The 1,153,433-nt window shown below is 38.7% G+C and overlaps 6 protein-coding genes and 1 long non-coding RNA gene across 46 annotated transcripts in view; 4 read left to right on the plus strand and 3 right to left on the minus strand.

Moving 5' to 3' along the window:
- Positions 1-85,846: 85,846 nt before the first annotated feature.
- On the minus strand, positions 85,847-90,473 carry LOC103278906 (uncharacterized). The gene is made up of 2 exons (XR_001730314.2): positions 88,398-90,473; positions 85,847-86,081 (listed from the first exon to the last, which is right to left on the minus strand). It is a non-coding gene; the product is annotated as an uncharacterized LOC103278906 (long non-coding RNA).
- Positions 90,474-92,430: 1,957 nt separating this feature from the next.
- Positions 92,431-99,988, minus strand: LOC134299501 (isotocin receptor-like). Of its 2 annotated transcripts, XM_062982467.1 has the most exons (3): positions 99,373-99,988; positions 97,184-98,579; positions 92,431-96,209 (listed from the first exon to the last, which is right to left on the minus strand). In XM_062982467.1, the coding sequence occupies exons 2-3, from the start codon at positions 98,091-98,093 to the stop codon at positions 96,010-96,012; spliced, it is 1,110 nt and encodes a 369-aa protein (XP_062838537.1). In that variant the 5' UTR covers positions 98,094-98,579; positions 99,373-99,988; the 3' UTR covers positions 92,431-96,009. The 2 variants fall into 2 exon arrangements, with proteins under 2 accessions (XP_062838537.1, XP_062838538.1); XM_062982468.1 differs by lacking the exon at positions 99,373-99,988 and having other exon boundaries at positions 97,184-99,320.
- Positions 99,989-109,106: 9,118 nt separating this feature from the next.
- Positions 109,107-146,622, plus strand: pnpla8 (patatin like phospholipase domain containing 8). Of its 2 annotated transcripts, none has more exons than XM_003221199.4 (10): positions 109,107-109,261; positions 112,143-113,316; positions 115,309-115,458; positions 117,027-117,178; positions 120,254-120,348; positions 122,999-123,170; positions 124,602-124,659; positions 128,491-128,685; positions 140,986-141,181; positions 145,140-146,622. In XM_003221199.4, exons 2-10 carry the CDS (start codon positions 112,225-112,227, stop codon positions 145,412-145,414), a joined length of 2,385 nt encoding a protein of 794 aa, XP_003221247.1. In that variant the 5' UTR covers positions 109,107-109,261; positions 112,143-112,224; the 3' UTR covers positions 145,415-146,622. The 2 variants fall into 2 exon arrangements, with proteins under 2 accessions (XP_003221247.1, XP_016849343.1); XM_016993854.2 differs by having other exon boundaries at positions 109,124-109,280.
- Positions 146,623-159,292: 12,670 nt separating this feature from the next.
- Positions 159,293-341,990, plus strand: nrcam (neuronal cell adhesion molecule). 32 transcript variants are annotated; one of them, XM_062982474.1, is made up of 33 exons: positions 159,308-159,681; positions 222,748-222,829; positions 261,802-262,000; positions 263,268-263,285; positions 265,188-265,293; positions 268,322-268,527; positions 269,586-269,708; positions 272,651-272,821; positions 273,581-273,637; positions 275,546-275,657; positions 281,761-281,945; positions 284,360-284,491; positions 286,740-286,883; positions 289,771-289,882; positions 290,312-290,478; positions 290,576-290,723; positions 291,256-291,380; positions 293,134-293,163; positions 295,116-295,217; positions 296,098-296,295; positions 296,412-296,482; positions 298,042-298,267; positions 299,017-299,132; positions 299,847-300,051; positions 300,435-300,557; positions 301,384-301,569; positions 307,870-307,935; positions 310,985-311,107; positions 313,480-313,632; positions 317,581-317,712; positions 318,766-318,844; positions 338,694-338,751; positions 339,289-339,428. In XM_062982474.1, the coding sequence occupies exons 3-32, from the start codon at positions 261,910-261,912 to the stop codon at positions 338,725-338,727; spliced, it is 3,741 nt and encodes a 1,246-aa protein (XP_062838544.1). In that variant the 5' UTR covers positions 159,308-159,681; positions 222,748-222,829; positions 261,802-261,909; the 3' UTR covers positions 338,728-338,751; positions 339,289-339,428. The 32 variants fall into 32 exon arrangements, with proteins under 32 accessions (XP_016849334.1, XP_016849335.1, XP_062838542.1 ...); XM_062982469.1 differs by lacking the exons at positions 159,308-159,681; positions 338,694-338,751; positions 339,289-339,428 and adding exons at positions 217,213-217,334; positions 245,064-245,209; positions 321,188-325,157; XM_016993834.2 differs by lacking the exons at positions 338,694-338,751; positions 339,289-339,428 and adding an exon at positions 321,188-325,157 and having other exon boundaries at positions 159,296-159,681.
- A 45,562-nt stretch (positions 341,991-387,552) lies between these two features.
- On the plus strand, positions 387,553-587,121 carry cntn1 (contactin 1). The gene is made up of 26 exons (XM_062982480.1): positions 387,553-387,694; positions 460,375-460,427; positions 524,233-524,359; positions 525,316-525,348; positions 527,721-527,756; positions 537,009-537,135; positions 538,822-539,000; positions 540,807-540,902; positions 543,113-543,319; positions 544,193-544,289; positions 544,754-544,935; positions 545,922-546,046; positions 548,026-548,143; positions 549,365-549,515; positions 554,025-554,152; positions 555,705-555,880; positions 562,215-562,335; positions 563,819-563,977; positions 567,086-567,235; positions 571,636-571,706; positions 574,377-574,611; positions 575,999-576,102; positions 578,037-578,223; positions 578,728-578,840; positions 580,220-580,376; positions 584,552-587,121. The coding sequence occupies exons 3-26, from the start codon at positions 524,299-524,301 to the stop codon at positions 584,629-584,631; spliced, it is 3,093 nt and encodes a 1,030-aa protein (XP_062838550.1). The 5' UTR covers positions 387,553-387,694; positions 460,375-460,427; positions 524,233-524,298; the 3' UTR covers positions 584,632-587,121.
- A 26,475-nt stretch (positions 587,122-613,596) lies between these two features.
- Positions 613,597-900,486, plus strand: pdzrn4 (PDZ domain containing ring finger 4). 6 transcript variants are annotated; one of them, XM_016993832.2, is made up of 10 exons: positions 613,597-613,779; positions 625,480-625,566; positions 627,831-627,935; positions 860,395-860,648; positions 863,430-863,532; positions 884,514-884,612; positions 885,983-886,045; positions 889,420-889,521; positions 893,138-893,254; positions 898,312-900,486. In XM_016993832.2, exons 1-10 carry the CDS (start codon positions 613,759-613,761, stop codon positions 899,836-899,838), a joined length of 2,478 nt encoding a protein of 825 aa, XP_016849321.2. In that variant the 5' UTR covers positions 613,597-613,758; the 3' UTR covers positions 899,839-900,486. The 6 variants fall into 6 exon arrangements, with proteins under 6 accessions (XP_016849321.2, XP_062838551.1, XP_003221244.3 ...); XM_062982481.1 differs by lacking the exon at positions 613,597-613,779 and adding an exon at positions 622,677-623,285; XM_003221196.4 differs by lacking the exon at positions 613,597-613,779 and adding an exon at positions 623,292-623,436.
- Positions 900,487-1,152,719: 252,233 nt separating this feature from the next.
- gxylt1 (glucoside xylosyltransferase 1) overlaps positions 1,152,720-1,153,433 on the minus strand; it is a 33,276-nt gene continuing 32,562 nt past the window's right edge. For both annotated transcript variants that reach the window (XM_008111115.3, XM_016993829.2), the window contains one exon: positions 1,152,720-1,153,433. This exon is cut by the window's right edge and continues 4,071 nt beyond it. The gene's annotated coding sequence lies outside the window, so the exon portion shown is untranslated.

Below are 1,153,433 nucleotides of genomic sequence, written 5' to 3' on the forward strand. Positions count from 1 at the left end.
ACTTGTGGGCTTGTGTAACAAGTAGCAGTGTCTTTACTTCAGTTCAAAAGATCAAACAGGGCAATAATATATACTGTACAGCAGTCTCTCTGAATACACAGAGACAACAGAGGGAATAAACTGTCCCTTTAAACAGTCTTTAATTATGCCTCATTTGCATTATAAATAATCAGGCTTCACAGAGTTGGCAGCCATTTCCTTCCTGACTATTTTCACTTAGCGCTCTCTTTACTCTCTGAGATGAAAGTGGCAGTTAAAACTGTTTGTTTCTGCAGCAAGCAAGAGACAGCAACCAATTGGAATTCTGGCTCCTGGCTGGCTTAGCCAATCAGCTGTCAATACATGTCTTTCCAGTGAACCCATGATATCATGGTGCCTTTTTTACAAATTCTCTCCTTCCTTCCTGCCTGCCTGCCTGCCTGCCTGCAATTAGTAGATCTTTTCTGTCTAATTCATATTAACTGGACCAAAAGTAAAGGTAAAAGGTAAAGGTTTCCCCTGATGTTAAGTCCAGTTGTGACCGACTCTGCGGGTTGGTGCTCATCTCCATTTCTAAGCTGAAGAGCCAGCGTTGTCCATAGACACCTCCAAGGTCATGTGGCCAGCATGACTGCAGCGAGTACCATTACCTTCCCGCTAGATCTACTCACATTTGCATGTTTTCGAACTGCTAGGTTGACAGGAGAAAAGTAAAGGGAGAGTTTATTTAATTTGCATAAAAATGAGAGCCAGCTCTCAGTACTTCAAATAAGCTTCTGGGAGTTAAAAATGCTTAGATGAATTAAAATTGCATCACATGTGAATCATATGTGCTTGATGATCAATGGTGTTTTTATTTCTGAATTACAAAGGGGTTTACCTCCTAATATTTAGTGGATGTTGCCCTAAATTTCCGCCACTGCAAGGTGTGTGCATTTTAGCCCATTCTACTAGAAGTGTGCAGATGGACCATATTAGTTTGCCATATGGAAAAGGCATGCAAAGAACCCATCAATAGCATACTGAAGCAAACACAATACAGGTAGCAACACAGATTGTTTATGTCAATGAGGATGTGTGTCGCTGGATGCAATTTTAATGTTCACTTCATAATTTAAATGCTAGATGGTGTAATAAAAAAAACTCACTGTAAGAGATATTCTAAACCAAACATCTCTAATCTGGTACTTTCTGAATCTGGTGGATTAAGATGGTACTTCTGAATGTGGTGGAATGTGGGGAAACTGCCCTGAGTCCCCTTGGGGAGATAGGGCTGGTTATAAATAAATTATTATTATTATTATTATTATTATTATTATTATTATTATTATTATTATTATTTTCCTTAAATCATTAAGTGGGTATTTTGGGATTTTAATTCCTGCTTCAGAATTATGGGAGCTGTTGTTCAACACATTTGGAGAACAACAGGCTGAAAAAAGCTACCTTAAACTATGGTTTCTCCATAGATACTGCATACGAAGGAAGTATCCATCATTTTGCATGTGTAAATTATTCCAGGAGCAATTATTCCAGTGTTCTTTCATACTTGATAGAGAAATCTAGTGTTTCGTCTTTATACATTGATGAATCCATGATTTCCACATTGGGGACTTATTATTGTGTAAAGTGAGTAGGTTCTAAGAATCCCACAACTTCCAAAGACAGTGACAATACTTCCCTGAGGAAAACTATGGTCATTCTCCACCTGCATACACAAATACAAATGCCAACACTCTTCCCAAGGCTGTCCTTCTACAACAAATATACCAAAACCTCCAGGCATTTTGGACTTCAACTCCCTGAAATCTCAGCCAGTTTACTGGCTGTTAGGAATTGTGGGAATTGAAGCTCAAACAAGTTTGCCCATGCCTGTTCTATCATGCTCTTTCCTACTTCCATTTCCACTAGTGTGTGTGTGGGAGGGGGTGTGTTCTTCCAAGTTACTATTCAGAATAGCTCTTATAAGTGACCAAGAAGTTGGCATCCATATGACTGCTAACAAAGAATATATTTTTCTGAATACTATTTATTTTTAAATTTTATTCATTTTGTAGATAGATAGAAAAACAGATAACAACGACGACAAAAAAAACAAAAACAACAACAACAACTTTATATATTACTAGCTGTGCCCGGCCACGCGTTGCTGTGGCAAAGTAGTGGTGGTATTGGTTAAAAATTGTTGTGGGATTTTTATTTGACGTTATTTGTATTTTTAAAATAATTTTATTGTAACTTATCTTTTTATTTATTATATTTTATTATTTTCTTGTATTATTTTTAGTTATTTTCTGTTATTGTAGTATTTTATTGTATTAATTTTTAGTGTTTTTAATTATTGTTTAGTGTTTTTTATTATTTCTATTGTATTATTTGTATTTATTTTATTTTTATTCTTGTATTATTATTTGTGTTTTTATTATTTTCTTTTATTATTTGTATGTATTATATTTTATTGTTTGATTATATTATTTTTATTTTTAAGTGTATTATTTTTTATTTGTTTTTTGTATTTATTTTAGTATTTTTGTTTCTCTTTGTATTGGGTTGCTCTGAGTTCTGTGGTCTGCCTGGTCATGTTCCAAATGTATTCTCTCCTGATGTTTTGCCTGCGTGTATGGCAGGCATCCTCAGAGGTTGTGAAAGGTGTTGTAATGAAAGGAAGTGGGGTTTATGTTTCTGTGGAATGACCAGGGTGGAAGAAAGAACTGTTGTCTGCTTTAGGCAAGTGTGAATGTTGGAATTGGCACTGAATAGCCTTGTAGCTTCAAAGCCTGGATGCTTCCTGCCTACCTGGAATGAAGAAAATGTGGCTCCCAGTACAGTAGAGTCTCACTAATCCAAGCTAAACGGGCCGGCAGAAGCTTGGATAAGCGAATACCTTGGATTATAAGGACTGATCAAGGAAAAGCCTATTAAACATCAAATTAGGTTATGATTTTACAAATTAAGCACCAAAACTTCATGTTATACAACAAATTTGACAGAAAAAGTAGTTCAATACGCAGTAATGTTATGTTGTAATTACTGTATTTATGAATTTAGCACCAAAATATCACGATATATTGGAAACATTGACTACAAAAATGGCTTGGATTATCCAGAGGCTTGGATAAGCGAGGCTTGGATTAGTGAGACTCTACTGTATTTAAAAAAAATCTGTGAAATCAGGACAATTAACTAAAGAACAGCACTGAGCAATCAGGGAATTCCAGACATGATGTACTGAGGGCCAGCTAACATCTCCCAACAAAGGATTCCTCTCCGAAGCAGGAAGTAGGCAGGCCTTGAAGGTGCAAGGGCATTCAATGACAATCAAGGTGGGGAAGGGGAACATTCACAGTCGCCTGAGACAGGTAAGAGTTGTCCCATCCTGGATATCATTGGTGAGATAAAAATAAACATCCCACTTGTCTGTTTTCAAACAGATCTCATAATCTCTGAGGATGCCTGGCATAGACATGGATGGCAGTTTGGCAGCAGATAGGGTCGTGAGGAAATGGCATGTTTAATCGGCTTTTCCTGAATCCCTTCTTATTATCCAACATATTCAGGTATCCAATGTTCTGCCAGGGTGTTTATGTTGGCTAAGTGAGACTCTGCTGTATATATTATATTATCTGCTTAGAACTGGATTATATAAGGCCCCTTCTACACAGCTGTATAAAATGCACACTGAAGTGGATTATATGGCAGTGTGAACTCAAGATAATCCAGTTCAAAGCAGATAATATAAGATTATAAATGGGTTATATAGCTGTGTGGAAGGGCTTTGAGTCTACACTGCCATATAATCCAGTGCAAATTAGATAATCTGTATTTTATAGGCAGTGTGGAAGAGAGAATGAGGCCTGAGTAGGTTGCTAGGAGACCAAGTGGGCGGAGCTTAGTCTTCTAACTGGCAGCAATTGGCTGAAGACAATTATTCCTCTTCCTCTAATTAGGACTTTATTTTTCTTTTCTTTTTGTTGTCAGAACGTAGGGGCAAGGATGGTGGATTGTGCTGCCAAATTTCTAGGTTCTGGGGCTTGTACTTTTGTTGTTTAGTGGCGGGGAGGACACCATTTGTCTTTTATATATATAGATAATATATTGTATACACATGTAATATTAATAATATTATGATGTAATACAATGTAATAATAATTATAATTCACTATTATAATTGTATATTTATATTACATGCAATATTACTAATAATATTGCAATATAGTCGTATAATATAATATATTGTATGTATATATACTTGTAAACCGCCCTGAGAAGGGCGGGATATAAATGTCGCAAATAAATAAATAAATAAATAAACTTTATTTTTATATCCCGCCTCCATCTCCCCAAAGGAACTCGGGATGGCTTACATGGGGACAAGCCAGATCCAACAAAAATTAAAAACAACCATAGATTAAAACATCTATATATATAATAAAAGTGAAATCGGAGTATGTATCAGCGTTTTGATTGGCCTGGCGGAATATGTGCTCGCGTTTTGATTGGCCTCGCAGAATATGGATCAGCTTTCTAATTGGCCAGCCGGAATATGGGCCAGCTCTGATTGGCCGCCACTTTCACAGGCCACTGGGATCGCTGAGGGAAAAACTACTACCAACTGGCTTCGTTCGGCCTACTTCTCTCCTCAGAACGATGCTAGCTTTGGGAGAGTTAACAGCCTCGGCTTACACTTTGGTAATCCAAAACACCACTGCCACCACCAGAAAGGCCGGACCTGGACCAAACTTGACACACATCACCCCATGAACCCACTGACAACGGATGGCCCCCTTTGGCCCCTCTGCTGACATGTTGAAGGCCTTCCAGGCTGGCCCCTCGCTGCTAGGCCGAAAAGGAAGACGCCATCTTGCCTCAGCTTTCAACTTCTTTGTAAGGCCCTACTTGCCTCAAAAGACAGCAGAGAACATTGTTATTATCTTTTTAACGATATGCTTATGAACACTTCTAGCCCCCAAAGCCCCAATCCAAGCCTCCTTTGATCATTTTGCTAACACGTTTCAGGCCTTGCAGCCTGGCTCCATTGTGCTAGGCCGCAAAAGAGGCAGCCATCTTCCCTGTTCCCCATGGTTCCAAACAGAACAGCTTTTGCCTGTGTCTTTTGGATACAGCACTCTCCTTCAACAAGGTAAGGCGGCAGTACGCAAATACTATTCACAGCAGACTAAAGAGAAAATAATGACTATCTTTTTATTCTTTCCTTTTAAGGATTGTTTACTCCCCCCCCCCCCCCGCCCCAGTTTTTACTGAGGCAAAAAACTACCAGAGCAGGCTTTGGCCTACTCACTCTAACAGGCCTGACACATACAGTCCCCATGGCCTACTATACATCCGGGCCCTGTTTGGAGTGGGATGGACCATGGATGATGGACTTGCATATGGGAGTTGTAGTTCACCTGCCCCACTGAACCCTGCTATTTCTTATTTATACTACTATTGCTTGACATTACTTTTATGTTTTATTTATATGGTGGATGTTAGCACGTGGCTTAATGACCTTGCAAGCCACTTTGGGTCCATTGCAGAAAGGCGGGGGAGAAATATCAGAATTAAATAAATACATAAATAAATAAATGTCTCAATGGTATGTATGGTTGGAATGACCTTCTGTCGGGAGGGCTTGAATGGTCTCTTCCTTTGTGGCAGAAGGGGCTGGACTGGATGACCTTCAAAGACCCCTTTCAAATCTAGGACTCTATCTATCTCCCAATCGTATGTATGACTGGATGGCCATCTGTCAGGAGGGCTTGGATGGTGTCTTCCTTTACAGCAGAAGGGGCTGGACTGGATGACCTTCAGAGACCCCTTTCAAATCTAGGACTCTCTCTATCTCCCAATCGTATATTTATGACTGGATGGCCATCTGTCGGGAAGGCTTGGATGGTGTCTTCCTCCATGGCAGAAAGGGGTTCGACTAGATGGCCTTTGGGGCCCCCTTCTAACTCTAGGATTGTATGGAAGCCTTTAAACCAGGCATGGGCCAACTTGGGCAGGTGTTTTGGACTCCAACTCCCACAATTCCAGAGAGCCTACCCCATGATGCGCTTTATGTCCTGGTGCCGTTTGCAGGATGATGGGCCATGGGTGATGGGATATGTAGTACTTTCAATCGCTACAATTCCCACAGACCACTGCGATGCCCACCAGTGATGGAACTGGACCAAATTTGGCACACAGATGGGACATGCAGTACCTTCACTCGCTTCTTGAGACCACAGCAACTGCTACATATGACAGAACTGAACCAAATCTGGTATATATATCCCAAATGACACACTTTATATGTTGCAGCAGTTTGGGGGAGGATGGACCAAGGACGATGGGATTTGCAGTACCTTCATCCAATTCACCTCCCACAGGCCACTGTGATTCCCATGAATGACGAAACTGTACCATACTTGACACACAGGTGCAATGTGGCCCCCTTTACGCCCTGGTCCAGTTTGGCGCAGGGTGGGCCATGGATGATGGGATTTGCAGTACCCTCACCCAATTCACCTCCCATGGACCACTGTGATACCCATGAAAGATGAAACAGTACCATACTTGACACACAGGTGCAATGTGACACAATTTATGTCCTGGTGTGGTTTGCAGGAGAATGCACCAAGGATGATGGGATTTCCAGTACCTTCATCCAATTCACCTCCCACAGACCACTGTGATGCCCATGAATGATGAAACTGTACCAAACTTGACACACAAGTGCAATGTGGCCAGCTTTAAGTCCTCCTGCCGTTTGAGGAAACAACTGACCAGGGAAGATGGGATTTACAGTACCTTCACTCACTTCCTCAGACCACTGCAACCCACACCAATGACTGATCAAGATCAAACTTGACACATTGCGTCCCCATGACCTACTTTACATCCTGGCGCTATTTGGAGGGGGATGGACCATGGACTTACATATGGGAGTTGTAGTTCACCCATACCAATTGAAGACAACTGACACTGGATCGAGATTAAACTTGGAACAAAGGCAAACAATTCCATTCTCAAATAACCCGGGCACCGCCGGGCCCCCAAGCTAGTATCTCAATAAAATCAACAACATTACAACAAGACAATAACATAAAAACAGAATCATCAACTGTTTTTAGATAGATAGAAAAAAAGTTACATGGGATGTGTGTTATATGCAAAATGAATCACAGTGTAATTATTAGTTCTGTTGGATTAACCTTTTCCAGATAAACACATGGGTTAGTGGAATATGGTCTTTTGCTTCTTAGTCTGATTCATATAAGAAACACATGGGAACCATGTTACCTCACAGGTACTATTATTTGTCATGGTCTTGCCAACATATCCCCCTACCCTCAACTATCAATTGTAGTATTAAATCAATCAGCAAAGCTGCTCTTTGTTTTGTCTCAAATTTGTCTTCAGAACACATTAGCCTTCACAGTCTACCATCCTTTCCCTGACAGCTGAGTCTTCTGACGATTCTCTGCATTTGTTTCATATGGATGTATTACTCATGTTACCAGGTAAACAAGATCCAGAAGTAGTAAACAGTCAGACTTCAACCATTCTACTAATACTATAGGTTACAGATGGGTGAAGTGTATCCCTGATTATTATTTTTCTGAACTTCACTTTTTCCAGATTCTTTCTGGAAAAAGTGGCCTTCCAGACATTTTCACTTTCAAACTTATTTTTCAGCATTTTTCCAAGCTGTGTAGGGCACAGAGAGTACCACGGGTAGGTACCATTGCTGTATGCTAGAAGGGAAGGCATCCAAACTCTACTGCACATGCCCTTGAATCTCTGAACTGGATGGTCCTCAAAAGCAATAGTGGGGGCAGGGGGGGGGGGGACTTCATTCAGTTTCACAATGTTGTTGGACTTCACAGATGGGACAAAGTCCTCAGTTCACAGAAATATATATGCTGGAAGTCTTCCTCTTAAAATACAATTGCTTTTTTAAAACAAGGATTAAACTGCAGTGCACTGAATTCTGCCCTTTTTTCTCCTTTTAGTTTAGCTAAGATGTTTGATATTTTGAGCTGCGAAAGAAAAAAGAAACTTGTGAAGGCATATTTTCTTGTCTAAAATGAGCAATAAGGCTTCAGTATAGTTGATAATGAGCAGGAGCTCATCTCTGAAATATTTGTCGCAAACAGTGTTTGACAGTGAGAAGCTGAATAGCACATCCACAAACTAAAAGCACATGAAATGTGATCTAGATTCTCACCTGAGCAACGACCTTGCTGCTTGCAAAATCAATCACTGTAGTATTCAGCATGAAAAAGAAAGGGGAGGATGGGGAAGTACCAGTTCTTTCCTTGTTAGAATGTTGTTTAGGTTGCTGCTCAAGTAAGATTATAAGCAGGCAAAAATGGAAGCGGGTTCTGGATCAATGAACTTTCCTCTCCAATTGCTCTCCTCTTCAAACAAGGACATTTTGCTGCCTGACATGGACTAAAAATCGGTACCCCATCTATATCAAGACCACATATAGTATGAAAATCAACTCGGTTATTTTGGCACCTGGGGTGGGGAATTGTCATATTTCTCCTTGACATTTGTATAAAAATGCAACAATAGTGCCTGCAAACTAGGGGTGCACTTCTGATGTGAGCAAACCTCCAGATGAATGAGGCTGATTCAGATAACCTTTTTTCATGCAAGTGACAGGCACTCTGTGTTAAAATACTGTTTATCTTCTTGATTGTGTATCAGTTTTCACATAGGGTTATTCTTCTGAATTTAACAAAGGCTTGTAATCATGTTTTAAAAATGAGCATTTACAATAAAATCAAAAAGAAAACCCACAGAGAAAAGTGATTCAGTTTAAGTTTTTTTTTTTTGTTAAGTGTGTTTGATGTGCTGTTTTTAAAAGTCTTCACCACAAGGAAACTGCATGTTATGAAAGCATATATAACCACCCCGAGTCTCCGCAGGGAGATAGGGCGGGATACAAATAAAAATTTGTTGGATTATCATTATTATTATTATTATTATTATTATCATCGAAACAGATATGTTATTTCTTATGTTTAGTAAATAATATAAATTTTAACTATAGGTTGAATCCAAATCAGTGCTTGGAAAAGTTATTTTTTAGACTATACTTCTAAAAAGTATAATCTAATCACTGACCATGATACCTGGATAATTTAAAGACGTGTGGTCTAAAAAGTAACTTTACCATGCAGTGATTAATATTTAGTTATACTTCCACTAACTCTGTTAGAATCAATAGGATTAGACAGTTGTGACTAACTGAAGTGCCATTGATTGCAAAAAGTCTGCTCTAATCTGTCTCCATCCTTATATGCAGTAAATCAATCTGTAGAATTGCTTTGTAAGAAAATTTGTGCTTTCTGAAAAATATTTATGTACAATTGCTCTACCCACCACAAATTCAGAGCTTTTCCTCTCTTGTGTCAGGTATGCTTCCTATCCTCACGAGAGTTATAGTTTGATAAGGTACCAGCACTTTTTGACATAGAACACATATTTTGCTAAAGACTTTGCAAAACTACAACTTTAGCAATTGCATAGCATTGAGCTATGGCAGTTAAAGTGGTATCAGACTGCATTGATTCTGCAGTGTAGATGCATCCAAGTGACAGATCAGGCCAATTTGCATGCCCTTTTCTGCCTTCTTACATCCAATTCCCTCTGAAGCCTTCCTGCCCCCTATGAGCAACCAAGTCAGTGGTTCTCAACCTGTGAGTCCCCAGGTGTTTTGGCCTACCACTCCCAGAAATCCCAGCCAGTTTACCAGCTGTTAGGATTTCTAGGAGTTGAAGGCCAAAACATCTGGGGACCCACAGGCAGAGAACCATTGAACTAAATGATCAGGGCAACATGTGAACCCTCCCTCTCCCTGCCTAATCTTCTTATTAGTTTCCTGCTCAACTGATTTATTGAACCGTTGATCAGGGCATCATGTATGCCCTCCCTCTTCCCTCCCCACATCCAATCCACTCCCCAGCCTCCTAAAAAAGTGAGTGAGTGACTGAGGCAGAACACAAGTCCTCCCTCCATCTGATCTTCTTCCTCCTCCTACGTGAGTGACTGACCCAAATGAATGAAGGATCAGGGTAGCATATGAACCCTCCCTCCTTCCTCTCCTGTTCCCAGCCTCCCACCTGAGGGAATGAGTGAGTGCCTGAGTGAGTGATTGGCTTAGCATGCATGCCCTGCCTCTTCTCTCTTGTCCATCTGATCCCCTTCCTAGTATCGCACTCCAGTGAATGACTGATCACGGTTGCATGTGTATGTCCCTCCTCCCTCCCTCATTCAGTCTTCTTCCCAGGCTCCTGCCCAAGTGAATGACTGACCAGGACAATGGATACACCCTCCCCAATCCTCTTCCCAGCCTTCCATATGGATGAGTCACTGAGTGATTCAATAGGGTAGCACATGCATCCTCCCTCCTTCCTATCAGATTTCCTTCCTAATCTGAGAGACTGGGTGATTGATAGGGTCTGCACCACATGTCCTCCCTTCTCCTTCCTTCCTTGTCAGCTTTCCACCCGAGTGAGGGACTGAGTGACAAATCAGGACAGCACTCTTCCTCCTCTCTGCCCCCTTCCCAGCCAAAGTTAGTGACTGATCAGGCCAGCATGCAGGCCTTCTTCTGCCCTCGCCGCCATCCAATTATTTTCCCCAACTTCCCAACCACCCACTCCCAAATAGATGATTGAGTAAAGAAAGCACATGAGCCTTCCTGAGCAATGCATGTGACCTCTCTCCTCCCTGATCCCCTTCCAAGCCTTCCACAAAAGTAAATGACTCACCAATTGTGATAATGTATGCCCTTCCCTCTTTCCCATACAAGCCCCTTTCTCTTCCCTGCATCCCAAATAATTCTCTTTGCAGCCTTTGCTTATCAGAATAATTATTTTATATAGTTTAATAAATTGTAGTATGAATATGTCAAATGTACTGTATCTGTAACGCAGAAATGTAGTCAAACAATGTATTACATCATGTTGAATAGAAGAAGCTCTGGGATTCTTACAAGTGATAGTAGTTAAAGCATTTTCTCTGTATGTATGTTGTATATGACATTTCTCTTTTATTTGATTTTTTGGGTGCATTCTGCTCCCTTTTGAATATAACAGAAACCCTGAAAATTGTACAGATTGCTATATTTAGAAACATTGTTTTGTGTAACTTGTGTCTGATAAGTATACACAGAACTTTTATACTTAATGTGGTGCCAATTTCATTTTTCTAATATAGTTTCTGAGGGAAAAACAGACAGAATTCTCCAGATTAACATTTCAGCAACTAATGTCCACAACATTTTGAAAGTGTCCTTCCACAAACAATGAACATTTGATGGGAATAGCAAAAGACAGTGAAAATCTCACAATGAGAATAGAATTTCGAAGAAATTCCAGACAAGTACTTAAAACATGATGTTTGCCAGTTTTTCCCTGTCATTTGTGAGCAATAAATCATTTTCAGAGTTTACATTTTCACAGGAGCTGCCACTAGAACTACAATTAGTTACTGTCATTGAAAGCTGCTTGACATGTGTTCCACAGGGCAAAGTCACATCCCTCATCTATTCAGCTCACTCTTTTCATAAGCTAGTAGGTGGACAAACTAACTGCTGCTTTCTTTTTTGCTGTCATCATTTCATCTGGCTTATTTACTGCATGCCCAACAGTAGGATTTTTCTTGATCTCGATTTAACATTTCCACAGGAATACCTCAGTGATCCTGTAGCTGCAAACTTCAATGTGGGAATGATGGCCAAACCCATTCAAAGCTATCACTCAAAGCAAACGGCAATTTTCTTGAGAAAACTGTCTTTGAAATCAGAAGACCTGAAGTACTGGATATCTTGTTGACAAAAACAGGTCAAAAAAGGAAGAACATTGAAATGACATCTGCTATGTAATCTGTATTTATTTATCATTCTGGTGATGGAGAACCTGGAGACCTTTCAGATAACACAGCTACAGAACTTTAAGTGCCACAGACACATCCTTGAGAACCCCATGTTGTTTGTTGTAGGCTGGCACAGAATTTGTTTTAGGTTTATTTTTATTTATTAAAATAAACATACAATGTAAATGTCTGTTTCATACAGTGATAATATTGGGACTTCTATTATATTTTCATACTGCTGAGAGTTGGTTAACATTTCTAACATATTATCTAAATTTAAGGACTCTCTAGCATCTGTTTGAGTAAGACAGATAAGAGGTCTGAATTTCTGGACTCTGATCTTGGTTTCCTGTACTATTGTTTCCAGCCCTGTTTGTATTCCATAATTCCTGCCATTGACTTCTGGACTGTGACAAGTGAATTCCTGGCCTTTAATTTATGGACTTTTAATTGACTTGTATTCCTGATTTCCTGGCTTGACTTCTGAACTCTGACTTCTGATTGTATTCATGGATTTTTGGTCTTTGATTTCTGAACCCTGAGAATTGAACTCCTGGCATCTGATTGCTGGACTGTGACATTGGCTATTGTTTGTTGTTTCTGACCTGGCTCGGTAGTCCTCAGCTTATATTCACTAATTGGACTTTTTACTTTGGTGATTGATTTGTGTTTTGCAATTCTCTAATCCCAGCCAGACCCTGAAAGACTTAAGACTTTAGTTTTCTTTATAAACGAAATATGGTCTTTGGTTTACCTTACCTCAACCCTGATATCGAGACCACTCATGTTACTTGACCTTACTTATTGGTAGAAGAAAGAGACACAGAATATGCTCCTAAAACATTCCTTTACAAATGTGGTTTGTCATTTAATTATTCACAAGTCTTCCTCCTAAGTCACAAAATTGACAAAGCTTCCAACATTGATGACTTATTTATTCCTCCAGATTTTTTCAATAATACTAACACCATAATGCAGCATAAGTCCCACAAATGGAGGCCTTTCAATAGGATTCACTAGACCAAAATTAGCAATTTGCCGAATTTGCATGTTTAATAGGCTGTTACAATGAGGTCTCTAATTTTCTACATGACCCACCATTTCTATTGGATTGCAGCTGTTCACTCAGTGGAGGACCAAGATAAAAATTTAGGTGGAAGCTACAAGGCTGTGAAGTTCATAGAAAGAGCCACTAAATTAGTTCTGGGAAAATAATGACTACAATGGGGACTAGGGACACAGTACTTCCATGAAAGTGGGAAAACTGCAAATGAAAAACCTTATTTTTTACCTGAGAGAACAGGGTAAGAAATTTCCACTATCTGAATAAGACTATAGAATCACTCCAAGAGACCTAGAAATTCCCAAAAAGAACATATTAATTTAATCTGTGAATAATCAAATCTACAAAAGTTAAACCCACAAATGTGGAGAGTTGAGTGTACTGTTTTCCCAAAGCTCCTTGGGTATTGCATTTACAACATGCATAGAAATGGCCACAGTCTAACAAAGATGGAATATGGGAAGCAACTGTTGCCCTCCAAATGTTGTGAGATTTCAACTCCCATCATCCTCTGTCCATGGAACCATGATAGTTAAAGTAGAATTGTAATGCTCTAACTGTACAGTGTGCTGTAGAAACATTGAACTGACAGTCATCATGGTATGTCCACAGGGATGGAGAAGGGATCTCAGGAATAAAATGTGTTGAGTCGCCCTGTTAGCCCATTCTTCTTCCAAGAAACTCAGAATGGTGCCCATGTAACTATATAATATTTATCCTCATAACCACTGTGGGAGTGTAGTCAAGCAGAGAAAAAGAATGAGAATGAAGAGGTTGCAAATAAAATTGCCATATCAAACATTGATAGTTTACTTGAATTAATGATGATAACAGGATTTAGCTAAACTGACATCTGAATGCCTTTGGCTTTCTAAAACCTACGCACTCTCATCAGCAAATGCCAGCCCAGCACCTTGCTCATTTTGTCCCTCTGCAATTTTAGATGTATTTGTGCTCTCGGCCAGAATAATGACTATGTGACCCACAGGACTGGCTGCTTGAATGACTGCTCTTTGAAGGAAATAACAGGTTTGGAACCTATTTGTTCCCTCTTTATGGCACAGGAACAAATATCAATAGTGCCCATTTGATACTGTCACTCAGATCAAAAGCAGCTTGGGAGCACATGTGAAAGAGAGAGGGGAGAGAAAGAAAAGGGGGAAAGACAGGTCAATACTTCTTCATCACTTAACAAGGATGGGTAGAAAAGAACTTGGACCTGAGCCTGACAAGTATAGGTCAATGACAGAAATCTGTCATGCTGTCTTCAATCACATGACTGTGTACCATCAGGTGTTGAGCTCAAGGTCCCATCAACCAATGGTCAGGGAGTGTGGGAACTGTCCTTGGAAAAACTAAAGATTTCCACTCCTGTTCTAACAGAACCAGTAGTGGTTTATTATTTATGCATTATTTATTTATTTATTTTATACCGCTTTTGTCCTATGGATGGGATTCAAATCAGCATATATCTATATCTTGGTTTTTGTCAAATGACTTCAGAACATCATGCATGGTTCTCCTTCTCCTCACAAATCCTATCAGGTAGGTTATGGCAAAGTGAATATCATGGCTCAATGGAGACTTGGATCTCAATTTCTTAAGTTCGTTATCAAACACTGTTAGGACTGTATCACATTGGCATATGGATTTGCCATGCACTGTGGTGAATCCGTGGGGTCCTGGCGGGGGCATGGAGAACCCATCACCCCACATCCTGTATTGCCTAACAACTGCCTTCATCCCACAGGAAGACGCATCCAGCACCCAGCTTTTCCCCATTGTTTGAAAGGCAACACAGGAAGCCTCCTGTGTTGCTACCATGGTGGCGTACATCACTTGGTCTCCCCTTTTGCCATGGAACCCAGACGGAAGTAGATGTGCATGTTGTAATAGCCTCTGTGGCAAAAGGAGAAAGCATGCGGCAAACAATGGGCAAATTCCTCCATCCAATGAGATCATTAAACATTACACTGCAGTGGTTTTACTAATATTTGTTCTCACCAGATCTCAGGTTTCATATAACCAGAATTCTTCTGTGTTTAATTAATAGATTCCCCTACCAAACTGATATCTAAAATCAATTCCCATCAGCTGAAGTTATCAAACCAAAGAGGCTTAGTCTGCAAGTTCCAGTATTATTTCTGTTATTGCACTGTACTGCAAAATGACAGTGATTCGTACATTTGTCTACCACAGTGCTCCTGCTTTTTCAAACTAAGGATCCTGGGATCTTTGGAGGAAATTCAGCTGGTTAAACTTTCTCTAACATTCCATTTCTGCAGCACAAAAGGCTAACTGGTTAAAGTTTTGCCTGACCCAAAGTTCCTGAAAGCTCCAAAGCCTTGTTAGATAAAAAGGCAGCAGCAATCTTGGTTGTGTCTGGCAGTTATGTGCCACAGAATCAAAGTGATATTTATCTTTTAACAACTACAAAAAATCTGCGATGCCTTCGGAAAGTCTTATCAAAATATCAAGTCTAAAGGCTTGGCTGTGCCTTTAAGACTTTAAGTGGTGACTTAGATCAGGACAAGCTTTTAGGCTGAAATAACAAGCAGGGAGACACACTAAGGAGTACTGCAATGTCAATAAAAAACAGGTAGGAATGTGTTGTGTTCAAAATCAATTATTTAAAAACAAACCAGTTTTAATAATGTAAGAATTATTTTAATTGTTTTAAATGCTTATTCCCTCAGCACATGTTAAGAATTCCAGTGACTTTGCAGAGATCTGAAAGAGCTAAATCTATATTTTCCCCAATAGCTTCAGAACTATTGGGGAAAATATAGTTGGAGCAATTTAGATGGATAAAGCCTGTGTGTTTTTCCTTATCTATCTGTAGGTAACAGAGAGAAAGAAAATTGTGCGTGTAAGCATATGTCTAGTGTGTGTGAGAGAGATTTCAACTGTATCAAGCAGGTATGCAGAAACATGTTTGAGTGACCAGAAGTTATGTTATACCACTCCCGGTTTAGGGGAATTGGGGGTGGAAGTGGGAGAACAAGGTCTAAATTGATCATATTGCAATAGTTTGGGCTAATTTAAGACACTGGGGACATTTTCCTCATCTTTTAAAACAGAAAAGGAAACTTAAGAATGTTCTGGAGAACTTGGAACCTGTGACAAAGAGACTGAGTCCTCAGACCACATTTTCCCCACACTGGCTGTAAATGAAAGTTTATTTATGTATTTACTGCATTTCTATACTGCTCTCTCTCACCCCGAGGGGGACTCAGAGTGGTGTACAACATGGCAAAATTCAATGTCGCCAATATACATATAAAAACAATACATCACATGACCTAAAATCATAACATATAAATATGAGTTAAACCATTAAAACACTATACATAAAACAACAGATAAAACATTGAGATTTAACATTGCATCATACCTATTCTCATCATTTAGCTGCTTATGTCCACATCATGCTAGATATTATACTGTAATACTGTCACTCGCCAAATACCTGCATGCACAGTCAAGTTTTAAGTTTTTTCCTGAACACAAGGAGGGAGGGGGCCAATATAACCTCACTGGAGAGGGAGCTCCACAGCTGAGCGGCCACCACCGAGAAGGCCCTGTCTATCATCCCCACCAATTGCAACTAAAAAGGCAATGGGACCAAGAGCAGGGTCTCCCTGGCCAATCTTAACATTCGAACTGGTTCATAAAGGGAGATATGTTTGGACAGGTACCCTGGACTGGAACCATTTAGGGATTTATAGGCTAAAACCAGCACTGAATTGTGCTTGGTAGCAGACTGACAACCAATGGAGCTGACACAACAGGGCGGTTGTATGCTCCCTGTACGCCACTCCAGTAAAGAACCTGTCTTCCACCCATTGGACTACTTGAAGCTTTCCAACAGTCTTCAAAGGAAACCCCACGTAGAGTGCATTGCAGTAGTGTCTTGGAGATGTAACGAGCGTGGACTACTATGATAAAGTCTGGCTTCTCTTGAACCTTCAGGAGGGAGGGAATGTGGAGTGTCTTTGAAAGGATGGAGGTTATCATAACTTATTGCAGTTATGGTCAATAGAGACAATACTAGATTAATAGGAAGCAGTTTTGTGCAAGGTCAACATATTTATTCATCTAGTCCATAGTTGTGCTCAACTCAGATACCATCTCGAGAACCACACATCCTCCGCTATTGACTAGATGGATAAATATGTTGACCTTGCACAAAACTGCTTCCTATTAATCTAGTATTATTTCTATTGACCACAGCTGTACAACTCAAATCAGTCCAAAACAGATTAATCAAAGGATAATGGGAATTCCAATTAGATAGATCTCCTTCTGATAGTTTTATTCTGAAATGCAAGAATGAGAAACCACCAAAAGAATTTCTCAGCAATGAGGTAGCACAATAGTTTTTGGGTTTTTGTATATCTTCAGGCTGTGTGGCCATGTTCCAGAAGTATTCTCTCCTGACATTTCGCCCACATCTCTCTCCTCTGCAGGAGTCTACCGGATACCATACAGCTGTGGACAAGTATACATAGGGACCACCAAACACAGTGCCCAAACAAGAGTCAAAGAACATGAAAGGCACTGCAGACTAATTCAACCAGAGAAATCAGCCATAGCAGAGCACTTGATGAACCAGCCTGGACACAGTATATTATTTGAGAACACAGAAATGCTGGACCACTCCAACAACTATCATGTCAGACTACACAGAGAAGCCATTGAAATCCACAAGCATGTGGACAACTTCAACAGAAAGGAGGAAACCATGAAATTGAACAAAATCTGGCTACCAGTATTAAAAAACTTTAAAATCAAAACAGTAGATGGGAACCAACACTCAGAGGGCAGAGGAGCCCCAAGGATGGCTAATGACTGAACAAAGGATGCCCCCAGGCAAGAGACAAACCTTTCCAATGCTAATTAGGGTGATTAACTGAAACATTAATGTTGTCTTCCCACTGACAAACATTAATGTTGGCTTCCCACTGACAAAGGACTCTTGCCACACCCTGGACTCTCCACAGATATATATATTTTTTTCCTTTCCTTTCCTAGTTTATCCATGCCTCACAACCTCTGAGGATGCCTGCCATAGATGTGGGTGAAACGTCAGGAGATAATACTTCTGGAACATGGCCACACAGCCCGAAAGATATACAACAACCCTGTGATCCCGGCCATGAAAGCTTTTGACAACACAATAGTTTTTTCTCAACAGAGTTTTTGCATTTCGGTGAACTATTTTTTAGTGCAAATTCCATCAACTGTGTAACTGAACTGTAGTAGAAGTGGATATGTTACATGAACTTTTAAAGATTAGAAGCATCAAATGGATTGTTCACTTAAGCCTTCTGGGCTGGCTATGTGCATATTCTTTATTTCACAGGGAGAAAATTCAGCCAATTTGTGCACAGGCATTTTGTGAAAATTGTGGAAAATTCAATTGAAAAAAATTGTGAAAAATCTAGCAAGGCATAACAAATGCTCAAAAGACTGTCGCTATGTGACAAGGCAGTCTGGCCTGTCAAGAACAAGTAATAGAGCAAGATTTCTTTGTTGGCGTGTACAAAGATGGGATGCAGCTTATATTCAATTCCACCGATACTAAAAGTTGCTCATTTCACTTTTCCCACTTTTTCTCAGATTTCTCTTTCTCTTCCAGGGACCAGAAGACATCTGTACTTACTTGCAGTTTGCTTAGTGAAAACTAGATATCTCTTTTTGGTTCGGTTAATTAGAACTAGACCTGTCTTACCTACTATTTCAATGTATTTCTTCTTGATGAACATTAGCTTTCTCATTTTAAACAAAATATCTGTGTGACATGTTCCAGGAAAAGAAAGCCTGCCAATCAGTCTGATAATCAATAAATCCACACACATGCATACTGTAAAAAACCATATTAGGCTAACATTCAATCCAGTATCGTTTACTCTGACTGGTAGTGGCTCTCCAGGTCTTTCCCATCATCAGTTTTTAATTAGTGCTTTGATTACAATGTGCTCTATAAATTTCATGTATGTTTGTATGTATCTACAACCAGAGATGCTAAAGGCTGATCCTGATATCTTTCACACATAAGCACGTGCTGTCCCACTGATATCTCCCAAAAGCTGTCACAGCTCTACCAAGTCATTTAAAGTCTTGAAACAATGCCTCTGCTGTTTCTCCTGCCAGGTTCTACTGTTGGCTCCATCACTTCACTCACCTTTCATGTCTGCTGCATGGCAAACATTTTTTTTTTTTTCATGTCAGGAGCAACTTGAGAAACTGCAAGTCACTTCTGGCAGGTGGACTCCAATGTCAGTGGGAAGGTTAATCTATTTTCTATAAGATGATTATATTAGAAATCTTTTTCCCATGTATTTTGAACAGCAGGAATTTGGTTTATCCATGCTTGTATGACTGGGCATTCCTACTCTATTTTGCCTGGTCATCTAGTCACTTAACAAACTTCAAACTTTCAAGATCCCTGAATTGAATTACATTGCCAGCCATCTCAAATATGAGAAGACCTCATATTCAATGCACCCCCATAGGAGAACCTTTGGAAATTATAAAACAGGTGGGAAAGAATTTAATGATGTCAACTGAAATAGTTATTGAGACACACTGTGAGATAAAACACAGCTTTGTCTAAGCATTCACATATTTGTGATACTTACAGATCATTTTGGAGGGATATAGTTCAGATGAAACAAAGTACACACATTAAAATGCAATCAGTTAAAAGGTGCACAATTGATAAAATACACTCAAACATGCTTCAGTCAATAATAACAATAATAATAATAATACTTTATTTGTATACCACTCTATCTCCCCGAAGAGGGAAGGGTATCAATTAAGTCAAACATACATGAATAAACACTCTATAAAGCTGTGTAACAAAATACGGTAGCATAGACTTTCATGCAAGCAACCCAGTAAGAAAAGAATGGGAAGAAAATGTAAGTCAGACTAGGAAAAATAAAAAAAATCACATCATAGCATATTGAGAAGAAGGTCCAGTTAGACCATAGAGTGGAACTTTTGCACTCTTCTGGTGGTACAGGCAGTCCCCAAGTTACACGCTTTGTTTTTAAGTTGAAATTGTATGTACATTGGAACAGGTATGTTTTTTAAGTGTAACTCCAGGCATAGCTTTGGATAACAAAGGGAAGGATTAAAAAACCCCGTGGAGTTTGTTTTACTGTCTGTGCCCTTGTTTAGAAGATTTCACCTCAGTATCTGTCCTGTGATAAATTTGGCTTGTTATGGAAACAAGAACTGGTGAGAAAGCTTCCGTAGATACACCTTTTTTCTAAGATAATTCCAGGAATGAATTTCCCTTCCTAGGAGCAGATTTTTCTCACTTGCTGTTGTATCACTTCTGTTCTTAACTATGAATTGTTTGTAAGTTGGATATTTGTAACTTGGGGACTGCCTGTAATCACAAAACTTTATGTCAGTTATAATTAAATAAAAATCCATTTGAGAATCATGGGATTTTTAAGGCCTAGTACAGATTGCACCATATTGAAATTGACTACTGTCTGAAAGCAAAATGTACATTCAGATGCTGCAAAATTGCAGTAAAATAGGTTGGATATGTCAGCACTGGCCTGAGATATTTCGTTGTAAAGCATTAGTAATGCCAAGAGAGATGTCCTCTCCCACATTTTACATGGGCATTCTGTCCCTTGAAAAATTTCCTCCTCATGCAGAGATGCTCTTAATATTCTCTGAGCGTTCCACATTAAGAGAGAAATGAAAGTGGAGGCAAAAAAGGGAAATAATATCCGCCCATCAATTTCTTCCTATTGATTTTAGTAACACTTCTTGCATCTCTGGTATGGATTTTCTCAGTATGTAATATACTCTCAATATATTCATGACCTCATGCACTTCAAGGCTGCTTCTTAAAGATCAGCAAATGTGTGCGGTCTATTAAGACACACTTTCCAAATGACACCTTCAACAGACTGAGCTGTTCTTTACTGCTACTAAATTAACAAGAACATTGCCTTTGCAGGAAAAGGAAGTCTCGGTTTTTCTTCTCATTGGCAGACCAATCAAGACATTGTATGGCAAACGTAGGTAAAAGGCAGCCAGCTTCTTTAAAGTTAATATTATTTAAGTTGAGGAAAATCACCCATGAGAATTGCCGGTTTGAATGGAAGGAGGATTTTTAAATTGTTTCCCACTAACTTCCTACAATTCACAGAACCACCCGGACGTTATGTGAGCTATAGGCATGATCATGGAAAGAGTTGCAGAAGTAGAAATAAGGGCAGGGACTTTGAAACTGTTGAAACCATTGCTTACCCCTGCTAAGGAAAAAGGATATCTTGTCCTCACCTCTTTCCTCATACAAAAAGCCAGAAGTACTAAGTCACTGGAGAAGAAGAAAGGTTAACCACATCTCTCCTGTCACCATAAAACTCTCTGGGTAAGCTTTTTCACTAATGGGAATAATTTAAAAAACGCATTAAGGGGTTTTTACAGCCATGCTTGTTAGGCACTGCAGTTCAAAATGTCTTTTTACTAAGTTATGTTGATGTCGGCAACAAAGTATCTGATTTGGGCTACTGGGGTGCCTCATCTATGCCCTTCCACATCTGTAATGCCCACAGAATTGGTGGAGGAAGCTGAACCTCCTCCAGACAACTGCTAAGAAACTCCTTCAAACTTGTGCAGGCAGTCCCCGTGTTACAAACATCCCAACTTACAAATAACTCATAGTTAATAACAGAGATGAGACAACAGGAAATGAGAGAAATCTATCCCTAGGGAGGGAAATTTGCTGAAAGAGTTGTCATGGGAAAAGGGTGTACCTGCTGGGACAGAGGGGAATCAACACATTGGGATGGAACACCCGTATTATTTGTAGAGTGACATCATAAATAAGGAATAATGGAGGAAAAGCCCATGCCTCTTAATCAAATGATAGAAGTCTGTGTTTTGGGATCATATATGACACAACACTGCTCTTGCTCTTCTCTTTCCAGCAAGGACAGTGAGTGAAATTTTCATCTCACAATGGCCTGCCATCACAAGATTTGTATGGGTTTGGGGGAGTTCCTGTGAGATTTGAAAACGTCTGGGATCCTATTTACCACAGAAAACCCTTTAACAGTATCTATGTGTAAGGAGGGGATAGGTATATGCAGCTCTTCCCAAACAATATGTACAGTGGCTGAAGACTAAAAATGTGTGGACCTCTGCTTTACACTAAAAGTGAGTGTGAACCTTTAGGAAGTCTGAAAGATATAATCCAGGAGCAAGTGGCTTGTAGAAAGAAGCAGAAGACATATAAGTCCATTTCTGTGGGGGACTGGAAGGTGGGAATATAAACACAGCCAGCAAGAACTAAAAATTGCTCTTTGAGTCAAGAAGGGAGAGGAATGGAACATGGTACGTTAGAGAAGGCTGACCTGCTGGCAACCCAAGCAGGAGCATTCCATTATTATTATTATTATTATTATTATTATTATTAGTAGTAGTAGTAGTAGTAGTAGTAGTAATAGCACTTTATTTATATTCCACCTATCTCCCTGAGGGGACTCAGAGTGGATTACAGCATATAAAGAGACATAGACAAACTTTCAATGCCTTGTTACAATGAACTACAATGAAACACAAATACACAGACAAAGGCAAAGGCCTCTCCTTTTTCATTCGAGCTCTGGAGGTGGTGTTAATCTCTGGCTCTGAGGGAGGTGCTCATCTCCATTTCCAAGCTGAGGAGCCTGCATTGTCAGTAGACACCTCCTGGTCATGTGGCCGGCATGACTGCATGAAGCATCTTTTTGCCTTCCTGCCAAGGAAGTATATATTGATCTACTCACACTTGCATGTTTTCAAACTGCTAGATTGGCAAGAGCTAGGGGTAACAGCAGGAGCACTCCCCATCCCATGGATTTGAAATGTCAACCTTCAGGTCAGTAGTTCAGCAGCAACCGGATTTAACCCATTGTGCCACCATGGCCCATAGTCAACACTTTTGATAGACCTTCTTTCATAAGAAAGAAATTTCACCAAAGTGCCAGTGAAAGCTGAAAACCTTCAAATCAGCAGAATGACAAATTTAAAGAGCTATCCAAGGTGCTAAAACCCATTTTCAGAATAGAGTCCAGAGTGGACCAGCTGCCTCTCTGACGTAGGAGCCACTTATGCCAGAAGTCACTGCAACATGCCCCAATGCTACTTTGCTCTGATGGAGAAAGGTGGCAGTGCCAGTAATTTCTGACATACAGTTGGGTAGAAGAGTTTGACTTTTCTTCAGACAAAATATAAAAGGGTAGCTGAAAAAAAACCCTTTGAAGGCCTTTCAAACTCCAACACTTCACACTTCTTACCACAGAAACACAGGCAGCCAGCGTTATTTGTCAAGTCATCAATCAGAATGGCATGAACAAGCTTTGCATTCTCCCCATACTTAAAAGTTCCAAGGTGCTTGTTCATTATGTTTTGCCACCAGTGAGAAGAAAAGTCATCTTATTCTAATGGATGTACAGTATGCAAACAGGTTCATTACTGGGAAAAACTGTTCGTACAAGACATTATTCCAAAATGTAATTGGAACAGCATGTTTGGCAGATTATTAAGACCACTTATTATCCTTTGAAAAACAAAAAGCTGGGAAGGAGAAATGTTTATACATGTCTGGTTTTTATTTTTTTATTTTTTTCCAAGGAGCTTGTTGCTGCTTTTATCTGTATCAGACAAGACACGTTCACAGGTGTTCTGATGCAGGTTGAATTTTAAGCAGCCTCACTTTATGGAAGGCTAGGCTGCCAGAAGACTATATCATTGTGTCAAGAAATGGATAGAGAAGCGCATTTCCCTGGGTACTTGCAAAGCTCGATTGGAAAATAATGACATGATTAAGATTTTTTTAATGATCTGGAACACCAGTTCTTCCTTTTAAATATTTTTTTACAGTTCAGATACGTTACATCTCACTCACTTGCCAATATATTTATACAATGCTACTATGTTTTTTTTCCAACAAATAGCAATGGAAGCATACCTGATTAAAAGTGATCTTTTTTTAAAGTTGACATCAAAACATTATACTGATGCTATATTTTATTTCTAAAAGGAAACCTACCGGTAACTATAAAGCTACCACTGCAATCTTATGCAAACGTTTCTGAACATAATACTTCCAGAAAATAATGCAGAGAATTTCAACTTGAAGCCATATTTTCCAAACAATATTACCTGTCAAGGTGTAATCACAAAAAAAAAATTGTCTCATTAGTTTTTAAGCAGAAAATGATTTTTTTTTGCTGTTTTTGCTAGTGATGAAAAAGTGCTGGTGTTCTCATAGAGCTGAAAAATTGGTGAACGATGACAATTTTAATGTCTCAGCCTGCTGAGACATCTGTAAGAATGTGAGGAAGGCAGAGGGAAGCACTATTGTAGTAAAAAAAAGCATACCCCCTTAATCTAATGGGAAGATATACCAGCCGTGGCTCAAGACATGATGATAAACATCCGATAAGTGATTGCAAGGGTGGGGTTGGGGAGACGATAAAAAGGAAAGACACAGAGAAGGAAGGGAAGGGGGGAGACCAGAAAGAATGTGGGGAGATGCCTTTGAATTTTTCTGTGAAAAGATTGCAATAAAAGGACTATTGTGACTAACCAGCTCACCTGCTTTTCTGTGAGACTATTATCCTGTGTTTACATTACCCACACAGAAGAGAAAAAGCTTTAGACATGAATGCCAAAACTTATGCCATTCTTCCTTCTGTGGAAGAGGTAAAAACTCCCACAACATTAGAGTTCTAACTAAGATTGAGAAAACTGGTGAGTATTCTTTAGATGCCTAGCTAATGCTTTTGCACAATTGAGATTGCTGATTATATATAATCTATGTATGATTAGATAGGCATCTTCATTTCAGATGTGAAATGATTATATCAGGTGAAGCCAGCAACATGTTAAGGGCTAGGAAAAGTTGTTTCTTTCCCCGCTTTTTTCTTGTACAGAACCCATCAGCACAATCATAATCCCAGTGCTTGTAAATGAAGGCACTGGGATTGCTGCCCTCATATCCTTACTGAGACTACTGTCCTAATATCCTGTTTGTTGGCTTCCATCTTTGTATCAGTTGGCCACTGTGGGAAATAGAAGCTTCATCTAGACCAGTCCTTTCCAGTTTTGTCTGGGACATGGCCTTTTGTTCTCTTTGGTTCAGTATCTATCATCGCCTAGTTCTACACAATCACTATTGAGATAATCAGAAACATTGTTGCAGCCAAGGGATAATTTATTTTGAACTAGACCAGTGATTCTCAGCTTGTGAGCCCCCAGGTGTTTTGGCCTACAAGTCCCAGAAATCCCAGTCAGTTTACCAGCTGTTAAGATTTCTGGGAGTTGAAGGCCAAAACATCTGGGGACCCACAAGCTGAGAACCACTCAACTAGAAGTTCTCTAGTTCCAGTCAGATGTCTTTCAGATATCCCTAGGAAAGCTGCTCTGTGGCCTATATGTATTGTGGCGTGGTTATGTAAAATAAAAATAAATATGTAAATTGAAGCTTTATCACCGTCTTTAAATCAAAATAAACTTTGCTGTGTAATAAGGCTGTCACATAGGTTTGAATAAAGCAATAACTGGTTCTTTATTCAGGTTCAAGAGTTCAAACACATATATAGGGCAACAATATGTAACAGTCCTTTTAAACATGTCTCATCTCTTCTTTAAATAGTCAAACTTTGGAGAGCACGACAACCATTACATTTCTGACCAAAAATTCCTGTCAGCTTCTTTCCTCCACTCTCCAGAAGAAGAAAATATGAATTATAATGTCAGTTAGAAAAAACGGTTGGTCTGCCTCTGCAAAGCCAGAGGCAGCAACCAATCAGAATGCTGGCTGGTTCAGCCAAGCAGCTGTCGCCATAGCAACCCCTTTCCAGTGAACTCCTCGCAATGTGGAGTCTCTATTCTATATTCACACACACACACACACATATATATGCATATATATAGCAAATTTTCTGGCCCCATTGTAGTTTTATTTCAGTAATAGGAGCCTCCGGTGGCCTAGGGGATAAAAGCCTCGTGACTTGAAGGTTGGGCTGCTGACCTGAAAGCTGCCAGGTTCGAGCGTGGATGAGCTCCCTCTATCAGCTCCAGCTCCATGTGGGGACATGAGAGAAGCCTCCCACAAGGATGGTAAAACATCGAAACATCTGAGCGTCCCCTGGGCAATATCATTGCAGACGGCCAATTCTCTCACTCTAGAAGCAACTCCAGTTGCTCCTGACACGAAATTTTTTTTTCAATAATGCCTACTTCTTTTTATAGGTTTATCTTGTACCAAGACAGTCCCCAGGGTGCTGCACATTGAAAACCTTCCAATGTCACTTGGTGTGACAAGCACCCTCTGCACACTACACGCCCAACGATGTCACTGAACACCCTTTGTGCTTAGATCCTTGTAAACTTGCCTCACTTTTGATACTCCTGAACAGTTTCTTCCAGCATCTTTTGTAGCCTCTTAAATCAAAAGATTATTACATAAGTTAAAGTGTGTGAGAGTGCTTCCTAAATTCTATCAGCATGTTAAGTGCGGCACCAGGGGAGCTAACACACTGGATAAAATGTATACCAACACTAAACAGGGCTACAGGGTAATAATATTACCACACTTGGAGCAGTCAAATAATTTGTCATTGTTCTTGGCATTGGCATATACTTCTTTCAGGAAACAGGCCCTGCCTAAAACAAAGACTGAAATTCTGGCCTGCAGATGCCTCCCAACAACTTCAGGATTGCTTTGAGAGGACAAACTGGAACATTTTCTATCACCCAGACTTGGAAAAGCAGTCCTTGATTTTCCTAGCTTTTCAATGCTAATTAAGGTGATTAACTACAACATTCACACTGACCTCTCTCACCCTAGACTTTCCATAGATATATATTAACATCTTTGCTTAGTTTTCTACATACCTCACAACCTCTGAGGATGCCTGCCATAGATGTGGGCGAAACGTTAGGAGAGAATACTTCTGGAACATGGCCATACAGCCCGAAAAACATACAACAACCCAGTCCTTAAGTTACAAACATCCAGCTTACAAATGTTTGTAACTCAAGGACTGCCTATAATTGATAATTGAATAACTTTATTGTCATTGTAAATTATACAACAAAATTAAATGTTTTATCCAGCACACATCTCAAAAACAACACACCCATCCCTCCAAACTCTAACCACCACCATCACACAGCCCGCAATGCCACATCAATGAGAAACCATGGAGTTCAATATAGTTACAGCTTATAAATAAGGAGCCCCTGGTGGTGTTGTGGGTTAAAGCCTTGTGACTTGAAGGTTGGGTTGCTGACCTGAAGGCTGCCGGGTTCGAATCCAACCTGAGGAGAGCACGGATGAGCTCCCTCTATCAGCTCCAGCTCCATGTGGGGACATGGGAGAAGCCTCCCACAAGGATAGTAAAAACATCAAAACATCTGGGCGTCCCCTGGGCAACATCCTTGCAGACGGCCAATTCTCTCACACTAGAAGTGACTTGCAGTTTCTCAAGTCACTCCTGACACGAAGAGAAAAAAAGCTTACAAATTACTCACAATTAAGAACAGGGGTGAGACACCAGGAAGTGAGAGGAATCTACTGCTAGGAAGGAAAGTTCACTCCTGAAAGAGTTATGGGGAAAAGGTGGCTCCACTGAAGCTTTCTCACCAATCCTTGTTTCTACAACAAGCTAAATGTTAAAAATTCAGTTATTACAGGGACAAAAAGTGTGGTGAAATCTTCTGAAGAGACAGCAGAACGAACAACACAGGGGTTCCCTATGCTATCCAAAGCTTATATGTGGTTGGAGTTGCACTTTAAAAATGTACTTGTTCCGACTTGCATAAGAATTTAACTTAAGAATAGACCTATAGAATCTCTCTTGTTCGTAACTTAGGAACTGCCTGTTTAGGGCTGCACTAGACCAATGAACAGACACTTAAAGGGCAATTTTAGTGAGTTGAACCTTTTAAGAATTGTGGGTTTTTCCGCCCTAAAATTAGGCAATGGAAAACAGGTGGTGAACAAAGAGAGAAAATGGACCATTTGAACCCCTAAGGAAAGCTAGGATCTGACTCAACTATACGCCCACCTCAGTATGTACTTTTCTAAGTGGTTCAGGCTTTGAAGCTGAATTAAAACTTAACTGGCACATTCAAACTGAAGTCTACACCTATGTTTTAGCATACATATTCAAGTATATCCCTAAAATGTGGATATATTTGCAATAAATACTCTAATCAAGAAGTGATTGCCTGCAGCTCCCTGTTGTGTGAACAAATTCACACTTCCTTATAGGTAAAGTGCAAAACAACCTAAAAATAGGAATTTCTACTCTTTCATACTAAAAATTAAATCTGCTTTCATAGGGCAAGACTGGGTTCATGGTCGTCTTCATGCATAATGCTGTAACTGGCAGAAGAAATTTGGGAGTGAGATAACATGGCACCCTTTCTATGGCATTACATATGACCAGAAAAGTAGCCTAGAGATCCATATTTGATTGTCAGGCATAGAGCAATAGCAAATTTCTAAAAAGATAAAGGATGACATTAACTGTTACTGTGCTTTTGACCCCTCTGCAGCAGGTCTCATGCATTAATGAACGTTACACTATTTCTAATGTAGTGTAGAATATTGTGAGTCCTGCATTCTAACTTTACATAGAAGACAACACATGGTAAAGAGTATTGCAACCAATTGATTTACACTTGTTTCTGGGTTAAACAGGGAAAGCACTTAAAAGGAGAAGAACTTTGGGGCTCCATATGTTGTTGTTGAAAAGTGTTCATTAATGTCTAGTGATAAATGTCCAGAATTATTGTGGCTGAAAGTTTTCATACTTCCCAAAATGCTGGAATCCTGATTGCCTACTGCACATGCCAATTAAGATGATGTTTTTTAAAAATCATCTTCCTCTATTAGCAAAGAGAAGGATTTGGGAAGCTGGAAAAAGTTCCCTTTGCCTTTCCTGCATGCAAAGGTAGATTTCTGCAACTTTTTCTAAACTTTGGTTCCTCTTTTTGAGGTACTGCCAGGCAATAAATCCCATTATCCATGCTGGCTGGAGATAGTAAGAACTACAATTCAACAACATCAAGGTACCAAAGAAAGGTTACATGAAATCAAAAAAAGAGACAGTCTGATAGCATTCATGGCAACTCACCTACTACCACATCTGCTTTACTTAAGTGTTTGAAGTTTGCTTGAGGAAAGAGTTTTCCCAGTTGGGGATCATTTGCTTCTGTTTTAAAGATGTGTGGGAAAACTAACAAGTCCAAGACATCTGATTCATCACCAATGTGATATAGTCTTCATGATACAGCATGACTGGATATTGGCTCCAATCCCCTTGACCATTGTGGCAGCACGGGAAAAGTCATCTATAACTGTCTGTTTTACTTATTGAGAGTATTCTAGCTCATGTGCCCCTTCTAATTGGTTTAATACAGAGGATCAATGTTTAATTCTCCAGATGTTGGTCACCCGGGCTTTACTGACTAGCACTGTTGGAAACTGTAGTACAAAATATCCAGAGGATAACACTTTGCCCCGGTCTAATGTTATACCGACAGAAGGGCCTAAAGTAGATAGATAAGATAGGACCAATTAAATGTGAGGTTTCATCCAAAGCTCTACTTTTACCCCTTTTCAACCATTTTGCTGCCTCAACTTCCTCTTGTCCTATATTGTCTTTTGGCCTTGTCAACAAAGGAACATTTAAAATATTGAGCTTATAATTATCCAAAATATATAACTCTGGAATTATGCTATTGTGTCTTACAATTGTATGTATTGAGATGTGTATCTGTGTAATTTTATAATGATTTAGCTAGGACTGCTGGTAGACAATCAGTGCCTGGTGAACATATGCAAAACCAGATAGGCCAGGACAGAGAAACCAACTCACCAGGTTGAAGACAAACCACAGAGGTTTAATACAATTCAGCCAAAAAAGATGCAAGTACAAGCAATCTGATTCAAAAAGTGCAAGCATAAACATACAGAGAAATGCAAGACATTTTAAACAGTTCTGACAGCCATTCAAACCTCCCTCTCCCTCCCCTGAATTGCTGTGTAAAGGGCCAGCTAGGATCTACACGGAGACTGGCTGGGGATTCCTCTGACATCACTGCCTGCAGACGGGAATTCCCTGGGTGGGAGAAACAGCAGCTGGGGATTGGTTTGTGCAGGGAGCTAATCAGCTGTGGAGTCACTCCCTGGGAGGGTACAGTCCATAAAGAAACAATGGCATAGATATGCTGATGAGATTTGAATTAGCTTAAACATCCAGTTCCGTGCGAAACAAAGATATGAAATTTAGAAGACAAAGGTGCAAGACTCAAGAGACAAAGGTTCTGATCTTAGGAAATCAAGGACTTGATTGTCAATATAGAAAGTTAATGTATGCACATAATCTAAGCTTCCTCTTCCATGAGGAGCAGCAGACTCTCAATCTCAGGTTAAGTGCACAAACATCTTGAGCTTATCTGGCTGGCAAGGAAGATCACCCATCTTTACATACACACAATGAATCTGATGATTATCTGGCTTGGGAAATAGCTAGAGGGATTTGCTCAACTTTTCAATATCCAAGCGATTATCTAAACAGGGTCAAAGAGAGGTGACTGTCTCGAGGTTACATTTTGACACTTTTAAAGAAACAGTTTATACACCTCATATAAGAAATAGATACAGTACACAGTTTGAAAGATACAAGTTACACAGAAACCATCACATTGATACAATTAATTAAAGGGTTAGACACAAGATGGGGTTTAACCCCCACCCCTTCGTGGGATACAGCTGCTGCTATGTCTGTTCCCAGTCTTCTAAATCTTTGGAACTTTGCAACTCTGACCCTCAGGAAAAGATTTTTAATAAAAAGGAAAAAAATTAAAATTATATATTTATTTATGGTATCTTAGTGAGTTATAAATCTTTTGGGAGAGAGGTGTCACCATGGCTCAACAACAATTTAGCATAGCCTGTACAGTGTAGTGGACAGAACTGCAGCTCTGTAGATCAGGATTTGAATTCCAATTCAGGCTATGTAAACCCACTAGATGATGTTGAGCTCCTTCTCTTAGCCTCTGAGGAAGTTAAAAGGCAAACCCCCTCGGAATAAATCTTGCCAAGAAACCCTATGATAAGTTTGCCTTCGGGTGGTTATGAGTAAGAAATAACAACAAAATTTAGTATTACTTCATTTTGTAAATGTTTGAAGAATAATATTCAGCATTTTTCCACCACTGCTTGATATATTATATTATGATAATTTTCTCCCCAAATGCAGCTTTTTGGTTCATTATAGTCATAGTCCTTTCACTATGAATTTAATCCAATCTAAAATCATCAGAAATAGTTGCAATAGGCCAAACATTAACTACAATAGACTGCGTCAGACCTAGCTGGCAGTAAGCCTAAGTGAAGATGAAGCATTGCATTAAAGAGAACATTGGATCTGTGTCACATGAATCAAAGAGGAGTTAATAAAATGTCCAGTTCAGGAAATAGAGAACAAAGATGAAAGGCTATTCACTTTTTAAAAGACACCCCAGAAGTCACTGAAGTTAATAGGAATGGCAACACTGGGTGAAGAATAGGCTTTATATAAAATATACTAAACAAATATCATTAATACGATCAAAGTGAAAATGGTAGCGGGCTCCTATATCTTTAAAAATTGTATAGAACAGGGAATTCCTGCAGGTGTTGCTTGTTGCTTGGTTGCATGACAAGCAATACCTGCTGAAATTGCCTCTTCCACACAATCATTAAAATATAGGTCAAATTTCAGACAATGTGAGCTATGGGTTGCTGTGAGTTTTCCAGGCTATATGGCCATGTTCCAGAAGCATTCTCTCCTGACGTTTCACCCACATCTATGACAGATGTAGCTATTTTAGCCTGGGAAATTGCATGTTGATATTATCATAATGCTGCTAACAAGGTATTTTTGTAAAACAAGAAGGACTCTACTGAGTTGTACCTAAGGTTTTCAAACCCATGTGCAGACATGGGTGCTGTGGGTGAGGGTCACCTTGGATAGAGATCTATTAAAATTGGCTCAACACACACACTGGAGCTAGCCACATATGAAGGTCAGAAGCTATACAGTGTTCCCTCACTACTTAGTGGTTCACTTTTTGCACCCTTGCTGTTTTGCAGGTTTTCAATAAATATTAATGTACACATTTATTGCAGTATTTTTGCTGTTTTGCGGGTTTTATTAAAAGAATTTCAAGTGAAACATGGCAAAAAATTAAAGGGTTTTGGAAGGGAAGGGAGAAATAAAGGGGGAGGGAAGGGTTGGAAAATTTAAAAGTGTTATTTAGCTTCCATTCTTCTTCTCTGCTGGTGTACTGTATATTGTAACTGCTAAAATAAAGTATAAATATTAAAATAAATATAGTGTCCCTACTTCGCGGATTTTCACTTATTGTGGGTGGTCCTGGAACGTAACCCCCGTGATAAGTGAGGGAACACTGTACAACCTTCACATGGACCTTCACAAGGAATGATCCACCCTCAGTACAATATGAGTTTATCTGGTTGACTATTGGAGCTGGATAAGAGTTTTTTGTCTCGTCGGGACCTTTAACCACCTACCCTGTGTGGTTTTTAGTGCATTAGGGACTTTACTTCAGGGCGGTGTCTTTAATTAGGCTTCACAGTTAGGTTTTGGGGGAGAATACCAAAGGTCAGTGTAAACCTTGGCATCATTTGAGTGTAGGGTGAGACTCTGGAATGGCCTCTTTGGGTGTTGGAGCCTGAAGAGATTGCCCATGGGGGTTCCCTCTTCCCCCTTTTTTAGCTCTATGGCATTCAGGAGAGAGTTCCCTATGTCTGCCTTCCAAAATATAACCGTGAGTAATCCATAAGACTGAATTGCTCGAAGTCAGGTGTTTTCAACTAAGGGGCTACTAAGAAGGCTTGTAATAGGTAGACATCTGACCCAGCTAAACTTCCAACCAGAGTGTTTCCCCTCTCTATCATGTTTTCCAGACATTAATCTTAAATAGTTAATAGATCAAATAAAATGGCATCTTATGTCATCCAACTTCAGGTGTCTAGACTCAATATTTCAGGGTTGGTCATCAAAATTTATGTCTACATTTGATTCTCTTATATTCAGTCTGACAGCCCTAATCCCAATAATACTACTTGGCCTGAAAAATTACAAGTTGCTGTACACATTCTCTGGGTTTTAGTCTGAACTCTAAAGAAGCTATTTGAGCTGCAGAACCCCATCCTCAAAATAGCTTTAGCAGCTTGTTATTTGAGTTAAAACTCAGAGCAGAATGACCACTCCCAAGAGCTGGCACTGCACTGGTCCCTGATAGGATACAAACTTGATTTCGTCATTATTATATCTTTAGTTGTCCAGCAAAACATTATACATATACCTATTTCCATATGTGATTATAGTGATTTTAGAGTGGGAGGATAGAATATTGTGGCTTTTGTTAGTAAGTGGTTGGAACACAGGGGTTTAAGAAATTTGACTTGCCTCAGATTTTAAAAAAGTATGCTGCCTATAAAGAAAAAATGTGAAAATAGCAAGTGGGTTGATTTGGATGGGAACCATGTGCCCCGCCATTTGTTATTGGACCATATTTCACAGATGTCCTAGCCAGTGTAACCAATAGTGAAGTATGTTGGGAACTGCAGCCCAAGTGTAATGGACCTTGCCTACCTTACAAGGTTGGTGAGTGTCCAACCTTGCAGGGCTGGTGTGTGGCCATTTTGCAGGCCTTGGTTGCAGAAGCTCATCATAACAAGGGGGAAGAGTGATCAGGCAACGATTACAGTGAGCACAGTCTGATTGGCTGATGCAAATGAGGAGGCTGTTTAGCAACAGGAGATTGGTGGAGCCAAAGTGACAGTTAGAGCCAGGCAACCAAAGAATTCTTTTTTCAGTTGGGACTTGGAATTTGAAATATGAAGATAGAGATATAGTTTTGGGAACTGTGTTTTGAAAAGGAAGCCTCTTTGAGGAATATAGGTAGTTAAACGCCTTCAGGAAAGGAAGGCCTGAGAGTTATATTGTGATTCTATAGTCTAGAGCAGGGGTCCCCAAACTTTTTAAACAGGGGGCCAGTTCATGGTCCCTCAGACCATTGGAGGTCCAGACTATAGTTTTTAAAAAAACAAAAACAAAACTGTGAACAAATTCCTATGCACACTGCACACGTCTTATTTTGAAGTTAAAAAAACCAAACGGGAACAAATACAGCCTCAATGTTCATTATTATTATCATCATCATCATCATCATCATCATCATCATCATCATCATCATGAAAATAATAAAGAGGGTTGGGCCATGTAGTCCAACCCCCTTCTGCCTTTGTCCACTAAAAGCACAAGCAAAGCACCCCTGGCAGATGGCCACCCAGCCTCAAGGTTAGTAATAATAACAATAAAAATAATATCATGGGTTGGAAGAGACCCCTTGGGCCATTTAGTCCAGCCCTCTTCTGCCTTTGTCCACCACAAGCAAAGCACCCCTGGCAGATGGCCACTCCATCTCTCAAAACACCATGAAAAAACAACATAGAAATACAATAAGGATTGCTGGCTAATGTGTTGCATCTAAAGCAATGACTGAGTAAAACTCAATTTCTTAAACACCTTGTTCCTTGATTCATTATCAAATTCAACAGGGTCACAGCCATTCAAATTGCGTTGTTTTAGGCAGATCAGTTCTTTTTTAAAAAAAAATATCTCTAATCTGCACAGCTATTACATATAATAGGATTTTCTGCAAGAAAGGATAGCATTATGAAGGCAAGTACATCTTGTAAATCATATCACAAGGAAGGAGATGAGTTGCTTTCTCTTGTTTATTTATTAATTTGCCATTGATGAGAGAAAGGACTTGTGTTTAATTATTATCCTGATTTGCTTTCTGATATGCTCCAATATTTGTAAAGCAGGCAAATCCTGGCTAATATCTGCTTTTAATTGCTTAGTATTTGCTGTGAGTCTGTGACAGGGAACAGGGGAGTGCATATTACATACATACATCTTCATTTCAGATTTCTCATACTGATCAATCTGTACATTTCTGTTCAGAGAATATATTAAAATCAGTTGTCCTGTCTGTTAAAAAATCATCCCCACTAAGGAATAGATTGTCAGTGGGATTGCTTGCTATTCCATTCCCACAGAAGTATTAAAAACAGTGGTCTCAGAAGAGGAAAAAGGGAGAAAGATTTACAACCTTGGGAAATGAATCAAATGTGGGTTATTACAATGTCAAATGGAAGCAGCACTACAGATGGATGAAGGTGGGTTTTGATGTTTCTGAAGTAGCATCTCAAGTGATGTTCACTGAAGTGAAATAGAAGCAGCCGAAGAGGAACAATAAAACAGCCCATCCTCATATTCTTAGCCACAGTTATTAGTGATTCTGCTGCATTTTTTGTTCTGTTAGGGACACAGCATTTGCCAGTGGAAAACAGATGAACAAATGAAAGAAGAGAAAAATCCTGTCAGTTGTAACACTGAAAAAATGAGTTCTCCAAAACTCTCAATTCACTGCCAAAGCCTCACATCCCAAACTCAATAGAAAGTGACACTCAATTTGGCAGCTTCTGGTGTGAGAATCCCCAGAGGAAAAAACTACTGAGGCAACATCAGATGTACAATTCAAGTTCTGTCAAGGTGGAATTCACTTTGTTGACAAGTTGTGAGCAGTGTAGGCTTGGGACAGAGGATACAATCACCACTTGCCAATTTGTTGTTATTATCCAGCAAAGACATACTACTCGATACCATTTGCTGAATTAGGCTAATGTACCTGAAAGCATTATTCCAAATTGTTAGAGACAGAAGGATATCAAGCAAAAGGTGTTACTGCCTGCTTATGAACTCCTGAGTTTTGATGTGATGCTGAAAATGGAAAGGTGTGTGACCAATTTTATCATGTTATCATAGTTTGGAAATACAGCATGAAAGAGAACCTCTGAGGCATGCTACTGTTCTCACACAACAAGTTGAATATTTTTCAAGTCCATATTTACAATTGCTTGGAAGAAGAGAAAGAATACCAAGTAGTTATCAACATTGCAGAATTTTACAATATCACACAAGAACATTAGTCCATGGACCTCATCATACTGATGTATATCATATGTAATGCTTATTTGTTCAAATTATGGGATCACTTTTTAGACTATCAAAGTGCCATAAAAATAAAAGCAGTAAACCCCAGTATACTCTACTGGTCAGAATCCTAGATCAAAACAGGGAAGATATAGGTTTAAAATCCCAATAATCTACAAAGGTAATTTAGGCCAGTCACTTTCTTTCATCCCAATTACACCACAGGGCTTTTGTGTAGTTTTTTAAAAAAAAGTGAAGAGGAAAATTGATGACAATAAGATGAAAATAAACTATTACAAAAATGAAAAGTCAACATACAGATTAGCATCAAGATGGAACTTCACACGCACTCACTTGCTCTCTCATACACAGATTTCTCTTAAAAGTTATTTTATATTTCACTTTCCCTCCAATGATCCTGATGATTCTCTTCCTGATTTTTCTTCACAGTGACCTGTGAAATAGGTTAGGCAAGGAAAGAATTGCCCAATGTCCCAGGATTGCCCAATAAATGTATTGGTCTGATTAGAACTTGTGTCTCCTCAGTTCTATTCCAGTATTCTAACTGCTTCACCATAGTGGCTCTTAGCTGTAGTTTATTGTTTGTATGTTTAAAATATTCTCTTCCTCCATCAGTTTAACATGACTAATTTATTTAAGAAGTAGGCTCCATATAATTACACTGCAACAGAGGTGACAATAATGAGGTGCAAACTGCCCTGGATGACACACCAGAGGGCATGACACCAAAATGACATGAATGTTTTGTGCAATGTTTCAGCAGAAATTGGTCATGTTTTATTTTTTTAAATCACAGTAGTCAGATATAATCACAAAAGATTTTTCCTAAGGTTATGTGTACTGTGTTGTCGAAGGCTTTCATGGCTGGGATCACAGGGTTGTTGTATGTCTTTCGGGCTGTGTGGCCATGTTCCAGAAGTATTCTCTCCTGACATTTCGCCCACATCTATGGCAGGCATCCTCAGAGGAATGGATAAACTGGGCAAGGAAGGAAAAATATATATATCTGTGGAGAGTCCAGGGTGTGACAAGAGTCCTTTGTCAGTTGGAAGCCAGCGTTAATGTTTCAGTTAGTCACCCTAATTAGCATTGGAAAGGTTTGTCTCTTGCCAGGGGGGCCTTTTTTGTTAAGAGTCATTAGCCATCCTTGGGGCTCCTCTGCCCTCAGAGTGTTGCTTCCCATCTACTGTTTTGAGTTTTGAGTTTTTTAATACTGGTAGCCAAATTTTGTTCATTTTCATGTTTTCTTCCTTTCTGTTGAAGTTGTCCACATGCTTGTGAATTTCAATGGCTTCTCTGTGGAGTCTGACATGACAGTTGTTGGAGTGGTTGAGCCTTTCTGTGTTCTCAAATAATATAATGTGTCCAGGTTGGTTCATCAAGTGCTTTGCTATGGCTGATTTCTCTGGTTGAATTAGTCTGCAGTGCCTTTCATGTCAAAGAACAGATATATATATATATATATATATATATATATATATATATATATTCCTTTCTTGCCCAGTTTATCCATGCCTCACAGCCTCTGAGGATGCCTGCCATAGATGTGGACGAAACGTCAGGAGAGAATACTTCTGGAACATGGCCACACAGCCCGAAAGACATACAACAACCCTGTTATGTGTACTGCCGTAAGATAGCTATAAGGCTTAAATTATATGCTGGTTTATGTTTTGAACCTTCTAGCACGCTTGTGCTCCAGTCATTATTACCCAGTTACAATGATGCTCCAAATAATGTGATTGCATTGGCATATGCTATAAACACAGGCTGTTGTTTTTGGGTTTTATAATCACTGATTTTGTTTTTTACATCCAATAATATGCCAGAATTATGACTAAGGGTTTCTTTAGAACCAAAAAAGCTACTAAGGATTCAGTGTACTCTGGAACAAGAAGAGGTCAATGGGGATGACACTATGGGTTACCGCACTGGGTGACAACAACCTTAGTGACACCATTGAACTACAAACAAGATCTCCAGTCTTATGCTGTGTGCCTGGACATTCTTGTTTGGAAATAAGTACCATTGAAAATAGCAAGACTTCACTTTCAAACAAACAATCTTTTGAATCAGGGAGCAAGTAAGTTGTTACTGTTATAAGCAGAAATGCATTTAGGAATTCATTTGCTACCACAGCATTGCTCACATTTATAGGGTACTAACTTTGCTTGCAATAAAGGGAAATATCTCCCTATTGGATGAGTTGTAATCCTTGGTCAGTAATGAAAGACTATTGAAATGAAAGCTGTAATACTGCGGTCAGTTAATAGAAGACAAGCTCTAGAGGGCAAGCATCATAAACAGAGGAATCTCTGAGAGAAAGCTAAGATGCAAAGAGAACATTTGGGCAAAATTGCATACAGATAGTGCTACACCCCCAAGCCTCTCCTGTATTCACAATTACATCCTTGTACAGTAATTAGCTTTCTGCATTTGGTTAATTGTGACATTAACAGAATGAAGCAGTGGGTTTCTACTGGAGTAAAGTAACTGTTAACCTATGAGTCATTCCTGAGTGGGTTTCACCACAAGATGGTAATGTCAAAAGAAAGCAAAGTGAATTCATGCCATTTATTCACCCCAAAGAGAACTTCTTAACACATGTTTTTAAGATTTGCAAATTTGGCCTTTCTGTTTCCTGCCCTGTTACAGAGAACCAAATGTTATCCCATCTCAATGATATGCAAGAAGTCTTCTGGCTTTATCTTCTTATTACCACAATGCTTTTCCATTGAGCCGCAAAAAATCTGATGTGATGTTTCATATGTGCCTAGTTTCACACATTCATATTTTACATTAAAGCAATGGCTTTTTTTCAGTTGTATTTTGTATGATGGCAAAAGGTATAGATCCATGAAATGCAGTAGGAAGCCCCTAGGCGTGACCATCATTTGGAAGAAGGACAAACTTACAAATCTGACAGCATGTTCTTATCCCATGAATACTAAAAGAATTAATAAAACAAATGATCAAGGCGCAAGATTGTTTGCAGATAAGTACCACTTCAATCAATATGGTGAACTTGCTGTTCAGTGTCTTCAAAAAAAAAATCTAAATTCATGATCCTTAATGGCTCAAAAACTAATTACGACAAACCCATTCCTTTTAGAATCTACCACATTTCTTATTTGACTCTTTGCATAGTACAAGGTCATTTTATTCCAAATAAGGGTGCAAAGCTGCCAGTTTCATCTGGAAATTACACTGCAGACATTACAACTACATTCTCAAAGAGATCTATGACATGGTCCATAGACATGATTCAGGTCTAAGAGACAGAATACCAATCAGTGTCCCAGATAAGACCCTCAAGCAGAAAGCCTATCTATCTCAGCAACAACAAACATGGCTCAGTGGATATTAACAACTTTGCCTTGCTTTACTTTCAGAGGTTTATAACACCATCTTATCTGACAAGACAACAGCTAATATCTTGTTCTATGCAGGAAGAAAATAAAGTTCTGCCAGTCTCAGGTTGCTATATTCCAGTCACTCAAAGCTGGATATCAAATGTGTGTATTATGCAAATTATTGCAATTATGCATAATATTAACATTTTATTATGCAAATTTAATAGATTTATAATTACATTTTTTCTACTACTGTGTTTCAGCCTTTCTAGCAACTACTCTTTGGAGAGAACTAGAGTAATGTTTAAGGTGCTGGATGTAGAACAGGAAAACCTACATTAAATTCCTGCTTGTGCATGGAATCATGGCCCAACAGCACCTCTCCAAAATTTGCCATGTCAGGTTGCTGTAGGCATTGATAACAAGGAAGAAACCATGCAAAGTGGTCCTGTGCATTCCTGGTGTGGTGGTGTTTGTAATAGTAACAACAGCAACATTTTGTAGTAATCAGACATTTCTAATGCTTATCTCATTAGACCTCTATATATTTTCCACCAATTGACTCTTGGACTGATGGTAAAGAGGCACAGATCTCTGAAAATATAATAGGAAACCCCTGGGAGTGACTTCCATTTGAAAAAAAAGGCCAAACTAACAAATCACACCTCTTTCTCTTGCCCTTTGCTTCAACTTGTACCTAATACCTAATTTTTGTACTGTATACCGGCATTGAATTTGCCAGATTGTGAGCCGCCCTGAGTCCCTTCGGGTGAGAAGGGCGGCATATAAATGAGGAAATAAATAAATAAATAATTCTCTTGCTTTTTAAATCCCCCAACTGCACCTCTCATACTCTTTTTGCTCCTTTCTTCTCTTGCCTCACCTCATGACTTCACAATTCCCCACCCTTTCTTTGCAGCTGCATCTCTTGTCCTTGTCCCACATAATAATAATAATAATAATAATAATAATAATAATAATAATAATAATAATAATAATAATAGAACCTGCTTTGATTGAAGTCAAAAATCAGAAACTCCTCAGAGCACAGCATACAAAGAGTCAGTGCAAGAAAACCGCACTACAAACTAGAGCTGACAGCTGGCACAAAACACTGCATGGAAAGTTCCTTGAAAAAATTGAAGGAAAAGCTGATAAGGAGAAGACCTGGCTCTGGCTCACAAATGGGACCCTGAAGAAGGAGACAGAAGGCCTGATCTTTGCAGCCCAGGAGCAAGCCATCAGAACAAATGCAGTTAAGGCCAAGGCTGAAAAATCAGCTGATGACCCAAAATGCAGACTGTGCAAGGAAACTGATGAAACCATTCATCATATTCTCAGCTGTTGTAAGAAAATTGCACAGACAGACTACAAACAGAGGCACAACTATATAGCTCAAGTGATCCATTGGAACTTATGCCTCAAGTACCACCTCCCAGCAGCAAAGAACTGGTGGGATCACAAACCTGCAAAAGTACTAGAAAATGAGCACGCAAAAATACTGTGGGACTTCCGAATCCAGACTGACAAAGTTCTGGAACACAACACACCAGACATCACAGTTGTGGAAAAGAAAAAGGTTTGGATCATTAATGTCACCATCCCAGGTGACAGTCGCATTGATGAAAAACTACAGGAAAAACTCAGCCGCTATCAGGACCTCAAGATTGAATTGCAAAGACTCCGGCAGAAACCAGTGCAGATGGTCGGTCCCAGTGGTGATGGGCACACTGGGTGCTGTGCCAAAAGATCTCAGCCGGCATTAGGAAACAATAGGCATTGACAAAATTACGATCTGTTAACTGCAAAAGGCCACCCTACTGGGATCTGCACGCATCATCCGAAAATACATCACACAGTCCTAAATGCTTGGGAAGTGTTCGACTTGTGATTTTGTGATATGAAATCCAGCATGTCTATCTTGTTTGCTGTGTCATACAATATAATAATAATAATAATAATAATAATAATAATAATAATAATAATAATAATAATAATAATAATAGCTGCTGACACCAAGCACATAGGTAACTGTGAGAATGCTCCTGCTGCTGCAACACAGAGAATCGAAGCAGAGGGAAATAAAGCCAGGAGGTAGTAGAGGCAGTGATGGGTTAAAGAAAAGGTGCCAGGAATGGGGATCACTCTTCTTCCTACAGCAGGCAGTGGGAAACCCTAATTAAGTCCAGGTTTTCCCTGCAATCTAATAGAAAATGAATAATATTGCTTCATCAATCAAGTTGTGAAAAACAATAGACTCCAAGTACTAAATACTAATCATTGTATTGTAATTTTTACCCTGCTTTGCACCTCCCCTTCCACACAGCTGAATAAAATCCCACATTATCTGCTTTGAACTGGAATATATGGCAGTGTGAACTCAGATTCAAAGCAGATATTGTGGGATTTTCTGCCTTGATATTCTGGGTTATATGACTGTGTGGAAGGGCCCTTAGAGTAATAGAATAACAGAATAACAGAGTTGGAAGAGACCACATGGGCCATCTGGTCCAACCCCCTGCCATGCAGGAAAAGCATAACCAAAGTAGCCCTGACAGATGGCCATCCAGCCTCTGTTTAGGTAAAGGTAAAGGTTAAGGTTTCCCCTGACGTTAAGTCCAGTCATGTCCGACTCTGGGGTTGGTGCTCATCTCCATTTCTAAGCCGAAGAGCCAGCGTTGTCCGTAGACACCTCCAAGGTCATGTGGATGGCATGACTGCATGGAGCGCTGTTACCTTCCCGCCAGAGTGGTATCTATTGATCTACTCACATTTGCATGTTTTCGAACTGCTAGGTTGGCAGAAGCTGGAGCTATCAGCTCACTCCGCTCTCCGGATTTGAACCTAGGACCTTTCGGTCTGCAAGTTCAGCAGCTCACCGCTTTAACACACTGCGCCACCGTAGCCTCTGTTTAAAAGCCTACAAAAGGAGGAGCTTCCAACACACTCCGAGGCAAAGAGTTCCATTGCTAAATAGTCTTCAGCAATGGAACTCTGCCTCGGAGTGTGTTGGAAGCTCCTTCTTTTGTAGGCTTATAGACTCTGTTGCTTGCTCTATAAGTTATACAAGGAGATCTGAAAAACAAAGACATTTGTGAGACTTTTTTTTAAAAAAAGGGTTTTTTTTCTGAGAGTCATAATATTAACATAGGGAACTGGAACTTGGTATTGGAAGACACAGGGTTATGTTCACTATGATAACTCTGCTATTACTCTATTGAACGTCATGTCAGGCATAAACACGAGACTTCACTTATTGGCTGAACATACTAAAAGACAAGAGTAGGTTTGTTTCTCATGAAAGAATTGAGAGAAAAGCGACTCCATGCATGGCTTCATAACCGTGCTCTTACAAGGCATAGAAACTTGCTTTAAAAATAAAAAGGACAGCTTTGAATCTGGACAAGCTGGTGGTCCCAATGGATATTGAATGGCATATCTATAAAGTAGGTGAAAAAGAGACAACTGTGTTGTACAGCAGCCATATGTTGTGCAGTTATGCATCAAAATAACGTAGAGGATAACTGTGTCCAAGTAGCCACTCTGGATGCAGTTCTGCTATTGGGCATAAGGGGGTTCTGTATACTACCTTATGAAATTTTCAAAAAGTCCAGCTCCTGACCTAGCATGTAATTTTTAATAATACCTTAATAGGATTGCAGCCTGTGTGTGCTGCTACCTGCTAGCAGTACTTCTTTGTTGCTTCCATACATCAATTTCTATGCAAAGAATTCATGGGCATAAATTTTAAATCAAGTACAGCATCATTTACAAAACAGTGGGAGAACATTTCGTCTCCCAGGAGGAGACTTCAGAAACTTTTCTGTTCAGAAGCATTCTTCAGCAAAGTCACTTCAAACTGAGACTCCAGCATCAAGTTGCTGAAATATTGAGAAGTTTTTGGTCTGATTTAAAAGAGTGATTTTTTCCCTACAAAGCAAAGCATTATCCGACAAAGTTATGATAATTGGATTATCAATAATCAGTTCTTTCAGACAGGATCCAGTGGTGTATACCCGCTGACAGAATGAAACTTCACTGGTAGAAACTGGAGGAAGTGATTTCCCTTCTCTCTATGAGCTGGTGAACATTCATATACTTGCTTTGAAGGAATGAGAAAACCTCCAGAGGTTTGGATGGTGCTGAAGTCAAGGAGGAGCATCGAAATGGGGAAGGAGAACATTGTGTTATGGCCAAGATGAGGGAATGACAACAAGGGAACAATATGTGACATCGTCGTCATCGTCTCACTAGTTCAGTTGTTTTCGACTCTTCGTGACCTCATTTACCAGTCCATGCCAGAGCTCCCTCTCGGTCGTTGCTGCCCCCAGTTCCTTCAAGGTCAAGCCAGTCACTTCAAGGATACCGTCCATCCATCTCGCCCTTGGTCGGCCTCTCTTCCTTTTTCCTTCCATTTTCCCCAGCATCATGATCTTCTCCAAGCTTTCCTGTCTTCTCATGATGTGGCCAAAATACTTCAGCTTTGCCTCCAATATCCTTCCCTCCAGTGAACAGCCGGGCATTATTTCCTGGAGGATAGACTGGTTGGATCTTTTTGCGGTTCAAGGCACTCTCAGGATTTTCCTCCAGCACCAAAGTTCAAAAGCATCTATCTTCCTTCGCTCAGCCTTCCTTATGGTCCAGCTCTTGCAGCCATAGGTTACTATGGGGAATACCATTGCTTTCACTATGCGGACCTTCGTTGCCAGTGTGATGTCTCTGCTTTTCAGTATTTTATCGAGGTTGGCCATTGCTCTCCTCCCAAGAAGTAGACATCTTCTGATTTCCTGGCTGCATTCTGCATCTGCAGTGATCTTCGCACCTAGAAATATAAAGTCTGTCACTGCCTCCACATTTTCTCCCTCTATTTGCCAGTTGTCAATTGGTCTGGTTGCCATGATCTTGGTTTTCTTGATGTTTAACTGCAACCCGGCTTTTACACTTTCTTCTTTCACCTTGGTGATAAGGCTCCTCAGCTCTTCCTCACTTTCAGCCATCAGAGTGGTATCATCTGTGACATACAACCCCGTTTTTGCACCCCCTCCAATTTTAGGAACAAATATCACTCTCAAAGTACCCTACATATCAAATATAGTAGAGGTAATGCTTAAAGCATAAATCCCAGCCTACCCAACTCATCTTAATCCTAAATGCTAATTGAAATTCCTATTGTGAAAAGTACAGAACTAGCCAATTATTATCATTATTACTATTATTTATGTGCCTTTCCTCTCGGCTTGAGGCAAACATCTCAAAATGTTGCTCATTCCATGGGGATACAGAGCCACAGTTGTCCTCCTCTGTATTAGGAGCATGCATGGGAGAAGACCACATGCACAATAGAGGACCTTCTTATAGCAACACCAGAGGCACTCCAAGTGGACAGCTACTGGTCAAAGGACATTTAGTATTAATGCTAAGTTTCTAACTTTGTGTTTTTAAAGACATTACAACTGTACCCTTGGTTCGCTTCTGGCATGATAAATAAATAAATATGGGAGAAGGATTAAATTGTGGTCTTTGATAAATGTAATTGTGCTTCTCTTGCATAAAGTTTTATATAAAATTGTCAGCACTGGTTTTACCATTTATTTTCATTTCTCTCAACAAACATCCCAACTGTGGACAGTATTTTGTGCATTTAATGAAATGAGCTGTACTGTCCACCAGTCCAGCATGAGGTTGCAGTGCATGAATACTCGTGCCAAATAACACTTGTCTTTAAGGCAACAAACTAACGGCCTTGGACACTTCTTTGATTTCTGAACTCTCTAATGATTAACAAAACCAATTAAGCTTTTTTGAAGCTCACATTCTAAACTGTGTATAAAGTGGTCCTGCAGCAGATTTTTCCACAGTCACTCATGTGATGTGTCATTTAAAAAAAATGGCATAAATCTAATTAAGATATCCCACTGTGAAATTGCAGGACACATCCTATGGTAAGTTGCCACAATGAACGCATTATAAATGTCAGTGTGAGTGCAACTATGTGGGAGGGGAAAATACAGGATGTTGTGTAGCTGAATGAATAGCCAAGCAGCAAAACTACAGCAGGTGTGGGCTTGTTTCAGCATCAGGAACACACAGAGCTTTTATCAACGGCAGAAACACAAAGGTTGGGTAGCAAATTGTTCTTTTCTGTTTTGGTATTACTCACAGAACAGACGTGTATAATGGGCTTTATTACAATGTTTAGCAATGAGCCATGTTTAAATGGACTCTAAGATTTATTTCTGCATTACTTTCAAACATCTTAATGTAAGGTAAGCTCGCAAACTCACAGCAGCCCTTATAAAAGCACCAGCTGGGTTGAATAATTTTCCTTCGCCATGACCATGTGTTTCCTTGCACCTAATTGATGGATGTTTCTGCATTCAGAAATTAGTGACTTGCTTTTATACCTAAACTATCCACAGCATGGAAGAAGAATAGCACCTTACAACTATGAATATATTAAGATACAGAAAAAATGCAGACATCTTCAGTGTAGAGGAGCAGGACAAATGGAGAACAATCCAAAAAAACCTGTAAATATTAGTCAGGCTCATGAATAGAGATGGAAAGAGTAGAGTATTTTAAAAATGTTTTTTTAAAAGCATATCATTCATCATTTGCTGTGAAACTGATGGGGCCCAGAAATGGACATGATACCTATGTTTTAAAATTTGAAAGCATGTCATAAGGAAGAGGGAGCAGGCTTGTTTGCTGCTGCCCTAGAGACCAGGACTCAAAGCAATGGGTTCAAATTACAGAGAAGGAGGTTCCACATAAACATTAGGAAGAATGTCCTGACCGTAAAAGCTGTTCAACAGTGGAACTGTCTGCCTCAGAGTGTGGTGGAGACTCCTTCTCTGGAGGCTTCAAAACAGAGGCCATCTATCAGGGTTGCTTTAATTGTGCTTTTCCTGCATGGAAGGCAGTTGACTAGATGGCCTATGTGGTCTCTTACAACTTCATTATTCTATGATTCTGTGATCTTTGTATAAGACTATTTAAATGCCTTCTTTTAAAAATGTGCAAAATTCTTTAAATCTGAATTTTCTTTACACCAGACTCAAGCTGGTGTATTTCAGAATTTCAGTAAAGGACAACCGGACAGATATGCAAAAACACTTGGCCTCCCAAGTTTACCCACCTTTTCACTTGTACAGCCATTTGATCATCAACAATTGTGTGTAGACCTTCAAGTCACCTGTTGAGTTGGGATGCCCACATGAATGTCATAGGATTCTTCTTACACAAGGAACACTCAGAGGTGGTTTTGGCATTTCCTTCCTCTGAAACATAATCTACAGAACTTGCTATTCATTGGCAGTCACCCATCTGGGTACCTACTACTCTGCTTAGCTTCCAAGATCAGATAAGATCAGCTGCCTTTAGGTTAGCAAGTAGTAATACTAAACTACAGATTATTTCTGCAAATCGAAAGTCTGTAATGGATTAGGTCATGAGGGATGTTGGTAACAACAACGAGACCAACCCCAACTTTTACAGACCAAATACATTATGCAACGTAGTCTATAAAATTTTCACAAAGATTTAGCTAACAGACTTACAGATATCCCAATGATAATAGGCAAAGATCAATATGATTTCATTAAAATAGGGGATTCGCCAACCCTACAAGGAATGTACTAAAGATAATAAACCAAATGACGATAGAAAAAGAGAAATTATTGATAATAAAATTGAATGTTTATAAGGCTTTTGATATGGTAAATCATCAGTACTTGTCACAAGTATGTGGAGAGTCCAATTTAGGAAGGAAGTTTTGCAAAATAATTAAGGAATTATACAAACACAATCAGATAGAATTACTTATCAATACATTTGGGTCAAGAACAATAGCTATCAATAGCGGGACTAAACAAGGATGACCCATTGCTCTCATTCTCTTTGCACTGACATCAAAGGATCAAAGAATCAAAGGATATAGAATTGGCCAGGAACAAATTAAGTTTAATTTATATGTGGATGACGCAATGATTCTAGTCAGAGCACTAGAGAACTCTGTAAAGGAAGTAACCAATATTATAAAGAAATTTGAAAAATTATCAAGGTTGACCATAAATATTCAAAAATCAGGAATATTTCATAAAAACCTTACCTGGAAAGAATTAAAAGGAATACAATCCAGAAATGGGACAGCTCAATTAAAACATGGATAGTAGGGACAAACAAAAGTAGAATTGGAAACTCAGTAGTCTATTCCTCGAAAGAAAATAGAGGATGAGGAGTCCCTAGTTTGCAGAGTAAGAGATGGGCTAGAATCGAGAAAATGATAAATGTTGGGACCACTTCTTATGTCTGAAGAGTAGGGTAGGTAATATGGTTTTAAAAGAAATTAAAGGGGTCCAATGATCTCCTCCATGGAATGTTGGAAAAATGCCAAAATAAATTCCCAATAGATAAAATAGATAAACTCCCAATAGGAATATTAGATAATAAAATGAACAGATATTCGGCAAAGTGATAAAAAAATCATAACAAAGTGGAATGAAGTTGATTGTAATAGGCTGTTATGGAATTGTATGAAACAAAGGATTATAGAGTGGTGGAGAAAGGAAAGTCCAGAAACAGATTTTGATCAAATCAGAGAAAGGATTGATGGGTTTCCTTCACTGAACACTGGATTAATTCTGTTTTAAACATTAAACATATTAGGACCAGAGAAACACAACAGAAACTATTGACCAAATGGTACTGAACCCATTTAAATTAGCCCATATAACTAAATGGGCCACGATGGCACAATGGGTTAAACCCTTGTACTGCTGAACTGCTGACATGAAGGTTGGCAGTTCAAATCTGCGAGACAGGGTGAGCTCTCACTGTCAGCCTACCTCCTGCCAACCTAGCAGTTCGAAAACATGCAAATGTGGGTAGATAAATAAGTAATATTTCGGCGGGAAAAGGCAAAGAGACACTCCAAGCAATCTTATTGGCCACACAACCAGGACGTGTTTATAACAATGTAGGCTCCTCAGCTTGAAAATGGAGGAAAGCACCCCCCAGAGAGCCAGAGATGAGCACCGCCTCCAGAGCAGGAAATGAAAGGAGAAGCCTTTGCCTTTGTCTCCATATTTGTATGTCACTGTTTTTTCCATTTGTAACAAGGCATTGAATGTTTGTGCCTCTGTTTGTGTATGTGTTGTAATCCACTCTGGGGGAGAAGGGCAAAATATAAATGAAGCGTTGTTATTATTAAATCATCATCAAAACTATGTTGGCACAAATACGGTAAAATTGGCTCTTTTATGCATATGTGGTGGGATTGGGACAAGATATAAAATTCTTACAATAAAATAAAGAGGTGGGAGAACTATTAGGGCAAAAAGTAGAATTGAATAAAAGAATTTTTATTCAGAAAATTGAAGGCAAGAGCAGCACAAATAAATGGACAGATGTAATGCATATGATAGAAGCAACTCAAGCAACAGTAGGCTTGGGCTGGAAACAACAGGAAAATGGGAATTAAAAATGGTTTGAATATTTAGCAAACTCTATGTTCCAGGATTAGATTTTTGAAATACACAACAGGTGGCTGCAAAAAGAATTAAGATTCGAAATGGGGAACACTAATAGCTAGAGGAAAAGGAAAATATAAAGAATTAAATCATACTCTCTTCACAATTGATAATTTCAAATAATACTCAAATTGAAGTAACAACTGTTCCCAGTGGGTGGGGGGAAAGAAAAACTGTTGGATAAGTGTGGAATTGGGATTGGTAAGATTAATGTAAATAAGATAACATTATATTGAGAGAAAATGTAAGTGGAATTTCATTATCAGGTTTTTTATTCCCCTACACGTGTCCACAATTAATTTTAAAAATACAAAAAAGAGGGATGTTGGTAGAAGTGCATGGTCTCTTTCCCAAAAATATTATAGGATTTAGGAGTCTATTATAGGATGTAGGGTGACTTGTTATCTTTCAGATATTGGTGGATACAATTCCCATTAACCCCAACTGGCAAAGTCAGTGGTGAATGAGCATAGCAGATATTGTACAATAAAACTAGACAGTGCCACACATTGTTCAGACTTGATTCAAAGAGAGAAAAGATCTCTGGGGTGTAGGCCAAGATTATAGCATGATTTTTAAACACACACTTACATGGCTCCTCTCATATCTTCTTGGCTACTCAATTCAATTTCATTGTAACCTCTCATTCTAACGTTTCTGCTGTAACGATTTGCCCTCACCCATCAACTTAGAGTTGATGACCATGGTCACCCTACCATGTTAATATAGTCCCAGTCACAACTTCTCCAGTCCTTTCATGATCGTAATAGGGATGCCATTGCGTTTGCAATTTTCCAACCTGCTTACATCACTATCAGTCCTGCTGCCATACTCCTTCTTACTTGATTTATTTTTATTTGCCCACATGGAGGTTTTCGATTAATGGGAGAAGGGTTGTTTTGAGTTTTATTAGATCTCCCAATCTAAACAGAGCCTTTCATAATATGGGCAATTAAACACCATTTGAAGACTTGATTTCTGCTCTTGGCCTTCTAAGTAATCACTCTTGAGTTTGAAGCACAACATAAAAACCTTCCTTCAGTTTGGTCAGTGCAATGCCTTCGACTTCTGTCAAAGCAAGGTGAAAGTAGACTGTCCAAGGAAATGAGAAATAGTGATATAAAAACAGATCTAAAATATTATAAGTATAGGTTACACACCAAGTTTATGAGCTAGAGCGTGTTTGCTTGAAGTGATTCCTATTTAAATTGCTGGTGCGTCTGATCAGATTATGAATATATTTTTCCTTTATTGAAATCAATATGACATTTTTCATATTGACTTCTGGAATTTTTCATCCTTTAGGTTGAGTGGTTAAAACTAATTACAGCATCGATGGGATAGAACTCCCTCCCCAACAATCTTGCTGGATATGAATTCAGTTCAGGTTACTTTTACTAATGATCAGGGGAAATGGAAGTCATAGTATAACAACACTGAAAGATTGCAAGTTTCCCACGTCCAGCTCAAAGAAAGAAATACCATACTTTTTCTCTGCTGTGAATCAAAATAAAATCATGATCCATATTAGTTTTCATGTATATTTAACAAGGGATCACCCGGTGGCGCAGCAGGTTAACCCACTGAGCTGCTGAACTTGCTGACTGAAAGATCGTTGGTTCAAATCCAGGGAGCAGGGTGAGATGAGCACCAACCCCCAGAGTTGGACACGACTAGACCGAATGTCAAGGGGAAACCTTTACTTTACTTTTATATTTAATAAGATGATAGTAACTATTCTAACTGAACATGAAGTTCAAAGGTATGAAAGTATATTACTGTTTATTCAGGCCCAGAAATGAACCTTTACTCATTGTCTCTCTGTTGAGATGATTTAGCCCTTTATAGCAATAAAAAGCAATTACAGTCTTGCAGATGTTATTGAACTGAAACTCCAATAACTCCACCTTAGATACCTGGGGCGTTTCCAGACAGCGCCAAAACCCACGCCAAAAACCTGCTTTAATACAAATTCTTGTCCCAATTCCCCACCAGAAAACAGGCTTTCCGGGGTGGGGGTGGGGGGCTACATCACATGACTCAGTCCCCAAGTCCAATCCCCACAGGGCCTACACCTGGTAAGACCCGGATCTTACCTTACGATTCAGATCTTACAAGATGTTTAATTAATTCAGAACAAGCAAGGCATTTGATCAAGCCATATAAAAACCCAGTAAAAACCCAAACAGATCCTGAGATATGGGCCTCTTTGGATGGGCCCTTAGTAATACTTCTGATACTTCTGTGCAGCCCTGAAAAAGCTTATTGAGTCCCCACACTTAAGTTACTTGCTTAAGTTAGTTGTTTAGTACCCTAGGGGAGATAAGGCTGGGTACAAATATATTATTATTATTATTATTATTATTATTATTATTATTATTATTTAGATAGTTTGCTTGGACTGAGCTCATTTCTCTTCTGAAACATAAAGCAATCTTAGGAGGCTTCTACCAATATGAAGATTATAGAAGATGGGATTACACTTTTTCTTATGCATTCTTCTTGTCATGGGCCTTATTTCTTTCTACAAGATCGTTTTCTTATTACAGTGAAATCATCTTCTAATTCTACTGTATTTTTCCAAATTATGGTATTTAGAACACAGTAATTGCAAATAGCTTCAAGCTCCCCACACAAATGTAGCACTTTCTAATAATTCAAAATATTTCTTAAATACGTAAATTAATCTCGTAAATTAATCTAACAGATTAGTTGGAAATACATTACAGGTCTAATATGTAATTATGCTTCAATCCACATTCTCTCACACTTGCATTTTGGCAGAAATAAATATAAATGTAGGGCTAGACTGAAGTCATTCATAACAATGACATCAAGATAAACATATTTTTGTTTTTTAAAATCTTTTGGCTAACCTAACACTATTCTTCCTTTAAGTGATTTTGAATAGGTCTGATGTTAATGCAGCAGAGATAGTTCTAGTAATTCATTCTTAAGCATAAATCACAATGGATAAAAGTCTCCGTGTATCATTGTTCGCTTTGTCTATTATTCTATGAAGGATGTTTATTAGTCTGCACTGTACTAATGCCAGGACTTTTTAATAAAAAGCATTTCATCTTTCAAACCTTAGTCTATTGTCTCCACCCAGTGACAAATGTGTGAATTGCACTGTTTTGGTAATTTTCCCCTCACTTTATTTTTACAGATAAAACTACAACTTCCATATCACTGAGCCATGACAGTTAAAGTAGTATCAAACTAAGGCAGGAATGAAGGGGTAGGAGGAAATGGCCATATAAGGAGGTACGAGCAGGCCAGGAACACAGCCGATGGGTTATCACATGGTTTCCCTGAAATCATGTGTTTTGAGAGAAACGAAAGTAATGAAATGTAATACTGCACCACAAATATGCACCAATGGTTTGATATGTGGGCGGTCGTAAACTGAACCCACTGAATTGTATAAATAGACACTCGACCCTGTCTGCGGGGTTCTCCCTTTTCAGCATCTAGTTGTGCGTGGGATGAACCTCTGCAGCTGCAGGAACTTAGTAAACTGCTTTCTTTGGAAAAAACCTCCAGTTGTCTGTCTCCTACTTCCACTGCGTCCGCTCAGACACACGACAAGCTGAGAAGAGGGGAAGTCTGGCTTCCGCTACATTTTCTGGTGACCCCGACGTGATTCCACAATAAGACGGGCCAGGAGATCGGAGACGGATCCCGTTGGCGGGACGGTCCCAACTCGGCGGTGGGGGCCAGAGGCAACTACCGTGAGACGAGAAGGGGCCCCTGAATATTGTAAGACCGGCTGCGGTACTTGCCTCTGATGCCAACGCCGGCCGACGGTGGGAGCCGCAATGACAGCGAGGTTCCAAAGAAACCAGCTAGGAGGAAAAGGATCCAGGGAAAAAGCCCAGGGGCGAAGGTTGGTCCGACGTCTACAGCAATCTGGCAAGTATAGTGGTTAAAATGAGACACTAAGGGAACAGCGCCGGGAGGGACACAAAGGTTCCCAGGGAGATATAAAGGGGTTCTGTCTTGTGATTCCTGACACACACCGTTGAGTGTCCAGGTGCCCAGTCCAAGGCAGTCCCCTCTATTAGGCAGGATGGGAGGCAGTGGGTTCAAATCCACCACCCCATTACAGTGTATGTTAGACAATTTCGGCTCAGTTGCAAGTAGAGCCGTAGAAGGAATTCCCCAGAGAACAAGACTTGTGAGGGTGCCCCAAGACCAAGTCGTGCAGGGCTCATGAGGAGTCGCAACTCCCGGGGAAAGGAAAAAAAAACTGTTTGATTTCTTTGTCATGTGTGGGGAATAATGAGTTTCAAGTTCTGCATGTTTCGTGGTAATATTGAAGTGAAAATGAAAAATGTGTCTATAGATTTACACAAAAAAATGTTGAGCACAAATATCTAGAAATGTTTTATTACGGTTGAAAAAATCTGATTCGAAGAGGGTCTGTGTTAGTTTGCTTTTGCTGACAAGCTGCAGAGAGGCGAGAAAAAGGGAGGGAGGCTGTTAAAGTGGCTCAGAAAGTTTTCCTTGTTATTTCTGAGGAACAAAGGCTGTTTTCTTAAAAAGTTTTCCTTTGCACCTGGGCCTCATGCCAAAAAGATAGTGGGAAAATCTTGGCAGACAGTCCAAGGTAAAAACTCCCTGTCATTCTGGTTAAACTCAGGCGAAATGCCCAGAGAAAGATAATGGAATTCCAGTGGACAGCCAAGGTCAATGAAAGCCGCTGTGAACTAGTGAAGTTTTAAAAATGTAATGTGAATTTAATAAAAAAAAAGAAAAAGAAAGAAAGAAAATGATGATGTAAATGTGTGTATATATATATATATATATATATATATATATATATATATATATATATAATATTTTGGGGTTCTGTCTTTCACCTGGATCTTAAATCCTTGCTTTGGACTTATTTTGGGACAACTGGGTGAGAATGTTTCATGAGCTGAGAGAGAGTGTGTGATTTTATCTAAACAACTAACCACTAATCAGAATTCCTGTGGACCTTGTGTGAATGAGATGTATGTGTTGAATTCAAAATGCATAAAGAGTTATAAACAATGTTAGTAGATTTGTTCAGAAGCAATTCGGAAGCTGTAGATATTTTTTTTTTGGAAAAAAAAATGGTCTTAGGCTTGAAAAAAAAATCCTTGTTTTGAAAGAACAATGCTTCAGTGTTTTTAGAGAACATGGTGATACAACAGATAAGAGCTGGACATCTGCCCAGAAATTGAATCTCAAGGAAAAAAAATAAAAATGAGCCTGAACAAGTGTACTTTTGAAAACTCAAGCCTCTGTGGGCTACTCCCCCTTTTTCCTGTTCTACAGACTTTAAACCCCTTACAGGTTATAGGGAAATGTTGGAGGTTCTTTTTTTTTTTGCAGCACTTTGGAATACAGGTGATCTTGGTGAGTCAAGAAGAAGGAGAAGGAATGTGAATGAATGTTTTGGAAAGGAGAGGACAAGGAGAGGAGTTATTGGTTGTGGAGACTTTGTATGGAAAACTGTCACAAGTTGGCAGTGCAAAAAAATAAATAAATATATATTTATTTTTGGAAAAAAAAATTGATCCCATATTCCTGACACAGAAGGATTAAGAACTGACATTGATTTTTAAATTTTTGATTGACATTTTATTCAAAAAGGGAGCTAGTGCCCAAGTGATAAAAAGTTATCCTTTTGAGAACCAAAGACATGATATAATTGGCTGCATCTCATGTTGCTTCATAATAATTTTGTGAGATTTGGATTCTGAACTTTGTGATTTTGGCCCAACTCTTTCTAAAGGTTACGGAAAGGAAGGACTAGGACTTTTGTAAACGGGACATTAGATCATGCAAATAGGGGCATTTTTTCCATCGCCCCCAGCCTGGATTTTGCCAGATTTGAGAAGCGGCAGGAGGCTTTTCAACGTGTGTTACTAACAAATTTTGAGTTGTTCAACGAGTCGGTGTAAAAGGGGAATTGAGTAAGTTTAACACTGCAGCAGGACTGGAGTGGAAGATTGCATTGCAGCAAGTGGATACACGATTGTTAAATCGTTTGCGGAAAGGAAAAGAAAAAGATGCGGAGAAGAAAGATTTTGTTGGATTTCAAGACAGATGAGTGTGTTGTCAAAGGCACAACCTCTGAGGAGGCCTGCCTTGGATGTGAGCGAAACGACTAGAGAGAGTGCTTCAAGAGCCATACAGCCTGGAAGGATGAGTATTTCCCTCCCCTTCTTTTCCCTCTCATTGTTTTTTGCTACAGGTCCTGAACTCCTGTATGGGATAAACCCAGAAGTCTATGAGACATGTTTATTGAGAGGCCTGGGAGGGCCTATAGGTGTTGCTGAGTGTTAAGGCTGTGATGGAGTGTGGCATCAGGCTGGAGGCTGTAAGGGCTGACCAACTCAACAACATACAATTTTCTATTTTGACCCAACTCTCCTGGATAGGACCTTTTGTAATGGGACATTGCAAATAATTCGGATTTTTGACGGATTTGAGAGACAATGAGGGACTTTTTCATATGCCATCTAACAACCTTGCTTTTTAAGCCAAAAGGAGGATATAGCACGGAGACAATGTGACAAAGAATAAAATAAGTTAACCATTGCAGCAGGACCAGAGTAAAAAGGATTACTGCAGATCGCGAAAGAAGGCCCATGGAGGAATCATTTCTCAAGAGGCCATGGAGGGGTCGTTTGGGAGCTGAATAGTGGCCTACCTGCCCCACCCGTGGAGAGACAAGGGATTTCAACAAGATTGGCTGAGACAAAAGTGATGCCGAACAGGATGATCGACAGATGGGTAATCCGTTCCCCCTCCCCCATTCTCTCTCACTGTCTTCCTGCTTTTTTTTTTCAGCTTTTTTGGACTCCTGTTCCTAAATTGGAGATCCATAAGGCATTGTTACTGAGAGGCCTGTTTTCCAAAATGGAGATCCATAAGGCATTATTACTGGAAGGCCTGTTTTGGAATCCAAAACCCGTAGGAGTTTAAGTCTACCCCACGCCACACATACTGGGTATGACAGCTAAAGCCCTGTGAGAGATGGAGATTTTCTTTACAGACTTTTCTTTACACAGAGACAATTCTTAGAGACTAGAGACTTGATTGGACAAAGAGACTTTCTTCAAATTAACTGAACATTATTCCTTTGATCAAGGAAGAGGAAACACACCCCCAGTTTGACTTTATGCCAAAGACTGAAAAGACCTGAAAGTTGGACATGTATGTGAATGGCCACCTCTGGCCATAGCAACAAATCCATCATCGGAAGAAGCCAAATGACTGGGCTAGATCAGAATTCTACTGTGGACTATGTCCTTTCTAAAACCTGATTAATATTTTTAATCCTCATGTGTTGTTTACCTCTGGTGATGAAACTATGTACAAATGCTATTCTGCGCTCATTTTCCACTGAAAAGATAGCTTGGCTGCAAGCTAGAAGGGATTGGAGGGACCCATAAGTCTGCTCATTTAGTTTGCTTCAGCTTTTGTATACACGCTTCGCAAAAAAAAAAAAAATGGGGGAATAAGGCAGGAATGAAGGGGTAGGAGGAAATGGCCATATAAGGAGGTACGAGCAGGCCAGGAACACAGCCGATGGGTTATCACATGGTTTCCCTGAAATCATGTGTTTTGAGAGAAACGAAAGTAATGAAATGTAATACTGCACCACAAATATGCACCAATGGTTTGATATGTGGGCGGTCGTAAACTGAACCCACTGAATTGTATAAATAGACACTCGACCCTGTCTGCGGGGTTCTCCCTTTTCAGCATCTAGTTGTGCGTGGGATGAACCTCTGCAGCTGCAGGAACTTAGTAAACTGCTTTCTTTGGAAAAAACCTCCAGTTGTCTGTCTCCTACTTCCACTGCGTCCGCTCAGACACACGACAAGCTGAGAAGAGGGGAAGTCTGGCTTCCGCTACAAAACTAAATTAATTCTATGGTGTAGATCAGGCATGGGCAAACTTAGACACCACTCAGAAGGTTAGAATGCCTCATCTGTTCACATACATCTTGTTATCATCTGTAATCAATATAACCAACTATTTATGGGGTGTGAAGATGTCATTCCAACAAAGGGAGGGAAGTAATGCCCTTCAGAGAGTAACCATACTAGTTATACAGGGCAGACAGAGAATGGGAAAAGTTGTACTATTCTGGAGTTAACAACAGGGTATTGGACACTCCAAAACTGTCTCCCATCCCAAATAATATGGATAGACATAATGTCAACCCCTTTTAGCTGTAATTGCTGCTGCTTAATGCCAGGTTGGTTCTGGATGAGCGTGTCAACCTGGCATATGTTACTGAGACCTGGCTGTATGAGATTTGGGGGAGGGGTTAATCTCTCTCCAACTCCCAGAATTTTGGCCTCCAACTACCAGAATTCCTGAACATTTCACAAGCTGGCTAGGGCTTCTGGGAGTTGGAGGCCAAAACAAGCTGGAGAGACACAGGTTGTGTAGGCTTGGTCTACAGGATGTGTGTTTACCTCAAAGTGAGTATCTGGGACAACCACCCCGCTGCACAACAGCCTCCTAGGTGGTGTTGGTGTTGGAGTCTCTGTGGCAAGTGGTACTGAAGGGACTTCAACATCCATGCTGAGGTAACCCTGTCGGGAGTGGCTCAGAACTTCATGTCTGCCATGGCAACCATGGGCCTGTCCCAACTGGTATCTCACCTCACGCAATCTGGTGGACAAATTCTAGACCAGGGCTTTCCAAACCATGTGTCGGGACACACTGGTGTGTTGCCTATAGTCTCTAGGTGTGTAATGTAAAAAATGTACCCCTCGCCTCATCCCCACAAAAAACTGTTACAACTTTTACAATTTGCATAATTTGCTGGTTGAGTTGCAGTAAATGCCACTAAAATGGATACATTCCTGATTAAGAAATAAATCTGTTGATAATGATGTTTGTGATGAATGAGTATGAAACTCTTATAAGGGGTTGGTTCAACTGTTTTGCCAATAAATCTGAATGATCATGTCTAAAAGGTGTGTCAGTGGCATGTGGAACTCCTCAGAGTTCAGTTTTGTCCTCCATGCTATTTAATATCTACATGAAACCACTGGGAGAAGTCATCCAGAATTTTAGGATCAGGTGTCACCAGTATGTTGATAATAGTTAGTTCTAGTACCCTTTCCACTGAATTCCAAGGAATTTTTTCCTGCACTAAACCAATGTCTGGCAGCTGTAACAGACTGAATGAGGACAAACAAACTGAAGTTTCATCCAGACAAGACAGAGGTGCTCCTAGTCTTCTGAAAGACAGAGCTGGAAATAGGGAACCAACCTGTGTTATATGGGGTTACACTTCTGTTGAAAATGTAGGTTCATACCTTGGGGTTCTTTCTGGACTCATCTCTGAACATGGAGGACCGGGTTTCAGCAGTGACCAGGAGTGCTTTTGCACAATTCAAAGATAGTTCAACAATTGCACTCATTCTTGGAGAAATCTGATCTCGTTATGGTGGTACATACCTTAGTTACATTCAATTTGTATTACTGTAATCAGTTCTACATGGGGCTGCTTTTGAAAAGTGCACAGAAATTTCAGATGTCCCAAAGAGCAGCAATAAGGTTATTAACTAGCTACGGGAAGCACACAATTCCTCTGTTGCAAAAGCTCAATTGGCTGCCAATCTGTTTCTGACAACAATCAAAGTTCTGGTTTTGATCTGAGAAGCCCTATCCATCTTAAGTCCATGTTATTTGAAGACTATATCTCACTTTATGAACATATCAAAACACTATGGACCATGGATTCTGGCAATTTGGTGGTGCCTGGCAGGGAGGAGGGGGAACTGTCACCCCATGCCCCCCCCCCTCCATTGTCCTCTATGCAACATGGGAAGCTTCCCATGTTGCTGTGACTGCAGCGTATGCTGGTTCCACTTCAGTTTTGCCAAAGAGCCCCGCCAGAAATAAATGTAAGTTGTGGGATGGGAGCTGGTGAGCTCCGTGACAAAACTGAAGAGAAACGGGCATAGAGCACTGAATTTCAGCCCATTTGATAGTTATATGTTTATCTGGAGATGGAGGTTTCTGTGTCACTACCCTCTAAAGATCATTTGATGGGAACAAAGGAGAAAGCTTTTTGGGAGCTGCTCCCAGACTCTGGAACCCCCTCCATAGAGACACCAGGATGGTTCATCCTTGCTTATCTTTTGTAAACAGGTAAAAACATTCTTCTACTAGTGGGATATTTATGAACTGATGAGCAACAGGGATTTTTGGATGGGTGTAGAGTTTTAATACATTTAAATATTTCAGTGTTTAATTGGTGAATGACCGATAAATTTAGTAATACTAAATCTCAACATCTGAACTTTTTCTCTACTTCTTTAGTGGAAACATGGGCATATGCTCAATTACTCGTAAAAGCTGAGAGATCTCATGGGACAGACATTTTTTTCTCAAAAGAATACATTGGACTTGCTGGCAAAACAAAGTAATAAATAAGGCTGCAATTTGGCAATGCTACCATATTTTCAGAAGTATCTGAAATTAACTTCTGAATTAATTTGCTGGATATTAAAGATGAAAACATTTAAAGAAACAAGTAAGTGGATGTAGGGATGCATAGTTGAGATCACGTTGTCAAAGTCTTTCATGGCCAGAATCACTGGATTGCTATGAACATGGTCATACAGCCCAGAAAACTCACAGCAACTTTAGAAAAAACGGCAACATTTACGGTTTGACTCTTCAGCCAGAAAGATGAATTTGAGATGGACTAGAAAGGCCAGATACTTTCAGAGAAAGAAGAACAGTTTGGGATTTGGGGGAAGGCAGGAAAAGAAGCAACCTACTGCGATCAAAGGATTTAAAATTAGTGAGGAAAGTATGTCTGAAATTTCTGACAGGGCTACTGGTGTTTATGTCAGAGAGGAAATTACCATTTTAGAGGTTAGAGAAATAAAAAGGGAGAATGGAGAAGGAGGCATTCTGCTGAGGAAATGAAACAACACATGAAGTGCACAGAATGTTCAAGACTGGATTGACATGGATTATGGGATAATCTATTTAATTCAAGTCTTTTTAATACAATGACTGAGATTGGAAGAAAACTGTACATGAGATTTTAATATGTATAAGAGATAAATGTAAAGGGCCAGACTCTACTGATTTGTTATTTTGACAACTGATGTGGAATATTAGATTTACCATAGGAAATACTTATACCAGAATGTTTGTATTATACCTAATGTTAAAAAGTGGTTAATACGTGATAAGTTACATATATGATAAACTAGATATAAGCTAGAATGATAAAATGCAAATAAATTAAGGGTTCTTTGGTAAAGATACGGTTGGTAGTTATGCTGGAATTGTACATAATGAGAAGAGGTATTGGGTAGGTTAGAAAAAATGTGGCTGCCTTATATGGGGTTTATAAATTAGGATAGATTGCCTGTAAAAATGAGTGTAGAAAGTTAGAATGAAGTTTGATTCGATATGTAAGTTTAACAATGGGATTTGATAAAATTGCTAAACTTTTTTTTGCTTTTTTGTAGAAAATAGCAATGTATTTTAAGAAGTTTCCATATTTATTAGTAGATAGGTTTTATAGAGAGGAGGACATAAGCTAATAGGTGGAGGTATACATTGATTAAACGTTTAAAGAGAAGTCTCATCTTTTCTCTATATTTTTTATTCTTTCAGGGCTTTTCCTTCTGTCTCTTCCTTCTTTTGTTTTTCTTCCATTTAGTATATACGTTTTAATGTGTTTCAAAATCTTCCATGAATATGTATGTTTGTATAGAAAAGGTACATAAAAAAGAGTGTCCTTTCCGAGATGGATAGCAGTAGAAGAAGCTCATTATTTCTATGGAAAATCTGCATCCATTGTGTGCATACCCTCCCCCCCCCCCCCCCAAAAAAAAAGGATATTGAATGCGCCCATTTTTTCCCCTGAAGCAATGTATTTACATAGACAGGGAAACAATTCATTGCAGCATGTGGAGGAAAGATTTGTTAGAAAGAGACATAATCACATGAACACAACTTTGAAGTTGATTAAGTGCAGACACATTTTGGCCACTAACTCATATACATTAAATTGAGAGTCTGTGGAGACTGAAATCTATTGAATAAAACTATTGATGAAATTCTTGAAATTTCTTTCTTACTCAAGACATTTAAAGAGCTTCAAAGAAGATGAGCAACCTAAGACAAAGCTCTTTTTGGGGACAGAGAACAAAAGACTAACTTCAAAGTGTACATATGAATGTATATCAGTGTTTACCAGGTGTCAGCTTTCTTCTTAGTGTTTGAATGATCCATATTTGCAGCATAAAGTTTAGTAAATAAAATGTAAGGAAAGGGGAAGATTTAAGACATGGGAACAAAGTTATGCAAAACAAAAATTTTAAAAAGCCCAGAGTGCATCTATTTTTTACTCTGGCTTTGGACATTTAGAAAGAAATACTGAGCACCATGGTGTTACCTTTACATAATGGGATTACATGCTCCCATGAAGCAAGGGGTTTATGCTAATGATAGCAGTGCTATTGGTAGGGCAATTTAGCTATACTAAAGAGGCAGACTAAATCTACCAAACAGCTATTAAGAAGCAACAATACTGAGGGTTTGGATGTATGTTGACACTGGTAGTGGATCTCTCAGGACCCTTCCGGACAGGAAAAAATTCAAGAGAAATTAGGATTTTAAATCCATTTCCTCTTGGGATGGAGGCCACAGAGCTGGCCTAAACCCTGGGATTTTGCAGGGGTGGTGTCCGGATACTCCTGCTGATCCAAGATCAGCATGGGTGGGCATTGGCACTACCAGGTCCCACTCCCTTCTCCCATTTTCTCCTGCAGTTCTTGGGAGAAGACTCCGACAAGGCCTGAAACCTCCCTCTAAACCCCCCCCCATCTCCTGGTGCATCATTTCTACGCACCAGGACGACTCCCGGCGCAACATAATGGCATAATGACAATGGGGACTGACCCCCAAGTAGTCCCAGGACTACCAAGGGTGACTCCCCACAGACCCAATACCCCATTAGCCTTGGGCCTTTCAGGAAAGCTGAGATCTAATGGGCTATTAAATTAGTTTGGGACAAAGCAGGGTTTATCTGCTTTGTCCTCAATTAATTCGCTTTTACCTGAGGCATCGTTTGGACATTTCAGGTAAAAGCCTGACAAGTCCCGCATTTTCGGGCCTGTCTGAAGGGGCCCGAAGAGAGGCAAAGGCTTCAGGCCTGCATGGAAGACTTCCTCCGGTAAGTTGAGAGGGAAATGTGGGCAGAAGGAAGTCCAGACAGAAGAGAGTGAAGGAAAATACATGTATTGCATACCTGCAGATTTACACAGCCATGGAGAGGTGCATACTTCTCAGGAGGAACCAGGTTTAAAGGGTTGCTTTCAAACATGTGTTTTCCAGCCTTTAACCTAATTCCTCCTGATTGCTCTCACATTTTGGCTAAATGTTGTTTAGCTACCCCCCCCCCCCCCGTTTAAGTCGTATCTTGGCTTTCAAAAGGATTTTGGGATTAAAAGAGTCTCAGTTGACCTCCTGGATGCTGTATGCCCAACTGCTCTGCTTGGCCCCTCAGAAGCTTTTGGTATGAGAGACCATAGTAGCGTCCCAAGTTGTCCTGCGGGGATTGGGCTTCAGGAGAGGATGGTAAAGTGGACCGAATCCTTCCTGGAGGGTAGATTCCAGAAGATAATACAGAAGGGTGTCCTGCAACTATGTTTATTGCCCACATGCTACTAAGCATCTACATGACACCTCTGTAACACATTGTAACCCAAGTTACAATTAATGTGTAGAAGGGCCCCCAGAGACAACAGAAGTGGCAGTTTGACTACCTCTTGTTAATATTATGCCAAAGGAGCCACTGGTGAAATTTTCTTAATGTCTTTTACCTGAAAAAGCTTATGAGGCAATCCAAAAATATCAGACCATCAGGGTGGGAGGCACTCAGTAAGCTACTGGAAAACAGTAGAAGACAAATACAAGTGGTATTGTTGTCTGATGATGCAACTGGGCTCAAACCAAAAAGAATGCCCAGCTACTGTTATGTTGAGATGTGAATGGAAAGTCTGAAGCTGAACAATAATGCTACTAGAAATAGAAGAACAAGAGGTAAGTTGAGAACAAATGTAGTTGGGGGATATAATGCAAAGTCTGGCTAAAAATGTTAGTAAGACTTAATGAACAGCCTATGAATATAATTTATCAGTGGTTCCCCATACACTCCACTTTTTTTTAGAATTTGCAACAACACATTACTTTGGGAAAGCTTTCCCTTCTCCATGTGGGATCCTAACATCCCCATCAACACACATACACCACACAACTTTGCAAGATCAATTCTACATAAAGCTTTGTATATATGGATCTCTGGATGTATCATGTGGAATCGGAACTGTCTGGCCCTGGAAGGGCTGTCACAAGAAAGAGGGGTGTGAAACAAGAATTCAATCCTGACTATACTTTACCTGATCTCTCTTTTCCATATTCATATAACTCTGTGGGGTTTCTTTTTAGTTTCAAAACATGAAGCATCAGAAAGCTATTAAATACTTTGGTGTAAGTCTCTTTGTACATTTACCACATGCAGTTTGTGCACACCTATGACTTCATCGCACACAATAAAAACAATGTTTCTACACATTTAAGAAACAGCAACTCATGGTGCTCTTCACACGACACAAGCTTCAACTGTGGGATGAGGCATTTTGCTGTTTCTAAAGAGTTGATTTTTCCAACAATCTTAACTCAGTTGGCAATTGACATATTTTTAAATTCCCTGCCTAGAGATGGGCAAAATAGCCAATTTCCCCATGTGATGTTAATCTCTGTTGCCCAATTTTGTTGCCCGCTTGTAAATAAAATGATGACACTGTGTGTGGGAGAAGCCAAAATTACTATTTTCCCAGATCACCAATGCAGAGGCTTGGGGGAAGATCAATTGGCAATGCAAAGTCTCTGGGAAAGATGAGGGTTAATTTAAAACCACTTCCTTTGATCTGGGGTGATTTGTAAAAAAACAAACAAAAAACCAGATAAATAATTGAAATCTTGGAGAGACAACGGTAGTCAATCTCAGTGCAAATGAGGGAAAGTGCTGCTTTAAGAAAGATGCTTAACTTTGTTTCAGTGGAAAGGTCTTGAATGCAAACGTCCCCATGGAAAGTGCCTTAAATCTGCTTCAGTGGAAGGGTCTTGAAGGCAGTGTTGCCTTAAAGGATGCCTGTTTTAAAAAGTGTGGTGGTATCATTGAAATGAGAGGATTCATCACATACCCATGTGATGGGAATAAGTCAGATGGTAGTTAGAATCTGGAGGGGGCAATCGTATTGTGATGGGGGTGAGTAAATTCTTCATCTTCTTTAAAGACAGATTCCCCATGAAACTCCACCCTTTCCCTTACTTTCCCTCATTTTCTCCAGCTCCCTGTGATAAAGTCCTTAGAGTCATTATTTCTGTCATTTTTGGTGATCTTTAAATTTTGGTGATCTTTAAATTAACGGCGCTCCATGCAGTCATGCCGGCCACATGACCTTGGAGGTGTCTACGGACAACGCCGGCTCTTCGACTTAGAAATGGAGATGAGCACCAACCCCCAGAGTCAGACATGACTGGACTTAACGTCAGGGGAAAACCTTTACATTTACCTTTAAATGATTCATGGCAGCTTTTCTGGAATCCCTCGATGGGTGGCAGCTCTGCAGTGAAATTGAGAATACAACGAAACAGTTCATAAAAGGTAAAATGTGTCATTGCTGATATTCTGTTTGAGACTGAATGAAACAGTTTCTTGGGCTTCAGGTCTCAACTCTGGCACAGAAACAATACATCATTTTTTTAAAAACAAACAAAACATGCTCTTTTCAATTTGCTCTAAATATAAATGTGTGAAACATTTATGTGAAGTTTGCTTTTGTGCATACAATGTGAGCAAAGTGGAAGTACAGTTGATTGTTTGCAAAGATGGAAAGAATCCAAGTGACCACTACTGCTTTTACTAGTTCAGTTACTGCATTTTGCAATACTGCACATTTTTCTAAAAAAAAAAAACCCTCCCCCAAAGAAAATACATTCAGGAAATTGAGTAAATTTTCTTAGATCTATCCTCCCTCTAGCCTTTTCTATCACAGTGGCTGGTGATAAAGAGAACATTTTTGAAGTTTTCCTATTAATTGTCCAAGAATTACTCAAGTAGGAATTTGTATCACTAAATAAAACACTTGTGGAAACGAGGATTAAGTGGGAAAACTGGGTATTGAATTAGGAAGGCAGTGGGAGGATTAATTTTCTCCCAGCTAAACATCTAGGTATCTACATACAATTTCCTACTGAGAAATAAATTAGTTAGCATGAAAAACTAGCTTGTATCCACATGTTATAGCAACATGGAACTATTACCGAAATCTGGTTCTTCCTAAAAAAATATAATCATCTCCATTTGGATTATATATGGTGTCCATTAGCTGGTTCATATTTAATTTTCTTTCTAATTTATACATCATCTAAAGGTATGCACAGCTCCACTCTCAAAGGCCCATATTCTTACAAAATTAAATCTGCCTTCCGAACATTCACCAGCAGCATAACCAGCTTAAATTGGAAAAAATTCGGCACAACAGTAATTCATACAATAGCTCAAGTCAAAAGCAGTATTGTAATTTCATTTTTAAATAGCAATAAATGCTTACATTAAAGTCTGGAAACTAGATGTGTCACAACAAAAACATTAAAATGTAAGACCAATTTAAAGATCTGGCAACATAATTGGCTCATAGTTCTTTACTCATGTGATGAAGAGCAAACCCTGGAACATTCATATATTTTCATTCCATTTCTCTCCTCCCAAGCAATTTAGTACTTACTAGCTGTGCCCGGCCACGCGTTGCTGTGGCGAAGTATGGCGGTATGGGAAATAAAATATTGAGGAACTGGTGGTAGTTAAGGTAAAGTCCATTATAAATGAGTTATATAGCTGTGTGGAAGGGCCTTGAGTCTACACTGCCATATAATCCAGTTAAAATCAGATAATCTGTATTTTATAGGCAGTGTGGAAGAAGCCTAACTGTGCCTGTCCCCTGGGCTGAGTGGGTTGCTAGGAGACCAAGTGGGCGGAGCTTAGCCTTCTAACAGGCAGCAATTGGATAAAAACAATTATTCCTCTCCCTCTAATTAGGACTTTATTTTTCTTTTCTTTTTGTTGTATGCACGTAGAGGCATGGATGAGGGGTTGTGCTGCCAAGTTTAACGTTTCTGTGATGTGTAGTTTTGTTGTTTTGTCCTCGGCTGAAATTTCATTACCCTTTTATATATATAGCCTAGCTGTGCCCGGCCACTCGTTGCTGTGGTGAAGTATGGTGGTATGGGAAATAAAGTATTGAGGAATTGGTGGTAGTTAAGGTAAAGGGTAAAGATTTTCCCCTGACATTAAGTCCAGTCTTGTCTAATTCTGGGGGTTGGTGCTCATCTCCATTTCTAAGCCGAAGAGCCGGCGTTGTTCATAGACTCCTCCAAGGTCATGTGGGATGACTACATGGAGCGGCGTTACCTTCCCGCCGGAGCAGTACCTATTGATGCACTCACATTTGCATGTTTTCTAACTTCTGGGTTGGCAGAAGCTGGGGCTAACAGTGGGGGCTCTCTCCGCTCCTCCACTTCAAACCTGTGGCCTTTCGGTCCAGAAGTTCAGCAGCTCAGCGCTTTAACATGCTGCGCCATCAGGGGATATTATTTCCTAAAGGTTGTGAATATACAATATTTCTGATTGGTTTTTTTTGTTTGTTGGAGGCAAGTATGAATGCTGCAATTAGGAAAAATGATTAGGATGTAATGGCCTTGCAGCTTTAAAGCCTGGCTGTTTCCTCCCTGAGTGATTTTTTTGTTGGGAGGTGTTAGCTGGCCCTGATTGTTTCCTGTCTGGAATTCCCTTGTTTTCAGAGTGGTGTTGTTTGCGATATTTTATGTGCTTCTACTGTCTGTGGCCCTGAGAAAACAGAGGATTTTCCAGACTTTGATGATGGGAATACTTTGTTGGGAGGTGTTAGCTGGCCCTGATTGTTTCCTGTCTGGAATTCCCCTGTTTTCAGAGTGGTGTTCTTTGCGATATTTTATGTGCTTCTACTGTCTGTGGCCCTGAGAAAACAGAGGATTTTCCAGACTTTGATGATGGGAATACTTTGTTGGGAGGTGTTAGCTGGCCCTGATTGTTTCCTGTTTGGGATTCCCCTGTTTATTTACTGTCCTGGTTTTAGAGATTATATTGTTCTGCATTATTCTATCCCAGTAATTATTTCATATTAAAGAAGAATCTCACTTATCCAACATTCGCTTATACAATGTTCTGGATTATCCAACGCAGTCTGCCTTTTCATAATCAATGTTTTTGTAGTCAGTGTTTTAAATTCATTGTGATATTTTAGTGGTAAATTTGTAAATACAGTACAGTAGAGTCTCACTTATCCAACATAAACGGGCCGGCAGAACGTTGGATAAGCGAATATGTTGGATAATGAGGAATTAAGGATAACCCTATTAAACATCAAATTAAGTTATGATTTTACAAATTAAGCACCAAAACATCATGTTAGACAACAAATTTGTCAGAAAAAGTAGTTCAGTACACAGTAATGCTATATAGTAATTACTGTATTTATGAATTTAGCACCAAAATATCACGATATATTGAAAGCATTGACTACAAAAATGCGTTGGATAATTCAGAACGTTGGATAAGTGAGTGTTGGATAAGTGAGACTCTACTGTAATTACAACATAGCATTACTGCGCATGGAACTACTTTTTCTGTCAAATTTGTTGTATAATATGATGTTTTGGTGCTTAATTTGTATAACGATTACCTAATTTGATGTTTAATTGGCTTTTCCTGAATCCCTTCTTATTATCCAATATATTCACTTATCCTGCCGGCCTGTTTACGTTGGATAAGTGAGACTCTACTGTATATTTCTAATCTTATATTATCTGCTCAGAACTGGATTATATGAGGCTCCTTCTTCACAGCTGTATAAAATGCACACTGAAGTGGATTATATGGCAGTGTGGAGTCAAGATAATCCAGTTCAGAGCAGATAATATAAGATTATAAATGGGTAATATAGCTGTGTGGAAGGGCCTTGAGTCTACACTGCCATATAATCCAGTGCAAATTAGATAATCTGTGGAAGAAGCCTAAGTGAGGCCTAAATCTGCCTGTCCCCTAACTGAAACCTGGCTGTCCCTTGGTTGCTAGGCAACCAAGTGGGCAGAGATTAGCCCTCTAAACTGGCAGCAATTGGATAAAAAAAATTATTGCTCTCCCTCTAATTAGGACTTTATTTTTCTTTTCTTTTTGTTGTATCAACCTTGAGGCGTGGATGATGGGTTGTGTTGTCAAATTTTGAGGTTGGGGGGCCTGTACTTTTGTTGTTTTGTGAATTGCCGTGATGCCATCACTCTTTTATATATATAGATTTCCAAAGCACCAATTGAACATAGGTGATTACCTAAAATTAATGGATTGACTTTTCCTATTTTTAAGTTTAGCTTCATTTATTTTAGATGTACAATTACAAACCTTAATCCTTAAATAATAGAACCAAGAAAAACAGCAGGTCTACGAAGAAGAGGTTTACATGCACCACAGTAATAAACCATGAGTATACTCTTTTGTATAACTTTCGTAATACAGTGTAAAGTAATGAACCCATTGCACCAGATCAGTTTTCAAAGGCATCAGCTGATGCAGAAAATTATGAATTACAGTTGTAATTCTATTTCATGCACATCTGGTTAGGAAGCATCCAGGCTTAGCATCTACACTGCTCATGGGTCAAGATTCAAGGATAAAGAAATAGGATTATCATGGATGCTATGACTATATATGGCTATTAATTATGACAACTATATGTTACCTCTAGGACCACAGGTCTGAGGCTGTTATAGTATTGGACGTAAGTCCTGTTTACATACTTATCATGAGGAATTGATTGGCCTTGTGAACAGAAAGCTGGACCAAATAGAGAGTAATTATTATAATCACATATACATCACATATGCAGAACTTGCTCTGAAGCATGTCAGTAGCACATGCTCAACTGGAAGATTCAGACTTCTCAGGTATCCTGGGGTGCCAATGCAGCCTCCTAGCCTTCCACATTTCCCAGTTCTGTTCTAAATCTTGGTTAGTATTCTCTTAATAAGTTACGACAGTTTAAATCAGACTCGCAATGGAAACCCATTAGGTGACATTGTGCAAGTCACATTTTCCAACTCAAAGGAAAGCGAAGGCAAACCTCTTCTGAACGAATCTTGCCAAGAAACTCCCATGAAAAAAAGTGTGATAATTGGATAATTGTCTGCTGCTCCCTTCCTTTTCCACCAATCAGAAAATAGCTAAGTTATGCAGGCTGCTGGTGAAAAAAGTGAGCACTGTGAGGGAAGAAGAAGAAATGGAAAGAAGATTAGTAAAGGGTAAAGGTTTCCCCTTGACATTAAGTCTAGTTGTGTCCGACTCTGGGGGTGGTGCTCATCTCCATTTCTAAGTCAAAGAGCCAATGTTGTCCACAGACGCCTCCAAGGTCATGTGGCCAGCATGACTGCATGGTGCGCCGTTACCTTCCCGCCGAAACAGTACCTATTGTAAGGTAAAGGTAAAGGTTTTCCCCTGACGTTAAGTCCAGTCGTGACCGACTCTGGGGGTTGGTGCTCATCTCCATTTCTAAGCCGAAGAGCCAGCGTTATCCGTAGACACCAAGTCATGTGGCTGGCATGACTGCATGGAGTGCCGTTACCTTCCCGATGGAGCAGTACCTATTGATCTACTCACGTTTGCATGTTTTCGAACTGTTAGGTTGGCAGGAGCTGGGGCTAACAGCAGGCACTCATTCTGCTCCCGGGATTTGAACCTGGCACCTTTTGGTCCACAAGTTCAGCAGGTCAGCGCTTTAACACACTGTGCCACCAGGGGCCCGTAGGTACCTATTGATCTACTCACTATTGCAGGTTTTTGAACTGCTAGGTTGGCACCAACCTTTCAGTCAGCAAGTTTGGCAGCTCATTGTTTTTTATTGCTGCACCAGCGAGGGGTCTTTCAGAAAAAAGATTATCACAGCAATATCTTGTAGGATTATGAAATATAAGACCACTGTCTCCATTTATTTAAATTTCAGGAATATAATGCTCCACTTTTATTTATTTTCTTCCAATTCCTGGTTTGCTAATCTTTAAATTTGCAGGCCTTTCTATCAGATATTTGGATGACTCTTCCTAAGCAAAGTATTTTTTACTAACATTTTGTGATACGAAACATGCAATTGTAGAATAGTTTAGAACATACCTTTACAGGTCGTATGTTCCAACTTACCAGCCACTAGGCAATTTCCTCCTTCTTTGCAATGAATTGAGTAGCTTTCCCGTACTGTTTAATAATCTCTTGAGAAAGTACAGGTACATTTCTATTCCAAACTATTGCATTATTGAAGCAAGGTAGCTATGAGTATCTTCATGTTGAAAACCAAAAGCATACTAAAAATGCCCGCCTCAAAATATTGCTTACTGTCCTTTATTTGTTGAGACCTTCATAGAAATCATTCTTATTGTGATTGCCTTCCTTCACCACTAGATGCTGACAGTGGACTGTGAAGTAATCATAAGGTTGCTGAATTCTTGTTTTACCCACTTCTATGTTTTATTTATCTATTCAGTAGCTTTAATTGCAATTTTCCGCTCATTCGTTCTGCAAGACTTCTTAATCTGTTCAATTAATTGCCCACATATGGCCAATTTTGTGGTAAAAATTTGCAAAAGAGCACAGTTCTAGGAACACAGATGTCAGATATCGGTCAACCTGACCCAGACAGGGGAAATGTGAAGCCTTCCAGATCTAAGGATGTAATTCTTCACTAATTCTCTTCTTGAAAGTAGCAATGAATAATTTCAGCAAATTTCTTCCCACTGAAATATGTATTTGAACACCACAAAGATTTTGAAGGGTATTAAAAATTTGGGACTGCATGGGGAAAAAAATTCAACGTAATAAATATTCCACCCCAGAAAAATGTTATCTTTCTATGCAAATTAACCAGGTGCGAAATTTCCAATTGCAGCTTTTTTTCTGCAGAAACAGCAACATTATCTATTGAAATATTTTGATACAAAAATGTATGCACAAAATCCACATGATACTTCTCTGTAGAATGAACAGGAACATTCTCATCAGTCCAGGATTAATAGAATCATAGAATCACAGAACTGGAAGAGACCTCATGGGCCATCCAGTCCAACCCACTGCCAAGAAGCATTCAAAGCACCCCCGACAGATGGCCATCCAGCCTCTGCTTAAAAGCCTCCAAAGGAGCATCCACCACACTCCAAGGCAGAGAGTTCCACTGCTGAACAGCTCTCACAGCTAGGAAGTTTTTCCCAATGTTCAGGTGGAATCTCCTTTCCTGTAATTTGAGGCCGTTGTTCCGTGTCCTAGTCTCCAGGGCAGGAGAAAACAAGCTTGCTCCCTCCTCCCTATGACTTCCCCTTACATATTTATACATGGCCATCATGTCTCAGCCTTCTCTCCTGCAGGCTAAACATGTCTAGTTCTTTTAAGTTGCTCCTCATAGAGCTTGTTCTCCAGACCCTTGATCATTTTAGTTGCCCTCCTCTGGACACATTCCAGCTTGTCAATATCTCCCTTCATTCATCTCATTGGGGTTTCTCAACACTAAATATAAACACATTCTTGACCAAATTCTGAAGATTTTCAAATATTCTTCCTATCTTTATCCATATATTGCTGGATTGCAACTCACCTCTTCCTTTCTCTCTAGCTAAGACTGATTTTCATTGCTTTTCTTCAGTTATTATTCACACAGGGGAAAAGATCTAATTGGAAGGTTTAAATTATTAGTTTTGATTAATCCCCTTAATTGAAGTTTAGCTCCAAGCAGTTTCATAATTTTTCTTGATTATAAAACCTTAAACTCAAAAAAGTTATTACAAAACTGAAGTTGTTGTAATAATATGTAGTAAAATTACTTAAAGTTGGTGTTTATAAAAAGTACAGAGAACAGTACAGTACTGTTTTTTGGTTTGGAATAGATAACTAGCATCTAGAGTCTAGTAACAGCTGTAGAACTCACTGGAATAGAGAATGATGTGGTCCTTTCACATTACACAGTCACAGTGCTATGATTCTGCTTAAACGCCATGGTCCAGTCCTATGAATCCTGGGATTTGGAGTTTAGGGAGGGGTATTTCAAATTATCAGTTAGTGAGTTCTTGTGCCTCATCAAACAACAAAACCTAGGATTCTGTAAGATGTTGCCATGGTGCCTAAAGTGGAATAAAGTGGAATAAAGTGCTATAATCATGTGGTGTAAACTGGCCCCTGGAGGCAAAAGCAATATTGTCATCTAAATTAAAGGCATAAGGTACCAAGATGTTAAGTCTCTGGAACCAGAAGTTTTATTTTGCCTTGATCATGGGAGTTCTAGAAATATAGCCATGTTGTGGAAGTCAGGGCTAAAAAGATTTTTTTGGTCAAGATGTAATAGAATTTTAATAAGATGACATCCCAATAATATCTGACTCCTGAGAGACTGGCAAAAATGCACAAAAATATGAATAATACATGTTGGAAGTGTGGTAAAGAAGTTGGAACCTTTTTCCACATGTGGTGCAATAGTAAGCAATATTCAAAGTCACTATTCTTAGGGCTACAAAAGGAACAATAAAATCAATAAATGCAAAAATATTAGAACACATGATAATTGGGAAAAAAGGTTGCATGTCCAAAATTGATAGGAACACCAACAATGGAAGATTAAGTTTTCAAATTGGCAGAAATGGACAAACTTGCAACGACAATCAGAGAAAAAAGCAAAAACAACTTCAAAATGAACTGGGAACCATTCCTAAATTTTATTTAAAGACAGAATGAGAACGGAAAAAAAAAGAAAGAGAAAAGGGCACACAATAATGGACCGATGAATAGGTGTAAAGCAGAATTACATTTCACTTTAAATATATCTAGATACAAATAAAGGGTAGTAGTTAGAGTTGCTATCCAGAAAGATATACATCATATATGTTTAAAGTATATATGTTTTCTACACAAGGAAAGGGAAGTTAACAGAGAAAATGGTGTGGGGGGGGGGGGGTATTGTATTGCATTTTATCTTGACCAACAAATGCAATTTCCACAATACAATTGTGAAAATGCAAAACATTATCAGAAAGAAATGTAGTGAAGTGGCATCCCTCCTGCTACCATCCACACATTGAAGGAAGAATCTTTAAAAAAGAACCTGCTGTACTTAATAGATTTTTTTAACTTTACAGATGTTCTCTCTAAAGTTTGGATGGAAAATGGATGGACCATGGGGAATGAACACTGCTTCTGGTTGACTTTCAAATCTCATCAGGCATAAGATCCTTTCACACTATGCAATTGCCACACTATGATTACACTTAATGGGAATATCCTATGGAGTCCCTGTGGTGTATAGCTTGTTGGGACACTAGAAAAAATTCCAAATCTTTCTTCCTGAACTGTAAATTCTATAATTCCACAGGATGTTCCCATGAAAGTTGAACCATAATTCAATTTGTATGGTATAAAAGACTGTTCAAGGACACATATGTTGATATCTGCTAATGTCCTCAAGCAATATATACAACACACTCCTCCCCTCCTCCACAGGGCAGTGCAGTTGTAACCTAGGTCAAATCATCCTCATTTTCCAATATGCCCCTCCTTCTTGAGTGGAGCTCGAAAACAGCCAGAGAAGGAGCTGGAATGCACAGTAGCTAGAAAACTATCATTCACTATCAACAGGGGTGGTAACAATGGTACAGGTATTTCAAACATTTCAGTCCCAAATCAGAAAAACCAGCGAGGAAAGAGACCTAAATCTTTCTTTAAAAAGCTTCAATTTGGAAGAGAAAGGTTCTGGTAAAAGGCACCCTGCGCCAAGCATTTTATGATCCAAGAACACTTTATGACAATCATTTCCAAGGTCCAGACAGGATTGTAATTTCCCTGTTGCCTTATTCAAAACTAGAAAGCATAATAGGTCTATTGTGTTTGAGAGGAGAATGTAATAGTTGAGTCACGGAGGCAAAGAGCCAATCTTCTCTGTAGCACAATTATCACTCTAGCATGTGGGTTCAGCTAATGGAGAGAGAAGAAACACTTTAGGTAATTATATTTGTCACAAAAAGGGCAAGCTGATGAAGCAGAAAGCAGACCTCAATCAAGATAAAAAGAGGCTTGTCATGAAGTGGAAAGGCTAATAGTCAGATCTAAAGCATTCACACTGGACAATTTTTAGCCCTATAGGGGATGCACTTTTCCAAGAAGCAAGGCTAATGCGATTACTTTTAAAGTCTGTAAATAAGAATTTCCCAAGCAGTACAATTTCTTCTCTTTTTTATAACTGTTATATAGTGCATATTTGTGTGCTTCTCTCAAATGTCTAAATGTAAATCAAACTTGATGCTAACTTCTTTTAAAAGCACCAAACTTGCTATTATTTTATCCTAAATACATTCCATCTTGAAGCAGGAATTGCTCTCTTATAAAATCTCTACTGCTGCTATTTTTTCAGCTAATCTTCTTATTTGGTTCCCTTTCCTCACAGCTGTCATCATGATCAATGGGATTTAATTTCTGGAGTGACTTGCTTAACTTTGAAGTCAGTGTTATCCCTTTGCACAATCCTTTGTCTGCTAACGCTTAGGCAACGCACTCTTTCGTATGCTCAGACTTTTAGACAGCTTAAAGCAAACCTTAATATTTTGAACAAACCAGCCAGGTTAGTTAATATTGGGTTATTTCTGCTCTGGAGATCAAACGTTCAACTTTAACTGGGAAATTCAAAGAGTTCTGGATGGGGTAACTGTGTTGCAGAAAGTGGAGCTAATAGTTTCATTTGATATTATTGAATTGATGCTGTGTTTTAACTACCGTGTTTCCCCGAAAATAAGACAGTGTCTTTTATTAATTTTTGCTCCCAAAGATACTCTAGGTCTTATTTTCTGGGGATGTCTTATTTTTCCTTGAAGAAGAATTCACATTTATTGTTGAACCAAAAAAAAAAGAACATTTATTATATACTGTACAATAGTTGTCATCATAAACCAGCATAACCAGACAAACTGTGAATCCTATCAAAAAATTCTTGTTACTACCAATATTTCCATGTATAGCACTTTATGGTACGTACATTTCCCGATCCTGCATGTTCTGGTGTTCTGTTCGGCGGGCATGCTTCCAAACAAAAACTTTGCTAGGTCTTACTTTTGGGGGAGGCCTTATATTTAGCAATTCAGCAAAACCTCTACTAGGTCTTATTTTCTGGGGATGTCTTATTTTAGGGGAAACAGGGTATCAAATCTAAGGGATTTTGTAGCTTGTAGGCATTCTGGTTTTGTAAGAATATCATCCAGATCTGAAGTCTTCCAGTTGTGATAGCTGGATAAAGGTAAAAGAAGAAACTGCCAGAAATAAAATAGATTGTAAGACTGGTCAATTGCTATTTTGCCATATCGAAAAGCAAATTTAGGAAACAGATTTGCTGCTTTACTTCTATGGGACTTGTACTGTATCAACATATTTTTTAAAAAGCAATCACACTGAAAAACCAGGTCATCTTGAAAAACAAGAAGAGGCGACACTGCTGCTCCCACCAACACATACACATACTGCTTTTTTGAAGTCTTTGATGTGCTAAGGAAATCTTTTGTACAGCATTCAAATATGACAGAAATACAACACAATTTAAGAAAAAGGATTGCCAGTTAACTACAATTTACTATGGGGGAAAATAGCATGATACTTGTGTGTGAATGTGCCCTCAAGCAGGCAAGGGCAAACTTCAGATGTTTTGGACCAACTCCCAGAAATCCCAGCCAGCTTATCGGCTGTTAAGATTTGTGTGAGTTGAAGTTGAAAACACCTGGAGGGATGACGTTTGCCCATGACTGCTTCAAGTCACCTGTCAACTTATGGCAACTTTTATGAATGTTGGATTTTATTTTATGATCAACATGCCTTCCTTTGAATAAATTTCTTTCTCTGTGTATAGGGGTCTTCAATTTGCCTGTCAACTTAGGGTGACCCCATACATTTTAGAGGGTTTTCTCAAGCAAAGAATATTCAGAGGTGGTTTTGCCAGTTCCTTCCTCTGAACTATAGCCTAATTAGGACCTTATCGCATTAGCGAGGTGAAGCGTCCCACTTTTCTTGGCTTTGCCAGCAAACTGAGGGGCAGTGAGGTGAATCTGCCACCCAGTGCCGTGCTACCTCGCGATAATGCTTCCTCCATCACACAGGGAAAGTATTGCCAAAGTCACATTGGAGCCAGCACAACAGGGGAAGTCTCCCATGTTGCAAGGGAATCGTCATATGACACTTTCACTCTGGTTGTGGGAGGGACCTCTGCCGGAAGTCCAGTGATGTTGTGTGATGGGCAGCAGGTGAACATCCAAGTTGCTAAAAAAGCCCCATGTGATGAGATTATAAGAAAACTAGTATTTATCAGCAGTCTCCCATTCGAGTACTAATCAGAGCTTATTTCTGCTTAGCTTCCAAGAACAGACAAGATCTGGTGACTTTAGGTTATTTAGATCCCCGATGTACTGCTAGTTTGCTTGCTCAGTCTCTTTTTCAAGTGTACTATTTAGAAGCTATTAGTTTCTCTTTTCCTCTGGGCAGAGTGGAGACAGAGTGCTAAACCAACCATCTCCTACAGCAAAAGGCTACTTTTGAGGCTTCAAGTCTTCAGCGCTACTTGCTCACCCAACAGTCAGTGGGGGCAGCAGCTAATGTTTGTTGATCCACTGCTTGTTCCCCTTGATGAGTGTATAAAGAACAACCTTGATGACTAGAAGTTGACAGTACTAGTCACTGATTACAAGTAAATGGTGACAACAGTAAGCAGTGACTTCCCTTTATATTCTGTGGTGTCTCTTCATCAGAAAAGAATGACAAGATACATGCCTAACAAGGTTGGCCCAATAACTGGGTTAGCCAAATGGTTGGCCTAATAACTGGGTTAGCCAAATTTTCTGCTAGTTCCAAGAATAGGGACAGGTAGCAGTCTATACTGCAAGAGAATTGGAGATCAGCAGGGATTTTTTTACATGTTGGCAACTCTCCAGTAATTTGTTTTTATGTGACTTCTAGTCCATTCGGGCATATGGGGATCCTGTCAACGTGTGAAACTTTGTCATTGTTTTCTTCTGAGGCTAAGAAAGTCCAACTTTCCCAAAGCACCCAGTAGCTTTCCATAGTTGAACCTAAATTTGAACCCTGGAGTTCCAGGGTCCTAATCCAACATTCAAACCACCATTTGGCCCTATCTTGGGAAAGGGGGAAGAAGAAAAGAGAAAACATAAAATAGGCGCTTGGTAATTACACTCTTATGAATAAATACACACCATCTTTAAATAGAAAAACATGCACTGAAGTAGATAATCTCAAATTCAGGGACCACATCAAACCCTGAAGTCTCAATCTGTCCATCTGGAACTCTGTAGATGGCTACCTTCCCTACCATTTGGTGGTTTTTCATCTTTTTGTATTAGTTTTTACCCATTCTGAAAAGTTCTGATGCCTTGCTTAATGGTTAATTATTGCCAGTAAGCCCTTTAAGCTACAACATGGTGGTCCTTTAAGTCCTATTTATCATGTGGGCAGTGAGAATATCTCTGAAATTACATTTTTTCCCCTCAGTCTGGAAGAGTTGTTCCCTTGGTATACAGCATGTAGAGCTTTCTTCTACTGATTAATGAAGGAAGCAGAGATGATTCATTAGTTTTTCATGTTCCCTACTGACTCTCTAGGACTTTATGTGAGGTCCCGTATGGGAGGCAAATGCAATCTTTTATCCCCAAATCACACTTTTTCTCTTTATTAGTTTGTTTTCCTTCTGTAAACATAGCAAATGAGGTGTTTGTTTTAGATGTATCCAGCTGACTTTTCACTCTTTGTATTGTGAAATGTCTAATCCCATGAAGACAAGTGAATGGCTGCATTTAAAGACGCTACATCACATCTCCTCCCACGTAATTCATCTAGCAGGGCTTTGTGCAGCATTATACCCAACACTGATGAAACTGTATAGACAGCAGGCCCTTGAGAAGGTTAATGTGGTTTGTTGCATGACCTGGCTCTGTGACAACCTGTCATCAAAACAAATTACTTCCAACATCCCCTCCCCCATCATTTCATATATAAAGGCGTTTGAGCGGATTTGTAGCCAGGCAACAACCATTTGGGATAAATTGCCCATTTGCTCATTGCTCATGAATTAGCTGAGGCTAATTTCCATTTGCAAACATGATCCATATATTCTTGACAAATCCAAGTAGTGAGAAAAGAGTTTTAGGAAATCTGCCAACATGAAGGTTGCCTATTTCTTGGAACTGAGAGCAAGCCACAACGACAACTATCTCCATTTGAGCATGTTGGCTAAGTATTTTCATTTAAAGTATACCTTTTAACCAAAGGATTAAGAGCATCAGTGTCCATTTCTGATCCCAATGTTTATCCACAAATAGCCTCATTCTTACACTAACAATGGTGTATATCCATCCTTTCTAGAATCCTTCAACTTCCACATTCACCCATATGTTATTTTTTTATCTTCAGCACCTCATCTTTGAAATAAAAAAAAGTCACTCTATGTGATGCAATGCTAAGACATACAAATGGACTGGCAAGACCATCATAACATTTGTGTGGAGTAGGATGATGTACTAGGACAGAGTGACAATATAGCAAACTCTGAAGAATGTTATTTTTGTACTACAACTCCCCAAACTCCCCAAATGCCCATAATTTTTTTCTTCTATTCAATATAAAACAAAGAGAAATTGTTGTCACTCTGAATTAACTATGATGTTGTCATGTAGACAAATTTGAATGACCATTATTATATTTCCTAATTGGCTAAAATCCTACTGTATAAGGAATTCATCAAGTGGACTTCTATGCCCATTTTGAAGTCCTGATGCTGTACAAAATGGCTTGGATCCAGGTAATTTAACAAACTATATAACTCTACAGAAATCTATAAGATTAATAAAATCATATTTTCAAGTCCTATTTATTGGCCCACTACGGAAATCAGCCAGATTGTCCAGCACTAAAAAGAGAAAACCACCTTAGTGATGGGCCTACGCTATTGAAATCCTTCCCATGAGAGATCTAACTGGATACATCTGTAGCTGTTTTAAAGAAGGGTTTTAAAATATTTGCTTTCTCTAGTCTACGGTTTTAATAAGCAATAAAGTAGTTGTAATTAATACAAACCTAATAATAAAGCCACTTTTTAATGAATAATAAATATGTAGTATTAAATTCTAATACAAGTACTATTATTTTAGGACATGCAAATTATTTTGAAAGGAGGCAATGAATTAATAGATGTACATACATACAGACTAAGAGAGATACACAAGTGGACTTGAATGTACTGTTACACGAAATAACCTGTTCATAAAAGGTAGTTTCTGGGTTACACCTTGAGACCAAAGAGTGTCTTGCTGTGTTTCCAAAGACAATTATGTGTTGGCTGTGGTATGACCTAATATTGAAGATAAATCTGATGCAAGATTCATGCTTGTACACAGTTGATGCTACCTTGTCTGAGCAAATACTTCCTGTTGTCAAGCAAATTTGATAATGTAGACTGGCTACATAAATGTTGAACAAAATAGACCAGCAAGCACTGCTGATAACTATAAGAAATTAGTTTTTTATTCTTATATTTTTTATATTCTTATATTTTTATATATTATTATATTCTTATTTTATTCTTTTTTTTCAGATTTAGGCCACATTTAACTCTATAATGGCAGAAGTATCCCCATTGAGAGAACTTCAGTTTTAATTTGCTCTTTTATACACTAATATGCAGTGGAATATGAAAGATAATTTCCAAAAATATTTTCCTCCTGAAAAGCAAATGTGAAAGTGCTGGCTCATGACTCAGATTAGAAACATGCTAAGTAATATATAGCCAAGAAACCTACAGTCCGATTAAACAGGATCCACTTTCCAGCTCTTCATTTAGAGATACAACAGAGAGCCATATTTGAAAAAACAAATTTGTTTATTTTGTACAAAAGCAAACAAAGATGTTTGGAACCTAAGTGCTTTGTTGAATAAGACTACGAATCAACAGTACACAATGTCCCTGGAATCTTGTATGCAAAAACCACGAGAGATAGCCATTGCCATAATGTATGCCCACAACTGCTCTACAACGATATACTTTGCCTCAAAAGGCAGGGATGGGTTCCATTTTAAACTATGGTGATTTATAGCCACAGATATATCTATATCCATCCAGATCCATATCCATCACCATAAATTAATCCCATCCAATTGTTCCTATCAACAAACAGAAGTTCTCTTATCATTAGAAGACTTTCCATCCAGCAGAGGATTACATTTAAAGATGGTTCCTGCCATTGGTCCTTCTCTTGTACCTCTCAACCTTTCCATGCTGTTGTCAAAAGTTTCTCACAAGAGTTGATTTGCAAGGTGCACTTAGAGCTTCAAAAGGGAAGGAAGAATAAGGAAGCCAGAGGGTGAAACTTTTTGAAAAATTGATCAACTATCAAATAATAAGAAACACAAAATAATTCCTCATTATTTATACCTCCTAATCCATGTATGTGATTGATATCAGGAATGCTAGAGTTGCATTCTGAACATATTATCTGCCTTTCTCTTTAACTGATAATTTTGAATTGGGACATCCATATCACCAGAACTCCTATTAATATACACTGAAACCCAAAATGGTTATAACCTTTTCAAAAATACATCTGCCTGAAATTTGAAGGCAGAAATGACTTTCAAGATAGGATCGATCCTTTCAAGTTATATATAAGTACTTTCAAGGTTTTTTTAAAAAAGTACTTGATATATATATAATGTTTGCTTTCCGCCTCTAAAACAAAATATTTTTGAAAAGCACATACACACAGCTTACCAATTTATGCTGCTTTTGTCTGAGCACGCTCTCCTTAATATTGAGAGCACCTTCCTAGACCTTTACTGATCAAAGGAGGTTCAGTTAAAGAGTGTTAAAATATTGCAGCAAAAGATATCACAGTGGAGTAAGCAAACAGTCAAAAGTGCTTGGCACAAGTGGGCACAATAGCAGAATAAGAGGTATAGTAGGCTATTGAGTCAGACAAACCCTCCAAGGGAGCAAATTCCCCTTACTTGAAGCTCCATGGTAGAAATGAATAATTGCAGAGCCTTTTAGAGCAAAGTATCTCCTCTTTCTCACTCATTTTTGTGTGTATGTATGTTACCAGTGACTCTAATAAGTAAAGTATGGATTCAGGAGGTTCAAAATTAGTGCAGAAATCTTTCTCCATGTCCTATCTAAATAGGAGGTGCAATTTATAGTGACAAAGGACCAGGACTGCTCTGTAGAAGTACCAATACTGTGAAACATCTTGCTTTGTAAGGGTATCTACCTCTTGCTATTGTCAAGACATTTTACTCAGGTCACTTTTGTCTTATGGTAAGACATTGCTTTTAGCAATTGACCCATTAGGCTTCCATTAAGAAGAAAAGAGATATAGGGACATTCAGTGCTACTAACTGCATTACTCCATCAACTGTCACCTACCAGCAGTTTTCCATGTGGTTTCAGTGATGGAGAGAGTAGTAGCATTACAGGGGCACTACCTGTAATATTGGAACTCCTCTTCCCTTAAACCAGAATTTCTCAAACTGTGCTCCTGCAGGTGTTTTGGACTTTGGCCCCCACAATTTATAACAGCTGGTAAGCTGGCTGGGATTTCTGGAAGCTGAAGTCCAAAACACCTGGAGGAGCACAAATTGAAAAACACTACTTTGAACTACTCACTTGTGGCTTTTAATCACATTATTTTAATAGGTATAGTAATTGCAAGGCAACCAAAATCATGCCTTGGATTTAAAAAGCAGAGAAGTAGATACTATAGATCAAATTCAGATTGAATTATGACTGGGTCAGGGTTGGAGGAAAATCAACAAACTGGGCTCCAAGCTGAATTGAAGAACTGATGTGCAATACAAACAACAGTATGTTTAATTGCTTATTTTATCTTAAATAAATCACATTGATTTTGACTGTCAAATAAGCATGCTGAAGACTATAGCCTTGTACTAATTTCCTGGCTTTGATTCATTTATAATTTAGCATTTATATGTCAGAATTGCATTACCTTAAAATAACCATAACATACCAGCAATTGGTAGGTTGTTTCCTCCCTTCATGTATGCTAAAAGCACATATTCCTTACACATGCTGCATTTTCCCACTTCTGCATAACCTCCAAACCATTAGATAGGGGCACAGCTTTAGGCAAGGAAAACCCCCTTTGAGTCTGAAGCTTATCCTTATCAGCTCATAGCACATTCTCTATATAAATGTGTCACTTGGTTACAATAGGTGCCTTCAGGACCTGATTTGTCAAACTGCCTTGATGCGCAAAATTAGGCACTACCCCAAAAAAAGCATGTCAGAGTATGTCGTTACTATTCTAGTACATCTCACATGTCTTAAATTATTTCATGTTCATCCTTTGTCTTAACAAACATGGATTTTGAAAAGCATATGGTTTTAAAATGCTATAAAACAAGAACATATAAATAAGATATGAATTGAGGCTTAGATTGTCCATGCACTACAGTTTTAGCCATTGTATATCACATTATCGGGTATGCCTCCATCTTTGGAATAAAGGGATTTGTAGTCTGGGGCAGTACTTAGGACTTTACCGGATGGTCTTCGGGCTCTGTTTCCATACACTTAGGAAACAGAGCCCACAGGAGTCCAGCGTAATGGCACTTCCAGTGGGATTCTATGGCACTCCATTTCCTAAGTGCATGGAATGGTCATCAGGAGTTGGGAGTTACCCCGCTCCAAACTGGAGAAAGCAGGGGAAAGCAAGGAGAAAACAGGGAAGGGCACAAAAAGGACGTGGGATGGCTGACTGGGAAAGATAGTAGAGAACGGGGTATGACGGTTCCCCTCACTTTCCCCCCCCCCCCCACCCATCTGATGAAGTCCTTAGGGTGGTCTTAATACTCCATCTGACAATAGCACCTAAGTTCCTCACCAAATTACAATCTCAGCATTCTGCAGGATATTGTCATATCAGTAAAAGTTTTAAACTACAAACAAGAAGCATGAAAGACAAAAATAACATATTTTCTGATATCTTTTCCTTCTTCTGTTACCAGGTAGCATAGTTCACTACCCCATCCAAACATTCAAGTGGACTAAAGGTAAACAAAACAAACTGACTTATCAAATTGATCCTACTGCTGCAGGTACACTATAATCACAGTAATGGTTCAAAATGACAGTCTTTCCTTTCTACTATAATAGTTTTCACCAAAAGATGCACTTTTCGGCTACCTTCATTGCATCCATTTGAGTGCTCCATACTTTGTGATGCATTGTTTGTGCTCTCATGTAATTTGACATAATAAATGACCCTCTTCAGTGGAAGACAACTTTTGAAATGGTGGCCTATATGTGTAAGTAGACATTGATTTCAGTTTGCAGTCAAAGAAGCCAATATTGTGTCAGCGTTGGACTAGGGTTTTGGGAAATGAGGATTCAAATCCCCACTCAGGTGTGGAAAGCCATTAGGCGATCTTGGGTGAGTCACCCAGACAGAGGAGGACAAAGGGACACCTCCTCTGGATAAATTCACCATGAATACTTTAGGATAGGTTCAAGTTGACTTGAAGGCACAAAAGAAATCACTAAAATATCTTTTCACAAGACTGCTAATGGTCAAGTTGTGTGCTTTGCAATGTGTGTAACCGCAATGAAGAATAGTACTCTCTGATTTCTATGATCAACTATTAAGTCTCTAGATATGAAGATTCCAAAGTGCTCTGCAATAAGGAAAACATACCATACCAAATAGATTAACCATCCGTTACTATTAATTTTTCTTCTATGATAATTCACTCACCTTTCATTCATCTGGATATTGAAGTGAATATCAATATAATTGAAGACATAAAATAATTATGATAATTCAGACTTCAAACATGTCACCAAGACAAAAAGAAACAGCACAATAAAAAAATAAAGACATTGTGAAGGACTGAAGGTTTTTTTTTTTTACAAAAAAAAGAAATGATATAACTGTAGTGTTTGAACCTTAATAGAATTGGATTAGTAGAAAAATATGCGGTAATGTGTAAATGAAAAAGTAAAACATTATATATGTAGACTTATAACCACTGTAAAGATAGCCAGAAGTCATTGCAGAGGGGTATTTTGCTTCTATTGTTTCTAGCTGTTCTGTTTTTATCCTTCTCTCTTCTTTTTTACACATCTCTATATTTGCAGGAGTTTTATTCTAGTTTATTAGGACATTTTTAATGAAAATATTTTGAAAATATACTTCATAAGGAGGCTCTTCAAGAGAATGTACACACAATCTATCCTTGTTGCTGTTTCAAGTAGAAAAAAGTGTCTCTGCAGCTTTGACAACATAGATCGGGTATGTATGTGTGTGTGTGTTTTGAAGTTGCTTGTCAACCTATGGTGACCTCATGATCTGAATCGGTAAACTAAGCAGAGCCACCTCTAGTTAGTATACAGATCAGATTTTCTGAATTTAAAAGGAAAGCTCAATCACTGTGATATTACTGGTTTACTATCCCTTATCCCAAATGTTTAGGACCAGAGATGGTTTGGATTTCAGATTTGTATGGTTTTGGAATATCAGTATTTACATATCATCTACATGATGGGATATCTTGTAGATGGGATGCCTGTCAAAACACAAAATGTATTTATTTTTCATATGAATCTTATACATGCAGTTTGAAGTTAATTTTATACAGCCATTTTAATAATTTTGCTGATGAAACATTCAACCATCAGATAGCACAGGTGTCACTAGTTCAGCCACCTCTGTGAACTATTTTGGAATATTTTGGCATTATGGTTAACTAGAGAGTATACTGAGGAAATGTTTCCCATTTTTTTCTTGTCTTGCCTGTAAAATCTAGCGTACTTCACACAGCTGTTTGACAGTCAGTAAAGACAGAGCAAGCTGTTGTTTGGACATATCTGGCATCAGCAGACCTCTTCATTTTGAACTGTTTTGTTCCTTCCACATGTTAAACTGGTTGTCGAAATGATTTACAGCAGTCTACAGCCAAGTGTAAGAGCTTCTGCAATCTGATATGCTCAATAAATCTCAAGCACATACTTCTATCCACCCACATAAACCCTGGGGACAGATCACTTGTTTGCTGGATGATTGTCAACACAGTATGCGTTTCCTTAACTGTAGCTTGGTACCGATACTAGTGCCAAATTTGTCAGACACACATGCAATAAACAACAACAGTTACACGAGCCAATGAAATATAATCTTACATTTTTGGCTGATGTTGTTGTTGATCATTTATAACATGTGTTTTCTGCAGCACTGGTTCTACTCAAAATTAATCAAAACAATTTTAGAGTACTACCTAACTTTGCTCCAGCTTTGTTATACAGAGCATATACTGAACTGAAATTTCAACACATTTTGGTTTAACTCGACTTTCCCAAACCATCACATTTCTTAGTTTAAATGGGAAAAAAATTGTGAACCCCAATCTGAACCTGAATGAACATGGTAAACTGTCCTGTACAGTGATCTCACAGAATTAAGCTGGGGGCTTTACCATCTCCAGCTAACGTTACCTGGGTCCTCTATATAGCAGAAAGCGATTCCTGGGTGTTAGGAAAGTAGAGTTGCAGTGACCTAATGGGATTCCATCTTCCTCACTGCATACCACATCCCATGCCGGACTAAATTTGAATGTTGTTAGTTTGTTCGGTGGGGTGGTGGTTGGCTGGAACAGAGACTCTGGAGGACCGATTCAGATGGTCCATGGCAAGACACTTACCTATCTGGATCCCTGGTGGCTTTTGGGGAGTTTCTTGTTGCCATAGGAGGTGATACTGTTGAAACTTCTGCAATTGTCTCTGAGCATCCCTTCCCACTAAGTGGAGCTCAGCAAATCTCTTGGTTTACTCTGGATATACTCCAGTGCCATGGTAGCAGAAACAAAATTGTAGTTTTCTGCCTTCATCAAGTCTTCCAGTGGAGCTATCCTAAATGGCTAGATGCCCTCTGAGCTCTGCCCAACAACAACAAAACAGAATACAGACAGTCAAAATCCCACTGTAAATAATTTGAAAGTCATTTCACAGACAAAATGGCTCAGATCTGCTCTAACTTGGTCCAGTGAATAATTCAAAGTGCAGGTTATGGTCTATAAAGCCCTATACAGCTCAGGTCCAGACTGTTTGGCAGATCACATATCTCTTTATGGACCTAGCTAGGCCCCAAGATCCTCAGGAGAGGCCTATGTCTCAGACCTACTACTTTTGCAAATTTAGTTGATGGGAACAAGCGAACTTTCTCAGTGGATGCCCCTCAACTCCTTGCCCAAGGAAGCCAGAAAGGCCCCCTCCTTATTCAGCAAGTTTTTAAGACCATGTCAGGAGGTGTGGTGTGGTATTGTGTGTATTCTAAATTGGTTTAAATGCTTTTAATTAATCATTTTAAATAGTACAATGTTTAATTTTATTTTAACATTTATAATCTATAGGTTTTAAATTAAATACTGTATTGGTTTTACTACTGTATGCTGCTTTGAGTCTCTTTTAGAGAAAAAAAGTGGTATATAATATTGTTATTAGGGGCCCCTGGTGGCACAGTGTGTTAAAGCACTGAGCTGCTGAACTTGCGGACCAAAAGGTCCCAGATTCAAATCCCGGGAGCAGAATGAGCGCCCGCTGTTAGCCCCAGCTCCTGCCAACCTAGCAGTTTGAAAACATGCAAATGTGAGTAGATCAATAGGTACGACTCCGGCGGGAAGGTAACGGCGCTCCATGCAGTCATGCCAGCCACATGACCTTGGAGGTGTCTATGGACAACGCCGGCTCTTTGGCTTAAAAATGGAGATGAGCACCAACCCCCAGAGTCAGTCACGACTGGACTTACGTCAGGGGAAACCTTTACCTTTACCTAGTAATATTGTTATTAATAATAGTAATGTATAAAACCCTAACATTTACTAACAATAAATCAGCATTTGCAAGCTTGCAATAGCTGAATCAATTTCTGAAATCCACTGTAAACACGGCATGTTGTTACTAACAGTTTTCCGTTAATGTCTAGGTAGAATTCAGAAACCTTTTACTATTGCCAAATTTTTAGAACCCCTACATTGAGCTAAGGGGACCCCCTTGGAGTCATGATCCACAGTTTAAGCAGTGATCTAGATGTATTTCATTCTGGTTGATTAGTTTGTTGGTCAGGGGCAGCTTTGATAACCTCAGTGGCTTGCTGTGATGGAAATGGCACTTTCCAAAACAAGTCATCTTAAAATGGTGCTTGACACAAAGGTAAAGATGCCTACTACTCCATTCTGAATACAAAAGTACTTCAACTGAATAAAAGGCACAGGACCAGGTCTGTCCTTCAAGAAAGGGAAGTAGATGAAGTTCACAAGGAACAACTAGGACAGGCACGGGCAAACTTTGGCCCTCTATGTGTTTTGGACTTCACCTCCCAGAATATTTTTGATTCCATCCTTAACTGCCATTGAGTATGGGATCTGAGAAGAAGAATGAAAACTCCCTTCATAAAGGTTTCCTGGGCATTAGGTCAGTGTAAAGCAAAAAGAGAGAAAAGACAGCGACTGTAGATAGCATGGGTGCAAACTGTTGTGACTTTTAATATTTCTCAGTGTATCCATGTTTTCTTCTCTCACTCTTTACTAATTTGCTATTGAATTCCTGGAGGATTCTTTGTCTCAGGCATATGTTCAATGAGTCATTCAAATTAAATTACTTTTCTGGCTTCCCCTCAACCTGCACTCTCCACAGTGTAACACACCCCTTGCTCTGCCTATAGAGCCTTCCCTAGGCTGTCATTGTTTAAAGGTTACACAATTTTGTGGCACTCAAGTGTGTTGTTCTGGATACTATTCATCAAGGTCAATTGTACTAACGCATTCTATTCCAAAACCCTGGTGAACAAATTCTCTTCGCATGTTTTCTTTTTGCTCGCTCATTCTTTTTAAACCACTATATTAAATCAACTCATTTATTAAATACAAGTTAAATAGAACATTCTAAAAACCTATCACAAAATGTCAAAAGTGCAAGTACTAGAAGCATGAATTCTGAATTATTCTGGCTGATATGGGTATACCTCCTGCTTTGATATTATTATTATTATTTACTGATCTTTAAAAAATATTTTTGCTTTAATAATATTGTCACAATCCTGCAGAGAATCTCTCAGTATAAACAACCACTCACTATTCTCATCGTCAGTCAGTCAGGCAGTCAGTCCAGGGTCAAAGCCAAAATAGATTCAAACAACAAACTATGTAAAGATAATCCAGAAGTCATAGTCAATAGTCCAGTCCAAAGGTCCTTACCAACACATCCAAACTATACGTAGTCCAAAGTCAAGGTCTAACACATGATAAGACACATCCTACAGAACTCCAAGCTGTAGCAGATTCCAAACATTGCACCCAGCAAAGGCCAAATCCAAACTGCCACTCTTTATGCTCCATAGCACAAGTGCTCTCACCTGTTGGCCCTTCTGTGCCAACTGGGCGGATCTACACAGCTGAATAGCATGGGTTCTCAGCTGTAATCTTTCTGGGATACTTAACTCTGCCTCATTGCTCTCCTGATCCCGAGTTAACTCAGATGCTGGGCCTAGCAGCCTTTCATCTTCGCCTGTATTGCAAACCCTGACAGATATGTTGTATTACATTATTGTTAATATTATAACAATTATTAGGCATCACAGAAGAACAGCAATATTTAGTTTTTACTGAGGTCGTTCCCAAAAATGTTCTAATATATTACCAAGTTAATAAATAAATAAACAAGCCAAAGCTTGTTGTTTTCTTTTTAACATTTTATTTTTTAAAAATCTTCGTTTCATAAGAACACTGGTGTCTAGGGTTGTAATCTTATATTTGCATACTGTTAGAACTAATATGATATGATAGTCCAATAGCCACAACTTTTGCTGTTAGTTCAGCAAATTAGTGTTGCTATCATATATGTCTTCTCCTTTCTACTCTGTTAAAAAAAATCCTTGTTGTAAAAGAAGACTGTTAATCAGAAAATGTTGAGCACAATGCAGTAGCAATATATTGCTACGCACAATTGTGCATCAAGTACGGCTATCAAACACCTATCCTGTAATGTCCACCCCACAGTAAATATGTAACGAGTCAGCCTCTTTCAAATTTCTAGTTTTTTGACATTATAGATATAATATAGGACTACAGGGATTAGATTCAAAGACAGCTGGGTTGATCTGGAATATAAGTATGTGAAGAGATTTTGTAGTACAGTAGAGTCTCATTTACCCAACATAAACGGGCTGGCAGAACATTGTATAAGTGAATATGTTGGATAATAAGGAGGGATTAAGGAAAAGCCTATTAAACATCAAATTAGGTTATGATTTTACAAATTAAGCACCAAAGCATCATGTTATACAACAAATTTGACAGAAAAAGTAGTTCGATATGTAATAATGCTATGGAGTAATTATTGTATTTACGAATTTAGCACCAAAATATCACAATGTATTGAAAACGTTGGCTACAAAAACATTGACTACTAAAAAGCTGACTGCATTGGATAATCCAGAATGTTGGATAAACCAACGTTGGATAAGTGAGACTCTACTGTACCTTTGAGTTTAACTGAGAAAATGAAGTTGGTGGCATAAGGGCACTTCATGCATCTGAGAAAATACACTTAGTCTATAAAATCTTATGCTACCAACTTCTTTCTCTTATATAGTCTTAAAAATGATACAAGATCCCTTTATATACTGTTACATCACTACTTTCAATGTGCTCTTTCCTGCTCTTTTTGAGATTAAAATAAGTTAGTCTAGATCTGAGATCCACTGTGTTGTCATGGACTAGGACTTAAAAGCTGGACAAGGAATCCTGGTAACAATTCACATCTCTTGTCAAAAATAGAAATCCACCTGGGTGACGTTGGACAAGTCACAGTATTTCAGTAAAAGAGAAAGACAATGACAATGTGCTCTGAAAAGAATTGTCAAGAAAATCCCATGGTAGGTAAGCTGCAGGGCCACTATAAATTGGAAACAATTTGACACATACATTAAAATAAACAATGGAAAATTAGAGAAATTATAGCGACTATAATATAACCAATTATAGAAAAATCTAATAGGGAAAAAGAACAAGACTCATACCACATTTGAGTGCAACGCCACTTCATCTCATCCCCTATCTCCAAGGGGACACCTGTTCCCAGGACAACCCTACTGAATACTTAATCAGGTCACTTTACTAAGTGAGAAACAGCAAATTCTTGATAGTTGCAAACCAAGCTATATTGAAAGGGCCCATCTGAGATGTTTTTTGGACCTAGTAACTGGTCTGAGGGAAGGTTACCAAAAGTGGATATCATAAATTTATATTTACAGATTTTTATCAGTAGATATAATCTCTACGCAATATCGGGGCTTAAGTGATGAAGATGTTGATAGGACATTCTGGCTGAAATGGGAGTAGCCATAAAATGGGTTAGCCTCAAAATCTCAGTGTGTACATTGAAGACGTATACAGAGCTAGTTACCAATTCCATTTTCCATCTGAAAACATCTGGATTACTAACTCCTACTGACAATATGTTCCAGCTGACAAGCTTTTGGGAGGGGGGGTACATATAACAAACTGGCAGTGTTTTTTTTCCAAGAGGAACTTACACAGCAGGGTCTTTGGATCCAGGGTCGATGCATTTCACTTCTTTGACTGACTTGGCAAACTATCTCATGCAGAAAAGAACGTAGGGGAGAACCGAAGAATGCTTTGCAAACTTTTATCCACAGCTGGAGTCAATAGATTTTTTTTCTCCCTTTGCACAAATAAATAACAAGGATTGGAAGGTTCACAAGACACATGGAATGATAGTTTTTGTCATCTGGCTGAAAGAAAATTCTCTAGGTTTGAGCCGTACTTGACTATTTTTAAAAAAATAAATAAGTTACTAGGGCTTCATACAAGTACGCAACACATGGTTATGAGAGGCTGCTCCCACTTGGGGTGTTCTTTCATTAATAAATCATGGCTCTTCCACATCTAGCAGATTCAGTTTATTTTTCATGTTTTAGTAGATATTGCTCTTTGTTTGTATCTTCACCCAACTCCATTCACTTCAGAAAAGGTAACATAGCTACCATAATATGTAGATGAGTCAAATTTACCTGTGATAAAATGGGCAAGAAGAGGGGAGCTCAAAGCAGTCCTTTAACAAAAGATTTCATCTGGTTGCCTATGTGCCTTCAAGTTGCCAGTCAATTTACAGCAACCCAAATTAATTTCACATGGTTTTCTTGGTGAAATAATATATTGAGTTTTTTTCCAGTTCCTCTAAAACAGAACCTACAGCACCTGTTATTTGTTGATGGTCTCCCATCAAAATATTAAGCAAAGCTGACTCCACTTAACGTCCAGGATCAAAAGAAATCTTGTAACTTTAGGGGCAGATATTTAGCCTTTACAACTTATACATTTGACCATAATTGTGAACTGCTGCCTTTTTTATAGACACTGGGTTTTTTAGATTACAAGTGTAAAATTAGATGTGTTAATTAGCAAACAACTGCATGGTTACAATGCTGATAATTGACAAAATGTCTTAATTTTTAAAAAATGGGCTGTACAGAATCATAGCACTATGACATATTCTTTAAGCTGTATTTTGTTAGTTTTTTAATACTGAAAAAGCATTTTAATAATAATGGAAATACTGTTTTCTAAACAGTATCAGCAGGGTTATGAAGAATACACTCCCTCAACACACACACACATGCTATGATTACTCTCTAAGGTAAAGGTTTCCCCTGATGTTAAGTCCAGTCGTGATCGACTTTGGGGATTGGTGCTCATCTCCATTTCTAAGCCGAAGAGCTGGCGTTGTCTGTAGACACCTCCAAGGTCATGTGGCCGGCATGACTGCATGGAGTGCCGTTACCTTCCCGCCGGAGCGGTACCTATTGATCTACTCACATTTACATGTTTTCAAACTGCTAGGTTGGCTTAAGCTGGAGTTAACAGCGGCCACTCACGCCGCTCTCGGGGTTTGAACCTGGGACCTTTCGGTCTGCAACTTTAGCAGCTCAGTGATTTAACGCGTTTGCCACCAGGGCTCCTCTATCTGCTGATATCTAAAAGATTCACTAGCCTCCTATGACTTTTAACTCTTTTAGAAAAACAAAGGATCAATACATACATTGAATGATTTCACTGAAATGGGACAGAACATCCATCTTTCAGGAAAAATAAAAACATTTCTAGTCATCTATACGTTTAAAAAAGTCATCTATACGTTTAAAAATCCTTCTTTGTCTGTGGAAAAGGCAGTCAAAAGGAGCTAATATTTTTAAGCAACACATATCACTACTTTTCTTGTACTAGTGTTTAATATGTTAACAATAACATGTCAAAACTCACAGCATAAAGAATAACTGTGCTATACATTGTTCTAGAACACAATAGAATATTTTAAAATCATATACAATTGTATATATTTACGTAGTAAGAGTTCAATTTCTTAAAGGAGAACATAATATAAACACTGTACCATAACAAGAATGCATGTGAGCTTCCCCTAAAAATTTGCAACAGAAACATTCCATAGGGTATTTCCTCCATGTAGGCAAAAAGGTATCAGATGGTAATTCTGGGAGGGGCCACAGCATGGTGGTGGGACACATTATTTGCTTACAGATCTCAAGTAAAATCTTGGCATTCTCATAATAGAGTTAGGATAACCCCTGCCTGAAATATAGAACACCCATGGATGGTCAGTGTAGACAATACTAAACGAGATAATAAACTAGATCGATTATATTTGGCATAGGATTAGCTCAGCACATTTGTATATTTCAGTCCAGGAAGTGCAGTCCTTGTTTTCACAGCCTGCATAGCTTCAATTCCTTGACCTTTTGCTGTCAAAAAAGAAAACTCTCCTAGCCAAATAAAAATCTATTTTTCAAAACTAGAGTCCTTTCAGACAAGCAGAATTAAAGTGATATAACTTAACGGCCACGGCTATATCTATGGAATCCTGAGGTTTAGAGAGTTTATGAGATACAGCTGTTTGGCTGAGAAGTCTAAATGCCCCTGCCTACACTTCAGATTCCTCAAATCCACGAGATAGAACTATGACAGTCAAAGTGGAATCATACTATTGTAACTATTTAGTGTAAAAAGGCCTCTGGCCACTCTATACACCACCACCACCACCCCGCCCCTGCCCCATGCACACCTTGGCATTATTAGCAGTCTGTCTCGCCATTGGAGGTTTCCAGTGCAGAAAATTGGACCCTGGACCTTTGGCAGTTGCGTATTCCTGTTGTAGTGAAAACAAAGGTCAAAGCAATGGATGCCTACTAAGGGGAGGGGAAGCAAAAGTAAACTAAATCTTTGGTGTCGTCAACAGTCTTAGGTTTACAAAACCCAATCCAGTACTAACCAAATACAGAAGAGATGGCATGATCATGTGCCCTGGGCAGGTCTATAGCCAGGATTTTGATTCGGGGGGGGGGGGGGGGCGTGCTGAATCTGAGTGAGAGAGGATCTACCCTAGCAAACCTTTTGTATGGTTATCCCAATACCCCCATGCATATGGGATACATTGAGCATGGTGATCGGATCATGATATGAATAAACCTAACAGTTTAAATAATAAATTTAAGGCCTTCTCATGGACCATCCTGAGAATTTTGGGGGGGGGGGAGCTGAAGCTGCTGAAGCCGCCCCCCCCCCCCCCCCCCGCCTACATGCCTGGCCCTGGGGAATGTGGTTGTAAGGAGACAACTGGGAAACAAGTCACGGTGGTGGTTGGCAGCCAAATGATAGACTACAGGCCATCACAATTTTTACAAAACATAAGTTTGCAGAGCCAGATGTCAAGAGCAAGAAACTGAGTGCCTGCTCCAAAAAAGGATGGTGCCAGCAGCTGATGATAACACATAAGTGCTACTAATTACAGAATTTCTTTAATACCAAAGAGTTTCTGATTCTATAGTAACTATCTACCCAACTCATCTCATAAAGAATTACAAAACCTTTATGTTACTCCTGAGCAACCATAACTTTCTGGTCACTGATTTCTTCATCTTACATTATGGCTGCCTCTGATTCAGTTGTTGCTCATGTGATTCAGTTCATGTCTGATTTTGCCTAGCACAAATGAGAGATCACAGTTCACAAGCCAAACCCAGGTTTCAAGAGCCCTCCATCCTAGGTGCTCCCCCCCCCCCCCCGAAAAAAAAGTGTCAGGACAAGATTTGCAACTGGGGAAAACTGCCTCCTCCTTCCTCCCTATGCAGTTAGATGGCACTATAACAACTAAGTCTCAGCTCCAAGACTCGGCTGGTTCTTGAAGCACAACTGTGCCTGGCTTTACTCTCCTCCATGCTCAGCCAGAGAGCAACATCTCTTGATATCATTCAACTAGCAAGAGGTCAGTGAAGTGGGGATCTGGCCAATACCCCTAAAACTGAATCTTCAGTCTAGCATGTTCCTCATTTTTCTTCATTCTGTTTCCTCAGCTTTCAGTTATCTCATTTTGCTTACATTGCATCCCAAGTGCAAATTATTCCATTATCCTGGGAGGAACAAGTCAGCAATTTTACATAGGACCTATCTCATGAAATGCATGCATGGAAGCAGGCCAAGGTTTATTTCATCAGTTATGCAAGAGTAATTGTCAATTTAACTTATTGTCAATTGTAACCAGAAACTACAAAACTATATACTTAGTAAGGTCAGTGTGACCTATGCCAATTAAGTCATAGAATCGTATCACTGGAAAGGGTCCCGGAAATCCAGCTAGGTAGATATATACTTCCAAGTAGGAATGTTCAAAGACTCATAAGGCAGATGTTGAAGAATGGTTCTACATGATGGTCATGCAGACTAGGAATTAACTCTATTGATTGTCCCTAAGAAAATATAACAAAAATAATAATCTCTATTTCAGTTCATGGAGGTATAGTTTCCCAGCATTCACTTGGATCACATAGATAAATGGATATGTTAGCTAGAATTTCTTTAAGAAAAAGCACATATTTTAGATTTCCCCCAAAAAGGACTGAAAATTGCATTCATATTTCCAACTACAGTAGAGTCTCACTTATCCAAGCCTCGCTTATCCAAGCCTCTGGATTATCCAATCAATTTTTGTAGTCAATGTTTTCAATATATCATGATATTTTGGTGCTAAATTCGTAAATACAGTAATTACAACATAACATTACTGTGTATTTAACTACTTTTTCTGTCAAATTTGTTGTATAACATGATGTTTTGGTGCTTAATTTGTAAAATCATAACCTAATTTGATGTTTAATAGGCTTTTCCTTAATCCCTCCTTATTATCCAAGATATTCGCTTATCCAAGCTTCTGCCGTCCCGTTTAGCTTGGATAAGTGAGACTCTACTGTACCTGTACATTATGAGCTTCTGGTGCCTGTTATCTCTTTTACAAAATGGAGAAAGGCATAATATCTATCGGCGTAACTGTAAACATTACTGGGCTAATATATGGAAAATGTTTTGCACATATCGGCAAACCATAGATATGGATCTACTGGATTGTTGCATAATGTGCTGCTGCTATAAAGCAGCAAAGGTTTTGATTAACCAGCTACCATAAGTTATAAAAGCCTTCTTTCCCAACAAATTACTATGTCTACCATATCTGCCATATTAGCTTCTGGAAATAACCAATTGCAACTTCTGATGTACTATTTTGGACCTGGCTTTAACTGTCTTACAAGCTCTCTATTACCACCACCGTTCTACATTTAGCTCCAGTTGGTGGACTCTGAACATTTTGGAATTTTAGAAACATTGATTTGCCAATGAAATTAATGAAAATATACATTATACTTCTACCAGAGTAAAACATTTCACTGAATGGCAAATACAAGAAATAAACATAAGCTATAAAGCCAATAGCTTATAGTAGTTACACAGATGTGATATTGTCTTCAGCTTCTTTATCTCCCAGGTTAATGCTGCCTGTAATTGTAGACTCTTCACGAGCTGCAGTGTGGTTTAGTTTGTTTTTTGAACAATGCGGTATTTGACCAAAAAAGTACATATAAATCCATGGATTAACACAGCTATTGAGATTCGCTAACAGCATAAGAATAGCTATTACTGGACCTGAAACAAAGAAAAATTACAAGTCATTCACAGAGAACAGAGAAATTATAATCATTAATGCTTCCCTTGATCTTAAACCAGTGATTTCATTGAACGTTTACTTGCATTTTGAAGCCTTTCCCAAATGTCTTTAGAACTGTTCATATCAATATCGCTGTTTTACATGCATCATAGCCTATTTTCATAGTTAGCTGGAAATTGTTCAGATTAGTATGATATGTTATGGAGTCTTTTCATCTGTTTCATAAAACAATTCTTTTCTGAGTATACCAGAAAGAAAGAGTAAAAAAAGTTACTTTTAGAGATCAGTCTTGATATCTGTAGTTCTAAGTAGTTGACAATTGCTACAATCACAAAAAGTAGCTTTATTTTATTTTCTGAGATAATTCTTTAATTCTTGAAAATTATAAAATTGGTGGTTTGTAACATATTCCCCTTTTATTTACGCTGCTGTTACTTTAGCTATTATGAGATACAGCACAACCCAGCTCTTAAGCCGTGTGATCATTCTTCAACACTATTCAGTGGGACAATATTACTGCAACTACTAAGGCAATTTTAAATGTTGGAATTACCACACCAAAGGACTGGCTGCCCCTCATTATGTTACCAGCAAAATGTACTGTAGTTGTATCTCCATTACTGGGACATGAATAACATGTAATTAGTTTGCAACTAATCTGTACCTAATTGTTTCCAGGTTTGGAAGAAAATGCTTAAATTCTTCAAAAGTTAAATTTATTTCATATGAAGTTCAGATAAAGAACAGAAGCTCCTTTAATGAATATATGCTATTTTTTTAACTTGGAATGTCAATGATTTCTTTAATTTATATATGCTAATCTCATGTATTTTTTCTGTTAGCAAATTCTATTCAAATCAAGAATCTTTTCTTAAGAAAAAATGTTCTTGTAAACTGTAAAATAAAATGTAGCTGATGATTTTTAACTTATTTGGAGAAAGTGTTCTCTTACCTTCAGTCCTAGCATCACTGGGGTGCCATGCAGTCCACAACTGTGCAATGAAGAAAGGTGACCAGCAGAAGACATAAGCCACAACTATCACCACTGTCATCTTTATAGTCTTGATCATAACCTTTGACATTTTGTTTGCATTGCTTGGCTGGGAAGGCATCATTTGCTTCTGATTTGTCATTTCAAATTCATGTTGGTTTTTCATATTTATTTGGACTGCTCTACAGATCATAACATGGCATATGATGAGAAGAGCTGCAGGAAGGAAGAGAATAACTATAGAAATCCAAGTCACATAACCCTTTGCACCCCAGGGTTCAATGAAGTTAGCTTTGCAATCAAATATGCCTGGTGATACTTCCGTCTTCTGAAAAATAAATACTTGAGGAACACTAAAGACCAGAGAGATAAACCAACTGGTGCAGATAGAAACATTCCATAGGGCACCCTTCTTTTGGAAAGATGTCATAGGATAGCACACGGCTTGGCATCTGTCCATTGCCATAACAACTATCATATAAGTAGAGGCAAACATGCTCAGCAGCTGGAGATAACAGATAGTTCGGCAGAGGATGTCTGGACCCTTGAAATCATCTGTAACTTTCCAAAAGAGCTGAGGAAGAACTTGAAAAAATGCAACCATCAGGTCTGCAAGGCTCAAGTGAAGCAGGAACACATATATTCTTGACAGTTTTGTTCGTCTCCTCCACAAAACCAATATGAGGATAAAGTTGCCCACAGCTGCAGCTATAAATATGACTCCAAGCACAGCAATTTCTACTTGAGCTAACTGTTCGTCTCTTGGTTGTCTTTCAGGCAGAGCAGACACATTTGTTGAGTTGGAAAAGCTGTGAAGTAAAAGTTGTCCATGTTGATTGATGTTATCTTGTGAAGATGAGAAATTCTCCATAGTGCACAAGAACTATTGGTTTTGACAGTTTAAACCAACTTTGCAGCTTCAGAGGATAAGCCAATGCATTCACTGCCAGTTATACAGTTCTGGTGCACGTCAGAACATATGGATTTATGAATCAGTGAACTGACTTCTCAATGTAATTCCTTCTCTTGTCCTTTGATGAGAGAAAGGACGGTAAAGTTTTGCACTCTGAGCAAATAGCTTTTTGTAACTTGAGAAGCAGTAGTTTCCTTAGCCAAGAGGAAAGGCAGATTTTTAAAAAAAAAAATGGCTTGAAGGAAAGTCACACACCCCATTTCCATCTAAATCCAGAAATGATAGCAGCCAAATCCATGCTTATATATTTACTCATAATACTTTTGCCAGGTATCTGCGTGACAATCGTGTTCCTTAATTCACATCAATTCCTCTTAACAGATGTATGCAGAAAAGCTCCATCCTTGGGGAATGGATTTTCCATCACAAAAGTTTCTTGAACTCCTATTTGATGAGAGAGGGGGTTTAAAATTGAGTTATTCAACAAGGGGACTATTCAGCCTCATAAATTTGCCTCCCTTCAAACTGAGTGCCTTTTATTCTGAAAGAAGAACATATCTCTATAAATAACCCTTCTCCTCACTCACTCCCACTCCATTCACCCAGCTTTGTTTCCCCCTCAGAGTAAAGGTTATAACAGAACCTTCCCATAACAGAAAAGAAATATCTCTTTAATATATCGTAGAACACATTGTTCACATGGAAACAGGAAGAATACAGTGAGAAATACAAAAATGAAATTGCTGAAACATTTATAAAAAGCCAGTCTTTTCATTCTCTTGTTGTGGACTTCAGTACTTTGCAGAAGAGCAACTATCTACTGTCAAGAGGACACGGTTGTTTCCCACATTCTAAGATGTATCTAGAAAATATTTAAATTTGCACAAAAACAAACAAACAAAGCAATACACTATTTTATGCAGTCATGATTCCTACTTCTGCATAGAATCTTTGCTTCATAGTATGCAAGGATTAGAAGCAAAGAAATGTTTTGTCATGTCTCATATATATAATATGCATATTCTGTTATTTGCAAGGGGGAAATGTGTACCAGCCTTAAATGTCTCTCCTCTTAGATTTCTCTGTCATAAACATCACATGGAATGAAAATTGTCCAGAATGCACACTGTCCCTTAATCCCCTTTCTCACTAGGTTAAGGTACTTAATACATGAAAATCTTGCAATAAATACCTCAAGTCATTTTTCAATATTCATTAAGAGCCTTTTGATACTTACTTAGCTTGTAGGCATTGCTAAGTCCAGTTAATTACTGCTTATAATGGAAAATGAATCCTTCAAAGTAACCATTCGCTCAGCTCTTTTAAAGATGCATAGCATTGACTGAGTAGCTGGAAACTGCCTCCCCTCCGCCCCAGCTTTGATTCTAGAAAGAAAGGGGATGTGTATTTCGCTCATCACAAAAACTCTGTGTCAGTTTGACTTCTACTTGGGTCAGCATGTTTCCAAATCTACCTCTTCAGTTCTATTCGTGTGATTTTTACAAGCAATATGCTTTCTAAAGAGCCGTATTCTCCTAGAAAGGGAGGAGAATGCAGAATATATTTCAATAATAAAATGCAAATGCATTAGATTCATTCTTTTAACATGTTTCAACCCTCTCTTTTCCAGTAATGTAAGTTTTTATAATGGGTGGACTCACAAAGAAAAGTTCCTGAAGTTAGAAAAGCAGAAGATGTGGCAGACATGCTATATTGTGAATTTCTTATATTTACAGGTAGTATTTACACCTAAAATATATTTCCCATCAACTTTTCTCCCAATGTTCCTTGGGAAAAAAAAAATTAGCTTCTATGTGTTGTCGAAGGCTGTCATGGCCGGGATTCACAGGGTTGTTGTGTGTTTTCCGGGCAGTATGGCCATATTCCAGAAGTATTCTCTCCTGACGTTTCGCCCACAACCTCACAACCTCTGAGGATGCCTGACATAGATGTGGGCGAAATGTCAGGAGAGAATACTTCTGGAATATGGCCACACAGCCCGAAAGACATACAACAACTCCAATATTAGCTTCTGTTTTAGATATCTACATTATTACAAACATACAAAAACAAATTCTGCAGGCTCTTCAATTAGGTTATCATTCCTTTTGATCTCTTTTCAGGGAGTACATGCTGTTGTTATACGTAGCCAAAAGTGCACCATTCCTACATGAGGAGAAGTCTTTTAAGAGGAAACTCCACAAAACCTCCAAGACTTTATTAGGGCATGTATTTATACCGTTTCCCCAAAAATAAGACATCTCCTGAAAATAAGACCTAGTAGAGGTTTTGCTCAATTGCTAAATATAAGGCCTCCCCTGAAAGTAAAACCTAGCAAAGTTTTTGTTTGGGAGCATGCCCGCCAAACAGAACACCAGAGTATGCAGGATTGGTAAATGTACGTACCATAGACTGTTGTACATGGAAGTAATGGTAATAACAAGAAATTCTTGATAGGATTCAGTTTGTCTGGTTTATTTATTTATAGTATTTATATTCCACCCTTCTCACCCCGAAGGGGACTCAGGGCAGATCACATTACACATATAAGGCAAACATTCAATGCCTTAACATAGAACAAAGACAAGACAAACACGGGGCTCCGAGCTGGCCTCGAACTCATGACCTCTTGGTCAAAGTGATTTGTTGCAGCTGGTTGCTCAACAGCCTGCGCCACAGCCCGGCTGTGGTTATGCTGGTTTGTGATGATAACTACTGAACAAATGTTCATTTTTTGTTCAACAATAAATATTCATTTTTTGTTCAACAATAAATGTGAATTCTTCTTCATGGAAAAATAAGACATCCGCTGAAAATAAGACTTTGCACATCTTTGGGAACAAAAATTAATATAAGACACTTATTTTCAAGGAAACACTGAAATGGTATATGGCATAGTGGATGTGGTATTCCAACCAGGATTGGAATCCCTGCTCAGTCATGGAAGCCCACTGGATGATATTGGAAAATCTTATCTTCTCAGTTTAAGAAAGGCCATAGTGAACTGATTCTAAACACATTTTTCAAAGAAAACCTTAGGATGGGGCACCATAAGTCAGTCACATTGAAGGAACATAGCAAAGTTCAGTGCTGCAAATTGGGATATACACTATCAATCCTAAATGAGTCTTAGCGACAGGATCAATAGCTATCAAGACCCAGGCTGCAGAGCACCAATAACCATGCGCAGAGACCAGAATCTATCTAATATCTTTATTAAAGGAATATATAAAGTCAATAAAAACAAGTGTAGAATATAGTTCAGGAGTAGACCTTTCAGGAAAGGTCAAATATAGTCCAGGAAAATAATGTCCAATATGTGATATTAAAGTCCAAAGTTATAATCCACTTCACCGAAACACACACTATTTGGCAAGCAATAGTGTGGGGAACTGTCCATAGTCTTTGAGGCTTAAGGTAAATCCGAAGGAAACTGGGGAACAAGGCTTGAATCCGAGAAGCAAGGTCCGTGGTTTAAAACGCAAGACAAGGCTAGACTTGAGACTTGGCAAGATCAAACTTAAAGCAAGGCAAACATGAATCAAGAACTGAGTCCATAGAAGTCCATGGTACAAGGCTGGGCTGGAAACTCGATCCGGGATCTGGGAACTGGAGTACGTAGTCTACACACGATCTCACTCCTCAAGCCGACGAATTGACTCCGCAAGGACCCCCTTGCGGGCAAACACCTATATAGGATCTTGTTTTCCCGCCAAGGAACACTTTCTCTGGGGAACAAGAAACGAAACCTATACTGTGTCCAGATGCATTGACTCCTTAAAGTTTCCCAAGGGAAACAGACTTAATCAGCTAATTGTCTGGCAGCTATCCTGGCGCTCCTGCGAGTCGACTCCCGAGCGCTTCTATCTTGATTATAATAATCCCGGCGAGAAAATGGGGGAGATTTCTGCTCAAGGCTTGTTTGGCTGACTTCTTGTGGGCAAACATCTTGCAGGTGCAAGGGCTCCAAATCTGGCAGAAACGGTGGGAAACCCAAGTTTTCCTCTTCATCTGCCACAATAGTACTAGGAACGGGACTACATGGCCCATGAGTCATCACAATAGCCTCACTCCTCAGAAGGCATGTAGGTGACCCTGGAGGACATTATGGATGAAAGGGCTTCTGCCAATTGCCAGAGTAAGATGAGACATGTGCTGGTGTTGATTGGTGAGCCCCTCTTCAGAGGCTTAGGGCCCTTCTACACTGTTCCTTTATCTAAGGATCTGATCCCAAATTATCTGTTTATCCCAGGTTATCTGGCAGTGGGGACTTATATATTCCAGTTTAAAGCAGATAATCTGGGATCAGATCCTGGGATAAAGTGCGGTGTGGAAGGACCCTGTGAAGCAGTGAGATGTGATGCTGATAAGATGTCACAAGATGTGTGTTGTCTCCAAAAAGATGCAACAGAGTGGTTAACAAGCATGGTTATCAACTATGACTTGTTTCATCTCTTCCATGATGGAACAAATCATAGGCCCCTTCTACACTGCATATAATCTAGATTATTAAAGTAGATAATCCACATGTGGACTCATAATATCCACAAAGCAGATACTCCACATTATCTGCTTTGAACTGGATTATATGAGTCTACATTGCCATATAATCCAGTTCAAACCAGATAATCTGGATTTTATATGACATTGTAGAAGGGGCCATACTGCCAGATGTAGGCTTCAACATAATAAAAAGATTATGGGTAGGAAGGTAGAGGAGCCTGGAGTTCTCCTCTGCCAGACTTCAGTGAGCCAAGGGAGCAAAGATGGTTGTTAAACATTACAGGGTACTTGAGTGGAAATAAGTATGTTTTTCTGAAATTTGTTATACAGAGGAAAGAAGAACTCAAACATAATCAGATATACATTCTGGACTTCAATAACGATGACTGCACTAAAGTTAGGAAAACAGTGGGAGAATTTATTTGGTCAGAAATGCTTAAAGGAAATGCTGCATATTGGTTTCCTAAGTGTGACACAGTGAATTTGCAATTGCAAACAATTCCCTTGAGGGGAAAAAGCAGGAGATATCTAAACATCTTTTTTGATATACAAAGAAATTTCAGATGAGTTGAAATTTGAAAAACACATCAGAAATGGAACACGAGGGAAGTTACTAAACAGGGATACAAACAATAACCAGTAGCCCTCCATAGTTAAAACAGCACTGTTGCATGATTGCCGAAAACAGTAATAGTTATTGTTTCAATACCAGTATGTTTGATTTGCTTCAACAACATGAATGCTGCAAAACAACAGGCTGGTGTAAAAAGCTCTTCACAATTACGCTGGGGGAAATCTTGTTATCCCACTGCTGCTGCCATTAAATGTAAAGCGACTCTTCACACTTTTAGACTGTGGGAACCTTTTTCTTAAATATCCCACCTTTGTCACCATTAAATATGGTATCTCAAATCCCACTACGGCAGGGGGTGATCCTTATTTCAGGCTCCCAACCACTGCCAGCAATAAACACATGAGTGTGTGCGTGCGCGTGTATTAGGTGATGTGACACTGAGGGAAGAGTGAAGAACGAATCCTCGCCGACTCTATGTAGTACAGTTCACCACTCAAAGAAATGTTTATTTATAGCTTCTTTGGCACAATAAGCATATCTTGTTACAAAGGTGCATTCTTCAGTTCCACTTGCATATAATAGATAATATCTTTCACTCTTTAGCATCAATAAATTGACTTAAACTTTGTCTCTACAGTTTCTTTTCTTTTCCCTCAGCATTACCCAGCTGAGAACCGGGACCTAAACTAGTCCCTTTATGCTTCAATAAAGCATTTGTAGCTACACACTTAAACACATATCATCTTCCCTCTAGAACACAGGCTGGAAACTGAACTAAACACACATAAGTCTTCCTGCTAGCTTCCCAGCTAGACACTCAACATAACTGAACTACAGACATCTTCCTTCTAGCTAGAACCTGAACATAACTGAACTAACACTTAAAATGTTCCCTCCTTTTTCCTTTCAGCTAGCTCCGCCCCTCTCACTAGCTTCTCCAAATACAGTAGAGTCTCACTTATCCAAGACTCGCTTATCCAAGTTTCTGTATTATCCAAGCCATTTTTGCAGTCAATGTTTTCAATATATCATGATATTTTGGTGCTAAATTCGTAAATACAGTAATTACAACATAACATTACTGCGTATTGAACTACTTTTTCTGACAAATTTGTTGTATAACATGATGTTTTGGTGCTTAATTTGTAAAATCATAACCTAATTTGATGTTTAATAGGCTTTTCCTTAATCTCTCCTTATTATCCAAGATATTCGCTTATCCAAGGTTCTCCCGGCCCGTTTAGCTTGGATAAGTGAGACTCTACTGTACTGTAGTTACATTTCTACAGCAGCTACGTTACCATGGCAACACGCAGCCAATCAGAAGTAGCTAACTCCTGCCCACCTTCACCACTTAAACCAACATTAAATAACATAGACAAAAATCCCCATTAAAATAAGTTTTTCCGTTACAGCTGGTGTGATAAAGTCCTAAGGTTTCAAAGTTTCAGTGGATATCATATTACAACATTTTTCACATCCTTTACACCAGTGGTTCTCAACCAGTGGGTCCCTAGGGTTTTTGGCCTACAATTCCCATAAATACCAGCCAGTTTTCCAGTTGTTAGGATTTCTGGGAGTTCAAGGCCAAAACATCTGGGGACCCACAGATTGAGAACCACTGATTTACATCAGGTGTTCATGCTTCAAATTAGGTCATAAACACTAAATATTGTAGCCTTTTTTGTATGAGAGACCTGTTACATTTCTGAACTCTTTCAAAATGGTGTAGTTTCAGCATTAAAATCTGATACATGGAATTGTCTCAAGAATGTGCACAAGAGTTTTCACTGTAATAAATATTTTCAATTGTTATTATGTGTGTTCTTTGTTCTCAGTATAAAAGAGTGTTGAGACCAAACCAGAACCAAACCTCTTCCTTGTTTTCCAACATGATCCATTACACGGTGTCTTTCTGGAGGACATCTGCTTTGGCTTCTGGCCCTGCAACAAATATGCTAACCTAAGCAACTTTCATCTAGACTTTGAAGACCTGGGAGAAATCCAGAAAGCTTTTTGCTTTGTTGGGCTAGAGATTGGATATCCCCAAATGGGAGGAAAGAATTCTATTTATCTGTTTCAGGACAAAACAAATAAAGTTTGTTGAAGATTTACTTGCAAGAAAATTATATTGCAATACATGCAATTGTTAAGCTTGAGCTGTAGTAAAATTAAGCTACTGGCCAGATGAAAGTCTTGAATCTTCTCATTCAATTGCAGTATATAATTCTAGTCACACCACCTGTTATATTTTTGTACTGTCATCTGGCCAGCTCTTCAAGCTTTTATCTAAAAGAAACTAAATCTCTAGCTCTAAGCAGCAGAGCTCAAGAAGCAGGGAGGTGCAACATTGCAAGGGTGAAAAGTAAAGAGGTATGGTGGGCAAAATAGGAGGTAAGGAAAAGTGATGGAAAAAATATTGCAAAGCTACTAAATGACAACTAGGAAGAAAGTGAGTATGAGCGGTGTAAGCAACAGAAGTAAAGAAGCAACATAAATGTGCTCTGTAAGGGTGTGAATGAGAGGGAGTAGAAAGCAAGGGAGAGTAAGAGGTATCAGTGGCCTGGACAAAGAAGGGAGAGGCATATTACAAGAATGAAATTGTAGTGAAGGGGCAGTAGGCCCTTCCACACAGCCCAGAATATCAAGGCAGATAATCCACAATATCTGCTTTGAAATGAGTTATCAGAGTCCACACTACCATATAATCCAGTTCAAACCAGACAATGTGGGATTTTATACAGCTGTGTGGAAGGGGCCTGTGATATAAGGAAGTAAAACAGGGTGAAGAAGCTATGCAAACAGCAGAGTACAAGGACCAGAGAAGGTTGCATCAGTGAGACCCAATGCCTGATCCTCTCTCCTCCCATCTGATGTGGTTACACCCCATCTGCTCCATATACAATGAGGCTCAGTGCCCAATTCCCTCTTCTGTCCATCTTACCAGTTTACACCTCATCCACCCCAATGAGATTCAGTACCTGGTCCATCCTCCAGCCACTTGATCTGCTTACATTCCATCTATTCCAGTGAAGCTGAGTGCCAATCTATCCCCCATGTATATGATTAACTGATACTCCCTCCATCTGATCTAACCTCTACCCATATGATCTGCGTACACTCTACAGGCCCAATGTGGTAGAGTGTTGACCAACTGAATATAATAGAAAGGTTTGGGGAGAATTCGCCATGATTTACAGGAGTTGTAGGTACTGGGATGTATAGTTCACCTGCAATCTAAGAGCTCTCTGAACTTCACCAACGATGGACCTGGAACTAACTTGGCACACAGAAACCCCATGATTAACAAAAAATACTAGAGGTCTCTGGAGGCATTTATAGGAGTTGAAGTTCACCTTCCTTGCTTAGTTTCTCTATGCCTCACAACCTCTGAGGATGCCTGCCATAGATGTGGGCAAAACGTCAGGAGAGAATACTTCTGGAACATGGCCATACAGCCCGGAAAACATACAACAATCTTGCGATCCCGGCCATGAAAGCCTTCGACAACACAATCTTGTTATCCTTCAAACAAAGTCTGCTTGCATCAATGTCTGTTGAAAGCATCTAATAGAAACAAAGTAGCTACATGCCCAGTGATCATCCTTTACCAAATAAACTCTGCTACCCCATTAGGCTGTGATCCCAACAGGTCATAATCTATACCCCGATAGGTTGTGATCCTAACAGATCTCATCCAGTCAATTCCCATTATTGACCTTCCTTTCTGGGAGTTGTAGTTCACCAGAGAAACTCTGACCACTGATGATGGACCTGGACCAAAATGGGCACACAGAGCCCACAAGACTAAGTCAACCCACTGGAGGGGTTTGAGGGGACTGACTCACCATAGTGGGAGTTGTAGTTTACCCTACTGCCAGAGAGCACACTGGACCCCACCGATGATGCATCTAGAGCAAACTTGCCCAACATAACAAATTTTAAATACTGATGGAGTTTTTCAGGCTTAACCTGGCATGATGTGAGTTGTAGTTCACCCACAACCTTATGCATTTTGTACAATTAAAAATTGACTTTTTTAAATAATCCAGGCAATGCCGGGTACCCAAGCTAGTGTTTAAAAATAAAATAGGAATGTACAATTCAAACTGAAAACATTAAAGATTCCCATAGTTCTCCAACTCTGTGCTTTAAAGTGGCAAGCAGTGTATTTGAACAGCTGGCATAAAATAGTAATTTAGTAATAGTAACTCTGATTAAATCACTGCCATAAACTACTTCTTCAATATAAACGTCTTTCCTTAACTTTCACATGACCAGAAAAGTTCCCATTAGTTGTCAAAGGATGCATATCTTTTTGGGATATCCAATATTAACTCTAGACTTCCATTGTATATGCTTATATGCACACACAAGTTAATAAACTGTGGGGTTGCTGTTGAGTTTTCCGGACTGTATGACCATGTTCCAAAGAGGAATCCTTTGTTGGGAGGTGTTAGCTGGCCCTGATTGATTCATATCGGAATTCCTCTGTTTTTCTGAGTTGTGTTCTTTATTTATTGTTCTAATTTTAGAGTTTTATTATATACTGGTAGCTGGATTCTGTTCATTTTCATGGTTTCTTCCTTTCTGTTGAAATTGTTGTGTAGTCTGACATGGTTGTTAAGAGTGGTCCAGCATTTCTGCGTTCTCATATAATATGCTGTGTCATCAAGTGCTCTGCTATGGCTGACTTCTCTGGGTGAGTTAGTCTGCAGTTCCTTGATTCGTGTTTGGTGGTCCCTATGTAAACTTGTCCACAGCTGCATTGTATTCGGTAGACTCCTGCAGAAGTGAGAGGATCTCTCTTGTCCTTTGTTGAACGTAGCATTTGTTGGATTTTTGTAGTGCGTCTGTTAGATAGTTTGTAGGTTGTATTTCTTCTTCAGCTTCCCTCTGCGGTCAGTGCTTCCCTTGATGTATGGCAAGAACACTTTTCCTCTGAGTGGATCTTAGTCTTTACTCTCGTGGCTTGTTCTGATGTCTGTGGTGGAGTATCCATTGGCCTGGAGAGACCAGTTTAGGTGGTTCAGTTCCCCCTTGGAAGAGGTGGGCTTCACAGATTCTTTTTGCACAGTTGGACAGAGCTTTAATTTTTTTTTTACTTTGAAGCTGGCAAGGCTATTCAATGCTAATCAAGGTGGTCAATTGCAACATTTACACCTGCCTCAAACAGACTTACAGTTCTTACTCCCACCCTGGACATTCCACAGATATATAAACCTTGCTAGACTAGTTTCCAACGAACCTCTCAGCCTCTGATGATGCCTGCCATAGATGTGGGTGAAACATCAGGAGAGAATGCTTCTGAGACATGGCCATACAGCCTGGAAAACTCACAGCAACCCAGTGATTTCCGGCCATGAAAGCCTTCAACAACATAATAAATGGTTATTAAACAACTTTCTATTAACAGAAAATAGGTTCAACTACAGCCTCTGAGCATGCCCACCATAGATGCAGGCAAAACGTCAGGAGAGAATGCTTCTGAAATAAGGCCCTACAGCCCAGAAAACTCACAGCAACCTAGTGATTTCCGGCCATGAAAGCCTTCGACAACATAATAAAACGACTATTAACATGAAATTGGTTCAACTACTGCTTTTTTCTGTTCAAAGCAAACTGGCCAACTACTGCCTGATCCCAACAGAAAACAGCACATAAAACTACCTCCTTCTTATAAAACTCGATTCGCAATGGGGAAGTGCCAAAGTGGGCGTATATATACAGCCGCCCCAAGTCTCGCGATGGTGACGGCTCTCGCGCGAGCGCTCAAATCTCCCTGAACCCGCAGTGATCCTCAGCTAGAGTTTTTTACTCCCAGTCTCAGACTCCCAGAAGCCTCAGCCTCCGTAGCGAAGGGCCAAGAATTCTGGGAAACGAAGTACGGGCAAAGGTTGAGAGCAACTGAAGCAACGCCCCTGTAATCTCGCGGCCTCGGTAGCCATCGCGAGAGGAGAAGTTTACTTTGCTGCTATCTTTGTGATCAGGCTGGCAGGAGAGAATGAAGAGCGGAAGCGGCGCCTGAGGGACTCTCCGCAGCTGGAATGTAAGGGCCGGTTTGGCAGGTACCATTCGCTGAGGGGGGGGGGGGGGGGGGTGGGTCAGTCCATTCCTCTAATTTGTGGCCTTAAGGGATTGAAGCCTTTTCCCTCCTTTCATAGAGTTCATGTCAGGATAATTATTTGGCTCTCATTAGGTAATATTTACTCGCTTTCCTACGCCTGGCATCCTCCAGTATTAACTGGCAAGGACTTCTGTAGGAAACCAGCCAAACAATAATCAATTTCTAGGCAAAAAATGGGTTAAAATTGTGTTACATAGCTGGAATGTTTGTAGTAAACCACATCTTTGGACTTACTTTCATGTTCAGTGTGGTTCAGTTTATGACACAGCCTCATTTTTCGTTGTGTATGGGAGTTATAGTATGTATTGCTTTGGATGTTATTATCAATATTAGTACTACCCCTTTTTTCTCAGGGTTCACATTTCAAAATAATATAAATACAAAAGTACACAAGGTAAATATCAAAATGGAATGACACTTGTACTATTGCCAGCATGGTGTCTTGAATTAGTTTAAATGGCTGATTTTAAAGTAGATATAACTGATTTTAATGTTTGTGTATATTTATAATAACAGTAGAGTCTCACTTATCCAACATTCGCTTATCCAACATTCTGGATTATCCAACGCAGTTTGCCTCCCGCCCTGATCCACAGCTGTTTCTCTGGGCAGGAAGCAACTGAACTTTTTATGGATTTAGTTTCCAACAATGTTGCTACTGAAAGTTCATTTTATGCAGTTCTATCTTTATTTGCAGTCAATTTGTTAGTAGCCAATGGTTTTTTAGTCAATGTTTTCAATATATTACAATGTTTTGGTGCTAAATTCATAAATACAGTAATTACTACATACTGTTACCATGTTCTGGACTACCTTTTGTTGATTTGTTGTAAAACATGATGTTTTTGGTGGTTAATTTGTAAAACCATAACGTAATTTGATGTTTAATAGGCTTTTCCTTAATCCCTCTTTATTATCCAACATTTTCGCTTATCCAATGTTCCGCTGGCCCGTTTATGTTGGTTAAGTGAGACTCTACTGTATTTATGTCCTGGCATGGAATGCTTGCCGTATATATGTTGCGCTCGGGGTGAGAAGGACAGAATATAAATGTTTTAAATAAATAAATACTGTTACAGCTATTCAAATACAGTAGAGTCTCACTTATCCAACACTCACTTATCCAACGTTCTGGATTATCCCAACGCATTTTTGTAGTCAATGTTTTCAATATATCGTGATATTTTGGTGCTAAATTCATAAATACAGTAATTACTACATAGCATTACTGCGCATTGAACTACTTTTTTCTGCCAAATTTGTTGTCTAACATGATGTTTTGGTGCTTCATTTGTAAAATCATGACCTAATTTGATGTTTAATAGGCTTTTCCTTAATCCCTCCTTATTATCCAACATATTCGCTTATCCAACATTCTGCCGGCCCGTTTATGTTGGATAAGTGAGACTCTACTGTACAATAAATAAAAACTATTGACAGTATATAAACAGCATATTACTGTATATTAATTTGTGGGATTGCTGTGAGTTTTCTGGGCTGTATGGCCATGTTCCAGAAGCATTCTCTTCTGACGTTTCACCCACATCTATGGCATGCATCCTCAGAGGTTGTGAAGTCTGTTGGAAACTAGACAAGCGAGGTTTATATATCTGTGGAATGTCCAGAGTGGGGGAAAGACCTGTCTGTTTGAGGCAAGTGTGAATGTTGCAATTGATCACCTTGATTACCATTGAATAGTCTTGCCAAGCTTCAAGGCCTGGCTGCTACCTGCCTGGGGGAATCCTTTGTTGAGAGGTGATTAGGTGGCTCTGATTGTTTCTTGTTTGGACCCTAACAACTACAATGTCAGACTACACAGAGAAGCCATTGAAATCCACAAGCATATGGACAGTTTCCACAGAAAGGAGGAAACCATGAAAATAAACGAAATCTGGCTACCAATATTTTTAAAACCCTCTAAAATCAAAACAGTAAATAAAGAACAACACTCTGAAAACAAGGGAATTCCAGACTCACAGCAACCTCGTGATTCTGGCCATGAAAGCCTCGACAACAGAGTATTAATTTGTGTTGTCAATAAAGAAATTTTGAAAAAAACGAATTTATATAATCATAGATTATCTGCTTTGATAATCTGAATTATATGACAGTGTAGATGGGCCTCAATTCACTGATTCAGGTTTCCATGCAACTGTCTGAGGCTTGAAAATGTTGCCCCACCCTACATTTTTCCCAAAAATGAAACCTTGATGTGGTCATTTTGTTACTAAAATTATGATTGTTGACATCACACCTTTTCTGTCTTAATATCGACTCAGAGCAGCTTACAAGGTTAAATGTCTGTAAAACCAAAAACATCTAAAACATATCTTATATAAAGAACTGCATTTACTGTGCCATTGTACAGACCTATATTAAAATGAGAAAAAGATTCTTTTTTAGTATAAATAACAATATAAGCTGTTTGAGTCCACTGATTCAGTTTTCTACAGATTCAAGTATTCAAGACTTGAAAATGTCGCCCCTCCCAATTTTGTTTTCCAAAAAGCAAACTTTGATATTGCTATTTTCTATAAGGACTGTATATAATGGGGCTTGAACATTCATGGATTTCCAGGAACCAAATCCAGCAGTTTTACTAAATACATACAAGCTTATCAATAGTAATAATGCTTTCCTCCCGCCATCATCAGGGTCTTACATGGCTAAGGATGACATTATTTTAAATATAATGAGTTGCTTTGTAAAATAACAGTTGTTCCCAGAAAACACTTGTTTGCATGTGTCAATAATATTTTGTTCAATAAGCCTAATGTTCTCCTTCCCCCCTTTCCTTTTCCAGGTAACATAATGAATGATGTTTCTTCTTAAAATAAAGTTTCAGGAGGGGAGTGACTCATGGACAACTTCAGGATTTATTAGTAATGTCCCTTCGGTTACCTTTGGGAAAATGTATTTATATAGTAATTCCTAAAAAAAGCCTGTGGGGTAAACAAACAACCAGGCATCTGTACTATTTGTACAGACCAAAGTTTTTTTGGAGACTAAGTCATGCTCTTCCGCTTAGAGTTTTACACACAAGCAAAACATGTTGCAAAGGGACCCGAGGCAAAACCTGGTGGAGTGACACCCATCTTAATTGTTATGCTTTTGTATATAACGCAGTTTTGAAACTTAGCACTTCTAAGGAATTGACAAAAACAAACAGTCGCATGTCACGTTTCAAGAACACTTTAGAATCTGTCTCAAAAGCTGTGTCTGGAACTCACAGTGAGCTGGTTTCACGGATCGCTCGCCTGAAGCCGTATTCTAGTATCTTGAGCAAAGCGGTTGAAAATGATGGCAAAGGGAATCGCTTTCTTACGAACGCAGAAAATGATGGCCAAGCTACTGATAACAGAAGTCAAAAAGGCTACAATGACAGTTTAGACGACAAGAATTCTGTGTCCACAAGTGGAAGTTTGGATTCTAACGGTGCTACTCAACGCTCTGTAAAGGATCTCGCAGACGTAAAAAATAGTCTTTTTCATGTTAGCTATTTTACTACAAGCTTTGGAGAAACTTACAACTTTCTAGCCAATCACATCAACTGGTACTTTAGTACTGGAGGCATGGCTCAAGGAAAACAAGGAGATGCCTCTCCCCCGAAACCACAGGATCAGGAGGGAAGGACACCTATTTCATCAGAGGATGACATACTAAGTAACGAGAATAGGATGGATGCAGTGTCTGCTTTAATACCTGCAGCACAATCTCCGGATGCTGAGAAGGCCAGTGTTGCCACTCCAATTTCCAGCAAAAAGAGCATTACAAGTTTTCTTTCATATCCTACCAATAGCGTACAGGCCTTTGTGGATAGTTACATTGGAGGTCTGGTGCCCAAGTTACGATCTGACCCCAAAGCTGCCTTGCAAGAAAAGAGCAAAACACAGGATCAGGAGGAGATGATGAAAGATGATGAGGAGGCCAAGCAGGCAGAAGAAAAGGAAAAGAGGTTATCTCTACAAAGGGAAAAGGTAAGTCAATCTTTCTCTTTCTCTATTTTAAAAATCATGAAGTAATTTTTGTTAAGAGACACAATACATATGAGCCAGGGGTATCTAACAGAAACAGATTGCAATATTGCGCCCCCCTAATGTTGGGGGAGGAAGTTATCCATTTATTTTAGTGCTTGGCATATAGACTGTTCGGGTGGGAAACTTACAGTCAAACTCACCTAAAAATGATGCAGTATGGTAGAAATGTTTGATTTATTGTGGAAAATGTGCAGTGTAACATAGGAAAAAATATAACAACTTGCTTGAAATAGTTTTCTATTTAAATATAGTAGTCGGTGGGCCTTTCCACATGCATTCACAAAACGTGATGCCTGTGCATATCTGTCACATCAGTTGTGACACAGCAGCAACCTGTGGACAGAAGCTGATCCATTATTGTGTGATGCAGAAATGTAGGTGTTGCACCTGTCACCACAGATGACTGATTTCTCACAAACCTGAATGAGGATACAAGGATTTTGTAATAATTTCTGGAACAATATACATAATGCATGTATGTATTATACAATAACACATGAATTAACCACTATAAAATTCTATACAATACTCCACCACTAAATAGGACTCCTGTCAGGAAGTGAAAAGTATTCTCCTCACCTTTGTATATCTTTTGCCTTCATTTTTATTTGCACCCCGAAGGTGTAAATCAGACCATAGAAGTAACAAGTATTTTGTTTGCTTACTTCCTCCATATTTATTTCTATACCTTAGAGACGAAGTTAAGGTGGCTCTACATTCACCTTTTCTCTCGGCTTATTGGGAGTGGCATATGGTGAATCAGCCCCAGGACAGTTTTGACCACCAGACTCCCCTGGTGCTGTGGAGGCAGAAGGGAATCTTGACTTTCCAGCAGTACTGAACCTAGTTTGGCTCCATCAGACAGCCATCCTTATTGACCCCCTTCTGTTGCGGTGGCCAGTGGGCACGACATGGTTATGTCCATGTCTTGTTGTCTGAAGAGATATCAGCTAGGGTGCCAGGAGGGATCCCCGCCCCCCTTTTCCCTCCTTCCTTCTCCAATTATCTTGTCGCTCTGGGTGGAGTCCCTCTAGGCCACTAGCATGTTCCATCTGCTGGGTTCTATGACAAAAGTGTCCTGAACCCAGGGAATACTGGATGAATGTGGAAACAGTTGTGGCTGGTCCCATCAACTGTCCCAACTGCTTACATGGGCCCGATGTTACGGCTTGCTCCAGATTCCCGGAGAGAAAATGGAGCAGCCCATGACTTTTGTTAATGCACTTCAAGACCACAATAATCCGAATCAGCTATGTCAGTCAGGCCACCACTGCAAAGTTGGTTTGCCTCCCCCCTTTTGGGATAACAGATCACTATAGATGTGCCCTTGGTCTTCTTAAGTCATGATATGTGATTAAAACCCTTGTGTAGGAAAATAAAATTATGAAAATAACTACGGTATTTGATTTTAAAACTCATGTTTATTTCTTTGTTTAATTCTGGTCATGAAAGTTTGTCTTCTAGGTCCTTCAATTGGAATTCTGAGCATTTTGTACAGAAATAAGCAAATATAAATTAATATCACTTGGAAAATTGCACAATAAGGCATTAATTGTGGCAAAAACTTTGACAAACTCATTTTCATTTTATGAGATCAGTGAAAGGATAATCTAACCGTATAAGCATTTCTGCTTTTGGGTTGTTGTGTGTTTTCTGGGCTGTATGGCCATGTTCCAGAAGTATTCTCTCCTGACATTTCACCCACATCTATGGCAGGCATCATCAAAGGTTGTGAGTTATATACACAGCAATCCTGTGGGTAATGAAAGCCTTCGACAACACATTTCTGCTTTTTTTATAAAGGAAAACAGCCAATTGTTTTGTTTAAATGGGTGAGATAATGTGTTAGACAAAGTGATCGCTGGCCATGAATTCATTTCTTTAAGTAAAATAATGATAGATGTTTTAAATAAAATGTATCTGTTTTTCTAGATAATTGCAAAGGTGAGTATAGATAACAGAACCCGGGCTTTAGCCCAAGCTTTGCGAAGATCATCTAATAGAAGAGTCTGTATCAACAGGGTGGAAGAACTGACATACCATCTCTTGGAATTTCCAGACAGTAGAGGAGTTGCTATTAAGGTAAACACTAATGACTGTGAATTACAGGTACAAACAAATGAATGGAATTACAATTACGCAACAAGTTGCTGTCATTCTGACAATAATGCTTCATAGAAGTACCTTTTATGACATAGAATCATATGTTGTATTGAATCATGTTGAAACCTGATGCCGAACATCAAGGTTCAATGGTTTTTATATCTACTCAAGCAAGGTCTAGTTTCACATACCCCTCTGCAAATGGTTTATTCCTTCCTCATCAATGTGCTAGGTCAGGAAAAGACATGAGAGAGAGAGAAGGGTTATCTGGTTACCTCACATGCTGACCTCAACATTGTACACTGCCAGTATTTGTCCCTCCATCACTACTTGGAAATTGTAGAGATATTTCTGTTGCAATGCCAGCAGAGTTGTGTACTATTCTAAGGACACAGGGCTCTATTATATGCAAACTTAAAAGACTTTCAAAGATTTTTTGATTTTATTGCATCATCTACAATACCCTTAATAATTCTGCGTTCACTGCAACTTTTCCCCAAAGTCACCATACATAGGTAAAACAGGAAATAGCTAAATGTATATTTATTTATAAAATCTTCATTACAGATATTTACAAAATATTCTCTACATGCTATATACAGGCAGCCCCCAAGTTACAAACAGATAGATTCTGTAGGTTTGTTCATAAGGTGAATTTCTAAGTTGGAACAGGTCCTTTTTTAAAGTGTAACTCCAGCCTCTATCTATCTATCTATCTATCTATCTATCTATCTATCTATCTATCTATCTATCTATCTATATCTATCTATCATCTATTTAAGCAAGCTTTGGATAGCATAGGGAAGGGTAATAAACACCTCAGTGATGTTTGTTTTGCTATCTGTGCCCTTGTTCAGAAGATTTCACTTCACTTTCTGTCCCTGTGATAATTGGTGTGGAAACAAGGATAAAGTGGTGGAGACACCTTTTCCCCAGGATAATTCTTTCAGGAGTGAATTTCCTTTCTGAGGGGTACATTTCTCTCCCTGTTGTCTCACCCCCCTTCTTAATTATGAACCCCTGTTTGTAACTAAGATATTTTAAAGTTGGATGTTTATTATTTGGGGGCTGTCTGTATCTAAAAGTATAAAATGTATCCTATAATATATAATTTAACCTAAGTTTTATTATTTCCTATGTATGGACACTTTTGGGACAAAATATTTTACAGCATATTTACAAAATATCTCCTACATGTTGTATATCTGAAGGATAAAAATATAAAATAATATGTAATAGAACATGTGAGCTTGTTATTTTTTCTTAGATATGGAGACTTTTGGAACAGTCTGTATTGATATTTTCAAAAAATAAGCGAGTCTAACAGCTGGATTACTGAAGGCTGATTTGGATGTCATTTCCTGAAAAAAGTATATAGTATTGCAGATTAAATATATAAGATGTTTGAGGAGTTTTTAATTAATACGCTCCCATTTTATCTTTTTATGTCAAACCATCCATTACATCTACTTTCATTTCTTTTCAGAGTAGAAATGTCAATGAAATTGGCATTTTGGCTTCATTTACAATGTGTATTGCATTTCTAGGAAAAAATCATTCCATGCTTATTGCGGCTGAGACAGTCAACTGATGAAGCTCTTCAGGCTGCTGTTAGAGAGGCCTTAGCTGTAATTGGATATTCAGACCCTGTAAAAGGATGGGGCATTCGCGTTCTCACCATTGATGGTGGGGGGACAAGGTATTACTGTACTTATTTTAAATTGCTTTTATCTTGATCTTCAGCTATATAGGCTTCCAGAGTGATTTACATAAGGTAAGGCTGGAGTGTATTCAGCCTATGATTTAAGATTGCATAAAATTGTGTCAATACTTCTGTTTGAAAAAAATTCTCCCACTTTTGGAATCAAACAGATTCTGAGGCAACTGGCAGTGGTAGTTCTATGTTCCTAAAACCAGTGCTTTGTAGGGGAAGTTTAGGGGAGTGTTTTTTAATATCATGTCCAAACTGCCATCTAAACTAGGACTGTGCCTGCATGCTCTACTTTGGTTAAGTTACTATTGTTTATATAGCTGTTATATTTGAACTTGCTAACTCATTATTTTATTATGTACAGGCATAATTAGGAGTTTAAGATATAGTTGGTGTATTATTAAGAAAGTCATGCCCTATCCCTTGCTTAAAGATCTGAGGGCAGCCTACAATAAAACCATGAATATGTTAGTAACTAACTCTACCCATATAGTACAGTGGTTTTCAACCTGTGGGTCCCCAGGTGTTTTGGCCTACAACTCCCAGAAATTCCAGCTTGTTTACCAGCTGTTAGGATTTCTGGGAGTTGAAAGCCAAAACATCTTTGTACCCACAGGTTGAGAACCACTAGTATTGTCTTAATATTTTTTTCAGTTCATTTCATTGTTGCAAATTTTATGTTTTCCTCTTGGCTCATATATAGTAAGCCAACACACATTCAGCAGGGTCACTTTCAGCATGAAAACTAATAACTGTGCAGATAAATTACTTACCATTTTTAAAAAATTACACTTTGAACATTATTTCAGTTTCATTAAGAAAAAATGAAAGAACTTAAAAACTTCATGCCGGCCACATGACCTTGAAGGTGTCTAAGAACAACGCCAGCTCTTTGGCTTAGAAATGGAGATGAGTACCAATCCCCAGAGTCAGACATGACTAGACTTAATGTCAAGGGGAAATCTTTACCTATACAACAATTTACTGGAGATCTCCCTTCTATCATATGTACACAAGCTTTACTTCCAGTTAAACATGTAAAGTGAGTCCTTGGTATCCACTAGAGTTTGAATATGGATATGAAAATCCATGGATGTTTAAGTCCCATTATATACAATGAGTAGCCAAATGATATCCCTTACATAAAATGGCAACATATTTTCTTTGTGGATTTTAAAAAAATATTTTCAAGCTATGGATGGTTGATTCCATGGATGCAGAATCCATGTATGTTTCATCCACAGATTCAACCATAAGATTAAACTGTCAACCTTTAGGCACTATGTTACACTAACATTCAGATACTTAGTCCATGTCATGTGACAAGTGTTTCATGGCACAGCACACAATTAGTGATTACCATAATACTGCACTTGAGCCTTGTTTCTGAGTATGTATTTTGTGCTATGACATCCACTCATGACAACCAGTCACTCAACACTGCAATTACACACCTATTAACATCACAATCAGCCAAGCATGTTGCTGTAAAGTTGCCAGGAGGTTGAATAAAGTTCAGGCTTTATCTTGATAAATAATTGAATTGCAAATCTTGTTTGTACTACTCCTTACAATCAGATGTCTGGGATGGATGTACTTCTGGGAGCTGTGCATTCTGACCATTTGTATCTTGTATTTCCTGTAATTACCTGTTTTCACGTGGATCACCTATGTGCTGACTATCATTCAGCTTGGAACTGGTTTGACAGAAAACAGTTTCACTGCACAGGCAATTAGATTGTCATGCCAGGAACTGGTTTGTGGTCAGGACATTGGTCACATTGCTCATGAAACCTGCCCTCAAATCAGTCTGTAGGTACCTCCCTCCCCCATGTCCTACAGAGATGTGCATCTGTGATACAGAGGCATTTGGGATGTAAAAAAGGGAAAGTGACAGTTGAGAGTGGAAGTGATGAGTTACTCCTCCCTGGAGATCAATTAGCCCCTTGCTTGGCAGCAGTGCCTTTAAGGCACCTTTAGGTATTTCATTCTGGATTTTGTAATGTACTTTAACAGGGATAGGTGTCTACAGTGTGCTCCACATTTTGCAGAGCTGATTACATGCTGGATCTGGAATACATTGGGATTTTCTGCAGCACATTTTATGGCTTGTTTTGGACATTCCTGTGCCTTTTTAAAATACACTGTATTCCCTTTATTGTATGGTGCAGTGTGCATTGGTGGTGTGCATTTTGTGGCCTCCATGATTTCCAGTCATCTTGAAACTGCATTAAATGGTCAGAGTAGATGGGGCCTTGCAGTACTTTGTAATCGCAGTTGAGCGGATGGAAGTGTTTATTCAGAAGCCAAAGTGTAGAAAGAAGGCCGTTTACCTCCCTCTCTTAGAAAGTGGATACACACACACACACATTTTATCTATGCAAATATGGTATGCTTATTATCTGCCTAGTCAGCCCTTCTTTTAGCACGTAAAATTACAATCAAGTCGACTTCAACTTATAGTCGAAGTCAATTAATGAGAGAAATCCAAGCTACCCTGTCATTGACAGCCCTGCCCAGATCTTAGACAACTAAAATTGTTTGGGCTGCATTGTTTGGCTTTCAATATTCACATTTTCAGTGGCATCACAGGGAACAATGCTGAAAACTTTGGACAATGTAATGGATACATTCGCACAAGTGACTTCTGTGAAAAAACAAATGTACATCTGAAGAAGCACAATTAAGATCCATTTGTGTAGAATTTTCTTTTGCTAATAACATGTAGGATTTAGGGCATCATATTTTCCTTATACTAGCATCCCTCAAACTGTAATATCTGTTATATGCCTTCAGGTTTACTCTTGATGTATGTCAGCTCTTTCTTGAACAGAAAATACTCAGAGGAGGTTTGACATTTTGCCTTCTAAGGCTGAAAAAGTATAGCTTGCCTAAGGTTACCCAGTGGATTTCCATGACTAAATAGAGATTTGAACTCCTCCTTCTGCAATCTTGGCTTTAACATTCTAATCACTACAGTAATATACTGGTTTATAAATAATTTTAATATCTTGGCCTTTATGTAAAAATATTTTACTTAAAGTTATTTTTAATGTATTTCAGAGGTTTAGTGGCACTTCAGACTCTCCGTAAACTAGAAGAGCTTACCGGAAAGCCTGTTCATCATCTTTTTGATTATATTTGTGGAGTGAGTACAGGTAAATATTTCTGAAAATAAACATTCCTTATATTATGTTCACAATGAAGAAAACCTTTAGCTGTGCATATGAGTAAAATACCTATGTGCCAAGTCGTGTTTTTCTGTTTTGCATGGTTGCCTTTAAAATGGGTTCTTTTTACTGGAAACTTTATGTCCTATACCATAGAATTGCATGAAAAGAGTGAAATTAAATTGAGATTTTACATTCTGCTTTGAAACTGCTGTTGCCTCTTCTGCAACTGCTGTTGCCTCTTCTGTACACTTGGGTGTCTGCCAAAGGGCACTCATGCCTATTTTACTTCTCTTCCTGGTATTTCTGGAATAATGCATGCACAGGAATGGAGAATGGTTTTTAAAACAGCTTTATGTTTTCAAAAACAGTTCATAGGATCGAATCATAAAGTCAAGGGCTGTCTGATTTAATCCCCTGCTCTGCAGGAATGCCTATATAAAACATGTCCACGAACCATCTAACCTATTTTTAAAGAGCTCCAAAGAAAGAGTTAATTAAGAGAAAAATATGACCCATTATATGTTTTTCCAGATGGAGATATTGCATTTGAAAATTTGATTTTGATGTTCTTGATATTTATGCTCATAGGCATAATAGGATAATTAGTTTCATATATAAAGACAATCCATACTTTGGGTTAGTGGATAACTTGTTAAAATGAATTGAGAGAAGGATTGCCACATTAACTTTTTTTGTCACTTATATGTTTGCCAGATGCAGCAATTAAATGCATGGTTATTCTTTCAGCCATTTCACCAGTGTGGGACAGCTTGGCTTGTGTTATCTACCTCAATACTAAGAATTTGTAAAGCAATACATGCTACAGGAAATTTTGTGCCTCCTTTGTATACTTTAATAGTTTGCTACAGTGAATGGGAAGGGCAAAAAGAAGGGGTGTTATTGTATGATTAAGAAATGTGGTCTAATCTTGAACCATATCTTATCAGTGATACAGACGACATTAAGAAGACAAGGAACTACGTGTAAGTGGGCAAGATGATGGAAATAAGGGAAGAAAGTGACAGTTGAAGACTGAACAGATAAACAAGAAAATAAGTCAGCACGCAGTGTATATAGTTCTAGTGAGAAAATGTCCACCTTGGGTTGCTTTGCTAGCTATCTCACAATGTTTATGTACTTTTTTCACAAAAAAATTTCGAATCAAAATGTCTGCCAATGACCAGTTTTTCTGCAGTGGGCCCTGCTTCTTTTGATGGGAAACCCTTTCTATTTGAAGGTTTGGAAGGGCTTTCAACGCAGGACTGGAACAAAAGGGAAAGATGTAAATAGGCCCTCGATGAAATGAAATACACAAATCACTCTCTCCCTAGTTTTAGTGTGATGTTGGCCATTTTGGGACAAAAAAATAAATCCCCAATTTGGGGGAAGAGCCCAAAATACAAAGTGTGGCCTTCCTGCCGGTGAAGGTGCAGTCCCTAACCTTTAATAGTTGCTTTCTCTTAAGTTACAAAGGTAGGAACTTGAGCAGAGAAAATAGCTGTGAGAGAATGAAGGATTAAATAGTAGAAGGAAAAAGTAGTTCAGGTGTTGACAGGGACCTTGAAGATGTACTCAATTGGACAGACATTGGTGGGATAAGAATGTTTGGTGCTTCCTTTGGAGGTAGCAGTGTATGGAAAAAAGACTCATCTGGTGGGCATTTTGAAGGCAAATGCATCTGCTTAAGTGGGACTCTACAGCAAGATTTTTTTTACCAGTCATGCTTGTGTCATACAAGACCTTACAAGTACTATTCCAGATCATGATTTCTCGATTTGACTAAAAGTTGCCGTTTTCTTAGATATTTATCCTTTCATGCCTTTGTTGAGTGGCAATGTGCCATAATGGTTTGAGTATTGTAGTATGACTCTGGGGACCAGGGTTAGAATCCCTTCTCAACTATGGAAACTCACCAGGTGACCATGAAAAAGTAACACTCTCTCAGTCCTCAGAGAAAGGCAAAGACAAATTCCCCATGAACAAATGTCACCAAGAAAATTCTTGTTGATTCACCGTAGGATCACCATAGATTGAAAGCAATATGAAGTCACATAACAATATGCTTTGGCTACATAGAAAATCAAAACTGTGCAGCTGACTGGACCTTAGTACAATATTTAGTGACTGAGAAGATATTAGCAGAGCATGAACTAATAGTTGTACAGCATACCATCTAGTGTGTCTGGGTAATGCTGCTTTTAAAAACACTAGGTGGTGCTATAAAGGAATTCTAAACTATAAATCAGTTGCATTAGCATTTACTCTTAAGAATCATAGTCCTTTTGTCCAAAAAAAAGGTCCAAATCCATTTCTTTATTTGTTTTTGAAAGGTACAATATATTTTCCATTATTGTCACTGAAAAAATACAAGATTTATGCTGATGAGTTCTTTAAACACTGAACTGTTTTTCTTAAAATCTTATGAGACATCAGCATGACAAAATTGGCTTCTAGAATCTGGCACCACCCAGATGAAGTAGAATACAATTCACATGATTTCTCTGCTGTCTTTGCATGATGAGAGTTGTAGTCCAAATATCTATAGGGTGCATGTTGGAGGAGAATACTACAAAGTATTAATTAGCTGGTGTTCTATAAAATGGAGTGTTTCACATTTATAAAAATTTATTTTCAGGTGCTATACTGGCATTTATGTTGGGATTATTCCATATCCCTCTCGATGAGTGTGAAGAACTTTATCGCAAATTGGGAACAGATGTTTTTAAACAAAATGTCATTGTTGGAACAGTTAAAATGGGCTGGAGCCATGCATTTTACGACAGTGAAATGTGGGAGAAGCTTCTTAAGTAAGTATCTAAATCATTGCCAGTTTGCATTCACCAGTGTGCAGAAAAGTAAAAAATACAGGTCAGACAGGGTTTTTTCCTCTATGTTATGCTACTTCTGTGGATGTCACAGTATTTATGTCAGCACCATTCCGCAAAATGATAGTATACAAAATAACAAGATACTCATTTTTCAATTGCTGCAGTTGTTAACATACATTGTGGCACCTATTTTTATAAATTGGTTTAGATTTAGCCTCCTTATTCTGGAATTTCGAAATTGTTCACACGGACGCTTAGATAGTAACACTTTTGCTTTCTGATGTTTTAGCGCACACAAACTTCATGCATATTTTTTAATAAAATTACCTTAAGGATGTGTATTTAGGCTTTGGTCTCATTTCAGAATAATTATATACATATATGCAAATACAAGTATTCTAAAATGTTTTAATAATCCAGTCTACTTCTGCTCCTATGCATTTTAGATAAGGGATACTCAACATGTACGTACATACACAATAGCATGTCCTTTGAATATTTGTTTCTGTTTGCGCAACCTAATGTCATTCTTTTGTGAGCCACCCCAAGTCCCTTCGGGGAGATGGTGGCGGGATATAAATAAAGTTTTATTATTATTCATTATATTATTATTTTCTCTTCTGAGGAATAAAATGGCATCTGTTTACTCACTTTATGCCCATGTATTCAATTGAGCTAAATGTTGTACTTCATCATTGCCACTTTTTGTCCATTTTGAATTTCCTGCTAAGCAGTTTTGCCCTCCTCTCCATTCTGTGATATGAACTTACATTTCCAAGGGCTAATTTTGCTTTGTAAAAAGTAAATCCCATTGTTCTTTTCTTGCCAAAAAACAAAGAATCATAAGAATGGCGTGAGGAGAGGTAGTAATTTATTGAAGTGCTTTCCGGATAGTTACAACTGATAATTCAAGGTAAAATTACAAAGGAAAAAATAAATAAAAAATTTGGAATGATTTTGAGGCAATGAAAAAATGTTTAGGTCTGCCACATCAAAAGAATAGCTATATAGGTACCCAGCATTTGATAGAAAAGGAATGAGAAAGATTTCCAAACATGAAAACCTTTACTTATCTTGGAAATGAAATAATTCTATCAAGATATTGAAAAGTTGTCCAGGATGTTACTTTACGTAATTTTATGACAGATCAGTCATTATTTGTACAAATTGTACAAGATTCATAGATGGTTCATTCCTTAATGACCGAGATGTGGATAAATGAACCCAGGCTACTGAACTGTGTGGTGAGCCACCAGTCACACAAATGTTTGCATATAATAACCTTCATCTAGCTATAAAAATGAGTGCAGGTGTCTGATTTTCACTGAATCAGGGCAGCGTTGTGACCTTATGAGGGAAGGCCTAGTATATTCAATAATCATAATGTCAACCATTTGTTCAACTTATTAGGGAAAGAATGGGATCGTCTGTTATGATTGAAACAGCAAGAAATCCCAGATGTCCCAAAGTAAGTGAATTATTGCTGGAGTTTTTCTATAATATTATTTTTACTAATCATGAGTTTGATCAGGATTTATATGTGTATGTCTGGTTTGTCTGGAATGCAATTTTAGCTCAAAATACTATAGAGGTCAGGGGCTTCCTTGGAATTACATGGTTTGTAACGGGTCATGGGAGTCACCCATGAGTAGATACCTCTCATGCTTCTTAAGAGGAGGTCCTCGTGACCTCCACGCATCAGATCAACCAATGAAGCAGGTCCCCACCTTTTGCATCAATGTCAGTTTGACAATGCAGTGTGGAGGAGGGAAGAAGTAGCTTTAGCTAGCATAATAGCTTGTAATCAAATATTTCTCAATCTAATATTTACTTCAGATCACCCATATTGACCACCAAACCCACTCAAATATCCAGTCCTCGCTTTTTGGTAACAGTGGACTTGGCTGTTACTGTATCTGAGAGTTTACTGAATTTTAGTCAGCTGCTAACATGTGACATTTAGAGATGCATCCATTAATTTTATTTGGTTATTTTAGAATGTTGAAGTGGCCATGTAGGGATTGATTCTCCAGTGTTGTAAAAACATAAAATCCATTAAATGTACTTCAGTCATAAAACCACCTTCTGTTCTACACTAAAACACCTAAAATGTTACAGCTGCTGTAATGAAACAATATCAGCAGAAAGTGAATCTATAAACATAGAAACAAGTAGCAAAGTATACATTAAAATGGCAGTAGTTAAATATGTAGGGTTAAATCCAGTTTGAATCCCAACTAAACATTGCCTGACTCTAGTAATATTACAATTCCAGGAGGTCTATTATGTTCAGGATTTAAAATTAGATTTAATCCAACTAAAAATACTTTGGAACAGAAAAAGTGTTCAAGTCCTATTTAAAAGTCAATAGTAGGAGTAATACATATTTATTTAAGAAGGGGGTTCCCATAAATGTAAAGTTCCTGCTGAAAAGTCCATGTTTATAGAAAAGTTTGAAAGCAACCAGTTCCAGGTATCAAAGTCACCTGTAATAAGTCACTACTTACAAGTAGCTTTGTTAACTGTAGCTTGTTTCACTTTGGGGTAACAATTGTGTGATTGAACTACATTTTTTAAAACAATGCCATAAACAAGAATGAGGCTGCTATATTGGTAGAACATTAAATTTTCTCACATTATTTTCAGATTTTACTTTTAAAGGACCTTTGAGAGGATTCTGAAATGATTTTTTATATTCCTTTCTCTTGCTAATTTTGGGATTTATAAGCAGTGTGACAAGTAACAGAATGAGTTGCCCTTTTGGCATTGTTATATATAACAGCAATGGATTACATATCAGATACTAAAGCAAGTAATTGGACCTGTTTGTAGACAACTTGGACCAAATTGTATAGGGCTTTATAAGTAATTACAAGCTAGTGGAGCTCATACAATTTGCCATCTAGAGTACATGTATCAATCACTACAAGCAGGTGTGAAGTTGAATATTTTATGCTACCTATAAAGGCACACCCATGTAGTGCACATAACATGCCTGGTCTAGTCTGAAGATAACTAATGCATTTATAACTGTGAGAAGATTTGCTCTTTGTACAGAACGTTTGAACTGGTGAATGAGCCTATGCAGTTCATAGCTTCTCCTTGTCTCTCATTAAACCTATGTTAAGAATGTAAATGCAGATCTCCCAAGTTGCAAACCAGGTCATACGGGTGAAATATTAATTCTTCCACAATGGATTGAACTCCCATCCAGATAATCAGATTTCCCCATGCGTTCTACCCCCTTTTTGCCCAGATTAAGTTTCATCTTGCTTAATCTGTCCCAAAGCTTTTCCAGTTGCCTCTTTTGGTTTCTATATGTGTCCTGACACAGGCTGATGCAAGACAGGCAAAACTGCATGTCATCTCTATAAAGATGTCACATTAACCCGATCCTCAGATTTTATCCTCTTGTTTTCGGGTACATTTTAAATCCCCTAAAAATTGAGAGGCAATTGTAGCACCCCAAAGCCTGCATAAAGTGTCCAGGCAGCACCCAACAGCAGTTCAGCACCTGGAAAGGGAAATTTTGCTACAGATCCAGGAAGTGCTAGAGATCTGGGAGAGCAACCTTAGCTGTTTTTTCTCCAGGTGCAAAAGTCCTACGGGTGCTGCCTCGCTACTTCCTGCCAAGCATTCTCCCTGCTGTATGCAGTTGCAGCTTATATAAAAGGTATAGTGGAGTGCTGTGTGTGTGAACCTTTTTGAACCTAATAAATTAAACATGCTTTCGTTTGAACACAGTTTTAAGGCAAGTTATCCCTAGCTAATTAATGTAGCTTTAGAAAAATGTATCCATGAGTTATCTTTTGTCTGTGCAATTATCATTTCTAACAGCTGTAGGGGCAGAGGATCTTGTCCTACTTTGTTAAGTACTGACAAGCAGTGGCTTATGTTAGCAACATTCACTGCTGATATATTCAAGTCATAGGAATGATGAGTGTTACGCCAATTCAATTCTTCACATGAGAATTCTATGATTTTTAAAACTATTGAACAAAACTATTTCATTTCTAATTGTGCAGATAGAGGAGAAAGTACACTAATAGATAAATGCAGGCTTTTTGAATGTTACTTCAAACAAAGGAAAGCCTGAAAGAGGATCCAAATAGATATATATGCCCTTTCACTTGTTAAGAGTGTCAAGGTATTATTTGTTGAGCTGTAAGTGTCATTATATCAAAGCACATTTCTAGGGGTAATATTCTTGGAAGGGTAGCATGTTAACTCTCATCTGTATCTCTGAAATGCTTGATTGTTTTGAGAAGGGATTTCTAACCTCCTGTCACTCCCATGTGCTGAGCTGTCATGAGATTTTGCTAAGAAAGCTGCACAGAGAAGTGATAGTTTCAAAAAAGCTCTTCTTGGGGGAGTGGAACAATAGTTAGTGAATTTAAATCTGGGAATGATTCATTCTGCTCTTTCAGTTATGCGACAGTTTGATTATATCACTGTTCTCTACACTGAGAAAAGGAAAAATAATTAGGATATATTTACTTTAACTCATAAACATAGTCTTTAGTGTTTACTGTATGAAGATGCTGAAGACGTAAGTACTCCTAACATGTATTACCAACATGGAATTTAATTATCTTGCAAATACAACATCTCTTTCTTAAAAGGGGAGAAATAGAAAATATTCCCTCTGAACACTTCAGAGACGATTGTCAGTTTTAAGGTTTTGATAGCTGTGATCTTACGCTTTAATTTTCAGATTCCCAACTATGGAATAAAAATAATGTGTGATTACACATTTAAAATATCTGTTTCATAGTGTTTACATACAAGACATGATCTCTGACAAATGCATAGCTGAGTGAAATGGTAATCCCTACTTCCCATAGTACCACTCCTGAAAACATCTTATCTGACACTAAAAAATTATCAAAAATATTGCCCTTTGATACATACCCCTGGAGGATGGAACATGTAAAGTACTTGAAGTACCTAAATCACTAGCTTATTCTGTCATTTAAAATTCAGCAAAGTAATTTTATTTCTTTAAACAATTCTGAGTGATCATCATTTTTGAAAAACCTAGTAAAATATATTTAAACATTGTAAAATCATTTCAGATTTACTCTTGTCTACTATGGATGTAAATCAGTTCATTTGGGCTGATTTTTCAAAATTCTGTATATATGGGCATATTTTGGTTTCTATACTTGACATTTCTTTCAATTGAAATAAATATGCGTAGTCTGCAGGAGTGAATACCATGCATCACATATTTTCTGTTAAAGTTGTAAAAAATGCTGTTACCAAATAGCGATAAATGTGTATTTTCTTGTGTCATTAGGTGGCTGCAATAAGTACCATTGTTAGCCGAGGAACGCCACTGAAAGCCTTTGTTTTTAGAAATTACAATCATCTTCCTGGAGTCAAGTCTCACTATCTTGGGGGCTGCCAGTACAAGCTGTGGCAAGCTATCAGAGCATCGTCTGCTGCCCCCGGGTATTTCCAGGAGTATGTACTGGGTAATGACCTTCATCAGGTTTGTGCTAATGTTTTTGTTTAAACACTCAGAACTAAGTAGCATGAACACAAGGGAACTGAGATCGTAGGAATACAGTTAGATATGAAATGGGAAATCAAATTCAACAAGAATATAGATTATTCTGCATCTTGCATTTTATGTAGGAAGCAATTTAAATTATTGCCAAATATAGGCAGATTTGCAATAAACTCTAGCTCTGGTCAGGTGTCACTCACCACAGTTTACCCAAAACAGAATGGGAGAATGCCTGGCTGACTCTACTCACTTTCTTCTCATGAAAAATAAAATGACATCTGAAAAGGATATGTTTCTTTTCACTTGGGGGCTTTCCTTGCGAATTTCCTTGTGACAGAAGCAATTAAGAAGTGTTCGGGTTGTAGATACTTTCTGCTTTTGTGTCCAGGAAAATTTGATGAGTAATTCCTGGGCAGGACTGATATGGATGGAGAAAGAGAGAATATTATGTACTTTACTGATCAAGAGTGAAATCATGTTAACCATGTGTCCTTTCCAAGCATTTACACAGTAGACCATTTTTCATTATTTACTCCGCCTTATGGACCAATTGTTAAATAAAGCTGTATTATTTGTGGCATATTTAACCTGATCGTAAAGGTGGAACGGTTGTGTGATCTCTCACACATTCTGCAAGTTTCAAGACATGTTGACAAACCTTAATGGCAGGGAATCTGCTGTGAGGATTATATGATATTCTAATCGTTGCTTTCCACTTTGATACATGGCATTAAAAATTCATTGTCTTTGGTGCTTCCTCCTGCCTAATGAACCAGTTTATTAAGTATACCAGTTCTTTGATGTGCGACAGTATGGAGGCTCTGAGGGCTGTTTCAAATGTCACTAATTTACTATAAGTAAAGCACATCCATAAAGAAAGGATATGAGAGATTTCTGTGCCCTGTTTTCTTCTACACAGAAGTAAAAGAAATATTAGATTTTGATTTCTTTATTATGTGTATATGGATTGATTTTTATACTTAGACTAAGGAAGAGGCGAGGCTAAGGAAATGGGGAAACAAAAAAAATGTATGAACTCATATTGATTATAAAATTATCAAGGAATCAAATGTCAAGGTCAGTATGTGTGGTCCTAATGTCAGACTAATTTTCTTTTTGTGTATAGGCTATATATTTAACTGTAGAAAGACTAGTGAGGTCCCTTATTCAGTGAAGGGGGAAGGGAAGCTTTTGTCCTTCTGGTGCTGAAATATGCCCTTTGCAACTGAATGGTCCAAATAGCTCTGACAGACTCACAGCACTGATGTGTAATTCAAAACCCCATGGATGCCCTTGAATTTCAATTGTGTAAAATAATATCCTATTGAAAGAGAGGCATCATGAGCCATACCCATACTATGTAGTATAGTTTTGTGTGTGTCAGGAGCAACTTGAAAAACTACAAGTCACATCTGGTGTGATCGAATTGGCCATCTGCAAGGATGTTGCTCCCTTGTGGGAGGCTTCTCTCATGTCGAGCTGGAGCTGACAGAGGGAGCTCACCCGCTCTCAGTCAGCAGTCTTGCCGGCACAAGGGTTTAACCTTGTCGTATAGTGAAAAAACATTATAACCATAGACATGAATCTAGTTGGAGTGGGCCTGTTGAATCCATAGGACTTATATTGATTTGCCATTCAGTGCTGTAGATGGGAATAATTATGTGTACTGTAGTTGGGAATAACACTTAGATGACTAGAAGAGATTCCTATTGAAAACATACGACTGTCCAGTATATAAGAAATAATGTCTATTCTGTTAGCTTTGTCTGCTCAGCCTTTTAAGAGCTGCACCATAAAATATAATAAAAAATAGCAATGAAATAAAGACATGAGAATTCAGGCACACCTCAGTGAATGAAGTGCATGTGTATCTGGACATTACTTCTTTAACGGAAAATTTGGTACTGAATGAAGGAACAACATGCACAGAATAGAGATAGTGATTTTGGTATCAGAAACCCAGCAATATTAAGGGCCCACTTTACCATCTTCAAATCTGTATAATGGATGTTTATGAAAAATGGCTAACTCGTTGATTTGCGCTGATTTTATTTGTTTGGAAATTATTTCTTCTGTTAAAACACTATATTGTATCGATGGACTTCATTCATATGGTTTATCAAAGTTCTGTCTTAGTTTACTAAAATAGCAAAGACAAGGAGGACCAGGGTGACAAGTTTAAGAGTTCCCATATTCCTATTCTACATGGAATTTGATATGAAAAGCATCTAAGACACTACTTACTGTGATCTTTCAGTAGAACCTGGAATCACTAAACTATCACTGCTGCTTAAGAGTTACTAGATGCTATAGACTGAAATGCCACCCACTAGGATGTGTGCATAATGATCAAGACTTCTACAATGCCTTGTGGCATATAACGCAAGTAGATAAAAAGGAAAACACCATATCCTTGCAAAATGATCTTAAGCCAGTGTTGCAAGCATGTGCTAAGAGAATAGGGGGGGGGGGGGAACCTTGCACCATGCTGACTTGAAATGTAATTTTATTAATTTATTTATATATATTCTGCCTTTCACCTAGGGCAGGACCCAAGGCAGTTTTAAATAGTATATTAAATAGGATGCAATTGTATAAAGCAGGGGGAAAATAGAGAACTAAACTGTCATATTAAAGACCACACAGTTGAAAAGCATTCAAATCTTAAGACATTTTGAAGAATGTATAGTTCCCTCCCACCATTACAGAATAACTAGTTAATGGCTAAGAGCTCATCTAAATTTTAAAATACCTTCACCTGCTTCCAGATGGAGAGCAAAAAGGGGGCCAGCCTAGTCTCCTGTGGAAAGAACATCAAAAATGGTAACCAAGAAGAATCAAAACATCACTTGGGAGACTGAGAAAAATATTTTCTGTGGAGATCTCAAAAAATTGAGCAGGTTCATATGGGGAGTTATGGCCTTCCAGATAGCCTGGACCCAAATTGTATAAGCCTTTATAGAGTACCAAAACTTTAAATTTGTACCTGTAAATAAACCTTAAGTGTAAAAAATAAGCATTCCTCAAAATGCTTGTTGTTCTAACTCCAGAATATGCAGGAGGAAAACTTTACAGACACAGTTGTATGGCTACCTTAGATACTTTTTTATACTAAAGCAGTGGGTGTGAGGCTGCTAGAAATGAAATGAAATTTGTCGACCTGGTCCTCTTCCATCCTTTTTTTTTTTCATTCTGAACATTTCCACAATGGTACAAGACAGTGAATTTTTGTCCTTAAAATTGCTTTGCTGTTACAATTGCTGCAGCAGATATCAGTATTCTTCTTCGTCCTGTTTTGAAAATCTGTGGTTACTTAAGACTGTTCAACCAGTGTTCATACTGATAGTTGTTACTCACATGCCTTCCACACAGCTGAATAAAATCCCACATTTTCTGCTTTGCACTGAAATATATGGCAGTGTGGATTCAGATAACCCAGTTCAAAGCAGATATTGTTGGATTTTCTACCTTGACATTCTGGATTATATGGCTGTGTAGAAGGGACCTTACAGTCAAGATTATCAGCATGTGAAAAGCCTTACTCTTGTCAATTTACCATGAAGTACAGCTAATGTGCTGTTACCTAGGTTTTCCTTATCTCTGTGATATTTGCAAGCCTGGCCATGGAAGAACTGAAGATTTTTCTGCCCAGATAATTTCTTTTCTTTTTTCTTTTCTTTTTTGATGAGGGAAGGAAATGTTAAGAGCAGTTCATTATGCTTTCATTAGAATTTCTTTAAAACAAATACAGTAGTCCTTTTGCTGAACTAGAGGAACCATATTAATAACATTTAGACTGCCATCTTAAATATTTAATTTCTGAAAGGCAGAAATTACATTGTGAAGTGTTAACCTGGAAATTTTCAATTGAAAACGAAGGTCTAACTCTCACCAAAAATTAAAATCATCACACTTGCAGATAGTATGTAGACAATCTGCCATTATGCTGCTGATTGTCCCCTGGTAACTATCCTAATGTTTAAAAAGAAATGCATCTCTGTAAATATGGAGCAATGGGATTCAGATGAATCCAGAAGCTTCCTCCTTTTCATATCAGCTATATATTTATTGAGAGTGACTTTAAAAAAAAGTTCTCTAATATGCTTTCTATGTAAAAAGAAAGTTGGCTGCTGGTGAGAGGAAGAGTATCCCCTCTTGCCTTTTGTATTGGATCTTAAAATAGGGTAAGAAGGATATGACCCTTGTTGGGTGATTATTTCATAAAATACTCTCTTTAAAATGACGTGGAATTTTATTTCCAGTATATATTTTCTGAGTGAAGTGGTCAAGAGCAAGCTTAAGAAGTTCCAACTGTCCCACTATTTTTTCTAGCCGTTCAAAGATAGAAACAACAGTGTGGGCTGTAAAAAGACATTGGGTCATCACAATGTCGGGGTTATTGTTTGCCCTGTATGTTATGTTATCTCTGTAATGAGGGAATTCTCTTTTAAGCAACTGTTTCATTTGACTCCAAGGACATTCCTTCATGATATACAGCCAAGTTGTTGTCAAAAGCTACTGATAGAGGACCATTAACTTTATCATGAATAATTAAGGGAGTAGTGTTATCGTGGGTAGTAATTTCAAACAGGTTGTTTAAGTCAGGTATATTTACAGTTCCTTCTCCAAATTTTCAGTTGTTCAGAAGCCTTATGGTGTGTTGTTCACTCGGGGCTAGTCCTATTGCGTTTTCTGTTCCCCATTTCAAGGAGAGAGAGAGTAGGAAAAACAAAAATACCAGAGCCCATTAAATCTCATCCTATTGTGCTGACATTTCCAATATATATACACACAATGCTGCTCCCAAACTGCATAGTCATTATTCCACAGGTGTGGGTATGACGCTGACTAAGGTAGCTGTAGCAAGATGAAAATGACCACAGGTGCAAATTATGCAGAGGAAAGGAGGAAAATAAAACCCAATACTTGTGGCAACAAGAAGAATAACAGCTCCAAGGTACATTTTCCTCCAATTACTTTGAGTCTGAGCGTCTTGACGTCAAGTGGTGTCTGAACAGATGGTTCGGATACTCCTGTGGCTCAGGCATTTGTCCAGAACATCTCAGATCAGCATTGTGCCTAGAACCACGCATTTGAGAAAAGGGCAGTATGGAGATGGTAGCATCTTTTCACCATCAACAACACATCCTACTCCATGTGAGCACAAAGAGCACAAGAAAGGTCTTATAATGGACAATTACATGTGTGGTGTGCATCTCTAGCATCCAAATCTAGAGTATACAGATTCCATATTATGACAATAAAAATCCTTTCTTCTTGTCCCTATAGGAAGTTGTTTTTGAGCATTGTATTTCTTTCTCTGCTTGAGTGATAGGGCCAGTTTCACATACATGTAGGCTCATTGTTATAGCTTAACAAAGCACAAGATGCATTTCTGTCATAATGTGGACTTGTGTGCCTGAAACTGGGATGGAGATAGGCAAAGACCCCCATCTATTATTTGTGGCATGGAGTTTGGGGTGCAGTATTTCAACTGGTAGTAGCAGATTTTAAGTTAGTTATGAATCCTAGAACTTGACAAGAGTGCTTTCTCCTAGGAATGTGTCCCATGCCATACTGTCATTGTATTCAATTCCAGCATTAGAAATCAGCAGGGAATAAAACTACACTGAGGGAAGCTGTGGAATTTCGATGACATAGTCAGCTGCCAGTCCAGACACAGTATCAGTACCTTCAAGACCAGCACTTGCCTTTCCCCTTTGGGCTTGTACTGGGCCCAGACTTATTGGCACTCTCTGCCCATCTCTTGTGACTACTCCTGCCATCAAATGTGTGAGAGAAGGCAATTTAGATCTCTAGACAACTTACAAGTGTCAGGACTGTGATTTTGTAGTTGTCATGAATAGGGACTATAAATGGATCTGTCATGTAGATGAGAAAACTAAGTATGGGGTTTGGGTTTCCAATTTCAAAGGGACATCACACTCCCTTGTAATGCTTGGCTGCTAGCACCATGTAATTGAACCTTTTCTCTTCTCCTCCTTTCCCCAATGTAGCCTTTAATCGTTTTTGAAACTAGTTCCTGTTGTTTTTGTAGCCTTCCATAATGGAGAGGGACTGAAAGAGAGCAGGAGAATGTGGGTCATAACCATTATTGTGGAATCATCATTTCCCCCTTTTTAGGACTTAATTCTACTCGAAGCATTTCAATATAATATGGTCTAATAGAGCTGGAGTGATGATAATATTCTTTCAAATTAGTTTTGGACATCAATGGCATTCCAGATAATGCTCCTATCAGACCCAACCAGTTTAATTATTGCTCAGGAATGATGGGAGCTGAAGCCAAATGACCTCTGGAATCCTCACACCTGCATTCAAAGATGCAAAAGCAGCAATTGCCTGCCTCACTTATATTGTCACACTTCTAAACTATATAGCATTTCCTGAAATTAAGCATATACTATTAATGTTCACTCTTATTTTGGTTCTATTAGTTGAAAATCCTGGATCCACTCAAGTTGCTGTAAAATACTTATAAGCTGAAAAATATACAAAACAGTTGACACTAAAGCTTTATCACAGTTTTATTGGAATGTCTCTGCTAATATGTATCAATGAAAAGAAGTCAGTAAGTAAAAACATTTTTAGCAACTATTTTTAAAACCATTTCTGCATGTAACAGAATTGTAACATTAATATTTTAGTGTTTAATTTAATTTAGAAAAAACCCTGCCTGCAAGGGCAGCCTGCAAGGGAAAACGTCCGTTTCAAATCTTTGTTGCCTCCAGTATTTTGTGCTAGCCCAGAGTCTTCTTTTTGCAAATACAATGAAGGTAAACAACAGAGCAAGTCTGTGGAAATGAACTAGAAATGCAAAGCATGTCTGCACAGGCATTGAGGTGAAGTGGTTGCTATGGAGGCAGCAAGCTCCAAGTATCGGAATTGGCTTTGCTAAATCACATCTTTCAGTACCATGGTATTCAGTTCACATAACTTCTCTGTGCTGAAGTGAAAACCGCTTTTAGGACAAAGGGTGGGGAAGCACCAGGCGCAATAAGACAACTGTTGAAATTCTACCCCATTCAGTGTACGCTATCAAAAATTCTAAATATAAAGTACTGCTGAAAAATTTAAAAACAACAGTCTTCAAAAGCCAACCCAGTAGCCTCTTCCTAACAAGAATGAGTGCATTTTTGACATGATTGTTGTGGACCATAGTGTACTAGCATCCTGTTTCACAAGGCCAAACAACTGTAAGGCATTCTGAAAAATTCTATTACTTGTCCAAAACTAGATTCTGAATTACTGAATTTCAGGAAGAATAGGAGTTAGCAACTTGCCTGCATTATTTGAATTATCTCCTCCCATCGTTCACCATGAACAATGTGGAAATCAGCAGTGCTTTACAAAAAGGGAAAGGAAAATAAGATAAATATTAAAGGGACAGAGTTGAGCAGAAGTGATTATCGGTATCTTTAATGTGTTAATTTCAGTGGAGCTAATCTCTAAGGAAGCCTTCTGAATTTTCTGACCTTACTGCTTTTGAGGGCAGCATATAAAGTAGGATTTCTTTTATAAAAGGGGGGGGGGGGGGGAGAGAGAGATCACTTTCCTTGAGTCTGCAAGGAATAATCAAGACTAAGTTACAAGTTGCAGTCTTTTGCCCTGTGACTTGTTCCCTACACACTTTTAAAAGGGGGATCTTTTGAAACAAGTGGTGTAGATAAATTCCTTTGACAGTTGCCTGTCTGACATTTATAAGTTCTAATCTAAAACTAAGCAAACACTTTAATACAAGAAAGTACCCGGAGATCAAGGTTGTGTGGTGGCATTGTAATAGCTGTCAAATAATGTATTCCTCTTCTTTGCGCCCCCTTCTTTCTTTTTAAGGTTGAGTTGTTAGATTTGAATTTTATTTTCAGTCAATGCTGGTATAGAAGAGATTAAATCTTTGAAATGTTCCCACTGGGCCGGTGGCAACAGCAGGGCATGGGATCAGTGTAAGAATGCAAGACTACAAAGAGAAGTAGAGGTGGCTCATGTTATATTTGGGAAGTTGTGAAGAGAGAATCACAGAAGTTGGAATAAGAATAAATAGAGAGCAGAGAAGACAAAATAGAGGGCAAGGAAAGGCAACATGAGAAGTGACAGGAGAATAAATGGGATGAAGTGCTTGTCAGCTTTGGCCAGTTGCCACACAGTTCGGTAAAACCCAAAGCTTGTGCATACACTTCATATGGATGTTTGTTTACTGGATATTCATTTTGAAGTAGATTGTTTTCTTACACATGATGCAGGTATCTAAGGATAAGATATTTCATGCCTAGGATGTCCTAAAGTGGCTCTACTTGTGAATATCTACATTTGGCGTTAGTCTTTCAGCAACCCCAAAGTTTTGACAAATGTTCCCTTGACATTTAGATTAAATGATTACTCAAGCATATGCCCCACACTTGGGAATGCAAATAGATACTGTAAATAGAATACCAGCAACCGTACAATGTGTTACATGTCCAAAGATGAATTGTCTGCATTAGAGCATGTGATTATTTACTAATTTGAAGTCTTTTGCCATTTGTTAAAGGAAAATACCTCCTTAAAGCTATTACCTTTTAGTGGGTTGCTGTGAATTTTCCGGGCTGTATGGCCATGTTCTAGCCTGGAAAACTCACAGCAACCTAGTGATTCCGGCCATGAAAGCCTTCAACAACACATTGTTGCCTTTTAGTTTGTTATGTTAGAGTCCAACGTAAGACCAGCGTTCATTCTCTTTATACAAGAATGGTGGTCAGGCTAAGAAGTTTATGGTGGGTCCTTAAAATACATTAGATGTGAGTTATTTCAATACTGAATATTCTTCTTTCTCAGCAAAGTAAAATTATGTTAGACTGATCTCTTTTGACAATCATGTGGCTTCCATATGTTCTGTTGTTAGACTGCAGTTTCCAGCATTTAACACTTTTAGCTATGCTGCTTAGGGCTACTGGGATTTGTGATCTAGCAACATATGGAAGGATACATTATTCCTCCCCTCAGTTTGAAATGAATAAATGGGATGACTATATTGAACTGTTTGGCTAGGTAGAGTATACTCTTGCATCAAGAATGGGGAATGTTATTTGCCCATTCCATCTGTCCAAACTTGCACAGCCAAGAGTTAAGTATTGTGGGAACTGCATGGTTTTCTCACCTGAAACTATTACAGTGATATAAGTTGCATGTCCCTCTTCTGTCCTTTGAGTTTAGGTTTTTAAAATCACATTAAATCTGAATGTGTCTGGCTACAATTATGTGCTTTTATATTTTGTATAATCAGCTTTAAAATTAGGTTATGAAACTCTAGCCAGTGGACTTATTCATAGAGCAAAACGGGGGTTTTTATGTGAAGTTGAGAAAAATCTGATTTTAGCCGAAATTATAAAATATGCACTAAGAGTCTTCTATTCGTCTCACTTCTGCTGAAGTCACAGTGTATTGCTTGGTCCAGGAAGAGTTCAAAAAGCTTTTGTAGATTGTACAGAAAGCTTAGTGAAAGGACTTTCTCTTCAAGCCACTGATCTGTATCCCTATTTTATCTACTGCAGCTGTGGTTTCTTTTTTCTTTTTACAAATAAAGAATTCACTGTAGTTGAAATAATATACTAAGCATAAATGTGATTTGGATATACTTGGGATGAGATGAATTTAAACTGAGAAAAGGGTGTTTTAGTCATTATACATTGTACCATTGAAACAAAAGTTGGGTTTGAGTATTAAAAGTATCAAGGAAGATGTGGTCCAAAATACCACTAAAACATCCTTGCAGCTGGCTGTATTTGTCAACCTCCTCTCACCCCAATGTCAATAGATTTCTAGTGCAGTTGTCAATTTAGTTTCTTCTAACTTCCTGATTGCATATGTTTCAGGAGATCAGTTTAGAAAGGATTAGATAGATTTGAAAACTACAGTAAGATCCCCATAACCTTGGAACCCATATATACAGGTTACCTTACCTGTGTACAGGGGGAAAGGTCCCTCTAAGATTTTTAGGCCTTCCAAACAATTCCATGCTATTATTTTCCCTGAAAGTTACCAAAGAGTTACTCTGAAGGGACCTAGTTTGCTAGATTCTCCAGGGCAACTCTTTGATATGCTGGGACTACAAATTACGAAATATAAAAGCATTGGGACATATCTGTGGTTTCCAGGTCTATGGCTGGGAACATAGCCCCTGCAGATATGGTGGTCTTACTGTACTGTCATATTTCATAGGTAAGCAGATAACATCATTTTCTTTCAGCCCAAATTCCAGCAATCATGCTCCTTTCTCATCTCGGTGGTATTATTTGTGGGAGCCATTTTTCATATAAAAGTGTTCTTCTAACCACTAAAGCAGCAGTTGCATTTGTTTTATATAAGGTCAGACTTTCCCTGGGCAGTTTATACTGTTTTTGATCTTCAACAGTGGTTCTACATCTGACCAGTTCTCTAGGAGGGAATTCACAGAATTCATACACACATACGCACACACGCAACGTTCAGGACATGTATGAACCTATCCAATGTACAGTGGAAAAAAATGTTAGGTAATACATGTTGAATACAAGCAGCGTACCAGTGCATACCCCCAAATGAACCAAATAACTTTCTGTATGGCATACTGTTTCATTTGAGCACTGTACTCTGAAGTATTCTCCCATTTTCAAACAAGCTTGACAAAGAAACCTTTGAACAATCTATGGGTTCTCTCTTGCTTATTAGGGGACAAACAAACCAACATGTCAACTGATGCCAGGTTCAAGTCAAATGATAAAGCATGGAACTTTGCTACCCTTTCTGCTTGCTCCCTTCCCCCCAGTATTCAGTTATGCTTTCCTGAATGGCAACCATCTTTATTTTTTAAAATCTTCATACTATTGTCATATTGTTTTCCTGGGGCTTGTACCCAAGAACAGTTTAGGTTCAAAATAAGTAATTTAGGGGTCTTATTTACATAATTGATTGACTGATCAACAGACTGACTAAATGGCTATTTACAGTTTAATATGAACCATGTATTTAGATTAGAAATTTGCTTTTAGTAGAAGAGAAATCCTAGAGTTAATAATTTTTTTATCATGTCAGAAGCGAATTGAGTCAAGTTGCTTCTGGTGTGAGAGAATCGGCTGTCTTCAAAGACGTTGCCCAAGGGACGCCTGGATGTGATACCATCCTGTGGGGGGCTTCTTTCATGTCTCCAAATGGGAAGCTAGAGCTGACAGATGGGAGCTCACCCTGTTTCACAGATTGGAACCGCCATCCTTTAGGTCAGCAAAAGGGTTTAACCCATTACCCCACCACGGCTCCTAATAAATGAGGTTTAGTATCTTTGTTACTAGACCAACAGTGGGAAACTGCAACCATGGGCTGTGTGCGGGTCTCATGGAGTTTTTGTGAGTATTGGGCCCCCCTCAAAACCACCATTTTACTTGGTGCAGGAGGTTATAATTGTGTCTTAGAGTAGTGTTTTACCATTTTATTCACCCTACACACCTCCCAAATATGAGCCTTACTAGAATAGAGGAGGTGCACTTGGAAGTGACTTCTAGTTTCTATTCTTGGGTGATGTGACCAGCCATGGGGCTGAAACTTGGCCCTGCTGCAGATGTCTATCCCAATATTAGACCAGTATGCAGTATGTAAAAATGACATTCTCTTTTACTGTCATTCAGATAGTTGGCTTATACTTTAAAGGAGCAGAAGGGATATTTTTGACATTGTCTGCTATTATCATTATCTTTTTGCTGGCAAGAGGTATTGAGAAAATGTGGTGATTTAACAAAACTGCTTATAGAACCATTACTGTCATTGCAGGCCCAAGTAACTGCAGTGACCAGTGTGGCCTTTTACAGCTGTGCCTTAACAGGGGTAGCTTAAACACAGTAATCTAGAGACCAGCGACCCCCGTCTCTCAACTACTGTGTTCACTGTGGGGCTGCTCTTCTGCGTGGTCTAGTTAGTGCAGAATGCAGTGGAAAAAATGATGCCTCTAACTGTTGGCATATAATAGTATTGTTGAAAGAATGATTGGCTGTCACTTTTCTGTTGAGCCAGGCTTAAGGTTTGAAAGTGAATTTACATGGGTCTAAACAACTTGAACTTAATAGTTTCTATATGTTGTTGTCATTATTTAATGAATGTACAATGTTGTGCTTGGAAATAACAACAACAACAACAAAATCTTTATTCATATACTGCCCTATCTCCTCGAGAGACTAATGCATTTTTGTCAGTGAATAAAATTGCATCTTATAATACTGTAATAATGTACTCATGATGCTGATTTGTTTTAATTCACAGGATGGAGGACTGCTTTTAAATAATCCAACAGCTTTGGCAGTGCATGAGTGTAAATGTCTTTGGCCAAATGTGCCACTACAATGCGTTGTATCCTTGGGAACAGGACGATATGAGAGCGAGGGGAAAACCCACGTCACTTACACAAGTTTGAAGGCTAAATTGACTAATGTCATAAGCAGTGCTACTGATACCGAAGGTTGGTCCTTAGTAATTAATGTTTTCTACTACAGGCAAACAGCTCTTTGTGGCTATTGGACTAGAAGTTTTATGATTTGAAGCAACACAACAGATGCTATGTTGAGATATGAATAAATGGAATTCACCAGTAATATCAGCACGAAAGGCATTCTGTTTCCATCAAGGACATGTTCCATAACCTTTTTCAAATTGGAATTCTTTTGTTAATCCCTGTCTCTGGTCATCCACATGAGGATTTTGGGTTTACAGAGAAAGAGAATTAAAATGTATTATTTAAAATCAGTCTCTGTTTATGTTACATTTAAAATGTGGCCTTTTTGTCTGATTAATATGTTCGATATTTGGTGAACAAGGATTGTCCTGGCAGTTGATGATAAAGCTTGCTAGATATGCATTTAAATTAACTGCTTGCGACTGTATCTTGATTATTCTGTTGGTAATCTTGCTTTGATTGATGAATGCCTCACATCTGAAAAGTGTGGCCATAATGCTGATGAGGTGTTAAGGATATAAAGCTTTATCCTCGAGAAAGGTACTAGCTTTGAAATTCCAGAGAAGTTCTTAAATGAGTATTATAGTAATCAAGCAACAGCTATTATAGGTTTGGGCGCTGATAATGGTAATGAATATGCAGAATGGAAGAAAATTTTACTTTGATGTGTTTTTCCATCAATTTTTCACCAGTGTAGAAATTAGTAGATAATCAGGAATTGTATTACTACTTCAAGTTTAGTAAATTATTTTTGAAGGATTTGTTTGATTAACTGTATTCAATAGTTCACATATAATTAATTAACATTGTCACACTTTATAGATAGATGTAGCTAGGATATGAATGTGCATGAGTAATTTTATTTTGAAGAGAGGCTTCTTTGCTTTAAGAAGACGGAAAGACATTTTCCCTCTTGCTTCACTTGGATGCTCCCTCCCTAGAAGACCTTTTATATAATATGGTTAAGATTTCAGATTGATCCCCAAACAAGATGGGTCATTGTAAGTAATTTTATTTTGAAGAGAGGCTTCTTCACTTTAAGGTAGACATTTCTCTCCTCACATCATTGGGACACTCTCTCCCAAGAAGGCCTTTTGTATGAATATATCCTTTTTTATTATAATCTTTATTAGAGTTTTCATTACATTAATAAAATAAAGTAAAAAGTATAGATAGCTTTATAGATATGAAGAAGATAAGAAAAAGAAATAGAAATAATAGAGTAGTGAGAAAAAAATCCTAGATTGTATTGTATATATGTACAGGATAGTATTTACAAAATTATTATTGTATTTTGAAATAAATGAATAACTCTAGTTCTCGCTATAATACTATTTAAATAAATAATTGCCTGTCAGGATTTAGTAATTGCTAAATAGAAAAGAAAAGTAAGGTAAAACTAAAAGAATTATAGAAGATGTGATAAAAAGAAAAGTGCTTTGTTTTTGACTTCCTGGTATCTTCATGCGGTCTTGTACAAATATATCCTGAAGAGCTTAGATTGATCCCCAAACTAGATGGGTCATCGTACAGGTACAGTGCTTGATGTTTCAATGCCTTGCTGGCCCAGTATTGTATAATCAGTTATTCATAGTTACCAGGATTGCAGAAGGGGTTTTAAAGACAATTAATATTTTTCTGTTCTACTACAGAAGTAAGGATTTCCCCCCTTTGAACTATTACTAATTCCCTAGTTGATGCCAATAAGGGATATCCTCCAAATGTAAATACTATCAGCTTTTTTCCATGCTCACAGCAGGAAAAGAAAAAGTGCCCTCCATAACTGCAGCTGAATTACTTACCAGTAATCTTACCTGAGTTTATATTTGTCTTTTTAAATCCTACAGATGCATTTTCATGTCTCACTTCAGTATGTTTAGAGTCCCTTATTTCAGTTTTGGGAATGAAGACAAGTACAACATTTCATAGGAAAAAATCAGGGCGAATGAGTTCAAACCACATACGACAGGCAGACCCATATGGTTTTTTAATATGGTCTGTCTCAGTCATAAATAAAATGGTTTAGAGGGTTAACATAAAGGGCAAGAAGCACATGAAACAGGAATGCTCATTCTGAGTTGCCTCCCTAATGTTTCTCCAATTTCATTTTATTTTGGATGGGTTCTGATTACAGAAGTGTACTTGTCTGGAAGAAAAGTCCTTGGTAAGAGGGACCCAAGAGAAGAAAGCAGTGGATGTGTTCACTGACTTGTTCCTTTTTCTCATTAAATTTCACCCACCATCTCCAGATTTATACTTGAAAGAAGGTGTAATAGGTTTAAACTGTGGATGAGCCAATCTGAAAAGTTTCAAATAGAAAAAAGAAATGATGAATGGGTAGAGGTGAAAGAAAGAAAGCACTATGAGTAGACAGACAAATAAAATGTGGGCGATAATAAGTAGTGTAATTCTGTCAGGCCTGTTTTTCCCTGTTAGCAGCAATACATTAATTCTTCATTTAAAGAAAAGCAGAAGAGTGGTAGCAACTTAAAAAAAATAAAAAGCTGAAAAGTGAGACAGGAAAAACACATGCAACTTTGTAGGTATTGGTCTTTTTTATGGGAAAAACATATTTTTGCATATACTTTACCTTCTTCTTTGCCCACCTCTTCAGTTAGCTGTAATTTTTAGGATGTGCCATTGTGATTTTAATTTTCATTCAAAGTCATACCTAGGTTTTCTTTCAGGTTTTCCTTACTCCATGCTTATCTGCTTTGTGTGTGCAAAAGAGCAGCAGACCAAAGCATAATACTCAGTTTTTAAGACTACTAACAGTTGTATAATACAGTTGACCCTCTGTATCCATGGATTCTGCATCCATTAATTCAACCAACTGTGCCTTGAAAAAATATATTTTTAAATTCCAAAGCACATATCTTGATTTTGCCATGTTATATAAGGGACACCGTTTTATTAAATCATTGTATATAATGGGATTTGAGCATCCACAAATTTTGGTATCTGGGAAGGGATAGGTCTGGCACCAAAATCTCAGCAGATACCAAAGGCCCAGTGTAGTAGGTTGGCAGAGAGCAATCTAGAGTGTAGACTATTATTCTTTAGCCATAAAAACCATATAATACAAGATAAAGAGGAAAGTGGGACATAATACTACCCATACAACATCAGATCACCAGCAGAAGATTCTCCAGGCAGAAAAACTTCAACCAATTACTAGCAGTTTTAATTTCTCCCAAGAACAGGTCTTTAGTGAATACAATGGATCGCAAATGCCTGTTCGATAGCAAGCTGCCCCCAAATACTCTGCTGTACAACAGGATTATTTTACAATGTATTGTTGCTGGGAAAATCCATTTTTCTAAATGTGCTGAAGGCAGCAGATCCAGTCTAATATTTCCAGTTTAGCAGAGTCAACCTGGTTTGAACTTGGGTGGAAGAGCACCTTGGAGCTGTAGGGTATATTTCAGAGGAAGGATATGGTGTATTCCTTTCCTCTGAAAACTATGAAATTCAAGTGTTCGCCATAAATCAGCGGCTGACTTGAAGGCACATATATGGTCAGAGAGATGCAGAATGTCACTTCTATAAATCATGGCTTTATTACATCACTGCACTTTAGTTTTCTCTGTATTTAAAGCTCCTATATTGAAATCATTCACCTTTCTAGTTATACAGATCATGTTACAGCTCTCTTTAAATCCATATATTGGATTCTTATTTTCTTCATTGCTTTATCTTTGCATAAATGAGTTTTTGGTCTGGCTCTCCCACCAATATCTATCATCATTATATGTATCTACTCACAACTTTTTTAATACAATTATATAATTAGATGTGCTGAATTTGCTTTTTATTGAACAACACTGCCAGTTCTCTCTGGAATTTCCTACATGTTGCCAACCTCTTTCTTCAAAAGTACCAAATTTAGAATGTCTTCAGTTTACATAACAGCATGTTTTCCCAAAATAAAGTTGTGTTCTTGTTGTTTTTCTTTCAAAACTAGAGATCCATACTATGCTGGATGCCCTTCTACCCCCAGACACCTACTTCCGATTTAATCCTCTGATGAATGAAGATATAGCTTTGGATGAAAATCGTAAAGAAAAGCTTAACCAGCTGCAGACAGATGGCATCCGTTATTTAGAAAGAAATGAAGAAAAACTGAAAAAAGCTGCCAAAATATTAACACAAGAAAAAAACACTCTGCAGAGATTGAATGACTGGATGAGATTAAAAGCTGACATGTATGAAGGCCTTCCATTTTTTTCCAAATTGTGAACAATGTATAGCATGAAAGACGATAGGTGTAAATCTTGTTTCAGAAATCTGTGTTAAAAGGGATCAGCATTTATTAGTTATTGTGTAATTATAAATATAATGAACAAGATGAGCTGGAAGACACTGCAGTCAGCAGTTGCTCACAACAAACTGCATTGGTTGGATCCAAAGATCCTGCTGTCCAAATGAAAAGAGAGGGTGCCAGGTTTTTCTTCTTTGCGTCCTCCTTCCTCTCCCTCCTCCCTAAGTCTACAGCTCTGAGGCTTCTGAAGCCTCTTTGAAGCCAAGTTTCAGAAGGACACAGATGGGTCTGTGGATAATACACACTTTTGTGCAGTCAAAAGCTCATTCCGCTCATGCAGAGGAATTTCTGGATTCATAATTTCCTTTACCATTTCTTAAAGTTTGTGTTCATTGGGTTAGTGAAATACCAAGCTTTCAAAACCTGGCATTAGTACTAATAACTGTAAAATGCTGCTGTATTTTTTTAACCTTACATTTGTTAAATTTGTCTAAATTATGAAAAAGAAATTTTGGTTTCAGACTTGCATGCCAAAATCATGTGGACAAGAACTGTATGTGTGTACATTATTCAATGGCTTTGAAATGGAGGAAGAGAACCAATCTAATTGGATAGATTTCTTTGCTGAAAGATATGGCACAGTAAATAAAACTGATTTTAGCTCCATTTAAATTAATGAAATGAAACAGTTTTGAATCTCTTGATAGCAGTTCAAATAGATTGCAAAATGGGTTGCAGTGTATTATATGCCAGCAGTATGTTCCAAGTTTGGGATATTGCCATTAAACACCATTCCTTCTGTTTAATGACATTGTGAATTGCCTTATGACGTGGTTATTGCATGTTAAATTATTAGATTTTGAAATGGTAAAATACCCTGAATAATACATGTTTGAGTCTGCATATTTCACCTAATTTGCTTCACCCAAGTCTGTATTTGGTTGATTACAGTAAGGTCTAATTTAATTAATATGTATTTAATTCCTGAAAAAAATATTTTAAAGAACTTTTTTCTAGATTCTATTTCTAAGTAAATTTTGCTTTTAAAAGTGACCCTAATCCTTTAAGGAAGGATAAACATTTGTAAAATTATACATTATGCACTTGTAATATGGTTCCATTTGTGATATATATTAAGCCTAGCTTAATTAACACACAAAATAAACAAGTTTACTCATGTGCCGTATATTCTGTCTATGAATTTCTCCAACGCTTGATTTTTTTTGTAACTTGATGCGATATATAGTGCTTTATTATGTGTTGTGCTTTTGACTGTCAGTAGAACCAGTATTTAAAACAGAATGGAAATGAACTGTAGTTCATTTTGATGTATTAAAATGTCACTGGGATAATTCATAGGACTTTAAACTATGGTATTTTTTTCATATACCCCATGAAATCAGCGTATATGTGTCCATGAAAAGACCATTGCAGTTATGAAACTTTTTCACTCATACATTAGCAATTAGTAGGGAAGGTATTCAGTTAATAATAATAGGAAAAGCCTCATTGAAAGTTTAGAAATACCACTGCTGTCAGCCAAGGTTAGAAATGTAGTCTCAGTGGCTGCGTACAATTTCTAGATTCAGAACTTAAAAGAGTTACAGATAGCTTTAACATAGCCCATTCATGATGGAAGCCTTTCCCCCTTCCCCTTTTATGTGCATGCGCATTGTGTGTGTGTGTGTATACATATGCCATTCTTGATCTTTTTTTTCACCAATCATCCAAAGCATTACTCTTTACCCAGACCATTGCAACTTTTTGGAATTCCATAGCTCAGAGATGGAGAGTGAAAATTGTAAAGATCAGCCTCACAGGAAGAAGTTGATATGAAAGAATAATATCTGTGGTTTTCTTCGACTTCAAGGAATATTTTAGCTGTATGTCTGCCATAAAGACTTATACGAATTACTATTATAATGTAGTTTGTTCTCCCATTACACCCAGTCATGGGTATAAAGAAATCAAACCAGCCGTGAAACTCGTTTGAAAAATCTTTAATGTAAAATGTCACGTTAATGAAGTTACCTTAAAGTGCATTATGTTAAGATCATAACTCTGTTTGCTCCATACACCAGTTTGCCATTACTTTTTTGAATTTTTCTTAAGAATTAACTGAAGCACCCAATGGCAATAGAAAACATTGCCTTTCTGCTAACAAACCTCACGTTCAGCTGTTCCCACCACAAATGGCCAACTGTTTGATAACAGAAATTTCCTGTAAAATCTTGATTAAAGAATTTTCTGATGAATTCAGATTGTGGCATACATCCAGCGTTGCAGGAAAGGATTTGTATTGCACAGCCCTCTAAAGCAGATTTGGGTAGATGCAACGAGGAGGGGAATAAGTTCTCTTGGAAGTTTCTATTCTGTTCAAAGAACAGAATTGGATACAATCCATAATATATTGCCTACTTGGTTTTTCAAACATGTTTTACGACACTTCTTAATTCTATATACCCATCAGTGAGATAGCCACATTTGCTGTGCTGGATCAGTTGAAATTGCATGAATGTTACAAGAAAATAAAGTTGTAGATAGGAGTAAAAATTGAGTTCTGAGATTTTTTTATTTTTATATATTATGTAATTGGAAGATATTAAATAATTTGGAGATGTTTTTATGTAGTAAATTGTCCTATATTTGAATGTAATGAAACTGGCTGCCCTTCAGTTTCCGGGCCCAATTCATGGTGCTCCTCTTGACCTTTAAAGCCCTACATGGCCTTGGTCCAGGCTACCTGAGAAAGCGTGTCCCCCGTTACATCCCTGGGAGATCTCTTAGATCCAGCAAGGAGATTCTGTTGTTGACAATAGCCTCTTCCAACCATCACCTCAAGCTTTCAAGGGAAGGTTCCATTTCTGGGGCTACGCCCCTAATGTGGAATCAGATCCGCCCATACCTTGGTAGGCTTCAGAAAAAGTCTTAAAACATTCTTTTTCAAGAAAGCTTTTGACTGATTGGATCTATTGTAATTGGATGTTGGCACCCGAATGGTTTCTAGGAACCCTTGATTTTAGGATTTTATAGTTTTATTTTATTATACAAGTTTTAACGTTATGCAGCACTGTAGAATATTTGGTTTTATAATGTATGGTTTTTAATTTTTGTATTGTTTTATTTTATTAATGCTGTTAGCTACCTAGGGCCCTTAAGTGGGGAAAGGCAGGATAGAAATTGCTTAAATAAATAAACAAAATTAGGAAAATGAGGATTTTAGACATTGAAATGTACAATACTGATACCAATTGTATTCCTTTTTATGTCATGGTTCCAAGGATATTTTTATTCTTATTTCAAATGAATTGGCTGCTCATCCAGTCTGTTTTTGTTCAATGTCTGATTGAATGCTGCACTTGGGCTTAAGCAATTAACCTTTCCAGTTACCCCATTAGACGTATGTAAGGTAGCTTGTTTGATCTCTAAAGTCATGCAATAAAGATATGGTGGCTGACTGTAGTAAAGTTAACTAGGTCATCTCTGCCTGAACGTTTTCCTTAATTATTTCATTAGCTGTGGGAGAAGGTCTGATGAACCAATCTTCTAACGTGTGTTCTCTGAATGCCCCAGACACTTGCAGTAGACACGTACCATCCCTCCTTGTCCTGAAATATGGGCATGTGAATAATAACATGACTCCTTCAACAATCACAGTAAATTTCATATTCAGTGGCAAATTAATCAAGTGATCGTTACAGTATTGATTTATTACCTCATGATCACTGACAATAAGGATTACATAGGTTTTTTTTTATTTCCTGCAGATTGGCTTTTAGCTATTTTTAATTTCATACTAAATTATTCCATAAGTATGCTTTGCATTGATTGGGCATACTTTCAGTATTACTGATAGCATGCCCACAGCTGAAAATTTTGAAATTTGTCAGATTCAAACTCATTATATGTTCTTCTTCTTTATACCCATTGTCTTAAACTTTCTCCATTGCCAGTTAATTCATGGGGTTGCCATAAGTCAACAGGAGATTTTGAAGGCACATACTCAAGCATCCACAGTTTTTTACCCCCAACCCCAAAGTCTACAAGCTGGAGCTAGTTGCAAGGTACTAGCTTGACTAGATCCATAGTCAATAGGATGGATTTAATTATCTTGTGAACCATGTGTGGCTGCAGGTTCCCCCACCGGCAGAATCTGCTCTATCGATGCTAAGTCTTTACTTTGATGCAGACAGAAAGGCTGGGTTTATGTTGCTGAAAATGGGTTGCTGCTATTGGCATTTTAATTTTCCCACTAAATTTGGGGGAATTAAAATGGCAATAGAGTAAATTCAGGTGCTCCAATCTGTGCCAGGTCTGGATTTCTCTCCTAAAATGCCTACAGGTATATTCCTCCAATATATGTTGCCTAGTGGCATCAGTATTGAACATCTAGTCGCACTGGCTCAGCACTGCCCTTGTGCAGTTCTGTAGGGAAACTACTTAAGAACATCTTCACACGTCGAGTCAATTCAATAGATTTAATATGTCCGAACCTATATGAGTTACTGTAGATTATACCATCTTTGTCATGCACCCACAGAAACCTGTTTTCCTCCTTGGTAGTTATCCATTAGACTAGGAGGTATCAAGGCAGTGAAGGTGCTAAAAATATTCCACGTCAAGGTTGATAGGCAATGGTTGATCAATAGAAGTTAAACAGTTAAAACGTTGATTTTGTCACCAAAATGGCTTTGCTGAAGACATAGAGAACAAAGAAGAAAAGACAACAAACAAGTAGGCAAAGATCACTGTTAGAGCAAATCCCCAACCTTTTAAGATACTTTTGCCAGTTAGATCAGGAGAAGTTGGGATTTGAACCTTGCTATTGTTTTAAACATGCAAATGTGACTAGATCAATAGATACCGCTCCGGTGGGAAGGTAATGGCACTCCATGCAGTGATGCCGGCCACATGACCTTGGAGGTGTCTACGGACAACACCGGCTCTTCGGCTTAGAAATGGAGATTAGCACCAACCCCCAGAGTCAGACATGACTGGACTTAATGTCAGGGGAAACCTTTGCCTTATTGTTTTATTGAAGTCTTTATCAACTGCTCTGAGCATATCAACTCTGTTCCCAGTAAGATCAGGGCACTCCATGCAAACAGCTTGCGGGGGCAGAACAATCTCATTGGAATCAATGAAGCTCTTTCCTTATTTCTGAAAAAGCAGAAATGTTTGAGGATCAGTACATCCGTAGCGATACCAAGGTGCTTGTTTATAAAGCCATTGTCCTCCCAACCCTGCTATACGCCTGCAAAACGTGGATTGTCTACAGACGTCACACTCAACTACTAGAGCGATTCCATCAGCGTTGCCTTTGAAAAATCCTGCAAAGCTCTTGGGAAGACAGGTGGACAAATGTCAGCATGCTGGAAGAAGCAAAGACCACCAGCATTGAAGCGATGCTCCTACATCATCAACTCTGCTGGACTGGCAACGCTGTCTGAATGCCCGATCACTGTCTCCCAAAGCAGTTACTATACTTCCAACTCAAGAACGGAAAACAGAATGTTGGTGGACAGGAAAAGAAATTTAAAGATGGGCTTAAAACCAACCTTAAAAACTGTGGCATAGACACTGAGAACTGGGAAGCCCTGGCCCTTGAGCGCTATAATGAGGTCAGCTGTGACCAGCAGTGCTGTAGAATTCGAAGAGGCACGAATGGAGGGCTTAAGGGAGAAACGTGCCAAGAGGAAGGCGCGTCAAGCCAACCCTAACCAGGACAACCTTCCATCTGGAAACCAATGTCTTCACTGCGGGAGAACATGCAGATCAAGAATAGGGCTCCATAGCCAACTACGGACCCACCGCCAAGACACTACGCTTGGAGGGATCGCCTAAGTAAGTAAGTATTATTTCAATCTTTCAATAGTCTGAGTCTGTGTATTTTATCTGTCAGCATTATAATTTGTTGCTATGTGCCTTCAAGTAATTTCTTATTTGTGGCAACTTAAGGCAAACATGGGTTTTTAGAAGGTGTATTCAGAATGAGTTTGCCATTGCCCCCTTTTCAGGCTGTGAGAGTGTGGCTTGTCAGTGGTTTTCTGGCCAAGCAGGGATTCAAACCTTGGTCTTTGGGAGCTCAAATCTCTACACCAAGCTGGCTTTCTACAGAAATAATAAATATTTCAAATAATGAAAATTGGCCAAAGTTATCTACTCCTTCTGTGGTGCAATTCTCTCTTGCAGCTCCAAAATCACTAATCCATTAACATTTATGCAGTCTTAAAATACAAGATGGCATAGACTAGTGTTATAACCAAAAGCTTCCAACAAAAGCTAGTGCCAACCCAGGGATGTTCTTTCTGTATAGTTTATATTTCCTCATACTTAGAGAAGATGTAGGGGATCAGAACAGTATATGCACTGTGTTTAAACTGGGCAGAAATGGATGCAGCTATGGATACACATTTGCTACGTCTGTATATGTCACAGTGTTATTGTTTTTTTGTTGTTGTTTTTTTTAAAAAAAATCAAAAATATTTCAAATTGAAAATTAGAATTATGCATATTTTTTCAAAATTAGCAACCTGTATCAAATTATGAAGAACATCCTGAGCAGCTTGGATAAAAGGCAAAAGACAAAAGTAGGTGTAATCTTTCTAAGTTCAGCTCTTAAGACTCAGTGATGATCTCAACAATTAAATGTTGGTTATAATTACTGCTCATGAGGAGCTCTTATGCAAACACCAGCTAACCCATGCAGTTTTCGGAAGATTTAGGTTTCCCTGTTTGGCATTTTAAAAGCCAAGCTTCATCCTATGCAGGAAAAAAAGACTGTGCAGGGTAACACTGCAATTAGAAAATCATTGGCGGCAGTCTTATGTTCTAATGATGCAAACCTAATTGTTTAGTGCTAAAAGGGGGGAAAGGTTAAATACCATAATTTAACTTAAATTAAATGGTAGTTTCATGCAGCTTTCTATTTTACGAGGTTTAACCTCCGGTCTATATGCCAGCTGTTCTCGTTGGCTGGGGTTAACACTACATTTTCAGCATATTCTAACATTGACAAACTCACTCAGCTTGACGTAGTATTTATATTTTCAGTAGTGTCTGCCTGTATTTCAGATTAAAGTATATCTCTGCTTCTATTTCACAGTCTATTTTACTGGCATGCGATACTGTTTCATGGGTAATCATCATCTGCCCGGCTGCAATAGTGCTAAAATTTCTGATGCTTGTAAGCTTATCCTGGTTTGTCTGTCTGAAAGACATCTGGTGAAAACATTGAGCTACAATTATAGTGCACAGATGAAAGCTTGATGTTATTCCACTCTGAACCCAGAGGTGTCATTTGTTCCAGATATTCAACAATGTTTCTGTAAGAAACAGCTATGTAGGGTTTTTTTCTATATAGCTTAACTTTTGCTTTTCTCAGACTTTGGCATTTCTCAGGCAAACACGGCGTTTTCCAAATTCTTTGATCTGTAACCCAGTTGCTCCTGTCTCATACACAACAACAGAACTCCAGCTTCTGTAGAGGGGATACTGTGTTCATGAGTGAATGTAAACATGAATGCCCACTAAGTTCAGCCCCCTTTACAGCAGATCAGGGGGCCAATCATCTGCACCATGGACCCTCCAGAGCTACACAAACACCTCCAAATACTCCTAGCAAGGATGAAGTGTGAGATTGACTTCAAAAGAGCATTATACAAATGAATAAATGCGTGTGTGTGTATTTCAAAGGGATTTAATTTACAGACAGACATTATTAATGACACATTGATAAAATGTTAAAAAATAGTGATATTGCATACAAAATAAAAAAGTGGCATGGAAAAAACAACATAGCTAAAGAAAGGCCATTCCTGTATATCATTGTACCCAAAATCTCTCCTGCGCCTTTTAAAAAAAAGTTACTTTATGCAATGCCCTAAGATAGATAGTCAGACAGAATCAAAAGCATAATTTGACCTAATTGCTATTACTGTAGGAGATCTGACTGCTATCCATTTTGAGTTGGTGAGGAAATTAAAAGACTTCAAGATATACCGTGTTCCCCCGAAAATAAGACAGCGTCTTATATTAATTTTTTCTCCCAAAGATGCACTAGGTCTTATTTTCAGGGGATGTCTTATTTTTCCATGAAGAAGAATTCACATTTATTGTTCAACAAAAAATGAACATTTATTATATACTGTACAGTAGTTGTCATCACAAACCAGCATAACCAGACAAACTGAATCCTATCAAGAATTTCTTGTTACTACCATTATTTCCATGTACAACAATCTATGGTACCAATCCTGCATGCTCTAGTGTTCTGTTCAGCAGGCATGCTTCCAAACAAAAGCTTTACTAGGTCTTACTTTCAGGGGAGGCCTTATATTTAGCTATTCGGCAGAACCTCTACTAGGTCTTATTTTCTGGGGATGTCTTATTTTCAGGGAAACTGTATGTTTCTAAAACGTGCTGTGCAATGTGTTCCTACATGAAATCAAAATTTTAAAGTTGGTTAAATCCTAACGTTAGAGCACAGGTAGAAATCATGCAGTGTCCTGATACTGTTGATCTACTGTCCCTAGCATTCTTGACCGTGTGCTATATTAGCTAAGTCTACTGTGACTTACAAAACAACAAATTTAGGATGGCCACATGATTCCCACACCTGCACTGAAACAACAACAACAACAACAAAAACTAAAGGAAAAAGTTCTATGACTGAATTTACTATTTGAGTATAACTGCCCAAAATATTCTTCAATATTCTTTTTTTTTAAGATCAACTCATTTCTGTTAGTTTTATACTGAACTTCACTCTAAAACTAGTTTGCCTATTTAATCCATGAATTAAATAGGCAAATCCTTTCCACGTTATTTTGTAATCTAATATTTGTGTAAATAACTGAGAATAATAATCTGTTTCTGTGATCTTGGCCCCAAATAGATTTTAACTGCTTTACAGAGTCAAATTACTTTGGCATGTTATCATTGCAGCCCAATGCACAAAAATTCCAAGCTGTGGCAAATACGTGGAACCATGTCTCACTGAATTCAAAGGGATTTACTTTGAGTAACTAGGCATAGAATAGCTGCTTAAAATTCTTTTGTTTCCTGCTGTAACCTAATAACTTGCCTTTACTGAAATACAAGAAGGGAAGAGTGTAACTCCAAGCAACCTGGATTTTGCAGGTGTAGGTGTGGGAAATTCCTACAGTTAGCAGTTAGTAATGCAGACTCCTAGGCAAGTAAATCCAGTTCAGAATACATGCATACTAATTCAACTAGTAAGTAAGTAGTAAGTAAAAGTTTATTTGTATACCGCCCTCTCTCCCAAAAGGGACTCAGGGCGGTTTCCAATATAAAATCAGCATAAAACATTGTACAATAAAACACTGAAAACACTATAAAACGCTATAAGAATTAGAAACGAAAACAAAACATAACAATTGACTAAAACAATCACATAAGCAGAAGGAATATAATCACTCAAATAACATGAATCCGCAAGGAAAGAGGGAAAAAAAAAGACCACTGGGATGGAGGAGAGGATGGCCTGGAGGGACCACTAGAACTAAAATGCAATGTGATATTCTAAGATGCTTTGGGGCAGAGGAATAAAGTGCAGTGTTTCAAGTCAAAGAGGTGGCCTGTGCGACTACTATAGCTATGGGCTCGGTTATCCAAAGGCGCAGCGGAAGAGCCAGGTTTTAAGCAGCTTTTTGAAGGAAGCCAGGGTGGGTGCTTGCCGGATCTCCTCCGGAAGGGAATTCCAGATCCGGGGAGCAACAATAGAAAAGGCCTGCTCCCTCGTCCCCGCCAACCGAGCCTGGGATGGTGGCGGGAGCGAAAGAAGTGCCCTACCAGATGAACGAAGAGGACGAGTGGGTTCATAGCGGGAGATGCGGTCACAAAGGTAGGCGGGTCCCAAACCGTTTAGGGTTTTATAGGTAAGAACCTGCACCTTGAATTGGGACCGGAAAATAATCGGTAGCCAGTGGAGCTCCTTGAACAGGGGAGTAGATCTCTCCCTGTAGTTTGCTCCAGTTAACAACCTGGCAGCCGCACGTTGGACTAACTGAAGTTTCCGGGCCGTCTTCAGGGGCAACCCCACGTAGAGTGCATTGCAATAATCCAGTCTAGAGGTGACTAAGGCGTGGACCACCATGGCCAAGTCAGACTTCACGAGGTATGGTCGCAGCTGGCGCACAAGCTTTAATTGTGCAAAGGCCCTCCCAGCCACCGCCGACACCTGAGCCTCAACTACTACACATGGAAAAAGGCATAACCTGAAGGGTGCATACATCCCTTCCTCTATCTTCATACCATGGATGGGATACATATTTATAGATGTTATAGACACTCAATTTGGGTGTCACCCCACTCTGACAATGTTACCCATTGGTTTGCACCACTCCCTAGTGATGCCACCAAAGAATCATTCCTTATATGCAGAGCTTCTTGCTAGCAAGGTGGACCTTGAAGGTCTTAGGACTAGTTGTAATATGGAAATAATGCCAGTGTCATGGTGATGCCACAGACATTTTCACTTGCTATGTGCACATAAATTGGCACATGATGGAAACCAGAACAGCACTGAAAACATGAAAGAGAATACAATGGAAGAGAAATTTCATCCAATGTCCACATACTAGCTTAAAAGGCATTAGTGGTCTATTAGCCTATATTAAGTGGCTCCCTGTTTTTTTTTTAAGAATGTGAAAACAAACAACAAAACAACAATCACACTCCAAATGTATATATAGTGTACTTCACTTCTCAGATAAAAAATTCCAATTTTTATCTATTGGATTCTTACAATCTAAACCAGGAGTCAGTTCCCACATATTAATTCCAGCTTTTCATTCTAATTCAAAGCTCCTTATTGTGTATGTATGGCCTTAGCTCTGTCGAGGAAGAGTAGAAACAGATGTATAGATCTCCAGCTAGAACCAGATACAGGCTGAGTGTCCCTTACCTGGAATTTCCATAATCTGAAGTATTCCAAAAGTGTGGGTTGAAATAACCCACTTTCCATAATCTGAAGTATTCCAAAAGTACTATCTCAGCTATCCACGTGGCTGGCTGAGATAGTACTATTTTGCACTTGGCAAAAGCACACCAAGCAGAGCCCATGACTTTGGCGAAATCCTAGAAGAACTTCGCCAAGCACATGTTGGAGTCAACCAGAAAGCTATTTGCCACAGGACCCACCCTTCACCACCATGCTTGGCTTAGATCATCAACCTTATCAGAAGAGGGGCGCACCATGGCTGAGGACCTTCTCATGCATGATGGGTGTCTTTTTAACCCGGAAACAGATGCTAAACTGAAACATAAGCAAGAGATGCGTCAGACTGCATATAAGTATGATTTCCCGGCACATTCATCTTACCAACAAAGATCATGGTGGCAACTTGCCACCCCTTACTATCGTAAAAATTTTGGCACTGTGCCAGCAAGACCATGAAACGCTACAAATGCAAGCTGCCTGTTGCACGTAAATAATCCTTCATGCCCAAGAATCCCTACCAGGGCTCCCAGGGTAAGGTGAAGCAGCAGTGGGACCCAAGTGGCATTTCTGACAGCATCCTGGTCTACAAAGCCAGAGCCTTGGCTCTTCTCTACCTGGGCGTTTTTGCCTGTTTGTTATGACCTAGTTCATGTTACAGCCACTTACAACGCAGCCCCCATTGTTGGGCAACCTAGTTTCCATGTTGAACAACCTGGAAATAAGTAATATGTCCAGAAATATTTTTTCTTCTCTGCATTAAAGTTTATCTTACACTTATTCCATATACAAATTGAGTGTCCTTTATCTGGAATTCTGAAACCCAAAATACTTCAAAATTGGTAGTGACAGATGGTTCAACATACCCAAACCTAGTTTCATGCACAAACATTATTAAAAATAGTGTATCAAATTACTTTCAGAGCATTTGTACAGGGTGGGCCAAAAGTCACAACGAGGTTTCAATATTTGATAACTCCTTTATGTTTTTTTTAACTTACAATATCAATATAGCATCATACTATATGTGGTATATATATAGAGAGAAAAATCACATTACATGTGGAAAAAAATCAAATCTTGTAAAAAATGGTTTAGACATGGGTCCAATCTTCTAGGTATCTCATTTGCAAATACAAGTGTTCCAAAATCTGGGGGGAGGCGGGGGGAGAGAGAAAATCCAAAATACTTCTAGCCTCAAGCATTGCAGATCAGAGATACTCAACTGTATTAATTCCATCCTTTCATGCCATCTTAAATCTCCTTAAAGTTGGCCTCGGCCATGTTGAGGCAGGACAGTTTTATATCCAGTGCAAATACAGAGGAAATTTTAATCTGCTTCTAGAGCCCAATAATACGCTTTGAGGGAATAAACCCTAGTGAAAAAAAAGGCAGCATGGGGGGGGGGGGTCATCACGCCACCCGTTACATAAGCAGCACTCAATGGGGAAAAGGTGGAGGATGCTCACTCTCAGGGCCCTTCCACACAGCCATATAACCCAAAATATCAAGGCAGAAAATCCCACAATATATGCTCTAAACTGGGCTATTTGAGGGCCCTTCCGCCCAGTTGAATAAAATAACACATGTTCTGCTTTGAACTAGAATATATGGCAGTATTGGCTCAAATAACCCAGTTCAAAGCAGATATTGTGGGACGATCTGCCTTGATATTCTGAGTTGTGTGGGAGAGCCCTGAGTCCACACTGCCATATATTCCAGTTCAAAGAAGAAAATGTGGGATTTTATTCAGCTGTGTGGGAGGGGCCTCACACACACACACAAACATAAATACGTGGCCTTAAATAAGGTTGTGTGTGCCTCTGAGGGCCCTTCCACACAGCCATATAACCCAGAATGTCAAGGCAGAAAATCCCACAATATCTGCTTTGAACTGGGTCATCTGAGGCCCTTCCACACAGCTGAATAAAATCCCACATTTCTTCTTTGAACTGGAATATATGGCAGTGTGGGCTGAAATAACCCAGTTCAAAGCAGATATTGTGGGACTTTCTGCCTTGATATTCTGGGTTATATGGCTGTATGGAAGGGCCCTTAGAGGCAGATAACTCAGTTCAAAGCAGATATTGTGGGGTTTTCTGCCTTGATATTCTGGGATACAGGGCTGTGTGGAAGAGGCCTCATACACACACACAAACACAAAAATAAACGGCCCTAAATAAGGTGGTGCATGCCTCTGAGGGCCCTTCCACACAGCCATATAACCCAGAATATCAAGGCAGAAAATCCCACAGTATCTGCTTTGAACTGGAATATATGGCAGTGTGGGCTCAAATAACCCTGCTCAAAGCAGATATTACGGGACTTTCTGCCTTGATATTCTGGGTTGTGTGGGAGGGCCCTGAGTCCACATTGCCATATATTCCGATTTAAAACAGATATTGTAGGATTTTCTTCCTTGATATTCTGGGTCATATGGCTGTATGGAAGGGCCCTCAGTCAAATAACCCAGTTCAAAGCAGACACTGTGGGGTTTTCTGCCTTGATATTCTGGGATATAGGGCTGTGTGGAAGGGGCCTGAATAAAATCGCACAGTATCTGCTTTGAACTGGGTTATCTGAATCCACACTGCCATAGATTCCAGTTCAAAGTAGAAAATGTGGGATTTTTATTCAGCTGTGGAAAGGCCCAGAGTGTGTTTATGTGAGCATGTCGATGTGAGGTGAGAGGGAGAGGGCGCGCGCCCTGTCAGCGCACAGCAGCAGCAGCAGGCGAATAACGGACTCAAAGGCGCGCGCGGCGTATCTGCGAAGGGAGGCGGGGAAGAGAGAGAGAGAGAGGGGGGGGGGGAACCTCGCGCGCTCGCTCGCTCCCGCCTACCCTCCCCTCGCGCCACTCCCCAACCCCATCCCCCCCGCCTGTCTCTTTCTCGGACACGCGCTCGAGGCGGCGCAGCCTCGGGAACGCGCTTGTGCCTCTCCTTCTCGCCTCAGCTAGCGCTTGCTTCTTGGCTTCCCCTCACATGCAGACACACACGCGCGCGCGCGCACGCACACACACAACATACAGAAGCCGGCTGGCGTTGGCGCGAGAGCGAGCGGCTTCCATCCTCGAAGAAGGAAGCCCAGGGGACACGGGGCGCGCTTCCTTCTCTCCTGGCTCTACGGCATCCTCCCTGCAGCGCCTTCCTTGTGAGTCCCGCTCTCCCTCTCCCTCCTCCTCCTCAGTTCTTCCGTTGGGGCGTTTTGGTGTGGCACCTTGCGAGGTCCCGGCTTCCTATGAGGTACTCAAGATGCATGGCTTGCCTCCGTTCTGTCACCTAGGTGAGGTGTTAGGCCTCTTTAACTGTATACAGTATACTGCATTTTCATATGTTGCTCTTCCCTGCCTCTATCTAGCTATCTAGCTATTATTATTATTATTATTATTATTATTATTATTATTATTATTATTCCTAGGGGAGGTGGGAATTCTTTCTCTCCCCCCCCCCCCACCCCCAGTGTGGCCTTGAAGATGCACTGGTTGCCTCTGATTCTCATGGACTTGAATTGAGTCTATTGCTTGGCTTCCTAATAGCTAGCTATTCAATGTGCATTGGTTGCCTCTGTTCTTTTAGCTAGGTGATCAGCTGTGTGTTTTAAACTACAGCCTGGATTTGAATAGGTTGCTGTTCTCCATCTTGATTGTTGTTATTGTTATGGCTATTATTATTATTACTGATATTCCTAGGGGAAATGGGATTTCCTTCTCTCTCCCCCACCCAGCAGCCAGGCCTTATTAAACATGTGTTGTTGGAAGACTTTCGTGGCCGGAATCACTGGGTTGCTGTGAGTTTTCCAGGCTGTATGGCCACGTTCTAGAAGCATTCCTTCCTGACGTTTCGCCGACATCGATGACAGGCATCCTCAGAGGTTGTGAGGTCTGTTGGAAACTAGACAATCCAACAAAGGATTCCCCCAGATAGTAAACAGCCAGACCTTGAAGCTGAAAGGCTATTCAGTGCTAATCATTTGCAAGATTCACATTTGCCTCCAACAGACAAGAGTTCTTTCTCCCACCCTGGACATTCCTCAGATATATAAATCCCACTTGCCTATTTCCAACAAACCTCACAACCTCTGAGGATGCCTGCCATTGATATGGGTGAAATGTCAGGAGAGAATGCTTCTGGAACGTGGCCATACAGTCCGGAAAATTCACAGCAACCCAGCTTTTATTATTATTATTATTATTATTATTATTATTATTATTATTATTATTGATATTCCTAGAGGATATGGGATTTCCTTCTCTCTCCCACCCCTCTTCGTCTGTGGCACCCAGCAGCCAGGCCTTATCAACATGCATTTGGTTGCCTATGTCTCTTTAAATGGGTGATGTGCTATGCGTTTTAATTCATTCTATATGCTGCACTTTAATGCATGTTATTATTCCCCCCTTCATCTATTATTATTGGTATTGGTCCCATGGGAGGTAGGAATTCTTTCTCCTCACCCCTCCCTATGTGGTACCCAGCAGCCAGGCCCTGTTAACATGTATTAGCTTCCTATGCTGTGTTTGAATATATTGTAGTTCCCTACCATTATTCCTAGGGGAGGTAGGAATCTCCACCCCTTTGCATCTTCCTGTGTGGCATCCACCAGCCAGGTTTGTAACTGATTGTATATGTTGTTGTTCCCTGCATCCATCTATTATTATTATTATTATTATTATTATTATTATTATTATTATTATTATTATGAGAAGTAGGGATTCCTTCTCCCCACCATCCTCCTCTGTTCTCGCCTGTGTGGTATCCACCAGCTGGGCTCACTTTGTCTGGGAATGTGGCCTGGATGCCAGCGTCTCCTCTTCCTCTTACCGTCTTCCCTCTCTGTCCCTGGAGAACTGGCGGGGGGATTATGGATGTCATTGGGGTCCACCATGAGGTCACCTGGGGAAACTGGAGCAGAGAAGTTGCTCTCTATGTGCGTGTGTGTCTGTGTGTGGAGACACGCAGTAGGATGGAGAGAGACCCATTTTAAGGATCCTTGGCAAAGGCTGGCATGGCAGGTCCCTTCTTCCGGTGCCCTCCTCCCTCCTTTCCTCGTCTATTTATTCCTTTCTTGGTTCAAAGACATGAAGCCAGAGATGCTTTCCTTGTGCCTCCGGATTCACACGCCCTGCACGATTTGTTTCTTTGAGAAAGGCTCAGGGAGGGGATCATCTCAGGGGGACAAGGCTTTGCTTTTTGTGAGCATTGGTGGCATGGCAGAGGAGGGATTTTCCTTCACCCCACCTTTCATTTTTGCTTTCTGTGAGCCTTGGTGGGATGGCAGAGAAAGGATTTTCCTTTCTCCTTTTCTTCTTTTTTTCCGTGTGAGCCTTGGTGGCATGGCAGAGTAGGGATTTCCCTCTTTCTGTCTTTCTTTCATTACTGTGTGGGTGTGCCTCCCTCATATACACCCTTTGGTGCCTGTTTATCTAGCCTCATTCGCACACCCTGTTTGTGTAATCCAGACTGGAATTGTCTCTTTCTCTGTATGTCTATCTGTCTGTCGGTGTGTGGTAAAGATGCAGTCTGGGGGTGAGGATGGTATCCTGGTGGCTGGCTCCAATGGCTGCTTCTGCCCCAGGGGAGACCATTGTGTGCTACAAGTGTGAGTCAGGTCAATTGCAGCCATTCCTCCCGGGATGAGGTTTGATGCCATTTGATTCCTCCAAAGACAAGGTTTGGGCCATGAGAATGAGCAGTCTTTGCACATCTCTGCCAGCCACCACTCCTTTGGGATGATGGAGACAGGATTACATTGCTATTGATTTAAAAGGATGGGCTGATGGAAGGCTAGGCAAGAATGAGTTGCATCCAGTATTGCACCTTCCTTCAATGATTGCTCCCGGGGGGGAGAACAAAATTTGGAGGCATTCAAGGGGTCCCTGATAATGAGCAATTTTTGCATTTCTCAGTCGTCCACCACACCACTATTATGGTGATGGCATGATTGCATTGCTATTGATTTGCAATGATGGGAGGCTTCACAAATGTGACGTGGGTCCAGTATTGTGCCTTCCTTCAGGGATTCCTCCCAGGGATGAGGGCATGGTTTGGCATCATTTGAGGGTTTCTTGGGAATGAGCAATCTTTACATCTCTCTCCCCTCCACTACACTCAGATGGAGGATGCAGGATTGATTGCATTGCAATTGATTTGCAAGGATGGCCTGTTGTGATCTCCTGGCATGCATACATTACAGTTTCCTGGCTGCTTCTCCTCCCCTCCCTTTTAGCCAGAGGTTGATAGCAGTCGCCATTTCAGACGCCCTGAAGGGGGCAACAACAGGCTGCCTGGCTTTGCAGAGCTCTTTTTGGCCCTCCCTGGGCACCCGCTTGAATTGGCCCAGGCTTTTTTCCCCCGGCTGCAAATTGCAGGCATGGAGAAGGGAGCTGTCTCTGCTGAAGCAAGCAAACTCAGCAGAGGATTAGGGCTTTAAGAGGCCCACGTAGGCTGGTGTGTTGTTTTGCTCTCTTTCCATCTGTGCCAGGCAGATGTGCTGAGTTTTTGTTGTTGTTTGTAGGCACTCAGAAAAGGGGTTAAAAGGAGAAGACCTCATAGTCACACCTCATAGTCAAGTTGATGGGGGATCACTCTCTATTTGGGTCAACACAAAGCCTTTGGCGTAGGGTGAATAGCAGTGAGCCGAACCAGACTGACAGGATGAATTAAATGCATATGACAATTTAAGTGTTGCTTTTATTTTTTGGTGGCATTAATAGGATATAAACCTATTGAGCCTCCCTTGTTTAGAATGCCTAATCTGCATGAATTGAGCATAACTTTCTGTTTGTGTAGGATCTTAATTCATATTTTCAGAAATACATTTTCATCTATACATCAAAATTTATTTACATTTATGCTATATATAAATTGAACATCTCTTATCTGGAATTCCAAAATTTGAAATATTCCAAAATTGTCTACATGGGTGGCTGAGAAAGTGATAATTTCTGATGGTTCAATGTACACATTTTGTTTCAGGCACAAACGTATTAAAATATTGAATATTGTAGAAGGTGCATATGAAACATAAATGAGTTTTGTATTTACATTTAGGTCCCAACTTCAAACATTTCATTTTGTATGTATATGCAAATACAGGTATTCCAAAATCTGAAAAAATCCCAAACATCTCTGGGCCGAAGCATTTCAAATAAGAGATAGTTGTCCTATATTTCACAGACGCTCTCCTTTACCTTCCGCTACCTCCCTTGAAATGTATATCCATTTATGTGTCTGTGTGCATGTAAATCCGTGCACAAATCTTGGCCCCATGTAAGCCGCCCTGAGCCCCCTAGAGGAAATGGAGGCGGGGTATAAAAATAAAGTATTATTATTATTACTAGCTGTGCCCTGCCACACGATGCTGTGGCAAATTGTGGTGGTGTTAGAAATAAAGTACTGAAGAATTGGCGGTAGTTAGTATATGTTAGTTTCTAATGTATGTGAATATACTGGCTGTTAGTTGTTTTGTATGTTGGAGGCAAGTCAGAAGGCCACAGTTTTGCAGAATGTTTTGGATGTAATGGACTTTCAGGTTCAAACCCTAGCTGCTTCCTCCCTGGGGGAATGTTTTGTTGGGAAGGTGTTAGTTGGCCTTGATTTTTTCATGTTTGGAATTCCCCTGTTGTTAGAGTGTTGTTCAGAGTGAACCCAGTTCAAAGGAGGAAATGGGTGATGGCATTCAGTTGTGTGGATAAATCACACTAAATCACACAGGTAAATCACACTATCTGCTTTGAGCTGGGTTATCTGAGTCCAGACTGCCGTATAATCCAGTTCAATTGGCATTTTATTGAACTGTTGAAGGGAGTTTAGGCATTTCCTCCCAATATATTATTTCCTTGGTTTGAGAGCACCCCCATTACCCTTTGCTGTGAGGACCCTCCATTCTTAGTGTTTTGTTATTATTATTATTATTATTATTATTATTATTATTATTATTATTATTATTTTCTGGTCACCCCAAGGACCCCCCCCATTCCCCTCTCCATTGACTCCATCTTATTGTTATTATTATTATTATTATTATTATTATTTTCTGTTCACCCCAAAGATCCCCCATTCCCCTGTGCATTGCCCCATATTATTATTGTTATTATTATTATTATTATTGTTATTATTATTATTTTCTGTTCACCCCAAAGATCCCCCATTCCCCTGTGCATTGCCCCCATATTATTATTATTATTATTATTATTATTATTATTATTATTATTATTATTGTCTCCTCACCCCAAAGTCCCCCCCATTTCCCCTTCCCTGTCCATTGGTTCCCATTTCCACTCTGTTCAAGGACACCCTTATTATTTTCTCACCCCCAAAGAGACCTTCCAATTTTCCCTCATCGCCTCCGAATTGTTTGGAGGCGGCGTGGAGGCAGAATTGTTTGGAGGCCTAGTCGAGGCCTAGTCGCGTCCTCGGAGCCAGAACTGTTTGGAGGCCTAGTCGAGGCCTACTCGCTGCTTTCACCGTCCTCTCTGTGTCCTCGGGCGATGTGGATGGAGGATGGTGGCGAAGATGGCAGCAGCGTGGAAAGAGGCGAGTGAACGCGGGAGCATGTCGGAGGGGGTGGGGGAGTGTGTGGCTTGCGTGCTGCGTCCTGCTTCGTGCATGCGCAGATGGGCTTTTCTTGTTTTTTGGGTTTTTCGGGCCATGGTTCCGTCCTTGATGTCTGGTTATGTTGTCAGAACCTAGGGGCAAGGATTGTGGGTTCTGTTGTCAAGTTTCATGGTTCTGGGTCGTGTAGTTTCGTCGCCTACTTCTAGGTAAAAAGTCCAGAGCATTTATATATATATATATAGATTAAAATAATGAATTGGAACATTGATATTTAATATTTGAAGGGAGGGAAAACAAACCAAATGGAGACAAATGTGCTGGTACCTAGTGTGTTCTGATATATTGTAAACACAGCTTAACTATAGGAAGTGGAATCTCTTAGATTTTTAAAATAATAAAATAACAAGGGGCTGAGATGAATGATAGATAGTATGTGGATGTACACCCTTTTACACTCATGCAGAAAATGGTCATGAATGCAAGCAGGGTGTCCTCTGCAACTGTTTATTAGCTTCATTTTGATCTGATAATAGATCTCTGGTCTTTGAAAGTTTTGCTTGATGGTATCACAAACGTTGACGTTGTAATTCCTGTGGTAAACCAAACATACAATTGTATTTTGTTGATTATGAGAGGAAATAAATGTTTGCTGCTTTACTCTAGAGATAGCATTTATGTATTTGTTTAGGGTGTCTACAATAAAATGCTAGCTATATTGTAAATTATGACTGGGATCTTAAATGTGTGGTTAACCTGGGACACTGAAATTGACTGCACAAGGCTGTTCAAAGACAGACAAAAGTTTGGAATCTCACCAGGTACAAAGTATATACGAAGCCTTTATTGATTATGTAATTTACAGGTAGAATAAAATTGGCTTGTTATTCTTTTTTTCCCCTTTTTTTAAAATTGTGTCTTCTTCTCTCCCATTTCTAGCTTAAGCTCAGTACTTCATATCCTGTAGAATTGTTTATAGCTCTATAGCTGGGTAGGAATTGTGTGGCCCTCCTGATGACCTTGTCCTAGCCTTCATAATAATTGACTGTTTGAGTTTGGGCTCCTGGGTATTGCAGTACAACAGCATCTGGATTGCCACACAGTTCCTACTCTGCTTTCTAAGGATGTCTGTGCTATTGCTGAAATCGGAGGAAATGATGCTGCGAATTCAGGTAGATGAATTCAGCGTATAGATGCTTGCCTGGGAATAAGCTCTATTCAGTTCAATGGAACTTGTTTTTAGAATATACAGTACATTTAAGATTGCATTATGATAGAACTATCTATACCTTTAACCCTTTGTAATCACTTATATAATGGAATTAAGTACATAGCTGCTTGATATTTAAAGGTAACAAAAGTAAAAGTATTCAATCATTATTGTGTAATTAGACAACAAATATAAATAATTTATTAATATTTAAATGCTGGCAATATGATATAGGTACAGGCAGTTCATTGTCTGATAGGAAATAGTGATGGGGACCGTCTCCCACCATTTTGGTATGAGTTTCCTTGCCTAAGAAAAGCCTATGAAATACATGGGGTCATCATAGGTCTGCAAACAATTTGAAGGCAGCATGGTGTAATGATTTGAATGTGGGATTATGACTGGGAACCACAGAAACCTATTAAGTCACCTTGGGCAAAGCACACTCTCTCACCTCAGAGGAGTGCAATGACAAGCCTTCTCAGAATAAATTTTGCCAAGAAAATCCAGTGATGTGGTTGGAGTTGACTTGAAGGCATACAACAGCAACAATCAAGACATATTACAGAGCAGTTCATTCAGTTTTGTTAGCATAATACCAATTAAAAATGCTAGTTAGAACTGACCATGGTTTCTGACTTGTGATGTAACACTAATTTCCATAACAGGGATTCTGTTTTCATAACTAGGCATTTGAAACATATAGGTCCACTTGCTAGTGGATCTTCAATATCTAGGACAAAAAATCCTATTTCCTGACATATGCTGGTTATTCCTCTGGTCTCAGTGGGTCTACACGCCTGGTCAGAAGATGATCAGCAGTCAACCTGTTAAAGATGAGGTCATCTTACAGTTAGGCAAAATGGAGGGAGTATGAGTGATATGATTTTTTTAAAAAAACAAAACGTGTATCAGTCTCTTGGGCAAGTTAAAAGATTAAGCATTTTGTGATGTTGACAAATGTAGTTTCAGCTACAGTGTGGCCACAAATTCCTGAGAGAGATGTTTTTGTACTTTTTGTGGATCGTGAAGCCACTGATTATAGCAAACCCTGTTACTTTCAATGGGATGAATAACAGAAGTAGTGAGAAGGTGTATAGACTCTTAGTAAATAAGCGAAACAGTGGATTAGTGAACTACATGTATTGGTTTGATGGGTGTGGGAGTCATGCTGTATTTATGCCTAGGTTCCCCAAGACACGTTTTATACATATGGGAGATTGAGGGATATGATGGCTACATAGAATGAAGAGCTTTTCACAACTAGAGTCAGGGGGTTTATCTATGCTATAGTATTAATGCAGTTTGACACCACTTTAACTGCCATGCCTCAATGCTATGGAACCATGGAATTTGTAGTTTTACCAGGTCTTTAGCCTTCTCTGAGTGTTGGTGCCTCACAAAACTACAGCTCCCATGCTTCCATAGCATTGAGCCATGCCAGTTAAAGTTGCCTCAGGGCTCTTCCAAACATTACTAAATCCCAGGAGGAACTGGGATATTATATCCCAGTTCCTCCTGGGATTTAGTCCTCGCCCCAAACCCCGGGCTTTCCAGAGGTTGACCTAGGAGAGCATGGGGCCAGCTCTAAACTTAGCCAAGGGGCCTGACTGCATGCTCAGGCGCCTCAGTCGAGAAGTCCTGGGATATCAACCTTTCTGGAAGGGCTCTCAAGCTATATTATTTCTACAGTAGATGCACTCTTTGTGGGCAAAATGTGAAAAAATATGGAACTTGGCTCTGAACCAGGAACTCTTATGAATAGAGGCGCTATTTATAAATGGGGAAAATATATTTCCAATGTAGATGATGCTTAAGCCTATAGACGTGTGTTCATACATTTCATTCTGAAGTGTTATATTCAAATTTTAAATAGAAGTACTCAATTTACTTTTCTAACCATAATTGTAACAGTCTAAACAGAACTGTTAATATATATTTAAGATGCAAGACTAAAATCAAAACTCAGTAATAGTTACTTTTGACCTATAAAATCCCCTGAAGTATTTTGAAGCTTCCGAAATGACTTGCTTTAAAAAAAAGAAGAGTTCATATAGCTATTAAACACATTCAATTACATATTCAACAGAAAAGAACCATAGTAAATAAATCAATTTTGAATGCCCAGTGGTGTGCCATTACTTTAATTACTCAAAATCATAGTGTTAGTATATTACAGTACCCATATTACTTAATTTTCAAATACACAATCTGAAAGAAAAGTGTTGAATAAAAGCAAAATAAAAAAGAAAAATTGCAAATTTTAGTTTAGAGTTTGCTTTATATTACAAACACAGTAGAAGACCAGAGGAAATCTACACAAAAAATAATGTGTTTCAGCAGTGTAAATAGAGAGAATAATGCAAGAGCCATATGTAATATGCAGTTTATTTGGATTTTTTTCCTTCTTGAGTGGGCAGGTAGTATTTGAAAAATTCAGTTGATGTTATACAATAACAGTAATATTATTAATGAAATATAATATTTAACGATACTATATTTACATTTTTAGAAGATGTGAATAAATACACAATCATTGTGTCAATTAACCTTCCAAACATTCTTTTGCAAGACTAACATGATGTCCCAGAAGCTTCATAATACTGTTGTATGTTGATCAGTAGGCGTAGTTTCAAGCTAGCTGTCTTGCTTTCTTCAGAAGCACTGAAGGCTGGCTGGGCTTTTCAGTTATTTACCTCAATAGAAAACTGAAAGGGAAAAAGTGAACAAAGGAGGTCTGTTTTGCCTGTCCCACTTGCTGGGCTGTTGTCTTTGCCCTTTTCAGTGAAGGAGGGGGTAGAGCTGGGTCAGAGTTGAAGAACATTGAAAAGGAATTCAAGTCTCATGTCTAAATTTGAATGATCGCTTAGTTGGAGAGCTGAGCACATTTATTGAATTGAAATTTTCCTATCTGTAGTAGCTCTAGGTGACAGATGGTGATGAGCAATGCATGGAGAGCAAGATAGATAGAAATGTGTTCAGTCTCAGATGAAGACATGTAATAAAAATCTGGTTATTTGACAAGGATTTAAAAAATATAGTGGGGCACTGAAACGTGAGGGAAGATCTTGTATATATCACACAATTAGATTTTCTTGTCTCATGAAATAGACCTCTGCTTTTCTCATCTATTCTGTCTTTTTATTTGATTGAGCATTATATATGAAAGTAGAGAATCTTCAGTATGGATGATTAGTGAATTAATAATAGAGAAATGTTATTTTACTTTTGGGTAGGTTGATGTTTACCTTCAATGCATTGACATACAGAGAACTTTTAAAGATGGCAATAAGGTACATAAGGTATTTCACATACTTTTTGGTCAATAAACTATGATTGCAATATTGTTTTTTCTCCTGGATTTTTTTCTCCTAGCATTGTAGGTGTTCTAAGCAAACCAATAACCTTTAAGTTTTTTGTGTATCAATTATATTCTCTTTAGAATACTTTGAAGATGAAAAGAGCACATGGTTTGGTCAGTAACATTTCAAAATAACCTTAGAAAAGAATTAGCAATTTAAATTGTCAGTTTAGCAAGTTATGATTAAGTTGGGATGGCTTTTAGCCCTTCTAGAACTTAGAACTGATGCAGGAGGGGCTCCAAATTTAAAGCCTTGGGGTTTTTATATCTCATTATGGGATATTTCAACTGGAAAATCCTGGCATTCCTGCAGGCATGTGTGCTAGGAGGATAAGAACAGACATGTTTAAATATTTATTTATTAAGTTAATTAAAACTGCCTAGTGATAGCATGGGAAGAATCTTTATGATTAGCATGTATAAGCAACTTACTGTGTGGGCACCATCATTAACTCTCTTTTCATATTTCTGTTCCTGGGGTATCTTACCAGACTATGACTTTAAAACCTGCTGTAGGCACAAGATGTTTCAGCCCCAAAATATCAACCTAAGATGTTAGCTTTTTTGGGAAGGTTGTACTTATTTATACTGACTGATTTTTTTGTGAGTTTTCTAATAGTGGAGTTAAAGGATCTACTCAGAAAGAGATTATAAAGTTATATTTGTGGTTTATTAAAGAGTAAGATTAAATTAGGTAAGCAAATTTGTACCACTGCTTTCCCAAAGTGCTCTCACTGTATTTCATCTTAATTTCTATGGCTTCATCCTATGAGATTTTGTGATTTGAAGTTTTAGGAGGGATATTTAGAAATCTCAGCCAGAGTACTCTCATATTCACCAGTGCCAGGATTCCAAATGATGTTATCATGGCAGTTAAAGTGGAATAACTGTGCTTTAGTAGTGAAGTGTGAATGGACCCCAGAATACTGAAAGCCAAAATAGATTAAGAATGTATCTACATAACACAATTTTGGCAATTTATAACATTTTACCTATCACAGTTTCATCCTGTGGAATTCTGGGGTTTATAGTTTTATAAAAACTGGAGCTCTTTCTTTTAAAAATCTGAGTTAGTTGTTAGGTCTTATGTACAAAGGGATATCATATTTAGCTTCAGATTTTGTAGAAATTGTTTTGTTTTATACTAGCTGTGCCCGGCCATGCGTTGCTGTGGTGAAGTATGGTGGTATGGGAAATAAAGTATTGAAGAATTGGTGGTAGTTAAGGTAAAGGGTAAAGGTTTTCCCCTGACATTAAGTTGAGTCGTGTCTGACTTTGGGGGTTGATGCTCATCTCTATTTCTAAGCCGAAGAGCTGGCGTTGTCCGTAGACTCCTCCAAGGTCATGTGGCCGGCATGACTGCATGGAGCGCCATTACCTTCCTGCTGGAGCAGTACCTATTCATCTACTCTCATTTGCATGTTTTTGAACTTTAGGGTTGGCAGAAGCTGGGGCTAACAGTGGGGGCTCTGTCCGCTCCCCCGATTCAAACCTGAATGAATGCTGTAATTAGGGAAAATGATGAGCATGTAATGGCCTTGCAGCTTTAAAACCTGGCTGTTTCCTCCCTGAGTGAATTTTTTGTTGGGAGGTGTTAGCTGGCCCTGATTGGTTTGTATCTGGAATTCCCTTGTTTTCAGAGTGGTGTTGTTTGTGATATTTTATGTGCTTCTACTGTCTGTGGCCCTCAGAAAACAGGATTTGCCAGACTTTGGGGATAAGAAGACTTTGTTGGGAGGTGTTAGCTGGCCCTGATGGTTTCCTGTGTGGAATTCCCCTGTTTTCAGAGTGTTGTTCTTTATTTGGTGTTCTGATTTTAGAGATAGTATTGTTCTGTTTTATTATACCACATTCATTTTTATATATTCTGATTTTAGTGTTTTTGAATACTTGGAGCCAGATTGTATTCATTTTCACGGTTCACAGCAACACAATAATAATAATAATAATAATAATAATAATAATAATAATAATAATAATAATAATAATTATAGTAGTAGTAGTAGTAATAGTAATAATAATGACTTTGGTTATATACACTGCTTCACTCCCTTGTCAGCTTCCTTTCTGGAAGAATTCTTTCTTGGGAGGTGTTATCTGGCCCTGATTGTTTCCTTTGTGGAATTCCCAATTTCCCTGCTTTCAGAGTGTTGCTCTTTATTTACTGTCCTGCTTTTAGAGATTATATTGTTGTGTATTATTCTACCACAGTAATTATTTCATATTACAGTAGAATCTCACTTATCCAACATTCACTTATCCAATGTTCTGGATTATCCAATGCAGTCTGCCTTTTAGTAGTCAGTGTTTTTGTAGTCGGTGTTTTAAATTCATTGTGATATTTTGGTGGTAAATTTGTAAATACAGTAATTACTACATAGCATTACTGCGCATGGAACTACTTTTTCTGTCAAATTTGTTGTATAACATGATGTTTTGGTGCTTAATTTGTATAATGATTACCTAATTTGATGTTTAATCGGCTTTTCCTGAATCCCTTATTATCCAACATATTCATTTATCCAACATTCTGCTGGCCTGTTTATGTTGGATAAGTGAGACTCTACTGTATATTTATAATCTTATATTATCTGCTTAGAACTGGATTATATGAGGTCCCTTCTACCCTGCTGGATAAAATGCACACTGAAGTGGATTATATGGCAGTTTTGAGTCAATACAATCCAGTTCAAAGTAGATAATATAAGATTATAAATGGGTAATATAGCTTGAGTCTACACTGCCATATAATCCAGTTAAAATCTGATAATCTGTATTTTATAGGCAGTGTGGAAGAGGTCTAAGTGAGGCCGAACTCTGCCTGTCCCCTGGGCCAAGTGGGTTGCTAGGAGACCAAGTGGGCAGAGCTTAGCCTTCTAAATGGCAGCAATTGGATAAAAACAATTATTCATCTCCCTCTAATTAGGACTTTATTTTTCTTTCCTTTTTGTTGTATCAACCTAGAGGCGTGGATGATGGGTTGTGTTGTCAAATTTCGAGGTTGGGGGGCCTTTAGTTTTGTTGTTTTGTCGGTTGCCAGGATTCCATCACTCTTTTATATATATAGATACAGACTGGGAAATGACCTTGTGTAGCAAGCAAACAGGGTTTTTCCTTTGGTCTATAAATAAACAGACAGGCTGTGTGTGGGCATAAGGAAGAAAATTAGATGCTAGGACATAGCAGCTTAACTGGAAAAGACCATATATACTCATGTGTTGGTAAATCAAGAGCAGGTTTTGGAGGCAAAATTGTGACATTTGATATGAACTGTTGATAAGTCGAGGGTCATCCTGTGGAGAGGGGAAAGGCAAGGATGTTGCTTCAGGGCATTCAAAAGGCCGGAAGTGGCTTTACAATGGAGAGAATAGAGGGTGTGAGTGTTCTTTAGGTTCTTCCAGGTCAGACTAAGATTTTGCTGTTTGCCACTCTACTCAGAGAAAGGGGTGTTCCTTTCTTGATCAGAATTAATGTACAGTGGTCACATTGACTCATGAATAAGTTGACCCAGACTTTTTTTTATTGATTTCTGGATTAAATTTTTTAGACATATATGGTAATATAACTGTTTAACTGAGGGACCTTCTACACTAAGCTAAAACCCGAGAGGAAGTAGGTTAAAACAACCTGTTTCCTCTTAGGTTTCAGTCCCCACCCCTAATCCAAACCCCGGGCTTTCCTGGGAGGGGTGGCTAGATGGCATCCCAGGTCAACCGAAAGTTGGCCTGGGATGCCATCCAGTCAGAGGCGGCCCTAAGTTTTTTTCGCTATGTAAGCAAACCTAGGGCCGCCCCCCCCCCCCCAAAATTACACCTCTCCAACATACCGGCGGCGGCGCACTCCCCAGCTGCGGAACTACGAAGGCCTCCAGGAAGGCCTCGCTTTCTTGCGAGATTTTGCGAAGTCACACAGAAATCTCACAAGGAGAGCGAGGACTTCCTCGTTTTGCAGCGAGCGACCCGATGGTCGCTTCCGCCGCTGCCTAGAGAGCGCCCCCCAAGGGCTGCGCCCCAAGCGGCGGCTTCAACAGCCTCCATGATGGACCAGCCCTGCATCCAGTCCCCCATTTCTCCCCTCCATACTTATTGGAGGAGCCTGAGAGTAGCACCTCCCCCCCCCCCCCCCGTACAGAACTTCTGATGCGGGTAAATGGCATCAGGAGGTGGGGGAGAGGAGAGAAATCCCAGTAGGTTTTTTGAGGGGAATGCGGGGCTGGAGGGGAGGGGATGGTCCAGGAGCCCTGAATTGGGGTGGGGATTAGAACCCATGCAGAAGCGGGTTATTTTAAATTGTTTCTGCGCAGATTTTAACTATGTCTGAAAGCGCCCTTAGTTACATATTGCACCTTAATCACATTGGAAATGCATGATGGCATTTCCTACACTCTTAACAGAGTGGAGGAAATCACACCAGTTGGGAATGTGTAGAGACTGTTGAAGTTTTATTTCACTGCCCATTTCATCATTGAAAATTCCCATTATGTGCTATTTTCTTTACATTCATATTTTCTGAATAGAAGAAAAAGGTCACTTTAGCTGGAAAATATCAGAGATTAAATAACCTCAATGTTGAATCTCTAAGATGAGAAAAACAGGTAATTTTTTCAGATATGTGGTAGTCAATTCACAGTGCCTGTTTTAAGGATGAGTAGAGATCCTAAGCAAATGTAAATGTGATTAATGTAATGTGTTCCCATGACATGTAGAAACATCACTTCAGCATGTAACCACAATTTATCTCGTCAGGCATTTCTGAATGAACAATACAGATCAGCTGTTAATTAAATCAACACAATTCTGACAAGGTGTTGAATGCTATACATGACCAAGCTCTGTACCATTCATGCAATGCGACAACAAAAAACTTCTTGAATATAGCTGCATTGTAAGAACAATTCTAAATTGTGCCTAAAGCATGGAAAGAAACCCACATGCTGATTCTGTTCCTAAAGTAAACCACAATCAAACAAAACTAAAAACTCAAAAGAGGATGAAGTGGACTGAAATTTGTAACAGTAACCTTTATTTCACAGTTCACTTATTTCTGATAGTCTCATGTCCTATTAGAGTATTAAGTAAAAGTAATGACCTTTCTACATTTCTTCAAAGCAAGTGGTGCGTTTCTAAGTGGATCTTTTTGAATTTTCTGCCTAGATAGTATAAAACTGAAGTTTAATTCATCAAAAGGTTAAAGAATTAAAGTGCTACAATATACATTTTCTTCTCTGCAGCAAAATTTGGTTTACATTTGTACCAGGGGTCCTCAAATTTGTTCAGCTGAGGGGACAGTTCATGGTCTCTCAGACTGCTGAGAAACTAGAGTATAGTTTGAAAAAAACATGAACCAATTCCTACGCACACTGTATATATCTTTTTGTAGTGCAAGAAAACATGAAAGAATAATACAACATTTAAAATGAAGATCAGTTTTAACCAACATATACTTACCAGTAGTTCAATGCGAAGTGTGGGCTTGCTTTTGGCTGATGAGATAGTCAAGTTAATTTGGATTGTTCTTGTTGTGTGCCTTCAAGTTGTTTCAGACTTAGATTGATTCTAATTCTCACGTGTCACTTGGGGGCTGAGTAAATGATCTTGGAGGGCCACATCTGGTCTATGTTTGGGGGGCCCTGATTTATTCCATATACAGGTTGAACTGTTGCCTATCTTTCTTTCTATTAGTGACTTTAGTCTCCTCTTTGCTGTTGTGATTTCACTAAATGAAGACCAAGAATCCTGACAGGCAAGACCCAAAATGCTGGCCCTGTTGGACTTTTCCCTGAGCTGTCCAAATGACACCTCAGGTAAAAGAGGATTAATTTGGTACACAGCAGGAAACCCCTATTTTGTCCTGAATGAATTAGATACCCCATTAAACCCAGGCCTTCCTGAAAGGCCCAGGTCTAATGGGGTATGGGCCCTGTGGGACTGACCCTCAGGAGTACCTTTTGGGTTCCTGGAAACTAAAGATGCGATATGGTGCCTGCCTTCTTCCCAAAAGCCTTAAAATTAAAAAAAAAAACTTACTGAATTGCCACGAGGCTGCTCCGGCTACCCTCCTGGCACTTAAAAATGATGCGCCAATAGGTGGGTGGGTGGGGGGAGGGAATTGCTTCGCATGGTGACCCAGTCAATTTTTTTTTTAAAAAAAATGTTTCGGGGGAGGGGGGGGGTTGGGGTGGCCTCATTCCCTCCCGAGAAGGCCTGGGATTTTCTTCAGATGTGGGTTTTGCATCTGAATTCAACCAATCATAGCTCAAATATCTTCAGAAAAACAACAAGCAAATTGTGATTTTGCCATGCCTTGAGCACTACATTGATATTATTGAAGTCTCATCTGAGGAGAAGGAGGGGGACTCCTTGGTGGGGCCTTGTGCTCTTGAATTGGAGCCTGAATTGGAGCCCACTACTTCTGTAGTGTCTCAGGAAGAAAGTAGTTCTTCCCTGGATGATGGCAATTTCCTTACAGACAGATGTGCTCTTAGCAAGAAGGTTTCACGTGAGACTCTGCCAGAGACTTTCCTGACCCTGAGAGAAATGTGAGAGAGGTGGAAGACACCGGGTTGTTGCCTATAACTCAGTGGCTTCAATTACGACAAGATACAGTAGAGTCTCACTTACCCAACATAAACGGACCGGCAGAATGTTGGATAAGTGAATATGTTGGATAATAAGGAGGGATTAAGGAAAAGCCTATTAAACATCAAATTACATTATGATTTTACAAATTAAGCACCAAAACATCATGTTATACAACAAATTTGACAGAAAAAGTAGTTCAATACGCAGTAATGTTATGTAGTAATTACTGTATTTACGAATTTAGCACCAAAATATCACGATGTATTGGAAACATTGACTACAAAAATGCGTTGGATAATCCAGAACATTGGATAAGTGAGTGTTGGATAAGTGAGACTCTACTGTAGTGACAAGCAGAGGCAATTATGGTTTTCTCAGCATTTGAAAAATAAACAGAGGGATTTTGACCTATTATGTACACCTTTGAATTACTCTTGTATCTTTTACTTTGGAATGTATTTTTGAAATAGCTTTTTTCAATAGAGTACTTATTTCTTTAATAAAGTTTTAATCAGTGGATTCAATACCTTTTGCCTGAGCTATATTTGGACTAACTAGCTCTTCATTTTGGGTGAAAAGGTGTCACGCAGGCGTCTGGGTTGCAACAGATATGTTGACATACCTTGCTGTATCCCTGTCATTTCACAGATCCTTAGTCCCACTCAATCAGTTGTTTGTATTGTTCAACATTTTATATAAGTGGCACAATTTTATGATGCCAATGTATATAATAGGACTTTTGTATCAATGGATTTGTGCACAGGACGTGGAAACAAACCCCAGTGGATACTGGGAATCCATTGTTTTTTATGAATTTATATCTTGTTCTTTTGCCTCAAATCTGGTAGCAGTTTCCTCAGGGTAGTCTAAAATGAGGCTTATGTCCAGTCAATCCAGAAGCTATGCTCTTGGGCCAATGATCTTGACTTGAGCTCATTATTAGAAAGGGTCGAAGGCTGCACATATTGAAGATGGAGGTCCTCATTAAAATTTTAGGTAAAGGGGCATAAGGTAAAATTTAATTTTGTAGTTGAATAAGTGTTGACCAACCCCAATTCTTATAGACCAATTACCCTATGCAGTGTAGATTATAAAATCTTTACAAATCTCCTTGCTAATAGATTAACAGATATAATCCCAAAATTAATAGGGGAAGTATTGTAAATTTCACGTATTTATATTAGCTGCTGTCTGAAGGCAAATCTTGAAATATGTAAAAATATCAATCAATTCTGAGAACATACAAAACAAAATTGCCTCCACCAGCGTTCCCCTGCTATTGTAAGATTTTCAGAACAGTATTCCAGAAGTACAACCATATGTCCTATTTCTCTGGAAGTCTCAGAGAAGGCGACTTCCAATAAATAAAATGAGTAAAATGTTAGTTTTGGACGGAAGTACACAGTGAATGTCATGAGTAATTAAGCTTTAGAAAATGCCTCCAAAGTCTCAAATAGTTCCAGTACTTTGAGTTCTTGACCTTTTTTAATGAATGAAATTTTTGGAAGTGTACAGCTGGCACAGAAGGCTTGTTTTATGTGACTCTGCTTTGTTTGTAGTGATGTGCTTTCTGATTACTTAAAACTTTGTGTGCTGAAAACCCCCCTTCCTTTTAGTCTTTCATATTGTTGCATGTGTTTGACTACTGGTTTTGATGAAAGAGCAAACTGGAAAATCCCAGTTTTCTCTGGATTAATTTGGTTTTACCTATGGCATCATTTGGACACCTCATGTAATACTGAGACAGGTCCCACACTTTGGGCCTGTCTGGAAGTCCGCTTTTTTGTAACTTGGGATCTGTCTGTATGCCGTCATTTCATGTGTTAGATGATATTTCAGCTGTAGTATAAGCATGCCCGGTGTGTTGGACATCAGCCAGCACGCCAATGCCGTAAATCAAGAAATAGTTTTCCAAGATCTACAGAGATACTCTCAGGAACATCTCAGCAAGCGAGAGTCCAAAAGTGGCAGGCTAAAATTCAGAACCTCAAGCCATGGCTGATAATGAATGAGAGACTCCCTCCTGGGCACACAGAAGACTGAGCGACTTGAAAGGCACTGAACAGACTGCACTCTGGCACCACGAGATTTAGAACAAACTTTTAAAAATGGGGGCACAAAATGGAGTCTACGACATGTGACTGTGGAAAAGAGCAAACCACAAACCACCTATTACAATGCAATCTGAGCCTTGCCACATGCACAATGGAGGACCTTCTTATACCAACACCAGAGGTATTCCAAGTGGCCAACTACTGGTCAAAGGACATTTAGTATAATGCCAAGTTTTTAACTTTATTTGTGTTTTTAAATATATTATAACTGTACCTTCGGTTTGCTTCTGACACAATAAATAAATAAGCTGTAGTAGCATAGGCCTATATATAATATCACGTCAATGCATTATGGCTGGAATGTGACATTTTTTCCATCTTATTCTTCCTCTTGTACCCCTTTCACTTCCCAGATATCTGTTCTATAGATCTTTACAGTTCTTTAAAACAGGCTTTAAGGGGAAGAGCTGCAGGATGGCGCCATTTCACTTCTCTTTTACATCCTGACCATAGTTAGTCTTCACACTGTAAAGCCTTGATCAGGCTTTCATTTTCTGCCAATCTTTAAAATGTGGAAGTTTGATGTGCCTGTGCTTCCTAGATTAATGTATGTTAATTTTATTTTTAATTAGTCAACAGAGAATTTGTGGTTTGGCACTGAGCATGACTTTAATGTAGTAGTTCAACTTTTGCAAGAATTGCTTTTCATATATCAGTTTCAAGTGACCTTATTCTAGCAGTTACTGTGAAGAAATTAATATTTTGAAAATGCTTCTAATGGAAACAAAAGTCAAACTAGAAGTAGGTAAATAATATTATATTTATTTAAAATTATTTTTATATTGCCTACCAACTAAAGCAATGTACAATGAAGAAAAATGTAAGTACTATTAAAAGCAATAACATTAAATGATTATATATAGCAGATTCAACAACAAAAGAAGAAAAAGAAGGGTATTAAACCCCCCATATCTATCAGTAAAATGCGTACTCAATTAAAAGCTTAGTCAAATGGGGTCATTTTTATCACTGCATTGTTTAGAGATAATGCAATTTTGCTGATTGTATGACTGCTTTGGTTAAAAGAAAAAAAAGTTATATAGAAATGTAATAAATATATAAATAAACTAGGTCCCGAGACCATACAGGTGTACTTCAGGCTGTTATTTTTGTTGCATTGTATTACATTTCATGTATTATATAACTCTATATGAAGGTTGGTATTGTGTACCTTTAACTCATTTCTGATTTATGGTGACCCTAAAGCAAACATATCATTGGATTTTATGGCAAGATTTGTTCAGAGTGGTGTTGCCTTTTCCTTTCCGTGAGGCTGATAGAGATTTGCCCAGGTCACCAAATGGGTTTCCATGACTGAGTGAGGATTTGAACCTTAAGGCACATCCACACAGTGCCTAAAATGTGTGAGCGCCCACATTTTTACCTGAGGCAGCCAAAGGACACCTCAGATAAAAGTGTATTAATTCAGGACAAAGCAGGAAAACCTTGCTTTGACACCTGGAAAGACCTGGGTCTTTCAGAAGACCTGTATCTTTTGAGGTGTGGATGCTGTGTGGATTGGGCCCTGGGATCATGTCATGTGACTTCTGGTCCCAATCCACACAGCTGTCTTGAGATTTTTTGGCTTCTGGAGCCTGAAAAACCAAAGACAGCTCCCCTTCCCAAAACCCCTTTAAAAAGCCTTAAAAAGAAAAAATAACCGGCCGGCATTTCCTACTGCCAGTCCTCTCCTTGCCTGAAGGTCTAGATCTTTGGAGGTATGAGGCCTCTGGAAAGAGACTCCTGGGATTACCTTCTGTGATCTCATTGTTTGTTTCCACAGCAATCCCTTCTCCCCAGGCTTAGGTAGTCTGGAAAAGAGGGATGGGACTATCAGCCTCCCCCTCCCTGCACTCCATTTCTCCCTCCAATGATCGGAAGAACACGCCAGTGCAAGCCTGGAGCCATTTTCCCTCTCCACCCTTGAACAGCCAACAGAGGGCCTTGGAGGAGGAATCCCCCTCCCCTACCCAAAGTCCTCTGTAGCTCTTCTGAGAGATGGGATGGGACGATAATGACGAGGACAACAATGCTGGTGGTCTTACTGAATTTTTGGAAGAATATTTTCATATAATACACTTTTATTCCGGAAAGTTATATTGCATCCAGTGGAATGTACTCCCATATAGATGTGAATAGGATTACAATTATAGTCCTATCAAATCTGTTCTTTTAAGGTCTATTTCTGTTAGAGTTGCTTTACTTTTGAATATATAAGGGAATATTAGCACCAAATGAAAAATGCATGGGTTTAATGCTATAAATGCTGGTGTTTTGTTCCTTATGTTCTGAGTTATTGTAGTCACTGTAGTTGATGTAAAATTTTGCAGTGATCTGATAAAATGGTCAAAATTTACATTCAACAAGCATTAGATTAAAAAACATTTTTAACAAACCTGAATGAAATCCAGACAGATAAACGATCAGTTCTCTTTACCTTATGTACAGCACTATGTGCTGTTCCATAAAAGCATTATAGCCACATGCTGCAGAAATAACATAATCTCATGTGGGGAATGTGATATCTGTTTAACAGCATAGTTTGTAGCCATTCAGATGCAAGTTGGAAAGAAACAATCCAACAAAATGACTGTAGTCAACCAAGCTTGAAATATATTTAATTAGTTGGAATGAAATTAGATCACTTTAAAAAGTTTCTTCATTTGATCATGTTTATATATTGATGGTTTACAATATGTTTATTATGATATTCGATACAAGATTTTTCATCATATGAGGAAAATGGAAGGTGAAATTGTTTTACTTCTTATCCACAGATTCAACCATCCACAATTTGAAATATTAAAAAAAATTCAAAAAGCAAGCTTTGATTTTGCCATTTTATTTATGGAATACAATTTTTCTATACCATTTTATACATATATAATGAGATTTGAGCATTCACAGATTTTGGTATCCACAGGGGTTCCTGGAAATAAACTTCTGAGTAAACCCATCCCCCCATCTCCCCATTTCCCCCAAAACTTCCCAGAGGGGCCTGCAGTCAAGTCAGACCCCTCTGCACAGTCCCCCGATGCTTGAAAATGATACATCAGGATGTGCATGTGGAAGGGAGGGATTTCTCTTCTACTCTCTCACCTCCTGATGCTTCATTTTCGAGCGTCAAGATGACTCTACGGAGGGATCTGCGTTGCAGGCAGGCCTGTCTAGTAAGTTTATGGGGGACATGGGGGGGGGGGCTGGGGGGTAGCATCTAGCCATACCCCAAGGGAAAGCCCAGGGTTGTGGGAGGGAGTGGGGATTGAACTCCAGGAAGAAGCGGGTTATTTTAACCTGCTTTCTCCTGGGTTTTAGGTAAGTGTAGAAGTGCCCCTAGATTCCTTTAACGATTTATTTATACACTTGGACCTTCAAACTTATTGCTGTTTATAAGCTTATACTATGTATTTTTTAAAAATACATATTATATAAACATAGGTTGAATCATGGAACACATCAAAGAATTGCAGAAGAAAATCAGACTGCTTTATATATTATAGCAAAACATTTGTATAGATATATATCTTAACTTTGTTTTATTATTCAAATAATAAATCAGAATATAATTTGTTGGAAAAAGTTGACTGTTAATCCATCAGCACTTTTGCTCCAGTTTTTTAGAGCAACTTAGGGCCATCAGCCATGAAGACTGATTAGAATTCAGTGGTTCTCAACCTGTGGGTTTCCAGATGTTTTGGCCTTCAACTCCCAGAAATTCTAACAGCTAGTAAACTGGCTGGGATTTCTGGGAGTTGTAGGCTAAAACACTTGGGGACCCACAGGCTGAGAACCACTGGATTAGATAGTGATAGGGTTAATCATTCAGGCCTCTCTCTTAATTCGTCTTCCTCATAATCTTAATAAGGCTTTATCAGTTGAGTTACAAGACACATTTGGTTGTTGGATTGTGGATAATGTTTTTCTTGTCTCTGTTCTTTTTCTCAGTGTAGTAAAATCCTTAAGTTCATATTGCATATACTGAGCTGGTCATTGATAATAAAAGTTTACTTACTTACTATTGCATATACTCTCCCATCCAATTTTCTTCTGTTTCTGTTTCAGTGCAATTAATCAATTGATCATATTTCTCCTTGCCTTTACCATGGTGGCTATTGTATTCCACTGCTCTCCAAACTGCCAACACTCTTTTATTCCTGACAGGCTACTAATCTCCCAGTTAATGACTCCCCTTTTCAGGTAGCAAAGATCAGAGTGTCTAGTTTACTACTAAAGCAAACTGAAAAATCCAGAGAATCCCTGCAGAGAGGGAGAGTTATTGCAGAGAAGGAGAGAGAAAAGTGATTGTGAACAGCCAGTGCCCCCTGGCTCTTGCCATGAAGAATGCTGCTTATTAGGGGGAAAAGGAGAAATTGGATTAATATCATAGGGCAGTGTAGTTCCTTTGAACAATGTGAGTTTGAGGATCAACTGACTCTGAGGGTGCTTCCAGACAGCACAAAAATGTGGGTTTTGAATGAGGGTTAAGAAATCTCGGGACCTGACTGCAAGACCCTGCACAGTCCCGGGATTGGGTTCCCTGCTATCCTCATAAGCTTCCTTTATTTCAGAATAAAATGGAGGGCAGAGGGGGGACATCCAGCAGAAAGGTTTTTAAAAATCACTCCATTATACGCTTAAGCATATATGCAATTATGCACACATGTGAATATCTCAACATAAATACAAGCAGATTTGCATGTTGCCCGTATGAGGTTAAGCATAACTTCTGCTGGATTTCTCCCTTCTCTCAACTGTTTATCCAAGCTCTGTTCAATATTATAAAGTCTAAAATAAAAAGTTTCAGAGAGTTGTAATTGCTCTTTTTTTGTGCTTCCTTTAAATTAGATGTGTGTCTGTTTCACAGCCCAATCAGTTGACCAGCTGTTTCAGGCTTTTAAAAAGCGGACATGTGCTAGAGCAGTCTCAACAGGGGGAAGGGAAGGAAATCACATTTTTTTTTTGCAAGTGCAGGGATATACAGTGATGTGAATATGCACATTTTCTGGCCGGAATAGGGATAAAGGGAGACCTTTTTACCCCGTGTTTTTGTTTGTTGTAGCAAATCAGCACAGATTTGCCGATAGCATCATATAGCCACCTCCCCCCTTTTAACACGGTAAATGCCGCGTTTTAGATGCTGTGTAAATGGGCCTCCCACAATTTAATACTGGCATAATAGGTATAATGCATAAGCACGTGCACACAGAATATGACAACCCTGAAGATGTTTGGATTGACAAATGTAAAACATTATTTCTTTCTTTCTCACGTGTGTGTGTGTGTGTGTGTGTGTATATATATATATATATATATATATATATATATATATATACATACAGTAGAGTCTCACTTATCCAACATAAACGGGCTGGTAGAATGCTGGATAAGCAAATATGTTGGATAATAAGGAGGCATTAAGGAAAAGCCTATTAAACATCAAATTAGGTTATGATTTTACAAATTAAGCACCAAAACATCATGTTAGACAACAAATTTGGCAGAAAAAGTAGTTCTATACGCAGTAATGCTATGTAGTAATTACTGTATTTATGAATTTAGCACCAAAATATCACGATATATTGAAAACATTGACTCCAAAAATGCATTGGATAATCCAGAATGTTGGATAAGCGAGTGTTGGATAAGTGAGACTCTACTGTATATCGATAACCAGCACCAAAAAATGAACAAACATCAGAATAGGAACATTCTGACTTCCACTCATCCCATACTTCATATTATCCAAGGGGTCTTAGCGAGGAGAAGGGAGGGGGAAAAAGAGGGTGGGTGAGAGTGAGAGGGACCTCAGGCGGCAAAGGCAACAGCGGCAGTAGAAGCAGGAGCCTGGCCGCCTCTTCCAAGCTCCTCTTTTTGCCACCGCTGTCACCTTTGCAGCCTGCCTCCCTCCCTCTCTCACTCACTCACCTGCCTTCATTTTCCCTCTCCCTCCTCCTCGCTATGACCTGGCCGGTAAGTGTGAGAGGGAGGGAGGGCAGGTTGCAAAAGCGACAGTGGTGGCAAAAAGAGGAGTCTGCAAGAGGCGGTCAGCCTCCAGCTTCTGCAGTCACTGCTACCTTTGCCACCCTTCCTCCCTCGCTTGCTCGCTCATTACTGGGCCGGGTCCTGGTGGCAAAGGCGGTGAGGGCAGCAGCGGCAGAACCAGAACCTGGTACAGTCAATGAGAGAGTGAGCAAGGGAGGGTGGGTGAGCAAGGTTAGGCTTATCCTTTGCTATTATCTAATAGTTTTGCTTATTTAACATTCTGCCTGCCCGTTTATGTCGGATAACCGAGACTGTACTGTAATATACATTTAGGTATTAAGAAACACTGTCAAATGCAAAGTTAAAACCCAGTATTGAATATGATAGTAAAAACGGTATTAAACATTTATATGCTAAGATGTCAATGGTAAATACTACAATAAGTATTCAAATCTTCTAAAACTGTGAAAGCATCTTGTGCCGACAAGCTGTTGCTGCTGCACAATAGCTAGCAATTTTGGCAGTAATTTTGGAGTGTTGGTCAGACAAAAGATAATCAGCATAAAACCTTACAGATATCCCTGGTTAACGTTCTAAAATTGGATTTATAAAATGTTTTCACATGTATCAATGTGTATACATGTGTTCATTTCATAATAAATGGAAGTTGCAGAATCCTTGCATAGATACCTCTGCATGACTTTCAAATTATAATTACATAACTATCATACAGTGGAAAACGTCAGTTGTGATTCCACTTCAAAATGTAAGAATGGATGGAAGTCCATCCGAGTGAGGAAAAGTTATTTAGTTTAAATAATATAAATGTGTCCAAAGCAGTTTAATATTTCTCCCTTTGCTACTGTGTTTCCCCAAAAATAAGACACTTTCTTATATTAATTTTTCCTCAAGAAGACACACTATGGCTTATTTCCAGGGGATTTTTTATTTTTATTAAGTGTAGTACAACAGTTTACATTTATTCAAATATAGTTAAGTTGTCTTCTTCTTCTTCACTATGTCTTATTTTCGGGGTATGGCTTATATTGCTCAAATATTTAGAAATCCTGCTATGGCTTATTTTATGAGTATGCCTTATTTTCGGGGAAACAGGGTAGTGGTCTTTGCTCTTTCGTGACTAACATCATATGGAAATGTCATCATTTTTCTTACCCTTAGGAACCCTTCATTACACAAACAAAATCCTGCCTGTTTTCTGTTGACAGTAAAATGTTACCACAAAATATTCAATAGAATAAACATTATTGCATTGTGTATCCTGAAGGCAGGAAAATCTTGTCACAAATGTCCCGATATCATATTCTAAAGATAATATAAACTGTTAGTATATTTCAAGAACCAAGTACATTGCATTATAATTATATGCCACAATTGTTTTCCAGAAACAGATGTTAGATTGGTAAATTAATCCTGTTATTGGGTGCATGTAGGCAAATCATAAGCATATGACCCTTGCTGTTGTGATATCTTGGGTTCAATGAACTTAATAACGCAACTCTCAGAATAATTTCCACATAAAGTAATTGCTTTGATACTATTTAGAATGAAGTAAGATACAAATATAAGGTTTTTTGTGTACTGTAGGAGGTCATAATTATTCATACCAGAAAGTATTGTATAAAATATTTTATTATGTGGGATTTATAGAAAATAATTCTTCCTATCAAATTGCTTTAGAAATCTCATAACACATTTCAGCTTTTTAGCCCTCCAGCTGAAGTCCTCTTTGCTACGTAAACTGAAGTCTTGTGTGTTATGTTTCAAGTTCTGTTCTACCAATTGCTTATTGCAACTTCCATTTTCTTTTGGGATTGCGATGGGGAGAGGTAAATAAAATAATGCATGAAACCTATGGAATCTTGGGATTGGTAGTTTATGGCATGGATCTTTCAGATTTTCAGCCAGAACGCTCTACATCTTCACCAACCTAAAAAAAAAATCCCAGGATAGCATTGGATGAAATGATGACAGTTGAATTAAAATGATATCGCTATAATATATAGAATTAGTGATCTCTAAAAAGGAGTTCTCCCAGGTTAAAAAAGTATTTTTTATTCACAATTTTTCTATTTTTATGTAGAGACCCCAAACCTCAGAAAATGTGGCAGGCTCATGGCATACAATTTTTTCGTTATTTAGGTACAGTACAAGTAAATTAAGCATTCTTTTATTAACAGATGTATCGGGCCTGGTTTTTTTTTTCATTTTCACAATTGTCTTACACTAGGTAGAGGAGATTACCACACATTTTTAAATTAACACTATTAAACAAATCCAAAGCTGGCTATTACAGTTCAGAAAGAAAGAGTCTACTAAACTCTGTAGACTGTAAATACTGATAATGCATACAGTGGAATTCACATTTAGTGAAAAGAGATCCCTGACTTTATTTTCAGAATAAATGAAAAAGTCCTTTCAAAGATGTTCCATGAAGGGAACATGACAAACCTCATTGTTCTTGTACTCTCACTTTGAAGTATTGACCCAACTTGAACTGTTGCACGAAATGGTCTGCCACCTTCTCCAATGCATGGTGAATGCCTGGCCTTATTTAAGAAGATTAGTCTTTCTGGCAGTAAATCACAGAAACCTAGCAAGTGAGATTTATTTATTTATTTCTCTTACTATGAGGACAGACGGTGTATTGAACATGTGATCAAAAAGTAACGATGGATGTTTTCTGTGTTAAAATATATGCTTCTAATCTCACATATCTGACTGGTGAGATGTCAAGTGATTTGCATAACAGTTTGAGCAAATGTGCTAGTTCTTGCTATCATATTTGTATGGGAGCAAACCATTTGGAGAGGGGGTATGTGTGTGCGCGTTCTTATGTGTATGACTATAATGAGATGGCTTTTAAATGTGGATTAAATCTAGCCATAGACTCCAAAGGCTGAAATGAGCTGAGAGTTTTTTTTCCCTCTGTGAGAGAATCTAGGACAAGGATGACAAGAGGCTTCTGTTCGGATAATAGTGCCCAGTTAATTATCTACTATAAGAATGTGCACTGTTAGTACATCATATTCTTCTTTTGATTTGATGTTTATTTAGTGATGTGGGACTGGATACATTGAGAAAAAACATTATAAAATTTTAGAACTCTGCTACTTGAAACACACACACACACATACACACATATGAACTTGAGTACCACCTAGCAATAAGTTCTTGATATTTATAGGAGTTATTTAAATATGGTAATATGCTGTAAGAAATGCCTGATAGGACTCGTGATGTGGAACCAGAGATGAAACAATGTACATCTTTACTAGCTGTTTGCAATAGGCATGAATTTCAAAAAGTAATATATAACTTCAGCTATAACAAAATAACAAAAAGAATTATTAGTAACGCCCATTGGTTGGTTAGTCACAATTGAAGTAGAACCATCAAATGGATTCTGGAATGGTAAATCAATATATAGATAATTCCAGGTGATTCAGTGAATCCACCCTAGTCAGATTAACAGTAAGATTAATTCAGAAATTTTCGGCTTTATCCTAACAGCATAAATACTTTTTGGTTATTCTCATGTTTTTCAAAGGCCCTTGGCACTTTCTTAAAATATATTTGGTACATAATTTATGGAAGAAGGAATCTGTGCAATGGCTCTCACTGAGGTTCTAATACAACAATTGAATAGAAATGCATGCTTATTCAATGCCTTATTAAGAGGAAAATGTGAGGTTTCTTGGCACATCTCCCCTCTGTTGAAGATCACAAAACCAAACATAACAGCATGATCAGGAAGTAGGCTGCACTCTGTACCTCTCACTATAAACAGACAATGTGGACAATCAGATTTGTGGCTGTACCAATCAAGACTCTAACACATAGCCCATGAATACATACAGCCTCAGCACACTAGAGCATTGATCTACTTTAAATCCAGTTTCTGCCTTCTGCAGAATTCTGCGGCTTGTAGTTTAGTGTGTCCCAGGAGTGTCTGGCTGAACAGTTTAAAGCCCCCTCCCTAAACTACAAGCCCCGGAATTCTGCAGGAGGCAGAAACTGGATTTAAAGTGGATCCATGATCTAGTGTGAGGAGGTCCCTAGACTCATCATCTATATATATAAAAGAGTGATGGAATCCCGGCGACCAACAAAACAACAAAACTAAACACCCCACAACCTCGAAAATTGACAGCACAACCCCTCATCCACGCCTCTAGGTTGATACAACAAAAAGAAAAGAAAAATAAAGTCCAAATTAGAGGGAGACGAATAATTGTTTTTATCCAATTGCTGCCAGTTAGAAGGCTAAGCTCCGCCCACTTGGTCTCCTAGCAAACTACCCAGCCCAGGGGACAGGCACAGTTAGGCCTCACTTAGGCCTCTTCCACAGATTATCAGATTTTAACTGAATTATATGGCAGACTCAAGGCCCTTCCACACAGCTATATAACCCATTTATAATCTTATCTGCTTTGAACTGGATTATCTTGACTCCACACTGCCATATAATCCACTTCACTGTTCATACTAAACATAAAAACAACCATACAACAGACATTCAATACCACCACTACCTCAACAATTTCTCACCAACACCACCAGACAACGCCACAGCAACGCGTGGCCGGGCACAGCTAGTAATATATAATATATTGTATACATATAGTATTGATAATAATATTATTATGTAATATAATATAATATCAAAAACAATACAATATAATAATATTAATTATATATTATATATTACATGTAATATTAATACTGTAATAATATTACAGTATAATTGTATAACTCAATATAGTAATATATAATGCTAATATGATGCTATGCAATACAATATAATATCAATAACAATACAATATAATAATATTAATTATATATTATATATTACATGTAATATTATTAATAATATTACAGTATAATTGTATAACTCAATATAGTAATATATAATGCTAATATTGTGCTATGCAATACAATATAATGCAATATAATAATATTAATTATATATTATATATTACATGTAATATTAATAATAAAATTACAGTATAATTGTATAGTTCAATATCTATATATATAAAAGGGTAATGAAATTTTGGCCTAGGACAAAACAACAAAACTACACATCCCAGAAACACTAAACTTGGCAGCACAACCCCTCATCCATGCCTCTATGTTCATACAACAAAAAGAAAAGAAAAATGAAGTCCTAATTAGAGGGAGAGGAAGAATTGTTTTTATCCAATTGCTGCCAGTTAGAAGGCTAAGCTCTGCCCACTTGATCTCCTAGCAACCTACTCAGCCCAGGGGACAGGCAGAATTAGGCCTCACCTAGGCCTTTTCCACACTGCCTATAAAATACAGATTATCTGATTTTAACTGGATTATATGGCAGTGTAGACTCAAGGCCCTTCCACACAGCTATATAACCCATTTAGAATGGACTTAATGTAAGGTAAAACCTTTACCCTTTACCTTAACTACCACCAATTCCTCAATACTTTATTTCCCATGCCACCATACTTCACCACAGGAATGCGTGGCTGGGCACAGCTAGTGTGATATATATAGTGTATGTATATTATAAAAAACAACAGAGAGGAACTTGTGGCTGTCCAACTGCAACTCCTATGAACCCTCTCCACCCTATCTGTGCCCCTGTTCAGAAGACTTCACTTCCTGTCTCTGTGACAGTTTTTTTTTTAATTGGCTTCTTGTGAAAACAAGGATTGGTGATAAAGGTTCAGTGGAGACACCTTTTCTGCATGATAACTCTTTCAGGATAGAATTTCCCTTCCTAGGGTAAATATATCTCACCCCTGTTCTTAACTGTGAGTCATTTGTAAGTTAGATGTTTGTAACTAGGGGACTACCTGTATTCCCAGCAATTGCTATTCCTGTCTGTACAAGTACAAGTTAGGTATCCCTTATCCAAAATGTTTGGAACCAGAAGTGGTTTGGGTTTTGGATTTTTTTAGGATTGCAGCAAATATGTCCTTTACATAATAAAATATCTTAGATATAAGACTCATGTCTAAACATGAAATTCACTTATGTTCCTATACACTTAGCCTAAACGTAATTTTATACAATTTTAAAAATAATTGTGTGTATGACACAAAATCTATGTACACTGAACCTTCAGAAAGCAAAGGTGACATTATCTCAGCAATCTGTGTGAATAATTTTGGAATTTTGAGTATTTCAGATTTTGAAATTGTGGAAAAAAGGATGCTCAGTTTATATCTAATCTTGGTTAAATATTTCCTTAGCAGGTTCTCAAAGAAAATTGTTAAAAACAGTGAAACATTTTCATGTCTTATATGTGCAAATTAGGCTTGCAGTAATCTGAAAGACTAAGGGATTATATCTGGGAGTAGCCCCTGTTTCTCTCACTTGGAATACAGCAAAAGTTTCATTTGCCCAGAAAATTTAGGTCTTATTATCCCTTCTGTGCGTCAATTGTAAGAACTGTGGGCTTTTTCTTGGCATCCGAAAAGCTAGCACTTCATCAAACAGGAATGCCACTTGTACTTTTCAGTAAAGGAAAAGTGAAAACAGTTTGTCTTAATTCCCAGCACTGTTCATTATTTCTTTTTAGTATCAGTGAATGCTAAATCTAGCATCGTCCAGAGTCCTGCTGGTTTTATTTAGGGAATATTCTTCCTTGCTCCCCTGAATCTCAAAACTAAATAGCTCACATAAAAATTGTTTTAAAAGACCATATGCTAGTAACATTTCATAGATAATTAAATTTTAAAATCCAAGTCAAATCCTCAACACATCTATTTCTTTTGTAACTCTCTCTTTCCCCCTCATGTGTGTTCATGAGTGCATGTGTGTGTGTGTATATATATATAGCTAAGATATATCTGATGAAGACTAGGGAATTTTTCACATGGGGCATTTTGCCCCGTTTTGCTGCTTTTATGTGTGGCTTGGATGGTGTCTGCCGTGCACCATCACACAACACAGAGCAGGTCCCGTCCACATTCCTCCCATAGTGGAAGGAAACAACACTTTCCTATGGGGAAGAAAATGTTGTTTGGGTAGCTCTGATAGAGCTACCTGCACTTTCCTCCCCTTCTTGTTGTGTGATGGCAGAAAGTGTGGCGGGTCAACACATGCTGCCGCCCTTTCTGCCGTCTGACGGGGGGAGGGAAAGAGTGCCAATGCACCCTGTTCTATCCCCACCGTGTGATGACAGGAGGAGGGAGGGCATGCAGGGCACCACAAGTCTTCCCACACATCTTCCCTTTAGCGGTGGGACAACATGGCCCAAAAGGGCAGTATGAAGAGGTGGTAGGAAAGCCGGTATGGTGTTGTGGTTTGAGTGTTGGACTATGACTCAAGAGACTAGGATTCAAATCTCCATTCAGTCGCTGAAACCCACTGGGAGGTCTTGCATATGTCACACTTTCTTAGCCTGAAAGGAAAGCAAGGGCAGCCCCGCTTGGTTATTTTCTACTACTAAGATAACCCCAAATATTAGAAAAATTGAAATTACTTGAAGATACACAACAACAAGGATGAGAAAATATGTCACTGGTACAGACTTATTGGTCTTATTGAAATTTTAATTTTTCTCACTTTGATGGCTTTTCTATGACTTCTAGACATATATGAATCCTCTGGCTTAATAGAGGATCAGTTCATGTCATTTTCATAAATATTTTTAAAGGCTCAGTAAAAGGCGCAAAAGCCATTGCAGGATAAGACCAATTAATTAATTCATTTTGATAGAGGTTCTCCAAGTGCACATTTGCTAAATATTTGCACTTGGTGCAGAATATTTGGCTCCATCTGATCAATTATGTGCATTTTAAATACATGCGGCATACATTTGTTCACAGCACAACAATTCAGTTCTTTGCAGTTTTATTACCCAGCTTCCCAAAATATGACTCAGGCACTATGCGTGCACTTCAGTGGTATTTAGAAGAACAAAAGCAGTAGTGTTTCTTTCAATGATAAAAAAATTCAACAGGCTATGATAAAATAGTTGGACACGAATGTAAAACATTTTAATGAATCAGTAAAAATGTCATTTACTTTAAAAATAACAATACAGAATATTATTTGTTTTCAGTTATCCTTTTATGCACTTTCAACACATTGAATGCATCACAGTGAGAGGCCAGACAGTCAGTTTATTACCGCCAGAATGTGGCTGAGTATGAGATTTTATTCGTTGTGGAGAAGGGGTTTGTTACCTGTTTGCATGTGCCCCTGTCTGTACATCTTTTTTTTTTTTTTAACTGAGTTTTAAATCCAATAAAGTGTTTTATTAAAATAAGAGCTCTCCTTGGGATTAAATTTCTTTTGATAGGAAAACGAATTTACTTGAATGTACCAAAGGTCAGTGCCACTATTCTCCACAAGTGTCTAATCCAGTTAATGTTAAATCAGTTTTGACTTTTGAGGTGACTCATCTGAAAAAAGCTTGAAAGGCAGACAAGGGAAACACAATCCTTTCCAGTCTTTGATATATCTTTCGTGACGATTTTCATTTGCCCACTGCTCTAATTTTCATATAGTGTCTATGTTCTGGACTTTTTAACATGTAGGCATAGTTCATTTGATCCCCTCTTCATTTGGATGCCTCTTTGAATTTTTCACTTTCACGTTTCATATCTTTTAAAGTCTTCTGATGCCTTTGCATTCAGGTGTTTTATTTTAAAAGCCAATGTTACAGTGTGCAGCACAGTTTGTTCAAAACTGTGTTTTTAGGACAGGTTCATAGGTAAAGGTAAAGGTTTCCCCTGACGTTCAGTCCAGTCATGTCTGACTCTGGGGGTTGGTGCTCATCTCCATTTCTAAGCCGAAGAGTCGGCGTTGTCCGTAGACACCTCCAAGGTCATGTGGCCGGCATGACTGTATGGAGCGCCGTTACCTTCCCGCCGGAGTGGTACCTATTGATTTACTCACATTGGCATGTTTTCGAACTGCTAGGTTGGCAGAAGCTGGAGCAACAGCGGGCGCTCACTCCGCTCCCGGGATTTGAACCTGGGACCTTTCGGTCTGTAAGTTCAGCAGCTCAGTGCTTTAACACACTTCGCCACCGGGGCTCCTAGGAGACAGGTTCATAGAGAGATGCTTATCCATTGTTATGTAATAATTTGATTGTACAATATGCTTCCCTAGATAAAACTGAGTATGGCTTGGTCAAATTGAACCAAATATGGGAATAATAATGAGCACTTATCTCCCTGTATTGCTGTATTTTGATAATACATTTTTCTCTGTGTTGTTGGATGTTGGTTAAATGATAGATACATCTTCCTCATTCTGGGCTATAAAGTTGTAATATGCTTTTGAGGAACTGGCCAAGTGGTGTATTTGTTAATGAAGGCAATACCTAAAATAGGAGCAAGTGTTGTAAAGTATGGATACTGCCATTGCTGTTCTTATTTACCCTTCTTTGAACCAGGGGTCTACTGAAAGTCGTATTAGCAATGTATCAGCTCTAACTATTACTAAAAGTAAGGATGATCAGTGTTAGGTTTTCAGGCATTCAGGATAGGATCCTAGACTAATATGTTTGCCTGTTATATACAGTATAACCAAACCTAGGTAGGAGATGAGAGTGGCACTATAATCTCTCATGATTACATGGGTGGAAAGTTTACTGCCATTCCTTTGTTATGTACAAGTCAATAGCTGTTTAAGAACCTCATCACATGCATGGTGGATCCTATGCGGCTCAGTGGGGTGCACGGGGAACTCATTGCCCCACGCCTCGTATTGCCTGCCTTGTTCCTCACCGCATCCCATGGAGGGAAGTGTCCACCACCCAGTTTCCTCCTGTTGTTGCCTATGCAACACGGGAAACATCCCATGTTGCTGTGGTGGTAGCTTACGGCACTCCCTCTTCACTTGCATCACAGAGCTCTGCCGGAAGTAGATTCATGTTATAGGATGGGAGCCGACAGACTCCATATTGCAAGTGAAGAGGATGCATTGTACGACTGCCAATTTTCCCGTGTGATAAGATCACAGCTCTCAACAGTCTCAACTATCTGTAGTAGTGATGATAAGTTAACTTCACAAGCAGTTGGATTTGAATTCTTCAGAGAAAGTTTTTGATGGTCCTGCTAATACCCTTGGACATGTCTTGAATTACTAAATTGGTTGCTTGTAAATACTGTAACTCCTCTTAGTTAATAGAGCCCAATATGCTCATTCGTTTTCTGAGGTAGTGCAATCAGTGAAATGGCCAAGGAGCAGTGCTGAAAGAAACTAGTAATATGTCTGTCTAGTTTTAATATCTATTCAGTAGTTGTGAGGGCAGTAATGAAAAGCTTTCCAGCAATGTTTTTGAACTGAGGGAGATGTTAGTAACCTACTTTGAGCAAATTCTGAAGCATTTTTGAAATTAAATTGCTTACACTAAGAGCTTGAGTTCAGTGATATTTGCTAAGTGTTATGAGTCTGTGCAGTGTTCATGAGACATTCATAAGCATGCAAACATCTCTGTTGGTACAAAATAAGTAAGATTCATGGATGGATATTGATTGTGAGATCTGAGTGACTAGACTAGGATGTTTAATTAAAGAGGTTATATAATCTGTATTAAAGAGGCTATTCTACAATTTGTGTTGAAAAGAATAGCCTCGTTTTCTGTCTTAGCATATGAAGAGGGAAAGGCGAAGTCTACCTTTCAGATTAACATATTTTTCATGAACTACAATCCACTTCAATTATTATAATGAACTAGATTGAGATGACCAAACTGCTGCTTTGTCCAGAGGAATCTAGATTCATTTATGAGCAGTTTATAATAGTTGAACATTGCAATTTTAAAAGATCAATTCAGTGATTTTAATGTTTGACAAATCCCATATGTAACAACCTGTGTGTTCTCCCCAACATTTCAGGCCTTGTTAAAGTGGTGAAAATGAAACAGGTAACAACAAAGACTAGTTTCTTAACTTATGCAGGTGTGATTATATAATAATCTTCTTGGGTGGCCTTTTGACCCAGTGGGAACCTGCTTATTTAAAAATGATTTTTGTTTCTGCATATTGACCTTCCTTTTTTTCTTTTAAAAATCAGAGAGGCTGCTCACAGGCCTCTCCAGTAAGTTTTTTTGGGGGGAAGGGGGGGGGAGGCTGGAGGCGGACTGGTTGGCATATCGGGTCAAGGATGATATCTAGCCACCCCTCACAGGAAAGCCTGGGGTTTGGGTTGGGGGTGCGGACAGAAAGGAAGTGGGTTATTTTAACGTGTTTCCTCTTGGTTTTAGGTTAGTATAGAAGGGCCCCTAGAGATTACAAGTGATGTGTTCCCTCTAGAAACCTGTAGTTCCACCAGCATAACTCTATATTCAATATCTATGGATCCCATATGTGTAAGGAGATTATAGACTGAGAAATAACATTTTGCAGAATATTTTGCAGGTTATGTATGCGTGTGTGCATATGTGTGCAAAATGGTCATTATTTTTGCACTAAAAATGCTGTTTGAATTCTGAAAGTAATATTTTGAGCAGAAATGTGTTTCTCACACAAAAGCATGGTTTATGAAACAAACTGTTTCCAGATATGCAGTTTTTGTGGAAAATCGCTATTTTGTGGGTTCTGAAATTAATAACAGTATATATTCATTCCATCACTACTGATTGCATCTTACTGTTGATTTTCAGATGACATAGTTTTCATGTAATCTTAATAACATTAAGGATCAAAATAGAGCCCTGAAACAAAGTCCTACAGGATTGTCTTCTGAAATTGTCCTTTCAGGTGACATCTACATGGGCACTATATTCTGAAGTGGGCAAGAATTAACTCTCAGGCATTTACATGACATACTGAACATCTTGCTCCCACAGCTGCTTTTAACATATTTGTGCCTCACATTAGGGAAAGTCAGGGAATGCCATGGAGATCCAAAGAGTTCCTGGCTGTCCAATGTAAGCAAAAGGGTCCATGTGGAGAGGGGACTTGGTGAGGGGAAGAGGATTATCCTCCACATTTCCACACACACATCCTTTGTCCCTAGGCACACAACCAGAAGCTCTGTGGAATTTCGTGGCCATACCAACAATGATGACAACAGAATGGAGTGGGTAGTGTAGCCTCTCCAGGGCTGATGAGGTACTGCAACTTCATACCAACCCCTTATTAATTGGCCAATGTAGATTAACTACTGTATTTACTCAATTCTAATGTTCACCTTTTTTGACTAAATTAACTTCCCAAAATTAGGGTGTAATATGGCAAACATTTTTTTGGGTTTCAGGGTTTTGAAAATTGAGATGCACATTAGATTCAATTTTACATTAGATGCAAGTAAATACAGTACTTAAACACCATTGATACCTGGCTAAGAGCATCTATATAGCTTTCTATCCTCCAAATTCATATTAATGTGTTACTGTTTAATGTATGGCTTCTAACTCCTTCATATATAAGCAGATGAATTAGTAATGGCTTTGAAACATCTAATCAAAAAGAGATCTTAACTATGAAAATGCTTGAACATTCTGTTTCGAGAGACTAGAATTTTCCTTTAATTCATTTTGAATTATTCCAGGTCCTCCCAAAACTAGTAGATTTCCTGAGTGTTCTGACAATTGCAATGAAACTTTGCTGTTGCTTACCTTCTTTGAGATAAAAGTTCCTAAGAAAATCGGCAGCTATAGTTGGGATGGGCAAAACACATACAGAAATTATGCTTTAAATGTATTTTAAACCTTTAAAACATATTTTTAAAATATGGTTTTTAAATTGTTTAAAAACTTTTATATACTGGTGTTTTAGCTTAACTTTTTAAAAATATTGTAAACTTCCTTGAATCCCATCTTGGGAGATAGGCAAACAAACAAAGCTAGGCAGGAATATCTTAATACTTAGGAGAAGGAGGACAGGTACAGTGATACTTTGAGTTTTGTGTTTAATTTGTTCTGTGACCAAGCTCTCAAATCACTCTTAGCTCAAAGTGAATTTTTGCATTGAAATACTATGAATTAATTTATTATTTCTTTGCTATATTTATATACCACCTTTCTCACCCCTGGGGGGTGTTCAAGGCAGTTTACAACATATTAATGGCAGAAATTCAATGCCAACATATATATAATAGAAAAAATAATAATAATAACTATACACTAACATATAGCTTTAAATTAAAAGTATTAAAACCATTAAACATATGCATACGCAACATTTAAACACTAAGGCAAAGTATTAAAACATCCTAATATAAATATTAAAATCACATGATCCAAGAATCATATACCATGGCCATTCCAATTGTCATTGCACATATTTCTTAATTATTCTTTGTACTTCATTACTGGCCAAAAGCTTAGTCCTACAACTAAATTTTTGTTTTCTTTCTAAAGGCCAGAAGGGATGGCCTTTAGCCCCACGACTCCCCCCTCATTTTTTGTTTTTCAGATGATCAATGAGCCAACCAATTCCTGCCGCATAATAAAGAACACTAAGCTTAATTATTTTCCATTTAAGTCTGTGAATAGTGTTGCTTTAAATGAGCATATTCAATTATTGTTCTGTTCTGATAAATGCTTTCACGTTGTAGTAAACTCTTGGTATCTACTGAGGCTTGGTTCCAGGAACCTCCTTGCTCACCCATGGATACCAAAATCTATGGATGCTTAAGCCCTATTATATATGATGGCATGATACAACGGTGCCCCTTATATCAGATGGCCGTATCAAGATTTGTCTTTTGGAATTTAAAAAAATATCATGTCTTGAATGATATGTGGATGAATGAATATGTGGATGCAGCATCTGTGGATGTGAAAGACCAACTGTATTTTTATTCTTTCTCACACTTAATGGAAAACATTCACATTTTGTTAATAGGAAAAAAGTGAAAGGATGATGTCCTGTATCTTGCCCCTAATTCAGTGCCAGCTGTCAGCAGCCCTGACTGTGTTAGAAACATAATCTTGAACCTAATCATTGATAATTTGCTACCCTGAGTCTCACAGGATCTGTATCTCAGTGTGTGAAGATATTTGGTTCTTTCTATGTAGTCAGTTGTGCTAACCTTCTTTAGATCAATGTGAATTATTAGTCTTTCCAAATAGTAACAAATAGTACAGAGAGAAGGATGGCATCATCCTTATTACGATTTTGTCCTTGCCATTCCCTCCCTTTCTCAAAATACGAGATTCCTTCTGTACAGAGAAAGCTCCCTGTGTTCATAGTTCCCAGAGGTGCAATCTGTAGCCGGGAAATATAAAAATTGGAAATATGAAAAATAGAAAGAAGTAAAGGTAATGGACATGATCCTGACTTCATAATGGAAAAGTTTAGAAGTCTAGAAAGTTTGTTCAAGACATATGTCTGTATTGTTCTTGAGGGGAAAATTTGAGGAGAAAATTGTCATCCTATAGGTTAGAAAGACACATCAAATATGATTGATCATGACTGATCATAGTCAAATATATTTTGAGGATAGGAATAAAGAATTAAATAACAGGGCTTGCTGTGTTCAGGGTTATAAACTGTAAACTAGATTGTAAGGCAATGCAAAATAATTGTTTCAAGAGAAGGGAATGAAATACAGGATTCAATGCAATCTATGGCAATGAAAAGGACAGCATGACTAGGAAAGTAATTGAATCAAAAACTGAATCTGCTGTAGTTATGTATGAAATACTGTGTCATTAATTGTATCACTCTGTTTGTACCCTGTTTCCCCGAAAATAAGACCTAGCTGGAAAATAACATCTAGCATGATTCTTTGGGATGATGTAATATAAGCCCTACCCCCAAAATAAGTCCCAGTTAAGATTGTCAGCCAGACAGACGCATTTACCGGTAATATTATCTGTTGTAATTCATGACTGGTTTATTGAATTATAAAATAATATTAATATTTAATTAAATATAAATAAATAATATTATTGACATAATATTATGATGATGTTCCAGAAGAAGGTGACATGACTGTATTGAATAAATGTAGAATTTGTACATGAATACATGAATAAATGTAGATTATTGTACATCAAAAAAATAAGACATCCCTTGAAAATAATCCCTAATATCTCTTTTGGAGCAAAAATTTATATACGACTCGGTCTTACTTTTGGTGAAAGTTGGTAGTAAATCTAGAAAAGGCACCAAAAAGGACCACTAAACTTTTTAGGGGTTCTAAACTTTTTATATAAGTGAAAAAAGCTTAAATATTACTTTAGCTTTTAGACACAGACAAAAGAGTGCTAAGAGATTGTATTGTTAAGAGATCTGTTGGGAAATTATTCATTCTCTCAAATACAAAACCATTCTAGCGGTGTGCATTGAATTTGGTAGACAGGAGAGTTAAGACAAACAAAGGGAGAGTTCTCCCTGTACAAAGCATAGTGAGCCTATAGTATTCATTGCCACAGGATGTTGTCATGGCCACTAGTTTAAAAGCCTTTCTAGAAGGATTAGATAAATTCCTGAAGGATGCTGCTTCAGCATGTCAGCTCAGCTACAGGGTAGTAGAATAGGCTATTGAGAAATAAATAGAATGATGAAGCAGATCAGGTTCAAATACTTTAACCAGACTTGGTTGTAAATTTAGCTGTCCTAGCAGTAAGTTAACCTTTTGAATATCTAATTGTGTATAACATACACTATTTGTCAAGACTTTCATTAGCTTTGGTACAAAATGTGTGTGTGTGTGAGAGAGAGAGAGTGTGTGTGTGTATTGCAGTGCTATGACTATAAAAACAAACTGGTCAGATATTTCTAAAACAATGGAAACAAGTAGAAAAGTGAATTTTGTGTTAGCCAAAATGGCACTACTGAAATGGCACTACTGGAAGGCAATATTTATTTGTTAAATATGTGTAGTTGATTTAGAGAAGGCTTTAATATGATTTCTGTATGGCAAAATTTGTTTTCTTGGTTGAATACTGGGCATAGTAACCTACATGCAGGGCCAGTTCGTAATGGAGGCCCATGAAGTCGCCGCTTCGGGCGCAGCCCTTGCTGGGCGCTCTTGAAGCGGCAGCGGCAGCGACCATTGGGTCACTCGCCACAGAACAAGGAAGTCTTTGCTATTCTTGTGTGATTTCGCTAGATCTCGTGAAATCTCGTGAGAACAGCAAGTACTTCCTTGTTCCGCAGGGAGTGACCCAATGGTCGCCGCCACCGCTGGTGGCGGTAAGTTTGGGGGGGGGGGCGTAATTTCGGGGGGGCATGCGGCCCTAGGTTTGCATACGTACTGAAAAAACCTAGGGCTTCTCCTGCCTACATGGTCAGCACAGGGTGCCTATGATGGCCAGAAGGTCTCCTGGAGCTCTGTATCCACCCAGCAGTTACAACAGGGGCAACACAGGCCAAATGCCAAGTGCATTGAAAAGATGATGGTGCTATCAGCCCATGTGGACAGTGGACCAATTTGAATTGGAGCCAGTTCTGCCATCCACACTCTGAAATGTGGGGCTGTGCCTGTTTTTCACCAAAACACTAGATCATACCTGCATAACTTGTGGCCCTTCAGGTGTTTGGGACTTCAACTCCCAGAAGCCCCAGCCAGCTTGTCCAGTAGTTGGGAATACTGGAAGCTGAAGTCCAAAACACCTGGAGGACCACAAGTTGTGGAGGCTTGCTCTAGATCAGAGATTTCAAACCTATTCATCTGCAGAGCCCTTTTTGAAGCAAAAGTATCTTGTGGAGCCCCAATAAATATTTATATGTTATATTGTATATTATATTAGATATAATGTATATGTTTCAGGCATGGACAAATGTTTTGATGCATTGTGTTTTCAAATTTGACAGACGGGCTGGGCCCGTGGCAGATGGATGGAGAGTGTTTCTGTGAACTAATTGGAAAAAAATGAACAAATTCTTATGCACACTGCACATACTTCGTTTATTGTGCAAAAAAAAAAAAAGGAAAGAAAGAAAGAGCAATATAATATTTAAAATTAAGTACAATTTTAACCAACATAAACTTAATAGTATCTCAGTGGAATACCCCAGGGGCCATTCAGTCCAACCCCCTTTTACCATACAGGAAAAGCATAATCAAAGCACTCCAACAGATGGCCATCCAGCCTTTGTAATAATAATAATAATAATAATAATAATAATAATAATAATAATAATAATAATAATAATAATAGAAATGATACCAATAATAATAATAATAACAACAACAACAACAACAACAAACTGCAGAAAAGGAGATTCCACCTGAACATTAGGAAGAACTTCCTCACTGTGAGAGCTGTTTGGCAGTGAAACTTTCTACCCCGGAATGTGGTGGAGCCTCCTTCTTTGGAGGCTTTTAAGCCGAGCCTGGATGGCCATCTGTCAGAAGTGTTTTGAGTGTGATTTTCCTGCTTCTTGGCAGGGGGTGTGACTGGATGGCCCATGAGGTCTCTTCCAACTCTATGATTCTATTATGTAATGCAACTCAGTATAGGTAAACTGCATTATATTTTACACGGGCCATATAATGCAGTTCTAACTGCATTAAATGGTCAAGGTAAATGGGTTCTTTTTCTCTCTGTGTCTTTCTGTATAACCCCTTTTCTTTTTCTCTGTTTGTCTCCACATAGTTAACTATTGGAGAAAGGATTGGTTTCTCAAGGTAGATGCCTAAAGTAATAACTTGTAAATGACTGGTGAAATTATACTAAAGGCTTCAGATTGCCCACCCATGAGTAAAGGGAAATTTTAATATATAAAGATAATGTGTATGTTTATTAGTGCTCAGTTTGCTCCAGATTAATTAAACACCTGGAAAGATCTGGACATTAAGCTAAGGCCCAGATCTTTGCAGGTGAAGTCCCTGTGAGGATTGACTCGTGGGACTGCTTTTGCAGTCCCAGAGATAAATCTCCACAGTGATCCCAGTTCTTTGGGTTCAGAGAACTTGAAGGAGCGGGATGGCACCCACCCCCCCCCCCCCAATTTCCTCCCAAAGAACCTGCCAGCAGCCCCTTCGGATAGCTCTCCTGATGCACAAAAAAGACTCATCAGGAGGTGGGAGCAAGGAGGGATTTCCTAGAGGGTGACCCAGGAAGGCATCTAGCCACCCCACCAGGGAATGCATGGGGTTTGTGTTCAAGGTGGGGAATCAATCCCGGGAGGAACTGGGATTTAATATCCCAGTTCCTCCCAGGATTTAGTCATGTCTGGAAGGGCTCTTGGTTGTCTAAATTGTTGCAGATTATCTTGCTTTTTTCTCATAGGGATACTTCATGAAAACTGGTCAGATTGCATCGTGGGGGAAAATGTCCATGCCTCAGGTGACTGGCAGGGGGGCATGGGACACCCCCCACCCTCATGCTACCATAAACTGAGGATGGTGACTTCTTTGAAATGGTCTCCCCATTCTAGGAAGGTAGTGAAGGAATTGTCTAGGTTTTTCATATTTGTCCAGATTCTTCACCCCTAGCTTCTTGAACTTGCATAGCTAAATGCTCATTCTTCAATTAAAGTAGTTCTACAGAAAGAAATATCTTTAAAAACAGATTTTTGACCACATGCCAATTGATTTCTTAGTTATCCATTTCTGTTAAGATGATTTACTGAGAACAAATTAGTATGTAGAAAACAGACAACTCAACAGAGCGAAATAACTGGATTTAGCAGTTTTGAAGAGTAAGAGATTATATTAGCTTTGAATTTTGCTTTTGAGCAATAGTTACAATAGTAAGACATCAAAGTACAATATTTTTCTGGGAGAGGAAAGAGACAGAAGACCATTGCTGAATTTCTAATTCCTAAATGTTTTAGCTTGAATCTTCTCCTATAATAATTATATGTGTCCTGATTATAAATCCAGCAACATTTTAGAAACTATGTATGTACTACATAGAACCAAGAATTCCATATTAAAACAATAGCAGAAATGTGTTGTTGTGTTGTGATGGCTATTATGTTGTGGTGGCTAACCGCCCATCATAAATTATATGAACAATTTATGAATGTTATTGTTCATAAGCCAAATCATATGCTTTCTAAGATTTTAAGTGATTTCTGTTTATCTAATATTTTGTAAATTCATTAATCTGAACTCCAACATTCCTTTCTGAATTTGTCAGCCCTATAGTAGTATCCTCTAGCATTGTTAGCCATCCAGTAAAAAATAGATTAATTTCTAAAATACTTTGTAGTATGATAACCACCCCGGTGGCGAAGTGTGTTAAAGCACTGAGCTGCTGAACTTGCAGACCGAAAGGTCCCAGGTTCAAATCCCGGGAGCGGAGTGAGCGCCCGCTGTTAGCTCCAGCTTCTGTCAACCTAGCAGTTTGAAAACATGCCAATATGAGTAGATCAATAGGTACCGCTCCGGCGGGAAGGTAACGGCACTCCATGCAGTCATGCCGGCCACATGACCTTGGAGGTGTCTACGGACAACGCTGGCTCTTCGGCTTAGAAATGGAGATAAGCACCAACCCCCAGAGTCAGACATGACTGGACTTAACGTCAGGGGAAAACCTTTACCTTTACCTATGGTAACCACGCTCTGTGTTATACAAAATGTCCTCATATTTTAGTTATTCATGATAGCTCTTTTGTAGTATCTTTTTAATGTCTATGTTTCAGCATGCCCTCCTGGTCAATGATAGAATCAAGGACCCAAATAAATTGTAGTCTTATCCTTAGGCTTGTAATCAAAACTCTATCATGGACATATGGACAATATTTGGGCTGGGGCACACCCTCCCCTCCAGGTAAGGCCACTTAACCTCTAAGAATAGTGTAGTAGCAAACAAAGAAAATCAAAGTGTGCAAGCATAACTCTCCCCTTCCTTAGTAATAATGGAAACTGTACAAGCAGATTAGCAACAGAGAACCCCCCCCCCCGTTGGTTCTCAGCTTTCATATCATTTCTCTTTTTTCAACTGCAAAGTACAGTAGAGTCTCACTTATCCAACATAAACGGGCCGGCAGAACGTTGGATAAGCGAATATGTTGGATAATAAGGAGGGATTAAGGAAAAGCCTATTAATCATCAAATTAGGTTATGATTTTACAAATTACGCATCAAAACATCATGTTATACAACAAATTTGACATAAAAAGTAATTCAATACACAGTAATGCTATGTAGTAATTACTGTATTTACGAATTTAGCACCAAAATATCACGATGTATTGAAAACATTGACTACAAAAATGCATTGGATAATCCAGAATGTTGAATAAGCGAGTGTTGGATAAGTGAGACTCTACTGTAAATACAAAAAGTATCCTACAAGCCAATGTATGCAAATTAACTTTTTCATGCCATTGGACAGTTGTCAATGTCCAGTATGTGCCTGTTGAAAGAGCCACAGCTCATTCATAATAATAATAATAATAATAATAATAATAATAATAATAATAATAATAATAATAAGGAGCACGCAAAGATACTGTGGGACTTCCGAATCCAGACTGACAAAGTTCTGGAACACAACACACCAGACATCACAGTTGTGGAAAAGAAAAAGGTTTGGATCATTGATGTTGCCATCCCAGGTGACAGTCGCATTGACGAAAAACAACAGGAAAAACTCAGCCGCTATCAGGACCTCAAGATTGAACTTCAAGGACTCTGGCAGAAACCAGTACAGGTGGTCCCACTGGTGATGGGCACATTGGGTGCCGTGCCAAAAGATCTCAGCTGGCATTTGGAAACAATAGACATTGACAAAATTACAATCTGCCAGCTGCAAAAGGCCACCCTGCTGGGATCTGCGTGCATCATCCGAAAATACATCACACAGTCCTAGACACTTGGGAAGTGTTCGACTTGTGATTTTGTGATATGAAATCCAGCATATCTATCTTGTTTGCTGTGTCATAATAAAATAATAATTTTATTTTTATACCCCGCCACCATCTCCCCAGAGGGACTCGGGGCGGCTCACAGATACAAAACCAGCATACAAAGTATCAAATACAAAAAACACACAAATAAAATTAAAAAGCATAAAATCAAATCACAGTCATTATAAAACACATGATAAAACACAGCAATAAAATCATACAATGGACTGAGCAAAGTGCACTGAGTGAAACTTGTAAACATGAAGGTAGTTAAGGTGCTATAAGATCATGGGGAGAACCTCAAACTGGGGTGAACCCTGTGGCTATGTTGAGGAGTTAACCAACAGGTACAACTGGTCAGAAGTAACCGCCAGTATAAGGGTTTAGCGTATAGTGGGTGGTACTTATTCAAAGGCCTGTGTGAAGAGCCAGGTTTTTAGGCTCTTCCTGAACACTTCCAAGGTGGCAGCTTGCCTAATTTCCCTGGGGAGCGCATTCCAGAGCCGGGGGGCCGCCACGGAGAAGGCCCTCTCCCTCGTCCCCACCAACTGCGCTTGTGACGGAGGCGGAAGCGAGAGGAGGGCCTCCCTCGACGAACGAAGGGATCATGCAGGTTCATAGGGGGAGATGTGGTCAGTAAGGTAAGTGGGTCCCAAACCGTTCAGGGCTTTGTAGGTCAGCACCTGCACCTTGAATTGGGTCCGGAAAATAAACGGCAGCCAGTGGAGCTCCTTAAACAGGGGAGTAGACTGCTCCCTGTAATTCGCTCCTGTTAGGAACCTGGCTGCCGCCCGCTGAACTAGTTGGAGTTTCCGGGCCGTTTTCAAAGGCAGCCCCACGTAGAGTGCGTTGTAATAATCCAACCTCGAGGTAACTAAGGCATGGACCACCGTAGCCAGATCAGACTTCACGAGGTATGGTCGCAGCTGGCACACAAGTTTTAGTTGTGCAAAGGCCCTCCCGGCCACCGCCGACACCTGAGCATCAAGCGTCAACGCTGAGTCCAGGAGGACCCCCAAGCTGCGGACCTGCGCCTTCAGGGGGAGTGCGACCCCGTCAAGCACTGGTTGCCACCCAATACCCCAATCAGACATGCGACTCGCCTGGAGGACCTCTGTCTTGTCGGGATTAAGCTTCAGTTTATTTACCCTCATCCAGCCCATCACAGCGGCCAAGCACTGGTCCAGTATCCGAGGGGCTTCCTTGGATTTCGGTGGAAAAGAGTAGTAGAGTTGGGTGTCATCTGCGTAGAGATGGCACCGAACTCCAAAACTCTGGATGACCTCACCCAGCGGTTTCATGTATATGTTGAAAAGCATGGGGGAGAGAATAGAACCTTGTGGGACCCCACAGGTCAATGACCAGGTGTCCGAGCATGTGTCCCCCAGCTTCACCGACTGGGAACGGCCCTCCAGGAAGGACTGGAGCCACTGCAGAGCAGTACCCCCAAGGCCCATCCCAGAGAGCCGTCCCAGAAGGATACCATGGGTATCTTCCTATGAGGCTTTTTATTCTTTGTGATGATATCCAATGAAATTTGATTATAGACATTTTTAGATATATCTTTTTAGGAAGTGGTTGGGAACTTTGAATCCAACAGAGTTTGATCCTCTCCCTCCCTGCTTACTAGTGTACCACACTCTTGCCACAAGCATTTTGCCATCTCTGAGCTCAGAGTTTGGACTGGCATTAGATGGTCCAGGAGAAGGAATCCAAAATCATACCTTCTTCTTTGAAGTTAGAGCTTACTTAAGTGTCACCAAGAATCTTGAAAGGGAAGATCTACTCCCTCCTTTTGTCCCTGGTACATTACCAGGACCAAGTCCATAGGAGTCATGGTAAGGAACTGTGCATGCAGATTTGATTTCGGGTAATGCATAAATACTTTAAATATATTAGAATTTTGTCTGCTCATTTTTAGTATTGCTTCCGTAATATTAATTGTATTTGTACAGCATCTTAAATGTGTACACCATATTTTCTAATTATAGCTAAGTAGAAAATAACCAAATACATCAATAAAATATTTCAGTATCTTGATATGAACCAGTTCAGGGTTTATGGATATGGGTTTGAGTCACTGCAGAGGCGAAATGCAATTGCTTAGTTGCTTTGATAAGACCGACAGAACATTGTTCTTGAGTTTATATGGCTACTGAGATGAATTGATAAAATGAAATATAGGAGGAGATATGTGCAATATGAAATCAATGATGTTCAGATAGTGAAGCTCCCAAGGCAATATTGTAGCAGGAAATAAAGAGGAATACATAGGTTTTGTTCAACATTCAGTGACTGTGCAGTTTTGTGAACATTCCACTGATGGTCACATAGTTTTTATTTTCTTTACAACATCCAGTATATTTTAGATGCATTCATCATATTTCCAAATAAAGTTTTAATTCTTTTTTTCTGTCTTGATTGTATCTTCATTAACAGACCCTTCTCCACTCTCTAAATATAGTGGCATTCTCAAATATTGATCATTATTTTGAATGATTTTTTAAAAAATTCAGGGCACTGGTTACTTAGCTTTCTACTCGGAAGTTGCATATAAGATTTATTTCATGAGTGTGATTTATTTTTAGAATGAACTGAGCTAATGAGTATCCTTAAATGTATAGTCAATGGGGAGTCATCAACCTACATGTGATATTTTTATGAAGCTCTTACTTAAATCGCTGATCCAAATGAAAAATGCATTACTCAGGAATCATAAGCATTTTACATACTCAGGGGGACATTTGGTTCATAAACCAATGAATGGATTATGCTTGTCCATATGTTGTTTTTCTTCCTTGGCAGACATATTTATAATCCTTATTAAACAGCATAAATAATTCAGTGTTGTTTATTTAGTAAGGTTTATGTGTGATATATAGATACCCTGTTTCCCCGAAAATAAGACATCCCCAGAAAATAAGACCTAGTAGAGGTTTTGCCGAATTGCTAAATATAAGGCCTCCCCCGAAAGTAAGACCTAGCAAAGTTTTTGTTTGGAAGCATGCCCACCAAACAGAACATTACAGCCTGCAGGATCAGTAAACATATGTACCATAGATTGTTGTACATGGGAATAATGGTAGTAACAAGAAATTATTGATATGATTCAGAGTTTGTCTGGTTATGCTGGTTTGTGATGACAACTACTGTACAGTATATAATCATTGTTCATTTTTTTGTTCAACAATAAATGTAAATTCTTCATGGAAAAATAAGACATCCCCTGAAAATAAGACCTACCACATCTTTGGGAGCAAAAATTAATATAAGAAACTGTCTTATTTTCGGGGAAACACGGTATTTGCCATTAAAAATCACTAACATCAACAAAAATTAAGGTTGTCATTTTAATTCATTTAAAGGAAAAACAGACAAGTGCAAAGTACACCAGATAAAGGCCTTTAAGAGTTCTGTTTGCAGTCTTTAGCAGTAGTTTTCTGGACAAAATACATTGCCCTGTTCAGATTCTGTCTGTCTTAAGGTACATGTCAACAAAGTCAGTATTAAATATTGTTTCATATTAATTAGAACATAAGATACTATTACACTTTTAAACTAGATTGTGGGGGTTTTCTGTATTGTGGATTTATTTTATAGATTTTCCATAGCTTTTTATAGATTTTCAAAGAGACGTTGTGTAATCCATAGTAGTGGAAATGGAAATGTTATGGTTAGAGAAAGGTGAGCACAATAGTTTCTTACAGAAAGTATTAAAATATCACCAGAAATGAAATATAATAATGTTCCTTCATTTAAGTATAACTTGTAATCAAATTCATTCAAATATGAAATTTGGCATGACCACTAGGATTTTTATTTATATACCCCCCCCCCCCCAGCGATTTCACGTCTTTCAGACTGGTCAGAAAAAAGATGAGTGAGGACATGGTTTTAGGCATGGGTTGGATTGTCTCTATTAGTGAAATTAATGATTTGTTAAGTAAAAAAAAAAAAGAAATCAAACCGAAGGCTTTCCTCCCTTATATTTTCAAGAGAATTAGATGAGGTTTGATATATTGCAATTAAGACAAAACAAAATGGTGTACTTTATTGTTTCTTGTAATTATGTAATAGCACAAGTTATGGAAGAATGTAAGAAAACCCTCCTTTCTCCAAATTGTATGAGTATCTTTTGTGACATCGATAAAGGTGCTTGGTAATTACCAGGAGCTCTCTGGAGTTTTGTGGCCATTGCTGCAGTGATATGCCGTGGATCATGGGAAAATAGGATGGTGAACAACCCCATCTGTTCATACCAACCCTGAAGTTTGGGGCTGCAGAGGTTCATTGAAGCTCCAGAGCATTGGCTGTCTTTCCCTAAAGTGGGGTAAAATTGGGTTAATTGGTAGTTCAAGGCAGCGTTTCTCAACCTAGGGGTCGGGACCTCTGGGGGTGTCACAAGGAGGGTTTCTGAGGGGTCACCAAAGACCACCAGAAAACACATATTTCTGATGGTCTTGGAAACCCAAATCCCTCCAGTATTTTCTGTTGGTTAAGGCGGGTTCTCTGTGGGAAGTTTGGCCCAATTCTATCATTGATGGGGTTTAAGGGGCTCTTTGATTGTAGGTGAACTATAAATCCCAGCAACTACAGCTCCCAAATATCAAGGTCTATTTTCCCCAAACTCCACCAGTGTTCAAGTTTGGGCATATTGAGTATTCATGCCAAGTTTGGTCCAGATCCATCATTGTATGGAATCCAGTTTTCTCTGGATGTAGGTGAACTACAATTCCAAAACTCAAGGTCAATGCCCACCAAACCCTTTCAGCATTTTCTGTTGGTCATGGGAGTTGTGTGTGCCAAGTTTGATTCAATTTCATCGTTGGTAGAGTTCAGAATGCTCTTTGATTGTAGGTTAACTATAAACTATAACTCCAAAATGACAAAATCAATCCCTACCCCCACCCCACCAGTATTCAAATTTGGGTGTATCAGGTATTTGTGCCAGATTTGGTCCAGTGAATGAAAATATATCCTGCATATCAGATATTTACATTATGATTCAAAACAGTAGCAAAATTACATTTATGAAATACAGTAGAGTCTCACTTATCCAAGCTAAACGGGCTGGCAGAAGCTTGGATAAGCGAATATCTTGGATAATAAGGAAGGATTAAGGAAAAGCCTATTAAACATCAAATTAGGTTATGATTTTACAAATTAAGCACCAAAACATCATGCTTTACAACAAATGAATAGAAAAAGCAGTACAATACACGATAATGTTAATGTAATAATTACTGTATTTATGAATTTAGCACCAAAATTTTGCAATTTATTGAAAAGTTGACTACAAAAATGGCTTGGATTATCCAGAGGCTTGGATAAGCGAGGCTTGGATAAGTGAGACTCTACTGTAGCAATGAAAATAATTTTATGGCCACCACAACATGAGGAACTGTATTAAGGAGTCGCAGCATTAGGAAGGTTGAGAACCACTGGTTTAAGGGATTCAAAGGAGGAAACGAATTGGACCAGAAACAATCAATGAAGACTAATGATTTAGCTAGTGGAATAGGTAATTGATTCAACAGTTCACAGACCACCAATCAATGATGTTTCTTCCCACATCCCTATTTCATTTCACGAACAGAGAGGGTTTTCCAGCAGTGCTTCAGCATTTTAACTAGAGAAAGAAAGAGGTGTTTTCCATCTTTTAAAATCATGATTTATCAATTTAACCTGTTCAGAGATTTTTGGATATAAACATTTTAATGAAAAGAAAGAAAGAAAGAAAGAAAGAAAGAAAGAAAGAAAGAAAGAAAGAAGATGATTCGAAAACCTTTGCCAATCTACTGCAAATCATCTATAAATATACTAGTAAATCCCAACCTATACTCTGCTGACCTTGGATTGGAAACTGATGCTGAATGGGGTATATTTGTGACATTTTCTGGAGATAATTTACATATAAACTACAGATTAATCCCAAAGACAACTCCCAGAAGTCCTAGCCAGCTTTTCCAATGGCCAGGAATTCTGGGAGTTGGAGGCCAATACAGCTTGAGGGTTATAGGTTGTGCAGGCCTGAAATATGACATAGTCTAAACCAGATTTAGATTTTATTGTAGCCTGCTCTTTTCCTTGAGCTCCTGGGATTGGAAGATGCCTCATGGGAAAACTTAAGTAGACTGCTATAGATATCCTTTTCCCACAATGTCCTGCTTTTTCCTCTTCTAGATTTTATTTCTTTGATGCTTTCTTTCTCATTCAAATCTTGCAGATTTACAGCTGTGGGATTTGGATTTTAACTCACATCATACAAACTCTTTTTATGAGATACTGGACACTTTTTGTCCCCACTTCCCAGTGACAGTTATGATGTACAGCTTACTTCAGGTAGAAAGTGGATCTAAAAGAACGAAAAAATAAGTTGCTTAGTGTATCCTAAGATTTCAGAACAACCAATCATAAATAGTTGTGATCATGGCTGTGGTTTGCCTTTTAAGTTGTGAACATCCAGAGTTGTGACAGGCTGATTTCAGCAAACTAGGTCTTTTGAGACAAGTATTATCTGTTCCACAAAAGCAATTGCAAGCCTGCTGAGCTGTTTTAGTGCACTACTTACTTGAATTACATTCTTATCTGTGGCATCTTTTTTCCATTTTGATATTTTGTAACCATGAGACATTTCTACTGGCTGATCATTATGCATGAATTATTCAACTTTGCAATTTGTGTATAGATAAGATTTTTAAAAGAATTATCTTGTTTCTAATATGTAGTTCTTGTCTTTTTTCTGCTAATGCAGAAAATGGTTCTAATTCATTTAAATATAAGCATGCATGCACATTAACAAATCCCAGTTAAATCCATAAAAGTAGTATCCAACAACATAATATATTTCCTGATCAAGTAATGTAAGATGGTGTATCCACCACTCAGTCTAAAGATACAGTACATGAATAGCTGGAATTCAGCTTATTCAATTAGGGTAGTCCCTTCATTTTCGCAGGCTTCATATTCATGGTTTTGATTATTTCCAAGCTTGTGAACATGGCAGCTCCATCCTCAGGAAGTTAGAGGGGGGACTGTCTGGGAGGCATGCATGCCATCTGGTTCTGTTTTGCCTGGTACCTCACTTCCTTTTCCTGACTAAAAGAGACACTCAGAGCACTAAGGAGTTAACCCAGCGTGCCACTTCACGTACCCTGCAGATCTGACTCGTCTTCCTTTTTCTGTGTTCCACAAATGTCCATTTATCTTATCTATCTATCTATCTATCTATCTATCTATCTATATATATATATATATAAATATGTTATGTTAGTTTCTGCTTTAAGGTAAACAACAAAACTAAACATCCAAAACACACGAAACTTGGCCACAAAAGACATGGTCATCCGGACTGTGTTTAGACATAGAAAAAAACAAAACAATTTAGAAATTACTAAAAAAAAACAAACCCAAAAACTGAATACTGCTCTCTGCGCACATGCGGAGCAGCCCCCACCCTTGGAATAGCTACGTCACTGACAGGCTCATGCAGCACGTGGAGCCCAACCTAATTTTTAAAACGGTTGAACGCGAGGGAGAAGGACACTGACAGGGGAGGCGGCATTGCTTCTCGCCCCACTTGAAACAGGCCAACTCAACCACATCAGGCAAGTCCTCCAGAGTGTGGATGAGGAGGAGGCAGAGGAGAAAAGGGTGCAGGGAAGCTTTCCGCATTTCCTACTTTTTACACCTTTTTTTAATTTTACTTCAGTCAGGAACTTCTTTGACAAAATGGGTCCCCCTCCCCCTTCTGCGACTCGCCCTCCCTCCAGCCAGACCCGTCCGAAAAGGCCAGAGCATGCACACTGGCAGGAGGAGGGAGGGAGGACAGAAGAGCCAGGAGGGAATGCCCAAACGGCACCATTACTTCATTTTGCCTCAGTTTACTTACCAGGCGTGCTCCCAAGGCCTGCGAGACCATCTGTTTAAGTTCAATCAAGTGCTTCTCAGTCAAAATGGAGCCCCCTCCCCCTTCTGCGGCTCTTCCAGCCTCCCTCCCACCCTCCCTCCGGCCAGACCCGTCTGAAAAGTCCAGAGCGCACATGCTGGCGGGAAGAGGGAGGGAGGATGTAAAAGCCGGTAGAGAATACCAAACGGCGTCATAACTTCAGTTTCGCCTCAAGCGCTTCTCTGACAAAATGGGCCCCCATTTGGACTTCAACTCCCACAATCCCAAACCGGCTACTTGGCATTATGGGAGTTGAAGTCCAAAACACCTGGGGAGTCCAACAAGATGGCTCAAGCCCCTACAGTCTTATAAGCAACAAGGACAATACATACTAATCAGGGAGACTACTTCCAACATTCTGAAAACGGAAATTCCAAACAGGACACACTCAGGGCCAGCTAACGCCTCCCAACACAGAATTCCTCCAGCCAGGAAGCAGCCAGGCTATCACGCTACAAGCCCATTACATGCTAATCAAGGAGACACAATGCAGCATTCATTCTTGCCTCCGACAGACAAGAGTTCTTTCTCCCACACTGGACAAACTGTATTCCACAAGTATACAAACAATACTTGCCAGTCTGGTTCCTAGCAAGGGAAATCCATTGGAAAAAACCCCCCAAAACCACGCTCCCACTATTACAACACTCTAAAACCAGGACAGTGAAAACACAACCACACTCTGAAAACAAGGAAATCAGGGCCAGCTAACACCTCCCAACAAATGAATGCAAATGAACAAAACCCATAAGAAGAAAATGGCCAGGCTTTGCGGCTGTAAGGCTATTCACTGCTATTCCACCTGGCCAACAAATTATTCCCATAAACCACAGCAATGTGTGGCCGGGCAAAGCTAGTTCTTATTAAGATGCAAACCTAACATTTACATTCTTACAGAAGAATTGAGTGGGATATGGGCCATTTCACTCAGAGTGCTATAGTCATACTTTTGATTTGCAGTAACAAAAGCAGTGATCTTTGCAGTGATCTGTAACAAAATAGGGCCTTGAATAAGATTTGAAATTGCTTTTTCCTAAACAGATGAAATTATGATGTGTTTATCTGAGGAGTTTGGGTATAGAATCCAAGGGCAGCAGCTATGTTGAGTGAAGTATGAACTTCCTTCCCTCAACTGAAGAAGTACTGCAATAATTCTCAAAATATCAATTTTAGGTTATATCAGAAATAAAAGTGTATGCTGTTGTAGGTTGCATTTCTGAGGCAACATCTGAATCAAGTTTCCTATGTGATAATTAATAACAAACCTGTAGGTCTAAAAGAACAACAAGCTCAGGTTTTGATATTCTTTATATTATTTGCATGCTTTTTACAGTAAACAGAAATGACATTTTCAAACCAGGAACAGATTTTTTTTAAAGTGTTACATACTGATATTTGAGTGGCCAAGTACTGGGAAAGTTCTTCTACTACCCTTGTTTGAACTGTTAACTTCTTGGGTTTCTTGAGAACCAGAAGTAAAGCAAATTAAGTATGTTGAAATCTGTAACAGAGATACACATTAGCTCCTACCCATAATTCACACTGCTCTGTCTGCCTCCAGTGCCTCCATATTAATCGTGCCATCAGAAAGATGAAAACATCTGCAGTTGTAGACATTCCCCATTCAGTGCAAGAGCCTGCATAGTTCCGCGGATCACATTATAGAGATACAGGGCAAACATTCAATGCCCAGCCCGGGGCTGTGGCGCAGACGGGAGAGCAAGCCAGTGCAATTAACTGCAATGAATGACTGACCAGGAGGTCATAAGTTCAAGGCCCGCTCGGAGCTATGTTATTGTTTGTCTTTGTCCTATGTTAAAAGGCATTGAATGTTTGCCTAATATGTATAATGTGATCCGCCCTGAGTCCCCTTCGGGGTGAGAAGGGTGGAATATAAATGCTGTAAATAAATAAATAAATAAATATATTATTTTAAAGCTATCAGTGTTCATTACTATATGATGTCAACTCTCTAATGTAACTATGTGTTGTGTGATGAAATAATTCTATCCATCCATACATCACTTTATTTACATCCAGCCTCATTCCCAGATTAAAACTCAGTATAGCATAAAAAATAGAACATTGCAATAAAAGCACATATGGTCAAGAGGATACAAAAGTTGAGATTAAAACAGCATGAAACGTTACAATGGAATTAATATAATTTCAAATACCACATTAAAACAAGAATTCCTTTTATCTGCCCTGGATTTGCCATCATTAAGCCTTGCCATCATGCATATTTTATATATTTAATTATTACATTTATAATCATTTTAGCTGAGTACCACACTATATATTTAGTCACATGGTTATCTATACCATGCTTCATATAGTAGGCTGCAGTTCAATACACACTTACCTAAGTCCCATTTAAAACAAGTAGAAGTTGCCTTCTAAATTACTTTTACTTCAATGAATTTGTTTGGTGCACAGAAAATAAGTTTCAAGTGCATGAATATTTCCAGTAATAATTTTGTCTAAACAAAATCCTCCTGAGGTCAAAAATAGATGCAACAGTTGGTTGATTTATCATGACTGAAATTTTTTAATTTGTAAAGGTAGTAGAACTAATATGTGATCAAAGGGTTTTTTTTAAAATAAAAAAAAACCATGGTCATATGTATTTTGTAGATAGCTACTATTTCAGAAATCAAATGACAAATTTGGGGATGTGTTTTGAGATATCTGTTAAGTATAGTGCCTTCTTTCCTTGAATGTTTTGAGTAGCCCACTGAGCAGCTACTGTTTAGAAAGTAATGGGTCACAGTAGGAGGCTGAAAGGGAATGGGTTCCAGAAGCATTTAGTGTTTAATGGGGCTACTGCTGTAGTGAAGCACTGTGCAGAAATAATTCTGATTAGACTTGGTCAATCAAGCTACAAAATCAGACCTGTCCTTCTCCCATTCATGTTTAAAGAACAGAAAAGTGTCATTGTTCAAAGTAAAAACTTAGAACTTTCCCGGAAAATTAAGTTTAAAACATACAATTCAATTCATTTATGTATTAAGTAGATAGCAATATTGTTAGCTGTAGAGAGGGGAAGAAGGAGAAAGTCCAGATTAATTATAAAAACAGAATGGTAAAATAAGATTTATAAAGTAATACTTTGATTTATCCAAACAACGTTGCCAAAGATCTGCCAATTTCACTGGAAGACTTCAGCATGTCCTCTTCTGAAACCAATGAAACTTAGAAGTGCACACTTTTGAAAATGTTGTCATTTTAGGTTTTCTTTAAGAGCAAACAAGGTCTATTAATATTAATTTTTCATCCTGATTAATTTGCAGTACAGATCTAATTTGATTTAATATCAGAAAGTACCATTAATTTTTTTTGCCACAGATGTGTTTTATCTAATAAGTAATTAAAATGAGGTAGTGATCAAATGTATCTAGAATGGCCACAGTTAACAAAGCAAGATCAGAGTATATCTTATGTGGGAGTCATGCGGCTGTGCTTGTTGTTCATTTCTCTGACAATATGCTTTGAAGTAGATTTGTTACATGAGGATTGTCCTTTTGTGAGGATACTGAACTGATCTTCAAGGAAACAAAGTGGGCTTCAAAGAAGCTTGTATTGTTTTGTGTATGCAGAATGGCAAGGGAAACATTTTTTAGTTGACTTTTTGGAACTCACATTGTGTGCTCCCTTGGCAAAGAGATACATTGTATTTATAGATGTCATATTTTTCCACAGAGGGAGGTTTGAAAGACATCATTGTTCTTGACTAATTGTGTCAAGGCAATTGTTTGAAAAGCAAAGTAGGGAAAGTGATAAATGTGGTCCATCAACCTTGTGTATAATGTGGTCATTTCTTCAACCCGTCCTGACTCCCTCTTAGAGAATTTGCCTTCCCAACAATGAAAGACTCCTTTGTCCCCATAAAGAGATTATTTTTGTGGAGTTCCCATCCTTATCTGACTAAAACCAAGCACTGGTCTAATTAGCAAACACTATAGCACAAAGTTTAATCAATATAAAATAACATCTTAAGATGGAAAAATAAATCAACCCGAGGCCATATTCAGGATAGAAGAAGACTTCAAGGGAATCTTGATCTGTATCTCATTCCACTGTTATTCATCCTTTGAATTAGAAGCTACAGGAATACCATTTTGGGGTAACAAATGCTACTACTTAAAATGAAATAGAAACATTTTTGAATGAAAAGTTGAGCTACTAAGCAGATTTTCTTGCTTTTAAATAAATACAGAGAAGCATTTAACCCCTATTGTAGTGTTACAAAGCCTTTGCTGATCACATAGTAAAGCCTGGGAGGTCCAAAGAGGATGTGATTGGCTGCTTGAAGAGTCTGTTTTGTACATCTTCTTGCATGCAGTCTAGCAGCAACAGAGTTCGACAGGGGAGAGGTTTACCAACAGGATTACAAAGAAAGAAAGGAGGAGTTTTCAACCAACATTTTTTCCCTGTCAAGAGATGAAAAGCAGAAATAAAGTGCAGGTTTGTTTAAATTATGCTACTAAATCTAAACAATGCTCAGTTTTGTATTCACAAATTGTTTGCACCAGTTCTAAAGTTCATGTGTTTTGAGAGATGTTAAGGACTGAAATCAGGAGCCTGTTATTACATTAGATCCAGTGTGGTATAGTGGTTTTAATGTTGGATTAGGATACTAGGGTCCTTGGACCCCTGCTTGACGGTGAAAACCTACTGAGCAATTTCAACCAAGTTATACACTCTCAGCCTCAGAGGAAGGCAAGGGCAAAATCCCTCAGAACCAATTGTGCCAAGAAAACCTGTAATAGTTTAGAATTAGAAATGACATGAAGGCAAAATAACAAGAACCATATGGGGGTATTATCTTAATGAAACCCAGAGGCAAATTGAAAACAATAATGAACCACCAAAACCACGAGAAAAGTGTCAGTTGTCATCTCCACAGTAAGAAATTGATCCAGTCTATACTTGTATTATTATTCTTAGCTCATTTGTTTGTTTTTCTAGATAAATTTCATGTAGGTAATCATTGTTCCTTTGACTGCATGTTTGTTAACATTTAACACAACCAGAAATTAAAGTATTTATACTTACTACAAATATTTTTAAATTGTCTTTGCTTATACAGTATTTGTATGAACTGATAAAGTTGTCTTACGCATACATCTTTAAGCAAATCTGAATACAGTTTTATGTTCACAATGCTGTTCCACTGTAATTTTTTGTAATCATATATTGCTGTGTACAACTGCTAACTTTAACCTGTACCATTCTTTGAGAATTGCTCCAATTCTGAAGTCTAGCCATTATATGCCATTTAACATGATGTAGCTGTCCTAGACTATCATGTTTCTTCATACGTATGATCAAAACAATTTGAAAGATTACTTTGAATGAGCTTCATTGCAGGTAATAAGATTTGTTTATGAGTTTTATTTAATGTATGGTAAACAGTTTAAGGCAGAAAATCAAAATAAACCTGTTGTGTAATTTTTGCAAAATAGACATTTTATTAAAATTACATAGAAATAAAAGCATTTAAAATGAGGAAATAAGAAAAGCAAAGTACTGTATCAGGGAACAGTAAAGGTTTATATTTGATTCAAAAGCACAGTATAATATTTTATACTGTCAGATATTTTATCTGCTTCATAAGAACACTGCATTAATTCATATGAAATGTTTAATTCATTCCAGCCAATAACTAAACACTTACAAGTCCCATTGCTTTAGTAAATGGTTCCCTCTCCCATTGAAAACAATAGAAGTTTGTCCTGATCATGGTCTGAATTAAAGAGCTGGTTATGCAACTCTATATTAATTATGAATTGCTGTGTTTAATATAATTGTCTTGAGATTATGAAGCACTTATGCAGCAGTAGCAGTTTTTTGTGTTCATGTATATAGTCTTTCATATTTTTAATAATTTTTACTGGTGGCAGTGTACTTTGTTATGGTTACTGTCATGTATATACAGTAGAGTCTCACTAATCCAAGCCTCGCTTATCTAAGCTTCTGGATAATCCAAGCCATTTTTGTAGTCAATGTTTTCAATATATCATGATATTTTAGTGCTAAATTCGTAAATACAGTAATTACAACATAACATTACTGCGTATTGAACTATTTTTTCTTTCAAATTTGTATTATAACGTGATGTTTTGATGCTTAATTTGTAAAATCATAACCTAATTTGATGGTTAATAGGCTTTTCCTTAATCCCTCCTTATTATCCAAGATATTCGCTTATCCAAGCTTCTGCCAGCCCGTTTAGCTTGGATAAGTGAGACTCTACTGTAGTTAGCCTCTGAGTTAAAATGTGTAAAACTCAACTATTTGTCTTTTCTTGCTGTCTTTGACATAATACTCTTAAATTGTCATTGTAATGAGGCTTCTATTATATATCTTTAATTTTAAGGACTTCTGTTATAACTTAATTGAGTATTAATTTTTGCATATGACATAGGCCCCATCTACACTACGATATCATCCAGTTTTTGAATATCCTTGAACTACTAAGGATATTATCTGATTTTCTATCCTTGGCTAAAATGAAGATTGAATTTACATGAAAAAATCTTTCCTAATCCACTCATCGAGCTATTGGACTAGTTTAGCCAACATAATAAGCCATGGATCTCTGGGGACATGGTTTTGAAGTAGCATGCTGGTGCACACTGTCTGGAGAAGCTAAATAGATTATGGAGCATTGCTCTGTGAAATATTTAGCATGACATCTTAAAATGGGTAGTTTCTTCCCTAATTTCCATCTTTTCTAAGAAACTAGTTTGCCTTAGGCTTTCCTCTGTCAACTGTTGTGAGAAAAGCAAACTAGAGAGGAAAGTGCATCCATATTCAGACAATAAACTAAGTAAACAATAAAGTAAACCACACCAGCTGTGATGCTTGTTACAAGCCCTGCTGACCAACTGACCTGCAGTTCCATGACTTGTTGAGTTCTCTGAACTGGGACATTGTTTTGTGAAAGGACTTCATTTAGTACCTTGCTGCCAGTATATTTATAAAACAAAAGGCTAAAACATAGGTTGTTACCATGCCATCAACAGGAAAAGAGGATTTTGAGTTCTTATATCATACATTTTATTTGGCCAACCTCTTAATAAAAGGGAATTGAAATACTCTAAAGCATTGTGGTCCAGTTCGTGGCCCGCAGACCACATGCGGCCCACCAATTCATTTTTGTTGGCCCTTGCCCTTCTTACTGGAAGAATATTTTAATTTAACATTTGGAAAAAATCATTTACCCTTCTTACTGTTTTAAGTTTTAAAAAAACGTTTTCTTTCTGGAATGTCTCTGGTTCTCACATTCCTATACTAAAGTTTCATTGGCACTCGGGTAACTAAAGGTTGGACCACACTGCTCTAAAGAAACCACTTGTGCAGTTTTAGGCCCCTTCTACATTACCATATAATCCACATTGTCTGGTTTGAACTGGATTATATGAGTCTTCACTGCCATATAATCCAGTGCAAAGCAGATAATTTTGTTTATATGCAAGTGTAGAAGGGGCCTGAGGACCCTTCTTCACTGGTAAAAATCTCTGAAGGAACTGGGTTATTTCAACCCAGTTCCTCATGAGATTTTGTCCCCAACCCCAACCCAAGCCCCAGGCTTTCCCTTGGGGGATGGCATCGAGCCCCCATTTCCCTAAAAAAAACTTACCCAAGGAGCCTGTTAGCAGCACCCCCCCCCCCTTCAGCCCTACCTTCTGACGTGTCATTTTTGTGTGTCAAGAGTACTCTGCAGGCCTCTCAGGTTAGGTTTTTGGGGAAAATCAGGGGTTGTAGGGGAGGGAGTGGGTGCCATCCCACTTCTTTGGGCTCTAAGAGCCCAAAGAATGGGATGGCATTGGGCACTGGCCCCCGGGACTGCAGAAGCAGTCCCAGAAGTCAGTCCCCACAGGGCCCACACCTGAAAAGATCCAGACCTTAGCTTAAGGTCCGGATCTTTCCAGGTGTTTTATTAATTCAGAGCAAACTGGGAAATTCCAGTTTTCTCCAGATTAATTAATTTTATCTGAGTCGTAATTTGGACACCTCAGGTAAAACCAAGACAGGTCCCAGGATACGGGCCTGTCTGGAAGGGCCCTGAGTCTCTTGCTTTGCCTACCTTTCATCCTATACAAAATGAATAGTTGTATGTGATATAAAGAAGAGAGAAGTGATATCAGTGCTCTTCAGACATATGTATGAACACACAAGGGCTGCATGGATAGTGGGGATGATTACATGCATATAATCCCCATTCCCTGAATGCCCTCACACACTTGACAACATCAGAGATTTTTATCTGTTGAATGTGAAGGTCTACAGAGGGATATTTCCCACTATTGCAGAGCTCCTGCAATCATACCTTATAAGGAAAAACTCCTTATAATATATTCTTTGTGCACTCTTTTATAAACTTTGTGCATGTGTGGAGACATTGTGGAGGCAATGCTGTAATCTGCCTCAAGCCATGAGGAGAGGCGGGTAAGAATTAAAATTATTATTATTAATATTATTTTAATATCCTCATTCTCACAATTTATTTAGCTCTCTCCATGTTCTGGCTAATGCTTAAACAAAGCTACAGATAACAAAAATCTGTAAAAGTACATAATGGCATGAGGAATTGGCACATATGCAAGGTTGTGTGCCCATATTGATAGGGTTTTCCATTTCAGGTGAGCAGTGTTTGGTGAATAAGCAGTTAGGACCAGTTAGGTCAGATGTCCAAGTGATCAGGTTGGATTAGAACAGTGTTTCTCAAACTGCTCCTCTAGGTGTTTCACACTTCAGATATCCCAGCCCATTAACCAGCTGTTAGGAGTTGTGGGAGCTAAAGTCCAAAACACTCAAAGGAGCAGAGTTTGAAAAACACTGGATTATAAGATGAGAGCAGTGCATGGAAGGTGCAGATTGCATTAAAAGCAATGGACAAACATTAAAGAAAGCAAGGGCAAGAAAACCACCCTATAGGCAATGGTCTTCAAAAGACTGCAGCTGAAGCTCTTAAAATGTATGTGGCAAAGTCCTGGAAAACAAAGAAACAGTGAAATGCAATGTGGGTTAGACTTTAGTGCTCTGTGGAATATGTTTTGCTCATCTGGTATCCTTGAGATATTTTGAATGAGAGCCCCCATCTTCCAATCTAGTATGGCCATTAGCCAGGGATAATAGGTTGTACTTTTAAAGATCTGGGCTCATCAGCTGCTGGAAGAGGTTCCTGCAAAGTGACCAATCTCAGGAGCAGGTGTACAAAAGCAGAGAATATTTGCCAAATCCTTGAGCAAATGCATAAAACTTACTGAGCAAATAACCTGCAATCATTATCTAACAATTTTCACACATGTGTTGTGGAGCAGCCACAGCTGATTCTTCCTATGAGGTGCCATGATTGCCTAATTTGATGCAGCTGACATCTTATATACTAGTGGTTATGGAAATGTGGCCTTTCAGATTCTGTTGGACTGCAGCTTTTATCAGCCATAGTCAGTATATCCAATGATGTGGGGGAATGGGAGCTACAGTCTAACAATTTACACTCAGACATCTCTTTTCATGGAGGTCCTAAATAGCTCTTTTCTTTTATTTCATGTAAATGCTCGATCTCTGTAGATAATATTTCCCAAGAATTCAATAGAGATTATAATAACTATGCTTTGTTTTTCAGGTTAGATGTGACATTCTGAAAAATAGGTCTGATATTTACATGTAATCATTTTTAAGTGCACTCTTTCTTTGTGGTGATTTGAAGATATAACATAAAGATATTTGACATAGTAGTACCCACTCCTAAGAAAATATGACTCTTGTAGTTTGAAGCTGAGATCAGCTGAACTTACTGTTTTCTTGGGGCCATTTTACAGTATTTAAGCATATAATCATTAAACATGTTTTCATTTTCTTTCAGATACAATGACCTCTCAGAAATCAAGTGATTAAAAAGAGGAGGTGAGACTTGGGCTGTCCTGGCTTACTCTACTTGTACAAAGGTAAACCATGTCCTCCACTAAGTTTTTTCAGCTCCTAGGAAAAAGCCAGTTTGAGAACTATTATTTCATAGATATGTTGTATTGGAAAATAGATGACCCTTTCATTCATATTTATTTTCAAGTGTTTATTTGAGGGAAGCAGGTGCCATTTAGCATAAAATATTTGTGTTAACTGTGAATTCAGGATTGGATACTGTGATTGATGGTGCTGTGTATATCAAGGTCACTAGTGGGCAGTAGGTGAAACATTGCATTTGGTGTCTTGACCAGCAAAATACAAAAGTCACAAAATTGCTCCCATGCTTCAGATTTAGGGAAGGAACAGGGCATCTGCCTATTAGCATGTCATTAGTGAACCACTTTTTAATGAAAACTCAAAACAGACAATTCCTGCTAGGCAGGAACTGCCTTGATTTTCATGACTTGTTTTTATTGTTACTTATCTGTTTTATTGCTTTGTTCTATTGTTGTGGACTGGGCTTGGCCCCATGTAAGCCGCCCCGAGTCCCTTCGGGGAGATGAGGCGGGGTATAAAAATAAAATTATTATTATATTATTATAGTAAGGAAACACTAGATGTTGTCTGGCAAGTAGGCCTGAGCTATCTCTTTGTTATGATCTAATTTTTTTGACAATGAGATTCATTTTCAGAAACCCATGCTTATGAACTTGTCTACACAGATAAAAACTATTGTTCTCACCTCATAGCTATCTTGAACTTGACACGAGACTTGCAACCCCTTGAACAGTGAAAACACTTCTTTTAGGCTTTAATACAAAGAACAAAACTCACTTCTTGCTCTGCAGTTTCAAGGAAAATCTTATTTGTTGCTATGTTTTGCTATGTGTGTACAATCTAGAATGAGCTTTTTTCAACGAGGCTGGGGGACACACGCAGATTGCTGAGTTGTAAATCTGGTCATTTTATGTATATTCACTGCTACTTGATGGGCTATATGCTTTCTAATATTGATGTTTCTTTTATTTTTGCACTGGCAAGTGGGAGATTGGAAGGGAGACTCTTGCCTCTTCTTTTCTGCTTTGGTCCACTGACACTGTTGTCTTCCCAGCCAAAAAAGCTTCCTGACTGAGCCCCACTGGTGAAGTGTCTTACTCACAAGAGGTGCCCAACAATGAGATCAACAATGTGGATGTTGATTGAGTTGCCTCATTCTGATGTACCAGCAAGCAACTCTTCCAACGGGACTCTGCCAAGAAGATGTTTAACTGGTTAGGCATCAAAAGGCCAATCACTTAGGGAGAGAAGGAGAAATATAAAGGGCACTGATTTAAATTTGAGGCGTGGACAGCAATACAATATCAGTGCAGCAGATTACAGATAGGTCTGACATTTAGGGGGTGAATCCAGGACAAATCCAGAATTGAATAATCTGAATTATAGCTGGATTATTTTCATGGTGTAGACAAGGCCTATGTGGCTGCTAGTTCATTTGATCCCCTGCATCTAGCAGGCAGAAAGTGAAGCAGGTTACATGCTTGCAATGAACTACTTTACATGGAGTCTCCAAGCAAGAAAGCAATAGGATTTACTGCGGGTAAGAAAGTGCAAAGCAACCCAGAAACATAAGAATATTCTGAAATAAGTGACATGTGAAAATTTGTGAGTTTAAATAAAATAGGGGTAAATCCCCTTTCCTGTATCATTTCATCAATGAGATTATATTATCATACACACTTTAGAGTTACTAGCCAGATGGAGAACATTCTTTGATATTTCTTTGTTTATATCTTTACGTTTTACCCTTGATTATAGAAACAAAGATAACCTTTACTAGTCTATAGGGTAAAGGTAAAGGTTTCCCCTGACGTTAAGTCCAGTCATGACTGACTCTGGGGGTTGGTTCTCATCTCCATTTCCAAGCCGAAGAGCCGGCGTTGTCTGTAGATACCTCCAAGGTCATGTGGCTGGCATGACTGCATGGAGCACCGTTACTAGTCTATACTTCTTTTTTTCCTTTTCATATATGATTTGTGAGCATTAAAATCTTCCTTTGTTATCTTGAATATATAGTAGTGCTTCATCATTCTTTAAACAGTTTCCTTTGGCTTGTTTAGCAAATGTGGGTGACTATGCATAATTCAACTTGTGCTTCAAAATATGGGCTTTGAGTTTATTTTCCCCACTTTAAAAAGAGGAACCTTTCAACATGATAGATTGCTAATGGTCAAAATATGGTTAAAATTATCGTTGTATTTACTATAGTGATAGCTATAAGTTATTGACAGTTGGAAAGATGATGCAACATGACAATAATTCCTATTCCAATATTTGTCATACTCTGTAATATTGTTTAACTACGCTGGATACACTGTTATCTTCTGTTAACAAAAGGCTGCAGACCATAAACTTCAGAATAGAAATGTGAATAACTGAAATCATTGAGCCTGAAATTACTTCAGTGTTTACATTCCTAGCCACAAAGTCCTGTGCACACGTAGAAACTATAATATGTGTGTGGAACAACTCCTCCTCCTCCTCCTCTTTCTTCTTAATCTTTTGTGTTTAATGCCATTCTGCTATCATACTAACATACAGTTGGTAGCAAAAGAATTAAAAAGCACACAATCATGAAACAGGTATGGAACATTATTAAAAGATTATTATTATTAATTCCTACTTTCCCTCTGTTTTGATAAGAGACTTTCAAAATACATTAGTGTCATTTTTTTTATATATATATATAGAAATATATAACCTACTTCGTAGCACACACCACTCAGGATGGCTTGTATAAGGACAATTGTATATGTTCCTGTTCACAGTGTTGCATCCAAAGTACACAGGTTACTTTTTTCAAATGGGAAATTGTGTAAACTATTTGTGCATTGGAAGGTTGGGTGTGTGATGACTCATGGGCCATGTAGTCCCGTTCCTAGTGCTGTTGTGACAGATGAAGAGGAAAACTTGGGTTTCCCACCATTTCAGCCAGAAAAGGAACTTTCCCAGCCAGAAATGGAGCCCTTGCACCTGCAGGAGGGTTGTCTTCCAGAAATCTGCCAAACAAGCCCTGAGTCAAAATCTCCCCCTTTTTCTCGCCGTAATTATTATCTCCAGCAAAAAGGAGTGCAGCAGGCTAATCGCAGGAGCTTGAGAATTGCAGCAAAGCATTCAGATGATTAAGCCTGCTTCCGTGAGAGATTTTAGGGAGTCATACATCTGGACACAGAGATTGACTTTCGTTTCTGATTCCCCAGAGAAGTGTTCTCTGGTGGGAAAACGAGGCCTATTTAGGTTCCTTGCTCCCGAAGGAATCTTGCGGAGTCAATTCGTCAGCTACCGGAGCAGCGTGTGTGGACAGCTACTCCTGCTCTCAAGCCTTCAATAAAGATATTAGATAGATTCTGGCCTCTGTGTATGGTTATTGGTGCTCTGCAGCCTGGGTCGTGACAGTTTGACTCCGCCAACCTAAGCACCAATTAACCTAGGCCAGAATGTCTACCGGAACCGTGCCGGGTGGCCAGCCACTCAGCTACACCATCGACAAGGAAGAAGTGGACCGCATCCGTGACAAGCTCAATGCGCAGGATGGGGAAATAAGGGGTTTGAAGGAGCGCGGAATCTGTCTCCCGGCCATGGCGTTGCCAACCAAGTTTTCTGGAGAAGCTTCTAAGGTTCATGTTTTCCGTCGCCAATGCCAGGCTTATCTAGAGGCCCGTGCTGCCGAGTTTCCCCAAGAAGACATCAAGGTGGCGTGGATTTACAGTCTCCTAGACGGGCCAGCGGCCAACTGGGCGACGGCACTGTTCGACCAAGTTTCCCCACATCTAAGATCAGCGCAACACTTCTTGGACCACCTTAAGGCGACCTGGGGGATCGAGGACAATTTGGAGGCAGCCGGCCACAAACTCCGGCGCCTCTCCCAAGGGGACAGACCCTTGTCCCAGTACATAGCCGAGTTCCGAGTGCTGGCCCATAACACCGGATGGAACGATGTAGCCCTTAGAGGACAATTTCGGGAGGGTCTCAACATCGAGATGCTGGAGGAAATCTCCAAGGTGGATCCTCCACACTCTCTTGAAGCACTCATTGATCAATGTTTACGAGCTGAAGTCATGCTTGCCAACAGAAAGCAATGGATCCGAGGCCAGAGCGGTAGGGCTGGAGCGAAACCTCCCGCCCCCACCGGCGTCCAGCCGCGTCCTGTGTGGAGACCCCCGCCACCAGCCCCATACCCCAGAGGAAGCGAGGAGGTGCCAATGCAGTTGGGCAACGTGCGTCCCAGACTAGATGCCGCCGAGAAGGCCCGCCGCCAACGCCTAAATCTCTGTTGGTACTGCGGAAACGGGGGCCACTTTGCCAGAGAGTGTCCAGCCAAAGGGAAGCCCGCCGCCCGTCTGGCGGCGGCGTCCTCCACGGAGACAAAGACATCTGAGGCGGCTGGCGCGCAGCCGGCGGGGGAAGCCAGCGACCGGGCGTAGAGAGGCTCGCTAACCCGGTCAAAAACCCCACTCAAGAGCCGCCAACCGGGGTCCTATTCCTCCTAGTGGTCACCTTGTGGTCGGTGAAAAAAGGACCCGTCATGGTCCATGCCATGATAGACTCAGGAGCCACAAACAATTTCATTGATAGAGAGTATGCCGACTCTCTGGGATTACAATATCATGATTTCAAGAACGCCCGTGTGGTGCAAGCCATCGATGGCCGCCCCCTCAAGACAGGTCCAGTAAGCCAGTGGTCGGAACCCACCAGAATGTGGATAAGGGAACACATGGAAGAGATTTCCTTCTTTGTTACCGAGGTACCCCACTTCCCTGTGATTTTGGGAATTCCATGGCTGACACTCCACGACCCAAGCATCTCCTGGTCCAACAGAGAACTGCAGTTTGCTTCAAAATATTGCCAAAACCATTGCCTTGTAGCCAAGGTCTGCCATGCCACAGACGCTGAACCCATCATCACCTTGCCCAAGAAGTACTCAGAATATTGGGATGTATTCAATGAAAAGGAAGCCGAGAGACTACCCCCTCATAGACCTTATGACTGTGCCATTGACTTGGTGGAGGGGGCCCCGATCCCGCGAGGACACCTCTACTCCCTGACTGAACCAGAACAAGAAGCTCTCAGGGAGTTCTTAGAGACAAACCTCCGCAAGGGGTTTATTAGACCCTCTCAATCCCCAGCCGCTTCCCCAGTGATGTTTGTGAAAAAGAAGTCAGGGGACCTACGCTTGGTGGTGGACTATAGAGCATTGAACAATATCACTAAGCGAAACCGGTATCCCCTGCCTTTGATCTCGGACCTCTTAGACCGGCTTCGAGGGGCTAAGGTTTACACCAAACTGGATCTTCGAGGAGCTTATAATCTAGTCCGCATCAGGGAAGGGGACGAGTGGAAGACTGCCTTCCAGACTAAATTCGGTTTATTCGAAACCCTGGTCATGAATTTCGGTTTATGTGGAGCTCCCGCAACGTTTCAACATTTTGTCAACGATATCTTTCAGGATTATCTAGACCGGTTCTTGATCATCTACCTGGACGATTTTTTGGTGTTTTCTAGATCGCAATCAGAACATGAGAACCACATCAGAATGGTGTTACAACGATTGCGGGATCATGGACTTTATGCCAAGCTGGAAAAATGCGCTTTTGATCTACAAGAGGTAGATTTCCTGGGTTATCGTGTCTCGCCACTAGGGCTCACCATGGACCCGGCCAAGGTAGCGGCAGTATTGGAATGGCGGGCGCCAACCAACAAGAAAGAGGTGCAACGCTTCTTGGGGTTCGCGAACTACTACTGCAAGTTCATTCCAGACTTTGCCCGCTGGTCTGACCCAATCACCAGCTGCATCCGTGGGAAACAGCTCTTCCGCTGGACAGATCAAGCAGAGAAAGGGTTCCAGGAACTAAAGAAATTATTCACGTCCCAGCCAATCCTTCAGCACCCAGATCCTGAAACCCCTTTTGTCGTGCAGGCGGACGCCTCCGATGTGGCGATTGGGGCTGTACTCCTACAACCAGTGGGAGATCATCTTCACCCTTGTGCCTTTTATTCCCGTCAATTGACCGCACCAGAGAGAAATTACACTATTTTGGGAAAAGGAACTTTTAGCCATAAAGGCAGCCTTTGAAACTTGGAGACATTGGTTAGAAGGGGCCAAATTTCCCATTGAAGTCCATACTGATCATCGGAATCTAGAGCATCTAAGAACTGCCCGCAAGCTAAATCAGAGGCAACAACGCTGGGCTTTATTCTTTGAACGTTTTAACTTCCAAATCCATTATGTAACCCCAGCCCAGACCAAGCAAGCAGATGCTCTGTCACGGAAACCGGAATATGCTGCAGGGCGCAAAGAGACCTTTGAGTCCCAGCTGCTACAGCCCGAGAACTTTGCCACGCTCACAGTGGGAAACACCAAATCCACTCCCATTGAATCAACTCCCTCTACTCCAGGGCCCCTTTGTGCTCAGGAAATCAGGGCTAGTCAGCAAGCAGATGCCTGGGCACAGGACCAACTTCGCCAAGGACTACATTTCCCCTTTTCGCTTAAGGATGGGCTACTTTGCTATAGAAATCATGTTTACATCCCTCCAGGACCGGGCAGGGAAAAAGCACTTCGTCTGTGTCATGACTGCAAGCCAGCAGGGCATTTCGGACTATTCAAAACCATGCATTTGATCCTAAGAGATTTCTGGTGGCCCAAGATCCGCAAGGATGTGGAAAAATATGTCAACACCTGCCCAGTATGCCAGCGCTCCAAAACAAGAAGGGAAAAGCCCTCAGGGCTTCTACATCCCCTCCCTACCCCATCTCGCCCATGGGAAATAATCTCTGCGGATTTTATCACTGATCTACCACCTTCCTGTGGATTCACCACGATCCTAGTGGTGGTGGACCTTTTTACCAAGTTAGCCCATTTCATTCCCTGTGATGGCCTTCCCACGGCCAAAGAGACTGCAGATTTATTCCTTCAACATGTCTTCAGATTGCATGGATTGCCCAAGAGTTTGGTCACAGACCGTGGGTCCCAATTCACCTCTCGTTTCTGGAAAGCACTACAAAAACTATTGGGCATAGACTCTCGTTTATCTTCGGCTCACCATCCCCAAACGGATGGGCAAACTGAGCGTACCAATGCCACTTTGGAACAATACCTTCGCTGTTATGTGAACTACCAGCAGGACAATTGGGCTTCCCTGTTACCGCTGTCAGAGTTTGCCTACAACAATGGGGTCCAGGCTTCAACTAAAGAAACCCCGTTCTTTGCAAACTACGGCTTCCATCCACGTTTCTTTCCTCCTGTCATTGAAACCTCAGAAGTTCCCGCAGCGGAGGACTGGCTGCAGGAACTCACAGCGGTGCAACAACTTTTACTCCAGCAACTGGACCAAGCCAAGGAGGACTATAAACGTCACACTGACAAACATCGCCAGCCGGGCCCCGAAATCAAGGTAGGAGACCGGGTTCTTCTGTCCACTCGCTTTTTGCCCTCCCATCGCCCTTGCCGGAAGTTAGATGCCCGTTTCATTGGTCCCTATCCAGTGGTGGCGCAACTTAACCCCGTGACTTTCAAACTCCAACTTCCGCGCTCAATGCGCATTCATCCAGTGTTTCATCGCTCCCTGCTCCTTCCGGCGGATGGTGTGCGCCCTGATGCAGACCGGCCGGCCCCCACTCCTGTTTTGGTGGATGGGGAGGAGGAATTCGAGGTTCAGGACATTTTAGATTCTCGCTTTCACCGCCGCCGCCTACAATATCTCATTGACTGGGTGGGTTTTGGCCCTGAGGAACGCTCTTGGGAAGACGCTTCCACAGTCCATGCCCCTGATTTAACCCGCCGCTTCCATCAGACCTATCCCGCCAAGCCGCGGCCTCGCGCCTCGGGGAGAGAGTCCCAGTTTGAGAGGGGGCTTGAGGAGGGGGATAGTGTGATGACTCATGGGCCATGTAGTCCCGTTCCTAGTGCTGTTGTGACAGATGAAGAGGAAAACTTGGGTTTCCCACCATTTCAGCCAGAAAAGGAACTTTCCCAGCCAGAAATGGAGCCCTTGCACCTGCAGGAGGTTTGTCTTCCAGAAATCTGCCAAACAAGCCCTGAGTCAAAATCTCCCCCTTTTTCTCGCCATAATTATTATCTCCAGCAAAAAGGAGTGCAGCAGGCTAATCGCAGGAGCTTGAGAATTGCAGCAAAGCATTCAGATGATTAAGCCTGCTTCCGTGAGAGATTTTAGGGAGTCATACATCTGGACACAGAGATTGACTTTCGTTTCTGATTCCCCAGAGAAGTGTTCTCTGGTGGGAAAACGAGGCCTATTTAGGTTCCTTGCTCCCGAAGGAATCTTGCGGAGTCAATTCGTCAGCTACCGGAGCAGCGTGTGTGGACAGCTACTCCTGCTCTCAAGCCTTTGTTCCTGTTCCAAGCCTTCGTTCCCAGCCTTGTTTTTCTCCCCGGATCTTGCCTTGTTTCCCGGACCTCGTCAAGTAATTACCACGGATCTTGTTCTTGCTCCTCGTTTCCTTGTTGCCTTGAGTCAAGCTTTGTGTTCCAAGAATCAAGTTACCTTCTAGCCTTGCTCAAGTTCATGGACTAAAGGACCTTGTCATCTCCCCTCACTTTGCTTGGCAAAGTGAGTGTTTCGGTTATTGGATTACAACTTTGGACCTTAATATTTCATATTGGACATTGTTTCTTGGGACTAATTTTGACCTTTCCTGAAAGGACTAATTCTGGACTATTTCATACACTTGCTTTTATTAACTTTATATATTCCTTCAATAAAGATATTAGATAGATTCTGGCCTCTGTGTATGGTTATTGGTGCTCTGCAGCCTGGGTCGTGACAGGGTGAGAGAGACTGAATTTCCAATGTAACATTTGTTGTACAGAAATAGTAAGTGATCCTGCTTTTGCATGAGACAACACAAGTCTCTCCATTATCAATAATTTCTTACAAATAAAATAAATGAGCTTTTTATTCTCCAGTATGGATAAAACAGAACTTAAAATGTTACATTTAAAATGTAACAGATGGAATCCTGTAAAGGAGTTGCATCTCCATATGTGCACCTACATATGTGAGAATTACAGTTGGATGGTTTTGTAATGTCTGTATCTAGTACAGGAGTTATGTTGCATACTTTTATAGGGGAGCAGATAAAGTGACTGATGCACATAGATGCAAATTAGAACCCTAATACATCATAGAACACTGGAGAAGAGGGTTGATACACATTGATCACTCATGTTGATGTATCTTTATGTGTCTTTGAAATTCAGCAACACTTCCACTATGTAGTCCGATGTAAAGTTATGTTATGTAGAAGGGCAATATTGGATTCTGGCCAATATGTTCCATTCATAACTATACTTAAATGGGAAGTGACTAACATTATTGCTTTTAAAGCATTCATTGCCCATCAACACTAGGTTTCAGCTCTGATTTCAACAGTTTAATAAAGCTCTCATGCCACTCAGAGCAGTGTGGGGCCCTGTCTCTGTCTTTGATGCCAAGAAGAACATCATTTTTTCACAGCAGTGATTCTATAGCTCCTTCAGGAGGTGTGAGCAACTCTCCATCACACTAAAATGTGGGATGGCTGTTGGTATTCACCCCCTGTGTTGCGGAATACTTCCGGAATAACGGAAGTTAGTCCCCACAGGCCTAATACCTCATTAGACCCGGGTTTTTCAGGAAGTCAACTCTCCCACCTGTAATGGTAATACAGTACTATCTGGGAATTATAATCACAAAAAGCAATTACCTAAAGCTCTGGATATCTAATTGACCAGGAGATGATTATCAGACAATAAAAATCGTTGTTGTACTCCAGACTAATCAATAAAGAAGCACAGATGTAAACAGAAGAGTCCAAACAATTGGTACTGAATGTCTAGTTCTATCATTTTATGATATTCATGAACACTACATTTGAAAGCCATCCATTAAAAACTTTTTATAGGAATGCCTTTAGACAGAAATAATGAAAGGATTCTTCTTATATTCTCACCTCCAGATATCAAGCCTCCCTAGCCATCAAAAGCCTCCAGGAACACTTGCCAACCTTATAATAGACCGTTTTCTTCTAGTCTTGTCTCCTAGTATTTGGGTTTTGTTCCCAGAGGAAATCCTTTAATAGCTTTTCAGAGCTGAGAATTAATTTCTTCAAAGCTTGTAAAAGCAAAGTACTTTGAGATCTTGGTTTCCCATGCCAAACTGCCACTCTAAAATGCTATTTACTTAATGTGACTGCACGAATAATTATAAGCTCTCTGTAGATTGGCTCAGAACAATTCCCAAAAAACCCTAACAAAATGGTAAAACTGGAGTTTCTCTGACGCGGAGGGTCAGTTTGCTTATTTCTAAATGGATCAGAAAGACAAAAAGACTAGAGAACTTCCCAAGAACATGGAAGAAGTTTTTAATGTTTTAAATGCCACAAAATTGCTTAAGTAGCTCATAGTTAAGCACTTACACTAGTGCAGGCATGATGGACATAGTAATGTTTGTATAACAATAATGTTTGTATTGACCATTGAACTTTAAGGAGCCCCGGTGGCGAAGTGCGTTAAAGCACTGAGCTGGAGACCGAAAGGTCCCAGGTTCAAACCCCGGGAGCGGTGTGAGCGGTCGCTGTTAGCTCCAGCTCCTGCCAACCTAGCAGTTTGAAAACATGCCAATGTGAGTAGACCAATAGGTACCGCTCCGGCGGGAAGGTAACGCCACTCCATGCGTACAGCTCAGATCGCCCATTTCGTCCAAGACTTCTGGATGCAAGCGCAGATCGGCCGGCAAACTGCACCTGTGTCCAGAAGCCTTGGGTGAACTGGGCGATCTGAGCTGTGCGCATGCGTACAGTTCAGATCGCCCATTTCGTCCAAGGCTTCTGGACGCAAGCGCAGATCGGCCGGCGAACCGCACCTGCGTCCACAAGCCTTGGGCGAACTGGGCGATCTGAGCTGTGCGCATGCACACAGCTCAGATCGCCCTTTTCGGCTGAAGTTGCTGGACGCAAGCGCAGATCGCCGGCCAATCTGCGCCTGCGTCCAGCATCTTCAGCGCTGTGCAGTTTGGCGCGGAGCTTCGATCGCTCGTGCGGGCGCAAGCGATCGAAGCCTCGCACCAACAGCGGCGGCGCGGCGGCGCTACGGGGGCGTTGTCGATGCCTCGACAGCGCCCCTCTTGGTGTGCGCCCGAAGCGGCCGCTTCAGCGGCCTCTATGTTCAACTGGCCCTGCACAGAATTATGGGTCACTCAGCCAAGAAAAACAGAGCTAGGTTGCACATCATCTTATGTTTATGAAGGGCTTACGACAGCATATTGGACCAGAGATCACAGAGTTCACTAGCCTGTCCAGAGTTCACTAGTCTGAAGTAATGGCTGCAAGGAAAGTGACTTTGAATATGAGCAATATGAGTGTAAACTACCAATGGCACCCATGAAGGCAGAATTGCACAATGTGAAGGGCAGAGGTTGCACATGCTATTCATGAAATGATTTGCCCCTGAATATGAAAAACAAGTCTATGGGCACTTCCAGACAGCGTGAAAATGCAGGACAAATAAGTTGGGCAAAAATTGCGGTACTTTAAGCAGAGCCCGGACACGAAGCTATCAGTCTCGGTAAATGCTCCCTAGCATCCTGTTTGTAGCAGATTTTAGAAATCTGCAAGATGGACTGGGGACATCTGGAGGAAGCGGACTTTTTCTTTTGCAATTGACTCTGCAAGATGCTCTGGACCTCATATGCGCTCATGTAGATATCTAAATGCACACAAAAGGAGATTTCTTATTCTCTCTCCTCACTCTACTGTAAATTCAAGCTCTGTTTAATTTCATAAAGTTCAGAACAAAGGAATTATTTCAGAGAGTTCTCATTGTAATTGCTTGCCATTTGTGTTTCCATTTAGCCATCTGTGTGTAAATGGCTCCATTTATTTACAGCCCAGAACAGCTGTTTCTGAATTTTTAAATGCTCACATGAACTGGAGCAGTCCACACCAGGGTATACGAACAACTCCAGGGATATACAGTGATGCAAATATGCACGTTTTCGGCTGAAATAGGGTGTTTTTCAGCTGTTGAGCCAAATCAATGCAGAAACGCTATTTAGCCACACATCCCTCTTATTCCAGTTTCTTCTACATTTTAGGACATTTATAGAAGGGCCCCATAAAAAGCCAAATAAAATAGGAATTCGCGAGAAGACTGATCTTGTGGCTATATAATGACTAAGACCCCAGCTCTTGTGCAAAATCATTAAAAATAAATAAGGCTACATAGACATGTAAAAACAGCTTTTGTTTTTTAAAAAAGTGTACAGTATGGCTGTCAAACTACTACGTTTTAATGCACATTCAAAACCATGGCATTGCAAAATATTTTGCATTATATAAAAATATTGTGGCTAGAAATAAGGGGCAGGCTTTAGGGAGGTGTGGGTAAGATAGTGGGGAGGCTGTGAGTTTTAAAGGCTATTTTAAGAATATTTATTGTATTTGAATCTGTTTCTACCACAATTACTGTTTAATTGTTTTGTTAACTTTTGTATTGAGCTTTTTAAACTTGACTAAGTGTGGGATTGTTAGCCACCTTGAGTGCCCACGGGGAGAAAGATGTGGTATAAATAAAGTTAATGATAATGATAATAATAATAATATTAATGGAGGCAACACCATCAAGGCCATAAACACCTGGGCCATACCTGTCATAAGATCTACTGCTGGAATTATAAATTGACACAGGCAGAACTGGACAATTTGGACAGAAAAACAAGAAAACTCATGACCATTCATCATTCACTGCACCCTTGCAGTGATGGCCCGGGCTGATAAGCAGTCAGCTGCAACAAATCACTCTGACCAAGAGATCATGAGTTCGAGGCCAGCTCGGAGCTGCATTTGTCTCTGTCTTTGTTCTATGTTAAGGCATTGAATGTTTGCCTTATATGTGTGATGTGATCCGCCCTGAGTCCCCTTTGGGGTGAGAAGGGCGGAATATAAATACTGTAAATAAATAAATGTTGACCGGCTATATCTGCCTAGAAGATCAGGGGGCAGAGGACTCTTACAAGTAAAACAAGCAGTCAAAGAAGAAGAACATGCCCTGGCAGAATATGTAAAGCAAAGCGAAGAACCTGCTTTGATTGAAGTAAAAAATCAGAAACTCCTCAAAGCACAGTAGACAAAAAACCAGTACAAGAAAACCGCACTACAAACTAGAGCTGACAGCTGGCACAACAAAACACTGCATGGAAAGTTCCTTGACAAAATTGAAGGAAAAGCTGATAAGGAAAAGACCTGGCTATGGCTCACGAATGGGACCCTGAAGAAGGAGACAGAAGGCCTGATCCTTGCAGTCCAGGAGCAAGCCATCAGAACAAATGCAATCAAGGCCAAGATCGAAAAATCAGCTGATGACCCAAAATGCAGACTGTGCAAGGAAGCTGATGAAACCATTGATCATATCCTCAGCTGCTGTAAGAAAATCGCACAGACAGACTACAAACAGAGGCACAACTATGTGGCCCAAATGATTCATTGGAACTTATGCCTCAAGTACCACCTCCCAGCAGTAAAGAACTGGTGGGATCACAAACCTGCAAATGTATTGGAAAATGAGCATGCAAAGATACTGTGGGACTTTCGAATCCAGACTGACAAAGTTCTGGAACACAACACACCAGACATCACAGTTGTGGGGAAAAAAAAGGTTTGGATCATTGATGTTGCCATCCCAGGTGACAGCAGCATTGATGAAAAACAACAGGAAAAACTCAGTCGCTATCAGGACCTCAAGATTGAACTTCAAAGACTCTGGCAGAAACCAGTGCAGGTGGTCCCGGTGGTGATCGGCACATTGGGTGCCGTGCCAAAAGATCTCAGCCGGCATTTGGAAACAATAAACATTGACAAAATTACGATCTGCCAACTGCAAAAGGCCACCCTACTGGGATCTGCGCGCATCATCCGAAAATAGATCACACAGTCCTAGACACTTGGGAAGTGTTTGACTTGTGATTTTGTGAAATGAAATCCAGCATATCTATCTTGTTTGCTGTGTCATACAGTAATAATATAAACATTGTTCTACCACTTTCCCTATTGTGAGGACTATAGTTAAATTCAGAATAAACGAGGAAACCTAAGAGGTCTGGGTAAACTAGATCAGTACTGGTGGTGTTTGAACTCTTCATGCCCTGACTCCATTAATGATCTGGAATCTCCCTTGTGTGCTTTATGAGTTAAAGAAAAAATTCCTACTTGGCTGATTTCTGCATAGGTCAGGATGGGGAGCACCATTTTACAAATTCATATTTCTTTAATTTTGCAAATTTTCCCAATGGAACCTACTAAATTAACATTAAGTACTAAGAAGAAGTAATGAGTAGGAATTGCTTATGCAATCTTCAGATTAAAATATCTATATATACAACATGGAATGATACTGTGTTAACTTAAGCCGCACCATGGTGCATGCATATTTCATTTCCTCTCCATTAATATTAATATATTTATATAATGCACTTTGAATCTTGAATGGATTTGTTCATTGGGGAAAATAGTGATGGAGAACCTAATGGTATTGCATTTCTCTTTGCAGCTGCAGTGCTTATGAGGAAAGGAATGTGCCAAGACTTGCAGTGAGATACTGTAATAATTCTTACAGTGGCTTCATCTGGTGATGCTATCTTTGTAAAACAATTTACTTTGCATAGGAAATTTAGAGAAAACATTTCGTTGTTTCCAAAAACCAGAAAGGGGCAGCATTTAGGTATACAGTACATGAGATAACATATATCTATCTCATGCATGCAGTGTTTCTAGCAGGTGCTAGTTTTTTTCTTCACGGCTACACTGCATGACGAATGACATATCATTAGAAACCTTGCAGTTGAAAAGCTTCCATTTTTTTTAAAAAACCCTGTAAATACAATGGGTAATCTAAACTAATGAAAAAAATTGTACATACTGTGACCCGAACAAAAACCTTGCCTTTTACCCTGAAGTTTTCCATGACTTTGTGGGAGGCCTCTGAGGTAGCATTGTATCATTGTGGAGTTTGGGGAAGGAATAAGTGGTGGGTGGGACAGGTTTACCTGGGCAGGGTAGTAACTTGATCATTCCCAGCAGAAGGTGGTTCTTTCCCAATCTGAATTTTAGGTTTGCTAGCATGGTCAACATTTTATTTTATTTAAGAAGATCCATGTGTGCACATAGTAGCATATTGGTATTAGCTTGCCCTACTGAACATGAAATATGTATATTTGCATGCATGGGGGGGGGGGGGGTTGAATGGCCACAGCCATGTGACCAAAAGTAAAATTGTGGAAAATTGAAGATTCTGTGTATGAAAGGAACTAAAGGTTCTAAATACACTAAGCCTTTTGTCCATGCAAAATATTCTTATAAATAACCATTTGGTGTCCTCACTGGAATAACACTGAGTTGTTTTTCTTTGTTCATTTCTAATGCCTTTGCGAGTGACAGGGATAACATTTCTACCTCTGGAGCCTAATATGTACATGATTGTTTACTTGGAAAAAAATTGGTTTTCAATAAATCTCATGCATTTACAAAATGCAGGTTCAGCCCATTTCTTACCATACAGAGAATTGCTGTCGATACACATTGTGCTGCTTACAAGAAATCAGACACAAGGGCAAAGCTCATAAAGAATCAATGTCATATATTCAAGCAAAATCACTGCTTCAAAACCAGAATGGGGTCAGAATATGTGAGTGAGTAGATGTACACACGTGTTCACACTACATGTGAAATGCGTTTCTGTATTGAGATAACCTCTGTAGTTTAGGATCCAGTTTTCAATACAGAGTCAATGTTTCACCTCCCCAATGAGTGACAGTCATTTTACTGCTTGGGCCAGCATTACATAAATTGTATGAGTCTGTTTTTCTCCCATTTGTGTTACAGCTAGCCCTTGACATTCACTGAAGTTGGGGTGCAGGATCCCTATGAAAATGGAAAAAATACAAATTTTTTAACCGGAGAGAACAACTCTCTAGGAATCACTAGATGCTCCAGTACAGGAAATTGACCAAAACGTGTCGTAGAGGACGACCTAGAGATTTCTATATAGAGCATATTAATCAAACCCATGAAAAATGAAATCCATAAATGTTAAAGGTGTTGGGCTGACTACGTCTTCTACTGACCCTAGATCCTAGATTCTTTTACACATAGGCACTGGAAAATCTTAAACAGAATTCTCTTTAGAATATGATATATTTTTTCTAACTCAGAAATTAATTTGTGGTGTGTTGGGATGACTTTCAAATTGGCTTTTATTTACACTGCAGATTCCACTCTATGCAACATTGCATGTTGTTACAGAGGGCCTCGGTGACTCTCAGGAGACGCTTTCTTGGCTGGAGCTGCAGCAAGATGAAAAGTAGATACTTACCACTGCATTTCCATGGCTGGAATGGGCTGTGGCAGAAGGAGATTGTATTTAAAATACAGCCATCCTTAATTAAATTTCATTTTATTTTTGATTAATTTGATTTAGTGTAGAAATGCACTAGTGATTTTTTGCAGCTGTGTCTAAACTGGGCTCTATTTGACCCCAATATTTGATTAGTAAAATGATTTCCATTATCGTAGAGAGGTTAAGCTGGTGAGGGTTTGGTCATCAGCCAGAAAATCTGGATGGGATTGCAAAACAGGTCTGTGCAAGGGGAAAGGATTCCTTGTCCTTGATAATGAATCAAAAATATGATAGCACTGCCTGTTTTAAAATATCAAATGTATAGGTCATTAATGACAGTACTGTCAATGTGTGTTTTTTGAGTTTTCTGTTATCCTTGAGTTAAAGGAATTTATTTAACATTTATTATATTTGTTGATTAATCCTAAAGATGGTAAAAAGCCAGTACAGTGTTTGCTGAGTGGGACAGATGTAGACCCAATACGTACATGGAAGGCTCTATGGGCATATATGAATTGAAGATGTTGATCTCACAAGCCAGTAAGAAACCCAAGTAGGTTATACTGAAGTAGCTTGGATCCAAATACCCTTTGCTCACCTTGTGTGCCCATGGATGAGACCTGCAAATGATCCCAAGAAGGACTCAAGAAGTTGTGCTTCCTCTAATATGGTATCTTTCCCATCATCCCCATTTTAGGCTTTATAAAGTTGATTTAATTTGTAGATTTTCTGTGTTAGGTGGTAATGCAGAGATAATGGCATTGACGTTATGATGAAATATATGTACCCCAACTGTTGAACTGCCAATGTCTGTAATGGAATTGTGCATGCCACAGATTTTTGAAGAGTAAGCAGATTCATATAGTTGCTTGATTCAATAATACCATCAGTCTGGCATCAGTAGCTCTGTTTTTCAAACGCTCAGTGGGTTTTTTGTATTTTACATGGTCTAGTAAAATTGTACAGCTTTGCTGCTCCACTAGAATGTTGATGACTAGCAGCAATTTCTAAAGCCAGCTGAAAGAATGAATAGTGTAATGTCAGTGCTAGAATGGCAAAGGAAGAGAGATTCAAATGTGTCTAGTTTCCAAAACAACAAATATTTTTGTGGTTTTTCTGACTCTTACAATTTTGGAATGGAATCTTTGCTTTGCAACTGTGTAAGAAGTGTGATTAAGGAACTACATTTCATCATAAAATTACAAAATACTGACAGCTATTCATTTATCAGTGCATTCATTAAATTATGAAATGTTACCAAAATCAATCAAACTGCTGCAAATATTTTGAAAGATAATAGCCAAACATTTGTTTTCTAAACATCTAAAGAAAAATAATGTGTCTTTACATGATTGAAGTACATGTTTGATGAGCTAAAGGTTTGTTAGCAGAGGATTTAATGAAAGCTATTTAAAAAACAAAGTAAAAATATTCCAATAGTGCTTCACTTTTGTTATCTATATATCTCCTCAGAAACCAGTACTGCTAAAGCTGATTCCCTACTTTGACATGTGAATAATACATATGGGGACCTGTCAACCTGAGCTCACCCAACTCCCTTCTTTGTTCCTTGAATTTAATTTATGTTCAAGAAACAGAGTCTTACTCCTTCGTGTGGCCATTGCCACCATTAACAATAGATTATACCATTAGAATGTAGTCAATTTTCCGAGAATAATTAAAATTACAGCCACATAAAATAAGGTTCAATAAGACATAGTGAGCCATGTCAGTTTGCAGTTCTCAGCAAGTAAAATGCCCCAATTTTATTTTATTCTCTCTGAATTATACTTTTTTAAAAGCAAAAAGTGCATACTGGAAGACAGGGGAGAGGTGACTTGATATTTTATATGCATAGGGAGAAGAAAATGGAGCAGGTCCTCACACAGCACCCACAGTTCAGAAAACAACCCAGACCAATGGTAGGGCAGGTAAACAGCAAAGTGGATGGAGTCACAACCCTTTAATTCATCCTTAGAAGGAGGAAGGAAAGGTCAGTGGCATCTGAGAGACCTCGTAATGATGAAGACATAGGACCTGACAGGTAGAAAAGTGAAAAGGAGGGAGGAGAACGAGGACATTCCGCAACAAAGCAGAGAAACACAGGGAAAAGATGGCTGGAATGTGAAGGAGGACAGTTAAGGTATGGAGTATTTTGCTTCAAATAGAAAATTGTGAATGAATTATCAATCTTCACTGGCTCTGGCAAAAATTCTGAATATTTTACTCTTCAGTTTTGACTGGATAAAAGCAACAATAGTTAAATATGAAGAATAACCAAAAAGAAAAAACACACTGTGGTATTTAATTTTTTAAATTTTATTTTAGCTCTGTGCATATGTGTGGCCAAAATATTATGCAGATACTAGGACTGTTCATATTCAGATACAGTAGAGCAGGGGTCCCCAAACTAAGGCCCGGGGGCCGGATGCGGCCCTCCAAGGTCATTTACCTGGCCCCCGCCCTCAGTTTTATAATATAATATTTTTATATCAGTTTTAATAATATAATATATTGTATATACATATAATATTGATAATAATCTTATGTTATACAATATAATATTAATAGTAATACCATATAATAATATTAATTGTATGTTATATATTACATATTATATAATAGCATAGCTGTATAGTTCAATACAGTAATATATAATGCTAATATTTTGTTATGCTAATAATATAATATATTGTATGTACATACAGCTGCTCTGAGTCCCCTTCGGGGTGAGAAGGGTGGGATATAAATGTAGTAAATAAATGCAGTAAATAAATAATTAATTTTAGACTTAAGCTCAGCCAAAGTCTGACATGACTTGAAGGCACACAACAACAACAACAACAACAACAACAACAACAACAACAACAACAACAATCCTAATTAACTTGACTATCTCATTGGCCAGTAGCAGGCCCACACTTTCCATTGAAATCCTAATAGGTTTATGTTGGTTAAAATTGTTTTCATTTTTAAATATTGTATTCTATTGTTGTTGTTGTTGCACTACAAATAAGATATGTGCAGTATGCATAGGAATTTGTTTGTATTTTTTTTTCAAATGATAATTCGGCCCCTCCACAATCTGAAGGATTGTGGACCGGCCCTCTGCTTAAAAAGTTTGGGGACCCCTGCAGTAGAGTCTCACTTATCCAAGCTAAACGGGCTGGCAGAAGCTTGGATAAGCGAATATCTTGGATAATAAGGAGGGAATAAGGAAAAGCCTATTAAACATCAAATTAGGTTATGATTTTACAAATTAAGCACCAAAACATCATGTTTTACAACAAATTTGACAGAAAAAGCAGTTCAATATGCAGTAATGTTATGTTGTAATTACTGTATTTACGAATTTAGCACCAAAATATCACAATATATTGAGAACATTGACTACAAAAATGGCTTGGATAATCCAGAAACTTGGATAAGCAAGGCTTGGATAAGTGAGACTCTACTGTACCTTCTTTGGGATAAAAGAGAGTAACTTCATGCTTTACCATACCTTTGGCCATTTTCTAGAAAAAGTTTTAGCACTTTATGATTTCAGTCTGTAGATGAATTTTAAGTTATTCATTCAACCTGGAATCTTCAGTTATTTCTTTTATTATCTAGAAATCTAAAAAAGTTTTTTTATTCCCTTCATGGGTTGTCTCTTCTTCCGAAGTGTTAAGTTGTCATGAAGAGTATTCTCCATGGTTCATTTCTTCCTTATAAGGAAGGATTATATATGCTGAAATATCAGTTCACATGTTGCAGGTTTTAGAAATACAACTAGAAAACCACCTACTTAGATAATTACGTTTTTTTAAAAAAAAGCAAAACATGAGTTGCATGACAGGTATTCCTTGCAGAAAATATGGCCTGTGGACCACATGCAGTGCCCCAAAGGATTTTGGGTAGCCTGAAGAGGCTGCCACTCTCACCAGTTCCCTTGCCACCAGTTGCCACCATTTTATAGGGTCTTTGTCTTTTCTGAGATAGAATACTACCAGGGCCGGCCGGAGATATTTTTTGATGTAAAGCGGGGGCGCTGAAAAGCGCCCCCGCCACCGGCGCCCTGGCCCCGCCCAGCGTGCCCTGGCCCCGCCTCCCACGCTGCGTGGGAGGCGGGGCCAGGGCGAATAGTGAGGGGGCGGGGCCAGAGTTGGCCCCGCCCCCCGTGCCCTGGCCCCGCCTCCCACGCAGCGTGGGAGGCGGGGCCAGGGCACGCTGGGCGGGGGGGGCGGCGTCAGAGCTGGCCCCGCCTCCCACGTTACCCCCGCTCGCCCGTCTGGCCTTGTGTAGCAGGCCAGACGGGCGAGCGGGGGTAACGTGGGAGGCGGGGCCAGCTCTGACGCCGCTCCCCCCCCCCGCCCAGCGTGCCTTGGCCCTGCCTCCCACGCAACGTGGGAGGCGGGGCCAGGGCACGCTGGGCGGGGGGGCGGCGTCAGAGCTGGCCCCGCCTCCCACGTTACCCCCGCTCGCCCGTCTGGCCTTGTGTAGCAGGCCAGACGGGCGAGCGGGGGTAACGTGGGAGGCGGGGCCAGCTCTGACGCCGCTCCCCCCCCCCGCCCAGCGTGCCTTGGCCCTGCCTCCCACGCAACGTGGGAGGCGGGGCCAGGGCACGCTGGGCGGGGGGGCGGCGTCAGAGCTGGCCCCGCCTCCCACGTTACCCCCGCTCGCCCGTCTGGCCTTGTGTAGCAGGCCAGACGGGCGAGCGGGGGTAACGTGGGAGGCGGGGCCAGCTCTGACGCCGCTCCCCCCCCCGCCCAGCGTGCCTTGGCCCTGCCTCCCACGCAACGTGGGAGGCGGGGCCAGGGCACGCTGGGCGGGGGGGGCGGCGTCAGAGCTAGCCCCGCCTCCCACGTTACCCCCGCTCGCCCGTCTGGCCTTGTGTAGCAGGCCAGACGGGCGAGCGGGGGTAACGTGGGAGGCGGGGCCAGCTCTGACGCCGCTCCCCCCCCCCCCGCCCAGCGTGCCTTGGCCCTGCCTCCCACGCAACGTGGGAGGCGGGGCCAGGGCACGCTGGGCGGGGGGGCGGCGTCAGAGCTGGCCCCGCCTCCCACGTTACCCCCGCTCGCCCGTCTGGCCTTGTGTAGCAGGCCAGACGGGCGAGCGGGGGTAACGTGGGAGGCGGGGCCAGCTCTGACGCCGCTCCCCCCCCCCCGCCCAGCGTGCCTTGGCCCTGCCTCCCACGCAACGTGGGAGGCGGGGCCAGGGCACGCTGGGCGGGGGGGGCGGCGTCAGAGCTGGCCCCGCCTCCCACGTTACCCCCGCTCGCCCGTCTGGCCTTTTCTAGCAGGCCAGACGGGCCAGGGCGCACTGGGCGGGAGGCGGGGCACCGTCAGGGCGGTGCCCCGCCTCCCGCCCAGCCTGACGGCGCCCCCCCGGGCCTGCGCCCGAGGCGGCGGCGTCAGCTGCCGCATGAGTGGGGCCGGCCCTGAATACTACTGCCTCCAACCCCCATGGTTCTGGAGCATTAAATCGTGGTAGTTAAAGTTGCCTCCTTATTCACAGCCTCTTTGGACAACTTCGTGAGCTAGCATAGCACTAGCTTGGTCCTTTTGCTGCCCTCTCTGACTGTGTTTCAACCTTGATATTGGGAAGATGGTGAAAGAGTGCTAGAGAAAGAGAGACTTTCAGTATTTGGTTGGAGCAGCGTGTTTGCAGTAAACAATGCAATAAATCTTGTCTTAGGAAAGAATGGGATGCTGACCTAGGAGTCCCTACTGTAGTTGTTTCAACCATGGCAAATGTAAGGGAAGTCCAGAGCAAGAAGAGAGGAAGCAGCCCAATCTGGAGGCACATCTCACCTCACCTCGTCCTCTCTCCTTTCTCCTTTACTATGTCAGCATTCAAAGCAAAAGGCACACCAGCCAGAGCCTCATGCAGATAGAATCCAAGGGTTGGGAGAAACCACAAGGGCCATCCAGTCCAACCACCCACTATGCAGGAAAACACAGTGGAAGCACTCTTGACAGATAGCCATCCAGACTCTGTAAGTGTAATTAATTAGTATTAATTGAAACTTCCCTTGTTTATAATGTGATTTATTTGCAAAATAGCTTAATCAATAATTATATATTTACTTGGAAGGTCCTGTCTGTGGCCCTAAGAAGTTTTGCTTGTTTTAAATTGCGCCCCCTTTTTCTTCTGAGTTGTACAGATCTACATTGGGATAAACTTTTCTTATGCAAATTCCCTTTTTTCCTAGGGTATATATCCAACATCACAAAATATAGATCCACAACTCGTTTTCAGTGACATAGTCATTCTTTGAACATCAGTGACAATGATAGTAATGTACTGTCTTTCCCACATCATAGCAACATCTTTATGTACAAAACTTACAAGAAGCAGAAAATCAGACATCTACCACTAAGCAGCTTACCAGATGCTTCATCTATATTCTGCTCTCTGACCTTTTGCAGCTAAAAAAAGCTGTCATGCTAGAGAAAAGGGGAAAGTGAACATTCAGCCTGGCAACAGAATGAAGTGACAGAACATAATTTGCTTTTGATCAGTTTATCATCTGAGATCTAACTTCTACAAATAATAATTTAAAAAATAGGTAGCCATGCATAATAACAAAATTCAAAGCTGGGAAATATTTTTTATTATTCCCAACAGAAATGTCACAAAAGCAAGTAAGCATCTGAGTTCTCTACAATTCTAAATTAAGCTAGATCAGGGGTCCCCAAACTACGGCCTGGGGGCCACATGTGGCCCATCAAAGCCATTTATCCGGCCCCCGCAACGGTAGCTCCCTCCTTCTCTGCTGAGGAAGGTGCGTGTGGTGAGAAGGAGGAGGAAAAGGCGCATACCTTTCCCTTCTCCCTCACCCTGCGCACACCTTTCCCACTGCCACTGAGGAAGGTGCAAACAGGGTGAGGGAGGAGGGAAAAGTGTGGGCCTTTCCCACCTCCTCTCTCTCCCGGTGCGTGCCTTCCAAAGCTTTGCTTGTTTACAATGGTATTTTAATTATTATTTAATTAATAATTAGTTATTAAGGGGTGCTTTGCTAGTGATTTTGGTGCACAAAGGCAGAAGGGAGTTGGACTAAATGGCCCAAGGGGTCTCTTCCAACCCTTATTATTGATTTATTTATTTATTAACATTGAGGCTGGGTGGCCATCTGTCGGGTGCTTTGCTTGTGCTTTTGGTGCACAAAGGCAGAAGAGGATTGGACTAAATGGTGCAAGGGGTCTCTTCCAACCCTCTTTATTATTTTTAGTATGATTATCATTATTTTATTGTTATGATTATTAACATTGAGACTATATTTGTCCCCGTTTTATTTTTTTACTTCAAAATAAGATGTGTGCAGTGTTCATAGGAATTTGTTCATAGTTTTTTTTTTTTAAAAAAAACTATAGCCCGGCTCTCCAACGGTCTGAGGGACCATAAACTGGTCCCCTGTTTAAAAAGTTTGGGGACCCCTGAGCTAGATAGTACAGAGCATTAAAACACTGGGGGGATGAAACAAAATATCTACACATTTGATCTGACGCTAGGGCAGTTACGGTTGCAAGCAGTAGATGGAGATTGTGGTCCAAGGAGCTGGGTGCCCAGCTCCTAGTATGGTGTGTTGGAATGCACACATAGTTATGTCTGTTCTTTGTCCATAGAGACAGAACTGTCAGCTAAATGAATTGTTTCCTTTTTGGCTTGCATTCCTGAAATGCTGATGGGAAGGGATAACATATTACCCCAGAGCAAGGCAACGTTTGGGAGTGTTAGATGCAGCCCTATTAAATTTTTGGCATATTTCAGGAATATCAAGATCCATTGTCAATTTGTAAATCTGGAATTGTCAACTTACCACAGAGAGCACCATCATTGCACCCAAGTTTCTGTTACTTTGCTGTTTTATAGAAACTCTCTTCAGGGTCTTCACTGATAAGGGAGGCTTGCTATGCAGCATGATCCCTCAATGGGAAACAATCACTGAAGGCGGCAGAGCTAGGACATCACAGGTTGTCCATTTGAGGAAGAAAGTGTCCCCTCCCTCGGTCTGCTGAACTATTCAGCCCTGTAAAATTGTTTATGACGGTTACAGGTTTTCCATCCCTCACTGCTATAATGCCTTGTCCTTAGACCACTCATTTTGGTACCTTCCAAAATCAAATAATAATTTCACTTTTAAAAAAATACTCATATGAATCCCAGTATTACTCACTTTCCTCTTACCTGGGTCGTTATTCTTCTCTCTTTTCCATTGTTTGGCCATCTTCTCTCGACAGTTTCACTGCCACGACATTTCACATAACATCTCTATGACATTGATTGACTAGATTTGTGCAAACTTCCTTGACCTCTTTTCCTTTATCCCTTCTACATATATCTGTTGTAGTGGTTCTCACGCATGAGATCTCCTTGGAAATCCAGTGATTTGAGACTATGTAACCTACATTTTAATTTCATAGATCTGTCTTGGCCCTCTATTCATCAATTTGTCTATGTATAGTATGAAAAAGCTGAAGGTAGCATTTAAGAATCTACCGCTTTCTGTGGATTTGTTTAAAACATTGACAAATAGCTAATTTTTGTAGGTATTCTTAATATAATATTTCTTTTATGTATATACTTTAATATTTATATATGTACTTTAATTGTGTTTGTATTTGGCCTTTACTCTAAGGACTCCAAAGAAGCATGCATAATTCTTTTTGTGGTCCATTTTTCATCACAGCAAAGCAAATTTGGAAAAAGAGAAAATAATAATTTTGTTTATGGCTACATGGCTAGAATGTGGGAAAGAAGAAAGTGGAAAGTGTAGCTCTTTTGAGTATTAGATATTTCATAGGTAGAAAAAATGATAATTGATGTGAAGTTAACTCAAATTCAGGAAAGTATACTGAGCAGCATTTGTATACTGAATTGCAAAGTTGTGTTTGCTGCCTTGCACAATTATGTAAAAATACACTGTTATTCTGAAAGTGCACATAGCCCGTGCTCATTTTTTTTTAATGGTGATTGAGGTGCTATCCAGCCATTTCACACCCGTAGAGCTCCAGGCATGGTGCCCATAGTTATGCAACAATGGGATTCAATGGGACTGCTTTAAACTGGTATTCATTTGTGTTGAAGCAATATAGAAGATTGGCCAATTATTCTTGCTGCAAACAAGATTTCTTCAAGAAGTCCTTTCCCCACCCCCCAAAATAATTTTAAAATGTCTTAAAGAGTCTTATAATTTCACCCAGGAGAAAAAAATTATTTTGAAAGTCTTATCTCTTGCTAATGAGAATGACAAACAGCAAAGATTTACATCCCTAGTAATACTCATATGCTTTAAATCTGGCAGAGGGAGTTTCTGGTGAAAACCAGCAAAATTGAATGATACAAAATTATTTTCTTGTTTTTTGTTGCGGTTTTTCTTTTTTTCTGTGCTGCTTTAAAGAAAGTGGTTTGCATTCTTTTCACATTGTGTGTTTGAAACTTTATATTCAAGTACCTTCTATGCCCAAACTGAAAAAATAATGTGTGAATTGGCACTTAGGTAATTTTCTAAAATTGAGAAAGGTATGCAGTTAGAATTTCAAAAATCCATTTGCTCCAACTCAATTGAATAAGTACCAAGTAGCAATACAATTCTTGTCACATTAATAAGTAAAAATACTTACGTTAACTGACCTCTACTCTGTATTCAAGCTGCCAGAGCGATGCTTACATAAATTGTAAGCCAACTCTTACAGAAAGAAAGTTCTTTAATTTCTATAGAGCTGCCTTTCCTTCATTTGGTACGATTTTCCATTAGGGGCTTTCAACGTTGCTCCTTTGTTCAGCATCCTTCAAATAATATGATAAAGTTATTAGAGGCAGAATGGCAGTATTATAGTGTATACTTTAACAATTGCTTAGTGTAAGAAGTAATGTGTCATTGTGCTGATAAAATTCTTTGGTAAAGAGTGTATAAAATATTAATTGGAAAACTCCAAATCAAGGAGTGCAGCAAAAAAGCTGTTTCATTGTGGCTGGAACAAGGAACAATAACAGAGACAATCTGAAACTGAAAAAAAGACTTCACAATTTGGCATACTCTTTGAAGTTAATGGTTAAACCAAAGGCTCTCAGATTAATGAATAAAGAGGGAATTGTTTTTCTTGTTTACTAAAGATACAGGAACATGTATATTTGCTTAAATAGTAATAATTTTTATTTGATTTTCTGCATGAAAAATAGCTCAATTATACCTGCAAAATGAGCATACTTCTCATGCTGGCATCCAGAACTTCAACACCATTAAAATACCATTGGCTTCAATGAACTTTTGCTCCATGTTTCTGTGTTTCGTTAATTTAAATTTCTTTATCTGCACACTGTCCTTTTAGAAATGGCTTTATATAAATCTGTATGTCTAGTACAGAAATATGTGTTCTTGTCATGTAGCTATTAAAGCTTGTTTCCATTCTTTCTGATTTAAATAAAAGCTAAAAAAAATATTTTTGGGAGAGGTCATCTGGAGTTTTGGAGTATAGTGCCACCTATATGTAGATGATTACTCCTTTCTACCTAAAGCTAAGGAAGCTGTCTTGACCCTAAATGTGTATCTGTCATCAGTAATGGACTGGATGATGGCAAACAAATTGAGACTTAATCCAGACAACACAGATGTACTCCTGGTCAGTTGGAAGATAGATCAGGGAATATGGATCCAGACTGTGCTGGATGGGGTCACACTCCCCTTGAAGACACAGGTTTGCTCTTTGAGGGTCCTCCTGGACTTGGCACTGAACCTGGAGGCCTATGTGTCACAGGTGGCCAGGAGGGCCTTTCCACAATTAAAACTTATGCACCAACTGTGCCCTTTCCTTGAGAAGAGATCCGGTCACAGTAGGACATGTCTTAGTTACATCCAATTTGGATTACTGTAATATGTTCTATGTGGGGCTGCCTCTGAAGAGTGCTCAGAAATTTCAGCTGGTCCAAAGAGCTGCAGCCAGGTTGCTAACTGCGGCTGGCTGCAGGGAGTGGACAACCCTCCTGTTACAGCAGCTCCACTGTCTGGCTGCCTGTTTCCAGCCACAATTCAATGTGCTGGTTAAAATCCATTAAAACATATTCAAATTTAAAAACCACAGCACCCCCTGACTTGAACTTAAAAACCTTCATCTTTAAAAGCCTGTCTGAATAAAAAGGTTTTAGCCTTCTGCCGGAAGGACAACAGTGATAATACTGTTTATATTTAATTTTGTTTTAATGTTTGCATATTTGTATATTTTAAATTGTATGCTAATGTTTTTATGTTTAGCTGCTTTGAGTCTCCTTCAGGAGAGATAAATATGAATATAATAATAATAATCTACATACTGCTATTGTTATTATTATTTTATTCATTTATATCTTGCCTTTCTCCCAATAATGGGACTCAACACTGTCCACATTATTCATGACAGATTTCCTACACAGAAAATATTTCCATCTAAAAAAAGTGAGTGTATGGATGTATATATGGGCAATTTTGTGATTTATAAATGCATGTTTCTGTTTTCACCACATAAGATACTAAAAGACAAACTTCCCCAACCTAGTATCCTCCAGATATTTTGGACTGAACTGCTTGCACTCCTGATCATTAAACATACTGCATCAAGTTTAGAGGAGCTGAAATCAGGAACACAGAGGATATCAAATAGAGGAAACATGTAATAGTCTGGGGATCCAGAATTTTTCATAATGAGGTATCACCTCACACCCTCACTGAGTCTTTTCTGATTATGGCAATTAATCATTAGAACAGCTTCCTTCTTTTCTGACCAGCAGCTAGGCAACAGTGTTGTGTGTGTTTGTGTGTTTTTGAGAATTGTACCCAGCTATTCTATACAGACTTAAACTTTTGATCGGTCTAGCTCAGTGTTGTTCACTCTGACAGACATCATATCGCCAAGACTTTAGACACAAGTAGGGGTATGCAAAATATCATTTGATGTCCTGGATTTCGGCGATTCAGGGGATTTGGCTGCTGAATGCATGAAAACAAGACTGATCACAACAGTTGGATCTTTTTGGCTAATAGGGACTAATGGGGCTGAACAACTCTCTTCCTGAGGCAGAGGCAGTGTCGCAAATCAGGCAAGCTGCGGCTCTTCCTTTGCTCCTCCATCCTTTCCTGAAGGGCCTCCTTCATGTGCCTGCTTGAAACAAATGGGAACTCACTTTCCCAGTAGCACTTTGAGTGGCACAGATATTGATGAAGTCTGTGTTTGTGATGACTCATGGGTCATGTAGTCCCGTTCCTAGTACTATTGTGGCAGATGAAGAGGACAACTTGGGTTTCCCACCGTTTCAGCCAGAATTGGAGCCCTTGCACCTGCAAGATGTTTGCCCACAAGAAGTCAGCCAAACAAGCCTTGAGCAGAAATCTCTCCCGTTTTCTCGCCGGGATAATTATAATCGAGATAGAGGCGCTAGGAAGGCGAATCGCAGAAGCGCCAGAATTGCTGCCAGACAATTAGCTGATTAAGCCTGTTTCCCTTGGGAAAACTTAAGGAGTCATGCATCTGGACACAGTATGGGTTTCACTTCTTGTTCCCCAGGGAAAGTTTTCCTTGGCGGGAAAACAAGATCCTATATAGGTGTTTAACCGCAAGGGAATCCTTGCGGAGTCAATTCGTCAGCTTCGGGAGTGAGATTGTGTGTGGACTACGCTACTCCTGTTCCTTGTTTCCAGGACCTTGTTCTTGTTCCAACCCTTCCTTGTTTCCCCGGACCTTGCCACGGACCTCGCCATGGACCCTGTTCTCGTCTCTTGCTTCTTGTTGCCTTGAATCAAGCCTTGTTTGCCAAGAATCTATTTTGCTCTCCAGCCTTGTTGTCAAGCTCTATTGGACTAAAGAACCCTGTCATTTCCCCACACTTTGCTCGGCAAAGTGTGTGTTTCGGTTATTGGATTATAACTTTGGACTCTAATATCTCATATTGGACATTAATTTCCTGGACTATATTTGACCTTTCCTGAAAGGTCTACTTCTGAACTTTATTCTTCACTTGTTTTTATTGACTTTTTATATTCCTTTAATAAAGATATTAGATAGATTCTGGTCTCTGCGCATGGTTATTGGTGCTCTGCAGCCTGGGTCTTGACAGTGTTCCCTGTAGCATGATAGGAGTTGAAGATTTTCTTTCTGTGTTTTTCGTTTTTGGCTGTGTCCCTTCTACTCCCCTCTTGTGGCGTGTGTTTGGGATTTCAATTCCTTGATCCCTCTCTTGTGTTGGTTTGCTTTTTAAAAAATGTTATGGTAAAAACTTTTAAAGTTTTCCAAAAATTAGTGGATTGGTGAAACATTCTGAAACTTGGCAGGCTTGTAGTTGTAAATGTGATTTACAAGTGAGACAGGTTTCATGCTGATAGGCCTAAAAATGACAGAGAAATGAACCTCTAAAGTTTCCTCATTGGCACCAATGGACTAAATCTTTCCAGCATGAAAACAGAAACCCCTCCTGAATTCAGGAAGTTCCCTAAAATGGAATTGGGGGGGGGGGGGGGGCAGCCAGAAACCAGGCACCAAAAATGGCATGTGGTTTTCATGAATTGCACACCCCTAGACACAAGTATTGCCTACTTTTATTTGTAATGTATGGATGTAATTTTACATGCTACCTGTGCACTAAGGCTTTACCTGTTCAGAACTTCTTGAGTTGATCCACTATAGCCAGGGCTGCATTCATGAAAAGAACGTTCTTTTCAATAAGTAAATAAAAGTTAAGAAATTTTAGCTGAAAATTGCTTTATATACATCTAGAAATTTAAGGCAAAATATCAACTCAAAACCCTTGGATCAACTTATTCCTGGGTCAATGTGAGTACCCTTCCTTTTTCTGAATACAGTGACAAGAGGCAAAAACTTAGCCCATCCTGGGTAATGTAAAAGAAGCACTGATCTCCTCTACTCTCTCTGCCACAGTGCCTTTTTGAATGCCTTGGCTGGCCTTGAAGTGACATGGTGTTTTTTTTCTTTCTCTGTGGGAAGGGAGAAGTAACTTATCCATGGGTCATGCCAAAATCCAAAATGTTGACCAAAAAATCTCCCCTCAACCTAACCTAAATAAGCAATTGACCTTTCAGGAAAGATCAAAATTAGTCCAATAGGTAAAAGTCTTATGTCCAATATTAAAGTCCAAAGTCCAGAAACCGAAACACACACAAACTCGGCTTGAGTATTGAGTGGGGAAAAAGAGCAAAGTGGCATGAAAGAGTTATCTGGAGTAAATGTCCGAAAGCAGGATTTCAGGGCAAAGCATGAACTAGATGTGCAGGAGCTGAAACGCAGTCCAAACTTGGGCAAGGAGGTAGACCGGCGCCCGGTCTACTCAAGAGTAAGTGCACCTTCAGGCCGCTTGGATTCCAAGAGCTAGAGACGATGATGCTTCTCAGTCAGAAGTAAAGTTGACACCGCAACAGGAAAGTTCCCAGCGCAATACTTTTATTGAAGTTCACAAGCTCTCCCAAACCAGGTGCCTGACTCCCTAAAACTTCCCAGGAAAACTGAGCTTGTCATGTCACCACGCCAGGTGTCTGACTCCCAAATTCTTCCCAAGAGAACTGGGCTTAGCCATAGTCACCACGCTCTGCTAATCTGGCGCTTCTCAAACTTTGTCTCTGCGATCTGTCTGTTTTCAAAAAGGCCCTACGATCAAACACTAAACCTTCAGGAGAATCTGGGAGAGCTGGTGCTGTTTCAAGGGCATCCTTAATTGGCTCTGGCTCGGAGATGTCAACAGCAGGCATCTGGAAAGGAGTTGATTCTTGCTGACGTGGGAGAAAACCAAAGTCTTCTTCGTCCTGGACAGTAATGGCCACAGGGTCAGGGGCCAAAGGTGCCCTAGGCATCACACCAAGCTTTGTTCAAGCCCTGGTGGGTAACAGCCTCAGGTGTAGCCATCCAACTAGAGTTTTAACTTCTCATCCTTTTAAAACAGTGGTTCTCAACCTATGGATCCCCAGATGTTTTGTCCTTCAACTCCCAGAAATCCCAACAACTGGTAAACTGGCTGGGATTTCTGGGAGTTGTAGGCCAAAACACCTGAGGAGCCACAGGTTAAGATTCACTGTTCTAAAAGCCCCATAATTGGAAAAGCAGAGCAGCTATGATTAAGAAATCCCTCCCTTTCTCTGTACTTATCTTAAAGGGTGAAGGATTGAAAGGTCACCTACATCTAAGTGGGATCTCATCTTAGGCTGACCTAGATGCTGTGTGAACTGTCTGACATTTAATGTAACCATTCCTATCCATGACAGCCTGTGAACAGATGATTCATTCTTTATATTCAAAGAAAATCTTTCATGCCTTGTGAAGAGTTTGTAAACTTGTCTTTTACATGCACATTCCTCCCAGACATGTAATCAATACACCATGTTATATTCTACTAATTTAAACAAAATCTACTGGGTACAGCAGTAATCTACAGCTTACTTAAGTGAACAGAAAATTATCAAGAGCTGAACAACAGGATTGCACTTGAAAAGAAGTTATTACAAGTTTGGGCCAGGGAAGAACAAGGTGCATTCTGTAAGTTGCAAGAGTTTTTCCTTTTTTGCTGCTTCCATTCCCAATGCTTGCCGCCACCACCCACCACCCCAATGCATTTTCTGCTCCAGAATTGATGGATTTAAACAAAAGAAAATACAGAACTACTCAGTCTACCCCCATTTTTGAGCAGAAGTGAACTTCTGTCTATTTCAGTTTTTCATTGCTTTGAGGAAGGTATTTTTGCATGTTTTTATGGTCTGCGGAGCTAGAATAGGTCCTGGAGTCCAAAAATTGCCCCCGCCCGGTCCTCAGAAGCTTTTCCATGAATTATGTACAATATTTTTCTCCTTCAACTCTCAACATAGTATATTTTACTTTTTTCCTGTTTTCAGGATATGGAAAGGTTTTTCTTCATTTCTACCAGAAAAATTGCATAATTAATATTTTAAATAAATATTTTATAAATAAATAATACTGTCTGCTTATAATGGAGTGGGGGAGATGAGATTGCATGCATGGAATAAAAAGAATCAAATGTTCCCAAATGCTTTACTCTAAACCTTTGAATAAACAAATTGGCACTCTACTGACTAATAGCTCTTTTGTCATAATTTTTTGTTATGACAAATACTAAATCATTTTTAAAACAAAAGCTTTTTATTAGGAAATGTGTATTGCGCAGTAACATCTATAAGAGTCTGCTATATATAATTGTGAAAATCAACACATTAAAATTAAACATACAAACCATCTAACACAAATACAAAAAGCCTACATTTAACTGATGAATAAATGTTATCCTAATTCATGGCCAAAACCCCATCATATATTTCATGCTTAATGTCTTTTCCAATATATATTCAAATAAATTAAGATGATAAAGATTAGAAGATTAATTTCAATATAATTTATGGAAAAGCCTACAGTAAAATTCCAAGACCAATTGGCGTTGACAAAGAAGCTTAATAACCATGATCTTTTGGGACAATTAGAAATCAGGTTTAGTAATTGGTATTTGTAAAAATAAAAATATATAATTTATTTCCCTTTGCTTTCTTTTGAAACTGAAGTTAAAGTATTATCTTTTAAAATATTCCCGTTAGAGAAAAGATGAGAACCTTTAAAGCATCCACATCTCTATATATAAAAGAGTGATGGCATCAGGGCAGCGGACAAAGCAACAAAACTACAGGCCCCCCAACCTCGAAATTTGACAACACAACCCATCACACATGCCTCAGGGTTGATACAACAAAAAGAAAAGAAAAATAAAGTCCTAATTAGAGGGAGAGCAATAATTGTTTTTATCCAATTGCTGCCAGTTTAGAGGGCTAATCTCTGCCCACTTCGTTGCCTAGCAACCAAGGGACAGCCAGGTTTCAGTTAGGGGACAGGCAGATTTAGGCCTCAGACTTCTTCCACAGATTATCTAATTTGCACTGGATTATATGGCAGTGTAGACTCAAGGCCCTTCCACACAGCTATAGAACCCATTTATAATCTTATATTATCTGCTTTGCACTGGATTATCTTGACTCCACACTGCCATATAATCCACTTCAGTGTGCATTTTATACAGCTGTGAAGAAGGAGCCTCATATAATCCAGTTCTAAGCAGATAATATAAGATTATCAATCTACAGTAGACTCTCACTTATCCAACATAAACAGGCCAGCAGGATAAGTAAATATATTGGATAATAAGAAGGGATTCAGGAAAAGCTGATTAAACATCAAATTAGGTAATCATTATACAAATTAAGCACCAAAACATCATATTATACAACAAATTTGACAGAAAAGGTAGTTCCACGCGCAGTAATGCTATGTAGTAATTACAGTAGAGTCTCACTTATCCAACACTCACTTATCCAACGTTCTGGATTATCCAACGCATTTTTGTAGTCAATGTTTTCAATATATCGTGATATTTTGGTGCTAAATTAATAAATACAGTAATTACTACATAGCATTACTGCGTATTGAACTACTTTTTCTGCCAAATTTGTTGTCTAACATGATGTTTTGGTGTTTCATTTGTAAAATCATAACCTAATTTGATATTTAATAGGCTTTTCCTTAACGTCTCCTTATTATCCAACATATTCGCTTATCCAACATTTTGCCAGCCCACTTATGTTGGATAAGTAAGACTTTACTGTACTGTATTTACAAATTTACCAGTAAAATATCACAATGAATTTAAAACACTGACTACAAAAACATTGATTATGAAAAGGCAGACTGCGTTGGATAATCCAGAACATTGTATAAGCGAATGTTGGATAAGTGAGATTCTACTTTGATATGAAATAATTTCTAGGATAGAATAATGCAGAACAATATAATCTCTAAAACCAGGACAGTAATAAAAAAATAAAGAAAGTAAATAAAGCAAGGAAATTGGAAATTCCACAAAGGAAACAATCAGGGCCAGCTAACACCTCACAAGAAAGGATTCTTCCAGAAAGGAAGCTGAGAAGGCAGTGAAGCACTATGTATTACCAAAGTCATTATTATTACTATCATTACTATCATTACTATTATTATTATTATTATTATTATTATTGTGTTGTGGTCAACCGTGAAAATGAATACAATCTGGCTCCAAGTATTCAAAAACACTAAAATCAGAATATATAAAAATTAATGTGGTATAATAAAACAGAACAATACAAACTCTAAAATCAGAACACTAAATAAAGAACAACACTCTGAAAACAAGGCAATTCCAGACAGGAAAGAATCAGGGCCAGCTAACACCTCCCAACAAAGTATTCCCATCATCAAAGTCTGGCCAATCCTCTGTTTTCTCAGGGCCACAGACAGTAGAAGCACATAAAATATCGCAAACGACACCATTCTGAAAACAAGGCAATTCCAGACAGGAAAGAATCAGGGCCAGCTAACACCTCCCAACAAAAAAATCACTCAGGGAGGAAACAGCTAGGCTTTAAATCTGCAAGGCCATTGCATCCTAATCATTTTTCCTAATTGCAGCATTCATACTTGCCTCCAACAGACAAAAAAAACCAATCAGAAATATTGTATATTCACAACCTTTAGGAAATAATATCCCCTGATGGCATAGCATGTTAAAGCGCTGAGCTGCTGAACTTCTGGACCGAAAGGCCGCAGGTTTGAATTGGGGGAGCGGAGAGAGCCCCCACTGTTAGCCCCAGCTTCTGCCAACCCAGAAGTTCAAAAACATGTAAATGTGAGTGCATCAATAGGTACTGCTCCGGCGGGAAGGTAACGCCGCTCCATGCAGTCATCCCACATGACCTTGGAGGAGTCTATGAACAACGCCGGCTCTTCGGCTTAGAAATGGAGATGAGCACCAACCCCCAGAATCAGACATGACTGGACTTAGCGTCAGGGGAAAATGTTTACCCTTTACCTTAACTACCACCAATTCCTCAATACTTTATTTCCCATACCACCATTCTTTGCCACAGCAACGCGTGGCCGGGCACAGCTAGTTAGATATAAAATAGAGAAAAACGGGTATACGTTAAAATTTCAAAACACCATTCTTTCAATATTTCCAAATTATTTTTAAAGTTACTTAAACATTTCTCTCTTTCTCTCAGATATTTCACATAGCTCTCATTCTATATGTGTGCATGTGCTTGGGTGTGTGCGTTTTTCTATTTACGGCAATCCCATGAATTTTAGATAATTTTCATTGACATGGAATAGTCAGAGTGGCTTTGTATTTATTTATTAAACTAAACAGATGTTAATAGTGTCCATACTCTGGAATGATATTCAGGAAACACGTTCATAGCAAACAATAAGACTTTCTTCACCTCACCATACACACCTGTGATGGAAAGAGATAAAGTGTGCATCTCCTATGTTCTCTTTTCAGCATCCTAGGACATTTGCAGGACGCTGGAAGCACGAAGCCCCACCAGAAGTAATCTATGTCCTTTGATGGGCTCCGGCAGGCTCCATGCATTCTAGGATGCTTACAGTTGTTAATGTGACAAGGACATAGTTCTAGTGTGTAGACTAGACACACTCGTGGCTTCTGTCAAAACCTGAAAATCTAGGGACAGATCCAAGTCCAATAGAATGGCAAAGCTATGAGATTTTCTGGAAGTGTAACCCTATTCCTCTCCTATTGTCTGATCTACCTTTCATCTGAGCAAGAGCTACTTCATCTTGTCTGGATTCGGTTTCAGTTTGTTTGCTCTATTCAATTCCTCGTTGACAGCAAATACTGTTTTACCAAGAGAACAGCTTTCTTAGAGTTAGAGGGAAAGGAGAGGTATGATGGATTGTTTTAATTTATGAAATGCCTTGAGTCCTGGTTTGGGAGAAGAAATAGGAATGTACGTGTTCTCCTCCCAGTGACATACCGATTGTAGTCATGACTCCACCCTATTTTATCTGTCATGTTGTGCATCTTTAAAAATGAATCTCAACACTAATGGAAGGTTTAGATGATGCATCCATTATGGTATTAACATCACAGGCATTTCACTTCTGTAGCAGCCCTGTCAAATCCTGTAGCTATTCAGTCAGTCGGATTTAAATACAGGCTTATTCTGTTAATGGGCATAATTTGAAACTTCACAAAAGTATTTGTATATGCATCCATATTTTTTAAAAGCAGTTCCTATTTCATAGAAATGAAATTGCTTCGTTCTGCAGCAGACCCTTTGTATCTACTGGGGTTTGGTTTCAGAAGAACATCCATCAACCCCTGTGTAGATGTTCAAGTCCCATTATAAACTTTGGAATTATAAAATGGCAAAACCAAGGTTTTTGAGATTTGTTTAAAATATTTTCAAGCAATTGATGGTGGAATTGATGGATGCAGAATCTGTGGATATAAAAGCCCATCTATATTATATTCCCTGTTGTCTTGATATTTAAATTCTGCAGCAACATGCCATTTTGTGTTTTCAGAATTACAGAACATAATAAGATTTATGTTTGGTTTGCTTTACTACCTGTCTTGAAAATAATGGATTATGTGAATAGAGATGAGGTTTGTTGTTTCCGCTTCCAATTCTTCGTGAGCTCATGGACCAGCCCACACCAGAGCTCCCTGTCGGCCGTCGAGATAGTCAATATTATATTAGGCATTTGACTGTTACTTAGGTTGCAAAATCCAAGATTCTAATTTTATACAGAATAACTACGTTTTTTCCACCTCAGCCATTGCGATGAAGATACAATAATCTTGCTGATGAATGTCTTCGTTGTAAAGAGTGCTGATAAAATGTCTTCAAACTGTTTGAAATACTTTATTAATTTTTTTCAGTTGTGCATTATAAGCTTTCCATCTCACAGAGGTTACAAAGGCTGAGTTCCAATTTATCTGCGTAGGTGGTTCCTTGAAACTGAACCACCCTTAGTAAACTGCATAAATGTAACAGCTTCCCTTGTTGTCATAGAAATTTTCACAATGCAGTTGAAGACCCTGCTTGGGTGGTGTTCTGACAAATTGTACAGTCAAGCAGGGTAACTCTTTGCAATGTTAATGTTTTCTGTGTTATGTTTCAGATAACCAATCCTTTGGGAATCAATATAATTTAGATATCTTTTTATGTATGGGTAACTTACTTTCTTGCCCCATCTCTTTCTCTACCTCTTTTCATATGTTTCTAATTCCAACATTAAATGCACTTCCATGTAAACATTTATATGCCATAAATGCAAAATATATCAAGTATATTTTGTTATTGCTTTTTTTGTTTCATGGAAAGCTGTTTTATAAATCCTGTTCAGATTATTCAAATGTATGAGAAGGAAGGCATGGATCCAAGTGTTCATTATAAAATCTGAAAGAATCTGACACAAAACAAAACCCTACAATTCAAAGTTTCTCAATCACAGAATGAACCCTTTTGAGGTTCTTCAAACTTTTTAATAATCTCACAGAAGTCAAATATGCACAATCCTGTACAGTTCTTTACATACAACTCTTAACATATAAAAAAAAACTACTTGGGACTCATGTATACTGACCACTTTGGTCAACATGCACAGGACTAATCCGTCTTTAAACCAGATCAAGACCACTTTATTGGAACACAAGAGAGAGAAAAAGGGGGCATCTACTGTCGAAGTAATATACTGTAGCTTAAGACCACTTTAACTGGCATGTCTCAATGCTATGGAATCGTGGGAATTGTAGTTTGGTGAGGTACCAGTATTCTTTAGTACAGAGAGTTAAAGACCTTGTAAAACTACAAATCCACAGCATTAGGTTTCAAGTGATTCCCAAATAGCCCCTAGGCTCAGTCATTGAGAAGATGGCAACCCTACAACATAAGGCCTAATGAAACATTCTCCACTAGTGGAGTTCTTTTTTAAGATTTTTTTTCTGGTTCAAAATGGTTATTATAACTTAATAACTCATTAAACTTTTTGTGTAATAATAACATGTTGCCATTGTGAAATACACTGCTTTGAAATTAGGTCCATCATTTTAAACCATCTTGTATTTCATAGCTTCCCAGCATTTGTACATGAGGGAAAAACTCAAAGCCTGTAGTTATGAGCTACCATTAACAGAATTGCTTGCAATATACAACTTTTTTGTCTAGTAAGGGTATGCAAATGTTACATTTCAAAAGCAGTATGTTAATGAAAACAAATTTATTTTAGTGTTATCAGTTTAATATTTTTTTGTTTGAAAATGTATTTTGGGGGGTTGTTGTATGTATTTCGGGCTGTGTGGCCATGTTCCAGAAGTTTTCTCTCCTGGCGTTTCGCCCACATCTATGGCAGGCATCCTCAGAGGTTGTGAGGTATTTTAGTTTGAAAATAATGTTTCAAGGTTTATTACATTTTGTTATCAACCTAAAGATTGTTTTGAAAAAAAAATGAAACTTTATAATGTAACAAGTACCTCTTACTAATTCTGTAATAAGTAATGACAATTAATAATAATTTAATAACCAACAATAATGAATTACTCTTCAAAAAATAACTTCTTAGGATCTGGAAAAATCCATGGACTTGACAGTAAAATACTATATTCTGTATGCTGATTTCTAGTAAATTCAAATTGTTGGTGTGACCCCTGTTCTTAGGGATCATAAGAATCTGATTAATTTTTCCAGCCTCTAATAGCATTCAGTTCTTTTTCCCCCAGATTTCAATATTTTACACAACCACTGCCAGAAGACTCTTTTGATAGTAAGAGCAGAAGATTGCAATTAAACAATTCTGTGAAAATTTCCTAATATATATTGGAATAAGAATGGAGAAGGCCAGCAGCATTTCTGAAACCAGAATTCACTTGCTTCTTGTTCTATGCCAAATTATTACTGCATTGGATGTACCTCTTGACCGTAAGTATTAGCAGTGCTCTGCATATAGAATAGCATTGAATGAATTTAGATTGTTATAGAGAAATGTCCTAATAACTTACTGTTGACCTATTTAAAAACAATGGCATTGCATTATAAAAACCCCATTATTTTATATATATTGTGAACCTTGCAGGATAGCTTTTGCTGCTGGTGATGGTGTTTTTTAAAAAGTAAAATTGGTGTTCTATGAATCATTTTGTAGCAATTTTTAATACCCTCATCACTGTGCTTTTTGAGCATGTAGAATATATCAAAAATAATTTTTTAAAAATTATATTCATTTATGTCTACCTATTCAGATTCATACACAGCTATATTATTTCATTTCAGTTACTGTTTTTTTACCCTTGTAATAGATATTTAGTGATTTAATGTTGAAGGAATGCATACCAGAGAAGCTACTGCTACAATATGTTTTAATGTTGTATATAAAAAGAAGATAATTACTTGGGCTACAATTCAAAGAAAACAGTACACTTTTTAAAGTGAGCACTAATATGTGTCCTTAAGGAAGAGTTATTAGTTCTGGTTTCATGTGAAATTTCTTTGATTTCTGCATATAATTATTTGTTTAGTCCAAAATCTCACATTCATATGAGTAATGTATTTGTTAAGACATCCATTCTAAACTATAAATGTAAAATAAACTTGCATTTTACTATAATATCAAAATATAACTGAGCAATGTTATTTTAATACTAGAATAGTGATGACAACACTCACTTTCAATTACATTGGTTTAATTATTAAATCTTATAGATAATAGTAGCATATCTATATTGTTTGTAGAATAGGGGCAAGTGCTGTTTATGATTTGAAAAACAATCTTAAGTGCTTTGTTGCTGTTACATTCGGTCCCACGGACAGATTGATTTTTGCCTGGAGCATTCAGTCATTATACTCCATTAGTTCCATATTGCTGCCTCTTCACGATTTTTAAAATCAATAATGCATATTTTTATAGGTCAGAGCAACAAAGAGTTTTTGCTTTTGAAAAGTTGACAGTTTACATGTGTTTGACAGATAGGACAAAGAAAATTTAACAGGCACTTCTTGTGCTAGCAAAGTAACTTTGCTATCTCAGCTTATGTCAGTTAGAATTGTTACAAAAGATCTGTAAATGGGTGATCTGCATATTTCTCAGTACCTTCTTTTTCTGGGACACCAAGACATCTTCATACTAACAAATAATTTTCTTTAATTCATGATTACAATTCACTTGCTGAATCTGATGCGGGGGAAAAAGCAAAACTTCTTGAAGAATGTAAGTTTTCTGCCCACAAACCCAGAGAATTAAAAAAATACACTTTGTGTGTGTGCGTATGTCATAATATGTTTGAAAAAAATGAGTGTGGAGTCCAAGTGGCATGGATTTTTTAATGTTATTGTTTGTTGTTGTTAAAGTTGTGTACAGATGATCTGTCAACAGTAGCCTAGTAAAGATCAAGAATAATTTTCAAATTAAAAGATAATTGACATTTATGTTTGGTATGTAAAATGTGTATATATCCACACAGGCACTCCTGTAGCCTTTAAGAAAAAGGTGTACCTTTCCATTCTAGCACTATCTCGTGATTTAAGCATATCATTTAGAACTGCAATCGATTATGCTTGCTTCTTCTTGCAGTCTGTTCTTGTCAATTTCACCATTACATTAAGCCTGCTATTATGATGCTGGAAGCAAGATTCACTTTTCTGTACACAATAGAGTTTCTTTTCTGTAAATTGACTCAGGCCTGGTGCCATGGTAGCAATTCCTGTTGCTCCAGAGAAATAATCATCTGTACACAGCCGAAGTGTGTGTTTGCTCATCTTTTCCCTTGCTGTTATAATTTAGAGGCATGCACTGCCAGGATTTGGTTCTTCTCCAAATGCACAAACATGTTTACAAGTGGATAAATACCCCTTTCACTTAAAAAAACTACATTTTGTTTTACAAACATTGACCAAAATTATGTATCAGTACTTAGTAATGTACTCAAATCGGTCCAACTGTTTACACAGGCCAATGCTGCTATCCCATTTTCCTTGTGCCCCTCAACATTGTTTTCACTGAAATGGATGTTGTTCACACAGATGCATGGTTAGTAATAACATGGCACACATTCAATGCTAGAAGTAAAAAAATGTGATAGCTGTGTTCTTTGGGTCTGCTCCTTTGGTGCATTTTATCCCAAGAAACTTTGGAGCAGATGAGAGAGATAACTTTTCTTTATGATCACACAAAACATAAAAACCTTATCCCACAATGCGGGCAGAATATCTTTACATAGGCACAATTATGTAGAATTTGTATAAACAGAAGTCTAGTTGTGATTTCAAATCTTCATCTCTTTTGGTGCAGTGTTATCACTTTTCACTGTCATAAATTTGCAAACTAATTTGAGCAAATATAGGTAGCCTTAAGTCATTTGAAAGGAAATTGCTAGATATCATGTACTTTGCCTAATTCAACTCTCATGTTGCTGGATTCCAAATCCAGCAGCCCTAGCTAGTATAGCCAAAAGTGAAGAACTCCGTGAAACATGTTACAACAACATCCGGAATGGCTACTTGGTTATTCTCCAGCCTATATTGCCAATTCTAGAAGGATCCTGATACAGCACTTAGTAATACAGTGTTCATGCTGTAATGAGAACACAGGAAAAGTTCCTTTTTCTGCTTGCAGACAACTTGTTCATACTCAGCCTCTTTACACAAAGTAACAACTCGTATGCAAATGTGGCCAGCATATACAATCCTGATCTGATGTTTGCTCTTTGTCTTAATTATACACTCTTTTATAAGATAAAGCATTAGCAATTGCCTACTAAGAAGTTGCCTATTTTAAAAGCAGTAGTATGTAAGAAGAAAATATTTGATGCTAAAATGTTATGTGCAGTAACATGCAAACAACCTGGTTGTACTAACATGGATCAAGCAACTCTAATAGCAGATTTGGTTTTACAAATTCATCGTGTAGTCTTACAATGCAATGGTAACATTCTTCATTCATTTCAGGGGAACTTAACTCCCTTGCAGGTTTGTAGCATACAAAATGTTTTCAATCAACATGACAATTTCCTTGGTATGCTTTTTCAAAAATTGCCCTTTGCATAATCTTTTTGTGCATTTTAATGATGTAAGTAAACATTTCTTTTTTGTTTTTCATCACATTTTTCAAAAGTGCCACAGCCTCCAACGATAATACAACAATCACCAAAAGATTATATCATTGATCCAAGAGAAAATATTGTAATACAATGTGAAGCAAAAGGAAAACCACCTCCAAGGTAAGAGAAGTGGCTTTATTAACTGAGGTCCTGGTGCCTTTTTACAGCAAAATTATATGAAAGTCTACTTGATAAGAGCATTTTCTAGATCCTGTGGCATGACTCTATGGTATTATTGGGCCACAAGTCCTTCATTCACACAATTGCCAGGATCCAAATGTTTGCAGATAGATTTTATAAAACCACCCCTCCACCGCCTTCCTGCAATGTTCCAAAGGTTTATCCAAAGCTGGGAGTTAGAAGTGATCTAAACCTGGAAAAAACACAGCAGTTCCCAGTGTGTATGACAAAATATAGTCTGTTTGTGTATGGTGCGAAGGTTGGATTCTTGCCTTGGTGGAGGAACTCTGAATAGAGTGGCAAAAGGCAAGAGCTTAGTCCATCATAGGAGAATCAAAAGAAGCATTAACTCCCCCCCCCCCCACACACACACACACACACTCTCCTTCATGATGCTGCTTGTGGCCTTTTTGAATATCTGTGTGGGGAGATGGCTTTTACCTCTCTTTGAAATGACCCTCAAATTACTCACAGGTCATATCAAAATCCATAATTTTGACCCAAAACCTCCCCCTGACATATATGAGATCAACATAAGCATATATAGGTAAATGTAAAGGTTTTCCTCTGACATTAAGTCTAGTTGTGTCCGACTCTGGGGGTTGGTGCTCATCTTCATTTCTAAGCCGAAGAGCTGGCGTTGTCCGTAGATATCTCCTAGGTCATGTGGCCGGTGTATGTATGTATATATATATATATATATATATATATATATATATATATATAAAATTTTATTATACTAAAATTTGCTAGAGATGGAAAGAATATTCTAAATATTTTTTAATTATAAAACATGTTATTTATGTATTGAAAAAAATATGTTAAGAATTCTGGATTGGGATTAATCTTACACAAAATCAGCATGTGGATGTTTTACACAGAAACCAGCATTTTTTGTGTAGGAAATGATTGTTTATACAGTAAAATTATTTTCTGTCAGAAAAGGCTGAATTTGGAGACATATACTGCACAAATTTCACACATGGATGAATTGCATAGAAAAGAGCCATGTTTCTCAAACTCTGTTGCTCCAGGTGTTTTGGACCACAGCTCCCATAAATCCCAGTCAACAACAACTCCTCTTTATTGATTAATCAATTTTGACCATATCAAAACATATGAAACATATAAAACGTACACACTTACCCAAACATACAATAAAACCATGTATAGGTACAAAGATTCCTGGCCTGCAGGCCTACCGACCCACTCCTAGGTGATTGTGCAAATACAGAATAAAAAGATTTAAATTAATTATTTCCTTAAGGTAAGGTTTGAGCATGGGCAAGGGTAAATAAAACTAGTGACTTGTCCATAGTAAGTTTTTAAATTTGGATTTTGTTAATGGCAATAATGTCACAGCTTTCAGCTTCCAACTTCTTGCAAATGACCAGCGCTTTTTGCGTTAAAAGGGTCAGTTTTAAAATAGAGTTTTTATCTGTACCCTGTAGAAGGATGTGCAATTTCTCCTTATTCTCTAAGTGAGTATGGTTCTCCAGCAGAGGCTCTAAATAGAAAGAACGAATCCTGTTGTAATAGGGGCATTTTAAGAAAAAGTGTTCTGAGTCCTCCACTTCTGCATCTACTTTATGGCACCCACAGGTTCTCCTCGTATAGGGGATACATAAATCCCAGTCAGTTTACCAGCTGTTAGGAATTGTGGGAGCTGGAGTCCAAAACATCTGAAGGAGCAGAGTTTGATAAACACTTGAAAAAGAGCATTGTCTGCTTGGCAGTTTTTCTGCTTGGCTAATACAGATGTGCATTTGTATAGAATTGTTGTTCGTTTTGTGTAGCTTCATTCGTGTTGTCTCATTTTCGTATTCGTGTCCCACTAATGAAAATGGGCTGCCTATATAACACGAATTTTCATCTGGCTTACAAAAAAAATTGAAAATTTTTGGACCATTGGCTGCAATGGGAGGGCTTCCGAAGCTCACCCCACCACACACACTTGGTTTTTGGGCTAGAGGGGTGAACATAGCCACACATGGGTGGCATTTTGACCCCTTTTAGCCCACCAACTTTTGAAATGTTTGGGTCTTCCCTAGAGTACTATTATTATTAATATTATTCTTATTATCAAGACCCATCGATCCATATTGGATGGAACTGCCCTCCCAGACTCGGTTTAGGGTGCCAGAATAACTGCTGTTCTTAATATGAATGTAAATATTACCATCAAGACCCACCAATCCACATTGGATGGAATTGGAACGGCTCTCCCAGACTCAGCTTAGGGTATCAGAATAACTATCGTTATTTATATTAATATTATTACTAACACCCATTGGTACACATCAGCTGTAATGGGAAAGCAGGCCTCTGTCAGTACCTGCTTATTGTTGCGGAGCCGAAACGAAAGGAAACAAAAGTAAGCACTATGATGATTGTGCGGCTTTTATTTTCATGTCGCCTCTCGTTTCCTACAAAAATGTCGCCATTTGTTTTGTGTAGACTAACGGTCGAAACAAAACTATAGCCCAAAGGAAATGAAAGAAAATTTTTTGCGCACACCTCTATTGGCTAATATTTTGTATATAAATGTTTTCTATATAAAACAGCCATATATGGATTTTGTTCAGAATTAGTCCTGAATTGTGAGTAGCCATCAAAAAAGGTTTTAAATATTATCAGGAATAAATTACCTAATATTACTCATTGCTTTCTTTGAAAAAAAAGTAGTGAACAAATACATGCCTATATTCTGCCTACTGTGGTCCCCACAAAACTATATACAGTAAAATATCTAATAATAACAAGGCAGAGGATCTCAGATTCTGAGAAGGTGATTTCTGAAATACCCTTAAATATTTAAGATTCCCCCCTGATTTTCCAGTTGGATATTCTGCTAACATTATCATGATTTCTGTTATTGCACTACTAAGTCTGTTATATTGAGACAAATGTTTTTACACTTAAGCAACTTCAACAATAGCAACTTCAACCACATTTGTTTAATTGGTAGTTTCTCATGGACTCGTAATGGAACTCATTTCGACATAGATAAAGATGCACGGGTAAGAATGAAGCCACACTCGGGAACTCTTATAATAAATATTATTAATGAAGAAAATGGAGGAAAGGCAGAATCATATGAAGGAGTTTATCAATGCACGGCAAGAAATGAGCTAGGAGCCGCCATTTCCAATAACATTGTCATACGATCATCCAGTAAGTTGAATATCTGTCATTAATAAAACTTGAAGTTCTTACTGCTTGCTTTTAGCCTTTTCATTCATATAATTTCTTCTTTCTTTCTTTTTAAAAAAGACATCTTTTTAATCATCAAAGCAATCTTGTTAGAAGGTAATGATGTTTGATATTCTAGCATAGTGCTGTACAGCATGAAAAACTGCCCATTTTCTCTGAAGTCTTTAAGTAAGTCAAGCACGTAATACTTTTCCGTTTCCCACCAGTATGCCCCAAACTCGATATTGTATAAAGCATTACAACAAGAAAGGAATATTTTTATCTTTAAGCACATCAAGGATTTAAAGATTTAATATTACAAATGTGATTTTAAAAAAGACAACGGGAATTTGAAAAGAGAGCAATAATCCCCCACACACACACCTTTGGAGAATTTTATCTGTTGCTTCCTTTCAACAGTTGTGGTTCCATCTCAAATATATTCTCGTATGAAACTGAGATGCGATGTCAAAACTGAAATATCAATAGAACAACCTGAATCATTGCACTTGAGAACACTAGGCATGTGTACTTCTCTAAATGTTGTGAACTGACATGTTACTTACTTTCCATGAAGAAGTATAAATAGCAATGAAATCAACAGAACTTAAAGGGACCACTGCTCAATATAATATCCTTCATTTATTTTAGTTCATAACTGATTTTTCTAAATGTATCTTCTTACATTGTTTAATTAGAAGTGTATTATACTAAAAAAGAAATATTTACCTGTTTTGCTTTCTACAATACCCAGAGTTACATTGTCCAAGAATCTCCTATGCACATGTTAAGAATGTCTAACTTTCCTCTTTTAATTGTAAATTAACTTTTGAATGTTACATTCCTTGAAATAGTCTAAATTGCTGCGTAAAAGTTCCTTCTGACTTTTCCCATGAGACTGCCACCAGTCAAGCTGTCTATCCTAAATTTCACAAAGGCTTGTTTTTGTTTGTTACTAAGGTTTTCTTTCCCCTCTAGCTCTTGATACTCCTGGTTTTTCTCACTCCCCAGGCCACATGACAGTGATTTTTTCTCTACAGGATCCCCTTTATGGACTAAAGAAAAACTAGTTCCAAAAGTAGTCACTGAAGGTCAATATGTAGTACTTCCCTGCAGGCCACCAGTGGGATTACCGCCACCTATAATATTTTGGATGGATAACTGTAAGTTTTATCTTTAGAATCTATAATTAGTTGAAATGGTAGAACCATTCAAGAATACCATCTGTGTTTACTTAACCTAGCTGGATTGAGATGCCTCTTTGGGATAAGAGGAACAATTGAATCATGTTATTCCTCATGATGATTCCCATTCCATCACACATGGGAAAGAGTGTGCATAGTTTTGTATACATTTGTGTCATTACAGTACGTTTCTTAGTTATTTAAATTCATCATGATGGGTCCTATCATCTACCCTATTTTAATCTTACATTATGAAAATTCTTACACTGCTTCTATTACATTTTGTTTGGGCCTGCTAGCTACCTCTGCCATCAGTTTTCAGCAAGCATAGTAGTCTCTTACACCAGTGTTGAGTATTTAATGACAGAATTGCAGGTTATGACACTGGGCTACTAGTTTTTGAATGACCACCATTTTAATAGAGTAATAAGCAGCATCCTATTTTTATAGCAGTCCCACTTTTTGATAATAATACTGTATCTGACAAATTGTTGCGGGTTTTCCAAATATGAGCCTGATAGGAATGCTTGGGAATTAATTGAAGTTAATGAACTTTGGAAAGCAACGAGAAGAAGACAGCAACGAAGCATCTTAGGTTACATCTACACTGCCCTGTTATCCCAAAAGGGGGGATAAGTTTTGTGATGATTGCATGATGCATAGAGCTGATTCAAATTAACTCAGTCCAAAGCCGCTTAATGGTGACCTATGTCAACAAAAGTTGTAGGTTGCTCCAAATTCTCCCCAAAAATCTGGAGCACACCATGAATTTCAGTCTGTGTAAAAAGTTGGGCTGGTTCTGAGATGGAACTGCATCCAACTGTTTACACAACCATCCTATATTTTCTGGGCTGTGGTGTCTAGGGACAAGGGATAGCACTCAGTGACCTCTTTCCATTCTTGCTGTAGTTGCAGCCCTTCTGATATGGTTAGATGACAGTCTATGGCTACCAGTCATTTTGCGACCACTGGCCATCACTACGAAGTGAATGCAAGGGGAAAAATAAGAGTGATTGTCCAGCGATGCTGACGATTTATTTATTTATTTACAGCATTTATATTCCGCCCTTCTCACCCCGAAGGGGACTCAGGGCGGATCACATTACACATATAGGCAAATATTCAATGCCTTTTAACATAGAACAAAGACAAACAAACATATGCTCCGAGTGGGGCTCGAACTCATGACCTCCTGGTCAGAGTGATTCATTGCAGTTAATTGCACTGGCTTGCTCTCCTGCCTGCGCCACAGCCATTCCAGGGGTGATCCAGAATTCAACATTCTGGATTGGCTCCAGAGTAAATCAGTATTTATAGAATAGGTTCTTGAACCATTCTGTGTACAATGGGGAATGGAACATAACAGACCTATTTTTAATATGGAAAAATACTTACACACCAACAAGTTCCCACTCAGTGTTTGAAGGGTGGTTTATTAAAGGGAACTAGTTACAGTTTTGGTCATGAGACTCTAGTGAATAGTACGAAGCTGTTATAGGTACAACATCTTAGAAGGAACTTTTAAAATTCTCATTTCTCAAAAGTAGCTAACTCCTGCAACAGCATGTGAGGCATCACTGTAGGCCTCTTCTTAAACCATATAGTGTTCTTCCTCTACCATTTAGAGAACTAGCTTGATGCAGTGCTTTGAGCACTGGATTTTGATCCTGGAAGAAGGGTTCACGTCCCCATTTGGCCATGGAATTCCACTGGAGGAGGTTTTACACAGACACTATAATGTAGTTTGAAGCTATCTCGAGGGTGGGATCTCCATAAAACATATCCCCCCCCCCCCCGATGGGCACTGCAGTACCATTAAGCCAGAAACAGTGTGTTAAAAAACTCACCAGAAAGTCCAGAATAAGCCAGAAATTCTGCAAAATCCAGAAAGTGTGTTGTAGCTGATCAGAATATATCCCATGCAGGGCTTGAAACTGTGGTCAGAAAATGTGAAACACTTGTCAGGGCACCCATAGCACTGAAATACACAGTTAGCCAGAAGGTAAACACTGATTCCCCTAGAGAGGGAACCACATCATTCTCACGAGAACTTTCACTTTCTTCACCTTTGTTCTAATTTCCTGGGCCCTGCCACAATCCAGCAGTGATCCCTAGTGGACATGAATGTGTGCATCAGCACATCTGAGCAGACTGTTTAAGAAAATAAAACCCTCATTTTTTGGCAGCTGATTCGCAGCAAATACTGCGGCTCCTGGTTTGGTTCTGATACCATGACCACAGTTCCAGCCTTGAACCAGTTCCTGCGCTGTTTGTGTAGGTGCTGCACAGCAAACTGGTTTGTTTTAATCCACTTCCAAGCTAGGTTTTAGTATCTGTGTAGAACTGCCCTGGGTCATGAGCCATACACCCTCAGCCCTAGAAAACACTGACCTTGTAATGATTAAACAGTCATTTTCTTGTCTGTTCATGTTGTCAGTGAATAGTAATGTGATTTTTTTAAAAACCTGGGTAAGTTTGCATATTTATTGTGTCATGCTTTTTTAAATATTTTAAAACTTAAAAACTGTATATATAATACATATCCTCGAAAGTAATAAGCTGTAAAATACTCTGCCTTTGATACAGCATGTGGGAAGAAATCTTATTGTGAAGTGGTCAAAACTTGACAAAAAAAAATCCCAGAATTCTTCTTATGATGCTGGAGGGGGAATTTGGGGATCAGTAAAAAGTTAGCTTTTCCAAGCTCTCTTGAATGAGCCCACAGCAAGTTCTATGAACTCCCTGTAGTTTACTCTGACCCAAGAAATGAATGTCTTGATGCACAGCCTAGTTAGAGAGATTTCTGCATGTCTTCTTTGTTTAGCGGAGCAGTTGTCTAGAAACGTAGTGAGAGTTCACATGGTTAAATATTTTTTTGTAAAGTATTGCTATGAACAGTTTATCTTTCTTTATATTCATAGCCTTTCAAAAACTTCCTCAAAATGAGAGAGTTTCCCAGAGTCTAAATGGGGACCTTTATTTTTCTAATGTAATACCAGAAGATACCCGTGAAGATTATATATGCTATGCAAGATTTAACCATACTCAAACTATACAGCAGAAGCAGCCCATTTCTTTAAAAGTTGAGCCAGGTAGGTCTGGATTTTGTGAATTATCTTATATAGCTATTGTGAAGGGTATATGTGGGTCATAAAACAAAATCCGAAGTTCATATTATGGTTGTGTAATGGCAACCTTTATTACATGATTTTATAGTAGACGTTATATTGACCAAAAATTTGTCATGTTTTTCATTTACAACTTCATTTTTTCCTGAAAAAATGATATCTTTAGTGTAACATAGTGGTTCTCAACCTGTGGGTCCCCAGGTGTTCTGGCCTACAACTCCCAGAAATCCCAGCCAGTTTACCAGTTGGGAGTTGAAGGCCAAAACATCTGTGGACCCACAGGTTGAGAACACTGGTGGAACACATGCAACCAAATTAAGCTCATTTGGACAACAGTGAACATAATTTCATTGTATTTGAATAGATTTCTCAAAACTGGTACGTTGTAATAAAATCTGTTTTGCTGAATGTTGAGGGTGCCTGTGTTTCATTGTTGTCAACAAGATTTAAATAAACAGTTTCCAGGATTTCAAGTTTAGTAGCCTTGTCATAAAGTTTCTACATTTTTCGTTTATATACTTTTATGGGATTAATACTAAATATCACCTGACACATCGGAGGCCAGAAACAAATGTTATGGTGGTCCTGGGCTGTATAGCAGTCATTGAAGAGTTTGATGCAACATGATTACAACTTGACTTACCAATTTTAATGTATAGGCATTTCTAAAGCCCATATTTACTTTACTTGGTTGCATTCTTCATGATATTCTATTTATTTCAGTGGATTCATTGAATGAAACTATAGCTGCTAATATGAGTGACACTGATTTTAATGGTGGTGAGTTTTAGAGACCTAGTCTGGCATTATTCCTTTCATTGTAGAGTTTAACTGACTAACTTCACTTCATGGCTGCTTAACCAAACTGCCCTCGCAATTCTAATAAATGTATCTTCAGTACTGGTTGCAATAACCGAATAATACACACTTTAAATTGTTTAGTGATAATAGCAGCATTTTTGCATGAAAAACTTTTTTTCAGAAACGAATCAATTTGGCAGTCTTGTTAATTTTGATGTACTCTATGTTCCTTCTACATCAGCTGATAATTTATTATCACCAAGATTAGTTAATACTGCACACTTTGGCCTAAACTGAAACATAATTAACAGATGCTAATCCCTCTTAGTGTCTTGCTGAAGTTTAAATGTTAACCATTTAATACGTGTGTTAAAAAGAATAAATGCCTTGCATGTTTAAAGATATTCATGTTCCAATCTTAACTTTCTGTTGGTACTATCTTGCTGCTGCAGCTACTATTTCATTTACAATCATTTACAGAATTATCAATTTTTGTAGGTCTATGGGTTGAGTATCATTTATCTAGAATTTCAAAACACTCCAAAATCCAAAATGGTCCTCATGGGTGACTGAGATAGTCATACCTTTGTTTTAGTGGTTCAATGTACATAAACCTTTTTTCCTTCACAAAATTAACAATATTGTGTATAAAGTTGTTATCAGGCTATGTGTATATGGTATATATGAAAAACAAAATGAATTTTGTATTTAGAATTGGGTCTCAAATCCAAGATAGTTCATTATCTACATTCAAGTTTTCTAAAACCCCAAAATATGAAACATGTCTGGTACCAAGCATTTCAGATAAGGGTACTCAACCTGTATCAGCATAACACCATGGCTATCATGATTTTGAATTTTCTGTTTTCATCCACTTTGTACAAACTTTTCAAGGTGCAAAAACATGTGCTTTGAGGAAAAGCCCAGTCAAGATAATGTCAGTCATGTCAGTTAATAAATGGAATTGGGATGGTAGGAATAGTGTGTGTGTGTGTGTGTGTGTGAAAGAGAGCACAGAGGAAGATATTTCAGATCAGAAGAGCAGAACTGGTCAGAATTCAGGCTTGCCGTGACCTTATTTTTTACTAGAACCATCAGAACTATTTGGATGATACAGACGTTAGGAGGACAGGAACATATTTTGAGTATCAAAACTGTACAGAGATCATAGTCTTTCCACACAGAATGTAATCCTGATGATCTTAATTACGTTTTACTCATTTTAGAAGCAGTGGTGGGGAAATCATTTATTTTTTTAAAATAATTTAAAATGACAAATTCTTACTCATATACTAAAAATCACTAAGAGATTTACCAGTAGATCTATATCTACCTTCTGCCCACCCAACATCTCTGTACTGGATTCTCAACATTTATCCAAGCAGCAACTCCACAGCATTGTTTTGGGTTAAGTCATAGTATTGAAAATTTAGCATAGCATTTAAATTTTAAAAGCTTTATACATTTGGAAGGATTATATTTCCCCCACTCCTATATCTACCTGTTCTTTTCACTTCATGTGAGTGAAATTTTGCAAATCTCCAGAGGAACAGAAACTCATTATGTTTCAGCATTTAATAAAGAAATTGAAACTGAAAAAAATTAATGAATGAGAAACACTCATGAATCCCCTCTCCTGAGTTCTCCTGGGACAATTTGATATGCACAACAAACCTGTTGAATGCTAGCCTTAGCTCATATTAAAGCTTTCTAATTTTTATGATTTTTTAATGAAATATTCAAATGTTCTTTTATTTTCTTTATGCATGACTAAAAAATATAAACTTACCATTATGCATTTACATTTTAAAGACATTATGAGTTTAACAGCAGATTTGAAATGATATTTGAACTATACAAACTTTTAAAAGTTTCTTTTTCTTTTAGCCAGATTATATCAAGAAAGAAGGCCTACAATTCTAACACCAGGTGGAAGCACAAGTACCAAAACAGAGCTAAGGGGAAACACCCTCTTGTTGGAGTGCATTGCAGAAGGATTGTAAGTTGTCCTGCAGTCTAATTATACGATGTAAATCTGTCAACTACCAAAATGATATTTCAGCCATATAATTGTTTCTCATAGTGTAGTGTTCGCTATCATTCACTTCAGTAGTCTGTTGATGTGCACACAGAAAAAGAAAGGAAGTGTTTTAGTATACCAGTTCTCTTTCATGTACTTTCATGAATTAGTTTTTTTAAAGCATTTAAGGGCCCATCAATAATAATAACAACAACAACAACAACAACAATTTTATTTATATCCCGTCACCATTTCCCAGAGGGGCTCGGGGCAGCTCACAAAACACTTAAGGTATGATACAAAATACAACAAGTGCAGAACAACACATAGGCAATAAACAGTCAACACAATTTATTTATTTATTTACAGTATTTATATTCCGCCCTTCTCACCCCGAAGGGGACTCAGGGCGGATCACATTATAACACACATAGGGCAAACGTTCAATGCCCATAAACACATCAAACAGAGACTGAGAGACACACACAGAGGCAAGTTAACCTTCTTCTGAGGGGATGTTCGATTCTGGCCACAGGGGGGAGCAGCTGCTTCATCATCCACACTGACGGCACTTCCTCATTCCAGGTCGTAAATTAGTTAATCTTGCCTCCCCACTTTATAAGTGGTGCCTTATCTCCTACTTGATAGATACAACTATCTTGATAGATGCAACTTATCTTTCATAAATTCACAGTACCTCCTGGTAAAAACAATAAAATATAGCAATTGCTATACATAAAACAGCTGTATTTGATCTCACAATTGTAAAGTGCTAAAAAAAGAGTCAACCGCCCTCACATGTGTTATAAGAGAGTCTAAACATGATTGAAGGCTTATCAGAAAAAACAGGTCTTTAATTGTGTGCAGAAGCTTTGGAGGGTAGGGGCTAGCCTGATCTCCCTCGGGAGGGTATTCCAGAGCTGGGGGCCACCACTGAGAAGACCCTCTCCCTCGTCCCCACCAAACACACTTGAGATGGAGGTGGGACCGAGAGAAGGGCCTCCCTGGTAGATCTTAAAGCCCGTGCCGGTTCATAGAAAGAGATGCGAAGATAGATTGGACCCAAAGCGTAAAGCCATTTATAGGTAACTAGCTGTGCCTGGCCACGCGTTGCTGTGGCGTCTGGTGGTGTTGGTGAGAAATTGTTGAGGTAGTGGTGGTATTGAATGTCTGTTGTATGGTTGTCTTCATGTTTAGTATGCATTTGGTTGTTTGTGTACTGCGAAAGTGGTGAGGGTAGAGGGGGTCTATGTCCCTGTGTAGTATTGTATAGTATTTATACGTTGTCCATGTGTTGTGGATGCTTGGATTGTGTCCTGCTGCATAGTAGAAAGGGTTGGGCTGGATGGCCCTTAGGGGTTTCTCCAAACTCTTGGATTCTATTCTTCTATTATTATTATTATCATCATCATCATCATCTTCATCATTATTATGTAGAGGCTGGATGGCCATCAGTCAGGAGTGCTTGGATTGTGTCCTCCTGCATGGTAGAAGGAAGTTGATCTGGATGATCCTTAGGGGTAACTCCAAACCTTAGGATTGTATGATGATATTATTATTATTATTAGTAGTAGTAGTAGTAGTAGTAGTAGTAGTAGTATTGAGAGGCTGGCTGGCCATCTGTTGGGAGTGCTTGGATTGTGTCCTGCATAGCAGAATTGGGTTGGGCTGGATGGCCTTTAGGGGTGTCTCCTAACTATCTGATGCTATGATTCGATGTGTATTATTATTGTGCAGATATTGGATGGCTATCTGTCAGGAGTGATTGGATTGTATCCTCTTGCATGATATAAGGAAGTTGAACTGGATGATCCTTAGGGGTATCTGCTAACCTTAGGATTGTATGATATTATTATTATTATTATTATTATTATTATTATTATTATTATTATTATTATTAAGAGGCTGGCTGGCCATCTGTAGGGAGTGCTTGGATTGTATCGTCCAATGGCAGAGTTGGGTTGGACTGGATGGCCTTTAGGGGTCTCTCCTAACTGTCTGATTCTATGAATCGATTTGTATTATTATTATTGTGCAAATCTTGAGTGTCCATCTGTCAGGAGTGTTTGGTTTGTGTCATCCTGTATGGTAGAAGGAAGTTGAACTGGATGATCCTTAGGGGTGTCTCCTAACCTTATGATTGTATGATCTTCTTCTTCTTCTTCTTCTTCTTCTTCTTCTTCTTCTTCTTCTTCTTCTTCTTCTTCTTCTTCCTCCTCCTCCTCCTCCTCCTCCTCCTCCTCCTATTATTATTATTGAGAGGCTGGGTGGCCATCTGTTGGGCGTGCTTGGATTGTGTCCTCCATGGCAGAATTGGGTTGGACTGGATTACCACAGTAATTATTTCATATTACAGTAGAATCTCACTTATCCAACATTCGCTTATCCAGTGTTCTGGATTATTCAACGCAGTCTGCCTTTTAGTAGTCAATGTTTTTGTAGTCAATGTTTTAAATTCATTGTGATATTTTGGTGCTAAATTTGTAAATACAGTAATTACTACATAGCATTACTGCGCATGGAACTACTTTTTCTGTCCAATTTGTTATATAACATGATGTTTGGTGCTTAATTTGTATAATCATTACCTAATTTGATGTTTAATAGGCTTTTTCTGAATCCCTTCTTATTATCCAACATATTCACTTATCCAACGTTCTGCCGGCCTGTTTATATTGGATAAGTGTGTCTCTACTGTATATTTATAATCTTATATTATCTGCTTAGAACTGGATTATATTAGACCCCTTCTACACAGCTGTATAAAATGCACAGTGAAGTGGATTATATGGCAGTGTGGAGTCAAGATAATCCAGTGCCAAGCAGATATTATAAGATTATAAATGGGTTATATAACTGTGTGGAAGGGCCTTGAGTGTACACTGCCATATAACCACTGCAAATTAGATAATCTGTGGAAGAGGCCTAAGTGAGGCCTAACTGTGCCTGTCCCCTGGGCTGAGTAGGTTACTAGGAGACGAAGTGGGTGGAACTTAGCCTTGTAACTGGCAGCAATTGGATAAAAACAATTATTTCTCTCCTTCTAATTAGGACTTTATTTTTCTTTTCTTTTTGTTGTATCAACCTAGAGCCGTGGATGATGGGTTGTGTTGTCAAATTTCGAGGTTGGGGGGCCTGTAGTTTTGTTGTTTTGTCCGCTGCCCTGATGCCATCACTCTTTTATATATATAGAAGATAATCTGCACTTTGAATTGGGTCCAGAAACTCATTGACCACCAGTGGAGCTGCCTTAATAAGGGCATGGTGTGCTCCCTATAACCAGCTCCAGTTAGTAATCTGGCCGCTGACCTTTGCACTAACTGCAGTTTCTGAGCCGTCTTCAAAGGCAGCCCCACGTACAGTGCATTGCAGTAGCCCATTCTAGATGTAACTAAGGCGTGGACCACCATGGCCAAGTCAGGCTTTTCAAGGTATGGTCGCAGCTGGCACACAAGTTTTAATTGTGCAAAGGCCCTCCCAGCCACTGCCGACACCTGGACATCAAGTGATAGTGCTGAGTCCAGGAGGACCCCCAGACTGTGAACCTGTGTCTTCATGGGGAGTGTGATCCTGTCGAGCACATGTTGCCACCCTATACCCCGATTGACCCCACGACTGACCAGGAGGACCTCCGTCTTGTCTGGATTAAGCTTCAGCTTGTTGGCCCTCATCCAGTCCATCACAGCTGTCAGACACAGATCCAGGATCCGGGCAACTTCCTTGGAGTGTGGTGGAAAAGAGTAGTAGAGTTGAGTGTCATGTGCGTAGAGATGGCACCCAACTCCAAATTCCGGATGACCTCACCCAGCGGTTTCATGTAGATGTTAAAAATCATGGGAGAAAGGCTAGAACCTTTCAGGACCCCACAGGTCATTGGCCAGGGGCCCAAGCAGGTGTCCCCCAGCATCACCAACTGGGTACGGTCCTCTAGGAAGGAGCGGAGCCACTGCAGAGCAGTGCTCCCAAGACCCATTCCAAAGAGCCAACCCAGAGGGATACCATGGTCGATGGTATTGAAAGCCACTGAGAGATCCAAGCGAACTAGCAGGGACACACTCCCCCTGTCTAGCTCTCTGCAGAGATCATCCACCAAGGCGACCAAAGCTGTCTTCATTTTGTGCCCAGGCCTAAAACCAGACTGTGAAGGAGCAAGATAATAAGTGTCTTCCAAGAATCCCTGGAGCTGGGAAGCCACCACATGCTCTAGAACCTTGCCCAGAAAAGGGAAATTTGAAATAGGCCGGTAGTTATTTAATATTGTGGAATCCAGGGGCAATTTCTTAAGAATTGGTCTTACAATTGTTATTTTCAAGCTAGATGGTAACTGTCCCTGTTTCAATGATGCATTAATAATCCTCATAAGCCACTCAATCTCCCGCTGGCAAGTTTGATAAATCAGGCGGGACAAGGGTCTAGAGGACATGTGGTCGCTCTCACAGCTCTAAGGATCTTGTCCACGTCATCAGGCCGAACAAGCTGAAATGAATCCAACAAAATAGAACAGACAGATTTCTCAGGTACATCTATTGGAACTTCAATAAGGCTTGCATCAAGTTCAGAACGTATCCGAGCAACTTTGTCTGTAAAATGATGGGCTAACTTGCCACATTGAGTCACCGAGTGATCAGGAACCTCCCCCTGGGAGCCATTCATATTCGGTGAACATGTTTATTCTTCTCTATCAGTGCAAGAGGCATCAGATAAACTCTTGTGGAGATGGAGGTGGTAAAGTTAAATATTGTAGTGACAGTCAGTCAATGTTCTGGATAAAATAAGTTGATGAGTTATTTTATCTGTTCCTACAACAGTTCTTTTCTTGTGATGATCCACTCCCCTTCTGCATATTTTTTGCCCTGTCTCAAAAAGAGGAGTTATTAAGCAATATGTACAGTATGTGCTGTATTCTAAAACAGAAACATCAAGCTGGATATTTGGCAGGAATTATTATTTATTTTTGAAGGCTAGACTTTTACAAAAGAGATATGCTACTTATAAATCTTTATTTTTCTGTTTATCTTTCAATAATGAATTACAATCAGTCCTCCACATTCACTGGTGTTAAGAACCCAGGACCACTGGAAAAATGAAAAAACAAAACAAAGGAATTGATATTTTGTTTTACTTGAGAGAGCATTTATCTAGCTGTTGCTAGGTCTTCTAGCATGATTCTGTGATCAGCTTCCACAGAAAGCTAGCCATAAAATCACGTTGGAAGACCTGGAGGTTTTTAAAGAGGTGTTCTGTCTAGAAATTTCTAGGTCCTTCAGCATGACTGGAGAAAGTTGACCATAGAGTCACACCGGAGGACCAAGATATTCCAAGACAGAAGATTTTAAATCAAATCCTCAAAAGTAAAAACCACAAATATGGAGGGACAACTGTAGTCCTGTGCTTGAGATTCGTTGCCGTTCCTTATGCCACTGGTTGTTTTTGGTAGCATTTATAACACTCTGGTTATCATCTGTCAGTACAAACCTACAAGTCTGCTTCAGACTCATTGCTTTTAACGTAAGCAAAGCGACAACATAGGAGGGTTGTTTCATATATAATTTGATGTACCCAATGATTGTTGAATTCCTTTTCCTGTGCTGCTCAGTATTTCTGAGTATACACTGCCAAATAATACAGTTCAAAGCAGATAATCTGGATTTTATACAGCTGTGTAGAAGGAGCCTCGGTTTGTTATCTTATAAAATAATGAAATGACATTGAAAACCATCTCGGAGGATATAAAATGGGGTATAAATTATTATTATTATTATTATTATTATTATTATTATTATTATTATTATTATTATTATTATTATTATTACAGTGGGGGAATAATAGCATATATCATGGTCAGAGTGACCTGCTGCAAATCCTGAGTACTACACAAGTATGCTGCTAATAACCTTTTATTAGACCTGTAATGAACATTGCATGTTAGCAATAATATTGCTTAAACAAAACATTTTATTGGTCATTCTTGGGAATTAAGGCCATTACTGAGTGAAATTACAATAATTAAAGTTACAAATTTCCTAAATGCCTTTTTGCATTATTGTTTTAATATCAACTGCTGCTGTTCTCTTTCTGCCAGACCTACACCAACTATCCGTTGGATTAAAGAAGGTGGTGAACTTCCTGTCAACAGAAAGTTCTTTGAAAATTTTAATAAAACCCTCAAAATCACAGATATTTCTGAAGCTGATTCTGGAAAATATAAATGTATGGCAAGTAATCTATTGGGTTCTGCTCATCATGTCATTACAGTCACTATCAAAGGTAAATGCCATATTTTATGTACTTTTCATTTTATAAGGAATATTAATGGAATCACCTGTTTTTACTACTGAAAACATTAAGAGTAGTCATGTTAGGCCCCTTCTACGCTGCCATATAAAATCCAAATTATCTGCAATGTAGACTCATATATTCCAGTTCAAAGCAGATAATGTGGATTATTTGCTTTGATCTGGATTATATGGCAGTGTAGAAGGGGCCATCATTAGTGACAAATAAAAGCAACCATGAGCCCTGTGACATTTAAAGACTATTGTATTTATTACAGTATGAACTTTGGTTGTCTTGCCTGCTTCAGGAGATGATGAATATATCATGCATCCATCTCTTACTTTATTTATGCCCTGGCTCTTTCCAGAGCTGGGACTTGCAGCTGATTAATGTGGCTATAATTCATGAAAGCCTATGCTGCAATAAATCAGTTATTTTTAATGGGAGTCTTTATCATTTTTTTTCTATAAAAGCAGAATTTCTAAACAAGGGTTGTCTTCCTGTTAGATATTTACATTCAACTGAATCACAATTATGTAAAAGATAAATTGTGACATATTACAATGCTTTTATTTTCAGCAGAATTGTAGCTATCTCTCTGGAACCATTTCACAAAAGTATGTTATTTGAGGCCCTATCTACACTGCCATATAAAGCAGTTTAACTGCATTGAACTGCATTATATGAGACTACACGGATCATATAATGCATGTACAAATTGCATTATATGGCAGTGTAGATGGAGCCATTGCAGAGCATCTGAAATAGACAAAATAGCAGGTAAAGCCCAGGTTTGATCACTTCTAATGGAAAACTTCAAATATGCTGCCCAACAGATAATTCAGAGAATAATCAGTAGGAATTGGTGAGAGGTGACATGCCTTCATTTTCCTGACTAACTTTTTTTTAGGTTTGAGGGACCCATTGCCAGTGGGTGGTTGAAAGCAAAATAAAGGAAAACAGAATATCAGGTTGAATCTATTTTATGGTGGAGAAGGAAGGAGCTGATTGCTGATTGCCCACTGTTTGCTAAACCCTTGTACTAGTGGTTTCTTCTGACCAGTTGTACCTGTTGGTTAACTCCTTGACATAGCCTCAGAGTTCACTCCAGTTTAAGGCTCTTCCCATGACCTTGTAGCACCTTAATCTTCCTTCTTGTTTACAAGTTCCACTCAGTGCACTTTGCCCAGCTCATTTTATGTTTTTATTGCTGTGTTTTTCATGTGTTTTATAATGATTGTGATTTTTAATGCCTTTTAAATTTATTTGTGTGTTTTTGTATTTGATATTACTGTATGCTGTATACTGTATGCTGGTTTTATATCTGTAAGCCGCCCTGAGTCCCTCTGGGGAGATGGTGGCGGGGTACAAAAATAAAATAATAATAATAATAATAATAATAATAATAATAATAATAATTATTATTATTATTATTATTATTAGCTGATGCCTTTAGCTTGGATTTCTAAAAGATTTATTCTGCCACTTGCTGTATATTAATGAACTGAAAATGATATCACAAATCAGATAATTATTAATTTGTAAAGATAATGATCTGACAAATAAAGGCAGAAACCTGAAGAGGAAAAGGAACTTTCTAGATTGCTCTGAAAATACTCTAGACTTTGCCGGTCTCCAACTTGCCCAGGTCCTCTGCTCAGGCTACATCACAATTCTCCAACAGGAAAAGACGAGCAGTACTTGGTACCCTTCTACCACCCCTCTTGAAAAAGCTTTAGCAAGATAATTGAGCAGACTGGACAAGTATATTCAGTAACAAAAAGGAAGGGTAGGGAGTGGAACATTTCTACAGGATTTGCCTGGATCCAAGCTACTGACAATCAGTTCACTAATACATTTCTATATGAACCTTTTTACATTTTAAAACCTGTAATCAGACGCTTGCAGACAAAAGATATGATTAATTATTTCAAGTCAGCAGTAAATTCAGTGTAATCCAGACTTCTTGACCTACATTTCTCCTTACAGTTGACAGGTTGGCGTGCTACAGTGGCAGGATCCACAACTGGCAGTATTACATTGTTAGACCTTTTGGTTCACTGTCTTTCTTATACCTGTTCCACATCCTGCCTCAAACCACCTTGTCTCTGACTTTTTTCATTCTTACTTTTTATCTCCAGTTATTTATTCCAAGGTTGCAGAAAGCTTCACACAAATACTCTCTGCCTAGAAGCTGTGTGAGTTTGAAGGATCTCAGCTACAAAATTATTTCTTTCTCACTCAGGAAGTGCACTACAGCCATTCCAACAACTATGTTCCCTAGGTAGAGGCTTTGGAATTTTGCCATAAAGCAAACTCAAATCAATTTGTGTAAAACAGAATACTACCACATGCATGCTAAAATAGATACAAATTTCTCTCTCTCTTTCTTTTTTTAAACTCAGCTGCACCTTACTGGATAAGAGAACCAACAAACCTTGTATTTTCTCCTGGAGAAGATGGTTCCTTGATTTGCCGAGCTAATGGTAAACCCAAACCCAGTATAAGCTGGTTAGCAAATGGAGTTCCGATTGCAAGTAAGGACTATTTTTATTCTTTCCATAATGATATAATGTGTCATCAGATGAAGACTTGGGAATAAAACATTAGCAAAATGTGTAGCAAAATGCATCAAGCCTAGTTTAGCACATTTGAAAGCAAATGAAGTTCAAACATACTGCAAACCTCAAAACCTAAAATGTCGACCCATCAGACATAAAGTTTAGAGTGTAGCATTACAGAACCATCACTGATTGTTCACTGGACGACCTTAGGCAAGTCAAACACACACTCTTAGTCTCAGAAATCCTCATGTTAGGTTCCCATTAGGACCAGCATAAGTCAGAAATGGCATGAAGGCATACGACTGCTGATTGATTCCCCCCTCAGCATATATGAAAGCTGTAAGACAGTGCAGGATAACATCCCAATAATTTTCTAAATGGCCAAAAGATTAGGATTAGTGAGGAGAAGAAAGCGAGCAGGGACTGGGGAAGTGCCTCAGTGGGGAACAACAGCTTTTCCATCCTCATGCACCGAGATATGACTCACTGCTTTTTAAGATTTTGTCCCCCATTCCATTAAGTTGCTAAGCAACAACCTTAGTCACGGATGCTGGAGGCAAAATCTTCAACTTGTGCCAGACAAGGAGAAAAGAAAAACCCTCAAGTGAAACAGTATGTCAGATTAAACAATCACAAAAAGTCGAGATTTCCAAGCCCCTGTGGAGAAGGGCAGAAAAGATTTTTAATATAATGTTTATTTATAGAGATAATGAGTCATGGTTTTGCCTCACCAAGAGTACAGTAATGCTGTATTGGTTGAATGTGTGTGTATTTTTAAATTAGAAATTCCACTTCATTGTGAAATGCAGCAGGACCAATTAACATTAATTGCTGGAATAATAATTTCTTACAGTATAAATCACATAATGATTTATTATTTATGTATTCTAAATATCTATATTTAAATATTGACTATTATATTTACATTCTGTTGCTATAGTAGGGTTAATTATCTTCCTGTGAGAAAGATATTCTTTGATGTAAAATGTACTGGAACAAGCTACCTTTGATTATATACACAGATAAAAGCATTTTTTGTGATTGGTCCCTTTCTACTTCAATGTAAGAAGATATAGACCAAGAGCATCATTTTGAAAATTTAAATTTCAAAGCTTCATAGTCCCTGTAGGCCTGGCAGTATGCTTCTGTTTTCTTGTCTGTATTTTAGTGAAGGGGAGGGGGATGCCCTGGGCTTTGTTTTTTATGCCCTGCTCTGAAGTGAAGAACTGCAGGACACAAAGTATATTGAAGAAAAGATACATTTGTGTAGAAGTGTATATGTACATGTTTGTGCATACAGATTTCTACACATGTGTACATACACAAATCCTCAAATGCACATCTGCATTATATACCCAGAGAAATGATAATACATGTTCAAAAGAAGGGAAAACAATATAATTAGAATGGAATATGAAACTTTTTTTTTTAAAAAAATCTCTTTTTCTTCAACCAAACTGACTCTCCATAGGAAATTACTAGACAAAGAGCATTTTTTGCCAGTACTCATTTCTCTGTACCTCTCCAAAATTGTTCTGGATTATTAAGTGTCACTGTCTATTTGATAATACATTGAAGCAGGTGTTGAAGGATAGTCTGATTAGTGAAAATCCCCCTTATTTCTACTTTGGTTGTCCACTGAATCCATTTTTTTTTAAATAATGTAGATCAGGTTGTCATTAAGCAAAATACCATATTTTTAGACTAAGAACAATTCACATATGTTTTCATGTAAGTGCTTCTGAGATTCATGATCACCTAACTGAACGATTTTTTTTAGATGTACATCCCATCTCGTAGCAGCAAAATTAAACCGTAACTTCCTTTTTGGGATATAAAGGAAACCCTGATTTAAAGTAACCACAACACAAGATGACATCTCAGAAGAGAAGGGACAGGGCAAAGAGCTTGTAGGAATATGACAATTCTTCATTTAATGGGCAGTTTTAAGTTGCTCTATAAGTCCAGACATTATATTTGTTTATATGGTTATTTTAAGATCTATATCATATAATTAACTTTTTCAAAATCAAAAACAAATACCCATTCTTTGCTTTTCCTTTTTATCTGTGAAAATTAGCTTTTGGTGAAAAGGCCTTTTATTAGAATGTTATTTTTCCTAACATGTAAATTTCAGATCTGTCTTCTAATTTCTGTTTATTTCCTGTATGAATAATCCAATAAGAATGTACTTTAAATTTCTTGTGAAAATTTGTAATAGTTGCTCCAGAAGATCCTAGCAGAAAAGTGGACGGTGATACAATTATTTTTACTGATGTGCAAGAAAGATCAAGTGCTGTTTATCAGTGTAATGCATCTAATGAATATGGATACCTACTGGCAAATGCATTTGTGAATGTTTTAGGTAAGACTACAGGTTATCCTTTTTTTTCAAGTAGAAAACTGGCAACCACTATTTATGATTTTTTTTCTGTCATTCATTGTTCACTATGTAATCCTATAAATGTTTCCTTAGAATTTAACCCTGCTCAAGTAATTTTTGGGCAGATTGAAAATTTATTAAAAGATACATAAAATACTATATAACTTAAGTCCAGGCTATCTAGAAGACCATATCTTCATGTTTTAGCTGCCTGGGCTCCAAGATCATCTGGAGAGGCCCATTTTTCAGTTTGCAAGCCCAGTTGATAGAGAGGATCTTCTCAGTGGCTGCCCCTAGACTTTGGAACTCCCTTACTCTACTGATCTTTCATCAGCAGGCTAAACTCTTTTTTTTTTGATAACCTTTCAAAATAATAAACCATTAGCTCTTTCAGACAACAGCTCCATGATCCTAAACAACTGGAAAAACTAATGAATTTAACTAGTGAAGAGTCAACATAATTTGCTTTTAAGTGTGTGGTCTTAATTTAATTGTTAGTGCCAATCATAATTAAATCACCTGGAGCACTACTCTAAAACATAACATTCAAATCACCTGGAAGATTACTGTAGTTGGGACTTATATCTGGATGTGTTTAGTTAATTAATGTATAGACTATCTTTCTCCCACGGCAGATTACAATAATTTTAAAGGATCAGATAAAACATAAGTCCAACATTTTAAAAAGGTATTGAACATTATAATTACAATATTTTCAAATATAATTAAAATGTAATTTAAAACAACATATCACTTACACATACTACAATTTTATCATTAAAATTCACACTTTAGGAGCCTCCCTAAATAAAAACATCTTCATCTTCCAGTGGTAGGAGAGCTGGGGGGGGGGGGGGGACTGGAGGAAACCCCACAGTCTGGAAACAGTCTTGGAGAAGATGCTCTACCAAATTCTTGTCAGTCATGCCTTTGAACGTGGACTGAGAGAAAACCCTCCCCTTCAGTTCTTAGCACTTGCCCTGGCTTATATAAAGAGAACATGATCTTTCAGATTGTCTAGACCCAAGCGTTTAGAGCTTCAAAAATCAAAACCAACACTTTGGATTCTGCCTGAAAATGGACTGGTAGCCTCTGTGTGGATTTAAGCTTGTATGTTTTGGATCAAAGTGAGTATTTATTGGTTGGAGTTCCCCGTTTTTCATAGTTCTTATGCATAGTTCACTGCTCTCTTCACCTCTTCTGTCACTTGTATTTTCGAAGTGGCAGATAGTTTTATATTTAATACAACCCATGTTTGCTAGTGTAAGCTATGCCTGTACTGAAAAGTCATTTATTTCAGGAAAGCTATGAAAGAAGAAAAATCATTATAAAACTGTTCTGGAAATCTTATAAATCAAATCAATGTGATCCTTTTCGCAAAGTACACAGAGTTTTGTGGCTCTGAGTGCTCATTTTTATCAGAACAAACAGTTTCTAAACTGCCTAGATATTGCAAATATGAAATAACATTCAGTGTACATAAAAAGGGCTCACAATTTTGTTTTTCCAGACAGCTTGAGTGCAAATCTGAGCTTGAGTTCAAATGTGAAATGCTTTTTCATTATTGTTTACTGTGATTGTATTACATCTTCCCAGGAAAGATATAGGAAATAGTATATTGGTTTATTGTCTTACTTTCATACCCACCTCCCAATCACCTCTTGTAATCCCCAGAGCTTTTCACTTAGTGTTGGGCAGTAGTGTCAGAGAGCAACATAAAGCATGATGGGCAAAGATAAATGGAAGATTAGAGCAGGAAGAAAGCTTGCAATGTGCTGCCTAACTATTGTGTTTGGTTCCCTATCATATGAATTTTATTGTCGGTGGTCAACTACCATTCTCAATGCGGATCAACCAGTATGGTAGCCTTCTTCTGAGAATCATATTTTTGTTTGATGGTTTCTGCTTATCTTTTTCTTGCCATCCACCAGCTTAGAAGCCAATTATGCTCAGCTCTTTGCATAATAACCTGCATAGAATTTATATTATGTCAGATGATCCTCTTACAACAGCTGACGAACAACTGGCTCTATCAAATACAAAGATTCACGCACACACACATACCCATTTCACTATTAGTACAATATTTGTGGCACCTCCCACAGGTACAATACATTTTTTGGAGGGGGGGTTCTACAACCATAGTTTTGATAGTAGGGGGCTGGATCTTTGTGACTGAAGGTGCTGGTTCTTCTTCAAGTGTTGTAGGAGCCTCTTCTGGACTTGTTGAAAATTATGTTTGACAGTTGTTTTTGGTTGGAATGTTACGTTGGAATTCAGACAATCTTTCCTGTCAGTTCAGCTTTTTTGCTCCCACCTCACTTTTTTTGTCATGCCACCCATCAAATTTTCTTTTGATATATCCTTGCTATGTTTACGTAGTTTATGGATTCAAAAATGTTTCTTCCATCTCTTTTATTTTTATATATTTTCTTTTAATTTTTAAACCCATTTATTCCATTTCATTGGATAGGTGGATAAGAAATAGGGCTTCCAAAAATCCATGCAGACTTTACTTTTTATGTCCAAAACAGGAGTGGGTGGAAGTTAATCAGGGTAGTAATATAACTTAAATTATATGTAAGATTATAAAAGCATCCATTATGACAAGATGTAATCAGCGCGAGAGGGGTTTTTAAGCTTTATTGTGTAAATCTAACATAATACTGTCTCTGAAAGCTACTTTGGGCGCAGTCTGAGAGAAAGGTGGCATACAAATTAAATAAATGAGTAAGTAAACACTATTTTTCACCGATTTTCTTACTTCTGATCATGGTATTGTATATTTGAGGTATTTTAGATTACTTCGCTATACAACCATATACAAGTAGTTAATAACACCTTCATAATACTTCTTTTCCCATTTTAGCTGAACCTCCAAGAATCCTAACTCCCCTAAACACACTTTACCAAGTTATTGCAAATAAACCTGCTCTGCTAGACTGTGCTTTTTTTGGTTCACCTGTGCCTGAAATTGAATGGTAAGTAACTTACACCATAAAAACCTTAAAAGATCTTGCATTTCATACACTGCAATAATTTAATTCATATTTTAATGTTTGAAAGATCTAAAAGACTCTGTTCAAGTAGGGAGCTAAATATGTTTCTATCTCTTTTATATTTGTGTAAATTACCGTTTTTCCCTTTTCTTGGAAGCAAGATTGGTGATGCTTAATTTTTCATTGCATATATTGCATGAAACAAATGTTTGCTTTTTATCTGATTTGTTTCTACAGTTCCTATGTTGAATATTAGGGTGTTAATATATTGTATTTACACTTCATTAAATACTGGTACAGCTTCGTTAGCTTTGGAGTGTAAATGTCTATTTAAAAGCTACTCATTATCCTCAAATGAGGTTTTGAATGAATACATAGACTGGAATAAGCATTTATGTTTTTTTTTACTAGGTTTAAAGGGGTGAAAGGTAGTATTCTGCAGGGAAATCAATATATTTTCCATAAGAATGGAACACTGGAAATTCCGGTAGCCAAGAAAAATAGTGGTGGCACATATACCTGCGTAGCAAGAAATAAACTTGGAAAGGTTCAAAATGATGTTCAATTACAAATCAAGGGTAAGAAAGCAAGCCTGAGTTACAAAATTCTGCTGTGCAAAATTTTCTATTTTACATCCTTTAAACAGCCATCTTAATAGCCATTTTTATGTTTCAGAGCCAACAGTGATTATTAAGGAGCCTGAATATAAAGTTGTACAAAGAACTGGTCAGGTTTCATTTGAATGTATAATTAAACATGATACTACCTTAATACCTACAGTTACATGGTTGAAAGAAAATAATGAATTGCCAAATGATGAAAGGTACGTAGGAATTTCCTTTTTCAGTCTGCAAGATAAGTTGTATTACCAGGCTAATTCATAAAAGTATATATTTCATAGCATGTAGTGTAGTATATTTTTATATAAACTTAATATCTAAACACTGTTATTTCCTTTATTTTAGAATTGTTGTAATATTGATTAATATTTGTAAGTGGCAATCAATAAATATGGAGAGAATGATCAACCTTGTAGCTCTAGTTAATTTAAACCATGGCAAAAGTGTTCCATTCATCAAGATTTCTGAAGTTATTGGATTAAGGCAAAAAACATCCAAGTCCTGAAAGGAATACGATCATTTTATGTTGTCAAAATCCTTTTTTTACGTTGATAGTCAACTTACAGTTTTTTGAAATTTTCCATAATCATAATTTTTAGTTTAGCAACCATATTAGATGTTCTCTAATAAGATATAAGATGTTCCAGTATATATTTAGATATCACTTTTCTATATAATCCTAAACATTTATTAACAGTTAAATGCAGCAAGTAAGTAAATGTATTGTAATTTCAGGTTTATGGTTGGTAAAAACAACTTAACCATTATGAATGTCACAGATAAAGATGGTGGAGCATATACTTGCATAGCTAATACCACTCTGGACAGTGTATCTGCAAGTGCTGTGCTCACAGTTGTTGGTAAGGTTTCTTTTGATATTCATTGGAGCAACACACAGTGTTTTCCGTTTACTGTGAACAATGTTAAGCTACTGTAATGTTCTGGAAAATTTTGTTTTCCCCATAAGTTCAGAAACATATCTTCCATAGTAAGAAACATAGAAACATGTCTTCCATATCTTCCATAGTTGCTGGTGGAACAGTATATTTTGTTCCAAGCCACAGTTTTTAAGTAAATCAGATTCTAATTTGCCAAATAGTCACTGTTGAATGTTTTTATGTTGAATGTTTTTATGTTGAATGTTTTTATGATGAATGTTTTTTATATTGTGGAATGATATTTTAAATTGTAAGTCACTCGGAGCACTCTGGTGGAGAGCGACTAATTAAGAAATAAAGTGAAGTGAAGTGAAGTGAAGTTTTTCATGTACGTATATAAGCCATAACTCCTTGAGGCTCTACATCAAATCCATAGGGCTAAATCCTCATAGACATCCATACAGGTTGGCTTTCTCCAGAAAAGTTATTCCTCATGGTCAAGAATGATGTGAGATGGAATACTAGGGCTAGTAGTGAAATGTCAACATCAGTAGAACTAGGACATGATCAGCTGTACAAAGTTTCATAGGGTGCCCCTTTTTTATTTGATCTTGCTGATAGCATCTGTTGCCTCATCTTATGCCCAAGGGTTCTCCACTCCATCTGAATGACATTTTGGTTGTATTGTAGATTTGAAGTGAGGAGGAAGGACAGGAGGTTTCCCAACATGCATATCCTTATGCTTTGCCTACTCTAGCTTCTTAGGCTTTTAAAATGTTGTCCAGTGTATTTCTTTTATAAATGATAAACATAACTTGAAATATGTTTTCACAGCAGAGGTGGCATGTTTGAAAGGTGAAGGTGTGTCCAGAATTCGGTTTGACATGTTTTAAAAGAGGATGCTAAAACTACATGGGTGTGATTCAACACAGATATACATACGTGACTTCTGAATGTGGAAGGGCTTATCTAAAGTCTTATTGCATAAAGAGAGCCTGATATGCCTTGTTCTTGTGCCCTACCAACCTAGTTGCCTTTGTTTACAGCATAACTCTGTAATTATTTTCTGCAGTACAACTTGTTTCTGCTTGTTAAATTAGAAAAAAGTATATGTCTATATGTACCTCTTATGGATGGCATTCTAATGGTTCTTAATTCCTTTGATGGATTGAGACTGTATATTCTGATAATTAATTGTACTTAATTTAATAGTTGTTTATCTTCTAGTGGGCAAGAACCATTTTTGATTTATTTTAAGGGTTTGGGTTAGACATAAAGAGAACACTTCTACAAGCAATGGGCTAACCAATCCATGTGTAGAGCAATTATGTTCTGGAGAGATGTACATTCAACAAGGGAATAATATATTCTTTTACTATAGTTATAATTTCTTGAACTGGGAAATTCATATATGAGACAAATAAAGAGACTTTAAATTCTTATAAATAAACTCTGTTACTGTTCAGTGAGTTGGCCATTTCATGAAGAAAGCAAAAAGTATCTAACAGTTTGCCACCTCTGTGAAAGTTTGTTCACAACTAACTTGAATAGATATTATTAATTTTATGTGCCATTTTTCCAGCCCTAATCCCCAGTACATGATTTGAAGCTATTTTTCCATGCACAATAACTTGGCTTCATAATATTTCATCTCTAATAATGACCTAACTGTACAGTTCTGTGTTTTCTAGCAACTAACACTGATTATATACTTTATATTAATATCCCTTTTCAGCTCCTCCAACAGCTCCTCCTGTTGTTTACGGTAAACGAATAAAAAGTCTTTGTTTGAATCCTATACCAAATATTCCTAAATCTCCTTATTTCAAGTTAAAGTTTATTTCTTTTTCCTTCATTACATTTTACAAATTTAATTTGAATCAAATAAAATTTTAGTGTATTATCATTATACTCATTTGTAAATGCTTAAACTGTTTCATTATTATGGTTAAAAACAACCTGGTATTCGGGTTGGATACTTTGAATAATAAACAGTTATTTTATTTATTTATTGCCCAAATACCCGGCATCTGATCCAATCTGCTCCAGAAAGCTAAAGCAGGGTTAGCGCTGTTTAGTACTTTAATGGGAAACCACCAATTGATATGAGAGTTCTGTAAGGGATATTTCAGAGGAAAAGACTGGCAAAGCCACCTCTGAGTATTCTTTACCTAAGAAGACCCTTATGGGGTTGCCATAAGTCAGTGGTTCTCAACCTGGGGTCCCCAGATGTTTTTGGCCTTCAACTCCCAGCTGGTAAATTGGCTGTGATTTCCAGGAGTTGTAGGCCAAAAACATCTGGGGGCCCCAGGTTGAGAACCACTGCTATAAATCAATAGGCAGTGTCAAGGCATATACAGATAAATAATATTCCTTAATTAAGCACCATTCAGTTTTCTCCTGAAGCCTTGTGTATGCTTTCAAAGTGTTCAATTTTTTCTTGCAATTTCAAAGGAGAATACAACAATGGGCATATTCACTCTTCTGTCAGGTATATACTGTATCTAAGCATTTAAGACCCTTTGACATTCAAAGCTTAAAACAATTCTGGATGTAGAGTGTTTTGGGTTTTTTTTTTGGGGGGGGGGGGCGTTGGTAATATGTTGCCTTGAATTTTCTCAGGCATTCAAGGTACATAGATATGGTACTAGACTCTGGCACATTGGAATTGCGAAAACATTTTAGATAACCTAAGATGCCCTAGATAATTTTTTCTTTGTGGATTTAAAATGGTAGAATTATGGTTCTGGTTGAACTGTTGATTGAGTAGAGTTAGTATATTCTACCCAAAAGAAACCTTGCCTCTATTATTTTGGTCGCCATGAATTTCAAGAACTCAGAGTTCAAACTGGGGAGAGAATAATGCGGCTTTCTGTTGCTCCCAGAGTTACTATTAGCTATATTGCATATTTAGTGGTAATCATATCAAGAGGTCCACCTCTAATTTTTAAAAAGTGCAGTACACCTTTTCAGAGTGGATAATTGCAGAATACCCTGGTGATATATCTTAGCAATATAAGTTCACAGAAATCTGTATTTCAGATATCCCAGTTTAATTTAAATTGTGGCAGAGAGTGGCCAAGGTTTTGTTTATTCATTTTACCCTTAAAGGTTGCCTTGTATAACTCCTCACCATTCCCTTACAAAAGGTTGGGTTGCACCATCCTTTGTGGTTCAAGATCATGGAATAAGCAACAAAGTCTCGTAAGAGTCGGATTTCAGTGCTCATATATAAGCCTCCTAACTTATTCGTCAGCCATTTTAACTATCAAAGGAGGTAGTTTTGGATGACATGCCTGGAGGATTGCAATTAAAAAACAATCTTTACTATTAGAAAGCTTGCCTTGCCACAATATTTCTAATACTATAATCCTGAAACAGTTTTTTGTGGATATGGATGGTGTTTATTTTCCTTTTTGTTTAAAAAAAGGTTTCATGTACAGTAGTTCTCTGATCATGATCATTAATCATAAACTGAAACTGCTGGTGAACTGCTGCTACTTCTCAACTTTCAAGTTGTTTCTTTAAAAAAAAGAAAGAAAATCTGTCATTGGAGTTCTTAAAACAATTTTTTCCTTCCTTTTCACATTGTTTCCCAGCAAAATCGGTTATTGATTTTCATTGCAGTTGCATGCTTATTATCACTAAACCATTTTCCCATGGTGTATTTAGATTTTCTCTATAAAGTCTTCATCTTTATCTTCATTTGGCCTACAGATCGTCCTGATCCACCATTTGATTTGGAATTAACAGACCATCTAGAAAGGAGTGTTCAGCTCACCTGGATCCCGGGCAATGACAATAATAGTCCTATTACAAGTATGGTTTGCTGTACTTAGTGGAATGTAATTTCATGAAATAGAATATTTTTTTAGAACTGAAACACCTCTTTCATTTAAAGAGTATGTCTCTGATTTAACGAAGTATGCCATTCAATTGTAATTTGCTACCCTGTTTCCCCAAAAATAAGACATCCCCAAAAAAATAAGACCTATTAGAGGTTTTGCTGAATTGCTAAATATAAGGCCTCCCCCAAAAGTAAGACCTAGAAAAGAAAAGTTTTTGTTTGGAAGCATGCCCGCTGAACAGAACACCAGAGCATGCAGGATTGGTAAATGTACGTACCATAGATATTGTTGTACATGGAAATAATTGTAGTAACAAGAAATTCTTGATAAGATGAACAGTTTGTCTGGTTATGCTGGTTTGTGATGACAACTACTGTACAGTATATAATAAATGTTAATTTTTTGTTCAACAATAAATGTGAATTCTTCTTCGTGGAAAAATAAGACATCCCCTGAAAATAAGACCTAGTGCATCTTTGAGAGCAAAAATTAATTTAAGACACTGTCTTATTTTCGGGAAAACACGGTAGTCCTAATTAAAGTAAATACATGGAATCAGGTGAGAATTTTGTAAGTTAGTAGGTCAACTTTAACCGAGACCAGTTCAATTGAGGTTCTTCTTAGCAAGACAGTTTTATGCTCTTCTGTGAAAGATGTAAAACTACATTCCGTTGAGGGCTTAACACAGGAAGCATCCCTTCTAAAATATATTTTTACAGTTACAGTTCAAAGAAGTAATAGAAACTATGCATAAAAACTAGAGCTTTTATTTTGTTCTGTATAACTATCTTAAAATCTATTTAGCTTGTTATATGAAGCAAAGTGATGCATTTCTTTCTCTTTCTGTGTAGAATTCATCATTGAATATGAAGATGCGATGCGTGAACCAGGGATATGGAACTACCAGACAGAAGTCAATGGGATCCTCACAACTACACAGTTAAAGTTGTCACCATATGTTAACTATTCATTTCGTGTAATAGCTATCAATGATATTGGAAGAAGCCAGCCAAGTGAAGCCTCTGAACAGTATTTTACAAAAGCTGCAAGTAAATAAAGACAGTCACTTACTATTATCAACTTAGATTATGAATATTATAGAATTGGCCTACACATTTATTACTCAATCGTTTCTTTTACTTAAAAATGCATGTTTAATTTCTAGAGCCTGATGACAATCCTACTGATGTTCAAGGGATTGGATCAGAACCTGATAATTTGGTGATTATGTGGGAGGTGAGGATTTTTTTTTTACTGTTTATACACTCAAATGACAAGATGTCAAGATGTCTCTGAAAACACTATAATTGGCATTGCTTTTTCTTAAACATGCAGGGAAATGCTCACAATGGCAAGTGGGAATCTCCTTTAGATACATGTTTAGTCTTGTGCAATACATCATACTGGAATTTGATTAAACATGGAGTTATCTAACCAGAGAGATTGACACTGTAGTCCTTCAGACCTAATTTTGCTGCAGAACTCCCACAGAACTAGAACTAGTAGCCATTTCATGATATTGTTGCCTAAACAATGTCCCCAAATCTCATCCTCTTGCTGTATACATTTATAGCATTTCTAACAAACAAAAAAAAGCAGAAATAAAAAATTACCCTACAGATACATGATAAGATATTTGATATCTATCTTTGGATTTGTGTGTGTGGCTACTGATGCAAACATAGAGGGCTGGCAAATACTAAAAACAATTATTCCAAGTCATGGTAACACATGTTTTCTGGCTCTTGAGTGTTTTGAGAAATGTGGAATACTCTTGAATCTGCACCCAGAAACATTCCTACGGACATGAGACACTTTAATACCATAGAATGCTGTGGAATTTGAACTGAAATCAGAAAATACCTTGAGTTAAAATGCTATTATTGTCCAAAGATAATATGCAAATTTGAGGTCAAAGTAAACTTACTTAAAACTGCTCATGAACTGCAAAATTATGAGGTAGTGCCTTGGTTTTCATTTTGACACATAATGCCTTTATTTTTGTGCTATGTCGTTTAGTTGGAGCAGAAATAATATTATTGTCAGAATTTGCAAATAGCTCTTCGCCTGAATACCACACCAGGATAAAGATCCTTCAGATAAATAAATTATGGAAATGGTTGTGAGAGAAAGATTTTAGTCTTCTTGGGATTGTGAGATATATCCAGTTCAATAGATCTTGATTACTTTTATAATCCTAGGTGAAGTATAATCAATAAAATGATAAAAATAAATGCCAAGTAAACAGAATGGGTTTTAATATGAATTTTCTATAACTAGTTTGTTGTATCAACATGAGAAAAATGATGGGAACTTGCCTTTTCATACACATCCCAGCTTATCTTCTCCAGCCAGACTATCAGTCTTTCCTCTTGCATTTTTCCTTGTCACTGATAACTTTTGACTCCCATGTGCTCCATGAAGGCACCTCAGCTTTCCCTCCCCACCCTGATAACCAAATCTTCCTCTGTTTCTCATCCAACCTCATCAGTAGAGTGCCACAGAACAGCCTCCATCACAGTCCTCGCATAAGACCCCAGGTGGAAGCAGAGAAGAGATGAGGGAGAAAATAGATGAGCCATGCTGCACTGTTGTTTTTAAAGAACATTTCTAATATAGTATTTTTGATTTTTTTAAAATGATATGATTATTATTGATCTATGGTTAGTTGAATCTGTGGGTGCAATGCCCATGTATATTATCTTTATCCATTTTATATTAGCCTAGTCCTTTTTATGTTCTATAAATGTGTTGGCTAATCTTTAACCAGTACCTTCATTTAATTTTTATTTTAGCCTTTAAAACAATTTCAGTCGAATGGCCCTGGGCTTCAGTACAAAGTTAGCTGGCGGCAGAAGGACGGAGATGATGAATGGACATCTGTTATAGTTGCAAATGTATCTAGGTATATTGTGTCTGGTACACCAACATTTACTCCATATGAGATAAAAGTACAGGGATTAAATGATCTAGGACCTGCACCTGAACCTACAACAGTCATTGGACATTCTGGGGAAGACTGTAAGTTTCTTGTGATGACTTAAAATTTTGGGGGTAAATGTTCTTTTGGGGGTTATGTATTAAAGCTGTGATCCTGAAGCTTTAGTAGTAGTAGTAGTAGTAGTAGTAGTAGTAGTAATACAGGCAGTCCCTGAGTTGCCAACATCCGACTTATGAACGACTCATAGTTAAGAACGGGTACAGTTTTGCGGCTACACGCATAATGATTGCCAGTAAAAAAGCATTAAGCATTAAAAATTGGAAGGATAAATTGAGGGATTATGCACAGATGGCCAAGATTTCTAGCAATCTGAAACATGAAAGTCATGAAGTTTTTGAAAGAAATTGGAAGCTGGCCTTAGCATATATGACGGGGGAATCTAAGAAATAAAAACAAGGGGAATGTATTGATCCAGAAGCACAGAGGGTTAAAGAAAATTATGCATAAACTCTATGTTGTTCAGTGTCTGGAATCAAGGTGGTGGGTCGCACTGGGGGTGGGTTGAGGGGTAATTGTATTTTGAGTGGTGGGTTGTCTATGTATGTGTATGCATATATGTTTGTAATGCGTATTGTGGGTGTTTTACAAATTTAAAAATAAAAATATTATTTTAAAAAATAAGAGAACTTGATGCCCCTTTTTGACACTTAAAATCTGCTGCTTGAAGCAACCACCTCACTCTGGGTAATGGGAAGACAACTCCTGTGCAGTACTGCATGACTTCACGCAAGAAGCTCTAACATGAGATTTTTAATTTTCTCCCTAACAGTACCTATGGTTGCTCCAGGAAATTTGCAGGTACAAGTTGTGAACAGCACATTAGCAAAAGTTCAGTGGGATCCAGTAGCACAAAAGTACATCCGAGGTCATCTTCAGGGATACAAAGTAAGCTAACTATAGAAGATGTTTAAATTACTGTAATATATTACTGTAATTAATTTGTATTTTGGGTGAGAATCGTCTCTACACAACTTGTTTTCACCAGCTGGAGAAAGACCGAAATAGGCATTCTGTAAGGTTGATATTCTGTCACTTTCCAAATAGTTAAAGTAGCTTTGTTGAGCTGTTGTGTTTCACTATCTAATCTATACGATAATTTTAGCTTTGACTGCTGATATTCCTTTCTCTAAAATGCTTCCTGAAAAATGTGTGATTTGAATGATTTTGAAAATTAATACAGCATGACTTAACATGATGTTATTCTCTCTTTCACTCTTAGCAATCTTTTTTGTTTTCTCAACAGCAATAGCAGAGCTATTTGTTCTGCACCTAATAGCTATGACTTATATTTCTTCTTTCTGATAGAATAGATAAAATGTGGCACACTCCACTTCTCAATAATATTACAAATGAAACTAGCAAGTAATAACAAACCTTACTGTATTTGACATGTGCCACTACATCACTTGCTGTAGACCAATTGAAATAAACATATGCCCCATCGGTTTCAGTGTGTCTGCTTTAAGTTTGATTAAGTCTTAGTTAAACCAACAAAGTTATCTGTGTCAAGCATAACATCTAAGCATGCCTGCTAAGAATGCAATAGCATAAGCCCAGAAAAGCTCTAGTGTAAATGTTTAATTATATTTATTTTTTTAGATTTACTACTGGAAGGTGAAAAGCCTATCTGGAAGAATTAAGAAGCATATAGAAAAAAAGACATTGACTTTTAGTGGAAACAAGACACATGGAATGGTGCCAGGGCTGGAGCCTTATAGTTCTTACAAACTGAATGTCAGAGTACTTAATGGGAAGGGAGAAGGACCACCATCTCCTGATGAAGCATTTAAAACTCCTGAAGGGGGTATGCAGTGAGATGACTCAATTCAAAATTTTTCAATGTTGAATATATAATACCTGAAATTTTCACTAATGTCATGAAAATAGTATATGTAGAGAAAAGCAAAATACCATGTTTCATCGCATAATAATACTCTTTTGCTGGAGTATTGCATGGTAAAATACGATAATACAATCTGTAATTTTAAGCATGGTTAGAAGTAGACCCATGAAATCGATGTATTTGAGTAAACAAAGATACAAGTAGTGTATGGGTTAAAGTAATCTGAACCAGACAAAGTAAAAACAACAAGTAAACACTTAGACCATTCATAATATCTTTTATAATATTTAACTTTTAGTTCTTTTCGATTACTATTTTTAAATGTGTCATGTTATTTTTTGAAGTTCCCAGTGCACCCTCCTTTTTGAAGATCACTAATCCAAATCTGGATTCTCTCACTCTGGAATGGGGCCCACCTTCTCATCCAAATGGTGTTCTGGTAGGGTATACCCTGAAGTTTCAACCAAGTAAGTAAACAGTTTTTAAAAACAATTTGTCAAAGTGCATGCTTATTAAATAGTTAATAATACTATTTGAGATGAATTGGTATAGCACATGAGGAAGAGCTGTTTGTTTTAAAAATCTGTAATGTTAAAAGAAAAGTTAAGTCTTTGGAAAACCTCTCTTTTATTCTTATACTTTTATATTCTTCTTGTGCATGCTCTTGCCTCATTTGTATAGAAGACTGGTCCTTGGAAATGCTAAGAAACAATTTCCTAATTCTTTTTGTACTTCTACTGCCAAAAAGTCATGGCTGTGCTGATGTAATCTACCAGAGTAAACAATTTATCTCTAGAAAAGGTCCTTCTGCAGCAACCAGCAGAGGACTTGACTAAATTGATCTTGATGACTGCATCACTTGTAGGTGCAAAAACCATTTCATTCTATGTGCTACAAACCTTCTTCTTGTTTGATACAAAAATATATCCTTCCTTTTCAATGTTAATATAAATTGCAGCCATCCAGGAGGTTCTGGGATCACACATTCATGTTGTATGCATGTTTTACTTTCCAACTAGAGTAAACCTATTAAACCATTGTTGAATGATGAGTCTACATTAGGTAAATCACATTTGTTGAATTGGAAGGATTCTGGCCATTAAAATTTATGTTTTAGTGGACAGTATCCCAGTATCAAAACCTGGATTCTAATACCTTGTGTCAACATGTTTATCGTAGTGTTAAAAAGTTTATCATGGATCTCAGGTTCAAATGTATATAGTGCATTTTGATGTCATGTTTTCCAAAATAGACATTAAATACTTTTTTGTGTTTATTGTGTTATAATAACAGTTAATAGCACCCATGACTTAGGCCGCTTGGAAGAGATCAGTATTCCGGCTAATGAGACCAGCTTGGCATTAAGCAACTTAAATTACAGTACTCGGTACAAGTTTTACCTCTATGCACAAACATCAGTTGGATCTGGAAATCAAATAACAGAGGAGGCAGTAACAATTATGGATGAAGGTAAGATGGGTATGTATAAAGATGGTCCACAAATCTGAATAATTATTCAAATTTTTATCACAACAAGTGAATTTTCCTATTTTTAATTGAGTTTAAACTGAAATATTTGTGTACCCTGATCTTAATATCTAGAAAAGCTGTACAGACTCATTCAACCAAAAGAAAATTTGCCTTTACGCTAAAAAAATCTTTTTGCCATAACAAACTAATTCCACTAGTGAAGCACACAAAGCAAATGTATACAACTTTCCAGACAGAGATTTGAGAACAGTAGCACGAAACCTACTTGAAAATAATGTATAGCTATTGTGCAACTGACTTATTGAAAGAGTATTCCTCCCTTCCTCCCACCCAGTGAAAACAATTCATCAAACTATATCACAGTTTATTCTGATTTTGGAGACTGACTACCTAGTTTCAGCATTTTTATTTTCTTCTTATGATGATGTGAGGTGTTTCAGTATGTAGGCTGGGTGGAATATCATACTGAACCACTTTGAACTGTGTAATCCAACCTTTTCCAATCTATAGCCTTCAGACATGTTGGAGGAGAATCTCAACATCTGTACTGATGTTCTAACTAACAATAAGAGGTCTTGTCCTGAACATTTGGAAGACCTTATACTGTGGAAGGATGGGATAATCTTAGATGGATACTGTCTCTTATTCACTGCAGTGTGTGCACTCTATCTGTTGCTTTTCAGTGTCCACCACAATATAAAGCTTTGACAATGATTTTTAACAATTGTTCTAATTCAGGTCTCTTCAACCTGTGGCTCTTCAGGAGTTTTGGACTTCAGTTCCCAGAATTCCTGACCCTTAAACAGGAAGGCTAGGGTTTCTGGGAGTGGGGGGGCACAAACATCTGGAGGGCTGCAGGTTGAAGGTTTCCCGGGTTTACAAAAGAGCAGTAAGGAACAATCAAAATTGCAGAAATCCAGATCTGAAAGCCATAAAGTAGCTGTTAACAAGTTTGTGCTCTACTTAAATACTAATTGAAATTAATGATTTCAGTTAACTTTGCCATTTATTTCATAAATTCCACCTATCTTTATGAAGGGCCCACATCCAAAAAAATTACGGTATTTTAAAGTATTTTTTCCAGTCTATATAAAAGGAAAAGTTTTCCGGCCCTCAAATAGAGGGAGCTGGTTGTCCAATAAAGAACAAGCTTTCTGGACTTAAAAAGAAGGAGAGGGCACACCTTAAAATAAAGGACACTTGGCAACCCTGTTATAGATGTAAACAACACATCATCCTACCATAGGTCAGGCTTTGATGTTGTGAGCACCTCATATTAATTCTCCTTAAAAGTAACTTTCTAAACTTTTTACAGTATTTGGCCAAGAGCATAGAAAGCTAGGATCTGGACCTGTCATTTTTTTCATTACTTAAACAGATCTGGTAAGGTACTCCCATGTTCACCTGCTTACTACAAAGTACTCATTTTAAAAATCAATGGCTATCACGACAGAGACAGAACCAATCAACAAACGTTCCCTAGCATAGCAACATATCAAATTATCTTGTAAAGCATTTTAGTGGAGTTTTTAGTACCATTTTTAAGAGAACATTGTATTAAAACATCTTAAAACTGGCAAAAACAAACAAGCAAACAAAAACTAGGAGGTAGTTAAACTCAATCATACATGGCTACCTGGACTGACCAACTAAAAAGTGCCATAATATATGTGCATTTTTCATAGCAAGAGTTTTTATTTTTGTGTGGTGTGATGCTTCTATATGAGTCTAATCAAAAACAGATTGTATTGATTTCAGTGGAAATTATACCCAGAGGATTGCAGAGATGAAATTTACTGTGTAGTAATACATTATAAGAATATAATCAAGTTTAAGAAATATTTCCTGTTATATAAGTAAGATGAATGCATGAATATTAACATAAGCTTTTGCTTTTAAAACTGCTATTTAATACGAGTGGGTGTTTAATTTCCTATTCCCTCTTTCTAAGAATTTCTATCTAACTGCATGCTTTTGTGGTTTAATAGAAAATGTAGATGTGTGCCAGATATATATATATATATATATATATATATATATATATATATATATATATATATATATACACATACACATACATACATACATATATACACACACACACACACACACACACACACACACATACACACACCCCTTTTGTTATTATCTAATTATAGTATGCCTTCCTTTTATGTATTAATGCTGGTATTTTTCCAATTGATATAGGTCCTGGTGAAGGTAAATAAAATAGACAATTGTATTATTTTGTGGGGTGGGCTGAGAGCTTTGCAATTGGTGCCTTCGAAGATCCTTGAACTGATAAAATGAGGGCTTTTTTATCATGCATGTATCATTTTCTGTAACATAGTGCCTCCCATATTGGTCTGAAAAGCAAAAGTATGAATGCTTTATAACATACCCAATAAAATGACCATTAATTATATAGGTTATGACAAAAAAAGACCCAATTATACTATGGGAAGTGATTCTTTTCCTTATGGCCGATGAAAGAGGTTTGCAGATTTTTTCTCTGACACTCTGATGGTGTAGCACTCCCTTTGCTAAGTGTGAAGTATATAAATAAAGTTTTATTATTATTTATTAAGTGTGAAGTAGTAGAAGGAACCTCACCCCATTGCATAGTGCATGTGATGCAGTGCCACCTGCCTGTTGGTAGTGCTAAACTTTCTGGAGTATGGTGCCCTCTAAAGGCAAAACAAAGTGTGAGGTTCAATTAATTGGTACTGTATAGTATATATATTTGAAGAATTGCTTTGATTCTTTTTCTCTCTTGCTATGTTGCAAGGTTTTGGTATTTTGCCCAAAGTATTGTTTGGCTAATGTGCGCTAAAATAGTGTCATTCCTTACAAATAGCAGGTTTGAATGAAAAGGTGCATAATGCCATAATCTGTAATCCAAACCAGCTTCACAAACCATATGCATGTACAGTTTTAATTCTATTTTCATGCATCTAGAAAGTCATATTCAACACACTGTTGAATGACGCACTTATGATGTAGAGTTATTTTTAAGGATTGTTTCTCTTACTCTGTTGTTGGTGTATTCCACTGTTTATCCAGTTACATATGTAGGTATGCAAGTCTACTTACACAAACCTCTGCAATCTATTGTTGACATCCTATGTAGCATACAATTACCATAGAGAATTTCATATACAGCTAGAAAGTAGAACTCTGTGCAAGAACAAATGGGTGTTATTAAAGCTCAGTTTTGTTGACACTTCACCCATCTTCTCAAATGGTTAGTTATCTCAGTTTTAGCCTGAAGGTTCAGCATGCACGTAGCTTACAAACTGGAACAGAAGACAATTGCCAGCATAAACCAGTCACCTTATTATCCAGCCCAAAGGCATTTACACTCCTAGTAAAATGATGACTGCATATGTTAACATATGACATCCAATTGTTTTCCTGCAACTCACACAATTTTATGTATCCATTTTATTACCAATTGACATCTATTTGCAAGTTGTTAGTTGGAAGATGTGAAAAATCAAAGCTGTTGTTCTAAATCATTAAATCATTTTTTCTGGACTTTGTAGCATTAGATATTTGCAAACTTGGGAATTTAGTTAAGATAGTATAAACAGTTTGACTCTTTTGATCTAAACCTATTCTTAATCAACTGTTACTAAAAGTAATGGAAACTGAATTGGTTAATGCTTTCCGGAAAACACCCCTATATATGTTTTCTTTGGAATAAGTCCCATTGAAGTTATTAGTGATTACAGTAAGGTGAATTTGGATAGCGTTGCAATGAACTAGTGCATCTACACTGTAGAATTAATGCAGTATGACACCACTTCAGCTGCCATTACCCAATGCTGTGGTATTATGGGAGTTGCAGTTTTATAAAGTCTTCAGCCTTCTGTGCTAAAGGTAGCTGGTGCCTCACCAAACTATGACTCTGAGATTTCATAGCATTTAATATTTTCTGCCAAGAAAAGGTATGATAGTTGGATTAATGAGATCATTAAGATGACTATAGAAAAGAAAAAATAATTTAACCAAGAAGGAAATATAGTTATTAACCTCCATTCATGTTGAAAGGAAGTATACAGTCATGTCTAGATTTAAATTGAGATAAATCTTTTACAACCATGGTGATCAGAAACTAGTTTATTTATTTATTATTTATTTACAGTATTTATATTCCGCCCTTCTCACCCCGAAGGGGACTCAGGGCGGATCACATTATAACACACATAGGGCAAACATTCAATGCCCATAAACACATGAAACAGAGACTGAGAGACCCACGCAGAGGCAAGTTAACCTTCTTCTGAGGGGATGTTCGATTCTGGCCACAGGGGGGAGCAGCTGCTTCATCATCCACACTGACGGCACTTCCTCATTCCAGGTCGTAAATAAGTTAATCTTGCCTCCCCACTTTATAAGTGGTACCTTATCTCCTACTTGATAGATGCAACTATCTTTCGGGTTGCTAGGTCAGCAACAAGCAGGGGCTATTTTTTATTTTTAATTGACGGGTGCTCACCCCGCCACGGGCTGGCCTCGAACTCATGACCTCATGGTCAGAGTGAATTAAGGCAGCTGCTCAACAGCTGCGCCACAGCCCGGCCCCAATAGTTCATAAATGAAGTATTGGCTGATACTCTAAATGGAAAATGTTCACAAGATATTTCAAATAGAAAATTTTCCTCATCCCCTCCTTTCCCCTTTACATTCTCCGATCGCCCTTGCATTCAAAAATTTCCAAAAGCTACCTTTTGCATTTTAGGATACCCAAGAAGATGAGCCTTTTTGTGAATCATATTTCCTGTTTAGCCATCATTAATTTCATTGGGAGTGTTATTTGTTCCATACCATTTTTATGATATCTCAAAGGAATTCATTTTAAAATGTCCAAAGGACCATAGAAAAGTATTAAACTATATTTTCTTCCCAGTTCTGCAACGACTCTTTCCCTCCCCTACTTTATTGATAGTCAGTCTGTCTTGACTTTAGCAAGACTTTCAACAAATTCCTCTGCTGTAATCTTGTTGGCAAGTTGATAATACGTTGGCTAGACAATGGTACTGTTCGGCAAATTTGTGACTGGTGTATAGACCATATCCAAAAAGCTTATTAATATATTTTTGCCAATTTGGAGGAGAGTGTTAGACATCTTTATTAATTACTCAGAAGAATAAAGTCAGATGTTTTCCAAACTGGGAGAAATGAGTAACTTCACAGAAGACAGAAATAAGCATTGATATGGTTTTGACAAGGTTGAGAACTTAGCCAAAATCAAGAAAATGAATTTCTAAAGAGAAATATGAAGTTTCGTAAATATTTAGGAAAACTCAGATGCACAAGGCTAGAAGAGATTCAAAATGCAGGGAAGGCTAACGTTCAACAATAGAAGTGACTGGGAATACTATTTATATTATGGTCGAAATCTCTCTTTCTTTTACAACCATGGCGATCAGAAACCAGTTCATAAATGAAGTATTGGCTGATACTCTAAATCGAAAATGATCACCAGATATTTCAAATAGAAAATGTTCCTCATTCCCTAATTTTTTAAATAGTACTGTAGAACCGGTTCCTGAGATAATCTCATTGTAGGACTCGATATGAGACTGTACTACCCTTTTCTGAATAGGCTGTAACTCTTCCTAGGACAGATTTTTAATATAAACCGATACTTTATTAGGAACAAGAATTTCTTTTGCAGGCTAAGAAAAGTTTTAATGATATGTTTAGCTAAGTGTATTCAATTGGCACAGCGTAACTTAAACACTTTTCAGAGCTCTAGTTGAATGCATCTGGATTTGTTCCTCTTCACTTTTCCCAATATGGGGAAGTCAGCTCCCAGCTCAAGCACCAGCTGGAAATCTCCAGCCAGTGCCATCAGGCATGTGGATTCTTCTCCAACATCATTTTGGTTCAGCCATTTGATGGTCAAATTTATGGAAACTAAACCATTTTGAGAGTTGTTAATAGCCTGTCTGTCCATTCTGCACCATGTTCAAAAATGTAATGATGAATGTAATGTGCTATGCATTGCACCTATAATACTTTTCTCTATGGGCGTGGTGAGGGATAACATGATTGTCTTTCAGGGTAGTTGTAAAGAATAACAGTGACTTTTAAACTCTTCTTTCCTATTATAATTTTTTCCTATTGTATCAAGTACAATGTCTGTAAAAATGTGCATGGATCTTCATGTATGCATGTATTCATTTCTTAATGTATAAGATGGTACTGTGGTGTTTAAACCTTTTATTGTGCAAAAATTTTTACTCTTTGTTTTCTTCTTTCCTGCATTGTCTGATGAAGGATATTCAGAGAACCTTTTTGAAACCTCCCCTGTCATGCTCACTGTACCTTCAACATTTTATAAGGGTATTACTATTTATTTTATCCATATAAGTGCCATGGAAATAGCTGAGATGCCACATTACACAGAAGGAAACAACATAAAAGACATTTTGGAATGTACAAGATAACATGAAACTAGGAAGTCATTATGTCTGCTTATCTCTATGTCTTTTCCATGAACATGTAGTTTTAAATCTATTTTTAGGATATCATTTTTTAGTAATTGGCTTATTCTCAGTCTCTAACCTTGAGATGTAGAGTTCATAAAAATACCATACATACCTATTCCTGTTTATTACCACAGTTTAATAGAATGTGAAGTTGCCCACTGTGTTTGGACAAACTAGCAAAATTTACCCACTGCTTGTCCACCAATTTTAGAATTGCTAATTTTCCAGTGATTCTAGAGTGGGACAGACCTCATGGAATTACCTCCTCTCAGTTACTTGGCAGGGTCCTCTTCCCAAAAGAAAACATTTTAAGCTCAAACTAGTATTAACAAACTGTAGAAGATGTACTTTTTCAAAAGTCAAAACAGCCTGTCACTCTATTTTTGTTTTGTTTTGTTTTTTGCTCATTTACACCAGTACTACTCAAAGCAGTGGCTCATAGACCAGTGCCCATTCATGGACCATCACCTGCCAGTTCTCAGTGACTTTCCAGGAAACTCCGCGAATAAGAAAATAGCACAGCATTGATATAATACCAGTCCTTGGCATGCATTGGCAGCTTTTGGAATAACTCAAGATGCACTTATCTACACTACCACACTCCATTGCTATGTAGAAAGTAGGGCAGTTAATATTGATCTTCAAGAAACTTTTCAGTGCCACTTAACGTAGGTGGTTTGTTCCTCTCCTTGGTCACCTAAAGCAGAAGTTCAGTTTCAGTACATTTAGCATGGATCTCAAGACTTTCTAACTTGAATCAAACATCTTCTGTGCAAAAAGGTGTGAGATGCTGTGTCTTCAGAATTTTCCAGTTTGTCTTTGGGCTTTGGTTATTTCATTCTTGCAATTATTAATGAAAATGTCAATGTTTTTCCCAGAGTGAGTGAGATTATGAAATATTTTGCATGTTTTCATGCAAAAAATTGCAGTGAGTTTTTTTTTTACACAAAAATCTATTTTGCACAAAATACTTTTGCTGTTAATGGAAAAAAGTGAAGTTTTCATGCTGTCCTACAAAAATGAAAAAAGTCTCATTACTTTTTTTCACTAGGGTGACATCCCTTTTCAACAAAAATAATAAAATAATATTTGCATCCCTAATCAGAAGACAACTGGCATGGTTTAGTAGTTTGAACAATGGACTATCACTCTGGAGACCAGGAGTTCAAATCCCCACTCAGGCATGAAACCCCACTGGTGATCTTGCGCATGTCACACACTCTTAGCCTCAGAGAAAAGCTAAAGCATCTCCTCACTGATAAACCTTACCAAAACAACTCTTCATAATAAGTCAAAACTGATTTGAAGGCACATAAGAACAAAATTGTCAGAAAGAATGATCTTGAAAGTTAATGAACGTGCTACATACCTTCATTCTTAAACAATAAAACGACAGGAAAAGCAAACAAATGGACAAACAAATGGACAAAAGCAAAAGCATGTATAAAAACGCTATACAGTGTTTGTCAAGACAGAATACATAATTAAACTCAAACTTAATTTGACAAACTTTTAGATACTAATACATTGACATTTTAACTCTCCCTTGCCCCAGTGCCAGTATCTTGGCTCATTAACAGAGTCAGTTTCTATTACAATAACCACAGGAGTCATCAAAGCTGCAAAGATTTCACCTCAGACATCTCAACATAGCTTCTTGTTCTGCATCAAAGCCTTTTAACCTCAAGGCTAGCACTCTCTTTAGGAAATAGATAATGAAAGGCAGTTTTACGTATTCGTTTTACATATTTGTTTTTCCTGAACAGCAGGGGGTTGAACTGAATGGCCCTTGTGGTCTCTTCCAACTCTGATTCTGTGATTATGTGTTCATAGCATCTCCACATAGAACACTCCAAATGTAAAACTCCCTTCAGTAATTTCATTTTCTTAGGATCTATTTCTCTTTCATACCATAATTAATGTATTTTATAATTCTGAGGATTTTTCTCCCTAGCCAAACTATCATCTGAAGTAAAAGAGCAGTGCAGTCAAAAATGTGTGTCATTTTCTAGCACTCAGAATTTTAGAGTTCCTCTTTCTGTTCTGATTGTTCTTATTGTGCGAGCAAATATATCCCCTGTACTGGATGGAACTAGAATATATTTGCAAAGTTTATCTGGCTGATAAGATTACTGCTCAGTATATTCAAAGAGTTAGGAAACTACTCATCCATGGAATCCACATTCAAAGTGGTAAACTGGAGATATATATACATACATCTTCTGGATATTACTACTGACTGCAATGTCACTTTTGACATAAGTCAGAAATTTGAATCATTCTGTTTTGGCAATCATCAGGCTTTTCTACTTCCTTGAAGATTGCCAACTCTTGGTGCTCCAATAAAAGGGAAATTTATACTTTATCCACTTCCCTTTGTTAGTAGTTCCAGATTGGGACAATTTGCTGCTAGGTGAATATACTGTACCAAAACATGTCAGTTGTATTCTATGAACTCCATAAACATTTGCAGTAATTTCTTTGGAATTCTATGAAAAGTTCTTTCCCACCCCATTTGCCTTCTTTGTTACTCATTGTGTTATATTAATTACAGTGCATTGTATGCATTCAATTTTATTAGTAGAGATAGCCTATAGCCTAATAGTCTAAAATATAATTGATGGTAGGGGCTTATGTAGGCTCAGCCTTGAAGCTAAGGGGAAGCTCCTCCCCTTGGTTCCATTTGCAAGAGAACTGTGTCTGGTAACCAAGAGGAGGTGCTTTCTCTGAATTACAGATTGCCAACCCGAGAATCTCTGTAAATGGGAATTAACGGTAAGTGCAGACATTTCCTTTCCTCCACATGACAAAAAAACCTCTAACTTAGGCTTCAGGTTAATGACATTGTTAAAAATGAAATGTAATGGATGCTTTTCATATGCTCTGTTTTCTTGTGTATTCAGTGCTCCATGCCTATCCAAGGATCAAAAATGTTACGGCAGCTGCTGCTGAGACCTCTGCCAATCTGACTTGGGAATATGAGGGTCCAGTTCATGAGATTTATATTGAATATGGTGTGAGCAGCAGTAAGAAGAAATTTCATTGAATTCTTCTAAGGACTGTAATATATTTAAAATATTGTAGTAATAGTAAGCAGTCCAGTGTTGACATTATTTAAAAAAAACTGAGGACAACTTTTTAAAAAAATCAATCGCTAGGTCATACAGCTTTTTCTTCATAGTCTAAAACAGGGATGGAAAAATATTCAAAAATGTTTGAAAAAAGGAGTTTGTTTTTTTTTGGTCAATGATAAGAATACGAATCCTGGATTCGTATTCTTTACATTTGGGGACTTATTGTGCACAAATTCTAATCTTCACATGTGAGGACTTATTGTGCACAAAATTTATATATTGTTGTTTTGGACAGGCTATAGTTGGAGATTCAGACTCTGCACAATAATTTTCAGAAATGCTATTATTTTACTTTATTTTTTATTTTTATTGTAGAGAACACTATGCAAAACACTCATATTTGATTTTGGTCAAAATAAGAGTTGAATTGCAATGAGGCTTTGAAAAATATGTGGTTTTCAAAGACTTTCTCAATTGTACATGTAGTATGTTTCTTCCTCAATGAGAAAATTAGTGAAAAATTACACCCCTGCTCTAAAATAGTTATTGCAATTTCCTTATAGTACCTTAAGATGTGATATTGGCCACATCCTGTTACTGTACGCATACTCCTAGTAATGTCTCATTTGAAGGAGTACACATGAAAAGTCTGCAGCTGTGGACATAGCCTTTTAAAAGAGGTTAAATGCCCACTGATATTTCCTGGCTGAGGAAGAAATAGCAAGAAGTGATTGAATCAATCTATCTGAAGAAGCTGATCAGTCTAATTTTTACCCTTGTTTTGAAAGGCACACAAACTTTTTCAGCTGTTAGATTGGCAAATGGAAAAGTTAATGCATGCAAACTATTTCACCTGAAAAGCTACAAAACATAATGTCACTTAAAATATACTTTGGATCAGGACTTCTTGATTTTCCACTCATAACCCGTTTTAGCCCAGATATATAAAATAGGTATAAACCCGAGATTTATGCATAAAAAATCAGCATTTGCAAGGTTTCCCTAAACATGTTGATATTCATTTTTATGAAGTATAGCTGAAGAATCTTCTGCAGAGACCACTGTAAACAATGCACAATAGATTTGTATAAATGTCTATAACAGCCACTAGATCAGTGGTTCCCAAATTGTGGGCCTAAAATAAGGTCCGCGAGACATATGGGGAAAATCAGCTCTAGATTATTAAATATGGTTTTCTGTAGGCAAGCAGATGGAGACTATTGGATGGCATATGCTCTGTATCAGAAACTAGAGCTGATGTAGTCTGTCCAATGCAATTTTCTGAATCAGCACCCCAAATAACCAAACCGAATCTAATGTTGACCAAAACCCCTTTTGGTACTAATGTTAGAGAGTGGTCCCTGGTCAAAAAAAGGTTGAGAACCACTGCACTAGATGATGTCCAGAAAATTTTTACTGTTGTCAAGTTTTTTGAGATCCCCTACATTGAGCTAAAGAGACCCCATTCAGGGTCAGGAGCTACAGTTTAAGAAGCAGTGCTTTAGACTAGTGTACATTGGAAATGTAGGCCTTGACCAAGATTCAGTTGTTGATGTTAAATACAGTTAACCTATTGCATCAAAGTTATTAGATAGATGCTAACTTTTTATCCAATAGGATTTAGTTATTTTTATATTTATTACATGCAATACCCCGCCCTTCTCCCCGAGGGGACTCAGAGCGGCTTACATTATACCAACAGATTTATTTGTGATAACTTTATTCAGATTGAAAATAGGATTCCTTCAGTTTTGATATTTTCTTAATGGTAAAAGAAGTTACTATTTGTGTAACTCACACAAGAGCTGCAATTATAGCACTGTTATCCCCCAGTCAAATCTAACTTTGAAGTAACTATGTGTAGCATTGCATTTCAGTAGTAATATAGGAAAACTATTTAGGCAGAAAAGTGCAGTTGGTTAATCAAGTCACATGGCCTTCATCTGTATGTGAATGTCTTCATTTTGTTTGATTAATAATGAAAAATAAAGGTATAAAGAAAATATTCCTTCAATAGATAATACAATCATCAATCATTAGGGTTACTTGGAAATTACTTTCCAAGAAATAAAATGGTGATCCATCTGTTGAACAGGTGTCACCCCAATCATAAAGAAGTTGGTACTTAACAGCAGATGAAGAACAAGATAGTACTTAGCTTGTGCTATCAAGATATTGCATATTAAGAAACTATAATGAAGTGGGTTTTTTTTCTCCTGAAGGAAGTCTATACTTTCAAATGCAAATGTCAGTGAAAAATGCTAACTTTAATTTAAGAGTGAATTCAAATACGCCAATATGTTGTGTTCCTAAAAATTTTATAGGCAAAGAAGAATGGAAAAAAGAACATGTTAATGGTTCCCGAAACTTCTTTATGTTAAAAGGATTAACACCAGGAACATCATATAAAGTCCGGGTTGGTGCTGAGGGTCTTTCTGGTTTTAAGAGTTCAGAGACTGTGTTTGAGACAGGTCCAGGTGAGGCACACCATGCCAGTTCTGCCTTGCATACAGAATTGTGATGTGTTAGGTGCTGAAGCTTTGATCTGGTGCCGTGTTGGATCACAATATTTTCATTTCTTCTCTGCATCATAAAACAGAGCTAAAATGAATGTCTTCATACCGGTAGTCACACCAACCCATCTTTAGTATGCTCCGTGTGATTATCTTCTGGTCAGTTTTCTTTGTTTCTTTGCCATTTGTTGTAAGAAAATATACATTTCTCATGCCTGCTTTTGTTGGGTTCTCTTGATGGTATGTTTTGTTTCACATTCCTTGTTCAATGTAACAGAATAGTTTTAGAGAGCAGTCTCAGTTCTGACCCAATTCTTAAAGATTTCTTCTAATTTTATGCTAAAATCTATTAAAGGTCACCTATCATTGGGCCAAAAATGCCACAGAAGAAGTAAAATGCCAACAGCACCACAGAAGAATTGCCTTACCATGTTAGGGGGTAGTAGGAACTGGAAGGTGAGAAGGAATCAGTGGAAAATCTTAGTTCCCTTCTTTCATTGGATATCTGTTTCTTTTGCCGGTGAGAGGAGAACATCTGTTCTCTTGATAAAGAGTTGTAGTCAGCACCACTAGTATTGAAAAGTGAATAACATTTCAACTAGCACACACTTTATTCTTATCCTCCCTCACATGTTAGTATTGCTGGTTGTATTGAATGATAACTTGGAAAAGTTATACCCAAGCTACATTTTTTAAAATAAAATTCATCAAATTGTTATGATGTGTATTACAAGTTGTTTGTGGAAAAGAAAGCAAGTAACACAATTTCTGAGTTAGTGGTAATGTTGTTGGTTTTTCTTTTTTAATAATAATAACTTTATAGAAAACATTTAAATTTGCCTATAGTTGACTTAAAATATTACATGTATAGATGTTTCTTAGAAAAAAATAAGTAGATATAAAAACTAATATGATCTCAATACTATATTGTGAATGTTCAAATGCTATATACGCCATACAATATTTTTCAAGTGCATTTTTTGTTCTAGATCTAGTAGCTTGTGCCATCTAGAGTAGAAGTATTGAATCACTTGAGATTTATGTATCGGTTTTCAACGAATTCTTCAGTGAATTAGTGCAGTTAGATTTTGGTCTTTGTTTATTATAATACTGAACAAAATGGCTGTTGTATTCATAATTTTCTATATAGTAGTAAAATGATATCTAGGTGACAGCAAATACCTTTTTTATACAACTTACTACGGAAGCCAATTACCGCCCCCCCACCCCCCGTGTTATGACAGAGATGGCGCTGGAATTTCACACCTGCACATCTGACATTGGGCATCATATTTCTACAAAATACCTAGTCCTACCAGAAAAACAAAAAACCAGGTAGCTTTCCCAGAAGTCATTGTTTCAGATTAACCAGCAGATTAAATATTAGACCCTTCCTGGGAAAAGGTTGCATAGACTATAAGTGATATAGTCAGCAGTGTGGGAGATGCAGCACAAGTTCAACATGGCTTGGTATGTTATTTAATAGCATTACATTTATAGTCCTTGGTGTCTCGTTACGAAACCAAGATAAAGAAGAGTGGAAAAATTGTTTACTTCTTTTCCATGTCTAGTTTTGGCACTGTTCTAAATTGGTATATTAAAGAAACGCAAACGGAAAATATAGTGGGCAGTCAAGTTGTGTGAGGAAACTTTGGTATCTTTCTGAGCTCTTGAATGTGCTTAGGACATTTTTCTGAAATTTTCTGACTTTATTTTTTTGAGAAAGCCAGAAAACCAACCTATACAAAAGCAAAGTGTACAGAGTACTGGATAGATTGCTTTGTGTATCCAACTAACCACTGAATTATTGATTAAGGATATTAGATTGAATCTATACTGTTCCTTCTGTGAGCAGAAAGACTGAAAGACAATTGAAGCTCCTGCTGTCAATAGAGAGGCAATTTCCCCCAATACTCCATGGCCCATCACACCTCCCACTCTGCTATGGAACTTTTTAAATTAACATTTAGGAGCATGGCGAATAGCATAGGATTTTTTTTAAAAAATCGTTATATTCCATCTTCCCAGGCAGAGTTTTTTTTAAGAGAGCATTACTATATTCTTAAATTCAGTTTCACAATACATGTTCTGTGGCATCTAAAAATACTTCTATCCAACATTTGTTCATTGGAAATATAAAGGCAGAGTCATATGATCCACCTGTGCTAGCAGTTTCAGTATTCACAAGAGAGAACATGTTGTCTTCTCAAAACAAATAATTTGTATAATACAATAAAAATTAAGGTAATAAAAAGTTTTGGGAAGCTATACCACTTTGCAGAATATATAGTATTCCAAATTCCAGAAGCTGCATTCGTAAGTGAATAACTTTGCTTGTTATATATTTGATATGTGTTATGCATGGTTTGATTTATTTTGTTGGCATGAGATTTCATAATTCACTTGAATGTTAAATGTCTGTGTGTCTTCCTATAATGTTTGACACTAAACTTTTAATTACTTATAACTGCATGTTTGCAAAAGAGAACCACCCTGTTTTCTCTCACCCATCAAGAATATAAAAGTTACTGTTTATTTAGGAAAATACAGAACATATATGTAATTCATGAATTGTTATTTTAGTCACTATTTATGTTTGTCTTTACGGTTCAGTTTGGGGATTTTATATAAAAAGGAGGCACATGCCTCAATATCATATGTTATCTTTATAAAGCACAGCTCCCTTTTTGAAAAACATAGTAAAGTCTGAGGAAGTCATAAATTGTTTGTTCTGTTTTCTTCATACAAAAGGAAGTCAAATAGGCATTCCAGATGCTTGAATACAAAACCAGTCACACTTGCTCATTTTATATGAGCAAATGTGACTGGCTCATCTAATAATATAATTTTATTGATACTGAACTTCCTTACAAATGTGTTCCTGCTTTTGTCCTTTTAAGCTTTCTTTCTACACATATGTATGGATCTAAGTATCCTCCCCTGAATTTTGTATTACAGAAATTTCAGTCACTACCACCTACATGCTTTGATATCTATTAGATAGTCAAGTACCCAATACAAGGAAAAAGTTGTACTATTTTTATATTTTTAAAATGCTAAATCAGGCAAATGTATAAAATGCAATAATATGAAGAACTTTGTTCAAAATCCTTTTGAAAGTCAAATACTCTTAGACATTACATTTCTTATCATGAAATTATCTGTAATAGTGGCAGAGCCGGCCCTAGGTATTTTTCAAGTGTAGGCGAACAGAATTTTGGCGCTCCCCCCCCCCCCCAAACCAATCACTGAAAAATAAAAGCGTTGGATAAGAGAAAATGTTTGATAATAAGGAGGGATTAAGGAAAAGCCTATTAAACATCAAATTACATTAAAATTTTACAAATTAAGCACCAAAACATCATGTTTACAACAAATCAACAGAAAAAGCAGTTCAATACATAGTAATGTTATGTAGGAATTACTATATTTGAGAATTTAGCACCAAACTGAACAGGGATATAGGGTAGTGTGGACTTAGATAACCCAGATAGCCCCCAGTATTAAAAAAAACTCTAAAATCAGGACAATAAATAAAGAACAACACTCTGAAAACAGAAGAAATCCAGACATTCGTTCTCGCCAGGAAGGCATTCGGCGGCTTCTCTGCTCTGCAAAGCCCCGAACGCCTTCCTGGTGAGAAGGAAGGTGTTCAGGGCTTTGAGGAGCAGAGATGTGCTGCAGTTCAATAACTTGTGGAGGCAGGCTGCAGGAGACAGGAGTTGCCTCAATGGCGCCCCCAACAAGATGGCGCCACAGGCAACTACCTAGTTGGCCTGGTGATTGAACCGCCTCTGAATAGTGGTGAAAATCATTGAATAATGAATTGATGTGAATAAATTGTTTCTAATTCAATGGATAGATATTTTGTATAAGAAGCAATAACTAATAATTCTTATTTTTACTTCCTAGCAAAGGCAAGTCGGCAAGTGGACATTGCTACTCAAGGATGGTTCATTGGTCTTATGTGTGCAGTTGCTCTTCTCATCTTGATTTTGCTGATTGTTTGTTTCATACGGAGGAATAAAGGAGGAAAGTATCCGGGTGAGCAACAATCTTAGAGGTGCAGGCAGATCATCAAGCAGACATTTTGCATTAATAATGGCCCATTTCTGTAAAGAAATGTGAAGGCTAACGTACAAAGATTTCTCTTTTTAAAAGATGTTATCATATCAACTTTTAACACATCTTACCTTTATATTGGTTGAGCTTCCACAACACAACGGGAATTTAACACACATGAGCATTCTTCTCTACAATATGTTCTTCTCTACAATAACCTAGTTATTATGCACTTCGCTTTGACCCCCTTTTATTCCTTTTGGTGGTGAAACTGATATTGTTTTAAAACTTTTTATCTTGTTTTATGTATTTGTAAAACTGTTTAAATCCGTTTTTGATTTTATACTGCTTGTTGCTTGTTATTTGTTTGTTTTATATTTTAACTTGTTACACTTTGTCTTTTTGGGCTTGGCCCCATGTTAGCCACCCCGAGTCCCTTTGGGGAGATGGTGGCAGGATACAAAAACAAAGTATTATTATTATTATTATTATTATTATTATTATTATTATTATTATTATTATTCTGTCAAATCACAATTAATTGCAGTATTTGCAGCACTCAGAGGCAAGGTGGGCAAAGTATCCAATAAATACTGCAGATACTAATTTTGAAATAGAAGATTTGTTGATTATAGCTGAAGGTATGGGACCAGATATTAATATCAGGAATTAGAGTGTCATTTATGATTGACCTGTCAAACCACACCTCTGTGATTTGCCAATCTGCATCCTGGTTGACTGTTACTTCCAACTGGGTCATGGGATGAAGAAACTGGCACCCAGCACCATTTCCACCATTGTTCACTCCTGCTCTTGAACAAACTCGTGAACAAACAGAGCAGCTATTGATTCTGGTGTCTATTATTGTTGGGTTGCTTCAGACAGGCATGCTTAAAATAAACCTTCTGAAATCAATATCTGAAGTTAATCATGCTTACATTAAATATCACTGATTTCATTAGGTCCACTGCATGTCCAGATCTAGATGCAATGGATCTGTTAAATTTTTCTTAAATATTAATTTGTGTATTTTAGTGAAAGAGAAGGAAGATGCTCATGGCGATCCAGAAATTCAGCCCATGAAAGAAGATGATGGAACACTTGGTGAATACAGGTAAACAACTACATTTATACTTATTGATCAGATAAGCATGGAATTGAAATAGTCTGCTGTTGTGCCCCACTTAGAAATATTAACAATAGTCAGGTAATAGTTTCAGAAACAGCATCATCAAACATGATGACACATAAAATTAAAGACATTATATTGCTGTTGTGGGGAAACATTGATATAGGAACTTGTCTCCACTGCCATAGATTCTTAGCTCACAGATATAAACTTTGTTCAGATGTTTTAAAATTCAATTTATGGAAGAGGATAAGGATGCATACTTTAACACCACCCCTTTACTCACAGCATTCTCATGTTGCCTTTGGAGATTGGAAGTTAAACTGTAAACATGTTCAGCTAAACACACACACACACACACACACACACATATATATATATTAATTCGGCTAAGGAAAAAAACCCTAAATTATTCAACTTCTTCCATTTAAATGCACTTTTAGTTCTGTTGCAGATTGTTTCCATTATCAAATCAGCTTTGTGGGTAGAGGAGCTGGGCATTGAATGCAACTTCTCCGTACACTCGAAGAGAAAAATTTTGTAACATAGGGCTTTTTGGCAACATATTTAGAAAAATAATATTTCGTTTAATTTATAAGAATAAGTCTATAAGTAAAGTAGATGAAGCAATGCACAACACAACAGAAGTCACAGAACAACACATTCATTGCTATAGAAATATGAACAGAAGAATGCAGGAGTTTCACAAACATTGTCGCTGGTAGGCTTGTTCACACACAGCTGCTAGATAGCCTTCTGACAGAACAATCCTCTAAAAAAAATTCAAAAAGTAGTTTTCAGTTTTTTGGGACTTACCCTTAGGTAAGTAAACAAGGATTGGAGCCTAGGTGGGGTATATTAGATCTATACATTATGGGCAACCAATGTAAAAATAGATCCAAATTGCAGTATTGACATCTCAATACTTAAACAAATTTGGATTTGGAGTTTATTTCATTCATACCGCAAATATATGTGCTTCTAATTTTTATTCTAATTATAAGGTTGTGCATGTGTTTTGTTCCAGTTATGCTTTAATCTTACTGCTTTACTCCTTTTAAAACAGAAGTAAAGCAGAAATTATGTGTCCTGAGTTAAATCCTGTGTGTGTGTGTGTGTGTGTGTGTGTGTGTAGATTGTAAGGATGCTCAGGTTTTGCCCTTGTAGCATCATAATCAGATCTAAGCAAAATCTTGGCATCTTGCTTGATTGTAGGAAAAAAATATAAAAAATTACTGATATGGATGCATGCCATAGTTCATAAAATAAGAAGTAATATGACCTAATATTAACTGTGATTTGTTATTTTCTGACTGTAAACCAGTTAATCATTCTTTAAAAGCCAACACAAATTAGCTAGCTTCACAAAACTCCCAATATGTAATGTTTAAGATAGTAAATTTATAGAAGTAGACATGTAATGTAATTTAAATTAACTTTGTTTGTCTGAAACCATTGTGTTGACTTGAAACAAGAAAGGGCTATTTTCTTGAAAGATGAGTGCTGCGTGTTTTGTTTTTATGTTGTTTCATATCTTTATATATATTTATTTCGATGTGGTGTGGTTTTAAAGACTTTATTTTTCTCATTTGTAATTACATAAAATGTTAGTATTTTATTTCAGTACAGTAGTTTGTATACTGTACAATTCTGAATGCCTTCGCATAACTCCAGATTTTGGTTAACCTTTCTATTTTATTGATGTTGGAAAACATTAATAATTATGCAAGCTATGTATGAGCTAATACCACTGACCTAGAGCAATCAAGTAGTGACAGAACTATTCAAAAATAGAAATTATTCAAAAGCAACCTTTACCTGTTATACCTTTTTGTTCTTGATAGTTATTCAAAAATTACGGTTGTATGATTTAGCGATTGTCAGTTCATATGGGCTCAAACACAGGATTTTTGTATATGTCTTGAGCCAACTAGCATGTCAGTTTGTGAAATCACCTATTCCATTGTCAGTTGGTTTGTCTAAAGTATATAATTGCATGAACCTGAATATATGATGTATTTTTTAAAAAATCACACATCTAATTCATTTCTGCTAAAATTTTGTTTAGACATGTGTTACATTCATCAGATTTAGGATCTGTTTCTTTTCTCTTTAGAGACAGGGCAGATGCAAGCAAATATGTTATTTATAAAATATGAGGTTGTGCCTTCTGTGCAGCTTAGCATTGCTACAGTCAATCAGTTCTGTGCTTCATATTCTTGCAGGAAATTTTAAACTATGATATAAAGTATGCCTTTGAGAGAAACTTGTTTTCTCCATTTCCCCCCAAAGAATTCGAGCATTTTGAACTTTTTTCCATCACTTCAGGTCCATGTCTCCTTGGACAATAAAGAAAATGGACAAAGGAAGAAAGAGAAAATGTAGAGATGTCTACAGATTTCCTGAAACAGACCCTGTCTTTACCAAAACAGTGTCTGTGTGGTCTGAGAGAACGAACTTTTCCAGAAGGTCAGGAGATCAATCCTCCAGCATCTCATCAAAGACCTCTTATAGGGATGTCAGGCAGTCTGCAGAGCACTTAAAGGTTAAATCCTTTCCCCCTTTGCTCTGTCATAGAAAAAATATGTCAACTGAATGGCAGTCTGAGGGTGCTTCTAGGTATGGCACTCTACAACAACGAATAACAGAATGGGATGAAGGGTCAGGTTCTCAGGTAGGAGAGCATTTCCCATATCACCAAATATCCACCAAACTCCCATCCTCTCAACAACGGTGGTGGAACCACACAATAGACCTCAGACCAGATTCAGAAGACAACCAAGGCTCCCATATAAAGAAGGTAAGACCTTCTGCTGCTCCTGCTAGTACAACTGGTTGCCCAAATTCTGACAAACATTTGCTAATAAGGCCTGTTGCATTGCCTGGAATTATTACAATTTCAAAGGATGTGAACAAAAGTAATGGGGCTTCCACAGAACAAAATGGACCTTCTCCAATAATAAATTCTGAGGCATTAGAAACACTGGTTTCCCCTGAAATAACTAGGCATAAGTCACAAATTCCAGTATCTCAAGCAATCAATATATTAAAAGAACTTGGAGTTCCTGCTGGAAAAAAATTCAAGTTTCAGAAAGATTTGGTAAATGAAATATCTTCTGAAGATGGGGAAATATTGGATTTGCCATTGGAAATAGAGGAGGATGGTGAGTCTGTACGTAAATTTAAAATAGAGAATCAAAATTACTTATTTGGGCATATTCAAAAAGAACTAAGATTAAAAGAAAATAAATGCAGGCAGTCTTCAGATGAGGACAAGATAGCTTGTGCCCTTCCTGTCCATTTAGCAGCAAAAAGGCTGGTCCATAGGATCTGTAATAAACCCAATGTAAAACATGTAGCTCCAGCAATAATGCACAAACTCTACCCTCCTCTAGTTGATGAAACCTTATTATGGAGGGCTTTACCCAAAGTAGATATTGCACTTGTCATGGGAAATGCTAAATCATGCAGCTGTGGCCTTGATGGTTCTACCCCCAATGATCCAATTGATAGAAAAATTGAGGCTGCAATCAAGAGATCGTTTTGTTTAGCTGCAACCCAGCTTAGAATCTCCCTTTATTCTGCCTATGCTTCTAATGCTTTATTAGTCTGGCTGGAAAAGGAGAAAGTAGTGAGAGGAGAGACAATGAGCTCATCTTCAAGCAAGAGGACACGCAGTCTATGTAGAACTGCAGCTAATTTTATCCATGATGCAGCCCAGGATTTTCTCAGTCTCACAGTTAAAAACATAGCAAGTCTCTCACAAGCAAGGCAAGCCATTCGGTTACGTAGTTGGCCATTAAACCTAGGTATGAAAAATAAACTGTTATCCTTTCCTTATTCTGGTGAGACTTTATTTGGGAACTATGTGGAACAGATTTTCAAGGATTTGGTCCATAAGAAATTATCCTATCAGTGGAAAAGAAAGAAACATCATTCAAGCTCCTTACTTTGCTATCCCCATAGATATCGCGTTTCACATAAGTTTTCATGTAGATTTAAAAGAGAGAGAGTTTTAAGGTCCTTGTACCATATGAAAAAGTGTGGCATTCAAAGAAATAACAAATGTACCAAAAGGAGAATTCTGACTTAAATCTTTTCAGAAGCAAAATGGCTACTATGCTCTTTCATACTTTCAATAGTGAAAACTGGATTGTAATGGACACAATAACCTCTTTTTCATGTTTTTTGTTCTGATGAATTTTAAATATAGGATCAATTTTGAAGAGCCTATCTCTCTAGTCTGATTAATTATCGATGCTGGGCACATCTAATTTCTAATGAGCAAGAGAATGTAGGAATCTCAAATGTAGTTTGGATTTAAAGTAATCTGAAATTATGTATACAAGCTAATAATACTATCATAATATTAAAACATTGAAGACGAATATGTTCAGGCCAGATGGAAGGGTATCTTCACACAGTGATAGTTAAACTATGACATTTGCTATCCCAAGATGTACATTGGACTGTTTTGTAGGAAGATTATACAAATCATGGAGGCTACAATTCCTTTAGTTTTCTCTCAGCAATTGAGATTTGGAGACTCTAATATCGGAAATAATATATAGATATTATTTCCGAAGTTAGAGTCTCTCTATCTCAATTGCTGAGAGGAAAACTATAGTTGTGCCAATGATTCCCATATAGGTTTACATGTATATCAGACTGGTTGATAAGAGCAAAAAAAACTAAAAAAAAAACTAGATTGGTCTGATTACAGCCTTCAGTAATTTAGTAATGTAACTACTGTTTTGATTAAAGTAGCTTTCCAAGCCTACTTGTAGATATATACATGTAAGTGGATTTTCCCCTGACTGACTTGATCTCTAACTTACGAACATGGAAGATTCTAGTTCTCACCAGTGTTAAATCAAGATAATTTAATATTTCATGTTTCTAAGGGCCACTTCTTATCTCCCATCAGTAATATAAAAATTATCTTGGGGCCAATCTCTACCCTATACCCTAAATCCTTCCACCTACAATTTGCAGAAAACTGGGCAAAAGAAATGGAACCAGAAATGATATAGCATCAGTTTTGGGCATGCTGGTTTCAACTCACCAGAATGGTTGTCTCATTACTAATCATAAGGGTTAATTTTGGGTCATCTGGGCCTAGCTGTGAAAAAATTACTTTAAGCAATTACAAAATGTATAAAACAATTTTTTAAAGATGTGCCCTAAAAGTCAGGAAATATTTGTGGATTGAGGAAAATATATACTATGTTTTTTAAATGCAGAAATTCGTTAGTCCTGGTTGGGAGTAAATGCCATGGAATGGCCTAGTGGGCCTTCCTTATTTATGTCCTATTAACTTATCTGTGCCTTCTGATCCATCAATCTAGAATTCACTTTCCATTCCACTACAATGCACATTCACTGCTTTCCAGTTTCAGCGCAAAAATTATACATTTTGTCAACTGAATGTATTACTATTTTGAATGGTTTTCCATGTCACCTCAGGGAGAATGTATTGTTGGTGAATGAACTGCTTAGTGGATACATACACACAGAGACACAGTTCTACATTTTGAATGATTTTTGCATCTGTCTGCCCCTGAAGTAAAAAAGATAATTAGCTGGTAATAAACTATAATTGAAAGATGTGATGAAGTTTACTGTGAATGCATAAAACCTTTTTTTTTTAATTTCATTTATTTATACTGTATTTCTTGAATTTGTTTCAGTTCATGTAAACCCCTTATAGTCACTTTCTCATTTTGACATGTGTTTCATCCCCTTCAAGTTTGCTATTTTCTTCATAAAACCATACAATAAGAAAATATTGAACATAGAAAAAGACTTTTATGTTGATGGATTGGTTAGCTAAAGATTCCATAATGTAACCTAAATTTGTATTTAGTTCTGTTTCTTCTTGAAAACAAGTCTCTATATAATTATTTCTTAATTTACTAGTTTAATTATGGTTTTATGTCTGCAAATAGCAAATACCATTGTAGCACTCCCATCCCACAATAAAATCCATATATTCTGAAGCCCTTAGTTACCGTTGCAGTTTTTGCCTATATTGATTACTGAAATTTTGGAATATATTTTCCAGTCAACATGTTGATCATAATTTTAAAAATTGAAGTATGTAAGTATTCCTCTGTAAAGAAAAGTAACATGGTAATTTAGAAAATATTTTAGTCAGATATTTTTGGCTTACTGATATATTTTGGAATATTTTACACATCTGCATAAGCAGACAGAACAAACTTTTATGTTGTTGTGTTGTCTGAAAATAGAAATATTATTGTATCTATAAACCATTAAAATATTTTGAAGTTCCCAATGAGAGAATCCCTCTGTCTTCTTCAGTCTACGTCTTTGCAACAGATTAAAATTATCCAGTAAAACTCCTAACATATTGGGAACTTCCAGACTATATCTGTAGCCACGTTCTTTATATTTTTGATCTAGCTAAATGCACCAATACAGATGCACTTAACCTTTAATACATGATGGGTCAGAAATACACAAACTTGAAGTAGAGTACAGTATTTTGGACAATTCATTTCCTTTAGACAACTCATATTACCAGATGAACAGTAAGATGTTCCAATCCGTAGTTTGGTGATTTATGCTATTATTCCAGACTTTAAAGGATCTGTCTCCATATTGGTTCAGCACATTTAGCCTCTCTAAAATGTGGAATAAAACTCGTATCACTAACATGGAAGCCACCTGTTCTCGAGAGGGTACATGTGTTATGTCCTCCTTGGAATAGATCCTTATACATTCATGGTGAAATCTTGAATTCAGCCATTTGGTGCATTGTTTAGAATATTTTATAGAAAAGTGTTATTTAACCACAGAAGCAATGGATTATCATGCCTGCATGTATTATATCATTTTCTTGTTTCTGTCTGTGTCTTGGTAAAAGGTGATTCACAATTCTCTCACCAACCAATAAACAACATAGAATCGTGTATTAGAGAGATTAGGAAATGTACTTTTTTTTCTTGGACAGGGTACTTATAAGCATTTGGAAATTCTTAGCTGGAATGTAATTTTAAAAGAACTCAAGAACCAATTGACATATTTTGAAATAATAGTGAATAAATTAATCAATGTCAACAGTTATGAGCAAACCTGAGTACAATTAATTCTATCTCTTTGCTTAGTTTGTATACTGAATATTCTACGTCTTGGTGTGAAAGCTGCCTTAGTTGCAAGGTTTTAAACTTTACAGAGTATCCTAATGTTGCCATGACACAGATTGTGAGAAGTCACTATTTTAGCCTAAAATACTCATCAGATACTCAATGGCAAAATAGTTATTTATATACACACACTTTCTTTGACCTACTTTAAACATTTAGCTGCAAATAATATGAGAGCTACCCAACAGCTGTACTCATAATTTCAATGAACATAACTTGGAGAAAGGTCTAAGTAAGTCCTGTTATCAACATTTCCTCTGTTTACAATTAATAAAAGAAAAAGAGCATATTTTTTCCATTACACCTTGTTATTTTATTTGGCAGATTTAGAAATCCAGTTGCTTGTTCCAACTACAGCAGATCATTAAATAATTAGGATTTGTAAAAATGTTTATTTTGCATTCATAGAATCAGAAAGTTAGAAGAGAACACATGAGTCATCAAGTCCAATCCCCTGCAATGCAGGAAAAGCACAAAGCGCCCCTGACAGATGGTAGATGTATGGGTCGTATCAACATTTGATTCAGTCAGTCAAATCAAGTTGGCTTTAGTTAACTCTTCTTTTTGAGCCAATGTCATAAAATGGTTTGAGTGTTGGACCAGGACTTTGGGAGACCAGAGTTTGATTTCCCACTTGGCCTCCTGGTGACATTGAGTAAGTCATAGTCTCTCAGCTGCAGAGGGACAGCAACGACAAACCCCCTCTGAACAAACCTGGCTAAGAAAACCCCATGATACCTTACAGTTCGAGAAGTTAGAAATGGCTTGAAGGTACACAGTAGTATAATTTTGCCATCAAAAGAGTTATTGTTCTTTCTCCATTCAATTTGACTGACAGAAATGGCATTCAGTCTCTTTGAACGGAAGTTTTTGATATTTATCCCAATCCCCAGACAGTTTCATTTAATACAAAATTCATTTTCCAGAGTGGAAAAACCTTGACAACAAGTTTTTTTCTTGCCACTTTCAGTATAATCTGTTCCTGGCTGAGAGGGGGGTTCCCTAGGTAACACAGTTCAGCATTTGTGACAGTCTCTATGGCAACATTACTTTCACATTTTTTTAGTGTGCACAAAGAAGGGGAACCCTTTCTCCGAGTCTGATTTTTTGCATGTGCTGTAACTGTGCACTCACATCGGTGTCCCCCTCTGTGCAGGTACACACATGTGTAAATCTGCAGTTTTGTTTTGTTTTGTTTTTTTAATTATACAGACATTAGAATCTTCATCATTACTAGCATATAGAAAAATCAAAGAAACAGTGCAACCAACTGTGTAAGTATTTTTTCATTATTTAGATTATGAGTATGGCAAAATTTGTAAAATGAACCTAAAAGAAATAAGGATGGAAGAAAAAATGATAAAGCAAACTTATTTCTTTGAACTCAAACATTCCTGTATCCTAAGTAATAAATAAAACAAATAATTGCTGAAGAAGGTGCCACAACACATTTTTGAAAGCATTTTATGTGAAGTATATGCTGGATTACAGTTTCAACTGCTTTTCTAAATAGTTTTTCCATTAAATCCAAATATTTTGAGCTAAAAAAGCAAGATTAACTGTGCAATCTAAAGCAGTAAAAGCTTGCCTTAGATACATATTGTTCCGTATAATGCCCGGCCAGATTTCTCTCTGGTGAGTGGTGATGCGTTTAATTGAAAGGGAAATTAAAATAAATATTTACTTGGTACCCATTTGCTCAGTAAATAAATATTAAAGAAGAGCTCAGAAAATATTTGGAACTGTGAGTGTATTTTTTTAACAGATGCCATTTCTGTTTTTTGGTTTGTGTTTGTTTATAAGTGCATGCTTTTATACCGTATATTATATAGTGCATAATTTTTTTAAAAAAAAAATTGTATTTAGTTGAATTTCTTTTCTTGCCATGGTTTAAAATCTCAAAACAACCAGTGGAATGTTTGCTTTGTATTATTTCATAGGTATTATACATAAAATGTTTTGTGTTTGGGGTTAAATTTTTCTTTTTTCATTGAAAGTTATCAATTAACAAAGTAAGTTCTAAAAATTACACCAGCTTTATAAAATTCATTCATATGAGGTTGATCATCTTAAAGAAAACATGTTTCTGTCTTAAGTCTTCAGAAAGGTAATGATGCCCTATTATATTTCAGTTTTATTCTGCAGTAGACACATATTCCAGAATGAGTAACCAATTAAGAATTGCAAAGCCATATGATCCTGTTATTGTACTTTTGTATACATTATTAGGATGAATTATTTGAAAATTGTTTATGTACCCCCTCAAATTTCATATATTTGTAAATGAGACATTTAGCTTGTTGATTGATAAAACTGAAATGTTCTTTCTGAAAGATTGATTTACAAGATGGTTTCTAGGATGTATATAAATTCTGTGGAAAATGTGTTTATGTGATGTCATACACACACATCTAATACTCACATGTTAGATTTCACATGTTAACCAAATTCTTTCATCTAACATTAATACAGACATAATTAGAAGGGTCTTGACACATATACTGGCGTATATGTATATATTCTCTATACCCATCCACTCATGGAAAGATCCTCTTAGATCCATGACATTCTCCCTCGCATACTTATGAAGAAGTTGGAAACATGGAAGTGCCATTCTTTGACTGGTGCAGAGAGATGACCAGTATATACAGATATTGGCTCCTGTACATGTACTCTGGATGGATGAGATGGTTTATCTGACAACTGTAGATCTTATTTCATTATGCCAGTAGTCTAACTTGTATACAAACGTAGAAATAAGAATACACAAGGGTACACAACATTTTCTAAACAGAACTGGAATATGGAATATTCTTAATTGAAGTAGCCCTGTATCACAGTTTTTCAATGATAATGGAAATGTTAGGTCTGGTGAGAGAAGTTAATATGTTTTTTTTCTCTAAAACAAGACTATATTATATGAATGATTGTTTTTTATTTTAATGCATGCCAATCAGTTTGGTACCTCGTCATATGGCCATTCAGAATACGTTGATCATACATTGATGATACTGATTTAGATCAACAATTTATCTGTGGTTAAGGTGGGGGGGGGTGGTATTTTGTCTGTGTTGTATACTTGTCAAAAGAATTTACTTTTCTTACAAATCACTTACCTCTTGTGCCCTGCATGAACATACTGTTTGAGTAGTTGATAGAAAGTGTATATTTTCAGAGACAGTTATCAAAATATAATGTGTTACTGCTAGTGGAAAACTATCAAAACATTTCATCCAAGATCTTAACTTTCATTTTATAGTTAACTACTTCTTTTTTCTCTGTCATATTGGAAAAAAATAGATATCACAGAATGTGTAATTTATAAGAACCTCTTAAATCACTGAAATGGATCATTGTGTGCATGGATTTATCATTATGGAATAAAACAAAGCTTTGAATCCAGCAAATCACCACAACCAAATTTCTCTTCATTTGCTCATATTTCCAGTTCATATCATTTGTGACATTAACTTAACTATGTAAAACTATTTGGTAAATTTGTCATTCCGTTATTTAGCTCACTGCTTCTTTATTATTGGCATTGGTCTGTGTGGCATTGTCTGTTGGTAAACAGCAGGGTTACAAGGAAAAAAAGAGTAATAATGTTGGACAAACATGGTACGCAGTCCCTAGTTAGTGCACCTATGGTTCCATTCATATCAGCCGTGGTCCGACTGTTTATAAAATTGATCCATATATTTATGCAATTTTTCCCTGATTATTGTCCAAAACACAGTAATTATGCTGTTTCAGTTATGTTTTTATTACATGTTAGATGGAGTCTGATTAATTAAAAAATAGTTAGAATTTTTTTTAAAGATTTAAGGATTATTCCTGGTTTTCAGTTTGTGTGATGGGTCCAGATTTTATAATACAATAAGAATTATGTCTTTTTAAAAACTGTAGGAAAAATTATAAAGCAATTTAATTGAGTATTTCCATTACACTTTTAAAGCAATAATTTGTTCCTTAACATTATAGATTATGTAGATTTTTTACAAAAGATTTATACTACAGGTTGTCATATAGTGCAGTAAAGCTGAAGAATAAATGTGGAAGTAATGAAAACAACAATTGGAGATTCAGATATTTGTGGGCACGTGCAAGGAGTTTTTGCTACTTTAGTATCAGTATGTGTGTGCTTGTATCCTTGCAAATTACACAAGAGAATATTCAATGGATATTGTCATATTTGGGTCAGCAAAAGTTTTAAATATATGCACATATCTGAAATGGAAGTACCTTATATACTCATGTAGATATCTAGAAACTTCAGTCAAAAATCAACCTTAACAATCTGGGTTGATTTATCCATGGGTCAATGTGGATACTGTGTCTTAACCTTTATTTATAAAACAGGAACCATGTCCTTTTCTGAGTAAAGTGGCAAAAGGCAAGAGTTTAGTCTATCCTGGAAGAACCTAAATGAAACACAGAACCCCCCACCCTCTGGCTACTCTCTCTTCTGCGGCACCACTTCTGTCCTTTATTGAATGTCTAGACAATGAAATGGTGATTGCATCCAAGGGCAGCTGACCACTTGAGACAGCATTGGTGTTTTCCCTGTGGAATGACCCCCTACCTATGTATGGGTCATATCAAAATCTGTAATTTTGGTCCCCAAACCTACCCTGAACCTTATACCTGAGATTGACTTATACATGGGCATATACAGTAATCACTTTAAAAATAATTTACAGAAATATTTACTCCAGGTTTTGAAAAACAAATTGTGACATTCAACATGTAAAAAGAATCAGAATGGTCTAGTAGTGCCATATTCCCGCTGCATGTATTTTAATTTTTTCCTTTTAAGAGCTTATGAACTACTAGTATCTAACATAGTGCCTCTTAATGGGTTCAAATGTCAGTTTTAAAACCATGAAAAGTATTATTTGAGAATTCTTTGGTGGGACAGAAGCCTATTAAATGTCTTTTGCATATACAACATGAATCTTACTATGTTTTTAAAGAATTTAAAGTGATTTTAAAATTATCTGTTTTTTGATATCTAAGTAATCTTCAATGAATGCTTAGATCAGATGCTTTTCATGAAATGGAAAGAAAGCTTTCATGTTTTTTCTTCGTGTACTCTGTGAATGCACACTAATGGAGAACGCTGCGCCTGCGCAGGCTCCAACGGATACTCTTCCAAGCTAAAGTTTGAAATTTGGCGGTAACCCCGCCCCTCTTCCCGGAGGGTATAAAGGGCGCCCTCCGCGCCCGCTCTCCAGTTCCTTTTTTTCCGCCGCAAAGCTCACTTCGGACTCTTCGTTCTTATGTCAACCACACGTTTTAAACGGTGCACTCAGTGTGCCGCTAAGATTCCAGATTCCGACGGCCACGCTAAGTGCCTTTTCTGCCTTGGCGAAAGCCACGTCGTCGGTACCTGCCGTTTTTGCCTGGCCTTTACAGCTCAGGCCAGAAGAAATAGAGCTGCGAGACTCCGTGCAGCTCTTTACGAAAAAACTCTTGCTCCTGAGGCTTCCACTTCCACCTCAGCCTCGATGGCGTCCAGGCCTGCTCCGTCGGTATCATCTAAAACCTCGAAAACCTCGAGACCGTGACCGACCAAACCGCCCTGCACGGTGACCACCGCTACGGTATCCACCCGATCGGGCAAGATGGGCCCTTCATCAACTTCGAGTTCGGTGGCTTCGGCCGTTTCCACTCGATCCCGCCTGGCTGTGCCGCCATCTTCTTCCGCCATAAAGATTGCCTTCAAGAGGGCTCAGGAGGAATCCAGACGGGCTCAATCTGACTCGGCAGCTGTGTGCCCGATTCCCCCGACGCCGGGGAAATCGCTGAGGGTCGCGTCGAAACAACCCCCAGCAAAGAAAAGAATGATCCAGAGGTCGTCCTCCTCAGCGTCTTCGAAGAAGGACGTCCCCTCCTCTGGGCCTTCCTCTAGGAGATCCTCTCCTATCCAACCGGCACAACGCCTCCGCTCCTCTTCCTCTCCTCATGGTCAGTCCTCGCATGTGGACGCTCAAGCCTCCCCCGACCGGTCGGTCAGGACGGTTATTAAGGCTCCCCAGCTGGCACCATCTCGTCTTCCGGCTCGACAAGAACTCTTTCCCCCGGCTCAAACACCTGAGAGGGGTAGACAGATGATGCACTTAGCCCGCGCCGCCCAGGCCTCCGCGTCCAAGGGCGTTCCTCCGCAGCCGGCTCTCCCTGCTCCTGGGGTTATGCCTCATCAGGACTCTGTGCTTGTTTCTCCTCCCCGGTCCCCTCAAGGGCCCGAGGAGGATGACCCCGATATCGAACGCCCCGAGTCGATACTCTCCGCCTCTGTGGTTTCTCTCGGTCTCGACCTCTCCCCGCCTCACGACGCCTACGAGGTCGACCCACCTTCCCCGACGGATAATATCCGGGCTTTCTCCGACCAGATGGTCAGAATGGCAGACGCTCTGGGGATGGAAATTAAACAAACTTCAAAGGCTGTTACCGACCCCGTTTTCAAGAGGGTTCAAGCCCAAGCCCCGCCGGCCACCTTGCTGCCTTTTCTTCCATACCTCCTGGACGTCATCCAGGCATCTTGGAAGACTCCATCTTCGATACCTCCAACCTCTAAGAAAATAGAGGCCTGGTACCGAACCGATGACGAAGCCTTGGAATGGCTCAAGCATCACCCTGACCCAAACTCCATGGTGGTAAAGGCCTCCCAATCGTCGGGTCGACAATCCAACTCCCCGGCCGACAGAGAGGGCAAACGCTTCGATGCGGTAGGCCGCAAGCTGTACTCCGGTGCTCTCCTCCTTTGCCGCATGGCAAACTACGGGGCCTGCATGGGCGCTTATCAACAGATCCTCTGGGAGAAAGCCCAACCTTTCTTCGCCAAACTTTCTGACGAAGACCGATCAGTCCTTTCGACCCTCCAACAGGAGGCGGACTCTCTCGCACACCACCAAATTCAAATGGCTAAGCATACCGGTGATACCGCCGGAAAAATGATTGCCCACGCGGTCGCGATCAGACGGCATGCATGGCTTCGGTCCTCAGGACTCTCTTCTTCCTCTCGACAAGTGATCGAAGACCTTCCTTTCGACACCCAGGGCCTTTTCAATTCTGGCACTGATGACAAACTTAAGTCCAATCACGACTTCAAGATTCTCGCAACAAAGTGCGGGACCGATCAACCTCAGGCTCAGCGGACCCGATGGTTCCCGCAACGGTACCGTCGCTACCCTCAGCCTTTTCGTCACCAGCCGTTTCGACGCTCGTCGAGCTCGAGTCACCACAGTCATCAGCAACAACCTCGCCGCCAGCACCAGGTCCCGAAAGGTCGGGGCAAAGGTCCTGCAGCTATGCCACAACCCCAACGTCGGGCCTGACGCCTACTCTCTCGGGGATCTTTCTATCTCCACTACTACTGCCACTACCATGCCGTTCCTAGGCCCCGACCAGATCCTTCCTCTCTGCTCTTTCCTCGACCGCCTAGCTCCTTTCTACCGCGAATGGGAGTCTATCACCTCAGATGCCTGGGTTCTTCGCATTGTCAGAGACGGCTATGCCTTGGAATTCGAAACCTTGCCACCCACGGGTCACATCCGACCCTTCACCGGAAATATGCGCCGAGGTCGACTCCCTTCTGGCAAAGGGCGCAATCCAGCCTTCTCCTTCCGAGCAGGACACTCGAGGTTTCTTCTCGAGATACTTTACGGTTCCCAAGCGGGGCGGAGGCCTTCGGCCTATCCTCGATCTACGGGCTCTAAACCTCTTCATTCTGCCTTCAAAATTTCGAATGGTTTCAGTGGCCTCCATCCTCCCGATGCTCCGACACGGAGACTTCTTCGCCTCTATAGACTTACGCGACGCGTATTTCCACGTCTCGGTGCGAAGATCCCACAGACGCTTCCTTTCCTTCAAGCTCCTGGGACAATCTTACCAGTTCACAGTTCTCCCTTTCGGCCTCGTCACGGCCCCAAGGGTCTTTACAAAGGTGGTCGCCGTGGTGGCAGCGCACCTCAGGAAACAGGGCATTATGGTCTTTCCTTATCTGGACGATTGGATGATTGTCGCGTCCGATCCCTCATCCCTTCAAAACCATGTCTCACAGACTCTTTCTCTCCTGCAACGGCTGGGCCTTCAGTTGAATGTCTCAAAGTCTCAACTCCTCCCAACCACAGAAATCCGTTTCATCGGAGCTCTCTTCAACTCCATCACGGAAACCGCCTCCCTACCGAAGGACAGGTTCCTAGCCCTTCAACAGCACCTTTCCCTCCTCCTCCGCAACCGCAGGATCCGAGCCCACGCGGTCCAAGTTCTCCTGGGTCACATGGCCTCCACGGTCATGGTTACTCCTTTTGCCAGACTACGTCTCAGACCTCTCCAAAGATGGTTCATAGACTCTTTCAAACCCCATCGGCACCCGAGCTCAATGTTTCTCACGGTACCGAACCAGGTTCGCCTCTCCCTTCGCTGGTGGCAGGACCCAGCGAATGTTTGTGTGGGACTTCCCTTCCATCCCTCCCTTCCGTCAGTCACCATCACGACCGACGCCTCCAATTTTGCCTGGGGAGCCCACATGTCGAACCTCACCGTCAGGGACCTGTGGTCCACCCAAGAAAGGTCTCACCACATAAACTTTCTAGAACTGTTATCAATCTTCAAAGCCCTCCGGGCGTTTGCCCGCTTTCTTCCCCACAAGACCGTTCTGATCCAAACGGACAACGTAGTAGCCATGTACTACATCAACAAACAAGGGGGTACGGGCTCGAGAAAACTCATGGCTCTCTCGATGGACATTTGGCTATGGTGCATAGCGAGACACATAACTCTGTCGGCAGTTCACCTTCCGGGGGCTCAAAATACTTTAGCAGACTCTCTAAGCAGAATAACGACCTCCCCCCACAAGTGGCGTCTCGATCCCGAGATCCTGAAATCCGTCTTCAACGATTGGGGCTGGCCAGCTCTGGACCTTTTTGCCTCCCCCTCGAACGCTCAACTTCCTCGATTCGGAGCGAGACTACCTCCAAACTCGACTCCGGGCTGTCTCGGAGACGCGTTTCTCCTCGACTGGACTCTCGAACCCGTCTATCTTTTTCCTCCCTTCCCTCTCATCTCGAGAGTAATAGAGAGACTCTATCTAACACCGACATCGGCCATCCTGATCGCCCCTGCATGGCCACGCCAGCCGTGGTATCCCACGCTGCTCCGGATGTGTGCGGATCCCCCCCGCACCCTCCCAATTCTCCCTCATCTACTATCTTCACAGAAGGGACAGGTTCTCCACCCCGACATCCCGTCCCTGCACCTGACTGCCTGGAGGATACTTCCTTAAACTCTCTCCACCCAGACCTGCAGGCGATCCTTCGCGCTGCTCACAAACCGGCCACATCGAAAGCCTATGCTTACAAGCTGGCAAAATTCCAAACTTTCCTTCGGGACCGACGCGTCGATCCCGCCTCTACTTCGATCCCGCTGGTCATGGACTTTCTACTTTCCCTTGCGGATCGTCAACTTTCTCTGGCCTCGATAAAATCCTATCTCGCTGCTCTCTCCTGGCATTTCCAGTGTCAGGGACAACCCTCTCTCTTTTCTAACAACCTCATTAAGACCTTCCTTCGAGGTTACAACAACTTGCATCCTCCAGTCCAACCTCCGACTCCCGGATGGAGCCTCGAACTCGTCCTTTCTCAACTAGCTTCAGCTCCCTTCGAACCTATGGCCTCTGCAGACCTTCACCTTCTCTCTTGGAAGACTGCCTTCCTCATCGCTATCACCTCTGCCCGCAGGCCTTCGGAACTGGCTGCTCTCCGGGTGGACGAACCCTACCTCCGTTTCCACCACGACAGGGCTGTCCTTCGCCCGGACATCACCTTCCTACCTAAGGTGGTCTCTGCTTTTCACCTGAACCAGGACATAATACTTCCTGCTTTCTTCCCCAATCCTTCTTCTTCTCTAGAACGGAAACTCCCATCTCCTCGATGTCAGGAGAGCCCTCCTTTTCTACAAGGACAGGACTAAGGACATACGTAAGTCACCTAGACTTTTTGTGGCCTACGCTACCCACAAACTGGGCGAACCTCTTTCTTCCCAAAGACTCTCACACTGGATTGCTCAGACCATTGAGCTCGCTTATCAGCTAGCCAAACGCCAGCCCCCCTCTTCGATCCGCCCTAGATCTACAAGGGGCCTTTCCACCTCTACGGCCTTCCTGAGGGGCGTCCCTCTCGACTCCATCTGTCGAGCGGCTATCTGGTCCACTCCATCCACCTTTGTTTCACACTACAGGATGGACTCAAAGAACCTCAAGGACTCGGCTTTTGCCAGGTCCGTCCTCTCCTCCTGCCTTACCTAATGTTGTTGCCTTACTCAAACCCATTTTTCGGGTTTATCCTTCTTACAGGCTGACCGTTGTCATCCATCCCGTTTGTAATCAATGTGCTCAGGGTCTCTTTAACATAGTGCTTGTGTACTATACTTACCCACTGCACTGAAATGTATTTTTTGAATGCTTCTCCCTCTGTTTTCAGAGAATGAGTTTATGCCTACCTCTGTATTTTCTTACAGACTATTGCCCACTTACTATGTTATGATTGTGTTCTGGATCCTAACACAAGGATCGGTTTTATTGCACTATATGCTATTGCATCGCTTACTTGACCATTGCATTTGCCTGTTTTTTTTGCACCTTGTGCTCAATAAATGTGTTTGGACACTAGACTGGTTATCGGGTTTGCTATCCCACCTACCTACACCTTAGCTTGCTAGTCTCCATTAGTGTGCATTCACAGAGTACACGAAGAAAAAGGACAGGTTGCTTACCTGTAACCGTGTTTCTTCGAGTGTACTCTGTGAATTCACACAATCCTGCCCTTCCTTCCCCACAGGCAAACCTCTCCCTTTCTCGCTGCCTTTGCGGCATAGGAACTGGAGAGCGGGCGCGGAGGGCGCCCTTTATACCCTCCGGGAAGAGGGGCGGGGTTACCGCCAAATTTCAAACTTTAGCTTGGAAGAGTATCCGTTGGAGCCTGCGCAGGCGCAGCGTTCTCCATTAGTGTGAATTCACAGAGTACACTCGAAGAAACACGGTTACAGGTAAGCAACCTGTCCGTCTGATCTGTATAGAGTAAACAGTCTGAATCCATTGGAGGCTTAGAAGTAAAACCTAAGATCTCCCCTTTAGGAGAAGATGAGTACAGCTAACATCTCCCTTGAGATAGTTTTTTTTAAAAAAAGACTATTATAACTTTTGCAAGGAGTAATGACTTTTGAATAGGGCGAAAAGAAAAAGATGTAAAAAGATGGACAACTTGGTGATACTTCAGATATTGTTGGAGTGCAACCCCTGTTATCCCAAGGTGACAATAATGTAGTTATATTCCAACAATTACTGAAGGGTTATGGGTTGCCCCATGCCTCATTACAAAATCATTACAAATTCCTAAATCTAATCCTATTTCCATCTCATGTCCACTGAGAGTTACTTCTTGTTGAACAGTCAAATGTAAATGATGTTTGATGTTAAAGAATATGTATCAGAGATAACAAACGTGTGTTAGGGGCTTGACAAAAAAGGAAGGGAAGGGAATTAGATATAACAGGCATCTCTAAAAAGACATTAATAGTGCATAGCCTCCAGTGCCTTCCTGGAGCCTGCTTCCCTGACAGGTTACGTCAGGGGAGCAGGGCTGTCATACAAGACATGTATACCTTCAGTGAAGTAGAAATCACCATGCATCACATACCTGTGGCACCACACAATTACATGTTGTGCCAACCAGGCTTTCATTAGTCATAATCAAAACAGGAGCGAAATATATATTAATTCTGAAGGGTTTGGCCTAGCAGTTGTACATTGTACTATTTTATATACTTTCTGGATGTAGCCACCTCTGCCTTTGTTGAGCATCGAGGTGGGTATATGGCAATGATGGTAAAAAGCCAGTCATTCAAACTAGGCTACGTACGTATGTATGCTGGTCCTATCCAGTCTGTGCCACCACCATAAAAGGTTTATAAAAAGACATAGAGAGCACTGGCAAAACCAAAAAGGTATGGTTGACTTCATTGTTCCAACAATTTCCAAAGGCCATCTTCACCATTTGGAAGTTGTTGAACAGTAACTGTTAGACATTTATTCACCAAAATAATAGGAAAGATATGTCCATGTGCTTGTGTCCTACATCTCTATATTATAGGCATCTAATATCACTTCTCAAGGTAATGACATGATGTAGTCACATTATACCCAGATCATGCGACATGCTGATACTACAAATGGCATGGTATCTAACCATGTGAAAATGAGTTCTTCGATGTATGTGTAAATCCATTTTATGGTGATGTTCTGATTACATTGTTGAAATCCTGAAATATCCACTGGCACCATCTGTATGAAGCAGTACTATACCATGTGTGTCTGCACTGTGGGAATATCTAACAATATATATGTATAGCTAATTGTTGCATATCTTCTCAGAGTATACAGGCTGTTCATGTTTTAGTCAAGGCATGGACGCATTAGGCTGCAAAACCATGCTTTTACATATTTGCCATGACTACCTTCAGATTAGGCAAACTCGTCTTCCATAACCGGTAATAGCTTTTCAAAGCTGCAACCTAAATTAAATTTTATATGTGGTGAATTAAACATTGGCTCTTATTTGACTGAATACTGATCATTATCAGGATATGGGCTCTGCTTTTCTTCTTAGGCTATTTTCATTTGTTTCTTCTGCACCCTTTTAATGGAATATATAGGTCTCTTGAAAGGTAAGGTTAAACATTTAAAACCTGGTGAATGTGTAATGTAACCAATTACTCCAAACCCAACACTTAGTTCCTTGTATTTTTCCTAATAATGGGGAGAATCAATGTTTTTCATTTAATCAATTCATTCCGCATTCATATTCAGGAATCAAGAATTAAGAAGTTTAGCAGACTAATTTCACAGCACACCATAAGCTTTATATTTGAAGGAAAAAAGATCTTTGCCAATGCTTGCTTTTATTTACATTGCTTAAAAATCGGAAGCTGATTCTTTTTTTCACTGAGAAACCATGCACGATAGGGAAAACTTCCAGTGCTGCTGATATCCTGCGTTAAAATCATTACTGCTCCACATACTCATGCCAGTTACATTGTATTAATTTGCCTCCACCATATGATTGAATTTACTAAAGGACTATGATGTCACACATGTGTTTCAAAAATCTGCATGCATTCTTGGTTTGCACTTTTTTTGAAAAAAAATCTTAGGCTGCAATATTTTGATCACCCTGTTAAAATTAACTTCTTTGTTTTTTTCAGTGATGCTGATGACCACAAGCCTCTAAAAAAAGGAAGCAGGACACCTTCAGACAGGACTGTGAAAAAGGAGGACAGCGATGATAGTTTAGTTGACTATGGAGAAGGGGTCAATGGCCAGTTCAATGAGGATGGCTCTTTTATTGGACAATATAGTGGTAAAAAAGAAAAAGAACCTGCAGAAGGAAATGAAAGTTCTGAGGCTCCTTCCCCAGTTAACGCAATGAATTCATTTGTCTAAATAAAGAAACATTGCCCCATTCCTACAACCTTTCCATTATTTTTTTCCCAAGCACCTGTACATCTTCCCCATGTTACGGACATAAAGGAAACTACACAGCAAAGTGTTTATGCCATAACTGCAAGTAGGTGAAACCATTACACTATCTAACAACAGTAAGTATAAATCAGAATGCAAAACTAGAGACCTTTTCTATTCAAAAAAGAGCAACATCATTTACGAATACTGGAAATACAACTGCAATGCATGCAGAGCGCTGCATATGTTCCAGACAAAGCCAGTTATGCCGTTGATGATAATTTTGATACTTTGTTATGCGACCCTCAACTAAATCCCTCAATCTAAAGTCCATTTTCATTGTCAAAGTGTTATAGTAGTATTATATAGAACTTCAATGTCTTTGTGGACATTGTTGTGAAATTGGTGACTTAATGTCTAGATATCATTATGTCTTTTTGCAAGACAGTTAGGAACAGTATGTACAGTATATGATTGATAAATGACTTTTGAGTATGACACTTGCATTTGCTGATGCTTACTGAGGTCCTGATACCTGCTCTTTGCTTCTCTTATTTTATAGCCTTTCTAATCAATTGAGTATTGCAGCAGTACAGTATTCTATTTTTGACATCCAATGTACTTTTTTTAGGGCATACAGATTACTGCATTGTAATGCGTTTTGGAATTTGTACAGTTATGGAAGTGAAATTTTCAAATGAGATTTTTTTTAATCCAGAAAAAAATGCAGGGCAGAATACATTCAGTGCCTTTAAATAATGTGCATTCCGTAATGTACTGTAAATGGCCATAAGCCACCTGGAACCTTTCTGATTTGAATGAACAGAATGAAAGAGTTCATATACAACTCTGTCCATTTTGATGCAGCTTCTGAAGGAAATGTTCCCAGTGGGTTGAGCCCCTACTTAGCTGGTGTAATTGTGTGTGATCAATGAACTGTCATTGCCAAAGTAATGTGATTAAATGCCCAAATATGTTAGATTGAATTAGGAGTTCCTATTTAAGTTATGCTAGGCTCATTGCAATGTCTTGTTTGTTTTATGGAGATAAACTATAGAGAAGCTAGTGCAACTCATATTTCATGGCCTTATGCAGTTAACACAAAAAGCTGATTAATATGTGTTTCGTTAATACAGGGAGGTGTTAGTTTTTCCTAGAATTCCAAGCTCCCAGGACTACCATGACACTACTTTTGCTGTTACGCTTTTCATAAAGCAGTGCATAGATTGCTACTGAAGAGCTAAAACATTTAAGTAATTTGACAAATGCTGAGGTTGGTCACACAAGACAACTGTCACCTGCTATAAATTTACCAACACATGCACATGCATGGACATACACAATCTATATCACGGAAATGGTTTACCTCCAAATATGAAATCTTATATAACAACCTATGGTTGAAGGAATGCTCAGTTTCATTTGCCAATAAATTGGTTTTTCATAACTTGCATCAAGTTTAATTTTAAGTAAGCTTTTTATATGTAGATATTTTGTTGAATTTGTACATACACTTAAAGTGTAGATGCTATATGCTTCTAGGTGTTCCAAATTTTTTAAAAAATGCATTTTGTTGTACTGTGTAAGAAGTACTCTGGCCAATAAAGTGCATGGTGTTTTAAAGCATCCATCAAAATATATATAATTTTTTAAAAAAATTGATAATAAGATATTCAATTTTAAGCTGTCAGGTCATTTGCCAAGCCAGAAAGACCTACTACTGTGTAAGTTCTAATTATTCATTGTGCAAAATCCTTAGAAGCCTATTTAAATGAATGGAGTTTGCACAGCAGCTGTGTTTGCCGAGCTGCACCCAGTATTATTAGTGGGTATGTTTATGCTTTACTTAAAGTCACAACACCTTTTTTTGCATATATTATGTCTGTAAAGCATATACTGTGTTAGCTGCATATATTGTGTATATAAACCACAATTTGCAAAATTAATCTTACAAGCCACCCAACATTTAACACTGGAAAAACTTTAAAAATTTTCATAGATCCCATTTTTTCCCCCAAGAAGGCAAAAGCAAGAAAAAAAACCCCCTGATATACAGCACTGACTGAAAAAGCACAAAAGGGGAAACATTCCCACCAACAGTATTGAAGAACGGTTTAATACTGTTAAATGGAGATGCTAACTTTATCCATGCATGTGAAAGTACACAGAGATTACTTCTGTAATTGTGCAACACATTTTGTATTAAAATAAATGTGGTTTTAAAATTTCATTTCTTCTTCAATCTCTGTGCCATAACATTGAACAGATTTAGGTCATAGTAGTTATGTGGTGAAATGAGAATATATATTACTAAATGAGATGGGGCACTTTGGTTTGAAAGGCCCTACTGGACTTTTCTTTTTTTTCAAATGCAGCCTTATCCTGATTCATGAGCATACATTGTTGAATAAAGCACAGTATATGCTGTCTTTACCATGTCTCCATATACCAATGCATCATGATGTATTTGTCGAACGAGCTTGAAATATCACATGAATGAATCACTCTGCAACATGAATTCCTCTATTTCATAGTACTTATGTGGCCTAAATAATGGGAGAGATTAAGTTCTGCTGTTTTAGCTTTCAGTTGTTAATTGCAGCAATGGTGTAGACTCCACTTTCTATTCCCCTCCCCTCTGCTGTCACCAAAAACCATCCTATAACAGTCTCCAAATCTTAAGTCTCTTTCACCTATTACACCTATTACACTCACTGCTATGCCTGTAACTGAGCACACACTTGCTTTGTGTGAAGTTCTCCATATATACTTACCTGAGAGTAGATATCATTGAAGTATTCAAAGCAATATTCAATAATGTATTCAATTTCCAAGCATATCAGCACATTGCCAGATGTATTTCATTAGGAGATGAATTGTCGTTGACATCAGCTCATAATGACTGTAAGTGAGAGACTTCCAGGTCGTCCTGTTACCAGCAATTTTGAAGGTTGGCAGCAAGCAAGAGGAAGCTGTGCCCTTACATCAGGCCAAGGCTGGTGAGTTTGGGTGACAGATAGGAGGTGGATTCCCAATTAAAGTCTCATTCAGGAGGCCTTCAAAACTGAGGGGGAGTTTTTGGAGGCCTTGTGAATGAGGCCAATTGGGAAGCTATGTCCATCATCTGAGACTGGCCAATTCACCAGCCTCAGCCTGATGGAGGGACGCAAGAGGGTTAGCTCATGCAATTCTAGCACACCATCGAATCTAATAAGCACTTCACTTTTGTTTATGTAATTTTGCCCAAAAAAGTGAGCATTAGATTCGAATAAATGTGCTATAACTATTTTCTTAAATTTGATCTAAGGAGAGTTTTAATTGCACTGTAATTTCAAAACATGCCCTTACGTTAATATAGATTGATGATACTGCAAAATGTCTGTTTACCTACATGTCATTTGTTATGAAATGGCAGCATTAAACATTAGTGTATGTTTCGTGTTATCCTAGAACAGGCTTCTAAAGCTTCTGGAAAATTATGACTATTGATCATTATCAAAACATTAGAATTACTTTTGACTCTTGGCAAAGAGATTTCTGGCATAGAAGCAAATCAATAGCAGAACAGTTCTATTCCCATATTGTGCTTTGTCACTGAACTTCACTTGACTTTGAATTATTGTTACTCTATTTGCTTAGTTTGCATATGATTTCTTAGTTATCTCATACCTTCTTGATTTTTTTTTACTCATAACCATGTTTTATTATTGGAACTAGCTAGGAGAAAAAATGAACTGACCTCAAATTCAGGTGGTTTGTGCAAGGGGGAAGGGAGGAAAATGCAGGGGAAAGAGACTGGAAAGCATATACCCAAACTCATTAAGTATTTATTCATCCTCATCTTTTTATTATTTTAAGTATGTATGTATGCAGATACAAGGCGGGCCAAAAGTCGTAAAGGGTCTGATGTTTTAATAACCTTTTGGAAAAAAAATTGGCATGATTTTACATGTAGTGTGGTGTAATTTTAATGTCCTTTATACTGAATTTCTTCAGTTCTGATACACCATTGATTGTAAAACACACACTATTTTCAGTACTGATAAGACAGATACAGACAGACACTTGTGATTCTAAGATGTACCCCATTTTTAGAGATGGGGGAGTGTGTCTTAGAACTGAAGAAATACAGCATACTGTATATGATGCTATTGTATTGTAAATTAAAAACAAAAAAGGAATTACTGAATATTGAAACCTCTTTGTGACTTTTGTCCCACCCAGTATTTCTCTCCAGCCCAATGTCATAAGTTCTTAGGGCATTATACGAGAAAAAACAATACTAATAGATTGCATAATTTAGAATAAAAATAATTTAAATGCATAAAAGACATATTACATACACAACAAGGTAAAACAGGTTTAAAATATTAAAATATTCAAATGCTGAGCATAGCATTTGGAGTAAATCAGAAAGGTTCAAGGGTTTTTTTTTAAACACTTGCCATGTTTTTATGTGGTGCCTAAATAATACCAGTGTTGATGTATATCAAGACTTTAAAGGGAGGGACATTGCACAATTGGGGCCCGATGGCTGAAAAAGCCCCCTTGTGTGTCTTCACAAATCGTACTGACCTCACTGCTGGGACTCAAAAGATGGCCTTTCCAGCAGATGTTAGTCCTCAGGCAGGTACATATTTGAAGTTTGTTTCCAAAAGATACCAAATCCCCCAAAAAATGAAACATGGGTTATAGATGACAGCAGATTGTTGACAAGGAGTATAATTATGTGGAGATCAAAACTATCAAAATGGATCATATCATTTTGGTACAGGGCTTGGAAAATCGCATTTTATAGTAAAAAAAAAAAAAAGCATATCCTCAGACATTCTTTTCCATTTCTGTAATATTTGTTCAAATGAATTTGACACCTTTTGGAAACAAGCTCCATATATAGGAAGAAGCACTTTCTCATGCATCATTTATCGCTTACTCTGACAAGAATCTTCAATTCAGACCAGGAGCATATTGGAGCAGTGCAATTCCTTTAGAACTGATTGCTATTCCAGTTAGAAAGTGAGCTTTTGCATTTTGCACTTACCGCAGCTTCCAAGTCATCATCAAGGGCAACCTTACACATAGGCTTAATAGTAGTCTAATCAGGAGGTTACCGTTACAAAACTAACATTGCTAGAATATCTGTATCCAGGAAATGCTATTACTGGTGCACCAGTCAAAACGGACACAAAGCATTCTGAGCTACAGTTCACTTGAGCCTCCAGTGACAAAGATGGATCCAGGAGTACTCCCAAGCCATGCACTTGAGTCATCAAGGAGAATGCAGCCCCATACAGGACAGGCTATTTATCCAGCTCTGAATTGAGAACCACCAATCCCTCCCAGGATTCGACTTCAATTTACTGGCCTTTATCCAACCCAATGAGGTTCATTCCATTGCATCCTGCACAGAGTACTCTAGAGAGAATCACTTTGAGAAGAGTCTAGGTGTTACTTCACAATTCTCATTACCTTCTGGCTTCATTGGAATTTTACAATTTCAGTCCAAAAAAGAACCTGTTCCAAATTATGTTGAGAGCCAACACAATGACCTTCAAGATGGGGATCCAAATTTAATACTCTGTTCACCACATTGGTGTGGTAGGAACTGTTTATATTACATGAAATGTTTGATTGTCTGAAAAAATGCCAAAAGCTAAAAATGTGTCCAGGAAAATTGGTAGCTGGATCAAGAATTTAGGTTTGTGGCCAATTAGATTATATTTTATGGTTCACTGCAGTGCCTTTAAACTCAGAATATTTGCTTGTAACTGGGTGATGTGGTGCTTCAAGCAGAATCTGTGAAAACGATACAGCAAGGTTTGTGGCATGCATAGGGGCCAAGCTTATACTTGCTAATTTATAGGTCAGTAGTCTACTGCGCTAAGCAGTCACATTTCATCTGTTTCAAAATGTGTCACAGCTCCTCGCTGCTGGTAATCGGAGGGTAGCAGAAAAACAACAACATAGTGAAATAGCATTTTCCACAGAAGATTGCACTTGAGTCATTATTGACATATTGCAGAAACAGATGGCTGTATCTGGCCCATAGGTATCGAGCATCCCTGCTCATAATGATACGTAAGTCATTTAAAAATGTATAACTAAAACCCTTGAGTAAACACAGTCTGACAATTCAAAGAGAATTTGTAAAACAACCTTTCACAATATATTTGCCAAGTTGAATATCTCTTCTTTCATAACTGGATGGAGATAATACATTTTTTCTGAAATAACACATTGTCAGTCACCATTGCTTTCATTCAATAGTAGCCTGTCTGTCTGTTTAAGGGCATTAGGTCAGTGTAATGATACTGTCTCTTGATATTAGTATCTCTGTTACTTTTAGTGGTAAAGGAAGATTGAGGAAGAATCTACATGATATAATTACTAAAAATAGAAATACTCTTGCCAAGGATGGGGTTTCAGTTTTAAAGCTGATTCGGATGTCATAGGATCTGAATCAAACCCTTGAGTGACCTAAATGGCCATGTCCCTTTTTTCTTCGTGTACTCTGTGAATGCACACTAATGGAGAGGCTGCGCCTGCGCAGGTCCCAACGGAAACTCTTCCCAAGCTGAAGTTTAAATTTTGGCGGTAGCCACGCCCCTCCGTCCCCGGAGGGCATATAAGGCAGCCCTCGGCGTCTGCTCTCCAGTTCCTTTTTTTTCCGCCGCAAGGTTCACTTCGGATTCTCATGTCTACGTCGGTCTCGTCTAAGGCGTCCAGAGCCTCCAGGTCGTCCAAGGCCGCTAAACCACCGTGCACTCTCACCACGGCCACGGTGTCGACACGTTCTGGTCGGGTCGGTCCTTCCTCGACGTCGAGCTCGGTAGCTTCCGTTTCCTCGGCTCGATCCCAGCTCGGGGCTCCTCCATCGGCCTCCGCGATGAAGATCGCCTTTAAAAGGGCTCATGAGGAAGCTCGTCGGACCCAATCCGACTCAGCAATGATCCCTCCCACACCGGGAAAATCCCTGAGGGTTCCATCAAAACAACCGCTCGCTAAGAAGAGGGCAACCCAACGCTCTTCCTCTTCTGCCTCCTCCAAGATGGATGTCCCTTCTTCGGGAACTTCTTCTAGAAGGTCTTCTCCGATCGCTCCCGCTCAGCGACCTCGCCAGCCTTCTCCTCACCAACTCTCGGACGGCGAGTTGCAGGACTCACCCCACCACTCCACTCAGACAGTGGTCAGGGTCCCATCTCCTCGACCTGCTGCTTCTCATCGTTCATCTCGTCAGCAGCTTTTTCCCCCGACCTCGACACCGGAACGGGGTAGACAAACCACTCGCCTGGCTCGAGCGGTCCAGGCTTCGGCCTCCAAACAAACTCGGCTGCAGATAGCTCCTGCTCTTGAGGCGGTGCCGCCACCAGAGACTGTGTTGTCATCTCCCCCCCAGTCCCCTCAAGGGGCTGGGGACGATGAGATAGAGATTGATCGCCCGGATTCTGCTCTCTCGGCCTCGGTGGTATCCTTAGGCCTCGACCTCTCTCCTCCCCATGATGCCTATGAGGTGGATCCTCCTTCGCCTACCGACAACATTCGGGCTTTCTCCGAACAAATGATTAGAATGGCTGATGCCCTGGGTTTAGAAATTAAACAGACTTCCAAAGCAGTAACTGACCCGGTTTTCAAACGGGTCCAAGCCCAGGCCCCTCCAGCCACGCTGTTACCGTTCTTACCCTATCTCCTCGATGTTATCCAATCTTCGTGGAAAACCCCCTCCTCGATCCCTCCTACCTCGAAGAGAATCGAGTCTTGGTATCGTACGGATGACGACACCTTAGAATGGCTTAAACACCACCCCGACCCGAATTCCATGGTCGTGAAGGCCTCTCAGTCCTCCGGTCGTGAATCCACTACCCCTGCAGACAGAGAGGGTAAAAGGTTCGACGCGGTCGGCAGAAAGCTCTACTCCGGAGCCCTTCTACTTTGTCGAATGGCGAACTATGGGGCCTGTATGGGGGCATACCAGCAGATCCTCTGGGAAAAAGCTCAGCCCTTCTTCGCGAAGTTGTCCGACGAAGACCGGTCGGTCATGTCCACCCTCCAACAAGAGGCCGATTCCTTAGCGCATCATCAAATCCAGATGGCTAAGCATACTGGCGACACGGCCGGCAAGATGATCGCCCACGCCATTGCCATTCGCCGCCACGCCTGGCTGAGATCTTCCGGCTTATCTTCTTCCTCGAGGCAGGTCATCGAGGACCTCCCCTTCGACGCCATGGGCCTCTTTAATGCTGGCACCGATGACAAACTTAAAACCAACCATGACTTTAAAGTTCTAGCCACTAAATGCGGCGATCAACCCCAGGCTCACCGCACCAAGTGGTTTCCTCAACGCTTTCGACGCTTCCCGCCTCCTTCTTACCGCCAGCAATCTTTCAGACGTCCCTCGGTATCGAACAACCAAAATCGCCAACAGCCCCGTCGGGCCGCACAACCTCAAAGACAACGCGGCCGGGTCACCCCCACCGCTGGTCAACCTATCCGGCGTTCCTGACGCCATCTCTCCTTCCAAAGACTCTTTCTCCGGTACCGATGTCGTTCTCACTCCTCCGCACCCCTCTCCTCCACCAAATCAACCTCATGGTCTCTTTATAGACCGCCTGGCTCCCTTCTTTCACCGGTGGAAATCTATTACTTCAGATGCCTGGGTTCTAAAAATTGTCCAAGAAGGCTATGCCTTAGAATTCGAAGAACTCCCTCCCACCGGTCAGGTCCTTCTCTCCAACCCCTCTCAAGAAATTCTCGCAGAGGTCGACGCTCTCCTCGCCAAAGGGGCTATTCGGCCTTCTCCATCGGCACAGGACCCTCAAAGCTTCTTCTCCAGGTACTTTACCGTCCCGAAGAGGGGTGGGGGCCTCCGCCCAATTCTAGACTTACGCATGCTCAATGTCTTCATACGCCCAACCAAGTTCAGGATGGTCTCCATCGCCTCCATCCTCCCGATGCTTCACCGCGGAGACTACTTCGTGTCTATAGACCTCCGAGACGCCTATTTCCACGTGGCGATTCGAGAAAACCACAGGCGCTTCCTCTCTTTCAAGATCCTCGACCAAACCTACCAGTTCACCGTTTTACCCTTTGGCCTCGCTACCGCCCCAAGGGTCTTTACCAAAGTCGTCGCTGTCGTGGCTGCCCACCTCCGGCTCCAGGGAATCACAGTTTTTCCCTATCTAGACGACTGGCTTCTGGTCGGATCCGACCCTGTCCTACTCCGTCGACACGTCGACTACACCCTCTCTCTTCTAGATTCTCTCGGTCTCCAGCTAAACCACGAAAAATCTCACCTCAACCCGTCGAACAAGATCCGCTTCATCGGCGCCCTGTTCGACTCAATCGCTCAGACTGTCTCGCTCCCGCTCGACAGGTTTCTAGCTCTCCGTCATCAAATCATCTTCTGCGAGACCCACCGAAGAGTTCGGGCTCGATCCATTCAAATACTGCTGGGCCACATGGCCTCCACAGTCCTCACGACCCCGTTCGCCAGGCTCCGTCTCCGGTCCCTGCAGAGGTGGTTCATAGATGTTTTCAAGCCATTTCGCCACCCCAACTCGAGGTTTCTCTCGATCCCGCCTCATGTTCGTCGGTCGCTTCTCTGGTGGAAGTCCCTCTCCAACGTCTGCAGGGGTCTTCCGTTTCACTCGGTTCCTCCCTCGATCACCATAACCACAGACTCATCCAATTTCGGCTGGGGAGCCCACATGAAGGGCCTCACTGTTCGGGGCCTCTGGTCTCCCTCCGAGAAGGCCAATCACATAAACTTTCTCGAACTCCTTGCTATCTTCAAGGCTCTGAAAGCCTTCTCCCGCCTGATCTCCCAAAGATCTGTCCTCGTACAGTCAGACAACACAGTAGCAGTATTCTACATCAACAAACAGGGCGGCACGGGCTCAAGGAAGCTGATGCTTCTCTCCTCCCAACTGTGGCATTGGTGCATAGCCCACAACATCCAAATCTCGGCGACTCACCTTCCCGGGATCCACAACGACTTGGCAGATGCCCTCAGCAGAATGACGACTTCCTCCCACGAGTGGATGCTCGACCCCGAGACTCTTCTTTCTCTCTTTCTCAAATGGGGTTTCCCCACCCTAGACCTCTTCGCTTCTCCCCAGAACGCTCAGCTGCCTCGGTACGGGGCAAGACTTCTCCCGTCCTCCTCTCCAGGCTGCCTGGGAGACGCCTTCCTTCTGGACTGGTCGGCGGAACCAATCTATCTCTTTCCGCCTTTTCCTCTGATACCGAAGGTCCTCCAGAAGCTCCGATCGGTACCGATGTCGGCGATCCTGATAGCGCCAGCCTGGCCTCGTCAACCGTGGTTCCCGGCTCTTCTTCATCTTTCCAAGGCGACCTTCTTCACTCTGCCTCTCCTACCACACCTCTTATCCAGAGAAAACGGCCAGATTCTGCATCCGGATCTCCCCTCTCTACATCTCACTGCTTGGAGGATTCTCGCCTGACCTCCCTCCCGCAGAACTTACAAGAGGTCCTCCGCGCAGCTCACAAGCCGGCTACAACCAGGGCCTACACTTATAAAGTCTCTCGCTTTCGTTCCTTTCTTCGCTCCCGAGGGATCACTGCTTTCCCAACCTCGGTACCGATTGTGCTGGACTTCCTTATGTCTCTAGCAGAACAAAAGCTTTCTCTTGCCTCTATGAAATCTTACCTGGCCGCTCTATCATGGTGCTTTCAGCAGCATGGTAAACCATCATTGTTTTCCGATCACCTCGTCAAGACCTTCTTAAAAGGATACAACAACATCTGCCCACCGGCCCAACCTCCTACCCCAGGCTGGAACCTCGAGCTTGTCCTTTCCCAGCTCACTGCTTCTCCCTTTGAACCTTTGGCCTCGACCGACCTACGTCTCCTTTCTTGGAAAGTTGCCTTCTTGGTGGCCATAACCTCAGCGCGCAGACCCTCGGAGCTGGCGGCCCTTCGGGTCGATGAACCCTACCTCCGCTTTCATCACGACCGCGCCGTTCTCCGTCCGGACATCACCTTCCTTCCCAAGGTGGTCTCTGCTTTTCACCTTAACCAGGACATTGTCCTTCCCGCTTTCTTCCCAGACCCCTCGTCTCCCCTCGAGCGGAGACTGCACCTCCTTGATGTGCGTAGAGCACTTCTGTTCTACCGGGACCGTACTAAGGACATTCGAAAGACCCCAAAACTTTTTGTGGCCCATGCCCCAGATAAACTGGGCAATCCTATTTCTTCTCAAAGACTCTCACACTGGATTGCTCAGGCCATTGAACTGGCCTATGAACTAGCCAAAAGACCTCCTCCCCCGTCGGTCCGCCCGCGTTCGACGAGAGGTCTCTCCACGTCGACTGCCTTCCTAAGGGGCATTTCCCTGGACTCCATCTGCAAGGCAGCGATCTGGTCTAACCCCCTTACATTTGTGTCTCACTACAGGTTAGACCAAAAGACTTTGAAGGATGCCGCCTTTGCTAGGGCGGTTTTATCCTCATGTTTGTCCTGACCTTCTGCATTTATGACTTCTATGTGGGTGCTTTTTCTCATGCGACCCTCTTGTTGTTTTTTCCTGTTTGGTACATGTTTGCACTACTCTCCTGATGATCCGTGCCTTATTGCTATTGCCTTCCCCCTTAGGGGAATGATGTTTTCCTGTTTTCACATGTGCTCTTAAAGGGTTATATCATGCCTGACCGAACTGCCTTCGGTGTTTGGCGTGTGTTTGATGCAATACCTTAATGGGTCCTTGGACCAGGGTTTTCTTTGATGTTTTCATGTTTAATAAACATATGTTTGGACAGTTTTCTCGTTGTCAGGGTTTGCTTAGCCCGCCTCCGAGACCTAAGCTTGCTAGTCTCCATTAGTGTGCATTCACAGAGTACACGAAGAAAAAGGACAGGTTGCTTACCTGTAACCATGTTTCTTCGAGTGTACTCTGTGAATTCACACAAGCCCGCCCTTCCTTCCCCTCTGGCAAACCCTCTTCCTTTCTCGTTGCCTTTGCGGCGTAGGAACTGGAGAGCAGACGCCGAGGGCTGCCTTATATGCCCTCCGGGGACGGAGGGGCGTGGCTACCGCCAAAATTTAAACTTCAGCTTGGGAAGAGTTTCCGTTGGGACCTGCGCAGGCGCAGCCTCTCCATTAGTGTGAATTCACAGAGTACACTCGAAGAAACATGGTTACAGGTAAGCAACCTGTCCTTCTCATGACACTAACATTTAATGTTTTCCAGATGTTCTATTCTTCCTCCTTCAGATTAAAATACATTATTACCAGCAGCAAGGACTTCATATGCTGATGTTTTCATCCCATCATTGGCTCTCCTCACCACAGGATCTAACCACAAGAAATTACTTGATGCCATCATGATCTTGTTACATAGAGAACCCTTTCATGTACATTTTGATTAATGAGATTTTTAAACATATCCATGTTTCAAATCACTTAATTTATGGTATAACATATTCTTTACAACAGTCCTGTAAGGCAAACTGATTGTCCCTATAACATAGAAGAATAAGACTCAGGTTCAATAGCAGACTGCAATGGGATTTGAGCTGTGAGATGTGTGGTTATTGTTATTGGACAGTGATCATATATCAGTGTCATATTCCCTGATCAGTTTTTAGATACCGAAAATAAAATAAAAAACAAGACCGTATTTAAAATACAGAAAAATATAGTGAATATAAAATAAAACACAATATAATTAAAATATAATGCAGTACAATTCAATCTTTTAAAAACACCACTTTAAGCAGTAGAAAAAATAACCACCTTCCATAGCCTTTTTGTTTAATGTGAATTCTTTAAAAGGTCACCATAGGAAGATGACATGGATTGTACTAGAGAATAAAGAAGACACCAGAGTATGTCTTGGGGTTTCTCCACAACCAAAATGACCATCTCCTCAACCAAAATGACCATCGCCTTTGATGTCACTTCACCTGGAATAGCCATATGAAACAAGGACTTTGAGAAGGCTCTAAATTTCAGATAGTCAAATACAGAAAGCTATCTTTCAGGTAAGTTGGTCTCAAATTCTGTTGTTCAGGTAGGTAAATATAGAAGACCACCTTTCAGTTAAGTTGGCCTTGAGCCATAAATGACTGGCTGGAATCCACTGGTACTTAGTTACATATACTTGACTGAGGTTGCATCTACACGGTAGAATGAATGCTCAAATGAATGCAGTCTGATACTATTTTAACTGCTATGACTCAATGCTATGGAATTGTGGGAGTTGAGGTTTTACAAGGCCTCTACCCAAGAGTGCCTGTAACTCACCAAACTACAGCTCTCAGAATTTCATAGCATTGAGCCAAGGCAATTAAAGTGTCAAACTGCATTCTACAATAAAATGCACCCTAAGTAACCTCTCACCTAAATATACTCATCCGAACTATTTCATATTCTTAATTGATTTTGAGTCATGATTTTGACACTATTAAAAATAATTCCCTACCCCAACTTCTTTATTAGGCATCTGCAGAATGGAGATCCATTTTGCCAGCAATTAAGAGAGCAGGTGAATGACATTTCTGTCAGGTGTGGGTGGGGTGGGATAGAAATACAGTAGAGTCTCACTTATCCAACATAAACGGGCCGGCAGAACGTTGGATAAGCGAATATGTTGGATAATAAGGAGGGTTTAAGGAAAAGCCTATTGAATGTCAAATTACATTATGGTTTTACAAATTAAGCACCAAAACATCCTGTTTGAAATACAAAACCCCTGGAAGCTGGGAACACACTAATATACTGTAGATTAATCATCTCTAGAATCCCATATTGAGCAGAGCAATGGCAACACTGGGAAACAAAAATTTGCTAAATATTTGATATTGGTCAACTGTCTCCAGAATCTCACCTGGAGCTGGGTGGCTCTGTGTTGGGAGGAGGGCTTGGCTTGTGCCTTCCAGCCTGGCAGAACGGGGCTGGGCTGGAGAGCCTCTGAAGGGAGGAGGGGGTCTCTTGTGTTTCTAGGGTGCTATGCCTCTAATGATTCTTGCTTGGGTTAAAAGAGGAGGAGGAGGAGGAAGACAGAAGTGCAAGTTGCTGCAAGGCTGACAGGGGTAAAAGAGGGAGAAGAGGGAGGAGGAGGAGGAGGAGGAAGAAGAGTGCGTGGGGGAGAAAAAGGAAGGAGAGAGAGAGGGGGGATCTGGAGCAAAATGTGTGTGTGTGTGCAGGAGGAAAGGGGGGTCCTCCGCCCACCCACCCAGGAAAGGAGATTACAGAAGGCAGCCAGCTGCTTTGGCTTCTCTCCCTCCCCATTCTTTCCTTCCAATCACGAGCCATTGATTTGGAAACAAGGCCGGTTTGGAGACACGAGGCTCTGCCTGCACCAAGAGAAAGAGGGAGGAAGAGCCATGCGTTTCCTTTTTTCCCCCTCCTCCCTCCCTCCCTCGCATATAAATGGCCCCCCATGGGATGATTCACCCCCCTTCCCTCCCTTCCCTTCGGAGATGCGCTTTCCTCCTTCCAGTTTTTTCGAAAGGGAAAGAGCCACAGCTCTCACCTTGGATTGAGTGAAGGATGCAATGTTTCCAATTGGCCACTAGATGGCGTCGGATAATACGGAGTGTCGGATAAGCGGAAGTCGGATAAGTGAGACTCTACTGTATACTGTAGTAGTTCACGGAATGGAGCAGAATCCAATGTACTGGTTAATATGGTCAAAATGGCAGAATTTATTCATAAAGACTAGTCTCATTGATATGTGAACAAAAGTCATTAACAAAAATAACCTCCAGCAGTTTGTTTTTAAAAGCACCCTGTTTTATTGCACTTTGCGTCATGCTCTCAGTATTTTTTCCCCTCTCTCCTATCCACCCTAGATAATAAATTAATAATATATCAGAGTTTCTCCACTAGTGACAATAGCCTCCAGGAAAATACAGTTAATGTTGTATATAGCTCACAATTTTAGGAACAGGAGAGAGCAGCATTCCCAAACTTAGGGTCTGGGTTCTGAAATAAGTGCAGCATTATAACCTACATGCTGTTTGTCAAACACATGTACACCACTAGTAATTTTGCTAGAGAGTTCGTGCAATAATGGAAGCAATAAGTGGAAACATTTGCAGACCAAAATGTACTAAAAAAGATTTCCAGGAAAATGAGACTGTTTTGTTCTTGCTCACGTGTTATTTTTGTGAAAACACTTCATTCTCATTTTTTTTTAATTTCCAAAGTGCCCAGAGGCTCACTTCTGCTTAGAGGCAACTGTGTGCTCAGAGTATAAATTTCCAATGGAGTAAATGTTAAAATATTGGCATATCACTACACCATTCTAGCACTTGAATCCCACTTTTAATCACCACGGTTCCTCCTATGGCATGGGATTTGTATTTCTTTTAGGTACTTCAAACTATTTCCCCAAATGGCACTAATGCTATTTCAGAGGAGTGCACTATGGAATGTAAATTACAAATTCAAGGTTTCTGTAGGACAGAGCCATGGAGGTGAAAGCGGCACTGGACAGCTACATTATTGTGCAATGTGGATACAACTTGCATAATTGTGATCATATTACAAAATGCTACTTTTCTCTCCCTGTCCATCTTCTCAAATGCCAAGTGAGAAAAATGTAAGGAAATGGGTAAGGAAATATTGTGAGATTTGCAAAACTATCAGAAATACAAGTAGGGTTGAAGCTATTTAAAAGATGCTAGCTCACATTGTGACCTCACTAGGGTTCCATATTTGCTTCATGAAGAATATTAAAAAATTGTTTCCAGATGTGAAGATTTTTTTTGTAAAATACATCGATAGGCACAATGGGTAAGATTTAAAAAACAGACAACATGCTTTTGCTAATCCAGATCAGACACTAGTGCTGGAGCAGGAGGCATCTACACCTTGCCCCTGCTGTCATCCAGATTGGGAGTCATTTACCTATTTGCCTTGGCAATCTAGGCAGCCCTAATCACAATGGAAATATTTTATCTTTGTCTAATAGATATGAGGGGCCAATTTCACATTGGACTTACAGCAGAGGTGAAGGGACATTATATTGCAGACATAATAAGATATAAATAAATTCAGTACATGCCTAGTCAAAAGTAAACCCCAAGGGAGTGTGTTCACAATTTCAGCCTAAATGATGTATTTAATGCATCTGAACCTATACCATAAGTAGTTCAATCTGATACTTAACACATTTTCTCTTAAGCAGGCATCAGCAGTGGGTTGTACCCTCTGAAGTACTAAAAATGCGGTATAATGAAATGCCATATAATTAATTCACCAGTCGAGCAAGCTTAAAGTGGAGGGGAAGATTCATAGCATAGGACCCAGGTCTTCCTAGGCCATGCATGTTTAGACTGACCAGGGAAATTACCAGAAGTTGCCATGATATATTTGTTTGATTCCTCCCTCAATGGTTTCAGTGGGTAGGAACTTGCTATACCCAGTTTTATGCCATTGTAGTTTCTGGCCTAAGGGAATGGTATAAGAAGCAGAACAAGCCGACTTTAGGCTGCCTTTCCCCCTCAACTATATTTGGCCTCAATACTGGCTGATACATTATGTACATGCCAGAAACCATACTGACTTGATACAATCAGTCTTCAGATCTTTGTTCAACAGGAATTGCAATCAGTCTTAGCTGTTATAGGCATTAATAAGCGATGGTGAGAATTGCAGTTCAACAAAGCTTGAACAATCAGAAGTTGTTTACAAGTCACAAGTTGTTTACAGAAATTGTAAGGAAAGTTTGGGTTTGAGGGAAGATTCTAAATGGATGCAAATGAATGGAGAACAGAGTGAGAACTATGAGACGAGTCAATTTCCGAAAGCTCCCCCCTCTCCCCCCACATCTCACAAGCAGTCTGCTAAAAACTGAAAAGTAGTGTTGCTAGATTCCACTTTGTGAAGAAAATGGGACTAGTTGTTTCTATACAAACTGAAGAGCAGGATGTGATTAAGAAGAAGAATTACAATCCTTGCCTTCATTTCTTACTGTTTGTTATAAGGATCCTCCTATTCTCCCGATTGTGTGCTCCCCAGAGTGGAATTCCAACAGCTAACAGTTCATTAGTTTGCTTTGTACATTTTCATTTCAAGGCAATGTTAAATAATTAGTAACTCGTGTGAATAATTTACCAATGATTTTTCGGTGACATTGAATAAATAATAAAATACGTGGCCCAAGTTATTCCTATTGATCACACAAATGAAATATGGCATGCTGGTGGCAATATACTTTCTGAGCAATGGAAATGCAGAGAATATTCATCAATAAATCACAAGGATGGTTAGAGCTTCCTCTAGAGAACAAACATCTACTCTCCAAAATTCAAAAATATCCAGAAAGAATGTTACATACCCACACCAAGGAGCCAATTCTTTAAAAGCAAGGGCACTAGAGATGAGGTAGAAGCCATTTTCTGAATTTCCCTGTGGGCTACACAGTTTCCTCCAGCTCAACAGGAAATGACATTGCAGCACTTTTGGTACTGGGAATTGATCAAAATATGGCCAACTATTGCTGTTGTGGGGTAGTGAGAGAGAAGGGTCCCGAACTCACCATTTTTTGGGGGTAATTCATTGGCTTTTTCTGTTTTTTTTCCAACCAGAACTGAACAGCATGAACTCCACAGTTTGGGTGAAAGAGGAGTCAAATGCAAACCCTTCAGTAGGGCAGCTTTCACTGTCAATCATTGTGAGTGGATCACTGTGTACATAGAGCAGGAGAAGAGTATCTGTGGCTTTTGGATGTTGGGTAGCTCTGAGATGATGGGAGTCATAGATCAGGAAGGAGCCCCCTGTGACGCAATGGATTAAACCCAATTGATCAGCATGTTGAAATACTTGGTTATAAACCCAAAGTCCTTCTCAAATAATTATAAAACCAGCTTTCCATGCCAATGGTCCACTATTTTTGTATATGGAAAATGCTCCACAGCATGTACATTCAAAAATATACTGCATTATCTGAAATAAAGTATAAACTTTTTTTTTTAGAAAATAAAAGGACAAAACAGTACACTCCACTTAACAGTGCCTGAAGATACCCAATGGGGGTGGGATACTACTGAGTAGTATTGTTGTATCTTTACAAAAAAAAAAAAATCCTCACCATGCATGTAAACAGCTCAGAAGGACAGCCACCCACAGGAGAAGCTGATCTTTCTGCCAAGAAACAAGACCTGCCATTTTCAAAACTATACACCTTTCTATAGAACTGCAGATCAACATAGAATTACATAATTGTGCCAGTAGTAATATTGGTGCAATTATTATTTATCTAGTAAAGTTACCCTGAACTTTACTAATAATAGCAATACACTTCTTATAAGTAATTATTTGGAGCCTCAGGGTAGATGATCCACCGGAGCAAAAGTTACTCATGCTGAGGATGGTTATGTTGCCAAGGAAGACTCTTCTGTTGCCATGGCAACCACCTAAACCGAGCCATGGTCGTCAGGTCCAATTCATGAGAACATATTTGCAACCATCTCCTACCAAGCACAATATATTTTGAAAATAAAGAAGCTGGTAGAGCTTAACTGTAATGTCAGATTTTACGGGTAACTAGGATTGACCTTTGTGGGACTCTCTTCATGGAAAACATGCAGATAAAGCACTGTTCAGGCTTTCCCCCATGGTGATCTTTTGGTCTACTTGTTTGTCTGTCATAATCATGCCCCTTCTGGTGATAATCTACATTCATCTGCATGTCCAGTAACTTCCAAAAGGTTTAAGTGCATTCTCCAAAACTACACGGTCAAATCCTACAATTCTACACTTCGTATACCCTCCAGTGATGACCCTTTGATGAGCCTATCTGGGGTCCTTTCATACTATATATCATACCACATATTTTAAATTCTATATTCCACTTTAAGTGCCATGACAATGTCCCAGTAAATCCTTGGGTTTGTAGTTAAGAGAGAGTCATAAACATGCCGCTTATTAGAAGCGTAGTCCCAAAACAAGTAGCAGAAAGGAGTAAGCCAGTCAAAGTCAACAGCCCAGAATGAAGCACTAAGTCTAAACAACAGTCGATGAGGGTAAGCCAATCCCATAGTCTAAAGTTCATTTATTGAAGTCAAGCTGGAGAATTACAGGGTCACATCAGGAAAAAGATAACCAAAATCACAATCCAAGGTCTGAGGTGTCGAACATCCAAAGAGTAGCACTGTTAGGGTTTGGCCAGGAAACAACGTTGACTGCCACAAGAAGCCTTCACATTGAACCTCTTTATCCTAAGAGCTCAGCTGTTGCTTGTTGAGTAGTCATTTCTCTGTGAACCTTGAAGACCTGTAAATTCTGAACATTTTCTTCTGCATTCCAAAACTGAGAGCATGTTTACCTCCATGCTAACTGGTTCCGATGTATTTGCCTCAGCTTGATCAGACTGCTGGGGAGTGATTGTTACTGCTGAAGGCTCATTTTTAGCTGTAGCTGAGTTAGTCTGGAAGGACTGCTGGGACCTGCTAACCTCCATCTCTTCCACTAACCCTTCCAGTCACTCCTTGTCCTCACTATCAGAGCTGTCCAAGGCAGGGAGAGTCATTTCAGATCCTCGGCTAGGGTTCAAGCGAATCCTCAAACCACAAGCTGTAGGATTTCATAGGATGTTTCCATAGCAATTAAAGTGGAATATACAGTCATCCCTTCACATTTGCAGTTTTGACTTTTGCTAATTTGATTGAAAATGTTCTCTGTAGGAATCTCTTAAGTCATTCAGTGTGATTCTATGGTCAAATTCCTTCAGTCACGGTAGACAACCTAGACATTTCTAGAGAAAACATTTCTCTATGAATTTCTATCTCCTCCACTGTGATTCTATGGCCAACTACCAATGGAAATTGAACTCAGAGCCATGCTAGAAGACATAAAAATGTCTCAAGAAGCATTCTCTAGATTTAAAAATAGCAATTTGTTTTATGAGCAGTTTTTCATTTTCATTAGCGTCCTGTGCCCTTATCCCAGTGAATGTGGAGGGTTGACTGTAGCTCTATACTTGCTTAGGGTGAACGGGTCCCTTGATACATATACTTGTCTGTGGATTTAGCTACATTTTGTGGGACTGGTGTGGACAGACAGTCTTGTATACCTTAGGGTTCACTGGAGATGTACGCATTCCTCACGATCTTTTCCTAGCATTGCTTTTCTCCCACACAGTTGCCTAATGTATGTCTCCAGGGCCAGAATATTTCCCTTTTACTTGCCCTGATTTTAATTTACAATGCACCACATCCAATTGGTATATTTTAAAATAAAAAACCCTTACTGATATTGTAGTCATTTCATGTCATCCACTTCTCTTTATTTTCTCATTTTCCTTCTGTCCTTCCTTCTCCTTTGCACTGTCAAAGAAAATCTGTTGAAAGGCCAGATTTTGCCAGAGGGAAGCTTCACAGCAGTACATCACTGCAACTGCCATCTGATATGTGAGGAAGGCATAAACCACTTCAAATTAACAGCATTTGATAGTTCTGTTTGTAGACTCTAAACAGAAAGTGTAAACAGAGATACATGTATGAGTTGTCGTGCCATAGTAATGCTAAACCATTAAGGGTGATTATAAAGACTTTGAAGAAACAGACATTATCAAGCTGTTCTTGTTTCTTTTCTATGGGATGCTTTCCTCCCCACACTTTGATCAGAGATGTGACTTGCTTGTGTGATTTCTTTACAGATCTCTGTCCTTTCGTCCTTCCCTCCCCATCTATATATATTCTTCCCTGTTTCTGTTCTCACCATCACACAGCTGTGAGACTTGAGTATTATGGCCTGTCATATATCAAAGTATGTAGAAATTTCTTCTAGTTAGAAAAAAACATGCAACACCCATAACTGGATTACAATAGGTGTGTAAACCTTATTCCTTTGAAATATTGCCTGAGGCTGGAATCCTCTTAGTTATTTTAGCCAGACTGACTTGGGCTATGCCAATATAAGTACTCTTTTGATTATTGCAAAAGGATATGTCTAGTCCCTCCTTGGACAATGTTTTTCTCCAGCTGCAAAAGCACTTCTGGAGGTTATAAGGACCCACTTCTGTTCTGTCTCTTCTCATAATATGACCAAAATATCACAGCATCATTAATTACTTTGGTTTCCAGGAATAGTTCAGGTCTGATTTCCTCTAGAACCAAGAGAGCAAGAGATATACCTTATTCGATAGCAATGCTTACATGACCCAACTTCCAGAAAAGAAAAGCCTTTGAAGGTAGGCTTTGTCTCCTTTTTGTAGAACTTGTTCTGTTCCAGTTCTATTCCAGTCTTAATCTTTTCTGTCAAGCTGCTTAATAAAGAGAGGAGGTAAATCATGGTACCACAGAACATGCACACAAATGCTGTCCCAATACAAATAACTGGTCCCTATGTTGGCCCTAGAGATGAGGCTAATAAACCAGGGCAATGCTCCCTGCTTCTCCTCCACCAGATTTTCTCATCTGCCTCTTTTGATTCAGAATCAAAAGTGTGGGTGGTTGTTTGAGTGTTGGGCTAGAGCTCTGGGAGAACACCGTTCAAATGTCTCCTTGGCTGAGGAAACCCACTTGGTGACCTTGGGTAACTCACACACTATCAGCCTCAGAAAGTAATGGCAAACTTTCTTGAATAAATCTTGTCAGGAAAAGCCCAGTAGAGGATTACCATAAATCACAAATTGAACTGAAGACACATAACAACAGCCAGCCCCAAACAGTTTCTATTTAACTCTACAAGTACATAGCCTGTGTGTTGAATTTGCGTTGATCTTGAGTGTCCATTGACAGACTATATACTCAAAAAAGATTTTACAAGCAGACTGCAATAGAGTAAGGCTAGACTCACAGGACCTTGGACAGCTCCAAGCATACAACTATGGAACTTCTCATGTACTCTGAAGCAGAGATCTTTTATACAGTAGTCTCACTTATCCAACATAAACGGGCTGGGAGAACGTTGGATAAGCGAATATGTTGGATAACAAGGAGAGATTAAGAAAAAGCCTATTAAACATCAAAATAGTTTAGGATTTTACAAATTTAGCACCAAAACATCATGTTATGCAACAAATTTGACAGAAAAGTAGTTAATTACACAGTCATGCTATGTAGTAATTATTGTATTTACAAATTTAGCACCAAAATATCACAATGCATTGAAAACATTGACTACAAAAATGTGTTGGATAATCCAGAACGTTGGATAATTGAGTGTTGGATAAGTGAGACTCTACTGTATTTTTTGTGTGAAATCGCCTTCACAGTTTCTGCCCCTTTCCGTAGGATTAGAGTGCCATGAAGCATGAAGCTCAGCACAAAACTATTTCTTGGATTACTTCTATCTTTTGTTTTAATGGGGAACCATAATAATTTGAAAAGAAAATTATTTTCTGGATGCATCCCGCAGAATCAGTTGGCTTGCATGCTCAGTAGTCTCTAGGAGTTATGGTCCAAAAGTGAAGCATTGGCTTGGAGAGTCTTATTATAGGAATTCCAGTAATACCAATTTATCTTAAATTCATCTTACAAAAAGAAAGAGTTTACGCCTACTAAGAGGGCTTCAGAAATATATTGGTAGTAACTCAAGCAGGAAGTAATAAAACCAATTCCGCTTCACCCTAGGAAAGGTAATATCACAATACTATAAAGTTCTCTGAGATGAAAGAATATCAGAGTGGAAAATGAATCAATATCAATGATAAAAGATAAAGTGGATCTGCTGTTCCTTTTGAAATCTTTCACCACGGGTTGGTAGAGAATATTGAATAGACAGGTTCAAAATGTTTCAATGAAAGGAAATGGCAGAAGTGTGCTATTGATTGCAATTAATAGCATAGCTTTTTGGTTTCAAAACACGAGCAAATGTAAGCTGAGAGTAATGAACAGATGTTCTGCCATTATTTCAGAGTTCTGAGTGAAAGGCTTTAAAATTATGTTTAGATCATGAACTGTGAAATAATCATATGTATCTTAAAATTATCATATGTTTGAAAAAGAAGAATGTATGTTATGAGTAAAGATTTAAATTTTGTAAAAACTGAAGTCATGGCAAAAAAACCAGTTGTCGTAACTCCACCACCCCTACCAGTCTGGTGAGGTGTTAAAAACAAACATTGGGGGAAAATGGGGAAATGTACAATATTAACCTCAAAACATTCCTTCTGCCCTTTTCCCAGTTCAATATATTTTATTGTTAATTCAGATAACAATTCCAAATTTTTAAACAGAATTTACATCTACATATTTTAGATTCTGGGCTACAAATGAATGTACAGGAAGTAAGAAGCATGAAAGTTTGACATTAGACTGGAAGGAGGAGGTTGGACTGGATGGCCTCTGTGGTCTCTTCCAAATCTATGATTCTATGACATTCAGGTGAAAAAATATAGCATCATTTTTTTTGCCAACTCATGAGAAGCACATTAGGCAACAATGTTTCATATATTTGTCCAAAGAGGTGTGTATTGTTTTGTCTTCATTAGTGGAGAAGACCCTATATGTGTGGATTACGTTGTGTGAAAACTTAATTTAGTATCAAACAGCATGAAAGGGAAACCATATTGACTAGAGACAAAATGTATTTGAGATAAAAAGTACAGCGATAGAATAAAGATTTGTTTCTTAAGGTTCTGGGTGTGCCGCTCTGAGTCCCATTCGAGGTGAGAAGGGCAGGGTATAAATATAGTAAATAAATAATAAATAAATAAACCTAACAAAAATAAACGCTGATGTGGAATAAAACTCCCTCTGTCTCCAGCTTTCTGTTTTGCACCCTCTCTTTCTCTCTCTCATAATCTTTCTATTTTTCCCTAGCACAAAAATGCTTTACTGTAGTTTTAAGCTCAAACTTATGGTCAGAACTATATCATCTCACAGAGAGAAAGGTGAGTCCCAAAGATCATGCCTTTCCAAGGGATGAAGGTTAGTTCCATCCAGTCTGAGCTCCAGCAAGCAGCCTAAATTTCACTGTTTCATGTGGCCTTTGGTCCTGAAACCTTGGTTGGCTTTTGTGACTCCTAATTGTATGAGGTTAAACCCTTGTGCCAGCTGAACTGCTGACCTGAAGGTTGCCAGTTTGAATCTGTGAGATGGGGTGAGCTCTCATCGGTCAGCTCTATCTTGTGGGGACATGAGAGAAGCCTCCCAGCTAACACAACCAGGTATCCCCTGGGCAACATCTCTGTAGACAGCCAATTCTCTTACACCAGAAGTGACTTGCAGTATGTTATCAAGTCACTTCTGACACAATAAAAATTGTGTGAGGTTTTTCAAACTGTTTCTAAAAAACAGTTTTGATTTATTTTTAAAGAAATTCTGGGTCTATTAGGAGCTTGGTAGGCTGAGAAGTGGGTAATGAATATTTAAAAGATGAGCAAGAGAATGAATACATTTATTGCTTAAGAGACTAAGCTTTAGTTGGATGATAGAAGAAAGAGGATGCCAACATAGGGAGTAACTTAGGCTCCGTTTAGGTAATCAGCTTCCTAAGTACAGTGGGCCTACGGCATTTACTACGGTATCCATGGATACCAAAAATTGTGGATGCTCAAGTTCAATTAGATATAATGGCATAGTAAAATGGTGTCTCCTATATAAAATGGTGAATAACTCAAATGAGTACTGGAAAAAGCCTGAAGGTATTGTATGTGGGGAGCCCCGGTGGCGAAGTGTGTTAAAGCGCTGAGCTGCTGAACTTGCAGACCGAAAGGTCCCAAGTTCAAATCCCGGGAGCAGCGTGAGCACCTGCTGTTGCTCCAGCTTCTGCCAACCTAGCAGTTCGAAAACATGTCAATGTGAGTAGATCAATAGGTACCGCTCTGGTGGGAAGGTAACGGCGGTCCATGCAGTCATGCTGGCCACATGACCTTGGAGGTGTCTACGGACAACGCCGGCTCTTCGGCTTAGAAATGGAGATGAGCACCAACCCCCAGAGTCAGACATGACTGGACTGAACGTCAGGGGAAACCTTTACCTTTACCTTACTGTATGTGAAAAAGGTTTACAGCAAGATATGACTACAATCAACATAGTGCTTAACATATGACAAAATCAAAGTTTGCTTTATGGATTTTCCCCAAATATTTTTGATTTTCGGTTAGTTGAATCCATGGATGCATAACCTGTAAATATGGAAGGCTGGTTGTACCTAGAGTTAGTGCCACAGTTTTGCCCCTCTCTATTAATAAATAGACATAATGTGAGCATTTTTCTTACATATGCAGCAACCTTTGACAGCCTTATGGAATGGGAAAGCAGTCATACATTTTATAGTTCATAATTCAACAATTTGTTTTCGCTCACGGTGAGAGTGAGTAGTGTATATGCCTCTTCCATTCTTATCCATCACAATGACAGTGTGTTCTTGGAAAATATCACTATAGTGGTGGATGGTGGCAATATGAATGGTACTTGCAACCATAATTTGTGGAAAAAGCTGTCTAGTTGTTCTTAGAAAAAGGAGTTAGCTATATATAATCTGGATTTTATAGGGTGTCTATCTTGTAACTATTATTTTTGTTTGTTCACTTTCAGCATTGAATTATGATTCTGCCTGATGTTTTCCAGCATAAATCAACTACTAAAGCTAACTCGATAAATCTTGCTCCAAGAATGATTGCTTCAAACACAGCTTGGAAGATGTATTTGTGTTAGGAATAGCAATAACAATAACAGCCTGTTTTCATAAATTTACAACTTTCTATATTCTAACACTGAGCCTTTAAAAACGTGTTTGCCAGTTACTACAATGTCCATTCATTGCTCAGAAATGTTTTCTAGTTCATATACAATGTTAAATGACAGAATTTAAGTTTTATAAATTTCAGATGAGGAACTATTCTTTCTTCTTTTCTTTGAATGACTATTTGCAATGGTCTGTATGCTCAACTGAAACTTAATAATGTTACTTCAAACTTCCAGAATCATGATTTATAGGAGATATTGTAGGCTGTAGTTCAGTGCAGAAGCAATAAATGTTGATAGAGTTATACAGGGTGTCTGTAAAGTCTCTTTACCGTTTAAAAATATCTTGAGGAGCAGCCATTTTTAGTTCATTTCATTTAACAGTACCTCTTTCATTAACAGGGTACCTGAATACACAAATGCAATGTGATTAAAAACTTAGATAACCACTGAGTACATAGAAGAAATCTGATTAACATAGCTCATTGATTGTTTTTGTAATGTTTTAAGATATGTTTATTTATTCCTCGTTGTAAATTTAGTTTTCTATGTTGTTATTATATATGTGTGTATGATGACTTGTATTGTTTTTATAATGTTGTGAGCTGCTTTGGGTTCCATTTAGGGAGAAAAGCAGAATACAAATAAATTTATTATTATTATTATTATTATTATTATTATTATTATTATTATTATTATTTAATGGTAAAGAGACTTTACGGGCACCCTGGCCCTCTGGTGGTTTCCATATGAGTGGAGTGGTGCATCCACTCTGGATTACACTCTGAGTTTATAAGAACTATCCAAGGTGCTGGGCCCATTTGAGAATAGGCTTTAGGACCTTGAAGAGCATCTTTAAATTTCAAGTTAAAAATCAGGAAAGGATTTTCCACTCCACTAACATGGAAACTACCAAGATTCATTTGATAAAGGTATGTGAATAGATTATAGAGCAGGCATGGGCAAACTAAGGCCCGGGGGGGGGGGGCGCGATGCAGCCCCCAAGGTGCTTATCTCAGGCCCTCCTCATTTTCCCTGCCTTCTTGGCAGAAGGACATGGTGGCCTGCCACAATCTTATGCCAAAAAGATGGGGGCAGAAGGCACATAGCAGCTGAGAGCCCTCTGGAGCGCTCTCAGCCACTGTGTGTCTCAACCTCCTCCCGGCATAAGGACAATGCAAGTGCCCCCATCATTATGTTGGAAGCACGGCTGGAAGAAGGCACGTGGCATCTGAGAGCCCTCCGGAGCACTCTCAGCCATCAACTGTCTCACCCTCCTCCCAGCATAATGCCAAGAGTGCAGCATGAGGATCAGGGGGCAGGGAGGATTGATGCAGTAGCCACACATCCTGCCTTCCTCCTGGCATAAAGATAGGACAAGCAGCCCCATCCTTATGCTGGAAGGACAACCTAAATATGACCCAGGGCCTGCCCTGTCCCATCCTGGCCCCTCCCTCTCCTGGCCCCTCCGCCTCCCAGCGTGTGCCTCCCCCCCCCTGGCCGGGCCCACAATGCAGCCCCAAGACAAAAAAAATGTGCCCATGCCTGTTGTAGAGACTGTGTCTTCACTTTATAATGTTTTTAAAGTCATCCTGTGTCAAATGCTTTAAAACAGAAGATAAACCTCAGATTACAATAATATGATTCTATGATACAAATTTTAATACTTTGAACTACTTACACAGGGTAGCAGTTCCTCGTTTTCTTGATGTAATAATGTCAGAGCAAGTCAAAAGACTACTGGTACCATGGCAAAACAGGTGTTGAATATCTTGGAGCTAGAGAACTTATGAGAGGACAGTAACCATCTTAGTTTAGGAGTAGAACAATGGCATTGCCAAAACCAATGATTTATTCTTCTTGCCAAACCTTGACATAGACTTTAGAAGATGGCAAGCTAAGAGAGTATAACACTGTTCCTATGTTGTCAACAACAAAAACATGAACCAGGCTAAACAAAATTTGGAAAGTTATGCCACACTGAAAACAATAATCGAGTAGTGGTGCAAACAGAATGATTCCCTGAAAACCAAACCATTATCCTACCACTGGTCAGTTATGTATGGCTTCAACACATAGGTGTATTTATTTTTTCTTAAAATTAACTTGATAGACATCGAACTCAGAAGTAGGCTTTATATAGTAGTCCCCCTTTTAGAAAAAAGCTAGTTATATTTTAATAAGGAAAGGGGCCAAAAGGATATATTTCAGATATTCTCCACCAGTTTTAAGGGCTTGCTCTTTGATGATTGTACAAGGAAACTGCAAACACAACAAAACCCATTATTTTTCAAGAGTTTTGCTTTGTTTTTTACCTTGTAGCCTAAATGTCAGCAGCACAGGACTGTCATCCTTCCTGTGAAGCAAATGGATTTGTCTGCTGTACAAATAATGCACATCCGCCCATTTAGTTATTGATAATCACTTACTGTGTAGAACCAGTGAGCGAGCCAGAGAGTTTCACAATGAACTAGAAACAGGAGAAAGGAAACTTCAGCTTCCTTAAGTGGTGCCCTAAGGAGGCTTACCTCTGAGAGTTTGTACCAATTATTGTCTAAGATCCACTAGTAGTTCACCTGGGGGCTGAGGGAACCTCGCCCTGGAAATAGCTCCCACAGGGACTAATTTTTCTTCTTCTGTATAAAGCTCACAGTAAGGGAAAGGACTGTCTCTGGTATAATGTTGTTATCCTTGTGAGACTGATGAAACTTCACAAAGATCCAGGAACTTGACATGAAATCATTATATTTCTGATGATGTAACTTTTCCGAGTTACTGTTGGGCTGTATCATATTTCAAATATAAATTGAAAATGTTATGAACTCATGTGTAATTTATGACCAATGCATAATTAAATATCACTGGAATGAGCAGAATGAGACAGTGCTTACTTATACATGAATGCTTCATTTTTCAAAGTACTATCAGAAATCATACAAAAGGATAATGATAGTGTCTATGATGACCATTTGAATCAACCCAGCTAATAATCTTCTTTTAATATATCGTAGCTTCTTTTTTGATAATAGGTCAGCATGGGTATTGATAACATCCTATTCCAGAGTCCTGAGGCATAGAGATCTTTTACGAAAATGTGTACTGAAGACTGATTGATCCTGCACAGAGAAATTTTGCCTAAAGCCAGGCAGAACAATGATTTTTTTGCAGGAAAGAGAATTCTGAATTGATTATATAAATTTAATTTAGCCTATAGGGCAAAAGAATCCATTGTTGGCCTATCGATTCAGGTTGTTTCTCTGTAGCATTTAGTTTCAACAGTAGCATATCATGTTTTTCTATCCTGTTATAAAACTAAAACAACATCACAGAATGGATTTTAGTCACCCTTCCATTGCAGTTTAATATTCTGTTTCCAACACAGATTTTTGGAGCCGTTCTTCATGGTGTTTGGAATAAAGCTGGGTGAGAAATTTGTTTTCAAAAGCGACTTCCTCATGTTTTAAAACTTTTTCATAATTTGGATAGAAAAATATTGATTTTTTAAAAAAAAATCTTGGGAAAACAAATTGACAGCAGCATCGACCTAAGCAGAGAACTTTGAATGTTTGTAAAAGGTAGGTTTTGATACCCTCTCTATTCAGACATGTGTGGTGCTGCACTAGGGTAACCAGTGCCGTCTCTTTTTCCCTTATACATTCATCACAATTAATAGCTACATTGTAGGCATGACACGATTCTCCCTGTCTTGGTAATAGCCTACAAGAGAAAATATGGTAAAATGTCTATATGGAGAAGTGGGACACTGCCTAGAAGGTACTATAGTGGTGCTTAGCAGTGGGTGGGAAATTGAATTGTTCTATGAATAGCCACAACATTTCTTCCAGAATTTCTTCTACAATGCAGCAATCTAGTAACTCCTGTATAGATGGGATAACTTTACCCCATGTAAATAGTGAACAGGATCTCAGCCTGTGTCTATCTTAAGTTGAACAATCGGGGTTCCACTATTTAAATTAAACAAAGACACATATGAGATCTGGGTTAACTCTTAAACTGCATGGTCTTGAGGACATCAGTCTGTCTCTCTCCCTCTAATTTATTTCTCTTTCCTCTGATTCAATGGGATTACATCATAGCTAAAGAGTACAGAAAAAGCAGAACAAGATGAGCATGCTATAATACAAATTCATTAAACTAGGTAAAGGTAAAGTTGAGTTGGGTCCAACTCTGGGGCTGGTGCTCATCTCCATTTCTAAGCCGAAGAGCCGGCATTGTCCATAGACACCTCCAAGGTCATGTGGCCAGCATGATGCATGGAGCATTGTCAGTAGTTCATTAAACTACTAGAAGACAAATTGACACAATTTAAAACACCACAAGAATCATAATACAGCAATAAAATATTAAGCATTCAGCATTTTTTTAAATAAGGCATAACTTCTACAACATTTAAAAGCTAATTTCAGTTCTCTACTCAGACTGCATGCTTAGTGTATTTGATTGATTTTGTCTCACAGTATAATACAGCCTGAATGCCTAATGTATTCAGATGCTTCTAAAATGAAAGAGACACATTGTCAGGAGATGGTGCTGTTGTCCAATGGTGAAGGGTTTTTTTCTCAGCCAAAATATGTTACAATAGTGTTAGCAGAGTAAAAGATAAAAGGATATGTCTACAGGTCTGAAAATGACAGATTTTGCCTCATGGTCTACCATGATAATCAATGTTTATGGCTTGGGCTTTTGCACTTTAAGTTATAGAAGTAATTACTATAGGCCAGATGTGACATAATCTGATATAGATATAAAAATGTTGCATACCTATTCCAGAATATATGCATTCTGTATATTCATGTCTTTTCAAAAGGAGGGAGAAAGAAAATTAATCAGTTCTGTCTGCATAAATAATATATAGAATGCTCGACAACTTTAAACATTAATTAAAAGCAGATTTTGATGTATGTCAGCTGCCATGACTTTCAGACTAGAAGAAGACTGAGGAAGATTAACTCAGCTTCTAAATAGAGTAGAAATAAACATGGTTTTAAACATGAAACCAGTATACTATGAAGTTAGGAATCTTTAGAGATGGTCTGGAGCTATTTTTTAAATTCTAATATCTTCTGATTTTAAAATTTAAAAAATTCTAATTTCCCACTTTTGCTTTTCCATTCCAAGTTCCTGGGTAAAACTAGTAAATGTAGAGAAACGTGACATGCCTAGTGGATTCCAGATGCTTCAATAGTTCTCAGTGGTTCTCTACCTTTGGGTCCCCAGGTGACTCTCAGAAATTCCAGCTAGTTTACCAGCTGTTAGGATCTCTGGGAGTTGAAGGCCAAAACATCCGGGGACCCACAAGTTGAAAACACTTGTGCTAGATATATAACAAAAAATATGTGGATGGTGGAAAATAAATATTATCCAGTCCATGGCAATAACCTATGAGAGTTCTTCGAGAATGGGAGAAGTCCCAGGAGATTGAAGGAGGAAAATGTGGTCCCTGTCTTCAAGAAGGGAAAAAAGGACAACCATCTGGTCAGCCTCACATTGGTACCAGGCAAGATTCTGGAAAAGATCGTTAAGGAAGTGGTCTGCAAACACTTAGAAACAAATGCGGTCATTGCTAATAGTCAACACGGATTTATGAAAAACAAATAATACCAGACTAATCTGATCTCTTTTTTCAATAGAGTTACAAGCTGGGTCGATGCAGGGAATGCCATGGATGTAGCGTATCTAGATTTCAGTAAGGTCTTTGACAAGGTCCCCCATGACCTTCTGGCAAACAAACTAGTTAAATGTTGGCTAGGCAAAACTATGGTTAGGTGGATCTATAATTGGCTAAGCGAACGAACCCAAAGGGTGCTCACCAATGCTTCCTCTTCATCCTCGAAAGAAGTTACGAGTGGAGTACCACAGGGTTCCGTCCTGGGCCTGGTTCTGTTCAACATTTTTATTAATGACTTAGATGAAGGTTTAGAAGGCATGATCATCAAGTTTGCAGACAACACCAAATTGGGAGGCATAGCCAATACTCCAGAAGACAGGAGCAGAATTCAAAATGATCTTAACAAACTAGAGAGATGGGCCAAAACTAACAAAATAGGGACAATAGAGACAAATGCAAGATACTCCACTTAGGCAGAAAAAAAATAAAATGCAAAGATACAGGATGGGGGATGCCTGGCTCGACAGCACTACGTGTTAAAAAGATCTTGGAGTCCTCGTGGACAGCAAGTTAAACATGAGCCAACAATGTGATGCAGCGACTTAAAAAGCCAATGGGATTTTGGCCTGCATAAATAGGAGTATAGTGTCTAGATCCAGAGAAGTCATGCTACCTCTCTATTCCACCTTGGTCAGACCACACCTGGAATACTGTGTCCAATTCTGTGTCTAACTGAAGGGAGATGTTGACAAACTGGAATGTGTCAAGAGGGCGACTAAAATGACCAAGGGCCTGGAGAACAAGCCCTACAAGGAGTAGCTAAAAGAGCGAGGCATGTTTAGCCTGTTGAAAAGAAGGCTGAGAGGAGACATGATAGCCATGTGTAAATATGTGAGGGGAACCCATAGGGAGGAGGGAGCAAGCTTGTTTTCTGCTGCCCTGGAGACTGGGATATGGAACAATGGCTTCAAACTACAGGAAAGGAGATTCCACCTGAACATTAGGAAGAACTTCCTCACTGTGAGAGTTGTTCGCCACTGGAACTCTCTACCACGGAGTGTGATGGAGGCTCCTTTGGAGGCCCTTAAGCAGAGGCTGGATGGCCACCTCTTGGGGGTGCATTGAATGCAATTTCCTGTTTCTTGGTGGGGGTTGGACTGGATGGCCCATGAGGTCTCTTCCAACTCTATGGTTCTATGATTCTATGACTGCCATATATCAATAAAATCGGCCATAGAATTATCATAGTCCTAGCTTTTATCTGGATTATGTGATGTGAATGAACAGAAATATTATTGTTGGCATTGCTATGATTTCGAACTTATAGTGACCCCAAGGCAAACCTACCATGGCGTTTTCTTGGCATGATTTGTTCGGAGGCTGAGAGAGAGTGTTTCTCATGATCACCCAGTGGATTTCCATGGCTGAAATTTGGTCTCCAGAGACCAATCTACTATGCCATGCTGGATCACTTATTAAAGGTACAGTTTTTCAAAAATATTACTGGAGTACTAAAGAACCTTGAGTTTTTCCTCACATCCAGCAAGGAAAAGGCGGAAAATGCCAAAAGTACCTCAATGCATTGAAACTATGGAATCATATAGGTCTTTTAATTTTTTTCTGCAGCGTATCCTAGATTTGAACTTGTGGACCGAAAGGTCCCAGGTTCAAATCCTGGGAGCGAAATGAGTGCCCGCTTTTAGCCCCAGCTCCTGCCAACCTAGCAGTTCGAAAACATGCAAACATGCAAACAGGCCACATGACCTGGAGATGTCTATGGACAATGTCAGCTCTTTGGCTTAGAAATGGAGATGAGCACCAACCCCCAGAGTCGGTCACGACTGGACTTAATGTCAGGGGAAACCCTTATCCTAGATCAAGTCCCACTCATCCTCTGGGTAGGATTAAAAAGCTGCTACCACTGCTTAACCCAATATTCCAGGACAACAAGAACATCTTTTGTTTGTTAAAATACAAACTGAGACCTACAGCTACTTTCAGTTTTCATGAGAACCTTCCCCATCTTTCATAAAGAAAGATTGTTTTTATCTGTTTATATTTTGTAACCAATAGATAACTTTTGGACGAGTTTCAATGTAACCAGGGAGATCAGCAATTCTGCTATTGTGTAATTATCCTTGACACAGTTATGTAGTTGCCCTGGCTGCGCAGTTTGAAAATTATAGGGGAAATGGCCTTGTTTTATATATAACTAAATAGTTAAACTGTACAATAAAATATTATTAAACATGTTGGTTGACCATAAAAGCCAGAAGGCACACACACTAGTCACTAAAAGGTACCCAGAAGGTGAATACCCAGACAGAGGAGAAGAAGGCTCAGATATTCTGTCAAGACATTTTTAAAAGTCAGTTGCTCTAGCTAAGGAATGTATTAAGCATCATGATGGAACATTTCATACACAAAGCCTTCACCAACTTCGATGTCTCAAACACAACAGGGACTTTCTAAGTATTTTTTTAAACTTGAAATAAAAAAGAACATCAAAGCACTACAATATATCATAAATGTGCTTAAATCCTTGACATTAAAATATGACAGATACCATTATATTACATCACTATGAAGAATTCACCATCCACTTCCTCCTGCATACATACCCTGAAATCAGGTAACAGTGCTGCTTTCCAGAGGTTATTGGACTACAATTCCCAGCATTCCTCTCCATAGTCCAACAACATCTGGAGGGCACAATGACCATCATCTAGATGATGAAGACATAAATCCTGGACTTCAGAGAATAGCAGGCACCTTGCTCTTCAGCTCTCTCTTATGAAAAATAATTCTATTTCCATAGTATCAAAAATACTCCAAGTCCCTCAGAAGCTTTGAATGAGTTTTGGTTGGTTGCAGTATTGGCTATGGCATGCCTAAGATGCCATGGCCAACATTCTCACTGCTGCTGTATTCTTTTTGTTTAGCAAAGCCATTCTCCATACAGTGATGTCACATCACTGTATGCTTCTAATCTTTTTCTTCTCTGTTTGAGGACGTCTGGTTTATGTTACTGTAAATGTATTCTGACAAGTCAGCAATTTCTTCTTACACACTGTGGCATCTAGTAGTTGTTGTATAAGCTGTAGGTTTAGTTTCTGGCACTACTGGCACCCACTTTTCACAATCTCAACTTCAGGGACCTAAGGCCATCTTGCAAATGCTTATCAGAAAGCTTCTGGTTCTGAAGCTTTCTTTTTTGTTATGCAGCTGAATACCCTTCAGTTCATTTTTCCAGGTCATTCAACATCTGAATTTTCCTGTCAAAATTTCTTCTCATCTCCTAGTTATTTTACCTTCACATATATTGAAGGATGCATCTCAAACGTGAATCCTTCGCAGCTGACTGTGTAAAATCAAACTGAGAATAAACAGTGTCAAAACACATAGGTATAAACAAGCAAAAAGAGTAGCATTAAAATCATGTATCAGTGTGGAAAATGCCAAAGGAGCTAGCTCCCATATTCTTTTTCTGTGTGGGCTGGATCTCTTAAACAGGGAAATTTTCATGTTCACATTCTGGATGGGAAGACCAAGAGGGCTGAATTTAGTTCATGGTCGAAGATTCCTTGTTTCTCATTTATTAGCAAGGAAGTTCTAATTTGTATTGGAATTTTGCTCATCTTAAAATTGTCATTATCTGGAGGAGGTCTCTTTTGAGAAGGAAGAATAAAAGAGGAGTCCAAATAACAGGCTACAGTTCAAGCCAGATGTGGCTTGCAGTTCTTCTCTCCAGATTATCCCATGAAGATCCTAGAAAGCAGAACCTGGACCATTCCTCATAGGCCCTGGAGAACAGACGTCAGATCCTTTTTAACATTGGAAACTAAAATGGCAGCAACAAAAGAGCAGGAAATGCTTTGGCATGTGTAATGAATCTTGACTATCTTACAGGGTTGGTGAGTGTCCTACCTTGCAGGGCTGGAGTGCGGCCATTTTGCAGGCCTTGCTTGCAAAAGCTTACCGTGTTTCCCCAAAAATAAGACAGTGTCTTATATTAATTTTTGCTCCCAACAATGCTCTAGGTCATATTTTCAGGGGATGTCTTATTTTTCCATGAAGAAGAATTCACATTTATTGTTGAACAAAAAAAATGAACATTTATTATATACTGTACAGTAGTTGTCATCATAAACCAGCATAACCAGATTTCCATGCACAACACTTTATGGTACGTACATTTACCGATCCTGCATGCTCTGGTGTTCTGTTTGGCAGGCATGCTTCCAAACAAAAACTTTGCTAGGTCTTACTTTCGGGGGAGGCCTTATATTTAGCAATTCAGCAAAACCTTTACTAGGTCTTATTTTCTGGGGCTGTCTTATTTTAGGGGAAACAGGGTAGCAGAGCAAGGGGGAGGAGCGATAAGACAGCCATTACTGTCAGTGCAGTCTGATTGACCAATGCAAAGGAGAAGTTGCTTAGCAACTGGAGATGGGCGGAGCCAAAGTGACAGTTTGAGCTAGGCAGTCAACAAATTCTTTTTCAGTTGGGGGTTGGAGTTTGAAAAGAAAGATAGAGATATAGTTTTGGGAACTGTGTTTTGAAAAGGAAACTTCTTTGAGGAATATAATTAAAGGCCTTCAGGAAAGGAAGGGCTGAGAGCTATATTGTAACTCTATAGTCTAGAGTGTTGCTGTTAAAGGAGAAGTGGATTTAAAAGTTTAAATTGTCCTGTTTCTGTTTCCTTGGTGAAAGAGCATATTTCCACAGTATTCAAGTTTTAGAACCATCCTTTATAAGAGAAAAGCCTAACTTGTTATTGCAACCACTACACATCTTTACTGTTATTGAAACTGCTACACTTCTTACTGCTCAAATACAAAATAAACAAGCTTCTTGTTTTCCTCACATAAAGTATCTTGTGTGACTCTCTCTCAATATCCTAATTACAGAGGAGGTTCCTGAATAAATCCCATACTGATTTTGACTAGTTTATGGGGAAGATTCGTATTTTTAGTCTAGATAGAAAGATAGATAGAAGACAGAACTTAGTTGTTCAATTAATGAGCAAAATGTTCAATTGCTTAAAATCAGGCAACCAAGGTGGCAGATTTTTAACAGTTCCTCAAATATATATGAAAATATCAGCTAGGCTAGGTTCAAATCAATACTCTCTTTATTTTCCACTGGAGTGCTTGAGATTCTATGTAGTAGAATTTACACTTCTCTTCACCCTATTATACATGACAAGGCAGATCTGATCTCCAAAGCAATAGGATCCAGTTAAATGTTGAAGAGGAAATCTTCACTGTGACAGTTCACAAGAAGAGTTCAAAAATACAGGTGGTTATGTTGATCTACCTACTAACCCTTCTAGTAGTTTTCATATCTGTCAAGAGTAGATTTTTAATACATTCTTTCACACTCGAGCCACCAACAAATACTTTGGATTACAATGGAAATAACTCATATTGGGGAGAGTCAATTTTTCCCCTCAAGCCACCATATAGATTGCAAGTGAACAAAACAGAAACAGTAGAGAGCAAAAAGAGTGTTACAGATGCTTTTATTGTCCTTGCAAATAAAAAGTCCCAGAATTTTAACCCTAGAAGCCTTGAATCCATCACAACACTCCTCCAAAGACACCACAGAGGAAATTAAACACAGGTAAGTCAGTGGTTCTCAACCTGGGGTTCCCAGATGTTTTTGGTCTATAACTCCCAGAAATCCCAGCCAGTTTACCAGCTGTTAGGATTTCTGGGAGTTGAAGGCCAAAAATATCTGGGGACCCCAGGTTGAGAACCATTGAGGTAAATAGTTTCAGCTTCTGAACAGATAAGCAGAAGGCAAGGATACTATTTATATTAATGTTGCTAACGTAGCATCATTAGTGACTTCCAGTGCCTCGTGTTATGGTCCAGAATTCCTGACCATCTTGGGTTTTTGTAAATTCCATCATAGTCAAATGTGTGATAAACTAGAATAAGACGTTGCCAGTCAAGCACATATAAAATGCTAACCCACTTGCCTTTTTACTATAGCTCATTTTCTAGTCAGTAAACAGATGGCGATAAGAGCAGTAAAATCCCCTTAGTAAAATTAGTCCAATAAACTGTTTTAGTCTAACAGATTTGATACGCGCACCTTGTGTTTTACTGTAAATCATACTCATATTCCAGCAGGGATTACAAAATGTAGACACACTTCCTGTCTCATTTCAGGGAATGCATTTGGCAAATGGATAAGATGTACTTTAGAGTTTATTTGTAACTATATGGGAGATAGTTAAAGGAAAGCTATTATATCAAGTTAATTATCTGCCTAGCAGAGCCTTCATATTAAAGAATATACATCAATACATGGCACTAGGCTTGTGCATTTTGGCTGAACCTCAATCCGTTTCTGCTGGCCAAATTTTGAGAGACCTCTGGATCCGTTTTCGTGTGCCTCCCAAAATAGCCGAATAGCCATTTTTGGTCCACAGGCGAAAAAGATCTGGCCCATTGGTAGTATTAGCAATGGGGGTGGGGCATCCCTTCACTTCCCATCATTTTTAGGGCTACTGGGATGAAAATGACCACACTTGGAGGACACGTTGACCACTGTTAGCCCACTAAGTTTCATAACATTTGGGTCATCTCCGGATTTTTAGAAATTTCTTTTCTTTTTAGAAATAACTTCTCTTTGAAAAAATCCCAAAAAGATATCCCCCCTCTGCTGGCCCCACCCTGTAACATCTCCAGAAGAAGCAGCAGGGCACCATTCCTTCCTGCCAAATGTCAATGATGAACTTCTACATCACACAGCCCAGTGCCCCAATATTTGCCAATGCATTCCTTGCAGTGAGACAGGAAGTGTGTCTACATTTTGTAATCCCTGATGGAATATGCATATGGTTTACACTTTCTTCTTGACTAATAACAAAACAACAGCAAGCAACTTCTTCCAATGCTTTTGCATTTCTGGTTCTCACAAAACATACTGGAAGAGGCCAGCAGCAGCATGCAAGCATTGTCCATTATTAAAAAAAACTCCTATATGATCCACTGGGGACAAAACATTTTCAAAATGAATTGTGGGAAATCTAGCCATGTTTAGGGGGAAAACATGTTTCTGGAGCATATTATTTTAAGTCCTAGCATTTCAGAGGAGGTCACCAGCTTCACTGATTCAAAAAGGCAAGGCAGTGCAGCATCAGCCACAAAGAAGGGCAATAGAGGGGATCAAGGACAAGGGGAGAAGTATGACTTCAGATCACAGGCAGAGTGATTGGCTGGTCATCCCACCCCACAAAGAGCCAATCAGTCACCCAGAGAAAGAAAGGGGAGGAGGGGGAGGAGGAGACCTCCAGGACAGCCGGGGATTTTGGCCAGAGTGGTTGGCTGGCCACCCTGACCTTTCTAAGTCTAACAGCAGATCAAACAAAGGAAAAGGAGCTGGTGGCCTTCTTCATCACAAGGAAGGTGAGTATGCAAAATAATCTTTGCACAGTGAGGGTGGTGGTGGAAATGCTTGAGATGGCAAGAAGGACAATAAGACTTTTGGGTACACTTTGAGAAGTTCTCCTCTGCTCTACTGATGACCTTGGTGACCCTTGGATCCAGGATTTTCCTGCCTGGGATTGCACCATTACCTCTTTGCGCACCATGTGATACTGAATAGGAGAGGAGGAGCTGTGACCGGCTACCGCGTGGCCCACTTCAGCTGAAAAAAAAAACATGGCAGCTGAGCCCTTATGATTATGGCCAGCCAAACAAGCCAGATTGGCCAAAGGGAATCAACCAAACTGAATCGGTGCACAAGCCTACATGGCACCCTACAGATGTTTTCAGATTCATATCCCAGAAATGCCATCAAACATGGCTAATGGTAAGGGCTTTTGGAAGCTGCAATCCAAAATATCAACAGGACACCAGTCTGGCAAAAGCTTATCTTGAATTAGAATGTTGAAAGTTGAAGTTTCTTTGACTAGGGAAGTGAGGTTGGGGGCATCCTTTCTGACTTCCTGGTGGGTAGAAAAAAATCACACCTCTCTATACTGTGTTAAGTTTTTAATGTGTTATCTACTTCATAGTAAAATATTTTGGAAACCTAGTAGACTGAAAATAAATTCATAAATAATTTAAATAAACAAGAATTAAAATGTTAGCCATAATCCAGGTCTAGCTGTAGCACATGAAATGTTGTTTGTACCTTATGTAACTGGAGATGTATATAAATTTCCTAACCTGTGTGTGAGGCTGTTAGTATTTGGACAGAAGCAATCAGCTTTGAAAAGTGATCTCCTGGTAGGTTTTAGGAAAGAGTTCTTCCTGAAACCTATGTGAACATAGGTCTAAGGGCCCTTCCATGCAGTTATATAACCCAGAATATCAAGGTAAATAACCCACAATATCTGCTTTGAACTGGGTTATCTAAGTCTACACTGCCATATAATCCAGTTCAATGTGGATTTTATACAGCTGTGTAGAAGGGGCCTAAGTTGACAATGCTGAGCTAGATGAACCAATGGATAAGGCAGTTTCCTTTAACTATGCAGACCTTCATTGCCAGTGTGATGTCTCTACTCTCCACTATTTTATTGAGATTGGTCATTGCAATCCTCCTAAGAAGTAAATGACTTCTGAGTTCCTGGCTGCAGTCTGCATCTGCAGTAATCTTTGAGCTAGACCATAAGGAAGGCTGAGCGAAGGCAGATAGGCACTTTTGAACTGTGGTGTTGGAAGAAAAATTCTGAGAGTGCCTTGGACCACAAGAAGATCCAACCAGTCCATACTCCAAGAAATAATTCCCTACTGCTCACTGGAGGGAAGGATATTAGAAGCAAAGATGAAGTACTTTGGCCACAAAATGAGAAGACAGGAAAGCTTGGAAAAGATAATGATGCTGGGGAAAATGGAAGGAAAAAGGAAGAGGGGCCGACCAAGGGCAAGATGGATGGAGGGTATCCTTGAGGTGACTGGCTTGATCTTGAAAGAGCTGGGGATGGCGACGGCCGACAGGTAGCTCTGGTGTGGGCTGGTCCATGAGGTCACAAAGTGTCAGAAGCGACTGAATGGATAAACAACAAGGCAGTTTCCTACCATCAAGTTTCCATTTAACCACAATAGTTAACAGTTGTGATAAACTAATCCACTGTGTATTTTACTAGACATTGAGAGACAGTTACATTATGCCAGCTTACTGTGTCTTGATATGTTAGCATTACAAAAGCACCACAGAATATGAAAAGGCTTTTATGTCACTGTACATTGAATCCCAGCTAACTTGCAGAGTGATAGACTCCTTGAGTGCTTGAACCACAATATCACAATGCTTCCTTAATTTAGGAAAGTATTTCATTTACAACTACTGGGCAAATGACATCTGATGGAGAACATATGCAACTCAATGGGAGATGATTTACAAGTTGGGGATCCTAAGTTCAACCCTTGGCTTGTCTAGTTCAAAGGATTCTAAGGGTCATTCCTGACAGTACCTTAAATCTTGGAAATCTCCTGTCACTTGTAACAAAAATGCATTGAATGGATTAAGGGGCTGACTCAGAATACAGCCTTATCAGCAGGGCATTCATTCCTGAACTTACCATAGAGACAGGAAACTGGGAATAATAGTGAACCCTATTGGAACAAATGATTTCCACCATAAGTCATCATAGAGTTGACCGGGAAGACCTAGAAAATTCCTAGAGAAGTATGTTCTTCAGGCATTTGCTGGGTTCTTTAATGCTTTGAGTGAAAGCATACATAGAATTACCTGGACATATAGAATTACTAAAGAGGATATATATTTTAGATGTGGGCAGGTGAAACCAAGAGTACTGGTCCTGTGGGTATGAGGGTTAGACTGTGCTCATATAGTATTTTACTTGGAATGGAAAATGTGCTGAAATCCTTTTAGACAGATGAAGAGGACTTTTTTTGGATGTCTACCCACATGTAAGCTCACATCTGGTTATCTACTGAGGACAATCATAAATTAACAATAACATGTCAATGAATCCATTAAATATTCAAGAGTAACTTACATTGCAACAAAAGAGGGCAAGTGTCCAGATGTCCTCAACTGCCCAGCTTGGAACATGACCTGTGTCAGCACTTCTGGGACTATTCCCATCTGAATCTCATTGTTGGTCCCAACTAGAGTGTGCCTATTGAGTCAATGATTTACCTATGTGTTGATTCTGCACTAAATAATTGATTCAGAGTGTCTTCTCTAGGCAGAACTAACCAATAGGACACTGTCTATACTTTCCAAATAATTAATACTTAATTCTTAATAGCAAGGACATCTGCCAATTGACAGATCAATTTAGTCCAATGCTTCATTGATTATGATTTGGATGTGGTTTCAGTAATTTCAGTCACTATCACCCCATGCCCATTCGAATACTGCATTTGAAAATCATTGCAGGCAAGGACAAAATTAAAGTTATCTCTTTGGCTTGAATAGTAATGAGGCTGGGTCAGTAGTTCAAGTTTCTAGTTTTTTAGGACCTGCATGCACATTTTCTCCCAAGGTGGCACATGATTATTCCTCTGTTTACAAGTCAAGTCTCCCTTTCAAATAAACAGTCATTAGTGAAACAATAGGAGCGTCTAATCTTACTAATCCTCTGAAATATTGCAACAATCGTATTGTATGAATAAAGCTGCTGTGGCCATGTGCTCCATATTTACTGTAGAAGTAGCAGATGACCCCTTTTCAGTCCTACATGAAACTATAGCCATGAATAAGTTTTCTATAGGATATGTAAAAGGGTTACTGCTGTGCGGAGAATCTGGACTCCAGCAAGCCCTGCATTGCTATATTTACATCTGTTTCACAACCCAAACTTACCTCTCAATGGATTATATTTCACTTTTCAGGATCCTTCCTAGCAGACATGTAAGTGCATTTTAAAATATGCATGAATATAACATGTGGTCTCTGTCCGTAATCATCTATAGTATTAGAGCAATCTCATGGCAGAAATAGCTAGAGTGCAGTGTGAGTATGATGTATATTATAAATGGCAGATCATTATTCTGAGCACACAATGCCCTGTGTGTTGCCTGCTTATGTGTCTTTTGTGCTGTCCAGACTGGTCCATCGCTCAGCAAAAATAGAGCTGTTTGGGTATGGTAATAAGAACGGGAGGAAAACATGCTAGTACGCACTGCAGAGAAAGTCAGTGTCACAAATGTGACAGCCAAAAGCAGAAGGGGAAAAAAACACCCTGCCTGATAATTTTCCTGTCAGCCATCTTAACTCCTGGCAATGAAATCTTCTGACTTCCGATATTGAGAAGATTACTGAAAGTGAAATCAAAGAAAGTGTGACACCTTTTAATGTGTATACTGAATAAAGTGTGCCTGGTATGGCAGTATAAAGTCAGTGATAATCTCAGTGTCAACTTCCATCTTGCAGATTTGATGGGATTATTCTGAAGTTTTTATCTAAAAATCCAGAGGTAGAAGCATTCTTTTAAAATGTTACATTACATTCCTCAAAGAAAAGAAGCTGCAAGCCTTCTATTTTCCAAATCATGGATATTTGCTCACTGAAGATTGTGCTGCCGAATAAATAATAAAGCAGCAAACTTGGGTATGTTTATTTATATTTTCATGTTGATCTGTAAACTTAAAATCAAAAAGTTACATCACTGTTAGAGATCATATTGGCATTTCTAAGAAAGATTAAAATGTGCATCAGGGTGTAGAATAAGTGACCCTTAAAGCTTCTCCTTATTAAACATCACATGAGACAAATTGTTAGGTCAAAATTCAATTAAATTTTCTCATTTGCCACAACCAATCATAAGAAGAAATTGTTTTGGTTCAAGCTCTTGTTTAGAAGGAAGTTTAATCAGTCCTTTACCACATTTCCTGATTTCCTGAATTAAAATAATTAAATAAAATAATGTTTCTTATTTATAACTTGCTCTAACTCCCCTAAGGGACTCAGGGCAATTTCCAAACAAGAGTAGCAAATATTCAATGCCATAAAAATAATACAAACATACTATATCAAACAGTGCATGAAACAATATCAATCAAAACTCATAATAACAACCAAAAAATTAAAGAAGTTATTAAATTAAATAAAATGAAATGTTTATTGCATGACCAGAATTTATGGATATAGAAAATATGTATACTTCGTTCCAAATGTTTACAATTCTAATTTGACATCAGATTTATCCCCCTGACCCTATAGATTTGTGTTTCTAAATAACACAGGGCTGATAAAGGAGGGTCAGGAACCTAGTCAATGAGAAAGATTAAGGTCATATTTGGATTATTGCACAGTGTTAAATCCATATCATCCATTCATATGAGTTCAAAAGTGTCTGGAGTCAGCAGTGTCAACACAGTGACAGAATTTGATGGGGCAGAAAGGGTTAGACTGTACAGAAACCCTTCATAGAAGATAAAAGAAAGGTCCCGCAACAACCATCTAAAAACAATTGCTAGTCACAATTAGAGTAGATCAAATTCATTAGTGGGACTTTTTTTAATGACTGATTTAGAGTTAAGCAAGCAGTTGATGCAATGGATCTAGGACTAGATGATGGAGTTGAATGTACACTTAAGATATATAAAGTTCATGTATCCAACATATAGTTGCTCCTGAATCACTAATACAAGTTCTATCCAATGGATAGAAACTTTGGATATTCATATGTAGGAATTATCCAGTCTGGTTCAAAATTAGGCCTTAGCTATGTACTGTATTTCAACCCAAAATTTGAAGTAAAAAACAAAATTGAATTTTAACCTTTGCACACTAAGACCAGTCTAATATCAATGATTGTTAAGGACAGAAACGGGAGAACTTTTTTCTGTGTGGACTGCATTTCCTTGAGTGTAAAATGTTGGCAGTGGTCATACACTGGGAGCAGAAAGGGAATTTTGTCCCTTCACCTGATCAACAAGATGGTTGATCTTGTCAGTGGTATCAACCACTTGGTTGCTTTTCAAATTTATCTATGGGCTGTAAAGTGCCCAAACTTGTTTTTAGGCAATGTCCAGTGCCTAGATACACAGATAAAAATAGATTCTGAAGATCCGACCTATTTTAGGTACTAAGGATTTTAGCCTAGCATTACATTCAGAGGATTTAGTGACAAAAAATGTATATTGTAAAACAGAATCCTTTAATGTAATTTGAATATATAGTCACTGCTGCTTTCATATCCACATTGTCTTTTTAATTTTATTGCTTAAACAAATGATTTCTTAAATGGTGAGAATGATTTTTTGATGAGATTATGAATGAGTCACTATCATGGGCAATGTGTATACTGAGCACTGGGGCAATTTGTGTGGGAGGATGTGACTTCCTTGATAGCTTCTGTGATGTTTTAAGTTCGTATTTGAAAATATTGTTTGATCTATTGATTGCATATTATAAAGTTTTAGAAGCAGGGAGAGAATGGAATTTTGGAGTGAATACTGATTGGTAGCAAGTTTGAGGAGATTTGCATGAGGCTGATGCAATTTGAATTGGGAATTAAATTTTGAGTAGACTGCAGTTAGAAAAGGGCTTGAGAAGTGTTTGCGTTAGACTAGGGTTGAGTGAGAGAAAGGAATTACAGCCTAGTTGTTGACAAATGTCTGAACTTGAGATGAATGTGAGAGAAAGTGTGTGTGATGTTTCAAATGTAATGAATAGCATGATGTATTATGTTTAACTTCAGTAAATAAAGTTTGTTTTTATACACTTTTGGTCTTTGGAAATACTATATGAGAACTTTGACTCAGATAAGGTTTCTGTGATGGCAGCACTGAACAGAGTAGGGTGGTATCCGCTGAAGACAAAAGGTAAAAAAACCCCTTAAGGTATCTTGAGGGCATTTATATAGCCCTTACAGTTGGTGTCACACAAGTGAGACAGGGAAAACCCTCTTGTTGTGGTAGAGGTGGAGAAAGCCTTCACCCTTGTTAATACAGTGAGCCAGTCTTCATATTTGGTGGGTTAAAGGGTAGAAGTCCACATTTGGCCACAGTTGGTGGGACTGTCTGAGAGGAATTTAGCAGTTAGTGACAGCATGGTGGACCATAAGTGGAAAACCCTGCAGGTCCATTACCCTTTCTAGTCAAAAGGTGAGCAACAGGGGTTAATAGCTACATTACTGAAAGGTACACATCAAAAATATAAGAAAGGTGATGGTGTTGAATTCCTCTGATAAATAAAAGTATCAATACAACCTTACAATGCTCATCTGGTTGGATTGTGAGAGAATTTTGAGGAGTTATTAACTGTTATGCAACAACTGATAAACCCTATACCTGAAATAAAGCTTTTTCTACAGGTGAATCTACTAAGTAGAATTAATGAAGTTTGACATCTCATTAAATGCCATGACCCAATGTTATGAAATAATTGTCGTCTGGTGAGGTACAACTCCTATGATTCCATAACATTGAGTCAAGGCAGTTAAAGTGGTGTCAAACTGACTGGATTCTACAAATACATCCTAATTTTTAGTGAAGTAATACTTCACTCAGTTAGTGAAATTCTTGTTAGAAATAGCAACCTTCCAAACCTTCACTATTTATTTGTTAATATATATAAATATTTGCCAACCTGTACCATATGTATATGTTGATTTGCCAGTTTGACTGATCTCTTTGGTGTGGGAGGGGCTATAGACATGTGATTGTACTGAGCATGTTCAGACTCAAGACTCCATTTTGTTATCAGTCTTCTCTAGATCTCAGCGGAGGTGGATGCATGTAGGTTTTTGGGCTTTAATGGATACAGTTTGAATTTGGGTTTCAATGAGTACAATTATACTTTGGACTATAGACACTTGATCAAGAATGATACCCTGTGTTCTCAACACAGAGAAACCACATCCTATCTATAACTCAGCTTTAATAAGAAATGTGCCTATATGGTGAATTCATACAAGATGTTTGTGAGTAAACAAGAAACTATTTTTCAAAGAAAAAGGTAAAGGTAAAGGTTTCCCCTGACGTTAAGTCCAGTCATGTCTGACTCTGGGGGTTGGTGCTCATCTCCATTTCTAAGCCGAAGAGCCAGCATTGTCCGTAGACACCTCCAGGGTCATGTGGCTGGCATGAATGCATGGAGCGCCGTTACTTTCCCGCTGGAGCGGTACCTATTGATCTACTCACATTGGCATGTTTTCGAACTGCTAGGTTGGCAGAAGCTGGAGCTAACAGCGGGCGCTCACTCCGCTCCCGGAATTTGAACCTGGGACCTTTCGGTCTGCAAGTTCAGCAGCTCAGTGCTTTAACACACTTCACCACCAGGGCTCCATTTTTCAAAGAATACTTTGTTTTAGAATACTTTGTTTGTTTGTTTTTTAATCTCTGAGTGCATATTTTAAACTAAAAGGTTTCAAGGGAATAGATACCTTTTGGACAACTACAACTTCAATTTCAACTTCAAAGAAACATCTTTAAAACTCTGCTAACCAAATACATTTTTGTAGTGGCATGTCTTTGTCTTTTGCAGTTCAAAAACATGGTGCTTCAGTTTAACACCCGAGTTGCTTGTGTGCCACTACATGCTTGTGAATATTACTTGTTTGAAGGGTTGACTTCTAACAAGATCATTCCTTTTCTTGACTAGTAGTTTTCAAAGGTGGTGTCCACAAGTTCATGGAGATTCACATTTGCCAAACTGATATGACATCATTTTTCCTTTTCAAAAAGGTTGTGATTGCCATTTCTTTCCAAAAAATACTTAAATTACAGTAGTTATTCCTCCACGCCTTGGCTTCCATTCAAAGATAAACAATGCAGTCTTCTCTATCTATCTACTCTGAAAATAGTCTAGCATTGACTTCAATGATTCTTTCCCCCAGATAAGTTGACAAGACTGCTGCCTTTAGAACATTTAATGTCTTCTTCCGTGTTATTCATGAGCCAGTAAAGCTTGAAGACCACAAACTGGGGACCCAATCACACAAGACGTGAGATGCATCATGGCACGGAATGCGGGTTATATAAAACGCAGAAATTACAATGTGTCTAGTTAGCCTTTAACCTGTGCAGGATTGGCCTGCATTTCTATTGTGAAGAAGAGAGAAGTCAGAACTAATGGAATCAGCTTCGCTTTCTTTTGGCACTGGACTATGGAGCTCTGTGTCCTCCTGCACACAAGATGATGTGCCAAAGGAGGTGCAACCTGGCTGCAAATGTAATATGCAACATCATCTTTCCCTTTTTACTTGTTTCATTTCTGGCACAGACTGCTCCTCTTGCCTCCCTGCTGCAGGGGGCACCCCAGATGGCAATGGCTTGATGTCGCCTCCTGGGTCTGCTTTCCCCATCTGTAAGCCTCTGAAAAGCCTCGCTCTTCCATGGCAGCATCACTGGGTGCCTTGAGCTGCATCCCTCATTGGGGGGAGATGTTTCTTATTCCTGGAGGGGAGCCTCCTGAGAGAAATCCCTGGGCGAGGGGCTTCTCTGGAGCGTCTGCGCATGCGCCACGGGGGCTGAGGCGGAGCCGAACCCACCTGCAGTAATGTGTCACCGCGAAGAAGCAATTGCTGGGCGCGCCTGGCTTCTCCTTGTCACCTACCAAATATTAATACTAATACACCCTCAAGGTATTAATTGGTATTACTCTATTCTCGCCGTCTCCTCTTAACTCGGGGGTCTCCTCAGCAATGAGACGCTCGCGTTACTCCGACTCAGTCACGTCTCCCCCCCCCCCTCCACCCTTGGTTGTCAGGCACCAGAGTGACATCACCCTTGTCCAATCAGCGCTCGGCTTGCTCTCCCCTCTCTCCGCTGTCCTCCTCGAGCCCCCCAATAGGCTGGCAAAGCTCAGAGTCCCCCAGGGAAAGGCGGGCATTTGGTTGTCAAGAGGAGGAGGAGGAGGAGGAGGAGAGGAGCGGGTGAGTGAGTGGGTGGGTGGGAGAGTGGGCGCGCGCTTCCCAGGTGCTGAGGCGGGAAGCCTTCTCGCCACTCGCCGGTCCAGCGCAGCATCCCCTCAGACCAGGTAAGCCTCGCCTTTCCCTCCTTCTCCGAGGCAGGCAGAAAAGGGTGGCTTCCCTTCACTGCGGCGAAAGGCGAGCCCACCTTTCGTGGGTTTGTGGGAGGCTGGTGGTTGACCTCCTGGGGAAGGGCGTGCCTCAGGAAAAGAGGGGTCTTGGGTGGAGGTGTTTTCCTACTTCTGGGGTCCAGAGCCGAGAAGAAGCTGTCATTCAAGGGGCCCAACTTTGAGACTCAAGTCTCCCCAAGAAGCTGCTTTTTCGCCCAAGCGATGACGCGGGAAGGAGAGGAGAAAAAAAAAAGGATGCAGCAAATGTGGGTCAGGGATGACACCGCGTCGCCTCACACAGCGCCTTCCAGACCCCCCTCTCCTTTTCGCGCCTGATTCGCCCCCCAACCCTGAATGCTTCCCATCTATTTATTTTGGAGCTTCCCCAATTCCATCCAAGGCGCATTGCTTCTCCAGCCCCGTCGGGTTGCGTAACGCCTTGGGTGCTCTGGCGGAGGCTGTGCCTTCTCCATGCAATGCAGCTGGCGTGACATGCAGATGCACTCGGTCCTCCCCATCCACGGGCTCTGCACCCAGGGATCCCACCATCCGCCGTACACTCTCAGGGCCCTTCCACACAGCCATATAACCCAGAATATCAAGGCAGAAGACCCCATAATATCTGCTTTGAACTGGGTTATCTGAGTCCACACTGGCATGTATCCCAGTTCAAAGCAGATAATGTGAGATTTTATTCATCTGTGTGGAAGGGGCCTCAGTGAAAAATGTTGTTTTTGGTTGCTTCGGAGATTGCTATTACATAATAGTTAAAGGTAAAGGTTTCCCCTGACGTTAAATCCAGTCGTGGCCGACTCTGGGGGTTGGCGCTCATCTCCATTTCTAAGCCGAAGAGCCGGCATTGTCCGTAGACACCTCCAAGGTCATGTGGCCGGCATGATGGCATGGGACGCTGTTACCTTCCTGCCAGAGTGGTACCTATTGATCTACTCACATTTGCATGTTTTCGAACTGCTAGGTTGGCAGAAGCTGGAGCTAACAGCGGGTGCTCACTCCGCTCCCCGGGTTTGAACCTGGGACCTTTCGGTCTGCAAGTTCAGCAGCTCAGCGCTTTAACACACTGAGCCACCTAATCATAGAATCCTAGGGCCCTTTCACACAGCCCTATATCCCAGAATATCAAGGCAGGAAATCCTACAATATCTGCTTTGAACTGGGTTATCTGAATCCACACTCAGATAATGTGGGATTTTCTGCCTTGATATTCAGACATATAGGGCTGTGTAGAAGGGCCCCATTCAACTCTCTGCCATGAAGGAACACACAATCAAAGCAGTCCTGACAGATTGTCATCCAGCCTCTGTTTAAAAACCTCCAGAGAACCAGGCTCCAAGGCATTGTATTTCACTGCTGAACAGCACTTAACATCAAGAAGTAATGTTTAGGTGGGATCTCTTTTCCTGCCATTTGAATCTATTGCGCTATGTCCTAGTCTCTAAGGCCTTTTCCACACAACTTTATAAAATCTCACGTTATCTGCTTTGAACTGAAAATTACATTCAAAACACACTTGACAGATAGCCATCCAGCCTCTGCTTAAAAGCCTCCTAAGAAGGAGCCTCCACCACACTCCGGAGCCGAGCGTTCCACTGCTGAACAGCTCTCACAGTGAGGAAGTTCTTCCTAATGTTCAGGTTGAATCTCCTTTCCTATAGTTTGAAGCCATTTTTCCACATCCTAGTCTCCAGGGCAGCAGAAAACAAGCTCCCTCCCTCCTCCCTATGACTTCCCCTCACATATTTATACATGACCATCATTATTTCTCCTCTGCAGGCTAAACATGCCCAGCTCTTTAAGTCGCTCCTCACAGGGCTTGTTCTCCAGACCCTTGATCATTTTAATCACCCTCCTCTGGACACATTCCAGATTGTCAACATCTCCCTTCAATTGTGGTGCCCAGAATTGGACACAGTGTGATTCCAGGTGTGGTCTGACCAAGGCAGAATAGCGGGGTAGCATGACTTCCCTGGATCTAGACACTGTACTTCTATTCATGCAGGCCAAAATCCCATTGGCTTTTGGCTGCCTCATTGTATTGTTGGCTCATGTTTAACTTTTAGTCCACGAGGACTCCAAGATCTGGACTCAGATAACCCAATTTAAAGCTGATATTGTGGATTATCTGCCTTGATATTCTGGTTTATGTGGCTGCGTGAAAGGGCTCTAAAGCAGCAGAAAACAAATTCCTTGACGTGACACCCTTTCCAATATTTAAATATGGCTCTCATGTCCCCTCTTAGCCTTCTTTTCTCCAAACTGAACAGACTCAGTTGCCTCAGCCTTTCCTCATAGGGCTTGGCTTCCAAACCTTGGATTGTTTTGGTTTTTGGACACATGCTAGTTTGCCCATATCCTTCTTGAACTGCGGTGCCCAGAACTGGAGACAATATTCCAGGGGAGGTCTGGCCAAAGCAGAAGAGAGTGGGACCATGACTTCCCTCCATCTATTATACTCCATACTATGCCATACCATAAACTCTGTATTGACTTGATATTCATCTTGAAATACAGGAATTAAAAGCACATTAAGATGATTAAATACAGACCTAACTTAATGTAATCCAGTTTTACTGCCTTATATTTTAATTTCTATTTAAAGCATTATTTCTTTCTTTCTTTCTTTCTTTCTTTCTTTCTTTCTTTCTTTTTAAACTGATTATCAAGTCCTGGTTGACTGAGAGTCTTCTGTATTCCAAAAATATGTTCCGAAAAGCAAGCCTTTTGTTGAATAATATATAAGGGACTCCATTTTACCATGCCATTATATAGAATGGGACCTGAGCATCCATGATTTTTGTATCTACAGAAACCCAGGAACCAAATCCTAGCAGATACCGAAAGCCCAATGTACCTTTAGAAAATTACAATAGTGTCTCTCAAGCCAGGTCTCAACTGCACTGGAGCTAAGGAAGATTGTGTGGTTTTGCTGCAAACAAGGGGCGGCAAGAAGAAAGAACAGGATTCTTTGCAGACTTGATTTTGCCCATACACACACAGAGATGACATGTTTAGTGGGATAACAGGCTTTCCCAAGTAGCTGCCAATTTATGCGTTGGCTAAATGTATGGGAGTATTCACTGTGGAGAAGACCCAGCATGATGCTGGCTTTGGAGTAGTGTGTGACATTTCACTTCTGTAGAAAAATTATCCAGCGTGAGGCAGTTACTACGTTCATAGGTTGAACCCTGTGCAAGGGATTATCGATTTGTGTTAGAAATTGAAAGAAGGATTCTTATAGGAACTGTATTATTCGGACTGTGACTGAATATTGTGAAGACAGCTTGAAAGAGCAGTGTATAAGGATATGTCTAAACTGTAGAATTAATGCAGTTTGACACCACTTTAACTGCCAAGACTCAGTGCAGTGGGATCATGGGACTTGTCATTTTACAAGGTCTTCACTTTTCTACCAGAGTGCTGGGATCTCACCAAACTACAATTCCCTGGCTTCTATAGTATTGAGCTATGTCAGTGAAAGTGAGGTCAAATTACATTGTATGCACCTTAGGACCTAGATCCAGTATTGCAACTGCACATGTACCTTCAAGTCACTTGTTAAATTATGGAGACCCAATTCATTTATTCAGCTAGGGGTATTCTGAAAGATGGCATTTAACTTTTTTCAAATTTCAGCAGCTTCCAGGAGGAAATGGAAGGTTAAATAAAAGCAGTCTGGGCTTGCATGGAGCTACTTGGAGAAAGGCTGAGCTATGTAGTTTTGTTTATTAAGCAGGATATTTTATATCATATATATGCCGTTTAGATATATTTGTTGTTGTTTTGTGCCTTCAAGTTGTTTTCAATTTATGGTGACCCTAAAATGAACCTATCATGGGATATTCTATGTGAGATTAGTTCACAAGGGCTTGGCCTTTGTCATCCTCTGACGCTGAGAGAGTGTGACTTGCCTAAAGTCATCCAGGGCTTCCAGGGTTGAATGGGGATTTGAACTCTTGTTTCCAATATCATTTTCTGGCACTCAAACCACTGCACTATGTAAACTCTCATTAATATACATAAAAGCTATTCAGGACTGCAATATATATATATATATATATATATATATATATATATATATATCAAGAGAAAGAGAGAGAGAGAGCAAGAGTGTGTGTATATGAATAATGCAGGCATGAATAGCTTTTGTTGTAGTTCATGCATCAATTGCAATACTGCTGTAGCCATTTTGGGTAACAACTGGTTGCATTGCAGAAAGCATCTAGATCTTAACAATTTGTGTCTAAACTTTATATATTTATAGAGTAATTTGAAAACTGAAATTTGTTTTCTTGATAACCCTATCTGAAATGCATTTTAAAAAAATGTTGTTATATATGTTTCAGTTCATGTTTGTTATAGTCACATCTCACACAAATATTCCCATGATCTCCCACTTACGAGTTCTATTTAACATTTAGTCCTATTTAGGAAATAAAAATAAAGTATGAAGAAATGTGTTTATTGGACTTTGATGGAAGTTATTCCTTTCTTTACTTCTCATTCATGACTACTCAAAAATAAAAATTGAAAATAAAGATAGAATTTTATTTATTACATACGATATGTTTTATAGTTTATGACCATAAAATAATTCAAGTGAAACCTTGGTTAGTAACATGGTATAAACAAAAGTATAGATAATTGTAGTGCATAGTAGGGCTGTACAAGGATCCATTTTTAAAAGCAGGCTCCAGCTCTTTCGACTGTTTTGGCCAGTTGTAATGGCATGGGTATTGCCACCATCTTTGTTTTGGCTGCAACAGTTCATGCAGCTGCCAGCCACGGCTACTTTCACTTTCAGTTCGGGAACACGTGAAGCGAGGAGAGGCAATTGCGCACCTGGGTTTCCTTGTGAGCCCTGCCTGTTGAGTCAATCAAAAGAGAAGAAAGCCATGACGTGTCTTAGCCAAGCCAGATCTATATATACTGGGGTGAGCACCTCCATTTCTCAGTTGCATCCTGGCTTTTGAGAGAGACAGATCATTCTCCCAGTCTGCTGGTGGTGATACATTCTCAGTGCTGCTCACATCTCATCGTTTATTTCACTTCCCATTTACCTACAATGCTTAGTATTAGACTAGACTCCAATAGAAATAGCAATCTATTTCTTTGGCAATTCAATTTATTTTATTTTATTTTATTATTTTTCTTTATACTTTATTTGTAGTGGGACTGGGAGTTGCTGGAGAGTGGGTGTGTACGTTTGGGTAGGGAGAAAGACCATCTCTTGGGTGGGTGAGTGTTTGTTTGTGCTTTGCTTTAAAATATTAGGGTGACTTGCTTTGCTTAACTCACCCAACTGCTTCTCTCCTCTCCTTATATTTTTTCATCCTCTCATCATTTCATTTATTTCATGTATTATTTTAATTTAATTGGGAAGTGTAGTGGTGGGATGTGTGTATGAAGAAGGCAGAAGGTCTCCCTTGACTGGTGTGCTTTAAAAATATTAGGCAAGCTTGATTCCATCTTGAAGCCTAGCCTTGACACACAGCACCCAGGCTTCTAATCTCTTCTCTCTCACCTGTCCTTCACAAATACTCTAAAAAAAATGCCTGCACTTGCTTCTCACCATCAGGCTTGTGTGTGTGTGCCTCTGCTTGTGTATCTGCACCAGTCTAGCCTTCCTCCTCAAAAACATTTCTTCTCCATAAAAAATTATTGTTGTTCCTTTGACTCTAGCCTTTTTCCTTGTGGCTTGTGTGTGCATGCACGTTTCTCTCACACAAGAAGCCTGAGCCTATCCGTCCACCCAAACATAAAAAGCAATACTACATCAATATTTGTAATAATATAATAAAATACATACTTAATATAACATACAAACATATAATAAAATATATTCTGGTATAATAATAATAATAATAATAATAATAATAATAATAATAATATGCCTAGAAGGTATGGTGGCAGAGGACTTTTACAAATAAAACAAAGGAGAAGAAAAACATGCACTGGTAGAATATGTAAAGGAAAGTGAAGAACCTGCTTTGATTGAAGTCAATAATCAGAAACTTCTCAAAGCACAGCAGACAAAGAATCAGTACAAGAAAACTGCACTACAAACCAGAGCTGACAGCTGGCATAACAAAGCATTGCATGGGCAATTCCTTGACAAAATCGGAGGAAAAGTTGATAAGGAGAAGAACTGGTTATGGCTCACTAATGGAACACTGATGAAAGAGACAGAAGGCCTGATTCTTGCAGCCCAGGAGCAAGCAATCAGAACAAATGCAATTAAGGCCAAGATCGAAAAATCAGCTGTTTACCCAAAATGCAGCTTTTGCAAGGAAGCCGATGAAACCATTGATCATATCCTCAGCTGCTGCAAGAAAATTGCACAGTCTACAGACAGAGGCACAACTATGTGGCCTAAATGATTCATTGGAACTTATGCCTCAAGTACCTCCTGCCAATAGTAAAGAACTGGTGGGATCACAAACCTGCAAAGGTAGTGGAAAATGAACATGGAAAAAATACTGTGGGACTTTCAAATCCAGACTGACAAAGTTTTGGAACACGATACACCAGACCTCATGGTTGTAGAAAATAAAAAAAATTTGAATTATTGATGTCGCCATACCAGGTGTTAGTCGAATTGATGAAAAACAACAGGAAAAACTCAGTTGTTATCCGGACCTCAAAAACGAACTGTAAAGGCATGAACCAGTACAGGTGGTCCCAGTGGTAACTGGCACACTGGGTGCCATGCCAAAAGATCTCAGCTGGCATTTGAAAACAAGAAACATTGACAAAATTATTATCTGTAAACTGCAAAAGGGCACGTTACTTGGATCTCTACGCATCATTCGAAAATACATCACACAGTCCTAAACGCTTGGGAAGTGTTCGATTTGTGATTTAGTGATATGAAATCCAGCATATATATCTCGTTTGCTGTGTTATACTGTGTTCTTGTGTTGTTGATGATGATGATGATGATGTGTACTGGCTGCTGGTGCTGGTGCTGCTGCAGGGTCAGGGTCAGGGGTCAGTGGCTTTCAGGGGAACTATAGGGAGATGGAGAGGGAAAACTGCAATTGAATCTCAATAAGATCCTCCCATGACACCACCAAAAGTTCAAAGAACATCTTTTTTGGGAACTGATGCTGTTGCTCAGCCTCATGCCATTGAGGCCTCTGAGATATAACTGTCACTGGCATTTCAAATTCCCAGTAGTACCAGTGGAGGAGGAGGAGGTAGCATTTGTGTCTGGGGTGGATTCAGAGATGCATCGCCCCCCCCCCCCCCCCCAGTTGACTCCGGTTGCATCTGCCCCCCCTCCCACTGCACCTGGAAGGTCTTGTTCCTTCAGTTTGTATACATTTCTACCTTAATCCATTTGATCTGAAGCAGGCAATGTGCCTGCACTTCAGTGCCAAAGTTAGCCTAGGGAAAGACGTCAAACATCTCTCAACCAGTGGGTTGTGGATGCATATTATGAGGCACCATCCCATGCAGCTTGGGGATGGGAATGAGGATGGGGATGGGACTGATATGGGCAGAAGCAAAAAACTGAACTGTAATTGCTTTGAAATCTTGGCTCTTTTGTATCCCATTGCATTGCCTTTAAGCACTCCCATCCTCTGGTTTCAAATGGAGTCAGGACGAACAGATGTATGCCTCCACAATTCATAAATCCCAAAACATTGTCTTTTGTGAACAAGACTTCTTTTGGCTGTCTCTCCTTACCTCAATTCATATCATAGGCAAAGAGACTGAGTCAGTGTTGCTGTTGCTGCATGCCTGATGACTGCCTGGCAAACTTAGAATGTTGGAAAATGGAAATGGATTGGCTTCCACTCGGACAAGATGTTTTGACAGTGACTGGGACTGTTCTGTCCCCCAAGCTATGTCTACTCTTAGGTGTTCTAATCTTGCCAGGGATGGATTCACAGCTAGGTGATGAACACAGTTCACAAGAAATTAAATAAAATTAGAATTCTAACTCCTCCCTGAGTCTAACAGCAAAAATATGTAAGATCAATTGTAAGCTTGACTCAAGCATAGATCCTGCATGCTTACTTTTCTCTTTTTTCTGTGCCTTTCCTCACCTTGTCTCTCTGATACACCAGTGGCAAGGTTGTTAACCCAGACTTTTGGCACCAACTTCTCTACATAGGATGTGTTTACATCTTCTTGCAAATGTTTGACTGCAAGAAAGCAGTGGAAATGGCCAACCATTAGGCCCCACTTGGGGGAGGGGCATGTTCTTAAAGGGAAATCACAACAGTTCCCTGCCATAAAGTTCAGTAAAAAAACTGAACCCTTCTAACAAAGCTTAAAATAGTATATCTCTGTGTGGAGCTGTGACAGGGACACTCCTTTTCTTTCAAGCAAGCTATCATTTAAAAAAAAAACCCTACTGCTTTGAAAACCATTGATATACACCTGCATGCAATGCAGTAACATTGCCTTTAATCCTACCCAACTTCAGGGTTAAGCAGTTCTCCAATCAAGGGGATAGTAGCTGGTTGCCACTGCAGTTTGTTCCTACCTTCTGCATTGCACAGTGCCACTCAGGTTTGGTGCTGCTTTGACAGAAACAGGGAGGGACCTTTTCTTTCAAGCTATGAAAGCCATTGATATATGCCTGCATGCAATGCAGTAACATTGCCTTTAATCCTCCCCAGCTTGATTTCAAGAGGACAGGTTTAAGGTAAAGTTGTTTTCCAAGCAAGGGTTAAGAGTGGTTGCTGTTGGTTTTAGCTTGGCTGCTACTGTTATGGCCTTGGTAATGCTTGTTTGTTTCTATCCTTCTTAGGTGCCTTGGCTATTGGGAGTAGGCTGTAGAGTTTGTCAGGGAAGGGAGTCCCAGGGCAAGTCCAATGAGACTTACTCCTTCTTCAAAATAGACTTTGAGTTTTGGATAATGGATCAGACAAAGTTGGATGGATGCATATTGGATACTGGATTTCTAGAAGGTTGCTGTTGTAGTTTGTTTCACAGGCAAAACATGAGTTACATAGTTTACCAAATTAGGGCTTTTGGGTCAGTCCAATGAGTCCAATGACGCTCTCATCTCCCACAAACTTGCAGTTTATTAACTGTGACTAATGCTGATGTTCATTGATGTAGGTCCTCCTTGCCCGCCCTGCAGCTGCATCAAGTTAATAAAACAGTAACATGTGGTGACAGGGAGTCTGAGAGCAGGAGTTACAGTTAGACAAATATTTGGTGTACCCCCCCTCCCCCGATCCATTTTTCTCTCATTGCTGCCAATGGGCTGGATCTTCCCAGATCAAAAATGGATCTTTCAGCTGGACCCAAAAATGGATTTTTGCTCACTCAAATTCGGGAAGTTCCGGGGGGGGGGGGCACACCACATTTGGGACACTGAAAACAGAATGGGGTTTAACTGAATTGCCACCCCTAGTGCATAGTTCTATCTCCTGTGACAAGTGCACACATTGATCCAATTCTGTCAGGTGTGGGCAATATCTGGCCTCCAGAGATTTCTGGACTACAGTACTATGCTATCAGGGGCTGCTGGGACTTGCAACATCACATCTGGATGGCCGTGGAAAGGGCCCTTCCTTATATTGGATGGAAAGGGTCCTTCCTCATACTGCATACATTCAATAGATTCTGAATATTAAATATTAAAGAAGGATCCAAAGAAAGAGAAGGAAAAGTCGGAGAAGTTGAAACCAGCTGAATCATGGTTTAGCCTGCCAGAAGCTGAAGGAGGAGGAGACTTTGAATTCAATTTGTGTTTGTTCATTGTTCTTCTTGCTTGCCAGACACCTCTGAGGCACAAATAACAAAAAGGGACAAGGAGCTTCCAAGTTGAAAATTGCTGTGTCGAAGCATGAAGCATACCAGCAATCATTCAGTGCTTGTGGCTGCTCAAGCTTGGGCAGTCCCGAAACCATTTTCAGATACATGGTTCTTATCTTTCACCTTTCCATTGTCTGTTTCTATATGAAGCATAGAATTCCTATGAGTGATTTGAATATGAAACTAAGTTGTCATTGTTTCCCTCTCAATTTACACAAAACAACCTGGTGCTTACTTCCACCTCCATCATCCAAGTCAGCATGTCCTGCTAAGGAGTAATGGAATTGTAGCCCAACTCATTTGGAGAGAAGCAGGTTGGGGGAAGGCTGATTTCAAACATAATTATATGATCTTTTATACATGATTTTTACCTACTCTCTCCCAACACCCTGTTCTCTTCTGGTAATAAGACTTGGAGACAGTGGCATTCATAAAAAGTATTATCATTAATATTTGGATAATATTTTTAGATGAACTGGGGGGGAAATATATGAATTAATAGGGTTTTTTTTTGCCGAAATGCCTGTTTGACATAGTTTTCTTCAGATAGACAATTTTACCAGCAAACTTGTCCTTTCACAATGATATTTTACTGTCAGAGTGATGTTCATGGGGTTTACCCAGGTTTTCCAGCTCCAGCACTTTACAATCTGTATCTCATTTACACTCCTCTGATTATATACTCTGAATTTCAAATTTGATATCTGACGTCACTGAATAATAGTCTTTACCTGGGTACCACCTTCTTGGATAGCAAGTTCTTGGATTTTCTAAATACTTGTCTTCATTTTCATAATAAAAGATCTTGGTAGTCTATGCCATAAGGCAGGGGTCCCCAAACTTTTTAAACAGGGGGCCGGTTCACGGACTTTCGGACCATTGGAGGGCCGGACTATAGTTGGCCACCGAGCAATAATAATAATAAATAACAACAACAACAACAATAATAAAAAAGTGTGTTGGAAGAGACCCTTTGGGCCATTGAGTCCAATCCCCTTCTGCCTTTGTGCACTGAAAGCACAAGCAAAGCACCCCTGACAGATGGCCACCCAGCCTCAATGTTAATAATAATAATAATAATAATAATAATAATAATAATAATAATAATAGGGTTGGAAGAGACCCCTTGGGCCATTAAGTCCAACCCCCTTTTGCCTTTGTGCACCAAAAGCACTAGCAACCCACCCCTGACAGATGGCCACCCAGCCTCAATGTTAATAATAATAATAATAATAATAATAATAATAATAATAATAATAATAATAATAAGGGTTGGAAGAGACCCCTTGGGCCATTAAGTCCAACCCCCTTTTGCCTTTGTGCACCAAAAGCACTAGCAAAGCACCCCTGACAGATGGCCACCCAGCCTCAATGTTAATAATAATAATAATAATAATAATAATAATAATAATAATAATGTGATTTTGTGTTATGAAATCCAGCATATCTATCTTGTTTGCTGTGTCATACAATATAATAATAATAATAATAATAATAATAATAATAATAATAATAATAATAGGGGTTGTAAGAGAAGAAGAGACCCTTGGGTCATTTAGTCCAACTCCCTTCTGCCCTTGTGCCGTGGGGGCCGGATAAATAGCTTTGATGGGCCGCATCCGGCCCCCGGGCCTTAGTTTGGGGACCCCTGCCATAAGGGTTCATCCATAAAATGATTGATTTGTAACTAGTTTGGATGGGTTTCAGATTTAGGGTTCCCAGTGCAGAAGGCCAATGTGATCTTCTTGCTGTTTGCTGGAAGCATAGTTGTTTATGAAGCATGTAATTATGGTTATGATACAACCCCTGTACCAGAATCCAACAAAACATGACTTTTCTGGGTCTTACAAGCAATTCTGTGGTATGCTTCTGCCAGAAGTTACTGTAAAATCATCCTAGAGGACTAGCAAATTCCTAGAGAGGATATTTCTATTTCCAGTGGGATCCATTTAATTCAACAGGGTTCAATCTCTATTATCCAAATTTTCCCTGTTTCCACTGTAAAATCAAAAGCATGTTCTCTGTGAATATGAGGGATAGTACTATACTTAGAGAGTAGTGTTTTCAAGTTGAGTCCTTCTGTATATTTTGTAGGCTCCATTAGATTTTCCAAGACCAAAACTTAAGCAACTTCCAATGTTTTAAAGAATAGCTCTGAAGGGTAGGGAACAGTACCACCAGGAAAAGCCAGAAAGACCATTGTCTATCATCAGTAATGGACTGGATGACGGCAAACAAACTGAAACTTAATTCACAGAAGACAGAGGTCTCCTGGTCAGTCAGAAGGCAGACCAGTGAATAGGTCTGTGCTGGATGGGGTCACACTCCTCCTGAAGACACAGGTCCACAGTTTGGGGGTCCTCATAGACTCAGCGCTGAATTTGGAGGGCCAGGTTTTGGGGGTAGCCAGGAGGGCTTTTGTACAATTAAAACTTATGTGCCAACTACGCCTGTTCCTAGAGAAGCCAGATCTGGCTACAGTGGTACATGCCTTAGTTACATCCTGTCTGGATTACTGTAACATGCTCTGTGTGAGGCTGGCTCTGAAAAATGCTCAGAAACTGCTGCCAGGTTGCTATCTGGGGCTGGCTACAGGGAGCAAACAACCCCTGTGTTGCAGCAGCTCCACAGGCTGCCAGTCTGTTTCAGGGCACAATTCAAAGTGCTGGTTATGATCTTTAAAGCCTTAGATGGTTCAGGTCCAGACTATTTGGCTGACCGCATCCCTTTGTACAAACCCGTCTGGGCCCTGAGATCTTCAGGCGAGGCCTTTCTCTCGGTCCCACCTCCATCTCAAGACTGATTGGTGGGAACGAGAGAGGCGGCCTTTTTGGTGGCTGCTCCTCAACTGGAATTCCTTGTTCAGGGAAGCCAGAATGGCCCCCTCCCTTTTGTCCTTCTGGCAGTAGGGTTAAACCATTTTATTCATGAAAGTTTTTAAAGATTAAGGTGTTTAAGATCTAATCAGGGGGTGCTGTGGTTTTTAACTCTTTTGATGGATTTTAACTGTGAATTTTTAGAGCTGGTTGTGTTTAATTCTATTTTAATTTTTACATACAGTAGAGTCTCACTTATCCAACGTAAACGGGCTGGCAGAACGTTGGATAAGCGAATATGTTGGATAATAAGGAGAGATTAAGGAGAAGCCTATTAAACATCAAATTAGGTTATGATTTTACAAATTAAGCACCAAAACATCATGTTTTGCAACAAATTTGACAGAAAAAGTTGTTCAATACGCAGTAATGTTATGTTGTAATTACTGTATTTACAAATGTAGCACCAAAATATCATGATGTATTGAAAACATTGACTACAAAAATGCGTTGGATAATCCAGAACGTTGGATAAGCAAGTGTTGGATAAGACTCTACTGTATTTATATATTTTAAATTGTATACTAATGTTTTTATTTGAAGCTGCTTTGAGTCCCGTTTGGGGAGATAAAGCAGGGTATAAATATAATAATAATAATAATAATAATAATAATAATAATAATAATAATAATAATAAAGCCCTTCAGATGTTGTTGATCTCTATTTCCCTTGCTACCATGGCAAGTAGTGAGAGATAATGGGAATAGTAGTAGTTCAACCCCATCTGGCTGACAGGATCTCTTCTTTGTTGCTGTTGCTTATTCTTTCAGTTGCTTCCGACTCTTCGTGACCTCATGAACAAGCCCATGCCAAGCCTCCTGTCGGCCATGGCCACCCCCAGCTCCTTCAAGGCCAAGCCAGTCACTTCAAGGATAACATCAATCCATCTTGCCCTTGGTTGGCCCCTTGTCCTTTTTCCTTCCATTTTCCCCAGCATCGTTATCTTCTCCAAGCTTTGCTTTAAGCTGTCTAATTTCCCAGGCTTGGTCTAGGAGGTATCTTCTTCTCTAACTCCCAGCTGAGATTACAGACCACACATTATATTTTGTGGTTTCATTTTAAATTTCTCTAGCTATGCTAATGGAATGCTTCCTTTTCACAGGTGTTCACAGCTGCTGCTTAGGAAATCTGTTTTTAATAATTTTAAAAATTATGAATGGACATCTCAAAACCATAAGTTTCTGAATTCATCTCAAGAGGAGTCTTTGATATCAAAGTCATTCTGAACCCAAAATCACTAACTTATACATGTTTACCACAAATTGTGGGCATGATATGTGTGCCTCCAAGTCAGCTGTCAATTTATGGTGACCCCAGGAGTTTCAATGGGTTTTCTAAGGCAAAGATTACTCATAGGCGATTTTGAGAGTGCCTTCCTCTGAAATGTAGCCATTAGTACCTCTTATTCATTGGTAGTCTCCCATGCAATACTAAACAGGGAAAGTATATAATCATGTTTCCTCTTGGCTGCTGATTCTGTCACTCCTCTTTCAGTGATTTTCATTTCTGAATGCTATTATTACAGTTCTCAGTTCTTTATGCATGATGTTCGATACTTTGTTTGTAATACAGTTATATTGTGTCACATTAGTCTTGTTGCCAACTCCTGCAATTTCCTGTTTCTCTTACCTTTTTAAAAATATTGCTTAATCTATCTTTCAATAAAACAATACACACAATTCAATAAAATAGTGCCACCTGTCAAGGCTTACCCCCAACCTGGTAAGCCCACGAAAGGGCCAGAGGGCACTATTAAAATAATCTTCATGAGGTATCTACTTACTATACCTTTTCATGGCAATTTTCCAGGCCCTATAACTATTACTGTAATGGTATTTTGCTCTGCAGCAACAGTCAGGCCCCTTCCACGCAAATGTATAAAATCCATATTGAACAGGATTATATGGCAGTGTGGACTCAGATAATCCAGTTCAAAGCAGATATTGTGGGCTATCTGCCTTGATATTCTGGGTTATATCTCTGTGTGGAAGGGCCCTCAGCAGATGTCTGTGTTTAGCCCCATGTCATAAAAAGCATCATCTACGTTTAGTTTTGCATTTCAAATTTCTGCTTGACACACAGAAAAAAATAGACCTTTTGTTTGGCTACTTAAAGATAGCAGAACTCCCCTCCCCACATAATAACTAAACCAGTAGGATATCAAAATACTGCCAACAGTGTTTGTGAGTGTGCTTCTTTTAATGGCATTATTAGGAGAGACCTGTTCAACATCTAATGAATGCAAATGGCAAGGAGTGAGAAGATTTAAGCTCCTTTAGGGGTAATATTTCTGTACATTAATGGGTGTGGGTATGTGTATAGTTTTGGGGAGATTTTTGCAAGACTTTTAGCTGTCCCTGGCTTCTCACCAAATTGCAAATCCCATGGTTCCATATTATTGAGTCATGGCATTAGAAGTGATGTCAGATTTCATAGAGACTGGATCTAAGGTAAAGGAAAGGTAAAGCTTTTTCCTGATATTAAGTCTAGTTGTGCCCGACTCTGGGGGTTGGTGCGCATCTTCATTTCTAAGCCAAAGAGCTGGCGTTGTCCATAGATACCTCCAAGGTCATGTGGCCAGCATGACTGCATGGAATGCGTTACCTTCCCGCCAGAGCGGTACCTATTGATCTATTCACATTTGCATGTTTTCACAATGCTAGGTTGGCAGAAGGTGGAGCTAACAGTGGGAGCTTACCTTGCTCCCTGGATTCGAACCACCGACCTTTCGGTCAGCAAATTCAGCAGCTCAGTGGTTTAACCCGCTGCACCATCTAGGGCTCCAGAGAATGGATCTACACTGCCCTATATCCCAGAATCTGATCCAAGATTACCTATTTATCCCAGATTATCTGGCAGTGTAGACTCATATAATCCAGTTCAAAGTAGATAATCTGGGATCAGATCATGGGATATAAGGCAGTGTAGATCCAGCCTACTTCTACAGTGCATATCTAGAAACCCTTTACTTCAGATATAAGTATTATCACTTACTGCAGCAGTTTACTTTTCCTGTGCTTGCTAGAAATTGCTAAGGTTTTGTCTCCACCCTTTCAGTTCCGACTATTGAACTAATTTTGAACTTTGAACCCAGTTTGCAAATTGGGAGTGAAGTGAAGGCAGGAGAAGAGAGAAAGTAGGACATTTTAAAAGCAGCCAAAAAAAGTGGGATGACAGAGCATTAATCAGGACAGGCCCTACCAAATTGGGACAGCTGGCGGCTATGCTGGTCCTCCTTTCAAATGATTGGAAGTGCCTCTTTCTTTTATTTATTAAGTTTCAGTTTGTTTGCCCCCATCCAGTTAGTTACTGATGACAGGCACTGGTTTAGAATTGAACAGCTTCTTTGGACTGAGGTGGAAAAGAAGAATTATTATTTGCATACTGATGGTTCCAGATGCTAACATATTGTTGTTTTGATTGAATGGAAACCAGTAACAAGAATTATAATCTTGAACTAATGTTTTAGGGAATAACTCACAATGAACTCAGTTGGATAGGCTGCTAAGTATGCATGCAAACATGATTTTTTTCAAGCATGAACAACTATATTTTGTAGGTTTTCCCTCTCACATCTCCAGCCCAAGCCGACCATACGGTCTGTTAACATTATATACTTGATTTTTTCCTGAACACTTATTATGGAAGCTTTCTTTTTCAAAACTATATTATCGCCATATTCATGGCCCAGATTTGAAAAGAGAGATTTCACTGTTCTTCATTATAAGGATGAGATGGACTAAAAAATGAATTGGACATGACCAAAACATACTTCTTGAAATTAGGGTATATGACACATTACTCAGAATGCTGGACAAGTATAAAGAAAGGTTTGTAGTCAAGACAGCCCTAGGTTTGTGATCCAGCACAGCTGTTCCTCTCCCATTCATACTGTCTTATTATCCAATGTTCTTGGAGTTTTTGCAAGCAGCTGAACCAGTCCTTAAACGTAGTTGATCTGTACAAACCTGCATTTGTGTTGGCACATTATTGAAGAATTCAAAGGAAATGATGGCCTCTATTACTTCACATCTTCTCTCTTGAATCTGGCTGCAGAAGCCTCTCATGTTACCCGTAGCTGATTATACAGAATTGCTGCAATTTGCTATCTAGAATTACATCAGCATTATCAGCATTAAGAATTCACAGTTGAATAATCATTTGCCCTTCTGCACCCTTCAAAATGGGTATTCATTCAATGTAAACTGGGTTTATGAAAGGTATGCATTTCATGAAGTGTCATTATCTATAATGGCTGTTTTATGATTTAAAAGTCAGATTACAGGGATTGGAAGCTGCCTTTGCCGGGCTTTCTGATATTGCCTCAGATCCATATGGTAATAAATCAGGCATGGAGAAATAATATAGAGATGAAAGGGCAGTGCTAGTTCCCCTGCCTACAGATTATTTTCTTAGATTGAAAGGTAGGGGGTTTATGTTATATTCCTTACCCAAATCAGTTTTTAATTTTCATATTCGTAAGATAGGCATGTTTGCATTTACATCCCTCCCTTCATACTCTAATGCCTAAAACTGAACGTGCTTGCTTGGAAAATCAAAAGATCTAAGAGTGCCATATAAAAGACTTAAAACATGGCATAGATTTAGAGTACATTAGTACATGATGTCATGTTTAGCAAAGTATTTTGAATTAGTGATAGATATCACTCAGATAAATGGTGGGTTTGGAGAATGTGTACTTCTTCATATAGACAATTTAATGAGATATTTAAAATGGATATTCATGAATTTGAAACAGCTTAATTAGAATGTGAAATTCAACTTCTAAAATGTATAAAATCTTATTGAAATTGAACTGGAAGAGGATAAAGATTGGTTATAAATATTTATAAATAATTAAATATTTATAATCAGTTATATCAGGAGAAATGGGGAAGAATGTGGATGAAAAGTTTGAAGTTTACATTGAATTAGGATTTGAAAGGAATTTAAAAAATAAAATTATGCATAGGTTGTATCTCATACCATAAAGACTTTCTAAGATCCTCAAGGACACTTCTGTTAAATATCTAAAATGTGAACAGAAGTTAACAAGTGAAAAGCACAGAAAAGTGGACTGAAATATATATGATAAAAAAGGACATCTTGAACCTATCACTACAGAAAAGACCAGAATTTTATCTGTTGGGAACAATGGAGACACAAGTGAAGAAATATGGAAGAATCCTTAAGTATATGATTATGGCTATTAAAATCTTATATGCTCAAAAATGGAAAAACCTGAATATACCAGCAAAAGATGATTTGCTGAGGAAAATGTATGAACTTACCAAAATGGATAATTTGGCAATGCTACTGAAGGAAAAATCATTGGTTAACTTTCAGAAGCACAGGAATGTGCTTGTTATTTTTGTGAAGATGAGGGCATATTGCAACTTTGGTTTGGATAAAGAGATAGAATTGTAACAATAGTAACATATAATGAAAGATCAAATATATTTCAGTAATAATCTCTGATCAGAGGAGAAGTTATTTTATTGTGAAGTGTATAGAGTTTGTATATGTAGGTTCTCTCTTAATGCTGTTTTATATATATTATGTTTTTTATATTTTATGTTTTTATATATTATTTTTTGTGTTTGTAAATAAAACATATTGTAAAAAGAAGAGATACTTAGACAAACACAACCCTCAAATCTCAACCATATCAGCAATTTGAAAAACTTGTTGTCTCCCCTCAAAAGTTGCAAAGATATGCAGAGAACACAGAATTTTTCTTATCTTCTAATGGCCCCCACTCTGAAAGCCTTCCACACACAACTGAAGACATGGTTGTTTCGATAAGCCTTTGACCATATTTAGATGCCTTTAATAAATATGTGAAGACCTATATATATCACCAAGCACTTTACATTACTAGATAGACTATTGTTTTATATCTGCAGCTATTGCTGTATTTTATTGATTTTAACCAAGTGGTTTCATGAAGTGAGATAGTTATGTTGGCTTTTATTGTTTCATGTTATTGTTTCTGCAATTTTTGTATTTTGTATATTATACCTTTGAGTGCTTTGTAAGCTGCCCCGAGGCTCTCTGGGAGATGGTGGCATGGTATAAATAAATAAATAATAATAATAATAATAATCATCATCATCATCATCATCATCATCATCATCATCTTGCTTCTATCTATCATACCTACATTCATTTTGCATGGCATATGATTGTGCTTTAAAAGTGAAAAGCAATATGTGGGATTAGATGTCAGAAGCCAGGTGAGATCCCATCCAAACCATGCTTCAGTAGTTCTTATGACATGATCTCTAAAATTGAAGCATGGCTTTTAATATAAATGCAATATTTAATCCAGTGTTCTTGACTTATACTTTTTGGGGTTTTTTAAATAAGATTCTCTTCTAAATCTGATAGATCAGAAAAACAGAAATGTGTTTTCAGTGGTCTCCACTGCAATTTGGACAAGAAGACTTTTGTGTAATATTGTCTTATACTATAAATGTCTACGAGATTGGTAGACCTTTTTATCCATATAGTCCTCTGACATAGAACACGATCAGTAGCTATTCTATGCTCAATCTAAATTTCTGCCAAAGTACCTTTCTTCTAGTCCAGTGGTTCCCAACTGTGGTAGCTGAAGTCCAAAACACCTGGAGGCTCAAAGGTTGGGAACCACTGTTCTCATCTATAACAGAAGTGGATGAAGTGTGGCCCTCCAGATGTTATTTAACTGCAGCTCCCGGCATTCTTCACGAGTGCTAGGGCCAATGAGAGCTGCAGTTTAGCTGTATTGGAAGGGCTGCATATAAGCAAACCCAATGTATTATCTTCATTGAGAATTTGTCTCAAAATGAGCAAATTCATTTAAGGGAGGGCCTCTTCACACTTTGTCACATAGCAGATAGTACCTTTCCAAAGCCTTTCCGTTACACTTGCCTTTCACACATCCAAAATGTCTCTTGCATTCCTCACCCTGTAATTACCATAAATTTGCTTCACACATGTTTTCTTCTGTCATTCATCAGATTGCTTTTGTATGGCCTTTGGGCAATCCATGTTAAACTAATGGCAAATGCCAGTCACATAGGTTCCCTTGATTCTAAGCAGAATGTTTGTCTGTTTGCTGACACATGTCAGCAGTAGAAATATGGTACAGTAATTTTCCTGAAACATCTTAGCTGTGGGTTCTGAATCGCTGTCTGTATTTTAATACTAGCAGACTTGGGAGAAGCTTGGCTGTTCATCTCACGAACAGATTTATGTGAAGGATTTAAGATAAAACCTACATTTCCATGGTAATATTTTCTTAGAATAATGATTATTCATGAGTTAGTAAGACACCATTTTTTAAAAACAAAACCAAGGTATAATTCATTTTTGTGTGTATGCAATTTTAAATTTTAAATGACACAATTTCATTTTGTTCTGTTTTCTTAGAAATCCATCTCTGTTCTTACCCTATCCAAATTTGGTATTGTTGCAATTTTTGGTACTTCTTATATTTTAATATTTGTATTCTGAGATACGCATTTTTGAAATACTTTTAGTAACATAGAAGGAACTTGGAAAATCACCTCTGACTATTCCTTGCCTAAGAAAACACATGAAATCCATGGTAACTTGAAGGCACATACACATGGAGTATACACGCATTTTAACACTCCCACTACTGACTGCATCTTTCAAGGAAATGCATTTTTGATTGTGTACATTTACTTAGCATGTAATTTCATAAAAGATGAAGAAAAATTGAGATGCAGGGACTCAAGGAGAGAAAGCGCAGTATACCCAAGCACTGTTTTTGTAATAGTAAACCCCTTTGGGTTATGCCTATATGTCCCAGTAGCCTAGTTAGAGCAAAATCTTGGGAGATGTATTAATAATCCATCAAAGTCTGAATCTCAGGGTGCAGGCCTTAGACTGTGTATCCATGTATTTGGCTGGAGGTGTTATCAGAACTGAGATACCAAGGTGATCACATTTCACAAAATGAAATGAACGGACAGCAGAAAAGTAATAGCTTTAGGATATAGAATAAGGTAGACTGGAATAGGAGGATGATTGTAATATATTGCCTTGCATTCTTAAACTGAGAAGATAGGACCAATATTTTAAAATACATTAAAAAACAGTTTGGAAATCATGTATATGCCATTTTATATTAATCACTCTGGGATGAGAGAAGAAAGGGATGCTAATCTATAACAAGAGATTTACTAATAACTTGCATTCTCAGTTAAGTAAGAAATATTCCATCATAGAGGATATATCATTTAATAGCTATTAAATGCTGAAGATAGTTTTAATTCTGGTCTTTTTTCTTTTATGATTACTTTATAGTCTTCAGTTGCAACAGATTTGTTTTAAGCATTTTTTGCTGTTCTGAAAAACTGTTTCCCATAATTTAATGTCCCCCACAAAGCTGTATTTCTTTCCTTCTGTGATGTTTCTGTTTACCCAGTGAAAGTTGGCAGGTGCTTCCTCGCCAATGCCTAAAGAAGTAAGAATTGTAAGTAATGCTACTTGGGAATTGGCAGAGAATTTGGCTAAGGAAATTACTCCCTTCCTTTATGCTACAATATAGTCTTTGAGAGACAAGTTCTTGTTCTGTTCCCTTTTAGGGTAAAACAATCAATTTATTCTTTTTTCCAAAGAGTAAAGGAATAGATATTACGAGTCGTGATGCCTTGGAACTCTATGTGCTCATCCACACCAGCTGAGCTGTAGGAGCTCTTTTACTGGTGAAATTTGCAAAGAAGAGGGCATAGGAAATACTTTCTTCTTGATAAGGACTGGTGGCTGGTGTTTTGCCAAGTTCCACAACCCAGTAAGGAAGCCACTGCCAGGCATCTGACCTTGTTCCTCCTCTTCTCTCACTATCCGCTTCTTGTTCATAGTTATGAACAGTACGTGAGAGTGTGTGAACTAGGACAAGAATGTGGAAATGAAGCACCAGCCTCTTTGCTTTAAGCCCTCTTCTTTGAGGAAAGGTTCATAGCTATGAGCAGTACGTGAGAGCATATGAGCTAGGACAAGACTGTGGAGATGGAGTACTAGCCTCTATTTGACTTGTGCCCTCCCTTTGAGGAAATGTCTTGCTTGGTCCATAGAAAGAGTTGGCTGGGTTAGAAAAAGATTGGAACATGGGAAATCTTTGTAAATCAAGCATATTTCAAGTTGAATTTTCACTGAAGCAATCATTGGGACAACTGGTTCTTCTGGCAGAGGAAGACAGGAACTGTAATCTTAGGCATTGAAAAGAAGACTGCTGTACATTATCAAGCAAAATATTTCCTGCACATCTGAAGAACTAAAATCACTTTAAATATTTCTGGATTCAATAATCATTCCTGTTAATCAGTGACAGGAATCAATAGATCACATGTGAATCTACTATCTAAAATAGAAAATGTTTCATTTTGTTCAGATTCTGAAGGAGGTTTTTATAGGAAACAGGATTCAAAGAGATATGTAATGCTCTATGTCCATGCGGACATTAAACTTGCAATTCCTGAACAACACCCTGTGAATAAATTATGCTGTATGTGCATTTTATATAAGTCTGCACTGTAATTTATTTATTTATATATTTCAGATATTTCCCATTTTCTCCAAAATGAATTAAAACAAGATAGTTACTAAATGGTTAAAAACAAATTACTATATTAACAACCAGTATTTTAAAACAATATAGTGTTATGCAATAATATGACTATAACAACAAAAATGCAACTCTCTTCCCATTCATTGAAGATTTTTCTGCATTGCTACATATTTGCAAATACATATTTAGATCAATAAATTGCTACCTCCTGGTGTAATGGGAGCAGAAAGCTTAGTATCCAGTCACTGATGAGTTCCGCAGTCTGGGAGCAGTCACCAAGATGATATACCTGTGAGGGTGATAGGACCCAGAGAGAGCCTTCCTCCAAGGATCTTTAAGCTCAGGCATGCTCATATGGAGAGAACCATTCCTTCAGATAGTTAACTTAACATTATAGGGATTTATGAGTCATAACTAGCACCCTGAATTGTGCCTGGAAATGAATCAGTAGTCAGTGAAATTGTTACAATAAGGCAGCTATGAAATGCTTATAACTTTGAAGAAGCTACTTGGGATAGCAGAGTGCACAAAACTCCTTCATAATCTTTTATATTCTCAGTCCTCTGCAATAGTATTTTATATTGCAAAAAATAAACCTGCATATTAATTGGTATGCAAAGAAATCTTGTAGCACTGTAGAAACTAACTGAGAGAACAAAGTTCATAGCATAGCATTTCATAGACTAAGGTGCATGGAGTGAAGTGCAGACTGCGTATGTAGAATTGCAAAATTGGTGGGTATGGTAATGAGGTAACAAATTCAGTATTAATGATGGTTGTTGGAGGATAAAGACAGGAGGGAGATATTGCCCAAAGACAAGATGAGTAGATAACCTTTTGAATGGGGAAGGAACTTATTGGACTGTAGAGTGATGCTGGCTGGGATGTGGTAAACTGAGATTGGGGTATTTACTGGCGTTATAATATGTGTAGTGTGCCAGGAAACCATTGACTCTGTTGAATCTACTGTTGATGGACTGGTCTTTTTGGATGTATTCCAATTCTGCTGTTTCACCTTTCAGTCTTTCTTTGTTTTGTTGTTCAAGGTCAGCTGAGGTCTGAATTTTTTTGCAACTGGTTTTTATGTATTCCCATTCCTAATGCCTGATTTATGTCCATTCAGTCTCTGGCAGCTATCGGCCTAGTTGCCAATATGTAAAGTGCGGAAGGACAATCAGACTGATCTCTGTGCCAGAGGTTAAATAGACATATATAAGTCTCCTAAGTGAGATAACAGCCTTGCTAGTGAAGACACTTCAAAGGAAAACTAATGAGGCTGAAATTCATCTCACTCAAACTAGTGCAAAACAGTGTTAAAATTCAGCTAAGGCCAACAACATTTTGAAAAAAAACCCCCAAAACTTGATGAAAGATATTCATTTCATCAAAGGTATTCAAAGAGAATGGAAAGAGAAACAATGGAATTAGAATATATTTATAAACCTCACTCCATCAACAGTGGGTTGAACAGAGGCATTGGTTTCCTGACACACTACACATATTATAACAAAGGACACTATAGGAGGATCTTCAACAAATATGCAGAGACAGGTACAAGACCTTGCCATTAACCCAGATGCTAACTCAACTCACATATCTTCTCAGAAACTGTCATTACAAGATTCATATCACACACATCTTCAGGAGGTGAGTAGCAGGGGGTAGGGCAGCTCATCATTGCCCATAACACACCAACCTCCTGAAGATGAGACTGCTGTGTAAACATTCATATGGCAGCCATGTCCTCAGGATGTAAGTGGTAGGGAGTGCCATCAAAACCTGACCCCCGAAGGTAGGGGTGCTCTCTGAATATTTACATGACATTCCCATCTCCAAAAGGTGAGGGGAGTCATCATTGCCTATTCCATATCCGCCTCTTGAAGAAGAGGCTGTTCAGGAATCAGGTGCAGTGCGAGAAAGAGCAGGGCCCACATGCCAACACTTCTTCACTTATCCTAAACATTACAATTGGCAACACATGTGTCTATTTTACCTGGGCAAAGGAAGAGAGGTTCTGAGTGAAACAAACACATATTGCATCCAAGAGGAGGAGCAGATCTTATGCACTGCAGCCACTTCACTTACCTTACAGATCTCACCTTCTCTTCTTCATGTGTCTGTTCCGCCCAGTACTTCCCTTTCTCTGCCTTGACAAAACAGGCAGAATCATCCATTCTCCCTTTCCCTACATATTGCATATTTCTGTTTCTCCCAGGCAAAAGAAGAGAGTTTCCAGATGAAACAGATACATTAGGCACCATGGAAGACAAACATGGATTCACAATGTAAGTAAAGTGGAGGTGGGGTGCAGGGCCTCCCCTTCTTCCTGTGTGCCATGTGTTTCACCTGGTACTCCCCTTTATTTGTTTGGGTGAATCATACACATATGGTATGCAGGAAGAGGAGCCGAGATCTTTAGTGTAAGTGAAGTGGTAACAGTGCTTGAGCCTGCTTCTCTTCCTCTCTGTCACATGTGTATGTTTCACCCAGTACCTCCTTTTATTTGCCTGGTCAAAATAGACATAGAATACAGGAAGAGAAACTGAAATCTGCAAGGCAGGGATTATTCCACCTCCTATATGCTGCATATGTCTGTTTCAATTGGGCAAGTGAAGGGAGATATTGGTGGCCCTTTCTTTTTCTGCCTGCTTGCCAGCTCATTGCCGGCTTCACCCCAGGCAGTGAGAAAGGTTGTCTTCCCAGACTCCTCCTCTCTACTCTGCCCTCACTGCTGGAGAAAATATAGAATGGCAGACAAGTGGAAAGAGGTAGGAAGGATGAGCAAGAAAAAGACAGTGGGAAAAAAGATGAGTGGTGAGCAAGTGAGTAGAGAAAAAGACAGGGCAAGGGAATCTCTGGGGGACCACAGCAGATAGCCAGCCGCAGCGACCAATAACAGCAGCATCCTTTCTCCCCCTGAAGATATTCATGTTTTTCCCTATATGTACCTGCATGTGTCTTAAGACCGTCTGAAAAGGCTTTTCTCTTGGTTCCACAATCCTCACAGGTGCATCTGGTAGGAACATGAGAGATGACTACTGTAAGATTCTGGAACTTTCTTTTGTAGAGAAATTACACTTATGTCCTACTTGCTAAATCTTGCGAAGATGAAGACCTTTTTTGTTTCAGCATGCCTTTGAAGGCTGATTGCGATGGAGGAAAGACCCTTCATGTGCTGTATTATTTATTATTGTTATTTTTAATGGCTTGTTTTCAGCTTTTAAAATTTTTATTGTTAGTTTAATTGTATTTTAAAATTTTGTGTTATGCAAGCCAACTGAGAAAATTGATAGCAAAAAGTAATACCTGAGAAAAAGATTGGGATAACAAGAACAACAGCAGATTATTGGACATCTTGCTGTAGCCTTTGTGCTATGTTTGTTTTTTTTGTTTTTGTTATGGTCCTTGTCCCCTCCAGACTTGCCAAATCAGCACTTTTCTGTCCCAACAGAAACAATTCCCTCTCCTGAAAACAATTGTTTTGTTTGTTTTGTCTTGTCTTGTTTGTTTGTGCTTTTTTTGGCAGTCTGGTAGCTCTTGGAGGCTCCTAGGCTGTGAGATTGGTCACTCTTGACCAGAGTCGTTCATAATTTTGACACTGACTAAGATGTGCTAGAGCAGTAAAATATAGGTGAGCAAAAATTCCAGCTGTCCTGAAGGAAACTGAAACATAAAAAGTGTGAGAGTTCATTGTCTAGCTAAGCTAAATTTGCAATGAGAACATTTATTGATTTTTTTTGCACTTCTGAACTTTAAGGAATTGATATTCCTTAAAGTACTACATTAAGTGTGACTATAGTAGTTTTTTTTTTTTTAATCTGACCCCAGTTTTACTGCAGTTTTCACTCTGGCCCCTTCTACACTGCCATATGAACTCTAGATTTTCTGCTTTGAACTGTATTATATGGAGGTGTAGACTCATATAATCCAGTTCAAAGCAGATAATGTGGATTATCTGATTTGATAATCTGGACTACATGGCAGAGTAGAAGGGGCATTCATTACTTTGAATTTTGCAGTGAGGGACATCTTTTGAACATTAGGGTTCATTGATTAGGTTCAGTTAAATCCTAGAATATGTGTACTTTCTAATAATAAATTGGCAATTGTTGTATAACAGATGAGTAGAATCTATAATCCACTACTATAACTTGGAGCATGCTTCAGTGAGCACTAATAAAGAGTTGCTAGCTTCCTATTGTAAACAAACCAATGAACCTGTTGGATAAATTACTAAGTAATAACCTGGGGCTTAAAGTCTGGCTATTGATACTTAGAGTTGCATCTGACTGTAGACAGGGATGAGTAAAGGAAGCAAGAAAGAAGAAAATCAATCTTCTGACTTAAGATAGCAGAAATCAAACAAAATTATTGATGCTTTACGTGAGCTAAAATACAGAATAGAAGATAAAATATAGGATAACATTGATAAGTTAGAAAGCAAAGTATAGAGAAAAGAGGGTACATTTGGTGGAAGGGAGATCATGGATGAAAATATAGCAGAATATAAGGGACAACAGAAAGGAAATCTTGGTTGTATGAAGTTTGTTGTGTGCTTTCAAATTATTTATGAGTTCCTAAAGTGAAGTTATCACTGGATATTTTGGGTAAAATTTGTCAGATGGGTTTTTCCTTTGCCTTCTCTAAGGCTGATGGGGCACAACTTGCCTAAGATCACCCATTGGTTTTCCATGGCTGAGCGAGAACTTGAACCTAGGCATCCAGAATCATAGCCCAACACTTCAACCACTGCTTCAACATCATGCTGGCTCCCGCATAAAGATTAGGGTCAAGCAGAAAAAATGTTGGAATGCTGAGTACTGGTGATATAAAGCAAAAACACAGAAAAATAGTCAATCTTCATAAAGAGCGAGAGTCTCAAACATCTCTTTAATTAGAGCCAGAGTAATTTCACAATGTGATAGATTTGGGCAGTTGAGCTATAGCATAGAATAGAAAGTAATTTCCAGAAGCATAAGTATGTTGTAAATATCTGATGGCAAATATTGCAAATTATGATTATTATTTAATTTTTGTTTGCATTTTCTATCAAGATTCACAAATAGACGAAGGAAAGGATAAGTCATAAAAATGACATTTACAGTAGTTCTTTCAGCATTTGTTAATTAAATAAGTGGGTGACTCATAGAAACTACATTTAAATGTATTCTTTTATGAATGAATGGTTTGTTAGCATTATTGTTTTTGCAATGATAAATAAGAAGTGACAGTCCTGTCTGTGTGAATAAAATAATCTTACATAACATAGTTGTATTGTGTATCATCATCTGTAGCTACTTTCTTTATATACCATATATCTAAAATTTCCTACAATACTGAAAAATTTGGTCACGGTATATATGCTACCACATGTTCTGGCCAGCTGCTTTACTATTCCTACTGATAAACTTTGTTTGCCTATAAACCTTGTAAAAGTAATTTATTTGTCATACATAGCCTTGAGTATTTTGACATTTCTAGAGACATTTTTCAGCCTATAGGCAGAAATATGCAAGAGCAATTTATTTTAAGATAGCTTTGGTGGCATGCTTAATTTTTTAATTCTGACTTCCAATTCCTCTTGGATCTTCTTCTGTTAGATTTAAAGTGTTTGTAAGCATGGGAGCTTTGATATATTAAAAAGTGTTACAGTATCTAGCACAGTAGTAGGTGGTACATAATAAGATACAGGGCTTTTTGTGCAGAAGCAAGAGAACAACATTTTTCATTTTACGCCTTTACATGTTTAGGAAAGTAAGTGTGATATTTGCAGCTCATGAATGAATTATGATAACCTTAGTTTCCCATTACTAGAGTCATTGTTTAAGACCAGGCCAATATGTTAATGCAGTCTTAATCAATTTGATCTGAGCTATATACTATTTAAATTTTACTTTTTGTATTCTGTACCCATGGATTCAACCATCCATGGTTTGAAAATAGTCAAAAAAGGAAATTCCAAATATATATCAAGGACATCCTTTTACTACACTATTTGGATTTTGATATCCATGGGTGGAACCAAGCCACAGTAGCAAGGTCCCACTGTACTGTGAGTTTCTGATATTGGATGACACATAAAGATGTAATGTTTCTTTGTTATATTTTTATAGTTTATTTTGACAAGTTTAAGATGGTTTGCCTCACTTATGGTCAATAAAGTCTTTGTTATGTTTGATTACGAATGATACAGAATGAGATGCTGTGATCTCATTCTAAATCTTGCTTAAAGAGCAGTCTAAATAGTCTGCACTAGACAGATGGCATTCTGTGTGGTATACTCAAGGATGTTCTTTTGCTAGGGATGTAATTAAGTTTACAGTGTTAAGAGTAGGGGGGTTATGTTTGTTTTCTCTTTCTGTACTTCAGGCAGTGATATGTTCCTAGAAAATAGCCTTAGGTTACCATTGTAAGCAATAAGTGGGGACTACAAGGAATAAGAAATAGGTCATTAAAATGTCTTTTTTTCTGCATATATCAGCCACTAAAGTAGCAGTAAAGTCAATATGTATCAAGACCTCAGGGCATCACTGGAAAATGTTGTACTGTCAAATGTAGTAGTCTGACATGAGCCTGATTAAATATTTGCATGGTTGAATTTTATGATGGTAATGGTATAATTTGTGGTTCGTATTTTAAATGAAATCTTACAAGACAAATACTTATGCTACTTTAAACCTATAGTCTATAAAAGTTTGTAAAGTACTATAATTTAGAGTAAAAATTATTTAAAGAAAGTACTATACTGGAGAAAGACTCAAATACCACCAAGAAAATCACACACACTAAACATGTTTTAAGATCTTACTCAGAAACCACCATGATCATTTATATATTCTTAATTACTGTTTAAAATAATGATAATTTATATGCCAAGGCTGGTTCAACCTATGAGAAAGTGATAAACATTTAGATAAGTAAAGCAAATGGAAACCTTAATATCCTAAAGGAACTACATCCTGGAAGCTAAGCAGGGTTAGGCTTATAAAGGACTTGGATGGCAGATGTCCAAGGAACATCAGGTTCTATGGGCTATATTTTAGAACAAGGCGAAGCAAGCCACCTCTGAGGTTTTTTGTTTTTTTTTTTGCCATAAAGTAACAGGTGACTTTTAGACTTATGGAGCCCCCAATGGCACAATGGATTAAACCTGACATGCTGACAGGACTGCTGACATGAAGGTTGCTGATCTGAAGGTTGCTGGTTCGAATCCGGAGAGAGCTTGGATGAGCTCCCTCTGTCAGCTTCTGCTCTCCATGTGGGGACATGAGAGAAGCCTCCCATAAGGATGGTAAAATATCAAAACGTCCAGGCGTCCCCTGGGCAATGTCCTTGTAGAGTGCTTGTTTGAGTGCTTTTAAGATCTGTGTTGAGCTAGTAGAGAAAACAAGGCTCTTCTCCCTTGGGAAAGCTGATTAGAAGAGAGGGAGAAGGCATTCCAACCTTCACACATTTGATGCAGCTGCTTAGCAATGCTGTTTAACCCAACCCATAGCCTGCAGTAGCACAGATCAGCTGTGACTGCTAGCTCTCCTGCATCCCCAGCTTCTCATTGGTCTTAAAGTGACCTGCCCATGTTGCTTGGTCACATGTATCCCAGTTTTCACCTGTGAAATGTTAGAGGTTATATCAGTTCCCCTGATTACTTTGGCTTGTAATATTTCCCCCCGCAGGCTGAGGAATGAAACAAGTAGGTAGTTCAAAAGCTCATAATTATGTAGAACATAATGATGTGTTCCTATATTCGGTTATAGAACACTGTGTCTTGTGATTCTTGTCATTTCATTGCTATGTAGTTTTCCACAAAATAATGATCGAGATACTGTTGAGTACAATTGTTATTTTTAAGTTGCCAGAACAAATACAATAATGTTTATTAATTTTAAAATTTCATTGTATATTTGGACTTCTGGGCTGAAGCTCCATGAAAAGAAATATTTTGGCAGAGTGATCATCGTACAGGGGTGTTTAACAATGGGATTTATCTCCAGATTAATGAGAGAATGGGAGATTTCCCATAAGTGCTATTTTGATTATATTAAACTTAAAGAGATAGTTTGAAAAAATGTGATAACTTAGATATATGAAATAGGTCGGAAACAAGTCAGATGTATATATGTGAAAAGAGTTGATGTGTACTCTTAGATATATTTGGTTGGTACCCATGCTGGAACAGTTTGGCAATTAATGTTAGCTTCTGATCTTCATTTCATAAAGTAAAAAAGTGGGATGAAAATAGAAAATTAAAGAAATTAAAGAATACAGAATTACCATTTTTAGTCAACATAGTATCAGTTGTAAACAGGGCTGTAGCTGGGGTGGGGGGGTGATTGGTTCAACTCCTCCCCTCAAATTTTTCAGATTAAAAAAAACCCCTGGTTTACTCATGAATTTTAATTCCCATGAGTTTCCATTGAAGTTTATCTGTCTTGAGTGTTCATGATTTGCTAAAAAAAGGTTTCAACCCCCCCTCCCAAATAATATTAGTGTTCTGTAGTAAATAGTGCCTGGATAATAAAGACTACGGACCTCATCGCACACTGACGTCCCCCTGTTTCTATACACTTTAAAGATGGAGTCCCATGGAGCCCATCAAATGATGTAAGAATAATCCTACCAGTTGCCCATGTCTTCAAAGTTTTTTTGGAGTTGGGTAGCAATTGACTCCAAAGCTCCCCATTCCCATAGAAATGGCTAAAGGTTCTTATTTTAAGGTGAAATGGAAACTGCTGGATTTCTCCTTCTTTGATCGTTTTAGATGTGAAAGTGTGACCATTCTTGTGGGCGGTCTTGAAATGTGCCCTGATGCTATTTTTGTCAGCATATATCATCTTGCATGCATCTTTAACAGTATTTTTATATTAGATGTTTTTATTCTGGTATTGTGCGATTTTGATATATTGCTACTTCACTGTGCCTATATTTTTCCTTTTTGTTGACCTGGGATTTCCCAATTTGGACATAGCATGTTACTGTCGTCCCCCCCCCCCCCCCCGCGTTTTAAAAAACATTGGAAATACCACAGGGGGTTCTTTGAAGTAGCAACAGTATTTCATAGGACTTTAAGTTCTATTTTGGATTTCCAAAATTGTGAAGTTTCCCCTTTTATATTTTATTTAAAAAGAAAGCAGTATGGGTGGAGACTACACTTCTTTGTGTGAGAGTTCAGTAAATGGAGGATTTGTTTAGAAACAGAGTCCATCATGTGTGATGGGATGGATAAATTATCTGTTTTTTAAAAAAAATTGAAGGGTACAAAATGCTATGAAAAGACAATTCCCTCTGCTTTGTGCCCCAAATGGGATGAGGCCCTAAGACTGGTGCACTACATAGTACACCAGTCCATTGTGATGTCATAATGTATTTTTAAGTGAATTAGACAGCTATGTCAGGAAACAAGGCAGACATATACCCTGGCAAATTAATGCAGTTTGACATCACTTTAACTGTCAAAGTTCAATGCTATGAAATCATAGGAACTGTAGTATTACAAGATCTTCAACCTTCTCTGCCAAAGAACTCTGGTACACCATCAAACTACCAGCTCCAAGGTTCCATACCATGGAGCCAAAGTTAAAGTGGTGTCAAACTACCGTAATTCTACAGTCTAGATTCACCCATAAGTGAAAGTAAGTAAAAGCAGTTGACTTCAAGCAGTCTGTTTTTGTAGTGCTGGCTTCCCAGAGATGGGTGTCCTTGGAAGTCAAAGCACTGTGGGACAGGCAGTTTATCAAGCCAGGCTTCCAATGTTCATTTTGCTTTGATGACTATCCTCTGCTCCTCCAAGGTTGGCCCTGGAAATAGATTGCTTGGAGCCAGAATTGCGGGAGCCAGAAGCCATTGTTCTCTTGCAACAACTGTGAAGAATTTGCCCTTCTTACTTTGTGGTGTTGCATCATGACCTTTTTATTCCTCCTTCTGCATTGCTAATCTAGGCTACGCTGAGCTAGTTCTGCCTGCATTGTTCCAACAACAGGAACTTGGCCTAAATGTTACATGTTTATTTTAGGCAACATAATATTGCTGCATAAACCAAAAAACACTGCAAGCAATAGACATAACTTAGCATGAAGATGAAGTCTTAAAATGTGCTATAATGAGAGCCAATGTCTGAAAGATATGTTAATATATGTTAGTAAATAGGAAATATGCAATTATCTTTTCATATTAAATGAACATCTATTTTGAAATAAGGACTAGTAGTCAAAGTGTTGTATTTTTAAATGCTAGAGAGAAAAATACTTTGAAAGCATCTGAATATTATAAGCTAAGTGGTGATTTCATTATGATCTCCGCTTTTTCTAATCATTCTGAATTGATCACCAGTAAAGACTTGCAGTGAGCATGTTTACATTTTGATTTAGCAACTATATGAGATGGGATTAATTGGTGTAAAGCTATGGGTTTTTCCCCACTGCCAATGTTCAGCAGTTTGAGTTCATGAACCCCAACACACTTCTAATGCCTTCAGGCCTGGAAGGTTGGAGAAAAGCAGTGGCAACCCAATTAAGGTTTTTTTGCCATGTCAAAAATAAAACCTAGGCAATTGAGCATTCATTTGCATTGTACATATTCCTTTCAATGTTGGCCTGGAGTCTCTCTTCGAATAAATCTGTTTGGCCTCAACATATTGAATTTGAACTCTTTGACTAAGAAATAGTTAAAGACTTAAATAATTACATTTCCACATTTTGTCATTTAACTGTTAAAAATGCATTCCTTTTTGGCTCACATTGTTTTCTGACCTATGTTGCATTGGCAGGGCTGTTTTAATTGACTGGAAGACATGTTGAAAGCCATTATATACAGCACTTTATTCGAAGCCCTAATGAGATGCAGAGAGATTATTGACAATATCTTGGGTTCAAATGCTGATTTCCATGGAGAAAACTGGTGCCCTTCTGTCTAGTAAATGGATTCCAGCAGATTCCATTTACATTTTTGTATGTTCTGATTTTGCTCTTTAAATACGCACAGATGGCAAAAATATTTTTATTGATATTTGACGGCATTTTAAAAGTTTCCACTTAGACTTCACAGGAGGGACTCCAGAACACCTTCAGGGAAATTAAAACTTCTTGGCATGACATCCTATCCTAAAAGAGTTGCTGAGAATTGATTGCTGAGGAAATGAATTGTATATGAATTCTAAATAAACACACCGGATTCGTTATTTTAACTCTTGTAATCTCTCATTTGCTCCCTGAATTTGTAATTGTGTGTAAGCACATTGGAATTTATAATAGACTGAAATGGCTGTACTGCACTCTCTTCAATACAACTTTGTTATTGTAAAGCAGTTACAATAGAATGTTCCTGCATTCTAATTAGCAAAGCATTATTATAGCTCTTATGATGAATGAAAAAAGAGAAAAGTAATTATGTTCATGGTGTCACAATGACTGCAAACTACGAGGGTTGAATGAAAAGTAATGCCTCCACCTTCGTAACTCCTCAACACATGGCAGTACTGGTATGCAGCAGGTACTGGCTTGTTCAGTAGACTCCTCCACAGTTCCATTTGGTGGGAAGCCTTAGCATTGAACAGTTGTGCTGTTAAAGTGTGAAGTATGAAACCCTGCGCAGACGGTCGGTCAATGACTCCACGTTGCTTAAGTCGCATTGACTGACTGTCTGTGCAGGGTTTCATACTTCGCACTTTAACAACACAACCGCTTCTTGCCAAATAGAACTGCAGAGGAGAGCCTACTGAACAAGCCAGTACCTGCTGCATACCAATACTGCTATGTGTTGAGGAGTTACAAAGGTGGAGGCATTACTTTTCATTCAACCCTCGTATGTGTTTGTAATATTCATCTTCACATATTGTAATGGCAAATTCAGGGTTCTTATTAGTTTGGAAGTCGAATGTGACTATTCACAAGCATTTGTCTAAAGAGTTGATGAAATTCTGTATTCTGTTATAGGTCCTACTTGTTATCATATAGAAAGCAAGTGATGTAACAATATATTTTGACATATTTTCCAATACCATGCATTTAGTGTAAATCCAATTATGAGTCCTAACTAAACTTGATACTTTGAATCAATTGCTGGATGATAAATCAAGAAAATCTGATTGCTTTCAGTTTATTCTGGTTGGAATTGGCAACTACTCTATATTTAGCCTGTTGTATAATAATGTTGAAACTCTGTGGTTTCATTGGCATGGATAGCCTCTTCATAAAAACATTTTCATGCATAATTGTTATAGCTAATTCATCATCTAATGGTCATCCTTCTAGTGAGCAACTTCTCTGAATTTAGCTATCCTAGTTCTTGGACAAATAACACAACCAGATCTTGCAAGAGATGATACTTCTTCAAGATCTCAGGTTCACTTCCATCTGTGCCATTGCAGAGTAAGACCTTTATTAATAATGTAATAAGAACAGAAATAATAAAATCAGAGCCCCTAGACTATGAATGACATTATCATATTCTCTGTTGCTGTGCTAAGTGTACACTGAGAAAGGGGTTTCATTGCTTATGATCCACTGTTTTGAGTTCTAATCATTTAGCTTTCTCCCAGTAGTGGAGAAACTGTATTTTCATAACTATAATTGTCATTTTGTAAAGTAAAATCAATCTCTTTCATATTCTCCATCTCCCTATATCTTTTAACACAGAAAACAGAACAGCTGGCACTATACTGACTGTTTTTTCTGCAAAATACCATACACCTACACTGCAACCACACAAAAACTCTTAGTCCTGTTAAAACTCAGTGAGACCTAAACAGTTTCACCATGAGCTGGATTGGCTTTCTGGAAGATTCTAAGACTTCAATTTTGCTCATGCATCTTTCATAAATTTTTCATTCTCTTTTTCTATATTAAATTCATGCAATGGGATTATTTGCCATATTTTCAAAATAGTAAGGGGCAGCTGAAATTCGTGACATGTAGGATTGTCAATCAGGAAGTAGATATTAACAAGTTTGTGTTCTACCTAAACACCAAATGAAAGTATTGCTTTTGTTCAATTAGCCATGTATTTCTCTCCAATATTAACATATTGTCCACATTCATATATTACACGATGCACATGTTTCTTTCTTTATAAAGAGCCCAATCCCAAACACAGTACTTCATCTTGTTCAGTCTATAGAAACAGTACATTCAATTCCTCAAATGTCCCGTGTAACAAGAGACATAAGTCAAGCTTTCTGGCCCTTAAATAAGAGACATGCTTATTTAACATCCTGCCACCTCTAACTGGATGTGAAGGCTTGAGGCGGCAATGAATAAATGGAAACCGTAAGCCTTGCAGCAAAAACAACAGTGTTTTGTAGCACCATAAAAGACCTAATAAATGGATTGCTGTGAGTTTTTCAGGCTGTATGGCCATACATCAAGGGAATCACTGACTGGATACGGAGGCTGATGAAGAATCATAACCTACAAACAAATCTACAGACCCACTAAGAAAATTCAAAAAATGCTACATTCAGCAAAAGGTAAGAGAGATCCTCTAACCACTGCAGGAGTCTACCGTATACTGTGCAGCTGTGGACAAGTCTACGTAGGGGCCACCAAACACAGCACCCAGACATGAATCGAAGAACACGAAAGCCACTGCAGACTAATGCAGAGAAGTCAGCCATAGCAGAGCACCTGATGAACCAACCTGGACACAGAATATTATTTGAGAAAACAGAAATTCTGGACCACTCTGACAACCATTTTATCAGACTACACAGAGAAGCCATTGAAATCCACAAGCACATGGACAACAGAAAGGAGGAAACAATTAAAATGCACAAAATCTGGTTACCAGTATTAAAAAACACCAGAATCAAGACAGTAAATAATGAACATCACTCAGAAGCAGGAGAACTCCGGACAACATGCAACCAAGGGCCAGTTAACACCTTCCAAACAGATGGCGCTTCCAAGCAACAAAGGCCACACTACCTCTATGCAGATACCCTCACTGATTGGCTTTGCAAACTTCATGGCTACTCAAATACTAATTCAAGCTTGCTAACCGCAACATTCACACGTGCTTTAAACAGACAAGTGTTCTTTCTCCCATCCTGGACATTCAACAGATATATATACACTCCACTTGCCTCACTGCCAACAGAACCTCTGAAGATGCCAGCCACAGATGCAGGCAAAACGTTAGGAGAGAATGCTGCTGGAACATGGCCAAACAGCCTGAAAAACTCACAGCAACCCAGTGATTCCAGCTATGAAAGCCTTCGACAATACCTAATAAATGTATCAAGACACAATGGATGAAATGACCCATGTTCAGGTTTGACTTCGTCTTCATATAACTAACACACCAACACAACCAGAATGATTGGAAGAGATATAGCACAACTTTTATTGGTTACAACTTTACCTTCTGATGAAATGATCCAATTTATATCATTTATATAATGTATATATGTATAGATATATTAATATACATTTCTGAAGATAGAAAAAAGCAACTTGCATAACCAGTCTTTTAAAGTCATCTGTCACAGCATTCCATTTGAATGAATAGCTTCTCCAAGAATTTTAGATTATGTTTGTTTATTTTACGTTGTGTTTCAGAAGGGTCACAGTCTCTTGGGAGTAATTTTTATCCACAGTATTCTGAAGATAAAATTGGAGATGCTGAAGAACATAGCCAATGGTTTGTAATTTGCATTCCATGTTTAAAAGTTACGAATAGGCATGCATTAAGACTGAAAACCCTTTCACCCAGCCATATAACCCAGAATATCAAGGCAGAAAATCCCACAATATCTGCATTGAACTGAGTCCACACTGCCATATATTCCAGTTCAAAGCAGAAAATGTGGGATTTTATTCAGCTGTGTGGAAGGGGCCTTAATGACTGACTCAATTTCTGGTTGGAAAGAAGAACTAGCATAATTCCTTTTTGCATTTCTTCTGTATTGTACGTAGACCTTCTTTTCTTTCAAAGTCAAAAGCAACTTAATCTCATCATATTGATACTAGCAAGATACCTGATAACTTACGTCATTGTGACTTGTGTATCCAGAGCAAGCAACAGAGTGATAATATTGATCAAGATCTGAAAGCACTTATAGGTCAAGAGATCATCTTGAATTTAATATACATCTGCTCTGATCATGAATATCCATTTGATTAGCAAACACTGTAAGTGATTTACAGCTGGTATTATTTATTCTTGGTAAAATTGATCAAGAAAGATATCCTGGCAGATTTCCCTATCTGTAAATGGATGGCTTGGTTTAAAGAAAATAAATTTAATATTTGAGCACAGTATAATTTGTGAGAAAGAACTGCAAGGAGGCATGGAAGGATTAGAAAATAAGGTTAATCCAGGAAAAAAAACCTTAATGATTAAAGTCTAGTTTATAGTATAATATTTTTTTTGGTGTTGGTGCTATTTCTAGCAATCGCAACAGATCTCTCTGGTGATCATCTAGTGTATATTTTATTTATTACATCACTTCTACCCCGCCCCTTCTCACCCATCAGGGGATTTTACATTTCTCCTTGTGTTTAAACAAGAACGGCTCCATATATTTAAAATATAAAATGGCAAGTACACAATGAGTGTTGCCTTCTACACAAGGTTCTTTCTAACTTGGAGCAGATGGTCCAGTAATGGAAATGCAGCACAGAAATGGTAAAGAGGTAGTACAAAAATACCTAACTACTCTAAAAGTCTCTAGGGCAGATGATTTACATTCAAGTATATTAGAAGAACAAGCAAAAATAATCTCAGAATCATTGGTAATAATCTTTGAGAATTCATGGAGATCAAAAGTTCCTTCAGACAAGGAGGGCAAATGCTGCCCCCCCCCCAGTCTTCAAAAAGGGAAAAAAGAAGAGCCAAATAATTATTGCCCAACTTGATATCAGTATTCACAAAGATTCTAGAGCTGATCATTAAACATACAGTGGTACCTTGAGTTAAGAGTTTAATTTGTTCTCTGACTGAGCATTTAACTAAAATAACTCTTATCACAAAGCAAATTTGCCCTTTGAAATGCATTGAAATGCTATTAATCTGTTCCGCCCCCATTTTTGTTATGTGTTTTAAAATACAAAAATGTACTTTATAAACAACAAATAATGTATAAATGCACATTTACATGGAACAATTAAAAATCACTTTAAAATGGTAGAAGCACAAAGTTGTGGCAAGGAAGCACAAAGCGAAGAGCAGAAGCATCCTTTTCTTTATATTGTACTCATTTCAGCCTCCCTCCCTCTCTTGTTTTCTTTCCCTCTCCCTCTTCGTGAAGCCAAACATACCAGAAATAAAAACCACACAAAATCAACTAACCCAAAGTTACTTGAAGCAGACAAGAGCTAAGCAGGTAGCGATCTCCCAAAGCGGACAACTACAAAGCAGACAGAAATCTTAGCTCAAAATGTTCTTAAGTTGGGATGCTCTTAAGCCAAGGTTCCACTGTAACCCTTTATAAGTGAATGTCAGATTAATTTTATCTCCTTTGACAGAGTTACAAGCTTGATTGATAAAGGGAATGCTGTAGATGTAAAATGTTTTGATTTCAGTAAGGTGTTCATCAAGGTTCGCCATTATATTCTTGTAAACAAGCAAGTAAAATATGGACTAAACAAAGCTATCATTAGGGGGATTTGTAATTGATCAACTGACTGAACCAAAAGGGTACATACAAATGGCTCCTCTTCATTCTGGAGTTAACTGAATAGTAGAATGCCATAGTGGTGCATCCTATGCTCAGTGTTATTCAACCTTGGATAATAAGCATGACTGCATTTTGCTTGGGTATGGGCGACATGCTGCGCCTGGATGTGTAAACACAAAAACCACTCTGACACGTTGTTCGTGTTGGGTATGAACTGGCCACAACATTTTATTGGTTACAGGAACGAGGGTTGGCAACCACGCATGGGTCCTGGATCATTGATGGTGCTGCTCGATCACAAAAAACAAATCCAAGGTGCGACCGAAACCAGACCCGGTAATCGGTACCAAAGCGCTGCCCAGTGGTCGCGATGATACTCCCTCCTCCTGCCAATGAGGGGGGGGGGAAGTGATCATAGCTGATCCGGGGCCCATGCCAAATGCCACAAAATGAGGGTGGGCTCCCCCACACTCCTTGCCGCCAACCCTACCTTCCGTAGTGGGGGCTCCCAGAGGGCCTCTGGGAAGAAGAAGACCCCTCCTGCAGCTGCCATTGTGGGGGCGGGGGGCGCCCAGCCCAGCAACAGGCCTGGCCTGTTAAGTCAGGCCATGCATTATTTTATCTAATTTTAAGATGACACCAAACTACATGACAGGCTCAGAATTTAAAATTGTCTTAAGAGACTGGAGTGCAGAGCCAAAACTAATATAATGGATTTGATAGGAAGAAATGTAAGGTACTACATTTGGGCAGAAAAATGAAACTCACAGATATAAGATGGATAGCACTCAGCTTGAAAACTGTACATGTGAAAGAATACAGACAGTCCCCGAGTTACAAATATTTGACTTGTAAGTAAGATATTTGTAACTCAGGTACTGTCTGTATATGGCTGGAGTTACACCTTAAAATGTACTTGTTCTGACTTACATACAAATTCATCTTAAGAACAAACCTACAGAACCTATCTTGTCTGTAATTTGCAGTTTGCCTTGTTTAGAAATCTTAATAAACTACAAACAGAACACAAATCAACAGGGTGATGCTGCAGCTAAAAAGCCAATAGTGTCTAATTCAAATAAATCGGTATTTCCTTTGAATTAGACACAATATAATGTCTAATTCAAAGGAAATACCAATCTATTCTTCTTTGATCAGACCTTACCTGGAAAAATGTGCCCCAAGGAAAGACCCTTGACACATTCCACCTGAGATCTCTTTCAGTTTGAAACAGAGCCACTGATGACAACTCTTTGAGCATGATTTTCCAACCAATTCTTTCTCATGGAGGATGATACTATTGTAATGTGCTGGTTATTAGAATGTGACTGGTGACTGTTATCCTTGTTTAGATGACCTTTACTTTCCTGCCAGTAATGAGATAGTCATGTTAGAAGAGCAGGAAAAAGGTGTGCCTGCAGTGATTAGGAGGAGTGCAATCCTCATAGGTAAAGGTTTTCCCCTGACATTAAGTCTAGTCGTGTCTGATTCTGGGGGTTGGTATTCATCTCCATTTCTAAGCCGAAGAGCTGGCATTGTCAGTAGACACTTCCAAGATCATGTGGCCGGCATGACTGCATGGAGCACTGTTACCTTCCCGCTGGAACGGTACCTATTAATCTGCTCATATTTGCATGTTTTCGAACTGCTAGGTTGGCAGAAGCTGGGGCTAATTCACAGAAAAAACAAAAATAGGGATTTCAGGAAGATTCTCCTCATTTGAGTTTCTGGCACATGACAAGATCCCCTTTCAGTTTCTGAAGTCTTCAAAATAGTCTTTCTGTACCTACTATAAATTGTATTATTTTTAATGAGATCACAAGGCAAATATGGAATCAAGCCCAATAGTTTAGTTGCATCTTTGTGCTTTTGGTTAAGAATTTCCATCTACTAGTTACAATTGCATCTGCTGTTTCTATTCAGTGTATAGCTATTATTTACTGTTAGCTATTTTGTGCTGCATTTGCTCTAAGAAAAACCATTGGATACATTTAAAAAAACCTTCTTTGCATTAGTAAATATAGTCAATATAATATGTCTTAGTCATCTCTAGCTGCTTATTTGAAAGCGGAATGTCCTTTTCCATTAATGATTTACCAAATGGATGGAGTTTAGAAATTTATTAAAAGGTGGTCCAAATCCTAGACTTACAGATGCAAGTTCACATAAGAAAAAGGATGCTTGGAGTGAAAGATACTTTAGATCTCTGCTTTGACTCCATCCCCTTTGAGGCTCCAGTGGGCAATTAAGATTATGTTGTTCTGTATGTTTTTGAATATTAAAACTAGGGTGGCTGTTTTAAGGGTCAGTGTTTTCAAAACCTATTTAAAAAGTTTTTATTTTGTTATTTAATGTTTTAACTGCTATTTTCTCTTATATATCAGCTGGTGATGTGGCAAGCAGAGAGCTAATGTAAATGCTACAAACAAACTAACAGTGATTTCCCCATTAGCCCCTGGCAACGAGATTACATTATCAGCAGCAACATATTTTGACAGACGTGTCTACAGCCAAGTTGTCTCATCCTACTGTTCCTAGCTTTGCTTTACAGCTGTTACAGTATGCTTAATTATCACAGACCAACATCAGACAGTCACTGAACCAAGATGAGAATATGGCTTCTTGAGTATATTTTGAACTATCATTTGGGTCAAAATGAAAATACCTCAACACAGTATAATGTAGCTGTTATCCATATGATATTCACTGCAGGAACAGGGACAGCAAGAATTGGGACAGTATGTCTTTTATAAAAATCAGACAGAGGGTAACATGACAGAGGCAGTTTCTTTATTTTGTTTAAAAAGAGAACATTTTTTGTCCTTCAGTTGTGTCACTGAGAATGCTTCCTTCCACCATCCTCTTTTTAAAAAATAATACATAAATGCATGACTGTTATCACTGATCTGTTTTTTTTTCCTCATAGCTTTTGGAAATGAGAAATAAGGTTTATTTTATTTTGGGTATTACATAGTCCAACTGCTGTTTAGGTTTATCTGGAATAAACTGGGAAAAACATTTTATGTTTTCATATTCTTTCCATCTGTATAAATTCACTTATCTGTAGAGTGCCACAATAGCCTGGACTGTGCGATTTCTTAATAAAGCTAATAAATGAGCGTGAGATGCACTGAAAATTGAAGTGCTGAAATCAATTGAAGTGAAGGTACTGTTCAAAACTGTATCAGATTGTATCCTAATAAAATTTTCTTAAATCCTATATTAATTTAACATAAAGCTATGTTTTGTATGTGGATACAGCTGTTATGCTTTTTACAAGTGAAAGTGTGTTCAGTTGACGCAATTATATAATCTCTTTATTGATATTACTGCAATATTACAGCTCCAGAAAGTCTCTGTAAATAATATGAGGGAGCAGGGAAAAGGAGGTATCCAGAAAAAGAGAGGTGGGATTCTTGGTGTGACTCTTGACTCCTGGGTATTCTTGGAGCGACATGGTGTGGTTACTTAGATACATGGACATATCGACAACCATGTGTTACAACTGACGATAGAGCAAATGAGTTAGGTTGTAGAGAATGTAAAGGGTAGAGACATGCAGGGAAACCATTATACTGTACTTCCATTGGTCTAATAACAAATGAGAGAAATGTGTGTAAAGAGAATGTTTGATTGAGCAATATTTTCCAAGAGGAACTTATATAAAATAGTCATTTTGTGACACCATCATTAGTATTGTTAACAATATCTCCAGATTTCAGCCATTGTCACACCTTTCCTCCCTGTAGTGCTGTTCTCCCTTTCACCACACTGCAGAGCACAGGCAGCACTACTCCACGTAGACAGTAGGGCCACTTCCATAACAAAACCAGCCCAGATGTTCACCACCACTCCAAGTACCCCAAGTATGGGACTCCTCTGGAGCTTCAGACTTTCCCTAACTTGTGGTAAAATTGGTTAATCAGCTTTACCCCATGTTAGGGTTCGAAAGTCCATTGATGTCATTGGGATGACCAGGAACAACTTCTGGTTGAATTTGTTGTGTGTATCTAGTGTAGGCAGGCCCAAGGACTCAAATGGAAGCCCATTGTGTAACCTTGAAGAAAACAATGGAAAACCTCTGAATAAATCTGTCCAAGAAACCCCTAACTTGAAGGTGCATTACAATAATATAGTAAGATCAGGAAATGCTATACAATATTTACAATTACACTACAGAGCCTACAATGCAAGTGCATGAGGGTTAAATAATGTTTAATAATAAAATGTCTGTTGAATTAACTCCGATATGTTAATGAAAGTACATGCTGAAACAGTCTGACCTTCTAAACTCTCTGACATTTTAATCTGATAAGCATATTGGATAGCCCTTTTAAAAGGAAGCTTTTTTGGCTTTATAACCATTTATCCTTGGAGAATTTCAAAACAGTAGATTGCCCTGTGGAGAAATTACAGTTCTCACACTGGAAAAATCTTCCAGATTACAATCTAAATGAAAATTTAAATTGTAAAAATATCTATTTCCTGCTGAGCTTTTAATACGTAGACTATGAATTTTTAACTCAATCTGGCCTGCAGTTCTGTATCTGTTAGGAATGCGTGCACTGATATATCTGCCTGTGCCAGTGTAATAAATAACTTCCAAGATCAGTGTCGTGTGTCACTGCTGTGATCTTGTGCTGTCCAGCTGTTACAACATCTGTGTGTGCACAAAGCATGGTGTACCAAACAAGTTCCATTGAGGCTCCTTCCACACAGCTGAATAAAACCCCAAATTATCTGCTTTGAATTGGAATATATGGTAGTGTGAACTCAGATAACTCAGTTCAAAGCAGATATTGTGGGATTTTCTGCCTTGATATTCTGGATTATATGACTGTGTGGAAGGTCCCTGAGTGACTGTATATCTTGTCACTTGTTTCTGAACTGTAATCCCAAATCCATATAGTGAACAATAGTAGCTCTTCATATATTTATCTGACCCTTTTCCCCCCTCTGTGTTTGTCCAAGCCTATGATACAATACATTAACAACACAAGATTCAAGGGACTGTTAACTAGTGTAACTGTATGAAAGCCAGAGGCTGGATTGCTATTTAACAGTGGTATCTAGGATATAGTATAAATAATTAGGTAACTGCAGATGCATATCAGCCCCTGAGGCTACATAACTGGCTGCCCGTAAGAAGCTCTTGTATGTATTTTTGAAGTGACACATGTAATATTACAATGTTAGGGCTCTGCCTTCATGACATGTCTTTAAAGTGAGCTTTCAAAGCAATACTTAAATAGAGAACCATCCCTTAAGCATCCCCCTCTTTATTTGTACACAAACAACAAAAATACAAATAAAGACTATCCTGTCATATAGTTTAAGCTATGTGATCAATAGTAATCAAAAATTAATTTAGCCAAGCATTGAAAAATGTAAGTACTGCATCATCCTTAGCCCTTCTTGGTCCTCATACCTTACATAAACTCTCTCCAGGTCTGTGTTGTCAAAATAATGAAACTATGTTGGGATCTCTGGGGGCCATATTACAATACTTACCTCTTTTTTTCTGAACTGCCCTAATGCTACCACCCAAAGCATGCCTGAGAGTAAATCCTTTTGATCAGTTTTGAATAAGTATCCATATGTATTTCAGAATATGAGTCTTCTAGCATTTTAAAGATTGATTTATCTATTGAAGGCTTAAATGGGACTTTAACTTTGTGTAGATATGCATAGGATTGCACTGTAAAAGCTCTGCCCTCCAATTAGTGTTTAGGGGGATCTTTCCCTCAGTTTTGTTCAAGGAATCATTTCCTCTTGTTAATGCAGCTATAGAAATGGAGAAGGATATCTAGTTTCTCTTACTCATCTAAATATCATGGCAATATTTTATGTAAACCTTTCAAATATTATTTTTTATGATAGAACTGGCCATATTCAACTTTCATTGATTGATAACTCTGTTTTCAGTTGAGAACAATGCTGCCACTATATCCAATTTAATCACATGTTTGTAAATGATGTGCGTCTGGTGCCAATGATTATCTTGCTCTTGTGTTAGTTTGTCCATGCTCTAGTGAACTTTAGCATGTCCTGAATGTATTGTACTATCTTCGGAGGTACTTGAAGGATGATGTTTTTGGCTGTCTAAGTAGATGAACATTTTTCAGTCACTTGTAATTAGAGTATGTTGCATAATTTCTTTTCAAAAGAATTTGAAACGTTTTTGTTTTCATAGTGTCGATGGTTTGTTTCTGTTTTAGGTTATAATTAATAGTTCACATTTGTTGACCGTGATTAGCACTGCTTAAGTTTTGATTGTTGTATGGTCTCCAAATGTGGGCTTTTATATATGGAAATCTGATTTTAAGAGCTGGAAATGTATGAGTGCCACTTGCAATCTCCCAGCTGCCTTTACCTCACTTTCCCCCCCTCTTGGTCTTTCATTCCTCACTTGGCTTGTACTTGCTTTCCCAAGTCTTTTGATGCCACTCAACTACAGCTACATTTCAAGAAAATAAATCTGCTGGTTTCTCACTTTTATGTGTTTGTCACCTTTTGATTCTTTGTATCTAAGACTTCAAAAATAGACCTACTCTTTGCCATTCCACAGTGGGAGATGCATTGTTTGCTAGCTTTGCAAACAGGTCCAACATGAGAGTAGAAGTGAGAATTGTGGCTGAGATTTTCCTTAAGCAGATAAGAGAACCATTTTTCTTTGGAACAAGGATTTGAGGTGAAGGTGGGATGATAACAAAGGTCTACTTCCTGGTGCCAGTTCAATAAATTAAGAACTTTACTTTTACCAATCAGTTTTTTCACATACCGTTTCTAATTATGCAGATAAATGTTCAAGATTATAAGGTGAGCAAACAATCTGACATGTGAAAAAATAAGCCCAGCGTTGTAGGATAGACTCGAATAACTTGTGTGATTCACAAAGCTAAACTGACTAGAAAGTTTGAAGATACATTTTGTGCTCTGCCCTTGACAACTTCCATGCTCACATTTCTATAGTTATAATATGCAGGAGGATATTTTCACTCCACTGACTGACCTGTCATATGGTCCTGCTTCATAACTTCATTATGGCATGAAAATGACCCCTGTTTCTTACAGGCCATGAAAGCAATAGAAGCTCTGTTAGGTTCTACCATGCTATTATGCTCTGAATTTTGCTTTGGAAGCAGACTATGAATCTATAGCTACGAACAAGCCTGGAAAGTTTTCATCCAGTATAGAGATACTTGTCACCAGAAAAATGGCAATAGTAATAACATGTGGAAATGTTGCAGTCTATATTGATGGAAGGGTTACCCCAAGTTGCCATCTCTAGTAGGTTGACTGTCTTAGACTAGGTGGCCTACATTTTCATCAGATCTATATATAAGAGATATAGCTGAGTAAAATGATAATTTTTATTGTGGGAAGTGTATTTCAGCCCATGTTGTTGTATTTTTAAAAACAATCTTTCAAACTTTGGATTTTGTTTTGGGCAGTACTTTTTGATGTGCATGACTGTGCATCTTTTTGACTTGAGTTATGAACTTCAGTGCTAAGGACACAATTAATTACGGAGTTCTTTTTCAACTCTTGTCCTTAAGCCACTTTAGGTATTGGATAGAGATAAATATCTTATTAAAGATTAAACTTGATCTGATAGTATTTAAGCACGATGATCTAGTGAAAATGTCAAGCCTGCATCCAATTACATTTTGCCATTTTATACAAAGCATAGCTGGTTAAGTGGTGGCTTGGCATGAGTAAATTTTGATTGTCTTAAAAGTTCTGATGCTTATAAATAGACAGTGCATAATTATAATACTACAGGGACTTCTGTATGTGAGAAGAAATGTAGTCATTTGCAATGGATAATAATTGCTTTCATTCTCAACAGTGTTCTTCACTGTTTTGAACAAAGGGAGAACACCAACACTAAATGGAGAAATTGTAATTCTTCTTGAATTACAAGAAGAACCCTATTTCTTGGTTCACTGTACATTTCACTGAGTTCTGCTGGGATGATTTCATTTCTATTATTCCTTGTTTTAAAATCTTTGTATATAACACACAGACTCAAGTAATTAAAAATTAAATTTCAAAATCAATTATCTTTCTTTTTCTTTTTTAATTGCTTCATAAAATGCATGCAAGTCCCAAATTCATCGTTAACAAACATGCTAGATCATAGCCTTTCTCATCATACACTACAAGGTTTATAGACATGTGTGCCATCTTTCTTCAAAAACAGTTTAAATTTCTAATAATTATTGGCTTTTTTTTTTTTTTTTTTACTGTGGGCCCTTCCTGACATGACAGAAATCCGGGAAGAAGCGGGTTAAAATCATTCATTTCATCCCAGATTTCTGGCCCCACCCTCACCCCAAACCCCAGGCTTCCTCTCAGGGCATGACTAGATGCCATCCCAGGTCAACCAAAGGATTGCATCCAGCCCCTCCCCATGTCTTTCAAGAAAACTTACCGGTGAGGCCTATATTCCTGATGTGCAAAAATGGCACACCAGGAGACCCCCCTCTCCTGCTCCTGATGCATCATACCTGCGCATTAGGAGTATTGTGCAGAAGGGTCTGCACTGCTGGCAGGCCTCTCCAATAAGTTTTTTTAGGGGGGAGGAATTGGGGGTTGGAGTGGAGGGGAGGGAGGGCTCCAGGAGCCCAGAGAACTACGGCAGCTACGGGGACTGACCCCCAGAACTACGAAAGTCAACCTTCACAGCCCCAGTATCTGGAAAGATACAGATCTTAGCTTAAGGTCCAGATCTCACCAGGTCTCAAATTAATGCAGAGTAAACTGGGAAAACCCAGTTTTCTTTGCATTAATTTGCTTTTAATTGAGACATCGTTTGGACACCTCAGGTAAAAGCGAGACCGGTCCCACATTTTGGACCTGTCTAACAGGGCCCTGAGTCAGGCTATTATCTGATAGGAAAGCAGTTCTTCGTCATGTTTCTTCTCGACAACAATGACACATTTTTCTTACGCACCTCTCCCCAAGGTCCAAAGGCCCAAAGCAGGACATTACATAGTATTAATATAATAGATAATTATAGACATAAAAACATTTAAGGAACCAACAAATAATTATAACCATGTTCTTTATGACATGACAAAGGATTGGAAACCTATGCAGTTTTTGAAGCTAATTTGCAATTTTGGACATGCAAAATTTGCATGTGGTTATTTTGTGAAGAAAACAGCTTTTGTTCATGCTGCAAACAGCACAAAATTTTTGTTTCCTGTATAAATCAACCAGGTGTGCAGTACATTTTGAATAATATGATTTATATTGCAAGAATTTTATAACATTAAGCCAACATATTTGGCATATATTCTTCCAGTTTTCGTTTTCCTTTGATTGATAATACAGTAATATGGACGTAATTATATTCATCACTTTAATAAGTTCAAGATAATTTTATTGAAAGCCAGTCCCAAATAATGTATTGCAGTATTCAAAACCCAGTCGGAATTCCTAGGTTTTGTCCTTTGTTTGCTTAAGTATTATTTTTCTGTGGGGAAATGTTACAGATGGGAAAAGTTTTACAGCATCAATACCCTGTTTCTATTTTGCTGACTGTTATCTCATCCATGTTGCCTTAATATTTTGAAATGTGCAGTTAACATTTGAATGACAAAGAGTTAGTGTTACAAAGTCAAAACTGAAAGCTGTGTTTGCACAGCAACAAATAGGGCTATAGTTCTGTGCTTTGTCCTTGAAATATTTATCATGCATTATTGGCAACCTATTATTTTCTTGTCAGGTATTTCAACATTTTAAGTGCTTTTGGAAATCATCTAGCAAGATTGTCAGAGAAGCAGTAGTCTTTATTATTTTTCAAGTACTTTTGGAACACATTAAACCTTGTTTTAAATTCTCTTCCCCTTCAACAGCTTGTCAAATGACTGCTTCATATGGCAATGACAGGTAACAACAAGATTTTAAGGAATGAAGGGCAATCTCAGCATCTCAGCACACCTTTTAGGGTTTGTGTTCAAAATGGTTAGTGGTAAAAATGGGAGAACATCATGTGTGACTAAAACGTTTCAAAAAGTAGCTTGATGGGGTTATTTAGTCTTAGTGAAGTAATACTTTCACCTTTTAGAAATGTTCAAAGGAGTTCATGTATGCAGTATACCTAATGAAATGTATGTATGTAAATACAGGAATCTGAGGCATTCAACTGGCCATTTAATAAATACATGCTGCAGTGACTTTGATCAGTTATATTGACTTCTTGATTCATAATCTCTTTCTTTAACCCCTAAATTACTTCAGCTATATCATCAGAAAACTTTGCCTGTGTAAAATTAATTTTTCAGACTAAAGCAGACAGATTGGAATTATTAATACAATAGGGGCTAGAGTTGAACAATAAACATATGATGATGGAAGTTGCAGTAAATAAATTAGAATTACAGTCAGTCCTCTGCATTTGCTGGGGTAGGCACAGGATTTCCCGTGAAAGTGAAAAAGCACAAGAAAAGAAAAGAAATTGAATGTTTTTTTCATGGAGAGAACCATTCTAGAAAATTGTAGGTCTTCCAGCATTACTCTGTGGTTCAATTTTGCTGGAAACTGACCATAGAATTGCATCAAAAGACCTAGAGATTCCTAGAAAGAACATTTTAATAAAATCCAAGAATAATTAAATCCCCAAAAGTCAAAATTGCAAATGTGGAGGGACAATTGTAATGATGAATCAAATTGGTTTTGGTTTGAACATTGTAAAGTCTACTCATGAAAGAGTGAAGTAAAATGTTTTCAAGAATTCTGAATGTACTCAGAATTCTTGAAAACATATATTCTCACAATGCCTATATTTATAAAACTTCTTAATTTACAGTGTTAACAACTGTTTGTTACTGGAAGTACACATTCTGGGATGCCCAACTAGTTGTTCGAGAAGGATATTTGGTTATTTTCCCGAAAAAGTGTTAATGAAACACTATGATATATTTGTTTTTGCAAAAATGACCTTATACAATTATGTAAAGTATTCACTGTCTTTTGACCATTAACAGTTTTTCCCAGGCTTCCATACTGATTAATTTGACTTTTACAGGACTACACATAGAGATGGTCTAATGCTCGCTGAATTATAATGTCTAGGTTTTTTTCTTTTAAATTAACTTGACTTGAGCTATTAGGAAGGAAGTTTCTTGCTGGGAACAGTTGGAATTAAATTAATCACATTGATGTTATTGCAATGCTTATTGGAATACTGATGTAAAAGTAGGACACCAACTCAAAATATGCTTCATTATTAATTGCAAAGAGAGTAAGGAAGATGCAATAAAACATGTCTCTTGACTTCCAAGTTTTAAAACAAGCAAGCAAGCATGGGCATGCCAGATAGTTGAAATCAGACTAGATCCAAGTGTTATTGAGAGCAAGAAAGACCTACTTGGGTTTCTTAAAAAAGACCATATTTACTAGTTGTTGATATACTTCCTAATGTATTTTTGGTCATGCCTGAAAAGTGAATCACAGAGAGTGCTCTGGTGAATCAGAATTGTGTAGCAGTTTGAGCATTGGACGAGGGTTAGAATCCCTACTTGACTATGGAAACCTGGTATGCTACCTTGGGCAAATCTTACTCTTTCAACCTCAGGAGAAGGCAAAGAATAAATCTCCCCCCTCCCCCCCCCCACCATTTCATCATTGTGTAGCCATAACTTGGAAATGACTTGAAGGCTTCATCTGCACTGATCATTTTAGGTGTAGAGCCTGATGAGCCTCGTGGTGACCAAACACCATACAGAGCTGATCTATTGTAATGTTGGGCAAAGCCACCTTAACAAGGAATTGTCTCATATTAGTCAAAATCAGGGGAAAGTCCAATTCTGCCACAGGTGACATGGGGACATGGGATGGCAGTCTTCTGGGATGTCAGCTGGGGTAACAAGGTGTGGTGGAAAGAGATGGGATGGAGGAGAGGGTTCCTTCTCCGTTCCCCCCCCCCCCCCTCAGTGGTCTGTTGCCCTAGCTGACATCATGGTCCACAACATCAGGGTGGCTTTCAGTGCCACTGAATAGTATGTATGTGTTGGGGGGGGGGGTTGCTCCTGCCTTTGCAGAGGCTGGGGGAATCCTTGTGAGGATGATATCTGGAGCCAATTCGGTATTGGGTGTTCTGGATTGGCCCTGTATAATGAGCTGGTGTAGAACCTTCCAAAGGCACAGAATAACAAAAATGTTGCAAATGTAGCATTTGAAATGCAAATTACAGTATTATGATGTAATATGGATATAAGTGAAATATTTGATTAATGTAACCTTGGATATTTTGAAGACCTGACATTTCAACTTAGATTATTGTTCCATGAATAGTTGCAGGAAATTCTCTTTCCCCTCCTCTGAAATTTTCATTTATTCTCTATAATTTCTATCACTTCAGAAAATGACACTGTGAAAACATCTAGATCTTTTATAACTTCTGTGTTGGCATTCCCTCGCTTTCCCCTTTTCTTTTGATACTTAAATTGTATTTATACAGCTTCAACCAAAGATATTCAGAAAATGAAGGATGATATTGATGGGGGTTGGAATTATGAGGGCAGGCAATGCTCACATTTTGCTTCCACCATACCCCGTTTCCCCAAAAATAAGACATCCTCTGAAAATAAGACCTAGTAGAGATTTTGCTGAATTGCTAAATATAAGGCCTCCCCCAAAAGTAAGACCTAGCACAGTTTCTGTTTGGAAGCATGCCCACTGAACACAACACCAGAGCATGCAGGATTGGTAAATGTATGTACCATAGATTGTTGTACATGGAAATAATAGTAGTAACAAGAAATTATTGATAGGATTCACAGTTTGTCTGGTTATCCTTGTTTGCGATGACAACTACTGTACAGTATATAATAAATGTTCAGTTTTTTTGTTCAACAATAAATGTGAATTCTCCTTCATGGAAAAATAAGACATCCCCTGAAAATAAGACGTAGCGCATCTTTGGGACCAAAAATTAATATAAGACACTGTCTTATTTTCGGGGAAACAGGGTAGCTATGCATTTGCATAGGTTTTATATTGAATTCATCAGCTGGTAGCCTTCCTACTCTATTTTTGCCTATATTGGTCATCTGACAGTAAGCATACAGTTTGTATCTAGTTTTTTTTTACTGGACATCTAAAAATACAGGGAGAAGAACCCAGTTCACTTTCCGTGTTATGGCATTCCAAACGTGGAAAAAGGAAGACCCATCAGTATAAGGAAATACCCTTTTTAGGTATAATTTGTGACTCTAAACATTTTGGGCTTTTGGACCGACAAAAATGGAAGACAAAAATAAGAGTGTAACAAGATGAAACCTACAGATTGTCCATTGAAAGATTCAATCAGCAATAGTTTGAAATGATTCCAAAAAAACCCTGCTCTATAAAGCAACCCTTGATTTTGCTGTTTGACCTAACTGTCACTTCAGTATCTAGACAGTGTGATTCTATGCATTCCCACTCAAAGTATATCCCATTGGCTTAATTATCTCATTATGGTAATTAGTTCCAGTTGAGTGGGTGGATGATTGCAGAAGAATGATAAATATAAACCAGAACTTGCATGGAGTAGTAGAATCGAGTAGACATAGGAGTTAAAACATAGGAAGCAATGGTGACAAAGAAATCTGCACAAGGTTTTGAAATAGCAGAAAGATTGTGAATTGGTTTTAATTGTTTTTAACATTTGGTGCATATGTGGAATGAAATTTGTGGCTTAAATCTGTCTTAGGGTGTCATCACTGTTTCTCCTTTCTTTTTAATCAGATATTTATCTACATATTTTCCTGATTTATATTTGTTTTTCTTTAGAAAAATCTGCATTTACAATTCTTTATGAGTTTTAATAACTCCATTTATTGAGTCATTCTTTTTTCCAATGAAATGTAAATAATTAAGGCATGACTGACTGTTTTTTTAGTTTACAATTTTTTAAAAGCAGCTAAAGGTTATTTTCATAGTTGTTGTTGGCTGATCACCCTGTTCCATGTCAGAGGAAGCCTTGAATAATCTCTTTGAAGGCAGCATTGAGGCAGAGAATTAGCATTCTCTCCAGCTGTACTCCATTGCACACAGGTTAGTTACTCATTTGCCGTTGCCGTTTCCCCCCATCAGATCAACTGAAAAGATGCCTTCCTCCCCTTTGGAATACAAAATTAGAAATAAAGAAAAGGAAATAGGGCTAAACAACTATCTGAAGGGTAATGTGTGTCAATTAGCCATGAAAACATCTATATTGTACTACGTGCATGTCCTTTTGTATACAAAGGCATTTTATACGCAGAGGGATTGCCCTGGACAAAGATTGGCTTGTTAAGTTAAATAGTTATTCAAGTACTATAAAAGGCCCAGTCATTAGGAGATCAGTTATTATAGCTACAAGGCATAGACATATTTCATAATGTCTATATGTTTCAGAATTTTATGGAGGCAATTTATCTCAGACATACTCTTTTTGATAATAATATATGCCCAAAGTTCTTCATGTTACAGTAAAAAGTTACAGTATACAAAAGGGGCATGGGGGTTGGAAAAGAAAACCCAAGAAAATGCATCTGTCCCTTGCCAGCCTCACATCTAATAAGCAAATATACTCTTGGAAAAAAGACCCTGTTAGCTTTCTCCTAATTGAAAATGGTGGTCCTGGAGTTGCCCAGGAGAGTCATTTCCTTCTACAGAGTACTAGATTTATAACTTCCGCAGGTTTCTTTTTGTGCTTCCCAAATTCCCAGAAGTGTCATTTTCAGTTTATTCTTCTAGTGAGCATTCATCACTTGAGGTTGCCCTCTATTTCAAATATGGCTTTCTTTTTCCTTGAAAAAAAATACAGTGGCAGGGAGAGCTTTGCAGAAGAACAGAACCTCATAAATTTGGACCAAGTATTTAAGGTATTTGTTGGGCATTGCTTCCTAAACATTGGAGACTCCATATTCCAAATTTACCTCTAATTCTGGTCTCCATGACACTATGTTAGTCAGCTGGCACACGTCATAAAATGCAATCTGAGCTGTATAATACTATCCAATTCTATTTTTTGAAATCAGTTTCACTGTTATATCTCTACCCTGTGTAATCTTTGGATATGTATTTTGAAATAATAAATTTAGATCTCTCTCTTGGAGCATTCTAGATTTTGTTCAGGGGAGGCATGGGATTTAAAGTGGCATCAAATTGCTTTAATTTTGTGTGAGAGAGCCTTCATGTCATATGTCGACTTATGACAACCCCATGACTTTCATCAGTTTTCTTAGTCAAGGAATTCATAGAGATGGTTTTTCCACTTCCACTGAAATGTAACCTACATAACTTGGTATTCCTTGGCGGTTTCCCATTTAAGTCCGAACCTGTGTTGACCATGCTTAATTTCTAAAATCAGATTGGAACTGGTGTCTTTAGGTTTTTTTACAGAGTGATAGTATACTCTTAGCATGAAAATATCATAACAAATGTTGCCCTCAAAGAAGGATTTGACACTGTAAAAATGACATCACATCATTTTTCAAATCCTCTAATCTATTTTATATGTATGTGTAGTGTGTGTGTGCTGTTTTCTAGAAGAGGATCCCATTCTCACATTCCTCAACATGACATTAAAATGAATAGGTTTTTTTTTTTAAAAAAAAAAGAACAATGAGATCAATGAACTCTTGGTTATAGTACTGTGATGTCAACCTTTCTGAATAATTTGAGGATTCAAATTATGGTATTTTTCGATTGTTCTTTGAAGTTGCTGTGATAAAGCAACTTTTTGGTTAAATTGGCTTGTAAACAAGAGCCTGCTAGTTGGTGGGCCTCGTTTTTGTAAATATGTGTATACACAGTAAAATAGATAATTAAGGACATCTGCATCAGTATTCCGGCATGCAAAGGACAGCTACATGGTAATATGAAATCATAACATTTATTTTTGGCTGTTAAATGAATTATATGCAGGGGCAAAAGAAAAACTATGTCTTCGTGCACATATGTAGGTATGCATTCGCCAACTTTTTCCCCCCTGTCTGCCAATTTTTTCTGCTCCAGATAGCTGAAGCTACTTTTTTGAAGAGCAGACACAGGTTTGAAACCCCAGTGGGTTAAACCACTTGATAGGAAGCAATCTGGAGTAGATAACTGTAGGCATGAAAAGGAATAACAGTCACCTTTGTGTTAAGTCACTTCACGGTTACAGCTGTGACCTCGTAAACATATATTTGAAAGAAGAAAAAACCTTTTGGAGAATATACCTATGTCATTAATTTAAAAAGTCTGTAGTAAGTTTTATGCTCCTTTTCTACACATTTGTACACACTGTTACACATCATCTGAATAGAGTTTGCTTTATACCACTATGATTCAATGTTGTGATGGTGTTCTAAGAACCATGAATATTGTAAGCTTTGTTTCAGACATACTGTTTTGCCACAAGACTAAAACGTTCAGATTGGATGTCACCAAAGAGCTTTCCCCACGTGTTTTCTTTGTCAAAAGCAAAATAGACCTTGATGTGAGTTTGTTTTTTACTGATCGTTTATAAAACCTAGTTTGGTGGGTGATTGAGTGCTTTTTCCCATCTCATATGCCAGTCTCTCTATCTTCTTCTGGGTTCTTATTGATCAGGACATAGTCATATTCTTTCCATATTGTAATAATGGATTTAACAGCCACCCAGGAAATATTCACATTTTCTGTTATTTTTCTAAAGAACTCAGCTATTATCCATGCTTCTACACAGAGCTTTTTACTGGGCTTGCTGTGAATGATCCTTGGTCTTCATGTTGTTGGTTGTCTCCAGTGCTTATGGCCTCTAAAAATACCTTCCAGAAGCAAATATGTATAATTAGAAAACATGAGTTATTAGAACTTCAGAAAGGAATAATCCATTCAATTTATCCAGTAGTATATTCCACTGCTGAACAGTCAGAAAGTTCCTCTTAATGCTATGTGGAATCTCTTTTCCTTCAATTTAAATATTTTGTCTTGTGTCCTAGAGCAGCAGAAAACAAGCTTGCCCCCTTCTAAGTGTGACATCATGAGAGAGGACATGGCTATCATGTTCCCTCTCAGCCTTCTTTTTTCCAAAGTAAACATACTCAAAGCCATTCCTCAAAGCGCTGGGCTTCCAAACCTTTGATAATTTCAGTTGCCCTTCTCTGGTAACCTTCTAGTTTCTCAATGTCCTTCTTGAGTTGTGATGCCCAGAATTGGACACAGTATTTCAGATGAGATCTGATCAAAGCATCATCATCATTGGCGATCACTCGTGTCCAAGTATAATTGTCTTCCAAGTGTAGTGTCTTGGCGGTAGGTCCATAGGTGACTGTAGAAATCTATTCTTGATCTGCATGTTCTTCCCAAATGAGGACATTGATTTCCAGGTGGAAGGCGGTCCCAGTCAGGATTGGCTTGACGCACCTTCCTCTTGACACTTTGCCCTCCATTCATGCCTCACATTTCACAGCACTGTTGGTCACTGTTGGCTGACCTCCAGTTATAATGCTCAAGGGCCAGAGCTTCCCAGTCTATGCCACAACTGTTAAGGTTGGCTTAAACCCATCTTTAAATCTCTTTTCTTGTTCACCAACATTCCATTTTCCATTCTTGAGTTGGGAGTATAGCAATTGCTTTGGAAGGCAGTGATCAGGCTTTCAGACAGTGAAGCCAGTCCAGCAAAGTGGATGTTGGAGGATCATTGGTTCAGTCCTGGCGGCCTTTGCTTCTTCCAGAACGCTGACATTTGTCCACCTGTCTTCCCAAGTGATTTGCTGGATTTTTAGGAGGCACCACTGATGGAATCATTCAAAAAGTGGAATGTGACATCTATAGATGGTCCACGTTTCACAGGCGTATAACAGGGTTGGAAGGACAATAGCTTTACAAACAAGCATCTTGGTATCTCTATGGATGTCCTCTGCTTTATTCAGAAAAATACTGCACTCACAGAGCTCAAACAGTGTTGTATTTCAGTGTCAATGTTGACTTTTGTGAAGAGGTAGCTGCCAGGGGAGGGGCCCCTGGTGGCACAGTGCATTAAAGCACTGAGCTGCTGAGCTTGCGGACCAAAAGGTCCCAGGTTCAAATCCCGGGAGCGGAGTGAGCACCCGCTGTTAGCCCCAGCTCCTGCCAACCTAGCAGTTCAAAAACATGCAAACGTGAGTAGATCAATAGGTACCACTCCGGCGGGAAGGTAACGGCGCTCCATGCAGTCATGCCGGCCACATGACCTTGGAGGTGTCTACGGACAACGCCGGCTCTTTGGCTTAGAAATGGAGATGAGCACCAACCCTCAGAGTCAGTCACGACTGGACTTAACGTCAGGGGAAAACTTTTACGTTTACTAGCTGCCAGGGTAACGGAAATGGTCAACATTTTCTAACATTATACCATTAAGCTGTATTTCTGGCATTGCAGAGGGATTGGCTGGTGCCTGCTGAAAGAGCACTTTTGTTCAGTGAGAGGCCAAGTTTTTTTATGCTTCTGCAAAGATGTTTAGAGTGGCTTGTAGGTGTTCTTCTGAGTAAGTACAGATTACATTATCATTAGCATGTTGACGTTCTGTAACAGATGTTGTTGTGACCTTGGTTTTGGCTTTCAGTTTGCTAAAGTTAAATAGCTTACTATCTGTCCGATAGATGATTTCCATGCTGGTAGGAAGCTTCCCATCAACAAGGTGCAATATCATAATGATGAAGATAGAGCATAAGGATGGGGCAAGAACACATCCCTGTTTGACACCTGATTCCACCTTAAATGGGTCACTTTGGGAGCCACTCCATGTCATCATGGAGGAGCCACAGGATGTTCACAAATTTGTCAGAGCATTCAATTTTTTTGCAGGATGACCGAAGAAGAAGAATAGAGTGGGAATATGACTTCCTTCGTTCTAGACATAATATTGTCATATAGTGATATTTTGCAAAAGGCTTTACAGAACTGTTTGTATTTCATGAAAAGTAGCCAGAGAACAGAAAAAGCCAAACTGGTTTGAATATGCTAGCTTTGCTTGTTTTGTCCATGAAACCATTGATACGTGGAGAAAAAGAGGTGTGAATCAAGTTGTCTGCAAAGGCAGCCTGCCGCTGCATTCTTTCTCTTTATACTCTGACCTAGTGTAGAAGGGAGGTATGCCAACATTTCTTCACATGGTTGAGTAATCTTGTGTATGGTTGCATAGAGAAAATACGCAATGTATGTATGAATAATGAAAAATGCATAAGTTGTTTTAGGAAAACATCCAGATTTGCTCACTAAAATTCATGGTTCAGTGACTATATCGGAAGCAGATTAAAATTCAGTATTAGATAGGAAACATTTTGTTTGATAGTCACATAAACTATGATAGTATCTATTGACTGATTTATTGCTGTTTTAATACATAGGTTAGATTTTCTATATTAAAATATGACCTTGAATAAAACTTGTTTAAGAAACTTATTTTGGAGTTTATTAAGGTAAAGGTTTTCCCCGACGTTAAGTCTAGTCATGACCGACTCTGGGGGTTGGTGCTCATCTCCATTTCTAAGCCGAAGAGCTGGCGTTGTCCGTAGACACCTCCAAGGTCATGTGGCCAGCATGACTGCATGGAGCGCCGTTACCTTCCTGCCAGAGCGGTACCTATTGATCTACTCACATTTGCATGTTTTTGAACTGCTAGGTTGGCAGGAGCTGGGGCTAACAGTGGGCACTCACTCTGCTCCAGGGATTTGAACCTGGGACCTTTTGGTCTGCAAGTTCAGCAGCTCAGTGCTTTAACACACTTCGCCACCGGGGCTCCGTTGGAGTTTATTAGAAATGTTCAAATCAAAAGGGGTGGAATTTTAGCTTCAGATGACAACTCATCCTCCACCAAATTTTTGCTAACAATCAGAATACGTTTCTGATGTAAAAAAAAATGGGATAAAAGTATAGGAACTCAAATCCTATGAATCCAAAGGTCACTTGTGAATTTAATTGGTAAGAAAATAGGTGTTTAGACTGGATCTGGAAATCACCATCTATTGACTATACTTGGGCCAGAAGCATAAAAGAATCATACTGGAGGACCTAGAGAGTGACCCACAAACACTTCTGGAAAAAGATATTTTTGAGCATCAACAGGTGAAATTGTGGAATCAATTGGTAAGTGAGTCATAATGCATGGATCTTTTAGCATCAGTAAAAATATGCATAATCTAACCACACTGACCATCAGTTAAATTCCACTTCTCAGAGATATAATTTAAAATAACATTTCATCTGTTAATGTCAGTTATTCACATACATTGATCATAGCTTGTTATCTTTGGCAGAGATTATATGGGCATCATCCCAGTCTCAGTTTTTGAGGCTTGAGAAGTGTATGCTACTGTCCTCATCTGCTCATCTTCAAGGACTCCTTCGATTTTGAGGCAGAGAAAGGCAGATGTTTGGCAAAGCAAAGAAGTTCAGCATTCAGCAGAGATGCTCACAAAGGCTGGTCTCCTTATAGAGTAAACAGTAGAATACTTGGGAACACCAACCCAAAGCATTCACAATATTGAAACTTCCTATGATAATGAAACAAAATCAATATTTAAAGTGATTATGATGAATAGTTCCCTTTTCCTGAATCCTATACAGTGTCTCTTAGAATCTTCTTATGTTCACATTCTGAAATACTGGTGTCATATAATTAAAAGTGTAGTTAGCAGTTATAATAAATAATCATATTCCAGTATTTGTCACATTGGTATATTAAGGCATATTAGATAACAAAAAATAATCTATGGTACCTGGAGCCTGGGAAGAAAGGAAGAAAAATACATTTAAATTTCTTTGAATGGTTTAATGCCATATAACAGTTATGCTTATGTAATATACAACATAAACTATTACTTGTTAAAGATGTCACAGTTTTGCCTGCAACATTAAAAATTACGTGCTTATTTTCTGTGGGTGAGGTATAATAAACCATGGCACAATATAACATTTAGAAGTATGCACCCCGTAGACAGATGCTTATGACTATATATACTAGTTTTGAACTGTCTCTAATTTTTAAATAGTGTTTGTCATGCAACTAAATCAGATATATTAAGAGTGTTCATGGTTTTTATAAAATAGAATAGTGATAAAATATTTTGTACAGCAAAAAAGTTTATTTGTGGTGCTCCATCCATGTTTTGGAAAAAAAACTTTGACAGGAATATTGACCTGGTACCTCCATTACAATATATATTCAAAATTATTCCAGGCATTTAATAAGTATTCAATACTATTTATTTTAATGCTTTAGTACATTCCCATATTTGCTTTTTGGGTTTTACTTTGGTTTTATGCAAAGTATACATTACAGTAGTGTCTCACTTATCCAACATTCGTTTATCCAACATTCTGGATTATCCAATGCATTTTGTAGTCAATGTTTTCAATATATCGTGATGTTTTGGTGCTAAATTCGTAAATACAGTAATTACAACATAACATTACTGCTTATTGAACTACCTTTTCTGTCAAATTTGTTGTATAACATGATGTTTTGGTGCTTAATTTGTAAAATCATAACCTAATTTGATGTTTAATAGGCTTTTCCTTAATCCCTCCTTATTATCCAACATATTCCCTTATCCAACGTTCTGCCAGCCCATTTATGTTGGATAAGTGAGACTCTACTGTACTTTGCATTAGTAGATATATACTATATCCCTTACCAGGAAATAAATATACACATAGAGGTGACAATGAAATCACAGTGAGATTAATGACTAGGGGGAAAGATAGGGACAACCAGGTGAATGTTTTGAGGTTTCCAAAGACATGACCATGACTGTGATCATGTGCTTTTGATTTTATTACTATTTTGCTTGCTATATTTTCAGGTTTTTTGTTCATCAACTAGGAACTTTGGCTATTAAAACAGGTTGTAGCTGAAATCAATAAATAACATATGAACAGTGGGGAAAGGGGGGATTACAGAATCCCACTGCTGAGCTGAGTGATGTTATTCGACCTCCCGCTCTAGCTTTTTCCTGCTGTTTAACTGATCAGCAAAGGGATCCAAAGAGCATTAAAACTAGTCTTCCTGGAATATTCCTTCCCTGCCTGCTCAGTAGAGGCAAAACTACTTAATAGAAATAGGGAAATTTCACGGGAGAGGCTTGGCAAGAGAGGCTGGTGGAGTGGAAGCAGAGGTTCACAATAGATTCTGCCTGTCAGATGGAGATTTCCCACTCCTCTCAATGTGTTCTCTGAATAGTTGCCTCTAACAAAGGACTCACCCTTGCTTTATATTTTTCTAAAATTCCATCTGTTTCTCACTGGACTTTTACGATAAACATTGTTCATTATCTTCTGACAGGAACTGATCTTTGTTTATCTTTAGCCATTTTTTTTTTTCATTTTTGTACCAAAATCAGATTTTGTTCAAAAGTTTATGTTAGACAAAGTAGACTTTCTCATTCAGATGGCTTTCTATTTTGTCTTAATGTGCCCAGTTATGTAATAAAAGTTGTGGTTTGTTTTGGATTGCACTGGGGCATGGCAGGAAGGAGAAGAGCTTTCAAGCAAATATGGTTTCCTTGTGCAGCACATGGCAGTTTAAGTTGTGTATGCAAATTTGGACTTACTGTGGGTGAGTGTGTTAAAGCGCTGAGCTGCTGAACTTGCAGACCAAAAGGTCCCAGGTTCAAACTCGAGGAGTGGAATGAGCGCCCGCTGTTAGCTTCAGCTTCTGCCAACCTAGCAGTTCGAAAACATGCCAATGTGAGTAGATCAATAGGTACCGCTCCGGCGGGAAGGTAACGGCGCTCCATGCAGTCATGCCAGCCACATGACCTTGGAGGTGTCTATGGACAACACTGGCTCTTCGGCTTAGAAATGGAGATGAGCACCAACCCCCAGAGTCAGACATGACTGGACTTAATGTCAGGGGAAAACCTTTACCTAACTATGAGGCATCATGTGATGAAGGATTTGTCCTAGTGTAGGAGAAAGATTGTCCTCATAGCCACCCAGTGAGGGCCCCTCCTTTTGGACATGCCCTTGGGGAAAGTGATTAATGGATCACAACAAAGGGTCTCTAACCCCAATGCAGCTTTCCAGGCAGGAGAACGTGGCTGTGGCAGCATCCAAAATGGCATTGCACCTGCCTCAGAACAGAACAATTTCACCTCAGATTGATTTTATGGGCTGAACTCTGACACTCCATTGTTTTATGTTAGCATAGCTAACTACTTTCATATTGCAGGTGGTCTTAATTTCAAAAAGGAATTTAAATAATTTAAATAACCTACATTTAAATCCACATTTTTGTCCTTTTTGCAAACATTAACAAGCAAAACCAAACAAATCCCAAAACCAAGGATCATCAAGCAGGTGAAAGAAGTTTCAAAATTTTATGTAGCTTGTAGAAATCCCTTGATATTTCTTCATAGTTGCATATGAGTAAAGCAAATACATGAATTGAAGTACACAACAACAACCAACATATCCCTACTTTGTACATTACTGAAGGCATTGGTCCCATTTACACTGCCATATAGTGTAGAGCCCTTCCACACAGCCATATAACCCAGAATATCAAGGCAGAAAAACCCACAATATCTGCTTAGAACTGGGCTATCAGAGTCCACACTGCCATATATTCCAGATCAAAGCAGATAATGTGGGATTTCACTCAGTTGTAGAATCATAGAATTATAGAGTTGGAAGAGACCTCATGGGCCATCCAGTCCAACCCCCTGCCAAGAAGCAGGAAGTTGTGTAAAAGGGGCCATAGTTCTAAACAATGTAATGCAGTTCAGTGTCGTTAAACTGCATTATATGACCACATATATACTATATACTGACCACATAATGCATTTTCTAACTTCATTATATGACAGTGTAGATGAGATCATTGGCTACAGGGATGTCGAGCAAAACTTTGAAGTAAAATCAGAATTACTTCCATAATGCGCATCAAGGCTAGCCCTTGCACATGATTCTTTTGAGAATATAATCCTTCACTCTGGTGATCTGGAAGTTTTGTTTCTGAAAAGACATGACCAGAATTGCAAGGTGTTAAAAAAGAAGACCCAATCAGCTTGAGGGAATATAGTTGATTAGTTAGAAAAAAGACAGTCTGGCTGGTCATTTACTAGCATTTGCACACTGACATATCCTCCTATATTTGTATGCGGCATAAAAGAGGAAAAAGATTAAAGCCTTTAGAGTCCCTTTGGCTGCCAGGGAACTGGATTTTCTGTTTTAATTCTATGATAGTAATTTCTTGTTCAAATATGATACTTCCTTGCTGTCTCTTGGCCTTACTGGCTTGGTAAAAAGCCATAAGATGGATCAATCTTACAGAAAATAAGAGTATTTTTAAGAGGTTTAATTAAATCAAACTTTACTAAGAAGCTTTGTTGAAGTGTAGATTTTTTTTTCTTATTCTTCGTATAGAATGTGTGAGGTCAACCTACGTTTTCACCATCTAGCCTTTATTAGTAAAATCTCAAATAGTAAAATCCCAAAAGGGGCCATAATTTTAATTTTCTTTTTAAAAAATAAATAACAGAAATGTGTGCAATATAAACAGCATAGCCTGTGTCCTGTACTACAATAGTAAGACTGTGAATATTTTCCCCTTTTTGACAATGAATTTCTTTTGATTACTCTTTGAATGAGAACAGAAATAGTCTAAGGCACCACACAGCTGAATAAAATCCCACATTTTCTGCTTTGAACTGGAATATATGGCAATGTAGATTCAGATAACCCAGTTCAAAGCAGGTATTATGGGATTTTGTCTAGATACTCTGGGTTATATGGCTGTGTGGAAGGGCCCTAAAACTCATCCCAAATTGCTGACTAAAAATTTACTTACATGAACCATCTAAGTAAACTGATAAACCTGTTTCTGAGGTCTAATAGGGCAGTGGTTCTCAACCTGTGGGTCCCCAGATGTTTTGGCCTTCAACTCCCAGAAATATTAACAGTTGGTAAACTGGCTGGGATTTCTGGGAGTTGTAGGCCAGAACATCTGGGGACCCACATGTTGAGAACTACTGTAATAGAGAAAGAGGTTCAATTTGTTTTTTGCATGGAACGTAAAACATTTATTTATTTATTTATTTATTTATTTGCCATACTTATACCTTACCCTTCTCAACCCCAAAGGGGACTCAAGGCAGCTTTATACATAGCAACTATTCAATACTTTGAAACAACATACAATTAAAATAAACATTTAAATTAAAACTGGTTATAAGATTGCCTTTTTATTAAGTAAGTCTGCTGAGGTTTTTTCATTATAACTAAACCAATTCTTTTGACTAGATAATTTTGTTACAGGGATCATACAATCAATAATCAAGTGTGCATATCAAAATGGCACATGCACATTCAAATGGCATTATGCTTTGCTTCTTGGTATAATTGTGTCTCTACTCTCTTTATAAATGTGTTGAAAAAAAGGCAGAAAAATGTAATCTCTTAACTATGGTTAAACCACTTTGATTGTTAACATAGTAGGGCAGTTCATTGGTGCTCATGAGAGTGTATCCCACACAGTCATTTTCCAGTGAACTCTTACACTGTAATGACATCTGCTAGTCTGTTGCAAGATCCTAAGGGACCAATCAATTAAATCTAATTACTCTTCTGGAATCAGTTTGTGTTTTATTTTGAACATATGGCACTAGACATTTCTTTGGAGATTTCAAGAGGCCTTTCTTTATAAAATGAGAAAATCCTTTGACAAGTTTGTGTAAGGATATGTATAGATCAAATAAGCTGATACACTGGACAGAACCACCTTGTAGTTGCTATTTTGTTTTGCAGTGGTTTTACATAAATGAATTGGTCAAAATTCTTCCAAAGTTATTTTTATATAAAATGTTTTTTTTCTTTCTATAAAAAGTAATCCAGCATCTGTATTTGCTTTGGCCATTTATCAATATGTTTATTTTCCAAAATTTACTCATAGTAGATATTTGCATACAATACATCATTCTGTGCTTCAAATATACCTAGGAAGTATAGCATCAGTATATTTCTTTGGCCAGCAAAACACTGATAGAAACGAATCACTCCTATTCTACTTCACCTCCTCTCTTGGAATACAGCCAGCCTTCCACATTCATTGGAGTTAGGGGCATAAGAATCCTATGAAAATGTAAAAACACAAATGAAGAAATTTCTATGTCTGTATATTTCTGAGATAACTCTAGGAATTTCTAAGTCTTCCAGCATGACCTTTTGGTCAAAGTCCATTGGAAACTGACCATGGAATCACATTGGAGGACCTAAAGAGGTGTTCTCTCTAGAAACCACTACCCTGTTTCCCCGAAAATAAGACAGTGTCTTATATTAATTTTTGCTCCCAAAGATGTGCTAGGTCTTATTTTCAGGGGATGTCTTATTTTTTCATGAAGAAGAATTCACATTTATTGTTGAACAAAAAAAAATGAACATCACAAGCCAACATAACCAGACAAACTGTGAATCCTATCAAGAATGTCTTGTTACTGCTACTATTTCTATTAAAATCACATAAAGAGCAATTAGAGTGCATCAATAATATAAACATAATAAGATAAACAGATTAAGAAAAATAACTACAGTTCATGAGGTATCATATCAAGACATATATTGCACTCTACTCCAGTCCATAACATGATATTCCTGTCATTCCTGATTAATTTTCAAGATTAGTATACCCTTCCATAAAAGAGGGGAAAGGCAGCTCAGATTGTGATGTGCATTACAAGTGACAGGTGATCTTCCAGTGTACAAAAATATTGATGTACTTGCCAAATTTCAGAACCAGAAAATGTGATTCACATGAAGAAAAATGTAATTAATTGTTTTATTTTAGAAGAGGGATGTGTAACTGCCAGAGATCCAAGGAATGGATATCCCCATACTGGATCTTAGAAGCTTACATTCCCTTCCCATGTCATCTGTCTTTATCCCCAAAATGTTTTTTTTACTCAAAGGGCTCCTTGTGGCATCTAAGTGGAGTGAAGAACAATTTCAGGGTTTTTGTTTGTTTAGTTTTAAACCAAGAGCATCTGGGATCTGCACTGACAGCCTCAAAGGCCCAGTTGGATTGAACAGAAAGAGGATGGAGGGCCACAGGAAACAGCTTGTGGGGTTTGCACATTGCCCATCTCACACATACACTTAGCATTCAGGTGGATGGTCAGAGCACTCTTTTAAGGTCAATGGAAAGTGGGTTTTGCACTACAAGTCCCATCAGGCCTTAGCTATGGAATGGTGGGAGTTGCAGGCCAGCAATGTCTACAGCAGAATGCATGCAAAGAATGGCATCCTCTGGGTCAAGATGAGCTACATATGGAGCGAATGCTTTTTCTTTCTTCCTAAAGCCATGATGCCTCCTTCCTCATTTGTCTCCCTTCCAAAAAGTAGAAATACAGTAGAGTCTCACTTATCCAACATAAATGGGCTGGCAGAATGTTGGATAAGTGAATATGTTGGATAATAAGGAGGGATTAAGGAAAAGCCTATTAAACATCAAATTAGGTTATGATTTTACAAATTAAGCGCCAAAACATCATGTTATACAATGAATTTGACAGAAAAAGTAGTTCAATATGGAGTAATGCTATGTAGTAATTACTGTATTTATGAATTTAGCCCCAAAATATCATGATGTATTGAAAACATTGACTACAAAAATGCGTTGGATAATCCAGAATGTTGGATAAGCGAGTGTTGGATAAGTGAGACTCTACTGTAATAATAATAGACCTTTCTTGAAAAATGTACCTGGTTCTCATACACTATCTGGCACACACCCAGCGAGGAAGAAGGTAGGAAAGGTAGCCACGTGGAAAGTGAGGAAGCTGGAAAGTGAGAAGGCAGGAAGAGTGCGTGCCTCTCCCTTCTTCCATAGCGGCAGCTGCGGAAGGGAAAGGGAAAGGCAGGAGAAAAGGATCTCATTCGCACAGCTCTTCTATCGCTTTTTCTTTCCTCTTCTTCAGCAAATGTCGACCAAAGGGGGAAGGGACAAGAGCAAGCAGCCCCTTCTCCTTTGCATTCACACAGCACCGGCCAGGAAGGCTAAGGAGAAGCTTTTTCTCCCACCTTTTCCTTCCCCCTCTTCAGCAAGTGCCGACCAAAGGGGGAAGCGACGAAAGGGAGAGGGGAAAGCATGAGCAGCACTTTCTTATTTGCACAGCACCAGCTGAGGAAGGAGAAGGGAGCCGCGGCAGCGGCACCAGCGGCTCCCTCGTAGGTCTTACTTTCGGGGGAGGTCTTATATTCGGCAAGTCTCCCAAACCTGTACTAGGTCTTATTTTATGGGGATGTCTTATTTTCGGGGAAACACGGTAGGTCCTCCAACAGGACTGAAGAAAGTTGATCACACTGAAAGACGATCGGTTTTCTTATAATAATAAAACCTAAATCTGTGAATAATCAAAGCTGCAAAGGTAAAAACCACTAATGTGAAGGGACGGTTGTATTTTTCTCCCATCCCAGCTATTTGAACAAGAAAGAAACATGAAATAATCAAGCTGAAGATAAAACCTAATCATCCTTCCCAAGCCAGTAGCTGAATATAGTGGACACATAGTTTGTTGAATTGTGTAATTTTATCTTTCTTTACTGGGCTTAGAGGACAACAACATTTGGAAGACTCTGATGAACCTGAGAACCCTTATTGGCAATCTAACCCAGATTAATTTTATGATAATATTGTAAATAAAGTTGCTCTTTCCCTTCTGATCAAGGGGAGGTCCTGGGAATGTATGTCACCATGAACCATGTTCCTGGATGTGGGTTTTGTGTATTACTTCCATGTTTCCTAACACTAAATGATAACTGAATTTATGATTAATAATTGTAATATTAGAAAAACCTTTAGGCCCCTAAACACACTATGCCTGGCATTTTGGAACTTTAGAAGATGAGTAAAAGCAATATGGGGTTTTATTAACAACATGAAATACAGATCAATATTAGGATTTTCTGATGGAAGGTTTTGGGAGAAAATAGTGTTTTGATGAGCAGTAACACATTGTTGAAATTATTCCATATGGCTCAGAGTGAAGATTAACGTATTATTTTAATGGCTTGAAAGTTTCTGTTCTATTTTCATATAAGTAAAAAGAAATAACACAGGTTTCAGTAAAAGCTCACATAGCATATGTAATCTTATATATGGTAATAATTATAATTTCTTGGTTATAAAGTGTATTCCAGTTCATGCTGTAAAGAGGAATGCTATTAAAGAGGTATGTTATTAAATAAGTAAGCACATCTACCTTAAAACAATGGATTACATGCACATCAATAGCTGTAAATGAATGCATTATTTGTAAAGATATAAAGTATGTGTTTTTCTTGGGGATCAGTACTGAAATAGTACTGCACTTTTAAAAATATTTTATTTGGATTGATAGTAGAAAATAGTTTGGTGCAGTAATGCTACAATATTAGATCTAGATTAAATGCTTACCAGTAACATAAGCAGTAGTCTGACTAGATGAAGATTTAATATATAGTCATGACTTGAAAGAAATTGCTTCTGCCAAAGCAGCTCTTAGACATAATTTCCCACTTCCTGTATCTTAGATACTCATAACAAATGTTCAAAGGAAGCATTTAGAGTAAATATATTGTGACACTTAATTTATAAGGATTACTTAACCTTCCACCTTTCTTGAGAATCTTTTAGGTTTTTAAGTAAGAGATCTAGTGTCTTTCTTTTAAAATCATGACTTACTATATAGGACGTCTTGATATATATGATACAGTAGCTACGGCAGCATCTAATTAATGTTTCCTCTAATGTTTATTGCATTAATTAATTTGATGCAATTTTTAAAAAGCAATGTATCCTTTTTGAATGGAGCCTTTATTGTCTGTTTGTATGTGCTCATTGAGAGGTTATATCATTAGTATGAGGGTAAAAGATTGTTCCTCGCAAAATGTAGTGTTTTTAACCATTGAAGAAGTGCTCTTTCAGGCCCAAATAAGAATGAAGAAGGCGGTGAGGCTCCAGTAACCTCCTGTTGTGGCATCTGCAATACATGCAAAAAAGATTCTGGTTTAATGAACTGAAATCTTAAAAAAATTATAAGGACACTGCCCAGTGAAAGGGCTAGTGACCTTGTTAATTCAAGATCCTATTTTATTCACATTTCATCTAATGTGTTACCAGGGGCGGCCCTAGGTAATTTCGCCTTGTAAGCAAACCTAGGGCATGCCCCCCCCCTCGAAATTGCGCCCCACCCCCAAGGCCCTGTACATACCTCCTTCGTCGTCGTTGGTGGTGGGGGTGGGGGTGGTGAGGACCATCACCTCCCTCCGAGGCGAAGGCCTCAACTGAGGCCTAGCTCTTCTTGCAAGGCCTTCCATGTTCACCGTGGAGGGAAGCGATGGTCCCCACCGCCGCCTCCCCCCTCGGCGAACGTGGAAGGATTCATCTTCTCGCGAGGACTTGCGAGAAGAGCTAGGCCTCAGATGAGGCCTTCCACGTTCACTGAGGGGGGAGGTGGCGGCAGGGACCATCAGTTGAGGCCTTCTCCAAGGAACGTGCGCTCCACACGGTGGCTTCATTGGCCTCCATGTTGGACCGGGCCTGCGTGTTACCCAGCTCTCTAACATTTCATAGATGAAAAGCAGGATACATGTGGCCAAGCAGCATCAGAGTGTGCTCAAGATGGACAAAAAGTATTAATGAAGAAGACCACACTAGCTGCTTCAGATTGCTCTTGCCAGAGCCCACAGGGAAAGGGCAATACTCCACCCTTCCCCCCCCCTCTCCTGCTGAGTTAATTGAGTGCAAACTACATTTACAATTTCAACTTGATTGAAGTAAGGGGAACAGTCTGAGGAGAAGAGATAAACTGGAACATTTTAAAAACAACTGAAAATTGGTATTCACGTTGGCATAGACACAGAAACTGCCAGTGTTCCCTTTTCAGCTAGCAAGGCCCTGTACTCACATTACTTTTCTGGCTCCTTTTCTGGCTCTGGCAACAGTGTGCACCGTTCCTCTAGTTTTTGGGCCACAAGTAATGCTGTAGGTCTCCTCCAGAGATAATACTGGTACTATGGGATGTGACTGGCACCTGAGAGCCAGGGGAGAGAATCACACCACCACAGTCAGAGAAGTTGCCAGAACAGGAGCACAACTGCAAGGGCTCTCCAGCCAAGAAGAAATTGGTAACACTGGCCACAGCAGCAACAGGTGAAAAGGGGGACTGCCTGGGCAAAGAGGGGGTAGAGTAATTTTCCAATTGTCTACTTGCAAATAAACTGCTCCTTCCCTGTTTAAAGAATCCCAGAAGAGAAGACACAGCACAAGGACTGTGGTACTTCCATCTATGTGGGTGACACCAATCCTAATAGTGCAACTAAGAGAAGGGAATGGTTCCTTTTTTGATAAGTTAATACTCTACTGGAACTTTTCTCAAATAATGAATCACCCCTTCTCTGAGCAGAGTGGTGCAAAGCATAGTCCATCATGGTAAAACCTAAAAGAAGTACTAAACCTTTCAGTTCTCTCCAATGTGGCAGGGAAGAGCCAATGAACCATAAATGGCACCATCAGTAAATAATTTGTTATATGTAATTTGGAGTTTTTGGCTGGTTCCCCATAGGAATACTCATACAATGCATCTATTTGGGTACAAGTGTCTTGGGTAATTTGGTAAGTTTCTCAATTGGATCTGTCTACTGCTACAAAGCCTTTCTCGCCTTGTGGCCATGAGTCCTGGGACATTTTGGGAGCTGGAGTGTCCCAAATTTTGTATTTAATATTTTCCCTTCAGAGCTGCCCCCAAAGAAGAAAGGTACAAGAACTATGTTTCCAATTAAGCACTTTTGAGCCACACTGTGAAATTGGTGATATTCCCATATGGCAGTGCAACAATTACATAGTATTTCATAAAAATAATTAAAATTAGAATTTAACAAATTGCAGTCTAGTTGCTAATTGTTCAAACATCTTATGAAGGCAATCCATTTGGGGGCATTCAGAATTAAAATGGGATGATTACAAATCAACATACATTCTTCTCTGATAGTTTTTTGGCTGGGTAAATAAGCAGGTTGCAGTGACTAACTCTTCCCTTTCCTCGGTTACATGCTCTCTATAAAAAAGAATTTGACATAGCTCCACATCATGGCCTCACAATACATTAGGAAAAATGAATTAGGCAAACGAGTATTTGAGGAATGATAACAAAATAATAGAAAACAGTAAAAAGAATATCAAACAAGGATGTGGTCATAACTGATGTTTCAAGTGACTCTACCTTGGCCCCACTATAATTTAATTTTTAGTAAAGTACTTTTATTGAAGACAATATAAGAGAAATATGATTGGTTTCAAATGCCAGAAATCTAACAATTATGTTAAATACTTTTAATCAACCTTAAATAGAAGCATTAATCTGTAGGCAATTGTAATGTCAATCATATAATCCATTCAGATAAACATAATATTATTTAGAATCTAAAAAACTTGGGAATGATGTTATTCTGGTGAGTCCATATTCTTTTGTATTTTTCTCATACGTGTTCTCATGTATTTCATATCTGTTTTTCTATGACTGCTTAATTTTATTTGTCATGAAGTATATTGTACTTATTGCAGTCATGATATAATGTAATTATAATTGTAAACCATTACATCGCTTACTTTCATATTTTCTGAGGCATTGGCTCAAATAGGTGGCATTTTGACCTTATTTGTGTTATATTGAGCACTTGATATCCACTGGAGTTTGGTTCCAGGAACCTCTCCACGGATAAAAAAATCTGTAAATCCTCAAGTCCCATTATGCACAATGGCACTGTGGAATGATGTCCCTTATATAAAATACAAAGTTGAGCTTTGTTTTTTTGGAATTTTTATGAGGTAGGAGGGAACAGTTTTAAGCCATGGGTGGCAGAATCTATGGATCCAAAATCCATGGATAGGGAAGACTGACTTCATATACTTAAAAATATTTTTTTAGTTGGATCTATGTAAAATCCATGTCTACATGGTATTGGTAGATTTGAAATGATATGTATAGAAAAAAATTGTTACATGGTAAGATTACAAAAATAATATGTTTGACTACAGATGCTTCTGTTGTAGTGTTTTGGGCTTTTTAAAAGAATGAAAACAGTAAAGATGATAAATTAGAACATGCTATCGTCATTCTTTCAGAAATAAATTTAATATTTGTTTACAATTTTATATACTGTATTTGGGATACTTTTTTAAAAAAGGGATAAAAGTGAGACTTATTTTCTTTAAGAAAACCACATTGGTTAGCAATCTTGTTTTCTTATCAAAGACTCTTAAGGAGTACATTCAGAGTGATGTAATTTAGGAACTTTGGACAATTGATTCCCATTTTGATAATGGAAAGTGTGCTTCTATCTACATTAGTCTCTTTCCAGACCATGTAGCTCAAGGGCATAATGTCAGGTTTCCCCTATCTTCTCAATTAGCGAATAATCACTCAACTCAGTGGTTGGTTAGAAGACATGTAAGGGTGCACAAGGCCACCATTAATTTTTCTTCAGTAGACCTAACAAGTTTGTCTTTGTGTTTAGAAACTGGGTATTTGTGTTTCTGTTTGAGAGAGAGCAGGATAAGGAAGCTAGAATTATTCACTCTATTATGAGGGTGCTTCGTTTCAACTTAGGCAGCAAATGATCCAAAGTAAAGCTTAGTCCCATGACAATAAGGTATAAGTGAGTGCTGGAATAAATGGAGTCTCTAATCAAAATGATCATCTGCAAATCAAGACATGGAGGAGAACAGGAAAGAGAATATTTGAGATTTTGACAGTGGCATTAGCAGGCACTACAGAAATCGTACATGCTGACTTCTATTCTTCTTTTATGTTGACAGACAACTCCAACAGACGGAAACACAGTCAGGTTTCAGCATTACAGCATTATTTGGTGAGTTGGGCTTGTGATATATTCTTAAATCTGTTCTTATAGTTACAGAGAATTGCTGCTGTAAGCCCCCCTTCCAATATCCTCATCCTCATCCTGATTAATGAATTTCTTAATACAGTTTGGTTGATAGATGGATGATGGTGATGTCATCATCATCATCACCTTCATCTTAAAATCCTTGATTGTATAAAGAATAGCATGCATGGATCCTCATGAGTTTAATTGAATAAATATAAAATAGAAAGGTACAGGGGAGGAAGGTGTTACCAACTCTGGCCTCTTCCAGACAGGGCCAAAATGTGGGACCTGTCTTGCTTTTTACCTAAGGTGGTCCAAATGACACCACAGGTAAAAGTGAATTAATGCAGAGTAAAGGGGAGGAGGTGGTGGGAGGAGGGATTTCTTCCCACCGCCAGGAGGTGAGAGGAGGGATTTCTCCCCACCGTCAGGAGGTGAGAGGAGGGATTTCTCCCCACCGTCAGGAGGTGGGGGAAGAGAGATTTACCTGGTAAATTTGGGGGAGAAATGGGCTGGAGAAGGTCTGGATGGCATCCCGGGTCAACCTGTGTTTGGCCCAGGATGCCATCTAACCTCCCCTCCCAGTAGAGCCTAGAGTTTAGATATGGAGTGGGGACTAGAATCTCAGAGGAAGTGGGTTATTTTAACCAGCTTCATCTCGGGTTTTAGGGTTTTAGCATAGTGTAGAAGGGCCTTCTGAAATAAAATTATATTATTGCTGCATGTGACAAAATACAATGGTCACACATTTTATCAACCTGAGGAAGAAAAAACCAAGTAGCAATTATTTCTTGATACTCATCAGTCTGTTTTGGATGTAACCCTAAACTAAGCAGTACTTTGTCTGTGATCATCAAACCTTGCTCTTTAGAAAATGTTTTATAATATGTTCCTTGGGTCTATTTAGGGGACTGCCTTAAATGAAAATTATATCCAGCCTTCCAAGTTTCACGATAAGAGTGTTTCTTTAATATTTATGATATCTTGGACATAATGAAAATCTTTGGTTCTGTTCTTCTTGTTGATTCCCACCGCATAAATAATTCTCTTTTAGAGGCTGGTTGAATCCATATACCTCATTTTGAATCCAGCCCAATTATATCATGTCAGGAAATATATCTCACCTGATGTTTGTCTTCTTGCATATGAAAAATGTTTTAAGATGAGATACAAGACAGAGTACTTCTTAATGCTTGCCTCTCTCTATATTTGAGGATATATAAAGTACAAAGAATGATGATAAGACATTTCACATCTTCAGCAAAAAAAAACCAAGGCAGCCTAAGGCATATAGAATAAGGTCCCTACTGATTCATCTGGAAGATCTTTCCAAGGCCATAGCTGATATATTGCTTCTGAAGCATATGACTGAATATCCTAGTATATGTATCTTGCCATTGATATTAAAAAATGGTGCAGTGACTTAGCTAAACTAGTAGGTTGTTATAAACAGGTGTGCCTGTGGAGTTGTATGAGAGAGAAAGCAGAGAGAGAGAGAGAGAGAGAGAGAGAGAGAGAGAGGGAGAGAGAGAGAACGAGTGAGTAGCTTTGTTTGGTGTAACTGATGCTGATTGGATTGTGTGTAATTTGAGTCATCAGCAATAGAAGGTAGAAGAAGGAAAAAAGAAGATAGAAGAAAAGAGATAAAGCCTTGGATTGAGTAGGCGAAGATAGGGCATTGGATTTATGCCCAGTTGTTTACACCAATGCCCAGAGCATGGGAAATAAACAAGATGAGCTGGAACTCCTAGCACAACAAAACAGTTATGATGTAATAGGCATAACTGAAACCTGGTGGGATGAGTCTTATGATTAGAATGTAGCAATGGAGGAATATAACCTATTTCAGATAAATAGACCAAACAGGAGAAGGGGCTGGAGTAGCATTATATGTCAAAGATATTTACACTTGTGAAGATATGCAAGACTTCAATCCTGGAAACCAGAATGAAAGCATCTGTATAAGAATTAAGGGAACAACAACTGAAAAAAGATGTAGTTGGGTGGGGTCTACTACAGACCTCAAAGCCAGACGGAAAAACTGGATGAAACCTTCCTTGACCAGATGACCAAAAATGCAGAAAGACGAGATATAGTAGTAATGGGGGAATTCAACTACTTTGATATTTGTTGGAAAACAACCTTTGCCAAGAGTACGAAGTCCAGCAAATTCCATACTTACCTTCCAGAGAATGTTATTGTCCAGATGGTAGAAGAGGCAACAAGGGTTTCTGCTATTCTGGATCTGATCCTAACTAATAGAGAGGATCTGGTCAATAGAGTGGAAGTGGTGGGATTCTTAACTGGGAGTGATCACGTGCTCCTAGAGTTTGTGATACAAAGGAAGGGTGAAACTAAGAGAAGTCAAAAACACATTCTAGACTTTAGGAGAGCTGACTTCAGGACATTTCAGGAAATACTGAGCGTGATTCCATGGACAAGAATACTAAAAGAAAAAGGAGTTAATGACGAATGGGAGTTTCTTAAAAGTGAGAGTAAGTCAGTAAGACATAATTGCAAACAGTGCCAACAAGGAGAAATAATAGAAGTATAAAACAACCAGAATGGATATCCAAAAAACCTTTAGCTGAGTTAAGATTTAAAAAATACAGGCACAAGAAATGGAAATCAACAAAGAGGAATTCAATTGAATAATCAACATATGTAGGGAAAAGTTTCATAAGGCTCAGGCACAAAATGAACCCAGGCTTGCCAGAGAGATTAAAACCAATAAAAAGTGGTTCTTTGGTTATGTCAGTAGAAAAAGGAATAAAAAGGAAATGGCAGGGCCTCTGCAAGGAGAAGGTGGTGAAATGCTAACAGGGGATAGGGAAAAAACAGAGCTGCTCAACATCCAGGAATACTTGGCAACTCTAAATGAACTTAAGTCTTCGGGGTCAGATGAGCTACATCCAAAAGTATTGAAGGAACTAGCAGAAGACATTGCAATAATCTTTGAGAATTCTTGGAGAACAGGAGAAGTCCCAGTAGACTGGAGGAGGGCAAATGTTGTCCATACCTTTAAGAAGGGAAAAAAGAGGACCCAATTACCATCTAGTCAGCCTGACATCAATACCAGGAAAGATTTTGGAGCAGATCAAAAAGAAGTAATGCCAGACTGATCTTATCTCTTTCTTTGATACAGTTACAAGCTTGATAGATGCAAGGAATTCTGCGGATCTGTAATTGGTTAAGCGACTGAAGCTAAAGGGTGCTCACCAATGGTTCCTCTTAGGACTAGGAGCAATGGGTTCAAATTGCAGGAAAGGCAATTCCACCTGAACATTAGGAAGAACTTGCTGACCGTATGAGTTGTTCAGCAATGGAACTCTCTGCCTCGGAGTGTGGTAGAAGCTCCTTCCTTGGAAACTTTTAAACAGAGGCTGGATGGCCATCTGTCAGGGATATTTTGATTGTGCTTTTCCTGCATGGCGGGGGTTGAGCCGTTCCTGTGAAACTTTGGAAAGGGGAAGGATGTCGTAGCGCACCGTCTGATACTGGATTACGGTACGGGCCTGCCAGCGGAGGAGGTAGAGGAGGAATCCCCAGAGCTTGGCGGCGAAGGCGGGGGGTTGGACTAGATGGCCCATGTGGTCTCTTCCAGCTCTAATATTCTATTGATTCTATGATTCTGTGAACTTTGTCTGTGTTGGAAGAAGCTGTGTTTTGTAAATACTGCAAGAGTGTTATTTTTGTTACAAGAAAAAGCTTCTAGAAAAAGTAAAAGGCAAATTAGCACGGTCTGTGTGTCTTTGTTCATTTGGTCACTTTCTGGCCGCTGCTGCTGGATTATGTTGCTGCTGTTAAACTGTACTGCAATTTCTTTAGCGGGAGGGTCTTTTGTTTGTAAGCCCAGTCGTCCGCATATCTTTTGTTTCCTTTATTAATAAATAATTATGTCCTTCTTCAAGGAATTTCATGAACATATTCATTTCTAAAAAAATGGTGGATGTAAGTTAGAGAAGGAGGGGAAAATGTCATCATTATTCTTATCTTTACAAGATACAGTTAAATTCATAAAGTTATAATGTGTGAAAAAAAGCAGTTATGTTATAAATTATAAAACGTATGTAAGTAGATTAGAAAGTATTATTAAAATAACATGCCTTACATTTATAATTTCTGAGATTTTTTATTATATGTGTAGAAACGTTGCCTGTGATCCAGCAAAGCTCAAGCAGTAACATTTTGCTGCACTTCTAATAAGCTCAGTTGATTATACAACTTTACTATAAATCTATATTATGTAATGTGATAAGGGATTATCTGGCATAGATAGTGATGACACTAGATTGGTTGGACTGATATAAAGCAAATAATTCAAAGTGCTTCCTAGGAAAAGGGAAGTATGGTCAGTTACAGTTGAGAATAAAATTTCATTGGTTGTAAGGATGGATTGCAAGGCATTGGAACAATTTTAGGCAATTTAAAGAGACACTAAATCTAATGAGCAAGTAGGTTGAAGGCGGTATCAGAAGGCATTTAAAGTTTCCTTTAAAGGCTCAGCTTTGATTGGCTCAGCTAGGTGATGTGGAGGCCAAAGATAGAGGGCACTTTCAGATGGGCATTTATCCCAGGAACATTAAAGTTTAAAACGCAAATGTTCCTGTGTGCCTGTCCACACACACCCCAGAAAGCTCGTGCTTTCCAGAAGAACACCCGGACACTGTCACCCCTCCCCAAAAGCCCCCCAAACCACTTTGAAAAGTAAGAAAAAACTTATTGTGCCTCCATTGGTGTTCCTGCAGCTTACCTTCCTCTGAGGGTGAAACACTGGAGACCCAAGGAGAATGCAAAAGCTGATTTACTCCCCAGTTGGCCCACTACTGCAAAACCAAATGGAGAAGCCCTCCTTGAGGGTAAACATAAGATGGAATGTTCCATCAGATTATCTCCTAGATATAGCATATACGCTGACAATTATGACAACCCTTCTCCAACTCCAACATACCAGTAAGTTCCAAAATATAGAACTCTTTCAACAACAACAGTGAAATCATATGGATTGTTTAAGCTTTGTGTAAGCTTTGTGTAACACTGGTTTTCTCCTACTTCATTACTGATAAGTTGGTGTCCAGTCACCTGCTATGGGTGTATTTGCACTGCACAAGTATAGCAGTTTGATTGACTTTAACTGTCATGGTACCATTTTCTGAATCTATCATTTGTAGTTTGGTCAGGTACTAATAATTTGCTGTTAACTCCTCTAATATTAGATTCCTGGATATTTTGATTTAATCCTTAATTCTTCTCTTCTCAGGGTACCTTGGAAACTGTAGTTAGCAGAGCTTAGTAGAATTTTCTAGCAGAAATTTCAAAGTTTTTCACCAAACAGCAATGTCTATGACTCCATATACACACAACCATTAGAGTTGTGGGAAAGTTCTGTACTGTCTGTATGTGTCCTGTAATTTCCAATGGAATCTCCTTATACATGGACCTACTCTCTGTTTTATCCAAATTTTCAATTGCTGTCTATATTTATCTGTTAAACTTGCAAAACTAGTCAATATTGCATAGATGATGTTGGACAAGATAGCGTTTTATAATCTAAACACATTTCACCAGAGATTGCCATCTGTTTTTCACTTTATTGGCTTCTCTTTGAGCTTGAAAACTTTAGGAAATTAGACAGAGATTCATCTGTACTATGCATATAGGTTCCAGGGTGAGTGAAATAGATTTTTTTTCTTAAGTAGGAAGAGATTTAAGTATTTATGGGAGAATCCTTGAATTAGTGCATCGTTTTATCCTGACTCTCTCAAAGAGATCAATTTTCCAATAATTTGTACATTTTAATTTGTGGAAACACCCAATGAATTTAGATGTAAATTAGAAAGCAAAATAAACAAGGGTTCAATGGAATTGGAAATGTTTTTGGATACAAATGTCTCTTATGATCAGGAATGTGGTGGCTTTATCTTATGTTTTATAAAAATCAAACTGTATATTAATTTAGCAACATAATTTGTGTTCAACAATATTTATGTGCAACTGATGAGAAGAAATTCCTTATGAGGATATTTCTCACAAGCACTGTAAATTTGAGAGTATTTTCTTCAGGAATAATGGGAATATAAAGTTTAGAAAATATTATTGAAAGATTTAACTGAATATTTAAGGGGAAATTATGTCGTGCTGTTAGGGAACTAATTATTATTTTATGTAATACTTTGAGGAAATGTTTACTGATGAAACAATATGCTATAACTGCAAAACAACAACATGTGAATTTTGTGTTGAATATATCCTGAACTGCAAAGATTTTTATCAGTTAATAATTTTCTTTCTCTGGGTTTCTCAACATTCAAAATAAATGGGTTTTACCATGTTTTGAAAATTATTTCCACCTCTATTGCTACCAGTGCCAAGTTATAGGTTTTTGTGTAAGCTCTAGCCTGTGTACATTTGGTTTCACTCCAATCTTTTGCCATCATCATCATCATCATCATATTCGCTCTAACCTTCATACAATTTGTTTAATCATTGCCATCTACCTAGTAAATCCGGGGAGCTCACTTGGCTCCACTCCATGAGAAAGGCATCCACTGCCCTGTCTGTTTCTTCATTCCAGGGGTCAGCCAGAACATCAACAGGATCATCTGTTTTGCCAACAGGAAGGTCCACAAATGGTTGTGAGTTGGGTTGCTGTCAGTGTAGTGGTGCCTGCTTTTTTTTTTTTTTTTTTTTACTCTCCAGGCTCTTCCTGCTTTATGGCTATTTATTCATAGAAACCCCCCCCCCCCCAAATCCTCACATGTGAGAGTGATAAATTTGGGAATTTGCACTCCTAGTGGAAAATATGAGTAGTATGAAATCTGGGAAGGAAGATTACTGGAATGCTTTCCCACCAACATCCACCTTGTTCCTCCAGGTCAACGTATACTTGCATTGTAAACTAGTATCCTTGTAGTGAAAAAATGTCATGAATAAGCCAGAATCACTTGTAGTTTGTCTCTATGTGCTGTTACAGTTAAAAAACAAACAAACAAGAGCTAAAATCTAGGAAAGGAGGACTCATTTCAGCTTTAAAAAGCATTGGGGTTTTGGTTTTTTCTTTATGGCTTGATAGAACCATGTTTATGATACCAGGGTAGCATTCCTCTATGCCATATATACGGTATTGTTCTCCAGACCTAGTCCTTTGATCTGATTATTGCTTACGTAATTGTTACCAGGCTGCAAATGTCAGCCTTCGGAGAATCACTAGGTATTTTCAGTAGTTTGTTTCATTTATCCTTTCCTGCTTAAGCTAGGAAAATGAGGAATACATCATACAATTTATTCTTAAATTGACACTTTGAAGTCATTTAATAATTCCACCTGGGATTCTGATGAGCTTGGAGACAGAATTTGATTTTTAATGATTAAACCCAGACACTGGGCATATGAGAATCTGTAAGTCAGTCAGTAGTAGAACATTTTCAAAGAACTCCCATTTTATTCCCGTAAGACAATCTTAAAGAATCCCTCCTTCTTTGTCCCCATTTCTGCTACTGCAGACATACTCAATACCATTATCATTTGCAAGCTGTCTGATAAGAATAGGCATTATTATAAGCCACCACTTATTAATTCTTTCCTGTTAAGTCTATTGGCTTGCTAGGGACTCCCCACTGTTCACAGTCCACTTCCTTTTCCTTTATCTCTTCTTCATCCTCTTTCCTGTAGATACTATTGCTGGCTGCCATTCTTAACTCATAAATCCAGCCAGGACTATTGACACCCACTTCCTTTCTCACTAAATTCATCACATCGATTTTTCTGCTTCCATTGCATCACTGCAGCCCCTTAGTGGTTAGACCTTTTAGCTTGCATGAATGGATTTTAACTCTAAGAGTGCCTGTTGTTGCTTCACACAATTGAATACACACCTTTGTGTGTGTGTACACACACAGAGATACATACACAAATGATTTATTGGTTAAAAATCATATCTGTATCCTGTTTATGCATTATAATAGTGCAACTCAGACCTATGCTATTGCAACTCATTTTTTTATGATTGCAGAGAACAGAGTGTCTAGCTGTAGGAAAATAACTGAATGTGTTGTCGAAGGCTTTCATGGCCAGGATCACAGGGTTGTTGTATGTCTTTCGGGCTGTGTGGCCATGTTCCAGAAATATTCTCTCCTGACGTTTCACCCACATCTATGGCAGGCATCCTCAGAGGTTGTGAGGTATGGATAAAACGTGTCTGAGCAAGAGAAGCCTTTGACCATTTAGGATTGCAATGGAGTGCAGAGTCCCAGTAAAAGTTCAAAAAGTATTTATTCAGGTAAAAAGAACTCCACTGTAGATAGAAAGGCTTGGGAGCTGTCTAGTCTACTCTAGACTGGTTTCTAAGGAAAAATAAGAAAGGAAAAATAACAAACATCTACATAGTTACATCTTGCCAGAGAGACAACAAGATGCTTCTTGTTCTAACAAGAAGCATCTTGCTGTCTCTCTGGCAAGATGTAACTATGTAGATGTTTGTTATTTTTCCTTTCTTATTTTTCCTTAGAAACCAGTCTAGAGTAGACTAGACAGCTCCCAAGCCTTTCTATCTACAGTGGAGTTCTTTTTACCTGAATAAATACTTTTTGAACTTTTACTGGGACTCTGCACTCCATTGCAATCCTAAATGGTCAAAGGCTTCTCTTGCTCAGACACGTTTTATCCATACCTCACAACCTCTGAGGATGCCTGCCATAGATGTGGGCGAAACGTCAGGAGAGAATACTTCTGGAACATGGCCACACAGCCCGAAAGACATACAACAACCCAAATAACTGAATGCTTCCCTGCTCATGCCTCCTCCAACCACATGGAAATGAACTTGTTGGGGAGTTTTGGCTATGCTGCTTACAAGGTGAAATTTTATGGAGCAACACTTTGTGACATGAAATATGTGTCTTTAATCTCCAAATACCCTGACCCGTAAAATACCATGCTCTGAGGTTGCTGAGTAGCCAGTATTTTATAGAAGTACTACAATTCTGCAAACTATATCTGTGTTAACTGGCTTGTGTTAACAGTTTCTTACTGCTTGGTATATTTTTGTGCCTTGTAACATCCTAGACAGTATACTGAGAATAACAGATGTGCTATCATTTCAAAATGTACAACCTGATATTCTGAGGGAAGTATCAGATAAATATAAATGTTACTGAGCCATCCGACAATTGTAGTGCCTCTAGGATAAGTGTTTGGCAGATCGTTTCCTACTGCCTGGGAATTACAGACCTTCTGTCCAAAGCTTTCCTACTAATAAAGATAGCAACAACATGCATAACAGTCCATCTTCACTCCTATAATCCCTTAAATACACTATATATGCAGCAGTTAATGTTACAACAAGCCAAATTTTTCAAAATCTAATTTTCACAGGGTCAGAAAGTGAAGTAAAGTCTACTGAACAGGGGCACAGACAGCAAAGCAAGTGAAGGAGTGTTAACCCTTCTCTATGCTATCCAAGACACACACACACACACACACACACACTATATATATATATCTGGAATTACACTTAAAATTTTACTTGTTCCAACTTACAAGCAAATTCAATTTAAGAACAGACCTGCAGAACCTAACTTGCGGCCTGTATAATATGTCCATTACTCTGAAATGCCTTCTACACTGCCATGTAAAATTCAGATTATCTGCTTTGAACTGGTTTATATGGCAGTGTAGATTAATATAATCCAGTTCAAAGTAGATAATGTAGATTTTTGTCTTTTTTAATTGAAGCTCAGCTCTATCTGTGGCATCCCACTCAATTTTGGATTGGCACTTTCCATAAACCCAGCATAAATAATAACTGCCATTGTGTGATGTCTCATGGGCCTTGTAGTCCCGTTCCTAGTGCTATTGTGGCAGACGAGGAGGAAAACATGGGATTTCCACCGGTTCAACTTGAATCGGAGCCTCTCCACCTGGAGGATGTTTGTCCTCAGGAAGTTAACCAAACAAGCCTTGGGCAGAATTCTCCCCCGTTTTCCCGAAAGGACAATTATAATAGAGATAGAGGAGTCAGGGAGGCAAATCGCCGGAGTCTCAGAATCGCTGCCAAACAACTAGCTGATTAGGTCTGCTTCCCTTGGGAAATTCTAAGGAGTCATGCATCTGGACAGAGTTGGGTTTCGCTTCTTGTTCTCCAGGGAAAGTGTTCTGTTGGCGGGAAAACAAGACCCTATATAGGGGTTTTGCCGCAAGGGGAACCTTGCGGAGTCAATTGTTCAGCTTGAGGAGAGAGATCATGTGTGGACTTCGTAACCCCAGTTCCTTGTTTCTCGGATCAAGTTTCCAGCCTTGCCTTGTTTCACGGACTTCCTTGGACTTTGTTCATGCTTCATGTTTGCCTCGTTCCAAGTCTTTGATCTAGCCAAGAATCAAGTTTATTTTCCAGCCTTGTTGTCAAGCTATATTGGACTTTAAAGACTCTGTCATTTCCCCACATTTTGCTTGGCAAAGTGTGTGTTTCGGTCAAGTGGATTATAACTTTGAACTCTAATATCTTATATTGGACATTATTTTCCTGGACTATATTTGGCCTTTCCTGATTGTGCATGATTTCACACACCAAAATCTTTGCATTAGATTGTGGTTTAGAGCCGTGGCATCAGCAAAGCCAGTACTTTGTTTAATTGTTTGGGGTCATACTACTTCACAGGTTACATCTACCAATTAATGCAGCTGGCCCACTTGTCATCTCCTCCTCTTTTCCTCCACGTTCCCTGAGGAGACCAGAAGGATGGTTTGCATATTTTGCAATACTCAATGTTGTAAAATGTGAAATAATACGTGAAATTATCTTTAGGAAAATACAATGTCCCATGCTAAGATTATAGGCAATAGGGGGTTGTCTTCTTGATTGGTTCCTACACAGGTCAACTTGTTTGACTGTTTAGAAATCTAAAGATGACAATGCCTCAGAAAAAGCATAAACAAAAAGGCAGTCTTCTGAATACTAGATTGTTGTTGAAGTATTTGTGCCAGCCTGTACAGAGGGAGCAATACTCAACTGCCTCTGTTCCTAGTATTTTCCAGTGTTGCCCTTGAATAATATGACTGAGTGTTTTACAGAATTGTTCAAGAAGAGGGAAATTTCTAATATAACAGTGAATAAAATGAGAACATAATTGTACAATATTGTCATGTGCAACTGCCAATGAGGTCATCTGGATGTATGCGTTACCTCAAATTTGAGTTGTCTTTATTTTGTTTAGATTATACTCTGAGAACTGTCTGCTAGCAATTTTTAGTCAATAAAGAAGCCTGTGGAATGATAAGGAAATTTGAGAAGAATTATAGTATCTTATTATAGTATAGAATCCCTCGTATCTGTGTGTGTGTGGGGGGGGGGGGGAGGATACATTCCTAGACTTTGTGTGGGTACATTAAACAATGAATAATACAAACTCTATTAAAATAACCGATTTGTGGCCCAAGAATACCATAGAATGTTATTAAAGAACCTAGAAAAGTCTGAGACATGATGTATTTTGTCAGACATGGATAAATGAACCTGCAGGTATGGAGGTATTCTGCATCCAAATTAGAAGGTGAAGACTATTCTGTCCCTTTAATCCACACAATAGGAAACAAGTGGCCCTCCAGCTACTGTTGGTACTGATTCCTATTGGCTTCAGAAAGTAGGGGCAATGATCAGGGACTTCATCACATAAGGAAATTTTAGCCTCCTAAGACATTTCTGTCCCAGTTGAGAGATGAATGAGCATGCAGCACATCACACAATGTCCCTCAACTTCTGGCAGAGGTCCCACACCCAACCATCATCAACACAGGAAGGCTTCTGTGTTGTGCTGGTACATATGGAGCTAGCACACAGCCAGCATTACCACACCTGCCATTTTGTCACGCTTGCTGGAAAAACGGCACCGAGGGGGGGGGAGGGGTTGATAAAGTTGCAGGAATGGAGGACGGAGGGGTTTTTAGAATACCTTCAGATTCATTAAACTCACTGTGATCTAAATTTAATCATGTCAGTGAAACACTGATGACAATACATCCCAAACTAAAATATGTTATCTATTAGAGATTCATAAGTCACTCAGCAGTCTTTTGTGGTAGTTGTAAACATCCCCAGGTCACCTAAAGAACATTAAGAAGTATTTATTGTGTGTGTTTTTAATTGTTCAATAAATCTTCCATCTTTGTGCAGGTGATTTTGGACATTGCAACATTTTATCTCCTTATCTGAGAATGGTAGTAATTGACAGAAATGATATACATAATATTCAGATTTCCTTTCAGTATGGCTTGATGATATACTGGATTTTGCTTATATTCAGGACTGACACATGTTGACTGCAATAATGAACAGCTGTGCCTGTATATGTTTTGTCAGGCACTCTGGAAAGCTGACAGTACTTTGAGAGGTTAAGGAGGCATAATGGAAGTCAAAAGTATAGATAAAGGGTGTGTATATGTATCAGAGAAAGAGTATGAGTGCCAGAGTGCATGAGATAGAGAGATGGAAAAAGAGAAAACAGTGTTCTGTGACTGTCTGCATGAGCTATAATGGCTTTTTAATTCCCCCCATAGTAGGCATTTTGTGACTAGTTTTTAAAATTTCAAGTGTATCCACCAGTCCGAGAAAGTTGGAACCCTTTGATGTAGATAATTGTGATCTAGATGGACCGGTGATATCACTACAGATGCATTTCCCATACTCTTCTATTTGAATTCTCTTGGGACAGATATTCCATGAAGCAACCATTAAATTCTGTGTTTGTGCATGTGATGGGCTGGGAAAGGAAGATGGAAAGGAGAGTGCAGCGGGAAAGAGCAGATGAGGAGATGAGGGCGGGGGGGGGGGGGCGTGCACTCCACATTTTTCCCCATGGAATCGCCCTCAGCTGGAACCAGACGATGCAGAGCATGGGGAGCTGGATTGCCCATGCCCCTCAATGACTCGCAACATTATCGGCAGCCGTGTGACAAGGTCATATTGGGGCGGGGGGGAGGGGGAGGAGTGAGAGAGAGATTTGTGCTTTATACATATTTATGCGTAGTTGGTCATTGATTACTACAATTGACAATGGAGCTTTGATGTTTCAATGATTCAATGCATGGAAATATTAATATACTGAATTCTGCATTTGAGGCATAGACTGGAATGCCAATGTTTGCTTAAAGGTGCTATCCTGTGCATCTTTAACAGGGAATAGGTTTGATTTAGTGGTATATACTTTGGAATAGGCATGGATAAGATTCAGATGTTGTGAGGGATGTTTTAAGAGGAAGTTAATTCCTACTTAAAATACTTGTAAATTAAAAGTTGTGTGTTATAGAAATATTTGCTGTAAGTTAAAATACAGTATTCAAATTGCAATTACAGTTTACATAAAACTTTTATATAAATATTCATAGATTACCGATAAATCACACTTATAAGTCTGTCAGATTTTATTTGCTCACCAATTTTTAGGAGTCAGACACACAAGTGTACCTGTAAATGTAAGACCATTTTATTAACTATTTGTACAGGTTTATCCCATGAAGCCCCTACAATAAAGCTCTCAAGCCTTGTTGCTGCCAAGCGTCTAAGAATGTGTTACTGTTAACAGAGAGAATAATACCATAATCCCTTAAAACATCCCCTTACTCATAGAGAAAAGAGGGATATGTCCAAAATAACCCCAGCCATTTTGGATGAGATTTTGATATCTATGATCATTTTACATCTGACATTATGTAGACACCTAGGATCCCCTCCTCACCTTCACATCTATCTTGGGATTGCACTCTCCATCTCCCTCTGTATGTGTATTTACAGTTTTTAAAACAAGAAATTCTCAGGCATCCTCCAGAAAAAAAGTTAGTTGTAATTAAATGCTATTAAGTTCTTTGGAACAACAACAACAACAACAGGAAAAACTCAGCAGCTATCAGGACCTCAGGACTGAACTTCAAAGACTCTGGCAGAAACCAGTACAGGTGGTCCCGATGGTGATCGGCACATTGGGTGCCGTGCCAAAAGATCTCAGCCGGCATTTGGAAACAATAGACATTGACAAAATTACGATCTGCCAACTGCAAAAGGCCACCTTACTGGGATCTGTGCGCATCATCTGAAAATACATCACACAGTCCTAAACGCTTGGGAAGTGTTGGACTTGTGATTTTGTGATACGAAATCCAGCATATCTATCTTGTTTGCTGTGTCATACTATGTTGTTGTGTCAATAATAATAATAATAATAATAATAATAATAATGAATTTATTACTCGCTTCTCCTTGCATAATGAGTAACTTAGCTAGATCATAGACACAGTGTTTTAACAAGTCAGTTTTGCAATTTGTCAGCATGTGAATGAGTTTGGGTTGTTATAGATTAAGGCTCAAATATAATTGGTGTCTGTTTATGTAGTGGTGACAGAAGCACTAGCCATGAAGAAAAAGAGGGATTGGAAAAGATTTTGTTCAGAATTGGCAGATTTTATCTGAAGTCCCTTGTCTGTCACTGTATGACCCTTGAAAATGCAGCTGTTGAGATCCAGGCCTAAGGAAGTATACTTACAGCTTTCATAGTTGACTCAGTATGGTGTGCTCTTCATCTTAGTGTAGATGAAATGATTGTAGGACTTGTTCAATGTATTGTATTCCAGACCTACATTACACTTCTTTATTTCTCTTGTATTATGTAATGTTTATATGTGTGCCCAGTTTCAGAATTATTTGAATAGACTTTCAGATTTGTTTTAGTCATGTACCTGATCCATCTAGATCTTTGGTCTTCCAGGTGTTTTGGACTTCAGCTCCCATAATTCCTAACAGCTGGAAAACTGTCTGGGATTTCTGGGAGTTGAAATCCAAAACAACTGGAAGACCAAAGGTTGGGAGCCATTAATCTAGGGCCTTTCCAGACAGTCCCAAATTGCAAAAGGAACTGGGATTTAAAATCCTGATTCCTTTTGTGATTTAGGCCACACATAGGGTCCAAATCCCAGGTTTTCCCTGGGGGGGGGGGGGGTAGCTACATGATCTCCAGGAGCTTTGTCAGGAGCTTTGGAGAAGGGCCTTAGTATGCAGTCAGGGCCCTCCACTAAGTTTACGGGAAAAATTGGGGTGGGGATGGGGAGGGGTGCCATCCCACTCCTTCAGGCTCTGGGGATTGCAGTGGGGACTGGCCACCGGGATTGTGGAGGGTGGTCCTGAGAGTCAATTCCCACAGTTTTCAGGTGTTTTATTTAATCCAGAATCCAGCTTAGCTAGTTTATTGCTTAGCTGGTTTTGGAGCCTCTTTTGAATTAATGGAAATACAAAAATTTTACTGTCTGATCTTTTAGGGTGTTGTTTACCTTTGGCATACTCTGTAAAAATTAATTCATTAATAAAGTTGTTGTTTTTAAGAAAAATAAAAATTAGTATCATGAATTACTTTGATAAAGTCCTCTGTGTTCTTAGTAGAATATTTAGGCTTTATGCCAGCAAACCACTTAAACATGCTTTTAGAAAAATTGCAATGAATAGGCAGTCTCTGTAGTGATATTCATTCACACACATTGATTTGTTAAATTTAAAATGAATGTTTAATTGCATTTTGATTTTAAAGCAGAACCTGAGATAGGGACAGGGAACCTTAGAAGGATCAGATTCCGGATTCTGCCTAAAACTCTATCAGGGTCAAATGTCATCAAGTATGCCCCTATATCTGGCAATGTCAGGTGTCTGATTCAAATGCTGGCTTCTGCTCCACCAGTTTCACTTAAACATTCCCTTCTCCAAAGGAGGCTAAAGAAGACTTAGCCAAGGAACATGTAACTCCAGTGTTGAGACAGGTGCATTTTTTCTGGGCAGAATTAAAAATGCTGTTATGGCCTATAAAGTCTCAGTTTCAGCCCAACTCCCTATAGGACCCTTCCAAGTTTTTAGATTTGTTATAGGAAGACTTTCTCTTAGTCCCACCAGGCCATCTGGTGAAGACTCAGGACACAACCTTCTTAGTGGTTGTTCCAAGGCTTCCTTCCATAGGAAACAACACTGGCCCTTTCTCTGCTCTCCTTTTGTTGGCAAAGAATGATTTTTCTCTTCAAACTAATACATCTCAGTAATTAATTATAAGTGAAGGTATTTAAAATGGACAAACTGTTAGCAAAGCCCAGCAGAGATAGTGGTATGTCTTGCATGCTTCCGGAGCTGTACAAATGACTAAGCTATCTTGGGGGACATCTTCGATTTTAAAGATATATATTGTCCTGCCAAGTGGGAGGAACATTTTCACTACATGTCTGATGAGGGTCTATTATAATGATTCTGTCTCTTTCTCTTTCATTTTTGTACTTGAAAAGCACATTTCTCAAAATCCAATCCCAAAAGGCCAGTTAAGAGTACAATAAGGGCCTGTTGAATTATAATTTCTGTAACCACACAACCAAATATCTCTTTAGCATGATAATGTGACTGGTTTTCATTGGCACAGATTAAGCTAACTTCAGGCCATAATATTATGGTCAGTTATTATGGTCAGTTTCAGGCCATAATAACTTAGCAGGTAAAAAGTGATCAGCAGAGTTTATTGGGCAGCTCCTTTAAACTTGACAGAAACAGTCTCTCATGCGTGCAAGCTAATTAAACCTGTCAAGTTCCTTTTTACTTAGTTGCTCATTCTTCAAACTTTAAACAATGTTTGGAAAGTCACTTCCCAAAATATATCCATAATTTATGTTTGTAGTATAGCCATGGTGGCCTTCAATCTTGTGATGTCAAGCTTAAATGTGTTATTTCAACTGCATCGTATGGTAGAGTCTACGTTCCTTCATTCACTTTTGTCTACAGACCCTAAACAAAGAACATTGCAACTCTCAGATTTGTCTGACCTAATTTCATTCTCTGTGCCTCAAGACTTGGCCCATTGCTTTATTTTGCTAAAAGCACTTTCTTTCACTCTTGTCACAGAAGCCTAATTCACATATTTTAAGGTGCACATGTAAAACATTAACTTCAAATGGGAAGGCAACAAATATATGGCTGTTAACACAGGCAACTGGGGAAAATGGAAAGAAAAAGGAAGAAGGGCCGACCAAGAGCAAGATGGATGGATGGTATCCTTGAAGTGACTGGCTTGACCTTGAAGGAGCTGGGGGTTGACAGCCGACAGGGAGCTCTGGCGTGGGCTGGTCCTTTAGGTCACTAAGAGTCGGAAGTGACTGAATGAATAAACAACAACAACAACACAGGCAACATTTGTACTTGTATACAAATAGGAACTGAAATTTCATCTCAGCTTTCTTTCACATAAAGCAAATTAATGTTTGCTATTACGCAGTTTATAAAATGCTGTCAAAATGAGAGGAAATGAAATAATTATTTATTTAAAATATTTATATCCTGTCTTTCTTCTAGAGAGTGCAAGGTTGCTAACTAAAAATGTAAAACCAGAAATTGGTAATTTAAAATATTATGTATTCATAACAGTAACAACAGAAATCATGCAAAATTGAAGCATAGTTAAAACCAGTTCTTTCCTAATAATTTTTTTATTCATTTATTTAAAAAGACTTAAATGGGGAACATGAGGAACTTCTCTTAAACAGGAGTACCACAGAGTCATCTGGTGTAAAGGTTATTTTCATGGTCACAAGTAAACATATTTCTAAAGGCCATTGAGACTCACAAAGAGTCTTATACAGTGGAACCTTGATTAAGCATCCCAACTTAAGAGCATTTTAAGATCTCTCAGGGAAGACCCTTCTCTCAGTCCACACATCCTCACAGACACATCTGGTGGAAACATGGGAGAAGACCTTTATAGAAAAGATAAACTTTCCACAAATAGACATAGATGGATTTTGTTTCAGTAGACTCTGGGCACTTCCAGACAGTGCCAAACGTGGGATTAATATGTGGGACAAACAAATTCAGGACCTCAGAGCAGGATCCCCCACAAATCTGCCGGTTCCGGGCTTTCTTTCCCTGCCGTCCTCACAGCCCTTCTGTGTCTCAGGATAAAATGGAGGGCGAACTGAAGTTCTTTTTAAATCACTCAATTATGTGCTGAGCCTTATATGCATACATGTGAATATCCTAATACACATATGGAAAGATTCTTATATGTGAATATTCGCATCAGCACATAATGGCGGGAAAAGATTTTTTAAAAATGCTGCTTTTTAAAAAAAAAATTCCCTCTTTTCCCAATTGCTTATTCATGATCTATTCAATGTATAAAGTTTAAAATGTACACTTTCAGAGACCTCTAATGGCTCTCCACTTCTCCTTTTTGATACCAGCTGGAAATCAGCTGTGTCTCTGTGGGAGCCCAAACAGTGATCAGCTGTTTCTGGCTTTTGAAAACTGGCACAGGCAGGAAGCAGTCTCCACAGAGGGTAAAGAAGGATTTTACATGACTGCAGGGCCACACAGTTATGGGAAAATCCACTTTTTTCACCCGGAACCAAGATAAAAGAGGACCTTTTAAAAATGCGTTTCCCTCCATTGCTGCAATTGAGCACTCATTTAGCACTCCCCCCCCCTCTTTTAACCTGTTCTCTCACGAATTATAGGTACTGTGTGGAAGCACCCTAACTGCTTAAGGTGAAACATTGATTGCATAATGTATATTATATAATTGTTGCTTTCTTGCAATGACTATGTTTTAAACTGGTTGTAATATTTTAGATGAAAGTGTTCTGTAGTAATCTGAGAATTGGAATATGACTTTGGAAACCAGGGTTCAAATCTCTGCTCTACCATGGAAATGATATTCTAATCATCTCAGAAGAAGGAAATAGTAAACCCACTCTGAACAAATCTTGCCAAGAAAACCCCAAGAGAGGTTTATTAGGGGGAAGTGGAGAGCCCTAAGACCCAGTCCTGGTTTGTTGTGTCCTACCTGAAGAATGTACTTCCCCTTCCCTGATGCATATACATAGGGTCTTCATGAGGTTTTTAGAAGTTATAAATGACTTGAAGGCACGCAACAAGACCAAACATACCTGATAAAAGATCTTTTAAAAAACAATTTTCCTAACGAAATTTGAATTGTGCAGTTCTTTGGGACAAATTGCTTGGCTTGGGTTTGCCCAACTAACTAGAACAAAGAACAGTAGGGAACAAAAACAAAATGATGTGCATTCAGCAGCCAGGGTGAACAAAAAAGCCTTTCAGTGCAGTTGAAATTCTGTCAGACTCTACTTTTGATAGATAAGGCAGCAAGTTCCAAATGTGGCGGCTCATGGCCATTCACTTGGAAAGCTATGCCATTGCCCCGAGAAACCATGGATCCCAGCACAAACATCTCAGAGAGGCAGACAGAACTTTTGTGGTGCGTAGTCAAGGTTTAGACATGGATTGTGAAACATGAGGCATGTGAAAAGAAATAAACCATACAAAACTATTTGTTTATAAAGAAGATCTAAATAATGAGGTTTGCAATAAGAGTATAGAAAATGTAAATCTTGTGACTGTTTTTTAATAACCATTTAGAAACACTATATGAAGCTGCTGGAAATTTTATGCATATGCCATATGCAAAGCTCTTCCATAATTGTAACTGTAGTTCTACATCAATATGATATCTCTGCTTCCTTTGTTTCACTGGATCTGCAGATGTTAGGATTGATTATGTCTTTCAGCGTGAGTAAATCTTGCATACATAGCACAATATATGTGCAGCTGGAAATCATACCTGACTCCATATGGGTTCCATTTTTTCTTCCTTGTGGAAGTGATTTGCTCCCAGGGGACATATGTGATATTTCAAGTGGTCTTAAGGCACATTATATAGCCCCTGGTGGTTTTGTTCATTTTTGCCTGATTCTGAATGTCACATTAATTCCTCAGCAGAATGGAAGCTATTTTTGGAAGTACTTTGGTGGGTATCAAATTGCATGCCTCCCAGCAGTAGCTTCTATTGCATCATGATGACAGTTCATTTAGCGCCAGTGTATGCTGGTGTCATCTTTTGTCTCCAGGGCAGCATGAGAAAATTGACCCAATAGGCCATGTGCAGAATAAATGTCGCCATAGCTTCAGGGATTGGGTCATGGGATGCAGCAGTGCTCTCCTCCAGACATTCTTTCAGCAATTTCACCTTTGCATCTACCAAGATTCATCGCTATATTGGAAACTCCAAAACTTTATTTCAGGCTCTAGGACACAGATAGGCCCAGTGTTGCCCTCTGCGTGTTGTTGAACTGCAATCCCTGTATTCTTTCCATTGCCATATTGGCTAAGGATTAAGGGAATTGCAGTCTAGCATCATCTGAAGAGCCACACTTTGACCACAACAGCTCTACATGAACTAATATGGTCTATATCTTTTAATGAAATGCAAGAGAATTTATTTATTTATTTATTTCAGATATTTATATTCCATCCTTCTTACCCCCAAAGGGGGACTTGTATGAAAGGTAAGTGCTCTGTTGTAATATGAAAACTAGCTATACATTAGTATTTCATCTTTACTTATATATAAACATCAATACATAAACTAAACATGGATTTTTAAAAAAATATATGTTTTCTTTTAGTCTGTAGAAACATGCCGAAAATAGTCCTTCTGTCTCTCACATTGCTTTCAACTCATTTTGTGCATCTGATACTTTCAAAGGATCTTATACAATTATTCTTTAAACTAGCTGTACCCAGCCATGCTTTGCTGTGGCCTGGTCTGGTTAAATGGGAAAGAAAGGATTGAGAAAGAGAAGGTTTCAGATACATGTGATTTTACAATGCTTGTGGCTAGGCAATATTTGTGGTTGTTCCATTGTCTGTGCAGATATAGAGCTTGTGTGGTTTGGCAACTCTGGAACACGAAAGAGATTATTGTCCATGTAAGAAGCAATCTGTGTTTAGATGTAAACTGCAGAATTCTAAAGGTTGCCCCTGAGTGTTACCCCGAAAATAAGACTGTGTCTGATATTATTTTTTGCTTCCAAAGACACAGTAGGTCTTATTTTCAGGGGATATCTTATTTTGCTCCCTTCTCCTCCACTGAGGAAGGCACCTGGGGCACAAAGGATAAGGAAGGAAAGGTGTATGCCTTTCCCTCTTTCTCCTTCTCCAAGGAAGGCAAGGGAGAAGGAGGGCTTCTCCTTCGCTTTCCCAGGTGGGGAAGGGAGCCGTTGCTTCCAGGAAAGGTGAAGGAGGGCAGGGACGGGAGTCGTAGCTGCCATGGGGGGGGGGGCAAAGGAGGGCTTCTCCTTCACCTTCCTGGGTGGGGAAGGTAGCTGTCGCCGCTGGGGGAGGTGAAGGAGGGCTTCCAGTGAAGGAGAAAGAGGCAAGCACCTTTCCATCCTTTTCGTTTGTGCCACATGCACCTTCCTCGGCAGTGGTAATTCCATCTTCCTAGGTCTTACTTTCGGGGGATGTCTTATATTTGACAATTCCCCCAAACCTCTACTTGGTCTTATTTTCAGGGGATGTTTTATTTTCTGGGAAACACTGTAGATGGATGGATGGATACAGATCTCTTTCTTTCCCTACCCATTGTCTCTGTGTGTAAATATAGATAGATGGATGGATATAGATGTCCTTCTTTCTCTGCCCTTCCCTTGGAAAGAATGACGGGGAGCATGGCTTTCTCGTGGGCCATGCCCCTGTGTTATTTTCTTGCTGGGAGAGGCCATAGCCCCCTCCCAGGGAGGGACCCCCAGTGTCCCCTCCTCTCTATTATTGGGTGGGGCCCCAAAGATGCCTCCCCTCTCTAAGCATAAGCATAAGCACAGAATTCTAAAGATTGCCTCAGAGTGTAAATATAGATTGATGGATGGATGGATGGATATAGATCTCTTTCTTTCTATGCCCTCCTTTTGTGGAGAATGAAAGGGGGGCATGGTTTCCTTGTGTTGTTTTCCAGTAGTCCACCTTCATATTATTGCTGTTGGTGTGTGGGGCCCCAAAGATGTCCCCTCCCTAAGCATAAGGAGAGTATTCCTAAATGTCTTCCTTCCCTCCCCATTCCTGTCAATTAGTCATCCCCAGGCCTCAGGCCTCTTTGCAGGGAAGTGATTGCCATTGTGGCGCATCTCTGAAGTGGAGGGAAAGGCCCTTCTTTCCCTCCACCTCCTTCCTCTTTTCCCTTTTCCCCGCCGCTTCCGAATTTGCCTCAGCCCTCGCCAACTCCGCATGACCTTCTCCTCCTTCCTGAAACAGTTGTTTGTTTGTACAGTAACTGTTATTTGTTTGTACAGCAGATGGCACTGTTTGTGAACCTAAGCATAATTTTACCTGTCTCAGGTGTGACAGGTGTGTAATGGTAGGTTTGTGGATACCTTAAAACACTCACCAGTTCAACTGCTACATTGTGTCCAAATCTGCTGCATTGTGTCCAAATTTCGGTGAAGTAGTTTGGAAGATATAAGGTCCCTCACAAACTGACATTACATTTTTATTTATATAGATTGTATTTGGATTTCTGAACTAGGAGAGCAGTGAGATGATGATGATGATGATGATGATGATAGTAGTGGCAATGGCTTTACTTCTTATGCGTTCGTTTTGTAAGAAGAGAAAATGTAAGACACAGACACATTCAGCATTAACAGAACATTAAAAACTAGTGTTAGCTTTAAGGCAGTGGGTTTTATGGCAAGAATAAGAAGAGGATTCACTACTTCACTAAGAATGTTAGTAAATTATTGCCATTATAGATAATTTCTTTCACCCAAAAACATGATGAGTTCTCATTGTTTCCAGGACAGAAAAAATAAGGATTTGCTCAGCAAACCACTCCAAGTGGTATAAAGGACATAGGTATGAGTGGGCTCTACTGCACATATTCCTCCTTTTAAGGAAAATTTGTATGATTATTTTCCCCCTCCCATGGATTCTATTTCATTTTTGTCATCATAACATCCTTTTTAATATAGCTTAGTTTTGTTATCCTGGTAGGCTGCCTGTGTGTTTATGTGTCTGTGGGGAAGTGCTGATTAGGAATTGTCTAAGTGTGATAAATTAATAACACCAAATTATTGAGTCCCTTCTCACAGAGTGTCAAATACAACTTAATCCTGAGTTTTGGCAAATCTCCAGCATTTTTGTTTGTTTGTTTTCATTATGTGGCATTGACATTAGAGTCCAGTATATATCTAACTTGATGTAACCCTTAAGGAAGCTGTCTTTATATTAATATTTGGCAACTTGATCTTCCTGAACTTTTAAATTATCATAAGACCCTATTTAATGAACATTTAAAGGTACTCAATGTACTTTGCTTTGTTGCTGTACATACATACCCTTTACAATGAGTTTTCCTGGCATGCAGTATTACTTAATAGATTTGTAATATCCTTGAACATTCAAATGGTTACAGACTCACATCCTTTTACAGTATCTGGAAGCTCAATAATTCCCCTGCCTCTCTGGTTCCTGTCTCTCTTTCTCTGCATTTGTGGAGGACTTTATGATGTAACTGATTTATGCCAGGTATTACTCTTTTGTTTCAGATAATTACATTCTGATTATCAGAATCCAATCTCAGTGGGATGTACAATAAGTATTTTCTATCCATGAATACTGATCTTGAAAAACTGTTGTATTTTATGTTATATTGACCAATGTGTTCAAGAAGTTGTAATAATTTAAATGTATAAAATCTGAAACAGATTTCAAGTCCCTCTTGACATTTATAGTTAATAAATGTCCAAATTCTTGAGGTCAGAAGTATTTTGGATTTCGGGGTTTGGAAAACCTGCATTTGCATATATGGACATGATCCAATATCTTGGAGTCTACATGTGATATTAATTTATGCTACTTTAAAATATTTTGTTGCACCCCAGCCGGAGGTCCACCTTGCTCGCAACACACATCACAAAAGCAGGTTTGGTATAAACAGTTTATTGGCAAAAGAGTAGCAAAGTAGAAAAAAAAGATAAATGTATAAGAACAAAAAAGAATCATGAGTCTAAAAGCCAACTCTTAAATCCCTAAATAGTAGGGCTCAAAACATGAGCAAGATTCCCAGAGCAAAATCCAAACATAGGATCCAAAACAAGAACAGAGAGGCCAAATATATTCCAAAGACTCAATAGAACTTGAGTAGGACACTGGAAGCTTTACCAGGAACGCGTCAGGAGATCATACCAAGAAAGTGATGTTGCTTGATCTGAGAGTCTGTCCCAAACACTTTTTCTATTTACCCATTCTTACAAGACATGATCGCATTTCTATGGCCTTGAGCACCCTGTCTCCTAACCAAAATTCTAAGAGAACGCCTCAGAGGCCAGTTTCTCATAAGCAATCTAGCATTCTGGTCTGATTGCTCTTCCTCATTACCACAAATTGAAAGTGAACCACCTGGCGATTGCTGATTTTCCACATCTCTTTCTGAAAGCCGTGAATCTCTCACACTCACTCCCGCATCTAGCATCTCAGAGTCAGGCTGATCTGTAAGCTGACCATCACTCACTCACTTCTCTGTTATGTCAGCCTGGCTCCTTGCCCGTGGGATGCTCAAAGTCTCATTCTCAGACTGCAAAACCCCAAATCCGTTTTCATCATCATGCTGAGTCACAACATATTTTTGCTCATGGAACAAAGTTTGTGTGTACTGAACCATCAGAAAGCAAATGTATCATCAATGATGGACTGTGTTTAAAAATATTTGTTGTCAGGAGACAAAGGGGGCCCACCAGGAGACAAATGGGACCACACTTACAAATATAATGCTAATATTATTATTATTATTATTATTATTATTATTATTATTATTATTATTATTATTTTATTAAAATGGTAAGAGAACATAAAATTAGATGCATACAGTAATAATATATCAAGCTGCTAAAATGTTAATAACATTTTAAATATATTGTCTAATGTTTAAGGGGGCCCATTTGCCATTGGGCAAGCAGACACCCTGGCCAGTCCACGACTGTGTGTCACTCTGTCAGCCACTCATGTGGACAGTGTTGATTTTGGAGTATTTTTGAATTCTGAATAATGGATGATCAACCTGTATTCCTAATTACGGATATTTAAAATTGAACTTTACATTTTTTATATATAAGTAGAGATTCTGGTTAGTATAAGCAGGGCCGGTCCAACAATAAGGCGAATTAAGCGGTCGCTTCAGGCGCAAAACATACGGGGGTGCAGTTGAGACTTTTTTTCTGTTGATTTCTTGTAAAACATGATGTTTTGGTGCTTAATTTGTAAAATCTTAATGTAATTTGATGTTTAATAGGCTTTTCCTTAAAGGTAAAGGTAAAGGTTTCCCCTGACGTTAAGTCCAGTCATGTCTGACTCTGGGGGTTGGTGCTCATCTCCATTTCTAAGCCGAAGAGCCGGCGTTGTCTGTAGACTCTTCCAAGGTCATGTGGCCGGCATGTCTGCATGGAACGCCGTTACCTTTCCCGCCGGAGCGGTACCTATTGATCTACTCACATTGGCATGTTTTTGAACTATTAGGTTGGCAGGAGCTGGAGCTAACAGCAGCCGCTCCCGCCGCTCCCGGGGTTTGAACCTGGGACCTTTCGGTCTCCAGCTCAGTGCTTTAACACACTTCGCCACTGGGGCTTTTCCTTAATCCCTCCTTATTATCCAACATTTTCGCTTATCCAATGCTTTTATTTTTCAGTGATTGGTTTCGAGGGGGGGTGGTGCCAAAATTCTGTTCGCCTACACTTGAAAAATGCCTAGGGCTGGCTCTGAGTATAAGTAAAGGATTGTTGGCACCTGAGCACAGAGACTGCTGCAACTATAATTTCCATCACAACTGAATGCTTAGGCAGCTCCCAGAGGATTGCAGGCTGGCTCTGTGTTTTGCTGTGCTCCAATTTAACTTGCTCAATTTCTGATCACCACTGTTGTGTTGTCCATTTTCCAATAGGGTTCTGAGATGGCAAAATTACAAAGAAATCGCATTTTCTGCAGGGAAATCCTGCAGTGGTTTATGACCATGTGGAAGTTCAATTCTGTCATTCCAGAGGTGTACTCAGCAAGAGGGCTGGATGAGCTGGTTTTTATACTATGCTGAAACTGAGCTTCAACATCTGCTATCATTAAAAGCTGTTGTCTGTTTTATCACAATGTGCTGTTTGTGATGCTATTGATAAGTGGAACTTGCAGAAACAAGTATTTATGTATTGGAAATTTAACATAGGTGATGCACTAGGTCAGCGGTTCTCAGTCTGTGCTCTGCAGAGCCCTTAGGACTCCATGAAATACAGCCAGGGGCTCCACAGGCCTCCCCCACACCCCTGACTAGGAAGCACAGGGAGACTGGCATGACCTAGAAGATCTCCCTGCTGCTGCTTTGATTGTGCTTTTCCTGCATGGCAGAAACATGTTGGACTGGGTAGCCCCTGAGGTTGCACTTATTATTATTATTATTATTATTATTATTATTATTATTATTATTATTGCAAAGGCTGGATGTCCATCTGTTAGGGGTGCTTTGCCTGTGTTTTTACTGTGAGGCAGAAGCAGGCTGGACTTGATGGCTCCTTTCTCCTCCTCTTCCTCCTATTATTATTATTATTATTATTATTAATTATTTCAAAGACTGGATGGTCATCTGTTGAGGGTGCTTTGATTTGTGCTTTTACTGCGTGGCAGAAACAGGTTGGATTGGGTGGCCCCTGAGGTTGCTCCTATTATTATTATGATTGCATAGGCTGGATGGCTTCTGGGATCTTCCACTGAAACACCGTTAAGTTTATGTTGGTTGAAATTGTTCTTCATTTTAAATATTGTATTGTTCTTTCTTTCTTTCTTTCTTTCTTTCTTTCTTTTTTCTTTTAGCACTACAAACAAGATAAGTGCAATGTGCATAGGAATTTGTTCATTTTTTTCAATTAGTTCACACAAACATTATCCATCCTTCTGCCACTGGCCCAGCCTATCTTTCAAATTTTAAAAAGCAATGCGACCACTGTGTCCAAATGTTTATTGAGGCTCTACAAGAAACTTTTCCTTCAACAAGGGCTCCACAACTTTAAAAGTTTGAGAACCCCTGCACTAGGGACTTCATTAGATTACCCTGGGAAGTGCTCAGAAGTGTTCAGAAGAAGAGAGTTCAGTCTAACCATAATAAAAAGGAGTTTTTCCCTACCTTACAATCACACTGTTTAGTGCACTCAGTTGTCTTGAGTATTTTCAATGAAGAGGTTTCCACACTGCATATATTTGGCCCCGCCCACCATCCCTCTCGGTGCTTTTTGGTACTTCAACTCCCACAATTCCCTACAGCCAAGAGGGAAAGGGAGAGAGAAGAGGTGGGAGAGAATCCCATTTGGAATGGCAGCAACAGAGGCTCAGCTGGTGTTTTGGACTACAATTCCCACAATTCTCAACAGCCGAGAGGGAGAGGGAGAGAGAAGGGGTGGGAGGGAATCCCATTTGGAACAGCAGAAGCAGAGGCCCAGCTGGTGTTTTGGACTACAACTCCCACAACTCCCAGCAGCAGAGAGGGAGAGAGAAGAGAGAATCTCATTTGGAATGGCAACAGTACTGGCCCTCTCAACAGAGAACACAAACAAATCATGGAAGGAGAAAGGTACCCTGACAGGCTTTTCTTTTTTTTTTGGCAAAGTAGAAGCATTATGAGATAGCTTACAACCAAACCTTCCTGCTTGGGGAGCAAAAGAAAATATTGGTAATTGCCCAAAAAGGTTTATTTTGACTCCTCCAATTTCTCCTCCCACAAATTGGGCGATGCTAACCTGAGAGCAACGAAGGCAACTTCATTAGAAATTTGGCAAAACATCTGGAGTTTTGAGAAAAATCCATTTCCTCATCTCTTCCTGATATGTTGGAAAAAAATGCTGCCCTCAATGTGTAAAAGACTCAAAAACTGCACTTTAACCAAAACGAATGTAGTTTTTAAGTGTAGAACTCAGTGGAATTTAAGTTATGTGAAGAAGTGGTAGGTAAAAAAACAGCAATTGAAGCCAAATAGATGGAATAATGCAGGTTATTTCAGAAATATGGACCTGATTTGAATTCACTAGATCTCTGCAATCAGGAATCATCCATGAATGAAACTCTTATCGCTTGAAAGATTGGAGCATAGAGTTTCAAAGGACTACTGCTAGATGCATCTCCCAGCTTATTTGCAAGAATGTGACTCTGCAACATACAACCTAATGAGATATTCTGCATTTGCAGGGTTTTTAAAATTTTCTTTCAGGCTCAAAATTTTTAGTAAAATTCATTAAACATTTTGTAACTTCTTGTGTAATTGTAGCATGTTGCCATTGTGAAATATATAAGTTTGAAATTTTGAAACACCCTGTTCTTCAGGTACACAAAATATCATTATCTGGTGATAGATGCAATTCCAAATGGCTAATTGGGGTATTTACAAAAGCAAATACAAAAACAAATGTAAATGTATGACCAAAGTTGGAAGACACTAGAAGGACAATATCCTTACGGAGCTCGATTGCAATTTCACAATACACAGCAAACTTTCAAGTTATCCAAATATAGACAGAAAAATAGGAAGTCAAAAATAAAAGCAAACTTGAACTTAAATAATATCAGTGTTTCCTTGAAAGCCCCCCCCCCCCCAATAAAATGCATGTCCTATAAATAAAAAAGAGTGGTGGGTTAACCAGAAGCAGTATTTAAGTGGGTAAATATATCTTGCAAAGTTTCTCTTTCCAGCATGAAATCTTTCAGTAGATAGTTTTCCGTATTGATATTGAAAAAAAATGTTATTATTGAGATTATTTGAGAAGATGGAAACAGCTTACTATATATATTTTACTGATGGAAAGGAATACATGTTGAGAGATTTTACAACATACAATAAATTTGCAGTATATGCAATATTTTGTACTTACAATAACTTATGTGTAGATGAAACTACACATTAGTATCATACTTTGAAATGTGGTGCGCCAGTGGCAGAATGTTGAAAAGATAAATTCTATAGAAGAAAATATCTCCCTTTTGGAATAATTGATGAAAAATGTAGACAGAAAAATAGTCATTTGGAAAAGGAGACTAGGTGGATTCTACTGTTGAGAAAGATTATTCCTATTTGCCTTAATGAGTCTCTTGATGTTGCAGTGCTACCTTGAGATAAAACAGTTTCTTATCAGGATTTGAAAATACATTTAAAATCTCTCTCATTATTATATTTCTAAAAATGTAAGCTTCTCATTTTATTAAAATGTATCTTGAAGTTTGAAGTCTTATGTTATACACCTTAATGACTGGCTAAAATACCATTCATGACAGTAGCTATTGTATTGTATCTGAATGGTGTATGGGCATTCATAGTTTGTGTGTTTGTATTATCTTACAAGTTTTAAAAGTTTACGTTTTATAAAATGTTATTTCATTATTGTTGATTTTTTCAATGAAGGGACAATATAAATTTCTGAAACACTCTTTAATCAATATGGTTATTTGTGCCTGCATACCTTAGTGATTAAATCCTATTTTGTAGGATTTAATGAGACAAAAAGCTTTCAGAAATAGCTTTGCTCTTAAATAATAACAGTGTTTCCTTTAAAAGATCTCTATGTAAATTAGTTTAGGATTCAAATGTGCTGGATCTGGGACTTTTAGCAATTTAAACAATAGTTTGATATTATATATATTTACTGGTTTTTAGATTTCCAAATATCACTGTGTGTTCATTGAAGCAGTTTTAAAGGAAGCACATGTTTTACCTTAAGCCACTGATCTAGGGTTCATGTAATATTACTACAAGCAATATTACTGGCTTTTATGGTGCAAAAATAGATTGGCTATAGACCTAGTTGTAACAAGTGAGTGGTTCCTGGTTTAAGCCCTTTTGATTTTGCTAAGTCTGTTGTAAAGATTACAAGGACGTTATCACATTAACCTATGGATTCGCCGTGCAGCATGGTGAATCCATGGGGGGCCAACATGGGGCAAGGGGTGCATGTTGCTCCACACCCCGTATCACCCAACTTACTCTTGGCTCCATCCTATGGGGGGAAGCGTCTACCACCCGGCTTCCCCCCATTGTTGCAAATGCTACATGAGAAGCCTCCCATGTGTATGGCACTTCCTCTCCCTTTTTGCCATGGAGCTTTGGTGGAAGTAGATGTACATCTGGGGATGGGCTCCGGGGCAAAAGGGGAGAGGATCCAGCATAAGACAGACAAATTAGCTTGTATGATGAGGTCGTAAGTCTAGACCAGTGATAAAACTACCTGCTCAGTGAAGTAATGAGAAGCACAGATAACTGATACCAGACAGAGATTTTCTGTATTTTTCTAAGTGCAGAAGATCAAACTGGATGGGACACAAATTGTGTTTTGGAACCTTTTTGTACTGGTTGCTGTCAGTCTGATGTGAACAGCAACTATGAGCATTTAAGACAACATTAACCTATTCTGTCTTGCTTAGTAAATGTTACTTTCTAACTATACTGGTAGACAACCAACATCCAAAGAAAATAGAATCCTTTTAAAAGCCTTAAAGCAGAAAATAAGAATTAATGTATGAGCCTAGATTTTTTTTAGCAGTATAGTGTATTGTGATAATGGACAAGGTAATCATATGCTTATCTGTCAGGCAATTCACATGATATTTACTTGGAACAAATAGAGAAAAGGGGAAAGCAGTTGGCACAACATTATTTTTGACCTAAAATAAAAAAATAGAGATCCCTGATTAAGTGGGAGGGGGAGGTATAAATATTTTAAGCCATGCATATTGACATTATATTTCTGTACTGGCAGTGGGTACTGAAAACCTAGTTTCCCTAGACATGTACCATTTGCTGCAGTGACTCAGTGTCTCATCTTGTTTATTTCAGTGAGCTGATCAATATATTCCCATTACTAGCTGCAATGCTGGCTGCAGGAAGTGCACCGAATATTTTGGTGTGTGATAATGCATGCTGTACTCATTTGTTTTTCATCTCAGTATAGAGCAACAAAGATTTCAATGTAGCTGGATGGTCTTTTGCAGAGAGAGACTGCAGTGAAATGCTTGTACTGCTGGGCACTCAGGGCAGGGCTGTGTGGGGAAGCCTTTTTAAGGAGGTACAAATCCTTGATCTTACAAGGCATAGAATGCTTGATTTGACAGTGTTGCAGCCATCTAGCAAGCCAGTGTCCCTGCTGTCCAGTCTGTTTTCTCCAGAAGGTTGGCTGAGAGATGATAACGGCCGTGCTGTGCTCTGAGGTCACAGCTTGAAATCGCCTCTCTCCTCTCCTCTCCCTCGATTTTAATTTGTTCTCTGCCGCAGGAGAGGAGCTTTGAAGTTTATTGGTGCAAGCCTGCATCTACGTGCTTCAAAACATTAAACTTGAGATGCTTATTATGGACAAAAAGGCAAAAAGGAACTCTTTGTTCTGAGGTAAATGTATATATATATATTCCTCTTAAATATGACAAATTTAGAAAGATAGAAAGTAGGGATGCAAAGTGAGTAACATTCAATCAGATCAAATCTCTGTATCAGAATGCAGAGTAAGATTTTTTTTGGGGGGGGGGGTAACTGTTGTGAATCTTACAGCTGATCATTTCATATTACTGAACTTCAGATATTATTTGTAGTAGGCTTCTGAATGGTTGCTATAGTGTGAGAGGCAGACTTTTTATTATGAGTATGTTTTGGGTCAGTCTGGTTTGCTGTTGATGATTGCATCATAGGGAGGGGCTACATGGTAGAGCTGTACTCATTATCAGCTCAAACAAGATAATGATGCTGTGGATTCATGTACTAGATTTTTGTAGCACGGCCTGTATCGCTTTGTGCTCATGCTTTTAGCATAGATATTAGGTGAGCTATTATGGTCTGCTGTCAAAATGGTTTGCAATGATTAACATGCTCAAACTGACTAAAAATCTGGAAAGTTACAACCAGGATAACACAACTGTTTGGATTCAAAATAAGCTTTTATTTAATGATGTTAAACAAACAGCTAGGAAATGATAGGTGATTTTTTTGGTGGGTGTTTGTGCTAATGTAGACAAATATGTACATGGCCCAAAGTTCTTATGAGAATTGTAATGCAAAAAAGATATTATACTTATCAGGAGGGAAAGCATTTATTACTGTTAGAATTGCCTTCTGGAGGTTTTAAAGTATCCCCAATCAACCCTGACCCTTTGGGCAAAGGAAATTGCAGCCCGAAATACCTGGAGATAGGTTGGATGGGAGTGAATTAATATGACCATTTGTATTTCTGTTTAAAATAAATATTCAAAAGAAAGTATTTGGATGTATTTTTAAATGATCCATTTTGTTTTTATTTAATTGAACAATATATGTAGAAGAATTGGCTGCCTGGATATGTCTGTACTCTATAACCCTTGCCTACAATTAGGTATAAATCTATTAACAAATGAGATATCTCCTTTCTTACACGTGATTAATATCAAGAATGCCATAATTTGTGTAATATGTATATGTGTTATGTGGGCAGTATGTCGATAATACTACCAGATTATCATTATGATTTCAATATTTTTGATGAATGTATAGACCTCCCTTTTTTTCACCTGCCAAAAATGTGGTGATGTTATTTTTTTCATTTTTAACTCTGTGAAATACATCTCTGTGTCCTCATTATTATTTTGAACCCCTTGAAAAATTAGAATGTTTGCCTGTTCCTTGCTTTTTTTTTCTACATGCTGTCTTTAAACTTCTGGAGCACAACTCCAGCCAGATTGATTTTTCCCTGACTTCTGTTGACTCCTTGTAATGCTGCTTGTTTCCTCTGCACAATTTCAGTACTGTATGACCCCAGAATTCATGGGGAATATTCAGAGACACCTGACACTATTTTTTACTCTATTTTTGACCATACTTAGACCAAACGCATACCACAGAATCTCAGTGAAGGATCTAGAGAGGTCCACAAACACTTTGGTGAAAGTGGTATTATTTGGGGTGTGGATGAATGAAACCAAGAATACCAAATCATTGGCAATAAGGAGAGTGGGTTGTACTGCATCCTGTCTTTATCAGAATCTTTGATCATCAGAATATTTGACCATCTCTACTCTGGTATCATAATTTGTGATCTCCCTGGATGTTTGATACACTTGAGGACACTTTCTGAACTTCTTTTGTGCAACTAGGCTTCTGTGACTCTTGTCTAGTTCATGTATTTTCATGTATTCAGTGGTGCTACAGAGAGAAGTGTTTTTTTTGTGCTCCTAAATCCAAAACAAATCCTGATTCTTTATCTTCATGTTTCCTGTAACCCTTCTCTCATATTTCAGTGTTTTCATACACTTGAGTTTCTTCTTTGGGCCCACCACCTGTAGCGTCTCCTATTGTAAACTATCTGCTTCTTTGACTGCATCCACATAGGATTCTGCATGCTGCCTCATTCCTATAGATCCATTCACAAGTCTTCATTTATTATTTCAGATTATATCCCCCCCCCACACGCATATCTGCTAACAACTACAATAATAAAAGTAATATTTCATTATGTTTGTTGCTCTATGCCATCAAGTCAGCTATCACAACATTACACTACATCCACCCTTGATTATTACACACCGCTTCTAAAATTGTTCACCCCCTTCCTCCCACGGCCTCCCCTGCTTTCCCTCACACCCCCACATTGCATCCTTCTTTGTTTTTGAGACACGGCCACTTGCATTGCTTATTCCTTTTCCATCCTCCTGCCTGCCTCACTGCAACCCACACTCTCTTGCTTCCTGCCCTCTGCCTCTCACACAACTCACACTGCCTTCCTTTGTACTTCCTACTTGTGCCTCTGCAATGCATGCCACACTCTCCCTTCTCTCCTGAAAGGCAAGTGCATACTTGTTTCTCAAAGAAGAGTGCTTCCACATTTTGTTTCTTGTCTCAACTCTTACAGAGACTAAGGACTTTGAATTTTTTAATATGTAAGCTTGGAATCCAGGCCAGGCAATGGCCCAAATTGGCATTAGGTGACATGCCTAGAATCACAGAAAATCCCACTTAACTAGAGAGTATGGCAACCCTACTGTTAATCACCATGTTTTAATAAATCTGCTACAAGATGTATAAAAATTAATCAGCTTGGAAGGTCTCCTTATAAAGAGATGAGATTAAAATTTGTGCTGACTATTAAAATAGGGGGTATTCTATGCAAAGTAAAAATATGCAAAATGATTTTATTTCCATGTTGCTATGGGTTCTATAAAAATTTATGAATAGTTCAGCTTTGCTGTAATTAATATTATCACAGTGGCAGGACATTCTATTGTCATATTTGTAAGTATAACCTTTAGAGAATGTATTAGCTGTCTCTTTTCTACATTGGATTTCTCAACTGGTTAAAGGGTTGGTGACATGCAGTTTCTGCAAGGCAGAATTTCTTGTGTTCTGAATCCTTCTTTGATGCTGAGTCACTTAGAACATTATAGGCAGTGCTTCCTTCCCTGGTGGCAATATATTATTCAGCATCTCTTGCAAGTAAATAAGATTTGTCTGTAGAGGAGTATAACTTAAAATATGTAGGAATAGAGAAACCATAGGTATAAGCATTATCTTAAAAGTGGTTGTTTCTAGTATACCTCTAGCTGTTCTATTTTCACATGTTAAATAAAAAGATGGTTAAATGACTGAAAAGAATGAATATGCATTTGTAAATAACAGTCACAAAGAAGCAAAGAGAGACTGTGTTGCTTTTGGTACATTTACTTCCACAGATAGACATCTTGGGAAAATCTCTGATATTTCTGTAAAGATTTGCTACAGTTTGTTGTTTACATTTTTAAAAAAAACAAAAACCAGAGGGTAGCACAAACAATACTAGAACAGGATTGGGGAACATTGGGCTCTATATATTTTTAGACTACTACATCTACAATCCCTTTCTTTTGGCAACTTTGGGTACGTGTTTAGGCCAAAATATCTAGAGGTGAGTGATGTAGTTATTTCTTTGGAGCCATCTGATGGACCAAATATTAACCTCCCCTGAGCTCTTAAAAGGGATTTGACCTATTGATGTTTTTACAGCTTTCTGGGTACCCCATCTACCCCTATTTAAGTGTGAATCAAGTATTTCAATGGCCAATTTATCTGCTTGGTAGGTTCTCTGATGGGAGTAACTTCCAGATTGCTGAGGTAACTCCCAACCCCCCCTAATAATATCATCCTGCAAGCAGACATTCCAGTTCTACAGGCTTTTTTCCTCAAGGTGCATTAATCCTTCCCTCCTCCCCTAGAGAAATATTTCCTCCCTCCTCCTTGGTTAGGTCTAATTTCTCCCCGGCCCCTCCCTCCCACAGATGGCCAAATGAGTCCTTTGAAATTAAAGATATGCAAGAAAACAAATGGTCCAGTTTCCTATTAAGTATACCTATATGCTTAAAAATAAGATGTAAAGTCTGGTTCATTAATTCACACATATTTGATGGTTCATTGTCTATATGTGTTGCGAGATCCTCCATGGCCAAGGTGTCCAAGATGTGGGGACAGCCAAGTCACTCTTGATGTAAAGAAAGAGTACTTATTGGTAATTATGTGGCTATAGACAAATGGTTCAAATAGATGGTGCAACTAGGTTGTGAGGCCACTGTTTAGAAGGAGTCTTCGGTCTGGAACATGAGGACAATTTTTTCAGGTGTTTCAATTAAATATCACCTTCTCTCCCTCCAAGAAGCATAGGGGTCCAGCTGATAAAAGCCTCTTGATCCCCTCTCCTCCCCAGAGGTGGGTCCACGCAACAACTGTATCAAGCAGTATTATTATTATTATTATTATTAAACTTTATTTGTACCCTGCTAGCATCTCCCGAAGGACTCGATGCGGCTTACAAAGGCCAAGGCCTCAACACACAATATAACAATACAAAACAAAAGGCAAATTAAAACAATTAAACAGTATAAACAACAAGCAGTAAACAATACGCTAAAATGCAATAAAACTGGGCCGGTAGCAGCAAGCAGCCCCCCCCCCCCCCAGGATGGCAGCACTGTAGCAGCAGTAGGGGCACCGGGATGGTAGGCACTGTGTTCCACTCAGTATGAGCAAAGGTGGGCCCTCCGGAAAGGCTGGGCAGTGAGGGGGACCATGGAGGCTCCCATAGTCGACTGACAACAAGTGATGGGAAAATCAGGTGGTGAGACAATGGGGGCCGTGAAGGCTCCTCACAACAGATGGTGAGGTGGTGAGGGCCATAGAGGTTCCCCTAATAGGCTGACAAGGCAATGGAAGACGGGCGGCAAGACGATGAGGTATTCTTTGGCTTCCAACCACTGACTAAAACCTTCAAGGCTCAATGCTGTCAGTTGCTTGTGCTCTCTCCAAGGCCTCCCTCAAACCTTCAATTTGTTTCTTTTGGTCTTCTAGAATTGTTTTGCTTTCTTCCTTTGCAATCAAAGCAGAATTAGGAGATTTTGCCTCAGGCTGTCACAGCAAATTGTTGGGGTTCTTTGTTTAGCAACAAGCCAACCCCCTTCTTCAGCACTCCCCCTCCAGTTAAGGAGCAGACAAGCACAACGTGTATCTTTTGTAGAAACAGTTATACAGTGGTATTTACAAACGTTCTTGACTTTCTTCCAGCCCTTCTTTTCAACACTTTACACTCTAAGTCAGTTTATACCTTTTCTATAATATGTAATATATTAGCTTCTCTTTGATCTTTCACAGCTATTTACCTGTTGTATCCCAGAGCTAGAACCCCTTTGACTGCAAAACACCACACCAGCTGAGTATTATGAGCAAGCAGTTTATTGAAGAATATATAAAAACCAAGCAATAAAATGGATTTAAGAATATAGTCCAAAATGTTTCTTCAAAACATCACTAATAGTCCACAACTTCCAAGGTACAAGAATAAAACACAAAGTACAAGGTTGCAAAATCAAAAAACACAAGACAGTGTAAATCTCAATAGTTAAGGCATAAACTTGGTAAACTGAAACCATGAAATTAAAACACACTTGAAATTAAAGAACAGGAACGTGGCAGGACAGGAACCATGAAGGTAAAAATTCATTTGGGAAACTTAGAGCATGAATTTGGCACAACTGGCTTGAATCACCAACGCTGACCAACCCAAATGAAGAAAAAGACTTTTCCCTTTCTCTTAAAACACCTCCTGTGGTGAGAAAAACACATTTCATTTCACTTTCTCATCAGATAATTTATCTGCCCTTTTTTTCTCGAAGGTGAACTGATATTCAAAGGACCTGGAAACTCTCTGTTTACAAAAGTTTTGCCATTTATCTGCCAGCTCATTGACCTCTACATCTTCATCTGCACTTGACAAATCCTCCTCAGAAAACTGGCCCTTTTCAGGAATGTGGCCTTGAGCTCTGGTCTCTGCAGAAACCTCTGGCTCTAAGGCAAGCCTGTCAGTACCATTATCCCCATTGCAATCAGACCTGTCAATACTATTATCCCCATTGCAATCAGACACAAGCCCAGAAACCTCATTGACATCTGACACATCAGACACTAGCACAGGCTGGACTACAACATTACCTGTGCCAGCTCCTGATTAGCTTAGAAACTTTTTCGCTAGAATCTCAATCCTGAGTGGCTCAGGACTCAATCTGATGTCATCCCTGGTTGGCTCTTTGTGGTGGTGGGAAATATAATAAACTGTCATTGGAGCATTTGAAGTGTTAATCCATTTAATGGTCTGCCCCAGAGAGGGGTGTGATTGGAAAGGAATGTGGTGAGGCATTGAACAATGGGCCCATGATGAGCATAATGGCTGGGCTCTAGTGGGAACAACAAAGTTAGTCCAGGGTACACAAAATATGCTTGAAGGTGATAACCATTTCATTAGGTGTTGCAAGGGTGAGGCTGTCTTGAGGCATGGGAGAAGAGTTGTTCCTCCAGATAATCCTTATCACATCAGGAAAAACAGGAAACGGACCCAGGAACTCTGATGTACATTTATTGTGTACTCCCCTCACATCTTTCAGTTCATTGTGGGGGGATTATAGAGACTGAAGGGTTCGTTCCTCGTGTCTGAGTGTGGTTAGACAACATTCCAAAAGACAATTAATGAACAATGGTTACTAATTGACAAGGGTGTGCATGCTTGTTATATTTCCCAAAGGAGCTGAGTCTCAAATTTGATATATTTCATATAATCCATAATTTGGGATCTGATTTCTCAATATCACCTAGGTAAGAGGGCTGTGCACATATCCGTTTTGAAGAATGGACTCCAGCTGGTTCAGCTCTTTCAGCCAGCTGTAACAGCACACAGGTGCTGCTGCCATTTTTAGTCGGCCACAGCAGACCATGCAGCTGCCGAAAGGGCTGCCTTTGCTTTCTTTCGGCTACATGTGAAGAGCTGAGAGGGAGGCAGGTTTCAGTGCAAAGGCTGTCAGCCCACAAGAAGAAAGCCGCTCAAGTGCTCCATGTTCTATCTATCTCAGTGCCTGAGCTGCTCTTAGGATCTTGCTTTTGGACTCAATTCCAATTTTTTTCTTTGGCAATTTTATTTATGGGCTGTGAAAGGGCATTTGGGGAGGGGGTGTTTGTATAAATTTTGGGGTGGTTTACTGAAGGAGGGGAATAGCATGATTCTCTTGAGTCCGATGGGGAGAATTCGATTCCTCTCCAGGAATTAAAAGAAAGGACCTTAGAAGCAGGGGTCTCTTAAGCCTGATGTGTTAACCTAGGGCTATCTGAAGGAGATTAAAGGAAATGATGCTATAATAAGGGATTTCTCAAACCTGATGCTTTAGCCCAGGGCTATCTGAAAGAGAATAAAGGAAATGATGCTAGAAGCAGGGGTTTCTTAAGACTAATGTCCTAAAAATGACGGAAAGAGGAGCCTCGTAAATTCCCTATTGCCATCAATGGGCCAGATCTTCCCAGGTCTTTTGGCTGTCAAACCGAAAACCAGATTTTTTTTCCTAGCTGAATTTTGAGGCTCCCAAAAAATTGATCAGGGGGTCACCGGAATCTGGACACCGAAAACGGCAGTTGGAATAAGTAACAGGCAATTTGGCTACCTTGCTTTGAATGGTAGGAGTTTCAGAAATTATGTTATACTATCTGGCAAAATGCAAATCCTTTTCTTGATATTTCTGCAGGTAATATCTATCTATGATAACAGCCATGGTCATATATTGGCATGAAGGTTTTTTTAATCATCAAAAAAAACAACAACTGATCTTAGATATCCCGGCTTTTAATTTCTCTTGTGGTATATCTTCTCATTGTCAGAGCTCAAAAGTATAGTCTTCCTTAGTCTGCAGGATGGTTTTTTTGCGTTTCAGATGAGTGGGGCCAGGATTAGCATGTCACATGTTCTGCTTTTAATAAAGGGTCTGAGAGGATGTATTCTGTGAAAGCTTGGAAAAGCCTGTTTAAAGATGAGAGAGTGGGAGCGATTTATAAATGGCAATATGCGTTTAAAAATAGACCTCAGCATAGAAAGAACATTCTCCTAACCGTTCTTTTGTGTGTGTGGCGAATGTCATCCTGTCCCCTCATTTACTTTCCCTTGCGAAGATAAATGCTCTGTTTCAGTGTTTTTTCAAGGTGACTTTTTGGAGTTTTTTCTTCCGCAGCATCTGTTGCCATCTTCTATATCTGATGAGGGTTGTTTGTTTCCTTATCCCATCAGATTTCTATTGCACTTCAAACATGTAAGTGCTTTTGGTAGAGATATCACAAATGGGAAGGCTTATTCACATTCATTTTCTGTTTTAATTAAGACAGGCACGAAGGAGTTTCTTGAAAGGGAGCCATTAAATTCATCTAGGAAGATATAGCTGAAAGACCAATTTAAGACATTTTGGAAGATCAATCGGAGGTGTTGTTTTCAACTTAACTGGCTTGGGGCCTGGCAGTCTAAAGGTCTACAGTCTCATTAGGAATCTGTCTTATTAAGATTTCCCACTCTTGTCTTAAATCTGTGTGCCTCTTAAGATCTTCAGGAAAGGTCCTCTTGAACATACATTACCTGCAAAATCTGTTTGATGGGCATTAGAAGAAGAGTTTGCCTGTACTGCAGAATTCTGTTTTTTAAAACAATGACCAGTTCCTATTCTAACTGATTGTAAGGGTTTTAAACATGTGTTTTAGACTACTTTGTTTAGTCTTGTTGATTTTAATTGTTTATTGTTGTTTTAATAGTTCAAATAGTTTTTCACCTGTTTTCAATTTATTTTAATCTGATTTTGAATCAGATTGCCTTGGGCACTCTTTATTTAGTGGAAAGATAGGGTAGCGGTATAACTAATAGTGGTGATAACGATCATATTAGTTTTTCCTGTTGAGCTTAGTCTCTAAAGTGGTGTAAAGCAGTAATCAAGTCAAATGGTCCTGAAATAGGGATGTGAGCAGTACTAGATGGCAGTTTTTCAAAGAATTGCCTTTCTAGGGTCAGTTCCATTTAAGTCCATGTGGAGTCATATCAGCCTTCAGGCATCTACACAATGTACACAGACTGATGTGATTTCATCCATAGTAAGACACTTTTTTTTAACATAGAGTGGCAACATCCCAGGTTAAAAAACACAGTCAGGTAATGCAGACAGTCACCCCTGATTTCTATATGAAATAGCAAGTGGGTGACCAGACAGCAATTCCATGCTCCCCAGGCTCAGGCAGCCTGGGGAGGTGGGGTGGTTGTCCCCCCTGCCTTCTTTACCCACTATTTTCCCCTCAAAACAAAACATTCCCAGCTGTGCTAAACAATTTCAGCACAGCTAGAATGTCAGGCCAGTGCGCCAACATGAAGGCAGATAACAGTGTTCCTGTCTGGCCAGGGTGTCACCCAGAACCAGCATCTTACATGCCCTAGAACTGTTTGTACTTTTGAATAGTGCAATACTGGGAAATTGCAGTTCCATGATGTGTATAACCTTCCAACTGCCCGGATTGGGCAAGGACAGGCACAATTTATTTTAAATGCCTCATGATACACCTCCATTGTAGAAATAATGCAATTTGGCACCACTTTAACTGCCATGGTTCACTGTTATGAAATGTTAGTTGCAATTTTACAATTTGACAATTCTGGTGCATCACCAAACTATAATTCCCAGGATTCATGACATTGAACCATGGCAGTGGTATCAAACTATGTATTTATATAGATGCACTCTCATAAAGGAGAGGAGAAGGTGAAATCTTGCACTTTCATATGCTTCAACATTTCATAGATGTGACAAAAACTAATAGATACAATATCTCCTAGGTTGCCTGTTCTTTCTCATTGGTAGCTTTTGCTATCTTACCCACATGTTGATATTGGTGGACCTTGTGTGTCCTGGTTTTCATCAGTGTAATGTAGGAAGATATGGAAGAATATAGAATGCATGAAATAAGAAGCCAACGTGCAGTATTTATGTCCTCTTCTTGACTTCTGCTCCTGTTTGTCATTGTAACAAACATTGTTACATCCAGATACAACCCATTTTGTCCAAAATGAGCCATTTATGAAAGGCTTTTCCATCTGTTTCAAGATATCGTAGATTTGCTTCGGGATAATTGTTATGCCTTATGTGTTGACTATGAAAGCAAGAGTTATTTATGTATACAGACATGTAAGCATTGAATATTACACAGGCATTTGAATGTAACATAAATATTTCTCCTGGGATATTCCACCAAGAGTGTAGAAAATATTCCAAAGCCACAAAATCAATATAAAAATACGAAAATATCTTCTGTACTGCTGTCAATGTATACTAGTAGTGCTGTTGTATAAAGTAATACATAACTATAGTAAGTCAACTGTGGAAGTATCCAGCTCCGTAGCATGGAATATTTTGTGAAAAAAAGCAATTCTCACTTAAGGCTGAGATATTAGCAGAATTGAACCTTTTATGTGATGTTAATGTTTGCTTATTTCATTTTTGCACAAGAACAAAACTGTTTTGCCCCTGCTGGTGAGATTTTGTAGTTATGCCCATTATGTGTGTGTTTGTATGTTTTGCAAAAAATTCAGGAGAGGGCTTTTGTGCATAGAACATTTTTCTTTGTGCAGAGAACAATGTGTTTTCTGGTGGAAAAAAATCTCCTGCAAATTTCCAAATTTTCCAGATTGACCAGTGATATTCTTAACAGCAGGCTATTTCTGTAATGACATTTCCATACTGTTAAGAAAAAGATAATGTGCAGATATACTTTATAACTCTAATATCTTGTCAGAAGAGGTGTTCCATAGCCTGGTACTTGCAATGTATCTTCAGAGTCATCATTTTGAAGGGACACAAAAAAAACAAAAGTCCCCCATCCATCTGAGGATGCAAGAAGCAACATATGGTTCAATTGTGTGAAATTCTTAAATTGGGGATGGATGATAGACAGCCCTTTATGTATTGTTGAATTACTGCTTCCATCTCACCACACTCTGCATTGCCAATGTGAGGAATGTTGGAAGTTACAATCCAACAATATGTGAAAGACCATGAAATTCTCACCCCAGCCTTAATCTATTAAAGGTTATATTAACAACACTTGGAAGTACATCTAGACCAATTCTTAGAATAATTGTAAATTTTGAGAATCTGTTGATATCACCTGTTTTTTTAAGTGCTTATTAAATCTAAGACTACTTAAGTCAAGGTTATGAAAAGGAAAAGGAAGGAAGGAAAGAAGAAACAAAGACAAAGCAGGGAAGTTACAAGCTTAGGAAGTGTTCAGTTATTCAACTCAAGACCTAATTTAATTGCATTGCTAGTCGTCCTTTTATCCTAGAAGGCAACACAGCCCAGTAAGATGTCTTACAGAAATTTGTGAATCACTTTTGCCTCAGTCTATAGGCTTTACCAAAGCAGAAAGTAATTTAGTCTGCACTATTAGCACCTCATTATTCTTGCAAATCAAACTGTAGCAGAGCTTCTCATTAAAGCATAAATAGTTATTAGAATGTCATAAACCATTACTGCAAAAAAAATCCTGTCCAAATCAGAAACTATTGATTTTCATGTAATAATATTGATGCCATATGAAAGTGGAGTCTGATTTTTACCGGTATTAAACAATAGGCACTAATGTGAAATTGCTGAAGCAACCAACAGCTCAAGAATGGGGCAGTAAAGATTATTTCACAGCAGGAAAATGCATTGAAAATAGAATTGTTTACCAATTTTATGGCAGATTTAATCAGTTTAATTTAAATGAGTTTGCATATTAACAACTTCAACATAGATTTGAAGGTATTTATGTCATAATTATTCAGGATTTCATTTTAAAGTAATTGTCATGTTGTGCTGTTTTTGTTTACTGTTAGAATGTTTTAATTTACTGTTAATTTCTGTGCATGTAGTGTTTTGCTATGTTGTGTTCGGGCTTGTCCCTGTGTAAGCCGCCCCTATTCCCTTTGGGGAGATGGTGGTGGGATATAATAATAAAGTTGTTGTTGTTATTTCTTAAGTAACAATAAGAAAGTGTAAGTAAATGTAAGGATCAAGCCTAACCATAGTATAACCATTAAAAATCAAGCCACCTGTGTAATTTATAGCCAGCTGTAAAAGGTGGAGTAGTTGTAAAAGGTACTTAAGTAGCAAAAAAGCTTCTCTATTGTTGAGGATTGGTGTTGGAGAAAAAGTTTAAAGATACAGAAGAATTGGAGAACAAGACCAGTGAGAGCCTTTTGCAAGTAAGAAGGTTTCAGCCACCTGAGAAGTGACTGGAAGAAGAACTTGAGAAGAATCACAGTCTTCTGCTATACTACAAATATTCCTCATATAAAATCTTATCTACTATAAAGACAAGTTGTGCATGTATTCTCCTTAACCGAGGGGAAGCGTTTCTACTAGTGGCATGCATTTGGGACTTACCTTGTCCCGTTTCATGTTCTGGCTTTCAGTGGGGCCCTGCTCCATTTTCATCTGACCTGAAATTGGGAGGTCAGACATTTGTTATGTTTTGTCTTCTGGACTGAAAGATCTGTTTTCTCTCAACCCAAAGCACCTGGGCCTATGGGTGCAGGCTTTGGGCCTAGGTACCCGGGCTTCGCAGCGCCTACTGCCGATTGCTGAGTAAGGAGCACTCCTTAATTAACATTAGACCCTGCGAGGCCCGTGTGCCTAGGCCCAAAGCCTGCACCCATTGGCCCAGTACCTAGGCCTATAGGTGCAGGCTTTGGGCCTAGGCACCTGGGCCTCTCAGGACCTACAGCGATCAATCCGAAAAGCAGGCTCCCACCTGCCTTTAGTTTTGGTTGCAGTTTTGTTTCGGGGGGGGGGGGGAGGCTTTGCATTTCGTGCCAACCAAATGGACGTTACCAAATGGAAACACAGATGAAACAAATGCAACAAATATTGTGCACATATCTAGTTTCTACTGCAAAGGGGATTGTTTCTGTTGCTTCATACAAAACCCCATCAATTCTACCGTGACATTTAAAGCATGAGATGTGACTACATTTGTTACTATTCAATATTTATAGTCACATATTTTTTCTTTAAAAATATGCTATAACAATGTGCTAGAGTAATAAATAGGATCATATTAAGAGGCGGTTTTTACCGCCTTATTCTTATTAATTAACATTTCCCCACAGTTTTAATCAATCAACTAAAAGTCTAGTTGATTAAATGTTTGACTAAGCAGACTGATGCTGACATTCCTAGTGGGAAAATTTACTTTTTAAAAACCCAGTGAAAGTACCAATATTTCAGTGGAGGCCAAACATAGTAGGGTAGCTGCCAAATAAGCCTCATTACCACAAAGAGCAAAAGGTTCTGTAGCTTTTGTGAATTCACTGCATTTTTATGTTATGTTACCTTATAATGTCCAAGTGCTAAATCAAAACTTGGGCTAAAATAAGTTGTTCTCTGGTCAACACTAATTTTTGACACAGCCTGGACATTCACCCTAAACATGTCTCTCCCAGTTTTCGTTTTGTATATGTGTTCCTGTAGGCTGATCTATGGTACGTTACACATGTGGTTACATCTGTCATGGAAACAGTTCCCGTAAGCTAGCTCAGGGATTTTCTCAATGTAGGAAAACAAAAACCATGTATGAAATAGCCTTAAAACTTTGTGCAAAGTAATCTAGTAGGTTTCTGTGTCCAAATAGGGATTTGAACCCTTGTGTCCTAGAGTCCTAGTCCACCACTCAAAACAAACTGCAAGTGGTTGACCGTAGAATAATGCTGGAGAGCTTACAAATGCCTAGAAAAGTGTTATCTCTCTAGGTTCTCTAGAACAACTCTATGTTGGAGGTTGTGCATAAAATCATGCTGGAGAACCTAGAGATTCCTAGAGAAAACTTATCAATCAAATCTGTGAATTATCAGATCTGCAAAAGTCAAACCTGCAAATGTGAAGGGCTGGCTGTGAGCAATGTTGTGCTTATTGTTTTTTACAATGATTTCCTCCGATGCAGAAATTCAAGATATATTGCAATATATTTCTCTGTTTCAGCAATCTATTTGTGGACTTTATTACTGTAGAGATAGCTTTAAAATGCAGTGTGTGAAAAGCTCCCCTCTGAACAGGGGACATCTCTGTCCTTTAAGGCCACTTGTCCCTTTCTTTGCCCTCAATAATATTCTTGTAATGCTCTCAACTTACAAAGCACAGTACTATTACGACCACACAGTTCTTCAGAATACATGCAAGTCTAAATATGGTACTAAAAATAAAGGCTGGGAATTAACCATGTTTTTGCAAGATCATTAATACATAACATGTTGCCATCAACTATAAACAGTTCTATTAAACTGGCAGTGTAAGATGCACAAAGTTTGAAAATGCAATATATTAATAGGCAAAATCAAAAACGTGTTTCCAGTCTGATTCTCCCCACCCCCCACCCCCCACCAGTGTTCAAAAGGGTTGGGTTTGGAAAGGCAGTGTATTCCATTTCTGGCTCTTACTACAACTCTGGTAAGCCTCTAGGAGCAGAAAGAAAGCAGTGAAGTAATAGTAAGGAGCTGGGGAGAAGGTGGAGAATCTTGGTGACTTTGCTACTGGCATACTTGCACAGAAGCAGAAGGGATCCATTACAACACTAAGGGAGCATTGAGAGTATGGCAGAACAAAAAAATTCATAGGGACTGCATGTCACTTATGGGATCCACTTTACCTGTCCTTGCTTTAATGTGTGGCTGTCTGGGAGAAGCCTCTTTGGCTTTGAGGTACTGCCATAAGAAGGTCTGAGGACAAGGGTTATTTCCTTGCTGAGACCATTCTAAGAGTGGAAGATTTAAGAGTAGGAAGAGGGAATAATCAACAACTAAAGAGCAACAGGTATGTTCTGGACCAAGGTTCTGTAACTGCAGGTGGTTCTATGTGTGGTTCTATAGATTACTACTCCTGTTTCTAGGCCCCGTCAACTTTGCATGCCCCAAAACCAGAGAGGTATTATTCTATGGCTCCATCCTATGGAAACCTGAGACTTGGCTTCTGGATGAGTCTGGCTGAGAACTATAAATATCCCTCTAAATTATTAATTCCAAGATTTCATATGCTGGAACTTTGGACTTTATGACATGGAACAAGCAAACCAGCACTGTAGCTGGACCATCACCACAGTTGACAGTAGCTACCACATATGTGCATTCACTACTAATTTGCCTCTCCCCAGTGATTCTCCTGACCTTTTTAATTGATGGGTAAGACCCACCAATAGCTCACCATCCCACTACATTCCCCTACCTTAGAGCAAAAGAGATCCATCACCTTGCAGCAGTGGTGTCAAACACTCCAGGTTCCAGGTGTTTGAACTTTATCTCCCAGAATTTTTGGTCATTGAACAAGCTCTGTAGGGCTTCTGGGAGTTTGAGGCCAAAACATCTGGAGGGCCACAAATTTGACACCTGTGCCTTAGAGTGATGGATCATTTCTACCGGTAGTAAAGTGTTATCAGTGACCAAGATTCTCCTCCTCTCCACCCACTCCTCACTATTCTCAATGTGGTTATTTTGCTTTGAAAAAAACATATTTCTAAATAGTTTTAAAAGACAGTCAGGTATTGTACAGTATATAATATACATATATCAGGGGTGGGGTTTTTGGGGTTTCACTGAAGGCTCCATAAATAGTCTTTGAATGGCTTGATGCAGAGTCTCATCCTAAGTGATGGAAATTCAAAAGGATCCTGGAATATCATCTCAAGATCCATAGAAGTAAATAACTTCATTATCACATATAACCGTGGTATAGATACAGACATGCACACATGTACATAAGTTGTATCCTAGTTGAATGTATCATTTACTTCTTAGTTGCATTGCATTTTACAGAACTGTATTTTAAACATTAGTGCCTGGAATTATGGCTCAAATCAGTAGCTTTTATAATCTTCTGAAACTGGATTCATAAATGTTACTTACTTTACTTACAAATTATTGTAATAAAATGTGTAACCTTATCTCTAAATGGCATACATCTGTAATAGTGAAATACAATTGACTTCCTGCAGAGTATATCCTTATAAAGTGTAGCAATAGGTATCAAGGATTTTTTAAAAACTAAATTACCCCGGGTTTTAATCTCTGACCATTTACAGTATATTATGTCACAAAAATGCCCAAGGGCTTATCCTTTGCAAGCATGATTACAAAATAGTATTATAGCCTTGTGGAGAGATATTAACATTTTGCCCTTGTGTTGTTCTCTACTAGTGATTAGAAAACTAAAGCTACCCTGTGTCACACATATTTTATAATATGAAGAGAAGGTATGAGGGAAACACGCATATTCATATGCTGTGTTTTCCCCATCTCCTTGTTATAAAAAATAGGCACATATTTGGTATCCTGCAGCATAATAATGACCTTCCAAGTAATATTCACATGTCATAGCAAAGGAGATTACATTTTCTACATCACCTCCACCCAAAATGCTTTCAGCTGAGGTGCATTCACTATTTCTTTCTGTATACACGGTCTGCTTTTTGGGCACCATCACAATACAGCTCCTTTGAACATATATTTAAATCTCTATCACACTGTGAATCAGAATAGCATTCTGATTCTTGAATGCTTTGTAATTAGGAAAAGAAATTTGACATGTTGTGATATAAATATATTTGGATTTTTACTCTCTCGCCGTGTGTGTGTGTGTGTTTGCATGTGTGCAAGAGAGAGAGAGAGAGAGAGAGAGAGAGAGAGAGAGAGAGAGAGAGAGAGAGAGAGAGAGCGCAATCATGCCATCCTGTTGTGCCTGGTGAGGCATGAAATGAGTAGCTTCAAATCAGTATGATTTTATCATACCAGAAATTACTGCTGTTAAATAGTTTCCTACCCTGTGAAAGAGAAGTAAACAATTATGCCAAGTTTGACACAAAAGGAAACAAACTTCTGTGTATCTCAACAGTGAAACTTCACTTTATTTCTACTGTGCTACATCTTATAAAAGATAAGATAATAACATATCATTTTGTAATAAGAAAAGTCTCACAACGTGGTAGGATTCCTGGATCCATCATTGTCACATGTGGGCTAAATAACTTGGGTTATTGACGGTGATGGTGGCCAGATGCACCAAGCCAGACACATTACCAGCCAGGCTGAGATTACATCAGCCCCACTTGGGTATCACCTCATCCTCCTTGTTGCTGTTGCAGCTCCCTACCAGCCACAGAGCTTGCTGTGAGTGTCTAGCCATCACAGTTGTTTCTGCTAGTCAACCGCCTCCTTCTTGCTGCTTATGTGGGTGCCCAGTTCTGATGCCAGCTGATGCAACTGAGACAGGTGCTTGCAGCCATATCTCTGTGACTGACGTGGAATGGCAGTGATAACATGAGGACAAACCATCCCCTTCCCCTATACTGATCACACAGGGAAAAACTGATGTTGTGAACAGTGGACTGGACTGAAATGGATCCACTCTAGCTCCCTAAATGGCCATGAAACCCTAGGATACTCTGAAGTTTATTTTATAAAGCCGCTAAAAGTTGGGTTAATAATGAAAAATCCAGGATATTCACTGAAAATTGCTGTCTGTCATGGAGAGAGTGAACACTAGATTCAAAATGAATTCAACTTTTTGCCCATGTACTAAGCCCAAGTCACAATAGGGTTCAGTTCATGTCTGCTCCATTAGACCGTGGTAATTAAATCAGTTTTTGTTCTGAAGCTTTTTCCTCCCTGGCTGCAGTGTGATCCCATGAATCCTGTGTATGCCATAGATAAGTTTTATTTTGATTCTTGCAGTACATTCCTCAGTTTTTCAGTCATTAGCATGGACAACATCCTATTACCACATACTAGGAGACAGTTTGCAGAATAGAAACCCCATTATATCGCTGGAAGTTGCTGTACATCCTGGAGACAGCCAGCACTGGATTTGAAGTAAGTCCAATTTTTTTGGCCATGTAGTAAGCCTGAAGTCACTAAAGGTTATCAGTTCATTCCCTTGTAACCACCCAATTAGACCATGGTAATTAATTCCCAGCACATGCTTCAGTGTTTCAATCATTGACGTAGACAGCATCCTCTCTCCCCACTCTCCCACCACTAGAAGATGCTTTTTTGTTGTACACCATGGTTAAAATGTACACACTTAACCACCATACAGTATTCTCAAAGAAAAGGTAAATGGAATACAGGGAGAAGGAACATGCTATTTAGCCCCTCCCAAGATTAAAATTCCCAAATAAATTTGGCTAGTTTTGCTAGTGGAATTATGCATTTTATATGTTTTTAAGTTTTGTATACTGTTTCACGTGTATTCATGCTTAATGTTAATCATTTTAAACTGTTTTTATGTTTTACTATTACTATTAGTTTTTATCGGCATTGAATTTTTGCCAGATCTGTAAGCCGCTTTGCATCCCTTCGGGTGAGAAAGGCAGGATAGAAATGAACTAAGTAAATAATAAATAGTTTGAAATAGATGGAAAAGATATTTTGGCCAGAGATTAACAGACTGTCTAAAAAACAGTTTTGACAATTTTATCTCTGCAGCCAGATAATTGTGATTTGAAACATACTCTTCTTCGCTATAGTGACATCCAGTGGTCAGTTAGTTTTTCTACCAGGTTCGTTTTTCTTCTTAAAAGTAATCTGGAAGAATGTTATGGGTTCATTGCTCTTTTTACATCTTTTCATTCCAGACTTTATAGGATTGGTTTGCGCACCCCACTGAATGGATTCAACCTATGATTGCAACATCATGGCCTTTGTGTTCTGGAAGCCAGATAAACTAAACAAAATAGTGCAACCAGTTTCAGAAGTCCTTTAAATCCAGCCCTGGGCAGTATATTGTATATAGCTCTCAGATTAAAAAGTTTAATCCAAACCAAAGTGTGGCAGAAGCAGAGTAGAGAAATTGCATGCAACAAAGGTCACTCCGGGTAACTCTAACAAGTGAGGAAAGCGATTTCATGAATAGGAAAGGGGCTAAGGAATCCATATGTTTACCTTGTATAATCAAGGTTTAAGAGGCATATTGTTATTACTTTTCTTCCATTGATGCTTTATGTTTTGATGGCCATATTGATAGACTTTTCACGGAAACTCTGTGATAGGTTCACTTTAGGGTTGCCACAAGTTGGAAATGACTTGAAAACACACAAAAACTACATTTGTAGACTAACTTTTTGATAATGTACTTTACGTTAAATAGTTAACAAACAAATATTGATCCTGTTCAAATCAAACATTATTCATTGTGTATTCCTGTTTTTCACCATTTGATTTTAAAAGTAGCTAGCTACTGTAATTTTAGAGATAATACGAAATCGTACATTTTGAAAAGGTTGGATTTTTAGACTACAGCTCCCCAAAATGTAATATTTTCAGGTTTTAATAGAGAACTGGTATCCTGAATGAAAGTTCTCCAAGTAGCTGTGATCAATAGACCTATTACAGTGTTTTAAAAACTAAAAGGTTGTTTCCATAAAAGAAAATGAGACTTTTAAGAAAACAAAGGCTTGTCTACAATTCTGGAAGTAGAATTGATTAGTACTGAAGTGAAGTGGATTTAGATGCAGTAGACCTGGCAGCATCTATTTTTCTGGCACCATGAATTTCAGAAATGATCCTAAACCAATTAATAACTGAGGTTGCAAATGTATCAGTATAGTAAAGATTGGGATGAAAAGCCCATGTTCTCGTGGCTCAGATGTGTCCTTTATGATGAAGGGAACATTTTCTTCCAAGCTTACCAAGATATATAAAGAGGTACTCGTGCTGATGCACTTTGCAATGCACAGATTATATTGGTCTGTGCATTCCCTTTTTCCCTTTGGCCAATCTATTAGCAACCAAAGATGTACATGTAAAGCAGCAGTTCAGTTTATAGGATAGGACTTCACTTTCAGAAGGTCTAAGTCTCAGTCTCCAGCACAGCTATTTTAACAGGAATCTAGATGGCGGCAGTTGGCTTGGCACCAGCACTTTTAATGCATTTATTCATTATATTTACATCCAGTGTGCAATGCCTTCAAACCTGGTATTCTTGGGCAACTCCAGGGCCCCTATGGTGCTGACATCTGTTCTGGGTGCCCTGCTCCAGGAAGCTTTTAGCCACTATTTTAACTTTCTGCTATATCCCGGAGAGTTATGTCTGTGTATATGTCTGAGGCACTGTGGGAAATGGCACTTTGGGGAAGGGGAATTACCAATACTGCCCTGAAGTAATGTCATTTTAACAAAGCATCACATTTGAAATGGCAGCTTACAGCTGCCTCAGCTCTGTGGGACACTGATGTATAAAATGGTCTGCGAAAAACTGTTAGCTGAGGACCCCCTAAAATTTGAACACAGTGTTGAGTAATAAGAGTGTCTGTCATTTTGCATGCCAGGGTTTACAATAGTAGCATCAATTGAAAAGTTCTACAACTAGATAAGGCAGTTCTCTGTATTCATATTTGTCACTGAATGCATTATTCTTAAGGTGCATCAACATTGTAGAATTAATGTGGTTTGTCACCACTTCATAAGAGTTGTCATTTTACAAGGTTTGTAGCCTTCTCTGCAAAAGAGTGCTGATGCCTTGCTGAACTACAAATCCCAGGATTCCAAAGAATTGAACCATGGCAGCTATAATAATGTCTAACTGCATTAATTCTACAGTCTACATTCATCATAAGTTTTGCATGTTTTTTTTTTGGCATGCTGTATTCTCCAGCTTTCTACCACACATTTTTAGTAAAGCATAGTTGTAACCTCCCTGTAGAATTTGAATTCATGTGAGGAATGTAATTCATTGGTGAGGGTTGATGAAGGGATTTTCTCCTTTCCCTCCATAGTACTTTGCTGCCCAGAACTATACCAGAATGAAGTAAAAAAAAAACCCATTGTGAACCTGTTAGAAGATAAATTTTGAAACATATATCCTGAAATAGCAATATAGCTTTTTAGTACTCAGACTTCAAGGCTTTGACTTAATTAATTTCTGAGATCCCAGAAATAGTATGAATGGCACTGCAGAATTTGTAGGAAGTTTCAGAACAGTTAAATTACCATATTTGCTCAAATCTAATGCTTGCCTTTTTTGAGTAAATTACCTTGCCAAAATTGGGGTGCACATTAGGTTGGCGTAATATGGTAATCTTAGTGCTGAGCCAAAACAAAAAGGGAACTCCTTCAGGAGCACCTGGAGCTCCCATTTGTGGGATGTCATATCTAATTTAATTGCCATGGCTCAATGTTATGCAAGCCTGGGATTTGGAGTTTGGTGAAGTACCAGCATTCTTTGGCAGAGAAAGCTCAAGATCTTGTAAAAGTACAGTCCCCAAGACACCATAGTATTGAACCATGGCAATTAAAATGGATTTCTTTTACAGCATGGATGCACTTCAAAGTTTTCCTTTCAATTGCTGAAAGCTTTGGTGTTCTAACACTTTTGTTTTTAAAGAAGGAATTATTAGCAGGCAGACTGCAGCCAGGAAATCAGAAGATGTTTACTTCTTGGGAGGAGAGCAATGACCAACCTCAATAAAATAGTGAAGAGTAGAGACATTACACTGGCAACCAAGGTCTACATAGTTAAAGCAATAGTATTCCCAATAGTAACCTATGGATGCGAGAGCTGGACCATAAGGAAGGCTGAGTGAAGGAAGATAGATGCTTTTGAACTGTGGTGTTGGAAGAAAATTCTGAGAGTTCCTTGGACCGCAAGATCAAACCAGTCCATACTCCAGGAAATAATGCCCGACTACTCACTGGAGGGAAGGATATTAGAGGCAAAGATGAAGTACTTTGGCCACATAATGAAAAGACAGGAATGCTTGGAGAAGATTCTGGGGAAAATGGAAGGAAAAGGGAAGAGGGGTCGACCAAGGGCAAGATGGATGGATGGTATCCTTGAAGTGACTGGCTTGACTTGAAGGAGCTGGGGGTGGCAACAACTGATAGCTCTGTCGTGGGCTGGTCCATGAGGTCACAAAAAGTTGGAAGCGACTGAATGAATAAACAACAACAACATTAGCAGGCAACAACTGTAATGCATACCTTTTTGGCCAAATTACAAAAATTGCATCTTTTGCTACTGTGCATTACATTCTACAGCAAATACCTTTTCAGGGTTTTGAAAAGTGAGATGCGTATTAGATTCGATGATGCATTCGACTCAAGTCAATATGGTTATATTTTGAATGAAGTAATGGCCAGGATGTGCAATATCGACACTATTTGAGGAATATATCCAAAATCTCTTTTAGTCTTTTAAATAGAAATACATATGCATGAGTAATAGGATGGCACTTCAGCCTCTTTTTTCATTGAACTCTTTTAGACATACGTGTGAATAATGTCAACATTTTATTTTTCAATGGCATTAAAATGCTTTGGCTTAATCTGACCTTATCTTGTTAAGCTTGTTAACTATCCTACTATCATTACAATAATATTCCTTTACATTTTTTCATTCAGAAATTTTACTGCTCGTGGCTAATATTCTATTCCTGTTTGACTGTTGACCCACTGCACAGTTTCATGTTTGTTGACTTCACCCAACAAATGAGTAAGAAGCAGTTGGATAAGGAGCTACAAATTGGTTTGGGAATTATTTAAGATCTTGGCTTATTCCAAAGTTAGAAAGCATAGTTCCTTTATTTTGAGAAAATTATTTCTCAGAATTGTAAGACATATGAGGAGTCTGCATGGATACATCAGGCTTCTTCCTTCACAGGACTCTAAAACATGTGGGCTCTGAAGCTGGTGAGCATGGCCCTGCTTTTTTCTTCATGTGGAGACTATACTTAATAGTGAGATCAGGTGATTTCTTCAGATTTTTCTTTTTTTAACCTGCTTCTCCCACTTAACCCATAAAATACTAATATGCACTTCCATTCAAGCAGATAAAAATAATAAGACCTCGTCCGTAGTCTCTATTTTAGGTTAAGAGAAATCATATCAAATATAAACCGTCTTCTTAGATGCAATTTTAAAACAGAATGTGCTGTTCTACAAATTATTTTTCTTGTGGCTCAGCTGCACAGCTCCTAAAGCCCATGATAGTTAAATGCCAAAGGAGGAGACTGGAAACAACTAACTCCAATCTAAACTAACAGCATTTCATTATTACATGCAGATTGGGACAGGTTCTATTGAACAAACTAGGATCAGGGACCATGGTTTGATTTTGACTTCTTTCCACCAACTCTAGTTAAAATTAGACACAGCAGGTTAGTTAGGATATAATATCAAACAAAAAATGCCAAACCAAACCATAAGCCTTAGGGATATTTGTCTTCCCTCTCTGATATGGCAAATTCAAAAACTTTGAAGAATCCTGGAATGCTGGACTAGAACAAGCTTTTAAATATACTACCCAAATGTGAATTACTATTGTATATGAACTGGGCACTGAGTATTCCTGGAATGACTTCCTATACTAATCATTACAATTTTTTGGTGAGAGAACAAACCAAAATTGAATCTAATCTTGGATAGCTTCTTTAAAGTTTTGATTAAAACCCAGACTGGATTTACAACCTCACTGCCCTGGGAGCTATCAAATATGCCTAAATAACCTTCACTTGCTTTCTTACATTAATTTACTAGGTTGTCAAATGTAATATTGGTTATAAATGTGATCACTGTGTGCATATACTATAAGTTATTTTGTAGGTAATAGAATAGTAGAGTTGGAAGAGACCACATGGGCCATCCAGTCCAACCCCCTGCTAAGAAGCAGGAAATCGCCTTCAAAGCACCCCCGACAGATGGCCATCCAGCCTCTGCTTAAAAGCCTCCAAAGAAGGAGCCTCCACCACGGCCCCGGGGAGAGAGTTCCACTGTCGAACAGCTCTCACAGTGAGGAAGTTCTTCCTGATGTTCAAGTGGAATCTCCTTTCCTGTAGTTTGAAGCCATTGTTCCGTGTCCTAGTCTGCAGGGCAGCAGAAATAAAACATGAGAAATCAACTTTTCATAGGCAAAAAAAGGAGAGAAAATTGTTTAGCAAAAGAATTAGTAGAAAATGGCCTCAAACTGTTTGTTTTGGTCATTATGTTGTTTACTGTAAGTGGAGCAAAATGTCTTGGCATAGTTGTGCTTGGAATTAAGTAACCCTGGATGCTTCCATGATACAGGAAGTTTGCCACCAGCATAAAAGAAACAATGTTTGGATAACTGTCTTAGTATTCTGAAATTGTCTTGGCAAGTGAGACTTGAAGTTTTTTTTGGAACTGAATTGTGGCTGTGCTGGACTCCTTCCTAACTGGAGACAGAGTGCATCTTCTAATATGGACAGTTTGTTCCACCAGCTAGCATATTCTGGGCCATGCATTCATTACAGTGTATGTCAATAATCAAGATTCTGGATAATTTGTAGAATTGTACAGAAAATGTATCTGGCTATTTTTTACTGCCTCTGTGGCTGCTTTGAAACAGCTAAAGCAGAATCAGATCTCTAATGCTTGCTGTGTATTTATAGAACATGTACTTTAGCCCTAAGCTGCCACCAGATCATGCCTAGTACTGTGCACATTTCCTGATGTAAGATAAATAGCTCCCCTTTTGTATATTATTATGAGAACATAAAAAGAGTATGGGTATATCACTTTTTCTTCCTTCTGATTTAATGTGGAGAATGTTTGGATTTCTTGTTTATAAAGCTGATAAAATGTGAATGTTCTTCATAATGAGAGCTTGCATTTGAGTGTGGAGTTAGGTAGGCTAGATTTGACCTCATTTTTCTTTCCCTAAATCTAATATATTAGCACAGTAACTCAAAATGAGGATCTGCTTTGAGTCTCCCTATGGAGAGAAAAAGCAGGGTATAAATAATAGTAATAGAAATAATAATATTTCACATCATCATACACCGGATGAAGTGGCTTAATGGGCTCTTTAGCTTGGTACATTGATTGGTCTCCCTAGATAAATGTTCTGTCATATATCTCTTGTTAAATTATTTGATTATTTGTTTGTTTCCAATGATCTACTTCTAAAAGTCTTTCTGGGCATCTGGTATTATGGCTCTGGTAAAATAATATTTAAACTTTAATTCAAAATGTGAATGCTATTCTTATATGTTGGTCTGTGTTGTGTTATGGTAGATGTAAAAAATTATTTTATTTATGCATTTACTGGATTTGCATTTTATCTTTCCAAAATGGCACTCAATATAGTCAAGTAAATGTCAAGTAAAGGAAATACATTTATCAGGTCAGTATTGTCATTCAGAATAATCTGAGTGACATAGTCATTTTTAAGTTTAACCTAAATTTAAATTGCCAAGTGAATTAAACATCTCTCAATATATGCTCTGTCTTTTTATAATTCTTCAACTTTCTGATTAGGAAAATCTAAAAGAGCAATGCAAATTGTTTTAGCAAAAGGAAAATCAGATTAAGTTAAAAAGCTTGTGAAAAGAAAATTACCTTGTTTAAAAAGCAATATAAATTGTGAAAATAAAACAAAATAAATTTCACTTTAATTATAGAAAGAAAGGACCAAAATCCCAAATGTTTCAGATTTTCAAGAAAATACTAATCTTGACTTAGATTGCAACTTTTGTTTTAAATAGAAAATGAATGTTTTATACTTCTTACTACAGCCTGTGCAATTGTAAAAAAAACAACCCCCCCCCCCAAATTTGAAGAAATATCTTCAACAGTGTGCAAAGTAAATTCTGAAGTAGGGGAGAAATTGGTAAAATTTGACAGCCACCCCCTAATCCCCACCTTGCAAAACCACCTTGGGATCAAACACACTCTTTTGTGTTTGCATTTTATTTTACATTTTCTTGCAATGTCTCACTTGCCTTGTTCTATTTTTCTTGTGATAACTTCTTCTGTCATCTTCTGTTTCCTACTGCTCATAACCTGCTGCCTCACCAAAGATCTGTGGTGATTCTTTTTCTTTCTTTGGATACAGAAGTCTGCTTTTAATGTTCATTTTGAATCAATCATGCATGCCCCTAATGATCTTTTATAATAGATAACAAATAAATGGTGAAGGCCATTTTAACATCTTCTCCCTTTGAAATTGCATGTGGTGGATGCCACCTGTATCTGGTCCTTTTTTTCTTTACATGGAAGATGCAGATTAATCATCAGTGGGTTGGCTCCTTTAGGTCATAATACATAGATACTACAGTACTGTTTGTTTTCTATTTAGTTTGTCTTTTTTCAACTAGATTTCATTTGCCATCTGAATAGGTAAAGGGCTCTCACACCTCCGGAATAGCATATTTTGATGCCTGAAGCAAAAAAGATAGCAATGCTTGTCGTGTATCCTCATGTGTAAGTCCTGAAATGTTAGTCAAAAGATCAACCCAAACAAACTGGGTCAACTTGTCCACAGGTCAATGTGGATACTATACCTCAATTCTTATTTTAAAAAGGGATCCACCCCCTTTTCCAAGTAGATCATAAAATTGATCCCGGGAAAACCTAAAAGAAGACTGACTCCACCAGCTCTTTCCATCATGATTCCACTTCTGGCCTTTTTGAATGAATAAGTGGGAAAATGGTAGTGGCCGTCAGCAGAATCTGGCCCCATGTGGCATTACTTGTGCTTTCCCCTCTTTACAACTTGACCCTTGACTTATCCACAGGTCAGGTCAAAATCCATAATTGTGCCCCCAAAACCTCCCTCAGCTTATACATTATTTAGATATGCATACATATGGAAGATCAAATACTGTTGTGGCTATATGCTGTAGTTGCGTTTTTGCTGTCCTGCCAAGAAAATAAAGAGACCAGACACAGAGATTGGATTTAAAAGTTAAAGTGAAAACACTTTAACTGTTTAATATTTAACTCCTGATGGTATATAAGGTGGTGGGGGTAGGAGTAAGGAGCAGTCTAGTGTGAGAACAGCTGAAGCAGATAATCTCCCCTAGACATCATCCTCAGCTTCCTATTGGCAAAATAATGGAGCCTGCATGGAACACAACACTTCCTAATATCTGTAATGTCTATGTATTGGGGGAATACCAAGAGAAGGACATATCTTGGCAATAAACTTCTGGCTGGTGTTTAAGATCAGCTTGATGATCAGTTTAGAACAGTCATGTTCATTCCAAATTATCATTAACCAATGAACAGTAAAAAAAATTAAAAAAATTATTGTTATAGTTTTAAGTATTTGATTACATATAGGGGGAATGAGGTTAATAATCTGAAAAAAACTAAATATGAAAATGGAATTATGCAAGTCACAACTCTTGCAACAAAGTGGTAGAGTCTAAAGTTAAGAAGCTAAACCAGCAGGAGATGTTACATTATTTTCTAAATGTTAATTACAAGCACAATCACAATGGAGTGAACACAATGTTGATAGAATGAGATCATTGCTTCAGAAATATTAAAATCTGCACTGCATTCATTTTCGTTTTGCTAATAACAGCTGACATTTCCGGGCCATAAAACTTGTTGTGAAGCTAGTAAAGATAGTATCTAGCAGAGATATTAATAGATGGGATTTAATTACATGATTTCACTTTCTGGGTTTTTTTCTATGACATTGCAACTTAAATCTCAGGTTTCAAGTATAGTGTTTCTGATGCAAGTTTGAAATTGGGTTCAACCAGTTCTGAATGAGAAGGTTTATTACAATCACTCTGCCAAAATGGGCACAGTCCTTGTTCTGATGATTAAAATAAAAAATAATTTGTTTTGTATTAATTAAACCTAGCAACTCTTGGTTCATCTTGAACTGTAACAAAACTCTATGCATTGACACATTTTAGCTTGCTCTGTGAATCAGTATAAAATGTTTTATTACATTAAAGACTGTAAATTGCCTTACGGACTATAAACTTTACAACAATTGTAGAGATCTGGTACATTGCACCTTACTCCCCATGCCCCTTGTGTGTTCATGTTTAAAATCTAGCTATGATTTAAATTAGTGTCACTATTAATCATTTTATTAACTATAAATGTCTGAAATGCTTGTCATATGTTCCACATCTATCATTTTGTAGATAAATTGTCAGGGTACTATTCATTTATTGTTGACATTACTAGCAAATTTGCCATTGATTCTAATGGATTTAACAGCCTGTGGTATGTAGGTGGGGACTGGAGATGGAGGAAAGAATGACATGATTGTTAGGATGATTTAAACTTTATTGTTTTTAAGCTATGCCTTATGGAACAGTGAGTTGATATGCAAAAGAAATAAAACTGTATCAAAATCAGTTTCCCAGGGTTCAAAATGCTCTCTGAGAATATTCCTTTTATTACAAATGCAGTAGCAAGGACTATTGTATTAATATATGTTGTGTGTTATAGAGCCATCATCTTTGATCATACCTTTAATACCACTGGCCAACACACATTTTGATGGCTGAAATATATTAAGCCCATTTCTATGTATATTTAACATGCTGATTCAAAAAATTGCAGCAGTTTTCCCCTATCAACTCTAGTTTTTGATATACAGAATATGTGCTGTATACCAGTCTTCATCTGCTCACCCATAAAAAATCATAATAACCATATCTAAGGAACTAGAGCTGATGCAGTCCATCCAATGCAATTTTCTGAATAAGTGTCCCCAAATAACCCCATGAACAGGCCTAAAAACCAAGATGCCCAGAGGTTTTATTTCTCTTTCTGTTTGCTTTTGTAATTCCTTTGTTGAAGGACCACAACCAGTAAATCACTTATTGTGTGTCCAAGTATTCGAGAATCTTAGCTTACAGAATATTTCCAACATTATTGGAAAGAAGTTTTGATTTCTGGATAAAATAAAAAGTTTACTTATGTCTATTAAGGCATGGTCTGAGGAGGAGGAGGAGGGGGACCCTTTGGTGGGGCCTTATGCTCCAGAATTGGAGCCCACCACTTCTGTAGTGCCTCAGGGAGAAAGTAGTTCTTTCCTGAATGATGGGAATGGTTTTACAGACAGTTCTGCTTTTAGTGAGGATGTTTCACATGAAATGTTGCCAGATGCTCTGCTTCCAGAGACTCTCCCTGACCCTGGGAAAGATGTCAGGGAGGTGGAAGACACTAGATTGTTGCCCATAATGTCTTCAGTTATGGTGAGATAGTGCCAAGCAGAGGCAATTAAGGTTTTCTCAGCATTTGAAAGATAAACAGAAGGATTCCAGGTGTTAGTTAGATAATGTCTCCATGGGAACCAATTTGGTTTCTTCAGTTAACCCCTTATATTGCTCTGTGTGGGAGCAACTTTGAATTTTCCAAAGAAAGACACCTTTTCCTTGCACTCTGTGATCAGAGATTCTGTTCTTGCCTTCATGGCATGTTTTCCTGTTTGGGATTGGGGAATCTCATTTGGATACAGTTCTTGGTCTAGGTTTTGTGGATTTTGGCTTTACTGCCAGTGTGGTACTTATTGCAGTCTCAAGAACACTCTGGCTGTAACCTATATTTTGAAGCTTATACTTTGGATGTACTTTCGCTTTTGCCTTTTAGTTATACCTTGGAAATACTTTTGTATTCTATACCTTGGAATGCATTTTTGAATAGTTTTTTGATAAAACACTCTTTTCTTTAATAAACTTTTCATTAGTTGATTGATTACTGTTGGCTGAGTTATATTTGTGGGTGAAAAGGAGTCACATAGATGGCCGGGCTGCAACACAGTCTCTGCAATGCTTCACCTGCTGGAATGTATCTTGAGAAGAAATGGATGATGTATTATAACCACCCAGGTGACCTACACCTGAACAAGAATAAATGATTTCATTTCTATCCAACAAGAATGGAAAAATGCAAGATTTTCAAAGATTTTTGGGGGAACTTGTTTAGTCCTCCATGTATGCTCTTGCAAGGCTAGTGCTATGATCTGTTGGGACAACATCTGCTGTACCTTGTGTAGATGTTAAAGGCTGTGCCATAGTAGATCATAAATAGCAAACAAAGTTCAGTTGAGCATAGATTTAGCAATAAAAATATGTTCTGATTTCATTCCCATCCCATTATTCCAAGGAACTCAGCTAGTTACAGAGTTATTTTCCTCCTTTTATCTTCAAAAACTATGTAGATTAAACTCAGGGATGTTGGCTAGTGAAGTTACCTATTGAGTTTGATAGTTCAGCATACTATCCCATTATAGTAGTGGCTTGACTTATCTTCTAAACATCTCTAAAAGCTATTTTGTTTTTAAAGCACTAGATTGAGCTTTATATTTGCTTTGTACTACAGGATGCATTGCATGCACATTTCTGTATATCAAACTGATTTAAGCAAACTTAAGTTTGGGAAAATACAAACCAGTTAAAAACTGAAACTCATAAATTCATCCATCCCAAACTATAGATTAATAAATGTTAAAATTGTCTATTAACTCTGAGGTACAATGTCTAGGCAATACAAATACCATTAAATATATAAACAACCAGCAAACAGCATTGTTCTAAATCAGCTGGAGAGCTGTATTGATGTTCCATTTCCTCTTCCTAGCTTACAGCTACCTCCTAGGTTCATTTATATTGTGCATTCACAGGATGAAAGAGATGTTTTAAGTATTCTCAAAAGAAGCAAGTGACTGATGTTAAAAAGGCACTCCATTTGAAATAGTTGCTAAGGAACATGCCATTTTGAGAAAAAAATTCTCCTACTGTTTGTCCTCAGTGTATAGAGGTTTTTTTTAAAAAAGTAATGTCACACTCCATTTTGAACAGGGAGCTCCTAGGATAAAGGTACTGTGTGGATGGGCCCAAAGGCCCTTCCACACAGCCATATAACCCAGAAGATCAAGACAGAATAACCCACAATATCTGCTTTGAACTGGGTTATCTGAGTCCACACTGCCATAAATCTTAGTTCAAAGCAAATCATGCGGGGTTTTATTCAGCTGTGTAGAAGCAGCCCAAGTCCTCCAGGCTATTCTATGGTTTGTTGCTGGAAGTTATAAGAACAGTGTTGGAGCAACTATCAGATTTCATGAACAGATACCTGTCTTGGAATTTTCTATGTTTTCCAGAGCAACTTTATGGCAATGTCTGGCAGAGGTCATTCATTTCAATAGGGTTCAGTATCATTCACAGTTTCCTGCTTACATTAAAAGCAAAAGCATTTCCCATGTGGATACAGGAGTCTTAACGTAGATCTAAATTCCATTTTTTGAAAATGTGATGGTTTTAAATCATTTTATCTATGGCTATTTGGGTGCTTTAGCTAGAGTAGCCCAGTTAGTTACAGCTTTTAGTTTTATAGAAAGGAACTGGAGTATTGTCTCATTAGCAGAAGACAGCTCTGAGAACATTTGTGATGCAGTATATCAAAGGGCTTCTCAGTAGGTGAACATGAACAAGCGTAAACTACACCAGTCTCTGCTGCTTCAAAGGATTAGACAGTTCAGGAATAGCTTTCCTCTCTTATACATAACCCTTAGCAGTTTTTAATAAGTGTATGCAGCACAGAATTTAACTGCTGAAACTCCCTAATGAGTTCTTGGAGAGACTCTGCTTGCAACTGATAAGGCAACCATCTTTCAAAATGGAACCTTAGATAAAAGCAAATCCAAAGACCATGCTCAGACAAATGATGAGCTTGTATGCTATTGTCCGTTCCTTAGTTAAGCCACCTCCTGTATAAGTCACAGTGTGATGAGTAGGTTATAACATTTGTCATGCATTTATGCATAATTATCATCACTCCTCTCCTCATGGGGTTGCTCTATTATTTCAATTTACTCAAGTGAATTCTTTTTCAGTAAATTAACATTTAAAATGCATGTTGCTGCTGTGCAGATTTTTGAAGTAAGCATTGAATGAATAGGAGGAAAAAAAGAACAACATTAGAAACAAAAGCAAGCCAATACTAGGAGCGAGTTAATGAGATTTCTCAGAGACGGCATTTATTCGAACTTGTTCAGTGTGTTGAGGGGGGGGTGTCCTTTCTTGAGGGAATCTGAGGAATGTATCAGCTTACTGGGAATCTCCTTCTCAAAGAAGGTTAGATAGCTCCATTCTCCCTTCTTCTTTTGCAGCAGGTAAATGTGGACTTTTATGCAGTGGAGTTTTGGAGGTTAAGGAAGAGATGTCTAATGGTACTGAATACCACACTTTATGATTTTGTCTTTATTTTTAATCTTTTGAACTGTCTTGAGCCCCAGTTTTATGGAAAAATTGGAACATAAGCAAGACAGAGAAAAAGCAATACTCAGATTGTCTCTGTTGACCTGAAACAGACTGAGAAAAATGTATTAGTGACAGACACTAAGATTGTATTGAATAAATTGCTCCATAATAGGTTAAGTAAAATAATGTTGCTCAATTAGAGTAACTTTTGGTCATTGATAGCAAATTACTGTTCAACTAGAAGTGAAGGCTCCCACCTAAGTAGTCTCTCTCATGGGTTGTCAACTGGACAGTTATGTGTCTGGACCTTGACATTTTTATAGGTCATATTGATGAAAGAACTTGTAACTCACTGAAGTTTCCTGCATCCTTTTCTCTTGATAGTTAATATCACTTAATTTTGATAATGTTCTTTTTTTTTTCTTATAATAGCTGAATACCACTATTCTGGGTGTTCTACAATGTACCACATATTATTTTAGAAATGTCATTTTCAAAGATCTAACAATATTTGTAGGCACTGAATCCAGCTTTTCATTTGCTGTTAAATATACATTGGTTAGAAAGCAAGATAACTGATTCTTATATTTTTCTTTCTTTTTTATGGTCAGCTATTTTCCATTATCTGAACATCAGCCTGGCAACATAAATCCTTGTGAATAAACATTCCTGCTAAGATGAAGCTACAGCCTTTAACCAGTCATTTTGTTGCAATTTGTTTCATAGTCTGCCTGACAGGTAAGATAACCTTTTGGTTGAAACCAATAGTTTCTGAAAAGGCCCTAAGGTTGCAGTCTTACACACAGTTACAGATAAATATGCACCACTGAATAAAATGTGTCTTACTTCTAAATGTATATCTATAACAGAGTTTCTTAAACTCTGCTGCTCCAGATGTTTTGGACTTTACCTCCCACAATTCCTAACAGCTGGTAAGCTGACTGGGATTTCTGAAAGCTGAAGTCCAAAATACCTGGAGGAGCAGAGTTTGAGAAATGCTGGTCTATAGGGTTACATTATTAGATGAGAACTATCAAACTGAAACAAGGTTTGGTTTCACCTGTTTACTTTACATTTTTAGATATATATTGAGAGCCATAGTTTTATAGTTTAACCTCAGAGGTGGAAACTATGTGGTCTTTCAAATGTTGGACTGATGATTCTAGCATTACTCACTATTCATTATGCTGGCTGAGGCAGCTAGGAGTTGTAATCAAGAAACAAATAGAAAAATTAAGATGATGAAAAACTTATGTATATGTCTACTGTCTTAAATTTGTAGCTGAAAGAAAAATGTTATTTGAAACTTAACCTGAGTTTGGTCCATTGAGTGTACAGGTATTTCCACACTTGCTTGACAATAATAGTCATTAAGCTCAGTGGGACCTACATCTACGTAAACATGCATAAAATTGTCCCATGAATGTTACAACCCAGATATTCCACCATCATAACCTCATGCAGTTTTATCCCCAGAGAACTTTCATCAATTCCTTTTTCTCTAGGATCATCAGGATAATAATTTTTAGTTCATTTGCAAGAATTTTTCTCTCCTATCACACTTTCCCTTTCCTTCTCCTAGTTTTTCCATTTCCATAGAAATTTTCAAACTGGCAGAAAAGTTGTGCTATTTTCACAAAGACAATGCCTTCTTTAAAATTGTTTGATGTTCACTCTTCTTTTATTGTAAACAGGTCAGAGAGTTTCCAGTGGGGTAGGATCTCCTGGTGAGTAATGTAAAAATTAGGGAACCTCATGGTTTGCTTCTGAACAGATGCATGTTTTATTGCTGCAGCATTGGTGTGATTTAGTGCAGATAGATTCTTTGTAGAAAATAAAACATTATTTTAAAATATCTGAAAAATAATCCAAAAGTGTATTTCTGAAATAAAAAATTCTTGACTGACAGGCATCTTCACATATGAGGATTTGCTATGAACAAAATTTATACAATTTTGCATAGAAAACAACATTTCCTGCATGGAAAATTTCCCCAAACAAAATGGTTTTCAGTGAAAAATGTGTATAATAATTAGTGTACAACACGTTCCTGATTACAAAATTTTCTGTACTGTTTTTGGGGACAATACAAAATGTGAATTTCTTGCATAATGTCTTGCACAATAAACTGCAAATAGCTTCAAAAACTGCCATTTCAGTAGACTTTCTCACAATAGGAAGAAAATTGCTATCATTACTTATTGCTTCCTCTGAGAACAAAATTAGTGAATAATTTCATCCCTAAATCTGTGCTGGCAATTCATCTTTCTGTATGCTACAGACGTTTTGGTAGATTATAATATATACGCATCTGTGATATCTGGCAGTATCTGACTTCAGTATTTATTTAAAATTGCCTCTGTATAATCCTTTAATTATTCCTTTTAAACATTTGTAGTCATAAATATTTGATAGTCCATTGAAATAATAGGTGGTAAGTTCTAGTGTTCAAAATAGTACCTTTATACCACACTGATTTAATGGCTGTGCTCTGTGGGTACTAACAGTAAAAATTTAAGCCACAGATTGCAGGGTAAAAATAATTCATAATTCAAGTTTATTAGTATTTCCAATATGAAGATTTGGAGACAGAATTTTGTACTGCCCTTAATGTTTATTTTAAACGTCTCAGTGTTGATCTATATCAATATCGTGACCATTAAAATAAAGATAAGGGGCAGTACAAAATTCTGCCTCAAAATCTTCATATTGAACTTTTAGATTAAAAATAATTCAAATTAAGTAAATTGTTTCATATTATAAGTACTTATAATATGAAACAATATACTTAATTTCAATCATTTGTTTTATAGAATTGTGATGTCTTGGCCTAGCTTTTTTTTCCTCCTCTGTTTCATTTCCTGGTTTAGTTCTCCCTTTGGTGTGGACTTTTCCATTTGCACTTAGTTTTAGGGGTGGAGCTTAGAACCCCCCTGGAGGCCTGGCTCAGTTGGTTTAGTCCTTTTGCCTCAAGAGCCAGCCTGAAAAGGCTTTTCCCTCACTTTTTTAATTCTGTGTCAGAGTTTCCGTGAAGAAGGCCAGAAATTGTCTGGGTTCCTTGGCCTGATAATCCAAACAGGCATTCTATAGCACGTACTTTACTACTATAGCCTAGAGCACACACCATAGCTTGTTCTTACCACTTAGCCATTAAAGCCTAGAGTATTTTATCGTTATAGTTTAGAATTTTACCATTATAGTTTATACCTTACCTCAATAGCACAGACATACTATAGAATCATTGCAGCTTGTATTTAACATCAGTATAGCCTAGTACTTACCACTATAGCCTGCATTTACCACCAAAATAGTACTGTGTCATCATAGTTCTGTATTTTACGTCATAACCATTATAGAATAGTGTACTTTGCTATAGTTCTGTATTTTACCATCTTAATTCTGTATTATTTCAATAACCAAGTGACTTACCACAATTGTATTCAAGTATTTTACCTCATATTATATGAATATAGTCAAGTGTTTCTTTCCAGTGTAACTGTTCAATCAACAAACTTCATCTCTGTAATATATTATTTTGATTTGGCTTTCAAAGCCCTGACTGAAGTTAACTTTGCATGTGTTTCAGTAAACTTATTTTGGTTAACTTTATCCAGTCTCAAGAGTCTTTATTGTAAGAACTGAAGTACAATCAGAGGGTATACCGATAGCCAAACATATAGTTTTCCTCTAACCCCAGTGTGTCATCACAAGAACAATGCTGTTTTTCCTGAAACCTTACAAATTCAATATTGTTTTAAGAATGCCATATCTGTTATGGTTTTGATCTTGAGTTCTGCATTTACTGGAAAAACAATGGGAAGAAGCATTCTTCAGATAGACATTGCGGAGTCTGAATTTGCCTCTTTCAAGCTGGTATTCAGAAGTCAGGTGCAGCTAATATTAACTTTTTTTGCTGAGATTTATTTTGATAGCAGTAATAAAACAAGTAATGCTTGACAAATTACACTGTAAATCTTCAGTAATCCATTTGTGCAAGTGCTATTCCGGACACTTTTTAATTTAATAATAGTTGTTCCTGAAGAAAATCCCTTAGGAAAGTAATGCTCTCTCTCTTTTTCTCTCTCAACTCTGCTTGAAGTGCTTGATATCCATGGACTCACAGTGTATGTACGAGGTGAGTTGCTTTTTCTACAATTTGCAAAATGGGATTGTCCAATTGTCCCCAGAATGTTTTTCATAGTTCAAAAACAAGGTTCAGCACTCTAATATGGAACAAAAAGACATTTTAATTCATCTAACAGCGATGTCATATTTATACTAATACAATAAGAAACTGCTCAGACATAAATCCCACTTAATTTGATGAGGCTAAAGGTGCAGAGAGCCTATATAAATTGGTAAGCAAAAAAATCATACAGCTTTTTAAAGTGGTTTACAGCAATAATTGAAAATGTCAGTACCACTCCTGGAAAAACAACACCTGTAACCATCCCCTAATCTAAAGATGTGCTCTACCTAGAGTTATGATGATATAAAAATGCAGAAGTTTATATAAATGTCTTTTGTTTGGACAGGAGTGCAATCGAAATTAAGATTCACAGACAGTGCAAATTTGTATCGCAATTATTTTTTAAAACTCATATATCCTGTGAGTGGGAAATCTATGCCCATTTGGATCAGTAGTTACTGTATTTCTTCAATTCTAAGACATGCTTTTCCCACTAAATAAACATCTCAGAAATGGCATGTGTCTCAGAACTGCAGTGTATCTTACGTATTTTTGGTGGTGGTGGTACTGAAATTTAGGTGTGTCTTACAGTTGATGGTCAGAAAGCCAAGAATCATTGTGTTTGAGATAACTGATGGCTGGAAGTCACCTTTACTTATATGTTTTCTAGAATATGGCTTTTATTTTCTGTTGTTAATGGAAAAAAGAGCAACAGTTTATTGAGTTGAGAATAAAAAGGACAGTTGGCATATGAGCATTTAAGAATATGTCTCATAATTTAGGCTTCAAGTGACATTTTATTTCCTCTTTTGAGGCAGCATGTCTACCAACTTTACTGAAATCATTTAGCCTATGGATATCTTTTGTTTGAAAAAGGATGAAAATAAATGTACAGCAGAAACTTTCTTCTCTCTCTTTCTCTCTCTTTCTGTATGTGTGAGAGAGAAAGAATGAGAGGAAGGCTAGAAATAGATTGAACTATACACATATGTAGTTCTTTAAGCTGCCATTTTATGGGAAATCAAGGTTCCAAAATGGTAGTTGAAAACTGCACTGTCAACCTGTCAGAAGATTATTTCTGAACACACATGTTTTTTCACTGTTGAAGAATTGTGCGAAGCAATTTCTCTTTTTTAAAATCTTGAGTAGCTTCAATTTTTTCATGCTGGGAAGAATATTGCCTTGAAAACTGTCTAGACACAATAATGTTGTTGTCATTGTATCCCCGGTACAAGCTAAACAGATCATTTTTTTTTTACTTTTTAAGAGCAACAATCTGAATTGATATTGTGTATTGTGATTGCTGGGCTTTTCTAAAGCAACAGCTTTGGAAAAACATGTTGGGAGCTGAAAGCTATTTTTATTCTTAAAAATAAAAAGTGACTGTATGTGCCAGATATACGCTACCAATTTTTCTGTATCTTTCATCAAGTAGTGTATATTATCATGTATAAATCTAGAAATGTTAGTCAAGGGGATTACTCTTTTTCTGATAGGAGTTAATTTGTACTTAACTCTTTGATTTAGTCAAGATCCATAATTTTGGCCCCAAAACCTGCCATCAATGTATGCACAAGGTCAATTTATAAATGAATATATAAAGTTTACATCAGAATGCTTTTGAAGTTAGAGAAAACAAATCAGTATAATTATCTCCTGATATACTGTAACGTTCCTTGAAGTCCACTGATTTCAGAAGTTTGGGCTTCTTTCAAAATTGTTTGTACCTAATACGATATCCTTTCATTTTATTTGAGTACCTGCATAAACAGAAATTAAGCAATTATTGAGAATGGAGGCAGACATTTTGGTTTCAATTTTATCTGGTCACTTTGGCATTAATTGCTTCTCATCCTTGAACATTTTCCAGAGCCTTTAAAAAATAACTCTGAAGAACAGTTTGAAATCAATTCTAAATTCAGATGTTGGATTCAGATGTTGGTTGCTATGAAACTGGGAATAATTGTATATATTTTTAGCTGATACAATTTCCAAAGTTTGTATTATTTAGCACATATAATTATTTTTGTTTGGCTCATTATGGTTTCAAGTTTGGGAGCAAGCAGGCTGGATATAGAAATTATTTACTTTTATGCTGTTTCTAAGGACAGTGTGGAGATAATTTGTCAAAAGATGCAGAAGGGTAACATTTATTATGCAGAGAATGAGTAACAATTCTTGGGATTAGGTTCCTTTGACAGGGATAAGTAGAAAACCATTCTCATGCCCTACCTGAAGGAGGCCTCTGCACATGAAGAAGAGGAAGAGGAAAACTAAGGCAACAGGTTCCAATTGGAGTGAGAAGAGGCTGGCCACCCTGTTCTAGAAACAGAGGCTGAACCACATCATTTAGACCAGAAGTTCCCTAATGTATTTGGCCTGCTGCTCCCTTTTCAGACAAAAAAACTATTCAGTGCCCCAAGGAATCTACCTTCTTTAAAAGAACAAACAAAAAGCTGCAGCAAAAAATTATGTATCTATATTTCTGCCAATGTCCTACAATACAATAAAGAAAGATGTTGTAATTGTATTTGATATTAAACTGTCAATATTAAGCTAAAATTATCAATAAATATCATTACATACACATATTCCTGCTAATGCATGTTGGACTTCCTGCCAATGCACAGCACTCTCACCTGCCAACACTTGCTTGCCTGTTGGTAGACTTGACAATTGATCACGTTTAACTTGCATTTTGTGTGTTTAATAGGAAAATAAAGTATTCACTATGACATTCACTCTGTAATACATAACAAATGAAAATATATTAACATTTTTTCAACATTCTCTTCTTTATGCTTCCTTCGCCTCCTTATTTTTATTCAGCACCCCCTAATTGCACCCTAAGTTACCATCACTCCCCTGGATAGTTCCAGCACCCCCCAGGAGGCAATATTACTGAAGAGAGTTAGAGACCAGGCCACTTCATTTTGGAATGTAAACCATAATGGCAGCAACCAAAGCACAGAAAATATATTTGCTAGCCTGATTTAAATGTGTAAATTATCACAGTCGATGCTGTTTCTTTGCTGCAAAACAACAGGTCCATGATTTTTATTTGATATCCAAATTTTTCTTGCTTCCTGATGTTCACCTTGATCCTGACTACTTCAGTCATGCTTCTGTTCTTGCTGGTCCTTTACCGGCTCATCTTCATTGTGCAGTTGGATCAGTCCTGTAGTGGTGACTAAATGCCACATGGGGTTAATATGGCTTAATCTTAGTGCAGCATTGCTCTGAGTTAAGCAACATCCAGGGAAAGCCCAAATCCTGACCCAGGATTAAGATTTTCACCCAACTGGGCTGGTTCCTAACTGGAATTGGCCACAGCTGGCATGAATACCATCCTGTGTTCCTGGACTCAGGTGTCCTAGGGACACAGGGTGACAGTTACTAGTCACCCCCTCCTCCCTGAATGGTATCTGTCCCTAACTGTAACACCCCATCTATCTTGTTCTTCAGCTCCCTTGCTGATGTCAGCTCTTTTAGCCCCCCACTGCTGGATGGCTGCCCAGCAGTACCAAACCATGTGCTATGTAGCTAGTAGGGACTTTCTCCCATCTCCAAGGGGGTGAGGAAATTCCTTTCTGGACAGCATACAGTGCCAATCCAGCTGGATGCCAGATTAACCCCACATTACTGGCCAGTGGAGAAGCCCCCCCCCCCATGGCATTTGGCATCCTGACACATTTATTGAATGGAGAGAGTTAGTTAACAGAATAGTAAAAGTATAAGTAGCGAATCAGAGAAGTAAAAAAGAGATGTAGCAGAAAGTATAACTTACCTATATTTTCCCATTTCCTTGAAAAAAATCCTCATTATCATATACTGCAAATATATAGTTATAAAACTTCAGTTAGTGAATTGTGTCAAGTTATGTAATCAAAAGAGGGCAAGAGAGGAGTTTCATTCAGTGAATTCCAAAATTTTCCAGAAGTTGGAAAAAACAGGGAAAAGAATCTCAGTGATTAATATTCTCCTTGTCAGCATGATCATCAGTTACCACTGAATCCTGTCTGGTATAGATGCAGTATGGATGTACGGAATGAAAGACATATAATGAAATAATCTATTGCTGCCTGTTTGCAAAACTGAGCAACTTGTGGTATTTTAAAGAAGATATCTCCCCTGCAGATTAGAACTAGTGTAATAATTATTCCTTGTCTCTATTTGTGGAAGTTATTTTTTGGTGAAATTCTGGCATGACATAATGTCATCAAATCAGTGTTTCCAATATTGTTTAACAAAGACATGAATTTTGAAATGATATATATTGGATATGCATTAGCAATGTACACGTAAGAAATGTTTCAAATAATCAATATATAGTAGTTCCCTGATAAACTGTCATGATATTTTTGAAGCTTTTGCAAAATTCATGCAATTGGCTGAAAATAAAAATTAATTTCTTATGAATTGCTTTCTTCCTAAAAATCCATTAGCTTTCCTTTTTTTCTTCATTACTGAATATAATATGATTGCAGTGTTGATTCAAGAGAATAAAGACCACATGAAACCCAAAAAGCCACTAAAAGGAAACTGTTACTCAGAACATTGTTTTTATTCATTCAATTAAGGTGACCTAATTTAAGTGCTGCTTCATTTGAGAGGCAAACATCCTCCTAATCACTGCGATGTAGTGTCTAAGAGTGTAAAGAGGTTTACTTGAAAGGTCCTCTGTATAGGATTCAGGAACTGTTTCCATAGTTTCCAAAGGTTTTAGTTACCAGCAAGCATTTTTCGAAAGCATGTTTCACATCACTTTCTGGCAGAGAAATGTAGATAAGTGGACAAAACAAATTTAATAGGAAAAATGAGTAGCAAAATAAATTAAATGGCATACAGTACTGAGAACTTGGAAAGGGTGCTATAAATGTTAAGGATCTCAGATTGGATGAAGCAAACTACAGTCCATAAAAGTTCATGTTTTTAAAAGTGTATTGGACTTTCAAGTGTTGTAGTATAATTGTTGATTTTGCAAAAAGAAATTAACATTGTAGGATTTTTAAAAATACTGTTTTACTTTTTAATTTAATGTCATTGGCCATGATATTAAGGCTGAGGATCTCTATTTTTAAGGAATGCACAGTTCTAGAAATAGTGTGCAATATGATTTAAAAAAGAACGATACTCAAAATGTAGGTACATCAGTATTGGCCTATCCACATAATTAACATTCATGAGATGCAAGAAAGAGATAAGAAAAAAGTAGTTCAACAGTCTGTTTACATAGCAGCCAATCAGTTGCTTGTGGCTAGCACACAAGAGGCATTACTGAATAAACTCCTCCCTGCTCATGCTCCCCACCAGGTAGCTAATATTACTCTAAGACTTTGTGTATCCATAGTGACTTAAGACCATTATTTGTGATGTCGCACGGCAGACCCCGTCCTTGTCGTGATTAAAAATGGCAAAGCAGGGCAAAAATACCCAGTGTGAAGAGGTCCCTGGTGGCCTCCATGGACAGAGAATATAAGGCTTTGTGTTTGGTACTAGGCACCATAATGCAGGATGTGATGGGGTTGGGATCACAGGTTAAATAAGGTTTGGCTGTCCCCTCACATGTTGCTTTGGATTGTTGCAAAGATTTGATACAATACTCTACCCGAATCTTTTTGAAATATTCTACCATTTTGCAGATGTTGAAGAAACATATTTTTTGCTAAGGCTTATCACACATATGTTTATGAAATAGCAATTCATTACTTTATTTCCAAGAACAGCTTTTATTTGTGGATAAAATTGATCTTTGTCAGTAAATTAGAAACATGCAGACAGTAATTTGGCAAATGATGAAATAAATTGATTCAAATCAAAGTGATTTTAAAAGAGTGAGGCTTTTCTGCTTCTCTCCAGTGTGACATTATTTTTCTGGCACCATAATTTTGACATTGTCATCTGGAAGAAAGGTCAAATGGTATATAACTTGTGGTGGCTGTGTTGATCACTTAAAATTTTAGATGCTGATTGAATGATCTTTGAAGGTCACTGTTTAATTATTGTATTTTTTTGCTTTTTTATTTTGCTTTTCCAGAATAAAAAGGATAAAATCATTTTGAATAGTATCACGTTTAGTTTGTTGCCTTCCTTGACTTGTAATTGCCAGAAGGGGAAGCATAAAGAATGTTAGGCCCATATGCCCTGCTTATAACCCAGGGAGAATAGCAATGTCTTGAGTTTTAAGCATTTCTCCCATCATTGCTGTAATTGACTTAATTGTTTCCTGCATTTCTTTGTTACTTTATATCAGAGATGGCAACTGCAGCAGGACTGGGGGCTACCACATTCAGGAATGTGGGGCAACCTGGAGGTTGCACTTTTGTAAAATACATTTTTAAAAAAAAAATATTATCTGTTACTTTTTCATGAAAAGGAAGAAGTAGTGGGAGCATTTGGAGAGATTGACAAGTCTTTTGTGAAAGAGGGTTTAAAAAAGGGATTTAAAGCAGAGATCTGTTTGAAATGGTTTAAGCTAGGAGAATGTAAAGGAGAGAGTCAAGCAAGAGGGGATGTAAAGAGGGATGAAAACATTTAGTGGCACTGACAATATTGCTGCTGGGGACTGAGAGAGGACAAGCAGCAAGGAAATTAAGCAGAAAAGGATGGAAGGAGAGGGTGGGAAGATGTAAAAGTGTGTAAAAGTGTTTTAGTTGCTGCAGCCAGTAGATAATTATTTATTCTATTTGTAAGCATTATTAATAGTATTATGGGAAAGCTAGCACGGTGAAGAGATCTGAGTCTTGGACAAAGACTCTGGAGATCAGGATTCAAATCTTTCTTAGTCACTAGGTGACCATGACCAAATCACACTTGCTAGACATAATAATAATAATAATAATAATAATAATAATAATAATAATAATAAAACTTTATTTATACCCCGCCACCATCTCCCCAACGGGGACTCGGGGCGGCTTACATGGGGCCATGCCCAGAGCAAACAATATAACAAGTATAAATACAACATAACATAGAGCAATTAAACAATACAATAAGTAATAATATACAATATACACTACAACATAAGAGGAAGACAGTGGCAAACTACCTCTAAACAAATGTTGACAATGAAACTCCATGTGATAGGTTACATTGCTAAGGTGAGCCTACTACCTTGGCAAAATTTGTTCAGAAAGGTATGTTGCCGTTGCCTTCCTCTGAGACTCACAGTGCTACTTGCCCAAATTGAGTACATAGAGAAAGACTACTTCATAGTACAGTCATACCTCAGTGGGTTTTTAAAGACCTACAGATCTAAATATATTCAGTACTAGAAACTGATCAAAAGTCTACTACACCAGAGAATTCATCAGATCTCACCAAAGGTTACATCTGCAATTGTAATTCAAATACTTATGTAGCTGACTTAGAAATGTGCAATCAAAGGCTGCTTTCAGGGTTTTAAAATTGTCAGAAAATATATTTCACTAGTACTCGGAACTTCAACTTTTTTACAATCCATCCGAAATATTCAAATATAGAAAATCTAGTAAGTAGAGATCAAGCTTTTCCTCAGGTGAGCTGAGTTTTTTTAAATGACTTAGAAGTTGCTTCTATTTGAAGCTTGTCTGCTATGATCAGGGGAATTTTCTATGACGTAAATATCGAGAATGTTAATCTTATCACAAATGTTAATCTTTTTTTAAAAAAAAACCTCATGGAACAAATCATCTTTGTGCTGCCCTTCCTTAAATACAAAAACATAATTCTGTAGCTACTAGAGAATATTTATTGGTCCCACTAAAACAGTGAAGCCACAGGCTTTCAAGAAATTTGCTATGTCAAGTTATGCTCATATTATATTCAGGTGTGAGTAAGAAAAATAATCATAAAAGCAGTATCTTCTAGTTCTATTTATTTTGTTTGCATGAGTACATGACTACAATGTTGAATTTTAGGTCCCATTGATTTTTTTATTAGTTTTCTTAAAATACATCCATACATCAATACCTCCAATACTCTTATATTTCACTCTTAATTCATTACATCAACTATAGAATATATATATATATATATATATATATATATATATATATATATATATATATATATATAGTATACTGTTTCTTTTCACCTCTGTGCCCCCCCCACCCCGAGCCATTTCGATTTACATTCTCTTTCCAAAATGGTCCCATTGATTTTTTTGAGTAGAACAATTATTTACTCATATGTTTAAGGCAATTCGAGGTGCTGGTTTTGATATTTAAAGTCCTACATATCTGGGACCTCATTGCTGTTTCCCCTAATCAGATGGGGGTAAAGGCCCAAAACTGTGCGTAGCTCCATCGGAGCTATTCAGAACTTGATTTACTTTTCGGCCATCAAAGGGGTGGGGGCACTACCTACATCATGTGATGACACTTGGCAGGATCTGTGGTAGAAAAGGAGTAAAGGGCCAATCGCTCCCCCCCCCCCCCCACACACACTCTCCTGGCACAACATTAATATGAGCCAGGAGAGCTGTCAGACCACTAATGGAGGCAAGTTAAGTTTTTTCTTACTTTTCAAAGTGGTTTGGGGAGCTTTTGGGGAGGGGGTGACAGTGTCCAGGTGTTCTCCCAGAAGGTTATGGGAGAACATCTGGACACCCACTCCAGAAACCACGGGCTTTCTGGGGTGTGTATGGACAGGCATCCAGGAACATTTGTGTTTTTTAAACACAAATGTTCCTGGGATAAATGCCTGTCTGGAAGCGCCCCTACTTAGCAAAATAACCAGGTGGCTGTTTAGTTCCAGAATGTGGTAATGAAGTGAATTGTCAGTGAAGCTAAACTTTTGATTTCATTTGTGCTGTTTATAATGGCTTGAGCTAAAGGATATCAGATGTCATTTCCATCTCGTAAGGCTGCTTGTTGGAGAAATTTTGTCATCTGTATCTTCCAAGCACACAAATGTCACAAATGTATCCAGTAGGTTTTCAGTTTGATTATTAACAGCATCAGTAGAAAGCCAGGTACTTGTCACATAAGATTTATTCTTTTCTGATCAGAAATACATTGACAAGATAATAATGTGGAAAATAGACATCAATAGCATTTAAATTGTTGACATAATGTTCCATTATGGTGACAGAAAATAATTTATAGCCCTTTAAATTCCACACACTAAAACAGTGTTTTCAGTGCATGGCATATATGTATGTATAATAAATAAATAAATAAATAAATAAATAAATGCATTTCAAATTATTTGCAGATGAACAAAAAGGATATGGGCCAATTTTTGAAGAACAGCCTATTGATACAGTCTACCCAGAAGAATCTCCAGAAGGAAGAGTTACTATGAATTGTAGAGCCCGAGGAATCCCTACTCCAACTTACAAGTATGTTAATGTATATCTGTATGTAAATGTATATGAATAGTAGTTCAATTTAGTACTGGAGAACTAAATATAACTGTTTATCTCAGTTACACTAGACAAATGAAATTATTGGTGACTTAATAACTCAAAAACCCACTGTATTTTAGAAGTTAAACTTCTGGATTTTGGCACTAGGATTGGAAAATGTGTAATGTTGCCTTGAGCCAGTCTGAATCACTCAGTTTCTCATGGGATAACAACTATAGATTGGGAAGCTGAGGGATCATGGGGAGGAGTGAAGGGAAATTGCACTATGACTTTAAAGCTCTTTGTCTGATTTTTAATGAGTATATAAGACTGTATATATAGAAATCAATTTGCATTCATATGCAAACACCCCCACCCTCAATCATATTCTGCTATGTTTAACCTTACCTCTCTCTCAGTTCTGGACATCGCTCTATTCTATAAGAAGAGCGTATACTTGTTCCAGAAGATGCATTAAATTTCTGGATATTCATCAAGAATATACAAATGTGTTCTATTCCCATAAGGTTTCATCATTCTATCTAATATTCTATATAGTTTTATTGTGATTTTTTTTCATTTTGCAAACTATATATGGCTCTACCTTCCTTTATGTTTGTGTCTGACTGAAAACCTGTTTTGAGTCTCTGACAAATCTCTGGCGCTGATCCTTCTCAGAGATATACGTATTAAAATTTAATTAGCGTCTTGTATGGAAAAGGTTGGGTATGAAATGGAAACTCCCCCTGGTGGTCAAAATTATATTTTGAGCTTTTCAACACCACATCAGTGTAAAGGGGAGAGCACCAACATATGGCAATACAGAATATCAGACCAGATGTGTGTTTTAGGGCATGTTCTTTCTGGTGTTCATTCTCTTTCAATAATATCAAGATCAAGCCACACTAGGTCATCATCTCTCAGCTGACAAGTATACAATTGGTGAATTCAATTATCTATGCAGTTGCAGATCAGCAGTTGCTGACCCCAAACTGGGCTTCTACAGAAGAAGTGAGCAACTACAGTGGGTACAGTGGTATTTTTCTGCTCTGCAATTCTCATGGACTGCTAAAAGACAAAGACTTCTGGAAGTGGACTGGAGATCTACTTCCCATTTTAGGAAATGGGCTATTTTACATGTTAAACAGTGCAAGCTGGCCCTGAAAACTGTTTGAAAAATGAAATGCTGCTCCTGTATGCTCCAAGTGAGGGAATTCACCTTTTTAGCTAGGAGAGGGAGCAGAAAGGGTGAAATTTAAAGAGTGTGTTCCACTGACTTACAAGGTTGCATGAAATAGTCAACACTATCACAAATGCTGAAAAACAAATGTATTCATTCTGTCAAAGTTGCAAAAGCTGTAATCAAATAAAAATCTGGGATCCTAATGATGAGAGTTTGGGTACTTATTCTTTCACATCAGCATCCATGCTTTCCTCATTAAGCAGTGCATGTTCACAGCCTTGAAATATAAGTAAAAGTCTTCTGCAGATCTTGCTATTAAACACAGAATGGTCAGACATGCAGGATTTGTGAAAGGACATTGGTGTTGGAGTCCTTCTTACCAATGTATCTGTATCCTATTCAAAGTACATGAACAGATATATGGGCTCATAATGTGTTATTAAGTAGGTCTGCCTATATGTTTACTGTTTAGTAAAAATTAAATCTGTATTTTATAGGTGGCAGCATAACAACTGGGATATTGATATTAAAATGGCCAAGGAGCACCATATTATGGTAGGAGGTAACCTGGAAATCAATAATCCTGAAAAATCAAGAGATGAAGGAAAATATGTTTGCATAGCATACAATGTACATGGAACTATAAGGAGCCGAGAAGCAACTCTGAATTTTGGGTGTAAGTTGCATTTTCCTTTTTAACAAATGAAAACATGTAAACCATTTTCTACTTGTTGTTTTTTAAACTCAATTTCTATGGCACTGGTTTATTTGTCATATAGTACAGCTACCATGTGTTCTTAAATGTATATATAAATGCTATATGAGATACAATTATATATCCAAAAATAAATATATCTAATACAACTCTTTCAAGGGATTTTAAAGCAGATACAGTTATTATTGGCACATGTATCTACTTAACATGAGGACTAGCAGTTCCACATAATATATTTTAGACTATATTGGCATGTCTTTTGGTGAGTCCTTCATGATCCTCACATTTCCAAATAGAAAAATTCAGGAGAAGCACTATGGATTTTATCTTGGCAGACTTGTATAAGTGTGTCAAAGACCATCAGAGATAGTTAGTAAAATAGTATCCATTTTCTCAAGCATGTTCTTTGAAGGTCAAAATAAAATAGTTTTTGGAAACAGGATAAAGCATTTTGGCATTTATTATAGTGTGAAGTGTACCTCTTATTTATTTATTTATTTATTTACGTATTTATATTCCGCCCTTCTCACCCCGAAGGGGACTCAGGGCAGATCACGATGTACACATACATGGCAAACATTCAATGCCATTAGACATACAGACAGAGACAGAGATGAAGACACAGAAGCAATTTAACATTTTCCAGCTTCCAGGCTTCATGAGGGTATGCTCGATTCTGGCCACAGGGGGAGCTGCTGCTTCATCATCCATTGTGACATTGAGTCCTTGATGGATTGCTTCCTCATTCCTTTCTGCATGCTGCTGGACAATTTTATGGTGTTGTAAATCAGTTAAATTAGCCTCCCCATATAAATGGTACCTAAATTTTCCTACTTGATAGATGCAACTATCTTTCGGGTTGCTTAGGTCAACAACGAGCTGGGCTAGTTTTAATGGTCTGGCACTCACGGCGATGCGGGCTAGCTTCGAACTCATGACCTCTCAGTCAGTAGTGATTTATTGCATCTGGCTACTAACCAGCTGCGCCACAGCCCAGCCCTCTTATCTTTGAATCCTGACTTACATTTTACTTTGCTATTGCAATGGAACCTCTATCTTGGCTGACCTCACAGTTCCAACCTGAGGGCTCCTGTCTTACTAGTATTAAGTCACAAAAAGATGGAAAAGAGAGCAAAAGGAAAATAGCAGATTTAAGACCAATTAGTTTTTAATTTTAATTAGCATTCATGGATATAAGCCCACTTTTTCAAACTCATACAGAAATAGGGTTATATCTCCATGCAAAAATAAAACCATGTAGTATTAAAGAGGCTCTAACATTTTTATTTTTTCTTCCCCCACCCTTTCTTCTATTTTTGCTGCAATGAGCTAACATGACTGCTGTGTTCCATTTGGACTATATTTACCATCCCTGCAAATTGTTCTTCTTTTATCTCTTGCATGCATCCTGTTCTCAGAAAATCTTAAGAGTAACTTTCTTCCCCTTCAAATATGAAGGCTTAATTTCCCATTGTTTGTGATGACATGAGTACATGAAAAATAATCCCTTAGAAATGTGTAGTTATCCTTTCTGTTTGATATTGGAATGAGAGAAATAAGTTGAAGACTAATTAGGTAGCTCATCATATTGTTTTGAAAGGGAAATGAAAAATGATTATTAAGAACAAACAACCAATATATTGTTGTCTATCTGTTCATCTCACTGTGAATTACTTTTGAATAGCTTTTTGATATATTATTTATTTCTGTAAGAGTAGTTGCATGTTATAACATGATTATATAACACATGTAACTTCTCTCAAATAGATCTCTACCCTTTTACACCTGAAGAGAGACATCCGGTAAAAGTAAAGGAAGGCGTGGGTGCTGTCCTTCTCTGTAACCCTCCACCTCATTATCCAGGTAATTAAATCCACATGTTTCAGCTTTTGTTGGAAGGACAGGACAGAAAATAACATGATTACAAAATCATTAACTTTGAATATGACTGTATAAGCTTCGTAAGCTGCTTAAACCCTGTAATATGAGACGTGCCGATCAACTTCTCCGCTTGAGATTTTTTTATTTCTTTAGAGAGTAGCTGGTTTTCTTTATACTAACTGTGCCTGGTTGTTTTAAAAGCTTTCATTGATTAAGCTTTATGAACATTACATGTAACTTCACATATAAATGAATGAACTTTGTATTTACAATTTTGTATTCCCACAAATGGTAAACAATCTTTTCAAGCATAAATGGAATTCACTTAGTATCATCTTCTGATATAAAGAAAACATTAGCCTATGAAAGAATATATTTTACACATGAAGTAGTACAATTCCTCTCATGGGGAATGGAGTTAGAAGAGTGTAGAGAGCAGCTAGTACCATTATTGCGATCGACATCATTATTTGGCTTCAAAAAGTACAATGGGACAATTTATCAAGAAGAGCTCCATAAGATGTCTCACAACCCCTGCACGTATTTTATGTTGAGTTCAGAGCCTCCTCAGTGCTTAGATGTAAAGAAAAAGTCAAATACTCTGAATTTGCTCCCTAAAAAAGAGGCAGCTAGCAAAGGTTTATTCCATTTGATATACTGTTTATTCCATTTGATATAGAAGTAATGAATTATATCTATTGGCCAAGAGCCTACATTGGATGAATATCTACAATGACATAATATTATTAATATGGCTTGAGGTGGGATACAACATAGTTAGAATATGTAGATTAAACAAAGGACCATAAAATACATGTATTTAAAAACTCAGAGTAAAGATTTAAACACCAATATTAATACAATGTAAATGTAAAATGCATAGTTTAAAATTGATTGGGTAGGCTTGCAGGAAGAGATAATACTTTAATTGTGATATCTTGACAGCTCGTTTAATTGTTGAATCTCTACTAACAAGCAATTCCACAGGGCAGTAGTTCTCAACCTGTGGGTCCCCAGGTGTTTTGGCCTATAACTCCTAGAAATCCTTGCCAGTTTACCAACTGTTAGAATTTCTGGGAGTTGAAGGCCAAAACATCTGGGGATCCACAGGTTGAGAACCGCTGGTCTAGGGGCAGCTGAGGAAAACATCCTCCGGGTACAGTTGCCAGTTTATTCTACTTATGTGTTCTCATAGTACCAGCAAAATCCTGCCTTTGTAGCCATGCAGCCTTCCCCTTATCAAAAGCACTTCCAAGATCAGAGCAATGAGCATTGTTGCCTCAAGATCTCTTCTAATAATGGGGCACAGTGGGACAAGCAGTGGCAGGGACCCCTGTCGGGTCCTGACACATGTGGCTATCACATTGTGCCTTGTCAATGGGAAAGGGCTAGATGCACCACCATTCACTGTCCTGCTCTCCAGGTCCTCGGACATTTCTTTGTTGGGGAGAGGTGCATGGCTTGATCATAAAAGTTAATTCATATAATTATGATGTTATATGTTGTGATTCCATTATTCCTCTGCATACAGGATGCAGTAACTAGCAATTTATACTAAAATGAAGAAATAGCAGTCCACTGCCACACCTTCAGCTTCCCAGTGCCATTTTTGCCCTAGAACCACTCATCTATTCGGAAACATTTTAATTTCTTTTACATCTCAGGCTTTACTGTTGAACATGAGTAGCAGATATCACCACTAGAAAACACATAATGTACTCGAAATTTTCTGCCTAATCTAAGGACTAATGTTGATTACTATGGCATATAAAAGTCTCATAATTGATCCCTAGCCTTTTCAGTTAGGCATGAAAAACAACCTTGTACAATCACTTCCTTCAGTTTTAATAAGTTGCTGCTAGTCAGTGTAGGCAATACTAAGCTAGAAGGATTATGCATGGCTTGGTGTAAGGTAGTTTTCTTTTTCCTGTGATACAGTATATGATGATGTCATGGGTTAGGGCAATGAAGATCTTCTTATATTCAATTTAACTTTCAACTGACTAGCATCTCTAGCTAGTCAGTTGAAAGGAAATCTGCTTACCATGTGGATTCCCATCTCTTAGTCAGCTTAGTAAACATTTGCTAAAATAACCAATAGCTTTAGCCTAAAAAAAAAAAAAGAAACACTTATTGTCTCTTTTTAGGATATGTTCTCTTATGGTTTTAATTAAATGTTTTTTTCTTTACAGATGATCTGAGTTATCGCTGGGTTCTGAATGATTTCCCGGAATTCATTACTTTGGATAAACGACGATACGTATCACAGTCAAATGGTAATCTTTACATTGCCAAAGTTGAAGCCTCGGACAAAGGGAACTATTCTTGCTTTGTGACCAGCAATTCAATCACTAAGAGTGTATTCAGCAGTTTTATTCCACTTATTCCTCAAGCAGATCGTAAGTATTTATCCAAGATACGTCGTATAAGAGATGTCCTGTTCACTTTTGTTTTCATTGCAGAATTCTTAGTTTTGTGAATTTTAAAAACTAGGCTTCAGCTCTGAGGCAAAACTTTTAATTCCCCTCAACATGGCACCAATTTAGACAAAAGTTAAATTGGTGAGCAGGATAAAGTCATAACTTGAAGGTTTAATGTTATGTTATATTAATATGAACGAGTTATATAATCTCTTCACACAAGGCATTTTTGCCCCATTTTGCCATTTTTAATTGTAGCAAGGACGGGGCCTGTCGTTCACTATTACATGACGCATGGTAGACCCCACCCACATTCCCCCCAAGTGAAGAAGTGCCAAAAGATGGTTTCTCCTCCACTACAGGGAGGAAAGTGTAGTTTGGGTAGATCTGACTGAGCTACCTGCACTTTCCTCCCCCCCTTTTGCCATGTGATGGCAGAAAGAGCAGCAGGGCAACGTACGTTGCCACTCTTGCTGCTATCTGATGAGGGGAGGAAAAGGGTGCCAAAGCACCCTCTCGCATCCCCTCCATGAGATGAGGGGATGAGAGAGGGTGTGGTGGGCACCACGAGCCACCTCACATGCCTCTATTTCATGCAATGGCATGGCCCAAAAGGGCCATGTGAAGAGCTCCATATTGAAGAATGTGATTTCGAATTGTTCAAAACGCATTAGAAATCATTGATCCCATGCAAGAAGCCAAACAACTTAAAGTGAACTTATTTGTTTAAATGAACCTGCCAACCATTTATGATGTAAACATGGTGTAATTATGCAGAAGACCATATGATTATGTCCTTATCATGTATTGCATGATAAGCTGGTTATTTCTTTACTTATCCCTTCACAATAGGTTCAAAAGGCTATCTTCCAGATATCAGAGTGAAATTCAAAGACATATATGCACTTTTAGGGCAAAATGTGACACTGGAGTGTTTTGCACTTGGAAAGTAAGTATCCTTTAAATTTAGTTACACACATGGCTACAAGTTTGAGTAGACTTTAATTGGGCTGGGAGCTGGAAGCCTCAATCAGTAGTCAACGCTAAACCTGGCTTTTCTACACAAAATTAGGGATGCCCAAGTACTCCCAGCCTTGTCATTTCTCCCACTTAGAGCATTAGTTATGTCATAAAATGATACGATATGTAGTGTTTGATGTGCAATTCTACAGTGTGCTATGGGATGAATTTCCTGCTCCATTGAAAATCCTAGTTAAGGCAGCAGACCTCAGAATGGGACTTCAGCAAGAATGGAAATCAGTCAACCTGATTGATTTAAAAGAGTTTCTTGGAAGAAATAAACCTTGTGGAGTTAAGATGTTAGCATGTCAGAAAGGATGGGGGAAAGACATAAGACTACCAACTGGCATTTACTGTGCCCTTTTCACATATCTACTGTTTTCTTTCCCAAAGCCCTGTTCCTGAGATTAGATGGAATAAGTATCTGGAACCTATGCCAACTAGTGCAGAGATAAGCATGTCTGGTGCAGTTCTCAGGATCTACAATATTCAGTTTGAAGATGAAGGGACTTATGAATGTGAAGCTGAAAATCATAGAGGAAAAGATAAGCATTCAGCAAAAGTTTATGTTCAAGGTAGGTAGACTCCTTTCTCACAGTGAACACTGAAAACTGCGTTTAAATCTCAATAGTTCAGGCCTATTGCTTCTTATATCATTTTTTAATTTTAAAAAACTGCATTTCAGTTCCAACTTTTAAGTGCAACGTGTGTTAATGAACAGTATAACTTTTCAGAACAGGTACATTGTCTTGTATTTATCTTGTGACTACTCTACAAGACAATTAAGAATACAGTCAACTGTAAAAGTAAAGGTTATATAGAAATATTACCATAAGCTAAAATATGACATACATATATTATCCCACTTTTTAATAAAGAAAACACCAATTCAGTTCTAGCTGGATGGAGATTAAATATGGGATCAATCTGTTTTTTTAAATTGTATGGGAAGAGCCCCATCTGAACAGGAACCTCTCCTTTTCAGACATGCTACTTTTCATGTGAAGGAAGCAATTATGAAAATGGTAATGCTAGGTCCTCTCCAGCTTACATTTTTCTGTATGTGCAGTGAGTAATACCTGAACAGGGATGATGTGTGGAAATTTAATGTGAATCAAAGGTTTCTGTGAATGGCCTTGAGTTTGCACACACACCATACCTTCCTCCTACACATATTGAGAAAGACGATGGGAACCATCTGCTTTGAAGCAAAGTACAGATCACAGTTAGGTCACAGTTCTGAACTCAGAGAGCTGTGGTTTATTTAAATCAGGGAGGAAAAACATGTAGCCCTCCAATATTGTTGCAGTTCCCATCAGTCCTGGCAGGATTAGTGAAAGAGGATGCGTGTTAGGAATTGTAAGTGATTATCTGGAGGGCCATATGTCAATACATCCCAAGTAAAAATATAGTTCAAATAAGACTAAGTAAATTTAAACAAATTAGCTTCCTTATATTGGAAAAGATAGGGATAAGTAATTTGTTCAAAAGAAGAAAACAAGCAAACAGTTGATTTCAAGCTTGCGTGAAAGACAAGAGTTGCATTTTTTATGCCTTTCAGCATATCCAGAATGGGTGGAGCACATTAATGACACGGAGAGAGACTTAGGCAGTGAGTTCCACTGGCCATGTGTAGCTGCAGCCAAACCTCTTCCAACAATCCGATGGCTGAAAGACGGAATACCGGTAGGCTTAGATTACTTTTTCTAGAAGTAACAAAGAATGTGAGACCAATTTTTGCTAAATAGTATCCCCAATGTAAAATATGTTAGTCAAAATGTGTCTTTGTGTCATACATTCAGGATTGTTTTCTGATTGGTTTTGAAATAGACATTTTCATCTGCTGTATCATTGAAAATTACCATGATGTCTTTATATTGCTATCTCTTAACCTCCTCACCTTTTCTTACGCTAGGAATTATTTCATTGTTGGACAGAGTAGTTTAAAACATACCAGCAAACATCGTATATGATTTGCAAAATTTGTAATTTCCATTATAATATCAGCATTTCTGAATCCATAGGCTAATGTTGATTTCGTAAAAGTTGTATTTTTAGCATGCAGCAAAAAAGGTAAAGGTAAAGGTTTTCCCCTCACATTAAGTCTAGTCGTGTCCGACTCTGTGGGTTGGTGCTCAGTTCCATTTCTAAGCCAAAGAGCCAGCTTTGTCCATAGACACCTCTAAGGTCATGTGGCTGGCATGACTGCATGGAGTGCCGTTACCTTCCCGCCAGAGTAGTACCTATTTATCTACTCACATTTGCATGTGTTCAATCTGCTAGGTTGGAAAAAGTTGGGGCTAACAGCGGGAGCTCACCCTATTCCCCGGATGCAAACTACCAACCGTTTGGTCACCAAGTTCAGCAGCTCGGCGTTTTAATCCATTATACCACCAGGGGCTCCAGTACCTTGTTCAAATTCCAGAAAATATTTGAAAAATAGCATTGTTTAAAATAACATACATGTATTTCAAATCTGGAGGAGGGAAAAGGCTGTTTACCAGTAGAACTGGAAGATGCCAACACTTAAAATTAAATTATATCAAAAGAATAGCCCATTTTGGTAGTGGAGTATATTTCCCTGTTCATAAAGGTTTGCCACATAGTTCATACATAGCATTTTAAAATCTTGTGATTTCTCTGAGAATCTCTCGAGAGGTATTAATTTAATTTTAACTTCCAAAAACTAACCAAGCCACATATATGAGCACATAACTTGGGACCCTGAAATCTGCTATGGTTTAGTACCAGGATCCCCTGTGGATTTCAAAATCCACAGATGCTTAAGTCTCATTATATATAATGGCCTTGCCTGAGTCTCCACCCCAAGGGATTCTTAAAGGGGCAGGGTAGTGGAGGCTTCAAATGCAGAGAGGCTGTCTAGACGCACCAGAAACTGTACATAAAATATTAATCCCTCTAACTAAAAAGGGCTTAACTAAGGGTAAACAGTGAGGGTTTTCATGGGGCATGATAGTTTTGATAAACTACATAGCATTTCTGACAGAAAATTTGCATACTGTATCACAATGCTGAATTGCAAAAAGTGACACTTCGTTTTCAGGCCATATAATTATCCTGAACAGAACAAATAATTTTGATTGCTGTAAGAATTTTGTATTTCTCAAACTCAGATACTTTTCTCTCTTTACATTCTCCTCCAGAGGGGGAAAATGCTGAAATGAAGAAAAATAGAATGCAGATCAAGTCATCTGTAATAATGAGCTATGTGCTCTTATTTTTAAAACAATTCATCAATAGATGAAGAGGCCTTAGATTGCATATACTTGAGCTGTATCAATCACTCACCTCCTCTGTGATTTTAGTGTAACTCATTCACCACCATTTGTCAAACACAACATTTAACAATGTTCTTGCTATTATGAATAGTTATGGGTATGTCAGGTAACACATTAAACACATTCTTTGCTCTGGGATTATTATATGGGCAAATTGCAGGCAGAGAAATATCTGATTTATTAAAAACTGAAACTAAGATGATAGTACTGAAGTCCTCTGATTTATTTCCACAATATAATTTATTAGACAATGATATATTATGTGTGCCTTAAGATGACCCTAGGAATGTTCTGCCTAAACATAAATGGAATTTAGATGTTTTTAATCTTCAAAATATTTTTCTACGTGTGCTTTTTTTTTTTTAGTACTGGAAGGGAGATTTGAGATTTTCTAGCCTGAAGAATGAAGACAGTGGCATGTATCAATGTGTAGCAGAGAATATACATGGAATGATTTATTCAAATGCTGAGCTAAAAGTTATTGGTTAGTGAAAAAATATTTTGCATTCTCTCCAACCACTGTTAATAAAAATGTTATGAATCACCACTAGCTTTAAAGTGCCTGTTTGGACCTCTAAAATCTTATATGTTTTGGAACTAGTTACCTAAAGGACTACATAATCCCATATGTGTCTTTCTAGTTTCTAAGACCTTCCTATAAGGAGCTCCTTTGAATGCTCCTGCTATCTGAAATATAGCAGATAGTTACATATATAAAGGCTGTTCTTGATGCAGACATCCTGATACTTCAATCCCTATCTATGGGGGACTCCATCTGGCTACCTTGTTATGTTATTTTTATGCCCAACAAAACCATTTTTATTTTTCCAGACATTCAGTCTGATTTAACTCTTAGGCTAAACCGATATGTATGGTGTGTGCTATGATAATGTTTAAATATTTTTGATTTCACTGCTTTACATTTGTATGTGATATTTGATTTTATGTTATGATTACCTAAGCTATCATTTAAATCATATGAAAGGCTTGTGTAAATGTATGTAATTTAAAAGTAAACACAAGTGCAAAATTTACTCAATTTAATTGATAGATTATCAATACTATAATCAGAACTATTTTTATTCTTTGCAAATATGCTGTAAAACATATTTGCTTATATTTAGGCTATTTTGCATGTTAGAAAAGTAAATATTATAGGTTCCTGTTCTGTCCATTAAGTAATAGCAAGCCAGTGGTCAGAGCAAAATGGCTTCCAATATTTCTTTCCATTCTTTTTGAGCAGGGACCAAACTGGCCATTGATCTCACTGAAGTTGTTGCTGTCATGGAGGAAGTAGATCAAATTATGCCAAATGAGTAAAATTTATTTTCAAGGAAGATGACTTACCAAGTTTTTATTTAATTATGCTGACTGGTCTCAAATTTCTATGCACCATAGCTTTCATGGACAGAAGTTTTTGTGCTGTGTTCAGTATCTAAGCACAAAATATTTGTCTTGAGGTTTAGGGGTTTGCAAATGTGTTTGTTTATTCACCTCCTCCATGGATTAAAAGAAGTTATTAAATGAAGAACAAATTTCTTCAATTCTGCCTTGTCAAAGATGTAGTTGTAGTCTCATATAGGCTTCCTGAAGTAGGTGAGAAAATCTCAATAGGACATCCTTCTGACTTTATGCATGTAGGCTTGTGTTAGTAAAGTCATCTATAGCTGCATACATTTCTAACAATGCATGTCTTTTTTTACAGTTTTAGCTCCAACCTTTGAATACTACCCAATGAAGAAAGAAGTTCTGGCTGCTCGAGGAGGTCAAGCTATAATTGAGTGCAAGCCGCGAGCTGCTCCCAGGCCAAAACTCACATGGAGCAAAGGGGCATATATTCTTAAAAATACAACTCGGTCAGTATTACTAGTTACAGTTCAACATAATATGTGATTCACTGCTTAAAATAGAGCATACCAGGAATTGTCAAATATGAAGACTTATGTAGGGGTAGAACAGAGAAATGATGATGGATGAAATGTCTGGGGATGGTCTAGCAGAGTCTAACCTTACCCAAGGTGCCTTTCATGGAAATAACACATAAAGAAGGTTATTGTAGTGGCCTGAATCAGCAAATTACTTTTTGAAATTGTTATGTGCAGACGCACTGGTAACTCCATAATTCAGCAGTGGCATTCCAAACCATTTCTTTTTGGAGTTGGTTTTTCTGATAAAATAATATATTTTTGTAACTATGATATATCAATGAAATGTTTCTTTAAAATACACTTAAATATAAGTGTTTGAAGGCTAATTTTTACACAGATAATATTCCTTTGGAGACTCAGTTGGCACTGTGGGTTAAACCGCCGAGCTGCTGAACTTGCTGACCGAAAGGTCAGCAGTTAAGATCTGGGGAGCAGGGAAAGCTCTCGCTGTTAGCCCCAGCTTCTGCCAACCTAGCAATTCAAAAACATGCAAATGTGAGTAGATCAATAGGTACCGCTCTGGCAGGAAGGTAACAGCGCTCCATGCAATCAGTAATTTATATCTTTTTGTTATCAATGTAAATTCAATAGGTAAAAGGTAAAGGTTTTCCCCTGACGTTAAGTCCAGTCGTGACCGACTCTGGAGGTTGGTGCTCATCTCCATTTCTAAGCAGAAGAGCCGGCGTTGTCCATAGACACCTCCAAGGTCATGTGGCTGGCATGACTGCATGGAATGCCGTTACCTTCCCACCGGAGCGGTACCTATTGATCTACTCACATTTGCATGTTTTTGAACTGCTAGGTTGGCAGGAGCTGGGGTTAACAGCGGGCGCTCATTCCGCTTCTGGGATTTGAACCTAGCACCTTTTGGTCCGCAAATACAGCAGCTCAGCGCTTTAACGCACTGTGCCATCAGGGGCCCTTAAATTCAGTAGAGTTACCTTTTGAATTGAAAGGTATCTGTACATATAAAAGAAATTGTAATATAGAATAATATAGAATAGAAGAAATCCGATTTAATGATCTTGCGTTAAATGGTACTTCATGAGAACGAACACAGAGGATTTTTCAAGTAAAAGAAAATGGGAGGAGACAGTGGGAGGAGAAATATGTCTCCCGTGTGATGGGAAGGTAAGTGGATAATTTGAAAAGAAAACTGAATGAAGGAAAACATGTCATGGGGTGGGAAAATTGTTTGTTTAATTTCCAAACAAGGCATTGCGAAGCTTAAGGGAAGAACAACGATCCCCAATGCTTTACTTACTGTGTGGGATGAAGTCCTTTAATAACAGACCAAAAACATTGTGAAATACAACAAAATCAAGTGTCCTCAAGACTTTCATTTCCTTGAGATTATTTGTATACATTATAGAAATAAGCATCCTATCTGACTATCTTTAATCAACACATACTTATATACTAGGATTGTTTAGAAAACAAACAGTCAAACCAGTCAAAGGGGGCCGGGCTGTGGCGCAGCTGTTGAGCAGCTGCCTTAAATCACTCTGACCATGAGGTCATGAGTTCGAGGCCAGCCCGTGGCGGGGTGAGCACCCGTCAATTAAAAATAAAAAATAGCCCCTGCTCGTTGCTGACCTAGCAACCCGAAAGATAGTTGCATCTATCAAGTAGGAGATAAGGTACCACTTATAAAAAGTGGGGAGGCAAGATTAACTAATTTACGACCTGGTATGAGGAAGTGCCGTCAGTGTGGATGATGAAGCAGCTGCTCCCCCCGTGGCCAGAATCGAACATCCCCTCAGAAGAAGGTTAACTTGCCTCTGCGTGTCTCTCTCTGTCTCTGTTTGATGTGTTTATGGGCATTGAATGTTTGCCTTATGTGTGTTATAATGTGATCCGCCCTGAGTCCCCTTCGGGGTGAGAAGGGCGGAATATAAATACTGTAAATAAATAAATAAATAATATGCCTTGATCAAACTCTCCCGTGCTTTCCAGTATTATTTCAGTGGAAGGGGACAGTTTTTCCCCAGTTCATAAAATACATTTTTTTTACATTCTGGTTCTATTCTGTAACATAGCACAATATGATAAGAACAGGTATCAACAGGTCAGAACCAGTATTTCTATACAATCATAGAGTGCTTGTTACCTACTGACGCTGTACCAATGCCAGCAGTGGAAGGTAGGGTGCTATTTGATTCCCTGAACAATATGGGAGAGATTATTTATTTCTTCTAATGCAGGACTGCAGTACAGTTGTCTAGACAACATGGGAATGTTTATTTTTCCTTCAGTATGCTGCAATAGGGCAGTAGAAAATAGAAAATGTCTCCTAGTTGTCTGGGCAGCAAAATGATTCTCCTGCTCAGTACCAGTAGACAGAATAGTGTTCTTGTTTTGCCTTAGCTATTTTTTGACTTTTGGTATTACATAGAAGAACAAAATAGTGTTAGTCACAAAAGTTGAAAACAGCTAAAGGAGGCTCTAATATAAAATATTTACGGTACAAGGGAAACACATATTTTGTATTTTATAGACAATATTTATTCTGCAGATTGTATCAATTTCTGTAACCTAGTCCCAGATTTTCTTAGGCATAATAGCTTGTTTAGGTGTCATGGAGAGAGGTAATGAAGTTTCATGCTTAATAGATTACAAAATTCCTATTTCTGCAGGTTATATTTACATCTTTTTATAATTCTGAAGTGAATCCTATTCTATATCAATGATGCACGTATAGAAGACAGTATTCCTGATTGAAAGCCTATAGGGTCAATGTGATACCGAGCTATGTGGATCATTGGTCTGACTTAGAATTAGGCAGATATCTGTTCTTCTTGCAGTATAATGAGTTTTTGTTTTCCTTTTAAAAATAAAATAGAGAACAGTGTTCCTTTTTAAAGTGTTATTTTCTCTCTCAATCTCTCTTCCCCCTCCCCCTAATACATACACATATTGGGAACTTGTCACATTATTCCAAAAATAAAAATAAAAATGGAGTGTCCTAGTTATAACAGTGTTAGGATGAGCAGGAAATAATTAGTTTTAATGCAGTGTGCAAATATAAATAAAACCATCATGAAAAGTAATTAAAATTGAAGGCAATCTCTCTACTGCCGTCCTTTATTCCCTGTTTCTGTTATACCACACAGCTGGAGTTTCTCTCATGCCAAAATGATGAAACAGACTGTTTGCAAACACTTGGTGCATCAGCCAAAGCATACTTTCAATGATAATGTTTCCAATAATGTGCTTCATTTGGATTCAGTTGAAGGACTCTAGAATGTGCTTGTTCGATTAAGTATATTGGAACTGTAAAAAAGAATAATTTATCTGTGATCAACATTCAGCATTTTCTGATGAGTAATTGATATCACTATGGTATATATTGCAAGCTAAAGGAGGAATACTGAGTATAAGCTCTGATTGTAGCATTGAAAGGTGTTTTATACAGTTTTTAGAACTCGCTCTATTCTAACTGCCCTGACTTTGAAAGGAGAAAAGTATCAGTGCCATCCCATTTTATTTAAATGTGGTGTCCTGTTTATATTGTGAACCTGAGGGCAGGGGCAATTTGTAAGGGTCCCTGGTGACACAGTGTGTTAAAGCGCTGAGCTGCTGAACTTGCGGACCAAAAGGTCCCAGGTTCAAATCCCAGGAGCAGAATGAGCGCCTGCTGTTAGCCCCAGCTTCTGCCAACCTAGCAGTTCGAAAACATGCAAATGTGAGTAGAGCAATAGGTACCGCTCCGGCAGGAAGGTAACGGCGTTCCATGCAGTCATGCCGGCCACATGACCTTGGAGGTGTCTAGGGACAACACCGGCTCTTCGGCTTAGAAATGGAGATGAGCACCAACCCCCAGAGTTGGTCATGACTGGACTTAATGTCCGGGGAAACCTTTACCTTTACCTTTTTTAAGATACCCTGAGAGCCTCTGTGGCTGAAGAACAAGTATAGATTCTCTAAGTAAATAAACTAATTTAGTGCTTGGAAAAAATAAGACTAACAATAAATCTTATATGTATCTACCTGGAAATAAATTCAGTGGAGTTCAATAGGGCAAGTACTGTACATACCTATCTGCAGTTGGCCACTAAAATACTATTTCTGGTCTTCCTTGTGACCTGCAGTTTGTGGTTCAAAATAGCATTGATATTTGAGAGTAAGTCATAGACTTTGCAGAATTAGCAAAGAGCTTCTGTTAATTAGAATGTCTTCATTTGATAACGTAATTCTGGAAATTTTTACACATGTTAATTGATCAATGAAATTATGATAAAAGTGTTTGTGAATATATGCATAAGTTGGAATGATAAAAATTCTTATGGCCCAGGCTTGATAAATTGTCATTTATTATTAGTTGAGGGCTGTGCGTTCAAGGGTCTGTTCAGATGAGAGAAGCTAATTTTATCACTGTTGGATGGGTGGTTTATTATTGTTTTTTTATTCATTCCCTAACAATTTTTCTTTGTATAGGACACGTATTTGGTATGATGGAAGTTTGGAAATTCTTAATGTGACAGCAGCAGATGCGGGCAACTACACCTGTTTTGTAGAAAATTTCAAAGGAAAAGCTAATAGTTCTTCTACTCTTGTGACCACAGGTATTTTCCAATATCTGCAAGATATATTGACAATGCAAAGAAAATAGAAGTCTACACAGTGTTAGTTACTGTTGGATGACCTGAGACCACCTTCTGATCTACTGTGCATATGTAGTTCAGAGTCAGTTTTGTGAAAAATTGATTCAGGACAGGTTATATAAAAGCAAAAAATGAAGTAAACCAAAAAAAATAAGACCAAAGTACACTAAAAGTAAAATTGAGTGCAAAATAACACTAAAATAATGACCATGGAAATTTTAAAAATAGACAGTTATAAAGTTACCATTACTTACTTTTTTAAAATCCAAAAAAACTTCTAAACTGTTACGTGCTTTCCAGGAAATAAGTTTTGGAAGCAGTGTTGGAATTAAAAAGTCCTATGACAGAAAAGAAGCTAGATAAGACACAATAAGAACGATTTCTTCTCTACTGTCAATCTTTTTTTCCTTTATGCTGAACTGATTTCACAGGTCACACAGGGCCTTTATTTAACAGAATTCATGACATTAGCATATGTATTCTACTTTTATCAGAAATAGCAGGACAATCACTGATAGAGCAAGGGGCTCTGGTGGGATTGGCCCTAACTCACCATGGATTACATTACGGGCATCATAGCCACACTTTCCATCATGTGAAAAGGTCCCTTGATCATAGAGATTTTTGTTATCTTTTGGGCTACATATCTGCTTCTTTTTGTAAACTTCTTTCTCATATGTGGGTGTATTTTATATGTTTGTTCAATTTGTCACCCTCTCCCCTCTCTCTCTCTATATATACATTATAAAATATACATATAATATGAACCCCATATCTATGAGGCCAGAACCTGTGGTTTCATTTGTGTACATAGAACAAAATAATCATTTTAGGTCTTCCTGTATGACTTTAAGATATTCTTAATTCAGAAGTTCTTTATTTCAGTAGGCTCAGTATTATTTGTGGTTTCATGTATCCATAAAAAGTCTGAGAAGATATTCCCCATGGATACAGGGGCCATAATGTATTACAATATATTATAAAAAGAGAGAAATGGGGAGTAAGAATATTTTAATATACTGGAGTGTATTGGAAGCAGACTTAAGTCTTACATGATATAAATATTCAAAATGAAAATACCTCAGTATTTTGAATACTATTGAAATTGTTATTATTTTGTCATTTCTCTAGGAAAAGGGATTTGAGAACAAAGGAAAAAATATAACATAATGGACTGGAGCCTAATCATCTTAGAAGTTAGAAACAAACTGCTTTCTTGTTGAAGTGTCATTTGTTATATAAAAAGATTAGCCTAGCTTACACATATTATTATAAATGTTATTGTGGTAATCTCTGTGAAATAGTTTTATAATTAAAATTATAATTACATATAATAAGTAAAATTTCCCTATAAATACTAAAATGCACATCCACATGGTCGTACATTTCTTCATTATTACTGAGGAACATCAGCAAACATATTTTACATAGTATATAACAGAAAAACAAAATTTTGATTGTTGCCCATCTATTGGTTTGCTGACAGGCATATTTTTGCTTTTACTTTTTACAGCTCCTACAAGGATAGATTTAGCTCCTACTAATATTGATGTCATTGTTGGACAAAATGCCACCTTGCAGTGTCATGCATTGCATGATCCCTCATTAGATCTGACTTTTATTTGGCTTCTCAATGGATATCCGGTAGATGTTGATAAAGAGAGCGATTATTATGAAAGAAGCATCATGGTAAGGTAACACATTCTGTCTGAGGAACTTACAATTAGATGGTCGTGATTAGATGGCTTTTGTTTTCTTATTATCCAAATTTATTGGAAAGGACTGCTTTTATGGAGATGGATAAGCAATAATACTTTCAGGCATAGTTAAACTTTTCTCATAATAGCAGTTATCTGCTAAAGATAGAAATGCTAGAATGATGATGTTATGGCTACTTTTAGAAAATGCATTTTTAGAGAAAGGAATATCCCTTCCAGATAATATAAGTTTTAATTGACAATAACAAGCCTCTTCAGAAAATATTGATGTTATAATTAAGGCTTTCCAAAGATGTGTCTCTAAATTTGATTATATACAATTGACATGGGGTGAAGCTATTTTATTTATTTATTTACAGTATTTATTTTCCGCCCTTCTCACCCCGAAGGGGATTCAGGGCAGATCACAATCTACATATATAGGGCAAACATTCAGTGCCATTAAACAAACAACACACACACACAGACAGACACAGAGACTTTTTAACTTCCCAGCTTCTGGCTTTGTGAGGGTATGCTCGATTCCGGCCACAGGAGGAGCTGCTGCTTCGTCATCCACTGTGACAACGAGTCCTTTTGATGGTGTACTTCCTCATCCGGCACGCAGACTGCTGGACGTTTTTTTAATGGTATTGTAAATCAGTTAAATTAACCTCCCCGCATAAGCGGTCCCTAAATTTTCCTACTTGACAGATGCAACTTTCTTTCGGGTTGCTTAGGTCAACAACGAGCAGGAGCTATTTTTTATTTTAATTGTCAGGTGTCACTCCAACACAGGCTGGCCTCGAACTCATGACCTCTTGGTCATAGTTATTTATTGCAGCTGGCTACTAACCAGCCTGCACCACACTTTTGCAGATAATTTTTTTTTACTAATTTCCATGAAATATTCATTCAGTCCCTGCATTTCTACATTCCAGTGAGTGAAAGAGTGAACATTGTTTATACCTAAAACCCTTATTTGGTGTACTCACATTCCCTTTGTAACTTTGTCCGTCAATCTAGCCTCTGTAGCTGCTTTCCTCAACCTTTTAACATGGAGGAACCCTTGAAGCAATTAGCAGATCTCAAGGAACCTCTGCATAAAAATTAATTTATCAATAGCTCAAAACAATTTTCCTAATTATGATTCCTCACTCTCCCAGATGAAGAAGCAGAGGAAATTGAGATAGACTCCCTTCCTTGAGGTATGATGTGGACAGGGAAAGGGATAGTGAATGCTCTTATTTTCACTCCAAACATGCAAACAGAGCACTCACTATTACCCGTATTCATGGGAAGTAATGGAAGAGACCCCTTACAGATCCAGTCATGGAAGAGACCCCTCACAGATCCATCTCTGTCAAAACACACATACCTTCCCAATGTCTTGACTCAAAAAAAATGTCTACTTTGCATTAGCACGATAAGGGTCAGGAAAGGAGGGGCAATTATGCAATTGGCAATGGTGAGAACTCTTAAGAATTGGAGTCCAGCAACATCTGGAAATCATATAATTCCCACTCATAGGATATATAGAATGATATGTGGGTGTGTCACGAAATTGTTGATGATGATACGATGTTGATGTTTCTAGTGGATGTGCACACACATTTCTTTTATCCCACTTTAACACTTGGGAATAGAGGCCATAGATCAGTGCTTCTCAATCTGTGGGCCACGGCCCAGCAGTGAGCTGCGAGAATGAAAATCTGGTTTGCAAACCTCCTTCCTCTTTATTTATTTATTTTCTTTTCACTCCTTTTCGCAGAGCTGACCGTTGCATTGGATAGACCACATCAGTTCTAGATTATTAAATATAGTTTTCTGTGGGCGAGCAGATGGTAACTACTGGATGGCATATATTCTGTATCAATAACTAGAGCTGATGTGGTCTATCCAATGTAATTTTCTGAATCAGCGCCCCAAATAACCAAAGTGAATCTAAAGTTAACCAAAAATCTGGTTCGTAACCCTCTTGGTACTAATGTTGGAAAGTGCTCCCTGGTCAAAGTGGTCCCTGGTCAAAAAAGGTTAGGAACCACTGCCATAGAGGGATGAATGGAATTTCTAAATCTGTTATCCTCCCCAACTCTGCTTGGGTACCAAATTTATTTTAATACCACTTGCACTTTCACTCTAAAAATGGCTTCTTTTCTAATGTGGAGTTATAAGATGTAGCCACCAGATGGCAGCTTTGGATAAGGTTTCCTGTTTCCAATTTGGGAAATCTGGTTGGGTGGGATGGCAGGAGCCAACATTACAGGCAAACTATTTTCATCCATTGGAGCTGTAGGTGTAAAGATTAAAGTGTGCATTGTCATAAAACTCAGCTGAATGTTTTATGTCATAATATTATGCTGCATAACCGTCAAGCATTTCTCACAATTTTGATGGAGTTCACAGTGATTTTGATAGCTTGAATAATATTAATAGTCAAGTACGAATGACAGGATAGTAATGAAACTGACTGGAATATCTCAATAGACTTGTGTATATCTGTCATAATGCAGTCAGCAATACAACAGAAACTAATTTGCATTCATTAGAAATGGAGGCAGCTTTTGTAGAAATGAGTGCCACTTACTGTGAATAGTTCTATTCAAGACAGAGAACAAAAGGACAAGAATATGCTTAGAATATAAACAAGAGATAATCTGTAATCATCATATGTTGTTTTTATTGAATTTTAAAGCATTTGAAACCTATGTTTTCCTAGGATTTGAGGTAGTCAGCAAAATATCATTTGAATTTCCTCCTTCCCTAGTCATATCTCATGTTCTTGTACTTGTTGCCAGTTTTTTCTTTCTACTGTGTTTAACATTTTACCAAGATTCTGGGGGAATGCAGGCCCTATGAGTCAATAAATATAAAGTATGCCTATGTCCAGGATTTGATCCTGAATGAGAGAGTCAATCTGATATGTATCATAAAGTTCTAGTTGGAAGTATATATGTGTGGCATAAGTTGTTTGAGAGTTGTCCATCAAAATTCTCTTTACAGGATTGGAGATACTGTAATTTTTTTTCTAGTTTTGTTCCTTAACCATGCATTATGGTGATTCCCTTGGCATACCACCCATACCATTGCCTAACAAACTGCTAGACTGAGTTACAGTATCTCAAACATGATATACAACTCTGACTGATACTACTCCAACATCTATGCTGTTTTGTTCAGAGAAGGTTCTTTGCAACCTCCACGGCAATCACAGGGCTGTTCCTATATGCAACATGCTAATTCTCTTTTGACCTTCTCGTGTTCCTATTCTGGATGGGATGATATTGATCAGGAAATGAGGTCTGTTTTTCAGGCAGATCTCTTTATGTTAGTGTTTCATGTTACAGGTACTCTTAGAAAGTCCGCTCAGAGAAAGATTAAGATGGATTCCTGGCTGACTGGGGATTTTTTTTCCTTGTTCCAACTGGTGCTTCAAATAAAAATAACACTGATCATTGGAATATGGAAATGACATTGTTCTGTTCCTGGACATCTTTTTTCCTATTGATAGAACCAGGTGGTTCTTTGGTTTTCCAGGGAGTCCAGCAAAATGGTACAAGGAAAACCAACAACAGAGAAGGTTGAAGGAAAACCTGAGAGAAGTCCAGCAGGATAAAGTGCAGAGTTCATATCAGGGCTTGTGCTGTGTTGGTGATATCAAGTAGATTGCACTTTTCCACCACCATTGTACCTGTCTGCCCAGTCATCCAGTTATCCACGTTATGAAATGTCATGAAACAAAATGGAAAGTTGAGAAATTGTGTAATTCATAACTTTTTAAAGCACTTCATATTTAAAAATCTAGATTTGATATCAAACTAACATTGGTTTCTGAGATTGGCTATCTTTCTAGGCAGCAAAAAACTAGAATGTGTGTCTATTAATTCTTCAGGCCTATCTGCATTCTATGTTATCAACTATGGTATCATTTGGGACTCCATCATTGTGATGGGATTGGGAAGATGGTCTTGAAATAGGTCTAGTACCTCTTTGAGGCTCAGTTTCAAAGGGTGACATTGGTGACTCTTGTTCGATTCCATAGTGTGACCTATTAACACCTGAAACAGGTTCTTAAAGCTTTTCACATGCCTGCTTTCCTAATATTAAATAAAACTGTAACTGATGCAGCATCATATCTAAAACAGAAACATACTAGTGCCAGGAATTATTCAATTCTGTATCAATACTACTACGCCCCCCACCAAACATTTAATGCCGGGGGGGGAGGGGGTGATATTACAGGAAGCTGAGTAGAATGACAGATAACTCTCTTTTTTGAGAGAGTTTGATACCTTCAACAAAGGAATTACTCAAGTGTAAAACCAGAGTGTACTCAACTTTATCCAGAAAATTTATACAATAAACACCCATTATTGTTAAAGTAAGAAGCATAAACATTATCAAAGTCAATTATCAAATAAAATTTGTTTTAAAAATACCGTTCATAGGAAAATATTTAGTTTGAAGTATTCATTTTTGGCCAAACCACACTTTCAATTTATGCCAGTGATATAGACTTAGTTATACCATAATACAGAAAGCGGTATGAAGCCATCTTCTGTGAGAAGCTCATGAGAGGAGAATGTTAATTTCTCTTGTGATTGCAGCAAAATTTCAAAATAACTTATGTCTAAGCCTCAAATCATGATTTTAAAATATGGACCTTTTGCTTTGAACTTTCACAAGACTTCTGAATTGTGAGCTGCTTCCACCCTTTCTGGTTTCTCTCAAGTTTCTGTCAAATTTTCCACTTTATGACTCAGGTCTTCCTTTAGTTTGTATCCTAGCTAAATTTGGTTTTCAGTGAGAATATAATTTGGCATGAATGTCTCTGTTGTGGCTAAACATATTGCTGACGACTAATTATTTGCTTGTTTTTGCCTCTTGGAGAACCAACATTCCCATGGAGGACTGGCAAGCTAGATTATAAACCATTAAACCTTAGAGATTTTGTATGCAAATAGACACCATGTAGATGTGAAGATGACTGTGTACTTTCCTACCTCAAATCAGCAGTTGCGTAGCATCAGTACAAACAGTCTCAGCTATATATTGTTTCCATGGAACTGTCATATTTTAGACAACTTAAAGTATATGTTGGGCAGAATTGTTAATATTTATAGTTATATTTTTTCACACTCCTCAGAACTTGGACTATAATTTATGTTATGCTAGACAATATGTCCCTTGTCCAGAAAAAAAACTGTTTCCTGAATGTACGATATACTTTATATGCAAACAAAACCACGTGCATAGAAATCACCGCTTTTTATGTGCATGAAATAGCCTTTTATACACACAAAAAAAATTCTGTTTCCTGTACCCATATTATGTCCGGTATGGCAAAGATTCTGGTCAGTCTAGGGTTCTTCTCTTTGTGATTTGTTGATGTGATTTTCAACTATTTAATTTTTTTAAATATTCTTTCCATCCCTAATATGAGCATAATCGTTCCAGAATCCATGTTATTGAAAAATATATTAGATATATTAGAATAAACCGTCTCACTACTCATTTCTTACCATACCTGAAAATAATTTATTTTTTTCTGAGGTAATTTTTTCATTCCTGAAAATTATGTCTATTTGTAACAGAACAGCTTCTATCAATACTCATTAACAAAAGCCTCAAACTATTTCTCTTTTTCGCTGTAAGGCAATTCTCTGAAGTATTCTTTTCTAATACTTCAATAGATAAGTATGAGTGAACACCTATGTCATCTCAGAGGAATTCTTATCTCTCTGTTTCCAGTGGGAAACTAGATAAAATGAAGCAAATGAATAATCTGGAATGAATTCGGGGAATTAAGACAGTATATACTAACCATTTCAAGATGGTATGAGAAGTATCTAGCTGTTAATTTATTTTAACAGTTTACCTCATATGCAAGTTCTCTTGATATATTTTGAAAGGGTGCCTGAGAATCTATAAAAGGAAGAATGTGTATAACTCCATTAATTGATCTGATTTCAATTTCTTAATAAACTGCAACACAAAGCAGCATGCCAAGACGACTAATCCTTGGTTACTGCATTGAAATTGTGCCTTCACTGTAATTGTGTGTCACTGAAAGTAATAAAAGTTAAATTAGAAAAATATTTATTTATATTTGACATAGTGAACCAAAGCCATTATAAAACTGAATTGAATGCTACATAATATTTAGAAATTATATAGAAAACCACTTATCTGCTTAAATTATTGCTAACAAATCAGTGTGAACACTGACTTCTAATGTGTACCCTTAATCATCTTATTATGAAAAAAATGAAACCCAGTTTGATAGTACATATACTGATATCTATCTATAATGTATTTTTTCACAGATAAAAAATAATGGTGAACTCATAGTAAAATATGCCCAGCTGCGTCATGCTGGTAGATATACATGTGTTGCTCAGACAATTGTTGATAATGCAACAGCATCAGCTGATCTAGTTGTGAGAGGTAAGAATTTTGTTAAGATATACACACACATCTTAACAGAACTAGTAAAATGTTGGTAGGCATTCAGGATTGGATGGCATTTTTAAAGGTTGGATTATAAAACTCACCCATCACTTCCCTGGATCCTCTATGCTATTTTAGCCCACATTGACATCCTGATAACACATTAGAGCTCGACTCACAATTTCTTCAGAGGAGAAAAGCATGACTTCTCTCATTGTCTGCTAACATCATACATCATACATTTCTCCTCCACAAGAAACTTGTGATTCAATTTCTAATATGTTACCAGGATGTCAATGTGGATTAAAATACTACATTTCACCACATAATAGTCACACTTTCCCTCCTTTTTAAGGGGGGATGAGACTATTACATGGTGATTTTTTTTGTAACTACAAGGCTTCCCATGATAGCCAACTGGGGGAAACCCTAGAGCTGCTAAATCACTTGTGTGTTTGATGGGGAGATCAAGAACACCTCAATCAGCTGGTGGCAGCCTTGGAAAGCCTCCCAGGTCTTGCACTTTCACCTGGCGATGCACCTGTACCTGGGAGCTACAGGGGCTTCTCCAAAGGCCAGGCATGGGAGCAGTGGGGGTACTGTTAAATCCTCAAACCAGGATCCCCAAAAGGGGGGTCAATTATTATGTGGTGGTGACTATTATATGATGGAAGACCCAAGGAAGCGATGGACGGGTTTTATAACCTCATCCTTGAAAATGCCACTCAATCCTGAAATGCAACAAAGGGAGATCATGCTTATCCTTGCTGCCTTATAGAATTTTTCAATATTGGAAAATTTGCTCCAAAGGTAAACATAATTATTAAATGTAAAAGAATAGATGAAATTCCCCAATCTGGATTTACCCAGAACTGAATTCCCCCCCCCCCCCCGCTCTCTCTCCATACATACATACATACATACATACATACATACATACATACATACATATCTGTCTGAGAATGGGTATCTTGGGCCAATCTAGAGGCTTGGGAATTGGGAAGTGAAGGGGAATCATTATTTATCTTCCATTTATGTTTAAGCTGTCATTGACATTAGGGGAAAATGCACTTAATTTGACTTTTGTGATTATTATTGGATTCAATAATATTAACATGTTAACATAAACTTCAAGGAAACATCGGAAGGAAGGATCTTGCTTTATCCATCTTTCTCTACCCACCTCATCCCAATTCTTTTTCCTTGCCTTCTTTGTTATCCTGGCATACTATATAATGCATGTGGGTTTCCAGACTTGTGCTGCTTGGATTTTCTCCAAATTAATATTTAGCCTGATCATGAAAAATCTCTTTCAAATATATATTGCCTTCTTAAATTATTCTTTATTACTCCATAATGTACTTTAGTAGGGTATGTGTTATAATACCTAAATATAATACTATATTTTTTGTGAAACTTTTATTTCTAGATATCTGCCTTTTCCATTCTTAATTGATTATTTTTATGTTATTTTTTAAAGGACCTCCTGGTCCACCCGGAGGACTCAAAGTAGAAGAAATTAAAAATACATCTGTTGTACTTACTTGGAGTCGTGGAACAGACAATCACAGTCCTATTTCAAATTACACTATCCAATCAAGGACTTTTCTTTCTGAGTACTGGAAAGATATGAAAACAGGTGAGATTAAGCTGGGCTAATGTGTGAACTGGATTGGATCATATTTTGTCTCATATATGGATTACTGAGTGTGATGCAGTGATATGATAGTAACATTGCTGCAACTATAAATATATGCTACATACTGCACCATTATAACATTATTTTGGCTGTTTAATTGTATACAGTAGAGTCCCACTTATCCAAGTTCCGCTTAACCGACACTCCGTATTATCTGAGGCAAATGTCCTCCCCTGCTCTCTCTCTCTCTCTCTCTCACTCACTCACCCCGCCGGGTTCCGGTGCTGCCGGAACCCAGCCGAGTTAGTGAGCATAGGAAGGAGGGCAGGCTCCTTCACCGGGGTGGGACAGAGGGCTCTCTCCTTTGCCAGGCTGGGCCCTGGTGCCACCGGGACCCGGCTTAGTGAAGGAGCTGAGGGACGGCAGGCAGGCAAGTGAAGGAGGGCAGCAAAGGCCCTCACTCGCTCGCTCACTCCTTCACTAGGCCGGGCCCCGATGCCACCGGGGCTGCTGCTGGGACCTGGCCTGGTAAGTGAGCAAGGGAGGGAGGGTGGGTGAGCGAGCACCCACCCTGTTATCTGTCAGTTTCGCTTATCCGTCATTCTGCCCACCAGCTTATGACAGATAAGTAAGACTCTACTGTATTAAATTTATATCATGTTTTTCTTCCATATGAGACCCAAGGTTACTGATAGTGATACATTGACTTAAGAGTTTAATCCATTTTGTGACCAAGCTCTTAACTCAAAATGCTTTTTATGAATTTTCCCATTGAAATGCATTGAAATTCTATTAATCTGTTCCGGCCTCCCGCTCCCTTCCCTTTCCAATTATTTTTGTTATGCATTTTTAAATAAGAAAATGAAATTATAAATAACAAATAATGTATAAATGTACATTCACATGGAACAATAAAAAGATCAACTTTAAAATGGTAGAAGCACGAAGTTGTGGAAAGGAAGCACAAAGTGAAGAGGCAGAAGCATCATTTTCTTCATGCTGTACTCATTCCAGCCTCTCTCCCTCTTTTGCTCCCTCTCCCTCTCCCTCTTCACAAAGCCAAAACATATCAGGAATAAAAACCACACAAAATCAACTAACCCAAAGTTCCTCAAAGTGGACAAGATCAAAGCAGACAGCAATCTCCCAAAGCAGAAAAGAGCACAAGGCATGGAGGCTGCTCCCTTTAAGCTCTAAATCTCTGTACTCTAGTGGTAGCACTCCCTCTGGTGCTAGCTCTTAATTCAAAATGCTGCTCTTATGTCAGAGCAAAACTTGGGCTGAGCTACAGCTCTTAACTCTTAAGTTGGAAGGTTCTTAAATAGAGATTCAACGGTATATCTTAATATCATAACATGCAGACAATTCTTTTTCTCCCCGTATGGATAGATGGGGGCATTTTTTTTGTCTCCTTTGCGAGGCGGACTGCTTTTCCTACCATGGAGGAATTTTGCTATTGTTGAGATATCATACATGCAGTAATCATTGCACTGACAGTCTCCATCCCTATATGCTATTTGAGTCTTGATATCACTTGTGTTCCCACCAAAAAACAGTAGGTTTGTCCAGTCACCATTCTGTGGGCTAAGTAGGATTTTTTGAGGGTTGACAATCACTTTGTTTATTTTCATTTACTTTATGCTGTACCATAAATGTGGGTTTCATCATATGTTATGGTTTATGGTTAAGTTAGCTATTTAAACAACTTTCATTTGATACTATGATATGTTATTGTTTTGTGTTTGACTATTGGGCCTTTTATTCATTGAGTTAACCCATTTTTCTGAATTTGGCTATTCAGACTTGTATTTAAAGTTGGGAGCCATAGTGCAGTTCATACCTCCTGGTAAACATCTTTAAAACATGATGTGATGAAGAATTTGCCTGTCCTGTGAGATGTCCTTTGGGGGAACTGAAAGTAGTATCACAAGGGCTACACAAGTCTTCTAGATGAATTAATTGTGTGTACCAACGTGAAGAATTTGATTGTGATAAGACATTCTGTGACTTTGCTTTATATACACTTTGGAGCTGAGATAATTCACCTTCTAATTGCCCTTATGGAATGATCTGTGAGACCACACTGTTTGATGGTTGTGCAGCTAACTTCTTTCCATGATGCTGACTGGTTTCAATTAAATAATGTTACCCCTCTATTTAAAATAGTTTTATTGTCCAACCATCACTCCCTAGTTAGAGGACAGGCAATGTATTACTCTACATGTGGTATAAATGTTTTTTTGAAGAATGTAAAATTATGAAATTTTGGACCATGACATAGCACTAATAGTCAAATGTGAGGTTTAGAAACATGGTCATGTAGTTCATTTAATTATTTCCTAACTATGCTGCGTTATGTTCACATCATAGACACACATACATACTGTTTTAGGAAATAATGAAATGTGTCTGATTAAATATATCTCAATGCAATTTTCTAAAACATGAAGATTTCTCTGATGTTCATTTTTTTCATGCTGATGCTATTAATACTATTAAAAGACATTTATTATCCATGTGAAATAGAGACCCAGCCCATGAACTAGAGCATTCAGGTAGATCCCTACTAATTTTAATATAGGTGAAATATTGATTGCATGAAATGTAAGGGGAAAAGAAATAATAACCCAGTTTAGATATAGCAATAAACTTTATTTCCAGGAAAATCCTGGCTTATTGTGCTTAAGTTTTTTGTAGATGCATCCTGCCCAATTATCTGCACTTGTTTATTTAGGAACAAGTAGAAATGAGCAGCCTGTCAGTACATGCTACCCAGTCATTCAGGGTCACTTACATGCAAGAATAGCCTTAGATTTTCTATTTATGATTTTCTGTAACATACAAACCAAAATCTCTGACTCCTAATTCACATGTCATCCTAAAACAAGTAAAAAAAAGTCCCCAACTTGTTCATCTGTTGAAATGATTGAATGAAACACAGGAACTTTGGAATAGTGCAGGTTCTATTTGTGAATGGAGCCTCACAGGTAATTGAACTAATAAGTAAGAAATTTGTTATTTTTCACAATGGAAATGTCAATACGGGATGTCATCATACCATTATTTTATGGGGTTTTTTTATTCAGCAATCTTTCTGTTTTCTTTCAGATCCTCCACTTGTTGAAGGAAATGTGGAATCAGCCAAGGTGATTGATTTAATCCCATGGATGGAATATGAGTTCCGAATAATGGCTACTAATATATTAGGAACAGGAGAACCAAGTATGCCATCACCGATAATTCAAACAGAGGGATCTCGTATGTATACATTAATGCTACATCTAATTTAAATAAAGTTTTGAAGTCTAGCAATATAAGCAGTTCATGGGAAACTACTAAGTCCTGATGCAAGCAAACCTGGGTTCAAGTGAACATCCTTTTTTCATTCTGCATTATATTTTTCAGTTTCTGTGTAACGGAATCAGTTTGGCCTAAATCCAATTGCTAGTCCCAACTGGAAGTGACCCATTGAATCAATGGTAAGTGTTGACTTACCATTCATCAATCGCGCCAATTAGTGTGCTCTAGTTGGGATTAATGGTTGGATTTAGGCTTTGGGAACAATGTTATTGGAGGACACCCATAGCATAAAGACCATGAGAGATACATTCATTTCCATAACAAGGCCATTTAATTTTTATCAAGCGCACATTTCAGAATACCATGAATGTAAGAGAAAAACCTCTTGTCTAAATTACATCATCATGCTAAAATAAAAGTTCATGTACATTGAGGTTAGTTCAGAGTATTTTAGCATTTTGCAATGTTCTTCTGGTTCAATATTACACAGTGAAATCAGTGAATGCTCACATTATGGTGTCCTTTTTGGGGGTAGAAGGAGCAAAAAACCTATATTACATCTCACAAGATCCACACAGGAATACCAGAACACTCTTTCTAGGGGAAATATTTTTAAGATCACTATAATTTCAATTAATTTTTGTGAATTGTGCTGGAAAACCCAGTACTTCCTTTTCTGAGATAAATTGGAATGTTACGTAATATCCCTGTCAGGTGCAGAAGTATTTCTGGAATGGTATTTGCGGGGAAAACACCCCTAAGACATTAAAGAGAGATACACTGTCTTCTTCATTCCTCCCTAGAAAATTTCTGGCATATGCAAAAATGTTAGTGTATAATTAGAGCCAAAACTTTCCACACACAGGAGAATTTCATCCCAGAATAGAATTGCTCATTTCTGGTGCTATCTCTCTCTTCTCCATCCCTGCCACATGAGATTTCAAAGAACCAATCTTTTTGCCTTCTTTTTGCTGAATGTGAAAGCTTTTATCCCAGGTAGTGAAGAACCTTAGTGGTGGGGGAGTGGGGAGTGATGGGAGGCAATAGGAATAGAACATTTTCTGAACCAGAGACTTTCAAAATTGGGTAGAGGAATAACTAATCCATCTGGAGATATTCCTGCATCTGAAAGATCTGATATAATAATTTTGACCATCCTTGCTAATAACCTTTTTTTGTGGGCCTATTTTGCTCCATGCAGTCATGCCGGCCACATGACCTTGGAGGTGTCTATGGACAATGCCGGCTCTTCGGCTTAGAAATGGAGATGAGCACCAACCCCCAGAGTCGGTCACAACTGGACTTAACGTCAGGGGAAAACCTTTGCCTTTACTTGTATTGCTCTGAGATTAAGTTCATGTCCCAACAAATTCATGTTTGCAACAATGAAATGAAGGTTTAATGAAATGTGGCATAGCTCAAGAACATGATGAATCAATTGGTTTGGGGATGAGAAGACTGTTTATTTTTAAGACATTGCAATTGCTGTCCCAATACCAGTTGAAGCTGGGGGAATTTGCCCTTCACTAATGCAATCACCTCTTCTTGTGATTCTGAAATCAGTAGAAAGATACACGGATCATAATGCAGCCTTCAGGCTGTTCTTGTCCCTGCCCAGTCAAGTATCTCAGTCCAGCTGTGAAGGCATTTTTGCTTATCGGCTATGTTGCACCCTTAGGCTGCGTAGGCACCTCAAAACCACACTGAAGCCCCAGAATATAGCAAGCAAGCTATTTATTGAAGATTATATGCAAGCAATAGCATATAATCAAAGTCAATAAAATAGGTTTGAGTCCACAAGAATAAAGTACTTGAAAATCTTGAAGCAAGAGTCAATAAAAGTCACGCAAAGAACATAGTCCAAACTGGATTTCAAAGTAAGCCCCAAGAAAGGTATCAAGAATAATCCAAACTAGATATCAAAGATTAATTCTAAGTCATGAGACAAACAGGAAATACAGGAAACAAGGCTAAAATGTAGGACCAAACTCCAAGGTAGTCCAAGGTACAAAGTCAATGCTGGAACTCAAGACAACAGTCTTGGCTAGAATAGAAATCCAAACAGCAAAGTCACTGGAGCATTCAACTAGATTCACAGGCAGAAGCGAGGCTGGAACTTGAAGCAAGAACCCAGGGGATCAGGGGTGTCATGTGAGAAATTCCCTCTACACCAGATATCATTTTGGAGCAATAATTTTGAAAAAAAATATAGATTCTTGGGGCCCTAGGGACAAATGAGGTCCACAGCCTTCAGTTTGCCTACCCTGCTTTTGGAAGCAATGATAAATATACATAAGTAGCTACGGAAGGCACACTTTAGTAAAATATGCAGTACTAGTGAAAGTTCTAGTGGCCTAGATATCAGTTCTTTATTCTATGGCTAGCAGCCAAGAGAAACACTGTATCTGATCTATATGGTTTCTGTCTATTATATGTATCTTATTTACACTTGCAAGCCTAGATTTTGTAGTCATAAAGAGGAGTGAACGATCTAAGAGAATAGCAGTGGACTAGGCTGTGCCCATTTTATGCCAATCTTATGTCAAAATGTATAGGCTCAGCTGCTCAGTTTTGAAAAATAGGTACACTAGATATGCTGTTTCAGTCTAAGTAGCTTTTCACATACTTGAGTAAGATCCTTTCATATTCAGAATGAAAAGGCTTGATACAAGTAACACAAGCTCTTTTGAGTGGTAATGCATATACGTTGCTTTGTCATTATAATAACATAAAAGAATATAGGCAAATACTTTATTATGATCTTAAGAAAACTAGTCATAGCAAGAAAACCATGTGCTTCCTGAAACCAGTGCTAGTCAACAGTTTGGTTGCCCTGGATCCGGTTTGTGTACCTCCCCCCTTTATTGGTGAGGGGGGAGTGTCCTCATGGTATAGGAGTGCGGCAGTACCAGTGTCCCAGGCCGGAACTGGTCGGCTCACTGCCAGGGACCCCTACTGTTGTGAAGTGGCATCAGTCAGCATCGGGCTGTCCGATTCTTGATCCTTGACTCATGCATGGCTGCCAACCCTGTTTCTCATTGTAACCAATAAACAAGTTGTGGCCTTTGGTTATCCCAAGCCTATTGTATCTGTCTTTCCTTGTGGGTTCCTGGCAGGGGGAGGTTGGTCTCCACTGCCCACGCAACAGTAATCTAAATGGAATGTGACTAAAGCATATATCACAATGGCCAGGTCAGATGTCTTTTGGATCTCTACAATTGTTTTTTTTCCTTTCTTTAAACTTTTCTTGATCCTAATGGATTGCTTGGGAGCTTGTATTAATGCTCAAGACACTTCGTTTTGGGTGCATTCTATAGAGCAAAGTTTCTCAAACTGTGCTTCTCCAGATGTTTTGGATTTCAGCTCCCACAATTCCTAACTGCTGGTAAGCTGGCTGGGATTTCTGGGATCTTAAGTCCAAAACACCTGGAGGTGCACAGTTTGAGAAATACTGCTATAAAGTGTTGTTGAGTTTTGCAGAATGCATACACTAAAATGAACATTTCTGGGCCCACCTGAAGCTTATCAGAATGGTAACCAAAGTCAAGTTGTTTATGTGGTTTAAAAATAGTGTTGGGGAAGAATCTTAAAGGAGACAGATTGGTTTTGACAGCAGAGTAGCTGGTTTGGTGATGAGAGTGCACACCTTTAAGAAAAAAGAAAAAAATGGCCTCAGATCTGCATATATATCTGTGATCCTGAAGAACATTCTAATTGAGTTTAATGTAATGGGTTACTGATTGCTTTTTGGATATGTTAGTAATAACAGACCAGTTATAAATGATTATAAATTATAAATAATCTAATAAATTGGTTTTCTTCAGACCCAAATTCTGGATTTATTATGTTGTGAGCATGTTTCTATCATCCTCAGAAAAAAATGTTAGCACCACATGGGATTCATAGATTTGGACAAATCAGGTAGTCTGAATATAACATAAATATTTTTTAAGATCTCAGAGTTAGATCTTCCGTGATGTCATTTATTGTTAAGTTAAATGAGTTCTGCAAAGAACAATTACTATAAGTTTTTGCTTATGTTTCTCTTGATGTAGGAATATTTTGAATTTCTAACTATCAATAAATAAAAATAAAAAAGGAATGTAGTTAGTGCAATCAAGAAACATGATTCACTGCAGCAAAACATAGGTTATTATTAAGGGAAATTGGCATGCATCCCTGGCAGCAGTTTACACTTTATGTTTGGCAAGCCCTGAGATTTTCTTAGCTACTACAGGCTATCATTAGTATAATTCTGTGGATCTTTTGGGCTTGCTTGTGTTGTCTATAAAATGCAAAATTAAATAACAGTTTCTTTATTTCCTGGAAGCAATTTTTTTTCTTTTTCTGTTATTTAGCTCCTAATGTGGCTCCTTCAGAAGTTGGAGGAGGAGGTGGCAGCAATCGAGAACTGACAATAACTTGGGTGGTAAGTACTGCAGTGAAACTACATGCATTATGCAATCTGTTACCCTGTTCGTGTTAACTTTGAACTAAAGGTTCATTGATTGTTGAAAACCACTAAAATTAAATATTTGTGGAATATATAATCTTGTGCATGTATGAATTATACTTTTAAAGAAGTTGAAATTCCTTGAATTATTGATTGAAATTCACCTTAGAGATTGCAACATATAAATTAGTCATGGTGCTGAAATTTAGAATTACCTTCTGTGGCAAGTGCATTTCCTAAGTTTGTAATATTCTAAATATTGATTCTTTGTCAGGTTAGGAATAGAATATGATTTCCTTATAATTTCTTCCCTGGCTGAAAAATGCTACTGTCAATAAAATTCTAAACATGCACATTCTGTAGGCCAGGTAATCAGGGAGAACTGTGCCTGCATAGAATATTCTAAATTTAAGATAGAGTGATCAAATAATTGGAGCCCCCGGTGGTGTAATGAGTTAAACCACTGAACTGCTGAGTGGGGTGAGCTCCCGCTGTTAGCCCCAGCTTCTGCCAACCTACCATCTCGAAAATATGCAAATGTGAGTAGATAATAGCTACCGCTCTGGCGGGAAGGTAACAGTGCTCCATGCAGTCATGCCAGCCACATGAACTTGGAGGTGTCTACAGACAATGCTGGCTCTTCGGCTTAGATGAGAACCAACTCCCATAGTTGGACACGACTAGACTTAATGTCCGGGGAAAACCTAAAAAATCAAATAATTAAAATTTACATAAGTATTCACTTACAATTGAACATTTGATTCCCTGGCATGATTCTAGCTAGAACTACCAATTGAAATTGGGCTTTAATGTTCTTCTTACTCAGTGTTGATTGCTGGTTACTATGCATCCAATATTTCCAACCAAGCAGCTGTTTCTTTCTGGCAAACATTATCAGTATTTGTCAATAACTGTGACTGTTTCTTCCAAATGTTTTATGTGGTTAGTGTGTCCCTCCAAATCTCAAGGCTTCTGTTGTTCCCAGGTGTGTTTTGCTTTGAGGAAGCTGGTTGACTTTCCAAGCAGCACTACATCATAATATGCAATAACTTGCATGCATTTGTCCTACATGCTACCAACACTTTGTGCTTGTTGAGAACTCTCAAGAACATGCCTCTTTCCGACCGTTCACTATGAAAGTTTATAAATAACAAGCTGGTTCTGAACTCAGCCAGGGAGAGCTTGCTGCCTCCTGCCACTTCATAAACGATACTTTTGAAACACAAACATGTGAATATAAGGTCAGGAAACAATCCTTTAGAACTCTTAATTAGAATACAACTTTATTAGAAACACTACTTTTTGGTACAGTACTCAATTTAAAAATATTATTTGAGCAACTTTGCTACACAAATGACGACACAACTCTGAAATGCCTTTACCTTAATGGCTGATTCTAGAGTCATTACTACAATGTTGTATTCCAGTTACAGCATTTGAATCTACTGATCTTAAATTTAGGAATTTTCTAAGTGTGATGTTTTAATAGCCTAGAGTCAATGGGATAAGAGACACTAAACATCTAGTGAAATTTAAAACCAAGTAAGAGGACAGAAGAATGCTAGTTTGGTTCTTATCAACAGTTTATATAAACCAGTGTCTTGTCTCCAGTAGAAGATAATAATGTTTTGTTATCAAAGGAGACAGATTCTGAGAGCCAGCCAGTCTGGGCCATGTCAATCATTTTCTACATCTTATTCATCTAGTACCTAAGATTGTGGCTTCATTTTCTCTTACTAGCATGTTATTCTTTACACAAAGCAAACGTAGCAGACAGGAGGATGAAATTCAAAGAGTACTTTCAACTAAGAATTTAATTGAAATGAATCTTTGAGAAGGTCGATAGGATCTGTCCTAGAGAGGCTGAATGTAAGTTGATGAAGCCACAATTTTGGTGCATGACGTTCTTGTTAGTGCTTTTATGCATTAAAGAACAATATTGTAGAAAACTGTCCAACTGTCAGATGCATTTCATTCATATACTATTCCTATATGAACAATTTCATCGGAATGCTGGTAATTTACAGTCATTCAGTATAATTTCACCAATTGACCCAACACTTATGTATTGTGATCTGTTTTACTGAAGAATATCCTTCCTAAATATTGTTTCCAAGTCATATGAATAAAGACTTCTGTTTCCCACTTGGTTAAAAGGATGTACACAAATATGGATTAACTCCTCTCTGAAATGTTTCTTTTTTAAAAAACAAAAAAACAAAACAATTTTATATAGTTTGATATTTGGAAGGACATTTAGGAAAAATAAGGAAATGTGACAAAATTATATTATGTTTGCATTCTGAATAAAGGATTGTTCCCACTGAATTAGGGATAAAATCTGAAGGGAAAACAAAGAATAAAAAATAGTCCATAAGGACTGAATTTTTAAGTTTCCTATAACAATCATTTTACAAGTGTAAAGCTATTTAATCCATAGTGTTTTTTCCTTCCCCAAAATATAGATTTGTGGAGAGTAGGAGAACTTCCAGAAATCTTCTACGACCACATAAGTCCTGAACTGTAGGTCTCGTGTTCTTGGTTGATGGGAGTCTTTTCAAGAAATACTTTTTCCAGGGGATGCAGGTACACATGAGTATCTATTGCAGTCCCCTACTTATAAATTCTCACTCTTTTGTTTTGTAGCCTTTGCCAAGAGAATATCATTTTGGTAATAATTTTGGATATGTAGTAGCATTCAAATCCTTTGATCAAAAAGAATGGAAAAGAGTTACAGTTCCTCAACCTGAAATCGGTCGATATGTGCATAAGGATGAATCAATGCCTCCTTCATCAAGATACCAAGTGAAAGTGAGAGCTTTTAATAACAAAGGGGAAGGACCATTTAGCCTTACTGCTATTATCCATTCAGCAGAAGATGGTAAGAGGAAATTGTGTGTTATGTGTATTCCAATGCAATAGCTACCAAATTGTTCTAAACAGACAGCCTTAATTACCTGCATGAGCAATGTAATAGTTACAAGCTCATGTTCCATTTCCATTATATGAAGCATTCCCAGTTGGATTAGACCACTAATTTTAACCCATCTGTTGGAAGCACACAATGCAGACATAGCAAAGTGATTCATGACATCTGGATAAGCCATTTTTTATGGATGAGCTGAAACTAGACCTGGATCAGATCAAATATGGGATTTGTAGTCCATAAGTGTAATTTTTCCAAGTTTTGTACACACACTGCCTCTTACCTTAATTTTTGTCCATCTTGACTAGAAGTGATTAATAGACTGATCTTTAATGAACATGTCTAATTTCAATTTACTGAGGTTCATTTTTAGTTCTCATCAGCCACATATCTGCATAATTATACAGAGAAAATCTGCTCATGCTTTTTATTACCATAATTAGATTACTAATTGTTTGTACTGATGAGATGTACCTTGTATTGATCTTTAGATAGATTCATATATTGAAAAGCTTTGAGGAACCAGTTAGTTATGATCACAATGTGAAAATACATTGTCTTTGTTTCTTTCAATAACAGATTAGAATTTCCAGTGTGGTATATTAGCTGTTATTGAAAGCTAATTTTAAACAATGATGTCCCATACAAGATGATTCGGGTTTCTTTGACACTGTTCATCCAAGCTGAAACTGTATTTTCCTGAACAGTGCCTGTTTTGATACATAGTTGAATGGATGCCCAGTAAGCAGATTAGTTATATGAAAGGTTTCCTGAGCTTGTCTGTTGCAACTTGTTACTGAAGATTCACAAAGCAGAATTGATCTTTGTTAGGAAAATGAAATCCTTCATAGACACTGTATACTACCTTATGTTCACAAATGTTAGCTACTTATTTAATCGTGAGTTTAATTTAAGTAGAAATATATGTCTGCCTCATATTTATAACAGAGAAAATATATTACAGGAAAATTATTTCTATTTAATGGAGAAGCAGCTCATAAAATCAATATTCCAACCAAAAGACCACACACAAATATATGGGCTAAATAAGCGCAAATTTATTGTTACCTATTGTTTGTCGATTATATGCAAAGCTAAAGAGGGCAGAAAACTGAGTCCTCCCTGAGTTCCCCCTTGGGGGTGAGAAGGGTGGGATAGAAATGTTGTAATAATAAAATAAATAAATAAATAAACAAATAAAAACTTATCTAGACTACACACACACTCCAATCTCTCCCAGGTCCATGTGGAGAACACATGAACAAATTAACAAATTTGTTTGTAGTATGCCTCATTCATAGTATTTGACATAATTTTTTACTCATTCTATTCATTTTTTCAGCTCCTTCTGAAAGACCTAGAAATGTGCATGTAAAAGTCAGATCATCCACTGAAGCTGTTGTTTCCTGGGAGCATATTTTCAATCTAGCTGTCACAGGATATGAGGTGAGCTTTCAAAAACTCATTCATTGAAGCATATAACAAAGTACTGACAGCTGTGTACTTAATGTGAAGCAAGGAAGTACAGCAAATGATGTTTCATTTAGATTTGTTTTTGGAATGAAACAGATATAACACAAGGTTATTAAATGATAGGAGCTTTGGAGATCTCTCTTTCTCTTTTTCTGTGTATGTGTAAATATAAATTAGATTCAATTTGGAAATTATGTAGATATGATTAGTAAACTGAGACTTTTGTACTTTGGCCATATCATGAGATAGTTCTCATAGACCTGAATAATAAAGTAAATAAATCTGCAACCAGCTTCATGCAACAGTAGTGTGGTACTAACAGTTAAAAGGTTAAACAATATAAAGAAAGAAAAAGAGATGCCTAAGTTACAGGCTGAAGAAATACACAGCGGTTCCTCTGTCATGCCTCACACATGGCATACCCCTCAAGTGATTTTGTTCCTGATGTGGTTGGAACAATTCAGTAAACTTTAGCAAAGCTATTGGAGAAAGCAGAACATCAGGAATGCTGTGCTTTATTCATCAAGAAAGCTACACCTGCTGTGCTTGTTTGCTTTCCCTTTCCCTTCCCCTCTCTTACGTTCTTATGTTCTTCACATTGTGTATCACCCCTGATGTTTCTAACCTTTTATCTTTCTTAACTTTCTAAAGATCACAATGATGTTTTGGGAGGCATGGATCATCTCTGTCCAGGCTCAAATGTCCTATACCACTAATATAGGGCAGTTCTACACAGACACTATATTTCAGTTCAAAGGCAGCATTATCCAGAAAACATATTCTTCCAATGCATGCTACAGCACGCATCTAGCCAGAAACAGTACATTAGAAAACTCTCAAAGTCCAGAACAAGTCAGATAATGCGTTGCAACCAATCAGAGTATATGCCACATAGGGCTCGAAACCCGGATATAATAATAATAATAAGCCCGAAACAACAACACAACATATTTGACAAAAACTTAAAACATTCCAACGATACACAAAATAAAATAATGGACAATACATTAAAATCCAAGCAGATAATATCAGAGTAATTAAAAGCTCTCATGAGCTGCAGCAAATCCCAGTGTGATTCTCTGGCAGCTGTCTTGTAAAGGATACTGTGGTTCCTGGGTCCAGTTCTGATCTGCAACCAGCAGATACTCCGGCCACCATTCCAGCATGGAACCGGTCCCAGGGATGTTTGTGTAGGTGCTGCCCAGCAAAAATTGTTTGTTTTAATTCACATCCAAACTGCATTATAGTGTCTGTGTTGAAGCACCCATAGTGGGAACCTTTGAATAGTTGGTCAGTGTTGCAAATATGTCCATACTAAGAAATTTGAACAATTTCTGAAAGAAATCTGGGATTAGATAGTTGTTTCTAATGCCCGAATCCTCACTTTGTTTAGACAAATTTACATTGTGGTTAAAAATCCTCAAAAGATAGATGTATCTCTAACCAGCTTGTTTGAACCTTATCATGTTCAGAAGGAGAAAATGTTAGAAAGCAGATCAGAAGATCACACCATCAGAGAAGGCCCTCTTCCATAGACTTTAGTTCCTAAACAGGCATGTATAAGGAGAGACACTCTCACTTATCAAGCTTCTGAACTTACTGTTTTGAATGTCATCCCAATCAACAGAAGTGAAGTAGCAACCAATTCAGCCCCTTTAAACTATTGTTACTAATTGTTTACATGGGACCTAAGTTAAGTCCTGTTACTGCATTTAGCACTAGCTGGAACTTTGAAGTCTATTTTGAACCCGAACTCTTGTATTGTAATGAAATTTGAGTCAAATCTGAATTTTCTATTCTCAAACATAATTCCTCATTACTTTTGAAACCACACAGTAGTTAGAAAGCATTATTTGTAGGAATCTGCTCTTCTTGGGTCATATAACCACATTTCTTCACACATACAGATCCGGTACTGGTCCCACCGTGAAAAGGAAGATGCTGCAAATAGAGTACAAGTGAGCAATTTGAATTTTTCAGCAAGGCTAGAAAACCTGAAACCTGACACACAATACTATACAGATGTGAAAGCTTTCAATACAGCAGGCTTTGGACCTGCCACTTCACCATTGAGCTTCGTTACGGAAAAAGCACGTAAGTAAAGTAGCTTGTATAGTGATTTGTTACATTATTCTGTGCTCTAAAATAATTTTATTATATGTTTTATATCATTTATTATTTTCATGGTGCTGACAGAGAGTGCTTAACTGGAGAAGTCAAAAATAAAGTAATGAGAAATATTTGTATATGAATGTCAGTGGCAGAAATTTTTCATCTGTGTTATGGCACAAAAATTTGTTAGGCAATCTGATACTATAAAGCCTTAAAAGGTTCTGTAAGTTAGAGAACATGTAACTCTACTATCTCATTAAAAAGGTGCTGCTTTACAATTACATCGGAGTTTATTTTAATATATATATATTGCCTTTATTAGTAAAGTTTGAAATGGGTAGCAGTAATTTATTATCAACAGCAACAAAAAGCTCTTAAAATAATAAATGTGTGAGAAATTGAAGAAAAGTTCACAAAGCAAGATGTAGTTTACAGTAATAAAAATGAATAGTACTTCTTGGTATTGATATATGTGATGTTTTGCAGCTCCAAGGCAACGACCAAGAATTGTCAGTGTTGAAAGATATGGTTCAAAGTTCCTCATCAAATGGGACCACGTCAAATCACAGTCTAATGAATCTAGTGTGAAAGGATATAAAGTAAGTTTTGTATGAAAACAATTTGGATTCACTGTTTAATTTTTAGCTACTCTGATGTGTCAATTCTATTTTTCTCTCAATGGATCACAAGTCATTTAAAAGCAGGAGCCCCATTAGTGCAGTGGATTAAACCTTTGTGCCGACAGGACTGATGACTTGAAGGTTGGGTTGCTGACCTGAAGGTTGTCAGTTTGAATCCAACCCGGGGAGAGCGCAGATGAGCTCCCTCTATCAGCGCCAGCTCCATGCAGGGACATGAGAGAAGCCTCCCACAAGGATGGCAAAAACATCAAAACATCCGAGCGTCCCCTGAGCAACGTCCTTGCAGACGGCCAATTCTCTCACACCAGAAGCAACTTGCAGTTTCTCAAGTTGCTCCTGACACAAAAAAGCAGGATAACTATTAAACTATTTCTCATTGGCTTTTACAGTTACAAAAAAGAGCAACTTCTAAGGTATACACAGCTAACAATTAAAATATATATACCTTAAGAACTAGTCGTCCTCATTATAGCGTTCAAGTGGTACCATTTTCTAATTCTTAGAACTTGTTACTAGATATGGTTCTTGTCAAGACATTAATAGGATTACATGACATACTTGAGAAGAATACGTTTACCTCACATGTTAGCATTAACTCTCTTTATTTTGAACATTCAAGCCAATATGCCAGGGGTGCCATTATGTGGGCCTTCATTAGTTGTGAGACTGCAGTTTCCAGAAGTCCCTTGCCAGTGTAGCCAATGGTGGGGAATACTAAGGAATAACAACATATGAAGGGACACATGCTTTATCTTCTTGCAATAGTCAATCAAAACTCTTTTGCAATTCTTCAGATTTTGCAGTGGAGTTCCCCAGTAAACAACATTATAAATTTGTATTAATTACGAGAAATCATACATGTTAACATACATTCATAAAAAGTATATGTCACGAATAAAAAAACATGTATACCATCTGCCACTATCAAAATTATTACTCATTATAATATGAGCTAATTCATACATATATTAATTACTAAAGATACATCACACTGTAAAATCAGTGCATTAATTCTGCAGTGTAGATTCACCCTAAGACATGGATAGGACCTCCTGTCTTTCTTCAATTGCTAAACTATGGCAGCAGAGTCCATTTTTGTAAAGTTTAATGAAGATGGTAATTCTGAACCTTTCCTTCTTCGAAGGAAAGTATTCAAAGTGTATAATCAGTTTAATTCCCTAAATATTCTCATCAGAACAAATCAATTTGCAGAATGTTCATTTCATCCTTTAGGTATTTTAATGAGTTTTAAAAATGAATACTATATTCTGTATTTTTGTTCTTGATGTATAATGCATACTTATGTCTGGTGCCATATTATATTTTGTCTTTGAAAGGTGCTGTACCGACCTGATGGCCAATTTAATGGCACACTGTTTAAGACTGGTAAACACTTTATAGAAGTTCCTGCTCCCCTTAAAGGTCAATACGTTGTTGAAGTTCGAGTACACAGTGAAGGGGGAGATGGAGAAGTAGCTCAAGTCAAAATTCCAGGTATGTGGACTTTAAAATAATAATACCTGACTTTGAAATGTCAAACTATAGATTCCCTTTTCTTCAGACTATATGCCATTGCTATTCTAATGAAATTATTGCAATATGAACGTACACTGTTTTATATTGAAATCAAATTGAGTTCCTCTTCAATAACTAGATAGATAGATAGGAAAGGGACAGCTTGATTGTCTATCTATTATGTTATACAATTATAAAAAATTAATCAAGATTCATTGGATTTAAAAAATCAGATCTGATTATCATAGTGGCAACCAGCATATGCAACATGGCTAGTGTTCTAGCTCATCACCTGGAGTGGTGTTAGGCAGGGCTCCAGAGCAACATGGGAGGGAGAAGGAGGAATTTTCCCCTGTCTTTTCTAGTCACACTGGTGCCCTGATCGACATCTTTCCAGTTTATGAGTGGACAATAGCCATGTTGTGTCCTCTGGCACTACTACAACAAGAATGGAAGGGAACGATGAGTCCCTTCCTATCTCCCTGGGCCATCCGAGCCTGGGGAATATGGGATGCCCATGTAAACAGTTGTGTCCAGTTCTGATTTGCCACTCCTTTGGGATTTTGGGTCAGTGCAGATGAACTGTATGTTGAGGTAAATGCAGAGACATGTTTTTACCTCAATAATTGATTTGCTTTATTTGATGTGCTGCTTTATTTGAAATCTACAGTAAGGTATGGCAGGAGGCGTAGAAATAATATGCTGCCTGCCTCTGCCTTCCTCCTGTGATGTGAACATGTTTTAGCTTTCCTAGAAGGTGTATCACCTTGTTTCTTGCACTTTTGCACAGACTTTTTGCTTGATCAAGAACATCAAAATGCATGATATCTTTGCCACATAGCATATTTTGCAACATTTTGTAAAAATCAACTGAGAATTACTCAAACACAGCTTTGGAAATTTGCATTAAGCATTTCAGGCAACACCAAAGACATGAATGATAATGATTCAGTTTATGTAGCTTTATTAAGTTTCATAATAGGCCACTCCTGCATTGCTAATGGATGCTTCTCTAGAACAAAGCTGTCCAGATGTACTCCTGGCCTATATATCTGTTCCATGGGAAAGTCAGAAGAATCCCACTTCCTCAATATTTCCTGTATTAGGCCTCTTCAGGCATCCATTAACCACTGACACTGTTGTAGACCAATTGTTCTCAACCTGGGGGCCCCATATGTTTTTGGCCTACAACTCCCAGAAATCCCAGCCAGTTTACCAGCTGTTAGGATTTCTGGGAGTTGAAATCAAAACATCTGGGGACCCCAGATTGAGAACCACTGCTGTAGACAGTAACATGTGTGAAGCAGTCTGTGCTTAGCATTGAATCAATGCGGCCTCCATACATTGTGCAGGATCATTATTTGGATTTAAGATATTCTGTTTAGGCCTATGAGTCCCACTTACATTTGGTTAATTTCTTTTGATTTGCTAGGCATTTCTTTTCAGAGCTAATGACTTGTGGCTAATAATCCAACACACAATGAATACTCTCTTAAACATAATCCAGATATTAAGTCTGGTAACAGCTTTTTCCTGTTGAATATACTCCAATTAAAGCCTTTAAAAATAAAGATGTATTTAAAATGTCCACAGAAGAAATTGTTTTGTAATGTCAATAAGCCAGACAAGATGTGTGGCATTAAGAATTTATTGCTACTTTTTCATTTGTTTGAATTGTATCCCAAGTTTCTCCCAAAAATGGGGCTCTAAGAAAATAATACTCGGGCTGCAACAAGACACGAAGAAAGAAATATATATATTTAACAAACTGTTAAATGGGGAGATGCTGGATTTAGTGTGGTAGGCTGATGGGTTTTGCCTCAGCATACTTGTCATGCCCCCCAGAAGCTTTTATTGTTCTTTGTTAAGTTTCAGTTGCCCCTTTGTTATAATTGGTTCAGTTCCTTTTTGTATAGTTTTCTGTGACAGGCAACCTTAATTCAACCATGTCCCTTTAAGACCTCCCCCCAAGAGATTGCAGTCCTCCTCTGCAACTCTTTCACAGTTAGTCAATCTAAAAATGCCAAGGAGTCTAGAGGCTGTAATATCTTCCACTTCTAAGGTTAAGGAAACTCAGTCAAAGTTTAAGAAGCCAAAAGTTGGAGAAATTAAATTTAAGACTTGGAAAAACAAGCTTTAAGTATTGAGGAACCAAGACCATGGTTTAAAAAAGAAAAGATACTTAACAGGAGATGTTAACAGAAGTCAGAGCTAGACAAAGGACACAGAAAAGAGGCTAGAAATAAGATCTCTTAGGAAGTAATCAAGAGAAACCCAGTTAAGATCTAAATTTTCATCTGTTCTTTCAAGTAATCCTTTGTTAGTCAGACACTGGGAGGAGTTAGGGTACTGATCTTCAATAATACTAAATTACTTTTTTTTTGTTTACTGTTACATCTTTGGTTATTAGTTTCCAACTCTGTTCTTGCTGAGAATAGGGCACCAGGGAGAGTTAGCTTGGGGGACAAAACAATAATCCCACCACTTGACAAATAATGACAATTTGAGAAGATATGATCAAGAACCAGAACAAAAACACCTTTTAAAATCATATTTCTTATCCTTGGCTAAAGGGGAAATTTGATACAACACACACTAGAAGACATGTGACAAAAAGAGTTTAGCTTATAGTGTAAATATGCATTTTCCTGCCCATTTTAGTCATATATGTAGCTGCCTTCTGAACTATTCAGTAATATTTATTTATTTATTGTAATCATCACATTATTAGGAGCCTGCGGTGGCCTAGGGGATTAAAAGCCTTGTGACTTGAAGGTTGGGTTGCTGACCTCAAGACTGCCAGGTTAGAATCCCACCCGGGGAGAGCGCAGATGAGCTCCCTCTATCAGCTCCAGCTCCATGCGGGAACATGAGAGAAGCTTCCCACAAGTATGGTAAAACATCAAAACATCCGGGCATCCCCTGGGCAACGTCCTTGCAGATGGCCAATTCTCTCACTTCAGAAGCAACTCCAGTTGCTCCTGACACGGAAAAAAAATCACATTATTTATCAGTCTGTGTAACTGGAATTCTGAGATAAGGTAGAGATTATAAACATTACCTAAAACAATTGTAAAGCAATCTAAGCAATTTAGAACAGGAAATGTAACAAGAGAACAAACCTAATAATGAAACATTGTCATTTTGGATGAGGACCATGTCTTAACCCAGGGGTCCCCAAACTTTTAAAGCAGAGTCCACAATCTTTCAGACTGTTGAGGGGCCGAATTATCATTTGGAAAAAAAACCGAACAAATTCCTATGCACACTGCACATATCTTATTTGTATTGCAAAACAACAACAATGAAAGAACAATACAATATTTTAAAATCAAAACAATTTTAACCAACATAAACCTATCAGGATTTCAATAGGAAGTGTGGGCCTTTTTCTGGCCAATGAGACAGGTTAATTAGGATTGTTGTTGTTGTCTGTCTTCAAGTCATTTCAGACTTTGGGCGAGCTTAAGTCCAAAATTATTTATTTATTCATTTACTACATTTATTTACTACATTTATATCCCGCCCTTCTCACCCCAAAGGGGACTCAGAGCAGCTGTATGTACATACAATATATTATATTATTAGCATAGCACAATATTAGCATTATATATTACTATATTGAACTATACCACTAACAATATATTATATGTTATATATTACATATAATATTAATGTAATATATAACATATAATTAATATTATTATATGGTATTATTATTAGTATTATATTTTATAAAATGAGAATATTATTATCAATATCAGATGTATATGCAATATATTATATTATTAAAACTGATATAAAAATATTATATTATAAATGAGGGCGGGGGCCAGGTAAATGACCTTGGTGGGCCGCATCCGGCCCCCGGGCCTTAGTTTGGGGACCCCTGTCTTAACCTGATGCTGAAATGTGGCCAATAGTTGTGCCAAATGAGCCTTCAAGAGCATACAACTAGAGTGTATCAGAAAAAAGATTATGTGTCATTTGGAGGGCATCACTAGTTTCCCATTTTTATTTCTTAAAAGCCAGTCAGAAAAGTATTCTGACTCATTTGATATCAAAATTGACATTTACATTGTTTTACATATAGTTTCAATCAGTTTTCAGTGGTTCTCCCCTTTTTTCAAAACCACAATCTGCTTGATTTCCAGGAGCTGCTGTTGGAATATCACCCAGTTGTCTTGGTTTATTGCTGCCTGCTGTTGGTATCCTTGTCTCCTTGGGATTCTGAATGTAGCTGGATTTAACACATCCACAATTTAGTGCAAAGAACCTTCCGACCTGAGAGGATTTCCGTTCTTTTTTGATTCCTGTGGCACCAACCTAAGCCAAATAAATTACACTTTCAAGCAAATTATCCTCCCGACTTAACTACGGACATCAAAGACTGAGGCATCCGGGAACTCCTTCATCAAGCAACTCAACTTTTGAAAGTTTGAGGAATGATTTTTAACTTGTTCCAATTATGCCTTATGAAACACTTGTGCTGATCTGCGACAGTTGCATGAGTCAGTCCAATCGGGCAAGTTACAGTGTTAAAACCCAATAACATAGGCTGTACAGTAAAAGTAAAACCACCACACATAGGTGCTTTAACTTTAATAACAAATTGTGAAAACATAATAGAGATTGAAATGTTGATTGTATGTGGTATATGTAGGAGTAACTACGTCTGTCCGTACTATCCTATATGTTTTGTGTACTGCATATTTTTGAATGGCCCCTGTCATTTATGACATTCCAGATTTTTAGAGATACAGTCAAAGCAAACACATTGCTCTCATTTCTTTTGCAGCTTTTCTTCTTGAAGTGACTAAATTGTGGGTTGAGAACACTGGACTCCAAGTCCATTCGTAATGGCTCTTATTTCAGATGGGTTTGGAGCTATTCCACAAATACTAACCGTAAAGAATTTTCCAGCACCTTAATTATGATGCCATAGAGTAATTCAAGACGTAATTTTACAAATAATGCTAGTCAAGCCAAGTGTGATTTTCCTCAGTCACAGAGATGTTTGTTTTGCTGTAAAAAAAATATTAATAGCTATATAAGCAAATTTATTTCAGATATGCAGGGTATCCAAGTATTATTGCCATATTTGAGTAATTCTACTTCAATCATAAAGTACAAGATTTAAATTCTAAGATTATAAATAGTCAATATAATGGCACAGTGAAATTTGAAAAATGATTCCATGTTAGAATCAATTTTAAAATGGATAGAGTATTTAAAGTAGTGCAAATTGTCTACAGTAACAACAAATGGGTTATGCACTAAAGAAAAAAGAAAAATGTAGCACATAGCAAAACCTATCCTGAGTGTTATTTTTTTGTGACACATATATTGCCTTACTTTAGTGAAGGCCAACCATTAGGAGAATGATTTGCATTTTCCAATAAATTAATATTGTTCTACTTCCTAGAGCTGTAAATAAGAGTTGTAAAGTTCTACTATGATTTCTCCCTTTTAAAAACCCTCCCAAAAGATAGAAAAAGATGTTACTGAAGTTCAGAAAGATCTCAACTGTTCTGCCTGCTTTTATGTTTTAGTTATGCTTTCAACAATGGGATTCCCATAGGAGATACAGAATGTCTTTGTTCTGACTGTTTCTATGCTGTATTTAAAGTTATTAAAAAAGAAATGCCAATTTCTTTTCGATTCCATGGTGTGCTGGGAGTTTGGTGTGAATGTGAGGGTGCAAACGCACCACTCAATTGATATTGAATCAGATGACTTCAGTAATAGTGCAATGTCTGATGCTTCAAGAATTATAAGCTTTTGAATCATATTTTATTAGCACAGCCTTGCTAGCTGCTTTAGAGATAGAACTAAACTTTTTAGGACTGATACTGTAGCCGCCCATGATAATACTGTCTTCGTGAAGCCAGAACAGACCTGTCAATACTTTACACCCTTTCTTTGATTTGTATAATTTTTGTACTATAAATTTACATTTTAAAAGTCTAGATTTGTCATGAAAAATATCAATAATACTGTTTTACTTTAATTTTGACTCTTTGTTACAAGTTGAAACTTTTTTAAACAGTAAGAGAAAATTATAATTTCCGTGTTGGAAGAATGTCCAAAGCTATACAAGCACTACTGAGTTTCATAAATTCTGTATTCTTTGAAAGAAACTAAGATGTCTTCATGCAAGAGAAACTAATACTTTGGAAACTGTTTTGATTTGGTTTAGGTTTTTATGCAGTGTAATTCATTTTTATATAACCTACAATACAACTAAAAAAAATTGCCAAAATGCATGACTGCCTTTAATTTTCTAACACATAATATAAGGAACAAAACCAGATCGTTTTTGCATGAAGACAATTTGGAAGGTCAAAGCACACTTATTTAATTTAATCTGCCACACAGAGTTTTCATCAGCCATACTAATTAGCTAATCCCTGGGTTACATTGTTGCACACGATTGCTCAAATTTTACTGGGGTATTCACTCCCCAACAGTTGTCAGCACAACTAAATATACATTGTATCATCTGCTTTACAATGCAAGGTTCTTAATTAAAGTTTCTATAGATAGACAAATTGGTTGTTTCTTTGTATTCCAGGTAATATTGAACTTAGCATTATTTGATACTGGTGAATTTTGGATTTTTAAGTTACTTTTTATTATTTTTCCTATTGAGTAGACCAGGACCATGCTTTGTCCAATTTATGGTTGAAAAATAAATTATAATGAAATAAATGTATTAATGGTATTTCACATGTAACAATTGTCACTTGACTTTTCCAGGGGTTGAGTAGATTTTTTTGTGTGGATATGAGAGAGACAGATATGCAAAGAACCACATCCATAGAGACAACCTGTCCTCCAGAGGCTTTTCATAATCATGTAATTTATGGGGTAATTGATATTTTCTCCTTGACAATGCAAGTGCCCCATTTTAGATGTGGATAAATTGGTTTTTTCTTTTTCTTTTTAAATATATGACTTGATTACTGTTGTAGTTAAGAAAAATTACCCTATTCTCAGTTGAAAATTGAAAAATACATCTTAGTAAAAGCAACTATACTGCATAGATGAGAAGCGAAAAATGATGCTGATGCAAAATACAATAATTTGCAGGCTAACTAAAGATATCAAAATGTGATTTATAATCTGACCTTGGTTGTTATGGGTTGTTAGAGTTTTCATTTTCATGACCATATTTGGCAGCCCCTCGTTTGCAATGTTTTGATGGCTGCCCTTGATGTTCTTCTAGATTGATTTTGTTTTCCGTGAAACAAACATAATCAGAGTTAATTAGCTGAGTATTGTCATGATTTCATGTTAGCATCTTGATCTCTATTTGAGTCTTGTCTCTCTGATCTAAGAGGATTAGGCTTTGTAAGTCCTCAGAGTCATGACCTTGATCTCTGGAAAATTTGAAGGAGAAGATCCATTCTTGGCAACTGCGTTTTGAATTAAAATTGGTGGTTAGAGTGAAAAGAATAAGGACACTAGGGAAGAGAGCAGGCAGATCAGTCTAAAACAGTATTTTCAACATGGATGCTTTTGTCCTACAACTCCCAGAAGTCCCAGCCAGCTTACCAGCTATTAGGATTTCTGGGAGCTGAAGGCCAAAAACACCCCAGATTGAGAACCACTGGTCTAAAAGAACAGCATTGAGAATGTTTAGGCTTTGGCTGTGTGGTGGATAATGCATACTTAAAACTGCTCTGAATCCACAGTTGGACAATAGCTTTATTAGAACCAATCAAGATGCTACCACAAAGCATGAAGCTCTCCATTTTCTGAAAACATTCTTTGCCTAAGTGGTACAAAAATTGAGGATAGGGAACAAGGCCGAAAAATGCAAATTTTAGGTTAGATGATGTGGCTATGTGAAGAGAAATAACTTTACACAATTTTCAGAGTCCCCAAGAAAGATAAGAGGTTACAGATGGTGAGGATGGGGTGGAATAATTGGATGAAATCATCATTGATTCTTGATCCAAGTAAGAGATTTCCTTATTCTGCAAAGGGAAGTGCTAATGAACTTTTTTTTAGCAATTTGAAGGGGGAAAATGGAGTAACTGAAAAGAACATGTCCTTATTTGCTGACTTGAGTATCTTGTAAACTCTAAGTTTCTTCAGTAATGAAAAAGAAGAAAGAAGTGTGTAGGTGGGGTGGGGGTATTATTTCAGAATCAAGTATGTAATTCTGTCTTGAGCAGATCATGTGAGATGTTTTTCCGAGGTACAGAATCCCTGGTTATAAATGTCATTTCTTAATTGGTTTTATCATAAACATGGAAAAAATTATTAAACTGCAAAAACTTGGTTTTTGTGGGACATCCTGCAGCACATTTTGCTATAGATTTTCAATGAATACCTTATTGAGTCTCAAACTATTAAACATAGTTTGTGGCAGCCAGAAAAACAAAGTTTCTGGATTACTTTTAATAACTACTTTCAAAGTAAGTGCTGCACAATTGAACAGGAAATAACACTTTCAAACCAGGAACAGAAAAAAATACATCAAATTGTGTTATATACTGTTATTGGCAAGGGTTAATAAGCTGCAACATAGGAAACTGCATTACAACAGCTTCACGGCACAATGTTTTCTGCTGGTGGTCACATATACAGTTTTGCTTGTTCCTTCCCCAAAACTGAGAACTTGTTCTTTCCAATTGAGTCTTTCTTACCTTGACATTGCAGAATTATAGAAATTGTCATTTTATTAGCTGCTTTCCAGTCAGTCCCAACTTATGGCGTCACCATGAATGAGAGACCTCCAATCACGCTATCCTCAACAGCTCTGCTTAAGTCTTGCAGACTCAGAACTGTAGCTTCCTTAATTGAGTCAATCTATCCATTGGGAATATGGTCTTCCTCTTTTTTTGCTGCCCTTCTACTCACCAAACATCACTGTCTTTTCTAGTGAGTCATGTCTTCTCATGATATGTATTCAAGGATACCTTGAAGCAATGAAGGCTGCTGCATTCCAGTACCCCCAAATTAAAGACATTTTTTAGAGTTTTGATTTTGAGTTCAGTTACAGTTTGAAATCAACATGAAAGAGGAAAACTTGGTGCAACTCTGCCATTTCACAGCAAACATTTGCATTCATTTTGGTACTAGAATTCATTACCCGGAGTTATTGCTGTGGTCCTTTCTCTTTTCACTTCCTCATCAAAGTTGCAGTCACAAAGTGTTGGTAAGGAATAGTCCTCACCTAAGAGATTGTCCGAGATGTTGAAGCAAAGATACAGGAGGTCATAGGATACAATCCTTGATGTTCATCATAAAGCTTCCCAAAGGTTCCAGCTTGTTGTTCACAGATTCACAACATAACTGATGAAAAACATTCAAAGAGCAACTGATACAGGTATGCAACTATGATTTCTAATAACTATGAGTTCATTGCTAATATTGAAATGAATATTTGTACAAATTGGTGTATTGTAGTGGCTTCAGTGTTGGAGTAGGACTCTGGGAGGCCAGGGTTCAATTTCAACTCTGCCATATAAACCCATGTGGGCAAGTTACATTCTCTCAGCCTCAAAGGAAGGCAATGACTACCTTTCAACAAATCTCACCAAGAAAACCCCATGATTGCCTCAAGGTCAATATAAGTCAGAAACTATTTGAAGGCACACAATAGCACAAATCGCACAATTAGGGCTTCCTTCCTTTCTGATATGCATCCACCAGTCCTTCTTTTCGAGTAAAAAGGGTCCCCATAGTAGATTGTGAAGGTGAAGAGTAAAAATGTTTCTGCCATCAAGGTTGCTATTAAAAAGACATGGGAGAGACGAAGAAATGAAATATCATATTTCATATGTCATATATCTTAGTCATATATCTTAACAGAAATATTTGAAATAATGTTCTTTCTGGTAGAAAAAAGCATTTCAGTTGCTCTTTCCCAGCACTATGGGCTTCCTGGAAAGCAGAAATACAGATGCCCTGTTATAGGAAGAACTTAACTTCTAATTTCTGTCCAAACCTTTTGCATAGGATCCAAATATGTTGTAAGATCTTTAATATACTACTTAAGTTACACTGCAAAAGCTAGTTCTATCAAGGCCAAAGTTCTACCATTTCTATGTTCAAAGTCAAAGCTAATTTATTTTTGGCAACCATTGGATCAGCTCCAAGGAAGCTGAAGGAATGCATTTGTAGAAAATGGATTCATTGTATAACCCTCTGAAATCTGCATCATGTTTATAATTGGAAATACATATGAGTAAATGGATTAGAAGCTAAATATCATGAAAAGTAGGTTATACATTTTCCCATGTGTTGTTTTTGAATTAACTTTTCAAATAATGTATGGCCCATTGGCTGGCTCATTGTATTGGTTCAGTAAGCAATAGAAAGTTTACTAAAAAATCTTATGCTTAGGCATCAGAAGGGATGACCACCATAAAATGTTCCACTCCAAAATTTTGGTTCTGCAATGTATTGTCCCAACTATGCCTTTGAAAGAAACAGAGAAAAAAGTCTATCAGACACTGAAAGTTCTCCAGGGTGATCTTTCCTAGGCTGGAGTCAGTGAAGAGTCAAGCCCAATGTATCTGCTTGACCTGACAGCTCAAATAGACGTTGCACAAAGGTTCAGAATAGCCAGCAAGATTCTGTTAGAAAGGACTGACATCTCAAAAGATGAGTTCCCTCAATAGCTAAATCATGATGTCTTGTGAGGTACTGCATGTGGAATTATACTACAGCTCCTCCATCTGGACTTTCTGTTGAGCTACTGCACACATATACTCCTAGCCATTCTATGGATGGTAGAGAGAGGAGGAGATTGGAAAAGTATCTGGCATTCTCTCTATAGCCAAATGGAAACAATTACATCACCTGATGAGATCCCATGGAGATTAGAATGAATGATGTAATCTGGCAACGAGGTCGTAGTTGTCTTTTTCAGATTCCCTCCCACAGTATTGTCTACCAGTCAAAGAATGGCTGTGAGAGGTTTGCAGCTGATCAGTGATGAGATTGGAGAGAAGGCTTTAGTTATTGAAGTGGGAAGGAGGGAATCCTAACCTCTGTAATAATGCTAAACAGACACACAGAGGCATAAGGAAGAATTATACCTGTGTATGTCGCTAACAGGATGTCAAGCAAAGTCTTATGTTTGCCCTTCCTTCACACTTAGGGTAGAAACCTGAGGTAGGGAGGCGGGATCTATATATCCGAGCTTCAGCTTATGCATATATCTATATATCTAGGGTAGAAATTAAAGATGATGCTGAACTACAACACCCAGCATTCCTCAGCATTGGCTATGTTGCTTGGTATCACAGTTCCACAACAGTTTCCACTCCTAACCTATATAGAGATATTGGCATAAATATTCATTTGCTTGTGCATGGTGAAGTATGCAGCTTTTAGCTTACTTTTTGGAAGAGGAAGTATTATATAAAAAGAATGAATGGATGTTAAAAGCTATTTGGTGTGGATAAAGGAATCCAGATTCCTCTCACTGTACTTTATTAGTCCAACTGCAGGACTATGTTACTATAAGCTGTAGAAGAGATGATCAGTAGTATTAACTCATGAAATCCAATTCTGACTGGCTTGTTCCCAAGAATCCTGCTGCACATAACTGTATTAGCAACTATAATAGGGATTAGCATGTTGAAAATCTTCCTTTCCAAAAAGATCTGGTGGCTTAAAGTTAATGCAAAGTTATTTTTACATCTCCTATTTTGAGAGTTCCTCTTTTCCCCTGCTGTCCCAGTTTTTACAAGCTCATAGCTACTCTTGGAAATGATACTTTAGTTTCCTTATGGAGTTATAGATAATCCATTTTCACACACCCTGGTAAAGCAATTCCTTGGATGATTTGTAGGCAAGCCTTTATAAATCGCTGGCTAGGCACTGGATTAAGGAACACACAATCAACCTTTGTAGTAATATGAGTGGAGAGGAAGTTCACTGAGCTTCAAGTTTTGTCCTTTTCATTGTTTTCTTCTTCATATCCCCCCGCCCCCCGCAAAAGATAACAAACAGGAAAAGTTTAACATAAGTCTGCCCGGAAGCATTCTCAACAGTAGTTTATCGTCTATTATTGTTATAACCAACTGCTTTTTAAAACCAATAACATGGTTATTGAAAAGGTCACTTCCTTTCTTGCTTTTTTAAAGTTGTAATTTTGCTTTATTAAAAACTTTCCCCACTTTGCTTAAAAGGTAGCTAAAGCTGTAATTTGCTTTGTAATTAGTCATGTTTACTCACACACACACAATGGTGGCATAGCTTCTTATTTGCTCATTTTATATATCCCTGTATTTTATTTCGGTTTTTGACTCAAACTTTCAACCCATCATCAGATGTTACCTCCCTGTTCTTTAAATGTCTGAAGTGATGAAGAGGTGCTGTGGTGCCTGGCAATGTAGTTCAAGAATCTCTTGATAAAAGGCAAGTAAAACATGGCACAATACCAGGTGGGATTGATAAAAGTTCTTAGAAGGCTGAAGTGAAAAACAGGTCTGCCCTTATATTGGCCTTCTGACACTTTTGTCCTGGTACCCGTTCTGCTCTTGGGGAAGTGCAATCATTTGAAAAACAGACAAGGCCCCTTCTACATACCCCTATATGGGGCAGGCTAAAAGAAGGCAAATAAAAACTTTATATAAAATCAGATATACAGATGTTAAAAGCAAGATAATAGGCTTGAGGACTGCCAAGTAGAGTAGGGCCTGGTATTTGTTTCATATGTTTCATCCATGCTTTTGCGCCGTGTTGTTCATTCGTATGGCACGGTATGACAGTCCCCTCTCCACATGGATGAAGCAGTGAAATGAAAGTAAAAGCAGCACAAAACCATTTGCTTTGCTGCTGTTCATTTCACATTGTGCTCCCTAAGCAGCCCTGGGAGCATTTCCTGGTTTTCTGAGCCAGTTTTGGCCAATCAGAGAAACTGAACATTTTGACAAAGGCTCTGGCTATTTAATGGGGTGAATGCCCCCAAAGAGCTTATTGCGGGCGCATCCTTCTTAGCTGCTGGGTGGTGCTGCTGCTGCTCTCCTGCCATGCTTGTTGACTCTTGCCTGTTGTGCAGCCTGCTTATTCTTTAATCTTAGGTCACCTCTGCACATCTAGAGGAAAACCTCTCAGAATCAGTGGTGTCTTAAACACTGTCTTTAACCTCAGTTCTCCTCTACATATCAAGACGAAGACCTCTCAGAATCAGTGGTACCTTAAGCCCTGCCTTTGCTCTCCTACCAGCAAAATCATGAGACAGCACAACCATGTGGGTTTAACTATGGGCAACTTTATTATATGTTACCAATCAATATCTGTGTGATCTACCAAACATCAAAGGGCGTGAACATAAACTTGAATTTGCCCTTAAACTTGAACTTGAATTTGAACTTACACTTGACTCTGTTGGGCAATAACATTTAAGGCCTTGATACTCCAAGACCAACTCATACCCCAACAGTGTTGTGACACCACAGCCCATACACAACCCACAGGTTGCAACTGATAGGACAGTCTGATAAGGGCGACAGTCACAGAGGAGACCACCTACAGAGGATGAGGATGAGGGCGCCAGCCCAGTACCATGCCAGGCCCGCACCTCCATCCCCCACCCAACTCATGTAGATCTTGGAAGGCCTCAACGGTCGTCCACCTTCTTCAGCTTGCAAAGGCAGAATGGTCTGGGCGGGGGAAGCCTTACCTGGTTGGCTGGGACTACTTTGCCTCTCCCTTCACTGGGAGGGAGCAAAGTGCTTCCCCACCACCATGCTGGGGGCAGGAAAGGGAATTAACCTCAGTTCTTCTCTACATATTGAGAAGGAGACCTCTCAGAATCAATGCTACCTTAAGCCCTGCCTTTAACCTCAGTTCTCCTCTATATATCGAGAGGGAGACCTCTCAGAATCAATGCTACCTTAAGCACTGCCTTTAACCTCAGTTCTCCTCTGCATATCGAGAGGGAGACCTATCAGAATCATTGGTATCTTAAGCTCTTAGGTTAGAGGGCAGGATCTGCAGGGAAAGAGGAAATGTTTTTAAGGAGATTTTATTTATAGAAAGGAAAAAAAACCTCTAAAATTCAGGGCATGACCCAAACCTTGTAAGAGTTGGAGGGCTAAAAGTGGTAGATATGTCTGCCAGGTGTGGTAATTTTCACCCCTCTAGCCCTAAAACTGAGCAGAAGGGAAGCCTGGACAGCCCGCCCATTGCCGCCAATGGGACGAATGCATTTTTATATTTGGATGGTGAAACGAAAGAGCTCATTCGGATGGGCGCTGGTTTCGGAAGTGGCGGACAGACACAGAAATGGGGAAATACAAATGGAACAAACAGAAAAAGGTAGCAATTTTATACAAATGCACAAGTCTACTGCCAAGCATAGGGACAGGCCCTCGCCCTCATTTCACCCCCAAAGTGCCTCCCAGCAAGGTTTTTTTTTTAATCTCCCGGCCTCTGGAGGCAGGAGGTGTTTCTACTGGACTCTTGCTTGCATGAGTTCAATCCAGTCAGGGCCTGAGCCTGCAAAGAGCCATTCACCAGATTCCAGGGTTTAAGGCAGTTGCAAACATACCACAAACAAATGCTGCAGGACAGCTCACAAGAAGTAAACTGCAAGCAGCTCACAGCAGCAAACTGCCACTCCCTTCAGCTCCTTGCTGGTGTTTCCTTGGCTCTTTGGTAGGTGTTGCGTGGCTGAGCACCCCCCCCCCCCCGGTGCAGGTTTCTTCTTTTTATCCCCCAGCCTCTGGAGGCACTACTTCACCCCCATCATTTAGATATGTATGCAATTTTTCAACTTTTTCCTAGAAATTCTAATAATCTGATGTAACTCTGGATCCCCTTCCCAGATAAGGATTATTGAATATAATTTTCAAAGTAAAACAAAGGAAGTTGAAAATATATACCCCTTTTATCTGGGTTCACAGCTCCCTCCTCTTTTCTAAAGCCCATTTTAAAATCTGTACACTTTATTTCTCCAAAATGTTATGTAAGTCTTTTAAACCACATGCTTCAGTTTCTTCCTGCAAATCTTTCAGTGAGACTGTTTACATTATTTTCCAATTCTGTCTTGCACCTAGCCTAGGGCCTTGTGCTACACATGGACCTTGGTAGTCAATAGCCCTCACAAGTTGGAGTTCCCAACATCTGTGAAGTACAGAAGGTAGTAAGCACCTGACTTTTGTGGGATGAGTGTCCCCAATTGCACTGAGCGTGATCTACACATAATTGCTCTGGCACATGGACATACATTATAGAAGCATTTCTCAATGTGCATCTCAATGTGAATTCACACAATCTATGTATTCATTATGTATGCATGAGGAGGTGATCTAAATTATAGAGACAGGTCATATCTCAGCACTGTGGTTCATGGAATTAGATTATTACAATTGTGAGTTGTATGTGAATAAATTTGACAGGAGCTATTATTCACTAATCAGCTTCTGTAAAGCCTTCTGTACTAATGAGGGTGAGCTACAACCAAAGAATATGACAGAGCCTAAATGAGAATGAAATCCTGCTCTGATTTTCTAGTGTTTTATTTTTTCCCCCAATGGACAAACTTGTCCTTTTCATCAAAGCAGTTGACCAGGCATTCAAGCTGACCTGAGTACATTTCCCCCCAAATGCAAAATATATAATATTCAGTCAACTGAATTGCGTTTTTTCCTGGGGTTTTTTGTCAGTTGACCTATCTCATACTTAAGATTTAAACGAACCAGTGTAATTTTTCAATTTCATCTATATTTAATGATGTAAATGCCTTCTAAATGGTTATTACTAAAGTCAGAACAGCTACTAAATCTGAGTATAATATCTGACATAACTTTACTAATGCCTCTGCAAGTTTTTGTCAAGTGTTAATCAAAGAATAGGAATAACATGGAGCTCCTTATATTGTTGCTATATCTACTCCAAGCATCTCTAGCTAGCAAAGTGATTACTTGGAGCTATAGTACCACAACTGCTAAAAAGTCTTGGAATTACCACTTCCGTAATCAGTCAAAATAATGTTAAAATAAATATTTTGACACAAAAATAAGGGACAGGCAAATCTGTTTACCCCATATTGCTTGGGATTGCCTTCCTGTTTAGGATTTAGTCTTTTTTATGACATCCAAATGTTGTACTCTGATTTCAACATATATAATAAATATTCAATACCTTTAGCTAGAGCTAACAATATGAAGGCTGTCAAATACTGCCCAGTTACCATCAAAAATTGCTGGTCTCTAGGATTCATACTGTAGAGTGTTGTCTTGTTTAGTCGGGGAAGTAGGGCCTTTTGTGTATTGAATCACAATGGAATTTACAAGTGTTAATCTTTTTGTGATTTTTGAAAGAGCGTGCCCAGCCTATAAGTACGGAGTATGTAAAGTTGCATGGGACATCTTGTATATCTGTAATGCTAAAGTTGAAAAAAGTTCAGTGATTTGCTCACATAGGGAAAAAGAACCCTGAGCTAAAATGGGAAACACATCTTCAGCTTTTCTTATGGAACCATTAAATTTTACTGGTTGCTAGATTGTCTGGAAGGCATAATGGGTCTATTGTTGATTAGAGCTGCACCTTCCAAGATTTTACAAGATGAATAAATAACTTATTTGGACCACAATAAAAGAAAATTAAAAGATGTCTCATTCAAGTCTTGAATTAACCAATGTCTTCAACATAAAGTTATAGTTTGGAAACTGCTGGAATGTGGCCAGATCATCTGGAGACCAACTTTACTATAAAATGTGCCTTCGCATGCAGCACAAGGCATAACAATGTTTCAATGTCTATAAAACTTACTCAGCATTGTATGAACATTGTGCTTCTTCTTTTACAAAATATCAGAACCTAATTAAGAAATGAGATACAGGGAAAAGATGTAAAACTATGTATGTAAAAGAGATGTAAAAGAGAATGAAACTGCAACTAAAATAATGTAGTTTATTTAAGAGTGATGAGTGATCTGAGAATTCCCTTGGTGTAAACTACATAATGACAATCTGCTCTCTGGAAGAATATCTTATGGTACGTTTGTATGTTCAAAATATTATTTCAAAGGCTGGGAGACTTAAGGAGTATACATCAGAGCATTTATTGGAGTAAAAGATGAATGAGGATGATTATGGGAGTGGCTGGTATTATATGTAGTAATTTCAACCTTTGTGTAATTCTAACATTTGGATCAATGCATTACAACTTGAATAACAGGCATTGGGTTTGATATGAAATGAAGTTGTGGATAATTAATTTTTTTTTATTTTGCCTTTCTCCTTATGGCTTTGACTGTAATCAGGATTGAGGATATCTTATATCAGCACTAGCCCAATGGTAGGATATGATGTGGAAAAGTAAGTTTGACTTTCCTGGGCAAATCATCACTGGTTACCTCATTTTCTACTAGATATGTCCAAAAATTCATTTTGAATCTTATATCGGATTGATATCGGATTGTTCTCGCTTTTTGAGACGCATTCTGATATGTTGTCTCACGGCGCAACTGGTAATGTATTTTGAACCATCGTTGGCCCATTCTCTAATTGTCTCTTAATGTTTCGTTAATTTTTTTCCCAAAATTTTTTTAATATATTTTTTAAAATATTTTTTAATTTTTTTTGTTTCTGCAATCTACCTTGAATGGGAGCTTAGCGCAGCCTAACATGGCTGCTGCTCCCCAGCCAATCAGAAGCTTCCATGATGGACACAAAGGTGGGGACTAGGGTCCTCTGCGTCCACGTGGAAGATTGCCATAAAAGCCCGTTGTGTAGCCCGGGCAAGCCATTCTGAGCTGGGCTTTGCACAGAGAGGGTGGTGGTCTGCAAACGGAGAGCAAGCAAGCCTCTTGAGGGAGAGAGAGGGTGAAGGGGCCCAGTCTGGCTGTTCCCACAGAGGGGTTTGGAGAAAGGGTTAGGGTTTTGTTGCTGGTTCCTTCTCTTAGCAAGGGAATTTCTAGTTTTCAAAGTACCTTTGCACTCCTTGCGAGGGCATTGCTTGGCGTGGTGGTCACTGGTCCATTTCTAATTGAAGGCATTGAGTTGAGGCTTGTGGGATCACATAGCCAGAGACAACATTGATTTCCAGTGTCCTTCTTGCTTACGAATACAGCAAGGGAATTTTTAGTTTTCAAAGTATCTTTGCACAACTTGCAAGGGCATTACTTGGCATGGTCACAGGTCCATCTCTAATTGAAGGCATTGAGTTGAGGCTTGTGGGATCTCATAGCCAGAGACAACATTGATTTCCAGTGTCCTTCTTGCTTACAAATATAGCAAGGGAATTTCTAGTTTTCAAAGTATCTTTGCACAACTTACAAGGGCATTGCAAATTTGATGAGGATAGCTCAAAAAATGAGGCAGGAGAGCCCTGTAAAAGTCCCCCCCCCCCCCCCGCCCGGGTTCCTTTTTTTTTTTTTTTTGGCGATTGTGCATGCGCGTCCGCCATTTTCGAAACATTTAGAATCATTACAAATTTTTGGAAATATCTGAAATTTTTGGGTGAAAAATTCGGAAATACTTTCTATATCGAAGCGCCAGCGCTCCCTACTTTAGAAACGAGAATTGAAACATTTTTTTCATCGATCGGACATGCCTATTATCTACATTTTGGGACTTTCAATGAGAAATGATCTCCTATATCCTATAACAAAGGAAAAGGAGACCAATCTTGTACCTAAGAAGTTTCTGCTCAAGTTCTACTGATCTCAATTTGGTTGTTTTGGATCCGATGTGTAACTAGGTACATTTTGGAGACAGAAATCCCTGCATCTCTACGCTTGTGACAGATTCCAAGGAAGAAAGGATATTATCTGACAGTGTAGACACCTTTATACAAAGGAACTGCATATAGTTGCAAAATGAGACAAGTACACTTAAGATGCATGAACATTTGAGTATGTTTAAAACTCAAGGCTCTGCAAAGAGAGTAGACTGGAATATCCAAAGTCATCTTTTCTTATGCAAGTTCACATAGTTTACATGAGTTATATCTCTGGATTACAGTTCACATAATCCTCCACTGGATGTGGTCACTCACTGTGTCAGTTGGGAGATTCTGGGAGTTTTAGTTCAGAAAAGTAATGGAATTAAAGGATCCCTTTGAATGCCCTGTGTAAATTTACCAGAACTTGCATTACTCATCAGAAGAATCAGCCAGTCTGATAAGAATCAATCTGGAAAATATCAAATACTTCTGTTCCCTCCCTTTGCTGAACCAACTATGCTTGATGAAAAGAGAAAACATGGAGTTTGACCTTGCTAACTGTACAGTGTTATAAACAGGTATGCCTCTTCTGTTTTTAAAAGAAATATTTTATTAAGCCAGCAATATTTTTTATAAAATCAGCACTTTCAACACTTCTATCATTAATTAATAGATGAAAAGAGAAACTAGTGTTGTGCCTTTCTTCAGAGACACACAGAGGTCATTGTTGGTATGCATACCAAGATATAATGTTTAAGCAGACAACTATGATAAGAATTTTTCTCTACTTGTCAGTACATATATCAATTAGTTGACCATGCCTTAAAATGGGAATATCAAATGGGCATTACGTAGATAAGGGGGAAATTCTTCCCTTCAAGACTGTAATAGTTTTCCACCACTGGGATGAAATAGAAATTTTCTCCCAATCAACCCCGTCCCCCTCCCCTCAATGCCTCTATCGTGTGCTAGTCCCATTTGGTGCTTGCTGGAGATATTGGCCACTGGCTGGCTTGAAACAGAGGGAGTTAAAGCCAGGACTGTACGTGGAAGTTGCATAGAATACATTTCTACACTGGGCGTTACATGTTGATAGCTGTTGTGCCACTCTTGTTTTTCTTGCCAACATTGCACAATTAATTGCGTCCAAACGAGCAATGACACTACATGCACTATTCACTTCCATGGTCTTAACACTAATGCCCAAGGCATAAATGTCCAACCTTTTCTGCAGGAGGATTTAGGTATCTATAAGACACCAACAGCCATAGTCGAGCCATTGTCCAAAGAAAAGCTGGAACCGGATGAATGGCTTTAAATTAGGATTAGATTCTGTAGTCAAGAGTTTGGTTTAAAATGACATGCAAATCTTTAAAGAAGGGGAATGCAATTTTCAGCTTGGGAGTCCTACTTAGCACATGAGCAGTCCCTGCCCTGACTGTGGAGAGTCAGGACAATTCTGTTCCTGTTCAATTCTGTCCACTACTTGAAACACAATGACCAGCCTTTCCCATTCATTCAAGGAGAGGAGGTAACCTTCAGCAAACCTCTCCTCTTTCACCTACTTGCCCAGTTGAAAGGACTGATAGCATGCAGGGGAATCTGGTCACATATAACTGTAAAGAGCTTAAAATGACCCTTATGTTTCACAGTGGAAGAGGGAAATCCAGGAAGGCCAAAGTTCTCTAAACACAAGCAATATCTGTAAAAGTGCTTTTTCATTCAAGATCTGGGTGGAATGTATTGCATGACAAATAATTTAAAACATATAGCCTTATATTATGTGGATGAAACCATTCAGGTAAGACAAAGTAATACTTCTTCCTTAGCTCCTTCCACATACTAACTTTTTTTCAAACCACTTACAGTCTCTATTCTTACTATTTCTCTGTTCCTAAATGACCCTGTACCAGGCCTGGTTCTTCATTGATACCACTGAAACTGCAGCTTTGGGTGCAGTCCTTCCTGGGCGCACCCGAAGCGGCGGCAGCGGTGGTGACCTTTGGGTCGCTCGCTGTGGAACCAGGAAGTATTTTGTATTCTTGCGATATTTCACAAGATCTCGTGAAATCTTGTGAGATTTCTGTGAGACCTCGCAAGAATACAAGCTATTTCCTGGTTCCACAGCGAGCGACCCAATGGTTGCCGCCGCTGGCCGCCGCCGCCACCAAGTTTGGGGTGGGGGGGGCCCTAGGTTGGCTTACAACCTGAAAAAACCTAGGGCCACTCCTGTCCTGTACATACATACATACATACATACATGGTACAATCCTTATCTCTATGGCACTAGATCTTGCAGGTTCCATTTATCAATTTCTGACAAAATAGGGCCTCTCTGTGTATTTTCTAAATTCCCCACTCTATCTTGAGGTAAAAGCCCTTAATTTCTATAGAGTTGACTGTTATTTGAAGTTTCATGTATACATACAAAGTCCTCCCTGTTGCATCCCTAGCCTACAGGGCACCTTAAAACCACACTTGAGCCCCAGAATATAAGCAAGCAAGCTGTTTATTGAAGATTATATGCAAGCAATAGCAATTCAAAGTTCAGTCAATAAAAAGGGTTTAAATCCACAAGAACAAAATACTTGAAATTCTTGAAGCAAGAGTCTGTAAAAGTCACACAAAAAATACAGTCCAAACAGGATATCAAAGTTAGTCCCAATAAAGGTATCAAGATTAGTCCTGGCAAGATATGAAGGAATAGTCCAAGGCACAGTATCAAACTGGAATGCTGGAGGCAAGACTGGAACACAGGGAATCAAACTGGAACACGATAGGCATAACTCCAAGATTCGTCCAAGGTACAGGATAAATGCTGGAACACAAGGCAACGGTCTTTTCTGCAGCAGAAATCCAAACTGTAAGATTACTGAAACATCAACTGCATACACCAAAATTCGCAGAAGCAAGGACAAGACTGGAACAAGAATCAAGATACAAAGCTGCAGGAAATAACATGGAATCCACAGGAACAAGGAGCAGAGATCTCTCTTTCTTGGTTTAGCAAAGTTACCACCTCTGAAAGCAGTCCTTCTTAAGGGAAATTCAAGGTCTCTTCCCATGAGAAACCTGCTCATTATTTTGTTTCAATAACAATCACTTGCTGCATCTGAAACACTCCCTTTCTCTTCTCTGCTGATTAATCACTTTCTGTCAAGCTCATTAACATTATCACTTCCAGAATCTGAACTAGAATGCCCATCTGGCAAAAGAAGGTCCAACCTTGACTCCCTTGAGGAATGCGGTTCAAGCTGCCTGCTTGAAACCATTATCTCTCTGGTCCCAGAATCCACTGGGACAAACTCAGGCTGCATAGGAACAGGAATCTCAGGCTCAAACCCAGATTCCTCTGACAATCACAGGCTGGACAGGCACAACCTCAGGCTCACCTGACAGCTCAGATGAAGACTCCTGGACATATTAGGTCCAGGCTATTTGTTTGACCTTGTTTGAACCTGCCCGGACCCTGAGATCTTCAGGGGAGGTCCTTCTCCCACCTCCATCTCAAGCTTAGTTGGTGGGAACATGAGAGTCTTTTTGGTGGCTGCCCTGTGATTCTGGAACTCCCTGCCCAGGGAAGGCAGAATGGCTCCCTCTCCCTGCTGTCCTTCAGATGACAAGTTAAAACTTTTTTGTTCAGGCAGGCTTTTAAAGAAGAAGGTTTCTAAGATTTTCAGGGGCTGCTGTGATTTTATATGCTTTTAATGATGTTTAACACTGTTTTAATACTTGTATATTTGTATATTTGAAGTTGTATTGCAATGCTTTTAGTTGTGAGCCGCTTTGAGTCTCCATATGGAGAGAAAAAGCAAGATATAAATAAACATAATAAACATAATATCACACATTCTTCGCTGATACATCATACAGTCCTAGATACTTGGAAAGTGTCTGACCTGTGATCCAATACAACAGCCAGCATGGTGATCTTGTTTGCTGTGTACTAATCTTGTTGTGTTTCAAATAATAATAGGAATATCACTGGCATATACATATGCAAATACATATACATGCCTGAATCAACCATCATGGATCAAAACAGCACAGGTAAAATATGTATTTCACCAGTTCCATGTTTTTTGGTTGAAAAAATAGTACACATTTTTGCCATGACTCTAGAAACTGATAATTATGTGGTCTTGGAACACTTACTAGAACGAAGACTCCCAGAACCCCTTATCTCACATGACAGGGGACAGGGGCCAGACTGGCTGAAGAATTCTCAAAGCTGTGAGATGCTGGACATTTTGTTCATTTTTGGAGAATGACTGGTACTACACATGGAACATTTGCAGTTTAAGCACCTTTTCTGATGCATATCTGTGTTATACTTGGTGACATATGTTTATCTATACAGATGTTCTGTACATGGCTGGGTGGCTAGTATGATCGGTGTTTGACTAGCTTGGGTCAGAGCAGATTGTCTCCCTTTGTTTGTGTATGAGAGTGCGTTTGGCTCCTTAATAGATAATGGACCACCATGGTGCAATAATTTGAGTGTTGGATTGACTCTGAAGACAGGGCTTGAATCTCTACTTGGCTATAAAATTGCACTGGGTGATTTTGGAGAAGTCATACTTCCAGCTCTAGAAAATCCCGCAATAAGTTTGCTTTAGGGTAGCAATAAGTCAGAAACTATTTGATAACACAACAACAACAATAACAACATTCTAGTTATGAAAACTAGTAAAGTTCCTAGAGCCAATTTAAGACTAAATGCAGAGAACAAAGTTCAATAAAGGAGAAAAATGTTCCTCAAAACCCCTTGGATATAGGCCAATGTATAAAGCAATACTACTCCATCTATCCTATGTGTCCTGGTAGTGTGTGAGAGAAAATCTATGTTGCTAAGTTCAAATGACACATTTGGTGCTGTAAAATGTGAAGTTGCTGTAAATGTAATTTTGTTAGTGATCCTTCATTACTGCCTGTCTACTGCTCAGGCTCTACAGTATTCAGGCTAGTCTTCAGGCTTGTTCTTCTTGATTTATTACTCAAGGTGAAGAATATGATATATGTGGTGATAATTGTCCTGGATGGAATCCAGATGCACTGAAATGTTGCTCTTCCCTTTTCGGCTCATTTCTTTTTATTTCTGCACTGACACATGAAGGGTTATTTATTGTAGCATCATGTTTGTGACCTCCTATCATGGTTAAATCCTTGGCATGCCGACACCTTGATTTGTCCTCCTTCACATATTTTGGCACATAATTAAAAAAGTGGCATGTTAGGATTTGGCATGGCAAAATGGGCAATTTGGGAGAGACAAGAAGAAAATGTCTAAGAAATATAAGTGTTCTTCCTGTCATATTATACTGTTCTAAGAAAACAGAATCCAATTTTAAGTTGGCCTGTTTTTCCATCAAAATGATCTCCTTTAAATCAATGGTTCTTTTCTGACCTTGTAATTTTGCAAGGTTTAGGACCCTGTTTTATGATGAACACGTTTTTCTTTCCAAAAGTGTAATTAGTTTCTATGGGGGGTCAAAATTCTAAGTCATTATGTAAGAGCGCATCTGAAAATTTTTATCGACCATTCTATCTATCAGCTGGAATATTGTAGGAGAGGCACATCATGGTAATGGGACTTACTGTACACATGTGGGAATTAGAAGTGATCAATTTTGCAATGTTCATATCTATAAGAGAGCAGTATCTATGGCAAAGTGAACATCATTCATAGATGCTCATTATTCACTAAAGCATATTGCACATCGGTGCACATTGGTTCTGATGCATGTTGGCACTCTTGTTGGTGTCCTGATACACATCGTCTTAATTCACAAACAGGGTTTCACCGGATCCAAGGATTTATAGTTTGGAGAGACGCTAACACTCTTTGGCAGAGAAGGCTATTTTTTTAAAAAAAAAACTTCCATAATTCCATAGTTTTGAGCCATGGCAGTTAAAGTAGTGTCAAACTGCATTCATTCTACAGTGTAGGTGCACCTCTAGTATCTTAACACATTAGAATGTTAGGGATGAAATAGTAACATCTTAAAAGCCAGAACATGGCTGCAAATACATTTGTCTTTTCAGGTGAGACCCTAATATATATACCCTGTTTTATATACCTGCTCATTACAAGTATTTTGGATCTGTAATAATACCACTGACAATACGCACAGTCTTGTTAACATAGTACATCAGGTAAACTTGAGCATGTCTTTACAAGGCCAGAACTGCTGTTACAGAGGAAAGGTTTCATTAACCTTTTAATTAATCTGGCAAATAGAACATCTTGTTCATACTTTAGGCCTTGGGCACCTTGCCTGTCCAGAACAAGGAACATTTTCTGGGAAACAGAATTGTATAAATGGATGATGCTGGAAGGCAAGAAATCTTTGCTGTACTTTTTTTTTCTAGTTTAAGTGGTCCATTTGGAAATGTCTGCTGGCCTGGGTTTTAAAGTGGATAAGGTTTCATATTCACTCCAGCTGTGCCCTGGGAAACATCCAGAAAAAATGAGGTATAACACCTAAGGAATGCATCTGACTTCTTAGATGATTGAAGGCAGAAAAACCTTCCTTCTTACTATAGGAAGCAGCTTCCAACTCACTCCATTTTAGCACTTGCAACATTTTTGGACTGTAAAAGAATCCTCTAGGCAAGCTGCCTTGTGGTTTTTGGGAGCTGTAGTCAAAAAGCAAAGTATGCAAATTCTGTGTTTTTCAGTTTGTATGAAACAGATAACAGTATTTTATTTGATGTATGTCATTGATATCTACTGCTGGGCAGGGCTGTAGCTAAGGGGGGGTTAGGGGTTCAACCCCCCCCCCCCAATTTAAGATTTTAACTGAATTTTACATGAATGTTAACTGATTAACCAAATCCCCATGAGTGCCCACTGAAGTTTATCGATGGAGCCTGATTTCTAAATTAGTATGCATTATGGAGATATTGCACCCCTATATCAGTGGGCCGCCTCTCGACAACAGTATTTCTCAAACTCTGCTCCTCCAGGTGTTTTGGACTTCAGCTCCCAGAAATCCCAGCCAATTTACCAGCAGTTAGGAATTGTGGGAACTGAAGTCTAAAACATCTGCTCTACAAGATGCAGGTATAAAAAAAAAATCTCCATTTCTTTTTTCTTGAACATGCATTACAAAATCAAACCTTGTCAAACAGCAACTCCTCCTCCTCCATATATTTACTTATAGCCCACCAATTCCCCAGGGTGACTTTACACTGGCCATTAAAGCTGGGTCCAGATGCACTGGGGTGAACCTGCTGTAGCATTGCGTTGGTATCCACACAGTCCAGTTGAGCCGGAACTCCATTACCCCTAATGGGTCATAATCTCTTCATCATCCTCGCCACCACTGTCCTTAATCCTAACTAGCCTTGGAGCTCTGTCCAAGCTCCTGTCATCAAAACAAAACCAGAAAGAAGAGGCAATTTGAGAATGATCCATCTTTCTCCATGCTGATGAGCTCAGGGGAAGGTGTTGGTGCCATTGTCCAGTCAGGACAGCACATGCATCTGAATTACATCTGATCTCACTGTCCACACTTTCGAAGCCACAGGACACTCCCTGAAGCCATACGGGCAAAGGTGGTTTAACCCTAAGACCCCACTCAAAACTCATCAGAAGTTGACAAATATCATGGAGACAGCCAGCAGTGGATTAGAGGTGATTTTTGATCATATAGATAAACCTGGTCTGGGAAAAAAATTAAAATTGAAAAACATAAGGCTAAAAATTCACAAAATACAAAAATGAGAAAATAGATTAAACAATGAAAACATTTAAAGTGAGATGAAAACATAGATCATTATGAACACAAACACACCAGAATAACAGTTGGGGGAATAGAGCACATTGTTTAGATAGCTCAGACTATAGTTCATCAGCAAACGTCTATTGAAACAGGCAAGTTTTTACTTGTCATATAGTGACAAATTCACTTTTTGCTCCGTGTCATAGAACCTTACTTATTTTTCAATTATGATTAGTCGAGCCCCCAGTTTTAATAGAGCCTATTTTATGGCCGTAGAATTCCTGAGCCATATACCTAATTTTTCCTTGAGCCTCATAATGGCCGGATATTTTGCCATTATGGTATTCTAAAGCAAAATGTCAGACTGAGTTAAAGAAATTTGGTTACTCTCTATGAAGTTGTTATCAGTAGATAGAGAAATAAATAAAACACATCTCCCACTTCACCCCTAGTAAACTGGTGATGGTGTCTTGGAGAATATGAAATGCATATTTTCACGTTTTGCTTTAGACAATAGCTTTTTGTGATCTTCAACTCCAGATCCATCATAGATGATAAGACCAAATTTTGATAACTGGGTTGATCAAGGGCCACATTATATAATCTGAAACAGTGGTTCTTAACCTGGGGTCCCTAGATGTTTTTGGTCTACAACTCCCAGAAATCCCAGCCAGTTTACCAGCTGTTAGGATTTCTGGGAGCTGAAGGCCAAAAACATCTGGGGACCTCAGGTTGAGAACCACTGATTTAAAATCTATTTAAGTTATGCTGAACCTGGAAAATAACCAGAACAGAGATATTAAGAATCCTTTGGCTATGTCCCAGTGCTCAGCATATGGCTCTTTGCACTTGATGGAATTATCAATGACCTCTTCTCTATGGAGGCTTTCAAAGGTCACCTTTCCCCTTTAATGCCTCAAGCTACATGGATCTGGAATTACATTCTTTATTTGCTTCCAGCTGGAGAAAATGGTTGGTCGAAGTCAAATAACCTCTGGAAATCCCTGACTTAATCCATGCTGGAAAAATTTATGATCATGGATATAGGTTGAGAATCCCTGACATAAGCAATTGGGGAGACCTCTGATCCATATATGTAGTTTGGGATCAGCTCAGTTACACCCATTGTTGTGCCTGATTCATCATTTATTGTGTCATGTGGTAGGAGTAATTTAAGTGTCCTGGCACAGCTAGAAAGGAAGATATAGGGTATAATTTACAATGGTTAATTATAATTGCTCTCATCTTCGGTTTGGTGAAAACATTGGTATTTCCTAACAGCCTGGATCAACACTTTGCTGACTTTTTCACATCCCATCCAACTACTGAACCTTACTGGTTCAAAGCTAGATTGTTCATTTTAAGGGATGTGAGGGTGGGTGGGTGGGATTATTGACCATCATTCATACTATGAATTTTACTGCCTCAATTTAAAATAGCATTTAATGAGAATGAGTAAAGCTTTCTTGATAAAATCAATATTACACTGAAAAGCATTTACCAAATTTGTTTGATAAACCCTCTGGTCCTGTTGTGTTAGATTCTTTATGCCATCATATAGCACTGAGGGAACTGTTAGACTTGCAGAAGTTGCAAATGAGCATTATTCTTAGTTCAGTTTCATGTCTGAACAGAATTTTAAGCTCATCTTAATTTTAAGCTTATCTGAATTGTTGCAGAAAGACTAGATAGACTTCCTGTAATATAAAAAATAGTCAAGATCTCAGCTCTATTTTCATTCAAAATGGGAAAGGTTAATTCTTAAATTTCATTGAGCAGGATGCAGACATACACTGATCATTTAATGCAGTGTCAAATCACTATTGAAAAAAGTGGTTTCACAGTGCAGGTTAGTGCATAGGAAATCCTGAAATAAATTAGAGGCCCAGTACTAAGGGCTTTCTTTTGCATGTTTTTATAGGAATTTGTTGTCTCCTAAAGCTTGAAGCTGGCTTCAAACTGTATTAAATGGTGAGTCTAGATGAGGCAAGAGTCATACTTCCAATAAACCCATTCACTAAGGATGTTATCCCATGGGTGGGAGGGAAATGGGTGCAAGCATTTGGAAAAGTGGGGAGTCATCTTATCCTGGCAAGATCTGTCTTCGGAGATGGCCAGCCATCCACATCCTTTCCCCATCTTTCCCCCGCTTCTTCAATTAAGAGTCAGGTAACACCAGATTCCTGAAAATCGAGTATTTTCTCCATTTTTGCATGCTGGCAAAATGGATTTCCATGGGCGGACATCAGAAATGACTGGTTGTCATGGCCTCCATGGAACTCCATTTTGCCAGCAAGTGAAAACAGAGAGAAAGTGGAGAGAAACATACATGGAATAAAAGCCTTAATGTGCCATGTTTCTTTTCAGATTGAAGAAGCATTTTACTGACAATCTACAACTTTACTGAGGTTGGGAGGATTCTGCCAACATTGCGCATTTTCATACTTTCATGCTTATTTATGGAGTTAGAGTATCAAAACTTGGATTGTGAACATCAGGTCACATCCTTATTCAGAATACAACTTTTTGTTGGCAGCTTGACCATTAATTACTGATGCTACTGACCTCAGCTTTTTTAAAACAGTAAGGCATTTCTGCTTTTTCCCTTTTTTGGGAGAACAAGAAAATGATATACTTTCACAATGGCATAAGACAAAATAACTACTTTGGATTTTGTGCAAATGATACTTTTTTCTTTCTGACATAAGATATATAGGGAGTTGGGTAGATGTTTGATTATTATTATTATTGGCCAGAATTCTTTGTGCACTACATTGCTATGTAAGTAGGGTAGTTGGTGAATTGTGGTCCAATACTCCCCCACCCTCCCACCCCCAATTACCAGTCATTTGGGAAGCACATAACTAATGTTTCCACTCACTCATGTGGGTACTTTCTATTGGGACAATCAGAAATTGAGTTTCTTTCACATTCACACTAGAAATCATTTACATGAATATGTTGATTGTCATGGCCACTGAGCAGTGAGTGGAGATTGGGGGTCTTTCACAGTCTCTAATTTAGAAAATATATATGGGTCATGAATAGGAAGCAATAATAGTTTTGTAGCTTGTGATATAGTTGCATTTAAATGTTTACCTTTTCTATGTTTTACCTATATTACATTTCTTTTAATTGGTAATCTGACTTGAGTCCCATTTTAGAGGGAAATGATTTTACTGATGATATTGTGGTGGTGGACTGGACGATATCAGCCCAAACAGATAGCTATCTCTTTTATGGACAAATTTAGAAACCCCCCCCCCATCAAAAATCTGGCTGTTGTTTCTGTTATCAGTTAGCCTCTTTCTCTTGTTTCAAGATAAGCTTAAGCATGTTTGGGATGGGAGGGGGATAATGTCATGGAGGAGGAGGTTGAAGCTCATGCTTTCATTGGATTATTATTACAAGAAAAACTTATGTTTGCATGGGAGTTCATCACATAATTGTTATACCATTTTCAGAAGCTCCTCTCCCAATCAAAAATTTGGCGCTATTCCTAAATAAAATGCAACTTCAGCACAAGTTAGTTTAGCAATGGGCCAGGAAGGATTTTATCTCCTAGCATAACAAATGAAGTGGGGATGCAAAGTTACAAATCAAAATATCCCATAACACTGTCAGTCTTTAATGCCCAACTCATTCTTGCATCAAGGGTGGAAAACCTTAAGGTATGCTATTCAATGTTTGTGCAGTGGTGCTGTTAGAGTGTTATTTGTCAATGGCTTAGATTAAAAGTAGCCATCAGTGATTAGAGGCAGCTGTTCCCTATCATAATGCTGGGGGATCTATTCTGGTATTTTGATTTAGTATAGTCAGGAGCAGGATATGATCTACAATTCTAGGTGTGCAATGAATTTAGTGAATTCACAGCTTTACAGTTTATTCACACTAAAAAGTTGCTTTTTGTGTGCAAAGTACCCAAATCCCTTGGCTGGCATATTTTGGAGCTTTGGACAGTTTTGGTCCAAAAAAGTAATTTTTGAAGCTCTGATCATAGAGATTCTAAATGACCATACAGAAACAAAACTAGAATGTGTTATCAAGAGTTCAACTTGAGCAGAGGAAGTTTACTCTCATAGTAAACTGGGAGCCATGGTACATCACTTATCACTGTGTTAGCAGGATGCTTACAATATATGCAGAGAGATGTTAACAGATAACTGAACAGACAAAATAGTGGGAAAAATAGCAAGATATGATCAACATCTGTAGCAACTGTGCAAGAGCAGGAACTGTGATAATGAGACTGGACTTCCTTAGTGAAGTTCATACAGTGGAGATGGCACACACAATTATACCACAATCTGTTCCTCCAATGTGGTAGAGATGGACATCATCACAAGGACTTACATTTTAAATAGATGACTCCATAATCACCATTCAGTTGTTGGAATTGTGCCATCAGTGGAGATGAGGCTAAAAACTGAAATGCCACAGAAATTGGCATGTTTATTTTATTTATTGCTAATTTTAACTGAATTGTTTTGTATTGTTTTAATGATGCACTTTTACTGTATTAAGTTATTGTATATTGTATGTTGTTTTGCACTTGTTGAAAACCGCCCTTCGGGGAGATAGAGTGGTATACAAATACATTATTATTATTATTATTATTATTATTATTATTATTATTATTATTATATTCTAGTAATCCAATTGCTTCTGGAGCATTTTGAGGATACATATTTCTAGGTATCTTATAATGTTCAGTCTTTGATTGATCATTAGTATAGATTGTGCATATTTGTTAGAAGGTCAGTTGTAGACTTTCCATTCATATCCATGTCAAGAACACTTTTATCAAAGTATTTATTACTACAGCAATGAATCTACTCTAGGGTTTAGTCTGAACTTTAAAGAAACTATCACTGAATTAGACTTACTTTGGAGACAAGTTTTGACACCATTGATAGCTCCTTCAAAGTTTACATTAAAACCGAGAACAGGTTCACAGCTCCATTGACATCAAAGCCTCTAGCCACTACTGGAAGTTTTCAAAAAATATATATAATGGGGAAACAGCAATAAAATAATAAAATCAGAGCTTTAAAAATACAACTAGAACATTAGTAGGATAAGATTTTAAAAAGTATTAAATCTATGTATGTCAAAGTACTGTATAGTAAGCTGAAAATGTCTCACAAGAAGCTTTGCAAAATGAACATTTTATAGGCTATTTTAAAAGTAAGGAGGCTTGGCAAGGTTGTTCCTCATCTATAGAGTCATTACATTAGAATCCCTGTTCCTTGGACTTGTTAATCTATCTATATATATAAAAGGAGAATGGCATCGCTCCACCGGGCAAAACAACAAAACTAAAGGCCCCCCAACCTAGAAAATTGACAACACAACCCTTCATCCACGTCTCTACATTCTTACAAACAAACCACACATCCCTAACCTCCATGGGGCCAAAAAACCCCAAAACCTGGAATACACCCCTTTGTGACCCACCTTGATTGACACTAAACAGCCTTGCAGCTTTAAAGCCAGGCTGCCTCCTAGGCCACAGCAAAAAAACAAAACAAACAAACAAACTAAAAAACACCACTTCAGTGTGAATTTTAAACCATTGTGTAGAAGGGGCCTCATATAATCCTGTTCCAGGCAAATCATATAACATTATCAATATAATGTATAATAATTACTGTGCTCTAATAACAATACACAACAATATAATCTCTAAAATCAGGACACTAAATAAACAACAACACTCAGAACACAGGGGAATTCCACACAGGAAACAACCAGGCCCAGCTAACACCTCCCAACAAAGGATTCCCTCATGCAGGAAGCAACCAGGCTTGGAAGCTACAAGACCATTCAATGCTAAACAACTTAAATAATCACACTCAGCTAACACGTCCCAGTAAAGGATTCTTCCAAGTACTAACCAGGCAGACCTTGAAGTCTCATGCCTATTCAATGCTAATCAAGGAGATCCATGGCAACACCTGCCTCAACCAGACAACAGTTCTTTCTACCACACCACATTATTCCACACATATATCAACCCCTTTGTGGCCCACCTTCATTAACACTGAACAGCCTTGCAGCTTCAAAGCCAGACTTTGGAAACCACAAGGCTACTCCATCTCATTCAACCTGGCCTAGCAAGGATACCCTATGTAGAAAACGGCCAGGCTTTCAAGCAGCGAGGCTATTCATTGCAATTCTAATTGGCCACAGCAACGCGTGGCAGGGCACGGCTAGTCTTTGCCTAAGAATGTAAGGGTACAGCAACTCTTTGGAAGGCATGATCCCAGTTTGTACAATTATCATTCCTAATTAAATGAATGTTACTTGGATGTCTTTACTGTTTTCAATCTGATTTCCTTTTTCCCCCTTTCTCCATTTTTCAGTCGTTTCCATCTTTTGAAATTTAAATTCTATGTTCTTTAGAGCAAAAACTTACTCTGAGTTCCTCAAGAAGAGAAGAAACTGTGCGTCACAGTTTCACAATCCTGCTCAATCATAACAGTCTGATGAAATCAACATGATTTATAAGCATTAAGCTACTGTAATTGAGCTTTGCAACAAAGACAATAACCACAATCATGCTCATGACTAAATTACCTAAAGCTAATGGAGTCATTAAATAAATTTCGAAAGAACAGGCACACAGTTTCAAATATTAAATAGGGTGTTTGCTGCAGGTACAGGGAAAAAGAGGCTTTGGAAAAGCTATTATAATCTTAAGAAAAGAAACCCAACCCATGAGTTCATAAAAAAGCAATGCTGTGCAATATTGCGTTGTAGTCCCACAACATAGAGAATTGGGTGATAGGATCTATAAGTTGGTTGAATGTAGCATGGCTTGTGTAGCATAATTGCTTTGTGGAGGACAGTCCTGTGTTTGAAGGAGTCCTCTAACAGAAGGTTTTTCCCATCTAAGGGATATTTAGAGACAGAGACAATCTAAAGAAGAGTGAGTTGTAACTTTGATGTTGACGCTAAGCAGTTAGCACCTAGACTACAAGAAGACTAAGATGTCACTTCTCTTCAGAAAGGTGAGATGTATGGTATTTTCTACTCAACTGATTTGTAAGTGTACAGACTAAGCTATACACATTTTAAGCATATCTGTTCAAATGCTGAACACATCTTTAGCGATGTGTAAGTACATACACTAGTTGACCAGCACATCTTGGATCCCTGCTCAGAATTCACTTCTGCCTCCAAAACAGAGACCATCTTGTTTAGATACTTTTGGGAAACTCCTGAGCAGGGATGAAAACAGGATTTGCTTCCCTACCATACATTTCTTTGACTCTGAAGTATGGAAGATGTGTTGTTTCTAAATGTGGGAGTCCTTATAAAAGAGGATCTTCCATTTTATTATTACATTTTCGCACAATTGTTTTGTATCAACTCTATGCATGCTTATCTGGCAGCATATTATTTGAAGTAGGTCTGTAGCCTTAGTAGCACAGATGACAGAGTATCATCTACTTTTCTTTAGGATACTTTAGTTGTTGCTATTTCTTCAAAAGTGTAAAGGCTAAGATAATAGAAGGAAGTATATTTGTAGAAACCATACCTATTATCAGAATTCCTGTTTCATCTTGAAATATTGGACATTATTTTCTCTCCTATGCATGTGCAATGCACATGTATGGCCTTTATGGTTTTTCACAGAACAGTTTATCATCATTTTGTGCAAATGTTTAATACACGATAAAATTAATTTAATGTTGCACATGCCTAATACACTGAACACTTGCTAGATCTTGTTTAAGTCTGCCCAACTTACAAGATGGATACTCTATGTTTTCAATCTGGATGATCTTTGATTTTGTCGACAATACACAAAGGAATGATATTTTCTACACAGCTGCACAGGACCAAGGATGACACTATCCACAAATTGATACATTTTCCATATTATTTCAATCTGGCTCGATTTTAAAATATAGACTCATTTTAATAGTCACAATTAAACAGTTTCTGATCTTTTGTATTTGAATGTTTGCCCATTTAAAACTGGAATATATATATTGCTAGATCATATTGAAGCAACAGATCTGTATGTATCCATCTTGTTTTTGCCCCAAAACCCACAACAGCATGACACACATCATGAGTGAACACTTGATTTGTATAATATACTTCTTTCATCATTTAGTGATAAAAGTAATGAAAAGGTAATAGTTACACAACCATAGGAGGGAAATTATCCTGTTACATTGGAACTGTAACATTAATTGTTGGGGCACAAATTAATTAGAAATAACAAGTAATTTGCTAATGGTTACTTCCAGATCCTGGTTACTTAATGGCTACTTCCAGCTCCCTAATCATTAAGTAGACTTGAATCAACATGAAAGGGCACTAAGAGATTAGCTGTGTAATTATTATTGTATTTGAAGGATTTCATATAGGGAGATACTCCTGGGATTTCTGCCTCAGGTGGCAAAATAAGATATCTATCACAAATAGTAATATGCACTGGAAGGGACAGGGAGATATCCTCTGCTGTTCTGCCGCAGGCAACAAAACGCTTTGGAAAAGCCTCGTAGAGCTTCTCTTCCCAACTCCCCATGGCCACCCAATTATTTTGTTTCCATTCCTTTCCACAAGCCTTTTTTTTTTTTTACATTCCTGGTATCAAAGAGATGCAAAATAGTGACAATGTTAGAACTGGCCCATACTGACATTCTGTTTCAAGGCACCCAGCAGCACCTCATTAAGAGAAATCCAGTGACAAAGACTAGTATAAGTACAACTCGATTTTCCAGCTCTAATTTTAACATCTTTGTAAAGAATGTGTTTGCTGAGCAAATTCATGGTTGTGCTGTTTGCAAGGTGTGTCATGTTTAATACTGTTACCTTTATTTTACTTTGTCTCCAACACACCACACTTGATATAGAATTTCTCTTCCACTTCTTTTCTTTCTCCTTCAGTCCTTTGATTCAATATTAGATGTTTTTGAACTTGGCAGCATCACCAATGATGATAACTATGATGCCTGAACATTTAGAAGACTACACATTTTCAAGCACTGATGTGTATAAAAATACCCCCAAGAAATGGGTGATCCCTCTGTGGGCTACACTGAATTGTCTAAGAGAGAAGTCATTTCTCATTGGAAGTAATATAGTAGAAGCAACAAGTTTGAATATGGCGTGAAATAGAAAAATGGCAATGCTATTGTGCCACATTGCGATCATATGAACAACTTGGGATTTAGAATATGAACAACTTGAGATTTAGAGATTAGTAGTTGCTACTAAAACATCTCTTCAATGGACAAATTATTAAATGCCTTGTCAGAGTTACCTGGCAAGGGACATTGTGGGGAGGAGGGCTCTCCAGCCGAGCATGGCATCGGCAGGAGGCTTCTCACTCCCAGAAGCACCCTGCGCGGCAAGAAAGTTTCCCACCCCATGGCCTGCTGGCCAATCGGCGGCAGGCCTGACCTCACTGCCTGATTGGCCAGGCCAGACCAGGAATGGGTCATCCCCAGTAGCCCTGGGGCAGGCACAGGCACTGGGTGTGCTTCGTTGTTCCATCCCACCCACCTTACATGTCTGTTATGTTTGTGGTTTCTGTTGACGGTTTGTTGTCACAACTCCAGGTTGGCATGTGGCATGGGCCCTGGATCTGGCTTGCTTACTCTCCCCCCCCCCCCATTGGTAGGAGGGGGGAGCATCCAGTGGTTGCCAGGGATGCAGAGGTAATGTTGGCCTGGTATGGTTCTGGTAGCATCCCAGCATGGTGAGCGGTATTGGTCAGCAGTGGGCTGCCCGATCCATGTTCCAGGACCCATGCATGTCGGCCAACCCTTTGTTCCTGTAAGATTAACTCAGCTTTCTGGGAGTAGATGGGGCCTGGATGGCCATCATCTAGTAAAAGACTTTGGGAGTATAAACAGCTATATCACACGCAGCGCAGGGGAGGACTTTGGATTGTTCCCAAGTGTTATGGAAACAACACACGGGTTTTTTCCCAAGTGGATCCCTGCATCTGTCATCTGTTCCAGGACCCATACATGTCGGCCAACCCTTTGTTCCTGTAATCAATAAATGAGTTGTGGCCATTTTTTATCCCAACCCTGTGTTGTGTCATTATTGGTTTTGTCAGATTGAGGTGTGTCGCCCATGCCCACGCAATGTTAACTATCATCAGGTTGACTTTGATAACCCAGATCTGTTGTTGGCTCACATAAGCTGCTTCCTCCATCATACCAAGTCAGTGATTTGTGACTAAAATCCCTACACCTTCCTTCCGTAACTTGATTTTATATAAATCAGTGGTATCACACTAAGATTAACTCAGCTTTCTGGGAGTAGATGGGGCCTGGATGGCCATCATCTAGTAAAAGACTTTGGGAGTATTAACAGCTATATCACACTCAGCACAGGGGAGGAGTTTGGATTGTTCCCAAGTGTTATGGAAACAACACAAGGGTTTCTTCCCAAGTGGATCCCTGCATCTGTCATTTCAGCACTTCCAAGCAGGTAGATGGGATGAATGGGCTACCTCTGGGAAGTAAGTGGCTCGAGTAGTACCTGGTTGTGAACCCACACAATGGTGGACTTGCTGCAGTTTCTATGCTAACAGGGATCTTTATTAACTTTTAAAAGATGAAATTTAAATGACTTGTAAATAATGTAAATGCTAGCTGCTGTACATTCATAGTAGTGACATTCTAGGCTGGTTTAGTGCCCATTTTGAGTTGGCAGAAGTTTAAGTTCTGCTCATATGCTTAACCAGTGGTTCTCAATCTGTGGGCTGTGAGAACGAAAATCTGGTTCGCAAACCTCCTTCCTCTATATATTTTATTTGTTTTATTTCCACTCCTTTCCACAGAGCTGACCATTGCATTGGATAGACCATATCAGCTCTAGATTATTAAATATGGTTTTCTGTGGGCGAGCAGATGGCGACTACTGGATGGCATATGTTCTATATTAGAAACTAGACCTGATATGGTTTATCCAGTGCAATTTTCTGAATCAACAGCACCCCAAATAACCAAACTGAATCTAAAGTTGACCAAAAACTGATTCCTAACCCTTGTGGTACTAATTTTGGAGAGTGGTCCCTCAGCAAGTGGGTCCTGGTCAAGAAAAGGTTGGGAACCACTGTGCTTAACACACTTTGAAATTGTTTCCTTGCTCTTAAAGTGCTTAAGGAAGTACTGGACCCCTATTTATGCAAGTGGGTCAAAAGTACACTTAGACTTGTATAACACCCCAGAAGATTTGGTTCCTTAATCCCAGACTTTACAATGTAAACAAAGGAGAGAAGCTTCTTGACAAGGATATACCACTATGGTCCTTCAGGTATTTTTGGACTACATGTACAATATTTCTTCATCACTGGTTATGGTGGTAAATCTTATGGGAGTTGTAGGCCAAACAACATACTGAGGGGCATAGCTGCCCAGTCTTAGTTAATGTCAGTTTTGAAGAAAAGAAAAAAAAAACAACTGGAACTATAGCAGTTTATTGTGTTTATTCTTGTGCACCTTCAAGTCCTTTCTGACTTACAATTCTAAGAACAACCTGTGATTGGGTTTTCTGGGGCTGAGAGATTGTGACTTATCTATGGTCACACAGAGAGTTTCTATGGCTGAATGGGGATTTGAAACCTGGTTTCCAGAGTTGTAGTTCAATGCTCAAACCACAGACCACTACACCAGTCTGGCTCATGTTTGCACTCAACTTATTCAAGGTACTTCTCTGACTGACCCAGTTTAGGAGAAAACGCAAAGGCCAAGTTCTAATTTGGGTTACAACTGACAATTTTAAAAGAAACAGATTATCTAGAAGTTTGGATGCTATACAGTTTATATTAATATATAAAATCATCATCATCAATTGTTATATCCAAGCAATGGACAATCAAAAATATCTTTACTCAAACCCCTTTGCTTAGAAATCGGTTAAAGCAGAAACTAATTCAGAAAGGATCCTGTTGTAATAGGAATTTAAAAAAAAAAAGAGATAAAGGCCACAATCCATTGAGCATAATTACTGAATTCTCCCTATTCAAATGAATGCAGAAGTTCATGGTTGGAGAAGTATTTCCTGGATAGCATCCAGTTAAGTTGTCCCACATAAACTGTTGGAAATTTCATAGCTGATTTTCCATGCATATGGTTTACTTGGCAAAGTTCCTTAGCATGGATTGTTTTCTTTGGAAAAAGTTGAATAAGTGCTTTATTAATGGCTTGTCCGCACAGTTGCATAGCCAAGCATTTTTCTTTGTTTGTACTCTCTCATTTTTAATGATGGCAGCAGCATCTATAAGCATTTCAGACCAAACTGTGTCACTTCAGGACATTCCAGTCAGATCTATAGCCTTATTCATGGCTTCTCAAAGGCACAATGTTTCCTTGTCAGTTTAGAAACTTGTCATCAAAACAATAGCCATATCTTCCACAGCTCTCCTTCTTGTTGTCAAATCCAAATTTTGTAGATAGTAATATTAAAAATGAACTAAACAGGGTGCAAAACAATGAGTATACTAGCTTCTGAGTTGCCCTGGGGCAGGCGCAGGCACAGGCACTGGGGTGCTTCGTTGTTCCAGCCCACCCACCTTACATGTCTGTTATGTTTGTGGTTTCTGTTGACAGTTTGTTGTCACAACTCCAGGTTGGCATGTGGCATGGGTCCTGGATCTGGCTTGCTTACTCCCTCTCCCCATTGGTAGGAGGGGGGGGGAGCATCCAGTGGTTGCCAGGGGTGTAGATGTAATGTTGGCCTGGTATGGTTCTGGTAGCATCCCGGCATGGTTAGCGGTACTGGTCAGCAGTGGGCTGCCCGATCCATGTTCCAGGACCCATGCATGTCAGCCAACCCTTTGTTCCTGTAATCAATAAATGAGTTGTGGCCATTTTTATCCCAACCCTGTGTTGTGTTGTGTCATTATTGGTTTTGTCAGATGGTGGTGTGATCTAAGGCCTTCAGTTAGACCTTGGAAGAGTTAGCTTTATAGAGAGTAGTTCCCAGATCAATTCAAGGAATTATAAACCAAAATGCAATTTTTACAAGCTCTGGTTTGATCACTAGTAACATCTAGGATAACTATTTAGTATATGCTGACATTTTGTTGACCTGGAAAGAGACTGTAAAATGTATGTAAATATGAAATGTATAGTGTTTTCACCTCTTTCTTCCTACCTAGTTCTTTGTTGAAGGAAGCAATGGTTTTCTTCCTGCTGTGAGGAAGTCTTTGGACACCATGCAGAATAAGTTCCAAATAATGAACAGTCTGTGAAAACATGCAGTTGTGCCTATTGCCCTGCTTTTCCACAGGATGTGCTGCTTACACATTCCCCCAACCTGAGTTTTTTAGCAAATTGTTTTCCTATCCCCAACAGTGATTGGAAAACATCAGGAAAAGGAGATTACTGTAGCATGGAGAGACAATCCACACAAATGAATAAGATAAATAAACATGATCAGTAAACATTTCAAATCTTAAACAAAGAGGAAAGGTGACAATCTGACCAGTCATGACCAGTCCTCATGTGCATAATGAGGGAAGTACCAGCTTCCTATGCTTGGGCAATCCTGGTTTTTAATCAGTGTCAGAGAAAAGTGTGGACTTCTTGGTGTTGCTGGATTGTGACTCCCATTCAGCATAATCAATAACAAGAATAATGGGAACTACAGTTCAGCAATATCTAGAGGGCCATACTCCCCACTTCTGTTCCAGTCCCAAAAAGAATAATAGGATCATTGTTTGAAGGGATCTCAAAAGCTTTCTACATCAACCCCTTCCATGCAGTACTCCAAACATTTTCATGGAAACTGTTGGAAAAATAAAACAAATCCAGTTAACATATTAAATAGCTCAACAAAAAAATTCTTGGTGTCTTGGTTTTTAGGTCTGTTCCTGTGGATATTTGAAGCACCGATTCAGAAAATTGTATTGTATTAGTTTCTGAGATATCATTACCATGGTTTTCTATGGGCAAGCAAATGGCAACTGGTATATGGCATATATACTGTATCTCAAAAACTAAAGCAGATAGATGAAAACTGGTGCCATTTTTGAATAAGCTGGTCAGATATTCCCAGAAACAGGTCTAACATTTGAAGCACCAAAATGTGAGTTGGTCAGTGTTATTAATTATTATTTATTATTATTTATGCCCTGCCTTTCTCTACCCCAAAGGAGACTCAAGGTGGCTTACATATGGCAATCATTTAATGCCTTAAAATACATACAAAACACAAGCTAAAATAAATTGAATTAAACATTAATACATATCAAACATTAAAATTACATTCAGTATTAAAATCACACCATTCAGAAATCATAGTCTAAGGGCTACAGTTAATAGCAAGATCCAGTCATATTTTACTGGTGTCAGGGGTCACAGCCTTAAATTCCATGGATGGACCATGTCCTACTTAAGTGGACTCATGTATGAACGAAAAGGCCTGCTTGGTGCTGGAGAGCCAATATAGTATAATGATTTGAGCACTTGACTGCGTTCGAGACCAGAGTTCAGTTCCATGCTGAGCCATGGAAACCCACTGGTTGACCTTGGGCAAGTCACATTCAATCTGTTCCATAGAACCCTGTGGTAGATTCACCATTGGGTAGCTGTAGACCAGAAATGTCTTGAAGGCACACAACAACTGAAGATACTGTCAGAAAAATATCTTAATGCCAAAGTGGCAAAACAGGAATGATCTCTCTGGAAAGATCTCTAGTGGTCCTGTGTGCAAAGACCTGGCTTTGCACACAGGAATTTGGTGAATAAGATATTATGGATTTAGACTTCAACAGTCTGAATAACGACTTTGGATTTTGGAAAATGACTACGGATATGTATGAGATCAAGGCTCGGCATTTGATATGGTTTATATGATTTTAATCTGTTTTATTGCTATGTGTTTTAAGTGCTCACATGTTTAATTGTTTTATAATTCGATGGGGTGTGTTCTATTGTTAGGTCTATGCGGCATTGAATATTGTCAGATTTTTTAAGCCTCCTTGTGTCTCCTGCAGGGTGAGAAAGGTGGGGAAGAAGTGAAGTAAATAAATAAATAAAATAAAAATAAGGGGAGAAAGAAAGAGAGGAGAAAGAGAGAGGGGGAAGGGAAGAGGGAGGGAGGAGAGAGACAAAGACAGGGATGGAGGAAGAAATGAAGGGAAGGGAAAAGAAAAAGTAAGAAAGAATGAAAGAAAGAAAGGAAAGGAAGTGAGGAAGGGAGAAGAGAGAAAGAGAAAGAAAGAAAGAAAGAGAGGGAAGGAGGGAGGGAGGGGGAAAGAAGTAAAAAAGAAAGGGAATGAAGGGAGGAAAGGAGGAGAGAGACCTAGAGGAAGGAAGAAAGAGAGGAGGGAAGGGAGGGGGAGGAGAGGAAGGAATGAAGGAAGGGATTGAGGAAGGAAGGAAGGGAAGGGGGAAGAAAAAGTAAGAAAGCAAGATAGAAAGGGAAGAAAGGAAAGACGGGATGAAAGCGAGAGGGAGAGAGGGAGGGAGGGAAAGAGGAAGGAAGGAAGGAAGGGGAAAAGAAGTAAAAAGAAAGAAAGGGAAGGGAGGAAGGGAGGAAAGGGAGGAGGGAGAGAAACAAAGTGATGGAAGGAAATAATGAAGGGAAGGGGAAAGAAGGGAAAAGAGAGAAAGAAAAAAGAAAGAGGGAGGAAGGAAGGAAGGAGCCAGGGAGGGAAGGAAGGGGAAAGAAGCAAAAAAGAAAGAAAGGGAACGAAGGAAGGAATTGAGGAAAGGAGGAGAGGTAGAGAAAGAAAGAAAGTAGGGAAGTGGGGAGGGAATGAAAGAAAGAGGGAGGGAGGGAGGGAGGGAGTTAGGGAAGGAAGGAAGGAAGGAAGGAAGGAAGGAAGGAAGGAAGGAAGGAAGGAAGGAAGGAAGGAAGGAAGGAAGGAAGGAAGGAAGGAAGGAAGGAAGGAAGGAAGGAAAGAAGAGCGGAGTAAAAAAGTTTCCAGGCTTGACTTGTGAGCTGTCATTCTGGGCGAGCCCTTTGTCTCTCCACTGCCCCTCCCTCCCTCTCCTGGCCGTGGGATGGAAACAAGAGCGCTGGCTTTCCGCCGGGGAGATGCTTGCACGCTGACAATCCGCCGGGGGACGAGCGAGTGGCGCCTTCCTTCTGCCCGGGCTCCACGGAGAACAAGGGGCCGAGGAAGCGTCCACAGACAGGGAGAGCAGGAGCGCTCAGAAGGAGGCGCGCGCCTCTTGGCGGGAATACGGCAGCATCTCTGGAACTTCAGCGCGAGCCCGGTCCGGCCGGCCTCGTGAGGAGCGCCTCGCAGGAGCAGAAGCGCGAGGGACCCTATCCGTGTCCCTCCTTCGCGGGCATGGCTTTGAGGCGTCGCTGTTCTCAGGAGCAACGCTGGGGAGAGACCCAGCAAGCGGGGCCAGAGAGGAGCAAGAAGGGCAGCCAGGTGGGAAAGGAGAAGGAGGAGGAAGAGGGTGCCCAGAGGACGTGTCCCTGCAGCCAGCTGGCGGCGCTGCGGAGGCAGCTCCACTTCGCGGCGCTCAGGTTCAGCCAATGCCTCAGCCGCCCGAAGAGCCGCCGCTGCTGCTGTCGCCAGGTGAGGCGAGTTCAGGCGCGCATGCGCATCCATGTCCCAACCACGCCGGGTGGGGAAGTGGGCGGTGTCAACCAGGCTCAAGTTTGGGCGTCTGAGAGAAAGCTGTAGTTGCAGCAGAGCTTCGTTTGATACTAATTTGATACCACTAATTGTGAGTCTTCTGGTTGAGATAAAGGGCAAGTTAATAATGAGTATTTTAAGCTTGTAACTAGGTCTAAGTGTGATTAAGGTTGTGTACACATGGCCAAAATAAAGTGGGCACATTGCTCAGCTACTATGTGGAGTCCACCTGATGTTCAGCCAGACTGCACCTACTCAAAGGAATATAGCATTCATCCCAGAGCTTCCATAAAACACCGGAATGATTCTGGAGTTTCAGAGGTGTGAACAACTGGGTCAGACTGGATTAGAGGGGTGCACAATTCCTAGCCTTTATCAAAGCCCAGCTGAACCCAGTAAGGCTGAATAGGTGTTAATCATGTATTGCCGAATCATGCTGGACTTTCATGGCCGGAATCACTGGGTTGCTGTGAGTCTGTATGGCCATGTTCCAGAAACTTTCTCTTCTGACGTTTCTCCCAGATCTGTGGCAGACATCCTCAGAGGTTGTGAGGTATGTTGGAAACTAGGCAAGTGGGGTTTATATATCTGTGTAAGGTCCAGGATGGGAGAAATAATTTTTGTCTGTTGGAGGCAGGTGTGGATGTTGTAATTAATCGCTTTGATTAGCATTTTATGGCCCTGTGGCCTCAAGGACTGGCTTCTTCCTGTCTGGGAGAATCCTACAAACTATCTACAGACCCACTAAGAAAATCCAACAAATGCTACGTTCAGCGAAGGACAGGAGGAATCCTCTCACTTCTGAAGGAGTCTACCGGATATCATGCAGCTGTGGACAAGTCTACATAGGAACCACCAAACGCAGCATTGCCCAAACATGAATCAAGAAACATGAAAGGCACTGCAGACTAACTCAACCAGAGAAGCCAGCCATAGCAGAGCACCTGATGAACCAACCTGGGCACAGTATATTATTTGAGAACTCAGAAATGTTGGAGCACTATGACAACCACCATGTCAGACTACACAGAGAAGCCACTGAAATCCACAAGCATGTGGACAATTTCAACAGACAAGAGGGGACGATGGAAATGAACAAAATCTGGCTACCAATATTAAAAAACTCTAAAATCAGAACAATAAAAAAGAACAACACTCTAAAAACAGAGAAATTCCAGACATGAAGCAATCAGGGACAGCTAACACCTCCAAACAGAGGATTCTCCCAGACAGGAAAAAGCCAGGCCTTGAGGCCACAGGGCCATCAAATGCTAATCAAGATGACTAATTACAAATGCCATAGACCTAGCTCCATAGACCTAGCTCCCAGCATTCTACAGCATCTATTTAGTTAAGTATTCCATATTCACTATTGTTAATTACAATTGTCACACAATAGACACTAAGAATATGTGCATGCATGTCATTAATATGGAATCAAGATTTGAAAAGACACCAAGAACAAAAATAACATTGGCTCCATGCCATACCTCATGACAAACAAGTTCTTCTGAGTGTTTCATTTAAGGAGCAACTATTCTTTGACCCCCCGATGATGCAGCAGGTTAAACCACTGAACTGCTGAACTTGTTGACTGAAAGATCAGCAGTTTGAATTCAGGGAGCAGAGTAAGCTCCCGCTGTTAGCCCCAGTTTCTGCCAATTTAGCAGTTCAAAAACATGCAAATGTAAGTAGATCAATAGGTCTGGTAGGAACGTAACAGTGCTCCATGCAGTCATGTTGACTACATGACATTGGAGGTGTCTGTGGATAACACTGGCTCTTTGGCTTAGAAATGGAGATGAGCACCAACCCCCCAGAATCGGACTAGGCTTCATGTCTGGAGAAAACCATTACCTATTCTTTTATCATGTTGAGCTCCAGTACTTAGCAGAACTGGCTGGATAAATTAGCTTGGATAATGACTACTTTCTTGATTGATCTTCTTGGATTGGGGCTGATGTATTAATGCATGATGAATTCTCCACATGAAAGAAGAGGTAGATTATTACACACGTGTTGCTTTCTGTTCTTGAGATTTCTTGATGTGGATTCAATTTTGAATTTCAAAGTATCTCTGTATGTATGTATATGTATGTTTCAAATAAGTAATATTTTGTGTCTTTCTTCTTAGGAAGAAGAATCCAAGCTCTTAACCATCATGCTTCACAGAGAAAACAATGCTTTGGGATTTAATATTGTTGGAGGACAACTTATCCAGGTAACAAGTAAATGGCTCATCCAGATGAGGCAAAACGTCTGCGATTTGCTACAAGTAGGCATGACAACTAGTGTTTTTTGTGGAGGTCCAGACATTGCTCCTTCTTTGGGGGTTCATGTTTGACTTATTGCAACCATGATAGGGACAGATCCTTCTGAAATTCTTGCAACTTCTAACAGAGTTGAGGAACATTTTCCATCTTATTACATTGGCTCTATTTCTCCTGTTCATCTGGACATTGACCACTGACATTGACATAGATGTAGATGCATACTTTTTGCGTAGTTTCCAGGACATCACCTCTGCTAGTGAGTGATGCATTCCAATGTAAATTGGATTCATTTTATAGCCTTACAAACACACAGGAAGACTTCCAATACTTAGAATCCCCTCTCAGCATGGGAAATAAATGAGTGAAAATTAAGTATGCTACATAGCCCCTATGAATCATTTTTATGATGATATCCCAATGTGTGAATACAGTGAATACAATAAGTAATTTTAAGTAAGTGACACTTGTAAATTTTCACAGATACATTTACATTGTATAAATAAAATTGTATTGTGTATGGCGATCTTTAAAGATTTTATGATTTCTGTTTTCTATAAAAAGGCCCATGTGTACCATTGTATCTACAATTTGTTTGAAAAACAGGAATTGGTGTTTTTAGAAGTGGTGGTCCTGAAACAAACCAATGTGTCATAACCTCTTTTAAAATATATATAATAGTTTTAAAATATCACTTGCCTTCAATAGCTTGTCTATATTTAAAGCATTATAAATATCAATATAAATAACTTGATGCAGACCTTGTAAAATTGTTGGCAATTGTTGGCAAATTGTCAGTTTGAGTCACATTGTTTCTGTGAGTTGTACTAAATAAATCTTAGAAAACCATATAGCCAGAAAAAAAATGGATTTATTGTTATTTCATTACAGAATTTGCTAATACATACAAATATTCTTTTATGGTCTGGAATCCTGGTTAATCTGAAACAAAGTTGAATTGTTGAATGGTAACAACACATAAGTAAGGCCCCTTCCATCCTGCCAGGTAATCCATCTTATCATAGCAGAAAGTCCACATTATCCTATTTGAATTGGGTTATCTTAGTCTACATTGCCATATAATCCAATTCAAAGCAAATAATGTGGATTTTATATGGCAGTGTACAAGGGGCCTGAATCTCATGGGCCTGCTTCAGTAGGACTAACAATAGAATTCAGAGTACAGGCAGTCCCCGAGTTATAAACATTTGACTGACAAATGACTCATAGTTAAGATTGGGGCTGACACAACAGGAAGTGAGAGAAATGTATCCCTAGGAAGGGAAATCCACTCCTAAAAGAGTTATCATGGGGAAAAGGGGTCTTCATTGAGGCTTTATCATCAATCCTTGTTTCCACAACAAATCAAATTTTTCAAAATCTAATTATCACTAGGACAGAGAGTGAGGTGAAATCTTCTGAAAAGGGATACAAACAGGAAAACAAACACCCCTTCTTATGCTATTCAAAGATAGATAGATAGATAGATAGATAGATACCATGTTTCCCTGAAAATAAGACACTATCTTATATTTATTTTTCCTCAAGAAGACACACTATGGCTTATTCTCAGGGGATATCTTATTTTTATATCCATGGCCAGTATTCAAGTGCTCAGATAGCATGGTGGCCAGATGACTCCCACTGTCCGGAGGGGGCTGCTGCTCCTGTGAGAGAGGGAACTCTGTGGCTCCCAAGCCCTGCGACAGTGAGAGAGGCAGCCCAGCAAGTGGCGCTCCAGCATCCTCCTCTGGCAGCATGAGCACCAAGGAGGAGCAATGCAGTTGCGCTGTGGGCAGGGTGGGGGCCCGAGAGGGTCCCTCTCCCTTTGCCTCCTTACCAGGACTTGCCACTGCTCCTGCTCCCTCCATTTGCCTTGCGCCTTTCCCTTGCTGGTGTGAGCTAGTAAGTTAGCCATGCTAGAGGTAAGGGGTGCCTGCCTTCTTTACCGTCCTGTCCCGGTACGCCTATCATTATGTCTTATTTCCAGAGTATGGCTTATATTGTGCAAATGCTTAGAAATCCTGCTCCAGCGTATTTTATCGGTATATCTCATTTTCAGAAAAACACAGTAAGTTGGAGTTACAATTTTAAAATGTACCTGTTCCAACTTATATCCAAATTCAATTTAAAACAAACTTACAGAACCTATCTTGTTGATCACTTGGGGATTGCCTGTATTTTTTTTTAAAGTAAGCCTCCATGTTCATTCCAGGATAATCAGATGGAATCAGCAGAAGGAATTTATGTATCCAGAATCCTGGAAAATGGGCCTGCAGACAAGAAAGATGGTATGCGAATTAATGACAAGATCATAGAGGTAAGAATATTAAGTTAATTTTCACTGGAGAACATGTCTGTATGTTTCACTTTGGGTAATGAATTTACCAGTAAAATTAAGAAATCAGATATTTCTCATGCAGCTTTTTTCTTAATTGTGTGACAATGACATTGCATATTTGTTTGAAAATGTTTATGGATTCATCATGCAGGTGTACCAGATCACACATGGATAGATAAATCAAGAAAAATTGTTTCATCTACTTGTTTATCTCTATAAATCATGTCTGACGACTGACAAGACTACGTTTTATTCCAAAATACATGACTGATTCATATTTTTAAAATTAATAGTATTTGCTGCAGGCAAACATGTGGTTATTGGTTTTTTCTAAGGTACTGAGAGCTTATGTATTTCAAGTTTCTTTGAAGAACCTTTTCTTTCTGGATCTGCATAAGTAGTTTTCTTTTGTATATTGGAGGTTTTGAAACTTTGTTGCCTCATTGAAACTTTTTTTCTGAAGGTTATCACTGTAATTTAGCTTTCCAATTATAAGGCTACGAGTCCCCTTTTCCAGTAGTTATCGTGATTAAACGTGATTAAAGTAGAAAACTACTTATGTAAAACAGTTGCTGTGATCGTCATATTAATACATGCGTAGAGTTGGGAAATAACTGATTAACTTGTCTCGTTGTTAATGCTTTTAGAGTTTTCTACTGTAGGGTCAATTCATATTAAGAAGATATTTTTGAATGCTATCATTGGTAGTGTGAATGGGTGTTCCTTAATAGTTTCTAATTTTCAGCCATTTCTAGCTGTCCATGCTCCCTTGGGGCCTGCAGAAACTGTTCCTCAAAGCAGAAAGTGACCAGATAGAAGGCCTATTCTATTACACTACAGAGTATTGCTTTAAAACAGAACAAAATAATAAGATCAGGTGGTTAACTAGCTTTAATGAGATAATTTTAGAATAATTTCCTAGAGTGGATAGCTCTTCCCCTAGCAGATTCAATAAAAGAGAAAGAGGAGGGGTAAAGAATATTTGGGACTTGCAGAAATCCACCACAGAACTCTGTTGATCCCAGTAGAAGGGCAGATGGGAAATATTTGAAGATTTGGGATTGAGGTGTTATTGAAGAAGAATGCAAAGGATGAAAAAGTTTCTTGCTATAAAGTGGTGTAGACTTTTGATATATTTGCCTAGTCTCAGAACAATCATGGTGCCTACAGAATACCACATTATCCTTACTCAGACTTTTGGTAACCTAATTCAACTTGTGTATGTATTACAATTTAGCTGTTTGCCATTCATCTTGCTTTGAGATTCCTTTGCTCTGCATTAGCTACGGGATATACTCATGTGTAAGTTGAAGGCAGGTTTTGGGGCCAAAATTATGGATTTTGATATGATTTGGGGCTATTTTGGGAGTCATTTCATGGAGAGAGAGAAAAGAACCAATGCTACCTTAGGAGGCCAGCCATTCCTGTCTACCACTTCCACTCCCATGCATTAAAAAAGGCCAGAAGCTGGATCATGGTGTAGAGAGTAGAGAGGGATGGACAAAGCTATTGTCTTTCACTACTCTACACAGAGAAGAGGCAAGGTACAGTACTCAAAGTGACCCATGAATAAGTCAACCCAGGTTTTTTGGGTTAATTTTTTACTGCGATGTCTAGACTTATACATGAGTCTTAAGGCTGTTTTGTCTTTCAAGAACAGCCTTAAGACACTGTGGTAAGTAAATGAAAACTGCTTTACTTCAGCAAAACATAAAGTACAGCACACTCAGTGGAATAATGCAAAAAGAAGCAAGGAAGTCTTAGGGCAAATGCAGTTCTTAGTCTCTGATCCAGTCCCAAATCAAATAGCAGTCTTACTTCAAACAAAGAAAGAGCAATAAATCCAGATGCAGACTCAGAGCAGGCACACGGGGAGTGAAGGCATTAGAGTCAGTTTGTTACCAGCAAGAGCTGGCTGCACCTGCTTCTGCTTTATAGCTCTGAGTCCCCTCACAGCTGCTAATTACTCAGCTGCAATTCTGGCAGCTATTCTAGCTGAATGACGTCTCTGCTCTGTTTCCTTTTGCCTCTCCTGAAAAGTGGGTACTTGTAAAGTCTCCTCCTCAGATTCCAACTCACCCTCAAATTCATGAACACTTTCCTGCTCCTCTTCCTCTTCTGAAGAAGAGGAATCCCTAACAAGTATATAGGTTATTTTGAGGTTGGTAAGAGAGTATAATGAAAGACAAAAGTATTATGTCCCACAACTGAATGTCCTCACAGGAACAAGATCCTGATACTTATTTGGATGGGAACTCTGCCTTCACATCTATTCTAACAAACTGTAATAAGACTTAGCTATGTCACCTACAACATAAGGTTCATTCACTTACCCATTTTCTAATGTAATTCCCTGAATTCAACATAGAGCAAATAAGACAGTATCTGTGCAAAAGACTATTTTTTTTAAAAAAAAATGGCAGCACATACATACACACACAAACTTGTAAGAACTGATGGCAAAAATGTGCAGAAAAATGGTACACACAAAAACATTTAATTGTTAAATTGTTAGCATAAAAATGATATCCTTTGATCTGGAATAACACTTCCCTTTTAATTAATATCTGTTAACAAAGACATTTCTCAACTCATTCTTATTTAATGCTGAAAATATATGATCATGTGAGTATTAAAGAATTAAATACTAATTGGCATTCAAATCATGCCCATAGAATGCATTCTGGTTTTGACTGCTAAGTCTTTTTACATATTCTGTCTTAAATAATCACATTTTGAAAAATGAAGTGTAATCTGGATATCATTTGATGTAACTGGGTCTGTAATGAAACAGTTGTTTAATTTCACAGAAGTTAATTGTAAAAGATATGTGTGCCGTTAACTAGAAATAATTTGTTTTTCCTTGGGGCATGAAAGACCAGTTTTTAACCCCGATAAAATGAATCTTGATAAATTCTATGTCAGTCCTTCAGGGAGTGGAAGCTACAGTTCTGTAGACAACATGAGGAAATTATGTACTTATTGGCAAGAAATCAAGAGCTGTTTCACACTTTGTTCATTGGAGCTTTATGTATGAAATTAATGAGTCTAATTCCTGACATCAACTTTTATTTTTAGAGTATTAATTATTAAGATGTCAGTTTGTTTTGTCCTCTTTAGGATGTTGTCTGGAGATAATATTGTACTCACTATATTCACAGAAGTATTTGCTGCCCAGATCTAAACTGTTTTCATTTAGTTGGTTTGATCTGTTTATATTATTTTAATTGTGTCTGTTAAAATAATGTATTATATATATATGGATCCTTTTCATTAACCTTTTCGTAATTAATTTAAAGCTCATGGCTGGGGTGGTTTACAAATAGCACCTTCTTAAAATCACATAATACTCTATTGGCACACATTAATAAAGGCAAATTGAGTTCTGTTTAAACTTTGAGCGTTTAGTTTTCTTTATGCTGTTGATGAAGCCATTTGCTATAAATAATGACTGCTGTTTCTTAGTTTAATGTTTATCATATTTCTGTTCCCCTTACATTATGAGTGCTTCTACACGGGAAACAAAATTCTGCCTTGGTGTTCACACTATGCTGATCTCAAACCACATCAGTGGCAGAAACAGAATTCTCACTGTTAAGTGGCGCTCCTTGCCAAGGTTGATTTGCACAAATAACAGAATTTTCTGCAGAGAAAATAGCTTTCTTTGCTTAAAAATGCTGTTCTCTGTGCAGAAAATTCTGTTTTCTGCACAAACCAAGCATGTGTGAATTTTGTACAGAATACGTCCCAACAGTGTGGTTTTGGAAAACTTCCTTATTGCAGGAAGAATGCCATAAGTTTTTAAAAAACCCATATACACCTTTTTTGAGAGGCTTAGTTTTATAGTAGCAACTTTGAATACAGAGCTGTATTCAAAGTTTTAATGTGTCTCCTTTTTGCTACATATCTGAGTTGGTTTGGGCATTGTACTAGGATGCTGGGAAAACAGGACTCAAGTCCCCATTTGAATAGGGAAATCTAGTGAGTGAATCAGACAATTCATATTATCTCAGCCTCAGAAGGAGTTAAAAGTCCAGAGAAATCCCTTGTGAACAAATCTTGTCAAGAAAACCCAATGATGGGTTCATGCCACAAGTTGGAAATGTCTTTAAGGGTATATAATAACAACAACAATCTGAGCTGACTAAAGGTTTTATTAAGCCTCTTTCACATGTACGAGTACTGTTTATTTGTTGCTTTTAAATTATTATTAAATGATTGCTAAATCATTTGTTCCATCATAAAATCAGTTCAAATATAGTTAATGATGCTGTCCATCTACCAAAACGGCATCTATCTCTGACTTTTTTTTTAAAGCCATGAGATCAGAGATTAGCATCAACTTCAGCAATTACAAAAAACGGTGCCAGACAGGCTGGATTCTGTATCTAAGGTCAAAATTAAAAGTCATGAACTATCCATTCCTTCATCTGCATTTAAGAGAGAACAACACTAGGGCATTCTGAGTCCTCTTTCAATCAACTGAACAGTGCCAGGCATTCATCAAGATCTTATGATTCACATGTCACAATAATGATTGGGCACTACAGAAGGCAAAGTCATATCTCTGCCAATATGCTCCAGGTTAAATTTAATTAGCTATCACAAATTTCTAGGTCAATAGTTAGACTAACTGACTACAGAATCATTTTTAAAAACCCTTTCCCCCACTACTTAAACTTTACCATATTTTATAGAATTAATTTTGTGTTTGAATGACAGTATCTGAATGAACTGGTTAAGTTTTTTGACACAGCTATAACAGAGAGGTACTAAATATATTATGCTACTGAAAAGTGTTTTATTTACCTTATAAAGGAAAATGTATCTTGAATGGAAATGTTATTTATAATAGAGAGTTATTTCCTGCCACAGGAAACACATTTATGTGGCTTGCCTCTCATAATGATATACTTAGGCTTAATATGGTTTTCAGCAAACTTGGCTTTTGTGGAAATATTTTAAGACTTATAAAATATTATAAAACTGATGAGGTAAGTATAGCTGTCAAAACATATACATTCAAGCTTGGATGCTTGCTGTGAAAACAGGAATTCAAGGATGTATTTTTCCACTTGCTCTTCTCTCTTATATACATTAGAAAAAGAAAACATAATATGTTCTATGGTGCAATTAGTGAACCCCTGGTGACACAGTGGATTAAACTGCCGAGCTTACTGACTGAAAGATCAACGGTTTGAATCCGGGGAGCAGAATGAGCTCCCACTGTCAGTCCCTGCTTCTACCAACCTAGCAGTTTGAAAACATGCCAATGTGAGTAGATCAATAGGTACTGCTCCGGCAGGAAGGTAACAGTGCTCCATGCAGTCATCCCGGCCACATGACCTTGGAGGTGTCTACGGAAAACGCTGGTTCTTCGGCTTAGAAATGGAGGTGAGCACCAACCCTCAGAGTTGGACACAACTGAACTTAATGTCAGGGAAAAACCTTTACCTTTGCCTATGTCTTCAACTATACCCAGTTCATGAACTGAATATATTTAGATCAAAATTCATCTTTGTTAGAGTATGCATGAAAACATGCTTTCCCGTCTTACAACTTGTTTGTGTATTGTCCTTGTAAAGTGAAATTTGATTTTTAAAAACCTATTTTAAATACTAGTCTCAATGACCACCTTCTGGGTGAAAAAAAATCTGATTTTAAAGTAATCAATGCAGTTAAAAAATCCAGAAAAAGTAGTCACCGTTATTTTCTGGGTTTAATGACAACAAATTCAGAACTTGACAGTTGTTCTTCAATCTAAACATAGTCTCTTGTTAATAGAAAAATATTGCATTGAACATTGGGCATATCTACACTGACCATTAAGTGTGGATTGAAGGCAGCTCAAAAGTGTGGTGTCCAAATGTATTTCTGTTTATTAATTCTCATATCAAAGGTCAAACACATGCACACAGGTAAAACAATATCTCAAGGGCAACAATATAAAACAATATAAAAGGACAATAGTATAAAACATTATGAAAGTGCCACATAAAACAGTTGGCATAAAAATACTGCATATTAAATATCAATACCATTCCAATACAATATAACGAAAAGTGTAAAATTCTTTAGCTTAAAGTGTCCCATAACAGTTAACTGCAATATCAGCAATAAGTTTTGCATGAATTTTCTTTGCTGCCAGGGCAAAAAGCGAAACATTGTGAGTTACTGTAGAATTAGTATAACACAGGAGATAGAAAAATGTTTCTGACACATTATATAGTATTATTTATTTATTTATTTATGTATTTGTATCAGAAGCAAATTGAGGATACAGTTATGATATATTTAAAAACACAAAGTTTAAAAAATGGCATTATACTAGATTTCATTTGACCAAAAGCTGGCCATTTGGAGTGCCTCTGGTGTCGCTGTGAGAAGGTTGTGGCAGGGCTAGGCATTGTGGTCTGCTCTTCTCCACACTTGCATGTCATGGACTCCACTTTGTAGTCCCATTTCCTAAGATTAGCTCTGCATCTCGTGGTGCCTAAAATGCAGTATGTTCATCACCGTATTATTATGTGAGAACCATTCCAAGGCCAATCCTGCCACAGGATAAGGGATCAGTGTAAATCCACCCTAGGGTCAGAGATAAACTACTGCTTATCTGTTACACAAGACTATGCAGGGAGGTAAAACTTGAAGCAATAGTTTCACAGAAGCATCTATATACTCATTGATTCATAATGTAGCCTTTACTTGTTAGCCACCATATGAGTGGTTGTTCAGTAAAGGAATAGACTAAATAACATTTTATGCAAAATGCTGACTTACTGTGGCAATTACCTTTTGTTACCTGTAGCCTTTGTTTCCTCCTGTGTTGTTTAAATATGCATGCTATTATGACCAAGTTAATATCATTCTCTACTGCCTATAATTTTATTGAAATTGAATTTAAAGATGTGAATAACTAAAATAAGACAATTCCATATGTAAAATGGGCAATTTCAGTAAGCCCTTGTAGCATTGATATTCATATAGAAATTATGGGTTGCCTTTGGTCAAAAATAATAAATTACATGCTGAAATCATTTGCCCTATTTCTGTAATTCATGTTTTTTTAAAGGAATCTATATGTTTTTCTTGCCATTGTAAGAGACTATTACACAAGATTTTACAATGGACTGTGCAGTTTTTATTATGGCATTTGTTGATAAATATCAGAATGAATAGTGTTGTTCCAAAGATAACCTCTGAATGACATGTAGTTCAGAATTCTGTTTTCTAGTGTAGCAAGTCTTGTTGAAATTGGATATGGTTACTTAAGCCAATCTGTCTCTGGCTTCAGAGTTAGGAAAAATGAAACACAAGTAAGCATGACATTAAGTAAAAAGTACTCCTGTTGAATGAGAAAGTGTGCATTGCATCTACTTTTTCAGCCCTCTACTATGAACAAAGGCACTGGTCTGCTGAAGTAACTAACCTCTGTGGCCTAGAAGATCTAAAAGGGTTATCCGAATACATTGTATATTCATACAAGATTATTTTCATAATTGCGGACACATATAGACTGTAAATGCTTGCTATAAGATAGTTTATTCTCTAATTTAGCTTTTCTTAAATTTTGCATTGTTTGTGAAACAGTACAGGAAATCATAATCCTTTATGGTTCTTATAATCTTTGTTAACTTGGATTGCCGTCAGACAATCACATCTTCACTTTTGTACCTCAGAGATGGGATTTAGTAAGATTGGCAATTAGAAAATATGCTTATTTCAGTCTGTTATTGTACTTGTTTTAATTTTTATGGCAGCAACAGGTTGTTTGATGCTATTATTATATTTATCTCTCCTGAAGAGGATTCATACCATACTGCAAAAACCAAGTAGCCTGATATCATAAATTGAATGAAGGGGCACTGTATTTTCTGACTCTGTCATTTACCACCAAGATTCCTCTGCTTTGCAATCCTAAAGCTAGAATTGCATGGTTCCTCAACATGGGTTGGGATTGCAGAAAGAAATATTTGCTCCTTCTAACTCCACCTAGCAACAAGTTTGTCAATCATATACACCAGAATATTATTCTAGATACTGCTTTGATCTACTAATATTCAAAATGTAATCAAAAATTAAAACAATGTTGTATTGGTTGATCTTACTTAGGCATTATTCTTACTTTGCATTTTATTGCTTAATGAAGGGTTGATGATTTGGAGTGATTTGATTCTAGTGAAATCTAGTGAAAAATTGACACCATAAATGCATATAGAAATGCTTTATAGTTCCTAGTAATTGGAAGAATAGTAGTAATACTAGTAGTATTGGTAATAACTACTACTAGTAATAATAGTAATAACTACTGTTTCAATGTATTTATATTACTTTTTGACCCTTTGTTATGGACAATTAGATGGCCTCTTGTTAAATGTATATGTAAAAGAGATGGAGTTATCATGCACAATGGGAGGGTAAACCAAACAAAACAGGATCATAGTATTCATAATGTCAGTTGGAGTTTACACTACACAAGCATTTGGCTTCAATCCTTATGTTGCAATACTTTACAGATATAAACAGTACAGACTTATAGTTTTAAAATAACAAGTGTGAAATGGGAAATGGCCTATATTAATTAGGGTAAGATAGTTTTGCGGTCAAATGGCACTTGGTTGATGGTTTCTGACAGCTAAAGAAATGGCAATTATTATAAATAAATATGCTTAGTATTAACAGAGCCTTTATATTTAGTAGATAAAATTATAATGAACTGGACTTCTGCCAAAGTAACCTCTTAACTGTTTTTCATGACAGATTTCACACAAACATGGCTTGCTTTCCAGCTATTAGGGTACAGGAAAGAGTGAGAAAAGATAACAAGCTTGTGTTTCACAAGGTTGAGTAAAAAAATGTAATTCTAAAATAATGAGCAGTACACTGAAGAAGAATTGACTAGTAAGTATTTTTTTTTAATAATGAGGGAAGACAGGTCCTCCACTTGGGGAAAAACACAATTTCACACTGTACAGTTTATAGGACTATGATTCTAGGTTCACTTTCATGGTTCCACTTATGAAGTCTTAAGATTTACAATTTAGAGGAGCACATTGGGAATTCTTAGCCAGCTGTATCAGCCCACCCACCCTACATATATGTTACATTGTTTGGTGGTTTTGTTAGAGTTTTGTTCCTTTGTCACAACTTGCAGACATTTGGCATGGGCCCTGGTATCTGGCTTGCTTAATTTCCCCCTTCTCCCCATTGGGGGAGTATCCGGTGGCTTAGTAGGGGTGCGGCGGTAATGGTGTCCCGGTATTGTGCCAGTTGGTAAACAGCTGCACCTTCTGGCATGTGATATTGGTCAGCAGCGGACTGTCTGATTCCTGATCCAGGACACATGCATGGGTTCCAACCCTGTTTCTCATTTGTAATCATTAAACAAGTTGTGGCTTTTTGTTATCTCAACACTGTTTGCTGTTCTTTGGTTCTGTGGTGAGAGGTAGGTTAATTGCCCCATGTCGATGCAAAATTAAATCTGAACAGAACTCATCAACAAGCAGGGCTAGGGAATTTGCTCTCTTCTTCTTTTTGTGCTCACTGCTATAGCTAGTCAATGAAAGTTTTGCAACTTGTCAAGTAAACCTGTTTGTGATTTCAAAAACTGGTAATGAGAAGATGTGTCTGAAAAATGTATCCTAAAAAGACTCTTTTAAAGGTATCAATGTACAAATAGACAATCTACAAATATAAATTACCCAGAACTGAATGACAACATTCTACAGTTCTGACCATTTCATAAAAGATGGATATTATAGTACACTTTTTCAAAAGATTAGGTAATAGTGGAAGATTTCATATAGACTCTTCTGTTATTATTATTTTGGATACATAATAAACATGAACCATATGTTTACAAACCCATTGTCCCTGTTATTTCCTCCCAGAAATGAACAGGAAAATCTAAAATTGCCTGGCACTGCAACAGATTTTTGGAGATTTCCTAGAGAGACACTTTGATCATCTATCATATTTTTGAGAGAAAGGGGTTACCAATTACTGCCTATCACATCTAGGTCTGATTTGAAGACTGATATTTGTCTGGATTTGTCTGGTTGGTATACCCTAAAATTCTAAAACAATTTTAAGAGTTAAGTCACAAGAGTTTTAAAACTCTGTTTAATGGAGCCAAAACAAGGGCCCCTTTGTAAGTAAGGTCATTAAGATAAACTTTACAAAAGACCCATCACAACAGGTCAAGAATCACATGCTGGTAGAGAAAGAAGAGTTTCCCAAGGGAGCTGTAAAGGAAACCACTGTCTCCAGTCTTGAGAGAGCTAAACTAATCGACAACAACCCCAAGAATGCTCAGAAGTTCTTTGATTCAGGAGTTGGTTGGTTCCTCTTTTAAAGGCTATCTTAAAATAAAAGGAATAGTAAAAGGTTACTAGTCATTATTCTCTCATCTTGTTAATAATCTGCTATTTATTAAAAATTATAAATATAAAATAGGGCAATCCCAATAAGCAATGTAAAGAATAAGCATTGGTTGTTATACAGAAAACATAGTATCTATATCTTTTAGTTTCTTAAAGGTTCATTTCTGTCTCCCCAAAAGCAATATTTCAGATAACATTGTGACTGTAATGTGTTACTTCTAAGCTTTTCTGTTCTCTCTAAATGAAAGCTTGTCATGTGTATGTCGACAGCCTTTCTTTGGCCCTCTTATGGTATTACCTGAAAATTTGTGACAGGCTCTCGAGACATGTGTTCGTTCTTTAAACTTGTGCTGTTTGCCAGGATTGTTAGTATTAATGGAGATAGAGTAGTTTTTCAGCAAAGCAGTAGAGAATTGTTTTTCTTAGAATTTTCCTGTCTTATCTAGGAGTTAACAGAAAAAAATCCCTTTGCAGACTTTGAAACTTTTTCCCCATAAGAATACTAGATACAAATATATGTAGGTCAGCCTGTTTGTCTGCTTTGAGTGACAGTAGCTCTCTAGAGATCTTTCATATCACTTCCTAATAGGAGTGTGCGACTCGGCAAAAAAAACTGTGCTGTTTTCGGTCCCGTTTTGGCTGATCCGTCTCATCCCATTTACTGAGAAATTCCTGGGAGGAGGGTGCCATTTTTGTGCCAGTAAGATTCAGTCCATTGACACCAATAGGGACATTTAGAGACTCATTTCTCAGTCATTTTTAGGTCTTTCAACATGAAACTTGCCTATATAAGCAAGAATTCTATAGAAAAATAAAGGGGGTAATGGAGGAATTATTAGAGCAAAATAGGGTGGAATAATAAACAGTTGTTTACCTTAAAACTGGAAGGGGAAAGTAGCCATACAGACGACTAAATATATGCCAGCTGCGGCCCAAGCTACAGTTGCCCTGGGATGGAAAGAACATAAAAAATGGGATATACAAAAATGGTATGAATTTTTAGCAGACTATATGTTTCAAGACTACATCATGGATAGAAAAAATAAATTTACCAATGGATACCCCGGTGGAAATGGAAAGCAAAATGGGGAAAACTAATAGCCAATGCAAAAGGGCAACAGAAAATATAAGGAGCTGAACCCGACTATCCTTATGATCCAACAAACAGAATGAATGATAAAGGAAATGTATGACTGTTTCTGGAGGGAGGTGGCAGGGAAAAATAGTGAAAAGGGGATGGAAAGAATTAGGGGACAAAGGTGATTGCTTAGGAATTTCTTTCTCTCTTTTTAGTTAAATTGTGTGTATATATATAGATATATTATATATGTCAGGAGCCCCGGTCGCAAAGTGTGTTAAAGCACTGAGCTGCTGAACTTGCAGACTGAAAGGTTGCAGGTTCAAATCCCGGGAGCAGAGTGAGTGCCCGCTATTAGCTCCAGCTTCTGCCAACCTAGCAGTTTGAAAACATGCCAATGTGAGTAGATCAATAGGTACCGCTCTGGCGGGAAGGTAACGGCGCTCCATGCAGTCATGCTGGCCACATGACCTTGGAGGTGTCTAGCTCTTCAGCTAAAAATGGAGATGAGCACCACACCCCAGAGTCAGATATGACCGGACTTAACGTCAGGGGAAACCCTTACCTTATTATATGTCAACAATGTTATCTTCTAAACTTTATCATGAGGAAAAGTGGTTATGTTATACTCTACTTGTTTGACCCAAATAAAGAAACTTAAAAAAAAAAAAACACCATGAAATTTGTCTCACTTGTAGGCCATATTTACAACTGCAAATTTGCAAAGTTTCAAAATGTTTCACCAATCCACTAAGTTTGGGGAATTTTTAAAAGTTTTTACCATAATCTTTTTGGAAGACAAAACAAACCACAAGAGGGGGTTCTGGGAGCTGAAGTCCCAAGCACACACCACAAGTGGGAAGGAGAATGGACACAGTCAACCAGGCCTCTAATTGGCTGAGAAAGAAAGTGAGAAACACACAGAGAGAAAACCCCAACTCCCGTCATGCCTCAAAAGGGAGCGCACAGTTTTGTAGGAAAGTGATCTCTGGGGGGGGGGGGGCTTCAGAAATGGATGGGGGAGGCTGCTGGAGAAGAAAGAAAAGGAGGAAGTGCTGCTGTCAGGTGGCCACTCTTGTCTGATTTGTGAAGGTGCCCACACTGTGGCCTCTGCCTCAGGTAGAGTGCCCCTGAACCCCATTAGCCCACACTAGCTGAAAGATCTGGCTGCTGTGATCCGTATTGGTTAAGGCTTTGGCTGCCCTGCCCGTTTTTGGGGATCTGGCAGCCGGATCTTAGAATTTCCCTGAACCTCGTATTGCCAAATGGAATCATGTACACCCCTACTTCCCTTTTTAATGGAAACTGATGATAACCCATCCCCCCATCCCCAAAGTAATAATATGAGCTACAGCTCCCAGATACTGATGGTCTTTGTATTTGTAAATTTATTTAAAATTAAGATCAAAAGTTGTTTTAGGCCAGTAATCCCCAAACTCTAGTCCTCCAGGTGTTTTGATCTTCAGCTCCTTTAGCCAATGATCAGGGGGTCTGGAAGCTGACACCTTGAAGATCAGAGTTGAGGACACATTGTTTTCGGCCAAAGTTTAATTTCATTTCTAAAAGTCTCTGTGAATCTGTGTTTCAGATTTACAGATACAGACAGTCCACAAGTTACGGACAAAGTTGAATTTGTATGTAAGTTGGAACATATTTAAGTGTGACTCCAGCCAAATATGTATTTTTGTAAAGCTCTGGATAGCAAAGGAAAGGATTAACACCCTTGTAGTGTTTATTTTTCTGTCCATTCAGAAGATTTCACCTCACTTTCTTTTGAAAAATTTGGCTTGTTGTGGAAACGAGTTGGTGGTAAAGCTTCAGTGGAGACCCCTTTTCCCCCTGTTAACTCGGAATTTCCCTTCTGAGAGGTAGATTTCTCTCATTTTCTGTTGTCTCACCCTCGTTCTTAACTATGAGTCCTTTGTAAGTCAAATGTTTGTAACTCGGAGATTGCCTGTACTTGATATTTCTTTGTAGTTCATAAATATTGGAGTGGGCATTTATGGTAGTTCATAAATGAGTCTTTTCTGCCTTCCCTGATCGCCCTATATTACTATCCCGAGCCCACGCAGAGTCCGTACAAATTCACCCCCTACACATTTTGTACTATGCCCAGGTTCCAAGGATTTGATATGTTTGTATGTTGTTTTATACTGTTTTTACTGTTTTATATTGCTTTTAAATTATGGTTGTGTTGTTGCTGGTTTTGTCCCCATGTGAGCCGCCCCGAGTTCCTGCGGGGAGATGGGAGTGGGATATAAAAATAAAGTTATTATTACTATATTATTATTAAATATTGGGGTGGCCATTTATGAACATTATAGATGTCCACTTTTATATGAATACAGTTGTTAGCAGATGAAGGACTTTTTGATGTATGTAACTTTGAGCAAATAAACACAAACAATGTGGTGGTGCAACATACCCAGTAGAGGGCAGTATAATACCGGTTTTCAGAATAGGAAAAATTGAAGTTCTAGGACAGAACTGTTTCTGTTCTGTAGTTAGTTTTAGACCTGATGTAAAGCCAAACCCAGACCTTAGAAAAATATGTGACAGAAAGCAGCTTTCATTGTATTGTAACTTTCACACACAAGCATAAATGTGATCTCAATGGTGAAAAGCATGTCTTAATGAAAATAGTATCTCATCATTTTATTTATAAAAACAATGCGAACACAAGGTGTTTTGTTTTACAGGTATACTTTGCTAATTGACATTTTACAATAAAACCGTTAATATATTTTTATACAGTAGAAGTTAATCTTCAAAACTTTGGTGTCTTTTAACTATAGTTTCTTTTCCAACATCCTTAGATTAGGGTCCCTTCTATATCCCAGCTCTGAGACCCTCTACGAGGGAGAAAGGGCGGGATATAAAACAAAGTAAGTAAATAAAGTGGGGTATAATAATAATAATTATAATAATAATAATAAAAAAATCTGATCCCAGGTTATCTTCTTTGAGCTGGATTATATGAGTCTACACTGCCAGATAATCTGAGATAAGAAGATAATCTGGGATTAGATATAGGGCAGTGTAGAAGGGGCCTAAGAGAACTCTGCATCCTTTAATTTATATTAGCCTCAGAACTCAGAATTAACTAGCTATAAATCACGTATTAGTTGAGATTAGTTCATATGGTAACAGCGAGGGTATAATTAAAGGCCGTATTTAGTAAACAATAACTTCATTTGTGCTGTAACAATAAACTTTTCATTAACGTTATGGTTAAAAGATATGTAGTTCCTCGCTAAATGACAAAGTAAGATTATAGGGTTCAAATGCTGGCTTCTGCCTCAGGCTTTGTTTTAAGGATATTGAGGCAAAATGGGTTGTGCAAAGAGGATGCCTTTTGTAGTGCTTACCTGTGTCTTATTGGATTAAGCTATTTTTTTTAAAGTAGCAAAAGGGAGCTGTTATATTTTTTAAAACAACAGGATTTTTTAAAATGCAGTTATAATGACAATTATTGTCATTTGAATGCATAGAACAATATTACTTTATATGGGGGAGGCTTTTGGATTCTAACTATAACTGTTGTATGCTTTCAAGTAGTTTCTGGCTATAGAAACCCAAGGCAAGCCTATCATAGGGTTTTCTTGGCTAGACTGCTTCTGAGGTAGTTAACCTTTGCCTTCACCTGGGGCTGTGTCTTCTGCCAGTGGGTCACTCGTCTCCAGAGTTATAGGGTTTATGTACACTGGCTGCTTAATCTGCAGCTTGTCCAAAGAAGTAATGCTCCATCCTAGTTCTGAAGGTAGCCACACACTTTCTGCCAAACCCACACTGCTTTGCATGGTCTGGTGAGGCTGAAACTAGCTTCGCCCCACTGGATCATCACTATATTGCCCTTGTCATCTTGGCCATCACTGGATGGCTGCAGAGGTCCATAAGAACTCCTGATCATTGCATGGGTCCCATATTGGCATTAGTGTGACCAGGCAACTATATGACCAGGGAGAAAAGGGGATGCAGTAGTATTTAGTCAGATTAGGTTTATCAGGGCAACAACAAAAACAACAACAACAATATTTATTTTTAACCTGCCCTGTCTTCCCGAAGGGACTGTAAGTCTGTGATGAGTGATTGTGGTAGCATAGGCTAGAATGTGACAATATTACTTGGCACATTTTTTTACGGGGCGGGGGGATCAGTTATATTGTAATGAACTCACAATGTTGTGTCATTGTGCTATTATTAGATTGATGATGCTTGTGATAAAATTTGGCATATTTGTATCTGCAGTGACAGAGGAAGTACACATTGGGGATATTGTGTTTGGTGCTGAGGTTATAGAAAACAATCCATGGGTACACATTACAGGAAAGGGGATTCTGCCTGAATATTAGGAAGAACTTCCTGACCATGATAGCTGTTCAACAGCGGAACCCTCTGCCTCAGAGTCTGGTGGAGATGCCTTCCTTGGAAGCTTTTAAGCAGAGGCTGGATAGCCATCTGTCAGGGATGCTTTGATTGTGCTTTTCCTGCATTGCGGGAGCTTGGGCTACATGGCCAATGTGGTCTCTTCCAACTTTATTTTTCTATTATTCTTGATCCTTACTGTAAGGATAACAAAGGTGATTCTCACACTAGGTTTCATAGGGCACAGGAACTTAGATAATTGTAAGAGATGGGATGTGAAGTGAAGTGTCCTGTAACATGTAGAGGTCCCAGAAGGAGTAGGGGCAAATGGGATATATTAACTACCACCCTCACAGAGTACAATTGTACACAGTGGATTGTCAATAATTTGTGGTTTTAATTGGACCTGAGAGACAGAAGGAAGTGTCTGATGTTCTTTTAAGTATGAAGATTACTCCTGGGGAGAAATTTTGTCTTAGGACCTCTTTCTTCATTGTACTAGTAACACCTATTGTTACAGCTGAATGTATTAGGTCCATGTCATTGAACTTCAACAGGCAACTGTTCCATAGGACTTGGTACAAACAAACAATAGCTCTTATGATATTTGCTATTCAATAGCTATATTTGCTAATATATTATCAGGAATTCCTTATAGTTAATAGTTATCAGTAGTGTATGCTGTTCATATTTTTTCTTCACTGATCTTCTGTATCGCTATTTTTATTAAAAATTTAAAGTCACAAACCATGAAGAGATTTTTTTTCCACTTCAGTTAGATTTTTGTCAAGTTCAAAGTGCATGCTACAAGGAGATGTGCTTTCTCAATTAACACATTTCATTCCTAGCTCATGAAATGTACTTAAGAAGTGGTGTAGATTGATTTTAGGACACATCTAATCAACCCGCTTGAGCAATAACCAACTTGCCAATAATGGGTTGTTCATCTGGCAAAAAGAGCATTAAATCTTGAAACTATTCAATAGACTGCAAGTGTAATTATCTCTTAAAATAGAATTCTTACTAAATATATTCAGTAATATGTAAACGTATAAGGAAGCATTCATATTCTTCCATTTCAGTGATGTATAATCAGCAATTAATAAGGGTTTCTGTATCAGTATGGTATATTTTTAGTCCTAGCTACAACATAATCAGGATCAGCTGTAATAACCACTATGATCTTTAATCTCTCAAGCCTGAACAAAGCAGTAAAAGTAGGATAGTAATTCGTCATTAATTTTATTTTTGAAGATAGTAATGAGTAATTTTTCTCCTATGAAGAAGACTCTGAAAATACAGTAGAGTCTCGCTTATCCAACCTTCGCTTATCCAATGTTCTGTATTATCCAACACAGTCTGCCTCCCACCCGGATCCACAACTGTTTCTCTAGGCAGCAACACGCAGTGGGCCAACACACCCAACAACAACACAAGTACAGCCACACTCCCAAACAAGTGGCAGACTTGCTGTAAAACATGATATTTTGGTGCTTAATTTTTAAAACCATAATGTAATTTGATGTTTAATAGGCTTTTCCTTAATCCCTCCTTATTATCCAACATTTTTGCTTATCCAACGTTCTGCTGGTCCGTTTATGTTGGATAAATGAGACTGTACTGTAACAGTTTTTGCAGTCTATATTCATAATATTGGACTTATACTGTACAAAACTAACACATGGTTGTTTTGCACAGATAACAGATTTTCTGCATGAAAGCTAAAATACCTCTACACTAAAAATGTTTTCTGTAAAAAAGCAACAACCACATATGAATATCACACATAATAAGTCCTAAAGTGTGATGATTCCCGTCAATCTTGGATTCTTCTTGTCAAGGTTTTGAATATTTAAAAAACATGTTTTTAAATCACTTCTGGAATATTTTTGAACATTCTCTTCATCTCTAGAGTTAAAACAAATTGTAGTATACTAACAGCAATCGCGATCACATCCTACCCTACGAACCCACATGGGGTCTACTGGGGTGGCCCTTTTCTCACTTCCACCACTGTCTCAGGTGCAGTTGGTGGGGATGAGGGAGAGGGACTTCTTAGTGTTGGCCCCCCATCTCTCCCAAGGGAAATTAGACTGGCACCCACCCTGTCCACTTTTCATAAAGACCTAAAAACGCGGATATTCCGTTATGCCTTCAATTAAGCAATCCACTAGATACTCAGCCCCAACTATAACTTACTATCAACTCCTGCACTTTCTCACTGTCCCTTGTCCTATAGGTTTAGTGTTTTGCCCTTTTAGCCCTAATTAATTGTTGCCCCTGCACTTTTCAACCAGCCCTGTCCAGAAGTTCTATTGCACAAGCTCCTACCCTCTAAATTCCAGTGTTTATTATTATTCAGACTCTTGATTGTTTGATGATGTTGTTCTATGTTGTTATAATGTTGTTTATTTTACTGATTCACGTTTTTAATCTATGTTTGACTGGGCTCGTCCCCATGTAAGCCGCCCCAAGTCCTTTTCGGGAGATGAAGGCAGGATGCTATTATTATTATTATTATTATTATTATTATTATTATTATTATTATTATTTTGATGTAAGGCATTTGGAGTAACATTGAATTGTGCTTTGAAATTAATATCTAAAATACCGTAAAAGATCAGTTGTATAGAACAAAGTATAGGCAACTAAAATTCAGAAACATTAATGATTCTTGCTTCAAGAAATAGGGGCAATCCCAATTCATTTGGATGTGCCCCTTGCACCAAGAATATGGTTTACTGGCATCAGAAGAATGTTATAAAACCACTTTCTCCCTTAAACAGAAGCTATGATGGATCTTGAGCCAATACATAGCTGTTCTGTGTGACCACTGATTATGGAGTAGAGTTTCTTAGAATCATTGCCATTGCAGTGAATCATCTCTTTAGTAACCAACATCTTTATAATGCTATACTCTTTTCGTTTGTCTCCTTTAACAGCTTTCATTGTCATCTCCTTTCGTCTGCATTTTCCCTTAGCATTTCTAGAAAATTTATTATTTTATTTTTCCATTTTACTGAGCCTTTCACTCCACTAATTCATGAGAGACAGTTAAATTGTTACCATCCTTCTCTTCTTTCAGTTGTCTTCTTTCAAGAAAAATTCAAAGGTTCCTTTTCTGTTAATCTCATCCTTTTCTTTCTCCATATTTTTATTCCTTCATCTCTTCCTCTGATATGCCGCAAAAGGTTATGGGATACATTCCAGAGCACTAATCTAGGGTAGTGTGTAAACTGAGAATTGGTGTACAGTGTTCCCTCACTACTCTGTGGTTCGCTTTTTGAGGATTTGCTGTTTTGCGGTTTTTCAGTAAACTCTAAAAAAATATTATAAATCATAAAAAATTGCAATTTGCAGCCTAAGGAAGGGAGGAAGGAGAAGCCAAAGGGAGAGAAAAGGAGCCCAAGCGGCAACAGGAGGAGAAGGAGGCGATTTATAAACACACGATTGGTTAATAAAGACTTAAAACAGTGTATAACTACTAAAATTATGTATAAATATTAAAATAAATATAGCGTCCCTACTTTGCGGATTTTCACTTATTGTGGGTGGTCCTGGAACGTCACCCCCACGATAAGTGAGGGAACACTGTATTAAGAAATGTGAGATCTTGCTGAAGATACATGAAAGATAAGTTATGGTGAGCTACCTGTCTCCTAATGTATCCAGTCTGCTACTAAAGATGAACTTGATGAGAAAGCTTTAATTAGATGTCAAAGAACGCCTTGGTTCCCCAGAATGTAGTGCAAAAACCACATATAACATATCAATTTCTGTGCTGTTGTCTTCTAATACAGTATGCTTCATAATCATGTAGCTTTTATATATCATATGAATTTCAATCCACAATTAGAGTGAGTCTGTTTGCTTGTGTGCAAGTGGGGAGCGCAAAGCTCTCGAGTATTGTCTAATTAAACTGACTATGCTTTGAAGTACATTTTGAATTAATATTGGCATATACAAATGAGATGATGACTAAGAAAATATATTTATAAAGGATTTGTAACATGCACACAAAGAAGATGCATTATGCAAAGAAGAAATAGTGTGACTAGATGTCATGTATTTGAGCTTTTAGAAATTGACATTCTTTCCTCCTGGAGGAATTCTAAGTAAAGAGCCCCCACCATTGTTGGTGGTATCCTTTTTCAGTTTAAATGCATAATGAAGATTCTGACCCTTGTGCTAATTAAAAGTCTATCAAAATTTTCACAGGATGAGAGGATTTTATCCCTAGTCTCCTGGCCAAATTCCAGTGTGGGTAATTACATTTTGCCTAGTTACATTCCTCAAGTGCTAAAAGCCAATTTCTTCCTTTTCTGACCTAAGTTGCTATTCTGTTTGCTGTGAAACAAGGATGACATTTTGCTGAGAATGGGCTGCATTTCAGGCTTTGAATAATAGGGAATGGATGGGTGGTTATGAAATTAACCCCATGTCGTCCTTCAAAGCTGAAGCTAGTTCAGTGATTTGAATTCAGAGTTTTTGTTGTCTTTAAATCATATTTCATCTGACCTTTTATTATGAGAAAAAGATGTCCTATATTATCTTTGCATATATTCTCAGCTCCACTCTTTATAACTCCTTTAAAATGCAATTAAGTGAAGTTGCTTGCCGGATAATATCTGATTCCATTTCTGAAAATGCTTCTTTTTAACAAGTGTAAATGTGCTTTGTTCTGTTTATTGGAAATGCTGGATGAAACACCTTTTTATCTCCTATTTTTCTAGGGTTTTATCTGTTAGTTTCTTTTACTCAATATATTTCCTGAGTTAAGATGAAGTGTTTAATCCAGGCATGGACAAACTTCAGCCCTCCAGGTGTTTTGGACTTCAACTCCCATAATTCCTACCGGCTGTTAGGAATTGTGGGAGTTAAAGTCCAAAGCACCTGGAGGGCCCCAGTTTGCTCATGCCTGGTTTAATCCTTATGATCTCTTCACATCAGGAGTCTAAATATCAGTGGTACAGTGGAGTCTCACTTATCCAACATAAACGGGCCGGCAGAATGTTGGATAAGCAAATATGTTGGATAATAAGGAGGGATTAAGGAAAAGCCCATTAAACATCAAATTAGGTTATGATTTTACAAATTAAGCACCAAAACATCATGTTATACAACAAATTTGACAGAAAAAGTAGTTCAATACGCAGTAATGCTATGTAGTAATTACTGTATTTACGAATTTAGCACCAAAATATCACGATGTATTGAAAACATTTACTACAAAAATGTGTTGGATAATCCAGAATGTTGGATAAACGAGTGTTGGATAAGTGAGACTCTACTGTACTTAGTTCTCAGTACAGAGTATCCCCATTGTAGAAAGGCACAATATTTCTTTTTAATCAATGTTTTTTCAATATTTTTCCTAATCTCTTGTTTGTACACCGTGCAGGGACACACCAGTCAGAAGAGATGAAATTAGTGTATATATTTCTCCAATATTTCTATTGATTTATGCCCTTTCCAACATCTCCAGCTTTTTTTTCCTGGCTACTATAAGTGTCAAGGACAGAACGCCACAAGATAAGATATAACAAAGTTTATTGGAGTTACAGAACCAAAAATGCCCGTAAAAGACAAGGGCTAGGCAAACATTGGCCTTAAAAGTAAAAAGACACAAGGAAAACGTTCAAAAGATAAACCGGATTAAACCGGAGTTTAATCCGGGTCAAACCAAAAAAGCTTACTTCAGCCTGGGACTAAAACAAACAAAAGCTGGTGAACAAAAGGTTCAAAGGAATACAAAAAACTGGCAGCAGATGCTTCTCTGCTGCCAAAAGCTATGTTTGAGTAACTAAGAGGTTACTCCTCCACACAGCAAGCAATTTCCAGATACAAACGCAGCATTCAAGGGCAGAAGCGGTCAGCGAAGTTCCAATCGGGTCCGAAGGTCGTAAGGCAGGTACAGACGTTTGTAGTTCACCAGGTCCAACGATAATCACAGGAAGGAGAGTCCGAGGCCGTAGTCAGTCAGTCAGTCAGTCAGTCCAGAATAAACAGATGGCGTCCGTCAAGAAGACGACGGAGGTCCAAGGTAGTCAGCAAACGAATCACACCCGTCTTCAGGAATTTCCCACACAGAGCCCAAGCGTTCGTCCAGATTACCTTGCCCAACGCAATTAGCCATTGCTTCCAAACCCCATTTTATGCCAGTTTACAGCTCCTCATCGCTATCAGCTGTTACCCTAATTCCAGGCGTTTCCTCATCACTTTCCTCATCAGAACTGAAACACCTTTGGCTACGCCCCACAGCATCCCCAGCTGTGGATCCCGTCCCATCCCTCCAGCTTGTCCACAGGTCTAATCCTGAAGGTCCCCAATCGCCTTCCATACTATCATTGCCAGTGGCACCCAAATCCTCCCTCACACGAGTCCATTCCATGTCATCCTCCTCTGAGCTAACCATCTCTTCCTCCATTCTCTCAGTAAAACCCTCAAAGGAATCCTCGTCAGATGGTTCTGCAAATAAGTCCCGCAGCCGCTTCCTTTCTCGCTCCTCGAGAGTATCTGACTCCCGAGGAGTCTTACGACCACGTCTCCCAGTATCGGAGCCATAAGGCTCAACCATAACAATAAGTTTACACATGATCCAGGAAAATACAGTAGAGTCTCACTTATCCAACATAAACGGGCCGGCAGAATGTTGGATAATAAGGAGGCATTAAGGAAAAGCCTATTAAACATCAAGTTAGGTTATGATTTTACAAATTAAGCACCAAAACATCATGTTATACAACAAATTTGACAGAAAAAGTAGTTCAATACACAGTAATGTTATGAAGTAATTATTGTATTTACGAATTTAGCACCAAAATATCACGATGTATTGAAAACATTGACTACAAAAATGCGTTGGATAATCCAGAACGTTGGATAAGCGAGTGTTGGATAAGTGAGACTCTATTGTATGGGAAATTCTTGGCAATTTTGAGGACAGGAACTATAAGAATGACAATTCAGACTTTGCCAGCAGATGGCAGAATATGCCAGGCTAAGTGCAAAACTGAAAAACAATTAGGATTTCACAGCTTTGGAATTTGTCAAGATATTTGTGTATATTTATTTCACAAGTGCAAAACCCTTTTAAAAGGAGATATTGCACTGCTATATATCTTTTTGACTACTGGTAGGCATGGAGGTGTACATAATGCTTCCTGTTAAATTTGCCTGGATTGTCACTGTTGTCTTTAGCTTAATAACTGATACATTGCATAGGTGGATATGTACAGGTTGAGCATCCCTTATTCAGAATTCCAAAATACTCTGAAATCCAGAATTGTCCAGATGGGTGGCTGAGATATTGACACCTTTGCTTTTTGATGGTTCACACCAGGGGTCCCCAAACTAAGGCCCGGGGGCCGGATGCGGCCCTCCAAGGCCATTGACCTGGCCCCCGCCCTCAGTTTTAGACTTAGGCTCCCCCAAAGTCTGAAATGTCTTGAAGGCACAACAACAACAATCCTACTTACCTTGACTATCTCATTGGCCAGAAGCAGGCCCACACTTCCCATTGAAATCCCAATAAGTTTACAGTATGTTGGTTAAAATTGTTTTTATTTTTAAATGGTGGAGGCTCCTTCTTTGGAGGCTTTTAAACAGAGGCTGGATGGCCATCTGTCGGGGGTGCTTTGAATGCTATTTCCTTCTTCTTAGCGGGGGGTTGGACTGGATGGCCCATGAGGTCTCTTCCAACTCTACGATTCTATGATTCTATGAAATATTGTATTGTTCTTTCATTTACCAATATTGTGCTATGGTAATGATATAATATATTGTGTATACATATTGATAATAATATTATAATGTAATTGTAAACAGCTCTTAAAATATGGAGGGAAAATAAGTTTGGAGTAAATTTGGTAACTTGTATAGGAAGGTACCGTAACTGCCACCAACGCGAGGTAATGTCTTTTTAACGTAAATGATAAATGCTCAATGGTAATAGCTTTCCCCCAGGCTCAGAGTGAGACTAATCTTTATGAACAACAACGAAGTTCAAGTTTATTTGTACATATGCTTGTGGTTGCAATCAGGCCTGGCCCAACACGGCACGCTGGCCACGCTCCCACGTTGGGTGCCACCTTCCCAGGGGCACTATTGAGCCCCTGGGAGGCGGGGCCACACCTGGCAGAGGCGGGGCCGTGTTACGCAGAGGCATGGCCAGGTCTGGCCCCGCCTCCCACGGGGCGCGCCATGGTGCAGCCAGGCTGCATGTAGTGGCAGTCTTTCCAGGCCGCGGCCTTCGTCGCGGCCTGGAAGGACTCCCGCCTCACGCAGCCTGGCCGCCCGGCCATGCCTCCCATGGCGCGCGCCCGCTGCAGCGGGAGTCCTTTCAGGCCGCCCAGCGTGGGAGGCGGGGTTACGGCACGGGAGGCGGGGCCAGTCCTGGCCACGCCTCCTGCGGCGCAGGGGAGGGGGCGCAAAAAAAATATTTGCGTACCCCTTTAAATTTCCTCGGGTCGGTCCTGGTTGCAATACATAGACGTTTCAGGATCTTGAGTTACAGTACAGTCTTGTTTGTATGAATACTTCTTAAACAACTTCTCTTCAAAGAACAGTGATCTAACTATCACTTTAACAACCAAGCCGTGGATGGATTTTCTTTTTTTTTTTAAACCCGCCTCCCTCTAGAGCAGGGGTCCCCAAACTAAGGCCCGGGGGCCGGATGCGGCCCTCCAAGGTCATTTACCTGGCCCCCGCCCTCAGTTTTATAATATAATATATTGTATATACATATAATATTAATAATAATATTATAATGTAATACAATATAACACTAATAATAATACCATATAATAATATTAATTATATATTCTATATTACATATAATATTACTAATAATATTACAGTATAGTGGTATAGTTCAATATAGTAATATATAATGCTAATATTGTGCTATGCTAATAATATAATATATTGTATGTACATATAACTTGTAAGCCACTCTGAGTCCCCTTTGGGGTGAGAAGGGTGTGATACAAATGTAGTAAATAAATGCAGTAAATAAATAAATAATCAATGAATAAATTTTAGACTTAGGCTCGCCCAAAGTCTGAAATAACTTGAAGGCACACAACAACAACAACAACAACAACAACAACAATCCTAATTAACTTGACTATCTCATTGGCCAGAAGCAGGAGCACACTTCCCATTGAAATCCTGATCAATGTATGTTGGTTAAAATTGTTTTTATTTTTAAATATTGTATTGTTCTTTCATTTTTCTTCTTTTTGTTGTTGTTTTTGCACTACAAATAAGACATGTGCAGTGTGCATCGGAATTTGTTTGTATTTTTTTTTTCAAATGATAATTCGGCCCCTCAACAGTCTGGAGGATTGTGGACCGGCCCTCGGCTTAAAAAGTTTGGGGACCCCTGGTTCACACTTTGTTCTATCCATAAAAGTATTAAATTACCTTGAGGCTATGTGTATATGAAACATAAATGAATGTTGTATTTAGATTTGTATCCCAACTCTAAGGCCCCTTCTACACTGACATATAAAATCCAGACTATGTGCTTTGAACTGGATTATATGGCAGTGTAGACTCATATAATCCAGTTCAAAGCAGATAATGTAGATTATCTGCTTTGATAATCTGGATTATTTGGCAGTGTCAAAGGGGCCTAAGATACCTCATTATGTACATATATTCAAATACAGATATTCTAAAATCTGGGAGGTGGGAATCTGAAATCCAAAGCTCTTCTGGTTTTGGATAAGGGATAGTCCAGTTATAGTTAGAACATACAAATCTATTTGTATGTTCTCAGAAAAAGCTTTCATTACTTCAACCATGGATTTCAAAACAACAACAACATCAACTGAGGAGGAGGATTCTATCCTTGACTAAGTTGGGTATTGGTTGAAGACCTACCATGAAGCACTGAATAAGAGAATATTCTTAAAGCATCAAGTATGACTATGATGATGACAGTATTGTTTCCGACTCAGTGCCTTCCAGATTATTGGACTACAACTTGCAGCATTTCTAACCATGGGCTTTGGTTACTGTGAATGTACTACAATGCCAATGGGAGATGAAAATCCAAAAGGTGTTTTACTGCTAACCTGATGGGAGCTGAACTTATGAAGGATGTACATCTTGGGAAAGCTGCTTTCTTGGTGGGTTTAATAGTGATGGTTGTGTAATGTTGGTTCCCAGTAGATGATTATCTAAACCCATATGTTGTAATCTCTTACATTTTATAGCAATGAATACTTTTATGCTACATCATGTTTTTTTTAAAGTTGTGCATGCATCTTTATTTCCTTTATTATAGATATTACATCTTGTAGATATTTCATTTCAATTATAGCTCAAGGCTTTCTTTGGAGCTGTTATAGTTGTATCCTGGGATGGAGACAATCAATGTTTCATTGCTGAAGAGCCACTTGGCTCTTGCAATGTGGAGTGTAAAAGACATTGGCAAAAAAGAGGGTAACCACCATTAATTAAGAAAATAAAAAGGATGCCAGTTTGCATATGCTAATGTGTTTGTATGTGTGTATGCATTTGATTTACATCTCTCCCTATTCCCTATGCAGGATCCAAAGCAGCCTACATTTTAACTCAATTAATGTGATGTAATTTATTATTAATTAATTTAATTTAAATTTCACTGAACAGGAAGCAATTATCCAAATCACCATACTTCAGAACAACCAAATTATGACTCATATAGAGTTACTTCTCCCCTTCCTCTCCACATCTCTTTCCTACAGACCACTTCTGGGCTGCTTGAGTAACCTCCGCTCTCCATAGCATAACCAGCCACACCAATTGAGGGATTTACAGATATCAAAGATATGATGGTGCAGGATCTCAGACAAGGCATTCAATTTATGGAGGGGAGGCTTTAATGATGTGACAGGAGTCCAAATACCACGAAGGCACCAAGTCCCATCTGATCTTGGGAGCCCAGGCTAAGACCTGGTTGGTACATAGATGGAGCACAGCCAATGAATGCCAGGTACTGTAGGTTGTATTTCAAAGGAAGGAACCAGGTTAGGGAATCTCGCTCATGGAGTTTCTTCATCTTGCTTGTAGGAGGTTCTGGAGAAGATCCCCTGAGACATTCCAGTGTGTACCACTGTCCATTATAATTGTAAGGCAGCCAGGGTGACATAAAACAAGTGAATAGAATTCATATTTGATCGGTAAAAACAATGCTGCTACGTTTGTGGATATACTGTATGAACTTTGAACAAGAAAGTATCATCCCGAGTTTACATTCTCTATCTGATAAGTAGAAACAAAGTAATTCTCCTTACTTTGTAGAGGATAGAGCAATTTGCATTTGTCAAATAAATATGTTATGAATAATAATGTTAAGGAATTTGTTAGGGTTTTGTTACTCTTTCTTTATTTGAAACATTATTATTACTATTTCTTTATTTGAAAGTAGCTGCTTTTATTTAAAAAGAAATGTATTTCTTTGAGGTTGTTTTATTTTTTAAAATGCATTAAGTTCTGAAATTAGGCAGCATTCACAAAGTTACCACGAGGTGGCAACCTCAAAATTAGACTTCTGCAATGCATTCTACATTGGGCTACCTCTGTACCAAGTTTGGAAACTCCAGCTGGTTCAAAATATGGCAGCCATGGGAACATCCAGGAGCATATTACACCTATTCTAAAGTCACCCCAGTGGCTCAGTGTGTTAAAGCACTGAGCTGCTGAACCTGCAAACCGAAAGGTCCTAGGTTCAAACGTGGGGAGCGGAGTGAGCGCCCGCTGTTAGCTCCAGCTTCTGCCAACCTAGCAGTTCAAAAACATGCCAATTTGAGTAGATAAATAGGTACCGCTCTGGCGGAAAGGTAACGGCGTTCCATGCAGTCATGCTGGCTACATGACCTTGGAGGTGTCTACAGACAACGGCGGCTCTTCGGTTTAGAAATGGAGATGAGCACCCAACCCCCAGAGTCAGATACGACTGGACTTAACGTCAGAGGAAACCTTTACCTTTACCTTTTTAAAGTCACTCCACTGGCTGCCAATTAGTTTCTAGGCAAAGTGCAAAGTATTGCTTTTGACTTTTAAAACCCTACATGGTTTGAGTCCAGGTTGCCTACATGATTGCCTTCTCCCATATAATCCACCCTGAACACTGAGGTCCTCTGGGAGGCATCTGCTGAAGTCTACTAGAACCCAACTGGCAACCGTCACCCAAAGGACCTTTTCATCAGCTGCCCCAAGACTGTGGAGCGACCTGCTGGTAGAGCTCTGATAGCTAAATTAGCTATCTGAATTTAAGACACAAGTGAAAACCTGTCTCTTCCAGCAGGCCTACCAAGACAGTTTTAATGACAAATTTAAACTTCAATTTTATGTCTAATTTTTGTTTGTGTAGTTTAATATGTGTTGTATGTAAATATGTTTTAATATGTGTATTTAACAGCGTGTTTTTAAATGATTATGTGTTTTGATTGTGTGCTTTAACACTGTTGTAACCCGCCTTAAGTTGTGAGGAGAGTCGGGAAAAATAAAATAAAATAAAAATAATAATAATAACAACCACATAAGCAACATTTTATGTGTAGTGATGAAATGTTGCACACAATGCTAAAGATGTAACAAAGTTGCAAGCTATTATTTGAAAGAAACTAATGGTGTTCCTGTCCTTCTCCCAATACATTTCAGCCAACCTTGTTATTTGCAGCATGTTGCTTTCAGTATCTAGTATGAAAAAGCCAGGGCTGTACAAATTTCTATTAATTCTAATAGAAACCCTTGAATAAGAATACCTATTACTAATATTAAAGAGCTGAGGGATTCTTTGATAAGGTATTTGCTAGAGGAGATAAAATCTTGACTAATAATTTATCTTCTTGCTTTGACTCCAGCATATTTATGGTCCTGTTTCACAGCAAATCTGTTGTGATTCAGAATATAAATGGGAATATCAGATCAGTTTTGTAGTTCTGTTTTAGAAACTTGTTCTGGTGGCACTGTTCTTGAAGGGAATGAAATCCATTGCAGATAGTTTTAATTTTAGCAATACAGGATTGTTTAAAGTACCTTGATACATAATATGACATGGTCCTGCAAGCATGGTACAAACAGTGGATGTTCAACAAGGTGGAAGAGAAATGAACACTGCAAGTCCTACACTTCTCTTCTATCCCCTCTTTTTCATCTTCATTTTGTCTAAGGCCCCACCTACATTGCCATAATGCTGTTTGAAAGTGCATTATATAGCCAGTGTAGACTCATATAATGAAATTCAATGCAGTTAAACATTATATGAGTCTACACTTACCATTTAATCCAGTTTTAAACTGCATTGTATGGCAGTGTAGGAGGGGGCCTGAGTCATGGGTGCATTATCTTCTTGACTTGGCATATCTGCTTTGGGGATGTTCTTTGCTATTCAGGTAACTGTCCACTACAGCTCTCTTCCTATACAGAATGGTAACTCCTGGAGATACTCATTACACACTGATTGTGCTGCTACTCTTTACTGATTTCACTATTATCATTCTTTGCTAGGTTCCAACACCAGGTTGGAGCCCAACAAGTACCAAACCTGATCATAATTGCTGCCTAAAAAGAACAGCAATCTGAAAGAACTCTAAATATATCCCATACACAGAGATGGCTTTGCCATAGGACGTATATTGTCTCAGACACTGGGCTTTATCTATCATGAAAAGGTAGCCATTTTAACCAATTCTTTAGTATATCATGTTTATCTTTCCAAGGACAAAAGACATCCTTGTGGACTTTCCCCTCAAGGGTTAAATGTACCTTGGGTAGTATTTACCAAGAGGTGATAGAACAGGGATCACTAGTCCCCACTACTCCTCAAGGAGCGGAAAAGGGATGTAAAAAATATTCTCTAAATTTAATTCACAGCAAGAAGAGGATAAGTAAAGGTAAAGGTTTCCCCTGACGTTAAGTCCAGTCATGTCTGACTCTGGGGTGTGGTGCTCATCTTCATTTCTAAGCCGAAGAGCCGGCATTGTCCGTAGACACCTCCAAGGTCACGTGGCCGGCATGACTGCATGTAGCGCCGTTACCTTCCTGCCGGAGCGGTACCTATTGATCTACTCACATTGGCATGTTTTCGAACTGCTAGGTTAGCAGGAGCTGGTGCTAACAGCGGCCGCTCACGCCGCTCCCGGGGTTTGAACTTGGGACCTTTTGATCTGCAGCTCAGTGCTTTAACGCACTTTGCCACCGGGGCTCCTAGGAAGAGGATACTATCTTGATATCTGGATGCAATATCAAGAGTTAGAAAGGAACTCGTTTTAATGACTTATTTGCGTAACGTTTTAAAAATAATGATGCCTTCTCCTATCTCTTTTGAGAATGTTGTTCAGACAAGAAACCAAGGAGTCGCTCGAAGGCTTTGGAAGTAATAGACATTTTTATTGCAACTTTCTGCATGACCCAAGTGTGGTGGGTGGTTACGATGTGTCCTGTTATTTATCTCTTCTTATTCCTTTGTCTTTTCTTTTCTTTTCTTTTCTTTCTTCTCTTTTCCCCTCTTTCTCTTCCTTGCTACTCTTACCCTTTTTTTCTTTCTTTCTTTCTCTTCTTTTCTTATGTTCGTACCTAGTAACTTTCATTTTATCTTGAGCACTTCTCAGCAAATTTTCCTACATTCTTTATTATGCATTGTTCATCTACTTTTAATGCAAAGTATAAATAACAGTGGAGAAAGATATATGTGGAACAAAGTTGCATGTAAAGTGTCAATAAAAAAATGATTTTTTAAAAAAGAATGTTGTTCAGATTGCAAAGATAAGAATTGTAGGAGGATTACCTAAAATTGATAGTAAGAGAAGCTATACTAGAAATTCATGTTAGTTGGACACACACATGTTCATTTTGGTGATGAGGTTGTAATCTAAGGCATATGAAGAAAAAAAGTGTTCGTGTATTTTTCTTATTTCAGTATTGAATAGCTTCGTTGATCCTTAAATTTTGTTTAATAATACATGCCAAGGATTCCAATCCAAATTGAATATTAAAGGGACAAAGGGCACCCTTTTCTTGTATCCAGTTTCAGTGTAAAAAGGAATGACAAAAAAGCCCACTGGTTATAATCCATGCTATTGGTGCTGAATATAACAGTTTTATCCATTTCAAAAATATTTTAGGAAACCTAAATTAGATAAAAATAAATGACTAGTAAATTTTTGTTAAGCATCTAAAGAAATAATGTCTAGTTGATCAATAGAGTTGGGCCCAAATGCCATTTCAACTGTTTTTTTCATGGTTTTGTCCTGTTCTATCAATTTGAGATGATTCCATACAAACGGATGAGACTATTGATCAATTCTATCCAAGTGTAAAGCAATCAAGTCCAAACCAATTAAATATTATCAGTGTCCTTCCTGTTTTTGTTAAATTCCACCTGGTCAAATGAAATGAATTTTTGTAAGGTATTAATTAAAATATCTGTCTATATTTTGGTATCAACGTTAAGTTCATATATAGGGTGGTAGTTAGCACAGCGAGTATGATCCTTAATAGGTTTAAATATCAAGATAATATAGATAAAACTTAATGTTGAAAAGAGAGAGAGATGGATTCTAAAATATGTTTGTGAAGTTGGATCATTCTTGTGTTAATAGACTGGGAAAAGTATTGTATCACTTAGCTGAAAACTCAGCAGGATCAATGGATTTGTGCATAATGGTTTAGAATATAGAAACACTCTTTTCACAGATGATCATTTCAAAGTCCCAGCATTCAATTCCTATCTTGATGTAGTTAAAAAAAATAATAATTGTTATAAATGTCCTGGGTATTAACTGTTCAGAAATACACCTCATGAGAGAGAATATGGAGTCTAAAAGATAACAGTTTGATATTCTGGGATATTGGTACCCAAATTCTTTTTATTTGGTATAATTATCCTTATGTCCTTATCTCAGATGATTTATCTTAATATAAGAAAGCTAATAAATGATTCCTCACAAAATTTAGAGAGATCGGCAAGTTTAAATATGAGGCACTGAGATAAGGAAAACATAATTAAAATAAATGTTATCTTTAGCATTTTCATATTAGTGGAATTCATCTATTAGTATTTTCAAATCTAAATACATTGTTTGGGAGTTGGGGGGGAGGAGGTCTCATCTCCTTCTAGAATTTCAATGAAAAGGATGCAAATTCCAATCACAGAGGGAGGTTCAGACTTCCAGATCTTCTTGCAAACCTTTAAGAATATCTGTTTTCTTGTATTAAGCTTGGAATTTAAAGTGAACCTTGGGATTTTCATTTCTGGCACATCTACTCCAATGGACAGTACTTGGTTCTTGCTGTATTAAAAAGGAGGGCAGTATTTTGCCAGCAAGTTCAGCAAATGTGATCAATTGCTATATGACCCATATGCTCTTGCCAAATTGAATGTATAGGATTGTTACCTTAAATCAGATACTTGGTGCTAATCAGGAGATTTTTGTTCTTTTTTAGACCAATTTTCCAACAGTAGTGTATCAGATAAATGGCAATATCTATGACTAAATTTTTTTGTTAGAATCTACATTTGATTCTGTAGCTTTAAGTTCATCAAAGGTTTCCTTCATATTAGAGAACTTAATTCAGGCCAATCTAGTATCAATGTAAACAACTTATTTATTTGTTTCTTTATTTTTTGCTTTGTTTACTTTTTTCCAATAGAGGGACTCAAGGCTGCTAACAATAAACATGACGCAACACACATGCATACATTCTGCTACCGACAAATATGATTTGAGGTTTATTGCAAGAATGGAATATAGAATGAGAATATTCAATTCTGACTAAGCAATCATTATTGTTTTTCATGTTTATGGCTATTATAGATATAGATTTCTGATTCCATCTTACATAGCACAAATAGCTTTTTTGGCATATTGGTTGCCACAATGTCTATTCAAGAAAGAGCTTTTTAGAGCAGCAAATCGTTGGAGCCATAATACTGCTAATGCTTCCTTATTACATATATTTTGGTATTGACCCATAACCACACAAGTAAATTTCAATTTGGAAAGTTTGGTGATAATTGGGGATGTGCATGTTCTTTTGAATTATTTATCAGTTTCTCGGAAATTAACAAATGGTGTACCCCTTTGACTGCTAAAAGATTTTTTTTTTTTTAGTATTGTGACTCAGTGGATAGGAGACCTAACAATACTTGTGTTATGTGAAAGAATAATATATAGACAAACATTTGCAGAGGGACATATATTTGGGCTTTTGGTCAACTTTTATCAAAAATTACAGCAAATGTGGCTGCTTTCCCTTCTTGTGTTTTTACTTCCCAGCTATTGTATGTAACTGAGATCTGTTCTGAATGCAAATAAAAAATAAAATCATGATTGGTATCTCCTGAAGTTACCATTCTGGGCAGCAGAAACAACAATAAAAATGACTAAAGGATTATCAGAGTAATGTGTAAAGTGGCTAATAGGCTTGAGCGATCCATGAAAAAATTGATTCTAAACTCGTTTCAAAAGTAGGAGGCGCCAGCGTTTCGTTTCTGATGTCATTTCCGAATTTTGCCCCCCAAAAAATTCAAAATTAACGAAAATTCGTTAGTTTCAAAAGTAATTCGTTAATGGCGGACGCGCATGCACAGTGGCAAAAAAAACAGCACGAGGGGAGATTTTACAGGACTCTCCCGCCCTCATTTTTTGAGTGATCTTCTTCAAACTTGGTACAGTGGTAGAACACATTTAACACTGATAGCTCACCAAAATTTGGAACGTTTCCCTTATCCTCTGATTTTTGGCGAATTTTCATAGCTTTTATAATAAACCATTTTTTAATAATTGCAGAAATCTGTTCCTGGTTTGAAAGTCTTATTTCCTGTTAAATTGGGTTGTCTTTACTGTGAAAGTCATTGTTCTACTTCAGAAACTTTGTTTTTGTGGCTGAAACTTTGTTAAATTGGTGTGTGTGTGATATATACTGTAAGTCCCTGCATGTGTGTGTGTGTGTGTGTGTATATATATAGGTAAAGGTAAAGGTATCCCTTGACGTTAAGTTCAGTCATGTCTGACTCTGGGGGTTGGTGCTCATCTCCATTTCTAAGCCCAAGAGCCAGTGTTGTCCATAGACACCTCCAAGGTCATGTGGCCGGCATGACTACATGGTGTGCCATTACCTTCCCGCCAGAGCGGTACCTATTGATCTACTCACATTGGCATGTTTTCAAGCTGCTAGGTTGGCAGAAGCTGGAGCTAACAGTGGGCACTCACTCTGCTCCCGGGATTTGAACCTGGGACCTTTCGGTCTGCAAGTTCAGCAGCTCAGTGCTTTAACACACTTCGCCATCGGGGCTCATGTATATATAATATACATACACATACACACAATGTGGAGAATATGTGGAAAGGTAGATAGATAAGTTGGGAGCCACAGCAAAGGCACCTTCCTGGGAGCAAGGTCTAATAATAATAATAATAATAATAATAATAATAATAATAATAATAATAATAAATCCCTTACAATATCCAAGATGGCTCACTGCTACAGAATCTTGGGAGCTTTAGTTTGGTATGGTACCATTATTGGCAGAGAAAGCTAAGCTGTAGGAGTTGAAATCCAATCATTTATCCTCCCTATAGAATCAATTTTATATGCATTTTTAGCTACAGAAAAGCTAAAATCAGGACAGTAAAAGAACAACACCCAGAAAATGGGAATTCCAGACAGGAAACAATCAGGGCCAGCTAATACCTCCCAACAAAGGATTCCCCCAGGTAGGAAGCAGCCAGGCTTTGAAGCTGCAAGGCTATTCAATGCTAATCAAGGTGACCAATTGCAACATTCACACTTGCCTCTCACAGACAAGAGTTCTTTCTCCCACCCTGGACCTTCCACAGATATATAAACCCCACTTGCCTAGCTTCGCACAGACGTCAAAACCTCTGAGTATGTCTGCCACAGATGTGGGTGAAACGTCAGGAGAGAATGCTTCTGGCACATGGCCATAGAGCCCGGAAAACTCATAGCAACCCAGCCAGTAGGCTGTTGCTGAACAACCTATGAACTTTTAGCATTAAAGGAAAAAATGCCCAAGATTTTATCACTTAATACTGTTGCCATGTCTGGAGAAGAAGAATAGAATGCTTCTATACCAGGCAAGGGCAAACTTTGCCCATGTCTGGAGTTAGGAATTGTAGGAGTTGAAATCCAAAACAATTTGACAGAAAACTGGGAGTTGTAGTTTGGCATGGTACTGGCTCTCTTCTGCAGGGAAGGCTAGGGACTTTGTAAAACTACAGCTCACATGACATGGCACTGAATCTGTTGCAATTGAGCTGGTGCCAGAATCCTTTCCGGGAGATCTCCTCAGTGGAGATATCTCTTAAAGGGATATCCTCTGGCTCTAAGGATTCCGTTTAGGAAGGCTTGCCTGGCTCTGGTATTCCCCTTTAAGCCAGTGGCTGGAAAGTCTGGAAAGAAGCAAAACCAAACACGCGGCTCCAGAGGAGAAGGCCAAGCGCAGGCAGGCATGTCTCTTCTCTCTTCTCTTCCCTCCCTCCCTGCTTCCCTCTCTCTCTCTCTCTCTCTCTCTCTCTCTCTCTCTCTCAGAGAGAGAGAGTGAGAGAAGCAGGGAGGGAAGAGAGAGAAGGGAAGAGAGAGCAATGCGGAAGGCTTCTACTGAGCCGGTGGTGGTGGGGGGGGGCGCGTCTCAATGGCATTTTTAAAATGCTAGCAGATCGATGGCCATGCCTCTCCCTCCCTCCTTCTTCCGCTCTGATTGGCTGAGAGGCATGCCAACATGGCTTCTCCTCTCAGAGGGGCTACAGCTACATCCGAAGACATCAGAAACAAACGAAAAAAGGTACTTTTATTATTCAAATTCGTAATATTTGTAAGGCAGTGAGCAGATGGTTCAATATCAATTCAAAAGTAATTATGAAATGAATTTTAAACGAATTTAACGAACTAACGAAAAATTTGCTCAAGCCTAGTGGCTAATTACTGTTATTCGATTTCCCTCATTGTAGAGCAACACAGGTGGGGAGATTGTTTGCTGGCCTCCTTAGAAAGAGGTCAATGTTAATATGGTACAAGAGGGTGTGATCTGCTACTTATAAAGCATCCAGTGCTCTCTCATCCCTCTCTTTAATATCTTCGACCCACACTCCAGCCTTATTTTTACAGTGTAAGTATACTAGTTGTTGCATGGCTGGGTAAGAACCCCTCCTCTTCTTTTAAGGGTGTTATTTCGCCTACCCGACACTGTCATGGAGAACTGGATAACTGACTTAGGGTGGTGTCTTAAACAGATATTCCTGGCAGGTGTTGCAGGGCATATATGAGCCCATTTGTGCAGGAATTTGGAAATGTGTCTGTGTATCATGTAATCTTGGGATAAGAGAAAACAATCCTGTCTTTGGGGCTCATCTTTTCCCCTGACCAGAGGCCAAGATACTTGGGGGTATATTCCCTCTGGTTGGGTCCCCTAGTGGCACAGTGTGTTAAAGCGCTGAGCTGCTGAACTTATGGACCAAAAGGTGCCAGGTTCAAATCCCGGGAGCAGAATGAGCGCCCGTTGTTAGCCCCAGCTCCTGCAACCTAGCAGTTCGAAAACATGCAAGTGTGAGTAGATCAATAGGTACCGCTCCGGCAGGAAGGTAACGGTGCTTCTTCAGTCATGCTGGCCACATGACCTTGGAGGTGTCTATGGACAACGCCGGCTCTTTGGCTTAGAAATGGAGATGAGCACCAACCCCCAGAGTCAGTTACGACTGGACTTAACGTCAGGGGGAAACCTTTACCTTTACCTCCCTCTGGTCAGCCTTCCAGTTTATTAGCTGGACTTAGGGGCAACCTTGGGTTTCAGGGTTTCCTCTTGGGAACTATGGTGTTTTCGCTCAGGGGAGGCCTTGGGTCTGATTTCAGTGAAACCGACTATTTCACCCATTCTCACACCAAGTTGCTCCCCTTATTTAGATCTGCTTATCACAAAGAAACAAATAGATAACAGGTAACAAATTTGCCCGTATTTTATACTATTTCTTTATTTTTTGGGTTGGTCAGCAAAAAAGTAAACACTCCAAGCTCTAGTCTTGGCACATGTTCGATGAGTGTCTTGGCATGGGCTACCCCTTAAAAACAAGATCAATATGATTGGAGGGTGTGTGTGTGTGTGTGTGTGAAAATGTTCCTTGCACAAATTTAAAAATTGTACACCATATTACTTTTTTTGTGAACAAAAAAAGCATGAACAAAGTTTTCCCCAAAAATCCCAAATCAAAGAGAGAAAGAACGCACACAAAAACTCTTGTAATCTCACTTATAAGAAGGAAGAATTTTGAATGGTTTTCATCCTTGTATGCAAGAATAAAATAAGGTAAGTGAAAATTTACGTCCCTACTTCAGTGCAGCATATATCAGATTGGGCTGCATGAAGAGATACTATTTTGTGCATATTCGTTGGGTGGTAAATGAGTCCCACTTGTATTGAACATTTTCTTCCAAGTAAATATCTACGAGACAGTGGTGTATTAATCCTTTTGGTAGAGCAATAACCATTAATCTTATGTACATTACATAAGTAGCACTTGCATTGTTATTCGATGGAATGGCAAATGCCAGTGAAATGTAAGCTTGTGCCAAGAAACTTCACACCCTCCTCCTTTTCATAAGCAGTAGTGGAGAACCAGTATGGTACATATAGTATGCAAGACAAACTTAGAGAGCCTCTGTCCAGAAGCTGACTGTGGGATCTTGGGCCAATCTCATTCACTTAAACAACCTAGATGGGAAGGGTTGGCATGAGGATGAAATGACATAACCCTCATGAGAAACTTGGTATAAAATTAAATATGCTGAATAATATTTAGCGCTGTAAGAACATGAACATTCTTTTTGAATTTTGTTTGCCTATCATTCTTGTTCTGACTGTAATCAACCACATATCGTTGGGACAGTTATAAGTAGGGCTTGATGCCGGTGACTGATAGTGGTTTTTTCCTTCATTTTTGAGTCATAGAATCATAGAGTTGGAAGGGACATTGTGGCCCATCCAGTCCAACCCCCTGCCAAGAAGCAGGAAAATCTGATTCAAAGCACCCCCGACAGATGGCCATCCAACCTCTGCTTAAAAGCCTCCAAAGAAGGAGCCTCCACCACACTCTGGGGCAGAGAGTCCCACTGCTGAACAGCTCTCACCGTTAGAAAGTTTTTTCCTAATGTTCAGGTGGAATCTCCTTTCTTGTAGTTCGAAGCCTAGTCTCCAGGGCAGCAGAAAACAAGCTTGCTCCCGCCTCCCTATGACTTCCCCTCACATATTTATACATAGCTATCATGTCTCCTCAATCATTGAAGATACATCTATGGTATCAATGTTCCATTGAGCTGTCATGACTCACAGCTTTTGATATATTAGTTTAGTGGGTTCCATGGTAGGAAAGTGGTGGAAAAAAGCTGTGTTTGTTGACAGTGCAGTCTTTACATGCTCAAAAGTGCTTTTCCTTGTGTATTTTCAAGTTTCACCAGAACTCACATTTGGAATCAATTTCCTGAATTAGTCTTGAAGGTCCATTGGATGACAACTTAAAACTCTAATATGCTTTAACATAAATTTGAAACCAAGATTGCCGTGGTTTGAGGTGGCTTTTTTTGTTCTCAAGAATTTGTGTGTGCATTTGAATTCCTTGCTCTTAAAAAGGAGGGACCCAAAGGATAAATAATCAGGAACTAAAAAACCTAGGTCAGTGGGGGGAAATTGAAAATCAGGAGCCAAGGAATCCGAATCATATATTTTGTTTAGAATGGGTTAGGCATAACTTTGGCTTTCTTGTCTACTGCTTGAATACATAATGAGACATTTTTAAAATTCTATTGTTCCACTTCACATTTGTTTCCTTAAATACAGACATTTCTACATGTCATCTTCCAAATATTGAAGAAGAAAGATATGGGGTTTTATGTAAAATGTTAGATATGAGTCAGAATGATCTCAGCAGACCTTTTGTTTTTATTGAGGTCAGCATGTCAAGAATAGTCAGCAGTGCTGCTTATTTCTCCTGCAGCAACATGATGCATTGATATGTATATCAAAATATTCAAGAAATTGAAATAAAATATGCATTTTTCCATAATTTATCAGCATTATGATGGCACAAAAAAGCCAGCCTTATGAATAATACAAAGCTCTGCAATGGGCATTATGCACTGTAGGTAATAAATGCCGCATCTCCCCTAGACTACCAGGAGAGTTGTAAAGCAGAATGCATTAGTTCTGCCTTGTGATAATAAATCATTTTAGTTTGTCAGGGGGCTCTGGATAACTTTTTCTCTTGAGGTATGAAAGAATCTCATGCCATACGGCATTGGGTGGTTTCTGAAGTGTTTAGACTGACTCCGAGTCTCTTGGGTAGTGTTTTTACTGAGCGATATGGTTAGATAACAAGTGGCAGTGTTTCTCAGGTATCGATGTTATGAAGCCTCCTGTTGTTTTATTGCCTAGAGTGTCTGATTTTTGCCCTAATTGGAACTGTAGCTCTTCTGTGATGTTTTGTGTCTCTATTTGCAATATGGCTCCCTGTCAGTCTTTTTTGGAAAATACGTTGCACTGTACTCCTGCGCTATGAAAAGATTTTGAGTGACATCTACAACTGAACACAGTGCGAGTTGCAAAAATGTTACATTTTGCTTGCCTTTTTTATCCCTTTAAAAACTGCTGGATTATTCAAACTGCCTTGCCTGAAACTATACAATATGTGCACATATATTTATATCACTTAATCACTGTTGCATATGGTCCAGATGGTTGTAGAGCAGAATAGGCACAAACAGGCTTAAATTGGCTATGCAAAGCTGTTATAAAATTTTGTTATCATATTTAATAATTTTATGTACTTTTATTTTTATTTACCCTTTACATTTTATGTATTCTATGTGTGTAGATGCCAAAACTGTAATTTGGCATAAGGAGTAAAATCTTCATCTCAGAGGGTCGATCTACACGGGCCAAACTATCTCTAGGGGGGTCCATACTGACCACCTCCATGCTGCTGCAGTGGCAGGAGGTAGTCCACACCACCCAGTGGGGTCAAACCTGCTTTAGTCCTCTTGGATGGCAATCCTTTCCCCACCTTCTCCAGGTTTTCCGGTGCTTTTGCAAGCATTGGCAAAGGTGGCAAGTAACAACCTGGAGCTCTGTTGAGCTCTGTGGTCATCCTTATGATGGCAACAAGACAAAGAAGTAAAGTGCTCTCCCTGGTCCCAGGCCACAGAGCCCAGGGAAAGAAGGATGGCCATGCAAACAGCAGTGGCTGGTTCTAAATTTTTATTATTATTATTATTATTATTATTATTATTATTATTATTTATTTTTGTACCCTGCCTCCATCTCCCCGAGGGGACTCGGGGCAGCTTACAAATACAAAACAAACATACAATAACATCAAGTACTGAAAAACGCGCAAATGAAAATTAAAAAGACATAAAATAGAGTCACAACCATTAATAGAACACAAGTTAAAACACAGCAGTGAAATCATAAAATGAACTGGGCAAAAGTGCGCTAAGTGAGACTTGTAAACATGGAGAAAGTTAAAAGTGCTATAAGATCATGGGGGAGAACCTTAAAATGGGGTGAACCCTGAGGCTATATCAAAAAATTAACCATGCAGGTGCAACTGATCAAAAAGTACCCGCTAACTAACTTAATTGTTCATACTGCCACAAAGTGTGGGGAATCTCCAAAACCAGTGTTCCCCAACTTTGCCAGATGTTGAGGTAGTGCATCATGTGGATACCACAGAGCCTACTGCTTCAGGGCAAAATTCCAGTGTAGAAGGGCCCAGAGATTCCCAAATTTGTGAGATTATTCTCTGATCTCACAGGAAATGATATGACTTTGGATACATATTCTCATGTTCACCCATGTGAATGGGGCAGCGGTGGCACAATGGGTTAAACCCTTCCAAACTGCTGACCTGGAGACTGGTGGTTCAAATCCATGAGATGGGATAAGCTCCCCTCTGTCAGCCCTAGTGTCCCATGTGGGGACATGAGAGAAGCTTCTCAGCAGGATGGTACCACATTCAGGCATCCCCCTGGGCAACGTCTTTGTAGACAGCCAGTTCTCTCATATCAGAAGCAACTTGCCTCAATTCACTTCTGACATGATTTAAAAAGCCCATGTGAACACTTAGATTTAATCCTCTATGCCTCTGGTAACTTGAAGGTTGGGTTGCTGACCTGAAGGCTGCCAGGTTCGAATCCCACCCAGGGAGAGCGTGGAGGGGCTCCCTCTATCAGCTCCAGCTCCATGTGGAGACATGAGAGAAGCCTTCCACAGGGATGGTAAAAACATCAAAACATCCGGGCGTCCCCTGGACAACGTCCTTGCAGACGGCCAATTCTCTCACTCCAGAAGCGATTCAGGTTGCTTCTGACATGAAAAAAAAAATCCTTCAGCTTGAAATTCTGCCTCTGAAGTTATGTGCATAGGAGCTTTTGGGGAGTAGTAGTGAGTGATGAAGAAAAGGATCTGGATTTACATGATCCAAAGGCTTTTCAATTTCATCTCCTTTTTGACACAAAATGAAAGTTATATCTGCCCCAGTGCGCACATAACTCAGTTCTTTTGCATTGCCAGCAATAGGAGATCGTGCTTTCCTCTGATTTCAGGTTAATAGAGGATGCATAATTTTGACAGAAACAGTATTTGTTAGCACATTCAGTTGTTTCACTGCTAGCATATATATGTGTGTATATATAATTTTAATATTGCACGATATAATGTACATTCCTTTAAAAAGAAATTAGCAAGCACTGCTGGAAATCTTAAGATGAATGCTTCAATATTCTAAAACTTTAACAGCATCTGAGTTATTAAGTTTTAATTTCCATATTCCTTTATAAGAATGGGTTCATCAACATATAATTTCAAAAAATACAAACACGCATGATATTCTACTCTATTATAGACTTCTATTAAAATATTTTCTAATATATTCCATGTAGTTAATCGTTGCATAGGAGAGCCTTGGGGTGTCTGCCTAAAAGTACTCAGTGTCATATGGTGGGCAAATCTTATTCCATCATTAATTTGTTCCAAATGGAGCATTTTTGTTTTTTCCCCCATACAAATAAATTGCAGGGATATAATTACCTTGGAGGAGGCAAAGGCATGTGTTTAGAAGCATTGCTAAAGTAGGCTAAATACTTTAGGGGTGCATCCTAATATCTGGAGTCCAAATATATTCTATTCCTATTTTTATAGTATTCCTAGCTGAGACCTGCTGACTTTTTCATAGAATGTTTATTACTTTATTAGATGCAAACCTTCAAATTAGTTTCTTGGAATCTCTCAAATGAAGCAGGAAGGGCCATGCAAGGTTTTCAAGCTTGTTGCTCGTCTGTGCTCCAAAAGACCAGTTTATTAAAACTATGGACAGGATAAAAAAAAAGTCCAGTAATGGAACTATTAACTGATAAGATTCCACCGCTGACTCCAGATTCATACTAATGGAAATTGAATATTTATTTATTTATTTATTTATTTAATCTATTTATATCCTACCTTTCTCTACCCCAAAGGAGACTTAAGCCTGCTTTACATACGGCAACTATTTGATGCCTTTAGACAACAGACAATTAATACATTTGGATGCAATATGGTGACTATATTCAAGTAACCTCTTCCAGACAGTAAGATAAGGAAAAGGTAAAGGTTTTCCTTTGATATTAAGTCTAAGGGAGTTGGTGCTCATCTCCATTTCTAAAATGAAGAGACGGCATTGTCAGTAGACACCTCCAAGGTCGTGTGGCCAGCATGACTGCATGGAGCACTGTTACATTCCCACTGGAGTGGTACCTATTGATCTACTCATATTTGCATGTTTTTGAACTGCTAGGTTGGCAGAAGCTGGGGCTAATAACAGGAACTCACCCCACTCCCCAAATTTGAACCTTTCAGTCAGCAAGTTTGGCAGTTCAGCGGTTTAACCCGCTGTGCTACCGGTAAGATACTTTTCAGTATCTTCAGTATAGTAAGATACTTTTCAGTTAAGACCTTATCCATCAGATAGGGTGCAAATATTGGCATATAGTCATGCAGCAGCAAAAAGGTAGTAATATATCCCACTAAATAATGAATTATGAATTCTCGTAATTGATTTTATCTTCTGAGGTTATTTGATTTGTGTTTCTTCCCACTGCCGAATATAAGAATTGCTTTGGAGACAACAGCAAGAAAGGCAAATGAAACATAACTGAGAGTATGTCCATCAGTATAATAGGCCTGAACATTCCGTAGAACCTGGAACAAGATCTTCATAAAAATACACTTATAGAAGTAAAGGAAAAGCAGGCCATTGTAGAGTGTCTTTTTATTTTGATTTATAACATATGCTGCAAGCAGAAGAGGATAGCTCCCTTGTATTTTCCAAAAGTTCCTAACTGGCCACTGTGAAAATCAGGATAGTTAACTAATTATACTTTAGCAGGATTCTCCTTATCATACGCAGTAACTTAAAAAGTAAATAACTGAAAACAAAAAAAGGGTAGAATGAAAAATCCCTTTAATGATATAAACTTATGTCATCAATTCAAAGATTTCATTGGTTATAAGACATGCACAAATTTTAGTACAGTAGAGTCTCACTTATCCAACATAAACGGGCCAGCAGAACATTGGATAAGCAAATATGTTGGATAATAAGGAGGGATTAAGGAAAAGCCTATTAAACATCAAATTAGGTTATGATTTTACAAATTAAGCACCCAAACATCATGTTATACAACAAATTTGACAGAAAATGTAGTTCAATATGCAGTAATGTTATGTAGTAATGACTGTATTTATGAATTTAGCACCAAAAAATCACGATATATTGAAAACATTGACTACAAAAATGCGTTGGATAATCCAGAACGTTGGATAAGCGAATGTTGGATAAATGAGACTCTACTGTACCACCAACAGAAATAAAAGCTTTATACATTATTAAAAATAATACCTGTGATTGTAAGATTACCCCCCCCCCCCATTTTAGATATGTTTATATGGTGGAAAAGTGTGTCTTAGAATTGAGGAAAAAAACAGTAGTTAAACACCTGTTTTATATGAGGCAGTCAAACAGTGACATATTCTATTTTAGACTTAATGAAACAAGAATTATTGACATTTAACAAAGTGTTAATAAAGGGTTTTCCTCTATTGTGCCTCAAATGACAGCAAGAAATGAGATTGAAGAAACCAATTTACAGTGACTGCAAGCATTTAGCAGACCAAGGCAGGAGCCTTGAAGCTCCTGTACTGTTGGAAAGATCCTCCTCCTTTCTAACCTGATACTTGAAGCTCAGTGATTGATTTTGTGGTTGAGTAATCTTGCGTCATGTTGACTTAGAGAATTGTACCAATACAATCTGTGATCCAGCAGGTGTGAAAAATGGACTTAGATGAGTTAGACAGGATTTTCTCTTCCTGTCTCATGGCTTGGCTATATTTCTATGCTTAAAGTATGAGCAAGCCTATTAGGTTGCAAGAGGAAAGTATTTCTGTTTCTCTTTGGAAGAATTCAACTTAAAAGACTGGTGGATGTTAGGTAATAACTATTTGTATTTACAGTATTGGACAAATGATGTTCAATTTTGTTGGCTCTTTTATGTTTGATAAAAATAATAGTGCAAAATTAAATTAAATTAACAAAAATAATAGAGTAAATCATGATTATGCAGATTGTGCTATGCTCTAGAAAAATGATGATCCTAACAAGAAATACAAAAGAACCGTTTTCAGCTTGGATAAGCTATTTTTATAATCATTAATTGAACCAAGAATAGTAACAATCCATCAGGGCTCTAGGTGCATCTAAGATCCTCTCCCCACCACACTCTGCTGCTGGCACAGAGTCCCCTGGAGTCCATCACATGACACAGGGCTACTTCCGGTGGGAGTCATGGGGGGGGGGTCCTTGCCGGCATGCCAACAGTGAAGAAAGAGGAGCCCGGAGGAGTTGGGTGTCATCATCATCATAAGCGATCCCCTCATGACTGAGTATGATTGCCTTCCAAGTGTGGGTCCACAGGTGACTGTAAAGGCTTATTTTGGATCTGCGTGTTCTCTCACAGTGGGAACGTCAATTTCCAGGTGGAAGGTGGTCCTGACATAGGTTGGCTTAATGCCCCTTCCTCTTGACACATTTCTCCCTTTCATCCTCCATTGGTGCCTCTACAAATTCCATAGCACATTAGGTAACTATTGACAATTAGAAAGCTCAAGGGCCAGAGCTTCCCTGTTCTCAGTGTCTATGCCACAATTTGTAAGGTTAGCTTTAAGTCCAATCTCATTTGCTCGCCACCAACATTCCATTTTCAGTTCTTCAACTGAGAGTAGGGTAACTGTTGGGAGATCAGGTATTTGGACAATGTGGCCAATCCAGCAAAATTGATGCCAGAGGATCATGGCTTCAATGCTGGTGGTCTTTGCTTTTTACAGAAAGTTAACATTTGCCCGCCAGTCTTCCCAGGGGATTTGTAGGATTTTTTGGAGGCAACGTTGATGGAATTGTTCCAAAAGTTGAGTGATGTCTGCAGACAGTAGGGCTGTGCACTGTTCCATTTTTCAAAATGGGCTCCTGATGATTTGGCATTTTTGGGTGGTGGATCACCTGTAACGGCATGGGCAGCGTCACCATTTTTTTTCCTGGCCACAATAAAACACATGCCAGCTGAAGATGGCTGCTTGTGGTTTCTTTTAGCTATACATGGAGCATGGAACAGCAGCCATGCACATGCTTCCTGGCTGTTGAAAGAGAGAGATTGTGTGCTAGCTAGCTCAGTTCATTGTCTCTTTCAGTGCCATCACTGCTTTGCATCGCTTTTTGCCTTAATTATTTTGGCAATTTCATTAAATTTTTTTAGTTGAATATCTTTCAGTCCTTTAAAAATATTTTGCCAGGGAAGTGAGGGTGGGTGTGCATTTGGGGGATAATGTGAAGGGGCATTTTGGAGGGGGGGTGTTTGTTTAAATATTGGGGTGGTTTAGTGAAGGGAGGGGATAGCCTGACTCCCTTGAGCCCTAATAAGTTGTTTGTTGTTAACCTCTTTTACTCTTGTATTTTTCTTGTGGCTTCTCTCTCTGTGTGCTCCTTCTCTAACACAAGACGCCTGAGCCTATTCCCCCAATATAAAAAGTAATATATTATGATAATGAGGTATGGTCATGGTGTGGGTGCTGCTGGGTTAAGTGGTCAGGCTTTCAGGAGAGCAAAAGCCAGAGGGAGCAGCACTATTAAATCTCAGTCAGATCCTCCCATGGGATACCTTTTTGGGTTTTTTAAAAAGGGGATTTTTATTTCTAGAAAATTTAATAATTTCCTAAAAATCAGTGGATGACCCAAACATTCAGAAATTATGTCCTCCAAGTGTGGCCATTTTCATCCCAATAGTTACCCAAGGTAGCAGAAATGGTCAACGTTTTCTAAAGTTGCACCATTAACCTGAATTTCTAGCATTGTGGAGGGATTGGTTGGAGCCTCCTGAAATTGCAATTTGGTTTTCTTGATGTTCAGTGAGAGTCCAAGCTTTTGATATGCTTCTGCAAAGGTATTTAAAGCATGCTGGCAACGGAAAGAAATGAAGCCCAGAGGAGTTGGGTGTATACAAGAAAGCCAAAGGAGGCAAAGAGGAAGCAGAGGATAGTGGGGAAATGCCGTGGGAACGGATACAATGACCTCCAATGACCCCTGACAGTAGGGGATGCAGTGTGATGCTGCCCCTCCACTTAACAAAGGACCATCTGATGAGGTCCTAATTCTGCACTCCTCGGCTCACAACAGCAGTAACAGGGAGTCTCTAGCTTATGGGCACACTGCAGCCCATAGCTGTTCCCCATTCAATAAGGTTGAATTCCTTCTGCCCTTATCTCCACTCATAAAATAAATAAATAAATAAATAACTTTATTTATATTTCGCCCTATCTCCCCAAGGGGAGTCAGGGCGGATTTCAACAACAAAAAGGCAAACATTCAATGCCTGAAACAACAATAAATACAAATACAATAATAAACCTACCAGAACCCAAAATAAACCAACATATACCACAATAAATCCACATATACCAAAATAAACCCACATATATGTACAAATTATAACATACAACCTAAAATTAAATTAAATTTAACTTAAATTATATCAACATAAAAGCATGAACCTCATTTCACAGAAACCGTCCAAGTCAAGGTTCTCCTTTCTCCATTACATGTGCAATGATGCTTTTAAAAAAGGCCATCTTAGGTGCCAGTGGTGACTTTCAAAAAAACGCTGTTCACAACAGGAGAAGGGACAGTGTGAGACAACACCTGTGTGATATTTGGAATGTATGTAAGAAAGAAGGAAAGAGAGGGAGGGAGTAAGGTATAGAGTGAGTGTTATATTATCACTTCTGGCAAAACATTTTGATAATTGTACGCCAACAGTTGGGTGGCTCTGCATGATGCTGGCACACAGATTCTTTTGCCACTCTTTCCTGGGACCAATTTAGCTGCTGGGTGGAAAACAAGAAAGTTTTTTCATCATTGCTGTAAAAAATCCATAGATACCACAGAAAAATCCATTGTGCTATAGACACTTCATTCTTAAAAAAATGATATTTTATTTCTACATTTATAGACAGAGAAATCAAAGAGAAAAATAAATATGTCTATTTATGAACTATATCTAATGCATTTGATTCTGTAGAACAACATTGATTAACAAACAATGGAATGCAGATACTAAGGTTTCGAAATGAATACATTCTTTAATTCAACCCAGTGGGGCTTATCTCTGTAGAACAGTAATCATATCTCTATAGAATTGTATACCAAGCAATTGAGTTCAGAGAAATAATTTGAATGAGAAATTTGTACAATTGGAATCAATTTTCACTGTCTGTGATTATCAAGAAATTAATGCATGAAAGAGGTCTTAAAAGAAAAAGGTTATAGAAAGTTATAGTACTTAAATAAGTTTATATAGTCTGACTTCCATACCTGTGGGACCAGTATCTTAAAAATATGCCCTCTAAGAACTTTTTAGGTTCTCCAGACAATTCTGTGGTATACTTCTACTGGAAGTCATTCATTTCAATGGGATTTGCTATTATTCAATTTCCTGTTTTTATAGTAAGTTCAGAAAAATATCCCTAGTTTGTCCTGTAATATAATAGTTTAAAACTAAGAGAGAGCCCCAGCATAAATAATGGGCATATGCATATACAGATGAATTGGAGAGAATGAAAAGAACTACAGCAAGAACAAACCTATGCAAAAAGGGTCAATGGAGAAAAACACAAGGATAAAAAAAAAATCATATTTGATCCATGCTGTTTCTCCTAACTTAAAAATATATCAAACCAGTGAATTACATGATAAATGTAGCTAACGTACATAGAAGTACCAAGAAATGAATGATCAAAACATTGAATTAAGCCAATCTGGAAAAGCTTTTTCTCTCTCTAAATATGTGGTATTATAGGTTTGTCTCTTCCACCTTCCATGCATAATTATTTTGATCTGAGCTTCAACTTCCAAAAAATGCTAGGAAACCAACTAATGGTAGGATGTACAGTTTGCTCTTTCTTCACCTGTGACTGCTAATAAATTGTTAGATGGCAGAATTATGTGTAGAGTTCAAATGATTGCCAATATGGATGCATCTGGTAGAATTCAAACTGCTGCCAAGGAGCAAATCATTCCAAATTAAAAGCTTTGGCTGAAATCCATCCTCTCAATGCATAGGGGGTGGTTTGTAGACTTCGTTGATGGATAAGCATTAATCAGAAATTATGAACAAATGCTTTTTCATTTCTTGTGTACTCTGCCATAGCAAATGAAAATCAAACTCCATCTAAATGTGGATCTTTGATGTTGTCCTCTTGCACATTGGAATTCAACCAAAAGGTCCCGAGGAAAAATTGTAAAAACTAAACTTGGCTTTTGAAATATAGTTGCTCTGAGCCTTACCTGTTGCTAAATTACATTGCCCCATTGAAAGTATATTGATGCAATATAGAATACTGTACTGAACAGTTGAAACTGTTCGATGCCACTTACTACCCTGATTCTATCCTAGGGAGTCCTGGGACTTTTACATTGGTAAGATACTTAGAATGCTGTACTAGAGAACTCTAGTCCATTTCCTTGGCCTGTAGCAGTGCAGCTCTTTAGGATAAATATCTAAGTACCTTATTAAGCTGCATATCACAGGATCCAAGAGGATGGAGCCATGGGAAAGTTAAATACAGTTACGGTGCAATGTGGAGGCAAAAGTTCCCCCACTGACTTTGCATTCTGTGCCTTTTTTATAATATCATTTTGCTTTGCTTGGCAAACAAAGACTATTGCATTGAAATCAAAAGTGGTTATCTTTACGACAGATACGTCACAATCAGTGGGATTGAAGTTAGACATTACAGTAAGTCCTCAGTTTTTTTTCTTGCATGGAAATGTGTACCGTTCTTCTATTTGAGCATACATTTTTATGCATTTTCCATTTTTGAATTATATTTGTACATATTTGTCAATTGTACACATTCTAACCACTCTCTCCCCAAGGGGGGATGCATTTTTTTCATATTGGGGAAGCAGATTTTCCCATGGCAAAATGCATGCTCTAGTTTACATGGATTCTCAGAACATATGTAATGGTTACTTTTGTCAAGATTCTTGGCTTCAGTGAAATTGTTTCTCATGAATTAAAGGCGGATAAGAATGCAATTTGATTCATTTTGGTTTAAGCCATAATTTGCAAATTTCTTTACAAGTGAGAAGGAAAAATGAGTTTATTTTTTTTAGACGTTAAAAAGCAAAATTTACAACTTTCTTTTCACTGCCAGCTAAATGGGGTATTCTATTTTGTACTTAGCTAAATGAGAGTCATAATGTAGTAGAATTTGTCATTTGATATGTCTAAGCTGATATGTCTAGAAAAAATACTAATGTTGGTTAACAGGTTGTTAACATGGCCAAAGCGTGTTATGTATTATAAAAGGAGTTAAAATGTGGTCAAAATTTTGCTGGAGGGCGTTTTAGTTCTACTTTGGTTCTATTTCCTCTCTGTCTCCATTTCACATTTTTTCACATTTATACACATCTTACTCTTGTAATTGAACTTGCATGAATCATTTATTTACAGGCTGCACTTACGAGTAATATCTGTCAGGGGAATTCATTTTTTATTATGGCTGATATAGCCATTATGATGTCAGATTATTCTGTGCCATAAAAAGATTGGCAGAATAGAATTCTTTTCTCTGTATCAGTGGTAACTCTCTATACTATTTTTTTGCTAACTGTATGATCATATCAGTGGCCTTATATTGATGTTTTGCATTTTCCATAGACATTGTACTATAATTAAAATACCTATTAAATATGTTTATTACTGTTGCTACTACTACTTTACTGTGTTGTTATTTGCTGTAAGGTCAATCTCAATTTGTTGGTGACCGCATGAATGAGAGACCTCCAAAAGTCTTGGCTACCTATTGTCCTCTTTAGGTTTTGCAAACTTAGACTTCCTTGATTGAATCAATCCACCACTAATGCAGTTTTTCTCTTTTCCTACTACTTTTCCATTTACTGAGCATTATTGTCTTCTCCAGTAAGTCCACTTATGTAATGATATGTCGAGAGTATGACATGCTCATTGTAATTACTTTCCCATCTAGTGAGACCTATCATACTACTTTTACTTACATTCATATATAAAACATCTAAAATTTATGAAGCACTGCTTACAGATTAAAAATAGGCTTGCAATTTAAAAGAATCAATGAGGCAGGAAAAGGGAATTAGCAATGAGGAAACTAGCAAATTCAAGCACCAGGTCTTAAAGTATAATGCTTATAATGGTTCTGCTGAATGACAACAATTCTAGGAAGCTTGCATCTTCATGGAACTGCTCCTTAACCATGCTGTTGGAAAGAGCTCTATTAGCCCTTTTCTCAGCTGCAAGGAAGAAATAACTGCTGATGACAGATGGGAGGAGTAAAGTAGAGCTGATGTGGATTTTAGTGCTACTATGGTCCATTTAAAAAAAAAACCATGGATAATAGCTTATCAATGAGAGTCAGGTCAGAATTACAGCTATTCTGTTGAATAGTACAACCCTAGGATTGTACTATTGAGTCTGCTTTGAGTCCCCTTTGGGGAGATAAAGTGAGATATAAATAAGAATAAGAATATAAATATGAATAACAGAGCTGGAATGATTTTCTAGTTCTGTTTTTTTAGGGTTATCTTATTTAAATATATCTACCATAAAAACTGTGATAATTTCTAATACAGATGGCGCTCCACATTTGCAGGTTCAACTTTTGTGTAAAAGCACATTTGATTAACATGTTCTCTCTAGAAATATCTAGGTTCTCCATGATGACTCTATGGCTAACTTCTGCTGGAAGTTGACCATGATCATTCTGGTAGACCTAAGGTGCATTTAATGGGCTATTTATTGCTGGGCAGTATGGTGTAGCAGTACCCTGCCCTTCTCAATCCTGTTGTAGTGGTGGTATGTAATGCAAATTGTTGAGTGGGGCTAAATCTGGTTGGGTCCCATTGGATGAACTTGTGAAAATCCACTTAATGTGTAGTGTGCCTCTTGGAACTACGTTTTTTTACCATTGGCCTGTTAACACAATGGATTCCATTTAAGAATTAAGATGTGAAATCCATGAAAACTATTGTTCGTTTCTTTAACACTTCATCAATATGCGAATACCTGCATGAATATGTGCATGAGAACAGTCTTGCAAAATGAAAATAAATTCAGTATTATTTGAACTCCTTTTATTTTTTTACAAACTAAGTTGGGGGGGGGGGTTGTGTAAAAAAATTATGGTTACCAGTGAAAGTTTCAGAATGAAGGGATTTCTTTTCCTCTTTACAATGCTGTACTGGTTTTTTATAGGACAATGAGAAATTAGAGCTGTGAAAAGCTTTGGAACTCCGTTTCATAATTCAGAAATTTGTATGATTTGTTAATAGAAGTCTCTGAATTACTAATCACACTGGGACCCCTATGAAGCATTAAGAATCAAAACAGAAGACACTGAAATGCTTCTGAAAGATTAGTAAAGATATGTTGTTTTGGAGAGTTTCAAGCTGTTTTTTTCAATGTAACATACTCCATAATTGTCTGGGGTGGGAGGGGGTGAGGGGGCTGAAGGAATTGACAATGGCAGCTGTATGTGTTTTTTTCTATGTCAGCCAATCAGAAGAAGAGTCAAGAAGAAAGCCAATCACACAGCTTTCTGCAAAGCTGGTCTCTCTCCCCCCCCCCTCAGTGTCTATTATTGTAGAGTTAGTAGGAGAGAAAGATGTGTGCTGCTCATTCTGTGTGCTTATTAAAACTTAAACGAGTAGGTTTTTGATAATTCTCTTTCTTTCTGTCCCTTCCTATCCAATCTATAACTTTGCTCTGTTGAAATTATCCAATCCCGAACTTATATTTTCCAAATTCCCATACTCCATCCCCAAACGTTAATGCCCTTAACTTATGCTCAGTTCTTAAATCCTTCTTTTATCAGCTTACTATGTGTGCTTATTACTTATAAGTCTTGTTGATGTGAAAGTGATTTAGGTTTATCACATTACTTAAATTTAAAAAAAATCTTTGAAATCAGTAGATAGACTAATTGTTCTGAAACTTGGCAGGCTTGCTGCCTTGCTCATGCTGTCTCATTGTGCTACAATTTAAGTGGATACCTCGTAAAAATTTAAGAATTCCTAAAAATCTGTAGATGAATGAATCTTTCTGAAACTTTGCAAGATTGATGCCCTGCTTATGTTGTCTCATTCTGCAGAAATTCAAGGCAATACTTCTTGTAGTTTTTTAAATTAATTTTTAAAACTTTTTACATTTCGTAAAAATCAGTGGATGACCAAAACATTCTGAAATTTGGGAGACTTAAAATTGCAAGTGTTGCCTACAACTGTGCCAGGTTTCACCCCAATAGCCCTAAAATGACAGAGAAATGAGCCTCTAAATTTTACCCATTGTTGCTAATGGAAGAAATCTTAACAAAACAATTACAGAGATTCAGATTACTAATCGGAACAGGACCACTCCAAATCTTTACAAAACGAAGCAGAGGCCATCCGAATCTCTGAAACATATTACTAATTGGTTTTCAGCCACTTCATACACACCCCTTATGAGAAATCCAGAATTGTGCAGTTTACTAACACTTAGAAAACTACATCAAAGCAAAACACAATAAATGAAACAGGAAGTAAAACATTACCATTTTAGAGAGTTCATAGTTCAAAGAAATGCAGAAAAATATTGAATCTGAATGTGTTAACATTTTCTTTAATGGTATGAGGGTCAGTATGAAATTGAAGGTAATGGCCTTAATCCATTTGTGAATCTCAGCCAAAACAGACCCATTAAATCAAGGTGACTTGGAAAGTCAACACTTGGGAGTGCATCTACATTATAGAATTAAGGCAGTTTGACACTACTTTACTGGTTGTGGCCTATTGACCGAGATATCCAGAAAATCTTAAGCAGTTGTCAAATGTGAAACTTGACCATAGCTGCATGAAATGATTGCTTGAATATAAAACGTTAAGGGCTTATCTTCTATGTAATTCGCAGATGACAGTAGTAAGAGATATTCAGCTGTGAACCTGTGAAGTTTAAAAGCATAGAATTCCTTTAATGTTCCTGGAAAGAGAACAAATAAAAGATTTTGAAGCACGTCATATTGACACTGCTATAGACTTTAGAAAAACAAGTTCTTTCCATTATAGTCCAATTAATTATTTTTTATTATAAATTTGGATTAATCTAATGGAATATGTTTATTTTATTAAAAGCTCAAATGCAAATTTGCTTATTATCTATATTTACATTTTCTTTGGAATCTCACTGTGCAGCTACATTGTTGGAATCGGGGATGGGTTCCCCAAATGTCAGGGAAAGCCCAAAACCTGCTGCAGAAATCACACTTTCTCCTGTGTTTTTAACACAGGGTACAGCTAGATTAATCAGTTTTCACTGGGTTAAATTGGATTGTGTGCATTTTCTAGACACCTGTAAGCTAATTCACATTCACCTAAATGGTCAGTGTAGAAGTGCCCTGAAAGTTTAGTGCAGAGTTTTCCAAACTGTGTGTCGGGATACACTAGTGTGATGCATGTAGCCCACAGGTGTGTCACATAGAAAATGTCTCCTTCCCAACAAAGGCTGCATGGCCACCCCTAGAGGAAGAGGAGTGGGAAGAGGAGGCAGCAAAGGCAGCCCCGCCATCCTTTTCCTTGTCTTTTGCTTTCTATCCTGGCCCTGATGGAAGCGGCCCAAATACAGACCCAGACATAGTGCAGATGGAGGAGGAGGAAGAAGAAGAAAACATGGAGGAGAATGGAGGGTGACTAGGGTCTCAGGGGAGGTGCTTATCGTGGGAAGGGAAGCGTAGAACAGTGGTTCTCAACCTGGAGCCCCCACATGTTTTTGACCTTCAACTCCCGGAAATCCTAACAGCTGGTAAACTGGCTGGGATTTCTGGGAGTTGTAGGCCAAAAACATCAGGGGACTCCAGGCTGAGAACTATTGGCACAGAAAAAACAATATCCAGTCCAGGCAGAAAAACACAGTCAAAGCCCTCCCAACATACAGCTATCCAGCCTCTGTTCAAAAACCTTCAGAGGAGACTCCACTGGAATAGACCCCCAAAGAGCATCTAGTCCAAACTCATTCAGCCAGGCAGGAACATACAATCTAGGCATCCCTGGATGGCCATCCAGCCTCTGTTTAAAAACCTCCGGACAGCTTAATCACTACAGAAGTGGAGTGCTGGGGCTGTTCAAGTGTAGACTCTGTTTAACTTTTATAATTTGCACAATTTGTAGATTGAGTTGCAGCAATTACCACTAAAATTGATACATTTTAAATAAGAAAATGAAACCAGTTGAAAATTATGTTTGTGATTAACCACATGGAGAGACTATAGAGGAAACTCCACAAGAATCAAATGTAGTACATGTGTGTAAAGGAAAAATTCTAAACCTCATTTACACAGTAAAGATTATATGAAACACACACACACACACATATATATACAGTAGAGCCCAGGTTAACCAAGCCTTGGTTAACCAAGGCTCTGTATTATCTGAGGTGGCACCAGGAGCACCCCTCCCTCTCCCTCTCCTTCTCTTGAGTTCGAGAGAAGGAGAGGGAGAGGGAGAATGAAGTGCCCTGCAATAGCTGCTGCCTAGCAGCGATGGCGAGGCGCTTCCCAAGGTGCAAGGCCTCGTGCAGGGACGTCCCTCGGCGAGACCTCGGCCCAGGCAAGCACATCGCTATCGCTCCTGTTTAGACAGCAGCGATGGTGAGGGGCTTCCTAAGGGGCGAGGCCTCATGGAGGGACGTCCCTTGGCGAGACCTCACCCTATCCGAGCCATTCAGTTATCCGAGATGAGGCCCGCCCCTTTATCTCGGATAACAGGGGCTCTACTGTAGTATGAAAACCTTATAAGAGGTTAGTTTAACCTCTGGTCTGTTCCTAAAATTATATTGAAGGTAAAAGTTTTTCCCTGACATCAAGTCTAGTTGTGTCCGTCTCTGGGGGATGGTGCTCATCTCCATTTCTAAGCCGAAGAGCTGGCGTTGTCTGTAGACACCTTCAAGGTCATGTGGCCAGCATGACTGCATGGAGCACCATTGCCTTCCCGCTGGAGCGGTACCTATTGATCTCACATTTGCATGTTTTTGAACTACTAGGTTGGCAGAAGCTGGGGCTAACAGTGGGAGCTGCCCTACTCCCCGCATTCGAACCACCGACCTTTCAGTCAGCAAGTTCAGCAGCTCAGTGGTTTTACCTGCTGTGCCACTGAGGGTAATTGTATTACCATGTTACAAAAGGATGGGTGTATTAAAAGTTTGTCACCAACATTAGCAGTTTTGAAAGCTCTGGTCTAGTGTATTTGGAATTTAAATGCTAGCTCAACTATACTACTTTCTAACACAGTATCTCTCTATTTGATATCCTCTATAATTATTTTTGTAAGATGGTTAGATCCAGTGCAAAAAAAAAAACCCAGTGCAATTAAATATTCCAGGAATGTCTGCAAGGTAGCTTTACTTGCATACCATATTTTCTTCTTTATTCACTTGGGTGTTGAAATCAAACTTACGTTTTGCTAAGCCCAGTACAGATGTTTCCAATTTTAATTAAACGTTCTCTGTTGTTTTCAGCAATCAATTCTCCTACATAGAATAAGATGGTAAATTATATCTGCAGTCATAATACTGTTGTGCAATAACATAGTGTTAATTTGGCATCTCTTCTTTAATAGACTCTGTTAAGAATTATGTTAGAATAATTACTGCCAGAATTCACAGTACAGGACGCCATAATTACTGGCTAACAGTTCTGCCCCTCAGATCTTTCCTTAAAGTTATTCTTCCATTGACAATTTGGACTTAATTTGAATTCAATTTCATGAGACACATGAGAATGGAGCATCCAAACTAACATAAATGTCACTTTTTCACAACAGATTTTTATTTGTTCTGTCTAGAATAATCTTTGGGTAGTGAGTGCTGGTCCTGATGTTTCATATGATGAATTTTTTTTTCTTTTTGTGTCTGCATAATACATTCTTAAATGCTCACAATTTATTTTGTATACAGTGTTCCCTCACTTAACGCGGGGGTTGGGTTCCAGGACCACCCTTAATAAGTGAAAATCCGTGAAGTAGGGATGCTATATATTTATATATTATTTTAGTAGTTATACATTATTTTAAGCCTTTATCAACCAATTGTGTGTTGATAAATCACCTCCTTCTCCTGTTGCCACTTGAGCTCCTTTTCTCTCCCTTCACCTTCTCCTTCCTCCCTTCCTTAGACTGTAAATCATATTTTTTATGATTTATAATACGCTTTTAGAGTTTATGGAAAAACCGTGAAACAGTGAATCCGCAAAAGGTGAACCGCGAAGTAGTGGTTTAGTATACATATGTCAAACACAAGGCCTGCAGGCTGAATCTGGCCCACCACATCTTTTGATGTGGCCTGCAAGGCTTTCATTGCCAGGGAAACATTGTTGCATTTGTACAATATTAACAATCACAAACAGCCCTTTGAAGGCAACCATAAGGCTGATGTGACTATTGATGAAAATAGTTCACCATGGTTCAGTGGTTTCACCTTTGGTTTAGGATTTTGGGATATCAGGTTTTGAGTCCCCAATGGAAAATGACTGGGTGATCTTGGGGAAGTCATTCTTTCTCTGGTAGGCAAGTGCGACCCTCTTCTAAATAAACCTTACCAAGAAAACCCTGAGACAGGATAAGTTGTAATTGATTCAAAGGGACATAACAAGAACAGCAAAGATTTAAACAGTTATCAAAAAACATGAAGGTAACTGAGCATCAGTAATCAACAATGTTATGGGGCAGCCTTTTTAAAGGGATAAGCCTATTTATGAATAAAACATTTTACATAAAAGAGATTTTGCACAGGCATTCTTATATTTATTGTTCCATTCAAGCTGCACTAAACTCTTCAATGGAAGAGCTACATTGATTCTACAAATAGGGCACCAATACTCCTAATTACAAGATAACCTGTTCTTCTAATATGTTGAGATACAAAATAGGCAACAGTAGTATTTGTTGTTTCTTTGCAACTAGAAATTCTCTTGTTATAACACATTTTAATGATAAATACTATTGGGAAGGTAGAACTAGTGGATTTCTTTCTAAATGCAGATGAACTGATTAGTTTACGGTGGTTTTTCTATGCAAAAGCCTTAGCATCATCAGCTTCTTATCTCAGCTATCAATTGCCCTGCCAGAACTGATGATTGTAACAATGGAGATTTCTCAGGAGCTGAAACTTCTCACAGAATCCAGCCTTTATCAAGGTTTTAACTGGCAAAGACTGCCATTGATGCTGTCACTCACCGTCTGTTTATAATGGACAGTGTCTAGCTTGCACACCAAAGATAACTCACCAAACTGGGATTGGATTAATTCCATGTGGGTAGCAAAGAGGAAGCCAGAAATGCACCACTGATTGGATGTGTGGTTTTACATTTTTCTGTCAGTTGTTAGTGAAATTATAAAATTGTTTTTGATACTGATATGATCATTGCTTACTACTCCTTTAATGTTAATTCTGATACACAGTGTAACATGGTAGTGTATATCTGTGTTGTTTAGGAAATTCATCAATAGACATTGAGAGGCAGGATTTGTACTGGAGGTAAAAACTGTATGCAGGTCAAATTGGTTGTATGTAAATAATATTATTGTGTTCTTATTTTTCAAAGTAGGAATTCCGTTAATATAAGAATGAGTAAAGATTATCCTTCCATCTGTCTGCACAGAATTTGGAGTTAACATCAGCATTTTTTTTATTAGACTTGCTAGAGGAATTAGTCAATGATTGATGCTGTCTGTATTGAAGTGCAACACAAAAGCATCCTCTTCATTAGTGAACATTAGAGACATTATTTCTGAACCATTTCATAATTCAACTGTATTTGTACTGTGCACAAGGGTTGGCTAGTCTTCTTAATAGTTGTTATTCATGAGAACATTTTGGTTAAAAAAAGGGGCAGGAAAAAAGGGAGATTTAGTGGATTGAACTAATACATTGGGGAACTTCAATCAGTTTCTGGTGCTGTTCGACATATTAATGACTCATTATCTTTCCATTTCCTTTAAGATTAATCTCACCACCCAGATTTCCCATAGAGCAGATTTATACACATTGTACCAACACGGTCATGCTCTTAAGACCACAAAGGACACTGTTATGAAATGCCTTGATACTAACAACATGTATGTATCTTTAACTCTCCAGATTTTATTTATAATCACTTTGTTTACAATTACTCTATAACCTGAATTCTCTATGTGATGATTAACAATAATGAAACATTGATAAACCACAATGAAGCATAATGATAACATTTAGTATAAACCACACTTATGTACTATAATAATATAGACAAATTAAAGAAATTTGCAAAAGTTAACAATGTCTCATCAGTGTCGTAAAAAGACAGGACTAAGATATTGCTTCAATCTGTAATGGTAAGCTCATGCAAATAGCCTCAGAGAATAACATGTTTGTTTGGTGCTATAAAGACATAATTATGAAAGACCACCGGGTCAGCCAAATACCTCTTTCTGGCAAACTTTCATACTTCAAATTTGAAGATTCAGTCTATTTTGAATTGAATCTAGAGCATAATTCATACAACAACAGAATAATACTATTAAAACTAGAAAAAAACACCCACAGCATTTATCTTGAAGTTTTAAATTGCTAGGGATTTATCTTCTTTTTCTTTGAGCAGGCATGGTATAGTGCTGTGCAGAGGTACCCTTGAGACCCAAAATGTGGCCCCTGGTGCCCTTCAAAGCCCTCAGACACCCCTCCCCCCATTATTTATATCAATTTATGGACAGTTTTTCCTTCAGAGGGTGGTCAAATCAATCAAAAACTACTATTTTCCCATCCACAAGAGCCCCCCAGCACTGTGAAAGATGTGCAAAAGGGGCTTCCACTTCATAACTGGGGACCACAAAGGATGCAGACATTTTTCACACCTGGCACAGGGTGATCATTACTTTCCATTGCCCTCCATTTTGAATAACCACTTCCATGTGGCTCATTTGGGGGGCTACCCCCTCCAATTCTTATGCATAATTACCATTGTGAAACATCCACATTCTTCTCTTCACTTACGCAATAGTCTCAATGGTACCATTCCCCTCCTTTGCAATGCCATAATTCTAAACTGTGTAATCATAACTTGGTTTACAATATCATAAATTCCCATCAAGATGCCAACTAAAAGATTCATGTCAGCAATTTGCTGTGGCCATAGAAAAAGATTAGCAGTAGCATTTATCTCAAAAAAGCCAGTAGAAAAATTGTAGCTTTTAAAAGAGTGGCTCCATGTGTACTATCCCAATTGTAATACAGTTATGGGCAACAGTATGTATATTATGTACAAACATACATAATATACATACCCTCCCGAGAGATATTAGACTAATTCCTACCCTGGCCACATTCTGGAAAAATCTGGAAACATGGCTATGTCAATGTGGTTTTGACTAATTCAATATAATCAGACAGTGTCAGTGCCTCCACCTTTACCCAGCTACTGCACTTTACTCTGGTCCATCTCCTCAGTGTTCTACCAGTTATTGCACATATGTAATTCTAACCACCTGTCTCTGATTTCTGAATATGCTCACTGCGCCTAGTTGAATTGCTTTTATTTGATTTCATTGGATGTTTTTGCTTTTACATGTTATAAGTTAAATGTACCTATGTTTATGTATTTTATTGTTTATTACTGGGCTTGGTCCCCATGTGAGCCACTCCGAGTCCCTTCAGAGAGGTAAGGCAGGATACAAGAATAAAGTTATTATTATTATTATTATTTTATTATGACACAGCAAACAAGATAGATATGCTGGATTACGTATCACAAAATCACAAGTCAAACACTTCCCAAGTGTCTAGGACTGTGTGATGTATTTTCGGATGATGCGTGCAGATCCCAGTAGGGTGGCCTTTTGCAGTTGGCAGATCGTGATTTTGTCAATGTCTATTGTTTCCAAATGTCGGCTGAGATCTTTTGGCATGGCACCCAATGTGCCGATCACCACCGGGACCACCTGCACTGGTTTCTGCCATAGTCTTTGAAGTTCAATCTTGAGGTCCTCATAGCGGCTGAGTTTTTCCTGTTGTTTTTCGTCAATGTGACTGTCACCTGGTATGGCGACATCAATGATCCAAACCTTTTTCTTTTCCACAACTGTGATGTCTGGTGTGTTGTGTTCCAGAACTTTGTCAATCTGGATTTGGAAGTCCCACAGTATCTTTGCGTGCTCATATTGCACATATGTAATTCTAACCGCCTGTCTCTGATTTCTGAATATGCTCATTGCACCTAGTTGAATTGCTTTTATTTGATTTCATTGGATGTTTTTGCTTTTACATGTTATAAGTTAAATGTACCTATGTTTATGTATTTTATTGTGTATTACTGGGCTTGGTCCCCATGTGAGCCGCTCCAAGTCCCTTCAGGGAGGTAAGGTGGGATACAAGAATACAAGAATAAAGTTGTTGTTGTTGTTGTTGTTGTTATTGTTATTATTATTATTATTATTATTATTATTATTATTAAATGTGTTTGGACCATATCCAGCTGGTGGGGGAATGCAGAAACATGGTTCTGCAATTATAGTGTCCCAGGATAAATAGAGATGTAGGTGATTACTAAGCTTGTGTGATTTGTTCGTTTGCTCATTAAATTTGGATCTAATTCAGATCTAAAGCACTTTTGAAGTGGGCTCCAACCCACCTGCTCACTTCCTTCCCAATATTAAGAATTTGAATCAAAGGAGCCTTCGTTTCTTATATCTTGGATGTTTTTGAATGTAGCTTTGACCAAGCCCTGCTGAGAGGTGAAGCCAAACATGTTGGCATGCCTCTCAGCCAATCAGGGCTGACGGAGGAGGGAGGAGGGAGGCGGAGGCATCATTCCAAAAAATCAGTGGATGGGTGAAACATTATGAAACTTGATATGCAAAGAGTGATAAATATGTTCTGCCATTGTTTCACCCCAATAGCTTTAAAATGAGGGAGAAAGGAGCCTCTGAATTTTCTCCATTTATAGTAATTCAATGGGAAGCAAGAAGTCACATGCCTGCACTAAACTACATTTCCCAGAATGCATTGGGTTGTAGTAGTTATCTGTGGCATTAAGAGACAGTCTAATTATTATAATATATAAAATCATGGAATCTGCAAAGAGGAGTCAAGGAAATAATAGTATATAAACCTGTGGTTGTGTGTCAATACTAGGGAAGACAAGCTAAACCTGTGCAACTCAGCCAATCAGTGCTGACGGAGGAGGGAGCGGGGAGGGGGTGGGCAGAGAGAATCTTTTTAAAAAGTTGTTTTAAAAAGCTTTAATAATTCCCTAAAATTCTGTGGATAAGTGAAACATTATGAAACTTGATGGGGAAAGTGTGATAAATTTCTCCTACTACTGTAGCAAGTTTCACCCCAATAGCTTTAAAAATAAAGGAGATAGCAGCCCCTGAAGTTTCCCCAATAGTAATGGAGGAGCATGCCTGCTTTAAAACTACATTTCCCAGATTCCCAGTTCCTCTCTCCTTTTTAACATTCCCCACTCCCTTTTGTCCTCACTCTTTACTTATTAATAACATTGACCATCTTGACCAAACTTGGATGTTTTCATCTGTGAATTCTTGGAAGATATGAGAAGTTTAGAGAGGGGGAGGGAGGGAGGGAGGGAGGGAGAGGTTTGAGAATTGGACTATGATTGTGGCTTGATTCAGCCATGGAAACCCACTGGGTGATCTTGGGCAAGTCATACACTCTTAGCCCCAGGAAACCCAATCAAACAGGAAATAACACTTTCACATTAACGAGGCACATATGAATATTCAGAAGTTTTGAAAAGTTTTGAACTTTCTGACTTCAAAATTTGGAAATGACTTTAGAAACGAAGCGCCAATGCCCCCTACTTTTGAACAGAGTTTAGAACCATTTTTTCTGGATTGCACATACCTAGTGATTACACATATATTTTGATCCTTATCTGTGTGTTGCCCATAATGGCAAATACAGAAGGAGGAGAGAAAAGCAAGAAGATTAGTGATGCTTCAGGATAGGAGAGGGAATGGAATGAGTGGAAGTAAAGTCGAGCTGTGATCCTTGGGATGGAAATGGGAACAATGTTTTAATACTAGCTTTCCACTTTAGGACTGGGGCTTGTGGGGGACATCAGTATTTTCAGTTGGATGCTCCTCAAAACTGGCTTGTCCCAATGGCAACATGAAGCACCAGTACACAGGTGGTGTCCTGGCCAGGTGAAATGATAGGTGCCCAATCACTTTGTCTTTCATTGTGGAATGTCAGACTGCACAACTTGATTTGCTTTCATACAAGTCCCCATCAGATTTTCAGGCAGTATGAAGACCAGCATGATGTACACATGTGGACTGTTGGGTCTGGAAGACTTGAGGCATCCATTTACAACTACTGACAACAGACATAATGGAAAATGAACAACAAAAAATGTTTTCTAATTAACATATGTATTCAGAGTTCAAATAGCCTCACTTCTCTTTTTCTATTGTATCATTCAAAACCTGAGCCTTGAAAGTTAAAAAGTAATAGAAACCAGTATTAGATGAGTGTTTTCATTTCTCGAGAGAGTGAGAGCGAGAGAGCAAGAGACTGTGCTTATGATCCCCGCTTTTTATGAAGTCTTGTCTTGGGTCAAGGTCATACCAACCCTCTCTGTTTTATGGTTATTAGTTTAAAGATAGTCAGTGTTTGTTGAATGGATTTCAGACGAGAGGCTGTGTAGTTTGAGTTGTGATCTGGTTTGTATTTGTTGGCTACATCGTCTACAATATTTTACTGAGTGAGCAACTGGAAGGCACTGCCTTGCTTTGTTGCAATTGCTGTATTCCAAACAAATATATTTGTGTTTTGTTTTGTCAGAAAGTGTATTGTGAAATGCCATTTATCAATCTGTCCCTGTTGACACTCTTGGTTAGTCTTTACATGTGTCTCCGCTGATTGTCTGTCTGGATTTGTAGCTGGCCTAAAAGGTATTGTAATGTTAATACTGCAGGCTCTCTGTCAAGGCTCGAGTTGGTTTGCAAGTGATCACTGGGCTGTGGAATAAGTGTAGAATTGCCTTCCATTGGTGCTCTTGGTAAAATGAAACCTGAGGAAAAATACACAACCTAAGGATTAATTTTGTAAATCACTTAGTATGATTTAGACATATTGTTTCCTATTTTATGCTCTACATTTTAAATGTATTGGGGTAATAGCATGTTTTCTTTCATACTTGCTAAATTTTATGAGTCACTGGCATACATTCTCATATGGTAAATGCACTGCTTTTAAAATCTCTTTGAAAATACTAAAATCTAAATATTAGGTACATTACTTGGTGATAATAGTGAGCAGCTTGTGACTATCCAGATATTATTAGACTGCAACTCATATCAGTCCTAGCCAGTGTAGTTGAATGAGAGGGACAATGGGACTTGCTGTCCAACATGATCTTGATGGTCATGATCATGTACTGACCGTACTTTAAAAGTTTAAAATGTTCCTTACTTGCTCATTTTCTCTGTACTGCCTGTGTAAACCTATTGTCTGGTGTTAAGAAAACAAACTGCTTTTTTGGTTTGACTGCACCTTAGAGTAGCCCTAATGAAAATAAGAAGTAATGGGGAATGCAGGAAGTCGCAGTTCAGGCCCATGTGTAGAACTGTATTGTCCCTATTCTTGCTCTACAACATGTAGGAACCTAGAATAGCCAGGACAATATTGCATGAGGCAGCATACTGGCATTACAGCTATGATGTTATGTACTTCTTATTGCTGATCATGATTCTCCTGTCTTTTAACTATTAACAGGTAAAACCCACTGATATCTCCCAATCTCAAAATGTCACTGTTGTCTACTTGCCACCTCTTCACATGATCTATGGAGCTGTGCTGTTTCACTGGCAGTTGCTGGCAAAAGGGAAGATGTGTGGGGTGGCTTGTGGTGCCCTGTGCATCCTCTCTCCTTCCCCCATCATATGGGGAAAAGAGTGGCAATGTGAGTTGCTCTGTTGCCCTTTCCCCATCATATGGGGAAAAGGAGAGGAAAGTGCGGGTAGCTGCATTGAAGCTACCTGAAAAAACATTTTCCACTTTGAGAGGAATGTGGGTGGGGGTCAAGCCAGTGTCATCTGATGACACTCAGCAGGCACCTTTTTTAAAAAAGAAAAAGAAAAAAGACACACAAAAGCCCTGTGTGAAGAAATCCCTAGAATCATAGAATAATAGAAGTTGGAAGATAATCATATTGTTGAAAGTTATGGAACATAAATGAAATCCTGGCATCTAGTGCCTCGTCTAAAAGATGGTGTTTTATTTGGAACTTTATTGACAGATAATAAAAGGTGTAATTGGAAAGCGCAAGGAATATGACCACCTAGTTTATACGATCTTGAATTTTCCAGTAGTGCATGCCTGAAGCAGATTGTCATTGCCATTGTCTCCTTACAAGCAAGGCAGGCTTACCATCTGAAGTCTCAAAATATCTAAAATGTTTAGTTTGTTCATCATGCGATAAAGACTTCTAAAGAAATGAGGTGGATTTTTGTGTTGTTCCACAAAGAAAATGTGTGGTTTAATATCTTTTTTTTTTTAAAGCATGACTTTTGTTCTGGAGTTTCTCTTTGCTCCTTTAAAAGAAATCATGATTCTCTTGTCTTTTAGCTATGAACAGGTAAAATCCATTGATCTCAAAATGTTGCTGTTGCCTACCTAGAAGCATACAACCATAGTTGGAATGGACAACATGGCCATCCAGTCCCAACCCCCTGTCATGCAGGAAAAGCACAAAGTATTAAAGTACCTTTTCATGATAGGTCCCTTCTGCTTTGCGTCAGCATGCTGACAGTAAAGTGATGTCAGAGGACGGAATTCTCATCCTCTCTCCTTTTTCCCTTTCGCTATCCCCTACATTTTCATTTTGTTTCATATTGTATAGTCACATTTGTCATTTTCTGTTTATTTGTCAAAGCTGGAATTGCAGAAATGTCCCTAATATAAAAATAGAAATAAAAAATTAGGAAACAATCATGTGGGGAAGTGGGGTTCTGGGGGTATGTAGGATTTTGTGAGAATGTGGGGTTCTATGGGCCTTAAGAAGCATTGCTAACAACAAGGCAGTAGGAGACGACGGGATTCCAGCTGAGCTGTTTAAAATCTTGGAAGGTGATCCTGTCAAGGTGATGCATACCATATGCCAGCAAATATGGAAAACACAAGATTGGCCACCAGATAGGAAAAAATCAATTTCTATCCCCATACCAAAAAGGGAAATGCTAAAGAATGCTCAAACTTCTGTACAGTGGCACTTATTTCCCATGCCAGTAAGGTAATGCTCAAGATCCTGCAAGGCAGACTCCAGCAATACATGGAGTGAGAGTTGCCAGATGTCCAAGCTGGGTTCAGAAAAGGCAGAGGAACGAGAGACCAAATTGCCAATATCCGCTGGATAATGGAGGAAGCCAGGGAGTTTCAGAAAAACATCTACTTCTGCTTTATTGACTATTCTAAAGCCTTCGACTGTGTGGACCATAACAAACTGTGGCATGTTCTTGGTGGTATGGGGATACCAAGTCACCTTGTCTGTCTCCTGAGAAATCTGTATAAAGACCAAGTAGCCACAGTAAGAACAGACCATGGAACAACAGACTGGTTCAAGATTGGGAAAGGAGTGCGGCAGGGCTGCATACTTTCACCCTTCCTATTCAACTTGTACACAGAACACATCATGCGACATGCGGGGCTTGAGGAATCCAAGGCCAGAGTTAAAATTGCTGGAAGAAACATTAACAACCTTAGGTATGCAGATGATACCACTCTGATGGCCGAAAGCGAGGAGGAGCTGAGGAGCCTTATCACCAAGGTGAAAGAAGAAAGTGCAAAAGCTGGGTTGCAGTTAAACGCCAAGAAAACCAAGATCATGGCAACTACACCTATTGATAATTGGCAAATAGAGGGAAAAAATGTGGAGGCAGTGACAGACTTTATATTTCTAGGTGCGAAGATCACTGCAGATGCAGACTGCAGCCAGGAAATCAGAAGACGTTTACTTCTTGGGAGGAGAGCAATGGCCAACCTTGACATAATAGTGATGAGCAGACACATCACACTGGCAACGAAGTTCCGCAATGGTATTCCCCATAGTAACCTATGGATGCGAGAGCTGGACCATAAGGAAGGCTGAGCGAAGGAAGATAGATGCTTTTGAACTCTGTTGCTGGAGGAAAATCCCGAGAGTGCCTTGGACCGCAAGAAGATCCAACCAGTCCATCCTCCAGGAAATAATGTCCGGCTGCTCACTGGAGGGAAGGATATTAGAGGCAAAGCTGAAGTATTTTGGCCACATCATGAGAAGGCAGGAAAGCTTGGAAAAGATCACGATGCTGGGGAAAATGGAAGGAAAAAGGAAGCGAGGCCGACCAAAGGCAAGATGGATGGACAATATCCTTGAAGTGACTGGGTTGACCTTGAAGGAACTGGGGGCAGTGATGGCCGACAGGGAGCTCTGGCGTGGACTGGTCCATGAGGTCACGAAGAGTTAGAGACAACTACACGACTGAGCAGCAGCAGGTGTTCTAAGGGTATGATTGTGAGATGACAAAATGCTGAATCTGTCATGCCCCACTTGGATAGTAAAGAGGAAGAGTTGCTAACAGGGCCAGCGGAGGAGAGGAAGGCAAACAACTCCTAGCAGCCTGTCATGCCTATCTAAGCCACTGTTGAAGATTTGCCCACAGCTGAAGTAAGCACCTGATACCAGTCTGTGCAAGCCGCAGTGGGTGAAGCTGAAGCAAACGTGTCTCAGAAAGCCTCAAAAGTGTTAAATATACCCACACCCTTAGAGTAATGGTTACAATGGGTGGGACTTCGTTGGTCTTTGATGTTATCAGAAAAACACTCATTAATCAGGCAATATGTGAGATCTTGAGATATGAATCCACTCAGTGCTGTGACTCCCTCACTGCAGACAACATTGTTGTCTGGCTTGAATCCAATGCCTGTTTGTTTCTAGTGCTTCTGAACCTTGGACCTGACTGTGTTGCTATTCTGGCTTGATGTTGTTTGTGCTTCGTGCAGCTGACCCTGGACTTGACTTGTGGATATTCTGGCTTGACCTACAAGAACTCTTGAATTCAGTTTCTCTATTTTGGGACTGTTGATTTTGGCTGAGCTTCCTAATTGCTATTGGTGCTTGGATGAAGCTAGTAGCTTCAGTATTCCATCGCTACTTTGCTGTTCACTTTTCACTCCCTCGCTGTTTTGCGGGTTTTCAATTAATATTAATGTACACATTTATTGCGGTATTTTCGCTGTTTCACGGGTTTTGGAAGGGGGAAAAAGGGAAAAATAAAGGGAGAGGGGGAGGGTAGGGAAGGTTTGGAAATTAAAAAGGGTTATTTAGCTTCCATTCTTCTTCTCTGCCAGTGTACTGTATATTGTAACTGCTAAAATAAAGTATAAATATTAAAATAAATATACTGTCCCTACTTCGCAGATTTTCACTTATTGTGGGTGGTCCTGGAACGTAACCCCTGCAATAAGTGAGAGAACACTGTACTGATAAAGTAGATGTGTTTGCAACAGAATTGAAACAGGTGTGCAGTTGAAGAGAATGTGATAACAAAGATGCGCAGTGTGGTATATATCTGCTAACAATCTGTTACTATCATTGGAATAGTGGGTCCTTGGCCACTTGTTTGATTTCTTTCCTGCTCTGTGTCTTTCGTGACTATTATGGCTTCTCCGGCATTTGCTGTAGAATGCTTACCTTGCCTGTACAGCAAATTTTGACCTTGCCTCCAACCAGAAGCCTTGAGAATGGCTGCTTTTCATTTTCATGGCCCTGATCCTGTTGGAGCCTGGCTTGCCATCAGCATGCCTCTGGGAGGAAGACAACACACTGAGACATGTTTATGTTTTTAAATAAAGACTTTAAACATTTTTTAGCCTTCAAAGTGCAACATATTCTATTAAATCTACCACTTGTAATTATTCCGTCCTTGTGTTCAGATTTTATTATACCTCATATTTATGTTGAATCATTGGAAATGCTAATAAAATATATTTGTGGGTTTTTCCTTTAATAAATATGACAATAAATGAAAATCATTGCACACACCTCTCGTTTTCTTGAAGGCTGGAAAGAAGAGTTTGGTGGTGAACTTGTTTGCTGTGAATTATGGATAGGTTTGCAATAAAATTTGTCTTGCTGGAACAAATGGATGTGCATGCCTTTTTTATTAGTGTGACTAAATGCAAGTAAATTCTTGCACACTGTCACACACATGGGGGCCATATGGAACATAAACTCCACTATATTTGTATTCTGCTTGCAGGTTTCGGTGGCATTATCTTATCAGGGAGAACGCATATTCTTAAGGCATACACTTAAATTCTGAAATTATTCTTGTTACTGAATGCTAGATAAAGGTGAAGTTTCTTAGAGGAGGATCTTTCTGATTTCCTGTCTTTAATGAGCATGTGGAAGGATGGGCTGAGCACATCATTAGTGTGACAGGGTGAAAGGGGCAACATGTTTCTTCTGTTGCAATGGAAAGAGGATGAATCTGGCATAGCTCTGATGTCAGAACCTCCATCACCTTTCTCACAGATGAGGTAGATTTTAATTGTATTCCAGGCTGATTCTCATCGCACCAGCTCTTACATGACATTGAGATAGATGAAGCCATTTGTTGGCATTATCTGAGCCAGCTGTGTGCTTGGCTGCAGCAACAGTAGGCATTACCTCTCATGCATAATCCCCTCATTGAAAGAGCATTGCAAGTGTTGGAACCATATGGCAAATAATGTTATTATGATCAGAAAAGGGACTCTTGGAAGTAGTTAACTAAGAGAGTCCTTGAAATGTAGTCAGAAGCGATGCCTCCTCCCATTTTTAAGTTATTAACTAAATTTAAGTTGTGCTTTAATCTTGGGGGGAAATAATTCCTTTGGTTTCACAAAGTAATTTCCACTAATTACAAGATGGTAACACTGTTGTTTCAAAACCCTGCAACAGAAACCCTACCTTGTTTTAATAAGTTGATTATGGAAAACAAAACCTGTGTTTGTGAGCTCAGCTTTCAAAGTTTTACCATTTAGTATTCTTTATCCAAAATGCTTGGGACCAGAAGAGTTTTGGATTTTGTTTTTGTTTTTTCAAATTTTAGAATATCATTTGCGTATCTGTACATATTGAGATATCTTGGAGATGAAACCCAGATATAAGGATGAAATTCATTTATGTTTCATATCTATAGGTAAGGTAAAGGTATTTCCCTGACGTTAAGTCCAGTCGTGATCGACTCTGGGGGTTGGTGCTCATGTCCATTTCTCAGCCGAAGAGCCGGCATTGTCCATAGACACCTCCAAGGTCATGTGGCCGGCATGGGGAGAGGAGGGGGAGTAGCTTTATATGTCAAAAACAGTTACGTTGCAGAAGAAATGCAAGACTGTAATCCAGGAAACCAGCTTGAAAGCATCTGGATAAGAATCAAGGGAACCGGGACTCAAAAAGATCTCGTCGTGGGAGTATACTACAGACCACCGAGTCAGGATGAAGGACTTGATGAAGCCTTTTGTCAACAGCTGACCAAACAGGCACAAAGAAGAGATGTAGTAGTCATGGGAGATTTCAACTTTTGCTTCAGTCTTCTCACAAAAAGAAAGCCATCTTCAACCTCAGCAACATGAAATGGACGAAGGATTTGGGGAAATCCAACTCCAAATAGGGAAACAAGTTGTCCAGGAACACCTGGCCGCTCTAAACGAATTCAAGTCGCCAGGTCCAGATCAACTACATCCAAGAGTACTAAAGGAACTAGTGAAAGTTATTTCAGAACCACTGGCAATCATATTTGAAAGTTCTTGGAGAACGGGAGAAGTCCCAGAAGATTGGAGGAGGGCAAATGTGGTCCCTATCTTCAAGAAGGGAAAAAAGAACGACCCAAACAATTACCGTCCGGTCAGCCTCACATCGATACCAGGCAAGATTCTGGAAGAGATCATTAAGGAAACAAATGCAGTCATTGCTAATAGTCAACATGGATTTACCAAAAACAAGTCATGCCAGACTAATCTGATCTCTTTTTTCGACAGAGTTACGAGTTGGGTCTATACAGGGAATGCCGTGGATGTAGCGTACCTAGATTTCAGTAAGGCCTTCGACAAAGTCCCTCACAACCTTCTGGCAAACAAACTAAGAAGAAAGGAGCAGAATTCAAAACGATCCTAACAGACTAGAGAGATGGGCCGAAACTAACAAAATGAAGTTCAACAGGGACAAATGCAAGATACTTCACTTCGGCAGAAAAAAATGGAATGCAAAGATACAGAATGGGGGACGCCTGGCTAGACAGCAGTACATGTGAAAAAGATCTTGGAGTCCTTGTGGAGAACAAGTTAAACATGAGCCAGCAATGTGATGCGGCTGTTAAGAAAGCCAATGGGATTTTGGCCTGCATCAATAGGGGTATAGCGTCTAGATCCAGGGAAGCCATGCTCCCCCTCTACTCTTCCTTGGTCAGACCACACCTGGAATACTGTGTCGAATTCTGGGCACCGCAATTGGAAGGGAGATGTTGACAAACTGGAAAGCATCCAGAGGAGGGCAACTAAAATGATCAAAGGTCTGGAGAACAAGCCCTATGAGGAGAGGCTTAAAGAACTGGGCATGTTTAGCCTGCAGAAGAGAAGGCTGAGAGGAGACATGATAGCCATGTACAAATATGTGAGGGGAAGTCATAGGGAGGAGGGAGCAAGCTTGTTTTCTGCTGCCCTGGAGACTAGGACACAGAACAATGGCTTCAAACTACAGGAAAGGAGATTCCACCTGAACATCAGGAAGAACTTCCTCACTGTGAGGGCTGTTCGGCAGTGGAACTCTCTGCCCTGGACTGTGGTGGAGGCTCCTTCTTTGGAGGCTTTTAAGCAGAGGCTGGATGACCATCTGTCAGGTGTGCTTTGAATGCGATTTCCTGCTTCTTGGCAGTGGGTTGGACTAGGTGGCCCATGAGGTCTCTTCCAACTCTACTATTCTATGATTCTATGATTCTATGACTGCATGGAACACAGCAGCTCAGCACTTTAAAACAATGTGCCACCACGGGCCCATTCATATCTATACCTTATACCAGGGGTCCCCAAACTTTTTAAGCAGAGGGCCGGTCCACAATCTTTCAGACTGTGGAGGGGCCGAATTATCATTTGAAAAAAAAAATACAAACAAATTCCTATGCACACTGCATATGTCTTATTTGTAGTGCAACAACAACAACAACAAAAGAATAATACAATATTTAAAAATGAAAACAATTTTAACCAACATAAACCTATTAGGATTTCAATGGAAAGTGTGGGCCTGCTACTGGCCAATGAGATAGTCAAGTTAATTAGGATTGTTGTTGTTGTTGTTGTTGTTGTTGTTGTTGTTGTGTGCCTTCAAGTCATGTCAGACTTTGGCCGAGCCTAAGTCTAAAATTAATTATTTATTTACTGCATTTATTTACTACATTTATATCCCACCCTTCTCACCCTGAAGGGGACTCAGAGCAACTGTATGTACATACAATATATTATATTATTAGCATAACACAATATTAGCATTATATATTACTATATTGAACTATACCACTATACTATTATATAATATGTAATATATAACATATAATTAATATTATTATATGGTATTATTATTAGTATTATATTGTATAACATAAGATTATTATCAATATTATATGTATATAGAATATATTATATTATTAAAACTGATATAAAAATATTATATTATAAAACTGAGGGTGGGGGCCAGGTAAATGACCTTGGAGGGCCGCATCTGGCCGCCGGGCCTTAGTTTGGGGACCCCAGCCTTATACAATATCCTGAAAACCATGTGTACAATATTATTAATGATTTTGTGCAAGAAACAAAAGTTTGTGTACACTGAACTATCCGAGAAAGTAAAGGTGATGCCATCTCAGCAACCCATGTGGACAATTTCAGATTTTGGAATTTTGGATACGTGATGCTCAATCTATGTAAATGTTTCCTTAATTTATGCAGATCCCTGTGGCTTTGGAGTGCCGTTCTACCCCCTAGTATCAGTAGCTAGGTTTAGATATTTGGGTTGCATGTCTCATTTGTGATGATGGGTTTCACTCCATTGCAGCCAGGTGGGTAAAAAGGTGCTGGCAGCAGTAAGCAGGAAACCCACAAATAGAGTATTCCCTGTGGGTAGGCTTAAACTAGCTTTAGACTAACTAGATTCAAAGCTACTCTTTCCCCCAGATGGCGCCAATCAAGTATGCATAGCTAATTTCCCAGTCCCACCAAATTACTTTGTGTAGTATAAGGGGAATATAATAAATATAAGGAAGCACTGAGTTGAAAATTTCAGTGAAATTGCCCCCGGACATTCTCTCCTGAGTGGTGTGAGTGACAGGGCTGAAGATAACACGTCTGATCTGTAATTATCACTCATCACCCTTTACATGTTCCCCTTCGAGGGTTCAGTTGCACACACTGTGTAGGCTCTGTTGGTAGTAGAGGATATTGTCTTGTCAGGAGTTTAATTCCTTCTAAAAATAGTTTAAACTCAGGTATATAAATAGGAACAGTAGTGGTAATAGTAGTAGTGATAGCGATGCAAAGAGAAAGAGGAGAAGGGAAGAAAAAGTTGATGTGCTTAAACGAAAGGAAATGATTGGTGGTTGAACAGCCAGACTATTTCTTTGTAACTAAAGAACTGCCCTTCTGTGGATTAATATAGCATTGTTGCAATGGAAATCCAGTAAGTTTGGGGACATTGAGACATCTCCTAGAAGTACCATGTGGTCTCCAGTCTTAATTTTTTTAAACAGCTGCCAATAGGATTAAGGCATTGATTAAAGATCCAGATGTAAATGAGTCTGATATATTGTAGCATTTCTCAGTGTTGGCTTCTCAGTGGAATGTTTATATCTTTCAGAGGAGGCAACAGAAGATGGAAGTGGAGGCAAAGACAAGCAATCTCTTTTTATGCTGTCTTTGCAGAAGTCGTATCATCATCCTACATTCTTTATTTAATACAGAGAAAGAAAGAAAGAAAGAAAGAAAGAAAGAAAGAAAGAAAGAAAGAAAGAAAGAAAGAAAAGTTTTATTGCATAATAATAGAAGGCGCGTACTTAGGGATTATGGCTGTGAATGGGGGGGGGTGACTATTACAAAGAGACCCCACACTTCTGAATTTACTTGTATTTCATTTCTACTAAATGAAACAGTATTTTTCCTGCATTCTCTAAATTTTCCAGTGTTTTTCACAAGAAACATTTAAAAATTTGAGCACTGGTGGCAGTAGGAGGGAAGGAAAATGATGCAACAGCAGTTCTGTATATTAGGACAGAAGGAACTGGGGGTGGGGTAATGTTTGTGTATGGCTGCAATGGAGCAGTCATAGCGGATGGGCTACAGAAAGTCATATGTTCTTTTTACAAGGACAACAAAGGCAACTGTACTGAATAGACAGCTATACTGGCTGTCTATTCTTCAGCACTATAGGAAACCAGTTGGATCATGGCTCCTCAAAAAGTAGGGGGTTTTATCACTGCCTGAACTCCAGGACAAATACACATCTGTTTGCATGTAAGACAAGTTACGGCAGAACAGTATTTCCTGTGCATGTCATAGACATAGAGAGCATTCACATCGAAGAAGATTTCTTTATGGAGTTATTGAATTCTCTCATGAAAGGAGAGTATAGGATGGCTTTCATTGCTTGTGGTTATTATGTACAACAAAAGAGTTCAATATTTTCAGAGGTTAACTGTATAGCCAAATATACTTTGAGCCTAGCTCTTAATACCTTGACTTTGTAAAGTTGTTTATGTCCAAAAATACACTTAATTTCATTGCCAAGTTCATTAAAAATTAATAATTGCACTTTCCTGCCAATTAGCCAGCAGTGGTTTTACTCTTCTCACTGATAAGCAGGAAAGAAGCACAGGGTGTACCAGCTCACTTACACACCTCAATTCAGCTTTTTATGTTGTTGCCAGTGACCTGTTATTTATGCACCTATCTTGTAGCTTGGACTTTGATACTCACCTTCAGGGACTGAATAGGATATTTTTACCATACCTATACCTGTCCTTGAATATAGGTTTTCTGCCAACTCCATGTTGTATGGGACTCTGAGGGCTCATCTACATGGGCCAAATGAGTTGGGGCAGGAATGAATGGACTCCATAGCATCCACGTGACACATAGGGCCATTCACCCTAATGGCCACCATGGCCACTCAACGCAACCTGAACACAAGTTTTTAAAATGTCATGGGATGCTCCAGAACTTCCCTGAAGTTCACCTGCATTTTGATCTGATGTGAACAGTTGAAGCATTTTCTATTCAGAAGTGGTTCATGTAGCCATCCTGCTTTCCCATCCAGCTTGGGCACCCCAGGGACAGGGGATTGGCGATCATTGGGCATAGAACTACTGGAAGTCATTTCTTGCCACATTCACTGATGCTGGCTGGATCGATGGAGTGATCGCAGAAGGAAGAGGGGAAATGGTGGAGTCTTTGCTGACCTGTGATATTGCCTTTGAGTTTGCTTAAGCACCTTTGAGTTCAGGATTCATTTGAGAAACTAGCATATACTCTATTTCAAAACAATTGTAGCAAGTTGACTTCACCTTAACTTTCTGAACATTCCTGGGATTTGTAGTCTGGTAAATCACAAGAGCTTTTTGGCAAATAATTCTAAATACTTCACAAAACTCCAAATCCCAGGATTCAGTAGTATAGAGCCATTGCAGACAATGTGCTATCCAAGTACTATTGTTGTACAGCATACATGAATTTGTACATGTAAACACATTAATTTGCTGTGTTTTCAAAGTAGTATCATGTGAGTTTCAAGCAAGCGTGTATACCATATTGTTCATCAATTGGTTCCATCTTGGCATAAAGTCAACATTTTCTATTCAAAATACTTTTTTCTCCCTGTGGGTACAAATGTTGTACAAAGGTGGGATGAGTTTTTGCTAACAAATATGCTGCATCAGAATTTAGAGACTGCAAAGTTATCGGACATAAATGAAATTCTGGCACATAGTGCCTCATCTAAGAGAATGTGTTTTATTTGGAACTTTATTGACAGATAATAAAAGTTGTAATTGGAAAGTGAGAGGAATATGACCACCTAGTTTATACGATCTTGAATTTTCCAGTATTGCATGCCTGAAGCAGATTGTCATTGTCTTTGTCTCTTTACAAGCAAGGCAGATTTAGTGGCTGAACTCTCAAAATGTCCTTAAAATGTTCAGTTTGTTTGTTCACAGCCGTCTGAGATAGCCTTCTAAACAAATGAGGTGGATTTTTGTGTTGCTACACAAATAAAATATGTGATTTAATATCTTTTTTAAAAAACAGCATGATTTTTGTCCTGGGATTGCTCTTTGCTCCTTTAAAAGAAAACCACACATTGTGTTAAATGTGAGGACTTTCAAAAAAAGGGATTCCTTTTCCTGCATCGGCTGATGAACTGAGACTTTCTGGGTTATGACTGCATGCAAATATGTCCAGTGATTTGCCCTTGACACATCTTTGGCAACTCTGGAATAAAAAATTCCAATGGTCTACTAGTTAGATTTCCTATTATTGTAGCAGATGCTCCCAAAGCCATTGAGCTGTATTTTTCCCCAGTAGTTTTGTGTACAGGAGGCAAAGATATGGCTGCATGATTAAGAAAAGCCTGGGCAGCAGAATTCACAAAGCAGTACTTCTATATCTGCCCAAAAGCAGAAGGTGATGTTTTGAGCCAAGGCACAGGGATTGCTGATTTTGTGACTCTGACACATTTGTTTCTCTCATGACCAGTTCTCTGTGAGATTAACCATTACTGTGTAAGCTTCCACATCTGAAAAAATGCTGAGATGCATTGGTAGAATGGCAACTCCAAAGCCTGTAGAATCTGTACGATACTTCATAGGGATTTCATTGGCAATGAAAGAGATATATAAATAATGGATGAAGAAGGGTGACACAGCTTGAGCACTTTGGGGCTGACAGATTATCTTGTGATGTATTACAATTAGATATGCTTTGGTGTCATGTCATTTATTCAGCTAGTAAGGGTGCATAACTCTTAGATCTATTTGGAGCTAAATTTATTAAGAGTCCTCTCCTTGTTCTCTCAAAGTTTGGAATTGATTTTTAAACATCCTTAACAGCTTTCTAAATTACCCCTCTTTCTCTCTTTATACAGTATATATATGTGTGTGTGTGTGTGTGTGTGTACACATATATAATTTCTTTAGAACTTCAGTTTTATTCATGTACACAAAGCAAATTTAATTTTGTGTTGTTAGGCAGCATACATTTATGACCAAGTTATTTATAGATGACATTTCTCCTATCACTAAGCTGATCAACAAAGTGAATGAGCTTTGGAAAATACAGAATCCAAAAATCTAGGCCTTAGTAATGTCATCACTTAAAAATAGGACTGAAGCTGGTGCATACACTTGGTGGATACTATAATTTGATAAATAATAAAACATGCATGGTAGGTTGTTTTTGAGACAGGTGTCCACATAGTACCAAGAAATTTCACCAAGTTATCACATGCCTTTATAATTCCTGTTGGCCATTCACTGGTAATGGCCTGACACAATACAGTAGACTTTCAGTTAACTGGAACTAAAGCAATTGGCAAAACAATTTAAGAAAAAATACTTTAAATAAAAGAGCTGTGTTTATAATACGGTAAAACAGTAAAACTGTGTTACATTAAGTTAGGTTTGTTTTTATTAGCTTTTAATAACTGTATTTCAATATTAATATCAAGTCAATACAGTGTTTCTGGTATGGTATAATACAGGGTACAGTATTAGTTAGCTCAGCCAAAATTGCAAAGCAGAATGAAAGTAATGGTGCCCCTTTATTCTGCTTTGGTCAGACCTCACCTGGAATACTGTGCCCAATTCTGGGCACCACAATTTAAGAAATATATTGATAAGTTGGAAGGAGTTCAGAGGAGGGCAACCAAAATGATCAAAGGTCTGGAGACCATGCCCTATGAATAGTGGCTTAAAGAGCTAGGTCTGTTTAGGCTGCAGAAGAGAAGGTTGAGAAGAGACATGATCACCACGTTTAAATATTTGAAAGGAAGTCATAAGAAAGATGGAGCAGGCTTGTTTCTGCTGCCCTGGAGACTAGGACTTGGAGCAATGGGTTCAAATTACAGGAAAGGAGATCCCCCTTGAACATTAGGAAGAACTTCCTGACTGTAAAAGCTGTTTAGCAGTGGAATTCACTGTCTAAGAGTGTGGTGGAAGCTCTCTCCTTGGAAGCTTTTAAACAAAGGCTGGATGGCCATCTGTCAGGGGTAATTTGATAATGCTTTTTCTACCTGGCAGGGGCTTGGATTGGATGGCCAATGTAATCTCTTTCAACTTTATTTGTTCTATAATTCTATTATTCTACATTTTTTCTGGCATTTATCAATCCCCCTAGGTGCCAGCTAACTGAGAGCCTACTGTATAATTCAGATTCCTTCCTTTTTATCTTCATGACTCTTGTCCATCCTGTGCTCCTTGTTTCTCCCTATGCTTGCCCCATCAGACTGCCCTGAGTCACTTAAGACATTGTAGGCCAGGGGTCCCAAACTAAGAACTATAGGTCATTGACCTGGCCTCCACCCTAAACTTGGGTGCCCCAAGCCTGAAACTACTTGAAGGCACACAACAACAATCCTAATTAATTTGACTGTTTCATCATCCAAAATCAGGCACACACTTCCCATTGAAATGCTGCTAAGTTAATGTTGGTTAAAATTGTTCTACATTTTAAATATTGTATGGTTTATTCTTTTTGCAGTACAAATAAGATATGTACAGTATGCATAGGAATTGGTTCATATTTTTTTTCAAACTACAGTCCGGCCCCCAACAATCTGAGAAACTGTGAACTGGCCCTCTGCTTTAAAAGTTTGAGGACTCCTGTTGTAGGCATTACGATGGTGGGAAAAATTTAAAATATATCCATTGTTAGATTTATAAGCACAATCTCTTCTTACCTAACTGATTTCCAAATTCTTGTTCACAGAGAATCCTTCTTAATTTTAATGGTTTATACTGAATATGGTTTAAGGTCACTATAACATCTCTATTCAACGTATGTGATTATTTTTGCAGCTTGCAATTAACAATAATATTGTTATTTTTGGAAGGAAAGAATAGGTTATACCACCCTTAAGCGATATTAACCACATTACTATTGGTGTGTGAATTTCCTAGGAATGCATTTTTACCTGATTCAAGCAGATTTTGACAACAAGAGTGATTTGGTTGGGATAGCAGGTGGCTGCAAAAATTAGAAGCATCTGCTATCTTCTGAAAATAAAAGGCTTTCTTTTCACAGTCCCTTCTTTCTCTAATTCCAAACATGTAGCAGGTAACAAACATATTAGCCACTCTTTGGCAACCACCGTGTTCCCTAAATAAGGAGTTAGTACATTTTATTTGGTTGAATTGCAGTGGTATCAAAGCTGATCTGAGCCAACAAGGTTTCAGAAGATTCTCTCATTCTTGTAAAAGACAATGATAATTGATGAATGACCAGGTTGCTGGACCCTGACAGGCTGGTTGCCTGGCCTTTGCACTCTGCCAGTCCAAGCCTTACAAGTATGAAATAGCCAATTACTAGAATACCTATTGAAAGTAATAGACTAATGAGGAAAGTGCCACAGTGGGACACAGTGGAAGTATCGATGGAAGGGGGCCAACATAAAGTTCTGTTTTCAGCAGCTGCTTTCCCCACAGCTTGATAAGACTATTGAGTGGCCAACTGATGAGAGTCAGGTATCTCCCCATTCAGATTGAAAGTGTCCTGCTTTGTATTGACTTAAAGTTTATGACGCATGTTACCATCGTGTTACCCAGGCCCTAATTTGTAGAAATAAATCCTCCTTTTAAAAGGTAGTTAAATAGGTAATAGGGAGAGTCACGGCCATAGATTTTGTGCAAAAGCATTAAATACAATTTTTGGTTGGAATGAAAAGTCATATAGTGTGCAGAGTGTTAATACTTGGCAGCCATTTGCTATTGACAGAACAATTTATCTTGATAAAGGACAGTGAAAAATTCCAATCTATTCACTGACATCACATTATCAGTGGTAATATATGACTGCATCTAAATATAAGGTTGAGTCCTGATACAGCTGAGGAGTTTCTGGTAATTTTCCTGTAAATATATTGTGTACTGGACAATGAAAAAGTGATGCTTTTACCATGTAATTGGATGACCTATTTTTATGTGAGATTTAAAGTTTTACCATGTTTAATGGAATAGACCATAATGTTTCCTTTTTTGGCAACCTGTTTCTTTTTGTATGATTTTTAGCAATAAAATGAGCATTACCAGCTTTGACAGAGCATAAATAGCACAGAGAGATAAACCAGAAGCTGCATTTACAATTGGATGAAAGAGTTGTACTCATAATCGTCTTCCCATCATGAGAGAAAGATGCAAATGCTTATATTTGTTAAAATGCCTTAACAAGAGGAAGCTACACCTTGTGGTATGCATTGCACACAGATAGGGGAAAGCTGTGAATTTGTTTGGGCAAATATATAGCTTTTCCAGAGGTGGTCTTTTATCACACGTTTTAACCAGAGGGGAAGGGGAAACAAATATTAGTACACTTTACTGGAAAGCAAATTGCTCTCTATGTGAGCAAGGCAGTTTTCTGAACTCCTCACCATAAAATTTGAAATATGAAAGGCAAGGGAAAAGAAAATATGGCATGAATTTAATAGGGCTTTAATGTGTCTTTCTCTCATGTGGGCTATATTATACACATTTCCCCTGCTTTTTCCTACTCTGATAAATGTAAGAATTGGCCTGCTGAATTAGACCAAGCTCCAGCCACTTCATAATTCTGTTTCCAGGGTTGCTTTTGAAATCTTGGTAGTAAATAATTGTCCTCTCTTGTTGTCTTGGAGTTGAGTAACACCCTATCAAGATCTGGAAGGTGTAACATACATCATTTTGTGAATTTGATATGCTGCTTTTCTAATTCCATGAATTATATGAAATAACTTGTTCACATCAACTGGAAAGAGTTTTAACAAAAAGGGCCAAATCTACCTGATTTTTCTATTTGGCAACTTTTTTGATTTTGATAGAAGCCTTATTTGACATTATGTGAAACTGATAGTAAGTTTAGAAAGCGCTGAATGCCTGCACACTTTGTTCCCATGGGATATAATATGGAATAATTGAGATAATTTGGAATGTATAAAATGTTTTACAATTGCTTTGACTTGTCAACAATTGTGCTGCTTCCATAGCCTCTGAAAGAAGAGAAAAAGTACATTTCCTACTTACCATTTGAATAGTATCAGAAGTTACATAATGAAGAAGACTGACAGCTAATCTAAGCAAATGTAGCTTCAAACTAAAATGCCTAAACTGCCACTCAGAATATGAAGACAATCCATGATCATATACTTCCCAAAAACAATGAGATTTTTTTCCATTTTTCATGTTCCATTATCTGTACTACCAAAATAATTCATATGTAGTTCAGGTTATGCAGCCCCAAAGTAGCACCATAGGTGTCATCATTACTTGTGACATACCGAAGTGAAATTATATTGCTGTTAACATCCCAAATTCAAATTGACACCATTTTCATCTCTCCTTCTCTTCCAAAATGATTTGCCATGGCTTGGGTCCAAGACTGCTGCTGCCTTCCCAACGAAGCAGCTTCCTGCCAGAGTCCTGTTAGAGAATTCACTGAATTTGATGTCAAAATGAGGCACCCAGCCATATGAACAATGGTGAGAAGATAGCTGAATCGACCCTCCTCATCGTTGATCTCATGGCTGAACACTTCAATCTGAACAAGTGATTTTCACAGTAGGATGTTACCAAAAAGCTTTCTAGCCAGGAAGGCAGCAGTCACTGGGGATCCAATGAGGAAGGAATATTCAGGGACCACCCTCCCCCCTTTCCCAGTGCAAAAATAAAGTGTTCTTTCATATCTCAAAGTATGCACCCCAGCAAGCAGGACTGGGCATGTAAAATCAAATGACAATGCTTGACATCCATCCATCTGGGACTGGACAGCATAGCAGGTTAATCACCAAGCTGCAATAAATCTTGCCAACCAGAAGGTTAACAGTTCGAAGCCTAGGTCAGGGTGAGCTCCTGACCTTTAGCCCAGCTTCTGCCTACCTAGCAGATTGAAAACAAATGTGAGTAGATCAATAGGAACCATGTTAAAGCAGGGAGGTATTTAAGCTTGATGTTTCGATCAGAAAAAGGAGGAAGTTTACGAACAAAGAAAGCTCTTTGGCAGGGATATGGAGCAACAGCATCCCTGGTGGCCAGAACCAAGCACAAAGATGCAGAAAGACAGGAAAGCCTATGTATACCTCTATCTGTTGTCTGTCTTGTCATTGTTATAATCAGCATAGAATGTTTGCCACATATGTGTTCTGTGATCTGCCACGACTCCCCTTCAGGATGAGAAGGGCAGGATAGAAATACTGTAAATGTAACGAGTCAGACGCCAGCCAATATAAACAACTCAGTTTATTGCAAAAACAACACAAAGGAGCCTAAGAAACAACCACAAGGAGACTCAAAAAACTCTCTCTTCAGTGTGAGGTAACAATGTCCAAAAAGAACTCAAAAGACCCAAACTTGGGATATAATCTGGATTATCCTGGGAAATAATCCAGATTAAAACAAATTTAGTTGAAAAGGCTGGAAACTTGCTCCACCTATGGGTTGGAGCTAAACAAACACATGAAAGCTACCAGAATAACCCACAGTGACCAATGGCCACATAATGCCCCAAAACATTACTAAAGCAAAACCACGTTGTAAAGGAGAAGTCACAGCTGCCACGTCCGGTCCGCATCGTTAGAGAGAAGTCACAGGCATCAAGTTTCAGTCCAAGTCGTCAGGGAGAAGTCTCAGTCACCGAATTCCAGTCCAGGTCTTCAGGAAGAAGTCACAGTCACCGAATTCCAGTCCAGGTCGTCAGGAAGAAGTCACAGTCACCGAATTCCAGTCCAAGGTAAACACAAAGATCCAAAGTGATGGAGGCAAGCCGGTAGGTCCCAAAGCAGTCTTCCAAACATGTCTTCTGAAACAGAGATCCCGAAAAGCACGCAACAAAACACCTTGCCAATTGCAAAGTTACATTAGCAACAAACTTTTATCTACAAGTCCTCCTCTGAACTTGAGCCAGCCAACGCCCCATCCACAGCTGGTTGCTGCAAATCCTCATCAGAGCTGGAGTCACCCAACGCCCCACCTCCAGCTGCAGCCCTTCTACGATCTCTCCAGCCAGACCACCTTCTGTCCACACCCATAACTCCCCAGGATCCATCTGTATCTTCTCTGTGCCATCCCTCAAATGTACCACTGCTTGTGGGCTCCTCAAGAATCCCCCGGATCTCCTGAACCTTAGTCCAATCCATCACTTCACTCCCAGAGTCTGACATCCCATCCTCTTGACTCCCAGTCCCACAGTCCCCTTCAAAACCCTCAAAGGTATCATCATCAGAGGGCTCCATAAGTATTTCCTGGATTCTCTTCCTTTGTTGCTCCTCATCGGAGTCTTGCTCACGAGCAGTCTTCCTGCCTCTTCTGATACAACTAGTAGTATCTCTACTTGAAGACTCCATCACAACAGTAAATAAATACATAAATACATAAATACATAATCTGTCCGCAAGTCCACTCCAATCTAGCTGTACATATAGCAAAACACAGCAACTGAAACTGCAGAGCAAGGAACAAGTTTTGGGTATGTTGCTAAAAATATAAAAGTATATAGTGCTTTCACTGCTAAATGTCTTGTACATTGTGTGTCACGATCTTGGTCACTGTAAATTTGTTTTTTAATTGGTATAGACAAATTCCAGATTTTTTGTGTGTGTGTCAGGAGCGATTTGAGAAACTGCAAGTCACTTCTGATGTGATAGAATTGGTCATCTACAAGGAAGTTTCCCGGGGACGCCCGAATGTTTGATATTTTACCATCCGGCGGAAAGCTTCTCTCGTGTCCCCACATGGGAAGCTAGAGCTAACAGACAGGAGCTCACTCCACTCCCCAGATTCGATCCACTAACCTTTCGGTCAGCAATCCTGCCAGGACAAGGGTTTAACCCATTGTGACACCGGGGGCTCCATTCCAGGTATGATTGAGCAACATACATGGGCCTCCTGCTTGTACTCTGCAAGCTCTATATCTGTACTCTGTAGCTTTACATGGAAAGGATAATTTTTGTGTGTCTCTATTGAATTCAAAAATATTAAAGCATGTGATTTGCTTTCTATAGCTTGAAGAGAAGCCAGAATATCCTGAAGAACTATGATCTAGCATGTGCAAACTAGATCATAGTTATCTTCCTAATGTTGAACTGTACTGCTGAAAAACAAGCAAGCTTTCCATTATAGGATCTTATTTATGTGCAACAATGGTTCACTATATATCTACAGCCACCATATGTTTAAACCCCTGTCCCTAAATGTGTATTAAAGGCATATTGGTACAAAGTAATTTCTGAGAATGACCATAGGGTGGTTATAAAGCTGTTTTATTTGTAGGTACTGAATTTGCTAATGTTCTTCATATTTTATTTCTGCTCTATGAGCGTTTGAAGCAGACAAAACCTGGCATAGTGATTTTGGGGATATTGTTAAATGGTATCATTTTCTTTTTATTAAATTAACTTACTTGGTATCATATTCGAGTGTTCATTCATGTGGTGGAAGGTGAAGTTTTCACTGTATGGGGGCAATGGAAGTAAAGTTAATCACATTTCAGGTGTAAGGTTCTGTGTGTGTTTGATGTTCACCCATGTACACAATGTTAAACATTTGCATGGTAGGTGAGCAACTCAATTCCAAAAAGCATATCTAAGTAAAACTTTGGAAATTTTCAATAACCTGACAATATTAGTCTTAACCAAGCAAAGGACACATTGGGGTGGACTGTTAGTCATGAAAATCTTAGTATACTTTTCAGACTTCCTAAAGAAAGGTTTTCAGGTCCACCTTATTTTCTAACTACACTTTACTCTGTTCAAGGACCTTTTGATTGGTTCTGCATGGACACTGTGTCCACTCATAGGAGACTATTCAGAGAACCAAGGTTGCATGTGAGTAAACAATTTTCTGCCCAACCATCACAACAAATAACATATAAATCATGTTCAAGACGTCTGGTTTTGGAGTATGTATTCACTTACAGAGCCCCATTCTAGATATAAAAAGATAATGACATCTGTGTACTTGTAATGTATAAGAGTAGAAATCCACAAAGTGTGGATGTATTATTTAAACCCTTGTAAAAATGCTTGAGGTTTTAAGTAAAGTTTGAGTAATAAAGATGCTTAAAAGAAAATTCCCTTTTGGGTATATCACTAGTGCAATAAAAGCCATTGTTTTCATGCTAGTGTGTGTGCCATATATATTATGCTACTCAGCTAATGGTTCGATTTTGGCTTTCCTTGAAGATGTTGCAATATTTGGTTTCAATGAAGCTGTTCTGCTACTTTGAAAAAGACTAGTCAATATGTTTGACTGATAACGGTAGAAACGTTTTGCTTTTTCTTCTTCTTTTTGAAATATGAGATACAATAAGTATTATAAAAGTCTCTTTGTAGAAATACAAGATTCTAACCTACTGTAAGGAGGCTAGGTTGTATAGACAAGTGCTTTTGTCTGAACTTTTAGTGAAGCACAATTATAGTTACTTGCCACTGAATGCATGTTTCCTTTGAACTCTGCACTAAGTAGAAAAATAGCATGGGGTCCAGTTGGTGTGAAAAGACTACAGACAAAGTTGGCTTGAAAAGATCTGTCTGATCTCATGGATTATTGCATTACAGAAAAAGACACCTTATTGTCTGCTTTGAAAATATGATACAAAGAAACATACTTCAGTTGTGTACTTACAACCCTTTCCCTTGCCTTGGCCATTCTTTCTGTTTCCTGTTGTGTGGCTGTGGTGAGAGAGAAAATCCTGCAAAATGGCTTTAATATCATCCAAACAGCAACATCAGGAGCAGCGGCAGCATTTAATAAAACAGAAAGGAGAAATCATTTTCAGAGTCAAAAGTTTGGGGTGAGGACCCATTCAAAATCTCTATCCACCACCTCTTGGCTTGTTGGCCTGTAGCAATGTCCTACCACAATGGTGCATCTATTTATTTCTCTCTTTATTTGAACTTCTATGTATTTGTTTCTGACATACAATTCTGCTCTCTTCTTTTTCTGTCCCATGTTTGTTTTAAATAAGTTATAATCTTAAATTGTAATACAGTTAAATTCTTAACCAGAAATACCCTTAACTTTAAGGAGAACAGAATTATATAACACTGGACATATTTATGTTATCATAGAAGAATGTCATTACAAATACACTTTTGTATACATTTTTCCACATAACACACCCATGTCAAATGAACAATGTATTTTAGTTCTAAAAAAACATTAATTCTATACATAGTACTATTATACTTGAACCTCTGAACTTCCAACCTCATTACAAACCCATACCTAAAGTTTGTTATCCTTAGCATTATTTATTTGGCATCATGATCCGTAAACATATGTATCCTTAATTAATCCATTCAAATCCATTCAAATTGTCCTTGTCTAGGGAAATTGAAATTTATTTAACTTTATTTTGAAGAACATCTTACATTTTTCTTACCTTCACTTTTTTCTGTTAGTTCTCACTGATTTCTATAAATGATAGTGAAAAAAATAGATATTCAGCTCTTGGGGATGGGAAGTGATAGTGATTTCTTCCCAATTCCCAAGCATGTATGATATTTTCAGAAGTACTTGTGTGAAAAACATACTACTTGCAAAAAGTTCGCTACAATAGACTGGGTTGAGGAGCACTAAGTCTGTGTTCTATTGCCTAAATTTGAAGGAGACAGTTTACCTTGCAGGCAACGTGATGTAGCAAATGATGCTTCTGTTAATGGGATTGATTCTGCTGCCTTTAGGACTGTAGTGACCTTTTCATAGCAAGGATTTCAGTGCTACTGCTAAATCAAAGAGTGTGTTCCTGCAAGTTCCAGTTGCCTTTACTTTGGGAGCTTGTATGGTCTCGCATTCTTTTTTTCAAATAAGGAGAAATAGCTGCTTATCACAGACCTGCTTTTGCTCCCAGGGGAGTTAATGCCAGGAAAGTAGAAAAATTATTGCCCCAGAAGGAAAATGAATCTGCAAAAATGAATGGTTGTTTGTGCATTCTGTTATCCCCTTCTTTCTTTCTTTAAAGCTGAAGCCTATATTTGGTGGCATGACAGATCATCGCAATGTAGTACAGGAGGCAATGGGTAATAAACTAGAATCCTAAAACCATTAAAGAGATCTCATAAATTAGTTGCTTTATACATTACAGTTGTTATAAAAAGTAGGGTGGTGAATCCTGAGTGGATGAATTGTATTAAAATCTTTCTTAACAGCAGAATTGGATGTTAATTTGACTAACATGCATTTCCACTTGGTAAATTACATCTTTAAAAAAAGAGTCATCCAGGTATTTATTAGACTCTGAAACTGATAATTAAGCATTATGCCCAAGCAAAAGTGCTATAAAAGCGTTTACAAATCTGAATATGCAAATCCTTGCTCAGTTACTGGCTACTCTCAACTCAAACAATTTATGATTTAAGGCATTTGGGTTTTTTGGGGGGTGGGGGGATAGGGTGGGGTGTTATTGGAATATGCAGTTCACATGCAAAATAGTAATAGGAATGTTGAGAGAGCATTTCTTTAATTTTAGTAGTGTGTTTATATTGATATTGCAGGGTAACCTTTTTGTGCCCAAGGTGAACAAAATAACTTATGTCCATTGTCTTATTTACTTTTAACTAGAATTACCTTATGTATCCCTATGGCTATAGTCCTAGGACGATGACCATTCAACTTAGGGAGACGTATTTTGGAAAAAGCATGCATTTAAGTATATTGCATGTTATTGTTTTCCTTTCCTATGAAAATAAATGAAGATATAAGCCCCCACCAGTTTTCCTTCCTTGCTGTCTGCTTTGGGAAGTGAAATGTTTTCTGTTGGCACACTTTCTAGATGTTCTTCAACACCACACATTTAGTAATTCAAGGCTAAGGTTCAAGATGCAATATGTTGAGGTACATTTTTATATGAATTAATAGAAGGGTTTGTTTTGGTTTAATGTCATTCATTCTTGGACTATTTTTTAAAAAACTGGCAAAGAAAGAATGCCCTCCCTCAAAAAATAAAACACCCTTTATACAAAATGCAATGCATTTTTTATAATAATATTTTGTCTGTACAATGTAGGATTTGTTCTGGGACCTTTTTTTGGTACAGAATTAGAAAGTATATTGCACAGCTTCCAAAATAAATAAATAAATATAAGCAAATTGGTTTAAAGTACAATATTTTTCATATTTAAAATAAATGTGCCAACTAAATTTTGGGTGGATCTGCCTTAACTCATTATCCCAAGACCAATCTGGCATGACATATGCTGAATTGGCTCTCAGGGAGTTTTCATATCCTCCCTGTGTAGGCTGGAAGAAGTCCTGACTGCCCAGCAGTGCTAATTTGCAACTGCGGGATGGCTACCTTCTTTACCCCTCCTGCCCCATTTTCCATGTCACAGAGGTCTCTGGATGCAACATGGGTCCTGCCTGTAGTTGTTTTCTGTGCCATTGTTCAGGTTGACAGGCCAGTGAGGGAGAGAGGAGCAGGGGAGAGGAGGAAGCTCTCCTGCTTCTTCCCTCTCCCTTCCCTGGTTGTGCCACTGCCCTGGCCAATGTCACTGCAGGCGATGAATAGCTGACAGGAGCTATGTCACACCCAGAGACCACCACAACATGGCAAATGGGAGAGAACGGTAAATGCAATCCTATTTCCCAGGGCAACCTGCACCCGGGGAACATGGGATGGCAATACAAATACTTATGGCCAGTTCTGTCTTGGAACTGGCCCAGCTGTTTTCCTACAAATATGTTCTTTCAAAAGCCAAGATTACTGAATTTGTTTACACTGATGATTTATTGAAAGATGTCAGCACATGTATGATTTCAGTACATGTGTCAAAGTTGACAGTATAATTTCACACACAGCTGTAGGTGAATCAAAGGTGAGCCCTGCAACATGTAACTACTTGTACATGTGCAATGTTCACATGTGCAATAAGTTCACAAAATATTAGTGGCAGGGCTTTGCAGAATTCTACAATATTGTTTTCTTTGTATGCTTAACTTCTAAATACTGAGTTGGTATGCTAGAAATTTCATGGGAAGTTAAAAATTCTCACTGGGGCACAGCACTCCTATTTGCACCCTCGTTGCTACATTCCTGAGAATATACCTCACATTTCTCAAGAGTTTATTTATTTTGTATCAGAAGCATTGCAGAAATTAGTATAAAACTGATAAAAATCGAAGGAGCACAAGTGGCTAAATATCTTTTGACCAAAAACAGGCAACAGCGACTGCATTCTCTGTAGCCTCAAACAATTTTTCCTCTGTACATGAGGCAGAATATTGCGGACAACCATACAGATGCGGAGTTGTCTGTTATGCTCCACAGTTGCACATGGTGGAGGATTCTTTTAGGTAGTGCCATTTTGCCAGGTTGTCTTTTGATCTGCCCACTCCACTTCTGAGTCTGTTCCAAGTTGCCCATTCTTGGTTTGCCCCTGGAGGCAGACCCTCATGGGGGGGGGGGGCATCCAATCTGGATTTCCTGGTTTAACTGCCCAGAGGGATACTCTTGCTGTTGCTGGGTAAATGTTAAGAGGAGTGGTGGTTCTCATGAAGCTTTTTCTTGATTTGAATGTACTGAGTCTCAATAGTCATTAAGTTTTAAGTACTATGGTATTTATCAGTAAGTACCATTAAACACATTGTAAGTTAATTCTGAGTAAACATGCATAGGGTTGTACTGCGAAGATATTTGAAATGTGTATTTTGTATTCATCACATCCACACAGTTTGAACCCAAGGGAGAAAGTTATTATCTCCAAGTGAGCAATCAGTATTGAAAGTTGCTTCTAGCTTGGACTTTGGAAAATATTTTCTATTCTAGTGATGAAAGTCTGTCTCTCAAACTGCCCTTTAAAAGCACCTCACAGCTTCTTCTGCTTTGATATTTTCAATTCAGAACTTCTGAGCTGTTCTATTTTTCAAGTGAGTACTGTGAAACTTTTCTAAGCAAATCCCTAAGTATTTGGGAATTAAGGTATCAAGAACAGTCCACGATGTGTTGATTTCATATTGAAATTGGTTTTCTTTTAAGATATTTTTTTTCTTTTGAACTTATCACAAAAAATTAGATTCTTAGCAACTGATTGGGCTCAGAGATGACCCTTAAATAAATATCTGTCTGACTCAAAGTTAACATTCTTTCGTTCATGGGCGAATTTGTTAAGATAGGCCTGAAGTCTACTATAATAGTGAAAAATTAGTTATTGCTTTGTTCTTTGTATTTGGGGTTCTTATGCTATTGACTATATTTTTTCAACTTTCCAAATTTATCCATTTTTCAAGATGTAAGAGTAAAGAGAAATGTATGAAACATTGGCACAAGTTTTTTTTTTTTTAAAAAAACCAGAAATTATTGTATAACAGGTCTCTGAAAGGGGTTATGAATGGATACGTTATTCTGACAACTTTCAGGATTGTGCAGGAAATTTCTAATAAATTATCAATGCTTTCTAATAATGTCCAATTTCCTAACCAGTATATAGCCTATACTGGTTATGTGGGTTGCTGTGAATGAAGCTTGTATAGAGTAATGTATTCATAAAAAGGCAGCTAAGTTTCTTAGTAAATATTAGATTCCCAATACTTTTATTTTGACCTTTTCTTTGTTGAAAATCTCAGGTGTAATTTTAGAAAGGGAATAATTTAGTCCTTTAATGGAGAGTACCTTTGTTCACAATTTGGCCAATGTGTCTCTTCAGCATCCCAGTGTTTTGCTTGTTGATATTATACCATTTTACAGTGAACATGCCAGCATTTATTGATATGTTTTGGCATTTTAATGATATTTAGGAATATAAATATCCAAGCCCCTGGTGGCACAGTGTGTTAAAGCACTGAGCTGCTGAATTTGCAGACCGAAAGTTTGCAGGTTCAACTCCGGAGAGCGGAGTGAGCGCCCACCGTTAGCTCCAGCTTCTGCCAACCTAGCAGTTTGAAAACATTCAAATGTGAGTAGATCAATAGGTACCACTCCGGCAGGAAGGTAATGGCACTCCATGCAGTCATGCCGGCCACACGACCTTGGAGGTGCCTATGGACAACGCCGGCTCTTCAGCTTAGAAATGGAGATGAGCACCAACCCCCAGAGTCAGACACGACTGGACTTAATTCCAGGGGAAACCTTTACCTTTACCTTTTTACATATACAAGAGAGTTACTATCATCATGTTGAGTGTGGCTCTAATCTTGTTTCTTTCCATTTTTAAGTATTGTTATATATACTTAATAGTTGAACTTAGTGGCTAACCTTTACAAATTCTTCTGACATGAATGCATTTTATTTTCTACTTGTATTTATCAAATTGGTTTTTTACTTCCTTTACTTCATTTTTTACTTCCTTGTGATCATAACATGCATTAGGAAGCAAACATAACTATAGTAACTATGTTACTATTAATTTATAAAGTGTCTCTTTTTAATGGGAATTCTTCCTTTGAATTTTAGCATAATTTTTAGGCAGCAGGAAGAATACAAGCTTCATAGCAAAGTATTCATGCCTTTCCATTATTATTAGCCTATGGGTGTGACACTCAATTTGAAATGTCAGGGATCGGCATAGCAATTTCTGTCTTCTTTATAATAGTACAGATCTCACTGTCTCATTAAAATTCCAAACAGGTTTGCTCCATATTTCTTATTCCTCCACCTGTTATGTCACTGGTACTTCTGATAGAAACTTATTTGGATAATGTCTGCAAGCGAACATTTCTCTCCCACTCTACTTCCTTGAAAAGGTTAGGGATGGAGATACTCTGTCAGGGCCTGACAGGTGTAAATTTCTTAATGTATGAGGAGTATATGAAAATACAAATCACTATTGAGAGCCAGCCTGAAGCAGACTGAAAAGCTGTCATAAGCAATTTTCAAAAAGTATGAGTTATTTGGTTCCCTTCCAGAAGGAGAGACTTCACAGGCATAAATTTGTGAATGGTACTTGACAATCTTAACAAGTCCTTCTCTCCCGGAGCTCAATGTGCGACAGACTTGTGATGCTGATACGGGGCTCTCCTCTAAGCTGTATAGGAACTGACATGCTGAGCTGGCCACAAATTCTGCTTGCTTGAGTAAACTTGAGGTTGGTCTTCCACTGAGAAAGCAATGGAATTAATAATCTGAGAGGCCCATGTTTAGCTTGCCTATCTGACAACAGAGCTCTACAGATGTGCTTCATTTGCCATTTACTGAATACTATAATAGAAACCGGGAGGTTCCTCAAGTAATGCCCTTGCAACTTGAAATGCCCCCCATATGTGTGTGTGTGTGTTTGGTGTTTAAAAAGAAATCATTACTAACTGGATGGTACCTATTCACCATTGCAGAAAAACTGGCTTCAAAAGAGGTTGTGCATGAATGGTAAATCAGTTCTAATAGAATAAATGTCAAGGTCAAAACAAACAAAGTGAAGAAGATGAGAAGGCCCCGGAGAAGTGTCTGCTTCAAATCATATTATAGGCAATTCAGTTTCAAAATGCTTCAGGGATACTATTAAGTATTAAAGGTCTATGAAGTCTTTCCATATATCTTTAAAGTAAAAGTGTGTGTTCTGATACCTGGAATAGTGGAATTTTTCTCAAGTTTTTTTTTCTCAGTGAGAGCCCCCCAATTATAGATATGTTCTGTCATAGTTTCAATCATTCTAAAACTACTGCTTTCCCAGATATCACTTATCTCTTGAAGGATAACATGTTCCTCCCACATATGAAGCAATGAAGAGGAAGCAGAGAGATTGCGTGTGCGCGGGGGGGGGGGGGGGGGGGTTAATAGAGGGCCTGAAAAGAAATGGTAGGAAGAAAATTAAACCTGATTATAGCCCTGGTTTTCAGAGATTTGGGGGAGGCTCTACATTAACGCTTTATCCTGGTGCTGATTTGGAGTGACGGATGCCAGATTGGTCTAGGATAATTTTGACCACCACCCTCCCTCGGGTCACTGCAGAGATGGGAAGGTCACCAAATATGTGTAACATGGCTGTGTCCATTGCTTATTGTCCAGCGTTCTGCCAGGTGGGGTGCTAGAGTGGGAGGAGAAAGAGAAGAAATCATCCGACCTTTATCCCTTTCCTTCTGACTTCCTCATCACTCTGGCCAGCATCACTCCAGATGACAAAGGATGGACATCAGACATGTCATGTCTGCTGGCTACTGCAGGAACAAGAATAGAAGGGGGAACACAAGATGACTATGTCAAAGTTGTGGCAGGTTCTGTTTCAGAATTGGCCCAATGGGTTACATATGCCCAAGGGAGAATTTGGAGTAACCTGTGACTTTGGTTAGTGTAGTTCAATGCCACAGTAAGTGGGTTGGCACACATTAAAATGAATCATCTCTGTACCTCCTGCAGCTGTCATGGAGCTAATGTGCCTGTCCTTTCAGAATAATGAGTGCCATGGATGGGGGTTTACTGTTTAAAACACCTGAAGGGCACCAAATTAGTGAATTCTGGTTTAATACATAGTTATATGATCATACAGATCACACGATATATAAAAAATGATTCACCAACAGTCCAGGAAAATAAGCACACATACATGGTTTGGAATGTTATGCTTTTAAAGTCAGTCTGATTTATTCAACCAATGGGAGAATATTTTTTATTATTTTAGATTGTTATCACTTTTTCTCATTTATGAAAATCAAATGTTGTTAAAAGTTTAGAAGCCAGAGCAACTCAAGCACTTATTATGAACAGCATGTGTATGCTGTGTTTCAACTTAAATATGCTCAGTAATATTCTTTTGGTGAATAAGTTGCAACCTTAGTGACTGCTACATTTTAATTTGGCTCTAGCTAGTCTGCCAATTATGTTGATGTGGACTGACATTTTGAAGGCATCAGAGTGTCAGCATCATGAAATATTTTGATGTTGAGGCCTTTGTGGGTTTCCAAATGAATGCCATTGAGATACATGAATCACACTGTCCTAGCAAAAATGGAAAGTGATCTAAGTCTCCAAACAATGCTGAGAATTTCTTCGCTCAAGGCAGCTCAATGAAGAAAAACTAAATGTTATTAAAAGAACAATGATGGAAAGGTTTAGTAGATATGGATAGTAGGCAAATGAAAATATTTATATTTATTTAAAATTTAATATAAGCTTTATATGAAAAAATGAAAATTTTCTGAATGAAAATTGCACATTCAAGCGTATTTTTTTCTGGATTATATCTGTATCATATAATCTTGCCATCTTAATATACATGTATGTGTACATTTTTTACAAGGGGAATCTCTCTTTGTTTATGAAATGTGTGAGAAAGACTGCTCATGCTAGTGTATCTCATTGTAAGTAATTCCTGCCATTGTAACAAGCTGGAATCAAAGCGACTAATCAGTTCTGTGCCTGTCCTCATTAACTTGCCCTAAATTATTTCCATTTGGCAGATAAAACAACCACTTTCCCACCCTTAATTAGACTTTGGTCTAATAGGATTGACAAGTCTCGCTGGGAGGGAGGAGGAGGAGGTAGTGCCCAATCTAATTGCTATCAGAATGAAGTAATTTTTAAAAGCAAGACTGAAGTAAGAAGAACTGTAGTGGAAAAACCGAAAAGGCAAAGCTAATTCTTTGCTAGTGTTGGTCAATTCATTACAGAATTAAAAAAAAAGAATCCAGTGCATTATTAATTGCCTTGTAGAAATGAAGTGCTGTGTATACTTGAGTATAAGCTGACCCGAATAAAAGCCAAGGGTGGGAAATGCAGCAGCTACTGGTAAATTCAAAAATAAAAATAGATACCAATAAAATTACATCAATTGAGGCATCAGTAGATTAAATGTTTTTGAATATTTACATAAAACTGTAATTTAAGATAGCACTATCCAAATCTGATTAAATCATTAATCTAACATTCTTCAATGTAAATCTGCCTAGTTGTATCCTTCCAGTAATAATAGAGTAAAATAATAAATGCAATAATAACAATGATAGAATAAAATAATAAATGTAATAATAACAATAATAATAATAGAGAAAATAATACATGTAATAATAACAATAATAAAGTAAAATAATAAATTTAATAATAATAATAGAATAAAATAATAAATGCAATAATAACAATAATGATAGAATAAAATAATAAATGTAACAACAATAACTGAGCCCCCAATGGCACAGCGGGTTAAACTGCTGAGCTGCTGAACTTGCTAACTGAAAGGTCAGCAGTTCAAAACTGAGGATCAGGGTGAGCTCCCAGTTAGCCCCAGCTTCTTCCCACCTAGCAGTTTGAAAACATGTGCCGTTCTATGGACAACGCCGGCTCTTCAGCTTAGAAATGGAGATGAACACCACCTCCCAGAGTCAGACACGACTAGACTTAATGTCAAGGGGGAACTTTTATCTTAATAACAATAATAATAACAGAGCAAAATAATAAATGCAATCATAATAAGAATAATAAATAGAGTAAAATAATAAATGTCACAACAACAGCAGCAGCAGCAATATTGGATCCTACTTGAAATACCATAATCTAGCTGGATTGTAATGGTCCCATATGTGCTTGTTGTATGCCTTCAGGTCATTTCAGATCAAAAGGGTTTTCATGCCAATATTTGTTATGAAGACATTTGCCATAGCCTTCCTCTGTGGCTAAGAGAATGGAACTTGCCCATGGTTCACATAGTTTCATGGCAAAGCAAGCATCCAAACTATGGTCCCCAGAGCCTGTGGAAAGACTATAAACAGAAAAGACTATATACAGTGAATCATAGTAAAATGAGTTTCAGGCAATGTACTGAGCTCAGCTTGAATTGGCACCAACAAGGAAAAATAAATTTGACATCTAGTTTCCTGAAGACTCAATTGATATGTCTGTACCATGCTCAGTATGGGAAAACCTTTAATCTGATCTAGCCAAAGAAGCAAAAAAGAACAATTGTCTGTGGACAGTTTTTAGCATTAGATAGACATCAATGTTGCCTTCTTATGAACCACAACAACAGGTGCTGTATACTATAGATCAGAGGAAAGCAATAGAAAATCTTTTCTGAGCACTTCTTGCCTAAGAAAACCTTGTGAAATTCATGATGGCACTATAAGTCAAGAGGCAACTTGAAGATGCGAGTGTATGCGTACGCACACACTTTTATACAAAGCTGTTGGAGAAATAAAATTGGAGAAATAAAATCTAAAAAATGAACTAAACTCAATGACCTTCACACATTTTTAAAGCAAACTGCAGAGTTTCTGAAATTTGTCAATATGTCATTTTTTTAAATATTTCTTAAGGAAAGTTCATTCTGATGTTAACCCCTGGCACAGAAATTTAGGATGCACACATCTTGCCAAAAACCTGAAGCATTCAAAACCATTTACTGTGCATGAGAATCAGGGGCAAAATCTACCTCAATGAGATTATCAGAGCAAGAATGGTTATGAAAACACTCATTGGCCAAATGTATAGATGAATTATTGAGGAATCATGGGAGATCCTGAGGAACAAGTGGCAAGTAACCTTGAAAATGCTTGTCTACAAAATTTGTTTTTTTTTTCCTGGTGTGCTTTAAACCCCTGAGAAAATGTCATAATAAACAATTGCAAACTAAGAGATGGATGTTGATGATCAGTCTGACCTCCTTCGTCTGCCCTCATGGCCGCAAGAGTATCAAGGTGGCTGACAGCAAACAGCAGCATCAGTGTGAAGGATATTTTCTGTTCTCATTACAGTGGGATAACAAAAAACTTTCATGTGCTTGTTTATTAAACAAATAGATTCCATGATGCTATTTAACAGACTCCATAGCAGTCCTGTCCAAGAAAAACTATGAGTCTGTGGGAAACCAGTTCTGGAAGATCTAACACATGATATCCTTGATTGTTAACTATAAAAATATGTTTCGATTTCTTTGTAAAGACTGAGGATGCCAAGATGAAACTAGGAGCATGTCACTTGGAGCACTTGGAACATGTCACCTGGAGGATCTTTATCTTTGCACTAAAGCTTGTCGAATGCAAGGAAAAGTATGTAGATTCCATAAGTGAAGTTGTAAATCTTGAAAATTCGTAATATGATATGTATACATTCTCCCACTTGCCTTCATTTTTTTTGTAATTTTAGCAATTCAGTATTTTAGGCTTGCTCTGATCCAAGAAGTAATGAAATAAACATTCTAAGACTAAAGCCAGTTATTGAAAAAAAATTAATAGATGTGTTTTATCTCTTCTTTGATCCTATTATATAGGAAGGTAAGAGAAGATGATAAATCTGAGAGCCCTGGTTATTTGTGTTGTGTCTGAACCAGACTTTTGAGTCATATTCAAAGCTTACACTCTTGTTAGCTAACTTAGATATTGTGATTGGAAAAGTATTATGGATATTGGGTGTAGAGTAAGCTGTTTGTTTCAGAATTGTTTTACACCTATTAACAAGAACACAAGTTCCTAAGGGCAAAAATAATGACCCATTCATCTTACCACTGCTCCAACAAACATCTTCATTATTATTATTTTGGTGTGGATAGTTATAGATAGAGGAAAGGATGGAGTGTATATATCAGTTTAATTTTCAGTGTAACCTCTAGTCATGAAAAATGTATTTAGGGAAGAGACTCCAAATTATTTCATTTGTTAGAAGCATTGTTTTTCTCTCTTAGGATCTATCAAAATCCATGTCAACATACAAATACAGCCTCTTCTTTTACAAAAGCAGACCAGCTGTGCACAAATACTGCCTTTTGTTTCTTATAGCTCCTGAATCTGCAGTTCTGCAGCAGCTTTCCAGTCCCTCTTGTACATTTAACTTCAAGAGGACAGGAGCTGTGGATTAGGTTATAATGGATATTATCTTTGTTCCCTAGTCCCTGAAATGTCTTTGGATGGGCTTATATCAGCATTTTTTTAGTGGGTAATCAGGGAATGATACTGAAAAATGTAATTGGCTTGTATATGAAATTGTTGAGTAATAGACATGCAGAGGTGCCTTAGTATTGTCTGTGGATGAGTAATTTCTGTTAAATGATATGCAGTACAGCTGTGTAAGTGTCAAGGGTACACTTTGGACTGAAGGTACACTTTAGAAATTAGGTTTTTATATATTTCTTCGCATGAAAATATACTACATACGCTCTCTGTTTTTCTCTGGGACTATCACAGAGTCTTCAAACATTTACAGCTCTGTTCCTGGTAAGAGGAAGAGAAGCAAGGGAGAAAGTGTGATGATGGAGGTTAATAGCACTGTGTAAACCGGGATTCTCAGTATGCTCCCTGTGCCTTGTTTATTGTATCTTACAAAACAACTTACACAAGCAGATATTGAAAGCTGCTCCTAATTGGTAATGCACCATAAAAGTGCTGCTAAAGCAGATGTTGTTTTATGCGAATTCTCCCCCTTCTAAAAGTTATTATAGGTATTGCATAGGTTAAATGCTGCATGACTAGAAACACCTACAACCTTTTCTTTCATTATTTCATTATAGTCTTGTGTTGATCTGTTTTCTTGAGCTATCAGTCTGACCAGTTTCCATTTGTTGCAAGAATTGGCCAAGATGAAATATTGATAATTAGTTTTGTGAGCTTTAATAAATATATTAGTCACTGAGGAAATGTCTCTTGAGCAGTCCTATCAAAGAATAAATCTTATTGACGTTGGTGAGATTTATCACTGAGCTGAGCTGCTGAACTTGCTGATGAAAAGGTCGGTGGTTTGACTGGGGAGTGAGGTGAGCTCCCGCTGTTAGCCCCAGCTTCTGCCAATCTAGCAGTTCAAAAACATGAAAATATGGGTTGATTAATAGGTACTGCTTTGATGGGAAGGTAACAGTGCTCCATGTAGTCATGCTGGCCACATGACCTAGGAGGTGTTTACGGACAACGCTGACTCTTTGGCTTAGAAATGGAGATGAGCACCAACCCCCAGAGTGGACACAACTAGACTGAATGTCAGGGGAAAATTTTTACATTTACCTTAAATATGCTTAGGATTCCATTGCTTTCACTTACACAGTAAAATTTCCTCCTTGATGAAGCACTCTTCTGAGACTACAGGATAACTTGCTACATGCAGTTTCCTTGCTTTTCAACCAATATCTGATTATAGCAGAAAAATATTCAGTGACAACGACAATAAACAATGCCCACAGTTTCCTAGTTCATTGTGTCTTGTGAAGGGCCATATAGTCCAACCGCTTGCCATACAGGTAAAGTACAATCAAAGGACCCCTGACAGGAGCCATGGACATAAAAAAGAAAGAATCTTATTCATACAGTAGACTCTCAGTTATCTGGCACCCAGAAAGATTGATAGATGCCAGATAAATGTAGAATCATAGAAAAAATAAAGTTGGAAGAGACCACATCAGCCATCTAATCTAAGCCCCTGCCATGCAGGAAAAGCACAATCCAAACAGCTCCAAGAGATGTCCTACAGCCTCTGTTGAAAAGCCTCCAAAGAAGGAGCCTCCACTACACTCTGAAGCAGTGCGTTCTACTGTTGAACAGCTCTTATAGTCAGGAAGTTATTTCTAATGTTCAATTGGAATCTCATGTCCTGTAATGTGAACCCATTGCTCTGAGTTCTATGACCTCAATATGACAACAGACAACAGACTTACTTTCAGGAACCTCATAACTTGAGATGAATGGATAAATCTACTTTGAAGTAGAAACCACTGCTTTCAATATAACTCGCAAATATTGGTGGATTCCATGTCATCAGGGTGTTTAATCCACTCTGAATAAAAGTCTGGACTTCAAAAGAGGTATCCAGAGTAATAAACCCAATCCACATAATAGGCTGAGCACCTTGGATATCTCATGTAAAGTCCAAACTAGAAACAGATTCATCTCCGGCCCTTCTACACTGCCATATAATCCAGATTATCAAAACAGATACTGTACATTATCTGTATTGAACTGGATTATATGAGTCCACACTGCCATATAATCCAGTTCAAAGCAAATAATCTGGAATTTATATGGGAGTGTAGAAGGGGCCTCCGTTGACATGGGAACAGTAAGGACCCGTCTACATTGCCATATAATCCAGTTCAAATAAAATAATCTGGATTTTATTCAGCTGTGTAGAAGGGGCCGAAGGGCCCTTCTACACTGCCATATAATCCAAAATATGAAGGCAGATAATCCACAATATCTGCTTTGAACTGGATTATCTGAGTCTACACTGCCAGATAATCCAGTTCAAAGCAGATAATCTAGATTTAAGTATGCTATGTAGAAGGGGCCTAAATCCTACCAGAAGCAAGCCCTCTGTGACCGCTATGCTGTTTGAGGGCAAGGAAACATGTTTGCTCTCTTTCGGTGAAAACAGAGTTTTGCTTTAAAAAATGAATCTACTTTTCAGATTTTTTAATAAGAATTGTACAGTTTAAGTGGTATGCTTTGGTGAACCAATAGTTCATTCTTCTGCCATAGGTCTTAGACCAGGGGTCCCCAAACTAAGGCCCGGGGGCTGGATGCGGCCCTCCAAGGTCATTTACCTGGCCCCCGCCCTCAGTTTTATAATATAATATTTAATATCATTTTTAATAATATAATATATTGTAATAAAGTTAAAGGTTTTCTCTTGACGTTAAGTTCAATCATGTCTGACTCTGGGGATTGGTGCTCATCTCCATTTCTAAGCCGAAGAGCCGGCGTTGTCCGTAGACACCTCCAAGGTCATGTGGCCATTGGCATGACTGCATGGAGTGCCGTTACCTTCCCGCCAGAGCGGTACCTATTGATCTACTCACATTGGCATGTTTTCGAACTGCTAGGTTGGCAGGAGATAATATATTGTATATAGATATAATATTGATAATAATATTATAATGTTATACAATATAATACTAATAATAATACCATATAATAATATTAATTATATGTTATATATTACATATAATATTACAGTATAGTGGAATAGTTCAATATAGTAATATATAATGCTAATATTGTGCTATGCTAATAATATAATATACTGTATGTATATACAGCTGCTCTGAGTCCCCTTTGGGGTGAGAAGGGCGAGATATAAATGTAATAAATAAATGTAGTAAATGAATAAATAAATAATTTTAGACTTAGGCTCATCCAAAGTCTGAAATGACTTGAAGGCACACAACTATAATCCTAATTAACTTGACTATCTCATTGGCCAGAAGCAGGCCCACACTTCTGATAGGTTTATGTTGGTTACAATTGTTTTCATTTTTAAATATTGTATTGTTCTTTCATTGTTGTTGTTCTTTTGCAACAATAATAATAATAATAATAATAATAATAACTTTATTTTTATACCCCGCCCCATCTCCCCCAAGGGACTCGGCGCAGTTTACATGGGGCCTTGCCCGATAAAACAAATAACAAAACACAGCAATAAAACAGTTATCCAATAAAAACATCAATTACACTAAAAACAATCGTTAAAATCAACATAAAACATACAATATTAACACTGGAGACTAATTCATAGAACCCAGGCAATGTGCAACATGTGCCGAAATGGGCCGAAATGGGGAAGGTAATTTCACAGTTAAAACGGACAAAGTGCAATATAGCATTGGCAACACCTCAACAATGGGGCTATTATAAAATGGGCAGATTGATCAGTCCGACACCAGATTAAGTATCAAAGGCCTTTTGAAAGAGCCAGGTTTTTAAGCTCCTACGGAAGGAGAGGAGGGTAGGGGCCTGCCTGATCTCTCTAGGGAGGGAGTTCCAAAGCCGGGGGGCCACGACGGAGAAGGCTCGCTCTCTCGTCCCCACCAACCATAACTGCAAGGGTGGTGGGAGCGAGAGAAGGGCCTCCCCTGACGAGCGAAGAGAAAGTGCGGGTTCGTAGGGGGAGATGCGGTCTCAAAGGTAGGTGGGTCCCAAACTGTTTAGGGCTTTGTAGGTGATAACCTGCACCTTGAATTGGGCCCGGAAAGTAAATAAGACATGTGCAGTGTGCATAAGAATTGGTTCGGTTTTTTTTTCTCCAAATGATAATTTGGCCCCTCCACAGTATGAAGGATTGTGGATCGGCCCTCTGCTTTAAAAGTTTGAGGACCCCTGTCTTAGGCTTTCTGGTCATAAAGGCTAGCATGTGCCCAATTTTAATTTTAATTTAGTAAGTGTGGAGTTCTGAAACAATAATAAGCATAGGAAAGCTGTATTAAAATAGATGCACAGAAGCACATTTTAAATGGCAAATCATAGTATAGACTGAAGGAGGCATTATATTATCCCTACAGCATAAGAATAGTATCAGAAAGAAATTATCTAACATTTAAGGGTGCAAGTGACAGATGATGCATAAGCATCATTTGCCTGTGTTTGCATCAGCAGGGTATTGCATTGCATGACATGTACTCCCTGTGGATTTAATGCGCTCTGATCTATTAATTTAACTATTGGGAATTAACAAGTCTGGTTAATGGTTCACTTGTCCACTTCTAGTCTAGCACTTTGCTAGAAAGCCTGTTGACCTGTGATCACCATCCCACTTGCCACCAGTTTGGACACAATCTGTTCTCCAGCCAGTTTTGAAAACTGGCCCGAGAAGTGCCCCTACTTTCCCGTTATAGATTGGGATACAATCTACAAAGCACAGGGTTGTTTTGTAGCAGTTCGGAGAAGAGCGTTCTTTGTCATGTAAGCTCCTTCAAACAGTACAGTTGCCATGACAACCTTGGCTAGATAACTCATTTGGGAATATACTTGTAGGACCTAACACTCTATCATCTGTCATTCAATAATTTCATGTTCATAATAACGAGGAAATCAATGGTGATCCTTTGAGACAGTTTGTTTGAAAGGGGTAAGCACACGATTGGCAGCCAGCGACATTTGTGTCTCGTCTTGCGCTACTTATGCCCGGGAAAAGAGTGCTAGGCAGAACTTATTTGTTTGGACTGGCAAAAAGATTAAAGGCAGGGTGAGATTTGCAATCTAATTATAAGCATGGTGTTGACACACACAACAGGGCGCAAACCCATTGGCATAAAAAGCAGTTGCTACATTGTATGGAAACAAAGGTTGAGCAGGAATTAGCATTTCACATTTTTAGACCACGGGGGGGAAACTATGTGTGAAAGTTATCACATGACCAACATGAACAAATCCAATAACTTTAAGAGGCATTTTTGCCTTATCTTACCTTGCTAATTAAACTGCTTATCATAAAGGCTGTATTACCTGAATGTTGTGTTTTGAATATAAAACAATCAGAACTGTAATTAACATTCCTAAAACATGCACCCGGTGCCTTTATTTCATAGGAGTCAGAGGTTTGTTCATCCCTTTTTTCATGATAGTATTCTTGTAATGATCTTGACTATCCTTAGATGCTTAGAGGAACTATAAGCTAGTCATATTTGTAGTAGTTTGAAAAAGATAAAGTATTATAAGATGAAATAGGTATCAGTTAAGGAAGATTGTGGAATACTATTTTCATAAAGATAAGCTAACGGTTATCACTGTAATGATACATTTGAAATATGTATCATTACAGTGTTAGAATACTTGCTTTGTTTTCCTTATTAAATTACTTTGAAATGCAGAGGCAGCGTGATTGTTTTTAAAAGAGTACTCAGAGGAGAGACAATTCCCAGTTTCATATGAAAATAATGCAAATAATCCAATTCTTTCCTAAGGTTTTAAATCTGAGTGAGATTAGTCCTTTTGTGACTCAGTCATTATTCATAAAATGTGAAGTAAAGCCTGCTTAAATGATAGTTCTCTAATGATAAAATTAGGCAATTAACAGATGCAGCCAAAATAGAGAATTGATCCCTCTTGACCTGCGCTTTAAGGTCAAGTTGTTTGACTCCCTTTTCTGAAACAGGCAAACACTGGATTACATTGTGAACCTCTTGTCATATTAGTCCTGGTGCACAGGCTGGTCTGAAATTCTGCAACCTACTTTTTCTAATTACAGTAGAGTCTCACTTATCCAACATTCTGGCTTATCCAACGCATTTTTGTAGTCAATGTGTTCAAAACATCGTGATATTTTGGTGCTAAATTCGTAAATACAGTAATTACAACATAGCATTACTGCCTATTGAACTACTTTTTCTGTCAAATTCGTTGTATAACATGATGTTTTGGTGCTTAACTTGTAAAATCATAACCTAATTTGATGTTTAATAGGCTTCTTCTTAATCTCTCCTTTTTTATATAATACTTTTTATTAAGATTTCTTTTATGATACAATAATAATATATAGTAATAAAGAAGAAAAAGGAAACGAAAAAAGGAAAAAAGAAAAGAGAAAAAGAAGGGTTAATATATAGATATGAAAAAGGGACATAAATAGAACAGATTTAAGACTGCAAGTTAGAGTATCTATTTTACTATGTGTATTACCTACACTAAATTGTGTATATTCTGGAAAAAAATTAATTAAACTTAATCTCTCCTTATTATCCAACATATTCGCTTATCCAACGTTCTGCCAGCCCGTTTATGTTGGATAAATGAGACTCTACTGTATTGCTATCCAAAAACATAGATTTTGTTATTGCAGATTTGTTGGCCTCATTTGATAGTTGCCTGTTCAGCTTTGACATTTTAGGGATTGCTGAGGATTACATTGGAGAATTTACTTTCCAGTAGGAACCCTATAAAGCAACTGTGGAGGAATTATATGGGGGAGAAAGAAAAAAGAAGGCAGGGAGGGATTTGAGAATTAGTGCCAATCATGGAACATTTATGTGTGAGAAGTAGGCTTGCTCAAATAATTCGATTTCCCCATTACCCGTTATTAATTCGTTACTTTCGTTTGTTTTGAAGCAATATACGGCCTTGATTGTCCACACGTCTGGATATCGCGGTTTCGAATCGCGAGAGGCCGTTTTTTCTTATTTCGTCGTTTTTTTCGTTAGGAAAAAAAAGCTTTTGCAAATCACCCAAACTCCCACCATTCAGGCCCTTTCCTTTTGCCCCTCAGCAAAAGGGGCGTCACGGGCTCAGCCAATGGGAGGGGGCGAGGGGGAAGGAGGCCGAGGAGGAGGAGGAAGACAGAGGGGGGAAATGGCCGCCAGCCGCCGCCGCCGCCTCGCCTCAGCTCAGGCCTGGTGTCTCTCTGTGAGGCGAGAAGGCGGCGGATGGAGCCGGGAATGGAGAGACCGAGAGAGACAGAGAGGGGCCCGGCGGTGAGGAGGAAGAGGCCCGGGATGTGAGGGGGTGTGGGCCAGGCCCGTCCTCGGCTGCTCCCGGGGAGGGAGGGAGGGAGGGAGGACTACGACTCCCAGGGGCCCAGATTCGCACCCTCCCTCCCCCCAATACAGGTCTCCATACGACGCTACATGAACTTAAATGAATACTGTGGTTGTGTTGTCGAAAGCTTTCATGGCCGGGATCACACTGTTGTGGTATGTATTCCGGGCTCTATGGCCATGTGCCAGAAGCATTCTCTCCTGACGTTTCACCCACATCTGTGGCAGACATACTCAGAGGTTTTGACGTCTGTGCGAAGCTAGGCAAGTGGGGTTTATATATCTGTGAAAGGTCCAGGGTGGGAGAAAGAACTCTTGTCTGTGGGAGGCAAGTGTGAATGTTGCAATTGGTCACCTTGATTAGCATTGAATAGCCTTGCAGCTTCAAAACCTGGCTGCTTCCTACCTGGGGGAATCCTTTGTTGGGAGGTATTAGCTGGCCCTGATCGTTTCCTGTCTGGAATTCCCATTTTCTAGGTGTTGTTCTTTTACTGTCCTGATTTTAGCTTTTCTGTAGCTAAAAATGCATATAAAATTGATTCTATAGGGAGGATAAATGATTGGATTTCAACTCCTACAGCTTAGCTTTCTCTGCCAATAATGGTACCATACCAAACTAAACCTCCCAAGATTCTGTAGCAGTGAGCCATCTTGGATATTGTAAGGGATTTTTTATTATTATTATTGACACAACGACATTGTATGACACAGCAAACAAGATAGATATTGCTCCCAGGAAGGTGCCTTTGCTGTGGCTCCCAACTTATCTATCTACCTTTCCACATATTCTCCACATTGTGTGTATTATATATACATGAGCCCCGATGGCGAAGTGTGTTAAAGCACTGAGCTGCTGAACTTGCAGACCGAAAGGTCCCAGGTTCAAATCCCGGGAGCAGAGTGAGTGCCCGCTGTTAGCTCCAGCTTCTGCCAACCTAGCAGCTTGAAAACATGCCAATGTGAGTAGATCAATAGGTACCGCTCTGGCGGGAAGGTAATGGCACTCCATGTAGTCATGCCGGCCACATGACCTTGGAGGTGTCTATGGACAACACTGGCTCTTGGGCTTAGAAATGGAGATGAGCACCAACCCCCAGAGTCAGACATGACTGAACTTAACGTCAAGGGATACCTTTACCTTTACCTATATATATACACACACACACACACACACACACACACACACATATATGCAGGGACTATATATATATATATATATATATATATATATACAGTATATATCACACACACACCAATTTAACAAAGTTTCAGCCACAAAAACAAAGTTTCTGAAGTAGAACAATGACTTTCACAGTAAAGACAACCCAATTTAACAGGAAATAAGACTTTCAAACCAGGAACAGATTTCTGCAATTATTAAAAAATGGTTTATTATAAAAGCTATGAAAATTCGCCAAAAATCAGAGGATAAGGGAAACGTTCCAAATTTTGGTGAGCTATCAGTGTTAAATGTGTTCTACCACTGTACCAAGTTTGAAGAAGATCACTCAAAAAATGAGGGCGGGAGAGTCCTGTAAAATCTCCCCTCGTGCTGTTTTTTTTGCCACTGCGCATGCGCGTCCGCCATTAACGAATTAATTTCAAAAATAACGAATTTTCGTTAATTTCGAATTTTTTGGGGGGCAAAATTCAGAAATGACATCAGAAACGAAACGCTGGCGCCCCCAGCTTTTGTAACGAGTTTAGAATCAATTTTTTCATGGATCGCTCAAGCCTAGTGAGAAGTTACCGGAAATCAATAAAATATTTCTTCAGGTTTGTAGAAGAACAAAATTATTCTCTTAGAGTCTTTTGTTACTATTATACAAATGCTGTTATCCCTTAGTACAGTTGAAAGGAATGCTTTCCTTCAGGTCACTTTGTTGCTGTTGCTTTCAAGTCATTTCCAAATTATGTCAACTGTAAGGTGACCCTATCATAAGTGATGCGCAACCTGCATTTCCATATCATTTTTCTTTCTAAAAAGGTTTGTTGGGATGGTGTTGCTGTTGCCTTATTGTGATAGAATGTGACTTGCCTAAGGCCATGCAGTACAGATCCATAACAGACTGGAAATTCAAACCCTAGTCTCCAAAGTCATAGGACCTTATCACATTGATGAGGTCCCCCATGCCAATTTGCCAGCCTCCGTGGCAATCCTGGCATCCCATGCCCCTCTTGGCCAGCAGCAATGCTTTACCATCACATATGGAGAAGCATCACCATAGGCCTGTCCCTGCAGTAGCCCCATTGTTCCAAATGGTACACAGGAAGGCTCACGTATTGGTGGTGTAGTGTCCTAGGACTCTGCCATCCCAGTTGAGCAATGGAGCCCAGCTGGAAGCGAGGCTACATCAAGTGATGGGTGGCCTGGGGCTGCATTGCTCAACTGAGATGGCAGCATCCTCATGTGATGAGGTCCATAGTCCAACACCCCAAACTGTGCTTGTTCTCTGATGCATTTGATGTCTTTGTAGTGAAGATTGAGGACTTATAATCCTCAAAAGCTACGACAAAGACATGAGATGCAGGCCTGGTCCAGTAACTTGGATCAGTCTCACATGATGTCCACTTGGATTCCTTCAGTCACCTTGGAGGTGGGAGGGAGTCCCTACTATCCAGCCATGCTGAACATGGTTTGGCGCCACGGGGCAGCCACCCTATGGATCCCTGTTGCCACCTGTATCATGGCAGTCCCCAGCCATGACATGACACCTACCTACTTCTTGGCATTCTGGTTGATGTCAGTCAGAGTGCCAGCACACAGATGGAGAAAGAGGGAAAGAGTAGGAATTTCCCCTCTCCCAATCCTCCCTCTTGGGGGAGGACATAGGGGACTGCCATTTTGTATCCATGGCCTCCTGCATCCAGAAAACATGGGATGGCAGTCAAAACAGTTGTAGCTGGTTCTGGTTGGAAAAGTTCCAACTGTCTTGACAGCTCCTAAGTCCAGTTCCTGGGACAGGATTCAGCCTTTCCCCCAACTTAGGTTAGCCCAGGGCAAGGCTGTGTTAAGGTGGCTTTGCTACAGTTTAACCTGGATCCAAACCTACATAGACCTAAAATGAAACTGAACGAATGAAGAATTAATACCCTCTTAAATTTTTATCACAAAATGTATGGCAAATCTACAATGACCTAAATGGTCTGTGAAGATGTGCCTCATAGTATTTTCTGATGAAAGATTGAGACTGCACTACTTTTTTATGAGTTTATTTATTTGAATGAAAAATAAAATAGATTTCTTTAGGGATTTTATGGCTATCATCATCATTACTAACACCATTATTATTACAAAAATGCAGTAAGATAATACAATAATGCAATCCGAAATGCTACCAGTTGAATAAGGTTGATTTTGCAGCTATCACCTTATGTAAAATTATATTTGATCATACGTTGTCCCTTGCTGTTTACTTCTCTGGAACTTTCAGGGTAGGCATCCTGGTGACAACAGCAATAAAACTTGTTTACATGATATTTATTGTTGGATGAGAAGCCCTAGCCAAGAACCTCCAGAGTGTTTTACAGAGGGGAAAAATCAGAGGTTTTACAGAGGGGGGAAAAAGCAGCCCTTAAATCTTACATAGATAAGATCAGTGTCTCATTATTGGACGTAAATTTTTTAGACATGATTGTGGAACACTGGATTTAATACAAATTGAGTATTCCTCATTCAAAATGCCTGTTGGGACCAGATATATTTTGGATTTTGGTGGGGGGGGATTTTGTAATAACTGTATGTATGTGTATGTAAATTAAATATTTTGCAAATAACATCCAATTCTAAATGTGAAATTCATGCACATCACTTGATGGTAATTTTATACACAATATTTTATGAATGAAAGTTTGTATACATTGAAACATCAGAATGTAAAGGTGTTGCCACTAGTGTTGTGCATGGCATTTGTTTAATTTGTTTAATTTGTGTATTCATTTTGTACTGTCCATTCAGAAGGCACGAAACTAAAGACCCAATTTTTGGATGAAACAAAAGACGACATGAAAGAGAAAGCTGCATGGTCACTGTGGCTTTCTTTTGTTTTGGGCCTGGTGGCTTTCCAGGGAGTTCTTCCGCAATCATCAGTGGAGGAGGAGATGATTCTTGGCCAAACAGAGGCCAAAGAAACAGTAATGTGGCCACTGGCCACAGGATATTCAAGGGGGCAACCCCCCTAAAAGCGCCCATTGTGGGCATGTCTTTTTCTGGCTTCAGTGGCTTGTTTGCCTTTTGCCTTGCCTTGCCATCTTAGGGCCTTGCCTTGCTTTGCTGCTTCCTTCCTTGCCTTGCTAGTGGGGAAAGGTTTGTATTTTATTTTTTTCCTTGGCATATTTTTTTGTAAAGAAAATTATTTGAAGGGAAGGGGCTGGGATTTTTGAAGGGGTGTGGGGCTGGGTTTGGCTGGGGGCCGCATGTGGGGCTTTGGGGGCTTTGGGGGTGGGGGAAAGAAGTTGATTTCTCTCTTGTAGCTACTAGCTACCCTGTTTCCCTGAAAAGTAAGACCTAGTAGAAGTTTTGCTGAATTGCTAAATATAAGGCCTCCCCCGAAAGTAAGACCTAGCAAAGTTTTTGTTTGGAAGCATGCCCAGTGCCTGCCAAATAGAACACCCGAGCATGCAGGATTGGTAAATGTACATACCAGTTGTACATGGAAATAATGGTAGTAACAAGAAATTGATAGGATTCACAGTTTGTCTGGTTATGCTGGTTTGTGATGACAACTACTGTACAGTATATAATAAATGTTCATTTTTTGTTCAACAATAAATGTGAATTCTTCGTCATGGAAAAATAAGGCATCCCCTGAAAATAAGACCTAGCACATCTTTGGGAGCAAAAATTAATATAAGACACTGTCTTATTTTGGGGAAAACACGGTAGCTAGTAGCTGTACTTTAATATTTAAAATTCTTTAAATCTTTTCTTCTTAATTCTTTGCTTAACCCCCCCTTTTTTCCTCCCCCCATTGTGTTTTTTTAAAGAAATATTTTTCAAAGAAAAGAAATGGTTGAGCTTCCCTTTTAAGTTTAGAAATCAAACCTGTCTCTCTCTATAGCTGGTCCTTGGAAAATGTACTCTTTTATTTCTCCCTATCTCTCTGTATTGCCTCTGGCTTGGGTCCTCCCTCTTCTTTGAGCTGTTACAGAGAACAAATAGAATGGAATAAATATTATTTGATACAATATACTTTTGAAAGCAAATACATTTTTGGGCTCTTGTTGTATAATACCTTATTTAAAAAACAGTCTCTCTAATCAAACCTTCAGTCTTTCTCTATAACTGGCCCTTGGAAAAAATACATTTTTTTATCCCTCTAGTACCTTTGCATTTCCTATTGAATCCTTTGAAAGGGATTTTGTTTATGAAAAGGAAAATTCCCTAAAAATCGGGGGAAGACCCAAACGTTTTAAAAGTTGGTGGGCTAAAAGGGGTCAATATGCCCTCCATGTGTGGTGATTTTCATCCCTCTAGTCCTAAATATGAGGGGAGGGAGAGCCTAGAAAGCCCTCCCATTGCTGCCAATGGTCCGAAGATTTTCATATTTTTGGACGTGAGACAAAAATCCCATTTGGATATGGCCCTGTTTTCGGAAGTGGCAAACAAAACAAAAATGGTCTGAAATGAATGAAACAAAACAGGAAGCAATTCCATACAAATGCCCATCACTAGTTGCCACCCATGTAAGCAGTTTCAGATATTGAAGCATTTTTGATTTCAGAATTCCAGACAAGGAATGCTCAAACCGTATTTGCATATCATTTTCTTTCTTAAAAAGCAGTTATAGGGACCCAAAATTGTCATGAAAAAGGAGTGGCTCTTTATTTTTCACTTAATTATCCCTGGTTGAGGTTTTTAAGTCTAACTTCCTCTTCCTGCAGAAGTATTATATTTGTGATTGCAACCTCTAATAGGTAGTAACTGTGTTTTCCCTCCTCCCAGAGTCATACAAGTGCATTTGCAAATGGCAGGTCTGCACTTCCCACCTGCCCCAATGTTTCCTGTCCCTGCAGATGTGCCCAGCAAGAGGGTGTAACAGCCATCTTTAAATACCTGTAGAGATATCACGTAGAAAATGGCACAAGCTTGTTTTCTACTGATCCAAATACTAGGGGCTGAAAACATTAATTTAAATTAGAAAAGATACTACCTAAATATTATAAAGAACCTCTTAATGATAAGTTCTGTTTCACAGTAAAATGGGCTGCCTTGGAGAGCAGTAGACGGGCTTTTTCAATAGAAGTTGGATGGCAATTCTTAGGAACTATTTAGCTGTGTTATTGCATGGCGGGGAAAATATCACCCTTGAAAGCTTTTCCAACACTTCAACTCAGTGATTCCATGGTGTGGTTTCCACGTCATGTACCAGAACTCTTGAAAAAGCTGTACTGACTTCTATTTAGTTTCTGAGTCTTGTTCAAGATAATGGTTCACACCTATAAAACTCTCAAACTGAGGCAAGGGTGAGACAAAAAGCCTTTCCATATTTGCACCCGCCTGAAGCTTGAGTTTCATTTGAACTTTTGTTAATATCTTGCATGTAAAAGAACTCCTGGTATTATTCCTTGAGTGGGTAGCTGAGGTAATATGTTTTGCTACAGGGAAATTACATTACAGGCTGTCCCTGAGATACAAACATCCGACTTACAAACAACACATAGTTAACAATGGGGGTAACAAAACAGGAAATGAGAGAAAACTACCTCAGGAAGTGAAATTCATTCCTGAAAGGGTTATCCTGGGGAAAAGGTGTCTCAACTGAAGCTTTAGCACCCATCCTTGTTTCCACAACAAGCCAATGTTTGTTTGTTTTTCAAAATCCAGTTATAACAGGGATAGAAAGTGAGGTGAACGGGGCACAGACATCAAAACACACGTATAATAGAATATTGAGGCGGGGGGGAATCTTTTATAATATCCCACCACTGCCACCAATATAAAGGAAATGAGCGAGCGGGGAGAGGCTAATTATAACAGATTTTCTTTTAAAATGGTAGCTGCCACCAACCTAAAATGTCTTTAGGATTTTTGTTGTTAAATGTGTCTGAGGCAAACTTCTCCCATTCCCTGCCCACACTGTTTCTACCCCTGGCTCCCAAACTGATGTTCACTATGAGGCTTTTCTGTGGTATTTTATTGTTGTATTGCTGGAACTTTTATTAAGTCTTCTCGATGGAAAATATACACTGGAGGCTCTTGAAAGTTGAAAATAGAATAACAATTTATTTTCTTAAAAACAGGTAAATGATTACTTCAGAGAGGTTCATAAATGTAATCGGTTACAGACATTCTTCAGCTTAACTTAGTTGTATGTTTCAGATTTACTTCACTTAGTTTCAAACAGTTCCAACCAACCAATCTATCTATTGGTCACAAAAACCCTCGCTCTATTTGCTGAGAATAGTCACGAGTTCCCCTGGGTTGTTAATTAACTCTAACCTAGAGTCCTTCTATTAACCAACCCAGTAGTGATAGACAATCCCTTGAGCTATCTTCCCCCCCCCCCCAGACATCCAAACTGCCTGACTTAGCCTGTCAGTTTCCACAGCTTTCAGTTCTGTCACACACACACACTCTCCCAACTCCAAAACCAAACTGCTCTCTTCAAACCCTCAAACAGAATTCCCTGGAGCTCTTTTTCCCCCTGCACTCTAAGACTTGGCTCCTCCCATCTGCTCTGGTCGGCCAATCCTAAGAATCTTTCTCTAAGCTCCTCCCCCTTTCTAACCACACTCAAGACGGCTGCCTGGCATTCCTCAACAAAATGGAGGCTGCTTCACTCACTGTTACCAAGGCTTCATTCTCGGCCTAATAGGTAAGGCTCACTACAACACGCCACAGGGGTGTTAACCCTTCGCTATGCAATCCATAACTAATATATGTTTATTTATTTGACTGGATTTACAATTTAAAAATGTACCTGTTCTGACTTACATACAAATATAGCTTAAGAACAATCCTACATAGCCTATCTTGTTCATAACTTGGGGATTGCCTGTAATAGTATTTCTACTATTCTTTGGATAGCTGGTGAAGACAACATTGATGTAATGGGTATTAATTGGTTGATACCATTCCTAATTTTATTTGTTTGTTTTGGTCAAGTTCTTTCTTATTCTTTTTTGTAGATGGATGCATTTTATTTGAGTGCACATGTGATCTTACATACATATTGAGAAAAGCAAAGAATTCAATTCAAAACAACAGTATCAGACAAGGCTGTCTATACATTTAACCCTGACAGAATATGTAGTTCTGTTGCATTTATGATGTGGCTCTAAATATGAAGATAGGAATGATTCTGCATAATACACTACATATTTATATATGTGGTATTCTCTTTTTGATAGCATGTTATTTATGCAATTATAGTGCATTTTACAAAGTTTAGTTGATAGTGCTAATTGTGGGACTAGTCTAAAACGGTTCAGAATTTGTTCCAAGCACAATTTGTTACTGTTTTGGAATGGCTTGAATGTCTTAGGGTCAGCTACCCAAAGACACCCCCCACCCCCAGTGTAGTAATCTGTTGAATAATTTCCATCTGTTTCTTTCTCCACATTACCCCCTGTATTGGTTAAAGTAATTTGAATAGAGCCTGGCAGGAAGAACAGCTATTCTGGTGTGATCCTGAGTTATCTGATTGCTCTTTCTAGGAATCCCAGAATCTTTTTAATTCCAGGTGAAGACCTTTTGCACATGTGAAGGATATTTATTAATGGTCACTTTAAAAAATCTGTGTGTCCTAGAATTTCATTTCGAAACGCAACTACTGGTATTGCTTTTTAAGATTTATACCTGATGTTGTTTATGTGTTTAAGCTACATTGATAGTTTTATGACTGTAGAGTGGGATAAGAAAAATTTGTAAGTAAGAAATTGATTAATAGGCACATGGTTGCTGCTAAATAAGTAGAAGTGATCGTGCATATCAAAACTTTCAGCAACAGACAACCCCATTGTTCATTTTCACATTTTTAAACAAATAGAAAAGGATTTGAAGAAATGGGCTGTATCAAGACTTTACTATCAGCTGCATTTCTGATTACCATAAGAAAAGAGCTAGGGGTCAAATTCATTATCTTTTTATTTTACACTAAGATCTTTTTTTCTCTTGTGTTTTGGAAATTCTAGTATTTACTTTTGTCCAGGTGTGCAGGGAGGTATATAAATTCTGAGACATGCAAAGATATTTATTATTTATTATTTAGGTCTTGTGCTTTTCCCCTCAGCATTTGTCAGTAACTGCTATTTTTTGTAACCTGCTGGAAGATGGAAAGGAAACAGATTTGCAAAAGCACTACAGGGAGCACATATTGTGACTGCTTCTTTCATAGTTAATGTGAACGGATAAATACAGAACATCATATTCCACTTTCAGTGTTCGTTTTGGTGCCATGAATCCTACTTCCCTTTTTCTTTTCCTTGCTCAGTGCTCCTGAAGAGTGAAGAGGGAAGTTGTAACATGACACTCCCAGTGTTCTGTGCAAGATATATTATTGCCTCCCTTGGTGTTTGTCTGATGAATCTATTTTTAGTCAGAGCCCGAAGCAGTAAAACTTGGATGGGAGAGTGTGAAATAGCATTGATCAGGATGACTTCTGAAGTGGCATGAAAGACAAAAAAATCAATTAAACCTGTGACAGAGTTATTCTGGCTTATTTTGTGCTCTGCAGTACAGTAGACACACAGCTGTTCCAGCCTTGAATTTAAACCCAAGAGTATTCTGGAAAGATTAAGTGTTGAACACACTGGATGACCAAATGCCCTTCCTAGTATCACTTGGAAAAAGCTAGCTAGAAACCCGCCATGACCCTTGCAATTTTGCACTTGTTTTTTTCTCTCCAGGTGTGCCAGGACTACATAACATGTTACCACCAAGACATTGCAGTCTTCTAGCCATATATGACATGTCATCAGGACTTGATAAACTTGTTGTTTTGCTATTTTCTTGGAGCTTTGTAATTTGAGATTTAAAAAGCACACAGCTAGCCACTTTGGTTATGTGTCTGTTCTGCTTCTTGGGTCACAAGTTCCCTAGGCCTAGTGTAATTTTATTATATTGCATCTTTTGATACAGATTAGATACATTCTATTATTTATCTGTATATTTCCTCCATCTTTTCTGGGCTTTGTTTCCTCATTTACTCCTTGCTCAACTTCAACTTTTTGTGCTTCACCTACACTCTTATTATGTGCCTAGTAATGTTTGTCCTCATCTACGGTCCTTCTTTTCTCCTCTTTCCCAACACCTCATCTTCCTTTATTCTTACTCATTTCCACCCTCCTTTCTTCATGCCTCATTAGACCTATTTCATTCCCCTTTTCCCATTCCATCTGCTCCATTTCTTATTCCTCTATTAACTAGAGCTATCAACCGACTAAAGACATTTTAGTTGATTAATCATCTGGCATTCAATCAGTTAATCAGATATATGCATTTTAACTAAATATCAAGATAGTTGTATTTTTCCAGTTATTGGAAGGTTATACTTCCTGCTTATTAAGAAAAAGCGATTTTATAAAGTAAAGATAATAACTGTTGCATAGAAATGACATCTTATTTTTTCCTTTATTAATTTGTGCATTTGGAATGCAGAATAATTACTATTACATGAAATGAAAAATAGCATTAAAAATAACAGCTATGGATACTATGGGTGATCCATATTTATTGCTGAGATAGACATGTGAAGGTCAGAGGGGTCATGGGAGAGAATGCCCCCTGCATTTGACTGTCAGTCTGTGTTTGGGGAGTTACCCATTTTTCAGGCTTTATGGTGGCTTCACAGTCTTAGCCAAGAGTAAAGAATAGAAAAAATATGTGGAAAATATGTAGGATGCAATATGTATTTTACCATCAATGCCCAGTAGTTGAGACTAGTCCAGAGCTATGTCTTAGAATCAGAAGACATATGACTTCATATTATTTATTACCTGTAAGGTGGTTATTTTTTGTTGTTGCTTTTTTCTAGATATAATTTTCAGAGGTTTGTTATTTAGTATAGGAAATGTAGAAATGTGTTCTTTGTCATTGGAGTGCCAGCATCCAGTAAGTATGGCAAATCTGTTACGTGAGAACTAGTTCATCATGTAAAAGCTATGTCTGATCATTTGTTTTTATGATCAAGATCTTGGCAGATTTGTCCCTCATGGCAGGATTTATAGTAAGAATTTTGTCATCAGTGAATCATCTATACATATATATGCACACACGCACACATACACACATACAAACATATATCTCCACACTCACCCCAAAGAGCCTTTTGAAAATACTGAAAAGAAATGAAACTGATCAGCTTACTGGGGAAAAGGGGAGGGTGAGGGTCTTATTGTACTTGAATTTTACAACCTTTCTTTCCCATCTGTATACACAAAGGGAAAAGCCTGATCACACTTTTTTATGAAAGAAGAACTCTTGTAGATTAATGTGAATAATAGAATCAAGTTATTATTGCAGAGTAGTGCAGCAGTTCTTTTTTCATATTTGCCCTGTGGCATATGCAATTTTGAATTCTTATTCTACATTCTTTTGCTTCAGTAACAAAATTCATTTGTCCCAACACAAATATCCTTGTCTCCTTAAGGGAAGACTGGACCTTATCTTTTTCACGTCAATGACATAATATGTCTGTGTTCTACTAGAATTGCAAAAAGAGTTTACTGAAGATGCCACTAGAGCTTTAAACTGGTTGTTTTAGCAGCTAAATATCATAGAACAGGAATAAAACAGCAAGGTATTTGTGTATGGATGTATCGAGATATGTCAAAAGATCTGAACTTTTAATTAGCATAGCATCATATTGCAAATTGAACACTGTTCAGAAGTAAAAGATTTCTTGGTGTGGTGATTTTAGCTAGGACCGCATTAAGGAGGTTCACATTTGGTGAGCATCTGTGAGGACAGAGAACAAGCTCTTTGGGTTGAGGACAAAGCCACGGATGTTTACTATGATTCATCCAAAAGGATGCAAACATAAGCATTATGCTTCAAAAAGTACAAGCAGAAATTCACAGAAAAATACATGACATCCTATACAGCAGTGGTTCTCAACCTGTGGGTCCCCAAATGTTTTGGCTTTCAACTCTCAGAAATCCTAACAGCTGGTAAACCGGCTGGAATTTCTGGGAGTTGTAGGCCAAAACACCTGGGGATCCACAGGTTGAGAACCACTGACCTAGGACTTTTTGCAACTCCAAAGCCACAGAAAAGGTTTTAATAATAAAGGAAAAATCATATATTTTGTGTGGAGTCTCTCTTGATGTTCTACTAATCTTGGTTTGACACATTAGTATATCCTATACAGGCATGATTTGTTTATGTCAATTTACATTAAGTTTGAGAAAAAGCACCAGTGTGAAGACCATTTCTCAATGCCTGTTCCCCCACACTGGGCCACACTGTGCAACTGGAAGTGCTATGATGCCACTTCAGGTCAAATTGGTGGCTGTCTTCTATCAATTTTTGGTGTTGAGTGGATCAAGGAGAATGGGGGGAGTGAAACTACATTTTGTGATGGTGTGGCCTTTTCCTGCATTTTGGGGCCAGAAAATAGCGCATACAAGTTTAAACTGGGGGCGAGTAGCTCATGGGGGTGTCACTAGTGCACCAAAGGTTGCCATTAAAGTTTTCTGGGCTAATTCATCCTGAAATCCATTCTTTCCTTTTGCCAGGATTACATAGTGTGATCCTCACACCTATGTTTTTTAGGGAGGAGTCATATGTTTAAATCTGTAACACATAAATAAGAGGTATTTCAGAATGATGGGTCCAATTTCAAAGCTGTGCTCTTTCCTTTACATAAACAGCCTATTTCTTCAAATTGTTGGTAGCTATGTTGAATGCTCTTTGGTATTGGCAGATCAATGCCAAAACACAGATGAAAAGCATGCTGCACCATATTTGTGGATTCAGTCTTTCTGAATGGCAAAACGCAAAATGCCTTATGTTGTGAATGACTGAGACTGTTTGTGTGCAGGGCTGCTGTGCAGGGAGAAGCATCTAATGCCAATCCTTTGAAATTATATGTTCCAGCCTTTCAAGTGGCAAGAGTTTTGTTCATTGTTGATTCTTGTTTGCAGAGATATAGCAATTTCAAATTGGGTCCATCTTTTTGAAACTCTTTGTATATTTCCAAAGGGAGAATTTGGAAATTAATTGTCTTTACCTGTAACATGGTAAGCTTTTCATTTAAGAAGGAGCAACGGTTTCTTTATGCTGTCTATCATACCAAACCTGGCCATTTTGAATTGGTATTACCCCGTGGAGGAAAAAAAGAACATTCATCTTTATTGATGGCTGTGTTTGCATATCATAGCAACTGTTGACCCTGCTTAATGTGTGCAATCATAATGCAGACAAGCAACAGGGGTGCTGCGTGAAGCCAAAAGCTTCTTCCTTTTGTACAGAGTATAAACGGGGGGGGGGGGGGGGGGGTCACAACGACACACAAAGTACTTTTGCACATATCTTTTGCACCAGAAATGAATTTATAGTGACACCAGTGAATAGTGTTCTAGAGCCACTCCACCATAATTAGGCAGCAGGAAAAAGAGAAAAAACTATATTTTTTACATTTTCCCCTCCCTTGTTTAGTGGTAAGTAATCTTACTCCTAGGGTCAAACAGGCATAACTTTGGGTTCTTGGTTGTTCACTGGTTCCATAAAGGGAGGTGAAAGGAGTGAACTGATAATATACATCAGCATGCTGCCTGTGAATATTGAAGGTTTGTCACGACATGAACATTTCAGCTATCTGTTTGCAGATTTCCCCCCTCAATATAATTCAGAAAGAACAGTCAATAGGGATTTCAAAGAGACTTCTCAAAGGGAAATTCCTGGCTTTATCCTTTTCTTGGCTATGACTGATATTTATTTATGAATTGTATTGACAACAGAGAGGCATTGGGGAATAAATATTTTTAAAAAGAAATGTTTTTACCAAAATATTTCTTGAAATTGACAGTAAAAATCTTTGGGGAGATGGCATTATTGTTGTGAGATATTTAAATTTGAAATGGTATCAATTGTTATAGTACTGCTTTGACTTTGTTGTTATTAATGGAAATCCAGTGCTTTGAAATGCATCCTTTATGTATTGTAGGTTGTTGGATTTTCTTTTGGTCTTTCTACATTCAATGGGAATGAGGCAACAAATCTTCTTTCAGACTTCTTTACATGACGTTCAGTTGCACTGAAAAAAATTGAAGATATACAATAATGAAAAAAGAATTGATGTAGAATATTACTAAGTCCACTTATCATCCCTGATCTTCAGTGGCTTGAATTTGATTGCTGCATTTCCTTGAGCCTATATTTTGCCTGTAACTACTACACTGTATGAAAGAATGCAATTTCATTGCATGGCACAAAGATAGTAAACAGAAGAACTATGACTATATCAGCAGTAACCTTGAGAATGGAGGCAAAAGTGTTACAGAGAAAAATTCAGATTGGTTACCAGATGGTCAAGATATAGTATAGATAATATGAATTAAAGCACTACTATCTGAAAGCAAGCACAAACAGCCATCTTTCTTTGAGTATCGAACTGTGACCAATCTCTTTCTGAACCAACTGGGATTTTTTAAATGCTGAAAACAGATCTCAAATTAAGAGTCCAATGTTTGGTTCTGAACAAATATGTTTGCTACTGTAAGCAGAGGTATATGTTTTCTACATCCCAGAAAACTGTTTTTAAACAGTGTATCTTGATTGTTTTCATCAATTGCAGTCTATGAGGTTCTACTAGCATTTCTCATGAAACTTTCCCACCTCCTCTGTTCTCTTGTGCCAATTTCACTGTTTTGAAATGGCAAGCCAAATCCTAGTCTGATGCTTCTTGGTAAAAAGAGCCAGCTCTTCTTTGATGATTGAGTATCGGCTGCCAAGCTTGCGGTTTAGAATACTGTAATCCTTTTAAGTACCTGTACAATGGTTAAACAGCTGGTGCAGGCTTTACTTGCAGCCATGGTGTGGGCATGTTGGGACTTGGGCTCTGCCCAGACAATAAGATGGGTCAGTGCAGTGCAGACCTAAGCACCTCTTCTCCAGCTGGCACAGTAACCAAACACCAGCCAATCTTGAGAGGGTGGTGGAAAGGGATCTAATAACATTAATTTTCTTCTAGAACAGACGGTAGGGTAACTAAACCAAGGTTGATTGGAGTACATTGGGATTTATACCTAATGATCTTCTGGAAAGCAGGTGCACTGGCAGCAACAAAGCTTTTGCAAAACCACACAGTGCCTGAAGTAAATTTCACTGCTGCAAGGATTGTGTAGAAGAGGAGGGATTAGCATGTGATCATTGCAGATTGTTTTGTTGATGACAACAAAATGAATAGCACTCATAATTCTTTTTTAATGACCACCAAAAAACAAGAGTTGATTTCCGTTCAAATTGTAATTTTAAATAAAAATAGCCAGCTGTCAGATACTTAAAACTGTCTGTATAGTTCCCTTTTGCAGTATTGCACATTGCTACCCATCCATCCATCATCCAATTCAGTTATTAGCTGGAAACTGAATTTTGTCTTGCAGCCCTATATACCATGTCAGATTAGCTTTAAAGTGACAAAAAGTCATAACCAGGCATGGAAGAACAGAATGTTTTTATTTTCCTCTAACTGGAGATCTAGACAGTTAGCATTGAAATATTGGTGTCTATTGAAGCCTCTCAAACAGTTGGCAGTGTTGTTCATTTTTCTATATTTTGGCAAGGAGCTTACCTTTCATTACTTCCCTAGTTGCAGTTCAGCGACAGTTTTGCACGTTAATGCCAGGGAAATCCATTACAGCTTTTTTTGAGCCATAGAAACAGGTAATACAGTATTATCAGGATTGATTCATCATGGCTCCCAATCTGTTTTTTTCCTCATAAGATTTCCATATTTCTTACATTATTTTAAAAACACACACAAAAGTCTAAGGTCTGTTTTATTATTTCAAGAATGCTGGTACATAACTGAAGCACAAATCAGACAGTGGCAGAATAGCCCTCAGGGTAATTTCCACATTTCAACATAGTCAGTATGGGATCCCCAAGTGGCTGGTCTGTATGGTGAGCTGGTCAAATGCATGGGACCATTTTTAGTGAAGTGCCTTCAGTCCAGCCACTGGATTGTATTGCACATGAAGAAATATGAAATATGTTCCAAGTGAGCCATGTTCAAACAATGTATTTTGCAGCCCTGGCATGTTCCTTTCCCTTTGATAATTCTTTAGTCATGTACTTGGCTTTCTCCTCAACCCTGCTTCCAAGTTTGTTCTTTGGTACTGAGTTACTCTTTAATCTTGATGATTTTTAGTTCCACAGCTCCTGGTCTACCCCTCAATCTGCCACCAGTAGGTCAGCTCTGACTGAAAATGGCCCATAAATGAAACATATGGCACAATCTCTATCACCTATTGAAACTATGAATATTGTGAATTTCCTAGTCTGAAAGCATATTTGTGTCAAAGCAAAGCTCCACATAGAGAGAAGTGTTTGCTTTTTAATATACTGTACTGGAAAATTGCAAGGTCTTCACTGTTTCTGAGTCATAAGTATTTTGTCATTTTTATTCAGGCTTATATTTTACTTTGTATGGTTTGATGAGTAGATTTTTCATTGTTCAAGGCCTGAAAGAAAGTGTAGTCTGTACACAAGCAGTATATTTAAATCAGAGTAATACAGACACAATAAAGTATTTAAGAAGTTACTGGTAAGTAATTTCTGCCCATGTTTTACCTAGAATTAAGATGTGTTTCAATGTCACAGGAAAAGGCGGGGGAGCTACTAGCACAAAAATTGGACAGGTCTTGCAGCTACCAGGTAAATGAAGACAGTAATGATTGTCAGACATGGCAGGCATTTTTCTTCTTTTACCGCAGGACTTTGGAGAGATGTGTCTTCATGGGCCAAATTCTGACCCTCAGTAGCCAAATTAGGCCCAGAGGTTAGAGATTCCCATCTCTTTGGTAAATGGTTTGCACTCATTCTTTGGTTACTCTTCTGGTTTGTCTAAATTTGGTTAACTTTGCCATGTCTGTGTACCTGATCTATAATTTTGACACATGTTTAGAATGCAAAATGGCTTTCAAAACCACTACCAGTAAAAATACAATAACAAATTATATGTGTTAAATACAAATTAAGCTGCCTATGCATACTGTCTTCAGTGTCAGGAAAATATTTCCCCTGCCTTGCATTTTAGTTGCCTGCTGGGATCTGTATCTCAAAGATTTTATGCCCTTTTAATTGTGTTGTTTTGTTTCTCCTATTGTTTGTTTTATATTGTGATTGTATTTTAATTGTTTACATAGAAATGTCATAAATCACTATATCATAAATAAATAAATTCAAAGACAAATAGGCAGTATCATATAAGGAAATAATGTAATTTATTTATAAAAGTAATCAATTTTTCTACTCTTGTGCCTAACATGTTTGAAAACAGAATTGCTCTTTTATAGAGGTAATCTTCTCTTGTTTCCTGAATGACATGCTTGGATTTTTGATACAGTTTTACTACCATGGAAAGGCAATGCCATGTTGGAATGTGTTGGAGTAGCCAAGAGTAAGAACAAGACACAGAAAGAGCCGGCCCTAGGTATTTTTCAAGTGTAGGCGAACAGAATTTTGGCGTGCCCCCCCCCAAACCAATCACTGAAAAATAAAAGCGTTAGATAAGCGAAAGTGTTGGATAATAAGGAGGGATTAAGGAAAAGCCTATCAAATTACATTACGATTTTACAAATTAAGCACCAAAACATCATTTTTTACAACAAATCAACAGAAAAAGCAGTCTCAACTTGCGCCCCTGTATGTTTTGTGCCCCAAGCGACCGCTTAATTCGCCTCATTATTGGACTGGCTCTGGACACAGAGTCCCTATTTTTGATAAGTAATTTGTCCTTGCAGAAGATATGAGTTTGGAATGACAAATTTGATAATATTCACTTTGCTTAGTTTCTAATTTTCATGATCATAAATTGGTTTTGGCCTATCTCCTCATTGAAAATTGAAAAAAGAAAAGAAATTAAAAAAGAAAAATACCTACTTGAACATTCATGCACCTAACACACTATACTATATGTATTTGCCTTGCACCTCTCTTGAATATATGTATTTGATATATATCTTCACAAAGTTGTGAAATCCTGGAAAGTATGGGTCTGCAAATTCAAATACAGTTACAGTTTTGAAAGATGTGAATTACATAAGTTCATACAGAAATGTGACAATTTCCTCCTCCCTCCCCTCATCTAAAACTGTAGTTGCACATAAAACTCTTGACCAAGAAATAGTTTTGGATCTTCTCAGGAAACCCATACTTCTATGGTTTGGCTCTACTAAAGTTCATTTTATGTCTTCTTCATGCCATAAGCTGGATTGCAGCCCCATTTTGCATGAATATATATATATGGCTAATTGTATAATTATAGACAATTCCACTTCAAAAAGTGCAGTTAATGTTTCTACAGTGTTAATTAAAATGTTTATAGGAGTAATTATGTAAGTAAAACATACTTGCCACAACATAAAAGATATCTGATTTGACACAACATCAAACAGCACAGATACTTCACATCACTAAAGCTGTCTGTAAGACACCGTTATTTGGAAATTAATTCCCTGGATCAGTAATAGAAATGGAGTGCCCAAACTGGAGGGGGGGATGGAAAGTTGGACAACTGAACAGGTGGTGTGGGGGGGCCAGGGCCATAGCCAGAAAAAAAAACCCAGGGAGGGGGGGGGGTTGAACTTTTTTTAGCTAATCATGAAGAGCAGTTCCATAATGCAAAATAATTTAGAAATCAGGTTCCATCGATAAACTTCAGTGAACACTCAAGCCAGATAAACTTCAGTGGACATTCATGGAAATTTGGTTAATCAGTCAAAATTCATGACTAAACCAGGTTTTAAAAAAAAACTGAAAAATTTCGGGGGGGGGGAGGTTGAACCCCTAATCCCTCTCCCTTGGCTACAGCCTGGTTGGGGGGGGCATGTTATGGTGCTCATGCCAGGAGAAAGGGCACTGTGTTTTCCTTCTAGTATGCATGCCATAGGTTTACCACCACTGCTCTAGAGCAATGGAGGCTTCCAAGCAAACCTTAGTAGGACTGGACTACACATCTCTAAAAGTAGCTTGTCTGCAGAAATTAAATCTCTCTCTCTCGCTCTCTCTCTCTTTGGGGGGTAGGCTGAAAAAAGTTGGGTGTAATTGCTTTATATAAGCAAACAAATAAATTTCAAATAAATATAATGACGTAAAACAAGCTCATTGTAATTTTAATGGCAAACATTCTCAAATAGCTCACTGTTTCTAAGAACACAAAATCTGAGCTTCAACATTGGGTAAAACTCTTTCTTCATAACTGAAAAGAATTACATTTTATCCTTTAGGTGTTTTAGTGCTTTCTTTAACTGGTTCTTACTTTGCCTCTTCACTCTGATGGACCTTTGAGGTGATATCACATTAGAGGTGACGTAGAGAAGAAATTGCTCAGTCAAGAAGCTTGTTGAATAATTCATAGCTCTTTGAATTTCATGTAGAATAAAAACCCTCCTTGATTGTGTTTTAATATCTTTTATTCTGTGAAAGGAAAGGACTTGTTGAGATGCAGCATTTTTCGTGTAATCTTTAATCCAATTATGCTCTGCTCCAGTGTTTACATTCTTAGGCGGATGGGTTAGTAGCTTAGAGAGTACATGAAAGAAAATTGTGTCTGATGAACCTCACATACTCTGTAACAGGTTTTCCCTTGATTTTTTTTATCATATTCAAAGTTTGTATCATATCCATGGCTAGATAGCTGTACAAATCCACAATAAAACCTATTTATATAAACTTAGAATAGATACACAGTAACTTATATCATAATTGAAGCAGCTGTTCCAGTCCAACATAAAAGTATTCCTGTATGAGAAGGATGCAACATTTCCATTTTAAGGATAAGTGACTCCAAATATGTCTTGAGAGAAAAATCAAATCTACCCTTTAAAAAATCTACCCTTAACGCACTAGATCATGTGCACCCTAACTCCCATTTATCCCCTATTGATATCTTCTTTTAAAATTTGTGGTGTGTTCCTTTCTTTAGTCTTTGTAAGTCCAACCATGTGATTCGAATTCTTATACCTTTTTGTCTATCCACTGCCAGCTATCTTATTTTCTTATTCATTTTTCTAGTCCTTCCTTCTTACTACTCAAAGTATCTTAGGACCTGATCACATGAATGAGGTCCAGCACTGGGATACACCAATCTTTATGGAGAATTCGGGTGACAGCGGGGCAATATTAATGCCCCAGCTGATGCTTCCCCATCCCACATGGGAAAGTGTCACTGTGTGGCTTGAGTTGTTACTTATGGATCATGGGGAGGCTTCCATGTTGGCGGCAGCAGAATCCCACTGCCACGCCAGTTTACCCACAGAGCCCCACCAGAAGACACCCCACATTGTGTGATGGGCATTGTGGGGCTCCATGCATGAACTGGGGCAAAACCAACCTAAAATGGTTTTTTTTTTTGCTCCGTATGATATGGTTGTTAGAGAAGGAAACAGAAATGCTGCAAGAAATACCAAATACCAAGCAAGATACAGAAAAGAAAGAGGCACTAGGGATCATATTGCAAACATACATTGGATAATGGAACACACCAAAGACTTTCAGAAGAAAATCAATATGTGCTTAATAGATTAAAGCATTTCATTGGACTACAACTGACAGATTTTACCTGTATAGCACCCAGAGTTTTTTTTCCAGGTCTAACTGTAAAGAGAACCCCTTAGAAATTCAATGTTCTCTGCCTAAGAAAGGAGCAGTTAGCTTTGCTAGATCTATTTTTCTGATTCTGAGAGCGTTGAACTCTTGTTGTATTATTGTTGCTAACTGCTATCAAATCAACTTCAACTTCTGGTGACCCTATGAATGGGAGAACCCCAACTCCCCCTATCATCAACCACGCTGTGCATGTCTTGCAGACTTGGAGATGTGGCTTCCTTGATTAAGTCTATCCATCTGGAATGTGGTATTTCTCATTTCCTAATGCCATCTACCTTAATAAACACTATAATCTTTTCTAGTGTATTTCCTCTTCTCATGGTATGGCCAAAGTACAACAACTTCAGTTTAGTCATCATGGGTTCTAGGGAGAGTTCAGGCTTGATTTACTCTAGTACTCATTTATTTGGCTTTTAGCAGAACACAGTATCTGCTGAACTCTTCTCCTACACATGCCTAAAATAGGCTACTATTCTTATCAGCTGTCCAGCTTTCACCATATGTCTGTTATTGTCTTTTGTTGCTAGTAATCATATGGCCAAATACAGGAGTGGCCCTGCCTTCATCAGTACCATTTTAACTAACAAAAAAGTAACATCTGAGGCAGAACGTAGGCCTATGACTGTAAAATCATCACCTTTTCTCCTCCAGTGTGACTTTTTAAACTTCTTTACCTGATAAAGAAGTGAAGCTTCTAGAACTTGCACAATGCATTTTGTGCTTTGGAGTTGTCCCAATAAAGGTACTGCTGCCTTTGGATTTTGTAGGACGGGGAAAGGAAGTCTATGTAGGTAGACAAGTACAAAAAAATTAATACCGAATTCATCCACTCAAGGAAATAGATATAATACTTTTTGTCACCCTCTTTTTATATTTTACTATTTGCATAACTGGAAATTTATTACATTACTAGAAACTAACTAGAAAGTCACTTTCTCCTTTCACTTCCATTTTTTTGACTACCTCAGTACTTTCCTTCTATTGAATCATGACACAGTTATGCCCTCTTCCTTTCCTTAGAGTCTCTGGAAATCTGCCAATACCATTCTTGTCAGCTTCCCTTCTGTTCCTCCTCTGATTTTTGCTATTAAATCAATGTTAAGGCAGTCATTCTTTTATGTTCCCTCTATCCGTGCCAGTTTATTACCATCGCATGAAAATTGTATTGTGACATGGTTGCACCAAGGTATATATCCTTTTAAAAAAAATAAAAGGTGGCTTCTGCAATTTCAGCAGACTCAGGGAAATTCTACATTGAATACTTTTGGATTCATACAGACACAAATGTTGGTCATGTCTCCTACAGTTGGACTTGAAAAAATCTAAAATATGATAGATTATTACCAAAGTGTTATAAAGTAAAAATCTTCACAGCATTTACAAACAATACAGAATGAATAGTTGGCTGTGACCCGCAGAACATATTTTTATATCTGTAGAAAATACCCCATTTTAATATCACATGCTGTCAACCTGGGGTCTCCAGATGTTTTTGGCCTTCAACTCCCAGAAATCCTAACAGCTGGTAAACTGACTGAGATTTCTGGGAGTTGTAGGCCAAAAATATCTGGGGACCCCAGTTTGAGAACCACTGCTGTAAAGGAAATAAGACGCTAAGAAAAACTCTACATAACGTTGGGCTCCATCCACAATGGTATAATAACAAGTGTTTTAGATACTTTCCTCTAGGAAATGCAGACATTTATTTTCAATAGTGATATGCAAAAAACTCAGCTCTTTTTTTCTTTTGCAGAATTTTCTAGTTCACTTTTATCAAAGTGTCTCCAGGCCAGATGTAATTCGTACTCCATGTGCTGATAGATATTTGTTATTGTGTCCAGAAAAAGTGAACATAGAAAAATGCTTATATTTCTTCAATATGTTTTAATCAGTAGCCACAATTGAAGAAAGGTATTGATAAGCTGGAATATATCCTTGAGAAGGGTGACAAAAATGGTAAAAGATCTGGAAGTCAAACCCTATGAAAATGGCTTAGGGAGCGGCATATTTAGCTTGAAAAAAAGAAGGTTGAAAGGGTCACAATAGCCATGTTTAAATATTTGAACATAAGCAGCACTTATTCCACTCCTCTAGAAACCAGGACATGGAGCAACAAATTCAAATTTCAAGAAAAGAGATTCCACCTAAACAGTAAGAAAAACTGTGTTGTCGAAGGCTTTCATGGCCGGGATCACAGGGTTGTTGTATGTCTTTCGGGCTGTGTGGCCATGTTCCAGAAGTATTCTTTCCTGACGTTTCTCCCACATCTATGGCAGACATCCTCAGAGGTTGTGAGGCAGAAGGTGGTGTGTTAGGTGGCGTCTCCTAACAGTAAGAGCTGTTCAACAGTGTAATATGCTACGTTATGATCTAGACATGAGCAAATCCAGGCCCACTTGCCAGACACAGTCTTTTGGGTTCTCATATCCACCCTCCCCCTCCATCTGTCTCGGTCTTCCTCTCAACATGTGGATGTGGTGCCCTGCATCTCCAGGCTGAGAGGAAGGCCAAGGTAGAAACATGCGGATGATGAGAGCGCTCCTCCTCTTCTCTCCCTGGGAAAGTGGTGGTCCGCCATCTCCCTGGGCAGAGAAGAGTGCACAGGGGAAGGCAAGTTGCTGCTGGAGAGATTTCCAGCAACAGCCTGTCTCCTGCTGCTCCTTTCAGCCTGGGAACATGGTACCCACTGCCTCCCCAAGTTGTGCCAAAAGTTCTCTCTGAGCAATGGATGTCTCCTCTTCCATTCAGCCTGGGAACACGGTAGGCCTCCACGTGCCCACACTGGAAGGAGAGCTGAGAGAAAGACAGGCTGTTGTTGAGAGAGAGCTCTCGGCAACAGCCTGTCTCCTCCTCCTTTCAGAAGGGAGAAAACTACCTGTGGAAGGGAGGCACCAGCTGAAATGGCTCCACTGCCATTTCAATTGGTGCCTTTCTGACTTACCCTTCTATCAGTAGAAGGAAAGGGCTCACACCATCCTTCTGCCAAGAGAACCTCCCAAGCCAGGAAGGCAGGGAGCGATACCTAAATTTCCAGATGCAACTGTCTTTTGGTTGCTCAGGTCAACAACAAGCTAGGCTATTTACTGGTCATGCACTCTATCCGACCCGGGCTGGTTTAGAACTCATGACCCCTCAGTCAGTAGTGATTTATTGCACCTGGCTACTAACCAGCTGGGCCACAGCCCAGCCGTATGCTGGGAAGACAGACAGCTTGGTGATGGCCCACCCCTTCTTCCTCCCACACCACCTTCTGCCAACCTCAGCCCTTCCATGGGATGGAAACTGTTAGATTTCCCTGATTTAGATTATTTTAGTGATGTTAAAGAGAGCGTGTTCCTTTGGGCAGTCTCCAAACGAGCCTCGATGCTCCGTTTCTTGCCAGTAATTTGCTTGCATGAAATTTTTAGAGTATTTTAAGAAATAATTTATGTTCAGGAATCGAGAAATTTTGATATTTTACCACTTTGCTGTGGGTATACCCCCCCCCCCATTTTTAAATCTCAGTTTAGGATTTCAACAATTGTGAAGTTTTCCTTCCTTCCTTCCTTCCTTCCTTCCTTCCTTCCTTCCTTCCTTCCTTCCTTCCTTCCTTCCTTTCTTCTTTTTAAAAAAGAAGAATGTGGAACAGGCAGGAACTACACTCATACATGTGATAGCTCAGAATGTGGAGGTTTACAGTAGAAACTAACAAAAGTACATTTCATATGAATATATTCTCTGTCTTCCTTATAAACAGAATGGAATGAAACATAAACAACCAATGTACACACATTTAAAAATAGAACAAATAGAACAAATAAACATACAGCAAAGAAAAACATATTTGGGCAACCCTACTTTGGAAATCTAGCATAACAAGAATTTCATTTTTTTCTAACAAAGCTGGTAATTTCTCCCTGTATTGCATTACATTTATAGATATAAAATATGCACCTACTGCTAAGAATATGGACAACTAACTTTCTGTAGTCCTACTCTATTCATTAAATAGGCGAATCTCAATTTTCAGCTGGGCATCTATATATTTATGAGTTATACATTATGTCTTATACATCTTTGATAATATGATATATGAAGAGCAATGATGTTACTTCCATGTAAGTTGCCATACTTGGCTTTCATCCAGCCTGCTAGGTTAAAGTCAAGGCACAGAAAATGGGATTATTATATCCCAAGGGGAAGGAATGATAAGTAGTGTATGATTGTGGATCTACTTGCCATGCTGTGTTGGTGACGTTTGAGGTGCTGCTGGATGCAAAGCCAATTTGTTAACAATTAGTTCTCATTAGGATCATTTCCTGGTATCGATTTTTAAAAAAACATTTTATAAACCACTTTCGGAAACAAATAACAGCAGTGCTTTGTCATGGTAACATAGTAGGAGTCAATGTCAAGATTAACTTGACTGATTTCATTGACTATAAAGTAATTATTTTTTGCCCAAGATTCCACCTGCCGTCCCATTAAGTTTAGGATGGGCCAGAGCAAGGCCAACTATATTTAATTAGCGAATGGATCAGAAAACATTTGTTAGAGAAATAAAGAAGTCCCAGAATAGACTATGAATTTGCAACATACATAGATGTACTTCGTTTCTTGAACAATTGTTTGCTGTAAAACTCATGATTTGCTATGTGGATTTTAATGTGAGAAATTTACATTGCTTTTTGGGATCTAAGTATATTTTTAATCTATTCTTGCTTTAATGAACACAGTGAGAATAGTGAAATCGTTAAACCTAATTGACTAATGGCAAAATTAGGCTTTGTGGCAAGCTTTTTAATATTTAACAGGAGCTTTTTAATATCTTAAAACTAACCCCCTTATAATTACTTGCATTCATATTCAGATTAAAGTTGCATTTATGTTCCCAGTCATGCTCATATATATTTTGTCAGAGAGTTTTTCTAATACCCCATTTGAAAAAAGTTGTTTAGAAGAAGTTCAATTTCAGTGGAGTTTAATTTCAGACTACCACTCCACCCCGCCTAATGTTTTTGTGTGTTTATGTACCTTCTAGTCACCTGTTGACTTGTTACAACCCCATTATTTTCACAGGCTTTTAAAAGGCAAGGAATACTCAAAAGTAATTTTTCCAGTTCCTTCCTCTGAAATATAATCCATGGTATTCCTTGGTGGTCTTCCATCCAAGTACAGACCAAAGCTGGTCTGCTTTACTCCTAAGATCAAATGTTATCTGGGGCATTCAGGGCATTTGAGCCTATTGTGCAGTACATAATAATACCTTATATTTTTTAACTGTGCTGATCTGATGGAGGGCGAGAGAAATGTGGATCTCCATAATTAGATTATAAGTGAAAGTGCCAGTATTTTTGCAGCAGCACATATATCCTTCAAACACAACAGTTTAAAATGTGAGTTGCCTCTCTGTATGATTACAAGAGAGTCAATTAATGCTTTCTCTGTTCCCCAAAAAGGCAATCTAAGGGCATGGTAGCCTCAAGGCTACACATTTCTCACCCAAATTTATTCAAAAGAGCATTACAGATGTGAAATACTTTTCCATGGATGTAGTTACCTCATTTCTATGAGTAAGTGTTCAGAATGATATAATTCATGGGCGTGAGCCAGTGTGGTGTCCTGATTTGTGTGTCAAACTATCAACCTCATCATATTGGGTCACCGATTTTAGTCCAGATCACCCATGGAGTCTGCCGGCTCCCATCACATGAGGCCGTGCTGACTCTGTGGGTGAAGGAGAGTGGAGCCGGCTCATGTCGCCAGCAGGGCAACACAGGAGAGTTCACACTTCCCTTGGATCTGGGTGATGCTGGACATGGGGCTCCAGATTCTCCATGTCCCATGGCAAGGCGGAGCACCACCACTGCCGGCCACCAGAGAAATAATTAGGTGGTATGACTCTGAAGACCAGGGTTCAATTCCCCACTTGACTATGGAAACCAACTGTGTGATCATGGACAAATCACATATTCTCAGCCACAGGAAACCCAGTGATAGACTTGTTTTAGAGTCACCATATGTCAGGAACAACTTGGGGACACACAACAACTCAACAATGCAGGTGTGGCAGACTGTAATCCTAAACAGTTTAGAATCAGGTGCTTAAGGGATTGTCTATCACCATGCGGACCTGACCATCTGATATAACTCCTTTACATGTGCCGAGACCAGGCTTGTTCAGATATTGCTCACTGTACACTTTTTAGCAGAGGAACAGGGAAATGCCCAGCTCTATTCTCTCATCATCTCTTATGGAAAGTGCCATGTCTCAATAAGAAATGTCTCTATTCACATGGTTGCTTTCCACATGGCACTGACTTTTGCGGATGGGAGTCTTCACACAAGTAGAAACATCTCTAACCTATAATAACCCTAGGAAATGGGACACCTTCAACATGTGCTTTCTTCAATAGTCTTGCTTGATTCCTGCAAACTCAAGACCACAGCTCCCTTGGTTGAGTCTCGCCTTATGAAATGCATTCTTCCTCTTTTCCTACTACCTTCCATTTTACCAAGCATTATCAACATTTTAGGTGAGTTGCACCATCTCATGATATACTCAAGGTACGGTAGCCTCAGTTTAGTCATTTTGGCTTCTAGGGAAAGTTCAGGCTTGAATTGCCCTACAATCTACATAAATAAAAGTGTATAGGATTTGCAGTTATGTGATTTTAATTGGTGTTAATTGGACTATATGTACTGTTCATAAGAGTGCAGCATAAATGAAAATCGTATATATGAGAGTTCTGAGATACCCCATATTCTAATGAGAGGAGTAGTAAACAGCAGAAGCAGCAGCAACAACAATATATGCTTACACATCCTTATGTTACAATAGGTTTCCTTCCAATTTTGGTATTTAATCAGATTTAGTAGTACTAGCAACAGAAGAATGAAGTGTAACCATCTGGTCTTGCTTTGGTGTTTTCTTTTTTCTTTTGGTTTTGTTCAACTGCTAAGTTAAAAAAAAATATGATTTTTACATTAATGTAACCAGTCCCCACACCCATTAACTTATTTGAAAACAAGTGCCAGAACTAATCCTAGAGGTGAAGTCTTCTCCCAACCCAAGCTTGTTCTCCAAAAATTTTAGCCCAAGAATTGTCTATTTCATGCTAATGTTAAAGGAAAATATTTTTAAAAGACATGCCTCCCATGCTGCATCCTTAACAAACAAACCTGTTAGTGACACGTGTATTTTGTTTAACCACACTACGTTTACTCCTTAATTAGTGAATATTCATCCGTTATCAACAGCAGCTATGACACCCCTCCCTGCTAACACGTTCTGTCATAAATAATCAATGAGACCCTATTAATATTCATGAGTTGGAATCTGTGTAGTCATGTGCACTGATGCAGAGACAGGGGGAGTGTTGCTACGAACTGAGATGAAACTCCGTGTATGTCTGTGTGGATACGTGAGAGTAGGATACTTAGAAGAGGAGGAGGAGAAGAAGACGGAGGAAAGCATGCTGCTTACACACACTATCCTGGCTTGTGCTTCCAGCTAACAGTGGCGTATCTATGTTCCTGCACTGGAGTGACTGATGAAAAACAGTAGTCAAGTCTGGAGGGTGCTTCCCTGTCAGTGCATTTGCCTCTCAGTTCTTGGGAAATTAGAAGCCTTGCTCTTCCTTTATTTCTTATTAGAATGGGTTGCAATCTGTGCGGTTTTCAGAAGAGGGAGGAACACTACAAACTGCTGTATGAAGTTTCTCAGGTGAGTGGAAAAGAGGATGCCATCCGCTCTGTGGAAAAGGGGATTGCATGGCTGGAAAAGCACTTTCTGAACAAGAGATGTCTGGAGAGAGTGTGTGTGTTTATGCACATGCTTGCATGTTTTGGAATTGTTGTTAGTCTTGAGGTTGTGTGATTTATTTCTTCTGGGTTTCATTTTTTTCAAAATCTGTGTACCTTTGCCAAATTTTCAGTCATTGAGTCAGATCCATAATGTCATGTGTATAGAGTGTCTTTAGCATTGGTAAGTCAAGCCTCTTTCGGTTACACTTATGATGCTTTTGCAGATGTTAAGGTTTAACAGATCTTTAGTCTCAGATGTTTGTAAGTTCCTGAACTGAATTTTATGGCTTAACAAGAGCTAAGAAGGTGATGTTGATGTATGTTTTTAAATTAGAAGTTGCTGTTAAGTAATTGATTGATATGAATTCTTTCTCTTTTCCAATTTGGGGTTAAATTGTGTATTTTGTAAACTAGTACGCTGCCCTTCATAGTGCTTTTTTTCTCCGTTGGGCAGAGAGCATAAATTATCCTGTACTTACTGAAGTCTGTGTCCCAGCACCTACTAACATGGGTTGGCTGCACGATCTTAATCGGCAGAGGAACAGAGGGGAGAAAATGTGCTTAATATGATCATTTGCAATTTTGCACAAGTGTTGTTGCATCCATATTTGAGTGGGATGGATTTGGTTTGGATTTGGCTCTCGCAATGGAAATCTGGCAGATGAAAGTTAACTGCCTTTCAACATCTGTTCCCTTCCCCTTTTTAATCTGTCTTGCCTCTGACATGTCACTGTTGACAGCGGGTGAACACTTCCAGTTTTTGACTGGGGGTTGAAGACACAACTGCTCTGAATGTTGGTGGTCTGTTGGCACAGCGGTAGCTAAGTGCCCACTGCCTAGTGTTGCTCTCTTCCCCCTCCCTATCTACAAATTCTTCCTGACGTGATTCATTTCACAGTGGACTAATTACAAAGTGGATTCTCTACACATGAAACATCCTCCTCAGTCGCAGTGTTAATGCACATTTTCATGGTAATGTGATCAGAGCCTCATTAGCCAGTTTCCAAAATGGTCCTCTGCATTAATTAAATATAAAAATGACTCTTTTTATCACCATGGAGGGGGAAAAGAAGATTAACATTGTCAATTATGGCTGGGAACAATATAAGAAGCAAAGAGGGGGGAAAGAGGAGAGGAACCCCCACAAAGTCCTAAACGTAACATACAAGGTAGTTATCCTGTCAGTTGATTTTGGCTCCAGAAAATGGACTCTAGGTGGAACACTTTTCTTCAGTTTAGAAGTGATTTCATCATTACAATTTCCCTAACAATTGCAAGGCAGGGAATTGAAAAGTAGCACTTCTTTCCCCATCACCCCACTCCTCTCAAACTCTGAATAGCCAATGAGACTTAAAAATACAAATTGTAAATAGCTCAGTAGATTATAGTGCTGCAGATCAAAGAAGCCAGACCATGTTATGAGAAAACTGATCAAACCTTTCTCAGAATTTCATAAGGAATATCTAACTACACTGCAGCAAAGGAATATATTAAATGCATTTTATGAAATTTGCTTGAAGTGACATTGAATACTAAAGCTTTTTAAGCATGCAAAAGTGGCTGCCTTTTGTTGTGGGATTCCAGAGGTATTCATCCTGTGCCCTGTTTGTTTCCTTCTCTGCCAGTGTTGCAGCTTTCATGATAAAGAAATGACAGAGAGAGGAAATGAATTACCTCTTTCACTTTAACCCTGGTATTTACCTGATAAGGCATAATCCGTGGAAGACTCTGAATGAGTTTTCCAGGAGAGTAGTCATACCGCTGGCTTTTCCATTCTAGATTGTGGGGAAATGTCACTGAAAAAAGCATTTAATGTGCCATATTGTATTTGATACTAAATAGATCTTAGAGCTAGTTTTGGTTCTTAATCCAACATTTGTTCATCTTTGTGATCATATATCAGTGTGCACATGTTTTAGGTGTTCTTGTCTAGTGTTTGCTGTTACAAGGGGATTTTTTCTCATGTTTTCATATCACTAGCTTATCTATGTGGCATGTTAGAAAACAAATATTTATGTATGCGAATAATCCGTTACGAGGTGTGTTATTTTGTTGTTGTTTGGTGGCACTTTTGCCTTGTAGGATTCAATGGTATTGTTGCTGCTGTGGAAAACAATATCTGTGGAATATTTATAAGTTCTTGACCAGGGGTCTCCTCCTTAACAACTTAGCTTTACAATAACATTGTGGTTGGCATCTCATTGTCTCCTGTAATTTTTTAATTTTGTATGTAAAAAACTTTGTCTTCTTCTGGATGCAGGAATGCACTTGGACATGGAAGACTTGGGCTCAAGTTCTAACTGTGACATAGACGTAGCAGAATTACCTCCCACTTTAATTTTCTGAAGCAGAATGATAATAGTAGTGACCACTCTCAAGACTAATAAACATTATAACATTGTTTTTGGAAGAGCTCTATATGAAACAACATCATGAACATGGTGGTGGCAGTGGCTAAGAGTAGCATTTGGAAAAGTAAACTTTGGGTGTGTACAAAAAATCTCCCTTAAAATGCATCATATGCTACTACTTTTATGCTGCTGGTGGTGGTGATGACAGTATGTGTATTTCCATCTTTTCATAGTTCCCATATGTTGACATTGTAGAGCCTCTTTCTAATATGCAGCACAATTCTAATCCTGGAGGAATCATGTAGTAAATGTAATGAGATCACAGTGTCACACAGCCAATCAGATTTAGATACTTTGATGATATCCTCAAAGGCAAATGAAACTGTTTTTCTCATTCGGAATTGGTCTGGAATGGAAATGTTTCTCTGTTGCTTGAGGAACCTAAAATACTCCCACTGTTTGAGTAGTTTCATTGTCTGCCAAAGCTGAGTGTAAGATTTTCAGCCAACTTTCGATCTAATCTGGCACAATTATGAGTGTCCATCTGGGGAAGAATATCTATGGTATTACTAATAAGTGTGAATATTATTATACAAACCCAGATGTGTATCCCAATGAAAATCAATGACAAACTGATGAATATGTAACCATATTCAAGTGTCATCCATCTGTACTGCTGAATGAAGAATACTCTTAACTTTCACTTCTTTTATTGCTTTGTTCATTCAGATTTACATATGTTTATCCTGTAGTGCTAAGTCACTATCTATACTGCAGTAATTAGCTTGAATAACTAAATTGACTCAAAAAGTAAGGTGGTAGTTTGAGCAATGCCAAAATGCCCTCTTATTTGTTTGGTGCCCATCATGTGACAAAGGAGACTGCAATGAAGATCTACACAATTCTTAAATGAGTGTTTTCTTATATTTTTAAAATCCTTTTAAGGTATAGAAACTTATATGAAATAGTAGGAGCAAGGATGTTCTTAACTGGCACCATTTGAGTTGGGCTCAGGAACAGCACTTTGGTTCTGGAGCTTGGGAACTGAGCAGTAGCTTGCTCTGGGAAGGAGTGGACATGGGTGTGGGCTCTCTCATTTTGAATTCTGGGGTTTGTGTGTGTGTGTGGGGGGGGGGGGAGATCCCTAGGACTACCTTCAAAAATGCAACCATCTCTGTTGAGCAATATCAAAACAGTGGATTGCCATTGGGGTCAGGTGTTTTTTGCCCAAGGGGAAACTGGGGAGGTTTTGTCTTGAGTAGACACTTGCTCTAGTTAAGACTCCAACCAGGTTCCACTCTAGCAGGTTTTCAAGGTTTTAATCTTAAATATTTAATAGATCACAAACAATGACACTTATTTCATTGAATCTCGTGTATCTGGTCTTGTTCTTTCAGAGTTAGCAATCAACAACTTTTTTTTAGATCTTGGCTTTGTAACTCTTGCCTGCTGGTAGCCATCTTCTTAACTGGTCCCTCTTCTAACTCCTGAGCACCTTATCCTGAACATTGGTTGCACGAGTCCTGTTGCTGCTGGCTGTTTTAGCCTTGCTGTTGATCTTCTTTTTTCATCAGCAGGCACAGACTCAATTTATAGTGCTGGGTTGCCTCTCTGTCTCACTCTGTAAAACAAGAATGAAGGATAGCAAGAGAGTCAGACAAAATATTGGGACTGAGCTTACCAATTTATAAGGATAAATGAAGGATGAGATGTTGAGAGAAAGTGGTTAAGGGATTTGAAAGTTACCTTAGGACAGTGAGTTGTTGTTGTTGTTGTTGTTGTTGTTGTTGTATTTATACCCCGCTTTATCTCCCCAAAGGGGACTCAAAGCAGCTGTGAATTAAGAGGCATCCAAATTGGTTAAAAAAAAAAGGCTGGTAGATAATGGAAACATTTATGTTTCATCAGTTTAATGGGTGGGAATATTCTTACCTTATCATTATTAAAAGACTGCATGTTCTTGGCTGTTAGGTTCTTAACTAAATACAATATATAGTTTATATATGTTTACTTGGTTGGGTGGATTTCTAAGTAAGATATCTTGCAAACAGTTTGGCTTTGTTCTTACAATACAACTTCTTCAGGTAGGGACTTATTGTACCACTGCCTCATTAGATGCTGTCACGTGATTTTAGAATTTGCCTTAATGAAAAGGTCTGTATTTGCAGAGGGAGGGTCAACCACATACACATGGAAAATAATTCCTAGGAACAGCCACCAAGAAGACTCTCTTTTGTGTCCTTACCAAATGTGCCTGGATGGTAACAGGACTGAGGAAACCCCCAAAGATCTTGGGTGGCCTAGTATAAGATGATATGGTCTTTCACATACTATGGTTCCAAGCAGTTTAGATCTTTAAACGTCATAACTAGCACTTTGAATTCTGCCTAAAATGTTGCCAGTGAAACTGTTTCACCAGGGGAATTACATGTGTCCTGTAACCATCCTAGTTAACAGCTAAGCCACAGCATTTTCAACTCATTTAAGTTGCAACCCTATGTGGAGTGTATTTCCTTTTTTAAAATTAAATTTTATTATAATTTACAAAAGTGATAAATACACACAGTACACATAACACACATGACATCCACACTGCAACATGTAAGACATCCCTCTTGCCCACATCCTACACAAAGTGAACCCTTATCCCACACGCCTGTGTACCTCCCGCACTTTAACTTCCATACGTAGCCACTGTGGTGCCTACAACATTACTTATTTACCCTTCTATTGTGTTTGCCCATAAATTCCTCTTGGGAATTTATCATTCACTTCTTTGAGTTCCAAATATGCCATTGTCCATTTATCTCTTTAGGAACTTTGCATTGTTTTTGCCCACCAAGCTATTGGATATATTGGCCATTTGCATGTAATCCATTAGTATATCTTTTCAATCCTTATTAATTAATGCTTTTCCCCCTTTCCAGTTCCTAGCAACTATCATTCTTGCTGCCGCAAAACTATAATTGGGCTATTTCCTTATCATCCCAATTGAAGCCTTTCTTAAATAAGCCCAGCAGGCACATTCCTGATTTTTTTGACCTTATTGCATATAATTTTATTTGTTTTCTTAATTAATTTACTTCAAAATCCTTGACCACCACATCTGAAAGAAAGTTCCTCTCTGTGTTTTACATCTCCATCCCTATTTTGTTGAGATTTATCTACTTTTGCAAGTAGGACAGATGTTGTAACTTCTATAAAACATTTTGTATAAATTTTCCCTAGTTGACCCTGCTATTGTAAATTTGAATTCTTTCTTCCAGAGTAGTTCCTAGGTTTCTAGATCTATTCTCCCTAGATCCATAGCCCAAATGATCATTGTTGATTTCACCCTATTGTCTTCTAGGTTGTAGCCTAGTAAATATTTGTAAAGTCTGGAGATCAATCCTTTGCTCCCTTTTCCAATATATTTTTAATTCTGATTTTATTATTGCAAAACCAACACATCCTTTTAAAATCTTGCATGTAGTTGATGTTAATGTAACCAATTATTAATGCCGAAGTCATCTCTTCCTCTTAATTTCCATTGGCCTTTTTCCTTAGTTAGATTCTCTGTATGTTCTGATTTCTTTGGAGTGTGTTTCAATCATTTTAAAAGATTGTAATCAAAACATGTGTCACTGTGACATTTTCAGGTATATTGGATTATAATGCAGCCAGCAGAGACTAGGACTTCTAGTAAACTTCTGGTAAATGTTATTTTACTACCACCAAGGCTGTTGTTGTGCCTTGTTACAGAAGCAACACACTATTGATTTAAAAACTATGTATACTTTTCTGAGATAATGGAACTTGAGGACAGACTACAGAAGCTTTGGTCACAAAACACAAAAATAGAACATAGTAATATGCAGCTACTAGCTTTGGGGCTAAAATATGATCTACATTAAATATTTAGTGTATGCACTACAGAACAAGCAATGTGGCCCCTCTCCACAGACTCAAAGAAAGCTTCAACTTCCTTTGCTAGGCATTTTTTTCTTAAATCTCCATATATGGAATAAAAACTTTAAAATCTCACATCTCTGAGTCTTCAGAGTCTTCTACTCAGATTGAAAGTGAGTTTAATGTAAGTGATTTCCCCCATTTTAAATATACTTTTTCGCCATGATCAACTTCTTCCAACCTGGGAACAAGACTTCTTTCCACAACTCAATAAGTAACAATTTACCAGATTTCTGTACTCCATATTCTCTTGTGCATTTACATGGAAGCTACAAACCAGAATTCATAGTGAGCAGTCAGTGCAAAGCCTAGTCCTGATGAAACAGGAAGAAGGGATGAGGTGGATTTTTTTTCACAAGCAGAAAAAGGAAGGAGATCATTCTGTGAGTTTGTTCAGAAGAGAAGATTTTTGAAGAAGTTGAACACCTTTCATATTCCACATCCCTGCACTATATGACAAAATTATTTTCAGTAATTATGAACACATGCTGGGAGTTGCAGTCCAACCATACCTGGAGAGCTACATGATTTCTACCCTAGGTAAAGGTTTTCCCTGATGTTAAGTGCAGTTGTGTCCGACTCTGGAGGTTGGTGCTCATCTCCATTTCGATTTCTACCCTAATTTAGCATTAATGAATGGGTGTGGCTTCCAGTAAACATATGGTTAATGGCTGGACTGAAAGTTGCAGAGTTGGCACCAGCCACAGCAGCTGTTATAGAATTGGAGAATCATGCAGTGAAAAGACACCACCATAGCCATCAAGTCCAATCTCCTTCCAAGCAGGAATAGACAATCACAGCACTCCCAACAGATGGCAATCGAACCCCTGTTTCAAGACTTCCAGATGAGTTCTATCACATTTTGAGACAGTGTATTCCACTCTTACTGTCAGGAAGTTCTTCCTAATATGTTTTTGTGAAATAGCTTTGTGCTGGTTGCCAGGTACAAACTTTGTATGAAGACAGCACAGAGACGAGAAGTTTCTCTTAAGATAGTAGCTGGCAAGGTAGGCAGCCAGAACATGGCTGATGGGTGCTGGCTGTTCAATATTCTCTTACCGGGTGTTAGCAAGTTGTCACCACAGCAAGGAGCCACATTCTCTTTGATCTGTCAAATGGGTGGCAGCTGGGCTATAGACAAAGAAGTACAGCAGGTCTTGAGTGTGATGCAAACCAGGCATCATCACTGCTGCTTGGGGATTTACATATCCTTCTCCTCTCTTTGTCAGGCTAATGTTAATACTGCAAGTGCCACTAGTTGAGCTAGTGTTACAGAGAGAAGCACTAGGGGCAACAGGTGATACTTTTGCCCACATCACCAGTCAAGCTTGTCTCACTTCCTCCATGCTCCAGCTTGTCCTCAGCAGCAATATACCCTCTCATTGTACACCATCAGGGCAAATCACTCCCACTGTCCTGTCCTTGGTAAGCCACTATTCTGGTCAGCAAGGAAAATCGAAAGAAAGGGAAACTTAAATACTATTTCAGTATTATATTATTCCCTCCCCCATCCCCCAAAATATGTTGGAATTCAGAAGGAGCTCAAAAGCCTGCGGTTCCCTGTTCCAGATTTGGACAATGTTCTAATGGATCAAACAAAAGTTATCCAATATGCATTATTTAGAAGTGCAGCACTCCTATGTTGATAAAAGATTATCAACTAAAGTGACAAATTAGCAGGAAAAAATCATGTCATTTGATTCTTTGAAGAGTCCTTTTACCCTTGACGTTTCTGCTATTTCCTTTGGGACTACAATGATTTCATCAAGAAACCCTGGAATCTATGAAAGGAGTTGGCAGTAAACAGATATAACTATTCCTCCCAACCAGTTGCCTCAAGTATTGCAAGAGAACTAAGGGGAAATAGAGGGTCTTTCTCGTGATACATCTTTCTTTCATGATTGGCTAGCAATGGACCTAAGAATTTGGACTTGACAGGTATTCTATATACCAAAAGAGAACATAAATGTTGAAAAGAAAGTCTGACACAAAAACATGGTTATATTTCCTTACAAGGCCACCAGAGGCATCGTACTGCACAAAATGTTTTTGTGAAAATGTGTTTGTGGGTATGGGCAATGAAAAAGAACATCTTCTCTAAGGACCTCTGCAGTCTCTAATTGTTAATCGTTTCATACTCTATATTCCTGAGATAACAAAAGAGGTGAGAGAATTTTTTTTAAAAAAATGAAAGAATGTTATGAAGACATGCTGATATTCACAAGGTGGGATGTAGGGATATTGTCAAGCGTTTCTACTGGACTACAAGCTGGAAGGCTGAAATAAAGAAGAGAAAGTTCTGCAAAACAACAACCACTCTCTCACTCACACACCTCTGTGGACTACTTGTTGTTCGACAGGTCAAAGGACATCCTGTGAAATGGAGGACAATCCTCTCATGTGCCACCAGGTATATGGCCATCATTCAGAGATAAGTGCCAGCCTACTTTGTGTTTCTTTTTCATGGATGATGTAGATTGAAAAGGAATAAGAAAGTTCTGCTACAATTCTAGGAAACATATTCTATGTGCAATGCATACACACACTTTCCTACATGTTAAATGTGTAATTTTCTGTTGGGTAAAAAAAAATGAAGCCAGCTGAAAATTGATATGTAGAATGAGCTTTTCCTTGCAGTTGGTTGACAACAGATAATAATAATAATAATAATAATAATAATAATAATAATAATAATAATAAAACTTTATTTATACCCCGCCACCATCTCCCCAATGGGGACTCGGGGCGGCTTACATGGGGCCATGCCCAAGACAATACAATAAACCACAACATAATACAATTAAATAATACATTACATAAAATAAACTGTACACAGATGGTAATGAATTAATAGATTATTGTGCCTATTTCAGTTCAATATTTGTTTGCCCATTTTGAAGTTTTAATTTTAGGTTTTACAACTTTTAGAAAAATAGAAATATAATAACAAACAAAAGAAAGATTGGAGTGTTGTGTGGTTTCTGGGTCAAATAATGTATCATGTGTAGCATTTCCACAGTGATCTCACTCATAGTCTAAGCCAGGGGTCCCCAAACTAAGGCCCGGGGGCCGGATGCGGCCCTCCGAGGTCATTTACCTGGCCCCCGCCCTCAGTTTTATAATATAATATATTGTATATACATATAATATTGATAATAATATTATAATGTAATACAATATAACACTAATAATAATACCATATAATAATATTAATTATATATTCTATGTTACATATAATATTACTAATAATATTACAGCATAGTGGTATAGTACAATATAGTAATATATAATGCTAATATTGTGCTATGCTAATAATATAATATATTGTATGTACATATAATTTGTAAGCCACTCTGAGTCCCCTTTGGGGTGAGAAGGGTGTGATACAAATGTAGTAAATAAATGCAGTAAATAAATAAATAAATAAATTTTAGACTTAGGCTCACCCAAAGTCTGAAATGACTTGTAGGCACACAACAACAACAACAACAACCCTAATTAACTTGACTATCTCATTGGCCAGAAACAGGTCCACACTTCCCATTGAAATCCTGATAAGTTTATGTTGGTTAAAATTGTTTTCATTTTTAAATATTGTATTGTTCTTTCATTGTTGTTGTTGTTTTGCAGTAGAAATAAGACATGTGCCGTTTGCATAGGAATTTGTTTTTTTTTTTTTCCAAATGATAATTCGGCCCCTCAACAGTCTGAAGGATTGTGGACCAGCCCTCTGCTTTAAAAGTTTGAGGACCCCTGGTCTAAGCACATAGAAGGATGACTAGTATTGAGGTATAACAGTATAATAATGGATGTTGATCAATAGATATAAATTGCTAGTTCAAGGCTGGAGATCAATTTTTCAAATCAGTCTGATAACTCAGGCCCCTTCTACACTTCCATATAAAATCCAGATTATTTGCTTTAAAGTGAACTGGATTATATGGCAGTGTAGACTCATATAATCCAATTCAAAGCAAATAATGTGGATTATCTGCTTTGATAATCTGGATTATATGGCAGTGTAGAAGGGGCCTCACAGGAAGGGATTATTTTTAGTGTGAGTCATATGATACTGGAATATCAGTATCAGTTTTTGTTGGCTTCGACTTGGTCTGGACTAAGGTTTTTGTACAAGGTCTGGTGGACAAATGGTATAAGCACTTTGCACTGTTTCAAATTTTGTATATTGTATATTATAACGTTATTTAACTGTTTTAATGTTCTATTTTATTGTATTATGGTGTTTTGGCATTAATTGCCAGTTTTGTAAGCCGCCCTGAGTCCCCTCGGGTGAGAAGGGTGGGGTAGAAATGATGGAAATAAATAAATATCAGCAGATAGGGTTTTTTTTCTTTTTGTCATGCCTGTATAAAGCCCTGAATCCTCTTTGCCCTCTTGATATTCTGATTTTGGGTCCTATGGTTTTTAACTTCTGTTATATGGTCTTTGTATAGATTTTTGTAGAGTGGAAAAGGATAATATGTTTAAGAGTGGGCAGATTACCTCCAGATTGAATTAATCCATCATTTTAGAATGAATATTGAAATATATCCATTTGATATGAATTGGAATAGCTACTAAAATAATGGTAATACTGTTAAAGTTCAAATAATTGTCAGACTGTTTCCCAAGGTTACAATAGTGGTGTGATATAACTTCTCTTTATAAGCTTGTGCTGTAAGTGAACCACAAACACACCATATAATGCATTTCAGGAGAATATGCATTATTCTTTAACATGTCTACCATAATACGAAACCTTAGGAAATAGCCTGAAGGTTGCATAAGTAAGATTGCAATCCTCATAATGATTATTCTAGTGTTAATCCTAGTGAATTCAATAGGGTTTGTTGGCAAGTGGGCATAGAATTGCAGCATGACCTTTTTATCATTTGCCTAATCCCGTGTCTCTGTTATGGTTATAATAAAATAATGCTTCTTAGTTGGCTACATTATGCCTTTTGTTTGTATTTTCTTTTATTTCACCTCTTTGCAAGCTGAATTGTAACCTTTTGTCGGGAACTATATGATAAGACATTTTTGAATTTGTTCTTTGTCTAACACAAAATCTCACAAACTATTTGCTTTGGTTATTTTTTTGTAACTATTCTACATTTCAGATTCTTAATATTGGTTTTTTGAAAATACCTGTTTTTATGTTATTACCTAGATAACATTTATCTCTACCTGACCTTCCTCGTTTCAGTCTCTTCTTGGATGAAAAATGGTTTCTTGATCATATTTAGCAGAATAATACCTTTGAAGATCTAACATGTGGTAGTGTGATGAATAGTGGCAGAAAATGGATTTTCTCTCACATGAATACGAAATCATGCAGTATGGTTGCACCTATTGTCCAGGCTGCATTGTAGACCCTATGATCCAAGAGTCACTTCTTCGGGATGTTTTCTGTCCAGTGACAAGTAGCTTCAAGTGTGCTCATCCATCTTCTTGTCTCATTATATTAGATGTGACTGATGTTCTGTACCCATTAAAATTGATGGGAAAGAACAAAGAGAAGAAAAATGTGCCCTTCAGTTGATCCTATCTTTTAAAGGAGCAAATCAAGCTTCTTAGTGCTATATGTAGTAGGCTAAGCGTTTATTACTATTTGTTTAAATCAATATGCAACTATAATGATTTCTCATAATTAAAAATGTTTTATAGTGCATCTGCTTTCTTGGTGATATGTATAGTACCTATGCGCTTCAACATCAATATTTTCATGTGATACTAACAAAATCTTGAAGTGTCTTTATCAATTGTCACAAACAGTCAAGATGAGTCTCTGTTTACTCTTCGAATTTGGGTGTACATAGTCAAATTGTGTACACTATATCAGCTAAAGTATGTCTTGCCTTTACTCTTCAGTAAATGTATACCAATAAATATATAAATCTTGTGGCTAAGAAGAAAATTGTGGCCCATGGGATATGCATGTTAAACAATGCAAGGCTCAAAAAGCCAGTTTCAAATCAGACTATGGTAATTTTCATAAGCTGGCCTTTAGAAACAATGGATCCTCACACAATAGGAAATCAGCCTAGGTGGTCTTTCCAAGAATGGAAAAAAAACCTTCTATCATCACCCATTTTGTTTTCTAAATGACATTTTGTTGAATCTGAAGTTTACATACCAAAGTGAAAATGCTAAGAAAATAAACTACCTTTTCATCTGAGAGTGGCAAATTGTATTTATTTATTTACAGTATTTATATTCTGCCCTTCTCACCCCAAAGGGGACTCAGAGCAGATCACAGAACATACATATGTGGCAAACATTCAATGCCATTTATACACAGACAAGACAGACAATTGTACATAGAATAGAGGTATATATAGGCTTTCCCATCTACGACATCTTGGAGGCTTGTGATTGGTCCCGGCATTTTTCTCAATGCTTATAAAATACCTCCCCGCTTTTAAGCTATACCTATTCATCAACTCACATTTTCCTTTTGAACCACTAAGTAGGCGGAAGCTGGGTTGAAGGGCAGGAGCTCATCCTGACCCAGGCTTCAAACTGCCAACCTTTTGACTGGCAAAAAGTACTGCAGCGGGTGGTTAATCTGCTGTGCTAAAGCCCAGCTCCTTATTTGCAGAGGTAGTTCTTTTATTGCCCTTAATCCCAGGTCCTCATATGACTAAGAATGCAAGGGGAAACTGCATGCATTGAGATCCCTCCGGAGGAACTACAAGGGAAACCAATATCTGATACAAAATATAGATGGCTGGCTCTGCCATCATCACTTTACTTGTGTATTTTTAAAACATCCTTTTCCTGATGAAGAAGCCAGTGGATCTTTGGCATGTTGGCATGCTCTAAGTGTGCATTTTGGTTGTTGAATAAAGATATTGCTTTTTGTGGATTTTGGCTTTTTGTTGTATTTTATGGCACACACAGCTGCCTTAAATAGATTTCCTGGATTTGAAGATACTGAATTTTGCTTGTAATTCCTCAGGAATACCAGTCTTCTCACTTGATGGCTGCTAGATATCTGCAGTGGCTATGTCTGCCGTGACAGCTCTGGCTTTTCTCTCCCCCCCCCCCCCCCCACTATTTAGTTCTTCACCTATCTGCCATTTTCTCAGTTTTTCCAGTGATCTTGGAGTACAATATAGACGAGAATGACACCGAGACCTCTTTCCCAGCAGCTACTTGAGCTGCCACAGCAGCAGATAAAAGCCGAATCGGAGAAGCAGCAGGAATATAAAGCCAGTCTTCATGTAGAAGATTATTAGAAGTTATCGAAGTTCATTCTCAAAGTATGATATTGTTGAAATTCAGTGGCATCTCAAACTCAAAGAATATGAGAAGCCATTGTATTCTATCTGCAAGAATGTTTTAAAAAACTGTTAGAAATGGTCCAATGATTACTATTATGCTATCATACAACCATAAAGTTGGAAGGAGCCTTATAAGACATCAGGTCAAGCCTCTGCTCAATGCAGGATCTCCAGCTAAACATTCCTGGCAGGTAGTTGTCCAGCTGTTTTTGAAGGCTGGACATATAGAGGAAATCCCACCATGTCTCTAGGCGATTAGTTCCATTGTCAAACCATTCTTAGTATCAATAATTTCTTTATTGTGTTCAATCAAAATCTCCTCTCCTACAACTTAAAACCATTAAACCTGGCTCTACCATTTGTGGGAGCAGCAAATAGGGCTGCCCCCTCTTCCCCATGACATCCCTTGAAGTATGTATAATGTGCAGTCATGTCACCTTCCAGTCACCAAGACAAACATACATCTTCAACCTTTTCTCATATGTTTTGTTCTCCACTTACAATTCTTGTTGACCTTTTCTGAACCTGTTCCAACATTTCTATATCCTTCATAAAATAGGGCACCCAGAACTAAAGATAGTGTTGCAGATAAGACCTGACCAGTACATAATATAGTCGTACTATTACTTCTCTTACATTGGAAACCATTTTTCTGTTAATTCAGGCTAATATAGGATGAAGGGTCTTTGCTGCAGCATCACACTGCTATCCTATGTTCAACAATAATCCTTTTCTTTTTGCAATTCTAATTTTCAATACATTTCCAGTTCAGGAGTGCTGATATCCTTGTTCCATCATCTACCTTTGGAAATACCAGATTATCTGCAAGGCACATTAGGAGGTTGTTGTACACCCTATGCTTAGAAGAGCTAGTCTCTCTCCAGGGTAATTGAAGTCATCCATAGCTACTAATTCTTGCCTCTCTGAGATTTCTGAGTTATGTTGCAGAAAGCATCATCCACCATCCCTTCTTAGTTCAATGGTCTCTTGTAAACTCCTAGTGCAATGTTGCATTTAGCTTTTTCTTCATTTAATTTTACCCAAATGCTCCCAAGCGGTCCACTATATTGTGGATTGATATACTATAGAATTTGTCTTTGACAGATAATGCTACTCCGCTCCTGCCATACCTGATCTTTTCAAATAGGTTATACCCTACAAGACAATTTTCTTCATTTCTCCTAACACTGGAGTCCAGATTCATCTAGTGAAATTTATTAGCAGGGCTTTCAGAGCAGGTAAAAGTGCTGGGTTGTGGTAAAATTGGATTTCAGGGTTGTTGTATGTTTTCCGGGCTGTATGGCCATGTTCTAGAAGTATTCTCTCCTGACGTTTCGCTCATATCTATGGCAGGCATCCTCAGAGGTTGTGAGGTATGGAGAAACTAAGCAAGGAAGGTTTAATATATATATATATATCTGTGGAAAGTCCAGGGCGAGATAAGAACTCTTTGTCAGTTGGAGGCCAGTGTGAATGTTGTAGTTAATCACCTTGATTAGCATTGGATTTTATGGCTATGTAGGAACTGTTTAGGTCACATCTCGCTTATTGATATAATTAATTGCTTTTATGTTGCCTTTTAAAAATTAATTTGTTTTATATTTTAACTGCACATGTTTTGTACTGTTTAGTTCTCTACAGAAACATCTATAGTTCTCTATAGAAGAGAGGAGTGGGGTGGGAACGAGCAATGAGAGAAATCCAGGTCACATAAATGAATTGGGCTTGGATAAAAACTAGGAATGAGCCCAGTTGATTAAATTATTGATTGATATTTCCACTCTCAGTTAATTATTTTGAATCTCTGCCCCATAGTTTAATAGTTTAATATACATGATAAACAACATGGTGAAGGGAAAGGACTCAGTGGAACCCCAAAACTTGACTATCAAAAGACTAAGCATTGTTTTCCAATAACAAGTATGTGCATGGTCTTTTCTACCTGGACAGCTGTAATCACTATCTAAAGGTATTGAGGTCCAAGAGAGTCAAAAGAGACAAATTCCACCCTGAGCAAAAATAATGCACAGAGCAACAAAAACTATTACTTTCCAAAAACAAACTCGAAGTCTGATCAAAATCCAGATTATCAATTTCACTGCAAGCAGGGCTGTAGCCGGGGGGGGGGGGGGGGGGAATGGTAGGAGTTCAAGCCCCCCCCCCCATTTTTCAGGTTTTTTAAAAAACCTGGTTTACTTATGAATTTTAACTGGTTAACCAAATCCCCATGAGTGTCCACTGAAGTTTATCTGTCTTGAGAGTCCACTGAAGTTTATCAATGGAGCCTGATTTCTAAATTATTTTGCATTATGGAACTAATCTTCATGATTCACTAAAAAAATGTTTCAACCCCTCCCCCCCCACCCCCACCCCGTTTTTTTTTTTCTGGCTATGGCTCTGACTACAAGTACTGGAGCTGTCTAGCTACTATGCTCTGTCTGTTAAATTTAGTTACTATATTCCCAAAGGGACAAACACACACAAATGAAAGGGGGGGAAAACATCTTCCAGATCCAGGCAAGAAGGGGATAGTTACTGAAATAAGAGTGATTGAGAAGTTCAAAATTGAAGGAGAAGCCACCAAGATGTGGACAAAGGGTAATGACACTGTGCATAGGGGGTGAAAGTACCACCATTAGATTTCAGAGGACACTTATTTATCTATTTATCCCCGACTGTCCACTGACATTATGGTTCACAACAAGGCTAACACATGATAAAGCTAAAACCCTGAAATCATTTTAAACATAGCAAAAAATGATAAAAAATAAAGCAACATCCCTTAAAAAGGTCCCCTGCAATCAATTAGGAATTAAATGCCTGTGTAAAAAGTTGTTTGCCTGCCAGCAAGAAGGAAGCTGAGAGAAAGTATAACTAGCTACCTCTGAAAGAGAATTCCACAACCAGGGATCAGCCACCAAGAAGGCTGTTTCCTGTGCCATCACCAAATGGGCCTGTAATGATAAGACTGAGAGAAAGCTCTAGTCCTTAATGTGCAAATCTGCTTCTGACACCTGAGCATAAAGGCTCAGTAACAAAGTTATGAGAAGAAGGTTTCAAGATGAGCGAACTTGCATAAGATGAAACAGAACACTTAATCTAGCCTTAGGGAGAGCATCTACAGTCTAAACCTTAGGTAATAATTTATTCTAGACCGTAAGTCTGTCAACCTTTACCCATGTTGAATTATTGCTAGTCTTCAACCAGTACGTCTGGGGACTGGAGCAGGGAGGGACCCAGGCTAAGCATAGAACAATATGATTTAGAAGAGGACAGAGAAAAGGCATATCAAAGTTATTGCATAATCTCCACTTTACCTGTAATATTTAACTCTGGAAAAGGAAAAGGCCACATTCATGAGAGAAGAAAACTTCATGATATTACCAAACCAAAAAAAGGTGATGATCATTAAAGCTGGAGTCTAGTCCTTGGAATATAGTGGGAACATATTAGATCAGCCCCCTCCCTCCTAGCTTTTAGAAGAAAGATGATTGTGGGATCAGGCTTTTAATGACTAAAGCAGTGCAATAACAGATCTTGAAAATATTGAATTGACTATGGAAAGACCTGGATTATGACTATGGATGGTGTGATTTTAATTGTAATGTTTTAAAATGTTTAATAATGTCTGTTTTTAATGTAATTTAATTTTAACATCCGTATTATATGTTTTAAGGTATTGAATAATTGCTTCCATGTAAGCCGCCTTGAGTCCCCTATGAGGTAGTGAAAGGCAGGGTAGAGATAGAGTAAATAAATAAATAAATAAATAAAACATCAACGAGCAACATACCCATGTGAATTGGTGCCCATCCTGCTTATGATCTGTTTTGCCCTTTCATTAATAAGTCCAACCCCTCTTCTGTGCAATAAGTCAGGCAAAAAGGGTTTCATTGCTACTTCATGGGAAAATTCATAGCTGAATGAGGAACCTGGATTTCCTAGTATAAATACTAGTATTGTGCTTTTGTATGGAATTGCTGTTCATTTCATGTAGTTTCATTCGTGTCATCTCATTTTTGTATTCGATTCCTGCTAATGAAAATTATACGAGTTTTTGTCTGCTAACAAAAAACACGAAAATTTTCATGCCATTGGTGGCAATGGGAGGGCTTCCGAGGCTCATCCCCCCTCCCCTAGGTTTTTGGACTAGAGGGGTGAAAATTGCCACACAAGAAGGGCATTTCGATCCCTTTTAGCCCACCAACTTTGAAAACATTTGGATCTTTCCCATATTACTATTGTTATTAATAATGTTATTATTATTAACACACATTTCCACACATCAAATGTAATTCGGAGGCATTCCTCTCCCAGGCTCAGTTTCGATTCCCAGAGTAGCTATTGTTATTTATATAGATAGACTAGCTGTGTCCGGCCACGCGTTGTTGTGGCGAAGTATGGTGGTATGGGAAATAAAGTATTGAGGAATTCGTGGTAGTTAAGGTAAAGGGTAGAGGTTTTCTCCTGACATTAAGTCCAGTTGTGTCCAACTGCGCACTGAAGTGGATTATATGGCAGTTCAAATCTGATAATCTGTATTTTATAGGCAGTGTGGAGGAGTGTGGAAGAGGCCTAAGTGAGGCCAACTCTGCCTAACTCTGCCTGTCCCCTGGGCTGAGTGGGTTGCTAGGAGACCAAGTGGGCGGAGCTTAGCCTTCTAACTGGCAGCAATTGAATAAAAACAATTATTCCTCTCCCTCTAATTAGGACTTTATTTTTCTTTTTTTGTTGTTGTATGAACGTAGAGGCATGGATGAGGGGTTGTGCTGCCAAGTGTAGTGTTTCTGGGATGTGTAGTTTTGCTGTTTTGTCCTAGGCCGAAATTTCATTACCCTTTTATATAGATAGATAGATAGATAGATAGATAGATAGATAGATAGAGATAGAGATATTATTATTAACACCCATTGGTACACATCAGCTGTAATAGGAAAGCAGCCTTCTGTCAGTACCTGCTTATTGTTACGGGTCAGAAACGAAAGGAAAATAAAAGCAAACATGATGACTGTGCAGCTTTCATTTTCATGTTGCCTCTTGTTTCCTACAAAAATGTCTTCATTTGTTTTGTGTAGACAATCGGTCGAAATGAAACAATAGCACAAAGAAAACGAAGGGAATTTTTTGCGCTTAACTCTATTAAACACCATACTACAGTTGCTCTTTTCCTGCTGCCTTTAGAGAAGAATTTTATGAATACTTAAGATCTATTGTACTCCCATATGCAGAGAAATAGTTAAAGTGTGCCTGTGTTTCTGAATTGTTGTGCCTGCTTATGAAATTTGTTTGAATAACCTAATTGTGAGCCATCATGGTGTAATGGTTTGAGCACTGGACTATGACTCTGGAGACCAAGGTTCGAATCCCTATTAAGCCATAGAAACCCCCTCCACGGCCTTGAGCAAGGTGAATCCCACTGAACAAATCCTTCCTTAATATTACCATAAGCCAGAAATGACTTGTAGGCACTGAATAAGATTATTGATTATTGAAGACCATACTAAAAAGTATTTCCAAATGGAGGTTGATTTTGCATATCATTTTCTCATGATTATGATCAAACCATAATCTCATCATAATTATGGCAGACCAGATGGATGCCTCATCAGAAAATTCTGATGAATTATATCATGAATTACTGAGTTCCATTAATTTCATTTAGGTTACTTCTTTTGCAAAGTGAGTCAAGTCAAATAAAGTAACAAATGAGATATGCCACTGTGAAAATTCATGAAGTTTGAATGGAACATAAAGCATAAATTAAGTGATAGCCTAGATACAATAATGATGTATGATGTGGTTTAAACATTTATAAAGAATTTAAAGGAGACCATCATGGCAAGTTTGCTTTGTTAGGGCTTAGTAATAAGGCCCACTGAATTGGAATACATCACTTTTAATTTTTTAATACTGCTCAATTCAAGACAGCAGATGAAAGAAAAACTACACAACATATAGAGGGCTGCTTGACCTCTCAACAGGGAGGAAGATTACCTTGTGGGAGAAATAGCCATCTAAAAAACCTTGCAGCTGCTAATTATGTCTGCTGTATATTTCAAAGGAGGTCATTTTGATCAGAGGTCAGTGATAAAAGAGGGTGCTAATATTCTCTTAAGTGAATAGGTTTATTACAAGTGTGAACATCTTTCAGCACTTGACAGAGAGAGAGCTTTCCCTGCCATTGAATCTATTTTGCATATACATGTCTGCAGTTTATGGCCTTGGTTTATTTCCCTGAATTATATCTATGGATTTGGACATAATAAAATTAAGTTAGCTGAAAGCCAAAAGCAAAAGATTTTTGTTTCCTCTTCCCACCTATTATTCATGCAAAGAATGCCTGATTAAAGTGTTAATCACAGTCAACAAATTGTTCAAGAACAGTTGGTGGAAAGAGAATCAGGCAACTTTCATATATGCATGGTCAGAAAGGTAAAGGTAAAGGTTTCCCCTTGAATTAAGTCTAATTGTGTCCTACTCTGGGGGTTGGTGCTTATCACAAAGAGAAGAGAGATCATGGACACTGACAACTATAATTAAGGCAGGGCAGACCTTTCCACACAACTAAAAGATCCTACCCCTGTGCCTACAATATGATAGCAGGACGATGATGGTTACGTGTTAGGGTAAAGTGAACCCCGCTTGTCTTTTAAACTTTGTTTTGAATTAAAGCTGCCACCAACCTAATAGGTTTTAGAAATTTTCCAAGGTATTTGAGATAAACTGCTCCCACTCCTGCCAACACTGCTTTCACCCCTGGCTCCCAAACAACTGTTTACTAAGAGGTTTTTCTGTAGTAACTGGATGTTACTAATGATGGAACTATCACAAAGGCTTGATGATGGAATGATGTGCTGTAGAAACCTTTTGACAGTTAAATAGAATAAGATTTATTTATTTTAAAACAGACAGCTAACCACCAGAACCGACCCTGGGTATTTTTCAAGTGTAGGCAAACAGAATTTTGGCGCCCCCCCCCCCCAAAGCAATCACTGAAAAATAAAAGCGTCGCATAAGCAAAAATGTTGGATAATAAGGAGGGATTAAGGAAAACCCTATTAAACATCAAATTACATTAAGATTTTTAAATTAAGCACCAAAACACCATGTTTTACAACAAATCAACAGAAAAAGCAGTTTCGACTGCACCCCATATGTTTTGCGCCCCAAGAGACCGCTTAATTCGCCTCATTGTTGGACCGGCTCTGCTAACCACTCCTGAGAGGTACAAAAAAGCGTGATTTGTTACAAAAGCACTTCAGGTTGAATTGGCTGCTTGTTCAGTTCTCTTCATTTTGTTATAGATAGTTCTAAGCAAACCGATTTAACTATTATTAACAAAACCTTCACTCTATTTCAGACTAATCTATCTAATCTATCTAGCTAGCCCCCTGGGTTCTTAACTAACACTACCTTAGAGTTCTTTCTGTTAACTAACCCGGCCTTTGTCGCTTGCGTCCTCAACACAGCGTTTTGGCGACGATCCGCAGCTGCAGGAAGGGGTGATCGGCTGGTTGAGGATGCAAGAGGCAGAATTTTGTGGGAAAGGAGTTGCCAAGCTCATTCATCGCTATGATAAGTGCCTAGATTTGAATGGTGACTATGTTGAGAAGTGGTATTTGGGTGTGGCTTTCAACTGCATATGGTAAATGTTTTCTCCTATACTTTGTTCATTTTTAATTCCAAAACGGAATCTACTTTCTGGATAACCCTCGTATATATACTATGTATAAGTCAAGGTCAGGTTTGGGGGCCAAAATTATGGATTTTGATACGATCCATGAATAAGTTGAGGGTCATTCTATGGAGCAGGGAACGCAGCAGTAGTACTTTGGGGGAGGGGGAGGGGATAGCCACCCTTAGCTGCTTATCCGGATTCCACCTACATTAAGAAAGGCCAGAAGCAGCACCACGACAGAGAGAGTAGGGGAGATTGGTCTTTCTTTCATATACTCCTAGGATAGACTTAGGCCCCTTCTACACAGATGTATAAAATCCACATTGAACTGGATTATATGGCAGTGTGGACTCAGATAACCCAGTTCAAAGCAGATATTGTGGATGATCTGCCTTGATATTCTGGGTTATATGGAAGGGCCCTAAGCCACTCTGCTCAAACAAGGGGGTTGTTGTTTTTTAGTTAAACTACAAGTATTTGATCTGAATCAGGTTCTTAATCTTGATAACAGCTTGCTTATTTTAACTTTGATTGTAATGTGGATTGTATGCTGTATGTGTATATGTTAAATGCCTTGTTGCATGTTTTGATACAGCTGATGGCCTAATCAATAAAATGTATTGAATGATTGAGTTAAAGTGCAATGGTTACATTCACCTGTAGATAGGTCAACTCAGGTTTTTTAGAGTGATTTTTAACTAAACTTTCTAGGGCATGTACAGTAGGTGAGAAACTATGTGGGCAGAGCCCTCCAATCTCTCGCATTTTTAATGGCAAAAATGAAACACATCACCACCAAAAGCCCTTAGGGGTGAAATTTTCCAATTTAATTATATATCCCCCCCTTTGTATAAATCTCAAATAATATTTTGAAAAATGAGATCTTACCTTCTCATCACTCTAATCTCTAGTCTGAAAGCAGCAGCACTTTTCTGCTACTGCTATTCATATGGTCACATTGCTTCTGACTCTTTGCCTGACATCCATGCATTAGGGATCATTATCCACAAAGGTATCTTTACAACTTAAGTCTACAAATATAATCTACTTTGGAAGTTTGAATTCTATCTCCTGGATCATCTACATATATGGCCTTCACCACTTCCAGTGCCTAGATCTAATTCATGTATGTTTGTTCAAGTGCTCAAAGGAAGCCATGGGACCATGGGACCTTTGGAGCTGTTCCAGCACTATTAATCCATTGCCCCAGACTGAGGATGTGGTTGTGGGGTTTATCATGTGAAGGGGGCTGATGTGAAGTATCAAAAATGTACAACTAGATTCACAAATCTGGAAATAATGCACATCAAATTAAAATTAGCTTGAGAAAAATGAAACTTTTAAACCAATTACAGTTTTCTGGTTAAACAGAATTGGGGGCAGGGGGAGAAAAATGACCATTGTTCCATGCTGCACGACTTGAGCAAGTGAGAAACTGCAAGTGACTGGCACTTGAGTGATGGTCTGTGTGTGATCTTAGTTCTACTTCATTAGCCCCAAATAAATGAATGCCAATTTTTTCCTATTTATATATCTTCTGTCAAGGGATCATAAACATAGTCTGACTGGTGAATGCTTCCATTCTGACATTTTCACTTATATAATTTTGGCAGGCTGGTGAATAGTTTATGCTGCACTTGAATACATTTTTCTTCTTTCCAAATGTGCAGCTAAGAATTAACAGTGTTAAGTATATATTTAGTACATCTTGTAATTGCACTATAATCATTGTGCTGTGCTTTTGATTGTCAGCTAGGTAAAATATTACATTTTCATTGGATATGTAGACTATCAATTTGGATTTCTGCCTGATCTCTCTCCAATAAAATTGGCCAACTGTAACTCATTCTTCTCTGTTTCTGAAAGAGAAGATTTTTCTATATTGATCAACCATATCAAGTCAACTTTTATTGACATTAATGCTAACATCCATGCTCCTTTTAGAATGTCTGTCAAGAGAGGAAAACAATCTCAGCAGTAAATTACATGTCAAAGATTCTAGGTTGAGCACTTGGCACATCCAGTTAGCTCTAGGAAAACCTCTATTCAATAGAGTCATTGTCTATCATTGTGGAACATGTATAGCAGAAGTTATTAATGTGTGACTATCTATATGTATCTGAACTTTTGCTCCCATCAGTGCTGCCCAGTATAACCAATGGGGGGGGGGTGATAATCCAACAATGCCTGGAGGGACATATTTTCCCCATTCCTGGTATACACCAAGAATAGGATAGACCAGTGGTCTGATTACATCAACATTAGGAGATTAAAATATTTTATGTTGTATTCTCTGTGCCTTTGCTTTATACAGTAGAAACCGATAGATTCAAGAACCCCTACTTGTAGGAGTAGGATATGACTCCTACTATACTGAAATAAGAAAATCCTGCTAGATCAAATGAGCTGTTGGCATAATTCAATATCATGTTTCCAGGAGTAGTCAGTCATTTGTTATTAGAAAACTCACATGCAGGACATGTACAATACCATCCTCCTTGGTTATTTATTGCTCATGTCTGTTGTCCAGGAAGATGATACTTGATGTAAGTGCAGAGCTGTCAATTGCTATCTTCCATGAATTTACAGGTTCTTCTTTCGAAGACCTCTAAGCCAAAGGTCATCATCCTATTTCATAGCAATGTGTGCTTTAAGTTAATTATGATTTTTGTTTCTGTGTCTATTGAACTCCAGTTTCATTGGATTAATCACCATGATAACATTATGAAACAATGACGAATATCCTTTTATTGTCTCCACATAACTTTGTAAACCATTTACCATATCTCCCTGTCATCATTTCTCCCTAAGCTACTTGAGGTCATGTAAAGTTTAAGAAATAGTAGAGTTGGTGAGCTTCTTGAAATAAAATGTAAGAATATCATACTAATATGTCCAAAGTGTTAATTAAACTATCTCGCGTATCTACTTGTATCACACAGTAGTCTTTTTGGCCATAACTAAACATAATGTTTCCATATATATATATATATTAAATTAAAGGTAATAGTGGATAGAAATTGGTAATTATTTATATTTCCTATTTATCCATCTTTGTTTAATGTACTTTCTGTACCTGTTCTGGAAAACATTTCATTTTTCTCTTCCTAAATTTCCTTCAGTTAGTGAAAATGAAAGGAAGAAACTATTAGATGGATTCACCCCTACTAAGAGCCTGAAGATACAAGATGAGCCAAATGTAGAGTACTCCAGTTGTCACAACTCAGTGGACAAATGCCATCTCAGGTGGACAAATGCCATCCCAAATACTCTCTATCACAACTGAGCAATCAAAGACATGAGATGTCCTTCTACACATCCCCTAATAACTTACTTCCCATTAGTGTTGCATAGTTGAAAATAGTTGAACAATTGAGAATAGTACAAGGCATGTAATTTATTGTGTATTTTACTTATAATATTTATTGCAACGAACACCCTAGCTTGTATTTGTCTTTTATAGAAGAGCAGTCTGATTTACCATGCAGCACTGTTGTGGTAGGAGTTATCTCCAGAGTACCCAGATGTTGCTTCCACTCACATCAAGATACTCAATATAAAAGAGGACGCATGCTCAATTGCCAGTACATGTTGCCTGACCATCATCCTACCATACCACCCACCAGTTATGGTTCAGGACCTTGATCAAGGATTTTTGGGTTATTTCTCTTTGTCACACTTTGTGGGGATGTTCTAGTATGTGTTCTGAATTGGGGAAGTATATTTCCATCATCTCATGGATTATTAGTTAGAATGTCCCAGTATGGAGCTGAAGCCATTTTCAGAATCCTGGTGAAAGAGGGACCATAGGGATAGCAGCTGCCCATCCCTAGGGGTTCTGGTGGCAGTAGGTGTCATGATCATCAATGGACAGATTGGGATTCAAGAACATGCTAGCCCTAATTACTGCTTTAACTAATATAATAATTGTGGCCTACCTTTTCCCAACAAAATGAGTGTGGTGTATGTTTATTGTAGAGCACCTGAGCCCACCACAGTTATGCATCTATCCCACAGAATCTTGAAATTGGAATTTTTGAGGTACATGGGATTCTCTGTTAAAGAAATCAGTTTCAAGTATCTCACTAACCAATCTACAAATGTAGTGTCAAAGTAATGGAACATTGGGTAAAACAGTAATATCAAAAATATGAATATGCCCCTGCTGGTTCTATATGGCAAATGGTGCCTCTGCATGTCAAGTCACATCCTAGCTCCAGCCTAAAATTCTTAGTGTAATTTCAACCCAAATTAATTTTTGTAGGATGTGCTGCATGTTGTCTTTTAGAAGTTGAGTCATGGGGGTCTTGTCTTTCTCTGTTGAGTGTTATTGAAAGATATAAAAATAACAATTTCAAACTTCTCAGAACCTTCCATACTTTCAATAGTACTTCTGTAAATAGGAGAGTGTCTTTGCAACCTGTACTGTGTCAAAAGTCAAATCACATCATGAGGACAAAGAACCATGCTTTGCACAAAGGGGTTAGGAAGAGGAAAGCAGTTTCAGTGGCTTGGCAGGTCATTCCCACTGCTCCCTGCTCTTCCTGATAAGGATGCTTTTTACAGTGGCTGAGACTGCTGTTGACACACCTCTGCGCTTGCTGCAGGAGCAGTGGCTTTTGGAAAGGAATGATAAGGGACACAAAGAACAACCAACAAAGCTTCTATGATGAATGCAGTCATTTGCATTGCTGTGCAAAATAGCTTTGGTCCCAATGTCATATTAACTACAAATATTAGAAACACAATTTCAATAAAAATCTAACAGTAATAGAACACTCTGTGGGATTTTATTTATTTTGATATTTCCCATCTTTATTTTTATTTTAAAAATATATATAAATATTTCGAATCCCTCCCTTCACCCAAGTAAAAGAAACATCACTTATTTGGAGAAATTGACATTCTTCATTTTGGAAAATAAATTAACTCAACCCACAATAATGCTATCATGAATATTGGTTTTGCTGTATGTGTATCCATGCAGCTTCCTTCATAACTGTGTGAGAAAATAGTTCTGATAAAATTAAAGATTGCTTTCTAGCCAAGAAATACAAGCTTAGTCTATCACAATGTACTTGGATGCTATTTTTTAAATGAGACAATTGGCATTTTATTCTTTTGAACTGTATTACAGAGCTTATCTGTAAGTGAGTGTAGCACTCTTCAATATCTGTACCACAGTAGCCTTTGAAAGATGATGCCATAAATAGAATTCCACTAATTTCAATGGCACATGGATACAGGGCCGTAGCCAGAAAAAAAATTCGGGGGGGGGGGGTGAAAATTTCGGGGGGGGGGGGTTGAACCCCTAGCACCCCCTACCGCCACTACAAACCTGTCAATATCTGCTTGAGATAGTGCCTGGAGGGACTCTTAATGTTTTGCGTCTCATAGATTTAGCATGGGGATTTGGTTAACAGGTTAAAATTCATGAGTAAACCAGGTTTTTTTTTATAACCTGAAAATTTGGGGGGGGGGGTTGAACCCCTAACACCCCCCCCCCCCACTCTCGCTACAGGCCTGCATGGATATTACACAGCCAGGGTGTGCCTCAGTCTTCAACATAATACACATCAGGGATATAAAAACTCCTGACCCACAGGTATCTGTAGGATGCTACACCAAGAAACCATCTTCTATAATGTTTATTTTCAGAATGCAAACAACCACACAGAAAAGAAGATTTTGATTACTTATACATATAACCAATGTGTGAATTCACATAGTGTTATTCCAAAAATGAAGAGGGCACAAAAAAGTAAGAAGCAATTGTATTTAATGTATAAGCCTTTTATTCCCCATTTCACCCTGTCCCACTTTCATCAAGTAGGCAATGTTTTTTCAACAAATAAGCAAAACTAGCACAGCGCTGATACAGGAAGATAGTTCTTACAATCCTGTCTTTCTAAGGATAATACTTTGTCACCTTTAGTTCTTTTGTAGTTTTCTCTTTGGCAATTTATTAAGGTACAAAAATTATGTAAGTTGTCTTATTGTCTTACAAAATATGCTCTTCTGTTTTCCATGTCTTACAACAATCAATGAATCCAAAATCCGGAATTCACTGCATCTTAGCAAATTTGTTAATAACGGTGTGTCTTATAGATCTGTGATTCATAGGGTTGCAACAGATTGAATCAGACTAGCTAGCAATTAATAATATTATACATACATAACTAACACAACATACACCCACCAATATTTAACACAAAGCACAAGGTTCCTGCCAATGATTGTTACAGCCACACTTGCTAGTGGAAGGAGGTTGGAAATGTCATCTTCCTTATGCTCTGATTGTCAACCTACCAGACTTCTTCTTTTTCCTCTTCTTTTTCTTCTATGTATACCCCACTTTTCCTCTCTACAAATGAGACTTAAAACAGCTTTCAATACAAGCAATTCAATACAATTTAAAACCCAAAAACATTTAAAAAGAATTAAATATGAATATTATTAAGAATAGACAGTTAAAATCTTTGCAAAACTGATTCAGAGCTAAAACTGCATCACCATTTTTGCTTAGTGTGGCCACTGCCTCTTCAGGTGGGTTGCAAGGCGACATTTAAAAAATGTTACTGGGTATATAACAGTTATGGCTCTCAAACTCTCAGTTATGAATTTGTTACTGCAATATAAAATGCCAGCCACTATGAATAGGTAATGTATAGTCAGGATAAGATAATAAACAGCCATCATGAGTAGAAGCCATTGATAGCCATATCCTTTTCGGATCACAGGTTTTACCAGTCTCTCTTAAAGCTCAGTGCCATGTTTGTTGATCTTGTACACCATTGTGTGTATAGCACAGGACCAGGTTTATATTTATAGAAATATAGCCTTACTTATAAATATAGAGACTTCTAGATTTATTTATTTGTTTTGTGTCAAAAGCGTTGCATAAATAAATATGTTTAAAACTGATAAATAAAAGGGTCACAAGCAGCTAAGTAGTTTTAGACCAAAAACGGGCAACAGCGACTGCATTGTCTGTAACTTTAAACAGTTCTTCCTCTGTGCATGAGGCAGGGCATTGTGGGCAAGCATACAGATGCTGAGTTGTTTGTTCTTCTCCACAGTCGCACAAGGTGGAAGATTCTTCTAGATAGTGCTATTTTTCCAGGTTGTCTTTTGATCTGCCAAATCCACTTCTGAGTCTGTTCAGGGACTTCCAAGTTTTCCATTCTTGGCTTGCCCCTGGAGGAAGACCCTTGTGGGGGGGCCATCCAGTTGGAATTGCCTGATTTTTGCTGCCCACAGGGGTATTCTTGCTGTTGCTGAGGAACATTTAGAGTATTTGGTTGTTGTGAGTTTTCCAGGCCATTTAGAGGATTATGCCAAACTCTTAATCAAACAGTTACTTAATCCTAACTGTTATGTGGTATAAAGTAATTACCATTAATGTTTATATAGAAACAGTTCACCTAAAAACTATTCATTTTGAGATACTATATTATATAATTTGAATTTTCTTTAACAAGCACCCTCTGCTCCCAACCTACCGTATGAAGGTAAAAGAGAGGTAAAAGTATATAAGTCATATGACACAACTCCTTATCTGTTCTCTTTTTGATTATTTTCATGTTAGAGAGACATCAGGCAGGTATTTCCTCTTCAGTTCATGATCATGGATTTTAATCAGGAACAAAGTTATTTCTTAATACAAAGAGATGAGGAAAAGAGAAAAAAAATAGAACATGGAAATTACTACTGTTACTTTTTAGTCTTCAAAACCTTATATTTATGTTATCAGGAGGAACTACCTGATGCTGAAAGTAACCAAGGAAGACATACAGGTTTGTTATCCAACAATGTTGCTACAGGCATTGTCAACTGTACTCTTTTTCTACCATGCTTTGAAGATTTCATTGACATCTGGAATGTCCTGCATTCTGATTTAGTTTTTAGACAACACTTCTAATTCAGTCTACAGTGCCAATGGTGAGGTGGCCTTCTATTAATCCTAGAATACCATCCAGAAATTATAATCTGGATGGTATAAGTGAGATGTAAATTTCTCTCTTCTATGTATAGTCTCTGGATTTGGAATGACAAACTTTTGAAGTTTACAATCTTCAAAGTGCATCCGAAAGTTCCTTTCCTCCATTTTTTTGAGGAGTGGGTCTTTTGGAATTCAGATGGTATTGTGGAATCGAGATATTATTGGACGTAAGAGGGGAAATAAGAAAGGATAATTGGTTTTTGCCAGTCTCTTCTCCATGCTCCCCACTCTCTTTCACACATTAAAAGAGAATGTTCAGGAAGAGCTATTCAAGGTGTAATAGTTCACCGAGTAAATCTACAGAATACCACTTGCCATTCTTTAGATCCAAGTGTCTTATATGTAAGAACTGAATCTTCTGGCTTCTAGTGCAACTCTCAGGTGTATTGGCATGTTGACACTAAGTAGATCAGTGAAGTTCTATTCATGGCAGAATTTGCGGGTTGTATTCTCACTCACTTTTTGTTTCTGAATTTCCCTTAAGAGTTTTGTATAGTCCTGACAATGAAAGTGGAAAACAGGTTATAGCCTTCTTTATCTCAGAGCAGAAGGTTAGAAATTGCAGAGAGAGCTTTTATCTCTCAGTAGTGTATGATAAATGGGAGTTGGTTCTCTTAACCTGTTTAGTTTGATTGGAAAACTTCTCTCACTCATGCTCTTGCTGAAATAGCCCCCAGACTTTAGAGCAGCATGTGGAAACATAGCAACAGTATAAATGGCAACTCATGTCTTCACTTTCATTGATAGATTTAGGGATTGAGACAGATGTGACTGACAGATGTGAAGCAGGAATAATTTTTACTTAAATTTTACTTAAAATTCACTGTAGAATGTGTGTAGGATAGCAAAAAAAGATTTTGGCAATCTTTCATACCATGTACTTTTTAATTGTGTTTAACTGAGTGTGTTTAACTGAGTGGGGCCGGGCTGTGGCGCAGCTGGCTAGTAACCAGCTGCTATAAATCACTATTGACCGAGAGGTCATGAGTTCAAAGCCCGGGTCGGGTTAAGCCGCCGACCATTAATAGCCCTGGCTTGCTGTTGACCTATACAGCCCCGAAAGACAGTTGCATCTGTCAAGTAGGGAAAATTTAGGGACGCTTTATGCGGGAGGCTAATTTAACTAATTTACAACACCATAAAACTGCCAGCAAAACGCGAGGAAAAGAATGAGGAAGAACAGCCCCAGTGGACGGTGAAGCAACAGCTCCCCCTGTGGCCGGAAGCGTGAAGCTGGAAAGAAGCTGGAAAGATGTTAAATGCTGGAAAGATGTTAAATGCCTCTGTGTCTGTCTAAAAAAACTGAATGTTGTTTGTCTGTTGGCATTGGATGTTTGCCATATATGTGTTCATTGTAATCCGCCCTGAGTCCCCTTCGGGGTGAGAAGGGCGGAATATAAATACTGTAAATAAATAAATAAATAAATAAATATTTATGTTAAATGTTTTCTAAACTATACTTCTTACTAAAAAGAGTGGCTGGGTAGTACGTAGATTTTGATAAAATAAAAAGTATGAATCAAAGTTACTTCTAATCAAGGAATGTGAAAGGACTCTTATTTTTACATTGTAATACAAGTGATAACTAGTAGGGGGACCTTGGAACTATTACTAACTACTTTTAAAAGCAGCTTTTCGAACATTATTCATCAAGGTAAAGTTACTACATGTATACTCATATATTCATGGATAGGTCTAGAAATTGAAGCAAAACATCTAGGTCAACCTATCCATGGGCCCTGGATAAATACTGTACTTGTGTGATCAAAAAAGGTAGCATCTCCGAGTAGAGTGGCAAAAGACAAGAGCTTTGTCCATCCTGGAAGAATCTAAAAGAAATACTGTTTATAGTCTTTTTGAAGGTCTGGGTGGGAATATTATGTTGGCAGAAGATAGGGATGGCTGGCCTCTGAGATGACACTGTTGCTTTTCCCACTCTGTGGAGTGACCCTTGACTTATGCATGGGTCATCTCAAAATCCATCATTTTGACTCCAGAAGCTTCCATACACATGGTCAATTTATATATGTTTATACATGTATAAACATCAGAATTGAAATCCATAAAGTTACCGCTTTCATTCATATTCTGATACATTTTACAATCTATATTATCCAGAGTGTATACTAAGAAATGGCAGTCCCTTCATGCAACAATCTTGTACTTTCTCTAAGAATGGTCCTATACACAGTCAGTGTCTTTTATTGATCACTTGTTTTTCTGAAGACCCACAAGACTAATTTTTCTTTATAAATTAGAAGCCACAAGGACTGCTAGAAACAATTCTATCATGTGCGAACTTTGTGATAAGATTTACTCATTACAAATTCTCTGGCCTTGTCAAGATTTTATCTTTATTTTCATTTGAGAACTGAGGCACTCAAGCAGCTTCACTTTAAAGTGTTAATTGCTTTGCCTAAAGCAGATTTAAATAACTTAAATTAGTATTGAGTGACAAAACTAAACATGTATCACTCTAGTAACAAGAACAGCTTGAATTTCTGAAGCAATCTATTGCTTTAAGATAGTAGTCTCAAATTCAGATTCCAGTTTTTCAGTTTTGCAAGTACTTTAGTATAATAGTTACATTCTCCAAATTTAAAAAATGGAAGTTTTAAAGAAGTCATTGGATTATTATGAGTTATTATAGTAACTATAGCATGAGCTATCCTTATTTATTCAATTGTGCCTTTTTATGGCTGTGTAAATCATGCATTGTTTGCATCACAGAATGGCGCTTGAAGTTTATTTGGTAGGCTGTTTTGTTTGCACCTTAATGTTTGATTAGTCCTTTTTGAACTTCTGTGGGAAAGCTGATAACCATATGATGGGTATACATTTGATTTTTGTCATGAAACAACAGAAAGAAAGAAATCTCAGCTGAAAAGAATGAAATAATATCTCTGGTCAACAGAAGAAAACTGAAAAGATAAATGGTATTGGCCATATCTTTGAAACTGGAAATACCAGGTAAATAAGCATTGCTTCAAAGGTTAAAGGATAGGCTGGATAACAGAAGCATTAAGAGGAGCAACCACTGACTCACACCCTAGGATTGAGTAAGAGGGATATTGGCTTCGGAATCTAAGCTCTTAATACAGGCCAAGCAATGGCAATATAGCAGCCAATATTGAAGCATAGAAGCTAATGCTGGTAGCTTCGGAAGCCACATATAGAAGATAGTAGAGACGGAAGTATCCTCAAAGTTCATCTAGTCCAGCTGATGTAGAAATCCACAATTGAAATGTCCCTGTCAGATGACCATCCGTGCTTTACAAGCCTGCATCATGACTGAATGAAACTTTATTTATATTCCACCTCATCTCCCAAAGTGACTTGGAGCAGCTAACAACAAGACAACAATATAAATGATAATAAAACACATAACACATCAAACAAAGTTCAATCACCAGAAATAAAAGCAAGTCGTAATAAGAATGTCACACATCAATAAAACCCAAAACATATAGACATTAAAACAATTAAACATCATATACCAGCTAAAGCACTTTTTGATATCAATTTATCTGTCCCATAAACTGTACAGTTTTATGTGGTACCAGTAGTGTGCTATGATTATAGAGATTAATTTCAGAAGAGAATAAAGCTTAATATTTTAAGTGTTGCATGGAAGGTGAAATTTACATAGGTGTACCATTCAAGACTGGCACAGTTAGGCAACTGACAGGCATATGGCCAGTCTATTACTCACTGTGATTAGAATTACCCACCTGGGCTGCTTCGGTTGAGTGGGCTAAGCTAGTGAAAGGTTGTTGCCTTGGCATTATCTCAACCACAAGAGTTAGTAAGCACTGTTGTTCAGCAGCCTTTTTAATTATCACCCATGAATGAACTGCTACGTTGCATATTGATCACAAATAAGGATGTAATAAAGGACCTCATCAGAAAGCCTAGAAGAAGCATCACACTTTGCTGAACTTCTGTAAGGAAAGAGAGAGCAGTAGGGAAATCTCTTGCCCTGCATGCTGCTCCCTCTCCACAATGCTTTCCCCAAACCCATGGGGACAGTGTCACCCTTGAGAGGAGGCTCCATGCTGGCTCCATTGTTGGATTGGAAATCTTTGGCTATGTTTTCACTGTGGTTGGGGGCAGGGCCTCTGCCAGACGTCACACTATGTTGTGTGATATCCCGCATTGGTGTCCATCTCCCAAATGGAGTGAAAGCATCCTAGGACACTAAAATCACCCTGGCTTATGAGGTAGAAAATCTTGTAGTTGACACATTTTTGATTTTGGTATATTGAGATAAGTTTGTTGAGGATTTTTCAGCCTCATGGAAGATTTCACCTTTAGCATATGATTGAGATACCTGGCTATTTTTCTGTGGTGTAAAATATCACTGTACAGAATTAGTGTCTTTTACCATCATGTAGTTGAATATATACACATTCCAAATACAAGAATAAGCTTATTAAAATAAAAATTCAAACAGTTCAGTCAGTGTAGGATTTTTTTTCCTTAGTGGTATAATGTGCTCTATATGGAGCTGCCTTCGAAAAGTGCTTAGCAATTTTAATTGGTCCAAAAGCAGCTGCCAACTGAATGGTAATGATGAAAATGGAATTTGACTGTAGGGTTTGAAAAGCTGCGATCTCCTATTCACAAGCCCAGAACTGATAGAGAATATAAATTAATAAAGTTCTGGAGAAGGTCAGGCTGTAATGTTAAGATTATTAGAAGCTTTAAGGCAGCAAATAATGGTCAAACCATGCTCTGGTCTAGACTACTTTAACAGTCTAGACTACTTTAACAGTACTTTGGTACTGTTTAGAAATGTGAGTTGGTCCAAAATGTTGTTACTGGATTAGCTAGACATGCTAGCAAAATGTGCTAAATTATTCTGGACTTATGTCAATGTCATTGATTGTCTATTTGCCATTAAAGAATTATCTTTCTAAATATTTCTGTACTGGGGATGAATGAAACATTCTGAGGAATGTTTTAGGGAATATTTAAGAAATACTGTGACATATTGACTTTAGGTTGGATCTACATTGCCATATAGTGTTGTGCCAAACCGCTTTATATGCTCATTGTAGACCCATATAATGCAGTTGAGTGCAGTTGGGTCTACACTGACCATATAATGCAATTCCAAACTGCATTATATGCCGTATAGATATAGCATAAACCTTCTACACTTTGAGGAAAAAAAATCTTTCTGGTGCAGCTAATTACAGGGTTTCTATAAGAGAAGTTTTGATCTCAATCAAGAATAATAAAACTGTAGAGTTGGAAGAAATGCCCAAGGGTCACCCGTTTCCTCTACAACCAATTAAAGTGGAAATTCTATTGTTGAACCATGCTTACCATCAGGATGTTCATCATCATGTAAAAGTTTCAATAACATTGTTTCTAGTGCATTAAAATCACATTGAAACAATACTGAATAAAATATAATTATTGATTTAGCAATAAAATAGCAAATGATGATCAACTAGAATTTCCTTTCTTATAGTCTGAATCCATCATTTCAGGTCCTATGCCGTGGAACAGAAAAAAACAAAATCACCCCATCCTTACATGAAAGTCCTTTAGATACCTATTGATGCCTATCATATTACCTCTCTCAGTTCTTCCTTTGTCCAGATGAAGTTTACATATTTCTCATAAGTCTTGGTTTCCAGAATTTTTTACTTTCTTCCTTGCCTTCTGTTGAATATTTTCCTATTTGTGTCCACATTTTCTAATTTGTATCCATATTCTAAATCATTTCCATTTATATAATCTTTTAAAGTAGTGGCACACTAATTTCCCATCCCATATTCAAGGATGAAAGAAAAGTATTGTGCTGCATAGCCAATAGTATATATTTAAATCTGTTTCCAGAGCTCTTGTAATTGTAATCAATTTGTGACTTTTACTTCTATGTCTTTAATTAATGCATTCTTGTCTGAGTTGTTCAATTTGGAGGCAGTAATTGGTGTATGACTGTAGATTCTTTGCAATATTCAGTGACAGGATAGTGAAATACTGTAGGAAAACAAAATATATAGCTTACCCTTTGAACCCAGTGTATGCCTCTTAGAGTCTCCTTATGGAAAGAAAAAGCAGGATATAAATTAACGTCATTATTTGCTGGATATATGTTGTATGGCATCGAACTGCGCCTTTATGTGACCACTCTGAGTCCCTTCAGGGTGAGAAGGGCGGGGTATAAATATGGCGAATAAATAAATGAATAATCTGCAGCAAATGCTTTCAAAAACAAATACAATTTTCAGATTTTCAAGAAAAGGGATATTTATGGACTATCTCTGCACACACAAAGATGCTATGTCCACCTGTTCCACATTGTCTCCAGATTTTGTATTCTTGTTTTAGCAACTATTTTTCACATAGTAAAACTAGGAAGTAAGCAGAGAGAGAGAGAGAGAGAGAGAGAGAGAGAGAGAGAGAGAGCGAGAGAAGAAAGAAGAGAACTCACAGAAGCAGAAGCTGCAAGTTGAAGCATAATCAATCAAAAATGTTAGAATTGTTTAGAAAAAAACAAGCTAAATGTTTAGTAGAATAGCTGGGATGTATATTTAGGTAGTATGCATTTCTTTTCTTTAATGAAAAGATAGATGCAAGCTTGAGATAACAGTGTATATTGCAACAATTAGTAATTTCTAGTTCTTGTTTCTAGATGGCACAGTTTTGTTGTGACTGTCAGGATATCCTTTTTAGAACACAACGACGGGAGACAATGTTCTCATCCCATTCTTGCCATAACTTAGCAAGGATCATTGTGTGCTACAACTGTGTCATAGATATGTCAGATCCCTATATGCCACTGCTGTAATGGTCAGAGCATGTTATTAATGTAAACATGTGAACTATAACATTCCTAGACCCCTATTCACCCCTAGAATAGAAAGTTACCTTTTTGGACAAGCCTTGCTGACTGATTTGCATGCAGTTTTTTAATCTACTGGTCCCTGTCATCATTTTACACACAAAAACATCAAATCAATTTGTGTATGAATATCCTGTTCTCTTATAAACTACTTCTAAAGAAGTTTATAAGAGAAAGAAGTAGTAGTAGTAGTTTATTACTTGAGAAGTAATAGCCCAATCACTCAGTGGTTGAGTTACCAGATCTGTTTTATGCATGTGCAAAATGTTCAATTCTATACAGCACATACAATCTCCTCTCCTTTTTATGCAAGTACTGTATTGCTTTTATAATAACCGTTTATCACAATTCCTATGTTGGAGCTATTTGAAGAGGTGGTGAGAAGCAGATTTTGTGCTTTCTTTATTGTCTTAATTTAATGATAGGATTCTTCTCTGATCTCACTGGCAAAGACCATTCTCTTTTCCTGTTTGGAATCATGCTGAAAGAACACTGAAACCAGAGAAGAGGTCCTGCTTATATGCCCATCACATCTGAACTCTTAGGTCCAGGTTTAGCCAATTTACCACATTGTAAAGCAGTGGAGGTGTTGGAAATTAATTTGCTGGCATCTGGGGTGGAGCCAGACCGTAATTTTCCTTGACAGATGACCAGACCATGATTGGATGGGATGTGGTTTTGTTTGCTTATATAAGACAGCCACACATCCCTACAGGATTGTTAGGTGCCTGCTTTAAAGGGGGGGCACTGGTGAAGGGGCTTACAGTAGGGCTTATGGACTGGGACATCTGGGGTGGGACTTCTGGTGCGTCAGCCGTTCCCCCATCACCCGATCTCCTCATCCTCTTCAGCATTTTACTTCTCTCTGGCCCCTTTGCACCTCAAGGAAGCAAGAAGGAGATGAGTATCATCAATTGCCACCCCCTCCTTGCCTCCCCTCCCCTTCTTCAGCAATCCATCCTCTCCTCGCCTCCTCATGAATTACCAAGGAGGAGGAGGAGGAGGAGGCAGAGGGGGCAAGGAGGGGGCAGACTCCTCCTCTTCCTCTTCAGCAATTGACATTCCTCCACCCCATCTCACCTCCTTGAGGCAGGTTTCTGCTTTAAAAATAGGGGGCACCCAGTGGCGGGAGGGTGGGGGTGGTGGCTTGTGGGGGGGGTAGGCTTTCTGGGTGGAGACATCTGGGGGTGGGCCTTCTGGGGCATTAGCCAATGAGGACCTTGCTCCCTTCCCTCCCTCAATTGAGCTCCTCCTCCACATACTTCTCCTCTTTGGCAATTGATATTTCCCTGCCCCCTCAGGAGTGGAGAGGGCAGAGGGACATCAGTTGCTAAAGAGCAGGAGAATGAGGAGGAGGAGAAGGCAGACTCCTCTTCCTCTTTGGCAATTGATGTCCCTCTGTATCCTCCTGGAGGAGGAGGAGGAGCTCGGGTGATATAGTGAGGGAAACGGGTTAGGCTCTCATTGGCTGAGCCCCCAGGACATCTCAGCCAGTGATCCCCCAGGACATTGGGCATTTTCCAGAAATAAGGGACTGTGCCTTAAAATGCAGGACACCTGGCAAGCCTGCACCCCTGTCTACCAATTTGAACCTTTTTGGCCCACCTTCTCACCTCCTTTCACAGTGTAACTTGTAGTGGTCACTCTGGGGCTGGGTAGAAATTTACTCCCATCTTTTACAAGGGGTTTTTCACCTACACTATAGTGTTATGGAGATACAGACAATTAGCCTAAGACAATGTCAATTTGAATAGGTTTCCTAAGCAGGTGTTGCGGGAGGTAGAATTTGGTGCCATCTACTGGCACACTTGGTGTTGGATAGGAATTTTGAACTTCTCCTGAGTATCAAGACAGTCTGGGTTTGGGAAAAAGATTCTGTCCTCTAGTCTGGTTTTAGGATCTTTCCCCTCACTAGGGGCCAAAGTGGCTCGAGGGCTTACACCAACTAAGTAGCCTTCCAGCATTTGAGCTGGACCTTTGACCAACCATATTGATCAGGGATTGCTCTCAAAGGCTTTGATGTTTTCCCCAGGGCAGACTGGAGACTCAAGTTCCCATCCACTCCCATATCACAAATTTGCCCCCTCCCTCCATTTGACTAACAACTACCAAGAAACATTTAAATTGGTGACAATTAATAAAGTCGTTCTTAGTTCATTCCACTTCTGTTGTCTAGTCTCTGCATTCCCCTGGTTTGTCAGCAAATAGTGTCCTAAGCCTAGGGCAGTGGTTCCCATACTTATTTGGCCTACCGCCCCCTTTCCAGAAAAAATATTACTCAGTGCCATGGAAATTAATTTTTTTAGAATTTTAATAGCAAATAAATAGAAAGATATATGTTCCTGTGGCCATCACTGCTCCCCTGGATTGCTGCAGCGCCCACTAGGGGGCAGTAGCGCCCACTTTGGGAATCACTGGCCTAGGGATTGAGATAGACCCTTCAGCTGCATGAAATTCCACAAGGCAGGATGGCTTCCAGAGGAAGGTGGTTTATGATGATGGTGGATCAGACAGAAATTAACAAGTGTGAGCACTTTAATAGCTCTAAACTACCTGTTAAGGATTGTAATGTTGGTTCCTGCCTGGCAACCTGAAACACTGATTAAGCATCTGCTGGAAACTGGGTGCTTAATTGGAAACAATCAGATTCAAAGCAGGTTGCTTTTTTTTTTTGCCAAGCCAGATTTTCATTTAAAACTTGCTGTGATCCATTGTGTTCTCTGCTCCCCCACACCTCCACTGCCATCATCACATGCTCTACAACCACCAGAGGAAAAAGATGAACTTGGAAATGCAACTCAGAAAGGTTTTGTTATCCTCATAACTTTTTCTTGACCCTAAACCTAATGATGAATTCTTTTCTAATTATCATCTTCTTCATTCCAGCTTCCACCTGTTTTTTGACATTGTATACACACATGGAAATATATTGTCCACCCACATTCATAGATCAATTTTCTGTTATCATTTCAATGGAACTGATTGTTTAATTGAAGATTAAAAATTAATGCATGTATAATGATTCCATGAGGACACGTCAGACAAAAGCATGCTGTATCAAGCAACCTGCATCCATTTTTCAATTTGGCCATAAATTTGGCTGGGAATTGAATAGTAAGTAGCTGTGATTGCAACACCGGCCTCTGAAGGCACTCACAGGAATGAAAATAAATGAACAGGCTCTCACATAAAGCATGTTTCATTATAGTTATTAGTGGACAGGTCTTCAGCAAGATTGGAGGTGAAATTCCCTACAAGAAATGTTGGCACATGTCTATGGAAAAAAAATGGGATGAAAGGAAATTAGAAAGCGACCATGTCATAACTTCTGCAAATAATAAACTTGTTCCCTTTATTCTTGTTCTATGTGCCTGAAAGGAGAAAAAGAAAAGGAACCACCATTTCAATGTCATTTGTTAGTTTTATAGTGGCTAATGTAGAAAGACTTTGCATTGATAAAATTGCATTTTCTACTCCATACAGAAATACAATCATAATAAAAGGCTTTTGTTTAATAGTGCATGTAGTTGAATGAACTTTCAAAGTTAACTGATTTTTTTATCAGCAACAGAGATCTAAGTGGAAATTATTAATATATTCTTTTCTCTTTATGTATTTCAGGTAAGAAACTTTTGTTCGACTTAATTCTTCTGTTGGTATGGTAAGTTTATTGTGAATTATGTTTACTTTGTTAATTATAACCCCAAACTGCCCCACGTTGAATGAAATCAGACAGTTTTCAGCCATAACCTTCTAATTCATTCTTGATCCTTAATAGGGCTTGCATTCATTAGGACTGGAATTGATCCATTGAAAAATAGAATTTCCCATGCTTGGTACTATGGGAAAACAAACAGGAGACCAGGGTATAAGGAACACTTTAACACATATTTATCCTTCATAGTTAACATCATGATGGGCTTTCTTCAGTCTGTAGTGCAGCAATGTGGGTAATGTGGTCCAATAGCTGTTGCTACAGCCCTATAATTCCTAATGGTTAGGGCTGATCTAGTTGCCATCCAACAATATGTGAGGCTGAAATATTCCCATCCCTGCTGATGCACACAGTATAATTATTTGTTATGTGTAGCAATGTCCTAACAATGCTATCTGTGTCCCCATCATCTGTACATAAAAACATGTGTTTATGCCAGTTTAGTTAGCCATAACAAATAGTGCTTCACATCAGATTTTTATATGAGTGCTCTGTTTTCCTTTCCAACTAAAAATGTTCACATGGAAAGTTGACTTGTTGGCAGCTAGCAAATACTGGTTGGCAGAAAATACTGAAATTCAAGAATCAGAATTTCAACGCTTGGAATTATATAGCAATAGTTTTGAAAGGGCCGGATGTTTTTGTGATTTATACAGTATCTGAATAATCCTTGAAGAATTCTATTTTGTAGCTTTTGTGCAATTGAATAACCACATTACTCTAACATCAGTCAATCATATACAGAATGGGAAGTATAATTTCATATTGACAAGAAGTTGTGGAAACAGGATGTTGACATAATATGTCAAATACTAAATGTAACTTGATATGCTGTTCAATATCAATATCAGTCAAGGTCAGTTTACATTGCTTTCCATATCTTGGACAAATTTCAGCTTAAATGTAATGTTGACCGGAACTCATAAAATCTCATTGAAAGTGAGGAAATGCTTGCATTTTAGTTGACGTAAGAATGTAAGTTGTATGTAATCGAGCTTACTCCCCTTGCAAGACAGATTCCCATTTCCACTTCTAGCAAATTATTGTCTATTTAACTTAGTGAGTAATGGCTTAAATTTCCTTACTCATTCTAACTACGATGGAACCATTGCAGAAATGGCATTTTCATAAGTGTTGGCTTACCAATCAGCAATTTATTCAATTGATTTCTTTCACTCAAATTAGCACTGGTGAAATTTAAAAAAATCTACATTTTTTAGCCTGGAAGCTGAACCGTAAATGGGAAAACCTACATTTTTAATCTATGTGTTTATATAAACCAGAAATTCTTTTTTAAAATGGTATCATATTTTATATTGCTGGAATTTGTTTTGGGTAGTTGGTTGTTTTAATCGAATCACATTTATTACATTCTGGTGTTTTAGCTGTATTATAAGTCACGGTGTACCACATGTCATAAAATTTGATAATATCCTTAATTTAGTGCCATCTTTTTATCTGGGCCTGTCAATACATAATGAGAAATTGGCTTCCAGTCAGTATCAGAAGTGCCATATTCCCTTTGTCAGTTTTGGGATGCTATATAATCCATCAGAGCTACCAGTATGGCCTCCTACCATGACCTCAAGTGCAGTTTGAAACTGATCCAGACTATCATCAGTCTCATCTAGGCATGGATGAACACACTACCCACTCGATCATTTTGCTGAAAAACAAAAGATTGAACAAAATAATTATGATATCTTTATATCGCTTTCGGCATCAGTTGTGAGAAGTATTATAGTCTTCCTAAAATAAGGAGTCACTCTCTGGACAGGGATTTAATTAACTAATGTGAAGGAAAGTCAAGAGTCCATCAACTTCTCATCCAACACAACTGGAATTGTTCTGAGTAACAATAGTGAGATGAAATGAATTTCGACTTTACAGTAAATGTGGGGTCAAAAATTGATCTTTTGTGAATAACTTCCTTTGTAAAGAATACAGTAAAAGCAGCATCATCACAAGCAACTTATTTCCTTAGGACTGGCATAATTATATCTGTTCTCCGATTGATGTGTGTAAAGGTGTGTGATGTGGCAGAGAGGAATCCCTTTTGATCCCATCGCTGCCACCAATTGTAATGGAGTGAGGCAAGGAAGATGGCTTGATGTTGATGTTAATTATATTATTATGTATTTAATTATCTTCGCTGCCACCAAATGGAGGAGATGTCAGGCAGATGGCACTTATTCTTTTTAAGCCTTCTTTATTTACTTCAGATAATGATGTTACTTAACTTAGAATATGATTGTGACAGAGACTTAGATGGATTAAAAATCAAAACAAGTTTATTGCATGTACAGAGCTTAGTGGTTTCAATAACTTCTTAAAGGCACTTAAATTAACGGTTACAAATAGATGTGAGGTGTTCCAACTTTCAAAATACTTCTTTCTCTCAAGACTAAACTAAAACCTGATCCTCTTGGATCCACTGGGATTAATTTCCCTTCTCCACAGCCTCTACAAAATAACCCTAAACAAGTCACCCAACTTGCTTAGTCTGGCCTATTAGAGGTCTGTTTCCCTGGTTTCCTTAACTTGGAACCAGTCTGTCCCTTGTGACTAAAAATCACAGACTAAACTGGGTTTTTAGAACATTCCCCCTTCTCCTTTCCAAACGGCGGTTGGCTCCGCCCCCGTTGTCATGACAACCTGTCTCATAATGCTGAGCTGGTCACCCTCTGGCATTATCAGCTCCAATACTTACCATTTTAAACTTAACTAAACCTGACTGTTTAAACAAAATCAAATAAACATGTCATCTATAAATCAAAATAAAATCATACACTTCTTTACAATGTGTTACAAGTAGAGTGCTAGATTCAAGCTAATTTCATCCTGATCATTTTTAACTTTATACAGTATCAATGATAATTTTATTCTTGCTATTTCTTCAGTGTCCAAAGCTTTATATTAGTCTATAAGATGTTTGATACTTCACGTCTGTCCCGGAACATTTTGCAATTTCAGCTGAAATATGTGGACTCTGCAGAACATAAGAAGAGTCATAGTGGATCAGAGCAGGGTAGTGAACAACAGTGATTCTAGTAAATCCACTTGCAGGCTTAAAACAAAATTCTTCTCCCCAGCAATTTGTATTCAGAATGTACAATGCCTCTGAAATGGGAGATTATGTTTACTGTCATGACCATTAACTGTTGATAGATAAATTTGCCTGATCTCTTTTTCAATTTATCATCATATTAGCATTGAATTTAACAAGTAACTTATGCAGAATGTCTCGTCTCTATCCTGAAGATTTTCACTCAATTTCATTCTGTAACATTTTTCCAGAGTGGCCAGTCATTCTGTCCCGTTAAACTTCTGGATAATTTGGAGGATATTGGAACATGATCGTGATAGGAGTGTTGTGTGGTTTCCGGGCTGTATGTCCGTGTTCTAGCAGAATTTTCTCCTGATGTTTTGCCTGCATCTGTGGCTGGCATCTTCAGATGCTGGCAAAATGTCAGGAGAAAAAGGCTGCTAGAACATGGGCATATAGCCCGGAAACTACACAATACCCTAGTGATTCCAGCCATGAAAGCCTTAGACAATTATCATGATTCTTTGTAGTGATGCTAAAATAGCTCTGATATGCCCAAGCCTATATGTGTATGTTGAAAAGTCTCAGATACAAATAGTATTTTTCTGACCCTTCAGGCATCAGATACACTACAGAGACATGTATGATATACTAGTACTCTGTTTACTATGACAGATAGAGTTAGTGAAGTGAAGTATTGGAGTGGTTATTAATCTATCAATGTACTGTAGGACTTCTGTTATTCAAATAGAGCCTAATGTGGAGGGGAGGGGACACATTCTGTGAATAGTAATATCAGTTTAGCCTATTCACAGCGAAGGTCTAGTGTGGCTTAGAGATGTCCCATGGCTGCAATCCCTTTTGTTTCACTTGTGTAAAGCTAACCAGAGAATGCAGTAATCATTCTATGAAATCTTGATCTACACAACAAAAGTGGGAAATCTCATAAAAATACTTCCTAGGAGAATTAATCTTGAATTTGTATCACCCTATAAAATTAGGATAAGACTTACAGCAGCAGAGATGATGTTGAAGCACCTCTCCTAGCAAGTATAAATTGCTAGTTCCTTAGATTTTAGGATATGAGTGGGCAGGGCATTTAATCAAAAGATCAATATTTTTTCCTTGAATTTTGGAAGTGTGTTTGATAATTAAGTTTAAATTACTGCGAAGAATACAGACTCTGAAATGTTTGTGAAATTAAATAAATAATGTGCAAACACCTAAGGCAGATAGTTTCCAAGCAACCAGAATCATGTTTCTGCAGAAACTTGAAAACTGTGAACCCTGCAGATTTTAGACAAAGCTGGTGTTTGCAAACTGTAAATTATATCTAATTAGTGCTGCAAAGTGCCGAGTCTAAATGAGTTCACTCCTAAACAGACATGCAGAAAAAAAGCTCTTACTCTCTTTGTGTTCGGGGTAAAAAGAAATGAGCAATTTCTTTTACTTTGTTTCCTCCCATATTTAAGTGTTCATCCTTGGCATGGGCTCATTCAGACTGTTAATTGGTGTTAATTTATATTGCATGATTTAATGTTGCTTTTTTATTATTTTTATTATCACTTCTTTACCCAAATTCTCTCCTGCTTTTTTTTTAAAAAAAATAAAGTGTTGGTAGATCAGTGCCACATTTTGGTTGTTTGTGTGTGTTGGGGATCTTGTCTGGGATCTGAGTTGTGATATTAAATATGGATATGCTGATTCCCTCACAGTCTCTTCATGGGTTTTCCATTATATTGCAATGCTCACATGATAGTCCTTTTCTCCTCCAGTGCTTTCTTATCTTTAAAAAAAAACTAGAGAGAAAGAGTTGTAGAACATCAGTGGTAAACACATTATTATTGTTGTGTGTTTCGGCAAGATTATCCACCTTTTACTTCCTTCCTATAAAAGGGGGGATTCTCCTCCAATGCCTCCAGTCACTCAAGGAGTGTGAAAATGTGTTGTGAAATGTGGTCAGACGCTTTTCCTTCAAGTAATAACACCATAAAATGTGCCAGTTTTGCACTGCACCTCTAGAGGACTTTTAAAAGGAAAACTATACCCTTAGCTCATAAGCAGTAGACTACTGTGTTTTGATAAAATAACCTACACCCACACACTAGTTTCCAACAATATCTTATGTCTTCTTTTTCTCAAATTTGTATCTTCAGTCCAAATTACAACAAACTGGTGGGGAGGGAATGAGCTTTATGTCTTCAGCAGCCTACTGCTTCATCAATAATGCTCTAGACCAGGACTTTTAAAAAAATTCCACTTGTAATCCCTTTCTGCTTGAGAATTTTTTACACGACCAGGTTATATAGCTATATAAAATAGATATAAAAATAAAATATTTTACTGACAATAAATCAGCATTTGCAAGGCTTGCTAAACAGACTGATTTTTCTTTACATGAAATACAGATAGAGCATCTTCTGCAGAGTCCACCGTAAACACTACACAACAGATACACGTAAATGTCTAAAACAGCCACTAGGTGGCATTCAGAAAATCTTTTACTGCTGTCAATTTTTTTAGGACCCTAACATTGAGCTGAGAAGACCCCATTTGTGGTCATTACCCTCAAATGGGATTTTTAAAAATGAAAAGATTAAAGGAGTGGGAATGAAAAAAGTAGAGGGAACAAACATCCTGAAAATATATAGGTGTGAAGTATTGGATGTATCTACTTTGATTAACACAGTAAATTCGGCAATTACATGTATCAATTAAAACAACAAGAAAAAAAACTCCAGAATATTCCAGAATGCTGGAGGAAAAGGATTAAATACAACCTGAAACAAAGTGTAACTAGACAATAAACATTTACATTTGGAGATGATGTAAATTATGTTTACATTGCTGAAAGTACACTATTGAACTTGAGGTACACATTCAATGAATAGTTGCTATGTGCCATTTTGCCTGGTATAATTTACTGTCTTATTCTAAGTCTCAGTATATTTACATTTATATTTACAGGAGTCACAAACAGTATATGATTTCATTCAAATTTTGCAAATTTGGGATTTTCCTACATTAACAAAGAGAGAATTGGGCCTCATTTTTAAGCTGTTAAAGTGAAAAATGAGAAATCCAAAATAAGCTATAGCATATGTTTTATAAATCCCCACCTACACTTTCAGTGCCATTTCAAATAGTTCAAGGCTATATGCAATAATTCTTCAAAGTATGTCAAGAGAGAATGCTTCTGGAACATGGCCATACAGCCCGGAAAACTCACAACAACCTATGTGGGTTCAGTTTGTGACTTAGTTGTAGTGGCAGCTGAGAGCTCCCATATCATACTGGCAGTAAATCTGCTCTAGGTTTTAATCTGAATGCTAAATTTGCCATTTAAGGTGCTAAATATATTTTAGGGATAGGGTTCAGCAGTTTGGATAGCTCCATTAAACTTCAAACTAAAATCTAGAATGGATTCACAACTCCAGTGTGATGGGTGACACAAGATCCAATTACACAGTTAAGACCAAGTGGAGATGCTGGTAGTCTAAAATAGTGATTCTAAATCTTGATCCCTAGTCTGCCATTAATCATGCGTCTGAATGTACTGCTTTAAATAAACGTTCCTCAATATCCCAGTAAAAAGTCACAAATCTGCTACTGGCATCACACTTTCCAGTCATCAATATCATATGGGAACAATTAAACCACATTATATTGTAAATTATAATTACAGTATCCTACTGAACCCTGTACATACATATAATTGTGCCTAACCCATGTTCTCATTTCCTGATCTGTGATGGAAAGTATATTGACACATATGTTGAAAGGTATCAAAGAGCTAAAATTGGAGTAAATGGTGTGGGCTAGCCAGTTTCGTCTGATCACTATAAATATCAGGGAAAGAAAAATGGATAGATCGAAGGACGAATAGTATTGTCTTTGTTAAGGAATACCAGTGTAAAACCACTGCCTCTCTTTCAACTGGAAAAAACCTCAGCAACTACCAGGTTATATCATTCCTGGAGGTGGTGGATAGAATCACAGATGGTGATCAAGAAGAACTTTGGATCAGGGCCACACATTTTGCCCATTTCCTCCAAGCACAAGGTTTTTGCCCAGCTTGTTGGCTGCTGGGGTTGGAAAGGATGTATGTGTATGGCTAAAGTCCAAACTGTTTATTCTGGGCTGCTCCCAACCCAGGAGACAACTGTGATTCTGGCTTATTTCCTCTGCACAGTAGATCAGCAGTGCCTGCCTTTTCAAACTGTGGAACTAGATCATGCTCAGCTAGATAATGTTGAAGTGCCATGCTTAAGGCATTCTCCATCATTTCTCAGTAAATTTCCAGACAGATAATTAAGATGAATTAGAACACTTTATAAAATGATCATGAGATACAAAACAAAGAAGAATAAAAACTTTCAGGGGGAAAAAATCAAAGTTACCATTTTAGGTTTTAAAGCTAAAGCTTTGGGGATCTTCTAAGAGGTTGTTAGCTTTGCTATGAACCTGTCTGCAAGCTGAGCTTCTCAGATACAGGACACCCCCTTGATGGGTTGTCCCCATTTGCTGGGATGAATTTCAATCATTTCCATCCTTTCTTGCTTTTAAAAAGACATAAAACATTTCTTCTAACTAGCTCTTTTAAGTGTTGGTTATTTTTTATTGTTATTGAACAATTTTCTTTGTTTTTATTGATATTTGTTAGCTACCCTGAGTACTTTTTAAAAGTGAACTGTTGGAATTAAAAGAGAGAGAGAGCCATACAAGCAATTTATGAAGAAAGCTACTTGCATGTTAGGGACAACTCAGTGGAACACAGCCTCTCATAGATTGAAAGATTATTTTTGGGGCACAGTACAGCCATCATTAGAACAGAGAGAAGTTTCACAAAAGTGGGAATCCACACTGGTCCAAGAATAAATCCAACAATTTGAATCTTCTCAAGAAGATAATACATACCAGTGGTATAGGCAGGTTTTCATGACAGGTGGTATGCTGGAAGCAGGCAAGTTGGCTATTACAAGAGAGGGGGAGATTGACAGACATTACTCTCCCTATATTCTAGTTTCGTTGACAAGTAAGAGCCTACAAATGTAGGTGGACACTTCTTCTACCAAAAATGCTCCTGACTGTCAGATAAAATCAGAAAATGGAAAGAGTATAGATTCTGGATTAGAAAGTTGGCCTAGGATATATTAGAGATACCTGGAACAATAATGGTACACCCCCCAGCTGTCTTCTAGAATCCTCTGAACTGCACCAGTTAAGATGGTGTGGGAGGGGTAAAGTAGGGGCCATCATCTGTCATAATCTGACCATATCCAGCTGTTTCCCCATGATCTGACTGTAAGGTCCTTTTGATGTGAACAGCTCATTGATAGAATTGCAGCCTACAGAGGACTCCCAGCCTTCACATTAGAAAATGAAGATCTTTCCTCAGAGCAGTATACATTATTTTGTGGCTGGAAGAGCTTTCTGCTGCTTGAAATTATGGCCTTGCTGAAGGCCTAGTCAGTCCATTGAATTAAAAAATGCCCGTTTGTTAACAAAACCTGTCCTGAGTTTTCTGTGATGAAAACTGGCATCCAAATGTTCCAGGGAGTTCAGTGCCTTGAAGCAGCAGAAGCAATGACAAAGTGATGATGAGAGATGAATCCAATCAGAGAAGAGTTAATAGTGTCTCTAGTGTGATGGCAGGAAAGGAACTACTCTTCATCATCTTTATATCCACACAGAGTTGTCCAGTGGTGCTAAATCCATTTTTTCAAAAAGTTGGCTACATATAAGGACTGATGAAAGTTAGGAAAATATTGTAATTACTCAGTGTGACATTTTGCAGGTAAAGTCATTAGCAACCTCTTTGAATCTGCAATTAAATTAGGAATGCAAATTTTCACTGATTGTATCTCAATGTTACTGCTAGGAATTTTTGAACTGGTCAGCGCTGGGTTGTACATGGATTGGCTGCAAGAGACTTGAAAGCATCCTCCTCCATCCTGGTCCCTATCAGATGTTTTGAACTATAATTTCCATTCTTCCCAGGTAGTATAGACAAGGATAATGACAACATTACTCCAAAACATTTTGAGGTCCCCAGTTTGGGGAAGCCAAATCCAGAATTTTTCTCTAGTTAAAATAGAGGAGTTGGGAGTTCTTTGGCTAGGCAAAGTGAGCAATATCCTCAGGGAACTTGGTCTGGATCCATACTCATAGATTCTCAACTACTATGCCTTCTTTTCCCTTTAAGAAAAAACAAAGACTGTTAAAATAAGAGTTTTAGCTGCAAAGCTTCCCATGTTGATTTATGGTATATCTTTTGTTGTTTCTGGAGAACAACAAAAGAGTCAACAGACAAGAAGAAAATAGACAGAGAGGCACAGGGACTGTGTAATGTGTTATCCATGCCTCCAAGGGAGCAATAAGTAAGATGTCTTTGGATTGCCTGCCATGCCAGGTGACTTCAGAAGATCTAATACTCTGAATATCACAAATCCTTAGAAAGCACACAAGCAATGGAAAGCTGCAGCATCCAGGCATGTTTTCTTCCTAGAGAATTGAGGTACAAAAACAACACAGACATATTGGATGTTATGCTATTTGTATGCAAAACATAAAGAGTATTAAGAATGGCTCCATTATTACTGCTTAGCCTCAAGCTTCCCAGATCTTGCAACTCAGAGGACTAATTTGGGTATATCTGACTTCAGAAACTAGTTACATAATGACTATTAATGGAACTTGTCAAAGGCCAGCACAGTGCGAATTTGTAAATTATAATATTATTAACTGCCGGTTCTTTTTATCTAACAAAGGGAGGGAGGTTGGATGAATTCCTTATTAAAGCATCAGTCTTTGTTTCCTGATGTATCCCCTCAAAGCAACTAATCAAAAATAGAGAGTTCATTGTGGTTTAATTCAAAAGTGGCATGTTGTGCATATGCTTGCAGTTGGTCATACATTCTTTTTATCTCTGTCTTAATGTTATGGCTATGTGCTATTGATCTTTTTCCCACTTGTCTTCCATCACAGCCAACACTGTCATCCTCTCAATGATTTTAAACAGATGACTGAGAAAAAACATTCTAGGAATACGAGGCCGGTATACCATCACCTATATTTCCTTGTAACATTATTACTATTTACAAAACATTAGTGCAGAATAACTATAAGTCTAGAAATTTTGGTGAAATAAATTAACCCCCCAAACTCTGAGTTGTCTCATTCACAGGTCAATGTAAATGTACTTTGTCCCACAAAAAAAACAGGAGGGGAAATCATTCCTTTCTTTGAGTAGAGCCGTGAAATGCAAAACTTAGTCCAGCTGAAAAAACCTTTAAAAACTGGTACTACTCTTTTCACTGTAGTGACACTTCTGGCTTTTTTGGATGCCTGGATGAGAAAACAGTGGTGCTCCAGGGTGGCTGGCTATAAAGTGGCATTAGCATTTTCCCCTTTCAGTAGAGTGACTTCGACTTACCCACAGATCACATCAAAATCCATAATTTGGCCCCAAAACCTGTCCTCGTCTTATACATGACTTGTCTTACACATGAGTATATGTGGTAATTACTCCTTTGTGCCTCTGATAAAAGTCTGTGTAACACATGAGAAATTTAAAGAACTTCTTCCTTCTCTGAAATACTTTTAATGCAACTGCAGGGCCGGCCCCACTATTGAGGCACCTGACGCCGCCGCCTCGGGCGCAGGCCCGGGGGGGCGCCGTCAGGCTGGGCGGGAGGTGGGGCACCGCCCTGACGGTGCCCCGCCTCCCGCCCAGTGCGCCCTGGCCCGTCTGGCCTTTTCTAGCTGGCCAGACTGCAGCGGAGGTCCCTGCAGGCCGCAATCGCGGCCTGCAGGGACCTCCGCTGCAGTCTGGCCTGCTAGAAAAGGCCAGACGGGCGAGCGGGAGTAGCGTGGGAGGCGGGGCCAGCTCTGACGCCGCTCCCCCCCCCGCCCAGCGTGCCTTGGCCCTGCCTCCCACGCAGCGTGGGAGGCGGGGCCAAGGCACGCTGGGCGGGGGGGGGAGCGGCGTCAGAGCTGGCCCCGCCTCCCACGCTACCCCCGCTCGCCCGTCTGGCCTTTTCTAGCAGGCCAGAGTTCAGCGGAGGTCCCTCCAGGGCGCAATCGCGGCCTGGAGGGACCTCCGCTGAACTCTGGCCTGCTAGAAATGGCCAGACGGGCAAGCGGGGGTAGCGTGTGAGGCGGGGCCACCTCTGGCCCCGCCCCCCCGCCCAGCGTGCCCTGGCCCCGCCTCCCACGTTGCGTGGGAGGCGGGGCCAAGGCACGCTGGGCGGGGGGGGAGCGGCGTCAGAGCTGGCCCCGCCTCCCACGCTACCCCCGCTCGCCCGTCTGGCCTTTTCTAGCAGGCCAGAGTTCAGCGGAGGTCCCTCCAGGCCGCGATTGCGGCCTGGAGGGACCTCCGCTGCAGTCTGGCCTGTTAGAAAAGGCCAGACGGGCAAGCGGGAGTAGCGTGGGAGGCGGGGCCAACTCTGGCGCCGCCCCCCCGCCCAGCGTGCCCTGGCCCCGCCTCCCACGCTGCGTGGGAGGCGGGGCCAGGGCACGCTGGGCGGGGGGGGGCGGGGCCAACTCTGGCCCCGCCCCCCTCACTATTCGCCCTGGCCCCGCCTCCCACGCAGCGTGGGAGGCGGGGCCAGGGCACGCTGGGCGGGGCCAGGGCGCCGGTGGCGGGGGCGCTTTTCAGCACCCCCGCTTCACATCAAAAAATATCTCCGGCCGGCCCTGTGCAACTGGCATATGTCTCTTCTTTGTGAGCGGTCTACTTATGTGCACAATGTTGTCTATACAATTGGGAACTTTAGAATTCTTCTGGTTCTTATTCTTTTTCTGGTGAGTACATCTGAGGCTGCTGTACAAGAATAGTAGCCTGTTTCTATAATTTTCAAAGAAGTCATGACCTTTGTTTGGCTCTCAAGAACAGAGTTTGGCGGTTCTGTGTTTGAAGTTATCCCTTTCATTTCAAATGCACACGAGGAGTGGGAGATACAGAAATTTCTATTTTTATTTTTTGTAAAGCTACTTGCCTTGCAAGGGTGTTATATGTTTTTTAGAATGACATATCTTAAAAAGTAAACGTATGCACAGGATTTACAAACATCTTGGTTATGGAATGAACTGTTTTGCATGTTCTTCTGATACTTGTTATTTATTTTGTTTTTCGTTTTAAATGTCATTCTAGGATGAGTGTAAAATAAAACCTTAGTGCAATTTCTTTTCATATTTCCAAAACCAAGAATCCTGCTTTCAATCATTCTTGTAGATATTCTTTGCATTAAGATATAACCACAAAAAGTAAATGCAATAGGAATAAAATATTCACATTAAAGAAACAGCATAAGGTTAATATCACTTTAAAAAAAATATGGATTAAGCCCCATTCACATATTTTACAATCACAAGTAGCTTTCTCCATTCACAAATAACACCATTTGACAACTTATATATTTCAGAATATTTGAAGTTAGAAGAACTGTAATGCAAAGAATGGTTACAAAGTAAAACACATTACTGATTGTTGGCAGCATTAAGAATTTAGAGGGAAAATAGAAATATAGATAAAATCTGGACCCCATGAGACATTATCAAAGTGTTTAGAACTGTTTGCGTCTAAATATTTTCTGCATTTAAATGTGCCATCTTAAAAGTCTTTGGGAGACAACTGTTGTCAGTACAATATTACATGCTGGATATATCATTGTAATTTGCCACACCATGATTATGATTGACAGGTAGTTTATCAAAATGGACTTGTCTCTCATAGCATACTGAGAGTGCTATATTGGCTTTGTCGTTTTGTCCTTATGCTGCACACATTTTTGGTGCAAAGCATTTAATTCAGCAGTTTTTATGCTTGATGCTTCATTTTTAGAAACATAAGCCTGCTTCATGGGAAATATAAGAAGTAAAATGGTAACAGGATCTTGACAACAAGGATTTACTATGCTGCATCATCAGATTCCAGCACAGTACAGCCCTCTTATCTGCAGACTGCACTTTCTCTTACCTACACTCCAAAAAACATTTCTCTCTTTTGTGGGCCTCTTTAGATCTTCCTGTGCATTTCTGTGGCATGCTTCTGGCCCAAGCATAGTCAAAATATACACTCCACTATTATCTATGGTTTCAGGTAATCAACGGGGGTCTTCAAATATATCCCTGATGGGCACAAGAGTCAGATTGTGGTCTGTGGACCACCAGTGGTCCCCAAGAACTAAAATATAATCGCAGCCTCATCATTACTACACCATTGCAACAAGAGTGACTGGTCTCATGAAACCCTCTGATAGTGCTGAGGCAATAGGGATGTTGGGAAGGGAGAGGCTGACTACGCATGAAAGGTGCAACAACCAGATTCCTGACTGTTGATTCTCCTCCCTCCCTCCTCCCTTCCCCTGAGCGGAACCGTTCCATGTGGCACCTGGAAACGGAGGTGCCTTGGTTTCTTGGTTTTTAGGCCTATTCCTCGGGTTATTTGGGGTGCTCATTCAGAAAATTGCTTTAGATCCACATCAGCTCTAGATTATTAAATATGGTTTTTTTGTGGGCAAGTAGATGGCAACTACTGGATGGCATATGTTCTGTATCAGAAATAGAGCTGATGTGGTCTATCCAATGCAATTTTCTGAAACAGCACACCAAATAACCAAACTGAATCTAAAGTGGCCCAAAACCAGATTTATAACCCTTTTGGTATTAATGTTGGAGCATGGTCCCTGGGCAAGTTGTCCCTGGTAAAAAAAAAAAAAAAAAAAGGTTGGGAACCACTGTTGTAGAGGGACAAGGCTTTGCATGGACTATGACTCCAAAGTCTTCTATGTTGGGAGGGCATTTCCACTCTGCAGGTTATGTCTGCCCCAAAGGAGATCTATAAAAAACAAAACAAAAGAAGTATACCAGAAGTGATACTATCCAGTCACTTAATGTTATTTTTAAAAGACCTCTCGCGGGCCTAAAATGCTCAGGGGAGACGTAAAAACATGGCCAAACAAATCCCAAATATTTTTCAGACAGGTTTTTTTAAAAATAGTGATATGTATGTATATGTGTGGTGGGAATTGTTGCCCTCCAAGTTGTTTTTTGGGAGTTTTTTTTTTCATGTCAGGAGCAACTTGAGTCGCTTCTGGAGTGAGAGAATTGGCCGTCTGCAAGGACGTTGCCCAGGGGACGCCCGGATGTTTTGATGTTTTTACCATCCTTGTGGTTGTCGGTGTTTCATTTCTAAAGTGTTTCTAAAGTATCATTAGTGAATATTTTGTTACTATAATGAGAATAATAAAATTTTGTTACTTTTGTTATAGTAATTGCGTAGGTGGGGAAACTTCAGGGGCCCCTTTCTCCCTCATTTTTACAGCTATTGGGGTAAAATTTGCTACAATGGTAGAACACATTTACCACTGTTAATCCATCAAGTTTCAAAATGTTTCAGTTATCCATAGATTTTTGGGGAATTTTCAAAGATTTTATAAACAACATGGTTTTTTTTAAAAAAAAAAAACTACAAGAGCTATCTACTTGAATGTTCTATATAATGACAAAAAATAACAGGGGATCATTCCCCCCAACTTTCAGAAATATTCATCTATCTACTGATTTTAGGGAATTTTTAAACATTTTGACAAATGATTTTTTTAAAAAACCCACAAAAGATTTCATTGAATGTCTTTCATATTAACCAACAGAACTTCCATTTAGGGATTTCTTCCCAGTCCAGCACAGAGATTTACTTACTAGAAGTATCAGTCAGTCCTCGTCTATGCAGATTCAAGAATTTACTGGAACACTATCTGACTGCTGCTACGGAGAGACAAATCTCTCCCCTATCGTGATTGGGGCTTTCTGATGTTGAGCAGAATTCTGGGAAATGTAGTTTAGGGCAGGGCCTTTTGAATTCTCTGACATAGGGCCCATCACCTTCCCAAACTACATTTACCATAATTCTGTACTTTCTCAGACTCTTTCCCGGCAAACCCTAATTTCTCTCTCCTGCCTCCCTCTCCTAATAGCAAGAGGCCATTAATTTAAAGAGGAATGGCAGCCTTCTTGTCTTTGCTTTGCTTCCTTCCACTGAAAATAAAACTGACTTTGGGAGGCTAACGAGGTTTACAAAATTCAAACCAAAAAGTATTGGGTAAGTTTTGATTCTTAAGTTTTTGGCATGGGCCACATCCATATGTCGGGTATCACATGATAAGTACAAATGTAACAAATTTGATCTGACTTATGAGGACTAACGACAATTTTGCACAGCCTTAATGTTTATTGCATTAGTACTATGATAACAAGTTAAGTATATGATGCAATCAGCTTTCAGTATAAGTATAATGACATATATATCAATTTGTATTTAAAAATAATTCCCAGGACATTAACTCATCATTATGCTGTTTTTCAGTGATGAATAGCAAGTAAGTTTCTATTTTTAACGGTGTCAGAAAACATACGCAGAAAACATACTTTCCAACTAACTTCTGCATATTTCTTTTGACGTCTGTGACAGTGCTATGTGTATGAACTTAGCTAAGCCCTGGGAAGGTGTGATGGGAATCGTCAAAGTTTCCCATCCTGTTTCATTGTCCAACCGTCAGCAGTCTCTTGTATCCTCGGGGGTTCGATGCAGATCAATAGGACCCATAGAAAGCAATGGTTATAATCTGGATCACTGTGTCTTGTATCCTATGAGGTTCGATGCATATCAGTAGGATCCCATGGAAAGCAATGGTTGTAACTTGGATCACTGTCTTTTGAACTCTCTGGGGGTCTATGTAGTTCAATAGGATCCCATGGAAAGCAGTGGTTTTAACTTGGATCACGGCCTCTTGCTACTATGAATACAACTCATACATGAATTACTTAAGGTATATAAATAATGAATGAATAAATATAATTTTTGTATGACTAAATACATTGTTGCTTAGCATTACGTCTAAATGAGCCCAGAGTATGTCTTACCTTGTGGTTTAGTTGCAGACATAAGTCTGTGTAAGCCAACATTTGTACTACTTCCAAGGAATGCAAGTTAAGCAATTTCCATGCATTTCTGAAGTTTACAGTTGAAATCTGATATGCTTATCTGGGAACTCAACAGACCTTTATCCTTTAAGTAATTTTTTAAAAAAAATAAAATAAAATAAAGGATGAATAGTCATTGTTTCAGTGCTTTCAGTTTGGTAGGAGTCAAGCCTTTTACCCAAATAGAAGCAGGAGAAACCATTTTATGTTGCTTCTTTGAAGCAAAATTAAAAGACCATTAACTTCTGAGGTTCTCCTTGAGAATTGTCCACAGATGAACAGCTTGTTGCCTGCCTGATAATGTCTCCTGACAACAGTGGAAGGATTGAAGAGAATCTGTTCCATAAGCTGCTCTTCCAACAGGATGTTTAAAACCAATTTCTCAAAACACTGTTAATTATTTAACAGTGAAACAATCTTGATTCCAAAGCCTGAGTTTGAGTAATCCTTTTCAAAACCAATATACTGTACATCTGGCATTCTACAATTTACATATTCTGTTTCTCAGAACTACTGTATTTATTACCAGAGGAAAATAGATTATTAATTAGAGCCAAAGGCTTCTTTGATTAAATATACAATTAATTAGCTATACTAAGCCCATCCCAAAGCTCCTAATATTTTCAGCCGGGTTATTTTTCCAGTAGTTTTAATTAAAATTGCTCTTAAAATATCACAAGTTAGCTGCATGTGTGCTTAAGCTAAAGTTAGTTGTTCATTATTTTGCTGCCTTCTTTATGCCGCCAATTTAATCTTTAGTGGTTAAATGTACATAGAAATCATCTGAATGGAAGATTCATTATATGCAGATAATGGAGAGATTTTACAGAGATGTAGCTTCATTGTTTTATATGCTGAAAATAATTTATTCAATCATCAGATGTTAATTGTTTTGATGAAGCAGAGATAGCATACTTACCAAATTTGGCAAAAACATTAAGAAGTTACATTAATTCCAAATATAATAATAATAATAATAATAATAATAATAATAATAATAATAATAATAGGACAAATTATTGCCAGGAAATTGGCTTGCACTTTAATTTATTTTCTAGAGTTGCTTTGTTGTATACTTAAGTGTTGCTGGGTTTTTAAAAAAAAATCATGAAATAATTTCAAATTAAAATAGATTTAGGAAAAATTGGGAAATTTCTCATGAGGTATTGTGAAATACATTCTCGAACACTGGAAGCTTAAGTAATGTTAGAGAATTGAAGTAGTTCTGTGGGAGAACATTAAAAACAAAAATAATTGTCATCAGAGTGGATATATAAAAATGTTTGAAACAAGAGTCTTGCAGCATCTTCAAGATGAACTGATCCATGGTAGCTCTGTGGTCTTCAAAAAGAAAACAACAAAAATGTTGTTACAGTGCTTGGAAAATGTGGACAAAGTCTTGCTGTAATTTCAGCTAAAATAGCATATCTTTCTACCGTCCTAATTTGGCAGAAATAATCATGATCAATCCTCTGTTGTTCCATGGCACATTCTGCACTGTCATATAATCCACATTATATGCTTGGAATTGGATTATATGAGCCTACACTGCCATATAATCCAGTTCAAAGCAGATAATCTGAATTTTATATGTTAATGTAGAAGGGACAGTGTAGAAGATGCTATTAAAATATCCCCGTTTCTCTCTCCTTCTATGTTCTCCCTTCCCATCTTATTTTAGTTGCTGCAGAGTTCAAAGTGTAAATGTAGTTTGCACTCAGTCAATTCACCAGAGGGGAGAGTGGACTCTTCTAAATTGTATATTTTTCTTGTATATTCTTCTTCATTAATATTTTTTTGTCTTTTTGACTATTGATGTGGTGCTTCTTCGCCACAGGCGTCCTGGTTTTCATCTGTGAAATTTTAGAGACAATAAGAAGTAGGTCTGGTCCAATTGTTCATTGCAGCTAGACATTTTAACTATTAGCAAATTAGTAAACAATCTATTAATTCAATAGTTCTACTCTAGCCGCTACTAAAAATTCAGTTTGGTTATGGATCTAGGGAAGGCTAGTTGCTTCCAGAAATATGCACTGAATTCTTCTTTATAGCATGTTTTATAAATTATTTCGAGCATAATTATGTAGGTGTGGTACTGAATTTTGTCTAATGCATATTTTGAAGTAGTTCTCAAACTAAATACAGTAGAGTCTCACTTATCCAAGCCTCGCTTATCCAAGCCTCTGAATAATCCAAGCCATTTTTATAGTCAATGTTTTCAATATATCATGAGATTTTGGTGCTAAATTCGTAAATACAGTAATTACAACATAAGATTACTGCGTATTGAACTACTTTTTCTCTCAAATTTGTTGTATAACATGATGTTTTGGTGCTTAATTTGTAAAATCATAACCTAATTTGATGTTTAATAGGCTTTTCCTTAATCCCTCCTTATTATCCAAGTTATTTGCTTATCCAAGCTTCTGCCAGCCCGTTTACCTTGGATAAGTGAGACTCTACTGTAGTATCAATGTAATTCCGGGTGGCCTTAGTGCAGTATTACTTAAGGATATATTTGTATCTAACTATCTGTCCTTGGTACATCATTTTCACTCTTCCTAAGATCCAAAAGATAAGTCAGTTGTTATTTTAAGATACCACAACTGGTCTTTAACTATGTGTGGTTAATCTAATCCTGTTTCCTAGTAGGTTTTCAATGGTGACTCTGAGGTCCATAAGATTAACTGTGTTTTTGTGTGTGTGTTTTGTCTTTTGGGGGTATCTATTGCTTTTTTTGTGGCCTACTCTTCTCTTTACTTCTGGATGCTGTAATTGTTCTGCCATCTTCTGCAAGAATAACTAATGCATTCACCAAAATGAAAACAGGAAATGTAATTTCCTGTTCTCATAGCAGTATAAAATGCTAGATATGTTAATGCAATCTATCATTTTTCATTTTAATATGAAAAAATCTGATAAGATGTTTTCAAAATGTCTACCTAATCTTGTTGTCATATATACATCTTCAGTAGGTTGTGATATTAATTGCAACGTTCTTGCTGGATTCTGCTTACAGTTTCCTCATTACTGATGAATGAATTTGTTCTGAATACGATTAATGTAATAACAGAACTGCATACACCACTATTTTTCCTTACTCATGCTTATTACCTGAAGAGATTGCCTTGCTATTAACGTATATACCCGAGTATAAATCAAGTTTTTCAGCCCTTTTTTAAGGCTGAAAAAGCGCCCCTCAACATACTTGGGTGATGGTCCAGACAGTAAGGTGTGGGGCTTCAAGAGAGGAAGGCCTCTTCTTTCCTCTCAGCACAACAGTCGTGTGCCGCCCTTGTCCTCCTCCCTCACGCACCATCCTTCTCCTTCTCTCTCACTTCCAAAGTCACAAGTCTCTTCACCTTCACCTTTCTCTTCTTTTCCTTCTCTCTCCTTCTTTTCCTCTCCTGTGTTGTCCCTGCCATACTGGGCGTGAGGCAGGAGGGGAGGGAGTGGGAAGAGAGAGAAGGCATGGGTTGTTGTGAGTATTGGAAACTAAGCAAGGGAGGTTTATATATCTGTGGAAGGTCCAGGGTGAGGGAAAGAATTCTTGTCTGCTTGAGGTATGTATGAATGTTGCAATTGGTCACCTTGATTAGCAATTTAATGGCCCACAGTTTCAAGGCTGGCTGGTAGCTGCCTGGGTGAATCCTTTGTTGGGAGGTGTTATCTATGCTGTTTGCATAATCTCTTAGGAAAGGGGACGTTGGCCAAATTGCTCCAGCTATTTTCCTAGACAGATAACTATGAAAACCATTGTGTGTATGTATATATAGATGATCTTCTTTACCAGCCAGATAAGCTCAGGATGTTTGTTCACTTAACCGGAGACTGAGAGTCTGCCGCTCCCATGGAAACTTTCTATACTGGCAGCCAAGTCTTTGATTGTATAAGATCAGCACCTTTGTCTTTTGAGGTCTACACCTTTGTTTTATGTGGAACTGAACGTTTGAGTCAGTATATCTGTGCCATTATTTCCTCTTGGCTTGGTGCTGTCCCAGGGGGCATCTCTGAAGCTGATTATCTCCTTGCACAGACCAATCCCTGGCTGCCATTTTTCCCACCATAGGAATCCCCGCCCTGTAGGCTGTGACATCAAGGGAATTCCCAACCAATCCTGGCACAGATCCTGGCCAGCCTCTTTCTCAGCCAATCATGAGGGGGAAGACTGAAAAGTTGTCAGAACTGTATAAGATGTTTTGCATTTTTCTGTATCGGGTTGTTGTATGTCTTTCGGGCTGTGTGGCCATGTTCCAGAAGCATTCTCTCCTGACGTTTCGCCCACATCTATGGCAGGCATCCTCAGAGGTTGTGAGGTATGGATAAACTAAGTAAGGAAAGGAAAGAATATATATCTGTGTCCAAGGTGTGGCAAGAGTCCTTTGTCACTGGGAGCCAGCATTAATGTTTCAGTTAATCACCCTAATTAGCATTGGAGATGTTTTGTCCCTTGCCTGGGGGCATCCTTTGTTCAGTCAAGCCTTCATTGTGTTGGTTCCCATCTACTGTTTTGATTTTGGAGTTTTGTAATACTGGTAGCCAGATTTTGTTCATTTTCATGGTTTCTTCCTTTCTGTTAAAGTTGTCCACATGCTTGTGGATTTCAATGGCTTCTCTGTGTAGTCTGACATGATAGTTGTTGGAATGGTCCAGCATTTTTGTGTTCTCAAATAGTATCCTGTGTCCAGGCTGGTTCATCAAATGCTCTGCTATGGCTGATTTCTCTGGTTGAATTAGTCTGCAGTGCCTTTCATGTTCTTTGACTCTTGTTTGGGCGCTGCGTTTGGTGGTCCCTATGTAGACTTGTCCACAGCTGCATGGTATCCGGTAGACTCCTGCAGAAGAGAGAGGATCCCTCTTGTCCTTCGCTGACCGTAGCATTTGTTGGATTTTCTTCGTGGGTCTGTAGATAGTTTGTAGGTTGTGCTTCTTCATCAGCTTCCCTATGCGGTCAGTAGTTCCCTTGATGTATGGTAAGAACACCTTTCCTCTGGGTGGATCTTTGTCTTGACTCTCATGGCTTGTTCTTGGCCTTGCAGCTCTTCTGATGTCTGTGGTGGAGTATCCATTGGCCTGTAGAGCCCAGTTTAGGTGGTTGAGTTCACCTTGGAGGAGGTGAGGTTCGCAGATTCTTTGTGCACAGGGCTTTGATTGTGCTCCTTTTTTGACTTGGGTGATGGTTGGAGTTTTTATGAAGGTATCTATCTGTGTGTGTAGGTTTTCTGTAAACTGTGTGGCATTTGATGAACCAGCCTGGACACAGGATACTATTTGAGAACACAAAAATGCTGGACCATTCCAACAACTATCATGTCAGACTACACAGAGAAGCCATTGAAATCCACAAGCATGTGGACAACTTTAACAGAAAGGAAGAAACCATGAAAATGAACAAAATCTGGCTACCAGTATTACAAAACTCCAAAATCAAAACAGTAGATGGGAACCAACACAATGAAGGCTTGACTGAACAAAGGATGCCCCCAGGCAAGGGACAAAACATCTCCAATGCTAATTAGGGTGATTAACTGAAACATTAATGCTGGCTCCCAGTGACAAAGGACTCTTGCCACACCTTGGACACAGATATATATTCTTTCCTTTCCTTACTTAGTTTATCCATACCTCACAACCTCTGAGGATGCCTGCCATAGATGTGGGCGAAACGTCAGGAGAGAATGCTTCTGGAACATGGCCACACAGCCCGAAAGACATACAACAACCCTGTGATCCCGGCCATGAAAGCCTTCGACAACACATTTTTCTGTATGTTTATGCTTGTACCTTTTGAAGCAAATTGCTTGTACTTGCATCCTTTTTGTCTGAACTGTAATAAACTTCTGTGGCTAGTGAGTTTGTTTCTCTGTCCTGGTTATCTGGTTTAGATTATGTGTCAAGGACAGAACGCCACAAGATTCAAAGTAACAGAGTTTATTAGATTACAGAACTCAAAAATGCCCGTAAAACACAAGGGCCAGGCAGTTTTTGCCTTTAGGAGCAAAAAGGGGCAAAAGTAAATGTTCAAAAGATAAACCGGATTAAACCGGAGTTTAATCCGGGTAAAAACAAACTGCTTGCTTCAGCCTGGGTATAAACGAAACGAAAGCCAAGGAACAAAAGATACAAAGAATGCAACTAATTGGCAGCAGGTTCCTCTCTGCTGCCAACACTGTGCTTAGAGTAACTTGCGTCGCTCCCCCACACACACAGCAGACAGGATCTCCAACACGAGTAAATCAGCCAAGGATTGTAGCAGTTGAGTAGACCAGTTCCGTTCCGTAGATCAAAGCCAGAAGCAGACGTTTGTAGTTTTTCCAAGTCCAAGAAGGGGGGAAGACAAGCCGTGGTCAGTTCAGTCCGAGTTCTCAAAGCAGGAGATGGCGTCCGTCAAGAAGACGACGGAAGGTCAAGGTCACAGCACAGGAAAGCACACAAGTCTTCAGGGAAGCGTCCCACACACACACGGATCCCAAGCGTTTGCCCAGATTACCTTGCCCAACGCAATTTGCAATTGCTCCCAAGCCCCATTTTATGCCAGTTACAAATCTTCATCACTGTCAGCTGTCCTCCTTAACCCGGGCGTTTCCTCATCACTTTCCTCGTCAGAGCTGGAACACCTCTGACTACGCCCAACAGCATCTCCAGCTGTGGATCCCGTCCCATCCCTCCAGCTAAACCATGGGTCTAATCCTGAAGGTCCCCATTCATCTTCTGTCCCATCATGGCCAGTGGCACCCACTTCCTCCCTTACCCGAGTCCAATCCATCTCATCCTCCTCTGAGCTAACCAGCCCCTCCTCCATTCTCTCCGTAAACCCTTCGAAAGACTCCTCGTCAGATGGTGCTGCAAATATGTCTCGCAGTCTTTTTCTCTCTCGCTCCTCGAGAGTATCTGACTCTCGAGGAGTCTTACGCCCACGTCTGTCAGTAACAGAGCCATGAGGCTCAATCATAACACTATCCCCTCTCACAAAGGCCTCCTCCCCCGATGGCGGAGAAGTGGCAGTGATACCCTCCGCTATAGCACCACGACGACTAGAGGTATCAAGTTTCAACAGCGAACGATGAAAGACTGGATGGACCTTTAAACTAGACGGTAAACGCAAACGAAACGCAACAGAAGAAATCTTTTTAACGATAGGAAAGGGACCCAAATACCGAGGCGCAAACTTTCCCCCAGCCTGTTTAATATGTTTGGAAGATAACCACACCAAATCCCCTTCTTCCAACTCCTCCCCTGCCTGCCTGTGGCGGTCAGCCTGAGTCTTTTGCGTTGCCTTAGCTTCCAACAGTAAGCGACGGGCAACATCATGCAATGCAGCCATTTCCGAAGAGCGGTACACAGGGTCCGAAGAGACCACATTGGTCGACGGCGCCACACCTCCCCGTGGGTGAAAACCATAAGTTAGCTCAAATGGCGTATGCTGACTAGACGTGTGCACCGCATTGTTGTAAGCAAATTCCGCCACCGGTAACCACTTTACCCAAGCCGTGGGTTGATCTAAACAAAAACAACGCAGATACTGCTCTAAGAGCCCATTAACCCGTTCCGACTGTCCATCCGTTTGCGGATGGAAAGCTGAAGACACGTTTAACTTAGTCCCCAAACACTCATGGAAGTGTTTCCAAAAGCGTGACACAAATTGCGGAGCCCTATCTGAAATAATCACCTCGGGTGCTCCGTGCAAACGATAGATGTGCTTTGTAAATAGTAAGGCCAACGTAGGGGCCGCCGGAATGGTTGAACAAGGAATAAAATGAGCCAGTTTACTAAATAAATCCACCACCACCCAAATACAAGTATAACCCCCAGACTTAGGCAAATCTGAAATAAAATCCATGGAAATGATTTGCCATGGCCTCTCCGGAACAGGTAAAGACGATAACAACCCTCTAGGGCGCCCAACAGGCGTCTTACTCTGCTGACAAACGGCGCAGCTGTCACAAAAGCGCAGAATGTCTTGCCGCATCTTTGGCCACCAGTAGCTCCTGGTGATAAGCTGTACGGTCTTGAACCTGCCAAAGTGCCCAGCCATGGGTTCGTCATGGTGGGCTCTAATCACCTCCAACCTGAGGGTCCCCACTGGTACGTAAACCTGCCCCCTACGCACCAATACCCCGTCTTGATCCTGGAGATGCGGCAGTATGGTACGGTTACCTGCAGAGAGCAGCATCAGTTGCTCCTGAGTCCACACATCATCCTTCTGAGCCTCAAGGATCTGGTCATGTAACCCAAGCTCATTATCTACAACACACAGAGAGGCAGTAGGCAAGATGGTCTGACATACTACCTGCTCATTGGTCTTAAATTCCGGCTTGCGGGATAAAGCATCGGCCCGCAAGTTTGCCTTCCCCTCCACGAACTGCACCTTGAAGTTAAACCTGGAGAAAAACAAAGCCCAGCGGATTTGACGCTGGTTTAACTTCTTTGCTGTTTGCAAGTGCTCTAAGTTCTTGTGATCAGATCTGACCACGATCTGGTGCCGTGCCCCTTCAAGCCAGTGCCGCCACACCTCAAACGCCACCTTAATCGCCAACAACTCCTTCTCCCATATGGTATAGTTCTGCTCGAAGGGTGTTAGTTGCCGCGAGTAAAATCCACAGGGACGCAAGGTCCCTGAGGAATCCTTCTGAGACAATACAGCCCCCAACGCGTAGCTAGAAGCGTCCGCTTCTACCACGAACGGTCTGTCAACATCAGGATGGGTTAGTATGTTGTCCGATTGAAAACTAGATTTTAGTTGTAGAAACGCCTCGTGAGCTTCCCGCCCCCACACAAATGGCTGTTTCTTGCGCAGAAGCTGCGTCAAAGGTACCGTGAGCTTTGCAAAATTCGGAATAAACTCCCGGTAGTAATTAGCGAAACCCAAGAACCTTTGTACATCCTTCTTAGTCTTCAGCTCCTGCCATGAGTTGACGGCGTCAACCTTATGTGGGTCCATTTTAAGTTCCCTACCTGACACTACATGACCTAGGAACTCCACTTCAGGCACATGAAAGACGCACTTGGAAGCCTTGGCGAAAAGCCCATTAGCCCGCAGTCGGTGCAGAACCTGCTTGACATGTTGACGATGTTCTTTCTCGTCCTTAGAAAAAATCAAGATATCATCCAAATAAATCACTAAAAATTGGTCAATTAGGTCCCTGAACACATCGTTCATGAACCTCTGGAATACCGCAGGAGCATTACAAAGCCCAAAAGGCATGACTCGGAACTCGTGGCATCCGAAACACGTGTTAAATGCCGTCTTCCATTCATCCCCTTCCCGTATACGGATTAAGTTATAGGCCCCCCGCAGGTCAAGCTTGGTAAAGACCTTAGCCCCTTGCACCCTTGATAACAGTTCCGAGATTAAAGGGAGCGGGTACCTATCCCGAATGGTGTATTTGTTTAGGATCCGATAGTCACAGACCAGCCTAAGTTCCCCAGTCTTTTTGGCTACAAAGAATACTGGTGCCGCAGTTGGAGAACTAGATGGGCGAATAAACCCCTTGGCTAAATTTTCATCTAGAAACTCCCGCAAAGCTTGCCTTTCCGGTACAGTCAAGGCATACAGCCTCCCTGCTGGCAGTTTCGCACCTTCTGCCAACTTGATGGCGCAATCATATGGCCTGTGCGGTGGTAATTTGTCCGCTTCTCTTTTACAAAATACATCAGAGAACTCCCCATACTCAGCAGGCACTCCCTCCATATCAGAATGAGTAACATTTAGAGTGCAACAATCCTGCCTCTTTAAGATCACTTTACGTGTTGCCCAATCTACTTGTGGGTTTACTACAGCTAGCCAATCCATCCCCAGGATCACATCATATCTAGGCAAGCTCGTAATATCCCACACAAACGTTCCCGTTACTCCCTGCACCTCCCACGTTACTGCTGAGGTTTCATGGTTAACCACCCCAGTCTCCAGCAGTCTCCCATCTGCTCCTTCCACCCACACGTCGCATGCCTTGCGCACTCTAGGAATGCCATGCTTCTTAGCAAACTCAATATCTACATAGGAGACCGTAGCCCCTGAGTCCAGCAGTGCCAAAGTAGAAACAAGTTCCCTTCCCCCAACAGATAATGTAATGGGTACAAAAACATGCTTCTTCCCCTCAGTTGACTGCTTGAGGAGCCCTAGTGCGTTGGACTCACGTCGCACTAGGGCTGGCCTTTTCCCGAAAGCTGGGAAGGTTTCACATTACAATTTTTGGCAAAATGCCCAGCATTCCCACAGTACAAACACAAGCCCAGCTGCCTCCTACGGCTCTTTTCCTCTGTAGACAGCTTTTTAAAGACCCCAAGCTCCATGGGCTCTTCCCCCATCACCACAGGTGCCCTGGTTACATGCATGGGTGGCGCACACATTGCTTTTGAGTGTTTACGAGCCTCGAACCTTGCGTCTAAACGCAGCACCTTAGCTACTAAGGCGTCCCAGCTTTCAGCCGGCTCCAAGCGTGCTAATTCATCCTGGAGCATATCACTTAACCCGGCAGTAAATAAAAGCATGAATGCATTTTCCCCCCAATCCAGCTGGTGGCGATACAGGTTAAACTTATTTAAGTAATCCAAAACAGTCCCCTTTCCCTGTTTCAACCGATACAGAGCCCACCCAGCGTTCTCCGTGCGGAGAGGATCCCCAAAAGTATCAGTTAACAACTTTTTGAAATTATTCAAATTGTCCTTGACTGGGTCATTTCCCAAAATTAAATTAGTGGCCCATTGTCCTGCGGGACCGGTCAACAAACTCAAAATAAAGGCCACCTTGCTAGTGTCTGTAGGAAAAGCATGAGCACTGAGCTGAGAAAAATAAAGCTCCACTTGTGCCAAAAAGGTTGGCAACTTGCACCTGGTTCCGTCAAAGCGTTCAGGAGTCAAAACATGTCCTTTCACAGCCTGAGCTGTTTGGCTAACGGTAAAAGCCGTTTGCAATTGGTCTACTTTGGCCCTTAACTCATCCATCGTCTTCCTGACGGGTTTATTGCTGCAATAAACTTTTTATGGGCGTTGGGCAATCTGTCAAGGACAGAACGCCACAAGATTCAAAGTAACAGAGTTTATTAGATTACAGAACTCAAAAATGCCCGTAAAACACAAGGGCCAGGCAGTTTTTGCCTTTAGGAGCAAAAAGGGGCAAAAGTAAATGTTCAAAAGATAAACCGGATTAAACCGGAGTTTAATCCGGGTAAAAACAAACTGCTTGCTTCAGCCTGGGTATAAACGAAACGAAAGCCAAGGAACAAAAGATACAAAGAATGCAACTAATTGGCAGCAGGTTCCTCTCTGCTGCCAACACTGTGCTTAGAGTAACTTGCGTCGCTCCCCCACACACACAGCAGACAGGATCTCCAACACGAGTAAATCAGCCAAGGATTGTAGCAGTTGAGTAGACCAGTTCCGTTCCGTAGATCAAAGCCAGAAGCAGACGTTTGTAGTTTTTCCAAGTCCAAGAAGGGGGGAAGACAAGCCGTGGTCAGTTCAGTCCGAGTTCTCAAAGCAGGAGATGGCGTCCGTCAAGAAGACGACGGAAGGTCAAGGTCACAGCACAGGAAAGCACACAAGTCTTCAGGGAAGCGTCCCACACACACACGGATCCCAAGCGTTTGCCCAGATTACCTTGCCCAACGCAATTTGCAATTGCTCCCAAGCCCCATTTTATGCCAGTTACAAATCTTCATCACTGTCAGCTGTCCTCCTTAACCCGGGCGTTTCCTCATCACTTTCCTCGTCAGAGCTGGAACACCTCTGACTACGCCCAACAGCATCTCCAGCTGTGGATCCCGTCCCATCCCTCCAGCTAAACCATGGGTCTAATCCTGAAGGTCCCCATTCATCTTCTGTCCCATCATGGCCAGTGGCACCCACTTCCTCCCTTACCCGAGTCCAATCCATCTCATCCTCCTCTGAGCTAACCAGCCCCTCCTCCATTCTCTCCGTAAACCCTTCGAAAGACTCCTCGTCAGATGGTGCTGCAAATATGTCTCGCAGTCTTTTTCTCTCTCGCTCCTCGAGAGTATCTGACTCTCGAGGAGTCTTACGCCCACGTCTGTCAGTAACAGAGCCATGAGGCTCAATCATAACATTATGCTTGCCTGATATGTACCCTTTAACCTCAGTCCTAGCTGAAATCACTACATAACTGTAGATGGAATTAAATATGTAATTGTTTTGATCATAATTTGCTGAAAGACAGTGTGGTGTAGTGGTTTGAACATTGCTCCATGACCCTGGGGATAAGTGTTCAATCCATGTATAACCTTGGGCAAGTCCACTCTTTCAACCCCACAGGAAGGCAAACCCCCTCGGAACAATGGCTTCAAACTACAGGAAAGGAGATTCCACCTGAACATCAGGAAGAACTTCCTCACTGTGAGAGCTGTTCGGCAGTGGAACTCTCTCCCCCGGGCCGTGGTGGAGGCTCCTTCTTTGGAGGCTTTTAAGCAGAGGCTGGATGACCATCTGTCGGGGGTGCCTTGAATGCGATTTCCTGCTTCTTAGCAGGGGGTTGGACTGGATGGCCCATGAGGTCTCTTCCAACTCTACTATTCTATGATTCTATGATTCTATGAATAAATCTTGCCAAGAAAATGCTACCGTGTTTCCCCAAAAATAAGACAGTCTTATATTAATTTTTGCTCCCAAAGATACACTAGGTTTTATTTTCAGGGGATGTCTTATTTTTCCATGAAGAAGAATTCACATTTATTATTGAAAAATGAACATTTATATATACTATACAGTAGTTGTCATCATAAACCAGCATAACCAGACAAACTGTGAATCCTGTCAAGAATTTTTTGTTACTACCAATATTTCCATGTACAACACTTTATGGTATGTACATTTACCGATCCTGCATGCTCTGGTGTTCTGTTTTGCGGGCATGCTTCCAAACAAAAACTTTGCTAGGTCTTACTTTCGGGGGAGGCCTTATATTTAACAATTCAGCAAAACCTCTACTAGGTCTTACTTTCTGGGGATGTCTTATTTTAGGGGAAACAGGGTATGATAGAGTTACCATAATTCAGAAATAACTTGAAGGCACACAAAAACAACAGTTTATGGAGTGTTGTTGTACCTTCATTGACAGCTATGGATATGCACTGCTACAAGTTTTTGCTTAATGTATAATAATAGCGTGACAGTCTTTTAACATTATGTACCTTGGCGTGTAGGGTGAAGAGGATGATGTACTGCCCCAATTGAGCATAACTTAAGTTGGACTTCATTGCTTTGTCAATGAGGATTCACATATTAGATATATTTGCAGTGCCTTAGAATAAACCTGTGCTCAGCTAATGAAATTCAAATGAAGTTTTGATTTTGCACAGTTGTGTAGTAGAAGTATTATAACCCATCATGGACCACCAGCTGTTTTCTCTTCTGGGTAGATTTGGATGCTCATTCAGCTCCTTAACTGGTGGTCCCTTCTTGTGTAGCTTCTGTAGATACTGAAAAGCTAACTTTTTGATATTAACAAATTGAAGTTACATCTGTTAGACACTTTAAAATAATTATTTTCCATTGTAACTACATTTAAGTAATTAATTATTCAAAGATATCCAAATATATACTATTTTGTCAATTAAATAACATCCTAATGCTGCAAACTACTGGCCTGTGATGCAAGAGTTACAGATGGTATACAAGCTGTAACTAACTATAAAAGGATCTTGAAACAATTCTGTTACATAATGTGTTAGGTTATTCTTTGCTATGTAACAATAACAACTCAGCTTATGTACTGCAAAGAAAAATGAAGAAAAAAATTATTTGTAACTTGCTGCTTTGAAGTTGGTGCTTATGGTGTACTTTTTTCATGACTTCCTGATGACCACATTTGCTTCTCTCTTCAAAGCTAATATTGTGACTTCATCAGTTATCATGATCTATTATGGATCCAATAAATTATAATGTATGAGTGTATAGCCATTAAATATTTTAGCCTTTAAGATGGTGAAGAGGAATAATTATAGTTTCTATCTTTTCTGTTTGATTTATACACTGAGGATGAAAATTAAAAAAAATTCACTCAGTAAAGTCATTCACTTACACAAGATACTAAAGAACAGCAGTGCATTTGAAGTAGTACTGAAAAATGGACTTCAAAACATGTTGGGTCAAAAAAGCCCCTTTAATTTGCGTGCTCCTTTGAGATTTTATTTCTCCTACACTTCCTTCATCAATACTGCTGCTTTCTCTTTGAGTTTTAAGTATTTTATTTTATTTTCCTCAGCTTAAACATGAAAGAGATAACCACTTCTAAATATTTTTTAAAAAATAACTAAGGAAACCTGGAATTAAAGACAGCAAGTGCATATCTAGATAACACTAGTGTCTTTGAAGAACATAGATGTCATGACTTGCAAATAAAGCTATCATAGTTACATGTCGAGTGGCACTGTTTCATACATGGGGACATTTCCCTTAATTTAAGATATTCAAAGAAAGGCACATGAAATCCCATATCCACAGTTTAAAGACAGTCGGCTTCCTGCAGCACTTCAAAAACATTTTATTACATCTGAACTATAGCACCTGTGTGCATAAATAAGATCAGACAGTTGGATAATGCCAGCGGAATTTGTAATGTCTGTGACACAACCAATATGTTAAGTCAACAAAGTCTCCAACCATATTGCTGGACTCCACTTTACATTACTCGTTTTACCAAAGCTATGCTTCTGAACATGGACTCAGGTGTTCTCCAGATGCCAGCTTTCCAGATCATGCTGGAAAGAAAGCATCCTTTCAGCTAAGCAAGTATGGGCTGTACTAAGCTTCCATCATCTGGGAATTCTTCTTTGTGAATTTCATTTTCTCCAGAAGCTGCATTTGGGAGCCAAACCCATCTGTGGTGCCAACTGTGTGTGCCAGCTGGTGACCAGACACTGCAGCGCTTCTATTTAATTGTGAGAAAATTTGGCAACAGAAAGCAAGTTCATTGTTGAAACTGATATTCTGTTGTTAAAAGTACCCCATACAGCAATGCTTGCCATAGGTTTAATATGTATATGAGACCCTGGGGGTATTTTGAACACCTGGATGAATTGAGAATAAACTGCCAACATTAGCTGAGAATACCATTTCTGTTGTCAATGTGTATTTTACTCCCGTTATATGAATATATATTTACAAATACAACTTTTAGTTTTCCTCTCTCTAAATTCTTTCCATATTGCAGCAGAAATAGATGCATGGATATATAAAATAACCTTAGATGTGCCTATTCAGAAGTCCATTGAGTTTGAGTAGTACTTACTAGTAGGGTAATGGATATGGGTTTGCAACTTAAATACAAGATCTTAGAAATTTAACACGGAGTGTATGTTTTTTCTGAAGTTTATCTCAAGCAGGTAAAATGCCTAAAGATCAAATCAGATCTGAATTCTGATGGTGCATCTACTCCTTTTTGAAATACATATTTGAATTTCCCTTTGACATACTCTTGTAATTTACAGCATCACTATGATTCTAGAGAGTGTAATGCATATGTTGTAAAGTCATATAGGAAACAGTCCTTACTAACCACTAGCTTATTGGAAATATGAAATAGAATCTATTGGACATTCCATAACTTATTGCAAAACATAACTTATTGCATAAGCTATTGGAACATAACTGCACTCAGTCTATGGGCACATATACTTTTGGCAAATGTAACTTTCCATGAATATGTGGATACCACCTTTGGAAAACCACTAGTCAAGAAGAGCATAACCTTGTTAGAGGTCAACCCTTTTAACAAGTGATATTCACAAGCATTAATGTAATAGCACACAGGTAACATCAGCTGTTAAACTGAAGAACCATGTCTTTAGACTGCCAAGGGTAAAGACATGCCACTTCAAAAATATATTTGGTTAGCAGAGGATGGTTGTTTGTAGTTGAAGTTGCCCAAAAGATATACACTCCCTTTAAACTTCTTAGTTAAAATATGCAATCAGACATAAAAACAAAGTCTTCTTTGTAAAATAACTTAACTTGTATTAATTCACCATACAGGCACATTTCTTAATAAAGTTCAGTTACAGATAGGATATAGTTCTTCTCTCTATGTTGAGAACACAAGGTATCAGTCTTAATCAATAGTCCATAGTCTTTAGTATAGCTGTACTCACTTAAGTCCATAAACAAATATTGAAGTCTCTAAACTGACTTCTCTCTGAAGTCCAAACAGCAACTTGTATGCATCCACCTACTCTGAGGTCTGATGCAAGACTGCTCCCGTTGAAGTCTAAACAGATACTGAATACAAAATGGAGTCTTGAGTCTGCACATGCTCATTATAATCTCATATCTATAACTCCTCCCATACCAAAGAGTCAAATCAACGTACATATAGAATACTGGTTACCAAATATACATATTAACAGATAAATGGTGTAGGCTTGGGAGGTTGCAATTTCCAACAGAACCTCACCTTTTGGGGTAGGATTGGATAGAAATATTTTATAATCTCTCTAATCAACAGTTGCAAGAATAAATAGATTCTAGACTATTAAAATAGATTAGAGGATTTGTAAATATTTTTGAATAATGAAGATAATAGCATCATGAATGCTGTTATAACATTTCTGGAAAGAGGAAATTGGTCGTTTTTATCAATCGCACCAGCAGCTTTCAGCTTCAAAAAAGTGCTATATTTATCATTGTTTGGGTTCTCAGTCCACTGAGTAATATTCCACTGAGACATATGTTTTCCATAAGAGAAGGAGCCTTTGCATGTATCGGAAGCATGTATTTATATTAAAAAAAACAACGCACGATTCATAATACCCAGAGTGATTATTTGACAGTCGAAGGCTCTGTATTGTCCTAAATATAGTCTCATGAAATCTCAAAGGCTAAGAATTCATCCTGAAATCCAAAGTCAAAGTGGACAGTAAGGGCCAGATGGACCATTCCTCTGTTTCTTGGGGCAACTTCTTGTGTTACTTTGCTTCCATGTGGGTCTGTGTTTGTAAAAAACAATAATAACAGGTGCAATGTGGCGTATATATTCATTTTCCTGGCAGTACCTTGGACAAAAATAAAATCATCCATCTTCTTCTAGAAAAGCATAAAAATAATGTGGTCCTTAAAAAATGGCAGTCATACTGTTCTTGTGTTGTTTATAGGTCACCGCCTTTCTCTGCAGAAATGTCAACTTCGCTTACCAGAAATAACCATCCTGTTTTCATTCTTTCCATGTGATTATTTGTTACACCATGTCAGAAAGTTGGACAAATACTATGTTAGCTACTTTTTTTTTGTTTGATTAGTTTTAAGAGTTTTTTTATATCGGAGATTTATTTTTGAGGCATTCTTATTGTGGAGTAATATTGTATGAAAAGGCGCCCAAAGAGAAAATTGCAATTAAATTAAGTCATTGAGCCATCTAGTAGTATAATGTCAATTAATCTGAGAATGGTACTAAGACAGGGTTGCTGTGAGTTTTCCGGGCTGTATGGCCATATTCCAGAAGATACATTAGCAGTGTTCACAGAGTGTTGGTTCCCATCTATTGTTTTGATTTTAGAGTTTTTTTTAATACTGGTAGCCAGATTTTGTTCAGTTTCATGGTTTCCTCCTTTCTGTTGAAGTTGTCCACATGCTTGTGGATTTTCAATGTTAGTTTCTAACAGTTTACAACCTGATGAACCACAAGGAAATTGGTAAATGAAGCTGGCAAAATATGAAAATGTACTTGGGCTTCCTTTATTATACTGGGAAATTATACTAATGCAGCATCCAGAATATTTGGGAAATAAACTGAATCTGATGAGTCTTAGCCTCTTTTCCTATTTATGTATATATGAGAGACAGCCAATGTAATTTAGTGGTTTGGTAATTGTACTAGGTTGGTGGGAAGCAATGGCTTGAATCCCCATGCAGACACATAAATCCACTGTGTAATCTTGGACAACTCACTTTCTCAGCCTTAGAGAAAGGTGATGGCAAACCTTCTGCAAATAAATCTTACCAAGAAAACCCTATGATAAAGGTTGACTTGAAGTCAAAGTTGACCTAAAGGTACAACAGCAATAAGGAACCTTATTGAGATATCGCAGTCCGGCTTTAGACCTGGGCACAGTACCGAGACGGCTTTGGTCGCCTTGGTGGATGACCTCTGCAGGGAACTGGACAGGGGGAGTGTGACCCTGCTCGTTCTCTTGGACATTTCAGCGGCTTTCGATACCATCGACCATGGTATCCTTCTGGGACGGCTCTCCGGGATGGGCCTTGGGGGTTCTGCTCTGCAGTGGCTCCAGTCCTTCCTGGAGGGCCGATCCCAGTTGGTGAAGCTGGGGGACACCTGCTCGGACCCCTGGCCATTGACCTGTGGGGTCCCGCAAGGTTCCATTCTGTCCCCCATGCTTTTTAACATCTACATCAAACCGTTCGGAGAGGTCATCCGGAGTTTTGGAGTTCGGTGCCATCTCTACGCAGATGACACCCAACTCTACTACTCCTTTCCACCAAACTCCAAGGAAGCCCCTCGGATACTGGACCAGTGCTTGGCGGCTGTGATGGGCTGGATGAGGGCGAACAAGCTGAAGCTTAATCCTGACAAGACAGAGGTCCTCCAGGTCAGTCACATGTCTGATCGGGGTATTGGGTGGCAACCTGTGCTTGACGGGGTCGCACTCCCCCTGAAGGCGCAGGTCCGCAGCTTGGGGGTCCTCCTGGACTCATCACTGACACTTGAGGCTCAGGTGTCGGCGGTGGCCGGGAGGGCCTTTGCACAACTAAAACTTGTGCGCCAGCTGCGACCATACCTCGTGAAGTCTGATCTGGCTATGGTGGTCCATGCCTTAGTTACCTCTAGATTGGATTATTGCAATGCACTCTACGTGGGGCTGCCTTTGAAGACGGCCCGGAAACTCCAACTAGTTCAGCGGGCGGCAGCCAGGTTCCTAACAGGAGCGAATTACAGGGAGCGGGTTCAAGGAGCTCCACTGGCTGCCATTCACCTTCCGGACCCAATTCAAGGTGCAGGTGCTGACCTACAAAGCGCTGAACGGTTTGGGACCCACTTACCTTTCTGACCGCATCTCCCCCTACGAACCAGCACGATCTCTTTGTTCATCGGGGGAGGCCCTCCTCTCACTTCCGCCTCCATCACAAGCGTGGTTGGTGGGGACGAGGGAGAGGGCCTTCTCCTTGGCGGCCCCCCGACTCTGGAACGCGCTCCCCATGGAAATTAGGCAAGCTGCCACCTTGGAAGTGTTCAGGAAGAGCCTGAAAACCTGGCTCTTCAAACAGGCCTTTGAAGAAGTACCGCCCACTGTTTGCTAAACCCTGGTACTAGCGGGTTCTTCTGACCAGTTGTTGGTTAACTCCTTGACATAGGCTCAGTGTTCACCCCAGTTTAAGGCTCTTCCCATGACGTTGTAGCACCTTAATCTTCCTTCTTGTTTACAAGTTTCACTCAGTGTACTTTGCCCAGCTCATTTTATGATTTTATTGCTGTGTTTTTTATGTGTTTTATAATGATCGTGATTTTTAATGCCTTTTAAATTTACTTGTGTGTTTTTGTAAAACCGTATATTGTATGCTGGTTTTATATCTGTAAGCCACCCCGAGTTCCTCTGGGGAGATGGTGGCGGGGTACAAAAATAAAATTATTATTATTACAGTAGAGTCTCACTTATCCAACACTCGCTTATCCAACATTCTGGATTATCCAACGCATTTTTGTAGTCAATGTTTTCAATATATCGTGGTATTTTGGTGCTAAATTTGTAAATACAGTAATTATTACATAGCATTAATGTGTATTGAACTACTTTTTCTGTCAAATTTGTTGTATAACATGATGTTTTGGTGCTTAATTTGTAAAATCATAACCTATTTTGATGTTTAATAGGCTTTTCCTTAATGCCTCCTTATTATCCAACATATTCGCTTATTTATTTTATTTATTTACAGTATTTATATTCTGTATAATATACAGTATTATATTTATCTAACATTCTGCTGGCCCGTTTGTGTTGGATAAGTGAGACTCTACTGTATTATTATTATTATTATTATTATTATTATATAAGTAACCTAGGTTCTATTTTGTCCCCCATGCTTTTTAATATCTACATGAAACCGTTGGGTGAGGTCATCCAGAGTTTTGGAGTTCGGTGCCATCTCTATGCGGATGACACCCAACTCTACTACTCTTTTCCACCTAAATCCAAGGAAGCCCCTCAGATACTGGACCAGTGTCTGGCCGCTGTGTTGGTCTGGATGAGAGCGAACAAGCTGAGACTTAATCCTGACAAGACAGAGGTCCTCCAGGTCAGTCGTACATCTGATCAGGGCATAGGGTGGCAACCTGTGCTTGACGGGGTCGCACTCCCCCTGAAGGTGCAGGTCTGCAGCTTGGGGGTCCTCCTGGACTCGGTGCTGACACTTGAGGCCCAGGTGTCGGCTGTGGCTGGGAGGGCCTTTGCACAATTAAAACTTGTGCGCCAGCTGCAACCGTACCTCAAGAAGTCAGATCTGACCATGGTGGTCCATGCCTTAGTTACTTCTAGACTGGATTATTGCAATGCGCTCTACATGGGGCTGCCTTTGAAGATGGCCCGGAAACTGCAACTAGTACAACGCTCGGCATCCAGGTTTCTAACTGGAGCAAATTACAGAGTGCATTCAACTCCCCTGTTTAAGGAGCTCCATTGGCTGCTGTTTATTTTCCAAGCCTAATTCAAAGTGCAGGTCATCACCTACAAAGCCCTAAACAGTTTGGGACCCACCTACCTTCGTGACTGCATTTCCCCCTATGAAAATGCACGCTCTCTTCGCTCATCGGGGGAGGACCTCCTCCCGCTCCCACCACCCTCGCAGTCGCGGTTGGTGGGAATGAGGGAGAGACCCATCTCCGTCATGGCCACCCCGGCTTTGGAACTTGCTCCCCAGGGAGATCAGGCAGGCCCCTACCCTCCTCTCCTTTCGGAAGAGCCTGAAAACTTGGCTCTTCCAACAGGCCTTTGGCGACTGATCTAGTAGTATCGACCTGTTGCCTATCCAGCAATAGTCCCTTATGTACGCCTTCCCCAGCACTTTAATGGCTATGACAACTTGAGTAACCGCCCCTCCCTGATGATATCAACATAACTGCACTTTTGGCCCAGTTCCTTTGGATCCAATCCAAGATTTTATCATTATATTTTTTGTATGTGATTTTTTATGACTTGGTTTTATTGTTGATTGATCTGTTTTATTGCTTTGTTTTTATATTGTCGGATGTCCAAGCTTAGCCCCATGTAAGCCGCCCCAAGTCCCTTCGGGGAGATGGGGCAGGGTATAAAAATAAAATAATAATAATTATTATTATTATTGATTTTTCATGAGTTCCAGATTCTCCATTTGAAACACAGTAAGGATATTCACATCCTAGTAAAGTTGCTTGCATGCTTCTGGGTCATGATCTCTGGGGTAGAAGAGGCTTTGAGCTCCTGTTCTTCCCAGCAGTACCAATAAAAATTCAAAACTATTTCTTCTGCTCTTCTGTTAACTAGTGACCGATCAGATAGTCAGCAGAAAAGAGTAGCTAGAGTGGCTGAGGGCTTCTAGGCTGTGTACATGTTATTTCTGACCTGAGATCTTCATGATCTTAAATAAAGTCATTTGTTTAATAAAGACATTAGATATTATGAAATTATGATACGGATGTTAAGCATACAGCTGCTGTTGAAAATTGCAGTCACATCTCTATCTCTATCGCCTTCAGAAGTGTATTCCTGTTGGGAAATATGAAATATTGTGGCCTGAGGATATAGATAAGTTCTGCTAGAATAGATGCTATGGAAGTAGATGGAAGAATTGAAACATGTATCCATTTTGAACGGCAGATGGGTGAGAATTTCATTTCGGTTCATTTTTGATAACTATTTATCAAAATTTGCAGGTACCTTCATATTTAGGATGAAAGAAATTGAGATTTAACCATTTCTAATGTGGAGGCAAAGGGAAGTAATAAATCATTTCATCCCTAGCATTCGTGCATTCAGCATAACACATACTGAAAATGGGACAGTTTTATCTCCCAGTGGAAAGTAGAGATTAATATTGGTCATTCATTTGCAGGTGTTAATTTATTTTTCATAGTTAAACAATCAGCTGGCATTGATACTTAAGGCAAGTCCTGTTTACAGGTGTCTATGTGATTGTGACATATTTGGCTGTAATGTTATTACTTTTAGTATCTATCCTGCACTGTATGATGAACCGTGACACAAGCTTATGGGCTGACTGTGCCACACCAATAGAACAAGGCGATCAGCAGCAAATTGGAATGTAATCTGAGTTTTTGTTTCTTATAACTGTGCTTCCTTTGACTAACTTAACTTCTAGTATCACTATCAAAGTACAAGGAGAGCAGGTTTAATACAATAACCACATGCACATTAATTTTGTTAAGTATGCATGAACGCTCTATGTGTCTATGGATGGTTTTCAGGTGGAGATTCATATACAAATACCTTATATACAAATCATATACATTAACAGATAATTGGCATGGCCTTCTATTACAACTTAAAGTGAAATGTTTGCACTAATTATGTCCAAAAAATCTAAGTAGTCAAAAATCTAATGGTGAAAGAAATAAACAATTGTTCATGGACAAAAGGAACTATCTTGTGATGATATATATTTTCAGTGTTAAAATCTATTTTTATAACATACCCAAGGGCAATAGTCCCCTTTGCAGATTAATAGTCTAAAATATTACTTTTTAATAATTAGACGGTTTCTGTGGTGACTTCTGTGAAGGTATAAGAAAACTCTCATCTGTATCATGCCATACACACACATCTCATAAAAATGTGTTCAGTCAGAGCCATACACACGCACAGACACACACACAATATCTATCTATCTATCTATCTATCTATCTATCTATCTATCTATCTATCTATATTTTTAAAAGGTATAATCAAATACTCAATTTCTTCATAATCTTTAGTTTGGATTGCTACAAAAATAAAAGAGCTTGTATATAAAGGTAAAGGTAAAGGTTTTCCCTGACATTAAGTCCAGTTGTGTCCGACGCTGGGGGTTGGTGTCCATCTCCATTTCTAAGCCAAAGAGCCGGTGTTGTCCATAGACACTTTCAAGGTCATGTGGCCAGCATGACTGCATGGAGCGCCTTACTTTTCCCACCTATTGGTCTACTCACATTTGGCAGAAACTGGGGCTAACAGCGGGCGCTGACTCCGCTCCCCAGATTTGAACCTTCAACTTTTCGGTCTGCAAGTTCAGCAGCTCAGCGTTTTAACACATTGCGCCACTGGGGGCTGTATAACTAAAACTGTGTGATAGATAATTTGGAGAGAAGATACAAATGTAGATAACTTTTATCCTCTGCCACTTCAGAATTTCCATAACTTTCCTTTCTAGTCAAAGATAATAGGAAAGAACAACCTGGCAGGGTCTAATAACTAGCAAAGCAATTGTATTCGTTTATTCATTTCTCTATAAAACTCAGCCACAAGCTTAATAGAAATATTTTAATCAAAGTGCTTGAATTCAAAACTCTGGCAGTATTTAATAAATAATGAAAGTGTTTTTGAAGCCAGCCTATTGGACCATTAGATATTATTATGTTTATAATAACAATGTTTACATGCCTGGCTTGATTACAGCCTTTCCAACACTGTTGGGAGATACATTTGTGGAGGAGTAGACCCCTATATACATGCTTTTACCAATTGTGTTTGAGACAGAAATCAAATGGTCACAATATATGTATGGATGAATATTTCCATATGAGGAATGCAATTAACCCCACTTTGTGATAGGAACAGCTGTAAGCCACCTTCAGTCCCCATGGGGAGAAAGGCAGGATAGAAAATAAGTAAATAAAAACCCAGTTGTGGATATACATTATGACCACATCCAGGCAGAAAGATCACATAGCTGGCACATAGTGATTCACCCTTCAGCTGTCATGGGTTATGTAACAAACTCTGGATAGATAGTTTATCTCTGAAGGACATTGCTCCCATCATCCCTGCAAGTTTAAACATGAATGCTCCATTTGCCACGGGCTTCAGTCCTTTTGTAGCTGCTCTTGAGACAAGCCAAAAGATCTGGCAACAGAGATCAGAATGCTGGGCACGGATCTCAATGCCAGATAACCCCTTCTAAAGGAGTGCAGATCTTTTCATTGCTTGGTTTAATGTTTATCCAGATGTTGTTGGTGATTGATATATACATGCAGGCTTTACCTTCAGTTTTAAAAAATACTTTCTATAGTCTATGGCACCCCTTTTTTTGGGAAGTAATCTGAAATAATTAAGTTGATACGGTCATAACGTTAGGCACAATTTCAAGAACACAAAATACTTATTTCATATTTTATATAAACTTGTTCCTTACTTCAAAGTGTTACCTTTAACACTCATTCCCAAAAGGAGCTCTGGTACATGTAAGTTTAGTCATCACGTATGCTACCCAAGGGGTGAGTCAGTGAATGACGCCATCCTCGAGGATCCCAAGTATGCTAACTTCCTTTGATTCAGCAGTTCAGATAGTTAGGCACTGTGGTTGAGGGAGAGAATCAGCAAAATGTGACATTTGGTCAGCATTTCTACTGCTCACCCATTCACCCACCAGATTATGCATTTTTTAGTTTTTCCTTTGGATATTGCCTTTATATGGGCCAAACTCTCCCAACAGCAAATTTTCAGCATATAAGTCCTATTCTAATTATTTGCCACTTTTTGTTGCATTTTAGAGTTGCAAGTGATAGAAGCCAGGTAGTGTTAATTTGTAGCTACAGCATGACTCATCTACACTGACCACTTACTACAGGTTGATGTCTCGCAGCAGTAACATGCTGTATGAGGCTGATCCAGTTTAACACAGGACAAGGCCATCTTAATGCAGTCTTGCCCTGGGTTAAGCAAAATCAGGGGAAAGTTTAAATCTTGCTTTTGAAGATATTATGTACCATATATACTCGAGTATAAGCCGACCTGAATATAAGCCGAGGCACCTAATTTTATCACAAAACTGGGAAAGCCTATTGACTTGAGTATGAGATGAGGGTGGGAAATGCAGCAGCTACTGGCAAATTTCAAAAATAAAAATAAATATAGATACTAATAAAATTACATTTTTGAGGCATCAATAGGTTAAATGTTTTTGAATGTTTACATAAAATTGTAATTTATGATAATAATACTTTAATAAGATAAGACTGTCTAAGTCTGATTACCTATATACTTGAGTATAAGCCGACCCGAACATAACCAGCCAGGATCCTCACTCGAGTATAAGATGAGGGGAGCTTTTTCAGCCCTAAAAAGGGCTGAAAAACTAGGCTTATACTCGAGTATATACAGTATTTTTCCTAGAGGGAAAACAAGGCAGTTAAAAAGCAATAAGGCTCTTGTTTAATTATACTCACAGTGCAATCCTATGGATGTTCCACTAAATTCAGTGAAATTTATTCCTAGATTATTTATTTATTTATTTACATCACTTTTACCCCGCCCTTCTCACCCGTAGGGACTCAGGGATTATAATGTATTGGATTGCTGATTTATTTAGACACAATCTGCCTGTTGTATAAACTCAATTTTGTTTCAGTAGTTTTTCATGTAGTTCTTCATGTGATTTCTCAGATCAATTCTCTGAAACAAGCCACAATCCTATATACTAAAAAAAAATCCTGTGTTGGTCTGTTATCAAAGTTGTCAGCTGTACCTATTGAGCCTCTGTGTGTTTTCTTGGCTCTGTCCTTTTTATTGTGTTCTACCATCCTTGTAAGAAGATTGTATTTCATTAGCACTTCCATGGAAGCAAAAAGAAACTGCCCCCCTTTCTTCATCATCTAGTCTTTCTGAAGCATAGTCTGTAGCAACATTACATTGAGGGAGATCAATGGCTAACTTGTGAGGTCCATATTTCCAAGTCTTTAGGTCCCCAGCCTCTGTTTGTCATGCTGTTTGTATAATGAGTTGCCATTGTTTGTTGTCTGCTTTGCTTTTCTATCTTCCAAATATGTTTGCCAGTTTATAACCTTTATGCAGAGCCAGTCAAGAGTTGGTACAGATTTATGATTGTGCCCTAAACACTGTTACTGCAGCAACAACAGTGTCATAGGAAATCGCCTGTAGCGATGTTTTTCATTCTAGTGCAAACCTTAAACAGTGATAATTTCCCCAGAAAATAGTTTGACTAATGTTTTTGTATTTATGTGTGTATAAGTCTCTGTGTATTTGTTACTTTTACCAAAACCAGCCTAAATACTATCTAAAACATTTTAAGGTGGGAAGAAATCATTCATATATCTTCCTTGAGAGTTCCAAAGCAAAAATAAAATTAAAAATAAAAATTATTGCAACTAACCCTGCATTTATATTTTTTAAAATACAGCTGTGTTACAAAAAATTATGCAAGATGAAAATCTTGCTCTTATGCTGTTTTTGCCTTTTGAGCCAATCCCCAATGCAATTTAAAATCAAGGGAAATCACTTGGAATCTAGAATTTAGTTTTTCCTCCCAGTTTGTGAGGCTTGGATAAAGCATCCCTTATAACACAGACACACACACACAATATACCCCTAATTGGTCAGTCTTAGGAATTCATACTAGGAGGTGAATACAGGCAGTCTCCAAGTTACAAACAAGATAGGTTCTGTAAGTTTGTTCTTAAATTGAATTTGTATGCAAGTCAGAACAGGTACATTTTTAAGTGTAACTCCAGCCACACACATACACACACATAAAAATGAGGTCATTGAGGTTATGGAGCCCCTGGTGGCACAATGGATTAAACCCTTGTGCCAGCAGGACTGCTGACCAAAAGATCAGTGGTTCGAATCAGGGGAGCGGGGTGAGGTCCTGTCTGTCAGCTCCAGCTTCCCATTTAGGGACATGAGAGAAGCCTTCCACAGGATGGTAAAACATCTGGGTGTCCCCTGTGTAACGTCCTTGGAGATGGCCAATTCTCTCACATCAGAAGTAACTTACAGTTTCTCAAGTCTCTCCTGACACGAAAAAAAATGTGGTTGTGATGGTGTTGCTGCTGCACTTCTTCCTCTTTCTCCTTTCCCTTTACTAAATCATTGAAAAGAGATATCTTTCTAGAAGAAGTAGCCTTCTGTATCCCTGGGGCAATCTCACATTTTTTAAAGATGAGCTCCAAGTAGACTGAAGGTAGGACTCACCCCAACTCATACTTCTTATAACCATGAGACTGGATTAAGTACAAGCTATATGCTGGGAAGAAAAATGTTGCTTTCAACTGATCAGGTGCCCATCTGTAAGCAAGAGGCTTCCCAAGTGACACATTGAGAAAGGGTGTCCTGTAAGCAGTAGCTACTGCACATGATTCACTTTCCCAGCACATTCCTTATTTTCCTGTGCTCTTTTGTGATCCTGATGTATAGCACTGCTTCACACCTTAAGTCCTGCTGGGAAATGGATGCAGTTTTTACTGATAGTTTCCTGAGGGAGGAGAGTAGGCAAAATGAAGGAGAGTAAGCTAGGCATTGAAATCCCTTCTCCATTTGCTACCTTTTATTTTGGGGCACCAACTACATTTTAGAGCTGAAGCTTCAAAATCACACTGTCAAACGTGCTACCATCTTTAAAAGGCAAGAAGGGATGAAAGTCATTGTCATTTCTAAAGCATGCAGACTTTCTGGAAATCATTTTGTATTCTTGTGCAATAACTATGTAAAACACACATTTGTAAAGCTATCTGCACCAGAGAAAATTAAGTATGTGTTTGATGTATGTCTTTTAAATAAATTTGTTTCTGTACCAAAAAGGAGGCGATATATATCTCTCATAGGAAGGGGTCCAAGGGAATCTTTAGAAGTAAATATTCATATTCTTTTAGTTCTTCCTACTTTTTCTAGGCACTTAAAGGACTAACACCTCAATTTCACTTCAAACACATGCACTACAATACATTAACCAGCAGGAAGTTACAGACAATTGTAATGAACCAGGACCCCCTGCTGGTTAATGTATTTGCGTTATGTGTGGTTTGATCTAGAGAGAGAGAAAGGAGGGGTTTTATTAGTACACTCTGTACCTGACTAAGCTCTTAATTCTTACTGCAGCAGCAAAAGAATACATTTTGTGTATCCTGTACTAGAGGTGAATGAAAATGCTTTATACTCAGTCAGACCATTGATCAGATCTAGTTAACAAAATCTTTCTGAGTAGCATTGTTATGTTCTCAAGCCTTTCATATCTTGTGACTGCGACTATTTAACTGAAAGTACTGGGAGATATACCTGGAACATACTGCAAGAAAATATTTGCTGTCTCTTTGAATTATGATTCCTCTCCATTGTTTCGTCTTCACCACAATTTTTGGCCTATGTTAGAATAACATATAGTGACTGGGTTCAAAGTCATCCTGTGAACTTTGTGGCTGAATATGACTCCAATTACTATGGCCAACTTTTATGCAATGTCATCTTGTTATTCAAAATAGAGTTAGCATTTTATTTATTGTATTCATTTGCTTAGTTAACTGATTGAATACTATGATTGCACACATCTACAAAACATATCTCTATGGGTCCTGCATTCCCTGTCTCCACATCCAGTTTCCATGTGATGAAGTTATTAAAGAAAAAGAAAATACCCTTTTTCTCTCCTCTATATCATTTCTTTCTTCTCCACTTGTCCCTTCTTATTTCATTCTAGTTCCTGCCTTCTGGTCCTACTATGCACAACCTCATCCTTTCCACCTCTCAATATCCTTCCTATTCACTATTCCTGAGGTTTCTCATTACCTAATATATAAGGCTGTGGCTGTCCTCTTGTTGATTTTATGTGTGGAACAGCAGGTATGAGAACCCAGGTAATACTCATGTCTTTAGACAATTGTGGATACCTGCGACAATTCAGATGTTGCTGGACTACAACCTGCAGAGTTATCATCATCATCATCATCATCATCATTGTTCTCATCATAGGCAATCACTTGTGGCCAGGAATAATTGTCTTCCAAAGGTAGAGTATTAGAGGTAGCTCTGTAAGTGACTGTAAAGACCTATTCTGGATCTGCATGGTCTTTCATATTGAGGAGATAGATGTCTAGATGGAAGGCAGTCATGTCAAGGGTTTGCTTGATGCATCCTCCTCTTGGTGCATTTCTTCCTTTCACCCTGCATTTGTGCCTCTTCAAAATCCATAGAACCGTTGGCAACAGCTGACCTCCAGTTCTAATGCTTGAGTGCCAGGGCTTTCCAGTTCTCAGTGTCATTACCAAATTTTAAAGGTTAGCTTTAAGCCTATCTTTCGATCTCTTTTGTTGTCCATCAACATTCCATTTTCTGTTCTTGAGTTGAGAATAAAGTAACTGCTTTGGGAGATGGTGATTGGGCATTTGGACAGTATGACCAGTCCAGTAAAGTTGATGGCAGAGAATCATTGCTTCAATGCTAGTGGTCTTTGCTTCTTCCAAAACTCTGACATTTGTCCACCTGTCGTCCCAAAAGAGTTGCAGAATTTTTTGAAGGCAATGCTGATGGAATCTTTTCAGAATTTGAGAGTGACATTTAGAGGTGGCTCATGTTTCACAGGCGTACAATAGAGTTCCTTTATAAGCAAGAATCTTATTGGGTTGTTGTATGTCTTTCGGGCTGTTTGGCCATGTTCCAAAAGTATTCTCTCCTGACGTTTCGCCCACATCTATGGCAGGCATCCTCAGAGGTTGTGAGGTATATACCTCACAACCTCTGAGGATGCCTGCTATAGATGTGGTCGAATCGTCAGGAGAGAATACTTCTGGAACATGGTCACACAGCCCGAAAGACATACAACAACCCCTGTGATCCTGGCCATGAAAGCCTTTGACAACACAAGAATCTTATTATCCCTATGAATGTTCTCATCCTGCAGAGTAGGCCAATAACAACTGCAGAGGCATAGTGTTCCATCTCTGTCTTAGGAGTTCATGAGGAAATTTCATCACTCAATGGCTAAACCTGCCTAGTAGCTCTGTGGAAACTGTGGGGAAGATTATCCAAGAAGCTGCTGTTCACTAAGAACTTGCTATGTTGCTATTTCTTCTTTCATGATATATCTGTAATTTCAATGGACAAAAAAAAAACAAAAATGTGGTGACCAAGGAGGCCTGGGAGAAACTGTTCTGTCATCCCATGCATCGCTCCAGCATAGCAACACTTCCCCCATCACACGAGGGACCATTGCCCAAACAGAACAAAGATGTGCTGGCTCATGTGATGATTGGCATGGGGCTCTGTCCTTGAAGAAGGCCCAAAGCATCCTAGGACACTTATTTTAACAAGTATGATGAGGTCATAACACAACACAGACCTAACTTAATAATAATAATAATAAAACTTTATTTATACCCCACCACCATCTCCCCACGGGGACTTGGGGCGGCTCACATGGGGCAAGGCCAGGTCAACATAGTTCACAAAAGTAACAACATACATACATTAGCATAATATACACAGGTTAAAACACAATAAGGTAATAAAACAAGAGTTAATACATCAGTAGTAATATCAAACAACCACCTAGTAAGCCAAACAAGAATGAAATAAATGAAGAATTAAATTCTTAGCTAAATCATTTTTCAAATCCTAATTAACAGATAGAACTGATTATGAAGTTATACTGTCATAGTAGGGAACAGTCATCTGTCTTTCATGTTTTGCTTTGATTCTTAATTTTTAATCCTTTTTAAAAATGAACCAATAAAATGTCATCTTCTTTCTGTCAAGACTGTCTGCATCTAAAGTACAAATAATTTCATTGTATCCAGATATTCACCAGATACAAAAAGAAGTATTTTCAGAGATCTGATGTCTTAAGATGCTTTTCTGGCTTGGTTATCAACTTAAGAACAGAAAACTATCCAAACTCTCTGACAAAAATATTAATCACATTTATAGTAATTTCCTATCTTAGTCATCTCAAAAGACAGATACAAACTAGATTTCTAACCATTGTATCTTTAATACATTTTTCAGTTTGGAGAGAGAAGGAGAGCCTGCAGAGGAGACAACATATTAATATGCTAAGGATGAAAAATAGTACTAAGAGGGATGAAGGCAGGAGGTCATCTTGTTCACTTTCACATGTTGAGGTTGCCAGATTTCCCCGGTGGCCTGGCCTTTTTACAGCAGTTCCGTGTCAGTGACTAAGCCCAACAAGTGTCAGGGCAAAATCAAATAGCAGAATTGATTGTCGAGAGTGATTTATAGACTTCTACTTCTCCTCAGGTGTGGAATATTTGCTTAGATTTGGTGGTGCCATTTCAAACCTGTATAAGACAATTCTCTTCTTAGAGAAGGCCTCTATTTTTCAATTGCACTTTTATGTGTCGCAAATTTCAGATTACATCAGGATTGTAGACTGTATAGCACCATGTTCAGGGGGACATATTTTCTTTCTGCAACACACCCTAATGGAAATTCAGTTTCATGCCATATATTTCTGGGTTGCAAATACAATACAAAGCAGAACTCAGTCTCATTTGCTGCCATTCCAGGCTGCAAATAGGGAACTAATGCAATGTAAAATCTGTTGCAAACCAGAGTTCATTTTCTTGTAGCACCTTAGAGATTTCTTACCCTTGTTCTGCAGCTTCCCACTCTCATGGTCTGCTCTATTTTCTGTCATGACTTTCCATCTGCACTTACACAGTTGCTTCAACCTATTTCTGTATAGATGAATTGTACGACTATAACTTGGTTCAAATATCATCATCATCATCATCCAACTTTATCTCTCTAAAAAGAGACAAAATGTGGCTAACAATACAAGCGCTACCATGTATAGTTTAAAATCTAGATAACATGTATACATTACAATAGAATTAAACATACATACTATTAAAATAAACAGTCAAAACAATCAAAATCAATTGTAAAACTATTCACATAGTGAAAACATTCTACAGCAACCCCTGGCTTGATTTTTAAAACTTTCTTCTTTAAAAGCCTGCCAGAAAAGAAAGGTTTAAGCCTGTCACCGGAAGGACAGTGGAGAGGGGGCCATTCTGGCTTTCCTGGGGAGGGAGTTCCAGAGTCAAGGGAGAGCCACTGAGAAAAAAGACCTGCTCTCACATTCCCATCAACTGTGCTTGCAATGGACCCGAGGAAGAAAAAATGAAATGCGAAGATATAGAATGGGGGACGATGCCTGGCTCGACAGCAGTACGTGTGAAAAAGATCTTGGAGTCCTCATGGACAACAAGTTAAACATGAGCCTACAATGTGATGCGGCGGCGAAAAAAGCCAATGGGATTCTGGCCTGCATAAATAGGGGTATAGCATCTAGATCCAGGGAAGTCATGCTACCCCTCTATTCTGCCTTGGTCAGACCACACCTGGAATACAGTGTCCAATTCTGGGCACCACAGTTGAAGGGCTGGAAAGTGTCCAGAGGAGGGTGACTAAAATGATCAAGGGTCTGAAGAACAAACCCTACAAGGAGCGGCTTAAAGAGCTGGGTATGTTTAGCCTGCAGAAGAGAAGGCTAAAAGGAGACATGATAGCCATGTATAAATATGTGAAGGGAAGTCATAGGGAGGAGGGGGCCATCTTGTTTTCTGCTGCCCTGGAGACTAGGGCGCGGAACAATGGCTTCAAACTACAGGAAAGGAGATTCCACCTGAGCATTAGGAAGAACTTCCTGACTGTGAGAGCTGTTCAGTAGTGGAACTCTCTGCCCCGAACTGTGGTGGAGGCTCCTTCTTTGGAGGCTTTTAAGGAGAGGCTGGATAGCCATCTGTCGGGGGTGCTTTGAATGAGATTTTCCTGCTTCTTGCAGGGGGTTGGACTGGATGGCCCGTGAGGTCTCTTCCAGCCCTACAATTCTATGATTCTATGAGAAGCCTCTACTGAGGATCTCAGGGTCAGGGCAGGTTCCTTCAGGGAAATGCACTCAGTTAAATGACAAACATTTATGAATTGTTAATATTTGCCATGAGCAAAGTGAGTAAATGGCATAAAGGCAGAATAATCAACATACTATTTCAGCATACATTTTGTCAATTTGGGTTTAAAGAAGATCTGGAGTAACACAGTGTTGAGGAACTTTTAAAAAATCTAATGTTCACAGAAAACATTTCGCTCATTTGTTGAGTGAGTATCAACACACAAATGAGCAAGTGTACTAGTCTGCTTCCTTCTATCTCTTCACATGGGGAATAAGAATTCTGCAAATGAATTCTTCAACTGGATGCCATCTCCATGATCAGAAATTATCACCATATTAGAAGGAAATAGTTAAGCTGAATTCTGCATCAAAAATAATCAGAGCCAAGGAAGGGCATCAAATGCTATTTTAAGGGCTTGGATATAAGCTAATGTTAATGATCATTAATTAAAGTTTCCTGGAAAACTGTCATTTTTGTGTCTGTCCCTTCTCTGGAAAACAAAGTGCTCCAGAGCATCCCCATCCCTGCACATGATATTGGAGGTAAAATATCTGGGAGGGGGGAATCCTTTCTGCCACCAGTTTCCATTCTGCAGGTGGATGGTCTGACGTGTAACTACCTTCCAAACAAATTTGCACAATACAGAGTTTTCAGGTGCTTGGAGCCACAGCTTCATAGATCCGGATGTTTGTAAACGAAAGGCTAAGCATAAAGCATTTTTGGTCTCAAATCCCATTTAAGAAAACCAAAGCATTTGTCTTTTTGTATCACATTTTATCAGCCCTTGGTAATTGCTGATAGCCCATTACTGTGGGAAGGTTAATACAAATAGTATTGGCTTTCTTGAAGTAATCCTCTAGTTGTTACATATTGAGCATATTTATGTTCGCTGAAGATTTATTTCCTGTCCTTTTGTATTGGAAACAAATAATCTCATGTTTCCTTGATTGCATTTGTGTCTGCTTTGTTCCTCAAAGATACTATTAATGTACTTGCAAAGTCCTATATACAGTGTGTATTTGGCATTTGCTGTGGTTTGATTCCAAGACTCCCCCCCCTCAAAAAAAAAAAGATACTAAAATGTATAGATGCTGAAGCCCTGTCATATACATTACAAAGACAAAGTAAAATGGTGCTTCTTTTATAAAATTACAAAATAAAGGTTCGCTTTTTATATTGAGGTGTGTATGTGTGAATATTTTCAGGATCTTTTTTTCATGTCAGGAGCAACTTGAGAAACTTCAAGTCACTTCTGTTGTGAGAGAATTGGCTGTCTGCAAGGACATTGCCCAGGGGACGTCCGGATGTTTGATGTTTTACCAGCCTGTGGGAGGCTTCTCTCATGTCCCCACCTGGGGGAATAGAGCTGACAGATGGGCTCTCACCCCGCTTCCCTGATTTGAACCGCTGACCTTTCAGTCAGCAGTTCAGCTGGCCCAAGGGTTTAACCCATTGCGTCACTGGAAATGTGAATGGTTGAATATGTGGATACACAATCTGTGGATACAGAGAGTTGACTGTATGTCATTCTAACTTACAATTGGTCAATGCCAATTTATACTTTCCATGTAATCTTTCTTTGGCTACCTTGAGTAGTAACATCTTTTCAAAGACTTTGTTGTCTGCCATAATATGTTAAACCTGAGACTATATGAAAGATCAAACTTTTCTTGGTAATCTATGACCTTATCAGACAAGACTGAATTCAGCAGCATATGTCTGTTCTGTTTTAATTTAGTCATGGAGCCCGCCAGCTCCCAATCCTGTGTCATACAGCTACTTCCAGTGGGGCTCCATGGCTAAGCTAAAGTGGAACCAGCATGTTCCACCGCTGTGGCTACACGAGAGGCTTCCCGTGTTGCATCAGCAACAATGGGGGGAAGCTGGGTGGTGAATGCTTCCCTCATGGGATGGAGTTAACTGTAAGTCGGGTGATGTGGGGCTTGGGTTAACAGGTTCCCCTCACTGGACACCTCCGGATTTGCCACAATCCATGACGAGTCTGACAGCCAATGTGATAAAGTCGTAAGACATTATTCAAACCAGAGACAGATGGTGATTTAACACCAACTAACTATTTTTTGTCTTTATGAAACTGTAGTGACCATGTATTTATGAATAGAATCAAAATCTATTCTCACAGAAGGCATTTGTCATACAGAATATGGAAACAATAATTATTGTAAAGTATGAGGAATTTGGATTTTTAAAGCCAAATGCAGTGCAGACCCTATATGAGTTTGTTTCCAAAGGTACCAAATCCATCTGAACAAATCTTACAGGAATAAAAAAAATGTTCTGAGGATATGATTTTTTGATACAAAATGCCATTTTCCAAGCCCTGTACCAAAGTGATTTGATACATTTTGATAGTTTGGATTTGTACATAACTAACTGATCAATAAACATTTATAGTAAAATAAATTTCTATCCCTTAAGATATTATAGGGAGTAAAACAGGTAAGACAACTAGCCTTTTTGAAATGAAAGCCATTCAGTGAAGTTTTGCCTGAATTTAAATTTCATATAGGGACTTTCTGACTCACTGCCCAGGCTCCTATCTTATAATGCTTCCTTAGATACGCTTTTAGACATTTTCAGGCTGGTTTGTGTACCGGAATTCATTTTTTTGGCACCATCCTGATTCAGACCATGGCCAGGGGGAACAGTGACAGCACTGACAGATGTACTCTCTGCTCCAGGAGGCTTGCTGAATGCAGAAAAGTATTACTAGGCGTGAATATGCCCATGGCTAGTAAAGCATTGCCTTTTAAAATCAGAGTGCCAAAGCTGGTGGGTAACCTGATCGTGGTGCCAAGTGACTTTGCCTGGCTCTTGGCAATGTCTGGCTCTTTTCTAAATCAGTTCTTTTCAACATTCACGTGGATTGTGACTATAGCTACATTCAATTTCTTTTTTTTAAATGTCTATTATTTGAAATCAGTGTATCTCTAAAGCAATAAAGAGAAATATAGAGAAGAAAAAGACCAACTTCCTCCTACCTTAGCTGCACTTCATAAATTGATAATTTTAATAATGTGCCAACAGCAGCAGTTTGAAGTAACTCAGCAAGTAAAAAGGTCACCATTGCCATAAGTTACCCTAGCATTTGATCAGTGGATAATCTTTTGCAAGACTTTAAGTCTCATTATTCACTCCTTATAAAGTCACTTGAGATATAAAAAGACTTTTTATAGCACTGAAAGAACTCCCACAATTAGCCAGAAGGCAACTATCTATCTTTTAAAAACTGCTCAGTTCAGGAGAGATCTCTGATCTGAAGCATCAGCAGAGGATGAATTGTGATGACAGTGATAAGTGGCCCATTCATATGGCAATGCAAGTTGTTGCTCTATGACTTGTTGGATTTTTCTTTACTTTCTTTGTAGAAACATTTCAGTTGAAGTATTAGGGCCTATAAATAATATTCAAACCATGAACTAAATCATTCATTGTAGAGATGCTGAAAAATCTTAACAGTGTAGCTCTACATTAAGAACTCTGTGTCTTAAAATGCTGTGTTGAGTATAGAACAGAAGGGATGGAAAGTTTGCAAGAGAACAGTCACTCAACGTTGCTCATTTTTTTCTTTACTGCAATAAATATTGCTGTATGTCACAGATTTCCCAACAGTTATACAGTATGTGGTCAAGTGAATTGCCAAGCAAAATAAAACATTTTATCTTTGTGATAATTAACTGAGGGATTCTAATTATGCTAAATAATAACTTCATATATTTTATGTGTATTACAGCTAGCTGAATCCATATCACCATAAGGCAGAATTACAATAATTAAGAATCAGTTGGTCAATATAACATGCAATTTGCATATTAAATACACTCCAGGCTCATTAAACCAACATCTGGGAAAGCCTAGAATTTGGATTATTATCTGGATGTGATATATGCAGATTCTGCATGCATAGCAGCTTTCCATTTTGTTTGGTGACAGTATGATGGTTCTACAATACTGTTAGAGACAACCACCTTCACTGAAGAGTACATGTGGTGTTGTTGTTTTCTGTATAAGAACTATCACTGAACACAGATGTCTTCTACTAATAGACAGAATTGGAAATCACTTTTTAATCCATAGATCTCCAATATGGCTGAACTCCATAGGTTTACTGGATTGCACTGAACTACACTAATTGATAAATTATTTTGTGTTGTTGGAATTTGTTAGGGAGTAATGCAACACTTTATCTGTCAGTTTCAGCAAGACCAGAAGACACCAGGGAAGGAGAGTTAAGCTTGGAAATGCATCACATGGCTTTGTTCTCCCTCATTTGTTTAGGTTTTGGTGCATCTACATTGTAAAATTAATTTAGCTTGACATGACTTTCTTCCAGTCCTACTCTCATTTGTATTAATTTATTTCTGGTCTTGTATGTTGTTACTCTTGAGGAGTTGCCCAAGAAATCCCTTTGTATTCTTTTGAATGAATGTATTATTCACATAGTGCTAGGCACTTGGATAAGTGAAATGAAAGGCGTTTCTCAACCCCATCTGCACACTCGGCATCTTTTTTTTTTGTCTCTACCCAATTGTGTTTCATTCACTTGTTGCCAGTGATGGTTGCCAACTCCCGCATCAGTGGGTTATGAGCGCACTCAGGCTTTTAATCCATGCTTTGAAGAAGCTTTCCATGGTGCTGAACAGTATTCCTAAATAGATCCAAAAATTACAACAAGTATGGTATGTCTAAGGCCATGTAGGCTTTCCTCTTGAACATGCAGCATTTTTTAAAACACACCTTGGACGATAAACCAAAACTTTGCAAAGATGTACAAAAATATGAAGAGTCACAGAGCTAAGGAATTTTCTTTCTCCAGTTTTTTTATAAACAGCACTATTCTCTATAGATATAGATAGAAGATAGATAGATAGATAGATAGATAGATAGATAGATAGATAGATAGATAGATAGATAGATAGATAGATAGATATCCTGCCATATACTGCTGGGAATAACCTTTTTCATTCTCCATGCCTCTTCCTTTTTCCCCCTCTCTCATCAGTGACAACTAACTTCCCTGATTTTTGCTAATCCTACATTCTATTTTGCTGTTGGGAATAACACCAGTAATGATGATTTTAGTCAAGTACACCACATGAGAAAACTCAGTGTCAGAAATAAAGCATCATTCCTTCATGTAGGGTTGGCATATTTCCCCGTTGGCTGGTTTTCATCCAGAATTTGTATGAATGCCTTTAATAATGAAATCATACCCCCATGTAACAAAGTAATTATTAATAAATATGGTCCTGTTTGTTCTTCTAGTTCATGTTAACATTGATAATATTAGTGATTACTCTTTGTCAGATAATCATTATATTCAGCATAATTTGGTGAATGTATAGAACATGAGTACTTCCGAACAAACCTGTAACTGTTATAATCTTGTTTATTTTAGGAAATTTTCATGCAGATGGGTATCCAGATAAGAGTCACCCCCTGTAGCCTTCCTATATTGCCAGGTTTTTTTTTTCCTTCCATAAGAAATTCTGTTAAGGAAGAAAAACAGCATGGAGTCTCTTGGTTAATAATGCTAGAAATTGTCAGTGGGTTGCTGTCAATTTTCCAGACTGCATGACATTTTGCCCATATCTATGGCAGGCATCCTCAGAGGTTGTGAGATATATTAGAAACTAAGCAAGGGAGGTTCATATTTCATCTGAGGACGCCTGCCATAGAAGTGAGTGAAACATCAGGAGATAATGTTTCCAGAAAACCCATAGCAACCCAGTGATTCTGGCCATGAAAGCTTTTGACAACGCTAGAAATTGTCCTTCTGAAAGGCCTGGTGATACAGTAGAGTCTCACTTATCCAAGCCTCGCTTATCCAAGTTTCTGGATTATCCAAGCCATTGTTGTAGTCAATGTTTTCAATATATTGTGATATTTTGGTGCTAAATCCGTAAATACAGTAATTACAACATAACATTACTGGGTTTTAAACTACTTTTTCTGTCAAATTTGTTGTAAAACATGATGTTTTGTACTTAATTTGTAAAATCATAGCCTAATTTGATGTTTAATAGGCTTTTCCTCAATCCCTCCTTATGATCCAAGATATTTGCTTATCCAAGCTTCTGCTGGCCCGCTTAGCTTGGATAAGTGAGACTCTACTGTATTAGTTTTATTCCAAATTTAAGATAATCACCTTCATAGCTAGGAGGGTCTGGGAACTCCCACTGGAAACTACATTCTAGTCCATGAACATGACAATGTCTTAAGTTATGCCTTGTATGTCTCTTTTATAAATCACAACACTACTATCTAATTATCCTAATAACTTAGGGCTCATCTACATTGCACAGTTTCACTCAGTCTAAATATGTTCCAGAGCAGCACTAAATTTGTACCTGTTGTTCAGACAGGCCAGGAATGAATCTGTTCCAATGGATTGGCCCACATCTCACCTCCTTCATGTCATAGCCACAGAGCTCCATGAGAGCTACCGTGAACACTTCTGTTGGTGTCAAAAAGGGGCATATATGTGAACAGCCAGAAAAATGGATTATTTTCGCTCTTTCTTGCTGGTTGTTTAGGCACCCCATTCTGACATCAATACAAGTCCCCCTAATAGACAGGTGCTAGGATGGAATACTGTGACCAGCTAGAAACAGAAGAAACAGATGAGGAGACACAGGCATTATCTACCCCTTTTCCTGCACTGATACATTCAGGGAAAGGTTTATGAAACAAGTGTCCAGTTTAGACAATAGGTCAGGCTGAATCAGACTGCCAGACTGTCCAGACTGCCATGTATTTCCATCAAACTCCAGACTGACCCTAACTGGTCTTTGCCCAAAGTGATGCAAAGCTTGTTCAAAGCAACAAATAAATTGAAAGAACTCACCATACATTTTTCCATCTCATCTAATCTTGCAAGCTAAACACAGTCAGACCTGGTTAGTAAATGAGCAGGAACTGTTTCAGAGAAAGCAACTGACCCCCACCCCAAGTTGCTTGCCTAAGAAAAACCTATGCAATTTATGGAGTCCACTTGAAGATATGCACACAGAGACTATTTCAGAGATATTGTTTAGATCTTTCTAATCCTGAAGCTCTTTTTCTTTTTATTTGCTTATACTGCTACTGTTTTCAAACATTCATTCTTTCTATGTTTTATTTTTAAAATAATGGATAGCTTGCATTGATAGAATAGGGTATGAATGCCTGTAATGAGATAATGAAGATAAATGAGGATATGTCCCTTGTAAAAAGGAAATTTCCCTCTCCGGTAATAACCAAAGGCTAGCAATAGCAGAAGGACAGAATCAAGTAAGGTGGGGAGGGGATGAAGACAAAGGAAAAAAAAGAAATCTGGTAAGGCTATCCTCGATTTGACAGTCTAACTCCAATTACTGAGATAGAATTGGATAGCCATTTTATTTGCCATTGTTTGTATAATCTGTCTGTAACCCCCTCTTTTTTCCCTGTGCTTCATTTCACAAATTTGCATGCGTGCTTGGCAAAGATGTGGCGTAGTCAATGACTGCCTTTGGAAAGTGGCAATCTGCCAGTGTCAGTCAGTTGTTTGAGCTAGCATGTGTATGTGTGTGCATCAAAGACAAAAAGCCCTGTTTTCTTGTTTTCTGATATTGATAAATGTATGCACGTGGCTGGGTTTAGAGAGATAATCAAAGGGGGATGGCTCCCTTCCAACTAACGGCCACCAGCCACTCTGGGGAAGATTTTGACAAGCAGCCCAGATTTCACAGTTTATCCAAAAGGCGAAGAGTGTTCATTAAACAGAAGCATTATTAAACAAGGCAGTGATATGGTTTCTACGTGAGGAGATGGTTCTTTACTTAACATTCACAAGTTGCTTATGGATTAATTAGCCCATCTGCTCCAACAAATGCTTTCCAACCTCTTTGGTGGGATCAATGAGACTAACAGCAGTAGCCAATTACATTTATATCCCACTTTTTTGTCCATAGAAGTTGATATATGTAAAATTTCTGTCTAAGTAGGTACTGACTTACAGCTTTAGCAACAGGTGTTTTATCTTTCTAATGAATTCTGTTGAAAAAAAATAAGAAAGCCGTCCTTTTAAAGCAAAAACTGAGATACTGCATTGACCAGCCAGCTCAATAGACATCTTGAGCAATGATCAATCTATTTGCCCCCAAGGAACTGGAAAGGCTTCTGTTCGATGTTTTGCTTTTTGTCCGATATAACAGGTTGCGTTTTTAATTTAAATTTAGTTGTGAAGTCATAATTTGTTACTATATGTTTGGTTGTCAATTTTCTTTATTATGGGTGTATTGTTGTTGTGTCCGGGCACTGAATGTTTGTCTGCTATGTTTGGAATCCGCCCTGAGTCCCTTCGGGGAGATAGGGTGAAATATAAATAAAGTTATTATTATTATTATTATTATTATTATTATTATTATTATTATTATTATTATTACAATGACATAGTTCCAGCTTCATAGCTATATCTCCTAAAACCCACCTGAGAAGTCAAGCAGCTTCATCAACTGAAGGAGTCCCAAGGCACTGGGCAACAGAGTATTGAGTAATGATGCATGGAGCCCTCTCCTGCCAATGATGTGCCAGATACATTGTCATGTCTTACCATACCAGATTTTTGAAGCACACTGCTGACATGAGAGGGCTGGATGCATCATCTTTCTATCTCCTGCTTTCTAGTGCCTTAGATCTATATCAATTGGTTTACCTTACTGTCATCTAAGGTAAGTTGGGAGGTTATGTTTGGTCATTGCAGTATGTCATGACTGTAACTGTGAATTTCAGTATTTACAATGTTATAATTCTGGCTTTCGACATTATAAATACTAAAAAGGAGGACAAACAAAACGTTATTTTAACTGTAACCATGCACCATCTGTGTATTAGCCTACAATAAAGGCCGCACATTTTTGACCCAGTAACCATTCTTAAGATAAGGCTAGGGAATGGATTTGAACTACTGGATTACCTATTTATACATGTTCCTTTCTGGACTTAAATATATCAGGGCATTGTGGAAACAGCCAGTACTAGGTGAGTCTGGGTATTTTCATTAGTGTAGACCAAAGTGACCCAAATAACAAAAGACCAAGGAACCGAATTCAAAACTAAAATAATATAATGGTAAATTGTGTCAAAATGTTCAAAATAGTTATAATAACCATAAAATAAGGTGAAATCCCAGGAAAGGTGCAACAGCCCATCATGAAGTGGAAGGGAGGGAAAGAGGGTGAGAGGAAAGGAAGGAAGGAAGATGGACACAAGCCAGTTTTTTTTTTAGTTTTTCTAAGAAAAGAAACATTACGTTCCATTAATGTTCATTGGAACAGTATGGGATATATAAGGCTTTGTATATCTCATAGTTTCAAGAAAAATGGGTTGCCCTATGAATCAAAGGCTTTTGAAGTACTACAAATTAATATCAGCTCATTTGTGGGAAATTGTGGCTGAAGAGGATTGAAGTGGCTACAGCCATGAAGTGCCTGTGCTTGATCTTGTATCTTGAACATGACTGTATCATCATGTTGTTAATGTTATTCTCTCTCATAGAAATGGAATATGATGAGAGCTGAGAAGAGCGGTGTTTGGATTGCAATTCTCAAAATCCTCCGTACAGAATTACTACTTACTGGGCAATTATAGAGGACAGTAGTTCAAAGCTATAACTTTTATAAACTTGTGATAGGATTGGGTTTAAGATGACACGTTAGCACTTTCTTTCAAATTATAATTATTGAACTTTTAGCCCATACATTATGCAAGCTTACAAAAGCATTAAAGGTTTGTTCTGCTCAGCATTAGGTATAAATTTAGCTTCTGGTTCTAACAGAAAAATATTTGGGGGTGGGGGGGATTTCCACCAGCATTTTCAGCTTCATGTCTTCTTCTGTGCTGTGGATCAAGATATTGTTTTTTATTTCTATATTAAAAGGATTTATTCATTAACAAGACATTATACATTCTACTTTTTAGATGTTCAAATATTTAATTTTTTGCCAGTTTGTGTCTACAAATCTTTAATAGCAATTCATATCTAGTCTGTTTAGGATGTTTGCCTATAAGTTAGTTGTTGTTGTTTTTTTTTAAAAAAAAAAAATCTATGACAAAAATTCTATGTATTTTTTTTTTATTTCTAACTCCAGCAAGATGTGGAACTATCATTGCAATTTTCTGTTTTGATTTTACCAAACTTTTACTTCTCTTCTTGTTTTGATCACATACAAGTATTATGAGAACTGATCTGATCAATGTTGTCATAATAACCACAATATATGTTTGTTCCTGTAATACTAACCTAAGTAACTTTTTTCTCTCTTAGGTCAATGGAAAAGATCTGTCCAAAGCCACTCATGAAGAGGCAGTGGAAGCATTTCGTAATGCAAAAGAGCCCATAGTAGTTCAAGTTCTGCGGAGAGCACCTCTTATTAAAACATATGGGAGCATACAAGATGTGCGGCTCATAGATGTTAGCACACAGACAGATATTACATTTGAGCACATTATGGCACTGGCCAAACTTAGGCCAACCACACCTCCAGTACCTGATATCTGCCCCTTCTTGCTTTCTGACAGGTATGATACATTACATACACAACTAGAAATCTGGACAAGTAATTATTGTTTACCATTATTTAGTATTAAAGGAAAAGAAAGAATAAACATGTATTAAAAGAGAGGGGGGAACTACTGATATCCAGAAAGTTAGGAGAGTCAAAGGGGCCCCTGGTGGCACAGTGCGTTAAAAGCAAGTGCGTTTTGGTCTGCAAGCTGCTGAACTTGCAGACCAAAAGGTCCCAGGTTCAAATCCCGGAAGCAGAATGAGCTCCCGCTGTTAGCCCCAGCTCCTGCCAACCTAGCAGTTTGAAAACATGCAAATGTGAGTAGATCAATAGGTACTGCTCAGGCAGGAAGGTAACGGCGCTCCATGCAGTCATGCCAGCCACATGACCTTGGAGATGTCTATGGACAATGCCAGCTCTTCGGCTTAGAAATGGAGATGAGCACCAACCCCCAGAGTCAGACATGACTGAACTTAACGTCAGGGGAAACCTTTACCTTTACTTTCAGGAGAGTTAAAGGGGAGGTCACAGCCCTACCACAGTCCTCTAGACTTTAGGCATTCCTTAATTTTCTTTAAATAGGAATTAGACACATTGATGGAGGTGGATTGACTTCTTAAGATGATACTGAATAGAGTTGTTGAGGGAGATGATGGTGGAACAGTTTCTTGGGAAATAAAAGTAAGAAGTATTCTTACCTTGATGCATTTGTTGGAGCCAAAGATACATCAATACTTGTATAACGTTTCCAGTAAGAGAAAGAACAACATGGACCTAGATTATGCTTGCAGCTTCCTCCTCCCCCGTTCCCATATCATTCTTTGGTCTCTGTGCTTCCTTCTCACTTGCCAACATTATCCCCCCTAACAGTTTGTCTCTTTGCTCCCTTTGCCTGAAAAGGAAACAGCCATGGCTCCCAACTCCAATAATTACTTTTTTCCTTTATTTACCCCTGGTGGGACTCAAAGTGGTTTACAACTTAATAATGGCAAAATTCAATGCCGAACGTACTTGTGAAAACATAACAAACAGATCAAATCATAAACAATATAGAACAACTCAAAAATAACAAAATTAGAAATTTTAAGTATATAAATCAAACATTTGGGACATGTTTACTAATAGATCTAATATTAATAAACAGTTAAAACATTAAACATAAAAGGGCATTTTACGACAAGCCAACAGGGCTGAAGTAGTGTCTGAGTCAGGGTGTGCTGGCTGAATCAGAATTATTATATTGCATAATTCCACAAGTTAAAAAGGAGCTATGTGGGACTAGTTACCACCCCCACCACCTCCTGATTCCCTTCCCATAACATCCAACCCCATTCTTTATGCCCTCCCAGAGATTCCCAGATCCTCACAATTAAGGAGTCCTCTGGATACTGTTTAGGGACAGGTATACATCACAGGTCTTCGTGAGGGATGTAAACTGTGGTATAAGCTCCTTGGGGAGGCAGATGTGGTGTTTTTCTCATGATGGCAAGGTGTCTCTATCCATGTTGGTTAGAGTCCTATAGAGCCAAGATCATATTGATTGGCTTCACATAGGTGGATTGCAACCCAGAGCCTCCAACTTGTCCATAGGCCTTGCCTGAGCCACCCCGACCCAGAACCCAAACCCAAACTAAAATAGCCCAACCCACCCTGAATAATAATATAATAATAATAATAATAATAACTTTATTATTATACCCCGCCCCATCTCCCCGAAGGGACTCGGGGCGGCTTACATGGGGCTTTGCCCAATGCAACAGTACAAAATCAAAACAAAAACAATAGACAAATCAGCAACCATAAAAACATCAGCATAAGAAAAAATCATAAAAAGTCGATACGCAGAATAATATTAAAATCATGAATTGGATCAAAAGATCTGGGCCAAGGTGCGGAAAAAATATCAAGTCATCAGGGAGGGGTAATTACACCGCAGGTGTAATAATTGAAGTGCTAACTATAATCCTAAAAGCATACCTAAGGGTCTATTGCTTAGTAGGCAAATAAGTCGATCCTACAAGGATCAATCATCAAAGGCCTTCCGGAAGAGCCAGGTTATCAGGCTGTTCCGGAAAGAAAGGAGGGTGGGGGCCTGCCTAATCTCCCCGGGGAGCGGGTTCCAAAGCCGGGGGGCCATGATGGAGAAGGCCCTCTCTCTCGTCCCCACCAACCGCGACTGCGAGGGTGGTGGAAGCGAGAGAAGGGCCTTCCCCGATGAACGAAGAGATCGTGTGGGTTCATAGGGGGAAATGCGGTCTCGAAGGTAGGTGGGTCCCAAACCGTTTAGGGCTTTGTAGGTAATAACCTGCACCTTGAATTGGGCTCGGAAAATAAACGGCAGCCAATGGAGCTCCTTAAACAGTGGCGTTGAACCAAAAAGACCCTCCAAGACACAAGAACCCATACAAAGATGATGGTAAAACTCCCCCCACCCCCCCCCCCCACCCCCCCCCCACCCCCACCCCAAAAAAACTCTAACAAAGGTGATGGTAAGGCTCTAACTTCTATCTCAGTCCACACAGGAGAGCTCTTATAACAATTATAGGGCAATTTTTATCTATTTCAAATTCATTTGCACCAAGACATACTAAAATTGGTTGGCAGTCCTTGTCTTATGAAGTAGTATTAAAGTTGCACCTCACATTTTTGTCCAATGTTTTTGGAATTCTCGCCTTCAAAGATGTGTATTTCAACTATTTTAAGTATTTTAAGGAGCATGAAAAAGTTACTGCACAGGTTTTGAAAATATGGTGCCTCACTAACATGTGTTATTGTTTTGTTTAACTCTACATAGCTGCCACTCTCTTCACCCGGTTGAACATGAATTTTATGAAGGTAATGAGTATCTTTCAAGTCTACCTGGTGATGCAGATAGAACTGAGGACTTTGAGTATGAGGTAAGATAGTTGCTCCCACTGCAACCCTGAAATACACTTCTAATCTTATTTATTGAGCTGTTTTCAGATGCCTTTGAAATACATAATGAAAAGGAGAAAATATAATAGCAATGCTTATTGAAAGTAACACCTGTGCATTTCTCAAACCTCACTGGGTCTAGACATGTGTACATGAGAACAAAGGTAGCAATGTCTATGTATGAGAGAGAGAGAAATAGTGGAATCATGATACAGTTTAAAACGTACCATGATTCTAAAGTTCATGTATTAATTTTCTTTGGTTCAATAGACTAGCCAATTTATGTGAGCTTTCAACAGTGCAATCCTATATGCATTCATTCATCATTACATTCAGTGGATGTAACTCTCAAATAAAGAGGTAAAGGGTTGGAGAGGTTTTATTGTTTGTTAGAGAGGTTTTATAAAGTGTGGGCAACAGGAAAATTCTGCCGTTTTCTCTTTGTTTGCAACATGATTTTGTAAAAATGGATTGAGTTCCTTCCAGATCAAGGTCCAGACTTTGAAAATGTGAATTACTTTGTTTCATTTTTTTGTATTTTATTTCCTGGATATAGTACAATGCGAACAAATTGTATGCAGCACCATGAGTTTTTGCCTGTTGTGTATTTATTATATCTGTTGAAAGTGTCTCTAGGAAGTATTGAAAATGGTGATGTATCATTTTTTCAGATAATGCTGCACTTTTAAAAATGTTTCCCATTTGTTATATTTTTATTTTGGAATTGAATGATCCTCTGTATTTGACAGTCATTAAATTATTTTTAAAATGTTTCCTTTAGCATTGTGCCAAAGAGCAAGTAAGGTTTTTTATGAATAGAGCATGGTCGTGCTTTGTAGGGATTTAAAGTACAAACATGATTTTAAAAATGTTTCATTAGCCCTCATTCAGTGGCAGTTGGGATTAGGGGAAAATACGATTGATCCCTTTTATATTTGGTCTGACTGCAAAATATGTAATGAAACGTTTCTTGATATTTGTAAACCAAGGAGACTGGCTAAGGCATTGATAATACGAAATGGTCGCCTTGAGTATGCTTAAAGGAAATGGGTCTCTTTAAGTACACGCTTATACTTTTCTCATGTATGGTTCATTAGGGAAGAGTAGGCAAATCTACAGTTCTTCCCATGAAACAAAGGGAAAGGGATAATGTTGGCTTACCAAAGCTTATCCAGCATAAAATTTGATTTCTTTTGTTTGAACAAACTGTTTAAAGATTGCAAAGAAAATTTATCTTTCCCAGTCTGGTCTTGCAAGAACAGAGAAAAAAAAATACCAAATTCTTGGTTAATATTTTGTTAGCTATTTACTGAGTAAATGACTGTGAGAGAGCATATGAGTGTAAAACATTGGTGTGACCAAAATATTTTGACTAATGCTCTTAAAAGCTCAAACTCTAAAGTAAAAAAAGTACAAGTTATTATTTTTCCCATTTAATCAGAATATCAGTGATATATTGAAAATACAGTCAGACCAATCAGACTGTATAAACATAGAGAGGTTAGTAGAGTGGAATTAAGTCCTCTTCGTGTCTATTATTAATCCATTATAGTGGCTAGCCTAAGTATTGTGACAATGGTAAATGATCAGGTAGATTTTCAGGAACCTGTAATCTCAACTAATCACTCTGTCCTAGTTATTAATTTGCTGTCAGCTATGATTCAGTAGCCCAAGGCAAACACAGTGAGTGACTAAAATGAAGTATGTTTCACATTAAATTTAAATAGGAAAGGAGCTGTCTGGTTTACAAGAAGAAAAATTTTCTTTCATATAAGGGAATAGTTTATCTTGTTTGGCAAATCAAGATAATAATGGTGAAGAAACATGACGAGGAAGTGGGCAGGGAAAGAGGAAAAGATTTTTAGCAATCATACCACTGAAATATACATTGAACATAGACATGTGGTACTATAGAAATCTACACAAATCTGTTGGCTCTAGGCATTTGTTGTTGTTGTCATTGCTGCTCCTACTAATGTTGTTGTTGTTGTTGTTGTTGTTGATGATGATGATGATGATGATGATACCATGCCTTTGAGACCCAGAGCTCATCCATGGGACTTAATTCCACATCATTCATATAATTAAACTATAAATAGTATTTAAAACAATTATACCAATTAAAACAGTAATACCAAATACAGACTATATAGCACGCCATTAAAAGGTTTTCTCTAACATCAATTAGTTCCTGAAAGTGCTGCTGAATTTTTTAAAAATAGTTTTGTCTGCCTTTTGAAGATTACTAAGGAGGAAACTAGTCTAACCTTCATGAAGAAGTTCCAGAACCTGGAAGCAATTATCACATAAGCCTTTCTCCGGTGTGTTCACCATATCAGTATATACCTGTGAGGATGTGGTGGAATTGAGGCCTTGACACAGTTGGCCATATGGAATAACATGGACCTTCTGATAACTTGGACCTGAGCAATATCGGGTTTTACAGGTCATAATCAGAATTCTGAAACAGATTGGTTACCAGTGGAATTGTAACAAGGGAGCTCTGTGTTCCTTAGAATTAGCCTTGGCTGCAGCTCGATAAACCAGCAGAATTCTTCAAATGCTCTTCAGAGATAGTCCAACATAGGATGTGTTGCAGTTAACCAAACAGGATGGAATTGTGGCAAGTATGAGACATTCCCAGTGCACAGGTCTTACCTGTGCAAATGTACTCCTGGCTACTGTAAGACTGTATTTCTTCTATTTTAAAATTCATTTTCCCCTACATAAATATCTCTAAAATGGGTGCTTTTTCAAATTGTAGGTGTGTCTTATGTATTTTTTATGTTGGTGGTAGTACTGAAACTAGTGTGTGTCTTACAATCAATGGCATCTTAGAATAGAATAAATTCAGCAATCTGATTTTACAGGATTGAATTCAAGAGTACATCAAAGTTGTGAACCTACATCAGAGGGAGTGTAAACCTCATTAAGCACAGGTTCAGTCCCTATATCCTGGTCAGCTTTCAATTGACCAAGGACATCTTTTTCTTGGCTATATTAAGGTTCAATTTAGTCACCCTCATCCAATTCATTCCAGATTGAAACAGCAGTTTAGAATTGAAACAGCTTCCTTAGATTGAGATGAAAAGGAGGAATACAGCTGAGCATCATTGGCACAGTGATGGTGCTTTCCTCAAACCTCCAGATAACTTCTCCTAACCATGTCAATTATATGTTATGTAGCATGGGTTGGCTTAGCAGACGGCCATTTCTCTCATACCAGAAGTGACTTGCAGTTTCTCAAGTAGCTCCTGACACACACAAAAACCGGTTCATATGTTTGTTGATGTTATTGTAACATAAATTTCAAATCTGCATGGGAGATAAATATATAATAAAAAGTAGGAATGTTGCAACATAATGGATTGCTGCCCGAAGGAATCCCTTTGCATTCTGCAGACTGTGATCCATACTAGCCCAGTGGTCATGGTTTAGCAATGTAAAGTGTCAGAAAATTGGTGTGTTACGTATATTGCTAGGATTGTAACTTGTTGGGACTAGATATTCTGAATAGTGCTTCAAAAGTTGCTTTTAAGAAGAATGAATATAGCATGTTGAAACTATTATGAATGCTGATGCTCTGAGACTCATGGCAATTACTCATTCTTTTTAAAATAAAATTTTCAGGTCTTGATTCAGATGAATGTGTACAAACTTTGGAAAAAAGGAAATCATGACTATAATTGTGCTTCACATTTTTCAGAATATGGTGGCCGTATCTGTAAATCCTAAGCTTGACTGCTGCTCTCAGATTCAGTAGAAAAGTGTATCCCTTCACCAGCATGAAATTCAGCTGTCAAATATGGAATGGGAGGAGTAGTGGCAATTATTTGTGGTCTTCAGACAGCAAAATAGCTTGGGCTCACCCTGCTTATGGTGGTCTCAGATTTCATTCCCTGCTCTGGCACTTACAGGAATTGGATGGGAGCAAAATGCTGTAGAGTATCCCAAAACAACTGAGATATGACCAAAAATGAAACTGATAGAACAGGCAGACCATCCCATTCTAATAAGGTATTCATGTCAGAGACTCTAATAAAGCAAGCACATTATCCCACTTCAATAAGATATTCATGACAGTGCTGCTAACTGCAAAATTAGATACTTCCAGGTGATTCAAAGCATTGTCTTCCTCATTTGTGGGGAGAGGGGTAATCTATAGATTTCATCAAGTTGCAGAGTTTGTGTTCTGTGCAACCTATTTAGAGATGCTCACAGAAGCTTATGATGGCTCCAATAGACTGTAACAGATCTGTCTATCTTGTGGATGCATATTTAGAGTCTTTAACACATGGCTTATTTGCCCGCCAGACCAAAACAGATCTGTCTATCTTGTAAAGACATATTTGGGGACTTTTTTAAACACAAGGGTTTACTAAACTGATAGCCTGTAACAATCCCTTCAGTGCACTGAAAGCCTCTAACCAACCTTTTCCTAACATTGCCCTCAGCTCTGTAAGCATGGCTATGCTTTATGCATGTCTAAAAGCCTTAAGGGTTTCTGTACTTTCCACCATCATTTCCCAACTTGTTTCCAGATATATTTCACTATAGTGCCTGCCAAACAAACTAATATGTCCGAGAGTTGTCATTCAACTTAGCCAGAGGGTACCTTACACATAAATGCTGAGTTCCATAGAACATAGAGAAATTTGAATAGACATTTCAAGGGTTACTCATTAGCTTATTTAACTTAAATATTCCAGAAGTACAATAGCCAACCCTTTCTTTAAAGACAGGGATTGTTGTTGATTGTCATTACATTAATTTCAACTTATAACACACTATGAATGAGAGACCTTCAAGTTATTCTGTCGTCAACAGCCCTTCTCTGGTCTTGCAGCTCTTAGACTACATGAAAGACAATGAACATAATTCATTATGTAGGTTTTAAAACAAAAAGCTTTTTAAAATATTTTTGTTATAATACAGGTCATTTTCAAGTGCTGTATTATAGCAAAAATACTTGAAGATAAATGGCTATTTTTTCCTTTCTTTTGATTAACCACACACACTATTTAATACAATACTGGGACATTGTAATGTAATTTGGCCAAGTTGTGTACTTTGGAATCCATTGGCACTCTATTCAGTGCCCAAAACCCCAGAGGAATTCTCATTACACAGAAAGCAATGGATTGATATTTATTTGCCATATCACTCAACCATCACATCAGAAAAGAATGACCAACATTTGAACATAATTTCTAGTTATTTAAATTTCTATACATGTGATTTTTTTTTAGATGTCATTACTTTGAAGTATTTTCCACATTCACATATATATATATAATGAAAAAATATGTCTTGTCTACTAGACATCCAAAAATATTTGTTCTCTTAAGTCTTGTCCTCAATTTAATACGTGATTATTTGCCTGTTCTTTCTCAAAGTAACATTTGAATAATATTTATATTATTTTGGCAGAAGATATTTCTTTTTCTAAGATAAACTGTACTTCTATTTAAAAGCATGCTCTTTCTTTTGATATAATACTTCTGTAATGGAAAGTCTCCCTACCTTTGAAAATGATTCAGTAAATTTTTTAATAGATGGACATATTCTCATTGGGACTTCCTCAGCTGCTGCAGAGGCAGAGGGGAGTCTCTACTGATCAGCCGCACCGAACATAATTTGGTGCCAGTCAAAGCAAGCATCAGGAAAAAGATATATTGCATGTTGCAGCTGGGGGCCACTGTTACTCCGGAGCTGGGGGGCAGGGAAGACAGGGGACAGCCATCCCATACTCCAAGGCTGCCTGAGCCTAAGGAACATGAGATGGCAGTCAGGACTGTTGTAGCCAGTACCATTTGGGAAATGGGGAGCAGGATGGAGTCCAGATAGGAGGAAAGGAAGGAAAACGTATGTCTTCCATGCCTGCAGGGATACAGATACATGGAAAGGTGCTTGTTTTTCAGGAGGATCCAGGTTTTAAAGGCTGCTTTTAAAAAACATGTTTTCCGGCCTATAACCCAATTCCTCCTGATTGCTCCCACATTTTGGTTAAACAACATTTAGCCACCCCACCCCTTTAACCCAATTTAACCTGGTTATAATGCATGTGTAGGAGGGCCTTACATATTGTGTACTACTTATGTTTTGAACCATTCTTGTGTTTTGTATAGCTCATTACATTGTTTAGAATAGACATCTGTGTTTATCCAGTAGGAGGGCCTTAAGTCAGGGAAAGCCCAAATCCTTGTGGAGTATTTGTGCTTAATCTGGAGCACAGCTGTGTTAAGATGAGCAGCTCCATGTGGTGTGTAGGTGCCACGGGACTGATCCACATCTTCACTGACCTAAATGGTCAGTGTAATTGTGCTCTAAGTTCTCAACCTTGCAACTTGAAGATGTTCTAACTCAATTGTTTTTTCTAACTATGTTAAATATTATGGTGTCCTTTGGATATAAGTGTAATCTAAACATATATTAACTGCACTAACCACCCCATCACATTGAGAAGGGAAAGCATAGGTGACTGTCCCTTTAAGGGAGAGAACCATCCATTTAAGGGAGAGAATCACCCCGTTTGGAGTTCTGCCTCCCCATCAGTCTCACACATAGAAACTTAAGAGCTGGCAATATATTCATCTTACATTCATAACAAAGTCAGCATTACCTTTTTTTAAATCAGCAAAAACAACAGTATTCGAAAACCAAGAAATCCACTGCCCTACCCAAAGCCCCTTACATTGAAGGAGACTGTCACCAGTTAAAAACATTTCTTTCCATGGGATCCTATTGTTCTTCACCAAACCCCATAGGATGCGAGAGACAGTGCTCCAGGTTAAAACTATTTCTTTCCATTGGATCTTATTGTTCTGCATTAAACCCCATAGGATTCAAGAGACTGCTGGGAGCCCCCGATGGCCTAGTGGACTAAAGCCTTGTGACTTGAAGGTTGGGTTGCTGACCTGAAAGCTGCCAGGTTCGAATCCCACCCAGGGAGAGCGCGGATGAGCTCCCTCTATCAGCTCCAGCTCCATGCGGGGACATGAGAGAAGCCTCCCACAAGGATGGTAAAAAATCAAAACATCCGGGCGTCCCCTGGGCAACGTCCTTGCAGACGGCCAATTCTCTCACTCCAGAAGCGACTCAAGTTGCTCCTGACATGAAAAAAAAAAGAGAGACTGCTGACAGTTGGGCAATCAAGCAGGATAGGAAACTTTTGATGGTTTCCATCCCACCTGTTTTTCAGTTGTAAACATGGGAGTAAAGTATGATAAGAGGTAAGAGCTCTGAACATGATTGCTGGCCCATCTTCAGAGTTCCCTCCTTTTGGGACATTTCAGCCTCTTTTCAACCCTTGAACATGTGATGGGATCCGTGCCTCGTCGTGCTTAAAAAGAGGCTGAAGTGTCCTACCAGGGGGAAATTTCTCAATGTGATGAGGTCAGATTGCTGGAGTTCCCTCCTTTCATGACACTTCTGCCTCTTTTCAACCATGGAGGGCTATGCATGAGAGCCAGAAGTAGTATAAGAACCTCACCAGATGGCTGATGGCTGCCGGTGGCTGCTAGCAGTAGTCAGCGATAGCGACACTCTCCTCCTTTCACTCCGCTTTGTTGGTTGTCCTGGCAATCCCACAGAGGGAAGCAAGTTGTGTGTACAGTGCGCATGGTTTCCCTCCACTTCCAGGCTGCCTCCATGGGGGGAAGCCGCGCACTACGCGTGTGCCTCGCTTCCCTCCATAGGATGGCGGTGCCAGCCTGGTGAAACAAGACGAGGTGGGGTGAGGAGATACAAGAGCCCCAGGCCTCGCCGTTAAGGAGAGTGCGTGCCGGCAGTTCCTGTTGCTGCTGCTGCACATGTGATGAGGTCCTAATTCATGTGATGAGCTCAGTGCCTCTCCACACTTGAAAAGAGGCTTAAGTGTTCTACGAGTGGGAAATTTGTCAATGTCATATGATGGTAAATTAAAACATCTACATTAGTTGTAGTCAGAAATGTAAGTAAATAAAAATGACCACTGAAAAGAGACTCCCTGCCATGAACTTTTTGATATTTCTTTAATGATTGATTAGCACTCCAGGCTTATAATTCTACTATTGACTTTGTCTCTGATTAAATCTGTTTCTAAACTTATTGCTTCCAGTAGTTCAGAAATAAATCGCCATTAAGTTCTGATTTAGGCTATTTTTGCATCAAAAATAGGGATACAGATTCTCTATTATAATCTTTTTTTATTGGTAAAATCATATTTCATACTTTTCTAATGTTGTCTTATGAAATTATTTAGCAAAAATACATATAAATAAATATTCTTCATGATTGAAGACAAAAGGAATAAATCTTCCCTCTTACTGGGAGTTTGGCCTAACACCATTTGAGTCAGAATCCCTTATAACCGTAATTCTTATATTGTTCTTATAGTGATTAGAATTAGGAATGGGCCACCCTGGGGCCCTTTCACAGCGTGCAACTATACATTCCACCCTAACTGCTTGGCTGCATCCTATGAAATCCTGGGATTTGTAATATGATAAAGCACTAGAGCTCTTTGCCTGAGAATTCTAAATAACTCCCCCAGATTGCAAATCCCAGGAGCATTTTGATTTCCTTTGTTCACCCCTGCACTATATAAATAAACTGGACCTATTACTAACCTGTTTATTTTAACCTAAGAAAAGGTGCCAGCAGTATGGCTGACAAGGGCCTGACAGGTGGCAAACTGGAAAAATCAAAGCATCAAAGATCTCTGACTTCTGCACTACAAGTAAACTCTGCCATTATCATAGACCTTTTGCAAATATTTTGTGAACAGTGTTTCACAAAAAGCAGGCTGAATATCTCTTATCCAGAATTCTAAAATCCGTAATACTTCAAAAAACAAAATTGTCCACATGAGATAGCAACACCTTTGTTTTCAGATAGTTCGTTGTACACAACCTTTGTTTCATTATTCAAAATATTTTATAAAATTACCTCCAGGCTGTATGAGGTATATATATGAAATACAGTCTTCCCTCACTACTTCGCAGTTCACTTTTTGCGGATTTTCTGTTTCGCGGTTTTTCAATCTATATATATAAGAGTGATGGAATCCTGGCGACCGACAAAACAACAAAACTAAACACCCCACAACCTCAAAAATTGACAGCACAGCCCCTCATCCACGCCTCTAGGTTGATACAACAAAAAGAAAAGAAAAATAAAGTCCTAATTAGAGGGAGAGGAATAATTGTTTTTATCCCATTGCTGCCAGTTAGAAGGCTAAGCTCTGCCCACTTGGTCTCCTAGCAACCCACTCAGCCCAGGGGACAGGCAGAGTTAGGCCTCACTTAGGCCTCTTCCACACTGCCTATAAAATACAGACACCACCAGACAACGCCACAGCAACGCGTGGCCGGGCACAGCTAGTAAACTTTAAAAGACTATTATAAATAATAAAAATTACAATTTACAGCCTAAGGAAAGGATGAAGGAGAAGCCAAAAGAAGAGAAAAGGAGCCCAAGCGGCAACGGAGGAGAATAAGGCAATTTATCAACACACGATTGGTTGATAAAGACTTAAAATAGTGTACAACTACTAAAATATTGTATGAATATTAAAATAAATATAGCGTCCCTACTTTGCGGATTTTCACTTATTGAAGGTGGTCCTGGAACCTAACCCCTGCGATAAGTGAGGGAACACCGTATACATTTTGTGTTAAAACTTGGGTCCCATCTCCAAGGTCTAATTGGTTAGATCTACACTGACCATATAATGCAGTTAAGCTGCTCTAAACTACATTATATGGGTTTACAACAACCATATAATGCACTGTAGATCCAGTAATTGTGTACATAAATGCAAAAATAAGTATTCAAAAAAAATCCCAGATTCAGAACACTTCTGGTCTCAAGAATTTCAGATAAGAATACATAAACTGTATTTGTGTTTTCACAATAAGATCAGAAAACCTACTTGTACCTGTTAAAGCATTGATCCTTGATTTTTTTCAGCATGCAAATTAATTTCCCAAACCAATTATCATCCATTTATACTGCTTAAGCTGTTAAATTTAAAGGAGGATTTTCTTCAAGCGGCATGATATGTTCAGCTTGCTTGTAAAAAGGTAAAGGTTTTCCCTTGACGTTAAGTCCAGTTGTGTCTGACTCTGGGGGTTGGCACTGATCTCCATTTCTCAGCTGAAGAGCCAGCGTTGTCCGTAGACACCTCCAAGGTTATGTGGCTGGCATGACTGCATGGAGCACCGTTACCTTCCCACTGGAGTGGTACCTATTGATCCACTCACATTTGCATGTTTTCGAACTGCTAGGTTGGCAGGAGCTGGAGTGAAGAGCGGAAACTCACCCCACTCCCCAGATTCGAACTGCCAACCTTTCAGTCAGCAAATTCAGAAGCTCAGTGGTTTAATCTGCTGCGCCAGTGGTGGCAAGATACAGCTTGCTTATATCTGTATATTATTTGCACCTTACCCAAACACTTGTTTGTCCTATATATATTAACTAAAGCCATGTCCACTTATATTCTGAGTATGTAACTTAAAATCATTTAACATATTGTTCATCTTTCCTTCTACACAAACAGTAGATCAGCTGTCTTTGACCACAGTTATGAGTATTTAAAGTGCAAAGTCTGTAACAGTAAAAAAAATTCTAGCTATTAAAACTGCAATATTTTTCTTTATATCCAACTGAGGTCATTTCCCCTTTTAAAAGTATTATGAATCAAAACGAGGTTTTTACTTGCACAGAGCTCCTTGAAAGAGCCCTGAGCAAGTAAAAGATTCCATATCTAACAGCCACCAAAAATAATTTAAAATAAAGGCCTTGGAGAAATATTGTCCTCTTCAACCACAGTCCTAATAAAAGATATGTCAGCTATAGCCTAGAACAGTGAAAGCTATGGCCAGGGTTATAATTTTCCATTGCAACACAGGAACACTTGAGGAGAAGTAAGACTTGCATAGAGGACAAAAAGGGCAAGTGAAGAGAATGTGCAACAAAATCTGGGATAGTTTTTTGTAGTTAATACATTGGTTTTGCAATGGAAAAAAAAAGATACTCCCACTGGAACAGAGAAGGAAGACCAGCATGAAAGTAGCAGCTCTGTAAATGCACCAATATGCTGTCTATTATTTGTAATGGAAGAAAGCACAAAAGTGCGGTGGCCTTTAGCCTGATATCCTAAACTGGCACCTCCCATGGACAAATTTATAAGCCTAGATATGTCTCTATTGTCTGCTGTTATTACACCATTATAATGTTCTGTCCAGTCTTCATTGTATCTTAAAATATTAAATACATGCCTTCTTGGCAGGGGGTTGGACTGGATGGCTCATGAGTCTCTTCCAACTCTACTATTCTATGATTCTATGATGCAGTGTCCTTTTGTATTGTTGCTGCTGTTTATGGAACAATTTGTTTGAATTACCTTCAGAGATCAGAACCCAACAGCCAATTCTATCGTTTGTTATTTTAGCTACTAAATCACATACACATTCTGTCTCTCTCCTACTCTCTCTTTTAAACCTAATCTGGACATAAGTAGATTGAGTGAGGTGAATCAGGATATCAACTCTGTTGATGTTATGCTTGTTTGTTCTTAATCCTTGCATCTATTTAGAAGAGCTCATGATTTAGGAGAGAAAAGCCTGGCATTCAAAGCAGATGAGATTTCCATCACTGGTAGCTGTCACTGTTAATGTATATTCCGATTTATGGGCTTGATTTTGTGTCCCCCAAATCAAGAATAGCACTAGGGTGGAGGCAAAAAGGATGCAAAACGGATGAGGATAAATCTATCATTGTTATCTCTAATCATTTGGTTGGTGTTAACTGCAGAGTGGGAAATACATCAAGCTGGTAGTGCTCTTCCCTCCCAACCACATTGCTTTCATGTAAAAAACTACCTTTTTTCTTGATTGATAAATAAAATATCTGCATCGCATTGCCATAGATACTGCCTCTCCCCCAAGGAAATAAAGAAAAGTGAGCTTAATTTTGTTTTGGGGTAGCACTGTGTTAATTTTCATCTGTTTCCTCATAAGGAAAATACCAACAATATGTGTTAGAAATTCTATAAATCATCCATTTTTGTATTTTTGTGGATTCTAATCCTTTGCATGTATTCTTTATAACCCAATTGATCCAAATCCCCCTTTTTGTAAGAAGATACTTTTATCATACTTATTTATTATATTATTATAAGTGTCTTATTTAACTTACTGCATAGAGCTTTATTAAGTTGCATCAAGCATTGTTGTTTGGTTCGGTTCGGTGATATGGCCAAAGGGCTAATCAATACAATTTATTTATTATTTGGAAAAAGATATGTATTATAATTTCAAACTTGCATCTTTAGTCCATTTTCATGAGTTACTAAAGATCTTGTTGAACACAAAAAGAGTCAGTTTTGTGGTATATGAATGCAGTCAAGATTGAGAAAAATAGCAATTGAATTGTATGTGGGATGTGTACTGGCATTCCCTTGTATCTGGAGCACAAGCACCCTTATACTTGGGTATTCCCTTATACCTGGAGTACAGGCATCCTTGTACCTGAGTATTCCCTTATACCTGGACTACACATCCCACATGCAATTCTATTTTTATTTGGCTCCATCTTGACTGTCTGATTCTTACTTCACAGCTAGCATTGGTTTAAATGTCTGTCTTGGAACTATGAGCCCATCTACACAGGCAAAAAAATCCAGTTCCAAGCCAGCCAATGCACATTGCAATTTGCATCCAGTCAGAAACAGAAATTCTGGTTCAAACCATAAAATCCACTGTAGCTGATCAGCGTTTATCCCATGCAGAGCTGTAACCCAAGACCATAATGTAGCTTACTTGTGAAGACTGAGCTAGTGCTGAAGCATTCAAGGAAAGAAAATGGAAACACAGCTCCCTGAAAGGTATAAAAATACCTCCCATGAGAATGCCCGCTTTCCCTCTCTTTTTCTCCCCTGTTTTCATCTACTATTGAGTTCATTGGACAGGCTGCTTCTTATCAGCGTGTTCCACTGGATGATGCAGAAAAAAAATCCTTGGATTGGATTGATCTGCAATTATTGGATCTTTGTGGCCACCGACGCAGCCTTCAGCCAGTTCCTGGGCAACATGTATAGGTGCTCCACAGTGAAGCTGTTCTCTTAAACCAATGTCCTAACTCAGATAAATTGCTGTGTAGAAGCAGCCTATGGTACCTTTGCTTTGGTGCTCCCAAATCTAAGCATGTTCCTCTTTTAAAAAATTAAAAATAACTTTAAGCCCATCAAGTGGTCTCACAGATATAGTAGCTAACCCTGAGCTGTGAGCTAACTCTACAAATACTCTGTCTTGCAAACCCTTGATTCAAAGAAACATTTTCCCCGTGACCTCTATGAGGGAGCTGTAAAGAATGAAATGGTCATTAGTCTGGCACTTCCTCAGCATTTGGCATACACAAGTGCCCTAAACTGCAATTCAGGCAAATAAAGCATATCTCTAACAGCTGTCTAGCATGCAAGCGTTCTGCTCTGCAACTTGACTTTAATTAATATGCTGAAGTAATTTTCACAGCATTGTAGCATGAAAAATGCTCAAATATGTGGGGCTGCAGCAATTGTAGCCATTTTTAAACCACCACTGTATATTCATCACGGATAGAAAAGTGTTGATCAGAACATATGCTGCCACATCTGCCATATCTTTTGCACTTTGCTTAAATTATGATGTGCTGAATAAGTGTCTTTAAAAAAAAAGCCAACGAAGCAACAATTATACTTGCTTAGCAACCTATAGGGCAGTAATACGATGGGTACTGTATAAATTATGACTTCTGTGTTTTTATGTAAGACTGATTATGTCAGTGGATGTTCAGCTTATTGAAATGAAATGAAGGTGCACATAAACTTTCTGTATAACTAAAGATCTTCTCATCTAAAAAAAAAACTTCCCCACAACAAAAATTGCATTTTAAAGTGAACTATAGAGTTTGTAATGAAACTTGAAAGTAGCAAGGTCATAGAAAGACACCAGAAATTATGGACAAAGACCCTTCTCAGTGGCTGCTCCAAGCCTATGGAATTTTAAATTAATACCATTGATGTTTAATTCTGTTTTAATGTTTGTGTATTTTTGGATTTTAAATTGTTTTGAAATGCTTTCATATAAACCGCTTTGAATCTCTTTTGTGGAGAAAAAAATTGGGGTATAAATAAACATAATAAACATAACCACAACAACTCCCTTCCAGAAAAGGTCTGTTTGGCTCACTCTCTGCTCTCTGTGTCGAAGAAGCAACTTTGTTAAATGAGGTATACCTGGATTTTATGTTTTATTGATGTATACCACTTTGACGTCTTTGAATCTCAGCAGGACATATATATATATATATACATTAAATAAACCAGTATGGAAATGAATGGCATTATCACAAAAATGGGTTCAGTTTCATGCCCATTCCCTCCCCCTTTAGCCTATCAGTTTATGTTTTTGGTAATCTGCATTTGGATAATCAGAAATGAAACTATTGTAGAAATTCTTTTTAAAATCTAATACTTGAGGAGTATCATGTGATACTTTGGGGATATCATGTGAAACAATAGCTGGTTCATTTCTGGTAAAATTGGCAACCAATGTGGTTTATCTTTTCCGTACTGCATATAAGAAGCCAGAATAGTCTTCTGTCAACATTGATAAGTGAAAAGACAGCAGGAAATGCAATTTTATTTTGTTAACTGCACAGCTGCCAGCGGTTCTAGCTTGTTTACATCTCAGCTGTCTTGCTCCATAACTTTTCTATTTCCATAGAAATAACCACAAATACATTGTAGATGGGGTTGTTTCAGTAAAATCTGCATAACATAACACACTGGGGGCATTAGAGAGGAAAAGGAGGACAATTTCATTAAGTTGTTTTCACAAGTGAAGCATTTCAGTAGGGTTAAAAAAATCTTGAGCTTTGCCAAGTCTCTATAGACATTTGGCAGAGTAAATGGTAAATTCTTCAAAATTGAAAAACTCCAAGAGTAACAAGGCAATATGCTGATAAAATCCTGAAATATGTATTACCTCTTTTAGTCAAAATGTCCAAGGGATAGAGGTTCAGCACAATTTTAAGTCAGTTTAAACACAAAAGAAATGTAAAATGTAAATATATTCCATGATCAAGGAAAACTACAGCATCTGGGGATAATACTGTTTTTACATTCGCTTTCTTGGATGGAAACCCACTTCTTCAGATTCAGTATTGGGTGGTATTAATGTCTCAGACATAAAACATATTTATACAGCTGTAATATTGACATTTAATGTCATAGAATCCAGAAAGTTTGCCATTGTTTTTCTTGATCTTTTGTTTGTATGCTAAAAGATATTAGTGCATATACCAGTATTATAGCAAATTCATAATCCTTAACAGCAAATTCATTTGCAAAATGTTCAGCCACACATTACAGTATCTAAACAACATGAAGTCTGACCCCTTGGTTTTTTATGCTAAAGCATAGGGGCATTCCCTATGATACAGGAACAACATGCAGATTATCAGTTATATTTATCCAATACTCTAAAGTAACTTCATGGCCCTTGCTCTAGAAATGGGGCCACAGCACAGTAAGGGCCCTTCCACACAGCCATATAACCCAGAATATCAAGGCAGATAATCCACAATATCTGCTTTGAACTTGATTATCTGAGTCCACACTGCCATATAACCCAGTTCAATGTGGGTTTTATACAGATGTGTGGAAGGGACCTAAGAGAATGTTTAATTCTTCCTTCTTCATCTTCCTCCACATAGATGTAGTCAAAGAAAGAAAGGAAAGGAACTCAGACACATGGAATCTTCGGCTGCTTCCATGTAGCAATTTAATCTGGGACAGGAGAGCCTATACATATTTACTTATACATACTCTAGTTTTCCTCCAGTTTGAATAATATCCATCCATTTACATATCCCAAAGTTAATTTCTTTTGTTAAGAAAAAGGTTAGTAATACATATGTAAATACTTCTTATATTCATATATGGTCTACACAGATTCTGTATGTGTATGTGTGTGAACTGTGCCAAACGTTGTTTGTAATTCGTTTGTCATATCAATTTCGTAAGATTCATGCGTATGAAGCAATATTAAGAAGCCATGCTCTTTCCCCAAAGGGGGTGGCAAGGCAGGGAGGGATGCCTGGCTGGATGGCTGGGCAAGGAAGAAGCCCTTCCAGCACGGTTCAGAGAGAGACAGGCAGAAACCACACTGACATTGAGCCTTTAATGTGGGAAGTCAGCAGCATTCTGGGAAATGTAGTTTAGGGTGGGACCTTTTGAATTATCTGCCATAGAGGTCTTCGCCTTCCCAAACTACATTTCCCAGCGTTGTGCTTAGTGCCTTGTGCCTCCTCCTCCTTCTCCTTCTCCTCCTCCTCCTCCTCCTCCTCCTTCTATTCCCTGAAAAATTTGGTGGGGGAAAAGCTGTGTTCTAAGAATTCTGAGAATTCTAAAGGGATTTCAAGATAAAAGGGGATTGTTAGGAGTTGAATCAACCTTATGAGATAGGCAAAATTGAGAGGAGTAACTCCAAAGTTTAACTAGTAGGTTTCCTATTATTAATATTGGTATTATTATTTCAAAGACTGGTTCTGCTGAGAATGGTTTGATTGTGTTTTTCCTGCCTAGCAGAAAGAGTTTGGACTGGATAGCTCCTGGGATCTTCCAGTGAAATACTACTGTTAAGTTTATGTTGGTCAAAATTCCCTAAAAATCAGTGCATGTGCACATTTTTCTGAACCTTGGGGGGGGGGGGGGATGATGCCCTGGTAATGTTGTATCACTGAAAATAGAAATCCAAGAAGATAACTCTTGCAGTTCTTATATATATATACACACACACACACACACAAATCAGTGAATGAGTGAAATGTCCTTAAAAGTGGGGGGGGCAGTGGCAAATGTGTTCTACCATTATAGCAAGTTTCATTCTGGTAGCTTTAAAAATGAGAGAGAAATGAGCCCTGAAAACTTTCCTCGCACTCAATTACTTAACAAATGTAACAAAAATTTCATTATATCATTATAGTTATGATACAGACCCATAACTATATTTTAGAAACACTTTAGAAATGATCCCCCCCCCCCAATTTAGTAATGAATATTGAAACATTTTTGCATTGATCGCACAGGCTATATATCCACATCATTGAAATTATATTCATTTCTATTATTATTTTGAAGTATTAACCCACCAGCTATCTACAATTTTTTGAGTTTAAGAACACAGAATATATTCATATGTTGTTCGTATTATTTTTAGTTCATAAATACTGTTATGATCATCTTCTTCTGATTGACACACAAGATGACTCAAGAGTTGTATGAGTCATCTTGTGTGTCATAGATATTCCAGTTGGACAACGAGCCTATTGAATGTATTAACTATGGGTCTATGTAGCAAGCTATTTGTATGTTCTTAAATGGTCATGCCGTGGTAGTGCAGGAAAATAGTATAATTCAAACTAGTTCATTTGGAAGAAAGGTAAAGAATTTCTTTCCAGATTTTTCCCCATCTTCTCCAGAAACTATTTGTTTTGTATATGTTTCCTAGCCATTAAAACATAAAAGAAATTGGCTATTCTTTTCTGCCTTTTTAAGCATTGTCTTTTGAAGAGACACTAGTTTTAAAATTATAGGCTTATTTATTATGAAAATACCCATTTGAGTGTTTTGCAGTCTCAGGCTCCATGTATTGTATATTATGGCATTGACAAGAGTGGGCCTTCAATTCTTCATAGAGAATAACCTTTATGAAACTATAGACATTCTGTATCTGCTAACTGACTGAAATAAATATTTTAGTTTTATTGCAAATACAGTAGAGTCTCACTTATCCAACATTCGCTTATCCATGTTCTGGATTATCCAACGCATTTTTGTAGTCAATGTTTTCAATATATCATGATTTTTTGGTGCTAAATTCATAAATACAGTAATTACTATGTAGCATTACTGCATATTGAACTACTTTTTCTGTCAAATTTGTTGTATAACATGATGTTTTGATGCTTAATTTGTAAAATCATAACCTAATTTGATGTTTAACAGGCTTCTCCTTCATCTCTCCTTATTATCCAACATATTCGCTTATTCAATGTTCTGTCGGCCCGTTTATGTTGGACAAGTGAGACTCTACTGTACAGTGGAGTTTGACTTAGCACATGTTGTATCCAGATATTAAAGGCAGGTATATTCCAAATCCTAATGAGAAGAAAAAGGATTTGTCAATTTTCCATATCTAAATATAGTTCTTTAGTAATTTGGGGTAGCATCATACCTTGTCAATAAGTGTTGAAAAGAAAAGCATGGAAGTTATATTGAATGCAGAATTTAGCTTTAGACAAGACAAGCTTTTGTACTTTGTGATTGAGAAAATAGGCTCTGAAATGTATAAAATCTGAAGACATCTCAGATGCTGGCATGGGAAACCAGATTTTAAGTTAACAGAAAGTTTGATCTTATAATGCATTGGATATCTGTTATAAAACTTTTATTAAACTGTATGTAACCACAATTTGGCTGACATTCTTTTGCTTTTAACTTGGTCAGATCTGTTACCAACTTAGGGGGGGGGGGGTAATTCTGAGAGTACTGTGAAATATATTATATCCTGAGTAATTCTGTGATCTTTATGCAGTAGCCAGTGAAGAGTTTTGAGAAAGAGGGTCATAAAAATACCCCCTACAAAATGGGCTTGGAAGATTTACCATTGTTTTCGTACTATAAGGGTAAAGTAGTAAACAATGTAGATGTTCTATTCCACTCCATAGGTACACAAAGTTCATAATTGGTTTGGGGATAACATTATTCCAGCACACTAATAGGCATTGTTTGATGTTCCTTTGTTACTAACAAATTTTAAAGAAGAAGCTACTGATGAAAAATATAGCTCAAGTCACATTAACAGTTCCCCTGTTTGTTTTCATTCTTAAACCCTTGAATCACTGGGAAAAAGAAGATGCCCAAATTAATGCAGAATGTTGTTCCCAGATGAGTTTATCAACAGAAACCTAAGATGATAAAGCTTTTGGCAATCTCCAAATATGAATATAGCTTGTATAGTTCCCTATGGGAGCGTTCTCACAATTAATTCCACGTTGATTGCCATTTTTCCATCTTCACAAGGACTGCAAAATGTACATAACCTTTGATGCATTTTCCCCACAAAATAAATATAATTTTTCAGCAAAATAAATTATTTACTGAATCAAAATGACTATATCGAGGCATGCATGTAGTTATATGCAGTGTAATTAAATATTCTTCAACCAATTCTATATAGCAAACTCTTACAATGTCCCAAAGTATATCACTTGAGTCTTTTTCTTTCAAGAAAGTTTTAACACAATAATGACATTTACAACCTACACTTCTATCACCTGAAGAAATTGCAGTATTAACCTAGTTGCTGAAGGGGATAATGACTTTTAACCTGGTAATAGAAGGTTATAGTCCTCAAACCACTATTCTATAACCCTGGAGGATGAGCAATTTGACCTCTTCTCCTTTCCTTCAAGAATAACCTGTTTTGTTGAACGTGCCTTCCAGCTCAGAAAGGAGAAGATGACCTTTACTTAGTTTCCCATCCTTCAGAGAATGAGTCATTGTCATTTAATTAATTGTTTCAAAAGGTCATATTTGTGCCAAAATACTGAAAATCTTATATGCATCATGTTGCAATTGAACTTGCCCATAGAAAACAGGGAACCAATGTTGTGTAATAGAAGGTATGGCACAAGGGATCAGGCAGCAAGTTGGGAAACAGAAAAACAAAAAGGAGAGATATAGCCCAGAGGATGTACAGCTCCATTTTGCAGGGCTGCCTACATCATCCTGGGAAAACAGGGGGAAATGCTTCTGGACTCTCATCTTTGTTTTTCTATTTCCACTGGAAAGCAGAATGACCTGATCAAAACACAGGCCCAATTGATTCTGTTTTTCCCAAGTAGTCTGGGGACTGGCAGTAGCAACACTTGGGCCTTCTGCTCCTGTTTGGTGGACTTGGGCATCTCCCTGCAAAGAGGTCAGTGGATCTGCAGTGGAGTGGCCTCTGTGGGCCAGTTAGCAGATGAGACAGTGGTAGGTCTAAGCTCTGCTGCTCCCCTACATTTTAAATAGGGATGTACAAACCTCTTGGCATGTTTGCAGCCCCACCCTTTGTAGGACAGCACCAAATAATCATTAGGAAACCACAATCCCAGTCCAGTGCACTTTTGGCTGCATGGGGACTTGTCTCTGGATACTTGCTTCAGATCCAAATCCTTGTCCTCAAGAATTGTCCTTTTGTTGGTCTTCGATTTTATTATATGCAACTGGAATGTACAAGGTATTGTTTCACTTTCTGCATATGTTACACAATATCCAGTATAACCCTGTGTTTGTCAGGTTTTTACACCATATCTTGATAAAAGTGATCATATAAGATCTTGGAACCTTGGAAAATAAACGTTAAGCCAAAAACCTAGCCTGTGAAATGAATCATGTTTTCTAATTACTGTTTATTATTTATACTGCACCTAACAATATACTATGTTCCTTATATGATTTGGCAAGTGACTCTGATTTTGGTTTATGGTTTAAGTGGCTGATGGAAGACTGACATTCGTGTGAGATTGATGAATACTCTGTCTTTCTCTAGTCCTATAAATCAATAGTTGGCTTGATAGAAGTAAAATGACTCTATAATATATTACCAGTCTTCCAGTGTTGGATTTTGGCACCACGGAATACATGACAAATTTTACTTAATGGCTTACAACTCCAGTATATTTGGTATTTGGTTATAATTGGAAAGGCAACAATATTAAGTAAGAAGCATTATCACTATTTCTAAAAAGTATTTGACCTTGAAGCAAATAACAGCAGGATCATGATTGTAAAATTCTATATGGTAAGTTGTATACAAATGTTTAACTACTGTTTGTATGATATTATTTTATTCTCAGAATAGGCATCTCACTGTCATTCATTTTGTTACAGGAAGTTGAGCTTTGTCGCATTAGCAGTCAGGAAAAGTTGGGATTGACAGTCTGTTACCGTACCGATGATGAGGAAGACACAGGAATCTATATCAGTGAGGTAAAGATGTGTGTGTTGTGGGTGGGCGAGAAAGAAATAGTAAGTAGCTCAACTGTCTTATTTGCCAACATTGATCCTTTTTCATTGGCAGTCTTCTTCTTCCTAGCATTTGTCCCACGAATTCACAGGGGCCACCTGTTTTCTTCTTGTTTTCCACTTATTCCCACGGGTCATGTTTCTCATTCAACTGGCAATCTGACTATATTATATTCAATGCATATCCTTCAAATGTCATATTAGTATTAGGAAGAGTGCCTGAAAGGCCTAACTACCAAAAAAATGGTAGTTATAAACTATTAAAAGTTCATAGTTTTGCCCGCTACAGACTTTTGACAATTAGTCATTATTTAAGGAACAGCTTTTGTGACTCTGGTAAACCTTTAAAGGCTATGTTTTGGTCAAAGTAAAATTTAACCAATTTAAACCAGCAGACTTAATGTTAGCTTAATATCTGTTTCTAATTTAGCTTCCTTTTCCCCTTTAAATGTTAATTTTGAAATTTAGATCCAGATATTTACACTAATATATAAAATAATGTTTTATAAGCAGACCTTTACACAGGAAAATATTTAAACATACACACAAATCTTGTTCATGATTGAAGTTCGAGTCCAAATTATTTCATATTCAGTAACCTGCAACTTTTGCTTTGTCCTGGTATCCAGCTGTTATTTGTAGTTGCTTCCTCTTCATTTTCTTGAGCCATATAGTATATCCTTCAGGTTTATGAAAGAGGGAAATCACTCTGCCATTTGAGCAGGGAATCAAAAATAAAGGACTGATGGAAAGTCACCTCTTATTTCCTACCTGCATAAAAACTCTAGTGGAAATGAGGCATTTATGATAGCAATCTATGTGAAATCTGGTATCCTACTCATTAAAGGTCTGGGGAGCTGGTGAGTGGATTTGTGGCATCTGGTGGCTTCTTTGACAATGGAATGGTGAAACCTCTTTGATTTTTAGTCTGAATGTTTAAAGTGTTCTCTGTTGAAAGTGCTGAATCTTGTCTCCAAAATTGCTTGGATTGTGCTGTTAAAGTTAAGACTAAGACCTGGAATAGATTTACTGCTCCAGAGACATGATAACTACCAGCCACAACTGTTCATGAATCCTTTCATTTCTATTCTTCCACAAGAGCTGACACCACATCAACAACATTAAGCTGACCAAGAAAGTATCTAATTTGAAAAATTATAACCCGCATCACCACAAATTCCTTCATTAAATTTGTTGACTTGTATAATCTGATTACTGGGAAATAATTTGTGTAATATAAAGCTTGTGTAATATAATATGATAATCAACACATCTAACATTAAAGACATCTTCTGAGATTTGAGTTATTTTACCGACACTTCTTCCCTGTGTAGGTTGATCCAAACAGTATTGCTGCCCGAGATGGACGGATTAGGGAAGGAGACCGGATTTTACAAGTAGGTCATTCTATGCTTCCTTTCTCACTATGGTTCTCAACCAAACAAGCAAGCAACTTTGTACTAATGAAATAGTGATGCAAAGGCATTATGTTTGTAATTACACTGGATCCTTGATATCTGTTGGAGATTGGTTGCAGGACACCCCATGGATGCCAAAATGTATGGATCAAGTCCAACTACATTCAATGGTCTACTAACAGGCATGTAGTCGGGGGGGGGGGGGGCTTGAGGGGTTTTAGCCCCCCCCCAAAAAAATTCTCAGGATGGTCCACGAAAAGGCCTTACTGGTATTATTTAAACTGTTATGTTTATTCGTATCATGATCTGATCGCTGTGCTCAATATATCCCTTATGCATGGAGCAAAAGATTTGCTAGGGTAGATCCTCTCTCATTCAGACTCAGCCCCCCCCCCAACCAAAATCCCCCCACCCCCCGCCCACCCAAATCAAAATCCTGGTTATGGGCCTGTCTATTAAAATGGTATCCCTTATATAATGGCAAAAATGTGGCTTGCTTTTGGAATTTTAAAAAATATTTTCAAGTTTGGGATAGTTGAGTCTGTGGCTACAGGATCCATAGATATATTTAATAACCTGCCCTATACATGGAACCAGGAAACCCAACTGCTGTTTCCATCTTCAGAATATGAAGAAAAGGTATACAAGATTACACTTCTTCAACTGTATGAGAACTTGAGAACATGGAAAGATGAACAGAATGGTGTGTTCGGCTGTCATTATTTTTCACAGAAATATTTGTTGTCCAAAATATGAAATCCCTCTCTAATAATTACCTCTTTCAATTCCTGTTATTCATTGGTACTTCATTCAAAAATGCAGTTGATGCTCTCTCTTTCACACACATGCATATACACACACACACTTGTTCTTTTCATGCAATTTCTGCATTTTCCTTTTGCTGATACTTTCTGATAATAACACATTCTCTCCATACAAACAATCCTGTATCTGGCAGACATTAATTCTACTTCCCTGCGAGCCTTCTGAATGTTACAAGATCAATCTGATTCCATCCCAACGGTCTTTTCATTTCCTCAGGAAACATCTTTGCTGAAAAACGGATCTTTATTTCTACTCTGCTGTCTGCTCAATGAATCAAACAAATCTCTAGAACACAATAGGCTGTACAAGCTGCCTGGCTAAAATGGCCCTTTCTTCGAGGGAATATATAACTTTTAGTTCAGTTTCAAGAATCACTCTAGGATATACGTTATTTTAGTTCTTGGTATGGTAGGGAAGATGAAGCTTTTCTTTTTCCAGTGCACAGGTCACATGGGAAAATATATTGGAGTACCTTTCTTTGGATTGTGCAGTGATATGAATTTCAGGCAAGGATTTATAAAATAAACCAGCTTTTATAAATATCAAAAATAGCATATGTGAGATATACAAATCCTTAGAGCTACACTTCATGATAAAAACAAAACCCTGTGTGAGGTAACTGAAATTCAGTGCCAACCTCAATAAATTATAATTGATTTATTTTATCAGCATATATTTGCTTATGTGGCAAAATTGTTTAACTTCTGTTTGTCATAGGGTGGGATTAAATCATTGGAAAGCACTAGAAAGAAATCAGCCCTCTGAATTGTTCCTGGCTGTTTATGTGTATTATGGGAGCTATAAGCCCTTGAAGATGTGTCCCCCACCCATTCTATTCATTCTCACTGTAAATATCAAAGGAGAAAGAAGGCTGAGCAGAAAGAAAACCTGCTTTATTTTTGTCTCTTTTCCTGACACTCTCATTTATTGGAAAGGGAGCAGGGAACACACTTAAACATAGCAGGGAAGTCTTGGGGGAGTAGAACAGCCAAGCAAGTGAGGAAGCGAAGTATTCTCTCCAATTCTGCGATGGGTCTCAAAGCTCTATAAAGTTTGAAGGTGTCAAAATACTGGATCCATGCTTACACCTCAGTAAATCACCTCCCAGCTTGAGATGCACTAATACAATTGCTGTGTGTCTTCAAGTTGTGTTTCCAACTTATGGCGACACTAAGGTGAACCTAAGATAGGGTTTTCTTGGTATGATCTTTCCAGAGGAAGTTGCCTTTGCCTCACTCTGAGGCTGATTGTGACTATCTCAGTGTCATCCAGTGGTTTTCCATGGCAGAGATTTGAACCCTGGTCTCCAGTCACAGTTCAGCACTCAAACCATTATACCATACTGGTTCTGCAATATGTCTATATAATATGCTATTTTTTGAATCATCAGGGCTAGAAACACTCAGATTCTTTGGATGTTGAATTTGGAATCTTATATGAAGTCCTAGTTTTGCATGTGGATGGTTGTCTAGGCTAATAGAATGCAGATAGTCTTGAGCACTGAAACTGGAATCATGCTGGAGAGCATTGTTAACATAACAACACTGGTAGAATCGATGGCGACAGAAGGAGGAAGCCTAAAACCCCAGATGTTTAGCAAATAAAGAACTGGTGAAATAGACCTCAACCCTAATTGTTAATCTCAATGAAAGTCATTCCTTGAATCAATTGAATTTACCTATGTGTTGACTCACCATGCAACAAGTGATTCTATAGGCATACAATACGTTTATTTGGAGCTAGCTTGATACTAGCATACAATTTCCGAATGCATGCAATCAGAAATGTGATGCACTAGCAAATTTTGAGCCTGAGTAGTGTTACAGCTTCAATCAGATAGTGGAATGAAGCATCATTTTTCCTGGGTTTTTTATTTTTTACAATAGTTGCCCTCTTTAACTCCAGTGTCGTGCATTTTTGGCACTGTCCTAGCTGGCGAATCAAAAGATGCACTGAATTTGGTGGCATGTGTCCCCCAGTAATTGCAGACTTTTTGATTTTGGCATCCATGTGTGTGCACACATACACACAAATATCAAATGATTAAATGAAACCACAATCAGCAGTTGCCTGTGAGTATTGCCTGGCGAGAGATAATACTATAGACCTCTAATTGGCTCCCTCTAAGCTTCCAGTATGACTGATTTCAGCTGTAGTATTACCAGTCTTGCTTCCACCAGCACTATTATCTCAGAGTGACACTTCCATTACTCTGAACGGAGAAAGATGAACGTCACCTGTCAAGGGCTGGTTAATTGTGTTGCTAGATGTATGTTGCCAGGGCGCAGGTTGGACATTTATGAACATAACTGCTTCCTCTGATGTCCGCCATCCTTCAACGATCGATATGGCTCTTACAGTAAGCGCATAATTGAGTGAAGGCACTTACCACTGAGGGGGCTGAAGATGAGCCCATTGTGCGAGCTTCATTGTCCATACATTTACCACAAATGAGCTGATATTTGCTCTATATTGTGTCTCGCATTGTGGAAATGGAAACTAATGTGCCACTTTCATTTGTTTTCTAGATAAATGGCCAAGATGTCCAGAACCGGGAGGAGGCAGTGGCACTGCTCTCTAGCGACGAATGCAAGAAGATTGTATTGTTGGTGGCAAGACCAGAGTTGCAGGTTAGAGGGGGAAGATGCTCTGAGATATAGAATGGTTTGCAGGCAACAAACATTTACTGCCATGCATAGGCAATGAACAGCTGAAAAACAACAATGCGGAGGTTTATGTCAAAATGAGAAAATGAAAATAGATAGCTTTTATCTTTTTGTTCTTTAGATGTAAACAAAGCAAATGGGAGCTTGATTACCATTGCATTAGCTGAATGAGGCTTTAAAACCTTATAGCACTATATTTAGTACCAATAATAATTTACAAAAAAATCTCACATATAAAAAGTCCTGTTGATTTTGTTATCTGCAGTTGTAGCATTGATTTAAAATCACATTGAATGCAAGACTTAAATTCTAGGCTTGTGTATTTGGCGCTTCCAAGAGTAGTTTTTCAGTCATATTTGTAGGTTCAAGAACATTTCTGCACCACACAATGAAGCGAGTCTTATAGATATGGATTCTCAATATCCTGGTCAAACATACATTGAAAGATGTATAACAAATATATATATTATCTTTACCTATTATCACTCTAAAGTGGCAGACACTAGACCAATTACTAAAAAGAGAAAAATATAGCAAAAAAAAAAAACAATACTAGTACAGCTTCCTTTTCTATTCCTTTTATATCCCACTACAAAGCAAAAAGAACATTCTGTTGACACTGTTGTATCCATCTGTCATTGGTTCAGGCAAAGTTGGTTATATTGCCATATGCCTCTTACGTTATTGATCTGATATTTTTCAGAGTTGGTAACTGCCCAATCTCTATAAATTACATTGAGTAAATGTAATTCACTGTCACCTGAAATCCTTCCTTGACTACAGTAGTTATACAGGATCACAGTTTGAAGCATATATTTCCTTTATAGTCTTTCACATTCTAAATGGCCCTGATAAAAGAAGCTGTATAGTAGGGTAGAAGAAAGCAATTCACCTTAGGTTTATATTGCTTGGATGTGGCTCTTGTAGGCTTAGATATCTTTAAAGCCATAAAAGGCTTGCTGAAACATTCTGCTTATAGGCTCTTAGGGGATTTTCTATTTGACTTTCTTTGTACAACAGACAATTAGTACCTGGGGCCTAGCATTATGTCATTCTTTCTTCTCTTGTCTGAACAGTTGGCCTGCCATATCCATGGATTTTGCATCCATAGATTCAACCACCCACAGCTTGAAAATATTCCACAACAAAGAAAGAAAGAACATTCAAAAAGCAAACTTTAATGCTGGCTTTTATATAAGGGATGTCATTTTGTTATGCTACTGTATATAAAAGAACTTGAGCATCCATGGATTTTGGTATCCACCTGTAGTCTTGGAATGAAATCCAAGGATGGGAGGAAGGATTTAGTTGTACATTGTCACACATATCTGGACATGGTATAAATGTCCAGAAGATTAGATGTGTTTTTAAGTTCATGGAAAGTAATTTCAGAAAATGTTCATGGCTGATATGTTCTCATCTTTTTTCATGAAATGAGAATTTGACTGACATAGCATGGATCCAGATCAGAGTGTTTCATGGGCATTCAGCTTTTTAAACCAGAGTTGTAATTATATTCCATTAATCCATGGTCATGGTCATTATACCATTGCAATGAGTAAATGTGCTCTAAAAACTACATTTGAAGCCATGTCTGACCACTACTCCAACAGAGGAATTTCCAAGACTCTGGAACAGAGGCAGGCCAGCTACCTGCTGTGGATACTTCAGATAGATTTCCTGCTGGGGAAGGCAGTTTGAACATAGTAGTCCTCAGGGACCCATTTCATTTCTAAGGCCATTTCTACTAGTGATGTGCACGGTATTTATTTCATCTGTTTCATTCATCTATTCATTTAGTATCATCCATTCGGATGCACAAAATGAAAGATGCCATTTTCCAACTAAACAAAAGGCGACATGAAAGATAAAGCTGCACTGTCACTGCACTTGCTTTCGTTTTCATTTTATTTCAGGCTGTGTAACAATAATCAGGTACTGACAGAGGGCTGCTTTCGCATTACAGCTGATGTGTACCAATGGGTAATAATAATAATAATAATAATAATAATAATAATAATAATAATAACAACAATAACAATAACAAAAGTTATTCTAGGACCCTAAGCTGGGTCTGAGAGAGGGCTGCTTCCCCATGACATCTGATGTGTACCAATGGGTGTTAAAAGGTCATGTGGCCAGCATGACTGCATGGAGCGCCGTTACCTTCCCACCAGAGCGGTACCTATTGATCTACTCACATTGGCATGTTTTCGAACTGCTAGGTTGGCAGGAGCTGGTGCTAACAGCGGCCGCTCACGCCGCTCCCAGGGTTTGTAATTGCTTTCAAATTTAATGAGAGGTGGTGGTAGCCAGAAGCTGATGATGGCTGTAAAAAGTCTGGTGGGAAGGCCAGGTGGTGGGGTGCAGCTCTCCACCAGCCATTTCATGACCACCCCTGCTTCTCCCTCCTCTGTCCCCAGTCAAGATCTGTTGCCCAAAAGTGCAGTCTTAGGTGTGCAGTTTTAATGTGCCATTGAATCTAATTCACACCTCAATTTTAACAATGTTATTTAGCAAAAAAAAAGAAGTGAGCGGTAGACTCGAATACAGTACAGTAAAGTACATTAGGTACATGAAATAAGGAATGGAAGTTAGAGACAGCTTTTGACTTCTGTTTTATTAACTGCCAGCAGATTTTCACCATGCAGTCACACTGGAGGACTTAAAGATTTGGGAATAATCAAATCTGCAAAAGACAAACCCACAAACGTGAAAAGCCAACTGTATTACCATAGTCATATTAAAACATTCTTTTTCCATGATATTTGGAGGAAACACTATTTTTTCTCACTACTGATATGCAAAATATTGGCATTAGTACTTCTGTTTCCTATTGTACCATTCCCAACTATCACTGAATATTTTACTCAGCGTGCTGTAAAGAACGGTTTATTCACAAGACTCATACAATTTATATGTCTAAAAGTACTGACTGCCCCAACTTAAAAGTAGTATCTGATTTTTTTAAAAAAAAGAAAACTCTCCCAAGGAACAGCTGGACAACAAAACATACCTTAAAGGCACCTTGTCAATCAATTATTCTTTTGTTGTTGTTGTAGCAGTTGTAACTAGAAGTTTACCTGAGAAATCAATAAGACAAATGTGATTGAAATACATGATGAGGACGCTGTTGTAGTGCAGGCAGTGAGGCACAAACTAGGTTGGAGGCTGCTAAGGAGAAAGAAACCAATTGTCTCATGGCCATATATTTGTATCTCTGGCTTCTTTTCAAGCTGCTGCTCTCAGAAGTAAAGAACATGATGGATTCAGTATTATGCAGTATTTCTTGTGTACATTTTGAAAGGAAATAATGCTCTGTGCATGCAGTTCCCTCATTATGAGACAAAACCAGTAATACTCTTTCATAAAGGAAGGGATAAAAGGCCTAAGAGTCCATTTTTTTAATGATCTCCTCCCTTCCCCCTACATTTTTTTAGAGGCGAACTCCAAGACTGCAATATTCCAAAGAGAGTCATTATTATAAAAAGAACTAGTCAGGCATTGCCATTTGGGTTTACCTTATTTTAGCATGCATTCCCCACCAGCCTAAAGTAATGTACTAATGTATTCTTTACAGCTGGAAGAAGGATGGCTGGATGATGAAAGGAGTGAATTCTTAGAGGAGTTAAACTTGGAAATGTTGGAAGAACAGCATAATGAAGCACAGCAGTACACAGGCAATGAAGTGGAGCAGGTAGGCTTGACATAAAAATGGAGAGCTTGAAATGTAATTGGGTGCATGTTTTTCATAAACTGAGAATCACATTATAAATTTAGAAATTAAATTCCTAGGCTTCACCAGAGCATCGCCACTAAGATGTCACGACTGGTAACAAATGAGAGGAGGATATTTTGAATTTCACAGTAAAACGTGACAAGCAGCAGGTCAGAGCTTGCATCTTCCCACCATTTTAATTTGATTTCTACTTCCCCTCCCCTCTGAAGAATGCCATACAAAAAAAACTCCTTTATTCAGTAGCTCTACATAATATCTCTTCATCCCTTAAGAACACACATTCAGTGATTTTTTCCCTGAAAACATGGCAACTTAAAAGCAAATCTGCTTACCACACTGGTATAGACATGTACTCATGGCAAGAATATCATTTCACATTGTTAACTGAGTGGGCCTTCGCCATTTAGATCCATTTTCTTGCCTCACTGGGCCTGCGTGGGAGCTATTGCCAATCAAAATGGAACGAGGAAAGATTTGTCTCTACTGTGAGTTGAATGAGTTTCAGTTTCAGGCTTCCTTGCCCTTGGGTCCTAAGTGAAACCTGCTTCCTAATAGACAATGATCAAATAATCCATGATGGATTCACCAATAGGTCAAAAAACAATAACAACAGCGATTGGAGGGGACATAGCAGATAACCAATGCACCATATGGTCAACAAATTTCTCTTACTATTTGTGACTTGAATAATATTTTCTGACCATTTTGAAAAGCCACTTTGGGAAATTGGATATAAGTACTTTGAATTAAATAAGCTAACAAACAAATAGATAAGGTACTATAGGCATAACTAGTGCATATATATATATATATACACACACACACACACATACATACACACAGACAGAGAGAGAACTGGGATTTTAATCATTTGACATATCTTATAGAGATTCATAATTGCAATTGTAGACCTAAGGGTCCTTTCAGATGGGACTGTTAATATAAATGCAGCCAGCCTGCCTCTGACAAGGAATTTTGCAAGTGGTCCAATGATAATCCATCACATGTTCATAATGATTCTTCCATCTCTTTTCTAAGAAATAAAATGTTAAGAGGGGAAGACAGAATTGGTTTACAATGCCTTTCATTTGCACATGCTAGGAGATGTTCATCTAGAAATACTAGGAATAAATAACTTCAGTTCCTTACAATTATTTGTGCCGAAACAAGGCCATCCCTTTTCTCCAAAAGGATCGTTGCCTGCTCAATGCTGTTGACAAAATACTTTATGAGGCATTTATCATGAATTGCAATTCTGCACACTCCCCTCATGTCCATGGGTTGATTAGAGGCATAAAACATTGTCATTTGCACTCATAATTGACCATTAATTAAACATATTCAGCATGAAATGTGTTCAGTTTGAACTGAGAATAGAAACAAGTGGTAACGTTGTCAGAAACGTTTACTGTGCATTGTGTCACAGTCACCCAAATGCATGCCAGTTAATGTATTACAGGTAACTTAGAGGGTCAGCATGTTACTTTAGAAGTCCCCTTATCAGACATCTTCAGTTGCACCATTTGATATCAATATTATCCAATGGCTTCTTGAGAGAGTAGCTTCCACCTTCTGTCTAAGGGTGTATCTACACTGTAGAATTAGTGCAGTTTGACACCACTTTAATTGCATGGCTTAATGCTATTTAATTACAGGAGTTGTAGTTTTACAAGATCTTTAGGGTTCTTTGCCAGAGTGCTGGTGCCTCACCAACTAAAACTCCCATGATTCTATAATATTAAACCATGGCCATTAAAGTGGTTTCAAACTGCATTACTTCTACAGTGTAGATACAGCCAAAAATTGATAGTCATGCAATATGCTTGTGAAAAATTCAGAATACCTTTTGTTCCTATATATGAGAAACAGGCTAACCATATTTTTTAGACTATAATGTATTCAAAGTATGTGAGTACCAACTCAGAGAAAAATGTACTATATATGTCTTTGCACTGAGTATATGACATATTGGTCAATCTAATATGAAACGAATGTACTTCAATAAAAAAGACCAGTATTGAGCAAAAATCCTGTCTTTAATGTGTCAAGTTACTAATGGTTGATTTATGCACTTGTGCTAGAATTCCTATGGTGAATTTCATGATACTTCCATTAAATTGTGACTGTAGAATTCAGAATGTATTAGCAGGTTAGAATCAAGATGTATGGAGAGAGGTGCTACATGTGGTTTATGACAATCAGAGCTAAATCTTGGAATTTTAGAAATAAAAAAGTTGAAGAGTCATTGTGGTGTAGTGGTTTGAGATTAGATTGTAACTCTGGAGACCAAGGTTCACATCCTTGCTCAGCCATGAAACCCAGTGGATGACTTTGGGCAAGGCATACTCTCTCAGGCTGGATCTACACTGCCCTATATCCAAGGATCTGGTCCCAGATTATCTGCTTTGAACTGGATTATATGAGTCTACACTGCTAGATAATCTGGGATCAGATCCTGGGATTTAGAGTGGCATGGAAGGGGCCCTCATCTGAATAAATTTGGCCAAGAAACCCCTGTGATAAAGGAAATAATTGGAAATGACTTGAGAGCACATACCAGCAAAAAGAAAGTTTACTGAGCACATGAAGAATGTGGGTATGACATTTCTTGAGCCAAAGACTATGATGTAAAAAAAGTTCCAGGCTTTCTGGTTCACAGTTTCAAAACTGAGAAACCTTAGAAAAAAACTCTTGCTTGCTCAAAATGCAAACAATCCAGTAGAGACCCAAGCAAACAGAACAACTGCTCAGCAGTACTAAGAGATATTGAAAATTACTACTAAGGGTGCCTGTCTAACCCCGAAGCTACCAAAAATGCTTAAGCATTGCTGACTCAGTGTATTGGCACAGGCAGTCAAGTAGATATTTCTGCTATCTTTTTGATTTCTTGTTTAATTCAGTTCACACTTCAATTGACTTTAATTGCATCTGTTCTAATTGTTGTGACCTATTAGTATCAATTTCTTCCAACAACAGTGCATAAAGGAGTAGCTGGTGGGCTTGGGCTCTTGAAGATAATAATGAGGCTTTGTATGTAAGACACTAATTCCCTCACCAACATGCTATCAATCATTGTTTCTCTTGAATCTAGACTCTAGATAGAAAGGAAAATAGTAGTAATTACAAATAGAGTAACCACGCAGAATGTTTTCCCCTGTTATTGGTGCAGTGCATCCCCCCATCCCATTTTATTAGTACTAGCCATTATGCTTAATTGTGTAATTATACCTCTTTAGTGGAAAAACACTGTGTTTGCCTGGTACTGTGTGCACTTAGATTTATTGTAAACACACTATGTGCACTTTGGATGTGTAAAGCAAAAAGGACAAAAATGCCTGGCACTGCTATTTAATTTGTTGGATGGGAGAAAGAAGAAAGGGAAAGGCTCTCTTCACTCTTTTGAAAAATGAATGCTGTTTGCATTAGAGGTGCAATAATTTGGTTCAATTAGTAGAGTGCGAGTTAAGAGCCACCCACAAAAGTACTTGACATATTGCTCAAAGCAGCCAGTCCATTTTGGTTCAGCTATATGGGAGACTAAAGTTTAACTTGATGTTTTTGAAAGTGACACATATGGTGACACACATAGGCAAGATCTCCTTGCTGATGCCTTCAAAACATGGAAAATGTTTGAGCAATTTCCTGCAGGATCACAAGGAAAGCAGGAGATGAAAGCGAAGGAAAATGTGTGCAGTGTATTATCTAGATTGATAAATAAGTCTCCTTCAAATTTGGTAGGCAAGGTACCCACTGAGCTTTTAGCCTATGTCACCCGACTTATCTATACAAAATTACTGCCAACTGAGCTGCAATTATAGCTAGTATTTGGATCAGACTTCCTTTTTAGCAAAATTAACCTCTCTGCCAACTCTTACTGGTACAGCGCCAGTGTGAGCACAAATATGTGCTGCAAAAGCCCCAGGGGCTCAAATTGTATTCCCATTGCCATTACCATTTGCTGGGAATGACATTCGTTGAACAATTTGAAATTCAGAGAGAGGGATACATGGTGGTAACACATCATGCTCCATTTCTCTTATGGATGTTGCAGTTTCATTAGTAAAACAGTTATCTCAAACCCTCTTTCTGTTTGATCCTGCCATAGCAAAATTCTTGTACAAGATACCAGGCGAGTGCAGGGCAGAGTATAGATCATGAATGTTCATGAGAATGCACACCCAAATACAGATGTCTGTCAATGCGGTTTTCCTCTCAGTAAGATGGGGAGGTGTGATGCCAGTTTAAATATGGATTTTTGTCTAAATCAGCACAGCTTATCGACTCACATGTGCGGGCCCACCGTACATCTGTTTGTACTATAAAAAATGCCAAAGAAGCTTCTTTTTTCAAGAAGAGTAAGGACACTCTCTACTGCTAGTGGTATTAATTAAAGACAGGTAAAGGCAAAATAAACAACCTGCTCAAATATCAGGTGAAAAGTCATGGTAAAAATGAGAATATGCAATAATTGTATAATTAAGCTGGAACTGGATTCTACGGGGTGTTTCAAAAAGATGGACCCAATTTGAAAATACTATTTTTTGGCAACCACGAACAACTCATGAATGAAAGGGTAGAGCATAGAGTTTCAAATCATTACCACTAGATGCCTCTCCCAGCACACAAACAGCCCTTAGTCTCAATCATTAGCAAGATGGCGATCCTGTAACCCAAGGTTTTATGTCCAACAAGGCTGAATCTATAATTCTGGTTCAGCATGTGTTTTAACAGTGCTTTGGCATTGGTCTGTGAATGCCAAAGAGCAGTTGCTATTGGTACTGATTATTTTGTGTAATTGTAACGTATTGCTACCATGAAATATACTGGGTCCATCATTTTGTAACATCCTGTAGTTTTCCTTGATACAAATTCCACTTCTTTCTTCCACTACACAGTTCTGTGAAGATTATCATAGAAACGTGATTGGTACAAAAAACACTAAAAATAAGAGATATCAAATCTACTCTGTTAATATTGTGTAGTCTGAACTAATTGTGGACCTTTTGGTTTTACAGCCAAAGAAACATGAAGAGGAAGATGGCACCACAGATACTGCTACCTCATCATCCAATAACAACGAGAAAGACAGTGGAGTGGGTCCCACAGATGAGAGTCAACGTAATGATGAGAGCTCAGAGCAAGAGAACCCACCAGAAGAGCAGAACAACACAACCTTGCAGAGTCCACAAGAAGTTGTACAAAGCCAGGACACTATGGGAAGCATTGAACTCCAGTGCAAACAAAGTCTAGTGTCTGGGGAATACATTCAGTCTGACTTTGTTGATAATCAGGAAGAGGACTGTGAAAGGTTTCGCCAGCTGCTGGAGCTCAAGTGTAAGATCCGAAAACATGGTGAATATGATTTGTATTATTCCAGTAGCACAATAGAATGTAACAGGAGAAAGAAGAATGGTGTTGAACATGAACTTCAGCTGCTCAACGAGGAACTGAGGAACATTGAACTTGAATGTCAGAACATTATGCAGGCTCACCGACTCCAAAAGGTAAAAGATCAGTATGGAGACATTTGGGCACTACATGGTGGTACATTCACAAATTATAGCACCACAATAGACCTTCAAGGGGAAAAACTAGATGACATAATAGAGCACCCAGAGAAATCAGACAAAGACAGCTCCAGTGCTTACAATACAGCAGAAAGCTGTAGAAGCACTCCACTGAATGTAGAACGATCTCCTGACAGCTCTCTCCAGCGCATGATTAGCATCACCAACAGGAAAAACCTCAGGAGCACCATTGTGGCTAATCAGCTGTCTTCGAGGCAGAGTACCACGGAGACAACCCCCAACAAAGCCAAAGCTACTGAACAAAGCAGTTCTGTTGAAAAAAAAGAAACTGTTTCAGAAAGTAGTAAATCAACAGAGCGAGACAAACAAAGCCCTGAGCATATTCCTTATCTGTCTCCCTATCATAGTTCTCCATACAGGTATGGGAACATACCTGCACATGCTAAGCATTATCAAAGCTATATGCAGCTGATACAACAAAAATCTGCTGTGGAGTATGCCCAGAGTCAACTCAGCCTAGTGAACATGTGCAAAGATTCACAAAAGGGTACAGAGCCCAAGATGGAATGGAAAGTTAAACTAAGGAGTGACGGAACAAGGTATATCACAAAAAGACCTGTAAGAGACAGAATCCTGAAGGAACGTGCCTTAAAGATTAAAGAGGAGCGCAGCGGGATGACAACGGATGATGATACGATGAGTGAAATGAAGATGGGTCGTTATTGGAGCAAAGAGGAGCGGAAGCAGCACCTGGTGCGAGCCAAGGAGCAGAGAAGGCGCCGGGAATTCATGATGCGTAGCCGGTTAGATTGTCTTAAGGAGAGTCCCCAAAGCAGCAGCGAGGGCAAAAAAGAAATTAACATCATTGAACTCAGTCACAAAAAGATGATGAAAAAGAGGAACAAGAAGATCTTGGACAACTGGATGACTATCCAGGAACTCATGACACATGGTGCTAAATCCCCAGATGACACAAGAGTGCACAATGCTTTTTTATCAGTTACTACCGTATGAATATGTCTGTTTTGAAAAAGTCTACTACCAGTTTCGGTAGTGTGCAATTGCCTCGTTCAAAGTGGCATTTTTTAAATATATTTTGTGACTGTTTATAGTTTGACCTTTTTTGTAAGAAAATTACTTGGTAATTTTACATTTGCTTTTCATACAATAGTATTTTCTTTAACTGGTAATTTTGCAATTTTTCTTTACTCTGCAATATATACATAATGCTCATTTCTATTAAAAAGACTCAAAACTTTTTAAAGGGAGTAACCAATTACTTTCATACAGAATTTTATGTACTGAAGCTTACTAACTAGGTTTTTCCTCTAGTTTCCTTTTTTAATACTTTATTAATACTACAATGCCAAAACAAAATGCTTTATACCTTATCCTTACTAATTGGCAGCTTAATTTTTGTAGCATTGTATGTTCCATCAACTCATAATTCACAAACCACGTCTTCTCATGAAGCTTCTGAATGACATCTTGTCCAACAGCACATTGTACAGTACATCTCTTTTTTTAACTTGAAATTGTCTTTGTCCAAGTAAAGTGTTGGCGAGGAATTCTCCCGTGATATGTAATGGCATTTGTTGTGTAGCTAGGTAATGTGTAATAATTGTGACGATCAAAGAGAAATAAATTATTTCTTATCTTTAAGGGAAAGAATCAAAGACTGGTTTGATTTTAATTTCAGTATCTCTCGCAAACATGATATTTGAGAGCTGGTCTAAAATTTCAAATAAATGAAAAATCATCTAAATTTTTATGTTCTCCCTTTTCTTGCCTTCCAATAGATTTCCTGAATCCTATGGTGATTAACACATATCATTTTAAAGTAGGAGAGCTGGGATTCACCAAATAATTAGATTATGGTTTATGTGTGTATTTTTTTAGACTGAACAATTCCCTGTTGGATACTAGACTCTGTTGGATACTGGCTTCAAAGTCACAGAATCTTTAACCAACTTTTTCCACACAAAAAATTAAATGCAGAGATCTTTTAAATCTTCTACTAAATGTATTAATGTGGTGTCAGTTATATACCATACATGTGTTTTAGAGGAGTATATGCTAAATGCATAACATGAAAATATGATCAAATGTGATTGAAAATTTGGAAATGTTAGATTGCATGAAGTTCAATGTGCAATTCTATTGCTGTTGTTATGATACATAAGACATCCCATTTAGCTTTCTAGGACAGAAAATTTATAGTATAGTAATGAAGACAAATGGAGGCCAGATACATAATTATGTACTATAAAATAATATAGTTTTACTTTCATGATTGTCAGATGTCATTTTCAGCGTGTACCAACAAGACGAGAAAAAAATGAAGGGACAACTGGTTGCAAACTTACTGCAGCAGTCAAAACTTCATTTTTAATGTTAGTGAATAACACAGAGTCATCAATGTGTAATTGAGAAATGTTTTGGAAAATAACACAATATGCTTTCCAGCGGAATAACATTTTTCTTCTTTCTAGCCCTTTCTAGAAGAAAATTGGTTTTCAGTTGCAGAAAACACTTTTATTTTTCTCTGTAAGATCAATGGCAACATGAAATGTGTCATGTCTTTTTCTCTTTTCATGCTAAAAGTGCTGTGTTCAGCATTAAAAATTGACACCAGTTGCTTGGGGGAAAATTGCCTTGAAACAAACTGCGTAAGACATGTCAATTCTGCTCTTCTGCTGGGGAATTTCTAACATTTATGATCAAGACCAAGAAAAAAGAATATAACACATTGAGACAACATTTTTTTAAAAGTCTAAGCCGACTTCGTTTTTGGTGAAGTCAAGACATTTACATCTGTTCATTTCTAAATGAAAACTGCAAATAAAATGTAGGTCTTCCAGTGATGCTAGGCACTCTGCACTGCACTTGATGTTGTTGTGTTTGCATTGCTGAAACATCTGCTAGATTTAGGCTACAGCAGGGGTTCATTGTATACTGTAAAATTGATGCAGTTTGGCACCATTTTAACTGCTGTGACTCAATGCTGTGGAATCATGGGGGGCTGTAGTTTGGTTAGGCACTGGAATTATTCACCAAAGAAGGCTAATGCCCTTGTAAACCTACAGCTTCTGGTGGGGCCTTCATTGGAAGTCACACAACATTGTGTGATGTCCAGCATGGGGCTCTGTGCAGAAGACACGGTAAAAGTGTCCTAGGATGCTTTTTCAGGTGAGAGTGATGAGATCATTAGTAACTGTCAGATTAAGGCATGTTCAACACATGAAGGCAGCATTTTGAATCAAATAGTTGCAGTTGTAAAAAAAAATAGGAATAGGGAATCATGGTCCTCCAAATTTTGGGGGACTGCGACTTTCATCATCTCTTCCTACTACATATGCTAGCAAGGATTGATACAAATTGCAATTAATATTTGGAGAAATCCATATTCGTCAGCTCTTTGATAAATGTATGGCTTAAAATTAATTTGCAAATAAGTCTTTAATACATGCTACATGCTACCAGAAGAAACAACTACCGTGTATATTCAAAGGCTTTCTATTGGTTAGTCTTTTAGTACATATTGGTCTACTGTTTTTGTGTTTATTCAATACTCTCAATATAAGGTACATCTAGGAAGGATATTAAAATGCCTCTTTTTAATCTTATTTTGATGCTTATTAATTACCATGAGGATTTTAATGGTTTTATTATGTAATGTCTTAAACAAAACATTGGTTAACTATCTTGAGCATTAAGCGTCTATGGTGGAATAAAATGTAATAAATAAATAGAGGGATCATTATTTCAAATCAGACAAAAGATAGAGATTGCACATTTAGCTATAGGCACCAGAAGGCATTTGCCTTAAAACTCAGCATGTTGGAAACCAGGCTCATTAATATGTTTTAGATGAAAAGAAGAGATAGCTGATTGACTGTATTAAAAGCTCTTTCTTTTCCATAGTTAGTGGAAAACATGTTATTTCTCACTTGAGGCTATATTAAATTTTTGTAATCTAGGCTTGTTTGATTTTTAAGCCCTGTCAACAAGTCCCTTATTAGAGAGCAAAGATTTCTATTTGTGCCTTGTTTTACTAGTCTTGCTAAGGAAATAAACTCAAAAAGTTCCACTGCACAACTAATGTATTCTGCTATCACTGCAGACAATCTGTTTATTTCTGTAGCTTTATCTTTGAAATTTGCACATTGTACATTGTGTGTTGTGCATCCTATATTTTATATTATATGCAAAGACTGGCTCTGCTACACTATTATGGATAGAGAAAACATTTTGAGAAGTAATATCAATTTAAGCAATCCTTAGCTGGCTCTCTCTTCAGAAATATATCCACACACAAAAAGAGAGGGGGAACAATCTAAACAAATGAGGTGAATTCAAGTTGTGTGATAATGATGAACAAGTTAAATCCACAGACTTGGATCCAGATTCAGTCATATTTAAACTGCCAAAGGACCTCATCATATGGGACTCCCTCATCAATGGGACTCCCATTTCCGTTTCACCAGGAAACAGAAGGTGCACATGGCACCTCGTGGAAACCTACGAGCCCTCCCTACTTTCCCCATCACATGGGGGCATTATTGGGACAAGGCACCATTGGTGCCCTGTCCCTATCAGACAGGGGAAAGGGTAGCAGCTCGCATTGGCGGGTTGCACTGTCCCCCATCAGGCAAGGAGAAAGGGCCAAAATTATGGGTAGCTCCACCGGATCTACCCAAAAGACAACTTCACTAGCATTGTTGGTGGGCAAACGTCTTGCAACACTGCCTTGCCACTTCGGCCATCACTGGGGTAGAGCCACGGCCTGCTTCATGTGATAGCGCTCGGCAGGCTCTGCACCAGAAGAGGAGCAAGGGACCAATTTCCCCTTGTATGATGAGGTGGTAAGTCTCATTTATGCATTTCAATGGGCCCAACATAATAATCTAGAAATCTAGAGCAAGCCCCTGTTTTGACTGTTGTTTGAGAAGATGTATATAGAAGAATTCAAATCAACAGCTATGGCATGGGGATATAACCTGGAGTTTAAGAGTATTCAAAACAACCTCCTCCTCCTCCTCCCCAAACTTTAAAGGGGTGTCTAATGTTTTCATAACTTGTTTAACCCCTTTGTCAGTATCTACAATACATAAATATTTTGATTGCAAACGAAAGTATTTGTTTAGCACCTATAGGTGCTTTATGGTGAGTCAATTAATCTAAATAAATATTTATGTAAGTATAATTGCCATCAGCTCCTTGACAAGATGTGTGATTGAGAATTTAAAAAGAAGAGTCTGTTGAGTTCACTTCTGCTCTCTTGAAGATTGCCACTTGGCTGCTTGGCTAGAGTAAAGAAATGCCCTCTAGAAGATTGTGGTGAGGTTCAGGTGTAGGAAATTAAAATGAGAGCTCCTTCAACTCGACAGTTTAATTTACTTCTCTTAAGCTCTTTAATACCAAACTTATCAGTTCTCTCTGTTAGGCATTAACTTGTTAAATGAGTCTTAATTATACATAAGCAGATGGAGGTTTGAATTAAAATTACCTTACACTCGAGTGGCTTTAGTTCATTATAACATATCTCCCTTTTAATCATTTAGGCAGTCTCATCATCTTTCATATAGAAAGTTATTAAAGTATTCCAATTTCCATATTTCTTCAGATATATCCACTATTAAATGGCAGGCAATGTGCATTAGCTGGTGACTTATACCATCCAATAGTTAGTGAATTATTCACGCTGGCAACATTTTTTTATACAATTCTGTCACCTGTATCATTTTATTTTACATGCTTTATATTTACTTGGTTCATGGCATGCTGCTCAATTCAATTTTAAGGGTGACTTCTAATACTACACTATTTTCCTCAGTGATAAGACAAAGGCACTTATTTCTCATTGTTTCTCACACATAATAAGCAAATAGATAAGATTATGCTAACTGGAATTTCACCAAAAATTGAGCCTAGGAAATTATGTAAAGAAGGGGTTACTTATCTGGAAAGATTTCCAGAAGTGGAATCTTGACTAACTGAAGTCCCATTGACTTCAGCTCTATGGAGTAATTCCACTTTCTCCAGCAACTTTCTTGGCCTTTGGATAATAATTTCTAAAATACCAAGCATTCAGCACCAAATTTTTCACCTTCAAAAATGAAAAGACAGCATATTTTACACAAGATAATGGGAGAATGTTTATTACACTTAACATTGGTTTGCTTATCAAATGCTCCACTTTCTATGGGGGAAAAATCATTGAACCAGTGCTTTACAAATGCTACTTCTCATGCACTTTTGAATACCTTATTCGTATGTGTTGAAGTGGAGGTGGATACGGGCATTCTTTTCAAATGGAAAACCACAATAAGCAATTTAGTAAGCCTTAGCTATTCAGGCTTAGAGTAAAATAAGAGAAAACTGAATGGGCTTCTTGTTCCAGCTTACAATTTACAATGATTTTTATCAAAGAGAGTAATGAAGCTTTTTAGAGGCAAAACCAAAAGTAAGGGCACGTTGAGTAAGGAAGAAGCAATTATAGTACCTGATAATCTCATATAGTATTTATTTAGAAAAACATGTTTTGCCTAGAATGATGTAACATTTATGTTCCTTGGAATTCATTAATATGTGGAATAGATCGAGCTGAAATCCAAATTTTTGATGGAATGTTTTTTATCGATATGGATGTGTAAATGTGTTGTCGAAGGCTTTCATGGGCAGGATCACAGGGTTGTTGTATGTCTTTCGGGCTGTGTGGCCATGTTCCAGAAGTATTCTCTCCTGACGTTTCATCCACATTTATGGCAGGCATCCTCAGAGGTTATGAGGATGCCTGCCATAGATGTGGGCGAAACGTCAGGAGAGAATACTTCTGGAACATGGATGTATAAATCTCATATTTACTTAATCTGTAATATGTTAAGAGCCTTACAGCATGCTAAAGATAAGTGTAAGATAGGTAAAAGTGCCCACAATGACTGCATGTCTCAACTTTAAGAAAGGCCAGCATACATATTCTGCATGCAAAAAGTCCTAGATACAACTCCCAGCATCTCTGGGTATTGTGACATCTGTAAAATTATTGTATCTTTTAATATTGTTTTAATCCACCTTGAATCATGTTCTGGAAGAAAGGTGAGATATAAATCCAATAAATAAATAGGTAAATAATAGTGAATAAATCCCTTGTCTAGATTCCTGGAGGTCTACCATCAACATGGTATCTCTCAGATGATTAGAGTTTTTATGCCCTCCAGCCCAATTCAGCAAGTCAGGAGTTATGGGATCCATCTGGACATCTGGAGGCTGGGGAAGTATGATGTAGACTGTACTGAGCTAGGAAGACCTGAGCTAGGTAGATCTGATTCAAAAAAGATAATTTTCTATGTTGGTCATTTAGCAGTAATATGTCACCAGCAGTGTTTGTCTCTTGACACTGGCAACAATGTGGCTAAAGACAGCAAAAAGAAAGAGATTTGCCTTCTTATAATAGTAAGTTCCTGCATCCTCCTACTACACTCCTACTACTACACTACATTGATCATTCCAGTCATTGGTTCCATTTCCTCAACGAGTCAGGCCATGTTGCCAAAGGCCTTTCATTGCTAGCATAAAACACATTCCCGATTATTGGGCTCTTCCACCTGAAGCACCACTAGACATTTCAGCCAGACAACAGGATTACATGGCACATCAACACACTGACAGATGCATTAGTCAAGGTCTGTTCTCTCTACTATGTCTTCCCACCTATAGTCCAGACGTGTAAATGATAGCCATATTTTATTTATGAAATCCTCTCAATTCTACAATGAAGAAGAGAGTATACTGTCATCTCTAAGATAGATAATTCCAAAAATATTTGTGAATGTGCTTTTTAAAAGTGATGTGATATCTTTGGTCATTTCTCTGCTGTTTGCACTGGAGCAATAGAGTTCAATAATAAAAAATGCACAGGCACAGACCAAAATGTCAGTATAAAACACTAAATATTACACATCATTGTAGTTGTAACAACGAAGGCTGACCTAGTAGTGACACTCCTAGCTTGTGGAATTCAGACCCTTCAGGGTTGCTGTTTCCATTCCTTTGCTTGTAGAAAAGGGGTGAAAATCCATATTTCCATTTGTCCTTTGTAAACTTTGACAATTATTTGACAATTATTATCTGGATAATTGTAATCATTCTTAAAAACATATTATTTTAGTGATGTTTTAGCTGCTTGAGTCCATTTTTCCAGTGGAAAGCACGGACAGAAATAAACCAACAAACCTGTGTATGGGCTATAGTACTTCAGACTACATCAAGAAACTACATTTCCCACCAACAAAGGCAGGCAGGTAAACAGACAACTATCCAGGAGACAGATGCCTTAGTTGACAAAACCTTCCTTCCTTTTTCCTTCCTTCTTTCCTTCCTTCTCACTCTTTCTCGGCTACACGCACACACATCATGACCAATGCCCTGAACTGTTTCAGGTTTCACATTTATTCCCAGCCTAGCTTGGCTATTTCATTCCCTTTCTTCTCTGAGGGCATCATAGTATCACTGAATCCTTTATAGATACTGCCCAAGCATTGCACAAGTATATGTGCTGTTAAGCTCTTATAACAAATGCTAGTCATGTCATATTGCTATGTTTGTTACAGTGAGCAGAAAATAGGGTCTTAGGAGGGGAGTCCTATTGCAACCATTTGCCATGGGGAGAGGGCTGAACACTTCTTCACTCACTACCCCAGCCCCAAAGAACCCTGTCATCTTGCTAATGTGTATTCTCCCACACCCACAAATTGTAATGTCGACCTATAATCATATTAATACTTTGACCACAAACACTGAGAACTGAAATAACATTTTAATGGGACCATTTCTAAGCTGCTTATTCAATGGCACATTGTGGGCTGAGAAGATACCTGCTTTTCCAGCTTTTTGAATAGTGTGTGTCTTGCAGATTTGCTGCTGAAGATGTGCATATTCTAATCCAGGTAGCAGATGTTCATTTGCTGGATGTTCCCTTGAGTGTACAGTATTTTTCCTTCACATCCTTAACATTAGCTTTGGACCTAACTAACATACGAGCGCAGCAGTTTCTTGTGAGCAGAGGTACCTTAGCACTTACGTTCACAGCTGCTCTGATGCACTGTAGTAGGAAACCTGTGCTTCTTATTGACATAGATTCCCATTAAAGTTCTTTCCGAAAGAGAGAGAGAGAATATCCATGAGTAGGACAATTAATTCATCTTACATGTCTGATCAGATGGTTGAAAGCAGTGATCCTCTAGGTGAATTCTCCAAAGCAGCTTGAAGTCCTCCAGCTCAGTATATCAGTCTTTACAGCAGCTAATTAAGTTTTCTGCTTGCTACCATTGAAAACGTCAGTCAGATATAATTAAAACTGAGTAGTGGATGACAGCAATGGCATTTGTCAGAGTCATCCAGTGGTTCAAATACCAGTTCTGACAGAAATGTCAAACTGATAGCACTCCCATCTTCCCAGTGCCAGACTGAAAAAAGCAGCAAAAACGACTCTAATAAATGCCTGACTGATAACCTTTATGAACCTCGAGCACCACATCCTAGATGTGAAATCCCCTTGCATACAAAACTCTTCCTATCTTGAAAATGCTTGTATTGTGTTTTCATTCCATTGGATCATTGGAAAGCATGGGGAATGTGCTTATTCCTCTGTGGTTTCTCCTAACATTTTGAATCATACCCTCACATTCACAAATGCATGTTCATTGCCTCATGATGTTAACATCAAAAGATATATTGGATGACTAAGGCCACAGAACGGGAAATTCTCATGCTATTGATCCTTTCCATGGGTCTTGTGCTAGGATTATAATCATTACTGTTAATTTTGAACTAGTTTACAGCTGGATATATTTTTCTCCTAGCAAGTACCAAATAATGAAATTATAAAGTTGAATTGTTTTGGTAGTCTCAGGTAGAGTAAACTGTTGAACCAAATATTGATTTTGGATCAACAAGTTTATCAAACTTCTTGATTCAATGAACTACTCTGGTTAAGATTTGGAGCATCATCTTCCCCTGGACTTCCCCTAAACACACCATTCTGTATGAATAAGAAAAGTAGAATTCAATCACCAGAGAAACCCCCATAGCATCCCCCAACAAAACATATTTTGTAGCATCTTCCAGATCCTCTGCTTAGCAGGTCCAATTTTCTTCATACCCATTCCCTGTCCAGCATTGGTGTTTTTACTTCTACTGGCCTTGGGTTGTTGTTTTCTCCTGTTCTGTAATGTTCTATTGTTTATTTTTTTATTTAATAAGTTATTTATTTTTTCTATATATTGGTGATTGTTTTAGATATATATGAATATACTTAGATATAATGTATATGCATATATATATATATATATATATATATAACCTCTTTTTTTTCTTTTCTTTTTTTTGGGGGGGGGGGTGGTTGGACTATTTCTCTGACGTTCTTTTTTCAGTCTTTGTCTATCTTGCTTAAATTGTTCCCCCACTTTTAATGTTACAATAAAAGCATAAATAAAAATCGTTTAAAAAAAGAAAAAGAAAAGTAGAATTCCAGCACAGACACAATTAATTTTATATGCCACACAGCCTATGTGTTTAATCCAATCATCCCGAGTATTTCCTCCAAATTTACTGGAAAATCTCTATTTTCATTGCAATAGCAAGTTAAAGAAATATAATTGTGTTTGAACAGATCTAGCCAGGGTGGTGTATTGTTTTGAGCATTGGACTGTGGTTCTGTAGACCAGTGCTTGATTTTCGACTTGGCCACGGGAATCCAGTGGGTGACCTTGGGTAAGTCACACATTTCAGCCTCAAAAAGCCCCATGATAGAGTCTCCATATGACTCAAATGACTTGAAGGTACACAGCCACAACAAATTACAAGAATATAGTGTCATGTTGGAATAACTCAGTGAATGCTGCTAGATAGAACATTCTCTTGTTTGATTTAGTGCCTTGCCCTTCATGCAGCCCCAAGGTGGCTTAGTAAGCTAAGGATCAACTGCACTATGTTTACATTCCTCTATTCCCCTAATGTGTGTGTGCTTAGTAACTTCAATGAAAGTCACGGTCATCTAACAGACTAAATATCATGCAAGTTCTTCACATAATTTTATCTCACTTGAATTCATCGTTCAGTATCCTGATGTTCTTTGCATCTTACATAGTTTGTAAAGACTCTGCATCTTTCTCAGTGTCATCAGCAATTCCTTCATCTTCTCTATGGGAATAATTTCTTGTTCACTGCCTTAATTTCACCATGCTTGGACCTGATGCACATGAGAAAACAGCAACATGAAGGCGGATGTAAATTTCTTCCCTTAATGGTCTACGCCACATGAGAAACCATCCATGTGCAGCATGGCATTTTTTAAAAAGATCTGGTGATTTTCCTCTCCTCCAGTACTTGTAAATGAATAGCTTCATATAACTGGTAGCCTATGTGTTGCATAAATCACCAACAAAGAGATTCTTAACGTCACCAATAAAAGGATTCTAGGCACTATTTTAAGAAGTGTGGAGACCATTCCAGTCCCTAGAAACTGCCAACGTAAACACATACACTACTGCGGCAATGTGCAATAGAAACCAAATCTTTTCTTTCTCGCCTTTTTACTTAAAAACAGGGTACAGGCCTCATTTCCTAGGCTAATGGCAGTCCTGGAAGAGCTATTTTGGTTGGAGGCAAATTAGAATGATAGGGAAATTTTGTTTACAAGACTAATAGGATTTTTGAGAGGCTTTCAGGAGAACTATTAGCATGTGCTTGCTGTGTAAGCTCTGCCTGAAGGTAAAACAGAAGGGGGGAAAGGAAGATTGTCCTGGTAGTTTTTACTATGGAAAACAGGGACCCCAAGGATGATTTGGGGGTCACAAATTAGGCAGGAAGGGATGCATGTAGTCCATGTGTGTTGTAAATAATGACAAAGATATCTACAGAAACCTATCTTTGTTTCCTTCTCTTGCCTCTTAATTTCTTTTCCTACCAACCCTCATTAGATGGGTGAGCACTCTTACTGTGCTGTCCTAGGGATATTTATTCAGAATTAAGTCACACTGAGATCAGCGTGGGGTTTAGTGCCAAGTAAATGGGCAAACGATTTCAAGAATACTTAGGCATTTGTACTCTGGTCTTAGTGAAGTGAGTGGCGTGCTCATGATATCCGTTTGTGGCAGTGCAATGATGGAATTAACATATTTCCACAGATTACTTCAAGTAAGTCTATCTGAATTGCAATATTTTCAGAGGAAGGGTGAGTCAAAAGGTCATACTCCCCATCAACTTTTCTATCAGGCTGTAGGATATTTCACCCTCTTTTTTCTTTCTTTCTTTCTACAAATAGCATCATAGTTCTTCATTTCCAGTTTCCAGCTGTGCCTGAAATTCCCTTCCCTTTGGCAAGACAGCCTGCTTCATTAGGTTGTAGTTGCATTGCATTGTTTTTCACATGCACACTTTGTTTAAATTATAATGGGCCATTAGCAGAGGCCATTTTTATTTACATCTTACAAGGAATTCACATCTATGTATTCATTCTGCTTTATATCACCTGGGAAAATTAGTGGAATAATCTGCTCACTAAAAATAAACAAAACTTTGACATATAGTTTTCCTCTTTTTACAAATGTAGATATTAATAGGAAAGCAAATCTCACATTTTAAATTTATATTACGTCTTTCTGCCAACACATTTTCTCTTGGTCCCACCACCATCACAGAGGCCATGTCTGTACTGGCCACTTAATCTGAGGCCAATCTGGAGCAATGTGCTCTCAACTGATTCAAAAGCAGTCATTCTGGTGACCAGGTGATTTAGGCCAAATCCTCTGGTGCAGTGCTGTCCAACTTTTAGTTACCCGAGGGCCAATCAAACTTTAGTATAAGAATGTGAGGGCCAGAGACATTTCAGAAAGAAAATAAATTACATATTGTTTCTTAAAAACTTAAAGCAGTCAGAAGGGTAAACATTTTTTTCCAAATGTTAAATTAAAATATTTTTCCAGTAAGAAGGGCAAGGGCCAACAAAAATGAATTGGTGGGCCACATATGGGCCGCGGGCCACAGGTTGGACCACACTGCTCTGGTGCATTGGATTGGTGTCCAGCCAGGTCAAGATAGCCCTGACCCCACTGGACCTACCCCTTGTTCTGCCCTGCTACTCTCAGTCACACATAAAATTCCATGTGAGTGCCCAGCTGTTGTGGTCACATCTGCTGAGATAAGAATGGTGTATCCCATTCTGACCTTATTAGATGTAAGTATGGTCTTGTACAATGATCACAAAGCTTACTCTCCAACTGTTCTAATTTGACAGGGGCAGTTCCAATCAGAGGAGGTCCAAGGTAATTTTCAAGTGTAGGCGAACAGAAATTTTGCCCCCCCCCCCCAAACCAATCACAGAAAAATAAAAGTGCTGGATAAGCAAAAATGTTGGATAATAAGGAGGGATTAAGGAAAAGCCTATTAAACATCAAATTACATTTAGATTTTACAAATTAAGCACCAAAAGGAGAAAGGACTCTTGTCTGTTTGAAGCCAGTGTGAATGTTTCAGTTGGCCACCTTGATTAGCATTGAATAGCCTTTCAGCTTCAAGGTCTGGCTGCTTACTGCCTGGAGGAATCCTTTGTTGGGAGGTGTTAGCTGGCCCTGATTGTTTCCTGTCTGAAACTCCCTTGGTTTTTTAGTGTTGTTCTTTATTTACTGTCCTGATTTTAAGAGTTTTTAAATACAGCTTCTCTGTACAGTCTGACATGGTGGTTGTTAGAGCGCCCCAGCATTTTTGTGTTCTCAAATAATATGCTCTGTCCAGGTTGGTTCATCAAGTGCTCTGCTATGGCTGGCTCCTCTGGTTGGATTGTAATAATAATTTTATATTTATACGCCGCCAACCATCTCGGGGAGGCTTACAATCAGGACCAAGCACAGAACATACACAAATACAGCAACTAAGAAACAGTTAAAAACATAATAGCATATAAACAATCAAGTTAAGACAATTAAAAACACAGGGTATAAAAACATAATTAAAAGTAAAACAAACAACTCAACAACCAGAAACAGGACTAGGGCATGAGCAGATTAGAGAGAGCTGAGCATAGACTTAGTCTGGGGTGCCTTTCATGTTCCTTGATACCGGCTGTTAGGAATTGTGGGAGTTGCAATCCAAAACACCTGAAGGGCCACAGTTTCCCATGCCTGGTCTATACTGTAGAATAGAATATAGGAAGGTTGGCACTTTAAGTGCCCTGACACTATGTTATAGAGTTGTGGTTTTACAAAACCATCCATCCTTCTGCTGCCCTCTATCTCTTTGTATACATCTGTGAGTCCTTCCGCCGCTCGCCTTGGGCCTCCCTGGCTTTGTGAGATGCCCCTTCCCTTTTCACCCTCCCCCTTCCTCAACTGGGCGCCGCGTCCCGAAAGAGGGCCATGATTTGCTTCGCGGTTGCCAAGCAACAAGGGAGCGAGGTGGCTTGCGCCTCCTGGGCGCTCAGCTCCGCCACCAGGGCCGGCAGCATTTCCTCTGCCGACACCATCACGTGCCAGGCCCCGGCTCAGTGTGGGTTCAGCTTGGCTCCGCCCCTGGGCGGGCGGTTGGCGAAAATGGAGCCTGGGTTGAGCCTTGGGCCCTTCCTGAGCGGGCCTGGCCTTCCCTCGCTCTCTCTCGCCCTGGCTTCTGGCGGCGCAGGCCAGCATGCAGGGCAAGCGGGTGCATGCTGGCGTGGGCCCGCCTTCTGGGCAGCGTGCGCATTTTCCAGCTGCTTCAACTGGAGAGTGCGCACGTCGCCCGGAAGGTAGGCCCACGCCAGCGTGCGCCCCCCCACCCTGCATGACAGCCTGTGCCGGGGCCTCGCTCGCAGCCGCAGCCGCCGTAGGGTTGATGTACAGTGTTCTATCTTGACACATCAACCCCGTGGCGGTGGCAGCACCCCCGGCATGATTGCATCACAAGTGACGGCTTAATTGGCCTCGCCTGTGGACTGCCTCTGGTTCCAATCTATCCTTTGCTGGCCCACTTTTTCAGCTGCTTTTAAAACATCCTAGATTCTAGCTACTCCTCCCACTTTCTTTCTTTCTTTGTCCTTACTTCAATTGTTACACATATATCCCAGGTTTCATCTGTGAAACATTGCAAGTTATGGATAAATATTTTTAGAATACAATTCCCAGAAGCTAGCATCCTTACTGGTATTTTGAGGAGATGTAACTTTTCTAGCCCCTAAGCCTGTTCACAATTTACCTGGGCCAGATGATTTCCATTTTCTATTTTCTTGCTCACATTCCATGGCATTAAACTCTGTGGCACCAAACATACAGGTGAGATTGGCATGCATGAGATTGTAATTTCTGCGAACTCACAAAACATACCCTCCTGTCATTTTTTGAAGTAGAGACAACAGCACATGATGGCCTACTCCCCACAGCTACGAAGTCAGTGTAACTGAACTGCAACTGACATGGGAAGATGTTTTAGTTTTACCGCCAGTGTGGTGTCAAAATGACATGTTATTTTCAACTGCTGCTTTGCTAGGCTTTTCTAGAATTCTATAATCTTACTTTTCCAAATTAAAAATTAAACATTTCCTTTTTGAAATACTAGTGCAGAGACATCAGTCCTAAAGCGAGGATAGACGTGCCTCAAATATTTAACACTTTCTATTTTTAAAGACAACAATAAGATCAAGGTCTCCATTTTCCTACCCATGATTGTACAGATTGGGGAACCTTGAGCTTTAGGGTCTAATCTGGCCCCCAGGAGTCCCAATTAAATCCTCAGTTTTTCCCAAGGTTGCAATTCCCTTTTCTTGATGACACAATCAAATGGAAATTTTCCAGCTTTTAAATGTGTTTTACATGCACACACACACTGAAAAGTTGAAATATTTTCCTAGGAACTGGCATTGCCAGGTTAGAAAGTAGAAAGGGCAATTGTCTGTTTAACATTTGTGTAAAAGAGAAATTATAGCCGCTCTAATATCATTTTCTCTTCTACACAACCAGATATGGTGTGGAACCTTCTCCAGTTACTTACTTACCTAGGCGATCCCTCGTAGGTCGAGGATGATGGTCCTCCATTTCTTGTGTCTTGGGGGTGTGTCCGTAGGTGGCTGAAGAGACCTATTCTTGACCTGCATGTTCTCCCGCAGTGAGGACATCGGTTTCCAGGTGGAAGGCGGTCTCGGTCAGGGTTGGCTTGACACTCCTTCCTCTTGGCACGTTTCTCCCTTAAACCCTCCATTTGTGCCTCTTCGAACTCCGCAGCACTGCTGGTCACAGCTGACCTCCAGCTAGAACACTCAAGGGCCAGGGCTTCCCAGTTCTCACTGTCTATGCCACAGTTTTTAAGGTTGGCTTTAAGCCCATCTTTGAATCTCTTTTCCTGCCCACCAACATTCTGTTTTCCATGCTTGAGTTGGGAGTAGAGTAGCTGCTTTGGGAGATGGTAATCGGGCATTCGGACAACGTGGCCAGTCCAGTGGAGTTCATGGCGTAGGAGCATCATTTCAATGCTGGTGGTCTTTGATTCCTCAAGCGCACTGACATTTGTCCGCCTGTCTTCCCAAGAGATTTGCAGGATTTTTCTGAGGCAACGCTGATGGAATCGTGCCATGAGTTGAGTGTGATGTCTGTAGACCATCCATGTTTTGCAGGCATAGAACTGGGTTGGGAGGACAATGGCTTTATAAACGAGCACTTTGGTATCTCTACGGATGTCCCAATCCTCAAACACTCTCTGCTTCATTTGGAAAAATGCTGCACTCGCAGAGCTCAAGCACTGTTGTATTTCAGTGTCAATGTTGACTTTTTTGGAAAGGTGGCTGCCAAGGTAGTGGAAATGGTCAACGTTTTCTAATGTGACACCATTAAGCTCTATTCCTGGCATTGCAGAGGGATTAGCTGGTGCCTGTTGGAAGAGCACTTTGGTTTTCTCGATGTTCAATGAGAGGCCGAGCTTCTCGTATGCTTCTGCGAAAGTGTTTAGAGTGGCTTCTCCAGTATCACTCTGGTAACCCTAGAGTTTCAGATAAAAATATGCCAATATGTTTCACAGATTCATAGAGTTGAAGGATAGCATAAGGGACAACCATAAGGGAATATGCAATCAAATCACTTCCAACAAATGGCCATCTGTTTAAAAGCCTCTGTTTAAAAGACTCCACCACACTCCGAGGCAGCATATTCCACTGTTGAATAACTATTACATGAATGAAGTTCTTCCTAATGTTTAGGTGGAATCTCTTCTTTTGTAGTTTGAATCTATTACTTCATGTCCTATGGTCTTATCACATGGGGGACTCCAGCCTCCATGGTGAAAGGGCAAGAATGAGGGATGACTCTGTTACCCCGCAAGCTGCCTTGTCATGTCAACACTTCACCCATCACACAGGGGAAGCATTGCCAAAGTGGCATGGATTCATGCTGTCGCCACTTGGAAGGCTCCCATGTTGTGAGGGAAGCCTCATACGACACTTCCACTCCTGTTGTGGGTGAGGGAATCCAGTGACATGGGCAGCATGCCCATCCATTGCTGCACTGGTGGGGAAGCATTCTAGGATGCTAAAAAAGCCCAGTGTGATGAGGTCACTAGTCCCTAGGGCATCAGAAAATATGCTTCCTTCCTTCCGTCATATCTTTTCAGTTATTAAACATTCCCCCCTTTTTTTTGCAATATTGCCCATGTGGCTTAATCTTAAGAGGGTTGTCCTGAGGTTTCCATACCAAACTGTAAAACCATGGGATGCCCCTGATGACATAATTAAGCATTATGCATTACATACCAGCCACAATTGCTCACAGCTTGTCATTCAAACACAAAGGCACAGAGAGTCTGGAAATTAAGACAGAACTCATAAGTAAAGAGGCTATTCCCTGATAAAGGTGAAATAAGGGGATTATTCCTTTTAATTTACTTTGAGAGATGGGATAAAGAACATTTAATTTAGCTGACTTGCTTCTAGCCAGAAGGTGAATACAAAACAGAAAGGAGAGTGACCTTACTTCTTACAGTTCTTACAATGATCTCCAGCCAAACTGTCCTTCCAATCAAATATGTCTTCAAATAAAGGATTGTCCGTTGTGCATAGCCCTCCATCTGGAAAGGTTACTTTTTGAACTACAGAATCCAGAATTCCCCTGCAAGTATGGCAGGGGGAATTATAAAAGTTGTATGACCAACCTACTAAATAGCAAACTAAGGAACAAGAAGAATTTACATACTTCATGTCATAGTTTTAAACTCTGACCTTCTTTGTCTTGCAGTATTCAAAACAAGAAACCCTTGAACAGGAAATTAGTAGGCAAGTTGCATACAAGCCATGTTGCATACATACATTTCCCCAGGGAATGCAGAGTTATCACTAAAAATCCAAACTGTTACTTTCAAAAAGAAAAAAGAAGAACGAGTTTTATAGAATAGCTACTGAATGTGCAGATAAAATAGAGGATTTAAAACATTTCTGCCTCTCATTTTATTTTACTAAAGCATTCTGTCTTTCAATTAACATAGTAATCACCTATTGTCACCTGTTACTATGTTAATCCTGAGCTGGTGTGAAATTACTTTATAATAAACACTATGGAGTTCTGACTTTCAATTAATTTTTACATGCTGCGCTTAAATCAGATTACCTCTACCCCACCCTTTTGACCACACAACATAATTCCTTCCTTATAATGCAGTGGGGGGTTAATTTGCATGAAGCATATCTATACACATTTCCAAGTAAACGCAAAGGCACGCATTAAACCATATTTGTGTTGCTCACCATATCAATTTCCATAGGCACTCAGCCAGGCTATTAATTATAGTGTTTACTGGGAGCCTAAAAGGGCATTGCTAGATATGGGAAGTGGAGCATTGTGTGTTAGCAAAAAAGGCTAAAGAAAATGATATAGTTTTGCATAGTGGCCATATTTGAGATCACAATGGTCAGTTTTGAGAACTGTAAGTTCAGAAGCAAAACCTGATTTGGACAAAGTAAGACCTCTATGTTTTGCGACTGTGGAGATTGACCCTGAGTCTCCAGTCACTGGGATGCATTCCTGAACTTATTTTATTTATTTATTTATTTATTTATTTACAGTATTTATATTCCGCCCTTCTCACCCCGAAGGGGACTCAGGGCGGATTACAATGAACACATATATGGCAAACATTCAATGCCAACAGACAAACAACATTCAGTTTTAGACAGACACAGAGGCATTTTTAACATCTTTCCAGCTTCACGATTCCGGCCACAGGGGGAGCTGTTGTTTCACCGTCCATTGGTGGCTGTTCTTTCTCTTCTTTTCCTCGTGAGCAGTTTTATGGTGTTGTAAAAACTTCATGTGAATATCCAGATTACTCCAAACCCTATTGAAATGAAGGATCTCTGATCCAAGAATACTATAGTCATGCTGTAACAAATGTCTAGGAAACATACATTTTATCAGATATGGTTAAATTACTGGTCCAGAAGATATGTGGGTTGTACTGTAACACAAACAAGTACATAAATAAATAAATTAATAAAGATGTGAAAATGATTGACGTAAAAAGAAAATTATACAAGATGGGAATTGATGGGGTGGTAGCCAAGGCCCAATTCATTTTTTATATCTTCATCTCATGAATCTATCAATACACTGGTAGATAATTAGATGGATTCAGTTTAGAGAGAAACAAAAAAGGGAAGGTATCTAACACTAGCAAAAGACTGTGTGTCATTAGCAAGAGAGTAATGATGATGAGATTGGTTTCTGCAGCAGCAGATGGTGGCATCTTCGATGACCTGATCCAAAGCTTCACTGCTTATAATAGTCAGCAACCATGCGGTGGAAAAATGAATTACTTGAAACACGCTATAAGAACACTGATAAAAATCTGTTAATGCTATCAAAGTCAGGGCCCTTTTGACATCATCTGTTCCAAAGCTTGCTTCAATAGTAATACTTAGACAAGATACTACAGATGTAAAAAGTACACCAAACAAATGCAATTTTTTCACGCAGGGCTATAATATAAAATTCTGAAATATTGATATGAAATATGCCATCTTTTCTCTTTCAAGATTTTTTTTGGTCTTTGCCTTTGTCCAGGGATGAGAGAATGTGACTTCATAAATATTGCACAGTGGATTTCCATGGCCTTGATAAGGTTTGGACCTTGTTCTCTAAAGTTGTAGATCAAAGCTCAAACCACTATATAACACTGGCTCCACACTGAATCTTATTTTATTCAGTGTATGTATACATATCCCTCCTACACACACACACAAACACACACACACACACAGAAATGTCAATAGTGTACAAAATGAATGTAAAACACTAATTAAAAAAGAGAGCCAAAAAGCATTAAAATACAGAATATTAAATAATTATCAACTACAATACTTATACAGGCAGTCCCTGAGTTACAAACATCAGACTTACAAATGACTCACAGTTAAGAATGGGGTGAGACAACAGGAAGTGAGAAAAATCTACCCTTTGGAAGGAAAATTTACTCTTGAAAGAGTTATCCTGGGGAAAAGGTGTCTCCACTGAAGCTTTATAACCAATCCTTGTGTCCACAACAAGCCATTATTTTCAAAATCCAATTATCACAGGGACAGAAAGTGAAGTGAAATCTTCTGAACAGAGGCACAGACAGCAAAACAAACACCACAGGGGTGTCAACCCTTCCCAGTGCTATCCAAAGCTAATATGTGTATATTTTGGCTAGAGTTGTACTTAAAAATGTACCTCTTCTGACATATGACTTCATCACACACAGTAAAATAGTGTTTCTACACATTTAAGAAAAGGCAACCCAAGGTGTCCTTCACAAAATGCAAGTTTCAACTGTGGGAGTGAGGTATTTTGCCATTTCTAAAGCTTTTTCCAGCAATTCCTAAGCCAGTTGGCAATCAACTTAGTTTTAAATTCCCCACATATAGATGGGCAAAATTTCTCCATGTGATGTTAATCCCTGATGCCCGCTTTTGTTGCCCACTTGATGCTGTGCGAGGGAGGAGTTTAAATGCCTAATAATAATAATAATAATAATAATAATAATAATAATAATAATAATAATAATAAAAACTTTATTTATACCCCACCACCATCTGCCCACGGGGACTTGGGGCAGCTCACATGGGGCAAGGCCCGACCAGCACAATTTACAAAAACAACAGCATAAATACATTGAACAATATACAAAAAAATTTAAAACACAGTAAGACAATAAAACAAGAGTTAATACAGCAGTAATAATATCAATCAACCACCAAGTACAATTCAGTCGACTTCATTGGTGGGGGGGATTGCAGCAGCAATATAAAAATAACACCATCAGTTAAAATACCAGAATAAAAGGGACCTAATAAAATTCAGGATAGAGTTATAATGCCAACTGAGGCTGGTTATCCAGTGACTGTCTCTCCAAAGGCCAACCTAAACATCCAGGTCTTCAGTTGTTTCTTGAAGAAGGATAGAGAGGGAGCCAACCTAATCTCCCTAGGGAGGGAGTTCCAGAGCCGGGGGGCCATGGCCGAGAAGGCCCTCTCTCTCGTCCCCACCAGTCGTAACTGTGAGGAAGATGGAAGCGAGAGGAGCCCCCCCCCAGAAGATCTTAGAGATCGAGTAGGTTCATAGGGGACGACGTGGTCACAAAGATAGGCAGGTCCCGAACCGTTTAGAGTAATAACTTGCACCTTGAATTGGGCCTGGAATATTATCGGCAGCCAGTGGAGCTACTTGAACAGGGGGGTTGACCATTTCCCCAGATCAACAATGCAGAGGTTTGGGGAAAGAGCAGGATTAATTTAAAAAACTTCCTACGATCACCAACACAAAGGCTCTGAGAAAGATGAGGGTTAATTTAAAACCACTTCCTACAATCTGGGGTGATTAAAAAAAAGAGAAGAAGATAAATAATCAAAATCCTGGATGGACAACGGGAGGAAATCTCAGTGCAAACGAGCCCTGGGAAAGTGCCGCCTTAAGAAAGCTGCTTAACTCTGTTTCAGTGGAAGGGTCTTGAGTGCAAACAACCCTATGGAAAATGCCACCTTAAGAAAGATGCCTTAAAACTGCTGGTGACCTTCTACCGCTGTACTATAGAGAGTGTCCTAACTTACTGCATCTGTGCATGGTTTGGTAACTGCACAGTGTTGCTTTAAGAAGAAAGCTCAGAGCATTCTGGGGATCCATCTCACTCAGCATATTCATTTTTTAAAATTATTACCATTTGGCAGATGGTACAGGTTGACAAAGGCAAGGCAAGAGACAGCTTTTACCCTAGAGCTGTAACTATACTGAACTCCATGGCTTTTGATGTGACATTGAGGGCTGTTCTGTTCTATTATATTCAATGAAAGGGTCTTGAAGGCATAGGATCCCACAGAAAGTGTCACTTTAAGAAGTGTGCTTAACTCTCAGTGGAAAGGTCTTGAGTGCAAACAACCCCATGGAATGTGCCACCTTAAGAAAGATGCCTTAAAACTGCTTCAGTGGAAGAGTCTTGAAACCAAAGGATCCCAGAGAAAGTGCTGCTTTAAGAAGGGTGCTTAACTCTGTTCAGTGGAAGGGTCTTGAGTGCAAATGACCCCATGAAAAGTGCTACCTTAAGAAAAATGCCTGCCAATGTGATGGGAATTATGTGGATGGTTGAGTTAGAATCTGTAGGAGGTGATCTTAATGTGATGGGAGTAAGTAAATTCTTCATCTTCTTTAAAGACAGATCCCCATGAAACTCCACCCTTTTCCCTGCTTTCCCTCATTTTCTCCAGCTCCTTGTGATAAAGTCCTTACATACAAATTCCTTATATACTTGGGGACTGCCTGTAATTTGAAAGTTTTGAGCCTTGAGGTAATTTTGTACATTTTTGTAAAAAAAAAAAAAGTGCATGAAACAAAGTCTGTGTTTGTCAAACCATCAAAAAGCAACGATATCACTATCTCAGCCTCCTATGTGGATTTTGGAATTTTTCAGATGTTGGAATTCCAGAGAAAGGATATGCAATTTTTACTTGCCATTGGATAGTTTGATCCTGCAGACAAAACAGACATCCCATTCTCCCTAACCAAGACCTTATTACTCCATTCTGTGAAAATAATGGAGATAAATTTTGGAGAGCGAAGCTGTAACCTTCACTGGGACTTTTATTCTAGCTGTGTTCAGGTGCATCATAATGACTTCAGAGGACTGCACTGACTCATTTTAGATGATGACTACATAACTATTCATTTACACTTAATGAGTTTATCCCACCAGGTATAGGATGAACTCTAAACAAATAGTGCCACTGAATCATATGTGTCAATAAATCTGAGCGCTAAACTGATTCTGGCTAGCAAAGGTAATGATGAAAAGAGAGCCGAGAATGCTGTCTCTAATTAATGGAAATGCCCTTTGTATTTTCTAATGGCTCAAACATTAATTTGAAAATGGCTTTCTCTGCAATAATTTACAGACAAGCACTTCATAATGGAGAAACAATTCAAATTGATGTGCACTTGAATGGGGATGATCTGATTAACTTTATTAGATTCTTGTTGATTCTACAGTCTAGATGATGTGGACCATTTTTCATAGATTTCATACCTGATGCTTAAAGTTTTCATATTACTAGGCATCAGTTCTTTCTGAAGGTCTTTGCTCTAGGACATCCACTATCTTGGAATGGACAAAAACAAGATCTCAGGTCCTGATTGAATTTTCGCTTTCCATTAATTCCAAAGGTATGCTCTTTTCCTCCTTGGAGAAGCACTTGATTAAATTTAGCAAAGAATTCACATCACTGCCATGCTGTGGACTGTAATTGAAATGGTGTGAAATACTACAGAGGAACAACTCAAAGTGTAACTAAGCTCCACCAGGTGATAAGCTCAACACTGGATTCCAGTTCAAGAAGATTCAGTTTGAACCCTGTCAAGCTTCCAGCCTTCAAAAAAAAGAAGGTTTTATTCTTGAAATACAGAGAAATCTTTGAGGTACAAATCAGTCATGAAAGAAGGAATTTAGAAAGCAGAAGCCGAGAAAGTTACCAAGCCTATACTTTGAACTGATCAAAAATTAGATCTCAACATGCAAATAAAATATACAAAATTTCTTGTAGTTTTTTTAAAAAAATAGAAGTATCTTGTAAGATAGTAATGAGGTTTGCCCACTGCATCCCTAAATGCTGGGCCGAAATGTTGATGCAAAACATTTCTTTTATCATTCTTCTTTTCTGTTGTTTCATATATTAATCCTAATGTAATCTTTCAAAGACTGGCAATTGCAGAGTTCCTGAGCAAATTTTAATGGGCTTTTTCCTCAGACTGTGCCCTAAGTTCAGTTTTTTCAAAGCTTACTTTTCAGCAATCTTTTTGAAGGCACTGAAATAGTTGAATTGTACGGAGATCACAGACCACATCAAACAAGTCTCACATACAGCAAAGTGAGATGTGCTGGTTTATAAGCAGCCTTATTCTCACTCTAGTCATTTTCATAGAAATTGAATCCCAAAAGACCCATTTTTGGTTCTGGATTTCTGAAACAATGTAAAGCTTTATTCAGGGTTGGTTCTGGCATTGCAATCAAAGTGTGGCTCAAGGTGGATTTGTATTAGGCTGTATTGGGGCCGGGCTGTGGCGCAGGCTGTTGAGCAACCAGCTGCAACAAATCACTCTGACCAAGAGGTCATGAGTTCAAAGCCAGCTCGGAGCCCCGTGTTTGTCTTGTCTTTGTTCTATGTTAAGGCATTGAATGTTTGTCTTATATGTGTAATGTGATCCGCCCTGAGTCCCCTTCGGGGTGAGAAGGGCGGAATATAAATACTGTAAATAAATAAATAAATAAATGTATCAGTTTCATATCACCCTAGGGACCGCAACCCATCACCAGGGGAAAGTGAGGGCACCCATGGGGCAAATCCAGTAGATAGAGAGGAAAACTTTTGCCCCATATCCCACATCACCCACATTTCCCCTTCCCCATCTCACAGGGAAAACCATAGCTGTCTATCTTCCCCTAACACTTTCCCTGGCTTACCTTATGAGAACCCGTGTTCTCAAGGCTCCATCCAGGAAGCATCCTAGGACGGAGCCCACACCTCATATGATGAGGTTTTAGCTGTCCTGGTTCCATCTTATAGGATCACGAGATTTGTACTTTGATGTTGTAGTTATAACTCTCCACTACAAAATCCCACAATACTTAATGGTATCAAATGTATCCAACTGTGTAATGCAGGTACACTCTCATACTCTGGGATCCAGTCAAAATCAATGCACCTCTCTGGAAAAGGAGATGAACTAGAAGAGAGACTGAGATTTAGTAGATGCCTGCAGAGTATCAAGCTGTATCAGTAAATCTACATTGTAGCTTTGCGAGGGAAAAACTATAATGGCAGCTGAACAGGGCACAGTTGCATGTGGCTATTTGGGTGTAGTCTAGGAAAAATATTGCAAAAGGAGATGCTGGATACCTTTTTGTGCAAAGCTTTCCTCCTGGCTGTTCAAGAGCAGCTAGACAGGCCCTCTGATCCAAATTATTTATACCAATATAAACCTTACTTGTAATTGCATAACTCTTGTTTTCATTAATGTAAATTATCAAGAGGAGTCTGGTCAGAATTTAATATTGGCTTGATGAGTTCCACAGTAATCCTGTATTTCTTTGCCTCATAGTTAAACCCTATTTATTTTTTATTTAGTAAAGTATTTGCCTCATGTCTTAGATCTGACAATTATGAAAACAATTCAACAAGTTCTACCATATTCAGCCAGCCTACAATTACAGCCTTAAATGCCTATTTTCAGTATGTAAATGCATTTTTTGACCAAACCAGGTCTGATTTCATACTTTGAAAATATCCTTGGAGTTTCCATCATTTTTCCAAGTACTGACACCCCTCCAGGTAATGTTGGGCAGAGCTAATCAAATCAGAAGATAGTTGAATTTTAACTAGGATTAAAACAGCATTTTGTACATGGCACAAGCTGTGAAAAAAGGGGAAACATGAAGTGAAATAATACTTTAAAATCCATCAACCACAGGGAACTATGCAAACAAATCTGATTGCAAAATGTCATTAAGTAATTTTCACACAGAACATCTCAGCTACATGGGTTTTGTTAATTTTAAGCTCTTCATTAATGCCCTGTTTGAGCCATTAGACTTTAAAAATATTTTAAACCCTTCCATAAGTTATGCATAAATGTCTTAATCTGCAACACACAAACACACACACACACACACACCTACCTATATGAGAATTTATATGTGCATCAGGGAGATTAGTCCAAAATGCACTGATGCCATTCATATTTTTGTATCAAAATTACTTAAAACCAGTAGAGTACTTTCAGCTGCAATTTCATAAAATTATTCTGCTTTAAGGGCAATCCTGAATAATTCAAAATTGAGCCAAGAACATATTTTATAGTCACATTATGATATACAAAATTTTCTACCTTCAGAAAATAAGGAGGACATGATGGAAGTACTGCCTGTCTTAACTAATCTCATGAAAATGCACCATTACGGTGGAATACATTAAGCCTTCAGGGCTCTACTTAAAATAGTTGCGGGTCTATAACTTGATTTGTAACTTGGATTTTTTCTTCCTCTTACTTCTAAAAAATCACCCTAAAGTTAATATCTGCCAGAATTTAGATCTGCCTCACATGCTACATTTGAGAGGTATCTCTTAAATCTTAGAGTAAATTCAAAAAGGGCCAGTTTGCACATTTAAACACTTGTCACTGAAGTAGGATTGGCAGCTGCTTCCTGTTGTCTATACTTGGGAGAAAATGTGGAGTTATTTATATATAATTAATGAAATAGACCTTGGGACAATGCGGTCTTCGAAAGTATATTCAGGCAAGCATCCATTTCATCTCTTTGTTCAATGCAGAATCATAGATTGCCAAATAGCAGATCAACTCAGGCAATTTACCTGAAGCAACTTTATCACTATCACACAGTTATCACTATCACACTGACTTTGGACTAGCCTTTAATTGCATCAGATCAAGCTGAAATGTAAAAGATTCAACTGATTGTATGGAGAAATTAATGGATGGGAGGAGGACACTATCCTTCAGATCTACCTGTCATTAATTACTGTGATGGGATCCTAGCATTTTTCCTAGCATTACTCTGCCTTTCACCAGAGTAAACATAAGCATGAAATCATGCATCCAAATTATGAAATTAAAGCCAACTTTTTTTTAAAAAAAAAAAAAAAGGTACAAGGTGAATAGATGGAGAATGGCACCGAAGTTTCTCCATTTCTGAGACACCATTTGGTCTATTTTCAGTCCCTTATCTATCTTACAATAACCAATTCTATTTTATTGAAAAGAAGAAACACATGATAAAAAACACCATAAGACAAATATTTGGCTGCAACATATCAGTGTTAATTTAAATGTGTATGTAGCAATTCAGAAAGCATTACGATAGTTCTACATTTCAATTTATGCACTTGTCTGCCTCCTCATTCTGCTGCCCAGAAACAAGGTTTATTTATTTATTTACAGTATTTATATTCCGCCCTTCTCACCCCAAAGGGGACTCGGGTCAGATCACAGAACACATATACAGCAAACATGTAATGTCTATTATAACTATTATTTATTTGTTTACCTTATTTATACCCTGCCTTTCTCGACCCAAAGGGGTTTACATATGGCAATTATTCAATGCCTTAAACACATACAAAACATTGAGCTTAAAATAAATTGAATTAAAATTAATACATATAAACGTTTAAAAACATTACATTCAATATTAAAATTATGCTATTCAGAAATTGTAGTCTAAGACCGTTCCATAGTCATTGCACATATTCCAAATCTATTATTGCACTGCACTGTTCTCCGAAAGCCTGATCCCAGAGCCAGGTTTTTACTTTCCTTCTGAAGGTTAGGAGGGAGGGGGCTGATCTAATATCGCTAGGGAGGGAGTTCCACAGCTGAGGCTTTTTCATCTTTCTTTCTTTTGGAGGCTGTGCTTGGTTCCGGCCACGGGGGGTGCTGTCGCTCCATCTCCCTGCCGAAGAGCTTTCTTTGTTTGTAAACTTCCTCCTTTTCCTGATTGAAATGCTGAGCCTAAATACCTCCCACTTTAATGCAGTTCCTTTTTATCTACTCACATTTGTTTTTGAACTGCTAGGTAGGCAGAAACTGGGCTAAAGGTCAGGAGCTCACCCTGACCCAGGCTTCAACCTCTCAATAATAATAATAATTTTATTTTTATACCCCGCCACCATCTCCCCAGAGGGACTCGGGGCGGCTCACAAATATAAAACCAGCATACAGAGTATCAAATACCAACCTTCCAGTTGGCAAGATTTATTGCTGCTTGGTGATTAACCTGCTGTGCTAAAGCCCGGCCCTATTTCTAGCCCTAATTTTCACTTAAAAGAAGATGTGTGGAGGTAGAACATCCAGTTTTAAACAAGAAGCAGGCTTCCAAGTAGCTTCCAGGACTAGCTTCACCTTAATCACAGCAGTTCATGTGACACTCTTAAGACTCCCAAAGGCATGAAAGGGGCATGAAATGGGCAGAGACCATGAATTACACGATCCTACTTTAGAAATGAAGCCGTGGCATTTCCCTTTAACTATTTTACAAGGACTAAAGTTCAATCTTTTTTGAAACAAGCAAGATAAATATCTTACAAGCTAAGATACATTTCATAAATAATTTAATGTCTCCCATGAAGTTTGGGTTCATGTTACCATGTTGTTAAAAAATCCTTTGTATGCTTATTTTTATTCCCAAATGGTTTTTTTCTGCCTTTCAGCATTTCACAAGAGTGATATATTTTCCATGTTTAGCAGATGTTAAAATGTTTGTTATGGTCTGATGCAGATTAGCAGGCTTCGCTTTACTATCATGTTTCTTTTCTTTCAAGTACATTTTTAAATTTTTCTATTACCAGGAAAAGTCAAGCATATCAGGAAGACATTCCTGACATCATGCATACATTTTCATATGGTGCTTAGAAGTGAATTTTAATATATAGATTATTTCCATTTTGTGTCTCATTAAAGTGCAGGAAAACTATCATCACAGTGTTGTCTGGATTAATTTTTACTGAATTATGTATGTATTGTCATTAATACTAATTTGTTTTTGTTTGTGCATTCTTATAACTTCCCCTTCTGCTCACTAAATATTCCCTGCATTTTAAAAACCTTCATTATTTTTTAAAGATCTTCTACCAGATCAATTGCCTTGATGTGCTAGTTTCTGCTCTGATGATAGTCGGAAACAAAGAAAGGTATGACATTCTGAAAGCACTTCCAGACAGTGCTTCTATCAAACTATTCTTCCTTCATTTATTGAATTTTATCAGGGGAACAGCAGAGCATTGCATTTCTCTCCATATGCTTATTTTCTCTTACCATAGATAATCTGCTAAGAAAAGAAGAAACAACAGAAAAGCCAAATGTTCTTTAGTTGTCAGGTCAAACTCCCTGCTCAATGCAGGATCTCCAGCTAAAGGACCACTTTTTTGAAGACATCCAGGGAAGTCAAAGAAACACCTTTGATTGAAAGCAAGTTCTGTCTATCACACCCTTAGTACACAATATAGATCATTGTTTTAAAAGGGATTTTCATATTCAGGAACATTCTCTCTTGATCTTTCTGAAGGACTAGCAGAGTCAGGTTTGCACCCTGCTTTGTCTCTTTTGCAGTCAGGAAACACCACAAGATCAGTCCTGAGTCAGTCTTAAGTCAGTCCAAGGTTAAATCAACAGTCAATCACCAAAGCTAAGGGATAACCAGAAGAGCAAACCGTGAGGGTCTGAAGCCAAGATATCCTAAACAAACACAGTCCAGGGTTGTTAAACATTATAGTTATTAAAGTTTTTAGGCTTATGACACACTTTTAGCATGACTCTAAGAACTACCTCTGGCAGAAGTTATAGTGGAGGACACAGAGAGATTCCTAGAGAGAACATTTCATAAAGTCTATGAATAATTACATCTACAAAACTCAAACCTGCAAATGTGAAGAGCTGACTGTGTGCCATATAGTCAGTGTTTCTAAAAGCTCTAGAAGCCTGTGAGGCTCCTTCAGTGCCAGGTAGGTTTCTCGCAGTGGGGCCAGACAGGTTGATTGATTGACTGAGGCTGGCTGCTGCAGTGATCTGCTGACAGCCTATTTAAGGTTGTGCCCGGCCGCTCCCCAGCCAGTGCATCTTTTGGCTGTCATAGCCCATCCTCCCACCCTTCATATATGTTACATTGTTTGATGGTTTTGTTAGAGTTTTGTTGCTTTGTCACAACTTGCAGACATTTGGCATGGGCCCTGGATCTGGTGTGCTTAATCCCTCCCCATTGGAGGGGAGGGGGAAATGTCCAGTGGGTTAGCAGGGGTGCAGTGGTAATGGTGTCCAAGTATTGTGCCAGTGGGTGAGCAGCTGCACCCCCTGGCGTGGTTAAGTGGTATCGGTCATCAGCAGGCTGTCTGATTCCTGCATGGCATCCAACTCTGTTTCTCATTTGTATACGAAGCATTCAAAGGTGAGTTCCAAGGCATGCAGAAAAGGTGACACGGGGAGTTAGAATTTGAATCACTTACCCATTTTTTTTGGAAATGTTCTGTAACGTTCGAACATCTCTCAAGGTCAGTTTAATTTTCACTATAACCATTAAACAACTTTGGTAAAGCCAAGGGAACTTAAAATGTTTTTAAAATCTCATTCTTTTCGCCACATTTTTGCTGGCGCTGCCAGAAGGGAGGCAGTGAGCATGGCTAATCACAGCCATCTTAACTGTCATTTGAGAAAGCCAGGCCCCCAATGGTAGAAATTGCAAAACTACATTTCCCAAAATGCAGAGCTGCTCAGTAGCCAAAACATGGCTGAAGGAAACAAATAGCTGGCTGCAGGAGTTGCCGTTTATAGTTGGTCTAAACCAGGGGTCCCCAAACTTTTTAAACAGAGGGCCAGTTCACGGTCCCTCAGACCATTGGAGGGCCGGATTATAGTTTTTTTAAAAAAAACTATAAACAAATTCCTATGCACACTACACATATCTTATTTTGAAGTAAAAAAATCAAACAAAAAGGGAACAAATACAGCCTCAATGTTAATCATCATCATCATCATCATCATCATCATCATCATCATCATCATCAAAATAATAAAGAGGGTTGGAAGAGACCCCTTGGGCCATCTACTCCAACCTCCTTCTGTTTTTGTGCACCACACCATAATCAAAGCACTCTTGACAGATAGCCATCCAATAATAATAATAACAATAATAATAATAATAATAATACCGTAACAAACATGGTTGGAAGAGACTCCTTTGGCCATCTAGTCTAACCCCCTTCTGCCTTTGTGCACCAAAACATAAAGCACCCCTGACCAACAGCAACAACAACAACAACAACAATACTGTAATAATCACGGTTGGAAGAGATTGTTAGCCTTCAAGAAAAATGAATCCACAACAGGACTTTCAGTCATTCACATTGGAATGACTGAGGAGGGAGAGAGGCACATGCAGACTCCCTGCTTGTCTTGCCTTGTCTCCCTGCTTGTCTCCTCAGCAGTGGCGGCAGCGGGAAAGGTGCGTGCGAGGCGAGGGAGGAGAGAAATGTGCACGCGGGAGCCGGATAAATGGCTCCGATGGGTCGCATGTGGCCCGCGGGCCGTAGTTTGGGGACCCCTGGTCTAAACAAACTGATTGAATCTGCAAAGAGGTCTAAAGTAAGAAGCAAGCATTAAGCAACTTTTGCAAAGCCAATGGAATATAAACTGCTTCTTTCTTTTTAAAAAAACCAATACTTTTACTTTGGCCTGATTGACATGAGGAAGGCATTGTGGGGGGCAGATTTGGGGAGGGAATAATTGATTGATTTGCTCTAAGCCAATCTCTGTGCTGTGCTGTAAAAATAGTAATGTCCTATATGGATGTGTCTTGAGGGTCCCCTCCAATGCAATAGAGGACACAAATGTATGTCAGCAGAGTTCGGATGGTGCCTTTCTGCCCGGAAGAAGGAGATCAGTCTAAATGTCCCTTGATAGTGTCTATACTATGATTTCTGTTCAATTCCTAATTGGTTCTGTCAATTCCTAATTGGTTCTGTCATAAAAGCATGGTGAAAGCTTATTAAACTGTAAAAAGTAAAAACTTTGTCTTTGTACAAGGGACATCATTCTATAGATAGCACATTTTGCTTTGTCGAGTCTCCACCAAATTAATACAATTTTTGCCACAAAAACAACGTTTCTGGAGTAGAACAACTATTTTCAAAGTAAAGACCATACAATGAAACAGGAAATATCGCATCAAGTACCAGTGCCATCAAGAGGTTCTACCACTCCAGGGACAACCAATATATTCCCCCAGCCCTCAAGTCTTCCAAGCAAAGGTGAGAGCTCAAATACTCTATGGAGCCCCTATTTGGCTAACCCCAAATAACAGTGCCATTAGATCATTTCATTCAAAATTTCTGCACAAACGATCTGGCGTTCCAAACTGCGTTCCCTACGCAGCTTCATGTTTAGAATCTGGCCAATGCTCTATAGAGGCCACCATTTGGCTAACCATCATAAAATATTGGTTACATATCCACTTCCATAGCTCCAGTAACTCACTGACCCAACTCACTGACCGAACTCCGCCACTCAAAATGGTGCACAGCAGTCCTAGCAAAGATCGAGAAACTGGGCTATAATAGTGACTACTTAAATTTGCTAAATTTCACTGAGTCATTTACCCTCATTAAAGAGAGGCTGCTAGCAATGGACCACCACCAACTGTTGAGCTTGGCCAATAAATCTTGTTCGCCAATGAACATGGCAATTCCATTCACTCAGGGAAATCCAGTTACTATATCACAGCACTCACTAACCCCATATACACTATCTTGATATACATATGCCAATAAAGGCTTATTGGAAATTGGAATTGGAAACAGGAAATTCAAAATGGGAAGGAATTTTCTTTATTATTAAAAATTCAGCCACCATGGAACTGAACCCTCCCCCCATTTCAGGATAACGAATCAGTGTAATGTGCTTTTAGATTTCAATGAATTTAGTATCATTTTAAAAGTTGCCAACTTATACCACTTATCACAGTTCAAAATAAATACATATGTACAAAATAGGCAGTAAGAATGCCAGAACTCTAATGCCAGAGTTCTTAAACTAATGCCAGAACTCTAGATCCTTATTGCAATTGGACCTTTCATGGCAAAGAATATGGTATTTAGAAAATATTTTAAGATTATATCAAAGGATGAAATTGCCATCAAAGAAGGAATGTTGGAACAATAAGACATGGAATTAGTGACAACAGAAAATAAATACAAAGGGAAGATTTCTCATGCTCGTTTATTACTAAAAATCTTCACATGTCACACACACATCAATAAGTACTATTCTCTGAGCCTAAAAGACAAAGTATAAAGATATCTCAGTAAAACAGGAGAAGTTGCAGAAAATTCTCATAACAGGTCTCCAGAGGGTGGAATAGAAATATTGCATTTATAACAAAAAGAAAGGAGGAAAGAAATCCCCCATACAATATGATTCAAAGTTACAATATTTGCTAGAACAAAAGCATAAAGAATCTTTTCAAACAATTGAACACTGTAATTGTTGACTATCTTTAATTAATATGGAGAAAGGCATTACAGTCCCAGTGCTTTGGAAAGCTGTTCTGCAATTGTCACAATTGATCTTTATTTAATGGTTCCACCGGAGGATTATTTATCTTTTCTCCCTCCTGATGGTTTCCTCCCAGCTTATAAATCTCATTCAGTTATCAGTTACAGCTGCTAATTTCCCTTATAGAAGGTTCCAATGGTTCATTAAGGTCTGCTTTCTTTTCAACAAAATGTGTTTCATTCTGAATTGTGTTAACTATTTGCCTTTAAATCTTTTTCTTTTCCTTTTTTTTTGCAAATAATACAATAACCCAGTTGTTAAACTATATCATATCTGGTTTAAGAAATTACCCTTTCCAATTATTTTTGTACAAGGTAAAAATGAGACAGTTTGATGCAGCAGTTTGAATCACTGAGGCTCATTCCTAGGCACAAAATGGAAATTAAGGACAAGATTTTAATGGTTGACATAGTGGCACTAGAGAAAGATGAGTAGGTAGTGATGGGGGTGATAGCACCAAAAGGAAATGGAGCCATGGGCACTGATAGGACAGTGAGGAACAGCAGTGAAAGCCATGGGAATGAGTAGGACAGTTTTCATCTCTTGACAGAGGTGGCTTCCAGTGTTGCTGGTAGACCTTGGTTTTAAAAAAAGGAGTTATGCCCATGTCACTGAGGACTTCATCATATGAGGGACTCCCCCCCCCCCCCGTGCTATTTTGCTATCCTCCGTGGTGGAACGGTAAGGATGAAAGGTGACTCTATTGCCCACCACATTGCTTCTTCATGGTCATGCTTCCCTCATAGGAGCCAACTCCTGTATTTGGAGGGAAGCTTCCTGGGATGCTTCCACTCTGGTTGTGAGCAGGGCCTCTGCTTGAAGTCCAGCAACATTGTGTGATGGGCAGCGTACCCATTCATCACTGGACTGGTGGAGAAGTGTCTTAGGACAATTAAAAAAGCCCCATGTGATATAGTGGTGAGATTCCACTGGTGTAAGTCACCAAAGTATTCCAGTCTAACCAATCACTATTAAATATAACAGGGACTGACTTTCAATGGTGCCAAGACACTCAAAATCCTGCCAGCTTCTATCAGTCAGTGAAGAAAGTGAATGCTTCCCTGATAGTGAAAGGTCTGCTGCTCGCTTCTTTTCCCACACAACTATCTCTGGTGTGAAGGAAAATATTTTCTGCATTAGAATTATTACATAGAAGCAGAATTTGGAAGAGTTACTTTAGGGATTACAATTTTAAGGATACTTAAGCAATTCAATTGTAGAATTTTTAAAATGGATGGGATCACTGCCTGTGTTTAAAGGGATGGGTCGACAATAAAGCATTAAAAGAGATTAAAGATGTCCCAATTATCTCATCTGTGGAGTGTTGGCAAAAATAGCAAGGCAAATTTCCAGTAAATAAAGTAGACATACTTCCAATATGGTTCTTAAACAATAAAAAGGAACAAATATTTGGCAAAGTGGTAATAAATTTAAAGCAAAATGGAATGAAACTGATAAGAGACCTCCTAAGCCAAGACGGGGCAATCAAATAGTAGGAAATGATAAAGGATAAAAATGGTCAAGGTAACTGGCGTTTATGGAATGGGTTAAAACAAAGGATTATAGACTGGAGGAAAAGTCCGCTTCGACTTAAAAAACCCAGGTCGGGGCGGAATGTAGTCCACACACCAGCCACAAAAGCCCGCACTTTTGTGGCTATGTGTCCAGATGTTCTCCCAATACCTTCCGGGAGAACACCCAATACCATAACCCCGTACCCAAACCCCTTTAAAAAGTATCAAAAAAGTAAAATAACTTACCCAGCTGGCATTTCCCTTCTGCCAGCCCTCTCCTGGTGCTTAGGAATGACGTGCCAGGAGAGGGGGGGCAGGAGGTATTTTCCTCCTCCCCCCTTCTCCTGGCGTCTAACTCCTAAGCTCCAGGAGAGGGCTGGCAGAAGGGAAATGCCAGCCGGGTAAGTTATTTTACTTTTTAAAGGGGTTAATGGGGGTTTTTTGGGAGGGGGTTGACCTTGCAGTTTTCCAGGCTAATTTAGCCCGAAAAATTGCGGGACAGCTGTCTGGACTGCAGTCCAGACAGCGGAAGTAGTGGGAAGCGCAAAATAAACTCACTATCAAATTAATTCACCACAAACTGGACAGCCCCCTATTTGATTTGATGCGGGAAATCCCGCATTAACGGATCTGTCTGGATGGGCCCCTAGAACTGATTTTGATCACATCTTTAAAGTGGAAATTAGAAAAGGAGAAAGGCATGATGAGTTTCATATATAAGAAATTAGATGGAAAACAATATACAGTAGAGTCTCACTTATCCAACATAAACGGGCCAGTAGAATGTTGGATAAGTGAATATGTTGAATAATAAGGAGGCATTAAGGAAAAGCCTATTAAACATCAAATGAGGTTATGATTTTATAAATGAAGCACCAAAACATCATGCTATACAACAAATTTGACAGAAATAGTAGTTCAATATGCTGTAATGCTATGTAGTAATTACTGTATTTACGAATTTAGCACCAAAATATCACAATGTATTGGAAACATTGACTACAAAAATGCGTTGGATAATCCAGAACGTTGGATAAGCGAGTGTTGGATAAGTGAGACTCTACTGTAAATTGAAACAAACATTGGCCAAGATATGGAAAGAGGACCTGAATAGTAACAAGTTAGACACTGAACACTGGATCAATTCAATTAAAAACATTAAGTACAGAAGGACCAGAGGAACACAAAGAAAAGTATTGACCAAATGGCAGACATTTAATTTTTATCAAGAATTGCTATGAGTTCATTATACTTTATTGTTTGTATGTGACAGAACTGTTTACTATATTTACTAAGGAGCTATTTCAGTTTATCATAGCCAGTATGCTTGCTGGATTGAACATCAAACTAGGACTCTGGGAGACCAAAGTTCAAATCCCTCTAGCCATAGAAACCCACTGAGCAACCTTGGTCAAACCTCTTTTAAATAACTCCTGCCAAGAAAACCCTATAATAGAGTTACAGAGTTGACCTTAAGGCAGATAGCAAAGGCAAAAAATATAGATTAGTTAATTATTTTCCACTTATATTGTTCTTGTCCTAGTGAATGTTATCTCTACAGTCTGAATAACTAGTGAGATTATTACCATTTATGAGATGCAAATGCAGGTAAAATATTTGTCACTTATATTGTTATCTAGCATTATTGACAATGATATAAGAGCTCACATACAAAATCTGTACAGACAGCTAAAAAGCAAAACATTTTAAAGCACAGAATCTCTATTTTCTCCAATGCAAACTTTGCAGTTGTTTCTTATGAACTCATGCCATCTTTACACTTTGGCAAGCAAAACATTTTGAACTGATGATCATATTAAAGCTTCTTTCATGTCTATGTGACTGTTCCAAAACTCCTCCAGAATTAGTGATTTGGGCACAGTGACCTCAGATAAACAAGTATGCCTGGCAACTAGCGGTGAGATACAAAACATTTAGCAAAGCCCCATCTGGTATATAGCCTCAGCCCTGCCACAGCTGTGTCCAGGGTATAAATTAATGTAGAATCATTTCCAGGTATGTCAGAAGAAGATTTCCTAATCTGTCTCAGCTGGAAGCCAGTGCTTGTAGCATTTCACATTGCTTTTTAGTATATTTTGAAGTGAGGTTTTTTATTCTATCTTCTTTTTTCTAAATTAACAAAAAAACTCAAATCTCTCAGGAACACCAGGAGTTTCACTGTCAAGGACAGTACAGTCTGTTGGATTTTCTTAAACCATTCACCTATAATTCACAAAATGTGGAGGAATAGAAGGAACGGGAAAGTGTGTTCCCCAAAATAGCTTAGTTTAAATACAAAATGTGGTTCAGATTCCCCTCTCTCCCTCTTATCTTCTATTTTACAGCCTGCCAACCATTATGTCTAGTAAATCTTCTTGAGAACATTGATGGGCAACAAGCAAGAGTATAGGCATAGACTAGGAGGATGTCCATAGACATGGCGGAGTGGCCACATGGATAACGCTACCTCTGAGATACAGGACAGGAACCTTAATCACCAACTTGATTCCAGAATACTCCAACACTCTGTGGGGGAGGGGAGATTCTGACAGAATCAAAAGATACAATGGAACTAACACATATACAGCAGTGGAACTAGTAGTATAAAAGCTAATGGCTGCAAAGGGAGAGAAGAAGAGGCAGGCACAGCTTCCATATGGCTAGGCCCAGAAGCAGATTAAAGGCTCTCCCTTCTGCTTTATCCCAACTGCCACTGCCCTAGCCACAGAAGAAGACGACTCAGTACCTGCTGAATTTAGGTTCCTTCTACACTGCCATATAATCCAGTTCAAAGCAGATAAATAAAAGCAGATTTTATATAGGGCCTTAATCCGACCTCACACTGCCATTCCCTTTTCTTTGTGTTCCATGACTTGTTTACATGATTAGTCTCAGGGCAGGGAACTGTAACTTTAACCATTTGTAAGATGCTCTGATGACCTTGTCACACGCGCTGTTGCACCCCAAGGCAGCATGAGCACTCGAAAACCAGACAAGGGCCAATATAACACACCATATCTTTATTAAAGCAGTTATATATCCAAAGGAAATTGGGTATAGAGTCTGAGTAAGGAATAATTCTTTTTAGAAAGTCAATGGTAGTTCCAAATGGGTAAGGGAAAAGGTCCAATATTATAATCCACAATGAGAACTCGATAGCTCTCCAAAGAAATCAAAGTGTCCATGAGTTGAAACAGAGAAACAAGGCTGGCAGAAACAGAGTTAACTGGAAAAACTTCGTAGCAATCAAGGCAACAAGGTTGTCAAGGCTGAAGCAAACTCGAAACAGGAACAAGGAAACAACTGAAGTCAAGGTCTACTTGAGAGTCGCCGCACTGCACGGCCCAACTAGAACTGGAAAACTTGGCTTGGAAACAACAAGAGCTGGAGATGGAGAAAACCTTTCTCAAGGACACCACAACAAATCTATTGAGCGAAACACTTTTAACAGATTCTGGACTGTTCACAAATTAGGGAGTACGAACGCCCAAAACTTTCTCATGGAAACACTAACCATTATCCCATCTATTTGCCAGTCTCTGGCTCCGGCGGACCCCTTGTTTTGCACTTCTCTCTCTGGTCACAAAATTTCTAGGATTAAAAGCCGCATTCTCAGGCGTCTCACCAACATCTGGCTCTATCTGCGAGGGAGGAGTAGAAGAATCTTCCCCAATTAGTAAGTCTGTAAAGTCAATATCTTCAGGCACCTGCAGCTGCAAAGGCCCCTCCGTGGAGGGTGAAATGTTAGTATAATCCTCAGCATCATCTGTGTCAAAGTGCATGTCCCAAAACATGCAGGCCCTGGTGCCATGGGTGGCTGGGATCTAACATGCACTGCCAAAGATGTTCTGGATTGCTGTGTCCCGCTTGTGGTCACACGAGGGGCATAAAGACCTGGCACTCCATGCTCCACTCCGTTGCGGCTTCCCCCCTTCTTCATCACATGGGCGAAGCACTTTTTTAGGGGCTTAACCCATCTTTCCTTATGGAAAGACAAGGAGTCTGCCATTGTCTGCCATCGCCATTTTTTCGCTGGTGGCAGCACTTCAGTCACGGAGCCACCAGTTATCCAGATAGTAATGGGAGCCATCAGGCTCTGTGCTGAACCCAAAAAATCCAGCTGCTGCTGCCAAAAAAGTACATATCAAGAGGTCCTGAGAACCTTTGTGGTTGAAAAGTAGGATATAAATACTCTAAAAAATAATTAAAGGGGGGAATGCTCTATAATACAGATTGTAGTTACAACAGCGGTCACAAGATCTGCTCTTGACAACAAAATGGAAGTTTAGTCATGCTCAGCTTGTAAGTTATGGTGGAGGAAAACCAAATCACAGAGCTTGGAAGTAATGAGTTACAAATAAACTAGCACCCTACAACAAGTTGCACCCGCTTTAAAATAAAAGCAGAATTACATCCTTTAATTGGGGAAATATTACATTTTAGTTATTGTTCAAGAAAGATTGCTTTTAAAGAGAAATTCTGGACATTTTTGAGGCATTTAAAAAGGGTTTTTTCCAATTGTATACCATTGTTTGTATTTTTTTTAAAGGAAAGGCAAAATAGCACAATGACATAATTCAAAAACTGCTATTAGTTACTTAGAAAACCCACACAAAATGAATTAATTACTTTTAAACACTAACTTTCCCAGTTCTGCCAAATTGTGACTGAGCATGACAGTTTGGATGTATAATGTGTTAGTAAAAGCTATAAGAATATTAGATAGGAAATACATTTTCTGATCTGATTAATTTCATTTTAGGGAGGAGGGAAATGTTTCTCTTGTGGCTACAGGACTATCGCATGAAGGAGGCAAACTGGTATTGGAACAAGATCTTTGATGACGGTCCCTATCACATAATAACATGAGCATGACATTGCCAATCCACTTCCTCCCCATGATTAACTATCAAAACCCATCAAAAGTTGACAATCATGCCATATTTCTGTGACCAACTTTGTGCAATAGGTCTGTTCCATTTCTGTGCCAATATGAAGTAACATCAGGGGATGAGACAATCCTCCTCTCCCTCTCCACCACTATTCCTAAGACTGCAATTTTTATTTTTAGTAATATTAGATTTTTAAAATTTACCATATGTGCACTTGCTAATTTGTTTTAAGATTGTTTTAAATCATGGATGAGCAGAAGTGTAGGAAGGCTAGGTTACTGGCTTACACAGGACCACAGATTGGTAAAATCAGCACAATTTGCACAAGTGGAGAGATGTGTGATACTGGGAATGCTCGTGCCTTTATGGAATTGCTGTTAGTGATCATTTGACTACCATGGAATATCACCTTCATGTCAATAAAGTCCACAGTCTGCTGCTCATTTTGTTCAGTTTCGAGCAGTAGTTGTTAGAACCAAGCTACGGGTGTTCTTTTCCTACTCCTTGTAAAAGTCTATTGCTTTTTCACATCCATGCAGTCATGTGCATTAGAATCCCACTTGCTAATAGCCTTGTGAAATCCAAAGTTCAAAAACAATATGCCATTTCCCAATCTAAAGACAGAATCTAGTTAGCATATTTTAGATATTTACACTGACTTTAAATTTGCATTTTTTTACTTGATACCAAAGCTCTTGCAGTTGCAGACTCAATTTGATCATTAATCTTATATCATTTGCATGCTTTATATCATCAACTACTGACTTCTATTAACTTGAGCCTTCACTGACTCTAATGCCTTTGCTATTACTAAGGTTTCTAAGGAGAGGTAGGTCAGGTGCCAAATTACATCCATTTCTCACTTTCACTGTGCTTTTAAGCAAAGGTGTCAGTTTCTAATTCACTGCTAATTGATTTACAATAAACACCTTCTGTTAGTTATTGGTGCTCCATAAATTAGAAGATTCTCAACAGCGCATTCAATTTATACACTATCAAGAGCTCACTTGAAATTATCAAAACAGTATCAGAGATCTGTTTTTTCCCTCCAGAACCTTCTAATTCAACTATTACATGATACACACACCATCATTTCCATCCTATGCTAACCTTATTCTCCTTCTGTTCTGTAACCAAATTCTTCACAGTCCAACAACTTCTTTTACTTTTCCATTGCTATAGTGTAAAGTATACATAGTATATTTGTCACATCTGTTTGTTTCTGTTATTTTTCTCCATGCCTGTCAGTAATGCACTCAAACTGGAACTAGGGGCAGAAAAACCTGGGTAATTATAATGACTTTTAGAAAGCCATTCTTCTCAGAATTTATGATTTGTCTTATGTGGTTGAGCAGCCCTACCAGTAATAAGACCTGTTTTCCCACAGAATGGAATAGTCCTTAGTTTAGTATAGTGAAGCCTTCAAGTGAAGCAACAGAGCTGTCAAAGTTGGACACATTATGCTCTCCTATGAAGCCATAGTTGCTGGGACCTCTATGCAAAACAACTGATATAGCATATTAATAGGAACCTCAAGTGATGGATCTGTCAACTTAATGTCTATGAAGACAGCTGTCCGACATCAAGGGGAAGAGCAGTACTATCCACAACACACACACACACACAAGCATACATGTACACACACTGAGAGAAACTGAGGAGTTTTCACTGAATGAGGAAAAACCCTTATCTTTCCAGCATAAAAGGAAGTAGATGCACCAGCCACCCAGTTAGATAGCTGAAGACCAGCCACATCAGTCTTCTGTTGAATGAAACAGATTAGGATCTAGCCCCTTCTACGCTACCATATAATCCAGATTATCAAAGTAGATAATATTTGAACTGGATCATATGAATTATATAATGCTTCTCTCAGGCTCCTTCTACACTGACATATAATCCAGTTCAAATCAGATAATCCAGATTTTATATGGCAGTGTAGAAAGGGCCTGAGAGAAGCATTCGCAAAAGCACCTACCCCAGACTCTATCACAAGAGGCCCCTTCTACACTGCCATATAATCCAGATTACCAAAGCAGATAATCCATATTATCTGCTTTGAACTGGATTGTATGAGTCTACATTGCCATATAGTCTAGTTCAAAGCATATAATCTAGATTTTATGTGACAGTGCAGAAGAGGCCTGAAATACAGTATGAGGCTACAATCAAGGTCTACAAGGGGTGCATCTTCATTGTAGAATAATGCAGTTTGATATCGCAATATCATGGAACCATTTAATTTTGCAAGGTTTTAGCCTTTGGCAAGCTATACCAAAGTACACCTTCCAGGATAACATAGCATTGAGTCATGACAATTAAAGAAGTGTCAACCTGCATTATTTCTGCAGGATAGATGCACTTAAGGTCTGCTTTGGAGGAACTCAACGGCCTCTTCTACACGGTCATATAATCCAGTTCCTGCTTCTTAGCGGGGGGTTGGACTAGATGGCCCATGAGGTCTCTTCCAACTCTACTATTCTATGATTCTATGATTCTATGAGTTCAAAGCAGATAATCTGGATTTTATGTGGCAGTGTTGAAGGGGCCTTACTGTCAGCTGGGAAGGTAGGTGTGGCTAGCAGCCTTCTGAATTATAGGAAAGGCAAGCTCTTGCCAGAACTGAAAATGAGAGCAATCTTGGTTTATCTCTTCTTACATGGCTGCTTAACCTTTTGGATGTTTAATGTCAATATATCACCTGGTTCTTGACTTTGGATTTATTTCAGCAAATGCTCTTCACCCCTTCTTCGTTCAGCATCCCTGACCTTAATTTTCTTGACCATTGGAATGGACCTTCCTTGATCAAAACACATGCATCCTTGGTTCCAACTAACTGTGTTCTGCTGTAGTTAGAGCAAGAGAGGTAGCCATATAACTTTGGCTGGCCCCATATACACTGCCAGATAATGTGGTTTAACTTCATTGTGAAATTGCTTTATATGACACTATAGATAGGGCCTCTGTCCTTTAAGACCGTTTAATCCCTTAAAGCTTCATGCACTGTTGAAAGCAAAGTTATGCAGTAGTTTATTTATTATTTATTTACCCCATTTATAACCCGCCCTTCTCCACCCCGAAGGGGACTCAGGGTGGCTTACATCTGGCAACTATTCAATGCTCACCACATACAGAAAGCTTAAAATAAATCAAATTAAAATTAATACGTTATTAATAGTTAAAGAAACAATACAGTAAAAAAAAATTCAAAATTAAAACCACATCATCCAAACCATAGATGTCTGCAATTTACTGAATATTGGTAGTACTGCAGATTTCAACATTACTTTTAATTTTTAAAACATCAAACTAGCCTTATAAACACATCTTTAACATCCTTTTAGTGTCATGTCAAGTTCCACGATCTTGCACCTTTCATTTTGAATACATGCAATTTATTATTATAGGTTTAGTATAATATTAATTGATTTTGTAGAGTTACTTTTATTGCAATTATATGCTGTTAATGCACTTGTATAATACCAGAAGTGTCATTGATATCAGGAATGTTTAGCTTTGATCAGACTTCCCTGTCATCTTTCTTGATTACCTTAATTTGCATATTGTTTGATTCAGTGGGAATGTGATCTGTCACTTGGTTGTACTCGGTTCTCTCTGGGGTCCAGCTTTGTTTTTTATTCCTACTTTGTTCTAAAAAATCTTGAGTGTTCAGCAAGTGGTTCATTAAAAACACAACCATGTGGGCTTCCCCCCAGCTATGGTACTTGAAGCTCAGATTTAAAATATGAGTTTCAAGTGTATCTAAATATATATTTAGGGGCTAAAAAGTGGAAAATATAACTGAAGTATTTTGTAAATAAAAAAAAGATTTAATGTACAGAATTATTTCATTTTTTTATTTTGATCTAATCAGTCCAGTTTTTCTGGTTCCCTGTTCCCCTTATGATCAAATTTTAAATTATGATAATGATGGTTATTGAGGATGGACTGAAGCATGCAAAGCAGTGGAATCTAGTAGAACGTAATGTTATCTTCCCAATACAGCCCCCTGGTGCCTCAAAACTGTGATCCATCCACATTGAGTAGTAGTAGTATCTCTTATTTAGTCAACTGGATAGCATGCCAACTATCAAGACTTAAACCAAATCCCAGTAACCTTTTTTTTTCCTAAGCCACTGCATATAATATTATTATCTATGAGTTGAATCAGAGATGTAGCGAATTGGGTGGTGGGAGACAAAATAATTACATTGCCAACAAATCAGAATTTTTCCCTAATGAATTTTTCTCACCATCCCCAGATTTCCAAGAAAGGAGGGAGAGAATCATACTGGGGGCACAGTAAGTCATTTTGCCTCCCCATAGCTGTAGCCTGAGTGTGACCTTCATACCAAGTACTTTGGGAAGTGCAAAATCTTCAGTTTGCATAATGTTTTAGACATATAATTGTTTATATTTTACAGTTTTAAATAATGGGTTTAATGTGAAGATAACTGATTTTAGAGTTTATGTATATTTATGATTTATTTTATGTTCTGGCATTGAATGTTTGTCATATATATGTTGTACTCCCCCTGAGTCCCCTTTTTGGGTGAGAAGAGAATAATATAAATGTTTTAAATAAATACATAAATAAATAAATATAGATTGCAGTGTGAAGAGAAAACATTGGTGACTAGTACTAGAGTTGTGTTGGGATAATACCTTCAATAATAATAAACATTGTACATGCATGAACTAGATTCTGTCAACATAAACAGATTCAGTATGCTTCATTTATTTGTTATCTTAATTTATTAGGTTTATTTGGATTTGGACAGTTTCTTGAATGTCTCTAGGTAAAAGCTGTGCCAAGCTAATATTGAGGCAAATGACTGCTGTCACTTTCAGTTTGACAATTCAGACAAGTACTTCAAGGAGAGCTTCGTGCTCAGCTATCTGAAATCACATCGTCCAATCAACATTTAATCCATGGGTTTAAAGCTAACTTTTAAAATGTGGTGTAAGCATCAAGAACTGGGAAACCTTGACACTCAAGTTTTTTAATTGGTGACCAGTTGTCCAGCAGTGCTATGGATTTTGAAGGTGCACAAATACATGGCAAAAGGAAGAAACATGCCAAGAGTAAGGTATGTCAAACAAATCCTTGTCATAACTGCCTTCCATTTGGAATCTATGTTCTCAACGTGAAAGACAAAGTGGATCCAGAACAGGTCTTCACAGTCATTTATGGATTCACCACCAATACTCTATCTCTAGAAGACCTCTAGAAGATTTTATATGGCAGTGTAGAAGGCCCTATGTGACATAAATTTTCAGTCTGGATATATATAAGACAGCAAGTCACATCAACCCGTCTACATTAACTTGGGTTTGGGGAATGTCTGTATGCACAGACATAAAACATAAAAGCATTGGAATGTGAATGGGGGAAAATGAATAAGTAACTTTTGGCATGTCCATGGGCACTGGTGTCATTGCCTTTTTAGATTGGCTTCAACAAGACACAGTTATTAGATTTCTGCTGGTGACATATGCATAACCTAGGTTTCCACCACTATTCAATGCCTCCCATGTGTGATTTTAATAATTTTCTTACTGTTGTGAGAAAGCTTTAAAAAAGAACAGGGTGTTTGCATGGGGTAGTTTTGTGCAGAAAACAGCGTGTTCTGTACAGGAAAAATATTTTATACACATAAAATTATGTGCCTTAATTATATTATTTCCTGTAGAGAAAAAACTGTTTCCTGCAGATACAAATGCTGTTTTCTATGCAAAACAATCACATGCAAATTTTGTACAGAATGCATCCTGAACTGTGAAGTTTCTCAGCAGTCCACGATACTCCTTGTCAAAATATAAATATGTGAAAAACATGCGTTTTCACTATTTTGCACTGTTCTTTCCATTCTTAAGCATTATTTATAAAGTCTAAGACATCATCAATCCACTCTATAGTTTGCTGAGAAAAAGTGTAATAATTTTCTTGTGGTTTGCTTCCTACGAAGATTGCCATGAATGTTAGTAAGTAATCAAAAACAGAATCAAAATTTTTGAATGATCTTCATGGTTATGTCATGTCAAGGTATGTGAGTGACGCAGGGGAGGCTAGGTTAAAATCATTCCTGTCATGATAAAGCATGAGTAATTGTGGCATTTGAATGCAAATGAGGCTTCAAAGATACTTGCCCAAATTCTCAAATCTTCTTGTAGCCATTTTATTTCCAACTTCTTCTAGATTAGGACAGACACTGTAGTGATTTAGACATGCTCGAGGATTTATCTGGGTAAATATATTTTCTTGACTACATCATACAATTGTATAGTGAAAATAATCAAGTGAATCTGCTGACTAATATAGATCCATACGTGCAGATTATATAACCAACTGTCTTGGTATTTTTTAAAAGATGAATTAAAATGATAAACATTTGATCACAAGATGGAAAAGGAACAGCAAAGCCATAAAAACAGTAATAAGAAAAATGGCAACAGAAGCTGAGTGAGAAATGTCGGAAGATGGAAGTTGTATATTTTTTGAGACCAAGTGGTATTTGAAGAAAATAAAACGAAGCATTGGGGGTATAGTTTGTGAAGTGAAGTCACTTAGTTCAGCTAGCTCAATATTGTCCATATAAAGTGACACCAATTCTTCAAGGCTTCAGACTTTTGTCCCTATCCAAAGATGGCAACAAATGAATTACAGAACATTTGCATACACAGAAAGCCTAGGACACTTCCAGGATGCTGGTAGGATGGAGACTGCTGCATCCCATCAGATAATGCACAGCTACTTCTGGTGAGGCTCCATCTTCCCAGTGTCCTGGCAGCATCCTAGGCTTCCCGTGTTCTCATTGATAAGAAAGGGGTCAGCGCAGAGTTAAGCTGGGTGGTGACACTTTCCACCATGGGATGGAGAAAACATCAATACAGGGTGCAGGGTGATGGTTTCCCCTTGTGCCCACTAGATTTGCCACGCTGCCTGATGCATCCCCCCATTATTGCCCGCTTTTAGGACCTCAATGTAATGAGGTCCTAAGCATTCATCTGCTCCCTGCATCACAATTGTACATATTAAATATGGGCGATCGATGCTGATGGTCACATCCCAATTAGATCCAACAACTGAAATGCACATGTGATACCATGACACAGTCTCTAGAGGCATGGAGTAATTCTAAATTACTATTTTCGTGCCTTCCAATCATATTCTATGGTTCTCTGTTCACATCTTTTAAATATATTTCTTCTTCCTTGGTTTAAATATCATCTGTAAGTTCCCATATATTTGCATTTGCTCATCAGGCTACACTCATTGCTCAATTCCTGGTTTTTGTTTTGTTTTGTTTTGGGGTTTTGTTTTTTTGTTTTTTGAAATCTCCGTGGGCTCCCTCTTTTGTATTAGTTTGGCTGAACCAGAAGAGGTGATCAAAGTAACTGGTGGCAATCACAGATTGACTTCTTTAAAATAATTTAAATCATCTATAACAACAATATCAACTAAAATAGAACAGATATTAATAGTTTAAAACAAGACAGAAGAATAGATACAGGCATATATCCTGTTAGTGACTTGTATAGCTCAATTTTTTGCCTGTGCATGCACTTTTAAAGTCATGGCAGAAAAGGAGTTCAGCATCTCTGTTCCTTCTTTGAGCTACCAACTTGTTTTCAAGCTAGGCATCCCACTACACTGTCATTCAATAGCCACAGAAGGATTGGGAGAGAATGAGGGGTGTCTGGGTAGCCATCCCTGCAGGAAGACAAAGACAACTTCTTAGACATCCTAGGGATCCTGTGTATGTCCTGAAGAATGCTAACGTAATGGAGGAGCAATCCATACTAATGGTATGGATGGTTTTTGCTGAGTTCCTATATGTTACCATATACCAAAAACATTCCACATGTCGAACTCCACTACAGCTCTTCTCTCATAAGTTTCAGAATATACTATGTGGCTGTGATACGGCCACCATCAATCACCTTTCAGTTGGCTGTTGAAGTGGGGGATGGCAAAGAAGCATCATTCTATGTTACCATAGCCATATGTATACCAAGGTTATATTCTACCTAGATCTACTGAGGGTCTCAGGTGGTCAAAGAAGATGATTCCATTGGTCTGCATTTCTGTAATCCCTTTCACACTTCAACAGCAGTGAAATGACTATCGGTGGCAGCTATCACAATGACATAGTGAGTCTTGTGGCAATTTGATCATTGCAGGAGAAGGAAGAGAATGTCAACTTCCACAGTGACCCAAAAAAAGGGAGAATAACACTTGCATATGCCACTAATGTTATCTGTATGGGCATGTTTTAAAACTGCTATAATGGTTTATTCCTGCATGGCAGGTGATTGGACTAGATGATCCTTGTGGTCTCTTCCAGTTCTATGATTCTATCGGTACTGATATTACATACAAGATTAAAGCCCAGAGATGTCCTAGAGATTCTCCACAGAATTTGGCAATCCATGGGATATGTTAATCAATATGTGATAACTGCCACATTCAAATGGCATCCATTTGCCACCTTCTTATAATAATTTACTCTAAACAAGATGATCCCAGATGAAGTTTGCTTCTTGTTCTTTTCTTTTCAGAGGAACGTTGTCATTCAGTATTTGAATTCATATTTTCTATTTTGATGATACAACTCCCCTGATTAATGACCAGAAACAGCAAGCCAAAACAGTATAAATATTACAGCTAGGGAAGACCAAAACCTGACAGCTGGGGCCCCTTCCATACTGCCACATAAAATTCAGATTGTCTACTATAATCCAGTTCAAAGCAGATAATGTGGATGACCTGCTTTGATAATCTGGATTATATGGCAGTGTAGAAGGGGCCTGGGAGACCAGTTGCATTCTGAGCTAGATGAACGCCTCAGTAATAGCTAGCTAGCTGTTTCTATCTTATATCCAAACTACACTTAGCTCCTGGGTTATCCATATTATCAGGAAATTCATGCTCAAGCATTCACTCTTCTCAAAATGTGTATTGCATCCCTGAACTATTATACAAGCAGTTTAGGGTCAAAATATATTGACAATGTTTACTGCTATCCCAACTGCAATTATCCAGGGTTTTTTATGTGCATGCATGCTCTGTTTTTCAACTGACCTTTACAAGCATAATGTGGTAACAAATATATCATACATTACTTTTAGGTTTTTGTATTATGAAGAAGAAAAAAACAGCACAATACCTTTCACATATTCAAAGAGATTTATGATGCTATAGTCTTAACAGTGAGGCTGTTTCTAAATAATAACACTGCAAATCTAGAATTTCACCAAATTTCATGCTTATATACTTGCATAAAAAGGAATTCCCTGCTTGCTTGCCTATGCAATGTGAATACTCAAAAGACTTTTCCTATTCTGAAATTTCCTATCCCCATCTATTCTGTTTAGAATATAGAAGAAGTTTATGAACAGTTCAAATAACACAACAGTTACATGAAAGATCCTTGTTTTGAGTATATATACCCACCAGGGGATCCCCAAATAGGAAAAAGCGTAGTTTCAATTGACTTCTTGAACTTCTACCATGCATTTTCAGATACAAAACAAAGACTTTACTTTACTAGTTGTGGTTTGGAGAGTTACTAAAACACATTGAACTTTGGTTGGGAAAATTTGGTGAGTCTGGGTGCCAGTTTGAGTTCTCTAGATTGGAGCCCTAGTGGCAAAGTGTGTTAAAGCACTGAGCTGCTGAACTTGCAGACCGAAAGGTTGCGGGTTCAAATCCCAAGAGCGGAGTGAGTGCCCGCTGTTAGCTCCAGCTTCTGCCAACCTAGCAGTTCAACAAATGCCAATTTGAGTAGATCAATAGGTACCGCTCCGGCGGGAAGGTAACGGCGTTCCATGCAGTCATGCTGGCCACATGACCTTGGAGGTGTCTACGGACAATGCCAGCTCTTTGTCTTAGAAATGGAGATGAGCACCAACCCCCAGAGTCAGACATGACTGGACTTAACGTCAGGGGAAACCTTTACCTTACTAGATTGGGCTATGAGCTGTATGTAAATATTAGTTGCAGTCTTTGTAAACATGTTTGCATGTATATCATATGACTATGGTAGCTGTGGGAGAATGTGAAGAGGAGCTTGGCACTGATGAGAATGTATCCTGTTATTGGAAATGAATTCATCATAAAAGAGAGAAGGCAACACTATCAAAATACTTGTGAAATGTTAAAGATGTGAATGTTGAAGACATAAAATAATTCATGTTTGAAAGACAATTGTGGATCAGTCATATGTCTGAATAGCATGTCATCTATATATGAGTTTATTATTGTTGTATACCTTTAAGTCATTTCTGACTTATGGCACCCTAAGGCAAACCTTTCACGGGGTTTTCTTGGCATTATTTGTTCAGGGTGAGTTTGCCTCTTTCTTTCTCTGAGGCTGAAAAAGTGAGACTTGCCCAAGGTCACCTGGTAGATTTCCATTGCTGAGAAAGTATGTTCAGAATCATAGCCCAATGCTCAAACACTACATGACTTTGGCTCTCACATTAGTATATGTCTAAGGGACATTTTGGACACAAAAGATCAAATTCAATGTCTGCAAAGTGTACAGGATTGATTATTGATTTAATGCAATGTTTTGAGAAAGTCTGAAATGATCAGAGAGCTCTAGAAATCACCAACCATCTAGAATCTCATACTGTGTCATACTGAATGGCATATATGGCAATAAGAACCTTTTACTACTTTTTTACTCCCGAGTGGCAATTTGCAGCACTTGCCTCCATAGACAATTGGGTACTAAAGCTGTGGCAACCTTATACTTTTAGCATTTCATAATTTACTTCTTTAGCCCTATATGCTGAATAAGCAGACATTTGCTGTATTTTTTTTTAAAGAAAAATGAATTAATTTGTACCTAAAACATTCAGTGCTGATATGCAACAGCAGGGGAGGTGCAAAAGGAATGATAATGCCATCAAATGAAAAGGCTAGACTGAAGAAAAAATATTCTCCCAGGAAGAAGGAATATGCATACAAATGATAAGAATAAGATGAAGAAATGTCTAATATTGATAGGAAGATTAAAAACATTGTGTTATTCCAGAGGAAATTACTCTTGGGAAATTCTGCATAGGTAGCAGTTTTATTCTAAATATAGACCCCGCCAAGCCCTCCAACTGGGTGTTGACAATACAGAATTTTTCAACAACACAGCAAAGAGATGATGTTGAAAGAATAGTCCTGTATCAAGGTTAATAACTTGTAATTTTCAGCTACATAGGAGCAACATTACAACATAGCAGGTTGAAAGAGGGAGTGGGCTATGGAAATCTTGGCTGATCATACTGAAATTTCTAGTGGCCAAACATTTCATTTTGTTGTTACTTTTATTATATCATGAAACTGAAAGTTGCAAATAGTCACAATAACTGTTCACCTGCCATATTACTGAAAACATGTAATTTCCCACTATCTTTCCCTTGAGAACACACTTCTCCATGACTGTAAACATCAGCACTCTGCTGTACAGTTCAGCCAGATTCATTGATCGTTTCAAAGTAAAACACAGTAAACCAAACTAACCTCAAAGACTTTAAAAAAATTATATCTACAGATAGTACTTGGATTGTATATGAATATCATCAGCAAAGTGTGTCAGAAGTGGTGTAAGCATAAGCTTTTCTTAGCTTCTCCGTTGTATGCTCGTGCTCGGTGCCATTTCTCTTCCAATTTTCCTTCCTTCTAACTGATATATCTATTATCCTCTCTGTAACATTGTACTGCTTTTCTAGAAATATGATCTGAAAATACGAGTTGTCATTCCCTGAAGTCATATTTGTTATTCTTTGCTAAGAATATTGTACATTATGTCTTGTTCTTCCAAAAAAAGAAAAAAAATCACTGTGATTTTGTTATTGCACTAGCAATTGGCACTTCTGATTTTTTTTTTTTTAAAAAAATGTGTTTTAAATGTCTGAAAAGTAACTACCTGTTACTATTAACACTGCTGCTGCTACTACTACTACAATGGACATAGTATAAAATAACCAGAGCTAAATAGAAGCAGAACTAGAAATGTAGAAATCATCCTTTGGAAAAGATGCTCATTTTCCCCAGGGTGACTTTTCATTAAGATCCCTGATGAAGTCTCACATACATTACATGGCTAGTGCTAACTTCATGCTGATTTTGCATCTGTGTCATGAACCACATAGACCAAATTAAGGAGGATTTCTCATGGATGAACTGAAAACAATGAATGTTCATATGTTGTTGCTCTTGCACAACCTCAGGAATAATAAAGGAGAACATGCTGTCATCGATTCTCAGTCCATTCAGAAAAAGCGAAGCATAGAAACCAGGACAATAGCTGGCCCTTGGACCTACACTTTTGTTTTGTTATTGTTATGATCCACTGCAGCAATACACAGGATTTCAGATTTTTATACAGGATCTGCTTTCTTATTGCACCATATATTATCAAATAAAAATGGATGCAGGAGTAATGCTTTAGAGAATTGCAAATGGTTCAGCAGCACTGAGCCCTGTTGTTCTCATTCAACCATCAATTCTGAAAGCTGGTAACGATAATTTACATGTATCATTAACTACAGCAACTGATCATGCTTAACCAATGCAGATAAGGCTTGGACCAAAGCCCATAAGAAGAATTAGGAAATGCCTATAGGGCAGCCATATGTGAAGGAACAGAAGGAGGAATGCAAGGAAGGAAGCTGGAAAAGGAATGGAAAATGGAAACAAAAGACTGACATAGTGGCCATGCCATGTTTCAATGATTAAAAACTTTAAAATAAATGTGTAATTAAAATGTCAATAGTTTTTGAAGTAGTAGCTATATTAGTCTCCTGCAGCATAAAAAAAGGGGGGGGATCACTTTTCAGACTGTGTTTTTTGTTTTTTTTTACTGGCCCATTGAAGTAGTAGATGTCTATTTTCAAATATTTAAAACACATTTTTAAAAATCTAGAAGCCATGTCCTATGAGCAGTGGCTTGGGGAGTTGGATATGTTTAGCATGAAGAAAAGAAGGCTAAGATGTAACAGGATAGCCACATTTAAATATTTGAATGGAAGCCATATTAAAAATGGAGTAGGCTTGTTTTCTGTTACTTTAGATACTATGGCTTAGAGCAATGGAAACTACAGGAAAACCACTGGAAAAAAGCTATTCCATCTGAATATTATGAATAATTTCCTGATGGTAAGAATCTTTGGACAGTGGAATATGATGCTTTGGAATGTGGTAGAATCTCTTTTTCTAGAAGGTTTAAAACAGAGACTGAATGGCCAAATTTGAGGAGTGTTTTGATTATGTATTCCTTCATGGCAGGGGATTGGATTGGATAGCCCTAATTGAATACATGCATTTTCCGCAATGGTTATGATATACTACTATTGCATATCAATATTGTACAATCAGCTGTGTGTGTGCGCCAAAATATTTGCTTATCGTTTTTTTGTACAATGGGAAATGAACAGTGGCTGTTCTTGCAAGTTAAGTGGATATGTTTAAAGCACTGACATATAATTACATATCATGCAAGAATTTGCAGCCACATGCCTGGAATCCTATCCATAAAATTATTCCCAGCTACAGCAGATCCACCACTATGATGTTGTGGTTTGAGTGTTGGACTACAGCTCCAAGAGACAAGGATACACATTCTCACTTAGCCATAGAAATCCTTGGCAAGTCACATTCCCTTCACCTCAAAGGAACCCAATGACACCCATCAACACACACACGCGCGCACACACACACACACACACATCATGCTAAGAAAACCCCATGAAAGATTTTCCTACATGGTACCATAAGATAGAAACAACTTAAGGCACACAATAACAACCACCACCACTACCACCACCAATTTAATCCCATGTGAACTCTTCACTTTAAGTTACTCTGAAGTTAATTTAAAGTATTCAGGCTTAGAATTTGTTTTGTTTGATATAGCGAATCTGTGTCAGGTTCCCTTCCCTTTCCCAGTGCCCTCCAGATATGTTAGTCTACGAGTCCTTTTAGTCACAGCCAACAAGAGTTGTAGTCTGAGACACCAGAAGGGCACCAGCTAGTGGAAAGATAATTCTACTTTGCCAATGGTTTCCCAGTCCTCTTATTCTATTCTGTAACCAAAAAAATGATCCTGAACAAGATATTTCACAGAAGAATCCATGGTCTCCATCCCATTTCAAAGACAATCTGACTCCTTCCGCTTCCAGCAAGTTGGTTGCTAAATGGTGGGTCTTTTGGTCCTGAGCTCTGCCAGGAATTTTATATGTTGATATCTGAATCTGCCAGGGCTGATCTTCTTGGATGATGTACAGCTATCTGCTTGCTTCATCTTCAAATGAGCAGGAAATGCAGCAGACAGGCAGGGGGCTTCTCTCAGTATTGTGGTTGTCAGCTGTGCAAAAATCGTCCAGTCTAAGCATTTTAACTTACAACACCGAGAAAGGGAATTCAAATTGATGTGTGTGACCCATAACAAGGGCAATTCTACCCTTTCATTGAGGAAGGCAGGAGACAAAGCATGGCACACAGCACACAGCACGATGCCTATTTACACCCCTGGAAAATATAATTTGTCAAAATCATGTTCTTCTTAATACCTTATTAGATCCTGGTGCCTGCCTTAAGCACTAGTAGTTCTTATGGTAATTGAGGCCTCCTAGTGTCAGAGTTCCATCTTCTATTCAACATAAAGGCTCATTTTAAAACTGCAAAAGTAAAACATGCACACCACCAGCTTCATCTTGATTTTCTGACTTATATTTGCACTCAACTTTGTACACATTGTTGAAATGTTTGTTTGTATCATCTTTTGACTGATAATGATGACTTCTAGGATGACTGCTCTACCACCGCATATTAATCATCTCTGATAAATCAGGCAGTGAGTAATGAATATAATAAAAGGGGTGCAAATATATGCATGTGGAAAGAAATCAAAAGCTAAGCAGCCTAAATAACTTGAAAAGCAAAAACAGTTCTGGTAAATTAGTTTTTCTTAGCCGCAAATATGTGGTAGTCTTGGGAAGGACGGAAAGTCCCTAACCATGAGAAGAATGTTCATCTTATTTATTTTTTCTATTTTATTTATCCTATTTAAAACCTACTGTCCCTCTGAGTAGTTCAATGAGGTATGTATTGTCATTCCATCTAATTTCAATCCTCACAACACCCTTTAAATAGATTAGATGTAAAGAATGCAATGAACTCAATGTTTACTCAAGCATCTTCACACCAGCAAGGAAGTGTGACAGTTTATCAATTAAAGATGTAATTATTTACGAATTTTGTTCTCAAAGGACATAATAAGCAATTTTATCAAATCATCTTCCATGTGTGAGAAAGTATTTGAAAAATGCACAACTTTGAAGAGTCTTTGAAAATTATGTACTTATGATATGCAAAATATGTATGTGGGTTTTTTTTCACAGAAATTGTATGCAAAATATGTATGTGGGGTTTTCTTACACAGAAAATGTGGGGGTTCTTTGCACAGAAAAGTGCTAAAAAGTTGTGTAAATTTTGTATGTGGGTCTCTGCACAACAAATGCTATTTTCTGTGCAGAAACTCACATACAAAATTTACACAATAGTTTTAGCACATGTGTTTCCTGTGCAAAAATGCTATAGTTCAGAAATTATTCTGTGTAATATTCACATGTGGGTGAGCAAGGGTTTCCACAAAGAGTAGCATTTTCGGCACAAGAAACAGTTTTTTCCTGTGGAGAAAACACTATCTCTGTTCACAAAATGCAGCTAACTGCACAGAAAAGTGCAGTTTTAAGTGCGGAAAATGAAAAAGGTGCATATTTTGTACACAGTTAAGTTCCAAACTATAGTGAATGTAGTAATCCAAGATCTTCCTTGCCACGATTTCATGACACATGAAGAACATACCATGTTTCCCCTAAAATAAGACATCCCCAGAAAATAAGACCTAGTAGAGGTTTTGCTGAATTGCTAAATATAAGGCCTCCCCCAAAAGTAAGACCTAGCAAAGTTTTTGTTTGGAAGCATGCCCAGCGCCTGCCAAACAGAGCACCAGAGCATGCAGGATTGGTAAATGTACGAACCATAGAGTGTTGTACATGGAAATAATGGTAGTAACAAGAAATTATTGATAGGATTCACAGTTTGACTGGTTATGCTGGTTTGTGATGACAACTACTGTACAGTATATAATAAATGTTCATTTTTTGTTCAACAATAAATGTTAATTCTTCTTCATGGAAAAATAAGACATCCGCATTTTTGGGAGCAAAAATTAATATAAGACACTGTCTTATTTTCGGGGAAACACGGTATTTTTACCATCTTCAAATATCCATTCCAATTCTAGTAATCGCCACAGTTTAAAAGTCTAACCACTATGCATCACTAATTTGCCATTTCACATGAGATAAATATATTTGATATATAAATGGTTGGGTTTTGGCAGTTTTCCCCTTTGCCTTCCTTATGTTAAACATGAATATATTTTCAAGCCAATATATAACAGTATGCTCAGATCCACACTTGGTAAGCTCAGTGTTTCTTGCATGACAGAACACCATTCTTTTCAATTGAAAAAAGAAAAGATCATGCTTGATATTTGTCACCCCATCTGCAGCCTATGAGAACAGGCCCGTTTGTTCATGAGTGTCTTCTGTTATTTAGGTGCTCATTTTTCCTCCATGCTTGTATTAAAATTCACATCACATCATAGCTGGAGGAATATGTTCACCTCTGTCTGATGTGTTTATTCTGCACAGTTTTGGTAGCACTTATCTTCCCACCATCAATACCGCTAGTCTCACACCAAGCCATCACACTGTTCTGTTTTTGTGCAATTCCTTCCATCAGCAAAGCTAATTTAATAATGTTTTCACTGATGGGCAAAAAGCGCGCTAAGCTAAGCCTCTATTAGCTTTTCTATTTTTCTTCTTTACTCTTTCAGCTGCTTATCCCTTTCATATTACAAGTAAAAACAGATAGTCTATTTCTTTTCTAACACTGGCCACCTTCACTTACCATGTGCATTCATCTCCCCTTTCTTGCTTTTATTTAATACAAAAAAAAAACCTGTAAAGGGGTAATAATTGCAGGCAAGCTACATGAAGGACTTAATGAACATTATGTTTCTGAAGAATGTCGCTCTGATTCTGTACCACACTTCAGTAAATTATACAAATTAAATATTCATTACTTTGTACTTCATTAGTTCACATTTGGAACGCTTTCTTCATTATAATAGCCTGAGGAAAGACTTTTTCTTTTTTCTTTTTTTTTAAAAACTAAAACAACTTCATAGCATTATTTCATTCATCCCACCCCAGAAACTCTTTAGTTACAATGAAAGGGCAAAGTTGTAGGGCAGACCATTTGTATACGTTTTAAAGATAAAGGTATGATTTCACAGAACTAAAATCTAAATGTTATTTGCAGAGTTCCTATTTCAACTTTTACATAGCTAAATATTTATATATTGTGTCCCTGTTTTCAGTCTGGATTGTAAACTGTCCTGTACAATATTCAGAATTATTTGAATGGGTCAGTATGTATAAACCAATATTGATATATGTTGGACCATACCTTTTCTCTCTCCCCACTTCCTCATTGCCATGAATCTTTTGCTGGCATTTATCATTACATCTCTACCAGTGTTACTTTGGCTATAACATTTCAAATCTGGATTTCAAGATAAATATAAACCCTAGCTACAAGTACGCATAACTAAACTTAGCTATAGTTGATATTGATTGGGTCATGAAAAGCCATGATTATATGTTGTGAAGAGTGGAAAATTGCCTTGAAGAATCATAGAGGTTGAGAGATCTTAGTTTCTCTCTCAGGGCTTGACTTCATTGGCCAAAAAACTCAAGTGGCCCAGAAATCCCTACTATGTGACATTCAGGGACATCCAATCTTAATGGTGGGACATGATTCCCATGCAGGGACCTGAGAGAAGCCTCCCACAGGATGGTAAAACATCAAACATCTGGGCGTTCCCAGGGCAACATTCTTGCAGACGGCCAATTCTCTCACACCAGAAAAAAACTTGCAGTTTCTCAAGTTGCTCCTGACACAGAAAAAAATCCTTAAGGTGGGAGCAAGTCAGGTTGAATTTGTGAGCACTACACTATGGTAAGTCAGAGAATGCTCCACAGTTTTGGTGAAATTCCAGGGCCGCCATGCAAAGTGTGGACAGCATGACTAGCTCAAATGAAAACTGTTCTGCTGTGCACATGAGCCAGTGTTGCCTTCCCTTTCCTCCTGTACTCATTGGTTCAAAGAAATGGGATAGATTGGGACCACATCACCATCATTGGTGCAAATGACTGTAGAGTTCCCAAAGAGTTCCCATGCTGACATTGTTCCCTCTTTTTCCCAGGTCATGTGGGCACCTCTCCTAGTTTCAGTACAGGCCACCCACAACAGCAGGAACTCTCCCAGAGCTCAGCAGCCACCCAGCAGCAGTCTGGCTGGACCTTGTAGACACATTTCACCATAGTCACATGTTGACCATGGGACATGTGAAATTCCCTGAGCCCCCTAGGGACAGTCTGAAGCATTTCTACTCCAAATCGGTTCCAAAATAACTGACGGTGTAGACAAAGCCCTAGTCCTCCTTTTTGTTTGATGCATGAAATTGAAAATCAGAGAAACAGAGAGCCCTCAAACCTTTCATTATAATAGTTGGGAGGGGAGATTGGTTTGCTGGTCTCCACAGGGGAGAGGACAGCATTAATTTGTCCTGGCACCATATGCCAGACCAGTATGGAGTGGGGGTGGAGTCTGGATGATTTACTTATGGCAGTTTCATCCCCTTTCTCAATTTTCTCTTCTCCAGATTAAACACACCACATTCCTTCAACCATTATGCAAAGGACACATCAGCACTTTGTAGGGTTGCCTAGTTTTCAAAACAGTCGTGTTGAACAGTTGATTACCAGGTCCAGAGTGGCTGGATATATAGATACATAAGACCTGTCTCATGTTCAAAGAGGGCCTGTGATAAAATCACAAGGTTTCTATAAAATTTCAACCTAAACTCCAAAATCCAGGAACATCTTGCAAAGGACAGTATCTATTGTGACATCGGGAAATTACTATAGCAAACATACTGAAAGTTGGCCCAGAAACATAGAGGAGTGGGCCTGGTCATTATTCCAATAGATAGACACCCCTGAGTATTTGTCATGCAATGAGAAAGGTTTATTTTATTTACTTGGAATGCCTAACTGGAATGAGCATAGCATGAGAAGATGATTGCCTATTATTCAGTTTCCAGCAGAAAAATGGGTTTTCAATATTCACAAAACCTGTTTGAGAATATCGTAGAGAACAACATTCTACCCAGCTTGTACTCAGTATTTACACAAATTGTTTCTGGGAGAAAACACACATTTAGGCCAAAAACATGCATCACCACATTGCAGAAACATATTTTCTTCTATGTCTTATGCATAATAGCGTTCTCTCAACCAAATAATAATAATCACATTTTTGCACAAACATTTAACATGTTTTGGGCAAAATATTTTTGGTTCACAAATATGGTTTTACATTAGAATTGTATTCCCATTCTTAGGTTCAGATCGTTATTTTGAAAAAGAATTAACTTTTTCAAAAGAGACCTGTCAATATATATTATGCCTAAGTGTATCAAGCAACAGATTTCTAACCTCTCATTCTGCAATGTTTTCCAAGATAAGCTACCATTATTTTATTAGTAGCACATTTATATTCCCATAGTAAATTGGTTCACCATTATATCAAATAAAAGGCTGTATGATAAAGCAACAAAGTTGTATATGTGATGCCTGGAACATAAAAAAATTGCTGGTAAGCATCATGTGCAAATTAAGTGAGTCCCAGTCTGTAAATAAGACCCTTTGATTATACAGACATTAACATATGAAATTAATATCTTTGAAGAAGTTACACAGCTTGAGGTAAAACTCTGGGTGGTTAACAAAGCCCCTCGTGTGCATTATCCAGTGATAAGCCTTGTGTCATCAAATATTTTTATATCATACATGATGCCCACGTTGTAAAATGCAGTTATAATAGTAAGCTCCAGCTATGTTCATTCTAAAGAAAATCAATATAAAAAATAAATAATGTAGCATTTATCTTTTTACTCATGGTGCTATGTTACTGATACATGTCTATGTGTTTTTAAAAATGCCCCCTTCACAACATGTATAACATCAACACAGTGATCCCACATGCAATAAAATACTTGAAAAAGGAGATATTTAAGCCTTTTTGTCAACACTGAATAATGGTTTTCACCATCAAGATAATCCCAAGGATACTAGGGCCAAGACCTCCATTTTGCCCTGAACTTCTTCTCTCTAATTGTTGTTTCTATGTTTAATTTGATGATTTCTCAAAGACTATGGACATACTCTCTAACTGACTCAATTTGGTAAGAACTATTTTGGCTTATTTTCTGCATCCTACCTTTGCAGCTGGTTATAAAATGCCCTTGTTCCTATACTAACTTGTGTATAAGTTAGTATACGAAATACTAGTTAAAGTTAGTTAATTAATAGTTGAGCACATTGATGTCACTTGCCCATAAGTGTCCCAGTTGTCATCTGTGCGTAAGAAACCAGAGGGTAAAATAAGTTTGTTAAAGAAGCATATTACCTGAACAGTTCAATACAGCCACTTCTTTTACACCATCAAATTCAGTGGCCTTAAACATAAAGTCTTGCTTTGTTTGCCTGTCAAAAAAAGATGTATTAATAACACTAGTAGTAAAAGACTGCACAGGTTAAGTATCCCTTACCCAAAATTTCAAAATCCAAATATTCCAAAATTCAAAATGGTCCCCTTTGCTGTTGGATGATTCAGTGTTCACAAATTGTGTTTCATGCATGAATTTGTGGATAAAATAATCTTCAGGCTATGTGTACAAGGTTTATATGAAATATAAATTACTTTGAAAAATGTACACATGGGCACCATCTTTAAAATATATCATTACATACATATATGCAATTACATGTATTCCACAATCTGAGGGAAATATCTAAAATCCCAAAACACTTCTGATCTCAAGCATTTCAGATAAGGGATTCTCAACCTGTACTGGTTTTTCTTCTTCCACCCACCCCAAGCTGGTAGCACTTGTATTAACATTATATCATCAGATTGCATATCCAAATGTTCCAAAATCTGAAATCCAAAACACTTCTGGTCCCAAACATTTCAGATAAGGGATACGCCATCCATATTGCGATCTGAGCTTTCCATGTTTTTACCTACAACGTACTATTTTGAACTTCAACACTAAAGATAGATGTGAGGTGATCCCATTTTTTTAAAAATACACTTTATATTCTTAATCTGTTGTAGGCCTGCTCTTGTTTGACTGTTTCTTGATTTCTTGATGTGATGTTTATTATTATGTATTGTATTATTTTTAATTATGTTATGATATGCTGTTTTATATTTTATTATATTGTATTGCTTTGGGCATGGCCCCATGTTAGCCGCCCCGAGTCCCCGCTGGGGAGATGGTGGCGGGGTATAAATAAAGTTTTATTATTATTATTATTATTATAGGAGAAAGTAAATGTAGAAATCTCTTTTACCACACACAGAGACACATTCCATCTCCCACCTGCAAATGATTTCAAAGCCATGAATTAGATGAAGGCCAGTAACAGCTTGGTAATATTCACCTCTTTGTGCATCTGATAAGAAATCAGATGGCAAGTCCTTCAAGCAGATTGCATGAAAGGTGACAGAACAAAGATCTTGCAGAGGCTTCATCAAATGAAGACAATATGCAGCATTAATTCAGTGTCCATTTTGATACCTTAGCGCTCAGAGAAGAAATAAAGATTGAGTGACAGCTTTATTTAGTAAGTCAGCGGCTGCTGAAAATTTTATGAAAAGATGCAACTTGCATGCAGAACAGAATGGTTTGTTATTTTCAGCCACTGATAAGCTACAGTGAGCGAGAAAGTGAATAATTCACATTAGATGTCATTTATTAAAGAGCATGAAATATAAATTAGCTTAAAATCTACATAAAACTGCCTTTTTGTTTACAGCATCCTCCTTATCTCGTCACCTTTCATTAATATGGGGGTGCTATTCACTATGTTATCTGCTGTTTTCTTTTGGAATAATAATAGTTGAATGTAGCCTTGCTTCTTCTTGATCACTCCATCTCCTACACCCTCCTTTTCTGCTTTTGATAGACTCTATTCTTGATTCAAAACGTTACCTTCTACTTCAAAGTAGCTTTGGGACACAAAAATAATACTATAGTTCCATTTAAGTGTCACACACATAAACATATAGGACCTTGGATTTGGCAGTTGAGAGGGTGAGGTTAAAATTACACAACCCAAAAACAAAAATGTATTGCTGTCTTGGTTTTTAGACCTAGGTTTATTTCGGGCACTGATTTGGAAAATTGCATTGGATATACCATAGCAGCTCTAGTTTCTTAAATAGAGCTATCATGATTTTCCATGGGTAAGCAGATGGCAACTGTTAGATGGCATATGTTCTGTATCTTAAAAAATGAGCTGATAGGGGGAAAGTGGTGCCATTGGAATCAGCAAGTCAAATATACCCAGAAGCATGGCTAAAATTTGAGGTACCAAAATGTGTGTTGGCCAATGTTATCAACCAAAGAGCTCCAGTGCTTTACTATGCTTAGTATTCCCCATGTTGCCACACTTACTGTATGTAACGTGAAAGGTCCTCCTATCTCACTTCTCTGTTGAATAACCTACCATTTGCTCCATCCGCAGCATTTTTCTTGACACACACACACACACACTTACTTTTCTTTCATTCATTTTTTTGGCTAAATCTGTTAGCCAGCCCCCTAACCTGACTGTATTCTTAATACCCCTTTAGCCTTTAATGTTATAATAAAGTATTCTTAATTCACTTTAATTGGAGCTTGTCTCTGATTTTTATGGACACATATCACTGTTACATGAGCAAAAGGTCCCATATGCCTCAACAGAAACAGATGTCTAGTTTTAAGAGAGAGCATACCCAAGGCTGAAATGTTCACCCCAAAATCTATTTCTGATAGTAGGTTTATTTCCGAATAGAAATCCACAGTACTGCACTGTAAACCAATATGGTTCTTTAGCCTGAACACCAGACATACCTCAATTCTTTATCCAAATGCACCAATTTCTGTGTGGTTGGATTTTTGAAAACGTTTGATATAGTGGGGGGGGGGGGGGTTTTCAAGCAAGAACTGCAAATCTCAACGAATATCCCTCTAAAGGGGGTGGGGAAACCACGCTTCCTTTCACAACCAATTTAAAAACTAAACCAGCAAGGTACCAAACTGACATAAGCTATGTTTAAATGGCATGCACCAAAAGGAAGAAATTGTACTAACAATATAAAAGTAATTCTCCATGGTTTTACTGAGGTAGCACACATATATATGAGTAATGTCCCAATGCTACTAGTGAACAAGGCACTTAATAAAAGCCAAACAACTGTCACACATAGGTTAGAAGGTCATTCCTCACACATAAGATAAACTAGGTATCTATTGAAAGGATGGAATCAGAGAGAGCATTGTGAAGTTTACTGGAAAATAAAAAATGAGTTTCACATGTTGTTTTATTTCCCAAGGGCACTTTACTAAATATGTCCATATATTGACATGCATAGTTCAAAAAAGGGAGAAAATGGCCAAGAAAGGCCAAGACTGTTGAGTACATGAAATATGCACCATTTTCAATCTTGCTGTTGACTTGACCTTATAGCTTCAATTAAAATTCAGCAAGTGAGAAAAAGTAGGAATGTCAGCCTCATTGGACAAGTATAGGGCAACATTTTAGTTCGGCTTTGGGTGGGCCAATGAAAGTCTGAGAATGAAAGTGGAGAAGTTGAGAATGGGAAGTTTGTTGTGTTAGTAACAAAATGCATTCAATTCATCCAATAGTACCATCTATGGGTCTTCTTCAAAGATTGTATGTTTCATTAACCACAATATTCACAGTGAGTTTCTGTTCATCTTTCACTCTTTGAGTGAATTTTGGGTAAATGTGGAAAATGAAATAATCACAATAAAGGGGTGGTGGGTGGGATGATGCTCAGAAAGGCGACTGCTGGGAGCACCTGCAAGCAGCAGCTTAAAGCCTTCTTCGCCAACTGAAGTGAAGCCTACCATCTGGAGCCACTGGCAAATTGTAAATGTTCTTCAGCAAACTGAAAGTAAAGGAATGGAGCATAGCTGGGTTCAAGTGGTTCAGGGCATGTGTGTCTGTAACACTTATTTTAAGGGTTGTACTGCTAAGCACATTCCTCATAAAGAAGACAGAATGAATTTCACCCAAGAGTAACAAAATTTTAATAAGCTGCCATGAAACTGGAGGAGTTTTGAAATAAGGGCATTCATTATACCCCGTGGTGATGTCGTGTCCTGGGAATCGGAACATTTCTTTAGAATGAGGGACAACTAGGAGTCTTAGTTCTGCAGCCCATTTGGTCCTACTAGAAGATAATGACTTTCAGTCCCGTGAAGATCTGTGGCTTACATCTTTAAAGATTCTGTTGCCTGCTTTTCCCTAGAAAGCTGGTCATAAAAACCAGAGAAAGGTTTACTATGTTATATTTTCTCCTCCTCAGAGGAAATTGGCTTTTCCCTGCACATCTGCTGCTTGCTCATAGCTGTATAAACAAGGCTGCACATTTAAACCCTCTTCTTAAGACGTATACCTTTTAGACAATTGTCAATTTCAGTTGGGCTATGTAAAATATTTAAATGTTTAATTCCATTTACCTTTTTAAAAATGTATGTTTTTTTTTAACTGGAAAAAAACCCTCTGTGTATATATGCAGGTATTCCTTTTTCCTTGTGCTCTCCTTGTGCAAGTCCTTGTGCACAAATGTACCCATAGGAAAGGGTGTGTTAACGTTATGCTGGTTCCACTCTAATTTACATGCCTAGTTATACAGAGTGGTATTGGGTGGGGGGTGTCCAGTTAAACCCCATAAGTATTATGTTGTGACATATCAGAGAGTCCCATATTGTTACACACCCTTTTTAATATGTATATGAAAATACTTTGCGTACCATACAGGATAAGATCGGGACAAGAAATATAAATGTAAATAAATAAATACCACTGGTCAATAAACTTTTTTCATCAGACATGATTTTTGGTGGACTAGATAGATTTTTTGATTACTGCCAGCAATCAATCTGATTGATGCTGATTTCAAATGTGTTTTTAGTTTTTCTGTAGCATGTCTAGTTTTTGTGAAAACACATCGGTGGCATATCTGTTGTGATTTAAAAGTCATTGGGATGGACATGCAAGCAGGGTTCACAAAATTCTGTTGTTTCCTGTGCTTGTGGGACAGTCATGCTGTTACAGAACATTACGTCAATGGATTGGCAGAAAAGGAATGAATGCGATCCAAGAAACACACAGTATCCAATATATTCCTTTGGTTGACCCTCAAAAAATATTCTTGCTATCTTTTCATGGAGTCCAAGGTGGGTCAGCGACTTAAACTGCTGGGCTGCTGAACTTGCTCTCCAAATGGTTGGTGGTTAGCCCCAACTTCTGCCAACCTAGCAATCTGAAAACATGTGAATGTGAGTAGATCAATAGGTACCGCTCCAGTGGGAAGGTAACGGCACTCTGTGCAGTCATGCCGGCCACATGACCTTGGAGGTGTCAACAGGCAATGCCGGCTCTTTGGCTTAGAAATTGAGATGAGCATCAACTCATGGGCAAGTAAATTAGAGCCAGACACTGCTAGACTTAATGTCAGGGGAAAACCTTTACCTACCTTTTCCCATGAAGCTTGGCATAATGAAGCAATAGGGAAAGCTAATTCTGCAGGATTTCAGGTCTTAGTAAACAAATATCCAAAGATTAGTGCAGCAAAATTGAAGAAGGGAATCTTCGTTGGTCCCCAAATTTGAGAGGTTTTGCAGGACAGCAGAGAACAAACCTAACTCCCTCTCTCTATGAGAGCCCTCAAGGTATTTAAAAAATGCAACTATTTTGCTCCTCAGTCTTTTCTTTACCAAGGTGAACATGCCCAATTCTTTTAACAATTCCTTCATATAGTTTGGGCAACAACTCCCTTAATTCCTTACCAATTACTATGCTGGTCAGGGGAAACTTTTTGCAAAAACATCCTGAGGGTCAAGGTTTACTGAATAAAATTGAAACAAAACTCTGCAAATGCTTCTGTTAAAGGTTGCAGCCAGCCATTAATACCCTCTGTTTAACTCCTAGGCTTCCTAGATCTCAGGGTCTGGTTCCTTCTTTTCAGTCCACAGGGCCAGGGAGAAAAATATCAGGGCAAGATTATTGAAAAGTATGTGTACATATATTTTCCTCATTTGTTATAATTGATGCATTTCATTTCAATGACATGCCCAATGCAACCAGGGCTGGAACATATAGTATCATGCTCAATATGCACAAAATGTGTACAAAAGTAAATCAGGGCCTTCTTCTTTAGCATCCTTGGAAAATCAATAAGGCCCTCCTTTCTGACATCACAAGAGGTGCTCCTAGGTCTCAGTTTTGATCCTTAAAGCACAGGGTCTGATGTGGCAATCCTATTCAATCCCATTCTCTCAACCCTTGTGTTTCTCTCCCCTTCCATTTCCGCAGCTATAACATTGCTTGTCTATGGCCATGCTTAGTTCTCAATCAGCTATTCTGTAATGATACTATTTAAAAATTATATTTCATCTTGCTGCAAACCTCTGGGCTTCTCTCAACATTATATTTATCTCCTATTTCTCACTGGCAGCCCTTTTGACTGCAAACCTGGTGACAATCATATTGAGTTCACTCTTCCAAGAAGTGATAAAAGAAACTGTTTCAAGGCTTTTTGAAATAGTCATAAGACAGTTTTATCAGGGTCACACAAAACTCTTGCACTGAGCCATTAAAAAAATTAAATTACTATCTGATCATTGTAGCAGGAAAATATGTGCAATATTCCACTTTCTCTAGGGATCTGTCACTTTGATTAAGCTTGTTGGAATGTCCCTAAAGACAATTATGGTCAATCAATACAGCATTTTCTAAGTAACAAAATTCTTCTGACATCTACCATCCTTTTAGTTAGTGTGAAGCGAGGGCATATCAGTTCAGACAGTGAAGTATGTTTGGAAATCACATAATTAGCTAATTAACCTTACTGTGTGGGTCGGATCAGCTTCCTTTTTCGGGGTAGGAATCTTGTCATTTTTCCATGCTCTCTCCAGAGTTGGGACAGGTTGCATTTTCTGTCCTGCAAATGGCATTCAAATTCAATGGGCCCAGAAGTTATAATTTGAAAGAATATTCAGCTTATAAAATGTAATATCAGAGGAAGCATTTTTTAAAAATCAACCCAATAAAAAAGCTGGAAATAACAGCTGCTTCCTGTGAACTTCTTTATGCAATCTCTTTATAGATGATGTGACACCAATGTTCAATATATGTTCAATATGAAACTGAAAATTGAAAATGTTGATGAAAAAATAATATCAATCTTTATTGGATTTTTGCATAGAAAGATTTTTTATAGATGCAAAACACATTCCTTTGAATTCTGAAAAAGAAAACACCGAGACTTTTATATTTATGTACTCAGACAACAGACCTGGAATAAATCCTGTGAGCTTATTATTGACAAATTATTCAAAAGTATTCTACAATCTATTATTATGCTTCATGATGTTATGATAAAAGCATGATTCTCCATAAATGTTATCCATAAATCAATGCTTAACTGAAGTAGGCAGATAAGAAGGCTGATATTTACTGATGTTAAAATTGTCAGGATTTGGACATTACCTGACATTTTCTAAGTGATAGCAGAGGTAATATCTCTGACCTAGCCACCTGTAAAAGATTTAAGCCACTGTAATTAGGATGTGGTGGTTAATGTAATAGGAGTAGTATATAGGTTGCAGTTATACTAAGTTTGGCGAGGGTTGGAAGTGTGTTGAAAAATTGTTGATGTGAGTAGTGAGGAAGAAGATGCTGTAAAGTTTGTATGTTTTGTACATACTTTGTATACTTCTGCAACAAAGGAGAAATTAAAAGCCTTCCTGCTTCTTTGGGAAAGAACAAAAGTCTCTGTGTGTTTTGTTGTTTGAGTAGAAGACCACTACAACTGTGTTTTGGATACCTGATTTCTTAAATAGAACTAATAGAGTCACAGTATTTTAATGACTGCATAGAACCCTTGAAAAAATCAAAACTAAGATCATAATCATATGGATGTTTACTCAAAAGTAATCTCTATTGTATTCCATAGGACCTGTTCTCCAGCAGTAAGCTAATCCATATCTACTGGATTTAAACGAATTTAGTCTTACTTGCTCCTTTCACATGGCTGTATAAAATCCACATTGAACTGGATTATATGGCTGTGTGGACTCTGATAATCCAGTTCAAATCAGATATTGCGGATTATCTGCCTTGGAATTCTGGGTTATGTGGATGTGTGGAAGAGCCCACTGACTTCAGTAGGAATCAGATGACTTCATCAAATTAAATACCAAAAAGCAAAACAACAAGTAGTCAACTGTTATACACAACAGTGTTATACAGTACTAAAACATATAAGACAATTTAATCTAGAAATGAATAGCTGAACAAGGATATATAATGGTACAATATGCAATAGTGCATTTTGAACAGAGATTATATATAGTCAGTTTTTGTCTTCACTCATATATACAGTATTTAAGTCCCATTAGTAATTTTGTATACTCCTGATGGAGGTAGTTCAGATTGTCAGAGTTATATCTTCACTCTTCTGTATAGTCTTACAATTGAATAATAAACAATGGAAAAGAAATGTGTTTAAGGAACAAGTACTAATTCAGCCTATTTCTGATGGTGTTGAATTCTCCCTTAAAAAGGGATGTGAACTTTCCAGTTTATGGTCTATCTCAGGCCTGAATAACTTATGGGCCTCCAGGTGTTTGGGGCTCCAACTAGCCAGTTTGTCCAATTGTCAGGAATTATGTGAATTGAAGTCCAAAACACCTGGTGAGCCACACATTGGACAAACCTGGTTGAGATGAGACCTGTGGTGTTTGATCATTCAGTCTGCAGACGTTTTCAGCTTTTATTGCTGATCAGTGACCAGCAGACTAATAGTACTGTACTATGTGTAATGTAAATGTGCTCCCATAGTTCATACATGTACTATAGGGTTCATGTTTTTACACATTCCCCAAGCTTTTCCATACTGCTAAGTAGTCATTATTAGGATGGCCCACACACACAGAGACATAAATGAGAAAAGTATAATGCTTTGTAAACAATCCATTGTGTACAGCAACAAAATGGTGAAGCATGACTAACTACAAGCAGGGAAAATAGCAACTGGTAAAATCAATATAAGGGATGTAGTTAAGAGATTGTGGGCTAGTCTACATGAGCCTTAACCTGGACTTAGCCTAAATTGGCCCCTGGCTGCCCTCATGATATTTTCCACTTCCGGTAAAAATTAATTCATTTCAGGCCCATTAGTAAAAGTAATTCTCCAAAAGGAGATGCTCCAGATTTTGCTTGAAATCCCAGACTATTTCTACAGCTTTAGGATGGTGTGGACAGAAAGATCAGAGTTTGACTTTACCAACCATTGTAACATAACAAATTGCCTTCAACATCCATGGATTCTATAGATTCAACCACTCATGGCTTGAAAATATTTTTAATCCAAAAAACAAGCCTTGAATTTGCCATTTTATATAAGAAACACTATTTTACTGTATCGCCGCATATAATGGGAAATGAGCATCGATGAATTTTGGTATCTACAGAGGGTCCTGGAACCAACTCCCAGTAGATTCCAAGAACCCACTGCATTTTAAGAAAATCCTTGGCTAAAGATGTAACAGTTGGGACCCTTCCGCACAGCCATATAACCCAGAATATCAAGGCAGAAAATCCCACATTATCTGCTTTGAACTGGGTTATCTGAGTCCACACTGCCATATATTCCAGTTCAAAGCAGATAATGTAGGATTTTTTTCAGCTGTGTATAAGGGGACTTAGTCCTGTGAAATACAAGAGGAGTTTTGTATATCTAAAACCTTCAGTTTAAACCTTTGCATACAAAGTAATCCTCAGATTCAATTGGCAGTACAAACTTTATTTCAGTGCAATTTGCACCCATTTTCCACTTTGAGACAATGAATCTTGGAAGAGAGAGAAGGTGAAAGTGTATTTCATGAAAAACATCATTAGCATTAAACAAACAAATTAATAAAAGATGGTAGGGCTTTTGGTAAATGCTCCACTGCAATAGGAAACCACTAGGCTGTGTGATCTTGGGTTAGGTCCTAGAGTTTTGTTTTGTTTTTTACTAAAATGTTAGCAAACTTGTTCAGCCAAGTATGAAGTTCACTCTGAATACTATAAGAGAAGATTTACAATACAAGTCGCAGGTGCAAACAAATAGCAGAATAGGAGAATTTAATTCCCTGAACCAATCCACATAAAAGCTGGTATACTTGTATTGCTCAGTGCCTGCATGCAAATAATCTTTTATAAATGTAACACATAAAATATTATATCAGAGACACTGGAACAGAAAATTAGGTCACTCTAGCATTATAATCCCCATCATCTTTTTCCTTCAATAGCAACCAATTTAAAATGGTAACATTAAAAATAAAATATTAAGAAAGATTGCTATGCAATTGTTTCATTTCTTTCATGTTTTGTTCTCATTAAGGCCTTAAGTGGGGTCATTTTCTTGCAAAGAATCTGCTTTGAGGTGACTTTGCTTCTATTAAGTGTTTTAAAAAGATTAAATGCAGGCACCCTGCTTTCTGAATACAAATATGGGACTTGCCTGGGAAGCCAAAAAAACAATTTCAGACATGGGAAATGTGAGTGAATTATACTGTCTAGAGCTAAAGGGAAGCCTATATTTATAGCACCTGATTTATTTGTTTGATATACAGCATGTGCTGGGCTTTATAATTTTTTAGGTCTGTGAAAGGGGGTCACATTAGGTATTACAGGCATAGTGGGGTTGTGATTTACAAGACTTCAAATTGTGCCTATTGACCTTCTCAATAAGAAAGGTTTGTGGTTGTAAAAGCACTGAAAAATTAAACCCATTGGAGTCAATTTAATGTGTTATAAACTCTTTAACAGCCAGCAAAATAGCATTCCCAGCTCCTCTACCTGAAGATTATCTTTCACTTGTAAAAAACTTTAATAATAATTGCTCAAAGCTCACTTCCTTTTGCAAAATATGCGGGATTGTTTCCCCACTTCCAAAGAAATAACTTCCCCTTCACAGAGTGACAACTTGATGTTGGTTTGGAATGTGTTGATTCAAAGACAGAGGTGGAAAGATACAGTTTGATTAATATTGTAAATGTTTCTCCTACATCTCTTTTTAAAACAAAACTCAAAGCCATGAAAGTAGGATCCATAACTGTTCCTTTGTGTTGTAGCAAATACATTTATCTATTCCACAGTGAGAACTATATCATCAGATGTACATTTGGAAGTAATCTATATTGAGACCTCAGAGCAGGGTTATGTTTCATGTTAAGCCATTGAAAATTAAACAAACCAGTTGGGAACATGGGATCTCTTTGTTGTTGTTTATTCATTCATTCGCTTCCAAGTCTTTGTGACCTCATGGACCAGCCCACACCAGAGCTCCCTGTCGGCTGTCACCACCCCCAGCTCCTTCAAAGTCAAGCCAATCACTTCAAGGATACCATCCATCAATCTTGTCCTTGGTCGGCCCCTCTTCCTTTTTCTCCCCCCCCCCCCCAGCATCATTATCTTCTCCAAACTTTCCTGTCTTATCATTATGTGGATCTCTTTAGAAGAGACATATTTTTCAAATAGTGCTACTGGAATACAGATTAACATAAATATAAAAACAAACAGAAAGCCACCTCCCTTCAAACTGTGTACATTAAAAAAAATCAATGCTATCTAGCAATAACATAATAGGTGCCCAGCCCAGTAAATACCTACATGGAAATCATGAAAATAAGGTCAGATCAGCTATTACTGTTGTACTATTTAATATACCAAACCGTTACTGGGCAGCAATGGTAGTGAGGATGAAACTGGTGGAGGATCTCTCAGAGACAATGGCAGTCACACCAGGCTAACATCTGTAAGTGCTGCACAAAAAGAGGCATAGTAAGCCCCGTTTGAGTGTCTTTTATCACAAAATCCCTATGATGAAATAAGAGAGAGTGCCAGTTGATAGTAAGTAACTTTATTTTTGTATGCCGCCACCATTTCCCCATGGGGACTCGGAGCGCCTCACATGGGAACAAGCCCAATCCACATTTACATCATAAGATCAACAATTAAAACAACAAGCATCATATTAAAACAAGTCAGACAGAGCATAATTTAAAATAACGTAATTATAAAACACAAAATAGTAATATCATCCATAAGCCTTTAAAAAGTCCAGTATAGGACATGAGTGGGTACTATATATCAGAATAGAACATACATGAAATAGGCAGCATAAGTAGGGAAGATAATCCTGCAATGGAAATCAACTATAAGGTGGTATGGCTGATTTCAGTGTAAGAAAGGCCAGTTATAAAGGACTTGTCTAGTCGAATGCACAGCAGAATATCAAAGTTTTTAACTGCTTACAGAAGACAGCGATGATCAGAAGGCACTCAATAAGTTACAGGAGTGAAGCAGAGGACAACTATGAGTACTATGTTGTGGGTAATAATGTGACTGGACTTGAGCCAAAAGGATTTTCAGCTGTGGACATGCTCAGAGATTAAAGGAAGGTCTAACGTTCTACAACAAATATTATAGGAATAGTACGTGAAAAGTATGAATGAGGCCGGGAAACTAGACACTGTAAAATAAGAGATGGAGTATGTAAACATTGCAATACAGTCGGCCTGCCATATTCATGGATTCTGTACCTACAGATTCAAATACTGAAAATATTACACACGCACACACTCAAACAAATCCAATATTTGATTTTGCCATTTTATAAAAGGGACACTATTTTTACACCATTCTATATAATTGGAATTGAACATCCATGGATTTTTATATCTGTGAAGGGATTCTATAACCAAACCCAAGCAGATAGCAAGGATTCACAGTAGTCAAAAGGATGGTGGAAGGAAATATTTGGTTATAATTTGTGTATCACTGAAAACTAAAATTAGGTTTGTCCATGCCATAACATTTCCCATTTCAATTTGTGGTTATGGAAGATGGTCAGTGATGGAAGTTGATAAGAAGAAAATCAGATCATTTGAAATGGGGTGCTGGAGAAGAGTTCTCCAGGTAGCAAGGGCTGCTAAATTATATCCTAGGGTATATCAGACTTGAAATCTTCATAGAAGTAAAAAAATATCTAAACTAAGGACCATTTCAGAAGGTGGTCCATAAGCTGGGGGACAGTGGTGTGAATACTTGGTGCAGTAGGCAAAACTATTGGGCAGTGCCCCACATTGCCTCCTTGCTATCCCATGGCATTTCCCATGTGCTTCATCCTGGGCTGTCCCTAGCTTATTCAATGAGAACATGGGTAGTCATCCATGTTCCTAGAAGTAAAAAACTTCTCTCAACAAACTGCCAAGAGACAATAACGACAACAACAATAACAACCTTTATCGTGCAGGTCATAGATGTTTGTGTGTGCGCGCATTGCAATAAAAATGTTGCAATGGGGCAGTCATGTTTTTCTTTCCCTCTTTGTGTGTGTCTTTAAAATAACACAAGGAAAGAAAAACATATAATGACGAAGGGTTCTGGCTGTTCTCTGATCCTACAAATCCAAGGCACACTTCTTCATTTGCTTCAATAAGTAATGGTCACAACTATGCACTTGGAAAAGGTCTGATAACTTTCTTCATATGTCAGATTTATCCACATCTCCAAGCCTTTGTGTAAGTATTCGATTGATTGCAAGCACCTTATTATAACTCACAAAAACCTCTCAGGAAGGCAGCCAGACTGATCCTTCCTTGCAGATCAGGTCAAAGATTAAAGGGAAACACCAGGAGAAGAGCATCTTTAAAGAAATACTGATTTTTTTTAAAAAGTGCTTTCATATCACCCACCATATGGCTTCTTGAGATAGAGGATTTCTAATCATTTTACTGGCTTGTCATCACAGGCAGATCATGTTAGACCCCCTGATGTATCATGGACCATTGCAGTGTAATCATCTTGCAGAAGGTCATACAAGAGAAGTAAATATCCTTAACTGGGTGAGCCCTTTCGAAAGGCCACCCAAAGCTACACAGGAATATAAAGAATTTCTGCAGTGCTTTGGTATTTCCAATCGTATGAAACCTCTGTTCCATCACACAGAGTTCAGGCAAACTTCTGAATTTCAGATGTCAAAATATTTTTGTCAGAACAACAGAAAGCCTATTATCCTGCCATATCGTCAGGAGAGGTAACTGCTGACAGGTTTTTTCAGCACTGGAGCACAGTTCATCATCAAAGATTCTCAGTCTTTTGAGTCCAGATAGTAAAGAAAAAGCAGGCACACTAGACTGCTAGACTCGTTGGCTTTTCATTGTTCTTTTACATCTGAATTTGGACAATATGTTTTTTCTTTATTAAGACAGTAGAGAATATTGTTTTTATCCATTTGTGAGCAATTATTCTCACAATTAATATAACCCTGCAGCATGAAACACAAATAAATATCTATAGCTCTATACATTCACACACCAGGGAGAGAAAGGAGGGAAGCAGATAAAGAGATGTAATACTATAGTAAATTTAATCAATCGGCTTGGGCAACCATGCCTAATTCAGTTCCATGGGAGGAGGTCCAATAGAACTATATGTAAATAAATATCAGACCAAGATATACATTTGAAAGGAAACAATCAGATCATATAAACGTTGCTGAAATAAACAGAAACACCGAAATAAAAACTTTTTGAACATTCTAGAGACCACCTGAATGCTTCTACGAAAATACACCCAGATTTGACGTTTTTCTTTCACCAGCCTATACTGTTCTTATGATATACAAATGTACAGCTTTATCAGTTATCTTAAAAATTATGCTTAAGGTAGCTTCTGCTCTTCCCTCCCCCCCCCCAAAAAAAACATATTCTTGCATATTCTTAAAGTATTAATTATTTTTGCCTGTTGTAGACCTGCAGTGAGATTAGCTAAGATAGAATCTCACTATTAACCAGCTCAAGCTTTGTTTAATGCATAATTTAATGAATTCACATTGCTACAGCCTATGGATGTGACTCAACATTCCTCTTTCATTATCCTCCTAATGCTAATACAGATAAAAATTACAGCTAGACAGAGGATGTGGAGGGAAAGGAGGCTGGAAAGGAGTACAAAATGCCATTTTTTAAAAAAGAAACATCACTGTCAAAAAGTTTTGTTAAGTGAGCTATGTTTGTAAGAAGAGGGCATTTGAATTGAATGTTGACACCTGTTCTGTATCTATTGCCTCCACCTCACATGATCATAGAAAATGGGTTAACTTGAGAACCAAGGAAGATCCAAGGAGGGATCCTAAACCTAAAAGGTAAAGATGTGTGATCAGAGACCAAAAATTGGACCTGTAAGGTCAGCATGGAAAGTTAATTAGCTTTAAACTACGGCTCCCTGAATCTGCCAAACAGTACAGCCAGTAAGACAGACTGGCTGCAGAATTCTGGGAGCTGTAGTTTAAAGCTAACTAACTTTCCATGCTGACCTTGCAGGTCCAATGTTGTAGTGTAAAAAAGTAACATTTCCAAACCCTGCTATTAATCAATGATGCCAGTTAATGTTTTTTCAATAAAATATTCAGATTACAAGCTTTCTGCACAACCTGTGTAAATAGAAAGTCCCATACTGATCATATGCCAAGTGAAAGAGTACTGCTCTTTCTGTTCCATACATCTACGGCCACTGATTCCCCCACACGTTAACATTAAACATTTCTAGCACTTCAACCCTATTGTTAGATTTTCTACTAGACTAAAATATTTTATTAGTAAAAAGCCTTCAGCCTCTTCATGTAGTAAAAGTGCTCCAACCATTTGATCATTTTTGGTCCAAAGTTTCTTTCTACAGCATTTCCAGCTTTTTCATGTCAGTTTCTATCCTGAGAAGGATAAACACAATATTCCAAAGATAGTTTTAAATGAAGTTATTTAAGTCAGAAGAAAGACAGATTCGAAAAATGCTTAGCAAAGCATTGTGAAAGCATTACATTTTAAAGAAATTGTTGTTTTAAAAGTTTCAGATGTTAAGGACGAATGATTTCTGGTTTGCTGCACTAAAAATGGATGCTTCTTGCAATGGAAGACTCTGTCATATCCTGTTCTTCTTTGGCAATTAATATTCATTCCACTTTAAACTGCTTTAAAATGTTTCAGTTTCTCTCACCTGTTTCCTTTGTCCCCAGTTCATTTCAATTCCTGAAAACTGAGTTCCAAGAGCAAAAATACTGTATATGTTCAGGTGGAAGTCAGCCTCAAGTGTAAATCAAGGGCACTTTTTAGAATCAAAATTATAGATGTTGATATCACTAATGGATAAGTCAAAAGTCATTCTCTGGAGAGGAGAAAACACTATTGCTGACTCAGGATGTCAACTGCCCCTGGCCATTTCCCCACCCAGGAATTCAAAAAGGCCCGAAGTGGCACCATGGCAAAAACAGTAGAGGGTCAGTGGTTTTTTTTAAGATTCTGACAGGACTAAACTCTAATGTTTTACCACTCCATTAACAAAAGGGATGGTGCTATTTTTGATAAGAGCACATTGACTTATGGATAAGTCAGTCCAGGTTTCGGGATTCAGTTTTTTGGATTACATTTCTAGATGTTGCACCTCAGCTTGTTCTAACACACACTCCACCACAGCAGGCTTGATTTTTTTCAGCTTATTGATTAAAAAAAGCAAAACTTAATAAGAGCAGTAAAGAAAGCAATAATCCAATTGCAAAGTCAATCTACAGAACACAGTTCAAAGTCTTTGTAGATAATAGTTCGAAGTCCCAAAAATAGCAAAGGAGTTCTAAAGAAACAAGGTAGTATGAGCTTCAAAAGTATAATCCAAACACAGATTCTAGGCATGAAACGAAGCAAAGATATATTTCCATGAACCGAGACAAGGCAAAAGTAAGTCTCCAAAAGCAATGTTGCTCTGTCTGAAATCTTCCCCAATTTCACCCCTTTTTAGCCATTCTTGCAAGCTAGAAACACATTCCTCAGAGTTCTGGCTCCACCACGCTTGCTCACAATTCTCACAGAACGCCTGGGACTGAGTCTCAATTTTAATCTAGAATTTCTATCTAAGGAGAACTCCTCTTCCTCGCTGCTGCCAAAGCCATCTGGACTTTGTTGATGTTGACAATCCTCAGACTCCTGTGAAAGGTTACTCTTATCACTAACTTCAGCGTCTCTGCTAAACTCAGAGCTTTCCACATTCCCCTGATCAGCCTGCATTTCTGAGCCTTCAACATTTCCTGAATCAACCTGTATTTATGAACCTTCAACATTTCCTGGAACAAACTGCTGAAACCCATATCCCCCTTCATCATCAGACTGAACCACAACACTAGACTTATACATGAGTATATAGGGTAGTTTGCATTGAGTTAACTCTACAGTGAGGAATGGGGAGACATAGTTTGAGTTTTCCAGATGGGCTCAGTCAAAAGCAAGTCTTTCTTAGTTTAATGTTCTTCCTTATTAAAATGCTTTGCCATCTTGACCACACAGTGATATTGCTTGGCCACATGTGTAAAATTTGCAAAAATTTGTAAAATGTTGGAGGGTATGCTATAGATAAAGTGGTGTCATATTGCAGATTAAAACTGAGAAAGGTGATTCTGCTGATAGAAGATCTAGAGAACTGAATCTCGAGTCAGACAAAAGGCAGAGAATAAATCTACTACTAGCGGAAAGAAAGATAGGCATAACAAGTTGGATTTCTAATTTTCTTTCCCTTCCTTTAATAACATTCTGGCAAATAAGAAAAGGATGATGGAATGGTAGGCAGTAGCACATGTGTCATCTACATTACAAGTGCAAATGACTAGTGACACAGGACATACCATTAAAAGATGACCATGAAAAGTGAGCACATAGTGAATCATCCCACCATATAGCTTTTGCAATAAGAATGTTGCAGATCTCATTTTCAAACTGATATTGCTGCTATTTAATGTAGTTTCTAGCAAGGCATTCATCACATTTATGGCTAGAGCTATTCCTTCTCTGCTGTGCTTAGTTCCCCTCCTCCCGGCTCCAGCTGCTTCTTGGTCTCCAGATTCTCCAAGAAAAAAGCTGGTTTGCAGCTTTGAAAAGTTGAGTAGCACAGCAGCAACTTCCTTGTCAAATCATGGTGAGCTAGGGTGAAATTCATTATAAGGTTGTGCCAAAGATGTGACTAGCTTTCAAAACATAGCCTGCTTTTTCATGAAGAATTCCTTGAAATGTATTTCCAACTGGATATCTGAAATATTCTCTTTTAAAAGCTTCAAAAAGATACCCACAGCATTAAAAAAATAAAAACCTCAGATTGTAATACAAGAGCTGAAAACATTTTTCACTGCTGAGCCATCTTGTAAAAGGTTGCATACAGAAAAGTGCTGATAGTTAATAGAGGAAATAAATTTTCAAAGGGGACTGACTTTTGTGCTGGTATTTCTTTCATTTCAGTTGCATAGAAGTAATATATGCTATAGGCACTGGTTTTCTGACAAGATAGAAATTCACATTGCTGCACTACTTCCTCAAAATTATTCTTAGGATGACTCCATGATCCACTTTAAAATTTTCCTCTTTAAAAAATTGAGTTATTCTCTCGGTAAAAATACAAGATGTTCTAGATTGGTCTTAAATGTCTCTGAAAAAAATATTCCTGGGGGAAAAATCTTATGACAATTTAAATTGTAGTTGTATGGCATAAACCATCACGGATTATAGTCCTTTTCATCAGACACCTAAGGTGATAAGTATATCTTGAATTCCTGTTGGTTAATTCCAAGATCTATGACATAAATTATTTAGTGGTAAATTAACACACAGTTAAATCCAATTGATTCAATGAATCTATGCTAGTGCAATCATAATAGGATTCAGGTCATGTATATAGGATGAAAAGGAAACACATAGTTTCAGAGAAGCAATTACCTAAAACATACACGTATCATATGAATTATGTTAAAACTTTAAAATTTGTAAGGTAAGGTCCATGTTAACCCACATAATATTGTTTATAATAACACAGCTATCTTTTCATGTAATGGCATGAAAATTCATTCTTTTGGTTCAGGTCATGGGCAATTACCGAACTTACTAAGTTGTCATTTGGTGCTTTCATGGTGGAGTTTCCCTTTGAGGTTTCCTTGTTAAGGACTCTACTGTCACATTTTAAGTCCCCTCTCTGTAAAAACACAGTTCAATCCAGACAACTCTCTGGTTTAAGAAGAAGAAACTAACAAATCCTTGAAATGTTTGAAAGTGAGTAGGTTGACAAAAATTAAATGACACTTTGACAATAACAGCAACTTGTTTCATTTTAAGTGATTATTTTCTGAACACATTATCTACAAAGTTTAGTTTTCTGTTTCCATAGCTTGTCTAACAATCATAGTCTTATATGACTCTGTATTATTGACATAATAACACTAGCCAAAACACAGTTTGGTGCCTCAAATGCTATCCTGATTCTGGGTATATTTAACCTGCTGATTCCAAAAATGACACCAATTCTTTCCTATCAGCTCTGGTTTTTGAGATACAGAACATATGCAATCTACCCATCACCATCTACTCACCCATAGAAAATCATGATAACCATATCTAAGAAACTAAAGCTGATGTGGTCTATCCAATCAATTTTCTAAATCAGTACCCCACATAACCCCAAGAACAGGCCTAAAAACCACGGCATCAATATATATATATTTGTTAGGCTGTGTAATCAACCAATTACGTTATATACATCCTGTATTTTTCCTCAATGTTTAAACTGCATTATATGCTAGTGTAAATCCAGCCCTATTCACACTCTAGGATTGTAGTAGTATAATTCCACTTTAATTGCCATGGTTTTTCCTACAGAATCAGGATTGACAGTTTAGGGGTGGGCTTTCACAATTTTCAGGCAGAAGGCTACAAACCACAGGATTCCAAAAGATGGAACCATCATAGTTAAAGCGGAATAATAGCACTATAACTGTGAAATGCTGAATGGCTCCCATGTGGGATGTATAGAGCACATATAGCAGTTATCAAGTGAAGCCTGCAATATTTTCTCCAGAAAACCAAAGACATCGGTAACTTTTGATCTTGAATCAAGTGTTCATGAACATTTTAAAGTAGTAAGATTTTTTAAAATCTTGAACTTCAGAAGATATTGAACTTGTATAAAATTATACATTTCCATAGTTTTAGTATTATATATATAGCAGTGATTCTCAAAGTGGGCAATACCGCCTCCTGGTGGATGCTGCAGCAATCCAGGTGAGCGGTGATGGCCATAGGTACATATATCTTTCTGTTTAATTGCTATTTAAAAAATTTAAAAAATTAATTTCCAGGGTGCTGAGTAATATTTTTTCTGGAAAGGGGGCAGTAGGCCAAATAAGTTTGGGAACCACTGATATAAAGGATAAATAAATGTATTCTTAACAAATATGTTTTGACATATGATGTGATATTCCAGGTTCGACATCTAACCATTAATCACTTCATATGCTAAGAAACACAATAGGTCAATCCAATATATCTTCCTCATGACATACTGTGTTTTCTGGATAATGCTATACTTAAAAAAGCATAACCTAAGATTCATTTAGGATTTTAGTACAATTAAGTCTATTGCCAAGTTATTGTACGTATATGTATTCAAATATACATTTGATACCTGAACCCCCTCAATGGATTGTCACCTTATTGTGGTGAGGGGGCTTGTGTGTTCCAATGTACCTGTGGGCGTAACCACCAAAGTCATGCACTCCCAGAGGGGCCACAGGGGAGGTTCCAGACCAAGCACAATTCGAAGACCTCAATGAAAGATCAGGCAGAAGATAACATGGTACATATTACAATGGCTGTGATGTTGGAAGAAGGCTGCAACAAATTGAGAAGCCACCATCATCATGTTAACCACGCCACTGATTGGGACCCTCATTCTGTGAAGACTGTGTGGAGGTCAGCTGTGCACCAACCTCCACACATTTAAAAAACTCATGCACAGGCATCTTCCAAGAACTTTGAAAGCCATTATACTCGGACAATGAGAGATTGCCTAAGATGTCACCTGAAACATGCAGAGAAAAATGTGAAATTCATTATTGTTGTCACCCAATGCTTGTTTTATAAATTTAATCTGATTTCCCAAAAGATACAAAACTATAATCAAAGAAAATATTTACTGAAATAATTAAAAAACCAAGTAAAGTGATGTAAAATAAAAACATTGTAAATGCATTAGGGAGAGAATGTTACATCATTTAAAAATATGGATTTATTGGCAAGGCAATTTTTTAAAAAGTTTCACTCTGGTTCAGTAAATTGTCTCTGTGAAGTGGAAATGTACTGCAATGATCCTTTTTATGTGTTAAGCTTCTCTAATGAGTTAATAATTTAATTAACATAAAAGCATGGAGTCATTCACAGCCTTTATATGTCTCAGGACCTACATGAACTCAATTATCCTCATTTGATCTACATTTTATTGGAGGTTACAGTGTGCATAAAACTGATTGTTTTTTTTATCACGTATGCTTTATTAGCTGATGTTTCTCAAATTAAAAACAATATTTAAAAAACAACACATGAAAGGAGGAGAACAGTTTGAGTTTAGTAACACAGAGGTGCATTGCACAGGTCTAGCCAGGGTGGAGTGAGAATACTAAATGTGTTATAGAAGCAATTTTGTTTGATATTGGTATTTTTTTGAAAACTGACAATGAAAGTTCTTGGTGAAACTTTAGGGCCTGGGACTATGGGGTGATTAGAGGCATACCTTAAAGGACTAAAATGAATGCAAAGCAATTTAATGATAATATATTCAGATTGTCTTTGGCTGAAAAAGCAGTTTGAGGACACTTCTACACCTCCCCTAAATGCATTTCCATTGTAAAACTCATGCTGTTCTTGTTATCTGCACCTTTATTTATACCCAGATTTTCTCCCAGATTCTCCCAGTTTGGACCTTAAGGTGATTTATAAATTAAAACTTTTACAACATACTGTAGTGAAAAATATCATTAAACAGTCTTTAAGAAAGAAATGCTTTGATCACTAGGGACCTCCTCACACATGCCGCTGGAATCGCTGAGTATCACACCCCACACTGTCCTGGCTACCTCATCACATGGGGCAAAGCCTCAGGAAGCTGGCTCAACCCATCTTTCTCTATGGAAGGTCAGGAAGCTTTCCATCATGCAGCACTGGCTATTTTTCGACGGCGGCACGGCATATATTTTTTTTGGCACTTTCACCACGGAGCTGCCCCAGAAGTACTCTTCTGGTATGTGATGGGAGCCGGCAGGCTCCGTGATGAAACTGCAAAAAACCCATTGTCGCCACCAATTTTTAGCCCATGTGAAGAGATTCTAGATGTCAACATGGGTTTCTCAAAAAACCAATATGCATAGAACTTTAAACCAGCTCTGAAACTAGTAATAATAATTTCTCTTTGGTTGCTCCCATTGGGAGGTAGGTAATTTGAAAAGACAAAGTGGGGACATGGTGAAAACAAACCGGAGAGACAGCTCAAAGCTTTATAACCACATGCTCCACAAGCTGTGAGAACAACATCCAATGGTTGTTGTAGATTCCAAATGCATTGTTGTTGTATCTTTAAATATATCTGGATCAAAATCTGAGATTCCGATTCTGAATTCTCTTACGTAGGGTTAATCTGAAGCTGTGTCTGGAGTGGATCAGCAATAATGCCATTGAACATCAGACTTCTTCATTGAAAACCTAGATGATTGTAGACAATTTTAGGAACAATTTCCTAAAATATTTGGGATACGTTTCATCATCTTTGGTGAGCTATACAACTTCCTCCCTATCTCATAAGCAAGGATAGTATCTGAAAAATTGAGTCCAATAACTGTTTGGTTATCATCATTCTCCACTGAAATGTACAGCTTTTAAGCATTAGTTCTACAGTAGAATATGCCATGTCATCTAGTTCAGCTTTCTCATAATGGTTTATCCCGTTAATACCAAAGACGTACTATTCATCTATACTTATTAACTGAGAGATGTCTGCATCACCAATGTTCCAATGTGTAAAATCAGAACTCAAATAACAATGTGATTCTGGGATATTATTTTATTCATGTGTAAGAAACTGCGAAGGCCTCCAGAAGACAAAGATACATGGGGTCAATATAATGGACTGTGAAGCTAAAGGAACTTCCCATGTATAAATTTAATTCTATCGGTCTTCCATGTGAAATTAAATAGGTTTTCTCTGTGGTTTTGAAATTACACATTTTTAGTACTTGGATCTCATTTAGAATTCATAATCACTTTAGTCATACTAGCTGTAAGTGGTATCTTGATAGCCATCATTCCTCAGGGGGTTCAAAGACTTATTTTAATATAATTATATATAGTGGGATATCACTGTCTTATGTATATATGGGAAGTACATTATTCATTGCCATTTAATTGAACACTAGCATTTTTTTAAAAAAAATCACAATCTGCTAGTAGGACTGTGTAAATGCTGAGATATATATATATATATATATATATATATATATATATATATATATATATATATATATATATATAAGCTTTAGATAGTATAGTTCAGGGTTAACACCCCTGTGATGTTTATTTTGCTTTCTGTGCCCTGTGATGTTTATTTTGCTTTCTATTTAGAAGATTTCACCTCACTTTCCATCCCTGTGATAATTGGATTTTGGAAAAAAAGGCCTTGTTGTGGAAGGAAGAATTGGGGATAAAGCTTCAGTGGAGACACCTTTTTCCATGATAACTCTTACAGGAGTGAATTTCTCTTCCTAGCGGTAGATTTATCTCACTTCCTGTTGTCTCACCCCCATTCTTAACTATGAGCTGTATGTAAGTTGGATGTTTTCAGCTTGGGGACTCCCTGTAAAAGCATGATATTTCTGAAATATCTGAGATTGCATGTGAACATTCTATGGAGCATTGATTTGATCAGTTGGTGGCTGAATTCAGAAAGAGAAGCAGAGCTGGAGAAGAGAGGGCTATAGTTGCTAGGGAAAAGAAGCAAGTTCTTTTCACTTTGAATAAGGTAATGATATTTTCAGTTAGTATTTAGAAGGGAACAAATTTGTAAATTTCTTATATTGCTAATAAAACATTAGTCACGTTTTTATGATTTTGATGTTGTTGTTCTCCAGGATTTCAGTATATATTTCAGTTTATCCTTGATTATCAAGGGGTGATAAGGATTGACCCAGCACAGTTAGAGGTAGTCAATATTGAGCAGGGATTGCCCTCAAAATATAAACAGGCCCACATAGATAGTTTCCTGTTTCAAATCCGAGGTCTTTTAATATGATCTGTTTCACTTTCTTGATAGCTGGTGACCTTTCTCTGCACCTTTGCCTGCTCTAAAATAATTCTTTTTTAAAAAAAATGTTGCAGTGAGCAGAATCATATGCTTTTGTATAGATGACAATAGCTCAGTGGTTCTCAACCTGTGGATCCCCAGATGTTTTGACCTTCAACTCCCAGAAATCTTAACAGCTGGTAAACTAGCTGGGATTTCTGGGAGTTGTAGGCCCAAACACCTGGAGACCCACAGGTTGAGAACCACTGCAATAGCTACAGTATATATATCACTACCCTGTTTCCCCTAAAATAAGACATCCCCAGAAAATAAGACCTAATAGAGTTTTTGCTGAATTGCTAAATATAAGGCCTCCCGTAAAAGTAAGACCTAGCAAAATTTTTGTCTGGAAGCATGCCCGCCGAACAGAACACCAGAGCATGCAGGATTGGTAAATGTATATACCATGGATTGTTGTACATGGAAATAATGGTAGTAACAAGAAATTCTTGATAGGATTCAGTTTATCTGGTTATGTTGGATTGTGTTGACAACTACTGTAAAGTATATAATAAATGTTCTTTTTTTTTTTGTTCAACAATAAATGTGAATTCTTCTTCATGGAAAACTAAGACATCCCCTGAAAATAAGACCTAATGCATCTTTGGGAGCAAAGATTAATATAAGACACTGTCTTATTTTCGGGGAAACATGGTACACTATAGGAGCCAGATGATATCAAGAGTTTGGTTCCTTTTCTAATTATATCCAACATCAATTAACTAATTGGTTTGCTTCTTTTTTTTCCAGCAACTCTATACTGAATTCAGATTTTCATTCTGGGTCCTTTACATTGCCACACAAAATCTGATCCCATCTATTTATATAAGAGGTTTGGATTCTTTAGGCCCAATTATGCATCATCTTACATTTGTTTACACTGAATTTCATGTCAGGATATGATTCTCCAGAATCACCATTCTAAATAAATTAGTGTAAACAGAGTAGCTGGGAACTTCACTATGCTCAGGTTATTTATGAACCAGTTTGAAAGCACCAGTCCCAGCTAAGATCTCTGATGGGGCTACTGCTCACCTCCTTCCACTGAAAACATATGTTTTCCCTGCAGAAAAGGTCAGGTTAAAATTAATGGGATTTCCAGTTAACAGTGTTGAAGACAAAGTAACAGCAAAGACCTTAAACAGAGAGCTTGGAGATTCTCCAGCAGGTCAGTTAACAACACTGGGCTGGATGGTCAAATAATGTGGTATCAAACAGCTTTCTTTTATTACTAAGGAATCCTGTCCAAATTATAACTTTTCTTCTATGTTTATTGGGCTATTCTTACTCACCATTTCTAACAATATAACATTTATAAAAGGGAGTCATCTTGTTAGAGTCCATTCTCAAATATTACTTTGATGGCAAACATTGTGGCCCAAAATATATTTTTCTGTATCTCACGCACTGTTGACAATCCAAACATATCCTTTGATGAAACCCAGTATTCTCACAATTCTCTGAAAAGCAGCCACTAATTGGTAGCCTTGAATACATCATTTCTAGTCTATGCTAATGAATGGTGGCAAGAGAGAGGTTGGGCTATTAAGAAACATCTGAGCAAATGCAGCAGCACCAATCAGTCATAGGGATGTACATGATCAAATTTATCTTTGTTGAGTCTAAAATCAATGAAATATGAGCTCCCATTGATTTTAGTATTACAAATGATACTGGAATCTTGGAAATTGATTATTCCTTTAGACAGAATCTTCTTTGTTCTTTCTTTGGTGTATCTTTGCTTTGTTTTGAAGTTAATGTTTCTTTCATGTACAATTTTCCAAGCTAACTGAGGTATTTTGCTCTTATGACATTGGATGATAATATTTTAAGAGATTGCCTCTCATGCGGTTCAGCTTGGTAGTTGCCACAGTTTCACAACTTAAGGCATTCAGTGGTCCTTAGAAATATGGGCCTGAAGTATGGGTCTGTTGTTAGGCTGGATTTACACTGCCACATAATCCAGTATCTGATCCCCGATTATTTGCTTTGAACTGGATTATGTGAGTCTACACCAACATGCAATCCGGTTAAAAATGGATAATCTGAATCAGAAACAGGATTATATAGCATTGTAGATGTGGCCTTAAGTCTTCTCTACAGTAATGCCATTGAATCATTTGGATTTACCTATATATTAATCTGCTATTCAACAATGGATTCATTGGATCATAGGGCACTTCCAGACAGCACAAAAATGTGGGTTTTTAATGGAAGACAAAAAATCTTGGGACCTGAGAACAGGTCCCCACACAGCCCTGTGGGTCCTGGGATTTCTTCCCCGCCATCCTCACCAGCTTCCTCTGTATCAGAACAAGATGAAGGGCAGATGAGGGACATCCGGCGGAAGGTTTTTTTTTTTTATTACTCCGTTATACTCTGAACCGTATATGTGCACATGCAAATATCTTAATATAATTATAACCAGATTTGCATGTGTACATATAAGGTTCAGCACATAACGGAGTGGGTTTTAAAAAAAAAAAACTTCCTCTGGCTTTTCTCTTCCCCCTAGTGTTTATTCAAGCTTTGCTTAATATTATAAAGTTCAAAATAAAGAGTTTCAGAGTTCTAATTGCTCTCAGTTTGTGCTTCTTTAAACCTGTTGTGTGTCTGTTTCACAGCCCAATAAGCTGATCAGCTGTTTCAGGCTTCTTAATTGCAGACATGCAGTCTCCACAAAGGGGAAGGAAGGAAATCACATGTTTTTGACAAATGCAGAGATATACACTTGTGGAAAAAAAGGGGACCTTTTTACCCCGTGTTTTTTGTCCATTGCAGCAAATCAACACGGATTTACCACTAGTATCATGTAACTTCCGTGTTTTAGCTACTGCATAATGGGGCCTTAGCCTAGCACAGTGGTTCTCAACCTGTGAGTCACCAGGTGTTTTGGCCTACAACTCCCAGAAATCCCAGCCAGTTTACCAGCTGTTAGGATTTCTGGGAGTTTTAGCCCAAAACTAGGGACCCACAGGTTGGGAACCATTGGTCTAGCAGGAACTAACGAACAGAACTTGTAGTCAAAGTGTTAATATGCTTTAGATACCATGCAGTCATGCCAGCCACATGACCTTGGAGGTGTCTACGGACAACGCTGGCTCTTCGGCTTAGAAATGGAGGGGAGCACCAACCCCCAGAGTCGAACATAACTGGACTTAACATCAGGGGAAACCTTTACCTTTACCTATACTATTTAGGAACTAGAATCATTATATTTGAGTGCTGACATTCCTCCTTCCCTCACTTGATCTTTGTAGACTTTGCATATTAAAAACAATATCTGTGTTTAGGATTCTGTAGGATGGTGCCATAGCGGGCAAATGGGAATCAGTGCTATAGCTGTGTGTAGTGTGAAAGAGACATAAGTTTACAAGCTTTCTGGGAAGCATAATTTTTTTTTTGCACAATCTAATCAACGAAAATCAGTGATATACTGTATCTCTGTATGTTGCCAGTTCTTTCTCCTCCTCAAAGCAAAGTGTCGGTGTTTTTGTCTCCTGCCAGTCCTTTCCACAGATATTTCACCCTTTCTTTTGTGATTTTTAGATCATCCATTTTTTAGTTTCTTGTCTTCAAAAGCACCTGAGCACACTTGTCTGCTCCAGTAAGCATGTTTGGATGTGTGTTTAAAGCTGCATCAACTTCTGTCATTAGCCTTTTATTGTGGTTCTCAAACAGATGCTTGCATCTCATATTTCAATGATGTTATTTCAGACAGTAATTCTCAAATGTCTGCCAATCTTTCCCTCTTGTGCATTGCTGAATGTAGAATGTCATCTTGTTGGTAGCTGATTCCCAGAGGGCCTTTCTAGTGTTTCCTTCTGGTAGATTATAAAGGATCTGACTGCTGTCTAGTATGGCTCAATTTAATTAAATAATACCATGATCATTTTCTGAATTCTGTCTTTTTTAAAAATGATTTTTGTATTCAAATTATAAAGAGGTTTTATTCCACCCATTTTGATCTTAGAATCTATTATGGAAATAACTAATTTTAAAATAAATTAGTGTCTGAAGTTGTTTTTGTAAAAGCCACTCTGCTTGTCTGTTAATACCTTCAATATTTTCAGGTCTGAATTGTTTCACATTAGTTAAATGTTTTCTATATTTGCAGTGCTTTAATTAACTTGTATTTTATTGTTTTAATATTTTTATATTCTGGAAAAATTAGCCTGTTGCATGCTGATCAACAGGAGAACAGACTCTCATTGTTTGCAGCAACTGCTTCCTGGGAAGTCAAGATTGGGCATTTTTATGGTATCTGTATGTTTCCTATACTTTTGAATACATTGATATCATGAGTATGAATCACTTACGAATACACACTCATAATTGCAATCATGAATTCCAGCTAATAGCATTTAATCTTCATCCAAAAGAAGACAATCACATTTACTCTTCGTCTGCATTTTAGAACTTGGTTATGTTCAGCCATACAGAACATGACATTTCAGATTAGGAATATCATGCTACAATATATGAAAATGAAGCAACACTATGGCAAAGTGAAGATGGTATGGACAACGGAGAAGATCTGATTGTCACTTGGTCTTTACTGATCAGAAAACAAAGAGCCCTTTTTGCATTGTCCGCTGACATTTCCAAATATTTATAGCACTCTAGCAGTAACCTTTTGTTGTGGCGATAGTGGGGTTTGCACAGCATACTGAGTATGTCATTAAACACTTGCCTGAAGATTTGAGTGTTAGTATCAGTGGCAGGGCTTCCTCACCCTGTCACATTTCCTTTAGCTGTCTTGAAAAATTACAGCTGCTGTAATTCACTCTTTAGTAGAAGTTATTTGTGATATTTTAACCTAATGTACCACCCAAAGGGGACAAAACAGACACAATAAAGTATCTGCCAGGGATGTGCTTGAAGGAAAGGATTCTGAGTATTATCACAATGCCTTTTTTTAAAAGGTGAGATGGATATCAAATGACAAAGGGCTTTGTATTTGATCATTTATGTGTAATTTTCATCTTTTACTACAGGAGGATACAGGAGGAAAACATTTGTTCAGTCTATGTTCTATAGCACATCATAGTCAAATATCACTTAGTTTAATATATGATATGGTTAATGACTGAATCCAAAGAAACCTTTTGTAAAGCTTCAAGCCCAGAGCAACAATTAGCATCTTGGTGCACTGCTACATCTTGTGAGGTTCGCTTTATTTCTCAAACTAGTGTGGGACTTCACAGCTATATAACATTTAATATAATGCCAAGTTTTTAAACTTTGTGTTTTTAAATACATTGCAACTGTACCCTCGATTTGCTTCTGACACGTTAAATAAAACAGTTGATTCTTAATCATCAGGGAGTGCCCCATGTAATAACACAAAGTGCTGTTTCCTAAATTCAGTTTTTGGCCCTGAACTGATGACAACAACTACAATATTAATAATAAACTTTATTTCTTACCAATCTCTCCCCAAGATTCTAGGCAAGATACAACACAATTAAAATACAATAGATTAAAACATAAAGCCAAATAAAACTCATAGATTCAATACAGACATAATATTAACACACATATTAAAATCATTTAACCAATAGAATCTCAAATTACAATTTATACATTTCGAAACTTTGTAAAAAGAAAGAAAGGGACAGGTTTTTATAGAACAAATCTTTTTCATTTTGCCAACATGGTATTTTTTAATACCAGATAATCTGTTAGAACGGGGAAAAGTTCCTCATTCCAATAGTTCCCATGCTGTTTTCTGATCAAAACATGATACAGAGAAGCTAGTGTGAATGATTAGATGATAAATCACCATAGCCATCCACACAAAGAGACGATAAGAGAAAAAAACTGCTTCCTAAAACTGTTAGCTTTCTTTTTAAAAAAAATTTGTAAAGATATCGAACGATTTTGTTCATTCTGAGAAAATAAGCTTGCCAAGGCAGTTTTGCACAGTCAGGGAAATGCTAACATTCAGAATTACTTGGGAGGAGAGAGAGTTTATGAGAAAACTCTTTGTACAAATATCCAAATTATTTCAATGTCTATTTGACTAGGATGGGTGGGGATGGCAAATATTATTCTGCAGAAACACTGATCTGAAATGGGTGATTGTTGAGACCTTAGGATATGGTACACAGTGGGGACAGAACTACTAAGTATAGCTGAACAATTGGTTGAATTTCAAAATATATATATATCCCATAAAAATATGCTAGGTAAACCAAGAAAACAATGGCCTAAATGTGTGATGATTTGAAAATTTCCTTGGATGTCAATCGGTTTCATTATTTTTTATGTGAGTGTTAAAAGATCTAAATGGAAGAGGATTAAATAGAGAGATCAAAAGGTGCTGTTTCAATAATCGTTTGTGTACAACCCATAGATATTTTACATGGATCCAGGCCTGGCTACTAAGATCCATTGTCAAAGTGTGTGTGACATAATTCTCCAGATGTGCAGCTCTACAATATTCTTACCCAAAAAACAATTTTGAAGCATAAGGGCACTGGCATGGCAATTTACTAACTGGACAGAGAGAAGAGGCAACCAGGCAGCATCTGGTTGCAGTTGTGCAACTGGGGAGGTGAAATGAAGGCACAATCCAGATTTCCAGAGTGTTACAGGACTTTTAGAACACACACACACACAGCTGGAGTTACACTTAAAATGTACCTTTTCCAACCTATAAATAAATTCAACTTTAAGAACAAACCTACATAACCTATCTTGTTCATAACTATCTCCATTGTGCAATGTCCATACACTCCTTCAGGGAATTTTATAGCCCTGGCACAAATGCCACAGCCATTTACTGCTAGGTGGAAGGTGACTCAGGTGGTGAAGCACATTATTCCAGGTTCAATTAAAAAAACATTTTAACAAAGTGATTGTGAACAAATATTTGTATACCAGTTTAGCAATATTGGTGCATCCCTTCTTAACAGAATATGTGTATATTTGCTTGTATGGCAGGGGGAAAAGGAGTAGAGTGGCCACAGCTGTGTGGCCAAAAATAATAGGGATTGGAAATCTGGACTAACAACAAGGTGACTTCATCAGGGGCAAATATTTGGCTGGTTATGGCAATCTCACCACAATGAGTGTGATATATTATTTAGATTTAAAACAAAATATTAGTAAGCCACTGCAGATCGAGAAAATATAGTTCTAAACTGATTTTTTCATTCAAAAAATATTCACCTTTAGTGCTGTAATTCTGAAGACTGCAGTAGAGCCCATTAATAGAAAATTCTAAGTATTTTCCTGAGCTACAAATTCTAGGTTCTTGTAGCTGAAGCAGCTGCAGTTTAAGCTTAGATATTTTTATTACATGTTTACCAGGGGCCCCTGGTGGCACAGTGTGTTAAAGCACTGAGCTGCTGAACTTGTGGACCAAAAGATGCCAGGTTCAAATCCCGGGAGTGGAATGAGCGCCCGCTGTTAGCCCCAGCTCCTGCCAACCTAGCAGTTCGAAAACATGCCAATGTGAGTAGATCAATAGGTACCACTCTGGCGGGAAGGTAACGGCGCTCCGTGCAGTCATGCCGGCCACATGACCTTGGAGGTGTCTACGGACAATGCCGGCTCTTCGGCTTAGAAATGGAGATGAGCACCAACCCCCAGAGTCGGTCACGACTGGACTTATCGTCAGGGGAAAACCTTTACCTTTATCTATTTTTATTCTTGAGGATGCCTGCAGCCTACAAATACCAAACATTATACATATCAGTTCATAAAAAGAAAATTAATGTCACAAACCTGTGTCTTGCTTCCTTCCCACTTCCATTCCTTCATGTCAGAGTTAAGATGCTAGCCTGATGTTCATCATGTAAATCACACTCAACACTACCAAGTCATCAAACATCTGAGCTTTATAGTGTCTCCTATCTTTTCATTTTTCCTTAATTCCACTCCACTTTTTATCATAATTGTTTTTAAGAAGTTGTGCATTGCTTGCCATGATTACTACCCCTAGGTATTTTTTGTCACTTTTTCTATTTTGTCACTATTTTGACGCTACACCTTTCAATATTGGGGGAAATCACAGTAGTAAAAATGAACATATTGCCAGAAGTCCTTTTTCTATTTCAGACCCTGCCCATAATAAGATCAAAGGTAACAATAGATAATAACGAACTGGCACAAAGACATAAAGAAATTGATATGGCAAAGCAAAAAGGCAAGAATAAGTTTTAAAAACTTGAAAGACGACAAAAAAAGAGGAGGACTAGGCCTGCCAGACCTGCAACTATACTATGATGCAGCAGCTCTAAGCTGGGTAAAAGACTGGGCTACGTTGAAAAAAAAAAGAAAAGAAAGAAACTACTGGCACTAGAGGGGCAGGACTTGAGAAAAGGATGGCATAGCCAAATATAGAGAGGAAAAATCAATAGAGAGAAGAATTTCAAAAATCATTTCATAAGAGCGGCCCTTATAAGAACATGGGGAAAGTATAGGGAAAGATTCCATACAAAGGTCCCACGGTGATTCTCTCCAATGGAGGCAGACCATATGAGAGAAATCCCAATGGAAAAATGTCTGACTTATGAACAATTACTAAAAATAGACAATCAAGAAGTAAGATTAAAATAAGAAGAAGAGATTAAATTAATTGACCCGACAATGACAGGGCTCAACTATTGGCAGATAAAAGAAAGCTTCCTGGTGGACAAAAAGACAGGCTTTGAAAGGAAAGAGATGTTCTGGGATAAAATTTTAATGATAGACACAAAACTAATAAAAATACTGTACCAACAATTACTAACATGGGAGACAGAGGAAGAACAGGTGAAAGAGGTAATGATAAAGTGGGTAAGAGAGATAGGTCACACAGTAAACATGGCAGAGTGGGAAGAAATATGGTCAAAGAAAATAAAATACACATACTCATCTGAACAAAAGGAAAACTGGTATAACATGTTTTACAGATGGTACCTAACACCGGAAAGACTAGCAAAATACAATAAGGGAAGAAGTAATGAGAAATGCTGGAAATGTGGCAAACATAAGGGCAGCTTTATACACATGTGGTGGAAGTGTAAAAGAGTGAAAAGGTTCTGGCACAAAGTACATAGAAAGATGGAGAAAATTCTCCAAATAAAATTTGAACTCAAACCAGAATATTTCCTGTTAGGAATTACAGACTTTCAAATGGACCAAAATACAAATAAGATGTTATTTTACCTAACAACTGCTGCAAGGATAAGCTTGGCTCACTTATGGAAAACGAAGAAATAGATTCCACTTAAAAATGGATTCTGAAAGTCTTTGATATCATGAGTATGGATTTATTGATACAAAATTGTCATAAAACAGATCACAAGTACAAAGAACTGATTGGAATACATTAAGACTCTTCTTGAAGAAAGAGAAAATAAAAATTCACTTAAAATTGGACTAAAATAACCCAAGGACCAATAAGTCGAAAACCAATGCTAGGAACAAAATAATCCTAAGGAAAGATAACTCACAACTCGGAAGATCTGGAAGTAACAGACATACCTGTTTCTTTTTTTCCCCCAGCTTTCCCCCTCCTTGACACTTTCTATTCTTTCTTTCTTACAATCCTAATTGTTCCCCCACTTTTATTGTACTTAAAAATAAAAAATAAAGTAAAAAACATCTGAGCTTTATGCATCTATATACAAATATAGAGATTTCGACTCCAAAACCTCAGCTATACACGCAGGAAAAGCAGTGCTGCAGTGGTTCAGCAAATGGCTACGTCAAAAGTGACTGATTACTGATTCACAGCAGTCGGCTGTTCCTTGTCAAGAAAAAAATGAAGATCTAAGAATCATTTATCACAGAAGAGCTCTGTCTATCATCTCAATCAATTAGGTCAGCCTATAATCACTTTAGACTCTATCAGGTTTTTTTAAAACCACCCAAACACCTTATGTGCTGCTGAAAGGAAGAATATCCATTTTGTTTTATCTTTAAAATCAATGGCTACATTAAATGAAATAAATAACAGGCCCAATGCTTTTGAGCTCAGTGTCCAGGGACAATTTTCACCAAACTACATTTCTGATCTCACCATTTCCAGTAACTCTGGATTTTGCTATCTAAAGAACCAAAGTATGAAGCCAAAGTAAACTGACAGACTGCAGCTACAGCAGAGTTTCACTTATTCAACACTCGCTTATCCAACATTCTGGATTATCCAACACATGTTTGTAGTTGATGTTTTCAATAAATCATGATATTTTGGTGCTAAATTTGTAAATACAGTAATTACTACATAGCATTATTTCATATTGAACTACTTTTTCTGTCAAATTTGTTGTATAACATATTTTGGTGCTTAATTTGTAAAATCATAACCAAATTTGATGTTTAATAGGCTTCTCCTTATTCCCTCCTTATTATCCAACATATTCGCTTATCCAACGTTCTGCTGGCCCATTTATGTTGGATAAGTGAGACTCTGCTGTATTCTTATCTGGGTCTCTTTATGTTTCATGACCAGTCTATTCAATAAGTGAAGTTGGAATATGTGCAATAATGACTTTAATGGCTTTTGGGTTATGATTTTGGACTATGTGGTTTTTAATAATTGTTTTTAATGTTTATATTTTAATTTTATGTTTTAATGCATATGTTGTTTTATTATATGTTTGTTTTATGTGTCATTGAATTATTACCTGTTGTAAAGCCGCTCGAGCCCCATTCGGGGTGGGAAGGAAGGGGTATAAATACCGTAAATAAGGAAATATTCCTTAACTTTTATTGTTACTAGTTTATCACTTTGTGTTGAAAGAGCTAGGTGAAATTTCAAATTTTAAAATGTTAAAAAGAATTTCAAATATATAAACCTAGATTTAAAAAACAGCCTGTATTGTACATCAGCTGCTTAACTAAATAATCTCTCCTAACCCAACTCTTACAAAACTTGATGGAAACAAAATGCTGTAATCACTGACAAAATGGACTCCTTTTCCTCACATAAAATAGATTGCAGGGGTGATAAAAATTATGCCAATACTTAGAATTTTATCATGGCGACCTGCTGCCTAACCGAAATTGTGTTGTTGAAGCAAATGGGAACATACCAATGACATACTTTTTGGAAACAATCACACACCATCATACCATTGTGCTTGCATCCCTTGCTTCTCCTCATCCCTCCTTTTTCTGTTTTGCCTCTTATCTTCCCTGCTCCACACTTTCTGTAGGCTTTGCAAAATGAATCTTTCCACCCTGTGTTTTTTTAAAAAAGAAAAAATGTCAAAGAACCAGACCTGGATCCCTTTCCCTTGTTTGCTCTATTCTTCGCTCTGTTGGAGTGGACAACACCATTGGAGAAGATAGAGGAGAAGACCATCACAGTGACTTACTCAAGCAGTGATATTGGGAGCCATTGACGGGATTCCCCTATCAGTAACAAGGTGTCCTACACCAAAGATTTAAATGCAAAGCAGCATGTGATAAGTATTGGCTACAGACTATGTAATTCTTCTGTAATTGCGATTTACCACCATTGTGTGATAAGAGACAAGGCTTGTAAATACAATTGTGACTAAGTAGCAATCAGGCAGAACAGTAAATCTGTACTTAAGTACCTGGTATTGAATACTGACAAGCCGTGATAGGTCCGATTAGCACCACAACTTAAAAGTGAAAACAAAAGCCTAAACTACAACCAAGTGCAGATAAAACTGTCGAAGTCTATGAGTGAATCCCAGTGAAAGCAGGAACTCACTGCAGCTTAAACAGATAAAACCCCTAAGCTGCCCTTATGGCCAGAGAAGAAAGAAAGAAAACTTAACTCAAGGAACAAGGTCAGCAGTTTATAGGAGTTCGGCCAAATTCAGCTACTTGGGGCAATTTTAAAAATTTCAAAGAAGTGAAAGTCTTAAAAAGAGCCACAGAGCTCAGAACAAAACCGTCTTAACAATCTTCCCTGAAACCATCCAAAGAAAAGAATCCGTAAGCTCTCCTCATTATTGCTTCACCCTGAGAAAAGGGGACAATCAGACGTGGACAATGAGATCACTCTAATGGATCAGGAGACATTTTTAGCCAAGGTTTCCAGGTGCCACTTGTTATAAAAGATGAAAAAAATGTTTTTATATAGGTGCATCCTGTCATTTATTAATATATATTCATTTTGCAGAGAAATATGTGGCTACATTAATTGGAACCAATATTTTCATGTGGCATTTAGGTAGAATGCAAACTTGTTAATCATTATTTCTCAGTTGTTGACCTTGCATGTCATGAGTTTCACTGATCCCTTACTGCTATTTTGAAAATGTGACAAGCATAACTTTGTGGTCTGAATGCTTCCTTTTTTACTTACAGTAGAGCCTCACTTATCCAACATAAACGGGCGAATATGTTGGATAATAAGGAGGGATTAAGGAAAAGACTATTACAAATCAAATTAGGTTATGATTTTACAAATTAAGCACAAAAACATCATGTTTAACAACAAATTTGACAGAAAAGTAGTTCAATACGCAGTAATGTTATGTAGTAATTACTGTATTTACGAATTTAGCACCAAAATATCACGATGTATTGAAAACATTGACTACAAAAATGCGTTGGATAATCCAGAATGTTGGATAAGCGAGTGTTGGATAAGTGAGACTCTACTGTATTTCTATTGCGCAACAAGAGATTCAGCATCCCAGATACTTGTTGTCATCCCACACTCTTCCAGAAACATGATTGCAGGCTAACATCCAATTGCAACCCATTTTTATGGTTGTTGCATATAATGCAGTTCTAATCATGCAACTATCAAAATATTTTCCATGCAAACCCACCATATAAGCAATCACAACATAGTATTTTCTGTTTTGTAGAAAGTAGAGGGAATGAGTGCAGATGTACACAGCTAGATGTTTCAGCTGCTCTTGACTAGTTGCGCTTCTTTGCCAGTCTGCTAAATGGTCTTTCAGACGAAGAAAGAGTGACTGATATTGTACAAAACATTTTGATGGTGAGTCAGATATTAACAAATATACTTTGTTAAGGTTCCATAAAAGTTTTTAAGTTTTCAGGAAATTGAGATTGCACTTCTACTGCTTAGTGAAGATAAAGATTTTCCCCTGACATTAAGTCTAGTTGTGTCCGATTCTGGGGATTGGTGCTCATCTCCATTTCTAAGCTGAAGAGCTAGTGTTGTCCATAGACATCTCCAAGGTCATGTGGCTGGCACCATTACCTTCCCACCGGAGTGATAACTATTGATCTACTCACATTTGCATGTTTTCAAACTGCTAGGTTGGCAGAAGCTGGGACTAACAGCGGGAGCTCACCCCACTCCCTGGATTTGAACCGCCGACCTTTCGGACAGCAAGTTCATCAGCTGAGCGGTTTAACCCGCTGTACCACTGGAGGCTCCTTCTACTGCTTAAGTAACAATACTTGCATCTTGAACAACATGTAATACTTTCATTAAGTCTTTTATAAGGGCAAAACAAGTGCTCATGCAACGCACTCATTATATCTATGCTCAGTTGGACCTAGCAAGTATAGGTAGGTCTTCTGCCACAAAGTTTTTAGCCTCCCACAAAATGAATATTCATTTAGAACACTATCTGACTATTCCAGTTCTGTTACCCTTAAGAAGAATATATACCAGGGCCAGGTTTGAACAACTCGGTATTATGATGCAAACTGGTCACTACTGTAACATCCCAAGAAATGAGAAATTTTGTGTCTGTGGAGAACAAATAGTGGAAGATATCGAACATTTTTTGTTTGACTGCCCAGCATATGCTGAACTTCAACACAGATATCTTCATCCATTACTATCTAATTTTAGGTCCCCCAACAGAAATGATCTTTTGACATTCCTTTTACAAGGATGAGAAAGATCCACCATAATCAGAGTAAGCCTTTTTATCCTGAAAGCTATCAAGAAAAGAGCACATTTCCTGAAAGAAGAATCAGGAAAATAAGATTTTGACGGCAAACAGAAGGTCAGTTGCTGTCCTTCCATCCTTTTTGCCTTGTTTTTATTTGTGTTGCACTTTGAAATAGTCATATGACTGGTCAAACAAATAAATTATTATTATTAAGTCTTTTATATGAGAGATCTTGACACCAAACAATATTATTTTACTTCGTATGACAACATTCTTGTTGTCAATACTTGTTAATATTTTGTGCCAAAACACTGTCATTACCAGACCGCTATAAGATCTGAAATATGCTTTCAGGTCTTCAATTTATTCCACATATTCAAGCGTGGCAATTAAATGCATTTTCAAATGACGCTGCTAGGCACCTGCGTGACAGTCTAAATAAATTGTGTGCCCAGTGTAGAAAAATTATTTTACTTTGTCCACCTGTACAGGCCTTTGCTGACAAAAGACACATCCATCCAGTAATTGCTTTCTATCATGAGTCATGTTTTTAATTGTGTTTGTAAATTTGATGTTAAATCAAATGTGATTTTCTTTTTCATAGAAGCATAGAGTTGGAAGAGACCACAAGGAGCATCCAGTTCAACCTCCTGCCTTGCAGGAAAAGACAATCAAAGCACTCTCAACAGGTAGCCATCCGGCCTCTGCCCCAAAATCTCTGGAGGAAATTCTTATTTAACTGGCCGACCCCCAAGCTGCCCCCCATCTCAGCCTAATGTCCTACCAGCCCCTCCTTTTGGGGGCAAATTGGGCAATAATGCAGGAATTCAGATGCAGCATTTGTATCTCTGCCTCATAAGTAAAAATCATTTTCATATGATCAAGAAATCAGAATACTTTGGCATTTTCTTTCTTCTCAAACAATATTTTCTTTTCAGAGAAAATCTACATTGGCTGCAATGTATATCCAATTTAAAAATGTCTCTGTTACCTTTCCATTCCACATTAATATTCAGAACCTTGCATTCTGGACTATTTTACAGAATGTTTTTGAACACAGCCTATTGAAATGAGGATCCAAATATGAAGATTTCTTCTTGAACTGGAATCCAAAGAATATTTCACAGCAACTCTAATTTATTTGGCAGAGGGAGGTGCAGCTTGTTCTCTTATCACTTATATTCTGTATTACAAATCAATATGCCTTTTGTTAACAGTCAACGTGGCACCAATACTGAAGGACTGGAATAAAACAACTTTATCAATTGAAAACAGTGTGCACTGTATTCCAACAGCATTTCCCTTTATAGTACATAGGAGCGTTCAAATTCATTGTGGGAGGGGTGAAATGTGTTCTTAGGGTAGTTAATCATTTCTGCAAATGGAAGGTATGTGGAACAGCAGATAGGATTCAGGGGCTGCAGACTGCTGAGAGAATGGGCATGCTGAGTGCCATTAATTTTCACGTAGTACATAGGATCAGAAGGAATGGTTTAGTTAATTAAACCATTCCACTAAAATGAATTCAAATAAGTTTAGAGTTGTATTAAAATGAGCTTAACGTTGCCTTTTACATAAGATAAATTGTTTGATATTGAACAGAGGAATAAGTTGGTTTTGCAATAACAATGACTTCCTTAAACCAATATATATACGTCTTTGGGGATATGAGCCTGCAGTTGGTTGACCAGGCAACCATCAAGTATAAAAAAAAGACTTTTGAAGTAAATTTATTCCTTTAATTTTTCCATAGATATAAATGGATAGATATGAGTAATGCCATGCATTTGTAACTATGGTTAAGATCCTGCAGCAAGAAATGTACATGTATCATATAACTAATTTTTATAGGGATGTCTTCTGATTCTAGACCACCAAAACTCCACTATTAAGCAATGCAATCCACCCTCAGCCCCACCCTACACACAATCATTTTGATAGAAAGCAGGGAGTTGAGAAAAGATATGTCCAGCTATTTTTCTGTCACTGGACAGGCATCTGAAGAAAACAAGACGAATGATTATCGAAGTCTGGGTTACACCATTGTGATGCCAGTCAACATTTCTTTACTTTCCATCATTCCTTCCTATGTTTCCATTGACAATGAAAAGCATGCCAGACCCAAATTTAAGGAAATCCTTGAATTAAATTGAACTTTTCTTCCATTATGCCAACAACTGGTATTAGTATGTAAAGATATATTAAACATTACACAACTTACTCATTTTGTCTGATAGATTCTAAATGTTTATGAGTGGGAATGGGACATAATGTTCAGCTTCTGCCTTGCCAAATCCAATACAATCATGTACAGTAGAGTCTCGCTTATCCAACATTCTGGATTATCCAACGCTTTTTTGTACTCAATGTTTTCAATATATCGTGATATTTTGGTGCCAAGTTGTAAATACAGTAATTTCTACATAGCATTGCTGTGTATTGAACTACTTTTTCTGTCAAATTTGTGGTATAGCATGATGTTTTGGTGCTTAATTTGTAAAATTATAACCTAATTTGATGTTTAATAGGCTTTTCCTTAATCCCTCCTTATTATTCAACATATTCGCTTATCCAACGTTCTGCCGGCCCGTTTATGTTGGATAAGTGAGACTCTACTGTATTTGGTTTTAAATGCTATTTATGTTATATTTTATAGTTTTATGTGTTATATATGCTGATTGTTTTGGACTTGTATTGTATTTAATATGTTGTAAGCCACCTTGTAGTAATAATAATAATACATTTTTATATGTGCCCTGCCACCATCTCCCCGGAGGACTCAGGATGGCTCCCAGAAGCACTATAGTGCCGCAACACTATATATAAGGATTATAAAAATTTCCTAAAATGCAGTACAACCTGTGAATAAGCTAACGATGAGCAATAACAAGTGCAGAGTGGCACAATTGGGACATCAGGCTGGCCAGAATTACACAGACTCTAAGACCTATTGGAAGAGCCATGTCTTTAAATTCTTTTGAAAAGCTTGAAGGGTGGGGGCAAGTCTAATTTCTTTAGGTAGGGAATTCCAGAGCCAGGGAGCCACCACCGAGAAAGCCCTCTCTCTTGTCCCCACCAACCGTATTTGATTCAGTGGTGGTACCAAAAGAAGGTCCTCCCCAGAAGATCTCAGTGCTCACGCCAATTCATAGAAAGGGATGTGGTCTCGAAGATAGCTTTGACCCAAAGTGCCAGGTGTATAAGCAACGGCCACAGGCTCTTCATGCCCTCCTCCTCCTCCTCCTACTTCTTCTTCTGCTTCTTATTATTCTTATTATTATGAGATCCAGTATTATCTCTGACATTCGGCAATATCAAGAGAGGTAAGACCACTTCTAGAGTACTATTCACAGATGAATTGTTTAAAATAATTTTAATAATTATTTTCCCGGCTTTGCTATGTAGGGATTGCAGTTGACTTTTCATTCAAATTTTGGAAAGTTTGAGTTCTTCTATTAGATTTTTCATTTCTAATAAGAGGTGTGTCTCTCCTATGAAGTTTATTTATTTATTTATTTCCAATATTTCTATCCCGCCCTTCTCACCCAAAGGGACTCAGGGCGGCGTACAATTGGCAGCAATTCGATGCCGATACATCATTAAAAACAACAACATATAAAAATATATTACAACCAATTAAATACAGTATAAAATATAGAACATAAAACATATGCTTAAAATCCGTTCGTCCAATATCCTCCAACTTTATCCATATAACAGTCTGGGTCGTCTTTATCATTTATTCATTAAAAGCCTGGGCACATAGCCATGTTTTTAAGGCTTCTGAAGTTCTCAGAAGTTTTGTATGGTTGATGGATTAAAATATGAACTTCAACCATTACTAGATAAATAGATTCCTTGACAGATATATGGTCAGATATACATACTAGATAAATGTGTTTATTATAATTCTGAATTTTAAACTCTAGTTTGTCTCAAATCCCTCCTCCAATAAGGAGTGAATAACATATTTATCATTAATAAATGTTTAGGCAGGGTTCCAGCCTTTGAGCACTACAAGGTTAGCTCAAACTTGAGTGTTAAACTTCTAGTCAGGCAAAATGTTTGAATAAAGTTCACAATGTGAATTCTCCAATTCCAGTTTTCAGCTGCATCCCTAATTGAAGTGATGTATAAAATAGAGCCAGTGCAGAAAAGCAAATTTGTCTAGCAGATAAATGATTTCCATCATAATAAAGCAAGATTGAACAAGTGGCCTAGGTAAACTGCATGAAGTGCTTAATTTGACATTTTTAAGAAGAGGCTGTGCTGCCATCTGTCAGGGGTGACTGCATCTGTTAAGTGAATTGTATTGGATGGTATGATTAGGCGTTTAAAATTTTAACCCTGCAGATCTTCATCATATTAACTGCTCAAGTTCTTTCAACCTGTGTCAATTTAAGCTTTTCTTTTTAAAACAAATCACCTGTTGTTTTTTTCATCTACTGCCAACATGAAACAGAATGGCAGAATCTATGTTCCTTGTTGTTTTTGCTGAAATATATAATTGTTACATAGACCCAATGTACTTTACTGAAATATTAACAATCAGTGGGCAAAACAATGAAGCATCCTAAATTTGACTAGTTTCCTGGAAGTAAAATAAAAGAGAGCACTAAATCTGTGTTAAAAGTGTGCTGTGATGTACTTTAACTATGGCCAAGAGAAAACAGTAGGTACCATTTGCCCAACCAATATAGAACAACATCCAAATGTACACAGATGGTAGGTTTTCATTGTAAATTACAGAATTATTCTTTGGTGTCCCAAAGTGTGTCTCAATGAAAGCAACAATGCCCAAAGGAATGCATTGCCCACTGTGTGATGACCCTACATTTTCTTTTGACAGTGAAGGATGGATTCATTTCACTTATTCTTATTTTTAATTTTATCTTTGGTTTTACCATCTGCTTGTATGCAGGGTTTCTTTTCTTTTAGCCAATGCCTTCCGATTTTTCCAGAATGGGAGAGAAAATGCATATGAAGAATCAATATTCAAAAGGATTTAATCAAAAGTGATGAGACATGAAAGGAGAAGCACCTCCATAAGGCAACGAGCAGACCTATTCACTTAATACAAATAAGCACAGATCTCCAGATGAAGGTATAGTTCAAGTTCAGCTCACTAAGCCTTAGCATGCAGTCATTCAGAGTTTCATTTATTCAAAGCAATTCAGATGAAAGGCAAAAAAGGAGAGAGATCATGAGAATATAAACTGACTATTGCTACATTTGGGTTTAAGATTAGGAGACACTTTCTTCTCAGTGAGGAAGTACTCAGGCTTTCCCGAGACTGGTCAGCTAATTCATCCACTTTAAAATGTTCACCTAATTTTTTTTCCAGGTAAAAATCCACAGGCAGAGACAATACGGTCTGGCAAAACCTTTTTCCAGGTTGCACAGCTATTTCTCTGCCAATTGGTGATGGATGATTTAGAGCCATACACTTAGTTGGATTAAGCTGAGAAACCAACTGTGCTCTGTCCATGGAGATGGAACAATGACACGTTTAGTAGAGAACTCTTCAAAGCTCTTTTTAGATGAGAATGCTGAAAGCAGTGTCACTCCCTGTGAGAACAGTAGCCTCCAGGTGGATAGTGGTTACAATGACCAGGCTTGTTCCAGTAGTCTTATGGACACCACTGGAGCTGAGATCAGTTGCAAAGAGAACAACATTCACCTTTGATAGAGTCAAAACAATGTTCATTTTTTTCAGAGCAAACCACAAAAAAGTCCTTCCTAGATACTGGACTGAAAATTATTCTGCTAATCAACCCAGTAGCGGTCTTCTAGAAATACATTTCTCAAAGTGATCTGCATGATTCATGTGTGAAGAACTAACTGCAATTGCTTTCCAGTAGCAGAAAAGCCATGGGTAAATATGTAAGTAACATTTAAAATGCAAATGGACAAAACAAGAAACTCCTAGGTCTTTGGCCCTAGTACTTCTCATGAAAAAATGTTGCTTTTGGTTTGCTTTCCTTGGGACTATGACTTGTACAAAAAGTGACAGCCATCACTGGGCAAATCATAGTGGTTGCACACACATTTTCCAGATATGAATTCAATTCCCCAGCACTACCCTGGGGCTGTTAATGCCAATCCATAAGCTCCAGATAGGTTCTCTTGGATGCTACTACTCATTTGACCTAGGCATTCGAATTTGCCGATCCTGTTTTCCATGAAAATAATTAGTATTATAGACACTTGCTCCTTTTCAAACCTTATGTTGAGAAGATTATACAAAGAAGCAAATACTTAGGATACAGTGGATTGGTTTTAAATATTTGTCCTTCTGAATATTAAATGGAAGAATACAGATCTTAAAACTGTTTTCTGTTTTTGTTTACCACTGAACCTATGAGGGTTGAATTGAAAGTAATGCCTCCACCTTTGTTACTTGGGTATGGATGGGAATATTTTAATAAATCAAACACATAAATAATCCTTAGAATGTGCTCTTCAACTACCACTATTCACTTTTCCACATAATCACCAGACTATTGGATACATTTCTGCCAACGATGAACAAGTTTTCTGAAGCCGTCACGGAAGATGTCGACACTCTGTTTCCTCAACCAGCATCTCACAGTACCCATCGTGCACAGATCTTTCGATAGCCATGCAAAGCAATAATGTGTCCCACATGTTCTTGTGAAATGCCAATTATGCTTGAAATTTCTGACGGATACGGCGATCATCCTGAATCAATCTGTCAACCTTTTGCTTGTGAAACTCGGTGGTTGGTGTCACAGGATGTCCAACTCAACATCTTTAAACTTACTCGCCCAACAACGCACAGTACTCACATCAACACAATCACCATAAACAGCTTGCATTCTCTGATAAATCTCCTTTGGGGTGGTACCTTCTGCTGTCAAGAATTCAATGACTGCACGTTGCTTAAGTCACATTGACTGACTGTCTGCACAGGGTTACATACTTCACACTTTAACAACACAACCGTTCAATGCTAAGGCTTCCTGTCAAATGGAACTGTAGAGGAGAGTCTACTGAACAAGCCAATACCTGCCACATACCAGTACTGCCATCTGCTGAGGAGTTAAGAAGGTGGAGTCATTACTTTTCATTCAACCCTCGTAGAAGTGGGCAAAAAGGTAAAGAGAGAACAAATAATAATTTTGGCTAAAGGAACTTTCAAGACCAATATGCACCTTCAGTCCAATCTAATCACAGCACTAGATGCTTCTCAGGGTCTGGCACTGTTTGTAGTCATAGCATCAGGTTGGTCATCCTGGGCCCTCATCATACCCCCCCCCAAGTCCCATTTCACCGACAATCACTGGCGAAATGAAAGGCACATGTGGCGGTGGATAGTGCACCCATCCTCCTTCTCCCATCACATGGCAGAATCATGGCAAGGCATATTGTTGCATTAGCACTTCCCCGATTAGACAAGGGAAAGCATCAAAGCCTTGTAAAAACCATGTGCAAGCTTGTCAGAGCTAGCCAAAAGACAGGAGATTTATTGTGGTAGCAAGGAAACCTCTTTGCAACACTTCTCACTGCTTCACCAACTTTTTTTTCGTGTCAGGAGCAACCGGAGTTGTTTCTGGAGTGAGAGAATTGGCCATCTGCAAGGACGTTGCCCAGGGGACACCCAGATGTTTTGATGTTTTACCATCCTTGTGGGAGGCTTCTCTCATGTCCCCGCATGGAGCTGGAGCCAATAGTGGAAGCTCATCCGTGCTCTCCCTGGGTGGGATTCGAACCTGGCAGCCTTCAGGTCAGCAACCCAACCTTCAAGTCACAAGGCTTTTATCCCCTAGGCCACCGGAGGCTCCAACTAATGGGGTGGGTTCATGGCCTGTGTCGTCGAATGGGATACGTCTGGAGCTGTGGCCAAAGAGGAGCCCCAGTATGGCAAGGGACAAAAAGAAACCTGTGTGATAAAGTGGCTAGGCACATAATACTAGTATATGACAAAGGTTAGAGCTCAGCAAACCACCACAGGTGATGGGTGAAATGTCAACTATTGCCCAAATCAAATTTATTAGATTCACAAAAATTCTTATTTTACACCAACAGCCTACTGTCTATAATTTCAGATTACAACTTTAGAAGAATCCAAAAGCCAGCTGCATCTTCTGTCTTTATTCTTGGCCTACATAGTAGTTTTCCAGTTCTTCTCCCAGTACTGAGTAACACAATAAATTAAAACCTTCCTGATGGAAGAACAGCATTTCATAAGAACAGTATTCTATACCTTTCCTTGCTTAAAGAGTTTACTGGTACTCAAAATATTCACAATAATTGACTTTTAGTGTCTTGTAACAGATAGTAAAATGGTTGCCTACACAATCTACCAAGGGGTAGATAGAATAGTAGTCATTAAGTGAAGATTCTCATAAAACCATTCTTTGCAAGCGGTTTGGGGTTATGAGTCATTAATATTCTAAGTAGTAGTTAATTAATAGTGGTAGTAACTAATTCCAAAATGATTGTGTCTGTGTGATCACATGCAATCACACATAGAGAGAGATTGAGAGAGAGAAAGAGAGAGAGATTTCTGACTTTTCCTCATTAGAGGCAAGGCTATGTATCAGAACTGATCCATAGAAAACATGATTACCTAATAAAATTGTCACATAAAATCCTTATACTATTGAAATGGCTACAGCTGCATGCTCAAGACATTCTACAAGAACATTCACATGAAAAATAATCAAGCAGAAGGCATAGCAGATGAAACTACCAATCACTTACATTGTTGTCAATATACTGGGATTAAGCTGCTCTTTTGTAAATGCTTTCCTATACATTCCCTTTCCTGTGATCACAGAAGCATTTCTTGGTCTGCTGACCCTTAAACACTTCAGGGGTATTCTTTAGTCTCTCTCCTCCCAGAAGTAGTTCAGTTGTGATATACTTGGGACACGTGCAATTATTCTCTCTCCCTCTCTCTGCATTGAGTATCTGAGGCTAAGAGATATAATTTAGGTGAGGCAATAATTTACTTTGCTCTGGTGTGCCTGTTAAAGCTTCTGTTTAGACCTGAAGGTTCCCTCTTAAAACAGACATTTTTGCAGTGTGTTACAGTGAAATCATTCCTCCACTAAGAAAAGGAAAGTTCATATTTAATGAAAACAGTCCAAACTGTATGTTATCAAAATTATAGAGGCAAATTCATTCTATATAAGTAAAGGCTGATTAAAAAACATCTGTGAATGTCATCAGATGTTTTCCTCAGAAAGTAAAACCTTTTGTTTCCTTTTCTCTTTTCATAATTCAAAGCTCTTAGTCATAAAAAGTACCAGTTTTCTTCTTGAATTTCTTCTTCTGTCTCTGTTTTACCACCTTCAATTAATCTTATCTTCAATTAATTGATTTACCAATTTGTTTGTCTTTGCTATTCTGAGAAAAAATAAAAAGCAATAATCCCATGGAAATCTTTTTGATTGTAATTATATTTTGTGCTATATTTGCAATTATGGTAGAATAACTATTTCCAAACTTAATTCCTTCTAAATGGAAGAGCAATAATACAGTTGTACGGTCTTTGGATTTAAACAAGTTGAACATGAGCCAACATTGTGATGCAGCAGCTGAAAAAGCCAATGGGATTTTGGGCTGCATCAAAAGGTGTATAGCTTCTACATCAGTGGTTCTCAACCTATAGGCCCCCAGGTGTTTTGGTCTACAACTCCCACAAATCCCAGCCAGTGTACCAGCTGTTATGATTTCTGAAAGTTGAAGGCCAACACATCTGGAGACCCACAGGATGAAAACCACTGGTCTAGATCAAAGAAAGTCATGGTGCTTTTGTATTCTGTTTTGGTTAGCTCTCACCTGGAATACTGTATCCAATTCTGGGCACCACAGTTTAAAAGAGACATTGACAAGTTGAAAGGTGTCCAGAGAAGGGCAACTAAAATGTTCAAAGGCCTGGAGACCATGCCCTATGAGGAGCATCTTAAAGAGCTGGGTATGTTTAGCCAGCAGAAGAGACGTTTAAGTGGAGACATGATAGCCATGTATAAATATGTGAAAGGAGGTCATAAGGAAGAAGGAGCAGGCTTGTTTCCTGCTGCCCTGGAGACTAGGACTCAGAACAATGGGTTCAAATTACAGGAAAGGAGATTCCACCTGAACATTAGGAAGAACTTCTTGACTTTAAGAGCTGTTCAGCAGTGGAACCCTCTGCCTCGGAGTATGGTGGATGCTCCTTCCTTGGCTTTTAAATGCAGGTGGAATGGCTATCTGTCAGGGATACTTGATTGTGCTTTTCCTGTATGGCAAAGGGTTGGACTAGATGGCCCATGTGGTCCCTGCCAGCTCTATTATTCTATGATAGCATTTTTCAGCAATGTAACATATGGGAAATGTATGATTAGATGAAACACTTGCTGCTATTCCAAATAGAACTTACAGTTCATGTCCACTTACCTAGATCAGATCTGAAATATGAAGAATGTTTCCAGATCCTGTGCTACTGTTATGGAAGACTTACTGCCAGCTGTCAGGTAAAATTTCCCTTCAAAAATCGTAAATTGCTTCTGACTTGGGCCCAAACTATCATGACCACTTAATGCAGTTGGAAACTGGTATTGAAGAATGTGGTTTTGCTGTGAAGACAGGAAATCCTGGAATCAATTTGAGGTCCAGATAGTGATTGCATAAACAACAGAGCACTTATGTGTGTTAAGAGCTTTCTTTTGTAGGAGTTTCTTGTCTGGCTGCCACAGTTTGAAGCTAGCTTTGACCTGCATTAAATGTTCAATATAGATCAGTGGTGCTCAACCTGGAGTCCCCAGTTGTTTTGCCCTACAACTCCCAGAAATCTCAGCCAGTTTACCAGCTGTTAGGATTTTTGGGAACTGAAGGCCAAAATATCTGGGGATCCACAGATTGAGAACCACTGATATAGATGGAGCCTAAAGTCTGCATAACCAGAAGGGTCTTGAGCTGCACTGCTGGAAATCTCCTTTTCTTTCAAAATGGTCCAAGTTAGTTAAGTCCATGCACTCACCATTTCTCACTACTCAGTCCCATCCCCTTGCTCCAAGCCTTTTGTTGCACACATCTTCAGACTGAGTCATGGAGCCAGCTCGGAAAATGGAGAGATGGGTGTCCAGCTTTTAAAGCCACTTAACTTACAAAATACAAACCTCCTCCTCCTCCGAAAGATTTACCTACCCACCTGAAGAAGGACAAGAATTCCCTAAAACTTCAGCCAGCCCTGAAATCTGGCAACCCTAAATGCAATGCACATGCTTCCATATTCTACAGTAGTGACTATCATGCATTCACTTCTATCAAATTCAGCAGGGGAGGGAGAAGGCACTTGATAAGAGGGCACATACAGCATTTATAAAGTCATGTCTACCAGTGAATATAGAAATTCAATAATTATCATTATAAGAAGAAAATGGTTGTCTCACGGGAATGGTAGCTGGACAAAGTGCTTCACTTCCAAATCACTAGTGAAAATTCTGCCAAGTCAGTACTTGTTCCAGTAATTACTGGTTTATTGCTCTTTGGTGGCTCATGATAAATATGATGATGAGCTCTCTCAAGTAGGCATTAAATATGTTGAAGAATGCCCATATTTCCTATGTGGGCATTTTCTCCCTTCAAATGCTGTTCTTTTCCAATCCAAGCACATTTCACACGTCGTAATATAATAGCTATTAGATTTTCCCATGGTACCATAGCCTCATATTTAGAACAATTATAGTGTGTTCATGCATGTACATGTGCTGAGAGACTGGAAAGAGGGGGGAGAGAAAGAAAGGAGAGAGACAATCCACTTTCTAGTGCCAGGTTGTTATTTTAAGATGGAAGAGAATGCCATTCCCATGACCAATAGGATACAATGCCTAGTGAGCTTTTTCATTTGCTGCCTCTCATCCTGCCTGCTCTTTTTATTTCTTTGAAATCTTATTTATACTTCCTTTGACTTTCAAAGTAAAGTCTCCTCAAAGAGGTTTATAAAATAAAAAATTAAAATAATGATTTATAATTGATTCATCATCTCCTTTCTTCTTTCTTTCACACTTGGGAACCACTTATGATGTCTCTTGCCTTCTCCCCCCCCACCACCTTTTCTTTCCTCCGGCTTTAAATGCTATGATCTTAAACTTTAATCAGATGTTATTTTCTGTATTACATATTATCACTTTGTGCATGTGGGCAACCCCAAAGAAGAGGCAGTGTTAGTGGTTTGAGTATTGGACTATGACAGAAGACAAGGGATTGATTACTATTTGACCATGGAAACCCACTGGCGAAGTCACACACTCTCTGCCTTTGCAAACCCCATGATAGGTTCATTTTAGGATCACCTAAATAGGAAACAACTTGAAAACAAGCCATCACTGTAACAACAACAAAGAATTATTAGGCAGGCTGAAAACTGACCACTTCATCCCACTGAACATGTCAAGTGTTTGGAGGAGTAGGTTTACCATACAGCTCAGGCATACACTGTTTTGAAATTAAATCAATGATATTCCTACCTCCATCACATACCAGCAAACTATCAGTTTTATTCAGGAGTTCTCAGTTGATTTGCCATCACATTGTAAAGAGTTGTTTCCGCCCACCATTCCTCCCCCATTTTCTTTGTGAAAAGAAACACCTCATCTCCTGGACTATGATTTTTGTTCCTGGGTTATAAATGTCATTTCCTAATTGGTTGTATCATAAACACATGAGAAAAATGTATTAAACTGCAACAACTTTGTCTTTGCAGGAGGGACATCCTGCTATAGCACATTTTACTATAGTTTTACAATGATTGAATATCTTGTAGATTTTCCACCAATTTAATATAGTTTGTGGGCACAAAGAAAGTTTCTGTAGCACAACAACTACTTTCAAAGCAAGGACTACACAATTAAACAGGAAACAACACCTGCAAACTAGGAACATAGCATTTATTATTATTATTTTATTATGACACAGCAAACAAGATAGATATGCTGGATTTCATATCACAAAATCACAAGTCGAACACTTCCCAAGTGTCTAGGATTGTGTGATGCATTTTCGGATGATGCGCGCAGATCCCAGCAGGGTGGCCTTTTGCAGCTGGCAGATCGTAATTTTGTCAATGTCTATTGTTTCCAAATGCCAACTGAGATCTTTTGGCACGGCACCCAGTGTGCCCATCACCACCGGGACCACCTGCACTGGTTTCTGCCAGAGTCTTTGAAGTTCAATCTTGAGGTCCTGATAGCGGCTGAGTTTTTCCTGTTGTTTTTCGTCAATGCGACTGTCACCTGGGATGGTGACATCAATGATCCAAACCTTTTTCTTTTCCGCAACTGTGATGTCTGGTGTGTTGTGTTCCAGAACTTTGTCAGTCTGGATTCGGAAGTCCCACAGTATCTTTGCGTGCTCATTTTCCAATACTTTTGCAGGTTTGTGATCCCACCAGTTCTTTGCTGCTGGAAGGTGGTACTTGAGGCATAAGTTCCAATGAATCATTTGGGCCACGTAGTTGTGCCTCTGTTTGTAGTCTGTCTGTGCTATTTTCTTACAGCAGCTGAGGAGATGATCAATGGTTTCGTCAGCTTCCTTGCACAGTCTGCATTTTGGTTCATCAGCTGATTTTTCGATCTTGGCCTTAATTGCATTTGTTCTGATGGCTTGCTCCTGGGCTGCAAGGATCAGGCCTTCTGTCTCCTTCTTCAGGGTCCCATTCCTGAGCCATAGCCAGGTCTTCTCCTTATCAGCTTTTTCTTCAATTTTGTCAAGACATTTTCCATGCAATGTTTTGTTGTGCCAGCTGTCAGCTCTAGTTTGTAGTGTGGTTTCCTTGTACTGGTTTTTTGTCTGCTGTGCTTTGAGGAGTTTCTGATTTTTGACTTCATTCAAAGCAGGTTCTTCACTTTGCTTTACATATTCTGCCAGGGCATGTTCTTCTTCTTTGACTGCTTGTTTTACTTGTAAGAGTCCTCTGCTCCCTGATCTTCTAGGCAGATATAGCCGGTCAACATCACTGCGAGGGTGCAGTGAATGATGAATGGTCATGAGTTTTCTTGTTTTTCTGTCCAAATTGTCCAGTTCCATCTATTATTATTATTATTATTATTATTATTATTATTATTATTATTATTGACACAACGACATTGTATGACACAGCAAACAAGATAGATATGCTGGATTTCATATCACAAAATCACAAGTCGAACACTTCCCAAGTGTCTAGGACTGTGTGATGTATTTTCGGATGATGCGTGCAGATCCCAGTAAGGTGGCCTTTTGCAGTTGGCAGATCGTAATTTTGTCAATGTCTATTGTCTCCAAATGCCGGCTGAGATCTTTTGGCATGGCACCCAGTGTGCCCATCACCACTGGGACCACCTGCACTGGTTTCTGCCAGAGTCTTTGAAGTTCAATCTTGAGGTCCTGATAGCGGCTGAGTTTTTCCTGTTGTTTTTCTTCAATGCGACTGTCACCTGGGATGGCAACATCAATGATCCAAACCTTGTTCTTTTCCACAACTGTGATGTCTGGTGTGTTGTGTTCCAGAACTTTGTCAGTCTGGATTCGGAAGTCCCACAGTATCTTTGCGTGTTCATTTTCCACAACCTTTGCAGGTTTGTGATCCCACCAGTTCTTAACTGCAGGGAGGTGATACTTGAGGCATAGGTTCCAATGAATCATTTGGGCCACATAGTTGTGCCTCTGTTTGTAGTCTGTCTGTGCAATTTTCTTACAGCAGCTGAGGATATGATCTATGGTTTCATCGGTTTCCTTGCACAGTCTGCACTTTGGGTCATCAGCTGATTTTTCGATCTTGGCCTTGATTGCATTTGTTCTGATGGCTTGCTCCTGGGCTGCAAGGATCAGGCCTTCTGTCTCCTTCTTCAGGGTCCCATTCGTGAGCCAGAGCCAGGTCTTCTCTTTATCAGCTTTTCCTTCAATTTTGTCAAGGAACTTTCCATGCAGTGTTTTGTTGTGCCAGCTGTCAGCTCTAGTTTGTAGTGCGGTTTTCTTGTACTGGTTTTTTGTCTGCTGTGTTTTGAGGAGTTTCTGATTTTTGACTTCAATCAAAGCAGGTTCTTCACTTTGTTTTACATATTCTGCCAGGGCATGTTCTTCTTCTTTGACTGCTTGTTTTACTTGCAAGAGTCCTCTGCCCCCTGATCTTCTAGGCAGATACAGCCGGTCAACATCACTGCGAGGGTGCAGTGAATGATGAATGGTCATGAGTTTTCTTGTTTTTCTGTCCAAATTGTCCAGTTCCATCTGTGTCCAGTTTATAATGCCAGCAGTATATCTTATGACAGGTATGGCCCAGGTGTTTATGGCCTTGATGGTGTTGCCTCCATTGAGCTTGCTTTTGAGAATTTTTCTGACCCTTTGTGTGTATTCTTTACTGACCACAGTTTTCACATGTTCATGCTTGATGTTGTCCAGCTGTAATATGCCCAGATATTTATAGGCCTCTGGCTGGTGACACCTTATTGTTTGGCCATTGGGCATATTGATGCCCTCACTTTCAATTATTTTACCCTTCTTCAATGCCACTGTCGAACATTTGTCCAAACCAAACTCCATGTTGATATCAGTGCTAAAAATTCGGACAGTGTTGGTCAGAGATTGGATTTCAGTTTCCGTTTTCCCATATAGCTTCAGGTCATCCATGTACATCAAATGTGAAATTTTGTGAGAATTCTTAGATGTTTGGTAGCCGAGATTTGTTTTTTGTAAGATTGTTGACGCCACCTTGACGTGGTGGGGGGGCTTAGCTGCTCCAATGATGACTGAGGGCTGTGCTGGCGGTAGTGTAAGTACCGGCAGGTCCAACCAAACCAGAGAGGCCTCAGCTGAGGAGCACAACCAAGAGCACCTAACCCATTAGCATTATGGAGAATCAAACCCAAACGAAGTCTATACTGGCTCGGTCGTCGCCCAGGATAAAAAGGACCGCGGTGGATGCTGCTGATTCTGGACATCCATCGACAAGTGGGCTACGGAATCATCAAAACCCAAATGAACAGTCACAGAAGCGGCAAAAATATACAATGCCAGAAAACCGCACAATTATTATTATTATTATTATTATTATTATTTTATTATTATGAACTAGGGGGGGGAACCATTCCTGGGTTCAGTTCCAGTCTGCACTCAGTGCCTACTGTGACCACCATCCCAGCATTGAAACTTTTCATGGGGCAATTGTGTAGATGCTCTGCAGTGAATCCAGTCCATATTAATCCACTTCCTAACTCAATGTTAGTGTCTGTGTAGCATCAACACTACCAACACCACCAGTTTCTTTTCCTTCCTCTTACTTTCCTCCTTTGTCTTAATTCAGTTGCTGCAAACAGAGTCCAAAGTGCTAAACAAGTTTACTTTCAATTAACTCTTCACAGCAGTGAGGAGAGAAGGCTTCAGAGCAAATGGTTTCAGTTTCTCTTTTCTTCTTCATTCATAACTTTTATTATCCTGACCACATACCAATATTGTGTGACCACTGCTGATCCAGCTCTCATTTGTGAAATGTTGGGAGTATGCTCTAGAAAAGGCAAACTTGACCCTACAAAGACATGGAATACCATTTATGCTTATGTACACAAAAGCACTAATTTAAACTGCAATGATAACCTGAATATATTAATACCATAACTCTTTGAACATCAATCATACAAAATCATTTAGAGAGTAGCAAATTTTAAAAATGAACACGTGGTTTACTTTTTATTATAATTGCTTACGCTGCTATTTTGGTTTGGGACCGCAATGATTATGACTGTTACTTTTTCATTACTATCTCTTCTTGCATGTAATGTTGACACAGAAATAACAACTGCACTGCTCCCGACATAAAAACATAAAGAGAATGATGTAGAAAAAAAGTATTTTTGTGGCAACCTGGGAACAGAGTAGAAGCTTCCTGTGCTAGTATGAAAAATGTATCACATATGCAATAAAATCATGCATTTAAAATAAAAAGAGAGAGGTCTGTTCACCTAAATTCCAATATTACTTCATTCCCTACACAGAATGACATGCCTGAGTGAGTAACAATCAAGATTTCACTTCTTCTCTTTCTGAAAATGGTTCTTTGAGTTAATGAAGTGGATTCATTATAAGAGTCTATGACAACATCTCATTTTTACTCAGTGCCTTTTTAAAAAAAATGCAAAAAGAATTCATTCTGCAACATTCAATGGAGTAATTTTGTCAGTAGGTGAAATGATGTATTATCATAATGTAATACCACATGTAAGCATTTCAGTGGAAGCTTCCATATTATCTGAGGGTTGTTGCATACTTGACATTCCAATTTGTTAGCTAGCCACTCGTATCTGTAGTGGAATAACTGAAATATACTTTAATAATGTTTCTACTACTGTGTAGGGTCATTCATTTATGGCTAAAGTGATTGTTGACAAGGAAACTAGACACAAAAGGTGGAGACCCGCTTTTTCTTTTCAGCAAATAATACAATGCAGTCCTTAATGTGCATTAAAAAAGAAAGACATCCCAGAAGGAAGGAGGAATGAAGTTATAATTCAAAATAGCTAAAACGTTTTCATTCATAATTGCCAGTTAAATCATAACCAGTTGCTACATACCCACCAATATTTCGTCAATGAAAATCAAAATGTATGTAGGCAAGCAACATTGGTGTGCAGAGGCGGTTCAACCGCCAGGCCAACTAGGCACTTGCCTGTGGCGCCATCTTGTAGATGGTGCCATTGAGGACCGGCCCCATGGCTTCTCTCCTCTGCAAAGCACCCAGGAATGCCTTCCCAGCAAGATGGAAGGCGTTCCTCGGCACTTTACAAAGAAGAGAAGTGGGCGCCACTTCTCTCCTCTGCAAAGCACACAGGGACGGCTTTCCGGCGAGAAGGAAGGCGTTCCTCTATGCTTTGCAAATAAGAGAAGTGAGTGCTGCTTCTCTCCTCTGCAAAGCACCCAGGAATGCCTTCCCAGCGAGAAGGAAGGCATTCCTCGGCGCTTTGCAGAGAAGAGAAGCAGGCACCACTTCTCTCCTCTGCAAAGCTCCCAGGAACGCCTTCCCAGCGGGAAGGAAGGTGTTCCTGGGTGTTTGGCAGAGAAGAGAAGCAGTGCCCGCTTCTCCCGCCACAGGAAAGCCTGGAAAGCCACCCACCTGCTCACGATCAGCTCCTCCAGCACCAAGCGCTGCACCTCGCTGTAAGTCTGCAGGGGTTGCGGGTCCTGGAAGGCCCTGATCCTCCCCTCCCTGCTGCTCAGCCCCACCCTGGTTTGGGGGGGGGGGGCACCAAAATTCGGGGAAGGGGGCACCAACATTGGGGGGGCGCCAAAATTCTTATTGCCTACTCATGAAAATCGAGGATCCCCGGAGGCGAAGTGTGTTAAAGCACTGAGCTGCTGAACTTGCAGACCGAAAGGTCCCAGGTTCAAATCCCGGGAGCGGAGTGAGCCCCCGCTGTTGTTCCAGCTTCTGCCAACCTAGCAGTTTGAAAACATGCCAATGTGAGTAGATCAATAGGTACCGCTCCGGCAGGAAGGTAACGGCACTCCATGCAGTCATGCTGGCCACATGACCTTGGAGGTTTCTATGGACAATGCCGGCTCTTCAGCTTAGAAATTGAGATGTTCACCAACCCCCAGAGTCAGACATGACTGGACTTAACGACAGGGGAAACCTTTACCTTTTACTCATGAAAATTACCTAAGCACGGCTCTGTTGGCGTGTTGTCAGCATGACCAAAACTATTATTAAGGAACAACAAACAAAGTAGGATGGGCAACAAAAGTCCGCTTTTCTCTGAGTCTACTGGGAAGGGTAAGGCTGCAAGTACACTGTGGAGTTAATGCAGTTTGGCACCACTTTAACTGTCACAGCTCAGTGATGTGGAATTCTGAAGTTATCATTCAAAAGAATAATGTTACCTCACCAAACTACAACTACTCAGATTCCATAGCATTGAATCATGGCAGTTAAAGAGGCGTACGCTGCATTATTTCTACAGTGTATATGACCCTAAAGCTCTGCCACTTCTTTTCTCCTTCTGCTTAATTAATTGAGTGCAAACTACTTTTGCAAAGGAGGAACATGGAAGGAGAAGACAGATGCTGGACATGGTTCTACGCAAGTACATGAAACAGCTTCAACCAGCATGAATAATACCGGTTTGGAGCTGCATTATGGCTATACAGAGGTGCTGTCAACCACCTCAGAAGCAAGACATCAGTCCCACAGTCCCACAATGCCAAAGCTAGTTTCAGCACAGTTGAAAATGAGGCAGGATTTCAACCCTTCTCCTAAGGGTTGACAGTCCCCCACCTCCTGAGGCTGCCTGAACCCAGGGAGCATGCAATAGCTGTGGGGACATGATCCTGGATCCACATAAGGATACGGGATGGTGATTCCCACTCCCTCAACACAGGTGAAATTCTGGATCTGGATTTTCCCCAGTGTTTTTAATTTAGGGTGCAACCACATTAAGTGGTTAATCCTGGGTTAACTTGCATCAGCCTGCTTACCTTGTATGGACACACACAGGCTCGTATCACTTTACACTGAATTATATTTTAGTTAGAACCACCTGGGACATTTTAGAAGCAGCTGAAAAGTGGAATGAAAGAGAATTAATTGGGTCTATCCCTACCAAATCAGAACAGTTGGAGGAATATATAATCAAAAATGAACTTGTTTGCTATAAGGATAGGAATTACTCACCAAAAATATTTTAATCCTCTGTTAATGTGATGACTCATGGGCCATGTAGTCCCGTTCCTAGTACTGTTGTGACAGATGAAGAGGAAAACTTGGGTTTCCCACCGTTTCTGCCGGATTTGGAGCCCTTGCAGCTGCAAGATGTTTGCCCACAAGAAGTCAGCCGAACAAGCCTTGAGCAGAAATCTCCCCCATTTTCTCGCCGCCTTTATTATAATCAAGATAGAAGCACTCGGGAGGCGACTCGCAGGAGCGCCAGGATTGCTGCCAGACAATTAGATGATTAAGTCTGTTTCCCTTGGGAAAGTTTAAGGAGTCCTGCATCTGGACACAGAATAGGTTTCGTTTCTTGTTCCCCAGAGAAAGTGTTCTTTGGCGGGGAAACAAGATCCTATATAGGTGTCTGGCCACTAAGGAATCCTTGCGGAGTCAATTCGTCAACTTCGGGAGTAGATTGTGTGTGGACTACGCTACTTCAGTTTCCAGGACCTTGTTCTCGTTCCCGCCCTGCCTTGTTCCCTGGACCTCGCCACGGATTTCACCACGGACCCTGTTCTTGTTCCTCGCTTCTTGTTGCCTTGAATCAAGCTTTGTTTGCCAAGAATCTAGTTTGCTCTCCAGCCTTGCATCAAGCTCCATGGACTAAAGGACCTTGTCATTTCCCCTCACTTTGCTTGGCAAAGTGTGTGTTTCGGTTATTGGATTACAACTTTGGACTTTAATATCTCATATTGGACATTGTTTCCCTGGACTATATTTGACCTTTCCTGAAAGGTCTACCTTTGAACTATATTCTACACTTAATTTTATTGACTTTATATATTTCCTTAATAAAGATATTAGATAGATTCTGGCCTCTGCGCATGGTTATTGGTGCTCTGCAGTCTGGGTCCTGACAGTTTGACTCCGCCACCCTTAAGCACCAATTAACCTAGGCCAGAATGTCTACTGGTACCGGGGCGGAAGCCCAACCACTTAGCTACACCCTCTCCAAGGATGAAGTGGACAGAATCCGAGATACACTCCATACGCAGGAGGGAGAAATACGGGGCTTGAAGGAACGCGGAGTCCGTCTCCCTGCCCTGGCGCTACCAACCAAGTTTTCTGGAGAAGCTTCCAAGGTTCTTGTTTTCCGTCGCCAATGCCAGGCATACCTAGAAGCCCGCCATGCCGAGTTTCCCCAAGAAGACATCAAGGTGGCGTGGATTTACAGTCTTCTAGACGGGCCAGCGGCCAATTGGGCGACGGCGCTGTTTGATGAAGCCTCCCCACACCTAAGTTCCGCGCAAAACTTCCTGAATCACCTTAAGGTGACTTGGGGGATCGAGGACAATTTAGAGGCGGCCAGCCACAAACTCCGGCGCCTCTTCCAAGGGGACAGGCCCTTGCCCCAGTACATAGCCGAGTTCCAAGTGCTGGCCCAAAACACCGGTTGGAATGACGTAGCCCTCAGAGGACAGTTTCGGGAGGGTCTCAACATCGAGATGTTGGAAGAAATCTCCAAGGTGGATCCTCCAAACTCTCTTGAAAGACTTATTGACCAATGTTTACGAGCCGAAGTCATGCTTGCCAACAGAAAACAGTGGCTCCGAGGCCAGAGTGGAAGAGCAGGAGCAAAACCTCCCGCTCCCGCCGGCATCCAGCCGCGTCCAATGTGGAGACCCCCGCCACCAGCCCCATACCCCAGAGAAAGCGAGGAGGTGCCGATGCAGTTGGGCAATGTGCGTCCCAGATTAGATGTTGCCGAGAAGGCCCGCCGCCAACGTTTAAACCTCTGTTGGTACTGCGGAAACGGGGGCCACTTTGCCAGAGAGTGTCCAGCCAAAAGAAAGCCCGCCGCTCGTTTGGCGGCGGTGTCCTCCATGGAGACGGAGATGGCCGAGGCGGCTGGCGCAAAGCCGGCGGGGGAAGCCAACGACCGGGCGTAGAGAGGCTCGCCAACCCGGTCAGAAACCCCACTCAAGAGCCGCCAACCGGGGTCCTATTCCTCCTAGTGGTCACTTTGTGGTCAGCGAAAAAAGGACCCGTCATGATCCATGCCATGATAGACTCAGGAGCAACAAACAATTTCATCGATAGAGAGTATGCCGACTCTCTGGGATTACAATATCACGATTTCAAGAACGCCCGGGTGGTGCAAGCCATAGATGGCCGCCCCCTAAAGACAGGTCCAGTAAGCCAATGGTCTGAACCCACCAGAATGTGGATAAGGGAACACATGGAAGAGATTTCCTTTTTTGTTACCGAGGTTCCTCATTTCCCTGTGATTTTGGGAATCCCGTGGCTGACACTCCACGACCCCAGCATCTCTTGGACCAACAGAGAACTGCAGTTTGCTTCTAAATATTGCCAAAACCATTGTCTTGTAGCCAAGGTCTGCCATGCCACAGACGCTGAATCCATCATCACCTTGCCCAAGAAATACTCAGACTTTTGGGATGTTTTCAATGAAAAAGAAGCCGAGAAACTACCCCCGCATAGGCCTTATGACTGTGCCATTGATTTGGTGGAGGGGGCCCCGATCCCGCGAGGACACCTCTACTCCCTGACTGAACCAGAGCAAGAAGCTCTCAGGGAGTTCATAGAGTCCAACCTCCACAAGGGGTTCATCAGACCTTCTCAATCCCCAGCCGCTTCCCCAGTGATGTTTGTGAAAAAGAAGTCAGGGGACCTACGCTTGGTTGTGGACTATAGAGCACTGGACAATATCACGAAGCGGAACCGCTACCCCCTGCCTTTGATCTCGGACCTATTAGACCGGCTTCGAGGGGCCAAGGTTTACACCAAGCTGGATCTACGGGGGGCTTACAATCTAGTTCGCATCAGAGAGGGGGACGAGTGGAAAACCGCCTTCCAGACTAAATTCGGATTATTCGAGTCCCTAGTCATGAATTTCGGTTTATCCGGAGCTCCCGCAACGTTCCAGCACTTTGTCAATGATATTTTTCAGGATTATCTAGATCGGTTCTTGATCATATACCTGGACGATTTTTTGGTGTTCTCAAGATCACAATCAGAACATGAGAAACACGTCAGAATGGTGTTACAACGATTGCGGGATCATGGACTATATGCCAAGTTGGAAAGATGCGCTTTTGATCTACAAGAGGTAGATTTCCTGGGTTACCGTGTCTCGCCACTAGGGCTCTCCATGGACCCGGCAAAGGTTTCAGCAGTATTGGAATGGCGAGCGCCAACCAACAAGAAAGAGGTGCAACGCTTCTTGGGGTTCGCGAACTACTACCGCAAGTTCATTCCAGACTTTGCCCGCTGGTCTGACCCAATCACCAGCTGCATCCGTGGAAAACAGCCTTTCCGCTGGACGGAGCAAGCAGAGAAAGGGTTCCAGCAACTAAAGAAGTTATTCACGTCCCAGCCAATTCTACAGCACCCTGATCCTAAAACCCCTTTTGTTGTGCAGGCTGACGCCTCCGATGTGGCAATTGGGGCTGTACTCATGCAACCAGTGGGAGAACATCTTCATCCTTGTGCCTTTTACTCCCGTCAACTAACAGCCCCAGAGAGAAATTACACTATTTGGGAGAAGGAACTTTTGGCCATAAAGGCAGCCTTTGAAAATTGGAGACATTGGTTAGAAGGGGCCAAATTTCCCATTGAGGTCCATACTGACCATCGTAATTTGGAACATCTAAGAACTGCCCGCAAGTTAAATCAGAGGCAACAGCGCTGGGCTTTATTTTTTGAGCGCTTTGACTTCCAGATCCATTATGTAACCCCAGCTCAGACCAAGCAAGCAGATGCTCTATCACGGAAACCAGAGTATGCTGCAGGACGCAAAGAGACTTTCGAATCCCAATTGCTGCAGCCCGAGAACTTTGCCACGCTCACAGTGGGAAACACCAAATCCACTGCAGTTGAACCAACTCCCTCTACTCCAGGACCCCTTTGTGCTCAAGAAATTAGAGCCAGTCAACAGGCGGATGCCTGGGCTCAGGACCAAATTCGCCAAGGACTACGTTTTCCTTTCTCACTCAAGGATGGGTTACTTTGCTACAGAAATCATGTCTACATCCCTCCAGGACCAGGCAGAGAAAAGGCACTTCATCTGTGTCATGACTGCAAGCCAGCAGGGCATTTTGGACTATTTAAAACCATGCATTTGATCCTACGAGATTTTTGGTGGCCCAAGATCCGCAAGGATGTGGAGAAATATGTCAATACCTGCCCGGTATGCCAGCGTTCCAAGACAAGAAGGGAGAAGCCCTCAGGGCTACTGCATCCCCTTCCTACTCCATCTCGTCCATGGGAAATAATTTCTGCAGATTTTATCACTGACCTACCACCTTCCCTTGGATTCACCACGATCCTAGTGGTGGTGGACCTTTTTACCAAATTGGCCCATTTCATTCCCTGCGATGGCCTCCCCACGGCCAAAGAGACTGCAGATTATTTCCTTCAACATGTTTTCAGACTACATGGATTGCCCAAGAGTTTAGTCACGGACCGTGGATCTCAATTCACCTCTCGTTTCTGGAAGGCACTACAAAAACTATTGGGCATAGACTCTCGTTTATCTTCAGCTCACCATCCCCAAACGGATGGGCAAACTGAGCGCACCAATGCCACTCTGGAACAATACCTTCGCTGTTATGTAAACTAGTCCCGTTCCTAGTACTGTTGTGACAGATGAAGAGGAAAACTTGGGTTTCCCACCATTTCTGCCGGATTTGGAGCCCTTGCAGCTGCAAGATGTTTGCCCACAAGAAGTCAGCCAAACAAGCCTTGAGCAGAAATCTCCCCCATTTTCTCGCCGCCTTTATTATAATCAAGATAGAAGCACTCGGGAGGCGACTCGCAGGAGCGCCAGGATTGCTGCCAGACAATTAGATGATTAAGTCTGTTTCCCTTGGGAAAGTTTAAGGAGTCCTGCATCTGGACACAGAATAGGTTTCGTTTCTTGTTCCCCAGAGAAAGTGTTCTTTGGCGGGGAAACAAGATCCTATATAGGTGTCTGGCCACTAAGGAATCCTTGCGGAGTCAATTCGTCAACTTCGGGAGTAGATTGTGTGTGGACTACGCTACTTCAGTTTCCAGGACCTTGTTCTCGTTCCCACCCTGCCTTGTTCCCTGGACCTCGCCACGGATTTCACCACGGACCCTGTTCTTGTTCCTCGCTTCTTTTTGCCTTGAATCAAGCCTTGTTTGCCAAGAATCTAGTTTGCTCTCCAGCCTTGCATCAAGCTCCATGGACTAAAGGACCTTGTCATTTCCCCTCACTTTGCTTGGCAAAGTGTGTGTTTCGGTTATTGGATTACAACTTTGGACTTTAATATCTCATATTGGACATTGTTTCCCTGGACTATATTTGACCTTTCCTGAAAGGTCTACTTTTGAACTATATTCTACACTTAATTTTATTGACTTTATATATTTCCTTAATAAAGATATTAGATAGATTCTGGCCTCTGCGCATGGTTATTGGTGCTCTGCAGTCTGGGTCCTGACAGTTAATCTCAATGTATTTTGGACATGTGAAATTGGTGAAAAGAGCTGTATTTTTCATAAAATACAGTCCTATATACTCTTATCTAATATTTTAAGAAGCACCGGTGGCGAAGTGTGTTAAAGCACTGAGCTGCTGAACTTGCAGACTGAAAAGCCACAGGTTCAAATCCTGAGACCGGAGTGAGCACCCACTGTTAGCTCCAGCTTCTGCCAACCTAGCAGTTTGAAAACATGCCAATGTGAGTAGATCAATAGGTACCGCTCTGGAGGGAAAGTAGTGGCGCTCCATGCAGTCATGCTGGCCACATGACCTTGGAGGTGTATACGGACAACGGCGGCTCTTTGGCTTAGAAATGGAGATGAGCACCAACCCACAGAGTCAGACATGACTGGACTTAACGTCAGGGGAAACCTTTACCTTTACCTAATCTTATTTTATCCAGTCTAAATGTTTATATTTAATGTGATGTGTTGTATTTTAATATGTAAAATCTATGTGCCAATTATTTTAATATGTTTATATTTTTAAATACCTAACAACCTCTTAGGATGCCTGCCATAGATGTGGGCAAAACATCAGAAGAGAATACTTCTGGAACATGGCCATACAGCCCGGAAAACACACAACAACCCTGTGATTCCAGCCATGAAAGTCTTCGACAACACATTTTTATATTGTTGCACTACTGCATCACACATATATTTATTTTTTATGTAAACAACCTATGTTCTAAACATTAATAAACATAAACATATCTATTTAGATCATAAATACATCTAGACAACAGGATCTTTTTTCCTTTTTTCTCTTTCTTTTATTATTTCACATTGTTTTTTATTATATCCACAAGCAACGGACCTACCAGAGATGTGTTAAAATTTTATGAATTTTTAACATTATAATATCCTGAGAATTGTAAATCATTTTATGTATCTTGCATCCAATCAGCACATACATTTTTATTTACATTTTACTTACAAATTCTGTTTGAAGATAGCTAACCACAATGGGATTAAATAGGGAACAAATCTTATATCTACCTAGGCAATAATGATGTCTGTGCTTTTCCTTTTAAAGAGATGAACGTAGAACGAAGCAAAACTTTTGATTATAACTTCCCAGCTGTCTAATCTGAAATAGTATTATTACCTTTTATCCCCATCTGGGCAGGTTGTTAAAATGGCATGGAGTGATTTCTGGGATATTTTCTCATCCTATGGGAATTTCAGTGTATTGCCGGGGATATATATTTTTTCTTTTTTCTATCCCCATGCTTGTGGCCACAGAATCAAGGGTATTTTATAAAACATAAACAACTAAGCCTAGAAATCATGTTCTCACGTGCTTCTTTTGAATAGCTGTTATTCCTCATTTTTGCCAAATTCAGAGATCCTCATGGCAGAACTATAGCAGTTAGGTGCCATGGCTCAATGCTGTGGAACTCTGGGATTTGTGGTTTTCTGATATATTTACCCTACTTTGTCACAAAGCCTTGGTGCCATGAAAAACTAGAAGGATGGAGCCATGACAGTTACAATAGTGTGAAACTGTTATCATTCTTCAGTGTGAATGATCTCAGAATGAAAGCAAAAAAGCAACCAACACAAATCCTGTGCTATAATCATATTATAATGCTAAAATTGTTCCTCAGCACATTTTGTCCAGAGCACATACATAGTTCTGTTGGTGTTGTTACCACATCTGATAAAAATATTGCGGGGGGTGGGCTCCATATGATGCACCCAGATATATGTCTCTAGCTTCAAGAGTTGTGATGCCTTATTTTGTTTGTGGCAAAGCCTATCTGAACAAATCTTATCATGATCTTAAGGTTGCAACAAATTGGAAATGACCTAAAGGCACTCTTACTGATTGAATTTTCTTTCAGAACAGGTGCCTGAACTGATATATTATATATTAATTCTACATGACTAATTTGGAGTATGATGTAATCTATCAATATATTTATTTATTTATTATATTTATGTCCCGCTCTCTCTCACCCCAGAGGGGACTCAGAGCAGCTTAAAACATGGCAATATTCGATGCGGCACATTCAATAAATGATACAATACAATACATTACATCATATAATATTAAAACAATAAAAATATAAATACCATACAACTTGCGATAGCTCACAAATTCTGGAAATGTCATGACAGCAAACATCATTGGATGGTCATTTTGTTTTAGTTCTTCCTCAGCCATCTAGTCAGGCCAAACTACAACTTTTTCTCTGTGAATTAGCTGTTCATATTCCCTGAAGTCATCCTCAATGACAACATTTGCTAATCCTGCATTTTTCAAAGCAACATACTGCTTTCTTAGAACTGGCAGTACAGTACTTAATGTTATTGCTGTTCTTGTATGGATGCTACAGTCCTCATGTAGTCAATCTGAGTTTTCAGGTCTTTAACATCTAACTTCAAATGGTGGTAATACAGATCTTTTGAAAGCTCTTGAAGAATATAGCCATTGTGGTCCAGGAGGTGCATTTCATTTTCCACTTAATGAAACCAACAAGTGCCCTCAAAACATTTAATCTCCACCTCTTTTTTCGTCTCCATATGTAAGCGACGGGTTTTGGGTAACACAATCCTGTAGTCATGTTTTCCTGTTGCCTTTTCCAATTTCTTTGCAGGGCTTAGAATTTCAATTTGTTCTTAGGAATGTTTTCGATAATTGGTTTTCAGAGCATTACTTTAAGTTGCACTTCCAGTTTGAAAAACTCAGTCCATCCTGATTTCCTCTTGATTTGTAAATACACACTTCAAAATTTCTTTAAATCTTGATATCTCTGCCTTTTGTTGCTTTGTAAAACGTTCTGTTTCATTATTATTGGGAGCAGACAGTTTATTCAGCTCATATTATCTCAGCTTTTCATTCAGCATTTCAATCTTCTTTTTTTGTTCCTCACAGATCTTCACATATTGACTTATATGGCTGTTCAAGCTAACAACATTGCTCTTCAAAAAGGATTCTATTTCCTTGGGTCGGCTGGCATACTTAAGAGTGTTATATGTATTTATTTAGGGGCCCCTGGTGGCACAGTGTGTTAAAGCGCTGAGCTGCTGAACTTGTGGACCAAAAGGTCCCAGGTTCAAATCCTAGAAGCAGAATGAGCGCCCACTGTTAGCTCCAGCTTCTGCCAACCTAGCAGTTCGAAAACATGCAAATGTGAGTAGATCAATAGGTACCGCTCTGGTGGGAAGGTAATGGCATTCCATGCAGTCATGCTGGCCACATGGACCTGGAGATGTCTATGGACAACGCCGACTCTTTGGCTTAGAAATGGAGATGAGCACCAACCCCCAGAGTCGGTCATGACTGGACTTAACATCAGGGGAAACCTTTACCTTTACCTTATGTATTTATTTACAACTTCTGAAGAAAACCATGTGATATGGCTGAGTTGCCATCAGTAGGAGACGACTTAAGGCCTACAACAATAGGGCATTTGGTACTTTAAAGAACAACCTAATTGTATTTCGTCCTCATTTTTACTGAGTAGCATGGTTCACTGGGGGAAAGGGTAATGTTCAGTGGAAGGCAGTAGGAAAGTCAGTAGAGAAAGCAGAATAAGGCATTGCAAATTATTGATTCAATACTGGAAGCCATGGCTTGAGCTTGAAATACCTGAGCAGTGCTGGCAAATGACCTAGGCTTTGGAAGGCCTCTCATTCATAGGGGTGCCACACATCAAACCCAACTTAATGCTAATATCAATAACAACAACAATTAACCATTTACTTCCTATTAACCTCCTGTTATCTCCCATTTCAATAGCCTGTATATATCTCACATGAAATGTTTCACATACATTTTCTTAATAGTTCCTCATGCTGTTCTGTAAGGCAAGTAATTATGTAAACCTCGTGTTACAGATGAGACATAAACTGCTTACAGCCAGCTTGCTTTAGACTGCTTGGGATGAAGTAAGCAAACTGGCATTGGAGTTGGACCATCACCTTTGGGGTTGTAGAGGCTGACTTACCTCCTGCCTCCTCTCCAAAGTAGTCCATACAGAGTCTCAAAATGCTATTCAATGAGTCAGGAAAGTGACACTGCTGAATGGGGCAGATTAGTGCATGGTACAAGATTTTCCCCATCCTACACTACCCAAAAAATCAGACAGCAGTATCTTCTATATGGAGAGCTTGCTTTCACTAGACTAAATGGACACACCTGAGTGTGTTTCCATTCTAAAGAGAACACAATAGTTTTTATAAATAGAACACACAATCCCGAGAAAATGACTTCATGGAATATAAGGGGTGCGTACACACACACACACACACACACACACAAAGCAGAGGTAGTAAAATCACAGGGAAAAAAGCACAAAGCCATCCTACATTGTAAGCCATTTAGAATACCATATTGCCTTAATCTGATACTAGTTACTTTTGCCACATCGTATTTCACGAAAGCAGTTTTGAAGAGCAAAAGGAAACTGATGTGCAGGATATAATTTTGAATTAACTTTTAGCATCTGAATTAAGCCTTCAACAGGAAAAGGAACGGAGAGGGAGAACATATTTTAAAAGTGGCAGTTTAATTATATGGCTCCTGGCTTCCTTTCGCTGTAATCATAATATCTACTACCCTATCAGAGTCGTTCTGTAAGAGCAAAGCAGTATTGCTAGGTGCAGAGACTTATGAGCACAAGCAACAACAGACTCTTCTGCCATCATCACAATATCCACAAAAAGACCTTCGGGAGTCAGAACTTTAATATTTAGCAAATATAACTCAACCATGCAATGCATTTTTAGAGAGCAAAACAGGGCAAAAATATACATATGACATTTTCATAATATCATTATTCACATTCCTTTCAAGTCACTGATTTGCTGTTTTATGACTCTAATCTAATATTTTTCCTACCCAGAATTGAGAAAGTTTCAGCTGGAATCCAATGAAGTGGTTCTTCTAACAGTAACTGAATATTGGACAATTTCTTCTTCTCGTCTGCATTAATTCATGTGTCCAAGCCCTATTGGTAACCTCCATTAAAATAGACTCACTATATCTGCTGTTAAGAGTGAATCAGTCTGGGCAACACGAACATCTTTCAAAGTGTATTTTTAGTGGTATAGACCACTACGTCTTAAACTGCAGGTTCAGACCCCAAATGCGGTCTCCTTAGCTTAATGTTGGGGTTACTTAAAATCTGGCAAATGTAAAAGGTTTCTTAATGCCACTCACACATCTGTTAGCAACAACATGCAATGTTCACAGTGAACTCTACAGAAAATGCTTCAGTTGTGCTTCATAAAACGGAAGATCGGCCTGTTTAGTAAGCCTTGCAACTGTTGATTCAGTTTTAGTAAATGTTTGATTTTTGTATCTATTTCATATATTTATGCGTCTGGGGTCATGTAGAAAATTCTTGGGTCTAAAGAGGTTGTGAGTGGGAAAAGTTTAATAAGCCCTGGTATAGAGAGAGAAGGAGAGTGGAAGCAGGTTCTATTGCATTAGCAATGATGTGCCGGTACAATGTTAGATTTGGGGATTTAGGAACAGGAGAAATGGGTATATGATAATTTCCTAAAACTATAGTTCACATGGCTAACACACATCAGGAAACTGTCTTTCAACTGACCAAACCCCATCCAGACATGCATATTATTGTTTCTTGCATAAATTGTGTCAGATCTTGTTCAGACCTGAGTTTGAGGAATCATAACAAAATTAAGGTGGCTCTTTTTGCTACCCTCATGCCCTGAGTATGTGAGACTCTCCATGACTATGAATAGCCATGGTAAGAAAATAACAAATATCAAAATGTCAGTTTTATATATTTCAAGTTAACACTGTCAAGACTAAATCTAGACCTCAGGTGAAGCCTACCAGGGATGAATACAAAGGAAAAACACATTATACTTCATGTAATTTTGTATGAGAAAAGGGAAATGAGTTTCATTAAAAAGAAACGGTGTTTGGAGGACTCTATGGAACATCTGTGTTTAGAAATTGTTACACAAATAGTTATCTAACTAAAAGAAAATAGCTCTCCTCTGTCCCCTTGTCAGATGTTTGCATTTGATTAAAATTTATCTTCCTGGCAACCAACTTAGATTCCAGGTCAGTTAAATGCATATTCACAGAAGTGCCCATTACCATGGAAACAAGAGAGAAGATGCAAAACGAGTGCATTTCGGTTTAAGAAAAGCCTTGTGTATCTTTCTTTATTCCACTGGAAAAATGTTTCTTCAACAAATGGAAGCCAGTTAATTGGTACTGTGGTCAACTGATTTCAGTTCAATAACAAAGTCAAGGAAGCTATCTCCTGAGAATAGAAGTCTCTAATAACAGGAATAGTTATACTCATAATGGCAATATAACACCAGGTGTCCTCAGACAGAAAAATTTATAGCTGCTTTTTGCAAACACTTTATATCTACAAACCCATGCTTAAAATCTCTTTTGGAAACTGATATTGCTGATAAATGTTGTTTGTCAAGCAAATTTCAAGGTAAATTACATATGGCAGGATATCATCAAGAAAAAAGAAATGTTTGGGACCTCTTAAGAAAGAAAAGGGTAAATAAAAAAGTGGGAGATGAAAGAGATAAACACAATGGAAAGAGTGCAGACATAGCATTTTTTCTGCCTATTTTATTAAATTCAAATTTACCTACTGAAATCTCTTTGTGGGTAAACAAAAGGCACTTCTTTCCACAATGCTTTCCACCATATGCAATTTTTTTTTTTTTTGCATTTCAGCTGTCTTGGGGCCTTTATTGTTAGAAAATTGGTTATAATCATCCAGAATCAAATAATTAACATATTGTTAATTGGAATAACTGAATCTGTAGTTTTTAAAAATGGATTAGGCAAATCAATAGATGCTACTCAAGAGGGGATTAACCACTTGAATTACTCAACATTGAGAATGTAGTGGGATGGTTTTGACAACACATAGGTATTGGTAATTTATTATATTTATTTATATTGAGGGTTTTTTTCACTTTGAGGCTCAAGGTGGTTCAAAAAAGAAGTTAAAAATGTAATTAATCCATCAGTAAAAATCCAAAACAGATAAACAGTACTTTTAAAAAGAAAAAAAAAGAAATAGACAGTATAGCACATTATGTAAGTCCCGTTTCCCTTGAGTAATCGGTCTTCCAAGACTTGCCAACAATAAAAGGTATTCACCTTCCTATGGAAAGATAGCAAGGTATTCAACATTTCCTAAGGATTTAAATATCATCTCCCACAATAACTTACCAAAGGCAATGGATAGTGCTGATGGAAGATTTAGAAAAAAAAAAGTACTAGAACGCCAAACTTTTCCACCCCTTCTTTAAACTATATACCTAACATCAGCTAAATATTTTTCTTGGGATATTCAACAAGCTCTGTTAAGAGAAATGTCAGGAGTATTGTGTTGTCGAAGGCTTTCATGGCCAGGATCACAGGGTTGTTGTATGTCTTTCGGGCTGTGTGGCCATGTTCCAGAAGCATTCTCTCCTGACGTTTCGCCCACATCTATGGCAGGCATCCTCAGAGGTTGTGAGGTATGGAGAAAACTAAGCAAAGAGGTTAATATATATCTGTGGAAAGTCTAGGGTGAGAGAGGTCAGTGTGAATGTTGTGTAGTTAATCACTTTAATTAGCATTGAAAAGCTTATCTGCTGTCTTCTTCCTGCCTCTGGGGCATCCTTTGTTTAGAGTCGTTAACTGCCCTAGGTTGATTCATGTCTGGAAATCCTCTGTTTTCAGAGTATTGCTTTTTATTTACTGTTCTGATTTTTGAGTTTTTTAATACTGGTAGCCAGATTTTGTTCATTATATATTAACCTCTTTGCTTAGTTTTCTCCATACCTCACAACCTCTGAGGATGCCTGCCATAGATGTGGGCGAAACGTCAGGAGAGAATGCTTCTGGAACATGGCCACACAGCCCGAAAGACATACAACAACCCTGTCAGGAGTATTCTTAGCACTGGTTAAGAATATTAATTGGCTGCAATGTGTCCAGAGAAGGGTGACCAACTTCTGGAAGCTAAGCCCTATGAGGAGCAGCTTAGTAAACTATCGACCTCATCAGATGGGTGAAATCAGTGTCCTAGGATGCTTTCACTCTGTCTGGAAGACGGAGACCCATGATGGAGGCATAGGCCCAACCTGCAACCATGGTGAAAGCTTCCCTGGACACTCTCCCCCCAACATGGGAGACTTCCTGGTGGTGCTGAATCCAATGGAGCCAGCACGGGGCATCTCTGCGAGGGTAATAATAATAATAATAATAATAATAATAATAATAATAATAATAATAACAACTTTATTTTTATACCCCACCCCATCTCCCCAAAGGGACTCGAAGAGTTGCATGGGTTGCCAAGAGGGAGCTGCATGTAGGATGACAACTTCTCCCTGCTGTTCCTTCTTTCCTTGCAGAAGCCAGGCAAAGTGGGATGCTATGCCTGGGCTTTCTGATAAGTTCATACGTATGTTTAGCTTGGAGAAGAGAAGGCTGAGAGAGGATATGATAGCCATGTTCAAATATTTGAAAGAATGCCATATTGAGGAGAGGACAAGCTTATTTTCTGCTGCTCTAGAAACAAGGACATGGCGCAATGGGTTCAAATTGCAGGAGAAGTGATTTTACCTAAACATTAGAAGAACTTCCTGACAGTTTAGAGCTTTTTTTTTTTTTTTTTTGGTCAGGAGCAACCTGAGTTGCTTCCGGAGTGACAGAATTGGTCGTCTGCAAGGATGTTGCCCAGGGGACGCCTGGATGTTTTTTGATGTTTTACCATCCTTATGGGAGGCTTCTCTCATGTCCCCACATGGAGCTGGAGCTGATAGAGGGAGCTCATCCGCACTCTCCCCGGGTGGGATTCGAAACTGGCAGCCTTCAGGTCAGCAACCCAACCTTCAAGTCACGAGGCTTTAGTCCCCTAGGCCATCGGGGGCTCCAGTTTAGAGCTGTTCAACAGGGAAATAGTCTGCTTCAGAGTACGGCGGAGTTTACTTCTCTGGAGGTTTTTAAACTGACTCTGGAAAACCATCAACCAGGAGTGCTTGATTGTGTGTTCCTGCATGGCGGGGGGTTGAACTGAGTCATCTTTGTGGTGTGTTCCAGCTCTGTGATTTTATGATTCTATGGTTGTGAGACAAGAGAAAATGATAGGCCAGGCTAACACGTGATAACCAAGAAGAAATTGAAAGAACCGCCGTTCTTTGAACTCGAGTGGAAACCATCATGTGAACTCTGTGCATTATTCAGATTATTCAATTCCTAATCTATTTACTACATGTTGCACATTTTGCTGTACTACTATTCAGTGCTGTTCAGCTTTGCAATAGTGCACATGCAGGGAGATATTATCACAAAGCTCTTTTTGCCAGGGGACCCAGGTCAGAAAAACCCAATACATCTTCTCTGAGTCCTACATTTCACTTCTTAGAAATGACCACACAAATCATTAATTTATGCAGCATCTAGAAACTGATAAAAATCTAACCAGCCCTTGCAGATTAGTGGGAAACAGATGGAGGGAAATGCTGTATAAAGAGCCCAGAAACAGCAAAGAGCTATTAATAACACACAAAATTATGACTCTCATTCGACAGAGTTTCCACAGAACCCACTTCTGCCCACTGGGAGTTCTGTCCAAGGCTGCCATTTATTACCATGCCTTCCGCTATATGAAACAGATGGGCTTCTTCATTCATTTAATCACCAGCACCCTTCCCATAACTAACTCTTTACTTATGAGTATGCTAACTAGGGCTGATCAGGGCTGTAAGTAGGAAATGTAATTTGGTTCACCAATTGCCCTATTCATTATCCTCCCTGGCATCTACATTCTGCACAACATTAGGATGCTGCATATAATGTGATCATTTACTATGTGGTGGGAACTGCCAAATGCAATGAATAGAAAACAGAGTCTTTTCAGAGAGTTATTCTACATACAAGGGAAAGCACCACTTGGCTTAATGACGTTTTCAAAGTGATCAAGTGCAATGCTGTCCATGTATAATGTAAACTCTTATACATGCAGAGCAAAATGGATTGTTATTTGCATACTTTACATATTGTTCCATATGCTGTTAATATTTGTTAAAATTAGATATGTTGATGCTATTATGATGGAGGATCACTCAAAAGACGAGGAGATATTAATTTAGGCTATGATTCCTACCTGGAAGTAAGGTCTATTTGATTTAATGAAAATAAATAGGCATTCACAGAGTCACCTACCCTGTTAGGTATGAAGGCCAGTTGGATTATTATCCAAAATGGAAAAAAAATCCCAAATTATCTTGAGGAACAGTCACCTTTTTCAATCTTTGATGACAAGCAGAAATTTACCTCCCTTAGAAGTAGGAACAGAATATAACCTGAAAGCTTCTCCTTTCTAAACAAATCATATTTTCCAATATGCAGTTTGATATCAAAGGGCTTGGGGTATAAAAAGCGATGTAGCATTTTGTAACCATGCTTCTATTTATAAACGTAAGCAGCATGACTTACATGGTGTCTGCGGTGATAAATTGCAAAGAGAAGACCTAATATTGTCAAATAGTTTCCTCAAGAGGTTTTCTCCAAGGCTTTTCCATATTGCCTATTGCTGTAGTATAAAATTATATAGAGGTCTTTCCTTTGGGGTTGAATTACTTGTCAGGGCAAAGGACCATATATTTAATTGTTATTACATTTAAAGAACAATCTAATTTTATGAAATAGCAGTTACACAGGTCTCATGGTGTAGGACAAGTGGAAGGCATGCCCCTCTCCTCTTTTAGTCTGAATGCACACTCAGCCTATTACCTCACACAAGACGTAAATTATTAATCCATTATAGTGTTTCTTATTAACAGCTACATGCTCTGCAGTTTCTTCACCCAAACTGTAAAAACAAGTCATCCACCAGCATTAGAATTTACATCCACTGCTGACTGTGCAGTGGGATGTTAGGTACTTGGCTGTTCTGCTGTTCTTTGGAGGCACCTTGGATTAAAACACTTCCTTTGCTTCCCCTTTTACAGACAAGATTTTCATGTCAATGAACTTGTATGCTATTGGGTTTTAATGAATAAATAAATAAATAAATATCCAAATTCAAGGTATTCTGGAGAACTCTGTTGTACTCATGACAAATCTATAAACATACGTTACCACACTGGAGGTTTAACATGGGTCCTGTTCTTCTGGTGCCTGCAGAATTTAGGAAATACAGTTTAGAACGGGGCCTTTTGAATATTCAACTAGTTAAGTCCTCGCCTTCCCAAACTACATTTTCCACAATTCTGCAGTCACCAGTAAATGGGGCTGCCCGCGTTAAAGCTTCAGTGTGATAAGGAGGTTAGTCAAAGCCACACTTCCAAAATTCTATGGTTTCAAAGTACCAGGTATTCCAGTGACCTGGTAAATTACAAGTACTTGGGCCGCACAAGGTTGAACCTCGCATACCTTCCAACTGACCCAGTTTGACAGAAGCAATCCCAATTAAAGCTTTGCCATCTTGTGTTTTGACTGTTCGTAAAATGCCCTAGAATTTCTTTTCTCCTCCCACTTTCCCCTTTATTCTCAGCTTCTTTCAAGTGTTGCAAATTTTCAAAATGCAGAAGAAGTTTACACTTAACTCAGCAGAAGGAGAAGTGGGGACAGAATTTTACCCTTCTCTGTAAGATGAGGTCAAAGCAAACTGCTATTCAAGTCAATACCAGGCAAGATTCTGGAAAAGATCATTAAGGAAGTGGTCTGCAAACACTTAGAAACAAATGCAGTCATTGCTAATAGTCAACACGGATTTACCAAAAACAAGTCATGCCAGACTAATCTGATCTCTTTTTTCGATAGAGTTATGAGTTGGGTCGATACAGGGAACGCTGTAGATGTAGCATACCTGGATTTCAGTAAGGCCTTCAACAAAGTCCCTCACAACCTTCTGGCAAACAAACTAGTAAAATGTGGGCTAGTCAAAACTACGGTTAGGTGGATCTGTAATTGGCTAAGCAAACGAACCCGTTGTCTTCATCTTGGAAAGAAGTCACGAGTGGAGTGCCACAAGGTTCTGTCCTGGGCCCGGTTCTGTTTAACATCTTTATTAATGACTTAGACGAAGGGTTAGAAGGCACGATCATCAAGTTTGCAGACAACACCAAACTGGGAGTGATAGCCAACACTCCAGAAGACAGGAGCAGAATTCAAAACGATCTTGACAGGCTAGAGAGATGGGCCGAAACTTTCAAAATGAAGTTCAACAGGGATAAATGCAAGATACTTCACTTCGGCAGAAAAAATGGAATGCAAAGATACAGAATGGGGGACTCCTGGCTAGACAGCAATACATGTGAAAAAGATCTTGGAGTCCTTGTGGACAACAAGTTAAACATGAGCCAGCAATGTGATGCGGCTGCTAAGAAAGCCAATGGGATTTTGGCCTGCATCAATAGGGGTATAGTGTCTAGATCCAGGGAAGTCATGCTCCCCCTCTACTCTGCCTTGGTCAGACCACACCTGGAATACTGTGTCCAATTCTGGGCACCGCAGTTGAAGGGAGATATTGACAAGCTGGAATGTGTCTAGAGGAGGGCAACTAAAATGATCAAAGGTCTGGAGAACAAGCCCTATGAGGAGCGGTTTAAAGAAATGGGCATGTTTAGCCTGCAGAAGAGAAGGCTGAGAGGAGACATGATAGTCATGTATAAATATGTGAAGGGAAATCATAGGGAGGAGGGAGCAAGCTTGTTTTCTGCTGCCTTGCAGACTAGGACACGGAATTGCTGGATGGCCATCTGCTTCCTGGCAGGGGGTTGGACTGGATGGCCCATGAGGTCTCTTCCAACTCTACTATTCTATGATTCTATGCTGCAATCTCACTTGTCTGTTTTTCCTCTTTAATAGCTTCCACACTTTAATATTACTTGGCTGCATATCACCTCTTTTTTATCTGTTAATGTTGGAAAGTATCACATGTGTCAAGATCCAGGAAGCTCCACTCAGAGAAAACTATACCTTCTCCTTTCCTGAAAAGCCCCTCATGCTCTGGCAGGCTGCTCCACTCCATGACTATTTAGTGGCCAGTGGAGTGGGAGGCACTGGAAAAGCATCTTGCTTTGAGCTTATAACTAGATGCACACTGCCTTAATTATCTTTGAAGACCTCCAGAGAATCCACAGAATGTCCCACTGGATGTTTTCATGTTTGTGTTCAGCTACAGGGAGCTATATGATGGGAATAAATATACTCAACATCTGGAGGTTGCAAGTTTCCCACTGCTGTCATAGGAATTCTTGATACGTGGAAGCTGTCCCACAACATTGTGAAATATTCTGTTTAGCAGACACTCAATTCAGTTCATAGAAACAGAAATCAGTGGCAAGCTGAGGGGGGATTGGAAGGCATTATTCTGCTCCCCTTAATTCATGTATGAGCCCCAAATTCTGAATCAAGCATGGGCAAACTTCATCCCTGCAACTGTTTTGGACTTCAATTCCCACAATTCCCAACAGCTTACCGGCTGTTAGGAATTGTGGGAGTTAGGTCCAAAACACCTGCAGGGCTGAAGTTTGCCCTTACCTATTCTTAATGCTGTGTCATTCTATAAAGAGATATAACACTGGGGGCTGAAGTAACCCTCCTCCCCCCCACACACAAACAAACCATTAAAGAAATGCTAGAATTCTCAAGTAATACATTTGCCATCTTGTATAATAATTTCCCCTCTTACGGGCATTCATTCCATATGCTCTATGGAATTAAAAATTACTGGTTTCATGAAACTACAAAAAGTATTGTATAAACCAAAGCATCCCTAAAGAAGAAAGTCTGGTTCTTTTGAAACTGATAACCACCTTACAAAATAGGAATTCACCCTCCACAATTCAGTTTCCTTTCTGACTGAATCTGGAATGTGAAAAGATAAGACATAAAGTAGCAGGTATTCTGGGACAACTAAAGCAACAAAACTCTCCATTTTGAAGAGGAATGAAGCTTCACGTTATACAAGTTGTGCAATATGTAGTTTGGCCATCAGTGTTTATTGATAGTGAAAAAGCTATATGATGACAGCATTTGGGGAAAGGCAAACTTGATTTTTATGTACCAGCTCCATAATTCTTTTATTATCTGATACTCTTGGTATACATGGGGCTGGATAAGCTCAATGTGTAAACAGTTTATTAAGAGTTTTATGTCATGTTTGGAACAGCAAACAAGAAACTGCTCCCAAAAACTCTTGTATCAACTCTTGCAGATTCTAAATGTCAGTGAAAACAAATGTTTTGAAGCTCACATGGACTAGTAGAGCATTGATCAAACAGTCACCCCACTTAATAGTAGTCTCTTACCTATTATTAATGAGTGCTTACAAACTCCAAGACTGTGTGGGGACTCCATGAGAGGGGAAAAACACAACAAATTATCTTCTGTTCTAAAGCCTTAGTATAGAATGGGAAATGTAGTCAATACTGTTCAATACTATTTAATTTATAATGGCACAATGGCTGGGATTTTCTGGGCATTACCACATCATAAATATTGCATTGGTAATATCAGTACAGAGAAGAGTATTGTTTATACCACATGGGGATGGCACATCCTCCTATGTGTAAAAGTATGTGTGCCATTTGAATATCTATGAGATTACCTTCCAGGATTATTTGTCTTGAAACTTGTCAACACACACACAATTGATAACATTTTCTCAATTTTATCCAGATGTTTCTGTTTTGGTCCTTTAATTATATTTTGAAATCAGGAGAAATAAATATTTTGGAACTGAGTTATCGTCTATAAATTTAGCATAGATGATGATGATGATTATGATGATGATGATGATGATGATAATCTGAAAATACATCACACAGTCCTAGACACTTGGGAAGTGTTCCACTTGTGATTTTCAAAATCAAATCCAGCATGTCTATCTTGTTTGCTGTGTCATAATAAAATAATAATAATAATAACAACAACAACAACAACAACAACAATTTTATTTATAGACCGTCCTCTTTCCCTGAGGGGACTCAGAGCTGTTTAGATACAAGAAAGGCAAACATTTAATGCCATATTCAACACATGCAGACAGATCGAAACAATACCAAATAACAAGGTTGTTGTGTGTTTTCTGGGCTGTATGGCCATGTTCCAGAAGTATTATCTCCTGACGTTTCGCCCACATCTATGGCAGGTATCCTCAAAGGTTGTGAGTTATAACAATAACATCAGTAAACTCAAATAAAAAAACTAATATTTAAATAAAGCATAATTATGCATAGAGACACATGTGCCCCAAAAAGTTAAAATGATGAAAATACATTAAAAATGCCAAACATATCATTAGTAATTTAAAATGTATGCTAATTACAAACATTAAAATTTGTTGTTGTTGTTGTTGTTGACCTGCTTAGCCTCTCAAACATTTTGCTGAATGGTTTTAGTGAAACAGATATATGGAAGCTAATATTTTTGTTTCTGGAACTTCATAAGGAAGGTTAGCAAGGACATATCGTGGAACATCCATACTCCATTTTATGGACAATAATTTTTAAAGGGCTGTGCAGGATGTAATGTTGGCAACTACCGTACTATCTTACATCATTAGATTTAGTATAGAAACGAAGTAAGTATTTTCCCCACATTGGGTGGATGAAGATTCTACAGAGTAGAAATGATTTTTTGACATTTGGGCTGCTGCTAGTTTTAGAAGTGCTTGAATTGAGTCTTTTTTATGCCTTGTTTTTAAAGGATTCAGGTGAACTTTTCCTATTGGGTTTTGTGAACTTTTTGCTGCCAGTCATCAAGTATGACCCACACTTTGGTGATGGTTGGTGGCTTGCAAGTCACTGAAATGGTACAGCCACTCCAGACTCTGAAGTCGCTGTCCAAAGTGCTGATGAAATAATAGCTAAAATGGCTTGATTATCTACTAGTCATGTGCATTCAGGCCAAAAAGCATGCCGTTTTTGGGTCCATTTTCATCTGACTCCTCATTTTGTTTACCAGAAAGTTACTCAAAAGGGGAGTGGTGTTTTCCGTTTCATTCGGCAGAGATTCAGCCCATTGACCACAATTGGAAACTTTAAAGGCTCAATCCTCAGCCATTTTAAGGCCTATTTGTATAAAACCTACTTCAGTTGTAGACCCCATTTACAAATGCAGGCATGGCAAGTTTCAAAATAATTCACCAATTTACTGATTTTATAGTATTTTTTAAAGTTTTAACCATGATGTTTTTAAAAATAAGACAAAGCGCAAGAGAGAGTTCTGGGAATTGGAGTTGTTGGCTGTGTCCATCCTCAGCCAATCAGAACATGGACACCACCAGGGCTTTTACTGGCTGAGGGACACACAAAGAGAAAAACTTCAACTTATCATGCTTTGAGAGGAACTTTCAATGGCCACTCTATGCTAGTGCCACTGGGAAAGCCAGTTCTAAGGGCCCTCTCTAGAGAAGGAGGGAACTTTCCAAGAAAAAATGGAGAAGGCTTCTTTTGCCAGTGAGAGAAAAAGACGCCACAGATCCCCCTACCTCAGATATTTTGTGGACTTAACTCTTTCCAAAAATATAATCTCTCTGAATTTTCATCTCTCTCTTCCCTTTTCTGTTTTTGGAAATTGCACGGAAATGGCCCTATGAAAACTACAAATATTTTCATTAACAGTGATTGAGGCCCAATGCTATTTTCTACTCCACCGATAATAGAGCCACTATCCACCACTGCTCTACTCACTTGAAAGTGGTAGAAAGAGTAAAGAAACTGACTTTGACTATAGTCACCAAGGGGCCTCCTCAACACACCTCTGCCAAATGACAAGGGAAGAGAGAAGAAAGCTCTTTTGGTGATGACACTCCATCTGTGGAAGGTCATCTTCAAAAAATGTGAACTTTTTTGTCTGCCAAATACCTTTTTATTATTCCAAACATTTTAGGAATTGTTTTTCAAACTTTTATAGTCTTGCATTGTTATATTCCTACTGCCAATTTTTCTTTCTTTTTTGTTTTATTATGTGCCACTGCTGTTTTATTATCTTTACTGTTATGATTTTCAATTAAACCGAGAGGTTTGGTTATTGGTTATTTATTGAATGAATAAATATAAGCTATCAGACTGACTTTACTCCCAGTAATTCCATTTCTCTCCAGTTGCACTAAAGGAAAAAGAACCCGTAGTGGGGATGAGGAAAATATTTTTTTAAATTATAACCTTTAGAATTCCCTATCTAGCATAGCCAGTGGTCAGGCTGACTGGGGAATTCTGAGACTTGTATTCCCTTAAGAGGGAGAGGGGGAGAGAGAAGCAGGTAAATACACTTTCCCATGTTCTGGGAGAAAACAAGGAATGCATATAAATGGCACGTACACTTACTTAATTTTCTTCCAAAATTCCATTTGTTTGCAAAGAATTATCCCATTACTTTGGTCAGAACAGTGAGCCTGCAGAATGCTCCATTGTCACTACTGAAAAGTTCTCCATCCATTAGATAAAACAGTTCATAAATCTTTGTCACTAACTTGTCAGGTTGAAATAGTCACCAAAGCCACAGCAATCGCATTTGTTCCTAACCTCAGCAGAATGGCCAAGCAATGCCATCTGATCAGTGTCATCCAAATGCATGCAGGAAAAAAAAAACATTGACCAGTTTGATTTACCTCCGCATTCCTTTCTAAGCACATATACATCTTCCAGGCCTGTCACATTCCTCTGTTCATCTTTTTAAAGTTTATTTGAACTTAGAAGTTTTACAAATGCCTTTTATTCATTTCTTTTCCAGGAGTACAATGTCTACAGATGCAGACACATGAGAGCTGCAATAATTTAAGATATGTCATGGATTCTTGATAGAACATATCATAACAGGATTCGTAGAAGCTTCCTTTGTTCTCTGTGTGTGCTATGGCAGAAGGATGAGAAAAAGTGCCCCTGTAGGTTGAATGGAGCCCCGGTGGCAAAGTGTGTTAAAGCACTGAGCTGCTGAACTTGCAGAATGAAAGGTCTCAGGTTCAAACCCTGGGAGCAGCGTGAGTGGCTGCTGTTAGCTCCAGCTTCTGCCAACCTAGCAGTTCGAAAACATGCCAATGTCAGTAGATCAATAGGTACCGCTCCGGTAAGAAGGTAACGGAGCTCCATGCAGTCATGCCGGCCACATGACCTTGGAGGTGTCTACAGACAACGCCGGCTCTTCGGCTTAGAAATGGAGATGAGCACCAACCCCAGAGTCAGACATGACTGGACTTAACGTCAGGGGAAACCTTTACCTTACTAGGTTGAATGCAACAAAATTAAAAGAGTATTTTGCTTCAGCAGCACATATTGGGCAACATGGGTTTCGTTCAAACAAAGGTTTCTGCTCATACATTTGAGAAGTTTTTGTGAAGTTCTTGTAAACTGTTTCTTGCACTGTCTATGTCAGGCTGCAGTTCTTAACAAAGTGGTTCAAATTATGACAGGTGAATGGAGGAACACCTTTGGTATCTTCTGTTGAAGTGGCACAATCTGTTTTCTTTTTATGATGCCGATATATAAAATCATGGTATTTGAAAGGTAAAGGTTGCCATTCAATTGCTGCCAGTCCCTTTGGCCTCTACTAAGATTTCGCATTGCCCAGTCACTAATTTAGTACAGTTGAATGATTTTATGACAGCCAATTATTCTATCGTATTAACTCCACTGGTTATTGATTTTTATTGGCAATCACTGTTACGAATAATTTTAGGCCTCATCTGATGTCTATATTTTTCTTTTTTTATCTCTAGTTCATAATAATTGCTTTGTGTGCTGAGCCAATGACGGAGGGGGGAAAACAAAGTTTGATCTTCTGTACCACATTGTGCATCATGTTTCATTCCTATGCGCCTCTGTTTCTTCATTTAAACCACTTTGATAATACAGGTTGAGGACCCCTTATCTGAAATGCTTATGATTGGAACTGTTGGGGATGTGAGATTTTTCCCCCAGATTCTGGAAAAGCTGTATTTGCATATATATACATAAGAAGACATTTTGGATTCTTTTTTCTTTTCTTTTTTCTTTAATACAAAATCCTCAATTTTATTTATATATATATATATATATATATATATATATATATATATATATATATACACACACACACACACACACACACACACACACACACACATACACATACATCTTGGAAATGGGACAAAGAGAGAATATGGCTGTAGGCTGTCAGAGGCCCTGTTATTTCTAAGGCCCTGAGGCAATTCTATGGACTTTAAAAGGACTATTTATTTCTACTGTTTTCTATAAGCAATCAGAGTGACCATTGTAAATATTATTGCTCTGTTTGGTCATTTTGAAGTCAGTAAAGTTCCTTTTAACTGTTCTACAAAGCTGAGTGGCACATCATTACCTTGCAGGGTGACTTTGGTTCACAGGTGGATGTTAGAGCTCCTATTTAACATCATCTACAATCCTTAACAAAGCAGCCAAAGGGTGAATTGGTTTCTTTCTACTGAAGTTTTCTGAGCATCGGGAAATCCATTTCTTACCAGGAAGTAAAGTGTGAATAAATATATTTCCACCCCCAAGAAGCAACACTGAAACAATAATTTATATGGGACAAGTACAAGATTCTCCTGCTAAAAGGGGGCAGCTAGAACTTCTGTCCATAGAAATATACAAACAGCAAATCATTTTAAATCTAACTTTTAGAAATACTCCCTAATTCACCACTAATAATTAACAGAATATAATTGCATTGCAGAATATAGCAAATGTTATACAGGAAGAGAAAGAGACAGAAAATGTTTGAGAGTATATCATATGAAGGAATGTGACTACATTTCCATAATCAGAAACAGAAATATTCAGAAAACATATATTCCCCTAATAGCTTCATCTATTTAGAGTTTGAAGTGCTATCATTTAGGGAATTATATTGTTCCCTTGATATCTTCATGTAACTGCCATTAATGTTAATGAGAGTCTTGTGTGGAGATCTGTGTGAGATAAGATGACTCAAAATTCTGAAGGAGAACTCATGTATACTTTCTATTAGGTTAAGATTATTATATTTTTGAAAACCTTAACAAAGAAAAGAGGGTTGAATTTGTATGGAATATATTCAGGGATGTTAAGTTTGGTTCTGATTCAGTCATTCTCTTTTGCAAACCTTAGAAATTAGTCCTAATAACAGCATATATACTCACATCACTCTGATTAGACCCTTGAACTAGGATTGCAAACACCAGAACTTGGGAGAATTTCCTTTTATGAACCACTAACATATACTCGACATCACCCAGGCTAAGCTTTTTAATGGTATTTATTATAAATTTGTTTAGGTACCCTGCAATGCCCAGGTTAGGTAATTTGTAATGATAAATATTAGAAATAGTCATTATTTTGCTTTGTTTTTATTTTATGAATGGTTCTATTTGAAAATGCATACGGATTTGGGTAAATTACAACTCCCATCATACTCTGTCTCTCCCCGCTCCCGCTCCCGCCTCCAAAGTTGGTCATGATGTGTCAAGTTTGATCCCTCTCCATTATTGGTGGAGTTCACAGGGCTCTTTGGATGTGGATGAACTAAAACTCTCATTATCCAGGATCAATCCCCACCCACACCTAAATCCCTCCAGTATTTTCTGATGGCCATGCTGGCTCTGTGTGCCAAGTTTGGTCCAGATCCATCTCCAGTGGGGTTGACAGACTCTCTGGATGTGGAATGAACTATAACTCCCATCATTCTGGGTCAATCCCTTTGAAATCTCTCCAATATTTTCAGTATATCATGGGTGTTCTGGGTTAGGGTTAGGGTTAGGGTTAGGTTAACCCAAGTTTGATCCAGATCCATTTTTGGCAAGAGTCAAAGTGCTCTCTGAAAGTGGGAGCCATTTTGAAAAATATGTACAAACATAGATATGTATATAGAAACCTACATACATACAAACATATTTTTATTTATTATATAGATATTCATTATTTGCTTTGGATTTTATGAATGGTCACATTAGAAAATGCATACCCTTTTACACACATACTTTGAGTATTATATATATAGATAATTCTCTGCCAGCAGCATTGGTAGTGTTCAAGGGCCATTTGGTTGAGGATTCTTGGAGATGTAGTTCAAAAAATGTTACTTTCCTGGGATCTTCATAACACTGAACTAAAGCTGTGTGCATGAAACCTAACATTCATTCTAATGAAGGTAATATTGATCCATAAATACAATTACTATTACTGTTGTATAAACCTTTGTTTTAACTTCTGTTTTATCATCTTCTTGTGTTTTAAACTGTGTATATTGTTAATGTATTTGCACTGTTACTTTTGTAACATTGTGAGCCGCCCCAAGTCCCCATGGGGAGATGATGGTGGGGTATAAATAAAGTTGTTTTATTATTATTATTATTATTATTATTATTGACACTCTCAACCTATAAGAAAACAAAAGACTGAAAACTCGGTTATTTCAATGTGCCGTTGACTAATTCAATTACAACTTGACTGAGTCCTTTTACCTCCATCTTATACCCAGCCTCTGCACTTTATTACTGCCCATCTTACCAGTGGTCCTGCAATATATTGCACATGTATCATTTATTGTCTTGCCCCAATTCTGAACACACCCACTGTGCTTGGCGACTGGTTACTGGTTGGTGTTCAGCTTATGTTTTATGATATTTTATACGTTTTTATGTATTAATTCATTTGTAATTGGATTGTATTTTATGTTGATGTTTTATTGCTGTACTCTCAAGTTTGGTCCCCATGTAAACTGTCCTGAGTCCCTTCGGGGAGATGGGGAGAGATATATAAATAAAGTTATCATATTATTTATTATTATTATTTTATTATGACACAGCAAACAAGATAGATATGCTGGATTTCGTATCACAAAATCACAAGTCCAACACTTCTCAAGTGTCTAGGACTGTGTGATGTATTTTCGGATGATGCGTGCAGATCCCAGTAGGGTGGCCTTTTGCAGTTGGCAGATCGTTATTATTATTATTATTATTATTATTATTATTATTATTATTATTTAGCTGTTGCTGCCTATGGGATACAAAGGATCTTACTATATATGAGGTGCAATCTCATGCTGCTCACGTGATGTGAGATAGCAGCTATTTCCCATCATGATGAAGGGCAACATGGCACAGCTACTGGTGTCACATTATTTTGATGTCTTGGCTGTGCGGAGTCTGCATCTCCAGGGGTGGCACAAATCTGTCCTCCCACTGTGCCACTTTCCCCACTTCGGGGTTTTTTTTTTTTTTTTGTAATGAATTTCAAGGCATTTTTTTTCTTAAGAAGAGCAGCAGATGTTTCGAGAGAAGCCAGAGAACTTGGACTTTATTGTACAAATATAAGTCCAAGGCAGGGCTGTAGCCAAGGGAGGGGGTTAGTGGTTCAGCTCCGCCCCTGAATTTTTTCAGGTTTTTAAAAAACCTGGTTTACTCATGAATTTTAACTTGTTAACCAAATCCCCATGAGTGTCCATTGAAGATTATCGATGGAGCCCAATTTCTAAATTATTCTGCATTATGGAACTACTCTTCATGATTCGCTTAAAAAAGTTTCAAACCCCCACCCCAATTTTTTTTTTGACTATGGCCCTGGTCCCAGGACTGTGGCATGAGCAGAGACTATTGGTATAACATATTCATGTTTATGTTTTCCCCATAGAGTTAGCTATCCAGAGCTGGATTGGAAACCTGCTGGAAGAATTCAGCTTCTCACCACTTTTTTGTAGGTTACAGTGTCGTTTTTTCAACCAGTTCCCCACCTCCACAAAAACGAATCTGAAAGAAAGCATTGTATGACAATTTTCTCCCACTTGCCTAATGCTCAACAAAGTCTTCTCTTTCATATACAACTCACAGAGTCCTGCAACCAGCACTGTCTTAATGAAAGGTTTCAATAAGTTTTGGACCTTAGCAAAAATCAGAAATTGACAGGATCAGATTGTATCAATTAGGAATACTGGATAAGGAGGTTTATAATGTCTGGTTAATTACAAATGAGCTCTATAAAATTTGGGCTGAAGAAAGACACAGAAAAATGGAATACACAGAGGGTAAAAATCAATGAAAAAGACAGTTCATCTGATCACTATAGATCCTCCATTCCATCTTTCACATATTTTTTCATACCATTTTTTATCCTTTCTCCCTGCTAGCTCTTCTAGAATCCTGTGACTTTTACCTTTGTAAAAAATATGATTAAATGCAGACATACCTCTGGGGAGAGAGAAAGGAGACGCATAAAACCTTTTCCCTTTTAATCATAAGCCACATTTTGCAAAATGCCACTGGGAAAGGAATGAACACAGTTCTCATATATTCCAGTCCCCTTTGCTAACAAACCTGAGATAAGTGTAACCCTCATTGTTATCCGCGCTGTAGTTTTACCTCATCTGCTTTAATCTTCCATTTTCTGCCCTACATACATCCTTTTCCCTTCTGAAAGGATTTATTGCCAGCTGAACCTTTCATTAGACATATATTTGAAGAATTAAATTATTGTCCATGTCAGGGGTTAGAGTTTCATTTTAAAATATGAAGTAGATAAAGGGATTCCCAACTGTTTTAACATTTTGCTAAGTAGCTTCTTGACCCCCAGGTAATTGGTTTTCTTTGATCTCTCCCATTCAAATTTCCCTTGAATGCACATCCTCCCACAAGCACATACCTCTAAATATAGTGTGTCAATCCCACAAGGAGCAAAACTACTAGCCAACCAGGGCACCCATAGCTATGTATCGGATGAGATTTATCCCAAGCCATTTTTGCATGACTTCTTAACAACTGCTGAAACCTTCGTCATTATGCCATTGTCTAGTTGTATTAAAAGCCTTACCTGAACTACCAGATATTCCCGCAGTGGTAGTTTATTTGTTTCTTTAAGTACTAATCATACATCCAGGCTCATCAAAAAGACCAGAAAGTCCCAAAGGTTATTTCTGTCCTTCTGATTTTATTTTGGAGATTCCTATAGTTTGTTTATCCTAAAATATGCAAGCTTGTATATAAGATTCCCCAGGTTGGTTTATTTTAGCCCACTGTAAAATAAGAAAGAACAGGGGCTTTGTTTGGTCTGGATATGAGGGTTGTTGCTGAAGTCAAGTTGATGCTGACTCAAGTTGCATGCCTTCTTGTCAATGCTGCCTTATGCTGACCCTGACATAAAGTTTTCTTCACAAAATTTCTTCAGAGGATTGTCCTTGCCTTCCTCTTAGGATCAGAAAGTGAGATGTGCTCAAGATCCCAGGGATTTCTATATGGGAACAAGTATTTAAATTCTAATCTCTCTCAGAATCCTAGTCATTAATCAGAACTATGCTGGCTCTCACCAGAATAAATGAAAATCATAGACTATGTCATTGTATAGTCACTAGATGACACCAGAATTACAGTAGTCATGTCTAGATATAATCAGGAGTTTCTTCTTGATGTTCTGTTTTTATTAGAGCAGATAATACCTCTAATCTTTCAATAACAAAGAAAGAAAGAAATCAGTATTTACTGTACCCATCAAATGAATATTCATTTTTATGGTTTCCCTATAGAGAGAGCCATCCAGAGCAGGGTTGGAAAACTGCTGGAAGATTTCACATTCTCACTGCTTTCCTGCATGTCTGCATGTAGTCTGGGGCTGTTCTAGACAATACAGTAATGAGAAAATTGCCCCAAAATTATGCCTACCAAAATTAGAAAATGGTAAGGTCTGAACTAGTAGTTTTGGAGCTGGGACCAGAATTCATATTTAACCTAACTATTGTATAATAGAGCTTTACTTGTTTTATTTTCCCCAAAGGTGTCTGATTATTTCTATTTAAGAACTAAAAGGAAGCAATTATCATGCTTTTCCATACTGGACAGAACCATGTGTCCCCAGTAGTGATCGCCTTGTGACATGAGTACCAGATCCACTTAAAGGTAAAAGGACAAGTAAATGATTGAAGTCCAAGGGCTGGAACAGAAAGCCCAACCTGCCTCTCATACACAGCATAATGTTTTGGCCTCAGGATGCAAAGCATATTCTGTGCTTCTGAAATAAAAAACCTAAATCTTTATCCTCTAGCTGAGAAGATCCTTAACCCTCAGGCACTTAAAGAAAAACAAAAGTAATTCTTGCACAGGATGAGTGTGAGATACTTTCTGATTTATTAGGAAGCCCAATACAGTGGGCACTCCACATTCATCGAGTTTAGGGATGCAAAAGTGGAACACTTTTCTCAGAATCAGAATATTCTCCAACACAACTGTATGGTCAACTTCTACCTGAAGTTTCTGGATGCTGGATGCCCTCCAAATGCCTTGAGAAGTTTTCGCTCTAGGAATCTCTAGGTCCTCCAGTGCAACTCTATGTAGTTATGTGGTGATTTCAGCTAGGACTGGAGATAAGGAGGTCCATACCCAATGATCTTCTATTAAACCAGATTAGGCAGAACAGGAAACAAGTGCTCCAGGTTGAAGGCAAAACTGCAGAGGTTTATTATGATGTGGCCAAAAAGGATGCAAGTACAAGCAGCATGCTTTCAAAGACACAAGCACAAATTTACAAAAAAATGCCTGACATTTCATGAAGTTCTGACAACTATTCAAACTTCGCATTCCCTCTTCTGATTGATTAAAAGGAGAGGCAGGCTAGGATCTGCACTGGGATTGTCCGGGGATTTCCCTGACATCACAGCTGCAGGAGGAGATTTCCGTGGTGGGAAGACAGACAGCTAGCAGTTGGTCAGTTGGAAGGACCAATCCATTGCAAAGACACTCCTTAGGAGGCCACAAAGCCGGAGGAAGTGGTGACATGGATATGCTGATGAGTCTCTGATTAACTCAAATCTTTGATTACCTCAAGACAAAGGATACAAGACTCAAAAGACAAAGGTGGTAATTCTAGATAATCAAGGGCTTGGTGCCCGTTCAGAAAGTTAATGAATTCATGTTTGCTGAGACTCCTCTTCTGTGGGAGCAGCATACTCTCAGCCTCAATTAAATAGGCAAACATCCTGAGTTCATCCTGATGACATAGGGGATCACCTGTCTTTCATACATACACAAAGGTTTTGATATTATCTTGACTTGGGAAATAGCTGGAGGGATCCTGGCCACAATCTCTGTTCCCAAAGGATTATGCAAACTGAGGGCACAGGAAGGTAGCTTCCTTCAAAATACCTGTAGTTACATTTTGGTACAATTTATACATTTAAGAATTGACATACTGTACAAAATAAACAAATGATACACGTTGCACGTAAAATGTCCAGTTGATGCATTTATTAAAGGGTTTGATTTGATAGAGATTTTAAGGTACAGCTGTTGCTAGGTCCATCCCGGAGCCTCTAGCAGCATCAACATTTTACAACTTTGGGGCTGTGGAAAATGTTTTTTAAAAATAAAGAAAATGTTTGGGGCAGGGAGTGTCGTGGCTAGACAACAGTTACCCTCGCAGCGCCCCTCTGGAGGACCCAGAGATTTCTAGGGATAACATTTTAACCAAATCTGCAAAAGTCAAACCTTCAAATGTGGAGGACAGACTTTATATCGAGAGTTAAGGTGAATGACTAAGAGATATTTAGGGTTTAGAGTAAAACATTTTAAATAATTATTTCAATACTCTTCCCAATATTTATCATAGTTCACTAAAAATTGGATAAAGAGAGTTAGCTGAGACCAAAAAAAAATCATAAAGGTTTATTGAGATAATTTTTGTCCCAATTCTTCTTTTGCTTCTTGAAAAACACTGTACATAGAAAGAAATTAAAATTGGGATGATTTTTTTTACCATTCTTGAGATACCAAAAGCACAGATTACCTGTTTTATAGTTTAATCTTGTGTGCAATAATCCATGACTGTGACTAAAATGTCGCATCCTGCAGCAGAGCTAAGAGTTAAGCGACTCACATCTATCAATAATGATACCTCTGTAATATCAAATATAATCGTTAAGCCACTGTAATTTAAAAGGAATCCCACATAATTGTATCTTGCTGCTGTGGAAACTCCAGCCAAAATAAAATGTCAGATTTTGAATGAATACCTTGAAATATAAGGTGATGCTATTAATAGATACCACCTTTACCAACAAACAAAAATGAAGGAAATGTCTTTGGTAAGCTCATGCATTATTTAAAGCTTGCCTTGAAAATTCCATCGGCTGCTAGTAAAGAGCATCTGTGTTCATTTTTTCTATTTGAATGAATGAATTTTAGATGAGAACAAAAGTTTCCAATCCAATGTACTCTATATTACTCTCTTTCCTTACAGATGTGGAAATAAGATTGGAAGTATGATCACAAAATTACCAGCATAGGCTCAGAAAGAGGGGATCTAGTTAAAAGAAGGCCAAAGTCCTGTGTGAGATACACAAAATCTTATGGAATCATAAGCATTGGAAGAGACCATAAGAACCATTTAGTTCAGCTCCATTCTGCCATGCAGGAATACATAACCAAAGCTCTCTCAATAAATGGCCATCCAGCCTCTGTTTAAAAACCTCTAAGGAAGAAGACTCAGTTACAGTGTGTTCCACTGTCTTTGTTATGTTCTGCATGTTGTGCATTCCATGTTCCCTACTCCTCCAGATATCTGCCAAGTCCCACAAATCACTGCCATGTCCAGTTAATGGCTGAAAGAGGGTGAAGGATGGAAGTTACAAAGGGACAAAACATCAGGATAGAATACTTCTGGAACATGGCCATACAGCCCAGATTTTTTTTTATGTCAGGAGCGACTTAAGAAACTGCAAGATGCTTCTGGTGTGAGAGAATTGGACATCTGCAAGGACGTTGCCCAGGGGATGCCCGGATGTTTTGATGTTTTACCATCCTTGTGGGAGGCTTCTCTCATGTTCCCGCATGAGGAGCTGGAGCTGATAGAGGGAGTGCATGTGGAGTCCCCGGTGGCACAGTGGGTTATAATAATAATAATAATAATAATAATAATAATAATAATAATAATAATACTTTATTTTTCTATCCTGCCACCATCTCCCCCAAGAGACTCGGGGCGGCTAACATGGGGCCAAGCCCAAAACAAAAACAAATATGACAAGTTAAACCAGTATCAATAACTAAAAACAGTCTCAACATAACAGTCAAATAAAATAAGCAAATAAAACACAGAATATAATATACAACCATCATGAACATATAAAAATGAGGTAATAAAACAAGCATCACCACTAATGGATAAAATGGGGGCGGTCATATAAAAGTGCATAATTTCAAGACCATTTAATGAAGTGCATGGACAAGTGTCAGAGAATTGCCTGAGATGGTTTGGGATAGGATGGATAGGAAGGAAAATAAAGTGCGTGGAAGCAGCATGGCAGCGATGGATAATCCAGTTCAAAGCAGATAATGTGGACTATCTGCTTTGATAATCTAGGTTATATGGCAGTGTAGAGATAGTTTGGGATAGGATAGGTAGGAGGGAAAATAAAGTGCGAGGAGACAGTATGTCAATGAGAGGGGTCTATCATGTTTGTCAGACCCCTGGCAGCAGGGCACCAAGAACCATACACTGAGGCCAATCTCTATCTAATATCTTTATTAAGGAAATGTATAAAAGTAATAAAAACAAGTGAAGGATATAGTTCAGAAGCAGACCTTTCAAATGAGGTCAAATATAGTCCAAAAATGTATTGTCCAATAAATGATATTAGAGTTCAAAGTTTAAATCCAATACCGAAACACACACTATTGCCAAGCAATAGTGTGGGGAAATGCCAGAGTCTTAGGAGTCCAAGGTAACTTGACAACAAGGCTGGATATAATCTTGGTTCTTTAACAAGGTCCGTGACTAGGAACAAGGCAACCAGTGATTCTTGGAACTAGATCCGTGGTTAAAAGCAAGGCAAGGCAGTACTTGAATTCTTGATCCGGGAAGCAAGGAACTGGGGTTACGAAGTCCACACACGATCTTACTCCTGAAGCAGCTCTGTTGACTCCGCAAAGATTCTTCCGCATCAGGCACCTATATTGGGGTCTCGTTTTCCCGCCAACAATCTCTTTCCCTAGAGAACGGGAAGCGAAACCCAACTTTGTCCAGATGCAAGACTCCTTAGAATTTCCCAAGGGAAGCAGGTCTAATCAGCCTGTTGTTTGGCTGCAATCCGTAAACTCCTGCGATTCTGTTCCCTCACTCCTCTGTCAGCACAATAGGATTCTCTCCTAGGGAACGGAGGCGAGGAATGTCCAAGGTCTGCTTTACTGAATTCTTGGGTACAAACATCAACATCCGGCAGGTGAAAGGACTCCGGCTCTTGTTGAGCCGGCAAAAATCCCATGTTTTCATCTTCATCTGCCACGATGGCACTAGGAACAGGACTACAAGGCCCATGAGGCATCACAATGTTATTGGTTGTTCAAAAGCACACTGGAAGAGCCATGTTTAAAGCTGTTTAATGAAGGCAGACAGGGTTGGGGCCAGACTAATCTCCCTAGGGAGGGAATTCCAAAGCTGAGGGGCCACCACCGAGAAGGCCCTCTCCCTTGTTCCAACAAGCCGAGCCTGCGATAGTGGTGGGAACGAGAGGAGAGCCTCCACCAAAGATCAAAGAGATTGTGCGGGCTCATAGGGGGAAAGGCGGTCACAAAGGTAGACAGGTCCCAAACCGTTCAGGGCTTTGTAGATGATTACCTGCACCTTGAATTTGGGACTGGAAAGTGAATGGCAGCCAATGGAGCTCCTGCAGTTTGCTCCGGTTAGCAGTCTGGCTGCCGATCGTTGGACTAATTGTAGTTTCCAGGCTGTCTTCAAGGGCAGCCCTACGTAGAGTGCATTGCAATAATCCATCCTGGAGGTAACTAAGGCATGGACCACCGTGGCCAAGTCACAAACCCTTGTGCTGGCAGACCACTGACTTGAAGGTTGGGTTGCTGACCTGAAGGCTGTTGGTTTGAATCCTACCTGGAAAACTCACAGCAATCCAAAAAGACTGTAGTTTATCTCACTGAAGCTCACCAGAGAGAAAAGGGGAAATGAAGTTATCTTCCATGATCAAAAGGATGGAAAGTCACTTCATTGTCCTTCTTGTGATAAAGAACTGCAGCTGAGATAAGACAGTCCTTGTTTCTTGATTCCATCCTCTCCCCAAACCATTAAACAGCTGTAGCAGCATCTTTGCCAGCTTGACAGCTGCTAAGAGGGATCTTTTTGGCAGTGCATTAGTAGTCAATAGTCCTTGGTGTTATTCAGAACCAAACATGCATGTGCATAACCTCGAGTTTCATGTGCATATGTGACCAGCAGGTTTCCAACCAAAGTCTATATTCATCAGTGTAATCCCTGCCATTTTATAATTGTTGTATATGAATACTTCCTCCAGTAACAGGTAGATGTTTTGGTTATAAACATCATGGTCATGTCAGATGTTTCTGTATACACCAGATTCCCAGCAAGATTAACATTCTATTACTAAAGAAGTTATAGAAGAGATTTTCTTCCTATAGAACAGTAGATATACTTACATATTTGAGTAAAAAGACATATAACATAGTAATGCTCTATCTTCAGGTTCCTAAGGTTTAAGTTGAAACCGTCCATCCAAATAAATAAATAACATACCAACAAATAGAAACAAACTCCAATTTCTCTTCCAGCAATCATGATCAGAGGCTATTGTTATCTGTAAGAAAGCAAATGTTGTGGAAGTGGCAAGATGGTGGACATGATGCAGATGGTGCAGGCTTCTCCTCTTGACTTGAGCCAGAAAAGGTAATATGTCAGATATTAGAGTTAATGAGGGAGAAGGATAGTCACAAAATAGAGGAAGGGTCAGAAAAGAGCAGAAGACTGTTACCCAGGCCTCTTCTACACTGCTAAATAATACAGATTATCAAATCAAATAATCCAAATTATCTACTTTGAACTGGATTATATGAGTATACACTGCCATATATTGTTGTTGTTGTTATATTTATTTATACCCCACTTTATTTTTCCCGAAAGGGACTCTGTGGCTTGACATAAAAACATTAGCACAGCATTTAAAATATACACTATACAAATATTAAAACAGAATTAAATATAGTCCAGTTCAAAGCAGATAATCTGAATTTTATTTGGCAGTATAGAAGGCCCCCCAGGACTCATCTAGCAGTTCATCTGAAGCCATCGTTACATGCAAAAATTGGGAATTACTACAATTTAGGTGTCCCTTATTTGAAATTCTTGGCACCAGAAATGTTTTGGATTTCAGATGTTTTCAGATTTTGGAATATTTGAATACTCATAATATCTTAAAGATGGGACCCAAGTCCAAATGTACCTGTAGAATTCAGGTATGTTTCCTATACACATAGCCTGAAAGTAATTTTATATTTAATTGTTTTAATAACCTTGTACATGAAACAAAGTTAACATGTATTCAACCATTAGAAAGCAAAGATATCACTATCTCAGCCTCTCATATGGACTATTTTAGAGCATATTCAGCTTGTACCTGGAGACACTGAACAAGTTAGGAAGGGTAAAAAGAGGCATTCAAACCCAAGAGAAATATTTAGGAGGAGCTGGGAAATAAGTCCCCCGCCCCACTGAAAGGAAAAGTTGACAAGACCACAAAGTTTAAAAAGTGCAGAGATGACTAATGATAAGTACACCTTCTCCTCATCTCAATCACTCTATCAACCACTAATTCTCTTAATTTATTCTATCCTCATTTTCTCACCCTGCAGCCTGTTCCCTGTGTCCTGCCAAAGTACTCATTCAGCAACCACCCATCTTCTCCATTTAGAGACCCATCCGGCCACTGCTGTTCCATACAAAGATGCTTCTCCTATAACAACCTACTTAATTTTCCTAGTATAATGATCATGTTGTCTGTCTGAATTTTTAACAACAGCTTCTTGTATGTTTTATGTATGCTTTTAACTATATTTGTTTTCAGTTTTGTAAGCCACTTTAAATTGCAGCTTTAGATATACATCTGTGATAATGTTGATGATGAAAAAGCAACTTTTTTAAAAGCTATTTTCCTATTTATTTGACACTCAGCACACCACAATAGGGCTACTTGCCCTTTTGCATTTTTAGAAACTTTGACCCCAGACCAAACAAATCTGCATATGAAGAGCTAGTATGAACAAACTGTTAAAGAGTGACTTTTCATTATAAATTCTCACATCTAATTCCAATATTAACTATGGTCCCTTCTACACAGCTGTATAAAATCCAGATGATCTGCTTTGAACTGGATTTATGACAGTGTAGAAGGGGGCTATGAAACTCAATGGAGTGATCTCAGGCCAATCACTCTATACTACCTGAACCTACTTCACAGACTTGTTGTGTAAGAATCCAGTGAGTAGGAGGAGACGCATATACTCCACCTTGAGTTTACTATAGGTAAAAGAGAATATAATATAACAAAGAAATTCAAAATTCACACATGAAATATGTATACAAAATAATTAATACACTCTGATTTCAACACATTTTTACTTTTGTTGCCATTGAATCTTCAAACCAATTCTTCCAGGAATGTCATGTTTACACTTAAAATAAGCCATTGGTAGGAAGAATCTTCTTTACAGTGGATTTTTTTTTTATCCATGAAGTGACACCAAAGCTACTGCATCAGCTGGTAGCTTCATTGGAATCTAGTGCTGATTACAAATGACAAGTCCTTTTTTGAAATCTTACAAAGCACAGAAGAAACAAATTTGTGGATGTTTATGCTTTATTGATTTTATTTTTGGAGGGCAGGTGCACACATGCATGCACGCACACACACAAACATAATTCAAAAGATTAAGAATGCAAACAGAGATCTAAATCATTTGATATAGCAATATGCCTCAGTAACAAGAGTCTAGTGCCATGGGTTTTAAAATAACATTTTTACATTCTGTTTATAGAAATTCCATGAAGTGATGGTGCTGGAAATGAGAAAAAAGTATTACAACCTTGTCAAAATAGCATTCAGTTAAAGCGTTGTTATAGTCATTGTCATATCACTGTGGAAGAACTAAAAACAAATGGCCCCCTGACACACAGCTAGGAAAAGACTGGAGAGTGCTTACTTAAACCAGTCATCTTAACTACAAGATACCTAGACCCTAGAACTAGAAGCCAAAAGCTGGAAGTTAAAAGGCACGCACTTGAGACCTATCTAGTAAACATTTTGTTAAAGTCAAAGCGTTCTCCTGGTTAACCACAAAATTCTCCTATATGCTTTGTAGTTCACAAATGTGACTCTGGCAAATTCCAGTAAAGCTACTGTACATGTTTTCAGAAATCTATATTCCCTAATATATTCCCTTTGTTGGCGAGAAGGAAATTTCAAGAGACTGAGCAATTTCATCATAATCTTGTTGCCTTGCAACCTCCATTGCTCTTCACTAGGTGAACCGTTTTTCAAAACCTTCCATTATTTTTAAGAGGTCAAATATGGCTCCATTTGGAAAGAGGTCAACCTGACAAGTATCACCCATGTCTATTTTATGCTTTGAACATTTGTCATTGGATGTATTTGTCAGTGTCATATATGCCCTTTGAATGGACTGTGACTAATCACAACACAATAGCACATGGTCTTGATCTGAACACAGACGTCTGTCTTTCTCATCAAATGAGTATATATGACTTTCCCTGTTTAACCTTGGAATTCACCCCTGAACATAATATTTATATAGCATCAATCAAAAGAACATGCACATTTTGTTTGCTTGCTTGCTTGCTTGCTTGCTTGTTCACTTTCTGGATGACTCAGGGACAGATGGTATTTCATAAACTGAAGATCCTTAACTAAAGACTCTGGAATAATTATACTTCATTTAAAAAAGGAATGTTGTTTTCTAAGGGAAATGGCTATCTGGGGCACGTGGTTCCCAGATACTGCTGAAAAAACTCCCAATCCGTTACATCTCTGTGTATCCTTCAACCTGAGCTATAAAGCCATCAGCCATACATATCTTGCAAATGCATTTCAACTAGGTGAATTAAGCAAAAATACATAACCAATATCAAATAGAATCCACATGCCCCTTTGCCAAAAGCTGATGGTGATAGAACAGAGTAATTACCACCCGTAATATGCATACACATTCTTATTTTGGTTTGCTTGTGATCTCATTAGATGGGGTAATTTGCTGCTTGCTCCCCTCTTTCGCCACAGAGCCCATTATATGATGTACATGTACATCTGTCCGGGCTCTATGGTGAAAGAGGTGTACACTGCTACCACAGCAACATGGGAGGCTTCCCGTATTGCTTTTGGGGGGAAGCCTAGTGGTGGATGCTTCCCCCTGTAAGATAAAGCCAGCTGTATCAGGCAATGCAGGGCATGGGGCGATGGGTTCTCTATGCTCCCCCTTGCTGGGACCCCACGGATTGGCCATGATGTGTGGCAAATTTATTATTATTATTTATTTATTTACAGTATTTATATTCTGCCTTTCTCACCCCGAAGGGGACTCAGGGTGGATCACATTGTATATACATATAAGGCAAACAATCAATGCAACTCCGGTAGCTCCTGACGCGAAAAAAAATCAATGCCATATACACATAGAACAAAGACAGAGACAGACGCAGAGGCAATTTAACCTTCTCCTGAGGGGATGTTCCATATGCCAATATGATAAGGTCCATAGTCTGTTCTCAGATTTTGGAAGCACTTCAAAAACAGCAAGAATATTGTGATACGGAGACGAAACATGGTGTATGATCACAGGAGAGAGAATAAACGTGGTGTAGGATTGTGGCCTCTAACTTCTCATTGAACTTTATGTTTTCCATACCCAAATTCTAGTTGGTCATTTGTCTCTTGTATTGAGTGTCCAGCCAATTTAGTGTTACATGCCAGCCAACAGCAATCATAGCATTGGAGCAAATATGCTATATAGGCATATCTTTGAGTTCCACAAGTACTGTAAAATCCTCACTCAGTTGTAACTAATTCAAAAATAAGCTCACCATCTAGAGAAAGTTTCAGTGATGAGCCTCATCAGTTGTTCCCTGTGACCAGTTTCACAGTTTACATTCTGTCCAGAAGTCTTATACGATTTCCATCAATATGTGTGTATGGATGGAAACTGCCAGGAAATTTCAACTTCACTGTCTCCAAAGCTTGCGATAAAACTGACTAAAGAGTTGGCCTTTTTACTGGTAGTAATTGTTATCTCATATGGCTATTCAAAGCTGTCAATTGTTCACAAATTCAAGCCAAAGAACAGACTCCATCTGTTTGTTCAAAAGCCCACTATTTTTTTTTCAAAATTGGTTTACAATAGCCTTCTTTCTTTTTTCTCCTGTGAGTGTTGCAGAATATAAGAGACCTGTTCAACATGGTTTGGTGAGGATAATAAATCATTAAATTTGGAGGTGCTGCTACCTTGCTGGTTTGATCACAAAATTAATAGAATCAACAGCTTATCTAACCCACCAGGAGATTCTTGTAAAAACATGAAAGAGAAAGGAATGGAGGGGGAGGAAAAAAGGTGCAGAGAAGTCTGTGCTTGTAATGGAGACTGGTTGTATTTCTCACACATGACAGTAAGACAGTTAACTGTGTTTTCTCTCAATCCCCTGCAAAATGATAAAGCCCCATCTGAAACAATGAGAGAAACACTATCAATTACTGTCTGTTTGGGGTGGGAGAGTCATGTGTAATGAAACCTGGACAAAGACAATATCAGATCATATCCTAATAAACAGCGACACAAAGGATGCAGCAAGCAGCCTTCTGCTGATAAATAGGATTTCTAAAGAGCTCATAAACAAGAATTGCTGTTTTCAAACAGAGGATTTACTAGCTTGGATTACATTCTGTCTTGGGGTTTCATAGCAGCAGCATTATTATGGGTTTCACTGATTGTTCACCTCCATGTGTTTAACTCTTCTGGATGCCAATATGGAAAGATTCCCACTGGTTTCAGAAACACTGGTTGTGAGTGTAGGATAGGAATGAATCCTTGTTGTCCATCTCAGCATCTCCACATTCATGCCAGGTGAATTATGGCTTAAGGCTACATGAGGCTTTGATCTGGGTCCAGTTGACATTGCCACATTTAAGGCAATGAATCTTTTCCAGCATGAATTGGCACTCTTGTGAGAAATAGTCTTCCTCATTATGGAAGAACTTAAAAGAAAGCTACATGCATATTGGGAAGGATTTCCAAAGCAGCATGATTAAAGGACATCTTATCGTCCTGCCAAGCTAGTTGCTATAGTAGTAGCACACATATCCCACAACATACACAAACTGTCAACATATTTTTGTTATATAGTACAATCACTGTACATGGCACATTACAAGTAAAAATAAGAAAACATTTTCCTGCTCTCAAGATTACAGTTTAATTAAGACATGATACGAAAGGAAAAGTAGATGGCAACAGGCAAGAGATTAATTTCAGCAAATACTGCCTCTTCTTCTCTCCCTCCATGGCCAGATCTGTGACATTCAGGATGGAAGAAGGGTCTTTCATTTGCTTCTGAGCCAAGGCATGATGGAGCTATATTTGCTTCTCTTTCTCTAAGTTCAGACACTGGCAATCGGGATGCTTCTAGCAGATGACAATACACTGGGATACTGGTACAATCAGAAACATATATAATCTCATGTATATAATACACATGTCATCAAACTAACAGAATGTTCTTTCACATGCAAAGTCATCTAATACCACCTTCAGAGGGCAATTCGTACTATATAATAACACTGGGCAACACACATTTGTTGGCTCAACTGTTAGGCCTCTTTCTGGGTATATTTAACCTGCTGATTCCAAAAATGGCACTAGTTTTCCCCTATCATTTCTACTTTTTGAATTACAGAACATATGCCATATACCAGTCTTCATCTGCTCACTTATAAAAATTTTATTTATTTATTTACAACATTTCTACCCCGCCCTTCTCACCCGAGGGGACTCAGGGCGGCTTACAACAACCGGCAAAATTCAATGCCAAACAGATCAATAAAACAGCAACACATTTAAAACCATTAACAACTATTCATAAAATACAACACATAAAATACATAAAATACATTAGTCAGCTAAAACATATAGTTACTTAAAACCACTTTTCCACGTAACCATTGCACATAAACCTAAGTTCAGACCACGTCAATATATTGCTTATTCATTAACTGTTTGCGCACAAAGCCATGTCTTAACGTTCTTCCTGAAGCCCAGGAGAGTTGGGGCCTGCCGGATGTTACTGGGAAGGGAGTTACACAGCCGAGGAGCCACCACCGAGAAGGCCCTGTCTCTCGTTCCCACCAGCCGCACCTGTGAAACAGGTGGGACCGAGAGCAGGGCCTCTCCAGACGATCTTAGTGTTCCTGATGGTTCATAGGAGGAGATACATTTGGTAATCATGGTAATCATATCAAAAAACTTAATCACAAGGAGAAAATAAGGGATATCAGCAAACTTTTTAAACCAGGCATCCAGCACTGCCTTCAAGACCCTTCCAATGAAGCAGATTTAAGGCTTCTTTCTTAAGGTGGCACTTTCCCTGGGGTCGTTTGCACTGAGATTTGTTTCCTCTCATTGTCCTCCAGGATTTTGATTATTTATCTTTTTTAAAAAGCATCATTCCCCCCCCCCCCCCAAAAAAAAGCATCATCCCAAATCGTAGTAAGTGGTTTCAAAGTAACCCACATCTTTTCCAGAGCCTTTGCACTGGTGATCATAGGAAGTGTTTTTAAATTAACCTGGATCTTTTCCCAAGCCTCTGTATTGGTGATCTGGGAAAATTGGCATTTTGGCTCCTCCCACACACAGCATCATTGTTTTATTTACAAGTGGACAACAGTGATTAACAGGGAAATTGGTCATTTTGCCCATCTCTATGCAGGGAATTTAAAAATAAGTCAATTGCCAACCAGCTTGGGAATTGTCGTAAAAACCAATAATTTAGAAATTACAACATACCTCAACCCCACAGTTAAAGCTTGCCTCATGTGAAGGGCACCGTGGGTTGCTAATTCTTCAATGTGTAGAAAAATGCTGATTTTACTGTATGTGATGAAGTCATAAAAACTAGAACTGATGTGGACTATCCAATGCAATTATTCTCCATCAGAGCCTCAAATAACACCAGGAACAGGTCTAAAAACACCAAGATATTTTCTTGGGTTGGGCTATGTAATAGTTCTGTGATTCTACTAAGTGTTATGGCAGCATTCTATGGAATCCTGAAATTTGCTGTTTGGGATAACATACTTCAAATTCTTTGCCAGAGAGGTGTAATACTTCAACATGCTACAAAGCAAGATTTCACAGAATGCTGCCATGGCAGTTAAAGTGGAATGTTATAGCATTAAGGGACTCTATGAAAGAAGAAAGGAGGCAAGAAAGCCATCAAAGGTTGCTTTTGCTGTAAGATTTCTCTATAGCTACCAGGCCCATCTTTATGCAACTGTTTTGTGGAAAGGGGCTTGAGATACTGGAAGACAAGTGAATGAAACATCAGGATCTGCTCCAAGTGTCTTCTTTCCCATCCAATCCCCCTACCGTGCCATTCACTATCACTTTCCCTGTGTAAAAGTATTGGATGAGAATAACATTTGTAACAAAAAATGAAATACAAGGGTAACTGTAATACCCAGCTCAAATCAAATCACACTACCTATAAAGTTGTTATTGTTGTTGTCATATTTATTTATATCCCACATTTTTCACAATGCAGAACTCAAACTGCCTTACACAGATTTTTAAAAATTACATAGTTAAAAATTCAAAAGTTAAAAAGAGAATTGAACAGTAAAAGAATAAATGCATAAAATCAGTCTAAACAGAAACTGTTCAAAACATAAAGACATACACCTACATAAAAGCACACACAAGAGGAAAATTCAGTACTTTGTTTAGGTGAAAACAGCCTTACAATTGTCAAATACCTGTCAAAATTGAAACACCTTTACTTGTTTTCCAAAACAGTTGGAAAGTGCCAGTCTATTTTTCCCAGTAAAGAATTTCTAGAGTCGGAGAAACAGCCATTGAGAAGGCCTTTTCCCACCAGATGTACCTGCCCCAGGGAGATGTGATGAACACCAAAACTGCAGCTGTTTCTGTATCAACTCAACAGCTTTTTGTTTCTTAAGGCATTTTTAAAAATTAACTGATTGGTTTGTTTTTCTGTGTATTCCTTTCTATTAAACTTTGTTTTTGCGGTCTGCACATTGAAAAGTCAAAAATGGCATATTTTCATTAAGATAAATTACAAACTTTTGGTTTCAGGTAATAAAAAGATAAAAAAACAACATTCTATATCAAACTAACCATATATTTTAACCAAAATTCTACAAATGGATGAAAAGGAACCTAGAAATGTGTGGGTTTGTGAGATTTGCAAAAGTATGTCAGTCAGATCACTATCACGGATTAACCCCCAAATGTAGTCCCCCATCACGTTTTCATTGTAGTTTCCCTGGCAACGATGTTCAAATTGTAGGATGTCTTGATGAAAGTGCTCTCCTTCCTTCTCTGAATAGGCATCCATGTTCTCTTTAAATCTATCAAGATGAGCATCAAGAATATGGAGTTTTAAAGACATCCTGCAGCCCATTTTGCTATGGTTTTTCACCAGAGCCTCAACGAATTCAACATAGTTTTCAGCTTCATGATTTCCAAGGAAGCCTTTAACAACCCTGATCCATGCTTCTTTTTCCTTTTTTTTTTGTTTTTTTTTGAGAATGTTGGGAAACTCTTGACACTCAGTAACTTCCTTGATTTGAGGTCCAATAAATGAAGCAGACAGAAATGTGTTTTCATATACTATTGTGCATGTAATGCACATGAACAAAGATATTTGAATATATTAGGGAAATATTAGAATATGTAAATATTATAATATAATTGTGGCAGCCACAAAAACAAATTTTCTGGAGTATAACAATTACTTTTAAAGTAAGTGCCGCACAATTAAACAGGAAATAACACTTTCAAACCAGGAACAGAAAATCTTTGAATTTTTTTGTTACATAGTGTAATCAAATCCACTAAAGTCACTGTGCTTGTACACACTATCTTGCTTTCAGTAACAGCAAAGGAAATCCAACACTTACTATTGCTCTGCATGGAAGCCTGAATCTTCTTGGTAATCCCAACTAGAATATGTAATGAAACTTGCACAATTATTTACTCATCAATTAACAATTGATTCAACAGATCTACTCAAATTGGGCTGCCTTCAAAACTGAAGCTAGACTTTTCCCACCCGTATAAGGCCCACCAGCTGCTCTATAAGAAGGATTCAGAAGGTGTTTGGCATGTTAATGTAACTAAGTAAGGTTGAACTTTCATATCCATGAATTCTACATCCACAGATTCAACCATTCATAGCTTGAAATTTTTTATTTAAATTTTTTTAAAAGGAAATATTGATTTTGTATTTTATATATAAAACATATTATTTTACTACACCATTGTATATTAACTTGACATCAACAGATTTTGGCATACACAGGGTGGCCTGACTCCAGAAGATACCAAGGGCCCATAGTTGTGTTTTCCCCAACCTACTGTACTTTACTGGGAAGTAGTCAGTAATTGACTTCATCAAGCATTTCTATCTCAAAAAGCAGAATATAAACAATTATTATAAAATGAATAAAATAATGTTAATTTAAATTTTAACATAAAACAAGAAAATTTGTAAGAAATAAAAAGGGAAAGACACATTTTTTCTGTTTATGGGGTAGAAGCTGAGATAAACTATTTTCTCTATATTTGCACAGCTTTTATTAAAAAAATACTTAGGTTTAGCTGGTTGGGTTTTAGTGCAGCCCCTTCTGCCTGTGTTATTTCAATTTTTTTTTCTAAATGGAGGAATGCTGACATATGTGCTTTTCTTGTCAGCTTCCAAAATCGGTTGAAGCACCAATTGCTGATGGCAAAGCTGCTGCTGTGACACCACACATTTCAAATAAAGTATGGAGTGGGATAAGATATGGTGGGAGGAAGATTCTTTATGGAGATCCCCCACAGAGATGGACTGGAATTGAAATACTTCTTAAGGGGGCAATAATTCCAGAAATGGTGTCATAAACCTGGTGACATCTAGAGCAGTTAAGGAAAGAAGCAATAACAAGAATTCCCATTTCATCCTGAAACATGTGTACCTTGATAACCTCTTTCCAAATTTGTCCAGCTAGCAACAGACTTGTGTATCCAAGCAATTAAATCCATAACAATTAGAAATAGGCCATTTGAGATAATAGCATCTTCTAGAAATGAAGAAAACCCACAGGTGGTAAATAGCACAGTAGAAATGTGAAAGGAGGGGTGGAGGAAAGCTTACTGAACACATTTGAAGATTTGTGGGTGTTAGATAGTTCATTTCTCTCCCCACCACCACTCTAAACAATAGAGCCATTAAAATGTCTTCTACCAAAAAGCATGAAAACAAAGAAAATTGGAAATTATATTCCCTAGTGAAACTAAAAAACACGCTTTGGGATGGAGAGATTTTTGCTGAAATCACACCATCTGAAAAATATATTCATAGTTTAAAAGACAATGTCAACTAATCCTGACAAGGAGAAGTGAAAAAGAATAAAATAGGAAGCAATTCAACAGTGAATAATAACAGTTGCTCGAAACTATTTCTATTTCAAGAATGCAGAACAGCATAAAAGTTCCAAACATACCAAAGTGCCCAAGATATGTTCTTAAGAAGCTCCCCCAAACTGACATCATTAGGTATAGTGGATTTAAAAGCCAAACACTGCCCTTTTCTTTCTTTTAGTTGCAAGATTTTGTAGAACCAAATTAAACTTGAAAGCAATATTTAATTCCCCAGTCTACCAGTAACAGATTCCCAGTTGTCCCAGATCACTGTCCCCACTGCCAATGCACACTAGGCTTGTGCAGTCCAGGTAAACTGCAATCTGATTCGGTGTCCCAGATTTCGGTGGGGGTCCCGATCTATATTTTGGGAGCCTCCCGAATTCAAGAGGACAGAAATCCATTTTCAACCCAGGAAGATGAAAGATTCGCTTTCTATCCAGCCCATAATGGGGAGGACTTCCCAGGCTCCCCTACCAATCATTTCAGGCATTGTTTGTCCTTATATCCTTCGTTAAGACCTAGATTAAAATCATCAGAGTTAAAATATCACTCTTTCTGCGATCCTTTCCCTTCTATCTGTAGAGGAGTCTAGGTTTAACACTTAGTTAAAGCTGTTTCTACTCTCGAGAAGACAGGTGCTGCAGGCATGTGCGATGCTTTCTCCTTACAGCACGCTGCTTTCCATTTTAAGGAGGCTTACACACTTCCCAGGGAAGGAAGAGAAATGACCTGGGGCTATCCTTCCCTGAGCTTCCTTTTAAAAGCCCTCTCTTTTCTCTTGATTTGCAGGCCTTTTTTCCCCCTTGCTCTTTTCCTTCTAGCAGCTGCCTCCCTCCCACACTCCCAAGGCAGCCGGTTTTCAACAGCCACTGTTCTGTTCTGGCCAAAAAAAAAAATGGAGGCTGAGCCCTTGCCATTATGGCCATTTGAAAAAGCTGAACAAGCCGGATTGGCCAAAGGGAACCAACCAATCTGAATCCGTGCACAAGCCTACTGCACACTCCTCAGGTTCAGGAAGCCCAGGGATGCAGGAAGCCGGGGGATGCAGGGTTCCTCCTGCCCTTGAATTTAGCCCCTGAAAGACAGGAAATAGGCATTTACCTTGATCTGCAGGTTCTTTTCTTACTGGTTGCTGCCAGGCATCTGAGTCAAGCAGCTTGGGAGGAGCAGGAAGGGGCTAAACTAGGGTGCTGTGGGGTAGCATCCAGCCCCATTCCCAGCCATGCCAAACCAGCTTTGGCATGGCTCAACTGTGGGACTGGAGTCCCGCCTCAAATATAGTTGACAGCACCCCTGTGCAGCCATAATGCAGCCTCAAACCAGTATGGTTAATATCAGTTTGGAGCTGTATTATGTGTATTTGTAGAGCTGCCCTAAGAATGAACCTATCACAGGTTTTCTGATGATGTGTGACTTGCCTAAGATCACCCAGTAAGTTTCCATGGCAGAGCATGGAAATACAAGCCCTGGTTTCCAGAGTCATAGTCCAACATTCAAGCCTCTAAATCACACTGGCTAATAAATCTGGCAAAATTTGAGTTAGAAAGTGCAACTAGTAGCTAATTTTAAGCCATTCCTGGACCACATCTAGAGTGCTTACTATTGGTTCCTCTTCCTCTTGAACGGAATTGACCAATGTCCTGGATTCTGTGTTGTTCACACATTTATTAAGATACAATTTTAGGCAAGACAAGCAAAATGCATGCCTGGCTTGAAGATAGTACTTTTGAAAAGGATCAAATAGCTTTAGAAACCCACAAGCTAAACATTAGAAAAGAGTGTGATGTGATAGCCAAAAAAAGCCAATGCAAGTCTAGATTTTATCAACACAATAACATCCAGATCAAAAAACTAAATAGACCGTTCTGTTCTGCTTTGGTGAGGCCCCAGCATAATATTGTGCCCATTTCTGGGCACCAGACTTTAGGAAAGATATTAACAATCTGTAACTTATTCAGAGAAAGCAGACCAAGATGGTAAAACATCTGGAAACCAAGCACTGCCCTAGAGGAATGGCTTAGGGGACTGGGTATATTTATCTTGAAGAGAAGACCAAAAGATGCCCTTCCAGACAGGCCCTGAATTCCAAGATCTGATCACAGGTTTTCTGTTTATCACAGATTATCTGGCAATATGCACTCATATAATCCTGTTTAAAGCAGAAAACCTTGGATCAGATCCTGGGATATAGGCCCTATCTGGAAGGACCCATAGTCATCTTTAAATATCTGCAGAGGCCTCATGTAGAAGATAAAGTGCACTTGTTTCCAAATTGCAAGAAAGGGGATTCTAAACCTTAGGAAGAACTTCCTGACAGTAAGAGCTGTTCAGCAATGGAATAGCCTGCCTTAAAAGGTTATAGACTCTTCTTCTTTAGATGTTATTAAATCGAGACTAGATGGCCATCCCTTAGTGTATATTCCTGCACAACAGAGATTTTGACTAGATAGCCTTCTATGGTCCAGCTCTACGAGTCTATGATTTTATGATCCCATAGACATTACAACTTTCTATAATATGAAAATCCTCTGTGCTCACACAATCCTGCATGATGATCTCTACATATGAATATTTCCTACACTCTTGTGTTTAAAAACGGTAATACTGTGAGTGACAAATAGTAAATGTTGAATGTAGTTTTGCACCTAAACAAGCTGCTCCTTAAATTTAGTCAATACACTTAAATCACATGGAGGACTATTCAGATAGCTTCTACAGTTTCGTGGTGGGAAGAATCCCTGGTTAAAAATTAAATAGTCAATATCTTCCCCAATGGTAGTACTTGGTTTTCATTAGTGTATTGTACCTCTCAGTCTAGCGGACAATGCTTCCCATATATACTAATATGTGTTCACTGTGTTCAATCTGAGCCCTTTGGTAAAATTCATTTTAATTAACTTTATAAAGGCACATTAGGTATTTTATTGCTTGTCTAGACAGGCTACCTCGAGGGCCTAAAGCTATCTTTTAGTACAGATATGGAAAGATTTCTTTCCAAAGCCCCTTGCATACTTTGATCTTTCAAACAGGATGGTACTGTGAGTAGATAGATTTACATATGTTAAAGATGTTAAACATTTCAATTTCCCCAAACTTCAAAAAAGTACTCAGAGTATGATATGGACTCTTTAAATTCAGGACTTTAGAATTGGAGACATATATAACTCAGCTGCATTTGAACTTCCTTGATGAAGTTTTCAGCTGAAAGAAAAGCTTACACTGACAAGGGGTGCATCAGAATTAATGCAGTTCAACAAAAATTTAACTTCCATGGCTCAATGCTAGGGAATTCTGGGAGCCGTAGTTTGGTGAAACACCAGCACTCTTAAGCAAAGAAAGCTAGTAGAACTACAACTCCCATGATTCCATAGCAGTCAAAGTCAGGTCAAACTGCATTACTATTTCTACATTGCAAATATATCTCAGGTCTGAGGGAAGTACCCTTGAATTATGATCAATGAAAGATACAGTTACAATATAGTGAATTTGTGTGGGTAATAATTGGTACTGAATTTTCATATCTTTTGGTTTCTTTATCCTACTTATGTAAGCTTCCTATGAAATGTGTTAAAATGACCATAGCAACAGTAATATAGTAGTGATCATGATCGTTATAATAGAGTTTCATGTTCAGATTTAGAAGAATCCAGTTGTATGATACTGTCTTTAGCTTTGATGTGCTGATATTTGGTATCGCTCTCCCTGAGTTTTGCCATGAGATTTGGTCATTAAGGGAGGAAAGCTAATACTAATTGGCATCTGAGTACAGCAAGATTCTCTTTATTCCTAAAATCAAAAATGAGCTAGCCACGTTGTGGTTAGTGATGGTGTGTGTGTGTGTGTGTGTGTGTGTGTGTGTGTGAACCAACTTTGATTGCCTAGCACAGCACAAAAGAAAGAGAAAGAGAAAAGAAGCCGTTCTCAGAAAGAGGTTTAGAATTTCAAATTGCTTATCTCCAAAAAAAAAAAAAAACCCTGTTTAATTGCAGGTCTGTATAACACAAGAGGTTGCAGCTCTGTTCTTACTTTCATACATAGTATGGTTGCCTGGAACCACAGGATAAGTACCCTAAAGTTTTACTTACCCAAATTTGAAAAGAAATGTTCCCTCTAGGCATTTTCTGGTTTTCCAGTGCAATTTGCTTCCTCCAAAAGTTGACCATGGAGTCATGCCATGGGAAATGTTCTCTCTAGGCATTTTCCAGGTCATCCAGGACAATGTTATGCTTCCACTGGAAGTTATTTATTTCAATAGGTTTCACTATTATTCACGGTTTCATGGTTTCATGTTTCTGTAGTAAACATGGTTTCATGTTTCTGCAGTTTCTGTATTTACCAGATTCAAAGAAAAGGAGTGGATTCATACTAGCTTCTGAACCACTCTCATCTGGTTTTGAAAAAACAAGTTCTAGAATTTAGCTCTTGATAATTATGATTGTGACAAAGTTATTAATCAGAGTTACTGATCCTATCCTTGCAGAGTTGTACAAGCACAAACCTTGTTCTCCCTTTTTATCAAACATCTGAAGACTTTTTTTTCATCTCAGGAGTGACTTGAGAAAGTGCAAGTGGCTTATGGTGTGAGAGAATTGGCCATCTGCAAGGATGTTGCCCGGGGGACGCCTGAATGTTTGATGTTTTACCATCCTGTGGGATCTTCTCTCATGTCCCCACATGGGAAGCTGGAGCTGACAGATGGGACCTGACCCCACTCCCTGGATTTGAACCTCCAATCTTTCAGTCAGCAGTCCTGTCAGCTCAAGGGTTTAACCCATTGTGCCACTGGGGGCTCCTGAAGACTGAAAGTGGAGCCACTCAGCATAATTTAGAATTAACCTCTGGACACCTTCCAGCTTATCAATATCTCTTTTCCCCAGAATTGGACACAGTGTTCCAGGTGAGGTCTAACCAAAGCTGAATACAGAGGTACAATGACTTCCCTCGATATAGACACTATACTCCTTTTGATGCAGCCCAAAATCCCATTGGCTTTTTTTAGCTGCTGCAACAAACTCTCGGCTCATGTTCAACTTGTTGTCCACAAAGACTCTAAGATCTTTTTCGCATGGACGGTTGTCAAGCCAGGCATCACCCATTTTGTATCTTTGCATTTCATTTTTTTTTTTTGCTAAGTGTAATATCTTACACTCATTATGTTAGTTTTGGTCCAGCTCTCTAATATTACTTCATACATTGAACTGAATGGACAGATAATGGAATATCATGGCTACTATAACAGAAGTGAATTTCACAGGAATGTTTTGCAAAACATGTGAAGATACCTGTAAACTTTATAAACTGTTTATATGTATATGTATATATTTCTACTGTGTTTTTTTTTGTCCTCTTTATATATCATTCTTTCCCCCTTCACACTTCTGTGTCCCCGTGTATGCTACTTTCACACTGCTTGTGTTATATTGTTTACTTGCTTTTATCATAAGAAAAGATGATCTTTGTCGTAACAAGAAATGTATTAAAGTTGCTCACAAATCTTACAACAAAAATGATATAAAAAAGATACTTGTAAACTTTTAGTGATCAATCACTATCGATGTTTATTTTTTATTGTTGATTGATTTGCTTTATTGTTTTGCTTTTGCTTTTATACTGTTGTGTCCGGGCGTGGCCCCATGTAAGCTGCCCCGAGTCTCTTCGGGGAGATGGGGCGGGGTATAGGAATAAAGTTATTATTATTATTATTATTATTATTATTATTATTATTATTATTATTATTATTATCAGTCAGAAGGGGAAAGCATGGAAATACCAATAGATATTTTCTTGGTTCTTTCATTAATATTTTCTTATTTCCTTAAGCTCTTAATATTTTTCTTTTTCTGAAGTACTGGCTAACATCCAGTTCATTAGCTATAATATCATAAATTGGATTTAAAACATCATAAATATTGCAATTCACAGTTACAACCATGGCAGCATTGCAACCATTGTAAATGTCCCACTAAACTCACCCTAGAAGCCAAACAGTTGCACCAACTGAATAAGTTCCAAGATGTGACACAGTGAAGCACTGATTGATGACACATTCAGGATCCTCCAGCCAGCAAGTCATTGAAACAGGACTACACAGTCCATTCAGTTGATGAAACTGCTTGACTTCTAAGCTATGTTGGGGAGGGGGAGTTGAATAATCAAATTAGCTACAAGGATGGAACTCTGTCATCGTACTTACATTTCACTAGCACACATACCCGGCACATAATGGCATTACAAATATTCATTGTTTCTTTTTCAATATTATAAATGGGCACATTAGAAAACACATACCCATATAATGGGATCTTTTATAAAATTGTACAGATTATGTGCTCCAAATCCCATCAGCCCAAGACCTGGTCAGGCTGTAACTTTCATCTTGGCTCTCCGTATGTGGGTGGACTCCAGCTTCCATAATCCTCTATCTCCTCCCTCCCCCAAAAAAAACCCTCCAGTATTTTAAAATGGATAATGAAGGATGTGTATACCGAGTTTGGTCTAGATCTATCATAGGTGGGATTCACACAGTTCTCTGGAGGTGGCTGTACTACAGCTAGCATTATCCTCTATCTCATTGGTTTTCAACCTGGAGTCCTCAAATGTTTTTGGCTAACAACTCCCAGAAATCCCAGCCAGTTTACTAGCTGTTAGGATTTCTGGGAGTTGAAGGCCAAAAACATCTGGGGAACCCAGGTTGAGAACCACTGCTCTATCTCTATCAGCCTTCCCCTATCCCCAGCAATATTATAAAATGGGTACATGTACCAAGTTCAGTCCAGATCCATCAAGTGGATCAAACAAACCAACAAACCAAAAATACTTTTATATATAGAAAGAATGGATTTGATTCTGTATATTATTTTTAAAAGACATTTGCAAGAAAACTCAATTTCCAGATTAAAAATCTTCACCACATGATCACATGTATAAATTTTACATAGGTATTTTTTAAACATTACAAACTTTGTGGAATATTCTATGATTATTTTTACTGACAGTAATAAAATAAAATCAAATGAGCATACTAGGAGAATAATGATGCTGAGGCAAAAGCAATAAATTCTTTTGTTTTGGGATGAAGAATGTAGAGATTCAACTATAATGACCTCAGCCTCGGGCATTTGCTAAGGTTTAATGACCAGATGGGGTTAATGACCTAGGGTTTTACCTCGGGCTTTTTAACAATCTCATACTCTCATTAACTCTTAGAAAATGTCCATGGCTTTATTGCTGATGCTTAAGTCAAATGTCAGTGGACAGTTTATTTCCCTGTTGGAATGTGCAACAAATGTGCAAACATATCCAATTAATTAAATCTGGACTAAAGTTGTTAGTATTTTGTGTCTCTTTTCCTGATTGATTGGTTTGGCAAACAGTATTTATTTATTTGTTTATTTATTTATTTATTTAGTACTTTTGGCTACATTTTAATGCATTGGACCACAATACAGTTGACTTTCTTTAGTAGATGGTTCTAAATCCTAGTATTATGGGTGTATCCCTATACACTTTCTCTCCTCCTCTGCTTCCTCAGACTGTTCCATATGGAGGAACCGGGAATTTTTTTCTTCATCATACTAGGGACCAGAATCATATTTTTCTCCAATTGCCTTGTTTTTTTCTTGGAAACTCTCCAGGGACTGGCAACTAGTGGCTTAGGGAGAGGCACCAGTTCAGAGGTCATCATGTTGATTATGACTCTATTCTACACATCATTTTGACACTTCTATCATCTCTCCTCTAATTCACATTATTTTTCTTTAAATCAAATGTTGTAACCTTTCTCCTTGGGATAGTTGCTCCAGCCAAGGGTAAGAATCATGCATCCCATCAGATTTGGGGGACTGCAGATCCCAGCATCCCCAAGCACTGATTATACTGGCTCAGACCGCCAAGATTTGCAATCCAATTTGATACATTTTTCCCACTCAACTCTAACCCCTTGACCGTTTAGGTTATCCTTGGAATCATAGACCCAAAGCATCAACATCAGTTACGAATGTGTAACCTGGAGCTACAGACTCATTATTGTTTTGTATTCATATTCCCATATAGTCCATAATTTAGGGGCAAGGTAGGATCATGAAAGTATCCTGAACCCCACATACTTGGCAGCAGCCACTGCGATCAACAGAGATCAATTTTCATGTTGATTGAGAAGCAGCTGGCTGACATTTCCAACTGCCCTGTGTGAGCAATCTCTGGCACAAAAGGGAATTACAACAAGGACCCTGATTCTGCCTGTTCCAACAGAGAGGGGTGAGATGGATGCAAATGGCAGTTGGGGGAACAGGCCTCCATCAATTGCAGCAGCTGCTTCTCACTAGGTAGAACTGAGGGGTTGGGCCAGGATGCACTGTGTAGTATCATAACTACAGTTCTTATGTATACATAAATTCTCTACAAAATTCCTGCCATAGAATCCACAAAGGACATCTACTCCAACCTCCTGCAATGCTTTGAAAGATGCCCATCCAACCTATATTAAAGGCATACAAAGCAAGAGAGTCCCCCACCCACTGAAGCAGCCTATTCCTCATAAAACCTGGGAGAAGGAGACAGTATTCCAGATAGCAGGTGACACCAAGTACTGATGTAGGAGAAATTGGGAAATTAATACAATATATTTAGTCCCTGATGTCTGATGTTTTGCATTATTCCAACTTTTTATATTGATAATCTGAGAAAAAAATATTTTGCACACAAGATAGAAAAAGAGGAATAAATTAAGGGAGTTCAACCTTGTTTGTCTGCCTGGCTTCTTTCTTTAAGATTCCAGCTGTATTTTCTGCGATACAAGTGGGAGCATTTGCTATGAATCTCCATATGCTGACCTCTATATTTGCTCATGCTATTATTCCTATGAGCAATGTAATACTCATTATTGCAGTCATCTTTATTTGCTTCAATCCCTGAAAAAAATCACTTGTGACTAGCAGCTACTGCCGACTGGTTCAACAGCATTTCCCATGGGTTTTTGCTCAAGAGAGTTCCTAATCATAATACTACGTAAAACTACTCTGGGGGCCTGTAAGTCACTCTGTTTTCTTCAAGGTGAAAATCATACTTTCATGCTTCCCTCTATCTGAGGGACTCAGTGTTGCCTTGTTTTCTGAACATGTCTCATGGGAAAGGTTATGGGAGAAAAGGACTTCAAAGCAGAGCTGAATAATATGACAAAAATGCCATTGTATTATTTCTTTTTGGACACATTGGTTGTAGAGTTGTACCTCTTTAGTCAGGATAAGGTGACCTTCCCAAATGACCCAGAGTTATGTATGGAGACATGCATAAACATTTTCTCTGGGCTATCAACCACTTCCACAACCTAATTGAGAAAGCTGAATAATATAAAAATAATTTTAAATGTAATAGTTGTAGGTTGAATTCTGGGTTTGCATTGCCTACAATATCAGGGAAATCTCATATCTCCGACTGAGAGGTGTTTTCAGAGGGAGAGTTTTAGCCAACCTATATAGGGATTTCGTCAGATGGCCTGTGGCAGCCAGCAGCAGCAGCACTCTCCTTAATGGAGGAAACAGAGGCAGTCATTTCACCTTGGATCCTTTCACTCCACTTCGCTGGTTGTCCTGGCGATCCCATGGAAGGAAATAAGGTGTGTGCGGGTTCTCTCTGATGCCCAGGCAACATGGAAGGCTTCCAATGTTGCCAAATTCAAGCTGTCCCGGTGTCAGGACCCAGGCTGCAGAGCACCAATAACCTTGCGCAGAGACCAGATTCTATCTAATATCTTTATTAAAGAATTATATAAAGTCAATAAAAACAAGTGAAGAATATAGTTCAGAAGCAGACCTTTCAGGAAAGGCCAAATATAGTCCAGGAAAATAATGTCCAATATAAGATATTAGAGTTCAAAGCTATAATCCATTAACCGAAACACACACTTTGCCAAGCAATAGTGTGGGGAGATGACAAGGTCCTATAGTCCATTGAAGCTTGACAACAAGGCTGGAACTTAAGCTTGATTCTTGGCTGGATCAAAGACTTGAAACGTGGCAACTTGAAGCATGAAACAAGGTCCGTGGCAAAACGTGAGACAAGGCAAGACTTGAAACTAGATCCGGGAAGCAGGGAACAAGGAATACGAAGTCCACACACGATCTCTCTCTCAAGCTGATCAATTGACTCCGCAAGGTTCCCCTTGCGGCAAAACCCCTATATAGGGTCTTGTTTTCCCGCCAACAGAACACTTTCCCTGGAGAACAAGAAGCGAAACCCAACTCTGTCCAGATGCATGACTCCTTAGAATTTCCCAAGAGAAGCAGACCTAATCAGCTAGTTGTTTGGCAGCGATTCTGAGACTCCGGCGATTAGCCTCCCTGACTCCTCTATCTCTATTATAATTGTCCTTTCGGGAAAACGGGGGAGAATTCTGCCCAAGGCTTGTTTGGTTAACTTCCTGAGGACAAACATCCTCCAGGTGGAGAGGCTCCGATTCAAGCTGAACCGGTGGAAATCCCATGTTTTCCTCCTCGTCTGCCACAATAGCAGTAGGAACGGGACTACAAGGCCCATGAGACATCACACCCGGGGGGGGGGGAGGTACATGCACTACACATGTCTCGCTTTTCTCCATGGGATGGCAGTGCCAGCCTGGCACAATGAGGTGAGGCAGGGTGAGGAAAGATGAGAGCCCCAACCCTCACCATTTAGGAAAATGCATGCCAGTGGCTTCAGTTGCTGCTGCTGCATGTATGATGAGGTCCTAGGGTGTAGACAGGAACAGTCTTATCAATACTAATAATGAGGGTGAATCCACACATGCAAAATGATTTGTTCTTACTTTGATCTTGGCTTTGCTTGAACTCACAACATTCTTCTGGTTTTGAAGTGAACACAAGTAATAAAAATTAGTAGTAGTAGTAGTAGTAGTAGTAGTACGCTAATACATGCCTGTAGTATGCTACACCGCAGGCATAATTAACTGGACACAAGCCAAATTGAACACCCTGGATAGAAAAGGGTGGATTATATGAGTGAAGGCAGTCCACTTTTTTTAGTTGTCTAAGTGCTGCAATCCATTAAAAAACCAACTAATTAGTAAAATATTTTCCTTCTGGTCTTAAGCTGGGCTTAAGACCAGAAGGAAAATATTTTTGCCTTACCATTCATTAACTGTGTAATTTTATACCTTTCTACACAGAAGTAAGTCTAATTGAGTTCAGTGAGACTTACTCCCAGGGAAGAAAGCAGAGAAGTACAACCCCATTTGACTGAGCAGAAAATAGATTTAAAGAAATATAGGGATGATACTGCTGTCATTTTTGTTGGACTAAGAGGTTTACTAATTAGTTGTTCCATTCTGTAGGTTTTATTAAAAATCCAGTTAATTTTAAGATAAGGTCATATGAGGAACTTTAAATGTTGTGACCTAAAGTGAATTTAATTTAGATGCATTTAATTCTCCTGACTGACAGACACACACACACACACACACATTTAAGTATACACATGGGATAGAGAGGCCATGGGATTTCAGAGGAAAAAGAAAAGAGAATCAGGAGTAAGGTATACAAGCCAGCCAGTGAGAATCCAGGTGATCAGTATGAATGACTAAAACACAAGAAAAGACTATTGGCTAATATGAATATGGAGATATATATAAATATAGATGCATGCGGGGAATTAAAAAATACAGCCACTGAAGTCAAGTCACCTAAAATAATATGATACAATGGCCACATGAACATGGTAGAAATGTCCTTTTTACTGATGTGATTTCAGGATGGGAAAACTATGTGGCTTTCAAAACCAATTTGAGTTTGGATTAAAATGGGTAAGTGGGGACAAACTGAGCAAAATACTGGAGTTGGCAATAAAACCTTCATGTGGATTCAGCCTGAGATTTGAAGTATCATAAAAAAAACATTTTCATGATGGTGGTTGTTGAAAAGGAGGTAACAATTAATACAATTTCCTGATTCTAGTGTCAAAATAGCATGGCCCTGGTATGAGGACTTAGTTTCCGCAGGGCAAATGTGTATACAATTTATTGCTCCAACTCATGCAGAATATTTTGGGTAGGGTGAATTGAGAATTGAGAATTTACACCAGATTATCTCAGTTTTAGAGTATTCAAAGGTACATTCACCAAAAGGGTACAGGAGTTGAGATTCTCATGGTGCTTTAACATGGCTAGTGTCCATTAAATGGTAGTGACAAATAAAAGAGCCAATTCTGGTACAAGATCTCCGGTGAATGGCAAAAAAAACCTTGTACACCATTCAGAAACTCCTTGCAAGTGCCATTGAGCACTTCTGTATGTGCAAGGACAGTCTGGATTGGGGCAATGTTAGATGGAGTGGAATTTATTTCAAAAGCACTCTGATGCATCTGTAGTCAAGGATCAGTGAGCATTTCTATTACAAACACAGATGCCGTTGTTCTCATAGCTTATTTATAAGAAAAGTATCCTATGTTAGTGTTAAAGGAATTTCTAAAGGGGACAAAAACTCCTTCCCAACGCTGTCATGGACACACTGATATAGATTTTACAAGATGGAAACCACAACAGTCTGTCAAGACTTAAAAAAAAACACCTTTATTTGACAGAAAGACCTGAGGCTACTTTCATTCTTCTTCCCCTGTAAAGTGTGATTCATGTTATGTTATATTGCCATCGATTTGATCACTGCCCTTGGGATGTTTTTGCAGATAGGCATCATCAGGCACATCTTTGTATCCAAAGGATGGAAACAATGACATTTATCCCCAGTGGCAATAAATTATTCCCTTTAATGTGAAGAAGTGACCAAAGAATCCTCCTCCTATTGTTGGTGTTGTGATCTAGAATCCTACTGGTCTTTTAGTTGTGTGTTAAGTTACTCTGCAGAAACATCTGGACAGTTTTGTCCAATGTTCAATTTCCACATTTAGTTCAAGGTCACAGATGTGGAATTGTGCACACAGTACCATTTGGGACTGATTTGTATCTGTTTGCCCCTACTGAAATTACTGGTGGTTCAATCTGGATTAGAACCAGTGTGGCATAATGGTTTGTTAGACTACAATTCTAGTGGACCAGATTTTAAATTCCCACTTGGCCATGAAAATCCACTGTGTGATCCTGGACAAGTCCCACACTCCTTTGAGGATAGCAATGACATACTTCCTCTGTATAAATCTGGCCAAGGCAATCCTGTGATAAAGGTGGCATAATTCAAAATCACATCAAAGGCACATAATAACAAATTTGCAGCTGAATCTGCTTGTTTGGTCTCTATTTCAGTTGCACATTTGGCTGTGCATTCAACACAAGAGCCATGTAGCATAATCATTGTATAACTCAATGTGCAACCCTGAGAAAATTTCTTAACCACAGAGTTGACACAGTTTTTCTTGCTGGGGAGCAAGCTGTTCTTTTTTATTTTCATATGAGATAGCCCATGTGGGAGTAGTGAGTTGAAACTCAGGGTGTATCTACATATAGAATTAATGTACACAATGCTATGCAATTGTGAGAGTTGTATTATTCAAGATCTTATCATTCTCTGCCAAAAATGCTGGTGCCAGGATTTCATAGCATTGAGACATGGCAATTAAAGTACTAGCCACTTTAATTCTACAATGTAGGACCAGCCTCAGAGGAGTATTGGGAAGACCTAGCTTCAGATCCCTTCTCCAGTATAAAACTGACTGAGACATATAAATCAATGAGTTGTTTTGAGGACAATCAAGATTGAGAACTATGTATAGCACTTCAAACACCTTAGGGGAATAGTAGTCTAAAAACACTAGAAACAATAACAAGGTGCATCTCTGCAGTGAAATGTTTTGTTCAGGTGGCTTCCAAATCTCTTCTTTTTAGGAGTGTGGCTGTCATAATCTGGACAGCTGCTAGACTAGAGGAAAGAACATTTTGGCGGTCTTGGTGGTGGTTACCTGTGAGATAGCTCAGTTCTCAGAGGTCAGGACTGGAGAAAAGATAAAGCAAAAGCAGTGCATTGAGAACAGGAAAAAATACTGTAACACTAATTGCTGATGATGTCTATCTGGTCAACTCTTGCCCTACCTTCCCAAAGACACTCAAACTACAGTTAGTGCCAAGACTTAAGGAGAAGGAATGGCCAACACAGAAAATACTGAGCTGCCTCAGCAGTCACTATCACAGAAATCCTGCTTTTGCTTTCCAGTTCTTTCATGTCAACATTTTCAGTCTTATAATGAATGTTTTGAAAAGTGTCCAGTGAGGGGCACAAGTTGCTAGGACCAACCAATTCATAGTAAGTAATACTACTGAGCCCTGGTGGTGAAGTGCGTGAAAGCACTGAGCTGGAGACCAAAAGGTCCCAGGTTCAATCCCCGGGAGCGGCGGGAGTGTTAGCTCCAGCTCCTGCCAACCTAGCAGTTCGAAAACATGCCAATGTGAGTAGATCAATAGGTACCGCTCCAGCGGGAAGGTAACGGCGCTCCATGCAGTCATGCCGGCCACATGACCTTGGAGGTGTCTACGGACAACGCCGGCTCTTCGGCTTAGAAATGGAGATGAGCACCAACCCCCAGAGTCAGACATGACTGGACTTAACATCAGGGGAAAACCTTTAACCTTAATACTACTGAGGGTCCTGCAGCGGGTTCAGGAGGGTATGTGTGTCCACCTCAGCTCAGGACTGGCTCTAATGTATTTATTTATTTATTTATTTATTTACATCACTTTTACCCCGCCTTTCTCCCCGAGGGGACTCAAAGTGGCTTACAATAAATAGGCAAAAATTCAATGCCTAAAAACAATGTAAAAACAACAATTCATATAAAACAATCTACAAAACAACAATTCATATAAAGCAGATACCATTACAAAATAAAATCACATTATATAAAATTTTAAGCATGTCCAAGATTAGAATCCATTCATCCAGAATCCTCAATAAGTCTTCGTACAGGTCATGAAAAGTCCATGTTCTCATTCATTAAAAGCTTGCATGCACAATGTAAATATGGACTACGGCTTTCTATGGTCCTAACTTTAAAAAATGTTAAAATATTGTGATGCTTCTGTAGTGCATTTTATGTCCACTTGTAAAGTTGTAGCATATACACAACAACATATCTAATATTTTTCCCTGTAAACATTAGTATGAAAGAAGGGTTTACAATAGGAAGAACCATGTGGGCTCATGTAATGGGCAAGTAATCATAATTTTTATGAAATATCCAACAAATAATATGAAAGGAGAAGAAGAAAACAAATGGAAATAATGGCTTGTGCCTGCTGTTGCCTTCTTCTGTGAATGTCATCAAACTAGGGAGATAAACTACATACCACAAGCTGAGTACATGTTAGAAACAATTAAACCAGATGCTTAAAAGCAGTCTGAGTATGCTCTGCTCAGACATATCCATTATAACCAAGACCCTGAGAATCAATCATGCCATCCTGCACCCTTAGAAGCCTCAACTGGCAGGTATTGGAACTTCTCAAGCTTTTACATCAGGCCAGAAGCCAAAATTGTCCCTGTAGTCTCGTATAGAGATTCCCGCTGCAGCTTCCTCCCTGGGCAGGCTACAGCAAGTACCTGGAGACAGTGGGAATGCATTGAACAGTATGTGCAAAGAGGTTTAGATATTTTATCTAAGTGCAGTAGAACTCAATAGCCTCATGGGAACAAGGAAACTAATGACAAATCGCTAATACCTTCCCTTGCCTACTAACCAATATTGGCATCATCAGACCACCTTCTTCCTTGTGGGATCCAATGGCATGCCTTCTGACAGCTTACAACATTAATTCACAGCTGCAGTCAAAGACATTGTAGAAAGTGTAAAAACTTGGCTTTATACTTCAAGAGAAGAACCGCTGGTTTCTACTTCTATGCGATTGGAACAGCCTTGTTTTTTGGATATATGTTATTGTCATATATACATTGAGTTTATTTGGTTATTTTCATATTACCACAAGCAGTGGATTTTGGTCTCCACACATTGTAGAAAGTGTAACATTAACTCTTGATGAAAAAAGGAACTTTTTTACAGTTGTTGCATTATAATGAAAGGAATGTTGTTGTCCTCTCATTGGCTTCAAAAATGGATAATCACAGGCACAGCTATTAGTGGTAATGAGTTACTGGCCCATGCACAAACATAAGCACTATCATCTCTTTTTAGACGTCTTCCTTTGAACCAAAATAATAATGGAACAGCAACATAATACCATGGTTTATTACATTGTACTGCCAGAGCAGTTGCTTCTCCATTTTAAACAATTTATTTGCTGGCACAGAAAACTCTAAAATTAGGCTGTTAATCAGAGAGACTTTTAAAGCTATGAATTGGTGGTGGTGACAGCATTTCAACAACATTACAACGTTTCTGCCTAAACACCTTTGCCGCTGACATTTAACAGAAATGTACAAAGCACTCTCGGTGCAGTAATTAATGAAAACCACTTCTCAAAACATTGGTAAAGATGCCAGTCTGTCAGGAGCAATGTTGAAAAGACAAAAGAGATACACAACAGAATAATCACCATGATTATTCATTGTATTTCCAAGGTTGTGGTGGCTATGAATTCCATTCATAAGTCATTTGTGTGTCCCATGTGGAAAGTAGTTGAGAAATCTCAAAATGTCTTTGGGTTGTTTTATTTGCCTGTTGACTTTTAAAACTTTTAAAAGGCTAACAAGTACATGAATGAATTATATTCTTGTGTGAACACAGTCATGTGGAAGAGAATTACTCGATAAAAATACAATGAAACCTTTCTTTAGCATAACAATACAAAGCAGTCAGCTAAGAGATTCCTAGCTGGATGCATTGTGGTGTGATTGATTCCTGTCCTTTTCTGTAACTGTAAGGATGTTGTCCAAATTCAGGTTCATTTTCTGAATGTTTCCCAATCAAGATACACAGAGATGAGGGCAGAATCAGAGGTCATTTTTATTGGTTTGTTGATCAGAGAAAGATGTCAGGAAAGAGAGATAATCCCAATTCCAGCATCCTCTTCCATCAGTGGCTATCAGTATTTTTATGGTCTTCCAAAATAATGGATTTCATTGTGATTAGCTCAGAGTTACAATCCGTTTTCTCATTGGTTTGATGTACATTCATTGCTGTCATGTTTTATAGCTATGATTGGTGGATTGTGTATGATGGGAACTTTGATAAAACTTTATTGGAAAAAACATGAATTCATTGTCTTGCTGTTATCCATAGCCCTTTTACTAGCGGTGTGGGAGGCTTTCTGGGTGAGGAATGGGTGCTGGTCTATGACAATGGTGGCAATGGTGATGGTTGCTGATGGGTTACCCTTAGGCAATAGGATTTCCTGGTCTCCCTAAATGGGACAATGGTGAGCTGGGCTGTGGTGATGAGTCTTTGGATCACATTAGATGAGTTTGATCTTGAATGATCGGCTACAGGTTAACATTCCAGCCTATTGTGTTAGAGGTTCCTGTGTCCTACTGGTGACATGTGTCCATTGTGGTATTTTGTGAAAAGAAAAAAAACAAGCAAGGCTTCGCAGCTGGGGTTTCCTGCTTTTGATCTCAGGGGCATCAGGCAATTCCTCTGAGCCCCATTTTCAGAGTCCCTGCTTTTGCATCTGAATTTTTTGATAACAAGAAGGCAGCAGAACATTGAGGTTAAGTATCATACAAATATGATGTTTCTGATTGACTGAGTGCTTCTACTTTACCTGATAGCTAATCAGCAGCCATATGTTGTTAAGGGCTGACTCTATCTTTGATCAGAGGCAGAGAAAGTGACCACCTCAGACAGCTGATTTGGGGTGTCATTAAATGAAAGGAAATTGTAATTTAATTTGCTACCATTGAGCTGGATCCATATTTTGAGCTTGTCTACATTAGCCCAAACAACCAAAGCAGACCAAAAGTCACTACTGGATTCATTTAGCCCAACATTAATGAAAGTCTGGGAATGCTCCAGAGTTTTGCAAAATTCCAGAGCAGTCCTGGACTTCGAGCAGACTGTGGAAACAGGTCATCTCCAAAGCAAACCTGTCTGCTTTCCACATGAGATTGCACAGACATTCTCTTTTCCCTGTAATCATCAGCATGTGGGGGAAAAACAGGTCTGATTAATCTAGGGGAACATATTTTCTCTATAGCTCTTTCATACAACAAGTGTGTGAAAGCGGGGGAGGGCATGTTTTTCCTTTTTATAAAAGCACTAGCTGTGCCCAACTTCGCTGTGGCGAAGTATGGTGGTATGGGAAATAAAGTATTGAGGAATTGGTGGTAGTTAAGGTAAAGGGTAAAGGTGTGGAGTCCAGATAATCTAGTTAAAGCAGATAATATAAGATTATAAATGGGTTATATAGCTGTGTGGAAGGGCCTTGAGTCTACACTGCCATCTAATCCAGTTAAAATCTGATAATTTGTATTTTATAGGCAGTGTGGAAGAGGCCTAAGTGAGGCCTAACTCTGCCTGTCCCCTGGGTGAGTGGGTTGCTAGGAGACCAAGTGGGCGGAGCTTAGCCTTCTAACTGGTAGCAATTGGATAAAAACAATTATTCCTCTCCCTCTAATTAGGACTTTATTTTTCTTTTCTTTTTGTTGTATCAACCTAGAGGCATGGATGATGGGTTGTGTTGTCAATTTTCAAGGTTGTGGGGTGCTTAGTTTTGTTGTTTTGGCAGTCGCCAGGATTCCATCACTCTTTTATATATAGAGATTTTCTTAGTTTTGCAAACTCACTGCTAACAGTTAATATGACTTCCAAATTTTTGTGATTAATTAGGGTGGATATTTCCTATTGCACCACCACCACCTTTTATGACTAGCTGTTGCGAACTCAAAAAAATGTCTTCACTTCACAGGACAGCATGGATACCTGCTGTCAATTCCTTGCTCTTTCTTTATTCAGCGGGCATTTCTTCCTGGAAGCAGCAGTCTCAAATGTTTTTGATCTTTTTCAGGGATGAAAGCCAGCATATGTTCATAAAGCACAAATTGAAAATAGCCGCACACAAGAGTCATATTACTAATTGTTGCTCAGTGGCAAAATAAACAGCACATAAAAACAGAGAAAGACAGTGAAATGACATTTCTGGGAATGGGGAGAAAGGCACTTTTGTTGCATCATTGCAATTGTTAAGAAAGTACACAGACAGGAACAGCTTGAAGGCAGAGAGCAAAGCATCCCGACTACATTAGAAATCTTCCTGCTATACTTCCCCTTGACCTTACATGGGGGAAATAAGAGAGATCCTATCACATCTGTATATTTCCTGTAATCATAGAGTTTACTGTAAGCCATTACTTAAAGTCCCAGTGCTTCTCAACCTCAGAGACATCAATGCTATCAACAGTATACAGACTTCATAAAGAAAAATATTCTAATAATGTCTTGTAAACTACCCATTTTTAAGGTTTACTTTGAGAGGCAGATAATTATTTCCCAAATGTACAATGAATTTAAAATGAAGATGCAATTGTGTACAATTTCAGACTTATTCGGACTTTAAAGCCAGACAAGTGGAAGAAGATATGGTAATGATACCCCGTAAGACTTGAACTGTTGGACGAAAATAGTATCATCCTTAACCAAATCTCAAATCTTTGTTTCAAAGTCAATGTATCTGGAGCCTTCTGGAATAATAAATTATTATGTTAACAACAGTGAAAGTCAATCTCTGTCTAATATATGCTTTGTAATACATTTAAAATAGAGATATAGCATAGTTGGTGAATTATTCATGCAAACAAGCTATTAACATGTACGTCAATAAAGCTTCTTCCTGGAGAGTGACGTTAATTTTTTAGGACTCAATTTGGTATTCTGCATTAATGAAAACAAAAATAAACTACCCCTGTGCAAAGGACTGGCACCAGTAGCAATATTCTACTTTTAATAAGGTTGCTGTCCCATTATTTATCTGCTTTTTAAATCACCAAACTCTCCTCCAAATAGGCATCCTATTCAAACCGTTTCTGCAGGAGGGAGGAAAAGAGTAATTTTTCATGTCAGGACAATATATTCTGCTAAATATATATTCACTGGTAGATGTAATCTAGTAACAACACCTTCATATATGTGTGTCATTGAATAGGGTTTACCAGAAATGAATAGGCACATCTTTGAAATGTCTGTCAAATAAAAAAGAAAAGTGTCAGAAAGATATAAGCTAAAAGCTAAACACACAGAATAGATGCCGTAGGGTGACGAAATGTCTACCAAAACTCTTCCATACAGATCATGTCAGTGCGCTTTAGACCCTTTCATGCTGAACAATTATTCAGTGTGAAAGAGTCTAAAGTCCAATGACTTCACTTTAACTGCTGTGGCAACGATCTATGGATCTATGGAATTAGCTTCTTAGGGACTATATTTAGAATTCTCTGGTAGATACCCCTAGTAGAAATATTTTTTAAAATAGTTTCTTACTAAACTATCAATCACAATATATCCTGAAATTGTGTTAAAAGGCCACTGATCACTTAGATCAGATTTGGGCTTGATCCGCTCTGTGGTGGCCAAATGCTACATGAAGGTGATCTGGGATAACAAAAGACAAGACCACCTTAACGCAGTCTTGTCCCACATTAACCAAAATTAGGGGCCCAGAATTTGGAGTACCCATCTACTTTGGGCTAATCCAGTTGTTCTCAACCTGTGGGTCCCCAGATTTTTTGGCCTTTTACTCCCAGAAATCCTAACACTTGGTAAACTGGTTGGGATTTCTGGGAGTTGTGGGCCAAAACACCTGGGGATCCACAGGTTGAGAACACTTGGCTAATCTGACTGGCCACAACAGTTCTCTCAGTCATCCTGTGTTTCTGAGATCAGGTATCCTGGGGACATGGGATAACAGCTACCATACCCTCCTATCCTACATGTTGTGGTGGTGTCTGACCAAATCATGGGTCCTACCTGTTGGCCATCACTTGTAGTCCTTGGCCATGTTGACAGGAAAATCTGGGAAGGGGGGAGAGAAAAGAGAGGTATTCCTCAACCCCCTCACCCGCCCCCCTTGCTACCCCATTGCCCCAGCCAACATCACTGAAGGCAATGGCTGATAGGTAGGACCCATGTCATAGAATCATAGAATAATAAAGTTGGAAGAGACCATATGAGCTATTGAGTCCAACCCCCTGCCACAATCAAAGTATGCCTGACAGATAGCCATCTGAACTATCATAGCTGGAGACAGCTGGGACATGGAGGACAGGAAGGGATGGTAAGGGTGGCTGTCCAGCAGTACTGAACCACATTCAACACCTTTTGAAAGTCGTGACTTCCTCTCGCCTCCCCAGCAGCTAGGAGTGCCCATATGACCATACTGTGCCAGTCCGGTATACGGCACAACAGAATGGCCCCGGTTTATTAGGTCAGTGGAGATCCGCCCAAAGTAGAATAAAAGTGTTCAAACTGTATAGTGTGAAAGAGTTCTGGATTATTAAGAAATCCCGAAGCATTAAGTATCAATGAGAGTTCAATTTCAAGTGTAAGTAAGTAATTATTCATCCTCCACAAGGCCATTTCAGATATTTTTTGCCTTTATAGGCATCCTGATTGTCACCCATTTCTGCCATGAATTGTGGAATGCCAATCAAAGATATCCTACTGCCTAAGGTAAACGCCAAATTGGCACCCCTCAAAGGCCAATCCAACTGGTGACTGAAATTTGCTTCAACATTAAAAATGGAGTAGCATTCTCCATTGCAATAAAATCAGGACTGTAAACTTAACCCAAGAAAGCACAAGATAAGTTATATGGTTTGGATAGCTCAATTTATCAACTTTCCATCACCACATCTAATGAAGGAGTTGGCTTGACTCCATGTATCTGTTCCTCCACTTAGAATGATTGGTTTCTTTATGTACTTGTTATCCAACCTTTCTCCTAGCATGGATCTCAAGTGCTTTATAAAATTAAAAGAAAGTACAGTTATAATCCTAGTCTACAGAAATGTAAAATTGGTTAAATAAGTGATTTTGTTAGAATCACCAAGTTAAACAAGTTTTAAAAAACTTTTAAACATAATTTTAAAAGATAAAAGCACAGCATATATGATCAAAACAAAACTTACACTATTGATCTTACAGAAGACTCTACTGACCTCATTATATTGCATTATCTCTTAGCTCTCCTAACATCCCCTACTTTTGTTGTTATTGGTCATCAAATCAATTTATGAACACATTATGAATGTGAGACCTTCAAAGGCTTTGGTCAACTATTGCCCTGCTCAGGATCATGACCTCATGTGCATCTAAAGTGCAGAATTAATGCAAATTGATACTACTTTAACAGCCATGGCTCAAAGCTATGGAATCATGGAAGTTTCAGTTTGGCAATGCACCAGCAAACACTCTTTGAACTTCATAACACATAGTTTCCTCTCCATCCTCTCTCCATATTAACATGTTGACAAAACAGAGTTTCACAGAGGCTGTCCCAAGACAAATGGCCACTTTTGGAGGTTGTCCATGGGAATCCATGTTGCCAGTGTGTTAAAATAGAGAGAAGACTCCGTTTTCAGGACTACCCAACTCCGGACTCAGTAAAATGGTAAGGAAACGGGAAATGGGAGGAAAAGGACATGGGACGGCTGGCCATCCCAGAAAATGGAAAGACAGCAGGGAAAAAATTAAGACAGTTTCCTAGGCTTTCCCTGCTTCCCCCCACTTTCCAATTGTCAGTATGATGAGGTCCTCTGGCAGAGAAGGCTTTAGCCTTGTTAAACTGCAACTATTATTCCATCTCATTGAGACATCATAGTTAAAGTAGTGTCAATCCGCATTAATTCTATAGTGTAAAATAGATGAATCCTTCTTTGATTGAATTAATCCACCTATAATGCTGCCTTCCCCTTTAACAAGCATATCATATTTTCCAAAGAATCTCTTCATCTCATGATTTAAAAAAAAAAACAGCCTCATTTTAGTAAAAGAAAGTTTCTGGAGGTTCTTACGAGAGAAAAGGCAATGTAACCCACATCCATGCCATTCTGCTTAGATCATTTGCATCCAACACAGTGAATTCACTCAAGCAAGTGCTTTGCAGGAAGTCTAGCAAACAGCTATCCCCTTTCTTCAAATGATCTGAGGTTATTGCTTCAATTACATTAGAACGCCTATTCTTCTCATTCCCCAGATGGTGGTGGGAAGAGGGAATTAAACTGTGTTTCACTTTCTTTCCCTGAAATAATGGCTAGCTTGCGTCATGAAGGTCCTATCAATAATTCCTGACAAATTAGTTCTTTCCATCAGTTGAGTGGATTTCCTCAAGCTCTTCGCCTAGGGCTCTGGTGCATTCACAAACCATGCTAATCACTGGGTTCAAGGCTAACATTGTTATTGAAATGGAAAGATACATTTTAACTTGTCTTCATCAGTTAATCTTCTAAGCTGTGGATTTGACCAAATTGGAGGGCACAAGCAATTTTTATATTTTTATTCAAACAAGGCTCTAAATGTAAGAGCACACAATCATGGCGTGCTACTCTAAATATATGTATGTGTACTAATATAATCTTCCAGTGTTGTCTCACAGTATACTTTCTAATCAGAGTCTATAAAAGTTACTCATTGGGACTGTCACTCCTAGAAACCTGCAGCTATCATAGTCATGGTGGCTTGGAGATTCTGTGAGTGGTAGTGTGAACAAACATCTTTCCAAGCTTTTTGTAGCTCTCATTTCAAATATTGGAAGGTGTTGTGTCTATTTATTTATTTATTTATTTATTTATTACATGGATTTATACCCCGCCCTTCTCCCCGAGGGGACTCAGAGCGGCTTACATTCTGCCACGAGGGCCAGCAACAAATATACTATAAAAACAAAACAATTAAAACATGATAAAAACATGATAAAAAGTATACAAAAATTAAAACGCTGCAAGGCAGCGATATTGCACCATCCTCAGTCATTCACTACTGCTACAATTACAGATTTGCGACCCGATTACAACAGCCAATGAGCTTATTCGCTGAATGCCTGGGCGCAGAGCCAAGTTTTTAGTTTTCTTCTAAATCCCAGGAGGGATGGGGTTTGCCGGATATCGCTGGGGAGGGAGTTCCACAGCCGAGGAGCCACCACCGAGAAGGCCCTGTCCCTCGTCCCCACCAGCCGCGCCTGCGAGGCAGGTGGGATCGAGAGCAGGGCCTCCCCGGAAGATCTTAAGGTTCTAACGGGCTCATAGGAGAAGATACGTTCGGATAGATAGGCAGGACCAGAACCATTTAGGGCTTTGTAGGTCAGAACCAGCACTTTGAACCGGGCTCGGTAGCATATCGGCAGCCAGTGGAGCTGGTTTAGCAGGGGGGTTGTACGCTCCCTGTAAGCCGCTCCCGTTATTAACCTGGCTGCCGCCCGCTGCACCAGCTGGAGCTTCCGGGCCGTCTTCAAAGGCTGCCCCACGTAGAGTGCGTTGCAGTAATCCAGCCGGGATGTGACCAGAGCGTGGACCACCGTGGCCAAGGCAGACCTCCCAAGGAACGGGCACAGCTGGCGCACGAAACGGAGTTGTGCGAAGGCTCTCCCGGCCACCGCTGAAACCTGAGGCTCCAGGCTCAGCGATGAATCCAGGAGAACCCCCAGACTGCGAACCTGTGTCTTCAGGGGGAGTGCAACCCCGTCCAACACAGGCTGTAACCCTATTCCCTGTTCAGCCTTGCAACTAACCAGGAGGACCTCCGTCTTGTCTGGATTCAACTTCAATTTATTGGCCCTCATCCAGTCCGACACAGCGGCCAGACACCGGTTCAGGACCTGGACAGCCTCCTTAGTGACAGGTGGAAAGGAGTGACAGAGCTGGACATCATCTGCGTACAGATGACATCTTACCCCGAAACTCCAGATGATCTCTCCCAGCGGCTTCATGTAGATGTTAAACAACATGGGGGACAATATCGACCCCTGCGGGACCCCACAGGACAATGGCTGTGGAGCCGAGCAGGTGTCCCCCAGTGACACCATCTGGGATCGTCCCTCCAGGAAGGACCGGAGCCACTGCACAGCCACCGGTGCCGGATCTAGAATATCAGCATCTACCAAGAATGCCTGGAGTTGCGCTGCCACCACCCGTTCCACGACCTTGCCCAAAAAGGGGAGATTGGAAATCGGCCGATAGTTATCCAATTGAGTGGGGTCCAGTGATGGCTTTTTCAACAGCGGTTTTATCTCAGCCAATTTGAAGCTCACTGGAACAATGCCGTCCCTAAGGGAGGCATTCACCACCACCTTCACCCACTCGGCCAATCCCCCTCTGGCTTCTCTCACCAGCCAGGATGGGCAGGGGTCTAGGATGCAGGTAGTGGCCCTCGCCTCTCCAAACACCTTGTCCACATCCTCGAGCTCAATTAATTGAAAAGAATCCATCAAAATAGGACAAGAAGGTGCTCGTGTTACATCCCCGGAGACTGCCGTTAATATGGCGTCGAAGCCAGAGCGGATCAGAGCGACTTTATCCGCGAAGAACTGAGCAAATGCTTCACAGAGAGCTGCCGAGCTGTCAGGGATTCCATCTTGAGTGGTGGGATTTAACAAACCTCTGACAACTCGAAAGAGCTCCTCCGGACGGTTCTTCGCGGACGCAATGTTAGTTGCAAAGAAGGCGTTCTTTGCAGCATCTATTGCCACGGCATACGCCTTCAGAAAGAGGCACAGCCGTGTTCGGTCTGATTCGTTCCACTTCGAACGCCACACGCGCTCTAGACCCCTCTTCTTTCGCTTCATCGCTGCCAACTCCTCAGTGAACCAAGGAGATGGTTGAGCTCCGCTACTCGAGAGGGGACGTTCTGGAGCAATTGTGTCAATTGCCCTGGTTAACTCCCTATTCCAGAGAGAAACCAGGGCATCGGCAGAATCGCCAGCCGAAGTGGCGGGAAACTCCCCAAGAGCCGTCAGGAATCCATCAGGATCCATAAGCCTCCTGGGGCGGACCATTTTAATAGGTCCTCCACCCCTGCAGAGGTTGGGGGGCGCAGCCAGTCTAAACCTGAACAGGTAGTGGTCGGTCCATGGCAAGGGAGCGATGGTCAGCTCCTCCACACCTCCATCATCTTCCCATCCCTGACAGAAAACCAAGTCCAAGGTATGTCCTGCACTGTGTGTGGGCCTAGATACCACTTGGGACAGCCCCATGGCTGCCATGGTGGCCATGAAATCCTGAGCCGCTCCTGAAAGGGTGGCCTCCGCATGGACATTGAAGTCACCCAGCACCAAAAGGCACTGGGACTCCAACGCCAGGCCCGAGACCACCCCCGCTAGCTCAGGCAGGGAGACTGTAGTGCAGTGGGGTGGACGGTACACTGAATCCCTAACCTGTCCCAGCCACCCACTCTCAGGTAGAGACATTTGAACAAGGTTGACTGTGGGATAGGGCACCTGGTCAGGGAGATGGAATCCTTATAGACCACTGCGACCCCACCTCCCCGTCCTCGAGATCTTGGCTGGTGCTGCACGGAGTACCCGGGAGGACAGAGCTGGATGAGATTAACCCCCCCTGCTTCGTCCAACCAGGTCTCCGTTATGCACGCCAGGTCTGCTTTTTCATCCAGGATCAAATCCTGGATAATAGCTGATTTTCCATTGATAGACCTGGCGTTCAGCAGCACCACCCTTAATCCAGAGGATCCGCCGACTTGGGCATCCAACTTTATCGTATCAGGAGACTGTTTTAATTCTTGCTTTGGGCCGAAATCTTGCTTTGGGCCGAATTAGTTCCCTAGTCCGAATTTGTTTTGGTCTCCCTTTCCCGTATCTCCCCCGCCCCAGAATTACTTCAATGGGGGCTCCTCGGCTGGACAACTCCCCTCCATCAGTCTGAACACCCTCCCTTCTAACCGACATCCGACTTAGGCTGGCTTCCAGTAGCAAGGTAGTAGGGCTGGAGGTAGGGCAACAGGACTCCCTTCTTCTGTGCTGGCAAGCAGCAGGTGGTAGCAGCAAGAAGTGTCCAAGAGCAGGTGTTTTAAAGGCCTTCCTCCACCCTCTTCTTTTCCTCCTTACCCCAGAGTAGCAAGGTACTAATGAGATGCCAATTCTTTACATTTGGTTTGTTAACAATACTATTTACAATATTTGTTAAATTGTTAAAAGTCTTTGATTGACATGACTACTAGTTCTTAAAGTTGAAAATAAAGCAAGAAGCCACACAGTAGGAGTGATACCAGCAGAACATGCCAAAGCAAACAATTAAAGATTTGTTTATATATATATTTATTTCATACATTTGTATCCCATCCTTCTCACCCTTGGGGGTGGGGGGAATCAGGACAGTCTCAAAACCAGCAATCATTAGATGCCAAATTGTTATAAAACAATTACAGTCAAAAACAAATAATTAAAACATCAATTATAAAAACATCAATTTAAAATTACACAAGTTCAGAGTCCATGCCATTGGTGAAGAATCGTTGGTAAACATGAAGTCCATGCCTTTGGTGGAGAATCTTTGGCTCTTCAGTATTTTTGTCTATAACCTGGATGGACAATTAGAGATTGGGGACATTTTGTACATATGCACATGCACACACACACACCACCTCATCAGACGGGCAAAATTGCCCATCCTATTGAGGACAAATTTAGACTAGCGAGCCTAGCGAGCGTTTACACCAGGGGTCCCCAAACTTTTTAAGCAGAGGGCCGGTTCACAGTCCCTGAGTGTTGGGGGGCCGGACTATAGTTTAAAAACAAATATGAACAAATTCCTATGCACACTGCATATGTCTTATTTGTAGTGCAAAAAAACAAAAAAGCCAACGAAATGTTATGGATTGGAAAGGCACTGTGCTATATTTGTGTGTTAACTGGAACAGCCGATTGGCTGAACCTGCAAATACCTGTAATTTGATTTGAAACTGTTTCTGTTCTGCTGCTGGAGAACCGGTTTGAACAAGTTTTTGTTCAGTGTGAGTCTGTGTGGTGACTGAGTACTGCCTGGCAAAGATGGCTCTGTACTCAGAGAGTCCTTGCTATTTCTGAGGCCTTGTTTGCTACTGGGAAAAGAGGATGAAGAACCAGGACTGTATTCTTCACTGAAACAGATTTATGGACTGAAAAAGGACTGTTTGTGACTGCTGGGTTTCTGTAAGCAATCAGAGGGACTGTTGTGAATACCATTGTTCTTTGGATTTCTTGGAATTAGTAAAGTTCTTGTATTATTTATTCTGCAAATCTGAGTGGTGCATCATTGTTTTGCAGGGTGACTCTGGGCTCACGGGCACACGTAAGAGTTTCTGTTTACCATCAACAATCTGCAACACAAAAGAACAATACAATATTTAAAAATAAGAACAATTTTAACCTACATAAACCTACCAGGATTTCAATGGGAAGTGTGGGCCTGCTTCTTGCTGATGGGATAGTCAAGTTAATTAGGATTGTTGTTGTTGTTAATGTTGTTGTTGTGTGCCTTCAAGTCATTTCAGACTTAGGGCGAGACTAAGTCTAAAACTGAGGGCGGGGGCCGGATAAATGACCTTGGAGGGCCGCATGTGGCCCCCGGGCCTTAGTTTGGGGACCCCTGGTTTACACTATAGCCCAAAGTTCCCAAATGAAGAACCCACTCACCAGGTGAAGGCAGCCACAGAGATTTATTCACAGTCCAGCCAGAAAGGATGCAAGTATGGCTAGCATCAACATATATAAACACAGCTGACAGTTATTCAAGTTTCTCACCCCACCTGCTCCCTTTCCTAATTGATCAGTAGAGAAGTTGGCCTGTAACAGTGTGGTGATGTTGCCACCTCCAGGCAGGAATCCCTTGGTGGAGGGGAGGAGATGGAAGGGGGTTGGCCCAGGAAGGGGCTATCAGCTGTTGAGGATGGCTTCCCTCCAAGGAGGCAAGCACAGGAAAAGTCCATATCAGGTAATGTAAATGGATCTTGGATTAGTTTTGATTGTCTTAGTCTCTGGCAAGGAGGAAATTTCTTGAGAAAAACAAGGCTGCAAACTTTCAGAACAAAAGGTGATGATCTTCTTCAATCAAACCTTGGGAGTAAAATAAAGGAATTCAATGTGTGCACCTATTTTGGGTTTCTGTTTCCATGGCCAGCCATTTCTCAGCTTAATTGAGACAATCAGTTGGGTAAGCACAGTTCCAGTGACATCAGATTGAGAATGGAACCCCCTGCTGATCTATATACACACACAGAGAGAGAGAGTGAGTCCTTGATGGTCACCTTTCTCTAAGGGATTTGATCAACCCAAATGTCCAGGATTTTTTTTTGTGGGGTCAGCAGGGAGGCGATGACCCCTGTGGCTGCCTCTGGCAGAAATCATGTCAATTAATATATTAGATAGATGACAGATGACAGATAGATAGATAGATAGATAGATAGATAGATAGATAGATAGATAGATAGATAGATAGATAGATAATATGGGCAAAGGCTGCAAAGAAGGGATACAATGCAGGCAGAGATTGTAAAACAGGATACATTTTATTAAAAGGTTGGGGAGCTTTTGCCTTTGTAAGAGGTTTGCTGTTGAAGACCTGGTCTGTACATGCACTGGTACGAATCAGCGATCATTTACAAATCCTTGATAAAAATATATTAAAATGATAAATAAGCTTTTGAGAGAGGTTTGAGGCTGCTGATCCGTCGTGTGGGGTTGCGGAGATCTTACGGAAAATGGGAAAAGAGATTATTTCATCTTATTTTTTCTTAGGTGTCCTTGGTCAATTATAAATCATCAAGGTGGGGGTGCCATGTTCGACAACACTATGCTGATTTCACTCCTTTTCAGGCACAGGGCCCACCAGCTCCCATCACATCTATTTCCAGTGGGGCTTCATGCCTGAAGAAGGGTGAAATTTGTGTAGGAGGCGGCGGCAGTAACACAGGAGGCTTCTCATGTTGAATTGAAAACAATGGGGAGGAGTCTAGTAGCAATGCTTCCTCCTATGGGATTAGTGAAGGGGAAGTTGGGCGATGCAGGGCCCATGCCCCCACCAGGCCCTGCCAGATTCGCCATGATGCATGGCAAATCCAAGAGTAAATGCGATGAAGTCCATCTAGCATACCCTTTCTTTAATCCCCACCTTACCAGATATAAGCTAAAGAGATGAAATAATGGAAAAGGACAAAATAATATATGAGTATGCTAAGAAATTAACCTAGTGTTTATTTTTATTATTATTATTGAATGAAATAAAAACTTGAATAGTAGCACTTATAGCCCTTACAAATTGTACAAAGATCATGCAAAAAAGACAATAAACAAAGTTTCAATGGAAAGGTTTACATTTTTAACCTGAATATCATATAAAATTAAAATCAAGATTAATGTATAGATGTGCAATCTCAAGCAAACATTTACAAGAATCTGAAGTGTTATTGAGAAGCACCCAAAGCAGTTGCTATGTCAAGTCCAAAGCTTCACTGCCATTTTTATTTTGATCCCATTAGATAGCATACTGTGTTTAGTGACTCCATGCTGAAGCTAGTGAAGTTACGAGTTATATAGTCAGAAGAACCCTGTAAATTGTAGTGGGAGGTTTGGGAGCAGAAAGAGATACAGGGAAAGAGATATAGATCTAAACAGCTGACAGATATAGATGTAAGAGAAAGTTGTACCATTTGTTGCCTTTGCGGTATGAAGTTTTGATCTGTCATACTTGATTTCATTCCTTTACACTTGTTACTGCTTTTTTTCTTATGTCTTTTTGTTTACCTGTACTAATCATCATCATCATCACCTCGTTGTCTTTTATCTTTTTGCTGACACTTGTCTTTTAGGAACAATAAACAGACAACTATATTCAGATATCTAAAAGAAAACAACTGTCTCAGTTACCTAAGAGAACTCAGTGGGACTTACTTTCATACAATATGTATACAATTGCACATTAAGGACTTCATCATATGGGCAAATTTACCTTTAACACTTTCATCACAGTTTGGGGATGAAGCCTGCCAGATCCCATCAAAAGACATAGAGCTACTTCCAGCAGGGCTCAGTTCCCAAATTATGGGCAAATTTACCTTTAACACTTTCATCACAGTTTGGGGATGAAGCCTGCCAGATCCCATCAAATGACATAGAGCTACTTCCAGCAGGGCTCAGTTCCCAAATTATGGGCAAATTTACCTATAACACTTTCACCACAGTTTGAGGATGAAGCCTGCCAGATCCCATCAAATGACATAGAGCTACTTCCAGCAGGGCTTAGTTCCCAAATTATGGTAAAAGTGTAGTAGGACAGAGCAGTGAGAACATGGGAGGCTTCACATGTTCACGTTGCCAGCAACAGGGTGAGCTGGACAGTGATGCTTTCCCTGTGGGGTGGGGAAGGCAGTTATATGGGACGTGGGAGAATGGATTATCCCACTACCTGCTCGATTCGCCAGGCTGCCTGGCGAATCCCCCTGTTGTCACCTGTTTTGGATGACTTCATGTGATGAGGTCCTTAGTTGATCAACTGATGGCAGATAATTTTACTGGTAAAGGTTGCAAAGTGACTGCAAAACTTCACAAGCAGCATGTTCTACACACAATTTCTTGTTTTTTCATCATTCTCTCATTCTGTTGTATTCTTGTAGTGCAAGGTTAGAACCATGAAGCCCTATACCCTGTACTATAAATCCCAGCTGCAAACATAACAATAGTGGTGGATGCTGGGGTTCGCATTCCATCAAGATAAAGGGAACATGCAATTCCCATTTCTTGTCTTCTTGCTCCAGCTGAAGGCTCCTCCCACCATCTCCAACAGACGCTCTAGTACCAGATCAAAGAGGGAGCCAGCAAAACAGTTTCCATCTTGTCTCCTTGCTCCAGCTGAAGGCCCCTCCCACCAGTAACATGCTTTGCTAATTATATGTGTGTGTGTGTGTGTGTGTATGTATATATATATATATATACACACACACACATGCATATATACATATATACAATATAATTTACAATAATATATAATATTATAATATATTGTATATGCATATAATATTAATAACATTATTTTGTACTACAATATAATACTAATAATACAATATAATAATATTAATTATATATTATATATTACATGTAATATTATTAATAATATTACAATATATAGATAGAGTACAATATGATAATTTATTGCCAGTATTGTGCTATGCTAATAATATAATATTGTATGTAAATTTAATTTGTAAGCCACTCTGAGTCCCCTTCGGGGTGAGAAGGGCGGGATATAAATGTATTAATTAAATAAATAAATTTCCTATCATGAGAAATATTTTTAAAGATTCTGCATTTTATTAGATGTCAAGATATTTTGCATTCTCTATAATGACCCCCAAAAGCCTGCAATATTGAAGTTTGGAGAATACACAAATCTTTAATCAACAAAAAGGCAGGATAAACTAACACTGATCCACTCAATCAACTAAAATTATTTAATTGTTAGACACTCTTACCTAATGTCCCAGTATTTAAAATCAGTTATAAAGTGGGATCACAGTGTATTTTCTGAATGAAATCCCTTCTCATGGCAGAAATTGAGTCTCTGACAACCACCTGCCAACTCATGATATACAGCTGGATTTAAACACACCATCTGGCAATTGTTAAAATAGTTTACAGAACTGCTGTACCTTAAACAATGAAATTACATTTCCAGATAAGCTCATGGCTGTATGTCCGTTTCTCCCCAAAAGTTTGCATTAAAATTGTGACTTTGGTTGAAGGGATTTTGATTGACATTCTTTCCACACCTTAAAAGTCTTTGGTAGCACTCACCTCGAAGTGATCTCCTTACAGTGACAATTGGTACTTCTGTTTTTAGCATTCACTTGGGTTTATGGCACCAGGTTATCGGTTTTTATAGCTTGCTGTCTTCAAGTCATTTCTAACCTATTATGAGGGTTTCCGGGGTTGAGACATTCAAGGTCACCCAATATGTTTCCATGACTTAGCAGGAAATTAAACCCTGGTTTGATGAGTAGTAGTGCAATACTCAAACCACTAAACCACATTGGCTCTCCTTTTTGAGCTTGCTACCAAACATTTCCCCTCAAATTGTTTTGTTATATTTGGGGAAGGGTTTCAATTCAGTTTTTAATAAGAATTTACTTAAATACACCCATTTATTCACATTTGGGATAGAATAATGTAAGATTTTAAAACTAAAATATGGAAGAAACTGGAATTGACAGAATTATTCATCTAAGTTGGTGATTCCCAACTTTTGGTCCTCTAGGTGTTATGGACTTCAACTCCCAGAAATGCCAGCCAGCTTACCAGCTGTTAGGAATTATGGGAACTGAAGTCCCAAACACCTGGAGAACCAAAGGTTGGGAACTACTGATCTAAGCACAAAGCTAATCTTTTAAAGTTTGAATTTGAAAATTACTCTAAATTAGGAGTTCTACCTCTCTTTTCTCCCAAAAGGCTCATCTTCGACTCCTGTCTGGCAACTACAGACACTGTGGTCTTCTCTGTGCTGGGAAAAGTCATATATTGAATTTTACTGTCGAAAATGGGGTAAATCAAAATGCATAATTTTGGTCCCAGAACCTTGCATTAATGAGATCAACTTTTATATAAGTATATATGATTAGTCCTCATTACTATTTGAGTTTTTTATACCAGAAATCTCGCTAGACCAGTGGTTCTCAACCTTTGGGTCCCCAGGTATTTTGGCTTACAACTCCCAGAAACCCCAACCAGTTTACCAGCTATTAAGGTTTCTGGGAGTTGAAGGCCAAAACATCTGGGGACCCACAGGTTGAGAACCACTGCACTAGAAAAAAGCTGTATGGTGGTGAATGCTGATGAGTTTTAAGTTTTAGGACTAACTCAATTTTCCTAGTTGAAGCTTAAAAACTGAAATCTCCTTTTGCAGCTTCTCTGAGCTATGTTTGACTTTATTTTGAGAAACAGAATTATTGTGCTTGCAAGAGTATTGTAATATGCTCATAATGATCAATTGTAATGACAATAAACTACCCCTGACATTGTAATGGCTCAAATTACCATATCATTACAGATGTGAAAGTCAGCCCCATATACATCCTCCAGCAATTGTCCTGTTACTGTGCCCATTAAGTTGTCAGTGGTGGTAGAGAGAATCTCCATTACCAACACTGTCGGGATCATAAAATGTGGAAGAAAGGAGATTTTGAGCCATGCACAGCAGCTGTTTCCTAATATAAAGCACTCTGCAGTTTAAAAGATATATTTCAGTTTTCTAAATGCACTTAATGTGCATAAAATATCCATTCATTAATGACCCTTTCTAATCCTGTTGATTAGCTTTAAAGATACAAAGTAAACACCAGGAATCTTGCAACATTGAAATATTGTGTACACATTATTTTTTAAAAATGAAATGGCCTGAAATGATATTAATACATGATATTTATTCATCTTTTTAGTGTGTTCTAGTGGTTCAGTTCCAAATCTGTAGCTTCAAGGTGTTTCTTCACATACTGGCCCTGATGAAGTCTGAAGAAGACTGCCAAAAACCAATGAAAACTCTAGGTCAAACTTGACAGAACATAGACTATGTGTTCTCTGTGATTAACTTGACTTCACTCCTGCAACAGTTTTTTCCCCTCAAAGATGTGTGTCCCAAGTTGAAAGTTAAGCCCACTTTTATCTTTGAGTGACTAATCCTGAGACAAAGCATCCAAAATGCAAGATGCACTGGTGCATGTTAAGGACTTGCTTTTTCACACTTTTTGTGTGAGTTTATTGTCTGGCTGACATAATTTGAAGCTAGCTTCGAACTGCACTAAATGGCCAGTGTAGATAGGACCTTGGTTGACTTTCTAGTCTATGTGGCAGCTGATAAAATATCTCTGAACAGGAAAAAGACCCTGGTTTTTCCTAGGATATAAGGAACTTCAGATAGCAGTCCCAACCTCAAGAGGTGAGCAAGGGGACAAATCTGGACTCCTAGGGGTCAATCCAGACTTCTAGGCATGCCCAGTTCCTGAGCAGTCCCCTTAATAATAATAATAATTTTATTTTTATACCCTGCCTCCATCTCCCCGTGGGGACTTGGGGCAGCTTACATATTCAGAACAATAGTACAATAACATCAGGTACCGAACAACACGCAAATGAAAATTTAAAAAGACATAAATAAAATGACAACCATTAATAAAACACAGGTTAAAATACAGCAATAGAATCATAAAAATGAACTGGGCAAAAGTGCACTAAGTAAGACTTGTAAACATGGTGGAAGTTAAAGTGCTATAAGATCATGGGGGAAAACCTTAAAAGGGGGGGTGGACTCTGAGACTAGTACGGGAAGTTTATAATTACAAATAGGCAGTGCTTATTCAAAAGCCTGAGTGAAGAGTCATGTTTTCAGGCTCTTCCTGAAGACTTCCAGAGTGGAAACTTGCCTAATTTCCCTGGGGAGTGCGTTCCAGAGCCGGGGGCTACCACGGAGAAGGTCCTCTCTCTCGTCCCCACCAACCGCGCTTGTGACGAAGGTGGGAGCGAGAGGAGGGCCTCCCCCGATGAACAAAGAGATCGTGCAGGTTCATAGGGGGAAATGTGGTCACAAAGGTAGGTAGGTCCCAAACCATTTAGGGCTTTGTAGGTCATCACCTGCACCTTGAATTGGGTCCGGAAAATAAACGACAGCCAGTGGAGCTCCTTAAACAGGGAGATAGACCACTCCCTGTAATTCGCTCCAGTTAGAAGCCTGGCTGCCGAACATTGGATTACTTGGAGTTTCCCTTGCTCACCTCTTGAGGATGGGACTGCTATCTGAACATTCACAAAGCAGCCCTATCTTTAGGAGGCAAGCACAGTGATGGATTTACCTACTACCCTCTGGAATTGCCAGAGTCTGGCAAATCCTCCCACTCCCTCTCATCAATGTGATTAAGTCCTAAAATAAGGGTCTACCTCAAATGTATCAGAATTTGAACAGGCCCCATATGTGACAGTGAAGTCCCTACTCACCACAGCAGCCTCATCCTCAGAAGGTATAGACGGGGGAAACAGGCACCATGCAGGCAATGAGACAGTGACACCTTTGCTTTCTGATAGTTCAGTGTACACAAACTTTACCTCATGCCATGTGTATAACAATCTTCTTCACATGGGACTAAATTCAGCAGCATGCGCTGATTTAGCCCCGATCATCCACCAAGCTGGCCAGCTCCCATCACATTATGCCGGCCGGACTGCGGAGATGAATGAGGGTGGAGCTGGCACATGCCACTGCAAGGGCAACATGAGAGGGTTCCTGTGTTTCATTGCAATGCATGGGAGGAAGCCACTCACCATGCGTACTCACGCTTCCCCCATCTGATCGCCCTCGGCTGGAGCCTGGCGATGCAGGAATGCCAGGTTTCCCACATTCCTCTATGAGGCACAATACCTCTAGCGGCCGTATGACAAGGTTGTAAGGTGTCTGTCAAACATATATGAACTTTATGTTTAGATGTGGGTCTTGTCTCCAAGGTATCTCATTATGTGTCTGTATGGAAATATAGATATTCCAAAATCCAAAAAAAGAAATCTGAAATCTTAAACCGTTTTGATTCCAAACATTTTGGATAAGGGATACTCAACCTGTACTGATGTTGGAAAGTCTCACACAGTGCTTTTCTATAGAGGAAGTGTTCTGCTTGACACAGCCAAACTCTCTTAGACATTCCCACTGTCTTTTAATATGCCTCTCAGCTTAATCTTTTGCATCAGAGCTGTGAAAGTAATGCAATTCCAGGGAGACCTATAAAGAACAGTTAATAGAGATGTTGGCAAGGGAAGGATTCACTTTAATTTGAAAAATAAGGAGGATTGCCACCACCTTTCATAAATGGAACCTTCACAGGAAATGATAAGACACACAGCACCAGAAGTACCCTAAAATATAACCTGCAATAATATAATCTATATTTATGGGCACAACACTCAGGCCTGATTTAGGCATGCTGCTCCTGGAAGGATAAACTTCCTGTTTGAGTTTCAGTCATGGTGGAAGTTCCATGCAGGCAGGATGTTAGAAATAAGAAGGGGGGTGCTTTATCAGTTGTACCTTTGGGCGCTACAACTTCCAGGATCTATTTGAAGTTGTAACTCCAAAAAAGTAACTTTTCTGAGTTCTAACCCTGTATACATATGCCCACACAGTGTCACAGGGTTGCAGAATACACACATTTTTCCCAAAGGCACAAAAAAATCAACAGAAGTATTGATAAAGGCTACATATCTCCTAAATTCTATAATATATGCTTCAAATAACTACTGAAAGAAAAAGCTGCGATTCATGTTCTAGGCTGGGAACCTATGATCTGACCAGTATTGTCAGATTCCTGATTATATCATCTCAGATTCTTAAGCATGTGCCTGGGGCAGATAGGAGTTGTAGTCCAAACACATCAGAGCCATAGATTTCTCCACCCCTGTTTGATCTACATCTTACCTTTGCTCAAAATAAAAACTCAATGTGATTTACAAAAAAAAAATACAATGCATATAGATTTTAACAATATGTAAAGACACGTGAATTTGGTTCTTGTAATAATAATTTAGAACATACCCACCAAAAAGACAAGAAATAAAAAGAGTACACTACACAGTTAAGAAAACTTTCCCCATAAATTCTTCCCAACAGTCTACGAGAATAAAGTCTTCATCTGCTATTGGAAGGAGCAGAAGGATACGAATTTAGTCTGCCTACCAATGGAATTTGAGAGTTTAAGGAGTCACCAAGAATACCTTCTCTGTTGGTCCCACTAAATATGCTTTTGAGGATAGGAGGGCTAAGATAAGAATCTACCTAAAATTTATCAGAATCTGAACAGGCTCCATATGTGACAATGCAGTCTTTCAGATAGTCTAGAGCAGTGGTCCCCAAACTAAGGCCCGGGGGCCGGATGCGGCCCCCCAAGGTCATTTACCTGGCCCCCGCCCTCAGTTTTATAATATTTTTATATCATTTTAAATAAAATAATATATTGTATATACATATAATATTGATATTATAATGTTATACAATATACCATATAATAATATTAATTATATGTTATATATTACATATAATATTACAGTATAGTGATATAGTTCAATATAGTAATATATAATGCTAATATTGTGCTATGCTAATAGTATAATACATTGTATGTACATACAGCTGCTCTGAGTCTCCTTCGGGGTGAGAAGGGCGGGATATAAATGTAATAAATAAATGTAGTAAATGAATAAATAAATAATTTTAGACTTAGACTCGGCCAAAGTCTGAAATGACTTGAAGGCACAACAACAACAGTCCTAATTAACTTGACTATCTCATTGGCCAGAAGCAGGCCCACACTTCCCATTGAAATCCTGATAGGTTTATGTTGGTTACAATTGTTTTTATTTTTAAATATTGTATTGTTTTTTCATTGTTGTTGTTGTTTTGCACTACAAATAAGACATGTGCAGTGTGCATAGGAATTTGTTCGTTTTTTTTTTTTCAAATGATAATTCGGCCCCTCCACAGTCTGAAGGATTGTGGACCGGCCCTCTGCTTTAAAAGTTTGAGGACCCCTGGTCTAGAGGTTAACAATAGCAATAGTAACAATCACAATAACAATGCAAGAAGAGCTGTGAGGGGGGAAATGTGATCATAAATAGGCAGGAATCCACTTTCCTGTTTTTGGATTTTAAAGAAAAATATTGAAAAATATTCCATGAATTTAAGCTAAGGAAAAAGACGGAAAAATGCTCAGATAAAAAGTCATTCAGTGAGGTTGTGGAAAAAATGTGAAGCATAATACACAAATATAAGCCAAGAAAAGTGCTGAAAAGAATTATCTTGTGAAACATGGACAAGTGCTTAATTAAAATGGTCGTGTCAGAGAGCTTTTCCAGAAATATTCTTCTGTATGTCATTCAGATCCACAGCACTCTTTCCTTTGTTAGCTAACCTTTGTCTTATACTCCGTGTTGGTGACTCTTCTTTGTCTGCCACCATAATTCATGGTATTATCTGGCTTGCTGTAAGCATTTTAAGTTCAAGACCTTGTCATCTCTCCTGCTTGCTTAGTGCCTTGTGTAAGTGCCTCCAGTAGTACAGTATAAATATTAACAAACTTATGTTCCCAGATGCTTACAACATGTATCTTTTTATGAATGAATCATTTTTCCTTTATGAAGGAAGAGAAATACATGATAAGAATGTTCATCTGAGGCTTTCCTTTTTCAAAGGAGAGCCTTCCTTTAATTAATGGCATGAAAATACAAAGGCAAAATATCAGTCTGAAAACTATTGCCTATCTGAAATTTTTCATTGAGGCCTTGGAGGCCTCCAGTGGTGAAGTGTGTTAAAGCGCTGAGCTGCTGAACTTGCGGACCAAAAGGTCACAGGTTTGAATCTGGGGAGCGGAATGAGCGCCCGCTGTTAGCCCCAGCTTCTGCCAACCTAGCAGTTTGAAAACATGCAAATGTGAGTAGATCAATAGGTACCGCTCCAGTGGGAAGGTAACGGCGCTCCATGCAGCCATGCCGGCCACATGACCTTGGAGGTGTCTACGGACAACGCCGGCTCTTCAGCTTAGAAATGGAGATGAGCACCAACCCCCAGAGTTGGAAACGAATGGACTTAAGGTCAGGGGAAACCTTTACCTTTAGCTTTACTTTAAGGCCTTTAGCTTAGTAAAACTGTATGCAAAAGGCCGAAGTTTCAAGTCCTGGAATATCCAGGCAGAACTAAATAAGATTATTCTCTAAAATCTAGAGTGGACATTAATTAACACTAATGTATTAGAAAAGACAAACAGTATGGCTGATGTTAAAGTAAAATTCCAGGCTACCTAGAACTCATGGCCTAGAAAAATTATGGGCTGTCATGTACATGTAAAGAAATACCATGTTTCCCCAAAAATAAGACACCATCTTATATTTATTTTTCCTCAAGAAGACACACTATGGCTTATTTTAAGGGGAGGTCTTATTTTTATTAAGTATAGTACAACAATCTGCCTTTATGGGATGATCTCTCTGGGCTCAGTAGCAGACTGCTTGCTGAACCTTTCCTCCTATTCTCTGGTGTTTGTGGGGGGTGAGAGAGACCCACAGACTGTTGCTGGTTGGTGCTGGGGAAGAGAGACCCACAGTGGTGAGTAAAAGGGCAGCTTTACTTCTTCCCACTGAGGACACACAATACCTAAAGCAGAGTGTCCTTTTCCTCACTTCACTGAGGAGTCTTTTGCTTTTACTTTGTATGTCTCCTCTATGCCTCAGCTTGGAGCACGCACAGAACGGCCAGGAGCAGACAGGGGGAGCCATGGTTATCGCTAAGCATAGCCACACCTATCACTATGTCTTATTTTCAGTGTGTGGCTTATATTGCACAAATGCTTAGAAATCTTGCTACAGCTTATTTTATAGTATGTCTTATTTTATGGGAAACAGGGTAGTGTGTATTCTCATTATCTGCATCGATGCTATACTACTACCTTATGAAATATAAACTTGTAGAGCCAGCTTTCACCACTCCTCTATATTTATTTATTTATTTATTTATTACAATATTTCTATCCCGCCCTTCTTACCCAATAGGGGACTCAAGGCGGCTTACAATAAAACACATATATAAAATTGTACAATACATTGTGAATCAATTAAAAGTTATTAAATTACATCATCAGACATTCATAAAAACACTTATAAAATACAGATGGGCATGTTCCGAGTCTAAAAGACTGGGTGTGTCAATTGAGTTCCAGCATACATAATAATAATTAGTGCTGCTAATTGTTATTCGAAAGGCTAACAACCAAGTTTTGACTTTCCTACGGAAAGATAGGAGGGAGGGAGCCTGTCTGACTTCAATGGGGAGGGTGTTCCATAGGCAGGGAGCCACCACTGAAAAGGCCCTGTCTCTCGTCCCCGCCAGCCACACCTGTGAGGCTGACGGGACCGTGAGCAGGGCCTCACCTGAATCTTAAGCTTCGAGGTGGGTCGTAGTGAGGGGCACGTTCGGACAGATAAGCTGGGCGGGAACCATGTAGAGCTTTATAGGCTAAAGCCAGCACCTTGAATTGTGCTCGGTAGCTAATCGGCATCCTGTGGAGCTTGCGTAACAGAGGAGTGGTACACTCCCTGTACGCCGCTCCAGTTATTAACCTGGCAGCCTCTATTGTACTTGTTGACCCTGAAGGTAGAAAAGTGCTTATCACATGTATACTAAGTAAATTTTGAAATATCACAGGGATATGCCAGAAATTGTGAATTACCTATCAGCCAACAGCTCTGTAACCGATGTTTATTAGATAGGTCAATCACATATTTGGAAATGCGTAATAAAGAGAAGGGGAGGTACTTAGTCTCAGACAATCCCCTCATCCACTCTCTAGTGAAGCAAAAGTGAGTACAAGCAAGATGGAGAGGAAAACAATAACCTTTGGTCTCCCATCCTTTACTTCATAGAAAGGAGAGTATGTGGTAATTACACCATGGGCTATATTAAGTATCTCTGTTTTAATTTAACTGAGATTAATTATCTGAGTTTTAAATTCTACCTGAATAACAAACTTCTTCCTACTACAGACCTGGACAGAACTATTTTCATTGTGTTGGCTAGACAGATTAACCTTTTTTTGTTTATAAAAGAAAAGAAAATCTGAGACTGCCAGGTCCTGATGAAATTCTTTGAACTACAAAGGATGATTGGCACTGCCTTCAAGGATTAAATGAAAGCAAAGTGGAAATCCCAAGGGTAACAGAAGATGGTTAACCTATGTGGATTTATTCAGGAGAAAACTAAAAACAACTAAAAACAAGGATGGAAATACACCAACAAAGTTACAAGCTGAATTGGTTTGAATTTACACAAATAAACCATCAATATCAAAAGGACGTACACATAGGATCTGAGGAAGAAAAGACTGATTTTGAAACAATATTACAAGTAAGAAATAGACAGCTATCCAAAATCTCCACCCTGCTGCTAAAACTACAAATGGAAGATGAATATATCAAAGAATGTAAGCTAAAATGGAACAAAACTATTGACCGTACGATTAAACTAGGTAAATGTCCTTGAAAAATCTCCCAACCAACAACCACTGGGGGATTCTGGGGGATGCAATATAAAAAGTAACTCCTCAATGTAAAGTAATGCTACAAAGTGGTTTGGCTGTGGGAAGTATTTATCACAGTTTTTGTCACAGTTCTTGCTGTATTGTGACTTTCTGTTTGGTTTCTACCAGTCTATATTTCCTCCTATTTCCCTCTGCCTAATTTGGATGCCTCCATCAGAGTTAAATAAATTGCATTTTCAGCCAGTATCGTCATTTGCATAGCCAGATTTCTTCATTTAGAGAAGCCGTGTTACAGCCTGCTTGCTGCTTAATAAAGCTCTTCATTTCTTAGGCTAAGCACACACATGCACAGGCTTTCCTCTCTGAATAAAAAACTTCATGTGTGACTAAGAGGTCTCAAATTTTATTATTCAATGTACTAACTTTGGGGCTGAATCAAATGGAAGGTCAGTAATCTTCTTGAAAGTAGATTAAAAAAATAAGAAGCTTAGGAAGATAGTCTGGAAATTTAACCTTTAATTTCCTGTTAATATGCTTTGCATTCGAAAGGTGATCAGCATGGACTTACCTCTCTTACATAACCAATGCCTATATTATGTGTGTGTCTGTGTCGCTTTGTACCTGAGATTACTATGTTCTTATCTTTAAAAAATAACAGTAAAACAATAGCATTATTAATGTGCAACTTTAGCAAAGTGTCAAACAGCTGGATGTACGCCTTATGAAATGAATAGTCTTTCTGAAAGAAATATACCATAATTTCCCTGTGTGTCTGATAGTGCTGCTAAAGAAAGAGAAGATAAAAAATAATAATTTGTCAATAGTGTATGTGCAATGTTTGTTTATACGCTTATTTCTAACACATTATTTCAATTCTTTATTCAAATGTACTGAGCATCCAAAAAGATATTATGGGTCCACTTAAGAACTTGGTCATCCCTAATATAATTTATTATGTATTTATTTGCTGTATTTATACTCTGCCCTTCTCACCCCGAAGGGGACTCAGAGCAGCGTACAAAATTTACAAAAATTCAATGTTGTTGTTGTTGTTTTCTATTGATTTATTTTGTGAAAAGCTCCAGTACAACTTCTCTTCAAAGTTCTATCTCTTTCAAAATAGTGTGCCATATGTCACCAAGGGAGGGGACAAACTAAAACCCAACATTTTCTTGGATCCACAGAATGTATCTTTGGATCCTGGACTGAATTTCCTGTACTCTGCAAAAAAAAAAAAATCAGTTACATAAAAACAACTTGTTCATAAATTCTCTTGTATTACAAAACAACTTAGAGATGTAAATGTTCTGATTTATCATTCCACACAGAATGATTTAAAAAAACTTATCATTGGCCTCAGGGGCCGGGCTGTGGCGCAGCTGGCTAGTAACCAGCTGCAATAAATCACTACTGACCGAGAGGTCATGAGTTCGAAGCCCGGGTCGGGTTAAGCCCCCCTACCATTAAATAGACCGGCTTGCTGTTGACCTATGCAGCCCCGAAAGACAGTTGCATCTGTCAAGTTGGGAAATTTAGGTACACTTTATGCGGGGAGGCTAATTTAACTAATTTACAACATCATAAAACTGCCAGCAAAACACGAGGGAAGGAATGAGGAAGTACAGCCACTAGTGGACAGTGAAGCAACAGCTCCCCCAGTAGCCGGAATCGTGAAGCTGGAAAAAAAATGTTAAATGCCTCTGTGTCTGTCTATATATGTTGTTTGTCTGTTGGCATTGAATGTTTGTCATATATGTGTTCATTGTAATCCGCCCTGAGTCCCCTTTGGGGTGAGAAGGGCGGAATATAAACACTGCAAATAAATAAATAAATAAAATAAAATATCAGTTAAGGTTTTAGAAACCATTCTCTACAATCTATTGAGGAGAGCCTTTTCTCTGTCTCACCACCCACCCAAACACATTTAGTTTTTAAACTACAGTGTGAGATTGTTAGCTGCCTTGAGTCCCACGGGGAGAAAGGTGCAGTATAAATAAATTAAATTATTATAATAACAACCAGCATAAATATTTAAAGAGAAAAATAATTGATTTTGATACTATTCAAACCAGTGATCATTAAAAAAAATTAGTAACCTAGATAATCAGTTCTTCATGCAACTGTATTGCTCAACTTCAAAGATGTGATGTCACACACTACACACTAGGAAGAATGAAATATCTTGCTTTGAATAATAAAATGCGATTTGAAATTTCTTATGCAATGATTCTTTCATGAGCTTCTTTCTATGTGAGCACTTAGAAAAATGGTTCCATGGTAAAGAAAGAAAATGGCAGGCAATTCCATCCTGAGAGCAGTGGAGTGTTTCCAATCACAGAGTCATACCCACCATGTTGAACTAGAGTCTGTAGATATATCACTTCCTTTCAGTCCAGGTTGAAATTCTAAGCAGGTGGCACTTGTTAATGATGAAATTCATCAATTCTGATATGTCTAAAACATCAGTAAATTCAGTGTCAGAGGAAAAGATAACTTTCAATAAATATTGTGTGGCTGTTTTCATTTTATGATGGTATTGATTCACTCAACAATGATGTCATTTATTCCTAATACAAATCAGTTACTATAATTCTGATAGAGATGTCAGTGAATCCATATATTGAGCTTAGATTTAAAAAGCACACATGTGAACTGTTGACAGATGATCTATTATGGAGCCCATAAGGAACATGAAAATGTGTGGCTTTACAGCAGCGGTTTTCAACCTGTGGGTCCCCAGATGTTTTGGCCTTCAACTCCCAGAAATCCTAACAGCTGGTAAAGTGGTTGGGATTTCTGGGAGTTGTAGGCCAAAACACCTGGGGACCCACAGGTTGTGAACCACTGCTTTACAGGGTTGTCCCGATATTGAGTGACAAGGTAGTGGCTTCAGGTCATTGAGGCAGTGAATCTGTTCCAACTTTGAAGAAGTTGTCCAATGTGCTGAACTTAATTTTGAGATGGGATTTGGAACCTTTGTTAACTCGTTTAAAATTTGGACTAAAACTCAGCTCAATTTTACCATCCTACTAACATGAACATTATGCAGCAGCTGTTGTGATATAGAAAATCTCACCATAGGTGGAAACAGAAGACAAGCTTTTCTTGCCTATGAAAACAGTTGCTACATCTGTTATACCAGTGGCACATCCCAATCTTGACAATGTAAGAATAACTTGGAGAAACCTCCATAAATCAATTGAGAAATAAAGCAATAGCTTGTAAGTGCAAGTAAAGAACTTATTGATAAGGTAGTGGGAAAGTCTTGTCTTCTTGAACTTTTTAGCACCTAATTTAATCATTTTTCTCAATAAGTTTAAGTCAGTGAAATGTGAAAAAATAATTGGAACAAATTCTGGAATACAAGTAACTTGTATAAGTCTGAAGTAGAAAGCTTCCCACGGACTTTATATTCCTTGCAATGCCTTCTGATGCTGCCTGCTTATATCTCCATGTGGGCACATTAAAAGGATGACAGGGAAAACAGGGTTATATTGAGACCTCTATGCTGCATTCATTTTTGGCTGGATCAAAACCAATGCACACAATGTACATTTTTAAACATTAACAGTGAATCAAAGAAAAATATCAGTCTGATCTGTATTGGAAATGATATTTAATATGATTCTCCATGTAGGAGACCTTCAAAACACTGCAGGTTAAGGCATTCTCTTGCTCAGCAGGTTATTCTACTTCAGGCTACCCTTTGATACATCTTCAATAGATCACAGCTGCCATGTACCCTTTTTGACTGACCCTGAGCCTGTTGGGAATTGGAATAACATCAAAAGAAATATGGATAGCAGGTGTTTTCTCCACTGAAGGAGATGAAAAGAGATGTTTTAGCCTCAGACTAGTCACTTCGGATATGATTCTATTGGACTTTACATTCTTCTGTAGAAAAGATCTCAGATTCAATGGCAACTCATTATCCTTTGGGAGAACAATGAAGCAATCAAGGCTTGATACTTCTTCCACAAACACAAGGTCTGTCATAAGAGGCTACACACCTGACCCTCTGCACTTCTTACCATCAATAGCCACAACAGGAGAAGTGGTGCTTGTCTTGAGACATTTTTGAGCTAGAAGAAAAAATTCAACCCACGTACTCACAAGCAGTTGAAGTGAAACATCTAAGTCGGTGCCCTTGGCTCAATGTGAGAAATTGGCACATATGCCATCAATAGGAGTGCAATGTACATGGGTTTGCAAAAGTGCTTGCCACCAAAGGATGATGTAGGATTGAAAAGGTGAATATATATGATGCATGATGAAGGGACTGTGAATATATGAGGAGGAGGAGAAACAGCCACTGCAGGAGAAGAAAGAGAGAAGATGAAGAAGAAGCATCAGTCCTAGAATATCTGAAATAGAATAAAATGTGCTTCTGGTGTTATGAGCATACTTGGAAATCTCCCTTTCCAGAAACTGAGAAGTTCTCCTTTCTCATTAATTTATCAATTTCATACATAACTGTCTTCCTGGGTTCTGTACCTTCTGAATGCTACAAGTGAAAAACAACAAATTTTGTCAGAATGACTTTCCTTTACTATCCTATGCTAGCTGTCATAGAATCATAGAATAGTAGAGTTGGAAGAGACCTCATGGGCCATCCAGTCCAACCCCCCCGCCAAGAAGCAGGAAATCGCATTCAAAGCACCCCCGACATATGGCCATCCAGCCAGTCAAATATTATACTCCTCAAAACAATGAGAATATTGCAAAGTTCTAATAGGATGTCTACTTCATTGAGCAGTCTCTCATAATCCTGTATTTTTTCTGTATGTTACCCTGAGTTTGCAACACTTGATTGATTGATTGATTGATTATTGATTATTCATTCATTCATTCATTCGATTTTGAGGCAGTACCACTATCTATTCCCTCACTGCATGGATATTTTTTGTTTTGTTTTTGTCGCCATTGTTCATTGTATGGCAGGCTAGAAATATATATAATGTGCCTTGTTTCCCTAGTGCAGTGGTTCTCAACCTGTGGGTCCCCAGATGTTTTGACCTTCAACTCCCAGAAATCCCAACAGCTGGTAAACTGGCTGGGATTTCTGGGATCTGTAGGCCAAAACACCTGGGGATCCATAGATTGAGAACCACTGTCCTAGTGCAAATGACTTTTAGTTTCAGGCTGCAACTCTGCACTGAAAAACCAGACAAGAAGACACATGCTCATTCTACTCAGCATCCATTGCAGGAGTTTACCATTTGTTTTGTTGGCCATGTGATTCTGCATTTCTCTCCATAGACCTTTCTCTACTTTAATAGGGTAGAATTAAGCCCCATCTAAATTATCATTTACAGATTAAATACATCTGATCTGACCAATTGCATCATGATCTCCACCATAGGTACCTGGTTATTAATATTTACATCATGTTTGTTCAAAATCCATGTCAGCTTTTTCCAAACTAGTGTCCTCCATATGTTCTCCCTTTCAGAACCTGCCACCTGTTCTGGGAGTTGTCATCTAACACCGTGCTGTTAAAAGTAATGATCTGTAGATCAATGCCAATCCATGGGCTATTAGCTGTTGGGTTGAAGCAAGTTTTCAAGAAAGAAAGAAGCAGTGTAGTCAATGGATACAAATATGATGCTAGTTGTTGGAATACTGAGAAGAAAGCCCCTGCCAGTGCCCAACATCAAATAGCTTAAGGACAGCAGATCTTCAAATCCAAGACTACATTACTTTGGTGAAATTTAAGTCATGAAAATTCCTACAGCCCGCAGTTTCTATTTCCTTCAATGAATTATTAACAATTCCAGTCTCATGTTCTCTCTGGTTTCCAGACATTTTTTGTCCAGACCACCCATAGTTCCTTGTGGGTGGGGGGCATTCATAAGTATATACCATAAAGTTGAAGCACAAGTTCATGAAATAAAGGCCTTCCACAGATAATCTGTATAGAAGTGTTATCCTATTTGATATTCAGAAGAATATTTTCTCTTGACAGCTTCATGATACAATTAAATTTCATTATTTCTTGTTGGCATATTCTGAATATGCACTAGAAGATCTACTCTCATAACTCATAAGACAATTAGCCTGATTTGTTTGTTGAAATTCTGATCTAGCTTCTTTTATTCTTACCCAATAGGTTCCATGAAAGTGATGTGAGGACTGACATTATTTCAAGTTGTAAATTTTTACAAACAGATTTAGATTGACAGAATCAAATTGTACTTTTCACCATAATTAGCTCTTACAAATAAATGTTGTGATTAATGATTGGGCAGGTAGTGATTTTGTCCAATGTATTCAGAACTGTCTTTAAATAAAAGGTTTTGTTGAAAGAAATGTTCGACCCCTTACTTTTTTTCTTGGGAAATAATGTTTGGTCACTTATTATATTATCATTTATATTTGTCATTCTAGCCTAAACATTTCTATGCTTTTTTGACAGGAGCAATAACTTCATGATATCACTGATGAAATGAAGTGAGACCATTTCTAACACAAAAATGTTAGAGCTGAAGCTCTCATACATTCTCTAAAACAGTTGTGAGCAACTGTGCCCATACAGATGATTCTGGTCTACAAATCCCAGCAGCCCTAGCCATCATAACTAATAATGCAGAAATATAGGAGCTGCAATCCAAAAATATCTAGAGAATCATAATTGTCCATCTCTGACATAACGGTTTCCAGTTGAATGTGAAATTGTGGTGACTATGCAGCAATACTAGAAAAGTATTCTGTACATGCTCAAAATGCATTCTTAAATTATTTTGCACATTTACAATGTAAAGTGTGACTATCTAGTGGCTAAAAATGACTGATGGCTGCTATAGTCCAAACTAAGTCTCAGAAGATAGCAATGACAAACTCCTTCTCAACAAATTTTTCCAATAAAATCCTCTACAAGTTTGCTTTGGGGTCACCATGAATCGGAAATGACTAGAAAGCACCCTGCCACAAACCATGATTACCTAATATCAGAGAGTTTCTAATAACACTTGATTTTAGAAATATTAGATTAATTTGTCATGGAGTGTTGTGTGGTTTCTTTAACTATACGGACCTTCGTTGCCAGTGTGATGTCTCTACTCTTCATTATTTTATCAAGATTGGTCATTGTTCTCTTCCCAAGAAGTCTTCTGATTTCCTGGCTGCAGTCTGCATCTGTTTTATACAGATATTAGTGCACATTTGATGTCAGTTTAAGAAGACTGTTGACTCACAGATAGATAGATATATATATATATATATATATATATATATATATATATATATATATATAAAATTGTTTTCAGTTAGGGTCATGGTCTGTGTTCCTAAACCGACCATTATATGTTATTATTCTAATTCCTTGCCATCTACCACCTTTATAATAATCATTACTTCAAATCAATATTTTACATTTTTCATCTTTGATTCCTTCTTAAGCAATTAGTTCTCAACACTTATACAACACAAGACATTATGTATGCCTGAGCATGCCAGATAGATCACCCCTTAAGTCCTTCTAGGAGCAAAACACTTTCTTTGCTTAATTTATACTTCAAAGGTCAACATTCATTCTATTTTTTATCATGTTTCAAGAAGTGAAACCATAAATTTCTCCTGTCAACTCCATACAGATAGTTTTTAAAGTGCTCATAATTCAGACAGCTCTTAAGAAACAGGCAAAATCTTTTAGCTTCAATGACCTTGGGCATCATCAAGCCAGGGCACATTATGTGTGAAAGAAGAACAGTTGAGACATATTAAAAGAGATAACCTTGTAGCATCCATGTTCTTATTTCAACCATATCTGTTCTTCTGACAAGTATTACCTAGGCCAAAGTCAAGTATTTCATGAAAAATTGCTTTGGTTTGGACATGGGCAACCTAAGTTCAAATTTCAGGTCAATCTTAGACAAGGCAGCAAGTCACTCTCCTAAAATTTACATTCCTCGTCTTTAAAATGAAGACTTAATGATCTCACTTACAGGGTCTCTGAATAAGGAAGCAATGTGTTACAAGTAATGCAGTTATTACAAACTTGCATTTTTGTAATAATATTTTTGTAATAAGGATATGATGAAGTTACCTTTCAGAATAATGTATTGCGTAGGGATGATTTCACATCATTATTGTATAACAAGTCATATTTTCAAGTTAGTCTCATAACAAACACATTTAGACTTATAGCCACCCTTGTGTATCCATGGATTCTTTATCCGTGGATTCAACCAACCAGAGCTTGAAAATATTCAAAAAATTCCAAAAAGCAAATCTTTACTTTTGCCATTTTATGGCTGAAAGCGAGGAGGAGCTGAGGAGCCTTATAACCAAGGTGAAAGAAGAAAGTGTAAAAGCTGGGTTGTAGTTAAACATCAAGAAAACCAAGATTATGGCAACCAGACTGATTGATAACTGGAAAATAGAGGGAGAAAACGTGGAGGCAGTGACAGACTTCGTATTTTTAAGTGCAAAGATTACTGCAGATGCAGACTGCAGCCAGGAAATTAGAAGACGTTTACTTATTGGAAGGAGAGCAATGGCCAACCTCGATAAAATAGTGAAGAGTAGAGACATCACACTGGCAATGAAGGTCTGCATAGTTAAAGCAATGGTATTCCCCTTGTTAACCTATGGATGCGAGAGCTGGACCATAAGGAAGGCTGAGCGAAGGAAGATTAGATGCTTTTGAACTGTGGTGTTGGAGGAAAATCCTGAGTGCCTTGGACCACAAGAAAATCCAATCAGTCCATACTCCAAGAAATAATGTCCGACTGCTCACTGAAGGGAAGGATATTAGAGGCAAAGATGAAGTACTTTGGCCACATAATGAGAAGACAGGAAATCTTGGAGAAGATCATGATGCTGGGGAAAATGGAAGGAAAAACGAAGAGGGGGCGACCAAGGGCAAGGTGGATGGATGTTATCCTTGAAGTGATTGGCTTCACCTTGAAGGAGGGTGGTGACAGGTGGTGACAGCCGACAGGGAGCTCTGGCGTGGGCTGGTCCATGAGGTCACGAAGACTTGGAAGCGAATGAATGAATAAACAACAACATAAGGGACAATATTTTATTATGCTATTACATATAAAAAGACTTTAAAATCTATGGATTTTGCCATCCACAGCAGGTCCTGGAATCAAATCACAGTAGAGACATTCTACGTTTTTCAAGTTTTAGGCCATTTTCCCATCAATCCTCACAAGGGGATTTATTTAGTAATGAAAAACAGGAAAGTAACATAAGCAAAGAGGACAACAGCACTATAGGTGGATCAATTAAATGAAAGAAAGGTGCATCTACATTGTAGAATTAATGCAGTTTGGCATCACTTTAACTGCTATGGCTCAATGCGATTCTGAGAGTGCCTTGGGTGTCTTTACAAGGTGTTTAGCTCTTTTTGCCAAAAAGTGTTGGCACCTCACCAAATCTCTCGGTATTCCACCAAATTAAGCCTTGACAATAAAAATTGTGTCAAACTGCATTAATTCTACAATGCAGATGCATCCTGAGATGGCTTGTTCTTGTTTATTTTCATCATTGGAGGTGTTGCTCTAATTCTGGTTGTAAATACAGCATTTGCTTACCAAAAATATCCCAAAATGAACAGATCCATTTTAGTACCTCTGTTTGGTACTTTTCTTTTGTGATGATGATTTGGAAATAAGAAGCTAACTGCACAACAATAATCAGTATATTTTATTTGCATAATACCAAATGTCTGAGAGAGTCCAGTATGCTTTTTCTATAGCAATTAACCTTTTGTATGTGGGAATATTACCCATTTTTTTTTTTTTGCCATTGTTATTACACCTTCATCTTCATTGGTTGCTATCCTTTGGGGTTTGCTATAAGGATTATGTATTTCCAAACTCATTTACTTTCCATTTGCTTTCAAGAACAACAACAAGAGTACAAGAACAAAACAAGGGTTTTCAACCCTTTGATGCACCGCAGGGAAGCAACCTAAATGCACAGGGCATTCTATGCAACTGCATATATCCTTATTTGGGTTCAGAGCAGATTAAAGCATCTCCCATAATAGCTGCTTGGTACTTACAATGCTACTTACTTTCTTGTAATTATGTTATTCAGAAATAATTGGATTTCTGGATTTAATTGGGCTCTAAATTAGCCATAGCTTTCATAAAAGCTATTACAGTGATTTCTAATGGCCGTTTTCCCTGCTCTGTAACTACAGAAATGTTCAAATAGAGTGATTCACTGGTATAAAAAGTCTTGGCTGCCTTGAACTCTTTAACAGAGGTCCACATTAATAAGGACAATTTAGACCTCATCCTCTTATAATTAAACTTATGCAGCAAACATTGCCTCTCATTGAATTCTCCCTGACAAGCCGTCGCCGCTTGCTCACAAAGGTGGAATGTGGTTTCCTATTTCCCTGAAAGATCAAAAACCTTTGCCTTGTGAGGATCTGTTTAGTTAGACAGCCAGTATTTGCTTCTTGGTGTTTCTCTCACGATTTCTTTTTTTTCTAATTGGATTCAGGTGTGCCACATATACCATGCCTAGTAATTTCATTAGGCTGCTTAGTTTGTCCTGAGCTATCTCTTCCATGTCCTGTTCAATTCTCACAGGTCACCTTGTAACTCGGATCATTTGTGACAGATAAAACAAAGAAGGAGAGAATGGGCTCAGACTCCCAAGGTAAGAAAGAAAAGTCATAATGCAGACTCAAACAGAACCTTAAATAACTCTGAATTTTCTATGATCCTAAAAAATCAGACTTGCAACAGACAGAAAATGTATAGAATAAATAAATAAATAAATAAATAAATAAATAAATAAATAAATAAATTTGTTAGCTGCTTCTCCTCATGGCTCAAGTTTTACAGGTCAGAATCAACACATTATACTTTGTCCAGAAAGTCATAATTGACAACCAGTGGAGTATAGGTGCAATATGCTCACTCCTAGATGTTCCCACGACCAATATGGCTTCCATGTTTTGAGCTAACTGGAATTTCCAAACCTGGTTCAGAGAAAACCCAATGTCCATCTTATTGCAGAAGTCTAACCTCAAGGATACCAGAATGCAACAACAACAACAACAACAACAACAACAAACTTTATTTATATACCAATCTATCTCCCCGGGAGGGACTCAGGGTGGTTTACAACATAGGTAAGCATTCAGTACCACATAGAAAACATACAACACTACTGTAATAAAAACATAAACATAATAACAATTAAAAACAAATATACCCATTTAAAATAAAACCAGTTTCAGGACTACTCCATTGGGTGATATTTGGCTACCAATAGACAGAATTCCAGGATGGGCCAAAACAACTGTAGGGATTGGGCTAGGGCTAATGAAGTGAAGAAACATAGAGACAGGGGGTAAAATAAAGTGCAACTGATGGCAAGGAATAAAGCCTGGATTACTCGATTTCAAGGCCTGCTGTGTAGCTATAGGGTGGCTAGGCTAGTGCAATGACATATCAAAGGACCGTGGAAGTGGGTAAAGTGCAAGGCAGGGACTCATCTTTATGTCTTCCAATTCTAGGAAGAGGTACTACTGGCATATCTATCTGGGCTGACATTTGGAGACACGTATTCAAAACAGCTGTTCCAGGTTGAGCATCTGATGTACGAAATTATGAAAGTCTCCAATATCCAAAACTATCCACATGAGCAGCTAAGATAGTGACAACTCTACTTTCTGATAGTTCAGTGTTCACTTTGTTCCACGGGCAAATTATTTTTAAAAGTTATATAAAATTCACTTCAGGCTATGTGCATATGGTACATATGAAACATAAATGACTTGGGCTCCATCTTTAATATATCTTTTTATGTATGAATATGCAAATACAGGTACTCCAAAATCCACCCCCAAATCCAAACATTTCTAGTCTTAAGCATTTTGGAGAAAGGATACTCATCATGTAGCTCTTTCATAATTTATTCCATAATTTTTATTTTATTTATTTATTGCATTTCTATACCGCTTTTCTCACCCCTGGGTGTACTCAGAGCGGTGTACAACATAATAAATGGCAAAAATCCAATGCCGAACATACATAATAAAAGCAATATATAACATACTAGCTGTGCCCGGCCACACGTTGCTGTGGCAAAGTGGTGGTGGTATTGGTTAAAAATTGTTGTGTAATTTTTATTTGACGTTATTTGTATTTTTTAATTAATTTTATTGTAAGTTATCTTTTTATTTATTATATTTTATTATTTTCTTGTATTATTTTTAGTTATTTTCTGTTATTATAGTATTTTATTGTATTAATTTTTTTAGTGTTTTTAATTATTTTTAAGTGTTTTTTAGTGTTTTTTATTGGGTTGCTAGGAGACCAAGTTGGAGGAGCATAGCCTTCTAACTGGCAACAATTGGATAAAAGCAATTATTCCTCTCTCTCTAATTAGGACTTTATTTTTCTTTTCTTTTTGTTGTATCAACCCAGAGCCGTGGATGATGGGTTGTGTTGTAAAATTTCGAGGTTGGGGGGCCTGTAGTTTTGTTGTTTTGTGGGTCGCCGTGATGCCATCACTCTTTTTTATATATATAGATCTAAAACTATAACATACAACTATGAATTAAAACCATTAAAAACTGTACCAGAAACATCAAGCATGGACAAACCATTTAGACATTACCCCCTGCATATCTGTAATGGGCTACATCACATCATTTCCACCTTCAATTAGGCTGAAGATAGTGACCAAAAGTCTACCTATAGTTTATATCAATTTGGGCAGATTGAAGAGGGAGGGATTGTTTGAGTAAAACTGCCACTCCAGAGGTGGAAGCTGATCCTTTGGGGCATTTGATAACATCATGCTGGTATCTCTTTCTTTTTCTTCTTCAAGTTTATATCCTGATCATTTCCATTCAGTGAATTCATTCCATATTTCTACCTAGATCTTCCTGATCTGGATAGTTCTCCCTTTAAATATTCTGACTCTTTCCTAAGGGCTTAAAATGTGATAAACCAAGGAAGAATGATCACATTCAGTCATGACTTAATTCAGAAGAACCTAGATAGTGCTGTAAAATCATTGATCTTCAAAGGTTTTTTAAATAGAGGAGTCCTGCTTGAAAAAATTGGCATGTATCAAAGAGATAGTGTCTAAAAATTCTTACCCACGATAGCCAATTCCTTCATAAAAATCTGCTTAACATTCGCCATGCTTCAGTGGCAGCCATTATGGAATAAAACCTGCAAGGGGCAGCCACAGTGCGGAGATATTTATTGTTCACACTTGCGAATGTGCACAGGCATACAAAAGAAAATCACGCTGCTGACAGAACTACTAGAGGGGGAAAATAGTACGATCTAAATCAAAAGGGTGGCTGATTATAGCTTTCCTAGGACCCTTCTACACAGCTGTATGAAATCCAGATTATCTGTTTCAAACTGGATCATCTGGCAGTGTAGACTCAGGTTATTTATTTATTTATTTACTACATTTATATCCTGCCCTTCTCACCCCAGAGGGGGACTCAGAGAAAGCAGCCTTAGAGAAAGGCAGTAATTCAATACCATAAACATACATACAGTAAAATAGACATATACAGTAGAGTCTCACTTATCCAACACTCACTTATCCAATGTTCTGGATTATCCAACGCATTTTTGTAGTCAATGTTTTCAATATATCGTGATATTTTGGTGCTAAATTTGTAAATACAGTAATTACTACATAGCATTACTGCATATTGAACTACTTTTTCTGTCAAATTTGTTGTTAAACATTATGTTTTAGTGCTTAATTTGTAAAATCATAACTTAATTGGATGTGTAATAGGCTTTTCCTTAATCCCTCCTTATTATCCAACATATTCGCTTATCCAACGTTCTGCTGGCCCATTTATGTTGGATAAGTGAGACTCTACTGTACAATGAAACCAAAAATCAAACAGTAATATTAAAAACAATGATTAAAATTACATCGTCCAAAATCCAGATCCAAGGCCGTTCCACTGGTCATTTCACTATTCCATATACTCGTATTGCACTAACTTGCTAGCCAAAAGCTTGGTCCCATAACCGAGTTTTTACTTTCTTCCTGAAGTTCAGGAGTGAAGGGGCTGCTCTGGTTTCACTGGGGGAGGAGTTTCATAGTCGAGGAACCACCACTGAGAAGGCCCTATGTCTCATCCCCGCAAGTTGTGCCTGCGAAGGAGGTAGGGCCTCCCCAGAAGATCTTAACCTCTAAGGTGGATCATAGAGGAGATATGTTTGGACAGGTAAGGTGGGACAGAAACGTTTAGGGCTTTATAGGCTAATGCCAGCACTTTGAATTCTGCTCGGTAGCAGAATGTAAATTATCAGCCTTGATATTCTGGATTATATGGCAGCGTAAAAGGGACCTTAGAAGGCCCACTGCTTCCCAAATCCTAAATGTCTCTTCTACATTCCTGGTCCATACATGTACAGATGACCCCCATGTCATTCACTGGCTATAGGGGCTGAGGATACCAGTTGGGGGTTCAGGGGGTTATACTTCAGAAAGTAGCTTTCCAGGCTTTACAACTTGAATTATTTCTTTTCTTTTTTTAATTTTTAAAAAATCCTTTAATAAAACAAATATGGAAATATGGCTATTTCATTCATAGCTCTACAGATCCTCCCAAAGTTGCCAGTAGATGAGTTTTTCTTTGTTATTTATTTATTTATTTATTTCAATTATTTATACCCCGCCCTTCTCACCCGAGGGGACTCAGGGAGGCTTACAAGTGGCAATTGATGCAGTTACACTGATATACTAAAACGATTAAAACAGTTAAAACAGTCATAAAATAGTCATAAAATACAATATACAAGTTTAAAACAATGCAAAGTGCTTATGCCATTCATCCACCAGACCTTATACAAGAGCCGTAATTCAGACCGCCAACACATGCTAATTCTTTATTGTTAAGTTTGTTCCATGATAAATCCTCACGACGTCTTTGAAGACTTAAGCCATCAACCAAGTTGAGGAGTCTTTTCAAAGGAACAAGAAGTTCATCGCTCTGCACAAGCATTTCTTGCATGCCTTACTGATAGTAAGCCCGATTGCTTATACCAAGACAATGACATCACTTGACTCCAAAGATACCTGTGCTCTGAACTGAACTCAAGGAACCTCCATGAGAAAAGGCACAAATCCCTTTAGGTCTTCAGTTCTGGAAAGGGAACACAGTCACAAGAGCTGAGACAAAAGGCTATGCTATTACTAACTCATTGTCATTCCCCATCTTTCTGTGCATCAGGTGCATTCTTTCCCAATTTAAGTTTTCTCCATCACAACTTGAATTATTTCTGAGCACTAATAATTTATCAGGAGCACTGGATTAGACAAAGGGACAATGCATAATACTGCAAATATGAAGTTGTAAAGGATGCAAAGGATGTTAAATGTATGGGGGAATACAGTAGCAAAGATTGGAATTACCTATGTTATCTATTTAATTTTCTTTGACATGTGCAAAGTGGGAAGCAGCAATCTAGTGCAGAAGCAACTGGGGCAGTTGGTCTATCAAGACCTCCTCCACGGCTTTTCCTGGGCAAAAACACCTGGACCCTTGGGAGAAACCATTCTTTCCCCTGCAGATATAAAAAGCACAGATGATTATGTCACATATTATTACGTGATGGTAATGATGTATGTACGATCCATTAAAATTGTCCAAAAGTCATTATGAAACTTTGGAGCTCTGGTGCTTCATTTCTAAAGTGTTTCTAAAGTATATTTAGTGAAAATTCTGTTACTATACAAAACTAACAAAATTGTGTTATTATTTCATTACAGTAATTTCACATAATTAAATTACTATAATTGGGGAAATTTTAGGGGGGCCTATCTCCCTCATTTTTAAAGCTATTGGAGTGAAACTTGCTACAATAGTAGAACACATTTACCACTGTTAGTCCACAATTTCAGAACATTTCACTTATCCATGGATTTTTGACAACTTTTCAAAGTTTTATAAAAAAAAACCTTTTTCAATGATAACAACATAGGCAACTATTTGATGCCTTTAAAATAGTGTACAATGAAATAAACATTTAAAATAGAGTTATAAAATACAATTAAAACAATTAACAAACGTTTAGAGCAGTACCAACACCATTAATCACATGATTCACAAACATAGTCTGGACCGTTACAATAGTAAAAACTAAAACAAAAAAGTATGGGGTGAGTTTCGATTCTAAAATGTTTGGTGTGGGCCACAGATATGGCTTCCAATTTACAAAACTTCCAATTTTCTTACAATTGTCGACTTTTCCAACTTTTTTGGACATGCCTACTAGATATGTTTAGCTTAGAGAAAAGAAGAGTGAGATATGACACGTAGAAGACCAGGTGAATTTGTTTTCTGCTGCTTCATAAACTAGGACACCAACCACATGAGAAACAGTTTCCATGAAACAATCTGGAAGAACTTCCTTACAGCAAGATCTATTCAACCGTGGAATCAACTGACTTGGAATAAAGTATACTCTCCTTCTTAGGGGGTCTTTAAGGCTGCATGGGGACACCTCTAAGGAATGTTTTAGTTATGTATTTTTCCATGGTGCTGATTTGGGCTAGATGTTCCTTACAGTCCCTTTCAAGTCTATGCTTCTATGAATCATTCCTAAGTGGTTTTTCTTAACTATTATTTTTATTATAACTAATATCATCCTCCTCGTCTCCTCCTCCTCCTTCTTCTGCATAAACCTCACCGAAATGACTATTCCCAAAGTGAAAATTTTTACAAATCATGTACCAATTCAGTTCCAAACTCCAGCCTTGTAGACCAACATCAAATTGATGGTGGCACATAGCTGTCTTTCTCCCAGTTTCCCCTACCCATTAATGGAGACCCATTCAGTGATATCCTTTGAGGTAGGTTTCTCTCCCAGGATGGATCCTACTGCCTTAATCTTTGAAGAAATGTCTATAATGAAAAATTTAAGCACATTCTAAAGTGATAATCAATAAAACATAATATTCTTCTGATTTATAATATCAAAACACAGCTCTGTTTTATCAGAATATTTCTTCTCCTCGCATGTATTTACCAAGATTTCCAGTGTTTGCAAATACTCTTTTGGATCCTATAAGTAAAGGCAGACCATAGGGTTTTGGGAAGAGAAACAATGCTTCTGATACTGGAGATAATATACTATGATCATAATAACTAGTAGCCATTTCCTCCTTGCTAATTGGCTTTATTCTTTATTTAAGTATGCATTTGCTTATTCAATGCAAAGCGGATATCTTAGTCTAAAATTTGCACTTAAGGAAATTAATTACAACAGAGTATAAGTAAAAGCAAAGTCTCAGTTGAGACATTCAAGCAGATCCATCAAATCTGCAGCACTAAAACAACTGCACAGTAACCAAAAACTAAGCACACCCTTCAACAGCAAGCCTCCTCTGGGTGTATGTATCTCCTGATGGAAGGGCAACAATGCCATAGACAACCCAGCTTTCCCTTGCCATGGATTTCCATAGTTTTGGAATATTTTTTTTTTCATCCCCACCAAACATTCTTTTGATGGTGGTTGCATGGAGAGAAAATCCTCCTCCAAAGATCTTAACACCCAAAGCTTTAATAATTCATTATATGTATGAGAGAATGTACACTTTCACACAGCTTCAGCCCAATACATACAGAGCTTGACAGGTAATAACCCACATTGCAAGATGAAACAGAGCACACAAAAGAGTCAAATGCTTGTTGTAACCAATCCCTAGTATATTGGTAGCATTCCAGATCAAAGGATGGACAAGATCACATTAGCGTTATAGAACGGGGGCTTTCACCTCCCTATTGACCGGTTTGCTCCTGTAGAATTCTGGGAAATGTAGTTTAGGGAAGCAGAGGACCTCTCTAGCTGAGAATCCCAAAGGCCCCACTTTAAACTATATTTCCCAGAATTTTGCAGAAGCAAACTGGGTGATAGGGAGATGAAAGCCTCCTTTCTATAGTGCTAATGTGAGCTTGTCCAAAGTTTCAGAACATTCTGAAAGCACTGGGTTGCTGTGAGTTTTCCGGACTGTATGGCCATGTTCCAGAAGCATTCTCTCCTTTTGCCCACATCTGTGATAAGCATCCTCAGAGGTTGTGACGTCTGTTGGAAACTAGGGAAGTGAGGTTTATATATATCTGTGGAATTCGCCCAAACATTAATCAAAGAACATGAAAGGCACTGCAGACTAATTCAACCAGAAAAGTCAGCCATAGCACAGCACCTGATGAACCAATCTGGACACAGCATATTATCTGAGAACACAAAATTGCTGGACCACTCTAATAACCACCATGTCAAACTACACAGAGAAACCACTGAAATCCACAAGCATGTGGACAATTTCAAGAGAAAGAAGGAAACCATGAAAATGAACAAAATCTGGCTACCATATTTAAAAAATTCTAAAATCAAGACAGTAAATCAAGAGCTACACTAAAAAAAAAAAACAGGGGAATTCCAGGCATGAAACAATCAGGGCCAGCTAAGACCTCCTTACAAAGGATCCCCCCAGGCAGGAAACAGCCAGGCTTTGAAGTTGCAAGGCCATTCAAGGTGGCCAATTACAACATTTGCACTTAGTCAAAGAGAAAGAGTTCTTTCTCCCATAATGGACATTCCATAGATATGTAAGCCTCACTTCCCTAGTTTCCAACAGACCTCACAACCTCTGAGGATGCCTGCTATAGATGTGGACGAAACATTAGGAGATAATGTTTCTGGAGCATGGCCATACAGCCCGGAAAACTCACAACAACTCAGTGATTCCAGTCATGAGAACCTTCAACAACACTTTGAAAGCAGCAAGACATAGAGCAGTTACTTTAGAGCACACAGGATAGCTAAGCTATGTCCAGCTATGGATGCCATTTGTGCACTAGAGCCATATTTCATTATCAGTATATTGGCCTAACAATAGTACTTTTCTAATATGTATTTGGATGTTCTTAGGGTTCTTATTATTGTTCTTAATTTATCTTTTCAAAAATATTTGGGGCTTAAATTAGTTTAATTAATCATGCCTTATACATCTTTGTTTCTGTACACGGCAGGTTGAATTGAAAGCATTGTCTTCTGTTCATGGAAGGACTTCATTCTTTTCCTGGAGGTCATGAATTCCATTAATGGAAAGGTGAAAGGCAAATTTTCCAAACTCCTTGTTTCAAGCCATGCCATTTGTCACACTGTTTTGGGGTTCCTCAATCATCAATAACATTTTTATATAAAGAGCTGTATGACATAACCCAACTAGTGAAGGGGTTGGAATGTGTAGAAAGTGGGCTTCATGAGACCCTCTGAGATCACCTGTGTATCCCCAGGAACATGACCTCTTTCGCAAAAAATGTACTCTAGAGGGGAAATTGCTATTGATCAGAGAATCATATCATCAGAATCCTCCAAGGGTTATGTTTCTTCATTTAAAAGCGGGATTAACTATAAGAATATTTTAAAATTATGTATTCTGGCAGGCCTACCTAATCAACTTTAAACCATGAATTTTAAAGCGGCATTGTATTGGTATGTATTATTTTAATATGTTTCCATCTTATGTCATTTAGTATATGTGTTTCTAATTGTGTTATGTTTTATTTATGTATTTTAACTTTGTTGTACCCTGCGTCGAGCCTTGAGGGGGAGCAGGCAAGAAATTATTATTATTATTATTATTATTATTATTATTATTATTATTATTAGACTTCCACTTTTTTCAGTGTCAGTGTTTTCCCACTCCTGGAAGTGACAGTCTATAATGGAATAAAAGCACCCTCTTTAGTCTCCATCCCTAATATCCAAAGATTAACTCGATATTTCAGCAACAGCATATGACGAATGTGAAAAATAGTGTGACCAATACCGCCTGAAATCCTTGATGGGGAACTGTTGTTAATAGTGTTTGCCTGAGATTTTCTAAATAAAGTAATAGAAAATATCTGTTTTGTTCCCCATGTTGACACTTCAGATCCCATCAGGACATGTAAATCAGCCAATAATGAATTTTCCATCCAAAAGCAACCAGGAATTCGTCAAAAATCACTGACGGTATTCTACCTTGTCATCCAAGCCCAGACACTGGGCTGACATATTCATTTTTTGTCCCCTGATTCTGGCTTTTGTTTGTCTGTTTCACAGCCAAAGCCTGTAAGGCTTTAAGACATGTAAAAAATGGGCTGTCTGGCATTTTAAAACCTTCATTTCACTTCTCATGGTTTTCAGGCTATTGGAGAATTTCAAAAGCAAGACATTAGCTGCTTTATATTGAACATAAACTATGGGAAATAGGTGGCAAAACACAGCAAATAACTTTCATTCTCTAGCTAAACAATCACCAATAGAAAGATTTGCATATTCCGATTACCGCGTTACCATTATAACTCTTTAACACAATCATAAGCCAGTTAAGCTTTGTTCTCCTGGTTTATTGCATCATAAGAACAGGCGATTGAAACTCTAATTGCACAAACCATGGGAATTAATAATATCCATGCTAGATATAATAATAATGCCATTTTCTAGTTAAGGCCAAATTTATAGGCTTCATCTCATCATGATAATTGTTGTTGGCTGTGTTTAGCCCTACGATTTCTATAATAGGGATAGATGAATAAGTCTATTTTAGTCAGTGTCATATGCTTTTATTTCGAAGTCTGTCCTGTTCCATTTCCATGTCAGTTGGCAAAGTGAGCAAAATGTACAAATACCCACATTTATTTTAATGGCTAATTCCACCTAATGGATTTTTACTCACAATTTTCTACAATACTTGGCTTCCTTTAATACAGCCATGCAGCCCTTCCACACAGCTGAATAAAATCCCACATTATCTGCTTTGACCTGGAATATATGGCAGTGTGGACTAAGTTAACCCAGTTCAAAGCAGGTATTGTGGAATTTTCTGCATTGATATTCTGGGTTATATGACTGTATGGAAGGGCCAAATAGGCTGTACTCATCCAGATGTGATCAGATTGAGTGGGAAGGGATCCTCCCAAAAAGTACTAGGAAACAAAATGTTCTCAAAAAAAGAGAACTACACATGCACTAAGACATTTGAAGGTGCTATTTGCCATTTGGAAACTGGATTTATTTGTTGGTTTGTTTAAAAAAAAGAGAGCATTCTAGAGGTTGCAACGGGGCACTTTTATGTGGTCAATGAGCCACACAATTTTCACCCCTCACTTAATGTAATCATTATACCACACATTTGCTTAAGGATGGGATGAATATCCATTCCCAGGTTTTGAAAATGAGTATTCTGACAGATAGGAAATTTTGTTGGGAAGACTAGCAAACTAACAAGATTTTTTTTTCTCCTTGTATTCAAAGTCTCAACTTGTTGTCACCAAATTATTGAGTGGAGAAATGATAGGGCTTTTTTGCAAGAAAAAAAATAGAAATATTATATCAAAAATCTGAATGTTTTTATTCATGGAATAATTTTTCCATGACAATTTGAAATGTTCAATTATGGAAATAATACTATGGAATATTTGCTTTCTCACATACTTAGGCTTCCTGATACACAAGAACCAAATAGCAGGTGATTTATACCCCTACTGATCTTGTTGAAATGTCATCGTCAGGACTTTGTCTTCTATGTATTTTTGTCTGTAACTCTAACTCTTCCCAGCACAGCAATAAAAAAGAATTGTGCAGGTGGAGATCCAAATATCTGGAGATCCACGTGTTCATCAACACTGCCTTATGTATGTTTGCATGTGTAGTTGCCCTTTTAGTGCCATTATCTTCTGTTATTGTGTAGCGGTATCTAGCCTATAATCCTTGCAAATCTTTTACAATTCTTTGTATGAAAAGGTCTCGTTCCCTTTTCTATAACAAAGCAGTAGCATGCTTCTTTTGAAGTTAAGATCAGAGAAAAGAAAGGCCAAGAGCAGCAGCAACAACAACCAGCAACAGTAGTGCAGAACTGCACACTAATGGATAATAGGAAAACCCAAAGGATGAAAACGCAATTGCATGTGGGTCTACCTAGTTCATATCTTCTGTGAGATATATTGTACCTCTTGAACCAAGCCTTCCTAATATATTTCAGGTTTCACTGGATTGCTTATTTTCTCAGAATAATGAAGTTTGAGCTAGAGGATATAATGAGTTGCTGATCAGTAAGAACTGTAATGTTAACAACATCACAGAGGAGTCTTTCATTTACTGATTGGCACTTTTATTGTGTACTCTAATAATTTATAAGAAAACAGAGGCAATGACAAGATACAGTATTGGCACTAGTATATTTCATATCGTATTTAACATACCAAAATAATAATGAAATGTTCTAGTGGCAGTAGAATTCAGAGGAGAGTTTACCTTATTAGAATGGTTTGCTTGGCATGATTTCCCTCACCACTCATATTTTTGACATTCACTGAACACACATCTTCTTTCTTACCTAAGATTAGACTTGCTTTTTTACCAATGGGAAAATATGTGGTCAAAGAGAATGAAATTTACATTATGTTTTGATTGAAATTAGAGTTTTTATAAAATGAAGTATTGTTGGGATATGACTCCGCAGAGAAATTGTTTAAAATGTACAACAGTGTATTTAATGCATGTTGGAAATGTGAACTGCATGAAGGAACATTTTATTGTCAGTGGTGGACATGTGTGCCACAGTGGCACAATCAGTTAAACGCTTATGCTGCTGAACTAACTGCTGACCTGAAGGTTGGCAGTTCAAATACGTGGGATGGGGTGAGCTCTCGTTGTTAGCCCTAGCTCTTGCCAACCTAGCAGTTTGAAAACATGCAAATGTGAGTAGATCAATAAATACTGCCTTAGTGGGAAAGATAAAAAGACTCTCAATGCAGTCATGCCGCCCACATGACCAAGAGATCTCTATGGACAACGCAGGCTCCTTGGCTTAGAAATAGAGATGAGCACCACCTCCAGAGCCAGAAAAGAAAGGAGAAGCCTTTGCCTTTGTTTGTGTATTTGTGTTTCATTGTATTTCATTGTAACAAGGCACTTAATGTTTGCCTGTGTCTTTTTATATGCTGCAATCCGCTCTGAGTCCGTTCAGGGAGAAGGGCAGAATATAAATAAAGTGTTATAATTATGTGGGAAAGCCTTAAAATTGAATTCAAATATAGACATTGTTGAAGAACAACTAAGAAATTAATATTCCATTAAAACTGGAACTATTTCCTGTGGAATGGGTGGGTGTGCAGCTGGAAAAGAGTAATGGAAGCTCATTTCAATATATCACTACTGCGGCAAGAGTGCTGTATACTAAAATATAAAAAAAAATGCAACATTACCTGCAATGGAGGAATGGTTGCTAAAACTGACAGTATTAGCAGAAATTGACTCATTTTCTGGTTATGGCCTTTTAAAAGGCCATTAGTAACATTTTTAAATACTAGAATTTTGGAAAGATGGTTATGAATATGGATCCCCTGACATTAAGTCTAGTTGTGTCCGACTCTGAGGGTTGGTGCTCATCTCCATCTCTAAGCCGAAGAGCCAGCATTGTTCATAGATACCTCCAAGGTCATGTGAGTGGCATGACTGCATGGAGTGCCGTTACCTTCCCACCAGAGCAGTACCTATTGATCTACTCACATTTGCATGCTTTCGAACTGCTAGGTTGGCAGAAGCTGGGGCTAACAGTGGGAGCTCACCCCACTCTCCAGATTCAAACTGCTGACCTTTAGGTCAGCAAGTTCAGCAGCTCAGCAGTTTAATCCACTGCACCACCAGGGGCTCCATGGTTATGAGTAATCATATGCAAATATAATAGCTGAAAAAAGATCAGACGCCACATTTCCCCATTATTTTCGTTCTAAATTTTCTAACTTCTGTTTTATTGCAATCTAGTTTCTATTTTTCCTTTTTACCCTCTTATTTAATCTTTGTACTTCTTAATGTATTTCAAAATTTTCAGTACAAACTATTTAAAAAGGATTAGACATGCTTTTTGAAAATATAAAAAAATACTTTGATGTCTAAAGATTTGTCTTTAAATGTGAGTATCCTAATAAGCCTCACTCAATATTAAATTCACCTCAGAACGTTGAAAAGTTATTTTTCTGGATTACAGTTTACAAAATCTGTCAAAAATCTGTCCCACACAAAGTTGCAGGGGTGGAAATGTTCATTTGGTGCAAGGTTCCCTCTTTCTATTAGAAGTCAAAGATCTGACCTTGCAATCCTGTATTGATGGTTGTTAACTCCTATTAAAATATCTGTTTCTAGTACATAAAGTATCATAAGAATGGAGAATGGAGTGATACTATGATTTTGGACACTATGAGGTTTTAAGAAATGTTAATCTGAAAAGTTCAAGTTTGAGACTTTTCTTATGAATTCTAAATCCTGGTTTTGACATAGTGCACTGAATATTTCTTGTACTAAGTCATCATATTATATTAGGGAAATAAGCTTTACTGGTGCAGAATAAAAACCCCTGCTATCAAAAAGAATCTTATTATCAAGTCATCCCTTAATCATATTAGTATCTTTGTATCCTATTACCAATCCTCTTAGAAAATACAATTTTCTAATGACAGGGATTTGACTAATATAGTACAAATACTGCTAATATAATTTAAAGGTTGCTATCAAGTGTGTATGTTGCTAGATTACAAAATCATCTCTGTATGCTTATAAAAAGGGAAATGCTTGCAATCCGATTTCAAAAGTGAAGATTAATTCTGACACTGCACAGAGCTTGTGAAGAAATTCTCAAATGACTTTAAAGAAAGGAAGAATTCTGCCTCAGAGTATAGTGGAAGCTCCATCCTTGGAGGCTTTTAAATAAAGTCTAGAGGGCCATTTGTCGGGGATACTTTGTACTGTTCCTGCATGGCATGGGACTAGGTGGCCCATGTGGTCTCTTCCAACTCTATGATTTTATGGTTCTAAAACTGAGATGACCCAAAGGGACAAAATAAGGGCACTGCTTCCCCAATAACTATTCTGTCCATGGGTTGTTGTGAATTTTCTGTGCTGTATGGCTATGTTCCAGAAGCATTCTCTCCTGACATTTCACCCACATCTATGGCAGGCATCCTCAGAGTATGTGAGGTATACTGGAAAACTAAGCAAGGGGGTTGTCAAAGGCTTTCATGGCCAGAATCACAGGGACATTGTGAGTTTTCCAGACTGTATGGCCATGTTCCAGAAGCATTTCCCCCTGATGTTTCACCCACACCTATGGCAGGCATCCTCAGAGGTTGTGAGGCATATTGGAAAACTAAGCAAGGGATGTTTATATATCTGTGAAAGGTCCAGGGTGGGAGAAAGAAATCTTGTCTGTTGGAGGCAAGTGTGAATGTCAATATTAATCACCTTGTTTAGCATTAATGATCTTGCCAGCATAATGGACTGGCTTCTTCCTGCCTGGGGGAATCCTTTGTTCGGAGGTGTTAGCTGCCCCTGATTGATTCATGTCTGGAATTCCCCTGTTTTCAGAGTGTTGTTCTTTATTTGCTGTTCTAATTTTAGAGTTTTTAATACTGGTAGCCAGATTTTGTTCATTTTCATGGTTCCCTCCTTTCTGTTGAAATTGTCCACCTGTCTGTGGATTTCAATGGCTTCTCTGTGTAGTCCAACATTGTGGTTGTTAGGGTAGTCCAGTATTTCTGTGTTCTCAAATAATATACTGTGTCTAAGTTGGTTCATCAAGTGCTCTGCTGTGGCTGACTTCTCTGGTTGAGTTAGTCTGCAGTGCCTTTCATGTGGCGAAACATCAGGAGAGAATGCTTCTGGAACATGGCCATACAACCCAGAAAACTCACAACAACCTAGTGATTCTGACCATGAAAGCCTTCGACAACAATTCTGTCCCCTTGAAATTTTTCTTTATTCCCCACATTTTTAGCATTGCAGTAACTTCAAACTTCAGATAAGCAATTAGAAATACAGTTTAGGCGCCCAAAGAAAAATGGTGCTGGCAAAGTTTCAAAAGGATGCAGGAAATATAACCCCAATTGATCCCACACTCAGCATGGGTACTATTAGAACCAAGACTTGGAAACAACATAGTACACACTGAAAAGACAATCTGTTTGTATATGTAAATCCACAATTCAGTAGAATTGAATTGTTGTGTTGCTGTTGTTGTAGTTTATCTTCTATTAAGATTGTATTTCTTTTCTCTCAGGCAGATATCTATAGCCCTTGATGAAACACTGATTCTCAGCGGGATGAAGCTATTATCAAATCCCATCAATATTACTTTCCCCTCCAATTCACTAGAAAACTTTAGTCAAGGAATTATCCGCTGGAAATGTATTGTTAACATCTAATCAGAAATCAGAATTAATGTCAAATTAAAAATCTTTTTATGCAGGGACAATCAATCTTCAATGTGTTCTGGAATAACGGGGCCCCACATTGTTTTAGGCCTTATTTACACTTTACAACTAATTAACTAATGAATGTGAATAATTTGCAATTTAGATTGATGTTGTAGATCAAACAGATTAGAATGGAAAATGATACTATGCAGTTCTTGCTTCCTTGTTGTTTTATTTTTCCCAGGATATATATATTATGAATGTATGAAATTTTCAATCTTTTTGTGGTTTAGGGTGTTGATAGAGAATTTTATATTTATTTTTTTATGTTGAACTCCTGGAATATGTCTTACTTTGTGTTTAAAGCCAGAAGCTTGAGGAAGTGATTCAGTATGAGCACAGGAAAGTGATGATGATTCCTAAAGCTACTCGTAGATCTGGTGTGGACACTAACTGGAGGCCTCCAACATTTTTAGAGTGGACATATTTTATTTCATGGCACCACTAGTAGTCCACACAAAGAGATTATGGAATGGTCTCTGTATTAACCCTATGGAAATTCTATAACTCTGAAAGTGAAAACAGTTTGTTCTGTCAGTATAGAAAGGTGCATTCTACATTGCCAAATTAATGAAGTTTGACATAACTTTAACTGCCATGGAATCTAAAGCAGAAGTTGTAGTTTTACAAGATCTTTAGCCTTCTTTGTAAAATAGTGTTGGAACCTCAACCATGGCCGTTAAAGTAGTGTCAAACAGCATTAATTCTACAATGTAGATGCATCCTTAGTTTGTTGTGGAAGGTCCCTTTGGAGATCAGAGAATCATAGAATTGGAAGATACTACAAAGACCATCCTATCCAGCCCCCTGCCATGCGGGAATACACATTCAAAGCTGTCTTGACATATGGGCATCCAGCCTCTGCTTAAAAGCCTCCAGAGAAGGAAACACCATCATGCACTGAAGCAACATATTCCATTTTAAAAGCTCTTACTATCAGGAAGTTCTTCCTAATGTATAAGTGAAATATGTTCTCCTGTAGATTGAATCCATTGCTCCATGTCATAGGTTATGTCTGCACAGCCACAATAAGGTGGACTCAGCTGCCACAAGGAATCCAGTTAATGCAGATCAAGGAAACATGGGATTTACTCCAGATAGACTTGAATCAACACAGTTTTGTCTCTACTTTTGGACTCTCCTTGGGAAAGTGATCCTTGGGAACATATAAAAAACCAGTGACTGAATGATGGTGATATGGAGTGAAATGGTTAATCTATTGTTGCTGTGGAAATGTATGTATTTTGTTCCAGCAGTCAAGAGGTGCATTGCAACAAGCCCTGATTGATTGCTGGAAGGGCAAATGAACAGAGACTTCCATTTGTGCTACGTGACAGGAAGATACATCACAGGCTGTTGAATGTGAAGGAGGTGCTACGGTGTACAGAGAACGGATGCTGAGAGAGACGGACAAGCTCCATGTTTGATCTTGCAGAGGCAAGATGTGTCCAGACAGCTTTGGAATTTAGCACTGTAAATATTAATGTAAATAAAGCTTTCAGTGCCACTGGGATTCAACAGATAAAAGCAACAAAGTTGTTGTTCTTTGTCAGTTCCATTTTCGCCATTTGCTAAGTGGTCTAACGAGTGAGCAGAGGTGAGACCTGACTCATCAATCGGTCAGGGTCACCAGATCCCTGACAATTACCCACTACACCACTGGGAATAAGATGAGGTGAAATAGCATGGTGGGAGATAATCCCAGGATGTCAGTTACAGGATGAGTGTACAATGGAGAATTAATTCAGTTTGAACTGTCATGGCTCAATGCTATGGAAACATGGGAGTTGTAGTTTTATGTGGTTTTTAGCCTCTGCCAAAAAGAGCTAGCATCTCACCAAACTTCAAGTGTCAGTACTCCATCCATAGCATCAGTATATGATAGAATGGTATCAAAATGTATTCATTTTACAGTACAGATGCACCTACAGCCAATGAATGAGGAAATCCTTTGTAGGTATGTGTGTTTTCCTCCATGCGGAAACAGTACTTTGAATTCTCTGCTAGATTACTTATCTATGGAGTAGTCACCAATCTACAATTCCCAGTACTCCACAGAACAAAATCATCTTAGTTCGTTTAGTATGATGCTGTGATATTTGTTCTATTATTCCATCTAGATACAGTAGAGTCTCACTTATCCAAGCTAAACGGGCCGGCAGAAGCTTGGATAAACGAATATCTTGGATAATAAGGAGAGATTAAGGAAAAGCCTATTAAACATCAAATTAGGTTATGGTTTTACAAATTAAGCACCAAAACATCATGTTATACAACAAATTTGACAGAAAAAGTAGTTCAATATGCAGTAATGTTATGTTGTAATGACTGTATTTACGAATTTAGCACCAAAATATCATGAAATATTGAAAACTTTGACTACAAAAATGGCTTGGATTATTCAGAAGCTTGGATAAGTGAGGCTTGGATTAGTGAGACTCTACTGTACCTGATACCCACTGTACCCAATGTCAGATATCTCATCTATCTGCTTTGACTTGTTCTCTCTTGTCTAATGTCTTCCTAGCCATTTCATATCCTCTTGCTCTTTCTTAAACTCAAAAGTACAATTCCATTTTATTATCACTTAAAATAAATGTGTAAGTTTCCTCCGAGTTGCATCCATTCATTCTGAAAAACAGTTCTTTTTTCTCAATGCATAACCAACACAACAACAAATTTACATACCATGGATGTCAACTTCAGTATTGTGCTACCTTTAAATGAGAGAAAAGAAATTGAAACACCAATGCATAATACACAGGTATGCAATTAAGATGCAAGTGTTGCCAGATGAGCTACTGTACATTATCTTTGGTTTTTAAAAAAATCTTTGGTCTAAAGGTTTAACTTACACTTTCTATCATATATTCCCATATTGGTTTTAGAATATGTGTGGATTTATACGCTTATGCTAAAGGTGGTGGTTGTATCCTACAATGTTCAATTGCTCCAAAAGTAAAATTATATTTTTAAAAGAAAATCAATATTCAATTTACTGAGATTCTAGCTGTATCGAAAAAGTCACCTTCACTTGCAGAAGGACTGTGCAGATTTTACGTTCCATAAAGCAAACGAGAACAGTTACAGTATTATTCCAAATGTATAACTTCAATTGTTCCACTAGCTTAGCTGAAGACTAGTGCCGCTTCCAAAAGCTCTGCTAACAATGCCTTATTGCCAGACTGAACAGAAAGGGGGGAATGGTGCCCTCTGCTGTTCATCTTCCACTAATCCTCACTGAGAAGAGCATAATTATGGTTGAAATAAATATCAATGATCACCTCTATTGTGCTGTTGGTTGTACAAAACTAATGGGCTAAGTCTCGATTTCATATAAAAACAACCAAGTGGGGCAATAAACCGAGGTGTCAATGCTGCAGCATGTCCCAAATGAACAAAAACAAACCCCAGCTTTGCAGCTATCAACATTACGGGTGTTGAGTTTGCTTGCATCTTAAGAATCACATGATGACTCAGGGAAAGGATAGTTCAAGGGCAACTTTCCTCTTGGTGTTGGATAGCAAATCCCAGAATCTTCAACATTGCGTGCTAGGGCTGATGGGATTTGTAGTCCGGACTCAACTGGTTGCTTCCTTTTTCTTCAGCTAAGGAGCCCCCGGTGGCGCGGCGAGTTAAACCACTGAACTGCTGAACTTGCTGACCAAAAGATCGGTAGGTTGAATCCAGGGAACAGGGTGAGCTCCTGCTGTTAGCTCCAACTTCTGCCAACCTAGCAATTCAAAAACATGCAAATGTGAGTAGATCAATAGGTACTGCTACGGCTGGAAGCTAACAGCGCTCCATGCAGTCATGCTGGCCACATGGCCCCTGCGGACAATGCCCGCTGTTCGGCTTTGAAATTGAGGTGAGCACCACCCCCCAGAGTCGGACACAACTAGACTTAATGTCAGGGGAAAACCTTTATCTTTACTAAGGTTTGGGAAAATTGTGGCTCCTTAAATGCCCCACCACCTATCCCTAACCTCCCCAATTAAAAGAAAATTAGAAGTGTGAGCAAAAAATTACCCTAAAAACACAATCAAAACCCTTCCAAATACACACCCAACCCCTCACTAAAATAGCTTGGTTTCCTTTCATCTTTCCTTTGAAATTGTGGCAGGAAATAATAACAACAACAACAGCAGCAGCAGCAGCAGCAGCAGCAACAGTCATTGTTCATTTCTTACCTGCTTCTCCCTAAGCTTAGAGGTGGACGTGGTTACAGCATAGTTAAAACACATAGATAAAAACATAAACCCATTAAAACACATGTGTTAAAAGACATAGACCTAACATTCATGTGATGTCACTTCCAAGTGCTGTTTTGAAGGAGAAACAAAGAAGGTGCTTTGGGAAGAAACAAAGAGATCGATCAAGACTGAAAATTAGTCCATGGCTCATATTCAGGTACCAACTCCTTGCTTTAAATGGCATACTATGATGATCGCCCATGTTCAAAATATTGATCAAGCTACAGTAGACCCTATATAATACAGCTGAATGCAGTTCAAACTGCATTATACCGTGTTTCCCCGAAAATAAGACAGTGTCTTATATTAATTTTTGCTCCCAAAGATGCTCTAGGTCTTATTATCAGGGGATGTCTTATTTTTCCATGAAGAAAAATTCACATTTATTGTTGGACAAAAAAATGAACATTTATTATATACTGTACAGTAGTTGTCATCATAAACCAGCATAACCAGACAAACTGTGAATCCTATCAAGAATGTCTTGTAACTACGAATATTTCCATGTACTACAATCTATGGTACATACATTTACTGATCTGGTGTTCTGTTTGGCGGGCATGCTTCCAAACAAAAACTTGGCTAGGTCTTACTTTCAGGGGAGGCCTTATATTTAGCCATTCAGTAAAACCTCTACTAGGTCTTATTTTTTGGGCATGTCTTATTTTAGGGGAAACAGGGTATGAGTCTACACTAACCATATAATACAGTTTTGAACTGCATTCGATGCAAGTGTAGATGTGGCTGAAGTACTGAAAAAGCTTTGTGATTTCCTAGACCAGGGGTCCCCAAACTAAGGCCCGCGGGCCACATGCGACCCGCTGAAGCCATTTATCCGGCCCCCCGGGGGTTACTCGTTCTGGATGGGGGACGGGCAGCCAAGAGGAGGAAGGCTGCTGCTGCTGCTTCTGAAGGCTGTTGGCAGCGAGTGGGCGGACAGGTGGGGGAGGGACTTCAGGAGCCCCCACGTGTTCTTCTCTTTTTCCTTTCCTTCCTTCCTCTTTTCCGAAGTAGCAGGCATGGCAAGGACGTTAGGAGCCTGCGTGTCGTCCTTCTCCTCTTCCTCTCCTTCCCTCTCTTCCAAAGTGGTGGCGGCGGTAGCATGGCTGCAGGCTGGGCGGCATACTTTCCTCTCCTTCCTTCTTTTCTTCCAAAGCAGTGCTTTCACCATGGCTTTGGATGAGGAAGAAGACGACGCACTGTCTCTTTTGCCAATTTGGAAGAGAAGGCAGGAGAGGAAAAACAGGAGACCGGTGATCGGGCTCCTAAATTCTCTCCCCCGCCCATGCTTTGGTAGAAGAGTAAGGAAGGAGAGGAAAAGGGCGAGCTGGGTCCTAAAGTCCCTCCCTCCACGCTGCTTCTGTAATACATTGTTTTTGAAGGCTTTCATGCCTGGAATCACTGGGTTGCTGTGAGTTTTCCGGGCTGTATGGCTGTGCTCCAGAAGCATTCTCTCCTGACATTTCACCCACATCTGTGCCAGGCATCCTCAGAGGCTGTGAGGTCTGTTGGAAACTAGGCAAGTGAAAGCCTCTGGTGCCTGGGATTCCTTGGCAGACCTTTGGGGATTGATTGGGGAAGGGACTTTTTGGACTGCTATTCCCAGAATCCCCCAACCAGCTGTGCACCTTTTTGAGCAGTTCTAATCTGCAGCATTGAGGAAAAAGACCTGCATGCACGGACTTATGGCAGCCCTATATATTTCATAGGGTTCCTTAGGCTAGGAATCCCTTGTGTACAACACAAACATTTCTCTTCTGAGTTGTGGAAGGCTTTCATGGCCAGAATCACTGGGTTGCTGTGAGTTTTCCAGGCTGCATGGACATGTTCCAGAAGCATTCTCTCCTGATGTTCGCCCACATCTATGCCAGGCATCCTCAAAGGCTGTGAGGACTGTTGGAAACTAGGCAAGGGAGGTTTATATATCTGTGAAAGGTCGAGGGTGGGAGAAATAACTCTTCTCTGTTAGAGGCCAGTGAGAATGTTGCAATTAATCACCTTGATTAATATTGAAAAGCCTTGCAGCTTTAAGGCCTGGCTGCTTCCTGCCTGAGGGAACAAATATGGAACCAGACATTGAGCATCTTATTGGCCAAAAGCAGTGTCATAAGATATGTGCAGTGTGCATAGGAATTTGTTTATGTTTTTTTTAAAAAACTATAGTCCGGCCCTCCAACGGTCTGAGGGACAGTGAACTGGCCCTCGGTTTAAAAAGTTTGGGGACCCCTGTCCTAGACTTTCACATGGTGTGCCTTCTAATAAATAATGTCAATTAAAAGACAACTGATCTTTTTAGGATAACCCCCAAAAACCCTTTCAGATCTCCTAGATCAGTGGTTCCCAACCTTTCTAATGCCACGACCCCTTAATATAGTTCTTCATGTTGTGGTGATTCTCAACCATAAAATTATTTTCGTTGCTACTTCATAAATGTAATTTTGCTACTGTTATGAATTGTAATGTAAATATCTGATATGCAGGATGTATTTTCATTGACTGGATCAAATTTGGCACAAATACCCAATATGCCCAAATTTAATTACTGGTGGGGTTGGGGGGTGGTTTTTCATTTGAGAGTTCTAATTTCTGGGATTTATAGTTCACCTACAATCAAAGAGCATTCTGAACTCCACCAACAATGGAATTGAACCAAACTTGGCACACAGAACTCCCATAACCAACAGAAAATACTGGAAGGGTTTAGTGGGCATTGACCATGAGTTTTGGAGTTGTAGTTCACCTACATCCAAAGAGAACTATGGATTCCAGACAATGATGGATCTGGACCAAACTGGGCACAAATACTCAATATACACAAATGTGAACACTGGTGGAGTTTGGGGAAAATAGACTTTGACATTTGGGAGTTGTAGTTGGTGAGATTTATAGTTCACCTACAATCAAAGCACCCCTTGAACCCCACCAATTGTAGAATTGGGCCAAACTTCCCGCACAGAACCCCATGACCAACAGAAAATACTGGAGGGATTTGGGTTCCTAAGATCACCAGAAATATGTGTTTTCTGATGGTCTTTGGTGACCCCTCTGAAAACCCCCTCATGACACCCCCCCCAGGGGTCCTGACCCCCCAGATTGAGAAACGCTGCCCTAGATGAGCTTAAATTTTCAGAAAAACAGGAACAAATTAGATAATTTCCTACAGAGCAGAAAACATAATGTGGAAATTTCCCTCATGACTATTCAACCTTCACTTTGTTTCCAAGGGAAATTTGCACCTCACAAATGTATCTATTGTTAAAACCCATAAATTAGTGATTTTCCAACTATACTTTGTTTCAGGTAGTTGTCATCTGGATGCAAGACTCAATTAGACAGAGAATCAATTGACATGAAAAAAGTGTTTGATGTAGGCAAAATAGGGCATGGGGTTAGAATAAAAGCCTGTATTTTAAATACTTCGTTGCATTTTTAACTTGGATTTGCAAGTGCAGATAGAGCAGAGAAAATGCTAACAAATATTTGAAATTTAATTTGAATTAAGAACTTATTTGCATAAAGTAGCATGCTACATTACTTTAGATTATTTAAGTTTATGGACTCTGTTGAACGAAATTGGCCATCTTAACAAGAAAAAACTTAGTTCCCCCACAGTGTTAACACAGACCATTTGGTAACAGAGCTGTAATTCTGTAGTTATTTTGGATATATCATTTCTCCTTTTTTGGAAAAAATAATTATCTATTAAAATGAGTAAAACCAATAATCCAAAAAACCTGCAAGATTACATTTAGCAGATAGTACAATGAGAGAACTGAAAACACGAGACACTCCTTAAATACTGTGATATTGTTTAGTTTAAGCTGTTAGGAGAGATCATCCGGATTTTTGGAGTTCAATGCCATCTGCATGCAGATGACGTCCAACTTTATGACTCCTTTCCACCTGCTGCTAAGGAGGCTGTTCAGGTCCTGAACCGCTGCTTGGCAGCTGTGATGATCTGGATGTGGGCAAACAAATTGAAATTGAATCCAGACAAGACACAGGTACTCCTGGTCAATTGAAAGGCCGAAAAGGGTTACAGCCTGCTGGATGGGGTTACACTTCCCCTGAAGACACAGGTTCACAGCTTGGGAGTTCTCCTGGATTCATTGCTGAGCCTTGAACCCCAGGTCTCGGTGGTGGCCAGGGGAGCTTTTGCACAATTAAAACTTGTGCACCAGTTGCACTTGTACCTTAAGAAGTCAGACTTGACCACTTGTTACATCCTGAATAGACTACTGCAACACACTCTACGTGGGGTTACCTTTGAAGACTGTTCGGAAGCTTCAAATGGTCCAACGGAGCAGCGTATAGGGAGTAAAAGTGCTGGTTTTAGTTTATAAAGCCCTAAATGGTTCCGGCCCAGCTTACCTATCTGAAAGTATCTCCCTCTATGAACCATCTCAGAGGTTAAGATCATCTGAGGAGGCCCTGCTCTTGGTCCTACCTCCTTTGCAAGTGCGGCTGTGGGGATGAAAGACAGGACCTTCTCAGTGATGGACCCTCATCTATAGAATGATAATAATAATAATAATAATAATAATAATAATAATAATAATAATAATAATAATAACAACAGGAACACATCACACCAGACCTCACGGTTGTGGAAAAGAAAAAAGTTTGGATTATTAATGTCACCATTTTCATCAGGTGATGAAAAACAACAGGAAAAACTCAGCCGTTATCAGGACCTCAACATTGAACTGCAAATGCTCTGGCAGAAACCAGTGCAGGTGGTCCTGGTGGTGATGGGCACACTTGGTGTCGTGCTAAAAGATCTCAGCTGGCATTTGGAAACATTGACAAAATTACGATCTGTCAATTGCAAAAGGCCACCTCACTGGGATCCGAATGCATCATCCGAAAATACATCACACAGTCCTAAACACTTGGGAAGTGTTCGACTTGTGATTTTGTGATACGAAATCTAGCATATATATCTCATTTGCTGTGTCACACTATGTCTTTGTGTCAATAATAATAATACTAATAATAAATCTTTTATTTATATCCCGCTTTTCTCCCTCACAGGACCCAAAGCGGCTAGCAACGTATTAAAATTACATAAACAACAATCAGAGTACATCAATAATATAAGCATAATAGGATAAACAAGTTAAGTAAAACAATCACAGTATAAATTCAAGTTCATGAATTCAAGTTCATAGGACTCCCTCCCCAGTGAAATTAGATCAGCTCCCTCTCGCCTGGCCTTCAGGAAAAACTAAAAATATGGCTATGGGACAAAGCCTTTAGTTAGTAATTTTCAAACAGTGCAATACGTGAATATGAAATTGTGCAGTGACAAACTGAATGGCTCTGGATTACGATTTTGAATGATGTAGTTTTAATGAATTGTTTCAATGTTTAATGTTTGATGTTTTTAACTCCTTAACTTTCAAATTGTTGTCTACTGTAAGGCCGCTCTGAGTCTCCTTTGGGGTGAAAAGGGCGGGATATAAATGTGGTAAATTAATTAATTAATTAAATAGATGGAAAACAAATGCATTCTCTGAATTTCAAATCTTAGCAAAATAGTGTTGGCTCTTTGCAAAACTACAACTCCCATCACTCCATAGCTTTGAACCATGGCAGTTAAAATGGTGTCAAGCTGCATTAATTCTACAGTTTACCCTCAGATTGCAGAGTACAGAGACATCCCTTGCTTTTAAATGGATGTTTTCAAAAACCTAGACAAGATTTTTTTTCCAAAAAATGGGGCAGAGAGATGCCCCATTATTTATAGCACTTGTTGCCAAGGTGATTCTAAAGAAAAACATCTTATTGCTTCAGTTGCAGACTATCTAACACTCTACTTCCAGGTTTCTGTAAAGTTCACAGATGTACCTTATTGATTTTGAGTCCTCCATGTTTTGATTTCCAGCCCACAATATGCAGACCAAACGGAAACAATAACTATTTATATATGAAGTATTGAGTGGGGACCATTGATTTAAATCCCCAAGCTATCAACAGATTAGTTAAAGGAAAATACTTTCAGCTCCCCTTTTTGACAAATACAAAGTGAATAAATCTCATTTGAAAAAAAATCTTTAGTTCAAGCTGAAAGATAGGCAGCATGAAAGGCTTGAAAAAAGAATGAAAGGCTTTGGTTTCATACACAAGGGATACAAGGTTTATAGAACTCAACTGCTGAATTCCTTGCATTGACTCATGTACATGGTTATAACAATGAATGGAATGGCAACAATGCCCTTTCTGTCTTCTTTTCAGCAGTTTCGGGTCTTTTTTTCCACTTAAAAACTACAGATTAAGCCAACACAAAGAAGGAATACTTTGCCTAGTATTCAAGAAGCAGGACAAAAATATATCTCACCACCAACTTGAATTTTACATTACATAATGCAAGTACTCATTGGAGTCAGAAGAAAGATATTCAATGTTTGGGTTCATAAAACTGGGGTATCCTTTGAAAAACCAGGTTCATCTGAATCATTCAAGCCCATGATATGGTGCTGTGTGAACCAAAGGATAAGATGGTGCCATCAATTTCTATTTGTTGATTCCATATAAGAAATCAGGAGCCCCTGATGGCACAGCGTGTTAGTGCTGAGTTGCTGAACTTGTGGATCAAAAGGCTGCAAGTTTGAATCCGGGGAGCGGAGTGAGCGCCGACTGTTAGCCCCAGTTTCTACCAACCTAGCAGTTCGAAAACATGCAAATGTGAGTAGATCAATAGGTACCGCTCCGGCAGAAAGGTAACAGCACTCCATGCAGTCATGCCGGCCACAGGACCTTGAAGGTGTCTACGGACTATGCCGGCTCTTCGGCTTAGAAATTGAGATGAGCACCATCTCCCAGAGTCGGACACGATTGGACTTAATGTCAGAGGAAAACCTTATATAAGAAACCAATAGACTAGCCAATCCTGATGAGACGGGTGCTTTACCCAACTTGAAGAGCACAGGCTTTCTGGAGGGCCTGTTGTATAACAAACACAAACCTGTCTTCCAACACGTATCCATTACACCAGACAATACATTTAACTGGAGTAGAAAGCCACCAGGAAGGCAGTATAACATATGTTACGGATTTAGAGGAATTCCAAAATGAAGATAATCTAAGTGAATGGCTTTTATATGGCTTCACAGCAGAAGATATAGGACAGTGGTTCTCAACCTGTGAGTCCCCAGGTGTTTTGGCCTACAACTCCTAGAAATCCCAGCCAGTTTACCAGCTGTTAGGATTTCTGAGAATTGAAGGTCAAAATATCTGGGGGCCCACATGTTGAGAACCACTGATATAGGACAAGAGCAAACACCCATGCCTCAACTGATGTTTCCAAGTGGGGAGAAGAGCTGTGGTAAATAGTAGTGACAAGGTGTTTTTAGATGGGGAAAAAACAGGACAAGGCTCCTACACCTTCAATAGTAGTGCAGGAGAGAATTTTAAAAGGTGGATTGTGTATGACAAGTAGATATTGTGAGGGTGGTGTTCCTTCAAGTCTTTTCCAACTCATGGTGACCCTATAATGGGATTTCTTCCAAAAAGATTTCCCATCATCTTCCTCTTAAGCTGGATCTACACTGCCATATAAAATCCATCTTATCTGCTTTGAATTGGATTATATGGCAATGTAGACTCATAGAATCTGGTTCAAATAAGATAATCTGGATTATCTGCTTTGATAATCTGGATTATATGGCAGTGTAGATCCCAGGATCTGATGCTAGATTATCTGCTTTGAACTGGAACATATAAATCTACACTGCCAGACAGGGCCGGCCCAACACGGAGGCCACGTGATGCGGCCGCCTCGGGCGCAGGGCCCGGGGGGCGCCGTCAGGCTTCCCCCCTCCCAGCGGGGACCATGAGCTCGCTCGCCGGCGAACAGGAAGGCCTGTTCGGTGACGAGCGAGCTCTCATGGCCGGCTGGGATGGCCCTGGATGGCCGGCCTGTGCGCCCTGGCCCCGCCTCTCACGTTGCGTGAGAGGCGGGGTCGGGGTGAGCTGCATGGGAGGCGGGGCCAGGGTTGGCCCTGCCTCCCACGCAGCTCAGCCTCACCCGTCTGGCCTTTTCCAGGTGGGCAGACTGCACCGGAGGTCCCTACAGGCCGCGATCGCGGCCTGCAGGGACCTCCGTTGCAGTCTGCCCGCCTGGAAAAGCCCAGGGCGCGCGGGGCAGGAGGCAAGGCCCCGTCTGGGCGGAGCCCTGCCTCCCGGCCTGTGCGCCCCGGCCCCGCCTCTCACGTTGCGTGAGAGGCGGGGTTGGGGTGAGCTGCGTGGGAGGCGGGGCCAGGGTTGGCCCTGCCTCCCACGCAGCTCAGCCTTGCCCGTCTGGCCTTTTCCAGGCAGGCAGACTGCACCGGAGGTCCCTACAGGCCGCGATCGCGGCCTGCAGGGACCTCCGTTGCAGTCTGCCCGCCTGGAAAAGCCCAGGGCGCGCGGGGCAGGAGGCAAGGCCCCGTCTGGGCGGAGCCCTGCCTCCCGGCCTGTGCGCCCCGGCCCCGCCTCTCACGTTGCGTGAGAGGCAGGGTTGGGGTGAGCTGCGTGGGAGGCGGGGCCAGGGTTGGCCCTGCCTCCCACGCAGCTCAGCCTTGCCCGTCTGGCCTTTTCCAGGCAGGCAGACTGCACCGGAGGTCCCTACAGGCCGCGATCGCGGCCTGCAGGGACCTCCGTTGCAGTCTGCCCGCCTGGAAAAGCCCAGGGCGCGCGGGGCAGGAGGCAAGGCCCCGTCTGGGCGGAGCCCTGCCTCCCGGCCTGTGCGCCCCGGCCCCGCCTCTCACGTTGCGTGAGAGGCAGGGTTGGGGTGAGCTGCGTGGGAGGCGGGGCCAGGGTTGGCCCTGCCTCCCACGCAGCTCAGCCTTGCCCGTCTGGCCTTTTCCAGGCAGGCAGACTGCACCGGAGGTCCCTACAGGCCGCGATCGCGGCCTGCAGGGACCTCCGTTGCAGTCTGCCCGCCTGGAAAAGCCCAGGGCGCGCGGGGCAGGAGGCAAGGCCCCGTCTGGGCGGAGCCCTGCCTCCTGGCCCGTGCGCCCTGGCCCCGCCTCTCACGCTGGGTGAGAGGCGGGGTCGGGGTGAGCTGCGCGGGAGGCGGAGCCAGCCCTGGCCCCGCCTCCCGCGCTGCTCGCCGTGACCCCGCCTCCCACGCTGCATGAGAGGCGGGGCCAGGGAGCAGGAGGCGGGGCCAGGGAGCAGGAGGCGGGGCCCGCCGGCGCTGCGGTAGGCGTGGCCATGTGCCTCCCGCGGCACATGGCCACGCCTCCTGCGGCGCCGGTGGGGGGGGCGCAATTTCCCCCCTCGCTTTATATATAAATTTATCTCCGGCCGGCCCTGCTGCCAGATAATCTGGGATCAGATCCTAGGATATAGGGCAATGTATATCCATCCTTATGACTATGGTCCCTTATACACTGCCATATAATCCAGATTATCAAAGCAGATAATCCACATTATCAGGTTTGAACTGAATTACAGTAGAGTCTCACTTATCCTACACTCGCTTATCCAACATTCTGGATTATCCAACGCATTTTTGTAGTCAATGTTTTCAATACATCGTGATATTTTGGTGCTAAATTAGTAAATACAATAATTACTACGTAGCATTACTGCCTATTGAACTACTTTTTCTGTCAAATTTGTTGTATAACATGATGTTTTGGTGCTTAATTTGTAAAATCATAACCTAATTTGATGTTTAATAAGCTTTTCCTTAATCCTTCCTTATTATCCAACATATTCGCTTATCCAACGTTCTGCCGGCCTGTTTATGTTGGATAAGTGAGACTCTACTGTATATGAGTCTACACTGCCATATAATGCAATTCAAAGCAGATAATCTGGATTTTATATGGCAGTGTTGGAGGGGCCCAAGTTTGACTTGTACGTGGTTATTAAATAAGTTTCCATATCTGGGTAGGAATTCAAATCCTGGTTTCTGAACTCAAACCACTACACTACATTGATTCTGCAGTAAGCAATAACCTGTTCAGACTCTTGTACACAGCTATTAAAAGTACAGGAGCCCTGCCCTAATTTTGACATTGCAAACCTAGGTTAGATCTACACTGCTCAATATCTCAGGATCTGATCCCAAATTATATGCTTATACCAGATTATCTAGCAGTGTAGACTGATATAGTTCAAAGTAGATAATCTGGGATGAGATCCTGGGATATAGGGCAGTGTAGATCCAGCCCTAGTGATAATTGAGGAATTTGTAGGCCTTATTAAATAAATGGCTAACAAATGAACACATTTGAAATTTGAAATTGCAGAACTTGTGGCTACAATACATATCTGACATGTTTATAAGAATCATATCTGTACTGGGAAATAGCAATGTAATGGATATTTTTAAAAAGTAAATCTAAGAAATTACAAGCCAGGGTCAATGGTAGCATGCAGCAGGTGATACCTTCTACCCTAGGAAATATATGTAGGAACATCTATTCCAGATAAATGGTTGGAAGGCATTGTTAAAGATAAAAGTTTTGAATACACAGAACTAAAAGCCCTGCTGAGACAGAATCATCCATATTTTCTGCAAAGATAACCTTTCTCAACCTTTTAAATAATTCTTTTAAGAATATCAATAAATACATGGATGGGAGTGAGCCAATAGACTTTGCTTACATAGATTTCAAAAAGTTCCTCACCAAAATCTCTTGACAAACTATATCAATCATACGATAAAAGAGGAAGTACTCTAATGGATTGATCAAAGAATAGGAGGCAGAAAGCAAGAATAAATGGCTAGTTCCCCCAATAGATCAATGTTAGCATTGGGGCCCTTCTTGTTCATAAATGACCTTAGATCTATGCAGACATTTGTACGTTCAAATATAGGGCTAAAATGGGAACAGGGACATGAATGCTGTTGAACAAAGTCTGTAGCTTCCCACAACTTTTGAGTACTGAGACCTAAACAGACCTTTGCTGAGCAAAAGAATGGATTTGTGAAGTACTCCAAGAAAATCCTTGCCTAAAGGCGGTAACTTAAATTCAGGGTTTTTTTTAAAAAATTAATGGATATTGAAACAAACACATTCCTACTTTATATATAAACTAATGGGATTTGAAGTATCAGTAACTGATTGTAGTGGAACTGTCATTGAACATGTTGATTTAATGTTTGACTGCCATTCAAAAAATACACCAACAGTGAATTCCATACTGGGTATAATTAGAAATAGAATGAAGCTAAAATGTATGTTGCTGCTCTCACTTTCTGCATAATAATTCAACACAGCCATTCCTAATGTAGTGTCTTCCAGATGTTTCAGTCTATGGTCCCTAGGATTCCTGAACGTAAGATGTATTGGGTAAGACATATTGGAGTTATTCTTCAAAATACAGAGTGTGAACATAAGGCTGAGAGAGGATGATGTAGCATTTATAAATACAAATCAATACAAAACAGCATGTTTAAACTCATTACCTTAAATTTGCTTAATTATATGTTGCATTTCCTGGGTCCAGAAGCATTCCTAGTAAGGACTTGATTGGACAGGAGGAGGGAAGAATTGTTTGCTCATTAAACATTAAGGTTGTAATCCTTTATCTACTTACATAGGATAAACCCCTACTGAATGAAATCTAAGTAAATCTAAGTAATCTAAGTAAATATATATGAAATTGGGTTCCATCATGCTCTAATCCTATGCATGTATAACTAAAATTAGTGCTATTAAAAACATAAACAGAGTTCCCTAATAATGCAAATGTAACCAAATCAGGTTAATGAGAATCTCTCTGTATGTTGAATTATAGCTTTCAAATATTTTTAATTATTCATTCATCAGAAAATTTGTATGTGTGTGTGTATATACACATACAGTACATACATTCAACAAGTTAAAAAAAATAGAGTAGTTACAATGTTTTAAAAGAATTTCACACAAACAAAAACAATTCAGGACATTCAAAACAAAGTACGCAGAATACATTATATCCTGAATCATATTGCAAGTTGCTTCTGGTTATGAGAGAATCTGCCATCTAAAAAGACATTGCCCAGGGAACGCCTAGATGTATTACGATCCTGCGAGAAGGCTTCTCCAATAATATTTGGGAGTTATCCTGGACCATGCTCTGACTTACAAGAAGCAGTGCTTGACTATCAAGCAAAAAGTGGGCACTAGAAATAACATCGTACAAAAGCTGACTGGCACAACCTGGGGATCACAACCAGACACTGTGAAGACATATGTGCTTTGCTATTCTGCTGTTGAATACGCATGAACAGTTCTTAATGAGAAATGCCACATTATCACAGAATGTCTATTGCCCCACACCACTGGAGAAATTATACTGTTTAGCCGGTATTGCACCACCTGACATCTGCCGGGAAGTAGCAGCCAGCAATGAAAGGACCAAGGCATTGACATCTCCGGCCCATCCCGTTCAGATATCAGCCAGCAAGCCAACACCTTAAATCAAGAAATAGTTTTCTAAGATCTACAGAGATACTTGCAGGAACACCTCAGCAAGCGGGAGTCCAAAAGTGGCAGGCTAAAACCCGGATGAGACGCCGGATGAGAGACTCCCTCCTGGGCACACAGAAGACTGGGCGACTTGGAAGGCGCTGAACTGACTGCGTTCTGTCACCACAAGATGCAGAGCCAACCTTAAGAAATAGGGATACAAAGTGGAGTCCACGACATGCAAGCGTGGAGAAAAGCAAACCACAGACCACCTACTACAGTGCAGTCTCAGCCCTGCTACATGTGCTATGGAGGACCTTCTTATAGCAACACCAGAGGCAATCCAAGTGGACAGCTTCTGGTCAAAGGACATTTAGTATAATGCAAAGCTTTTGTAACTTTGTGTTTTCAAATACATTGCAACTTGTACCCTCGGTTTGCTTCTGACACAATAAATAAATAAATCCTGAATCATCTTGTAGTTTCATTTCCAACAGAAATACTACAGCAAAAATTAATCAAATATTAATCTCATTGATAGAACAGGTTTACTGTAATCTAGAACTCCACATCCTTCTCAAAAACTTTACTCAAGAGCTAAGTTTTAGTTCAGTGCTGAAATGAGGCCGGTGTCATTTCCAATCAGGCTTCCAATGGAAGGCTATTCCACTGCATGTGGTCCTTTTACAGTGTTAAGAGTACCATGAGTCTATTTGAGCTGCTGTCACAACATTTAAAGTATATTGTGATTTTGAGTTTGGGAGAGCCATTTAGAATTCTCATATTATTAAGGAGTATTGTGTCCAAAAATACAACACACATAGAATAGAGCAGTATACATGTATGCAATCAGAAAAAACATGTTATTCCTAAACAATCATTTATCATCTGTGTTTATACTGCTTGTAAGTTTCATCTACATGCTCCAGTAGGAAAAGCAGAGAATTGCATAGACACAGATGGACTTCTTTAGCTCTTCTTATGAAGGCATAATATATGACATGCTGTGCAGAAAACGTATGGCTTATGCGTACATATTGCTGGGACTGCTTTATGAATACATATATTGCAAATAGTGAAAACCTAAAACTGGAAGGTATATGAAGGTACCAGCTTTCACAAACAATATATCTTCAGTAGTGTTGTTTGGCTGACAAAGCATTCATCCTGAGCCCATGACTTAGCCTTAGGTTATTTCTGGGGGAGTCACTTCACCATCCCTTTGAATATGGTGTTGACTTCAAAATAAAATAAAAATGTCCCAATCATTACCATCAAAACACGGTTTGCTAACAAACCATTCAATATTTGTGTGGCCATTGTTATATTAGTGTTTGATTTCCATACACAATAGTGAAAAAACACTACATACATCAAAATGAACTAGCTGGAGCGTTAATAAGAAAATATTCTTACCTCTTCAAAAATATCCCCTCTTGCCATATTCCTGGCGAATGATATATATCCTTGTGAAAAAGCTCTCTTGCCCCAAGCTGTGATGTAATTTTTAAAGTCATTCTCCATGTTAGTATGTTGAGAGCTGATATGTATTCTACAGTACTTTTTCTCAGCTAAATGCATTATTCATTGATGAAGAAACTTTACTTAATGCATGTTCATGTTGAAAGTATTCAGAGCCTCTTTCATCAGACAGCAACAAGAATAAATTATCCAGTTAGAAGCTATGTTACCTGTCCAACACTCGTAGATTTATGCCTGCTTTCACAATGTACTATGTAACATAAATCTTCCAATCAAAGCTGTAAAAACATACATGCACAAATTTTCCCTCTTCATCATTAGGCAGATCATGAGTTAGACCCACAAAGTCTCGAGCGCTTTCCTTCCCATTGACTATACTCTTGTCTCTGCAACTTCCACTGGCTCAATGCAGTCAAAAGACCTGACTGCTATACAGTTGGCCCTTTCATGTTTGCAGGGGTTAGAGGAGCAGGATCCATGTGAAATGGGACAAACTGTGAATATAGGCTATAGGCTATTTTTTAAAACCCGAGAGAATGCTTCTCTAAGCATTCGTAGGTCCTCCAGTGCAATTCTATGATCAACCTCCGGTGGATAACTCGTTAAGATCAGTAAGAATACTCCTTCTATTGAAGAATGAAAGCAATATTATTTATCCTGCACCCAGCAGTGACTTCAGGCAGTAAATTAAGATCGAACTTCACTCAACATAGTTCTCATTTCAATAATGAACATTTCATTAATTATCAACTGAAGCTATACCTATATATTCGTGGGGTATAGTATTAGTTAGGTCTACTTTTAATAATAACTCTCAAGCAACCAAAATTAGGTTTATCTAACACCTACCAATCCCTATGGGTGGCATACTGTAATATGCCAGTATAATGTGCCTAATCAGTTTTTATTCAAATCTAGGTGTCTGGGCAGCTCTTCACAGCCATACTGGTTGCCTTTAAAAAAAACCTTGTTGAACTGAAGCAGCTCAAAATTGTTTCAGAACAAGTTAACCTACTCCAATCCACTCTCAATTTAAGAAATTCCTGTCCAATCTAGTTCAGAATTTGGACGTTTTAAATAGTTGCACAGTCCTACTTGATAATGTCTCACACTTCTTTACTGTTGAAAAAAATTACTCAGAAGTTCCAGAGAAAAATGCAATGTTTCTAGAACTACATGCCTTTGCTAAAGATGAGCCAAAAATAATTCTGCCTCAGAATTTGCAAAACAAAATGTTGTAAGTAAACATGTTGAAAGTATAGCAGTCACCAAATGTAAAATGTGCTCTGGCTTGGAAGGGATACAGAAATTATAAATGAGAATTGTGACACTTAACAAAATTAACCATGAACTGCTTTTAGCTCTCTCTACAAATATTAATTAATAAGTCATTCTGCTTCTGGAGTTACTAATATATTTACTAGTTTCAAATAGTTAGCTTAGCAATCATTCCCAATTAAAATGTCTACCCAATTATCATGCTTAAACCCTACTGAACTCTTTAAGCAAGAAGGGGCTCCAATTTCGATCTCCTGTTCCATATGTATGCAATCAGTTTTCATTCGGCATACTGTTATCCTTGTGGGGGACTGGGGAGAGTCAGATGGGAAGCATGTTAAATATGCAAAAGAAATATGAAGTCAGGGGACCTGCTATCTTTTACAAAGGAGTTCTAAAGTTTTCCAAGATTAGAACATTCGAGCAGCCTGGGTCTCTAGATACAGCTGCTCTTTAAGACATGCTCAGTAAGGAAAGATAAAGATAAAACATTCAGCTTAATTAATTTTTAATTTCCTGCATTCCCAAATTAGGAGTAAAAATTTATTTAATATCTTCTGTTTTCTTGAAAGCTTAAAAACTATTCTAAAGACCTGTGGTTTATACCACTTTTTGAGAAAATATGTGTCTATATCTATATATAAGCATAAGTAATATACATTGATCTAATGTGAATTGCCCTGTTAAGACATGTACGTGAATGGCTGAATGAATATTAAGATTCACAAAAGGTGAATATAAAAGAAAAAAATGAATTAATTGGAGCCAAGTCGATAATTCTGTGAATGAAGAGACGGTGTTAATGAACCAAAGGAAGAATGAGGCACAAACTGACCTATCTAGAAATAAGGTAAAAATGTGTTGTCGAAGGCTTTCATGTCCGGGATCACAGGGTTGTTGTATGTCTTTCGGGCTGTGTGGCCATGTTCCAGAAGTATTCTCTCCTGACGTTTCGCCCACATCTATGGCAGGCATCCTCAGAGGTTGTTACAGACAAATTTCATAAACTGCATTCATTAGCTGCTTTACAATTTTAGTAAAATGAAAAAGCTAGGATAGTTACAAATGGGTAGCAACTTTGAGATAGGGATGGTTGTGACTCAGAAGGCTTTTATTTTCATTAAATGTTGCTATGTCAGAACAACCCATGGAAAAATAGGTGTATAATTTTGGGAAAGACAACCAACTGACTGAGATTTTAGCTAAGTTAACCCTACGAGTCATGAAACTCACTTCTCTGATGAGATTATCTCAGCATTTCTATGAGGAAAAAGGAGACAGGAACACAGTGGTAGAAAGGCTAGCTGGTAAAGTCTCTAAAAAATAACAAGAAACAGGGTAATAGAAAACAGTTTATGTAAACATATATGCAACAATACTTTACATGGAAGTCAACTTCCCATTTTGTTCATTTTTCTAACAGAACTGAAACATACAAGATACATTTAAGTTAACAGTACAGTATGTTTTCAAGAATATGACCATTATCTATATCAACTTTTCAAAACAAAGACAATTTTTCTTTGCTGCAAGATATCAACACTTTCAAAGTAATATGCTTTGTCAGAATTTGAATATTATTGGGACTTTAAAAGTCGATAAAGTAATGCCTTTTTACTGAGCAATGAACCACCATTCAAAATATGACAGCTGTATTACTCTAAGTGTATAATTCACTAGGAATAACATATAAAAACATTTTTAAAAGATGAGCAATGAAGATTTTTAGGTGACTTCCAGTCAACTGCAAAGTTATTTCTGAAAATAGTGGAGTGTACTTTGAGTTCTCCTTTTAAATATTTGTGAAGGATGAACAATAACTGAAATTAAGTCACCTTAGTTTTTGTGAGCTAAATTTAGAACTAACTGTGGGTTGAATAGATACTCTCTGGAGACGCAGTGGCGCAATGGGTTAAACCTTTGTGCCAGCTGGACTGCTGACCTGAAGGTTGCCGGTTCGAAGGTTCGAATCCACGAGACAGGGTGACCTCCCGTCTGTCAGCTCTAGCTTGTGGGGACATGAGAGAAGCCTCCCAGCTAACACATCTGGGCA

Source organism: Anolis carolinensis, chromosome 5 (genome assembly GCF_035594765.1).
Source record: "Anolis carolinensis isolate JA03-04 chromosome 5, rAnoCar3.1.pri, whole genome shotgun sequence".
Lineage (NCBI taxonomy): Eukaryota > Metazoa > Chordata > Lepidosauria > Squamata > Dactyloidae > Anolis > Anolis carolinensis.

What these genes read in the sequence shown, in the direction of transcription:
- LOC134299501 (XM_062982467.1), bottom strand. Translation starts at nt 98,093, where the DNA reads ATGGAGAATTTCTCATCTTCACAAGATAACATCAATCAACATGGACAA. An exon ending in CAGTGATGCTAGGACTGAAG is followed by an intron (nt 96,210 to 97,183) that starts GTAAGAGAACAC and finishes TCTTTGTTTCAG; the next exon opens with GTCCAGTAATAGCTATTCTT.
- pnpla8 (XM_003221199.4), top strand. Translation starts at nt 112,225, where the DNA reads ATGTCCCTTCGGTTACCTTTGGGAAAATGTATTTATATAGTAATTCCT. An exon ending in TATTTGTGGAGTGAGTACAG is followed by an intron (nt 120,349 to 122,998) that starts GTAAATATTTCT and finishes ATTTATTTTCAG; the next exon opens with GTGCTATACTGGCATTTATG. An exon ending in TGGGTAATGACCTTCATCAG is followed by an intron (nt 128,686 to 140,985) that starts GTTTGTGCTAAT and finishes TTTAATTCACAG; the next exon opens with GATGGAGGACTGCTTTTAAA.
- nrcam (XM_016993834.2), top strand. Translation starts at nt 261,910, where the DNA reads ATGGAGAAGGCCAGCAGCATTTCTGAAACCAGAATTCACTTGCTTCTT. An exon ending in CATTGTCATACGATCATCCA is followed by an intron (nt 268,528 to 269,585) that starts GTAAGTTGAATA and finishes TTTTCTCTACAG; the next exon opens with GATCCCCTTTATGGACTAAA. An exon ending in TGTTCAATTACAAATCAAGG is followed by an intron (nt 290,479 to 290,575) that starts GTAAGAAAGCAA and finishes TTTATGTTTCAG; the next exon opens with AGCCAACAGTGATTATTAAG.
- cntn1 (XM_062982480.1), top strand. Translation starts at nt 524,299, where the DNA reads ATGAAGCTACAGCCTTTAACCAGTCATTTTGTTGCAATTTGTTTCATA. An exon ending in CAGTGGGGTAGGATCTCCTG is followed by an intron (nt 525,349 to 527,720) that starts GTGAGTAATGTA and finishes CTCTGCTTGAAG; the next exon opens with TGCTTGATATCCATGGACTC. An exon ending in TGCTGAGCTAAAAGTTATTG is followed by an intron (nt 548,144 to 549,364) that starts GTTAGTGAAAAA and finishes CTTTTTTTACAG; the next exon opens with TTTTAGCTCCAACCTTTGAA.
- pdzrn4 (XM_062982481.1), top strand. Translation starts at nt 623,049, where the DNA reads ATGGCTTTGAGGCGTCGCTGTTCTCAGGAGCAACGCTGGGGAGAGACC. An exon ending in GCCGCTGCTGCTGTCGCCAG is followed by an intron (nt 623,286 to 625,479) that starts GTGAGGCGAGTT and finishes CTTTCTTCTTAG; the next exon opens with GAAGAAGAATCCAAGCTCTT. An exon ending in CCCTTCTTGCTTTCTGACAG is followed by an intron (nt 860,649 to 863,429) that starts GTATGATACATT and finishes AACTCTACATAG; the next exon opens with CTGCCACTCTCTTCACCCGG.